The 1153433-nt window shown below is 41.3% G+C and overlaps 4 protein-coding genes and 4 long non-coding RNA genes across 11 annotated transcripts; 3 read left to right on the top strand and 5 right to left on the bottom strand.

The window, feature by feature from the left end:
- Window positions 1-88105: 88105 nt before the first annotated feature.
- Window positions 88106-103614, bottom strand: PTGER3 (prostaglandin E receptor 3). Its single transcript, XM_079982496.1, has 2 exons — window positions 102642-103614; window positions 88106-89872 (listed from the first exon to the last, which is right to left on the bottom strand). Exons 1-2 carry the CDS (start codon window positions 103527-103529, stop codon window positions 89588-89590), a joined length of 1173 nt encoding a protein of 390 aa, XP_079838622.1. The 5' UTR covers window positions 103530-103614; the 3' UTR covers window positions 88106-89587.
- Window positions 103615-109287: 5673 nt separating this feature from the next.
- ZRANB2 (zinc finger RANBP2-type containing 2) lies at window positions 109288-126743 on the bottom strand. Its single transcript, XM_079982499.1, has 10 exons — window positions 126457-126743; window positions 123612-123664; window positions 123413-123521; window positions 119930-120012; window positions 118227-118303; window positions 117618-117761; window positions 115191-115363; window positions 113492-113572; window positions 111909-112070; window positions 109288-111438 (listed from the first exon to the last, which is right to left on the bottom strand). The coding sequence occupies exons 1-10, from the start codon at window positions 126510-126512 to the stop codon at window positions 111375-111377; spliced, it is 1002 nt and encodes a 333-aa protein (XP_079838625.1). The 5' UTR covers window positions 126513-126743; the 3' UTR covers window positions 109288-111374.
- Window positions 126744-131833: 5090 nt separating this feature from the next.
- On the top strand, window positions 131834-150646 carry LOC307219365. Its single transcript, XR_013840384.1, has 3 exons — window positions 131834-131941; window positions 135257-135440; window positions 150157-150646. It is a non-coding gene; the product is annotated as an uncharacterized lncRNA (long non-coding RNA).
- A 10443-nt stretch (window positions 150647-161089) lies between these two features.
- LOC307219362 lies at window positions 161090-268649 on the top strand. Of its 3 annotated transcripts, XR_013840379.1 has the most exons (8): window positions 161090-162303; window positions 162721-162817; window positions 242500-242577; window positions 244842-244954; window positions 258660-258851; window positions 258996-259146; window positions 262722-262902; window positions 268098-268649. It is a non-coding gene; the product is annotated as an uncharacterized lncRNA (long non-coding RNA). The 3 variants fall into 3 exon arrangements; XR_013840380.1 differs by lacking the exons at window positions 262722-262902; window positions 268098-268649 and adding an exon at window positions 257849-257976 and having other exon boundaries at window positions 258641-258851; window positions 258996-260364; XR_013840381.1 differs by lacking the exons at window positions 262722-262902; window positions 268098-268649 and having other exon boundaries at window positions 161395-162303; window positions 258996-260364.
- On the bottom strand, window positions 228602-689091 carry NEGR1 (neuronal growth regulator 1). 2 transcript variants are annotated; one of them, XM_079982497.1, is made up of 8 exons: window positions 688615-689091; window positions 488389-488621; window positions 387911-388036; window positions 364186-364317; window positions 331743-331863; window positions 326560-326711; window positions 290869-290910; window positions 228602-232583 (listed from the first exon to the last, which is right to left on the bottom strand). In XM_079982497.1, exons 1-8 carry the CDS (start codon window positions 688788-688790, stop codon window positions 232459-232461), a joined length of 1107 nt encoding a protein of 368 aa, XP_079838623.1. In that variant the 5' UTR covers window positions 688791-689091; the 3' UTR covers window positions 228602-232458. The 2 variants fall into 2 exon arrangements, with proteins under 2 accessions (XP_079838623.1, XP_079838624.1); XM_079982498.1 differs by lacking the exon at window positions 290869-290910.
- Window positions 416641-444152, top strand: LOC307219179 (uncharacterized protein; the record flags this gene model as incomplete). The annotated part of the gene is made up of 3 exons (XM_079982184.1): window positions 416641-416677; window positions 419164-420250; window positions 444083-444152. 3 exons carry the CDS (start codon window positions 416641-416643, stop codon window positions 444150-444152), a joined length of 1194 nt encoding a protein of 397 aa, XP_079838310.1.
- A 67440-nt stretch (window positions 689092-756531) lies between the features above and the next one.
- On the bottom strand, window positions 756532-776185 carry LOC307219366. Its single transcript, XR_013840385.1, has 3 exons — window positions 776137-776185; window positions 757338-757412; window positions 756532-756612 (listed from the first exon to the last, which is right to left on the bottom strand). It is a non-coding gene; the product is annotated as an uncharacterized lncRNA (long non-coding RNA).
- Window positions 776186-923920: 147735 nt separating this feature from the next.
- LOC307218407 lies at window positions 923921-928935 on the bottom strand. The gene is made up of 3 exons (XR_013839960.1): window positions 928797-928935; window positions 924539-924704; window positions 923921-924172 (listed from the first exon to the last, which is right to left on the bottom strand). It is a non-coding gene; the product is annotated as an uncharacterized lncRNA (long non-coding RNA).
- Window positions 928936-1153433: the final 224498 nt, after the last annotated feature.

The raw sequence follows: 1153433 nt of genomic DNA on the forward strand, positions 1-1153433 counted from the left end.
TGTATAAGAGATTGTTTGGCTAACCTACTGTGAAATGTAAATTCTATGGATTATTTCTAAAGCTGCAAATATGCTTATAAATTAGCATGTGCAAATTTAGTCAATGGGCCAGGGCCTCTGAAATATTTAAGTACCTAGTCAGGACCCTGCTTATCATTACACATGTTGGTATATAACATCTAATTCAGACATGAGTCATGCTGGATTAACTACTGTTCCTTCAGCATAAAAGTGAGCTCTTAGAACCACAAAATCTCGATGCTGCTGAACAGCAAAAAAATTCTATTTTTGCAAAAAGAAGCAGAATAAATCTCTGGTTTAAGGTAGTGCCTCACAATATTAAGTTTCACAAAATGAAGCTGCCTAACTGCTCCTGCAGGTACTGCATGTAATAAAGCACTTACGGTACCTAACATTTATGCAAATATACAAAGCAATTGCTATTTGAAGGCGAATGCAAGAGTTACACATTAAGGACATCCCTCAAATAAAGCTCTTAAAATATAATATAATGTATTTTAATAAGCTTAAACCAATATAACCAAGCTGTATTCTGTTTTGCAAATTGGTGCAATACTGCCCTAAGGTTTGGTGGAAGCTCACAGAGGAATTCAGTATATGGCAGCACCATGACAGATATCTACATTTAGGAACCAGAGATTACCGTATCTTGCTCTTTCTCTTCTAATTATGCTTGCCATTTCAAACTTTCAGCTCATAGTTAGCATATAGTCAAGGCAGAGGAAGAAGACATCATTAAGATCTACTTTTTGCCTGTGCCAATGCTCTTTACTGGAAGACCTTTAGTTTAGCATTAAAATAGATTTCCTTTGATCTCATACAAGCTTCTCATGATGTACCTGAACACCTGGACTCCCTTCCCTCAGCCACCTGGATTTATTTACTTCCAGGTTCTCAGGGTTTGAGGATTAAACATTTCAGTTTAGAATGTTCTGGTTGAAGCTGAATGTCCGTTATGGAAGTATCTGGAAATTGTCTGTATGGCTGAAACGTCAGCAGAAGATGAAGAATCTAATCCACCTGGAATTCATGTGCTCACCAGTGCTGTCTGACCAAGTATCATATATCCTCTGGGTTTTAAGTCCTACTGATGTTTCAGATTGTGTTAAAATATTTTCATGCATTTGCATGATGACCAAAGCATGAACTACAGATGATTTCACGTTTTAATGCCAGCCAACAGTTTACAGTGGGCAAACAAGGCCTTTCTTTAAGGCAAAGACACAGCTGTTGCAATGGATCAGATATAACTATCAATAACCTTAAGAAACCAGTGGCTGATCAATTTAATCTCCCGAGTCAAATCATGTGGACCCAAGGATCATGAGAGAGTCAAACAGGAGTTCATACAGAAATCTGACCATGCAAAATTATGGTTTATCTCCGCATTTTAAGATACCATATAACTTTCAGTATACAGTACTATTACGCTTCCTTTAAGAAGGTTTTCTCTTGATCCACTTATTCAGGAGAAACTTTTTATTTAAAGTGGCATAGATCTATTATATACACAATTAATCCATTAATTAAATTTCTATTCCACATTCCTCCCAAGGATCCAGGTTTGCAAAAAAAGAAAGCAGCAAGAAAAATAAAAACAAAAACAACAATCAAATATGAAATATGTTGTTGTTTAGTCGTTTAGTCGTGTCCGACTCTTCGTGACCCCATGGACCAGAGAACGCCAGGTACTCCTGTCCTCCACTGCCCCCCGCAGCTTGGTCAGACTCATGCTGGTAACCTCGAAAACACTATCCAACCATCTCGTCCTCTGTCGCCCCCTTCTCCTTGTGCCCTCCATCTTTCCCAACATCAGGGTCTTCTCCAGGGAGTCTTCTCTTCTCATGAGGTGGCCAAAGTACTGGAGCCTCAGCTTCACAATCTGTCCTTCCAGTGAGCACTCAGGGCTGATTTCCTTCAGAATGGAGAGGTTTGATCTTCTTGCAGTCCATGGGACTCTCAAGAGTCTCCTCCAGCACCATAATTCAAAAGCATCAATTCTTCGGCGATCAGCCTTCTTTATGGTCCAGCTCTCACTTCCATACATCACTACTGGGAAAACCATAGCTTTAACTATACGGATCTTTGTTGGCAAGGTGATGTCTCTACTTCTCAAGATGCTGTCTAGGCCTGTCATTGCCCTTCTCCCAAGAAGCAGGCGTCTTTTAATTTCGTGGCTGCTGTCACCATCTGCAGTGATCATGGAGCCCAAGAAAGTAAAATCTCTCACTGCCTCCATTTCTTCCCCTTCTATTTGCCAGGAGGTGATGGGACCAGTAGCCATGATCTTCGCTTTTTTGATGTTGAGCTTCAGACCATATTTTGCACTCTCCTCTTTCACCCTCAATAAAAGGTTCTTTAATTCCTCCTCACTTTCTGCCATCAAGGTTGTGTCATCTGCATATCTGAGGTTGTTGATATTTCTTCCGGCAATCTTAATTCCGGCTAGGGATTCATCCAGCCCAGCCTTTCGCATGATGAATTCTGCATATAAGTTAAATAAGCAGGGAGAGAAAATGCAGCCTTGTCGTACTCCTTTCCCAATTTTGAACCAGTCAGTTGTTCCATGTCCAGTTCTAACTGTAGCTTCTTGTCCCACATAGAGATTTCTCAGGAGACAGATGAGGTGATCAGGCACTCCCATTTCTTTAAGAACTTGCCATAGTTTGCCATGGTCGACACAGTCAAAGGCTTTTGCATAGTCAATGAAGCAGAAGTAAATGTCTTTCTGGAACTTTCTAGCTTTCTCCATAATCCAGCGCATGTTTGCAATTTGGTCTCTGGTTCCTCTGCCTCTTCTAAATCCAGCTTGCACTTCTGGGAGTTCTCGGTCCACATACTGCTTGAGCCTTCCTTGTAGAATTTTAAGCATAACCTTGCTAGCGTGAGAAATTAGTGCAATTGTGCGATAGTTGGAGCATTCTTTGGCACTGCCCTTCTTTGGGATTGGGATGTAGACTGATCTTCTCCAATCTTCTGGCCACTGCTGAGTTTTCCAAACTTGCTGGCATATTGAGTGTAGCACCTTAACAGCATCATCTTTTAAAATTTTAAATAGTTCAGCTGGAATACCATCACTTCCACTGGCCTTGTTATTTGCAGTGCTTTCTAAGGCCCATTTGACTTCACTCTCCAGGATGTCTGGCTCAAGGTCAGCAACCACACTAGCTGGGGTATATGAGACATCCGTTTCTTTCTGGTATAATTCCTCTGTGTATTCTTGCCACCTCTTCTTGATGTCTTCTGCTTCTGTTAGGTCCTTTCCACTTTTGTCCTTTATTATGGAAATCTTTGTACGAAATGTTCCTTTCATATCTCCAATTTTCTTGAACAGATCTCTGGTTCTTCCCATTCTATTGCTTTCCTCTATTTCTTTGCATTGCTTGTTTAAGAAGGTCTTCTTGTCTCTCCTTGCTATTCTTTGGAAATCTGCATTCAATTTCCTGTATGTTTCACGATCTCCCTTGCATTTTGCTTGCCTTCTCTCCCCCGCTATTTGTAAGGCCTCATTGGACAGCCACTTTGCTTTCTTGCATTTCCTTTTCATTGGAATGGTTTTCGTTGCTGCCTCCTGTATAATGTTACGAGCCTCCATCCATAGTTCTTCAGGCACTCTGTCCACCAAATCTAAATCCTTAAACCTGTTCCTCACTTCCACTGTGTATTCATAAGGGATTTGACTTAGATTGTATCTTACCGGCCCAGTGGTTTTTCCTACTTTCTTCAGTTTAAGCTTGAATTTTGCTATAAGAAGCTGATGATCTGAGCCACAGTCAGCTCCAGGTCTTGTTTTTGCTGACTGTATAGAGCTTCTCCATCTTTGGCTGCAGAGAATATAATCAATCTGATTTCGATGCTGCCCATCTGGTGATGTCCATGTGTAGAGTCGTCTCTTGTGTTGTTGGAAAAGCGTGTTTGTGATGACCAGCTTGTTCTCTTGACAGAACTCTATTAGCCTTTGCCCTGCTTCGTTTTGATCTCCAAGGCCAAACTTGCCAGTTGTTCCTTTTATCTCTTGACTCCCTGCTTTAGCATTCCAATCCCCTATAATGAGAAGAACATCCTTCTTTGGTGTCATTTCTATAAGGTGTTGTAAGTCTTCATAGAATTGGTCAATTTCAGTTTCTTCAGCACCAGTAGTTGGTGCATAAACTTGGATTACTGTGATGTTAAAAGGTCTGCCTTGGATTCGTATCGAGATCATTCTATTATTTTTGAGATTGCATCCCAGTACAGCTTTTGCCACTCTTTTGTTGACTATGAGGGCCACTCCATTTCTTTTACGGGTTTCTTGCCCACAGTAGTAGATATGATGGTCATCCGAACTGAATTCACCCATTCCCGTCCATTTTAGTTCACTGATGCCCAGGATGTCAATATTTATTCTTGCCATCTCATTTTTGACCACCTCCAACTTACCCATGTTCATGGTTCTTACATTCCAGGTTCCTATGCAATATTTTTCTTTACAGCATTGGACTTTCCTTTCGCTTCCAGGCATATCCGCAACTGAGCGTCCTTTCGGCTTTGGCCCAGCCGCTTCATCAGCTCTGGATCTACTTGTACTTGCCCTCCGCTCTTCCCCAGTAGCATGTTGGACGCCTTCCGACCTGAGGGGCTCATCTTCCAGCGTCATAACTTTTATATGCCTGTTGTCTTTGTCCATGGAGTTTTCTCGGCAGGGATACTGGAGTGGCTTGCCGGTTCCTCCTCCAGGTGGATCACGTTTGGTCAAAACTCTCCACTATGACCTGTTCATCTTGGGTGCCCTGCTCGGCATAGTTCATAGCTTCTCTGAGTTCTTCAAGCCCCTTCGCCACGGCAAGGCAGTGATCCATGAAGGGGAATCAAATATACTCCCAGCTAAATAATTTCAAGGTCGCCATTCGCAATATATATTTCAGCCATCAAATACCTGGGTGAATAGATTTGTTTTAAAATTCTGCCGAAATGTTAATAAAATTTAACAACCTGAAGAGATGAAGAGCTTTGTAGCCTGTTAAATGAAGAAGATATGAAGAAGAAATGAATTGTTTTATAACCTTTTATGAGCCACTTCACACATGGGTGCTTATCACTGCAGTGTCAAGTGATGATTTGCATGTGTGAAATCTACCCACTGATCTTATAGTTGTTTTAAAAAATGTCTAAATAGTTCACATATTCAACTGGCAGTCTTTTATCAAGGATTAATATAACCCAGTCTCAAGTAGATATAAAATACACGTATGAAAAACAGGTCATGATGACCACAACAAACAATAAATTACTGAGATGCCTTCACCTATATGAGAGGAAGATTGTACTAGAGCTGAGCATAAATTTCAGAGAAGACCCTTTTTCTGACAAAATTTCTGAGCTGTTTCTTTCTTAACTTTCTCCATCAATTTTTCTCCAGCATTTCCTCTGTTCGCCCTGTGCCTCAGAATGATGCTAGGCCTGGGGCACTGTTGATGGTGCAAAATGGTGGACTGGCTGCCAACACATTTCCAGCAGCCCCAAAATAACTCTGCTATATTTTGTTCAACTGGAGAAGGTTGTCCTTAGTAGCATCCTGTAATGGAAGAAGAAGGTGGGAGGAGGTAGAAGACATCATTTGAGAGGTGTTTCCAGCTACCCCACCTGCTGCCTTTGGAAGCCTTGCAAGTCGCTGCAGGAGAGGGACTAGGAGGAATATAATGGGCAGGGGATGCATAGGACCAAGATGAAAGTGTCAAGCTCCTTTGTTGTTTTTGCTATTACCAGGAGGTGTAGTGTTGCTAATCTTGTTATGTTTATAGTACAGTGGTATTTCTGGTTACGTACTTAATTCGTTCCGGAGGTCCGTTTTTAACCTGAAACTGTTCTTAACCTGAAGCACCACTTTAGCTAATGGGGCCTCCTGCTGCCACTGCGCTACCGCTGCACAATTTCTGTTCTCAGCCTGAAGCAAAGTTCTTAACCCGAGGTACTATTTCTGGGTTAGCGGAGTCTGTAACCTGAAGTGTATGTAACCCAAGGTACCACTGTAGTGAATTGTTCTTCTTATGCTGCTACATTTGCTATTATGTTGTTGTGAAAGTGTGATTGTGATGGTTGATATTCTTTGTTGTACACTGCTTTGAGTATGATTCCTTTTGTGGGAAAAGTGATATACAAATGAAATTATGAATGAATGAAGAAGATGGGTAAGAATATGGTTGAGAATGTGACTGGAGGTTATCAGTAAAGCTTTCTTTGAGAATTATTATGAAGATGTAGATACAGAAGAAGTGGTGATAAGCTTTTTGAAAAACCCACAGCATACAAGCTCCCCCCCCCCACTTAGGACTACAGAAATAAACTGTGCTTCTACTGGTGCCCATGGTGATCACCAACACCATTTTTTAAAGAGAATTTCTCCTCACCCTAGACAGCATTCTGTGAAATTGTCCCTTGCCAGTTTCCCTGCCCACAAACAAACCTCTCCCTATACTTCATGCTATTGAATCCTAAGTATTTGAAGAGCAGCACTCTGAAACTGTCACTACCTTCCAGTGTATTTTTAAATTCAAGGTTTTAATAAATTTTCACCATCCCTTTGACACTCTTATTTGAATAAAGCAAACACGGTAATTTTCTTGTCTGGTTCTGTCATAGATCCTAGATCTATATGGGAGTTAGTTGGCATCCGTCTGTCTCGGGAGACTAGTGAAACAATACGATCACTCCCACTGATGATCTCTTGTACATACATAAATCAGGTTAAGCTTATAACTTGTAGCTGCTGCCTCTTGCATTGTTTTTTGCTGCATGAGCAGCACCAAAGTGACTTCTCCGGGGCACAAGCCAGGGCAGTGTGTATGGAGGTCCTGGGCTGCCCAGGTCCTGGGCTTGCCTTGCTGATGTGGTCCAAATGAAAGGAAAGCAATATTTGGCTGCAGGAATTGCTGGAAGGAGGCCTACAAGGCGCCATTCAATGCACCTACAAGGGTGAAGTCAAATTGTTGGAGAGTTACAGCGCCTGCTGTGGCTATAGAGACTGACACATGACAGACACGTTTCGCTGTAGCACCAGACAGGCCCAATTTGTCTGCAGGGAAAATTCTAAGATGTATTTATCAAGCCATACCAATTTATTCTAAGTACTGTCAGCCATTTATCTTTGAAGATATATTTGCACCCATTTTGTCAGATCTTTTAATGTTTGCTTTTTTAGGCTGGGTTTTCTTTCTTGAATTTTAATTTAAATCTCACGGAATGATAATACATTTTAGTAGCTGGAACAGGCCACCCATCTCTGTGAGGTGGTTAAGGCTGAGAGAAAATGACTGGTCCAAGGTCACCCAGTGAAATTTATCGCAGAGTGGAGATTTGAAGCTTCGTCTTCTAAGTTCTAGTCAGACACTCTAACCACTATACCCTGTGGGCTCTCTTCTCTTCAACAGCCACCTAATGTGTTTATATCTTGCCTTCTTCCAAGTTGAGCCACTCAAAGTGGCTCACAACATCTTAAAAATATCCTTATAAAATACAAAATAACAAAAACAATCTAGTTAAAAACAAAAGTTAAAATAAAAACAAAGCACATTTAAAACCAGCATTTAAATTACCATTGCCCTAATAGCATCCAAGTGGTCACATCCAGTCAGTCAAGTCTCTCCAAAGGGCCTTTGAATTCCTGTCTTGGGGTGGTGATGGACTGGCAGAGGGCATCTTTGTAGCAGCATCTACTGTGGAATTCTCTTCCTACAGAGATGAGTCTGGTAATTTCAGAATATACTTTTCAGTGAATGCTGAAGACCTCTTTATTCTTGACTTTTGACACCTGAGACGTATACTTTCAGGGCCTACCTTATTTTTTGTGATCGCATTTTTAAAATGTAAGTTTTAAAATGGTTATAGATGGTATTTTAAGTTGTTGTAACTCACCTTAGCACTTTGGCGGGGGTGTAATAAACTAAAATCTTCATCATTTTGTATATGTGGTGGTCATTTGTTAAACATTGTTCACCTGATATATGTAGAATTATAATTGTTTGTGATAAATAGGAATGCTAGAAGTTAATGAGATATAAAATGATGTTGACACATAATGACCCTCAAACAACAGATAAGGGCATAGGGCTGGTCCACCCACAGTTTAGTTGGTTATTACCATGATAAATCATTGTTGCGCAGGACAGTTTCAGTGTTTGAATATGTTTGAATGTTCAGTGCAGCTGTGGCAGCTGAACTCCAGCGGTGCTGCTTTTGAGACAACGCCATGGTTTTAGACAGGGAAATTTCTCACTGCAGAGCAAGCTGACAATATAACTGAACTGAAATAAAGCATGCTTCGGTATTGCAGTAAAACCAAGGAGAAAATTAGAGGAAACCCAAATTTAAGAAACATGTTCAATATGTGGATCAGAATTAAAAGATAACTAAGCCCCACCTTCGCAACCAACCATTACAATGAATGAACAGAAAACAAAAACATACTTGGCAATTTACATCTCTGTAAAATAATATGGATGAACTTAAATAACAAAACTGCTTGAAAACAACACTATTTTAATTGAAATTAAGAGGAAGAGATGACAATGAATTTAAAGAAGATTGGAAGGACTTTATTGCATATATACAGAAGCAATGTACACAGGTTAATACATTAGCAGGATTTTAAAAAGACTTGTAAAAACATGATGACTAGACAATAAGTAATTTTAATGGTTTTATAATTTAAAATGGACATGCGGTATGGTGATAAACAATGGAACCAGGGAAGGGAATAGGGGGTAGTCAACTCTACTTTTTTCTATGTTTTGAATATGTATTGTTGCTTTTATTTTTTGTTGTTTTTGGAAAATTAATAAAATATTTTTTAAAAAAAGGAAAGAAAACAACACTTTAAAGTTTAGCAATTAATGCAATGCAATTAATGTTTAATGAATAGACACAGTCAATTCCATGAAATCACAGAAGCTAAGCTCATACTTATTTTAAAAAATAAATAAAAATAATGAAGCCAAACGTATAAAATTAGATACAACAGCTGATAGTTACAGAAATATACTGTTTTGAAAACTAAAAAGCCAGAGCTCTAAAATACCTTGTCTTCTTTAGTATGTCAGCATAGCTAACAGTGAGCCTGGGTTTGGACATTAAGCTAAGCCAAACCACAACTTAGCTCCTGGTAATGCAGCAGCAGCATGAGAGACGGAGGAGCACAGTGGTTGCAATCTTCTCCTTGTGCATCGGGAAACTGCAGGTTCACCTTGAAATCGTAAGCTATGGTTTTAACCGTGGTTTAAAGTGGCGTGCAAACCAGGCTTATATTTTCTGGCACACTGTAAAAAATTATGGTTACTATCTCCTTGATGAAGCCAATATAAAGTTTAGCAAAAACAATCCTAAAAATGAATTAGGAAAAATATAAGGTCTTTCTCCTCCGAGTCTATCCCTTTGACAAATATTTTATTTTTCTCATTCACGTGTGTTTTTGACTTAATCACTTTCTTTCAAAAAATATGCCTTGGCCCAACTTTTAATTTATTTCACCTTTTATGACTTTGTCTGTGGCACTAAAAAATGTCCCACCTCAATTAATTAAGGCAATAAATATTGCTTTTATCAAACTTGTTTCGTTTACTTTTCTGAGCCCTTTTAAGGAACATTTTTGGCTATTTGCACTTCAAGGTCACAATATAACCTCAAATGAATACTAATACAAATGACTGCTTCAATAGTTGTCTCATTTTGTATTTTATAACCCACAATGTATTAAAAATTCAGATCCAAATTACAGCATTTCCTATTTAACATTCCACATGCAAAGTTGTTGCATAAAGGTCCATTCTTCTGGGCTCAGACCATGGTTGGTTTGGGTATTGCAATAAGTGGTTGGGGTGCTTGCCTGAACCACTGTGACTTGGCAATGCAACCCTCATTGCCCCTACTAGGTGTGTGCATCATTATCAAAGAACTCTGGGGGCAAGACAGTAATCAGAATAGCTCTTCAATTTAATGTGAATTGTAAACAATGTAGCTTGTCAATAAACAAACAGTAGTGTTAACACTATAGTGTTCTGTGTTGGATTTTGGGTAGGTCTGCAAAATGAGAAGTATGATGCACATTCCTAAAGATGAAGGAATTGCCTTTCATTCATTTTAAAACTGCATTCTAATCTTACTGTTTGTATCATGTGACACATGGCTGCTCACAAATTTTGCCTCTTCAGTGTCATTAGAATTTACCATTATACCTCCATCAGTCTTCCCTTTGTTAGTTACCCCTAGGCTTCTTTTAATTTTCAACTGAGGCCCCTGGGAAATTTACAAGTTGGGATTTACAACGTCCCTTTTGCACAAGCAACTTTCTGTCTCGTTATTCAACCTGCTCTGCTGTCACCCAGATCTCCCCTCCTCCCCAATAAAATAAAATTCAAAATGCTACCATAAATCTATGTAAATAAATTGATACGGTTTTGAAATGTCCCTGTAATTCTTAAGGGATGGTGATTCCTGGGCTTACAATGAAGCAATTTCCTTGAAGCTGGAGACTGCAATATATTTTCACATTAGTTGGAGACTGCAATATATTTTCACATTAGTGATCTTGTCCTAAAATCCAAGCATCTACATTCTTTCCATGACTTATCTTCAAGACTCTGCACTGATAACCAGTGATATCCTAGAGGTTAATAAAGGATGTTGAATAAGGCTCTGCTAGAAAATTATTTGACTGATAGAAATTGATGGAAAACTGGAAGGGCTTTGTCCTTGTGCAGATGATCCTAATTAGGCCTTTGTACCACTGAATAAAGGGGACGCAGGTGGCGCTGTGGGTTAAAGCCTCAGCGCCTAGGGCTTGCCGATCGAAAGGTTGGCGGTTCGAATCCCTGCGGCGGGGTGCGCTCCCGCTGCTCGGTCCCAGCGCCTGCCAACCTAGCAGTTCGAAAGCACCTCTGGGTGCAAGTAGATAAATAGGGACCGCTTACCAGCGGGAAGGTAAACGGCGTTTCCGTGTGCGGCTCTGGCTCTGGCCAGAGCAGCGATGTCACGCTGGCCACGTGACCCGGAAGTGTCTCCGGACAGCGCTGGCCCCTGGCCTCTTAAGTGAGATGGGCGCACAACCCCAGAGTCTGTCAAGACTGGCCCGTACGGGCAGGGGTACCTTTACCTTTACCTTTTACCACTGAATAATGAATGTCCTAACCTTACACATGGGACTTTGTTTGTAATGAAGATTTGTGTCCATCTTCACTATTTTCTACACATTTTTGGTTTTCTTTTTATGCCCTGTTTGACTAGACAGAGGATTATTGCCAAAAGCAGCCTTGTTATTTTCATTTAGTCTTCTCATTCTGCAGTGAAGGAGGAGGAGTAGGATTTACTTTGCTTTACTGTTTTCTCCTTGGGCTTTCTGCTTCTTTTGAAGCATTGTGTAAGACTGAAAAAACCTGCAGGGAAGGGGAAACATATTAGTTCTGCTGGGCTGTGGACTTCTGGATTCCTGCTGCTGCAGATGATTGCCTTGCCTGATGATGTGCTGCTGGAGTGAGACCATCCTGTCAACACAGCGTTCTCGTGGCCATATTTTATATCGCAATGATCGGAACTGCTCAGTTTGAACATTCTCTTTGCATACTCACAACTGCATGCAACCTACGAGCACAGGAATGGATGGGAACATGTGCAGCTGAAACAGCAATAGAGTTATAGGATCAAAAACACCAAGCCCCAGTCAGAGCTCTATCTGTTGCATTTTGCAAGCGCATTTCAAAGACCTACACTGAGTGCCTTACAGTAACCCAACTATGGCAAAGGTAAATGGTGTGTTTATGTGGTTGCCACCTGAGTGGTCAAAATACAAAAGCGTTACTTTAGAAATGTTGGAACTGAGCATACTCTGGGATTGTGCCTTTAGGAGTAGTTTCAAAGTAGGTGCTAGAGTTAGAACTGTATATAAAACCCCCCAGAAATAAAGCCACTTTTTCCTTTCATCTTACTAGTGTAGCCTGCACACCTTATAGTAAGCATGGCAAATTACTTAGGAACTGGCACAGCTGACACACCCATTTAAGCTGCTCAAAAGTTCTCTCGGCTGCAGCTGAAAATCTGGGGGCAAAACTGGGTCCAGGTGCACCCCAGAGCTACAAACCAGATTCTTCAAGAGGAATGCAATGCTCTCCAAAACAGGCAACATATGCCAATTCATGGGTCAGCAGTCCTACTGCTCCAAAGCACTTCCACCATGGATGGAATTGTAAAGGAGGAGGCTCACAGTTTTGAGGTACTCCTGGATCTCATTGAGCATTCCTTCTGATTTGATTCAAGGGCAAGTTACACAACAGTTATGCTCCATTCATCCTGATTTGCTTTTCACTTTTCTAACTGCAAAAAGTCTGCCCCCCCCCTCCTGCCACAAGTGGACTTGTTTTACAAGGGCAACGGATCTCTTTAATCCATGTTAACTGCAGACCTAAAGTTCCAGTACATGCTTGCATTTCCTTGGAAGCACCCTCAGGTAGGCTTGACGGCTTGCAGTGCCTTCTATCAGCTTCAGCTGTTTTACCAGTGGCGAGCCTATGTGAGCAGAGATGACCTTGCTACCGTTATTCACAGTGTGGTGTCCTAGCTGGATTCCTGCAATTGATCCCAAAACATGAATCCAGAGCCTCAGCTACATTAGTAAAAGAAGAAGTTAAAAATGCGTTATAACACTGTGACACCAGCTGGCGCTGTAGACCTGAAATCAGAACTCTATGAAATTTTCCATTGTGAGGTTTAAAACGTCTTTTTTTCCAAAGCATTTTTTTATAGCTGTGTAGATGCAGCCCAGGCTATAGCACCATCATCTGCTCTGACTTCCAATCAGTTTCTGGGCTCGATTCAAAGTGCCTAATGAAGTGAGGATCCTTTTGGCATTTATGCCCTCCCTAGAAAGGTTCATCCAGCCCCCAGGTTTATGATATTTTAGGTGCTGGACAAAGATTTTTTTTTCTTTCCCAGATGAGCATAGTCATATGATGTTCTTAGATGTTTTGCTCCCCACCTCCCTTTTAAATTTTGCTTAGCTCCTATGCCTGGGCTGTGTTTTAGTTTTTTCTTTTTTGCATTTTGTGTTGTTTATAATTGGTTTTACCATTTTTATTTGTTGCTTAAATGATGGATTGCTTCTGCACTTTTAATAGGTTGTACTGCCCAGAGACCTATGCTGTATGTATAGTAAACAAACAAACACTGTGCCTGGATATTTGTGCACCACATATTTTTAAACTATCATTGATGGTTTGAAGAACTAAAATATGCTTTTGAAATATTAAATCAAAAGAGATATTCACGACATTTTTCCACATGCAAAATGCTGGTTCATGTGCTGCATGATTTTTGTCCCATGACTATGCAACTTTCTAGACCTCTGCAGTTTGTTGAAGTGAGAGTTGCGTGTAAACTCTTAATTTCTTCCCCTGACTGCTAATATGAGAGAGAGAGAGAATTTAGATAAATTAAGATAAATAGTAGGCAGTTCTATTACAGGCGGTAAGTTCTACTGAGATTAATTTGTCAGGTATTTTGGAGTTGTAGTGGGAGAAGTCTGCAGCTGTGGCTGCTTTAATATCTCAGAGATAAGCTGTACTTTTGAGATTTGTAAGAGGTTAATAAATAAATAGCCCATCAAGGCTGATTTCTTACTTGGCTTGGAGCTTGTTCCAGACATGGTTGCGTTTCCTTATCTTCTTTTCAGACCAGTTCTTAAAAAAAAAAAAAAAAAAAAGATTTGTGTATTCTAAATTTGTGTATTCTAAAGATTTGTGTGTTCTAAACTCATATGTGCATTTGGGCTGTGATTAATTTCTGATGGTAGAAAATTCACTCTGGATATGCTCAGAATCAAGCCCTGGCACTGATTGTTTTTGGTTCTCAACTTGCAGGTCCTATGGGTGCACCTTGTTCAAATACACAGCTTCGCTGATCCATAGTTATTCCCACATTACCCAGTAGGTAATATGAGTTTTAATCCAACAAAACCTGTCAAATAATCTCTTGAGCTAATTTAAGGCAGCAGAAACTGGTGCAAGGAATGTGGCATTCTATCTCGTTTTTACAAGAGCCAGTGTGGTGTAGTGGTTAAGAGCGGTAGTCACATAATCTGGGGAACCGGGTTCGTGTCTCCGCTCCTCCACATGCAGCTGCTGGGTGACCTTGGGCTAGTCACACTTCTTTGAAGTCTCTCAGCCCCACTCACCTCACAGAGTGTTTGTTGTGGGGGAGGAAGGGAAAGGAGAATGTTAGCCGCTTTGAGACTCCTGAAGGGGAGTGAAAGGCGGGATATCAAATCCAAACTCTTCTTCTCTTCTTCTTCTTCTACAAACAACGATTAAAAATGGAAGAGATCTAAGATGATGGGGAGAGGAGCCCGCTGTATCAGGCAACTGGCCCATCAAACTAGAAATTGATATTGCAGTGTGGCAGCGCCTAAACTTTGGAACTCCCTGCATCTTGACATCAGGCTAGCACCTTCATGGTACTTTGTTTGGCGCCTGCTTAAAAAACAAGCCTATCCTGTCAATAGTTGACAAAGTGTTTTAATCTGTATGCAATTTATCACTGATCTTAATTTTTTAATTTAATAGTTGTTTTAAAAACATTTTGTTCTTTTTGTAAACCCTCTTGGAGGTATGTGTGTTTTTTTTAAACAAACAAGCAACGTATACATTTTATTAAATAAATAAAACAAAGGCCTGCAACCTGTACTCACAGCGGCCACACAGATACCTGTGGGAAACTGTGGAAGCAGGGCCCAAGCACAACAACACCCTCCCCTCCTGGTGTTTCCAAAAACTGGTGTTCAGAAGCATTACTGTCTCTGATCATTTTTTTTTCCTTTTAAAAAATATTTTATTAAGGGTTTTCTTGTTTTACAGTGTAAGTGTAATGCCTCGTATTTCCCCCCCCCCCCATGTAACATTTTTACAAATCCATTTCATTTGTTGACGCATTAGGGGGAGAAGAAAAAAGAAAAAAAAGAAAGAAAGGGGGTGGAGGGAGGGGAGATGGATGGGGGTGGGGTCGGGTAGCGGTGTTTCTATTATGTTTAATGTATGTAGTTTGGTGTCAGCGTGCTTGTGTTGTTCACTTGTGTTCCTTTGGTGGTGAGAGTATGGGAAACAGCCCTACTAGAAAAATTAACTAATAAACTGAAACTGACACGGGGACAAACAGAAGAAGACACCTTCACCCCGGTATGGCTCCCCTTTATCACATACACAGCCCAACAGGACAATGACAATAATCCACCAACAGCATACAAATCAATATGGCTAACCTGATCCAAAACACCCACCCACCTCACTCACACACGAAAACAAAGATCACCACAGCCAATCACTGTCTCTGATCATTGAGGCAGAACACAGCCATCATGGGTAGAAGCCATCGTTAGCCTTATCAGAGCTACTGGCCATTGATATTTGAATGGTTCCTTGCCTTCTTTATGCCCTGTGTTGCTTCCCTAGCTCTTGTACAGCTGCCATGCAGACATGCAGAATTTTTTATCGGGATGGTTGTCCTGAAATGGAAATAAAGTGATGGAACAAACTTGCTAAATTTCTGTGTAGCATAAGAACCCTGTGAGAAAAAAGTTTGGCGACAGGGTAGGTATTTCTCTCTCCCCCCACCCCTTTATACAGCATGTGTGCTTAATGGAACTTCTTTGGTTCCATTAGCTGGTGATAATGTGGTAATTATCTGATACAGTCCAGTGTAAAACATTGACTCAGTGTGTGGTTTGGTTGAGAAAGGCAAATGCCATGCGAAGGTTCATTAGGAAAGGGATTGAAAGTATCATAATGGCTTTTATAAATCTATGACGCAGTCGTGTTTGAGAAACGGTGTACACTCTCACCATCTTGAAAAGTAATACTGCAGAGATGAAAGCCTTGTAGAAAAGAGTGGCCAAAATTAGCAAGCCATTGGGAACACCTTTCTAAAGAATGAAGGCTGTCGCTGGAAGAGATTTAGGCTGCAATACTATATGCACTTAATGGGAGTAATTCCCACTGAATTCAATGGGGATTTCACTTTGTAACATGTACTTAAAGAGCTTTACTTTGGCTGAATTAAGCCACAGGCTGTATCCCTTTAACAGCATTTGGCGTGAAGGGTTATTGTTTCCACTATTCACATCTTACATCTATTCCCCTGTGTAAGTGATGGAGGATTTCAAACTCAGCAAGTTAATAAACAACACTGACTGGTATATATTTTGGAGTACTAATTTTGTCAGTGGCTTGTATGCCATTGGTATTTGAATCAAGCCATAAGTTACGAGTTTGTGTGAAGTGTCCGGAGTATAGCAGGTAAAGACTTACAAATTGCAGGGCAGTTGCTAAGACAATTGACTCTTGGTTCTGAAAAGGAGGAAGATAAATTATGTAAAATAAGTGATGTATATTTAACCCTCCTGCCATGCTATGAATAATCATGATTTCTCTGCCTTCAGAAAGGGCTTCTATGTTCAAGGCGCTTGTCCAGTGTGTCACTTAATAACAAAAGGTCCTCCAACAAATTGTGGGATTTATTATATCCCACAAAGCCAAACCAGATAAACTGTAGATGAAGCTTTTGAATTCAGAAAACGAATTAAACAACAATCATGTCAGCACTGACTTGCATGCTTACATAGCATAGAAACTATATCAAATGAAAAAGGAGAAAAGGGTCCTTCAGCACTTAATTGGAGCAAATGGCAATTTGGGTTTTCCCTTGATTGCCATTTGTTCCGATCTATCGCTAAAGATTGGAAAGGAGTGGGGCAAGGGGAAAACCACTTGGACTTGTGCCTAGATAGCGTGAGTCAAGTGGAAAACCACTTGGACCCATGCTTTCTAGAAATGCTGTTGCAGAAGTGCAGACGAGCCTTAAGTATGCTTATCAAGAGAGTAGGAAGGAAATAAATGGAAAATGGTCTGAGAGATGTCGTACCTTTAATATTACTATTTAAGCTCCATATTTTAAATTTTCTCTTTCTTTTCGCTCCTATCTGATCACCACCTCCCTGTCCCGCCACTCTGTGCAAAGAGAACATCCCTTGTGTGTACTTTTCTGGAGAGGTGACTATGGCAACAGTGAATGGGAGGGACAGTAATTGTGTGCTCTCTTGCTTAAGTGGTTGAGTAGAAGGCCACTTGAAAAGTCCTCACGTAAAAGTGCTCATAAATTCCACTGGCGATTGAGATGGCTTTGCAAGTTTACTTCTGGCCTTTGCTTTTGCCCCATCCCCCTAGAATGTAGGTGCAGGAGGAGGCGTCAAATGGTTCAGCTGTGGCTTAAGGACTCTTGAAACTCACTTTGAGTGGGCAGCCCCATGATGGCCACAAGCATCAGATCAGTCATTAACAGCCATTGTCTCTTGTCAATGTTTTCTAAAGAGACCCTTCAAGTATTGTAAGCCTCATGCCATTAAATGATGGTCATCAGGTCCCATGGGATAGATCTCACTTTCACGTGCCCCCTGGAGCCAGTCAGCTGTGTATGGTTTAGCCAGCCTTCCTTCACTACCAAGGTGTTCCTTGTTTGTTCTCTTGTGCCTGTTTATTTATTTGTTTGTTTAATAAATAAATATTCCCTGTTTAGGGAAGGTTTTAATGACTGATGTTTTAATGTGTTTTTAATCTCTTGTAGGGACGCAGGTGGCGCTGTGGGTTAAAGCCTCAGCGCCTAGGGCTTGCCGATCGAAAGGTCGGCGGTTCGAATCCCTGCGGCGGGGTGCGCTCCCGCTGCTCGGTCCCAGCGCCTGCCAACCTAGCAGTTCGAAAGCACCTCCGGGTGCAAGTAGATAAATAGGGACCGCTTACCAGCGGGAAGGTAAACGGCGTTTCCGTGTGCGGCTCTGGCTCGCCAGAGCAGCGATGTCACGCTGGCCACGTGACCCGGAAGTGTCTCCGGACAGCGCTGGCCCCTGGCCTCTTAAGTGAGATGGGCGCACAACCCCAGAGTCTGTCAAGACTGGCCCGTACGGGCAGGGGTACCTTTACCTTTACCTTTAGGAAGTGGCTGGGGAAACCCAGCCAGATGGGAGGGGTATAAGTAATAAATTGTTGTTGTTGTTGTTGTGGTTGTGGTTGTTGTTGTTATTCCTGCTCTTCAGCCAAAACCAGCTCCCAGTGCAGCTTAAAAATGTCAGTGGTAAGCCAGTCCTCACTTTTAGGCTAACAATCTATAAAGCATGTCACAAAAGGAAAAGGAATTGTGAAGAAGAGGGGGAAAGCAAACTCAAGTGCTGTTCGTCAAAGCAAGATTTATGAGGGAAAATATCATGTGGGGGGAGAGGGAAGGTGGAGAAAGGAAGGTGGCAAATGACTCTCCTTATACAGTAACATGATTGCAGGCCTGTTGTGAGTGCCTGCGGTGAGAGGAAACTGGCAGCCCTGCTGATGAAATTGTAACCTACTGACAATTAAGGGTGCCAATACCTGGAGGAACCACCTGACTAGCCAAAAAAGAAAGAAAGAACAGCTGGAAAAGTGTCCCTTTTCTTGTTTTCTTTGCCAATTTAGGATGTATTTCTTTGTTTTGCTACTTTGCTTTTAACTCCCCCCTCAAAGTCTCAAAGTGACTCACACAGTAAAGAAAAAGTCATACTACACAATTTGAATAAATATAACAATAATAACATTAATATGTAGCAAAAATACCCTTTTCCCTTTCATCCACAATTATAGATAGATGGAGCCATCAATTTCAGTCCTCTCAGTTTCCCAATTTTAATTCAGTTCTCCACACTTTGCAGCAATTTGTCATTAAAAACAACACAAAACAAAAAAAACCTCATGAATTTTTTTCAGCATTTAAGTATGGATTTCTTCTATCACATTTTTATATGCAGTTCTGAGTAATGTACACATTTTTGCAAGCGATTTTCCCTAACACAATTCATTTTTGTATGTTCTTTTCACTAACACGGGTGGTGCAAGTCTAGGCATAAATCTGATCAAACAGAGGTACAGTTACATAGCTGGTCCCACAATACAGCAGTGGTGGCGGCAAAGGGAGTATATTTCTTGGCCTCGATTGCATCCTCAGTGATTCACCCAGCAGAACTGTTTAGAGTGGTGAACTGGCTTGTCCAGACCAGTGTTGTATCATTGACAATGGGCCAGTCAATAGCCAGCTGTGAGAGATTTCCGAATCACTTTGAGGAGAAAATCTCTCGAACCTGTTCTCAACTTGATGCCACAAGTGGTTCAGGTTCATTCATCCTAAATTATGAGCTGGATCATTTTTTGACACCTGGTTCAGGATATACCTGGGTGCAGCGTGGTTCTACTTTCAGAATTATGGAGAACAGCTAATTTGGCACATAGATTGGTCCATACAGATTTGATCCATAGAACTTCCCATCCTCAGGATATCATGGGACATTTTACCTGTGAATACTGCCCATGTTGCTGATAGTTAAAGAAATTCATAAACCTTGCTGTTAACACTAAATATGCTTTGAGTTCATGTGCTAATTGTAATTCAGATCATGTAGCCTATACTGTATTGTCACGTGTGCATGTCCCAACTTGTATGTGAGACATATATATTTGAAACTCAGGATTATTGAACATAAAAATAACATTTGCATACAGATACTTGAAACTCCTGTTAGCATGCACTTCATACAACACTATCATGCCTTGGATGCTTTAAGAATTTTTTCACTGGAACATGTACAGTCAACTCTTTTGAAATGTGTATCTCTAACTGATTTATTGGTTTAGACTCAAGAGAGAAGTGTTTTGGATTCATAAATTAAAGTCTGTGTAACATTGGAATTTGAATGACAAATTAGATTTGTGTGTCTTTCTGTAAATCATCCCTGATATCGAGTCTCCCTCTTAGTCACTGGGCCTTTTCCCAGGAGGTTGTTTATCATATTGGATTCTTATTTGTACCAATTGCCTGTTATACTATTCTTTCTCTTTCAGCAGTAATAGCTGCTGACTTCGATTTTCTGTATACACACAGCTGTAGTCAGTGGCTTTTTATGAACTGCCTATGGTGACCTGCCTTTGAAATCTTAAAGGTAAAGGGACCCCTGACAGTTAAGTCCAGTCGCGGACGACTCTGGGGTTGCGGCGCTCATCTCGCTTTACGGGCCAAGGGAGCTGGCGTACAGCTTCTGGGTCATGTGGCCACCATGACTAAGCTGCTTCTGGCAAACCAGAAGCATGCACGGAAACACCATTTACCTTCCCGCAGGAGCGGTACCTATTTATCTACTTGCAATGTGTGCTTTTGAACTGCTAGGTTGGCAGGGACCGAGCAACGGGAGCTCACCCCGCTGCGGGGATTCCAACTGCCGACCTTCCAATCGGCAAGCCCCAGGCTCTGTGGTTTAACCCACAGCGCCACCCGTGTCCCTTGAAATCTTAGTGCCCCCCCTTTAGAGGCATCATCTCTTTTTGGTTGTTTCTACAGCAGTTTCTTTATTTTTCCATTACAGCAACATGACCTTTTCACTGTATAATTTCAGGGATAATTCTTCCCTTAGATAAAATTTTTTCTGACTTGAATTTTGGAGTGCTGCTGGTAAAATCAACAACACTGGTTATTTTTTTGGCTACAGCTTTCTACTTGTTTGTTAATCATTGGGGCTTTTTTGTATTGTAAACACAGTAACATCTTGGAGAGAGTCAAGCTTGGTTGCGGTCCAGTAAACTAATGTTTGAAGAAGTAAGGAAATGAAAATACATTCCAGTGTTTACACAATTCAACTGCTATATAGTCTACTATATAGTATTTGGACTGTGTGCTATTCAGTTGGTATATAGCATTTGGACCATTTATCACTTCATCTATCATTTCATTCAACTGATACACAGTATTTGGACTGTGTCTTACCTCTGTTTATATACAGGTTTTATATTGGTTGTTTATTCCACTGAGATATAGTTTGGTATCCTCTTACTGTACCTTATATATGATGTATGTATCTTATTACTAATTTATTATTCTTGCCATTCATTGGTCTGCGACTGGGTTATTTTGCTTGTCTATCACTTAATAGAACCACCCACCATTGCCTAGTTGACAGGTGCGCACAGAGGGATGGAATTCCTGCTGCCACCTATGAGAATACTGTGCTCTTTTGAAGCTAAATCTATGAGAAACTGTCAAATGAATAATCTTGCATTTAGGCTGGGGACTGGATTTAATATGCACCTTGCCATCTTCCTCTTGATGAGGATGATTTATTTAATTTCTATACTCAGGTGCTTTCTGTGGCATGTTATATGTAGGGCTAACTCGAAGACGGGGACGCAGGTGGTGCTGTGGTCTAAACTACTGAGCCTCTTGGGCTTGCTGATCAGAAGGTCGGCGGTTTGAATCCCTGCAACGGGCTAAGCTCCCGTTGCTCAGTCCCTGCTCCTGCCAACCTAGTAGTTCAAAAGCACACCAGTGCAAGTAGATAAATAGGTACTGCTCCTGGGGGAAGGTAAACAGTGTTTTCGTGCGCTGCTCTGGTTTTGGTGTTCCGTTGCGCCAGAAGCGGCTTAGTCATGCTGGCCACAGGACCTGGAACAACTGTCTGCAGACAAACGCCAGCTCCCTCGGCCTGTAAAGCGAGATGAGCACCGCAACCCCAGAGTTGTCTGCCACTGCACTTAACTGTCAGGGGTCCCTTTACCTTTTTAACTCGAAGACAGTTTGGAAACTTCAGTTGGTGCAGAATTTGGTGGCCAGGTTGCTCACTGGGACAAGATGGCTTGAGCATATTACACCGATCCTGGCCCAACTATATGGGCTACTAAAGTGCTGGTTTTGACCTATAAAGCTTAAACAGCTCAGAACCACAACACCTCAAGGATTGCCTCTCCTCACATGAACTGACCTGGACCCTACCATCATCATCCAAGGCCCTTCTTCATGTGCTTCCTCCACAAGAAGTCTGGAGGGTGGCAGTGCAAGAACAGGGCTTTTCTGTGATGGCTCCCCACTTATGGAATGCTTTCCCCAGGGTGGCTTGCCTGGTACCTTCATGACATATCTTTAGACATCAGGCTAAACTGTTTCTCTTCAACCAGGCTGATTAACATTCTATGGCTTTTTAAATGTGTTTGTTGGAGGGGGGTTATTAGTTTGCTTTTGTTTTATTATGTATTATGTATTACATATTTTTCTGTTGTGATCTTAGGATGAAGGGCAATGTGTAAATTTAATAAATAATAGTGATAATACTAATACTGCCTTTCATCCGAGGATTACAGGGTGCGTTTACAACATAAAAACACAAAAATACACACCACAGTTAAAAGCCCACAGATTGTTTAATTAGACAAAGGCCTAATGATTCTATGGGTGAGTCTATGCATGCTCCCCAGTATGGATAACATGAACTCACAATGTTATGACAAGGAACTGGACAAATGATTCAGAAAAGGCAGCAGGAACACAGCATGTTTTACAGTAGCCTGCAGTCTGCTAAATCTTTGAGATTATCCATTTGTCATACAGTGTAATTTTTATTCTTGAAAGAACAGTGTGAGAGAACCATTTCAACTCTAGGAGACTTGAAATTGATTTTCTTTTCCACTAAAGTAGGTGCTATACACACATTTCATTAGAATTGCTGGTGTGTCATTATTATAATCTTTTTGTGAATTATTTAAAATGTAATTGATTTCTCTTCTCGGTTCCTTTTCAGTTTTGATATAGCACCTAGCCTTGAATGAAAAGTGGACACACAAAGTGATGAGCACACAATTTTCTCTAAATATTTGCCCTGCACATGGCAAAATCATCCTATACTGGTGACACTAAATATTATATATGTATTGTTATAATCATTATAATCCAATCCCTCTGATGCCATTTCTCCCTCCCCATCTTCATTATCCAATCACACCTGGATTGTAAATTCCTATATTAAGAATGTATAAATTGCTTAATATAAATATCTAAGCCAAGAACAAGAATATATAAAAACATATAGGATTTTTTAAAAAAACAACAGCAACCTATAAAACAAAATTCTAAAATATACAAATCCTTCATCACAGATTGCAAACTAAAATTAACAATTCAGCTAGGAAATACTAGGAGTAAAAATAAATGGCTAGCTAGACCCATTGATGAACATGGCTAAGTTAGATCTATTAATTTCAGTGGGTCTACTCTGAGTAAAACTCAGTTGACTGCCACCCAATGAGCAGGATCCACCTAACAAATTCCAACAGTGAAAGTCCTGCACAAGGGCAATGTTTTTAGGCTGCTTTTCAGAGGAGGCAAATGCCCATTCAAATGGCCCACAATCAAAACCACAAAAAATAGAAGGAACAATACACACATTTTAAACTTTAAAAATCCCTACTACTAAATAACTTTCTACACACTTTATATTTTTTATTTTTCAAAAAAGCAGAGCTGGAATTAACTTGCTTCCATCAGATCATTACCCAGCTAATATATGTCTAACCTCAAAGGCCAATTGAAAACTAGAGCACTTCATTGTGGTCACTTTTTAAAGAGTGAAAAGTGGGGACTTTGGGGCACAGGTGAATACCACCAAAGTTCAGGGCATTTTATTATTCACACACAGAAAAACAAATAGCTGAACCATTTGGTTCAGCTCTACTCAGAAGTCAGTTCTGGACATACTATTGCACTATATTTGCAAAAGACAATGTTAAAAACTACACAAAGTATGCCCCTATTTTTATCTGTGAAATGTTGCAGGATATACTAGCCAATGTTTGTTCCTGCTGGTAACAGTCACCATTTGAGTTCTCAAAATGCTTTTAACATGGACATGTCAATGCAATGTCTCACATCCTACAATTGTTGGTCCTTGCCTGACTGCATGTACCAAACAGCCCTTTTAATTGGACTATTTTGCAGTGAGACGTGCTTTCTCCCCCTTGAGAAATTACAGATCATTTAGATCCCAGTATGGTGCCTGGGATAGTTTGAATTAATGTCCACTTTCCTTGCATCTGTTGACATGTGGATTTATTTGCTGTCGTACAGTTCAACTCCTCTTATAAATGTTTTCTGTGTGGGTCTACCAGGGCTCAATTTTGCTGTTTTAATACAGATCTTTAGTGCTTCCCATGCTGGAAAGAGAGATTAAAGAACAGTGGGTTTCTACTTTAGCAGTTGCAGCCTTATCGTTTTGAAACGGATAATGTGTGGCAAGCAGTAGCTTTTATCTGCAAGGAGGGGGATCACGAAGGAGAAGACTATCAATGGCTACTAGCCATGACAACTGTGCTTTGCCGCCACAGCTGGAGGCAGAAATGGTTCCAAGTACCAGTTGCTGGAGACTCCAGGAGGAGAGAGTGCTTTTGTGCTTGAATGCTGCTTGACAGTTTTTCCCACTGGCATCTGGTTGGCCACTGGGAGAAAAGGATGCTGGACTAGATGGGCCATTGACTGGATCTGACAGGCTCTTCTCATGCTCTTATGTATGGGATGATGAGAGAACAGGTACGTGCTGGTGGTTCTGCCCTCAACATCTAATAGCCCTGCCCCTTGACTAGGACAGTGGCATGTCCATCTCCCACGATAAAACCTACGCAGGAGAAGTTGGTTCCATGTGATTGGGACCCCTGGTCTTTTTCTGGACATGCCGTTGCTTCTCTTCCTCCTTCTCCTGGCAAGGAGATGACCAAACTCATCATATGTTCACATTATTGAATTTCGAACCAGAATGGGAAACACAGTTCATTTTCAATGCCATCCCTGTCACCCCAATTCCCTGCTCTATGAGTATGCACCAATCTGTAGACATGTAAAAGAAATAGTTGTGGGAATAGTGACCCTCAAGATCTGCTTATGTTTGGGTTTGTCTTCTTCTCAGGAAAGTATGCAAGTTGGATTTGCTTCCTAATCCTACGCATGTTGACTAAGTCATGCTGAGTTCCATGGAACGTACAATTGCAGCCATGCAGATACATGACTATCCAGAGTCACTAATAAATTCCACTAAATTCAATGTGACTTATTCCTGGCCAGGTTAGCACTGAGTATTGAGTAGCGGCTGCCTTGAGTAAGAAAATACTGTGGAATGAACCTTGCTGCACCTGTAGCAAGGTGTGGTCATTTTTTTCAAAGCATATCCTCACATTGCAAGCACTATTAGGCAAGGAAGATGTAGGATTAGACTGGGGATGTCCAGAACCAGTTCCTAAAGCACTTGTCTTGGACCTGGCATGCTTCCCAGAAATTGGTGTGTGCAAGCCTGCTGTTACTATTTGATATAAGCTTGCCAATTCCACACAGTATTGGGCTGTTCTGTCTTGGTTTTACTTTAGGCAGCGATTTGCTGGCAAGCTTTGAGATTATACTATCAATCTCAGTTTTCCAGCTGTAAAATGGGAGTAAAGGTTTATGAGAGTATGAACAGATTTAAAGCTCTAAAACACTGAACAGCTTGCAGCCTGATCCTCTGCAGCGTTGGGCATGGCTAAGTTCACATAAATTAGCAGGTTTCAGATCAGAATGTAGATGGCATCCTATTGTCATACATTTAGGCTGCAATCCTAAATACATTTTCTAGGGAGCAAGTCTCACTGAAGACTTACTTCTGAGTAAACATGAATAGGATTGTGTTGTTATTCCAGTTCCACATGCTTGAGAGCACCAATGTAAATTGAGCCAAGCATGCTTAACTAAGTGTAGGATTGCAACCTTAAAAGGCCTTTCCAGACAATTCACATTAGGAAATGGAATGCATAGTTGCACAGGATCAAGACAATGTTCTTAAATGTAGTTCTTGCATTGAAGGGGAATCCAAACACTTTTAACCAGGCTTTGGGCATTTGAATAAACACTGTCTTTTGAAAAGGCTCGTGATTGCTGTCCATTATATATTTATTTTTCTTACAGCTTGCAGAATTAATGTGCAAGTTACTTTTTCCTTCCTAGAGCTATTTATATTTATATTTTAAACAATCTGGCATTTTATTTTTTTCGGTATGAGTTATTAAGATTTTCATTTTCATCAGTTTGGTTGTTTATGAGACAGTGAAAGGTGTATCCCAGTATATAAAACTAGGGAAACACAGGACTTTGCTATTCTGTTGTTCTTTTAATCATCTTGATAGTAGTCAAGTTTGTTTAAAGTTGTGTGTATTACGGATGGGCAAATCTAGGGCTGCCATATCTCAAAAAGTGAAAATCTGGACACAAAAATTGTTGAACTTTTTTCGGCCAAAGTTGTTGAGCTTATGAGCTATTTTTTAAATGAAATTCACCAAAATCTATACTTCCAACATGGGCTGCAATACATCTGGATTTCCCCAGACATTTCAGTGATTTCCGCTCGGACGCTGTTTACCAGCTATGTCCGGGAAATTTCAGACATATGGCAACCTTGGCAAATCTGTCACCACCCCTAGGAAATCTGTCACTTTCAGTTTCTCACAGTTTCTCTTTTTCCCATTCTTCAGTTCAGGCACCCACATTTTGACATGTTTGCATTAAAAAAAAAAAAAAGTCCTCTTGAAAAATTCATCAGCATTTTGGTGCAAATTTCTCCTAATAGGCACATTTTTGCATCCAGTTTTGCCTAACAGACACATTTTCCCAAAGCAGTGTCTCCTAACAAAAATATTATTATATGTTTCACATTTATGAACATATGCATTTTATGCACACTTCAGCACATATGTATTTTTGCACACATTACTTGGCTAGAGAACTTCACTGCAAAATTGGAGACGTGAATTTCAAAATTTCAAAGGATAGTTGTGTTTTGGTTTTTGTATACTTTCAGAAAGTGCAGAGTAGGGGGATTTGTCTTTAAATGTGATCTGAATTTAATTTTCCCCACCTCCCTTTTGTGCATATGTATGTATGGGTAGATATACAGTCATACCTCATGTTACGTATGCTTCAGGTTACGTGTTTTCGGGTTACAGACAGTGGGAAACCCGTAAGTACCAGAACAGGTTACTTCCGGGTTTTGCCGCTCACGCATGTGCAGAAGTGCCGAATTGCGCTTTTTGCATGCACAGAATCACCGAATCCCGCCAACGCAGTGCTTCAGGATGTGAACGCTGTGGGTTGCGGACGTGCCTCTGTCACGGATTACGTCCACAACTCGAGGTTCCACTGTAGAGCATGTTGTGGCTAAGATGTACATTGAATATGTACTTTAATTTATTGAATCTGTGGCACCAAAAACAATATGTGCACTTTGCACTCCAAAAGAAAAACATTTCTTTCTTTTGTGTATTTGACCTGCCTTGATGAAATATCTCTTTAAATATCTTTTAAAAATTAGTATAAACCCAGGTGTTGTTGTTTTTTAAAAATAGGCAGTTGATAAATTTCCATTCATTAGCATAAATAGGCAGAATGTTCCTCCGGCAATACATCACAGAATCCAGGAACATAAGAAAACATTTTCCCCACCCCTCCTACTTTCTCCCCAAAGGGAGCAACAGGTCAGTCACATGGAGGGGAATTATGAGTGTCTGTCTGCATCAACTGAAGACTGCAGATCAAAGAATAAGTACTTCAGAATCTCAGAATCTGAAAGCTGGAAAGAACATAGAATAAAACATATTGGAGGGAACACAACAAGTTAACCTAGTTATCTGCCTTTGCTGGACGGCCAGAGAGCTGTCATTTCAAGCCTTACAGATCTTGTGAATGTGGAATTGGATTAATAAATATTTGATCCACTCATGGGATATATGCAAAGTGCCCTCTAATGCCTTAGAGCAGTAAGGAGCAGCTGAGAGGTGAAAGAGTTCAGGTTCTACATCTCAGTAGGCTTTTATGCCTTGTCGATATGCAAAAAGGAACCTATGCAATTGGAGACATGCAATTTTGTGGATGCGGTTCAGTTTTAAAGATTGAGGCGTTAAGCAGCTGCAAAAGGCAGGGGTTACAGCTCAACATACTTACTTGCATTCTTCTGCTGGTTGCCTTTTGCCCAGCCAGGGCAGATAAAGGGTGTTGGTCTTTTTGTCTTTTTGATTACAGATCTTGTAACTAAAAAGGCTGTGGAAAAAATGGAAAGTGAAACTAGGGTGGAGTTACAAAGAATTAAATATATGTCTCTCTTTCCATGGAGACAGCTTTGCATGTGAGTGTGTTTCTCTGTGCTAAGGGTGTGCTATTCTAACTTAGCCTGGCCCTGCCCACTACTGGAATCCCTTAGAAGATTGACACAACAATGCCTGAGCTATAATAGATGAAGAGAGTTTGCTACTGTTTGACAGCATTGTTTTTCTGTGCCAGTTTTCAGGGCACAACCTTCCCCAGGTGGCTTGCATGCATAACTAAAACATCTTATTCCAATAAAAACAAACCATTAAAACATCAGTTTAAAAACATTTCACAGCCCAACAGAACACTCAGATTAAAACAATTTAGACAATTTGGAAGAAGCAATTTAAAAAACAGCCACAGTGTAAACCATTAAATAATAATGAAGTCAGCCCAAGCTCTCAGCACAAAACAAATGGGGTTTCACAGCCTATTTAAAAAGCAAAATGAACATGTCCAGGTTTATATCCCCTTGGGAGGGGATGCCACAAATATTCCACTGAATATTTGGTTCAGCAGCTGAAGCTCTCTGTATGAGATCTTCTGTTTACCACCGATTAATAGTGCGGTGGACTCACCCCGCCAACTGCCCCCAAATTAATTATAGCACACACACACCTCACTGCAATCCAAATACACCAAGTTTCACAATTTACCATTTATCATGTGGGGGACTTGTGTGAGGGAAAACTTAAGAGTCTCTTAGGCAGAAAAATGATGAAACAAACAAGAAAAGTTTTATTGAAACAAAAAAAGTTTGTGAAACACACTGAGTCAGGAAATGTGTTCTTTCAGGTAGAAGTTAACTTGTTTACTTTAACCAACCATAAGATGTTTTTATTTTATCAAATAAAATATTATTTGCAAGTTAACTCTTGTATTTCATAGAAGCATCACTTTTTATTTCTTGTGTACCTATGTTCCCTTTCCTCTTGAATATCACTTGCGTAGTTGTGTAACTGAGCAGAGCAAGGCTTCAAGCTTCACAAAATATTTTTTAGTAACTGATTTGGATTACTCCTTAATACAGATGTGACTAAAGTAGATTTCATAGATGTAGAGAAGAGGGAACTGTGTGAGGAACATAGAGTGCCATCTGAATAATTTGATGATCCCTACTGATTATGAAAATCAAATTAGTAGTAATTGATGTGCATGGCACACCTTTCGCCAGAAGCTGCAGTGCTGCTTCAGCAGACAGAAATAATCATAATGTAAAGGAACAGTGCGCTCATAAGAAACAAAGGCAGAAACTAGGAAAGGTTTTGAGAGCAGGGTGGCGCTGAGATCGTAGAGAGCTGAATTTTTTTGGTGGGTGGGGGTGGCGGTTTTTGTGTAAATTATTCCAAATGGCTCTATCCCTTCCAAACCCCCCCTCCCCAAATTCAGATACTCTTAAACTCAAGAATTGGGAATGTAAAATGATTACCTCCATACCAGTAAGCCTCAAGACTGGTGATCCTGATCACAATTACTTAGGAGGAGTAATTGCTACTGATATCCATCCACTTAAATGAGGGCCAAATGAGACATGTTGCTGAGATGCATGAATGGTCTTTTCACATTTTTACAAATAGAAGCTGCACTCCTCACGCCCAATCTGAATTAAGACTGTGGTTGCAAGGTGATTAATGCATCTTATCTGTGCTGTTCTCCTGATGAAATAGCGCCCCATGCAAACTGCTATTTTTTCCCATCGGGTCTAGATTTAGGATCGAAGTGCCTCTCTGTACACTGATCTGCCCCATATCAAACTGAAAGTAGGACGACAACACTGTGAAGTATATGGGCTGGTTAGTTACTGCATGTCTGACACAGATATTTCTACTATCTTACTGTTTTGTGATATAAAGCTCAGAACAGTAAGGAGTACTTGAGTTGCACACTTTAAGTGTATTTACTCTCAGAAGCATGACCCACTCAATACGATGGGACTGAATCCCTAGTGAAATGGCCCTAGATTGCCACTGACAATGTCTTGCAATTCTTCTTTACCTGTGGTTTATATCTCTGAAAATAATTTGAACTGTGATAATCTTTTTGACTATTTCAACTTTAACAGCAAATGCTTTTTAAAAGTTTCTCAAAGATCAAAGGATGTAAGTGTGCCATTTTACTACTTTGCAGTTCAAAAGCATTGCTATAATTTTGATATACCTGTCTTATATATGTGTTGGTTTTTCAGAGGTTGGTTTTTCAGAGACTTGAATATTAATTCCCTCAGCTGTGGATTCAAGAGCTCTGGGTTTGAATTATAGCCATTGGGTCTGACCTGTAGTCTGTTAATGGTCCTTTTTATTTCTATGTTCAGCATCCTAGCCGCAGTACAGATGTCTTTCCCAGTAAAACTACAACTCTTGTTGCCATTTATATTCATTAAGGATCAGGCTGTTCCAAAGATTTATATTATAAACATTGCCGTAGTTCTCTAATTCAAAGTACTTTTATTATTAGGCATTTCCTAGTAGATGTTGACAGGCTTTTCACTATCTAACTTTGATCATCAAAACATATATCGTCATCTTCTACACCCTTCTTGCAAACCCCCAGAAAAGTACTGCTGTAATATGATTACCTCTCCCTTTTCTGAACATCTGATTACTTGTCCAATATGTTTGATGCTACCCAGCAAACCGAGAAACTACATATTGTAATGAACAAACAGAAAACGTTGTGTGTTTGATTCGTCTTGACAATATTTATACACTGCCTTTCAAAATTAGTTGTCAAGGATCATTATAATAGTCAATCAAGACTAAACCGCAAATCTAGCATTGGATTGCCAACTATTGAAGTTTTATTTTACTTGAGGTTTGGATTGAGGTGTCTGTATACTTGAGCAATGGGGCCCACACAAAATGCTCTGTTATGTGAGGCGTACAACTACTATATATACTTATGAGTCTCCTGCCACCAAGGAATACTGTGCAAACATAACACCAGGCCTCCATACTTTGCAACACAATAGAGATTACATTTGTACCATAATTAGGAAATAAGCTACCTGCACAACTGGTAGCTCCCCAAAATGAGCCAAGCCATAGACTACAGATCAGGTTCCACATATATTGTCTTTGGTCAAGAAATTAAGCATCTAGAAGAAATCGCTTTGGAAGGAGAACACTGAAGCTGAGGCTAGTCCCAAGAATGGTGGATCCATGACCATCGTTCAGCCCAGACACTGAGGTCCAGCGCTGAGGGCATTCTAAGCAGCTCCCTCACTGTGAGAAGTGAGGTTACAGGGAACCAGGCAGGGGGCCTTCTTGGTAGTGGCGCCTGCCCTGTGGAATGCCCTCCCATCAGATGTCAAGGAAATAAACAAGTATTTGACTTTTAGAAGACATCTGAAGGCAGCCCTGTTTAGGAAAGTTTTAAATGTCTGATGTTTTATTGTATGTATTCGTCTTTTAAAGCCATCTATTTGGTAACCATCAACAAAATGCATGCAGCCAAGGTGGTAAGGATGAGGAAGGGGGAAAGCCCTCTATTCTCAAGGAGGGAAGCAAAGAACTAAGCAGTTTCACTCACTGTCTTGTAGCACGCATGCATATAGGGAATGCTGTTCTTGACCCAGAGCTGACACAAGACATTGCATTTCCCAATTCACCCCTTGACCCTACTTACTTTTCTCTCCCGCCACCTCCCGCTCGTCCATTGCTTTGCTGCCACTAATGTGGCAGCAGTGCTTCACGTGTCTTGGCCTCCAGCTCCCCCTGTCTTCTGTCTCATTCTGAAGACCCTTCAGAACAAGGCATTTCACTCTGGGTGACCCAGAAGATTGCAGCCACAGCTATTAATTCTTTTTGAAAATAATTAAATTTAGCCACTCTGAATTAAATTTACAAGGATGTGCTGGCAGGTTGTGTTGGTACTAAAGGGTTAAGAGGTAACAAGTCGCTCTAATCACTGAGCAGCTGGAAGTCATTAAGCATCCAGGAATGTGAGTTGGTTTGTATAAATAGTCAGTTCACCCGTGTTTCTCTCCCCCCCCCTGACCTGACTCGCAGACTCAGTTTGTGGCCATGGGCGTGTTTGCTGATATGAGTTAAGTTTAGAGTAAAGTTTTCTTTATGCTGGAGATAAAAGCATGTGTGCTTTATCGCCAGGGTTTTTTTTTGCTTTTGTGAATAAAGTTTTTCCCTGAGTTCCAAAGTGCTTGCTCCAGGATTCTTCATTTATAAAAGGTACTGACTCTCCTGCCTCCTTCAGCCGCTGCACGAAATTCTCTGCTGAGATAAGACTTATGGCGTTGGAAGCGCACTGGACGTTTACTTAACATTAAACTAATCAAAGTTTAATGGACAGGTTGGGCCTTGCAGGTCAGGGGAATCACCCTGGTTGCACAAAGCCTCCTGGCTGCTTTGTTGTTTGCCTGATGAAGAGGAGTTCTTCCTCCTTTGCTTAGCTGGGCAGCTGCCCCCTGCCTGTCTAAGCTGATGCCTGGTTCCTTTTTGCTACTCATAAGTGTCAGCCAACAGTCAGTGAAGTGGCAGAGGAACCCCTCCTTGCTGCTGCTCTTTTGCCTCCTGCCACCTCTAGTAGTCTCTTTGGGTACAGCATGTATGTGCAACAACATTGAATATTTTAATGTATATTGCATACCCTCCAACATACCCCTCAGTGAAAAACCAGGACACAGTCTTCTGGGGCCTCACTGACCTGCACAAGATCATGGCCCTGAAAACAGCATTTTGGGGGGGGGGGTTGCGAGATTGCGGTGTAAAATTGCAGCACCCAAAATGGCCGCCATGCTCTCATGGGAGAAAACGTGATGTTCATTGAGGGGTATGATGCTGCTAATAAAAACATTGCAAATAAACACATTACTGGTGTGTGAGAGAGAAACAGTAATTGTGTGTGTGAGGGGGGAGAAGGCTCAGCTTTTTCCCTCTGCCTGGCAACTTACATCCTGAAAACGAAAAACAACAGCAGCTGGTTGTTCCCCGCTAGCTGCTTGGCAGCCCTACCTGTGCATGTCTCAGCCAGTTAGCAGTTTAGAGCTCTGCATGCACAAGGGCTTCTATGTTCTCTTCCATAACCTTGGCGTTGCACTGAGTACAATAGAAGCATACAGAGTTTTTCCCGAGGTTGAGGGCAAAGAAAAGGCTCCTGCATACACCAAACTCTATGAGCATACATATATTTGTGCTTTGTGGGAATGTACAGGGTGGCAGGAGAGGATATATTGTTTATTAATATCCTTTCTAACTTGCTCTAGCAAGTTCCTTTATTTAGCAGAATCTACATTCCCTTTCTCACACACAGCAGAAATCCGGTTGCAGGCTCGTTAGAATAATTCAGTCTCCCTCAGATTGAATTGTATGTTCCTGGTAAGATCCCTCCTAAAAGAATAAACACACCACAGTCTTATTCATAAGCAATAAAAAGAAAGTTTACTCATGATCAAGCAGAGCACAGTGTGATACCTGAAGGCAGGCTTTAAAGTTACAAACTTAGACTAACAGGTTTATCCCATAAGGGAGATGACCTGGGGGAATGCTTGGCTGGCAGCCAGCAGTTCATTCCAGGAAGTTCGCAGGACGAAAAGAAGATGGAAAAGAGAGAGTGTGGTAGCATGCCTTGGCCTTTTACCAGGTCTGGAAAGGTCACGCCCACCCACTAGTCAGAAGGAAGGATGCTCCAGGCCAGGAGGAACAGGAAGTTTCGACTGGCTGGACCAAACATGCCCTTGTATGTCCACTCTAGCAAAACAAGAAATGTTGTATTTGACTGCTCCCAGTGGATTACATCCCACAATATTGATGTTCTTGAGAAGTTTGGGCATGAACTATATGCATCTTCTGAAAAGTTGTACAATAGTTGTAAAATCTAATGTCCCAATAAATGGGTACAGTTCTGTTCCCAAACGTGTGCAGAAGCAGATATTAGAATTCTATATAGATGCTTCCAAAGCCATGTGCCAATACATTTTTGAGATGCTCATTTTTACTAGCCACTGGCTGCTCTATCATTTAAAGAGCACACTTTTTAGCGTGCTTTTGCAGTTTATTGCAACACATACTAGATACTGAGCTTCTGGGATAAAATAAAATCCCTGAATCATTTTACGTGCAGTAATGAAAACTGCACAGAATTAGCCAGGAGCTTTGCTTTGGATGGCATTATACATAATTACTTGGCACATTTGGTTTATGACGGCTTATCGGGTAATTGCTAGGTTATAAAGAGGCATGTCAGATGGCTTTGATTTGAATATGGTCTTCTAGCTCCACAGTCTCCTGTCTTCAACTGACGCCCCCCCCCCCAAAACCCCCCCACAGTAGGTGGTAATCAGTGAGTGATGAAGTATGTTAAAGGTAAAGGTAAAGGTACCCCTGCCCGTACGGGCCAGTCTTGACAGACTCTGGGGTTGTGCGCCCATCTCACTTAAGAGGCCAGGGGCCAGCGCTGTCCGGAGACACTTCCAGGTCACGTGGCCAGCGTGACATCGCTGCTCTGGCGAGCCAGAGCCGCACACGGAAACGCTGTTTACCTTCCCGCTGGTAAGCGGTGCCTATTTATCTACTTGCACCCGGAGGTGCTTTTGAACTGCTAGGTTGGCAGGCGCTGGGACCGAGCAGCGGGAGCGCACCCCGCCGCAGGGATTCGAACCGCCGACCTTTCGATCGGCAAGCCCTAGGCGCTGAGGCTTTAACCCACAGCGCCACCTGCGTCCCTCCGATGAAGTATGTTACTAACACCTTAATCTACAATGTTTTAATGAATGTACAGATTTTAATGTGGCCTATGTGTAGAACACTTGCAGTATTAGTGGGAGCCTGTCCTGGGGGGAGGGGAATGGCTGGCACCTTGAAAACTCCATGATTCATGGGGAAATATACTCAGCTGTAACCCCAATTGAAGAAAAAACAGGTAAGTGTGGCAACCCCAGCTTTACTGAGCTTTGGCTCTTGGTATAGGCAAGGTCCCCAGTCTCACACTCCCTTCCCATGGAGTGGTCCCATTCTGACCCTGGATGACCCAAGCTTGATCTGATCCAGATCTGGGGGCCCCTGTGATGTGATTTGGTGATGGTGGTGGAAGAAGGAGATACACATATATCCTGCCTGTGCATCCCTCTTCCCTTCCTCATTTCCAGGCGGTCCATCACTGACACCACCGATTGCCCTGAATGGACCCTATCCAACCTGGGGTCATTCAGGGCCGACACAACCTAATCTGGCTGAATCCTGGATCAACTTGAAATGGCCTGATTCGGTTCAGGATCCAGCCAGATCCACTGCACAACCCCGGTGGAAATTTCTGTTCTCTTCAGTGTTGTGTCAGATGAGGAAGAGGAAATATTTGACTTCAAGCTTTGTTGAGACTTGGACTCATAATACTAAACCATGCTTTAGTGCTCTGTCCAAATGCAGCCATTATTGTGAGGGTCTCAATGAGTTGCCAGCATCTTGCTAAGATATCGTCTGTCAATATTGCCTTAGAAATTGCTTGTCCTGAGAGCTGTGCTATGCATTAAGAGACTGAAATGTCATGCCTTTTAGTATTTGCTCATTTTGCATCACACAGTGCTAAGAGAGACTGCTTGGAGCAACATTTTCAGTTTTCTATTGATGCAAGCACATTAGTGGACTCAATAGCTGGAGTTAATGGAAATGCTTGCTGGCTGGTGGCCTTTTCTCATGATTTCTTCTAAAGGCTACATGTGAGCAATCCCATACTCACATAATTTGCCCTAATTTTTTGTAGCGGTAATATAAAAATGTAAAAAATATGACTTTCCGCTATAGAACAAAGGGTTTGATCCCCAGCAGATGTTGTCTTGCATCATATTAAACACTGGTTGACAAAAACATGGTTGATGTTGGTTGATGGCTCGCTTTTGTTTTTGTTTTAGTCCTCCACCAGTCATTTGATGGCACCAAGCAGGTTACAATTGCTTGTCATTTCAGTAAAGGTAAAGGTAAAGGTACCCCTGCCCGTATGGGCCAGTCTTGACAGACTCTGGGGTTGTGCGCCCATCTCACTCAAGAGGCCAGGGGCCAGCGCTGTCCGGAGACACTTCCGGGTCACGTGGCCAGCGTGACATCGCTGCTCTGGCCAGAGCCAGAGCCGCACACGGAAACGCCGTTTACCTTCCCGCTGGTAAGCGGTCCCTATTTATCTACTTGCACCCGGAGGTGCTTTCGAACTGCTAGGTTGGCAGGCGCTGGGACCGAGCAGCGGGAGCGCACCCCGCCGCAGGGATTCGAACCGCCGACCTTTCGATCAGCAAGCCCTAGGCGCTGAGACTTTAACCCACAGCGCCACCAGCGTCCCTTGTCATTTCAGTACTCCGACTAAATAAAATGTGAGATGATACCACTCTGAAAAGAGTAATTTTCATCAGCCAGAACATTATCACCGCTCATCAAAGTAGCAAACACAAACTCATCATAACAGCAAACCCAAAGAAAGAGATCAGCATGCTTGGTCCCTTTACTCACAAGAATCTCAGGTGGTGGTGGGTGGAAAATTCAAGGAAACTCAATTTGCTTGCAAAAATGGAAAGAAGCATATTATGTAGCCACCTTTCTTAATAATTCCTTGATGGTCTCAAACATCACACAGTTACACCTCTACTTCTCCTGGGGAACTCAACTATGATTTCAAATTGTGTAGATTTTGTGTGTGCCAAGCTTGAGCCAACATCCTTCTCCTCTGCCCTCTGCCCTACTCCAGAGCACTCTATACTGAACCACAGGAGTGGGAATCAGATGAAGGAGGACCAACAGGATTCATATGGGGACAAACACTTCGCATGTGGCCAGTATGTTTTCCCCAACCTATTTATGTCTGTGCCTTTTACGTAAGTGGAACGAGAGGAAAAAGAAGAAAAGGAGAACTTCTGTCACAACTATTGCTGCCGCCTTGTCATAATAACCTTTGATAAGGTTAAAATGTTCGGTCAGGACAATTAAAATAAAAATAAAAACCTCCCACAATGATCATTAGCCTATTTTGGCAATGTACTTTGTTCAATGCTTTGTGATTTCCAGAACAGCTATGTATAGATTTTTATGTGTTTTCCCATACATCAAAATTAACTTATTATGGGAATAGGAATGAAATAGTCATGCTATGTGAAGTCATGTTTCCCCATAAGTCTCCTAGAAGCTAAGCAGTCACAGTTGCCATATGTCCTCTTTTTCCAGGACAAGTCCTCTTTTTCATTATGAGAGTCACCGTAGAGATCCATAGTTAAAAGTTGAAGTAGGCAAATGTGTCCTCTTTTTTGCTCTTCAAAATATGGCAACCCTGGACTCTGGCATATCCCCTCCCTGCCTTGGTCAATGTATCAATGTGAAAGGGAACTTATTCCATGCCTGTAATTAAAATTTCATTTCTAAGAAAATGTAGCCAGAATTTTAAGATTATGAAGGAATAAGGCTATAAAATTTTTATTGTTAATGAAAAGACAATTAATTAGGTTCAGCTATGTAATGTTGGAGATATTTTTTAATATTGCCCAGTTCTGTATGAATGTTGGGGGCGGGGGGAAAGGAGAAAAAAGAAAGAGGCTCCCAGAAGGCTCATTCATTAAGAAAGGAGGACACAGAATAAATGAGAGAATGACAAGAAGAAAAAATCAGAGTAAGCCAGAAATAACAACAAGTGATTGAGTGGTACCTTGAAAGATGAAAATGAAGGATTTTTCTGAGTTTATGGTCCATTGGCTCTTCAGAGGGAGGATGGAATGTTTCAGGGCAATGAGTGACTTACTGTATGAGAGTTTGAAAGAATGGCAGGTTCCCCTTCCATTCCTGTTGATGTCCTCATAATTATGAGCCTTCTGAGATGATATCTGCATTTAAAAAAACCAAATCCAAATCTGCACATTAATTGAAAAAACTGCAAGCTAACTTGCCAAGAGCCAGTGTGGTGTAGTGGTTAGACTGTCGGTTTAGGAGCCAAGAGACCTGGGTTTAAATCCTCACTCAGCCTTGACACTCACTGGGTGACCTTGGGCCAGTCACAGCCTCTCAGCTTAACTTTCCTCACAGGTTGTAGTGGGGATTGAACAGGGAGGACCATGGGCACCACCTTCAGCTTCTAGGAGAAAAAGGTGGGATAGAAATGCAATAAATATTAGCTACCCGTTGGATGAGATTGTGTCCTATAGAAGTTACTGGAACAGAAGGATGCAGGTGACCTGGATAGATCAACCCTGCTGATATGACAGAATAACTCCAGTTAAAGCTGGCTCTGAAAGGAGTTGTAGTCCAGAACATCTGGAAATTACCAGGTTGGCAAAGGTTCCCTTCAAGACTCCAAGACGCTCTTTCATCCAAAGGAAACAAAACCCAGCAGAGCTGTCCCTGGAAATTCTCACTGCTCAAGGAAGCAGCAAACACCTAACAATATGTATTCCATCCACAAAGTCTGGCATGCTATTATTCCATAATGGGACTTGTGCATGTGTTAGAGATAATATAATAAAATCATCTTGTTTAAAGACGATTTGGACCCTTCCAGGCGATGGAGGCTTTGATGAATCTTTAATGTTTATGTCATGGCAGCTAATACTGGGAACTGTTAACTATATTCTGTTTGGATTACAACCAGCAACAGGCCACAATGAAACTGTGTGTATGAGTAACCCGGAGCCTATGAAATATTGAGAGCCTGCTCATTTCTATCCACTTGTGAAATATCCTGAGTAGCCTCTCTAAATTTATGGTGCTTACTTTGACTCATAGGAATAGCATTTTGTTCTGATTTATTAGATTCTCCTTTTTAAAAAAGCCTTCACACTTAGCATTTTGAAATAGGCTTCTGCATTCATGGTGTTTAATCTCAAATAAGCAAAATGTGTGAAAATGATAGCAGCACACATTATTTTGCTTTCGGACTGCTTTTTGGAAACAGAGGTAATGTTTCCTGGATGTGTGAACTGAGCCGATAACCAGGTAAAATTATTTTAGTAGAAGTTTTTCAATTCTTTTTTTTTTTAAAAAAGAGGTTTGTTTTATTATTGTTGTATAGAATGCTATTTTTCTAGAAAAAGAGGTGCCAGGACTCACCAAGAACACCTCCCTTGTGCTCTTATAATGTAATAGTCAGCGTAAATATGTAGCACACCTTACAAGATTTCCCAAACAAACAAGTTAGCTAACAGTGTATACCAGGATGACATATATAAGAAAAGAATGGTAAAAACATAATGACATTCTGTTCTTTTTGCCAGCTAAATTCACCAATAAGTAAACTAAAAAAGCCATTTAAGGTGAAAAATGGTAAATAAGGAAAGAAATGTTTGATAAAATCTACCCAACTTAAATTGCTCTTAGATAACATACAGGTGGACTGCATCTTGTACTTTATCTTTCCAATAATGAATAAATAAACCCCAACAACCATATTGTTATTCCCCTTTAATTTTTATGAAGTTAGTCCATTTGATATTGTAGGTCAGTTTCTAGAACCTTAAAACTAGTCCCCAGTAAAGGGCAGGTTAATCTTCTTCCATTTATAACTGATAAATATCTGGGCTGCGATCATTTCCCTGTGGTCAGGAAATAGCACTTAATAATAATAAATAATATAATAAACATTTATTGTCACTACACCACTTGTGTGCAGTGAAATTAAATGAGCCTCCCCCCCGCCATACACTCAGTCTTGTTCGCACTCTGTGTGCTTGTCAGAAGTCAATTATACCACTATTTTTTTTCCATTCAGCAGCCCAACAGCCCATGGATAAAAACTGTTCTTTAACCTGTCGGTGCAGCTGACTATACTTCTGTATCTCCTGCCCGAAGGTAGGAGATTAAAGAGGTGCTGGCCAGGGTGTGAGTCGTCCCTAAGAATTTTCCTCGCTCTCCTGAGGCAGCGGTCTCCTGTTATGTCATCTAGCGAACTCCGGGGACAGCGCATGATGTCATGTGCTGTATTCGCCACCCTCTGTAGGGACTTCCTGTCCGTGGCTGTTAAACCAGCATACCACACTGTAATACAGTATGAAAGGACACTTTCCATTGTGGCACTTCTTATACATAACCAAAAGAGAATTATTAAAGGGCCTACCAATAGCTCATAACCAGTTATTTTGATTTCATTTACTATGCTGAAACAGAAATCCTCAACTTTAGGGCATCTGCAGAATATATCAGACATGATGTCATTCCTCCAACATTTATCTGTTATGGCCATAAATATTTGTGGTGCTAGATACTATCTGAAAACCAGTTTTCTTTCTTTTCTTTTCTTTACGATACATACAAGCCATAAACTGTGGAGTGCTTCCACATTTACTTCCATATTATCTGTGAGATATTTATATGTAAGTCATTTCTCCATTCATTTTGGTAGGAGTGTGTAATGGTGGCTGTGGTGATTTTATAAAAGTCTATCAAGTTTCATTTAGCTGGCTGCTTAGTTAACATCATTTAAAAATGTTGATGGTCTCTAAGTGAAACATGCCATACAATACTAGAATTTACTATATGTTTAATTTGTAAATATTGGAATATTGGGATGCAAGAAGTACCTATCTTATTAATAATTATCTGTCTATCAAGCCATTATAATGCAGACTCCTGATCGGAATTAAATTATGATCTTCCCAGATATTTCCCAATAGCATTTATCTAGCAGATGTTTCTCATAATAAACTGCTTTGCAGGGTAGTATGCTGGGACTTAGCTTACTTGTATCCATATGGCAGATTTTAATAAATCATTAAGGCAAAGGTTGCATTGAAAAGGAGCAATGTCCTCGTTGGTCCAATATCAGAGAAAATATTTTAGATCAGCAGATAGCGTTATGTTCTTCTATTTTAAAGGCTTTATCTAGAGTAGACCATGAAGTAAGATGGTTCAATATAGCCATCTAGTTTTAGGAAGCTAAGAAAAGCTATACCCTGATTCCCAATTGGTTGAAATAAAGTTTTATCTTTAATTTTTGCTCCCCACCCCACCCCACATAAGAAGTTGTCTTGTTCTCACAAGGTTCTCAAGTTTTGTTCTTGTTCTCAAGTTTTGTTTTCTCTTTTCCTTGTTTGGGAATAAGTATAATTTTTGCCTTTTCTTATGTTTGGTGGAAATTACAGGTTTGCAGTACTTCAGTTAAAGTGTTTAATAAAGAGATAGTGCTGTGATTAGGATTAGTTTAAAGCAGCAGACATCTGAACGTTGACTCTTATTTCTGGCACGTTACGCAGAGCTGGTAAAAAAAACAAGTCCTACTCTGCCTTTCAAATAACCAAGTTTCATTTTCTCTGGCCTCTGTGGCTCGTACCCGTCTATGTGAGTAGGGTTAGGGAATGGTTGCTTAGTTCTCACAAATAGTAGATGAAGTGGAAAGCAAGTCTGACTCAGTATTTCTTCTGTATAAATAGATCCATGGCACACAGAAACCTAGCAGGTCAGCGAGAAGGGCTTTACACTTCTCACTATGTCTACCATGATTTTGTGCACATTTTTTCTGGACATTTGCATCAGCCATACATGAAATTGAAATTATTAGCATCTAACTGCTCTTCCACTAATCTATCTCTGCAGCAGTATTGTTAGTTTTCGAGTTGTTATTCATTGTTCTTATACCCCAGCCTGCAATATAATGATCCATTGGAAGGCCAGCTGGGACTGCCTCTTCCCTCTGCATCACATTAGGCATGTGGAGTGTTTAGGATGCGACATATTTGGAGACAGCAGTAAGCTGTAAATCTCTGGAAGCTGAGATATATGATGTGTATCTTGGCAGTCTCCTTATGAGAACATAACCTGGCTTGCTCCCAGTGTGAAGAAGAAGAAGAAGAAAACATTGCAAATGTTTCAACAACTCTGTGCTTTGCTGAGTTCTAGTACATGTTTTGTGCGCAATGCACCCAGACGAGTTATTTTGCTCCTGCAGTTTATTTTTAAAAGTCTCTTCTGTGTTTCAGCTTGCAGAAACTCTGCTTAATCATAGCTTGGGAAGTCTCTATTTTCAGTCCAGTTCTTTCCTCTTCTCTGTAAACCAAATAAACAGGTGGCCATTCTTTGAAGAAATCGTAGGTTCTCACACATAATGTCTTTGATTCCTAGGACACGAATGGGAAATCTCAAGTTGGGAATAAAAATGGCCTTCCAGGTATCTCTCTGTGGTCCTAGGGACATTTTCCAGGTCTTATTCCCTCTCCAGCTCTCCCTTTCCCCAGGCCACCCCCCTTACCAATTATGTTTTTCATTCTCCTTGAGTGTTTTTGAACTCTGGTCGTGTTTCTTGCTTGTCTGGACAGAAGACATATGCCTGCCCCAAAGGGAATATAGGCCTTGGATGAAAAAAAAATGTTCCCTGCCCCTGTTCTACAATGGCAAAGCTTGTGTCATGTCAACAGCAAAGAGACTCAGATTTACAAAACAGAAGTTTTATCACTTCTTCTTTTCTTAGCCCGTGCAAGCTGCCTCCAGCTTTGTGGGAGCCCTGGGGGCGGGGGGATGTGTTTTGTCAATAGCTCGGTCCCCCTTTGAAGATCTCATAATGCCCCTGAGCTGCACCAAATCAAGAACAATGCAGGGAATTAAATAGCTGGCTAGATTTAGCTGCTTGACTATGCCAGGCCTGCGGAAAGCAATTTAAGGGGGTGCAGGACAGGGATCATCAGGGGGCCCTGCCAGGATGTTGAGGCTTTGGCAGCTGCCCACAGATGTTAGGTGTTGATGCCAACCCTTTCCCATTACTCTCCTTGAGGTAGCAAGAGGGGACAGAAGGGATGTCACAATGGAAGGAACACGGAGTACTATGTTATACAAAATCAGACTATTTTGTTTGTCTACTATGATTGACAGCATCTTTACAAGGTCTCAGGCTGTCAAAGCTCTTCTCCATCACCTGTTCCTTGACACTTTTATTAGAGGATTGAACTTGGGACCTCCTCTACGCATCTGCTCTGCTAGTAAGTCATGGTTCTTTCCGTAAAGTGCTGGATGCAAAGGGATATGATTAACCTGATGCTTTCATAGTCACTCCATTGGGAAAGAGAGTTACTGACTGCCAACAGCTTTTTCTCTTTCATCATGTAAGTTCAGTATTCCTGTATCCTTCCGTAGAAAAAGTGCAGCCAGAGGTAGGATTAATATTTCTAGAATACATCACTGAGCTAATCTGGAAGTCCCTTCCAGTTCTCTAATTCTGTGTGTGGTGGTAGGGAAGCATCCCTATATAAAGCAAACACAAATGTTTCAGGAGCTGAGATTAATAAGGCCCTTTTACACTTTGTGAATCAGATATTATTCACTGAGCTTGGGAAATAAAATGGAGCACTTGTTTTGCTGTGGAGTTGAGCTGCCTGGTTTACAGTTCCATCATCCATAATGCACAATATCTTGCCCAACACATTTTTATGGTGCTGTTAAGAGAGCTTTTAAAAGTATTGTAGCAAAGCTGTCAGACAAAGTCTGAGCAGTGCACACTTTGGCAAAAGAGTACAAACAATAATTATTAATTTTAATTGCATTGTCCATCCTGAAATGTTTACTTTGTAGATCACTCCAGTGTCTTTGCAAGTCTCTGGAGGAAAGGATCCTATGGCAGTCTTTTTTATGATATGGATTGAACATTGATAATGATACTGGTAGTACTTTATTTTGCTTGTAATAGTTCACCCACTGCTTATCTGCCAGATCTCGGAATCTTTCCCATCTCTCTTCCCATGAACAACTATCTATTCTGTACTTAGTGTCCAAGATTTGACAATGAATATGGGAAACTTATACCAAAGGAGACGATGGAAACAGAAATATAATAATGCTACTAGAACTTTCAAAATCCATTCACATTTGTTTTCTTAAGGCTTCAAGCTTCCTATATGTATTTGGGAAACACGGTCCTTTTATTTGACTCTTGGGCCCACCTCAATTTTCTTAACAAAGCTCTTAAGATAAGCAACAGCTTTTGAGGTTTCCTGTATGGTTCTTATGACTCTGGCAAAATTGGCAAACATGATTACTATACAGTACATGATGAAATATTTCATAGAACAATTGGAAGCTACTTCTTTTTACTTTGCTTGAAAATCAATATAAAATTCAAATGGTACTACAAGCGCATCAGTTTGTGCAGGCGTAGGCTTTTTTTAAACTGTCAGACTCTTAAATAACATTAACCAATTAACGACCAAACATAAAAGTCTCATTAGCATTGGCAACATGACATCACTGCTCATCATTCTTTTGGTAGGCAATTCCTGGAATATGAAAGGGTTTTTTTCAGTTTTTTTTGTTTTTTGCCATGGCCCTACTTAGATTGATGGAACGATTTAATGCATCCCAGGAGCCATTTGACAACACAACATGTCCTTTTTAGATTTTACTTTGAGCTTGTTGGTCCAAATCGAAAAAGAACAAAAGGTGAGGACAAAACAAGGAAGTCGTGTTTTATTTTTTGTCCATGGAATAATAAGATGGACAGAGTTTCACTCCTCACTCCCCTTTAATGATGCTTGGTGTCTCCCTGCTCAACACTTAGTTATATATATGGGCTGTTAAGTGAAAAAGAAGTTGAGAAGAATTGCAATTCCTGTAGCTCTGATCTCCCTGTGGGCCAACAATAGTCAGGATGCTCAAATGACCCTGGTGGGTGGCAACTGATCTCTCTCCAGTCCTTTGACAGAGAAAGCAAGCTCTTCATTGCTCCGGGCTTTGTTGTTGCTCTCTGGAATGGCATGGGACATGAGAAAGAAGGGAAGGGAATATACAGGTCCAGATTAATGTCACTTTGCCATACTATATAACTGAAAAACTATGGCATAACTAAAAGCAAGGAGCTGCAGCAGACTCCCTGCAATCCACCCAAAGAATGATTCAGCAACTGCCAGAGGAAAACAGCTCCGAATGGCTGCATTTTGGAGATGAAACTCTGTTGTTAATGCTGTGTCACAGGACTACGCAAAAGCTTCACTTAATCATGATCTGCACATGCACAGTTCTGTGTGATGTGGGCCTCTTGGCAGGGCTGTTACCTCTAACATCTTGAGAATGTCTTTAAGCAGACACACGTTTATCTCTGTAAGCAGTGAGTCATCCTTGGGAGAAACAAGCTTTTCATTTTTTCTTTTTTTAAAAAAAGATTCATATAGCAGTCGCTTTCTGCAGGATGGTTTGAAATGGCATCTCTTTTTTTACATTTTAATTAATTAAGAGTGCTTCTGTGTTTGTACCCTTCAGTTCCATTTTCTGAGGGTTTGAACTTTCTCACAAACTGTTTGGCTTCTGATGGGTGTATGGGCTCTCTGAGGTGCCTGAGAGGAAAAGAACGTCAGCAATGTTCTTTCTCTCTGATAGAAAATGGGCACAGGGTAGATCTGGCCAAGTATGTGGTCCAACGTTCCCCTGAGTTGAAAAATGTATTTATTGTAAATATTTTTAAACCATCCTTCAGTCACATTCTCCACTGCATAGCAGGCCTTGCTTTGCCCATTTTGCATACCTCACCTGTATGGACAATGCTAGGTTGTTTTTTTACTAGTGCAGCCGCAATCCACAAGAAGTATAGACACTGAGCAGACAACTATAACATCCATTTTACTGAGCTTCCATTTCCCACCTCTCTCTGTCTTGGGGAGATTTGTCACTTTGATGTCAATGGCATTTATGACATGGCAGTGAAATGAAATCTGTAGTTATGTTTCAAAGCACCACACAACCTTCAGGAGATAAAACAGCAAAGAGCCCATCCTCTTTCGGCTTTTCCTTGCCTATTCCCCCTCCTGATTGCCAGACTTTACTATTACACAGTGAAACTCCAATGTAACTATATATTTTGAGTTAGATTAGATCCTTCAGAGCTTCTCAGTGAGAGTGGAAATGCAGACACATAATTTAGTGCAACTAGCCAGCTGGCCTTTGGGATTACACAGGTTACCTGAAGAAATCTCCCTTTCCACATGAGACTTATGGTTTTGCTATATTGTCTGTTGAAATGAATGTATATTAGGAGAATAAAATAATAAAGGCAAAAGGGAAAAAAAGGTTCCTCAGAGCCCCAGGTTGACTCTTAGCACCAGAGACTGCCTGGTGGGAACACTTACAACTTGGGCTTGGAACAAGATCCCTTTTCTATTTTTATTTCCTTAGTGTAGAGCTACTAGCCATGATGGGTATGTTCTACCGCCATAGTCAGAGGCAGTTTGCATCTGAATACCAGTTGTTTTTTAATCATAGGTAAGCAGAGTGCTCTGTGGGACGCAGGTGGCGCTGTGGGTTAAAGCCTCAGCGCCTAGGGCTTGCCGATCGAAAGGTCGGCGGTTCGAATCCCTGCGGCGGGGTGTGCTCCCGCTGCTCGGTCCCAGCGCCTGCCAACCTAGCAGTTCGAAAGCACCTCCGGGTGCAAGTAGATAAATAGGGACCGCTTACCAGCGGGAAGGTAAACGGCGTTTCCGTGTGCGGCTCTGGCTCTGGCTCTGGCTCTGGCCAGAGCAGCGATGTCACGCTGGCCACGTGACCTGGAAGTGTCTCCGGACAGCGCTGGCCCCTGGCCTCTTGAGTGAGATGGGTGCACAACCCCAGAGTCTGTCAAGACTGGCCCGTACGGGCAGGGGTACCTTTACCTTTACCTTTAAGCAGAGTGCTGCTGCTGCACTCAGGTCCTGCTTTTGGTCTTCCCATAGGTACCTGGTTGGCCACTGTGCCTATAGGATGCTGAACTGGACTGGCCTTCGGCCTGATCCAGCAGGCTCTTTTTATGTTCTTAAACCATACATGTGATTTCAAAATACTATTGGTTCTTTGATAACTGTCATCAATCATGTAACACAAGAAACTGCTCGCTTTCTGCACAGAATCCCCCATAAAAGCAAATGCATACAAAAGTTCTCAGCTTTGAAATGCTGACTTCATTATGCAGTGAGTTTGCTTCAGTGCAAGCATCAGTCTGAGTTCTCTTTGCTGTTACAGCAGAGACTATTGTAAAGTCCAAGAAATGATGCCTAAAGCATTACAAATGTTTCAGAAGGCAGGAAGTAATTCGCACATGGATTCATTTTGTTGCATTGCTGTACAGCTTGCTGTGCAATGTTATAGAAGACTGAGAGGGGTTTAGGTTTTTATGTCTTTTTACAGCTCTGACATTCTTTGGTTGTACCTATTTCTTGCATGCATTCGTAAGCTGGCAGGCTTCAGTAAGACGGCTGGGTTTGTATCATAAATGTTATAGTGTGGCAGGCTGTAAACCAAGGCTACAAGTTAAAATTGAAAGTTATTGTGTAAATTGTATGAATCCAGTCAGTGGAAGCCCAGGCAAGCACCTTGGAGCATACAGTGCATTTTAGTGCCTGTGAAATGCTTCCAGTAGGGCATGTCACATAGCTAAAAATGATTTATGTCCATGTTGGAAATGGAAAAGTGCTAAGAGGCAGAAGATGGTGGCAGAGAAAAAAAGGGATTAATTCCCCACAAAGACAGACCCTCCTCTACAACAGCAGGAGCTACTGACACAAGCAAAAAGAACTAAGAAGCAGGCCAGCTATGGATTCACCGTCAAACCATGCTGAAAAACACCATCATGGAGAACCACGCACCTACAGTTCATTCATTTGGCACTAAGCAAGAAGAGGAAGTTCCCTGTGGGAACTTACATTATGGAACAACCTCTCCTAGGAGGTTTTTGCCAGTAGTCAAAGTCATCCTTGTTTACCCTAACATTGCTGGACTCTTGAGCAACCGGCTCATTTTCTTATTTACTGTGTGATGGTTTACTGTATGACATATATATTTCTTGTGCAGTTTAATTGGTTGACATTGTTGTACACCACTTTGATACATTTTGTGAAAAGCAGTACTGTACATAAACCTTTAATAATAATAATAATAGTAATAATAAATAGTAAAATAAGTTTATTTCCGCTGGATTGATCAAGAGACAGGAAACTGGAAGCTGCTTTGTGCCAGATTAGGCTACTTGTCCATCTGTCCTAGTATTGTTTATTCTGACCAGTAATGGCTTTCTAGGGCATTTTTCACATCACCTGATCCTTTTAATGTTTCTTTATAAAGTGGCAATTCCAGCCTGGGCTCTATCCCTGACTTCTGGTCCCTCTCAAGTTGTAGGGATTTGTCTCATTGTATTTGCTCAAAAATTCTTACCACAGGGAAGTTAGATTGATAGACAGAGATTTGAATAAGGCTTCATAGCAGAGCAAAGCCATCTCAGCCCAAGCTCGTTATTCTGCCCACTAGACAAGGTTGGGACCAGTTTACTTGCAATATCTCCTTAAATCATAAAGGCAAAGTTGCTAAGACCTCCAGACACATAGGCAGACCAGATTTATAGATTTCCTATGGTGTACAGAGATCACGTGTCTTTTACAGTATGATTATTATCTAAAGCTGTAACCATTCGCAGTGGGTTTGCATGGTCTTTCTGGACCCATTATGAGATGCTGACATCTATTTTGGGTGTTGCCTGGAAGCACTAGAAAGTGCATAGATGGTTCATTCATATGCTATCCCAACTTCCAGGTAACAAGTACCAGTAAATGGTAAAACTACTCAACTCTGTAATGTGAAGACTGATAACATAGGCGAAGTAATGTCTAGGTACGTTTAGTGGTACTTAGCTCTTATGTAAGCCTCTTTGGGCATTGGAAGTGGCCTATAAATTCTTACAATAAGCAATTAAATAAATGAGCCATTCTGAGAAGTAAATAGAAGCTCTGAGTCACAAAATGGGTCCCTTATCAGAGACTTTCTTCGTTGTGAGTCCCAACAAGCTTCCAGTCCGTTGGCTTCAGAGGTGCCACAAAACTGATAGGAGCCCAGCAGATTTGCTACTTTTGGCTTTGGAAACCAGCTTGAATTATGAGGATTCTGTTTCATGTCATTTTCAGTGGTGTTAATGTCCCTGCTAATTAAATGTGCAATATGTTTCTGTGCTGCTTCAAGCTTACAATTAGTCCTAATGTAATTTCAGCTGAAGAAGACCAAAATGTACTTTTTATCTTACAGAAGACAAACTGTTCCAAATGAAACCAATGAAAGATTTTACACTGCCAACATGTTGTTTGCTCATTTATTTTGCTGCTTATTTTGTGAAGGTCATTGGTCCTATGTTCCACCACTGTGGCATCAAATGTGAAAGATGGCTGTTCTAATCCCTCTAAATTGTTAAGGATCTGATTTACCAAGCCTTCTCCAAATGCCCTATAAATATACTTTAGTTCCTTTCCCTTATAATTCCACTGCCACCATAAAAAATGCTAATTAAATTCTCCAACTTCTTGGGACAAGCCCATTCTTTATCTTCCCCTGTGGTCTTCTTTCTGGTTAGAAATTTAATAATTAGGATCCAGCCAAGAAGATGGCACACACTTGCCTCCTCTAAAGTCTTCCTGCTTCCTGAGGTCAATTGCTTACTGCTGTCAGTCTGCCAGAAGCTACGGTATATTGGAGAAGTCTGCTCACCCTTTCGGTAAAGCTATATAGGATTGCCTCCAGATTAAACCTAAACTTATATATAATTGGCATACAGAGAGCGAACAACTCAAGGATATAGCTTGCCCAAAATCTTAACGAAAGAAACCTTGTGATTTTTTAAATTGCCATATCTTTAAGTCTGAAAAAAATCGAATCTTAAATAAATATAAATACAAAACATAATCGCTTACAGCATATGAGGAAAAGCGGTGGACTCGTAATCTGGTGAACTGGGTTCGCATCTCCGCTCCTCCACATGCAGCTGCTGGGTGACCTTGGGCTAGTCACAATTCTCTGAAGTCTCTCAGCCTCACTCACCTCACAGAGTGTTTGTTGTGGGGGAGGAAGGGAAAGGAGATAGTTAGCTGCTTTGAGACTCCTTAGGGTAGTGATAAAGCAGGATATCAAATCCAAACTCTTCTTGAGTTGATTCCTTCTTTGTTGCCAATTCCTTGCCTCATGTGATATGATCTCATCACCCAGTGAATGCGAAAAAGTTTTTACTGTGTCATATAATCAAAATCCAGGGCTCCCTCCCCCCCCAGCTGGAACTCACCAGAACTCACATCTGGCATCTCTCAGGTGGGCACCATTGCCATTATAAGAGAACCAGGGAGGGTTCTTGGTGAGGTCCAGCACCTCTTGTCCTGGAAAAATAGCACTGTCAAAATCTATATGGATGTCTAAAGTTGGTTTCTTTCTGAAATGTCAAGTAGCTGTGAAGGTTGGCTGGAGGTTGAGGTAACTGTAAGGGCAGCCAGTTAGATTACTCTGGTAATGTACTTGATAAGAAAAGCTAAATAAATATTTGTACACAAGTACCTTGTTAAACACCTTTAGGTCAGAGATGGCTATAATACCATGCAAAAATCTGAAATAGCAATTCAATAACAACATTAATTTGAGAGAGACTTTTGTTGTCTTTTATCTTTATATGTACCTATGTGTGCCTACATTAGATTCTAATGAATGAGCAAAATGAAATGATCATCTATATATTTCACCTATAGTGAAACCCTACCTTGTGTTCAAGATAAACTGCAATCCCAACCTGTGCACACACCATACATTTAAAATACATTTAAAGAACATTTTCCCCTCCCAAGGATCCTGTGAACAATAGTTTACCCCTACAATTCCTACTTCCCTTACAAAACCCGCAAAACAATACCCCAAGCAGCCTCAGCTTTTGTAGCTGGAGTCAGTCAGGGCATGAAAATGAAGTCATGAATCATTCAGAATGTACTCTATTTATCTCAGAAAGGCAGAGATCTGCTGTTATGCTCACTGATAAGCCATACAACTGCTGCATCCATGCTGCAGGCACAGAATTAGAAAATATATTGTGCCTTATGGGTCAGTCACCAGATTCTGTTCTGGAAATGTTACAAAGAATTCAGGAAGGAGTCCTTTGAAAACTCTAGCCAAAAGAACATTGACTTCCTATTCCAAGAATCTAGAAAGTCAAACACTCCCCCTCCCCCACTCCCCCAGATTACAGTAACTTCCCGGCAACTTTTTAAATCCCAGAAAAGAAATATATATATATAAACTTGTGAGGAAAAATGTTTTTAATCACTGATCTTTTGAAGAATATTTTTCATATCCAACATCTGTGAGGTTTTTTCTCTTTCGAGAAGTCCTGTACTGGATCCATTCCACATACCATGGCACTCTGATTCCCGCAGCTGACAGCCAGATATGATGCAGAAGGGCCTTTTCTGTTTCCTGCATTTCACCTCCAAGGCAACTCTGCAAGAACAGCAGACATGTTAGCTGGGGACCATTCTGTAATGTGGACGGTGGTGAGAGTGATTCAAATATTCCATTAAGAAGCAAATAAATGTGTTGCCCTTTTCAACTGTATATTGAACATTCACCAGATGAAGGTGTTGTTTGAAGAAGCCAGTGGGGGAAAGTTGTTCCATTCTGTATTCCTCAGTAGCATCTTGCTACAGTTTCCTGTCTCGTCACATCTAGATTGACTACAGTGGTACCTCAGGTTACATACGCTTCAGGTTACATACGCTTCAGGTTACAGACTCCGCTAACCCAGAAATAGTACCTCGGGTTAAGAACTTTGCTTCAGGATGAGAACAGAAATCGCGTGGCGGCGGCGCAGAAGCAGCGGGAGACCCCATTAGCTAAAGTGGTGCTTCAGGTTAAGAATAGTTTCAGGTTAAGAACAGACCTCAGGAACGAATTAAGTACGTAACCAGAGGTACCACTGTATTGCATTGCTATCTTATTCTGGCTGCCCCAGAAGTCTCCAAAAGCTCCAGCTGATGCAAAAATCAATGGAGAGACTGCTGACAGGAGCTCTGGTCTTTGATCATATCAGCATATAATGAATGGGATTTTGGTGGTTAATGTGGCAGCCACATTTCTTCTCTATGAAATTCACTTTTATGCAGAAGGGAAATCAGCACCTAAAATATTGTGCTGTTCCCTTTATATATCAATATATTTACTTGTACTGTGGAGAAAACTAAAATATGTGGAGAATTAATGGGAGAACACAAATACTCTGTTGTAGACTGATGAAGGGTATTTTGGTATCAGTAGGCACTTATTTCTCCTTCAGAAGTGTTGTGAATAATTTGATTTCCTCCCATGGAAGTCCAATTCCCAGCATCTTTTGGGGAAGCCATGTGTTTGAAAATGTGCATTGAAAGTGATTTAAATGTATGGTGCAGATCTGCCCTTTGTTGAAGGGACCAGAAACAGATCACCAAGTGCACAATGGACCCAGTCTCCTTGGGTAGCTTTCTATGCAATAATAGTAATGGAGAAATTGAACCGGAGCTGTTTTTCAATCTGCTGTTGATTTAGCTGGGCTATAACACCCATATTCCCATTGACAGCAAGAGAAAACATATATTGGGAGACTGTATTGAAGGGGAGAATTAGATTCTGAGCAGGCAAACTCTATCTGGCATATAATTTGTTGTTCTTAAACATATTGACTGAGTGTAGGTATCATGAATTTCAATAAGCTTTGCCATCCTAGTAAATGCTTTTAAGATTTCAGCCTTAATTAAAATTCTGATTATGTTTCTATTCATATTTAGCCTCTGGTGCTGCTAAAAATTCAAGTCTTTTTTTTTTCTTAATAGGGAATACTAATATGAAGCCTTCTCAATCTGTCTTGTGCAGGTAAAAAATGTTTTTAACAGCATTACAGCACAGTTCAACAGGAAATGTGTTTTTCAGGATGGAGGGACATTAAACTGCGGGAAGCAGTGGAAGACAGGAGTGCCTGGTGTGCTCTGGTCCATGGGGTCACGAAGAGTTGGACACGACTAAACGACTAAACAACAACAACAAAGCCTTCAGGTGCTGCTGGACTACAACTCCCATCAGCTCTGACCACTCTGGCTGGGGCTGATGGGAGTTGGAGTCCAGCAACATGGAGGACCACAGGTTAGTCATCTCTGTGGTAATGGAAATCTTTATGTTCACTATCTGCCTGATAAAGGAGCAGGAGCCCATCAACCCTTTTGGAGATTCTGCATTGTCTTGGAGAGTGAAAGCTCCTCCAGTCCACAGCATTCTAGCCTAGTCAACAAGAACAAGAGGGAATCTTGAACTGTAGCCGCAACAAGGACAAGTGTTCCTTAATCTCTTTCTGCAGTATAATTACATTGGCAGCAGCCAGGTTGCCAGCTGTCATTTTAACAGAAGTTTGATCTGCCGCAATTAGCAGGTGATAAATGTTTGCCTCCATGGCCTGAAAAGATTTACCAGCTTATTTATGCATATCAAACCTGTTAAACAGACAGGCCAGGCCAGAGTAGGGTTGTTTTTTCCTTGGCAACTTAGCAGTTACTGAAACGTTCTCTCCCAAATCTCTTTGCTGTTGCTTGAAGCTCAACCATTCAGCCTTCCTTCCTCCTGTCCTTTCCTCTCCTAATGCACCATCAGGCAGTTTAGTTACGTGCCCTTTTGCTGATATGTCACATAGGACCTTCTGCCTAAATCTTGACAGTGCCAGGAAGGCACCATTTTGACTGGGTGAAAATGGAAACACTTGGGTCACTTGGTCACGAACCATTTAGTAAATTCATAAGCTCTCGTCAGCGGCAAAGACAAGGGACGTAGTTGAAACTGAACCTTCCCCAACAAATATTACATGCCGTCATGCTGGGATTGCCAAAATAGTTCCAGTGGGTGTGTATGCACCCACAGAGGCCTTTTCTGGAGCTTGCAGGGACCCCTTCCCACACTGAATTTAGGTTTGAAAGAAGCATTCTGTTGTAGGTGATAGGCTATTAATTCCTCTTGTTTGCAAATATGCCTTTGGAGCTTTGTGACTCCTTCCGCAGCTGTGCGTATGTTACTGCTTCAGCTGTGTTGGCTACTGCTGCTAGATAGAATCAAGGTGTTAATGGCTATGGCCTGGGTCATAGCCGCGAGTCATAATATACCCAAATTAATAATTAACAGTAATCAAGAAGAAAAATGGGAGGGAAAAGATGTTTGCTTTACAAACAAGGAACTACTGAACAGGGAATTATTTCTGGTTCTTGCATATTGCCAAGGTCACACACACACACACACACGCGCGCACACACACTCCACAGATCGGTTCTCTCCCTTCCTCCTCCAGTACTGCCACACTCCCGCAAGACCTTGTCGATAATTGTTTCCATATTTGCTTGTAAAACAGACAGCCTTGGTGTACATAGCACTTTGCACAATATGCGCAGGCCAGATGGAGCTAACATAGTAATTGTCCAAGTGGACAATCCGTCCCTTATGCTAGGATTCTCTGTACAGTGGTGTTTTGATGCGTGTGAGCAGATGCCTAAGCATCTGAAGTGAGCAGCAGCTAGACAGAGGGTCAAATGCCACTGGAGGCACAAATGAGTGCGTCAACATGTTGCTTTGTAGTTGGCGTGTAATGGTGGTGCTCATCTATTCATATCTAGCAGGAACAGAATCAGAAGAAGCCTTCATTGTAACTGAGAGGAAAGAGAAAAGCTACCTGCAAGCCAAACAAATTTCTTCTGTCATTTTGTTGCATTTCATAATTAGTTAATTAGTTAATTAATGTATGGATAAAGATACAAAGAGTTGCTCAGACAGAAACCTTTGCATACCCTCCAACATTTCTCCGATGAAAATAGGAATGTTCTATTCCGTAATGATGATGATGATTCTCTGGGTGGCTTCCGACACATATAAAAACATAATAAAACTATATAAGGCTGCCTTCAGGTGTCTTCTAAAGACTGTATAGTTACTTATCTCCTTGGCTCTGTGAGTCAAATAACCCCACACCCTTCAGCATTTCTCTGATGAAAATAGGGATGTCCTAAGGAAAAGTGGAACCTTCTGGGATCAAATCAAAAACTGGGACGGCTTCTGTAAATTTGGAATGTCCCTGGAAAATAGACCACACTTGGAGGGTCTGCCTTTGCAGAGAAGTTAATCCTGTTTCCATCTGGCTAACAGTCTTCTTTGGCGATCACTTGTAGCTGAGTAAGATTGTCTACCATAAACACGGTTTTAACAATGAGTCCGTAAGTGACTGTGGAGGCCAATTCTGGATCCATGTCCTTCCACAGTGGGGACATTGGTTCCCGGGCGGGAGTTGATCATGGTGTGGATTTGCCAAGTGTGGCTTCCCCTTAGCACGTTTCTCTCTTGTGTCCTGAGTTCAAGTGTCTTCAAAGTCCATGACACCTTTGGTAAAGGATGTTGTTGTTTACTAGATTCAGAGCAGATAAAATAAAGTACATCTTCATACAACACATAATTAACTTATAGAATTCATTGCTGTAAGAAGGTGATGAATTTTGTAAATTAAGGTAGTTCTAAAAGATTCAGATAGTTCTGGAAGAACATTAACTGAATTCTTGCTTATTAGAGATTTTTATTTTATGTGTAAGAGGGATCTTATTAGCTAAATGAAATGGTTGTTGCCTTTATACCATGCCTCTGGGAAACAAGACACTGGACTAGAAAGAATCTTGATTGGATTCAGCAGGGCTCTTTCCATGTTCATTCCTAGTGGACACTTTTTTCCATTTTAGGGATCATTACAAAAGGATCTGCACAAATCTATGGTGCAAGCACACTTGGAATACTGTACAGAACATCTGACTGCAGATGTTCCAAAAGGTTATTGTAGAGCTGGGTGTGTGCAAAAAAGGGCAAACAAAATGTTAAATGTGCTACACCAGCTTTTTTATTTTTAACCTGACAATGTATGAGTATATTGGAAAAAAGCAGGTGCTTGATCCAAGAGGTGTTCCATTGCGAACAAAGCTTGATTGTGCCAGAACCACCAAATTCCATGTATAAAAGAATTGGAAACAGAGCCCTCCTCCATCTCTAGTTGTACACACTCTTGTTTACTCTGCATTCAATACCCTCCCACTGCTGGTTTAGGAAATGGTGTACACACTACCTTAGCCACAATCTGTTATCTAGTCTGTATCTTTCCCGCTGTTTCTTTTGGGATATTGTGTTTTGGTGCATTTGCTCCCAAACCAGCTTCAGTCCAAATTGCTAAAAAGAAGGACTTGGTTGTGCTTCAACCCAGTAATGTGTATACACAGCCGTTGTATACACGTAAGAAGTTTCTTGGTGTACAAATGACTTTGAAAAGGGCCATTTTCCAAAGCACTAAAACTGTGGTAGCAGGCTTTTGGTCAGATTAGTAGAACTATTCGAGACAGACTTTTCGTATAAAGTAGAAGGGTTCTGAATAATTCAGAAATGATGACAAAATAAACAATTCTGGAAATGAAAACATTTCTGAGTAACTCTTGCCTGCAGAGGGCACTGGGACACTTCCTCTGTAATTCAAGGTCTAAGAGTCATCTTTTGACTGGCCATGTAATTATGATCTAATGACATATAAACATTATTGTGCTGTAACTATAAAACCAGTAGACTTTGGCCACAGGGTTTGCTCGTTTTCCATCCAGATGCAAATTACATTTCAGATAAATAAATCACATTGATAGATATGATTTCTCATCAAGTCAGTTGTTTTATGACTTTCTGATTTTGATGATTGGATGATAAATCAATCCTTTCTGTTTCTATGAATGAGGGAAGTGCTAATGTCCTTCTTCAAATGCCCCCCTGGCAATGATGAGGCTGCCTAGAGTCAGTTGGCATATTAAGATGTGGCCAGACAGATGTTATTAAATTATATTCAGCCTCTGATAAGTTAACTCCACTTTTGCACATGTACTGCTGTGCTTTGAAATGTTATAGAAACAGAGCTCCTTTGCACCATGCTGAGCCATTGGCGATCTCTTTTGCCAGTAACCTCCCTCAGATATTAGTCATGCTCAAAACAGTTCTCTCCATCTGCAGCCATTTACCAGTTGTGCTTGCCTTAAGCTAATGTGGTGTAGGGAACATAATGAAATGATAAATCATATTATGTTTAATTATATCACACCTTTTTCTCTGACGAGGTAGGAAGGTGGCTTACAGCTAAACAATAACGAAGCAATTGGGGAAGCAATAATGAAAAAAAAATTAAGCATGAATGCTATATCCTGTACTTTTCCATGTATAAGATGCCCCCATGTATAAGACATCCCCTAGTTTTGGGGATTCAAATTTAAGAAAATGGGGGGAGATGGCACAAAGTTGTTGAGTTTTTCTTGGGGGGGGGGGTTTGCCAAGGGTTTTTGAGCTTTTTTTAGGGGGGAATGCTGAAAATCACTCACCTGCACGCGCCACAAAATCCGCCTCTCATCTGTCCTCTCACCAGCAAAAGCTGAAAAATCACCCACCCAATTGCCACAGCGTTGGCACATCAACACCACCCATTTACCAAGCAACAAATAAAATACACAATAGCCGCTGACAGCCACGGCAGCAACCAATCAAACGTCCACCCTCTGCACTACCCATGTATAAGGTGACCACCACTTTTTAGCATGACTTTAAAGGGAAAAAACCTAATCTTATACATGGAAATGTATGATATATATATACACATTTATGTTATATATACATGGGTTTCAAGCCCCATGTTGGGCAAAAAGATTCCTGCATTTCAGGGGATTGGACTAGATGACGCTTGTGGTCCCTTCCAGTGCTATGATTCTGTGATTCTGTCTGTGATCTATTAAAACATACAGATCATTACAATAAGAACATCACAGCCCCAGCCCCAGTCAGTTTCCAAAAGTCTGTAGGAACAAGATAGTCTTCCCTTGCCTGTGGAAGGACAGCAAGGAGGGAGCCAGTCTAATTTCTCTAGGAAGGGAGTTCCAAAGTCTGAGAGCAGCTACCAAAAAGGCCCTTTCCCACATCCCTACAAAGCATATCTGTGATGGTGGAAGAGCCTTCCTCGAAGATCTCAGAGCCTGAGCAGTTTCTTAGAAGGGAACCTTTCTTTCAGAGAGCATGGACTTTCTAAGTCATAACCACTACTTTGAATTGTGCCCGGAAACTGACCAGTAGCCAGTGATGCTCTTGTAATAAACTCACTATAACCAGCCCCGTTCAACCATCTGGCTGCAGCTCTTTGAGCCACTTGAAGTATCTGAGCGCTTTTCAAAGGCAGCAGCATGTAGAATGTATACTACAGTAATCCAGACAGGATGTAACTGTGGCCAAATCAGACGTCTCAAGGAATGGGTGCAGCTGGCACATTGTGCACTCTGAGCCATCACAGAGACCTGGGCATCCCTGCTCAGGACTGGGTCCAGGAGCACACCGAAACTATGAACCTGTGTCTTCAGGGGGAGTGTTACCCCATCTATCACAGACCGAACCCCTATTCCCTGTTCTGCCTTCTGACTGACCAACAGCACCTCTGTGTTGTCTGGATTAAGCTTCACTTCGCTCATCCTCATCCAGTCCATTACTGATGACAGACACCAGGTTAGAACCAAGGCAGCTTTCTTGGATTTATGTGGACAGGAGATATGGAGTGTCATTGGCATATTGGTGACACCGAACCACAAAATGCTGGACAACCTCTCCCAGTGGTTTCACGTAAATGTAAAATAACATGGGGGGATGGAGCAGAACCCTGGGGTATTGCTCTGGAGCTTCTGACAGCTCAGTATTGTGTGGTTAGAATGTTGGACTAGGACCTGGGAGAACAGGGTTCAAATGCCCACTTGGCCCTGAAACTGGCTGAGTGTCCTTGGGCCAGTCACCGACTCTCAAGCTAACCTATCTCAAAAGGCTATTTTGAGGATAATATGGAGAAGGGGACAGCCGTGTATTCCACCTTGAGCTCCTTGGAAGAAAGGAGGGAGATATATGCAATAAATAAATAAAATCTTTCTGGCCAGGACCAGGCCTGCTATATTGCCAGGTGAGTTGACCTGTTTCAGGTGGTACCAAAAAGGAAATGAGGACGAATAAAAGGGGTTGTATAAGCTGTACTTTCATTATTATTTCTACATTATCACACAAATAAAATGTGTGCTTGTTACATTATGGTAATGATCTTATTGTGAGATAACAAATAATATGCTGCTGGAAATTGTTTTCTGAAAATCTCATTTCTACAGACATATGGCTGGCATCCTAAATGACAAATCTGTTCTCGGCATCAGTGTGATTATCATCCAGCCCAACACGTCAAACTTTGTGAATGATGGCTTTCTTCCGAGGAGTGACCCTAACCCTCAGGCTCTAAAAACCTTCTTTCTATTAGCTCCAGGGACTGGGTCTGTGCCAAAATACCTTTCTAGGATGAGTTATTATGAAATGAAATGTTGTTTATTTCTTCAACTTGTTTGTTCTTCATACTGTGACACCTGCAGCTGTGGGACTGAACATCTTTATGTTTCTGCTGGAACGCAAGGTAAATAAAAGCTTATCCAAAAATATCAGTCATAGCAATATTTTTTGGCCACTGTTCTTTGCATAATAGTGATTCTTACTCTAAAGCAAAGGTCGCCAATTTGTGTCCCTCCAGATTATAATTATTACACTTTATTAATGACTTTCTAAACCACAATTTCAAGGCAATTTACACACAAAATAGTTAACCAGTTAAAAACTCATCTATCTATCTATCATCTATCTGTCACAAGACTAGAACCTTAACAAATGGACTCTTGTGATGAAGGACTCATTTATGCAACTGGGAAAACTTGTTGGAACAAAAATGTCTTTAGTTATTTCCAGAAAGTGCAGTGCCTGTCATATATTGACAGGAATGCTATTCCAACAGAACAGGGGCAACCACACTAAAAGCCCTGCTCTGAGTTAACTGCAGAGCAAGCTTCTGAAATTTTGCAGGCCACAGTGAACTACTGTGTGTATCATGCAGTCTTTTAACTAATCTGGTCCCAAGCTATATAAGGACATACATTTTAGTACCAATGCCTTGAACTCGGCCTGGTAGCCAGCTGGCAGCCAGTGCACATCCCACAAACAATGTGTTATATGTTGGGTGTGCTCATACAAGCTGCAGCCTCCAGGTCAACTTCAAGGGGAGGCCCAGAAAGAGCACATTGCATAATCCAACTGTGAGGTTACTAATGCATGGACAACTGCGGTCAATCTACAACTCCATCAGCTCCCGTCAGCATTAACACTCTAGCATTGCTTAGTGCCAGCAGTGAAGCAATAAGCATGCAGCAGATTGGCAGGGGTGGGGCTGATGTGTGTCAGGAGCTCGTCCTACACTCGAGTAGGACCCTCGCAGAGACACATGCCCGACTGGCATGTTCTCTCCCTTCTGGTCGATCGTTCAGGAACTTCGTAAGCTTTCTTCAGCCCGAACATCACAGCGACCAATGCCAACAGACATCTGCACACTTAGGGATCTGCAGAGTCTTCGCAGCCTGTGTGACAGACCTCAGCAACTCAGGATTTTGGCTAATCTACTTTATTTACATATAAACACACACAGAGCACTGCAACATGGCTCCCTCTCTCTCTAGCATCAGACAGCAAAGAGAGAGAACAAAGGACAATAGTCCCACTTCACGGAACACAGTAACACAAACATCCTGTCTCCGTCACTTCCCACTCTGTGGAGTCAAAACATATACCGTCATGTGATAGACAAAAATCCCATGACTGCAATCATGGAGCAGGAATTCTAACAATGTGGTCATGGGAAATACCATTAGAATATTGTAAAGGAAGGGGCTGCCTAATGCTCCATTGCGTGAGGAAGTGATAAGCAGACAATGATGCCAGCAGACTGTAATAGGCGCTGTTACTGCAACCTTTCTTCTGTGGCTCCTGCCTGGACCGTTTCCAATGGCATCCGCCGTGAAGCATACAGCCCTCTTTTGGGCTGCTGCTTATCGCTGGTGGCTCAGCAATGCTGCCTGCCTCTGGCATGCACCACTGCTGCTAATATAAGGGAAAACCTCTCTAACAGCTTATCAGATCCCAGGGCTTACGCAGGTATTATATGGGGCGTGAAAACAGCAGTCATTTTCTCATGTGTAGAATGCTGTGGAAGTCAGGTGTCTTATCACTGCGGCCCTAAGGGAAATTCTGAGCATTTGACTCCATCTCTTCTTATATAAAAAAATCAGCCAGGCTCCCTACAGGTAGGGAGGTGTGTGCTTAGATAGCACAGGTGATTACAGCCTAACAACTTCAAGTCGGGGCAGTAAATCAATGTTGTATGCTGTAGGTTTTTACGTTGATGCAGTTATCACCTGCCTTACAGGACTGACAAATCAAAAGAGAAGCAGATCAATAACACATGTAACTTGCTATAAATGGGATGTGACTTCTCAAAAGCTCTGTTTCTTTGGCAAAGCTTTTTGCTGGGACTTCTGACCAGATTCGAAATCTGGGTGTACAACAATTTATGTGAAAAGTCTGGCCGGCTCACCAGAAATGGAAATGCTTTTATTGAATCCACTGTCCTCCTCATCCATAAGAGTCCATGCTTTCATTCTACAGTAATAGGACATTCTGTAGACACTGGTTTGTACACAGTGCAGTGCTAAGTAGCTATCACATCGTCACAAGGATTGAATCTTGCACAGTGGGGCTTTCTCGCTTCTCCCCAGTGTTTCGCAGGGGAGATTTGGGGAGAGAGTGGGGAGCACATGGCAGGAGGAGGTGGGGAAGTCCCATTGCACAAGCAGAAATCCTTCTTCTTTGCCAAACCTCTATTAGGCATTACAAATATAGGCTATCATAAAACATCCATATATGAAATTTTAAAACATATACAAATACTGTAAACAGCAATGTAAAAATATGTAATACCAAGGATTTTCATTGGAAATGAAATCCTTGCTTGATGGGATGATTACTTAGCGCTACATTCGATACAATCCAATATTTCATGCTAAACCGTTGCCTGTGCTCTCATTATATCCCATGCTGTAGTTTCAATCTATTACTGTTGTTGCACTCATGTATTTGCAAGTTGCAACTGCAACTCAGCAGGGAAAATATCCACCCTGCTGTGAATAGACACATCCCACAGGATGGGAAAGGAGTGATCCAGATGCTCAACAAATCATTATGTTATAATCTGTGGCATTTTATGTCGTCTGTTTTTTTTCTGATGTTGTCTTGATTGTTTCTAATTTAATGATTCATCGCAACTGTCATTTGCTGATAGTTTGTAGATGTTATCATATATTATATGTGAAATGGATTCTTGAATTTTGTTGATTATTTTTGTTATAATTTGAATTGTTGCAAAATGACAATGCGTGCGTACTTTATTTTTCTACGGGTTGAAAGCTGCATTGACTACAATGATGCAGAAAGGCAGTATACAAATTTTAAAAATACTACTCATTCATTTATTTCATAAGATTCACACAAGACTGGATTGTAGAAAACCTCAAAGCTGTTTACAAAAGATAAAGGAAAATCAAGAAAATTTCAAAATTCAAAAATTCAAAAATTAAAACCCTGTTTTAAAACATACAAAATTTAAAATACTAAAACAGATTAAAATTACCTCAACTTTCTAAGCCACTGGGTATGCTTATGTAAACAAGAATGTTTTTAACAGGCAGCTAAAATGGCACAGTGAAGGCACCTGCTGGATCTCAATAGGCAGGGATCTGCAAAGTGCAAGTGCTGCCACACTAAACGACTGAGGCACCTGTAGTAGCGCCAGTTCTGCTGATCAAAGCAGTCAAATGGGCACATGTGGGGTAAAGGTGATCTCATCGGTAAACTGGTCCCAAGTTCTGAGTGGTTTCCCAGAGCAAGAGGTAATGTGTGGACAGCACACACACATAGGTACGTATATCTTTAAAAACTCCTTATATGTGCCTGGGAAACATGGCAGGTCCATAAATTTGCTTTAGTGAAAGAGCAATTCAACTCATTAAACTAATAAATAAATAAACTTGAAATATCACCAGTTATCATCCCTAGAGTCAGTTCTATCTATATTTCAAACCTCCTGGCTTCAGACAGCATCACTTCCCGTACACTTAGCTGAAAGTCCTGTGGAGTGCACTTTGCAATATATGAAAGGGCTTCCCTTCCCTTTTTGTTTTATGGAGGTTGCCTTCTTTCTTTTGCTTACAGGCAGCAAATGCAAATGCTACTCCATGCTGCCAAGGAAATTCATCTATAGACTATTTTGTGCTGGAGCCAAATAGATGGAAGCCCAGGGATAGAGACTCAAAGCAACTTCAGAAGTTCTGGCTGGCAATAGCATTAGCTTCAGATTTTCTAAAAGTGAATCGGGATCAAGACACTTGGAAGAAAACACTGGAAAAATGAATACTCATATGCATCTGCTTTCTTCACTGCTAATTCATTCAAGCCTTCATTGGTTCAATTTAAGACCATTTTTTGCTGTCCATGTTGAATATCTATTTATTTATTTCATTAAATTTATTTTAAGCGCATGTCTCCATTGCCCTGCAAAATGTGCTTCTTTGGGAAATTATGCTATCTGGCAACCACATCTACTTTTCTTTCGTTTTATACCTATATCATCTTGGCTTCACAAATTCAGCCTTATCAAATTTTAGCTCTTTCTTTCTTCTTTCTTTCTTTTCTTTCTTTCTTTCTTTCTTTCTTTCTTTCTTTCTTTCTTTCGCACTGACTACTACATTTTGGATACAGCCATTGCAACAGGAAATTATAACAGAAAGAATTGAGAAATTATGGTAAATATGCTATATCCATACTCAAAAGGTGTCAAAATATAGCCTTTCACAGGGACCAACACTGGTGCCAGCAATAAGGTGGACTGATTTAGGATACATACCCAATGCCTGTACCAAATCCTATCTACATCTGTAATCTCACAGTTGTGAACATTTCGATCCCAAGCAGGTGCCATGTCTTTCTTATTGTCTTCACACTGTTAATTCCCCCACCCCATCCCTCCGTAATCACTGGCCCGCAGCGCTGTGGCCAGCGATGCACACTTCTGCCCAACTGGTAAATTTGTATTAGATCCTGAAATAGGATATAAAAATTATATTCTGGCTTCAGACTTCTCAAGTACAGTGTGCATTAAAGGTGCCCTGCCACATTTCATTTCGTTTTGCCAAAGAAATAAAAATTAATGATCTTTTCTCCTGCCTAGTTTTCTTCATCCTAAGTGAGAACAGTTTGATGTAAGCCAAAATTTAAAATGGTGCTCTGTGTTTGTTCATTTTTAAAGCCAGACTTTGAAAAGGGGGCCATTTGACCTGGAACACGGTGGAGAATCTTTTAAAGTATGATTTATTAGGTACATCATATGCAGATAATAAAGACTATTTTTTCTTCTTCAAAAAATACAGATGATCTTATTATCCCCAGCCTTGTTCTTTAGTGCAGTTGATTTGGGTCTTTTCTTTTGTCCAGCATTGTTACAGTCACTACAGCTAACTGCTGCCTTCACATGAACTTCTAGGTCGCTTTAAAAATAATAATTTAGAAATGAGTTTTTGAGCATTGGGATGATGATATCACCTCAACCAAGATTAGCTGAAATGGGATTTGTTATTCCGGTCTCAGGAACTGCATTAGGGGGGCATTTCAACCATTAAACTCTAACTGTTTTATGGATTCACATGTCTGTTGCTAATAGTTCCAGCTCTACTTTAGCCATGTTCTGGTTGCTGAAATACTGCAGTGATAAGCTAGACATTTGTAGCTCAAAATATATGTTTGCCTTTAATCAAGCTGTCAGAGCTGCCTCCAGGTCCCAGCTCACAGAGGACCAACGCTAGGCTGTAGTTATGTACAAAAGTCTTTATTGAGATTCAGTCTCCATTTTAAAGCCGCAGCGTGCAGCTCTACGTCTCGACCTTAGACCGGCGAAGTCCTGTCTGAGTCTCCTCCCCCTCCACACCAGTTTAAGACTCTCGCTTTGCTCCACCTCTTCCTAAATTCCTTTCTCCTCTGGGCCCTCCTGCCCGCTAGGGTCTCATCCTTCCTGGACTCCTCTGACGCTGACCCTGACGATTCTTGCCCCTCCTTCCGGCGGGCTTTAGGACCTGGTTCCCTATCCGGGCTACCTTCTGTGCCGCTCGCCTGTACCTTTGAACTTGGCTCGCGCGCCCAGCCTGCAACTTTCCTCTTAACCGTTAACTCGCTCTCCGATGGAGGCGTGGTCCACCCTGACTCATCTTCTCTCGCTGGTGGTGCATATGTGGGCTCTGACACCTGGGACTCCTCCCCCCCACTACGCTCTGGTGGGGAAGCTGGTCCTGATTTGCAACTGCTGCTCTGGGAGTCCCCGCTGGCCCCTTGCTTCTGGGGTGTCCCCCTTGGGTCGCCCCTTGCCCTGCCCATCGGCGCCCCCTTCTGTGAATCTTCCGATTCGCTGGAGAGGCTCATGGAATCTATCGGGCTGCTGTCATATTCTCCTACGCTGCCCTCGGATTGCTCCCCCTCGCTTTCCATCTCCTCTCCTCCCTGCGCTCCCGCTGAGTCCCTGACATCCATCCCCCCCTCGAAGCCCCCCCTTCCCCCCTCCCCCTCTTCTGGCGTGGGTTCCGGGTGCTCCAATGCTATGGGGGTGCCTGCCGGATACCGGTCTTCCCCCCTGGCATGCTGCCAGTCCGTGACGGGTACATCGACGTCGCTCTCCTCCGCTTCCATCTCGTTGCCGGCGTGCTCGAAACCAGGATCCTCCCCCAACCCGTCCATGCCCCCTTGTTCCCCCATTTCCTCTGGGTAGTCTGCGTGCCAGGGCCCTCTGAGCAGTCTCCTGCGCCACTCCTCCTCGGGTTGAGTGTCCCACCAATAAGAGCGCTCCGCACCCAAGTCTGAGACCGACCCCTCCGGCGAGGTAGTCTCTGGAACCGTCTCCTCAGCCGAGGAGAACCCCTGAAACGTACTGGCTGAGAGTGTGGGGGTGAAAAGATATTCATCAAAATAATCCTCCGGCATGGGCCTGTGTGGGAAGAGTGCGTGGAACTCGTCTTTGAGGTAGTGCTCCTCCACCGCATAGTACGGCACCCAGCTGTTGGCGCTGGCCGGGGCACCTTCCCTTGCGATGAGATATTCGACGCCCTCTTCCCCCCATCTCGAGTCCAAAATCTCCGTCACCTCGTTGAGTGGCCCCGCCCTCGGCGACCCCCCTGTCATGGGTGCATCTCTAAGCGGACTGGGAGCTGTTCCTGGCTCCTGAAACCTGTGAGGTGCCTTGTAGGGCGTTAGCACCGATCTATGAAAGACCGGGTGCATTCTGGAACCCTCCGGTAGTGTCAAACGGAAAGCCACTGGGTTGATCTGTGCCTCGACTAGGTAAGGGCCCAACTGCTTGTGTCCTAGCTTCTTCTTAGCTAAGGATCTGGCCGGCACTGCCTGGGCCGCTAACCAGACCCAGTCCCCTACCCGTATGTCCTCCCCCACTCTTCTGTGTTTGTCTGCTTGCATCTTGTATACGTGTTTTGCTAGGTCTAACTGTCTACGGAGCTGTTCATGGACCTCCTGTAACTCCTCTGCCAATGCCTCTGCTCCCTGTGGCTCCCCCTCCCCCTCTTTCTCTAAGCCCGGGAAGGTCCTGGGGTGTCGCCCGTGGTTGGCAAAAAACGGTGTCACCCCCGTGGACACGTGTTGTGTGTTGTTGTAGGCAAACTCGGCCAGGGGCAGATAGTCCACCCAGGTCGAGGGCTGCTGGTTGGCGTAACATCTCAGGTACTGCTGCATGACGGCGTTGACCCTCTCCGCTTGTCCGTTGGTCTGCGGGTGTCTTGCCGACGCTAGGTTGACCTTGACGTTCAGGATCCCCATCAGCTTCCGCCAGAAACTCGAGATGAACTGGCGCCCCCTGTCGGACAGGATAGACCGTGGCAGGCCGTGTACCTTGAACACGTGGTCTATGAACAGCTTGGCTGTCTGTTCCGCTGTGGCCACCTTCGCGCAAGGAATGAAGTGCGCCATCTTGGTGAACATGTCGACTACCACGAGTACTGCTGTTTTGCCCCTCGAGCTGGGCAGGTCAGTGACAAAGTCCAAGGCTACCCTCTCCCACGGTTCGGACGGGGTCTGTAGCGGTTCTAACAGTCCCGCCGGCGGTCTGTGTACTGGCTTGGCCCTTTGGCAGGTGTCGCACCTCGTGACGTATTCCGCGACTTCTCCCCGCATCTTGGGCCACCAAAAGTCTCTGGCTACTAATTCCACCGTCTTTTCCTTGCCGAAATGTCCGGCGCTGGGTGCGTCGTGTAGCTGTTGCAGTACTGTCGCGCGGAGTTCATCTCCCGGTACGTAGATGGCCCCCTTGCGGAGGAGCAGTCCGTCGCGTATCTGGAACTCGTCGTCCTTTGCCGTGCCGCTGCGCACCTCCTCCATCTTGGAGCGCGCGAAGGAATCTGTTCGCAGCTCGCGCCGTATCGCTTCCAGGTCTACTGTGGCAGAAGCGCATGCCCACGCCTTGGGTGCGAAAATGTGTTTGGCCGCTACCGGTGCTGCTTCCTCCAGATACTGCGGCTTCCTGGATAGCGCATCAGCCATGACGTTGTTGTCTCCGGGGATATATTCTATCCTGAAGTCGAAATCCGCAAAGAACTCCGCCCAGCGGATGTGTCTCTGGTTCAGGAACCGCGCCGTGCGCCAGTACTCCAGGTTCTTATGGTCCGTGCGAACTTGCACCGTGTGTTTGGCTCCGATGAGGAAGTGCCGCCACGCCTTGAATGCTGCATGAATGGCCAGCAACTCTCTGTCCCAGATGGTGTAGTTCTGCTCCGACTTGCTGAGCTTCCTGGAGTAGAAAGCACACGGCCTCCAATCCCCTTGCGGGTCTCGCTGCAACAGGACTGCCCCCACGGCTCTGTCGGAGGCATCCGTCTCCACCCTCATGGGCTTGCTGGGGTTCACATGCAGCAGTTGTTCCTCGGAAGCGAAAAGACGCTTGAGTTTCTGAAAGGACTGCTCCGCCTGCTCCGTCCAGATGAACTTCTTCTTCTTGGAGCTGAGGGTGTCCGTGATGGCCGCCGTCTGCATAGCGAAACCCTTGATGAACTTGCGATAAAAGTTAGCAAAGCCGACAAACCTCTGGACCTCCTTCCGATTGCGCGGGCTCTTCCAGTCCAGTACGGATCGTACCTTGGCACTGTCCATGGCGATTCCCTTGTCGGACAGCTTGTAGCCCAGGAAATCCACCTCCGTCATGTCGAACTGGCATTTCTCCAGCTTGGCGTAAAGCCTGTGCTCCCGTAGTCTTTGCAGGACTTCCTTGACATCTCCCTCGTGAGCCTCCTGCGATTCCGAGAAGATCAGAATGTCGTCCAGGAAGCAGACACACTTCTTGTAGAGGAGCCCCGCTAACACGTGATGCATGAATGCTTGGAAGCAGTGGGAGCCATTTTGTAAACCGAAGGGCATAACCCTATACTCATAGGTGCCCAAGGGTGTGAACATGGCCGTCTTCCACTCGTCGCCCTCCCGCATGCGTATAAGATTGTACGCCCCTCGTAGATCCAGCTTGGTGAAGATGCGTCCCTTCCTCACCGTCGCGAGCAAGTCGTCGATCTTGGGCATCGGGAAAGCCGTGGGCTTGGTTTTCGAATTTAAAATTCTGAAATCAACTACAAGCCTCTTCTGGGGCGTGTCCTTCTTCTTCACAAAGAACACAGGACTGCCCCCCACTGCTTTGGATTCTCGGATGAATCCCCGCTTCAAATTGTGATCTATGAACTCCCTGAGCTCTTGCAGTTCGTCTTCAGACATGGAGTACAGTTTTCCGGTCGGCAGCGTTGCCCCCGGCAGGAGGTCAATCTTGCAGTCGTAGGGTCTGTGGGGAGGCAGCTTGTCCGCTTCCTTCTCGCAGAAGACCTCCAAAAACGCCTTGTACTTGTCGGGTACAGCTTGCAGCATGCCCAGTTGTAGCTGTGGGTCATCCTCTTGCCCCTCGTCCTCCTGGTTAGTCATGATGCAATGTTCTGCGCAGTAGGAGGAGCAGAAGGTCAATTTACGCTGGTACCATGCCAATGCCGGGCTGTGCCTGTCCAACCAGCTCATGCCCAACACTATGGGCGTGTCTGACAGTTGGGTGACGTTGAAGCTGATGACTTCGCGGTGATTTCCAATGCGCATCACCATTGGCGGCGTTTGCTGTACCACCTGTCCCCCCAGCAATTCTCTTCCATCGACTGTCACTACTTTCAGGGGCATCGTGGCAGGCAGGAGCGCTATGCTATGTTGCTTGATGAAATCCACCCCCATAAAGTCTGCATTGCTACCAGAGTCAATGGTAATAGGCACTTCCATGGTGAGCCCATTGGGAAGCTGGAGTGTTGCGGTGAGCTGCACCACTGGTTTGGGCGGGAGGGGGTCTGTGGGCTGCAAGATTCCTGGGGACTGCTTTACTGATTCGTCTGGCTGGGCCCCAGCGGCTCTGCTTCCAGCCAGACTTCGTCGTTTCCCTGCTGCGGTTCCCTCTGCTGAGCTGCTTCTGTTACTTTTGCTGAGGCTGCATTGTGCTTGTGGAGCCTCTGGGGGCACTCTTTTGCCATATGCTGAGCACTTTCGCAGATGTAACACTTCCTGTTCCCTCTAGGAGGCTTCACCTTGGCTGCTCCTGGTGTGAGGGCTCTGGTCGCTGACTGAGCCTTGGCACCACCTATCTCCATCGGCTCCTCTCCCCCTCCCAGTGGAGGCGTGGATTGAGCGCGCGCTGAGTCTCTGGGAAAGAAAGGAGGTGCCCTTGCTGGTGTGCGTCCCCAACGCCCTTCATCTTTGCTCCAGGGACGTTCTTCCAGCCGCACCCCAATCGTCAGCGCCTTCTGGACCACTTCTTGAGTGCTCCGTGGCCTCTCCCCCCTTGCGATTTCGTCTTTCACAGCCCCGTTGAGCCCCTCCCAGAACAGGTCCCTGACGGATGCTGAGTCCTTTTCCCATCCCAGCGCGTTGACCAATGCAAAAAAGCGGGAATGATATTGCCTTACAGTGGCTCTGCCTTGTTTCAGACCGTGAATCTCTTTTCTAGCGAGATCCACATCTATCTCTGATAAAAAACAAGCGTCCATCGCCTTAATGAAGGCTTTTGCATTTTGGAGGGCTGGATCATTATCTCTCCACAGATTGCGCAACCACGCTTTAGCTTCTCCATGGAGATGCGTTAGTATGAAGCCTACTTTCTCCTGCTCATCTCTAAAGTCCTTCTCCAGCAACTTTAGCGCAAAAACTACGTCTGCTCTGAAGTTAGGATATTGCTGCAGACTCCCATCGAAATGCGACACCAGGCTCCCCCCTCTCTTCCCGAGCCCGATCCCTTCGGATTTGGCTGCCGGTGGCCCCTGTTTAGTCAACATTTCCAACCTGTTTTGCAGATCCTTGCAGACAGCATCTGATTCCTCTTCTCTCCTCCTTGCCGCTCGTATTTCTGCGTTAAGTTGTACCACTGCTTCTTGCAAAGCTGCCAGTCGTTCTTCTGTAGTCATCTTGTGCTGCTTTTGTGAGCTCGCGAAGCACCAATCTTCGCCCCTCGCTGCGTCCTCTCACGTTGCGAGGTTCTTTGAAATCTGAGACAGGACTTACTGTCAGAGCTGCCTCCAGGTCCCAGCTCACAGAGGACCAACGCTAGGCTGTAGTTATGTACAAAAGTCTTTATTGAGATTCAGTCTCCATTTTAAAGCCGCAGCGTGCAGCTCTACGTCTCGACCTTAGACCGGCGAAGTCCTGTCTGAGTCTCCTCCCCCTCCACACCAGTTTAAGACTCTCGCTTTGCTCCACCTCTTCCTAAATTCCTTTCTCCTCTGGGCCCTCCTGCCCGCTAGGGTCTCATCCTTCCTGGACTCCTCTGACGCTGACCCTGACGATTCTTGCCCCTCCTTCCGGCGGGCTTTAGGACCTGGTTCCCTATCCGGGCTACCTTCTGTGCCGCTCGCCTGTACCTTTGAACTTGGCTCGCGCGCCCAGCCTGCAACTTTCCTCTTAACCGTTAACTCGCTCTCCGATGGAGGCGTGGTCCACCCTGACTCATCTTCTCTCGCTGGTGGTGCATATGTGGGCTCTGACACCTGGGACTCCTCCCCCCCACTACGCTCTGGTGGGGAAGCTGGTCCTGATTTGCAACTGCTGCTCTGGGAGTCCCCGCTGGCCCCTTGCTTCTGGGGTGTCCCCCTTGGGTCGCCCCTTGCCCTGCCCATCGGCGCCCCCTTCTGTGAATCTTCCGATTCGCTGGAGAGGCTCATGGAATCTATCGGGCTGCTGTCATATTCTCCTACGCTGCCCTCGGATTGCTCCCCCTCGCTTTCCATCTCCTCTCCTCCCTGCGCTCCCGCTGAGTCCCTGACACAAGCGATGAAAGATGTTATACCTCTGAAAAATCAGTGTCTCAGAATGGCCTTGCAGCAGCCACATTATAGGGTATTTGTTGGCAAATTCATAGCTATTTAGTTCAGCAACATTTGTTGCGTAATGGATTTTCTTATGCTATCAGTTTCCCACCCACTCCTTTTTGAATGTAGACATTCCAGGGATGTTTCCAAAAGCTTAATATGCAGTATGACTATAAAGGCGTCACACAACCGAAACAAATCACTAATAAATATGAACTCGGCTGAAGAAATATCCTCATGTGAAATGCCATATTTAGGAATAAAATGTTGCTGCAACAACAACAACACCTTTGGCTCTCTGTTAGCTAAAGTTTCTCTGTTAGCTGAAACAAGAAACTTGTGTCTGGTAAAATTAGTATTAGACCAATCAGCTCCTGATCACATAAGGCAAATTAAACATAATTATCTGTCCCTTAAAGAGACCAGTTTTGGAGTCCTACTGCTAGGTTGGTGCTGCCTCCAAATCAAGTAATTAGTATTGATATCATTATGTGCACTGACTTGAAACTGAGAATTCTTGCCATGCTGGAAGACAGGTGGTAAAGCTCTGGCAGAATCTTTCAGTTATGATGCTTCTGTGATTTTAAGTTTATGTCAGGGGTGAGGAACCTGAGGGTGAGGCCCTCATATGTTCTAACGCCCATCAGACCTGGCCAGTGGTCATGAATTAGGAGAGTTGTACTCCAGCAACATCTGGAAGGCTACAGGGTCTGTCCATCCCCACCTCTGGTTTATGACACCAGGTAACACTTTCCTATAATAATGTTCTGATTTATTGCAATGCTGTGTTCAAAACATCTTTTTCAGTGTTTTCGTTTTACTCACTCAGATGGCATAATGCATCACACAGGCTAATGTGCTTAGTGATATGGGTGCCATTGTAAGTATTTATCTAAGACACTGGATTTAAAGCACTGGAGTAATTGAAATGTCATGCTGATATACAGGGCAAAGTGTGTCACTATTTGCATAAAGTATATTCTGCTGCCTCCGTCTAGACATTCCTTTTATGCCGTTTGATAATAGTTGGTGATACTGTAAAGAGAGAATGAGTTTGATTTCATTATAAGTGGAAAATATACCTGCTTTTAAGAAGTGTTTAGCTCTACATTTCCCCCATGTTATTTATTTTCAACATTAGGTGTAAAGCAAAATAAAGGTGGGCAGAGGAAGATTCAATCAAGCTATGAAAAGATATGCAAAGTAAAAGAAATATTGAATGGAAATAAAGGACTCATCTGCATGCAGTTTTTGTGTATTTCTTGTTTGGTGCTGCACTGCTTATTAAAAGAGAGTATAAGGCAGAGTGAGAGAATACCTTTCCATTAAACCATGCAAACTGTATAGAGAACTGGTCTTCATCTGATGGATTATGACATTTAAGTAATTTGTTAAGGAAGGTCTCACTAGTGACATCCCATTCTCTTTCTTTCATTCCTTCATTTTTAAGGAGAAAAGAAAGCTATGGAAAGTAGGAAAGGAGAAGAAACATAGGAGAGGAAACAAATGTTGTCCAGTATTTAAATCATGCAAAACGACAATCTCAATGAGCTGTGGTGCAGCATTTACATGAGATTCTCTACTAAATTGTACTTGCATATTCTAGAAATCAGGTAAAGGTAAAAAGGACCCCTGGACAGTAAAGTCCAGTCAAAGGCAACTATGGGGTTGCGGCGCTCATCTCGCTTTCAGGCCGAGGGAGCCAGCGTTCGTCCACAGACAGTTTTCTGGGTCATGTGGCCAGCATGACTAAACCACTTCTGGCAAAACGGGACACAGTGACGAGTGCCAAAGCGCACAGAAACGCCGTTGACCTTCCCGCCACAGCAGTACCTATTTATCTACTTGAACTGTATGCTTTCAAACTGCTAGGTTGGCAGAAGTTAGGACAGAGCAATGGGAATTCACCCTGTCACAAGGATTTGAACCACCGACCTCCTGATTGGCAAGCCCAAGAGGCTCAGTGGTTTAGACCACAGCACCACCCGCATCCCACTAGCCATCAAACCAAACCCAAAACATATGAATGGGAAGATCCTGTGCAGCCTCTTATTTTCTAGGATCACTCCCTTTTTTATTTTGCATTTTCTCAACTAGTATTGGCTGATGTAATTGACTTGTGGCTGAAAAAAACTAGGTTTTGATTCATCCAGAAATGGGATGAACACTGTTTAACATCTGGCTGGTGTTCAACTGCTTGGAAACACCTCTACATGAGTTCAATGAAAGACAGCATACATATGTTCTAAATGAATGAAGATAATAATAAATATATTAAAGATTTGTTAAGCAGACCTTCCTCCTTTTTGAAGCAGTCAGTGCAATGTTGATTTCGTGAACAACTGTATAAATACTATAGATATTCCACCCAGCAATGGAAATCCTAGCTGTGAGGCGGCAGAAGGGTTAGTATTGCTCAATAAAAGAAAATAGATTTCATATAAATGAAACTAACAAGTTTGTGCATCCTGAGAATGTTGTTGTAAAGTTTAAACAAATACAGTGGTACCTCGGGTTAAGAACTTAATTCGTTCCGGAGGTCTGTTCTTAACCTGAAAGTATTCTTAATCTGAAGACCACTTTAATTAATGGAGCCTCCCACTGCTGCCGCGCTACCGCAGCACGATTTCTGTTCTCATCCTGAAGCAAAGTTCTTAACCCAAGGTACTATTTCTGGATTAGCCGAGTCTGTAACCTGAAGCGTCTGTAACCTGAAGCGTCTGTAACCCGAGGTACTACTGTATAGGCTATTCTCTGTCACCACTCAGTCAAGCTGAAATGTTTGCAGGTATCAGTGAAAGAGCTGAAGCGCAAACTTCCCCACTTGGGAGACTTTCTCCCTTGCTGTACTTCTGCAGCAGCACAATATGAGTCTCAGTTTCTTGATTCCTGCTGAACTATTGGTCCCATGAGGACACTTCCCCAGATTGGCTTTGAAACAAGCTTTTAAGTAAGATCCTATGCGTAGGAGAGCTCTATTCTACATTCCTAATATAATGACACTTCTGCCCCAAGCTTATTTATTCTGCCAGGCTCTGCACCAATTTGATATGTGTTTCACTAATACAGGAAACTAATAAAATCAAATGGAGTGAAGCGGGAAGATCAAAGAGCATAGCCCCTTATCATAGGGGGCTTGTAAAAACTCAGCACGTCTTTTTCAAATGAAAATACAGGTCTGTAAATTGTTTTAACTTGTGCACTTTCTGCTGACTGTGTTCTCAAAGACGAGCCTTCATTGAAAGGGACAGGTTTTAGGATTTGTTTGTTTGTTTTTTCAATTCAGGCCAAAAATCAGTAACTTAACCCATTAGCACACACAACAATTAGGCTATTAGAATTTCTGGTTTCTAGTAATTATGGGTCAAACTATACATGACACTTAAGGCATGGTGTACAGCTATGACTTCTCCACCCCCTCCACTTGAGTTGATTTTGATTATTTAATTTCTATACTGCTTAATATATTATTGCATGGTACCCCAACCTCTGAACGGTGTGAGATTCCTGGGGTTCCAAGAGCCTACTCAGGCTTCATGTTTCCCTGTGGGAATGAGACAGTGGGGACTGTGGTGTCTTTATGATATATTGTATATTTACACACACACATACACACACACACACACACACACACACACACACACACACACATATACCACTTGAGCCCTATGATGGGTGTGTGTATCAGTACCCCAAAAGTGTCTTTGTTTCTCCCATAGCCACAGCCTTGGATTCAAGCAGAGATCTGGCATGGCTCTCTCTGTCTCTGTTTGCTGCTTTGCTTCTAGGCCACATCATTGTTCCCAACTCTCTAATCTCTGATGAGGGAGGGGCCGTCACCCATTTGCCGTCTTGCACCAAGCCCCTTAATTCTCCCTTAATGACTCATCACCCAGGTTTATCACCTCACTGGGAGCCAACCTATTCCAAGAATTAGAAGCCTTGATTAAATTCTAACACTTGCCTGATTCGGGGATTAGGGGGATCTGGCAGCCAGTTAAACACCCGAAACTCACAGCAATATTTAAAACACCTCTAAGCTGCGTACATGAAGCTGAAGCAAAAGCAGGCAACTTAAACAACATACTAAGAAATACACAGTTACCTATAAAAATGTTACATTGATAGAAAGTTACTAATATGTAAAAAAACCAACACAATATCAATTCATTTTCCTTCCGAGACACTTTACCTCTCAGCCTCTGGGTTCTCAACCAGGGTCCAAATAAACTTACAGCTCACCCACAAAAGTCTCAGGCTGACCACAACTGTCTCATTTAGCTGCAGTCATTTCCAGGTACAGCAGGTTTGTTGAGTTTCCCAGGGAGTTCAAAGGATGAGGAAAGGGCCCCCTCTCAACTCACACCTCTTTCTTCACCCTCTGTCATCACCTCCTTCAGCTGTTATTTACATGTTGTGGTGGAAGGCTGATTATCATTGGGACTGCAGTGCAATGTAGAGACAAGGTTGTTTTTTTTAATTTTCCTCCCCCTTCCCAATCCTAGTTTTTTTCTTTTCTTTTTTTTACTTATGCCCTGTTTCCACAATCAAAACACAGAGGAGAATGAGCACCCCTCACCCAATTTGCTGTATGGTTTGAGTGGCCCCAGGAAATAATTCACTGTTGTTTGTGTTTGTTGTTCAAGAGTGGCAAATCCACTTTATTGTGCAACCTGATTTTGCCAATATGTAACTGAATCCCACCTGCAAAATAGTACCGCAGAATTGAATTGTATCTGTGCATCAAAGCAATGTATGGCTCATGGCTGCAGTAGCTACATTCTGTACGTCCAGAAGGCTGCAACATAAATCTACATGGAAATCTGGAGCAGAGCATCTATATTTTTCATCTGGCATCTTCCAAAACTATTTCCTTTCATAGCTGTCAGCAGAAGAACAGTTTTTTTTAAAAGCACTCTCTCTATTAGAATAATCTACAGTCAGTATAATTTCCAGGAAGCTGTTCTCACATTTGATGTCTCCCTGCCCCCACTTTTCATTGTCTCCTATATTTCATCTAGGACATTACTTGCTCTGTACTTGTTCTGTAATGCCACAAGGGAATATATTTCCTGGAGCACTTATTTCTTGCACTTTATCTCTAGAATATAAAGCAGTGATACATCCACCTGCAGGCATTTAAGAAAATCACTTTGAAAGCTGGCTGTGGTTCATGACAATGGAAGTGGTGAACATCTCAGCCATGATCCAACAATGGAAAGACAAGGCGCTACCTTTTAGCTATAAGTTGCTGAGCAATGCTTTTAGGTGTTGTTGGTCACTGGCAATAACAGAAAGAATTTTAGTCTAGTTGATGGCACTTACAGCATATAAACTAGGGCTTGAGGGAAACTGAAGGCTTGCAGAAGTGCTAAGAAACATTAGGGGGGAAACAAACAAACAAACAAACAAACAAACAAACTACTAAGGGGTGGGGTAACCCTTGTGCCCTCAAAAACAGCCCAATGAAGACCAAGTATGGCCAGTGGGCACTGAATACTGACCGGTTGTCAAGGGCAGAGGAACCAGGAAGATGGAAAATGGGATGGTTTTTATTCAGAGAATTTGCCAAGAGCAGCTTTTTTGGATTGCCATTTTCAAAGATTATTTCACGCATACAATACATGGTGAGATCATTTCAGGATTCTGATATGTAATTGATGCTGAACAAATATGGGCAAAGCTCAGGAAAAGAAAAGAAAAGAAAAACAAATAAAACAGTCAATAGTTGTTTCAGAAACCCCAACTGGCTTCAGCTAGAAACTTGGGGATTTAGTGTCACTGGTCCACATTGCTATCTTTTAAGTGTCTCTTGAAGATTCTTTGTGCTGAAAGGCCTATTCAGTGGTTTTAATTTTCTTAAGATGAGCCAGTCATTTTAAACATTATTCTGTATATTTTTTCATGGTTCCTTTCTGTTTTATTGTATACATTGCTTCACACTAGCTTGGTATTTTATATAGATAGATAGCACATCCATATTTTTTAAATAAATAAATAGAACATAGCACCAGGTTACTCTCAAGTAACAAGTATATACATGAGTAAGTTGGGAAGCAGAAAGAAACAATTCAGTAACCTCTAATTTTATAATGTTTTTATAATGTTGCACTGTTTTAGTGTTGTTAGCAGCCCTGAGCCCGGCTTCGGCTGGAGAGGGCAGGATATAAATAAAATTTATTATTATTATTATGATACCATCAGGGTGGGGCTGGAATCAAGGCTGAGGTGAACTAGTTCTTCCAGAAAGACTCCTGTGCCTCAGAAGACGACTGCTGTCAACAGTTTCTGTTAAACTGCATGATGGCTTTTAATGCTACCTTAATGTGAATCCGATTTTGTTTTGGAATCATTTTCTGTAGGAAGAGGCAAGGAGGAGCAACCACAGTGATTGTGGTCCCTGTGGCCATATATAGCAATCAATTAATTCATGTCATGGGTTGTACATACAATATTTGCCCATTGCCTACTGTTCTTTCAGACCAGAGTGATTCAGTTCCAACCTGTGCAATGAGGTGTACCATTTTTTACAAGGCGACTTCCACAGTCACTTCAGTAGGAAAATGTGTCAGCATTATGAGCCCCGCACTTCCATTTCCATTATAATTAGATTAAATGCTTTAAGGAACTCAGTGCCTCATAAACCCATACATTTATTGAAGGATCAATATTTCCTTGGAGAAGACACTATATCCACCTTTTTGTGTCAGGTAATCCTGCTACCATTAACAACCACACCCAACCTTTGCTTTAAATTACTTGAGTATTTTAAATTCTATACTACTTAGCTAAGTATTAGCTTATTCATTTATTCACTCGTGTTATATCCTGTCCTTCTCCCAGAGGAGCCTAGGGTGGCAAATGTATCACGAATAAACAAATACAAACGCAAAACAAGTTAAAAACATTCTGTAAACAGATTTACAGGACATATCCCATGCTAGGAGCAGTACAAGAAGAAGATGAAGATTTGCATTTGAAGGAGCTGCATAGATATCCCCTTCAAGAATATCAGCTTGTTTTGAACCAAAAAGCATTTTCTTTCTGACAACATAAAAATACCTGTACATTTTAAGCACATCCAGTGCATATCTGAAGCATATGAAATCCCTCTGAAGAAACATGGGAACTGTAGTTTCTTACCAGAGCTACGGTAATTCACAGTACCCGTAACAAACTACAGCTCCCAGGATTCTTTGGGGGAAGTCATGTGCTTTAAATGTATAGTTTGAATCTGCCCTTTATCACACAGTATTTTTTCCATTGCATCCACAGATCATTTTCTGCTCATAGGAGAGAATGGAAAACAAAAACAAAACCATTGCACCCAAGGAGTTCCATGAGTGCTGCTGATGCTCAGCTGATATTCCTCTCCTGCTGTTATCTGCATTGTGGATCACAGTAGTGATGACACAGTAAGATGAAAATTTAAACTATAAGGGAAGTCCCACTTCCCCACTTCACATCAGAAGAGAATGGACACTATGTGCATGCACAGTTATCTCAATTATGCCAGTTATAGATCACAGTAACATTACAAATTAAAACTACTTGCTTTATGAGCGTATACACATGGGCCCCAGGGGCATGTCTACACCATAGAATCAGAGCACTTTAATTGCCATGGATTCCTTCCCTGGAGGCCCCAAGAGTTGTACTTAGCCTTTATAGTGTGTGGGTGGGAGCCAGGCATCTCTAAAAGGGAGAACGATTAGGTGCAGTACATTTCTTATGGTTCTCTTGGGTGGAAATCATTGCAGGTGAATTACCTTCTTAATTGAGGTCATTAAAGTTGTCCCACTCCAAACCACACAACTCAGGTTAAGATTGTGAATTTGAATACTCTTTGTATCTTCCCATCTCTCTGGTTTTCAGACCACAGTGTACTGGTAGACCCAAGGACTCAGTATTTAGGTTTTACACATCATGGGGTACATGTGCCCTAACCTAATAGGGCTGTCATACATTACTGAGATTTCAAATGGCATCCAAAATGTGGCGTTTTGTCCTGGATCTCAGGCAAGTCAATCAAAAAATTGTGGGGTTTTTTTTGTCTGTTTTCAACAACTTTAGGGTTTGTCTAAGAAAAGCTCAACAACTCTGGGGTTTTCCATAATAAACTGAATAATTTAGGGGGGTTCCTAAAAAAATGCTGAATAATTTTGGGGGGGTCTCCCTAAAAAACGTTTGGGGTGTCCTGGTTTTTACTTTTTGAAATTTGGCAACACTACATAGTATGTACACTGGAGAGATAAATTGTATGGCTGGGGCCTGCAAAGATCCTGTACCTGATTGTGGGTGGGTGCAGGGGCAGGTCTTAAACCTACACAATGGAGCCTTGCCTCTCATCTCAGTCATATTTCTGAGTTCCTAGGCATGCTTTCTGCTGCCTCTGTGACATGCGTTATAATGAAGACCTCTTCTGTTTCTCATTTATCTTCAGCTGAACAGCTTGAACCCTCAAAGTTATCATGATAAGTCATTATGAACTTGGGCAGTAAAATCGACGTACAATTTTCTGTGAAGTACGAGTGGGTGTAGCAATGTAGAATACAATTAAGGCTTAAACCTCAGTGTTTGTATTCTTTTGAAGAGAAGCTCTTCTCCCCGAGTGTGTTTTCAGTGCTATTATCTATTAAGAGGCCAGTAAAAGTATGTGTGTGTGTGTTTGATAGAAGAAAGTGATTGTGAGCACTCTTCTTTTTTATGAATGCTAATGTAGCAATTCGAAAACACGCCAAAGTGCAAGTAGATAAATAGGTACCACTCTGGTGGGAAGGTAAATGGCGTTTCCGTGCACTGCTCTGGTTCACCAGAAGCGGCTTAGTCATGCTGGGCACATGACCCGGAAGCTGTCTGCAGACAAATGCCGGCTCCCTCGGCTAGTAAAGCGAGATGAGCACCACAACCCCAGAGTCATCCGTGACTGGACTTAATGGTCAGGGGTCCCTTTACCTAATGTAGCAATAGACAGAGCAAGAGCAATTTGTTGCTCAACCTCTTACATGATGTGTGAATTAAGTAAATTAAGTTGCCAGAGGCTGTAGTCCTATTCCTACTTACTTAGCAGCAATCATAATTGAAAACAATGGGACTTAACTCCTGAGCAGACATGTATAGGACTATCCTGCAAAAATTGATACTGGAGTGGGGAGTGCGGCTCCCCTTATATTTTTAATTTTCTTACCTTAATGATCTTTCAAAACATCCATTTCATGCCTCTCTTTTATCTCCTGCTTGGGGACCTTTAGATGAACTGTACACAGTGCATTTGTCAATGCAAAGCATTTTAAAACGGAACAACTAATGAATGAACAAATTTCATTGGAATTCTCATTCATTTTTTTCATTCAAAAACAAGTGGCAGCTTATTTCTTCCTTTCCTTTCCAAAGCAAATTCAGACTTATATTTTGTTCAACTGGGAGGGGTAGATGCTCAGCAGGGGGGAAAAAACCTTGTTCTGTAGACTTGTACCACATTTCTTAAAGAAAAAAGAAATAAAAAAAATATATGTGGTGATGCAGTATAGTTCTGGTGTCAATTGACCCATACTTCATTTTTCTCAGGAAAAGGCATGAAGAGTAATGGTGGCTTGATTAGATGGCTTCCCTTTCCCCCCACTTACAAATGGCTTTTATGTGATATAGAAGGCAGGGAACGGAGGGACTGATATCTAATCACAGCAGTAACAATGGGTGGGGGGACCTCAGGCCAGACAACAACTCTTGAGATTTCTCCCTGAGATTCTTCTGTGATTATCCTGCCTTGTGCTTGACACAGGTAAGTCAAAGAACAATTTGTACAAAGCAGGCAAGATTGTGCTCCAGCATTCAACTGAAATTGTCCGGGGACCAAAAAGGGAGATGCTTCCCTTTCTTATTTGTCATGGGATCAAAAGAGCAGAGTGTAATTGTTCCTGCATCGGACCTTCTTATTAGCCTCTGCTCCATGCGAAACCTTTGCAAGGAACAATATGCTGGTCTGTGTGATTAAAAGTGGAATCCGCAACAAAACCTTGCAGTGTGCAGAGTTCCACTATAAGGTTCCAGCCACCTACCTACTCCTTCAAGAGTACTCCATTGCACCCCCATCCTGCACTCTTCCATTGCTTCCCCATAGCATTCAGTGGTCATGGTGCATGCTTAGTTCTCATTGGGGTGGGTAGCTTTCTTTCCTTCTTAATTTTTTTCTGCCCTAAAGTTCTTTGTTCCCCTATGCCAGGCACCCCCAGACTCAGCCCTCCAGATGTTTTGGGACTACAATTCCCATCATCCCTTACCACTGGTCCTATTAGCTAGGGATGATGGGAGTTGTAGTCCCAAAACAGCTGGAGGGCCAAGTTTGGGGATGCTTGTCCTATGCCTATTAATACTGCCCTCTTGTGCATGGGTGGTAACAAAAACGACGTTTGCTCTCCTCAGTTTAAGTTTCCATGTTCCAAGGAGAAGTGCTTGATCAGGGCGTAATGGTGTTGAGATATTCTAAGTCCTATATTTGTTTCATGACTTGCTGCCCTGCCCTGAGGAAGACCTCAGGGAGAAAGACATACAGCAAAATGGAAAAGTTGTGACCTTCAAAGTGTTCTCAGACTACAACTTACCCTTATGCTGCTCATTGGCCATGTTGGCTATGGATGACTGGAGTCCAGCACCATCTGGACAAGACCATATTGACTACCCTTGTCTTTTGATCTGGCTAGTGTGCCAGATAATTATCTCCCCCAACCTTTGTGGCCAAGTTCTGAAGTCTGGGTGGGTGGGATGCCAAGGACCATGTGAATTGCATATTGAACTGTAGATTGAACTGGAACATAACTAGTTCCGTTTTGGAGGAGGTGAACTGGAACTAATTCGTTTTAAAAATGAACTTTCCAAACACTGAGCAAAACCATTCATCATATTTGTTATGGTTTTCATCAAGTCAAATTAAATGGTTGGGATGTGGGTTTTACTTTGGAGAAAACAATATGAATGAAAGACACATTTAAATGGCAAACAGTGTTTGAAAAGATGTATTTGAGTTTGACTGTCCTTGTATGGCACTGGCAAAGAGCTTCAGCCCCAGGAATTGAATTAAATTATTAGGGGAATGACTATATATTTAAACTGAAAAATATATTTCACTGTGCAGTCCTGTAAGCCTGACTGAGTTCAATGAGGCTTACACCCAGGTAAATGAACATAGAATTGCAGGCTTATGCTTTTTTTTTTTAAGCAACAATACATAAATTCTTGGTAACATTTTAAAGAGAATAATGGAAAAAATGAGCAATTTTGCTTAGCATCTTATTCATCACAACTCAAAGAGCTTCTAGGCAATGAGTTAAAGCTATCATATGAATAACACCATTGTAGTGGTAGGACATTTACTTATTATATATCTCAATACCTGCTATCAGGCAGCAGTGAATATATTGTGTTCAGACAAAATATAGGGGCCATGGCATTTTTAAAAAGTTAGGCATATTTTGAAGTTTGATTAGTATAAATGCTATGAAAGCTTTATTTCTCCCTGCTAAATGGGTGGCTGTGGTTTGTTGGGTAGTCCCAAATAGGAATTCCGCTGGGTTTGGGATTCTGAACAGAATGGATATAAACTGCAGACCTCAGAACATTTTCTCTTGGGAAGGTGTGACAGCACAGGCTGCAACCTGCATCTTGAGAGACAAAGGAGGCAAGCAAACCACAAAGCCAGCCCCTCCCTCCTTCACCTGGCACTGCCCTAAGTAGAGATCTTTCTTCCTTGGTTGACTTCACTAAACAGACCCGTAACCTCTGGAAGATGTGTACTTGTCCAACCAACTCTCAGCTCCAGGTGGCGAATAATAATAATAATAATAATTTGTTATTTATGCTGCACCCATCTGGCTTCATTTCCCCAGCCACTCTGGGTGGCTCCCAACAGAATATTAAAAACACAATAAAACATCAAACATTAAAAGCTTCCCTAAACAGGGTGACCTTCAGATGTCTTCTAAAAGTAAGATAGTTGTTTATTGCCTTGACATCTGATGGGAGGGCATTCCACAGGGCAGGCACCACTACTGAGAAGGCCCTCTGCCTGGTTCCCTGTAGCATCACTTCTCACAGTGAGGGAGCTGCTAGAAGGCCCTCAGCGCTGGACCTCAGTGTCCAGGCTGAACGATGGTCATGGATCCACCGTTCTTGGGACTAGCCACAGCTTCATTGTTCTCCATCCAAAGCGATTTCTTCTAGATGCTTAGTTTCTTGACCAAAGGCAGTATATGTGGAACCTGACCTGTAGTCTTTGAATTGTGCTCAGAAATGTACTGGGAGCCAATGCAGATCTCTCAGGACCAGTGTTATATGGTCTCGGCGGCCACTCCCAGTCACCAGTCTAGCTGCCGCATTCTGAATTAATTGTAGTTTCTGGGTCACCTTCGAAGGTAGCCCCTTTATTAAGGCAATTAAGCAAACAAACATACCTCAATACGATTTCTAATCAATGTTTGGCCATCATTTGCAGTTCTACATTCCAAAACCCTAAGACCAGAAGAGGAGTTCTCCTGGATCAAGCCAAAGGCACAGTGTAATTAACCATCCTGTTCTCACAGTGGCTAGCCTATGGGAAGTCCCTAGCAGAACCTAAGTGCAGCAACTGATTCCTAGCAACTGATTTTCAGAGGCATACTGCCTCCTACACTCAAGGCAGAACTTCCCTTAAGACTATAGAAGAAATGAAACATCAGCCTCTGAAATGTAGTGATGGGAGAAGAATGTACGGTAAAATGTAAAGCAGGTGGGGGAAGTAATAAAGAATTATTAGCTAGGAGTGGAGAAACACAGAGTATTTAATTCATTTAACACATTTTTTTTCTTTTAATTTTCCAATCAAGGAAACCATGTTTTGGGTGGTCCCATTTCACTGTCAAACAAGCACAAGTTCACTATTACAGGGAATAATGAATTACCTTTTGATTGACAAATGCCGTCTTTCTTTCAATTTATTTCCTTTTCTTCAATTTATCTGGAGTATCTCCCACCACTATGTAATATTTTTAATGAAACTTGCTTCCACAATCTTATTTGCCCCTTTTTTTTTTTTAAGGAACAAGTTTTCTCTCTGAGGAAACATATGTCGGACTGGACTGTCTCAGCCCGCCTCGCATCCAGTGTTGGGAACAACAGCTGCATTCATTTTCAATATCACAAGGACAACAGTAAGGGAGAGAAATTTATATGATGGGTAGATAGTTAGACCCATTACACCTAGAAAGTACTAGCAAGTTGATAAAGCTTGGTGACCAAATGGTTAAGCCTTTATTACTTAAATAATGCAAAGCAACTGTTTATTCCTAGAGGTTGTAGCTAGCAGTAGATGATTTTGTACACCTCTTTCCCCCCTTTTAACAGCAGTTTTAGGGCATCATAAAAGGAGCACCTGCTCCTTAGTTCCCATAAATAAAAAGGGAAACATAATAATGCATGCCAAGGATACCAGGGAGGTCATGAAAATATATATATATTATGGCATGCTTATAATTTTTTTCTAGGCATAAGTGTGCAATGAGGGCTTTTGGACTATGTAAATATCATTAAAACTGTAGCTTGTTAAAATGTTAAGCAGCATTTTTTCCTACTTCATTCCAACAGGTCTGCTTTTAAGCTCTTGCATTCAGTTCAAGAAACCATGGGATTGGAAAATAATTTGATTTCATCAACTCCTTGGCTACCCAAATCTATGTGTGCAGTCCAGGCATAATGCAATAATTTATGCCATGAAGTTAACAAAGGCCACACTTTGACAGTGTGATCTGAGGATTTGTATACATGCAAGGGTTTAATGATGTCAATGCAACCAAAATAGCACAGCTTCCATTCATGTTGGAGTCCGATGTGCATAGGTATTAGGAACAATGGCATTTGAAATATTTTATCCAGAATAGGGCACAATGATGCAACTGCTGTGATAATTCAAAACCCAACTGTACAATTGCTTTAGTTATTGAGAAAGCCATTAAGCATCTATTATTACAGATCGACTTACACATAATGAGCAACCTGTGCCAGAAGTCAGCAGAATGTTGTTCTAATCAGACGAAGACATTTTCCCACTTCAAGTGGCTCATACCAAGGTCCAATAGTTGAGCCTTGTCTTCTTCAGCGGCAGCTAGACTGGTGACTGGGAGTGGCTGCCGAGACCATATAACACTGGTCTTGAAAGACCTACATTGGCTCCCAGTATGTTTCCAAGCACAATTCAAAGTGTTGGTGCTGACCTTTAAAGCCCTAAACGGCCTCCGCCCAGTATACCTGAAGGAGTGTCTCCTCCCCCATCGTTCAGCCCGGACACTGAGGTCCAGCTCCAAGAGCCTTCTGGCAGTTCCCTCACTGCAAGAAGTGAGGTTGCAGGGAACCAGTCAGAGGGCCTTCTCGGTAGTGGCACCTGCCCTGTGGAACGCCCTCCCACCAGATGTCAAGGAAATAAGCAACAGTTTAGAGAGAATAAAGAACTTCCTTCACCTGGAAAACTTGGTTTTGCTTCATGAAATTGTATTTACTTTGAACAGATTTATACAGCTTTTTAAAAAAAAATGTGCAGAGGTGAATCACAAGTTGATTCTGCTTTTCATTGTATTTTGGTGCATTGAGCTGAACCTTTGAAAGTGTCAGGAAAATGCTTGTTGTTGTAGTCCTGCCATTGCCAACCTGGTGCTCTCCATATGTTTTGAACTACAACTCCCATCAGTCCCGGCAACATTCTGGCCAGGACTGATGGGAGCTGAGGTCCAAAACATATGGAGAGCACCAGGTTGGCAAAGGTTGTTGAAGGCTGTGGCTTAAGTCAACATGCACATGCACTTCAATGAATGTTGTATTTAATGTCACAGTACCCTTTAATGAAGATGTACTTCATTGTGCCGAATTATAGTGCAGAAACTTTACTGATGTACCCACAAGACTGGTGTGCTATGCTAAAATACACACACAATAACATCTTGCTGACCAGATATTTGTGTGTAATCAGTATATAGACAGTGAGGTAGGGATTGCCTCTGGTTCTCATTCCCTGCACATATGGATACAAGCCTGTGCATGTTCTCCTTGAATGCACCTTGAACACACAAGGGCACTGTCCAGGGGTAGGAATAAACTGTGGATGTTGTGGGTACAGCCAATGGGTGCGATTCCACTTTCCTTCGTCCATATGTACACAGGGCTTAGGGCAATGTAGGATGGCTTTGATGTGGTTTATATTTTGACAGTGAGGCTTGAATTTTTTAAAAAGAGGATTTTGGCCATTCCACAGGCATTTTACATACAAAGAAAAAAAAGATTTTGCCCGTGCTTCTAGCTTGCCAGTGTTTCTTTCCCCCCAGTCAGAGCAGAATGTTTTATTACCAGAGCTGACCTTACAATAAAGTAACAGGGCACAATTCTGCCATTAGGCAAAACTAGGCTGTTGCCTTAGGTGGCTGATATTGCATATCATGGAAGTGCAGTATGAATGAATTCATTCATTCATTTTACTGTCAAGGAGTGGGTAAGTTGGGATGGGTCATGCAAGAGGTCCCTGCTTCGATCCTTGGGGTCTCCAGGTAGGGCTGCGAAGGATTTGTGCCTGATGCTCTGCAGGGTGGCTATTGGCAATCAATGTCAACAGCACTGAACAAGATGCATAAAGGATCTGACTTTGTCTGGGACAGCTTCCTATGCTCCACCTGTGGGGTTTTCTGTCCAAGGTACCAGGATAACTTGAGCAGCCTTAAGTTCTCTTCTCCTTGACTTCAGCAAGTATTTCATCTCAGGTAACAAAATGACATGAAGCTGTGCCTGCTATAATATATAGCATTCCATTTTGTGGTAGTCAGTTCTAGGGGTGAAGACATTTTCCTTCTTCCATTATTCATCTCTGCATGACCTTGAACAGAAGGAGCTTTACTCTATAGCAGGGGCGATTATCGTACCATGTTTAAGTTTCGTTCATCATGCAAAACTGCTAAGCTATTATTGTTCTAAGATTCCTTTATAATCCTTTCCCTCCCTTGTGTTTTTTTTACGGACTGAATGATGACAGTTCTCTATTGCCTCTGCAAACTAAACTCAGAAGCACGTCAGTCTGGAAGACAAGACTTGTTCAAAAAAGAAAGGGGGGGGGGGAAGCAGTTCACGAAACGTCAAAGTGCCTTTGGTGGTTATTTGCACTTTCACTTAAATTAACAATATGATTGCCAGAACAATGAGGTTACGTATTCACTGTAAAAGCTTTGATGGTTAAGTTTGCCGCTGACTTCATAACTATTGGGTTTTCTCCTTCCTCACTCACATAATGATGCTTAGGGACCTTAAAGCAGAACTCTATCCATGCTTATTTGTAATAAAGCTCCTCTGTGTTCAGTGGAACTTACCCAATACCCATCTCCTGTGTTTATTTTTGTGGTCTACCCAGCGCCAGGCTGCAAACATCATGCTCCTGTGACAACTATTAACACACACATATATATTAAATTCAGAATCAAGAAAGGGATATCAAACTTTCCTCTAGTTCAGCGGTTGTCAACCTGTGGGTCCCCAGATGTTGTTGGACTACAACTCCCATCATCCCCTTGCTAGCTAGGTTGAGAAAGGCTGCTCTAGCCCATAGGATAAAGAATGGGTAACCTGTTGCCATCCAGATATTACTGTAGTACAACTCCTATCATCTATGCCCATTGACCATGCTAGCTAGGGCTGTTGAGAAAAGAAGTCCAACATCTTCTGCAGGGCTACAGGTCCTCTCTACCTGCTTTAGGGATGCAGGCTCACTCAGCTGTACCTTTTTTATACTGAACTTCCTTTACCCCTGTCTAAGTGTTTTCTATAATGTAGCATCTATGTCAAAAAGCAAAAGAAAAGTCTTTCTTGGCTCAGATTCCAAATATTTACTCATAATGATTCATGAAGTAGATGCTGAATGACATCAGTATACCCAAATCTCATTTGAAAAGTATTTTTTTGTCTTTTCATGGTGCAGCTGCTTTTCAATTACTGTTAAAGGTTATGAGTAAGTAGAAAAAAACATACTATTTAAAAGCAATTTATTTTCAGGAAGACTATCTCCCCTCATGGTAGATGAAGCAGCTCAAACACATATAAAATGGGAGAGAACATTGCTAAAGCAATTTTAAAGATACATGCTAATGTGACTTTAAAATAATACCAAAAAATACCTGAATAAAATAAAACAAACTGCCCATGTTTGACATTCCCATGATACTTACTTCACACTGAGCAGATTATTTTCAACACAGTTAAACATGAGAGTGCAGAGAGCAGTTTCCACTCATTTCTCTCTTTTACAAGAAAAGTAGTTGAGAGAAGGACTAGCTAGATACAAGGCCTTTCATCAAAAGTCAGAAATGAAGCTAGAAATACACTGAACAGGACGCAGTTAGAGGTAGAAGCTGCAAGGAGGAATCTTCTAATTAAATTTGCAGGTGGTCTTTCCTGAACAGGTCATTTTTCTATTATGTTTACGCAGAAGTAAACCCTGGGCTCCTTTGGAGGAAGGTGTGAGGTATAAATCTAATACATCATCATAATCTTAACTATTACTTAAAAGAGGTATAACATAGAGTATTTATGATAATCTGAAAAGGTGGTAATTAACTGTATAATATAGAATTATATTAAGTGCCTTGTGGAACCGCTATTTTATTTCTGCTTCTAATAGATTGAAGAAAAGCACTGCCTTTCCAGGGCCAAGAATCCTAATATAGAAGCGACAATTTTTTTTCAGAGGCAAAATACTGTAGTTTGACTATTAGGACAATGTGCTTTCTCCAGAACATAAATTCTTCACTGAGAGTAGACACATGGATTCTCTGCAGCAGCAAATAACAAGGGCAACTTGCATAAACAAGTGAAAATATACAACAGGTAACAAACTATCATTTGAAAAAGACCTTTAGTGTTTATTGAAAACAAGTAATTAGTGTGGTGACTCCATGCATTTGACAGGCCTCTTGCTACTTTCCCAACTTTAAGGAAAGGACACAAGCCATGAACACCCACACCATAGCATTTTTGATTCCTCAACTCCCACCCAATCCCTCACTTCTGGAATCAGCATGAAAAAGGATCATCCTTCCTTTTCGGTTAAATCGGTAAGTCAAAAAGAAGAGCGGAAACAAAGGAAATTTCTGACAATAATTTTAGAGTCAAACAAATGTAGAGTCTTCAATAACTTAATTGCCACTGAATATACAGTCAAAGTTCCGATTTTTAAATGGCAGGTTCTTCTCCCATGCAGTAGGAAAAATCCCTGCGATGTCTTTGGACGTACACAAAAAGCTGCACTCTTAGCTATGGATTTCAAAAGACAGGCAGGTTTCTTAGTTATATCATTATAAGTTAACAATTTCTGGCAGACATTGAAAATACTAGTCCATGGAATATATTATGTCCTTGCAATTCAGTTACAGAGGGAAACGGACAGAACGTGGATGCCCATATTCACAGTAAGGTGGCGGTGCAAGGTAAGTTGTTGGCATGCAACCTGCTTCATGGTGTGCGCCTGATTTTGTCTGACAACATGATGTGCCGCCCTTTCCATCCCTCCTGGGAGTGGCAGGAGATGGCACTTGCCAACTGGCAAAACTTTCGCAGGAGGATCTTCCTAAGCAGCAGGTAAACCCAGGGGTCCAAGATCTGATTCAGTGAGGCCAAGCGGATAGCGGTCAAGAAGAAATTGCACTCTGTCTGCAGTTCTGTGCTTCGGGTGGAGTTGCAGGATTCTCTGCAATGATCCATAGAGGTGTGGTTGAACGTCACTTTCAGCATCATAATCTAAGGGAACAAGAGGTGCAGTAGAGACAGAGTCAATGATTTAAAGACATTCTTTGATGTGGAACAATAGTCCATATTAAGGCAACTTGACGGCATTCCCTGAAACCACTGCAGCCTATCAGATCAAAGACATTCATGAGACCGTAGCACTACCTGCTTCAATTAGTTCTTACATGCCAATCCTCATTCCAGAAGACTGCATTTATGGATGCCAAAATGTGACCTGCGCCATTTAATTTGATTTATGTCTCCCAAAGGAAGATAAGAGTTTGCCTCACAATTTCTAAGGCTTGAGGTAGACCATGTTTTTAAAGAGAGTTGAAGGAGCTGTGATAGAGGCATGCATGTCTTTTGTCCTATTGTCCTCTCAGTTGGACGCTCAGCTCTCTCTGTTTGAAGTTTTTGCAGGTTTTTTTCAGCACTGCAAAACTTGTAAATGTAAGGCAGCCATTTTGCATTTATAAGAATATTTGTATACCAGTATTCATTAAACAAAAAACAAAACAAAACAAAACAAAACAAAAAAAATCAAAGCAGTTTATAACAGTCATACACATATACAATAAAAAATGGGGAAATTAAAAATCTGGGATCATTCCCCCCCCCCCCGGTGAAATATGTATTCTTAATTGCCTGCATAAGCTTGAAAGTACAGAAATTTTTTCACAGGTCAAAACAGAAGGTGCCTACTGAGTCTCTATTAGAAAAGCATTCCATAGGACTGAGCTGATGACACCAAGTTCACATCACCAACTTGGGGGATGACCTGTAGATGGCAATGATTGAGCTGAGATATAAGGGTATAAGGTATGAAGAGTCATGGACTGAGTGTGCACGCCATTCCTCTATCACACTCTCTTCAACAAACACTCCAGCATGAATCAAAACAAGACTTCCTCGGGGTGGTGAGCTGGCAGTCCTACCCTTGAAGTCAAGCTCAATTAATGAGCAACAACTATGTTGTATATCTGGGATTGTATCCAATAAGTTTTACTCGGAGCAGAACCAGTGAAATTAATGGGCCCAAGGTTGCCCAGGCTCATCAGTTTCAATGGGTCTACTCTGAGTAGGACTAACCTTGGACACGACCCCTGGAATTTTCCATCACTTCCAAATTAATAAGGGACAGAAGGAGGAACGAAAGCACCATTCTGTGCTTATGTTGTAAGTCCATTTCCCTCATGTAATAACCATAAAATGTTATCAGCATTTACAACAACTCTGCAATCCAACTCTTATTTTATACAACACAGACAAACATGGGGTACCTTCTGATGAAAGGCAAAGAGGTATTTATTTTTCCATGGATTAGTTGGCATTCTTTCTTCTATTTTCCCTTCACTAAGCTCTGCCTATAAAAACACAGCTGCCATATATTTTAGTGCCTTTTAAAAGGTACTTGATCAGCTTCACCCATTTTAAGGCCCACCGGGTTCTCTGGCAAAATATTTCCCATACTTAAATAGTAAGAAATTAATCCAAAAGCCCATGTGGAGTATTCTAAAGTGCACCTGTGGTTCATTTATTATGCCCCAAACGCAGTATATTTTACAATGGCAATAATGAAAACCGAATTAGCATTTTAATGAACATAAAGGAAAATCAATTATATTGCCTGGGTTCACTAATTGGCTTGGCCATTCTGCAGAAAAGAAAGCATTTGGGCTGAATATTCTGAATGGTACTTTTATTAAAAGGGCTCTTTAGAGACTCGACTGATATCACCCACATTATTTGGCTGTTCTGCTGCACATTATTCACACCGCATGGAGGGGGAGAGCAGGGCTGTGCCCACCGCCATGACCCCACTTGCCCCCATCCCAGTGCAAACCCATCGGAGGAAGGTCTGAAGAGGGGGAGGATGCGCTATATGTGTTAAGTTGTGGGTGAACATATCAGACGACACAGCAATTCTTCAAACCGCTCCTGTTTATTCACAGGCCAGAACAGAACTGAAGGGTTCAGCCAGCCTGCTTATATAGAGCTCCACTACAACACAACAGTAACCACTTTCTGTAACTATCCAATCACTGAAGGTCACTTTCAATCCCTTATTTGCATATGTGGACCTGAGTGAAAACTATCTACAGTATCCCCCTACTGGCCCAGGGTGAGAACTTCAGTACATAACAATATGAATCATGATTAAGCAGAAGGCAAATTTCACAGCCAGCCCACAATGCTGGGTAGGCTGCACAACTTTTGTTATGAAAACAGAGGGTTGGATCCAGAGTTAACCACATGTAATGTAGCTAGCACAGCTACCATTTACCCTGGTAGTAGGCGAGGAAGCAGTACTGCCACACTGCCAGAATATCCTAAGAACATAAGAAGAGCCTGCTAGACCAAGCCAATGACTCCATCTAGTTCAGAATCCTGTTCTCACAGTGGCCAAACAGGAGGGTTGCCATAATTCCCGACACCCGCGAAGTTGCTGAGCTTAGAAACCCACCAAAATTGTTTAGCTTTTTTTTTTTTTGAGAACAAACCCAAATTGTTGAGCTTTGAGTGGGGGGTACCTCCCCCCCCCCCGTAGTGATTTTTAAGCTTTTGGAGTTGTTTCTCCAACTTTTTGGAGGGCCTTCTCGGTAGTGGCTCCCGCCCTGTGGAATGCCCTCCCATCAGATGTCAAAGGAATAAACAACTATCTGATGTTCAGAAGGCATCTGAAGGCAGCCCTGTTTAGGGAAGCTTTTGAATGACTGATGTTTTAATGTATTTTTAATCTGTTGGAAGCCACCCAGATGGGCAGGGTATAAGTAAATAATAATAATAATAATAATAATAATAATAATAATTTCTGCTGCTTTTCCCATTGCGTTGCCATGCATACTGGGTCGTCGTCCCCCCCCCCCGACACCATTTTTACACCCGAAAACCAGGACATGTCAGGAGCTTTCCTGACATATGGCAAGCCTACCAAACAGATGCCTGCGGGAAACCTGCAAGCAGGAGCTGTGTTCAAAAGCACTCTCTTCTCCTGTGGTTTCCATTGCTGCCTCCAAGCAGCGTTCGAAATTAGCAGGGCGCTAGGTGCATTTCACGACCAAGAAACCCCTGATTGTGAACGCTTCCAAAAGCACAGTACAGTGGTAACTCGGGTTAAGAACTTAATTCGTTCCGGAGGTCTCTTCTTAACCTGAAACTGTTCTTAACCTGAAGCAACACTTTAGCTAATGGGGCCTCCCGCTGCTGCCACGCGATTTCTTTTCTCATCCTGAAGCAAAGTTCTTAACCTAAGGTATTATTTCTGGGTTAGTGGACACTGTAACCTGAAGCGTCTGTAACCTGAAGCATCTGTAACCCGAGGTACCACTGTAGTGGTATTTGGCGCCTGGCTGAGACTCAAGATGAAATTTAAAAATGCTGCCGCTGGCCATTGCCTCTCTGCAGGCATCGCAACTTATATGGCTTTCTACTGCAAATGCATACAGCTTTTTCACTCTGCCCAATCTCTAATCTCTTGCTTATATAGAGAGGAGGCAATATTAATATTGTTCTGCCTAAATAAAACCACCAGAAAGCATGTTCTTTTTAATATGTGTGTGATGCATTTAATTAGAGCACACACACACACACCATTTCCTGCAACCCTTCTTAACAAAAATGCATCACCTCCATTCTGAAGAAGCTTCAATGATTGATCAGAATTCCTGTGTTCCATTTCCAAAAGGCAAGATGATTTATACATCTCAGGAATGTAAAAATTTGAACACTGTGTAGTATAAAAACTCAAAACCTTTAAAATCACTGTATGTTGCTTCTGAGTTTTGAGCAGACTAGTACTGCTTGTTTTATGTTCTGCATAACATAGTTAACATACAGTAGATTAGTCAGAGACAGACCATTTCTAAATGCGCCAACCATGTACATCTTAGATTAACAGAAAATGCAGCAAGGGGAAAGGGAAATAAACATAGCAAGAGTTAATGTTGATATTAGATGCACTTGGGAATACCAACAGACTTATTAATGTCTTATTATTTTTAGTAAATTGAGCTCAGGGCAAGAGGCAGGAAGAGAGACTGAGGTTGAGTAAATTTATTATAACTGGAGTGGCTTAATCAAATGAATCTTTTAGGTCCACACGCATGTTGGTATTCCTGAGCTGAATCCAGGAAAGGTACAAAGACTTTCTCCTCCCTTTATTGGAATTCTGTGACCAAGCAGTTCTCAGGTCAGGTGCATGAATTCAGTCGACTCTGAGAAAAGGAAAGCTTCTGCTCAATCACAGAGTACCTCCCCCTTTAAAATTTAAACAAGACAGGGTTTGTTTGTTTTTCACACATTATAAATCCGGTGCATGTAGTGCAAAAAATCTCAGGTTGAATCGGTGTCATTTGGAAAGGGGTGGGAAGATTAAGTGCAGGGAAATAACCAGAAGGACTGCATATGGATATGTCAAGGTGGCAGAAAGACAGCTATGGCAGCTTGCTCATCATGTGGATCATGCATTTCAAGCAGTCACTACCACAAGTGAAGCATGAGTATATGCCCGTTCCATTTTAAAGGAAGCTCTCTCTTTCCTATATTTAAAAAAGGTAAAGGGCCACCGTTAGGTCCAGTTGCAGACGACTCTGGGGTTGTGCACTCATCTCACTCTATAGGCCGAGGGAGCCGCCGTTTGTCCGCAGACAGCTTCCGGGTCATGTGGCCAGCATGACTAAGCCACTTCTGGCGAACCAGAGCAGCTCATGGAAACGCCGTTTACCTTCCCGCTGGAGTGGTACCTATTTATCTACTTGCACTTTGATGTGCTTTCAAACTGCTAGGTGGGCAGGAGCTGGGACTGAGCAACGGGAGCTCACCCTGTCACGGGGATTCGAACCGCCGACCTTCCAGTCGGCAAGTCCTAGGCTCTGTGGGTTATATAATAATAATAATAATAATAATAATAATAATAATAATAATATATTATTTATACCCCGCCCATCTGGGAGGCTCCCAATCAAGTGTTAAAAACAGTACAGCATTAAATATTAAAAATTTCCCTGAACAGGGCTGCCTTAAGATGTCTTCTAAATGTCAGGTAGTTGTTTATCTCTTTGACATCTGACGGGAGGGCGTTCCACAGGGCAGGCGCCACTACTGAGAAGGCCCTCTGTCTGGCCTGTAGCCTCATTTCTCGCAATGAGGGAACCGCCAGAAGGCCCTCGGCGCTGGATCTCAGTGTCTGGGCTGAACGATGGGGGTGGAGACGCTCCGTCAGGTATACAGGACCGAGGCCGTTTAGGGCTTTAAAGGTCAGCAGCAACACTTTGAATCGTGCTCAGAAACGTACTGGGAGCCAATGCAGATCTCTCAGAACTGGTGTTATGTGGTCCCGGCGGCCACACCCAGTCACCAGTCTAGCTGCTACATTCTGGATTAATTGCAGTTTCCGGGTCACCTTCAAAGGTAGCCCCACGTAGAGCGCATTGCAGTAGTCCAAGCGGGAGATAACCAGAGCATGCACCACTCTGGCAAGACAGTCCGCGGGCAGGTAGGGTCTTAGCCTGCATACCAGGTGGAGCTGGTAGACAGCTGCCCTGGACACAGAGTTAACCTGTGCCTCCATGGGCAGCTGTGAGTCCAAAATGACTCCCAGGCTGCGCACCTGGTCCTTCAGGGGCACAGTTACCCCATTCAGGACCAGGGAATCCCCCACACCCACCCGCTCCCTGTCCCCCCAAAACGGTACTTCTGTCTTGTCAGGATTCAACCTCAATCTGTTAGCTGCCATCCATCCTCCAACTGCCTCCAGGCACTCACACAGGACCTTCACCGCCTTCACTGGTTCTGATTTAAAGAAGAGGTAGAGCTTGGTGTCATCTGCATACTGATGAACACCCAGCCCAAACCCCCTGATGATCTCTCCCAACGGCTTCATATAGATATTAAAAAGCATGGGGGAGAGGATGGAACCCTGAGGCACCCCACAAGTGAGAGCCCAGGGGTCCGAACACTCATCGCCCAACACCACTTTCTGGACACGACCCAGGAGAAAAGAGCAGAACCACCGTATAACAGTGCTCCCAGCTCCTAGCCCCTCTAGACGGTCCAGAAGGATGTTATGGTCGATGGTGTCAAAGGCCACTGAGAGATCCAGACCACAGCGCCACCTGCATCCCTTCCTATATTTTAGCAGTGCTCAATGTAGAGGGGGCACTTTACCTTCTATGATGTCTTCCTTGGCTATTGCTTTCAGAAAATTATGGGTGACATAATTTGGCTAGGACGTGTAGCTAGGCAGCGGTGTAGCTAGCCGCTCAGATGCCCGGGGCGGTGCGCACGCCCTGCAGCCGAGGGCAGAATGAGCCAAGGCAGGGCGCGCTGTGTGAAGCTTCTCTGCAGCATCTTCCTCAGCTGTAGGGCGGCTGAGGCGGAGGGCAGACACAAGCCCCACGCTGCTTGAAGGAGGAGAGCTGTTAAAGGCTACTAGCCATAAAGGCTGTGCTCTGCCTGCAAAGTTGGAGGTAGCAAACTTCTGGTTTCTGGAAATCACTCAAGGGGAGAGTCCTTCTGCAGTAGCATAGGAAGGGGCATGCGGTGGGTACGGGAGTTATTTTTTCAAAAACACATATTTTTGCCATTTTGTCACCCCCCTCAGTGATGACACCCGGGGTTACCCACACCCACCACACACCCCTTCCTAAGACACAGGATTCAGGAATAGGAAATCTCCTTAAAATCTTCCTTAAGCGCAAGCCCCAACATGTTGCCTTTCTCAAGACTGTTGAATGGAACTGGAGTTACACAGCTGGGCCTCGTACGGATCTGAGAAGCAGCTATGCAAAAGGCACTAGAGAAACAGGCAGGAGTGTGTCATTTGCTACTGTGCTAAGTTCAAGTTATTATGTGAATTTCCACTCATGAGACACCTGGGTAGCTTTTGTCACACTATCAGAAAAAGAGCTTTCTCTCTCTCTCTCTTTTGTTGTCTTGTTGATATTCACCTTGAAGAGCTTTCATCCAGCTGTTGGCTGAGTGTGGTTGTGACAAGCACAGAAAGCAACTGTTAACACAAAGGCCCAGTGAACAGCAATTATGAGCAATGAACAAAGGGTAATTAAAAATGAGGGGGGTTATCCACATTGCATCTGTTTGCATAACTCCCTCAGAGCTGCGAATTCTTCGAAGTGTGTGTAAAGCAGGGGTCAGCAAACTTTTTCAGCAGGGGGCCAGTCCACTGTCCCTCAGACCTTGTGGGGGGCTGGGCTATATTCTGAAGGAAAAAAATGAAGAAATTCCTATGCCCCACAAATAACCCAGAGATGCATTTTAAATAAAAGCACACATTCTACTCATGTAAAAACACCGTCCAGGCCCCACAAATAATCCAGAGATGCATTTTAAATAAAAGCACACATTCTGGCCCCCATTCTGGCCCACGGACCATCCGTGGGCCAGATCTGGCCCCTGGCCCCTAGTTTGCCTACCCATGGTGTAAAGCAATTTCCAGAATGGAAGAAAATAGTCACAGCAAAATTAAAAGATCTAAAGCTGTGGGCCTAGAGCCCTGAACCTCATAGGAAACCCCCTGTTGCTAGCTAGGGACAGGCAAAATGACATTCCCCACACTTCAAAATGCCTTGCTGCATAGTTCAGACACCAGTTCCTACATTCCCTAATTATACCCCTTCTTCCCCTGGTTTTGGTCATTTCACCCTGCTTGCATGGCAGGGCCATGGCGAGATGTATCTGACACATTCTCACTAAAGTCCAAGGACTTCTGATGGCCTCTGCATGTTTGAAGTCATGAAATCCCTCCATTGCCCTGAAGAGCTTCAAGACTATGGTTTCCATTCTCTCACTCAAATGCTCATATTGACACAACCTCTCAAAAGCACAGAATTGTAGAGTTGGAAGGGAACTGACATAGCTCAGTAGTACAGCATCCACTTTGCATTCTGAAGGCCGCAAATTCAATCCCTGGCATCTCCACATAGTGCTAGGAGATTACCAATGAGAGCCCCCACTAATCAATGTAGAAAATTCTCAGCTAGGTGAACCGATGGTTTGACTCAGTATAAGCTTCCTATGGTTCCCAGAGCTTATGTTGAGAGAGAGAGAGATGCGTCTGTTCTGATGCTCTCTTGGTGCTAAATGATGTTGGAATTCTCACGTCCAGGAAAACAATAGTGGGGAATGATATTTTTTTTAATTATCCATTCCATTTGGCATTTTGTACACGACAGTTTATACAAAAAAATTCTATAGATGACAATCTATTCTCATCTACTATTGGAGTTGATTGTACAGAGTGGGCCATTGAGCTGATGGTACAAACTCATTTTTCTTACTCATATGTAGAGATTACTGTCTTTTCTTTTTGTTATTCCATAGAAGATAACCTTAGCAATTTGATTAAATCTCAGTTTCCTTTTCTTATAGACCACATAGAGGCCAAGATAAATCAATGTTTCCCAACCAAGCTGTGGACTTCAGACAGTTTTTAGACTAGATTTGTTCCAACCTTTTGCTGTATCTACTGTACAGGCAATATTGACAAAACAAAATAGACTGCATGCTTGGACATTTGCTAAACATTTGAAATAATATTTTGAAAATATTAATTAGTAACATGACATTTTGATCTATTATTATACGTAAGGGAGGTCAGATCTCTTTTAAATTAATTGTCATCATTCATCATGATTCACTAGTATTCATTTTCTGAAACTCATTTTTAATTTAAAATAAGCATGTTAATTATGTTAGAGCACCTTTTCATCCCCCCATACTGAAATTAAAGACGTGTTCTCTAAACAACTACCTCCTCCAAAAGATTAACAAACATCTACAATATTGCAATTTCTGGTCCTCCCTGTGAACGGTGAAGACATCGTTTTAACCAAGTAAAACTACAGCATCCGATTCTTAGAACTATAATTGAGTCAAGGACAGGTGAGCCAATACTTTAGCTATTTCTGCTTACCAGTCTATGAAGTTACACTTGATTCAGCAGATGGCAAACTGGGCCATCATATGATCATGTTAGCTGGAGGAGAAATACAGCACTGTGGCCTAGGGCTCACCAACATTTTAGGACCCAAGGACTGGAGAAACATTCACTCCATGTCCTGACTGAGAGGGAAATTCTGGTTGTTAAATGTCTTTTTATATCCATTTAAATGCATTTCACAATGTAATGATCTCATCCACATGGGGCTTCCTGGGTTATTTACTTACACATTCTTTGTGAATGGGTTACTGTTGACATTTATACCTTCTATACCTCGTTTGTATCTGACCTCACTTTACAAAGTACTCATTCACCCAGAAATCTCTGAAGGCCTCTAGATGGGAATTTAAATTATCACTCTCTCCATTTAACTTGCTCGAGGTTGCTTTTAAAACTATGCAAATAGAATCTGTTTGGTATGGGGGCAGGGGTGTGAATCTGAATGTGGGTGGAAAACTAAGCCCTCTCCTTATCTGCTGTGGTCTTGATGAAAATCTCTCCCTCTCAAGTTGGGAGTTTTTGCTTCTAATGCAAACAGCTTATTTTAGAAGAGGGGTTTTCCTTAGGACTGCAGTAGGGGAAGAAAGGGTTAAATCCTCCATCACACAATTACCAGCCCCTCTTTAGCTGATACTGTTTCCTGTTAAATGCACTGATGTATTTAACATGCTAGCCACAAGCTCTTGATTCATTCAGTCCCACTTCACAAGTGCCCAAAGGTACAATCTATTCTCCATCCTCAGCAAAATTCTAACCTTTTTGCAAGCTTCCCTCCCAATGCAGTAACCACAAGATCTTCCCTGCCCAGGAGAACCTTGGTAAATCCTGAGGAATACTTTATCTCCTCAGATGAGCAAATGGGCAAAGGCAAACTATCGCCACAATCAACTAGCGTCCTGGAAGCAGGCGCATATAAGAATAACTCTCAGTGCTGTGCATATGTAGCCTTGCTGGATATTCACAATTGGTCTGCTCAGGAAGGGAAACAAAGGGTCTGGATTTAGCCACTCCCTACCATTCTCTTCCTTGACAAACATCTGGTTGCTGCAAGGGCCGCTTGTCTGGGAGGCTTATGCAAGAGCAGTGTTTTGGGTAGCTCATCCCTGCTCTCAGTTACAGCCCAATGATGATATACTCACCATTGCTCTTAATTACAGCCAAAAATGCATGCCCAGCTCTCTCTATAAGCTTTTGTGCACAATGATAATTACTTATATCCCACCCATTTGACTGAGTTGCCCCAGCTACTCTAGGAAAGGGAACCAGTGTAATGTAGCATTGAGAAAACCAGACAGTCTTCAATAAGGCAAACATGGCCTCACCCAAGCAGTTCACTGGGTGACCTGGGCTCCAGCACTCTCTCTTAACCCAGGGATGGGGAACCTGCGGGCCTAAGCTCCCATCATCTCCATCCACTGACCATTCTGCCTGGGGGTTGAGGTCCAACAAGACCTGAGATGCCACAGGTTCCTGGTCTCCACCTAACCTCATTTATTTCTATTTACTTGTTTGTTTTCTTACATTGACATCCAACCTACTTTGCTACAGCAGCATTTTAAAGCTAAAAGGGAGAAAGAACCACGGCTCCATGTCAGAGACAAGGCAGGACAGAAACATAAGAAATGCATGAAACTAAATGCAACACGCACTACTAGTTGCAAGTGGCAAGGGAATCGCAAGAGGGACATTTCGTTCTCCCTGCTCATCTAAACATACCGCAACAGTTATTTTTCTTTTTCTCCTGTCATGGGTGGCAACAGCTTCTCTGGAGTTTCATAAGCAGAGGAAATTCAGTCCTCTCTTTGCGTTGGACTAGTGAAACTGGGGGGTGGAACATGTTTAGCTTAACAGTGATGAAGTTTGCCGAGCTGTATAAATAGGGCCTAGGGAAAGACTTCAAAGATCAATTATCCCTTTTGCTAGATCAGCCTGATATAGAACTACAGCACAGTCAAACTAAACACGATTATGACAGACCCACATGTCAGGAGCAGGAAGTTCGCTACTGACTTCTAAGAGAGAGCACAACTTAAAATGATGCATGAGCAAGATACCCGTTTGCCTCAGCTGTTTTTCTCCTGGTGAGGCTGAGAGAACCCAAAAATAACCCCTGCTGGGGACAGAATGAAGAGCAAGAGGATTAGGCAGCTTCTACTTGCTTATTATTTGTCATGTTTATAGCCTGCCTTTCCACCGAATGGTGCTCAACGTAGCTTAATGGCAAGAGGATGCAAAGTAAAAATGCAAGAGAGCAATCAGAACCGCGAAAACAAGAGTAGATAAAATGTACCCATAAACTCCAATAAAGCTGACAGTTGCAGCAATTTTTATGAAAGCCTATGATGTAGCAAGTCCAAAGACCAGTCTGAATTGAAGGTCTGTGGTGTCTTGGTGGGACATGGCGACAGGAGAAATGTTCAGTAAAAAAACCCCTCCCCCCCATGCTTGGAGCTTGGATCCGCCCATCTTACATAGGGAAATAGCTGCATTTTGGCACATAAAACATGCATTTTCTTTCTTTCACAGAAAAGCATGGCAACTGGTTTGTGTCACCAACTGGTCCCACACGCTTCCCCAAGTTATTCTCTAATTTATTTAAAAAGGTTACAAGTCAACCTGGTACTCAAATATCAATTGGAGCTCTCGTTTCTTATACTTGTGTGGCTTAAAATGTTGCAACCATTTCTAAAATAGCTAGAGTAAGTCCAGTAATTTTTATGCCTCGTCCTCTTTTTAAAGACTGTTAAGCAGGGGGGGAAAAGATGATCGCCGCTGTTTTTACAGAGTGCTGAAGGCAGTCCATAGCTCAGTGGCAGAACACATGTTCCGCATGCAGACGGCACAGAGTTCAATCCCTGGCATTTCCAGTTAAAAAGGCACAGGTAGCAACTTGATGGGAGAGATCTTGGAGATCTGCCCACCAATACTGAGCTAGATGAACAGCTGGTTTAAAGCAGCTTTGCTTCCTACTTTCCCATATGAGAGAAGAAGATGCTTCAGGTGTGTACATTCACCCTACTTTAACTTCTGGTGAAAAACCTCTTCACACTGCTTCAAATGTTTGCAAAACCTGTTGGGCTGGAAGCACCAGAGCGGCAAAAGAAATGAGCAGAGGGCAGGAAGGACATGGGAAGCAAGCTCTCTCAACCCTTTCATCTTTCCTTAAAACTATAGTTCAACTCTAGCCTGATGCAGCCAAGAGTGTGCACAACTCTTCAAAGAACATTTAAGACGTCTAAAGAAACTGGAAGGCAGGAAATAAGTTTTCCAAATAATATACCTGCACAAAGTGCTTAGCATAACATCCAATAATAGGCTCCCTTGCATCGCCAACTCCCTCTCTCCTGCTAAATCACTTTCTAGCATTATGATCTTAAGAAGCGTGCATGCACACAAAAGCTTATACCAAGAACAAACTTAGTCGGTCTCTAAGGTGCTACTGGACAATTTTTTATATATATTTTGACTGCGTCAGACCAACATGACTACCTACCTGTTTCTAGCATTATGGTAAAACTTGGGAAGTTTTGCAGAAGTTATTTGCTGTCCTCATCAGAGGGCTAAAAGCAGAAGCTATGCTTTTTAATTTTGCTCATGACTTCTTTTTTTGTGTGCTCAGGTATTCAAGCCCTCCAAATGGGCAATGCAAACTATAAAGTTTCATGTTTATTTACATTTGTCCAAAAAAGGAATGATTCACATATATTTTATTCTGAGCCCAGGTTTTCCCCCCTATTATTTTTTTCCAAGGGGGTGGCGGGTAGCCAGCTATTCTGCGGTGAAGTCCACACACACACAAACACAAGAGACAGGTTGTCCACCTACCAAGAGCGGCGACCAGCAGGCAAAGAGGACACACATGATCCCCAGCAGCTGGATCAAGGTTTCCATGGTGATTCTGCCCCACTGCCTCCTGGACTGAGACGCGGAGTTTTTGGAGCGGCAGCGGCACACCAGGGCGACGATGGTGGCCAAGTTGCAGGCCACGGTGACGGCGAGCGAGAAGAGGCCCAGGAAGGCGAAGGTGGAGGCGAAGATGACGTTGCCCACGTGGGGACCCTGATCCCCGGCGCTGATGAAGCACCACGTGCCGGGCCACTGGAGGGCGTAGCGCCCGACGCCCACCACGGGCAAGCAGGCGAAGGCCAGCACGGCCACCCAGATGCTGAGCAGGACGGCCTTGGTGACGCGCGTCTTCATGTGGGCCGAGTACCAGTGGGGCGCGCGGATGGCCAAGGTCCTCTCGACGGCCATGGCGCTGGCGATGAAGAGCGGGCACAGCCCGAAGACGGTCATGCTGAGGCCGAAGAAGGTGCACAGGCGCAGGGAAGGGTCCACCGCCCGCCAGTCGCGGCCGGCCCGGTAGACGGCGATGACGATGGGGCTGGTGAGGAGCTGCCCGGTCAGGTCGGTCAGGGCCAGGGAGCCGATGCAGAGCAGGAAGGACTTTTTGCGCGCGTTCTGCTTCTTGTGGTAGGCGCGGTACACCAGCAGCATCGCCAGCCCGTTGCCCACCAGGCCCGTGGTCATCATGGTCAGGGCGAAGACCACCGAGACCGAGCCGCACACCTCCGGGCTGGTGGCGTTGCCCTTCTCCCTGCCCGCCATGGGCGTGCAGTTGAAGCGCCCGTCGTAGGGCCCGTAGGAAGTCATGTTGCTGCTGGTCGGGAGGGCGGCGGCACCGGGACGGGGCGGGCAGCGGGGCAGGCCCATCCCATGGTGGGGCGCCCGCGAGAAGGCAGCTGGGTGCGCGCGCTAGACGGCCACAAGCCAGACGGGCTAAAGGAGCAGAGCGAGCCGCGGCTGCCTTTTAAAGGCAGGCGCGGGGGGCGGAGCCCCGACGGCGGAGCGGCTCCCTTGATCTGGGTCTGGCAGCGGGGCGGGGGCGGGGGCGGGCGGCCTTCCCGCGGCGCCAAAGAGGGACGACATCCGCTTTCTTGCACCTGCCCGGCGCGGAAAGGGGGTCTTCCGTCCGCCAGCGAAACCGTTCAGCAGACCTTGTTGTGAACTCGAGGATGGATGTCAGGGAAGCCGCCGTCGGAAGTCCCGTGGGTGATTCTCCCTCTGCCAGCGCCGGTGCCCATACCTGCCGCTTCGAGACTTACTAGGCTGCCAAGCGCGGGTGCTCCGTCGAGGATTTCTCGCCCTTAGAAACCGCTCGGGACCGCTTAAGCTTAAGTTGCACTTCCGCGGTTCCTTTACACACCTAGCCGCAGTTTTGCCTCCATCGGAGAGTGGTTGGTCGAATCGCTCATGAAGCGCGGTTCCTAACCGCAGCTACAAAACAGGAAAATGAACTTGACAGTCGCGGCGAATCCCAGGAAAAAAACCAAAAAATCATATAGAAGTATAGAGAGGCGCTGATGCCATCTAGCGGGAAGCAACTCCCGTCCATTTCCTAGTCACCCAAGATAGCGGCACGCGCGGATTTAGGGGTTTATTCCATGTAAATAGCGGATGGGCGCCCGGCTCCCAACGTGCTGAATTTTTATAGTTGCGAAAACGTCAGTGGCCCAAGGAAACGCAATATGCTGCAGACACCGCTATGTCACTTGAATGAACAGCGCGATCTGGGATTTCAGAGTTGTGTTCACTTACAAGACGTCTAGCGCTTTGCAGAGGACATATTTAAAGGCATACACATAATAAAAAGGGCCTATACCGCTTTCAGTTTTGGCAGCTAGAGAGACACAGCGTTTATTTCTCGTCAGTTACTATTTGACCCATATTCTCATGCTAAATTAACTTTATTGGTAACTCAAATGTGAAGATAGGCAGCCTTGTGTTTGTAGAACCAATGGGTTGAATGTGGGATATGTACATTAGATCACCTGATAAGCTCAAATGCAATGCTTTTGTAATTTCCTATTTTACAACCCGAAATCAGTTACTGGTGAGTGCCAAATGACAGTACTCTATCTTCAATCACATCACTTGTTGACATCCGTTTATGGACCATCTGCTTTGAGTCCTGCAGCAGCTTCCAGATCGTTGGAGGGTATTGGTGGATCCTTACAAAAAGCCAAACTCTTGTTTACAAATGCTTAATGTATCTATGTACAGTGAGGGGAAAAAGTATTTGATCCCCTGCTAAATTTGCCCGTTTGCCCTCTGATGAAGAAATGACCAGTCGACATACAGGAACTTAGGGAGGTGTGGAACAGGGGATTTGAATACAGCCTAAACAATGGGAGATTGCTTTAGAATATAAACAAGAGTGTTTATTTAGATTTGAAACCAAGTTCGATCCAGCAAAAAGACTATTTTTGGTATAGGAAGCCACAGGCCAATGCAGACAGATGTGGGAGGTGTAATGTTGAAAATGCCTCCTTGAAGCGTATTGTGTGGTCCAGTGATATTTACTTTTTGGTCTGAAGTTGTGTTGTGTGTATCAGTTCTGTGATGGTGAAATCTTTTATGTACTACAATTTTTCTTTTTGTAGTATGGGGATTAATGACAGGACAACAAAAGTGGATTTTGAGTCCTTATGGTTGCCAAGATGCTTTGAGACCTGATGGATAAATACCCACGCAATGGTCTGAAGACCTCACTGCTTTGGCTATATTTGAACATATTTCATATAGACATCAGTTTCTTGAGGATACATGGTTGAATATCTGGAAGGCTTATACAGGATGAGTCTTTTAAAAGAGGCCCCGTGGAACATGTGTACTCTTATCCACGGGGCCTCTTTTAAAGGACTCACCCTGTATTATATATTATATTATGCTTTTTAAAGATTTGTTTTATTCTTCTGAGCATTTGAGTATGTGTAATTGGAATGCTGTTGTTCTGGATCTACTATTTATGGTTTCTGCTTTTTACTTTTTATGTTTTATGTGAGCAGTTTTGTAAGCTTTACAACACCTGAGCCACACAGGATACGAATTGCAGGTAAAATAAAAAGCATTGCCCAAATGCTAACATTCTGCTTCTTATTGAAAAGAGCAAATGGTTTTGAGCAGGAATAAAAGAGCTACCTCAACCTTTTGCTGTTTTGCCTTTACTAACACCCTGATCTTTGTATTGGGGGAAAAAAATCATCCATTTTAATATATAAGGATTACACCATTGGCACAGAAGTATATGCTATCAGGAAAACAACTGCACCATCTAGTGATCTGTTGGATATGACTGTGGTTAATTACGGTAACTTTTTGAACCCACTTGACAGTTAGTAAACTCATACATGGGAAGCTGCATTATCTTGTTAAAACTGAAACAGTTTTAAGGAATTCAAATGCCAGGGTCCCAATACAGCTATCAAATTAAAATGAGCAAACAATACCGGTAATATTATTTTTAAAATATTTTATCTCAGCTTAACTTTACACGAGCTTCAGAGGTATATGTAAAATACTGCTCTCATGGCTTCACTGAATGATGCTTTAAATAGATCCTACCATTTCAAAGAAAAGGTTGGAAAAACTGTTAGCATCCACATCAATACAAGAGAAAATACAAACTGCTTCTCTCCAGTGAAAAAAACTGGAAATTTCTAAGGATTTTGCTTTCCAGAATAGGGTGGGGGCTATAAAACACAAATTTCAAGATTTAACTTAGGCTGCCTTGGCTAATCTTGTTGCAGCCAAACTTCAGGAACCATTTTCCTTTTCCATTCCCTGCCCGGTGACAAGAGTAGTGGGCTAAAACTACTTTTAAAGTGGCTCTGGACCTTACAAAAGAAGTTCCCACAAGCTGAAGTCATGAGTGACTGAATCTCTGGATACGGATACTTCTTTACAATGTCCAAAGCTGCTGTTATTACATACCGATACTATTGGTATGTAATAGTGATATATATCTGTGTAAGACTTAGCATCTGCCATGATTTTAAAAAACAAGATTTTTATAACTGTAAATGAGGAAAAGATAAAATTACAGCAGAAACCATCTATTACTTTAACATACACTATCCATAAAATCCAGTTGGAAGCTTAAATTTATAGAAGGGTTAAAAAGCTACCTAAGAGGAAACATCTATAACGATAAGCTGTAAAAACTGTCTGAGGAATCTTATTCCAGTAACACCAACGCTGCCCTAGAGGGCATCTGTCCCCGCAGGGAAATTAAGTGATACATTTCTATTGCTCAGCTGCTTTTCTGTTACTGGAAACATCCCATTTCATTTTATGATTGTGCTTTAAAAAGACCCAATAATTTATAATACTTATCAATGGTATCTACATACTTTCAACATTCTCTCCCAAATAGCAATAAAATAATTCTGAGTAGCAAGTCAATGCCAAAAGTCAGCACATAAACTTTATGCAAGCAGTACTGAACTAGGCATTTAAGAGACAAGTTACTCTAAAGTACAGTGGTGCCCCGCAAGACGAATGCCTTGCAAGACGAAAAACCCGCTAGACGAAAGGGATTTCCGTTTTTCGAGGCGCTTCGCAAGACCAATTTCCCTATGGGCTTGCTTTTCCCTCCCCCCCTTTTTCTAAGCCGCTAAGCCACTAATAGCTGCTTAGCCGCTAATTGGGATGCTTCGCAAGACGAAAAAACCGCTAGACGAAGAGACTCACGGAACGGATTATTTTCGTCTTGCGAGGCACCACTGTATAAATATAAATATGAATGCATATTCATAAAAACATTAAACCAAACAAGATTTAGCAAGCTTTTAAAACTCTCCCAACCTATTTGTCACCCTCTTCAGATTAAAAAACAAAACAAAACAACTTCAGCAGAATTTCATCTTTGTGAGCAGGAATAAAACAGCTACCTCACCTTTTGCTGTTTTGCCTTTACTAACGGAGGAGAGGGTAATAATTCCCACCTCAATTTCCCTAGCACAGATTGATGTTGGTGCCTCTTCCACCTTAATGAACCCTGTATGGGGAAAACACAGAGACCAGCAACAAACGTGGGTCTCCAGATGTTGTTGGATTATAATTCCCATCATCCCTAGCAAGTAGGACCAGTGGCCAAGGATGATGGGAACTGTAGTCCAAAAACGGCTGGAGACCCAAATTTGGGAAAACCTGTTCTAGGACTTCCAAAGTGTTGAAGCCTTTATATTTATGCAGTACTTGTGCCCTTTTTAGATTATACATCATGGGTTCTTTAGAACATCCCCCCGCGCCCGGGGAAATGTGAAAGCTGCTCTTATATACAAACACACACATCTAGCCACTCTCATACACACAGGTACACATCACACTATCTATTTACACACCTGCATCCACAACAGGTCTGGACATAAACTAGTCTCTAACCCACACGACAATAGACTATTAGATTTTCCCCCCTTGAAGTGTACAATTTCATAGAATGTTTATGTTATGAGGATGGGGTGTGAGAATGAATTGGCCTGATCAAGCTGGCTGCAGTCTAATAAGTATCTCAGCAATAGGGATAAAGCTTTAAGGGAATACATACTATGTTTCCCTTTGCTATGTGAAACATTTCCCCTTCCCCACTCCTCAGAAATCTCATCCCAATATCTAAGTAACAAAATGCATATACTGCTTATTCAAAGAAAATAGCTTTGAATAAAGCCTTCTGGTTTAGAGATGACAGCCCTTTTGTGCTATATAGCAAAACAAAGAAAAAAATTATGTGTGAGTGAGCAAGCAAGCACGTGTGTAGTTTTAATTTTCCCCTCCCTCTCCCCATAAACTCCAGATCACTTCTACAACACTCCTGATACAATGCAGATGCAGCTCTGAAAATGAATACCCATCAGAAATGTATTTTGGAAAACATTTTTACAGCCTTACAACCTGTACCTAGCAACAAACAGCTGCCCTTTGGGCCAGAAGGATCCCCAAATAAGAACAGTGAAGTTATGAAAGCTGGCTATTGATTTCAATGCCGCATTAATTTGTTCTAGATCAGATTTTTAAATACTAGGTTTACTTAATATTTAGTATGTATTTCTTGTATCTTATGTGGTGTTTAACTGCCATGGTCTCTGGCTAAGGTGACTTGTTCAATTGCTCATTAACTATTTTAGCACCCAAACCTTTCTACAATAGGATAGTTGTTTGTGTTCTTTTATTTTCAGTTCTATTAACCAACTGAACAGTAAGTGCTTGAGAAGAGCATGCTGTGAATTTTCTTATAGCACAGGGGGTAATTATAGTGATATTGCAGCATGTAATAAACTACACTTTCCAAAAACCACTAAGTAATTTTTTTTAAAGTCTTAACAATAGAAGGCAAGCATTTCTAAATGATAACACCATGCAGCATAGGTTAAGAACTCTGTTATTGCTGGTGGTTACTATGATGCAATCTCTTACAGACCTCTTTCAGTTTTGGAAGATGAGCTTTGCTGAAAGTTAGCTAGTTAATCCACTGTAGAGGCACAGGAGGCAAGCCAAGGAGTGTAAATAACACATCTCTCTGATCTTAACCAACTACCAAATACTCAGAATAGACCCACATGAATGCAAAATGGAACTAACTTGCAGAATATTCAATATTTTTGAAATTATTCAGACAGGTGCACACTTCATCTTTGATTGACATGCTTTATTTACATATGTCTACAGAATTATATCGTCATAGAACAAACCAGTACATTTTAATCCAAGCCAAATGAAACCCATAATTTTCCCAGTCATCTCTAACCTATAATTTGCTGAGTTTAAGAACTTGTTAGGTACAATACTTCAGAATACAAAGCACAAGAATAACTAAATTAACATGTAGCATCTAGCAAATCTGATTTTCACACTTTTAGACAGACTTTCAAGAAGTCAGAGGCACAGTTACAAAGACTATTTGTTCTTGTGCAACCTAAGCTATGCTTAGCAAAAAGGAAGAGAGAAAAGAAAAAGAAAAGATACCTAAGAGAAAGCAACACAGGATTACAGGGCATTTTTTTTCCTGCAAAATTTATCCAAAATATTTCTACAGCAAAACCATTTTACTTTGTCTTTGATCAGTCCAAAAAAATTAAGATGTTCATAAAATAAAAATAAAATAAAGACAAGTTCTGCTCCATTTGTTGTTGTGCAGTTTGCTTTAAAATGCAGATGATCCAATATACAAGTAAGATATACAGCTTCTTTCCTAGAACCACTAAGCTTCCTTAACATACTTACCTTGGGATCTCACCGAAGACACATTTCTCCCAAGCAAACGGAGCTTAAGAATGGTCAGTATTTAACAAATATTTGCTAGTAAAACAAATTTAATGAAGCATTTTAAGCCATAAATTTACAGTCATCCAAAAAGATATGCGATGATTTGTGATTTGTTTAAGTAAGCATTTATACTTTAGAAGAGTCACAGTGTTTTCTGGGAGAGTTATAAATATATAGTTTTCTAGTGTAAATTGAATTTTACTGACTTAGAAGAAACTGATTTTGTTATTACATTTCTACACATTTGGAAAACATTTCACAAAATCTGAGCGCTTTGGATCTTAGTACAGGGCACAACTGTTTTGCATGGGGACTGAGTTCCTGACCCCTGCTTGCATCAGCGGAGTGTGTGTAAGCCCGTTACGTCCCTGCCCCACACCCTTTCCTGGCCACTTCCTGGTTGCAGCACCTACACGTTTGTACTTTGTGCGCAAAAAGGCCATTGCCTGTACTTAATTGTATCTTAATATACACTAGCGGCCCAATTTCTAGCATGAACCAAAGATTCCATGCATGTGATGGAGGGTGGAGGGGGAGATGGCACACCAGCGTCCAGTTCTGGTACTAAAATTGAATGACTCAAGAGAGTACTTCAGGAACAGCTTTTTGGGGAAGGGACACAGAGAGAGATGCCTGAAAAGCTCCAGTAGGAAGGAAAATTACACATTCCTTTAGATGCTGTGCATATATTTTTTGTGCTGCAGCAAAAACAGAGCTATTGATTAGCCAGGATGTGGCTGCCAGAAACTTAGGAAGTTACATGCCACCAGAAAGTACTCACAGATGCAGCATCAGGGCAAAATTGTAACCAAGTTTTGTTTCTGGCTGCCTATCTAAGAAGCAACACAAGGTAGCTTACATGTCTACTTTGATCCTGTCTACTGAAAGAGTAATTGTTTTCTAGTTTGATTTATTTTCACTTAGAAAGCACAACACTTGCTTATGGAAGGCAGTTCTCTCTCTGAAGTATCTCTTGATTTGCATCTGAAGATCTACTACAGTTGCTTTTGTGATCCTTGCAGGAATAGCTGGTGGTGGGGAAGGAGAGGCCGGGACTAGTTTAGAAACCAGAGTGCATATCAACATCAAATGAACTGTCCCCTTGGTAGTTTTGTGACTAGCAAACGTGAAGGCTAAATGACAGATCAGAATGGCAGCATAACATAGAAAGTTCTTCAACAAAATTAGTCTTAGAACTGGGAAGCAACAAACCAGTCAAATCAAGAAGGGGCAGGCACTTAGAAAAAAAAAGTCATGCTACTCACCTTTCTGGAGGCAATTTATGGCTTAAAATATTTCATTACATTTTGTTTCATGAATTAAAATAGCTGCAGTTTTCCATTAAACATGCATCTCTACTAGCAGGATTTAGCACTTCTGACCAAGTAAGACACCAACTTCTTAAAAATGTCTCATGCAGTGGACTATTTTCGTGTGTGTTTGAGTTTTAATATATTATTTCTTTTTAGAACTTGTACGGGATCCAGAATGAGAAGATCCAGATGATGACCTTCGGTGTCTGCAAGATAAAAGATGGAAGAAAGCATGCAAACAAGTAAGTTTGAATTGCAGTGATTTTCATTGGGGAGGGGGAATTGGGAAGGAGAAAGAAAATGGGGAATATATGAACTGGGAACGCAATTATTTGGACTTCATCTCTGTATCATAACTGCATTCCACAGTTTGCATCAATATAGAACTTTTAGGTAATAATACCTTCATTTGTAATCTAGAAAAAAATCTAAGAGTGCTTCAGGACTTTAAAAACATTTTTCCCCCTAATTTATTGGTGAGAAGTAGATATATGAAAAAAAATAACTAAAAGGTTTGACCATCTTTTAAAAGAAATGGCATCAGCTGGGATAAATGGAATCTACAAAAATGAAAACAGCTATCTTCAAACACACAATACTTAAACATACTGTTCCTTTTCTAGCCCTTCCACAGTTAACATTTAAAGAACCATTCTTATTCTACAGAAACCCAAACCTTTCAGGTGACAGTGATTTCGTTCGCCTTTTTTTGCGATCACCAGATGAAGATCTAGATCGGCTTCTCTTTCTGCTTCTCTCAGGGGAAGATGATGAGCGAGAGCTTGAGTAAGATCTTTTTCTTGGGGTTGAAGAACCCCTGACGGATCTGGAGCTGGATCTTTATTAAGAAATAAATCAGACTTAATCCTAGCATAAATAACGAGGTTGCAACAATCTACTACATATATATCCAATCTAGAACACACGCTGCAAATGTAAAATGAAATTATATTAGGACATAAATACTTACTGCTGTGCCAATAAGAATTCTGCCTTAAGAGCTTCTCAATATGGGATTGTGGGCAAATTACTCACAGACTGACCAGAACTGATCATATAATGATCAAGACCAATGCAGAAGCAATTATTCAGCTTTATGCAATTGCTGCTTCTCAGCAACAGCAAACAATTTAAGTCTAAAGTGAGAGATGAACATTTTCACATTCCCTACATTAAGAAAAAGGCTGAGGCATTAGTTTAGACATTTTACATAACTGTATGCATTTCATAGACCTTTGAAAACAAGTATAGTCACTAGGAAGACTGTACGGCCACAATAATCTTATATACATACAGAAGTCGCATTGCATAGGCACATGCGACTGCACACTGCATTGGCTCTCACACATTGTATTTCATTTACTTTATAAAGCGTAGCTTCACAGAAAATATAACAAGGTAGTATACAACATAAAGCACAGTACTCAACAGTAAAACTATCAGTAAGAAAGGACTGGCAGAAGGCTGTTACAAGGGTCTGAAAGAAAGCAGGGATGACTCCTGATGTACTTTTATTTGGAGGGAACTCCACAGGATACACGGCCTATCACATTCAAGGTTCAGTTCCTGGTAAAGGTCAATTGAACCTCGGGGGCGTGGAGAACCACCAAAAGCGCCCCATCAGACTATTTCAGTGATCAAGGTGGAGCAGAAGGAATTCAAAGTATTTTGAACTCAAGTTGTGAATGAACACAAAAACCTTAAACCTGTCTGGTAGTAAATAGCCAACCGGTACAGCTCTCACAGTAAAAGACTAACATTTGCTCCTGTGAACAATTTGGCTGCTACATTCTGTATACCTTAAGCCAATGCTCTTCCTCTGTCATAGGGTACAACCCTTTATCTTTCCCTCTAGTGCATATTGACACACACAAAATATCAGGGCAGTCTGAGGGAGACTGGTGCACATATTCAATATTCCCAACTGGATTTCCCACTCTGCTTTGGGCAAGTTTTGTGAGGTCCATAACTACATAGACCCCTCTCCCTTTGTGCTGTCTATGAAAGAGAGAAATTGGGCTCTGTTGATTGAGATTTCTCAGAAAAGAGGACTGGTATGTTTTTAAAGCCTTTTACATCAGTGAAGTATATTTATGATACAACAATTTTTATAACAAGTTCATTACTATTATTATTGTTATTGCATTGAACAAAAATTATATGTCAGAACAAAATATTCAAAATAAAACAGTAATTTTTGGTGATCTTTTCGCCTCTCTCTCTCTCTCTGACAAGCAGAGAGGTTGCTACCTCATTCACCTTGATTTCGACCCACGAGATCTAGAACGTTCTCTGGAAGTGGAATGAGATCTTGACCTTGAGCTGGAAGAGCTTCTTGACCTGAAACAACATGAAGGATTTTAATTTTTTTGTGAATAAAAATATAAGAATCAAATGGAAATCTACTCTTCCATGTAATTTGTATTGGAAGTGAAAGTAATTTTTATTTCCTTCACAGCATTTAATAAGTGGTTGGTCAGGATCCAAAAAGCTGCTTTGAGCCAACAGAAGCAGAATGTGCTAAGCTGGTTGAACAGATTTTTGCTTTGAATACCTAACTTCCATACAATGTCATAAGCTGGTTTTTAAACATTTTACAGTTTTAAAAGCAGTTTGCCACTTAGTAAAAAGGGAGTGTCATTAAAGAAATACAAGCCTAAGGCCCTCATGGGCTTTCAGGGTTTTTTGGATCCTGATCAATAAAAGATAAAATATTAAGTTACCTTAAAATGTTAATAATATCATCTGTTATTAACCTCAGTTTATAAGCTGCATATACAAAAAATTCTAAAATTTTACTTTTAAACATTAAAAGTTAGTAAGAAATATTTGGCTCAAAATTGAAAACCAGATATTGTAAATAATGTAAAGAAGCCAACTTCCAATGTTATAATTGTGTCAAAAAATAAACGCTAGGATGCTCTGAAGGCAAGAGTTAAAGATTTGTTCTAATAGACCAGTGAACATTCTACAATTATTTTTCAAACAACTGTTTTCAGGAAGGGGCAGTTCAAGAAGCCTGGCATGTATCTATAAGCCAAACATGGAGGCACAGTAGATTCCACAATTCCCAAATTAAGAAGTGTTCCCGTAGCACTGTTCCATATTAATGAAGAAGTTTGTCTCAAAATTTTAATTCCACTTGGGAAACATTTTTTATTGCCTGCCAGGAGTTTATTCTCAAATAACATAACCACTAGGAAACACATTTGACATTAAAATTGCATTTGCGGCTTAACTAGCACCCAAAAGGCATATGAGTGTCAATAACTTCAAAATTTATGTACCAAACTACATTTCTCCAAAGTTTCAACCAGCAAACTGACAAATTAAATATTTTTATTTATTCGATGTTCTGCAATAATTATGTAGAATTATCTTCTCTCAATAGTATTATTCTATATACAGGACAGTGGCTACATAAGGTGATCTCCAACACAGAGAATACAGAATGCTGGGGGAAAATAACCATTGTTAACTGGATTATCCAGGCTGTAAGTCACCAAAGAATGGTTGTATTTGCCAGGGTTCATAGAGCATTTCCTGCAACTGATACACCATGGAAATGTAGCATATAAGAGTATTTCTGATGAAGCAAAAAACTGGTATCAAATATTTGGTGCCATCACAAACCTAACCAGCAAGAGTGACAGAGAAAGCCTGTTTGTTTAGAGATATAAAATTAAAATTATAAGCTACAGTTTACTTGGTCAGTAAGAAAATGTTCACTTACACTGTCTATTACACTAACACGTACCCTGACATTTATAGTATGCACCTGCAGTTTTCTCAGTTTAAGCACAGACTACCTGTGCAGGCTAGCTATGTAAGATTTATTAGCTTATCTCAAACCGTGAAAAATAAAAAGTAAAAAAAATCAATCACAAAAGAGATGTAAATAAAGAAAGTTAGATACTGACATTTTGTCTGGCGTTACCCTTGACCTGTACCCGTTTACCTGGACCTAGACCTTGAGCTTGAGTGGGAGGATGAGCGAGATGAAGATCGTGAACGAGAAGATCGAGACTTGGAACGGCTGCGCCTAGTTGTAGATTTCTTCTTGGTGGAATCTTCCTCCTCGCTAGCATCAAGATTATATTTTGAGAGATCTGCATCTTCTTCATCTTCATCCTGAAAAAAACCCCAACAAGTTATTTTTGTTAGAAACAAAGCATTCGGAAAACTATTTCATTTATACGGTATATGTATCTTTGTCCTGCCTCAAAACAATTTAACACGGTGCAGTTAAACAACTTGCAGCATACTTACCTTTATTTATAAAATAAAATAAACTTCAGCCTGAGTCCAGGGAAACCTGGATGGAATCCTTACTCGGCCATGAAACAGACCAGCTACGGCTGCCATATGTCCGGGAAAACCTTGACACATCCGGGAATCGGACTTGGAAAATGGCAACAATGTTTGGCGGTCAGGGTTGCGGCCACTTTTGGGTGACAAGCCGTGTGTGGAAAGAAACTGCAGCGGCAGTTTTGCCTGCTTCCCTGCCAGGCACACCTGAGGTGTCTCCTCCGGGCAATGAGAGCGACGGCAGCAGGGTGGCAGATCACACTGTACAGAAGTGCAAGTCGTAGTGCAGGATACCGAAGCAGTCGGGCCCTTCTACGCCCATTGTCCTGTACCCGGGAGACATCAAGACCACCCCTGTCAAGCCACCCCATGGAGGTAGCGACGGCCCCGCCCCGCTGCTGCCGCCCATCCCCACCAGCCTGGGCTTCAGTGACTTCACGGTCTACCCGTGGCGCTGGGGGGAGAGCGCACACAATGTCACTTTCAGCCTTCCACCTGCCACATGCAGCCACTCCACAACGGCAGCAGAAGAACAGGGGGCTGCAGTGGCATCTGAAGAGCCACAGGGCACTTGGGTAGAGAGGACGGCGATGTGTAAACAGATTCACGTATGCTAAAACAAAAAAAGGCTAAACAACTCTCATCTGGATTTTCACTTTTGGAAATATGGCAACTCGAAGACCATGTGGCCTCTGAAACCTAACTTAGGTCACAGAGGTGTGAAGATGAAGTGGAATAACTGAATGTGTATTGCTCCTAGTTCATTTGAGGATGAAAAATGTGGTTAAAAAATGGAAACATACAAATTTCTCTTGAGGGAAAAATTAATTTTCTAAGAACAAGCATTTCTCATATATTCATCTGTATTTGCCCGTTGTCAAAACTGGATATTTCAGCTGGCTACTGTGCATGCATGCACACACATTTGTGCATATGTGACACATGCATAACCCTAAGGAGCTGTCTTTACTAATTCAATACGAGGGGGTCACATCTGGCACTGCTTCCTTTTCCTGTAGCATACATTATCCTATGCCAATTTGGCATACAGGTTAGTACCTGGTTATGTGAAGAACTGCCGCCTCCTGTAGGAACCTGCTTCTAAATTATAGCCAACTTGCCTGAGATGTTGAGAAAGGCAGTCTAAGAACTGGTAGAGCTTGCCACTGCTCACACCAAGAGCAAGTGCAGGTATCATCTCAATGGTAGTCAGCCTTTCATGTAACCATTTTCTTTCATACTCCTGCAGTTGTGAAATGTGGCGGTTGCCATAGGGGACTTGAATAACATGTGTATGAGTGCAATCTATGTGTTATTGTTACAGCTAACTTACAACTAATGGTTATTGCTTTGCTGACTTCTGTAACCATTATGGTTGCATACATGTTAATGGCACAATATGTTGTTTTTTAATGTTTAAAAAACTGTAGGGTCAGGTAGACCCCATACACTGTTCTCATAGATTTACAGTCATACCTCGGGTTACGGACTGCTGAAACCCAAAAGTACCGGAACGGGTTACTTCCAGGTTTCGGCGGTCGCGCATGCACAGAAACGCTAAATTGCGTTTTGCGCATGCACAGAAGCGCCGAATTGCAACCCGCACGTGCGCAGATGCGCCGCTGCGGGTTGCGAACGTGCATCCCGCATGGATCACATTCGCAACCCGAGCGCCCACTGTATATACTTTACCTTGTGGGGTACTGTTGATCCCAATGAGTTCATTGCAACTATACAGAGAAGGAACCTTCTCGATAAAGGCAGTACTTTTAAAATTTGCACATGTTGTCATACTTAACACCTCCCCAATATATTTATTTTTATAGCTGTCTTGGAATATAGCCAACTCCAAAACTGGATTCAGTATTTTCTTCTTTTTTTATGGAGGGGCAAGGAAAACCGTGCCTTGTTTGTTGTTTGCCAGTGAACACAGGGAGAAGGCACCAAGAGAATGGATGAATTCCCAAATTGCTAGTTCACTCACATTAGCCATCTAAGAGTTCTGAACAGCAGTCAAATCAAGGTTTAGCTGTGTGAATTTTGCCAATAAGGCAACAAGACAGAAGAATGGTTTTACCTCATCCAACTTATACTTCGACAGATCTCCATCCTCATCCTCCTCTTCTTCTCCTTCTCCTTCAGATTCCTTATCTTCAACTTCCTTTAGGATAGATGCAGGACCAACAGGCTTCCCTCTGTATTTTTTCTTTTTGCGACCAAACTGCAAGAGGTCGCATTGTATTCATAAGAGAGTGTACTGTTGTTCAATGCATGCATGATCATACATAAGCACATTGCAGCAACCCAGAAGCAGCCAGAAAAGGAGGCGGAGCGGGCTTACACGCACCCCAAAAACACGCAGGTGCCAGGAACACAACCCCCAGGCAAATCAGGGGTTGCCTGTACAACCCACATCTACTTTTAAGTACTTGGACGAAGCTTACTGCTATATACATAACTTGTGCACATTTAAGTTGCACTCATTTGGCTTTATGCGCTTGGCAATTTTTAAGAGGAAAATTATAAAGGGGACAGGTGCCTGGGAAAAAAGGCTTTGGCAATCCCACCTGCCATTGAACCCATGTGTTTTGACTATGCACGGTTTTGGCTTTATGCACTCCTCGATCGGTTGCCTGTACTCAGTCTTGACAATTACATACACATTCACCAGGTACATACTGCCTACCTCATCATATTCCCCATCTGACTCTTCACGTTCTATGTATTCAACATTCTCTCTTTCATTAAAGCCCCCTCCATATCCTGCAAAAAGAAGTTTCAGAAATGTCAAAAAGCAAACATAAGGACACAGAAGAATATACATTGTTTCTTTCTACAACAGAGAGTAGAGAGGTCACTTAGTCTCAGTGCCAATTTTTCCAAGCTTGTCTAATACCACTCAGTGTTAAGTTGTGATCAGTGTAATTGCTGCTGCTGCCTCTACCAGTAAGTACATGTCACTTCTAGCCAAAGTCAACTGGATCAGAGAGTTGCATATGCACATGCTCTACTCAGTACATAGTGATGGTTGCTTCCCACATGCTGAGCACTCCCAAGAACTGAGAAATGCTTGAGCAAAACTGACTAGGTGGTGGAGAGAGGATTTTTCCATGAAGCACAGGACCATGAAGACAGCGTCTCCACCCCCATCGTTCTGCCCGGACACTGAGGTCCAGCGCTGAGGGCCTTCTGGCGGTTCCCTCATTGCGAGAAGCAAAGCTACAGGGAACCAGGCAGAGGGCCTTCTCGGTAGTGGCGCCTGCCCTGTAGAACGCCCTCCCATCAGATGTCAAAGCGATAAATATTACCTGACATTCAGAAGACATCTTAAGGCAGCCCTGTTCAGGGAAGTTTTTAATCTGTGATATTTTAGTGTATTTTTGGTTTTTATGGAAGCCGCCCAGAGTGGCTGGTGAAACCCAGCCAGATGGGCGGGGTACAAATAATAAATTAATTATTATTATTATTATTATTATTATTATTAATCTGCTTTCTTCCTGCACTTGGAATTTGGAGACCCCCTTCCACAGCTGCTTTGTCCATCTCTGTGGCAGTCATTTCAGACACCCATTTCCTTTGAAGTTAGGAAGAAGTTTCCTCCTCTCTCGCACCTCTCAATTTGAGGCAGTATTCAAAGCTCAAGCACTTACATTCTGCAGAGTGCTTGCACCTTCCTACTCCACATGGTCTGCAAGAGGCAAGGATACAAAGGTAGAGAGGAGCGGTAACTCTCATACTGAGCACTCCTTAGTGCTGAGAGGTGGCAGAGGAAGGGCATGTGCTAAGCATTGATGGAGCTGGGAAGAGGGGATTGACAAAACACGCAGATCAATGTAGCGGTGGTATTTGCTATGTATGGCAGAGGGAGAAAGGCCTTTTGTTGTGTGTGTGCACATTAAGGTAACTTGTTGACAAGCGTTATAATGTAGCATACAGAACCAAACCAGCTTAACACAAAGATCTCAAGGGTCTAGTTATTAGCAACACAAGGGGGCTGAGAACAAGGCCAAGTCTCTTCACCTATGTTCTCTCAACATGTGAAGTAAGATGTTTGGAAATCTCAGTAACTCTTGAAGAAGTTATGGGGTCTCTTATTTCACCATTATGGTCTACCATAATGGTTTTGGTGCCCTTTCAGCAGATTTTCATTTTCTTTCCAGGACACACCCAAATCTCTCAGAAACTTAACTTCAAATTGCCACAACCCCAGAGAAAATTGCTAAAGCAGAAGCAAAATTAAGCAATGTGTGGAATGCTTTTGGTTCCAAGCCAACAGTTCCCAAAGTTCAACATTGCTTTATCACAAAAGCTGCTCACAAAGGAGGAGGGAACATGGTTGCATGTGCCTTATCTCTAAAAACATTATTTTAGATAATTTGAAACAAATACCTGTCCTTTCCTCAAGTTTGGCATATTTTGGAGTGTTGCACATATTGCATTCTGATCTCCTGGCCCAGTTAACGTTGCCACATCTTTGGGAAGAAAAACATATGATTGACAGTTTAAATACCGGAACTACATTGGTTCAAAAATTAAGAAATTAAACTAGTCAATACCTCAAATTTTAAAACCCATTTTTGAGACCTACAGGAGTCATTTTATTACTTCCAAAATACTTTAAGGACCAAACGGGCTTTCTCCCAGGGAGACATATGTCAGACAACATGAGGAACATTATAGACATTTTGGAGTTGTTAGAAGTCGACATTAACAGGAAGGCTGTTCTGATTTTCGTGGATGCGGAGAAAGCCTTTGACAATATTTGTTGGAGTTTTATGAAGAAGAATCTCCAAGGGATGGGGGTAGGCCAAGGTTTTGAAAACGGTATAGGTGCAATATATTCGAAACAAAAAGCTAAGTTAATTGTAAACAATGTGGTAACGGAAGAAATATTCATAGAAAAAGGTACACGGCAGGGATGCCCAATATCCCCTTTGCTTTTTATATCAGTCCTGGAGGTTTTGTTAAACATGATTAGAAAGGACCAGTTGGTTAAAGGAATTCAGGTCGGAGTTAGACACTACAAACTAAGAGCATTTGCAGATGATCTAGTATTGACCCTGCAACAGCCAGACACTAGTACTAAAAGAGTATTAGAATTAATTGAAATATTTGGTCGAGTAGCAGGTTTTAAATTGAACAAACAAAAAACGAAAGTGTTGGAAAAAAATTTAACAATGGAGGAAAGAGAGAGATTTCAGAATGAAACAGGTTTGGAAATAATGAAAAAAGTGAAATACCTGGGGATAAACTTAACATCTAAGAATGTGAATTTATTTAAGGATAATTATGAAAAATGTTGGTTAGAAGTAAAGAAAGATCTAGAAATATGGTCAAGGTTGAAACTTTCCTTGTTAGGCCGAATTGCTACTATTAAGATGAATGTATTGCATAGAATGCTATTTTTATTTCAGACGTTGCAGATTTTGGACAAGATGGACTGTTTCAAGAAGTGGCAGAAAGACATATCAAAATTTGTCTGGCAGGGCAAAAAGCCCAGAATAAAATTTAAGATTTTAACTGATGCAAAAGACAGAGGGGGGTTTGCCCTGCCGGACTTAAGACTTTATTATGAATCGGCAGCTTTTTGCTGGTTGAAACACTGGCTACTTCTTGAGAACACAGACATTTTGGATCTGGAAGGTTATGATAATAGCTTTGGTTGGCATGCATACTTATGGTATGACAAGGCAAAGGTGTATAAAGGCTTCAAAAACCATATTGTAAGGAAAGCATTGTATAATGTTTGGATTCGATATAAAGATTTGTTGGAAAGTAAAACTCCCAGGTGGGTGTCACCAATGGAAGCTAAGGAAGTGAAAAAGCTTAATATGGACTCTAAATGGCCAAAATATTGTGAAATTTTAGAATATGATGGTGAAAGGGTTAAACTTCAGAGTTACGAGAAATTAAAGCCCAAAGTTCGAGATTGGTTGCACTATCATCAGATAAATGAGACATTTAAACAGGACAGGAAAATAGGATTTCAGAAAGAGAGGTCAAAACTAGAAACAGAATTGTTAGAACCCAATACTAAGAACTTATCAAGAATGTATAATTTGCTGTTGAAATGGAACACACAGGATGAGACGGTGAAATCAGCTATGATTAAATGGGCACAAGACATCGGTCATGATATTATGTTTGCTGACTGGGAACAGTTATGGACTACCGGTATTAAATTTACTGCATGTAATGCTTTAAAAGAAAACATAATGAAAATGATCTATCGGTGGTACATGACCCCAGTCAAGCTTGCAAAAATCTATCATTTGCCAAATAATAAATGTTGGAAATGTAATGAGACTGAAGGTACTTTTTATCACCTTTGGTGGACCTGCCCGAAGATTAAAGCTTTCTGGGAAATGATCTATAATGAAATTAAGAAAGTCCTTAAGTGGACTTTTCCTAAGAAACCAGAGGCTTTTCTCTTGGGCATGGTTGGCCAATTGGTGTTAAAGAAGGATAGGATTTTCTTTATGTATGCTACCACAGCAGCAAGAATTCTACTGGCGAAGTATTGGAAGATGCAAGAACTACCTACTCTAGAAGAATGGCAAACAAAGATGATAGACTTTATGGGACTGGCTGAGATGACGGGCAGAATCCGTGACCAGGGGAAGGAGACAGTGGAAGAGGACTGGAAGAAATTTAAAATATACCTTAAAAACTGTTGCAAAATTGAGGAATGCTAAGATGTCAAGGGGTAAGAAACAGAGAATTACAGCTGTAACCAAAAAACTAAAGGAAATTTAATGAAAGGGAATCAGGATAAATTGACCAAAGGGTTGCTAAAGAATCATAAAACAAGGATGCAGGGATGGGGAGGTATGGGGAAGTCGAAGGAAAGAAGGGTATGAAAATACAATTTTGAAGTTATATTTGTTTAAATGTGTTGTATGTTTTTGTTTTGTGTTTTGACTTTTTGTTTTGTGCTTTGCTTTTATTACGTGTTTGAAAAATGAATAAAAATTATTAAAAAAAAACCAAAAAACAAAATACTTTAAGTATACAATAGTGAATATCACTGATATTTAAACAACTTTTAATCAAAATACAGAACTGACAACAATTATCTCCTTTTATAGCAGATAGATTGGTGAAGACTTATTTTGTGTAGTGAAAACAGTTCCAACAACATACACAACAAACCTATTCTCCTACTTGGATGACATCTGAACAAAGTACAATTAAGAAAAAGAAAGCAAAGCCCTGTAATTCGAGTCAGCAGGCAACCAAACTGATTTTTTTTTTGCGGGTCAGCAAAATGAAGTTTGGGGAAATACTCTTCTACTACATACAAATTGTAGTGCAATTATGCAGTTCCCATATGATGTCAGTGAAATAAGGGAAAGGAGAAGAGAAACAGATGCCAATCAACTAATGCCACTTAATTCAGACTAAATTACTAATACAAATAAATGTTTATAAATTCAGAAAGTTGACTTTCAATAGGCATCACATGGCTGCACTTTTATCTCAGGCTATATGAAAACCTTTAGGTCAATTTTATTTTCCAATATGAATTGCAAAAAGAGTGCTTAAGAATGAAGAGGAAATTAAAATATTTAGTGCTGTCAACTAAAGGATTTATAATTGAATTTTTAATGTTTTAATATTTTTATAATGCATGTGGTTGTAAATAATATGGCAGTAGCACAAGCATAACACTGGAATCCTATGCGCACAGTGGGACTTACTTCTGAGTAAACATACATAGGATTGGTTTGCATAAAAAGTAGGAAATACATGCGGATAATAAAGAAAAGGAAGAAAAACAGACAGCTAAAAATAGACAATTAGATATTAAAAGAGAAAAAGCACACGTTTAATAGAAATTAGAAATGAACTAGAGCTTTAGGATAAACGTACGTTTTACACTGCCAATCATTAGCACTGAATAGACCACGGCTTTTTTCAGCAAGTGTCTTCCCTATCTCAGTTCCCCCAGCTTTCATCATCTTGGCCTCTGTGGTTTTTTCTGAAAGGTTAACAAGATTCAGACAATTTATTATAAATTGGAGTTTCTGCAATAAATTTCCCTCTCAAAAGAACCATAACTTATAATTACCTCGACCACATCTGTTGCAGCTGGTTCTTCTAGCAAAGTTAACGTTTCCACACCTTCAAAAAAAGGAAACATGACTGAAGAGCCATTTTTTCTAAACATGATATTAAACAATAACTTTAAAGTTCTACCGAGTTTAATGGGATTTTCCCCCAGTTAGTATGCTTAGGATTGCAGTCTACATTTTAAAACTAAATTTCTAAACACAAATATAGAGTCAGTCTTAAGATATTCATGTTGCTTGCACCTCATTAACTTTTTGAATATTCTTCTTCCATGCAAAAGGTATGCAACACAGTATGTTAATAACTCACTAGAAACATTACAACTGTGTGACTTTATACCTAAACATTTCAGTAGTAACACCGTTACTGAAACTGAGTTTGTACTACCTCTGGCAAGATAATGGTCATCTTCTAAATAAGGCACTTGGGCAACAAGGGCTTTCAGAAGCTTTGTATATATTAAAAATGCTTTATAGCTGGCATGTTTTAGATTAGTGATAAGAAACCTGTGATGCTCAGATGTTGCTGGACTCCAGCTGCAATCAGCATCAGCCTAAACTGCCAAAGTTAAAGGATTCTAAGAGTAGTCCAGTGATTCTCAAAACACTACACTGGTGTGGCAGGAAAAGATGGCAAGTGTGGTGGAAATACAGTGGTGCCTCGCAAGACGAAATTAATCCGTTCCGTGAGGCTCTTCTTATAGCGGTTTTTTCGTCTTGCGAAGCAAGCCCATTGACAGCTTAGCGGATTAGCGCGTTTAGCGGCTTTTAGCGGATCAGCTGATAAGCGGCTTAGGACTTAGGAAAAGGGGGGAAAAAGGAAAAAAACCCCACAGGAACTCGCAAGACATTTTCGTCTTGCGGAGCAAGCCCATAGGGAAATTCGTTTTGCGAAGCGCCTCCAAAACGGAAAACCCTTTCGTCTAGCGGGGCACCACTGTATTCAAGGACAACCAAAGAACTGATTTGTTGTTGGCTTATGGACCAGGGCTGTTTTAACAAATGCTAGGCATTATACCTGAACCCAGCAAAAGCAGCTGAAAGCAAGCAAAAAGAAAAAGGTGGAGCTTGTTTCCTCACTGGTGAGGTGATCTGTAGTTTGTTGAACAAGCCATGTTTAAAACAAAACATGGCTCAGCAATGCATAAACACAGCCAATGACTCAATTTTATATGTTTTATACCAGTATATGTTAAGTGTTTAGAATTCACTGGCTTTTTAAAATACTATCTGAAACACATACAATGAGTGATAAAAATGTGTAAACAGCTGAACAATATAGTTTCCCACCAATGCCTTTTCAAGTTCTTAGCTTGCTCACTACTACATGGTATTTTAGCTAGTTCCAGCATGAGATTCGAAAATGTAATAATTTGAACTTGTTCCAACAGAGATTGGCACATTTATCTTTCATTTCTGCAGACATTATGATTGTCGTTACCCCATAACTTTCTAGTGCTGTGGCAATTTAAGGCTGCCAGGTTTCCAAGAACAATTGTCAAAAAACATCCACAGAACATCCCATGCATCCCTCATAGCAAACATAGCTGCTTTGCTTCAAAAGGCAATGCAGCACATTTCGAACAGAAAAGCGTCCACTACGAGGCAGCAACCCCGCACATTGAGCCTAAACCCCACTGAACTCAGCTGAACTTGCTTTGCCAGAATGGCAGTGCAAAAGAAAAAAGAGATGAGTAAGAAAAGATGTACAGAATTACACATTGCGTGGAGAAAATTTCAGTCTATCTCCCTCTCACAGATCCTCCAAGTGTCCCTATTTTCCAGGGACAGTCCCGGATTTCTGACTTGATCCTGGAATGTTCCACTTTTCCATAGGACATCTATTTTCAGTGGAAAAAATGTTGGAGGGGATGTCTCTATTTTCACTGCAGACCCTCCAAGTGTCCCTATTTTCCAGGGACATCCCTGATTTAGAGAAGCTGTCCCAGTTTCTGATTTGATCCCAGAATGTCCTACATTTCCTTAGGGATGTCCTATTAGCATTGGAGAAATGTTGAAGAGCATGCAGTTTTCTGACTCCTGAGCTCCCTGAAGGCAATCCTGTATAGGGAAGTGTTCTTTTTTTAAAAAAAGGTTAATGTTTCATTATGTTTTTATATATGTTCAAAGCCGCCCAGAGTGGCTAGGGCAACCCAGTCAGATGTGCGGGGTATAAATATCAAAAATGATCATTATGGAATTGGGCTGTCCCTATTTTCATGGGATAAATGTTTTATCACTTTATTCTTATAATTATTCTTAATGTTCTGTTGGGAGCTGCCCAGAGTGACTGGGGAAACCCAGCCAGATGGGCGGGGTATTAATAATAATAATAATAATAATAATAATGTTGCAGCATGTGCTCTCACTCACTACAACCCTGGCCCTTGCAATGAGGCCGAACGTTAGAAGAAAGGTGGGATACAAACTCAATAAACAAACAAATGAACGGCCGGAAACTCCCCACTCCCGGGTTTTCACCCGCAGGCAGGAATATTCTGCAGGGGGGAACGAAGCAGCTCAGGAGGAGGACCGGCGGCAACGGCAACAACAACGGGCAAAGCGAAGACGCGCGTTTCTCCATCCATCCCTCTCCCCGCCTCGCCGCTGGACAAAAGGACCATTGAAGGCGCTGAGGGAAAGCGGGCCCAGCAGCAGCAGCAGCAGCAGCCTACCTCTCCGTTCCCCAGGAAAGCGGCGTGTGTCTGAGAGAGAAAAAAGCGCGCTCCCTCCGCCCGCCGCGACACCCCGGGGGCCGAGGCCTCACTGCTACCCGCGTCCCGCCCCAGGCCTCTCCCTCGCCCGCCCGGCCTTTCTTCCTTCGCTGCCTCCTCCTCCGCTCACTTTTTGTCCGGGCAGATCCAGTCGCCGTCGCTGACGCGGAAATTCTTGGTCGACATTTCGGAAGGCAGGCTCGGCCCGGTGTCTTGTCCCGCTCCTTCCCCTCAGCTCCCCGGAATGACACGAAGCGGAGGGGGGCTGCTGCGCCACTGCCAGCAAATGGGCCTCGGGTGAGGACCCCAGGAGGGGTCCTTGCGGGGTGATGGGGTTGCCTCTGGTGCTGCCTGCTCCGCCGGGCCCGCAACTCTCACACGCTCTGACCCCCGCGTCAAGCGCTCCCTGCTCTCGCGGCTTCTCGGAGCTGCGGGACTCGCGCGGCTCGCCGGCGCACACGTCACCACTTATTCAAATCAGGATCAGGCGTTGCGGGTAGACGGCTCTGCAACTCCCGCGGCGGGAAAGAGGAGAGGTTTGCGGAGAGCGGCACCTGGCGGGGGGAGGACCGTACAGCGCTGGGAGGGCGAGATACGGGGTCGTGCAAAAAAAGGGTTGATTTGATGGACGGTGGAGGAAGGAAGAACCTGTTTTTTGGGCGGGGAAAGAATTATGGTTTGCGGGAAATAAGTTTGCCACACGGAGTTGGAGGAAAGGAAGAGCTGGAATGACTGACGGATCCCCCTAAATAGATGGACAGCTGTGGAGAGGCTGCCACGTGAGCTTCGATCGCCTAGGTTTTGTTTTCGAAATGAGACTCAGGTCTCTTATCACTGATTCCCCGCTCAGGATTATCCACCTTTTCCCAATGTACATATACCTGCATTGGTTATTATGATGTCCTATATGCAGATGGGGGTATCTTGTTCCATAGATCGGATGGAATGAACCTCCTTTGCTTTTTTTTCTTGTTGGTAGGCAAGGGAGTGGCTGGGGGAGACACATAATCTCAAAGACTCTCCCCAACTCTCTGGCGTTTCTGTTGCTGTCCTTAGGAGCCTGTGACGAATCTAAGTGAAATAGCTCCCTTTCACGGCCAGAAGACATTTTAAGTTACACGGTGACTAATAGGACCTACAACAAAACGTTGCAGTGCAGAATACTCCTGTTCACTCTTACATCTGTGCCCTTCTACACGATGCTGCACTTCAGATGTTGGGATTTTGGTCTTCCAGATGCTAAATGACAACGGCCACCACCCCTGGCCATTAAGCCATGCATGCTGGAATTTATGCCATTCTGCAGCATCTGGAGGGCCAAAGTTCCCCACTGTGCTCCATTGCAACCCTTCTTCCAGCTTGGTTTTCTATTCTTTCCATTCCACAAGAGTCACTCTATGCTTGACAATAGCAATCCAAAATTTTATGTATTTCTTCAAAGCTTGGAGTTCCTTCAGGCTTCCTTACTATTGCATACTACTAGACTTAGTCTACCCACCAACTCTTATCATTGCGTCTTGAATCACATTGCTGTAGCAATAATTGAACAGCTTAGTGTGCACACATGTGAGGGCAGGTGCCTATCATGTATAAACAAGCATCTACATAGCACGAGACAACATTGCCTTACATTCAGTCATGTATCCTGAGAAATATCCTACTGTTTTTGGCACACTGACTTCCGCTTCCTGTTGGTATGTTGTCACCGTTGGTTCATTTATTTGCTTATAACATGTTTTCGGTGTGCCAAGAGATCATTGAGTTATAATTTGCCCTGCTAAAGTGGCAGATCTTTTCTGAAACTTGGTCCTGGAAGGAAGGTGCAAAATATCACTAGTGGCGAACCACCTTTAAATGAACTCTAGACAAGAACAATAACTTAGACTTAGACTGCTCCTGGAATAACTCAAAGTACAGTGGTACCTCGGGTTACATACACTTCAGGTTACATATGCTTCAGGTTACACACCCTGCTAACCCAGAAATAGTACCTTGGCTTAAGAACTTTGCTTCAGGATGAGAACAGAAATCGTGCTCCGGCGGCGTGACAGCAGCAGGAGGCCCCATTAGCTAAAGTGGTGCTTCAGGTTAAGAACAGTTTCAGGTTAAGAACAGACCTCCGGAACGAATTAAATACTTAACCAGAGGTACCACTGTATATTGCTGACACTGCCACAGAACAAACATTGGGGAGTGTGGTCTTTCTCCTTATAGGGCATTACAGATTCTTTACATCCACCCACCCATGTTCCCTTGGCATCCATGCCAAGGCAGTATGCCAGGACAGTCAGAGGCTTGCATGCCAGAAGGAAACAGCCTGTTAAGGGATGTTTTTTCCACCTTCTCTATCTGCACTCAGTCTTTTTGAGCTCTGGCGCTCGAATCTGAGGGGTTTGTTAGGGCAGGTGCATCCAGACCTTTTATTTTTCATAACAGTGCATAGGGTGCAGACGCACCATGACAGAAAGGAAAGGAACAGCACCACAGGGTTTGTTCCACATAAGCATACTGCTGTCCTGTGTGTGGTCTCCTGCCCCATGACAGGGATGGGGAACCTGGGGCCCTCCAGAGGCCGTTGAACTCCAGTTCCCATCATCCTCAGTCAGCATGGCCTATAGTTGGGGGTTGTAGGAGTTGTAGTCCAATAGCACCTGGAGGGCCACACCCCTACTGTATGTTTTCTTTTTTTAAGCAGACCATAGGCTTGCTTCAGAAACAGCTTTTCACAAATGCTAATTAATAAAGGACATGACTTAACATCCTCTACCCAGTTTCCTGAAAACCTAGCAAAAGTTACCCATAACAGGTCACAGAACTGGAGCTGTATTTCTCAGAAAAAGTAGTCAAAGGTAATACATCAAAGTTGTATTACCGGTGCTTTACTCCTGGTCCCACATCTATGAGGAATCAGTGCAATTAATACCTAGAATATTCAGTAACACTGTAATTATTTTAGAAGTGAGAAGAGTACTTAAAATAAGGCACAGAATGCATGCACAAATCTCAGAAAGGGTGCAATTCCTCCCAGAGCTTGACCCTGACCCTGCAGACTGTGCTGACAATCCCATAAGTCACATGATTGTTTTGTCGAGCCTATGGCTGGGAGACTTCTGGGAGCAAATTGCACAGTTCTTAATCCTACGCACAACTAATTGTGTGTGTTGGCTTCCAAAACTTATGAGCAAGACTCACATTATCATGCCGTGTATTGTTCCTGATGATACAGTAGGTGGCACTTTAGCAGCACACAATTTTAATACCCAGTGGCGACGGAATATTAACTTGGAGGGTTATCTTTTATTAAAGGTGTAAAAATAAATGTTTTAAAATATAATTGTCAGGTCTATCTGGCAAAATGTAAAATCCATTGTCTCTAGGCATGAGTCATGCTGGGGCTTGAAAGGCAAAATTAGCCATAATTATGGCATTTTAGAATGCAAGTGCGATAAAATGAATCGGAAGACTGTGCTGTCTCTCTGCGTACTTTCCTCTTGATAACATATACCATTGATTTGACTCCTGCAAAGCAAAGGCTTTAAAAGGTATCTTCAAAATAGAATGGTCAAAGGAATGAGAAATAACAAGTCCCCCAACAGAGTAATAATTACATTTATACTGTCAGTTCATATTTACTTTTCCAATAAGTAAAATATTTACTCTTCAGAATTGGACCAAAACGTATCACGTATTTCTAGCTCTGAAAAGACTTAAAGCAGCGTTCTATGTTTCCTACATAAGTGCAAATGTTTAAACATTTCTTACATGCTTTTTTTGTCAAGACTGAGGTGCAAAGGCACATACAGTGGTTCTTCGGGTTAAGTACTTAATTCATTCCGGAGGTCCGTTCTTAACCTGAAACTGTTCTTAACCTGAAGCACCACTTTAGCTAATGGGGCCTCCTGCTGCTTCCGCGCTGCCAGAGCCCGATTTCTGTTCTTATCCTGAAGCAAAGTTCTTAACCTGAAGCACTATTTCTGGGTTAGCGGAGTGTGTAACCTGAAGCATATGTAAGCTGAAGCGTATGTAACCCAAGGTACCACTGTACCAATGAGATGCGGAGTGTTTCCTCAGAATGACTTTGATTTCATGAAATCTCTTTCAGTGCCAAACACTGAACCCAATATCTGCACAGTCTTTATCTGTGCTTCCTTTCACGAAATGAGCTGTGTGATCCACACCCCAAAGGACTCTTCAATGTGATCGAGCATCCTAGAATAAGAACTCAATTAAAGGATGACTTGCATGTGTGAAACTGGCCTCATATGCAGAATCCATATGCAGCTGCTTCTGTTGCAGAATCATAGAATTGTAGAGTTGGATGGGACCACAAGTCTTATCTATTCCAACTCACTGCAATGCAGGAATCTCTTGCCCGACGTGGGGCTCGAACCCACAACCTTGAGATGAAGAATCTCATGCATGTTATATATCACTTAAACCAAAATCCACTTGAACAAATGATCACATGTTCAGTCAGAAGCAACTGAATTCTGTGTTATATTGAGTAATGTAGAGGCATGTATGAATCAGTCCTGTATTTATCCTTTGAGAGTCAAGTCCTCCTAACAAGATATAAAAATATTAATATCAAAAAAGTCCTCCTTACAAGATGAGAGGCTCCTGTTTCACCCTGGGATAAGTAACAGGGTAAGGCAGGGATGGGGAAACCTGTGGCCCTCAGATGTTGTTTGACTGTTTTGGTTGAGCAAATAACAGGGTAAACAACACCAGAAATGCTGTCTGGTGGATGCAATTTAGTATGCAGATACAGTATCCTACGGCTGAGCCAATTAAGTCAGTAAGGGAATGTGTTGTAAGACCCTGAAATTCCTGGTTTATTTATCTACTGGTTATTATTTTAGAATAATGACCACTCAATTTTAATTGTATAAGTAAGGCCTAACATCTTGTAACAAATGTGTTACTCAGATAGCACACTATGGGCAGCTGTTCAGATTGCTGGCTTCGCCGGAATGAGTAATGGTCCCGTCTGCAAGATTATTTATTTATCAATTTGCAGGATTTATAACAGGGTTCTTGGGACAACTTGCAACATTTTAAAATTCAAAAGAATACTGAAGCACAACAAGTCCCAGAGAATAAAAACAGCTTAAAGCTAAAATGTATTAAAAGGTCCTAGAAACAGAAAAGAGGTTTTCCCTGCTGCTAAAAAGACCGTAAGGTAAGTGCCAGGTGAGCTTCTCTGGGGAGAGAATTCCACTGCATGGATGCCACCATTGAAAAGGCCTCATTCATCCCTCTTATGAGGGTAAGTAGTCATAGACCGATGGCCCCGTTATCTAACTGTTGTCTCCTGACTAGTTAAACAATCGGTGCCGTCTTCTATAACTGTTGGTTTCTTTGAGGTAATGGGGTTTTCGGCTGTGGGGATCACTCTTCAGGGCTCTCTTGATCTCCTCAAGTGTTTGAGAACCAGCCACTCAGGGTTCAGGACACAGGGAGCAGACTGCAATGTCTGTGCATCCACATCTCCTTGGAGCTGCAGTTGCTGAAGGACTTGGCTTCTGAGGAAGTCTTGACCTGTGGCCACGACAAATGCTAAATGTGTGCCATGGTGGCGCTTTTGGAATTAGAGCTCAGCTCTGGCTTTGATGGTAAGGCTACCCAATCTTATTTCATAGATAATCCCCTCATCTCTTGAACTGTTCCTACAAACCATGCATTCAGTGAATTTGTGCGGGGAGTGAAGCGGGCTGTACCATGCACCTGATGCTGAGTCATCTGTTGGCCATGGCCCTTTGTAGTGTTTGTGAGAAGGGCCTTATAAGTGTACATGAAAAAGGAATCGTCTGCATGTACGGCATGCCCTGTATCCAGGGTTCCTGAAAGCATGGGAGACCTGGACACACAGCTGCCAACATTTCTCTGACGAAAATAGGCGTGTCCAATTCCATCGTCATTTTACTATTTATACTCCACCCATCTGACGCTTCCCCCAACCACATCGGGTGTCTTACAACATATATAATAAATAAAACATTAAACTTTTTTTTTTTTAAAGAAACCCTTCGCTATACAGGGCTGCCTTCAGATGACTCAGAGGTTGGATAATTCCACAGCCTGCAACATTTATCCGATGAAAATAGGGATATCCTAAGTAAAAGTGGGACATTCTGGGATCAAATCAGAAACTGAGACAGCTTTTGTAAATCCGGGACTGTGCCTGGAAAATAGGGGCACTTGGAGGGTCTGTGGACATAGGGCCCATACTGCCCCTTTCTCAGTAATACTAAGTGCATAGCCATCAGGGATATGGTCAACAAAATTATGTTTTTGAATGTGACCAGCATGCACAGCCCTCCCCCTGTTCATGTTGCACCTCACCTGCAGAAAGTTCAGCCTATGACTTCTGCCTATCCACTCCTGTTTTCTTGCCTGATGCGGTTAACTTGACTGCCCCCCCCTCGCCTCGTGGTTTTGGTTGATTTTACTTTATTAAACATTACCTTTTATCTGTTGTCTTTATTTTTGCACATGTCTAATCTGGAATAATTAAGGCATTCTCAGATCAGCTGCCAGGAGCCCTTCTATGAAATGCACATTTTAAAAAAAACAAAACTTTTTTTTAAAAAGCGATGGCTTTTGCTTTGTGCATATCTGATCACTCCTGGGAATAGCTCCTACTTGCCTATTTGTCCCAGAGGAAAACTTGTGTGAATACAGCCTCATTCAGTGCCATCTAAATCTTACTCTTTGGGAGGAAAGAAAACAAGGATCAACATTTTCTGAAATTAGTTAATGAGATAGCAGTGGCACGACCATGCAAACTATAATCCATAGTGTTTTGAAACAATAATGGTTTTGATGGTTTTTTAATGCAAATATGGGGAACTTGTGGCTTTCCAAAAGTTGTTGGACTTCAACTACTACCAGTCCTTCTAGGGAACATAATGGAACATTTGTATTTTGAAATAATTTTTACCACAAGCTTTTGTGTTCATGTCTTACAGTTGAGCTTTCCATAGGCATCTGGTTGGTCACTGTAAAGACAGAATGATGGGTTAGATGAGTCTTTGGTTTGATCCAGCAGGGCTTTTCTTAGGTTTGTGGGTGACTGCAGGATTTTTTCTGAAGTGGGGGAATTGATTAGAACAGGACAGAGCTGGTAGATCAGGTGACTAGGCACCTGATAACTGCTGAGGGCTAGACAAGGTAGGCTTACCCTCTGACAAACTTCCATGCTAGGTGTACAAATCCATTGCTTCTCAGTGGGTCTGCCTAGTATCCACTCACCAGTTGAAGTATGCAGTTCTTTTCTGGGGTCCTTTCAATTTCCTTTTTGAAATGAAGCCAATTGGATAACAATACTGAACTACATTGCAGGGCTGTCCTACACTCACTCATTATCTCCTGACACCACTGCCCAATCATAACTACACTAAAATCTGAATTATTTTCTCTTGGGGCTGCCACACGTCTGGGTTTCCCCAGGTATTACCAGGATTTCAAAGGCAGAAGTGATGTCTGGGAGGCGGAATTTCCATAAGGCTTGTCCTGGATCTTTGGCAAGTAAACAAAAAAATTCGTGTTTGGGGGTTTCCTAAAAAAAGCAACTATGGCAACCCTATTTCTACAGCAACCACTACTTGGGGGCGGGGGGACACAAAGAAACAAGGGACTCAGCTACATTCGTAAAGAAACAAAGAATTGAATGTGTTTTAAACAAGCAACACCAGATGGTGCCAGAGAGAGGAATTGTTTAAAATCACGTTTTCCATAGGAATTTCTTTGTTTGTTAAAATAATCTAATTTCTGACTTATTTATAGTGGGGTCCCGCCCCCATGTTTAGATCCACCCAATGATTAAAAATGAACAGGGAAGTTCTTCAAAAACATGAATGTGTCATTCTGCCTTTTTTGTTAATGGGCTAGCTCTGCTTCATTAAACGTGTATCATTCCTATGACCCTCATTCATTGGCTAAAAACACTGAAATGCAGGAGCAGACTAGTTTTGCATGAAACAAACAGTGTCTGCACATCTTGCCTCCTACAAGGACTGGAGTTTTCATAGGTTTTTTTTTTAAAACATATGGTGATGGTGGCTCATCTGGAAGAGGTAATAATGCTCTCTTTCATCCCCCTTGCATAAACACATGTAATATTATTGGAAAGTCACATTTCTTTGAAATGAGAGAGATCTTTCTACACGTTCCTGCTGAAAACAAGAAAATAAGGGAGCCCCAAAGCAATCCACCAATCTAGACAATGCTAATTTATTCCACTTCTGTTTTCACAGGAACACTACTTAGTGCTCTGTTCCCAAAGCATTTTGCAAATGTGTGAATTTTGTAAACCATCAAGCAATGTGCTATTGTTTATAATTTGCATATATATATATATATATATATATATATATATATGGGCTCTCTGTGATAGTAGTGGAAAACACACACCCCCCCTCCAAGCATCATAACATTTTAACTCTCTTGGTCTCCTACAACGTTTGTTCCAATTTTAAAGTGTGACAGACTTTCAGTAATAGAATTTCTGTAACAGATGCTTATAGAGGGGTGCTCACATGTCACTCAAGCTGACATCGCTTGGAAGATATTTTCTTCAACATGTAATTGTTGTAAAAGATAAAAGATTAGCGCTTGCATGTAAATCTCTCGTTACATTAAATGAAGAGTTCATACCTCCTGAGAATGTGCCAAAACAAAACCCAAAAGATAGCAGTAGCTCTAATAAAAATGCTAATACATTTTTTAGCAGCCATGCAGTATAATATCTGCACTCTTTTTTATTTATTTATTCCCACATGTCAGTTTTTCTTTTCCTTTGTCATCAATCTCGGTGCTCGGATTTTTATTTTATTTTGCTTCATTTATTATAAATGCAGGTTTGTTGGTTGGTTTATTGACAGCGATCTTTGTGATTCAGATTCATTGCAAAATTATCCCGTTGTCAGGTTTGCAGGCAGAGAGAATGCAATGCCGCAGAGAGCACATCCCTAGTCTGAGCTGTAGGCCCCATGGCATCTAGCCGTACAAGTTAGCAACAATACCTACAGATTTTCCCCAATCGACTCACTAGGGCGGAGTTGCTTCAACACAGTGGTCTTGGTTGCATCTGTCAGGAAAGCTCAAGAGAAGGTAGGAGAAGGGTTTCTCAGTTGGAGTGCCTGCCTCACGTGTCATTCTCCATGGTAAAACACTGTCCCAGTTTTGCCTTTTGTAGATATCTTTTAATATTGTTGCTCAGGGATCCCACATGCACCGATGTTATCTAGGTTTCATTCCTATTCCATGGTTCCTTCCACTTTTTAAACACTGGATGCTTTGCTAGATGCGGCATTAAAATTAAGGTTCTTCACAAGCGCTTCATATCGTGACATATTATCCAGCAGTGGCTTTTCCTACAGTCAAGATCAGAAATAGGCAAACTCGGTCCTCCAGATGTTTTGGGACTGCAGTTCCCATCATCCCTGACCACTGGTCCTGTTAGCTAGGGAAGATGGGAGTTGTAGTCCCAAAACATCTGGAGGGCCAAGTTTGCCTATGCCTGGTCAACATCTTTTTATAAGTTTACTTACAAATAAGTCTGTTTTAACTAAGGGACATGTACAATATTAATTAGTAGCTGCCTCTTTGGAGGTTCTGTCCTTTTAATTGGTTCCTGTTCAATGTGGTTATGGGATAAATGACGAGTGGTCCCTTTACCAGTGTCTTAGGCCATGTAAAAAAATGTACCTGGGTGTCATCATGATCCCAATTTCATGGTTTATATCTATTTTCCAAACCTACAGCTTCTTATTCTCTGGCTAACCTCTGTGGTGTTTTGATTGGTAACAACCTCTCACCCAATCAGCACAGATGATTTTCTTCTGCACATTGCACTTGTCAAACAGATATTTTCAATAGCAGGGCTCCTATTTGGAAATAAATAACTCACGGTGCACTTGAGCTTATCTCTCTTCCAGCAAAACCCAGGCCTTTATTTGCCAGCAATTTAGCTGACATTTACAATACAGATTTGGATTTTCTTTATAGCCACTGAAGGCCCAGCTTGGATTTCATAAAACACATATCATATAACGGGCAGAGAGATATGTGGGAAGCATCTATGGATCAAGCTGTCACATCCACCTACTTCAGATCAAGTTTTAATTTTAGGTCGCAGGACTTTTCATTTTGTGTCCAGATTCAGATATCCAATTACAAAATACACACACCTCTCCCCAAGTGTGAAGGGTGCGCATGTGCACAAATTGAGGCATGCAGTCTTTCAAAAAATGGCAAACAAGGCTAAATGTAGCCTTTTTAAAAAAAGGAACATGCACCAAATACTGATGACAGTTGCATGTATTTTGTGCTTAGACATCTGTACTTGGGTATAATTTATAAACTGAAAATCAGTTCCGAGAAAACATGGATCTAATATAAAATTAAAACATGCTCATGAAAGGCACATCTTGTGAATTCACAGCAGCAAACCATTTTTGTGATGGCACCCAAGAATTTTGCACTTAGCAATTTCTGTGGATAACCTTACAGATGTATAAATTATCATGCTTGTAAACTGTTGTGGACAATAATGTTACAGAAATGGGCCAAGCTTTTCTGCTGTAGACTTTGGAAAGCAGAGAATGATCAAGATGAATATATATTCACCTCCACCCCAAATGATTTATCTAGGTGAGACACAGCTCAGTAAATAATCAGACTAAAGCTGCAGATGGGGTCTTGATTCTAGGAAGCACAAAATAAATCCAAGCAATAACACAAACATGGATTTTTTTCAAGCCCCTTCACAACACACAGATCTTTTGGCATCCAAACCATCTCAGCCTCTGTGCCACGAGAAATATATTTATGTTCTAAGGCAAAGTAAGTATATAGCATTTCAAATTCCTGAAACACATTGCGCCAATGAGTGAAAAGGGTTTGAGAAATATTTTCAGATATTTCTTTTTGAAATAGCAAAGCAAATTGTCCTCTATCCAATATCCAGTGCCGTAGACTGCCTATGGGGTGCTGACCGAGTGACCGTGGGAGAGGGGGCAGGGGGTGGGTGGAACAATGGCTGGTAGATGGAATGGAACAGAGTTTCCTAAAAGAGAGCAGGGTTGACTGACTGGAACCCTGAGCGGGAGCTCTTCACGCTGCAACAATATGCTGCAGGTTCTGGAACAGAGGACTGGTTTGTACTGAGTCTGTTAGATAATCCATCTATGTCATGCACTTCTGTGGGTCAAATTAGGCCCACCAGGAGTCCTCATTTGGTCTGTGAGGCCGTCTTTTGCCAGTTATATGCCCACCTGCCCCACACCTGATGTTGTCAGATACCTTGAGAGGCACAAATACAAGATGGGTGACACCTGGCTTGAGAGCAGTACATGTGAAAAGGATCTAGGAGTCTTGGTTGACCACAAACTTGACATGAGCCAACAGTGTGACGCGGCAGCTAAAAAAGCCAATACAATTCTGGGCTGCATCAATAGGAGTATAGCATCTAGATCAAGGGAAGTAATAGTGCCACTGTATTCTGCTCTGGTCAGACCTCACCTGGAGTACTGTGTCCAGTTCTGGGCACCACAGTTCAAGAAGGACACGGACAAACTGGAACGTGTCCAGAGGAGGGCAACCAAAATGGTCAAAGGCCTGGAAACAATGCCTTATGAGGAACGGCTAAGGGAGCTGGGCATGTTTAGCCTGGAGAAGAGGAGGTTAAGGGGTGATATGATAGCCATGTTCAAATATATAAAAGGATGTCACATAGAGGAGGGAGAAAGGTTGCTTTCTGCTTCTCCAGAGAAGCGGACACGGAGCAATGGATCCAAACTACAAGAAAGAAGGTTCCACCTAAACTTTAGGAAGAACTTCCTGACAGTAAGAGCTGTTCGACAGTGGAATTTGCTGCCAAGGAGTGTGGTGGACTCTCCTTCTTTGGAGGTCTTTAAGCAGAGGCTTGACAACCATATGTCAGGAGTGCTCTGATGGTGTTTCCTGCTTGGCAGGGGGTTGGACTCGATGGCATGTTGTGGTCTCTTCCAACTCTATGATTCTATGATTCTACCAGGTACGAAGCACCTCCATGAAATCTTTAATAAAAACATTTCGAAAAACCCTCCACATCACTTTTATAGTAAGGCAAGAATTCCCTTAGGACAATCAGCTCTTAAGAGAGTTGAAGATGGCATGTTGGAGGTGCTATTGACATTCGTTTGTTTTGCTCCACCATCATCTGTAGTCCAGGCCACTACAAACACCTGTAGAACTGTTTGACCGGAAACAAGAATGGGATGGATGTGCACATCACAGGCAACGATGCCTCCATTACTCTGAAAAGACTATCATTTGTCTCCAGCCTTAGTCCACCCACTCCAGTTAGCTTCCTCCTACTATCCATGCCTTGCATTATGGCACTGTATGATTGATGCTCTCCAGAGCAACAAAGCTATGCTGATAGCTGTCTCCTGGCGAAAGCAGATACAGGCATGGTCCTTAATCAACCTATCATTATTGCTATTACATATTAGTAACAAGGAGAGCTCGACAGAGCTTCCCACTGGGCAAAAATCCTGTAATGCTATGTTTATAGCAGCCTTCCCTGCATTTCCCCAAAAGGCACAATATGTACAAACACATGTAACAAAAGCCAGGCCATATTTTGAACTGGAAAAGCGATTCTGTAGGGTAAGATTCGGAGCAGAGAGGTGACAGAGAAGGGAGAAGGTTGAGCCATTTCCCCTGCCTACTCTTTCTCCACCCTAAAGTAGATTTCCCACTCCCTCATACCATCTGGTGCAGCTTCAAGTTAGAATTTGCTCCTGATTGCATCATAGGAAAGGCTTTTCTGGTACCCAAATGGACCACTTCCAGGTAGTGGCAAAGTTGAGCATCTGATGGGAGCCTTAGGACCATCATTCTTCTCTTATAGCACTGACATTCTCTTTGTATGGGCTATCCCAAAAGAACAAAAAACGAATGTCAGAATGTGTCTTCCAGACTAAAGGGACCCATCTGAGTGAAACTTGCCCAAGAGCTGTTCTCCTCAGATCTTGGAGCCAGCATTGAACAGGCTACCTTTACCAGAGCACAGTATAAAGGTGCATAATACAGCCACTTTACTGAAACTCAGGAGGTCTCAGTCCGGCCAATACCTGAGTGGGAGACTTTGTGGAGTCACGTTATCTGGAGCGGGTGGGGGGAGATTATTAAATGTACTTTAATATAAAAGTCACATGTAACTCCATGTTAATTTATTCCAGCGCTTCACTCTTAAGTGCTGTTTGTGTTGTAGTCTGGTGGAGGAGGGTGTACTCCTTTTATGCTACTGCAAAATCAGCACTTTTAGTTAGTGTTTTTAAATCTTCTGATGTATTTTAATTTGCTATTGTGTGTGTGTTTTGGAAAAAAATGTAAGCTGCTTTGAGACTTTTTTTGTAGTAAGATAACAACAACAACAACAACAACAACAACACCAATAATAATAATAATAATAATAATACTGTAATAATGGTTCTGTTTGGCTTAAGAGGCAAAAGGAGCTACAGACACAGAAGCTATTGTTTTGTGTGGTATTGCAGAGAAATGGCTTGGACTGGGTGGTATTCAACTAAATTTTAGTAGACCAAAAGAGAAAAGAAATAAGATTGGCTTCTTGCAGTAGGGAACATGATGGCACTGGAAAGTATGGACACTTGTTTGATGTGGCCTCCCTGGAAACTAATCGGCATGGGTGCTCCATAAACAGCTGAAGTCATATATAACTTTCCTGCAAACATTGTGCAAAAACATTGAGGATGAATCCACAATAAATAGGTCCCCTGGTAGTAGAGATGAACAATAAATCTGTTTATTTAGTTTCTCATTTTCCAATCCTATTTTCAGTTCTCCACATTAGTTTGCTTTAAAAAAAAAAAGCACTCGTGAAAATTCAACAGCATTTTAGTACAAATTTCTACTAATTTACACAGGTGTGTATGCAGCTTCCCATAATATACATCCCCCCAAATGTAACACATGCTTGTATGTTATATTTATTAATATATATTACATAAATATATATTGTGTATGATTTTGTGCATATTACTTGCCTGGAGAACAGCATTGCAAAATTTGTAGAAGTGTGAATTTTGAAGGCTGGCTGTGTTTAGGTCCCTACCTGGAAGCTGCATGTCTCTCTTTATATGCATTCAGCAACATTCCTTCTCCTGAGACAAGGAGTAAAAACTGCTATTTCCAGAATGATTATAATACACCCCCGAGTGTCATTCCTCAATAGTTGTTCCCTCTTTCCCTGAGGCCCGTATCATACTCACAAAGTTCGTTGTCTCTTGCTATGTCCAGAGGGGCACAGGGAATCTGAATTTTGAGGCCTCTTACTGCTTTCCAGCTGAAGAAAAAAGTAGCTGAGGCTTTGTAATGGTGATTGACAATTTCATTTTAAGCTGTTTATCAGTTTACACTCTGCCCATCAGGTACCGAAAGAACATGACAACTCTTGTCAGTTAAACAAAAGATTTGGATGACAGCATTTCAGTAGAATGTATATTTTTTTCCACCTCATGCTCTCTGCATCAATACTGATAAAACAATTCCATTCATTATTCCAAAAATAAAATAATATAATAAAAATCTGGATGAGATCCTGACAGGTTAGATGAATATTGAAAAATAACAAAACAAACCTAAAACTGCACCTGATCCTAGTTCTTCAGCACTTTCCAAATAACCTGTCGGGGTTCATTAGAAATCCTTTTATTTGTTGAAGACAATAAACCAGACGCGGTCATTCTGTCAGTGGAAGTGAGTCACCCACTGCTGATCCTTCATAACAGGAATATTCTTTTTTTGGATTGTAAAGTTGAAGTAATATATATTCAAGAAGCAAGCGTTGGATTTTTTTATTTTAAAAATCTAACTTAATAATATTCTCTGCCATTGTTCTTCCATCTAGCACCTGCTTCAGGTGTCCCGTGAAAAGTACGGAACCTCCCCATATGATCTCTTAATTGTACACGCATGATGATTTATACTTATGAAACTATTGGGGGAAACTACGGTATGTTGCAGAATACATCCTCAATGAAACACAAATATGAAGGGGCCCATATCTTTCTTTGCCCAGGTTTTCCCTGACCCACTAGATTAGGGACTGTTATTTCTGAATTCCTGCTTTTCCCTGTGTGTGCTCTTCTCTCTTTTATAGATGTTTATGATAATGTTTTCTGCTGTTTTTGAATACCACTTTGAATTTCTAAAATATTAAGTGGTTTAGAAATGCTTTAAATTTAACAAAAAAATACATTGTAGGATCAGAAGGGACAAAGAAGGCCAGCAACTCGGCCTTCTATATAAGCCAAGCAGGGCTGGTCCAGACATATAGATTGTCTAGGCAGCTGCCTGGAGTAGCACAATGAGAAGCTGCCTGCTGTCCACATGAACTGAATGCACATCAACATCTTCTTCTTCTTCTTTTATTATTATTATTTTTATTTTTCACAATCAGACATTGTCTTCACATACCATAATAAACAAATACAATAAAAATAAAAATAGAAAATAAAATGTTTTCATACCATATTAAATTTATATTTTGGGATTCCTCCGATCCCTTTACTTCCCTCCATTCTCTCCCCCAGTTCTTTTATATTTTCTTATGTTGTACATGTCTACAGTGGTACCTTGGGTTACATACGCTTCAGGTTACAGACTCCACTAACCCAGAAATATTGCTTCAGGTTAAAAACTTTGCTTCAGGATAAGAACAGAAATCGTGCTCCAGCGGCGCAGCAGCAGCAGGAGGCCCCATTAGCTAAAGTGGTGCTTCAGGTTAAGAACAGTTTCAGGTTAAGTACGGACCTCCGGAACGAATTAAGTACTTAACCCAAGGTACCACTGTATAATTTTCTTATCTTTAAATATTTCCAATTTCAAACATCGTCCTTAATATTACAAGTGTTTTTTAAAACCCTGCTACTGTGTTAACTTCTATACAATGCATTTGTAAATATGCAATAAACATTTTCCATTCTTTTTTATATTTGTTGTCCTCTTGATTTCTTACATCTTCCAGTTAATTTAGCCATTTCAACATATTCCATTAGTTTACATTGCCAATCTTCTTTAACTGGGACTTGTTCTTCTTTCCAGAGTTGGGCTATCAATGTCCTTGCGGCTGTTGTTGCATACATAAATAAACTTTTATATTCTTTCGGTATATCTGTTCCAATTATACCTATTAAAAAAGCTTCCAGTTTTTTTAAACAAAGGTTATTTTTAACATTTTTTTCCAATTCGTTATAGATCATTTCCCAAAAACATTTTATAACCTTACATTGCCACCACATATGGTAAAATGTACCTTCTACCTCTTTACACTTCCAGCACTTATTATCTTTTGTTTTGTACATTTTTGATAGTTTAACCGGTGTTAAATACCATCTATACATCATTTTCATATAGTTCTCCTTAAGTGCTGTACATGCCATGAACTTTATATCATTTCTCCACAATCTGTCCCAGGCACATCAACATCTTCTGAAACTTTGCAGTTGGGGATACTGAGGCACACTCCGGTTTACATACCACTCTGAAATTCACAGATGTATATTGTCTTCAGACACACTTCTTTTGTAGTTCAAAGGGCTTTCCTCTTACTCACTTGACCTATTGCCTGACTCAGTTTCACTCCCTTAGAATTTCCCTTTCAATGGCTACAGTAACTCCCCTCTCCATGCCTCAATTTCCCTCCCAGGTACCACAGTGTGTTTTTTCTTCCTCAGCTCTTTGAACCCACAGTTGGGCCACCAAAAGGACAACATTTCTGCTTCTCTCTCCCAACCCACTTTCTCTTTCTTCCATGGTCAGCAATGCACCCCCCTCACATCTTTCTCTTCCCAAGGCAACCTATTCATGCTCTGAGGAAGATTTTCTTTAAAGTTTGTTTTTTGATTTTTCAGGTTTACAAACAACAAAGAAAACAATTAAGATACACTGGTACCTTAACTGATAGTGAACAATGTGGTGACGGAAGAGTTTAATATTGAAAAAGGAACACGACAAGGTTGTCCAATCTCCCCTTTGTTATTTATATCGGTCCTGGAAGTGCTCTTAAATATGATCAGAGGAGACCGGTTGGTGGAGGGTATTCAGGTCGGAGCGAAACAATATAAACTTAAAGCATTTGCAGATGACCTAGTATTGACTTTACAGGAGCCAGAGCCCAGCACCAAAAGGGTACTGCAATTGATTTATGAGTTTGGTCGGGTGGCGGGATTTAAACTTAACAAGCAAAAAACTAAGGTTTTGGAAAAAAATATGACCCCTTCAGAATCAGAAAGGTTTCAGAAAGAGACAGAATTAAATGTGGTTAAAAAAGTTAAATACCTAGGGGTAAGCATAACAGACAAAAACAGGAACTTATTCAAAGATAATTATGAAAAATGTTGGTCTGAAATTAAAAGGGATCTAGAAATCTGGTCAAGATTGAAACTTTCCTTGTCAGGACGTATTGCTACTATTAAGATGAATGTATTGCCAAGAATGTTGTTTTTGTTTCAAACTCCACAGATTGTGGACAAAATGGGGTGTTTTGAAAAGCCCAGAATTAAGTTTAAGATATTAACTGATGCTAAAGAAAGAGGGGGCTTTGCCCTGCCAGACTTAAGGTTGTACTATGAATCAGCAGCTTTCTGCTGGTTGAAGGACTGGCTACTTCTTGAAAACACGGATGTTTTAGATCTGGAAGGATTCAACAATGCTTTTGGATGGCATGCATATTTGTGGTATGACAAGGTTAAAATACATAAGGCTTTTAAGAACCATGTTGTCAGAAAAGCAGTATTCAATGTCTGGATAAAATATAAAGACTTACTGGAAAACAAAACCCCAAGGTGGCTATCACCAATGGAGGCTAAGGCCCCGAAAAGACTCAATATGGAGGCCAAATGGCCGAAATATTGGGAAATAATAGAAAAAGACGGAGATAATTGGAGGTTGCAGAGTATGGAGAAAATAAAAGATAAAGTGCGAGATTGGCTACATTATGCTCAGATTAAAGAAGTTTTTAAGTTGGATAAAAATATAGGATTCCAGGTGGAAAAATCAAAGTTAGAAACAGAACTGTTAGAACCCAGCTCTAAGATACTCTCAAGAATGTATAACTTGCTGTTAAAATGGAATACACAGGATGAAACGGTCAAATCAGCTATGATAAAATGGGCACAGGACATAGGGCACAACATTATGTTTGCTGACTGGGAAAAGTTATGGACTACAGGTCTGAGATTTACCGCATGTAACGCCTTGAAGGAAAATATTTTGAAAATGATATATAGGTACTACATGACCCCAGTCAAGCTTGCAAAGATATACCATTTGCCTGATAATAAATGTTGGAAGTGTAAAGAAGCTGAAGGAACATTCTTTCACCTCTGGTGGACTTGCCCCAGGGTTAAGGCCTTCTGGGAAATGATATATAATGAGCTGAAAAAGGTATTTAAGTATACCTTTCTTAAGAAACCAGAGGCCTTCCTTTTGGGCATTGTGGACCAGAGTGTGCAAAAGAAGGACCGAACCTTTTTTATGTATGCCACAACAGCAGCAAGGATACTCATCGCTAAAAGCTGGAAAACTCAAGATTTGCCCACATTGGAAGAATGGCAGATGCAACTGATGGACTATATGGAATTGGCAGAGATGACTGGCAGAATCCGAGACCAGGGAGAAGAATTGGTGGAGGAGGATTGGAAGAATTTTAAGGACTATCTACAAAAATATTGTAAACTGTATGAATGTTAAGAAAGATGTAAGATCCGCAATAAGATGGTTCCAACAAATTAGTTACAAAGAATATAAATTTAAATGTGATTGAAAGAAAAGATAAATTTTGGATGAACAATATGTTAGAACTAGAGTGTTTTAAACTATAAGATTTGAGATTTAATATTGGATAATTAAATGATATAAATTGAATTAAGTGAATAATTTGCTAGAAAAATCTATGTGTTTAGAAAGCAGGAACAAGAGATGTGAGGAAGTCCAAAGATGTGAATGAAACGTGGTTAATGAGAAAGATCTTGTTGTTATCTATGTGGATTTTTGTTTTATAAAATTAATAAATATTATTATAAAAAAATAAAAATAAAACCCAGGCAGAAGTCTTGGACTTGTGTTGGTCAACCTTGGGTCCACAGAAGTTGCTCAGTTTTACAACTCCCATCATGCCCAGCCAACTTAGACAATGGTCAGGCATGATGGGAGTTGTGATCCAGCACCTGGGAACTCAGGATTGAATAACACTGCCTTAGACTATAACCTGTCTGAGAATTCAAAAAAAAAAAAAAAAATAATAAAAAATACACTGGCACCTTGGGTTAAGTTCTTAATTCGTTCTGGAGGTCTGTTCTTAACCTGAAACTGTTCTTAACCTGAAGCACCACTTTAGCTAATGGGGCCTCCTGCTGCTGCCATGCCGCTGGAGCACGATTTCTGTTCTCATCCTGAAGCAAAGTTCTTAACCTGAGGTAATATTTCTAGATTAGCGGAGTCTGTAACCTGAAGCGTATGTAACCTGAAGCGTATGTAACCCGAGGTACCACTGTATAATCAATAAATCCCCATTTAATTCCCTCCTCCCCTTTTGTGGATCCTCATGCCAACATTTTCTCCTGCATCTCATCTGTCACTCCAATTTTATCAAATCTTTAACTAATCCGTAATTCAGCTTTTAGCTATAAGTGTCATATCAGTCCTACTAATGATTATACTTGCTTACAATATTTTTTTAAAAAAATACATTATATACTTTCTCCATTCCTTATTGAAATGTAAGTCTTCCTGATTCCTAATTCTTCCTGTCAGTTTTGCCATTTCAGCATAGTCCACCATTGTTATCTGCCATTCTTTCTTTGTAGGACCGTGTTTTCTTTCCATCTCTGAACTAACAAAGTCTGGGCAACTGTAGTCACATACTTGAATAATCTCTTCTGGTCACTTGGGACTTCGGCACCTAGAATTCCTAAAAGAAAAGCTTCTGGTTTCTTAGAAAAGGTTATTTTAAACTTTTTTTCAACTCATTGTATATCATCTCCCAGAATTCTTTTACTACTTTACATGTCCACCACATGTGATAGAAGGTGCTTTCATTCTCTTTACATTTCCAGCATACATTTGATCTTGATTTATACATTTTAGCTAATTTACTGGGGGTTAAATACCAACAGTATATTGTTTTCATATAATTTTCTTTCAGAGTATAGCATGTTGTGAACTTTAAATCCCAATTCCATAACCTCTCCCATGCTGCCAATTGTATGTTATAACCAAAATCTCTCACCCAATGTATCATCACTGATTTGACCTCTGAAGAAGATTCCTACAAGGGCTGGCTTCCGAGTCTCCGTTCCATCCATGCTTCTCTTGCACCTCGAAGTAGCTCAGACTAGGCCAGTGCGATCGCAGACTATTGTAGTACAAATATAGAGAAAAAGTTGACTCCTTGATATTGTGCAGCCTCTGTTATCTTGGTGCTGTAGCACAGCTGAGAAGGGATTTCTATTCTTAATGGGCAGGCTATAAATAAACAGCAAAGACAAACAGTCCTCTTGTTTCCATTCGAAATGCTGCAGCAAAGATTATTTCCTTGGCGCTTCTATCAGACCATGCCTCTCCTCTTTCACAGCCACTTCATTGTCTGTCTGTTAACTCTAGAATACTCAATAAGCTTATTGTCTTTACCTTTAAAGCCCTTGAGGGTCAGTCTCCTTCCTATCCCTCAACCCTGGTGTCCCGCTATGGACATAGTGGTTTTCTTTGTTCTTCTAATTCTGGACTTTATTGTTTTAGGGTTTTCTTGTTCTCTACTGCATCTTCATTCTTGCTGCTCCATATGCTTGGAATCATCTTCCATAACATTTGTGGGCTGCCCCCCCCCCCCACTCCATACGTTCAAATCTCTCTTAAAAACTTATCTTTATTTCTGAGGCCTTTGGGTCTGGTTAGATAGCTCAGTTATGCTCAGTATAATGGCTTGTGAACCAAGTATTTTAAGCTATTGATTTTTATTGTTTTGCTTATATTTGTTTTAGATTTTGCACCCTTTGGGGTAGAATTTCTTACTTTCATTCTGTACGGAGCCATGTACATTGATGGAGCTATATAAATAAATGCTATTGCTACTAATGTTTCCAACAAATAACATATTAAACAAAGTTTAGGCCATTTACTCAAGGAATAAAGTTGACAACTGTGTTTTCTCTTCTTCAGTTCCCAGGAACTGAATGAAGTAGCACACATCTTCAGTATACTGTGAGGCCTTCTATCAGCCACAACGGTGATTTTAATGCACTGCTGTCTTACTCCTTAACCCATACGATGCATGGCTTTCCAGCTAACATAGGAGCCAACTTGTAGGGGCTGAGGGGGTCTTCACCCCCCAAAAAAATATTTGAGGAGGCTAGCCCCCCTCCAGTTGATGGGCATTGCTATTCAGACGGTGTCCATGCACTGTGTCATGTGCTCAGTTATGCAGAGCAGGGCTTACTTGCCCCCCCTTTTTTATTAAAGCTGACACCCCTGCTAGCTGTTTATTATGTTAAATTAAAACCTGTGACCTTCCAGTTGCTGCTGCAGTATAGTTCCCTTGATCCCTGACCTTATGCCATGCTGATGAGAGCAGAAGTCCAACAATAGCTGGACAGCATCATATTGGCTGTTCCTGGTTTAGGTTTCAACAGTCAGTGCCCAACAGCATTTGAAAGATTTCAGTTTCCCCATTACTGGTTCAGATTGGGGGTAGCCAGCACGGTGCCCTCAAGATGTTGTTGGACCATAGTCCCTAACTGTGGGCCACGCTTACTGGGGGTGATGAAGATTTCAGGTGCAGAAAATGGGGGCGGGGAGCACAGAGAAACACACAGTCACTAAAAGTCCAAAACAGATCTAAACTTCAGTGGGTTTTCATGTTCACAATTTCAATTCCTGCTTTTTAATGTTTTATTATTTGTAAGCTGCTTAGAGAACGCTGTCAGTAAATAAATTTTCAAATGCAGTTAGTCAATCGCATTCCCCTGCTTATTTGACGTAACAATTATTTAGCTAGGTGACACTAGCCCTAAAATAAGCAAAGCCTTTTTGGCTTTCAGTGTAATGAAGACTGATCAACTGTGCCCAGTAGGTGTCATCATTGTCCTGCTACTAGCCAGAGAGAGACCTTCACATTTCATTCTGAATGAGCCATAAATATTCAGTATGAAATATACCGAGATGTAAAATAGCAGGTGCAGCAAATTTGTAGTGAGGATACAGTTAATGGGTGAAGGATTCAATATTCTATCTACTGAGCAAACAACTGTATATAAAAACTCCATCTGTAGCTTTTTATGTATGCAACCAGATATACTATATGATTTCCTTTTTTTAAAAAAAATACTGATATCTTTGTTTTCAAAGATGGTTTTATACAATTAAGTGGCAACATGTTTGAAAGACATTGCTAAAAATATAAACATTTCATTTCAGTAATTTTAGGTTCCATCTGCATATTTTGCAACAACAAAACTTCCCTACTAACATCCTCTCCTGCCAAAACTCCTAGGGATTTTCTATGTTGTGCCTCCTTGTTCTCTCATCTTTGACCCCCACTCTTTCTCTCCTCACCTTTTCTAGTCAAAACCTCTTTTTCAGTCTTTCATCAACATTGTCTTTACAGCATATACACTCCTTTTTTAAAAAAAGTCATTACAGTAGTCTAAAGTTCCTTGCATAACTTTGCTTGTGGTATCTGTTTTTTGGGTATAAAACTATTCAGACTATTGGGATGAAAATGTATGAGGTTGTTAATGCCTATGTTAGCATATACTTCAAAATCAAGCCCAAATATATATTAAGATAGGCATTAATAGCTTCATACCTTTTCATCCGAAGTCCCAGTACTTACAGCAACTCAAAATCTTTGTAGCGGAAGATTCCTACTATCATATTTGTCATTGCTGATTTCCGTGGGGGAGGACACTGTTTTATTAAATGCAGGGACGTGCGGCCTATATGCTACTTTCTAATATAATATTGAAAGGGACGCAGGTGGCGCTGTGGGTTAAAGCCTCAGCGCCTAGGACTTGCCGATCGAAAGGTCGGCAGTTCGAATCCCTGCGGCGGGGTGCGCTCCCGCTGCTCGGTCCAGCGCCTGCCAACCTAGCAGTTCGAAAGCACCTCCGGGTGCAAGTAGATAAATAGGGACCGCTTACCAGCGGGTAGGTAAACGGCGTTTCTGTGTGCGGCTCTGGCTCGCCAGAGCAGCGATGTCACGCTGGCCACGTGACCCGGAAGTGTCTCCGGACAGCGCTGGCCCCTGGCCTCTTAAGTGAGATGGGCGCACAACCCCAGAGTCTGTCAAGACTGGCCCGTACGGGCAGGGGTACCTTTACCTTTTAATATAATATTGAAGCTGAAACCAATTAACTGTTGGCTCAAATGCACAGCTAGCATAAGCAGACACAAGTCTGTTGAAATCCATGGCAAAGCTATGGCATGTATCTTAAATTAAAGATGATGGGATCTGTAATAAATTATACACATAACACATAAAGCTGTGTAGACAGGATGCCAGCAGAGAGCTGTCTCAACATAATGTCTGGCAAGTCCTTAGGACTTACGCATGTCTCAAGCAGTGAGTGTCTGCATTAGTCTATTCACCGGTGCTTCCGAGATCTGTAGCCAGCTCTTCTCTTCTCCATGTGACATCTACGGGAAATCAATTGGATAGTGCCTTATCTCGGCTGCGTGCCCGCCCACAGGTAACATGTAAATCCTAAATGTTATTCTAGTCTGCATTATACAGTGCAGTGTGTTTTTATTTTCAAAGGCAAGAACATCTGTCCTGCTGCCTAGAGCTGGTGTAAAGGTTATTTGCTGAGAAGGTCCGTGAGAACTGTACCTGGAACCGATGACCAGGCAAGTAGCAAACCTCATGGCAGAGCTGCATACTTCCTGTCTTTCACTGTCTCTCATGACCACCAGCACCATTATGATGACTGAGGTTGCATCTCCTACTCTTGTGCTATGATCTTCATAAGAAATGGTGCCCTCCCCCGTGCCTGTTATTTAAAAGTACACACAGTGGTTGCTATTAATTGTGTTATAAACATCACATCTCGTTAAGTTCTAGTCCCTCATTAATGGGGAAGGACTCCATGTTGAAAGCAAACACAGAAGGAAGTTTTAAGGAATCAAATGGGGATTAAAGAAACCATTATATGAGAAACTGTTTCAAACAATTTCATTGATTGCTATGTATGTGCAGGGCCAGATTTAGGTTTGCTGAGGCCCTAAGCTACTGAAGGTAAGGGGGCCCTTTATATGTCCAGCTGTCTTTTGTCAACAACAAATTGTCACTGTTTTTTGTGTTGAATATATGCTATATGGCAATTTATGGACCTAATAGGTATCTAAAGCCATTTGCACATGCAGAATATAGGCACCCTATACGTATATAGAAATGAGCAAACCAGTGATATTTTAGGGAGCAGGCTAGCAGGTGGGGCCCATTACTTACATCATAGGAGCCTACACAACACAAAACACTGTTGCTGTATGTAGGTTTTATTTGTATTTTATCTTAAATTTTGGAAATGTGCATCTAGTTTTTTCCCCCTTTTAATTTTTTTGGGGGGCCCCAAGAAAGTGGGGCCCTAAGTTATAGCTTGTTTAGCTTAAACGTAAATCCGGCACTGTGTATGTGTTAAAATTAATATAGCATAAATATTTTTAAAGTGTTTCACCTGTGCTTTTGTCTATGTGATGGCTCAGTTACTGTTCTGATACAAGGTGTAATGTTGTGTTAAGATGTGCTGTAGCTACAGCTGTAGCTGTGTGAAATGGAATTTAATATATTTTCCTCTGCAGGAAGAGGACTCAGCTTCTTTCCATCTTCTCCTGTTCCAGTAAAGAATTCAGAGAAAGGTTCTGTGTTGTATTGGTCAGCATACTTAATGCTGCTGGCCGAGATAACTGCAGTGGTGCATCCGTCAATTAATGTTTGTGATTCCGTTTTTTTAATCATCCACTGTCCCTAATGGGTTAGGGCAGTTTCCAAGTGCCAGCCACATTAAAATAGGAAGTATTTTAAATACCAGGAACAACAAAAAGTCCACCCACAATTTAAAAGCAACAGGAATTCAAAGTGACTAGGGAAAGAACAGCAACCCAGCCATATTTTTGCCAACAGTGACAGCTGGGTTGCCAGTGAATAAGCAAAGTGTATGCAAAAGGAAGGAAGGAAGGTGAGGGGGAGAGAGATGTTATAATAAGGAAGCATTGGGATGCCACTGCACTGTATGCAATGATGACCACACTGAAATGGGCTGTGGTTCAGAAAATGTGGAGGACATCTGTCAGGTTTTAAAGGTAGCTTGCAATAAGGCACAGGAAATCTGCTGTTAAGAAACTGAATGCAAAAGATCAAAAGCAGTCCATTAGATCACCATTATGGTCTCTGCCTAATTTAGCTCCTTGTAAACTCAAGGACGCAGGTGGCGCTGTGGGTTAAAGCCTCAGCGCCTAGGACTTGCCGATCGAAAGGTCGGCGGTTCGAATCCCTCGGCGGGGTGCGCTCCCACTGCTCGGTCCCAGCGCCTGCCAACCTAGCAGTTCGAAAGCACCTCCGGGTGCAAGTAGATAAATAGGGACCACTTACCAGCGGGAAGGTAAACGGCGTTTCCGTGTGCGGCTCTGGCTCGCCAGAGCAGCGATGTCACGCTGGCCACGTGACCCGGAAGTGTCTCCGGACAGCGCTGGCCCCTGGCCTCTTAAGTGAGATGGGCGCACAACCCCAGAGTCTGTCAAGACTGGCCCGTACGGGCAGGGGTACCTTTACCTTTACCTTTAAACTCAAGGAAATATTACCATTGACCTCAATGGACGAGGGATTGGAACCAGGGTTTCACCTCCCTTTTGCCAAGACTTGGGTGCAGTTAGGCTACTGTTAGGCTACAGCAGGATAAACAATGACTTGAGCAGCGCATTTTGGGCACAAAGAATGAAGCACGTTTGGGCATGAAGCAGAAGAAATCTTGAACTACCACAAAAATGCATAATTTTTCATAATGCATTGCACCAAGTACCGTATTTTTTGCTCTATAAGACTCACTTTTTCCCTCCTAAAAAGTAAGGGGAAATGTGTGTGTGTCTTATGGAGCGAATGCAGGCTGCGCAGCTATCCCAGAAGCCAGAACAGCAAGAGGGACTGCTGCTTTCACTGCGCAGCGATCCCTCTTGCTGTTCTGGCTTCTGAGATTCAGAATATTTTTTTTCTTGTTTTCCTCCTCCAAAAACTAGGTGCGTCTTGTGGTCTGGTGCGTCTTATAGGGCGAAAAATACAGTACTTATCATTAGTAGTCAACTGGGAGAATAAATGTATCCAGTGCTTTTTCCCCCTCTAAAAAAATGTTTAGGGGTGCTCTCATTTTCCTACTCATATTGAAATACTGCCCCTCAATGAGGCCAAACTTAGATTCACAAAATGTTTAGGGGTAGGCATACCCCTTCGTCCCCCCAGAAAAAAGCACTGAATGTAACCAAATATGTTCTTCCTTGGATGGATGGATGAGGTCAGGGGCATAAACAAATTCTAGGCCAGTTAATTTCCCGTTCATATGCTGAAATTCAATACAGGGAAAGGATAAACCTAAGCTAAAATATCACAAAAAGCTTCTTCATGGGAATTTATAGTGTGATGTATTTTAAAACAATTGATCTGATGGCCCTTCTAATGACATAGGGTGCTTCCATACTGCAAGCTTTTCGTGCTACCCACTGTTGCTCTTCCACTGTATGTTGCCTGCAGACTGGCAATCCCACCATAAATATAGATTGTGAGATCACCTCTGAGGTTCACAAAACTACGTGCTCCATTTCACATTAGGACCAAGCCCTTCTGTCAACTACAGGAAGCTCTTGAGGTGCTGTTTCTGAGGAGGCAAATGCAGCCCCACATGCCTCTCTGTCCAGATCTAGGGACTGTCCCCAGGCCATGGCCCCTCCCTACACCACATCCCTTCTCCTGAGGTCACAATCTCACCCACCCTGCTCTGCAACTTCCTTGAGTGCTTTTACTTGGCTCTAAGGTGTCCTTGAACTGCCATAATGTCTCTTGCTTACCTGAATGTAGAATGGAGTGCTGTGTGTGTGTGTGTGTGTGTGTGTGTGTGTGTGTGTAGAACTCTATTGTTTTCGTGTGGCTGAAATGTAGGCTATTGCACAGAGGTGAGAGTCACATTCCCAGCTCCACCTTCTTTCCCCTCTGGCCCCACCCATTGGAATGTGGCCCTTAGGCTGAAAGCATTAGAGGGATACATAGCATTCTTCAGGTGGGAAGGCTAGTGGCTGAAAGGAACTGTGTCAGGGGTCTGGACCACAACAAATGGCCAAAACACAGGAGGTTACTAGAAATGTATTTTTCATCATCATGGCTATGAAAGCTGTCCTGGGATCTAATATGACACATGGCCTCTGCTAGTATTTGAGCCCAAGGTCATCTTTAGACATGCATAGTCTGCTTGATTAAACTGCTTCCAAACAAATTTTACATTCTATGCTACTTAACATAGGGTTTTGGGTTGTTGTTTTTTGGTTTTCATTCAGCTTTATTCATCATTAAAATGAGAGTAATCTGCATACTTTTTAATCCAGGATTAGCCCTTTTTAGTTTATTTTCCCTGCAGACTGATTGTCAGTGCTTCAAAAGCATCAACTATTGATGGATTTCTATACAGCTGCCTGCACATCTGCGGCAATAAAATGTGAATCTGCTTTAACAATATCTGAAATCTTCTGTTTGGGGTTTTATGCAGCTTTTTCTTTCTGAAAGCACCTGCATATTCTTCAATGCTAGCTCGGAAATGCATATATAAAAAAGACTCATCACTGGAAGATGCTGTTTTGTTTTGTTTAGATATGTCTGCATTTAGATATAACAGTAGTAATGTTTCGGCTATAATGAAAACAAGAAATCTTTCTTATATCCTTTTCTAAAATAAAAGTTTATAACCCAATTCGGCAGCCATAAAATCCAAATATGCAGGCTGATCTTTTAGGCTGGTTAGTTCTGGACTTCCAATGCAGATACTATATGGAAAATTGAAGGAAGAAAGTATGCTGTTTGCCATTTAGATGTTACTGATGTAGCACAATAATAGCTCCTGTTCTGTTCTTCCTCATAGCTGCATTTAAACCTGATGAAGACACCAGTCAAGACCATGGCCATACAGAGGCATCTATTGTCCTCTGAATAAAGGTAAAGGTAAAGGTACCCCTGCCCGTACGGGCCAGTCTTGACAGACTCTGGGGTTGTGCGCCCATCTCACTTAAGAGGCCAGGGGCCAGCGCTGTCCGGAGACACTTCCGGGTCACGTGGCCAGCGTGACATCGCTGCTCTGGCCAGAGCCAGAGCCGCACACGGAAACGCCGTTTACCTTCCCGCTGGTAAGCGGTCCCTATTTATCTACTTGCACCCGGAGGTGCTTTCGAACTGCTAGGTTGGCAGGCGCTGGGACCGAGCAGCGGGAGCGCACCCCGCCGCAGGGATTCGAACCGCCGACCTTTCGATCAGCAAGCCCTAGGCGCTGAGGCTTTAACCCACAGCGCCACCTGCGTCCCTGTCCTCTGAATAGAAGACAATAAATAACAAGCCAGAAAAGAATAACAAGTGGGGCTCCAAAGGGATCAGTCAGTGCTGTGAGGTAACTTCAAAGAGATCCCAAGAAGGTCCAACTGGATGGAGTTGGCACTTTATTTATCATATTTGTGGATGATGCAAAACTGGAAGTCACTGCCAATGCAATCCAGAGTCGGGGGAGGGAATCTATTTTGGCCCAAGGGTAGCATTTCCTTCTAGGTAACTTTCCAAGGGTCAAATGCCAGTGATGGGCACAACTCGAGGCAAAGGTGGGTGGAGCAATTAAGGCAAAATTTACCTTTGTTCAGTTTCTAAACACTCATACACCCTGACTGTCTTCCATCCGGACAAGCAAGAGACTTGTGGAATTTCTTCTCTGGCTCAGATTAAAATATGATCTGAGGAACAACTTCTGGTTTACCTGGCTAAGAAGTGCACTGAACCTCCAGCAAAGAAAGCATTAGATTTTCGATCTTCAAGCGTATTAGTTTTCGTCTCTACCAGCGTATTAGTTTGTGACTTATCAGTGCATTGGAGTGATTACCCTGTCCATGGCACTGAGTATGGCTGGCATTAATATGTGCAGGGGGGGGGGGAAATCTAGAGAGGCAGAAAGACTATCCCCCTTCATGGGAGACCTGCAGAGACCTGACTTCCCCCAAAGCCTTACCTTCTGCCCTTGTGCCTCTTTATTCTGGCCAATACAATGTAATGGTGAGTTGTAATAAGGAATTACAACTGTCATCGTTGACAATCACCATTAGACAACTGTCCACAATCACTGACATATTTTCACCATAAATTTGGTCACTCATTAGGTATGTCAACATTCTCAGTGTCAACAGTCCTGGCATTTTGGACATTACCAGACCAATCCTACCTTACATTGGTTGTGGGATTAGGGGAGATATACAAATTTTGCTATGGGCAGGATGGGAAGGGGCAATTTTGTTTACTGCAATGGGAGGGAATTTTCCAGTTTCAGGATTACACCTGAGAAATGCAAGGGCTAAGATCTTTGCCCCACCCTTGGCACACACCCAGTGTCATGAACACATCTGCCCCAAGTAGAGAGGCACAGCATGAGTTAAGAAGCAGCCAGCAGCAGGAAAGCTCACATTTCTCTCAGGCACCTGGGAGCAGTCGGCTGTCTACTCCCCTGCCCCCTGACAATGAAAGGAATGCAGAGGGCAGGAGGAGAGAAGCCAACTTGCTCAAGAAGCACAGGCAGACTCAGAAAGCAGGAGGAGGAACATTTCCTCACCAGAAGAGGAGGCAATTAATCCAATGAGCCCAAGGAGTAGACATATGGGAAAGGTATTAGCCAGGAAACAAAACCAGAAAGGTAAGGGTCATAGGTTCAGGATATTCTGCAGAAGCAGGAAGAATTCCCCAGAAGGGTCAACTGATTCATAGGGTATGGAAGCTCCAACAGAGCGTCTGGGGCTGATTGTTTCTTTTGCAATAAATCTCGTAATCGCTAATTACGACTTGCGTGCTTTGTTATCAAGATGGCAGTCTGGGCTCCTGACACCCAGTATGCTCTGCATCTACCCTTGTGGTGGAACATCACCAGTGGAATAGCTATACCCATGGAACTTTCTGTAAGTGGTCCAGGGCATTTCTGTCCAAGCCAGCATTGTCCCACTGACATATCGCTGTCAGTGGAGTAGTACTCTGCTCTGCTTTTCGAGACCCTCAATTGGCTTTCCAGTGACGGTACTATATAAGTCTCTCTTATGCTGCACAAAGAAGAGCCCATTAATCACATTCTAGAATATTATCAGAGAAACAAGTAAGTAGGCACAGAGTTGACACCTGGTTGGTTGAAAATCACTTCCAGATTTATCCTTCAATTCATTTTAGAACACCATGACTGAGCAGCTGTTTTTAATAATGAAAGATATTTATAAATTGCCATAATAACATTGTTTACTGTTTGCATTGCCTCTCTCAGCCTGGTTCATTAGCTATCATTAAAAGCTTTTCACAACATGCTCTCTGCATATATAGAAATGTTGAGATGCCATCTTAATGGGAAATGTTCTATTTGCAACGCACAGCACAGTGAACAATATGAATGGAAGGCGGTTTGAAGGAGGAGTAATTTTTTTTTAGATCCCCAAAGATATCATAGTGACAGAGCTGAAAGATTTCCAGATACTGCACAAGGAAAAGACCTAGAGGTTTCAAGCTAAGTTGAGAAATATTCTGTAGAAACTGAAGAGTATGTGGCAGCTGCAACAGCAACTCTTCTTCATGCATTTGCAGATGGAATTGTCTATATGGTTTTCCATCTTTAAGGACATAAGAATTGCTTTGCTTTATCAGACTAAAAGTCCATCTGTTCCAGCAGAGTGAACAGCCATATGCCTCAGGAAGTATTTTTACACATATATGTGGGAAACTTCACTCCATGTAAGAACCCGGAAAAAAACATCGCTTGAGAGAGGAGAGATCTTTTGCATGGAGAAACAATCAAGTACTGTTGGGACGCAGGTGGCGCTGTGGGTTAAAGCCTCAGCGCCTAGGGCTTGCCGATCGAAAGGTCGGCGGTTCGAATCCCTGCGGCGAGGTGCGCTCCCGCTGCTTGGTCCCAGCGCCTGCCAACCTAGCAGTTCGAAAGCACCTCCGGGTGCAAGTAGATAAATAGGGACCGCTTACCAGCGGGAAGGTAAACGGCGTTTCCGTGTGCGGCTCTGGCTCTGGCTCTGGCTCTGGCCAGAGCAGCGATGTCACGTTGGCCACGTGACCCGGAAGTGTCTCCGGACAGCGCTGGCCCCTGGCCTCTTAAGTGAGATGGGCGCACAACCCCAGAGTCTGTCAAGACTGGCCCGTACGGGCAGGGGTACCTTTACCTTTACCTTTACTGTTCTAATGTATGCTTAAGCCATACTTATCCCCTAAATATGTAATGACAAGACTTATTTTTTATTACAAGAAAGAAAGCCTACATAAATTAATTTCATGGTAATGGATGTGGGCAAAATACGTTTACATATAAAAACCACAGGTACACTTAATTAATACATTCATACTCCTGAGCTGAAGGAATGATGACCTTATTCTGTAGTAAGTACAAAAGTAGGTGAGTTACTTATGGACTCGGAAGATCGGGAGAGAAGCAAAGTTACCATTTTGCAACTAGGGCAATCCAACAATAGAGAGAATGAAAGATGGTCAGAACCCAAAGCTGGAATGAATACCTCTGTGCTTGAGAGAATTAGGGTCTCTCTGATAAATAGTTAGGCAACAAAATCTTACCAGTTCCTTTTCTGATATCCAATGGAGCACTACAGTTGGTCCTTGAGAGCAGTGTACAGCATGTTGAGCATCATTGAAGTCATGCTATGCTGATTAGGCCACTCAGAATGGCAGCCTTAAATGAGATTTTGGATATCCTAGGTGTATATATAAAATGGGAGGCGGAGTGATGTCATAAGAGGAGGAAAATAGAAGTTTCTTGTGAAACAAAAGTTGGTAACTTTTCTCTCAAATGTGCTTAATGATTTTCATTTAGTTTACATGAGATGCCTTGCGTAAATTCCTGAATTCAGAGTAAACAAGCTTTCTCTTTCTAATTTTAAGATGTCATAAATTATGCCTGGGCTGACCCTAATGTATGTTTGGAGAAAATTTGGTTTTCGGAGAGGACTGGGAGAAGGAGATTGTATCCTATTTTGCCACCTGAGGTGAAACAAAAAGGTTCTGCCCCACCCCACTGCTGTCACCCTGCTGCCATGACCCCTTACCTGGCTTGTGTGATGGTGCCTGTGAAGCAGCAATGATGGAAGGTTCTGATGAGCTCTTGCGAACTCTCACAGTCTCTCACGAGATCTTGCTGGAAGCCACCACTGCTTCTCTGTTGGTGGGGGGGGGGCTGTGGGGGATGCTGCTTCTTGGTGTTTCAGTGCCCAAGGCAGTTGCCTCCCCCCGTCTCATGGGTGGGCTGGCCCTGACGGGGAGTTTTCCCCAATGTCATTGATGACTTATCAGCATTTGCCTCCTTACAGTCTCTGGAGTCAGGAAGTCTGGTCTTGTATTCTATGTCACAAAGAAGAGTGAGGGTTATGGAGGTCATGGATGCCACAATGCAATGCAAACCAGACGTATGCCCTGTTCCTTCAAAATAAACCAAAGAAAAGTCAGGTCAAGCACTCTCTCGTTACAGTGTACCAGCAGCACAAGCTGCTCTAGCCATTAATTGGATGGATGGATGGATGATTTTAACATATTTATACCCTGCTTCTCCTTCTCAAAGTTCAAGGTGGCTCAGAAAAGAATTACAAAATGCAATAAAATCAAAAGCTATACTAACCAAACAGCCAACAGCAGATAAAGAAATTCTAAAAGCTGTGCAATATCTGTTTGCCCCTAGAATCCTGAAACAAATTTAAACCTGGAGACTTGACATGGCTTTTCATTGCATTTCATGCCATCACCTTCCTTTACCTGGTAGGCTACACCCTCTTAATGAAAAAATGGCTGCAAATGGAACCACATTGACAACAATAACATCTTTATTATTGGTTGGATAAACAGTTTGTTAGGCACAAACTAACACATCATGATGTAGCGAATATGCTTCTCATTTCTCCTGCATTCCTCTTCTTGTTGGATGTTTAAAGGTCTGAAATGTGGGGGGATTTTTGGTGTGTGTGTGTGTGTGTGTGTGTGTGTGTGTGTGTGTGTGTGTGTAATAAATGCTAGGCATGATAGAAAAGCCCATTTTAATATCACACTCACTAGGCATTATACAGATTTAATTAGGACATGCTAGGTGCAAAAACAGTTTTCAGCTTGCACTTAGAATTGCTGGAAGAAAGATGTAGCGATGGCCACCAACATAGATGGCTTTGGGATGAGACACATTCATGGAGGATAATGCTATAAAAAGCTACTAGCTACAATGATAGCAGTGCTTTACCTCTACCCCAGAACGCCACTTGATGAAGATGACAGGAAGCAGAGTGCTATTGTGCTCGTGGCCTACTTGTCAGCTTCCAATCCAGTGGGCATCTGGTTGGCTACTGTGGGAAGAGAATGTGAGAATAGAGACTAGATAGGCCTTTGGTATGGGTCCAGCAGGACTCTTCTTGTGTTTTTAGATAACGTGACAACAGAATCCCAAAATTAGGTGCTGCACAGAATGTTACATAAAATTAGGAATGACAAACACTGCCCACAGACTTGTAATATATTTTATTTATTTATTTAACAGGTCTTTAAAAAAAACAACTTTGCTTTTCTTCAAAGCTGCAAACATAGCATGTATGGTAACAATGCAAAACATAGTTTAAAACTTTAAACAGTTGGTGAAGAAGAAGAAAGAAAAAGTCAACAAATGAAGAGTCAGAGACGGGCAACTCAACATTAGAAGAGGGATATGGGAAAATAGATAGGCACTAATCATGTAACAACAATTTTAAAACTTTTCACCTAGTTGTCCCCATTACATGGAGATCTGTTGTCTCAATCTGTGCAAAGAAAAAAGCATAACTACATTCCAGGAAATACTTGCGTCTGCATTTTAAAAAATGCAGACTTCTATTTCCCTGCTGGTCCTGCTCAGAAACTAGCTCCTTTCTGCTGTACTTCAAGAGCATTAAACATTCAGAGCCATATATATATCCTTCAAGGCTGTCACTGGTGCGGCTAGCAAGAACTTGATCTGGTGGTTTTTAAGGAAAGAACTTGAATGAAATATATATATATTTCAACTTGCTACTTCCCCTGCCTTACCTTTTTCTTATGCTGCTACAAGGAGCTGGTGGCCTATATTAAACACCTACAACTACATTTGTTGTCCTCAAGTAAAAATCACAGTTGAAGAATTTCTGTAAAAGACAATTTGTTCACAGCCAAGATGGGTGTTCAAAACGGAGGACATATATCATATAAATAATACCAATGTTGCGAGAGGCAAGGCAATGGCCTACTAAAAACAGACTGGATCAGGAGGTCAGCTTTTATTTTATATTAAAGGTAAAGGTACCCCTGACTGTCAAGTCCAGTCATGGATGACTGGGGTTGCGGTGCTCATCTTGCTTTACTGGCCGAAGGAGCTGGTGTACAGCTTCCAGGTCATGTGGCCAGCATGACTAAGCCGCTTCTGGCGAATCAGAGCAGCGCACGGAAATGCCATTTACCTTCCCACTGGAGAAGTACCTATTTATCTACTTGCACTTTGATGTGCTTTTGAACTGCTAGGTGGGCAGGAGCAGGGACCGAGCTGTTGTGGTTCTGGACATTTCGACACGAGCAACGGCAGTTCACCCCATTGCGGGGATTCGAACCACTGACCTTCCGAATGGCAAGCCCTAGGTTCAGTGGTTTAGACCACAGTGCCACCTGTGTCCCATTTATTATATATTAGCAAATAGCAGTGCATATTCAGAAGTTCAGAAAACAATCAGAGGTGCAGAAAAAAATAATAACCCAGTAGTCACTGCTATCCATGTCCTGATTTATTTACAGGTTCTTAGTCTGAAAGTGTCACTGCCATCACCAGAAGCACTTTTCCTGAGCAGGCATTCCTGAGATCTCAGTTGCTTTCCATCATTTGATGGCTCCACAGGTGCCTCTAGGCAACAACTCTGTTTTCCTCCATGTCTCTCCCTGCTTGGTAACCTTTCAGCACTGAGCACAGCAGAGCGCCTCAAGCAATGAGTCTCAAAATGATGTCACAGGGAACAAAAACAGCAACTTTTCACCAGCCACGTTACGTGTCATAAACAGCCTCCAAAGCCCTAGGTTCAATCTTCCTACTGCCACCCGCAATCACATTAATACAGTACATTCTCAGTGACAAAGAGGCTTCCTAGTTGCTTCTGTCCATCTCCTCTTCTTAGCCAATCATAAAAATCACTAGCAGCAGATCCCACCCTTGCCTCCAGGGAGGGAAAACACTTACAAAACAAAACAAATAAGCAACTATGTCATGTAGAAAAGGCTTGGGATAGTGTCTGTGTGTGTTTTCTTTGAATTTAATTTGGTACAATGATACTCCAGTCAAAATACAGATTTCATGTTTGCTAGCTGAACAAAGGGTTAAGAGACATAAGAGTTCCCTGCAAATTCCTAGAGGGCACTCTGTGAGGTCACGTCCTCTGTTTGCACAGGGCAGGAAGAGAACAATAGGGAAAAAACTTACTACAGTACTTCCTTCCTGTCCAGAGCTCATTCTCTTTTACATCTTGCAGCTGTGGAGAAAGGGTGTAGTCTGTGCTCTGTTGAGCACAGGCACCATATTCAAATGTGTGTTTTGTAATCTAGAAGTCTATTTTGCCTGACTTACTTGACTGCCATTTTCTGCTTGAATCAAGTCTGCAGTGTTATGTAAGTAAACAACATTTTTATGTTTACATTACAGACTGCTGTACTGTGATGTTATCATTTAAGTTTGGAGCTGCAGGTTTTAAAATGCTGTCTTTATGAATGATTTATTTTACTTTGCTCAACTGGGTTCTGCAAAAAACCCTCTTCCCCTTCAGCCAAACCCAAGAACTTACCCAGTGGCGGAGGCTACAGTGAGTATTTCCAGCATCCCAACAGAGTAACTTTTTTTTCTTCTGGCTGGAAACTGATGCTAGGCTCATCATTTTTGCCACAGATTCTGGAGCCAATTGCCCTAGGCCTCTGCAGGAAGAAACACTTAACAGGGAGCAATTCCCATGGACGTAAAATGGGGCTTACTTCTGAGTAATGTACAAGGTAATGCACCGCAATGTTTCATTGTCCACTGTTTCTTTGCAGAGGAGGAGGATAGAGAACCAGAACAGAAGAGGGTACCACACAACTTTTCTCCCAGTGAAGCAGCAACTGCGGCAGCTGAGACCCCTTCTGAATCAAGGTAAGAGGCTGTAGGCCCCAGGTACATCTCCACTGCTTAAGTGTTTGCTGTTCCTTTCTCAAGTGAAGAAGACGGGGACCTCCTAGACACTACCTAAGTGACCAAGGTGTCCCACCAGTTCAATTTTATTTTTATTATGGATTTATTTATTAAATGTTTATATTGTCCTTCATCCATAGATCTCAGGGCAGTTCTCAGGTCTAGGTTCCCGGTGGCGCCATTGATTGCAAAGGATTGTGTTTGCCCGAATGACCTATATGGGCTTTCAAATGGGTCAAATGTATAATCTTCCCAGAAAACATGTGAAGGGGTTGTATTTTTTCCCCTTTTTTCCTCCAACCTGCCTCTACTTTATCAAAGCAGAACCAATGACATTTATGTTTTGATGCTCAGACCTACAGAAACGCCCTATAGAAACTGCTGGCACAGTTGACATCATCACAGCCCCAATAATTCCTGACATATTACATGAGATACCTTTCAGTAAACTTGTGCTTGGCGGGGAATCCATAAATCCAAATTCAGTTAAGTCATTTTTATGCTGCACATATCCACCATACAGTACATATCCAGCTCTTTTATCTTGTGAAGGGGAAGGTAGAGGCAGGAGAGACAACAGAACCACAACACTTATAAAAACGACTTGCTTACAGTCGCTCAGTAATTATTATTCTAGCATTGCCCTAATACATTGTCTTACAAATGCCAAGGCAGGGAGATAAGCATTTGCCTGTTGAAGGTGAAGAGCTCTGTTCTGTCTTTAGATATTTGGAGCTAAATTGCTACTCTTAAATCACTTCTATTTTTTCCCAGTGTGCAGTGTGGGATTGTACTGAAGACACACTGTTGCTATGCCTTTCCCAGCCCCCACCTCACCTACTACATACAAGTCCTCTCTTTTTAAGGGCATTTCCCCATTATTTCAATCATTTATATCTTTGAATGCCTGACATTTTACAGTGCCCAAACCCCACGTTTCAGTGGGCATCAGTAAATCATCCCCCAACGCTGTGTCTTCCTTATACACTCTTCCATACATAACATCAATCATTTTACCATTTCATAGGAATAAAAAAAGAAAGAATGTTTTCTTAACTGTGTCTTGCTTTATTGGCCACATTACATAAACAGGATGATTTATGAAGCAGGAAAAGGAAAGAAGGTGGTGTTTGCTCTTATGCGTTCTTCTCCCATCTGTGATTTTTGTCGTGTCTTTAGGCTTCATGGAAGCATCCTTGCACTAAGTTAGTATAGGGGCATGTGCAAATGTCTATACCCCCCCCTTAAGCTTTCTGAATGTTTGTAAAATGACTGTGCCTGCTTTTTGCTATGTTACAGTGCAGATAACCTGACTGTTTGCTGCTTTAGGCCATTGATAAGAATGGGCATAGTATGGGTTTCCTATACAAGTTGTGTCTTTGTCATGGAAACCAAGTTAACAGACATTAAGCACACCCTTGGCTCTCCTCTCTACCCCACTCTCTCTTTCTCTCTCACACACACATTCACAGTTGCTATGGTGGCACAAGATGAATGATCTTCCCTGCAGTTTCATTGATGACATACAGCCCTGTAATGAACTGTCAGTTCTTTTGTAGGGTTGACTTTTGGGGATTCGTAGCTTCTACTGATCCAAGGCCGGCGAGTGTTTTCCACTTTTTTTTTAATGAACTGTGGCTTCTGAAAAAAACAACACACCAACCAGCATTTGTGGGCAGATAGAGAACCAAGCTAAAACACATTATTTTTAACTAAGCTAGAGACCTAGGTAGGCTAGACAGTGAAAACAAAGGTGGACAAGAGCAGAAATAAGTTGGGTAACAACTTATTTTAGTATTTTTATTTGGGTGCCTGATATCTGTGTTTGTTGTTCAGCATTTGGACAAACAAAGAAAAGAATGCTGCTTTCACACTGTCCCTTCCTTCCTGTCTCTTTACTGCAACTACTGTCCTCTAAACTAATTTCTTCTGCTGTGGTGTGCCTCTGCTTGCCATTGGCTTAAATTTGGTAGCTGGCCATTTTGGAACCTACTCTTTGCATGCACCGGACACAGTAGAATTCTCAAAATGGTGGCTGACAGGCACTAATGGTGCACAGCAGTAGAAAAAAAGATACAAGAAACAGCATGGCATTTTTGACCCGGGCAATTGTGAAATCATGGGTTGGAATCCACTACTACAGCAACAGCATGGGAAGCTTAAATCTGAAATTATGAAGCCTTCTGCATGAGGTTAAAGCTTCAAGGATAAGACTCTTGGAAGAATTCCATCTTGTTTATCCATGCGCTGTACAGTAGTAAAAACTAGCTATCATGAAGACACCCCCCCAAATAAAATCTGGGCTTTCTCTGCCTTGAAATCCTACATTCTTAGAGTAGAAAAGCAGGCAGGATATTAACACTTTCCTTGCTTATTTTGTGTATAATTAAATATTCAAAGTTATGGACAAGTAATCTTGCAGAATTAGACTTCCCTAGCTGCCTGTGGCCCCTGTAGGGCTGAGAGTATTTCATAATGAAGAGGCGTACTGGGGAGTAATGAATAGAGGTATTGTGGAGAATGGGGGGAACCTGGCAAACAACTGCATGCCTACGCTATAAGGTTACAAAGAGACAGTGGAGAATGGGACTTGGCTCACGCTCAGGTAGAGCTTTCCTTTTCCTTTTCATTAAAGTTCTTTGTTGATAACTTCTGCATTCACATGCATTTGAGAAAAGCGTCATATCAAGGACTCTGCATCTTTGCAAGGAAAACAATATACCAGGAAGCATTTCAAAACACAGGCAGCATCTTCTGCAGAAGCTTGTTTAGAAAATAGGTTTGGCTAAACAAAAGCCTTGGAAATAACATAATCAGCACTGCCTCTGTTTGGGCGCATGGGCCGAGGGAGGAACAATTTGTCAAAGATACACGCTTGTAATGTTCAAAGAAACAATTTTCTAGCGCAGTGTTATCTCTTGCAACTCCTCTTTTCTATCTATTGTTTGCTATACGTTTTTGTTCAAGAGAAAAATTAGGCACGCTCTGGAGTGTTTGCTTGGTCTGGAATTTCCCCCCTGTGCCAAGCTGTTTAATTTATGATGCCCTTCCATAAGAAAAAAGAATCTTGGAGACACTGTACACACTGTAGCAGAATATCTAATTTATTTATCCTCCAACCAAGGCCCTAGGTCAGCCTTCCCCAACCTGCTTCCGTCTGGATGTTGCTGAATTTCAGCCCCGCCCGCCGGTGCTAGCCATTAGGGATGATGATGATGATGATGATGTTGTTGTTGTTGTTGTTTTTAATCTCCTTCCACATATATGCCCAAGATGATTTACAAACATACCCTGAAAAAAAGATGAAATCATGTTTAGAACTGTATAAAAAACAATGGAATATGGGTTTAAAAACAACAGAAAACAAACACCTAAGGCAGAGAGACCTTTTCATCTAGCTGGAAAAGTTTGTCAAAACAAAAACGACTTTAATTGTTTCCAGAAACTACAGATTGTGAATAGACAGTACAGCAATGTCCAAAGGCAACCAGGATGGGGAAAGCTGTGCATGCATTATTTAATTGTTGCAGTCATTCGACTCGTTGATTAAGGTTGGATATGTGGATTCCTACACCAGTGTTAACTAGGGCTGTTACCTGTGAAATGGCTTTGGGCGCCGAGAGAAATGTTCTGAACATGTCTCTGGACGTTTCTTCATCCAGGCAGTGGCTGGGATACAAAGAGCTCCTTCAGGCATGTGCATGCCCAGTGGGATTTCCCCTTTGAATGGCAGTCTGCTGTGCCACATCACAAATGCTTTTTAAACTCCCTTCAGTTTTCCTCACGCAGCATGGAGGGCTAATGGTAAAAAAAAACCCCACTTTTTTTCTAAAAGGAAAAGGAAAGGTACAGTTGTATCAACCCACATGTACAACTTACAAAATAAAGCAGCTGACAAAACAAATAAAATAAAACATTGGGTTGTATCCAAGGTGCTTTTCGACCCATTGAAAAGCTGCTTTGGATTTAGTGGAGAAATCTAGGAAGTCCCTCTGTTTGTGCAAGCTCTTGTGTAAGACATTGCGCTTTTGAATGGGCAACCAGTATGAAAACGAGAAACACAAAGAAAAATCTTAGCTCTAGCCTCTTTTTCCCCATGCTGCGCATACATTTAAAATTTTATTTATTTTCATTTTTATACTTCCCTTCATCCTTCGAACTCAGGATGGTTCACATCATAAAAATACAATATAAAAACATAAAATACATAATAAAAATAAGAACCAAACCAATAATCCCCCCCTCCCACAACACACCTATCATGTCACTTCTTACTTGCCCCATATCTCCTTGCGATTCAGTGTACATGCAAAACTGACCGTCCCCAATATCTTATTACTCTCCTAAAATTGTAACTCACCACGCAGTCTTATTCATGTCTGCTCAGAGGTAAGTCCTATTAGTTAACATCTTACTTAGTTCTGTGTGGCTTACTTCCATATAAGTGGGTACAGGATTACAGTCTTTGTTTCCTAGCTGGAAGAAATTTGCCCTGATCTATATGTGGATGTCCAGATATTATGGAATAACAGAATCATAGAATTGTAGAGTTGGAAGGGACCCCCGAGGACCATCGAGTCCAACCACCTTTTAACCACAATGATGCTAATATTTTACAATCTGTTTTCAGTGATATTGGACAACAGCTGGCTTGCCTTTGCTGATTACAGTTACTGCCTGAGTCTTGAGATCATTGTATGGGAGAAATGCTTCATTTTTTGTCATATACAGTCTTCAAAGTTTTTGTTTTTGTTTTAGAATTTTTGCAGCATCATTGTAGAGTTGCATCCAAAGTTCCCATTCCTTCCACCAGAAAAAGGAAACCTATGGATGCACCCCATAGTGCTTCTAGCACAGGTGTTGCTTGAAATTTTTTAAAAATGTGGAGCTATTCTAGAAACCTGAACTTGTGATTACTTTGTTTCCTCACAACTTTCACTTCTCTTTGTTTTGCTGGTTTCTGTGTTCGGAATAGGTTTGTTTAGATGGTTTTGGTTGGATGTAGAAGCAGGCAATCCTTCAGGCGTTCTGAAACCAAGCCATATGCATGGTTTTTCAGGAGTAGCACTTTGAGTTGTACCAGGAAATGTATTGGAAGCCATGGAGGAGCGCCATATGTTTCCATTACACAGCCCCAGTTAGCAGTCTAGCTGCAATCTAACATACCATTCATTGCAATCATCTAACCTGGAGATGAAATAGTTCTGTAGAAACCAGGCCTTCCTTTGCAGTTGGTTGCCCAGCTATAATAGCATGCATTTAAGTCGTGGACTGGTGCTAATCCAAGTATTACAGCTCAAAGTTTCCACAGTAGGTCTGAGCAAGCTAGGAACACAATGACTTCCTGATCCACAGGGTACCCCCTTAGTGAGAAACAGTCGGCTAGAACAACATGATGTTGCCAATACTGTTTTCATCTAGAAAGGAAAATGTGGCTCTGTAGCTCAGCGGTAGATCACATGTTCTACATATAAAAAGTCCCAAGTTCAATCTTTGATTTCTCCAAGTGAGGCTGGGAAGACTCCTGTTTGAAACCATGGAGTGTGGTTGATAGACATTATAGGCAATACTGAATTAGATAAACCTATGGTTTAATTTGGTACAAGCTGTCTTCCTATGTTGTAGAATCACAATGACCGCTCCCCACTTAAAACGGGGGGCGCCTTTTGCGTGGACGCGTGCAGCCCTGGATCTGGAGTGGCCCCATCAGCATAGGCTTTGCCTTCCCTCAGGTGGGATACCTGGAGGTCCCCGCCTACCCCAGTGAGTTGTCCAGTCCCACCTGGGGGAAGCGTTGCCAGGGAAACCAGGCCAGGTAAGGGGAGGGATTACTTGCCCACACAATAGAGGGTGGATCTTACTTGTTAATCCTCACTTGGCTCCAGAGCTTCTCCTGGAAGGACGTTGCTGTACTTCCTTGCTCCAAAAGGTAAGCCTTTACAATGGGTGTAAAAAAGAGAAGTCAATAATTTACAGCTCTCCACAGGCATCTAATTGCTCTGGGGAAAAGGGAAGCACAAGACTACATTTTTTTTAGCTTCAGTACAGTGGACAATTCACTAAGTGATAAATTACAATGCTGGACAGTTTAATCTATGGAATACTGGTCATCTGTACATCTGCCCTCATGGTGGTGTGGAGAATCCTGTTATACCACTTAGAATTGACCAGAAATCGGGGGATGCCAGGAAATTCTAAGGTTTCCTTTACCATGTAGGCAGAAATTATAGGCGAGCATCTCATCATGTGGTTTTCGGGTAAATGGTTGTCTGTCAAATGGGAGAAAGGGTAGAGAACTACCTGAGTGCATGTAAAAGGAAAGACAAATGTGCACTTATTCATCTTTGAGTTGGTCGACATGCTCCAGAAAGTACCATTTTTCTATATGGCAAGTTTCACAACCTGCTTTAAGCATTTCTCAGCTTTTCTAGAAAGCATTTTGCAGTGTAGGATAGGTGCAGAAAGGAAGATTGACTTCAGGGGAAAAAGAAAACAAAAAAGTCCCATTGTGCACTTTTCCCTATGCCCCTCTCTGGATTGGAGCACAGTGATTTTGAAATAAACGCCAGTATTAGTCAGGGACTGTCTCCCCCTCCCATTTTTTAAAGAAAGTTCTTTATGTAATCTAGCCTTACTGATTGATTAATAGTGTTCCCTGGGGTGAAGTCTTCAATAGGCTCTGTTTGAAAAAGAATTGTTAAAAGCTGAAGAGCCACATTATATACTTTATAGGTCAAAAACAGCACCTCAAATTGTTCTTGAAAGACAATAGGAAAATAGTGCAGAAGCTTTTGTGGGTAACAAGCCTCCGGTAACCAGGCTCTGCTAGGAGGTAGACCACAGGATTCTGCCTCAATTGGCAATATTCATCTCTTATTGAGAGCAATCATGGAAGATGTGTGATGATCAATTTTACATGTACCATTTACAGTGCTTTCGAGCTTCACTCTCATGCTGCTGTGCAAGCTTAAATGTGCTTATACAGTGGTACCTCAGATTACGTACGCTTCAGGTTACATACGCTTCAGGTTACAGACTCCGCTAACCCAGAAATAGTGCTTCAGGCTAAGAACTTTGCTTCAGGATGAGTATAGAAATTGTGCTCTGGCAGTGCAGCAGCAGCAGGAGGCCCCATTAGCTAAAGTGGTGCTTCAGGTTAAGAACAGTTTCAGGTTAAGAATGGACCTCCAGAACGAATTAAGTACTTAACCCAAGGTAACACTGTATCAGCTTTCTAAAATTGTTGATGGTGATACAGAAAGGAATAATTAGAATGGTATTTTATTATTCCTGCGTGTTTTGGGTCACCTGTGAGCAAATGACATTACCTGAAGTGCATTTTTAGTCCACCATTTGTGTGACCCATTGGGAATGGCTTCTCTAGACATTTTACCTCTCATTTCTGGAGGAAAGTGGCTCATTGGTCACACTGACCTAGGCCCAGATTAACATTCCTTGAGTCATACCCATTTCGATGATGGACTCTTTGTCATAGCCATTTCCTGCACCTCCCTGCTCTCTGTTAAGAAAAAGGCAAGGTAAACATGAAATGCTTCCCTCTCCTTATTGACATCTGCTGGTGTGTGTGCGTGTGGGTGGGAGGGGAGAACTTATCAATTTTGCCAGCAGTGTGCTCTTTTCCTTTCCTTCAAAGCAGATATATATTTTTAATCAGTGCTGGTTCACATGAACCATGCCTTTTGAAACTGACATGGTTTTCTCTACCTTTAATTTCAACAGATGTTAGAAAGGGCCAGTGGTAGAATTGACAGTGTATCAGATTCACTGGAAACCAAGTGGTTAGATGTTGAAGGAAGTGGTGATGGGAGGGTGGGGAAGTCATGCAGAAGGAGGGGATAATACCTTGTCAGACTGTCACCAACCATGCCATGAAGGTAGTTGTGGGCCAGTATGGGTCTGCATTTGAGGCAGACAAGTGAGAAAGTAACAGGAACTGGCAAAGATTCCCAGGTGATCTTCAAACAAAATATCTTCAAGAAAAGGTGCCATAGTGATCTTGAGTATGCATTCTAAGAGACTGGATCAGCTTCTCAGATCAATTCACTGTTTATGCCAGCATTGTGAATGTTATATGTGGGAAGAAATAAGCAGCATACTAAATGCTCTTTATGTAAAGAATTATTATGAAGACATGAATTGCTACAGCTTTGACCTTTTCCTTTTTATATCATTATTTCCGCTTATTAGCCCTGTCTTGAACCACCATTGACCTTGACCTTGATGCCCCAAACAGCAATAATCTGTGCAATCCTATGTATATTTATCTATTTAGAAGTCCCACTGTGTTTGATGAGACTTGCTACCTAGTAAGTGTGAATACGATTGCAGTCCAAAATTATTTCAAGATGCAAGAACTACACTCTCTGTCAAACATGCCAGATGATAATGTCAGTTGAAATCATCCATTTCCAGATGGTGGTATTCTGAGATCTAAGAAATTCAATGAGCATATTAAGTTTTCCATTTAACTTATGAGGATTAATTCCAAATTAAAAATAAATATAAGCAAGCTGTGGGCCAGTCTCTTTGCATAAACATTTGAAATGACCACAGCAACCTCAGATGGCCCCAATATTTCCAGTCTGTAGGCACTGGTCAAGTTAAGCTTCTCTAAGATACTTTAAGAGGGACGCAGGTGGCGCTGTGGGTTAAAGCCTCAGCGCCTAGGGCTTGCCGATCGAAAGGTCGGCGGTTCGAATCCCTGCGGCGGGGTGCACTCCCGCTGCTCGGTCCAGCGCCTGCCAACCTAGCAGTTCGAAAGCACCTCCGGGTGCAAGTAGATAAATAGGGACCGCTTACCAGCGGGAAGGTAAACGGCGTTTCCGTGTGCGGCTCTGGCTCGCCAGAGCAGCGATGTCACGCTGGCCACGTGACCCGGAAGTGTCTCCCCTGGCCTCTTAAGTGAGATGGGCACACAACCCCAGAGTCTGTCAAGACTGGCCCGTACGGGCAGGGTCACCTTTACCTTTACCTTTAAGATACTTTAGCTGTTGCAAACAAATAAACAACAACAACAAAAAGGAAATAAATTGAAAATCTGCTCCAAAAGGAATGGTAAAGTAAGGCATCTGTTTAGACCTCTTTGAGACTCCCAGTCAATACCAGAGTCTTTTCCTATGAAAGTCTGAATTTGTTTGTATTTCATATAAATCAGTTGACCTGGTCTCAGCAGCACTGCCTTTCAAATTGTTATATTCATTTCATTCCGAGCTTATTTCTTCCACAATTGGTCTCTGAGGTTTTATTTGCTGGTTCATTTCTCTCAGCCTGCAGCAAGCTTTGCTCTCTTCACCCACCCTCTGCTTCACGCAGCTCTTCTGGGTCTTCTGGTCTACAAAAGGTCAGGTTGTAGTGGTTTGTTTTTAGATTTGGGCATTGGACTGTTTCCTACTCGTGCCATGCAAACCCAAGCCATTCATTTCAGGAAGAATGCAACACCCTGTAGAAAGGAAAACCTACACAGAAATTATTGGAATGCCTTGAACAACACTCTTTAATAGAACTGTCCTTGCCTCATATAATGTACCTGCTTCGCATTCAGAAATGTTCATTGGCAAATATAGCAATAATGGACATGACCAAACATTCCACAGCTTTTTCTTCCTCTCCAATGGCATATTAATCTTCTCCTTGTTTTCCAATATGATATGCATTCATTATACACCAGAGAAAATGAGTTCAATTTAGCTAAGGCTGCAAGGATTGCTCAACTATATCAATTAAATGGTGCAATTAACTGAATAATTTGTATATCAGACATTTGTTAAGTGCATTCAAAGTCTATTCCTGGGCTTGTAACAGCAATGTGCAGTTATTCACGGCATTCTTAAACAAAGGAATGTGTTGATTAGTTAGAGAAGATGCTCCTCTTTCAGTTGTTAATATTGGGCCTTATTTCAGTCACCAGCTCATACTCTGGAGAGTGCAACATAGTTCAACACTGCCGAAAGGTGGTGAGACCTCTTGGCTTCTCCTGCTCTATCTACTCCATCTCTTTCCTCAGCCTCTTCACATGCAAAACAAAAACCCTGATAAGATATGAGGAAAAGAGCTGAATAGGAGAAACTTGGATTGTTTTTGCACCTCTTAAAGGGTTAGTGTAGCAAATTTAGCCTTATTGCTTCTATAGGCGTGATTGCTCTGTGACCATTGCAAGCTGCATTGTACCCAAGATGCAGCGCAAAGCTCCCTGATGCAGCACCAGAATTCTGCCGAAATGTTGATGTTTTAACAGTTATATTCAAAGGATTATGCATAAAGGGGGCTTTTAGTCTCCCCGTTTTGGTGGCAGTCCCCACAAAGACACCTCTAAAGTTTAGAAGGCACATGCATAAAAATACATGTATTGGTGATAACAACATTGAAGACAGCATGATTATAGTAGGGGAAATTGCTTGCAGAAATGTGTATATGGGGCAATCCTATCCAAGAGTTTACGTCACCTCTCTGCACCAGAAGTGGGATAATAGTTAAATATTGGCTCCTGCCTTTATGTCCGCCCCCCACAATTGAATTTTGTCAGTGCGGGAGGTGTGCCAGGGAGGAGGGATTGAACCCACCTTCCCTCATGCAATTTGGTTGTGTATGACTCTGTTGCTGTGGGTCTCTATTGATCTTACATACAAAGCTCAAAGGCTGTGTCCCATTGAATCCCTTCACAAAGGGAATGAACATAAGAAACAGTATTGGTAAAACATAATGAAATGAAACTAGAAAGATAAAGCCAAATTCAGGTTCCAGACTCATGCTGTTTTCATCTTTGTAGGTCAACTGTGCTGCAAAAATCAAAATTTATACATAGTTGTGTAGGGCAAGGAGATACCGGGGGGGAAAAGCTTGGTGAATGAAGTTAAAGGAAAATGGATAGTAAATGGATCTATATTGTGAAACAAAAAGTACCACCTGGGTCAAGCTGTTGTTTCATCCACAGCAGCTTGACCCAAAAAACAGTTCTTACCCAGGTTCTGGGAAAGCTTGGATGTGTGAGTGTTTAATATGTGTATGAAAAATAATAATGAACAGAACATAAATGTTTGCAATACAGTTTGTTTGCCTTTAACACACACACACACACACACACACACACACACAGAGGGGGGGGGGGAGAATGCAGATGACATTTAGGGTGGTAGAAAAGACAAAAACAAAGCTTGAACAAACTGTCAGGCTCATTGACCTTATCTACCTTACAGTACTAAAAACCTAAATAAATACGCAGAGACCTGGGCAGGTCATGGCAAGAGAACTGACTTGCCTCGCTTGCCTTCGTCTGTTTGAAAACTGGCTCAGTGAATCTTCAGGAAACAAGGCAAAGCCTGCAAAGAGCGTTTCTTAAGCTGGGTTTGTAGACAGTGGTGAATTCTTAGCACTCATGAAACCACCAGAACACAAGAACTTTGATGTCCATTGGGGGGACATCAAAGGCGTTCTGAAGCAGATATTGACACTGGTAGCCATAGGAGCTAAGGCTGCAGCTAATAACGGCTTTTCAGATTTGCAATCCAAATATACTTGCATTATTGAATCAAAATGGACAACTCCGTAACTTTTGTTGTCAAAATTGGCTGGAACATTTATCTAGTTTTGCTCAGAGTCTGGCGGCCTCATAGCTCCCTTATGCCCAAGATACCTGGAGCCTGGATTTGTAAACAGGACTTGGGGACTGTGTAGCTCACTTGGCCTGATTCCTCTGGAATTGCAGTAGATTTTGTTGAGCACCTATGCAAATCCCACGGCATGTTCTGCATCTGCAGACAACCAAGCCCTACCACCAGATTTGGAAGGGCATTCAGTGTCATTTTGATTCAGCATGTGACTGGTCATGTGTTCCTCTTAGTTGCATGCATGGACTCACAAGCATTCTGATTCTTTTCGCTGCAATTCATGTACCGCATCCTCATCTTTGACTGTTCAAAGTGGCATCACACTTTCAGTTCTATACACACTTGCTTTAGAGTAAGCTCCATTGACTTCAGTGGGGTTTAGTTTTGAGTAATGAGCATAGCTTTGCTTTGCCCTACCTCCTGGAGCCTGAAATAGCCTTAAAGATTTCCCAGCTTCTTTGTTTTTCAAGCCCAGAGATGATCCGATTCATTAGAATCACCAGAGAAGAAGTTTTCAAGGAAGGAGAGAGGAAGCGAATTTTGAGGCAAAAATAACAAAATATCTCGAATTTTTACTGCTCTGCATTGAAATGATACATGAGAGAACATGCTGGTTAAAGCCTGAGCTTTATAGATAAAGGTCACATGTTGAATGTTTGCATAAATTTGCTGCACAGATTGCTTTGACATGTCACGTTCTGTAAGCGCAGGCTCTCCTGTGGTGCTTCAGAGCAGCAGATACACATGCTCAACCTGTACAGCCATGGAGCATCATTTGCCTCTTGTGAGATGGCTCACTTAAAAGCACAATGCATTTCCACTGAACTGAGAGCAGAGGATTTTTCTTCCTTTTACTTTTTGGCCTTTCTAAGGCAGAACTGCTTTACCTAGCCAAAGATACTATTTTCTTCATATGCAGTTCAAGGGTATGCACATGGGCTTTCAACAGTGTCAGACTCTAATGCCCTTGCTCTCCCTCTGCTTATTCAGCATCCATTTCCCTAACATTTTGAGAGCTTGTAGGAGATGATGTGAGTGAGATTACTTGGAACACACAAGATGCACCAACCAGACCAACCAAATATGGTATAGAAATTTGTTGTTTTATCCTTCTTTCATTCCAAGGAGCTGAAAGCATCATTTTAGCCATCACAGCCTTATGGCACATTTGGCCAAATACTGTGATTTGTTGAGAGCTTCCTCAGTGTGCATGAAGAACAACCACACGTCCCTTTTGCCCTGCTCTTTCCATTCACAGGTTTGCACTTCAAAGCTCTGTGTCTGAACCCCCACCCCCTTTCCCCTGCGAAAACTTGCTCTTTAAAGCAGAATTGGAGCAAATAGCTATTTGGGTTTTTAATGGATTACCAATTGGTCCAATTCAGCTTTAAAGAGTGGCGTATCATGGAGCAAAAAAGGGGGGGGGCTGAGATACAGAGCTTTAAAGTGTGGGTCATGCCTGGAAAGTACAGAGGAAAGGTGTGGCTAAGCCCTTAGTCCTGTGCATGTTGTCTCATAGAACTCAATAAGACATACTTCTGAGGTGATATGCACAGGACTGAGAAGTTATTCTCTTTATCTACACATGCACATAGAAAATACCCATTTTCTTTAGTAGCAAGGGTTGGGAGGGGATTAATGACAAGTGAATGGTGAAGAGCTGGATTCAACTATAGATTATCTTAAAGGCATCATTGCATCCAGTGGCTGTGGGTTCAGTTTTTTAAGCTAGTACAGTGGTACCTTGGGTTACAAACGCTTCAGGTTACATACGCTTCAGGTTACAGACCCGTGCTAACCCAGAAATAGTGTTTCAGGTTGAGAACTTTTCTTCAGGATGGGAACAGAAACCGTGCTCCAGCGGCAGCAGCAGGAGGAGGAGGCCCCATTAGCTAAAGTGGTGCTTCAGGTTAAGAACAGTTTCAGGTTAAGTACAAACCTCCGGAACGAGTTAAGTACTTAACCCGAGGTACCACTGTATTTGCATGGGGGGAGTTGGAATCCCCCACTGGTGCCAATGGGTAATTTCCTTCCAAATTAAGAAAAGCACCAGCTTCAGAAAATGAATTTTCCCTAGGACTGCAGTGGAGGAGAAAAAAGTTAACTGCTCCTCTCTGTATCTTTTATGATTCCATTAACTGACATTCACCCCTCAGCTGATGTGATTTGTATTTTTATAAAATAGAAAATCTGCACACTAGATGATGCAAAGGGACACTTAATATGTAGCTTGGTCCTCAGCTGCATAGTGTCTTCCGCCTCTAGTTAAGAATTGGCACCATAACCATATTTGTAGAGGAGTGTGTGTGTGTGTTTAAATTAATAAAATCATTTCTGGGTTAGGGATCAATTCCAGAGAAAGAAAGGTGTTTGTGGGAGATGGCAGTGTGAGAGCCTAATTGAACAAGACTGAAGTTCCAGGGATTTGTAAGTGGAACAGGTGAAAATGGCAGTGGCGATAATTTAATACTAATTACTTCCATCCTAGCAACTGTCTGCCAGGTGCTCTAAAGAACAAGAAAAGAGAGCTAGGCATGCACAGATCCCTTGCCCATCTTTTCCTGACAGGACAGCTGGGGGTAAAGGATTGCTTTAGCAAAACCTCGGTGCCTATATTGTGAGTTTTATTTTTGCTCACTTTGTCCATCATTTCATTTATTCATTTATTTGCTTCCTTAGTTACATTTATATCATGCCTTTCAGTCTAAGACCATTTGCTGTCATGTTTCATAAAGCAGATGAAAAGAAATTAAAATTACCTATGTGAAGCAACACCACAACTGGATCAACATACACTACACTGGGGGAGGGGGGAGATGAAATCACAGCGGGAGCATGAAATCAGAAATGGAGGCACAATAATAAATGAATGCTATGTTAGTTCATTAGTCCTATTCTATAAAAAAGGGGCCACCAAGCAGAGAAACGTCGGCCCTTGTAGTCCCTGTGATTACTTAAAACAAATGACAATTTTGGTTTGATTTCTGTCACTCTGTGACTTGTTTTCATGTTGCCTCAATGCAAAGCCTTAACACAAAACTCTTGTAGTAGAAGATCCTCAGGGCATAAGAGAGAGAAGAAAAGAAGCAATGTATCTTGTATGTAAAGAATGTACCCCGAAGGAAGTCTCTCATTAGAAGAGCATCCATGGAAACATGGCATTGAACAGGAAGTAAAACCCCAGCAGCCAAGTTGAAGAAACCCCTCTTACCTTTGCCACACATCTTAAGAGGCTTCAGTCAATAAGCATGGCTGCTTTCCACAAGCTTTGATTCCAGCAAGACGGAGTGCAGAGCAGATTGTAGCCATGTCTGCCAAGTAGGTGGCAGAATATTGCTATGGGGAAGGTGACTCATCCTTGCATAAGAGTCAGCCCATGTTCAGCATTCAGCAGCAGCGCAGTTGGGTGTCAGCTGATAAATACTGGGCACAAAGAAGTACGATACCACTGCTACAATGTTCTCTTTAAAGCCCAGCATAGCAGAGTGACTGGAGCTTTGGGCTTGGATGTGAGAACCCTCCATTCATTTTGCTGTTCAGCTGAAGCACACTGGGGCAGCCCTGGGCAAGCCATGGTTTCCTGCCCTACCCTGGTTGTGATAGCTAAAACGCTGTTTCAGTGCTAAGGAAGGAAGGAAGGAAAAAACAAACAAGTGTCTCTGATATATAATCCTCTATCCCTTCATCTCCTACAAGTTCTCCAAAAAATAAGCAGAGGAAGATTCTGTGGCATGTGGGGTTGGCGCTATTGGAAGCCCATGGATGAGCCCTGGGATGTCCTAGCTTTGCTGCTCCATCTCCCCTTTCTTGCTGTTGCCTGGTGAAGTGTTGTTGCTCAGGGATACAGCATCTGCTTTGCATGCAAAGGATCCCAGTTTCAGTCCCCAACGTTGCCAGAAAGTGCTGGGAGAGAACCCTGGAGAGCTGCTGTAGTCAGCACTTGAGTAATTTATAAGGTGGATTTCAGAATCCAGTAACAGAATTTTTAGATCAGAATTCAGAATTGATATACCTGTATTATTATTATTAATTTTAAAAAACCAAATCCTGGATACCAGGAATTCAACGTAGTGCTTCTGCGATCACTCCATCAGTACATCAGCTCTCCATGTGCTGTTTTGGGGGTTCGACTAACCCCTGCAACCTAATTGGGATGTGTGCAGGGGTTGTATGGGGCAAGGAGAGGGAAGGGGATAGCCCTATAGCACAAGTCTTTGCATGGGCCCCATTAGATGAATCCACCCCCATTTTGGTAGCATTTTGATGACAAAGCTTGGAGCAGCCTCACTGATTCTGTGCTGCCAAGGACAACGCAAGAGCTAAAGATTATAGCATGACAATTGGACCTTCTCAATCTATTTCCAGGCCCATGCAAAATAAATAACAAAAAACCAAATCCAATGGTGTGTCCAACTTCACATTTCAGATCATGTAAACAAAACTTTCATGGGTCTGCAATCCTTTCTATAATGCAAAACGCTCTGTGCCATACACACTGACAGGCCAGTGTTCTCCAGGGTTTGAGGCAAAAGTCTTTCCTAGCCCTAACTGGAGATATTGGGGTTGGGCCTAGGACCTTCCGCATTCAAAGCCGATGCTATGGCCCTTCTCCTAGTTCATAGATGCCCTACAAGGAATTGATTTGGCTCAACACAGTTCAGGTCATGTGATCTGTTCCAGGGATAATTGAACCCGTGTTGTTTACTATCTCATCACAATGGAAACCTGACAAATTGTGCTTTTGTTTATTTTCTCCATGCTCCCCAGGCGATGTGCAGGGCAGCCTTTCCAAACTTGGCACCCTCCAGATGTCTTAGACTACAGCTCCCATCATCCCTGACCATTGGTCTAGCTGGCTGGGACTGATGGGAGTTGGATGTCAACAAGATTTGGAGGGCACCAGATTTGGGAAGGCTGAGGTTGTATTATCCTATCACAGTTCTGGCATGGACTGAAATGTCCTAAGCGCTGAACTGTGAAAGGGAATAAAAACGGTTAGCCTCTAGGACAAAATGGCAATATTTAAATGCATCTCTGGTGCATTGCCTGTGAACAAACATGAAACCTTAAATAGCATACTTAAGAAAGGTTTCATCTTTGTTTTTCAAGAGAATGGCCCTAGGAGCTCCTGCTGCAATGATTCTATGAGCCAACTGGATCAGTTAAGCATGCTCCCCACCACCATCAATTCTGGTTTTGTCGCTTTGTAGGGATATAAAAGAGGAACAGAGAGCAAAAGTACCAGTTGTGCTTTTCCAAGCAGAGCCACGATGAAAGTGGTTTAACGGGGTTCAGGCGGAGAGGGTGTGGCAGCTTGCCAGTGTTTAAGCCAAAGCAAACTGCTGTCAACATGGAAATGGCTGAAGAGGCTGACCTCATGCCTCCCAGGATTAAGCTGAAATCTTGCTGGTGCCATGGTGGGAATATTGAAAGGAGCTGTAATCCTGCCAGTTTGATTGAGCCAAACTGGCAGGGCCCATGCGCACAATCAGCAGCTGAATGGGATCTCTCCCCCTGCTTGCCCCAATATTAACAAATGAGTAGAAGCTGCTTAGGGCTGTAAGAAAAAAAGATGCAGGCAGCCAGGGAAGCGGGGGGCGGGAGGGGGGGAGGCCAAATTGCCTGCTACCTGGAAGAGCGCAATTGTGTGAAGGCTGCTGTTATGAAATTGCTGCACCAGAATAATAGGCGAATTGTTCCAATGCCTTCCACTTCTCCTGTGGATTAACTGACTTTACATTATTTCCCAGTGATACACGCTGTATTATTTATTGCCATAATCAGTAAGATCCCAATGCCATAAATAACTCGGATCCGACGATGTGACTTTGCTTTATGGACCCACATTAATGGTTTAAATTAGATTTCATAGGAAGCAGCTATTGCTTTGTGTCTTCCACGAAGATGCTCAGATTTCCTTGCATCTCAACTCTGGCCCTCCGTCTGTGAAATGTTTTTTTTTTATAGAGAAAGGAGCAGAAATCCTAAAATATATTGACTTGTGTGAGTACAATCAACCAAGGGAAGTGTATTACAAGAGGGAGGATCACAGGCCATTTATGTTATGGGGAGCCACTTCCCTCCAAAGATACAAATGGGTGACCTTTACTTGCAGCGTTAAATGCCCAGGGGTCATTTGTGCAAGACACAGGGAGCTTTAACTGGAACAGGCCAATCTCATAATGGCTGTGTCAGCCGCAGCAGTGCTAGAACAGGCTTGTGCTGCAGCAGTTAAAATAGCATTTTATGTGATGTTAATGGTTCAGAGTCACACAGATATGTCCTGCTTGCCAAATACATCACCCCCCAAAGACATCTTGGCACCACATGTTTCTGGCACAAAGGGCTATAGCTAGGGATGGATGTGGGAGAGGGCTTCCTTCCCCAGGGAACCTCCAGACCCATTCCTTGAATTTTCAGCTCTCAGTGAACTGGGTCCTCTGAAGATCCATTTATTTGAGCAGACCTTTAGAGGATATCAATGGTTGACCTGGTTGTGGTATTGCTGTTATTGCTTCTGCTGGTTTCTTGTTGTTGTTCTGTTCTTCTGTTTTTGATTTGTGGCTGATATTGTCATTCCTGTTGTGTTTTATTATATCCTGCCCTGGGATCACTACTGCGATGGAGCGGGTGGGGAATAGCCATGTCTTTTCAATAAGCCGGTCAGTCGGTAATAGTGGGAAAGGAATTCTGAGGGTTCCAACAGTGCCTGAAAATGAAAGGCGCCGAGGCTCAGATTAAGTCAGCAGCCATGCTTTGCTGCTCTTCCCATCCCAGCCACTGTAGGCACTAAAGGGGGGGGGGATTGGGTCCTAGTGCTGGAATATTCCCTTGTATCATTCCTAGAAATTGTGCCAGTGCTACTACATGTTAGAGAAGAAAATCAGAGGCAGAGCTATACAGGCAATACCCAGCTTGGACCACCACATCATAATATAATTATGATGATGATGATGACGATAATAATAAATTATATGCAACCCATTGAACTGGGTTGCCCAAGTCACCCTGGGTGATTTCCAAAGATTAAAACACAGTAAGACATCAAACATTAAAAACTTCCCTATACAATGCTGCCTTCAGATATTTTCTAAAAGTCAGATGGTTGTTTATTTCCTTGACATCTGGTGGGAGGGATTTCTGCAGGGTGGGTGCGACTACCGAGAAGACCCTCTGCCTCACTTCTTGCAGTGAGAGAACCACCAGAAGGCCCTTAGCACTGGCCCTCAGTGTCTGGGCTGAATGATGGAGGTGGAGATGTTCCTTCAGGAATGCAGGGTTCAAAGCTGTTTAATTAATCATCCTGGACCAAGCAAAAAGACAAATCAGAAGGGGGCAGAAAGGTGCCTACCATTATATCCTAGGGGATAAAATTTTCCCTCATGATCTTGCATAAGTCTAGTTAAAATTTCAGAAGGCACCTGTCCTCCTCAACTTCATCTACGGTGTGAATGGAAGGCAATTTTGTATTCTTTTGTGAAGCTGTAAAGTATGTACACCTTCTGTTCTCTCACACTATGTGTCAGTCTCTGAAAATATATAAAGCAAAAATGAAAAAAGCAACATGCCTTGAAAAGGTGATGCAGGCATCATGAATGACTTCAGCCCTGCGGCATTTAAAAAGGTATAATGATCCGTAGATACTGCAAACTATCATTTTATGCCTATTGTGATGATAGTAGGGTTTCTAGTCTACACCAGTATTACAAAGAGCTTCTGCCATTACGCTGTCTCAGGAAACCCAGTTGTCTAATAAAGACAAAAAAAGCATATTTCTGTCTCTCTCTCTCCCCGCCTCTGTTCCACAAGTTCAGAAGGCAATGTCAGTAAAAGTTCTGGAACTACGGGGTGGGGGATTCTTGCTACCTGGGATTGGGAATGGAGGAGAAATTGGCTTGGTCTGGATTTCGATACAAACCAACTAAATTTTCCAGTCCCGGACATATTCTGTGGGTTGAATGCAGCTTTTTGATCGGATTGCACACTTCTCTGATTTTTGCAGTGCAGTTTTTGTTCGAAATGCAACCAAAAATGCTCACTTCATTGAAAATATGGATTCAAAATGCATAATTTAAGGGAAAATGCATTGAAAAGCACATAAAAACATGTACTTTGGGTAAACAATGGTTGTACTAAATGTATACAATTAAAGTGCAGTATTTTGAAAAATCCTCAAAGTCTGGAACATAACAGACTATGACTGAATGCACACAAAACTTAATGTGGAAAGGAATTAAGGTGATCCATCACTAAGTTAAGAATAGACAGTGAAAGCTTAAGATAACAATTTATAAGACTTTGGGGGAGAGAATCAGTGTATCGGTACTAACTGCTTGTTTGAAAATAACTTGAACATTTAAACTAGTAATGGACGAATCTGTAAACAGTGGTTTCTCTCTGTTTGTCTTTTTCCCAGTGTTGACTTCACCGTATTTCTGCATCAGTTTGTGATTTTGTTAAAAAAAAGTCCTCATGAAAATATATCAGTATTTTAGTGTGCATTTGTCCTAACAGAAGCATTTCTGCAAATACATTTTCATATGTCACTTTCACTACTATATGCAGTTTCATGCAAACATTCCCCATGTATATGCCTTTCTGTACACATTTTGGGTTGGAGAACTGCCTTACAAAATTCAGAGAAATGCGAATTTTGAAGGCTGTCATGCATTGTTTCAGAAAGTGTACATTAAAATACAAACTGAACCAAATTTCACCACCATCCCTACTCTAAACCTCCAAAATAAGGACTGCTGTGGGAAACTGATGGATTCACTAGAGTTGTGGCAATCTGGAATAAGGTCCATAATGTCCCTTGTGAGTCTGATATTCTGGAATAGAGGGCTAACCTTTAAAAAATAATGGATGCATTCTAAAGCAGCACTCCACAACCCTGTACTTATCTCAGATATTCAAGGAAGCCAAATGTGAAGTTGAGGAAATATGCCAGTTAACAAAACCTTCATTTGTTTTTAGATAAAGAAAATACCCACAACATGACCAAACAGGCAATGCATGCACCTTTATCAGATGAATATCACTGCTCATTAGCCATGAAGCTCTCTGGTATCATTTGAATGAGCATACCTTGAATTATATTTTTTGCCCCCACAAAATATTTGTTTTGTTTTTTTGTCTGATGTTTTGTTTTTTTGTCTGATGAGGTAGAAATTCTTCAAAACTCATTATCAGTTTGAGCATTTTTACATATATAAGGGCGCTGCCTGACCACAAAACTAGTAAGAACCAGTTTTGGAGGGGCCTAGCTGACTGCTAGAGTGAAAAACAGCTCCAGATAAGATGCAAGGAGGCCAGTGGATGAGTGTTTTCAAGGACTGTGGTTAGAGGAAGAGAAAGTGAGGTGTTGGGGTGACAAGTGGTGGCAGAAAGAAGTTGGCTAGAACAGGGATCAGCAACCTAAGGTCCATGGACCACAAGTGGCCCATGGGGGTCATTTAACTGGCCCATGGACCCCTGCTGCCTGCTCGGTTGGCTCCTGTGCGCTGCACTAAACTGGCACGGAGCAGAGCAGGGACCGCCTTCCGTGATGCTGGCTGGCTTCCCATTGGCTGCAGGAAGCTCCACGCTGGCAGGAGCCACAAAAACTTTGCCGACCCCTGGGCTAGAAAATATGTGATGCATTTTCTCCTCTATAGGGACTCTCTCGGTACCAGTATGGCTGGGAATGGCATTAGGCCTGTATCCAGAAACAGCTGTGCTACCTCTTAACAAATTGCAAACAGACAGCGACAGAGTACCTATGAACTGGGGAAACTGTCTGCATGGTAAAAAAGCACCTTGAAGCTGTAAGTTCTGATTCATAAACATAACTTTAATGCACTAATTTACATTTTTCTGGTGGCTACAAAGGAACCAAGGACTGCCAGTGATCAGAAGAGAAATGCTCTGATTTGTGCTCATCTTCTTGTTTTCTTACCACATTTGAAAGGATTCTGAAGCAGGTAAAGGTGAACATACCTGCAGGAAATATGAGAATAATTTGCAGATACAAAAGAATGAAAATTCAGTGGAGACCTCATCCAGTATTAGGCATGTGCTTAAATTTAGGTGTACATCCTGACGGAAGCCCCCATTGGTCAAAGTTAAGCGCCCTTAAAGCATATTGATTTCAGTGAGAGAGATGTAAGCTCATTTAACTGTTTTGTTGAAATCAACGGATGCTTAATATGGGCTCTTGTAAGAGGTTCCTTACAAAATAACTTGCCTGAAGATAAGGTAAAATTGCCCATAAGTAATTAACTTTAGCTGGATTGGGAAGTTAAAGTTATGGCTTACTTCCAGTGACTGCAACAGAACTTGTTGGTACAGACGAACGAGTTCCATTGGTTTCAATGGGACATGCAGGGCAATTGTAGCTAGAGTCAGTATTTACTCAGAAAACAACCTTTCTGTTGAGTTACCCATGTATATAAATGGATATAGGATTGCAGCTTTAATACAACTAACTTTAGCTCTCACATGGCATTTCTTCCCATTTTCCCCTGCTGATATTGCCTGTACCACTTAGCATGGAAGGGCATTTTGGGCTGACATGATGATTATGCTGGCTAGGACTGACTTCGACAGGTAGGGTGTCAAGGCCAGAAGCAAAGGCTCTGAGAACAGATTAAATCTAAAGTTGATGAAATGGTCCGAAGTCACTGCTTGGCCATTTCCCCAATATATAGAACATTTGAAACTAGCAGAGAAGCTTCTTTTGGACGTGCCACCCACATAAGTTTTCCTGGGAATTTACTTTCTGTCTGTCTCAATTCCCTCTGCAGTGTCAATTTATCAGCTCAGACTCATTAAGAATACATCTGCTCACAGTCTCCTGGGGACTGATATGTCTCAGCATGCAACCTCATTCCTAGGCCCCTACCATAAGCTCTTGCAAAAGCAGCATGCAATTATTAGGACTTTATTCATTTCATACTTCACACTGTTTTGCTTCAGAGTGGCTGTGAGCTGTTCAGTGGGATCTCATGAGTTGAAGTTCAGTGGGCAGGTGAAGTAATTCCTTTCAAGGTAAATGCAGTTAGGGTACCCCAGTATTCCAACATCATCCCTGCAAGTCATGATCCATTTTTAACACACCTATTATAGTTCACCTTCTAGAGGACTATCCAAAGCACAAGACTGTCATTCTTTATGGGAAGGATTTGGTTGATGCCTGCCTTCTTCTTGAAATTATATGGTTAGACAATTGCAATTTGTTATTTGTGAGGTTACCAGAGGGTAGACGTCTTCAGCTCAATTTCATTTAGAATACAGCTGTTTCTGATCTTATGGGGCTGACGCTTTCTCAGCAGGCTCCCCTTCATTTCCAAATCTCCCCACAGGCTCTTCAAACAGTTTTGATGTTATGGTTTTGTTAATAAACAAGCAACTTAGATTTAGTGCTTTTTGTTTCATGAACTTTTATTAACTTCCACTTGTTTCTCACTTTGCACTGGCTGTGGATAACAGCGATTATGTTCCCCTCAATCCCCAGTGGTGCTTTATAAAAAGCTATTCAGGTTTCATGAAACCAAAAACCAATTCAACTATAATGTGTGGGTGTTGTTGTTTTCCCCCCATGGGGGAATACATATGCCATAGAGTACAAAATTTACATGAATTTTTGGGCTGCATAAAATAGTCACCAGTTCCAATATTAAGAATTGCCATAGACAGTTTTGGCAAGGTGTAAATTTTATCTCAAAAAGATTTAATTGATGTCCTTTTAGTTCACCAGTTGTGCCCACAGATAAGAGTGGAGGTGAGTGGGGCGCAAGGAGCAACACAGTGTCCCAGACTCAACTAACCTGGTGCACGAGTGGAAGCCAGTTCCCACTAGCACAATAAGGCTTTCTCCCCTCTCCTTCCTCTGTGTGCCCCTGCAGTTCCTCCAAGTCCATTCTGGAGGGTCACAAGAATCCTCAGAACAGTATGCAGGGGAGGAGATGGGGATTGTTCTGTCTGACAAGAAAAAAAGCTTGTGCTGGTGGAAAAATCAAGAGAGCATGACATTGAGTTCCAGTATGCACTATGGCTGAATCCATGTCTTTCAAGAAAAGCTCCAACTATCCTTCTGAAATTTGGCAGGCATTATCCACTCAGAAGGGGTTCTGTGCCTGCAAATTTAACCAAATAATAACAGTGAACGAGGAGACATTAAACTTTCATTTTCCTGAAGTGAGGCCACTTTCTGAATGGCCAAATCAAGGTTTTTCCTGAATCTAGTGTTCAGTGCACATCCTTATTTGGGGCCATGACTTTGCAATCATTTGGTTTGGGGGGGGGGCTAGGGGAAGTACTATTCTGACAAAGATGCTGATAATGACAATACTCATATTAGTGGCTTATTGATAGCTGAATCTTATTTAGTCTTGTTTCAGAAATGCAAGAATTGGGAACAATACAGCCAAAATGTTTTATTTGGGCAATACAAATACAATCAAATCAAAAATATCACAGATTTTCATACATTAGTAAGAAGTTACTGTACACTTGAACAGTTGCCATTTTATACAGCGAACAAAGCTTTACCTTTAATAAAATGTATTTTCCTCTCACATAAAATATACACTTTTCACTGACGTATTTTACATCATACACCTCTCTGGGATAAGAAACATTTCACAAACAATGCACAACAGAGGCCATCTTCTCTAAACCCATACAAAATATTACATTGAAGCGAGAAACACTGTAATATCCTACTATAGGCTGCCGCCCTCAAAGTCATATTCTGTTGCTACTTAAAATACTACATGCATCATAAAATGCTGTACATTGATTGAAGATTGGACACATCAGATTTGCTCAGCACTCTGCATTGTACTTTAGAATGTCAAGCTTCTAGCTAGATCAGTGGCACACTTGCATCGTTCTTTGTGTCCAAATATGTGCAATTCAGATAATGGCCCACATGTTAAATACTGTGTTTCGGCAGCAGAACACCAAGAGTTGTTATTTGGTATCTTGGTGTGCCTTGAAGGCATGCAGTTCTGTAAAAATTGAAGGCTGATTTTTGTTTGCAGACATTAACCCCAATTCAGAGATTGCTCTATGTAGACATGTGAGGGGCCCTTGCGCATGGAAACACCTTTATGCACACCACAAACCCACAATGGAGCTCAGTGATGGAGGGCAGGAATGGCAGACATAAGAGACCTGCCCTCTGTACAGATAGTTCATTGCTGGATAGCATCACATTTGAGCAAAGGAAGCATCATCCAAGGATGGAGAAGCAGGTGCGCTAGGTCTTATGCACATGCTTAAGTGCATGTACACCCCAATACTCCTCACAATATTATGAGAACGCACCTTCTCATTTGTTTCTTGATGTGAATGAAAACACCTGTATCCAGGATCTGTAAAGCTACATGCAGATTTCCATACTTGGCGCGAGCCACATGCAAAGCCTAATTGCGCACAAGAATCTCTGGCTCAGGGCCACATGTACCCATTTTACTGAAAACTACCTTGTGGTAATAGAAAAGTTAGTTTTAATCTTAAAACGTGTCCTTTGCAAAATGTTTAAATCTGAACCAGGAGTCAATGGTTGCATGCTGCGGGAGGGAAAATACAGCCTTTATGTTGCCATGTTATAGATTCTGCAGTAGTCTCATGGTTTCCCTTCCTATCCATATAATAGAGAGGAGGGGTGGGGTGGGAAATGTTCTCCCAGAAAACATTCTAGCCATGCTGCAACCCAAAGAACAATAGTAGCAAGCCTCTCTATACTGCAAGGTTTCTTCTATGCTTTTGATAGGAAACTACCAACAGATTTGGGTTTTCCCCCCCATCAAGTGTCATCCTATTTAAAGAGCAGGTGACAAGAGAAAGTCCCTTGAATCCTGCATGGTGATGCTAGGATCTAGGCAAACCCCACGTTAAATTCAATGGGACTTGAATTCCAAGTAAGTGTTTATAAGAACGAAGCCTTAGATTCAGGATAATTTGTGATGGCAGTAGACTTGATTGTCTGTGAGTCTCCTCCAGCCATGCATAATGTGCATTGGGAGCAGATTTGAATAGCAAAAATAGTATGCAAGTGAAGAGAGCTAAGCCTCCCTCCTCCCATAGCTTACCTAGCCCCGATCTGTTGCCTGAATACTTTTTCCACGTTAGTCAGACTCTGATGCAGTGAGTGAGTCTAGCTGGGACAAAACACCTGGAGAGGTAATGAATAGTGGGGAGGTAAAATGCAAGAAGAGGAAGGTTCAGCTCTCTCCTTATGTGCTCTCTTCATTCTGGTTGGGCCCACAGTTCTCTGTAGGTTAGTTCCAGCATTAAACCAACAGACTTGCCAGCACGGTGGATACTTTGAATCTTAGAGACTCAATGAACCTCAGGTCAAACTGCATCAATAGAATCATCTCTCTCAGAGTTTATCCTCTTCAGTTAACCAGAATAATTCCCCCCCTGCTAAATATGAAAGGAGATTTTCGTCCTATGCATTGTATGATAGAGTAAGGAATGATACGTGGATATTAACCAAGAGTTTTGGAAATCTTTTGCAATTACACTAAGCACCTGTTTAGTTTTAGCGGATTAACCCCTCCCAATTGCACATATTAAGAAGTATCAATTTAAATGGACAGCTCAATATGCACAGTAGCTTTGTTTCCATAAGATGTTTTGCATTTTGCATTTCTCTTGTAAAGAACCAGCTTTCTAGAGACTTAAGTCTTTGACAACAATGATATAGCTCTGTTGATTTTTAAGTCCTTTGTGTTCAGTGAAAATGCAGCATTGAAATCACCATTTAGGAACATTTTTGTATTTCTACAGTTTCCCACAATACTGAACAGAAGATGAAGAACCACAGAACCTTCTAAACTTGGACTAATACCAGAGTAGTGAATATTTGCCTGTATATTTGCCAGAATATTTGTTAGATTGAGGTAACGGTTTCAGCAAGTGTTAACCTACGTTCAAATATCAAGACTCCTTTCTGACCTCAGTTTCTTATTTTGCAGAGTTTTTTTCTTATCTTGCTGTCAAACTGACTTCATATAGTAATATCCTAGGCATCCTAATCCCATTCCCAGGAAGAAATTCCCCTACTAAGATTTCTTCTTTTTTACCTGAAGTTACATTTGGAACCCCAGACCGTTGGCATTCAGAAAATCTTACTACATCTAAATAAGGCATCTATTTATATTTTCTTTACTATGCTCCAAATAAAAGGTTTCCATTACGTCAAGAGGATATATCAAGAGAAGTAAAAAGGAGAAATATGTATCTCTTGCTTAGAAGCTGGCTAGAATGAAGGTCAAAGAAAAAGGCAGTGCCTAATGGATTAGAACACTAAAGACTAATATGAACATTGCGCATCACTAAACAAAAGTGTCTGTTGTCTGATGGGAGCAGAAAGGCATGTATGAATAAGGAATGCCCCAACATAGAAGATACAAGATGCTTTTTTACCTCCTGATCTCCAGCATCAGCCATCAATGCCATGGGATTTCTTTTTAGAAAGAAACTGTTAACTTACTCTAGATTCAACATAGTGGCTTTGTTCAACTGTGAAGAATATAACTCATAAACAATGTGAGTAAATAAATGTAGTGTATGAAAGAGCACTGAGCCGGGTGGATTTTTTAATTTTTTTTGTGGGTGTCAGTGTTAATTTGAGTCCATCAAGTCAAATTTCAGAAGGATGTAGAGAACAGTCCTTCCATGTTGGCGATTGATATTTTAATTGTTATCTGATGCCATTGGGCCCATCCTTATCACATACATTTCCCCTGCCTGTGCTGCTTTCACCTGTCATGGTTGGGAAATGTCCTTCACATATCATTTGGCTGGTTCTTGACCAGAAGAAACCGTGTGCACACTTGTGTGTATTTACAATTATTTGTGTCTTTCAATCAATGTAGTTTAATTTTGCCAGATACATCATTTCTAGCCATCTACCCAGCACTTGTTATTTAGAAGAATATAACTAGCTGAAGACACATTGCTTTGAAAAAGTCCTTTTCTCCCCGCTACCACCACCGCATCGCAAAATATATTAGGTGCAATGCAGTACTTAGACTGCTCTTCCTTATTGTGAAAATGAATAAAGAAAGAGAATCAATGTTTGCCATGCACCATTGGGACACTGAAGTGAATGGAAACGGATCGATTCTCTTCTGATTCTTACCAAATCAGCCCCATGTGAGCCAAAAGATTAGAACAGAATGAGGTCCAGAGTACTAACCCAAAGTTAATATCACCTTCTGTGCACATAAGCCAGACTATGTGAGTATTCCTGACTCCCAGCCGAGTGTCAGGGATGCTCTGCCAATGAAATATTTGCTATGCAAATATGTACACTGTCTCTTGGATGGAAAGATGAAGACATGGCATTATATGACCAAGTCCATGCGAATAGAAAAATAACCGAACCTGCTTTTCCCACTGAAAGTGCAGCGTTCTATATACACTATATACAGATCTACAGAATACAACATTGGCCAGAGTGCCCAGCATGCCTCAGTTATATGTGCCATAATTTCATAAAGCAAAATTTCCATCAGTTTGCTCCTTCTATTGCCTCCTGTCTCCAGAGAAAGGATATTCAACTTTCATTACTCTGTTCTATTTTGTTTTGTGATTTGATGTAATAAAATGGAACCTTATTTCCATTATGGGTCATTATTTCTTCGCCAAGACACATCAGTTCTGACAAGTTTCAAAAAGAAATCTTTCTTGATATACCTAAGTGAAGAAAGCCAAGTTTCTGTGATTTTTTATTTTTTTAAATTGTTGGCTTTTTGCAAAGGCAAAGGGGAGAGAGATAAAGAGTGGTTGAGGCAAAGACTGGAAATTAATTTATTTAAAAAGGGAAAGGGAAAAACCTTGTAGGATAGCATTTTAAGCATGCTGTTTCTCGGCAGTGATTTCAGGCCAGGAGTTTTTGGCAGAGGTTCCGTACCCCACTGAGAATAATCATCAGGAGAGCCCTCTAAGGTGGCAGGGTTGGTTCCCCATATTTTGAAGTTTAAGTGAAGTGCACAGATTACCATCTGAAAGAGGGAGCCTCCATAAGACCGTTAAGTCCAGATGGTTGAATCCAGCTATGTCATCGCATGAATACAACAACGTCCTATTGTGCAGTGGAACATCTTCTCCCTCTCCTTCCCACATGTGCTCCCTGCCCGCTTCCAAATATGCTTCAGAGGGTTGGAGAGACCCAGAGCAGATTTGGTGCACATGTGGAAGTTGTTCTGCTCACACAACGACATCATTAGATACACTCCAGTGTTTAAAATTACGTAATTGCCCAAATGACAATTTCTTACATATTTTAAAAAATATGTAGATCTTTTAAATGCCAGTTCTTAAAATTGGGACCTTGTTGTACGAAGATAAGGAACTTTTTAATATGAAAAAGACTTTCTTTAAGTATGGCAGTGAGCACCACTAAGAAATCTATCCATCAGATGTGAGCTTTAGAAATGCTTCAAGGTTCGTTTACCCTGCATAAACTGTACATCTACTGAAGCAACGGAGAAGTGCTCAAGAGAATCGCTGATGGCATTACACCATCATTGGGTTCACCATTATATCTTTGCCCAAAGAGATTATCATATTGTACAACATAAATAATTGTCTATTCGGTGCAGAAAAGCAAACTATAATGCAAATGTTTGCTTTAAGTGTCAATTGTTGACATGGTTTTTTTATGCTTGAAAGTGAGGATGAAAAAATGTTAGTCTCCCTTCATTCTCCTTAATGCTTTTTGACCTTATTTTGCTCTTAAGTAGCTTTTGCCATCAAAAGCTATTTGTGCAGAATGATTTCCCAAATGCGAGAGAAGCCCTACTGTGTAATACTTGCCAAATCTCACAGTGTGCAACATTACATTACAGGCAGGTTTCACTACTCACTGATTCCATTTTGCAGTCCAGCTAAAACCATGCCATAATTAAATAGCAAAGCCTATGCAGTGTAAAGGGCAAATGCTTTAAACGTGTCAATAGAAATGCTCTATATGTTTATGACTCAACTTACTTTACAGCAAAGTCAGCATAAAAATCAAACACATCTGTTTTGTTAACAATGATGACTTGAGCTAATGATTTATAAGTTAAGCATTAAAATGCACTGAAGTGTGGAAATCACTGTACAAAGCTTGCAAGCACACAGAGCCATCACTGTAGACTGACATTTACATTAGCTTTACCATCAGGGCAAAGTTAACACTTTATGTTTTGCAGCCTAAGTCTAAAAACGTTTCTTTGGAAGTAAGTCCTATTGATTTCAATCAGGTTTATTTCCGGGTTAAGCAAGCTTAGAATTTCAGCAAAATGTGCCATCGATCTTCAGCATATGCTTCAAGATTACCTAAGGCGTAACCCGTTACACCTTTTAACCACCAGGATGTGCTTACTATCAGAGTGTTTAAAAAGAGTGGATTTCTTCCATGTCCTTCTGCATGCTTATGAATGAAGCAGGGCTTCTAGTTCAGTGACTGTGTAATTAGAGGATAACAATTATTCCAGGTTCTTTTCCGCTGAATGCATGGTTGTGGATATGCATATATAGTGCTTGTGCCTAGAATGCATTCTAGACATCAATAGCTATGAATTCTAAGACTCCAAGAAGAGTCTTGGACTGGAAAAAAACCTGGAGTTTCTTTTTATTAATGCACTCACAATTTATCAGACATACAATGTGTATCTAGGCTAAAATAAACCATGCTATTGCAGAATTTGGGCTTTTTCTGTACGTCAAGACTTCTACATAAGAAGCGACCTTATGCTGGTCAGTTAATTCTTCTTTTCTAGGTCAGTATTGCCTATTCCAAGGGACAGCAGTCAGGCCATTTCATGGCATCTGCCATTGCGGGCTGCCACCCACTGGCCACCCATTGTGACTGGTGGGATGGAAAGCAGAGAACTCAAAAGCAGGTCGAGCCAATGAGAGGCAGGCGACTTATGCTAGTTTAGCTCCCATCTCCTTCCTCCTTTCTGAGTTCTACAATGGCAGAAGGCAGGTTAGAGTTTGCATGCGCTGACTGAGGTTGTTGGGGCCCCTCCCCCTTTGCCCTAATGGACCACCCACTGCTGGTCTGCTACTGGATCCTTTTGACTGGTGATGCCAGGGATTGAACCTGAGACCTTCCACATACAAAGCACATGCTTACATTCTTGACCACTGAAATATGGTCCTCCCCCATTCCTAGAGAACCCAGTCACACAAGAATTTTTTAGTTGGGCTATTTCTCCTAGTAGTTGCTCAGTTGTCCTCATTACATATTGTAAAAAAACAAACTTGAAAGTCTTTTTTTCTGATTATGGGTTTGAAGGTTTTGGTGAGGCAACAAAGGCTACTCTGTCCGAAGGAGAAAACATCAATAACAGTACGTTTTATAAATTAATCCTAATAATAAAGTGCAGTTCACAATGAAAGCAAGCTATTATTTCCCCTCACACATAGTATATTACAGTGTAAGATCCAGAAATACCATGTTCTGCAGGGTAGATAATAAGCAGAGTCAACTGGGGAGCTATTGAGGTCCATTGGGTAGAGCAAGGGACCTGCATCAAGAGCAACTGGGCCTCAGCAGGAGTGGCTCAGGATGGAGCTGCAGTGTTAGTCTCCAGGCAGCAGCGTTGCTGTCACTCACCAGGAAGGGCCAGGTGGCCATGAGGTTGGGATTATGTGGATTTAGGCAAATCACAATGTTCTCTCGTTTAGTCATCCATCAGTTAAATAGCAATAATGATGACCATTCATGCAATGCATTTTGAAAATTAGATGTGCTAGAATAGCGGAAGTAATTTACCCAGGAAGGTAAAAACACGAATCCTCTTGTCTATCTAATGGGAGAAGGGTATCGTTTTCTAATCCTCAACTTGTTACTCTTTTAGACTACAAGAAGGATTGGGGTGAGTTTTTTAAAATGTATTTTATCAAATTTAGAACCAAAGAGATCCTCCACAGACATCATGGATGATATTGTAGAAGTGGTTTTACATGGAGAAGCTCCATCTTTAAATGTAGGGAAATTTGGGGTCCACCATTTTTTAATGGAATGCTGTTTCTCCCTCACTGGAAATGCTGGGTCTACTGTATGAGTGCTCTGCATTTCTTGCCCAAAATCTTTGCCCTACACAGCACTGTCACTTTTAGTATAGGTGTTACTGAAAGGAGGCCTGATCATCACAAGAATTAGAACTTAAGAGGATTGTTCATTTGGTACAGTTTCTTTTAAAAAGCGCCATTAACCAAAACAATGAAGGCAACATAGACTGGACAAAAGCAGCATGTGAAATATGAAGATATGTAAATCTTATAGCTGCTGGAATCAGAAAAGATAACTGGAAGTTATAGTTGATTGGTTTGCAGCAGTGGACTGATGTCCCCATTGACAATAAATGAAAGCCACATGAGAGCTAAGCTGTTCTCCCTGAAGTGATGAAGGTCATTGTGGCTAATGCCGATTTTATGTTGTCATCAATGTAAATGCTTTAGCATTATCTTAGTTTAACTCCTATAGTTGTAAAATTTACAAAACGGGAAGTCCAACCAAGGAACCCCCCCCCTTAAAAAAAAGAATATTGACAGGCAGAATGGTTTAGTAGATACTCTTTTAGATGTGGTCCTATGAATCTAAAGTTCAAAGCCCTGGACTTTGGACTTGGACTGACTGGCTGGACTATATTTCTTATGTCTCAGCCGTTTTGCACCATCTGTAAAACAAGATCATTTTCATTAGTGAGAAAGTTGTCTCTCAGTGAAACATACTACATCTCAGTGAGATATTCCTATCGTTGAGAAGGTTAAACTAAAATGTCCAAGTACAAGGAACTTTTTATGGGGGGGGGGAGAAATATAATCATGTGATTTATCCCATCTTTATTCTGGAGTGGTACTGTCCAGGAATCAATTTTACCATGTCTTGAGCTGATTGTCTATGTGTCTATTAGGTACTGAAGTTCTAGATTGACTTTAGGTTTATTAAGTAGAATTGCCACCATAAGATTGTGAGTGAGTGAGTGTTGTGTGTGTGTGTGTGTGTGTGTGTGTTCGTTCACTACTGACCATGTGGAAGGGTGCTCAGCATGCTCACCAAAGGGTATATAACGTAGACATGAGCTAGAACAGGAGAACTCCATTATAGTGCGCATGTGATTGTACTAGTCCATTGCAGTGCTGCGCTGGGGAAATCCAAGAGCATTTCAGCTGTTGAACTGAAGGAGTGAATGGGGGCAGCTGTAATCCAATACTACCACTTCTAGGCTGTCACAATTTTGCAGGAACGATTCAGTTGTATACCATCTAATTTAGGTTGCACAATTAAAGTAGATCTGTGCCCTTGTGCAACAAGTCCACTTCCAAAAAGAAAGAAAGGATATTTATTGAAGGCATGATACAGAAACCGAAGGGAGAATGCACTGGAAAGTGTGTGTTAATAGCAATGTCTGGGGAAGTTCCATGTAATCCAGTCAGAATGAATGCGCAATAAATAGTGACACAGGCCAACCAGTAACATGTCTAACCCCCCCCCCCCCCAGTTCTCAATGAACAGGTTCTTTAGAAGAGGCCCCAGGAAAATATTTAGTAGAAACCTCTTCCTTCACATCATCACAGTATCCTGTACAATTTGATATCTTTTTTCCCTTTGCCCACTCAGTGAAGAATTAATTTTTTTCTGTCAATTTCATCTACAATTGGTTCATTTTTACTGACAAAAGATATACCAGAACGACAAGTAATTAAGCTTGACGTACTCCAGAAGTAAAGCAAAAGTTCATAATTAAGGGTAAGCACCCTTGAAATAATCAGAAAGTGTCATTATTTGGACATTAGTCTCAAAATTAGTAATGTGAAACTTGCTATTCACAGAGAGGCATCAACACTGCATTATCACTGGCTAGTACATATCTTTCCTTTATGGAAGTTACTGAGCCAGATCATTAGAAGGTGTAAATTAGCTGGGCTCCATTGCCTTACATTAAGCCAGTGGAGTTACATTGTCTGAGGCTCAGAAGAGACATGGAATATGAAACTTCCTATGCTTTAATGATGCAGACAGGGACGCAATGTCCACTTCTCTTACAGGGTTGCAAAACAAAGATTCGTTGGAAATGAAGACCAGGGACTGTAGAAACACTGCAGAGGCAGGTTTGCCAATCGTTGACTCTGTGCACACCATACATTTAAAGCACGTGGACCCCTCCACAAAGAATCTTGGGAACTGTACTTTACCCCTAAAAAGCCATAATGCTAAGCACCCTGAACAAACTACAGTTCCCAAGAGTCTTTCAGGGAAGTCATGTGCTTGAAATGCATGGTATGTATACAGTCATTGTCTACTAAGATGATGCTGGACTTTATACTTCCAAATGGATGGCTGCCGCAGTGCAGCCAACTATATTAGTCAGGGGGTTATGGGATGTCCCATTTGTAGTTACAGAGTAGTACAGGCAACGCAAGGTGCCCTTTTAGCAGTCTTTGTTTGTTTATTTAGCACTGTTATTGTTGCACTTTTGAGGGGGTAGTGGGGCTTGAGCAACACATATGAGAATATTGCAAGTAGACTTAAAATTGATGCTCTTCTTAAAAGTAGTGTACATCCTCACAGGACTTCTGCAGTCAGTGCGTTTTAGAAGATGTCACTGTGCCTCAAATTTCCTCCACTATTAAGTTTTACCAGGAAAGATGAGAAGGGCACCCAGAGTTATTTTCTTGCATTGGCCCAGCCTAGGACAGCCTTTGTGATTGGTTACATTTGTTCTTTAAGCTAACTTGACACTGGAACATTAACAGTGTAGGTGAAACAGGAGTGATGAAACACTTATTTACGTACAGAAATGCTCTAGGGCTCAGAACATGCCACTCTTTTCCCATTCCATTTCAATATGCTGTTCAAATATGTGTCTTTTTCATCTTGTTTATGATTATAGACACAATCCTGAAGCTGTGAGTGCAAGGAGGACCATGGTATCTGTCACACCACTGTTTTTAACCTGAGTGAGAAACCTTATGTGGGTGTATTATGAGCCCAGTCAGGGAAGGAACTTGTGGGGATATTTATACTAAAAGCAATTAGGACTGTGGATGGAACTGTAATGAGGATCTTTGGAGTGGAGAACTGGCAAGAGGAGTTTTCAGGGCATAGCTTAGAGATGAGTGACAGGTGAGTCATAAGGCAAGAGGCAAGAGACTGGCAGCTATTTGGACAACAAACTCTAGGAAGTATGGATGTCTGAGTAGTGAACAGTAAACCCACAAGAAAACCAGAAAAATGGAAAATTCATAGGATCTGCTTCCTAAAATAGCCAGTCCTCCCTTATCTCCTCGAAGCTCAATTAAGTTGGAAAGAATTGCTTCATATTTTTCTCTAGTCTTCAGTTGGGGAAGCATTTGTGGTGCAGGCCAAGCAGGTTGGCAGAGAGTCATAGTGAAGAGGGAGGGTTTGTATTTGGTCTGCAGGAAGCCATCAGGTCCAGATACTTGTCTTCCCAAAAGCCCCCAAATGCCTCAAAGGTTGCAGAGAATCAGGGGGAGAAATAACAGAGATTTTTTTTGAACCCTCCAGAAACACAAAGCACATTCATTCCTCAAAAGTTCTAAATTCTGAAGCCTCATTTTAATCACAAGTTGATTTAAATGCCATGGCTGACCCAAAGTACTGTGGAAACTACAGTTTGGTTTGTGCAGGTGCTTAAAATTCTTTGTTTGAGAGTTCATGTCTCTTCAAAGAAGTGCTGCTACACTGAGAAGAAGTCAGCCTGATGGAAGCTGGTTCAAATTTGTCATATTGGTAGCCTTGAGATGACTCCATAACAGTGCAGAAGCCACAAAAGGTCGGCTTCCCATGCACACAATAACTTGCAGGATCAAGTTTTATATTCAGTACTTTGCTTTGGGTGAACGTTAGACAGATTTGCAATGCAAGAAGGTCAGAGGATCTGTATATGTGAACATGTGGCTCCTCCAGCATGCATGGTTACAGACAAAAATTTAGTACTGAGTATTACTACAGTGAGATAGAAATTACTATAGAGAGGCAGTTTTATCTGTTTCTGAGATTCATTGTTCATTACAAAGAGCCACAATAAAAACAGCTCCACCACAAGCACACAGCAGCATTGATTCACAGTTCCTGATAAATCATCTGAGAAGACCCCATCAATTACTTGTTCTGAAATGTCTTAATTTTTTTCCCTGAGCTATATTTAGCTCAGAAATATATTGTTATCAATCAGTTTGTGTTGTCACAATGGCCTTTTAATTCTAAGCTGCATCGTGCAGGAATTATTTATTGTTTTAATATGTCTCATCATACGATAATGCACTAAACCTTCTGTACAGGACCACTAATGAAAATATATCTATGAAATGAGGAACAGATGGCGCGTCACCAAAATGAGCCCCCCCCCAAGCAATGCTTTTTTTTTTTTTTTTTGGCTGCTCATCAAAATCCCAGAATATTAATGCAGTAATTAAAATATAAGCTTGAGGTATTAACACTAAGGGCATTTCATAAGCAATATTTCCTGCTTCTGTCTTAGTCTCCCTACATCTGCAGCAGACTTGGAAGAAGGGAAAACACAATATATCTTAAACACACATCATTTCTGGCAGCAACTACAATCAATTCAAAACACCAGCGCCTCTGCAATCCAGCTCAGTAACTGAGGGCTCAGTGCAATACAAAGCATATCCAGATTCCGGGCTGCAGCAGCCACTATGAAATCATTAGCAACAAAACCCTCACAAAGGATTTTGCAGGGTAAAAACCTAGGTAAGCTTCCCAGCGACTCGAAAGGAAAGGCTAAGTCCGAACTTGAACCGAAGGCAGCTGTATGAAGAAAGGCACATCCCCAGTTTGCTGTGTTAATACAGTTTAATTGAACATCCTGAATTTGTAATGAGAAGCAATCCATCTTATAACTGTTGATCTAACTGTGCTGTACAAACACGGAAAGTCAATCAGTCCACTGGGTGTGTAATATGAATGTCAATCCTAAGAAGCTCCATTCGTTTGGGTGCTTGGCAGGATGAGGGTGTGTGTGTGTGTGGAATTAACATAATCTGTACAGAGATTTTTCCTTGGTGAAACAATGAAGCTCAAATCCTGCCTGTGAGTTAGTAGAGCAGACATAGATGAGGGAAAGAGCTTTAATGTCTCTCTGTTGCAGGGAAGTGGGATGAGCCAACAGATGCCATGGGCTTTGTAAAAGATATTGCTGCTTTCAGCACCAGAAAATGCAGTGATCTCTACTGTATGTAACTTGATCCTAAGCTTATTTACTCAGACGTAAGTCCCACCAAGTTCAGTGGGACTTACTCTCAGGTAAGCGGGCACAGGATTGAAACCTGCAGGTTGCGGAAACTATGAGAGAAAAGATGTTCACGACAGAGGGTGGTGCACTACTTGTTACAGACTTCATTGAGAAACTCAAGGACTTTAAATCCTATCAACGGGGTAGTAACTTTCTAAGTGGATGATGACACTGGCTATCTAAAGAAGCCACAATAACAATGTGAGACTTTGAGTCCTTCCAAACATCTTTTTTATTCACATTCATGCTGATTTGTGCTGCAGAGCCTGTTAGGGCCGTCCTCCTCTCAATATTGTTTGTGCTTGATCACATTGCTTCATTCCCAGTCACTGCATATTCTGTAACTTCCTGCTGAAAGCTCATAACTTTTTAATACCATTCTTTTGGTCCCACTTTTGTTCTGCTGTAGCCCCTCCAGAGAGCATTAATGTGGTCACATTGGGGAAGCCTCGTAGAACAGACGGAAGCATAACAAATCTACCACTAATGCACTGTATTTGTGTCAAGAACATGTTGCAGACTGCACCCACAATACAACACCGGTCTGGAAGGAAGTTTTTGATTAGGAATGGGGAGCCTTTGGCCCTCCAGATGCTGTTGCAGTACAACTCCCATCATCCTTGACCACGGGCCATGCTGACTGGGGCTGATAAGACCTGGAATCCAACATCACCGGGAGGGCACTGCAGTTTCTCTGGCAGTAGAGCACTTGGAAAAATTAAGTGCAGATGCACACCTGTAGCCTGCGACCACTCATGCTGTCTTAGGAGCTGCAGGGAAACAATCAGCTTGGGGGGGGGGGGATAATTCTGCAGTAGCACAGTGTGCTAACACACAGCCTTGAAAATATTACCAGGCCATGCAGATCATGTTTGAAAGTTAATGATCCAGTATGTAGCAGTAGGAAAGACTTACAAAAAATGGTCAGTAGTTGTAAGAGCAAGAATTCTGCACCATGATTTCTGACCTGAAATTTCTAGAGGAAAACAACAGGCAATGCTTTGGCAATGGAACACCCATGGTTTATGTCCAGGTGTTCCTTCCTGGCCCTTGCGGCTCTGTATGACCGCCAGGTGCCAACTCAGGGCCAAGCTAGATGTGGCATTAAATGCATCAATGCATGAATGTTCAGGGCTCCCCAACCCAATGGAAATAGCACCAAGTAGGGGGAGGGTGCTGATAATTATTAGGATCATAGCAGATGTGGGGAGGGAATTTAACCTGCCCCTGTTGTGGTCCAGAGGAAAATCTTATCTGAAGCTGGTATTTAGTGTGTGTATGTGTGTGAAATCCCTCACTGTTGTCATTGCAACTACAATGGTACCTCTGGATGCGAATGGGATCCATTCTGGAGCCCCGTTCGCATCCTGAAGTGAACGCAACCCACGCCTGTGCATGCACAGGTCGTGATTCGCCGCTTCCGCGCATGCGTGATGTCATTTTGAGCATCTGCGCATGCGTTAGCAGCGAAACCCGGAAATAACGCGCTCTGTTACTTCTGGGTCGCCACAGAGCGCAACCCGAAAATGCTTAACCTGAAGCTACTTCAACCCGAGGTATGGCAAGGGAAGAAAGGGTTATGTTTCCCCTCCACAACTGTAGCGGTCCTGGTAAAGATCCCCCTCCCCATGCACCCTTTTAAAACCCTGCACAGTTAAATGTAAGGGCACATATAATGCCCCTTACTAGTCATCCAAGAGGAAGAAGAAAGGCTGACTGCTCTTCCACATCTAGAAAACATCAACAGTATTGGCTCATTCCGATTTGAATAGAGACACTATTTCTCAAGCTGATAAAAATCTGTTGCAAAACCAGGAGAAAATACTGTTAATTTCTCGTAGAAGCAGATTTCCACTCTTTTCCCATCTTTGTGGGGAGATAAAACACTTTATGCTAACAGTGAAAGAACATGCTTTTTAAATTAGCATTTGGTAAAAGACATTTGATAGTAGCCTGATCATCAGATACCGGCTATGGCTTTATCCATTAAAAAGCCATTCAACTAATGACAACAAAAGCACAAATGTTGCTTCTGTTACTGTACTAAGGAAATGATGTGGGTCCCCCCCCCCCGGCCTGCTATTGTTTAGGCTGCTGATTTTTTTTTGCTTTGCCGGTTATAAAACATATATGCTTTTGTCGGGTACAAAACATGCATGGTACTTCTACCACTCTTTTAAAGATGAACTTCATAATTGCTGACTGGGGCACATTAGCCCTGAGAAGATACATCCCTGCCAGAGTCAAAGTTCTTTGTTTGCTGCTCAGTTATACAGTACAGGGCAGCTCACCCAGGAAAAGTCTACCAGCCAGGCTATATATTATGGTTAGGGAACCTTTGGCCTGCCAGACATTGCTGAATATAGCCAATGGCCATGGATGATGGGAATTGTAGTTTGGCAACATCGGGAGGACCAGTTCCCCATGCCTATATCTTCTGATTGCCTGTAGCATCTGTCACTTTCTGCAGCTACTACAGGCAAGTGGAGAACTCCATGGCAGCTCTCTAAGCAGCAGTGCACTGCTTACCCACTTGCCCTCTTCTGCAGCAGAGAAGAGTAACAAGGAAATTCCAAGGAAACACCAGTTTCCTGGGCATTGCTGAGAAGGATTAATAGGCAAGTGGATGTGGTGGTGCTGCCAAACAGATACAGCGGCAGAACTCCAGCAGCCTGCATAAATGTTCTCTTGTGTGAACCAGTCCCCGGAGACTGGAAACCATTGCAGCCCACGTGTGATAGTACACTGGCAATTTTCTGCTGCAAGGCATTTCTGCCTCGCAGCACTTTCAGAACCACACAATGCCTACAGGTATCCTTATGGTATATATAATAGCAGGCTAATGAAGCCTGCTATATAAGCTAGATAGGGTTTTTGCACTTAGGAGCTATTCCTATGTCAATTATTCTAAAAAGGGGAAATGAATCAGTCATTGCAGCAATGCACGTTTTCTTGAACTTGCCCCATTATGCTAAAAAACGAAGCATGCAAAGTTTTCTTGATTTGACATTGTTGATCCTTCCTGGGTGTTAGGATCCTTGTTCCATTAATGACTACTGAACCTGCCTGATTAAGATTTGGGGATATGCCAGATAAGCATTTATCATTCCTCTCTAATCCTCTACAGTCACTCAGATGTTCACATGGAACTTCCATTCTGGTGATGTGCAGTGTTGCCTCGGACATGCCTATGACAGCACTCAACATGTGTAAGGAATCTGTGATCATTACATGTATTCCTTTTAAATTCCCATTTTTAAAATATTGACACACCTAATTTGCTCACTTAAATCAATTAAAAAATATCACTAAAATCTTGGAATAATAAGCATTTCCCCAAACTGCTCTGTATTGGTTCCACTACTATTACACAGCACGTTGTCTTGGAAAGGAGACTTTTGGTACTCAAGATGGCTTAGTCTCAGGTAAGTGTGAATAGCAGTGGTAGCCAACATAGTGTAGTTGTGGGCTACAACTCCCATAATGCTCAACCATTGGCCATGCTGGCTAGAGCTGATGGGAGATGTAGTCCAAAACAACTGGTGGGTATCCCTTGTGGCTTCTCCTGACATATCAGAAGGACATCCCTATATACTCTTACCTGGGAGGAAGCCCTGTTGAACTTAATGAACCTTACTTCTGAGTAGGCATGCAAAGGACTGCTGTGTTAGAAAAGCAAAGAAAGCATGTCGCAGGTAGCTCAAATTACAACTTCACCATTTCTAATCCATTTTTATAAACCTGAAAAAATGCAGAATTGCACAGTTATTTTTATGCTTTTGAATAATAGGGCATCTTTTTCATAAAATCTCTGGGTCTTAAACTTTCCTGTATATGATTGCATTCAGTATACTGTTCGCATCACTTATTTCACTACTTTTTATAAACCTGTTTTTAAAAAGTGCTCATAGAATGTGTTAACGTTTGACCAGAGTAATGTTTCTTAATTCCACATGTGTGCACTGACAGTGAAGCGTACATTATTCCTCCTACACAGCACTTACTCTTATTATAATCGCCTATACATATTAAGTTATTTTTGTTGACAATTATGAATGAACATGAGCATGGCAGGTCTGGGCAAAATAATGTTACAGTGCCAGCAGCCCAAATTTCTTTTTTTAAAAAAATGAAGAAAAATACAAGACATAAACAAATGGCTTGACTTGCCAACGATAGCATCTAAATAGTGACTCTGGCTTAGGAGAATTGCCAAGAGGATGTTGTGTTTTACACTTTTGTCATTTTTCTCCGCTTTAATTTCTGCTATCTGATTCCCTTCTTATGTAAATGATACACTCACAAGTCAAGAAGGGTACATAATCCTGCATGGTATTATAAATGTTTCTGTCAATCTCCCTTCCTTCCTTTTGAGCAATGGCAAGATGTACCCAGCGGGCTAGGGGACAGCGTAATTTTCTCTTACCACCCGTTCCATCAGTGAAATGATTTATTACTGTGTGTGCAGTTTGCAAACACCATGTTGCTATTACACTGCTACTTATGCCCTGAACGCTTTCCACCTTCAAAGCCGCAGACATGCAATCTATGCAGAAGTAAGTCCTAGTGAGTTCAATGGGACTTCCTCTTCAGTAATGCTGTATACGATTGCAGCCAAAGTGTAACGATTTACAGTGCAATCCTAAACATGTATTCGCAGAAGTAAGCCCTATTGAATTCAATGGGGCTTCCTCCCAGGTTGGTGTGGTTAGGATGGCATCCTTAGATATCAGCAACTATAGCAACTCTACAGCACAATATGTAGCGTTTATACAGATTTTCACAGTGTTGATAACTGTAGCATCTCTGCTACAGTAACTAAGTTTTCATACTATTGTTTAAACTGTTTTGCATTGTTCCATTGGCACTGCAGATATTGCAACTGTAATGCTCAATGTGTGGTAAAAAGAGACAGGTATCCATCATTGATTTCCTGCTCCGTTTATTCTATTGGAAGTCCATGGGGAACTCTTCTGTGTCTAGTTATCATTGAAACCTGAACTGAAGGTGTGCTTAGCATGGAGGGTAAATAGCAAGAAGAGCTATGTGGTTGTTTCCTAGGCTAGTTCTACTATTGCTGTAGTAGAGATTCTCCAACCTTGGTCTAGGACAGTTTTTTAAACAGCCTGATTAGTAGCATTAAACACCAAAGCATGATCTGGATGGCTGCTATGGCACTGGCAAAGCTTTAATGATAAGACCAGTCTTCTTAATGTAAATGGGACTCATAAGTTGACTTGCTACTTAGTCCAAAGCCACCTTTCCCAACCTGATGGCCTACAGCTGCTTTAGAGTGCAATTCACATCATTCGGGTACTGGCCATGCTAGCTGGGTGTTGATGAGTGTTGTCATACAAAACATATGGATGGTTGGCAAAGGTTGGTCCAATCAATGAATCTCACGTAACTGATGTGGCACTTTGTGCCTTCATGGGTCTAGGAGAAGTTGCATTCCAAAATGCCTTTCTGGATATGATGGCGTTGTTGTCAGATGCTGAGCAAATTGCATAGGCTGTGAGAGTTAGGCTAAGGACTCAAAGGCACATCTGCTCAGCTGCTACACTGAGAGCCAATGCAGCTTGAACTCTGAAGGCTTTACAGAGAAAGATTTCACTGCAGAGGGGCAGCTGTTAGAGATCTAAAGGTTGGTGGCTTTGCAGAAATATGGTTTCTGAGATTTCTGAGATTAAACATCATCCTTGTGGCATCTTGGATGAAAATTAAATTGGTTATGGTAATGTCCCCTCATCCTGAAGCAATGTGCTGAGAGACACCAGTTTCAGTTCCTTTTGCAATCAGTTTTAAACCGTCTGCAAATGGACCACAAAGTGTTGGCAGCCATGCCTTTAACTGCCTCACACCTGATGTCACAGGCGACATTAAGGAGTGTGTGGTTTGGGAGAAAATGGCCCCGTGGATCCTTGCAGGATCTAATTAGACTTCAAGGTCAAAGGTTCCCTATCCGTTTCCTAGTTCACCTGCTCTTGTTTGCAAATGAATCCTAACTCTCCTCTGTGTGCTGCACCAAGCATAAGGTTCAGTCCTTGGTTCCTAACGAAAGAGGGTTTGTCAGTTAATTTCTTTTACAAAGGAATAAAATTTAACATGGTTCAGGAGTGCTTGGCAAGGTACTTTGGGAAGCAGGGAAGTGATGGAGAAGGGTTGGTGCTGATGTTGCATCTTGCATGTTTTCTGAAGACATGACCCACAGCTCTTAATGGTTGTGTGGCCTTGAGCAAGACAGAAGCACTAACAAGATGATTGATCTCTATTTACTGTATATACTCGAGTATAAGCTGACCCGAATATAAGCCAAGGCACCTAATTTTACCACAAAAAACTGGGAAAACTTATTGACTCGAGTATAAGCTGGTTCATCACACCACAAACCTGGTGGTGGTGGCAGTGGTGGAGGAAGAACAAGCAGCCCAAAAGGGCTGCTTTCGGGCTGCTCAATCCTCCTCCACTGCCGCTGACAGCGGCAAAGGCGGAGGAGGAGGAAGGAGCAGCCTGAAAGGACCCTCACTCGAGTATAAGCCGAGGGGGGCTTTTTCAGCATAAAAAATGTGCTGAAAAAGTCAGCTTATACTCGAGTACATACAGTATGTCACAACAGTGGCAGGAGGGGATAGGGTTAGGCTTTCCTGACTGAAATGTAATAAGGAGGAAAGACAGTGATCTGTAATTGGCCATTCCCAAAGTTGGAATCTGACAAAAGAAACAGAACAACACACACACACACACACACACACACACACACAACATTCAGACTTCCCACCACCATCAAGATGAAAAAATGCCTGGGATCATATCATCTAATGAAATACAATTAAACTTTATAGGTCTAAAATTGTTTCAATAGGCTCATCAATTGCATCAGCTCAAACTAATAGCAAAATTTTACGAGTATACAACGGCTTGCCTTGTAATTATCACAAGGGAGCATTTTTCCTAAGCTCTAATTTGAATGGATATTGGTTTAATTCATCAGAATCCCCCATTATTGCATTGCAGGTAAAGCATTAAGTTATTACTCATGCACAATGCAGTGTCTGAAACAAAGCGAACAGAGAGAAACAAATTTATTCCAACTCTAATGAAAGCAACAGTGCCTCTCCCCCCCCCCCCCTTTTGCTGTTGCTACTCTAATGGCATCCTACGGGAAGCAGAAACCAATTTGCGCACCACAACTCCTGTTTATATGGTTAATCACACCAATGGATATACATTTATTAACTTGAATGCAGTAAAAACACTGACTGTATTTACTCAGTACATTTAATATGGTTAGTGCAGTGAAACATTTTAACATGCCACTGTTAAACAGTTATATATAGAATGGTATCCACACACACACACACACACACACACACACCTTAGACAGTGGTAAAATGAGGGAAAAGAGGAATGTGATGAATTTCATATATCAGGTATGTTTGACCACTTTACACTCTGTTCACTAATCCATCTCTGCTGGAGGAACTGCTTCCATTCCAGACCTCTGGGCAGCTTCAAAGAGCTGACATTTAAAAAGAAGCCCACTTTATGCTAAATCACCTTTCACATTTCTTAATGGCGCTTGTGAAGAAAGAAAGAAAATATATAGCTTCTCTCATATGAAAGCTGAAGAACTATCATGGAAACTATTGTGATTCTGTTGAGGGGGGGGTGTTCAAAGAATCTAAGCAAGTCTGCTTACTTGTAGATTAAATTTAGGTTCCAGCCGAGACATTCAGGCTTTGCTATGAGCACAAAAATCCCCCTGAAGTCCTGTGTTGGATATTTTATAAAATGAGACTGATGGATCTTGAGGGGGTGATGGCTGTTTATGCATCTTGGTACCTAGGTATACATAGAACCATAGAACTGTAGAGTTGGAAAGGGATCACAAGGGAATCTCAACTAAAGCATCCATGACAGGTGGCCATCTGACCCCTGCTTAAAAACCTCCAATGGAGGAGAGTCCACAGCCTCCCAAGGCAGTCCATTCTAGTGTCGAACAGTGGCAATAAGTATACAGCCACTTAGATGAATGGGATGATATAGTGAAGTCTGGCGACACTAGCAGGGCACATCTGTAACAACAGACTGGCATGACAGTCAGCCGAGAATCAAATTCATGCTGGTTTAAGTTTTGGGTAGTGCTCAAGGAATGTAGGGAGATGCTGCTCCCTATAACTCACTGTTCTCCCTTTGGGCTTAGTCTCCACTGCTACCCAGAGAAAAAGGGCAGAGCAGCACGCAAGAAGCTGCGGTTTCCTTCTGCTGTCTGCCCTTGTTTGCTGGTGCTCCCTTCTCCCTGGACCACATGGACAGAGTAGGTGAGCAAGTGGCAGTGGCAAGTAGGGATTTCTACTGCAGAATTACCGTGGAGAGTGGGAGAGCCAATCCACTCAACACGGCTACTTTGAATCGGACCACTGTTTTTATCCATTCATAGCATTAACCTTTTATTTTAGATTCTGCATATCGTAACTGGCAGTTTTCTCCAGGGAAAGTTGTGGGTATTAGAAGTATCAAATGGAGTAATAAAATAACTTGAAGCCCAAAGAGATTTAAAAAGCTTTTAAAACGTAAGCAGTTATGAAATCAGTATTAAGGGCTACAGACCCCATTTGATCCCTGCAGAAAATGCAAGAGTAAATAATGAGCTGAAGAAGGTATTTAAGTATACCTTTACTAAGAAACCAGAGGCCTTCCTTCTGGGTATTGTCGGCCAGAAGGTGTTAAAGAAGGACCGAACATTTTTATGTATGTAACAACGGCAGCAAGGATACTCATCGCTAAGAATTGGAAAACTCAAGATGTACCCACACTGGAAGAGTGGCAGATGCAGCTGATGGACTATATGCAACTGGCCGAGATGACTGGCAGAATCCGAGACCTGGGAGAAGAGAGGGTTGAGGAGGACTGGAGGAAATTCAAGAATTATTTACAAAAATATTGTAATTTGGCTGAATGTTAAGAAGGATGCTAGATCATAAATAACTGCCCACCACTGAATTAGATCTGATTTTGACGATAAGTGAGATTAAGGAAAATATAAATTTTTTGGAGAATTGCTAGATTTTATTTAAATGAGTGGAGATAAGATTGTAAACAAGTGGGTAATTTGCTGGGAAATTTTTTTTTTTTTGTAACAATGTAAGTGGGAGCGGGAGATGTGAGGGAGTCCAAAGAAGTGACGAAATTATGTTATGATATAAGTAATGTCGTTTATTATTTATGCATTTGTATTCAAAAAAAACTTTAATAAATATGTATTAAAAAAAGAAAAAAGAAAATGCAAGAGTAAATAGGCCTTAATGATATTGCTTCAGACTACATTAGCTAAAAAATATTATTCTGTGAAATACCTTGCAATAATACAGGCATATACACTTATTTATTGTAATTTGAATGTGAATAATCTTTTTTTTATTATTAAAATAAGCATTAGAGCTGATTGGGTCTCTTAAATAGCAGTTCTTTATTTGGTGAGCAAGGCCTGAGAGCCAGGGGTCCCCACTCGACTCTTGGCTGAGATGTTCATTATGACCTAGCGGTTCCCAAACTTCCCCCTCCATAGACCATTTGAAAATTGCTGAGGTCTTGGCAAATGACTGAGTGATTTGTTTTCCCGCCCGCTGTAGCTGCTGTGATACGCTGTAGTAGATGCTGCACAATATTTTTAATCGCTTGTTTATTGCTTCTTTTCATTGCAATTGTAATATTATAAAATACAAAATAGGAAATAAAATCCCCATATTTCATTTTATTATATTAAACTTTGAATTCTATGAAATTGAATTTTGTAATGCAAAAATAAGAAGTAAGAAGTAAAAGAAGCAATAAGAATAGAATTAAAAATCAATATGAATATTTAGTGCGGACATGCCTCAGACCACCTGAATGAAACTTATGGACAACCAGTGGTCCATGACTGGCCGTTCTGTTTGGGATGAATGTGCTAGCAACAGAATATTCAGAAACAGTACGGTTTCTTTGAGTGTGGAGTAAATCTCAGTTTGCGGAGAGAGGAAAAATTAATACAGTGCTCTGAGAAAGAAGGAGCTATTTGTTGGAAGGATGAATGTGAGCAGATAAGGGAGATTCTTTATGGTGGTGGTGGTCAAAGTGACCAAAACAGGGAAGGCAAAGAGTGGCGGCAGAATAATTTAGCATATTGATTTTATCAAGAGACATACTGGGCTGCAGGCCAACCAGTTAAGATTTGTTGTTATATAGGGACTTGGGGGAAGGGCTCCACAAATGAAGCTTAATTGACATGGGGCTGGGGGCACGTTTCTGGGAAATAAGATTCTGCTGTCTTTGAATCCTGTCTAAAACTTCCATCATTAATTTGACTTTTTAGCTTAAGGTGGCAGATAATGTTAATTTTTTTTTAATTTTTTTTTTTGGTGGCAGATAATGTTTAAAGGCGCATCCTGTATCATCTTCTTCAGTGGCTGCTGTTAGGCATGGGGGTGGGGGGAAACCTCTCACTCTGCAGGGTAGGAGAAACTTGAAAGAACAGAGTACAGTTTGGAGTGTGTGTGAATCTGCACAGCTCCATAGATGTCAGTGGAGGTGATGTCAATGAAACATAACATAAAAGCTGGACTAACATTAAAAGAAACAAGCCCTGGATTGCTAGAAGCTCATTTTGGGAAAGGGTTAGCTCTCAGGTTTTATTTTGATTGTGAGCATAAATACCAAATGCCCTGGAAGCAAAAATACAATGTATTGTCTATTTCACTGGGGCTGCATCTTATCTCAAACAATTTCCCAAGTGTGCCAAATGATCGCATTACAAAGCAGGAGCTCAGAGAAAGGAAGCCGGCAGCCGATACAGACTCGACACTAAGATGGGTGCACTCTTGCCACATACTTCAACAGAAAGCACTCAAAAGATTTGCTCAGAAATAAGAACAGAGATCTTGGCAGTGCAATTGCATTTGCTTCTCTAGGAAAATGCTGCCCAGATAACATTCCATACAACTCTGGAATGTGCTTATGTCTTTCTGATTGCACTGTAAATCTGACTCCGTCTTAAAGACTGGCTCTGTCCCCCCCCCCCCACCTTTCATTGTCCCCCACCAACAAAATGGTTTTATGTTGTCAAATCCCTCTTCCTTCCCCTCCCTGCCTCCTAGTCCCTCTCACCACTTTATGACTTTTTGCCAATGGTAAATGTTATTAACTCTCCCTGAATGCCGTTGGGTAAAGCTGTGAGAGCAACTCCAGCAAATTAACAAAGCCGGTCAAATTAGATTAGCCACCACTGAATGGGGCCTCCACAAAAGAGGAGACACTTCTTAGCTTCCAGCTTCATTACTGCTCGACCTGCCATGCTTCAAAACTTGGGTGTCATGTGCATGAAACCACCCGTGGCTTTTAAAGTAGGAATTGATCTTCAAGAAAGGGAAAAATGCTAGGACAGGAACAATGAGAGGGGCAATTATTTTGCTCTTCTTGAGCCTTGGATGTGAAAACAGACTGGGGAACAATAGAAACAATAGAGTTTATTGTTCTCTATTCATGAGCTGTCATGTGACTCCCAATGGGCCACAATAGGGCCCATTTCCTTTTGGAAATGACTTGAGATTCTCACACACTTTTAATGCGTTGTCATTTTGTGAAGGATGGCAATTGCACATTTATGGAGCTATTAACTGTGGGTTGATGAATTCTTTATTTTCTAATATATACTGCTGAGTTTTGCCATATGCACATAAAATGTTTATTTAGGATTATATAGGCTGAGCAGAGACAAGGGAGAAACATCTGGAATCAAATCTATGTGGCTGATTTAAAAGAATAGTCTCCCCCACCCCATCACCACCTCATCAAAATTCTATTCAGGGAAATCCTGTCTAAGCAAAGCAAGAACATCATGTTTTTCTTGCAATGAAGCTGCATCTGTCCTAAAAGGCACATATTCCCCTAGGACTCATTAGGTCCTCTTGTATATGATAAGAAATGGGGCACATTACAGTGGTAGATTCTGATCCTTTCAGCCGTCATCGTTTAAGACACTCAGCTAGAATTGGGGGATATGTAAAAAGCAGACAGATGACCGTGAAACTTGGTGTTGGGATCAAAAATGGAAGGTTCACAAGATCTGCTTGGAACTTACATAGTTTCTTATTTCTGAATATGAATATGGTGGACTAATATTCTGACTCCTTATAAGGTGGCTACAGGTGGTTCTTTTTGTTGATGTGTCTGTGTGCATTTTAAATGGACTCTAGGCTTGAGGGTGGATGAATTTGCAAGCAAATTATGATCCAGGGCACATTGTTTGGCAGAGTGAGGTGGCCATCTTAGGTGGCAGATGCTGGAGACGGAGAGTGGCAGTGAGGTGTTGAAGGATAGAACTGGGCCACATGGCCTGCTCTGGATCTTCTAAGCTAGCCTGCTACCCTCAGGTGCAGTGGAGAATATTGTCCTGTTAGCAGTAATAAAATAACATTCATGGATGAATGGATGAAAACATTTGTGTCTTTATTTGCCATTTCTTATTAAAAAACCCAAACCGAAAACACTCTTTTAGAAAACACAAGCATCTGATGACATCTCACCCCAAACCCCAAAGCTGCAACTGGGCTGTCTACCATTAAATTTAAACTTCAGATTCATTTTGAGAATTTCCTACAGCTCATTAAGAGCTACTTAAAATTTTAACTATTAAAAATTTAGGAACACTTTCTTTTTTTAATTCGGGTTGCCTGAAATTTTAATATCTGCTTAATTTTTAATCTGAGCCCTGACATGCATAAGGAAATGCAAAACCTGTTATCTTAACAAATATGCAAAGATGTAGATTTCATATACTGTAATGGAGTAGCTCATTCTGCCCTCCACCACATAATTATTAGCAGACACATTCCAGCTTTTGGTTTTCTTTCTACAGGTTTTTAAAAGGTGCAGGTTACATTGCAGTATTTTTAAGTAGCCCCATTCTGTCTGCTCTGTGATGTATTGAGGGTGTACTTACAGGAATACACCACTATTACATTACAAGGTATGTCAAATGATTTTCATTCTCTATTTTTTTTCCTTTGCCTAATTAACAAGGAACTGAATTTGATCTTCTTTCTGTTAAAAAAAAAAAAAATCTCCCAGCAAACGTAGTTTTAAAACTTCTGCATCTCTTTCTGTCACATTGTATCTGTATTGTGTTCTGTATTTTTTTTTTAAAAAAACCACACATCTACAGTGTGAAGTCTGACATTCTAGGAGAGGATGACGCCCCCTTGTCCCTAAGATTTACCCAGAATATAAAACACATAAAGTTAAAATAATGAATTAGAGAAAGAGTGGTGGATCTGTGGCTTTCCAGATGTTGTGGAAGTACAGCTCCCGTCATCCATGGCAGTTGTATGCTGGCTGTGTTTGATAAGAACTAGAATACAACAACACCTAGTAGGGGGGCACATGTTCCCTTGTTAGATGAAAGTTAAATTACCATGAATATAGGCAACCAAACCAAACTAAACCAAACCAAACCTAAAGACATCATTATTGTGCTTTTTGTCATCCTTCAGATGAGATGAGAAAGTTTCTTTCCATGAACGACCTTAAGTAAACTTATTTTAGGAGCTAAGATTGGTTTGTTATTGGTTTGTTTTGTTTTTGTTAGGGTTTTTTTTAATCTTGTATTTTGTGAACTGCCATGAGATCTATGGATGAAGGGCAGTATACAAATTCATAATGATGATGATGATGGTGATAATAATAAATTTAATTTTATTATGATGGGGGCATATTGCTGAAAACAGCACAAGGGGTTTGCCCCAGTGGTGCAATTCAAACTACAGTACTGTATTTCACAGTATGGGTTCAAAGCCCTATATTTTAGGAATTGGAATCCATTCACCTAGTCAAGGGCCACAGAAAACTACTTGACAGGTAGCATTCCATATGTGATCTGTTATCCCCTCATACACTCAGGTCCTTTTAACCTCTGACTGTGCTTTATATCTTCAGTGGTTTTAGATACATGACATTTCTCCCCCCTCCGCTCTCTTTTTCTACCTGATCACTTTTGTTTGTGTGATAATGAGTAGGTAATCATTGTAAAAAGCATGCGTAGCTAAATGAGTAATGCACTTTTTTGCTTTTTTTACAATTTTCTGCATTAGAGTGAAGCTGCTTTTTCGAGCACTTATTAAGAAATGCTCACAAAGGGTAAAGGCAAACTGGTAGTTAAATTGAGGTGGGGAACGAAGCTCACATTAAGGGCACCATTTGTATAAGATACCACATGTAAAAGCACATGTAAAAGGAAATAAAGGCATAATATAAATGGACCATATTTGTAGGTCCTGAGTGGGGAAAAAAATCAAGATAAAATAGTAAATGGAGAATAGCTTTTTAGCATTAGCAAAAAAGCAACGTGACACAAAGATTCTGCTATTGAACAACAACTTCTAATTTGTGCCCATTATCTTGCCACCACATGTGGCACAAATAAATTGTTCTCCTTCTAGAAATGGGCTATATACTCAGCTTCATGACCTCAATGCATCATGCAACCTAGATTTACACTGAGGGGGGTGGGAGACAACCAGACATGATTAGCAGACTCTAACACACGTCAGTAATATAAATGGATTCTCCATGTGGAAGCAGGCTGCTTTTTTATTTTTCTTAGGTATCTACAGAGTTTTCTCCCTCAGAGTTATATGTGCATAGATCAAAAACCAATGCTTGATTAAAAATACCTAGACAACTTTTTAAAAATACTCAGGGTGGCATTTTTTTAAGGGGGCATTTCCTTAACTGAAATGAATAACAAGTTCCTGGTTCAAGCAGTTACATGACAAGATTGCTGAGAAAGGTGAATCTGGGATTTAGTTTTATATCCATCCAGTCATGAGATGTTCAGTTTCTTTGTTTTGTTTTGCTCACCACAACCTCCCCTTCTGAGGAAAATTTAACCATAAGAAGAAGAAGAAGAAGAGTTTGGATTTGATATCCCGCCTTTCACTCCCTTTAAGGAGTCTCAAAGCGGCTAACATTCTCCTTTCCCTTCCTCCCCTACAACAAACACTCTGTGAGGTGAGTGGGGCTGAGAGACTTCAGAGAAGTGTGACTGGCCCAAGGTCACCCAGCAGCTGCATGTGGAGGAGCGGAGACGCGAACCCAGTTCCCCAGATTACGTGACTACCGCTCTTAACCACTACACCACACTGGCTCTTAAATGTTATTAATGCTGCCACTAGTGTAGATATTTGTCTCCTGTTCATTATATTATTCCAGCCATGTATCAAACACGTTTCCTTGTCTTCGATCAGAGTTTGCAGATTTTACTGCTCTGTATGAAGATCTCCTTGTTGAACAGATGAGGGTACAGCCAGTTTTAGCTGTGCTGTTCAGCTGCTGACTGCGCTAACCATTATTGTAGTAGGTGTGCCTAAAGCCTCACTCCAGTAAATTCGCCAGGGTTTTAGTAAACATTTTGTTTTCTGATGTAACATTTTTACAAGCAATTTTTCCATACTGGTATGATATTTTCACTAATATATGCATTTTTATGTATACTGTCCGCTAATATACACATTTTTGTACACAGCATTTGATTGGTAGAGATGCACCACTAAATTCAGAGAAGTCTGAATTTCAAAGGATAGTTGCGATTTAGTTCTTTCAGGAAGCAAATTAAATAGGTTTTCCTTAAAATGCAAAACTTTACCCCATTGTTTGTTGTTTTATAGACAACTTTCCACATACTTTTGACATTGCTAAAGAGTCAAATCAAGGAAAAGGACATGGGCCTGTAGAGATAACACTCTGAATCTTTCAAGGTGGACTGTTGTAATAAAATCTCTTAGCTAGGATCCAAACCAAAGCATCACCGTGTGCACAGAAGCAGTTCTGTGTACACACGAAGGTGCTTCAGGTATTCTGTTTTGTCAATTCCAGGGAATTCCCATTACTATTTATATGCTACCCATCTGACTGGGTTGCCCCAGCCACCCTGGGCAGCTTCCAACAAAATATTTAAACACAAAAACCTCAAATATTAAACACCTCCTTGTACAGGGCTGCCTTCAGATGTCTTCTAAAAGTCAGATAGATGTTTATTTCCTTTACATCTGATGGGAGGGCGTTCCATAGGGCGGGCGCAACTACCGAGAAATAACCTCTGCCTGGTTATGTGTCTTTGAGAAAGAAGACTTCATAAATTGAGTCGCACATGGAACAAGAAGTCCTTTACCAGCATTTCATTTCAACAAGGCACTGATAAACAATGTACTGTACCAGAACTTCTCTTGCACTCCTTTGATATGGGTGTGGATTTGCCTGAGAGCTGGCACCATCATCTGGCATCTGTAGGAAGCTACTAGGGCCTCAACACCCTGGCGAGGCCCACATAAAAATGTATTCTTTTATTAATTAATTAATTAAAATTATATCCCCTTCCTCCCAAATGAGCCAAGGGTGGAAAACACATAAGCGATTAAACAATTAGAACATCCGAATACATATTCAATAAAATTCCAACACAGATGCGAACTGGGAAAGACTTCTACTTAAAAGTCTTGCTGGCAGAGGAAGTTCTTCAGGAGGCACCAAAAAGGCAATGGTACCTACATAATATTGATGGGGGGGGGGATTCCAGAGGGCAGGTGCCATGACACTAAAGGTGTGATTCCTATGTTGCGTGGAAAGGGACTTCCTGATAATATGGTATCTGCTGCAGAAGGCAGCAGGATCTCCTGCAGGGGGCAACGATCAGTCGGATACATGATTGGGTGAGATTCTCTTTTCAGCCCTGAGCCAACTTTCCCCCCACCCTGGTCCTGTGCTTTAACAGCAGCTCCATCTAGTTGCCATTTTAATTTCCTACAATGCTTCCTGGCATCACAGGGACGTTGTGGGCAGTTTACATGGCAGATCCCAGCCAGTGCTCTTGCTTGGAGCAGTGCCAGAGGCCTGAAACATGGAGTTGCACAAACCAGGGTGCTCTGAGATTTGTATGCACGAGTACACAGAACAGTCACAAAGAGCAATGAGTCCTCCCCTTAATTTTTTTTTAAATCCTCCTTTTCTCCTTTTAAATACTCTGACTTTTTCCTTTCCATTTCATTTCTCACAGTTTGTCAGGGAGGTTATGACACTTCAGCAGGTATTCTGTGAGAAATGGTCTGGGCCATTTATACTTTTCACAGTGGCTCCTTCCCCATTCCTTAAGCTAGATAAGGAAACAAAAGAGCTTTTGTTGCTTCCAATCACAAGCCAATGGAGGGGGGGGGGGAACGACACATACAGGTTTATAGACATTTGTTTTCGTTTTTGAAAAAGAAAATCTCATATCCCCTGTATACTGCTGTTAGATTAAGAGGAAAGGTAACAGGAATAATGGAGAGAATGTTTGCAGAAAAAACGGCATTTTGCAGCACTCAGTGTTACAAACATTGGTGATTTTTAAGTTTAAGTTGCTATTTTTCAGATGCTAACTGAAATGGAGTCATCATGAAACTATCACCATTCATATACAATTAAAAAAATATTTGCCAGATGTCACTGCTGATTCAGTTAATACGGGTATGGATTTTAATGACTGTGTAGAATTTCATGTTTTCCTGGAAGCAACAGCATTTCTATGTGATGACGTTTCAATAAAAAGGAATTAATATCTTTTGGGGTCTTTTGGGGGATAAAAGGTGTCTTTTCAGAATGCATCATTTGTGCATACTGCCATTTGTGCATTATTTTCAGCATTTTACTCAGAGCTGCCTTTTGCTTTGTGCATCCTGCCCCTGCAAAGTACTTAATATCTTTGCCAATATAGCATCCAGGTTCTGCAACTTCTTGCCTAGGGAAGCCCACCTTGTCCCTTCACTGATGGCTTTTGGATGTAGTATGGGTCACAGCTAGGACCACAGCATGCAATGAAAGGAATTAGAGCTGTCTAATCGAGTTTGTGCAGCACATACGGAATGAAGGTATGGAAGAGAGCATTGGTACAGAAAGCCCAAAAGGAGCTCCCATGGTAGGTTCTCAGTTGTTCTCAGTTTTTCCTGGCAACAAAAGAGTTCACAGGCTGAGATGGTATGAATCATGTGTTCGTTGTTTTGTATTCCCAACAATACTAGTCCTTGATCAGATAGCGAGAAGTTGCCTCCTTATGCTCTGAGAAATAATAGCAGTTCAAGGACTAGGAGAAGGATTGGCTCATATTATCTGACAATCCTGCATGTGGCTACTTCGGTGAAAGAATTTATGGGTTTCAGGAACAAGGAAGGAAGGAAGGAAGGAAGGAAGGAAGGAAGGAAAAAGAAGCGGTTCCATGTTGTGGATTTTAGAATGAGCTTCCCTCCCACTAATACATGTAGTGATGTTTGAAATGAGTCATCAATTGCTGAATAGAAAACACATACACTTGGCTCATTGCAGGTCATATTGGGAAAATAATCTAAATGTGTACTGCTTGGGGCAACAGATGCACAAGAGGCAAAACTGCAAGATTGCAAAGAGCAGGTGGCACCCATTCACAGGCTCAGGGCCAAACTTGACTAGAAATCAATTGGTTAGGGTCCTTGCAGATGGATGATGATGATGATGATGATGATTACTATTAAGACAGTCACATTGCCAATTATGTGACTGGTAAATTAATCCTGTTGGATTAATAATCTGTATCTTGAAAAAAGAGTACTCTATCATGCTGGATTTTCTGACTGTAATAAACATCAGCATTTATTCCTCAACAGCTAATGTACAAAAAAGATGTATTTTGGAAACTGATAATAACCAGGTATATATTTTAACATACTTTCGTTGCATTGCCTCTGGGTAAAGTTCTGTTCACTGTTCCCATTAACCTTTCTAGAGTATTTAACTTGGTTTTCAGTTATAACATCAACACCCTTTGCTTAAATTGATTTCATGGCATAAGAAGCGTTATTTTGTTCACAAGAGAGTGCAGTACATTGAAAGCAGAAGTGTTCATCAGTGTTGCCCTCTTGACTGGTGTTACTCCAATTTCATTTTAAAAGGAACCTGTGCTGCCTGGGTTGATGTTAAACAGACATTTGCTAGAGTGTTGGGCCGCGGAAACTTGTGTCAAGTCTACAATGAAAATGATCATCTAGTGCTTACGGGCAATCTGTATCCTCCTATGTGTGGAGGTTTCTTTGGGAATCAGAGCTGCCATTAGGCTGTTGTTAGAATTTTGAGAATGCCCATTTTGTGCTCTTTTAAAGGACACTTGCTACTCTTCATTGTTGCAGGTGCAAATTTGAATTTTGTGGCAAATGGGCCAAATGATGAGATCCTCAAATAGTGGGGGTGCATATTCTAAAGTATCCAAGAGCTTGGGGCATTTGCATAATATGAATGCTTCCAGTTAACAACAAGCTTCAAGAATGTTTCCAAAAGGAAGCATTCTCAGCAGTGTGTTGATGTGTGGGACAATTGGTTAGTGGGAAAGCACACACAATGCATATGAGAGGTCCGTGGTTCAATCCCTATAGACAAGTGGTGGTGAACCTTTTAGAGATAGAGTGCCCAAACTGCAACCCAAAACCTACTTATTTCTCTCAAAGTGCCAACACAAAGTTGTTCAGCTTTTTTTTTTTTTTGGTGGGGAAGGGGGTTGCACACTGTTGTTGATCTTTCATTGAGGGGAATGCCGAGAGTTGTGGGGCTTTTTTTTGGGGGGGGGGTTGTTTGCCATGAGTTGGCTTTTTTTGGGGGGGGGGATGTCCAGGTTTGTTGAGCTTTTTTGGGGGGGGAATGCCGAGAGGCAGCCACCAAACTAACACAGAGGGAGCCAATCGACAACAGGCAATAATCTCCCGCCCAATCGCCACAGACAATCTCTGGCTCGCACAAGCAAAAAATAACCCGTTTCCGGCTCGCAGCGGCATGGGGGCCCGAGGAACTCTAGTGAGAATTTCCTGCCCACAGTGGCCTGGGGGGGGGGAAACGGCTACCCACTTCATCAACCCCCAGCAACGGCGCGGATTGACCAATGGTGCATGTGCCCACAGAGAGGGCTCTGAGTGCCCATTCTGGCACGTGTGCCATAGGTTCACCACCACTGCTATAGACTGTGTCCAAGAAGGGCAAATACTTCTGCCTGAAATCTTGGTGAGCCACAGTCAATCAGTGTAGTTAATCCTGGACAGGATGGAACCATGCCCTGAGTTCATATATAAAGCAACTTCCCATGATTCATACACAGGCATGAATTAATGCAGCTGCTTTCCTGGTTTACTTCTGTGCACACACACACACACACACACACACACACACTTCTGAACATCTGCAACAAGACCCTATTACCCCTTTCCCTAGCTAAGGTATGTTGGTTGGTTGCTTTCAAATAGATCTGAGATGAAGGTGGGGACTGGAGAAATGTCTGCTGATGTGACAAAGGCACTGATGCCACCCTAAAGATTAATATGTCTGAAGATGCAGTTGCATGTTAGACAAGGATCAAGGCACTGAAGTTTAAAACTCGGGAGTCAATTATTTACATATTTACCTGGAAGAGAGGTCCCACTGAATGTGGAATGGGGCTTACTTCCGAGTAGGGATGGGGAGAAATTCAATTCAGTTCACATATAACAGCAAATGTATCACATCCACACTTTTTGAAACAGTATGAGAACCAAAACACAGCCATCCTTTAAAATTCACACTTCTCCAAATTTTGTGACGTACCGGTAGTTCCCCAAACAATGTTTACAAAGAAAATATTAATGGAAATAACATACACAAGTGCACTGTTTTAAAATAATTGCTTGCAAAAGTGAGTTCATTAGTCAAAACTGTGTACATAAATGTGTTTATTCAGAGAAATTCAAAGCAAAATACTGATCAATTCTAATGAAAGCCCCCCACCTCAATTGTAAATTGCTGTAGAAATGCGAAGAATTGAATTTGGAGAAAAGAGAAATTGAGAGAGGAGAAACTGACAGATCTTTCCATTCCTACTTCTGAATGGGATTCATAGGGTTATTCAAGTTTCTTTTATCCAAAATGACCCAGGGGGTGACACTGTAACATGCAGTTATACATATGAATGCCATGATGGGACTTTACACCCACCAGCCCAGTTAATCAGGTAGGGAATATAAACACAGCAAACATAAAAGGATTTCTACTGTAAAAGGTATAAAAGCTCTAGGCCTGTCTCCCTGAAAAGCATGTAGCAGATCACCTCTAATAAAAGCAACTTTTCAAGCATATACCCTACATCCACGTAATATAAATATATACTCAGATAAAAGATAGTATTTTAGTGCCACAACTCTTCCTTGGAGCAAAGTCAATGTTCACACATTCAGCTTGAGGGGGACAGTTTTGTAGAGTCACAAACAACACAGGCCCTTCAAACTCTTCTGAGTGAAAATCAAATCTTATCATCCTTTTATTGAAGTGTCTGTTTGCTTTTTCCTTTCTTTTCTTGAAATGTGTGTCGTAGCAAAGGTAACTTGCAAAGGTAGCAAGATGAACATACACATGCTATTATAGTGCTTTAAACATCTAGCTGTTTTTTAAAAAGTTTCTTTTAAACTTAGGAGCAAAAAATAGTTGCAGGGATAGTAAGGAAATGCTGGCTGTGGCATGGGGGTGAATTGAAGCAACAATACTTCAATTTTCTGGCTTAAACTAAGAACGCAGTAAAGTGTGTGCTTAACTTCAAAGTTTGTTGCATTGAGATCAATGGTTTGTTTGAACAGTCTCCTAGTGATTGCTTTAAGGGGAAAAAAATAAGAATATGATGCTCCCAATTAAAAATGCCTACTCTTCAAATAATATATAAAAGCATGTAATCAATAGCACCAATAATTGTTTCCGGAGGAGAGATGAATTGTGGGGACGGAAATTACCCTTCCTACTCTGTGCTCCTAAAATAGATAGGGACCATGGTTGCCAATTGCCTAAACCGGGGCTACATGGACATGACCCAGGAACCACATGCACCAATGTAAGGCTGAGATGTGCTGCTGAGCTCATGTTCTGCTTAGGGCTTCCTATGGGCATCTGGTTGGTCATTGTGGGAACAGAATGCTGGACTAGACTGGCCTTGGCCTATTCCATCAGGGCTCTTATTAAATTAGGAGATCTTATACTATTCCGCATCCAGCTAAGGTTATACACATAGAAACCTGCATCCACATATATTTTCTCACTCACTGATAGATCATGCCTGCAGAATGTCTCAGGTTTGATCTTTTGTATCTCTAGGTAGGGTTCAAAAAGATTGCTTCTGGAAACTCTGGAGTGCTGCAGCTAGTGACTATAGACAAGTAATGAGTTAGAGGGACCAGTGAGCTTACTATTAAGGCATCTTCTCATGAGTATTCCTCTAGTGCAGTTAGGTTTGTTGGAAAAGCCCCACACCCCACTTTCCTGTGGTTCAGACATGTGTCTGCTTGATTAACTCTGTCAAAAGATGCTGCTTATGCAAATATCGCTGAAGAAATCTTCAGATGACTCTGTCAGCTATGTTTAGTGGTGGCGGTTTGCGTGTGCATGTGTGTGTGTTTAAATTCTAAACTCTACATGGTTGACTTGTGAGCTTATTTTCCAGATCACCGAGAGAAATGAGAGACTTTTTTTGACAGACACTGGCTAAAGCAGCTTAAAATCAGAGGCACTGGGTTTCTAAAGGAATATCTCTCCGAGAGCTATTGACCACATTTTCCGCAGGTCATTGCTCAAGTGGTTGTTAGGCAGTGCGTTGGGACACAAAGTGTGCATGATGCTGCTTGCATTTTTCTGTTGTGTATGCGGACCAGAAACGCCATTTTGGCACCCTTATGTAGTCATTTTGACAGACTACTTTATATTCTTCCAATTTAGCACATACCCCTACTATGCAACCTAAAATATTTGGGTGTTGCTGTTTTTTGCTTTAAAAAAGTCACAGGTGCAAATGCAGGCACATATCACAGGGAGCTTCTGATTGGCTATGGCTCTCTGCAGTATATGCCCATGGGGGCAAATGTAAGAAGGGAAGCAGCCTTAATACTGAGGAATCCATAGGGGGGTGCCTTACACCAGACCGCTCTTCATTTACCTAGCCCAGTAAGGTCTACTTTGACAGGCAACAGCTCCCCAGGGTTTCCAAGTGGAAAGCTTATACACCACCTTACACAATCATTAGACCTGGAGATGCCAGGGACTGAACCAGGTATCTTTGCTATGTGCATCATGTGATCTACCACTGAGGCATGGCCCTAACCATAATTCAGGTTTGAATAGGTTTTGTTGACATGTGCAGCATATCACACTGCACATCACATTTTAGATGTGGGAAAGTTTAAAGTACAATTTGTTTTTTAAGCAGTGTGCATGTTACAATTAAAATGTCTAATACAGTGGTACCTTGGGTTACGAACTTAATTCGTTCCGGAGGTCCGTTCTTAACCCGAAACCGTTCTTAACCTGAGGCACGCTTTCGCTAATGGGGCCTCCCTCTGCTGCCATGCCGCCGCCATGCAATTTCCTGGGGCAAAGTTCTCAACCTGAGGTAATACTTCCAGGTTAGCGGAGTTTGTAACCTGAAGTGTTTGTAACCTGAAGCATTTGTAACCTGAGGTACCACTGTATGTCCAGAAAAACCTTTCTGAATCATGGCCTATGTCTGCAGAATGTTGCACCACTTTGGCACAGACACAGTGGACTTCTGCTACTGTGATTATTTTAGCCTATGATCAGGAGTCACAAAAAATGAACCATACATAACATTAGCTACATCAATTTTTAATTCTAATTTGCTGTGAGGAAGCAAAGCTGTTATAGATTCCCCCTGCTCCTAAAGCTAACTCCTTTTTGTTGTTGTGAAAAAGTACATGTCAGAAGGTCAAAATTAACGAAGAATAATGCAAATTCGGAGTTCCACTGGAGGAACAACCCAATGCTTTTAGCAATTTCTGATGAAATTAGGAAGGGGAAAACACCCAGTCCTACTTACATTTTACAGCCTAATGAAGCATGTTACCTCCTGTAGTTCCTCCCAACTTGAAACTGGAACTGTCTCATTAGCATGAAGGGCAAGAAGAACAGGCCAGTCAGTGAAGTCAGCTTTTCATGGTGGATTCCTGAAATGTCTTCCCCTCACACCTTTGGTTTTAAGCAGATGATGGTTCACTACAGTAAGTAACATCTGAAGAAAGCGACAAATGTTAAGTACATCTAGAAGACTTGGAAATTCCAGGCTAAATTAAGCTTTGCTTAAAAACATAATTTTGTGTGTGTGTGTGTACATGCATGCAAAAATTGTCCAACTTTCCCCTCAAGATGGGAAACATAGAGGAAATCAAAGTCTGTGGTATTACAGATCCCTAGGGCTTCTTCTAAGGCTTTTTCAAAAGGTCAGTGGGAGCTCTGTTATAAATGCAGTAGCTTGGAGAGCGAAATACGTTATTATTGTGCATTGTTAGAATAAAGATAATTCTGGTTCTTGTTAAATATCTTTTGGCATGTATTATACAAAATCGTCCTCTTGCACAGTCAAAGTTAAGCCCTTTTAACAAGCCCATTGTTTTCAATAAGTGAGATTTAAGCGTGTGCTTAATTCTACCATTGAAACAAATGAACTTTTAAAAGTACTTAGCTTTTAGTGGAATTGTGCCTATAGTTATTATGGGAAGAAATTAGCGAACATTCATATACAGAGCCAGTTTCTAGCCTGTCAGACCCAGTACTACTTTCTGTGGTTGAAGGAAATGTAGAAGGATTTCCAAAGGTGTACCGTTTGTTGGTTGGGAAGAATCATTGCAAAACAGCAGACAAAGGGGGTATGATTGCAGCGTTGTACTGCTATTTCTGTTCATCAAATTAGTATATTGGCAGACAAGTAGAGTCTTCATCAGGTTGATCTTTTACTCTGATCTGCCACCTTGTGCTACGGTGAGGTGTGAAGCAGGAATAATAAGGCAGAGAAAGTCATCCCAAAAATCATAGGTTCAAAGAATGTAGCTTCCGATAATGCCCTTGCTACGGATAACAAATCTGACATTTGCAATGTATTTTAAAACCTCATTTATTGCAAGCTGTGTTCAATTGGCGTTATTCTCCAGCTTACAAAAGCCCAAGGGCTGATAGATATTTTCGCAGAGAGGAAGAAACTTGGCTGGATCTAGACACATCAAAGAAGCGTTTCAGTTTAAAGCGTTGTAAATTTAAACAGGGAAAACGGGTAGAAAAAAAACAGGACTCCACTTCGCCCTCTGGTGGCACAATGTTATATTGCATAAACAACACATATAAATCTGCTTTTTCCTTACCAGTCTAGCTGAGTCCCCAGATACAGTAGTTACAGGGGAAGTTAGAACAGAAGGGTTAGGGGAAAGGAAATGAAGTGATTCATGCTTAGTAATCAGTGCTTAGCACCAGAGAAATGAATGGCTGGAAGGAAAACCCCACACACCCAAACAGAAATTAGTTTTCAGAAGAACAGTTCTCGTTCAGAATCTCCTCAATATATTTTTTTTCCTGCTCTGCTTGTTAACATTGTCTCAACTGGACTATTTTTAGGTCTGTCCAGGAGGCAGCATAAATATCCCACTTTCCTTCAAATATTTAAGAGAGAAGGAAGAAAGGTATTAAATTGTCAACAGGAACAAACCCAGTTAAAGTGCACTTAATGCTTTTATTCATGTGTAATAATGAATAGACTTAAAAGCAATCAAACTGAAAATGAAGTATTTTCCCCTCAGTGTAAACAGTGTATATGGATAAGCACAGGAGAGGGCTGTAGCTCAGTGATAGATCTTGCCTTTTACATGCAGAACATTCCAGGTTCAATCCTTGGCATCTCCAGGTAGGGCTGGAAATAGCCTCTGCCTGAAATCTTGGAGAGATACTGCTGGTCAGTGAGGCAGGGAAGAAAGTAAAACAAAATCCAGGGTTGTTTGTTTTTTAATTGTATCATACCTCATGATCTCAATGAGGCATGCAAGGCAGTTCAAGTATTTATAGCTTTCCAAAATGTGCTGCTTTTCATACCCTTTACATCCAAAACTGGTATTTGTGCTGGCAAGGTGCAGTAATCAAAATATTAAATACGTGGCTATTGCGTTTTCTTAGCCTAACAGTTCTGGGAGGTCTTCCGTATAGCTGCAAGGCAGCACATCCTTGTATTCTCCCTTACTGCTCTGTCTGTTAACAGTTTCAGAATCCAAAGATAAACTAGACCATGGGCTTGTGCTCACCCTATAGGGAGTCCTTCTGGGGGGGGGGGGAATCTTTGAATGATCGATCCTAATGCTGTATCACAAATGGCTTCTCTAGTGCCTCCCTGTTTCAAAGTCTCTTGTCGTGCTTCATAAGGGAGAGCATTTCTTTGAGAAACACAAGTCCACATCACCCTTGAATGTATATCATGAGCAGAGCGGATTTTCTGATCCTGGCCAAAGTTGAAATAGCATCAAATGTCACTTACAGCACTTTGCCTTAACATAAAAAATGAGGGATTATGGAAGGGAAAGACCCTTCCTCGGAGGACTGACTTCCTGGGAGGTCTCCACAAAGACCTGAGTTAGGGTGACATTTAGTCAGTGGAAAGAGTGGCTTTCCTTAGGAGAGGAAAACAAGAAATAGAGAAGACTGAAATGTTTGCAGATGCAAACATTCTTCAGAAAACAAAATATCTTTCACAGAACTTGGAAGGAACTAGTTGGTTGACCTTAATGAGTGAAATGGAGTAGTTTTTATATTTTAGGCTGTAATCTTAACACATACTTACCTCGGAGTATGGATGGAGGAGGAATTAGATTCAATTCACGTTTAAATTTAGAATATTTGCGCTTTCCAAGAAGTATGAGAACCAAAACACAGGCAATCTTCAAAACTTGTTCTTTTCCAAGTTTTGGGATGCAGTTCTCCAAACAGAGTTTACGAAAAAACAACAACCCTGCATCCATTAGGAGGAAATGTGTATACAAAATAATACATTTCTGAAATTACATACAAAAATCTAATATATTGTGTTAAGATAGGTTGCTTGCAAAAATGTGTACATTAATCAAAACTGCAGACAAAAATGTGCTTATTGGGATAAATTTGCAGAAAAATGCTGAAAATTTTTCATGAGGATTTGAAAAAACAAACAAATTGCTGCAGAAATGTGGAGAACAGGATTTAAGATTGGAAAAGTGAGAATCTGAGAGAACTGAAATGGACGGACCCTTCCATTCCTACCTGGAAGTAAGTCCCATTGAACTCAACAGGGCTTCCTTCTGAGTAGACACAGATAGGTTTGTACTGTTAGTTACCTTAGTAACTTTCAGCTAGTGTATTCTGTGATTAGGCTACAGAATGCAAGTCAGCTAGCATGACAATGAATCTGTCACACTCCCAGTCAAGAGGTGTACTAAGCAGGCAAAACCTTGCATGTAAGATGCCTGAGATAAAATATATTTCCTGCTTTGCTTTTCTAAACCATCATAATGTTTCAGTAATATGGCATACACAATTTCACAAGCATGCTTCTGCCTTGAACAGCTATTACCCTTTACTACCTCCCTCAAACTTCCATTTCTTTGGCTAATCCTTTGACTGGCTCATTGATCCAGCTACAGTTTCCTCAGCCATATTGCAAAGAGGGACTCGTTTGCTTGGAAGCAGAGGCACTCTCCATTGGGCAGGCCAGAAGAAGACTGTGATCCTTGGAAAGGCTAGAAGGACCAAAGATGGAAATCTCGCTTAGGGAGGAAGAAGAGAGCAAACTGCATTTAAAATGTGCACAGAGTAAATCACCAATGAACTCTTTACAAATAAAACGGAAATAGGTTTTCATTAGTTCCATACTCACAGTACTTTAATTATAACTACAGGATATATGCCACTATGGCGTGCACCAACAAGCCAAACGCAGCCCATCATCACCTATGTATCATGGTCCACCAGGTATCCCCATTTCCATAGTTCTCAACAGGTAGACTTGTTGGAAGCTCCTGGTAAGCTGCCATACATGGTTGGTGGGCTACATTCATCTTGATGAGTCACATTTTGTGCAGGCCGGGTCTATACCATATGATTATCTACTAGCAAGAATCAACAGTGTGAAAGTTTCATTAGGGTTACCATAACCCCCAGGTACAATCCGTCACTGGTGGCAAAATGCCAACAGATTTAAAAGGATCTAGATTGCAACGTTAATAGTTTCCTTAGAAAATATTACTGTGCCCACCTACAATCTCTGGTTAGAGTTTCACCATGGCTTTGAATTTCTGACACAGTCTAATTGGTGAAAGTGTTGAATGACCTTTTTGGGATAAAATGACTTTTCAAAAACAAAACTCTTTCACGGCAAATTATGGAATATGGACTATTTTCCTCAGACTGGAAGAGGGTGATCCAGTCCCTAAAAGTAAGTGCATACTGAGGCGTTAAGGCATATTATTTATCCATTTAAATACATATTTTGGTATACACATTCTTAAGTGCACACAGTTGTGTGGGGTAGATGGGTATTTTGGTCAGCATAATGTTGAGCATTGATTCTGAAAATGTGCAAAATAATAATAATAATAAAAATCACCCCAGGTTTAGTTGTGGTTATTAACACTTCTGGATCTGAAACAGAATGTAATTTTAAACAAGAGTGAAGAACAGAAAATCCTATCTACTTCAACTGAATTTTGAATAGTTATCTTCCCAGCTAATCTCTTTTAAACCACCCATCAAATTATGTATATTGAGACAACCCTTACTTCAGTTAGCAGCACTACCTGCACCACAGTAATTGCACCTTATTTCACAATTATTTTGCACCTTATATATTAACCTGGCAACAGCACAATCGTGGTTAAGTGTCCTGATTTGCCAAACAGATTGTCACAATCATAACTATTCAACACTTCGGACAATTTATGCATAATAAGTCCTCATTTGTATCACTTGGAGCTAATCCATTTATTTTTCATATTTTTTCATGACTGGGAGAAATATAATTGTGGTTGATTAAAAATATGAACAGCGATGATATCAACTAGATGATCACAGATTATCATGTAAGAAATATAAGAAAGCAAACATACCCCACAGTTTAAGGACTAATAAACTCTGTAAAATGTTATTGTAATTTGCGACAATCAACACAATCCACATCAAGTCCCAATAAATCCCAAATTGTACAATGAACATATAGAAAAGATTTACCAAAGAAGTATGGAACTTTCATTAGGGAGTAATCCTATAAACACACAGGCACATGCTATTTTTTTTTTAAATATTATTGGGACTGTTCAGTGCAAAACTGTATGCATGTGTCTGTCTTGACAGAATTAGGCCCTTGGCTGACCATGGTTTCAAAAGGAGCCTCTGTGGGACTAATCTTGAAAGCACTTACTGAGCTGGTCCCAGTATCACAGTATGTACTTTGAGAGATTCAGCCCCTGATTTGTTCTTATGATCTCCTCCCTCCTGAAGAAGCAGGGAGAGATTTGCACAAAGTTTTCTTCTACAACTACGGTATTTTGCATTTATAAAGTAATCACACCCAGCAACTGCAAATGAAAATTCAGAGGCTGGTTTGAACACCGGGCTAATAATGCGTTCCAACTGCTCCCACACAAACAAAAAACATTACTAGTCCCTTTCATTAGGTATTATCATGTTCAACAATAAAAAATAAAATGTCACCCTGTTTTGCTGCAGGAATCATCAGACTCCATGTGCTGGGGGAGGATCGTGAAGGCAGTTAACTTGACTATAGAGTTTGGATGAGCAAATGATATTAAAACAGCTATTGTGCCTGTGAGAAACAATGCTGGATATGCTTGGTTTCTGACATTCCTTTGACTTGTTTCTTATTCCCCAAGAGAGCACTGGCAGAGATAATAGCTTCTGCCACCCTGCTCTTTCAACCTGTTGAATGGATTCTAGAACTTTAAAGCTGCAATACAAGAGGGAATACAGAGGGTGGCTTCAGTCAGTCCAACTTGGAGGAACAGGGTATGCACCCAACGCGCACTTCTTGTTCTCTGCATCTTTGTGGGACCCCACAGGAGACAGCTGAATAAGCTCTCATCGCCCGCCGCAAAGCCTCCGTTACAAAGATGCCAAAAAACAGCCCTTGCAAGTTACCAGTGCTTCCTGCCATCCTAACAAATTTGAATGTCTAGTCACCCCAAATGTCGGGATATTGCACCAGTCCAGTCAAATATTTCCATTAAAAAGTGCCATAGCGCAACACCACTACTGGTCCACAGCGCATGATATGAGACGAAAGTATTTTCTCCTTCAATACAAACTGCATGATACATTATGGTTCTGTCACCTAACACTCTTAATATAGGACTTTATTACTATTTCTAAAGAGCCGTACTATTTCTAATGTGTCAACATTTTATTCATGAAGAACAGGAGCTAATAAAGGAGCTAAATAAATTTATAATGTAGGTCTTAGAAGTGGTTTATGTGTAAAATAATTGTGTCGAATCTCCCGCTAGCAGCAAGAATGTCAGCAGAGCTTTGAGAACAGGCTTTGTTGAACGTTTTATGATGGCGATATTAAAAGCGAACTGTTACTATGTAGTCAATAACATTCTCCTTCCTCCATGTTTCATAGGGTTAGAATGGGTGATGTAATTATTTAATGTACCACGGTTCTTTATTCAACAGTCAGTTTACTTGACTGTGGTTAGCTGAGTCATCGCTAAATTCCCCTTTTAAGCTTTGATGCCTACACAAACTCATTCTGAGATACAACAGTTTATGTAACATCATCAGTTAGTTATTGCACTTTGTAGTACAGATCTTAGCAACTTCAATTAAAGAGGCAAACTGTTAACACACATCCTGAACTGATGAAAACAAATGAATCTTCTATTAAGTAGCAAAGAGCAATTTCTCACTATTTGTTCTTGTGAACAAATTCGAACGAAAGTCTTTGCACTTATTTTACACTGGAGCAAAATTTGTACAGATTCCCTGCTTTTTCAAGTGTCATTTTTTTAAAAATTGGAAGTGGGTATGCAGTGGATACAGAGTATCAGCTATCAGATTGCTTATTTTTCTTCTGTTTTCAAAGATGAACCTTTACTAACTATGTTTCTTTCACTAAAGTTCTATGTGGGGGTTATTTTCAATGTCAGCTTTCATGGAAGCAGGACTTATAGGAACCAGGGCATTAGAAGTCCTTTCAGAAGAGAAAAATGCAGTTGTTATTCTAACAGGAGAACGATGCTAATGACATTTTGGCAAATAAATATGTAATAGGCATCATTTGAGAATATATATATATATATTCATTCTGGTTTCTAATGTTGCATGTAAGATAAACTATGAATGAGGACAAAATAGGACATTTTAAAGGTTATATCCATATGCCTTTGCAGATTGTGCAGCATGAATGATGTTTAACATAACATTTACAACATGTAGAGATGTGCTGACATGTGGAATAGAGCCACAACAGGCATTTGGGGAAATTCTTGAACCAAATGTTTGTGAAGGGAGAAAGCACTGGTATATTTTTGCAAATCACTGGCTTTTTTGAAAAAATGGCACTGATATGTTATCATCTGTCTTATGTAGCATTCAAATTATTGTTGTTATTTGTGTGCATGAACATGTGTGTTTTAGAGCATGTGTGTATGATCAAAACTCTAATCCTTCTATAGATTTTCCAGACCTAAGCACTATGTTCTATAAACCAACCAACCAGATACTGTACAGTATAAATTCAATAGGAAGAACAATACTGATATGTAGAACTTATCACTAATTATAAAAATACAATAAAATAAAGGGATGGTCATTTTCTCTGCAGCCTTATAAAAATTCTGACTTTGAATGAACAAAGGAAATGTTACATTCACAAAGGAGTCTCTGAGAGATATCTTCTGCTTTGTACAGGTTTGGAATATGCTTTGAACTTGACAGACTGAAAAATGTACCAGCTATTACTTTTTCTGCTGTGCTCAATGTTTGGAGTAGTTCCTTTACCCCAATGGTGGTTCATTTTACAGCCAATAGCACCTTTTGTCCTTAAGAAAAGATTCGGTACCCTTGAGCTAAGCATCTACAAAAAATAAAATTGAAAAATTCCCCTCCCATTTGTTGGTGAGGAAGCGAAAAGCAGTATCTTATGAAGGCACACCCATGCTGAACTGACGAGAAAATCAAAATCAAAGCATAACTGCACAGTGCAGTCATATCACAAGGCTCATTCTTGAAATCTGAGTATCATGCTAGAAGAAAATCTAGGTATGTGATCTAATTTTGAAGAAATGAATCAAAGGCAATATTATTTAGCTTTTTTGTAAAAAAAAAAATTCTGTGTAAATGAAGATAGACTCTTATTTAAAGAGGGAAATGGATGTTTGTATTGCAGCCTTAAAGATCACATATTTTTTTAAACTGCAATATTTGGGTTCTTTTTATGTAAACTACAGTCTGCAAATCAGCAGACCATGACTGAATGTTTTTTTGAAAAGTTATAGATTACAAACATGAACTCACAATTAATATCCTCTAAAAGTAATTTCAGAGCTCTCACGTCTTTTTTTTTAAAAAAAAGAAGAAAAAGGACAATGTGTACTTCTTCACAAGGTAATGCAGCTAATAAAAAAGAGAGTAGAATTAAAGTATTTACATAATGAGCAATTCTACAGAAGGCGATCATCCCCACATAAGCACTGCTGATTATATCCCACGCCGCTTTTTAACAAACTCTACCAGATTGGATCCAGTCATCAGCACTTTCAAAGAATCCTTAAAAGCCATTCATGGTTCTTTACATTTATTGTAGAACGATGTTCTTCAGGTACATTAAGCTGGTGTAAGAGGACAGTGTCAACACAAGGAACCAGCAGGATAATAGAACTTCAGCACCCCCAGTGATCCCAAGCTGGGTTGTACTTGGAGCTGGAAAAGAAAGAAAGAAAAAAGAAAGAAAACAGATTATTTAGAATCTTTTTGAGCTTTCCTCACTTTTTCTTCTTACAATCAGCTATAAATTATTTTACCAATAGATTTCAAAATAGCAACTTTCAGCAAAGCATAGCTAAAAAGGAAATCACACCTTTACACCACTAAAATTCCTCTATAGCAAGCAGAATTTTATGATATAGATGAGGGCTGGTTCACACACTACATTTTTAAAAGAGGGAATGCATATGCTTTATTTCCCCACTTGTCTATTAAGGAATCCTGGAAAACAAAGCAGATTCCTTTGTCAATAGGCAGATAGGGCTATTTCATATTGTATAGAAGGTACAGGTTCAAGGATGGCTGTGAAACAGAGAATTTTAGAACTTCATTCTTTATTAGAGCAAAAATGGCTCTTGCTACAATTTCCCTTCTCTCTGCCACTTTCCCCACAGCCTGAGCAAGTATGTTCTTTCCTGGACCTAAAGTGTTGGTATATACTAATTCTTCCCCCATGTAGGACTTTCTTTTATACAAGAAACTGCTCTGTCTATCTGTCATCTATCCATCCATCCATCTTAGGCAAATAAAATCACAGGGCAAAATGAACTATGGTGATTATTGCAGAAGAGTGTTCTATCGTTAAGGTCAAAGGCCACTTCTAGGATTTAACCCAGTAGAAAGTAGCTTTTGCCACCAGCTCAGTCTACTGCATAAAACTTTCTTTCACTCAGCTCTCTATAATGTTGAAATATGCTTCTTGTGCAGGGCTCTCACTACCATTTGGCCGCCATAGTGGCTCTCTGCTGGAGGATAGACTTGTGTGTGCCCTCAGTTGCAGAGGACCATGTTGTCCCACTAGTATTGTTGAAGTAAGATCCAGTTGTCAGTTCAGTCGACTTCCGAACGTTGAATGGAGAGAGGGAGATGCCTTTTTGTTCTTTGCTTCAGGCAGCAAAGGGTCTTGGGGTGGTTCTGTTCTTTTGTATTTAGTTCCAGATGCATTCAGAAGCTGTGGTGGCTGCTCCTCAGTGCTTGGTGGCAGCACTGTCCTGCTGTTCATTGTTCTTTTGTTTATACTCAGACACATTGTGCTGCAAGTGAATGTGTGCCTGTGCATAGGGTTGCCATATTCCCAAAAGTGAAAATCTGGACAAAGTTGTTGACCTCCCCCACACCCACGCCCCAACATTTTGCTGATTCGGTAAAAATCCTCCCAGGTGCCATTTTGATGTGTCCAGGAAAACCCAGACATATGGCAGCTCTGGCTGTGCATAACCTCTGGATTGTGCACCACCAAACTTTAATGTACCTCTGCGGCATCTTGCATCTTGCCTCTGTAAGTGCCTCCACCTGGTATGATCATGGTTCTTGACATGTGGCTACTCAACATGGCTGGCAGCCAACCATGGCCCATTTCCATGTAAACAGCACTTCATGATGCTACAGGAGCTTAGAAGTGCAATCCCAGTAGTGCTTTTGTTGTTTCTCTAATTGCTTTAGGATGCCACGGGCTCGCTGTGGTATAGTACACTGTGTGAAGAAGGATAGCATCCTACCCTTCAGCAACTGTTCAGAAAAACAGTCCATGGCTCTCAGCAGTGTGTTCCAGTAAAACCAAGTTGTTTGATCACAGCTTGATACAGCTGTTTTGTGGAACATTGAGTTCATTGTCTGAATGCCTCTCTCAGCTGGTCCACTGAAACATAGGGGTCTCAAGATTGCAGTATATGTTATTCCCCACTGTATTGCTTCTATTCGTTCCTTGTCTGTAAGAGACATGGTCCCCTGTCAAATATTTGAGGAACACCAGGTTTTGCAAAGATGACTTTTTAATTTGGTTGCATCGAAGTCTGCTGAATTATCTCAGAGGGTATTTGGAGGAACAGTGAATTGGGAGTAGGTACAAATGTCTAAGAAATACCTGCAGTTATATTGAGCTGTGATAGTTTACAGATGTTACTGGGGCAAAGCACTTTACACCTTGTCTTGTCTGGAATGACTGCTTTGTCACCACTGCTTTGTGATGAGAGGATCTTTTGTCGCCCAGCATGGCTACAGTCCAGGATTCATTTGCTTTCTTTTGCTTGTCCAGCCTTTCTCTTTCAGCCTCTGTTCTGAACTCTGCATCAGAACTCTGTACTTTCATAATAAACTCCTCCTTCACAAACATCATCTGTGTCATTCTACAGATTCCTGCTAATGTTCTTGATAACAAGCATCTCTTTTTATAGCTTTGCAGTCATGTTGCAATAGGCAGAGAAGCATCTTGCAGATACTTTGCCAGACTTTGAAAATACAATACTTCCTAAGTAATGAACTTCTAGATGTGGGTTAAACAAGCTTCTAGTCCATATTCTGAGGCATAGGCTGGTTTTAGGGCTGAGCCACATCAGAGGTGGCCAACTCCTGAGAGACTGTGATCTATTTTCAGATTTAAGATTTTAAATCTGGCAATGATCTACGAGGTTTTCCAGGGAAAGCACTGGGACAAAAAAGAGAATTGCTCAGACAAGGACCTCAAAAGCCCAGACCTTTCCCTAGAAAACATGGAGCAAAAAATTACTGTACATTTTATACTAGATGTCTGACAGCTCTTGATGTATTTCAATTAGGATGGTCAAAGGGAAAAAGTCACTCACAATAATATTGCTTTGAATGAAAACGGCCACAGAGAGAAAGCTTCGCCTTCCCTTCCACTGATCAGACAACAATGGGGGGTAGGGCGCGGGGGCGGGGCAGGAGTCAGTTTCAACAACACTGAGGAAAGGGAGCCAGAGATTGACCTGCAATCTACCAAAACCTCATGGGGATCTACCAGTAGATCGTGATCGACTTATTGCACATCTCTGCTCTACATGAATCTGGCTCATCCTCAAAAGCCTTTGCAATGCATGAGGGAGATGGGGATGGATTGTGTCGACTTTGCTGTCATCAGGGTTGATTACATGTGATGAGAGGACATGTTCCATGCACTTTACTCCTTGGGCCAAGCACTGCTCTATCATGTTTCTCACATTTTTCAGTATCTTGTTATGTTTTGCATGTGTGGATGCTGTTACACTCATGTCATTTGCTATTATGTGCACTTCTATGGTATCTCCAAATGTGTCATAATTATTTTGTTGAAGCACTTCAATATTTGACTTAATTCCAAAAGGTAGACTAAGAAATTTGAATCTGCCCCATGATGTGTTGAAAATACATAGGTCAGCGGAATTCCCTATCCAGTCCATTTTGCCAAATGCCTATTTTGCATCCAGAATCATAAAGATGTTTATACCAGCGAAACGACACTGAACATCTGCTGCCATTGGAATGAAATAATGTTGTCCTCCATTCTGGGATCCAAGCAAATCTGCAGTTTGCTATTTTTCACTCTGTCAGTGATGCTCAAGCACTCAAGCTATTAACCCATGCGGTAGACAGAGTCATTCTGGCTATAAACCCTTCTTTCTCCAAAAGCTCAAGTGATTTATTTTTTTAAAGGCTGTTAAAATGATATCTGCATACCTCCAATTTGATGGATGGCTGTTCTGGATTTGTGGATCTATGATTTATCCCACAAATTTTGCCGGGTTCCTAAAAATTCCATTCATCTTTAGCTTGGGGCAGTTTGTGCCAATTCAAGCTGAGATGTGGTCAAGCATCCTGACCTAACAGTAGTGTGGTAGATGATGTGGTGATGAAAAAATTGAAGACTAGTTTTGAATCTTCCTATAGCTGCTATGTCTTGTCACAGAATGAACAGAGCCTGTGAGGTGGTGTTCTCCTTGTCCTCCTATGGCCTGGCTTTGATCCTGGTGCCTTGAGTGCTATGCTGTTTTAGGACTTGCAGACTTCCAGGAATTTGTCACTCTGTCACCCAGCCGTGAACTCAGTCTGTGTGTGTGCAACTTCAGAGGCTCTGCAGATGTGTTACTGCCTTTTATAAACTCAGATTCCCTTAGTAATGTCTCCTTTAGTTTCTTAATCTGTCACACTGCATACAGTTTTGACCCTGAGCATGTATGATCCTCAATGCCCCCAAGCGCACTGAACACATTTTGTTTCTTCCTGTTCTGAAAGATTTTAAATGTTAAAGTTTCTGTTTCTGTTAAATGAGAACGCAGCAGAACCAGTAAACCCCAAAAACAATGTTTTTATGATAATGTGATTTCTTAGGACTGTTTAATCACCATCCATTGTTGGCTCCTTTGTATCTGACTGCTGACCTAGGGAACCCTTCTTCAACCTGGTGGATTCTTAAATAAATAAATGTTGGAAATTGCTCCAGGGAAGAGAGACAGAGCAAAAGAGATTTCACGGTCCCTCATATTATGAGGTTAAATATACAAGAGCATTTTACTGACCATTTAAATGAAGCAATATCATCAAGCTTTTAGATCATTATCAGAAAAGTTATTAACTCTTTAGAAAAGAGATCCAGCAGGATCTCACTAGTCCCAGCTGAGGCCTTGCATACTAATGAGATCATTTAAAAATAATAATTAAATATACACTTAAAATGTATACTCTTAAAAGATCACATACAGATTGTTAAAATAAAAATTACAGTAACAGCCCTTTCATTAAAAGTAAGCAGTCCTAATAGAGAAGAAAGTTCCAAAGGGCTGATTACAGCAAGCTGCCGATTCTGTTCCCCTTATCTGTACTTAAAAGCAATCATAAAAACAGGAAGAATAAAATTACAATATGATAAAATAATAATCATAATAATCATCATAGAAAGCTTTAAAAGAATGAGTGGCATAAAATATATTCCATAGTGGAATACAAGGTTCATATTTCTACCAAACATATCAAATATTCATGAATGTTGCCAAATAATTCATTCCCACTATGTATGTTTGCTCATACATCTATATCACTAACAGCCTCCAAGCTGTTACAACGTGCTTCCAGAACTTGAGTACATAGTTACAACTCCACCACATATGCCAATATGTTCCTCATACATTATAACTTTGCCAGCATAAAGGGGAACCTGATCTCGCCATACAAGCTAGTCAGACCGGGGTTTAAAACGAGTAGTGGACCACCTTCAAAGAATTCTCCCTAATGTTAGTAGACATGGACTTAAAGGAACAAGTGGACCAGAACTTAGGCTATTGAGAATCTTTCTATGCCCTTCTAAAATGTGTCTGTGTGTGTGTGTGGGGGGGGGGAGTTATTGGGTTGCTGTTGTTTTTATTTTGCTTATGTACTTTGTGGTTTTATATTCTGATTTTATTCTGTGAACTGCCCTGAGACCTGCAGGTATAGGGTGGTATAATTATTCAATCAATCAATCAATCAATCAATCAATCATCATCATCATCATCATTCAGTTCACCTATAGGGTCCGGCTCCCACACTGATTTCAAAATAGTAAGTGGAGAGAACCGCAATTGTAGGGAATATATCAGAGGCCCTGCCTTTCTGGGCACTTGTTCATAGCTGTCAACGTTTCCCCTTTTTAAAGGGAAATTCCCTTATTCTGAATAGGATTCCTCGCAAGAAAAGGGAAAAGTTGACAGCTATGCACTTGCTACAGCTAGATGTTCATAAAGTTTCAGCGCACTAGTGGCTACACCATGCAATAACAATGCAATTTAAGTATGTTGATGCACCAGCCCTGGGCCTTTGAAGATGCAGCACATTACTATGCCCTCAGAAACAAGATGTCTGTCTTTTCTTTAGAGACGGTTTTCCCTAAAATCTCAATGTCTAGTTTATTCACACAGATTTTCCCCCTCTTAATTCCTGTGTTCTTGCTCCTTAATATTGACAAAAATATGCTAAAAATATGCACAATTCTCACACAGTATATGTAGGGGCTGGGACATAAGCAGGCACTCAGTGCAAGAGGTGGTCTCAAGCAGGTGGGAATTGCCAATTTCCAGTGTAATTCCATTTAAAGCTTATTCCTCCTCCATCCTCACTCCTCCTTCTGTTATGGGGCAATGAGCGAGCCTTTGTGATTACAGTCATACCTCATGTTATGTTTGCTTCATGTTACGTTCTTTCAGGCTACATCCCGCGGCGACCCGGAAGTACTAGAAAGGGCTACCTCCAGGTTTTGCCGCTTGCGCATGCGTAGAAGCGCTAAATCATGCTTCGCACATGCGCCCAAGCACCAAATCGCAACCTGCGCGTGCACAGACGTGCTGCGGCGGGTTGTGCTCTTTTCATGTTGCGAACGGGCCTCCGGAACGGATCCTGTTCACAACCAGAGGTACCACTGTACAGACATGGCTGCAGAGTTGTCTGTGTGTGCAGCTTGGCTCACACAAAAGCAGCTAGACTGGGGTCTATGTCTCTGAGCACTGGAAATTATTGTTCCCTCAAAAATATACCGACTGAATTCCAACGCAACTTAAAAAGCAAAAATGCCAATCTAAAAGCAAAACCCATTTCAACTTTTCTCTTATTCATGTGTTTAAGGAAATGGGGCATCTGCAGTTGTTATTGATTTATAACATTAAGATAAAGGTAAGCAAATGAGCCGTGTGACTCTCTAAGCTTTCATTTAAAGTTCTTTGGCAGTAGCAAAGGTATCTGTAAAGCAAGATGTTTTGGTAATCAACTTCCAAAATAGACAACAATGCATTTAATTCAAAGTACCCACAATTCACGTCAAGGGCTAAGTTGAGAGAAGTAGAAATGCAAATGAAGGTCTGACCTCAATTTTGCACAAAGGCTTGAATACAGAACACAGGCAGAGCAGGTGAAATAAATGGGGTTGAGGCTGATGAAGCAAATTAAATAAAGTCAAAGTTGTCAAAATGAATTAAACAATGTTGGAGTTGCTGAAGCAAATTATTCAAAGCCAAAGTTGTTTTTTTAAAAAATGGCCCATATCAATTCCATGTGTTCAGCTAATAAACTGAACCTTTAGATTTCATTTGTGAATCTGAAAAAGCTCTCTTTGTCCCAGCCATAATCAGTCACGGACCTTGCCGCAAGGAGCCTAATCCGCACTTCATTCTGACCTGTGCCTTTAAATGCCTTGTAAAAAGCCTTCAACTGGTTTTTTGAGCTAGTGCATATGTAAATAATAATAATAATAATAATAATAATAATAATAATAATAAAGCACTGCTCCAAACAGATATTTTGCATTGTTCAAGCTCTGTGCTGATAACTTTTGTAGACTACTAATTAAATACCTTCCCCTCTATCCAATCAAGGCCCTCTTTTGATGTGTGCCTGGCCACTCCAGGCTGAGGAAGCAGATGGAGCAGCTGTTGTCGCATGGCCCATCAGCCTGGCAACGGTGATGGAGTATTTCTCCCGATACTCTTCTCATCACTGTTATGACAATGTACGTTGGGAGGAAGTACTCCTCTATTTCTCTAACAATGTCAGATACTACGATAGCAGATTATACGAGCAAGACGGTGGACGGATTCCAGCCTGTTTCCAAGAAAAGTTCCACCACCCCTGCTTCTCTCACACCAAAGAGGAACAGAAGCAGGTAGTTCAGAATGACAACTGCCACTGATGCACATTTTGAGTAGCAAACAGTAATTGAATTTCTCACAGCTGAGGAGATCTTGCCAACTGAGATTCACCACTGCATGATGAATGTATACAGACCTCTACATGTTGTGAATGTTGGATACGCTCTTTGAAAATTGAGCTTAAAGCTAGACCTTATGGCAGCCAGCAGGAATAACTATTAACAAAGAGAATGCACAGATAGCAATTGAACTGGTTGGCAAAGACTGACACATCACATGGCACGAATTGAAAGGAAATCTCTGCATCATTTAGTGCACTACACTAGCCACGGAGGCCATTTGCACAGAATGCTGCGGGCCTACACAAAGGAGCATTGTTCTGCCTCAAATCACGATGGGTGTTAGGAGAAGGCTCTAGAAAGCATCTGTCCACGATCAAGGGACCTTGAAAAGGAGTAACATTTTTTAAAAAAAAAAAAAAATCAAAATGTAACAGTTTTCTGTCTGATACTACACTAGCCATTTTTTTGAGATCTTCAGGAAATAACTTTATGAAGTTTGAATGGATGAAGAAACTATGCACTGAAGCACTGAAAAATATGGCCAAATGGTATTATGGCAGAAATTCTTTGTATTAACGTGAATAGCAGATGTTATACGCCTCTTAATCTCTTATGTATGTATGGCACACTGTAAATTGGGCAGTTCGTGTTATTCTAGGGATGGGTTTGTTTGTGTGTTTTTGCCTTTACACTGGTTGGCTTATGGTGGTTTTCTACCTTATTAAGAGCTACTGATCATGATTGTTGTGTACAGTGGTACCTTGGGTTACATACGCTTCAGGTTACATATGCTTCAGGTTAAAGACTCCACTAACCCAGAAATATTACCTCGGGTTAAGAACTTTGCTTCAGGATGAGAACAGAAATCGTGCAGCGGTAGCACAGTAGCAGCGGGAGGCCCCATTAGCTAAAGTGGTGCTTCAGGTTAAGAAAAGTTTCAGGTTAAGAACAGACCTCCAGAACAAATTAAGTTCTTAACCCGAGGTACCACTGTATTGCCTTCAGTGTCAGAGGTATGTATCCCTGGGGAATCACAAGTGGGCTGTTGCATCCATGTACAGCTTCTGGCTTCCCACAGGCATCTGGTTGGCTATTGTGAGAGCAGGATACTGGACTAGGTGATAGTGGGGTGTAGAAGCTCTTGGTGGGTGTTGAATATTGAGATGAGGTGAAGTAATTTGGGGTGCTTCCTCCCCTCCCCGACTCAAAGGGTAACATTAATAAACCCAAGTCAAAAGTTTTGTGTTTCTTTATCTCCCTGTTGTTTCCATATTTTCTGCTCTTATTTCTCTGTGTTTTCCTAAATCTCTGTTGCTCTTCCTGTTGCGTTTCCTAAATCTCATTGTTGTGGTTATATTTATTTATATCCCACCTTTCTCCCTGATGGGACCCAAGGTGGCTTACAACTAAAATAGAAACAGCTAAAAAGAAAAGGCAACCATTGGAAAAAAGAAATAAACATGCACAGGGTTGCACTGTAAAACATTATCTTAGACATGGGAGGGAAAAGTAAATTTAAAAGAAACATATATACTCTCTACTTTACTTCCATGGGCTCTCTCTTTACTTCCATGGGCTCTCCGAGAAGCAAGGCTGTCCAAAATGTCTGCAAAGCTTTGAAGAACTCTGCGTTTATTTATTTTTGTTGTTAAAACACAGCAGTGGAAAATTTATTTAAAAGGCAAAAGTTTTTTAAACATTTTTTAAAAATCTACATTGCTATGCTTTAATAGCAGCAGCAGGAGCAGCAGCAACCCTAGAGCTGTTCAGAACTCTGCAGGCAGCTGGCTAGGTTCATGTTGCAATGGAAGACACAAACAAGCTCTGGAAAGGTCTGAAGCTGCAAAAATCCACACGCAAAGATACACACCACTCAGCGAACTTTTAATTATGTTTAGGTAAGAGGAAGAAGAGACAAGCCCCCACTCCCTCTCAAAAATGTGAATCTTACGAAGTTTTAGCAGGTGTGATATGGGCATTGTGCTAATATGGATTATGGAGGAACTTTCCCAAGAAAAAAAATCCTCTAGACTGCCTGCAGTTTAGCAGACATAATCCACTCTGGATAGGCTTCTATGCTTGTAAATTTCACCTACTTTGGCCAAAGGGGGGGATTTTTAGATTCCGCATTATAGTGAATGAGGAACAGAGAGATTCATTTTATACAGAGTGGCACAGAACCTGAATTACAGATTTAAGTGGAGAAAACACAGAGCAACTCAGAAAAAAATGAATTAAAAGAAACATATAGATACAAGGTAATATTGGGGCCACCACACATTTCTACTAAATATGCCTTTGGTCTAATCAAGCAAGATGCTTCTTATGTTCTATTCTTGGAACTAGATTGTTCCTGGTCCACCCACAGGATCTATGATCTTAATATTCATGCTCTCTAAATTTCAGGTGCCAGTATCAGATACAAATGCTCTCTCATCTTCCAGACAATCAAGGACTTTCATCTTTCAATAGCGACCTAAATAAGTAAGTTTGAAAAACTAATGCTTCTTTGGCAATACTTCTAATGCATTGTGTTACCCAGGTACTTCTGCAATATTGAAATTGGTGCTTTATAGTTCTGAGTTTGGTGAATTTGGTGGTCAGGCCCTAAATCCTGGCCCTATTACACTGGTTCCCAATTAATTTCCAGGTCCAGTTCAAAGTTCTGATTTCGACCTATAAAGCCCTAAAAATATTTTCCTATGAAAATATTGTGAGTGAGCATAGAGAGCTTCCTCTCCCAGGATTCTCTTTAAAGGTATCAGAGAAATAACAGGTAACCCAATAGAGCTTCATGTCAATTTGTAAGATTGCATTAATCATCATAACAAATAAATATTACCTGAATATTTGCTAATTAAAGGTCCTTTCTGAACTTAGCAGAGTATGAAACACAAGAGAGGCAATAAAATTAATGGAAGAAATACGCAAAAGTTCATCCCATTTTGTTTGCTTTGTGGTGCTGCAGTCCCCTGAGTTGGCAATTTAATTGTGTTTTGAATAGCAGACCTAAAAATCTCCCTCATTTCCTTGTAAGAGAAGTCAGAAGCACAGCTGTCATGCTCTTGACAATTTCCAATTTGTGTTGAGTTATTTGCTTCTTATTATGCACAGAGTATGACATGAACAAAACATCACTTTAACTCCTTCTTGGGAATCTTCACCTAATATAATAAATTTACAGAATATAAAATCAAGGCCCCAATTCGGGAACTTTCATTTGCATGAGCAATTCCCTCAGCTTTAAACACTTTGTAGGCCTCACTAATCACCTGAATTTTCAATGTTGCTGAAGCAAATGGAGTTCTCTTTTACACTTTCCTTCCTTTGATTACAAAGCAAAGTTAAATTAGAAATCAGTATGACAAACCAACCTTTCATTTAGATCAAAAATCAAGCTAGGAAGATCAAGCATACTGTAGGTGGTATTTCATCTTATCATATTAAAACAGTTTCCTCAATTTGCTACATAATCTGGACTGTTGTGACTTCTTAAGCAAGCAGAAAATTATGCTAATCTGCTTTCCTTCATATGAACTTCAAGCTTAATAAATCATATCCAGATTGTACAAATGCAAACACATCAGATCTACAATGCATCTGTTTTATTTTTATTTTTTAATGTAATATTAGAAAGGTAATTCAAAGTAAGTAAATGAAATATTCATATTTCTTCTGGTAGATTGGATTCAGCAGCTGGTAAAAGACAAACTTCAGTGCCCGACACCTACAACCTGTTGACACCAGACCTTTTATCTTCATAGAATCATAAAATCAGTGGGGCTTCTGGTATTGCCAAGCATTCACAAGACTGGCTTATTCCCAGAACTGAAGGATACAAATGTACAAAATAAAAACCCAGCAATGCTGTTTTAGCACTAATTGCACAGAGCTGTTGCTTAAAAATACATAAAATACATATTTTGAGAAGGATTTAAAAACAACAACAAAAAAGTGCAGATTTAAATGCTTATCCCAAAGTTTACCTGTTAATGCAGAAACAGGACAAAATGGACTTCAAGGTGCATAGATATGGATATGATTAAAAATAAACTGAACAGTCCACCCCTTTTAGTGAGTCTGCATGTGGATTTAATCTTAGAGCCACCAAACTTGTAAACCAGCTGAAGCACAAAGCCAACGTCTTTTTCACCAGTGTGATTGCTTACTGTTGCTGTTAATTATGTACCCTTCACCCTAAGGTGGGTTACAACATTAAAACACAATCTTAATAACAGTTTAAAACAACCTATAATCACAAAAATAAGTTGGATCCTGAAAAAATAAATAAATAAATAAAGAAAGAAAGAAAGAAAGAAAGAAAGATATAGTTATTAAATTTATATACCACTCTATACTCGCTCTATGCTCAGGGCGGTTTGCAAGATAAAATCAGAAAATAAAACCACAAAATAGATAATCAAAATCAAAACAAAAACATCCCAATAACTCCCCTCCCATCTGTCTGTCTATCTGTCTATCGCACCGAGCCAGCTTTTAGTTAGTGCAGTATCTGTATATTAAAGTATATATTCTTGGGAAGCTGTTAACCTGAATTATACTTCTAATAATGTTTTAAATTGCATATCAGTTGTATATTGATTTCAGTGTATGTAGTTTTAACTTTTGTTTTGCTTTGGGAGAAACCCAGTGAACTCCTGTTTTCGGAGGTGATAGGAACATAGTTAACAAATTCACCCCACTTACCCAGGAGTATGCTTCACTGACTTTAATAGGACTTGTTTCAGAGTAGACATGGTTGGAACTGCTGCCTAAGATAGCCACCAGACACAACAGAAGTGCTAGTTCCTGTTGCTGTGGGCCCGTGACCAGCTATTCTGTGTTGAACCAATTAAAACAAGTAAGCCTGGTTTCCTTTCATAGTATTCATGAGTCTCCTGTTCCACATATTATCCTTACAACACTGAGACATAGATTGACAGTGAATAGCCCAAGGACACCCAGGGAGTGGCGATTTTAACCCTGGCTTCCTACACTCTTGTCCATTTAATATCCTTCCACATTTTGGGAAGAGGCACAGAAATGAATAAGTTAGGGATAATCTTTTTTTGATAGGGCTGATAGTTTGGGGGAGAGCTGGATAACAGCTCTGTGTGTCACTTAAGACTAACCAATTCATTCTCCAGTAGTATTTGGGAGCCATTCCTATGGAATTTAATGGGGCTTACTTCTGAGTAACATATGCTTACTGTGATGCCAGGGACCCCTTCTAGAACAAGGCTAGACACTTTTCAGTTGAGTTATGCACTTAGTACTTTAGTATTCACACTTTTGCAAGGGAGGAGGAAGGGAAGAAAACCAGAACTTGGTCCCACCATGTGACTTCCTTGATCTGACTCATGTGGCCTTATTGGTCCGGCCTACATGACCTCCTTGGCCACAGGTGACCTACCAGTTCCACAGCTTACTAGCAGTCATCGTCTAAACATATTTTAGTTCTTGAATGTTCATTTTCTGCAGCATCTATATTTGTTAATTAGGCTGCTGGCAGCAAAGCACTACGCTGAGAGACATTTGGGTTAGATCTCTTCAATTTCAAAGAGCTGTGCTACTTCCCATCCCTTTATAATCATCCTCAAATTGGAAAACATGCGGATATGTTATTCTTAAGAACCCTAAAAGTATTCAAATTAGATGTGAAGGTCAAGTGACTGTTTGTCAAATAACTAGTAAATATAGCAGAAACCTAATTCTGCTTAGTTTAAAATGATGCCTGGAATGAGAATTTATTATGAGAACATCTTGGTGTCGGTTGTGGGATTGTGACTGCCTTGGGGCTAAATCAACCTTAAGGAAGTCTGGCTATTAGGAAAAGAAAGAGAAAGAAACCTAAGAGACCAGATGCTAGTTCATTTTGTAGCTTGCCAAACCTCTGAGGCATGGTGTGTGGTGAGTGATCTATTGGAATGTGCTGCCATCTGGGAAGTCCACTAGGCACAGACTCCTTGTCTTGACCTGTGTGACCTCTCCAGCTGTTCCTTGCTTTTCTCTATCTGTATACAGTATATAAATTAATACCCCTTTATCAAATCTCCCTGTCAAACAAGTGGCATCAACAGCAGTACTAAGAGACAAGACACTAGCCATGCTGTCTTTCTAAACTCCACATTAAATCATTTTAAAACTTTTGGAGATTCCCCTCCTCCCCCAGGCTTCCTACTGCAGCCTGAAGATGAATCCCCTGAAACATGTGAAAACATCAAACATTGTGTTTGATGTTAACTTATTCGTCCATTCTAATACAGGTACTGGAATGGGGAACCTTGGGCCTGGAGACCAAATGCCTCCCTCCATGACTCTCTGAGTCATCCTTGGAGCTCTCTTCAAACCACACACCCATCACCGACTAGGGCTGGGTGACAACTGGTTTTCAATATTGTGATATATCACCAGCTAAACATTGTGATATATTGATATATCACGATATCTGAAATAAAGGAGCTACACAACGGCGAACAGGACAATGTCTTGGCAACTGCTACTACTTAGGGGTCTAAAACTGATAAATGATATTATCTATCGCCTCATGGTCACTTTCAGCAGCAGGCAAGGAAAAATGCATCCAAATGAGACTTTTGGTTTGGGGCTTGTCTACCAAATGGTGGTATTCAGCACAATCCAAAGTATGGGGATGAGTCATAGTGAATACAAATAATCTGGGACTGCCAGACTTCCAGCAAGCCTACTAGGTAGCAGCAGCCTGGCGGCAGGGGCACAATAATCAGCAATCTGCGAAGCATCGCCACAGCAGTGGATGGCAGCGGCAGAAGCGTTGGCAGCCTGCGAGGCCTTGTCATGGCGGCGGCAGTAGTGGCGGCCTGCAAGGCCTTGCAGTGGCGGCAAGAGATAGTGGCAGAAACAGCTTGCCTGCTGATGAAGCTGACGGTGTGATGATTGATCATGTCATTTATTCAATTTAGACCCTTAAGTAGTAGAAGTTGCCAGGACATTGTCCTGTTCGCCTCTGTATAGTTCCATCCTTATTTCAGACACTGTGGTAGATTGCAATGTTTAGCTGGTGATATTGTGAGGTTTAGCTGCTGAAACCATTGCAATGTTTAGCTGGTGAGGTATCGCAGTGTTGAAAACCAGTTATCGCCTAGCCCTTACACACATTGTGATTCGTGATATATTGCCAGTTCTAAAACAGTGGTAGGGACGCGGGTGGCGCTGTGGGTAAAACCTCAGCGCCTAGGACTTGCTGATCGCATGGTCGGCGGTTCGGATCCCTGCGGCGGGGTGCGCTCCCGTCGTTTGGTCCCAGCGCCTGCCAACCTAGCAGTTCAAAAGCACCCCCGGGTGCAAGTAGTTAAATAGGGACCGCTTACCAGCGGGAAGGTAAACGGTGTTCCGTGTGCTGCGCTGGCTCGCCAGATGCAGCTTGTCACTCTGGCCACGTGACCCAGAAGTGTCTGCGGACAGCGCTGGCTCCCAGCCTATAGAGTGAGATGAGCGCACAACCCTAAAGTCTGTCAAGACTGGCCCATAGGGGCAGGGGTGCCTTTACCTTTAATACAGTGGTACCTTGGTTTGCATACGTCTTGGTTTGCATACATTTTGGATTACAAACACGTCAAACCCGGAAGTGCGTGTCCTGGTTTGCAACCTTTTTTTGGATTACAACCCTTTTTTTTGGATTACGAACAAATTTCTTTTGGAGGCCCCATTGGCAAAAGCGTGCCTTGGGTTACAACCTGTTTTCGTTTACAAACGGACCTCCAAGGTACCACTGTATTATGAAACAATTATCATGATGTGAACTTCAAACCAGTGTTGGACGATATACCGCTATATCGCCCAGCCCTATCACTGGCCTTACTTTGCACCCTTCTTGAGTGTTTTCGCCTGCTGGAATGCTCTAAGAGTGTCTCTTGCTTGTCTGTATATGGAGGATAGGAGTTTGCCTAGGAACTAGCCTACTGTACGGATCTATTAATCAACCTAAAATCCTAATTGTTGGCTTAAGAAAAAGAGGCACAATAAATATCTTGGCATTAAATAAAACTCTCCACCATGGATCACTTAACCATTCTTCCTGCAAAGGAATAGCTGCCTGCATTGCATCATAAGGCATATACAAACAATTATATATCTTTAGGGAAAAGGGCTTGCTGTTACAATATAGGCTTAGGCACAGTGGGACTCTACCCTAGTTGGTATTTTCCAGATGATAATGAAAGACAAATAATATATAATAAGCACTTATGCCTATTTTCCTGATAAAAGCACTACCTAATATTTGCTGGATAGACTATGCAGCTTTGGAATTGCAATTCAGTTGCAAGTGATAAAGTGTAGTCATTATGTGCTGTGTTCAACATTGCTACCTTACATTATTTAGCAGATATATGTAAAGATGAAGTAAAATTTAGCTTGGATGTAGGCTGCTGAGTCTGCTAATGACATCTTTGTTGCAATAGCTGAAAGAGAGAGGGAAATGTTGGTGTTAACGTGTGTTATATTAATATAGAAGGATCTTCCCCCCCACAAGATAAGCCTCAGGTTTGGAGAAGGTATAATTGCCATGTAGTGAAATAAGACCAATCCTTAAAATAAGTAATGAAGGAGAGAAGGATTTTGATAAAGTAGTATCTTGTTATCATTCAGAGTGCAAATTGTTTTACCTTCAATTAGTGAATTCTGCTATTGGTAAAGATAGATCACATATAGGCAAGCATGCCATTTTTAGTCCTTGGGGGAGAGTACCCTTGCTTTATTAAAGGAAGAAGCTAACAGTCTTAGTTTTCATAACTTCCTGGCCAGGAGGTTATTATTGTCTAGGGATCTAATTTCTTCTGAATGGTTCTGCCCAACCACTGTGGACTCACGGTGTTGCACATCACTTTTACAAGGAAATCAGCACATTTTGCCTGCCTGATTTCAGCACTCTGTTCCACGGATAGGAAATAATAGACAATATACTTTAAATGAAACGAGATACCATTCCTTGGAAAGAGTCAATATGAGCCTAATAATTTGACAGTCCTCTTGAAGAAACCTCAACCAGTTTGCTTGTGTTTGTTATTGTAAGAGTCATAGGTCCCCCAGGAAAGATTGATTTATCCACATTTAAATCTCATTCATGCTACAATCTCTCCTTTATGATTGACATCAAATTTGATGACAAAAGCAGCATGGTTAGAGCCAAGCCTTGAAAATGAAATGTTTTTCACAAAGTATATATGCATACTGTACTTGTCAAGTATCTATTCCTACTCCTACCTGTATAATCTTAAAATTTGTAAAGCTGCATTACATAAAAATATTTAAACTGAAAAGATAACTTTTAAACATCATTTTTGGTGATGAATAAAGGGGAACAAACTACTCTCTATTACTGTCTATTGAGAAAAAGAATTATAGCCCTAAATGGCACGGTATCTTGAGTACACTGAGAAGCACCTCCTTCTACATAGTTTTCCCCCCATATGCTCTGTTCAGCATGTGAGGTCTTGCTTCAGATTCCTTGCCTATCTGAGGTAGAATGGGTGCTGACAAAATGCAGGGCATTTTCTGAGGTGATGTTCACGCGGTGGAATCTCCTTTTTGTTGAGGATCTGCCTATCCTTGACACTATATGCTTTCAGGAGCTTGATCAAACCTGGTTATGTAAAAAGGCCTTTTCACTTTTATGGGCAATTGCTAATTGTGTCCCGCGGGGGGCCTCCCCACTATTTTGTCCATACATTATATTTTTTTAAAAAAATAATATTTATTAAAGTTTTAAAGGTTACAAAAAGAAAAAGAAAACACACCAAGTTAAACACAAACTTGTAAAAAACAGAAAAGTAGAAAAGTAGAAACAATTAAAAAAACAACAACAAAAAGACACAACAAACCTTCCCATAACTTATCTTTCATTTGCTTGTTTCCTTGACCACCTCACACCTCCCTTTTTTGTATTCTAGTTCGGTTAGCTATTTCAACAAATCCTTTCCATCCTTCCCAATTTTTATCCTATAATTTATCTTAATATAATGTAACTTTACCTTTCCTCCTTTCATTCATTAACAGTCTATTTTTACTTAGTCCTTTATATTTCTGCTAAAGCCCATACATTATATTTTGGCCTTGGGACTGGCTGATTTGCTGTTTGCAGGAATTTCTGGCTTCCTATGTATTATTGTATTATTATGAATGCTGTTTAATGTGGGTTTCTTTTTATGTTGCCTTACATTTTATTATTGCAAGAGACACAGGGTTCTTTTTAAAGGGTGGGCAGGATATGAACTTTTAAAATACATACATACATACATACATACATACATTGCAATTATTAATGCAAACCAATTACACAACGCATGACTTTTTCAAAGGTGTTTGTATAAACACAAAATAACCCACTTACCGGTAGTTTGATTATAAATCATGAATATTAAACGAACCACAGACTTCTGTATTTGGACTTAGTCAAGGGGTAAAACTTAACCATATGCAGGGACTGAAACAGACAGAGGATAGCTGACTGAAGGTCAGAACATATTTTTTCAAAGTAGAGACAGAGGACAACAAACTCTGCATGTCAAAAATGTTTCTTATGAGGAAAGATTGGATGATAATGGAGTTCTGAAGTCCCAATCGAGCCCTACAGATAAAATCTCTAAATATTATACTTTAGTTGAGGATTTATGACTTTTTAGAAGCTGGACAACCGTCTGTATAAAAGCACTGAATTAGAAAGTGTTGGCTCGAGATAGGAGACCTAATCTACTCAGAAAGTGTCACAACAGAATTACGAGTGTTTACACCAGATGAAAGTGTGTCAAAATGGAAAAACCCCACACACTATAATTTATAGTTTCAAGGCCAAAATATGATAATTGAAACAGTGACCTTGGGAGAAGATCAAAAGATGGAATGCACAAAAGACCCGAACTGAAGAAACCTAGAATTGATATTCTCATATAAGTTTCTATTCATTTATCATGACTCAAACCAACAACTTGATTGATCCAGTTCAAGTAAAGTAATTTAGAAAAGGAAGGTGTGTCAAGTCAACCACATAAGCAAGGAGAAGGGGGAAGAAAAGAAGGAAAGTGGGGGAAGAAATATCCCCCACACACAAATAAAGAAGTCCCCAGAACATTTTAACATTTAAAATTTAGTTTAAAATATGGGATGATGATGATGATGATGATGATGGTGATATATATATATATATATATATATGCAACCCAGAAACTCCCCCTAGATTTTTTTTTGTTTCAGCACTGTACACAAAAATAATGGTTTTCAGGGACTGGTTCAGAAATAGTTAAGGCATGAGTTCAAATGAAATATATCCTGTCTTTCTTCAAATTACATGTCTTGAATTGAGTCTTTGTAATGAGAAATGGAAGTATTTAGGTCCATGCACACCTGTACCAGTAAGAACGATGCTAATTTATTAGCCTAATCTACAGGCTATTTAAGCTAATGTAATTGAACTTCAGCCATCATACTCACCAAACTCAATGAGGGTAAACCACATTAAATCCAAATACTTCATATTAGGCTATGGATGAGATAAGGTACCCATGCTGAGCAGCTGAAGAAAAAGTCTAGATAATTTTCACTGAAAGTTTTGCATCTTCAAAAAAAATTTGGTTGGTTGGCATCTGTCTGTTTCGGGGACAATGGAAGAGTGCATCATTGTAGCTGAAGACAAACGGACTTCACACCTGAACCACCATTTTGTGATTGATGGGCCAAAGTAATATTTATTTTGGTCAAGCGGGCCCTGGGGGTACAGAGTCCAAGAACCTCTTATCTAATCAGATTTGACAGAGAACATAACTCAGACTATTACACATATAAATATTTGAAACACCAACCAGACTTTTCATATTGAGACTCTTGGGAACTCGATGCATAAACACTGATTCCTGCTGCTGTAAGAAGCTATTCGGTGCTTGAAACACAATTAACATCTAAAAACCTTATGATTCACTTCTACCCGTAACAAATTATTTACAAATCAGCCCATCTGAAAAAGTAATCCAAATAAATCACACTAATATGGCTACACTGAGGCATATCACACACTTTAAACATGTTGGATTAACAGTGACTTAATTTTTAAAAATTGTACTGTGTTATCAGGCACATACAGATACCCCAAAGGTCGTAATTTTGAACATTGGTATAATAATCTGATGCAGAATGAAAGAGTGAAATGTCAGGCTGGGGGTGGGTGGGATTGGTTTGAGTTGTTGTTGTTTTGCTTGGCTATGCTAGCTGAGCCAGTCTCCTAATGGCTGCTGAATATGCATTTGGGATGGAGGCATGCTGGAAGTATCCCCTCCAGTTAAGTCAAGTGGGAAGCTCTAAACTGGGATGTTCTAAGCAAGGAGCAGGGTTGAGCCAGCCTGGGACCTACTGGACCCTGAGCTAGTCTCACACTGGAGAGCCAGTGTGGTGTAGTGGTTAAGAGCGGTAGTCTTGTAATCCTGGGGAACCGGGTTCGCGTCTCCGCTCCTCCACATGCAGCTGCTGGGTGACCTTGGGCTAGTTACACTTCTCTGAAGTCTCTCAGCCTCACTCACCTCACAGAGTGTTTGTTGTGGGGGAGGAAGGGAAAGGAGAATGTTAGCCACTTTGAGACTCCTTCGGGTAGTGATCAAGCGGGATATCAAATCCAAATTCTTCTTCATCTTCTTCACAGCCACCAGAGGCCCAGCATAGAGATCAGAGAGCCCAATCATCCTTCCCCCCACCCCACTTTCTGCCATGGCTGCCGAGATTGGCAGGGCTGCAGATATGCTGGGGAGTGGCGTCACTCCGTCACTCCTCACAGACCTGCCAGAAGCACACATTTTGGACAGCAACCTTTCATCACTGAGTTGAACTAAAGATTTGTGAGATGGGAGAATATTACACCAACTGCCCCCCAAATTCATTCTGCTTGAGCACAGGCAACAGCCTTTCTTTCATCTTGATTAAGTGAAAGCACGTTAAGCTGACTGTATTTGAAATTATGAATTTTCTACTGTGTATATAAATATAGCACAGGTATAGTAACACTGGCCTGATCAATCGCTTTCAGAGCGATCTTGAGCCATAAGACAAATTCGGCTCTCAGATTTATGGCTACTTGCTTCTCTGTACATGGCATAAAAATGAAAACAATGAATAGTCAAATTCTATCATGGTATAATGAGAATGTATTATCCCATAAAGTTCTGCAGGTAAGGTACATACATCAAATCCTCATTTTAAATTTTCTACAGCTGCACTTTGTTCAGATTGTACAGACTACGCAGTAAATTTCACATGATAAGTGTTTTGTCAGATTTTATCTTTCCTTGCCCACAAAGCAATTTTTATTTACATTCAACATCCAAACTCACTATGGCCTAAAATTATTGTCCTAGAATGTCAGTAATAAAAAAAAAGTTCCTTCCAAGTTCACTTTTAAAATATGGAATGGAAGAAATAGGAAATGAATGTATGGATTCAGGGGAACTTGAAAAAGTTTAGGCAATCAAAAAAGGCATGGAATTTCAGTTTTTGTTTTATTTTATGCCCTTTAACCAGTATCCTTGAAGTAAATTTTCTGCCCTTGAAGAGAAGATGGGCTCTAAACATAACAATATTGTTGGAAAGTCACATATATTGGTAGCCTCTTGGGTAGGTCTTTTTCTGACACCTGGAGTTTGTGGAGTGAAAAAAGGTGAATATTTGTTACACTAGGTGCATGTTTGTGGACAGGTTTAATGCAGATTTTTAAAATATTAACAGTACTATTCACTTCTACCAGTAAAAATAAAACTGCACGAATAAGTACATACCTAGATAAAACAAAGCTAAACCTTAAATTGTGACAGTAGTACTTCCCCATCAATCCAACTTATCCAAACAATTTGTTGTGGCTCAGTTTGTATCAGTGCCACACAGCTGTAGATTTATGCAGTGGTTCTGTTTAGTCACAACTCAACACACGTATTGTAAATATATATTTAGGGAGGCATAGTACTTGTAATTTCTATAAACATTCACATTCATATATTCACCAGTTATTTTGAAAAGTAACTAAATATGGAATTCTTATCTATTAAATGCCGTACCAATTGTGTTTTAGGGTAGCTGATTGAGGCAAGAGCAGGTGGTATGCCTTGTCAGAAAAACTAATTTTTGTCTTAAAAAGGGTACATATGTCAAATTTCATCTGCTATAATTAGACAGAAGGCTTGGTTACTGCTGTATGTTTAGCTTTTGACAAGTTAAGAGCCTCCTGATTATTAAACTAAATTGACTTGGCTTGTCGACTGAAAGTTGAGATAACATACGCTGCATAGTAACAGAACTCTTCAGTGGGAAAAGTTGTTCTCTCAATAAAATTTTAGTGACACCATCATAAAAAATGTTGAATTGGATATCTGAAGTCAAACCAAAATGTAGCTTGAATTTTTCTCTCAAGGTATTATCCATTCAAGAAAACACAGTTGATTAAAATCATGATCACCTCAACAGCCTCTAATGATCTAGTGGCTGCATTTCATTCACAAAATAAAGGGATTCAAACTATGTTCCATGTCAGACAAAGTACATCAGAAAGGGATTGTAATTTACGGTTCACAGGCAATTATTATTATGTAAATAAAAAATCTCAATAAGCACTCTTCTCCTTTTGAACAATAAAAAGCTCCAGGGACAATGCTATAGGGCTTCACTTATTTTTGGATGAAAGGTCACTGGAAACATGGGGCGAGATCCAATGCAATGTTAGTGTAAGAAGTTGAAGAGTTGACATTGTTGCACATCTGGTAGAACGTGGTAACACAAGCTCCCCTGTCTCCAAGTATAACTGCAGTTGAACTACAGTGGTACCTCTGGTTACAGACGCTTCAGGTTACATACGCTTCAGGTTACAGACTCCGCTAACCCAGAAATAGTACCTCGGGTTAAGAACTTTGCTTCAGGATGAGAACAGAAATCACGCGGCGGCAGCAGGAGGCCCCATTAGCTAAAGTGGTGCTTCAGGTTAAGAACAGTTTCAGGTTAAGAACGGACCTCTGGAACGAATTAAGTTCTTAACCAGAAGTACCACTGTATAGTTAAAGATAAAGGACTCCTGGATGGTTAAGTACAAAGGAGACTATGGGGTGTGGCACTCATCTCGCTTTCAGACTGAGGGAGCCAGCGTTTGTCCCCAGACAGCTTTCCGGGTCATGTTGCCAAAATGACTAAACTGCTTCTGGCGCGACAGAACACCATGACAGAAGCCAGGGCGCACGGAAATGCCACAGTAGTACCTATTTATCTACTTGCACTGATGTGCTTTTGAACTACTAAGTTGGCAGGAGCTGGGACAGAGCAACAGGACCTCACCCCATCACATGGATGCACTATAATAGGGCAAACCAAAACCATGTCCTCCAGATGTATGGAACTGCAACTCCCATCAGCCCCAGCTAGCATGGCCAATTGCTGGGGGGATGGGAGTTGTAGTCCAAAACATCTGCAGGGCATGGGTTTGGCTAGCCCCACACCATGTATTTTTCAAGCGCAAGACACTCACAGGATTTGGCTGCTGCACAGTGCCAAGAATAGGGATCCTACTAGCAGAATGGCTGTTGTATAAACAGGCTGTCAAAACTGCAATGGTACCTCGGGTTAAGTACTTAATTCGTTCCGGAGGTCTGTTCTTAACCTGAAACTGTTCTTAACCTGAAGCACCACTTTAGCTAATGGGGCCTCCTGCTGCTGCCGCGCCGCCGGAGCCCGATTTCTGTTCTTATCCTGAAGCACTATTTCTGGGTTAGCAGAGTGCGTAACCTGAAGCGTATGTAACCCGAGGTACCACTGTATATACATAAGCACACGTGTCAGATAATGCTAGCATGTAAAACCAGTTTTCCCCAAAACAAACAGTATTCTCTTGGAGCCCCTTTTGGTTAACTGCAGTCATCTGCAAATCTCAGACCAGTTTCTTTCCGACTACAGTGGAACTAATTGCCCAGCATCAACCAGTCCATCAATCCATCAGTCAATTTCCTTACTTTCTTTACATACACAAACAAACCAGATTGCTGATCTCAGCTCCACACTGCCTGAATAGTGGCTAGGAAGACAGACCTGGAAACATTGTCCATATTTAAAGCTCCTCTGCTGCTATAATTTAGATTTTCTATATCGTACCTAACATATATATACTGTAAGGTAAAGGTAAAGGTACCCCTGCCCGTACGGGCCAGTCTTGCCAGACTCTAGGGTTGTGCGCTCATCTCACTCTATAGGCCGGGAGCCAGCGCTGTCCGCAGACACTTCCAGGTCACGTGGCCAGCGTGACAAGCTGCATCTGGCGAGCCAGCGCAGCACACGGAACGCCGTTTACCTTCCCACTGGTAAGCGGTCCCTATTTATCTACTTGCACCTGGGGGTGCTTTCGAACTGCTAGGTTGGCAGGCGCTGGGACCGAACAGCGGGAGCGCACCCTGCCGCGGGGATTCGAACCACCAACCATACGATCGGCAAGTCCTAGGCGCTGAGGTTTTACCCACAGCGCCACCCGCATCCCATATATACTGTACATTATGGTAATTCCACATTTTTTAAAAATAAAATGTATGAAATATATGAAAAAAGGTTATAAATGAATCATGTACCAAAGGGAAATACATTAATATATTTTAATTGTGCGGGCGTTTTATAAAATAACATTTTAAAATGCCATTTTCCTACCAGACACCACACAGTAACTTTTCATTTCAATATATGCACCATCATTTGTAGCCGATTGCCCTCACACTACTTTCAAACCCAAAGTACAGTGGTACCTTGGGTTACAGATGCTTCATTTACAGACTCCACTAACCAAGAAATAGTACTTCGGTTTAAGAACTTTGCTTCAGGATGAGAACAGAAATCGTGCAGCGGCGGCAGCGGGAGGCCCCATAAGCTAAAGTGGTACCTCAGGTTAAGAACAGTTTCAGGTTAAGAATGGACCTCCAGAAAGGACTTGCTGAAATAAAAATCTGAATTTGAATACAGAAAGGGGAGGTGTGGGGAGGTCAAGAAAATAAGTAAAAGGGAAGTTGTTATGCAAAGGATTTAAATTGTTTTTTTCTTTTTTCTTTTTTAATGATTGTATCTTTTCTTTGTATTTTTCTGTTTTGTGTTGTATTATGTATTTTTGTTTTGTTTTTTGTTTTCTCATGTTCTCTGTGTAATCTTTAAAAAACCTGAATAAATATTATTATATATATAAAAAAGAATGGACCTCCAGTAAGAATTAAGTTCTTAACCTGAGGTACCCTGTCAAAGCACATTTAACTGTAAATCCCTGTTATAAGATACTACTTTTTCTAGAACTACAAAAACAACAACCAGCAACTCTATCTACTTGAGCACAGTGGTTTCAACTTTAAATCAAGCCTTCAGCACTTGAAAACAACAATGGAAAAATAAATGAGATTTATCCAATTTATTGTGAGTGGTATATTGGTAAGAATGGGACTGCATAATGAGAGTCAAAGTCCAAGGATGAAGACCTAAAGGGAAAATGGGGTTGAAAAAACAGATCACTATATACTCCCACAGTAGACCTCCCGTGAGTTCTTGTATAGCATGATACATATTAAGTTGACAGCAAATTCTGCAGGTATATGATCCATGTTAGGAAAGGTAGCTCATGAGGGAGAAAGAAAGACAGGACAGAAATTCTGTTTTCCATTGTCTCTTGGCATGGCTTGTGTCATTGTCACATATTTTCCTTTGTATGTAAATATGGAATGCATTGACTTCTATTTTTTAGAGACCCTTTTTCAGAGACAGAAAAATCTGCAAGCTTGACTGCTTCAAGACAGTGTTGGCATTTTTAAAATTCTTGGAAGTATTTCAGAGGCGAATTGTTTAGAAGACTCAAATAAAAATTCCAGACAGGTAATTCTCAATACCGTTGCTCATTATAGCCTGTTTTTATCAAAATGTGGAGAGTTGACCATCGTTAATCTAACTAAATCTAAAACATGCAACACACATTTGAGGAAGACACTAGGTCAACATAAACATTTCCCTACTTCATACTACCTAAAGGAAAACAAGCAATTATTTTTACAGCCTTTGCTGTGCTTTAAATACTAATGATGATTTACAACCAAGGAGAAAAGAGGCTGATTTTCTTCAGTTTGCAAGATTAAAGATAGATAGATAATATTCTAGAATGAGATCAGAGAACCTACCCCTGAAAAAATATTATTTAGACTGTTATTTGTTGCTTAGTTGTCATATCCACACACCCAGAATGATATGTGACAACCATGGGGTTTGTCCTAGCTTTATTAACAACAGATCTGAAACAGGCAGAGAAACAGCAGCTTAGAAGTATGGATGGTATAAATCTAGCCAGCTAGCAGAAACTGTTAACTGGCTGAGAAAGGGCAGTATTTGCCCCACACTTAATCTTCATTCTGTAGGCATGTCGGAAGGGCAAATCTAGTCCCCGCTAAATGTGGCAGAATGGCATCTTTGTACTTGAAAGGTTAACCAGCCTTTTCCCCATTTTCTCCCCTGAATTGTTCCACTGAACCTGGAATGCTATGTGCAGGAGTTTTTGCTTTTTGGAGATGTGGGACATGGAAACGGAACTCTAGACACTCTGGGCATCAGCTTAAGAGAACCGAGTGCTGGAGAAAACTGACATTTTGCTTCACAAGATATAAATCTATTTGTGGATCCCAGAGTCACCATGCGTACATCCTATGTTCTGCTTCTAACATAGATGAGATGAGAACTATGTGCCTTCAAGGCAGACTGAGGTAAGATATTTAGAATTCAGGAATGCTTAATTAATACTTCTTATGATATAGTAATGGTATATAATTTATTGTGTGACTCATCCATCTCTCTCTCTCTCTCTCTCTCTCTCTCTCTCTCTCTCTCTCTCTCTCTCAAATGGGTAGATATCTGAATGCTCAGGGAAACCCTGAGGTTTGCAGAAGTACCAAAACACATAAAAGCCTTAAGGAGACACACAGACCCCCGAAAAGCTCAACAGTGGGGCTTGAACATGGACAGTGAACATCAGGAGCATGAAATGTTGGGTATCTGAAGGTGGGAGAGAGCAGGAGAAGATACACTGCAATGTTTTCTTGCAGGTGTTCATTGTATGTATTGTATACACACACTGACACCTCAATACAGTTTCTTTACTCTATTTTTCCACTAGCCCTGTGTCTCTGTGTGAAGTCCAGCCTGCAGTCCTGGGATGGTATCAGTCAGATGTTTGTTGTTTGTAGCCAATGGCCATTACAATGTAAACCAAACAAAGCAAGTAAACCAAAACTAAGTTAAATATATAGGGTTCCTTCTCAGAGTAGGCTTGAAATAAATGAACCTCAACCTGTCCTGTTTGTTAATTTCAGTGAGTCAACGCTTAGTAGGACTAGCATTGAATATCACCCACAGATTTTTGGACATGCAAGTTGTAAAAAAAAAAAAAAAGTTCCTCAAATCGTTGAAAATCGTTAAAAATCCCCTTGGCAGTCCCCATGGGTCAAAAAAGTGGCCGGTGATTTTCTCACTGCTCAGTGCATATTAAGCAAGCCTATAGGTAGAAAACTCATCTACATCATCCAGTAAACACCTAATTTTGAAGTAATCTGATTGGCCCTCTAGAAAATTCTGAAATAAATAAAGGAATCTATTTTTAGGTGAATTGTACAAAGGACAATACAGGATATGGTAAACAATGCCTGATTCACATATACAGGTCATTTATTGGCCTGTTTAAGAATTAATTAACTTAGATATTCTCTGGGCATCGTTTGAAACCTAATCTGAGTAAACACATGTCTAATAGGAAAGAAAGGTTAATTCCTGCAAATAAGCAGCCCTTTTATGGTTGGATTTAATTTTAATATACAAAAACGAGGGCTTAGAATTCTTCATATATTCAAACTTCATTTTGGCATCTTCAGCAAACCCCATATCGTTGATCTTATGGCCAAAATTGCCCCAAGATTATAGGGGAAATTGAATAACCAAGCCATTACAATGTTGTGCTCAGTCTTCTTTACTCTGCAGGTCTTAAAAACCTCCAGTTTGGGTAGCTGTTTTCTGACATTAGTGAAAGTCCCCCCCCCCCCCAGCCCCTGGCCAATATTTTAAAGGACATATTTGCTGTGTAAGAAACAGCAGCTAGTTTATTCAAGGAAGTAAGTGCCCTTTTTTCCATGGTCTATGAAATCAAAGGCAAATAAGACATTAACAAATGCAATATGATGTTGGGACATCTAACATATTTTTTGAATAAAACTAAACACTGATCAATTGTGCAGTGTACCTTGTCAAAGCTGGCCTGCCATGGGGAGAGGATTTGGTTCTCTTTGTCCCTTTGTTCTAACTTACCTAAATGATATAATATACCTATTTCTGAGGGTCCTTGGATGATAGGCCCTAGCTAGTGTTGGAACTTACTGGTAGAGGAGCAATTGGTCTTAAAGATGTTCCCACATGGTTTGGAATCCATGGTTTGGAGATGGAAGGGAATATTCAAATGGCCACCATATTGTGCAGAAAATCAGCACTACCTACTTTATTTATGACTGCATGGCAGGAATGGCCAATGTGGTGCCTGTCAGAGATTGTTGGACTGGAACTCCTATCCTGCATGGTCAATAATTAATGGAATTGGAGTCCAGAAGCATCTGGAGGGCAGCACACTTGCTAGTTCTGTTGTATGGGATTCAAATGAACTGTAATTTTATGCTTTATAACTTTGGTCTAGGTTTGGAATGATAGGAACAGTTGTTGAGATATGTGTGCCGGGGGGGGGGGGGGGGGATTGCTCCTTGACTGCAGCTTTGACGTTGGTGATTAACATTGCACTTCAAAATATTTTTCTCCTGTTGGTGGCTTGAGAATCAAATATTGCTGCATAAACCTTCCCACCAGAGCCCTTTATTTCACTATTTGTGATTTCATATCCATGGCAATGGGCACTTTTTGTATGTCAGATTTTGAGCTTCGGGCGAGTCTTTGCTAAGCTAGGGATGTATGACCATGCCTCATTCCATTCCAATATTCATTTGCATTTTCATTTGTTATTTTCCATTCAGCTGCAACTGGTCTATTTCACACAAGTTTGTGTTCTGTTTCATCGTATGCATGTGCAGATACAGTGGTACCTCGGGTTACATACGCTTCAGGTTACAGACTCCGCTAACCCAGAAATAGTGCTTCAGGTTAAGAACTTTGCTTCAGGATGAGAACAGAAATCGTGCTCTGGCGGCGCAGCGGCAGCAGCAGGAGGAGGCCCCATTAGCTAAAGTGCTGCTTCAGGTTAAGAACAATTTCAGGTTAAGAATGGACCTCTGGAACGAATTAAGTACTTAACCTGAGGTACCACTGTACATTTGTGGGTTGTGTGTGTGTGTTTTACATATTTTTTACTTAGCACACAATAGACATACATAGCTCAGCCATCAACAAATATTTACAAATTATTTACCTTCCCTGCAAGTCACTTTTCAAAGTTAATGAATTTCCAGAGTCCTGTTAGTCTTTTGCAGTAAAACCAACAGAGAGCCTTGCAATACCTCAAATACAAAGTTTATGGAATGGCTAATGGCCCATCAGAAAGCTATCTATTCAGAATTCCTATTGAATTCAATGGGGTTTGCTCCCAGGTAAGTATGGTTAATAATAATAATAATAATATTTTTTATTTATACCCCGCCCTCCCCAGCCAAGGCCGGGCTCAGAGCGGCTTACAAACAATAATAAAAACAAGAAGAATGATTACAACTTAAAAACAAAAATAAAATACAACATTAAAATAATGGAACATTAAAATATTAAAATGTAGCCTCATCGCAGGAGGAGAAGGAAAAGAAAGAAAAAGAGAGAGAGAGAGAGAGAGAGAGGGAATCAAATTGGCTCCAAGCCAAAGGCCAGGCGGAACAACTCTGTCTTACAGGCCCTGCGGAAAGAAATCAGATCCTGCAGGGCCCTGGTCTCATGAGGCAGAGCATTCCACCAGGCCGGAGCCAGAGTTGAAAAGGCCCTGGCTCTGGTTGAAGCCAATCTAACTTCCTTAGGGCCCGGGACCACTAAGGTGTTGCTATTTATGGACCTTGAGGCTCTCCGTGGGGCATACCGGGAGAGGCGGTCCCGTAGGTATGAGGGTCCTAGGCCGTGAAGGGCTTTAAAGGTCAAAAGCAGCACCTTAAATCTGACCCTGTACTCCACTGGGAGCCAGTGCAGCTTGAAAAGCACTGGGTGAATATGCTTCCATGGCAGAGACCCCGTGAGGAGCCTCGCTGCAGCATTCTGTACCCGCTGGAGTTTCTGGGACAGCTTCAAGGGCAGCCCCGCATAGAGCGAATTACAGTAGTCAAGCCTGGAGATGACCGTCGCATGGATCACTGTGGCCAAGTCGGGGCGGGAAAGGTAAGGGACCAACTGGTTAGGATTGCAGCCACTTTCACAACCTTGATTTCACAGTACAGCATAAAATTATCCCTCTCTAAAGCATCAAAAACAAGAAAAGCAAAGAGGCATTTGCATATAACACCGAATATGTAAATAATGCATATTGCAAAAGAGTTTGCATATCGGTGTATAATGTGTGCATGTGAAAAAGTAACATTTGTTGAAGAGAGCTAATGTCAAATATTTCATAGCAGGAGTCTGTGCAGCAATGGGGTTGAATGGGCAAACAGAAGGAAACTCACTTGATAGTCCGTTTTCAGTGGATTCATCTGGCATCCCTATGCTAAGCTTCCTTCCTAACATTTTATAAGCTTCTTCATCCTGGCTGTGAGGAAAATTGCTGGAGAGAGATACAAATAGATTTCCTCATGGATGGTAAGATGCCCGTTTCCCACCAACAGATTGTTGTACTGTCACATATCAAAAATACTGCAGTGTTCCCAACAGAAGATAAGCTGTTGAGAAAGGCATATGGCAGCTCAACCTCATGCTGCTTCCTATTAGTTAATGGTGTGAGAATTCTCCCATCAGAATGGATCAATTTCCATAATTCATCAACTATTTCCTCAAAGTAATCATAATAAACTTCCTGAATGGGTCCAAGTCTGAATATGAATGGTTAATTATATGACAAGGGAACCATAATGAAGGAACAAGTTCACAGTTTTGAAACCTTCAAACACTGCCAACTCTACAAGTAGCTTCACCTACACCAGAAAGTAGTTCCAATAATTGTTGGGTGGACAAAATATGATTTAAGTTCATTCTGTTGACTAACTTTGAACAATTTCTAGTTAATATTCACATTCATCCCCCCCCCCCACAAGAGGACTAGACCTTTAGCTTTTATTGTTAAAGTGAGTCACTAAGTCAATCGTACATTGATAAATAAAATTAGAAATCAAATTGTGGAGGCTTATTAGACAGATATGGAGGCACTGCTGTTCCTAAGGTGGCCTAGCCCCTTATTAACTGTTCTGAAGCAAGCAGAAGGAAGGAAAATGAGGAGTTTCTTGCATCTTCCCTGCTGAAGAGATTTTCTCCCTTCCAACAGGGACAGTTTGCATTGAAAACTAGAAGTACAAGAGTTTAGTGAATAATGCCTTGTACCTTTAACAGCAGTGTGGCTGGCACAAATTAAACAGGGTAAGCCTTTCCTAGCATGGAAATACAATTATGGGTAAAGCTTCACTTGTTGACATTCTGCCTGTCACAAATCTCATTACTTGTGTGTAAACCAACCAACCTTATCCTTACCACCCAAACTAAAGCAGAATGCAAACTGCTGGAAGCTTCCATTGACAATTGTATTTCATTTAAATATGTTTTTGCCTTGTGGCTCTTAATTTCAAAAATCTCTGCAAAAAGTTCAAAGCATACAATAAAAGATGCAGTTCTGAGTGGTCACCTGAAACGTTTTCTAAACTTTAAAGTGGTACACTTTTTTTAAAAAAACTAACTCCCCTTTGATTTAAGGAGGTAACTATTGCTCATCAACCTCCTGCTAACTCATTCATTCTAGGAAGCCACAATGTATTGATTTAAAACACTAAACAGTCCTGGACAAACTCCATCCTACACTTTTAGCATCCCAATCAAGACATACTGGAGAAGGAGAAAGAGAAAAATTGTCTGAGTATTCCAATGTATATCTATAGGAAGAACATGACTAAAAGTATGTATCTATAGGAAGTGTTTACCTACAAGAATAACAAGAGCCACTTTTGCTCAATTGAATACTGGCAAACTCAGGTTGCAGAATTAAAATATATTTGGCACTCCTACCCGCAAAGAAGATTGGAATTTTTGCAGTATGGAAATTGATGTAAAGTTTGGAATAGCTTCCCACAAACAAATCAGAATGAATGTTTAATAAACAGCAGGTACCAGCAAACTCACAGTCCTACCCACTACAGTGAGATGTATTGCATCCGTCTTTTAATTAAAGTGCTTACTTCTGTATTTATATGCTATAGATGTATATGCTTATGCACATTTTATCCTGTTGGTGATGCATTTCCTCTTTTTCAGCAGTGCGTAAGTGGCCACCCTATGAAGGGCAGGAAATATGATTGTTTATATGCTAGATGTCTTAAAATGTTTATGTGAACATGGGTTTACTTTGACAGCGACCACCTTGAAAATAAAACCAATGGCCTCATCTTATCCTACAACTCAATTCTTAGTCTTCATTTAGGCTGCTCCTGCTATGCCATTGTGCAGTGTTAATTCATCTCCATAGGGCTCCAGCAGAGTTGAATGGAAGCTGTACAGCCACTCCCAGTGATTTCAGCAGCCCAAAAGGGAGGGCAGAGGCATCCATGATCAATACTCAAGTCTCACACATTTTCATAAGCAGCAGAATAAATTTGAGCAACCTGCCTCAGTTATATTTTGATAAATATGCCTAGCACAAAAGTGTCAGGTTATAACAATAGCTACAAGGTGATAAATTAAAGCGGGGACAAACATATTTCAACTCTAATATGCACTGCACATACTATCAGATGTTTATGCATATACTTCTGGCACTCTGCTTCTTCAACAATAATACCTTCATTTGTTAATGTCGTGTTGGAGAAAAGTAAGAGCATTTTAATGTGCGAGGATATTTTAACCGGGATACTAATTACTCTAATTTGATAGAATTTTGTTGTATTTGCATCCCTGTCAGTTATTTATGACTTACTATAGGTAATTAGGGCTCAGGAGTTGCATTTAGAATATTGTAAATAGCTTTAAAGGCATTAGCCAAACTCCTAATTGTTAAGTAGTGTGTGTGAATTTATTAGTAGCTTGCATGCAAAATATTTGTGCATTTGACCTTTTGTAAAACATTTCTTTCCACGTTTCTAAAAGATTGGCTTCTGAAATAATTTTTCCTCAAAATAAAGTGTGACATTGTAAACAACCTCTTAAAATGAAACAGCTCGTGAAAAGCTATGCATTCAGTGGGAACTCTGGTTAGTTCTCCTCCTGTATCGAGATCATTTCAATGGTTTGCCACATTTGGGTATAGTCATCTTGCACTTTATAAATGATAGTAACTTACACTGAGCTTTGTATCTCTGGGTCTTTGCAACCATCACTCTTTTGAACTCTGCAGAGGATTTGAAGTTAAAATCTTCTTCTTATTATTATTATTTCTTAGGGTTGCTCTGTGTTAGAGATGGTCACACCTGTAAATTTCAGTTTCTCTCAGTTTCTAATTTTTCCACTCTTAAGTTCAAAAAAATGCTTTTAAATATTCCTTATGGGTTGGCTCCGCTTACAACCTAAATCCATACTCTCTGACCATCCCGAAAATCCCAGGAGTTACAGCAATTTGCTCACAATTCTGGCTACATTATTGCCCCACAGAAATCCTTTTTAAAAACAACACAACACACACACACATATTTCCCTGGTGGGGGCAGATACTAAAACTACCAGTGGGGTAGTAGGGAGCAGAGCTCTCATGCCAACCTATTTAACTTGGTAAAGGTAAAGGGACCCCTGACAGTTAAGTCCAGTCACGAATGACTCTGGGGTTGCGGTGCTCATCTCGCTTTACAGGCCGAGGGAGCTGGCGTTTGTCTGCTCTGCAGACGGTTTTTCCAGGTCATGTGGCCAGCATGACTAAGCTGCTTGGTGCAATGGAACACGGAAACCAGAGCAGCGCATGGAAATACCATTTACCTTCCCACCGGAGCGGTACCTATTAATCTACTCGCACTTTTTGGTGTGCTTTCAAACTGCTAGGTTGGCAGGAGCTGGGACCGAGCAATGGGAGCTCACCCCATTGTGGGGTTTCAAACCGCCGACCTCTTGATCGGCAAGCCCAAGGCTCAGTGGTTTAGACCACAGCGTCATCCATGTCCCTACATAACTTGGTGCTTAAAAGCAATAGAGGAAGAGGAAATGGCAGCTTACCCGGTCACAGGGTGGGTAGCTGTTGTGACCTGTCACGCCAGGCTCCTCTTCCTTGAGAGCAATGTTGGCTGGCTGTGGGGAATTCCCAGGCTGGCCACTGGAGATTGGTGGGCTTTTCCACAATCAGCTTATTCAAATCCTAGCCAATCTGGCACAGCCCGTTGGGTGGGGCTTGGGACGTAATGAAGTCCAGCTCTGGCCATCCCCGGGGGGGCCACTGTTGGCTGAAGGATGTGCTGCTTATATAGGTGTACAGAGGAAGCTTCAAACCCCATTTGCCCTCAATGCAGCCATCATGTGCTTTTTCTTGGCACAACCATGCCATCCAGCAACGTTGCTCTTGGGGTTCAGGCTCTTGGGAGCGGTATCTCCTTGTGGTGTGAACTGTAGGCTGTGTTCCTTGGGCAATCAGACTCCAGCTGACATAATCACAGGAGTGTAGCTATTTTCATCCAATAAAAATTAGAGGATATGGAACACTCTACTGAGGAACTGGTGAAGTTTATGATCTTAGAGCCCAGGGGTTGTGTGTTTTTTCAGCCAGAACTCACTGGAACTCAGTTCCAGCACCTCTCAGGTGGGCACCATTGCTATTATAAGAGAACAAGGGAGGCATTCATGGTGAGCTCCAGCACCTCTTTTTCTAGAAAACAGCACCGTTAGAGCCTATTTACACCACAGACTAATTTAATAGTAAAAACTTTACTTTTCTATGGAGTCTAAGGATCTATAACAAGGAAGCATCTGTTTCCAGCATTTGTGGGCAAAAGCCATGGCTCTGTCCGGACCACTTAACCATTCTGAGAATCTTGTTCCCATGACAAAGAAGCAAGCAAGTATATGCTTTCTACAGTGATGACAACTTAAAAAGAGATGTAAAGGCGGTACCACAGATGCCTGCATGGATAAAGGGTCAAATTTTGTGAACTTTCCTTCTTTTGATTTGGATGATTCGGGCTTCATCCATGTGGCAACACCTATGCCAAACATTATATTATGAGAGTGGTGGGGTATGATTCAAACACTCCCTTCTTTTGGTCCAACATACATTTCAAGTCAACTCAAAAAATGGTTCCATTGGTATAAAATTGATAATTCCTTAGAAAAATTGAATCATAACATTGAAAGAAGCCACCTCAACCAACTGCCTGCCCAAAGAGTCATTCATCAGCTCCACCAGACTCTGTAATCCAATCCAAAACATGCCTCAAGAAGACAGAAACCACTTCAAAAACCTATTTACAGGACAAATCAGCCCAAATGACTCGGGATCATTGTCAATATGACATGTTGGAGATTAAATATTTCTTTTGGTCTTAGAAATGGAAGTCATTGATACCTAAAATGTGAGCAAAACCCAACCCCCCAAGTAATCCCAAGGGAATTCCAATTGGGTGCATTTTCACATTTCACTTGCCAATGACTGGTGTTTAGTTGTTTCAAATCACTTTGCCCCAGCATATATGAGAGACTGTAGAGAATGTTCCCAGGTCTAGTGAGCCATTACTCTTTGTATCAAAGTAAAAACTACACAATAACCTTCAAACGTTTGTATAAATGTACTGTATGTTAAAATGTTCCCTCTGATAAAACAGGAAAATGTGTGCTTTCTTTACATCTCTGATATAGTAAAAGTGGGTCTTGTCTCTTCTCCATAGTTCACTATATTTGGTCTCCCCCAAACAAAGCAATGTCAATCCAAGTAGTGCAACAGATGGGCTGGATTGACATTGCTTCAAACCAAGGCTAAAGACATTCAAGAGAAGTTTAAAAGCCAATGCAGCAATACGATGACCAAGACAAATCACCTGCCTCTGACACACCAGGAAGAATCTTTACACGATTTTATAAAGTAGCTAACTTAAATGTTTCAACAACGTAAGGATTATTTCATATGAAAAGTGCAAAATCCTGTCAAATATCTCCAACACATATTGTGCTTAATTCTGAATATAAAAAGCGTACTGGCCTATTTTTCTTCTTGAGAGTATTTCTAGGGCACATTATGTTTAAACTTGCACATAACACTTCATGTATCATTGCACAACATAGTAACATTGAGAGTTGCCTTGTACAGAGTCAGGACATTGGTCTGTCTTGCTCAGTAATGTCTACCCTGACAGACAGGTAAAGATGTCAGGGCTTGAAAATGGCACTTTCTGCAAGCAAGGCATGTGTTCTTTCACTGGGCTGTGGCACTTCTCCCTAACACATAAAAAGAAGGAAGTGAAAAGCAAGATACAAAGCATTTAGGGAACTTTGCCCCCATTCCAAATGTGACCTAATAATGCAGTCCTAAATATAATTTACAGGTTAGATTGTAGGGATGTTTCCAAAGTGTCATTTTACTACAAGTTTTGAGAATCACACATTCAGAAGCCTCAGTGGAATGTGTGCCAGTAGTGTGCATATGAATGAGAGAAACTTCCACACATTATGTGCTTGATGGACTCAAGAATAAAGCATGCCAGCTGGACAATTTTGTATTCGCTATAATAGTTAGTAAAACCAATGGCCACCTTTATTCTTCAACAATAAAACTACCCAGCCTTTTCATGAAAGATGATTGCAATTTCCACTGACCTGTATATGCACTTAAAAAGCCTCCCTATAACTAATGAAATTTTGAAGTATTTGCTCTTAAGATACAAGAGTCTTTTTATTGAAGACTCTGTGACATTAAGTATTCATGAGACCTAGAGTGAGCTCAAATACCGCCCAAGTAAAAAGTATTACAATTTTTCAACTTGATTGAAATCTCTTTTTTCTGCAAGATGTGCACCATAGCCTGCTGAGAGGGGCTATTTTTTTTTTTTTTTTTTTTTTTAAGGCTGTAGAGATATGCAGAATACATCCAGGTACCTTAGCTGTTAGTGATCGATTTCCCTGAGCACCCTTGTCCCTCCTTTGAAATTGATTCATGATAACTGCCTCCATTTGGGTCAAACAGTATTTAACCGCTTGTAAATTTTAATTAAATGATTTGTCACTTTGAACATATAGTTTGTCATCTTGCAGCTAAGCAATATGTCTTTATCAGAAAATGACTCAAGGGAAAGACATTCATCTACTCTGTCATTTCAACACCCATTAAGATAATTTGGTTGTCGCAGAGACGCAAACTTGGGGATTTGTAAAATGGGCTATTCCACTGTATATGAGTTGTACCACTGTGTAAAGTTTAAGAGTATAATTTGTTCTTTAATTGCATCCTAATAATTAGTTTAGCTGGGTCATTTCTCATTAGTGGATGTTTTATTTCAGTGTAGAACAAAAATGTTCTCCAGCTTTCTTTCTTTCTTTCTTTCTTTCTTTCTTTCTTTCTTTCTTTCTGTCTTTCTGTCTTTCTGTCTTTCTGTCTTTCTTTCGCTCTGGTTCCCTGATTTGTTTCTTTAGGAGGGCAGTAATGTTTGCGTGCAAGCAGTGTTGCCTGAATATCAGAGGACTATATTTGCTTGACCGTTCGTTTTGATACAGATTTGATACAATTAAAAAGAAAAACTGCTGCTTTCAAGTTCAGCTACAGAAGAATGGTAATGAAAAACACTATTTGGAAACTAAACATTCGGATACCTGTGGTTCGCCATATGTTGCTGGATGCCACATCCTATGAGTTCTATCCAGTGTGGCCATTGTTCAGGGGTAATGAAGGGCAATAGACTCCCCTGTTCTTAAGGAAATCAGAGATCTAACACCATCCCAAGTAGCTTTTATATCATGAGTTTTTACAGCTAGGAACACACCCAACGATGTTTTTTCTTAGATTCTCAAAGGACACCGCATACATTGCCCAATATATTTTTGTATGTTGTTCAACAGGTCATAGACAGAAACTGAGATTCACTTGTAAAATTCAGCAGATGATAATCAAGCAAACAAAAGTACAAGAAAAACTAAAGAGAATATCAAAGCAGCTTTGACTTCCAACTAAACCAGGCTGTGTTGATCACAACAAAACCCTTTTATGAAAACATGGGTTTCAGATATACAAGGGTGGGCACCAGCCAGGAATTCCAACAGATCTGCAAGTAGGCTGCTTCTGAAGTCACTTGGTGTGATGCCTTGCTACTCTGTTATTTCTAGGTGTAAGATCCTGTCTTCATGTTATTGTTCACTTATATAGTCATTTGCTTAGTTACTGTATCAGCCACCTGAAGACAACCTATATATCTCCCAGACCTCAGATAGGACCACATTGCCAGTCTTTCACCTGCATTAATTTAATCACAAACTGAGCAGTTTTTAAAACAACATTATTACATATTGTTATACACCACCCCTATCTCCAAGCGTTGTGAGATTCCAGGGGTATCAGGTCATTTTAACCCAGGATTTGTTTTTCCTTTTGGACAATTAGGCACAGCAGAGACTACAGTGTCTTTGTGATATATGGTTTTATTTACACATATTTACAACTTGAAGCCTTCAACGGAGGTAGTTCAGTGCAAGAGGTTTCTGCCCTCTCTTAGGCACAGAATTATTTCCAAGAACAGATCTCAACAGGACATCACTCACCAACCCTTGCTGCTTAACTTCAAAGTGCCATGCTAAATCCTACCCTCACAAAACACTGGTGTTGTCTTTTAAACTAGCCTTCCAGTTGAGGGAGCAAGGAAACCCACACTCTTGCAAATAAGATTTGCCTTTTCTTCCCTTTTGTCATGCTCTGCCATTGAGCTGTGCGCATTCCTCAAAACCTAGATTACTTACAGCAATCTAATCTGAAGGTGACTAAAGCAGGTGTAACAATAGCCTTGATCTGCTTCACCCAGGATGGGGTTCATCTGACGCACCTTGGTATTTGTGACAAGCATTACATTGCACAGCTGAGCTGCTATGTTGTTGTTTTTCTGCAGCAAAACCACCTTTCCATTTAAGCTGAGGAATTTTCCCTTCCAAATAAATGGCAGTATGTTTCTTTAGGAAAGAAAGCCGAGATGTTATGATTTCCTTGATGAGTTTCTAGACGTATACACATCTCGGCCTCCCTTCCAACTTTTAAGAACAAACACTCCAAGAATGAGGCTTACTTTCTGTGACATGTTACTAATTGTCTCCCTGGTGGCACTTTGGGGTCGGCATGCATATTCCCCAGCCACTCCATGTGTAGCCAATGCATCTTGAGTTCTATTTTTGCCTCCAGCTGTGCTATATGGTTCGGCTTCCACCATGCAGCAACTTAATGCTGTCTCACCCAACTGTTCAGCAATGGCTGCTGATATTGATGGGAAACGGCACAAATACCTCCCGGCAGCTGAGAAGCTGTGGGTTGAACTTGATGAGCGGATGGATGAAAATGTGAGGTATGCTCTCATATCAGAGCGTTGAATCCTGGATTCCAGACAAACCTGTCAAAATGATATTTTATTTAATATCATTTTGACATTACCATGTTGACTTTTATTCTTTAACTATCTGCTTAGTTCTAAAACCATTTACCAGTCCTCAAGCGTTTGTTTTTTTATTTTACTTAGTAGCTTCTTCCATTTTTAGACTGCTTACCACCAGAAGATCTCTAAGCAGTTTACAGCAGTTGAAATGCAAATATAAAGTAAGTACAGTTTTAAAAACCCATGTCAAATGAAGTCAAGTTCTCAATTTTTTAAACGGTTTTACAAGCTTCCTTACAAATTGCTCTGCTGCATCGTTTTACATTTCAGTGGTATGTGAACAGTGTTGTAGAGCCAAATAAAATTTAGTTCCAACGAAACAAAAATTCCATTTTTTCCCCAAGCTTTTGACCAATGATCAGTTGGACTTGGGGTTTCAAATTCCCAGTGAACATTTTCTCTGTTTTTCAGCAAACAACTCAATGTGCAGCTGACACTGAAAAAGATAATTCTGCTTCCCTCCTTAGGACACCTCTTGACTACTTATGGTGATGCTTATTCCAAAAAGTGCTGATAGGGATAATGCTGGATTGTTGTTACTCCTTATGATTTCTGTTTGATGGTTGTGAATTTTGTGATACTTGGATTACCTGCCCAATTCCATGCATAAGTTAGTCCCACTATGTTCAGTAGAGCTTGATCCATATGAAGTGTGTTGATGAACTGCATCCAAAATTACTGTTTTGGTTTGTAAGCTGACTTTTGAATATTATGATAAAAAGCAGCCTATAGTATGTGTATATAGATAGATGGATGGATGATGATAGATTAGATAGATAGATAGATAGATAGTCAGTTTTGAGCAAACTCTTATCACTAAGCATCTCTAACCCTTGACAACAGGGTCTCTTTCTAATGCCAACTTTAGGTGAAAGTATATTGTTAATCATAGCAGAAGTAGTAATACTAAAGCTGGTACTACTACTGGAATTAATGAAGATGCAGATGCAGATAATGATGATTTCTTATTGGCCTTTCACTATCAGGTGTCAGAGTAGGTTACAACAATTTTAAAATGCAATATTAAGAATCTGTTAAATCAAATGGTGGAATTATATGCTGCTTTGCAAATGCAGGTTTCTTTAAAATGCAAACCGGGTCAGAAATTAATCCTTTCCTACCTTACAAGGCTACTGAAGAAAATCCCTCTTCTGATGGTAGCATTGGATTTCGGGTAGGGGATCCCCCATTGGCATAAAAAAAATACTACCTCCCAAAGAGATTTTCCTTAAGACCACAGCAATGGAGGAAATGTTTAAATTCCCTCTCTGTACTTACTGTATTTTTTGCTCTATAAGACTCACTTTTTCCCTCCTAAAAAATAAGGGGAAATATGTGTGTGTCTTATGGAGCGAATGCAGGCTGTGCAGCTATCCCAGAAGCCAGAACAGCAAGAGGGATTGCTGCTTTCACTGCGAACCGATCCCTCTTGCTGCTCTGGCTTCTGAGATTCAGAATATTTTTTCCCTTGTTTTCCTCCTCCAAAAACTAGGTGCGTCTTGTGGTCTGGTGCGTCTTATAGAGCGAAAAATACGGTACTCTGATCCTGTTAATTATCAACTCCCCTCGCCAGCTGATACAATTCGCATCTTTTTAAAGTGCACATTAGAAGCAGATACATTTTATTTCATATCTCGTTTTGGCCCCGCTTTAAACGAGGAGAAAGGCTCTTCATCCCAGCCGGAAGTGACATTTGACAACATACTTTCCTTTAAATTAACACCAGCCTCAGTGAAGGTGAATTATAGCTTCACTCTCTTTGGTGCCATGTTATATTTATGTGTTCCAGTCAGATAAACTTTTAAATCATTCATATTCCCTGGTTCTTGAAAAAACAGCAGACTTCAGCTTCAAGAGGATTTTCTCCGCCTGCCAATATGCAATTAGTTTTTGCCATTGATTTTGCCATCTCTTTGGCACTTGCATCATTTTCTCAGTGCCCTTGCCTATTCAGTACATTCCCTTTCATGTAGATGAAGAGTAATTGTCCTGCTGATACACATGCGGGTAGTGAGAAGGAATGTAAGTGCCTTCGAGTAATAGTTATGCATTTTGTACAATGTACATATTTTCCTTTCAGTCAGTCAAATGTCCTGAAGGAGGTACAATAGACAGTAATTCAAAACAAGCCAATGTAGGCAAAATGACACCTGCTCCTTCCAAACGACACGGCTCAGATTGTGTCTTATGGGCCATTCAATAAGTTACGACTTCCTGGATAGAGATTTGCTTCTGCAAGTATGAAGGGCACGGTGCTGTTTGAAGTAGTGGCTTTTAAATCAGCATTTTAAAGATGCAGTCCACATAGCACTTATTCTGGAGTAGAATAATTCAAAACAATGGAACCTCTGTAGAATAAGTGCTTTTTGTTTGGGATTTTAGAAACAAATATTAAACGAACCATTCCCCCTATAATGTAGTCCAATATCCCATCTCACTCTAGAGCAGTGTTTCCCAAACTTGGGTCTCCAGCTGTTTTTGGACTACAACTCCCATCATCCCTAGGTAGCAAGACTAGGTCAGGGATGATGGGACTTGTAGTCTGAAAACAGCTGGAGACTCAACATTGCTGTACAGTAGCCAAGAAACCAAACCCTTGACTACAGCAATTCATGCCTTGGTTGCATCTGGAGTGGACTACTGCCATGCATTCTATATGGGGCTACCATTGGGAAGTGTTCAGAACAGCTGTCTAATGTTGCCACTCCATTGTTGACTGGAGTGTCAGTCACACCAAGCATTTTATACCAATTTTACAACAGCTAATTAGCTTCCAGACCCAGTCCAAAGTTCTGTTACTGACCTTTAACAGAAGAGAGAGAACTATTCATTAGGTGGGTGGTTGTAAAATGAAACCATTCTCAAAGGTTGGGGGGAATTTTCAGGTGACAGTTCTCGCTTACCTTATCTAATCAGGTGACCCAGTGTGTATTTTTTTTGCGGGGCTTCCTCCCTTTCCCCCCTGCTTTTAATAATCAACTGCATGGAAAATTCTAAGCTGCATGTGTGAAGAATCTCCTTAAGATCTGCATCAATTTCTAAGAATACATGGAGGCAAATGCCTAAACAGGGCTTATGGTTCTCTTTGTTCAAGTCAAGCCCTGTTTTGAAAATAAAAAAAACCAATCACAATCCATGTTTACTGCGCTCCAAATGTTGTTGGACTAAAACACCCATCTGCCTTAGTCAGCATAGCCTGTGGCCAGGCATGATGGGAATTGTAGTCTGGACAGTATGGTGTGGTGGTGGTGCTCACCTGATCTTTCAACAGCTGAGTCACTGCTGCTTACTAGGAAGGCATGGTGGTGAGGCAACAAAGAGGTTGACACAAGGCAAACATATCAGCAGAGCCAATTTGGTGCTCCTGCCAGTGTGTTTGCACTGCCCCTCTCCTTCCTGGTAAGCAGCAATGGCTCCAGCTGTTTGGAGGTCAGGTGGTGCTCACCTGACCATGCACCACCACACTGGTCCAAACTCACTGACTATCCCTGGATTATGATCTTGCCTATGGAAGCAAATGTTGCAGTGAATTAAAGGACTGTGTAATACATTCATGGAGCTCTTTGCCCTAGCGCTGTGCTGAGCATGCTGTCCTTTCTACATGTCAATATGGTATATTCTAAAAACTAGTTATCAGATCATCAAAGGCCATTCAAACAATTTCCTCTTTTGATCTGTTCTTCTCCCTTACATTTGCCCAAATGGTTGTGACATTATCAAAATTTGCTGTTCTCAGAATAGCAGGTGCTGAACATTGTATGTGGCATAATAGTGTACAAAATAGAGGTAAATAATGGGGAACTAATGGAGACGTCTGGCAAGTGAATCATCATTTTTGACCTGAGGAGTTTCAAAGCTAGTTTTAACTAATATGTACAGTTGTGCAATACAATAGATGCATTACAGGAAAGAAATAAAAAAGGTGGTTGTAAATATATTGAATTAAAAGGGTCATGGCTTTATTAAAGGAAGAGGACACCAACTTTTAATGATTTTGTGGCCCAATCAGTCTGAGTGTGAAACATGGGTGATGAATTTGGGTAGGGACATTCCATTTATTTTTGTGACTGATGGGCCAAAGGGATTAAGAAAGAACAAGCTCATTCCAAGCTGATATAAGGCACTTCTTTCATCTCTAGTTTTTCTCCCATAGGGAGGTATCAGTGTAGCTTGCCAGTCATTCCATTAATTTCAAAATCTCAAGTTGTCTATTTCTTAAATAACTATTACACCCTTCCTCAGGAAATACTCTCCCCACTGAACATATGGTCTTTCAAAGCTATACCCAGATACTTAATTACTGGGTGCTCCACCTTACAAAAACCCAGCTCGTATTCCTAATTATATCCCTTTAATCTGGCAAGGTTCACACTTCTTTACAATGCCCTTTTCTACTCAAGCTATCCTAAACCTTCTAATCAACTAATTAAGGAGCCTAACTTTCCTCTAGACTTTTATCATCAATCCAAGGATGGCTACTTTGCAAAGATCATTCTCACTATCATGGCTTGTGAGTACCTGGAGAAATTACTTCTGCTTTGCCTTTTGGTGGAGCAGCACATTGTGAGCCAAAGTGACGGATACAATCCACTGAGTCCTTAGATCACCACTAATAGCTCATTTCCCTATACAATTTCTAGATTGTGGCCACAGATCCACATACTCAAAAGAAATATCTAAAAGAAAAGAATGGATAAAACATGTATTCTTCCTCTAAACCCAGCTGCAAGCAGACCAGTGTCTCTTTTCATGATACCATCCTTTATAGTTCCATAAGGCCACAAATATTCCTTATATACAGTAGATCTTCACTTGACTGTCCAGAAGTCCCTACAAAGGCATTTACTACCCTTATGTGGTGAACTGGACTGCATCCTGCCATGGCAGGCAAGGAACCAGATCACCACTCAGATAGTGGTACTGGGATGCTTCAGGCCTCCACCATCTCAGGGAGCCCAGCAGCACCCTTGGTTGGCTCTGGTGGGCAATGCCTGGCCACCAGCAAAGATGAAACCTATGCCTGGGCTATAAAAGGAAGTTAGACTGAGGTGGCTCCAGTGCTTCTGAACATCATGAACATCTGAACATTGCCACTGGTTGACAGAGCTAGGTAGGCATTTTACCAACAGTTCAATGTGGGGCCCTGCCTGTAGGGATTTTGCCTTTCAACAAGAGTATATTATTGGTATTTGTCATAACTTGGTGAGGGAAGGCTTTGGGAAGGATCCTTATCTGTAGAGCAAAAATGAATCTTCAGTGAAGCCTAGCTTGGGGTGCCAACACCACACAACCAAGTCGTGGTGGGAGACTCCATACCATGGTCTCATAGCAACTCTTTAGGTTGCCATGCAGGTGGGTTGGGTGAAAAATTGGACCAGCAGGTAGGCTACCTGGGAAGAATCAGAAGTACCAGCTTCTCGAGATGATCGTGCGCTCTAAATATGGAGGGGGCCAGCCCCCTAAAAAAATTAAATTAAATTAAATTAAAACTGCATCAGCCCTTAGGAGTTGGGGCCTATGGGGACAATGGATTGTTTTCCCATGCTATGATTTCACCCATACAGAGCCTCTTTCAGTTCTTTCTCCTGCCTGCCTGCCTGTCTCCCTCCCTGGCACACAAATGCTTATCTGTTACTGAAGTAATGCAGTGTTCTTAAAATAAATGGAAAGCCCAAGCTAGATAATTTGGAAGGTGATTTGTTTTTAAGAGACTGAAAACAACCAAACTACTGCATTTTTATCCAAAAACCGTATGCCCATCTGTAATTACAGAAATACCTGAGATTACTATAATTGAAAAAAATGATAACATTTGCCTATCTTCTCCCAGATTGCTTATTTACAGCATGTGACAACTGTTTCTGTTGAGCAATTTTCTCATTTCCTTTTCACATAGACTTATGAATATCAACAAGCATGCACATAGAAAAATACTGTTGGTTGGATTTATTTTTTAAAAGGTCTAAATTAAACAGGTTGATTATAGCCACTTCATGTAATGGTAATGAATAATGTGAAGTTGGAAGTGAGGAAAGCGGGAAAATTGCATATTCTTAGGCACATATTTTCAACAAAGTCTGTGAGATATGTAGGTTGAAGCATGAATCGTCAGCACCATCATGATTATGGCCAAAAGTAATTTTGCAAGGGCTGTGATGAATATTCTCCCATTTAAATTTCTGGATAGAAAATAACTCTTTGAATTGCCAAGAAGTCATTGAAAGAAAAAAGCACTATTCCTGAAGAAAAATGTTCTTAAAAACAATATCAGATTTCTTAAAAAGTTACTTGCATAATTTATTTCCAACACATTCAGCATAGATTTATGTTCCCAGGGAGACTTATCAGAGTAGTAAGAAGCAAAAAGAACAATTTAAAACAATAATAATATTTATAGCATACCAACCAGTACAGAAAATTTAAACAACAAACCAAACCAATAGTAACCAACAAACCAAACCAAACCAAGCCATGTCGGGGAATGGCAGCCCGCAAAGGCACCCCCCAGAGATGGTGAGTGGACTTATGGGTATAGAGGCTAAACCAATAAAAAATAAAAAGCATATATTTATTAATCACAACTTCAAAACTCTGTGGAGCCTTTTGTGTCCTAATAGAGACCAGAAGCATCTTTAGACAATTCAAAAGGAAAAACTGGGCAAAATTGATCAATCAAAATAATGCATAAGGTGCTTGAAATGGTTGGGTATTCTAATTTCTCTTTGAAACAGTGACTTTCATGTGTTGGACTATGCACAGCATAAGAGATGCATCAAAATAGCTTTCTGACTCACTGTGGCAAAGCTCATTAATATTATAATTGTTCACAATTTGATACACAGGTCTAGAAAATGTTAATCAATGAACTCCAGATGACCTGTTTCAGATCTTGTCCTTACTTGATAGAAAATGATCTGATTCTTTATTTATTCAGTGAGCAAGCGAATTATATTGTTATGATTCTCTGTAACCAAGCAGGTCTCCTGGAATAATCCAGTCTTTTTATGCATTATCCCATGAGTCAGCCAAACATTTAGCTCTTTAGTATAGAAACATTTACATTTATCACACAATCTTTTTTATTTTCGGTATTTCCCTGGATATTTTAGAACGTTCCTTTTTGAAACCTGCATTTGCCACTAACATTTCCATCTGTGTTGACTGAATAAATTGCTCCAGAGTCCCCACAGTACAACTGTTTTTGTCATTCTTCTAAAAGCTACTGTTCCATTATTTTTGAACACGACTCCTCAGTGCTTAAAACAGAAAGCGTTGTAAAGCAGAAAATAAATAACATTAACAATATATCATTGTTCTATGATTCACGCCATCTTGGATACTAATGGGCATATGATTCACGCCATCTTGCTGTTATGGCGTGAATCATATGCCCATTAGTATCCAACAACATAATTCCCTCTTTTCAAGTGCCCACAGACTTCACCTCAAACACTGAAATGAATCGGGGGGAGTTCCATGGGTAGGTTTGAGTTCTATGCAATTTGGCACTCAAGCCAATGAAACTGATTCAACTCAGTGAAGCACTGCAGTCTATAAATGTTGTACACCAAGCACATAAATCATTCCTAAGGGCTTTAAAACATAAGAATTGTATCTTCCCTGACCCCCCAATAAAAAAATCACTACAAATTTGACAGGTACAGAAACGCCTCCCTGAGCAGAATAATAAAATGAGTTGATACCGTACAAAATATTTTCTATGAAAGGAACTTGGTTGTTCACTTGGGAGATGTTGGATAATTTTATTTTTTTTTGGTCCAACCTCAGTTGATACAGCTGTTCTTGAGGCACATGACAACACAAAATCACTGCCACTTGATCATATGGGTGACAGTCCCTTATGAAACATGCATTCAGTATCTCTCTGGATTGTGATAATCTTTCCCCAGCAGAAGTGAGGGGTAATATATCTATGTGAAAGCTTTTGATCCCATGAGTCAGCCAAACAGAGAAACAACCTCTCCTAATCAATTTTAAGTTAGAAACACTTGAAAATTATGAATATTACTGCGAGGCCCAGGCAAGAGGTATGGGCTAAAAGTTATAACTTAAATCCTGACATTTGTTGTTCCATTTATTTCATTCAATGGGATTTCAGCTGCGTAAATTCTTGCTTTAAATCTGGGGTGGGGGAGATGACTAACAGGGAACTTAGATAATGGTTTGTTCAAGGTCTTTCATTACTGAGAAAATCAAATGCAAATCTTCCTCCATAACAGCAAATCCATGATTTATTAAACAGAATATTTCTGGCCACAATAAGACTGCACATTTCAAGGATACCAAGTCCAGAAAACAATTACTTAAGTCCAAATTGGCATTGAAAAGAGAAGTAAACATGTATCTTCTGTGTTAGTTCATTCTGAAAAATGTTATTTTAGTATCTTTTAATGTTTTAAAATATACTGAAGAAGTAAAATTGGTAGTAATTGGAATAAAAATAGTAAGAATCAATTTACTAAAATGCACACAGTGTACTTTTCATCTTAATAAGAGACACAAATGGAACATCTCTCATTGAATTAACTTATACCAAAAAAAAAAAAAAAACCACTTCATGAAATGAGCCAATTAGGAAAGGTCACTAATTATTTCCTACTAATACTGCTACTTGATTTTCTAGCGTTTTATTTCAACTCTTTTCCCTATTTCAGTACTTCACAGAGATACCTCCTCCTAATCAATTTCAAGTTAGAAACACTTGAAAATTATGAATATTACTGCCAGGCCAGTTTTCAAATCTATAGACCCATTTCATCATCTATAGAATCATTAAGGGTAACTAAATATTAACACAGATGTCTAGGGAATATGGTATAGAATACTGAATACAAATATAATGCTAAACTGTGGACTTACACTTCTCATTTCTACTGTTATTAACATGAAACTAAGCAACTAAGCTTCACAGCTTCTCTGACTCATTGTATGTGGCCTTAATTAGATGTAATTGAGTTTTTTGTTTCTCATATAACATGCTGGATTTAGTGGAAATACTTGCCACCTTTCAAGTTTCTTGTCTTCACGCTGTAGAAAATCCTTTTGTTCCTAAGTTAATGCAGGCTCTACTTTATTAACTGTTTTAATATGTTCATCTTCTTGCGGAATTAAAGTATAAAAAGAAAAGAAAGTCAGTTGCCTCAAATTAGCATCCATGTAGTATTTCCCCCCCCCTTTTTAACAAAGGAAATTGTCATTTGAAATCTCTTTGTTGTGGATAATAAATGTTCTCTCGCAGTAAGAAATGGAAAAGTAATTTCAACTTACAAAAATAAAAATTTACAAAGCACACCAACACAGTTCTTATAAAGGCTCTATGGGCAATTTTAGTAAAGCAAAGAACTCCCAACACAATGGTAAATACAGACAACAATGTACATAAAAAGAACCAGATTTAATCCACGTATTTATTATTGTATATTTAAAATTTTACATCCCACTTTCCCCGTGAAAGAAAGCGAAGGTGACTTTCACCAGTACCCTTGCTACATTGATTAGTTTCCCCAAAGTTAGTGTACAGTCAGCTGAGCTTGAACATTGGACAGGGTATAAAGAATCTTGGTCTGATTTGGTATGAGAGGTGTTTGTACTTTTTTCCCTCCTAAGTATCATAGTGGAAAAATGTGGATCTTACATGCTGAGTACAGCAGCTGCACCTGATCTTCTGCAAACAGCCCATGCCCCAAAACTTCTCAAGAAAACTTAAGAAATGCCTTTACCTGGCAGTATGCAACACAGAAACCCCTGACATAGAGAGACAGCCAGAGAAAAGTGGAATAGAGTAGTATATACCCATGTAGTATATACCCATGGTGACAGCAGTCACAAAATTAAAAGACGCCTGCTCCTTGGGAGAAAGGCGATGGCAAACCTAGACAGCATCTTAAAAAGCAGAGACATCACCTTACTGACAAAGGTCCTTATAGTTAAAGCTATGGTTTCCCAGTAGTGATGTATGGAAGTGAGAGCTGGACCATAAAGAAGGCTGATCGCCGAAGAATTGATGTTTTTGAATTATGGTGCTGGAGGAGACTCTTGAGAGTCCCATGGACTGCAAGAAGATCAAACGTATCCATTCTGAAGGAAATCAGCCCTGACTGCTCACTGGAAGGACAGATCGTGAAGCTGAGGCTCCAATACTTTGGCCACCTCATGAGAAGAGAAGACTCCCTGGAAAAGACCCTGATGTTGGGAAAGATGGAGGGCACAAGGAGAAGGGGACGACAGAGGGCGAGATGGTTGGACAGTGTTCTCGAAGCTACAAACATGAGTCTGACCAAACTGTGGGAGGCAGTGGAAGACAGGAGTGCCTGGCGTGCTCTGGTCCATGGGGTCACGAAGAGTCGGACACGACTAAACGACTAAACAATAACAAACAACAATACCCACGTAACACCTGCAGAATTGAAAAATGATCTAAGTAACATTAAAACAGCCACCTGTGCCATCAGACAGAGTCCATTCCAACAGTAAATACTTCACTGAGTTTACTGGATACCAACATACCTTAAACACATGGGCATTATACCCATGGGCAGCTTTTGGAAATGTAGTCAACCACAGGCAGACCCAACTGACCTACGGTATTCAAACCCTTCTGGAAGGAAATGCAAACTAGAGTCACTCTGGTCCTAAACAAATCTCTGTCAATAAACACTGCAATTGTAATAATTGACCACACATATTGTGGGAGGGCAGAAAAGGTGGTTCCACCAGGCCATGTTCATAGCTTCCAAGAGATCTATAACAATGTTTTGAAGCTTTTTGCAGAGTAATCTCCTGGACCAAAAGAAGTGAGTGGTTGATGAAGTGCTTCTGCTAGCACAAGGTTTTCTACCTGTGCAACTGAACTGCTCCCTCTCTTTCCCCTGTGTGCCCTTGCCTCCAAACTGTTCTAGAAAGTTGGGGCAACTCCCAGAACAGATTAAGGGGGCATATGGAGAGAGGAGGGGAGGGGTTCTGATGCACAGCCAAGTTGTTGCACTAGTAGAAGCACTAGTAGATACCACCCTGAGAGGCACAGCACAAGAACTAGAACTCAGCAGTTGCTTAGCTAGGCACTAGACACAGCCTTGATGGTCACCTATTTTTTTACTTGAGCATGTAAATTTGAACACTGCGTTGTTTTAAAGCAATTGCATGAGTCCTGGAATAGGAAAAATACAGGATATAAATATAATGGTGAAGCATGGGGCTGGATCTTTAGCTGAGCAGGTACTCCATTAAAGTGGCCCAAGAGGGATGACTCTGTCTGGGAGTCCACATAGGGGCCAACGAGCCAAAACACCTCTTCTGCTGGCAGCCTGTGTTGGGTTGTGGCACCCGGTCCACATTGGGGTTGACTCCCCAGCACGGCCGACCACACTAGGTTCCTATCAGCCGGCATGTGGGCTTTCTGATGCTGGATACATGCCCAATGCCTAAGCAAACCTACTGACATCTGTAATCAATAATGTTGTGGCCTAATTTCAACCCAATACCCATCTCCTATGTTCATTTCCTTGTTCCATGTCTGTGGACATCATGCCTGTGACAGCAATAGTCAGCAAAAATTAGTGGATTTATACCACTAGTAGATTTATGTCCACACACCAACCTGCTTTAATAATCGTTCTATGAGGCTGCCTCAAAGCTATAGCTCAACAATAGAATTCCCTCTCCCTCAGAATAGGTGTGATCTTTATGACTGCACAATAAAAAATATGTTTCAGAGTTAACTGAAATATTTCAGTGATTGATTATAATTGGTATGGGGGTATTATGGTATGGTATTGGGGAAAAGAGGGAATTATTTTGTCATTCATGTAATGAAGCCTGGCCAATGTTCTCCTTGTTTTCTTGATTTGCCAGTTCTATTCATAGCAGGCTGATAGTAGACATAGCTGTAAAAACCACAGATTGAATGCAAGGTGGTACACAATATATTTGTTAAATTCAGCTACTACTTAAATAATACATATATATGTCTTCTTTATATATTATTTAGAACTCTTTGTTTTTATTTCCTTTAATTCCTAGTGGCATCTCAATGTAATACACACACACACACACGACTGGCATTTTTGGGAGGTGGCTGTTTTCTTGCTTGCTTGCTTTTTATTTTTTATTTATTTAGAATCACAATTATAGTTTCAGTCAGGTGATGTTTACAAGCCTTAATTACAGCCTAGACTTGAGTCAAGAAACCCCTTGAGTGGATGATCCCATTATCAGAAGGTGGGGAGCCAATTTGCACTGATTTCCCCATCTTCCTGAGAATCTCTGTGTTCTCTGAAAAGCTGCTTTGAAGGGGTTGCGGGACCCTCCAGAAAAAAAGTGAGGGTGGCATGGGGTATTTGCTGGGAAAAGGGGTAATCAATTAAAGCCAACTCCCCTTTTTCCACCTGTCAAACCTCAACTGGGTGAAAAACCATTTGTGTAAGAGCAATTTAGTTATTTTTAACTGGAAGACACAGAATTGCTGTAAGTCAGTCAGTAAGTAAAGATTCAAGGAACTAATAGAACCTCTGAATCTAGCCTATGTCCATTTGGATCATAATGAGGCAAAGAAAGAAGGGCTACCCTTATGCTATTCATATAATCAGTTATCAGTAATCAATATATTCATATATGCTCACATATAATCAGGGTTTACAGTATTTTTATAATCCATTTTGAATCAAAGGAAAGCTTTTGCCTTAGCTAACTGCAAACTGCTTGGAACAGCAACTTAGAACCGATCTTTCCCCTAGAAAACATCCTTGTACCCTGAACAAAGGGGAAGACATGAATCGGAGACACTGGTACAAAATCTCCCTCAGATGCAGGCTAAAATAATCTACAAGAACAGGAAGGGCCAAACCACAAAAACTTCAAAACTCCCTGTTCTGTCAGAACTGGGGAAAAGGTCAGAGTGTGCATCATTGTGCAGACGATGGAAAGCAGAAGTTAGAAGTAGAACTCTGCGCTTGACCAGGAGCCGTGAGCATAGCATGAAGCACGCTAATTGGCTAATTTCGCTGGCGATTCGTGACTGCCTCATGATTGTCTCATGATCTATGATTTGCTGTGATTTGCTCAGGTATAAAGACCTCAGGATTTCTGTCTCTCGGGGTCCCAGTTCTTTGGAAGAGATTCCAACTGGGTCCTTATTGCTTGGCAATAAAACCTCACCTTCTTTTTCTCCAAAGCTGTGTCTGCCTGATCCTTATTCACTCTAAGTGGGTACCTTCTATACTTTCACGTGCTTCATTAAGGCTATCAATGGCTACTAGCCACGAAGTCTGTTTTCTGCCTCTAGTGACAGAGACAGTATGCATCTGAATAACAGTTGCTGAGAATCACAAATTGGGAGAGCACTGCTGCACCCAGGTCCTGCTTGTGGAATTTCCATATGAGACCCCAAATTCAGCCATATAAGTATGCAGACATTTGTAAGGTTTCTGTTCTATATAATGCCAAGTTTCCTTTTCTGCTTTCATGAAAAACATATGCCACTTTTATTGTTTTAAAACAATCAGTTAATTAGGGATTCTTTTTACAAAACAGGAATGCAAGCAACATTATTCTTAATATAGATCTACCTTCTGTTTTTTGTGTATCTACCTCAGCCTGTAAACTAGGAGAGAATGCTTGCCTTAAGCACTTTTAAAACTATATCTGAATGGCTGTCATGCTCTATGACTATAGTCTAACAATAGATTTCCAGTGGGTGCTACACAATCCTTATTTCCCCACAATAATTACGAACGGCACATAAAATATGGCTAGACGTAGGCAATAGTTTTTTGAAAATATAAGACGACAAAAGTGTTGTGCTACATCAGAGCAAAGACCCATCCAGTCCAAAATCCTGTTCGCACTGTGGCCGGCCAAATGGAAACGGAAAGCTTGCAAGCAGCACCTTAATTTGGCAGTCCTTTTGCTACTTGTGATTCACAGCAGCTGGTATTCAGAGACATACTGCCTCCAGCCCCTAGTGGCACAACACAGCCATCATGGTTAGTTGCCATGGATAGCCTTACTCTCCATGAATTTTTCTATTCCTCTCTCAAACCAGGCAAGCTGATGACCGTCACTACATCTCGTGAGAGGGAACTGCATGGTTCTAACTCGGGCATAGGCAAACTCCGGCCCTCCAGATGTTTGGGACTACAATTCCCATCACCCCTAGCTAACAGGACCAGTGGTCAGGGATGATGGGAATTGGTAGTCCCTAACATCTGGAGGGCCGGAGTTTGCCTATGCCTGTTCTAACTACATGGTCTTTGAAGAAGCACCTTTCTTTAGGCTGTCCTGCATCTTCCAACATGAAGCTTCATCAGTGGCTCCAGGTTCTACAACTATGAGAGTGGGAGAAAACCTTATCTCTATCCACTTTCTCCATTCCATGCATCATTCCATAGGCATCTCCCCCCCCCCTTAAAGCCCCAGTGTTTTAACCGTTTCTCACAGGGAAGTTGATCAAGCCCCTTGACCATCTTGCTTGCCCTTTTCTGAAACTTCTCCAGCTCTTTAGTATCCTTTTTGAGAATATTCACAGTGTTCCAAGTGTGGTCACACCATAGATTTGCGTAACAGCATTATGATAGCAGCAGTTTTATTTCCATGGAATTCACCCTTTTTTGAGGGGGGCGGGTTGCCACACACTGCACTGACATCTTCATTGAGCTAAGCACTGTGACTTCAAGTTCTGGTCCCTGATCATTCGCTACCAGTTCAGATCCTATTAGCATACATATGAAGTTTTGGAGGGTTCCGCCCACCCTTTCACAATAATATCTGATAAAATAGGTTAATAGATTTTTAAACCCGTATATCAATACATCACATGCATTCTGTATGCAAGGAAACAACATTATGAATATTTATTCAAGCTCGTCGTCCTTGCATTTGAGGCTCATCTGATCAAATCTCTTGATCACATGGTGTTTTTTCATTTCTTGAATATAGCTGGCATAGTGAACCTATGAGCATATTAAGCTGCTTTTATGTGGAGTGAGACCAACTGCCTGTTTCAACTGGCAAACAGTCCTCCAAGGTTATGCAAGTAGTCACAGCTCTGAAACTTGACATCCTGTTAATTGGAGATGCTAGGGATTGAACGTGAGATTTTGTGTATGCAAATCATGTACTCACCACTGAGCTGTGGCCCCTTGTTCAGTTCTCTAGTTCCTATTAATATTTTCCCCAATTATATAAATTCCTCTTGGCCAATCTACTATAAATCAATCTGCTTTCTGCAGTCCTTTGCTTGCAAATGTTCATCTTCTTCATTTTTAAGCTGTAAATTTCCACACTGCATCAACTTTCACCCAACACTATCTTCAGTGGAGATTATACATGTTTTGCAATGCTTTTCATTTAGTCATAGTTAATTTTGCCTGTCAGTCAATGATCTTCATGTAGAATTTCAAGCCAATTCTTGAAGTTCACTAGAAAATGTTCATTTGTTGTTGTCTCTCCCTTTCTCTCTCTTCATTGCTGCCAGCATTTCTGAATCATCATCAGTTGCAACAACATTGATCAGTACTGCCTGCCTCTCAAAATGTCAAACATTTATGTTTATGGTTTTTGTCCAGATGATATTTTCAGGGTTTGTGAAGGAAATCCCTCTCCAATTATTTTTGATGTTGACTGAAAGTGAACAATGGCTAATTAGCAGCTAGCATGACAAGAAGAAATGTTCATCATTGAGAGGTAGTTGGGTATGGTATGATGAACTAATGGGAAATGGAAGTTCTGCCAATGATGTCAGCAAAACAGAATCAAAACTGGGACCAAGATAGGCTCTTTAAACACATTATACTCATTTCTAAGGCTGTAATTTCCCCCTGTCATCACTGATTCCTTCTTTCTCATGAAAGCCTCCTAAAACAGTGTAACATAGGCCACCCATAAACATTTCTGTTTTCAAAAGTACTCCATAAATCTTCATTATTTTCACTCCAACTTCATTTGCTGACAAGGAATAAACAGCTATTAAAAACACACAGGCCTAGATTGCTACATTTTAGTTGTACATTCAAAGTGTTGAAAGAACTCGAACATTAAAGCTAAGCAATTTACATCGCCAGTGAGACAAAACAAAATGATACAATATCTATTTCGTTTAACGTTAAAATAAACTGGCCATGATCCAGCATGAAGTCAGACACACTAAAGCCCATTTGTATCTGTTATTAACTCCTTACTGGATTGTAGTAAGCGTTATTTTTTTTTGGGGGGGGGGTGATAAGGAAGCAAACAGATTACTATCACCATCACCATGAAATGTTTGAGGGCTGTTTTGTAGGTGTAATGACCCATCCAAAGCAGCTTAAAATAAGAAAACGCCACACAAAAAAGAAATCAAGGGTACAAAAATAACCAAACTCATTCAATCTCCTCAAAAACCAGGAAGCCAATAAAAGGACCTTCTGTGTTTTTTTTTCTGTTTCTACACTGTGCACTGCTTTGATGGCTTCATGCTGTGAAGCAGTCAATAAATCTATATAACAACAACAACAACAACAACAACAACAACAACAACAACAAAAGGTGGACAGATGAAGCCACAAAGACACCCACTGCCTGTGGAACACTTATAGAAGAAGTGAATGAAATAAATCAAAAGGGGACCATATTAAGAATCCATCATTTCTTCTTGTTCCATCGGTGGGCTTCTTCAAGCATTAAGCCATTCAATTACATTCATCTGGAGTGGGACCTGTCCTGCATCCACAAGTTGACTGAAGGTCTGAAGAAGGAAACTTCTTGTTTTGCCAACTGGCAGGGGTTCATTTTGGACATACAAATGGGATAAAGGGTAAATATTTTTCTTAAACAGCTAAAAGCAAGCTACAAAGCATTACAGCTATGCTTACGGTCCCTGTGGTTTCTGGCAACCCTATCAGCAATAGGGGGTTACGTTAGTAGCCTTGACAATATTTATGCATTCTCGCTACAGCGAAAGATCAATTAGTCATTGGGCGAGTAGCAGTAAGATGAATGGATACTCCCTACAGCAGGTATTGCCACTGGATCCTGCCTTTATCTAGAAGATAAATCTTCTAGATAAGGCTTACCTAGCAGATTGAAGTTCCCAAGGAATCTTAGCACATAACTAGCCATGGGAAAGCAAAGTATTATGGAATACTAATAAAGAGACAGTATTAAGAGTTTGAAGATCCCAGACCCACAGGATTTCTAGTCCTGAAAGGAGCATTGCTGCATGCCACCTAAATCTTCATGCAAGGTGATAGCAACCCTTGCTTCTTTGCATGTATGTCTATGTTTGCATTATGGCCCTATCCTTCTGGGGAAAGCTTCAGAATTCTCAATAACATCCGCTTGCATGTGCCTGTTTTTCACAAAGCAGACATAAATGTAGCCTTTCTGGGAAGAGAGGAGGGTAGCGTATGTGGCCATTGGCCACCAACTTGGAAAATCCTCTGCAGTGAACCACCAATACTTTACAGTGCTCATGAGGGAATAATCTATCTGATGGCTGTTCAGATTTGTTCAGATACTGTTCATACTGTTCAGATTTGTTATGATCTTTGGTTGAGCAACAAATCTACTGATTGACTGTAAGTTTTAGGCTCAGAAGTAGGTATGGGGAGGAATGTTAAAACTATAGAAAAAGTGAACCAGAACACAATGCTCCTCAGCCTGCAAAATGTTTCAATTGAGGATCACTTTCTAAAGAAAGAATGTGTTCAAACAAACAGCTAACAACTTGGGTATAAATGAACTTTAGGTTGAATTAAGTTTTATAGCATAGCTTTTTTTTTTATAACTCTGTGGTAAAATGAAAAGAAAAAGCAAATTCTAGTGAGCTATATTATCAGCTATGTGACAAGTGAGACTACCAGACAAACCCTAAGCACGACTTGTAAGTGTTTCTTTCAAGACACTGCTAGATTAGTTCATTGCACAGCTGTGTCAGACACTGCATGAATGACACAGAAAACACATGAGAATTTCTACAGAAGCAGTGGAACTCTCATTCTTTTTATAGTTCAAACTATACATCTTCAAAGCAGGGCAAATCTCCACACTAAAGACTACCATATTTCAAAAGTTTGCGAAGCTAGAATTTTGGTGTCAGCATCTGCCCTCAGCGTTGTGGCTACCAGGGGTAGGCCAAGTCTTTGCTGAAGATTTGTAGCATGCCTGTATCAAAACACTGCTATGGTTTTGTAGAAATATGCACTGGTTTGGCAACAGAAGCTGTTTCCACAGTTCTGATTTTTTTAGAGGATAGGTAAAGAAAGACATTCCCTAAGTACTATGAAAAAATATATATACAGCCATTCTACCCATCAGGGTTTTTGGTTGTTTTTTTTAGAGCTAAAGTAACTTCTGCAGGTGTTAGTCCAGTGAAATTATGGTAGGGAGTAAATAACAGAATAGCCCTCAAAGACCAAGGAATGATTCTGTCTTTTTTATTAATCGAGAGATGGAAAATCTGCATTTCTCTCTGAAGATCTCACCCTGTAAGTTAAAATTAATAAAATTCTTCATCTTGTGTTACTTCTGCTCATGAAGCTTTGCTATGTGAACAACCTTTACAGAAAAAGGTACCCCATCATTAGCACAGCCCTGCATTCAGTCATAGATGTTCCAACACAATATGCACAAAGGAAGAGCCAGGGGGGAAAGAAAACTCACACAAATGCCTTGCTTCCAGCAAAACAGCCAACAATCAATTTAGCACAGATAATACCACAAAGAGAATATAAAAAGCACAAGGCATTTCACCACTAAGCCAATGCTGTCTGCATCTGCTGTGTGATCTTTGGGACAGAGGGAAACAGAGAAGCGCTTTCATAAAAGAAATCTACCAAGGCAGAATAGCATTTGCCCAAAGAGCAGCACAAACGGTGAGTGCACAAAGACAGGAAAGAGACAATTCAGCAGTAATAGAAGTAATACTGCTCAACACCAACTGCGTGTCTACTGGCATGACAGCAACATATATGTTGTCATTCCTTGGAAAGACAGAGGGAGGGAGAGAGTACCCAAGCATACTTTCGGGGTGTATGTGGATACTGACCTGGGCTTGAGACAGGACTAGTAGTAGTAGGCTCAATAATTTCTACAAAAAGGGAAAAGGAAGAAAAAAAAGAACATTTGGATATTAATCACATATGGAAGACAAATACAAAATGAGACAGTCATCGGTCATGGTCATGCAACAGATAATGCTTATGAGGTTAACTTAGGAAACAAGGAAAACAAACAAAACCCACCAAGACTTTGGCGTTTTCTGTGAAAATCATGCAATAAGCAAAAACCGTGTTCATGGGTGACACACATCAGTTTCTTTATTCATGCATCACTAAGACACAGGAGTCAAAATAAAACACTCTGAGAGACAAACTACAGCCAAACTGCCTTTGCTGACCTACCCTTGAAGTTCTCTGATAAAGTTGTCTGGTAGGTGACTGAAATCAGCATACAAAATACACCTTAATATCCATCTTTTAATGTGAATACAGATGTAATTATCTGCTCACACAACGGATTTTTAAAATTTTATTGGGGTTTTTAAAAAATGAATATGTCCATACAAAGGTCCAAAATACCTTTCAGTGATTTCTTTTAATCAAGGATTTTTTTTTTAATGCATCAAATGGACAAAAATGGTGACATACATTTTGGTTTAGTAAATTTGAAAGGAAAGTTTAAAATAAGGTTCACAGCAGCTCAGTGAGTCATGAAACAAGGCATTAATTTAAGGTTTTCTCAATACAGGCCAACTTTAATTTCATTTAATTGGTGGCATTCAATAATGTCCACCCCCCTGTACAATGGAAATCTGCTTGCATAGCAGAATGTAAACTTTTCCCCTTCCCCCTTGCAGCCCCACAACAAATTCACTCCACAGGGTCCCCCAACCCTCTGGAGCAGATTTTGGGGCACATGGGTGGCAGTTTCAAGGGAGAAAAGAAAACAAAAGCCCTGTGTGTTCAACGGGACACTTCCGTGCACTACATTGGATTCCACCCATTGACTTTTATTAATGGCCAACAAACAAATCATATCAGATTTATAAATATAGAGAAGGTACAAACCAGTAGCAGTATTTCAAACCAGAAGCAATATTTTCACACCAAAGTCCAATTGTCCACAAACACTTTTCTTCAGAATCAAGTCACACTGATTTAGTGCAAGTTACTTTTAAGTAAGTATCCAATGGATTGTAACATACCATTTTTCACTTTTCATTTCCATCTATATTTTTGTCACTCTCTGCCTGACACAGCATACGCAAATCAAAACCAGGCTAATACACAACTCAAAGAATTAAATTCAAATGACCATTTCTTTAAAATGCTGCTGTATTTGAAATGAAAAACATGTCAAAATTGTGTATCATTATATTCTAAGCACTTTTTTTTTGTAAAATACATTCTTTCAGCTCTCAAAAAAGAAGAAGAAAAGCCACCATCAACTTCACCTATAAATTAGCACATTTTTTAAAATGGAAAACGATTTTGGATTGGCACTTCTCTGATAATTATGCTACTTGAAGACCTTGACCTGCTATGCAGTAACTTCACAATTCCTTTGAGAAGCTAAAATGCATGGCCTTTGAAAGGCTATTATTTCGTATCATATACTGTCAATCATATCCAAGGATTGAAGCCACAGTATTAATTCTCCCTCCCTTTTGCTCAGACAGCTCGTAGTTGCTCTTATGCTGACTTGAAACGCCATGGCATTACTTCAGATCAGAATTCAAGCATCACTCTATTATATGGTAAAAGAAGTAAGGAGCATTAAATTTTCACTCACACTTAGAACACATTAGCTTTCTTGGGGAGTTAACCTAACCCTTGGCACATATTGGAATTATGTATAAATACTGGTAGGGAGGAATTCTTCTACATCTCAGGAGAAGAAATATCCCTGCAAATCAAGACAAAAGTTACAAGTACCAGGAGTTTTATTTCTTCTCTGTGGCACACCAACAACATGCGTTCGCAGAAGTGATGATGGCTGCCAGAAGCTGAAATTGTACATCAAGTGTGGTAGTGAATGCAGCAGATCCAGCACACAGATTAGTATCCATTAGAGAAACGAAAGTACAGTAACTTGAAGGTGTTCATAATTGCCTGTTGCTGCAGCCCTATCACATTTACAGAGCAATCCAAACCTGGATCCACCATGCTTGATTAGGGGTTGGATGGGGGTGGAGGTAGAGCAGGAAGCCCTGCTAGAAATCAGTGCTCCAGTGCACCTTTCCAAACAGCAAGCAGCCAGCAGAAATCCCTAGAACATGACGAGGCACAAGAGGCAGAAATAGCACAGGGTCTGCTGGATAATTAACCAACCATACTGTTATCATGTGATGTTATTGAGACTGGCCTGGGTCTGGAAACGGGCACAGTGAAAGGACCCCTGCCGCGTTCCCCTCCTTCTGTCCTGTGGATGTGGCACTGGCTTAAAGCAACCTGGGACAAACCCCATGTGGAATGGGAGAGCAGGGTGAGTCAAGGAATGTTTGGTCTGGTTCAAATGTGCTCAAAAGCAACTCTCAGAGTATGGCTGCGGATTAAATAATCTGGCCTGGTGGTTGCAAAGAACACGGGGCAATGATTTATTAGGAGGGTGAAATATTTCAAGCAGTCAAGATGAAGCTTATTAGGAAAAACGTTTTACAAAAAATATTCCCTGTTAAAGCCAAAAAAGAGAGAGGTGAAATTAGCAGAGAAAGAAAAACAATTCAGTTGCCAGAAGGAATCCAGATAACCAGCATGGAGTAGAAAGGAACTTTGGCTGGGTTTGTTAAAAGTGCTGGGAATTGTAGCTCTTTGAGGAGCCTCCTAACAACTCTCAGCACACTTAAATGAACTACGGTTCCCAGGATTCATGGGGGTGGGGGGTGGGTACCAAGATTGCTAAAGTGGTATAAGAGTACTTTAAATGTATGGTACATGTGTGACTTTGATTTAGGGCTCAAAGAAATGTACACAACACTTTCCATACATCCATAGTTCCCAAGGAATTGTGGTTATCTTTATTTTAAAAAGCATTATTCAGTGGTGATGATGACATAAATTTTCTCTCTTGCTGTTCTGTGATAACATGCTATTCTGACACTGAAAAAGTTAATCTTCCTCCCCCTCCCGTTTGGTCACTTTATAGAAGCTATAGGGTCCATTTAATACAGCAAACATCATTCTTACAATATTTACGGAGGCAATTCTGCTTGCCATAATAATCTATATATATCTCAGAGTAAAATTTCCACAAAATCAGTTTCTAAAGGTTGTCCAGGAAAAGAAATTGCTTGCTTTTACCTGCAAATGGGATCGTTGAAAAGAGGCCTCTGTGCATTCACACCCATGTGACTAAGTTACAGCCTTTGAGGAATCATCAACATTGATGCAGAGTTTCCATTCTTGCCAACTCTTGATATAGAAATTCTAGCAGCTTTCCTGAAATTTGTCATGCTTTCTGCACATCAGTTTATGGGTGTTTTAACCTGTTCACAGCTAAACATCTGAAGTCTTGTGAACAGGACATACGTGCAATAGAACAATTAATACCACATAGCATGATGCGGTGCTGCAGCACGCGAAAGCTACATGCACAAAAGCATCCTGGGCTATTACATGAATCAAGGAGTTGATACTGAATGAATTGACATGCATGATGCAACTGAAGTCCAATGGATTCAGGGTGAGGGTTGCATTTTCTGCAGACATCTGCTCTTCAGGATCAAGAATTCCCTTCCTCACATTACATTTCCCTTCCTTCACATTATTAGTGAGTAGGCTGAATTCTCAGAGGCCTCTTTCAAATAATTTGTTCACAAATAGAAGACCTCAACTGCTGCATCAATCAAACATTACCAGTTTGAGGGTTCTGCCATACAGTTATCCCCACCATTTGCTCTCCTCACCTCTCAGATGATGGCAAAGAAGCCAAATCTTAATCTGGATAAAATGAAGGCACTGTGGGTGAGGAAACCAGCTTATCTAGATGGAGGTGTGTGATCAGTCCTGGATGGGATGACAGTCCCCCAAGTTAGCAGTTTTTTTGGGGGGGTCTTCCTGGATCTGGATCAACCTATGATAGTTGGCATCCATTTTCAGGAGTTCCTTTTATCAGATTCATTTGCCACCTGGGACCCTATGTTGCGAAAGCAGACCTGACCATGGTTATTCATGTGCTCTGGCTTCATACAGATTAAGCTACTGTAGCATGTTCCACATGAGGCTGCTGTTAAAGACAGTTTGGAAGTTCACATGAAGCTGCTGTGTTCTTTATGGGGCCAAGCAATCAGAGCACAGAATACATGGTGTTCCTTCCAGGAGAGATGCTTTCAGAGAAGGCTCTTTAAAATGGAAACCTTTCATTATTTCCTTAAAACCAGGCCTATAAACCACACCCTGATAAGATATATGAAGTTTCTGGCTTTTAAGCAAATGTTTCATAATGATCTGGGCTAAACAAACTTTTCAAACTGATTTCTTTTATGAACATAAGGATGTTGTTGGATATAGACATTCCCAATATAAATATCATTACTACACTCAGTAAATATTGTTGCTTTGTATAATTTGTGAGAGGAATAGACCTAAAATATTGTTATGAAACAGAATACAAAAGGAAGAAGAAGAGTTTGGATTTGATATCCTGCTTTATCACTACCTGAAGGAGTCTCACAGCGGCTAACATTCTCCTTTCCCTTCCTCCCCCACAACAAACACTCTGCGAGGTGAGTGGGGCTGAGAGACTTCAAAGAAGTGTGACTAGCCCAAGGTCACAAAGCAGCTGCATGTGGAGGAGCAGAGACACGAACCCAGTTCCCCAGTATATGAGTCTACCGCTCTTAACCACTACTGATAAATCAATAAAAGCAAGCTTTAGGAAACAGATTCCAAAGTTAATATAACGTGCCAAAAGGGCCACAGATAGACTGACTAGTCTTCAGAATCTGCAGAGATGTTTAGAATGAGTAAACACCTAGATACTGGATTCTGCTTCCTCACCAATTTCTCCATTGGGTGTTCCAGAAACAAATGTTTTTGAGTATGTCATCCATGGGAAATAGCTTCCACAAACCACAAACATACACAACATTCCCAGCTTTCTGAATTCATGCAACTGTAATAAGAAGCTCTTCAATTCAACATATTTCAAATAAAAGAATGATGCTCAGACAAAGAAATGGTGGTATTTTTATATCACTATTATGTGAACATAAGGCACTGCATTTTTCTCCTTCAGGAAAACCAGCAGTAGAACAAAAGGTTGTTCATAACAGTCATGATGTCTAATCTGTCATGTGTTAAGGCTTCTATCCGATTTTTAATGGGAAACATAATTAATTTTTAACTGGCCCATTACAGCCATCCATGCCTCCTTGTAATGATTTTCCCTCACACATGCCCTTAGGGTAGTATATGAAAAGACACTGTATGGGAGAAGCAGAAGTGGTAGACATCTTCAGAAATATTTCCTCGCTATTTATCCACTTATGATTTTGTAACATGATATATCCCAGTGAAAATCCAGAGCAGTAGCCATTCTGCTCTTTATTTTTTCCACAATACAGCAGTACTACAAGGCCATTGGCTGTTTTTAGCCAAATGAAATGAATAAATTAAAACAAGTTTTGCACATCATGGCAACTTTTACTATGCCAAAAATAATGGGAAACCCATTCCTCCTCCACCCCCCACCGCCAGGGATCCAGAGAAAGCAATGTGTATGTTGGAAAGCTTCAGCATAGAAACATAGGAAGCTCTCTTATACCAAGTCAGACGACTGCTCCAGTTAGCTCAGAGTTGTCAACATTGACAAGCAGTAGCTCTCCAGGCAGGAATCTTTCTTGCCCCACTTGGACACCAAGGATTGAAGCTGGGACCTTTTGCATGTAAAGCATGAGGCATCTACCCATGAGCTACATCCCTTCCCCCAAATCCTGTGGTCCTTCCCCCCAAATCATGCACATGGTTGATTATTTCTTCTGGTGGGAGTATCCCACTCTAGAAGCCCCCTATAATCAACAAGGAACAGAGGGGCTGCCATCAGACGGAGGGGTTTGAAATCCCCCATGCACAGATTATGTTTCACTTTGTTCATACCATTCTGCCATCCCTTATTACCTAACGAGACAGAGGACGATGATTTTGAAAGGAAATATTTTATATTCTCAAACCTGATTCTTAGATCCATATTCGGAATCTACTTTATTCCATTAAAACAGAGACTAAGCTTCTTTCAAAAGAAACAAGGTTGGCTGAGACTTATCATCATGCTTACAGTAGACCCACTGAAATCTATGGAATTTAAATTAGTCATGAGTACTCACTTAACTTAAAACCTATCATTTCAATGGGTTCAGTCTAAGCATGACGAAGTCTGGAGTCAAGCCAGGGAAAAAACCTCCTTCTTCAGATTTAAGCATTTTCAAAATTCTTGTACACCAACTCAGCTACTTATTTGAAATCGTCTTATCAATAAATGCACACTAATGACAGGATCAAAGAACCCCCAAACTCCTTCCACGAGCCCAAGAGGGTCTGATTTTCCTTTAACAGGAGCTACAAATCTCCCACCCTTTTAGGAAATGGATTTTTGCACTGAGGGAAATATTTAAAAGCACAGATATGGTGGGTTCTTAAAAACTGCAGCATACGCAAACAACTTCACCACTCCTTTCTCATGGATTGGCCTCTTCAGCAAAGTGAATGGGGCAGGTTGTGGGTACAAGTAGGTACAAGTTGGGGCAGGTTGTGGGTACAAGTAGCCTTGTTTTCTCTTTTCAAGTAATCTTTTTTAAAAAACCAACAACCCCCGCCCAAGGATTCTGCTTTTATCCATTTTGAGAAACATAGGTAATCATACAGCAGTCGTATCACAAATTTCCTATTCTTGAAAAAAAAAAGTTTTGTAGCACACACTGTGGGAAGGTTAAACTGCATCCCACTTAATAACATTTTCTCAGACCACTGAAGAAGATGGAAAATATGCAGCCAATTATCATATCCGGAGAGAAAAAGTCACATCATTTGAGTGAAGTAAAGAGAATACTGTTAACAGCTTTAACATTTTGCATCAACCATCAACTTTCACATAATAGCCTATCCAAGAACCTCAAGGGAACTGAGCAGCAGTGAGCTAGTATGGGCTCCAAAAACATGTCCTTTTGTCAGCATTGTGACCCAATACCCCTGCAGCAGAACCGAAAGAATTGGTAGCCCCAATATTTGTATTCCATTCTCCCAACTTTTCATTGTATACTCTTGATAACTTGCATCAGCGGCACTGTGGAACCTGGCCCAAAATGCAAAGGAAGACCGGAGTTGAAGTGCAACATTGCCTTACGATGCCATCCAAATTCTGAACTGCAAGTCCTGCGTTGGGTAGGGTGATGTCGGTCCTATATTGCAACAACATAATATATGACATATTTCCCTGCTTTTCTTTGTCACACAAAATGAAGCAAAAGGCAAAGCTATGACACCTCCTTAAGAATATGCCCAGGGGCATAGGAAGAGGTATGTGGCCCGCCCCGGGTGTCATTCCTGAGGGGGTGACAAAATGGCATACCGCGGGGCCTGGCCTGCAGTGTGCCTGAGCCACGCGTCTCTCTTGGGAGTGACACAGTGGCTCGGGGGCCTGCGCTGCCCGAAACGGCAGCGTGGGACTTGCGTCCACCAGGCGGACTCTGTGGGGGCTCGCCCTGTCCCCGCCACTTTGGGTGCTAGAGAAGCTAGCTTTGCCCCTGAATATACCACCTGAAGCAACTGCCTCATTTAACTCTATACGCAGGTCAGACCTGTGAGTCAATTACAGTGGTACCTTGGGCTAAGTACTTAATTCTTTCCGGAGGTCTGTTCTTAACCTGAAACTGTTCTTAACCTGAAGCACCACTTTAGCTAACGGGGACTCCTGCTGCTACCACGCCGCCGGAGCCCGATTTCTGTTCTTATCCTGAAGCAAAGTTCTTAACCTGAAGCACTATTTCTGGGTTAGCGGAGTGTGTAACCTGAAGCATATGTAACCCGAGGTACCACTGTATAGGATTTACTGTTGTAAAAGTTGGAAAGTATCAGAAAATTGCCCATCTCTGAAACTTCAACAATCTGTAGTTCCTTAAGTCAACGTTCTAAAGCTGTAGCAATTAGATCAATGCTAGCAGACAATGATACTGCCATGAGGTTTTTTGTTTTTTGGGGGGGCAGGCTGAATGCCTGCCTTCCTCCTAATTCTTGGAATAGCCAAGCTAGCTTCCTGGTGATCTGGTGATCCATTCAGAGGAACAAAAGAAGTGTCTCTGTGCAAGATGGTAAATCAGCGGGGAAGTCCTCTCTCTACCCACAGCTATTAGAAGGACAAAGGCAGAGTTGAGGCCAGAGTTTGGAGTGATGTGAGCATGAAGCAAAGAAGCAAGTTGGAAACCAAGACAGACAGACAGACAGACAGAGCCATGATTACAGTAATTTCTGTCTGAATCCACATCAGAAGCAAGGCCCTTTTGGCGTGTTAATGCTGTGAGTCCATAGGCTCAGGTTGTATATATTTGTAAATAAACCATATATCATAAAGATAGAACAGACTCCATTGTATTTCATTCCCAAATAAACACAAACCCTGGGTAAGCACCTGAAATTCCTGGAATCTTGCACCACTCAGAGACTGGGGTGGTGCGCAACAATATAGATGAACTGATCGTAGCTCGAGTAACTTGCACAGCTGTGTTACTATTTTTAAAGAAGGGCTTAATGAAAGGACAAACAGGAAAGATTATGGAATCGATAACAATTAAAAAATTAGTAAGCACATCATATCCAAGAAAGACTATCTCGTGCATGCTGGTAGGTCTGAGTGTTTTGATCATCTACTGCAGGATGCCGGAGGATTTGTTCAGTCTTTTTTTTTTTTATCTTCTGTGAATGTCTTAACTGGTTTATATTCATAGCAAGAGTTACATGCGTGGTGACAACATGCAGAATGGTCCTGTCATCACTCACCGCAGACAAAATGCTGCTTATAAGCAGAACTGTAGACATTTTTATGAAGATTGTTCCTCAGCCTGGCTACAGCTACTAACTGCTGTTGGCTGGACTGCGTGTGTATTTTTAGAAGTTCCCCCTGATGATTCTGCTAGAAAAACAACCCCTCAGGAGAAGACTATAGGAAAGACAAGGGCTAGATTAGAAAACGTTACAGCTTTGTTATTGGTTTTACAGTGGAAACAGGCAAGCACAGGACTAAAATTCAACTAATCTCAATTACATATCACAGCATGACCTGGTTTCTTCAGAGGCATCGTACTCACAGCCAATCTCTTCACAGAACTTAACTGGATTTTGCCATGTGACACCCTTTCTATCTTATCATCAGGGAAAATGAAGCATAAACTGCTTTAAAAGCCTATAACCTCCAAGCATTCCTCATCATGCGATTTCACAGTGTGAGCTCCACCCCACTGTTACATCACCACCACCAACATGCCGACAGCAGTCCCCACTGCAGAAGGTCAGTTCTCAATGTGCTTGATAAGTGCAGGGCAGGACTGAGATTGAGATCTTTCTGCAAAACTATGGTTTCCTCTTTTCAGTCTGAAATAAGTCTCCTACAAATAGCTCCTCCCTTAGTGCTGCAACAGATGTGGAGAAAGTATAGTAAAAAGCTCCATGAATTCATAACTGGCAGCTTATGGACACACAATTGTTTTCGTAGGACTGTCTGCAAACAAATTCAGGTAGTGGACTGGCAGCCAAAATTAGTTGGAAAAGAGCTGAAGAAGTAACACCCAAGTGAAAGAAAATGGTTATTTAGTGTGTATTATTAGTTAGCATAAAAGTTGGATTCCCTTGAAATACTATTACATTAATTTCAGCTGCCCATTTGTGTCACATTTTATGCTGCAGTTTACTCATCAATTACCGGGATAGCTTTTGCATCAGAATATACACATTATCTTTGAAATACAGACCATTCTAACTTGCAGGAGAAATCTGTCATTTGCAGAAAGCTGCAAGGGAGATCCTTTGAAGGATAATGCTTTTACAACATGCACACACAAATAAAAATGGGAGGAAATGACTTGTTTTATTTCATTGTAGAAGTAGAAAAATATTGTTTCTGTGCTACTAAATGCAGAGATGTCTTAATATTTTTTTAAATATTTAAAATGTTTTTTAAACGATGGACATGGTGAGCTGTACAACTAGCTCTAAATAACCAAAATCATTACAGGGAGTTTGTTGGCATTGTAGGGGGAACTGACAAACTGCTTCTAAACAACAGGAAATCCATGAAAATCACCCCCCCTTTTCTATTGGTGGAGAAGCCCACTTTATTGTAACCCTACCTGCAAACAAGGAGCCTTTCCACAAATGGAAGAGATGGTCTGGATCAAATGCAACGCACAGTCATCCTTACATACTGTCAGCTGAACAACAAAAATAGATCATGAACAATCCAAGTGAATAGTTCGTGCCTAGCAATATCATCCACCTCTTTTATCTGACCATGGCAATGAAGCTAAGAAATACAAACTCCTAAGATGCTTGTTTAAAGCCACAAAACACAAGAGGAACAGAAAACTGTGAGTAGATTCAAAATTTCTATGTGATACTTTCAATTATTACTTGGCTGTATGTATTGGTGAAAGAGTTCTCCTGTGTCATTCTTCTTATTCTCAATTGGCCTTACTAGGAAGTAAACAGATGTGATCCCAGAATGATTCAGGATGACCGATTCCATGAAAGCAGACGAGAGACAAGACTATGAACAATGAAAGTGAACAAAGAGAAAAGATAATCGCTTCGAAAACACTGTAATGCAGGGGTCCCTTTCAACTCAACAAGTCTATGATAAAATAGACTGACTGGAGTAGACTCTGGGAATCCTAGAGCAAGCATCTTATTTTTAAAACACGTTGCAAACTTTTTGATCCAGTTTACAAACTTCCTTGGGGTATCACGGTAGCCACTGTTAAAGTCCAGGTCTACATGTACCTTCGGTCAGACATAGGAAGGCAATTATTTTATTGTTATGTAAAGGTGAAGTCATGCTGTGATAATTCCTTGTAAAGAAAATGAATGTGCTGTTATATATATATTTAAGCATCTCGCTTAATCCAGAACTACAGCCTGTTGTCTCTACAGTACATTTCTATGTCAAATAGAGAAAAGTATACAATAAGCATTTAGGAAGCATGAATAGAATCTGTAGTGCTGCTATAAACACATTCATGTGTAAGATATGCCAAAGTACTTATTCCCAAGCGTAAGCAGTATGTGCATTAAAATCCTTATTTCTAATCTTAGAATAGTCAGAGGAAACAGCTGGCTTAGGTGTTATTTTTACAGCTGTTCAGCACAGAACAAAAAGAAAGTGACAAAGTACTCACTGCTCGTTAAAGCTTATTCTTTCATTAATATGTATAAATAGAAAGTCCATGAATAATGTAAGACATAGGAAAAATTGTTTGCGGTTTTGCTCTTAAAAATCCATCTGATTAGCACTACTCCAATAATTATACAGCCTTGTTCTCAGAGGTCATTTTCCAAATCTGCATAACTAGTTATGTAGGGGAATAACTCAAGTTTTTAGGAAGGCAAACATATAAATTAGAATTGCGACATATTCATTGCTTGCTACAGGGATGCCTTCTGCACAAAACCCCTTCATCTTGGAACACAAATTAATCAGCACTCCTTTCAAATTAGATGTTTTTTAGTTACATGTTTCTCAGTTACTGTAAAAACCAGGTTGCTGTCCACCCTTCTCTCCCCCATTATTTAAAAATGTACGTCTGAAGTGTTCAATAAATCAGCATAGTTTTGTCTTCTACTGATTTCTAGCTTGAAATGGTAACAGCGTAAGTTCTGCTGTTATGCTTGGTTTTTTTTAACAAAGACTCTCCTCCCTGGAAGAGAGGGGAGTGGTTGTGGGCGGGAGCCCGAGCTCCACCTCCTGGCCAGGGGCCGTGGCCCCCGCCCTTCCTCACCTGGCTGGTGCCCACGCCCACCGGAGGCAGCCAGCCAGGTGTCTCCGGGGGGCGTGTTTAGCAGCTTAATGCTGCGGGGCCAGCTCCGCCTCCTCCTCAGTCTTCGTCGTCCCGCAGTGAGTCACCCACCCTCCACTCCCATTTAGCTCAGGGTCTAGGTTTTTGGCCTTGCTATGGACCTTAGGTTGGTCGCCCCGGTTGCCCGGGGGGCCTGGTAGGAATTTTTCCATTTGGCATTAGGCTTTTTGGTTTTTTCGCCTACCTCGTACCAATCGTCACAACTTTTGTGGTATTGGTGGGTAGGTTAGGCATTGGATTCATGTGTGTCAAGGGCTAGGTGTAGCCATCGCCTATGCTATCTACCGTGGGTTATTCCGTTAAAGGAATCTGGCGGTCGTGTATTCCGTCCGATGCCTGCTTGGCGGGAGGCCATGGCACGACCCTCAGTGACATCAGGGGGTGAGCCTATAGTTGTATTAGCATCAACAGGCTCCACCTACTGTTGAATAAACCCACCTCCTATAGTCATCCAATGCCTAAGCCAATACCTTTTCACTGCTGTAATCAATAAAGTTGTGGCCTTTTCTTGCCCATTAACCTTATATCGCGTGTCCTTGTGTGTTTATTTCACATATCGGGGGTCGGGCCCTCGAACCACAATCATTTTTATTTATGAGAACTAGTCCTCCCTATCTGCAGAATGAGGTAGATGCTTCAGGTCACTAATCTGGTTGTCACGAAGTGGCAGCAAATGGCCTCAGATGCCAAAACAACTTGTACACCTTGAGTACTGTGCACTCCTCCACTCTGGGGCAACTCTTGACTTTGCCTTAGTCTAATATAGATTCAAAGGTGTATAATAAAGACATCACATATGAAAATATGGCTGATACTAGTTAAAATTATTAATATACATAAATTAACCCTTTACTATGAATTTCATACCAACTTTGTACATATACATACATATCAACACAATAAACAAATATGAACTCCATTAAATACCAATATGAATCTTGTACTTTCAAGCTACAATACGAACACTATTTCTGAGCAAAGCAGTCATCTTTCTGTTTCTCTTCTTTTACATTAACTATATTAGTCAATAGATGGAACTCCTATGAAGTATGCTTGTTTCACTCCTGCACCGTTTGTTGCTGGCTGTCAAAGACCCCTCTGTTCTGTCATGCTATTGTTTTTGTTTACAGCTGATGCTTTTATGCTTGGTTTTAATTGCTGCTTCTCTCTACTTGCTTGGGTCGCCAGCAGCTTTTGAACTACAGTTCCCATCATCCCTGACCAGTGGTCCTGGTAGCTAGGAATGATGGGAGTTGCAGTCCAAAAACAGCTGGAGACCCAAGTTTGAGAAACCCTGCTCTATATTATTTGTGTGTGTGTGTGTGTGTGTGTGTGTGTACAAATGCTGTAAGCTGTCCAACAATTGTAACCCTAACTCCCCCCTCCCAAAAGCAAACGCATAGCTGCACAATTTGAAAGCATCTGATGAGTCAGGGAAAATGACTCAGGAGCTTGACCACCAAGCACCTGTAAGGAAGATGGTGGATCAGAGAGAGGTATGATCCACAGCCCTCCAGACCCTACCCCTCTCCTCTGTGCACCATGTTTCCTATCTATGACCACCTGAATAGGAACACCACTGTTTTCTTCTTACCGAGGCATATATATCCTAATTGCATATAGACTGTTAAAAACTGTCTAGCCATTTGCTTCTGGAAATGGCTATGAAGATCACCAAACTGCTTTTGGTGAAAAAACCATTACTACTTTTCAGTCATTTGTCTTCTTTACTAATTGGATTGATTCTATTTATTTTGTTTCAACCATACTATCACATAATTAAGAAAATCTTAGCGTATTAATTGTACAGGCTTGACACAGAGCACCTAACTTTTTAATAGAAAAGATTTTAATAGATGAATTTTTAGCCAAGAGGTGTATAAATGGTAACACTTTTCAGATATTAGTAGGTTGACCAATAAATGCTGATTAATGGATATTGGGGATTTATCTCATTTATTTCTAATCTTAGGGAAGCCAGGGGAAACTGCTTGTACAGTGTCTCTATCATTGTATCTGTCTATTGTATTTACCATTGTATTTATCTATTGTATTCATAATTATATTTATTTATAAAGAAATGGTTGCCTGTTCTAATAACTAGTCATTTATGGTGATCTTGAATAACACAACATAGTCATGAAATGCACAGTATGTCATAGATACCCAGTGATAAAATGGTTGGCCTTGCCTCACCTCTCTTCAATCTCAGTTTAGCCATGGGTTAAAGGGCTGGTCTTCACCGAGTCACTTTCTTGAATAATTCCGTTCCTTGTTTTTCAAATAGGAATATGAGTCACTTCTGCTTCAGCTTTAAGAGCAAAATTTTGATCAGAACTACTGCATATATATTTTTTTAAAAAAAGTTATGTGGATGATAAAAAAAACCCCGTGTGTAGCCTATTTGATGCAAAGCTTTTAAAGCTTAATGGAATGGCCTTGGGGCAAACAGAAGTATCTAAATTTCCCTCACATTTCAATATATAGCACTTGGCCTTCCCCTTTACATTTGCAAAGGAATCTGGAATACATTTGCTGAAAAAGGTTTCTTTAGTTCACTGAACTAAACCATGGGAATTCAGTTTAGGATATGTAAGTGGGGCTGTTTTCTTTTTTCCTTTTAACCAAACAAACAGATCTAAAGGATTTCCTGACTGGACAGAATATTATGAGCTTATTCTTCTTTGAAGTGATTGCATATTCAATAGAAACCAAGGCCATTTGGTATTTATAAGTGAGCAAAGTCATGGGGGAGGGATTATAAAATTGCAGATGAGATATGTCAGATACACTTTCACTTTCCTTACAACCACAGGAAGTAACGTCCCAGGTCTGTGGTGCATCAGTGGGAACGCCCACTGCCATATCCAGGCCACATCAAGCACTTCCTGCTCTTCCTTCTTCCCAACACAAAACAACAACACCCTCCTCGTCTAGGGGAACTTATACACAGAGTGCATCTTACCAATGAGCAAATGGGACTTGACTACAAGTCCCAGGATCTCCCAGTAGGGAAGCCACTCATTGAATCATTTGTGGCTGAGCAGGAGGGCCCCCACATTGGCTGAATCTGATGCATAAGTGGAATACAGTGGTGCCCCACAAGACGAACGCCTCGCAAGACGGAAAACCCGCTAGACGAAAGGGTTTTCCGTTTTGGAGGCGCTTCGCAAAACGAATTTCCCTATGGGCTTGCTTCGCAAGACGAAAATGTCTTGCAAGTTCCTGCGGGGTTTTTCCCCCTTTCCCCCTCTTTTCCTAAGCCGCTTATCAGCTGATCCGCTAAAAGCCGCTAAACCGCTAATAGCGCTAATCCGCTAAGCTGTCAATGGGCTTGCTTCGCAAGACGAAAAAACCGCTATACGAAGAGCCTCACGGAACGGATTAATTTCGTCTTGCGAGGCACCACTGTATCTTTTACAAAAACAACTTTTCACACATTGATATGAGTGTCTGCCACCTCCTACCTCATCTTCCTTCATTCCTAAGGTATTTTGTCTTGAGGGAGGGAAGACTGGTAGGTAGGTTAGGGTTGCAAATTCAAGTTGGCACTCCTTATTACAGGCATTCTAGGTGCCAACCCAAGGTTCTTGTTTCCTTCGCAGTGAAGTACAATATCATTCACAGAACCCCATGCCACACATGGTAGTCAAACCACTGCTACCAGTCCCCATTTCATGGATACAACTTAGTATATGATATACAATTTTACAATGTATGTATCATTAGCTTTAAAAACTGATCTACTTCCCTAAATTTTGGAGTAGAATTAAATCCTGAGTTGGAGCTATGATTGGTACCATTTAAAACATGATCGAAAATAATTTCTTTCAGATAATATATTTTCCATGACAAATGTTCCTCCATTGTCTATGGATTATATCTGAAAATAAAAAGTCTTTTGTGAATGAGATGTTACACAAAAGTAATTTACCTTTCTCATGCTGTGCCTATGTTCCTGCCACTATGGCAATTTGCACATAAGTTCTTTGATAATTACTGTGTAATTACTGTGCTACTGATCCATGATGAATTGAAATCCACAGTCAATGTCCCTCAAATGAGTCGTTACAAATTTGTATAAATTGCATAGTGAAATGGGCTTCATGGTAAAATTCATAAACCAGATAAAATTCTGAGAAAAACAAATTCATTAAGATGGTATTATAGCTATAAAATTATATAAACAGTGAAAGGAAGAAAGAAAACATTTGTACCTTCTTGGATCCAAATTCCTGTAAAACATTTTGTTGTTGACTGAACTTAGCTTAAAAATGGAACAAGCAGGTTTTTTCTGTGTTCCAGTTTCATTCATTACTTATGTTGTTGTAAGCTGCCCCAGAACCTTAAGCATCATCATCATCAGTACCAATATTCAGGAAGAACAGACTTTTTGCTAATAAAATATAGGATCAAGTGCTTTCCAATGAAAAGTAAATGAAAACATATATGAACTCATTTGCAACAATTTTCCATTTGCTTCATTGCTGCCTTTCTGTTGTAAACAACGAAACAAAGTACTGGTGTTCCTTTTCTCATCTAATGCCAAACCAGTAACAAATTACATCTGACTTAAGCATATCCAGCTCTAAAGATTCCTTAATGCTGGGACAGGGAACCTGCACCCTCCAGAAGTTGCTGATGGACTATATCTGATGATCCCTGATCATAAGCCATAGTGGCAGGGGCTGTTGGGAAAGAGTCTAAAGGGCCACCCCTTTAAAGGTGTCCCACCTCTGCCTCAAAGAAATGTTGAGCTTTATTTTTTCTACTATTCATAGAACATCCTTGGGTGAAAATATCCAGGACAACTTCTGAAGTATAATGTAATGATCTCAGGCAAGCAAGCAAGCAAGCTCCGATAAGAATTAATGAGTCTCTGGCAGTTTTATGGTACATTTATTTACAATTACTATCCAGAGAGTGGCTCCGAGCCTGCTGCTCTTAGCTATGAGTTGGTCACTCTGAGTCTCTGCCCCTTTTGCAGCACAAAGGGCGCCAAAGTCCAGTCCTTCCTGTCTTGTACTTCCGTTGCATTTTAACCCTTTCAGCTCTTTTGGTTGGGGGAAAAGGTGGGTGGATTCCCCTCCCCCGCTCTCAAAAGAAGATATCTCTAAATGCTGCCTCCCTCCTGGTTGCATAGCAACCCCCTCAATGCCATCTATCTCCTCCACTCCCTCTGCCTGTGAGCTATCTGAGTCTGCTGTTCTGAGTCTGGGAACTCTTGATGAAGGTGGGTCGAACTAACCCACTCCTGCTCTGTCTGTGACTGATTTCCCTCATCTACAGACTTTGGCTCCCTCTGTGCTGGCATTCCTTCATCGCCAGAGTCTGACTCTTCCCAGGCGTTTGATTCAGCCACATCCCTGACACATAAAAGGAAGAGAGATTTGATAGAGAAGGTGCCATGTGGGCTCCCCTGGAAAATATATTGCACAAGCAGGGAGCCACCATTGAAAAGGCCCTCTACCCATTGCACAGTTCAGACAGCAGGAGCATCAGAAAATAACCTTGATTCATTATTGATTTGTTTATTTATTTATTATTATTTTATTTTATTTTATTATTTTATGTACCTCCCTTCATCTGAAGATCACAGGGCAGTTCACAACATAGCTATTAAAAAGTGAAGACAACTGTACCATGCTACCCAAACTGCAGTTGCCTTTCCAAAAGCAGCTCCCACATGGCTGTTGTAGTGCTCAAATGATGAGTAATCAACGTGGGCACAGTTTGATATATTGGAAAGGCTCCTTCCTATCTAGCTGTAGGTGAACTTACATAAAGTGAGAGGGAGGGCAGAAGGAGACAAGAAATTAACTTTTAAAACTACTGATTTTCTTAGGAAACATGAAACATTTATTAACAGTCTTTCTTGCATAACACATATCTAGTTGTATTGATAGTTACAATTCACACTATTTCGATGTGTGTCTTTCAAATAATGTAACGAAGAAGAAACAAACTTTGAGCACTCATTTCGTACCTAGAAAAGAGGATGATCAAAACAGAAACTATCAATGGACTTCATGGTAAGGGTTAATTTTATTTAGCATGTTGTTCTTTAAGATTCCCAAACCATCACAGTGTTTTTCTGAGTGCTTGTAAGCTGCCTGCTTTCATCGCTTACTCTTAATCAGAACACCTCAAATCGCCTGTTAGGCTTTCTGTTCATCAGAGGACCAAGCAAAAGAAGAAAACAGCACCACTGAGATGATGGGAAATCCTAATTGCTCCCAGTGAAAACAACAAAGGCGACTGAAATGCAGTTACATTCAAAGCAAAAAGAATAATCCCTTAGAATGAAATTTCATAGGTGAAATGAGGGTAGGCATTCCCTTCTCAAGAGGAGAAACATGCATGCAAGGCAACATCTCCATAGCATTCCCTTGACCAACTATGAATGACAAAATGGGGCCCACTGATACACTTAAAGGTAAAGGTAAAGGGACCCCTGACCATTAGGTCCAGTCGTGACCGACTCTGGGGTTGCGGCGCTCATCTCGTTTTACTGGCCAAGGGAGCCGGCGTACAACTTCCGGGTCATGTGGCCAGCATGACTAAGCTGCTTCTGGCGAACCGGAGCAGCGCACGGAAACGCCGTTTAGCTTCCCGCCGGAGCGGTATCTCTTTATCTACTTGCACTTTGACGTGCTTTTGAACTGCTAGGTTGGCAGGAGCTGGGACTGAGCAACGGGAGCTCACCCCGTCGCGGGGATTCGAACTGCCAACCTTCTGATCAGCAAGTCCTAGGCTCTGTGGTTTAACCCATAGCGCCACCCCACCCACATCCCTGTTCTCGGATTACACTTATCCAGTGCTAAAAACCCCTCATTGCTACTGGCATGAACATTGTCCTTTTAACTCTGTGCTTTTTGCAAGGTGCTTGCAGATAGCACGAGCTTCCACCAATAACCCTTTTTGGCCATGGATGCACAGATATAAATATGAAAAATGGCTTTGCCTATTATGAAGCACAAAACTGACCCCCGCTTTCTCTCTTTGCACTTGCAGTGTGCAGGGAAAAGGGAGAACTTGGACAGTTGTTTCCCTCTTGCCGTTCTTTTGTTGCACAGGGCTGAAATAAAGACATGGACTCATATTGCTGGGTTGAATAAGGGCCACTTGATTGAATGCTAAACCAAGTATGCAGAGGGAAACTATAGGTACAGGAACCAATTATAAATCAGAAAAGTCTGCAGCTAGAAAGTCAGCTAATCCCCTGCTAGGTCAAGCCACATCCTAAAAATGAGTATGAAGGCCTTCTTGCATCACCACCCCCTAGAGCCCAAAAACTCTAGGGGGATGTGGCAAGTTGGCCACAGAGGCAGTTCTTATCCTGCCCCCAGACCCTACGGCCTTGAGCTGCAGGCCTTTGAAGCCCCAAATTACCCCCAAAGGAGCATAAGCTGGAATCTAGTTTCCCTTCCTGCACCTTCTTCCTAAAGTGACCCTAAATTAACCTATTTTGAAAAACAGAATAATCACATGGCCAGATTAATCTATCAGCTAATCAAAACAATGAAGAGCCAGGACACCCAGAAGAGCCTAGTGAAAAGACACTGCACCTTATCACCTCCAATCCCAATTTGAAGGCTCCATTGCCCCAGCTGCTATCACGCTAATGGGTGCATGCACCCCAGGAGACAGAATGGCAACACTGGCTTCAGATCCAGGCTGCAAGCTCATTCTGCTGCCTGAAGCAAGCTTGGGCAGTGGAGCAGGAATCCTGTTTGGTCTGCCAAGGCCCTGTGGTTTTAACACAGTTGCTTCTGGACAATTCTAAATGCTGCATGTTTTTTCTTTACATATCTCTATAATAAACTGTGTATTAAAGTATAATAGACCCTAGTCTACTGCCCCTTTATTTTCTTTCCAATCTATGAAACCTATTATGTTGTAAAAAGGTAAAGGTAAAGGACCCCTGACAGTTAAGTCCAGTCACAGATGACTCTGGGGTTGCGGCGCTCATCTCGCTTTACTGGCCGAGGGAGCTGGCGTTTGTCTGCAGACAGTTTTTCCAGGTCATGTGGCCAGCATGACTGAGCCGCTTCTGGTGAAACCAGAGCAGTGCACGGAAATGCCATTTACCTTCCCGCCGGAGTGGTACCTGTTTATCTACTTGCATTTTTTTTTTGGCGTGCTTTCAAACTGCTAAGCTGGCAGGAGCTGGGCCCGAACAACGGGAGCTCACCCTGTCACGGGGATTTGAACCGCTGACCTTCTGATTGGCAAGCCCAAGAGGCTCAGTGGTTTAGACCACATTGCCACTCGCGTCCTGTTCAATTATGTTGTAGCATACTCCAGTTTCAGACTGAAGATCCAGACTCATGTCTTTTGTGTACCTGTGATTGGTATATACATGTGTATGCAAAGGAAACATGGTAGCAAAGCAATCTCATCCACAACCAGGTCATACCCTCCAACATTTTTGTCCCCAAAATCAGGACGTCAAGAGGGGCAGGATCTTCTGTTCTAGTGCTCTGGGGATCATCAGTAGGGTTGTCTCAGAGTCCTGGACTAGAAGGACTGGAAGGTGCTCTGGCGCTCATCAGCAGGGTCATGCCAGACAAAAAAACAGAATATTCCGGGATCCAAACAGAAGCTGGGGTTGTCTTATGTGATCCAGGATATCTCACTAAAAATGGGACACTTGTGCAACATGCCAGCTGCTGTTATTCCACCACTATCAACCAAGGATGCACATGGAAGCCTCACTTTCTCTCTTAATTCAACTCCACTTGCAAAGCTAGAAGCCTGTGCAGCCTCACTGTGCTCATGCCTGGGATTTCTTTTTATTTGAGAAGAAATGTACAACTTCACCACCGATTTATCAAATAGTGTGCATGGTATATATAGGATCTGGTGGGCAGGGCCAAGACTAGACCAAACGGTGCCTCGACTTTAGAATATTTTATTTATTTTATTTTGCATTTGCCATCCATTTCATGACTTGGACGTGCAATTTGCATGCATGATTTATCCCTGTCATATAAGACACTTAATGGGCAGGATTACTTATTATTATATTAAAAGAATAGAGAAGTATAGTAAGAAACCCCAAAGCAAACAGTGGAAGCAAATGCAGACCCTTTTGCTGTTGATCTTAATATTTTATTTCTGCTGTGCTGTGCACTCCTCGGTTGCTGTGGGGAATCCATCAAACGTATTCATTAGGTTTAGCTGAGTCATTGATATAATTCCTGTACTTTTCCTGTTTCAGAGTATTATAACTAAAGATAGAAAATGTAACTTAAATCATCGAGCTCTCAGCTTTGAGGTTGCTCACCGAGGAAAGTTCAGGATGTCAATATGCTATAAAGGATAGAATCCAGAGCAATACTCTTTGCATTTACAATTCTTTGCCATCATCCAAGTACAGTTCCCAGGATTCTTTGGGGGAAGCCATGTGCATTGGATATGCTTTAAATATATGTTGTGGACCTGCCCTTAGTTGCCAAAAGCATTCAATTTTCGTATGGATTTCATACTTGTTGGTTTAATTTCCTAAATATGACTAGACAAACATTTTCCCCATTCTTATTGAGTCTTTAAAATTTTGGATCTTACCCCAGTGCTGGAAAGAAGCACAAGCTTTTTCTTTTCATAATTGTTCTTTCTTCCTAGTAATATAAATGTCGCATGTTGTTGTTTAGTCATTTAGTCATATCCGACTCTTCGTGACCCCATGGACCAGAGCACGCCAGGCACTCCTGTTTTCCACTGCCTCCTGCAGTTTGGTCAAACTCACGCTAGTAGCTTCGAGAACACTGTCCAACCATCTCGTCCTCTGTCGTCCCCTTCTCCTTATGCCCTCCATCTTTCCCAACATCTTTTCCAGGGAGTCTTCTCTTCTCATGAGGTGGCCAAAGTATTGGAGCCTCAACTTCACAATCTGTTCTTCCATCCTTCCGCCCTTCCCTTCATGGATCACTGCATTGCCGTGGCGAAGGGGCTTGAATAACTCAGAGAAGCTATGAGCTATGCCGTGCATGGCCACCCAAGATGGACAGGTCATAGTGGAGAGTTTTGACCAAACGTGATGCACCTGGAGCAGGAACCAGCAAGCTACTCCAGTATCCCTGCCAAGAAAACTCCATGGACAATGACAACAGGCATATAAAAATGTCACATAGGCGCATCTAAATGTCTGAATGTCTGCTTTGGTGTGTGATTCTTTCCCTTCATTTTTTTTTGTCTTCCTTGAAAAAGCACTAGAAAAAGAGTGCAGTTTTCATGGGGGCAGAAAACATCCATGAAACGTACCTCTCCGACCATTTCAGTTCAGCCCTGATCACACAAAACAATGCTACTTATTGCTGTATCACTGACACTCTTGGCTAGTCAGAGACCAGAAAAGGAAAATGTTCTTTTCAGAAGGTGCCATCTTCTGAAGAGTACTGAGGGGGCCCGGCACGACATCACAACATTGTGCAAAGTCCTGACATAGGGCCAATGGGGCCAATGAGAATAGAACAGCAGAGACATTGAGTGTGGCCCCATTTCCACATCACATAGTTGTAATCACGAATGGGGAGAATCCCTGAAAAAGACATTAGGGCTCTGATGGAAAGAGCTGTATAAGTGGTGGTTGTTATTAGAATAATTCTATGGCCTGTGTTGCGTATATTCTATGAATTTTTTTAAAAAAAAGAAATAAGCAATGTTGTGTGAACTCTTAGGATTAAAATGCACTGTGGGTTAAACCACTGTGCCACTTGGACTTGCCGATCAGAAGGTCGGCGGTTCGAGGCCCCGCGACGGGGTGAGCTCCTGTTGTTTGGACCCAGCTCCTGCCAACCTAACAGTTTGAAAGCACACAGTCCAAGTAGATAAATAGGTACCGCTCCAGCCGGAAGATAAACAGCGTTTCTGTGCACTGCTCTGGTTTCGCCAGAAGCAGCTCAGTCATGCTGGCCACATGACGCAGAAAAACTGCGGAAGTGGACAAATGCTGGCTCCCTCGGCCTGTAAAGCGAGATGAGTGCCGCAACCCCTGAGTCATTCGCGACTGGACTTAATTGCCAGGGGTCCCTTTACATTTACCCTTTTAAGATAACAATGGCTATTTTTAAGGTTAAATGTAAACCTACCCCACTTTACAGTAGCCTGCAACTGTTTCCAAGTTTGGCTGAATTTATTAGAATTGCAACTTGAGTCACGGCTTCTCCTTGCAAAAATTGCAAGGAAAGTCCTCTGCAGCCCAAACCTGATGCTACATCAAATAGCAGCCAGATATCATTATGATTTGTTTTTAGGGTTAGTGTTTTGTGAACTGAGTAGAGCTAGCAGGGGGAAAAAAAAAGGCTTGGTGGGTTTCTTTTCCTTTTGTAGGTTATTGGCTGACACAGAAGCAAAAGCATGAACATAAACTAAATTTCCCTGGAGAGTAACTTTCTTTTGTAGAGATGACAAAATGGCTAGCTCAGTGGTGTTACTGAGCTAAAACCTAGCAAAATCTGCCACAAAACCAAACACATTAAATACAATATCTCAGCCAATAAAAGAAAGCACCTTTAAATTTAACGACAACGCAAGCCAATAAAATACTCACAATATTTTCATTCAGTCTGTGGAGCAAAGTAAACGAACATTTTAAACTAATTCTCCAGATCCCTGTAAAAACAGTCAACTTAAGGAATCTTCCTAGCAATGGCCCCCATTTTATTTTTAGTACAGGTAGCGAAATAAGAGCTGAAAGAACAATTCAATAGAGCAGGTGACACCATATGTAAAGGATATCAATAAAGTATTGAAGTGTCAAGTCATTATTTATTATCCAACGGGAGAGCCTGTAGATGCACACATTTGTAGCAGAGCACAACTTAATACTGCAACAACTATTATTATTTTCTATGTGCCTAAACCAATTTTTTCTCTATTCAGAATCTTTCCAGAGTTGTGGGTTCGAGCCCCATGTAGGGCATTGCAGGAGTTCGATTAGAAGACCCTCTGCAATTCTATGATTCCTCTGGGTATCAGCTCTCCAAACACACACACACTTCCTATCCTTCTGCGCAGGGCAATTATATTCATAGCTGAAGGCGTGGTGACAACAGCTTTCTGGTCCACACTAATGGTAGCATGGGAAGAGGAAGCATGTTCATATATTACAGGGTGGAAATAACCTGTTTCTGCCTCTGACAGGTGGGCTTGCACAGACTAGCATCTGTGTGTAGCTGAATAATGAACAAAGCTCTAAGTGTTCACAGTCTCTGTCTGTTTTTATGTAGTTAAAAAGAACAAAACCCCAAACCCAACCCATTCAAACCAAATAAATTGCTATCAGTCATGGTAGTGGTTTTCAAACTTTTTTCTCTGGGCCACCCTTTCAGAATAAAAATTTGCTACACAACACCAACTTTTTATTGATAAGAAATACATTAAAAACAAAAAGAATCAACCCCTGATTTATAGCAAAGAACACAACTACTCTATAATATGATCATGGGACATTCAGAAAGTAAAAAAAACTATGCAGCTACATAACAACATGAATCATTCCCCAAATATAATATTGATAGTCCTTGGATCTTCTCGCTACCAATGTGGCATTCTACACCCTTTGAGAATCACTGGTCTAAGGCCCAAGTCTGGTTTTCCAGAAATCATTGCATAGGCAAAATATACACAGGAGACATATCGAATGGGCTCAATGGGAATCAACACAAATGGCCACACAGATAAATTATACATACAGGCAAACTGCATTAAAAGTAAAATCCTATAGTTTCGGTGTTTCAGAGTTTGCATTCATAAATGTAGTAATGGGAGTTTAGACCAACAAGCACTAACACATACTCCTATGTATGCTTATTTTTAAAAAATAAAACATAAGCTATGGCAATGAATATTCTGTGGTTGGTTCAGCTCTATGTATAGTGCTGCTTAACTGAAGTTTTAATGGGCCTAATTTATTTTTAAGCCATTGACTAGCAGCTCGGGGGGCGGGGCAGCCCTTAATACAGTCACAAAAATGAACACAATGCTAATACTGTGTTTTTGAACACCATACGACACCCCTGCTCCTAGAATATGTACCACTGTGATGTGTTTCTATTCAATCACATGTTTGTTTACGGATAAAGCAAATGTCAAAGGCACACAAATCATATATAGGAAACACACATTATGTAGAATAGAACAATATTTATTCCATATGATGCTAAGTGCCCATTTGGCAATTTGAACCTCGCATTCAAATAGTATGTGTAATTACACACTACTAGATTCAGTGTTCTAATCACAGAGGCTTAATTAAGATGTTTATTTTAAGCAGCATTTTTTTTTTTTTACAATACAGCTTAAGAATTATTATTATTTTTAATCTGATGTGGGTTTTTTGTTTCACTATCAGCAGAATCAGTGTTCTCACTTCCTGCAAATTTTGCTTCAGGGCAGATGGGCTGTGGTGGGGCGTGACTGAGGATGACTCATCAACTCTAGGTGCTCCTGAGCCAGCTAGGTCTAGGTAAACAATGGGTCTCCAACTTTGGGGGCTTAAGAATGCATCTGGAAATCTAAGGGCACCCCCAATTTGTCAATATTCTGCAGGAGGGATTAAAACCGAAACTTGAGGTTTGTGTATTTTAAAGTGGATTAAAAACACTCTGTTGCCCTAATGACCGCTCCCCGCTTAAAATGGGGGGCGCCCTTTGCGTGGATGCGTGCAGCCCCTAGATCTGGAGCGGCTCCAACAGCATAGGCTTGGCTTTGCCTTCCCTCAGGTGGGATACCTGGAGGTCTCCGCCTACCTCAGTCAGTTGTCCAATCCCACCTGGGGGAAGCGCTGCCAAGGAGACCAGGCCAGGTAGGGGAGGGATTACTTGCCCACACAATAGAGGGAGGATCTTACCTGGGAATCCTCACTTGGTTCCAGAGCTTCTCCCACCCTACCCACCCTCAGTTAATGTCTTATTTTGCAGGTTAACTTTTCTTTACAGGTATGCGGGCGCTGCTACGTTAAGGTCGCCGTTAAAGGGCCGGAAAGGAATTTCCCTGCATTGGCAGGTTTCGCCTTTCCCGTAGCAAAATGTCACAACTTTGGCGGTATCAGGCCTTGGGCGGAATCCTTTAGTCTATCTTCCTCTTTGCGGCGGCGATACCAGGGTTCCCCGTTAAATGGGTTTCTGAAGGGAGGCTTTGACCGTATGCTGAAAGGTCGTCATTGCTCTCCCCTGCGGCGGCGGCGTAACGGGGGCAGCTATCTCTGCTTGAACATATGTTCTCCAGAGCCGGCCCACCCCCGCCACACACTGGATAACCCTGATGCTCCCTAGGTCCCCGGTTGGGGACTGGGGAGGGAGAACGCCCAATGCCTGAGCCAAGGTCTACCCACATTTGAAATTTAATAAAGTTGTGGCCAATTTAATCCCATAGCACGTTGTCTTGAGTCGTTATTCCACATGACGGGGGGGACCACTCAGGATCTGGGGACTCCGCCTGTCCACGCAATGAAACAAATTCACTTCAAACCAAATCAACAAACTTTTTGCAGTTTGAATGTGATGGGGAAACGCACCAAAAAGTGTGTAACAAACAAATTATGCCCCACGAACAAATCTGGAAATTGTCATATAACTGCTCTGTAAACAAATCAGAACAAATTCTCAGTAAAGACCAGATAAAGTCTAGCCACCATTTAGACTTCATTCAAGCAACTTGCTGGAAAAATAGGTTCTCCAGAGGAAACCTAAAAAAACTGTAGCAGGTATGACAAAATAGTCTTTTCACAGATGAAGGAATGGTCATGATGTGAACATGACTCTTCCTTGAAAAGCAGGAAATACCGACACTCATCCCAAAACAAAACACAGGCAAAACCAGCAGGAACTCCATCTCAAAGAATGTTCCCCTAGGCCAGAAAACATCAATTAGAAACTGGAAAGGGGTAAGGGATTTAAATGGATGAGAAGGTACACTGGTGCCCACAAAGCCTTTCCTACTCCCAGGAGACGATTCCTGCGTCATGCAGGGGGCGCTCCGGCCCTGCTTCAACTCCAGGGCTGGCGCCACGCCCCTCCCCAGTTGGGCACCCAATAGGGAAGCTCAGCAGGGGTGTGGCTTGCTGCTCAAACGCAGCTGCGCCAGCCATCTCCACCATTGCACACACATTTTCTTCGAGTCACCCACCCTCCACTCCCTTTAGATTAGCTGTTCCTGAGACTTTGCTATGGACCTCTGGTTGGTCGCCCTGTTTAACCAGGGGGCCTGGTAGGAGTTTTTTCCAATTGGCTAAATTGGCCCGGCCTCTTGGTTTTCTTCGCCTACCTCGTAGCAACCGTCACAACTTTCGTGGTATTTGGCGGTTAGGCATTGGAATGTGTTGTTGGTGTTTCGGGGGGCAAGGTGTGGCCATCGCCTTCCCCGACAATTTTGAGTATTCCGCTAAAGGAATCCGGAGGTTGTGGATCTTGTCCGATGCCCGTGTGGCGGGGGGCCATGGCACGACCCTCGGTGACATCAGGAAGAGAGCCTATAGTTGGATTAGCATCAACAGGCTTCCCCTACTGGTGGTTAACCCCTCCTCGGACTCACCCCTCTACGAGTGGGTGGAGTCTAATGTTCCGTGGTCCAATGCCTAAGCCAATACCTTCTCACATGCTGTAATCAATAAAGTTGTGGCCTTTTCCTTACCCATTAACCTTACATTCTGTGTCCACGTGTCTTTATTCCCCAAGCGGGGATGGGGTCCTCGAATCACAAGAACCATGTTGCGGACTCCTGATATAGACCAACACATAGCATGTGGTAGCAAACTAGAATGCACAATAGCAATCCAGATCTGTAGCACTTGGTCCACAAAACATGCCACACTCCATACATCACTTTGGTTACCCCCAAGGCCATCAAATGGAAACTTTACTATAAAACATTTGCAGTGAAGGATACAGATATTTAGCTAACATAGTTTGCCCCAGATGCATCTTTACCCAGCAAAGGATCATTTTTTAATGAGTGGACTTGAAGACTCCAGTTCCAGGTATTTTGCACTAGGCCCAGGTTCTTGTGCCTTTACCGCCTTCTAAAAAAGTTTTGTGCTTTTAAGTTTTGCTTATGATCTTGCATCTGTTCATATAAATTAGAATATGCAAATTTCATGCAACTTTATGCCATAAATTTTATAAAGGCCAAGTAATGCCTCAGCTCCTCCCCAAATATATATGTCTTGTCTCCATATATGGAATGCATACGTCTCCCTCCTTTTCTTTCCTACCGTCAGAAGGGCCAAAGCAACTTTCAAGTTCACTCTAAACTTCTGTTCAGCAAAAAAGTTCTGCTTTTATTACTGAATTAACATGACGTAAATATGCTGTTATCTATTTCCTTCTTCTGCCACTAAAGCAGATGTTCAAGACAACATGGTATTTACATTTCACCATCCTTATTACCATCTCTCAACATTTCTATGGCACCTTTCATCCCCAAAGAGCTGAAAACATATGATAGGTATACAAACAGATCACTTAATTCATCGCTAAGATGAATCTGTGACAGCTGCTTAACGACATTAAGCGATGATAGAAGCTTTTGTATATGCAGCTGAGTCCCCTTTAAAATATTATGATGCATAATTCTCTTTGCTTGACAGGAAGGCAGTAGTTCTCAATTTTATTTTATTCTTAAAGTGAAGGGCTAAAAAGCTATCATGCAGGGCACAGAATGGCTTCACCAATGCTTTCTTTTTAAAAAAAGATATAAAATAGCAAAATAATGATTTCAAAGCAAGTTTATAGTCTAAGTACCTATTTGCTGCAATCATGAACATTTGTATCTTTTTTTTCTTTGTTACAGTGCAATCAGAAGTGGGAACTGGAATGGAGGAGGGTTGGCACTCACTCAACCTTGTGCTGCCCATGTCACTCCTGCATACTGGGAGAGAGAAGGGAGGGGCAAGATGGCGAAAGGATTGGTAGATTGCGATTGCACTGGCAGGAGCTCCAGGAGCTTCTGTGAACTGCCCTGAGGCGGAATATAAATTCAATAACTAACTATAAATTTAATAACTAATAATAAAAAGATTGCCTAAGTCCAATAGAGTACAATCTGTTTTGTCTTCAATAATTGTGCATGGGACTAGCTGCGTTTTTTTCTTATTGAAATCAGCGGAACTCATGTCATGCAGTGACTAAATTGCCTCACTTATTTCAGAATGACCAATGTAACACCGGATCCAAGACTATAATCTTAAATCTAAACCATAAATGTTGAACAATTAAGAATAAGTAAAAAATTAAAGCTGTTGGTGATAAATGGTAGCAGTACTCAAACTATGATCAAACATCTTATGATTTCTTTCAATAAGACACAGATGGTGACCTTGAGTTCTAGCATGGTGGCTTAGAAGTAGCTTCTTAAAGCATTCACAGTGACACTTCCATAAATTCTGCAAAACCAGCCTGTTATTCCTAGTTGTTTTGAATTGATTACAACTTAGATGACTGTTGCTTGTAGGTAGAATCAAAGTGATTTTTGGAGTCCCAGTTCCTATTTTCTGGGGGCAGATTACTCAGCCATTACCTGCCCCTCCCTTCCACACAGCCTCCTGATAAGCTGCTCTGGAAGTAAGAGTGGATCACCTGGTGAGGTCGAGCCACAGCTATAGCCTCCAAGCAGCAGCAGCAGCAGCAGCAGCATTGCCATTTACCAGTAGGGGTGAGGCATGGCAGTGAGGTTGTGCTGCATGGGTACATCAGTGGAGTGGTTCCCTCTGACCTACTGGATGAGCCACCTGAATTTTGTTCAATGGGGAGTAGGCTGCAGGTAGAATCAATGGGATCTGGAGACACAGCTTTGAGTGAGCAGTAGTGCTTTGAGCTCACACTGAGGCCTCGTTGGACCCAAATCAAACCAGTGCATATTTACCTGTGATTAATTTCCATGAAGTGCAGATGAAATGTAAACAGAAATATTCAAATATATGGTCTGCATCGTAAGCCTACTTAGCACTTTTTTTCCTTGGGTACATGAGGTTTCTGAATACACACATTTTAATATATGTGGGTATTTCACTTGCTTTTTCCACACAGAATTTGCAGCTTTGTTTAGGAATATTTAGCAGCAATATTGCTCCCTTGCTTCTGTGGTTTGAAAATAAGTAAAAATTATGCAAGGCAGAGTTAGTCCCTGTTTTCTGGCAGTCTCCAGATTTGTTTTCAAGGAATAGGAATTTTGTTTGTTTGTTTCAACTCAACACTGTGCTAATTCAGAAGCAGGGTTTGCATATTTAAATACGCTTAACTCCTTTTTCATTGTTTCTGTGTCTTAGCTCCTCTGCAAATGGGCCCTTTCATCTCGGGTACATATGGTAAGACTGCTTGTTCCTTTGGGAAAATGGGTTTAATGAATCATAAAATGCATGCTTTTACTTATAGCAAAGACTTCATTTTTCCTCTTTCTAAGCAGAGGAAGCTCTGTGCAAAAACCTGCCAAGTAAATAATGCAAAATGCTTAAGGTGGGCCCCTAGATGGCAGGATGGGACTATACAGTATACACACCCACACAGTGACAGTGTTATCTCAGAAAGCTTCCAGTATGTATTGGAAGCAAATTATTAATAATATATACTTCAGAACTAATATTGTTGGAATAGACTAGAAGAAAGATTAATCACAAATAATTAAAATTCTGTGACTTGCTATATTATCCTTGATATCGGGAGATGCTTCATTTTTCATGTCTACTGATGATAGGTTGTTTATTCAGCCACAAGTTGTGCCCCAGTGCTCTTGGCAATGTGGTCACAAAATTCACAAGGCACTGATTAGCTGGAAAGGTTGAAGAAAGATTTCACAAAATCTATTCTGCCATCTAGATCCCCATCGCCTTAAAGAAATTCTCATTTGTGCTGGCTTCAGCAATTCCATTCGTAGTATTATTTGCATAGCATACATGTGGTGATCTCTCATTTAGGAAATAATCGGGGACACACCTGTTTAGCTTCAAACAATTACATTACTGAGTAGCTAGACTTGAGTTCCATCCACCCACCCCAGTGGCACTTCTACACCTCAGCACTATAACTTCTTTGAAACAATTATTGTTATGATCACCTCCCTCATTTATCAACTTCTTATACTACTGCTATACTGAAAATTGTCTCTCATTTTTTTTGTGAACCTTTCTCCAACAATGAATGAGAAAGGAAACTGAAATTATCAAAGGGGAAAGACAAGTTTGGTGAAATTCTTGTGGGTGAGATGCAGGGTTTGTTGTTGTTGTTGTTCCTGTGCTTACCTTATTTATGAGGTGGCTGAGGAATGTTTGTGGAATGTTCATTCTGCAGGTCATCTCACCAGTGGTCTGTAGTCTGCAGCCTTCCCAGGTGCTTTCACTTTACTTAAATCCCAGGGGAAGACATCATGAGATAACCCCTCCCACTGTGCTTTTTCATATCAGGAAGTGGAGGCAGCTAGAGAGCCTGCAGAATGCTAGAGTGTTTACTGTAAAGGAAAGCACACACAGCACCCTTGACCACCCTGCAATAATAATAAGGGATATCAAAGCCTGAGGGAGAAATGGGGAAGAAAAAGCCTCTTTTGCAGGGGAACAAAACCTTAAAAATATGCAGTAGTATTTCTTAACAAAGATCTGTGTGCTTTTATACACCCCTGATCCCAGGGTGATTATTACAAAACCAGGCAGGCTCATGTTAACTATTTAATAGGGATGGGTGAATCTGTCAATTTCAGTTTCTCTAATTTTCCAATCTTAAATTCAGTTCTCCACATTTACATATCTGTTTCTGATTTTATTTTATTTTAATAAAAAGTCCTCATTCACCAGTCCAATCCCTGAGGCTTTCAGGTGAGTCATGGTTTGTGGTTTCTTATGGCTCAGACAGACAACTCATATTCACAAGGAGCTGTGTGTTAAGAACTGTGGGCCTAATGTTATGGAATTCCCTTCTAGTTGACATCAAAAAGGCCCACTGTTGAATTTCTGCTGCTTACTGAATACTTTTTTTTATTTAAGCAGGCTTTTAAATTCCATTCTTATTTTATAGTTTTTACTCATTTTCAGAATTATTATATTGGGTGCCCTGTGCACCACTTGGAGATTTAATATAATGCACTTTTGAATGTTATTTTCACTAACAGGTGCATTTATACTTACACTTTGCCCTAGTATGTGTACACATTACCTGGCTGGAGACCTGCATTGCAAAATTCAGAGAAGTGTGAATTTTAAAGAGTAGTTTTATATCAGTTTGTGTATTGCTTCAGAAAGTGAAGACTAGGTAGGTTCACCTTTAAATGTGAGCACAATCAAATCCATCCATTCTCTACTATGTTTAGATACTCCTATAGGTAAGTATAGACTGGTTTTGTTTTAATATATTCACTTGGTTACTTATCCTGAACTAACCATACTTCAACTAAAACTCTTGAATCAGAAGTTGGTTAGCTAAACAAGGGCTCTTGATTCACCTTTCTCACATTTTTGTGTGTGGGTATATGAACAATAGCAAAGCTGTTGTCTTTTTCTCAGTTCCATAGAGAAACAAGTGTTCAACAAACAATTCAAGGTAAGTTGTAAAAGGGTTGTGTGACTGTCAGAGCTGCCTCTAGGTCCCAGCTCACAGAGGACCAACGCTAGGCTGTAGTAATGTACAAAAGTCTTTATTGAAGTTCAGTTTCCATTTCAAAGCCACAGCGTGCAGCCCTACGTCTTAAACCCTAGATCGGCGAAGTCCCGTCTGAGTCTCCTCCCCTATGACACCAGTTTAAGATCCTAGCCCTGCTCCACCTTTTACGCTGCTCTCTCCTCCTCTGGGTCCTCCTGCCCGCTGGGGCATTGCCCTTTCTGGACTCTTCCGATGCTGAGTCGCTTAGCTCCTCCCCCTGCCTCCGGCGGGCTTTAGGACCCGGTTCCCAATCCTCATTCTCTGCTGTCCTGCGCTCCTGTACATTTGAACTTGCCTCTCGCACCAACCCAGTGACCTTTCTCCTAACCGTTACACTACTTCGGTCACTGCTTCCCTCTTCCGGGACACTGGCCGGATCTGACCTCTCCTCCGTTGTCCGACTTTCTGATGGAGGCGTGGTCAGCCCTGCCTTATCTTCTCTCCCTGGTGGGGAATGCACTGGCCCCGATCCTTGGGACTCTTCCCCCCCACTCTGCTCTGGTGGGGAAGCTGGTCCTGATTTCCAGCTACTGCTCTGGGAGTCCCTGCTGCCCCCTTGCTCCTGGGGCGTTCCCCTTGGGAACCCCCTACCCCTGGCCCCTGGCGCCCCCTTCTGTGAATCTTCCGATTCACTGGAGAGGCTCATGGAATCCCTCGGTCCACTGTCCTCTTCTCCTACGCTCCCCTCGGATTCTTCCCCTTCGCTCTCCATCTCCTCTCTTCCCTGTGCCTCTGCTCCTGAGCCCCTGACAGTGACCAATAAGACAAAAGAGTGCATCATTACAGCAATAACACCAACTCTTGACTTCTAATTCATCATTATTCTTATCTGTGACAAATACTTAATGTTACAAGACTACACAATGTAAGCATAGCAGTCTGTAGTACTGTACATTGCTATTTAAGCAAACACAAGAATGAGTATTTCTCAGAAGTCTTTCTGAACATATTTCCAAAACAAATATGTTTCTTCATGAAGGGGCATTATGGTGCCCCTGAACAAACCAGTACTACAGTATAGATAAGGGGTCCCCAACATGGAATCTGTTAGTGGACATTTGCCCATAGAAGCTTTTCCTGGTGACCATAGTGCCTCCCAATGGTATGAGGCTTGAAAGAAGCATTCTGCTATAGCCAATAGAAAAGATTGTGGTGTGTGCTTAGTTACTTCTATGTGTGGTGACCATGACAGTTTCTCTGGTTTGCAGATGTCACCATGGGTCAAAATGGTTGGCAACTGAAGCACACTTTTCCTGTTACTCTGCCCACTCTAAGCAATGCACCCATGTTTCACTGCTATGAAATGAATTGTAAGTTCAAAGCAACTTGTATCTGAGCATGGGTGTAGCCAAGGGGGCGGGGGGCTGCAAACTAAATCAATAAAAGTACATAGGAAGCTGAGGTTCTGCCCCCCACCGCAACAAAAGGCCTGCCCCCTCCAACCAAAATCCTGGCCATGCTCCTTGCGTCCAAGTCTAAGTTTCAAGTCAAACATACAAACAAGTTGGCATTCCTAAACATACGGCTTGTAAATCAATCTTGCTCATTTACATTTTTCACCATGAAAGTGGTTAAACACTGCAAGCAGCCCTGGGATCACATTACCTCCACTACTTTAGCACCTAAAGTTGAAAAAAACTGCCATCACTAGAAGTCTTCCATACATATCCAAATCCTTTTCAAGGGACACAAATATAAAGTTAATTAGCAAGGATTCTGCAATAGTGGGAATTTTGCAAAAGCGGAGGTGTGTTGTCTTCTACATTTATAGAATCAGTTGCTCCAATGCTATAGTAAGGCTTTGTTACAGAACCATGATAAAATCGCTGTGTCTTCACACACCAATTGCAATCCTGCAGGGGAATGAAGATAGCTGGCCAACAGGGGCTCCATATCCTCAGTCAGTATTGGCAGCTTTTCTAATTACTCCATTCCAGACACTCAATTATTTCTTGTATCTTCCTAATGTATCACCAGCTCTTTATTTATTCATGAACATTTTAATTAAGAAATCAAAGTCTATTTTTTTAAAAAAAAATAGTGAGCAATATTTTTTGTCAGATTCTATTTATTGTAACACTCGATAAAATATGTCAGTGAATTGCTCATTGTCAGCTAATTGAATTCTAAAAGAATTATGCATGGCGTATGATATGGCAAACTTCTACAGCTCCCAGAACACACATACCCAAATAAATAGTTCATTCCTGTAGGCAAAACCTTGTGGCAATCTCATTAGTATATTGAACTTGCTTCTTAATTGTATATGTCACAATTGTTCACCTGAGCTCATGAGACGGCTGCAAACTATCATAGCCTATTTGCGTAGGAACCCCAGTAAGTTCATATTCAGCGTCCTACATTAGAGAATGATGTACAAGCCAGAAACTTCCTCTCATACCTTGGGATATATCCCATACATGCGACAGGTGTCAGAAACAGAACACACATGAAAGAACATTAGGACCTGCAAGTAACACACATCAAACAAATAGTCTTTCAGGAAATGAATTAATCTTAAGTAGGAACTGATGGCAGACACTGAGGCCTACTCAAAGTATTAAAACTTTCATTTGCTTTTTCATGTGCCCTGAACTTGTGCTTTGCAAAGCACTTCATGAAACTGGCCGACCTTTGCCTACAAAATTCACTACTGGTTGGCATGTATGGTGAACTCCAAAGTAAGACTTTTTCATGAAACATGGTGGCACTTGTCTTAACCATACTCAGCAAAAGCACAACTCACCTACCAGGCCTTGTATGATCCAGCCCTAAGACTGAGATTCCTCCTGCCCATGTCAGCCCAGGTACAATGTTCTTGTACTCTGCTTGAACCAAATGAAGCCAAACAATCACGAAACAGACTTGTTGTATCCTGGGTCACTTCAACCCAGATCTACCACCAAATGAAATGCATGTGAAATTGTTCAGAGAAAAATGTGGGAGTCAACAATACTTCTCAAGAGATCATGAAGCAGGTGGACCTCTTCAGGGCAGAGAGGGTAAAAGAAAAAGCCTAAGCAAGAATACTTTCCACCATCTTTTTTTGACTTACGGTTAAGAAGCAGGCTGGCATTGGTTGTGCCTAGTTTGTTGGCAGCGACACATGTGTAGTTTCCAAAATGATCCTCCGTCACATTGTTGAAATTTAAAAATGATCTTGAACTATAGCTTTTAATAGTAATCCCTTGTTGTCCATTGATCAGTCTAGAAGGGAGGAAAAGGGAAATATTAAATTAGAAGGCATAGGCAAATATATTTTGCATTTTTCTCTCATGTGGATGGAAAACAATAGTTTTTACCTGATTGGGATGGAGGAGTGAATGAGATAACATGGACAAGGAATGGCAGTGATGCCATATTGGGTATATGATGGTGTTTGCCACAGCAAAGGGCTTTCCATTTTTGCTCAAAAATAGATTAAAGGTACCTTTCCTTTCCCTACCAATTGACAGGGGGCAAGCCCAGTTGTGAGTAGTGAAGGTGGTATGGGGGAAACGCCATAGGTAAATAGTCTGGAAAGAGATGCTCAGTTCAGGGAGCATTTCATGGGCAATCAAGAGAAAAGCTGGCAAACGACTTAGGCCCAAGAGCTCTGAGTAAGGAAAGGCTCTTCTTGCTTTCCTTGGGCATTACAAAGGGAGTAAGGAATACTGGCACCAACAGGAGACAGGACAGGTCAAAGGGCTTCAGGTGAACTTGTATTCCAAAGCAAAGCAGGACTGATACCAATAGTCTTACGACTAAAAATTTGTTCCAGTTCATCAAGATGATGATTTAGAAATTAAGAACTCTCAGAAGCCCTTGTTGCAATGGATGTGTGTGTAAAGGAAGACTGGGATTGTATAGCTGCATTCAGCTAAATGCCTGCATACAGCCCACATGGACTCTTTGCATATGATCAGTAACCCTAAGAACCATTGTAAGAGCCATGCAAGTCTATGGCAGCTTTGGGAACTGAACCCGTATGTCCACTGAACATTTATTTGTTGATTCGCTTATGATGCTCTCAACACAAACCCCTGCACCATCAGGAAAGTCTCCTATTACCTGCTTGGTTTAGTTAAACTTTGTTCCGTTTTACACACATCAATAGCACTCGCCCGAGCCCAAATGCTACTTCTGCATATGCAAAATGTTGCTCTCCTCTCCAAAGAACAGCATGTTTGCATATTATTTTAGACTGCACTGATTCCAGACATTTGGCTTGACTCCCTACACCAGCACTATTGCCAGTATTGGTGCTAAGTTCTCTCTCCACCACTGCTCTTGTAAGCCCTTTCCTTTCCTCCCATTTCTTTTTATTCCTCCTACCAATAGCCATCTGAATCAATTGGTGTGCACCCATCAAATGATCTTGAAATACACATCTAATATAACACCATTACTTCTTAAAAACAGACCTGGTAAATGCAAATGATCCACCATCTTTTTTTGTCATCGACTACACATCATAATGGATTTTTGCACATCATAATGGCTTTTCCTTAGTCCTATGAATTGCTCACTTTTTCACACTAAATGAGCAGCTTATGAAAAGCAAAAGCCCATTTAAGAAGGTCAGGAAGCAGCCAGGTACATTTTAATCCCAGCAGAAGTATATTAATCCCTGCACAGCAGTATATGGTATGTACTGCGACTAGACCTCAGCCTTATGTGTGTTTATTTAAAGGTAAGTCTCACAGCATAGTTTTTTTTCATTCAAGCCAAGTGAATGTAGTATTGCATTCTAAAGAGATTGTACTCTCTCTTTTCATCAAGAGCACATATATTATCCATAGAAAGCTCACTCGCCCCTTTCTGTTTTACTATAGGGAAATTTTGCAGATTCACTTCTTTAAAACGATAAAGAATCAAAGTTGCTCCTTCCTATCACTTGCTACGCAAAAGGGAAGCAGTATTTTCTTTAATGTAACTTTCTGCTTTAGTGACTGTGCTTATTTCCCCTCTTCCCCCCCTTTCCTATCCTTGCAGAAGATTGCTTGTATCAGACTGGAAATACAAATAAGTTTAGCAGGCAAGTAGCTCTCTAGAAAGGTGCCCCCAGTGCTGCAGAAAATTTTGTGTACAGAAAGCTGTGGACCGGAACAGAGAGGCCAATCTTCCACTCAACAGATCAATGCATAGCACGAGTGTCCAAAGTTTGGGTCCGCATACTGAGGTGGAAGAGATTTCCAGCAAAGGAGAAAGCTTCATGTAACAGACATGCTGCTCCATCTTGGATTGATCGAGAAGATTTCCTTTACTCCTTTATTAGTTCCACCCTGGACTTATTAGAAGAAGGGTGAACTCTATCAACTCAGCGATCCCTATTTCTCAGAAAGAAAAAATATCTGAAGAGATTTTTTTTAATGAAAATTTTGTTTTTTAGACTTGAAAAGGACTGCCATTTTTCCAAAAAAAGGTCTGAATATTCTCTGCCAATTCTTCCCACAATGCCCTGAAATTACACTACATCCAATGCATTGTGGGAGATGCAAAATGGTGGTTGGATGGTCAATAGAAAAGTTCTGGTATGCTGCTTTCAGTGGCCACAAAATATTTGGATGGGGGAAGAAAGAAGCTATGCCACAGCTAATGAAACCACACCTGAGTCTTTTGGGCCCTCCTCCCAACAAGCTGTTGTGTCAATTTTGCCACTTGTTGAGCAGTGTGAAGAATTTTGGGTGGCCAATTTCGCTTAGCTCTTTTTAAAGCCAAATTTAGGAAGACTCCATCAGTCAGAAAAGTGACATTTAGAGTCTTCATATGACCAAAGGTTGAGACTTCTTGGCATAGGAATTTCCAGAAATAGATGAAGGAGCAATTGGTAAACACTGTGGATAATTTGAAAAATATTTTTCTCTTGGACTCATTTATTTTCAGGACATATGTAACCACATTCAGAAGTTGGATAGGCATAGTTAAATGTGAAAATACTTAGCTATGCTTGATTACTCGGGGAATTGCTTATATTTCATCCTGAAAGCAGAACTCTTGCCTATATCAACAAGTTACCATTTAATTTTGATATATTGAGGCAGCACATCATAAATCTGGGAGAGAGGTACAATTCCCTCCCCAGCATTCAGCCACAAAATGCATATCTATCATTATTAATAGTATAGCTGCATATTGATGATTTAATATTTTACATTACATTAATGCTCCTGTTTTTTATTTAATAAGTACACAGCCCTGCATATAAAATAGCATTTGGTTTAGTCATCTCAAAGCAGTAGACAACACACTAGTAGGAAACAAATAGTCCTTTTCAAAACCCTGAAGCATGAGTTATTGCTGCATTGAGCAAACATGAACATTTAGGAATTATAGGTTTGAATAATTATCTCTAGAAACCTCACCTTTGTTTAATCTACTTTTTTTCTAAGTGATTTACTTTGAGAATTCAACTTCACTTGCGTAATTTTCAAGTGTTTGAAGCTGTTTAATTCATTTTGACAAAAGGGATGGAAACTCTCAGTTTCTTTTCACTACTGTGGTACAGCAGCAAACCAAGAAAAAATAAATATATTAACAAGTATACCGAAGTCTAAAAGCAATTCATATTAAGATGATTCATTCACGAATGCTAAAGTGTAAATTAAGCATTCAGAAGTACTTAAGAGTAAGCAATGAGTAATGATGAGACAAACATAATTGTGAATATTGAATACTGATGCTACTTGATTAGGATCCTTTTTATTACTTTTTATTTCACAAAAGTTTTATATACTACTTATTCAAAAAATCTCTAAGCTGTTTACATAAAATAGTATAATATTAAAATAGCAATAAAAACAGCTTTTAAAACAGTAGAATTTATTATTATTATTATTATTATTATTATTATTATTATTACCTCTGCCCATCTGGCTGGGCTTCTCCAGCCACTGGGGGGGGGGGGGGAGCTCCAATACAAAAACATAATAAAATGTCAGACATTAAAAGCTTCCCGATACAAGGCTGCCTTGTTTGAAAATGCTACTGATTAAGGGCTATGGTAATTGCTTCTAAGGGCTAATTAACATAGAAGCACTAGAAATATCAAATATCATTGGAATTATCACAGGGAATTTAAGGCTGATTTACTCCATATCATAGAATTGATCTACACCGTATTGAGACTATGGTTTACTTAAGCTTTCTCCCTTACATGTTACTTTTTTTTTTTTAACGTTCAGTGAGCTTTCTAAAGACATGGAATTCAGATATGAACCTTCTTCAGCCAGCTGCAGTCTGGTGGTATAATCCAAATTTAAGTTTGCTGAGTCTGTTTTAATGCATACCTTTTGGTCACCTCAAGGTCACGATGTACTCACAGGGAATTTTGAAACCTGCCTTCTGCATCCCCACTGTACCCAGAGGAACATATCCCAATATAAAATTACCTAATTATACTTGATCAACCTCTAAGTTAAAAGTGTATGTTTTCTATATGGAACACATGAGGAAGAAAATGCACAGAAAGTCAAACTCCCCTTTCTAAAATGTCATCCTTTATTTTTGGAATTTCAGTTTATCTCCTCACCACCCCCATCCCCAGCACACACACGCACACACCAGCCACTTTGCAGAGAGGAAAAACATAAGCAGGCAGCATTTATGTTCTGTGCATGTGCGTGTGTTATTTACACAGAGGAATTACGGCACTACAAGATTTAACTCGTCCTTCAGAGACAATGGGAAAGACCAAGCTGGAGAACAGCACGAATCAGCTTCAGCCCTGAAAAATATCTATATTTAGGCTCATATTTGAATACATTAATGATATTATAATATATTAGACCATTATAACAGTTGTAGTCTTTATTAGGCTATTTGAAATGTACATTTTGCTTGTTTCATGGGTTTTAATGGAAATAATATTTTAGATTCAAGCTTTTTTGTTGTCTCGTTCATGATGCCTAATTTGCAAGAAGAATATAGTTGTGCTTAACCAGATGCTGTGCTGATCATAAATATTCTATTTATGTAGAATGTCCAAGTATGCAAGTTACTTTACAATCTTTCTCTTGCTAATCCTAACAGAGTCTAAGATAACCAACCTCTGTGGGTTCCTTTACCTGCATTACAGCAGCGCTCCACTGTATACCAGATACCTATGATATTTGTGGTGGCATAATTGGATGATATCAGCAATGCAGGCAAGTGACTGACTGCTTCCTGTGAGGAGCCAAATTCGGATTCATTGCCCACGTAATATACAGATCCTAGAGCACATGTAAGAATGAAAGCAGGTTTGGCACTCAAACTTACTTCCTTTCACCTCTGAACCATTCAAAAGCTGGGGAAGGAACACCCGCACTTTCGCATCTTATGAATCCACTCCCTCCAAGCGTCACTCCACTCGATTTTATTTCCTGAATTGTTGGGGCAACTACAAGGAAACATAAATATTTGTTATTGAAAGTTGCACTCGTCACAAAGCCATGTAAAACATGTTGATCCGTGTTACATTTCATTTCCTTGTTGCTCAAGTGGGCGGTATCATCCCAAAATAATTTAAATTGAAATAGTACTAAATAATCGAAAACACTTCACATAGTCATGTTCTATTCACTGCCACTTCACCCTTCCACCTCACCATCCCAGAATGATGTCAGGTGAACAGCGCAAGCCCACCCTGCTGTCAAAACGCTGCTTACGCTGCTTAGATAAAGCCATAGCATTGGTCAATCCAGCTCATCACAGTCTATTCTACCACTAAGCTATGATCCTTCCACATTCTTAAACAAATTGCCATATTTCTGTGTATCTAATGTGCCATCAAATCTAATGCACTCCTCAATTTTCAAAACCTTGAAACCAAAAAAGTATTTGGTGGCACTATCAAATCTAATGACGTAATTTGCCCCAAAAAGGTGCAGTTGAGTGAATACAGCAGTGATGGCCAAATTTGGCCCTCCAGCTGTTTTGGGACTACAATTCCCATCACCCCTAGCTAACAGGACCAGTGGTCAGGGATAATGGGAATTGTAGTCCCAAAACAGCTGGAGGGCCAAGCTTGGCCACCACTGGAATACAGTAAGCTCCACTATGTTCATTTACTTGCAACAGTTAGAAAAAATGTTCTAAGATTTTTAAAATCCATGTTTAGGGAAATACATTTCCCAATGAATACCAGGAAGCATAAGCAATGACCAGTCTCTCTCCCATAATTTATTTTATAATTTCTGTTTAAAATATAATGTATGTGTACTATCTAAGCAGGACTCAACTTATAAATGCAAATTCATTTTTCCAGGCTACATTCCCGTTGATATAATGTTATTGTAGATGTGTGAACTTATGACTCCTCATCATTCTCTTTCTTCCATAATCACACCCATCCTTCTGCTTGTCATGTAAAGAGGCTATAATCTTTTATGATACCAACTATTCCCAAAGAAGAAGAGCTGTATTAAAGAGGGGATTCATCAAGAAGCCTGGTCAGTGTCTCTATGGTTTTTATATGTCTAGTGGAACAACAGCAAGTAAATCATGTTCAGATTCTTTAAAGTATATAAGTAGGAGGATTTTTAATGTGCCCAAGCAATTCTTAGAAACATTGGAGGCTGGCATTAAGTGCTTTCCGCAATAGTCCAACATTACTACTGATTATCAGTGGAAAGATACAAGCTACTGTGCCCCATGATACAGTTTGAAGGCACATGAGAGCTCCGCCTTACTGAAGCTAAGCAGGTCTGGGTCTGGCCAGGGCTTGGATGAGTGACTGCCTGGAAAATACATGTACACCATCTTGGGTTCCATGGTGGAAGGCAGGCAAGATATAAATGGAATATTAAAAAACAAACAAACTGCTGAACATGACCAAGTATTGCAGTGTGCATGTAACCGATTGATATGCCGATAAGAGATATTTCCCTTTCAGGGAGACATGTAGAACAACTTTGTTTATTGAATAGCCTGGAGACAACCCAAAATACACTTTGATAACCCAAGTGCCGTGTGCACAATTCAAGACTGCAGGATCTAACTACTTCTCTTTTCCAAAGTATCTAGTGAGCAGGGGTGCCAAATTGAACAAAATATTGGGGGGGGGGGAGGCAGGTAAGCCCCGCCCCACATAATTGATCACATGATACGGCACACACACACCATTTGAATGGCAACATCCATCAACTTGGGGGGGGGGCGAAGGGACATTGGCCCCTAGGAGTTGGCTCCTATGTTAGTGAGTTTGAACAGCATAGACAGTGGGGTGTAGTGGTTAGAGTGCTGGATTAGGACGAGGGAGACCCAAGTTCCAATCCCTGCTCAGCCACAAAGTTCATTGGCTGACCTTGTGCCACTCATCATCCCTCAACCAAACCTACTTTATAGGGTTGCTGTGAGGATAAAATGGAAAAGAAGGCACCTATGTAAGCCAAGCTTCTCAGAGGAAAGGTAGGAGGATATCAGTGTAATAACTAGATAAAGAAAAAGGTTTCCAAGACGCATTGATGACACAGTATGAATAAACCATACACCCTAATGAAAGAATTTTAATTAGAAAGATATTGACAAATTTCATATAATGACTGATTCATATGTTTATTTTTGAGGTAGTAAAGGATAACTTTCTCCCCCACCTACCATTTTACCATAGGTTCCATTTCTATTAAAAACAACAGCTCACATATGAAAACTAACTGCATGATACATCTTCATATAACTACCATTTCTGCGTGCTTTCGAAGTTTTAGCTCCTAAAACAGTACTCTCCAAAAAGGAATCTGCTTGTCCTGAAATCATTCAAAAATCAATAAGCTGCTGCAGACGATTCAAAGCCTATTTTCCTCCATTATGCAGCCACACATCTCCATGTCCCCTTGAAATTATTTAATAAAGAAAACAACGCCTTTTCATTTCTCAGCCCACAGAATAGGGATGATGTTGATCAGTGCATTTATTTTAATATAAATTCAATAACACATTTTCCTCATTTGAATAAATATATAGCATTTATAGCATGCCTACTCCCCATTCACAGCACCTTAAATCCAAGGATATGTGTTTACCATTCTTACAAAAGTGAGCAATAATTAAGACTATGGCGATGATGGTGCAAAAGAGCACACAAGGGCTCTTATTTTTCTAATAATTGGAGGGTATATACTTATTTGTTTGCAGAAGTAAGTGGGCAGGCAGGTTCAGAAGATGTGCTGCAACTCACTGCAGTTTCCTGTTTAACATGACTTCTGAAAGTACAGGCACTCCTTTTCACCTCACCATCCTAAAATATCCAACATTATCTTGCAAAATAGTAGAATGCCCTTCCAGTAAAGCATGTAGAGCAGTGCTGGAGAAATGATGCTGGACCAGTGGACCATGGTTAAGTTTTTAGTGGCGCTACTTCATAGGCCAGTATTTTCTAGCTTTTTGTAGATCCCCCCCCCCCCCCAAAACACACACACACACATGTGAAGCCCAGTTTTGGAAGGGGAAAAATGTTTTCAGGCTTCCTGTAGCATTTTGAAGAGAAAAGTTCATGTGGTTCATAAATAGATCTATTTTCAAAATGTGGTTGAAATGACTAGAATTTTATGATGCAGAACTGTTTGCAGGCTTGCAGGAGCTAATATTGACTATTTACTTTAATGGAGAGTCATCAAAGACTCACATACCAGTGTATAAATGACTTTAGGAGTGTAGCTAAATTCCTGGCTAGATTATTGGTAATGTTACTAGGCTAGCAATCTGAAACCCCTGTTGCTTCCACTGATGTGTAAGACTTAGAATAATTCTGGAGGAAATTACACCTGAGAATATCTGCTGCTTTGTGGTTATTTTTTGTTTGTTGGTTTCATTAAGACCCTTAAAAAATAGTGCTAGAAAAGTTCCAGTTACAACACAACTCTCTCCTTACTTTAAGAAATAGTTATTTTGTATGTCTTGTATGAACCACAGATATACGCTACTCCCCTTCTTTTGCTGAAATTTGTATTGCCGAGCACCCCTTCATGAAACAGAGCTCCTGTTTCTCTGAAAAAAAGTACAAGAGAAGCAAAAATATCATGGATCTCCCACCACTGCTTTTGTATGCTGGAAAAAGCATCACTTCTGAGGCAGCTGCCAAAGACCAAACAGGTAGTGCCCCAGGTGCAGGCTGCTTAAATGGCCAGGGGCCTCCCCACTCCGTTGGTTCCATCCCCCAGCACAGGCCAAGTCCCAGCCTGCATCCCATTAGCCAAAACAGGATGTAGGCCAGAATCCGGCTCCTGATAGATGGCGGGGGCTTATGCACCCTGGTTCCCTTGTCAAGGCCCCAGTGGAGCCTCTGCCGTCCTGCAACACTGGCACACCAAAAGGGGTGAGTGGATTTGCTGGAAAACTGGGCAACCCATGCTGAAGCAATGAGTCATTCTGAGAGGGGGGTGGGGAACAAGAACATACAAATGATGTAGATTGACTAGGTAGTGGTTAGACCACTTCCAGTTGTTCTGTGTAAATCAGAAGAATAGAAAAATGAAGTTGGGTGCACTGTGCCCAAGACCTTCTGATGGCTGTTAACTAGCATTGTGGAAGAAATAGTGCCTTGTGGCACCTTGCAATGGGTGGTCCTTTGGGTCAACAATTTCAGCAGTGTCCTGTGTAATGCCAAAATTTGATGCCCCCTGCCTCTCATGTTCTAGTCTAAATAATAGGTGTGGCGTGCCAAAGGCTCTGCACCCAACATGACCAAACTGGTTGTGCTCTTCTAAATCTGCATCTGACCCAGCAGCTAACTTGCCAAGATGTAGGGACATAATTCCACAGTGCTGTTTTCTTAGACTGACCATGCAAGTAGAAGCAGAACCACCATAAAATATTGCCTCCAAGTCCCAACCCACAAAGAAAAGAGGATAACATGGTCAATGGTATCAAAAGCTGCAGGGAGATCCAAGAGCAGCAACAGGGTCACACTACCCTTGTCTTTCACATGAAGGAGGGCAACCAAGGGCTATTCTGTGCCTAAAGCAAGCCTGAATCAGACTGGAATAGTTCCAAGCAATCCATTTCCTCTTGATTCCTGAAGTGCCTGTGGATAAATTGCCACAACCCTCTCAAGCACCTTGCAACAAAAGTGGGCATTAGTGGCAGGGCAGTACAGACATACCTTGGAAGTTGAACGGAATCCGTTCCAGAAGTCCGTTCGCCTTCTGAAAAGTTCGGAAACCAAGGCGTGGCTTCCGATTGGTTCCCGATTGCGCAGGCAACAATAGCGGAAGCCGCACTGCACATTCGGCTTCCAAAAAAAGTTTGAAAACTGGAACACTCACTTCCAGTTTTCGATCATTTGGGAGCCGGAACATTCAACTCCCAAGGCGTTCGGGAGCTGAGGTACGACAGCAATTGCCAAGTACCTCAGGGTCTAGGGAGGGCTTTTTAAAATGGGAATGGGCTTTCCACCACCTCCTTCAAGGTGGTGGGGCCAACCCACTCACACAAATATGCATTAACTACCCTCTGAACCCACCTAGTGAGCTGCCCACCCAACTTGCACAAACAAGCCAGGATGTGCAAGGCTCAAGGAGGCAAAGAGAACCTCACCTCTCTACTCCCAATTGCTCCACATGAAGTGGCTTTTCCTCATTTAAATGGGCCACTGGGTTACCTCACCTTTTTATGCCCCACCCTTTTAACTTGGCTCGACTCAATTCAGGTTACGGATAAAAACCAGAAACACTAAAAACATAGAAAAACCAGTCATTAAAATGCAATTAAACACTGACAGACTTTAAACTACATACGTATATAAAATCTGTTTAAAACGTACAACTAATCACAATAAAAACAGCATGGCACCAGCCCTTTCATTAAAAGCAGTCAGTTCCCAAAAGCCTGTTGGAAAAAGAAAGTTTTCACTTGCTGGCAGAAGGACAGCAAGGAGGGAGCTGGTGTAGCTTCTCTGGGGAGGGAGTTCCAGACTCTGGGAGCAGCCACCAAGAAGTCCTTCTCCCGTCTCCCTACCCATCATGCCTGTGGGGGTGGCAGGGCTGTGAGAAAGGACTCCCCCAAAGATCTCAAAACCCAGGCAGGTTCATATGAGGGAATACAGTCTTTCTGATAGCTTGGACCTAAGTCATGTAGGGCTTTGCCAGCACTTTGAATTGTACACATTTATTTGCAACGTGTAGTTTAGACTTCAGAGCCACCGATAGCACACCTAGAAAACCTGTGGTTGGAGTGCTTGGATTCACTCCTAGACCAAAGCCATTATATTATTATTGTTAGAATATATCTGCACTAAGCCAGGAGGAACCAGACCTTTAAATATGCTGGCAAAAAATGATTTAAACTCTACTAAATCCAAGTAGCAATTATAATCCTTCTAATGTTCTTGGCAAATTTCCTGTGAGGCCATTAGAAATATTCTAATTGATATTAATATTCTTCTCTGGAAACAAATACAGTAAGTAATACTACATCATTCCAAATGATTTTTTTACCAGCCAATCAGACTTTGTTAAAGCTAGCTGTTTATTATTGTTAATTATTGAAACTGTAGCAGCACTCAATAACGTTTTATGTCAAATAAGATCTTTTTATTTGGATATTATTAATATAGCTTCAGTTCCACAAGAAGGCTATATTGCACTGTCATAATTTTCTTTTTGAAGATAAACAAATCATGATGAAATCAGTCATTAATCAAATATACATTTTAAAATTTGATGTCTTGGCAGTGCAGAAAACAATGACTACAAAGAGATTAAAAAAACCCAAGGAGTCAGGAAGATTTTTTAAAAATAGATGGCTTTAAAAGTTTGTTCTATACAATAGGAAAGGAGAAGGAAAATGTGGTAAACCAAAATATATACAGATAGAGGACTAGAGTTTTCCTTTATGATTCTGTTACCCTTCCCAGAAATATACAGGTATTGTACTTGGACTAAATGTAACAGGACACTGGAGTTGCTTGAACAAGATACTTGCAGGATTCCACCCCACTCCCCGCTCTTTCTAAACTGTCTGGTACAGGGCATGAAAATATGATCAGAGCAGGGCTTGGGAGAGATCAACCCATTTACCTTCACAGTTTTTCAGGTTGAAACCAGCCTATCTATCAAAGCTGCTGTTTGCCCAGTGTAGGGCAACATGCCATATGGTACCTGCATGTTTGCAGCTTTGGATGACATTTTAGTTGAGCAAATTGTGCAGGAGGAACAACTTTAAAACAGCCTTCCCTAGTCATAGAATCATAGAAGTTGGAAGGGACCCAAGGGTCATCTAGTCCAACCCCCTGCAGTGCAGGAATCTCAGCTAAAGGATCTAAAGCAGTGGTTCCAAATTAGTGGTCTGGGGAGCCCTGGGAGTCTGCAGAATGCACCCAGGGGGTCCCTTGCTTCCCACCCAACTATTTTTTTTTTCATTTTTGCATGGTAATATCACAAATTTTATGGTCTGTTTTAGCACTGTGCAATTTTTCAATATATTGGCCAAAATTGGATTTGAAATCACCCTGCAATAACAATTTTGACCTTGCAATATGCAGCAGTATATCGCTCCTGATCTGAGATGCCTTCCCTCACACTAAGGGAAACCAGGGCAGAATATCGCCCTCACTTCAAGGCACTGTGGCACTACCCTCCCCTGGCACTGAGGCAGAGCAACTTTCCTCAGTCAGCAGTAAAAGCAGCAGCAGCCACAGTGGACATGCATCTTCGCTGGCTGCCCCACTGATGGGGCTTGATGTGCCCCCCATCCCCATCCCCTCCCACTTAAAACATGCATTGGAGGTAACTCCACCTCCTCTCATCCCCCCTACCCATCTGATCTCTGCCACTGCTCCTTACCTCATCCGCATGCCTGATCTCCAATTTCAGACATTGTGATATATCGGAATATCATGATGTTTAGCTGCTGATTTATCACAATGTTGAAAGCCAGCCCTAGTTTTGCTTATTAGGGCTACCACACATTTTGTTTAAAAAATTGCTTTGCAGAGGTAACTATAATAGAGTTGTGTTCAAAAGTAGGGGGTCCATTGCTCAGCTTTTGAAAAACAGGGGGTCCTCAGTAATTAGCTAATTTGGAACCACTGATCTAAAGCATCCATTACAGATGGCCATCCAACCTCTGCTTAAAAACTCCAAGGAAGGAGAGTCCATCACCTCCCAAGGGAGACTGTTCCACTGTCAAACAGCTCTTACTGTCAGAAAGTTCTTCCGTATCTTTAGTCGGAATTTCCATTCTTGTAACTTGAAGTGCTGTGGTCTTTCCCCAATTCGCCACTCCCTTTCCACAGCTACAGGGATTCAATAATCAATCCTCAATATCATTTCTAGCGGCACCCTTAGTAGCAATGAGCCTGCAATCCCTTTTATACAATGGGATGCACATGAATATCCAAAAGGGACACACATATTCCCTTCCCTTCCATTTTTGCAGGTTGTTGCAAAGCCTGTTGCAGGTTGGCCTGAAGCCTATTTTTAAGTGTAGGAAGGGACTGAGGGGTTCCCAGGGGGTGGCACTAAAGAGGTTAGGTGCTGAGCAAATGCTAAGGAGTTTCTTCAGACTTCATTGTGGTCCTTTTCCATCAGTTCCCAATAGTGAGATACAATGAAAGTTACTGGGAGTGTTAGCAGCTTCTAGTTATACTTTACATATATTGTGGGAAGATTAGCCATGTGTAACCCAGGCTGTGATTATTGAAGTTCCAAGAGACATACAACAAATCATGTGCAGAACTGCTGGACACTTTCTTTTGTTCCTAGTTTTACATATGCTTATCTCAGCAGCTAATTGTTCCCCCTAACTGGGTCAGCTTAGGACATTATGCTGCCAGAGGCAAAGGACAAGATAGCATCCCTCCCAGAGTGGGTGCTAATGGCTCACTTTAATAAGCATTTTAGTTGCTCTTTTCCATACATTCTTTGGAGCCACAAACTGCTTTGCAAAATGGGGTACATAAAGTATTGCTTACATGGCCACATCATGCATGTATACAATGGCATTCTGAATCCATCACATTTAAGAACAGGAAAAGAGCCCTGCTGGATCAGACCAAATACCCATCTAATCCAGCAGCACCTTGCTCTCCAGTTGCCAATAAGATGCTTATATGAAGATGGCAAGCAGGACCTGAGTACAAGAACACTCTCCCCATGTGCATATTGTGTAGGACACGAGAGGCATTACGTAGTCATTATAGCTCGTGGCCACTGATGGCCTAATCTTCCATGAATTTGTCCAACTCCCTTTTAAAAACACCCAAATTGGTGGCAACCTCTTCATCCTAAGGTAGTGAATGCCATAGTTTAAGTATTTATTATGCCTTAGGGTCTGACCTAAATTTCAGAGTTTAGCCTTCTTCTAAGGCTCCTAGACAGCATCTTATAAAGCAGAGACATCACTTGACGACAAAGATCCATATAGTTAAAGCTATGGTTTTCCCAGTAGTGGTGTATGGAAATGAGAGCTGGACGATAAAGAAGGCTGATCGCTGAAGAATTGATGCTTTTGAATTATGGTGCTGGAAGAGACTCTTGAGATTCCCATGGACTGCAAGAAGATCAAACCTATTCATTCTTAAGTAAATCAGCCCTGAGTGCTCACTGGAAGGACAGATCCTGAAGCTGAGACTCCAATACTTTGGCCACCTCATGAGAAGAGAAGGCTCCCTGGAAAAGACCCTGATGCTGGGAAAGATTGAGGGCACAAGGAGAAGGGGACGACAGAAGATGAGATGGTTGGACAGTGTTCTCGAAGCTACGAACATGAGTTTGACCAAACTGCGGGAGGCAATGGAAGACAGGCATGCCTGGCGTGCTCTGGTCCATGGGGTCATAAAGAGTCGGACACGACTAAATAACTAAACAGCAACATCATCAAGGCTCCTACACCTAGACTTCACAAATCTCAGGATCCATGTGCTCAGGAGACCAGGAGACCTTGTTTATATTTCATCTTTTCTCCAAACAGCTCAGGGCACACGCCCAGACTGATCCCATTGTATCTTCCCAATTCCCCTCATATGTATGTTAAGCTGAGAAACGGCGAGTTGTCCATGAGAGATTAATAGCGGATAGCAAGTGTGGTGTAGTGGTTAAGAGCGGTAGACTCGTAATCTGGTGAACTGGGTTCGCTTCCCTGCTCCTCCACATGCAGCTGCTGGGTGACCTTGGGCTAGTCACAGCCTCACTCACCTCACAGAGTGTTTGTTGTGGGGGAGGAAGGGAAAGGAGAATGTTGGCCGCTTTGAGACTCCTTTGGGTAGTGATAAAGCGGGATATCAAATCCAAACTCTTCTCCTCCTCCTCTTCTTCTTCTTCTTCTTCTTCTTCTTCTTCTTCTTCTTCTATGCAGTCCAATTTCCCGTCGCTATGTTGCGATAGCCTTATACCTGGCAAATTTCTATATGCACAGCTCCATTATGCTTGCTGAGAACTCCAGGCATACACTGGAGCACTTGTGGATCTTTGCATCCGGGCCTGTAGCCAATGAGGAACACGGAAGTCTTGTTGCTTAATGAGCAGTCCATAAGAACGTCAATAGCATAAAGAGGGCCAACCCAGAAAACTTCACAAAGAAATGTGAAGATCCAAAAAAACAGTAACTTCTTTCTATTCTATAGCAAGTTTAATCTTTTATCATTTTAATGAGCTTTGAAACCTTTTTATGTTCATGCTTTTGAGGGTTTATTTAGTGGCACATTAGCACAACAAATGAGAGCATTTCTTTCAGCAAATATGTATAATTTCTTTGTCCAGGAATCTCTTTTGGCATCTACTTTGCATGGCCTTCTCTTCTTCCATTCTTCACAACTCACAGCTATGTTAAAAGGCTAAAGAGCCTCACTAGAAGTGAAACTGTCTCTCTCATTCCAACTGTATATTAGATAGAGTAGTGCTAAATTTTGTTCACATCCCAAATGTTTGAGTTCTGTTGTGTTTTAAATATGCAGATAATGAAAGTGTAGATAAAGCTGTGCAGGAGGTATATTGGCATTCAGATGGATGCAAAAAATATGCAAAAAATCCTTCTTCTATCTGCACCAGGTTTCATCTTTTAACATTTTAATGAGCTTTGGGACTTTTATGCATATTAGTTATGTTGCCCTAATTACTCATTATAATTCTAATGTGCATTTTTATATTTAATTACAATGCTTATAAAGATTTGATATGGACAGTAAATTATTATAACTAGCATGTGCATAATGATTATGAGCTGAATTTATTAACTTTTACGCTAGCATTCAACAGTGCTAACTTTCAATTTCACCTTTGTGATTAACCACATTGTCTGATTAAACAAACATTTTGTGGTATTAATTGTAAAGTCATAAAGCAGTACGGCTTTATTTAGCAAGATTTGGGCCCTGTTTTTTATTTGTGCTTTTCATTTTCATTTTGTTGAGGTTGTTCTTTTAGCAATTTGCTTGTCAATGTGCTGAAACAAAGATTATTTTCTTTTAAACGATCTTTCTAACAAATGGAGAAACAAGAATGGGTGAGATCCAATGTAGCATTAGAACAAGATGTTGGAGAGTTGGCATTGTTGAACAAACAGTAGCACACAAGCTAGATTGTAACCGCATATCATCATCATCATTGATGCCCAACATCCTCCACAAGTGTAAAATGCCCACTAGGTGTGATAGTTACATTCCCATTTATAGAATTCATGTTGTACAAGTGGACTGGCATGATTGGATATTGCCCAATGATTCTGGAATGCCTGGAACTTACTCTAGTTGAAAATTATTTGCCTCATTGCACATATATTATTTGTTTCTCTCTGTGTCTGTGTCTTTCTCATATCTGCTTTGTGTCCATTTGCCCATCACTTTGTCCCTCAGTGGCAGCTGGGAGTCTTGTGGAGGGTTTTCCTTGGATTGGTCATTTTCTTTCTTTCCTTCCTTCCTTCCTTCCGCTCTTATTGCACGGGATTTCAGCCACAGTGATAAGATCTTTGCTTTAGATATCTGTATAATTCGGGGAGAAATAGCTCTTTCAAGCAGCTCATACACATTTCCTCCAATTAGTCCTCATAATATGATGATGAAACAGAGGCACAATTATTCCTTCTAACAGATTATCAGTGTTTTTAATTATGCATAATTTAGATAATTTCAGATTCTTATAAAATATGAATTTCCCACAGGTACGCCTAATGGATTGTTATAACTGCTTATAAAAATTGCTTATAAAATCAGTGATACACATTAAGTGGCTCCCGGTTTCCAAATATGCCAGCAGCAGATGAGGATTATACTGAAACATGAAATTTATTAGGGCATGATCCATCCACCCATAATTAAATACTGCTGAGTCCCATTGATTCCTGTAGAAGAAACGAAGGCAAAAATTGCCCAATGGGGCACAAACGTTTTATTGTGTCATGATCTCAGTGTATTGTAATTGCAATATTGAAAATTTGGAACTCCTCCCCCAACCTGCCTAAAGCAAGTTAATGGAAAATAAGGTTCTTTTTAGTGGAAAGGAAGGATGCAAACATTAGGCCTGTTTATTTTATTAAATTTATTTTGAAGGGGATAAATAAAATGAAGACAAGGCTTTAAGATTTGTAGTTTCATCAAGATGCAACCCCAATCGTGTTATGTTATGCCATGTTATCAAATGCTGTAATTTGATATAGTGTCAAGTCATGGAAAGAAGAGTAATATGAGTTGTCAAAAATCATGCCTTAGTGTAGGGCTGATCATGGGCTATAGCAGTAATATTCAGACTTCTGGCTATAAAGAACCCTTGCTGCATGGTGTCCTCTGCTGAAAATCCTTCACATTTACCATGTCTATGGAGGAGGATTGCAGATAATGTGCTAGGGCACATATGCCACCCACGCTGGCTGAATCTCACTGCTGCTGTCCCGATTGAACTAAAATGGCAATCTAGAACATTCCCAACATCAAAGGGAAAGCTCATAACAGCTGTTTTTAGTTGTGTCCTTTCAGGAATTGAAGTCCTTCCATTTGTGGAAAAGTTTCTGATCCACCGGAGGCCCCTGCTAATGGAAGAAGAGGGGCGATATTCACCAGTCCTGCCCCTCCCTTGCAGTTCCCTGAACCCCTCTAATCTGTTCAAGAAGATCAGCCGGAGAAAACAATGAAAAGTGGAATCAAGCCTTCAGAAATAGTAAACAAAATATGCTTCCCCTCATCTAGTGTTAGCAGAGGCATTTGTTAGATCAGTGGTAGCCAATGGGCTCCAGATGTTGGACTATAGCTCTCACCAACCCCGACTGGAAGTTCTGGAAGGCACCATGTTAGTGTTTCCTGTATATTATTCTGTGAATGTAATGATTCTTTAAACTTATGGAAAAGCACCATTGTATACAACCTGGTATCTTGATATAATAGTTCGTTATATTTGTATACTGTTTAAGGACACAGGCAATGCTTGTTAAATGCTATGCTGCCATCCCAATGGTTAATTTCCCTGCCATCCGTTCCCCTACATGTTAATTGTGTGCCAGTGCAAGTTCTCTAATGGGTCTGTCTGGTATGGAAATCAAACACCAGACAGCCAATCATCCCTACCACCTGTACTTATTGTGCAGACTATCTGTCTTAAGAAGAAGCTGCATGTGTTCATTGATGGGAGACTATATAACAAGCCATTTTCTTTACAACATGCATTACAGAATGACCATATCCACTTTGCAAATTAACTGAACAAAGAACCCAATAAAGAGTTTGTTCTTAGTCCCATGCATTTAGAGATGAACTTCCACAGGCTTTTTAAAAAAAAAATACCGTAAATAAATGTAGAGAACAAACTTATATTAAGTATTAAATTATGATTGCAATAAAGAACACAAAAACGAGTTGTACTAATTATATTTGTTGTTTCAGGTCTCTGTACATATTTTGCAGGTATTTTCCTTGTCCATTTTTTATTTAAATGTGTTTGGTTAGTTTCACCATTTCTGCAAGTTCCCTTTTTTTCTTCAAAGAATAACAGAAGCAGGATTCTTGACAGTAATTTCCCAGCAATAATGTCACAACTCAGCAAAATGGGAGTGTTGCCAAAGTCTGAACTATAATTGATGAAAGTTGTGATGGCAAAAATGAAACTTTCTTCTTCAGGAACATTATGAGCTGTATTCAAGTATTCCGCAGTGCTAGTGGAAGTCAGCACAATGATTCCTGCTAGTACAGCAAGACCCGCCTCTCCTGCCCCCTCCCCAAATCTGGAGTGGAGAGAGGAGATCAGGCAAATAGGAATGCTTGTGCTGATGGAACATTGTCCTTATAACTACAATAAAAACAATCCCTATTTCTTCCTCATACCATTTGATGATTAATATTGTGTAGCCATGGGTCCACACAGAGGGCAGGACTCTATTCGAAGGACTGTCACAGGTCAGTCTTCTATTTGAAAGACTGATCAGTCCAAATCCATTGTGAAGATAAAGAATAATAAGATGGGAGAGCTGAGACCTTGATATTGCCAATCAACAATCTGCAGTTGGACAGCAGAAACAGCACAGAGGTCTGCACCTGTATCTGTATCTGTATCTGTATCTGTATCTGTATCTGTATCTGTATCTGTATCTGTTTCTGTTTCTGTATCTGTATCTGTATCTGTATCTCTGTATCCATTCTGACTGGATTTTGCTAACCAGATACCAAATAGTAACAAGTAGTGGGCAGGTAACTGAACACTAAATGGACTGTTGAGCTACCTGATTCAGCATGGTCATCATTCTGCTTTTAGACAGGGTTCCTCCATCAACTTATAACTATGTGGCTGAGAACAAAATGGACAGCGGGGGCTTTTCTTGGGATTGCAGCTGTCCTAAAAGAAAAGCTTATTTATTAAATATATTTTATAAAAAATACTTATACCCCACTTTTTTATTCCCAAGGTGAGGTTCCCAAGTCAGATAACAAACCATATATATATATATATATGCAACAAAATGAAACAAAACCAAAAACCCCTTGGGAAAGCCAGCACCAAAATAATAATAAACAACATCCTTTTGAAACAAAACAAACTTCAAAAGATGTTAAAATGTCAGTTGATAAGGCAACAAGCATACATTCCCAGATAGAGAGATCTACAGCGAAGGCACCACAGTTTAAGAAGGCCCCATCCTGTATATCTAAGAGTTGCACCTAATATGCCTTGAAATATATTGATCCCCAAACATTTAATGTTTTAAAGGAAAGGACCAACACTTCACAAAAGCTAAGCCTATAAATTCTCCCATTTTTGTATGGCTATCAAATTAGCCCTCTTTGCTTCAGAATCTGTAAGTACTTGAAAAACAGTGCTGAATCAGGCTAATATAAGTCAATTCAAGTGCAAATCCATGATGCTTATGTTAGCAAAGGATGCACCAATATTATGACAGATGGGTGGAAATGGCAAGTGCTCACTGCTTCTAGTGTTATGTGAATGTGGTTAGTGGTATCCAACTAAGTCATACTCAGAGTATACCCATTGAAATAAATGGATTTAAAGCCGCCGTCATTGAAGCCTGTTGACTGAAATGGGTATACTCTGAGTGTAATGTACTCAGATGTCACCCTATGTGTTCATTTTATCTATTACAGGTAAGTAAGTGAAGAACTGAAAGAGAAGTGAACATACATCAATCTATTTTTCAGGAAGGTTAGCATCCTAATTTCACACATCTGTAAAAACTAATGGTCACAGACTGCAACATCAAAACAACTAGTTTGCAGAAAGCACTGGCTTCCTATTTTAGAGGAACAAATACATAGCAGGAACTGCCAACCTTTGGGGGCCAATAGGCTCAATTGAAAGTTAGAGAAACTGTTATGGGTACCAAACACACACACACACACACACACACACACACACACACACACACTGCAATCAACAACTTATTATATACATTAGAATACCTATTTCAGTCCTGATTTTGGGTGCTGCCTTGGCAACCCTTGTCATAGAAAATTAAAAAGAGGGCAAAATGTTTTTTCCTTAGATATAAGAGAAATGTATGCTTTTCATCATAAGAAATGCTAAAGTTAGCTGAGTAAGCAAGATTCTTGTTACATCTTCCATTGGCACTGGATAAAACCATGAATGTAACAGCCAAATGTTCTGGAGATCCTCCAGACCAGACAACAGGAAATAGATTAACCAATGACTATCACATAGGAGCCTATTACTTCCTTTTTGAAATGGTCATTGCCTTGAATGGGGAGGAAATAATAACCATTCATTATGTTCCTTGTGTTCTTGTAAAACTTGCAACCTCACTAAGCCTTATTATTTCAGCTTTGAGTCTGAATCATATGAATGGGATCTGCCAGGAGAAACATACTGCACTTAATTAAAGAACCCAGGCACCATATGCAACAGAAATAGAAAGTTTAATTAAATTTGGAAGGGCTTCATGATGCTGTTTAGATGGGAGAAATTGAGCTTATCAAGTGGCTGCAAAGGCACGCGGGAAGAATGATTTCATAAAGCTTGGGGATCATAGAACTGGTGCAGAAAGATCCTGCCCAAATAATGTAGCTTAATAGGAGAATACATGACACCAGACCAGATGGCACACACTTGTGTTATAGCGTAGCTTTTTCACAGGAAGACAACTTTACTATAAGAATGGCAGCAACCATTAATCTCTACTTGGAATGTCAAGTTTTCTTAACACTACATCATGGGATTCTAATTCTGCCCTTCCTCCAAGCAGCTCAGGGCAGCATGCATAGTTCTTTCTCTTTTACCCTGTTTTATCACAACAACCCTGTGATGTAGGTTAGTTTGGGGGACAATGAGTAGTCCAGGCTCACCTTGTGATCTTTGTGATAGATTTCGGTTTTGAACCTGGACCTTCCAGATCCTAGTCTGGCGCTCTGACTCAGGGATGGACTTTGTTAACCTTTGGTAATCTGGTGCCCTGAATGAGGTCAAAATTTGCCCCCTCCCATGGATCTTCTCAACTATGGACCCTCTCAGTTTTGCACCCCTTTGACCTGAAGCCCTATGTGGGGCAACCGTCTGCACTGCCCTAAATCTTACAATGCTCTGTCTGCTCCGCCATGTTGTGTGTATTACTAAAGTATCTGAGATGTATTGCTAAAATGTTGACAATTTATAATAATATTTTAAATGTAAGCATGTTCCCTTACAAGTAGGTCTAGCTGTGCTCAGCTTGGCCTAATTGTAATTTGCAGCATGATTAGGACTGCAGACCAAGGCTTGCTGCAATTACTGGGAAGGAAAGTCCATTGAAAATAATGGGAATCGCTTCCAATCTAACGTGGCTAGGACAATGAATACTCTCAGATTACAGAGCAACGCACCCCAATTAGGAGGGTTTTTTCTTTTAAAAGAAAAAAAATCATTAGATTACTCCTTGGTTGCTATACCAACCATCAATTGCTTCATTTATTTCTAGATATCTGCAAGCCATGTCTTTCAACAGACAATAGAAGGCATTCACTAAAGGCAACTGCAGCCTTCTTCTGATATAATATAAAATCAGACGAAAATTACCTGGAATGTACTTCACAAAATGCATGCATGATATCTACAATCCACTGAGGCATGTACCTGTAAACCTCTGGGTACTATCATGACCCTGGCAACTCCTGTGAATACACAACAGGTCTCAGTGGCTACAGGTGTACAAACTGTGTGCACCCATCAGTATATAAAGCATAGTGGTCCTGGTACATGTACTTCTATCACTTCATGTGTCTCCTTAACGGCTGAGAGTCTTGCTTGCTTCCATGGAAAAATATTGTGTCTGAGATAATGTCAAGGGGGGTTGTATTGAGTGCTTCATCTGCAATGGCTTCTTCACACGTGCAAACCATTGCTTGATGTTGCAGTCTCTGATACTGAATGACAAAATCATCATAAGGAGTGAAAAATGAAGAAAATAACCTGGATCCTTTCAGTGGGGTTGAAAGATCATGAGCAATGATAACAATGGAAGTTAAAAACCATAAACGCAACCAACAAGAACTCAAAAAATTAAAGTTAAACCTACCCTAGTACATTAACAAATAAATCCGCTTTGTTCACTGGAGATTACTCTTGGGTAAGGTACATAAGATTGCAGACTAAAGTTCTGTGCTTTCTCCATAGCAATTAAACTGTTTGTGTTATGAGCAATTTCTGAATTGGGACAATTTATTTACCCTGATTCCCAAGTGACAGAATAAACAAACTGGTTTTGCAGAGAAGCAGCATCCTATTGCTGTCTTTTGCGTTTGTGGGGCATATATACATAATAAAGCAGACCAATACGTCCAGTCAAATGATATTGCTCAGGACATTGCTCATTATTACCACATAATGAATGGGAGGGTTAAGCCAGTGTTAGCATAGAACAGATTGTGGAGTTGTGAAGACAGCAGCTGCCACAGCATGACAGCTTTCTTGTTAGTGAATCAGCGTTACTGACAGGGTTTTCTTTCTTTTTTTATTAATTTTGAAAAGCCACTGTTCACTGACACTGCCTTGTACCTGATATACATGCACATTTCATGAAGTAACCATGAGAAGTGTAGGGCCTACCCCTCCACATTAAAAATAAACCAAGTTTACAAAATGCTCTTATGGAAAGCTACACAGACAGACAGAAACAAATCGAAGAATATTAGGCTGATGACTGGTAAACTCCTTTTAAAAAGGAAGGAAAAAGCCATTATCCCAGCACAAAAAAGATTTATTTTCCAAACAGATGCAACAACTACAGAAATAAGATTTTTTAACTAACTAGGCTCACTAACAGGAAGATATCATAGAAAAACATGGCCACAAGCAGGGAAAATTGGCAATGTTAAATAAATCTGCAGTTGTTCTCCTCCCCTGCCAAGGTTTAAGAATTTCCTGTTATTTCTATAAATCCTGTGGGACAGGAAAAGAGAAGACGACCAGCACAAACAGAGAGCAGGTATCAAGATGCCCGTTGCACAACTTCTCACTGTAGAAAAAGCACTCGGTCCAGGAATACAGAAATCAAGGGAAGTATAACCAGTGCTTTCTTTCTGGAGGGACACAGGGGTACGCATACCCCTAAACATTTTGTGAATCTTTGTACTTTTGTCCATTTACTGTATTAATTTTTCCCAATTTGAACTAAATGGTGATTTTCTTCAGTCAAAATGAGAGTACCCCTAAATATTGTTTTTAGAAAAAAAGCACTTTGAATACTCCGTCACATTAAATGAATTTGCTTACAATATCCTGAGAAATAAGTCTAGCCATCTCTTTTTGATGTTAGTTTTGTATGGTTTTGATTGTTGTTTTTAACATGGGGAAATTTTATTCATGTGATTCTTCTGCACCTATATCTTGAAGTGGTAACAGACCACGGAACACTATATGACAATCCTTTTCTGGATGTACAGATTGGCTTTGAATCAAAAACACAATAATCTTTTATTTTTAAAAATCATTTTCTTACATTTATATCCTGCTTTTTTCCTCATCCCAGAATCCAAAGTGGCATACATTTGGTTGCTAAGCACTGACCAGACTTGCTTAGCTTTAGTAACTGGAGATCTTGCATGCCTTTAAACATGCCCTGGAACGATGGACCTTCTGTGTATATTGAGAAATGATTCCCCCCCCCCCCTTCTTGAATTCAAATAGTGTTGGAGCGATTTGTGGTTACAGAGGCCCAATTTGTGGTGCTGCCTCAGCACCAACCATTGCACTAATCTGCCTTAAGAGCTCAGCTCCACATATAACTCCTAAAACAAAAGTGAGGGGGTAGAAAGGGAAAGATCCATTGCATGACTTTGCTTTCTGTTTGCACAATGTTTGATATGGCCAAAAAGAACCCAAGCCATTAACCCCAAATTTAGTGCAATCTTCTTGTGTGTGTTTTCATGATTGCTAGCAGTGTTGCTATTGAATATCAATTTAACCCTCAACAATTATATATTTGCTGATATCCAAATTAACAGCTCAGGGTGGAATCCACACACACATTAAAAACGCTGTGAAAATGCTTTTTTAAAAAACGTTTTGAAAAATACATAACTCACTGTCGCCATCTAGTTTCATATTTGTATATTGCACTTTACAACACATTTAAAATGTTTTATTTTCAGCTGTATAGCTGAGTACAAGGTGTCTGTTGGGGGAGAAACTGTGTGTGTGTGTGTGTGTGTGTGTGTGTGTGTGTACACCAGTGCTCTTGCTTGTCCCCCCTCCCTTTTAATAATAATTAATTGCTCTGGAAGGAAAACAAGTGACCACTGCCTAGATTTCTGAACATTTCAGATGTCTGGTACAAGCTAAAAACAAAGGATTGCCTGCCTGAGACACCACCTGCAATTCTTTGACAGATCATCGAGTAAAGAAAAAGAAACTCCACAGCAAGTCGTCAGAGTTAGCCATCAAAGAAATAACATAGAGCAGAAAAGCCTAGGGGTAATGATTACTCCAATCTGTATTTCACAACCATTGGGGAAGTATTCTTTTTATTGTACAGGTCAGAAATTCATTGATGTTTTCTGTTTGAAACGTAACAGTGGATGAAGGCAATTAAAATAATTCCTTTGAACATATTTTCAAATTCCCCATAATTATTCAGTGTGACTGCCTGGAACTCGTGCTGAAAAATGCATCTATTCTTATGCCTTAGAGCAGCAGAAACATGTGTTTGCTGGCATTCTGATTGACTTGTAAAGCTTGCCACTTGAATATATGTTCTATGTGACAACAGCAGTGTTATACCATCAGTATCTTCTTAGCTTCAAGCAGGAGCCAAGCCGTATCCCTTGTCCTACTCAGCTTATGCAACTGATCAGCTCAATATCTCCATGGAAGCAAAAGACAGCTCACCTTGACAGACTGCTGTCTTAAAATGACATGCTCTACATGATAACACAACATAGTCTGTGGACAGAAATGTGAATGGTGGAATGGTGAAGGCCTTTTAGATTTTTAGTGTGGCTTTTAACTTTCTTTCACACTACTCATGTGGAATATTGGACAGTTTCAGAAGATTCATTCTTCATTCTTTTTTTAAAAAATGGGGCTCTTGATTTACGCAGCTTACAAGCAGTGAAATATACAGGGCTGTGTGTGTTTTATGCAGCAACAGGACTTTTCTGCAAGCACAAAACGGAGGCTATGGTGCAAAATGTGGCAATTGAATAAACATTGTTTTTTAAAAATAACGTTTTTGTAATCCTTATAGCAATCTGGAAAGGTCTCAAAAATATGAAAAAATGACAAAAGCTGTCAGTCAGTGTAGACAACATTGAGCAATATAGCACAATGGTATCACTCCATATAAGGCAGCTTCCTATGTTCCTATGACAACAGACAGTGAAATAGTATAGCGTTTACCATGAACTATTATCTCTTTCCCCAGGCAACTGATTTTTTTACCCCACAATCCAACTAGTCAGTTATATCCACTCTTTCTTAAACTTCAATTCATTTCCAGTTGAGGGGGGAGTAGGGGAATGCCAAATTTCTGGAACGGCTTCAGATTAAAGATAATAAATCGTGCAAAACAATAAAAATGCATATCTTCCTGATGATTTGAATGACAATATTTATGCAATTTGCGTGAATTGCAGCATTTCATTATTGCAGGATTTTGTTTCAAATGCTGGGTTCAATGTGCATACAGTCCTTATCGTAAATTAATCAGGGCAATATTGTACACAGGGAGTCCAGCTGACAGTGGACATTACTGCATCAACAAAGCAGTACGTGGAATTGCTCCATAGAGTTACAGCTGCATTTTATTCCACAGTTTCACTAGGGAGGGTATCTTCCTAGCAGATGTTGTTTGCATCACTTCTAAATTGCTCAAGAAGGAAAATTGCATCAGCTCACCCATAACAGTGAATCAGGCTGCAATCCTATGCACATACATTTAAGAGTAAATTGCACTGAACAAACATGAATAGGATTGCATTGTTAGCTTGAAAGATTTGCATGTATAGTACAAGAACTGGTCAATTTCCATGCAGTGTATAGTCATTCATTCGGCCTTTATTGGCATAATGTGTAGAGTACATGAGTAGACTAGGAGAAGTGTGGGGAGAAAAGTATTATTTTGTCCCTTTGTGTATGTACTATTGCATGCATGGGGATTAGCAAGTCTAAACCACAGAGCCTAGGGCTTGCCGATCAGAAAGTTGGCGGTTCGGATCCCCACGACGGGGTGAGCTCCCATTGCTCGGTCCCAGCTCCTGCCAACCAGCAGTTTGAAAGTACGTCAGAGTGCAAGTAGAAATACAGGTACCGCTCCGGCAGGAAGGTAAACAACATTTCCGTGCACTGCTCTGGTTCACCAGAAGCAGCTTAGTCATGCTGGCCACATGACCCGGAAGCTGTCTGCAGACAAACGCCGGCTCCCTCGGCTTATAGAGCAAGATGAGTGCCGCAACCCCAGAGTCATTCGTGACTGGACCTAATGGTCAGGGGTACCTTTACCTAGTTCCCTAACACTGGGCAAGCTCCATTCAAGATATGTCCATGAACAGCTCAACTGAAATTCCAACACGATGCTGTGGCTGAGAACATAAAGGATATTTTCACACAACTGGTAGAGAATCAGACAGAAAAGGCAGATTATGTTCAGTAGGCAACTTGCAAGCATATAGTAGGATGATTAACAAGTGGCAGATTTCAATCTGCATACATTTCATATTAGGCTTTCATTAATGTTAAATAGTGTACAACAACTGCATAGTTCCAATAATTGTACCAAAATTGTTTGTGCTATTTGTTCATTAGATAATACTGTGAAAGGGAACTCAACATTTCTGGGGTGGGGGAAGGATTTCATTTGTTCACTGTTTTGGATCTTGTACTGCAATTTATTCCAGAAATCCAAGCTGGCTTCTTACCATTCTCTAATGTTTTTTTTTTAAAAAAACACACCCTCTTTCCAATGGAACATGCCTTCCAAAAGATTAAAGCAAGAATGATATGTCTCGACAGCAAAAGCCACAACACACACCACAGTCCCCTAATTTCTTCCACAGTAGGTTTAAGAGTACATATATAATTAAGTTCAAGCAACTGGTACAGTATGTCTGAATTCAAAGTGAAATGAGCATTATAGATAATATTATGCAAACTGCCATAGCAACAGCAACACAGACTTCTAAGAAATGCTAATATGTTAAGCTGCTTTGCAAAAAATAAAAAATCCTCCCCCCCAAAAAACAACCACCCAAAAGTATCCAAGAAAAATAAATAATTAAACCCAAACATTCTCTGTTGAAAGAATTCTGATTCTTGTCTGTGAAAATAAGGTTATAGTGAAGTCTGCACAAGGTGACTTTTATCCCTCATTTTCATGCGGCAAAGTTTTTATGCCCCCCCCCCAACTGCCTCCATGTGGTGATACTGAGATTTACCATGTCCTGTGAAGCTTAAACTAAAGTTCTGCTGGCATGAAGATCTCAGGTCTACAGGGCATATACAGGGAGCGGGATGTTACACCCACACAGAAACACAGATCCACAAACATGCAAGGGAGCTGCTGTGGATCCATTTTTATTCTTTACTCAAAATACTATACAGAAGAACTAGGAAAAAGTAACATTAGAGTAGTTTGGGTTGGGGTTTTTGCTGCTGCAGTTGCTTACATAGAGATTTTCTTAATTTTTATAGGGATGGAGGTTGCGGTGGATTTTGTCCATTTAATGGCAGTAGGTGTTATGGGGATACTTCATGTGCTGTATTTTACTGATGAGACAGTTGTGTTTTATAGGATAATAAAGATTTTCTCTTCTTGTTTTAAATAGCTAGGGATATTTCTTTTTAATTACTTTTCTCTGGCTATGAACATTTCTAAGGTGGGTTTTTTAAAAATATAATGTTTATTACTTTATTTTAGGAAACATACATTTTTTCTGAGTTTGTGGGGGAGAGGTAGGCTATATACCGAGTTCCTTCTAATTCCTGAAATAGCCTGGCTAGCTTCATGGTGAGGTAATGGGTTGTTAAGGTAAAAAAGGAAGCAGATCTGTGTCAGATGACAAATAGGTGGGCTCCACTCTCTCAACTCACTGGTAGTTGGAAAGACAAAGCCCAGTTGACTTGTGTGAGCTAAAAGGTAGAAGCTGGAAGGAAGACAGCAGGCTGGGAAGGCAGAGAGTCAGAGCCATGACTGATTTCTGCTGGAATCCAAGGTCCCCTTAGGCTGTTAATGCTGGGAACCCCTCCATCATAGGCTGAGGTTGTATACATGTGTGAATGGACCAGACATCATAAAGACACCACAATCTCCAATGCACCTCATTCCAAAAGAACTTGAAACCTGAGTAAGTGCCTGGAACCTCTGGGATCTCACCCTGCTTGGGCATTGGGGTGGTGCACAACAATATATACTGTATTTCTGAGTGAGGTTGCATGTCCAACTCAACTATAGGGCACAGAATTTAAAACACAATTGAATGTGAGAACACAGTTTTTCTGCAGAATTCCTATTGACTTAGATGATAACAAAACAAGATTCTGTGCTGTTACATAAGAGCATAAGAACAAGGCTACTGGATCAGGCCAAATTATCCATCTAGCCCAGCATCTTGTTCTCACAGTGGACAACAGATGCCACAAAATTATTCTACATTTGGTAACCAATTATTTTCAGCCACAGAAGCAAAACATTCCGCAGAGGTGGTACATCTCTAGGACATACATAAAGGTAAAGGTAAAGGTACCCCTGCCCGTACGGGCCAGTCTTGACAGACTCTGGAGTTGTGCGCCCATCTCACTTAAGAGGCCAGGGGCCAGCGCTGTCCGGAGACACTTCCGGGTCACGTGGCCAGCGTGACATCGCTGCTCTGGCGAGCCAGAGCCGCACACGGAAACGCCGTTTACCTTCCCGCTGGTAAGCGGTCCCTATTTATCTACTTGCACCCGGAGGTGCTTTCGAACTGCTAGGTTGGCAGGCGCTGGGACCGAGCAGCGGGAGCGCACCCCGCCGCAGGGATTCGAACCGCCGACCTTTCGATCGGCAAGTCCTAGGTGCTGAGGCTTTTACCCACAGCGCCACCTGCGTCCCATAGGACATACATAGTTTGGACAAAGTTGAAGGAAGAGCAAAGGCCTCAGGCAATCTCAAGGGTAGGATGACAGCAGCTTGTTTCAGTTTACTATGAAATGTAAAGTATAAGTTACAAAACGCACACACACACAAAATATCTTATTTATTTAAAAAAACGAAGCCAGAAAGACACCATCAAATATAACTGAACCTCATAAAAATACTTTCACAGTTGAGGTGACTGAGGCATGTTTTCCCCTTTTCACACTTTAAAAGAAGGTTCTCCATCCACTGTAGTATTGTTTTGACTTCCTTCCGGCCACATTTGCTGTTCCTGTGCCAGATCACCTAAGAAACAAAGCCTAGCTCATATTTCCATGGTGAACTGGCACAGAAGCAGCAAGCTGATAGGAAGCCTGAACTTTGCAGAGAGATTCTCCTCCCCCTCCCCACAGCCTTCTGACTTCTTTCCAGCCACATTGGTGCCTACACTTACCGTACTTACAATTTTCAGAATGATACTGCTGCTAGGAATAGGATAAATTAATCTTCTAATTTCACTATTTTAAAAAAGCCCTTTGTCTACAAGTCTGAACACCTAGCGAAACTGCTGTAGGTACAACCAACCAGCCAGTTTTCTGGTAAAATATTAAAATCTAGTTAATACATGACTCAACAGGGGTTAAGATTATCATCTACAAATCAGCATTTGCTTTATAAAATATAATAGAAAATGTCAGGTGCTGGTGTGGTTGCTTGAGAGCAAACAGGCAAGACTCCGACCTGTCTTTTCCAGCTTTATTATTAGTGCAAACTATTTACAGTGAAGAGCGTCGCAAGTTCATGTCTGGCTCAGTCGCTAGCAGAATCTGGGAGTGGGTGGTCCTTGTACCCCCCCCCCCAGCATAACAGTCGCGTGACCCCTAACCTTCTCCTCCCTCCCCTTCCCTGCACCTAAACCTACTGCGCAGAATGGGCACTGGAAAAGGGGTACTGCCCTCCTCTCCGGTTTGCTCAGGCTTGGTGTTGAGGCTCTGCCTAGCATCCCCTGGTCCCACCATCTCCTCTCCACTGGAGGTGGGGCTTCCCTCCTCGTCAGAGGAGGAACTGCTTTGCAAGATTTTTGGAGGCTCCCTGTAACACAACTGCCCTTCCACCTCTCGCCTCTGAACTGATGGCAGTTCCCTGATAGAAAATGATAAAAAACCACTGGGAAAATAAAACGGTATTAAGTCTTATCTGTCTTAACTCAGTTTGGAATAGTAGTCTCACATGAAGAAGCTCGCAACTTCACAATGCTTCTAAAACGTTCACTCGCTCTCTCTCTGAAACACCCCACACACTTACCATGTTTTCTAAGGTCACCATTAAAAGAGCATACGACACATTTATTTTTCGAGAAAACATAATTTATGCAATAAAAGTAGATGAAGGGAAGAATAATACTATTTATGCTACAAGAGCACTCACAGACCTTGTTTATGTCTCATTTAAAGCAATCCATCCACAAAACTTCAAATTTGAAAAGCAATTTAAAATGGATAATTTTTCTTGCATACATTTGGATGGCTAAGCAGCTGTTTACTACATGAAATGAATATTCAATATTTTAAAAAATATGCCTTGTGTTTCAGCAGTGTAGCTTCTCATGCATCTTAACAATATTGTACAGTACAGAGCAAAATCTTGAAATGATAGGAAATTATCAACTGCATCTTAGTCCGGACATCTTTCCCCCTTTTAAATTGGAAATAACAAAAAATCATGCATAAATGGTATGGCCTATAAGGTTTTACTTCCTCATCTCCTGTTTGTCTAATTTAGGCCTAAAAGGGCCACTCCTGCTATTTTCCTCCTGCTTTTCTCTCTGCATTTGCTGGTCCTGTAGTTCCTGCAACCTCTGAAATATTTTTACTGTTACCGTGCACACACGTGGTGGTGTAGGCATAGCAGCTCAGAATATGACCAGAAAGCCCTTGGTTAAGTCTTCGTCACTTACCTCAGCAACCTTACTTGTAATATGGATACAATAATACCAAGTTTCCTTACAAAGTGACTGTGTAGCTATGTTTGCACATAACCCTAATCCATTGTTAACATAAGCCAAGGTTTATAAACCAACAACAAATCATGACTCACGAGTGTTGGTTTGCTAGTATCACTAAACCATGGTTAAGACACTGGACCAGGTTTGGATAATCAAACTAACCTATGGTTTATTAAACCATTGCATCATGTTATATGCTAACCAAGCCAATGTGGAGTATAATAATTCCAGATTCAGCAAGATCTAAACTGCAAGTACAGTGGTACCTCGGGTTACAGACGCTTCAGGTTACAGACACCGCTAACCCAGAAATAGTACCTTGGGTTAAGAACTTTGCTTTAGGATGAGAAAAGAAATTGTACTGTGGCAGTGCAGCGGCAGCAGGAGGCCCCATTAGCTAAAGTGGTACCTCAGGTTAAGAACAGTTTCAGGTTAAGAACGGACCTCCAGAACAAATTAAATTCTTAACCCGAGGTCCCACTGTATTATCTGATGATTAGAAATCATTAATACTTATATGCAAAAACAGGCTTTAAGTTGCAAAAATGGCACCCCACTATACATTAATCCTCCTTTGGTTTCTGCAAATCTTCCCTCCTGTCTAATGGGTAATGTTGGCCCATGCTTATTCCTCCCTCTTTTTATAAACTGGGATCTGTATCCAATGAAGCCCTACTCAGAGTAGTCCTACTAAAATTAAACAGACCCAAGTTAGTAATGTTCATTAATTTCAATGAGTCTACTCCACATAGGATTAACACTAGATATACGCCATAGTGTCCCATGGTTGGACATAGTAGATGGTAAACCCTGGGAAGAAATAGGGTTGGAGGCAATTGCTGCTAATGGGAAGTCTCCCAAGGTATGTTTCAGAATACTTGACAAAGAGTTTCCCTTGAATAAAGCCCATCAGAAAAGTCACTTGGTGCCTGAAATGTCATTTGAAAGAAGAACTGAATAAAATTAGATATACTGGTAGTTTGCTAAAATGACAATAGCATTGTGGCAGGCATGCCCAAAATGGGCCCTCCAGCTGTTTTGGGACTACAATTCCTATTACCCCAGACCATTGGTCCTGATAGCTAGGGATGATGGGAGTTGTAGTCCCAAAACAGCTGGAGGGCCAAGTTTGGCCATGCCTGCATTATGCTGTCTGGCTTGACTATGAGGTTCAAGCAAGTCTATGAATGAACTGAAGAAGCAGGGAATCCAGAGGCAGGTGAAACAGAATAGTTCTTTTTCTTGTACTGTTAGTCTGTTCCTCCATGGCAGCCTCTCTTCCTGGAGCCCAGGAGAACCATATTGTGGGAGGGGTGCCAATATGCCCTCTCACACAACATGCTCCCTTCCACCCTTCACATTCTCCTTTGGAGAGCTAGCTTGAGCTGCTTTTCCTCTGCTACCCTGGGGCCAGTCAGCATCTTCACTATTTCCAGGTCTGCCTGCCACCTGACAGTCCCTTTGGGTACCATTCCAGAAGCACCATCTGGTGCAGCCAGGGATCTCATTGGCATAGAAACAAGAAGGCCAGCATCTCCCCATAACAAACGTTCAACAACTTACCTCCTAATGAAGACAACTCAAATGACAATTCATGTTCAATTCCATGAGTACAATAAAAAACAAGAATCAGTCTATCCCAACCACCACCAAATAAACTGAGTGTCAAAGGGCTAAGTATACAGGAATATACCCCACCACACAAGTTTTAGCAATATGACTTTCAGAATTAGACTCATCGAAAACAATGAAGTAGATTAGGGGTATTATAGGAATTTGTTTCCAAACATGAAAACAAACACATCCATTGAAAATGAACATGCAGACACACCCACAAATCATTTCTCCGACTCAGAGCTGCTTTTTTCTGCCTGCAGCTGTTCTGCTAAATGCACATCTGGTGGGTGTAATGGCTGCTCCACCCTAATGAGTTAACTCTCTTGCCAGGCATATGCTCATTTGCATGATACAGAGATCACAATGTCTCTCTTGCAGGAGTTGCTGCTGGTTGAAGCTTCATCAGTGAATCATGGCTTACACGTACACTCTCAACCATCCATCAATATTTACCGCTACTTTAATTACAATTGTAGAACCAAGGCCATTAGGACAAATTGGACTTTGCTATGCTGCCATAAATCTGGTGTAACTTCATTGATTTCTAGACAGTTACTCCAGATTTACAGCAGTGTAGATGAAATCAGAATCCTATTCAATGTGTCCAAAGGAAGCTGAGTGGCAAATGATACACAATTTCCACATCAAAGGACCAAGTGACTATGATCTTTCCCCCCAGTTGGACTCTCTCCCCTTGTTAATACAGCAGTTTACTCAAAGTCTTCTTTTCATCTAGCAGGCAAGGCAATAAAGTTTACTCTCCAGTGTCAGAGAACCAGAGGTATACAAGTAGCAATATACTGTGATTTAAGTGCAAGACCTGAACACACAATATGCTGTGCTGTTATGAGACTCTTCTGCCAAACTGTATGAGATTTTGTTTTCCAATATGAGGAAAAAAAGCAAAGAGAGAAAATGGATGGAAGACACTGGAATATATTTGATCAGCTTCTTAGAGACCAGGAGTTTTATATTTAGTGAGGAGAGGGGGAAGGGATACTCAAATACTTTTCATTAAGAAGCCCCACCTCTGCACCAACAAATAGCTGAACAGATCTGAGATTTTGGGTGGGATTGTGTGCATAAAAATACTGAGGAATTTATTTGTTACAATAGCAAGCATTCAAAAGAAAAAAATGAAATTGAATCAATAGAACTTCATGTTTTTAATGGAAGCTTAGACTGTTTCAAGAGGTTTGAGATCAATGTGTCTGCTATGAAGACTAAATATGCCAATATCCATCTTCTGAGAATTTAAGCAAGAATACTACAGCCCAGTACTGCACCCCCCAAAGTGGCCAGCAATGTCTCTTGGACGCTCACAAGTGAGAAATATTAATTATTATTTTTGTGATAATCAAAGGTAGTCAGCTTCTGAATACAGAGGAACCCTAAGCATGTTGGACGGCTAGCAAATTTGCACAGACTTCACAGAAGAGGAAGGAGGATATGAAAAATGGTCTGCATTAATACTGCTGTGGATTATTCAAACAGAAAATAAGGAGGCACTATACTGTACTAACCACTCGATTTATGCAGGCTGTGCATCCAACATAGAGTTGCATTACACAGAGGCAGCTCAAGGCAATCTAAGGAGGATTCCAGTGCTCCTATTCCAGCTTCAGGCAATAATCAAGAAACAAGTTTGACCAAAAAATCCTCAGAGATAGCCCATTGCTAATAGTATGATATGCTTGCCAGCAAAGCAGAGCATTCTGAGGTGTTTACAGACCACCAGCTATGCTTTAAAGCACAAAGCACAAGTCATCCCCTGCAGATCTTTTGAAAATTGCTAATGGCCTTGGTAATGATGACTCGATTATTTCCTGCATGCTGTAGCCATTGCAGTGTGCTGTGCTAGATGCTGTATGATTTTTATTGCATTTGTTATTGCTTCCTTTAATTCTTATATTGCATTTCATTGTATTGCAGTTTGCAGAATTCAAATTGCAATGCAGTAAAATACAATATAAGAAACATGGTTGGCATCTGTCTGTTTTGAGAGACAATGGAGTGCGTCTCCACTAACTGCTGAGTTAGCCAGACATGCCATGGACCACCTGTATGAAGCTCATGGACCACTGATGGTCCACAGACCACAGTTTGGTAACATCTATTTTAGAGAATCAGATCCAGTTCAGAGGTTCAACAATCACTTAACAATAGTAGGCAATTGCTCTCAAGAACATAATACATAGCAGCTGGATGCTCAGAATTTGTTACTTCACCATAGATCATACTATAGCAGGGTGGTCCAACTTGCAGCTTGAGTGGCTGCATATGGCGCTTGAGGCCTTTTTTCATGGTCCTCAGCAACATTTGACACTCACCCCCAGCCCTCGTGCTGCCTTCCCAAAGCTGGGCTTTGGGATGGAGCTGTGATGGCTGTGACAGAGTCCAAGAGTCCTTTCCCCCTGCTTCCCAAAGCCAAGTTAGCACTTTTGCAGCTTTAAACTTCTAGTTGTGCTTAATGTTACATTTAAAGTCCAATGAAAATCAGATACAACCAGTAGTTTTTATAGCTGTAGAGAGCATATGCTCTCCCAATACAAGTAAGCTTTAGCCTTAAATGCTGCTGAATGTTCTTCTTCTGCCTAGTCAGAATGAATCATTGCTTGTAGTAGGGAACAGATGTTGACAGTATTTCTGCATTTCACACGAAATGGCTAGGTGAGGAGCTGCTAGGTAGAGACAGACAACTGCCTCTTGAAAAAGCCTTCTAAGAATATCCTTCACTTCTTCAGCACATTTTTCTAATGCCAATGTCATCTTGGGATTGCTATTTATTGTTTTCCTTATTTAATAATAGTGTTGAAAGCATATTACACACAATACAGACCTTTGAATAGAAGCCCTGGAACTGAAACTAAGTTATAGCAACATGGGAGGTGACACTGTCTATGAAAGAAGGACAAGAAATAATACAGTGGTATTTGAGAGAAAGCCCCAAGCAACAGAAGTCTTGAAACCATGTGTCTGAGAAGTTAAAAAAAACAGACCTAGTTCCTGTTTCCAAAATAACTTTCCAGTGTCCACCTTGCAGAAAAACTAAAGTTGTATGTTATAAGGAACTGGAGAGCTCAGCAAGGAGAGAAACTTACTTAGGTACCCCTGATGTTTATAAGGACACAGATTTTTTTTTAAAAGCTGCCCGTCTGAGATGTGATCAAGGGTCCATTCAGCCTTCTACATCCTGGTATGGTATCTCTGAAAAACTCACAGGATGGGCATAATGTAAAAGCCCTACCTGGAATGCAGCAATCCGAGGCAGCACTAAGCACCCAAATGATGATTTTGTTAGTCTGAATGGAATTGCAAATCATATTCTGGAACATACGAATAATAAATTTAGTCTAGTGAAGTGCCCACTGTGACATGAATTGGAGTACCAGGAGAAGAGCCCATATGCTGCAGGGGCCTCCAGGTGGTGCAATGTGCATCTTTAACATAGCCCTACAGCTGTGAAGGGATCTGTCTTGAGCAGGCTTCCTCAACTTTGGCCCTCCAGATGTTTTTGGCCTACAACTCCCATGATCCCTTGCTAGCAGGTCCAGTGGCCAGGGATGATGGGAATTGTGGTCTCAAAACATCTGGAGGGCTGAAGTTGAGGAAGCCTGGTCTTGAGCTCAGTAGGGAAGGGGCAAAACCTTCCTGCTTACCTCACTGTCTTTGGAACCAGGGTGGGACCCAATAGGAACAAATAAAGCTTGTCATGTCAAAAACACAATGCACTAAAGTAGTGGACAATCTACTGACCATTTACAGAGTTTCCCAGGATTTGAGGAGTTGAGCCCAGGTCTGAGACTGAGACCTAGTCACGTAAGCTACCAGGGATTGTATGCTGCTCAGGTGTCAAACCCCCTTTTCAGTCACAGAAAGGAGCAGCAGCATGAAACATCAGTCCTTCTGATTGCCAGGAAAGAAAAAAGCTCTTGGTCTGATGAGAAAGGCTTCCACCTTGAGTATGGTTGCTTTTGCACAGAACCTGCTGCCATGGTGCTAATCTCTCGCAGCTAACATCACAGATAACCACTATTTGACAGCTACCTGAATGCATCTTCTACATCACGCTGTTTTTCACCAACCTCTTTCATTTCAAATATTTCCCCCCCCCCCTCCAAAACACATGCAACTTACAGTTTACTGTGACTTTTACTTTTTTCACATCTGGGACTGAGACGTCATTTTCAGCACTGCATTCATATTCCCCAGCTTGGTCTCTTGTAATTCCATAGATGTCCAAATACTGTCCACTTTCAAATGGTTTGGCTGAAATTAAAGGGGAGAAGGAGAGAGAGATTAAAAAGAGTGAACAGGAAATTTCATTGGAGCTGATTGAAGCTCCATTCAGGTAAAAACAACCAGCTTGTTGCAGGAAACTGCTGACAGAACTATTCCTGAAATCAAGGTGACAAACGATTACATCTTTCACCCCTTCTCCCATGTGATGAAAACAACTGCACATTGCACAGCCTCACATAAGGTAGCAATACTGTAACAATGACTACCACAAGAAGCGATATACACCGTCTCTTTATAATTGATTAGAGTTACCTAACCTTGGCATACATCAAATAAATCTATGCCCATTTTGCAATTGAGTTGAACAGCCCTCTAGCAGGATAGATGAAAATTCACCATTATGCTTCAGTTCATATTGACTTTTACAAAACATAAGGTTCCGCCTTGCCTAGAAAAAAAGCTGACACACGTTTCAAATATTTGCTGTGGAAAGGCATTTCATTTTGACTAAAGCTTCTGAATTGCAATGTTCTGTTAACAGCTCCGATATCCATTGTGTTCTAGTCCAGGGTTAAATGTGTATACAAGCCTGTACTGTACGTGCCTGCATTCAAAATCAAGGCACAGGCCAAGAGAATTCCTGCTCAGCTGCCGGACTCAAAGGGCTCTGGTGACAGCAGGCCTTTGCAACCATGCCAATATTTCCTGGTGTGGCTTCAGCCAATGTACACCACACTGATGCACAAGAGGTGGGGCTCAGCAGTGGTGTGTGGTGAAGTTTTTCATAGGGGAACAGTTAGGGCCAGAGGCACTGGCTTGCGAGGGCGAGGAGGGGCAGATGTTGTGTGTGTGACATTGTGCCTCAGGCTTAGGAAAGGTGGTGGAAGGGCTCTTGGACCCCGTCAGAGCATCTTGCCTCCCTCCCCAAGCCAGTCAGAAGCACAATCCCCTACCTCAGTAGGGATGAATCTGTCCATTTTGGTTCTCTCGCTTTCTTATTTTTGCATACTTACATTCACTTCCAAAGGAAAATCCTGCATGAAAATCCACCAGCATTCTAGAGTGAATTTCTTCCAAGAAGAATATTTCTGTAAGCAATTTTGACTAATGTGCACATTTTTTTGCAGGCGTGTTTGCCTAATATGCATTTTAATGTTATTTTCATTTTTATGCACACTTTCCCCTAATATATGCATTTTTGTAAACATTGTTCAGAAGACTGCATCAAAAAATTCAAGTAAGTGCAGCTTTCATGCAGTTTCGGAAGGTGTGAATTTGATAGATTTGGCTTTAAATGTTATTTGAATTTCTCCCCCATATCTACTCCCAGCACAGGACTGGGACCTTATTTCAAGTGTTTCAAAGCATAAATGGGAGCACCAATGCAAAAGAACACACCAAAATATGCCTGCCAAATCATAATTAAAAATGAGGAAAGGCAGAGGCAGGGAAATCAATTAATAGGATACAACAAAATACAGTGGAGTGATGCTGTTTCCTCCTTTTCTGTTTCACTTGGAAGGAATATATTATGAAAGGTAAGCTTCTGCTAAAGAGCCAGCTGTTCCTGTTTATGTGGTTGGCTGCTGTTACATTCTGCTAGGGCGAATGAATTTCTAGGAAAATATTATTTACTATCAATTTGAAATGAAGCATATGTTACCAGCCAGAATGGAATAAAAGCTACATTTTGCATTGCTTGAAAGTAGTGTGGCCTAGTAAAAAATGCTCTGTTTTCATATGCTGTTGCAGCAGTATTTGAATACACTTTGCTATGTTATACTGGAATCAGGTTCCTACTGAGAAGCCGCAAGTGAGTTTCGCAGCACTGCATTGCATTAAATTGCAGCAGATGGGTGTGTGTTTGTGTGTGGAAAAAGCAAAAAATACGCTTGGATCCAAAATTCCTCAGATGGTATTTTTCTGTGGGAGAAATGTGATATTTCTCTCTCTCTCTCTCTTTTTATATGATTTTTATTAATTTTCCAATAACGACAAATTTGTAACATCATTAAACATCAAAAACTCATCACATATCTTTTTTTCTTTTAGACTTCCATCAACATGTCTGATAATTTTCCGTAATTATCACAAATCTTCACATTTCTTAATTTATATTGCACTATATATATCTTTACTTACCATGTTGTTTAAACAATATTTCTACCAAATCTTCTTACAGAGCTTCTTGAAAACTTACAAACGTTATATCATTATCACAAATATTTTTAATATATTCTGTAAATTTACTCCAGTCCTCAGTGAATCTTTGGTCTCGTCGGTTGCGAATCCTCCCCGTCAATCTGTCCAGTTCCGCGTAATCCATTAATTTCGATCTCCATTTGTGATATTTTTCTCTTAATAGAACCCACCCACCCACGGCCCTAGAAAAAGAAGGCAACTTTAGGAAAAGGCCACGCTTCAGTGGCAGAGCATGAGCCGTGCATGTAGACCAGGGGTCAGCAAACTTTTTCAGCAGGGGGCCGGTCCACTGTCCCTCAGACCTTGTGGGGGGCCGGACTAAATTTTGAAAAAAAGAGAGAACGCATTCCTATGCCCCACAAATAACTCAGAGATGCATTTTAAATAAAAGCACACATTCTACTCATGTAAAAACACGCTGATTCCTGGACCATCCACGGGCTGGATTGAGAAAGCAATTGGGCCAGATCCGGCCCCTGGGCCTTAGTTTGCCTACCCATGTTGTAGACGGTCCTTGGTTCAATCCCTATTATTTCCAGGTAGGGCTGGGAGAGAACCCTGTCTGAAACCCGGAAAACCACTGCTAGCTAGTGCAGACAGTACTGAGATAGATGGGCCTATGGTCTGGAGGAGACTCTTGAGACTCCCATGGACTGCAAGAAGATCAAACCTATCCATTCTTAAGGAAATCAGCCCTGAGTGCTCACTGGAGGACAGATCCTGAAGCTGAGGCTCCAATACTTTGGCCACCTCATGAGAAGAGAAGACTCCCTGGAAAAGACCCTGATGTTGGGAAAGATTGAGGGCACAAGGAGAAGGGGACGACAGAGGACAAGATGGTTGGACAGTGTTCTTGAAGCTACGAACATGAGTTTGGCCAAACTGCAGGAGGCAGTGGAAGCCAGGAGTGCCTGGCGTGCTCTGGTCCATGGGGTCATGAAGAGTCGGACACGACTAAATGACTAAACAACAACAAATGGTCTGTCTCAGTATAAGGCAGCTACCTATGTTCCTATGCAGAATATTTTATGAATATTCCCCACTATATCCCCCTGACAATGCACTGGAATGGAAGCAGGTATGGGGAATTATGGAGGGTGTGAAATGTGTCCAAGCTGCCAACATGCAAGTTGTTGGTATTGCCAGTTTCAATGGCAGCAGCAACAACAACAACAAAAGACAGGAAAATATAAAAGGTGAATGTCTTCTGAATTAGCCCTTGCTCTGAGGAGCACAATGCTGATGGTAAGCCCAACACCTGAGGAACTGCTGGCTCTCCCAGTTTTTCTGTCTACAAATAGGATGGATTGCATGACACTGTTTGCAATGAAGCCTATGAAGTGGGTGTCATACCTCAGAATTCAAAGCATCTCTTAAAACTCTGAAGGTTGGTATGGGGGGTTTACAGAGCAATCCAAAGCCCTTTACACTGGGTGGGGGTTGTGGGAATAGGCAGAGACCTGCAGAGCTACAGTTTCCAAAGTGATGTAACAATCCCATAACCAGGGAATTATATCTCAGGGGTGGGTGGGTGTTTCCTAACAACTCTCGGCGCTGTTGACAAACAACAGCTCCCAGGATTCTTGGGGGGAAGCCTTGACTATTTTAAGTGGTATGATACTCCTGTGAATGTACAGTGCAGAATGGGGTCTTGGTGGCACATTTAATTCTGAACTTCATTGAATGAGGGAAGCAAATAATGAACATGGTGCAGTTCAACTCTGCACATTAGGGTTTTTCCCAGCCTTCAAATTTTCATCTGCCTCTAGGATTGTAATGCTGGTAGAATTTGCTTTGCAGCCTTGAGAGCAGCAACATTCGGCTCCAGCCAAGGTCAATACTGCTGCCACTCCAATATTGACAGAAGTGACAGGCTTCAGAGGCCAGCATAGCACTACCGCACAAGCAGCGTAACTTGCCAGCTTGAGGAAGCAGTCATCAGTCCAGTTGAAAAATATCATGAGAAACAATAACTGCAGGGAAAATGGGTGTACCTTGTACAAAAGACTGCTACTGTACTGCAAAGGGTGCCGATGGAGGAATAAGCGAGAGCGAGAGGATACTGAATAGCAAATACTTTCAGAAATGAAATGCAATGTAAAAAAAAAAAAAAAGTTGCCAAGAGTGCCTGCAACAGTTCTTATTAGAGCTGTTATTAGTGTCTGTCAGAGTTTCTTAGAACAAAAACGCACGTGGGTGTATGTTATTTGAAGATGCCATAGTAATCTATTAAAATTATGTGCTGCAAAGAACATCATATAGAAGAGTCACTATCATGCTCAGCAGATTTGTTTAGGCAGCACAAGGCATTTATAAAATTCTGAATTTGGGTGGCAGGAAAAATCAGTCGAGGCTAACTCTGGATGTGGGGAACTAGAATATTTGTCCCAAGTACAGGTCTGAAAAGAGATTATAAGTAACAAGTTGTTATGTGTGTCCCCCACCCCCGGCACAAACACGTCTTTCTTCACCCTTAAACTCTTGTATTTTATGATAGAGGAAGGAAGCCACATGTTCAGAAGTTAACTTTGCATAGGAACTACAATATTACTTCCCCATCCTTTGGAGGAAGCACAAGGCAGAGGGAGGGCTTCAGAGTGTACAGAAAAGAGAATAGCCAGGAAATGCTGAGTGTAAGAGAAAGATAAGCATTAGGAGGATGTTAATCTAAGTCCTTCTTTTACAGCACAATCTAATTCACCTTTAGTCTGAGTTCAGTGGGAAACCTCAGGTAAGTGGGCACAGGGCTACAGCTTTGCAGCTCAATCCAATGCACTGTAAGTTCCCTCTCCTCTGAATTTACTTCTTCTTGTGGGCATGGGTCTGCAAGCACTTTATGTCTCTCCTCACCCCAGTCTGCTATCTTACGCTGCGTTTTTAACATACATAAATGAACATACACCAAGTCCAAAGCAAAGAGGGAACTTTCCAGATGCCCCATTCACTCATGTTGCCAGTTCATTTGTCATCATAAATAAAAGTGCAATGTAATGTAAGAATGCCTGGACTCACAAGCAAGCAGTCTAGATCTTAAATAGACCTGGTTTTCCATCATGATAAATATATCTGCATCTTATACTATATAGTTGAAGTTGAACTTTACTGATATTTACAATACTGTGCATAAAACTGGACTAACAGTAACAGTAAAAGCAAATGCTCAGTAGCAGTTAATTAAATAAGAAATGTGGATTAATGATCATATTTGAGTGAGTCATGAAAAATCAATCTTGCTGAAGAAGAGGAGATCGTCTAATAAAGTCATTTAAAGCTCAATTATATGCATGGCTACTTGAAGGCAAGATCCACTGAGATCAATAGGGCTTACTCCCAGGTTAGTGTGTATAGGGTCCCAACCTCAAATTAGTTAAATGTCCTGCTTGAACCCCAGAATTCATAGGCTAAATGGACATGGTTTTCCATCACAATAATCATATTTATTTTATTGTTTATCGGTTCCCAGGATTCTTTGAGGGGAGCCATGACTATATAAAGTAGCAAGATTACTGCCCAGAGGCCTCGGAAACATGATGAAGGCATCGTTGGGTATTATCTGTGAATTTTCATACATTAACAAATGAATGAACATGAGAATGATCAAGTACAGATATAAAATAAAAACACATGCTTCTTGTGCATGAATGATTTCAGTATATAAGAATGTCTGCCTGCACAGGATTAACATCATGGGTAGGCAAACTAAGGCCCGGGGGCCGGATCTGGCCCAATTGCCTTCTAAATCCGGTCCGTGGATGGTCCAGGAATCAGTGCTTTTTTACATGAGTAGAATGTGGTTTTTTTTATTTAAAATGCATCTCTGGGTTATTTGTGGGGCATAGGAATTCATTTATCCCCCCCCCCCAAAAAAATAGTCCAGCCCCCTACAAGGTCTGAGGGACAGTGGAGTGGCCCCCTGCTGAAAAAGTTTGCCGACCCCTGGTTAATAGCCCAAAGAGATGTGTAATACCTGTGAATTTGGAATTATTGCCAGATGATGCAAACTGTGAAATTTGTTACTTAAAGATCTTTCATGGCTTTTGCATTTTTTAATTATCAGATTGCCTTTAAACATGCTTATTTTGAGCAAAGAAAACAGACAACTCCCTATTTATTTATTTTGCCCATGTCACGGGTTGTACTCTCTGCTCTGCAGTATGAGTCATTCCTATCTTGAATACTGATGATCTATAGCTCTGAAATGACATAACATGTATCTCTGTATCATGTATTATTGCTTTATTTGAATTTATATTACTTTTCTACCACTGTAGGGCATTGCAAACTTGGGCTCCATTGTAGAATTTAGTGCAATTTAATTTCCTCATATTTTCTAGCAAAGTTTATTGCAATCTGTTCCTGCTATCCATTTACTGTCCAGGACACCAACTCTGAACCACTTTAGGAACTGGAGGGTAAAGGTCCTTTGTTCAAATTAGGAATTTTAGCAGCACCCTGTGGGACCCCAAAGTCAGCACCCCTCCACCTTATGTGTAGGGACGCGGGTGGCACTGTGATCTAAACCACAGAGCCCAGGGCTTGCCAATCGGAAGGTCGGCAGTTTGAATCCACTGCCACAACGGGGTGAGCTCCCGTTGCTCAGTCCCAGCTCCTGCCAACCTAGCAGTTTGAAAGCACATCAAGTGCAAGTAGATAAATAGGTACCGCTCTGGTGGGAAGGTAAACAGAGTTTCTGTGCACTGCTGTGGTTTGCCAGAAGCGGATTAGTCATGCTGGCCACATGACTTAGAAGCTGTACACCGGTGCCCTCAGCCAGTAAAGCAAGATGAGCGCCGCAACCCCAGAGTCGTTAGCAACTGGACCTAATGGTCATGGGTCCCTTTACCACCTTGTGTGCTCCATTCTAAATCATAATCATGGCATCCCCAGTGGCACCTCTGAGGCGCCACACCCCATGTGACCGAACTGGTTGCACTCCCTTAAATCCTCCTCTGTGGGCAGAGGCTAGGAAAACAAATTTCCCTATAGCATTGCACCAGGTGGTAGCCACTGTGATAAAAGTTCGTGCAACAACAGTACTTGAGAGGGTTAACAGCTCAGGAGGGTCCACCTGCTTCCAGAGACAGCATGGAAGCAAGAATTTCCTGGCGTTTGTGTATTTTGGTAAGACGCTTGACTATTGTTGGAGGCTCGAAGCCTCCTCAGTTGTGCATTAAAATAAATGGTCACATCCTTTTAACTGAAAGCAGGGACTGTCTTTACAGTAACATATGATGAGCTTGCTGGATCAGGCCAGTGGTCCATCTAGTTCAGCATCTTGTTCTCACAGTGGCCAACCAGTTGCCTGTGGGGAAATTGTAAGCAGGACCTGACCGCAAGCAGTTTCCAGCAACTTGTATTCAGAAGGATACCAGCAGCAGTTCAGGGATTAGCAGTGTTCCTCTGAGGTGCTAAAGCAGGGGTCAGCAACCGTTTTTCAGCCATGGGCTGGTCCACCGTCCCTCAGACCATGTGGTGGGCCGGACTATATTTTGAAGATAAAAATGAACAAATTCCTATGCCCCACAAATAACCCAGAGATGCACTTTAAATAAAAGCACACATTCTACTCATGTAAAAACACCAGGCAGGCCCCACAAATAACCCAGAGATGCATTTTAAATAAAAGTACACATTCTACTCAGGTAAAAACTAGGGACGTGGGTGGCGCTGTGGGTTAAACCACAGAGCCCAGGACTTGCTGATCAGAAGGTTGGCGGTTCGAATCCCCGCGACGGGGTGAGCTCCCGTTCCTCAGTCCCTGCTCCTGCCAACCTAACAGTGCGAAAGCACGTCAAAGTGCTAGTAGACAAATAGGAACCGCTCTGGTGGGAAGGTAAACGGCATTTCCGTGCACTGCTCTGGTTCGCCAGAAGCGGCTTAGTCATGCTGGCCACATGACCTGGAAGCTGTCTGCGGACAAATGCCGGCTCCCTCAGCCCATAGAGCGAGATCAGTGCCGCAACCCCAGAGTTGGTCACGACTGGACCTAATGGTCAAGGGTCCCTTTACCTTTACTTTAAAAACACACTGATTTCCAGACTGTCCGAGGGCCGGATTGAGAAGGCGATTGGGCCTCATCTGGCCCACGGGCCTCAGGTTGCCTACCCCGAGCTAAAGCTTTGGCACCTGTCTGAGAGTACCAGCCCCTGAGGTCTTTCCTGGATGTGCCATGGATTCCATCTGATATACAAAGTACTTTATCCCTAAGCCATGGATAGTAGCCAATGAGGTGCATTCCAGATGTTTTGGACTTAAACTCCCATCAGCCCCAGCCAATACTGTCAATGGCCAGCTGTTGGTAGATGTAGTCCACAACACCAGGAGGCAACACATTGGCTATTCCTACCCTAAAAGCTGTGATATCTCCATAAACCCTAAAGAGCTAATGGCAACCCTTATATCTATAAAGATTGATAACAATTTTTTAAAAACAAAATTATCATCTCTGGGTGTCACTTTCTGCGCAGATTTTAAAATAAACCATGCAAATCCTCTAAGTGCTGATTCAGAAAAGTTTCATGAAATGATGGTCCATCATTACACAAATGCATCATTAGAGAAACAAATCTTTTAAGGCTATTAAATTGATGTATTACTGTCAATCATCAAAGTGGTGTTGCTACAATGCTGTGAGAATAGTAAGTAACAGTAATGCCAGCATAAAGCTGTCCATTTCCAGAGAACATTCTCTATCTTGTAATAAATCAAAAATTTTATAGTAAACTGCACTGCAGTTTCCCTTTAATACTAAGTGGCAATCCTCAAACAGCACTTTATTGAAAAAGTATATTTTTATGTTCTATTCAGAGATAAAATGACTCATAGGGACTATTTATATTTTTCCTAGAAGCACAGTGTCCAGTTCACTGCTGTTTCAAAATTGCTAGTTTTGAGGCTAGTGTACATATTGGTTTTAAAACTGAAAAAGCCAGGTTTAATTCCCTACCACCACTCTCAAAGTTATATTAACTTTTTATCATTGAGCCGAACTGCTGTCAGGCTAAATTATATATAACTGAGATCCATAAAGTCACCATACTCTGAAGTAACTTTGAATTTTCCTTTTACAGTCATTTTACCACAGCATCCTTACCCAGCTGTTGTGCTAGGATACATTAGGGTATTGATTTTGCTGCCTTAGAGGTAGAATCTTGATATAAAGGATGTCTATCTACATTTTAATGCTCTTGATGTAGATAAAAACAGCTGCTCTCGGTTGGAAATAGCATAAGACACTGAAACAAATAGACCAGATGGATATCTGTACACTATATGGATAGCAGCGTGGTCAGACGTCCTTCTGTTGTGTAAGAAAAGAAGAAGAAGAAGAAGAAGAAGAAGAAGAAGAAGAAGAAGAAGAAGAAGAAAAAGAAAAGTCAGGCTACCTACACTACAGGTGCAAAGGTTCAGTGTTCACCAGAGATCAACAAAACAGCCAGGGACAGAGTTAATTCTCTTCCATGTTTTTGTTCAGAATGTTCCCATGTCACAAGCATGGCCTAAGCAATATACTTCCCATCTTCACCTTCGTGACAAAATGTTTACTCTGATCCTGGGCATGTTGACTCTGAAATACATTCTCCTGGGTACAAATGGGAGTACTGAGAAGTAAGTATGCATAGGAGTGTGAGCTTAATTGCTGACTTCCTTTTCCTGCTAACAGCTGAAGATCGCAGCAACCGCGGATGAAGCATTTTCAATAAATATCCTCCTACAGCTTGTGGCCATGAAGCCAATAAGAAGCCTTCACAATTTGATGCCAGATAAAGCCTGGTAGACATATATAGCAGTCTACCAAGGGTTAAGACCCTTCTTTTCACTACTTGTCACCGGTGCAGTGTTCTTATTCTGCTTTAACACAGGCCTGGGTTAGCCTTGCAGCACACCTGGTTTAGTGCCACTGATCAAGGAAAGGTCTGTAGGTTGGTGGCAGAGCATCTCCTTTGCAATGCAGCAGGTCCCAGGTTCAATCCCCGGCATCTCCAGGTAGCGCTGTCTCCTGTCTGAAATTCTGGAGAGTTGCATACTGAATTTCCTATCTTCCTGGTATTTCCTCTACCCAGAAGCACACCTATTCCACATGTTGCAGTTCATCATACTAGCACAAGACTGAGCACCTGTGAGGCTGATTGCCATTATTCTTATTAATGACCTGCTTGCCCAAAGTTTGCATTCAGTCTGAGTTAAATATATACCGTACTCATCACATCTAGCTATTTCAGTGGTGGTCCCTCCATTTTTAACATGGCTCTTTTAAAGAATGGAGAATATTCTTAGGGCTTTGGAGAGCTAACAGATCTTGTGAAGCCTTATTACTTGGTCACAACAAATCTTAAGTCTCTGAACATTACAGATGCTGAAATAAATGTTACAATTATTTTGTCACTGAAGCCTAGTGGTTTTTTTTAATAGTTAAGAAAAGCCTTTCAAAAAAGGCCAAAGCGTTAGAATGGCAGCAGAATATATGCAGACCTAGAAGGAGCAACTCACCCTCAACAACAAGGAACAATAGAATAAAGGGTCAGTAATAATAATAAAAAATAATAATAAATTTTATTTATACCCCGCCCTTCCCAGCCAAGACCAGGCTCAGGGCGGCTAACACCAGGTATAAAAACAATTGATTAAAATACAACTTAAAAACAAGATTAAAATACAACATTAAAATGCAGCCTCATTTCAGTAGAAACTCAAATCAAAAACTTTTTGGAGGATGAAAACGTCAAAGTAGGTAGTGTGTCCAAAATGTCATCATACCTAACCAACATCTCTGCTGCAGAATTCTCATATCATGCTCCTATCCACTATTGCACATGATCCAGGTTGTAAGAATACCACAAGCAGTAAAAGCAGAACAGAAGAAAGTGACAGAGATGTCTAAAGACTTAGACTAGATAAGTCCCTGAGTCCCTGTCAGGGGGAAAAGGGTGCGGAATGAATGAATGATAGTCAAGCCACATGATGTTCCTATGGTCACATGCGATGTTGGCATTGGAAGGAAGGATAAACGTCCACATGGCAAATGTGTTATGGATATTGTGGCATAAAACAGCACAGAATGTGGAATGTCACCCTATCAGATGCCAAGGAAATAAACTACTATTTGACTTTTAGAAGACATCTCAAGGCAGTCCTGTACAGGGAAGTTTTTTTGTGTTTGATTTTTTGTTTTGTTTTTAGTATTTCGTTGGGAGTTGCCCAGAATTGATCTGGCCCCTACTACCATCAGAATCCTCCCTTTGAGTTTTACCCAGTTACAAATACTCAATCTAAGCTGTTGGGACAGGATGAAATAGTCCCTATCCAGTACTCTCATCTCCCCCTACTAAGACATGAAAGTAAATATGAAATACATGCCACAGACTGAGATTGAGATAAATAGCTTTCAGCAGGCCAGGGCAATTATTCATAATGGCCTAATGTCCAATTTTCTATTTTCCTACATGAAAAATGAGAGTCCTCTGAGCTTTTGGCTATTCCTGGCCAAGTCAGAGTTGATTCTTCCTGCCGTGGTTTGCCACTGAAGGATTTCTGGCTAATCTCCAGACCCATTCCAACTTAGCTGCAGGGAACAGATGTTTCACCTCATTCCTTCATCTCTCACCTGGAAGATAAGAGCAGTTCTGGTGCCCATAATCAAGCTGTTGCCTGCCAGCAGAATAATGATGGCATAAGGGAGGTATGTCAGTGCTCATCAAATAAAACCACTGAATTGTTTTACACTGTTTCCCCATAACACACACACACACGTATGAAAATGTCTGCAACGAATTCTTTCGGTCATCTAGAAAATTCAGCTATTTCACTACGATCTGTTATATCTCACCATTACAAAGAGAATATGAATCTGGAGCTGACCAATTTAAAAGAGAACAAACCCAGAGTTGTCCCAGTTTCCACATTGTTCCATTTGTTTCCTATAGCATGGGACAGTTGCATCCTTCCCTTGTCTTCAAGAAGGGAGCTATGATAATGTTTTCCTTCTAGCTTTCATAATTCCAGCTATTACAACATTATGGTGCCTTGGGCCACAGGATGCTTTAGCTGAGATTCCTGCATTGCAAGGGGTTGGACTAGATGACCCTTGGTTCCCTTTCAACTCTTCTATGATTCTATGCTAAACCAACTGGAAGTAGTGGGAAGAGAGAAGTTTTTCTGCAACAGGAACCTCTGAAATTCAGTGGTCAGTTTAAGGGTCACTGGACATATGATGAATAAAAAACATATACAAAGTGTGTGCTTTTCAACTCTAGGTCAGTCAATTTGTCCATCTAGCCCATTATTTTCACCTATGACTAGTCACCTATGACACCTCTGAGGGTCACAGGCATGCAGTGCTTCCTGACCATGTGTCAGGGACTGAATTTGGAACCACTTGGTCTACCACAGAGCTAAGGGCCATAACTCATTTTTTATTAGTCTAAATGCCATTAATCCACATGTTGTCGCAATATTTAATATACTTGTTTTTTATATTGCATTTCCTGCAAGGAGCTCCAACCCCCACATCCATTTTCTTATTGGAACAACCCTATGAATTAGCTTAGGCTGAAACGTAGCAGTGACCTATAGTCACACAGTGAGGTTTCGAACCTTATGTCTCCCTGATCCTGGTCTGATTCCCAGTATAGAAAGATCAGTCTGCATACATGGATGGAAGTTCTTCAAACATGGCATGTGCCCTCACAAGCAGACTTTATTTTGTGTACATTCTTTCTCTCTAACATGCAAAATGGGCATCAGTGTTCCAAGATACTGTTAAATAAAACCAGTATAATAACCACCTGAAGGATGGGTTTATAGCTGTGCTGCTGCTGAATTTCTTTGATACAATAGGGTTGAGTTCTGGTATGCCTATCCTTGATCTTGTCTTGCATATACCTATGATTATGCAGAGGGAATTAGCAGAGAAGTATGGCACACACAGTTACATGATCATAGCAATTTCCCAAAACCACATAGCAGTAGTTTTTGGAAACCATGATTGTAGGAATTAGTGCAACACAGCTCACCAGCGTACAATTGTGTTTCCTCCTTATGAATACAGGCGTGTGTGCTCAATATCATTGTGCAGAGTATGGCGGCAGCCTTCACACAATAGCAGCCTTCATAATGACATTTTTGCACTAATGCGCTCTAGCAAGGCTTCTACAGGAAGTATTCTCTCTCTTTCTCCATTCAGTTGACTAGCAATGCCTTTTGTCCAGTAATTGAATTGAATCAACTCCTAGACAGCCCCATCATTTGAGTGCTCTGAAGATGTATTACACTAATATATCGTCAGAATGACAGTGCTATGATGATACATTAGTGTAATACATCTTCAGAGCTTTAGTGCTGTCCAGAAATAATAGGGATTGTATTGGATAGAGTTCAGTTACAGCACGTGCACGTACACACGTACGTACACACACACACACACACACACACACAGAATCAGAACCGAAATTTGCTAATGGGGAGGGGATTCCTCCAGGATGAAAGAGCAACAAAGCTAATCCTGAAGCACAGGCTGGCGATATCACTGAACTGCAAATGTTGAGTGTTATTACGGGAATTTTATGCTGTGTTGCAATTATGCTCCCCAGCACACTGTTATTATTCTGTCCCTTGTTATTTTCAGCTGTAGCCCGTGTGTCCTCCACACCTCTGCGATTCAGATATGCTTGGTGTATTTTAATTTTAGCCATTTACAAAGAAATCATTGCCAGCTTTTTCCTTTTCCTTTACATGTGTTGCATTTGTTGTGTTACAGCACCTTGCTTTGTGACAGGAAAACAAAACAAAACCTTGAACCTCTTGGTAACATCATAAAGTTTTTACATGTTGTGAAATAGTTCCTGAAACTGCTTTTTCATACATTCACCTGTGGGTTTAGGGTCAAACATACTTGCCATTCAGCGCTTAGGAAGGCTATCCTTGCAGAAAAAGAAAGGCTTTTATTGGTGGCAGGCATTATTAGCACACTACACAGAGGACAGAGAGATTCAGGCAGGAAGAGGAAGTGAAATGCTGCAATCTCTTCTTATAGAGACACACAGGCACATCACAGAAACTGAAAGGCTGCTTTGCAGAAAGGGCTCCACCAGTGTTTCCCATCCCCCTTTAGGGGGTACTCAAGGGTATGCAAAACTGGCACCTCTCTTTTTTTGGTCAAGAAGTGTGTTCCAGCACCTATTTTTCGGGAGTGGGGAGCACTGGGTTCCACTACTGTATTTCTGACACACCAAGATCCTCAATCTCATGTTTCATGTTGAAGAAGCAGGATGTGGCATAGATTCCTTGCAGGGAGATCACAAAACTTCATACAAACTAATATACTTCAATTTCTTGGCCTGGCTTTATGGGAATGAGCAGTGTGACGGTACACGAAGCTAAAATCCCCGGGCAAATTGCTTCTCCTCTGTGCCTGCTGCCGCCACACAAACCTTGGCCTCCTCTTCTGATTTGTCTGGAGGAAAACAAACCATAAAACTGGGTTCATGTGATGTGGCAAGTGAGGCCACTGCCTGTCTCCTAGCAGAAGTAGAGTGATTTCAATACACTACACTCAGTTACATTGAGCTATAGTTCAACTATGGTTAATGTAACATGCAAACCACATCACTGTATCCGTGATGAAATAACAACATCTCCAACTGGAGAGGTACTTCAGGGCACAGAACCCTAGAATTTTGAGTCAAAATGATCTTACCACTTCTATAATTGGGCAGTAAGTAATTAGTTCTCAGTGTCTGATACAGACCCACTTCATAAAGGAGGTCATTCTACAGCTTAGGGGTATCCACAGAGAAGACCCGGTATTGTGCCTCCACTCCACAAACCACAGCTTGACAGAGCTGGCAACAAGGGCCTCGTCAGCTGATCTTAACTGCTTGTGGGTTTCCCACAAGCATCTGGTTGACCACTGTGAGAACAGGATGTTGGACTAGATGGGCCCTTGGGATGATCCAGCAGGTTTCTCTTCAGTTCTTATGTTGAGACCCAGGCAGTTTGATATGAATAATTTTAACATCCTCAGTGATACTTAAGAGCTAGAGCTATTGGAAATAATAGGACTCAGTAGGCTGAAAGAGTAACAACTATGTTGATTTCAGTGGGTCAACTCTCAATATGACTTAGTCTAACACGATTCTTGATAAATTCTGCACTTCTCCATTGTTTTCTATGGACAGCTTTCACTTCTGCTTTGGGTGAGACTAAAGGCATGGCAACCAAGTGAACCCAGGATTTAGGTGTGAACTACATATGCCTAATCACTCCTTCTTTTCTTCCCTTTCCTATACCTCTGTCTACTATTCTTAAATGCATGGTAAGGTTAGAAACCCTTGAGATCTGCAATGGGCATGAGTTAACATTTTCTGATTGTACCAGCAGTGATATACCTTTTACTCATTCTTGGAAAGAGGAGTCTTAATTTCTCTAATAGGCATTGATCTCCCCCTTGAACTTACTATCGAATTAACGATGAGCCTGATTTAGCATCAAATACAAATCTTGCAGTCTCCTTCACATGAATGGGGGCAAATGCTAAACACCTTTTTTGTGTATGTGAGTAGGAAATTTTGTGTTACAGTCACCTGAGTAAACTGCTTCTGAGAATATCATTTTCATTACAAACAGTGGTGATTACGCTGCACAATTTGGTTCCATATGAACCATGTCATATTACTGTGGATGCATTAACAGCATACATTTAAAGCACTTTAAACAGTCGTACATTTAAAGCACTTTAAACAGATCTACCAAAGAATTCTGAGAGCTGCAGTTTTTTAAGGGTGCTAAGAATTACAATTCTCAGACTTGGCTGGCAAGAGGGATTGGTTGTTAAACCCTCTGAGAATTGTAGCTCTGTGATGGGAATAGGGATCTCCTAACAATTCTGAGCACATTTAACAAATTACAGCTCCCAGAATTATTTGGGGGGAAGCCATGGCTGTTTAAAGCAGTATGGTGCCTGTGGCCTATGTTTGGATATCACCATCAACTCCTACGAAACACACACATGTCCATCACTTTAAAATTAATATTTTACAAGTGCTCAAACATTTTTTTTATTGGCTTGCAGGGCCACTTCTCTAGTCAAGCTATACACATCTGGTTTATTATTCCAATAATTTAACCTGCTCATCTTCTAGGCCATAGGTTCCCTCATCTGACAACAACACCCTTCAATTGTTTGCACAGACCACAAAGGACTGCCCCTAAGGACACCGAATGGACGCCGAAATCAGGTATTAAGAATTGAGTGGACAAACATTTCAAAAACCCCTAACACATCAGGGAACACTTGGTGAAAGATGCATTAGATGAATTACATTGCAGAGGAGGAATATTTGCTTTTCTCCTGTGCCATTTCTGATCTTACTGTCATTCATGCAGGATTAATATACATTACTGTACATTAATGTATTGTCTATTATTGCCCCTATCATGACCACATATTTGGTGTTAATAGGAAAAGGCTGTATGCCCACAGGATGTTTCCTCATAATCAGGGACACTGGTGGGTCATAGGGCTCCTTCTATCTTTAGCTGTATGCATATGGGGCTCTCGTTCTTTAATGCTTTACAGAAAAGGAGGCAAGTTTATATTCACTTAGGTACATTGGAAGTCCAACCAAATTGATAAGATGGGAATAAACGAAAGACAAGAGACATAAAAAGAACCCATCCAGAAAGCTAAAGCTGGAGTGTAATATGAGTGCAAAAGGTCTTAAGTATCGTTCTCCAGGCCCATTAACCCATTTCACAATTAAGGCCTTTTCCTGCTTTGTAAAGCAGGAAAAGGCCTTTAACTGGAGGATTAATTCGTATCCTTTAGCTTCCTTCCTTCCCTTTGTCTAAGTCAGTCTTCATGCACCGGTTAATTAGACTTATTGGTAATTAAGTTCTCATAGCATGATAAAGAGCCAGCCTTTAAGGTGCTACAAGATTCTGTGACTCTCCCCACACCCTACTCTGCCAGTCTGACCAAGGCATTCTGCTGAATTTTGTTTATTCGTTATATTAGTGGAGAGCGCTAGTGAGTTATAGGGAAAGCGCCATATCTGCAAGAATGGCTCAGCAACTGAGTGAGCTCTCCGGGGCTTTATTTACATTACCTTCATCACAGGGGGGAAACAACAACCCAGCAACTTGAAAGGATGCTGCATGCTGGAACACCATTCTTGCCACTCTGATGCATAAAAAACCCACTTAGATCTGATTGTTTGGAGCATCTTGATGCCAACACCATACAGTCCCAGAAGCAACTGGGGATTATGTGGAGATGGTACATAGGATCAGAAGGGCAAAACAGTGACCAACTCCACATGTTGCACTGAGATAGAGCTAAACCATCACACCTGGAGGCCATTTCAACATGGCTGCACAATAAAGGTAATGTGTGAGCCAGTTTGAAGAGAAATTGCAGTAGCTCATTCCTTGGAGGGCTTTGAGAAGGTTGGAGAGCAAGCGCTGCAATGCAGCTCCTCTGACTTAACATTTCTAGCTCTTGCTTTCAAAAAATGGAAAGTATAATAAGCATGCTGTGCATACAAGTGTTAGGAGGCAGAATTATGTCTCAGACAACCCCAAATTCTTTTAAGATTCCAGTTTCATTCTTCAGCTATTGATGTTGCACTTTGCTCTTAAATGTCAGAACAAAATAACTAATACCTGCAATTTATTCAGATGACATTTCAACAATATAAGATTTTCAGATTACAAGCTTCTGTTCCATGTTCCTTCTAGTGTTACACTAAATGTGTAGATTTGGCGGATTTACATAATAGCTTCAGATAATGAATATTTATAATAATGAATGAATTTACATAATGACTGCAAGTTAAACATGCCCCATTAAAACTCATGCTCTAATTTATGTACTAAGTTAAAATAACTTTACAGTTTATTTTCATTCATATTAGACTAACAGTTTTTCCTCAACAAAAAGCAATGTACCAACCTCTGCCAAGTGGAAACTATACAAAGTGGTTATTTTTCCTCTCTTCAAATTATACTGCATTTTATAGTTTGCACTGTGAAGTGCTGATTCCATGGCCGTATACACACTGTCATTTAATCTGGCTCCTGTGCACTCCCACCAGCGGTGTTTGAAGCCAAGTACACATGATTTCAACAGCAATCCATATCAATGTGCAGTCTCATGAATAGCGGGGCGGTTACATGCATGGGGAAACCAAACATGTAACGTGCATCAGATAATATGTAAACATGCCCATAGCCCTCTCTGCAATGTGAAATTGTAACTTGAAATGCAGCGAAGAGCAATAACCTTGCTGCATGCTATGATGCTAATATGAACATAAAGGTAAAGGTAAAGGTACCCCTGCCCGTACGGGCCAGTCTTGACAGACTCTGGGGTTGTGCGCCCATCTCACTCAAGCGGCCAGGGGCCAGCGCTGTCCGGAGACACTTCCGGGTCACGTGGCCAGCGTGACATCGCTGCTCTGGCGAGCCAGAGCCGCACACGGAAACGCCGTTTACCTTCCCGCTGGTAAGCGGTCCCTATTTATCTACTTGCACCCGGAGGTGCTTTCGAACTGCTAGGTTGGCAGGCGCTGGGACCGAGCAGCGGGAGCGCACCCCGCCGCAGGGATTCGAACCGCCGACCTTTCGATCGGCAAGTCCTAGGCGCTGAGGCTTTAACCCACAGCGCCACCTGCGTCCCTGCAATATGAACATAGTCTGTGTCTAATCTGCTCCCTTGTAGGGCATGCTTAACATTGTGGGACTTACTTCTGCATGAACATGGATAGGATTGTACTGAAGTGGTGTTATGAATGTGGAACACTACAAAAAGAGAGGCTGTATTGACTCTCATATTAGGGAGAAAAATGGCACTAATTCATACTGACTCAGGTCAATGGTACATTATCCCAGGTATGCCAACTTAACCTGACCATACCAGCTCTCCATATCTCCAGGCACAGGTATTTTGCCAGTCCTCTACCTTCAAGTTCTTCAAATGGACTTGTGGGACCTTATGAATGCAAGGCATGAACTCTATTTCAGAGCAACAGTCTTTGTAATTATATGGATGCTGCTGTGAATTACAGGTGAAAACTGAGGAGAAACATGAAGTGCCAATGAACCTTAGTTCATCAAGTGAACTAAAAGCAAAAGCAAAGCAAAAATCTAACGTGTGCCACATAACGAAAAACCCTGTGTTCTTTCCCCTATAAGCCCAGTTTCTTTTATTACCTCTCTGATAATTTAGTTAGACTAGAAGGTTCTATTCCCCCCATCCACACAGCTTCTGTGTGTGTTTTTCTAGACTCTATTTTAGGATGCCTACAAGCTGTCTCCTTATAAATTATTTTACCCTAGCATAATTTTCTCTGTGGTAGAGGGTGACCCAGGATTTCAGCCATATCAGATTGCCAAGCAGTCACCCAAAAAAACTCTCTAGTAACACTGATACAGTAATGTAGGTACTTAGAAGCCAGTGCCTCAAACAAGGCATGAAATATACTGCAGATGCATCTTTTCTTAAACAATAGTCTCCTTGCCATAGTCTCAGAGAATAGTTTACAGGTGTACTTCTTCCATTTATTTTGTCAAGCTTGAAATCATCCTCATGATCACACCTCGTTGACACAACAATGAGCATCTTATGCCTCTCTGGAGTAAGATCCACCAGCATTTCTGTGCTAGAATGTACATGGTTAAACGTAACTGGAGCATTCTCTGAGGCCTTATTTTAAATGAATGATTCTTGTTTCTAGTTAATACTTATGTCCAAATGGAATACTATTCAGTTAAGTGTAATCAATTCATTCATTTTGTTCATTCATTAAAATGTAATTCAAGTGTTCTATGGATCTGCATGGCTGCAGTTGTGCAAATGAAACTAAATATTATCTCTACCAAAGAACTGAGACACCATGACCCCTATATGAGTTACTTGTCTAGGGAAGACCATAGCAGAATCATAGAACTGTATAGAGTTGGAAGAGACCCAAATGCAGGAATCTCAACTAAAACATCCACGACAGAGGCAAGTGTGTTCTGGTTGGGTTGGTTTAGAGTGGATAGTGGGGAGAGAACATTCAGTCACTTCTCTACCCATCAGATTTCTTTTCCCTTCCAATTGTTCCTATTTCAATTTTTGCAGTAACAGAGTCTTGAATTTTTTTTCTTAGGAGACTGGGAAAACATCTCTATAATGCCTTAACGAATAGGTATCCTGCCCTAGGACAGGGACCAAACTCAGTAGCCTGCTGTGCCCTTTTTCTAGGCTTTAACTGTTTCCACAAGTTGTCATGGGATTATACTTATTCAGGCTGCAGATTGAGGGTAGCATATTGGAAAACTCACCCAAAACTTCCCTGTTATCCTAGCTCTCAACATGCAGGAGCATCTTTACTGAAAAGGATCCAGATATGCATTCTAAAGCTGTACATTCCAGGAACTCCTAAATATTTGAATCAGACTTTATTGGTTCAGCACCATCTGGCATTAACAAGTGTTTAACTTGCATTCATCTCCGCTTATTATTCCCAGTGGCTGATTACTAGAAAACATTTTTCTTCTTTAGAACATTCATGCATCAACCAATCATTCAGAATGCAAAAGGAGTGGCCACGACAGGGAAGGATCCAGAGTTCTTCCTTGTGGATCTTTTCTGACCAATGCTAATTGATTTTGTTATCCAAAGGTAATTTTTTTAGTTTCAATTTACCTAAGTAGTCCCAATTCTCATGCAATGTAGATAAACAGAAGTTTTTATGAAGACATCATTCATCAAAGGATGCTATCTCATGGGAGTAAGCTATTCATATCTAATCTCTTGATCCAATGAGTTGGCCACATTCATCAGCAGGATCACCTGTTTACTCAGAAGGAAGTCCCAGTGTATTAAATGGGGCTTACTTTTTAGTAAGTATGTTTAGGATTGAAGAAAAGACTTAAGTTACTGCCTTGATATATCTTCTGAAAGAGCAGTTTATAAATATTTCTATATATAAATAAATCCTGTGCTGATTTAATCAGAAATTCAGCTGTGGAGGGACATTCCAAATTTCTCTTTGCAGTGAAATTGCAAGGTGGCAGCAAGGTTCTGCTAATGTCATTTTCACAATGCAACTCAAGGCCCCGTGTCGCCTTTTAGGAGAGTTCACGTCCTAGGCTCCCACTTTGAAGACTCCCCAAGGTTCCCAACACAATTTTGTTTGACATTTAGTTAAAGACCACCTTTATGAAGTAACTGATTTTTCTACTCCCTTGGTGGTCACTTAAAAAGGTTTAATTGTTGCTCTTTTAAAGGTCACTATTAGTAATTCTTTCAAGCCCTCCACTATAAAGCAAAGTGCTGCTTAGCCTTTCTTTTAGGCATGCTAGGATGTGGCTACATCCATACAAGGTTGATTTACTATCTAAATATTGTCTAACTACCAGAATAAGCTCTTAAACCCAACATAAACTCTCCTCCTTGAAGTTGCAGTTGGTGGCCATTTTGTCAACGCTATTCATCTGACACAGAGATGGCCAATGTGATGCTCTCCAATGCCATTCATGGCTGATGGGAGTTGTAGTCCATCAGCACTGACTACCCCTGATCTAGCGTCACCAACATGCATGCCACTTTATACAGCAAGAACAAAAAGAGGAGAGGGGAAGGCAGGCCTAAGAAGTCACCACCCTGAGATGATTAGCTGTTAAGGGGGAGGAAGGGAAAAGAGGAAAACAGAGTAAAAGAATGTAGAGGAAAAAGGAATGTAGAAGAAAGGGAAGCAAAGGATGAAAATGAAACTGAACAGAACCTGTGGCTCTCTAGACTACAACTCCCATCAGCCCCAGCCAGCATCACCCAAAGACAGGGATATGAAAAGCTGTGGTCCATCAACATCTCCAATTTACTTCTCTAGTCCACTTTTCCTCCAAGAAGCTCAATAAAGCCCCTTTTTTAATTTGCCACAAACCTTCCCTGTGAGATAAGTTGGGTTGAAATAGAGAACAACTGGCCCAAGGTCACACAGTAGGTTTCAGGGCTGAGTAAAGCCTATAGCCCTCTCTCTGCCTGAGCCTATCCCCTGCCCAACTCCCACTGTGGGAATGGAGGAGAAACAATCACTACTCACCCACTCCCTTGGGGGCCCTTCTCCTTCTAGGGTCACCTAATTCCCATGGTGGGATGGCAAAGATAGCATTGTGATGAGCAGCCTCCACCTGCCCCTGCTCACTCTAGGCCTCTCTTTCTCTATTAGCCTTGGTGCTTTCTGCACTTATGTGCATCTCCAAGATCACATATCCATCCTATCCTCCTTGAATTCCATACAACATGCAAGTTTCATGGGAAAGGGTTGCAGCTCTGTGGTAGAGGATCTGGTTTCCATGCGGAAGATACAAGGCTTGATCTCTGGCATGGTTAGGTAGGGATGGGGAGCATCTTGCATGAAATTTTGGAGAGCTACTGCCAGACAGTGTAGACAGGAGTTTCCCAAACTTGGGTCTCCAACTGTTTTCAGACTACAGTCCCCATCATTCCTGACCACTGGTCCTGCTAGCTAGGATTGATGGATCTTCAGCTGTTTTTGGACTGCAACTCCCAAATTTGGGAAACCCTAGTGTAGACAATACTGAGCTAGATGGACCAGTGGTCTGAATTAGCATAGGGCAGCTTCCCATGTTCCTATGAGACAAGGGAGTATACCTCCATTGTTCTGGCAATGGAGCTGCAATTCCACACCATGCTGCTTCTGGCAGGAAGACAAAATTGTGTTTCCAGCATCTGAGCAGGAATCCCAACTTGCAGCTTCCCTGCCACCTCCTTTGAGGCTGTTAACCTAGCTGTCTGTATTGCACCACTTCCATTGCCTGGAATCTGCATTCTCCCTTGCACAGGAAAGCAAGAGAAGAAAACATCAGGGTGGAGTCTATTAAATAGTTAAATAGCCATGTGTGTTGGGTGCCTGTGTAGGGTGGAGCATGAACAGATAAAAGCTAGAAACTAACTTCAGATCTCTTGCCTGAGGCACTCAAACATGGGGAGAAAGCCTTGAAAATGTGCAGTTCCCCCCCTTTCTCATTAACCAGTTTCACCTTTTCCACAAGGTACTGATTTTGGCAGGAACTCAAAGCCAGAAACTGTCTGTTAACAATAAAACAAAACAAAACACACAGAAACACACATATATAACATTTTAAAGCTACTAGCTACTCTCTAACTGCTGCCATTTATATCATGGACTTTAGCCACCAGTATGATCCAATTAGTGATTTTAATCAAATTCTGTAACATATTTCAAATTTCCTAGCAAATTTCCAGGTTCCTGAACAACCTGGCACTTGGAATTCATATTAGACTTGTATGTAACTTAAAACAGCTGCAACAACCCAAACCGCACACAAACACACCAAAACCCCATGCACATTGTGACAGAGAATCAAATCGAGTGGATTTTGAGCATACCTGATGGAGAGATATGTCTCCAAGAAATGGAAGGGTCTGGTTTCCCTGTAGCCAAGCAGGCCAACGTGACGTTACTTCCTTCATTCACCACAATGTCATTTGAGATATGACTTATCTTTGGAGAAACTGAAACGACACAATAAAACCCAGTTAAAGATTTCCTTAATCTGGGAAACCACTAGAGATGTCATTAAAGATGCAATACTGATATCATTAGAATCCAGCTTCATCCCAGACAAGAGTCACCCTTGCTCCGCAATGCGCTATGCAAGGTTCAGTTTATATGCCCATTTTCTATAGGGAAATATCTCTACAAAGTAGCACCTCTGCATACACACACAGAAATACATTTCCTTGATAGTTATTAGCTGATACAACATTCAGGCTGCAATTCTAAACGCACTTACCTGGAAGTAAGTCCCACCAAACTTAACAAGGAATGCCTATGTACATGGCACTGAATTTTGGAACATCACTATGAAAAACCTAGTAGGTTAATATTCCATTTATATTTCATCTTTCTTCGCCCATTATATCATTGCAACAACCATGAGAGATAAGAACATATGAGAAAGGCTCGGCTCAGACCAATGGCCTATCTTGTCCAGCATTCTATTCTTACAGTAGCCAACCAGATTCCTGTAGGAAGCCAAGAAGCTGAACCTGTCTGCTATAGCACCCTCTGTTAAGTTTGACATTGACTAGTATTCAGTATTTCTCCTTACACTGAAGGTAATATATAGTCTTCATGACAAGAAGCCATTGGGTAGCTTAAGCCAGCACTGGATTTAGGGTAGTGCTGGTGGTTTCCCTGCAACAGGGCACAAAGCAGAGTGCAAAATGCAAAATGATGATGATGATGATGATGATGATGATATCTAAGAATTTATACATTCTTAATGGTGGTTATTTGGCTTGTTATACTATGTATCTTTTCACCATCAAACTCCAGAAGTAGGTTTACAATAGTAAAAACAGTAATAAAAACAAAAGTCCTAAATGTAATTCCAATTCATTTAAAATAAAACAATCCAACACAATAAATCACACCAAGAACAACATAGGCAACAGCATCATCCTCACAGACCTGCTAATCCAGGAAAGCTTTGGCTTGTTACAGGAAGACTGCAAGGGAGCTCATCCCTTTGATTTCTTGAGGATGAGCATGAGCACTTCATAAAGCAGGTGCCACTGTCAAGAAGGCCTTGTTCCTTGCAAATAAAAATTGTGGCAGTCATGTTCTTTGCAGATATTAAGCTGTTTCAAGTGATTTGTGGGCTGTGCTGTGCAGCTGTATTTATTTGCAATAATCCCTCCTTCACCAATTATTCTAGGTTTAGTGCACTGCTTGCGAAGAGATATTACTATGGGGACCAATTTATGAAACATTGTGTTTTTTGGGAACCCAAATGTCAGTTCCAGCTGATGAACCAGGACTGGAACTCCTGAATCTGAACAGCTTTGTCCTCTCTCTCCTGTCTTCAGCACTCTGCTTCTCTCAGCCTCTTGTTTAGTCTCTTTGGAGAACCCAGTTCTGCAGCAAAACCTTTCCTGAGCCACTTAGCCTCTCCTTAATTGCTCTTCTACTGCCGCCTGAGTTATTCCCACTGTACCTGCATTACTCACTTATTAATCCCTCATGAATATCCCCAGCCCTTTGGTTTTTGCATCAGATTGCAAACCCTCTAGATAGGAATGTATGTGTGATATCTTGCACAATGTTGGAGGGAATGATGAGAAACTCACTTGCCCCTCACAATTACACTCATGTCAGAATGACTCATAATATAAGTCAAGTGATTTTGTTGTTTTCCAGTAAGCAAAAACCTAAAACAAGAACTGGCAAAGTACCTGGAAATGATCATTATATGTCAGTAGCACCTGCTCCAGATACTACCTCTTGCTGCTTATGGATGACTCTTTCTTGCATGACTCAGAAATACTCTGGTTTGTATGGAAGCTAGGTATCACGAAACAGCCACATTGCGGTGACAGGTTTCTGTCCCTTATCAGGCAATTCAGTTTCAGGAAGGATTGTGTACCTCTTAAACCACATTCACACCATATATTTAAAGCACTATGGTGCTACTTTAAACAGTCATGGCTTCCCCCCAAACAACCACTTTGGGAGCAGAGCCGGGGCGGGAGAGTGCTAGAGCCCTGTCTGGTCGAGTTGCATGGAATCAATTTCAATCCGTTACCCCCCGAGGATGTGGACAGGCTGCTTGGCTAATAAAAGCAAGCCGGGAAGGGCTGGGCAATGGGCTCTGTGGGGTGGTGAATGCTTCCCTCTGTGAGGGAGCGTTCCCAGACCCGCTGAAAGAGGCGTCATTAAACCACTTCTTAAAAAACATATTTAGACCCGGCCACTATGGCCAACTATTGCCCAGTCTCAAATCTTCCATTCTTGGGCAAGATGATTGAGCGGGTGGTTGCTGAACAACCCCAGGCACGCCTGGAGGATGCAGACCATTTGGATCCCTTCCAGTCGGGATTCAGGCCTCATAATGGGACTGAAACTGCCTTGTTCGCACTGGTTGATGATCTCTGGCAGGCTAGGGACAAAGGTGAGAGCTGTTTCCTAGTTCTGCTGGATCTCTCAGCAGCTTTTGATACAATAGACCATAACATCCTTCTGGACAGTCTAGAGGAGCTGGGAGAACTATTATACAGTGGTTCCACTCCTTCCTCCTGGGCCGTGTCCAGAAAGTGGTGTTGGGGGATGAGTGTTCAGAGCCCTGGGCCCTCACTTGTGGGGTGCCTCAGGGTTCCGTCCTCTCCCCCATGCTTTTCATCTACATGAAGCTGCTGGGAGAGATCATCAGGGGGTTTGGACTGGGTGTCCATCAATATGCGGATGATACCCAGCTCTACCTCTCTTTTAAATCAGAACCAGTGAAGGCAGTGAAGGTCCTGGGTGAGTGCCTGGAGGTGGTTAGAGGATGGATGGCGGCTAATGGATTGAGGTTCAGTTCTGATAAGACAGAAGTACTGTTCGTGGGGGATGGGGGCGGGCTGATGTGGAGGAATCCCTGGTCCTGAAAGGGGTAACTGTACCCCTGAAGGACCAGGTGCACAGCCTGGGAGTCATTTTGGACTCACAGCTGTCCATGGAGGCGCAGGTCAATTCTGTATCCAGGGCAGCTGTCTACCAGCTCCACCTGGTATGCAGGCTGAGACCCTACCTGCCCGCGGACTGTCTCGCCAGAGTGGTGCATGCTCTAGTTATCTCTCGCTTGGACTACTGCAATGTGCTCTACGTGGGGCTACCTTTGAAGGTGACCCGGAAACTAAAACTAATCCAGAATGTGGCAGCTAGACTGGTGACTGGGGGCGACCGCCGAGACCATATAACACTTGTCCTGGAAGACGTACATTGGCTCCCAGTACGTTTCCGAGCACAATTCAAAGTGTTGGTGTTGACCTTTAAAGCCCTAAACGGCCTCGGCCCAGTATACCTGAAGGAGCGTCTCCACCCCCATCGTTCAGCCCAGACACTGAGACCCAGCACCGAGGGCCTTCTGGCAGTTCCCTCACTGTTAGAAGTAAAGCTACAGGGAACCTGGCAGAGGGCCTTCTCAGTAGTGGCGCCTGTCCTGTGGAATGCCTTTCCACCAGATGTCAAAGAGATAAACAACTACCTGACATTTAGAAGACATCTGAAGGCAGCCCTGTTTAGGGAAGTTTTTAATGTGTGACATTTTAATGTATTTTTAATCTTTGTTGGAAACCACCCAGAGTGGCTAGGGAAACCCAGTCAGATGGGCGGGGCATAAATAAATAAATAAATAAATAAATAAATAAATAAATAATATTAAATAAAATTCTGAAAGCTGCAGTTTGTTCCCTGTGAAGAGGGATTGATTGTTAAACCACTCTGGGAACTGTAGCTTGGGGAGCGGAATTGGGTTTCCCTGACAACTCTCTGCACCCTTAATGAATTACAGCTCCCATTATTCTTTGGGGAAAGACGTATCTGTTTAAAGTGGTATCATACTACTTTAAATTAATGGTGTGAATGTAGCCTCAGAGCGTTGCTTTGGGTTATAAGAGGTACTGAGAGAGAAAAATGGGGGGAAGCTGGATGAAAATATCTGCTTTGTTTTCATGTCTCTTTCTGGAGTACAATAATTACCTGTTTGAACATTAGAAATATTCCTTTCTTGTCTCTTGAACTATCAGTTTTATTATTTGCATACCCTCCAGCATTCCTCAGATGGAACATTTTCACTCCCCACCCCCAACTGACCCTCCTTGACGCCCCATTTTTGCCCGTCTTCTTCCACAGAGCATGTCCTTCAGAAGAAAGGCGAGGACCACCACACCAATAGGACACAGCACACATGCCCTCCACTGTCTGGAGGAAACCCCTTAATCCCAGTCTTATTTCATTATCTGGGACACACACACAGAGCAATAAATATATTTTAGAGAGGGGAAAGATTAGACACAGACACACAAAGCATTTTTTTTAAAAGATCAAGACTCCTTGTGCTCCACTTTGCTCCCCCTTTCTTCCTGCCCAGGGCAACTCTGCCCTCTGCCTGCCTTGGTGGATGAAGCTTCTTGTCCTCCTCACTGGCTCTCCAGCAGTCACTACAAGCTGCCCAAGGGAGGATTCTGGCAGCAGTGGCCCTGGAGAGGCCCTGGAATGCTCCCTTGCTTCTTCTTCTTCTGCTGCTGCTCAGAACAAGTGATGGCTCATCCTCTTCCCTGAGCTTGGCAGCAGTGGCGCAGGCATGAAAAATAAAAACATTCCAGGATCACATCAGAAGCCAAGATGGCTTTCATATTTCCAAGACTGTCCCTGGCAAACCAGGACACTAGGAGAGTATGTACTTACATGTCAGCATCACCTAAGCGATGAATTTCTACAAACAAGACACCTGACTACAGGATATGCTTGAGTCCCCACTCATGTAACTGCTATGAAACTTCAATAATATTTCCACTAGGTGTTCTTTGTGACATGTTAGCAAGCAATATTAGCTTACACAGATTCCTTTCCCTTATGTGCCTTAAAGACCTTTCTTTCCTATATTGGGGGATAGGAATGAAGCAGAGGTACTGTGTGTGGATGAACAACTGTCTTAACCATGTTGGAAGATACTGATTAAGCTAGGAGGTCACAGGTAAAAGGTACACATTGCACTGAGAGGATACAGCATAAATCAAAATGATTTCAGTTCATATTCTCATTTCCCCTCTTATTATTTCTACAAGATTGTAGGTAACAATCCAGTCTTGAGGCAAAGATATTGAGCAGACTGTTTAGGCAACAAAAACTTTCAAGGTTCATTTAAACTAAGTGAAACAAAGCATTAGGCACCAGAACAGAGACTTCTGGGATCACACTATCAACCAGACCTACATCTCCACCTTGTATATTTTAATCTGAGTCAGAAAATGATGTGGGGCCTTGTAATGCTTTGTTTATGATGATCAAAGAACACCAGAAGCTTTAGCAAGCCTCACTGGCATTTCTTCTTGGTGTTTAATCATAGCAGTTGTGGTTGGTATTTTAGCAATTGTAACAGGAGCCTCTAATCCTTATTATGTAACTCGCAGCTTTGAAGTTTAGCAGTCTGTCCTCACATCAATCAGGAACTGCCCGTTTGTCCTTTTTCACCTATCATTTATGAATTCCAGAGTTGGAAATGCCTCCCCCGAAATCTCAAGGGGATGACAAGATTAAAACTCAAATTGTTAGTAATCATGTTTTGGCGTGGTTCTGATGCTTTGCATGTACATTCAGGGGATAACAAAACAAAGCAAAAGCCCTGTAATGATATGTATCGGGTCGCACTGGTCAAACAGCTCTATAAAAATTACATAGTGGCAGAATCGATAAAAATAATTCTGACTAGCTCTCTTCACAAGAGCTGCTGCAAGACTGCACGGACGAAAACCAATCAATTCGAGGCAGACTTCCAGGATGGAGGGAGCGCATGGAATGTTTATTGAACCTGGCCTAGGGACATCACATGCCTACTATTGCATCCTTGAAAAGCAACTCTCCAGCATTTTCTTTTCTTTTTCTTTTCTAGGTATATAAAAAGCAACTCTGCTTCTCACTAGCTAGGAGGGGAGTCGCTCCAGATTGTTTCCAAGATATGGAAGGCAGTTTAAAAACAAAAAAAGAAAAAGAAACACTTCCTGTTTATTTCTACAATACAAATTATTTTCATGTGGGCACAATTTCAGCTATTGATTTTTCCCGAGGAGACTTAACATTTCCAGTGCAGCATAACAGCGGATGACACAGTAAACACTCAAGAGGAATCATGCTGTGGGCAACATCACTTTGGAGCCCCTAGCAGCCCAGAGTTTAGATGGTTTCCAGGTTCAGGCAGGCAATCAGTGCTTTCAGCATGCAGAAATGTGGGCTATGCCTTATTTTCTTTACTGCCCTTACTCTACACTTTCCACACAATGCAATATCTATGTTTCTTCTTCCTCTTTCTTCTTTTTAAAATTTGTAAACTGCCCTTCACCTGAAGATCGCAGGGCAGTTAACAACATAAAAATACAAAATGAGAACATAAAATACATAACAAAAACAAACCAATAACCACCCTCTCACAAATACATTCAAAAGGCCATAGAATGTTAAGCAGCCCAAGGCCTGGTTACAGAGAAGCGTTTTCACCTTGCACCAAAAGATACGTAATGAAGGTTACAGGTCAGCCTCCCTGGGGAGCGCATTCCACAAGCAGGGAGCTATCACAGCAAATACCCATTCTCGTGTTGCCACACTCTGGACCTCTCATGTTAGAGGCACATGACAGACCCTCCAAGTGTCCCTATTTTCCAGGGACAGTCCCAGTTTTACAAAAGCCATCACGGTTTCTGATTTGATCCCAGAATGTCCCACTTTCCCTTAGGTTGTCCCTATTTTCATCAAAGAAATGTTTGAAGGTATGGAGTTATCCAACCCCTCAGCCATCTGAAGGCAGCCCTTTATAGCAAAGTTTTCTTAATGTTTAATGTTTTATTATGTTTATATATATATATCTATATTGGCAGCCACCCAGAGCGGCTGGGACAACCTAGTCAGATGGATGGGGTATAAATAGTAAAATTATTATTATAGAATAGGACACCCCTATTTTCATTGGAGAAATGTTGGAGGGTATGACATGTGGTCGTAGGGTCCAGGCTAGTTCAGATTGGGAGAGGCAGTCCTTGAGGTATGGCGGTCCTGAGCCATTTCAGGCTTTATGGATCAAAACCAGCACTTTGAATTGGACCAAGAAACTAATTGGCAACCAGTGCAGTGTAATATGATCAAATCGTCTTGCCCCAGTGAGCAACCTAGCTGCCAAATTCTGCACCAGCTGAAGTTTCTGAACTGACTTCAGAGGCAGCCCCATATATAACATGCGGGGGGCAGGGATGGAACTGCAAAGGACCCCCAAGAAGCAGGCATTCCAAAGGCCATAAAAAGCAGGCGCAATTTTGGAAGCGCTGACTCCATCAGTATAAAGGATGCTCTGTGCTGTGGCTTTGATTGAGACACAATATCTGTTTATTGTACAGCTGTGATTCTAATCAAACAGTGTTGGCAGTGACTGCCTTGGAAGGCCACAGAGCAGCTCATCCACAAATGGGTGAAAAGCAAGCTGTATGCATTTGCAGACAGCCAGTGGATTCTGCTCCAGGCGATTGGGACAGTGTCTCTGTTTGGAGTGAGGGAAATTTTGAATTTATTTTACTTTTGAGTATGGTTTGTGACACACAGTTTGTGAGCAAGCATCAGCATGGATAGATTTAAAAAAAAAAAATAATAATTGGGTTTAGAGCACCAGAGGTTATACAACTGCACAGCAGATTGACAGCCAACAGGTACAGTGTTTGGACTGTGCACCTGTTGAATTTCTGTCTGTTAGGCAACGGCTATTTTATTTTATTTATTTTATAAGGCACAGGGAAGAAGAAAAAACAATTAAAAGGAAGTTGGCAATCCTGGTCAAATGAATCAACCTGGATCGTGTGATCATCATCTGAGGCCTTTTTTCATGTGCCTCCTCTGTCCAGAGGGTGATAACATGAGAGTGGACCTTTTCTATGGTGGCTCACCATCTGTGGAATGCTCACCCCAAGGAAGCTTGCCTGATACCTTCATTGCATATCTTTAGGCACCAGGCAAAAACTTTTTCTCCTCCTCCTAGGCCTTTGGCTAATTAAACAAACTATGGCCTATACCTCTAAGGGTCCATTTCCATATTAGCATTACAGCATGTTTTCCAGGGGAGGCAATGATAGTAGAAGAAGAAGCTAGAGCAAAGACTGGAACCCATGGTCCCCAAGATACCGTTGGATTACAACTCCTGTCAACCCTAGCCAGAATGGCAAGTGGGCAGCGAAGATGTGAGTTGCAGTCGCAGCATCTGGATGGCCACAGGTTCCCCATCCCTGAGCCAGGGTTTGTGCTTCACCCACATACTCCAGAACGTCTGACATTGCTTTTGCAGTGTGGGAAGGAACAGGTCTACAGAAGCTCCCAGACTGCTGAGGTCTGTAAACTCCTTGAGACAGAGAACTGCAAAGTGCTCTGCATACTCATGGCACTACAGTGGTACCTCAGGTTACAGACACGTCAGGTTACAGACTCTACTAACCCAGAAAGAGTACCTCGGGTTAAGAACTTTGCTTCAGGATGAGAACAGAAGTTGTGCTCCGGCAGCGCAGCAGCAGCAGCTGGAGGCCCCATTAGCTAAAGTAGTGCTTCAGGTTAAGAACAGCTTCAGGTTAAGAACGGACCTCCAGAACAAATTAAGTTCTTAACCTGAGGTACCACTGTATATAAATTATAGTAAAGAATGATAAAAGTTTCTTAGTCAAGCAGCTGGGTTTATAATGATAAGGAGATAGCAGTCCAGAGACTTGAGCTGCCTGAAGAATACAGAAATTGGCCATCCCTGGCAGAACTCCAGAAATGCAGACAGAGAAAATGAAAACATGCGTTTGGCATGTGAGTACGGGATGAAGCAGATGATGCGAGGCAAATGTTTTGTAAGCGATGCAAATCAAAACTGCTGAAAATATAATTGGAATATCATACAGACGGTACAGCCATATCCTTGGATTCTATGTTCACTTTATGGCTAGTCTTATTACTATTAGACATAACTTTATTAGTTCCCTGTCTCTGAACAAATACACAGTCGGATACAAACACAAACATTATTAAAAAGGTAATAGATACACACTCGTTGTAGGCCAACAAACACCTGCGACTGAAGTCAGGTGGACTGTACAAATCCCTGCATGAATTTTGCATGCCACTCAGACAGTGGGTTGTATCCAAGACTAGTTCTACTAAGGGGCTTATTTTACTTACTTTGCCTCTCTACTTTTCAGACACGGACTGAACTTTAAAGCTCTGGGTCCAAACACACCTTTTTTGTGTGTGCTCCAGAGGTTTCCCACAAAGAAAACCCATTATTTACCGCTGCAGCATAGCAAATGGCAATCTGCAGAAAACCTTAATGGACTTTTGTTGCAATTCTGCTTTAAAGAGTGGGTTTCCACAGGGAAAGCTTTGGGGAGAAAAAAGAGCAGTCAGACATGGAGCTCTAAAGTGCAGGCCTGTGGCTGGAAAGCACAAGGCCAAAGGTAAGTGCAGATAAGTCCTCTAATTTCCATTAAAGTGGGCATGACTAACTTAGATTCATTAGTTTGAATTGGTGTGCTCTGACTAGAATACAATCCAGAACTGGTAACAGAAACTTCTTTGTCTCTTTCTATTGCTAATGCAGTGTTTCCCAACCTTGGGTCCCCAACTGGTTTTGGACTACAACTCCCATCATCCCTAGCTAGCAATACCATTGGTCAGGGATGATGGGAATTGTAGTCCAAAAACAGCTGGGGACCCAAGGTTGGGAAACACTGTGCTAATGAACCCTCGTTGCCACTAACAATTTCCCATAGGAAGGGAAAGGTCCCATTACCTGCCAACGACATGCTCTAAACATAATCATTATTAGAGGTTAATGTATTATATTCTGTGAAGGAACCCAACCCTCCAGTTTACAGCAAGAGTTAAGATGCTTAAAATTTCACTCATGGACCAAAACCACATGGGTACAGATGGGGGATGCCAAAGCAACTGCCACCCCCATTTGTTAAAATGTACAAGCAGAGCAGAGAAAGCTTGAAAGCCTGACACAATTATGGTAGGGATTGATAGATGGATAAATGAGTCTGTTTCCAGTCTGTATCACATGCACCCAAAAGTCTGCTCCGTCCCATTTCCAAAGTAGTCTGTAAATAAACATTTGAATTTAAGTACATCTTTATACATGTCCTTTTACAGTGCAAAACTGTTATCCCTGTCTGCACAGAACTAACTCTTCTTGACGTCAGTGGATCTTATTCCTAGGTGTATAGGACTGATGACACGCACGCACCATTTTGAAAGTATTTTGATTCTATTGCTGTGAGCTTGTGACTGCAATTGAACATTCAGAAGCATGGAAGGCAGGGAACAACTAAGACCCAATCCACGTATTAGTTCAGGAACAAATGTGCTGATTTAATCTTGGTTTCTATCTGACATGCAATACATAATTTGCCTTAAGATTACTCTAATTTAAAAGGGCAAGTTTGAAAACTTGTAACGCTATGGATTTTCATTAAATAAATGAAAAAACCCCCTCCAACATCCATGAATTTTTAGCACACCCAAAACATGCAAAAGAGAAACTTGTCTTATGTTTTGGATGCTGGGGGTGGGGTGGGGAACAGTTGCAAGAAACTAATGTGATCCCCTGTAGTTGGAAGCTAAAGCAGCTGTAGTACATCTGCTTTTCAATGGACACTCTACCCCCCCCTCTAACCTCCAAGAATTGCCCAGATTATATCATTCACTACTCAGGGTCTCCATGCAAAATTCCATACTGATCATACAAAGAGTCTTGATTTTACAATGAACAGAATTTACAGGCTTTGTAGAATACAGTATTAGGAAAAAATGGAGCAATTGTGGTCACTTTACAGACTAAGAATTCTGGAGCTGGTTGCCTTTGTCCACACATTTACACATAATGTTCAGAATAAAATGCTGAGTCCATCATTCTTTCTTTCCCCATACTCCCAAGAACATTCCTGCTTACCTTTCCCCTTCCTACATTACAGCAACAAAATCCAATATATGTATAGCTTACTAAAACAGTAGAAGTAAGCACAAAGCCTTGTGTATGTGTAGGTAAAGGACCCCTGTACAGTTAAGTCTAGTCAAAGGCAACTATGGGGTACAGCGCCCATCTCACTTCAGGCCGAGGGAACCAGTGTTTGTCCACAGGCAGCTTTTTCAGGTCATGTGGACAGCATGAGTAAACCACTTCTGGCACAACGGGACACTGTGATGAGTGCCAGAGCACCCAGAAACACCGTTCACCTTCCTGCCACTGCGGTAACTATTTATCTACTTGCACTGGTGTGCTTTGCACTGCTGAGTTGGCAGAAACTGGGACAGAGCAACAGGAACTCACCCCGCTGACCTTCTGATCTGCAAGCCCAAGAGGCTCACTGGCTTAGACTACAGCGTTACCTGCTCCCTGATATATATGTACATGTGCATATGTATGTGCAAATTTAGATGGCTTTAAAAGGGATGGGAAGTGAATAGGTAGGTCTCCTAAAAAATCTCAGCACCATTAAGAAACTACATCTCCCAGAATTCTTTAGGGGAAGCCATGACTGTATAAAGTGGTATCGTGGTGCTTTAAATGTGTGGTGTGAATGGGGCCACAGTGTCATTCCATGGAGAAGTGCCAGGAGGAAAGGTATGGCTGCTTTTGTAACCATTCCAAGGGCTGTAAGAAGAGGTCACAAAAAGAGGAAAGATAGTCACTTTGTTAATAAAGTGATTCACCCCTGACCCACCGTTTCCAGGAGCAGAATTCACTTCCCTCTTCAAAGATCTTCACCCCATTCTGACCAAAAACCTATTCAAATACTGTGGGGAAAACAATACTCAGGCCTTGATTTGCTTCCTGCATCCATTTTTATTTTTTATTTTTAGGGGGGGAAATCACTTAAAAGTGAGGGTTATATTAGATTTGTGCCTAAGGATGATTAAGCCTCCCTCAATTCTCCCTTTTTCATTTTTAAATTAGCAGAAAGAACCTTTGTAAGTAGTTTGGGTGTCAGAAAGAAGCTGAAAGAAAAATATCCGGCTTTTCAATTTCCTAGAACAGCCAAGTATAATATTACTCTGCCTTGCAGTTTGAAATGAGTTTGTACATTTCCCCCCAAATAGAAACATATTTCAAAATATGTCACAATCTAACCCTCAAAGGCAATAATCCACTCTTAACACAGTTCATTTAATGACCTCATAGGGCTTGCATACGTTGCAAAGCATCCTCAAGATTAGAAACATCCAGAAGTATTATTTCCACATAAAAGGATAATTTATTAATCAGATTCCCCATGTAGATCCCTGAAATGAATCCATTACTCTAATTCACTCTGTTAAAATCTATTCTGTGGCAAAGAAAAAAAAAACACACTGAACAGCTGTGACCTATATAGCCCCAAATGAACCAAACTAAATCGATTTGACTTTTTTAAAAAAATTAAATAACCAAAACCACTCTCATCTTTCAATAAAAAAAACTTGTAAGTTAATAACAATTAAAACTGGAGAAACAAATAGTCAAAATGCAGATTTTTGAAGGACAGCTCTTTATCCTCAACAGTTGCTTCTTATTAAGTAATCCTTTAAGACCCCAAGACATGATACTGTATTATCTGCAATGAATTACTGATGAATGAGCTTTTCCCTACAAGCCCATGAATAAAATCAACTCCTATTCCTATCATACCGAATTGGCTTAGAGTTGGGGTTATTTAAAGCAGTATTTTATTTCCTAGGCTATTGAAGGAGTTCTGTTTTTGTAGGCATCACAAATGCCATTCCCCCTTCAAAATCTGCCTGGCAGAACTGTAGGTTGAAGCTAACAGCATCCTTCTCTATGCAGAGCAGCCTTTGATACAGTGGACCTCTCTGTGAAAGGAAGAATGAAGACCTAGAGGGGGAAGGGGGAATTTGAGGAAACAGTTCCCCCTTCTTTTCCATTAGTAGAGGCCTGGATAAAAGACTCTTCCAGGAACAGGACTCCTCTTTCAGTTCATGAAAGGGCACCAATGGATCCAGTCTCACACCTACAAAGCGTGTTCTCCTTCATGGAGAGCACATGTTGTGGTGGGGGCTAACAAGACACCCACTGTTGCTGGGCGGGAAAAGAGTTTGGCCACCATTATCATTGTTGCTGGGGAGATTTAAATGTTGCCATTCTGACAGCCATAGCCTTTAAATACCCTGTGTGCAGCGTTGAGCTTCCTCTTTTCACTGCGCTCATCGGATCACCCGCCCTCCCTCCCTATTTTCAGGTTGTTCGCTTGACCTTGCTATGCCTGTCATGGGGTCGTCTGCTTTTGGGGCAGGGACCCGGTAGGAATTTTGTCCATTTGGCTGATTGGCTGGTGCCATTTGGTTTTTGCCTACTGCGTAGCAAATCGTCACAACTTGTAAGGTTGCGGTTAGGCATTGGTTTAGGAATTGGTTGGTGGAGGGGTATGGATTGACTGTGCCTGCCCCTCCAAAATGCTGCTGCTGCAAGGGTTTTCCATTAAGGGAACCCAGGGGCTCGCCATGCTTTTGTCCGAACCCCTGTCAAGGGGCTAGGGACACGCAAGAGCCCCTGGGAGCATTTGGGGAGAGGTGAGGCATGGTACCCAGTCCCATCTCTCTCCCCAAAATGTTTTCCCTTTCTGACTTCGTGGGCGTGTGAATGTCAGTCTTTCCCTGTGCAGGGTCAGATAGTCGCAATCAATGTCTAAGCAACCACCCACATTGCTTGTAATTTTAATAAAGTTGTGGCCAAAATTATGCCAAAAACCTTAAACTAAAAGTCATGTGTCAATTGTATTTTATTGGGGGATGTCTTGGGGACCTCAACACGCAACTTTCCAAGAGGCAGGGGAACAAGTGAGGACAGTGGTTGCGTTGCAAGTGCAGATTGCAGATATACCGTAAGTGATGAAACAGGCAGAGTTGGCTTTCTTGATCCAGTATAAAAATCTTACAAATGGCTGCATGTCTTTTCATTTTCCTCATTGTTCACAGGTTCAGACAGCTAAGTTCATTCCAGCTAGCCAAGCATTTGGTGCACCATGTTTTGCCACCTTGAAGAATGAGACCAAAATGACCTCCACACTCAAAGTATAAAATGCATGTGCAAGGCTGAGAGCCAATGTGGTGTAGTGATTAGGTGGTTGGATTGGGACCTGAGAGACCAGGGTTCAATTCCCACTTAAGCCATGAAGCTCACTGACTGAACTTGGGCTAGTCACCATCTCGCAGCCAAACCTACCTCCCAGGGCTATAGTGAGGATAAAATGAGGAGGCAGAGAACCATGTATTTCATCTTGAGCTACTTGGAGGAGAGGTAGGATATAAATGTAATAATAAATAAAAAAATCGTTTTTACTTCCTTTAATGTAGGGTTTAATGAGAATAAATGAGATTAAAGGGTATTTAATCTTTGTGTGACACCATTTTATGAGAGAGAGAGAAAATGACTCACTCTTGTGTAACTGATCTTTCAGAAGCTTAATTCCTACAGTCTCCTGTTGTATGCCTGCTGAGTGCTTATAGGTCCTTCTCATTGTGATTAGCTACCTATCAATGAAGGCAAGAGCATGCCAAATGCAGAATTCAAAGCCTGACGGTCAGCTTGCCACAACGCTACTTAATTGTTGTGTTCAAATGTCAAAAATACTTGAAATCATTCAAGAGCAACAGTGGAGATGTCCTAAGGCAGCGTTGGGGTCTGTGTATGGGGGGCGGGTACGAAGTACACTAGATGAACAGCAAGCACAACGTCATGGGAATGGCATAGAGGGGGAAAGGTCAGGCTTTTGTAAGATTCAGATTTGGCTCTAACAAGCACAAAATGTGTGCGCTTCACAAAACACCAAACAAGCCTGGAAAGGGAACTCTCAGTAGCCTCGAGCAAGAGCATACTCCGAGCATCCTTTACTCTTCAGGAGCAGGAGTTCCTTTATATAGCTGGAACTGGAAACCAACTCTCTTTCTTTCTTTCCTACCCAAACAGGATAGCAAGGAAGGGAAGATCCGAGGTGTTTGTACAATGGGCCTAACCATTTCATGGTTTGTCTGAGAGCTGCACTCAATTCTGTAGAGAGCAGACCACTAACAGCACAGCTGTGATCTGCACAGCATGCTCATTATTCCCAATGCATAGCGTGGAAGTATTTTCCTGCGTCTTCATGCAATATTTACTCCTTGTTGTGCTACTTTCAAAAGGTCACATTGCCTTCTCTCAGACCCAGAAGCAAACAACTTGTTCGAATCCCCATGACACTCTTCCTTTTGCACTGGCCGGCATTTTGGCCTGGCCAGCTCAGGAAGACCCAGGTTAAAAGAAAAACCAGACAGAGTCCTAATATAGATAAGGGGATCCACAGGGCTCAAAACTGCTTTGCATCTATCTGCCATAGCCCTATGCAATAAGTGCAAATGGGCTCATCTTTCACTGGCACACTGTGATGCTTCATTTAAATAGCTCGTTTTTAGCTGCATGATGAAAATATAGACATTCTACCAAAGCAAGCCTACGATCAAAATTGAGTAATAACACAGCTCCCTTAATGAGCATCATCAGTGTGCTTGGGGTTATTCGGTGCAAGCAGGAGGACATGGATCTTTGCCAGAAAGGGTATGAAATCCAAATTTAAAAAAGAGCACAGAATGTTCAGATAGCTGAGGATGGAAAAGTCGGTATGGAAGATTTTGAGAAGATCCTCAGGGTAGGATATGGTTTAATTAAAAGGATTTGCAGAAAATCTATACTTCTAAATGGTTTGAATATAGTGGAAGGAAATAGTGGATAATATCATGAGAAAATTATCAAAGAGCCATTGGTGTGAACTGACTTTTAAACCACAATAAGAATTTGGAATTTAGTGTGAAAGGCAAGAAGATGTCACCCAAATGGAGCATGTTTCTGAATCACTAAGCAGTGTGCTTTCTACTAACTTGGCTACAAATTCTAGCTAAAATGGCACCTTCATCGATGACATATTTATATCATTACTTCATAGAAATATAGGGAAAATAAGGCAGTTATTTGCATTTTCTTATGAATCAACTTTCCAGATGTTTCCTCCCCCCGAACATAATAAAAAGATAGCATGCAAAATCAATAAAGGAATATGTAAAAAAAAACAGCAAGTCCTGGTAACTAGTCTACTGTGTTCAGGGATTTAATATATATCTATATACACACATTCATACATGGAAGAACATTCTACCACATGAACTTCCACCTGCAGTCTGAAATGGTACACTCCAGAAACAGGTTTACCACTTCATCTGCTATTTGTGAGAGGTAAAAAGGTAAAGGACCCCTGGACAGTTAAGTCTAGTCAAAGGCCAGCATTTGTCCACAGCTTTCTGGGTCATGTGGCCAGCATGATTAAACTGCTTCTGGCACAACGGAACACTGTGATGGAAACCAGAGGGCATGGAAGTGGTGTTTACCTTCCCACTGCAGCGGTACCTATTTATCTACTTGCACATTTTTGGGGTGATTTCAAACTGCTAGGTCGGCAGGAGCTGGAACAGAGCGACGAGAGCTCACTCTGTCGCGGGGATTCAAACCACCAATCTTCTGACCAGCAAGCCCAAGAGGCTCAGTGGTTTAGACCACAGTGCCACCCACGTCCCATAATTTGTGAGAACTACATAATAATGGAGGGGGGGGCATTCCTCACACACTCATCCAAATTTAAAGTGGTTACATGGTCTGAGCTTCTTAAAATACTTTTCTAATGTAAATACAAATACAACCTGTTAATTACAGCAGGATACATAGTTGCTGCTGTAATTGAAAACAGCAATCAGAGAATAAGCTAGTGCTGCAATTATTATGAAATAGCACGTTAGTGTCCTGGAAGAAGGCAGTGCTCAATGACATTCTTTCTCTCCCTTTTTGTTTTAATTACTTCTGGCAAGAATTTCTGTCTACTGACAGTAACTGTCATGTTCTAAATATCTGCAGGGAATCTAATTTGAATATGAATCACCCAAAAGGAGAAAAAAAATCTGGACATTTTTCAATGTTCATGGATTTGGAGCTATTCATCCAGTTATAGGATTGTTCTATCCAGATCACTAAATCTGTCAATTACAATTACTGTGCTGTATTCCTGGCTTCTGTTCTCAGGAGGTGCAAAGCAGAGAACATTGAACATATTAAACACTGAAGTCCTAGGTATACTTACTAGGGGATAAGCCCCACTGTGTGCAGTGGGTCACTTTTGAGTAAATACACAGAGGTTTTGCCTACTTTACACATAAAGGGTTGGGAGAATGTCCTACCAAAATCAGTAGCACTTCCTGCTGAATAAACATGAATAAGATCAGACCTTAAAAATCAATGTGCACTTAAGAGCTTAAGGCTGAAATTCTGGAAGTAGTCCTTATTGAACTCAATGGAATTATTGAGTAGGCATGTCATAGAATCATAGAATCATACAGAGGGTTGGGTTGCAAGTCCCACTGAGCAATTACTCTTGATTAGGTGTGTGTGTGTGTGTGTTGTGCCTATAAACTATTTGATTTATGAGTAAGTTGTGAATTTTTTTGCATGATGTACATGGTGCTAGAATAAACCTATTTTTTCCCTATTTTTGTAACTTTTATAGTAGTTTTGACAGAGATCCCCACATGCTGATCCTCCTGAGATCAGTCCTAGCACAGCAGCAATTAGAGGTGCTGCTAAAATTCAAAACAAGTCCTTCTTCCATCCAAGAAATTTCAATTTTGAATTGATTAAATTCAATATAAATTTCATGTCAGGTGTGTGTCTCATCTCATAAGTTATCTGGATGCAGACAGGGGCAGATCTACTTTGAAACTAATGAAGCTTCAGCTTCAGGGTCCCTAATCCCAGAGGGGCCCCAGAGGCAACTTTAGTGCACATTGCTTAAAAGTTGTGGGTCTAGTGGACCCCATTTGTGTCACACAGCTCAATTTGATTATTATTGTATATATTTTAACAATCCCAAAGTTTGGGAGTCAGCAACACAGATTTTGTAAAGGTGTGGTGATCCATCATGGAACAACTCAGTTGACAAAGATGACAGTGGCCCCCAATATGTAGGTCTGCCACTCAATGCATAACGACCTACATAAGTGAAAAGGTAACCAAAGGTAATGGGTTAGATTCAAATGGTTGGTTGAGGCCCATGAAACAAGTCAATCATGACTTAAGTCTGATTGATTCCAGTGAGACCTAAGTTCAGCCTAGATCATACCTGTTATAAGCCCAGTATCAAACTGGGGCTCAAAAAGTATTGATTTTGCAAAGTTTCTTCTCATGGAAAAAAACATATACACTACGAGGCACTATAGATTGCTTATCACTGATTCTCTGTACCACCATTGATTGGCGGAGGAAATGCAGACTGATACAGAGCTAGTCATAACTGCCAGGGGTAGTGCATCCCATTTTGCAGCTTGAGGCAAGTGCCACCCTGCCTTGCTGCCCACACCGCTGCCTCCAACACCAGCATCTCACATGTTCTGCAAGATCTCATGCAATTTCACCAAGATTTTTCAGGAAATTGGCGTGATCTTGTCCCAAATTGGTGCTGGCGAGCAGCAGCCTCACACTGCCTAATGGCTGCGCCAGCCCTGATAACTGCCATATTTCCTTAACTTGAGTGACTTTTCATTGATGGAACCTGCTGTGCTGCCTCTCTAAGCCAGAGTGGTGCACAATTTATAAAGTCAAATGAGGACTGAAGAGACCCAGTTCCAATTCCTGTTCAGCCATGGAGCTTTCTGGGTGACCTTGGATGGACCATTACTTCTTGGCCTAACCTACATCACAAGGTTGTTGTGAGGATAGAAGGGGGAAACTGTGTTTAGCTCCTTGGAGGAAAGACAGAATATAAATGTCACAATTCAATTAAATAAATGCTGGTCTGCTGCCTCCCTTCTCCCAGGTACTTGCCCAACCTTGAGCATACTATTTCAGTGCCCCTTTCTTGTAGTCAACTAGGCTGGCAGATGAAAAATGTATTACAAATTACAAGGAATTAATTCTTCACATTAATAGATAATTTCCCAACAGTTTGTGGGCTGCTTTGCTTTTTAAAGCAGAACCAAGGGCACGCTTGATGAAGAAAGTTCATCTTGCTTTCCTTTTTAGCTCATTTGCAGTTAGCACAGTTTTAATATTTGCCGGGGCTTGCAGGGGCTACAGAAATCATTAAATAAATTAATGCATTTTCTAGAGAGCTTCAAATCAATGTGCGGTGGCAAGGGGGACATTAAAATATTGTCATTTCTCCCCTAGGCTCTCCAGTAAGTGGGAGTGTAATTTCCCTTTGCTTCCAAAACTGATAAAGAATGATTCAATAATGAAGGCCTACGGAGTGCAAGCAAAACCCTGCCCTTTTGCAAATGATCTCAAATGTGAGCAGGAGCAATAGAAATAACAGCAGTAGCAACTTGATTTTGATCTCATACTTGGGCAACCAAGGATTTAGTGCTTGCAAGTCATTCTTCGGTCACAGCAGAGTTCATATAAAGAATAATAAAAGCTACAGATCATGGCTACCAATACAAACCAGAAGTGATTACTGTTTATTAACAACGACAATACCTGACACTTAACAGTATTTCATATATGTTATCGTAGTCATCCTTGCAATATCCCTGTAAGATAAACTCGGTATTATTATCTCTGCATTGCAGGTACAGTGGGCTAGAAAGCAAGGAGAAGTGGCTGAGTCTTGTCTAAGGTCCTGTGCAAATGTTCATTGGTGGATGGTCGAAAATGCAGAGGCAGGGTCAGAACTGCTCCTCCTGCCCCCCACCCATGATCTCCACACAGCTGAGATTCCATCTACACAGGGATATACAGTGGTACCTTGGTTCTCAATCGCCTCGCTACTCAAACATCTTGGAACCCAAACACTGCAAACCCGGAAGTAAGTGTTCCGGTTTGCAAATGTTTTTTGGAAACCGAACATACTCCGTTTTGAGTGCCACACTTCCATCTTGAGTGTCTGTCTGTTTTTGCTATTTATTTTGCATTTTTGTTTTGGGGCTCTTTTTGTTTTGTTTTTGTGACTGTGTGGAATCCAGTTCAGTTGATTCATTGTGTGACTGCAGTACATTATTTATTGTTTTCATTTTATGGATCAATGGTCTCGTTAGAAAGTAAAATTCATGTTCAATTGCTGTTTTAGGGGTTGTCTTTAAAAGTCTGGAATGGATTAATCCATTTTGTATTACTTTCTATGGGAAAACACGCCTTGGTTTTGGAACGCTTTGGTTTTGGAACGGACTTCCAGAACAGATTAAGTTTGAGAACCAAGGTACCACTGTATATCATAGAGGACAAATGCTCTGTAGGTATGAGCTGCACCTTTCATTTCTGCAGGCCTTCAGACCATAACTCGCAACTGTTCTGGAAAAACAGAGGCATCCTGTTTTCTCACATTTTTTTGCGGCATCCATTTTGAGTGCATTTTTCAGGGCTGAGTGTCCCAGATTGGGATCTGGATATGTTGGAGGGCATGTCACATATCACAGATTGTATGCAAGTAGGCTCCTGCGCAGATGTGGCTTCAGACATGTGGACTGTAGAAGTGGAGGTGCATATGCACTCCACACATTTTGAGCTCCTTTGAATACCAGACATATGGATGAGATGGCACAGGCAAAAATTACAGGTTTCCCAGTTTTCAGCCACGATACTACAGCAGGAATTTATATTTCCTGCAATAAGATACCAGGTCGCTATTTTCATATTAAGTGGTGTAACTGCACTCAGCCTATTTTTGTAGTAAAATTCTATTTCCAATAGTCATCTTCCATGCTGAAATTATTTCCATGCCCAATACCATAGGCACTAAATAAGCTCTTGCCTTGTGTCATTGCCCTGCCCTGAAGTTCATGCTGCAGTACGAATTGAGCCAACAATCTATTGCCACATTTCATGAGTGGGTGATTATTTATGGTTTACAAATCAGTTTATAAAGCACTTGGGGCCCCATTGTGATGAAAGATGCCAGCTAAATGCAATTTGTTATCATTAGAAGGCAGGAAATCGTGCCTTGCGAATTATATTAGCAGCTAAAGTCCAAGAACAATATTGAAGCCATGGCTTATATTTTCTATCTGTCTTATTTTATCCCTGCTACAACCCTGACTCTTAAAAATAAGTGCCCATCAGAACCCATTAATCACATAGGCAAGAGTGGGCAAAGCACAGTCCTCGTGCCATCTTTCCCTGTTAAGGAACTCACGGTAGAAGCTCAAGAATTACAGCTCTCCTCGGGAAAGTACATTTTTATTCCCTGTGATTATGGAATTTCAGGTTTGAAAATGTTTCAAAAACTGCAAAGTGAGCAGAGGCCTAAATTCCTTTGCTCTGATTTAGTGATTCCTTTTAGACATGGACCTCCATTGCACACATGTAGCTCCTCATTCATTTTAGTAGTGCAGTGATGTGTGTGCATTTCTTTGAGTACACAAGTTGGTACACAGTTTCATAATAATAAATAATAACAAAAATAATAGTCGTACCTTGGATCTTGAACGCCTTGGCTCCCGAACAAATAGGCTCCCAAATGATTGAACTCCGGAAGTGAGTGTTCCGGTTTTCAAACGATTTTCGGAAGCCAAACTTCTGGCAAAGCTTTGGGTCCAAACGTTTTGGAAGTCAAGTGGACTTCTGGAACAGATTCCGTTCGACTTCCAAGGTATGACTGTAATAGTTTATTTATATCTCACTCATCTGGCTGGGTTTCCCCAGCCACTCTGGGCGGCTTATAGGATATATAAAAATCTATTCAAAACTGTGCAGGCCATAATCTAGATTTTTTAAATGGCTCTTTATATTTCAGGGTAAGAAGGTTTAAGAGCTGAATATTTAGTTATGCTCTAATGATACGGAAATTATCCAATGTCTTGAAAATGTGTACAATTAAAACAGTTTAGCTTTGGCTCTTCCACTCATGGCACTTTGTTGATGCAGCCTCAATGCAAAACAATTTGAGATTGACACTAAAATATTTTTGTGTACTTGAGAAGTATCTGAATCATCTTGTCTGAGGACTCATTTTATCCTAAAGTTGAGATGTGTCAAAACTGTTCCTATAGATATAGATCTATTTCATAATCCATTGAGTGGGAGGGCTTATTCAAAAAAATGATTCAGGGGAGAAACAATGAAAATCCTTCCTAAAAGTTTTTGGAGGTTGCCGTTTACCTTACTTTGGCAGCCAAGGGTTTTCCATTTTTTCCTTTCTTTTAAATTTCCTTTCTTTTAAATTTGTTTTAAACGTCTCATGAGAATGTCAATAATATACTATGAAACTTACCGTGTGTGTGTGTGTGTGTTCTGATTTATTTCCAGTTTTATTGCACTTGACAATTAAATATTATATCACCATTACAGTCTATAAAATGTCGTTATGTTGCCCAAAAGTTAGTCCACTGCCGGCCAGACTGAAGGCTATCCATTGAAGACTCATAATAAAAAGCACAAAGACTTACAACCACCTTTTGTGTGTGTGTGTGTGTGTGTGTGTGAGAGAGAGAGAGAGAGAGAGAGAGAGAGAGAGAGAGAAAGAGAGAGGGGTGGGGGGGGTGGGGAAGGGAGAGACATTTGCAAAGTTTTAACCAGTGCAGAAGGTACTTATTAATGGACCCTTCACAACAGTTTATCCTGAAGATTCAGTTGTTTTGCAGAACCACAAAGCCACATGTGGTGTTTGCTACTAATTGAATTGCTCTTAGTAATCATTATCCTTATTGAGAATTCAAAGCACTCCACATGCAAGACCTTGTTGTAATGCTTAAACAACACTGTGAAGAAGATCCTCATTCTGCAGATGGATGCCAAGGCTAAATGGCTTGTCTACCATCACCTGTGAGTTTATGGCAGAGGTGAGATTTGATAATGGAACTTCCCCATTTGTTATTCAGTCTCTTATCCATTGTCACATACTAGCACATGTAATAAGTCACTCTGAGTTAACTCTGATTCCCTGGTATAGGGTTGCAGCCTTAGTCTCTATGGTGGTGCTCTATGGTGTGGGCATTGTGGCCCAGATCTTTAGGTGCAACCTTAATGTGTGTTGTGAACACAAGTGCTTATTTGTAATCATCCTTTCAGTTCAAAACAGGGATGGAAAGATTACAAAATAGGGATATGCCATCTACAATCAATGGCTTCACATTTTAAGTTGGCCTAGGACTATAGGAACCTCTCTTATACCGAATAAGACCACTGGTCCACTTGGCGTAGTATTTATCTGAACTAAGGATGGGGAACCTTTTCCAACCAGAGGGCCACATTCCCTCATGGGCAATATTTGGGGGGCTTGACAGTGTTGGATGGGACCAGTGGCCAAAAGTGGTGGACCAGAAGGAAGTGTGGGTGGAGCAGCAGATGGACAGCAGGGGCTCGCCCACACTTCTGCTGGTCCCATACCTAGAAAGCAAGGGTCCAGTTGGTTTTCCTCTTGCCCTGTTCCTTTCCTAGGAAAAACCCACTCTTTAGTACTAAATTGGATAAAACTCAAATTGCTGTTTGCTCTGATTGTGTGCTAAAGAGTAGTTTCCCACGGGGGTAAATATCAGGGCAAGAGGACGTGTAAACCCTAGGCTACATTCTAGCCACACCAAAGCCAACGGTTTAAATGCACACACACACCCTGACACCTTTATTCGCCATTCAGGCATGGAAGAAGCTGGATACAAACCAGCCAGGTAGAATAATAAGGCAAGTAGCCTGATAATGTCTACTTTATTCTCTAGTATATGAAGCTGCCAGTATTTTAGAGCATCTTCCACTCAAGACATGCTTCTTCTATAATGAATATAGTCTACCAGCACATTATTATATAGAAGTGTATAATTTTCCCCATCTAATGATAGATCATTTCTTTAAGCTTCTGAGAAGTATGTAATAATTTTTAATTATTAAAAATAGGGCTTTTTGGAAAGGTTTTTGTAATTATGCATTTAGATACACACAAATAATTTCACTGCTTTAGAAAAAAAAACATTATTTGCAGTGGGTTTTTTAAAAATTAAATCAACAAATGAAGGGTGCAAAGCCCTGAAAATAGTGTATTGTAATGTGCTTTATTTCAAGCCCAAAATGCCTGCTTTTCAAGAAAATTAATACCCTGACAAGGAATTGTGATTAGGACAGATATAGTCTGTGACTCAAGTAGGCCACTTAAATCATCTGGTGTCAAACAATGAAGAGGACTTCTTTGAAATTGTTTTATAATTTCCAACCCATTCAAAGACTGCAGTCCTGGGCAAAACAGTGTTATCCTTAAAACACAAAGTGGTTGATATGGGGGGGGGGGAATTGTTTGCCTACACAGCACTCTAAGGTATTCAATGCATGAGCCTCTCTAGCTCAAGAAGCCTTCAGTGATTAGTTGAACCACATTATATTAGACAGAAACACCAAAGGAGTGAGCACTAGCTACAGACAATTGATAGCACATGATCCTGTTCATCTAATCACTCCACTCTTCAGCTGAAGAGCACTAATTCCTTTGCAAGACCCACATGAAGCAACACCCCTTCAAAGCCTATTTCTATGAGATAATGCAGCACTGTATAATAGAACCTATTTCTTCCATCACTTTCAAAGGGCAGAGTAGTAGTTTGGGTTTGATATCCCGCTTTATCACTACCCTAAGGAGTCTCAAAGCGGCTAACATTCTCCTTTTCCTTCCTCCCCCACAACAAACACTCTGTGAGGTGAGTGGGGCTGAGAGACTTCAGAGAAGTGTGACTGGCCCAAGGTCACCCAGCAGCTGCATGTGGAGGAGCGGGGAATCGAACCCGGTTCACCAGATTACGAGTCCACCGCTCTGAACCACTACACCACACTGGCTCTATACATTCATAGACATTACACCAAAATCTGAAGATCCATGAAAATGGAACCATCTCTGAGTGATTGATTTATTCTCTGAGTAAGGGCAGATCTACACTCATGGTTTTTAACATTAAGGAAGGCTTAAATAATGATTTTGATAACGTCCTACGTTTTACGTTCATAATGCGTTATTACCTTGTCTTTTTTATCACTTTATTTTTAATCGTTTTATGCTGCTATATCGGTGAAACACTGCTCATATGTCCCTATGTAGCGTTTCACCTTTTTGTTTTTTACTTCCAATAGTATTTGAGGCACAGATAACAAAGGAGATGGAAGGAAGGAAGAATTAAAATGTGACACCTGGGGGTGGAGCAGAGCAACCAGCAACCAGGAAAGAAACAGCGTTTTGGAAAATGGTGTGGCTGGGTATTACTTACATTTGACAAAACAAACCAAGGTAAAACAATGTTTTAATTAACAAGTATGCCCTGTGACATTTTTGAATAACATATCTAATAACATTCTAATAGGAGGAAATAACATTAAACAAGTCAGTGTAGATCTAGCCTAATTTATCCAGGATACAGCTAGGGCTGTGGTAATGGGAAACGGGTGCTTTAATTCTTTACCCCATGCTGTTTTCCCACATGAAACTGCCCTTCAGATGAAAGCTTGCAGATGCTCATATGGCAACACGTTCTTTTCCTGTGGCTAATAGCAAATTGAGGTATGGTATTTGCAAATGCTCATATGCCAACATGTTCTTTTCCTGTGGCTAATAGCAAATTGAGGTATGGTTTAAATTTATTTACTAAAAATATTTGCATGCCACTCATTATCCAAGGTTTTGTGGGTGCCTTGCACTAAAATGCCCCCAAACCATAAAAAAGAGAAAGCCAGCATTTTTTTAAGACAGCAAAAAAATGAAAATCAACACAATAAGTCTCATAAGCAGATCTTAACACTCTCAACATACCAAAGCCTTCAAAATATTTAAAAAGCCACTAATCTCTAAAAGTCTGAGAGAATATTAAAGAATGTCTTTACCTAGGGTTGAAAAGAGTACAAAGGATATTTGGCAGGTGCTACCACCAAGGCCCCCTTCCAAGTAGCCACACACCACACCTTACTTGACAGAGGGACCTGGAGAAGGTTCTCAGAAGATGATCTCAAGTACTGGATATTCATTCATTCATTCAATTTATAAGTCACCTCTAAGTGTCAAAAAAACTAAGTGCATGTGATGAGCTGTCCATAAGTGAGTCAGACATTTCAAAGTTAAAACTAGCAGTTTGAGCTGGACCCAGAAATGGACTTGAAGTCCACCAGTGTAATATGATCAAAGCACAAAAATCTCAAAGTCAATAGGACCCATAAGCAAGACAGAGTGGATGTTATAAACAAAAATGAGGGTACAAAACATGGTCACAATACATAAAACATACGTAAAATGAATTAGAAGAATGGTACATATGAAGATGTGTAAGGAAGAAAACACGCATGAATGCAAGTTCGTATATTGATTGTGCCATTGCAATCTTCCCCAGTGAGTGCAGCCTGCTTACACCATACAAAGGATACCTATTGCTAATTTCTGATTACCTTGGGTGTCCTTTGTATTGTGATAAATGCTTGTATTGTGTGTACTTGCTCAGTGTGCGTGTGAAGCAATGCTGCCCAATGTGGATATGCTAGTTTGGCTATGTTCAGAGAGTAAAATTCTTCCTCATTTCCAGATGAATGGCTTCATTGGTTAGCCTGGGCTAGCCAGTAGCCCAAGCCAAATAATAAATCAAGTAAGAGCTACAGCATTTTAAACACAGAGCACACCCTATATCTACTTACTCATATTGGTACATGGAGGGAAGAGAAAGCATAATCTCCTGCATTTTTCCAGCTCCATTTCTTCCTTCCTTTTTTTGCCTGCACAAACCAGCCATTGACCAAATAAAGCTACAGTATACATTTTAGCCTTGCATTTAAATTATTAGATCTTTAGCAGAATTTTTTTACTGATAACCAGGGCTTGGAAAAGTTCTCACCTATCGCATCTTAAACACCATTTGCCTTATGTGCAAAGGTAGCTTCAGCCTTAGCCTAGGGCTGCCTGACAGAGTAAGCGATGGCTGTGCTGGAAAGAAAAATGGCTGTGTCTTGATTTATCATTTGCTTCCAATTTATTGCCGAGGCAAAAAATGAAGCCTCTTTGAGGTAGTAGTAGTAGTCTTGTTCCCAGCTTTTGATTAACCTGTATCATCAAACTTCCTCCTTGCCATAGGTATTATACAAAGTGTTTAGATAATGTAGTTTAACAAACCCGTGGATTTCAGCTAGAAATTTACTGTCATGTAAATGTTGTTATCTACTGCTGATGGATTCCTTGCAGACTGATTTCAACGTCAGCTTTATGGTGCGGGGGGGGGGGGAACGGGACAGATAGGGAACAACTACAGTGAAGTGAATAAAATTTGTATGTGCTGGCATATCAAAAGCAGTGTATAGAACTGTGCACTTGCTGAGGGTACCAGAATAATGCTAGGTCAGAACTGTAGTGCCACTTACCAGATGATGCCTCCACTAAGAGCCTTGACCTTTAACGGCCTATTAGCAATTAAAAGATTATTATAAAGTGCATCAAATAGAAAATACATTCTGAGTTAATTATGACAAGGTGGGCCTGCTTCTAGCTGTCACCATACACTTTTATCGCTTCAAAACAAAGATTAATCATTGTTAATTGCTGGCAGCAGCTTTCACATCCTAGTTAGTGCTAAACATGGGGCATAACTCATAATGGCCTATATATCTATCCAGAATAATTAGTTCAAACAGGTATTCAAAGGGGTTTGCTGTGCTTTCTCTCTCACACATTCGCTCCTGTCCCTCTGTCTGACTCAAATGCAACTTTGCATTACATCAGTGATGTTGACTCATGGACCTAGATTACTGCAGTGTGTAGACAGCTCGGAAACTTCAGCTACTGCAGAATTCAATGGCCAGGTTGCTCACCAGGGCAAGATGATTTGAACATATGAAGTACAAATCATGGCCTGGCTGCCAATTAGTTTTCAGGCACAATTAAAAGTGCTGGTTTTGACCTATAAAGCCTTAAATGGCTCAGGACCGCCATACCTCAAGGACCGCCTCTCTCCATATGAACCTATCTGGGCCCTGAGACCATCTTCTGAGGTCCTTTTTCATGTGCCTCCTCCTCGAGAGATCCAGAGGGTGGCAACATGAGAACAGGCCTTTTTCTGCAGTGGCTCCCTGCTTGTGGAATGCCTTCCCCAGGGAGGTTTGGCTGGTGCCTTCAATATACACCTTTAGGTGCCAGGCGAAGATGTTCCTTTTTAAGTAGGTCTTTGGCTGATTGGCATATTTAAATATATTTTGGAAGAGGGGATTATTGGTTTTTGTTCCTATTTTTATTATGTACTTTGTGGTTTTTATATTGTAATTATATGTCATGAACTGCCCTGAGATCTATGGATATATGGCAAGACAGAAATTTAATTAATAATAATAATAATACAGTGGTACCTCAGGTTACATATGCTTCAGGATACATATGCTTCAGGTTACAGACTCCGCTAACCCAGAAATAGTACCTTGGGTTAAGAACTTTGCTTCAGGATGAGAACAGAAATTGTGCTCTGGCAGCAGCAGGAGGCCCCATTAGCTAAAGTGGTGCTTCAGGTTAAGAATGGACCTCTGGAACGAATTAAGTACTTAACCTGAGGTACCACTGTAGTAGTGAACAGTATGAATTTCACCGAGGAGGGGCCAACATGGCGCCGAGGTAAGACGCGCTTACCGGTGCTCTTCGGACTTCTTTTAATCTTCTTTTAATCTTTTATATTTTATCTTAACTGACCCAGTCAGTTTTTGAAGTATTTTATAATTGCTGCAGCCGCATGCTATAGAAACTCTCTGAGAGACTTGGCCCTGCTCCAGACTGCTACAGGCTGCCCGTTGTTTCTCTCTTATCAGCAGGCCGGCCTCGGCTGCTAAAAGAGATGAGAACGCCATTATCTTAATTGTGTGTCAAGTGTTTGTTATTTTAAGAATCGTATAATCCCTGGCCTGAGGAAAGTATGGGTCAGAAAAAACGCTTGAGAGACTTTGACGAGCCCCTATCATCCCCCAAACCAAAACTATCAAGGTTGGTGCCACATCGGAATAGAGGAGGGAGTGACCATGCCGAGCATTGCCTTGCAGTGGAAACCCAAAATCGCTTCCTACCTCTAATTGATTTAGAAGCTACTCCAATTCTGATGACTCAAAATTTTTCAAAAGTAAAGCCTGTAAAGGAGAATACAAAAGAAAAACTCTCATCACAGGAAGATGGTTTAACATCTGATATGGGGGAGTTCCCCAGTTGTGAGCAGTTACACTTAGTAATTAAGACCCTTCACTGTATTTTTAAAAGGATGGATGAGGTATCTTCACAATTATCCAATATCTTGCTGAAAATCGAAAAACTTGAATCAACAACACAATCTTCAGTTTGTGAGGTCAAAAACTTATTGCCTCACCCCAATTCAGATAAAATAAAGGAGACCAAAATTAAACATATCTTAAATTCCCAATTGAATAATCAGACATTAACTCTGCAACCCAAGAAAAGCTGCCTGTCTGTCAGGTCAGAAATAGGAAGATGGTCAACGCTAGAAGGGGCTAAAGACTGTTTAAGCAAACTTTTAAAAATTAAGAAACATCAGATTGACCTATATGCTGTGATGCCCCTTCTCCGGCAGAACAACTTCTTGAAGGTGATACTTGCGTTCCACTCTGAAAAGATACCATCTATTATAGTTAGGAGGAAAACGCTTTTGTCCATGGCCGACATCGTAGCAACAAGGGTTTTTGCAGATAGCAAGATCAAACCCCTTCTAAATAGGTGCCCTGGCGGTGAGGACATTAGGACAAGAGACTCTGCCTTACCTCAAAATACTGTCAGGCCCCACTGCGATGACTCTGCAGCGTGCCATCCTCGACCAAACTCGATACCCTCTCAAACAGCCATATATGAGGACGAAAATCTGCAGACTGCCCTTGACGAAAGGGAACATATTGATTCATTCAGAGCCCTCCCTCCGAAAGAACAGTCGGTGATGATGCAAAGATTTGACACGCTTAAATCTCAGCTTTTGCAAGTCCAACATAGAGGGGCAGATACTAACGATGTCTCAAATAACTCCACTTGGGCTCACCGGACTGAAGTGGTTGACCTTCTTCAGCTAAGCCCCACTCTGAAAACAAAAACCATCCGGCAAGACTCAAACCTTCAAGTTGTTTCTGCCCCGTGCGCTATATCACGAGACGACCAGGCTCGGCCATCCTCACTGAACCTTCATCTACATTCATCGACCAACATACCTAAGGACGAAATTCTGATTTCCCTGCTTGACTCAAATCCCTCTTCAACTCACTCTTCTATGCCAGAGCTAGAATCTTCTCCAGTTTCAACCAGATATAGAAGTAGTCCACAAGTGATGCCCCTGAGAGAGCCTTCCGCAATTCCCGCCCCCGTGATGCCCCCTCAATTACCTTCTTCAAAGGAAAATGTGAATGTTACACCTCAGGACCCGCCATCGGAAACGATTGAAGACCCGATGGGACGCATCAATAAAATCATCCTAATGTCTGATGATAAATCTGCGAGAGGGTTTCCTCCGACGGACTTAACTTCTCCCTCCCTGGGTATTGCTCTGTCAAGTTGTACCAAGAATTTCGAAATGAAGAGACTTCCTGTTCAGGGATCTACTTTCAGTGGATCATCCACGGTGTGCCAACAGTCGAACCAAATTGTTAAAAATTTTAATTTGGAGGGCTCCTCACAGTTACCATCTTCCCAAAGTAAAATAACTGATTTTTTTGTTACATCTTCTGTCTTTAACAGAGAGTCTGCCCCCCCTCCGTTTTGACTGTTAAAAGAACAACACAGAAGTCCCCAGCTAGCAGTCCTAAGTTGGAACATTGCTGGCTGGAAAAGGAAAAGATTAGATCCCGAATTTCTGTCCTATATAAACTCTTTTCAGATAATCCTTTTGCAAGAAACTTGGGAAGAAGACAAAATAGATATAAATGGCTTTGAACTGATATCACTTCCAGCTAGCCCCTCCCAGAAAGGTGGCCGGTCCAGAGGTGGTCTTGCAATCGCCATATCGCTTAAAATGAGAGCTAAACTCTCGCTAGTTCAGACTTTTCCTCCTTTTGCTTTTACAGGTCTGATTTCAAGCGAAAAATTCTCACTATTAATCACCAATGTTTATCTTCCTCCAGGTGGTCTTATATCAGACCTCCATTATAGATGGGATTCTCTGGAAGATCATTTATTGGCATGCTATGTTATGTACCCTAATATTCCATCGATAATGGGTGGTGACTTTAATGCACGTACAGCCGCCAACTGGGATGGGATAATTAAGGCCAAGTGGTGGGTATCTCCCCCCTACCCAAAATCTGATTTAATCTCTTTTACATCAAGAAGATCTAAGGACAACAGAGTGAATGAGGCGGGAGTCCTTCTTTATCAATTGGCCATTCGTATGAATTTGAACATTTTAAATGGCAACTGCCCTCCGGACGTGCCAGGTGAATTCACTCATTTGGGCACATCATCAAATAGTGTCCTAGACTACCTTCTAGTTTCAGATGACCTAGTTTCAAACTTCTTTTATTTCAAAGTAGACAATGTACAATCCAGTGACCACCTACCTCTAGCGGCCAAGCTAACGCTTGACTGGCACCCGGTTAGCGGTACACACCCAATTCATGTAGGTTTAAATGCCACAGCTCAAGTAAGAGGCATTAAATGGTCTATGAAACAGGCCCAAAAATATGCAGAATTCTTCCAGAGGAATATCTCCGAATCCCTTATTGTTTCAATGGCGGAGTTGTCGGAACCAAATAGGATACTGGAGTGGTTCTCCCACTTCTCTGCAGATTTAACTAGCTTCTTTACGATGCCGGCTCACCTGGTTAACCGAGATCAACCCAGGTTCGGTGCACCTTGGTTTGATTCCAAATGTAAGCAAGCTAGACTCTCTCTCTGTTGTATCTACAACAGATACAAATCTTCTGGAGCTGAAACCCTTCCCCCAGAGTACTTGCAGGCCAAAATTGCTTACAAACAGGCACAGAAGTCAGCCAAGCATGAGTGGCAGCTAAGACGTTGGCAAGCGCTGATTGCTGCCTCTAAGCTTCGCAACTCTCGCGGTTTTTGGAATTTAATCAACAAAAGATCGAGGAAATACCCATTGACGGTTATCCCAGCCCCGACATGGGAACAGTTTCTAAGAAAATATTTCTCCCAGACAGATATCTCTAACATTCATTCTGATACTCTTTCAAGCCACTTGCCCATATGGCCAGATACTGACCCGGAGGAAATAGTAGATTTAATTGCTAAACTGAAAACTGATAAAGCCCCAGGGCCCGATCTGATCCCGGCTGAAGCTATTAAACAACACCCAGCATGGTGGGCCAAAATTCTTGCAAAAATCTTTGATGCAATCAATGCCACGGGCCAGATACCTAGATCATGGAAGGAGTCCATCATAATCCCTATATATAAAAAAGGACCACCAGAGGACCCAGGAAATTATCGTAACATCAGTTTATTATCAATCATCGGGAAAATCTATACTCGCTTCCTGCTAACCAGACTAACCCAATGGGCCGAAGATTCCAATCTGATAGGCCATGAACAGGTCGGGTTTAGACCAAATCGTGCTTCTATTGACCATGCAATAATTCTATATCACCTGGCGCGGAAGTATTCTTCCCCCACTCATGGTCTTCTATGTGCCGCTTTTATAGACCTGAAGGCGGCTTTTGACAGTATCTCTAGAGAGCTGTTATGGGAAAAACTGGCAAAGTGGGGCATAGATAAAAGGCTGTTGTGGCTTATGATTAAATTACATGAAGGGACGGCCGCTAGGGTGAGGTTAACACCTGAGGGTGACCTCACAAACTCGGTACCAATAAATAAGGGGGTACGACAAGGGTGCATCCTTGCCCCCTATCTTTTTAACCTCTATATTAGTGACATGAGAACCCCCCTAGCTGAGGCCCAAACTACCATTCATGCACCCAGGCTTGCAGACTATTGCTGCCCCTTATTATTGTACGCTGACGATGCGGTGATCCTCTCATATTCTCGAATCGGTTTGAGGAGGGCCCTTAAGATCTTTGCGTTATATTGCCAAACAAATTTACTTACTATTAACCATTCCAAATCTAAAGTCCTAATTTTTTCCAGGAGTCGTAAACTGTATAGATGGGAACTCGAGGGGAAGCCAATTGAACAAGTTTACAAATTTCAATATCTAGGAATTTACTTCCAGTATAATATGGGATGGAAAGCGCATATCACATATTTACAAAATAAGGTTAAAGCCCTTATCTACGCTCTATTACGCTTCTTCTTCACTGAGGGGGCTATGCATGTTCCATCCGCCTTAAAAGTTTACAGTGCAAAAGTGGTTGCAACTATGGCCTATGGGGTCCCTTTATGGGGCGCCTTTGTAAATCTCATGCCTCTGGTGACATTGCAAAATCTTTTTCTAAGACGCCTTTTGAAACTACCCTCCTGTGTAAGCAACTCTGCCATTCGCTTAGAACTTAAGACCCCCTCCTTAGAGATTCTGATGTGGAGACATGCCTTTAATTATTGGCTGTCCCTCTGGCATAAATTGCCAAATTACCATCTTATTCAGTGCCTTTGGAGAGACGAATTCACCAGCCCATGGGCAACAAAAATCCATTCCAAACTGTTGTCTTATGGAATCTCTCCTTCTGATATACTTAATTTAGATCTAATTACAGCTAAAAAGGTCATCAAACAAAGATTGGAGGAGGTTGATTTGCAACAAAATCTTACTACAGGCGGAGGTACATGTTCCCCAATAAATCAGGGCATTACATCTATGTCCCAGATACCTCGATATCTGTCTACCTTATCGGCTGCGTCGCATAGATTCGCACATTTGTTAGAGCCAGATTTAATGTGTTCCCCTCAAATGTGCTGAGCAATAGATTTTCTAACGGTAAAACCTCTGTTTTATGCGCATGTGACAACAAATCAATAGAATCCCTTTATCATATCTTGTTTAATTGCCCCATATACATTGTTCCCCGATCAAGGATTCTGAGTTCAATCATTCTGGAAATTGTTGCTAAACCACCTGAATTACATCTAGCTTATCTACTCCAGGACATTGACTCTTATAGAACATTACAGGTTGCCAGATTCCTGATTTCAGTTCTTTCATATAAAAGACTTCATGGAATGCTGCATGACTACTAAAAATCTAGTAAACTCTATGCACCATCTTTATCTTCAAGGCCATAATACGGTACATCTGAATAGTGTGATGGAGATTATGCGTTGAAATATTTTAGTTGATATTTTAGATTGTAAAATGCTATTTTTATCTATTGATTTGTTTTACCTTGTGGGCTTATAGCCGAATAAAGTATTATCTATCTATCTATCTATCTATCTATGAATTTCACCCAAAATGAAACTTATTACTGCCAAGAATAGGGCTGTCATATGTCTGGGGGGAATTTCTGGAAATTACTAAAATGTCCAAGAAAACCCAGATGTATGGCAACCCATGTTGGGAATAGATTTTTTGGACGAATTTCTTTTTTAAAAAGGTCAGAAACTTCAGAGTAGGCAAGGTCTTTGAAAAGGGTGTATGTCATATCTCTAATCTCAGACTAGAGGTGTATAGAAATCACCAGGCACATTTTGTCAACCATATTGAAATGCTGAATATGTGGATGGGCTATGCTGGTGTAGCTCCCACATCCAGGATCAGCCAGGCATCCCAGTTCTTTCAACCCAGCTCTGCTGGGGCTACAGTATGAAACAAACTCCTTCTCTTCAGTTACCCCATCTATAAAATGAAAATCATAACAGCATACCTTGTGACGTATGATGTTTAATGGGATAAACAACAACAACAACAACAACAACAACAACAAAACATTTCCCAGTAAGCGTAAGTGAGCAGAGCCATTTTCTCAACACAAAGATTGGGGTGTCATCTTTTATCAAAAATTTATTCAAAAGCCCTTCGTTGTGAATGGTTGAAAAGAAAATCTGGCATGCTGGACACATAATGGTTGTAGGAGAGCTGCGCACCTTCCAGGTAAAGGTAAAGGTAAAGGTACCCCTGCCCATACGGGCCAGTCTTGACAGACTCTGGGGTTGTGCGCCCATCACACTTAAGAGGCCAGGGGCCAGCGCTGTCCGGAGACACTTCCGGGTCACGTGGCCAGCGTGACATCACTGCTCTGGCGAGCCAGAGCCGCACACGGAAACGCCGTTTACCTTCCCGCTGGTAAGCGGTCCCTATTTATCTACTTGCACCCGGAGGTGCTTTCGAACTGCTAGGTTGGCAGGCGCTGGGACCGAGCAGCGGGAGCGCACCCCGCCGCAGGGATTCGAACCGCCGACCTTTCGATCGGCAAGTCCTAGGCGCTGAGGCTTTAACCCACAGCGCCACCTGCGTCCCGCACACCTTCCAGAGCCGTTCACAAAACCTGGTTTCGTGTAGATTTCCCTGCACGGGAGAGCTGACTCAAAGTTACCTTGTGTGAGAAAATGGCTGCATGAATTGCCATAAGGCTGTAATCTAGCAACCAACTATGCTATGATGTCGCTGACATCAGCGACACTTTCATGTTCATAATTGGATGCACACAGACATAAGGAGATACACATAAACAAACCACCGACAGCTGCTACAACTGAAGAATGGGAAGGCAAAACAAGCGCACGTAACATACAATGCTGGGATGTTGCTTAATATTGCATCCTTTCTCTCACACTGTCATGAACCGGCAGGATGATGGGGAGGAGGAAGAGGATGCCAGAAAAGGATGTAGCTGGGACTGGGACACACTGGGGACAGCAGGGGATGGAGAAAGAAGTACTCACAGGGTGCTGGAGGATGGGTGAGAGGATGCACAGGAACCAGGGCAGCAGAACCCAGAGCCAGAGGGACTCCTGTCTCTATGAACATGGCCAGCTCTGAGGCATATGGAGCAGTGGGAGGGGCTCTCTAGAAGGCTGGGGAGGCAAGGGCCCACAGCTGGCCAGGTGGGGCTCGCTAGCTCTGGGAGGAGTTGTGTGATTCCTCAGCCAGAGTAGGCTTGGAACAGGTGAGGGCCATATTCCTCATCAAGCCCAGATGCTGCAATCAGCATGCAAAAGTACAAAAGGGAAGTGAAGCTGCAGTGCTCAACTGCCCATGTTGGTGGATCTTGGCTTGGGGTTCAGGACACACAAACATGCACATATGAATATGCAACACAGTCCAAAATGTTCCAATTCACACAGACTAAATAGAATTAACTTCTGAGTTCATATACTAAGCATTCAAACCAGCAGATACAAAATGTATATGCTTGATTTGTTTTAAAACAATTACACTCCATGAATCCAAGATCTTTCCTGGGGAGGTAAAAGCCAGTTCAGACTCTATCAGAATATACGTGAAGTTAGATTTATATATAGATTTATAAAAAAAAACCTATTATTTTGCCTGATGGACATCACTTGGCATTTGCTTATACTGACTTTGCTTCTGCATGTTGATGCCCATTCAATTTGTTTGGTAATATTATTAGCATCTTTAAAATCATTTTGTCTTCCTGGTGGTACAGCCCATAGTTGCCTTTGTTTGGACTTAACCATCCAGGTTCCTTTACCTTTTACCTTTACAGCAATAAAACTGCTAGCAAATTTGCAAAGCTAAGCAGGTTCCTGTATGCTTTCAAATTGGATGGGGGACTATATTGCAGGCGCTTGGACTCGATGAAGTGCAGGGTCCTGTCCAACTCTACAACTCTATGATTCTACTGTATATAGAGGGTCAGTACACAAGTGGTAGTCAGCATGGGGAAAATATTGTTTAAGGAATATGGATTATTCATAAGCGAAGCTACTAATTATAGTCACTAAATGGAGTCTGATGTGTACATAGGAGCCAACTCCTAGGAGCTGAGGGGGCTTCAGCTTCCCCAATAAATTATTTGAGGGTGCTGCCCCCCCCCAAAGTTGGTAGGTATTGCCATTTGAATGGTGTGTGTGTACTGAATCATGTGATCCATTATGTGGTGTGGGGCTTATCTGCCCCCCCCCCCAATATTTTATTTAAGTTGGCATCCTTGGTTGTGTGGAAACATTTGTCATCTTCCAAGTGGGAGTCAGAAGGCATAGATCAGCCTTGAAGCTACAGCTGATGAACATTGTATCCATTCCTGTGCTACTGAAGTCAAACAATTCCACAAGATCAGGTTAAGTTATTAAGTGTATGTAGGCTTCTTAAATCCTCTTTGCTGAGTCTCAGGCTGTGGTATCAAGTCAGAAGAATGCTGTTGCTCCTAAATGTCTCTCCACAAACCTGGTGGTTTCTTGTGGCAGGTAATATACATAAGATTTAATGATGATATTCTCACAGGTAGTTTCTTGCATGACATGGTGAGGTTCTGTGAAAGATACCTTAGAAGCATTTTTGTGTGTCAGTAAATCAAAGGGTCTTCATTTCTTACCAAGAGTTATTTTGTCATGCAACAATTTTCCCGTCAATGAAGAAGGAGAAAGGCTCTCTGGAGATAATCATTCTTCAATTTTTGATGCCATAGATTTTCCCCATTTTCTGTGACTCATACCGTTCTCCTGGTGAATTCAGAGAGAGGGAGAAAGGGCCAGCACTTGTTCTTTCAGCAGACCTTTCATCACTCTCCAACATTTTTTCATTACTGTACCCAATTTATCACTCAGAAAACAGAGATGGGGAGGGGGGAGCTGTAGATACTGAGCCTTGGAGATATATTTGTTGCCTGTAGCTTGATGGTAGTAAAAAAAAGGAAGAAAGGGAGGAAAATAAGGCTGCCATTTCTGTTGATTTGTTTTCCAAAGACTGGATTCAGGGCTGGGTGAGGTAGGGAAAAGTGAAGTACAGTGGTACCTTGGGTTAAGAACTTATTTGTTCTGGAGGTCCGTTCTTAACCTGAAACTGTTCTTAACCTGAGGTACCACTTTAGCTAATGGGGCCTCCCACTGCTGCCACACAATTTCTGTTCTCATCCTGAAGCAAAGTTCTGAACCCAAGGTACTATTTCTGAGTCTGTAACCTGAAGCATCTGTAACCCAAGGTACCACTGTAAAAGGAGATAATCTATCAGTCAAACCTTTCCAGTTTCCTGACTCAATTAGAATGGCTAAAAGCCTTTTAACGTGATAGGAGCATAGGATTTGGCATATCTGATTAGATTAGTAGTCCATCAAGCCTAGCCTCTGCCAGAAAGGGATAGAAGAAAAATATACACCCACCTCAGCTCCCTGCGGTGGGTGTATATTTTTCTTCTATCCCTCCCACCTCAGCTCCCTGCGGGACGCAGGTGGCGCTGTGGGTTAAAGCCTCAGCGCCTAGGGCTTGCCGATCGAAAGGTCGGCGGTTCGAATCCCTGCGGCGGGGTGCGCTCCCGCTGCTCGGTCCCAGCGCCTGCCAACCTAGCAGTTCGAAAGCACCTCCGGGTGCAAGTAGATAAATAGGGACCGCTTACCAGCGGGAAGGTAAACGGCGTTTCCGTGTGCGGCTCTGGCTCGCCAGAGCAGTGATGTCACGCTGGCCACGTGACCCGGAAGTGTCTCCGGACAGCACTGGCCCCTGGCCTCTTAAGTGAGATGGGCGCACAACCCCAGAGTCTGTCAAGACTGGCCCGTACGGGCAGGGGTACCTTTACCTTTACCTTTACAGCTCCCTGCCTGTCATGGAACAAATGTGCAACTTTGTACACTTTTTGCCACCTACCCACCTCTTACAAAATCAGCTGCAAAGGCCAAGATAAGATCTCCACTGATTAATTAGAAATACTTTGAGTTTTATATTGTGAGCTTCTTTGTGCAGGATTTGTTTGCCTTGCACAGGCTCTACTGAAAAAATCATTACCTGTATTGTGACACAATAATGCCACTCAGACCATTTTCTAAAATAACCAAGCTGTTATTTAATTATATACTGACATGTTTGTGATCAATTTTTTTTAGTGATTAATAAAAGCATAATTCTTGGCAAACTGATTGTCTCTTGAGCATTCGGTAACTCTGCTCTACAGCTTATTCATTTTCTTTGAACTACAAAACCCCATTTAATCCATTCCGAAGCTGAGATCAAGACAGACCAAATGACAGTATTTTTTGGGGGGGGGGAGGTGCCCCCTCTCTTTTACATTGTACTAACATCCAGTATTACATTCTCCTAGTTTGCGAAGAAACTTTATGTGGAAATAACGGCAACACTGGGGTGCCTTCCAAAAGATGAGTGAGCCCCTTGGGTGCTCTAAACATGTAGCAAGCCTATTGGGGAGATTTCAGATGGGTTGTGGGATCAGTGCTCCTCATGCATGCAAGCTTTCCACATTAAGGATAGAATAAAACAAATGCCTTCTACTGAGTTTGGGTTCAATATATTGAGACAAGAGTTAACGTGGTGGTTTCATTAATTAGCAGCAGCAGCATCAACAACAACAACAACAAGCTTTCTGCTGGTGCTTTTTCAGCCAGTCAAGCTTCCCCCACCTCACAACTTTCTCCAGGGATCTCACAATGTTTCTGGTAAAGAAATGTTTCTAAATTACTATAATCTCTACATCTCCTTTTACCTAAACAAAAAGTAACAAGCACCAACAGCCAACTATTCTGGACAGGAGAGGCTACTTGTACATCACTCAAGAGTACATCTTACTACTTACTTCCCTGCTCCACACCAGGCTTCTCAGCATGGTTCTGTAAGTCTCTGTGGAACATTCACCTTCCTTCCTGACCACTGGGACATGTCACTTTCCTCTAGGCTGCCTTCTTTCATGTTGTCCTGGAGAGCAACTTGTTTTTCATCTTGATCTCGAAAATACGCAAAAGGTGTTGATGTACAACCTGCCCTGTTCCCATCTACTGGAATGAGTGGATCACTTTTTGGCAGTGATATACCTACAAATACTTTAGAAAGTCTCTCCTTGATCTTTCTGAACTAAATCATAGGTGCAATTAGCTGCTGGACTGTGCTGCTCTATTCCCAGATAGCGGAGCTGTAATTTTTCACGCACACTTTGTTACCTGGTTGCAGACCAGGGTGCTCCTTTGCTCTTTTGTAAAAAATGTGTTTTTGCTGTTTCTTCATAGCTTCTTATTTCATACATCAGGCGTAGGCAAACTCGGCCTTCCAGATGTTTTGGGACTACAACTCCCATGATCCCTAGCTATCAGGACCAGTGGTCAGGGATGATGGGAACTGTAGTCCCAAAACATCTGGAGGGCTGAGTTTGCCTATGCCTGTCATACATCGATGTGGCTATGCCCTGTAAGTAATTCTTCAGCTATGGATAGTATAAAGCTTATCCTTCGACCTATAAATAATTGTGCTGGGGACCAGTCATTGTTCAATGCTGTACTGCAGTAAGCCAATAATGCTTTATATATAAATCTCTAAGGTCAGTTGCTTTTTTCATTGGGTTTTAACTGTCTGGACAGACATTTCCATGGGGCCACTGGTTTGTGGGTAATGAGGACTAGATGTTCTTTGATTAGAGTGCCAGTCCTGCTTAAATTCAGAACTGGAAAACTGAGGCACATTGCCACTAAAAAGTTCAGATTCCATGCCTTGCAAACACGCCCTTCAGGCAGGCTGATGCACTGCTTATACCATTCAGATTGCAGATATCTGCATGTAGATAACAACAATAACTATCTCGTATGTCTGTGGATTCCAAGTAAGGAGCTTGGTACTTACCTTCTCATATGCTCTCTATCACACATGGTGTGGATATAAAGGCTACATGGCCCCTCAAGCCCTCTTCTTACATTTTGCAATTCCTAGATGACTTTCATGAACTTTTCTGAGCATTTCATGCCAGAGAGTCTTCAGAAACACTGCCTTGCTAATAGGATGGAGGGAGCTGTCAGTTTTGGTTCTCTTCGTTTCTCATTTTTACAATTTTAAATTCAGTTTGTGAACTTGTGGGTGTTTTTTTAAAAAAAATTCTCATGAAAATTTATTAGTGCACATTTATCCTGATAAACACATTTTAATCTGTAGTTTTGAGACTATATAATGCATTTCTGGGGGGAAAAAAACCAATTTCCCTAATATGATGCATTATTGTTTGTTATTTTCACCAATGCTGTCATGCATCTTTCCCCTAAAAGATGCATTTTTTTGAAATATTGTTTGGTTTGAGAACTGCACTACAAAGTTTGGAGAGCTGTGAATTTAGAAGAATAGCTGTGTTTCAGTTTGCTTATTGTTTCATAAAGTTCAAACTTGATAGCTTCATCTTTAAATGCACAGTAAATCGAATTTCTCCTACATTCCCACTTGCTGCCTTTGAAAATCAGCCCAGCTATTACTGAGAGGTCATGCCTGCAGTTCCAATAGTCCCAGAGGCTTGGATCACAGCCGCATCAGTCCTCTGGCCAACATTCATGTATAAGTTCTTTCAGGACTCCTGTGGCATCCTAGTTCTCTGTTCCTGTTTTGATTTGCTATAATTTTCTGTCGGCTATGGGAAGTAACTATACTATCAGATGCCTGCACTTCCACATCAGAATTATGCTCTGGGTACAATGAAGGTTGTGTGGCCCTGGAAAGTGCATCAGCTGTAAACATCAATTTAATAGGTGTGTAAGACACAGTGGAGCCACATTTTTTGTCTCAAAGTACAGTCATTTAACTGCTTCTCACACAACACTATCAGAGGTTTATTCGTTTCTACTTGCTCTTTCTGTCCTTAGGAAAACTGGTGAAATATCTGGCCAGCAAACTCAATAGTTCTTTTTCAATCTGTGCATATGTGGTTGCCAGTTACCACCATGGTTCTGCATAATCACTGCACTTAGCCCAGCTGCAAGATACCACAAGAAATCTTGAGTGGCTTACCGGGGTCACATAATTTTAATACGTACAGGGGTTTTGCTAAGTTCCATTTTAAACATGATCCATGTTTGTTCCTCTGGTGCACCCTGTATCATCTGTTTGTTTTCAAAGTGCCCAGAGTGGTGTTGCTTTAGATGACAATTTCAATATCAATTTCCAAGGGCAAACCTGCCCAGGAATCATTGTATAGCTTTCTCGGACTGGGTCTATGGCATCATTTCAATACCCCCAGCCTGTCAGGTTTTACCTTCCTCTTTACAGATCACACCTGTCAATAATGTCAGTTGTTGTTGTTGTTTATTAAATTTGTATATTGCCCTTCATCCACAGATCTCAGAGCAGTTCTCAACATAAAATTACAATATAAAAATTCAGTGATTCCAAATGCACTTTTTATTTAATTTCCGATTTGCTTCTCTTGTTGCACTTAGGACCTTCCAAAGCCTCAGATCATTTTCAGGTTTTGCAGAACCTCACACAATGATATAATCAACTGAAGAGTCCGCTCTATGTGCTAATATATCATGTGTATGATTCTATGGTACATTTCAGATGTTGAACTGACACCAAATGGGAGCTGCAGAATTTGATACCTCCCCAAGGGGATATTGAATGTGCAGCGTTTGGAGCTATCCTCTGTGAGTTTTGACTGTTAAAAGCCAGAGGAGGCATCAAGTTAGCTGAGGAAAAAGGCATTTGCAAATTGTGAAATGATTTCCTTTCTAGTGGGGAGTTTGAAATGCTTCCCTCTTGACAGGCTTGTTAAGTGCTTCTGGGATCAAGGCAAACTGGTAATTTACCATTAGGTTTCTCTACAATGACTAGAGAGCTCACCAGTTCTTTGGGTTCCTCAATCTTTCCTATGACTTGTAAAGCCTCCATCCTTGAAAGCTCCTCTCTGTCATCAAGTGAAAAGGCACTTTTCCGCATGGATGGATCAGTGGGGAAATTTATTTATTCATTTGGATGGTATGTTTGCCTGGTAAGCAGCCAAGTTCTTCAAATATATCTTGATAACTCAAAATCAATGCCTTATATTCCTGTTCCTCGCTGGTTTCATGGCCAGTACTCATTTAATAAGGTTAAACTTCTCACATGCTGCCAAACCTAAGATTGGAGTCACTTGTTTAAGAACTATAATAAATTCCAAGTTATACACAATGTCTTCATATCTGATCCTGGCAAATAGCATCTTCTTACTGGTACCTTTACTGCAGAATATTTGTTGGGTGTATTTTTGGCCTAACTTGAGTGTATTTCCTAGTCCTCTTTGAGTGACATGTTAACCCGAACACCCATGTCAACCTTAAAGGACACCTTTGCTACTTATACTTCCGTTGGCTGATACAGAAGATGCAGTTTTATGCGGGTGGAGTAGAATTATGCAGCGAGAAGGGAAGAAAGTACCATTGGTTCCTTCTCCCTTCCCTTCTCGCTGTGTAATTCTGCTCCACCTGCATAAAACTGCATCTTCTGTATCAGCTCAGCAACATGCACCTGAGGATTCAGCACTTGTGATCTACAATATTTTGCAAAGTGGCTGTGCTTGCCACAGTTACAACAGGCTTCACTAACTACAGCGCACTGTTTTTGACTATGCTGCATGTCGGTTTCTGTAAGATGGCTCAAGCCCCGTTTACTTTCCCAGAAGCTTTGTTAAGTACCTACTACACTCCCTTTTTAACTGCTGTTGTGCTTGTTGCTGCTTTTAGTGCATGGACAACCCCTTCAGCTAGCCTCAGTTCTCTTGCTTGGGCCCACACTACTGTTGCTGCTCTACATATCTTGAGAGTTTTTTCCTATCTCGAGATTCCCCCAAATGTCACAAATAAGTCTATTTCTGATGAGAGAGCCTGTTAGGGCCTCAAAGTCACAGGTCTTGCTAAGGATTTTTGTAGCATGGTGCTCTATATTTTAATCCGTTTTCTCCATTCATGTAAATAATCTATGGCTTTCAAATGTTTCTTTTTGGGTATATGGTATTCCTCAAATGCTTACATTACTGCAACCGTTTTGTCCTTCTGCAGACTGGAAATTATTGTAAATGCTTCCTCCCCCATCACATGCAAACAGTACTGATGATTATATTCTATCAGATTTTCCTTCAGCCCCTCTGGCTGTCTGATAAGAGTTCAAATCTTTGCTTGAACTTTCTTCAGTTTTCTATGACGTTTCTAGACATCTACAGGGGGTGGGGTGGGGGGGTTGTAAAAATTCCATAGAAGGCTGTCAGTTCTATTGCTGGATGGAAACCAGGCCACAGATTTTTGGGTGGGGTCTATCTTGCCCACAGTGCCTTGCAGTCCCAAGGCAGAAGAAAGCTACACACTCCTTCAGAAGCCTTGCGCTTCCGCTTCTGACACCATGTAATAAGGTTGGGTTCAATATATTGAGACAAGCATTAACATAGTGGTTTCATTAATTAGCAATTACAGCAGCTAGCTTTCTGCTGGGGCTTCTTCAGCCACTCAGGCTTTGCCCCCTCACAGTATTCTCCAGGAATCATCTCTAAACTCCCTCCCTGATGTTTCCAGTAACAAAATGTCTCTAAATTACTATAATCATCACATAACCACCCACAACTTGCAACCGCATTCTCACATAGCAAATTAGGGTGGCTGCTTTGGTGCTATTTTAGGGGTCACAATTCAACCACTGAACCCGTGAAACATTTTTTTAGAGACAGGAAGGGGTTATCATGATGCCTTCTTACTTTACCCCCCTTTCTTTCAAAACTACCCCCCTTTTTTCCTATAGCTTTGAAAATCCACCAATTCTGCCTCCCCTTCTAGACTGTCTCTAGGAAGGAAGCTAGGCTTGAAGAGAAAGAGTGGCAGGAGTGAGAAAGGATAAAGAGGACATTTCCCCCTATTCATCCCTCCAAGTCTATATAGTTGTGCTAATGTAATTTTGAGATGATCTAACTTTCTGGAATGCGGGTGGCGCTGTGGGTAAAACCTCAGCGCCTAGGACTTGCTGATCATCAGGTTGGCGGTTCGAATCCCCGCGGTGGGGTGCGCTCCCGTTGCTCGGTCCCAGCGCCTGCCAAACTAGCAGTTCGAAAGCACCTCCGGGTGCAAGTAGATAAATAGGGACCGCTTACTAGTGGGAAGTAAACGGCGTTTCCGTGTGCTGCGCTGGCTCGTCAGATGCAGCTTGTCACGCTGGCCACGTGACCCAGAAGTGTCTTTGGACAGCGCTGGCCCCTGGCCTCTTAAGCGAGATGGGCGTGCAACCCCAGAGTCGGACACGACTGGCCCGTAAGGGCAGGGGTACCTTTACCTTTAACTTTCTGGAAAGGTTTTGTGAAAGGGGCAGAAGAGCCCAGGATGGCAAAATGCTTTTAGGATGTACCCCGTTATTTCAACTGATTGTAAACTGTTCAAACAGATTTTAATATATTAATCTTTTTACACCCATATGTGTGAGTATGGAAATCACATTCATTTAAAAGGAGCATTCACTAATTACTCTATCCACAGATGTCATTTTTGTGCCTAAATAAGACCTTAAACCTTTTCATTCTCAACTAGGAATATTTACAGGCATTACAAGGGAAACTGTAGTTGTGAGTGCAAATATCCATTTGCACTTCGTTTTCAAGGATAATTTCCAAAGCCACACATTTTTAAGTAATTGGTCTGTTGTGAAATGGAGGTGCAAACTGTACTCTCACTCTACTTTCTGCATTTTCAATGAAACATTGCCACACTCTGGTACATGAAAGCCACAGAAGCCCCCCACCCAAATAATAATAATAATAATAATAATAATGAAATGCCACAATAGTTCAGACACCAGCACCTGAAGTATTTGTAGGGTGACCACATGCAAAAGAGGACAGGGCTTAATAGTTTGTATAGAAAAAGAAATGTTATTAGCTGTAGCTTGCCCAACTGTTGAAATTCCTTCTTCTACACAACAGTTGAAGGCTCAGGAGCCCTGTCCCCCTTTTTGCTTACCCTCAGATTAAGGCTGCGTATACACTATATACCTTTAGAGCAGATTTTCCACCTCAACGAATTCTGGGCATTGTAGTTTGTTAAATGATGCTGGAAATTGTAACTCTGTGAGGTGCAAATTACAGTGCCCAGAATTCTTTGTGGGGGAGTGTTTCAAATGTGCTTTAAGGTATAGTGCATACGTAGCCTAAGCTACACATTAATGTATTATCAAATTCCTGGCCCAATGTGAAGCTGTGGAGCTACATGTGCATTTTTTTACCTTAAGCACTTACAGGTATAGCATGGGGATGGTGCCGCTGCGTCCCCTACCTCTACTCTGAAGGATTCTAGCCATATTTAGCATATATGTATGGTTGGACCATAAAGAAGGCTGATCGCCGAAGAATTGATGCTTTTGAATTATGGTGCTGGAGGAGACTCTTGAGAGTCCCATGGACTGCAAGAAGATCAAACATATCCATTCTTAAGGAAACCAGCCCTGAGTGCTCACTGGAAGGACAGATCCTGAAGCTGAGACTCCAATACTTTGGCCACCTCATGAGAAGAGAAGACTCCCTGGAAAAGACCCTGATATTGGGAAAGATTGAGGGCACAAGGAGAAGGGGACGACAGAGGATGAGATGGTTGGACAGTGTTCTCGAAGCTACCAGCATGAGTTTGACTAAACTGCAGGAGGCAGTGGAAGACAGAAGTGCCTGGCGTGCTCTGGTCCATGGGGTCACGACGAGTCGGACATGACTAAACGACTAAACAACAACAAAATGGTTGTGTGAAGATGGGTAGGTTTCAGATCTGACCACAATGAAGCAGGAAGAGGTAAACTCCCTCTTCCATGTGCTGCATTCCCAGTAAAGATCCTCTTTCTCCACATGCACACTTGCAAGTAATTCAAGTATGCATTGGGCTTAACATGGAGTTTGGTCCTCAGTCCACCACATTCCTAGGAAGAACATAGGAAGCTGCCTTATACCAGACTACAATTCCCATCATCCCTGACCACTGGTCCTGCTAGCTAGGGATGATGAGAGTTGCAGTCCAAAAACAGCTGGAGACCCAAGTTTGGGAAACACTGATCTATCAGCATTGTATGCACTGACAAGCTGCAGTTCTCCAGTGCTCAAGAGACGGGTCTTTTCCACCTCTATCAAGAAATGCCAGGGATTGAAATTGGGATCTACCTAAAACATGCAGAGCATGTGCTTTTCCACTGAACTGTGGCTCTTCCACTTTCTGAGGCTTTGCTTCTATCTTGGGGAATATCTACTGTGGGAATTTGGGTACTTTCCTTTACAGATCTGTATAGTTATTTTGACATGGCCACTTAGAAGCAAAGCAGGCAGTTTAATAAGTTTCACTTTTCTTTCCAGTTTTTAGCAGTTCCCAGGGAGGAATCAAGAGAAACTCCATCTTGATTCTAATAACATTTTCAACTAACCCTTTATTGCTGTGAAATTATTACAGTTTGGTTACCATTGTTTGCTTTTCCATTAGCCTATGACTATATATTAAAAAGTACACAGCATGAAGGGAGTGTCTGAGACCATAATTGCACTACAGACAAAAAGAAGTTTAACTACCCAGGGTTATTCCCAATGAGCCACAGTTCTATCTGGAAAGCTAGGAATCGCTAATAGAAATTTCAAGGCACCCTCATAAAACTGCAATAAAACTACTGCACCTTTGGTTTGCTGCTATCTGTAATCTCTTTTTCTGAGAAACAGAAGGTACTTTGCAGTGATGCAACAAACAGTTTAAAAGTCTCAATAAATTTGGTTAAGCATTCTATTTGCCACCTGTAAGAATGACGCTTGCACCATATATTATGAAAATGTGTTAATCCATGCATCCCACAGTGGGGTGTTGAACTTCTTTGTTAAAGCCAGCTTTTGACAGGCTTCCATTCTTAATTTAAAGACTCTCAGCTCAGGAAGCCCCAAAAGCTTTATTGATAAAATCAGCACACTATTTCAGCATCAGCTAAAAGTTCTGTGGTTCATAAGCATAGTTCTAGGATACAAAGCTAGGCGTAAGTAAACTCAGTGTCCCAACACCTGACAAGCTGCTTCTGCTCCTCTTTTAAAGGGCAGATGGGACAAGTCAGTCAGGCAGCTGTCCCAAATGAGAAGACTGTGCTTGCAAGCAAGCACTCCTTGGGAGTAGGGCTGCTAGGTCTGTTTGTGCTGGCACAGATGACAGCTCATCCTTGGCAACAGGCTCCAAGTCCAGCCCTTTGACTCTCCCTCGACTTCCAATTCACCTGGCTTAGCCAATTGGACAGCTGCCGCTATGGTGATCCTGGTAATTTTGTTCTCATGAGACTGAGTAGGAATCAGCCCAGCTAACTCTCCTTCCCTTGCAACAGCAGCATGGGACCCCTTCTCCATCATTGCTTGAGCTTTCCCTACCCTCAACCTTTGAGTCTTTCTCCTCTGACAGCTCCTGCCATTCCCAACCCATCCTGGCTGGTGTCACAGGGCCCACAACAGCTTTTATGGTTTTTTTTTATAAATGGGTTTACTGCTCTCTCATAATCATATTTAGCATTTGTTGTCCTGGAACTAGGGAATGGAAGTAATGTACACTTTGTTCTGCCACTCACTGGTCAGGGCACCTAGGTCCACTGAGAGGCTGCATCCCTTGCCTCTCAGGGAGAACATAATGGCATGGTAAAACTAGCTTGTTCCCATCTATCAATCAGGGAAGGAGAAACTGTTGCAATGCTTACACTCAACTTTCTTTCTTCATTTCTCTTTGCCTTTACACTGTCTATGAAATTGTGAACCATTGGGTTGGGATTGTTTTATCTGTACAGCCCTTTGACATTTCAGTGCTTTATAAGTGTTAAAACAACCACCGTCATCCTTTCTACAGCACTCTGAAAGAACATGCGTTAACTTAGTAGTTCTTACAGCAATCCTTTAAGGGCAGGGCGGGATGACCCAAGGATTACCTGAGATCACCTAGCAGGTTTATTGAAGTGACACCTGAAACAGGAACATTTTGTCTGACAGCTCAGTCTAGCCTCTATGCTATAGGACACTATGCTATACACCAGTGGTCCATGAGCTTCATTCAGGCGGCATATCACAAGTCTGGTAAGAACATGTCACTGCTTGATTTCTGTGGCATTCATGTTGCAGTACAATAAAATGCAATAAAAAGAAACAGAAGAAGCCACAAAGATACAATTAAAAACCATGCAGCATCTACTGCAACACATTACAGCCACTACGAAAGGTAGATTTTTTTTTATATGGTCTGCCAAGTCTCTCAGCAATTTTCAAGTGGTCCATGGTGGAAGTTTGGGAACCATGGCTATACTATATTATGATCAGTATTTGGCTTAATTTGAATGTGATGCTCTCTGTTGACATTTCCACACTTTTAGTTCTACCCATAGAAGAATATCTGTCTTATTCTTTTTAAAGAAACAAACATGCAAGGTCCTCGCAATACTGCTTCAAGTGTTATCCCCTGGGTCACAGAATACTTGAGTTCAAACAAATATTTCCAAATCCTATATTAGATGATTCAATTTGATTAAGGGAGGAATCCCTGCCCAGTGGAGACAGATTTCAGCGCCAGCTTCCTCTGCATGTGGTAGTCTTCCCAGGGCTAAAACTGTAATAATATTGGATCTTCTATCTGGGCTGAGGGGAAAAAAAGAAACTAGATATTTCAATGAGGCATAAGCAGACATCAAAAATCAGACTTGCTGTGAAAGCAGTGAAGAGAGAAAAATTAAATCCCTCTTTCTGAACGCTTTTCATATGATCTGCTGGCCAGTATCTTCCAGAGAAGTTGCAATTGTGAAGGTTGGCTAGGCCTACATTCAAGCTGCCAACTGGAACAGGAGGAAAAGAAACATCCTAAATTAGGCAAGACTCAGTATTGCTGTTTGTTAATTTTTCTGCCAGAATGGAATTAATCTCCTTTCCCCTCACTTTAATGCTCTTAACGAGTCATGCACTTAAGAGCATATTTCCCTTTGTTGGAAGGGACACATTCGACACAAAGCTATTGCTCACAGAGGCCAAAGCAATGAAGCATTGGGGCAATAAATAGGGAACTAGAAAGAGCCAGATCCCACCCCCCAGAGCATTGCTATTCATAGAGTAGTAGAACTGTGGGAATAAAGTTAACCCAAAAGTAATATGGTCCAGTTCTCAGCATTCAAGCAAGATGTACCCGAGAGATCACCAGGAAATGAAATGAATGAAGCTTAAACAATTAAACCAAGTGACAGCTGAAAGTAGGGCACACTCATTTGGCAGCTTCAGATACTCATGGGGTTGAATCCAGACTTAGTCATACTCAGAGGAGGCCCATAGAAATGAGCAAGATTTAAGTTAGTCACGATTTATTTATCTGGATCCATCACTAACATTTAAAGGTGTTATAGTCTATGATTAGGAGCGTGCCTGGAAAAGTCAAGTTATTTTATTTAGCTCAGAGCCAAAAATAGCAGCCACGGGAGAGCCAGAGCAGGACTAAGACTATGCCCTGTGAGTATGATATTTAACTCTTTTCCCATCTGCCATTGGTATGAATATGAAATTTGAGGAAAAAGTAAGAAGTCACAAACAGGAAAGCACAGTAGGATGTAAGCAGAATGGAGACCAGAGTCTGCTTGAATTTGTTTATTATTACATTTATATCTCACCTCCAAAGAGCTCAAGGTGGCATTGTTCTTCCTTTTCCCATTTTATTCTCACAACAGCCTTGGTTGGCTCAAGATCACCCAGTCAACTTCATATCTGAGTGCAGATTTGAACAATGGTTTCCCAGGTCTTAGTCCAACACTTTGACCGCTATACAACACTGCCTGCAGTTCAGTTATCAGTTATCAAATGATGTGTTAATGGGGAGGCGCACTGCATTTCCCCTAATATAAAGCACTGTGGTTTCACATGCTGGGGACCAACAACAAGAAGCACCCCCTCAAGGAAAGATAGCTGATTGCTAGGCAATAAATGAGTAACAAATGCAAAGTACTGTGTAAATAAATGATCCTTCGGCAACTTAGAATGAACAGTAGCAGACAATAGACATTTCACCACGGGTGGTAAACAGAAGGATGCGGGGGGGGGGGGGGGAGAAGATGCCTCAGTTAAACAATGAAAGACAGGTTTTGGAACTGTGGGTACAATAGCATGAGCCCCACCTTTGTTTCATTTTAGTCTTTGGTTATTTGATTTCATAGTCTGCTTTATTTTATTTATGGGACAACTACCGCATTTCTTCTTATATTGATTGCTTTTAATCAAATTTTAGAAGAGCCAGGAGTCTGGAGCTGTTGTTATTGTCCCATAAATCCACAAGAATTCATTCACATTCTACGATGAAGCTCCATTAGAAGCTATATCTCCTTTACCAGCAAAACCGATCAGACAAGCCAGCACTAGATAGTTAACATTTTTTTTACTTTATTTGAATCAAGCATGGAGAGGGGGGCTGTCATCTTCCAGATAGTTGCAAATCAAGGTGAAGCTACCTCTTTAATCTTTCAAGGAACAGAAACATTGGCAGTAGAAAAGAACCTGGGGAAGAGCTGTTTAACCTTCCCCCCTCCTGCTGTTTGCCCAATAAAAGTTCCTCCTACCACTTGTCTGCTAGAAATCCCCCCAGGCTTCCATTTTTCCTGAGAGGTAAAGTCTTCCATATATGTTTTGGTAGACAAAGGGCAGGAGTCCTTTTCAGCTATTTTGGTTTTTTTGCTACTTATCATAGCTAGCAAAAGTGTGTGTGTGTGTGCCTAGTGTGTACACATGAGAGAGAGAGAGATACCACAAGAGAAAAGAGATTTGGAATTCACTTTGTTCCTTCCTGGTCTTTTTGGGCTCCCTCACCATGCTGAGCTAAACCAAGATTTGCCTTAGCATGACACCTGAACCCAAGATCTTGGTTAAGCTCTTGCCTATCCAACCATGAAGTAATAGCCAGTTTGTTCTTGGCTTTGCTCTGTGTGGCACAGAAGTAAGAAAGACTGGAGAGCCTCTCTAGGGGGTCACATATTTGTGGTAAGCCATAGTTTGGCGTACTGTGCTGTGCAAATCAGCCTACTATATCACATTCAGTTTGGACTAAGAGTTCTGTACTTAAGCTATATTACTTTCTATAATTGAAAAGACTCAAGAAATTAAGTAGAGGAGACAATGCATATTACCTTTAAATGTTAAGGTCAGTGCTGTTTTTCTAGAAGAAGAGGTGCCAGAACTCACCATGAACACCTCCCTCATTCTCTTATAATGGCAATGGCGCCCACCTGAGAGGCGCCGAAACTGAGTTCCGGTGAGTTCTGGCCAGTGCTTCTTTTCTTAAAAAACGTTTGGGGGTACTCTCATTTCCCTACTCATATTGAAATACTGCCCCTCAATGAGACCAAACTTAGATTCACAAAATGTTTAGGGGTATGCATATGTGTCCCCCCAGAAAAAAGCACTGGTTTTGGATGAAAAAAAGCCATGGTTAAGGTAACATATATGGTTAAATATGTAAAAAAAAATCTTTTGTGAAATCCAATAAAAAGTTAATTTGAGTTTAATTTTTTTAAAGAGTCTATTAAATAACTTCATAAAACACAGTGATTATTATTAAAGTCTTTGGTAATAAGGAATAAATCAAATCTGAAGTGCTCTGGTAAGGTATTACAAGGATTATAAGCATTCAAAGTAGCCAGCTTACTCCAATTAATATTGACTTCCAGCAATGAATATTCAAAATCCCTTCTAATTAGAATTTCAACAGCAAGCTAATGATTTTGCTCAGATATTGGAGCCGGGAGGAGTCATCCTTTTGGTTAAGAAGCAAAGAAACAGTCTCTTAGTTGCAGATAGTGGTTTGGCATTCCAGCAGATATATTCATCTTCCAGATGAAGATATATTTATAGATATAAGTTGTCCATATCTCAAAAGAGGTAATTCAGCATTCAGCATAATGTGACCAACAGTATATTGATTGCTGAAGAAAAGAAAGAAAAGCTACAATTTATAGCAATTAATTGCTCAAAATGCAAGTTCACAACCTATTTTTGGTTATTTATGATGCATACAACCATCAACCTATGAATACTTGCTGTCCTGCACCATGTAAATTCATGCAGAAATAATTTTTTAAAAAGAATGGCAATAATAGGTTTCTCCCCTAAGGTTGTACTTAAATTTTTGCAAATCATATCATGCATACATTCCGAGTCAGATATTAAGGATACTAAAATAAACTTCCCTTACCCAGCTATGAATGTTTAATAGATTCTTACTCTGTGTGTTGATTTAGTTAATGGTAATTTGCGATAGAATTAATAAATAATTCTGTATTTCTACAAAGAAAAAAAAATCTATCTAGATGTTACAATGCTAATAACTTAAATTTACACTAATATTGAAAGCAAACAGCTCAAAGGCCCAGGGACATGCTACATAAAGAAGAAGAAATTAAAATTAAAGATGGTTCCTTTTCCTTATATCATAACACATAAAACATTGATGCTACTAGGCAAGTATAACCATGTGATCACATCATGGAAACCTTCAATTCCCAGTCGGTAATAGTGCCATTTCCACATTCCATATTAATTTCTAAAGGGGCTTGTGGGTACAACACTAGCATTGATCTGCATGGATTAGCTTTTATTGACTCTCCACGCCCTCTGCAAGCTCTAGAGCACCCACAATTTATCTGTTTACAATGGTACAGATCTTTCAGCACAGAAAAATATTGACAGACCACCTGAAGTGTGTGTGTGTGTGTGTGTGTGTGAGAGAGAGAGAGAGAGAGAGAGAGAGAGAGGGAGAGAGGGAGAAAGAGAAAGAGAGAGAGAGGTGTCTCTCTGTCACTCACTCACTCACTCACTCACTCTCAATCTCTTAGCCTAATTTAAGTCACACTGTTATTGTGAGGATAAAGAGGACAATAGCCTTGCATGTTTTATGACAGAAAAGTAAGATCAGCGCCATCACCATTTATCAGACCAGATAAATCTGTATAATGCAGACTACAAACTACAAGCTGCTACTGGTTTACTGCAAAGAAGTAAACCATATAAGTTACTATGATCTGTTTTTTATAAAAAATTAGAAAACAGATCAAGACCTTTGGTCAAAAGGGAAAATGACAATTACTTTAGCTGGCCAAGGGTCTTGAACTATTTCCTTATTTTTCATAAATGCAGTAAATCATAAGCAGACAATGCAGAGCTTGTCCAAGGTCCAGGGTGGGAGTCTTATTAGAATAAAGTTATAAACTTAAACAAAACAGCAGCTGGTCCCTGGCCCCCCCTGTCCCCAACCAGCCAAGCCCACCAAGCCCTAGGGCAAGTGTACCCAACTGCCTGCCCCCTGCATGGGCCTGATAATAAATGCATATTATAAATGCTTACAAAGCTTGCTTTTTTACAGACTCAAGTCACAGAGATCTTGGTGCTGTGCCAGTTGAAGTGGTTAGAAATACAGTATACATTTGGAGAAGCAAAGGCCTTTGAATTGAGATCTTTTTCTTATATTGATAATAATATTCCCTGCCTAAATGTATGCATTCCAGTGTAATGCACGATTTGTATGCTTTACATTCATGTACATATATGGGACCCTGATCCACCTGATCCAAACATTTCTACACATTTGAACTATCTGCACAGGACTCTTGACAGAAAGAAATGAATCCAAATGTACAGATCTCTTGAGTCTTGACAGAAAAGAGAGGATGCCAGACACCAAATTAGATTTCATACAGTACTGGACACATGTGTAATATTATCCTGATTCTCTCTCCGACTCTCCAATTAAAAGCAGGTGCATGAGGCTGCCAGTTTGAACACAGGAATGGAAGGCTTGGTCTGCTCAGCCTTCCATCTGGGTATTCCTGCCCCCCGCCCCCTCAGATGTGTCCCACTTTAAGTTGTTTTTGCACCTACAGGGGAAAAAATTGAAAATATCTGTGGGGTGGTGATGGTAAGCAGAAACATGACAGGAGGGAAAGGGTTTACACAGCCCATCTGCTATCATTCTTCTGTTTGGACACTGAGCCTCCAGCACTGCTTTCCTGTTTCCTTTTAAATGGGAGACTGCTAGATCTGTCTGCTGCTGATTTGGAAAACTATGATTTCTCCAACCTAATATTATAATAGGATTTTATGAGATATTGGTGTGGAAAGAAACAGGGAACCAGTGGAGCTGCCAGAAGGGTAATCAGTCATTTAAAAGTGCTTGTATTAACTGAGATGAATCTTTTATGTATAAAACGGTGGTTTGTTTCCGGTGTTATGATATTTGTGACAATTCCAAAAGAGGAAGCCCTGTTAGTCTCTGGCAGCAAAAATAACAGAGTCTTGTGGGGTCTTAAAGACAAACACAACTGCTGTCTTCAACAGAATCATGAAGTGTCATCCTGTACTATAGGTCTATATTACCCATGGTTGGAAGGAGGTGTTGCATATAGTGGAGTCAGAAGGAAAATAAATGTAAAAAGGAGCAGACAATGATAATTACATAATAATAGTAATTCTCAATATATCATGGCAATGCATATATTCCACAGGCAATGCTGCCACACTTGTAAGAGAAACACGTGGCTAAAAACATTTAGTGAAATCATGTCACAAGTAGTTTGGGACAGTTATAGTTTCGGTGCGTGGCTTTACATACCTTTCCCCTTCACATCATCCATGTCTGCTGGAGTGAATTTGAATGAAAAAATGAAAAATGCCCTTTTCCGTGATATAGGACCTTGCACTAAGGCAAGGGTGGCTAAGCTGTGATTCTCTAGATGTTCCTGGGGTACACCACACATCAACTCTGACTGGTCATGCTGGCTGAAGCTGGCTGAAGCTGCAGTTCAACATCTGGAAAGCCACAGATTCTCATCCCTGCCCTATGGGGATCTATAATCTCTCCTGTGGCAGTGGTTCATCCTGAGAGAGCCTAGCTAAATGTTAAACTGGGGGAGGAAACACACAACGTTTTATTGCCACAAAAGAAAGACAGTTGAGTTTAAAAGTCTGCAAGCTGCTTGTTTACAAAGACAAATGGAGATTTCAGACAAAAGAATAGCTTTAGTACAGAACAATCTGTGTATCTGCTCTGTATAGATTTATGGGAGAAATAATTTTGTGTAGGTCAGTTGCCATGACTGGAAATGGATACTAAAAAAAAAGACTTTGGAAATTAAGCAATAAAACACAACAGGCAATGCACTTCCAAGAAGTTGCTGCAAGCACTTTGAAGCAGTGGTGAAGTGCCTTTGTATTTCAGACACCCACTTTCTAAAGTGTGTTTTTGCTCTTACAGCATGGAAATTATAAAAGAAACCCAGTGGGAGATACCAAGCAAGTGCATTTTAGAGAACTTAAAGAGATAACAGTGCACAATTCGTGAGAAACTCTACCTACGGCCAACATTTTAGAACTGAGAAGACTGTAAACACAACACATTTCAAAGCTGGGGGGAAATGGCTAGATTAAAAAAAGACAGATTGATGTTGCAACATATTCACCACTGAAGCTAAAAAAAGTTGCTTTTGGTAAATAAAAATTAAAGTGGCTGTGTTTTCACTGTCTGCAAAGCCTGTTTATAAAATAGTAACAATAAAAACATAATGCCTCCATCTGTCTTCTGAGAGAAGAAAGGTGTCAGTCAGATTTCCATGGTGTGTAATATTATTACTAGCACCACCCAAAAGGACAAATGCCAAATTCAAATTCCTGCTGTATATTTTCCAATGATCCTTTGTGTGCTTAAAAATTGAATGCCTATACAAACATTGCTGGCGTAACTAAGGATGCCTCCTGAACAATCATCCACAGCCCTGCATCATGGTGATTTAATTTCCTCTTCTTTTATTTGTTTTGAAATGAAATCCTTCTGTGAAGGGCTCTTTGATGCTATTGCTAGCTATCTTCTCATAGGCACCATCAGAAGAAGTTTGGGGAAACTGACTTGGGGGTATGGGGGGTGGCTGGCCAGCCAGCAGTGAAAGGGGTATACAAATGACCAGGGTCATAAAACAGGAAGGAAATGCAGGCAGAGGAAGAAGGAAGAAGAATAAGCTGAAATCTATAGGGGGCTGTACATGCCAAGAGAGAGTTCAGGGATCAGGATGGCTGCCAGCAAAAGTCATATCTAAATGGCCAAAGTTCTAGATGGGAGCACAAGGCTACCACATAATTTTGAAGAAATGGAAAGCACTTCAAACCACTGAGACCACTTGAGCCTCAAGTGACAGCAATGGATCCAGCATTACCCCCAAGCTGCGTACTTGTTCCTTCAGAGAGAGTGTAACCTCATCTAGAGCAGGCAACCTCCTATCCAACTGTTCTAGGGATCTACCCACTAACAGTGCCTCATGGATTGAGCCTCAGTTTGCTGGCTCTCATCCAGTCCACTACCAAGCCAGACAAGGGTCCAGCACACCCACTGCCTCACTTGCAGATGTAAAGGAAAAGTAGAGCTGTGTGGCATCAGCATATTGCCCAAGACATAGTAGGAAATGGTGCTCCCACCCAAGTCAACCTGCATACCCAAAGCTTGTCTAATAAGTTTTGTACCTAAGGTAAAAAGTCCAACAAGCACCAGCTGTGGAAACTATGGGGCCCCTCCAGACTGGTTTTTTATTGTGGGTGTATTCAGCAACATGGTCATGACACAATAATAGTGCATTAGCAGTGAATTTATCCTGCTTCATTAGTTGTTCTGTGATGCTGCCCTGGTGCTACCACATTATTGCTGTCTAGAGGGGCTACAGTGCAATGAAAACTGAACAAAAAATAAACCAGAACATTTGTGGAGTGAAAAGTTACGGGATTTCAGGAGAAAGTTAAGGAGACGAGCTGACTAAAGCTGAAGCAGTGTGAGCACCCCAAAACATTTGCAGGTGCAAACAGTATGCAAAGTGGAGTAATGTGTGACGGTCCCAATACCTTCATTAGAACAAATCATAATGAACACAAAATAAAAAGGATGCCAGGAGGGGAATAATAACTAAAAATCTGCAACCCTTTCATGGCACCTCTAATCAGAATAGTAAAGTCAGCAACTAAAACCAGTATTAAGCAGTCCTAAAACCCTACTGGAAAAGTACAGTTTTCAGTCAGTGGCAGAACACTGGCAGAGAGGGGTCTAAATTAATCTCCTTGCACAGGGTGTTCCACCACAGAAAAGGCTCTTTTGTGCATCCCAAGAGTAACTCAGAGACTGGCAGGCTGAAAAGAAGGACTTCACCAGATCTTAATGCTCAGTGTGCATAGCGCCACACGATAGATGGTGGCATCTGGAAGGGAACTGACAGTTGTCAAGAGGAGTTGCTGTCACCATAATCAGCAGCAAGTCCCACCCCAGGGATTTTCCTCCAATCCTCCCATTGGCAAAATGGCCTCCCAGTTTTACCACCTGAAAATGGGGTAGTAAATAGAGCAGGGGTCACTTCACAACTGGCCTAATTTGAGAATATGAGCCTAAATCATTAATTTTTGAAAACTGTGAATGTGAAACATTATAACCAAACATACTATTTAGACGTCACTTTGAAATCTTTAATAGTAGGCCCATTGCTACCAATTTTTCCTTCGGGCGCAATGGAAGCCAGTTCTGAACACCATGCATGGGCAAAATATTTGTAGGAATCTGAGGCAGATGATTCCTCAGATTCCTTTAAATATGATAGGTAAAATTTCTTGGCAGAGCGAAGTATTTATGTATTTCTAACTCTCCATGATTTCTCATGTGGAGAGACATTTGAGGCATATATGGAGAGTTTTGCTTGGGAGGAACAGCTGTCAGAAGTTCTCAGGGACCTTAAAAATATTTTGATAAAAGTTTTGGTATATGAACATTCTCAGGTATTATTTTTTTTTAAAAAAAAACTTTGTTGCTATACACTAGCCAGTTTCATTAGCCATTACATGATATCTGAAATTCCCCAAACATTTCCTTTCCTTTTTTATGTAGAGGCAATGAGTGTGATACTTCATACATATATCTGCTGGTAGCTGCAGGCGAATTAGGTCTCTTTAACAGCTTAAGCTGAATGCAGCTCCCATTAGTTCTACTGGAAGTTATGTCTCCATGCCGAAATACGACTATATCTTCCGTACGTTGGAAGCATAGCCTGCAGCAATTTTTTATGGACAAGCTGTAAAAGCTTAGAAATAGATACAATTGCAAGGCGTTAATGAGAAAGAGAGAGAAGTGGTTGTTGGTGTTGCTATACAGACGGCTGAAAGACGAGTGAGAAAAATATTGGGCAAGCAGGAATGAGAGGAAGTTCTCCTCTTCCCCTCCACTTCTGCTACCTAAAGTAGGTGTTATCTTATTGGAACATCCAGATTCTCACAGGGACCATCTTATCAGAATTCTGAAAGGCGGCAGAGAAGCCCTTCAGGGAAATGCAGTTAGAGTAATGTTATTTAATGTGATGATTAATTATTTACCAGATTACACTGACAGAAATGTAGAAGGCTCGCTATTTGCACATAATGTGTGATTTCTGAAAGTGAAGTTGTCGTTAAAGAAATGACATGGATGGGTGTGTGTGTGTGTGTGTGTGTGTGTGTTGGAAAGGGAGAGGAGTTCACCAAACAAGAGGTGAATAGATAGCCAATTAGTGTCTGGAAGGACCAGGATAAATGCAGAGAGAAATTGTTCTATAACAAAGAGGAGTGGCCCTAATGTGCCTACAGTAGATTGTCATGCATATGACAAGATAGTGTTTTTTTTAAGGTGACTATTGGTGGCTTTCTTCAAGGAGTTTGTCAGTAAATAATATGACAATGCTGTAATGCTCCGTTTTCAACCTTTCATGAACTCAGCTGTGCTAAAATGTTTTCAGGCCTTTCAAGGGCAAGTGTACACCACACCCCACAAAAAAAGATTTGCTATTTTAACACCATAATTATACTCTAGCTATTGATCGCTGACTGACCTATGAATCACATAACAAACCACAAAGCGGCAGAAAAGAATAGCTTGTAGTCAGCAAAGTTGGAAAGGAATAGGTTGCTGAATCTTCTTTAACACATTATAGCAAGAAGTGGCAACAATTAAGATGCAAGGTGCAGATTAAGACAATAACCTGAAATACAAAATGATGTTATTACTAATAGCCTGATTAAAATTTAGCTAGGGTGAAAAAACAGTCCTGCTCCTTAAAATATTGTTGCACGCCAAGACTGGTGAGATTCCAGGAGAGGGTCCATAACTTTAATCAGATTCTCAAAAGGATCTGCGATCCAAAATGAGTTAAGAACCAGTGGCCTAGATGTTGGTTGAAAAAGTACAGACCTATGAAGGGAGTGAATAAACTTACTCTTTATGGCTGCAATCCTATACACACTTTTCACTAGGAAATGACTTACTTATGAGCAAACATGTATAGGATTACTCCATTAAGTGCCTCTTCACTCAAGTTCAAGGTTACTTTTCTCACATAAAAAAATTGTTCATTCTCTACTCAGCACACTGACATGAAGAGGTACAATGCACCAGTCAAAGGAATATATTTCGAATGAACATCTCTCTCTAAATATGGCAAAAAACAAACAAACCCAGGAGCAAGGAACTGGGGTATTCAGTTCTCTGTGCTTATCAAGGTTTTTTATGTCTACCTGGAGATAAAAGATCTATGAGAAGTGTATATAATAAATATATATGTATTGGGTTTACATTAAAACACATTAACCTGTCATAGGATTATCTGAGGTTATAAGCATTTTATTTATTTTCAATATAGCTATCAAGATATCAAATCTTGGAAACCGTTATTTTGAGACATTGCACTGTAGAGAAAATGTGCTGATAATTCATCTTCACTTTATTTTCTCTTCCACCAAAATAATAAGTAAACCAATTCTTCTTTTTTTTTTAAAAAAAAGTATTTGATGCATACTGTCTATGACACATACAAAAAGGACTTGTTTTGTCATTTTAACTACCTGACATATTTTGCTAGCTATTCCTCAAATGAATGCTCAATCAATTTCCTGCTAGCCATTGGTATTTTTGAAGTAAAGAACAAACCTTTGATCATCTTTGTATGGGTTTCTTGAAGCACCATTGTTGTTGTTTTTTTAAAGTCATATGGAATTTCAGCTATGTCAAATAGTAGGGAAACCTACTACACCATTTTGTTGTTGTTGTTTAGTCGTTTAGTCGTGTCCGACTCTTCGTGACCCCATGGACCAGAGAACGCCAGGCAGTTCTGTCTTCCACTGCCTCCCGCAATTTGGTCAAACTCATGCTGGTAGCTTCGAGAACACCATCCAACCATCTCATCCTCTGTCGTCCCCTTCTCCTTGTGCCCTCCATCTTTCCCAACATCAGGGTCTTTTCCAGGGAGTCTTCTCTTCTCATCAGGTGACCAAAGTACTGGAGCCTCAGCTTCACGATCTGTCCTTCCAGTGAGCACTCAGGGCTGATTTCCTTCAGAATGGATAGGTTTGATCTTCTTGCAGTCCATGGGACTCTCAAGAGTCTCCTCCAGCACCAGAATTCAAAAGCATCAGTTCTTCGGCGATCAGCCTTCGTTATGGTCCAGCTTTCACTTCCATACATCACTACTGGGAAAACCATAGCTTTACACCATTACTTGTATATTTAAACCAATTACTAAAAATGAGCATTGAACACAGGGTCAAAGGCTGAATATGAGAATTGTCTGTTTCTGAGAAGCAGAGAAGGCCTTTCCTGCTAAGCCATGGTCTGGGCAAAATGGGTACATGTACTATTATCCCAGGAAAGCATGCTCATATTATAAGACCAGTTCATTTATCAATTCCCTAACATGACCACAAAGAAACATTCCTGTGAAAGAGACAGTAAGTATACATAGATAGCCAGCAGTCATTTCTGTGATCACAGTTGCAGTTCTTCAAACTGCTGTGATCATGGGAATTGGTGCAACTGTGTACATATTCAAACTCCCTGCTCCCACATTTTCACTGATCCGTTTACCCTCTATGAAAGAGGAAGGAAAAATTATTTGCATCTTAAAAAACAACAATCCCAGAATACCTCTAGGAATTATGCTACGGCATCACGTACTGCCATTTCCATAGATATGTTGACTCATGGAACCTCATCATTAGTGGAGAGCCATTAATATTGGCAGTGAATCCCAGAATACCTTCTCCCTGCCTTGCAGTCCTTTTCCAACTCGCCTGGTAGTGCAGAATTCTTTAGGAGTTTTGTTGCTGCTGTTATTGATATTATTTTTTGAGGTATCTTTGGTTTTGTTTTTAGATCTTATTATTTAATGTGGAAATTGTTCAGTTTGGTTGTATACTTTCTGATGTGTTTTATTTATTATTTATGACCATTTTTGTTATATTTATAATTATATAATTTTGTTATATTGTAAGCTGCCTTCATGGGATGCGGGTGGCGCTGTGGGTAAAACCTCAGTGCCTAGGACTTGCCGATCGTATGGTCGGCAGTTCGAATCCCCGCGGTGGGGTGAGCTCCCGTATTTCAGTCCCAGCTCCTGCCCACCTAGCAGTTCGAAAGCACCCTTAAGTGCAAGTAGATAAATAGGTACCGCTTTATAGCGGAAAGGTAAACGGCGTTTCCGTGTGCTGCGCTGGTGCTGGCTCGCCAGAGCAGCTTCGTCACGCTGGCCACGTGACCCGGAAGTGTCTCTGGACAGCGCTGGCCCCCGGCCTCTTAAGCGAGATGAGCATGCAACCCCAGAGTCGGACACGACTGGCCCGTACGGGCAGGGGTACCTTTACTTTAAGCTGCCTTCAGCATGGTTTTAACTATGGAAAAGCACCAGACAAATAAAACGATGTATGTTTGTATGTCTGGTGATGCTTTTGTCAGAGTATTAACAAAAACGATTAATAAGCCTTGGCTATTTTGTTCAATATAAGGTTACCCAATTCTCCCCCCTGCAAATTTCTGAGAAGTTCACCAGTCCTTCAGTCTTCAGGATATTTTCATTTCATCCCTGCTCCCTTCCACCACCCCAATGCAAAAAAAAAAAAAAAGTACAAAAAGGTTCAAACTATGAGTCCATGTGCATTTAAAAATACTATCTCATTTGTATTTCAGTCTCTGGCTGGGTCTCTGACAGCTCTTCATTCTCCTGTAGGCCTCCCTCTTCAGTTTCCATGTATGTCTCTTGTTTACTCCTTTTCAGTTTCTGATATCTAATTGTTGGCAGGGTCATCATTTCATTCTTCTGTTTTTGTCTTCAACAAGTCCACCAGTTCTTAGAACATTCCCAATTTACTACATATACTCAGTCACTGGGATTTTCAAGACAACCCTTAAAAGATGTTCCTAGTTTTATTACCGTAACTCTCCTTATGTATGGAAGGGCTTTCTTCTTCAGTGGATGTAAGAGAAGGTATTTCCCTTTTCTTCCCAGTTACTGAATGATTTCTTGAGACAATTCCCACCTCTAGTGGTTCACATGCTAGGTCACTTCTGCAGTGAACGTGTTACAGAATAGACTTTTTAATGCTTGAATCTCTACTGCAGCTTATCCAAAAGCAGACAATGCTTCATAAAATGGGGAGAGGTGGGTATTTTGCAGTATCTTTTCTGTCTACAGACAATGACAGGCCACAGTCTACTGCTATGGAACTGAACCTACAACCAGAAATGAAAACCACTTTGTAGAGCAAAAGGGTCACCGAGCTCCCATACTATCTTAAGCTTAGTGCTTGAAAGGCCTTTATGTGAACTTTCTAAACTAGTTTGAAAAACCTGCAGTGAAGTTTTATACACGGCGCTAGAATTAAATTAATCTGGCACATAGAGATCAGTAACAACCTCCACATTTAAAGCTTTATACAAAGCTCATTGACATCTGCAGGCTTGGGCTCTGACCCTTGTACAGGATCTTACTGGTTATAATGAATTGTGGGGACCTCAATAGCCGATAATCGTGATTTGAATCTAGAGCTAGCATTATTTCACCCGATTGTATCTCTGTTTGCTTTATCCTAAAGGATGGTGTTTCCCATTTAAATCCATGGCTCCCCCCACCTACCAACATAAGGACAGGAGCTGTGAAGGAGTTCAACGTCAATTTGCTTTAGAACTAACAAAAGTAACACCATAGAATATTGCAGCATAGTATTTTTCATTCATCTGCCCCACCTGTCTCTCTCTCCCGTATTGGCTTCTACAGCCACAGCTAGCACCGCAGCTCTCCAACAGTTTGACCTTAGCCCTGAAGGCACACTGTTTCATTGTCTCCCGAGACACATGGGTGTCAACAACGATTTTGCCTTAATAGATATTCTACCATTCATCTTCAGTATAACTATGCCTCAAAGGTCGCTGCGTATTCTTTCCTATATAGATATACGTGAATGTTTCAGAAACTAGAGGTATGAACTTTAAAAGCTATAGATGACAAACAAGTTGTTCAATGTCATATGAAGAGTAACAAATCCAAATAAGAAATCTCACATAACATAGACAATGGATTAGAATTTATAGGATCCTGTAATATTTGAACGTGTACCCATTTAGGATGTGTCATAATGCAAGATGGAAAACTATAGTATAAAAGGGTCTCTTTACCCCAGCCTTCACTGACCTTGTTCCATGCAGATGTCTTGGATAGGCTGGCTGGAAATGATGGGAGTTGTAGTCCAAAACATATAGAGGGCACCAGGTTAGTGAAGGCTGCCTTGCCTCTTTCTTTCAGATTTCACCTGTGGTTAGGGTTGGTCTGGGCCAATGGTGCTGAAATAGTTATTCATATGAGAGTCTACGCACACAAATACTCATGTGAGCATCCCATTTCTTTGTCGCTGGGCTAGGAGTTATATGAAGCAACTACTGCCCCACTCCAATGTTGTAGAACTGAACCTTATTGTAGAAACACCCAGGGGCAATTTTCCATAACTGTAGTCAAGAGTGCAAAGAAGAGATTTTTTTGAAGACCAAATTTAGAAACGCTAAACCTAAATTAAATATCAGTATGTTGGATTTCAAATGCCTGCAACAGAAATAACCAAGGCTTTGATTCTGGCAGTGGGCGATGTGCTTTCCCTAGACAGTTCAGGTTAGTTAAGCTCATTATTGACTGTCAGGAAATCTTTTGAAGATTATAAAGTTACTCTGTATCTAAAACCTTTAAATGTTTTCCTTATAAGGAAATATTTGAGAGGGATAACAATAATGATGATGATGATGATGATGATGATAGGGACTTATGTTTGGAAACAATGCAACTGAGACACAATTTTTAATGCTTCACCACAGTGGAAATTAAGATAATTGTGAATTGGATTGTATTAGGTAGGGAACCTTTTGAAACGGGGTACGGGTGACATTAGCATGGATGTGTACTTTGCATTGCATATACAGTATATGTTTGCATCACATTTGTCATAGCCTAACCTTTTTCTTGTGAGTAATAAAATCAAAGGGAAAAAATGATCCAAGTCTTGGTTTTCTGTTCCCTCACCAAGCAGGTAATATGTGAATCTTTCCCTTTTACTTAGTTTAGTTCTTCTACAATAAATTCTTATTCATTTCATCTTCTTTCTTTTTTAACCCTTTCTCATTTTATATGAGATTAAGATCTTGTATAGAAAAAACTAAATCCGCTTGATTTGAAAGAATCTTGTCTGAGAACAGGATTAGTTTTCAGGTATTTAATTTTATGAATTGAGAGGAAAAAGAATGACAAGCTATGTCACATCCATACATACTTCTCACACATGAGAAAGCCCCATTGAACTCAATAAGACATGTAGAGGACTGTGATTTAAGAGGCTGAGGTGTGGAAGACTCTGGTTTGAATCTCACTTCTATGATGAACTTGCTAGATGGCCTATGGGAAGCCACTGGTCCAGACTGGTCTGGTGCTTTAAAGCCCTTCATATTCATTATCTAGTTTGTAAAGCTTACAACAACCCTATAAGCTGAATCAATATTATTATCCCCCATGCTGTAGATCAGAGATTGAGGCTGAGAAACCAGTGGTACAAATATTAAGTCATGTTTGTCCAAGTGGTGGTTAAGAGTTAGGAACTGTACTACATGTGTTAATATTCTGTATTTTTTTACAGAGCTTCAATAACCAGACTTATTTGTCCTTGATTGCTTCCACCCCTGGAAGATCTTCCTGGTCATACATAAACAAACCCACACAACTAGATCTGTTGCAAAGTTTATATCCAAACAATAAAGATTTGAAAGCATATTTTACAGAATTGTTAAGGTATGCTGGTTTTCATTTTGTCCTAATGGTGTTTACATTTTTAACAATGAAAAATGTTCTCTTAGAAGACTTCCTTCTATTTTTGTGTTTCTTTTCCCCTTGATTATATGCAGGGCTTTTTGCAGCCTGAACTCACCTGAACTCAGTTTTGGCATCTCTCAGGTGGGCACCATTGCCATTCTAAGAGAACGAGGGTGGTGTTCATGGTGAATTCTGGCACCTTTTTTCTAGAAAAATAGCACTGATTATATGGAATCAAAATGTTTCTTTCTGGAAGCTGAAAGGCTATTTTTAGCTTGTCCCCATACATTGCTCAGAAAAAAAGTTAAATTATGCAAAACAAGAGCAACGCAGAGCAAGCCAGGTCAGGAAAAATGAATGCGTACTGTGGGTCCATTTCAATTCTACAATACCATGTGCAAGTACCTGAAATAGTTTCAGTGTTCATCAGTACATAGCTACTACCTATTAAAGGCTTAGATGCAGGAATTTTACATTAATAGTAGAAGTGTATTTTATTGACATCTAGCAAACCTATTTTCAGCCTTCTCTGTTATTACATAAATGGAAACACTTCATCAATTGCAGTTTAGTAGAGGCATTAGAGGTCTTTTTAGAGAGTTTTGCTACACTGGATGGCATGCAGCCAAAAATAAAAGAAGTTAATTAACCTAATAAACATTACATTTTCACTTTCCCATAAGTAATGAATAATCTCTGAATTCAATCGCTTCTTCTTATGGGGGTATTATTTCACAGAAAAATGTAGAAATAAAAGGCATGGAACTTTTCTTTGGAGGCTACATCTTGCAGAATTTTTGGCCATCTGCTGCAGCCTTCTTTTGTTATAAGGACAGAAGATGCTATTTCATGAGTAACGTTACAGGCCCAGTCTCTCTCCTTGCAGGAAGTTTCAGAATTTATAGGATCATTTTGGAGTAAACTGAGGGAGTGTTTCCTACACATTAGCATCTAAGGTTGACCATGTGTTCTACTTTACAAAGGAGAGACTTGTATTTGAAGAGCTGTTAGAGAGCTGTTGAAGCTGTCTTCTATTTGAAGGGCTTCCTGGTTCAAGCATCATAAGAAGGAAGAACGGGGACCTTGAAATTGCTCATCAACAGCTAACACCTGGAATATGAGCAGGCATGCAGGTCACTGGTCACAATCTTCCCCACTGTGGTGAAATGTATTTATTACTATTTAAATTGCAGCAATTCTTTCTAAATTTGCATAGCTACATGTGCAAATTTTATGCAAACCTGCCCTCTTCTGCCCTCTTTCTTGATGCACAAGTCACTCCCTGTCAACATGCCCATGCATTCATAAACTGAAGACATATAGTCATCTGACAATCCTATGTTTCATCACTCTTATGTAAGAGATGCCATTAAAGGGAGGAATGTTTTCTGCTGGTATGAAGGACCAGAACTTCCATTAGAAAAGCACCCCTTTGAAGGATAGATGAATAAAATATGTTCTGTGCATCTGGTTGTTCTGAAGAACATGGACTGGGACTGAGGAAGGCTGAAGGACCTGACTCATTCAGCCACAATGTGCGTTTCACAATTCAAATTAACAGCTATCAATGGTCAATCAAACCTAGCTACTCACAATGAATTTACTATGCCATGAGTCGGTGCAATCAGCTGTATTCCACTCTTACAGTGGTTGAAAGTATTGATCAAATCTGCACCTGCTTAGCATGAACAATGGTGCTGCATCAAGTGTTCCTGGACTATTCCTTATCTGTGTCATGATTGACATGTCACAGATACAGAAAAAAGCATTGTAAAATGGGGTGGGGACTGTTCTGGACTGCCATTGGGGCCTTCAAACCCCATGTACAACTGGTTTGGTGCAGATAGGCTTGGCTGTAGATCACTGCAAAACCACCTGCTAGCGTTTAGTCATGCACAAATGCCTTTGTACACTTCAAAATGATCCCATGGGAAATCATGCCTGGAGAAGAAACCAGTTCACCAAAAAAGGCACTCTATATGCTTCTGCCACTTTGTAATGCTGTATTCTTTTAAATGTTTACCTATTGCTAAATTTCAAAGGTACAGAATTCTGTTCCATCCAAGGGTTGTACTACCACAACACACAAAATGTTTCATCATCTACATCATTAAAAGGGTAGAGTTGGTCTTTTGTGCTTCAGAGATTGAATTTAAATGAAATGATTTACACATTTCCATGTTTCCAGTTAATTCAATCACCTGTGCAACTGCTGATAAATTTCGCTTTAGATCCATTTATGGTACATCAAATAACTTATAGTAAAATCCAAAAATAGCAGAATTGTTACCATCAGACTCCCTCTATGCATTCTGAATTTTTTATAACAGCTTAGGGGAATGCCTCATATCCTAAGGGGTTTCATTATTAATGGGAATTATCCATGTACATCAGGAGCAGAAAGACTTCCTCAATTAAAAGATCTTACGAGGAAGAATACAGTAAATGCATTTTTTTAAAATTTTTTTGGTCTAAGTAAAAGCAACTTCCCATAAGAATAATAAAAGATTCAAAATTTATTCTCTTGAAAATACAATGGATAAAAAGGACTCTTCTACTTAAATATTAAAGCCATACTAAGTTATTCAACTGAAAAACAGACATAATTTTTGGCTTTTTACATCAAAGAAAAATAGATTAAGTACTCTGAAGAGTAAGTACATAATTTACTGAACATTTACAGCAAGTCAATGCATGCTTTTCAGGATAACCCAGAGGAGACCTGGAAGTGGGTGGAACTGTCTTATCAGCTAAGTTTGTGTGATAAATCAATCTTTTGATAAGACCCCTAGGAAGGTCAGGAGGACTCACAGTGAATCCAAATCGAATAGTCTTTTTTAAAAATAGAATACTTTGGTTGTGTGTGCTACTTCCTGAATGTAATTAACAGTTATATTGTGCAAATGTAAAATTTGATCTCAAAGAGGATGCCTAATGAAAAGGCACAATGGAGGAGAGTGGCTGCTTGCCTGGTCAGTTCTATCCCACCACATTCCAGAGGTTCGGAATAACAACAAAAAAATTGGCCCAATACATACAAATAACATGTTGCGAGTGATCTTTAAGGCTGGGTGAAAGCATGCACATAACACATCTGGGCAAGATCAACTAAATCTGGGGTGAGCAGACTTCCAACTTGTGGGATATACTTTGTTCTTTTAACAGAACCCACATCATTCATCAACATGAGCAGGTGCAAAATAGTGACACTCTCTCTCTCTCTCTCTCTCTGTCTGTGTGTGTGTGTAGGGCAGAGACACCTAGATTTCATCACAACTGAATTCATGTTTCACATAAGAATTGTTTTCAGTGGCAGAATTGATCTCACAGTCCTTTCACACAAAAATCCACTCGTGGTTTTCTTCAATTCAGGTGCCATTTTGTTATTTTTAAAAAGGTGGGAGATGGAAATGCTTGTGAGTCTACTGCAAATCACCCTGAGATCAAAACATAGATTCAGATGTACATTATTTCCATCCCTATACTAAACAGAAGAAAATCTCTAAAATTCTACTTCTCAACCAGGTTGGCCAAATTAAGCAAACAACAGAATACTACAACACTTCCAGTAATTATTCAGGTATTGATGAAACTGCAAGGAAAAAGGGATGACCACACAAGAACTGTCAAACATTTCTCTTTGAACCCTTTCCATCTAATCTATTTCTGAATCTGACACAAATGTTAGGAGCTTTTTCGTGGAATGGAAGCATTGAGAAGACCTCCGCAGCCCAGGCTTTCAAGCAAAGTGATGGAGCTACTTAAGCTTATGGTCACCATGCTTTCATGACAACACTCCCCCATCCTTACTAGATTACACAGTCATAATTGCATCAGCAACATTGTTTCCATTAAGTTTTAATGTCCAACCTGCCAACATAGTCACTGAATAATCGCAGTAAAGGTAAGGTAATCACAGTAAATGGGAGGACACAGGGGAGACAAAAAGAAAAGAAGGGACTTCATATTTCTGCACAATTTCAGCCAGTGATTCATATACACAGTAAGCACAGCAGACAACAGAAGACCCTGCAAGAAAAGGTCACGAAGAGCAATCAATCCCTGAGAATCCCCTGTCACAAACGACTAGAATGACTTGAGGAAGATTGTTCAGATGGTCACTGCCTCTGACAATTGCAACAACTGCACCCGCAATTGATAACCAGGGGTGTCAAAGGCTACTGAAAGATTTAACATGATCAGTGGGCATTACCTACACTATGGATCACTGACTATGGCACAAGCACAGTCTCGGTGCTATGTCCACAATGAAAGAAGAGAGTCAAGGCTAACTTACAGAGAATGTGCAATGTAAAGGCCTGCCTGCCATATTGCAAAAAGGTATTGTATCACATCACATGAGTTGCAACTCTCACCAACTGAGCTGAATTTAATTGGTGACTCTTATAAGGGAAAACTGTAGCCGGAAAGAGTAGCATAAAGATACACTTGCAAAAGCAGGTTTTTGTTTTGTTTTTAACCTTAAACTACACTGCCATTTGCTGTGTATAAATTACTGGTTTATTTATTGCTGTGAGAAGCAGGTTTTGTGTGTGTTTTACAGTAGACCGAATCAAATACAATTCTGTTCAATCATGCAGAACTCCAGTTTAAGAAGCTCCCTAAATGATCTTACTTACACAGCAACATTTGCAAAATTTTCAAATCATTTTTAATTTCTAATCTAGGTACTTCCCCCCCTTTTGCTTACAATATGTAAAACTGGCCCATTACTCTCTCCCCAGCCCCTTGCATCACAAAAACAACAGATTAGCAACATAAGCACTTGTAAGAGGATTTGGATGAGTAAAAAACCCCATGAAGTTTGCTATTTTTTATTATTATTTCAGTCTCCAGTTTTACTGAGTGAAGTTGTTTCTAAATGATGCAGATTAATGAACCAACTACTGCATTCGTTTTAGCTGTAAGAGAAAGGAAAAAAAGAAACTTGGGAGAGTGGGGTGGGCGGGGTGGGAAGAGAGATCACTGTATGTACTGTCTATTCAGAACAGTCAATTATGGTGAAAATAATAAAGGGAAATATTTACTTGCATCTATTTGTTCCCCTTAAATTAAATAAAGGAAAGCTCTCTGCAAATTGTGCCAGTCCAGCAAGGGCAGTGTGTGTACACTGCTGAAATGTATGTGTAGCACCGTTATATATGATCATTCATACTATTAGTATCTGGGTCCCAACCGAACTTCACACTAGGTTATAGTTAAACTATGGAACTTGCTCCCAGAAGGCAGTGATGGTCACCAACTTAGATGGCTTTAAAAGAGGATAAGACAAAGTCATGGAGTATCAGTGGCTACTGGCGATGATGGCTATGCTCTGCCTCTATGGTCAGAGTATGCAGTGTGCTTCTGAATAGCATAGGCTCCAGTTGGTGGAACTTGAGATTCTAGGTAACAAAGAGAGAAGAAAATCTCACAAGGGTGGAGTCCACTTACTCCTTGTAAGTAGGCAACCATTTCCAGTCACACATGTAAAATGTAAAACTTCACACCCTGCTCTTTATTAAACATTATTCATGCCTTCCCAAACTTGAGATATAATTAGTGCTACCATAGAAGTTTAAAAGGTGAACCTGGTCGTGAATGACAGTCCTGCATTCTGGAATGGTGTGTAACAAGTGCACATAGCACTTGTTGTTCACCAGTATATATAGTAGCATCCATAAATCTTCCAGACAAAATTCAAGGTGTAGCTTTCAACCTCTGGTTGACATTGGTGACAGATTGCACTAAGCAATGTATGATCTAATGTGTTACATGTAAGAAGTTACCAAAAGGAAGTCATGGAGGCAGATATAATTTAGCGATATTTTATGGCTTTACAGACATTGCTGAAATTGTAAACAACAAGTGTAACCACATTCTGTAGTAAGATCTACCTGAATAGTGTATATTGGATCCCTAATCCCAAGACAGGTGTCTCTTTCTCCTTCACACACAAATGGCATGAAAACAGCAGGCATTGTAACCCTCCAGTGTCAAAAGCAACAGTTTCTTCATATAGGCAGTGGCAACAATTTTCTGAAGCAACTACTGACATGTTTCAGCAACACACAGTCATTTTCACAGGCTCCTGTGGTACAAAGCACAGGAAGGAGGGGTGGGGGAAAGAAATATTTTTAAAAGCGGCATGCTGTGATGAAGGATGACAACTGAAGGGAAATATTTTAACCTTTAAGAAACCAGCTGTGAGCACCCATCCTTAGAGCTCTTTAATGAGAGAGTGCAGCATAGTCAACCTGTTCTCAGTAGTACTAGGCTCCTTGTCCTTCCCCGAGATTGAGAAATGTGGCTTTGTTCAAACATTACGCTCTTTTGGCACCCTGGCCTTTAGGTTACATGAACCCATAGTAAATGTTAACTCTTTTTTTCCTTTTCATTATTTTCAAAAGGGTAGTTGGAGATTGGGGCGTCTCTGTTTGGGGGGACGCCAGCTCTGACACTCAGGTAGGAAAACTGCCCATTAGAAAATTCCAGGTCCCGACAAGATGGAATAATGGCCTTATTGGAATAACAAAGTTTGCCCCAAATCACACCCAAATAAAGATGGCATTGACTGTCATCTCAGCTTTTTTTACATCTCCATGTAAGCAAATTGTTTGGCCAAAGCCTGGGGTTCCTGAGCATTCAACTTGCTGCTGACAGCAGCAATGCTTGCAACATGTCCAGAGGCATGAAAAAAGCTTTTGGGCCTTGTCTGGTCATCACAGACCACAGAAAGAAGATGAGGTGATGGGCAGAATACTACCAAGAACTGTACTCATGGGAAAACATGGTCACTGACACAACAGTTATCAGCATCCAAACTCTGTCTTGGGAAAGCTGAATGTCCCTCCCTCCCTTGAAGAGCTGAAGAATACCATCAACTCCCAAGCAAGTGGGAAAGCCCCAGGACAGGATGGAATCCCAGCAGAATTGCTGGAGCTCACGTCTCCAAAAGGGTATGGGAGAATGTGATACTAATGACCAGTACCTAGATGAAGGTCTACTAGGCTTGAGTATTGAGCGCAATTTTTATGGTAGTGAGACATGGTCAACTTACATCCACTAGGAGCAATGCCTCAATGCCTTCCACATGTGCTGCGTCAGGAAGATTTTGGGCTCCCCCAAGCCTACACTGCCAGAATGTTCACATTCCTGTCTCAAGAAACATCTATGCTGGCTTGGTCATGTCCCCAGAATGGAAGATGGCAGGATCCCCAGTGATATGCTGCAGGAGGAGCTAACTTCAGGCACCAGGCCCATTGGCAGACCAACTCTGCATTACAAAGATGTCTGCAAATGTGACATGAAGGCTGGTGACATTAACCCTCATATGGGAATCCCTTGCAAATGATCACAGTGCCTGGACACAATAGGTCAGGTCATGTATCCACAGCAGTGACCCAAGGAGAAATAACCACTGGGAGGAGTGCAGAAAGAAGAAAACCATGGTTCACCTGCATCAACAAAACCAGACACCTTCATTTGCCCCAGCTGCAACAAAACATGTCTCTCCTGTATTGGTCTCTACAGCCACAGCAGCCACTGTAACTCTCCAAAGCTTAACTTCTCCCCCAAAGACAAACTCTTCCATCGTCTCCCGAAGTACAGATGCCAACCAGGGCATGTAAGCAAATAGCTTGGCCAATTCTAGAGTGGTGGGATTTGTAGTCCCTACATCACCTGGAGGGCCACAGAGTCCCAATTCCTGGTCTAGGTCTTGGATGCAAGACTGAGAACACTACATAGACACAGAATTAAGGGCTGATGTCATAGCCCATGCAGGGATAGCAGCCATGTTTTTCAGTTAACTTGTGCTTACTTTCTGCTGTGAATTCCACATACTGAGACACACATATACTGAAAGGTCCATGAGAATAAGTAACATGTACAATGTTGAATTTGTAAATCTGCCTTTAGGGAGAATTTGAAGTAGAAAAAGAGTATAGATTCTCCTTTAGATTGTAGCCCCTTGTGTGGGGGTAGTAGTACTAGTTGTGAAAAGTTGGACATCACAGACTGTGCATAATTCTGAAAGCAGAGCCAAGGAAAATGCTTAAGACAGACACACATAATCTCACACTAGATGAATCCTACCACCCAAATTAACAATGCTGCACTCCATTTAAAATGTTTGTGAGCAACACATAAGTAAGGGGTCCCTTAACAATCCCTGCAGGTTGTTGCCTATGCAGGTCATGACAGCTTCTGAGCATTTATGAGCAAAGTAGTAGCTATCTCTTCCCCAAATTGCTCTATTTAGCTGCTTAAGAATCACTAAGAGAAGCATCTTGGGATAATCATTTCTCCTTCTTTTTAGAAGATTAAAAGTGGAGCCTTTCATCTTCAGCCTCTCATCTGCAGTGATAAACCAGAAGCGGGGAGAGAAAAGCACTGAGGGAAGATACTACCAGGAAGTACAGGGAAATGTGCCACCATCTTGCTAGACTTGATAGTGTGCAATTTGGGTGAGCACTTGAGATTCCCAAAGGGTCAAATTCTTCTTTTTGCATGCTTGCCATTTGGACTACTCTTCACAAGAGACTGACACTTCTATTCATTTTTGGGAGGGGAAAACACTTATTATCATTATGAGATAAGGGTGGCAGAGGATTCTGGTTGCTTTAAGAAGAAGCATTAGTGTCACTTCAGATGTCTGTGGTGCTGCAGTCAGCAGCCCAGCAGCAAAACATTGTCTTCCCATTGAGTTTGGCTAGTGCTGTTTTGTTTTGTTTTTAATCTAAAGAACCCTTCTACAAATTTGGGAAATGATATTAGATGCAGCAGCACTGCCACTGAGGAAGGCTATTGGGTTAGAATGCATCTGATTATGGAAGAATAGCCATGTGAGATAATAGTCTAGTGCAAACTGGATGTGTCAATATACCTTAGGGAGTATGGACCATTGGTCTGAAAAAATTTAATAAGTTCTGTACATATGGTGTATAATACGTTGAAATGGTTTGTGTGATATTGAATGTAGACATTGGCCATTGTTGGACAATATTTTATGAAATGTGTTTTAAAGTTGCATGCTCAGGGAATGCAAATGATTTGTATTAAAAGTCTTGAACTGTTGCATGTATAGGCTTTTATTTTATTTTTTATTTTGGTCAGGAAATATACCTTCTTGGTTGTTGTTTTTTACCATCATACGCTGGGACACTGATGTGTGAAAAATATGTCTTCCCATGCTTGGGGGATTTTGCACCCCCCCCCCCCAGATAACACCTTTAGTTGGCTGCTCTTTTTTGTTCCATCCTCCCTGAAATCACTGAAATAGGCTGAATACATTAACCCAGAGCTAGTCAAGACCATCACAGTCCTAATGTAGCTTGCAGGCATCAGGCACATTGAATTGCTATGCCTGGCACATGGGAAAACAAGCCTGCAGTGTGGAAACAGCCTCAACCTCTTGAGACCTTCTTTAACCTCGTAGCTATAAATCCATTCTTCCACCTGATATCCCTTCTTTGTAAATAAATACTGTTTATAGCATTCCTGGACTGTTCCAATTATTTTTGCCGTTGTTTCAAAATGTAAATGCCCCAGAGCAAATTCATTTTGCTTCTCAAAATTATAATTTTCTTCTTAATTACATCCCCAGCATTTTAATTGCCTTTATTGATACATGTAATGTTCTGCATGTTTATAATTATGTTTGTTTAACTTGCAAGGTTGCAAACGGAAAGATGCAGGGATTTATGTAATTACCACCAAAAACGGATGTTTAACAAATAAGAGTAAATATATTGCTTGCATTTAAGGAATGAAGGATGGGGGCAGAATGTCAGCCTTAAGTAGACATATTTTATAACTCTTTGTCCAGTCTGGTTTAGCATTTAAAGGAGAAAACATTTTCCTTCCTTTCATTTTCTGAGTGACTGAGCCTTCACTATCAACTCATCAGTGAAGGGTAGGTGTTATCATTAAATAAAGACCAAGTGCATCCTATCTCTCCAACGTCCATAGGCCTTTTTCGTGTGGTGCTGCGTAATGGATCTGAGGCTGAAAATAGTCAGGAGATGTTCTCCCTCCTACCTGAAATCTGAAAACAATGGTGCCCCCCCCCCAATATTGGTGGGTTCCTAATTCTCACTTCAATACAATCTCTTGGTGTCTATATTGCTCACCTCAATACAAGGCAACTTCAGATATTCTTCTCCAGCTTAGCTGTTAAACTTAAATCATCCTTCTCAAACTCCCTATGCCTTCCTTCTTTCAAGCCTCTCCCTTGTCTTTGTAACTGCTTCAGCAACAGTGGAATAAGAAAGGGAGAGACAGAGGAGGCTTGAAGGCTCATGACACAAGGCTGCACTGGACCTAATGGTGCTCCCAAGAACAAAAGGAGGAATGTGACAAGTTCTTAGTTAGGTTTGGAGTAAACAAAACAAGTTTATATGCCCAATTCCGAAGCTACTTTTATGATATTGTCATATGCCACCCCAATCTCTGAGCAGGATGAGATTCCAGGGGTACCAGGTGCACTTACCCAGGGGCTGTGTTTTCTTTCAGACAATGAGGCATGGTGGGGACTGTGGTGTCTTCATGATGTATGGTTCATTGATGCACATATACAACCTGAGCCTGCTGAGAGGAGTTTCGCAGCACTGCACTCCAAAAGGGTCTCCTGCTTCTGCCATAGGTGAAGCAGCAGCTCTTCTGTTGCTCTCATGGCTGCCATGCTGGATCCCAAACTGCCAGCAGACATTCTGCTTTGCCTCCCCCTTTCCTGCTTGCAAAACAGCTTGCAAATCATAACTATTTTTTTATTCTGCCTACCTCATTTCCCACTGCAATTCTGCCCCTCCCTCCTGAAGCACTGGGCTTTTGTCTCTGCTAACTATCTCTCGGAGGGACATGGGTGGCGCTGTGGGTTAAACCACAGAGCCTAGGACTTGTCGATCTTAAGGTCAGCGGTTCGAATCCCCGCGACGGGGTGAACTCCCATTGCTCGGTCCCTGCTCCTGCCAATCTAGCAGTTCGAAAGCACATCAAAGTGCAAGTAGATAAATAGGTACTGCTCCGGCGGGAAGGTAAACGGCGTTTCCGTGTGCTGCTTTGGTTCGCCAGAAGTGGCTTAGTCATGCTGGCCACATGACCCGGAAGCTGTACGCCAGCTCCCTTGGCCAATAAAGTGAGTTGAGCGCTGCAACCCCAGAGTCGGCCACGACTGGACCTAATGGTCAGGGGTTCCTTTACCTTTTTAACTATCTCTCACCTCAGGGAGGGGCTTTTGCCATCTGATGTCCAGCCCAGAGAGCCTCTGTTAATGGGTCATTAAAGCTCAATGGGTCATTACCCACTTCTTTGTGCTCTTTTAATGCTCCATCTCTCCAGGCAGTTACTTCATTGGGAAGCCAACCTAGCTTATTTTTTAACATGCTGAATTCAATGTCTGGCACCCCGGAATTAGAAGGGTGTGTGTCCAGAGTTTAAAAGGGGAGTCTAGCCACCCCACAAATTTATAAATAAGGTAACAGGAATCTTATCAAAGACATTTAGAACACATATCGTTCCATTCAAGCAATTCCTGGTTCCTCAAGATCCCTCCAGGCTTTCCTTCTTTCCCTTGTTTTCCTGCAGCACAAGACAGCTTTCAAAAACACACATTTATCCCTTTGCTGTCATACACAGTTGTACACCCACCCACAAGGTTATCAGAACATTTCCTAAAATCATTAACCAGTTCCCACCACCAGAAACATGTCAACAAACAAAATCACAGATCAACAGCATTTGCTAAAACTTGCAGGAAGAATCCCTGCAGCAAAAGTAAACAGTCTCATAAAGCAGCTACAAACCTCAAAAACATTAAGCACAGTTTTCCAAAGCACAAGCGCCTGGCCCCCTGCATTCTCACTCCATGCAACTGCCCACATGGCCCCTTATCCTGGGGTTTTCAGGTCCAGAATTAGAAAGGGAGTCCAGGCACACCACAAACATATAACAATATCCTCATAATGAAATGGAACACTGGATAGTGCATAGTGGGTACTGAGCAAAGCATGAACATATTTTGGTACAAAATATGAGGTACAAAATCCACATAGTGCCACTCAGTTCAAACAAGCAAACAGCAATACAGTAATAATCCAAATAGCCAACATTTGCTGCTCTTCAGTGGTACCCCAAGATGTGCTACCTGAGGTGGGTTGCCTCTCTTGTTATAAGAATGGTGTGGAGAGTAGAGCATGCAGAGGGAAAGCTATTGTTAAACTGCTTGTCTATTTGAGGAGACAAATTAAACACATTGGCTTTCAAGAGTCTTGAACAGTTGTTATTTGCTCAGGCAGCTTCAGTGGATTTCTGTTTTCTTTTGTTTTTATTAAATGAGAAACTGTAATCATAGTAGTTTTTCTTCTGTATGCTAATCCACCATGTCTAGAGATGGTGTTTCCAGTTGCACTGATGGGATTTCCTTGACATGGAGGCCATGTCTCAACCTTGAGGGACCCAACCACCAGCTTCATGGCTATCGTCCTTGCATGGAAGACACATGTGGACCTTGGGTGGCTGCAACCATACTGCCCAGCAGTGCCCAAGGCAACCCACCTGTCTTTCCCACAATCTGGTTTAGGACAGATTCATTGGAGGGAGAAAACTTGGGTCACCACTTTTGGGCTTAACTAGGAAGGCCAATCAAATATTTTAGACCTCTGTAAAGCACACAATGCAATATGTAACAGGGTACGGTAAATGAATTTAAGTAAGTAAGTAAGAACCGTAAAAACCAAGATGGAATTAGATATATGATGATGATGATGATGATGATGATGATAGATGATAGATGATAGATGATAGATGATAGATAGATAGATAGATAGATGATAGATAGATGATAGATAGATATAGATAGATAGATGATAGATACTACATTACTTTTAGGAAGAGACACTTGCCAATCAAAATCCTTGTGTAAGAAGGTTTGAGGCACAAAACCATACTGAAAAAGCATACGCTGGAAGCGACAGAGTTTGGATTCTCTCAATAATCAATCCAATGTTAGGTCTGGACTTTTGAGTATGTACAAATGATTTCCTTTGGCATTCCTGCCTGCAAACCTCTTCTTCACCACTGTGGCTTGATACACTCAATTTCTCAGCAATCTTCACATCTTTTCGGTGAAACTATGGGATTTTATTTCCAGAGCCATTTCACCTTATACCACATTAACCAAAGTTGACAAAAGGTTTTGTCTGATGATAACATTTCAGTGCAGATACTTAATGTGTCAGACACTATTAACTTTACATCAAAGAGCAGAATCCTGACCTTTGCCTTCCAGCCAGAAAAACCTCACCAAAAGGCATACAGCTCACAAAATGATTTCTGCCATGTGACAAAGGTGACACACCCTTGGCACTGTTTTGAATCAGTTCAACATTGCCTGGATTAATGATGATGTCTGTGACACTGTCTGCATTTCTATTCATACCAGGCTTTCTTCTTTTCCAAAGTTTAATCTCAGTTTAATTAACTGACTTGTTTTCCCCATGATAGTTTCCAATTTAACTGGTTTTTTAGACCATCAGAAAACATGTGATGTACTACCGGCAAATAAATGATTGTCATTTTATAGTCATTTCATTTGGATGTTTTATTGGACATTTTGGTATTGTAACATCCTCGAGACTTGGTGGAGTGTGGAGAGTAAGTGAACAAGGAGTTCAAAAAATGTCTTCGTACAACTTACTAACACACTCTCAACAAAGAGCAAATTATTTTACCTTCTTTATTCAGGTATTTCAAAAATATTTTTAAATGGTTACCATTTCTACCAATCCATTCTCCAAAAACTAGAAGTTGTTGTTGTTTAAATCAACTTATTTCCCTTTTCTATATATTCTGTCTTCTAAACATAATTTAGTACCTACAGTCATGCATAAGAACTTCCTTCCTGATCTATATCACTGACCTAATAGGCCTCCCTCTCCCCAGCTTTAATTTTACATAATTATCACATTTGCTTTAGTGGAATCCTTGCTAAATTACACTGTTATAACCAATGGTGCCAGGTCCCACAGGAACTCATATGTTAGGAACACTGCAAAATTATGTATAGAAATTCTGAAAACCATGGCAAGAATTCCACTAATGTGAAAAAAAAATATCACTGAAAATAATGGGGGCAAGTGTGGTATGGTGAATAAAGTATTGGTCTGCCATTGGGCCCTATTCAGTCTCCGGATAATTCTGGAAATGCAAATGATCCCCAGAGAGAGATCACTTAGATAATATTACAATAAAGTGGTAGATAAATTGTCAAAAAAATAAATAAATCCATGGACACAGAAATGCTTCCATTTGTGACTGTACATAGGAATTAGCTTCTATGGTGACTTCATTTCCATCCCCACAAGGGGGTTTGTAGATCTCTGCATTTAGTCCAGAATTCACAAAGAACAGGTAGATGCTAGATTTCAGCTATTTCTACCCTCACCGCAAAAACAGCCTCTTGACTCTTTTGATATAGTGTAAATTGGATAGGTGGACATAGGCCCTGAGTCTCATTTTCTACTCCATGCCACCGTGGGCAGCCAAAAGCCTCTTTCAGTCAGTCTCATAGAACTAGCTTCTTTTATTCTTTTGGGTTTGGCTAGTTTTCCAGACAATAATAGATGCACAAAGATACTCATACATTTTTTGTAAGCTTAAGTGACATATGACTGTAAACCATTTTGTATCCAGGAAAGTACCAGAGAAATGAGTCACAGTCACAGTACTGCCAGCAATCATGTATCCATGAGATGCATCTTAAAAGAGGGTAAATATGTATTTTACAGAAGGATTGCCTTCCTATTGTTTTGTAAATCTTGCTGAGCTACTTTGGAATCCAGAACAAATTTGCTAAATCTTGCTCTTTTTGTTCTGAGAGAGAAGACAAGATGATAACAGTGGCTGGCACCAAGAAGTTAATTTTATAACAAACTGACATCTCAAGTAGCAGCAATTTAAAAGAGCAATGCTTTGTCAGTTTTAAGTGGGAAGTGGTTGCTGGTATGATTATAGATGTCTTCTGCATATTTATTTTGCCCCACTTTAAATAAATTTGTGTAAGATTTATCTTGTTAGTTCCAAATACAAGTCCCTCTTGGCTAGATTTAGGAAATAAATTAGTCTTCACAAACATTGAGGAGACTGAATCAATACATTAATATTTAGGAGGCATTAAGGAGGTTTATTAGTGGGAAAGGGCAGCACACGTTGCACTGGAAATATTGGACATATTTAATTCAAAAGCATCAATTGCAGTGACGCACTGAATCTATAAATTGTATTTACATATACAGATAAATGAATTTTGATGCAGGATATGGTAAAAGGGCTGAATGTTTGGACAAAATCAGAACACTGGCTAGGCACAGAGATGAAATGTGACCAGAAAAGCATGAACTATGATCTCTCCTTCTTCTGTGTAGATGTCCAATTCTCTTCCATTTCAGCTAGAGTGGGCAATGGGAATTCTCAATTATTTGTTTGCCATACTCACGAGATAAGATGAGGACTGCCATTTATTTAGAATTGGCTCTTATTCAGATACAGAGAGCAGATAGCATATTTAGCTTGATTTTGAAATCCATCCTCAAGGAGGACAGAAAGGGAGGATAGAAAGTTCACATAAATATGCTAAATATGTTTAAATGTGTTTAAATAATGCAAAGGAAAATCCAGTCTGAACGATCCTGATTTAAGTATCTGATATACATCTAGTTAAGATGCCAAAGTCAGCATCATTTTCTGCAGCAAAAATGATTAGAAGATAGTGATCTTAAAGAAGTATAACAAAATTGCTCCTCAAAATGCTCCTAGTCAGAAGAGGGGTAGTTTTTGTAAGGGGTATTCAGCTTGTTTAGTCTCTTAGATATTTGAAGTCAAAGTTATCCTAGGGCTTTAAACACTAGCATGTACATCTTGAACTGGGCCGGAAACAAACTAGCAGACAATGGCATAATCATACCAACACTGGTAACTATTGCCACAATATCCCTGGCAATTCTACTGCTACCCACCAGTCTGAATGGCACTTGTTGGCAATGTCTCCAAGTCATCAGTGATGATTGAAACACCAAGATGACATCTGAGAACCCAGACCACAACTCTCTACACACCATGGGCAGCCAAAGACAGCTTTACACATGTCCCTTCTCAGATCCTCTGCAATCCTATATGTAGGACTGAGAGGGAACAGTTTCATTGGGAGAATTGTTTTGAAACCTGCTGTAGTACCAAGGAGCCTACATTACACATTATTTCAAACTTCACACCTAAATCATTTGTATTTATGAATACGCAGGGATCACGTAAGAGACAAACATAAATGCACACTACAAGAGGAATGGCATGAAAGCCATATTGTGAACTGGTTGCTGGCTAAGTGGGAATAAACTATTTAACTTTTTAAAATATTTACAGGTTACTGTTCAAAGTCAAATGTTCTTAAGGATGTTTGCAAAGTCACAAAACTGTGATGGCAAAGTTGTTTGGAGACCTCTGTGCAACAAATGGCTAACAGGCCCACTTATTATTAATAACAGCAATAAATAATAACATTTAGGTTTGTCACAAAAAGGGGAAATGACCAACTGTAGGGACCACTTACCTTTGTATGATGGCGAGCAGCGATTATGGGCCAGCATGAGTGCGGTCTGAGCTTGGGGCAAATTTCCAGCCCCACATGACTATTGGGAGATGACGCTCCGTACCCCTCCAGTCATACAGGTTGCTGGGAGGCTTATATTGTAATGGGTTATCACAGGCAAACTACATTTGCTGGGATACTTGTATCTAAACAGACCTATCACAGACAAGATGCATTTGAATGGGCCTATCACAGGAAAACAGGGGATGGGTGGGGCTTCATAATGAACCTGAGTGACAACTTCAGCCCCTGATCTTCACTCAGGTCCACCCGCTGGGTAGATAGAGAGGCTTTGCCCAGACTCAACACCAAAGTTGAAGCAAGATTCCCCACCCTCCCACCCTATCTAGCCTGCTGACTTGCCAGAAGGTGAGCAGGCAGGTTCTGCATATGACCTTGCTATGGAAATACTTAGTTGCCATATTTTGACCAATGAGGAAATTGCCTACAGGCAAATTGGGCCTGTCTGGAGTTTTGTCTTCCTCACAGCAATTATTGCAACCTGATGGCGGATAAGGCACTAGACTAGTTCCTTAGTCAGGGGGAGTTGATAGGAGCCCACTGACATCCGTGCTTCAGGGAATTAGGAGTACCCTGTTAAAGGAGTCCAGGGGAGGTGCTTCTGTCTGCATGCCCAGTTGGGAGCTGATAGGCCGCAGCAAAATAGCGGTCCAGAAGGGATCAGTGTTATAAAATGTGGCCGGCTAATTGCTTTATGGCCCAATTAGCCCAGTTTATAGCGGTCCGGCACACTTCTTAGCCAAGCTGCGCCGACCTTCTTCTCTCCGGTTTCGCCTTGCAGAGTAAAAAAACACAGCGGGAAAAACTGTTGCAGCAGATCCAGACAAACACACCAAGCACTTGTGTGTCCAAATTATCAGTTCTTTATTGCAGCAAAATATTTACAGCTCAGCATTTCTCAGATTCTCCTGGACTGCTAGCATTCATGGCTGCCTCCTCTTTCAGAGACAAAGAGAGAACAGGAAGTAAAGCTCCTCCCTCCTTCCAAACGTCAGAATGTGAGGCATTACTCAGAACATCTTAACCCTGTACGTTCTGAATCCCAACACCCCCTCTTGCCTTGCATTCTGACGAGACCTGTGGATGTACCTTTGCAGACCTCTGTGAGATCAATCCCTTCCCCAATGCCTTGCGCCCTCTCCTGGCATTCCTGTCAGGCATCTGTGGAACATCCTCACAACTCTCAGATTCGCACTGTGCAAAACTTACCCATGCACCTGTGGCCTGATACCTCTCAGGTGGAATACCCTTCGTTGTGCGACTGGACCGCCTGGGCACAAACTCAGGCCCTTCCTCTGACTCACTGTGGTCAGCAGGTGTGTCCTCTGCATCCTGGGATTCCCCCTCTGACTTAAAGCGTCTTCGAATCCTTTGCATTACCCTCACAGGAGAACTAGGCTCACTCTTGGGCTCTCTTTTTACAACCTGTGGAGATGCCCCATCCTGCTCCTGACTTTGGTCAGTGAGCTGATCGTCATCAGCAGACTCAGCCCCTGGCTCTCCTTCTTCCTCATCAGAACCTTCCTGCTCTGAATCAGAAAGACATTCTGAAAGAACATCACGCCTGGCAGGAGTCTTTGACCTTTCATCCTGCTCATAGAACTCAGCGTGTTTACTGATCAGCAGCTTACTCTGATCACCTGACGGGTATGCAAACCTCCATGCACGAGCCACTGGCTCATACCCACAGAAGATCATTTTCTGGAACTTGGGTCCATCTGGCCCTTGCAAAGCCTTAGGCACCGGCACCGAGGCCATTGACCCAAACGCACGGAGGAAATGAACCTGAGGTTTCCTCCCGTGAAGCATGAAAAACGGGGTGTCTCCTACCACTGAATTGTAGGACCGATTCCAGGTGAAGCTCACATATTTAACTGATTCCATCCAAAACCTTGGAGATAACCCAGAATCTGACAGCATCACCTGTGCAGCCTTAACCAGAGCCTCACTTCTGAGCTCTGCCACCCCCCTCTGTTGAGGAGAAGTAACTGTGTGACTTATCCCTTTCTTGTGAAAGAACTTCTGCAAAGCAGACCCAGTAAACCGTGCACCTCTGCCACTAGCGACTGCTCGCACTCTGGTGGAGAACCTTAGTTCCACCTCCTCAATCCAACTTCTAATCAGCTGTGCTGCATCTTCCTTGGATTTGAGACCATGTGTCCAGGTGTTCTGCGAAAAATCATCCTGCAGCGTCAGCAGAAACCTGGCCCCTCCCAAACTTGGTTCCTTCATGGGACCCAACAGATCTATGTGAACAAGATCAAAAGGTTTTGTGGTTACCCTCTCCACCCTGGGGTAACTGCACCCTCTTACCTTTGCCTGTCTGCAAGCCTGACAATCTAGGACTCTTGCACATTCCTCAATTCTACAGCCTTTGCTAACCTCAGGTAGCACCTGTAGTTCTTCAAGAGAACAATGAGCTGTCTTCTTATGCCAAGCACAAGCACATGAAACATGAGTGGGAACTGTAGCACGCAGGGCTTGTGCTCTCTCAACCTTCCCCTCACCCACCAGAGACGTTTTAAGAATGAAGAGATCATTCTGTCCCTTTGCAACTCTAACCAGTTGCTTCCCTCCTTTGGAGATTGCACAAAAATCATGTTCAAAGCAAACCTTAAACCCCTTTTTCAACAAATAAGGCACAGATAAAATACAGTGTTGCATTCCTGGCACAATGCAAACTTCCATCTGCTCCTGCAAAACAGAAAAAAAGACATTTGCAACGTTAGTTACATTTTTCTTTTCTCCACTAGCAAACTGAACAGTTTTTCCAGCCGGAATTGCTGTGCAATTCCACGTCTCGCCTGCAGGGGTCTCTGGAATCAGGTTGCGGTTAGCTCCTGAGTCGATTACAAAGCATAAGTCATTGTCTCTCTCAGAGCTGTTCTCAAACATCGCCATAGCAATAAACGTCTCGCTGCCCCCTCTCTTTGGGCTTCTGCAGCTGTTCTCTCTGGTTGTCTCGGCAACCAACTCCCCCTTGCTCAGGACCTTGGCAGCTTCCGTAGAAGTAGCCTCCTCCGTTGCCTTGGAGACCGGACTGGCCTCTGCGTTCCCACGCAACTCTTTAGGCCTTATCTTCACTTTGTCCAGGTGGCCGACCTTGAAGCGTCTAGCTCTCCGCAGCTTTCCAGACTTTGGCTGGCGACGATCACCAGTGGAAAAACACTGCCCAGGGCTTCTTTCAGCTGGCCTGGCCCCCTTCTTCCGGAAGAGCACTCTGTGCCAGCCCTGCCCTCGCTGAAACTGCGTTTCACTTCAGCACTCACAGTGGAAAACTTTTGAAACTTGCCTTTGGAATTCTCAGCCCCCCCGACTTGCACCTCAGGGACTGGGACTACAGCCATTTCTAGGCTCTTCATGACTTCTCCAGGGCCCTGGCCTCCTGCTGAAGTTTCACACAAACTTCTCAGCACCTCCCAGGCAGCCCTTGCTGACTTTACGCCCTCCAAACTAGGCAAGAGCGATGCGTGTACGCATGCTTTCAGCATAGCAAGCTCTCTTTGCATTCTCTGCTGGCCATCTTCAAGCAACGCAGCCTCAAAGCCTGCAACGTCTGTCCCTTCCGCTCCTCGGCTGAGGGGTCGTGGCTCTTTCTGGCTTACATCCCAAAGCCCAGTAACCAGAAACCAACCCCTTACTCTTCTGGACCAGGTTGCCCAACTTTTTAAAGTGAGCTTTTCAAGCGGAACGTCCTCAAGGACCTGGCTGTCTGCCATTCTCTCCTCTTTCCCGGGGCCCCAGCTGCTACTCACGTAAAACCAGTCAGCTCTCCGGCACCCGATTTTTCAGCTGCTTTCCCAGCTCTCAGCTCTCAGCATCAGGCAAAACTCAGCGTCCCAGCCAGCCGCTTTGCCTCAGAACGCAGACCTCCGCTTTCGGTAGCGTCTTCCCAGCTGACCAAGCTGACTTCAAAGCATTCCGGCAGACTTTCAGCAACAGTTTTACAAGCGGTAATTAGTCCATAACCTGTTATAAAATGTGGCCGGCTAATTGCTTTATGGCCCAATTAGCCCAGTTTATAGCGGTCCGGCACACTTCTTAGCCAAGCTGCGCCGACCTTCTTCTCTCCGGTTTCGCCTTGCAGAGTAAAAAAACACAGCGGGAAAAACTGTTGCAGCAGATCCAGACAAACACACCAAGCACTTGTGTGTCCAAATTATCAGTTCTTTATTGCAGCAAAATATTTACAGCTCAGCATTTCTCAGATTCTCCTGGACTGCTAGCATTCATGGCTGCCTCCTCTTTCAGAGACAAAGAGAGAACAGGAAGTAAAGCTCCTCCCTCCTTCCAAACGTCAGAATGTGAGGCATTACTCAGAACATCTTAACCCTGTACGTTCTGAATCCCAACAATCAGCCCTATGTTTCCGAGCACAATTCAAAGTGTTGGTGCTGACCTTTAAAGCCCTAAACGGCCTCGGTCCAGTATACCTGAAGGAGCGTCTCCACCCCCATCATTCTGCCCGGATGCTGAGGTCCAGCGCCGAGGGCCTTCTGGCGGTTCCCTCATTGCGAGAAGCAAAGCTACAGGGAACCAGGCAGAGGGCCTTCTCGGTAGTGGCGCCCGCCCTGTGGAACGCCCTTCCAGCAGATGTCAAAGTGATAAACAACTACCTGACATTCAGAAGACATCTTAAGGCAGCCCTGTTCAGGGAAGTTTTTAACGTGTGATATTTTACTGTATTTTTGGTTTTTATGTAAGCCGCCCAGAGTGGCTGGGGAGGCCCAGCCAGATGGGCGGGGTATAAATAATAATAAATAATAATAATTATTATTATTATTATTATTATTATTAGAATTATGTCATAGGGGGTTCCTTAACCCAAGATTGACCCTGCAAAATAATCAACCAGCAATCAGGTTGGTTGATGGAGGAGACATGCCCAAACTGTCACCTATTTGAACCCAAGATGTTTGTATTGTGTGTTTACCGTATCTTCCCACTATATAGGTTCCCTGCTCCTGGGCCCACAAATCTTGGTGTTTCTTTGCTCTTTTTTGTACAATTCAGCAAAATAAAATGAAATTTCCTTCTATATAATCACAGCTTAGTATTCTGGAGTAGGAACAACAAACAGAGGCCACAATTTAACCTCTTCACTAATACTACAACCTACATGCTTAAAGTTTGTTTTAGCATGTATTTATATGTGATGTTTTAATGAGGTATTTTTATCTGCTCTTTCTTTGCTCAATTTTTTATGTTAGTTTTGTTGTGGCAAACCACTCTGGGATCAGCAACTACAGAGGGTAGAATATAAATGTCTCAAATAAAGAATGCAGTCCTAAAGATAAACTTTTTAGAGCCTGCCTGAAAAATACCAAGGATAGGAGCTGCAAATATATGTGCCAGTGAATGGTCATTGGCACATACAGCGTGTTTAATGTGTCCAGTGCTACAGGAATCCAAACAGCTGCTGAGATTCCTAGCATGCTGTTATGGCAGAACACCGATAATAAATGAAATGGGAGGGGGAGAGGTAATGATAGCACTGGAAAAAAGCTAAAAAGAAAATAGAAGCCACCATTTGAAAATATCACATAACGGAAGGGACTTCAGTCTAACTGATTTGACACTGATAATCTCTTGTTGCACTTGAGGCTCAATTTGATGAGAGAGGTAATATATTTTGGGACCTTTTCCATTCGGGAAGGGGGCATAACATTTCCCTCAGGTTATTCTATAGTAACATGTCCTTAAATAAACAGAGCTCCCATTGCAGGGCAGGATTAATTTAAAATGTTATACATGTAACAATCTATCCAGTTCTTTTATTACTATTTCATGTGCTGCCACAGCCCTCATCTAAATCACCCACACAATGCGAAATGAAATAGAATATGTGCATGCATTGGTTATTGCTCTGCCTCTCTACCTACTTTTCCCATTCTTGATTCCATTTTTGTTTCCTCCGGGAGTGCAACCCATGGCAAACATTTCAGACTAAAAGGCTTGAAAGACTCTCCTCCCTGAAAGAGAGGGGAGTGGTTGTGGGCGGGAGCCCGAGCACCGCCCAGCAGGGGGGCATTTGCCCCCTGCCTCCAGCTCACCTGGCTGGTGCTCACGCCCCCCTCCTGTGGCCATCCAACCAGGTGCCACGGAGGGGGCGTGTTCAGCAGCCTTTTGCTGCAGCACTAGCCTCTCCCTGGCCTCATTCCTCATCGTCGTCCCGTATCGCCTATGCCTTCAATGTTTAGGGGTATTCCGTTAAAGGAATCTGGCGGTCGTGTATTCTGTCCGATGCCTGCTTGGCGGGAGGCCATGGCACAACCCTCGGTGACAGCAGGAGGTGAGCCTATAGTTGGATCAGCATCAACAGGCTCCACCTACTGGCGAATAAACCCACTTGTTTCGATCCAATGCCTAAGCCAATACCTTTTCATTGCTGTAATCAATAAAGTTGTGGCCTTTTCTAGCCCATTAACCTTATATCACGTGTCCTTGTGTCTTCATTTCACTTCGCGGGGTCGGGTCCTCGAACCACAATGAACCATTCCAAAGGGAACTTCAAAATCTCCTTGCCTCAGTTTGCATTATACCCTCACTGGGAGCCAAAGTAGCTCAATAGTGGACATTTGTTAGAAACGATAACTTCTTGATGCCATAAAAGCCACAGTTATTTCTAGCTACTGTATCTTAAAGTAGTTTCTTAGAAATGTAAAACATTTCAAAACTTTCTGCTATCTTCTATGAAAGGAGATTGGAGTATTTTTTTAAATAATAAACATAACACAGCCTTAGAAACTCTTTACAAAGTTGTAAACATGAAGGTTTACAATCTGGCCTGAAGTTTTGAGAGGAAGTCAAGATATCTGAGGGGCAGAATAATTGTTGAAAGGACTTTTACTGCATTATTCATCAAGGGCTGCTTTTGGCCAACCTTCATATGTTTTGGTGGATAGTGCCAGTGATTAAATGCATGTGACTGAATCCTGGAGCCATGACTTCCAACCAAACAACTTGCCATGCTCTACAACAACAACAACAACAACAACAACAACAACAACAACAACTACTTATATGCTGCCCAACTGACTGGGCTGCCCTAGCCACTCTGGGCAGCTTCCAACAAATTAAAACACAGCAAGACGTCAACATTAAAAACTTCCCTATATAGGACTGCCTTCAGATGCCTTCTAAAAGTCAAATTATTTCCTCAGCATCTGATGTGAGGGCGTTCCACTGAAAAATATGGCAGGCTTCAGCTTCAATGAATCATTGTCCCTTTAGGGCATTTGGAATATGGGCCAGTACGAATCAAATGACAGAGATTTTCTTGAGCTCTACAATTTCAGGCTATAGATGAGATATGTTTATGTATTGCATTTTTAAGTATGATTTCAAATCCAATCTTTAAATAAATTAGTTTGGCAAAGACTAACTGAAGTACAAAATTAAATCAATTAAATGCTACAGCTGCAGTTCATTCAGAAAGTAAGGGGTTACAGCAATCAACATCGGAGCATGGGCAAAGAGGTTAAACGTTGGATGATTCATCATGCAACATGTATGTGGACTCAGAGAATGCAGAAATTAACCCACAATCTGTCTGAATAATGAAAATATTAAATTAAGGAAACATTGAAATTTGTCAGGTAAAAAACCACATTTATGAACCTAACAGATTTGACTATACAAACTGCCTAATATACAGTTTTGGTGGTGATACAAGTTCTGACCAAGTCTTGGTTTTTTTGTTTTTTGTTTTGTTTTTGCATAAGGTGTAGAACAGGGGTGGGTAACTCTTGTGGTCCAAGGAATACAATTACGGTTGACCAACCCGCTGAGGGCCACATACTAGTTCATGCACATGTCACTCACCACACATACATAAAACCGTGCACAAACACACACCAGGAGTGGCTGTTGATGATGAAGGAACTCCATTTCATTTATAAATATCAACTATTTATTAAAAATTCAGGGTACTTAATGCTGCATCCAGTAGCACACTCCTTCCAGTAACTTTTGATGCCTCCAGTAACTTGTGTTGCCTCTCTCACACTGGAGATGCTCACAAGTCTACCAAAAGGCATTGCAAGTAGAAACCATTATCTGCCACTTCCTTATTCACTGTATTTTCCTATCACAAAAGTCAACAAGAAATTTCTCCTCTCACGATAGCTCTCAATAACAGGTACAGTGGTACCTCAGGAACTTAATTTGTTCTGGAGGTCCGTTCTTAACCTGAAACTGTTCTTAACCTGAGGTACCACTTTAGCTAATGGGGCCTCCCGTTGCCACCACACCACCGCCATGCGATTTCTGTTCTCTTCCTGAAGCAAAGTTCTTAATCTGAGGTACTATTTCTGGGTTAGCGGAGTCTGTAACCTGAAGCGTCTGCAAACTGAGGTACCACTGTATTGTGTTTTGTGCTATTTCTGTAACTTTGGGCTTCATCCGTTCTCCACAACAGCCATGACAGATCATCTCTCTCTCTTTGGCATTGAGTGATGCTTAAGTGCTCTTAATTAGGAAGTGGCAAAGCTGTGTATGCTTGAGAAGATTTAAGGGGACTTCTTCCTTATTGGCCCTGACAAACTCCTAGGGTATTTTCCTTGGCCCCTACAAACTCCCAGAGAATCTCTGGAACATGCAGTGCACACATGCAACAGTGAACAGAGCAGTCAGAAATACACACAAACTTAGACTGCTGATGCCAACAAAATTTGGAATGCCTTCAAGGGGGCACAGAAAACCTTTGGGGGCAGAGTTGAAAAGGGCTATGAGTTAGCCACCACTCCTGCAGTTGCTACAAGTCAAGCATTCTTGCATATAAGTTTATTTCAGCAAAATAAGGCTTTGATCCTTTTTCTTTCAAAACTATGGGATCTACATCCTTGGTTCAGGGTGGCTCTTTAATCAATCTAGGATCATTCCGTTTAGCAGTTTTCACTGTGGTGTTATCAGAAACAATCCTCATCATTGTTCAGGATGCTTTATGAATGTATCCACAGCACACTACAGAACTCAGCAAACTCTGGGTGGGGTCTCACTTTGCACATAGGATTGGAACTTTTTGTCCATCCCAGTGACCCCACTAGGATTCCCATTCCTCATGGGCATAGGCTAAGGCCAATCATGCCTCAGCAGAGGGACACCTGTTGGTATCTAGTCCACTATTCTAGACTGCCCCTGCAGCATTTTGATAGCTGTGGGTAGCCATGGGTTTTTTAAACTATTTAAAAACAGATCAACACAAAACAGCAATTTGCTATTTTAAGCCACTAGAAACAAGAGTGAATTCTTCATATTTTGTGGGTTTGCTGCACATTCCACTTTCTCTTCATTTCAATTCAACATGGATAATACCTAAAGCAAATTCTGGCATTTACTACACCTGCAATTTGCAGCAGCTTTCAGATAATTTATGTTGCATTCCTCCTTGCCCTGGGCCTATACAGATTATCAATGTAAAGAAGCTCCTGTGAGCATTGATGGAGCAAAACCGAGGGATGGTGGTGGTGAACACTGATGTGATTATGTGAAGAATCGAAGCAAGATTCCATTTGTGTTTCATCAATGTGTGCAGGTCCTTGTGTGCACTGGTAATCTGGCCAGAAAAAAACAAAATGCCACTGAACAGAAGGTACTTGAAAGCAGCGGCAAACCGCTTACACCCAACAGTTGGGAAAAGTCTGGAATCCAAAAATAGAACAATAGCAGATTGCTAATGCATCAGTGACATGCCACAAACAGGATCAGCTAAGTCAGACAGAGAAAATGTCATAAGGATATCTAATTCTGAATGGCAGCTTTGGCTTCAGATTGTGAAGAACATTGATTAGCCAGATTTGGTGTGGACTGCTATGCAACACTAGTTGTCAATACAATGAATAAACCCAGATCTTCCCTTTTGTCAATCTTGTAAAATCAGTAGTCTCTGTCAAGCCTGGATTCAACTGTTTCTATGATGTGATGATACCAGAACGAAGTGTCCTCATCAAAATACATCCCATTAGACAAATGGACAAGTAAGGGCTAAATGTCACTTCTTATTCTGTTTCGTCTTTTCACCCTCCTATCCCCTTCCTACTTCAGTTTCCACTTCAGAAAATGGCCAGCTTGACTGCAGAATGGGTGTTTTACGGGCTTCTCATTGGCTAGTTTCGCAGTCATAAAACTGGTGCACATCTGATATCGTTTTGCCCTGTCTGTTTACACTGAAAGCCAGCACTTTAATGAGTGTTGCACCATAGTTTTATCAATTAGGAAGGAGGTGATGATTTTAGATTACAAAAAGGTGGGGGGGGGTTTGCACTGATCAGCCTAATCTGCTCTGCACAGTAAATGTAACTAGGACATCGTGATTATTTCTGTTCCTAAATAAAAGTTTTTTAAAAAAGAAAATAATCACAATCACTATAAGAATTCATTTGCATCAACAGAGGGAATGAACCACATGACATAATATTCGTTGTATGGGTCACTAAATGATTTAAGATGTTTCTGGACAAATAGCATGAAAGGTTTTCCCAACATAGCTGTAATTATGCTGTCATTACTTGAGATAAAGCTCAAGGCAATGCAACTGTAAGGAGAAAATATCTGCTGGTGATGATTTGTATCTGCTTGGAGTGCATTTGTTTAAAAGGGAAAAAATATCTGCAAATCTATTTTTTTTTCCTAATGAACAGAGTAACTGATCTGCATGTTAATGCAGGCAGAGCCGACAAGATGTTTTGAGGATCACATGATATGCCTTAACAAGATTTCTTTTCACCTGGGACGGCATAATTCTCCAAAGAAGAGAAGTTAAGAAATAAATAAATGCAGCAGAAAATACTATCAGCTGATAAAACTTCACTGTACATGGAGCTTAAAGAAAGTAGACTTAACTGTGCAATCTTATTCGTTCTGTCTACCCAGAAGTGCATCCCACTGAATCCAGTGGGCCTTACTTCATGGTGGGGATGGGAAAGAAATCAGTTGGCATTTAAAAGGTGATCTGAAACAAGATGCACAAGAAAGCACTTCTTTGATTTTTGCAATGCATCTCTCCCACCAAGTAATGTGTACAACCATGCATGTACCAGTAAAGTGTGCATAAAAATGCACATATCAGTGAAAACATACTAAAATTCATTAGGTTAGGGGAAATCGCTTTGCAAGAATGCATACGTTAGGCAAAATTGCCCACAAAAATTTGCATATTAGGAGACAGTCACACTAAAATGCTAGTGGATTTTCACCAGGACTTTTAAAATAAAAATTTGCAAGCTAATGTGGAAATGTGCAGAACTGAAATTAAGCCTGGAAAAATGAGAACAGATTTGGGCATCCCCACTTCCAAATAAATTGGTATAGGACTGCAGACTAAGATGACTGATGGACTGTTTTCTTCACATGCTGTGTTGCCAACCGATGGTATAACATGAGGATCCCCACCAAGCTCAGAAAGCCAAGGAAATGCCAAACATACACATGTATGAACACGGCCTGGGCCTAAGAAGTTAAAATATTATTACATATGTGCTGCCATATGAAGCAAGACCACTGGCCCACCTAGCCTATATGTAAGCATATTATCTGTGGCTTTCCAGAATTTCAGGCACAGTTTCCTCAAGCACTGCTACCAGAAATAAATGAAAATGGATATGTCAGCAAGTAAACCTGCAATTTTCTGCATGTATTGGGGAAGGGCTATAGGGCTCAGTGGTAGGACATCTACTTTGACTGCAGAAGGTCCAAGGTTCAGTGCCCAATATCTCCATGTAAGGCTGTTGAAACCATGAGAACATGAGCTACTCTCAGTCAGCTGAGACAATTCAGAGTGAGATAAATCAATGGTCTGACTTGGAATAAGGCAGCTTCCTATCTGTACTACAGACCACTGAAATATATACCTTCCTATAATAAAAATCCCCTTCCATACTTTTGTTCAAAAATAAGTTTCCTTCCAAAGTTTCAGTATGATCCTAACACAAAATATGATGGTCATAAATCTGATGCAATGCAATTAACCTGTCAAACATACCACTTTAGTTATGTATCTATATCTGTACATTACTAAAGATATTTCAGTTTGGTTCTTTGATATGATGGGCATTATTGCTCAGTAAAGTGCAACTGAAAGGTGCTAATGATAATTGCACCAAATACCAAGAATTTGGAGCCTTAGGTTGTACTTGGAATGTCAGAAGACATAAATACTATCACTTAATAATTACGCCTAATGATACATTTCTCCCCTATTTTTGAAGGCAAGGTTAATTATCCTCGAGCTTACATTTATGCTTTATACACACCTAGTTTGAAGACACTAAGTATTTTAATAAAGGAATTCTTATATTCTCAGGATAAAGCCCTGGTATCCCCAGGCAGAGCTGATAAGGAGAGTCCAAGGGAGTCACTGACAGTCAATGTAGACAGTACTGAGTAGGATGGACTAACAGTCTGACTTTGCAGTTTCCTATATGTCACAACTCTGGAGAACAATGGCAACCAGAAAAATGACTTGGAGGCTATAGTGTCACCAGCTATGGAGTCCAAGGGGGTTCCTGGCTTTTAGACTGATGCTGCTGATCAGGGGGTCATTGAACCTGGCAGACAGGATCTCCTTGAACCAGCTCCCACATCGGCATGGCCCATATAACTAGAGCCAGGACCTTCAAAGGCACCTTCTCCTGATCCTGAGGAACCAAGTACCTCCCACATTTCCTCACCTGTCCAACGGTGCAGGGAGTAGTGCAGTAGGTGGAAGGCATTGCTCTTTTAAGAGGCTCTAGTTCACCAAAGGGGGATGGAGCCTAGGAGAAGTGGGCCGGAAGCAGAGGCTTAAAAGATCTCTGTATACTTCCACCGCTTGTCAGAGCAGGCATCTAAGTAAAGGCTATCCGTGGTGCTGCAACAACTGACCTGCTTTACCCTATGCACTTCTTCAAAGGACCAGAAGAGGATGCGATGAAACTTTTCTCTATGAAGAAAGGGGCACTTCTGACCAATCCTAATCATAATGTTTTAAAAGGTATCGTTCTTAGGAAACAGTAAAATTGAAAGTAGAATTCTGTATATACTGTATAACTGTATAAAATTATCTGACTCTAAGCAGTTTCATATCAATCCTAACCCCCACCCTGTCAGTGGATCTGGCATTTAAAATTGCAGTGGATCCGGCATTAAAAATTGCATACATTAACCTAAATCCCACACAATATACTTTATTGAAATAATATGCGGGGAAGATGTTGCATGTGAAACAAAGCACATTAAATACACAGTATTTCTGTTTCCTTAAAAACTGGCCAAAATTATACTATTATGACTCCTATATTGATGATATAGATTATAACTAAAAGTAATTCAGATTCATCTAGCTCTTTTCTGGCATATTCAAGGTACATATATTATCCTAGTAACCTTACAGCTGCTCTATAAGATATGCCAGTTTAATTATCCTTGTAACGCAGATGCGGGCTAAAAGACTACGGCAGCGAGCTTATCAGAGAGCTAACATTTGAACCAGAGATTTTCAGATCATGGCACATACTCTAAAGTACCAAACTGCACCAGTCCCTTGGTATGCACCAGTCATTTGGTATGGACATTCTGTTGCCCTGTGGCATGGTGTAGAATGTGGTTATATTTGAAAGTGGAAGTCACGTGGGAGGGCCCGTAACCTGGTTTCTTCTCCTTGTAGCCTTTGTAACCATGTTGTTAGTCCCTTACAACTAACCTGCTCAGCTCCATACTGTTAAAGCAATGTGGAAAGCAACATATAATGCCTGGTATTCCTTTCTCCATTCTTGCACACACACACCCTGACCCAATGGGTTATATTCAATGTAGCACTAAAGTGAATGTTGTTTCAGCACAAAGATTTCTCACACAATGGAATGTAATCCCCATCTCCTTCCTCCACATGCTCACTAAATCTAATCTGAGGATTCCTTCAACCTCTGGAGCAGATTTGGGAATAGTGTGGAGAGCACACAGGGGGAGGAAGGAGTGGAAATCCTGTTGTGCTAGTGCAAAAATTTAATCGAATACAACCTAATGACTGCAAACCAGTACAGATGCATAGACCCACAAGCATAGCAATTTCAGCATGCTTAAAAGGTAAAGGGACCCCTGACCATTAGGTCCAGTCATGGCCGATTCTGGGGTTGTGGCACTCATCTCGCTTTATTGGCCGAGGGAGCCGGCGTACAGCTTCCGGGTCATGTGGCCAGCATGACTAAGCCACTTCTGGCGAACCAGAGCAGAGCATGGAAACACCGTTTACCTTCCCGCCGGAGCGGTACCTATTTATCTACTTGCACTTTGACGTGCTTTCAAACTGCTAGGTTGGCAGGAGCAGGGACCGAGCAACGGGAGCTCACCCCGTTGCGGGGATTTGAACCACCGACCTTCCGATCGGCAAGTCCTAGGCTCTGTGGTTTAACCCACAGCGCCACCTGCGTCCCGTTCAGCATGCTTAACCTACTCTTAACTCTTTGTTCAGTTGTGGCTAAGTGACATTCAAGGTTAAATGGCAGAGCACATCCTTCAGCAAGCCAGATTGTGCTGGTCCCGGGGGAAAGGTACCGTGATCGTAGTCAGAGTTCACGAGATGAGAGGCGAGGTCCGAAACAGGGAGCCGGGCGGGGAACAGGAACGCTGGGAGGTCAGAAGCAGAAGTTCCCTTCGCCTCTCTGCCCTAAGCCTCTGTAGTTCAGGAGAGGCCGAAGGGTTACTGGGCCCCTGAGGAGGCTCACCTGTAGCCACTGAGTCCTCAAGCACCTCTGGGGCCAGAAGGGTTTCACCTGGTGCCTGCTCTTGAGGATCTGACACAGGTGCAGGCTCCTCAGAATCTAGGCCTTGCCCCAGTTCAGCCGGCCCTGGAGGCGGGGACTCCTGTGCAGGCTGGGATTCCTCTGGTTCAGCCTCTGAATCGGAATCCCAGGCCATCACACAGAGGCCTAGGATTAATCCCTGCCATCTCCAGTACAAAATAGTTTCACGTTTAGCATAGAATATTCTCTGTATAAAAAGGCCCCGAATGAGGTCCTGCAGAGCCACACTCAGGTAGAATAGATCAGGTTTTCCCAACATTGTACTTTCCAGATGTTTTGGACTCTAGTTCTCATCAGCATGGCTAATGGTTAGGGACGATGAGTTGTAGCCCCAAACATCTGGAAGGAACCATACTGAGGAAGGGTGGAGCAGGCTGTACTGGACAAAGTGGTTCAGAGGTCTGATTTATGTTAAGGCAGCTTCATATGTAACTTACTGATATTCTGCACATCCAATAAGTGGAATGCCACAAAATGAGAAAGCAGCTTATCTATCTATATCTATCTATCTATCTATCTATCTATCTATCTATCTATCTATCTATCATCTATCTATCTATCATCTATCTATCTATCTATCTATCTATCTATCTATCATCTATCTATCTATCTATCTATCTATCTATCTATCTACCTTTTGTAAACAGACTATTTATACACCTAATGTATCATTTCTTATCCAGAGGCTCCTGCTAATCATGAGGTATTTTGTGGCGGGTTTTGGATTTTTGTTTTGTTGTGCTTGCTTGTGTTTTATTGGGACTTAACTACAGAGAGTGGGTTGACAGCATGAATAGGCATTTCATGAAAGCTATGGACAGCAATCAGATGGTCTCAGCTTCTTGTCACTGCCAAGCACGGCCGGATTTGTACTGCAGATTGGGAGATGAAAGGCTTCCCTCATCTCATTGCTAATTCCTAAACCACCTGTCCCTCAGAATAGTTAATGAGGGCACACAAGCATTGGGAAATGGATGATCATTGAGATGGTTATTAACACAGAGCTGCAGTCTCTTTTAAATAAAATGCATCACCATATCTGCATCAGTAGTGCTCAGTATGGAAATGATCCAGGACCTTCCAATAATTGATTTTCATTGTATCTACAAACCTATCATGCAAATCACAATCTTCAAATATGCATCTGAGCTTGCATTGACAAGACAAGGATGAAAGAGATTTTTCTGAAGAACAGTATGCTTGACAGCTTGTTTTTGCATAATGATGATAATCTCTCTGAAAAGAACATTGTTTTCAGTGACATTTACTCTCTTTTCAGTTTGACCCTGTTTGGTGGTAATGATATCTGTCCCACTTGCACTTTATTAATGTTTCCAAGTAATGGTTTAAATGCCAATCAGTTTCAAAAGGAATAATTACATTTACACATGGACATTAGAAGAACTAACTTAGTTCATCAAAAGAGGTACGATTTTCTGCTGCCTAGCCTAATCACTGTCACACTAGTGATTTGCCACTACTGTTGCAAGTTTGTCAGTAGTGAAAAAGAAGGGAGAGACACTGAGAGGGAAATGGTGGTTTTAAACAACAGAGCTTAGAGTAAAGCGGGGGTGGAGAGAAACTGGGAGGGGGAAAGTGGTCATTTCAAACAACAGCAGAGGATTAAGAGACACTGAGAGGGAAAAACCACGCTGATTTAAAACCATGACAGAGGTTTGAGTAGAGTGAGCGGGGTGACACTGAGGAAAGGGAAGTGGTAGTTTTTACTACAATTTGAATACAGCAAGTGGGGATTTGGGAAAGGTTCTATTTTGTTAGCTTTTCGTGTTAGCTTCTGTGTTGCACAACAATTAACTTGTTGAAACTTAAAAAAATAAACCCTTAGAGTGCTTCTACCTCTACTTTACTCAGACTACTGTTGTTGTTTAAAACCGCCACTTTCCTCTCATTTATCTTAAGTTTATATTCTGCCCTTCCTCCTAAAAGAGCCTCTTAGTTTTTTCAAGGTTGCCAGGAATAGCATATTTCAGCCAACACATGTCTGAGTAAACAGGGATTTTCAAATTTCCCCCATGAAATTTAATAATGAGAGAGACAGAACTAGGAAGGTCATTCCACAAATGGGGAACCATCACTTGTCCCAGATCTCTGAGAACTAGGCTGCTAACCATAAAGCTCAAAATGGTTGATAATGAGAGAGGTGCTCTTTTCAGAACTAGGACAACAAGCCATTTAGTGCTTTGTACACTCACAATATTAATTGAAAGACCATGTTTTCCCACATCATTCTTCCCTCTTGTGCAGATCTTTGATAGAGACATTATTTTGCATTCTTCCACAAGCAGAGGCATTATGGCCCATATAATTATAATAAGGGTTCTAAACTGTGTGAGGCATCTATGCACTGTCTCCCTACTTCAGGTCTTCAGTCCAAAAGCATGGACAACAATGACATTGGGAGCATGCCAGTGAAGGTGGCCCAGCAAACTGAACTCTGACCTCCCTGTCATGTGCTTCAGTGCCTGAATAGAGATTATGTTTACCACTTTTCCAGAACATGTCCTATTCTTACTGAGTAGCTTACAAATGCTTATGTCAGGATTCACAAGCCATTGCTTGCAAACCCAGACACATTTTATGATTGCCCCCAAGCTCGGTAGGACACTTATGTATGCTCTCCAGTTATCTAAATGTAATTTTCAGCATTCACTGAAGTGTGTCTGAGGAATTGGGTAGAATTGGGGAAGAGTTATCCGTTTCCCCAGTATTACTCTGGGGTTGCCAGCATTCGTATGGGATCATCTTTCAAAGAGAAGCCAATTATCACATTAATTGCATCAGAAAGACAGTCAATGAGTGAACTGAAGGGCACAAATAGACAAACAAGAGTAAATTAAACATTTTGACGTTGCAGCACATAAGAATGCCAAATAGATTTCCTTTTGAAAAGCAGATTGCTTATGATGTATATATCTATATAATGGGTGACTAATACCTTTTACTGTTAAGTACACCTGCATTGTCCTCGGCGTGTGTTGAGTCTGCACCGAACAAGTATAGGGACCATCATCTGAGACATCCACGTTCTGTATCTGGAGGCTGTACTCCTTTTTGTTTGCTGTTGCAATTGAAACTCGAGGATCTACTGACCACTTGTCTCCTCCTGCAAAAATAATACTTGATCGGTTCAGCCAGGCACCTTTCGAAGCTCCATCTTCCAAGTAACACCTGTAGGTTTCAAAGGAGAGAAGCAATTAACATTTTTGGCATATAATATACTTGTTTAATGTTTACATATTTTGAATTGGATGCATTCCGAACTACAACTTGTAATGGAAGAGTCTAATTTTTTACAAAAATGGCAAGCCAGTGCAAATGACACCTGATGATCTATTGCTGAGTAGCTTTCTATTTTCTGAATGCCACCCCCTCCGCCAAAGGGGGATAAGTTATTATTAGCGTTAGCGGTATCAGAATTACAGTTAAAGTCTCCAAAGGCAAAGATATACAGAAAAAATATACAGTGAAATGCAATAACTCAATCAGTGCACAGAAAACAATATAAGGCAAAACAACTATAACAAAGGAAACCCCATGACTGCATAATGCAGATGTTTGAAAAGTTGAATAGATAAATAGAACGATTCCTGCAAGTTAAGAAATCCATGTTGTGGATGCACCTTGTCTACATTTTCTACATTGTCTACAACGTTCAGAAACAAAGTACTGGGATAAATGGACCTAACAATGGACCCAGCAACACGCCATTCACATTAGATACATTTTTATAAACTAAACAAAATCTTCCTCCCTTAGACAATGAGCTAGAACTTTTGAACTATGGACATATTATAGAGAAAGAAAAATGTTCAGCAGTGAAACACTGTTGATGAGTTTAGCAGTATGTGTAGATCATGTATAGATCTTACAGGTTTATTAAAAAAAGAAAACAAATTGTGAAACCATAGGGTATTGCAACAAGAGAAGATGAAACTGGAGTTCTATTCATACTAATAGAGACCATTAAATGCTGGGAAGTAGCGATACTCAGGCCATTGTGACAGACTTCTGCCTCTCTAAACTTCATTTTGAAAATGTTCAGCTACAAATTGAAGAGTGGTTCTTTTAAATGAGCACAAAGTACAGCCACAGAATGAAATACACATCCACCAAAAAGGGTTTGACAGAATCTCTACACAATCCCTCAGGGGTTTGAACACCGTGCTGAAGATTGCTACAAAATCCCAAGCTGAATTCAACAGGGTAAGTTACTGCCAACAGTATGAAACTAATCAGTTGAAAAATAAGGAACATGGTATATTGTAGAATCTAATTTGCAGCCAGTTTCATCCTCCTGCCAAACCAATCCTGCCCCCCCCCCAGGAAAAACAGGAGGAGTCTTTAAAGGTTTGTATTAAGAGAAATACTTTCTTTCCATAAATATTTTTTCAAGTAGAGAAATATAGTTTTAAAAAAACACCTAAAATGTGACTATGATGTTAAGGTATGTGGTCAAACATTCAAAAATGGATATTCAACATGTCACTGTCTTCTGAGAAATCTATTCACGCTAATTGGGAATTAAAGATAATATTAATTAATGACAGAAAACTGAAAAGGATTTCTCAGGTTTTTGACAAATATGCAAAAAAGACTAATTGCATTTTTATTAAATAATTCAATCCATCACCTTTGATGGAATGATTGGAACATTCTCACTTAATGATGCATTTTAAGTGAAATGTGGATACAGTATTTGCAAAGTATCAACGGGGCAGAAGCTTCCCAAGAAAGAGAAAAAGCCATTAGGTTTTTTTTGTGCAGAACGATGGACTGAAAATGCAGCACACTGTCTATTGCCAAAGTCATGCTTAAATTCATATACTCCAAACAACAACAACAACAACAACAACAACAACAACAACAACAACAACAACATTTATACCCCACCCATCTGGCTGGATTTCCCCAGGCACTCTTCAGCATATACATACAAGAGAGCCATCATTTTTTCAAGAGCATCCTTTTTCTCTGAAAATACAACTTAAGGAATTGGATACGCAACACTCCATCAAACCTTTAAGCACATGTTGATATATCAAGTGATGAAACAGGCTGAGGCCCTTGAAAGACCACCATCAAATCCTGGGAGACAAGTCGAACCCCATATGGATAAGGAAGGTGTTATGGGGTAGAAGGCACTCATGCAGAAGAAGAATGGAGTGCTAAAGTGCTTTTAGCTCACCATCAGTTTATTATTTGTGCTCTGTACACAGTGTCCAACCCTTAGGGCATTGGTTCAGCCTTTGTGGTACGGAATGAGACATTTTTTAAAAATTGCACAATGAATTGGTAACATAATTACTTAAAATTGCATATTGAGAACAAATCCTTTTCTACTTACACCTTTGTCTGTTTCATGATCATTATGTGCCAATTGGCGCTGTTGAGTATTGTTGTTACAGGACAGTTTGAGCCAGCCTTGAACATCAAATCAATGCACGAGCATGCATAGGAAGTTTCCTAATACATCTGCATGGATCAAGAGGTCCTTAATGGAGGGTAACATATGGTACTTCTGACTAATTATGACTAATTTGCATTTGCTCATAAGCATCTTCTGCTCTGAGCTTGACCTCAATATTGGAACTGGCCTTCTAAAAACCATGGTTCATGGAAATGCATGAAGCATCATCCTAAGCATGCTCATCCAGTTGCTTGAAAATCAATGCCTTCTCAACCTGCTCAATAGGAATCAGGCAGGATATGCTCTTCAAGATGGAATTTGGGTTTTATAATGGAATCTGGAATATATGTACCTAATAGCTAACTTAATAAGCCCCTGACATAGGCCAACACAGGTAAGAAGAGCCAGTGTGGAATAAAAAGATAATATTAATTTTCAACAAGAGAGGACAAAAAAACTGAAAAGAAGTACAGAACAATGGGGAATGTTATCAAAACACTTGCAGATGACAAAGGCATTTTAGGAAAACAGAGAAAAGGCATGGCAAGAAAGAGGTGATAAATTGCCAGTGCAGTTTAGGGAAAGGGCATAAGTCAGTGGCAGAGCACATGATTCAATACTTAACATCTCCAAAGAGAAGATTCATGTCTGAAACAATAGGAAGCTGCTGTCATCTGTGTAAACTAAGGATGTGGCTGGACCAACTCCCATCATCCATTGATAGCATGCCCAATCTTTGGGTTTCAGACAGGAGCCATCCTTCCTTATTCATGGTGAGACAACAGTGAGCTAGATGGCCCAACCTTGTGATACAACATGAAGCATCTTCATATGTTCCTACTGTGAATGTATTTATAATCAGGAGCAATGCTATTTCTCTATAATATCTTATGCGTTCCCCCCCCCCCATGGGGCTCATATCAGGGGACCTGCCCAGGGGATTGGATTTTTGACGCAAGATGGAGGTCAGTAGAGCTGAGGTTCTGGAACTGATGGGCAGATAAGGTAAGATAAGGTTAGGACCTCAGACAATTAGCAAGGTGTTGGCCCTGGACCATAGTTTACCTGAAGGCAGAAAAAGCAAGTTCTTTCAGCAGAGTCTTGGAGAAATTGGCAGAGCTTTGTGATCTAGACAGGAGAGTGGAAATTAAAGGTCTGCTCCTGAGTGCTGCAGCTGGCCAGTTAAAGGGCCAATGCCTTCCTTTTTCTGTGGCCACTGGGCTTCTAGTCAGCAGAGTTTCAAGCTTCAGGGAACCTCAGGTTTCCCTGATCCTCCAAGGAGTCTGTGATGTCAGTGGCAGATCTATCTCATTAGGGTTTAGGGGGGGGTGAGGTGCAGGTTCCTGTGCCAGTGGATTCATGTGGAAAAGAACAGGATCCATCCTTATATATACTTCTGTAGGAAGAATCTGATACCAGAGGTTCCTGGCACATGGTCATGACCATGGGGAAACTGTGACCCTCCAGATGGTGACCTCAGTCTCAGCCAACATAGTCAATGGTTTGGGGCTATGAGTACAGTAGCCCAACTACATCAGGAGGACCACTGATTTCCTATCCTTCTGGTATCATCTTGGCATATTCATTTTTACGAATACTGGCAAATATAACCTAGACTTAAATGCACATGTTTCTAGAGTTATATCTTACATATATATTTAGAGCCAAAGAATATGGCATTTTCTTTTTCAATGAAGCATGTCATGTCAGCACTATAAAACAATTTCAACAATGCATTTCATTGCTTTTGAAGAAGCTTCCCCCCAAATAACTAAATTAATGAAGTCAGATCTCAATGCATGAGATGGGAATTAATTAAAGATTAAAGGCATTTCTCCCTTCATATTTAATCTTAACTCGTATGAAAACTATGTTCAAGCAGACAGGTTTAGCCAGGTACTTTCACAGCTGTCTCCTCAGCCAAACGGACAGTTCTGAAGCTTTGAGTGCAGAGTCTTCAAAAGACTATAAAGCAGCCAGATGCTGTGACATGTGTTTTGAAAGTTGCAGAGTTTCCTCTCTGCTCTTCATGAAATAAATAAATAAATAAAAATCAGCTCTTTGGACATCAAGGCTTTAATGCTGAAATGGATAAGATAAAACAGAGTTGGAAGGAGGAATCATCAGACTTGCAGTAGGCTGTTTTATTTGCTAGAGTTCCTATTCTCTCCTCTCTCCCAGCCTCTCTTGCCACCTATTAGAACAATTTGCAAAAGTCACGATAATACAGTATTGCTTACTTGGCCAATCTAAAATCAGTTTCTCCATGAATAAGGGCCCTTGTCCAAAAGGAGTTTACATATTAATAAAGCAAACCAATGATGGGAATATAGTTAATCAAAAGCCACCCATAAACTGATCTCTATAACCAGAACTTTAAATGTAGGGCATCAAACCTAATTCACAGAATAGATTTTGGGAGCCCATTCATCATTCATACTTGTTGTTATTTATGGCTGTTCAGATTGGAGTATCCCAAACTTTAGGAATATATGTAGTTGTTGCCATATAAATGTAGATTTTGCTTGAGTGTGTCTCATCATCATCATCATCATCAATGGAACATGTCATAACATGCAGCCTTCTTCTCTGACAGCTTGATAATTTCAGAATGTGGTCTTTGAATTTGGAATGGGATCTAGAAATGGGCATGATACTTACATATGTAATTTTATTTGTATACTGCCTTTCCATAGGTAAAACTATGTTCAAGGTGGCTGTAACATGTGTGTGTGTGTGTGGGGAGGATTACATAATTTGAAATGTAACAAAAGTAGTAATAAACAATAAATAAAACATCAAAAAAATTACAACCAAATTGGGCAATTTCCACATAAATCATACTAAAGATACTAAAGATACATCAAAAAACAAACAAAAACAGCAACAACCCCTGCCCCAAGCAATATCCCAGCCTAATAGTCTGTTCAGCAACCTTTTGTAGCTGGAGTCAGTCAGGGCTCTGCCCTCCCAGGCCAGTTGGAAAAAGGTCTGCAAGGCAAGGTCTCATAGCCAAGGTCCTAATAGCCGTAGTTCTAGTAGTCAAGGTAGTATGTATGTAATGACACATATACCACGTGGATGAGTAGACAAAGATTACCTACCACTGAAAGGGAATGTATCCTCCTCTCTAGAAATTATATGGCAATTCAAATGCTATGTCGCAATTAATTAAAAAGTGATCACTTGGTTTCCAGAAATATCTCCTAGTGCAATTGTTTTGTTATATTTAAGTACAAATTATACATTCATTTTCACTGAGCATTTACTATGGACTTCATCTTTCCTCCTTTCAGTTGTTTCAGCTTCTTGCTGGTCACCAGAAGATTATACTTAATGCAATTTATTAATAAAAAAATCTCTATGAAGCACCAATTATTCCTTATGAATAAAGAATGACTATACAGCAAAATTAATTAAACCCAGCACTACAGTCATTAGACAGAAGCGACATTAATCCTTATATTTCTCATGTCTCTTGAGAAACTTTTCTGTGAGCAGGAGTTCAGCTAAAGTTGATTTTCTATTTATGAAAAGATTACTGTGTGTGAACAGCAGAAAATCTAGTTTCTGGGTTTTTTTTTTTTTTTAAAAAAAAACCCTTCTGTTGTGATTATTTAAGCCATATGCTTCTAAAATACATTTACTGACATCAATTTTATCATATCTGATTGGAAAATTCTTTATTTCTTTTACCAGTGAGTTTATTCTCTTGGTTTCATCAAACATTTTAACCCTAATGTCAGGGAACTGCCATCGGAAGGACAGGTGGTGAGAAGGCTTCAGGAGAATAGGAGAGCCTCTTCTTCAGCAGAAGAGGGAACCAGTAGGGGGAGTGCGGGAGCTCCAAAGGAAAGGGAGTCGGAGGGGAGGCTCTGGGATACTTCCAGTGAGAACAGCGAGGAGGTATCAGAACAGCCTTTAAGGACCCCCACCCCTCGCCGGAAACTGTCACGCAGGGAATCCAGGAGGCGCATGTCTGTGAAACAGCTTTTATGTTGGAAACGTTTCCGCAAACGCCCACTGTCAGATTCTACCAGCGACTGACGGAGCCTTGCTGAAGGGCTCCGCTCAAGGCAGGGTTTCACTACACTGAGTGAGCTCTGAGGGATCCAGTTTCAACGCACAAGCAGCTCATTATCCCACCACAGCAATCTGACAGTCCCTGAAAGCAGCTTGTGCAAAGAGAGGCATCATGAGCAACCCAGCCGGAGCCGGAGATGGGGGAGCAGCTGCAGCCGGTCCTAGCCTGGAAGAAAGGTACAGGATGTTGGAGGTACAGTTAGCTCTGCAAACGGCGAGGCTGGAGGAGAGGAGGGCTCATGATGCAGAAAAGGGGAAAGCCGCCCAGCTCTCGAGGAAAGTGCCAGGACTGGTGCAGAAGTTTGGGGGTGATCCCAGGAATTATCAAGCCTTCAGGACAGAGATGCAATATGCCCTCAATCTGCAGTTTGATGATTTTCCTGATGAGGATTCGAGGGTTGCTTTTGTGATTGGGCATCTCGAAGGCGGGGCCAGAGATTGGGTGAGGCCACTAATGGCAGCCAATAATGAAGCCCTAAGGGACACAAGGAAGTTTTTTCGCGCCATGGATCTGATGTTTTCCAGCGAGATTGAGCAGGGAGTGGCGCGCAGGCAGTTAATGGCGTGTAAACAAGGGAACCGATCTGTCCGTGAGTACTGGACTGAGTTCACCATGTTGATCCATAAATTAGGATGGGATTTGTCAGCGGAACCGATACAAATGCTGTTCGAAGAAGGACTATCTTCGGCAGTGAAAGACGAACTTTCCCGGGGGCCCAGGGCGGAGTCTATGGACCATCTGACTAAATCAGCGCTGGCCATAGGGTCACGCCAGGAGGCCAGAGCCTTGGAGAAGCGGGAAGGGAAAGGGGAGCGTTGGAGGGATTTCCGCATTCCAGAGATGCCAGAGCAGCCCTCTCTGCCAGCAGAGCCGATGGAAATCGGAACAGCGCGCGCGCGCGCAATTTCAAACCCCAGTGAAGGGCGGAAGAAGGAGGGAAAAGGCGCCAAGAAATGTTTTCTCTGCCAACAGCCAGGTCATTTTGCCAGAGTTTGTCCGCAAAGAAAGGAATGGCAAGGAATGGCGGGGGCTGTTGGGGAGGAGGGGGAAGGAGCTAAGGAGCAAGTAAAAGCCAACGCCTGGCTGCCACCGACGGGGCACAGCAGCCAGGCCAAGGAACAGTAAATGTGCCCACGCCAGAACCCCCAAGACCAGCTCTTGTAATAGAGGTGTTGCTGGAGCTGGCAAACGGACACCCACTAAAAGTGAAGGCGCTATTAGACTCAGGCAGCTCCTGCAACTTTATGAGTAAGGAGTTTGCAGCCGCCCATCAGATACAAACCATTCCTTTAAAAAATCCCCTGCAGGTGACCACGATTGATGGGAGGGCGCTGTTGGGGGGAGAAGTAGACCAGCAGACTGTCCCCATGACAATGAGGGTGGCAAGACACACGGAACGGATAGCGTTTAATATAGCCACGTTGGGAGGAGCGCCCATCATTTTGGGGATGAGCTGGCTAGCGCTGCATGATCCGCTTGTGGGATGGCATCAGAGAGTGGTTTCCTTTGGGTCAGCACATTGTATGGGACACTGCACAGAAAAAGGGGGCCAAGTAGGCACTCAGGCCACGTTAGCAAAGATAGAAGCAATGGAACAAGGCAGGGTACCACGACAATATGCAGATTTTGCTGACGTCTTCAGCGAAAGGGAAGCAGATAAACTACCCCCGCACAGACCCTTTGACTGCCAAATCAACTTACTTCCAGGAGCGCAATTGCCAGTGGGCAAGGTGTATGCAATGTCTGACAGAGAGATGCAGGAGCTAAGGGAGTTTATTGACAAAAACCTCAAGCGTGGGTTCATCAGGGAGTCACGAGCGGTGGGGGGTAGCCCAGTGTTCTTTGTAGACAAAAAAAACTCGGACAAACCGAGATTAATTGTGGATTTCAGGGCCCTAAACGCAGTGTCCGAACCCGTGACCTTCCCTATGCCCAGAATCGATGATATTCTGACCCGGGTGAGAAAAGGGAAGATTTTTACCAAGCTGGACCTGAGGGGGGCGTATAACCTGATACGTATGAGAAAGGGAGATGAGTGGAAAACCACTATGTTCACTCCCTTGGGGGCATTTGAGTACTGCGTTATGCCTTTCGGCCTCCAGGCGGGTTCCGCAGTATTTCAATCATTCATGAATCACGTACTAGGACCATTGCTGTACAAGAACTGCGCTGCGTTCTTGGACGATGTGCTGGTGTACTCAGAGGATGAAGAGCAGCATGTGCGAGATGTAAGAGAAGTACTGAGCAAACTGCAAGAAAACCAGCTGTGGGTGAAACTGGAGAAGTGTCAGTTTCACACCAGGGAGGTGGAATTCCTTGGGTACCGGTTGTCGGACAAGGGGCTGGCCATGGATCCTAGCAAGGTGCAAGCAGTGCTGGAATGGAGGCCACCGAAAACTAAGAAAGATGTGCAGAGGTTTTTGGGGTTCGGAAACTTCTATCGGAAGTTCATCAAGAACTTCGCCCATTTAACAGCCCCCATCATGGATTGTCTCAGCAGCAAGAAGAAATTTGTCTGGACGGAAGAAGCGCAGCGAGCTTTCGAAAGTTTAAAGAGGGCGTTTGCTTCGGAAGAGTCAGAAAATGCATGGGTACCGGCAGAGGAAGTCAAAGACGAGATTTTAATAGAAACGTTTCATCGGCGTTTCCCAAGGAAACCACAACCAGTGGCAAGGTTTGGGAGGGAACACTTCGGGACCACAGATGAGGAAGGGGAATTTGAAGGGTTCCCAGAGTCGGAAGTGGAGGTGGAAACAGATTCCGACGAAGGAGAGGAAGAAGGGGAAAGAGGCGGAAGGCCGTGGTTAGAAGTGTTTGAGTCCTCGGAGGATGAGGGGAGTTCCTTCCAGGGATTTCCGTCCTCGCCGCCAGTAAGAGAGGAGGCGGGAGGGGGTGAAGGGGGCCCTGGGGGGGAGGTGGATGTCAGGGAACTGCCATCGGAAGGACAGGTGGTGAGAAGGCTTCAGGAGAATAGGAGAGCCTCTTCTTCAGCAGAAGAGGGAACCAGTAGGGGGAGTGCGGGAGCTCCAAAGGAAAGGGAGTCGGAGGGGAGGCTCTGGGATACTTCCAGTGAGAACAGCGAGGAGGTATCAGAACAGCCTTTAAGGACCCCCACCCCTCGCCGGAAACTGTCACGCAGGGAATCCAGGAGGCGCATGTCTGTGAAACAGCTTTTATGTTGGAAACGTTTCCGCAAACGCCCACTGTCAGATTCTACCAGCGACTGACGGAGCCTTGCTGAAGGGCTCCGCTCAAGGCAGGGTTTCACTACACTGAGTGAGCACTGAGGGATCCAGTTTCAACGCACAAGCAGCTCATTATCCCACCACACCTAATATGAGATTATTTTTTCATGTATACACTGATGGGTTCTGAACTGGTGGTGACCAATCAAAGGCGGCTTAGGAGGCATACTTGGGGCCCTTGTGCATAGCTCAATGAAAATGTTAACACAGAGTACAGCACCTGTACTGTTTTTTTTGTTTTTGTTTTTAAAAAAACCTCTTAAAATGTAATTGTGAGGGAGATTGACTCACTAGGGGAACCACTAACAACAAGGCTCTGCCATGGGTCCCCACCAACTGGGCAGTCCCCTGTGCCGGTACCATCAACAGGACTTCCCCTACTGATCATAGGGCCCAAGACTGTTGATACTGAGAAAGGTGCTCTGTTAGGCACCTGAATCCTGTTTTACGGTTTTGTATGCTATCACTAATACCTTGAATTTTGCCCAGCTGAGGACTGCACTGGCTGCTAGTGAACCAAGGTCTTACGGGGATACCCCACTTACCACTTGCACATGGTCTCATGGGACTATCCCACTTCCCAACCTAGTAGCTGTATTGTACACTACATGCAACTTCTGGACCATCTTCAAGGGCAGCCCCATGCAGAATACATTGCAGTAGTCCAGGGCTCAGCTTAATTGTTGCTGAAGCAGCATCAGAGCTCTGTGTTCTTTGCATCTAGCCCTGTGTTCCACAAGCTTATTGTTTTCTCCACTAGCAACAGTTTCACACATTTCTAAAATGGAATATTTTTTTTCCCTCTCTCTCCCTTTCTCTCTCACACAGTGGGCGGGGGAGAGAGTTATGATGATGGCGAGTCATATTTTATTATTTACACAGTCAAAATTAACAAAAAGCAAAACAAAACCCTGCCATTGTCTTCAATGGAAATGTGGGATAGCTCAGTTGATAAAGCATGAGACCCTCTATGTTTTAGTTCGAGACCGATGTTGGACAAAATATTCCTGCACTGCTGGGAGTTGGACTAGATGGTCCTCATGGCACTTTCCAACTCCAGAAAATTCTATAATTCTATGAGTCAGTGTTGAGCTAGTTGGGCAAGACTGAGCTAGATAGTCTGACATAATATAAGGCAGGATCATGTGACAGATCACGACGATTTGGGTAGCTTGCTCCTTTAGATATTATAGCTGCACTTGATTTTCACTCCTCACTTGATTTTCATCTCCACTCGGGGCTCATAGCAGGATCAGGCAGAAGCAGCAATGGCTGAACCTTAATATAGGATCTTTATAGGATTTCAAGATACACAATGCAAGTACTGTACTACAGACCCTCTTCTTCTGTTTTAGGCTAGGTGGTTTTAAATAGTAGTCCGAATGTACCAGAGTGGATATGCCTGAGATCTAAACTCAAATTTAGGATACAATTTTAAAAAAGGTAAAGGTAAAGGTACCCCTGCCCGTACGGGCCAGTCTTGACAGACTCTGGGGTTGTGCGCCCATCTCACTTAAGAGGCCAGGGGCCAGCGCTGTCCGGAGACACTTCCGGGTCACGTGGCCAGCGTGACATCGCTGCTCTGGCGAGCCAGAGCCGCACACGGAAACGCCGTTTACCTTCCCGCTGGTAAGCGGTCTCTATTTATCTACTTGCACCCGGAGGTGCTTTCGAACTGCTAGGTTGGCAGGCGCTGGGACCGAGCAGCGGGAGCGCACCCCGCCGCAGGGATTCGAACCGCCGACCTTTCGATCGGTAAGTCCTAGGCGCTGAGGCTTTAACCCACAGCGCCACCTGCGTCCCTCAAGGATACAATTTTAGTAGCATCCAAACGCAAAGTTTTAGCTACAAATAAATTATCCTCTACTTGGGAACTTTGGTGGGTATCCAATACAGTGTCTCATCTACAAAGGGCTCCTGCTTGTGCAATGGGACCTTCCCCCTCTCTTTTCTCCATGTGCCTCCATGCTTTTCCCCATCCTCACCCTGATGGGATGTTTACTTAGTATTGCATTTGATGCAATACTTTGTATGTAAATCTACATCTTTAGGGTGATTGTAATCATGAAATTAAAATGCATCATCTGCAGAAGTAATCCATCAAATTCTGTCTAAATAAGTCTAGGCTTAATTTTGGGTTTCACACCAACACACTAAGCAGACAATCTACAGAATTTATTGTGGAGCTGTATTAAGTTCAACTGCACTGTCTACCTGTTAAACATAATAACCCCAGTTCCCATAATATTCAGAAAGTTATTTATTTGTATTCAGTTGAAGCACTCCCTCTGTTAGCCTAATAGCTGTGGGTGGTACCCACGTCATCTGTACAGCAGTATTTACAGTGCATTAATCTCACTAATGCTACTTAGCATTCACAGCCTAAAATGTGAATTTTCTTCCATTTTTATATTGGGTTGGACTAGCACAGGTTTACTATCAGTGTGAGTCAGTAAAAGCGAAGTAGCCACCAGAGGGAGACTGAGCTGTTTTATTAAATAGGATAGGTCCCTTCACAACCAGTTTCCATCGAGTCAAATAAAACAGGAGCTTTTTAAATATGCAATCTATCTTTTTTTGGTATAGGTCCAAAATAATATTCAATGCTTTGTGCAATGAATCCATTTCTGGCAATTCCGTTTGGGTTTATAAAGACCATTTTGCCTGGCATCATTTTTTCTCTCCCTACACACACTGAGCACAGCCCAGACGGTGTGCTGGGATTAATGGATGCACCTGTAAGAGCAGCCCTGTTTTAATTTGTTCTGATTTGGGCTGTGCAGTGTGGGAGCAGTTCATTCTGGTTCCAAATGATTGGAACACACTCTGAACAGGTTGAAAGAGTGTAGCCTACTTTATCTTCCCTGGCACCTTCATCACAACATATGCTACACCCTGGAAACCTCATTTCAATTCAAGTTGATTTTGCAGTTCATTGCTGTGCATCAGAGTGACCTGTTGACTTCCTCAGAGCTGCTATTTTTACACTCGTTCCTGGGTATATATATATGAAAAACACAGTTTACACATATATTTGCTCCCTCTTTCTTTCCCTTTCCTAGAAATGCAGCCGTGCTCTTCCTGTATCACATACTTTCAGATGCTTGAAAACTGGTTATTAAAAGGAAACAACCACACTTTTCTTATTGGGTCTGATAGGGAAGCTACTGCCAAGGCTTGGGGAGCTGGCATCATTGCATAGCAACCTGCTACAATGCTCAGTGATGGACAATAACAGCTCACAGAGGCATGGGGACTTCCAACATTTATAGCATCATGTTGTGACAATATAAGCCCACTTCATGAGCGTCTAGCCTGTGTGTATAGCTGATGTCTGGAAAGGCAGTGGATCTATGACCTCTGTCCCCTGCAAAAACTGTTCCTTGAGTAGAACGTAAGAAAAGAGGGCTCATGTGAATATAGTTAGTTGTACACTTATCTCAGTAGGATCTCCAATTATGCAACCGATCGGTTTATTGCTGTCACAGACCAGGAACGTTTCTCCTGCTTTACACAGCCATGTGTGCACAAATCCCACCCCTCTTGCTGTTTTGCTCAATGCATGGCTTTTAGGACTGAGGTTGGTAAGATGTGGTTTTGGCTCCCTGCTCCCTGCTTTTACTATATACCCCATATACTATACGGGGCTCTTGTGAATACCCCTAGAGTAAACTTGATTTCATTGTGCATGATGCCTTTCTTTCAGTTGCTAAAATTTCAGCCCAAAATCATGATTTGGGTAAGTCTGATTCTATGAGCACAGCTACAACAAAACAGAGCATGTCTCCTCCTGCAGTTCCCCCTTTACTCTTAGACGACAATTGAATGCTGAAAATTTGCTATGTAAACTAAGACAATCACATCGCTTTTTTTGGAGTATTTAGACAAACTCATACAATTTAACTGTCTTCTCTTAAAAAACACCCACCACCCACCACGAACAAACCAAAACACCAGACCATAAAGCAATAATTGCACTCCTCTGTGAATGGACAGCTACAAATCAGAGAAGTGCAAATGTTTAAAGAGGAAGTAAGAGCTCTCCCCGGGGTACCTGCCGAATCATAGATTTTTCAGGAGACATAGCTTTTAGCATGTGCTTCTTAATTGGCAAACTGCTGGAAATAAATGGATCAAATGCTTACTTGCTACCTGAATTTTTATGTGTAATTAGCATAATTACCATTCATGAATTTTTCATAGGTCACCTCTAGTACTTTGGAGATTTTGTATATGGATTATTAAATGTAAGGGCTGTGCAAACCACATTATTATTATGCTTGATGGCAGGCTTGAGAAATTAGTCTGCCACCTACAAACCAGATGCTATTACAAAAGAAGGGAGGCAAGAGAAAGGTCAAGCACAGACGTTCCAGTGTATTTTTCAATCTTGCATTGCTCCTGATTGTGAGACTGGCCTAACCATTGGAGAAGGCAACCTGGCAAGATACACTACCTCTTCTAAGGCTGTGAATAGAAACTGACAAGTATCATGTTACTTTCACTCTGCTGTTGCAACAGATACAAGGGGTTTGTTATGCAGCAAATGTAGGGAGACAGCTTTGCAGCAGTCAAGTAGACTGGTAAAATTCCACAGCCAAGTATCTTCCTGCAAACTTAGAGTGGTCTCCAAAGACCATAGCAACTTCTGAGGGCAAGTGGCATTCAAAATCTACCATTTGCTCTCAGGAACCTAAGATGATGGCTAATGGAGGCTTTTCCCACCCCAGACTTCGACCTTTGCATATGAAGATGATGGGAAGAAGAGACAACTTGTAGCATCCTCTGCTCCATTTCTACCTTGGCAGAGCTCCCCCCCCCCCCAGGCATGCTTTCTATGTCCCAATACTTTAATATTTTAATGAATATTTTAATCAACTTGTATTGCAGCTTTACTGTTGTTTGGTTTTTATGTATAGTGCTGGCTTTCCCTGAATAGCAATGTGCATATGTGTGCAGACACAGCAGCCAGACGCGTGCGCGCGCGCACACAAAATGAAACATTGCAAAGTAGTATTGGAAAGCAGCCTAGAGAAAGATGGGGTGTTAAGAATCTCCCTCCCCCCCCTCTCTCTCTCGCTGTTCAACCACTCCTTGCTACTTGAAAAGCAAAAGTTTAACAGGAACTTTTAACGCATATGCATTCACCGCAAAGCACAACAGCTAGACTAAGGGTGGGGAGCTGTTGCAATAAACCATTTACCAAATTTCCACCAAGAGTTTTGTATCAATTATACACAGAAGCACTGACAATAAACATAGATCTGCTTCTTAACTACCACCACTTGTCTTAGAGTTAATGTTTCTTCTTGAATTTCAACCATAGACAACCAAAAATGGGTTTCAATTACAGAGCAACCCCAATCCCTGTGATCTGCTGCACTGGAGGGGTTGCAGAGAAGGAAGAGGTGTCACCCTGCCCAGCCCAACCCTCCTTTGGTAGGTTCTGCCAGCAAGAGACTGTGCATCCACAGAGCTCTCAACTGTACCTGTCCAAACTATGGGTGACTGGAACTTACTGCCAGCAGCATCTCTGCTGAAGTTGCTAGCATATACTCTCCAGACTGTGTTTCAGAATGGAGAGGAAGGATCTCTTGGCTCCTCACATCACCACACATCCAGCAGGACTCCATGTGTGTTGCTGGATCTGCTCTATTCAAGCCAACTGCTTTCTGGCAGGGGTTTGGATTTCACCTTTAACTGGTTTTCTTGGACTCTGATGAATCTGCTGTGATAAGCAGATGAGAATGAACGGGGAAAGCATAGAACATAATACTATTGCATAATGCTTAAATGTCCAATTTATTACTGCTATGGCTAGCATCAGCTGTGCATAGGAAACATTTCAGAACTTGTATTCCCTCTGCATGGAGTTTCATATTTATTTATAATATCAGGAAAAAAATAATACAGTTAACACCCAACTATTTATGCCACTTTTGAGAGCTACTACTAACATGTTTGTGATAACACAGAGGAAATGCATATTTGGATATCTATTTCAGAAAAGCTTCCTGCAAGATGGCAGTTTTGGAGAACCTGCACTATCCCTTACTCCATAAGAACACTTATGTAAAAGCTTGCTCCACTGTGATCAGTGAAATACTCCCAAAGGCCACAGGATTGTACCCTTACTATTTCATTTTTCATTTCCTACTACGATAAACAACCAGTTCTAAAATAGTCTAAAGTGTAAAAAATCAAGTGTGTGGCCTTAATTTTCAGCCTCAATATTATCCCTCAACAAAGAAAATAAGTACAATCACTTAAAGCTAAAAATGGAAACTTAAGTTGCTTGAGCTATTAAAACTTGCAGCTCTAAACACTTTAAAACATGTATTTATGGTGCAAACTGTGATACCACATATTTCTAGAAACTGAAAACCACTGTGACTAGGAAGCTCATGCATTTATCTGGGACTATGATATTTTGAATATTCACAAAACTCTGGAAGTATATTTGGGAGCAAAATGAAAAACGGAGGGTATATTTCTATATAGGAATTGTTTTGTTTTAATATGCCAAACTATATACTGCCTTCTTGTTTCAAAGCACATTGTTGTATCAGTTTCAAAGATTTCAGATCTAAAGCATTTAATATACTCATGGTCCCATTGTGAGAACAACAATCTCGATATTCGTAGTAGGAAGCCTTTTGCAATAAAAGTGACTGCCTTGCTTTTAAACCATGCACTGCAGGATCAATGGAAATGAAAAACTTGTGATAATCTCTACATTGTACAGAGTCAAACATTTTTGCTGGTGATCATAGCCAATCCAGATGGTACAATTTTTCCCTCCTGATTTCCTGCCATGTGACAATGAAACACAAAATTAAAGGAATAAAAAGCAACAGAAGCTTTGAGACCATCACAAAGCAGTAGATTATGCCTAGAGGATACAAAATAACAGGCTTTTGAAAATGTTGATTATATCCAAAATGTTCAATATCATGGGCTTTGGCTAAGGCTTTGTAGTCAATTTGCCCACCCCTTTTTTAAAAAAGGGGGAATACAACTCCAGAAGCAATCGGCTACACTACCGGTACAATTATATGCTCTCTACTCTAGTCTTTAAACATTCTCCGCACCCCAAATCTACAGTGAGGTTAAAAAAAGCAATACATACTGTCAAAAAGGGAAAACAACAAAACAGAGCTGGGAACAGAGGGTTATTACGCCTAAGATGCACCTATGGGTGGGGAAAAAAAGAATTATCATGCTTACAACATTCAAAGAAGTGTCTCAGTGCCATTACAATTGCCATTACAATTGGACTGGCAAACCCTATGCAGGGTTTCAATACCCACTGTCAACAAATAGAAGAAAAATGAGATCTCACTTATTTCAGACGTATCCCATAGATCAAGGACTGGCTTATAATATGGAGTTTAATTTCAAAAGAATCATATGGCTTTGCGATATTATCTTGGATCTCCTTGGGCAATCAAAAAGCCATGTTACAGAGTTTAATCTAAAAAAAAACCTAGGAAACCCAAAAGACTCTATATTCTATATGCATATGGGAGAGATTGAGTGGGCAGGAATACGAGGGCCTGGCTGAAGTTGCCTAAGGAAGTCCAGTGGGGGCCCAGCTTTCTTTCCCCCCTGGGTATAGCAATAAGGTCACAGCCTCTGATTTATTTATTTAAAAAATGCACATATTCATGTGTGATTTATAATGAATTCATGAATACCACAGTTCTGACCTAGAATCTATTATTTCAATAGTATGACTCACAGAGTCTTTGATCTTGTAAGAGACATTTCATGGCTATACTCTTCACTACTTTTTATGATTTATACATCGTGATAGTTTGTGTATGGAGCATGCTACAGCAAACACACACACACACACACGTATAACCCTAATTGCAAAGATCTTCTAATGTAAAATAAACAGGGAAAAGGAGAGGGGTGAATGTGGGCAAATGCAGCTACTGAATTAATGCTTGGTTACAGTTAGCAAGGAGGACTATGCAGTTAATCCAAAACCCACTCAGTAAAGGTTAATCCAGCCTTTGGATTAATTGTTCAGCCTTCATTTCCAGCTGGTTTTAAGGAGGGATTTTCAGAAAAGGAAAGAGGTGGCATCAAGTGCATGTTAAATGTGGGAGTTCCACAAATCGAAGGTTTGGCCACAGTAGTTCAAGCATGAGTCACTTCACAATTGGATTAGTGCAATGCACTCTCTAGGACTTCCTTTGCTCTCAGTCTGGAAGCTGCAATTAGTACAGAATGCTGCAGCATGGTTCCAGACAGAGGTGAGACTCTGTCAGCATATAACACCTCTGCTCAGATATCACTGAGCCCTTTCACACATTGTGATTCACAATATATTGCCAGCTCAGATATTATAAAACAATTATCACGATGTGAACTCCAAACCAGTTTTGGGTGATATATTGATATATCACCCAGCCCCAGGCCAGAGTCACCCCTCCTGAACCCCTCTAATGGGATCCACTAAAGTTGTGACAGTTATTATGAGGTAGGCAAAAAGCTGCTAGCCGGCCAATTTGCTTGCAAAAGTATCTTCTTCCCTGGCACAGAATACAGTGACTAGTCAACTATAGTAAGCTCCATACGTCAACTCACCCATTTTCCCACCGAATGGGCCCCTAACAGACTGGGTGGGTGGAAAATTCTGTGAAGATTAGCAAAGAAGGTGCATCTGGCCCTGCTCTTAAACATGGCAGGGGTGGACAGAGCCCAGCCTCCATGCCCCTGACCCAATTGGCCTTGCAGGTGAGGCCCGCCCAGAATGGAAGGTCTGGCACGCCTGGTGATGGGTGGCACCAGGTGACCATGCCCTCCCCCAGCCATGCAGGAAGATGCTGCCCCCCTCGGATCATCCATAGGCACACTATGCAGCAAACACCCCTCCCTCCACAGCCCCAGGTGAGCAGATATTCTGCTAGATGATGCTGTCCTTGGATTTTTACCAGAGCTTTCCAGACTCTCCCCTCTTGCAATCATGACAAGTTCAAGAAATCTGTTGCCAGTGTCACTGCTTCTTCTAACACACAGAAGATGAGGAAAACATCTTTCCCTCTTTCCTCTATCATCCTAAGTGTCACTGTATTACATGAAGGGTAGTTGTTTGAGGAGAACTTGAAGGGGAGCTTGCAACTGGGGTGGCGGAGATGTCTCAGATTAGCAGGAGACTGCCAGAGATAGAATGTGGAACTTCTTTTACGAGTGCTACGGGTGCTTCATTCGAGCAGGGAGGGGAAATTCTGGAACTGGGAGACTTGGATTTGAGGTTGAGTGCAACTGCAATGAGCGCAGTGGCTTTTATTTTTGGACAGTGTTAGAAAGAGAAAAGGGCACTATATATGACGATGTGACTGAATGGGACTGCTCTTCCCCTGTGTAGCAGTTCAGTCTCAGAGATCAATAGATAGTTTTCTCTTAATGCCATCATCCATGTGTCAAGGTGGTTTTGAGAAGTGTCCTCAAGGGCTGTCCCTGACCAGTTTAAGATGTCACTTTTCCTAGAAACACCTAATTTAATCAGACTCACAGGTTTGTTTGAAAAAAAGGGGGGCAAGTTCAAATACTTCCACATGGAAGATTGTCCACAACAGATGGCCTTCTCCTCTGCATGCCATTTGGTTGGCACACATCCATAGGTCCAGTTTCTGAGAGGGCTCCTGTACTTTGGAGAGTTGCAAAGAAACTAGAATCTCATCCAGTGTAGCTTTTCTGCACCAAAGAGCTGAAACTACAGGAGTGAACAACCTCAGGTCACCTTCCTATTACAGGCATAGGCAAACTCGGCTTTCCAGATGTTTTGGGATTACAACTCCCATCATCCCTGACCACTGGTCCTGTTAGCTAGGGATGATGGGAGTTATAGTCCCAAAGTTGTAGTCCCAAAACATCTGGAGGGCCAAGTTTGCCTATGCCTGTCCTATTCAGTGAGACTCTAAACAGTGCAGACGATCACACAGCCTGAAGCTGGAAACTACAACACACACAAACACAAACCCTGCTTTAAGTGAGGCTGCATTCACACAACCCTATATTTTATTTCTCCATTGTTTCCCTAACAGCTAATTTCCGCATTATGTTTGAGCTTTCCCACAATTGTAAAAGCTACTTCTGAAAAACTAGTGGATAATAATGCATGTTTAGTCCCCATTTCCATGTCATCTGATTCTAGAAAAAATCCATTTCAGCCACCTTAACCCAGAAGAACCACAGAAGTCAAGTAATGGAATTTAGCAGGTGGCGCTGTGGGTTAAAGCCTCAGTGCCTAGGACTTGCCGATCGAAAGGTCGGCGGTTCGAATCCCTGCGGCGGGGTGCGCTCCCGCTGCTCGGTCCCAGCGCCTGCCAACCTAGCAGTTCGAAAGCACCTCCAGGTGCAAGTAGATAAATAGGGACCGCTTACCAGCGGGAAGGTAAACGGCGTTTCCGTGTGCGGCTCTGGCTTGCCAGAGCAGCGATGTCACGCTGGCCACGTGACCCGGAAGTGTCTCTGGACAGCGCTGGCCCCTGGCCTCTTAAGTGAGATGGGCGCACAACCCCAGAGTCTGTCAAGACTGGCCCGTACGGGCAGGGGTACCTTTACCTTTTACCTTTACCTACATACAGTTCTTTCCTGTTGTTTTTGTGGGGGAATGGAAGCTCACATCTGTGGAATGGATGGTGGGGTGTTTATGTTGTCCAACAATGTTGTTTGTTGTGTCACACCACAACTACTGGTATGAATGAAATGTAACATGGCAGGCCAGTATATTGGTCAAAAAGTCACAGTTACCATAACACAACAGGTACTGCAGTGTAAAAGGATCATTAGGAAATGGAACAGAAATGCTAGCATTATAATCAGGAAAACTAATGCATGTCTCAGTGCACCACACCCTCCAGACACCACACCCTCCAGCCTTCTTCCTCTTCCTCAGTTTGGACACTCATGCCCATGTTCATCTTTCATCCCTTCACCCATGACCATGCAAGCCACCCCTTGGAAGATTTCATTTGTTGACAGTTATGCTATACAGCCAGGATGTGTAGACTTTCAGGGAATATCAACAGATAATAGGAACATTTCAGTGATTTCTAGTGTGGGGCGGGGGCGGGAAAAAATATATATTACTGAACAAAAAGCACATTTCTCATCTTCCGCAACAGCACAATCAGATAGCACTACCATAATACATAATGTCATGTCTCCCAACCCAGTCTGTTTCTAGCAGGGAGACAGGTACCGAAGCCACTTGAATTGAATTAAGCATGAAATTGAATCTTGAACTCAACAGAATACTTTGCATTAAGGACAGCAACCATTAAAGCCAAACATGCATGACAAATAAACTCAGAATCTAAGCTGAACTGTAGCTAGAACAATAGTGAATACCAATTATGGTAAACCCAGACAAAACTAATTTGTGGAAGCACCTGTCTTGCCCATCACTTCATCTAAATATTGATTGCATTAGCAAAGGCACACCCTTACACTGCCACATCGACAGCCTGATCCTTAATGTGTTTACTCAGAAGTAAGTCCCACTGGTGTCAATGAACAAGGCATCTTCCAAATCACTATTTTTCACCTTTTTGCTTTGTGGGCTTTTCCACGCAAAGAGACACAGCAACTGATCAGCCAGGATGGCAGTTTCTCAGATTTAGGAGTGACTGCAATTATCACAGGCAGAGAAAGACATCAGCAGCATGGTACTCAGATCTAAGTTTTTTGATAACATATTCACCTTCTCCTCGAAAGAAGATGGTGACAATATACCTGCTAAGTTTCAGACTTAGATTCACATGGCAGTTCATTCCATCTCCATGGCTTTTCCCTTAAAAGTTAAGTTTTGCTATATTTGGGCTTTCATGTGAAAAAAATGCCACTACTGCCACTAATAATATAGTGGAAGTTTACTGCTCGTTTCCATGTTATTTGATTCCAGGAAATATGTTTCCCAATAAAATGGAAATGAGTGCTAAACTTGTACTATACTTCACTACAGTTCCACTATAGTTCTGGAAGTGACTTTTATGTTGTGTGGAAGTTCAAATATAATGTGGAAAATAACAGGGAAATATTGTGAAGATTGAATAAACTGTCATGTGAATGCAGCAGCCCAGGTTGAAACTGTTTCATTTCAGGAGGTCTTTGCCCTATGCATACTATTCTAATGCTTATGGTTTTCATTGTTTTAATCTCTGTCCAGAGATTTTTTGTGTGACAAGTTTTGAGACATACAGTTTATATAGAGTGGGGTATCAATCCCATCAAACAAACAAACATCAATCCATGAAATAAACAGAGTGAAACTGCTGTTGTGACACTAAAATTCTATAGACTTGCAGCCTGCTAGATCTGCACCCTTAAGAAACTTTTTGTTGCTACTGTAAAAGTGTTCTGTGTATTCGTTATTTTCTGGGTCACTCTTGTGGTCAGAGGTAAACCAGAAGGAATAACAGATAGCTTCCATTTTCTCCAAAGCTCTGTTCCCTTTCTACATGACTTAGAAGCATAACAAACTTTACTTGCCTTCAGGGTATCATCCTCTTCAACAGGTAAATTATCTTGGTTAAATAAATAAAAGCAACCACCCTAATTTCAATCCTTTTCCTTTATCAACAGCCTGGCATGTAGAAATTTACCTTTTCCAATCACTTTATGCCAGGAAAGTTTCACCTGCTAAACTTCTATTATGACATGCTGCCTTCAGCAGTGCAGAAGCCCTGGCGAGAAAAAAAAATGAAGTTGGCAACCCTACACAGGGACTTAAACCTTGTTCAAAAGCAAGCCTGCCATTGGCACAGCAGGAGCTTTTTCATTCTGATGAAGAATTCAGGATCAGGCCTGTAATCTCCTTAGATGGAAAGATTCCTGCAGCGACAGGAAGGCTATTCTTCACAATAGAAATCTGGTTCACATTTACAGGGCTAATGTCATTATCTCAAGTACATGCACTGTAGCATGCGGATTAGGAATCTAGTTATTTTTCAAAAGAATCCTAAAGAGTGCTGTTTAATGTAATTACCTTTTATTTTCACTCTGCCTTGTATAATTTAACACCAAATGCCTGACTTAGGTCAAGAGGATTGGAATCATCCACTCATACTAACTGAGGCCCTTTTTTCTCCTTGTGCATCTCAGTTAACAATGCGTAACTGGAACAGACACTTGCATTTCACATCCAAGGAAGCCACAGAATGATGTGGGGCCACAGAGAGAAGACAAAGCATGCATACAGCAGAAACACTGGGGCAGCTGGGGCAGAACCCCATTCCTGAATCACATCAACTTCTTGATACTTATTTATCCAATACTGCCCATTAATGAACCTTCCTTAGATGGCACACTACAAAATATTAAGAAACAACACAGAATAAAAACTAAAAGCCAAATATATTAATTAATAGCCAAATTTTTCTTATGTAATCAATTTGTATTTTATTGACTTTATTGTATATGGTCAATATAGTTTTTTATTATGAGCTTGCAGTTAATAAATACTCTTATTTGTTTGTTTGTTTGTTTGTTTGTTTATTTTTAAAGAACACAGGTGGTAGAGGGACATCCTTGCATAGAGCAGTATAAAACAGTTCACAGTTCACATTTAAAATATCTATACCATCGGGTTCCAGTAACTAAAATTCATCCAACAAAACTAGACCTAACAGTGGTTTGGACAACTCCAGTTACTATGCCATGTTTGTTTCTTGTGAGTTTGTCACAGTGTGCTGCTGAGGGTTCTACCAAATGCCCCCTTAAGACAGACTTCAAAAAGTCCCTCGCAATTGAGAGAGCCTCACACTAAGTACTGAAAAACCAAGAGAGAATTGGTTTCCTTTTTCCTACTAAAAAGTGTGTAGTATCCTCTTCCATGATCTCACCTGCAATGGAATGGTAAGAAAACAAGAACACATTCAGAATGCATCCCTAAATAAATTAATAGAAATAAAAGCATTCACATTCTTCCTGTTAATCTGCGTTAAGCATCAAGTAAAGATGGAAGCCATTTGTTCATCTAAGATGTTTTTATGTTATCAGATAATTAGCTAGAAAATTGTATCACTGCATAGCTCTGATCTAATGTGACTGTGCAAGACCTTCAATCTAAGCTACCCAGCAGCTCAGGTTTCGCAAACTTGAAAATGAGTTAAATCTGAAAAGCTTGGAGATGCATGATAGACTTACAAATACTTTAATCAACCATTCATCTTGGGAACTTCCTTTCATTACCAAGCACCTTGTTTTTATGTAAAAATCAATTAAGGTGAATCTGAGAAACGCAGAGGAAAGTTGTGTGAACAGATATTTCTGTGTAGAAGAGATGTCATCTACTAAATTCACTGCCAATCATTTAAATGAATAAGCCCAACTAAGTTCTGTCAGTATCTGCATGTGTGTGAGAGAGATTTCTCTTTCGGTTCACCCTATGCACACCATTCTTCTGGAGACAAGTCCCCCTCCCAAATGCAAAGCCATCAACCATTTTATGGCAGGAAAATGGTCATATCCTTTTATCATTTTAGTAGTCCTGTTCTGCACTCACCATACTCTGAACACTGCAAGGAGGACAGAATAACCAGGGACATAAATACCCCCAATTCCCCTATAAAAGTGCTCTCAGATTATTGGAACATAGTAAGAACAGTGCATTGTTGCATTCTTTGCATAATAACTAACCCCACTCTAATCTGGTAAATAAACAAGTACTACACAAAAACCTTTAACTGGTTTTTGTGTTAAGCACAGAAGCTTTAAACAGAATGCAAATTTATAGGCACATGGCAAGCATAGGGATATTATAATTGATATATGGGTATACATAATAAAATGCCACATCCTGTCTTTTTATTCGATCAACAGTGACCCAAGTCTCTTACTTCAAAGAGGGACTAACCTTGTAACATAATTCTCTCCAGGATGGTTTTAGGAAAATAATAGAGTTAATGACAGAAGCAAAGCTACCCATAGAGGTATAATTCATCATGGAGTGTTGCATGCCATTATCTCAAAAACATACAGTGTAATAATCACTTGAAGTAGTGATAACACATAATTGTATGCTTCTCATAAATTATAGGTGAATGGCAGTTTCAGCTAATGAGTGCGAAATAGCAGCTCAAGAACTGCAGTGATTACAGAAGATGTGGTTATGAATGCATTTTATTATTGAGGCATTACAAAGCTTTTTATATTAGAGATGGCAGGCATATACATAAATAACCAACCTGCTGCAGTACCTGTAGATACAGCTTAGTAACAAAAATACTAATCAGACACATAACCTGCCTGTTACATAGCAACCCTCTTGAAGAATGGCTTTAGAATGGCTGCCTTAATGTGACTGCACATATGGGCTAGCTCAACATTCACAAACAGTTGATGCACGGAATGTTTATCTTTTATTTAATGTGCAGGTTGTGAATCAGCTGACACAGGAGCTGCCATCACATAAGGAGGCATTCAAAATTAGGAAGCTGCCCTCAGCTCAAACTGGTGCAATCTGCAACTGAAAAGGCACATAATAACATGAAACAATCTCACCTCCCCAGAGCTCCAAAAATCCTTTCTTTGTTAGGCCAATTTGTTCGGTTATATCTTATTAATTAATTAATAATGCCCTACATCCGAGTGTCACAGAACAAAGATATGTAACATGGTAACAAACCGTATATTGGGGAAATCTTGCCAGGGGTTGTTCTGAAGAGAACAGTAACTGGATGCAGAATACAATATAACCTGAGACAAGATTACAAAAAGAATTCCAATGATCTTAAAATATGGAATGACTTAGATAAGGCTAGGTGATGCACATCCAAAATGAGCAACAGTTAATACAAAATATGACTTTTAAAATGTTTGAAAGGTGTTTCATTGTTAATCTAAAACATTTGTTTATTTAACAAAACGTGTATGCTCCTTGATTGTAATAAAGTGTCTAAGTGGCCATTAAACAGTGTTTTGGTTGACATTTAGGATCAATCAAAGCAAATTCAAGGATCTATAAGGTAACTTTATTTTATCCATTAAGGTTACATTGCCCCACACCTGAAGAAGACTCGAGAGTCAGTTAATTGGTGAATTTACTGAAACTCAACATAAGAAGATATGCAAATCAAGAGCCAATTACTGTAATAAGTGAGAGGAGATGAGTTTATCTGGAGTGACCCTAAACTGGCCAGGTCCACCTCCCACACAATTGGTTACCTTGCTCCAAGTGACCTTCTTGCCTCCTTCCCTTAGAAAATTCCTATCAGATACTTCTTCAGGTAAGGGGAATGGAGCTACTTTGCTCATTCATTCAGAATTTCCCTTCCACTAACTATGTGACATTCTTTTTTTGGCATGATATTCTGAATTAATTGTGCACTAAGTTGTTCCTCTTCATATTTACCTGTTCCAGGCACATGGCTTATTTTGAACAGCATATGTTATTGTGGAATATAAATAGTGAACCGCTATCTATGCTTTGCCATGTTTTATAAAATTGTTACTGGGTGAGATTTGAATTAATCCAAAGTGGTATTTTGTGCTCAGCTGAGATGTTTACAATGTATTTAACTTCTAGGAGGAAATTTAAAACTGCTTAAATCCAGTCTTTCATTTAGTTCATAAAATATATACACCACTTGATTGTAAAACAAACCCTCAAATAAGTCTTGTGGTCCAGAAAAGACAAATGTTCCTTTCTCTCTAGATGATCAAGAGTCAATTTATCAGAGGATTTATACCCTACTCTTAAATATGACTCTTTCTTATTTTTACAAAGCTACCTCAATCCAACCTCAAGCTGAGCTGTATGTGGTCTTCTTAGGCCTCTTTCAGTTTGTAGTGTTACTTTTTTTCGATCTATGTAGCATCTCCACTTGTCCACTTGGATATTTTCTAATGGCTTCCTATACAGTGTATAAACAAATCAAATATTAATGATCCAATCACTAGATCTGAAGGACTTAATTCTATTCTGTTAGGGTTGAGAATAAATGTTAGAGAAATACAAAAGAAAGACCTTCACTGTCACAAGCAATATGCTGGAGACTGCAGGAGGAGAGGCTGAGGGGAGGCTCAAGTCCTCCTTCCAGGCTTCCCATAGGTATCTGGTTGGCCATTGTAAGAGCAGGATTATGGAGTGGATGGTATCGCTGGCTTGATTGAGAAGGGCTCTCCTTATGTTCTCATGTTAAGACCCCTCATTCATCCATTACAGTTTCGTTGCATCTCTGTCCGTGCTTCACTCCTCTTTTATAGCACTCCAGAGGAATTACTTGTGCTTTTGCTTATGCATTGCCTGTCTTCAAGCAATGGGTCAATAATTATCACACAAACCTTTGATAAAGAGGACGAGAGGACACTTTGCCCCACTTGGCATCAAGGCAGAAAAGGCCAGAGTGAAGCACTCTTAAGTCCTGTTGTTTTCAGGTGGAGTCAAGAATGTGCTTTAGTCCTCTGGTAAAACCAACCCAACTTAAACCTGAGAACTGGTTTAATATAGAAGTTAAAGAGTATGAGTTGCAGCTTGTGAGTTAGACAGGCACTTATAAAATTCTCAGCCAAGGGTTGACTAAGGAACAATAAGGGACTTTCAACCCAACAATATTCACTTATACACTGCAGTTATTTATTTTGTTACCGGTAATTGCCATTTATTTGTTACTACAGCACCACCTAACCACATGGCACTATACAACGAACAGGACTGGCAGGTTAAGTTTTATTCTCTTTCTCGTGTACACACTTACATATCCAGCCCCCTTCTGGCACACGGCATGGCTCAATGAAATGTCATCTAGTCATTTGATCTTTTCAAATCTTCTCAAAAATTATAGAGAACGAAACCTACAAGGTAAGGCTTTCTTCAAAACAATTATGACTGTGTAATTTGAATGTGGATTGTTACCCAGAAGCACATTATTTCATTGAAACACACATACACAGAATCTGTCTGTTAAAAGGGTCTTTTTGTTATTGTTTTGTAGTAGTGTGTATATTCACTTTCAAATTTTAGTGAAACAATGCCCACAAGACAAGGGACAAATATCTCATTGGTATGCATCTCAATTCAGCCACTCTGCTAGATTGCACTACAAAACATCTCTGCCTGGATCTTGGTATGTCTCAGTACATACACAAAATCTTTTCAGGTAAGCTCTGACAAAGCTTATTTTATTATGTTTTATGGCAGTTTTCTTATCCTACCTTTCCTCTCAGAGCAGGATATATATCCCCTTTATATTCTGACCAACAGGGCGGGTGCAGTGGTGTAGCGTGGGGGGTGCAGGGGGGCCCGGCCGCACCGGGCGCAACATCTGGGGGTTAGGGATAGGGTTAGGGGGTGCAAATCCAGGGTTAGGGGGCACAAATTACTTGCCTTGCCCCGGGTGCTGACAACCCACGCTACGCCACTGGGCAGGTGCTTCTGCCCCTACAATCCAATGCCCGCCACCCCACAGATTTGGCTCCTATCCTACTCCCTCCCTGTCCCTGCCATTGTGCCCATAATGCTGCCAGCCCTCTCACTGCAACTGTACACTCAACTGGAGCTGTGCCCGTCCTGCTGCCACCAGGCAGTGGTGAGGGCAACAGTGCTGTGTCAGTGCTGCATGAAGCCCCTGCAGGTCTAGCAGCAGCGTAACATTGGTGTGGGGTGGGTCTGATGCCTGAGACAAAATGGATTCGCTTTGCCTCATGCACAGGCCATCCCTGCTCACAACCATGCAAGATAGGTGAGGCTGAGAGAGAAATGTCAGTAGCCTTGTTGCTGCAGCTGGGTGGGAATTTTTCCACTTGGCGAATTGGCACCTGCCATTTGGTTTGCACCTACCTTGTTGCAATCGTCACAACTTTGTAAGGTTAGGCATTGGATAAGCCTTTGTTTAATGGAGGGGAGGTTGTAGCTTCCACCTGCCGCTCCTCGATAAGGGTATCCTGTTAAAGGGATCTGGGTGTGTGGTTCCTGTCTGAAGCCGGGGCGTGGGCTAGGGCAGTGTTTCCCAACCTTGGGTCTCCAGCTGCTGTTGGACTACAATTCCCATCATCCCTGACCATTGGTCTTGCTAGCAAGGGATGATGGGAGTTGTAGTCCAAAAACAGCTGGAGACCCAAGGTTGGGAAACACTGGGCTAGGGCATGCCACAACCCCAATGGGGTCCCCTATTTGATGTAAGTCATAGGGCTCCCCCTTCTGGTGGTTTACCCTTAGTTTGATTCCCTGCAGATGGGTGGGAGTCAAGAAATAGTCTGGTTGCCTAAGCCAAACCACTCACATCTGTAACCAATAAAGTTGTGGCCTGTTTTAGCCCATAATCCTAAATACCTGTGGCTGTGTGTCATTAATCAATGGAGAACTGTGGGACTTATGGCCTTGGCATGCAAAGGTGAGGCTCGTCCAGGTTCACCCAGCTTCCTGGCTGAGCAGGTTTTTGAACCCAGCTGTTCCTGGTCAAAAGTCAACACTCTACCCACTACACCAACTTCCAGGACTGCTAAGGGTTTAAATATAGCATGCAAAAGCTAGAATGGGGAGGACCAGCAGCTTCCCCAGATTAGGAAGTTTCTCGTAGCAATGTGGCTAGATTTCCATAAACAGAGATTTATGTACTTTGGAAGCATAAATGACGTCGAGAGCAAAAAATTATGCACAAGACACACTTCTCAGCTGGAGTTAGGCATTTGAGTGAAATGTTTAGTAGTTGTTTCCACTCATCTGGCTTTTGTAAAACAATATTTACTACAACTTTTAGCTGCTGCTGCAAAATATGCAGAAAAACTACCAGTTGCACTCAGGTTCTAAATTAGCATAGCCAGCACAGGAAGCCTCAAGCCACATGCAATTTTCTTAACTGTTATCATAATTCTAATAAAACAATAGGACCTATTATCCCCACCAGGCTTTGCAGGGAGTGGGGTAGGAGGCTTAAGATATAAATGGTGCATTATAAGCCAAAAGGTTGCATCAAAGGTTTTAATAACAGCTTCGCATGTTAGCAGCTAGCCTTATGATTTCCCGTCCCTGCACTGTTAATAGGATGAACATTATTTTTCCTGAGCACCTCAGGAGCCTATTCTCATTTTTCATGCTGTATTTCCATTTGATTCATTCATTGTAAAAAGAAATTTTACCAGAGGAATTTAGCTTTTTACAGAATCCAGTCAAGGAAGTAGATTACTTAGCAAAACCGTCATCTCCACTCAACTGGTGCTCTTTATCTTCTCTCAGCAGATACTCACTTGGTTGCCTCGGTAATCCAGTCTAAAGAACATGGCCCATGAACATTAAACATAGTTACTGCAGGATAATCACAGCTATTGATTCTGACATGCTGATTTTTCACAAGGAAAAAAAAAATCTCTCTACTATCTTCTATTACATTAAGGTGCTTTGGAATGCATCCCAAATGTGTATTTACCAATGTTGTTTGCCAGGTCTTAAAACTACAAATAAGGCTTCTTTTCACAATAGAAATGAAACAGTCTTTTCACTCTTCGGGGAGCTATTTTAGGAAAACAGACAAAAGGGAGCATATGGGAGATAGAAGAAAGCGTTAGAATTTGCAAATTAATCCTAAAAAAACCACATTTCTACTATAAATACCCAAAGGGGGGAAATGCCCTCTCATTTTTATGTAACCAAACACTAAAATAAAACAGTACACATATAGATATCTAAAAATAAGGTTATCCAGTGTGCAAATTTAAATATCTATTGGATTCTTAACTGACTGCAAACCAGGAAAGATAGGTAAAACAACCCTCATCAAAGCTGGCCACACCATCCTTGTAGTTCCCTGAAATAATGTCAGTGCCAGATGTGTTACAAAAGCATGAGATGTGGTGTGAGAGAGTATAGCTTAAGTGTCAGATCCATCCATAAAACTACTGTGAGAAAGATGAAAATTACAACAGTTGTCAAAAGAGGGGACTCGCCTACTGCTAGACACCTGCCCTATCAGACCCAATGGACACCAGTGACTTCTGCATTTTTGCAATTTCAAGTTTCATTGACTTGTGATTTTTTATTTTTAAAATCCATCATTTTAGTGTATATTTCTCCTGATGTGCACAGTTCTGTGAGCAGTTTTCCCTAATATGTACGTTTGTCCAAGCAGTTTTCCCCTAATATAATGCATTTTGGTATGTTATTGTCAGTAATAAGTGCAGTTCTGTACAAATTTCTTATTGGAGGACTGTATCACAAAATCCAGAGAAGCAAATCTCAAAGGACAGTTGCATTTCAGTATATGCATTGTTTCAGGGACTGTGAATTAGGTAGGTTCATGTTAAAATGGGGACCAAACCCAATTTTTGCCTTAAAATTTCAAATAGTCCAATTGCTACCTCCAAATCCTACTTCCAGTTTAGCAACATCTGCCCCTCTTTGTGCAGAAGGCAAGAACTACAGATTTCCAGTGGCCATTTAAGTTTGCTTTGCATCCCACCCCTTTTCATTCCAAGACACCAGCCAAAGAAGGCAGGAAGAATCTGGTAGCCTGACATAAAAGAACCCATACTACAGATATTCTTTTCCTTTGTTTGTACAGAAATAAATGTGCTTTGACTAAAGGCTGAAACCATAGTCTCTCAAGAGGAAGAGAACAAGAGCTGGAGACACACATCTGTATGATACCTTCTAAAAAAGAAAATAAGAGTGCAATACACATACTTGGGCTGAGACCATACAAATAAGGATTTCTGGTTGTTTGACTGGCAAGTGTACATTAACAACTGGAATAAATGATGCCAGAACTTCTGTTTTTGTATGAGGCAGAACATTTTTTTTAGAAGAACAGCACGAATGGTTAGGACTTTTATTTCAATTTGCTAAGAGAGACATTCAGCAAAAGTACCTAAGGCTTAGTTTTAAAACTTACACTTACACTTACACACATACACAACTGACCTCAGTTCTGTGTTGTGGTGACCCTTGTACCAAGAGCACTGACAGAAGCATCAATACATGATCCACCAGGAATATTTAAGCCTGGTAGTCCTTATTGTAAAACAAGAGGCTTATCATCATAAGTGGTTGCAGATCAGATCCCATACAAAAAAAAAAAAAAAAAAAGGATAAATACAATACTACAATCTATAGGCAGAACTCTGCCAAATAAACAGGCTTTCTGCTGGCTGCCAGTATGAAAACTCATAGCTGAAATGGTTCTCAAGGGATCTGGCTCTAATATGGCTTCAGAAATTATTTCAGTTATACTTGTAATTAAGCCAAACAACTTTATTATTTCAAATTATGCTTAGCCAAAGATACCACAGATCAAACTCGGATAGATCTAGCTGCTAGTTAAAACACCACAAAATGCAAAGAGAAATACAACATTGCTTAGGGTGGCCATTTATGCATTACCACACATGAAAAGAGAGAAAGAAGAAATACATCACCAAAAGAGAGGACGAAAGAGGACGCAGATTTGCATAACATTTGCATATGCCAATTTATATGTATAGATGCAATTTTGGAAATAATGACTGTAATTTATATAGACGTACAATCCATCTTGCCACTGCGGGGAAGAGTGTGACTAGGGGACCTCCTGTGTGTCTGTTCGGTCTGTTCCCCAGTGCTAATGGTGGATGGGAAACTTCAAGGCGCCCTGCTCTCCTTTCTTATGGTTTTCTTTCTCTCCCACCCTCTCCCTAAACTGGATTTGGACTGCGCAATCATGTAAATAGACAAACCTTTCAAAAAGAGGTTAAGTGAGCCAGAAAATCAGCCTGAAAAAACGGATACAGTACATATGCATTACACTTTTTAAAAATATTATTGGGATGGTCAGCTGGCAAGGCCAAATTGTCCTCATTCAGATCCATTTTGGAGTTTTTCTACAGCAACTTAGTTACAAACAAGTTTCTGCATTCATATATCCTGAAATGTGGAACCTCCTCCTTCCCTCAGAAAAAATCCCCATCTTTCTATTCATATTCAAGGTTTGCTGCATATTTGATTTATCATATCCTTGGATTGATAAAAACAATGGGTCTGAGCTCAGCCAGCTTTCATGTATTCAGTGCCACAAAAACCACAGACAGTATTTTATTCTTCTTTTTTCTTTTTTGCATTGATTATACACTGTTTCATCTATCTGAGAACAGGACCTTGGAATGTGCCACAAGCAACCCCTGAATGCAGTTTTAAGAGCTTTGCTGAGAACACTGTACCAACCCAAGGAAATATTATTTAAATTAATGGTGCAATGCAGCACTTATACATTATATACAAGAGAAAAGACTGGGAGGAACGGAGTAGCTCCTTTGACAATTCACTGAAAGTTTATAGTTGTATTATTTATGAGATTTACCGAGATTCTTTAGAATATTTTATTTACTATTGGATCTCCCTGGAAGGTCTAGCCTATTTGGGTGTGTGTGTGTGTGTGTGTGTGTGTGTGTTACACACACTCTCTTATACATTAGGATGGAGCTTCTTATACATTAGGATACACCCACCCGCACACCTGTACACACCTTTCTTTCCTGATTGGACCTCAAAACTTTTCTAGGTGTTCAGAACATACTGTAAAAAGGAAAGTCCATCTGTAAATCACTCTAAGAAAAATACTGTGATTTTTTGGGGGGCAGAGACATATACAGTGGTACCTCGGGTTACATATGCTTCAGGTTACAGACTCCACTAACCCAGAAATAGTACCTCGGGTTAAGAACTTTGCTTTAGGATGAGAACAGAATTCATGTTCCGACGGCACAACGGCAGCGGGAGGCCCCATTAGCTAAAGTGGTGCTTCAGATTAAGAATAGTTTCAGGTTAAGAATGGACCTCCAGAATGAATTAAGTACTTAACCCGAGGTACCACTGTATGAGAAAGTTGTTTGTCTGTTCTTTACACATTACAGTGGTGCCTCGCAAGACGAAATTAATCCGTTCCGCGAGTCTCTTCGTCTTGCGGTTTTTTCGTCTTGCGAAGCACGGCTATTAGCGGCTTAGCGGCTATTAGCGGCTTAGCGGCTATTAACGGCTTAGCGGCTATTAACGGCTTAGCGGCTTTAAGAAAAAGAAAACAAACTCGCAAGACGTTTCGTCTTGCGAAGCAAGCCCATAGGGAAATTCGTCTTGCGAAGCACCTCAAAAAACGGAAAACTCTTTCGTCTAGCGAGTATTTCGTCTTGTGGGGCATCACTGTAGTACACCTCTTAAATTATAACAACAACCAGATTTTACATGATGCTTTGTGAGATCAAGGAGCAGGTTTACGTCAGTTTTGATGCAGTTGGACACCATTTTGAATGAAGATGGCAGAATGAACCTTCCAAAACTGAACTGATTTTAACCCCTGCTTTCGAAACTGAAAACAGCACTAATTGTTGATGACTAAGAATTCCTGAACAACACTATATATGAAGCTACTAGGGTCTCTCTCTCTCTCTCTCTCTCTCTCTCTCTTTCACACACACCCACCCACACCCACACCCACTTCTAGGGGCACTCAAACAAATCTTACTGTGGGCTGTTATTAATATTTATTTGTTTGTATTGCATGATGCTTTATATGGTGCAAAAGAGGATTGGTCCGTGCACCAAGGAGCTTACTATATTAAATTTGACACACAGAAAGAATATTGAAATGGGGCATAAGTAAAAAAAGGGGTAAATACAATGTGTGGTAGCTGAGCATGCTTAAGCGTAGTTGCAGTCAGGACAAGAGAACTAGAAGCCTGAGGCAAAGTGAAGTTTGAGGTTTCAGTGAACGCTGAAGGTGCCTGCCTTGGGACCTCAGGGTGAAGAGTGATTTATTGTAATAATAGTACACATGCATATTATGTATTACATTTGCATAAATATTTTGCCTCTTATTCAGGAGGACCTGATCCAAAGCCCATGGAGACTCGTGGGCAAATCTCAGGCTGCAAACAACTTTGGCTGAGGACAATAAATCTTAATTAACAAATATTATTTTAACTCCCAACATGAATGATTTGAATGAGGAGAGAGCATTTTACTTAATAACCAAGTTTGTGGATGAAGGAGGAGGTGGCAAAGTATATTTCAAATTAATTTTCTATGGCCCTCCAGTGAGCTGTTGCACTTTAAAAATTTAATAGAGATATGAGTCACCCTTAACTCTGAAGGCAAAAGACTTGCATGAGCAACTCAGAGGTGAATGAAGCATCCAGCTATTTCCTTCACATTAAACAATCCACTGAAAAACCTGGGAGAGGCCTTCTGATGTTCAAGGATCCAATTTATATAGTCACCCAGGCAACTGCAGGATAGCAACAAAGTTAGTATGCTAAAACGCTTAACCTCTCAAAATACAAATGTGATACGATGCTTGGTTAAGGGTGGCGGCAAATCATTAGGCTGTAAATGCTTAAATTGTACATACTGAAATGTCATTTTCCTTGTTAGTCTATAATCTGGGCATAGCAAAACACTGATAAAACTGAACATAAAGGTAAAGGTAAAGTGACCCCTGACCATTAGGTCCAGTCGTGACTGACTCTGGGGTTGCGGTGTTCATCTCGCTTTACTGGCCGAGAGAGCCGGCATACAGCTTCTGGGTCATGTGGCCAGTATGACTAAGCCGCTTCTGGCGAACTAGAGCAGTGCACGGAAACACCGTTTACCTTCCCGCCGGAGCGGTACCTATTTATCTACTTGCACTTTGATGGGCTTTCGAACTGCTAGGTTGGCAGGAGCAGGGACCGAGCAATGGGAGCTCACTCCATCGCAGGGATTCAAACTGCCGACCTTCTGATCAGCAAGTCCTAAGCTCTGTGGTTTAACCCACAGTGCCACCCACATCCCCTAAGCATAATCTCCCCCAAATCTGATCTACCATCTAAACACACATGATTGTGTCATTCAATTAATTTCCCTATTGTCATTCTCCTAAAATTCCTAACATCCTACAGTTCCCATCCTGTTTTGCTCCTGGTCCAATTTTCTATTATTCCTTTATCTGAGATTGCCTGGGCAGACCCTTATCTAAAAACTGTTGTGATTTGAGGATCATAGAATGACTACTCAGAAGGTCGTCTCCCCCTGGTAACAACCCTGCTTTTATCATTTAGCCCCCATTGAAGATTTTATTGTTGTGTTGTGTACATATTTTTGCCTGCCACCCCAATCTGTGAGTGGTGTGAGATGGAGTTCCAGGCGCTTACCCAGGGTTTGTGTTTCCTTTTGTAAATGTTTCTCCCATAGCCACAGTCTTGTATTCAAGCATAGATCCAGCATGGCTCTCTCTAGCTTTCTCTCTGTTTGCTGCTATGCTTCTAGGTCCATACCACTGCAACTCAACTCTAAATTCAGGCTTTGTCCTTCTAACTATCTGCAAGCTGAGGGGAGCAGCCCTGCCCGTCATTTCATGCAGAGTCCCCTTACCTTTGTTCACCTCATCAGGAAGCTAGTCTGGTTTATCGTTTAACACTTGCTGGATCCAGGGGCTACAAGGATCTCAACCTTTCCCCACCCAAACTCATTACAATATGAAGTCAGGTGGACTTCAAAATACTCTGGCTCTAAGCCATGAAGAACTCTAAAGATCAAAACCAGTACTTTGAGTAGACATGGACATGTCCTGTAAGCCAGTACAATTGACACCATGCATGAGTAATATGATCATAATGCCCAGTCCCAGTTAGTAATCTAGCAGCCATACTAACTGTAGTTTCAGAACAGTCCTCAATGGTAGCCGCACAAATGGTGGATTGAAGTAGTCTACCCTGAGTAAATCAGAATGTGAAAAACTCAGGAAAGCATATATCAAACTGTTTTAAAATTTAAACTGTTGCACTGTTTATTACATCTGCAAACATCTGGGTGATGGGTGCATAGTATGACCACAATCGGTGGCAAAGCACAGACACAAAGTGACATTGTTGTGTAAGGAAGCCTTTGAGAATCATAAGCAAATGACTAAAACAATTCAATCTGAGGGAGACATTCTGATAATAGATTTAGAAGAAGGCTGTAACCAGATCTCCAGTTTAGTTGTGGAAGAAAATATGTTGCAGTACCCTGAGATATTTAAATATTTATATATGTTGATATCTCAATGCAAAAATCCCTCTGGAAGGAAAATTGATTATTCTCCAGATTTCACAATTTATGATGTAACAATACTGCCACAGTAGGATCAGCATTTGCATAATATCTTAATACAGTTAATGGTTCTGATGAGGAGGGCCTGAGGGGAAAACTATGAAAGGATTAATATAGATTTTCAACCGGATAGTCATTATCGCTAAATACCATACGGCAGCCTTGGCTAGTAGATAGGATAATGAATCAAAATCAAGGCAGGCTAGGACTTAGTCCATTGTTTATCTCATTATGAGACTTTGAGCAACTCAGGTAACCTCTCTGTATCTGATCAACCTACCTATGAAATGTGGGGAAGGTGATATGATATCACATCTGGAAAGCTTATTTAAATGATTAGTTTAATCACTTAAGGGGTAACAGATCTTTGGGCTCACTTCAAGCTTGAATGTGCTTATGTGATAAATAGATTGATCTATTACTATGAGAAAATTAAAAGAGCAAAAGCCCAGAATCCTAACTAGTTTCTGTGTCCCAGTGGATAGAACATTGCCCTTATTTGAATTTGTGTTGCTAAGGCCCACTATAATGAACAGCAAGTGCACCACTCAGAGGTGTGGCATTCCCTTTTATTCCTTCTGCAGTGAAATGCAAAGTACTGTAACCATCAGTCCATTCATTCTTTGTTTTTAAAAATCTATTTCTCGAGTATGTCCACAAACACAAAGTAAAACAAGAATTCCAGAAGCAAATGAAATGAGGAGCCATGGTATGTCACTGCCCAAAATAAAACATTTTCATTGTGAAGACTAAGGCCTCCATCTGCACTATACATTTAATGCAGTATTATACGACTTTAAACATTTCTGGGGGCTGCAGTTTGTTAAGGGAGCTGAGAGTTATTAGGAGACTGTACTCCTCACAGAGCTACCATTGTGGTTTAACAATCAATTAGTCAACCTTCCCAGGGAACATTGGAAATTCTAGCTCTGGAAGCATAACAGGAGTCTTCTAACAACTACTAGCACCGTTAACAAACTACAGTTCCCAGGATTTCTTTGGGGAAGCTGTGATTGTTCCGAGTGGTACAATGCTGCTTTAAATGTACAGTGTAGATGGGGCCTAAGTAATGGGGTGAATTGGTCAACTTGAATAATATGCTCCCCTTTTCCTCCTCCATTGACTGTATGAGTCATTTCTTCAAAACTTTGTAATGTTCATGTTTAAAACAAGGCATTACTACTGATAATTTCTAACCTTATTTATTTATTATGTTTTTAAAGTATTTTCACCCCACTTAGGGAAATATTTCTGCTCTCCAGTTGCATAACAGACCTTCATTTTGAGAACTAGCAGCTTGGGCTGCCTACTCTGCCCATTTTCCATGGTAACAATGAGCTACACTGTCCAGCGCTGAAGCAAAATGAGCCAGTTTTTATGATACTCTGAGTTTTATTGCTAGGGATTATATATGAAATGCAAATAATTTACCAAGGTATTGGATGACTGCAGAAGGATTGAAATGGATTTACTAAGCTATTTGTCTTGAAACCTAAATATTTCACAGGTGAAAGCAGGAAAAGAATTATACAATGGCATTTCCCCACAAACCCTTAAATTCATGTGGCGTTTGATGGACCACAGAGTTTTTGATGTCCTTGCCATCAATCACATGTGAAGAGATAAGGACAAGTGCATTATTACTTTGATCAAGGTTTCAGAAAGGCAGATGATGTCTTTTAAAGCAGATGGTTTAAAAGAGGGAGTATATGAAAATGATATGTTTCAAGGTATTGCTTTTACACTGACTGCAATGGGGTGGAAGAAGGGGGAATTTCCCAGAATGTTTATCAGGAGATCTCCAGAAAGAAGACCACTAATGGTTTCTCTCAATCACCAGCTTGCCTACCATACCAACTTTACCCAAAACATGCAAGTGCAATATGTAGGCCACAGCTCAGCATACTTTATGATCTCCTTTCAGTGCACACAAGGCATTGGCAGGAATTAACTAACCTAGCCAGATCATAGCTGTCAACTTTTCCCTTTTCTTGCGAGGAATCCTATTCGGAATAAGGGAATTTCCCTTTAAAAAAAGGAAAACGTTGACAGCTAAACAAGGCGATCTGTGGTCCTCCAGATGTTGTTGGACTCCAAGCCAGGGTCTCAAACTCAGTATGTCTAAGAAATAGCAGGGACATTCAATGGGATATCAGAAGCTGCTAAGTCAGAGCATCTAGCTCAATATTGTCTATATGGACTAGCAGTTGTTCAGGTTTCAGACAGGGGTCTTTCCCAGCTGCACTGGGGGATGTCAGGGATTGAATCTGGGACTGATGCATGCAAAACATTTGCTCTATTGCATCCTTTCTATTGCAGTGCTTTGGTCCTTCAGCATGTTAAGGAAGGATGATAGATTGGCCCAACTGCTGCTGGAATTGTACTTATGGGTTGACCCACAGTGGGGATAAACCCTGATAATACAGGATTCTAAATCTCATGAGGAGATTCCATGAATAGAGGAGGTTCCCTGCTTCAGACCCTCACCCCCAAAGTTGTGGTGGGCTCTTATGTGGATACAGATGATGCTCTTGAAAGGAGTGGGTATGGCAGCATGTCCCCATATCTCCTCACTAGTTTGCTTACATATGAGGGGACTGAATGACCAAATTGGGCTTTAGTTCTCATGGAAACACATCACCAGGCTATCACCAATATTTTGTCAAGTTCAGGTATTGCCTCAGAACAACCCAAGGACAGTCCTTTTCAGAAGACTCTGGTAGAAAGCCTTTAACAGTCTGTTTGTGGAAACTGAATATAATAACATGAAACAGGGTTGCATACTGCTTGATTGGAAAGGGCTTACTTGAGCTCCTGATTCCTATATAAATAATGTTTTTAAAAATATTTTAGCTGCACAGTAAACAGCATAAATCACAAATAAGTTATTAATCTTTGAAAGCCTTGCACAATTGAGATTAATTGGCTTGACACTCATAGACAATATTAACAGTTGCAGATTTTTTTAAAAAAATTACTAATTCATAAATAGTACACCTAGTACGCAGTCAGCCCCCCAGAGCTTGAAACAGGCAGAAGCTAAGATATAGATACTCCATTAGGACATCTTGGCAGATCAATAACTCAGGCTGATTTATAAGTCACAAGGGAAAAGTGGGGTTGAATTTTTAGGCCTATTAAGAAAGGATGCAGATATTTCTGAATTAGATTTTCTGAATTAAAGTTTTATCAGCTTTATCAATGTGAGAAGGAAAGTGCAATAAAGCAAAAGCTTTGGGGATTCTATTGGTAAGTTAGTAGGAGACAATTTTGAAATTTAATGGGTTTGCTGAGTGAAGGAAGATGTAGAAGTACAGGAAGGCTATGGGGAACAGTACACAAAAGCCATAGTTGCCTCAAGTTTGATACAAACACCACTGTTACTACCCCTGTGATACTACATTATCCATGTGAATTGTCCTGTGAGAGCAACTTCTTGGTAAATATAGATCTATGTGTAGCTCATAGCAGTCATAACTAAACTTTACTGAAAGTAATGAGAATAAACACTAATCCAGAATCCTGAAAAACATTACACAAATAGGGCTTGGGAGGGGGGGCGCTGGGAGAGTCTATCCCAAGCTAAATTCCAATGTATCTCATGTCCCCAAAACATTTGATGAAGGGAAGTATAAAAGCTGTATTAAAAAAATCTGTTTCAGTCACAGTGGGAAGTAAAAAGATAAGTCCACCCCCCCACCAGCGCATGCTTCATTTCCAGTTAGAATCCCACTGCCACCTGTAATTAAGTAAGAAAGAAACTAGATACTGCATGCTCTGTATCTAGCAAGAGTCTAGTTTTGGCTCTGCATAGGAAGATTTTCTGTACAGTTCTGCAAGCATTTGCTTGGAGAGAGGATCACCTGATTCTCCTGCTCTTTCACCAAGCACAGCATGAGAATACCCTGTCATCCAGAATACCCTGTTATCCAGAAAGGGAATCTAACACAAACCTGTAAGTCTGATGTGTGGGTCAGAACTTAGCTATCCATTGGAATTTGCTCTACTCTAAATACCACAAGAAAGTGCTTTGAAGTTTAAGTCAAAATGTACATGCACCTATTGAGATAAAGCATGCATGTGTGTTTTAAATTGCAGGTACAGAACTGAAAGGAATGAATTAAGAACAAGCTAAATGGCACAGACCAAAACTTAGAATCACAGAACTTATCCTTCTCTGCTCCCAGGCTATGCTTTGATGCAACTTGTAGCACATGGTGGCATAAAGAAGATGGAAAATCGCCTGATTTCCCCCCTTCAAACTATGATAGCCTTGCTGAAACACAAGAGGAAGGGATTATTCCTACCACAATAGCAAAATTCTTCTTTCTTCAAATCCCCTCCCAAACCCTGATGAGAGTCTATCTTCACACCCCACAGATGTTGCTTTTCACTCTAGTATATTGCTAAATGGAGCATAATCATTAGTTCTATTTTGCATTCAGTGGTTACCATGGTATAAACAAACTCTTCTGTTTTGATTGTGCTGCTGTTGATATTTTTTTTTAAATGAATGGCACAGTCATTTATGTAGCTTATTCAAGTAAAAAGAAAATCTATAAACTCTGTGATCATACATATTGCTTATTGTTACATCACACATCACTGTTTGTGGAAAGACCAGGTAACCTTTACCATTCCTGGGAACAAAGAGAGACAGAGAGAAAAGGATTAATCATTACCATTTAGTTTTAGAATACAAGCTAGGGAGGTGATGAATCTTACTTTTAAGTACAGAACACTGAACTTAGTCATTAATGCTCAAGGCATATATTGCATCCCTTAGGAGAGGTAAGCTAATCAGACTTAACACATTCAAATTGCTGCAAGGTCCCACACTTCCCCTACCGTGGCTTTGCTAAAAATAAAGTGGCACATACAGCTGAGACTGGTGAAATGGCCAGAACTTACAGCAATTTTTTGACATTTCAGAAGATGCATGGCTAGAATTAATTGAGCATATTTTATGTTTAAAAAGTGGAAGGAAACAGAGGCCACATGAGGGAAATAGCAGCATATTGAGCAGAGTAAATTGCCAAGATAATAAAGTTTCTGTGGAAAGTCTTCCATATCACCCTGGCTTTTCAAATAATGGGACTCCAACATAAATTGGGATAGACCTCTCCTGCTTCATTTTCATATAAACTGTTGCAAATGAGAGAAGAGACACCCATTCTTGAATATGAATTTCTGATAAAATTAAGAGAAGTGTGTGATGTCTCAGTTTAAGTGTTCCTTTGGCAGCTTCAAGCTGAAGCGATGCACACTCCTGTTACAAATCAGACAAAGTGAATTTGATCCGGACAGCGATGCAGAAAATTGTCACAGCCTTGCCCCCAGAGGACAGCTTCAGAGATGTGTCTTGCATTTAGAAATATTTTAGCCGTAATTCAGAATAAAAAAATATTAGAAAATTGTCAGGATTCACTCAATTTGCCTCCCTGCTTATGTGACATCAATATTAATATTTCTCACACAAACAACCCCCCCCCCCAAATATCACAAGGGGGAGATACAGTCCTAAAGTAGAATGGCCAGGTATCTGTCATTCCTTAGCCATTTTCTGCCTTTGAATGCAAGCCCACCTGAGACCACTTGACCTCTTTGGCTTCACTTCCCCAGAAACCCCTTTAAAAGGAAGAAACTAGCTACAGTTTTTTGTTTGCTTGATTCCACTTATGAATTTCTTCATGTGAAGCCTCTCAAAGCCATGTAGCAAAAAAGATATCAATAAGCAAAAAAAGTATATTAAACTATTTTGTATATGAAAACAATTCTAAAAATGTCAGATCTAATACAGGTTCCTTCCAGTAGCACCTTAGAGACCAACTAAGGTGCTACTGGAAGGATTTTGTTTGTTTGTTTCAACTATGGCAGACCATCACGGCTACCTACCTGTAACTAATACAGGTTGTGGTTGTTTAGTCGTTTAGTTGTGTCCGACTCTTCGTGACCCCATGGACCAGAGCATGCCAGGCACTCCTCTTTTCCACTGCCCCCCGCAGTTTGGCCAAACTCATGTTAGTAGCTTCGAGAACACTGTCCAACCATCTCGTCCTCTGTCGTCCCCTTCTCCTTGTGCCATCAATCTTTCCCAACATCAGGGTCTTTTCCAGGGAGTCTTCTCTTCTCATGAGGTACCCCCCCCCCACATTATTGAGGGGGTGGAGAAGGCTGAACCTCCAAGCTTAGTGTCTCACAGCATCAAAGGCAGACTCCTCCTGAGTGTGAGAGAAGAGGAGCTGTAGCCATTGAAGCTGCATGGCACTGGGCTACGCTTCCTCACAACCATGCCTCTTCTCCTGATGACATGTGTGCACCATGCATCACCTGTGTGATGTCACAGGCACACGCACACCACATGCCTCTGTCCCTCTAATCTTCAGCCCAAGGTGGCACCTCTGCTGGGCTTAAAAAAAACTCTACTTAAAAGGCTTGGCGAAAAAGGAAGGTCTTCATTCAGTGCCAAAAAGACAATAGAGGCGGTTCCTGCCCAATACAGAATGGGATGAAGTTCTAAAGAACAGATGCCACCACCATATGGCAGGGACCTCTACTCCTGATGAGAAGGTATATGCAGTATCTGTAGGTCCTCTCCTTCAGAATGTAGTGATCACTTGGGCATATATAATGGGTGAAATGATCTTTTAGGTATCCTGATCCCAAACTGTATAAACCTTTATATCCCAGTGCAGGACCTTCAGGCTAGGCCAGTAGCTTTTTCTGTCCAGTGGCTCTTATTTAGAGCTCCTTAGCAATGTCTCTACTTGAGCCTAGTGTGTCCTCTTTCTACTTCCTTCAAATTGCTCTGCCCTAATCCCCACATCCTACCTGGCTTGCCTGCATGCTACCCTGCTGGTTTACACTTGGTTCTCAAGATCCTGCTTGAAGTTACAGTGGTACCTTGGGTTAAGAACTTAATTCGTTCTGGAGGTCCATTCTTAACCTGAAACTGTTCTTAACCTGAAGCACCACTTTAGCTAATGGGGCCTCCTGCTGCCGCCGCACTGCTGCTGCACGATTTCTGTTCTCATCCTGAAGCAAAGTTCTTAACCCGAGGTACTATTTCTGGGTTAGCGGAGGCTGTAACCTGAAGCGGCTGTAACCTGAAGCGGCTGAAACCAGAGGTACCCCTGTACTTCTTCTGTCCTCTAATTCATCTCGGTTGCCTGGCTTAGCCCTTGATAGTGTCAATCATTCTGAAGCACAGCTCTTATTTTAAAAGACTACCTCTTTCTCTAACACATAGAGATAATAAATCACTCTATTTCTGGCAACAGCTCTTATTACTAGAAATGCTTACCTTTGGGCCTATCCCAAAACAACAAGGTATCAAGGTTTCCTAGCTGGAATTTGAAACAGTTACCCCACTTGGAAAACCATTAGTGCTGGGCTGCTATTATGTACTTGTAGCAAAATATAAACATAATATTGTTCTCCTCAACCCAAAGCACACACTTGCTCTTGCAAGTGTTAACTTGTAATGTAACACTATAAATTATATGGCCAATATTTTTCCATTGCTCAAACATAGTTGGATAAGCTAGCTGCAATGAACACAATGGCATGGTGGGTCTCAATCTTAGTCATTATTATGGTGCCTCAGTATATTATTATTATGATTATTAATCACTATTATACAACTTTCTAGATCACATCATAGCATAAAGCCGCTGAAGCAGTGTACAGGATAAAAACAGAATAAAACATGAAAACAAATAAGCTCTAAAAAGAATAAAATCAACTCCACACACTCTAAATGCAATAAAACCATTCCTACAATTTCCAAACACACACACCCACACCCACACCCACCCACACCCACACACCTTTTTCATATATAAAATTGATGTTTTATGCATGACTGGACCACACCTCAGGTAAAGCCTTCTTAAACAATAATGTCTTCAGTAGTTGCCTAAGTATTGTGACACAAGTCACCTATATGATTTCAGCTGGTTATTGATTCTGGACTGCAACACTAAAGACCCACTTTCTATAACAGTCTAAGCAGGCTTCCTTGGCCCTCCAGACGTTTTTGGCCTACAACTCCCATGATCCCTAGCTAGCAGGACCAGTGGTCAGGGATGATGGGAATTTTAGTCTTAAAACATCTGGAGGGCTGGGGTTGAGGAATCCTGGTCTAAGCACATATCTAGGGCCTACGGTACCCACAGCAGTGCCCTGTCAAGAACACAGCTGATGGATGGGGATATACTGGGTGAGATGGTCTCTTGGATATCTTATGCCTTAGATATTTGAATCAACATCTAAAATCCCCGCCTGCCCTTATAATCCCACGTGTATAGAACAGGCATGTGGCTTGGAATCCAAAGACCTACTTTATCAAAGAACCAATATATCCTTTGTGACTTGCCTTTAATTCACCCCCACGCCCACCCTTGAACAGCAGATCCACAAAACTTCCCCTCATTTCAAATGCGGTTTACTATGCGGCATTGGGGCTGCTGTCAGTGGAACACATATTCAAAGTCTCTTTCGATGCATGGGATTATCTCGATCCCAGCCGTCCTTTTCTAATGTAGGCTACCAGTGGTTTTTATATATGCCCACGGCTGAGCATGTTGAACTTTCTCTGCCTTGGTACATTTTCAAGAATAGGACAAAGTTTCTGCCTAAGTACTCTACTTGTTGCGCAAGGACAGGGAAAAAAAGGTTTGTCTAAGCAGGGAACAAACAGGGGCTCTATTGCAATGTTGAATGTAGTCAATAGCACAGAGGTGGCAGTCAGGCACCTATGGGAAAGAGGAAGAGCAAAATAATAAGCTGCCTGGACATAAACAATGTGGTTTTTTGTGTGTGTTTTTTTAAGTCAGGTTGGGTCTAAGTTCAAGGACCCAGTATGAAAGATATACTTTTCAGGTTACTGCCATCACAGCAGTGAACCATAGAAAAAACAAAGGAGATTTGTATTGAGTTGAAATAACAGATGTAAGTACCAGTAGGTTTTACAACCTGGGTGGGTGGGTGGTGAATCCCACAGCAGTCTCCCAAGAGGGTGAGAGGCCTCTTAAAGGGGTGGAACTGGTTAAGCCCGCTCCTCCTGCAGCCTGCTTGATCTGTTTAAACAGGCCTTCCTGCCAGGCCAGCATGGCTGGGGGGCGGGAGGCACCAAGCATCCCCCCACCCCACCCCCATGGCTGTGCAGGAAGAAGATGGTCCCTGGGACTGGGTTTCAGCAATGCAGCATGGTGGACACTGCTTCCTTGGAGCCCCAGGCTGTAGGGGTGATCGCTGGGTGCGGAGCACATTCCCCGCCCGCAGGCAGCCTCAGCTGCCTGCACATGTGACCTTGGGGTGCGGGGCACACTCCCCCTCACAGATAAAGCCACAGCTGTCTGAACCTCTCGCCCTCTGTCTAACCTTTTGCGATCTCAGTAGTCTGCAGTGTCCTGTCTGTGACCTTTGTCTCTGAGACCTTTGTCTCCTTTGTCATACACTGTGCAAGGGGAAAATGACGCGGCGGAAACAGGTGCCAAAATAGCTTTGTACGACCCCACGATCTCGGGACTGGAAGACGTGTAAAGGTCACAGCCCAAAATGTATCTGCCTGGGTTTGCATATTGTGTCAATAAAAGGAGCTTCCACAGAGCTGGCCGCCAGCTTGCTAGCAGTTCACCTGTGCGCAGCTCACCTGCATTATCAACTCCTGCCTCATGTCCTTCACTTCACCAGGCGAACAGGGATTACTGTGGTTTCCACTAAAACCCTGATGTTTTCAGTGTCAATGTTGCAAATTACACCTTAAACTTTAATCCACAGGCACTGATCATACAAAACCTGTAATTAAATAACCATGCTCTCTACTGAAACAGCTTCAAAACTACTCTCCAGCAAACAAAATAAAATATATTACAATAAAACTGGAGCTCCTCCAAAAGACAATGGGGGGTCACACTTTGATCAGTGAAGAGGGTACCTCTCCTTTTTGAAATTTGTTTGGGTGTGTAGTTGTGAAAAGTAACAAAAGTGTTGCAATCACTAGTGTCATTTCCCTATTCTAACAGCTTCATTCATTCTTGGTGATGTCAGCACTTAGCAAGATCCAACTGACTATGTAGTTATAACGTTATCACATTCACTGGTTAATGGTATCAAAATGGGAAGAAAAAAACATGCTACAACCAGGGCAATATTGGTGCCTAGGTGGAAGTATGTGGGTAGGGAGAAATGGGTGGGTGCATATTTAGTTGGGAAAATATTTTCTAGCCCTTTAATGTATTACTTTCACTTTGAATTTTGAAAATGGGTGAACATTTGGTGAAGCTGCAGAGAAGCAGTTAAATGCCAAGTGCATTTTAAAGTGTAGCTTATCAATGACTAAAACCAAGACACTATTAGCTTTCTATTGCTAATCAATTATTCCACATTGATTATCTAACTGCTGCGGGAAGAAACAATTTAGTAATTAGGAAAAGCATTTGATGCCTATTGGTAACTCTCTTATTATTGTGTCAGTTTTTCTATTTGCGATAGCTTTTAAGACAGCAAATAAAATCCATTTAGCCAGAACTTTTTCCCCCCCTCTGGAGTCATCAAGAGTTTGACTGCTATTAATTAGAGAACGGAAAACCCGACGTGTCTGCAGCTGTCAGGCTGCAGCTGCTTGACATGATGATTCTCCCAAAGTACACAACTTTATGTTTTCCCAAGTCTAATATTCAATATTTCCAGCAAAAATTAAACAAAATACAAAAAAAGTCAAGGAATTTTGTCAGAGTTAAACATCAGCCATGCAAGAGTTGCTGTGCTCTCATTTGGAAAAGCTAAACAGATTCTCTCCCCCGCCCTCAGACTTTTAGCACGTTGTCAGCAAAGCAGTATTTAGACTAGATTTATTTTAGAACACAAGTTCAGACTTAATATATATACAAGTTTAACTGAAAGGCTTTCTCTGTCCTTTTTCTAGAGCCTTTTCTCTAGCTTTAAGCCATAAGATTATTTTTCCTACACTGCTGCTCTTCCTAATGCAGTATTGATTTTTAAAATAATGATAATAATAAAATAAAATCCTGTATATTCTTGTAAATATCAATATCTTTGTACTTGGAGCAAATTGCAAGCTACTTCTTGCCTATCAACAAGCCTATCAAGTAATCAGATCCGGGGCAATCAGACCCGAGGCAAATGAGAAAGTAAGAACAATCATCATCATAGAGGTATGAAGAACTGGAGAACAGGAAAAGATCAAGCCCGATTTCTGAAAGATATGGGCTAAATGATTTAACCACACAATCCTATGCATGTTTACTGTAGGTGGGGGAGCTACAATATAGAAAAGAAAGTGAATACAATTCTAACTATATGAAGTTGTCCTGTATAATCCAGGAGGGAGGAAGAAAAAGCATTACCAAATTAAGAATGCTTTGTTATGTCTGTGAATCTTGAATAAGTTCTTTTGTAGGGATGTGGAACATGTTTCAGCCTGAGGACCACATTTTGGGGGGCCTCAAGTCAGCAGCAGATGGGGCCAAAGTGGTCAGGACAACAAATGTGAATTTTATCTTTGTACGCAAGGCTACTTTCTATATTCACACATCCCTCTCCATCCTCCATCTAGGCAAACATAAAGCATTCTGAGAGTTCAAGGACAACATTCCAGCCAAGCAAATGCTCTCAAGCCAGAGGGGAGGCTGCTCCAAAGCCCAACAGCTGCATCAGAGAGGCAATCTTAGTGGAGATTGCAGCTGCCTTTTCCAAATTCTCTCAGCTGCAATTTCCATGTAGATCACCCACCTTTGGCAATTAGGCCTAAAAAAAAGAAAGCTAGAATATCTTCTCAATCTCTTAATATTCTGTGCCATTGATTTATTAAGGAGGCTTGGTGGAGTGTTTCTTTAATTAGCATTCCCCTATGTATGTATTTGTGTTTGTGTGCACTTCAGGGTTAGAATGGTCTGCCAGATCTCTGTCATGCATGGGTGATGCTGTTTGGTCCACATAATCATAAGCATAGGAAGATTCAAACTGATATTAGTGTATAGATGTCTGTGTGTATGTGTTTAAAGAATTCTTTTTTGGAAGATTCTGCTTGGAGTAGGGGATCATATAAAGTACTTCCACCAAGCTAGCATGGCTGTTGTGAAAGCAACTGGTATTTGCACATTTCTGGTGCAGGACACAGATACATTTAAATATGCTTTGATAACTTTCTAGACCATACCAATTTTCTAGAGTTAGGTTTTGAGTTGGTAATTTGTCTTTTACAACGGGCCTAATTTATTTTAAGAAAACTCTGTTGTACAGGCTGTCTGTGTGCATGCCCCCCCACCCCCGCAACATGCATAGCTGAAATGGTAGGACTAAGGATAATGAAAAGCAATTAGCCCCTGGAAGCAATAGTGCTATGGCTGCAAAAAACTGTAATGCAGTGAAGTGTCTCTTCATGTTGCTCTTTTATGTGAGCTTTTACTTGGGCTTCCCATTAATGCTGCCTTAAACAAGCAATCCATAGTGCCAGAGTCAGACTGTCTTGAGTAAAGCATTTGCAAGGACCGGGGGGTTAAGAATAGAAAACTTCATCAGAATCCCAGCAGTCCCCCAAAGCATTTAGGTAGCTCAGAACAGTTCCACCTAGAGGAAATAAGAGTCCTTGGTAAACAACCAAAATGGGAGAGTCAATGCATGGAAAGGGGAAAAGGAAAGTGTCTATTGACCTCTTTTCTGCATCAATCTATTCAGATATACAAGGTCAGACTACTCCTTCAACTATCCCAGTATTGTCTATTCCAAGAGATGAGTGTAACATTCTCTTCCAAGCAACTTTCTGACGTCCACATGCCAGGGCAAAAGTGGGTACAGCAAAGAATGCAGATTGTACCTTTCTACTGTGGGCTAGTTTCTCCATGCCCTCAATCTATTCAGACAGGCAGAAGGTACTATTGGAGTTCAAGGACACATTCCAGATAGGCAAAAACCCAGGGGGCATAGAAGGCTTCATTCAGGCCCTGGGCCTAAATTTCCCAAGCCCTGGTCTATTCCAGCTGGCAGAATCTGTCCAGCATCCCAGGCAGAGGTCTTTCCCATCATTTGATACCTGATCCTTTTTAAGCGAGAGATCTCGGGGACTTGACTGGGGACTTCCTGTGATTAAAGCATGTGCTCTACCTCTAAGTTATAGCCCCTGCCCTTGCTCACAAACAATCTATGCACATTTCTGTTGAGAAGACCTGATCACCATGTATTAGATGGAGAAATGGGAGCGAGACTGCTTTCCCCCCTCCATCGTGACTATCCACAAATGTTGGTTGTCAGTACTATTGTAGCTCTTCAACAGGTATACATTTCTTCATGCTGTAGCTGCCAGATTTGTGGCCAGTTTTGGAGCACTTCCTCACATGCACCTGACTGAACAACATCTACTTTGTTGCTCAGCAGATCATGTTTGAGAAAGTTAAAAAGAAACAGATCTGCGGAAGGCACAAACCTTTCCCATCACCTCAATGGTAATAAAAAAATAAAAAAATATTTTACAAAATGTAAAACCAAAGGCTTTGTTTATGAATAATAACATTGATCAGGCTTTATGGATGTCACCAGTGCTTCCAGTGCTTATTTGCTACTGTAGGAGAATAAGCTATTTATGTGAGGATGGGTCTCCTCCCTATGTCTGACAATGCCGGATAACTATATTCATTATGGACCAAGGCGGGCTCAGAAGCTGCCGCTTCCATAAGCGACTTCCTTTTAGTTTAATTGTGTTAGGTTCTCAATAAATTGCAGGGGTTGGTAATACCCACACTCATTTATGATATTAACAAAGAAATAGTTCAAGAAAATTCATACACATTCTGCATTTTGACAGTAAGCAAACAGCAATTATCCAAAGTACATAATTGCACCATAATGCACTGAAGGAGAAAATAGCAAAAAATAAATCTGAAGAGTGTTGCAGAAATGAGGTTCTGACAACACCTAAAACATTGAAACAATTAATGCAGTGGATTAGCAGTCAATGTAAAGTTCAAGTTCATTCAACTTTAGCAAAGGAAAGGCTCCTTCATATGAGGAGTGTGAGGCGGGCTGGGAGACAGACAGAGCTCAGCCTGCAAGTCTGCATATTTGCCAATGGATAGATTATACTTAGAGATTAAACACTAACAGCAATGAACTGTTCTATATATAATGTCACTTTCTCCAACAGCAAACCTAGATCACATCCACACCACATGTTTATTTACAGCACTCTCATATGGGGTGTTAGGGGAGTGGTAGTACCTCTGATGGGGGGACACTGAAGAACCACTGAATTCAATGATATGCATTTCTAACAAGACAGCTATAGGATCAGATATGTGAACAGTACTTATCCCTCCATTCACTCCTATTTTCACTAAAACTTGTAATTCTACTGCCTAGGAACTGCACCTGACAAATGGAATAGCCTCATATTTCCTCCTCTGAAACTGTGCAAACTTGATTTTTCCAAAGAGTTGGAGAAGGAAACCAAAGTTGTCTGCTTTTATAAAGTCGAGTACTATTCAGACATCACCACCTGACACTCTTGATAATGATCTGTGACTTTGACCTGCATGCAGAAAGAAAGGAAATGTGAAGCTGCCTTAGGCCATATTAGATCATTGGTCAACACTGAGTGGCCTCAGCTTAGCAGGTCTTGGACAGGGGACAGTCCTAACCCTATCTAGAGATCCCTGGGATTGAATCTTGAACCTGGACATAAAAAGGAAATGATATACCACCAAGTCTCTGTGTAGGATATGGGGGGGGGGGGTTTGCAGGGGGAGCAAGAAGAGGAAAAGAAGAGGAAAGGAACAATGTTAGCTAGAAATACATAATGGAGAGACTGCTTTTGTGGGAGAAAGAACTTCAGATAAATGTTTGGGATAAGTGGGGAATGGGGGTTTGTGCATACCTCCTGGCCCAGCAGCATTTCCTGGAAGAGTTCCTAGGAACTGTGAAATGTTGCACCACCTACTTGGTATAATCTTGGCAAAATGCAAACATTTGTGGAAATGGTTTAAAATGCATTAAATATGGGGAAACTGCTTTGCAAAAGTTTTGCATAGCTGGCAAAATTGCATATAGTCACGTGTACATTAGGATAAATTGGCTGATGAACTTTCATGAGGGCTAAAAAATAAAATAGAAGTTGCAAACTGATGCAGAAATGTAGAGAACTTAATTCAAGACTGGGAAAATGAGAAAGAGAATCTAAAATTGACAGATGCTCCCATCCCTAATCATATGCAGGCCACACTTTTAAAATAATAATAATAATAATAATAATAATAATAATAATAATAATAATAATAATATATTTTGCCTCATTCTATGGGAGCCACTCATTTTTCAAAAAGAATACAAAGAGGTAAGTCCTTCCTTAAAGAAATTGCTGTGGCCAAATTTTCTGCTCTGATGTACCAGTTACAGCCAGGGTAGCTAAAACAGGTGTGTTTAGGACTATGCTTGAAATTCAAATAATCTGGGTTAAGACACCTGTAATTGCCCATTAGTTTACGGATCCTCCACTTAGGCCTATTTCACATCAGCACTCAGAAAAAGTACATTTGGATCAGAATATCTTGCTCATAGTAAAGCTACTGGGGTGTCCCAATCTGTACCACCACCACCACCACCACTCAATATAATGCCACAATCTTTTCCCACATACCAAGATCTCTTGCTAATGCTATTAAAATTTATTTATATTTTTCAGTGGTGCAGGAGGTAATGAATACAAACTCACAAAGTGCCACACTGCAAAAGGGGAGACGTTGGTGGCACTTAAAATGCAACACTTTATATTTACTAGCACAGTAGGGCGAAGAGGGATGCAGAGTTAACTTTGTGCAATTCTTTAAAAAGGTCACGTGCAAAAAGATAATCCTTCCTTGGTGGTTGGTTACATAATGCTAAGCTACTGAACTCTAGAGCACACAGTCTTTAGGCTCGAACCTCCTTCCCGTCATTCACATGCAGTCTATGCGGAAATCCATGGGATTTCGCTTTGACTCACCCAAGCCATAGCATGTTTTATAGCAGTGGGCTGCTGTGAAGGGTGCCTATTTGTATAGTTAGTACGGAAGCTGAAAACCAAGGTGAACAAGAAAAATACATGATATAAAGAGGCTGTATTTCCCTCCAGTAATTTTTATTATTATTTCATAAACTCCCCTCCAGGTGATCTTGGGCATCTCAGTGAATATCAATCTTTGCACAGCAGGTTCTGATGAATACTCCAGCTCATCACGGAAGGAAGGAGCACAAAATAATATAAGAGCTCAGGAAATATTAGTGGTCTCAGCATGTCTGAAATGTTTATTGCCAGTGAGCCATGAACAAGATGCAGAGGCTCTCTCTCTTTTCTCTCTCTCGTGAAAAATGCTGGACCAAAATCAGTAGGTGTACCAATAATCATTCAGGATGGGATGGCTGAAACTGCTAAGACTGCAACAACACATTTCACAAGGACAAAAACTTATATAAAAGAAATTGGCTGGGATTTGGGTGGGTGTTCTCACTATGTACTATTTCTGAGTTGTGGTGATTGGGAAGATCACATTTGTTCCATGTATGGAGCCTTATTTCAGATTTCTATAATTTTTTTTAGGAATAGTTTGTTAAACCTTTATGTATCGAAGAAAAACAAAGTAACAACAACAATGAAAACCTTCTGAGCATGCATACCTATACAAAGGGTTACAGAAAAACAAAGAGCAAAACAAGTAGACGACAGATCTCCCACAAATATGCAATTCAACACACACACACACAAACTAAGTGATTACATTATAAAAGTAACCAACCAGAGAAGCATGAAGAGAAAAAAAACAAAACTCTGTGAGTTTTCTTGTTTAGTGAGCAACAGCTTTGTATGCAGCGCATGTGTTTGTGTGCATATGTGTGGGTATTTGAAACAAAATAGCTGTGAGGGTGGTGTGGGGTTTCATCCTTTGCCCCATCACAGTCCCAATCCAGATCACCTGCCCCATACAGCTGCTGTTTGCCCCATGACAAAGCTTCCCCAAAGGTGCCAGTGGGAGCTTTCTGCCAGATATAAATAGCAGCCATGGGGTGGGGTGGGAGGCCACTGAATTAGGACCACAGTGCAAACAAAGGGTTAAGTCCCTCACTACTCCTCCACCGAAGTCCTGATCCAGATTCCCCACTCCACTCACAGTTGATATTTAGTAAGCAAAAAATAGTCATAGGAACATAGACTATTGGTCCATCTACTTCAGTACTGCACTGTTGACAAGGACTAGCAATGGCCAGTATCCTGGTGTGCAGGTCAGGGTCCATCCCAGCCATCTCTGGAGATGCTGGGGATTTAATGTGTTGCATTTTGCATGCTGAAAAATGTGCTCCACCAGTGAACTTGATCCTCTATGTAACTATGCAACTGCCAGTTGTTTAATGATTGTCATGTTTAGTTTGGCCCTCAGTGTCTGGAAAAGAACTACAACTTTAAAACTCTAAGCTAGGAAAGCTTGAGGAATTTGATTTCTGGGAATTCCAGTGTGGCTTGACCTGATCTGCCTTTCCAGGACTTAATTACACTTCAGAATCTCTGGATTTTGCAATACCACCACACCACCTTTTTCCCCTTCCAAAAATGTACCAAAACACACTAAAATTGAGTATTTTAGAATAAAATAAAATATTGTGTGTTTTAGAATACTGTAAAATACATTTTAAAGTGCATATATTAACATAAGATACATATTTAAATATTTTATTTTTGTGCAGAGCTTTTTTTAAAATATGCAGAAACAGGCAGGATGAAAGGGATTTATGAATGAACACATGTGAAAGTCGCTGAACTGGAAATAGACTGATCCATCCATTTCTAGCTAACATGTAAACTAACCCGAGAGTTCATAGTGATCTGGAATAATTGCCTTTGAACTAGAAAAAAAAAAAAATCAATCTGCCCGCCTCTAATCCAAACACTGTGCATTGCATTGTTTAAAATCCATGGTAAGCACAGCTACCTCCTAGATCTCAATGAACAGAAAATGATGGATTTGCAGGAAATGGTTCAATACAGCAAGTTTCCTTAATGCAACTTCAGAATTAACTCCCCCCCCCCTATTTTGCTCTGCACATAAAACAGAATTGCTGTTAGGGAGAAAAGAGAAGAAGGAACCATTTCACATCAACAAATGATCAGCCAGCCACACTTTATGAAGACTGAAAAATCCAGCATGTTTTTCTCAAGAAGAGAAGTGATTCGCTAGAACCAACTTAGTTGCCATAGCACCCAACATCTTCAACTCAGGTACAATCATAGTGTATGACAGCCTCATTATTTTCCTGCTAAGACAAGAAGCCTCCCTGATATATATATATATATATATATATATATATATATATATATATATATATATATACACAATAATTTCAGTAAATCAATTAGGTTTCAAGTGACTGGAAAAGATAATAAATGGAAGCTGTAGACATTTAGTTGATTAAAGGATTTCTAGACAGATTTCACCTTGTTTGCTCAACTGTAAGCATATATTTGCACATTTAACTGGGCATTCTACAGCTGGAAAGAGGATTTTCCACTAACCATTTGTATAAAATTATCCTCCTATTTTGAGGTAAGAACCATATACCTCTAGAAAAGTTGTGTATCCATCCATTTAAATACCATAAGGTCTATCATAATAAGTTTCTGTTGAATTGAGGGAATTATTAAATATATACATGGGTTTCTCCAAACTTCATTTAAATGTAATTAGACAATTGGATATATTGTTCTTTTATTTACTGTTGATTTTGATTGTTGCTTGCTATTGCATTTTCATATACGTATACCCAGTTTTCAAGAAAGGGTCTGGTTTCTCCTTTTTTATTATTACTGCAAAAGAACTTGTTAACTTTACTAATAAGTAACATATCAAGTGAGCCACCAGAAAAGCCTTCATTGTCTCCACTGTTTCGCATATATTACTATTGCAGCTGATACTTCTCTAAAATATATTTTGGGCTGAATCTAAAAATCACACTTCATAGAATCATAGAACTGTAGGGTTGCAAGGGATCACGGGGGTCATCTAGTCCAATCCCCTGCAATACAGGAATATTTTGCCCAGCATGGGGCTTGAACCTATTACTCTGAGATTAACAGTCTTGTGACTGTGCTAGCACAAATGGATCCAAAGTAACGCCTAATTATGAATAGCAGCCACTTCTACCTTTTGTTGATTCTCCCTCCCACCACAGAACTATGTGTCATTCCAGCAAGGGTACTGACCTTCAGGAGTACATTTTCCAAGGTACTGGGGGAAAGAGGGCTCTGTTGCATTAGCAAAGTTGCTCTTGTACTTCTCTCGACCTAAACAGTATTTGTCAACAAACATAAAACGAGTAACCCCCAAAATTGATTCATTCCATTCCCTCCCCTGCCACACAATATGTCTTTAATCACACGGCATGTCAGTCTGAGAACTGTCGTTGTGTTCTTTTCTATAGTGGAACATCAGAAAAGGATGTTTATTTCAGAAGAGAGACTTTTGCCATGTGTAACAATGCAAAGCGAAAACATTTCTGAGCCACTGTTCTGAAATGTGCATATTGTTATGATGACGTTGCCTTTACTCCCCACCCCACCGCAAGAGCTTAGCTACTTTTTACATTTCTTTAATGAAATTATGAATCTCTGATGAGCATCCCTGAAGTGAAGCAACACCATAACATTTTAATGGTTGGCAGAGCTACACAAAAATGAGTCACTGAATAGGCAGTTAAACAGTAGTATGTTCCGCTACATTCAGAAACGAAACAGAGATATTTGTTCCTCAGGGCGGAAAACACAGAGTGCAGTGAGGATAACGATTCATCTGGAGTCTGGTCACAATCCAGTGAACTGACTTTACAGAGATTTCTTTATTCCAGTTTAGAAGGTTATGGTGGCTGTCCTACAGAGCACATGCAGGATATTTTGGGGCTTAATTTCCAAAAGAAGAGGTGCTGGACTCGGGTTTAATTAATGTCATACTTCTTGCTATGGAAAACCTTTATAACAACATGAGGGCAGCACCCGAGTCCTGAAAAGAGGTCTAGACGCTAAACCCTAACACTCTTCAGATGTGCACTAATACCAGGCCTGGCCCTAGCATTAGGTTTAGTGAAGAAGCTGACTCAGGAAGCAGATGCTAGGGTGCAACAGAAAGTCCCCTGGCTGTTCGTCCTCAGTGTCTCCCTGCCCCAAACATTCACCCCTCTCAGAGGAAAGAGTATGTGCCACACCTCCTGCTCTGCTTCTTCTGTATGCTAGCTTGCAGCTGTCTGTTGCAGTGGAGGGTGCTGTCCAAATGCTAGTGCTGAAGTAAGACAGTCTATCCATGGAATCAGGGGCCCAGCTGGCCATTTACCTTAGGTAGCAAAATGTCTTGGGTGGACCCTGACTAATGTTCTCCTGTACTAGGAACTTAGGAAGCTCTCTTATACTGAATCAGACAAGTGGCCCATCTAGGTCAGTATTGTCTACACCAGGGGTTGTCAATCTGGTCCTTACCACCCAGTTGTGGGCATTTCAATATTCTAGGTGGGTGGTAGGAGGTTCTACGGCACAAGCTGAATCCTCCTTCCATTGAGCACTGCTGGGCGGTAAGGAAATTTTACCATCAAGAAAGATGCATTAGTGGGCGGTAGGTATAAAAAGGTTGACTACCTCTGGTCTACACTCACTGGCAACAGATCTCCAGGGTTTCAATCTGGGTTCTCTCTGAGCCGTACTTGGAGATACTAGAGGCTGAAGATTGGATCTTCAGCATGCAAGCAGATGCTATACCACTGGGCTATTTCCCTTCCCAATATCCTCTACTCGGAAGCTTTAGTATTTTATTCTTGGTTAAACCAATACTTGCTATAGGAAGGAAGTGATGCTGGGCAGGTTCTTTCCTGAGCAGCTAAGGACAGCTCTATACATCACAGAGTGGCCCTATAATTAAATACTCACAATCATTCCTCTCTATCCTCTAGCTAGCCTCTCAGATTTCATACATTATTTATGACCCGTTCCTAATTTACCATAAAGCAAAAGCCTTGCTCCATCTGTACATGGAATTACGGTACATCTACTCAATATTTTAAAATGAAATGTTCTTGAGTAAGAACCATTACATCATTTTTCCTAGTGCTACTTTATTATAAGGGGACAGTTATTTATTTTATTTAAAATATTCATATCCCACCTTCTATTCTCAATCTTCAAGGTGGCTTATCTGCAGTGACATCTGAAGTAACAGTGGACCCCAAAAATATGAAAAATAAACATACCTACAGTTTTTGTGCATTTAAACACCCTATTAAAAGCATACATTAAAATGCATGTATATAGACACACAAAAACACAGGAAGTATTAAAGCACTTAAATCATGTGTGCATTCTCACACAGCAAGAGAGATAAGGAATTTAAAACAATATTGTTTAAATGTATTGACTATTTTATATTGTGCTTTTATGTCCTATGGAAAGTAATGGTTCACCTGCAGTATTATCAGGGTGGCATGTAATATAAATTCAATTGAAATTCAGTTTTCTCCATTGGTTCTAGTCCTCCACAACAACAGCTAAAAAGCCTGCTATATACAAATAGTGCCCAACTTATTTCAATTTCTGCATGTGGTGCAGAGGGAAGTGAGGAGCAGATGGGGCTCATAAACTTGGGAAGGTAGCTCCTCTAGGAGAAGGGAAACTCTGCCTTGCAGGGTATCTTTGGAAGAAGAAAAGGCTAAGGAGTAAAGCCTATGGAAATCCAGAGTGGAGTCCCTAAGATGGTTGGAATAGCACCTTGCAACTCCTGCAAGTGGCAGTGCTATTTGAGGGGGAAACAAGTCTAAAGCTCCCTTGATGAGTACAGAACACATCTCACAGTTCTTGGAATCCTGGCCTATGCTTTTATACACTAATACAGCATCATTATTTCTATGGAAATTAGGGCCACACCTACTTTTGATCAAAAAAACATGTGGCGAAGGCAAAGGATAAGTTATGGAGGAGACTTTCATAATACCCTTTGCTCACACCTTTGTCACTTGATCTGTTGCTTTTCTGATCCATCACTCCCTCCAAAAAAGATCCACCACTCCCTCCAAAAAACTTAGGCTTCTCCCTGAGATAAACCTAGCCAATCAGGGATCATGTAAGTTACGTGATGATGACATGCTGCTACGTCAGCCAAATCAATCTGCCCTAACCTCACTCTGGCAAGATGGGATAATCAGGAAGCTTTTAAAATCAGATTCTGTCAATCACCCTTTCTTTTAATGGGTGTCCTAATGTCAAGAAAAGGCTGATGTGTCTAACAAGAGTGAGTTTCCACTTTAGAACAAATATCTCAGCATGAAGTCAAATGTTTAGTCAATTATTCTTCATTTATTTCTTATGATAACCAGGTGGCGCTGTGGGTTAAAGCCTCAGCGCCTAGGACTTGCCGATCGAAAGGTTGGCGGTTCGAATCCCTGCGGCGGGGTGCGCTCCCGCTGCTCGGTCCCAGCGCCTGCCAACCTAGCAGTTCGAAAGCACCTCCGGGTGCAAGTAGATAAATAGGGACCGCTTACCAGCGGGAAGGTAAACGGCGTTTCCGTGTGCGGCTCTGGCTCGCCAGAGCAGCGATGTCACGCTGGCCACGTGACCCGGAAGTGTCTCCGGACAGCGCTGGCCCCTGGCCTCTTAAGTGAGATGGGCGCACAACCCCAGAGTCTGTCAAGACTGGCCCGTACGGGCAGGGGTACCTTTATCTTTACCTTTACATGTTCTGTAAATGAGGCTGAGGCATGGATTTTCTTCTAGTGACTATTTCCCCACATGTGACAAAGTGATAGCACTATTAGTAAAAGCAAATAAAATAAGGTTTGTTTTTATCTACCAATCATAAAAAGAAAGGTACGCCTTTTTAATGTCTTTCTTTTAAATGCAGGATGTTAGATGGATAGCTTCCCAATTCCTTTAAAAACATAAATACATGTCCCAGCAAACTATTCCCCAAGTGAAAGAGATATTCTCAGTGGTATAAAGGAAAAGAAAATAATAATAGGCATAGTAAACAAGCCTGAAGCGACACAATGCAGACAGGACTAAGTGAGCTTTGCATAAATATGGGGAGAGGGAGAAAGGGCTCTTCCAGCATAAGTATTGCAATAAAACAGTTGTCCAAGCCAAATAAACCAAATAACCTGCAATAGGGAATATTTTTACTGTTATACTTAGATTGCATTTTGTAATTCATTTAATTGATTATGGAATACTGGAATTAAAAGAAGATGGCACAAACTATTTGTTGCATTTCCAAAAACAGCAACCTTTTGCCTTGTAGCAGTTATAACCTAGGTTATACAGTATCAAAGAATGGTTTCTGAGTAAACATGGCACTAGAAAGGCTCTATATAGAGAATCAGAAATGGTCCACTTCTACAGTTCTGGTGGGCCACTATCTTCTCCGGGTTCCAGCTTCCTAAGGAAATTGGCACCATATAGCAGTAGGGAGATCACAGTTATGGAACACATAGAATAATAGAATCATGGAATTGTAGAGCTGGACATGTGCTCAATCAGGCATAAATTTGCATAGGAGGAGGAGGTCAGTCAAGGTAAGACAGACTGTAAAACAATTTACACATTTAAAGTGCTATTTTAGAAAGAAAAAGAATGGCTATTATAAAGTATATGATCTACCAATGCTGGCCAACATAAACACATGCTTCATTTGAGAGTTTTTGCAGGACCAGGACATCTCGGAAGTACAAGGACGAAATGTTACTGCAGAAATATGGCAATATGTGTTATCATTATTTGTGATTATTGTCTCCCTTTCTTCCTGGATAAAGTTTCTAATTTTAATTTCCAGTTAGTACTGATCAAACTGATGCCAGCAATTGTATTATATCCTGCCCTTGGGCTTCTAGCACTTCAGTCCTTTCTATTTTGGTCTATTACACGACACAAACCAAAAACAACCACCCAGCACCATCAGAAAATAAAACAAGAGGGTTTTTTCCCCTTCAAAAAAGAGAGACATTGCATTTAAATGACTTTACATTAAGCTGCTATTTTACTGTAAAGGTTGTTTTTGTTTTTGTTGTTAAAAAATCAGAATGACACACATGCTTTTATGGTGGCTCTTTCTCTGGTTGTTCTACCACCGCCTCTTAAAACTGCAGAACAAACACAATATTTGGTCTGAGTTTTGTCTTTTACATAAAAAGAGGGGAGAATCTAAATTACATTTTTAACTATTCTACTATCATTGTTTCCCCTTTCTGGTGAACTCTCCTTCCTTAGAGGTTTTTAAGCAGAGGTTGGATGGCCAGCTGTCATGTATGTTCTAGTTGGGATTTATGCATTGCTTGGGGTTATACTAGAAGAGCCTTGGGGTCCCTTCCAGCTCTGCAGTTCTAAGATACTATGATTCTAATCCTGAAAATTCTTCCTTGATTAGTCATATGGGCAATTCTAACTAATCAGGGACCATGTAGTGAATGGGGTGATGTCACAATGCCACATGTGATGGCGGAAAACTAAATCCGATTGTCAGTGAGGGCAGTGCATGCTGAACAGACAAACATTTTCCACCTTTCAAAGCAATCACTGCAAAATTGCCAACTACATTCTGATGCTGCGGAAAATGTTCATGGAAAGCGTATCTGTCTATCTTTCTCTCTTTCTAGCCTAGTTTGTTCAGCTTGCAGGATAAGATTAATGGAGGGTATGCCGATCTAGGAAGCTGCTGAAATAGCATATGTGCAGGAAAAATATTTCTTTCCAGAATTATTCTAGAGTTGTCACCATCGGAATACTCATGGGTGTCAGGGTTGGTGGTCTTGAAGCTGACAGGCAATTCATCAGGGAGCCAAGCAAGGAAAGGCAGTCTATGAGCAACTCAACCTGCAGCTGAGTTGTTTAGCCCGAAGACTCAAGGAAGAGCTACCAGTTCTATGGGGCTACACTATTGGCTCCTTGCGATCTCTGATGCACCAGAATAATTAGCACTCTCATTATAGGTAACACCCCCACAGGACAGCCAGTCTCAGCCGGTAAATGATCGTCATTGTGGTGCTCCTCCCAACAGTAACCTTTGTCCCTACACCCTGAAGAAGACTGGAGAGCCAGCATATTGGTGGAATTGTTATATATACACATGGAAATATAACAAAATTAGATCTGCAAATCAAGAGCCAATTCATAAGTAAGGGCAGGTCAATTTATTTTCATCCCACTTATCATCTACCAGGCATGTCAGCCACAGCACTCAGTGGCTTCCTAGCCTAGGATTGGATGCCCTTGCTAAGTGGACCTTGGTGTATGAGGGCTGAGCATGTACACTATGACCCTGCAGCAACATGTTCACCCAAGTGTACCCACCCATTGCTGTGGACACACGTGAGCGCTCTCCCAACCTGCAACTATAGGTGCTGCCTCCTTGTGTGCTTACAAACCTATAATGCCTCAGACTGCCATCGTGACTCTCTTCCAACCAGTACCCTTGATCTCAATACCTGATTCTTTACAATGGACAAAATAATAACCTCTGGTCTTTGTTTCAGCAGGCATACAATGACAACTAGTTCCCATTGTTTCGCTTGTGAAGCAATACTTCTGCCATGAGTATTTGATGTTAGCATGTATGAGATGGCTTGGGGCTTGTCAAAGGCCTGTTTTATGTGCCTCATCTATGTTTGATGATCATTGCAGGAACTTTAGGGTCTTCTAAAGCTCAAGCATTCCTTTGAAACAGAATCACACATTTTGGATCACTTATAGCTATGACTGCAATCTAGAGAATGGTGTCTGCAGCTGTAGGCTCATGCGTGCAAGCTACTCCACAGGAAACCATGGAAAATCCCCAGCTATCCTTACTTGCTGGATTGTAGCCAGTCCATTTACAACATACAAACTTTTAATATATTTTCCACTTACTATTCATTCTTTTGTAAACATTCAAAGTTCTGGTTATGTGAAAATTCAGCTTAGCAAGGTTATTTGGGTGGCAGTTAACAGCGTTTACCATATGCTAAAATCTCATGTAGCTATAATTTGAATGGTAATTGTTTTAAACATTGGCAGTTTCCATTCCATGATACAATTGTTTTATAAAATACAGAATGCATTAATAATGATGGGTGATAAATCTAGGATGGACGCCAAATGCAGAATGCTTTGGAATTGATACAGTATCTCACCACTTAACAGAATGGTACATAGCCAAAATTCTAAAACTCCAGGGAATAAGAGACATTTAAAATAATCCATTGAATTCTTCCTCTTGGAAATAACAGTCTTCTCCTGTGGCACAACTCTGCATGGCTTTAAGCAATGGATTTCAGATGGTGGTATCAAGAACATTTACAGGGGTCAATGGCATTATCTTGTGAAGAAAGATACCTTTGTGGAGTTGATGAGGACTACAGCAGTGGTGGATTGTGATAAGGCAGTTAAAATGTTGAGATAAATAGAAAGGGGGTCATGGAGATTTTTTTTAAAAAAATAACCTTTCATTCTCTGTGGCGACTGTGGCTGTTATTCCAGGAAGACAAATTAGACTAACTTTTCCTTTGGTAACTGTACAAATCATAAAGTCAATAAATTACAAATGCTTTTTAAATGAATAAGTTAATGAATGTGGTATATGAAGTGAAATGTAATTAAAATTTTAAAATTATAAGTCTTTAAAGGATAAAGTGAATTAACTGCACAGGCTTCATAAATGAATTAATGAACACAATACATGAAGTGAAATTGAATTGCATTTTAGAAGTATTCTAGATTTTTTTCCCCATGCCCACAAAAAAAAAAAATAGCAATGTGTGCGATTGTAACTTTTAATTGGTTTTGATGAATGCAGAAAAGTTGTAAATCCTCTCTAAATATGCCATTTTGAATATTTGTTTAATTATTCATGCCTGAGTGTGTTATGCGTCCCATAACCACCTGGCAAATACAACTTCATTTCACTTTTGTCTCATGTTCATTTCCACAGTTTGTACCCTAGTCCAGTTCCATGACTTGACTCTTCATGAAAGTAACCTGACTGCTATTTAACATTTTATTGTACACCCCCACCCACCCCACATGTATGCACACATGCATTTCGAAGTTGTTGTTTTTTAATTGACTTAACAGGTGGTATTCAACTATGTTTTACCCAGAGTAGACTTGCTGAAATCAATGAACATGATATAGGCATTTTCATTAACTTCAGCAGGACTACTCTGAATAAAATTCAAATGAATACCACCAACATATTTTGATTTAACCTGCTCCTAATTTCTTTCACTTAGCCTTCCTCTAGCCCAGGGGACATCTAGACCTGTTGGCAGTTTGAACTTTGAGAGAGAGTTGGTGGTGGTAGTCACAAAAATTGGTTCTATGGGATGTGGCCTAGCACAAAATCAAAGAGATAGCTAAGTCCTGTTGGTCCTGATTGTGGGGAGCACACAATAATGATTTCACACAGACACTAACAGTAGCAAGGAACATTCCTCAGTATCAGAAAAATATATGAGGCCATACCACACTCTGATTTAACAGAAATTAGTAATTGATTAGAAATCTGTCTATTTCCTCTTAATAGTATTTTGATGGGTAGAAAGCTATTTTCCAGTGTAACGATGTAAGCTTGGATTTTAAGTTCCCATGGGATGCTCCTACTGAAAGAAGGGGTACAAAATGGTTTCACTTATTCCATCAGCTTTTAGCCACCTGTACCGCACAAAAACCTGCTCTGGGCAGCTAGGGGATGCTCTGCAAGGGTGGAAAATAGCACTGGAGGCTGCAGGAGGAAGGCAGAATTGGCAAAAATCACACCAATTGAAGCTTTTCCTGGATTGGAGTCTCTTCCATTTATGGAAGCGCAACTCAAACAGACTACAGATCTTCTTTGGTACATGAGTAGATTCTCATGACCTTTTTACTTTACATGAAAAAGAGTGCTCTATTTCTGTCTTGTAGAAGTTAATCCCTTACTGAGTAGGCAACACTAAGAGCTGAGCATATTTCTTGGCTATATTATCGCGCAACAGCTAACATCTGAAACTAGTGAGGGACCTTCTCCACTCAAATAAGTTTGAAACAGAACTAAACATTGGCATTTTTAAAACATTAAAATGGACAAACAACAACCTGATAGCCATCCCTCCTGTGTTGTATATGAAGATTACACATACAATATTGCTTAAGATAATCAGTTTACATGGAACACGGGGGAGATAATTTATTGGCAACCAATCAAGACATCGATGGCCCTCAAGAGGAGAAGGAAGAAAAGAGAGAGGAAGAACCAACCTTCATTACTGATGAACAGTAAACTAGGCCACCATGAGGGTGGAGGGAAGAACAGATATAATTCTCTTCTGTTGCCAAAGTGAATTGTTATCTGAGAGGATTGGTTTACCTGTGAAGTGGTGAGCAGAACCACATGGGAGCAAACTTATGGAAGGGAAGAAACTTTTGTTATTCAGGAAACTTATATATATATTGCTTAAGAGTTTAAATGTTTCAGTCTAAGAATACTATGTGGAGCCTACTTTCAAGCCATTTAGGAGTGGCCGGTGTGAGGCTGCACCACTGCTCTCCCAGTGGTGTCGTTGCTGCTACTTCCTGGACACTGTAGGGGGTCAAGGCAGCAGTGGGGTTTGAGCAGCATGGGCAAACTTCCAGGAGCCCTAGACTGGCTCCACTGGTTTGCCTACTCACCATCCTGATGAATGGGAACAATGCCACTGTTGGAAGGGCAGTGCTATGGCACCACCGCCAGACTCCTGAGGCTATCTTGTTGCCGTAGTCCTTATTCAAGCATTGCAGATCTTGGGAAGCATAAGTATGTGAGGAAAGCAGCGGGGATAAGTGTGCTAGCTTCTGGCCTCTGTCAGTCTAATGTGTTTTAGAATCTGACCAAGGCAGAGTTTGCCCATTTTTTGTGTAGTTGTATAATCTCCTCTAAATATTCTTTATATCTGAGGTTGCCATGATGGTACCTAGCAGATGTTGCTAGACTGCAACTCCCATTATCCCTTGCCATTGGACATGCTGGCTGGGACTCATGATCGAGATGGCACCACATTGGCTATCCCTATCCCTATTACAGCTTTCAAAAGCTGCCCCATAGTATTGTTAGCTGTCAAAAAAAAGGAAAAAGAAAGAAAAGAAAAAGACAGGGGACAAACTGAGACCAAAGGACAAAAATAAGGGTTTGAAGGGTGATGTTTATCCTGAAGGTGCTAATTTCACACCAGATGATTATGCTAAATTCAGCTGCGAAAATTAGGAACCTAATGTACCTGGATGAAAAAGTCAAAGACAGTTGAATATAGTGCTGCTGTCATCAATCCATAGAAACAGATGTGCTTTAACTCCACCATCTGGCAGAGCTTAGCATGGTCAATGTAAGCAACTTAACATTTCAAAAACAGAAATGAGTATGCTTCAAAAATTATCAAAACATAGGTATCCTTCTCTATATATCTGAGCATTAACAAGTATTTTGAAGGTAAAACCATGACGCAACCCCTGCACCTGATTGTTCGTGAACTTTTAAAACTTTGGATTTAAGCAGTGATTTGAAATAGAACTGAAAGATGGTTTCATTACTTTAGAATCTGGCAATGCTGGGCTTTTCAGCATCTACAAACATTTGGCAAATGACAAGGAAAGAAAGCTTGGTGAGCCATCTATCCTTCAAGGTGAACTTCTCAGCAACCAGTCATAGAGGGAGAAGACAATGGGGAAGGGAAAATGAAACAAAATAGCAACAAATTTAGGAAATGACATGCTTATTTGCTTTTTCCAAGGCAGTTCTTTTTTTAAAAAAAAAAAAAACAAAACCTTCTACCTGCATAGCAAAAAGAAAAGAAATGGGGAAAAAGTTTGCTACAGTTTCCTGGAGATTTCAAGAAAATGGGTGTCATCATATATAAAGAATAACACATGCCAAGCTATGGAATGAAAGGCAGAGGGGTGTGCACTTTAAAATGGCCCCCAATGTTGTCAAAGGGATGTAGGCTAAAATTTGTACAACCTAAACTGAAGAACTTTTCCATTCATAGAAGAAACCTATCCAAAGAATGCAAAAGGTCATCCAAGTCCATCTCAAGTGGATTCACAGAGTTATTTTCTATGACTTTGCAGCCTTGATCAGGAACTAGTTTTCTTTCATGGTTGTTCAAGAGAAGCAGTTCACCCACCCACCCAACTAAAGTGTCTGAGAGAGCCAATTCTATTGCCATAAACACCAGTCTATGAAGTCTACAGACCTGCCTTTGGATTGATAATTTGTGAAGCATCCCTAAGAGACACCAGCTTTCTTCAAGGACTTCAAGTGGCTGCTACTAGTCTACAAGATGGAACATGCTGCCATTCTCAAGTCAATGAATTAGGGCGAATTTACACAATCAATGTATATGGCTTAGCTTTGCATGACTCATCATGTATGTTCACCAGAAGTCCTCTGTTGTCTTCTAACTGTACTACCATGGATGGAAATTCATTGGTTAGTTGTCATTTTTCTGGTCAGTACACAGCTTTAACCATACAGACAAACAGAGAGAAACTTCAAGTCATGGGAGCTATAAATCAAGTCCTCACACTTAAAACAAAATAGGAAGGAATGGGGAGGCTAAGCAATGACTCCTTACAGAATGATACATGGCACAGCAGATTAAACCTTTCTAGTGCTATGGAGGCACACCAGTACAAACAGGCATCCACAAGAAGACAAAAAAGAGCAGTCATTTCAGAGAGCCAAGGGTAGGGGAATCCCCAAATTGTGCTGAGTAAGTTTATCCATGTGAATGTCTTTAAAGTCCCAAATAGGACTAAGGGAAGCAAGCCTAGTAGAATTTTGATCATGTAAATGCACTCTCAGATGAGTTAAGAGGTGGGGAAGCTACCCATTTATTGCAGGAGCATCATTATGTATGCAGTATGCATGCAAGCCAGTGAGACTGACTGCTATCAAATTAGCTGCTAGCATTTACTCCATACTTTAAAAAGGATACAACTTCGCTATTTTCAAGTTCAAAGTGATGAACAATTCAGCAATCCCATAATATAATTTCCAGCAACAACAAAACCACTATGCAAATCTTGGCCAGAATAAAAAACCAGGTTAGGCCTCACAAACAGATTTACCTTGGGAAGCCTGTTTCAAATACTGGGAATGTGAAAAGGGCATACCTTCCGCAAGGAAGGAGAGGTATGCAGTTTAAGGATGCTCTTGGTACCCAGGTGGCCTCCATGGCAAAGAGTGCCTACCACCAACTTTGGCTGGTGTGTCAGTCACTTCTTGGGCAACAATAGCTTGTCAACTGTGACTCATGTGCTGATGACCTCACATTTAGATGGTAGTGAGCATTTTCTTTGCTCTCCCAAGAAACTGGCTGTTCCTCATTGCAGGAAGACCAGTGAGCAAAAATGATGGATGGAGAGATGCTTCCAGGGTAGCAATTGAATTTTGAGCATGATAAAGAAGAAATTCACACCAGGTGGTAGTAGAGGAAGAAGAGGGGAAGGTATGTTCAGGGCAGGGGCAGAGGAAGGGGGGTGGTATGGGTGGTCCGCTTCAGTTGTCATCACTGAGGGGAGTGACATTCAGCGTGCCACCCATCCATGACTCCCAAGCCTACCGCGAGCCGTCGGGGGAAGGGGCGGAGCCACACTGCCTTGCCAGCTGCCTCTCCCCCTCCCCCCTTCATTTTGACAGCTCGGGGGAGGCTTGGGAGTCACGGGCAGGCGGCGTGCCATTGCCCCTCACTCCCAGGCTGCTTCCGGGGGGGGGGAGCCTCCCCTGAGCTGTCAAAAGGAACAGGGAAGGGAGGAAGGCTGCTGGCAAAGCGGCACGGCTCCCCCACCACCACCCAGGGAACAGTCCGCCATGGGCAGCTGGCTTCACACCCATGGGCAGCTCACCCCCGGAACGCTTGCTGAGGCACACCCCTTGGACGCTCGCCCTGCTCCCCTGGGATGCTTGCTTGGTCCCCATGGCCCCGCCCCTGAGTGCACAGCATGTGCGCTGCTCCAGGTGCCAGAGCAGCTAGTTCTGCCTCTGGTTCAGGGTTTTCCTGACTGGTTATTGACTCACTTGAGTACTTTACTTCAGGACACTGAACTCTCTTCTGCACTGGAGACACGGGCTAGCTGTGTATGTCATGTTTAAATACCCTTTTGGTCAATTCACTCCGCTTTGGTCAATTCACCACGCTTGGTGGTGTCTGCCTCTTGATTCTTTGTCCATGCAAACAATTTGTTTCCTGCATGTGAAGCGGGGGTTGTTAGCATTCACAACCACTTCCAAATTGGTTTCAAATCCAGTTATTCACAAAAAGATAGTTTTGTTTTGATGCTAAGTAGGGCAGACAACATGGCTAAGGTTTAGTAAACGAAATTTACAGGCTGTTCACTTTGTAGTGAATGGGTGCAATCCAGTGCTCTCTTTTATTTTTTTAAGTCAGTTATCATAGGCTTCAATAGGAAATAGTTTATACTCTGGGTTTCCTGCCAAAATCTACTCTACAAGTAAACTGAAACCAGGGAAATAAATTACTGTGCATTTTGCTTCTCACCCCAAAAAATAAACGTGAGGAATCAGAAAGACACCATCTGTTAAAATAATTTTGTATTATTCGCATTAACAACAATATACACAGGTCCCAGTTTCTGGGTTTGGCTTTGTTAATGCATGTTCTCCATTGCTGAATAATCTAGTCTTGTATATATGGCTTATCCTTGCTATTTTAAGCACCCCTATATATTTATTAAAGGGATTCATAATCATGTAACTAGCAATTGTTTGAAACATATGAAATCCACATTCCAGAGGCAGAATGAACACGGGATGAACAGAATGAACACGGGATGATCTGGCCGCTTGAACACAGAAGTGCTTCAGGGGACAAATAGTAACTGCTATGCCAGAACAATACAAAATTGCAGAGATGCTACAATGGAATGAAAGTTAGATATGAATGTCAGTTATCTAGAGCAAGAACTTAATTGAGGGTTGTGGGAAATGACATTTTATAAATGTTAGTGGTTAATATGATTAAAGTTTGAATATGGAAACTTGACCAGGTGTTTTGGTTTTTTGAATTTGCAAATAAAATTTATTATACCTTCATGAAGGTTTTGATAATAATTCCGGTTTTTGACTCCCACTATTTTTGAAATTCAATATACTATATGAAAAATGTGGCTGATTGAAATAGTTTTAATCCAATAATTCATCAACTGATTGACTTTGATTTAAAAATATTTCATTGTTTTAAGATAAGTAACTGGAACAGGGGTTATGTAGTCATGCGCCGTAGTATTATTTTGAATCAATAAATGTTTTAAACAAATAAAAAATGCTGAATAGGGTATATTCCAACTCATGACATGACTTTGGATATTATATAACTAATGTGCTACCAATTTTGAAAGAAAGAAAAAAGACCTGGGGGGGGGGGGAGTGAAGGAAAATGCAACCCTTAAGTAAAGTGATGGGAAGTGTTGTTAAAGCCAGAATGATAAAGCATGGAGAAGAACAAGACTTGCTGAAGAAGAATCAATATGGTTTCTGCAGCAGCAAGTCCTGCCTCATCAATTTTTGGGGGTGTTTTGATATTTTCAACCAACATTGGGTAAAAAGAAAATCTATTATTACATACACACTGGTGAGAACTGAATGCTTTTGAATTAAGGTGCTGGAGGAGACTCTTGAGAGTCCCATGGACTGCAAGAAGATCAAACCTATCCATTCTTAAGGAAATCAGCCCTGGGTGCTCACTGGAAGGACAGATCCTGAAGCTGAGGCTCCAGTACTTTGGCCACCTCATGAGAAGAGAAGACTCCCTGGAAAAGACCCTGATGCTGGGAAAGATTGAGGGCACAGGGAGAAGGGGATGACAGAGGACGAGATGGCTGGACAGTGTTCTCGAAGCTACTAACATGAGTTTGACCAAACTGTGGGAGGCAGTGGAAGACGTGCCTGGCGTGCTCTGGTCCATGGGGTCACGAAGAGTTGGACATGACTAAACAACAACAACAAAACACAAAAAGAAACTTTGGGTAGTCGATAGCTTAGTAATGTAGCAACATAAACGGGTAAATTCCAAACTAGGAATAGTTAGGAAAGGATCTGAAAATAAAATGGCCATGCCTTACACAAATCTATGTTGATGTGTATATGTGGCAATACATAATGTATGGGGCACACTGCCACTTGCTTAAAGCGGGGATTGGCCAAATAAATGGGACATAGGTGGATGAATAGAAAATAGCCAGGTTAGCTAAACAGAACCCCCATATTCTGAAATTATATGCCACTCAATGGCAGTTTTGGGGGAAGCAGGCAGAGTGTGTAAAGAGAGGGCTTCCTGGAGGTATCTGATTCTACACCGTAAAACCAGGATATTGAACCAGATAAACCTTTGGTCTGCTCCAGCAGAGCTCTTATCCTCTTCAGCTTCAGTTGTTAGCATTTCGTCTTTTAGTTTTATGAAAAATGAATCAATTTCAATGCTTCTCCACATTAGTGAGTTTGTTTTATTTCTGTATGCCAACTGCAAATGCTCAGTTTTTAATATATAGGATGAATGAGTGACATTGCCAATATACTGTTGTACATAATTGTATTTTGGGGTGTCCATTTTAAATCAGTCCATTAAAGTAACAGATTTTATACATTAGTTTAGCTTGAGCATGGGTTGCGATAGTACCCAAGGTAGGCAGCCGCTATCCATCATTGTCTTGGGTAAGTTCTGCAGCTGTTCAGTTTTCAGCCATATTCACTTAAGATTTTGCTAAAGGCACTATCTTTCTCTTTAACAAGCTTAGCTAAGCTGTTACAAGCACATGGAAATTTCTGCTTGTTTCATATAATCTGATGGGATGAAATTCTTTTTACCTGCACTAGAAAATAATTGCTTGCCTATCTTACACAATATTCTCATATCTTATCCCATGTGGTTCGAACTGGGAGGGATTTTTCCCTGGCTTGCCTGCCTGAGCTCTGCAGTGTCTGCAGCTCTCTTTCCATCCATTTCAGAAGCTGGGAATTTCATTCTGATATAACCACAATAGTATACATCACACACACACACACACACACACACACACACACACACACACACACCTACTACTACTAGATGTTAAAACTTTCTTAGATGCTTAGATTTCTTCATATTTTGCTATATTACAACAGAGAACTGTTTAGAACTGGCTAAATAAGCTACCAAGCTCCTAAAATATATGTGGAATGTATAGTTTCTGTTCATCCTGGAAGTGTACTAAAAAGGGACCCTAGCATTTGAATTTTGGGTAGAGGGTTCAAGATGCTGAGGGAAAAAAAAATCTTAAAATACATTACAAACTCATGCAAGTCTGAATCAGCCCTTGCAATTAGTCACAAAATGACACAATAACATTAGAAGAGCTTGCTGAATGGTATCTGAAGAAGTGTGCATCCACACGAAAGCTCATACCAAGAACTAACTTAGTTGGTCTTTAAGGTGCTACAGGAAGGAATTTTTTAATTTTGTTTTGCTGAATGAAGTCAATGACCCATCTAGCAGGACCGGAGTACAAGAGCACTCCTCCCTCCTGTGGTTTCAGGCAACAGGTTTTCAGAAGCATTACTGCCTCTGGCCATGGAGGCAAAGGATAGCCATCACAGCCAGTAACCATTGAGAGCCTTTTCCTCCATAAATATATCCCTGTTGTTCCATCCCCTTTCAATGCAAAGGGTAGAAAGCAGGGAAGGTAGAAAAGAGCATCTTATATTTGTGAGTGTGGGATAGATCCCATTTCACTACCAGGCAGGCAGGCTAACTTGCCTAGCCTACTCTAGAAATTGAAATAAAGCTACTTAGCAAACTTATAAGCACAATTTCCTGCCAGGAGCACAATAGGACCTGAAGTTTGAAAATACATATTGAAGTTCTGGAATCATCAGAGATGACTGTCCTGCCTCCCTCTCTGACTTATCCCTTCCACTGACAACAACTCTTCATGAATATATCATTTTTTATAGCAAAAGGCAAGGATCATCCTTCTTTGTTTGCAATCATTCCATATGATCATGACCTTGAGCACTGGTGCCAACTCTATAGGCTGAGGTGTCTTTGACCCCTCAGTATTTGTGGGGAGGGGGCTAGGCCCCCTCAATGTTGAGGTGGTGGAGGAGGCCAAGTGTAGAGCCAAGAGCTGTGTCGTTCAATGGCCGGCTCCTCCTGAGAATATGAGAGGAGGGGCCACCGGCCATTGAAGCCGTGCCACGTTGGACTCCACACTTGGCCTCCTCCCGATGTGGTGACATCAAACATGCATGATATCACATATACTCAATACACGCTGGGCCCACTCAATCTTGGGCACAAGTTGGTACCTCTGTCCTTGAGATCTTCTGAGGACTTGCAGCAAAAGATGACAAAACCCAGCTGTACAATAAATGTACAAGTAATTTTTTTTAGTTTTTTATATTTTTTTAAAAAATATTTTAAATAATTTTAAAAGATTGTACCCCTCCCTCCTTATACTGGTTTACGACTGTAATAAAGTGTTGTTGTTGTACAACAATGTCTGAGTTGCAATCTCTCAGGCTGACATACATATGGATTGTGTGATTAGCCTGGTAAGAACAATGGGAGAGACTCAATGGGAGAAAACACATTTAGAGAGACAAACAAGTATTTTTAGGATACCCAGAAATGCAGCACACATTCCTAAATGGGCTCTCTCTGCACTTAGTAGGACTGGTTCTATGCTGTTTGTGTCTACATCTACTGGAAATTCTCTTTGGTGTTATTATCACAGTATGAAAACAACCTCTTGGGCTATATACACTTTCACACAAGCACTATGAGCATTGTATTAAAGGCAAGAAGTCAAATAGCCTATGATGATTAAAGGAAACCCTTCATATTATATTTGACATATGTTTGAAGGATATAGTAATGAAAATTTAGCAACAAGCAGAACAGAATGGGCGTTAAATGGCATTATGGAGGAAAGGTGAGCCAGCTAGTATCCTAATTTGCTTTTAAGTGAGAAACTTTGCACTTTGCACCAAATCCTTGATGGTCGAAAGAAATGTGAAATATCTCTGGCCTTCAGGGCCAAGACCAGAAGTAGAACTTACTCTTCCCATTCTGCAATGTTTCTATAGCTAATGTTAGGATTCTTGCTCCGTGTTTGCAGTCATGGGATTGTTGTCTATCACATGACGGTGTATGTTTTCATTCCACAGTGTGGGAAGTGACAGAGACAGGATGTTTTGTACTACTGTGTTCCGGAATGTAGGCCTATTGTGCTTTGTTTCTTTCTCTTTGCTGTCTGACGTGAAAAAGGAAGGAGCTAAGTAAGAATGCTATGAGTGTATTATATGTAAATAAACGTAGATTAGCCAAATTGCTGAGCTATTGAGTCTTGTTACTTGAACCACCAATATTCTGAAGGAATAAGTATGCTAATGCCTTTTGGTATCAGTCACTGTGATATTCAGGCTGGAGAAAGCTTTTGAAGCTCCTGAATGACTGACCAGGAGGGAGAGAACATGCCAGTTGGGCATGTGTCTCTACCAGGGTCCTACACAGCTAATACATAACTTATTGGACGACTTTCATTGTTCCCATGGTACTGGATGATCCCAAAAGCATGGGCAGGAAGAAAGGCAAGAGTAGAACCTGTGGCATCATTCAGGCTCACAGCTGCTGAAAAAGCAGAGGGAGGAAGAGATATACTGTACTTTTTATTATCAGATGGAAACAGCCAGGAGCAACTCCAGACAGAGATAGTAGTAAGTGAAGAATCCTGAGAAGCTCTCCAGGGTCCAAGATCATTCTTTTTCATGGAAAGGAAGGAAGTACAACCTGCTTTCTTCATTCCAATACACTGCCTTGCAGTTTTTGCTCCCTTTTCTTTCCTCTGTTCCTTCTATTTTCATTTTCTCCCTCCTTCTCCCCAATTACCAGCGATCTTTAAAAAGAAAACTTCTGAAATGTAAACTGGAAAGGAACTGATAATATCCAGGAAAGGGAGTAAGAATGAAATGTTTTACCCTTTAACTGTTCTTGCTTTGGGGAACAAACTGTACTCTGCATAATATTGGCATAAATCCAGATTAACTTTATTGAGTTTAATGGAGTTACTTTTGTTTAAGTGTGATAAGCATCTGGCCTTCTGACAATTGCCTCCCATTTTAGACCTAAATTTATCAATTTTCTTTTGCAAACAAAGATGGTGTTATCCTAGTCTGCCAACTGCGAAGTCTATATTTTAAATATATAGATTGCAAATGCAGATAGGCGAAACCATGGTTACAGAAGATATTATCTATGCTAAGGAATGCAGCACTAAATAAGTGGCAGACTTCTGTTTTTATCAGGAACAGACAAAGCATGCAAGCAAGAAGTGATATGGGTTTGGGGTGCATGTGAAATGGCTCCAATGTAAAATATCCCCTCTCAGACATCACTACTTTGCACATGGCTTTTAAAATTGTGTCAAGTCTACAAAACAGTTTGTGTAGTGGGACATTCTGGCAAGGGAGGGGAATGTTTTAACATGCTGTTCTCTGAACTGTGGTCCAAAATAAGCACAGTTGACAAGTATGATAGTACCACAGATATACTGCACCACACCACAATGGGACACTGAAGAACCTCTACCGGTTGAGTTAAAACATCACTTCCCTCAATATTATTCTATTCATTTATTGCTTTTTCTCACACTTATATCTTGATTTTCTTACATCATGGATCCATGTGGCATACATGTGGTTCCCAGGTGGTCTCCAATCTAGGTACAGACCAGGGCTAGACTTTCTTAGGTTCAGCAAAGTGGTGGCTTCATGCGCCTTCAGACCATAACCTGGATAATCTAAAAGTAATCTTCTTGTTTGGCCTTCCTTGACCTGGAGCTGTTGATGGTTTGGACCAACTACCACACAGCATGGCTAATCGTCAGGAATTATGGGAATTGTACAAAAAATATCTGGAGGGTACCATATTGGAGAAGCCTGATCTAGAACACCCCTTGTTCCTTTTCAAAATGGAATTGATTGGACAGAATAAGTTAACTTCAAATATGATATGAAGGATTTTTTAAAAAAAGGATAAGTCATAAACCCTTGGGCAGGAACCCTTTTTGATATTCTAATAGTATCATTGCTGTACAGGGTATCTGTACAGTAGTATAAATAGTAGTATGGTCACTTATATGTCAGATCAAGCCTTTGCAGTAGACTATTTAAGACAGGCATGAATTGACCCAAATTCCAGATGTAGTTTCCTTCTGATATATTTTCATGCCGAGTTTCTCTGAGGGGTGATCTAGCGATGTTGATGTATTAATTTAACCTACTGACGTGTGCTTTATTTTATATTTCTTTTATGGATGAAATTATTTTGCTTTTATGCTATTAACCACCATGCTATTTTTCTTAACATTGACAGTACAAATAAATGCATAAAACTCTTTTCAAAACTCTGGAAACTCTGGCCTGTGGGTCAAATTTGACCCACCAAGAGGTCCCAGTTTGGCCTGTGAGGACATTCTCCCCAAACCATGCCCACCCACCCCACATGATGTCAGGTGGAAGGCAGGAACCAATGTGGCCACAAACAATTGAGAGTTTAAAGTGAGATCCTAATTGTTCATTTGCTGGCACAAAATGCACATCCACTAATCACCAGCAGAACTATTTTCCTCCATTTTAGCAGTGGTTTCAGTGCTATCTGCTTTGTGCTACTGAAGCAAGCTCTCACCCATCCATCAACCAAGCCTAAGAAAGGCACAAATTAAACCATTCATACTAAGCAATTGCACATGCCAAACAAGGGGAGTTCTTTTTTTTTTAAAAAAAAATTACAGCTAAAAACAAACATTTTTTTGCAATCTTGAATGTGCTCAACATTTGTTTAAGAGCCACCACTTTATTCATATTTCTTCTTTCCTTATGTAGGGGGGAAGCAGTGTAATTAAATGGATATCACTGACCTCACTTGTTTACCAAAGCATATTTTTTATTGATTACACAATTGGATTTAGTTCTTAGAAAATTATGCTAAAATTGAAACCATTATCTAAGTCAGAAAGACAGCCAAAATCATAACCATCTGGCTTTTTTTTTTTTAAAGGCAAATTTAAATATTTTGATATATATGGGCACATTAGAACTCCAAGTAAAATACTGTTCACTTAATTGCCACTTTCTATGGTATCAATTTATTAAGAACTGCTGCATTTCAAGCTGTTTAGGGTGCTCTGAATAAGTCAATGCAATCTATAAATTAGCAAAGAAGTGTCTCACTCATGGCATAGCAAAGATAAGGATGTATTTCAAATGAATGCTAAACACATCATAGGTTGATCTATTTTGATGATCATATTAAGGAACATTTAATTATGAATGCTATGTGAGAGTGCCTTTTAAAAACAACGGTTCAAAGTCAGCTCAGTGAAAGGCATGATTGGAATCTTCAGCCCACTAGAGACCAAACTGAAGAGTAGTGATGAGCAATACATATTTTATATTTCCAATCCACTGGAATATGGAGTATAAAAATCACCCTGACTTTGTTCACACAGTATTCCCGCGTCCCTCAAATGCATCAGTGGGAATCTTGGAAGACAGAAGTGACCTCCTTTAATCCATTTCTGTGCTGTATTATATATCGTGCTGGTACTTCCTTTAACCTTTAACCACAAGTAACACTTTAGAAAACTTGTGGTGCAAGGACTGCTTGCTTCAAGTCAAGGCTAGCAACATGTAGATGCTGGGTAGGTCTCAGTTTCACACATTATTATGTTTGAACAACCATATTACATAGCAATAAAAATGTTATGGACTGATAGACTATGGAACTTGTGCAGCAGCTGCTATAAATGGAGAGAAGAAGTGTTGGAGAAGGAAGGACGAGTAATCTACAGGCCTTATGAAGAAAGAGTCTGGGCCTGTCCTGATATAGCTCTCTGGTGAATACTGGAGAAGGCTGGTGCTCCAGATGCACCCATTTTGGCAGCACAGGCTTGATTAGGCAGCAAGAATAGACAGATAATTTTCAGGAGTATCCAACAGCCCTTGCACCAGCGTGTCACTGAGTTGGGATTTACATCAAAGGCTGTCAGATTGCCCTGTTGGTTACTGTGTAGCAGATAAGAACTACTGAGTCCTACAGAGAAACCACCACTGACACAAACTGTAAGCAAGGAGCAAAGCATGCTCTGTGTTCACTTGACTTTTATGTGTGTATGTGTGTGTGTGTGGAGTAGGTGGGTCTGACAGAAAATTTGCCTCTTCCACCTGCAACTTCCACAATAATAGTTACACTGTTTCCAAAAGAGATGGGGAACCTGTTGCCCTCCCATCACCCCCAATCATTGGCCATGCTGGATGGAATTCATAAGAGTTGGAATCCAAGAACATCTGGAAGGCCACATATTGCTCATCCCTGGTAAGACTTAGGGCCTAGTATTAAACCTTTTCTTAGATGTAGCACTTTAGACTACAGTTGGGAGGGGGGGACCCTCACACTTTCTTCCATACCAAAATATATCCACGCAAAAAACCTAACGTTAAGAAGGAAGGGGTTTTCCCTGATGTGTAGGCATCTTCCCCCATCACGGTCCAAGGGAGAGAATGAAATGAAGAAAAATAATCTCTCAGGGAAAGAAAAAGCAAGTCCCAGATCTCTGTCTGTTAAATATTTGGCTTTTTACTAAAATGAAATTCAAAGCAGCAACCTTGGCTTATTTCGCCAGATGTCTTCATATTGTTTAAAAAAATTAATAAAGATGGTTTGAAAACTTTTATTTTATATATTCACCCATGACTGAAGTTATTGCTTGAAGTAGATAACACTGCTTGTTTAATTAGATATTTATCTTCTTAACTAGCCATTCTAAGGGCATGAATTGGCTTTCCAGTGTTCACAAAAATTAAGATTTTTATAACAGATGAACCTTGGCTGAGCATATCGCCAAAGGGTACAAACTTATTACATTTTTGATGCAAAACAATTACCCTCTAAACCTTACCATGTCAATCTTTTCCCAGTAGTGCTCTGATCCTAAACACATTTGCTGGAAATCAGGTTCCACAGATTTCGAACAAACTTGGTTCTAGTCAAAGCATACAATTTGTAACCTAGCAAAAAATAGAAGAGGAGAAACATCCATGCATTTTACATCCAATTTTAACAATCTTTTGTATTCTTTTCTTCTTTAAAAGTGTTAACAATGATAAACTCTTGTTTTGTTGATGTCACTTTGAATGGTGAATGAATGCATTTCTTTCATTATTACAAAGTTATGCTCTAGGCATTGCATGAACAATAAATGAGGCAAAAATGAAAATAAATTACAAATCCATTCCCTACTCCCAAACAACCCCACATATTCAGCTATCTGTAAAGTGCATGAGAGAAATATTTCCACACTTCTGGTGCCCATCAGGTGTTTTTTCTTTGAGGCCACACCATAATGGCTTGCCCAGTACCATCTGCAAGTGCCTGACTGCAAAGCTCTTCAAAGCTGTAGGTCAGTCCTCCCCTACCTGTTGCCCTCCAGATGTTTTCGACTACAATTCCAATAATACACAGCTACTGGACATGCAAGCTGGGGCTAATGGGATTTGTAGTACAAAACATATAGAGGGCAACAGTTTGAGCAAGGCTGCCTTCAGTGGAAGCATGTCCCAACTTTCTGAACTGTTTTACAAGAAGATGCTAAGGTGTGAAATCTGGGAACTACTGCATGCAAAACATGTCCTCTACCACTGACCTAAATCTCAACAGGAAGTGATCTGGTCATGATAACAGAATCCTCCACTTTCAGACCACTTTCCTATCCAGTTGGGAGATCCAGAGATCCAATAACATGTTTGGACAGCCCCTTGATTGTCACAATGGCAATAGCCTAGTCCCAAGTCACCCTGGCATTGAAACCAAAGTTTCCTCAGACAATTATCATGAAAGTCCTGATCATATCTGAGACCACTTTCTTCACCTCATGGAAGCAGACTGGAGAGCAGCAGAATAAGCAGAATCTCCAATCTGCTCCAAGTATGAATAACGAGCATGTATAGACCAAGGCGACCCCCACCTCAGCCCAACACACAAGACTATTTTGGTATTGAACTTAGTTCTTAAATGGACACAATTGGAACAACTCCAGAAAGGCATGTGGATGGACATAAATTCAAAATATTCTACAATCTTGTCCAGTGCTTTAAGTCTAGGGGTACTCTCCTCCTACTCACTTTTCCTACTCACATTGAAATACTGCCTCTCAATGAGGTCAAAGTTAGATTCACAAAATGTTTAGGGGTATGTGTATCCCTGCGTCCCCCCAGAAAAAAGCACTGATCTTGTCCATATTTCTGCATAAAGCAAAATGTCTACCGAGTTCTACAGAAAAGAATATCTCCTCTTCTCAAATACACTCCCCTGGCAAAGCTTTACTAAAGACTCTCAAAAAGATACAAGAACAGAAGACCAATGGGGACTGAAAATCTGCCATAAACTACAACTGAAATAGTATTCTGTTGCACAGAAATCAATGTACACTTTGGGATATGGCCGTCAAATTGTTGGTTGGTATATATTTTGTAGTTCAAGTACATTTCCTGCTTTTAAAGTACCATTATTGTACCCAATTTTCAATAAATTGTAAGTTCTAATTTTTGTTTGATGTAGCATAATTTCATTTATTTATTTATTGGCAAAGGAGAAAAGAAATGAGCTAGCGTTGGCTTGTTAATGTAATTATAATAATTTCAGTATTTATCGGTCATGAACTGGGGATATTAGTTTCTCTTTCCATTTTTAGTGCTTTGTTTCTAAAGAGCAACTTACTGCTCCAGGAAGATGAAGCAAACTGACGTTTAAGGGGTTTTATTGGTAGGATCCAGAGGACATTCTGCTTGAGCAGATGGCAATGCAACTCATGCAAGAAGGTCTCTCATTTCCGTCAATTCCCCCTCTAGGAATAGCCCTTCATGACACACCCCATTCATTCCACATTGGCTTTGTGGAGATAGGAGGGGATTTCCAACGTAAAGGATGTGACAGAAACTTCCCTTGTGGAAACGTAACTCTCAGTATCCCTTTTACATATTTTTACTCAACAGAATAATAATACAGAAAAGAACTATATTATTCATTATTACACTCATTAAATGAAAGCTTATCTTAACTGTGACTGAGTGTAATAGCTTTCATGTGAGGACTTCAGAAATATGCCCTGCCTTATTTAAAGAATGACACCAGAAGTTTTGTCCAACCAACCAGAAGTTTTGTGCTTCACTACTATGTGCAGGACCACAGATCATATAGAACAGGTGTGGGGAACCTTTGAACATCCAGTTCTGAACAACAGCTCCCATTAGCCCGAGAAAGCATGGGAGTTTTAGTTCAGTGGGTCCCGTGGGTCCCAGGCTCAAGTCTTGGCATATCCATGTATTATCCATTTTTGACTGGCCCTTTCCAATCCCTAACTCCCAGTATTATACAGTAATGGTGTAACAGGGTGGCAACAAGAGAACGGGCCTTTTCTGTGGTGGCTCCCCAATTTTTGAATACTAATCTTCCAAAAGAGGCTCACCTGGTACCATCACTACATGTCTTTAGGTGCCAGGCAAAAACATTCCACTTTACCTAGGCCTATAGCTATTAATGACCTACGGTCAATGAATGTGTGGGAGAGTGGATTGTTATTATAACTATTTTATTATAAGGTTGTCTGTCATTATGTTTTATATTATGTTTTTATTTTGTGTTCATCACTGATGTTCTGTATTGTATTTTTAATATTTGTACACTGCCCTGGGATCTTCTGATAAAGGGTGGTATTATAATAATAATAATAAATAATAAATAATGATGATGATGATGATGATGATGATGCAAGGGTAGGCCTTTTGAATATTTCTGCAGTTGTACACTACTCTGAAAAATTAGAAAATACAGTAAGAATGGTAGGCTAATATACTCCAGCCACCACCTTGCAGGAGGGCTCCGTTGTGCAAATAGTACTCTGAGATACTGTCAGTACTCTGAAAAAGAGAACATTGCCAAGATTTTGGAAGGGAGCAAAACATACGTGAAGAACTGCAAATGTGTTGTAAATAGGAGTCAGACCAGAGCCATAAATTAGATAACCTGCTGTTTAGACATCTCTTCCTCGCCCCAGAAATATATTGCAATGCTTTCACATTGTTTAAGATGTCTAAAAGTTTGTGCTTGTTAAAATATATTGCTGTTTGTGGCTGTCAAATAATCCTTAACATGAACGTGTATCGTTAAAATACCTTAATGCTTTCCTACTGCTCCCTCCTTCTAACTTGTTAGAGCCATCTGGATTAGAGCCATCTGACGAATTAGTTGCCCTGCAGGCACTTGAGGCAGGGCAAGATGCTTGATTGTGGTTTGCATGTGGCCAATCTGCTAGGGATACTAAGGCTGCCATCCTATATGCCCTTCCTTGGAAGTAAGAACTGTTGATCTCAACTGGAGTTACTTTTGAGTAGACTTTCTAAGATTTTCTACATAATATCCCCATCTCTGTACAGGGAACTCCTTTCAAGTCCCTTATACCTAAAGGTGTAAAATAAACTCTCTTACTTTTAAAAGACATCTGAAGGCAGCCCTTTTTTATGGAAACCTTTAATGTTTAATGCTGTATTGTGTTTTTAATATTCAGCTGGGAGCCGCCCAGTCGGATGGGCGGGGCATAAATAATTTTATTATTATTATTATTGCTCAAACAGGACCAAATATTCTCCCAAGGTAATAATTGTGGCTTCAAGATTAATTAAAATAAAATAATTACAATTATGGATAAAATCAGCAATGATGCACTACCAAAACCACTCATCTTCGCTCTGATTGTTTAGAAATACACAATCGCTTTGAGGTCCTCTCCCCTAGCATGGAAGATGAAGAGCAGACTCCATTTGAGGATCTCTCCCTCATTACAGTCGATCAGGTATATGAAGACGAGCAGCAAAGTCAGTCCTCAAGGAATGTGCAGGCGACCTTGGAACGGACAGCTCACGGAAGAACCCCAACCAGACCTAAGAGGAGGCATGTAGTGGTGATAGGGGATTCCCTACTGAGGGGAACAGAAGCAGTGATCTGTGGGCCTGACAAGATGTCTCTGGAAGTGTGCTGTCTCCCCAGGGCTAAGATCCAAGATGTAACTGAACTACTGCAAGGAATCATAAAACCCACTGACAAATACCCCTTCCTCTTGGTTCATGTGGGAACCAATGACACTGCAAGCAATAGCCTCCAGAAGATCAAAAGAGACTACGAGGCTCTGGGCAGGAAATTGAAGCAATTAAATGCACAAATTGTCATCTCATCTGTCCTCCCAGTTGAACGACGTGGCCCAGGGAGAGAGGGAAAAATAGTGGAAGTGAACAGCTGGCTTCGCAAATGGTGTAAACAGGAACGGTTTGGATTCTTAGATCACGGACTGCAGTTTCTTGAAGATGGACTTCTGGCAAGCGATGGGCTGCACGTCACAATGGTTGGGAGGAATGTTTTTGCCAAAAATCTCAGCAACCTCATCAGGAGGGCTTTAAACTGACTAATGTGGGGGAGGGAGACAGTGCTCCTGAAGGTAGGAGTCTATCAATTGATGAAGATGATCATCCAAATGTCATAGACCAAATGGAGCAAACAGCACGCAGACCTAGTGGTGGGAGGAAAAAATCCTTAAATAAGAGACACGGGGGAATGATTAATGGACTTCAATGTCTGTACACTAATGCGCAAAGCATGGGAAATAAACAAGATGAGCTTGAGCTCTTGGTACAGCAAACTAAATATGACATAATAGGCATCACTGAAACCTGGTGGGATAAGTCCCACGATTGGAATGTAATAATGGAGGGATACAATCTATTTCAGAGAAACAGACCAGACAAGAAAGGAGGAGGAGTGGCGTTATATGTCAGGGATGTGTATACCTGTGAAGAGATCCAAGATTTAGAACCTCAAAGCCAAAGTGAGAGCATTTGGGTCAAAATTAAGGGAGAGAAGAATAACAGTGACCTCATTGTGGGAGTTTACTATAGATCCCCAAGCCAAACGGAGGACATAGATGATGCCTTCCTGGAATAGATGGCCAAGCATGCAAAAGGAAGGGAGATAGTAGTAATGGGGGACTTCAATTACCCGGATATTTGTTGGATGTCAAACTCAGCCAAGAGCATAAGGTCAAACAGATTCCTCACTGGCCTTGCAGACAACTTCATTGTCCAGAAAGTGGGAGAAGCAACAAGAGGAACAGCCATTTTAGATCTGGTCCTAACCAATGTTAATGACCTGGTTAGTGGGGTAGACGTGGAGGGATCATTAGGCGCGAGTGATCATGCTCTTCTGAAGTTTACTATACAGCGGAAAGGAGCAGCCAAGCATACTAGGACTCAATTTCTTGACTTTAAGAAAGCCGACTTCATGAAACTTAGGGAAGTGCTGGGTGAGATCCCATGGACAGTAATACTAAAAGGAAAGGGAGTTCATGATGGCTGAAAGTTTGTTAAGAGGGAGATAGTAAAAGCACAACTTCAGGCAATACCAATGAGACGGACACATGGAAGGTGTCTAAAGAAGCCAGGGTGGCTATCTAAAGAACTTTTAACTGAGTTAAGATAAAAAAAGTATGTGTACAAAAAATGGAAAAGGGGGGAAAGCACCAAAGAGGAATTCAAACAAATAGCCAGCACGTGTAGACACAAAGTCAGAAAAGCTAAAGCACAGATTGAACTCAGGCTTGCTAGAGAGGTTAAAAGCAACAAAAAAGGCTTTTATGGGTATGTTCGTAGCAAAAGGAAGAATAAAGAAACAGTGGGGTCACTCAGAGGAGAAGATGGTGAAATGCAAACAGGGGACACAGAAAGGGCTGAACTCCTCAATGCCTTCTTTGCCTCAGTCTTCTCCGATAAAGAAAACAATGCCCGACCTGAAGAATTTGGAGCAAATGATTCAGCAGAGGAAACACAGCCCAGAATAACTAAGGAGATAGTACAAGAATACTTGGCTAGTTTAGATGTATTCAAGTCTCCAGGGCCAGATGAACTGCATCCAAGAGTATTAAAAGAACTGGCAGATGTGATCTCAGAACCACTGGCAGTCATCTTTGAGAATTCCTGGAGAACAGGCGAAGTCCCGGCAGACTGGAAGAGGGCAAATGTTGTCCCTATTTTCAAAAAGGGGAAAAGAGAGGACCCAAATAATTACCGCCCAGTCAGTCTGACATCAATACCAGGGAAGATTCTGGAGCAGATCATTAAGCAAACAGTCTGTGAGCACCTAGAAAGGAATGCTGTGATCACCAATAGTCAGCATGGATTTCTGAAAAATAAGTCATGTCAGACTAACCTGATCTCATTTTTTGACAGAATTACAACCCTGGTAGATGAAGGGAATGCAGTGGATGTAGCCTACCTTGATTTCAGCAAGGCATTTGACAAGGTGACCCATGATATTCTTGTAAAGAAGCTGGTAAAATGCAGTCTTGACTATGCTACCACTCAGTGGATTTGTAACTGGCTGACTGACCGAACCCAAAGGGTGCTCATCAATGGTTCCTCTTCATCCTGGAGAAGAGTGACTGGTGGGGTGCCACAGGGTTCTGTCTTGGGCCCGGTCTTATTCAACATCTTTATCAATGACTTGGATGATGGACTCAAGGGCATCCTGATCAAATTTGCAGATGACACCAAACTGGGAGGGGTGGCTAACACCCCAGAGGACAGGATCACACTTCAAAATGACCTTGACAGATTAGAGAACTGGGCCAAAACAAACAAGATGAATTTTAACAGGGAGAAATGTAAAGTATTGCACTTGGGCAAAAAAAATGAGAGGCACAAATACAAGATGGGTGACACCTGGCTTGAGAGAAGTACATGTGAAAAGGATCTAGGAGTCTTGGTTGACCACAAACTTGACATGAGCCAACAATGTGACGCGGCAGCTAAAAAAGCCAATGCAATTCTGGGCTGCATCAATAGGAGTATAGCATCTAGATCAAGGGAAGTAATAGTGCCACTGTATTCTGCTCTGGTCAGACCTCACCTGGAGTACTGTGTCCAGTCCTGGGCACCACAGTTCAAGAAGGACACTGACAAACTGGAACGTGTCCAGAGGAGGGCAACCAAAATGGTCAAAGGCCTGGAAACGATGCCTTATGAGGAACGGCTAAGGGAGCTGGGCATGTTTAGCCTGGAGAAGAGGAGGTTAAGGGGTGATATGATAGCCATGTTCAAATATATAAAAGGATGCCACATAGAGGAGGGAGAAAGGTTGTTTTCTGCTGCTCCAGAGAAGCGGACACGGAGCAATGGATCCAAACTACAAGAAAGAAGATTTCACCTAAACATTAGGAAGAACTTCCTGACAGTAAGAGCTGTTCGACAGTGGAATTTGCTGCCAAGGAGTGTGGTGGAGTCTCCTTCTTTGGAGGTCTTTAAGCAGAGGCTTGACAACCATATGTCAGGAGTGCTCTGATGGTGTTTCCTGCTTGGAAGGGGGTTGGACTCAATGGCCCTTGTGGTCTCTTGCAACTCTATGATTCTATGATCTTTGTCTACATCTTCATTGAATGGTCAGCCTAATAATCAACATTAGTGAAAATAAATTTGCTATGAATCTAAGCCATTGAACCGGCTACATGAAGAAATTTGTCATTTATCAGGAGACCAAAAGATAAGCAAACAATTTCATCATGATGTCCAAATCCAAAGCTGCAACCAGTTTTTAATCTGGGTACCTCAGAAAGACTACAGAAAAACACCCCACTACCCACCACCAAGGAATGTGTTATTTGATTTGGATAAAGCCATACAATTGTAGCCGTTCATAGATTTTCAGCATAATATCACCATCTCTGTCATAGCTGTCAACTTTTCCCTTTTCTTGCGAGAAATCCTATTTGGAATAAGGGAATTTCCTTTAAAAAAAGGGAAACGTTGACAGCTATGATCTCCGTACAGGGAGCTCCTTTCAAGTCCCTTATACCTAAAGGGCTCAAGTGACTATGGAGAGCAGGAATCTCAGCTAAAGCATTCATGACAGATGGCCACACAACCTCTACTTAAAAACCTCCAGCGAAGGAGAGTCTACAACCCTCTGAGCAGAATGAAAGCTACCTAGGACATAAGAAGCTGCCTTGTACAGATTCTGACCATTTATCCATCTAGCTGTGTATTGTCTGAAAACTGACTGGCAGTGGCTTCTGGAAGTGGGTTTCTGTCCCAACCCACCTGGAGATGCTAGGGACTGAACCTTGAACCTTCTGCATGCAAAGCAGATGCTGTACTGCTAAGCTACTGACTGTTCCCCACCTGAACAAACTATGCCAGTGCAAATTCACCAACAGAATGTGCCACAGCAGAAGCACAAGGAGACACTCTAATGGATGAGCACACGCCAACAGTAAGGTAAAGGTAAAGGTACCCCTGCCCGTACGGGCCAGTCTTGACAGACTCTGGGGTTGTGCGCCCATCTCACTTAAGAGGCCAGGGGCCAGCGCTGTCCGGAGACACTTCCGGGTCACGTGGCCAGCGTGACATCGCTGCTCTGGCGAGCCAGAGCCGCACATGGAAATGCCGTTTACCTTCCCGCTGGTAAGCGGTCCCTATTTATCTACTTGCACCCGGAGGTGCTTTCGAACTGCTAGGTTGGCAGGCGCTGGGACCGAGCAGCGGGAGCACACCCCGCCGCAGGGATTCGAACCGCCGACCTTTCGATCGGCAAGCCCTAGGCACTGAGGCTTTAACCCACAGCGCCACCTGCGTCCCATGCCAACAGTAGCTCGTTACAATTAGGATTACAGGATCAGTCAGTGCTTCACATCAGATATGAACACATATATAATGGACTGTAGCACTTATTTTAGCATTTGACTTGTTGCTGCATTTGTTTCACTTGCTTGCATGCTTCTCATTGCTGAGTAAAATGACACTGACATTAAATAAAAAAAGAACTTACCCATATTCAACGTGTGCTTGCAAATTGCTCTGCCTTCTCTTTCCCTTTGCTGCATAAATGACATTACAGCCTAAGAATATATTGTTGTGTAAATACAGTGCTTTCCCCAGCCCACAAAACAAAGTTGTGGTTTTTCTTACAAATGCTATCTTGCAGAATCCCAGGCATCAAGATGTATAAATCAATATTAATTTAGGGAACTACAAGGGCATAATTTAAAACAAGGCCAAATGTTATTTTTTATAGAGAACCTTCCCCAATTACACATCATTTTAGACACATTGCTATTAGTCTTTCGTTAGCCTCTCAGAAATTCACTCATAAATACATTGCTCACTAATTAATCAGCTGCTTTGGTATTGTTCCTACATAGTAAGAACAGAAGTCATTTCTGATTATTAGAACTTTATTCCCTGAGTAAATATATATATAGTTATACAGCACCACATGCCAAGTCAGCTGAACAAATAATCAGTATTGGGCTTTCTTTCATGTCAGCAGTAATTTGCAACTTAGAGCACATTAATAATTTTGCAATTAAGTTTTGTACAACCAGCCCCATTACCCAACACTTGCACAATATTGCTGGCACTTCCAGCTGCTGCAGAATAGATTAAATGGTTTTGAGGCAACAACTGTGAGGGTAAACCTGAGCATGAAAACTAAGGATTAGAGGACCCTGTTAGCATAAAAACTGGTCTGATGCTCTTGACATCTTAGCTTCTAGTCAAGCACTGGCAGGATACATGACTGACAGAATGTGTTCTGAGTCTAGTGGGTTGTGCATGCCTGGCCTAGCCAAGCTCCCTACCCTCTCTCTTCAAGTGCTATTATTCTCAGCTGCTTACAAAAACCACCAGCCCAGTTAGGGGGGGGGGGGGTTCAGGGAGGAGGGGGAGATTTACAGGTGAGCATTAGTCACTCTTCTTACCCATTCCTATGCAACACCAGACTGTTGGGGGAGAGAATGACATTCTGGCTTGTGAACAAGTGGGCTGCTTTTTTATTTTACAGATCATTTATATCCCAACTATCCTCCAAGGAGTTAAAAATGGTGGAAATAGTTCTCCCTCTCTTCATTTTAGCCTGCCAACAATCCTGTGTGAGAGAGAGTGACTGACCCAAGGTCACCCAGTGACCTTAATGGCTGATTGGGGATTTAAACCCAACTCTGCCAGGTCCTTGTTCAACGCTAACCCCTGTACCACATTGACGCTCTTGGTTTGCCCACATTGATGGCAGCTGTGCTGATGGAAACTGCAAGGTGATAAGGCCAGGAAGTTCACATGCATGGCCTGCAGCCCTAGTCAGCCCCATACACCCAACTCCTTGACTCCCACAGAGCCTTGCCACTTTGCCCCAGTATGCCCTATGCTGACTCCAAGCTTCATGTTTATTCATGAGTAAACCCACCTGTGTCCAACCAGCTTTACTCTCTAGTAAATGTATAGGGTGGCAGCTTATTGGGATTTATTGGTAGCAGGAATGTCCTTTATTCCCCAAGTTGTAGTTACTTGAAAGTGTTTTAATATCCCCATGTCATGAAAAGTGGTATGTCTTACTATTGCAGGCGGCAGGGAGAGAATCCCACTCAGATAAAACATTTGGAAATTTGTCATTTTCTGTGATAAAATTGACAGACTATTTTCCATCTGAATGTATCCAAACATACCATAGTATAGAGCAAGTCATGGAAAGTGAGAGAGGCAATACATTCAAAATTACTAATTTTTAGCAGGCACATGTAGAACGACATCATCTTGTGTGAAGACTTTTCACTAGGCAATGCCATCTGCTCATCCTCCTTTAATATTGCTGCCATACTGATTTTTTAAAAAAGCAATAAAACATGATATATGACTGAAATTTATAAAGTGGTCTGTAGTTCCCTATTTACTTAAACAGACATCCCACTTTGTCCTAAAGGCTAAGGACAAAAAACAGAAACTAACAATCCATAAATACATAGATTGCACCTGAGTTGACATTTCATTAAGAGCAGAGCTGTGTACACAGAAACAGGTTATACACAGGCAGCCTCAAACTACCATATTGGAACAATTCAGATAATTTGGCACATGCTTATACTTCTGCTGGTACATATATTTTACATGTTACATTGATACAACTGGTGTTTCAGATCATGCTCCAGAATCTTTGGCTATGCAGCTAATGGATGATGTTAAACCTCTGGTTCATGATGTTCATAAGTATTTCACTTCTGAACAATAAAATTAAGAAAACCAAGCGAAAAGATGGGAGCTGAACTTCAGGAATACTGTGAAAATAATGAGGGTACAATTGCTTCATGTGGTATTGAATGGGAAGCATGAGGTAGGATGATAGCATATGCCTCCCAAGAGAAATGGTTTTTGAATGTGGCCTTTAACAGGAGGTGTAATGACAGTTGAGGGAACATGGAAAGCATTTAAACCAACATTTTAAACCAAAAAGGTTTTGAATTTTTACCCCTTTTTTTTGGAAATAGGATCTGGAACTATTGCAATAAACACCCCAAAGAGAAAAAATAAATAAATAAACTTTTAGTATGCATTATCCAACTTGGTAGTGCGAACAAGAAGAGACATTACATACAAGGTCAACATGTAATGACATGACTGGAAAATGCTAATTTGTTTCCCCACTTCCCTCCCTCAACTTTCCATGGTTTTCCCCGCTCTCTGATAACATTAAGGCAATCTTAACATTTAATAGATTCCTTTCATTTTACTCATGGACAAGTGTGGGAAATGCTCCATTTTTTACATTTACTAATGCTGTTTTGTGTGATAATGAGAAACGGTGCATCACATGGCAAAAAATTATGTTCCACAGAATTCTTTCCTCCCACGAACACGAAAGTGACACTTATGAGCAGTTTTTGTTATATTTTGCACTCAATATAGATTTTAAAAATACAGCTCTGCAGTTACCCTTGAAATGCCAAGCTATACTGATTGCTGTTCTTCCATGGAAGTAAGGGATCAAGTAATTTGGGTGCATTAATTAAACTGGTGTAGAGTATTCTGGAAGCTTCTAATAACTTTTTTGTCCCCCAAAAAGAGGAACTTAATGCCTTTTCCCCTAGGCCTTGGAAAACTGACCACCCCTCCCCACTTAATGGCTCTCTTTATCTCCATTTGCTTTCCCCAAGACACTCCTAGAAACCTCATTTGAGCTGTGAGATTGCCACACATCAAACAATGATGCCGAGAAAGAACAACAAAAATAAATGCAAGAACAGAGGGGTTTTTTTTGTTGTTGTTCATTTCTACAAAGTGCATGTTTGCTTATTTTAATTATTTATTAAATTTATATACTTGAAGATCATAGGGTGGTTTACAGTATAAAAACACAAAATACATAACGTAATGATAAAACAACAGCAAAACCCCCTCCAAAACCTGCCATATTTTAAAGGTGATAGATAGTTTAATCAGCCAAAGGCAGGGTTGAAGAGGAATGTTTTTGCCTGGTGCCTAAGGATACGTAATGAAGACACCGGGCGAGCCTCCAGGGGGAAAGCATTCCACAAATGGGGGCCCATGGTGGAAGAAAAATTATTGTTACAAATTCTGGTTTGATTCCTAAGAACTGTGAATGGATAAGATGCTTTCAGAAAAAGGCCCTCTTCCTTTCCTCCCCACCCCCTTTTAGCCCCCAAAGTTTCTCTAGAAGAAAAAGAGGACAATATTGAACCATGAGGCGTGAGCTGTGTGTGTCTGTGAGGTGTCTTTGCCCAATATTGATTGATTCCTCACCCCCAAAAACCCTGGTCGCTACATCCCATGCTGCTTAGGAGTGTCCACTGACTTTCTGGATAGGCCTTTCAGGGAGGAGAGGACGGGGGGGGGGGGGGCGGGAAACCTTCATGAATTTCCAGACCCAACTCTACATCCAAGCTGAAGTCATTATTAAAACTGCTTATATTTATAACATAGGGATTATCTATTGATCATTTGAAGTTGTGTACTTTGCTTTACTTGGGGTACATCAGTGCAAGTCCAAACACATCTAAAAGAACAGCATTAGATACATTTCAAACACTAATGCAAGATTCCAAAATCACTGCATATATAGAATGCTTGTTTGTAGACACTAGCAGAAATCCCAATGGAAGACTCTGGAAAAACATAATTTTGTAAAGTCATGAACACAGGATCAGTCACTGCTTGTCTTCATATCCCCTTCTTTGCACTCCTCAAATGCATTTTTTGAGCAAATTAACTTCTGCAGATTTTTTTTTCTTGTTAATACTGTTTCTAAACAATGCATGACCACGTGTAAACAAGTGAGATAGCAGGAAATCATTTTATATCATTTGGATATAAAGTTACTCTTGCAAAGCAACATTAAACAACTCCTCTGTTTAATAACATATTGGCATTTCAACAGCAAATTGATCTTTTTGTGATATCACAATGTAACGTTCAACATTCCTTATGTCTGACCCTCGGCTAGTTCAGTATATTAGCTTCCCATCCTTGAAGAATTTTGCTTTTTTCAATAACATAGTGCAACTGCTTTGATTTTCAGCATCCTGTTTTTGTTATAGCATATTCAGAAATTAATAATCTAGAGTGACTGTTAGTAACATTGACGTCACTGTGTTCAATGAATTAATACAGATTAGGCCTATGAGGTTCAAGAATAATCAATCAAACATTTTTCTTACCAGTAACTATTAAAGGTTTATTTTCTGTGTTCCTATATGGAACCAAGAATGACGGTTGCCAAAGATAATGTCTTGCCATCTTACCATAAAACCTTTCATGTAAAGAAACTCAGTCCATGTTTCTATAAAAGTGGGAATATAAAAGGTGGTGTGTTTTTAATAGACAAAATGTTTCTACTGAATATTGAAGACTAAATCATAAATAGATGTTTTCTAGACAGTCTTGATTTCAATTTGTGGAAATTCTTGTACATGGCCTATATACCACTGTCGCTTTAACTATGAAAAGGGATACTAACAAGATCACTGAGATGTAACAATTTGCTGCAGGAATAATGAGCAAATAAATGTTCCTGAAATGCAGAGAAGGAAGAAGAGACACAGACAACACAGCACCAGTCTGGAATTTTATCATGGAGCCAGACAAACAGAACTCCATAAAACGGCAAGATCTATTTTACACATGAGAGAAAGTGAATTGATTTGAAACTAAAGTGTGCTGTACAAATGATGTTTCCACATCTTCTTCCAACTGCCTGGTACAGTATCTACCCAAATATAAAATATTTATGTAATTAAAGATGCTGCATTTTTCAGCTAATACACAATTTTATATGAGCATGGTGCAACATCTGAAACCAACACTAGCAACTAGGGTGGAACATGGTGGGAGTATCCTATTTTGCTCATTTTGCTTACGAGAATGATAGTTCAGCACACTTAAACCTTTTTTTAAAACTCAAACAGAATAGTTTTGTGCACAGTGCTAAATGAGACTAGGCTTAAATAACAATACAAGCCGCACGGAAGGAGCATATTCTAAAAGGCCTTTTCAACTCCTACCTTTCAAATGCTTCTTATTCAGAGGATCATCAAGTCAAAAGATTTTGGGCTGCAGTCACAGGATTTTGGCAAAATGCTGCAAAATCTCTCACTCAAAATTTGCCATCCCATTCGTGGAAACTTTGGTTTATTTTTATTTTTTGCCAAAAATCTTTTGTGGGACCTCACTATTACAATGTCCTCATATCTCCATCCATCCCTGCTATTTTTTGCTGTTGCCACTAGATGTAGCAACATTACATGTCAGTGTGGTGGTCATTATTGCCCCCACTCCACAATGGGGCAAGGGTGGGGTTGGGACCTGGATCCAGGCAGCAGACCAGATTGTTATTTCCCTCATTTCCAGTAGGTCCAGTCTGACAGATGGGTGAGGCTGTCCACCTGTCAATCACCTGTGAAAATGAATTTACCCATCCTGCATCTGATGTCATATATATGTAAAACAGGTAGGCATGGCTTGGCCAAAAATTGGGAGACCTGCTGGGTCTAATTAGTCCCCAGGGGCAGAGATTCCACACTACTGGACTATGAGTGAAACAAAAGTGAGTCTGAGCTGTCAAAATAAAAGCTTTACAGTTTCCTCCACTGTGAAGACTGCAATAAAAAAGAAACAACAAAAGAGAGGTGGAGAAAAATGCTGTCAATGACACCCAATATGTAAGTTTCCAGGACTCACTCCATTCCTGTGACTGGCCAGAATTTCATCTGCCCCCTGCCAAAAAACCCCAATTCATTCTTTCCAAGCAGAAAACCCATATAATACTGCTGTCTGCAGTGGGTAGAATGCAGAGGAACGGTGGGAGGAACCAGCTGGGGAACTCCCAAGGGAAGAAGGCTCAGATCCTGGGGGTTGGTGGTGGGATGATGATAGTCAGAGGAAGAAGACTTGGAGGAACAGGTGTCAGAAGCAATAGAAAATTAGGTTTGGTGAGCAGGAAGAGTCTGTGGCAGAGAGAAGTCCAGAATCAGAAGCTGAAGCAGAAGCGTGGCATGAGGGAGGCAGAGATGCGTCAGGCTGGTGAAGAAGTCTGGTTGTCTCTTCCTCCTACTGTGCCAAGCTCACCTCCCCCCTAGTCTCCCAGAACCAGAAGAGGCATTAAGAGAGATGGGAAGAAATTAGTGTTATGTAGACACAGTCTCAGATTGCTTGGGAAAACTCCCATGGAGGGAGGGAAGGAGGTCCGAAGGTTCAAATGAACCTTGTCTTTGAATGTTTGAAAAGGTTATATTTTATATGTATAAAATTATTAAAAACCTAATAAAAGTTATTAAAAAGAAGAATTGTTGAGCTCATTAAGCCTGGCATTCCAGTGCAGATTCTCATTTTTCCCTTAAAAAGAGTTAACTTCACTTTGTGTGATTTACTGCTGGCTTGCTCATGACAACCACATATTTGGGGGCATTAGTGCCAGGTTAACAACTTACTAGTTAGATGCTTATTCCACCAGTGTGTTCAACAACCTTCAAATTCTCATTATGTGATGCTTTCCTATGTACAAATCAGAATTAACTCCCGCTGTGCTAAGTGGAAGTGACTCCCATGGAGCAATGGATGTATCTGTCAGTTTTGGTTTATCTCAGTTTCTCACTCTTCTAACCCAAGTCCAGTTATTCCCTGTTCTGCTTCAGTTTGTACTAAAGACGAAAAATCTGCACCAAGAATTGTATGAATTCTCATATACATTTCTGTTAATATATGCAGTTTTGCAGACATGTATAGAATTGTACTGAAGAGCATTCCTGAAACATACTATCCACCCCCCATTTGTTTTTACAATATTGTCACTCACCCAAGATTTTTAGGACAGGGAGCGTTAGAGCAGAGAACAATGCAAAAAAGAAAAGGGGGGGGGGAGCTGAATTTCTTCTGCTTGGATGCAATACTTCAATGCCACTCCATGCAGGTGCCACTCCATTTGTTATGTGCATCTGATGATCCAAGTAGCTCATATTCTTCCCTGGATATATAGATAAAGGGGGTTGTAACTATATTCAAGTGCTGCTGTATGCTCGCTTTCCTCTATTTTCACCACTCTCCATGGAATATCACATTCCACAGGAGAAGATGAGAAACACCTGATACCTTAAGGGTATGAGGATAACAGATTTCTGCTACATTATTTATATGCTTCAATTAAAAATATCCAAACCATCTGGTTTCACATATATAGCAAACTGGGGGGGAAAATCATAACAAGATGCATTCAACACAATGTATACTTTTTTTTCAGGCTAAAAGTCATAAAATGCAACAGTGAGGAACAGAAAGACAAAGGATTGTACTAAATGCTTTATCAGCCACCTGCTGTTTGCTGAATAGTATTTTGATATTGAATTCTTTTGAACATGGGCGGCGGGGGCGGGGGGAGACTTAAAAAAACCCCCCTACTGTCTGGCAAGACTGCCTCTGGCAGATGTAGCCATCTATTCATGTTGCAGGAAAAAAGTCTGATAACACCCTTAGTCTACAAAAGGTAAGTATCAAGTATAGGTGGATATTAATATTCTATTTTTAAGTAAATAGAATATTTACTTAGCTTACATAACTATTTTTACGTAAGGCCAAGTGACACAAATATTGTTACTTCCACTATCTCTGGCAATAACAATTGCTACCACGAGGCTGTGTTGTTACTGAAGACTTGTTGAAATTAATACGCAATGCTGTACATACACATTCAGATTGATTACTGTGATGTTACAAGGCAGCTCTTTGAAGGTAGTTAAGACATTTCATGTGGTGCACCTGCTGTCACTTACAGGGCAGGAGATATTATACCGATTCCATGCTTTCTACACTAGCTGCTGGTTCACTTATGGGATTCACTGAATGTGCTGATCGTTACTTATCAGCCCAGGGATGCTTTCCCCGTATGGTCCTATCAAATGGTTAGCATCTTCTAGGAAGGCTTTGCTTTAGGCCCTGTCTTCTCTGGAGATTAGATTGAGTTCAGAAAAGGGATATTTTAAAACAGCCTAGTTAGACACCCCAAACTGTATCTGAGCATTCAAGCCCTTGAGTGTAAGCTAGCAAATCATGTATTCTAAAGGAATTCGTGGGTATTGAATCCATTTTGGTGTTTTCCAAACTGTATCTATAAAATGTAACCTTCGTAAGTTAGAAAAAAATAAGTTGCCACAACAAACACTTGTCATAAAATTACTTGAGAATGATGAACCTAATGCTCTGCCATTTGTCAGGTATGTATTTAAAAACAGCGAGGGTAAAACAATATCCAGGTCTTTGCTGCTATGGGAAGAAGGAAAGGCAAGGCACAGTCAAACTCAATAGCATACGTGAAGAAAAAGTATATTGAATGTAGAAATAACAATTCCATAGCCAAACAAGCCTTTACTACAAATCTGGCATTCTTAAAGCTGCTTCATTTAAACTATCAGCAGAGATTGTGTGCACATTTTTAATACTACAACCATAGTAAAAAATTCTAGAGGTGAGAACCAAGTAGGAATGTGTGATTGCTCACCCACTACCCTAGAACTGGACAAGGCTTTTCAAGTGTTCCAAGTGAGCACTTGAAAAGCTTTTATTTCAAAAGGAAATTTAAAAAATATTTATGCACAGATTATTCAATGATTAGCTGTCAAGATATATTGACATCACTTCAAAATGAGTTATTAATATTTGATACATTTGGTAAAATATCAAGATGTAAAGTTTGAAGTGTTGAGGGGTAAATTGTACAGATCAGCCAAATGTTCCCTAACAATAGTTTTAAGTTTCGGGAGTCAGCTTATCTCTCACCGCCTCCTCCCCAGCCAACTGTCTGTCTTGTTTGTGTGGAAGAGTGGGCACAGTTGTCATTTGTATTGCTCAACTACTGTGTACATAGGCTACAAGTGCAGAAGCCAGTTATTTGTGGGGCACAGATTGCAATTTGTTGAATATATGTGGGAACACCTATAGTGTCCTTTCAATTGAGATTTGGGGCAATTCTCACCCCCCCCACCTCTATGATGGCTTTAAGAAAAAGCACTGCCACCACCGTTAGGAAGGTAGTCTTTTTGTTCCATCTTTGTTTTCATTCATCCATTTCACTCGGGTAGAGAAAATGGAGTGGGGGGCATTTCAGCTGAGCTTTAAGAATTGAAGGAAAGTTTAAATCAAGAGCCAAATTAGGAATTCAAAGGAGAAAAAGGGACCAGTTTAAGAAAATGCGTAGGCATATTTCTCCTGAATTATTAGGTATCAGGTAAATATGGTAATACAGAAATTGCAAAAGGTTACAAAAAATTATATGGGATAGCAATCCTGAAGTTGACCAATAGGAATGAAGGAGGGGCTTCCTGTCCAAAACATTGTTGTGTCCTACAAAACATAGACTTCTAGGTAGCAATAGGAGAGTTTCCAGTAAAATGAATACTTGGGATTAATAAAAGAATAGGAAGTGAGCTTTTGTAGAAATAATACCATTAAGATTTTGGAAAACACTGATAGCATGAAATATTATTTTGCTGTAGTAACTCTCCCTTAAAATGTATATCCTACAACAGCAAACAGACTTCCAATGAAACACTCCGAAGCTTTTATAAATGGATTCATTGCATTGTCATCACATTGATGTCTGATTATGTAAGTGTTTGATGTAGAGGGACAAATAAATAGCTGTCCATTAAAGCAAACTGGGGCATTGCTTTACAAAGTGAAAATAAAAAATATGTTTTTACAGCATTCCAAGCATCTCAAAGCCACACTCTTTTCTGCCCACTTCCCCACTGGTATCATTCCATCTGAACTAAGAAAGACTCCAGGATATATTTCTGTCAGTTACCAGTACCTCTCTGGACCACTCAGCCACTCCCAATCCAAATATATTGCTATAACCCAGATATTCATCTCATGTGTCTCCACGCAGAAAAAAACATGTGATAAATTCATATTTTACTAGAAATGAAGGTTCTTTAACCATAGTTTTGCAGGCCTCCCCTCCCTCCCATTGTCATGAAAGAAATCCAGCCATAGTAAAAAAACACTAGTAGGGGTGCTGCCATTGGAAACCCCATTAGTCTGGCAGACTGTTCAGAATCATGCATCTGCTTTAAGCATGCTCAGAGCTGTTTCCTTGAAGGTTTCAGCTGCATATAGCTCATAGCATATCTGTCATGGACTGGCAGGATGATGGGGAGTAGGATCCCAGCATAGCTGGGTCTGGGACACACTGAGGCAAGCAGGGGATAGGGAAAGAAATACTGACAGGTTGGTGGAGGATGGCAAAGGAATGGGGATCAATGCACAGGAACCAGAGCAGCAGGACCCATCACCAGAGCAGACCCTGTCTCCATGAACACAGCAGGCTCTGAGGTGTAGGAAGCAGCAGCAGAGACACTCTAGGAGCCTGAGGCAGGCAAGCGCCCACAGCACAGCTCCCTAGCTGGCAAGGTGGGGCTCACTAGCTCTAGGAGGAAGTGTGTGATTCCTCAGCTGGAGTAGACTTGGAATAGGTGAAGGTTGCATGCCTCATCCAGCCCAGATGCTGCAATCAACATGCAAAGTACAAAAGGGAAGCAGAGATGCAGTGATGTGCCTGCTCAACTACCCATGTTGCTGGACCTTGGCTTGGATGCTCCTCGACCTCGGTGGGACTGCAGGCCTTCATACCACACCCCAGGTTTCTCTTGAAAGCCCCCTTACCTGCAAGAGAGGCTTTTGGAACTGCAGAAGTACTCAGTGGGGAGAGGGTGAACAAGTCCTGTTCTGAGAACAGACTTGTACTTGCACAAATATGGCTACAATCCTATGTCTTCTTTATTCTTCTTAGAAGAATCTCTGCTTTTAAAATATCTTTATTTATGTAGAAGTAATTATAGCCAAAGCTGGTTATAAAAGTATTTGGCACTTTGAAATTAATTGGCAAAAGGAAGAAATAAGATCATTTCTCTTGTTTCATGCATATGTATTCTTTTTGGTTTAAAATCATTGAAGTTTCTTGTATAAACAACAAAGAAATTGCAAACCATGTGTGTGTTAAAGGCATTTTTACAAATTCATAGAAAACTAGCATTCTAGTATGCAATGGATGGTGTTGCATTTGGTCACTTGATTGAGTGTCCAAATTAATAAAAAAATATTAATAGTGTTGATCTACCTTTTTCTCTTTGTGTGCACCTTACAGTTGTGAATATCCCCATGAATTCAGTGTCATGAGGACTGGAGTGAACACACCAAAATTACATGGGGGGAAACAATAACTAAACAGCTTCCTAGAATAGCATATGAACATGGTGTTTATTCATTTTTCCAAGACCAATTGTTGTTGTTTTTTAATGTTAAACATTACAGATACAACTTGGCAAACATGAAAAATGGATTTGGCTCCTCTGAAGCCTTCAGAAAAAAATAACTTGTGCTCAACTATGCTTAAGCATGTTAGATTCACTCAAAATAGAACTAGTCTACTCTAGTGGCACCACATATGGAATTCTCTGACAAGGGGATTCATCTGGCAACATCTTTCTCAATCTTTCAATGCCAAGTAAACACATTTCTGTCTTGCCAGGCTTTCAGTTCTGCTGCCTAGCTATTAAACTGTTGTAGTTTCTCCTTTCTTTACTATAATATGGGGATTTAAATTTGCTTATAGTTTTTTCTTTATTTGATGAAGTGTTTTAAATGCTTTTGTATCAAGTGCTACTTTGAGCTCTGTAAAATAAGTTTATGGATTTTTCATTACCTACAAATAATGAAATATGTAAATATTATCAAAAGCTCATTCTCACACACCTCCTGATAATGTCATATATGTGTCAACCTGTCAGCAATTCATATTGTGGTGTACTTTGGACAAAGCAAACAGTGAATTCACTACATGAGAGATTGAACAAGCACAACAGGACATAAAAATAAGAACTGATAGAAATGCACCAGGGGAACATTTAACCTCTTTGGGCATTTCACCTCTATCCAAGACGACAACACATAAATGAAACCATTATAAAGAGTGAACGGTACATGAGCCTGTATAACTGAAATTACGCAACAAAGTATTTTGTGAGAATTGGGACAAGTTGGGGAAGTGTAAAAGAAACCATAGGCAAACGCGGCCCTCCAGATGTTTTGGGACTACAACTACCATCATCCCTAGCTAACAGGAACAGTGGTCAGGGATGATGGGAGTTGCAGTCCCAAAACATCTGGAGGGCCGAATTTGCCTATGCCTGCACTAGGTATTAGGTGTTGGATGGGAAGTTGGAGTGCATATGTAGCTAAGACACCAATTTCCATAATTGACCAAACCAACATGGTCAGCAGTCAAGGATGATGGGGAATTGCAATCCAGCAACATCTGGAGGGCCACAGGTTACCCATCCCTGATGTACATATTTCTGGGATGGCATACATAACTATATCTGGCATAGTCCTAAAACTAGGTACAAGGGCACAATCAAATAGCAAGCTGAAATGTTCACTAATTAGCAGCAATTAGCTCACAATGAGAGGAGTCTTATATTAGAAAGAGGCTAATGCATGTTGGACACTACTTCATTTTTTTCTCCTTCACAACAATCATTTTGGGAGCACTCAAGGACTCTTATGGAAACCCTACTTTGTAGAATCACTATTACCCTTCATCCCTCTGAAAGGGGGATTGAAGCACAGACACTTAAGCTGCACCAAACTAAACAACAAAACCGAATTCCCAGAAACAAAAGGTTTTTCTCAAATGGAACACCAATAATGGAAATGAGACTAAAAGACTGCACAGAGATCATTTATGCTGCTCTGTCAAAACAGAAGGAAAAGAGTTGTGTGGGTGGTTGTGTATTCCTACAAGTCAATATAAAATACAGTAAGAGGGAGGTGATGCATCTCAAGACATATAAATAAAGCTTAGAATCAAGCCTAGCAGAAAACACAAGGGGGGAAACTACAGCTTAACTTTTCTCTCCCTCCAACTTGTGTGGTTTGTTACACAGCATTTTGGCTGCTTCCTAGTTGTTTAATGTAATGCACGGCCTTTTTCTGTCCAGAAGTCTCCAGTTTGTTCACTCATGTCCTTCCCCCCCTTGATGCTCCCAATGCCTGAGGTTGCCCTTCAGAACAACTTTGTGACACCCCTGCCTCTACTTTCAAATCTATCCTTAAAACCCAAATCTTCATTGGATGCTGATTAATGTGGGTGTGGAAAAGAATTGTGGGTGGACACATTCAGAAGCTATATGGACTGGAAATTGACAAGTCCATCCCTAAGCAGCTTTATTGAACTGAACACACATTCTTGGTCTGTTTCCTGCCATCTTCAGGTTCCTATCGTCCCTCTGTTCCTCCCTTACAATAAAATTTTAGGTTGCATAGGATAAGGATCTGTTTCTTTATTGTTATAGCTCAATGCATATTATTATATACAGGGAATGTGAGGCTTTGGCAGTGAGAGAGGCTGCTTCTGCATTTTCATTGACAGATCCTACAAAAATTGATTGGTGGAGACATCCTCCAAGCCAACTATTAGATATCTGAGATTGAATGTGTGACCTTAACATAGCACAGTCAAGTTCCATAACTCTTTGAGAATACTGCCCCTTTCCCTTTCAAAAAGTGCTTATAATTTCTTTCCCTGTATTAACATGAACAAACATGACTATTTACAGATAGGTAGCCGTGTTGGTCTGCCATAGTCAAAACAAAATAAAAAAATTCCTTCCAGTAGCACCTTAAAGACCAACTAAGTTAGTTCTTGGTATGAGCTTTCGTGTGCATGCACACTTCTTCAGATACCTGAAGAAGTGTACCTGAAGAAGTGTGCATGCACACGAAAGCTCATACCAAGAACTAACTTAGTTGGTCTTTAAGGTGCTAAAGGAAGGATTTTTTTTTTATTTTGTTTAAACATGACTATGTTATATTAATCCTGGGAATCCTATCAGTGCTCATATTGAGAAATGATATTTCTGCCAGGCAATGATATCCTCTTTTCAATCCATTTGCTTTCTTTTACTGTGTTTATGGTTGTTCAAGTAGATTTCATATCAACTTGATTTTTTTGTAGATATTGGCGAGTGTATTCATGAAAGTTTTCCAAAAACAACAACAACAACAAAGCCCTTTCCCAGGACTTTCACTGTAACAATATGATTCTTTTTCATCAATACTGAGAAATATTTAAATTATTATTCTACATCCAATCATTTTTATTCTGTCTTCTACTCTATAGCAATCACTCTGCAGTACTACAGTTGCATTAGGTTTTAGTTATATAGAACAATGACTTCATTCTAAAAACAATTCCTGCTGTCACAGATTTGTTCATAAAGCAGAAAAAATAGGTAATTTTTTTTCTGAACAAAAAACGATTTTTCCCTAAGGAGAAACAAAGAAGATCTGGCACGCAATAGCAACTCTAGACACAAAATAGCAACTTTTCTTAATTTATTGGATGCATGCCATCAATAAAATAAATCAATAAGTTCAAAGTTGGTCTTCATAATAACAATAGAAAGCAAAGGGTGGAGGATGTAGGTTCTTCTCTAGGAATCAATAAGTCAATATTCAGTTGATCAGATGGCATTTTCAAGGTTATTGACTTGATAAGTCTCCCAGATTAACACGGATACAGAGGGTTTGCTGAACTCCTGTAACATGTTGTCTGTTGGTGATTCACATTAATTTCAGTAAAATGTCTGCATGAGTACCTGGGTACAAGACTGAAATCTCAGATCTAGTCTACACAGAACTACTCCTGGATGACTAGTTGCTGAGTATGTAAACTGACCCCATTTAAAAAGCATTGCTAAAAAGACACTAACTAAGGCAACTTGAAGAAAACAAAACAAAACTGTTAACCATAAACTAAACTTCAAACATAAAAACACAATATTTAAACACCCACCAAACCAGCTCAAAAAATTGACAGCGCATTAAAATCAACCTATCAGGCAAAGCATTCTGAAACGAAAGGTTAAACATGTTGCCTAAAATCAAAAGGTGTACACAGATCATTTATTAGAATAATTTTCAGAAGGATCAGGCCCAATTAAAACATGCCATATTTAAATATCTCATTAATCAGTTGATTGATTGATTGACTGATTGCTTGACTGATGTATCAGCTAAAGGACAGAAATTACTGATAACTTTTAGGACTGACAATTACCAGGTTCGATTAAAAAAGTCTTTTCAGTGGGGATCTCTCATTACTGATGCGTGTCTGGGGATGGAAGGGCTAGAATCTGCCCTCATTCTTAGAATGTTCCCCCACCCTACCCCATTGTTTAAAGCATATGTGTGTGTCAGAAACAGATTTAGGTGACAGATAGAAGTTTATATTGCCTCTCAGTCATGAAGCTCAGTGGGTGACCCTGAGCCACCTCTCAGGGCTAGCCTACTTCAAAGGATTGTTGTGAGATCAAAACAGGGAGAACGATGTACACTCCACTTATTTATTTATAGGAATAATAATAATAATAATAATAATAATAATAATAATAATAATAATTTACATGACTATCTATCATGCAATATGAGGTCTCAAGGCAGGGCCACTTTCTTTAGGAAATGATGTATGTAGAAGTAACTCTCAGACTTCTGTTGCAATGACCGCTCCCCGCTTAAAACGGGGGGCGCCCTTTGTGTGGACGCACATAGCCCTAGATCTGGAGCGGCCCCATCAGCATAGGCTTGGCTTTGCCTTCCCTCAGTCTGGAGGTCTCCGCCTACCTCAGTCAGTTGTCCAATCCCACCTGGGGGAAACGTTCCCAAGGAGACCAGGCCAGGTGGGGGAGGGATTACCTGGGAATCCTCACTTGGCTCCAGAGCTTCTCCAACCCTCAGTTAATGTCTTCTTTTGCAGGTTAACTTTTCTTCACAGGTATGCGGGTGCTGCTACGTTAAGGTCGCTGTTAAAGGGCCGGAAAGGAATTTCCCTGCATTGGCAGGTTTCGCCTTTCCCGTAGCAAAACGTCACAACTTTGGCGGTATCAGGCCTTGGGTGGAATCCTTTAGTCCATCTTCCTCTTTGCAGCGGCAATACCAGGGTTCCCCGTTAAAGGGGTTTCTGAAAGGAGGCTTTGACCGTACGCCGAAAGGTCGTCATTGCTCTCCCCTGCGGCGGCGGCGTAACGGGGGCGGCTATCTCTGCTTGAACATATGTTCTCCAGAGCCGGCCCACTCCCCCCACACTGGATAACCCTGAAGCTCCCTAGGTCCCCGGCTGGGGACTGGGGAGGGAGAACGCCCAATGCCTGAGCCAAGGTCTACCCACATTTGAAATTTAATAAAGTTGTGGCCAATTTAATCCCATAGCACGTTGTCTTGAGTCGTTATTCCACATGACGGGGGGGACCGCTCGGGATCTGGGGACTCTGCCTGTCCATGCAAACACACATTCCTAAAATTACACATGGGGAAAAGAGATGGGAGTGGAAGATAAATAGTTACAGGAAGAAAGCTGAACAGTGGAAGCCCTGATGCCTGCAAATTACCCACCCACTGCAACGCTGCACAGAAGTAGTGGTCAGGCACTGAGAGCAACATTTGCCTTCATAATGTGACATTCCAGCCTCAGTTGGATTTAAATTGATCGCCCAAATGAAAAAGAGTAAAAATTGGAAGATACATTATGTAACTCTAACTGTAGGCCCCTTGCAATATCTATCAAGAAATACACTTTCCCCCTACAGAGCTGCATTTCCTCAAAATATATCTATTGATTTGCCTTTTTACATGTAGATCTTTGAGATCTGTTCAGGCTTCCTAATGGTCTGTAATTTCTATTCTTTGGCTGTGGCATCACTATGATCAATTGATTAGTCAGTGCAAATTGGCAGGCTCTAAAAGCCACAAATCGCTCATGTGCAAGAGGTTGGAATAATAAAACTATCATTTTTGCTTTGGATGAGTTGAATTCCTTGCAGGTTTTGAAATTTAATTCAAATCCTGCTGGTTTCAAACACATTTTATCCTGTGGTGCATGGATCTCTCTCCATCTCCAGACACAGTACGACTGCATTGCTGGAAAGCTATCATCTCATTTTCAGTCCTGCAGAAGAATGTAAGCCAATTGTTGTTAAGGGGGTGCTGGATTGAAACCAGGAGAGACTTAAATTTCTAAACAAATGGCACTTGATCATAATAAAGTTTGGGACATTAATGCTTTCTATCTGTTAATAGGTAAACATGCATAATAACAACATATAGGGTGATAGAAGGGATCATGAGTGATTTAGAATAGGGGCTTCCAAACTGTGTTCTATGAACCACCAGTAGACCACAAGCTTCACTGAGCCATGGCTTCCCAGAAAATTCTCAGGGTGATGAGAGTTGTTAGGAAACCCTTATTCCCCTCATGGAGTGAAGTCTGAGAATTGTAGCTCTGTGAGAGGATTAGAGGTCTTCTAAGGTTGCTGGCAGTTCTTTAGAAACTACAGCCCCCAGAATTCTTTGGGGGAAACCATGACTATTTAAAATGACATCATAGCAGTTTAGATGTATGTTGTGAATGCTTCCTTAGAATAAATGATTGCTGAAGACTCCATGTCCATATTATTTTTATCAACTTGCAAAATAATCAGAATTGTTAAATTGCACTGGCAATTTAAAAAAATAATGTTTGAGGATAGACCTGGAAGCATGAAGGGGTGAGGAGAGAGTCAATACATAAATATGAGCACACAATCTAACAAGAAGCTTAAGGCAGTGAAATTTCAACACTATGGATCATATAATTGTAGAGCTGAAAATGATGTTGAAGGACATCTAGTCTACTCCTGCTTAGAGCAGGAATCTTGCAATGACAGCATCCCTGACAGATGGCTGATCAGCCTCAGATTCCATACCTCCAGCAAAGGAGAGCCCACCAGCTCCCAAAGTAGCCTGCCATCAAACAACTCTTCCCCTTAGAAAGCTTCTCCTAATGTTTAATACAATACAAATTTTATTATAGGGTCAAGGATCTGGTAACTAATGTTCAGCTGAAATGTGCCTCATTGCAATTTCGACCCATTAATCCTGCCCTCGGGAGCATCCTTGAAAAGAGGCTTTATATACATTCCAACATGGAAGACATTATCATTTCTATAGTGCTCTACAAAATGCTTTCATTTCATTTTTCATCACATTCTTGTTAATAATAGCATTCAATAAATTAACAGCAGCATGAAAAACGCAGTCAGGTAATAAACGCAATAGTGTGAGTGGGCTCAAGGAACATAGGAAGTGGCGTTATTCTGAGTCAAGTGATTCATCCATCTATCTCTGTATCATATACATTGAATGGCAGTGGCTCTCCAGTGGCTCTCCAGGATGAAAGACAGATGTCTCCCCCTGGAGATGCTGGAGGCTAAACCTGGGACCTTTTACATGCAAAGCAGATGCTCTACCACTGAGCTAATGGCCCTCTCCCCTTGGGCTTACTGTCACCTTCTGCCTGATGTACATAGTTGCAAATAAAGCTTGTTATGGTTTGGAAGCATCCCCAACAGATGAAGAATGGAGTTTAACAGACAGCAAATTAGCGGGCCTGATGTCAAACACACACACATATATCTACACACTCCAAACAACAGGAAAATATTCCTCAAAGTGAAGCCTTAAATGACCTTGGATGCAAACCAGCTTCTCAGATAAAATAAAGAAGCGGTATATCAATCATTTGCTAGCATGAACTGAAGTATGAAAGCTGTCTCGGCTAGACAAGACATGACTTCTGAGAATCACCGAGAGATAAAATACTATGACAATGGTCAAGAGGCTGCTATGAAATTGTTGTTGACAATCCTAGTGTCACATACCACCGCTATGGAGGATGAATCAAAACCTGACAATCCCAGCAAAACACGAATGACCTTGACATGGGCAGTCTCTTTGGTGGCTGCATTACAGTCACTGCAATTACAAATTCTGTCAATTCTCTCCTTGAAATGGGATGACACCAGTTTTACCCTCACCTCCAGCGCTCTAAATTGTTTCTTTTCTGCTGTCCCAAACCTACTCTCAGTGCCTTTCCTTCCTCCTCATTTTTAGCATAAATCTGAAAATGAAAATGTCACTAAAATAAATAAATAAATAAATAAATAAATAAATAAATAAATGGGTTTGATTCACAAACATCTACTGTCAATAACTTCCCTCCCTAACATGTTTCATGCCATTTAACCAACCAGTCCACAATATAAACGATTGATTAATGAAAAGAGTTTTGCAAGACTTCAGCAGCGCTTGCATAATTTCTTTCAAGTAGGTTTGTGAATGTGGGCAAGGTACAGAACAATGTATCCCAGGTACACTGGGGTGCATTAAGCATCAGCAAAAAGAGATAATACAATTCAGATTTGCATAAAATTTGCATGTGCTAATTTATATAATTATTATTTATAAGTTATAGACATAATTTAACTAGAATTATATCTCACCACAGTGGCCTAGACTGTGACCAGGTAACACACGTACAATTTCCCCCCATAAGACAACTCCCCTGGCAGTTGCTAATGCCACCAATGGTAAATTGGATTGCTGGGATGGGTGACCATGAGGAAATGCTTGGGCAGAATCAGGCCTGTAGACCACAGGCTGACACCCCTGCGCTACAAAACTAGCACTATTCGGAAACGTTTTGTTTGCTTTGCCAAGCCTCATAGCTTACCTCTTGCCATCTTGAGTGTGATGGGCAAGAGAATGAATAAACTGACCCTCCCCAGCACTATGGTCCCAAAAATTGCCACCCATGCCTGTAATTAAGGGAAAAAACGTGTTGTGTCATGCTGCGCATTCATCATAATGAGCAGTTTCCCCAAATAATCCAGAGGATTGTAGTTTTCCCTTCACAGAGCTATAATTCCCAGCTTCATTAACAAAATTGAGTCCCCAGAATCTTTTGGGTGGAGCCATGTGCTTTAAAATTATTTTACATGTGTGACCACTGTCTGACCTTGTCTCTCACAGGGCCCTTGGTCTTCATGGCCACTGGGGTGGGAAGAGCACATAAATTGTGTGTGTGTGTGTGTCTAAGTAACAGCTATTGATACAACCCAGAACCAAAGGTTGAGAAGCTATAGAGAACACAGAATTACAGCCTGCAGAATAATTTTCCAAGCTGAAACCAGCATGCTATGCAAATTGTGCTTGCAAAGCAAGGAGAAGGCAATCAAAATCAATTGTTCATAAAGGGATGTGTCAATTACTGAACAGCCAAGTGTCTAGTGGTGCTGTATGATGTGCAAGAACTCATACACAAAATTACAATGAAACCAATATGCTAGCTCTTAAGAATAGTATTTGTATACAGAAAATGTATTATTAAGAAAAGCAAGGAAAAGACAGCTTTTCACTTTTCAAGACTGTCTTAACACTTGTTCTTTCAGTAAAAGAGAAAGATTTATTCTGAAGGGTTCTAACGGCTTTTCAGAAAGAAAATCTAAGAATTAACATACCAGCCAGAAAAATGCACTAATTTGCATAACTCTTTCCATTTCTTGATGAAACAAGCATATACCAATGGGGAGTATCTAAAGATTGTGATCTGAAGGTTGTGTAAAGGCTGAAGATGTTTCTAGGTAAGTCCAGAGCTCATATACTTGACTTAAAATGCTTTGAATTGCTGGTTGAAACATGTCATACCAGTTTTAAGTGAAAAGCTTTCTCTCTCACACACATATTCAATATGACCATAACAGATTTGAGAGCTGGGCCAAAACTAACAAAATTAATTTAAATAGAGACAAAAGTAAGGTCCTTCACTTAGAAAGGAAAATCCAGCTACACAAACAGAAGTTTGGGGGACACTTGACTTACCAGTAGTACATGTGAAAAGGATCTAGGGGTCTTAGTAGACCCCAAGCTTAACATGAGTTACTACTGTGATGCAGCAACAGCAGCAGTAGGAGGAAAAAGAGAGCTAATGCAATTCTAACCTGCATCAACAGAAGTACTGTAAAGTGTTCAGATTAGGGGAAGTAATAAAAAGGTAAAGGAGCCCTGACAGTTAAGTCCAGTTGCGAATGACTCTGGGTTTGCGTTGCTCATCCCGCTTTACTGGCCAAGGGAGCCGATGTTTGTCTGCAGTTTTTTGGGTCATGTGGCCAGCATGACTAAGCTGCTTCTAGCGAAACCAGAGCAGTGCACAGAAATGCCATTTATCTTCCTGTTGGAGCAGTACCTATTTATCTTCTTGCACTTTTTTAGCGTGCTTTTGAACTGCTAGGTTGGCAGGAGCTGTGACTGTGCAATGGGAGCTCACCCCATCGTGGGGATTCGAACCGCCGACCTTCCAATCGGCAAGCCCTAGGCTTTGTGGTTTAGACCACAGCGCCACCTGTGTCCAGGGGAAGTAATAGTACCACTCTATTCTGCCTTGGTCAGACCACACCTGAAATACTGTGTTCAGTTCTGAGCACCACAAGGATATTGACAAGCTGTAACAAGCACCAACTTGGTTTGGCTCTGTGACTTTTCTTTAGGTTATTTTTACACAGACGTGTCTCTACCTCTTTATGGCACCTCACAGCAATCCCAAAAAAATCTTCCATCTTTTCTTTTTTGTGGAGATGGAGAGAACATGTTGGTTGCTTGAGTTTACTCACACAGGGTCAGGAGCAAGCAAAAAGGGTATGTTTCCTTGGAATGTCTATGCAACGTTTTTGGTAAACATTGAAAATGGCAACTTTCTAGAACTCTTCCATAGGACACCCTGTCCTTGATACCACTTTGTCTTTATATGTCTTTTAAAAATACCCAAATGCAAATCTCTAAACCACTTCTAATGAGTCAAGCCCAGAAAATGTCAGATAGAGGTCAGCACCAGCATTTCATTCCCAGTAAATTATAATTAAATAGATCGTGACTTTTGCTAATGATAGCCTATTTAAGGCATTTTAAGGACACATACCAAATGAAGCAGTGAGTTCAACTAGCAAAGGACCAGTTGTAAATCAATGCAAAGAAAACAAAAGGAATAGTGATTGGAAAGGCAATGAGGAATGAAAGTTGGTCAGGCACCAAAGGAAAGCCAATCTTTTTCATACTATACTAGGTTATCTCTGACCACTGGGGAGGAGAGAGAGGGGGGATGGAAAGTAAAGCATCTTTCTCTAGGAGAATTTTATAGCACACTTCCCCCCACTCTCTGTAAACACTGTTCCGTATCACAGTTAAAAGCAGAGATGTGCTCAAGCACTCAGATTCAATTTCAGCAGGCAGTGATCCAGACAACAAGAATGAGAAAATGTCACTGTCCACTTATCCAAAATCCTTTCTTTGCATGTATGGCTTCTTGCAATGAAGAGGAATCAAGAGATTTAGCTGGAATATATTGGCTTAATATGCTTGGACTCTTACATATTTCCTCTATGGGACAGCTATGAAATGAGGTAGACAGGGAAGGAGGAGGAGAACAACTGAAACCTGAATGTGACACTGGAGATGAAGGTCTGAAGATTATTTAAAAATCAGTATTTCATGATATTTCACAAGGATACTAAATATTACACGTATAACGTTTACCGCTGGAATAAGCTTGAACCTGCATTTGCCAAGGGATATATGAGGAAATAAAGTTTAGCATCTGCCTTAGACTGACATTTGTCCAGCATGCCTGGTGCTATCTCTTCTAACCAGCCACAATGTCTACATTCTGCCTCCACTGTTGAAAGCACCATGCCTCTGAATGCCAGTTGCTGGGAATTAGCAATGGGGCAGTGCATCAAGTTGGCCACTGTGACAGCAGGACGTTGGACTAGATGGGCCTTTGGCCTGATTCAGCAGGGCTTTTCCTTTGTTCTGTTATCAGTGGTGGCCACGTCAGTTCAGCTCAGCAAAGCACCCTCCACCATCATCCATCAGGCATCTCCTACCCCTGAACTGTGTCAGTTGGTTATTATAAGAACATCTATTTAAGAATTAGTATCCGAGTTTGATTCTCCCCCTCTTCCCTCCCTGTCCCCTTCCCTTTGTGTGTTGTGTTGTGTGTTTTTTAGACTGTAAGCCGGCAGGTAGGGACTCTCTAGTTTTTATTGTATGTAAGCTGCTCTGGGAACCATTTTGGCTGAAGAGCAGGGTACAAATACTTTAAGAAGTAATAATAATAATAATAATAATCCCCAATATCCCAGAAGTCATTTTCAAGAAATGCCTGGATGTAAATTCTTGCTGTAGCCAGGTTTCTGTAATATATACAAGAACCTGTAATATGCTTTAGTTTGTTATGCACTGTATTCCTTTTTGTGTAGTTGGTAGCTTTGTTGTTGGAAGTTGAGTCATTATGTTTGCCTTACCTTTTTCTTGATATGTTTGTCTTTTATGGTTCTGTTGCAGTTCTGATATCTCCACCAGGAGTGCCACAAGGTCTGAAACCTCTTGTAAGCTCCTGTATAATGTTGTGTCCTTCTGTTCCTACTTATGGCAACAGAGATACCTTCACTGCAGTGGCAGCATCCGGATGCCAAGGACCTTAGTCACTGTAGTTTTTCAGGAGTCCCAAGTTCTTAGTATGGATACCAGGGACTCTGGAAACTACATGCCCCAGGGTTCTTGAGCATGCTCAGCTGCTGCCAGAGAGGGAGTCACAGGCATTGTGATTTCTCTCCAAGATGAAGAATTTTGGGGCCAAAAGGCACTTAATTTATAATTTGGGTGAGAAGATAGGGTTGAGAATGTTGCATTATGACCTGTAGGGTCATGCTTTGATGTTGCTGTTGTTTTTTTTAAAAAAATATTTTATTAATTTTCAAAAAGGGTTCTACAAGATTCTGCAAAACACAATGTTACCAAACAGTATCTGGTGACATGTAGTTCATATCCAATTACAGTGGTACCTCGGGTTACAAACGCTTCAGGTTACAGACTCCGCTAATCCAGAAATAGTACCTTAGGTTAAGAACTTTGCTTCAGGGTGAGAACAGAAATTGTGTGGTGGCAGCGTAGCAGCAACAAGAGGCCCCATTAGCTAAAGTGGTACCTTAGGTTAAGAACAGTTTCAGGTTAAGAACGGGCCTCCAGAACGAATTAAGTTCTTAACCCGAGGTACCACTGTATAGATCACTGTCAAAGAACTACAGACAGAAAATAAAACACAAATAAATAAACCACAGGTATGTGACTGTGTGGAAGGTAGCAACTAGAACTATTCATAACATAGACATAATAGTTAAACAATACAAGGTTATAAGACATGAACCCTATTATACAGAGGAAAAGCAATTAAAGTATTCAAATGCCCTGAGTCACTATATCACTATCAATGGTGTAGGGCAGTTTCAAGTACTATTGGTAGAGCATGAGACTCTTAAGTTCAGGGTGGTGAGTGCGAGCCCCACATTGGGCAAAAGATTCCTGCGCTGCAGAAGGTTGGATTAGATGACCCCCATGGTCCCTTCCAACTCTACAATTTTATGATTCCATGAAACTGCACCTGAGCCTGATAGTCCTTCAAAATAAAGGTCTATTCAGATAGAGGACCAACATACAGGTATCACAGGCCTTACAACAGAGGACAGTCCTCTCTGCAAAGTAGGACACTCAAGATCCATTAAATTGGAAATTGCAAAATTAAACTCAGTTTCAACTCTACCACTGACCTTAGACCCTTCCCAATTTCAAATATTCTGCTTTAGGAAATGTGCATACAAAAATATGGACTACTTACACTCAGAACCGAAACAGATTGTGTGCCCTAGATTTAGGGGTAACACTAATGCAATCTGGTTGCAGAAAAAAGGTTCCACTGTGCAGTTCCTCCTCTTACTGGAGGATGGGGACCTGGTGAGTCTTCCAGACTCCAACAGTGCCAATCAGCTGTTAGTCAGGAAAGAGTGGTGAGAATGAGGAGGTAAAAACGTGACCCCTAGTTTATGCCATATTCAATTTCGAAAAGGACTAGAATTCCCTAGGAAAGTCAGGTAAGAGATATCTCAGTAACCCAGCACTGTATGAAAAAGATGGTAGGCACTGTAGGTAGAGTTGGGATTTCAAAAAGAAAGATGACAAGCCAGTTGGCAACAGCTGTGTTGAATGTGACACAGATAAGAGAATGGTATAGAAAAATGTCAGGGATGACATCTGCAAAAATATGAGCTTATGGCCAGTCAAGAAGGGGCAGTCAATCAGAGTGCCTCCCAGGAATAAATGATCTGATCTCACTTAAATCAACTCTGGCTAAATATCTTATTCTAACAGCCACTTAAGCCTGCATTCCTATAAACACTTTTGTGGCATTAAGTGCCATGAAACTCAGTAGGGACCACTTCATAGTACACCTTCACAGGATGGCACTGCGCAACTGAGTTCAATGGGACCAATTCCCAGGTAAGTAAGTTTGCGGCTGCCATGTAAGACACTCTTGTGCTATTGACTGCAAGAAAGTCATCATTTGGCTACACATACAGCTGCTCACATTCTTTAAGAAAAGGGTTTGTTTTTCCAGAAAAACAACAACACTAGTATTAGAAACCTCTGCCCCGGATATTTGACCTCCCTAATTCAGAACCAATATTTTAAAACTAAACAAAAGTTGGACTAGATGACCCTCAGGGTCCTTTCCAACTCTACAATTCTATGATTCTATAATCACACCATCTAGGCAGATCCCTGGCATGGCAGGACACTGGAGGGTCTCAAATAACAAGCTTATTTAAAAGCACTATAATATTAAATATTAAAACAATATAAATATTAAAACACAACTTTCTGGACATAAAGGGTACCAAAGTTGCAGTGCATTCTGTTATTTCACTCAGTTTTGTTTCAACATTCTGTAGCCAATTTGAAAATAATAAAATATTTGTTTGTTTATTCTTTTTACATATAGAAAAACAGTCTTAAAAGGAAAGATGTGGGCTGCTGCCAACAATGGGAAAGTACTGGTGAGACTGTGGCACTTTTAAGTCTTTGCTTTTTAATAGTGCATTATTGAGAGAAATTTGGCTTTAAAAATTTAATATCAGCAGCGGATGACCCATTAGAAAATTGGCGCCTCTATTGTATTTTCCACTCCTGTTGAAGACCTTCTTTATCAAAAAGCTTTTTAAGTGGAGATTTTCATCCCAGTTCTATCTGTATTGGATTTGGAATTGTTTTTATATATGAAATTGCTTTAATTGTTGATGTTCTTTATTGTGAAATTGCTTTTAGACGTTTCATAGGAAGCAATTCATAAATGAAATAAATAAATAAATAGGTTTTGCACTTCTTATGCTGAAAGAAAGAAAAACCAACAAGATAACAATAGAAACTTCCCTTATAAACTTCTGCCTTATTAGCTATATGATTACTCGCTGAACTGTAAAAGCACAGCTAAAGGTAAAGGTACCCCTGCCTGTACGGGCCAGTCGTGTCCGACTCTAGGGTGCTCATCTCGATCTAGAGGCCGTGAGCCGGCGTTGTCCGAAGACACTTCCGGGTCACGTGGCCAGCGTGACGAAGCTGCAGCTGGCGAGCCAGCACCAGCACAGCACATGGAAACACCGTTACCTTCCCGCTATAAAGCGGTACCTATTTATCTACTTGCACTTAAGAGTGCTTTCGAACTACTAGGTGGGCAGGAGATGGGACCAAACGACAGGAGCTCACCCTGCCGCGGGGATTCAAACTGCCGACCATACAATCGGCAAGTCCTAGGCACTGAGGTTTTACCCACAGCGCCACCCACGTCCCCAAAAGCACAGCTAAGAGGGCATAATTTCTAAATTCACTAAGTCCGTGGTTCTCAAAATCCCCCACTCCCATGGACAACTTAAAGGTTGCCGAGGGTCTTGGCCAAATACTTAATGATTTTTCTGCTTGTTGTTGCACTTGTAATACACCATGACAGGTTCTGTATGATTTTTAATTGTATCTTTATTGCTTCGTTCATTTCTTATATATTGTATTTTGTTGTATTGCAGTTTGAATTCCATAGAATTCAAAGAAAACTAAAAGAAGCAAAAATACAAAAAAAGCCAATATGAATATTTAATGCAATGTATGTGCCACCTCCTGCCCCGAACCACAAATCCACAGATGTGCCATGGACCACCTAAATTAAGTTTGCAGACCATTAGTGGCCCATGGACCACACTTTGGAATCCTTGTGCTAGAGCAACTTGTGTTGGCAGGGGCTGTTGGGAGTGGTAATCCAGAACATCTGGAGGGCACTAGGTTAGCAAAGGAAGAACTAGGAGTGCAAAGATTTCTCTGGCAGAGCAGACCATGATTCTTAGCCATGTGTTGTCAACACAAGCACTCATACTTTGTTCTTTTTTAATCTTCTAAGGGGAGAAAATTATACGTTTGGCATGTATACTTAATATATAGCTCCATTTAATAATTTAAGTACTGACATTTAGTGACATGTCCAGAAATCTAGGTGCCCCTGAGAAATAATAACATACATTTTGAAGCACAGGGAGGAAGGGGTACTCCCATACTCTGTGAAACTGGTATAGAAAGGAAAACGAACTGGGATGTTAAACAAACTAGATGCTGGATATGTAATCAGATTTGCATGTGCTTATAGTGGAACTGTAATCAGGTAGTGGTTTTCTTATTAAGGACATCTTTATCATTAAGGTCTATTGTAATTTTATTGGGTTATCTAAGGGGTATTGGGTTATCTAAAAGGTAATGGAAAAGACACAGGAATGTATTGACTGATGCTCTAATGTGATTGGAAATATATGAGAAATATAAACTATCACCATCAAAAGACTCATAGATTTTGGCAATTATGTTTATTAGCAAGTTGCCATATCTGAAACATCTTTGGGAAGAATCTAATTGTACAGAATATCCCCACCCTACCCCTGGAGAAAGGGGAAAAAATTTAGTCCAGCTTCACAAAATAGGAAACTGTTCTGTTGTGTATATTGTAAGCCTGATACAACAAAATCCTTCCAGTCTGACGAAAATTCCCACTCTTCATTTCAATTATGGAACATATTATCTATTCAGAAATTGATTTCTGTATTATAGTGGATAGTGTGAGAGGTTGATTAAAAAAGTTTCTCTTGCTTAATCCTCTATATTTAGCTTACAGCTCCAAGCCATCTATGTGCAATAAATCTATTGTTCAGAAAGCTATTAAAATGTCTATGCATATGCAGGAATTTATTAAAAGTAGTGAAGAGATGTGATGCAACTAATGTAACAGATGCCCAGCAATGGTGTTAAGCAAGTGGAAACAATATGCACGAGTGGCTTCCTCTTCTGGATCGGGAAATGTATGTACAGACAGGGTGCAGGTGCACATTTTGAGATTATTTATTTCTTGCATTTCTTCTCCACCTTTTTCTCCAAGGAGCTCAAGGTGTCATGCATGGTTCTCCTCATCCTCCTCATTTAATCCACACAACAACCCTGTGAGGTAGATTAGGCTGAGAGGCAGTGACTGGTCCTGTGAATATAATGAACTGAGTGGATATTTGAAAGCAGGTCTCCCAAGTCCTATGCCAACACTCTAACCACTACACCACACTAGCCATTGAGTCTGCGCGCAAATAAGCAGTAGATGAAAGCCATTTCCCGCTGCACTCAATGCTGATGGAATTATGCACCCCAATCACTTTGGAGTTACACATGCTTTACATCTGGAGCAAAACCAGACAACACAATGAGTAACTCCAAATATTTATTTTAGTTTTAAACTTTGTTACTTCACATCTAGTTTGCTTCTCATTCGGTGGTTTGTTAGTTGTGTGTAATACATTATCACTAAAGGAGTGCCACATGTTACATTGTACTGTCAATATGCATACAAGCAGGAGAGGGACTGTTCCAGCAAGCTCTTGTCTTTCTCTTCATGTGTTCAGTTAAGAAAGGGATTATGCAGGGATGGACTATATACATAAGGATCCTACCATGACTGGTAGCCCTGTGAAATGCACATAGTGTGTCTATGCCATAGGCTTTTGATGCTAATAGCACATGGAGGTGAGGAAGAGTTCGTGAGCACATTCCCACATGCAGGCATGCTGACTGTACACCAGTGTAAAGATGCACAGCCCTTAAATCAGACCAACTATCACCTGTCCAGTACCATCTACCCTCACTTTGAAGTTGCTAGCCTTCAAGTAGCTATCCTGGATTAGATGCCAGTGACTGAACCCATGGCATTGGGCATGCAGCACTGTTTCTACCACTTGCAACCTCTTTCTTTACAAAGAAACTGTGGTACGCATGAGTCATAAAAGCCAGGCACAGGACACAAAAAAGAACCATTCCCTTTCTTTCACCCTTCTGTGTCCAGCTCATCTTTTCATGCTGTTGACAATTCATCATTCTGTTCCCCTGTCATCTCTCTCTCTCTCTCTCTCTCTCTCTCTGTGTGTGTGTGTTTTGCACTGGAGTAGTAGCTAGCCAACTGAGCTGGTCTTCCCTTTTTGAAATGGAACATTAGCATCCAAAGAGCTTTAAGTCACATACTTGCTCTTAAATTAATTTGCTTTGCACACTGGAAGGAACATCTCACAGGTCAGTAGATATGCAGAAACAAACTTCTACAGAAGTTGCTGTGTGAGCAGCACTGGAAAATTTGTACAGATGATATAGATCAATCCCAAACATCCCACAGTGGCGGGGGGGGGGGGGGAGAACTGTCCTAAAGTTTTTCCTGAGCCACTGATCAAGTAGTCATATGTGCCAATAGTTGTAGAAAATCTTTGGAACAGATGTTAAGTTTATCTGAGGTCAAATTCTAAGGGAAAGAGAGAAATTAAATAAGCATACCATACTTTTAGGTTAAATTGTACTTTTCATTTACCACAGCAGCCACATAAATAATGATGGCATACTTCAAAATGCACTTCACTGCCATTAGTTGCTCTTATTGCTGAACAGCAGGAAATAGCTGGTGTGGACAATTAAACTACCATTGTAAAAGGAAGATGGTTTGTCTTAATAATGGACCAAAAATGCTTAGCTGTTTTGCTTTTTTCCCTTTCCTTTCCTTCCCTTGATTTCAGTAGAAGGTATGGATAAAGGTGTTCCCACCATTAATGGGGGCAAGTTTGCTCCAACACCCTTTTACCTGAAGGAGACTCCATGAAGAATGGCCTAAGCAGGAGGGGGCAAGGATGACCTACTTTCTGCTCTGCAGATAACAAAACTCTGCTCTGATTGCATAGGTTAGCAAACTTGCATCCAAACAATGAAATGCAAATGAAATTAAATGGATTCACTCAAATGTATAGCCTTCTCTTCTGAGCCTCTCTCATAAAATATGGACCATTTTTACATCTGTGTGATAGAATACAAAACTGTATCTGCTTCCATTGCTAAACATGATAAAATGAAATGCCAGGGATAAACCCAGAAAGAGATCGGTGCTGATCTGCAAACTACACAAGAGCCAGCAGAAGACTATGAACAGCATGGCCTTGGTGTAAGAATAAATCTTGAGACATTGTGCAATATTTTTTAATTTTTCTTATTTATTTGTACTCATACCTTTCTTTTGTCATCGAACCCAAGGTAGAATACATGTGCTTCGAAGGCACTCTCCCACCCAGGCACTAATCAAATATCTGTTCCATCTTTATCCATCTGTTCCATCTTTATCATTCTCTTGTGGATTGTATCCCCTAGTTGAAAGTCAACGCTGTAAAGGATATGAAGCTTTCCTTGTACCTCATAGGCTTCCGGCTAGCCTCTGAACTTAATTGACTATGCTTAGAGTTGATTCAGTAGACATTTTTACAAAGATTCGGAGAACTGGGGATGGCTGAGTCATTCATTGTTACCGCATAAGCCCTGAGCAACACCCCTCAACAGTTGCTTGGAAATAGGTGGAAGTGGAAGGATGGCAATGTTGGCGAGGTGGAACAGGTCTACATTAGTCATACAAAGAGTAAGCCCATTGAAATCAATGGACTAACTCAGGGTTTGACTTAGAGATCACCCAGTACCAATAACAACATCCCAGCAAAATCAGCTAATAGCATTTAGGCTGTTGGTTGTTCCACACAGAATTTTAGACATAAATAGAAAACCACTAGCTGGTTGTAACTATCCAGAAGCTGCTGCTCAATAATATACATATAATCATAAAATAGTATTACATGTGCCCAGGAGATTTTTAAAACAAGCTAGAACATAATAGTCCACAAATGCATACTGAATATGACCAGTTTTGTTCAGAATTTAGTCTGTATCAGGTGTGCCAACCAGACAGGTGTTGGAAGAACCACAGTGATAATTACAAGGACATTAAAATTAGGCAAACAGAATGTACTGTTTCCATGAAGAATAAGAAATTATCTGACATACAGTTTGTGGAATTATTCTAGCCTTGATTGCCACCAATTATCCTTTGATTATCTCAGTCTCCTGATTATTCCCAACTCATTGTACAATACTCGTCCACCTAGGACTTCTGCTCAGACTATTCTAACATTTTGGATTTCATCCAGATCCATGGTATCTGCAGTTTGCTGGCAAGCAAAGCATAATTGCAAAGAATTTTTTTCCCCCTGCCCTTTCAATTGCTTAGATCTTGCACATAATTTGAAATTATTAATTTGTTTAAACTGCAATACAAGTTTACGGACACAGTGTAATATTTGTCCAAAACAAGATATATTTTGCTTTTGCTTAGCTCCCTTTGGTTTTCATTCCTAATGCAATCTGCTTTATCACTCAGTTCAAATAGCTGTCACCATTTCAGTAAAGCTTGCAAATGAGAAATGAAATTTGTCTTCTTCACAGCCAGACATCTAGATTCCATTTAATATGAAAACAAAGCAATCAGTAATACAACCGATGAGAAATATCTAGGTCATTTACAGGCTTTAATAATATTTGCCATTGCATTTTATGCTCAATACATTTTTTCTAATCATCCATCAGTAAAACTTTAATAGAGCACTGTGCAGAATACGCATACGCAACAGCTCCAGAACTGATCTAAAGTAGCTCCTATGGTGAGCTATCACCATATCTTGACATTCCAAGAGCCATCTGATGGCCCCACCACAAAAAACCCAGATTTTTTTTTTGTCAAATAAGTCTCTGAATTATTATTTTTAAAATATTTTTATTGATTTAATCAAGAACATATACTTCAAGTCAGTATATATGCAACATATGCACAAGTCAAAAAGAAAACAACAACTAGACAATTGAATTAAAATTAAAATTAAATACGTACACAAATACAAATTTGAGTCTTATCATTTATGACCCGAAGACAGGAGTGCCTGGCGTACTCTGGTCCATGGGGTCATGAAGAGTTGGACACAACTAAACGACTAAACAACAAAAAAATTCATGATCCAAGGAAAGTTGTTGTTTTAAAATATTATTATTGAAGTTGGAGTATAGTAACAATTTTTTAAAAAATACTTATTTCATTTATAAATATATCTGGTGATTTTGTGAATATACACATGTATTATTTTTGTTGCTGTGGTGGTGGTGGTGGTCCAATTTGTATTGCTTCTTTCCTGCCAAAAAGGCTCAGGGTGGTGTTCATGTATTTTTCGAAAGCTTTATTACAAATTTTAATGTAATCAGTTATAACTATGAATTAGAAGTCCAAGTGAAATAAATCTGAGTTCTACATGACTTCCCAAGCTGTTTAAGATAACCTTAATTAAGAGAATAAGAAATTAAAGGAATTTCTTGGAAGATGAAATAATGGAACAACTTCATTTGGAAGAGGAAATGTGACATTTGAGGACAGAGGCACCCTGATAAGGCTGAGAAATGATGAACAGACATTCAATGCCATGCTAATCATGACTAAAAGTAATATCATTATTCAATGTATAAAAAAGGTAAAGGTATAAAAAAGGTAAAAGTAAAGGACCCCTGAAAGTTAAGTCCAGTCACGAATGACTCTGGGGTTGCGGCGCTCATCTTGCTTTCTGGCTGAAGGAGCCGGCGTTTGTTTGCAGACAGTTTTTCCAGGTCATGTGATCAGCATGACTAAGCCACTTCTGGTGCAATGGAACAATGAAACCAGAGCAGCACACAGAAACACTGTTTACTTTTCCGCCAGAGTGGTATCTATTTATCTACTTGCACTTTTTGGCGTACTTTCGAACTGCTAGGTTGGCAGGAGCTGGGACAGAGCAACAGGAGCTCACCCCGTCGCGGGGATTCAAAACGCCAAGCTTCTAATCGGCAAGCCCAAGAGGCTCAGTGGTTTAGACCACAGCATATGAGCATATAAAGCCCTAAATAGCTTGAGGCTAGTTTACGTGCAAAACCACGATAATCCATATATGCCCATTCAGCCACTTCAGTTTATGGAACTGAATTGGCACAGTTACAGGTGCTACATAATACTAATTCTGCATGAGGGAACCAAATCATTCAAAGTGTGGCAGCACCCATACTATGGAACTCCCTCCGTATTGACATCAGTCCGACCCCTTCACTGTACTCTTTTCAGCACTTGCTAAATACATTTCTGTTTAGGCAGGCCTATCTACACCTGTACAATGTTTATGTGTGTTTTAATCTGGTTTCTAACTTATCGTTGATTTAAACTTTTTTTAAAAATGTTCCAAATAGTTGCTTTTAATGATAATTTGATTGCTTTGTTCTTTTTTCTAAACTGCTTGGAGGTTTTATTACCATCAGGCAGTATATGAAACTTGTGTAATAAATTTAAAAAAATTAAAAGTAGGCACATGGACTTACAGCCTGTATACTATGAGTGTGTACACACAAACAAACAAACAAACAAACAAACATGCACACAGACTCCTCTATTCACATATCTGATTTACTGAATGCAAAATGGGAAACCCATACCAATCTTTTTTATAGATGTTCATACTGGGTACAGCAGCAGCATGTTGGCAGACTTTGCCCCTTCCCAATGCACAGTGGTTCTCTCCAGATATTTAAAACACATGAAAGTGTGAACCTTGCCTCCAAAGTGCCATTTTGACACATTTTCACTGTCTGCAACGGGTCTAACCTGGTCCTGGTAGGTTTGCATCAGGTGACACCGGAATTAGAACTTTCTCTGGAACTCCTCTGCTTCCTATGCTAATTTGAGGAGACAAGTTCCAACACATCAGGAACATGGAGTTTGAGAACTCAAGAGTCAAATTATGTCATTTAGAAATTTCAAGTCACCTCTAGAAACAAGAATGAGTAATCTTGGAGGTGCGTATGAAGTCACACGAGTGGTTTAATTCCTTTGCCCATACTGTACGTTGTTGTCAGAGCTGCCTCTAGGTCCCAGCTCACAGAGGACCAACGCTAGGCTGTAGTAATGTACAAAAGTCTTTATTGAAGTTCAGTTTCCATTTCAAAGCTACAGCGTGCAGCCCTACGTCTTAAACCCTAGATCGGCGAAGTCCCGTCTGAGTCTCCTCCCCTATGACACCAGTTTAAGATCCTAGCCCTGCTCCACCTTTTACGCTGCTCTCTCCTCCTCTGGGTCCTCCTGCCCGCTGGGGCATTGCCCTTTCTGGACTCTTCCGACGCTGAGTCGCTTAGCTCCTCCCCCTCCCTCCGGCGGGCTTTAGGACCCGGTTCCCAATCCTCATTCTCTGCTGTCCCGCGCTCGTGTACATTTGAACTTGCCTCTCACGCCAGCCCAGTGACCTTTCTCCTAACCGTTACACTACTTCGGTCACTGCTTCCCTCTTCCGGGACACTGGCCGGATCTGACCTCTCCTCCGTTGTCCAACTTTCTGATGGAGGCGTGGTCAGCCCTGCCTTATCTTCTCTCCCTGGTGGGGAATGCACTGGCCCCGATCCTTGGGACTCTTCCCCCCCACTCTGCTCTGGTGGGGAAGCTGGTCCTGATTTCCAGCTACTGCTCTGGGAGTCCCTGCTGCCCCCTTGCTCCTGGGGCGTTCCCCTTGGGAACCCCCTACCCCTGGCCACTGGCGCCCCCTTCTGTGAATCTTCCGATTCGCTGGAGAGGCTCATGGAATCCCTCGGTCCACTGTCCTCTTCTCCTACGCTCCCCTCGGATTCTTCCCCTTCGCTCTCCATCTCCTCTCTTCCCTGTGCCTCTGCTCCTGAGCCCCTGACAGTTGTCATTGTTTGTGCTTATTTCTGTTCTTTGAGAAATGGCATACAGCTGCATCTGCGACTTCTGGCATGCTAAAATGTTTACGTATGGAAACAACGGTGATAAATCTTGCACCAAAGCTTTTTTTAATAATGACAGGAAGCATGGAGAGGCCTCTCCCTTCTCCCTTTATTAAAACATGTTCACATTTAGCAAAGGACACTTCTGTCTACAGGTGGCATGCACATAGCACAAGACTGGTAGGTTTTTTAAAAAAACAACAACACATCAACAAACATTGAGGGTTCAGGTATTGTCTTTGGGAAATGAATATTTTTCACTTTGCTTATAGTGGATAATAGTTATCACTTTCAGAAGAAATTGTTTTGTACATGACATCAATGATGGGGCTGCAACCCCCTCTTAAGTATTTTTGACTGACCTCAGCATTCCATCATGGGGAACCAAAATTATAGTTTGCTTCCCACATATCACTTTTTACATATCATACCAACAGAACATTGGGTTGCGTTGTGTTGTGTTTTGCTGATGCTTCTTGAATTGCCACCTTTTTATTTTTAAGTGAATTACTTGTTCAGCAAATGGTGTCCTCATTAATGTGTCAGCTGTTCCTACAGTAACTTAACTGTGGCTTCATAAGGATGGAGGTATGCAAGCAGGCCTAGAAAAAACGCAGGCACTCGGTTGCTGGGGACCCTCAGGAACTGAAATATTTACTCAGTATGTAGGCCTACAGCCCAGCATTTTGAATTCTAGATTATTTAAAAATAGACTTTTGTTGTACTAAAGAAAGTGATGCCCCATGCTTTGAAACCCATCCACTCCCCACTTTTAAATACAGCAACCTCTTTAATTATCACAGAATACTAAATTGCCCAACCCCACAATACAGGTGTTGTTTTTTGTATTTCCTTAAAAACATTTTTATCACCTAATATTGTTCTGAAAACCTTGTATGTTTCATTACTTCAGTGTAAGTAAGGATTACAGTTTCTTTTGCTGCTTATCCCAAGGAAAAAGGATTAATATTTGTTTTTGCTCTTAGGTATAGTAATTACTGAGCATAATGAAGGCTGCTCTGCTTTGGGTTTGTTGTTGTTTTTAAAAACAACAACAACCCAAGTTGCCTTAATGTTATGCTGTGAGAAAATCATTATAAGAATCATGAAAATATTCATTTATGCAATACCCAACAGTCAGACACAAACAGAATGGGTAAGAATTGCAGTGTGTTTCCAAAAGAATTGCATTCTTCTGGTGTTGAATGTGTTTTTCAAAAAGTTATGATGGAAAGAAGAGAGAAGGATGGAAACATGCAAACAATTTATTTCTGAAAGTAGTATAGATAGGGAAATAACATAATAAACATGCCTTACACTGTGGCTCTCATTGGCACAAACCAGAAGCAGTAATGCAGGTTACCAAATGCTTCAAAAACCAATACAGTAATAAAAAGGCAGTATCAATTGTAGCCTCTACCTATGTTAATAACCACTGCCATGGTATATTTCACATCTTATCATGCATTACAGCTGAAGTTACCCTGGAGCAGGTGGATTGCTTCAGTTATGTCAGGGCCCTTTGATGAATGAAAAATGGATGACTTATAAAAGATTCATTAGGTGATGGGCAATGACTTGATCAAGTATGAAATCACTGGTAATAAAAATACGACACGGTCAGATCATTTTAAGAAGCCTACAAAACAAATGCGATGCTACCCGCTAAAAATTAGAGCGTTGCTAAATCAGATAGCAGAATCCGTACAAGGACACACAGTCACATAGGAATTGTCAAGCTGCAGAACTTGCCACTTTCTGCTCCAAAAACATAATGTTTAAAGTGGAGACTGGGGCTTCTTCTCGACTTGAGAATTTAGATGATATCAAGGGTAGCCAATGTGATCTTCTCTAGATGCTGTTGGACTGCAGCTCCCATCGGTCCTTGCCAACATGGCCACTCAAGAGAGTTGATGTGAGTTGTAGTCAAACAACTTTGGAGAGCATCATGTTGGTTAAAGATAAAATTAGTTGATTATTTTATAATAGGTTTCAGTAATCCAACAATATATTTTCAATGTGTTTCAGCCCCTATGGAAAAGTGCACGGTTGCAGAAAGGACAAAATAATATGAACTAGAAAAACATAGGCCAGTAAATTTTAGAAAAAGAGTGTTTTACAAAGCAGGTACCAATTCCAAATCAATAGTACACAGAGTGACAGAAGTCTTATTTTGGAGGTTAAGACATTAATCATATGAGTCCAGAGAGCAGGACCACACCCACTGACCCCAACCCTTTCCTAGTGTTGTCTAGGAATTTGGAAGCATGTCTGTAGTGTAGCAGCCTGAATGGACAGAGGCCACTCCTGCATGACTATCATCACAAGCTTTGAACACCTGGATGTAAGGCTGGAGCCAGCAAGTGAACAGCAGCAGCTGCCAGACTTGGACAGCAGCCCAGGGGACGAAGGGAGGTTTCTCATGGGAAGATCAAAGGAAAGGGCAGGGGGGAGTTCACAGCCCAGAGAAACACAGGACTTAGCAGACGATAGCTTGTCCGAACCAGTTTGCAAACCTCTCAACGTGCAAGAATGCAGAAGAGGAGGGGTACAAGAAAAGGGGAAATTGACATTACAGAAGCGACAGAAGAGATTCGTTTTCACACATTGTTTCCGGAGGAAGAGGAAGAGGAGGAAGAGGAACAACGCTGAGGATTTAGTTGAGTCATCATCAGGGTAGCCATAAGTCACGGGGGCAGAGAGCTCCAGACAAGTGGCATGATTTTTCTGGAATAAAACCAACTTTTAATTGATTGTACATGTATGCGCCTTGCTGCCGCTACACAGGATAAGGGCTAGAGAAGATGTGAGAGAATGGTACTCTTTAAAATGGATTTGAAGACCATTTTCAATGTCCTCTATCTCCAGATGGCATGAGAAAAAATACTTTTGGGGAAATGGTTGCAGATTTGAAAATAATGCTCTGACCTGGACAATCTATGTGCCAAATTAGAAATAAGGAGCTGTGCTACCAAACACGTTATAGATAACAGGTGAATTTCTGCAGAGCCTTGAACAAACACAAGGAAATGAAAATTGGGGCAGAGTGGAAACACCATGGTTTTAAACTACAATACTGTTTTAACTAAGAACATGGCTGCATAGTTTCATGGAGTGTTAGTTTGACACACAGCATCATTCAGATTTCAAAGGACACCAGTTCCTTAAACATATAGAATTTGACTTTGCTTATACCTGCAAACCCAAATGTAATGGTACTAAGTGCTGAATAAAGCATAGCTATAATCAGAGACCATACTCATTGTGTGTTTATTTACATACCACATTTTTAAAAGTTTAAGTACAATAACCAGATCACATAATAAAAATATTGTATCAGTATAACATAAGACTAACAATTAAAAAACTAACTCATCATTTAAAATATGGTGAGCATAACAGTTGACCAATAGGTTAGTTGATAAAATTCAACAGTATGAGATCCCAAAGTAGGCACAGGTCATCAAATTTGTGCCTAGGAACCCCGACTTTAACTTTAATACCTAGACCCTGAAGGTCACAAAGCCCTTTCTTCAGGCAGCAGCTCCCCATTAATGCTCCTAGGGCTGGAGGGTGGAACAAGACAGTCAAAACAGCCCTTCTCTGATGAAAAACAGAGTTTGAAAATTCTCTGTTACACTACATGGAAATTCTCTTCAAACCACAGCATTCATTTCTGAAAAGACCTTCACCTGCAATATACTTTTCTTCTCCTTCTTTCTTACAATTTCTTTCTTCCCAGCAACAATTAACAATTCCTTTCATTCAGAAGAATTGCACAATAAAGCTAACCATTCTAGGATTTGGGTACAAATTGATTCAAACATGTTTTCTTCATTTATTTCCAGACATTATGGCATGGTTCTGAGCAAGCTGTTCTCATTCATAATACAATACTCTTGCAGTGTTGCAAAATAAGAAGCCCCAGTGTGGGTAAATTAACAGAATGCTTCATCTGTTCTCAAAAATCCCTTAGGACACTATTCGGAAAGAAATAGCCTTTGCATAAGCATGCAAAAATGTACAGTTTGAACATTTGGCATAGGTGATTGTGGACTTTATTCCCACTTCTTGTAAACAACTTTGTGCTTGCTCAGAGAAAAGGCATCAATGTTTATTTGAGTTGATATGGATAAACTTTCCTTACCCAATTCCACGAAAGTTTTTCAAAATAACATTAGCAGAAAGACTACAGAGTATTAAAACAAAGACAAATCATTATCTACCAAAAGAATGAAGATGTTTTCACAGTAATCAAGATCACATTCTTTCCCCGGTTGCATATCCTCCAAGTGTCCCTAGTTTCCAGGAAAAGGCCTGGAATAACAAAAGCCCCCCTGGTTTCTGATTTGATTCCAGATTTGGTCCCTGTTTCCTCTGCCAGAGCCAGTACCAGCAAGCTCAGGGAGGAGGATGAGCTGGCACTTGTCCCAAGCAATGGCAGCAGTAGCAGTGGTGAATGCGAGGGAGCAACCCGTTGCCTCTCCATGGCCACTGCTGCTGGCCTCCTCCCTTGGGCAACATGTAGTGGCTGTTGGAGAAAGGTGAGGAGGAGGAGAGGCTGCCACAAAATATATGGATATATGTGCAGACTTTGTACAATTAAAAACAACAACACACCAACTGGTTGTTTTATTTATGTGTATACTAACACACAATTTACCTCCAACTTTAACTGTATGGGCTATGTTGTGAATCTAGGAATGTTCACATCTCTTTGGACGAAACTGCATCAGCTGTTTTAGCTTTTGTCTAGAAGGCCAGAAATATTTTTATATTTGCTGTTTTTTCTTCATATCATTGGCTTTCGAGCTCTAATATTGTGTCTGGGTTTTGGCCCATGAAAAGCAAGTGTTTGCATCGAAATCTTCCTGCTACATAGATGGCCACCAAGCTGCATAAATATTTTCCATTCAGTGCCTCACAGAAACTGTAAGAAATTTGCATCTGACCTTATTTCCAAAAATACAAATGCAGCAAATTATGCACAGCCAAAGACAAATGTCACTAGGAAGGGCAAGGCACCCTAGTAACAGGCTGATTTTGCCTCGGTTTCACAATCATATTTTCAACCTACCCTCAAAACAGCTCCTGGGGCTATGAAGTGGTAGCAAGCTATAGCTATGCTGGAGCAGGCATAATTCAGCAGAACACCAGTGTTGAATAACTGAGGCAAGCAGATTGCCCAGACTATCTTCTATGTAGTATCACAAAATATGTTAGCTGATACAAAAAAATTGCAGTGTGCTATTTATTACTGGGGTTCACTCCTGAAAAAAAATCAACTCTTGCTGCACACCAAGTCTTGGTTTTTCTCTTGCACACAAGCCACCCACTCCCATATTAGGGCTCTCTCTTCATTTCCTCAGTCACCATTCACCTTAAACTCTCTTGATTCCTCCCTCTATCCTCCATTGCTTCATTCTCCCCATTTCTCCACGTGCCCCAAATTGCCTCAGTGTACCATATTCTCACTCTCTTTTTTTCTCTTCATCCCCTTATCATCTCAGCCCCATAGTTTCTTGCTCCTTCTTTCTGTGGCCTCAGCTCCTGGCAAAATCATCTCAGCCCTATATTCTCCCCTCCTCCATTTCACCTAACTCCCCCAAATGGCAGGAGTTACCCAGCATTGTCTCCACCCCCATTCTCATCCCGCTTTTTTCTTACTTAACAGTCATTAATGCTTGCTCTGTCACTGATGCCCTCCTACTTGTCATCATGCTATAGTTTGCAGGGCTTATGCCATCTATTGGTGGCCAAGTGAACTACAGCATGAAAAAAACCTTATATATTTATGATATACAGGGATGGACACACACACAGTATTTTGAAGTTACTTCCACCACTAGAAGGGGAGGATAAACCCAATGAAAGCTCCAGCTGGTGTGGAGGTACAGAGCTGTGGAAAAGTAAGCAAATTGAGGAGTGAAAATGGAAAAGGGGGGATACATATATATTTTTTAAGACAAACCCCTCCCCCTGCATTTTGTGATGCAGTACCCAGACACTGAACATTACTACTTGGATGGGTCCTGTCACAAAGCACATTAATCTGGTAGTGGATGATAAAGACTTAACTTAGGCCAGCTGCCCCCCCCCCTTATCACAATGGATTACAAAGACATGTCTAATGCTTACCATTTGGAAAGCAGGAAGGTACTCCTTTACTCAGTCTGGGTGTTCCTTTCCCAACCATATTTCCAGTATTATCCCAAACAGATGCTTAAGTGTAAAGTGTACACGTTACTATATAACTAAAACATCAACTGCTAAATGGTTCTACCAACACACTTTATGTGACCCCAGTGCAACTAGTTAAACCTTCCTCCTTTCAAGAAAAAAAAAAATGTTAAATCCACACAGACACCTAATTCAAATTTCTCATCTGGAGTGAACACCAGGCAACAGCATTCTTCAGCAAGCCATTATATGCAGGTGGCAGCATAACCAGCATCAGAGACTGATTCCGAAAACCTATTTCATAACTATGTAGATTTTATGTATAACATGAAAAGCATGCATCCCTGCAGAACAAGCAATGTGAATAAACGCAAACCATTTTACAAAAGGCCTTAGCATATGATTCACTGTTTGCCTTATCTTTGAAAATTATTTGTCTTGACCTCAATATTATCTGGATTAGAATCTGAACTTCCTTTGATGTTCAAACTAACTTAGGAAGGCATGAAATATTTCTCATCCAACATAGGATATAGATACTTAAAAGCTCAAGTAAAGAAAAGAAGATAAGCGGCCACGATTACATAATATAATCACACTGGATCATGGTGATGCATTACATTAAAGGGTTTCCAGAAGATTTAAATTCTTCTGAAACTGAGACATTGTCAAAAAAACACGAAGAGGCAAAAAATAAAAAATAAATTATCTGGGGAAGAGTCGGACACTCCAAACTGAAAGTAGGCAAGTGCAGCAATAAATCATGAAGCCTACACAACTGACACAGTGACTTGAACAGGGAAAATGAATTGCTGTGTCCTGAGTGCAAAACATAATAAACTGAGATGCCAAGAAATAGTCATATCTGCCAGTAATAATTTGGAGCTGAAATATAATCAGAAGCAATGTACATCACCAATAACATGAAGCTAACCAAACAAATCATATAGATGAATAATACTGCTATTTGAAAGTAAAAAAAAAGTCTTGAGCTCCTGGCTTTAAGATGGGTTTGGACAACAACTGTAAATGTCATGCTCTTATAATTTGATGGCCAATGAGCTACACATTGTCAAATGTTTTCTTTCTCAGATATCAAACCCTCAGCTTCAGGGGGTTAAAAAGAAATGGTTTCATGAAATATAATTTCCAAAGTGCATATTGTGGACGCTCACAAGGCATCTAATTATGGCACAAAACAACAGACTTCAACTGATTTATTTAACAAAAATTATACCACATTTCGACAGAAATCCTTTAAGCAGCTTACCAGAAAACCCCCACAACAACTTAAAACATTCATTAAAAAACTGGAGCAAACATTAATGTCAGTTCTGCTGTAACGGTACCAGCACCATGGTAATAAAGTGCAGTGCATTATTTATTCATTCGGAAGAATTGTTTAAACTGCTTAATTTAAAAGAAAAATCCATGCAGCTTCCACAAAATAATTGTCAATAACACACACACACACACACACACACACACACACACACACACACAATGGGTATACATAACTGACTTATGTATCTGGACAGGGTTGCTGAAATAAGAGCAGTGTTTGTTTGTTTGTTTTAAAAAAGTGAGACAGAGCAATCCAAATCGCCATTACTGACGGTCTGGGTTGGATTAGGTGGAGGTGCCCCTCTGACCAGCTTGTCACCTCAGCTAGTCCTTTAAATAAACCAGTACAAAGCTACTGATGAAACCTTTAACTCTGCCGAGTACTGAATCAGCAGCCACTGCAGATCTCTGAGCACAGGTGTAATATGATGACTGGGTCACATTCCTGTCAGGAATTGCTCTGCAGCATTCTGCACAAACTGCAGTTTCCAGATCAACAGAAAGGCAAATGTGTTGTGGCAGTCTAATCTTACAAGTTACAAGTGGCTGGACTACTTGCCATCCAGGCCCAGAAATGGTCACAGATGCCATACTAGATGGAGCTGGTAAAAGGTATTCCTTGCTGCAAAGGTCTCCAGCCTTTGCTTTCATGGAGCTGTCCAGGGTACCAATGAAGTCTTGTAGCTGTAGGGCAGGGGTCAGCAACCTTTTTCAGCCATGGGCTGTTCCACCGTCCCTCAGAGCATGTGGTGGGTCGGACTATATTTTTTTGGGGGAGGGGGAATGAACAATTCCTATGCCCCATAAATGACCCAGAGATGCATTTTAAATAAAAGCACACATTCTAATAATGGAAAAACACGCTGATTCCCAGACCATCCACAGGCTGGATCGAGAAGGCGATTGGGCTGCATCTGGCCCACGGGCCTTAGGTTGCCTACCCCTGCTGTAGGCCATTGCTCAAAACAAAATACCTTCAAGCAAGTTCTGCATGCAAGTGCAGCTACGATTGAGATCTGTATTACACCACTACTTAGGGAAATGCCACTGATTTTGCTTGTGAAACATATGTGATTAAGTCTACTGAGGATACTACATAATAGGCAGGCAATGCACAATGGTGTTTGAATGTACTTGCAAAAACAGCACACTTCACTTTGTGGGCAAATGCTGCAAACAAGTGCTGTTGACATACAGCAAGGTGGAAACATCCATAGAAATAAGGGTTTCACACCCCCTAGTCTTGCACTCCGGTGGTTCTGCCATGCATAATAAATAGCATGGGGAAACTCAGCTAAATCCTCTGATTTTCCTCCAGGATTTTTCTACTCTTGTTTTTGAAATGGAATAGATATAGTATCCTATGTGTTTTGGGTTTAAAAAATAATAATAATTCCCAACTTTTCTAACAGTGCTGTGCATGACGTAATTCACTACAGCAGCTTCAGTTTCTCCTGTTCACTTATGTCTTCCCCTCCCCACTTTACTGATGTGTCCATACAAACAGGGTTGTATAATGATGCAGGTACACTTCAGTTGTTGTTGTTGTTTAGTCATTTAGTCATGTATGACTCTTTGTGACCCCATGGACCAGAGCATGCCAGGTACTCCTGTCTTCCATTGCCTCCCGCAGTTTGGTCATACTCATGTTAGTAGCACACTTCAGTAAAGGACCACAAAAAAGAGATATTGGGTTCCATCCAACATTCTGTCTGTTTGCATAATGAATCTTGCATTAGGAAATGTGTGGCTTTTAACGTTGTGCAACAAAGGAATTCCATGCAACAGCTGTGCTCCTAAAAATCTTGTGCAACAAAATTCCAAGCAATCTTCTTATGTGTTCTCTTACATAACAATGTTTCATTGTTGCAAAATATTTCACCAGTGGAACAAGCATATGGATAAGTTACTTTAACTTAGTGCTTGCACTGAATACATCCACTGATACAGTTATCATATCGCAAGTCTTCCTATTCCACATCTTGAGGCATCAAAGCTTTAAATTGGATCTCTGTAATACATGCCTCCAAATATGAAAATTCAATGGGGAAACTGGTAGACGATAGCCAAACTGGACCACAACAAGCCCATAAAAAATAACATCAACTTTTGGTAGTAGGTAACAGATTTAAATATTCATGTTTCAAGGGGCATGGTTATACCTAAGCTGAATCATCAGCATGCTACAAGAGAACCAGAGTGGCCTTGTTCCTAAGTGCCTCTGACATTTACTCTGTTTTCACTCCTATACTTGTAGGTCATTATGAAATTAAGTAGTTGTGGACTCACTTTCTTTGACAGGCAGATACACTTAGCAGGTTTGGGAGAAGGTTAACTCTGTACCATATTTACTGATGACATTTGGAAGAACAGCTGTTTTGTTTTGTTCTGGGCTTTGTTTTTCTAAGTATTACAGTAATAATGACACAGTACATCTAAAATTAGTGACCCTAGCCACAGGGCTTAAGCCAAATTACATATTATTTTTCCTCCAACACTGTAATTCCATTTCTAGCACTGTCAGTGAGAAATGAAGAATCATAAGCAAGGTTACTCTTTAAGTTCCCAGTTCTCTGGAGTTGCTATTAATATGATTAGCTTTAAACACAGGTCTCCTGCCAGCCAAACAGTAGGCAAGAAAAATACATCAATTGCTATGTGCTTGTTCAGGAAAAAAAATGTGCATGTTCCCACTTGCAAAATATCAAACCTCAAGCAATGCTATTAACTTTTTTGGATTCATTTAATTTGTTTGATAGATTAGGAATCCCCAAATAGAATTTCCTTTAAAAACATTTTGGATGAGGCAAAAATGAAGAAGTTGTTGCCCTGCATTCCAATTATTTGAAGAGGTCACTAAGAAGAGACACAGCGGGTGCCTTCTGTGCCAACTTTTAAATGACTGCTTTAAACTATTCTGTTCTTCCAGGCCATGCAGGCTATTAGGAATACCTGTGCATCCCTCACAATGGTTCATTGACATTTGTTTTAAAAGGCCTTTTTTGGCTTTTTACTTTTTATGATTTTGTTGTTTGGTTTTATTTTTTATTTTTATATTGTTGCAAACCACAGTGATATATCTTTATGATGCAGCAATATATAAATATTCTTATAAATAAATAAAAAAAAATATGGTAGCTGGTTCCAGTTTGGGGCAGCATACAACAGTATTTTAAAAAGCAGTCACTTAAGGAAGCAGCTCATTTGGCATAAAAACAAAGCCCTCTGTGTTCCGATACACTTGCGGCATTGCATCCATCTGTAATGATGCAAGGAATCCTTGGGTATATCCCTTGGATCAAATGGTACACTCTGAGCAAGAAATCAAAATGGCTTGGAGTGGTCCTGGGAAGACAATAATATATATTATTGTAGGAAGACAATAATATATATATATATTTAGCATTCCCCACTAAGGGGTTCCAATAGGGAAGCCCAATGGAAATTTCCTTGTGGCCGAAGGAAACATATGTGGCATTTTTATGTTGAGGATTGGCCAAATGGTGGAGAGCTGGGGCCTCCTTTTTCCCACCACCACCTCCTATCTCCTATCACAATGACATGCTATTAGCTAGTAAAGAAATATTATCCAGCCACAAAGGCCTTGGAAATATTTTCAGCTCCAAATATGCACAGCAATCAGGGAAAACAAAACAAAACGGCCATACAATAGAGATGAACAATGTAGGTCTACTGTAGTCATTTTAGACTTCCATAGGAAAACTAATGAGCAGCTGTTCCAGCCCAGAGACTTCAATCAAGACCCCAGAACGTTCCTGCCAAACATATTGAACTCCAAACTCTCAATGCTGATTGAAAACTGATTATTTAAATCAGTCAACAACAGATGTCAGAAGGGAGAAAGTGGTGGAAGTTATCTAAAGGCAGGGCTGGCCCGAGGAATTTTGCTACCTGAAGCAAAGGACAAGACTGCATCCTTCTCCAATTCTATGTAGAGAAACTAGTTGGATTAGCAGGTGAATCTAACTTCGACACTGCTGATGGGACAGCATCCTCCACCATAACAGAGGACAAAAAGATAGCATAAGGCATTCTATGAGTGACACAAACAGCTCTGCCTTCTAATACCTTACCACTGCTCCCCTGCCTAATATCTAAGGCAGTTGCCTCGCACTGTCTAAAGGTAAAGGTAAAGGTACCCCTGCCTGTACGGGCCAGTCTTGACAAACTCTAAGGTTGTGCGCTCATCTCACTCTAGAGGCCGGGAGCCAACACTGTCCACAGACACTTCCGGGTCACGTGGCCAGCGTGACGAAACTGCTCCAGCGAATCGGCACCAGAGCAGCACACGGAACGCCATTTACCTTCCCGCTAGAAAGCGGTACCTATTTATCTACTTGCACTTAATTGTGCTTTCGAACTGCTAGGTGGGCAGGAGCTGGGACCGAACGATGGGAACTCACCCCGCCGCGGGGATTCGAACCGCCCACCATGAGATCGGCAAGTCCTAGGCGCTGAGGTTTTACCCACAGCGCCACCCGCGTCCCTACACTGTCTAAAGGAGCAAGCAAAAAAGCAAAATTCCACCTGGTCTCAGGTGATATGATCTAGAAAAGGCTGCCATATTTTATCTATGCACATTTAATTCCACCATAAAAGACAGATTGAAAATTGCCAGTGCAGTGAAGGTGCCATCTGAAAAAAACTGAGTTTTCAAGAACCATCTCTTACATTAGTTATTTCTCTACTGTTGTTGTTGTTGTTTAGACGTTTAGTCGGTTCCGACTCTTCATGACCCCATGGACCAGAGCACGCCACACACTCCTGTCTTCCACTTCCTCCCACAGTTTGGTCAAACACATGCTGGTAGACGAGAACACTGTCCAACCACCTCGTGCTCTGTCGTCCCCTTCTCCTTGTGCCCTCAATCTTCCCAACATCAGGGTCTTTTCCAGGGAGTCTTCTCTTCTCATGAGGTGGCCAAAGTATTGGAGCCTCAGCTTCAGGATCTGTCCTTCCAGTGAGCACTCAGGGCTGATTTCCTTCAGAATGGATAGGTTTGATCTTCTTGCAGTCCATGGGACTCTCAAGAGTCTCTTCCAGCACCATAATTCAAAAGCATCAATTCTTCGGCGATCAGCCTTCTTTATAGTCCAGCTCTCACTTCCATACATCACTACTGGGAAAACCATAGCTTTAACTATAGGGACCTTTGTTGGCAAGGTGATGTCTCTGCTTTTAAAGATGCTGTCTAGGTTTGTCATTGCTTTTCTCCCAAGAAGCAGGCGTCTTTTAATTTCGTGACTGCTGTCACCATCTGCAGTGATCATGGAGCCCAAGAAAGTAAAATCTCTCACTGCCTCCATTTCTTCCCCTTCTCTTTGCCAGGAGGTGATAGGACCAGTGGCCATGATCTTAGTTTTTTTTGGTATTGAGCTTCAGACCATATTTTATGCTCTCCTCTTTCATCCTCATTAAAAGGTTCTTTAATTCCTCCTCACTTTCTGCCATCAAGGTTGTGTCATCTGCATATCTGAGGTTGTTGAGCATTCTTCCGGCAATCTTAATTTTGGCTTGGGATTCATCCAGCTCACTACTTCCACCTAAAAAAATGTCGTACTGGTGGAAGGCAATGTGTCCAAGCCATTCAGAAGAAATCAGCACTAGGCTTCCCAGGATTTGATCATCTCTAAGATAAAGAATGATGATTGCTCTGTTCCTAAACTGCAGAAGCTTTTCCATCCCATGTGTTGTATTACATGCAAATGTGAAGTCTGTTTTAAAAGTAAAAATGCATTAATTGTATCATACAGCAGCTTTGAGCTAGGAGAAATTGAGCATTTATCCCCAATGGCTTAAAGTTTTCCTAGTTCTTAAAATAGCCCTGTGAAGAATGATTTTAAAAGCAACTCAATTGAAGTGGCTGCGCTCCCCCCACCTCTTCACTGTGAAATCTTAGAAACCTAATGGCTAATGAAACATCCCTAAGAATGTAATGAATATCCATAGTTTTCACTTGAAGTAGTGAATTGCAGCTGTGAATAGCAAACATAGTGATAGGTTTTCCCAAAAGTTATTGTTCCTTTCTGGTGAGACAGGGTGGGAGAATGACTCCGGTTAGTTGTTCCACAATCAAGCTCAAGTGTTGCATTCAGCAACATGTATTCTGCTCAGCTTTATATACAATAGGAAGGGGGAAAGGGCTACAAAAGTGTGCCTGTGCAGGGCATTAGCCTGTAAAGTAGGCATAGCCAATATTGTGCCCTCCAGATGTTTTGGACTACAAATGTCATTGGCCTGAGCTAGCATGGCCCATGATGGAGGATAATGGGTGTTGTAGTCCAAAACATCAAGGCACTACATTGGCTACCCCCACTGCAAAATCAGGGCTAGCCTTGTAAAGTGTCTGCACCTATATAAAAGGTGGGAAACAATGATTCAAACTAACAGTTGAGTAAAGACATTGCAACTTCCTGCCCATGAAACAATGGTGGAATTGCTGTGTGGGTAAATGTAACAGACACAGAGTGGTAATTTTTGGGAAAGTGGAAATACAAATAAAAATAGTAAGGAAGGTTTTGCCCATGGCTGTGCATCACCACATGATGGATCAGAGGCAAAATATGAAGCTCTGAGTGGTTCAGTAACAGAAATGATTGGGGTGGGGGAGGAAAAACACCCCAATCTGAAATAATTGATAGATGTTGCTGAGATAGTGAGCAGAGGGAGAATGATTTTCTTTTTTTAAGCAGATGAGTAATTAAAATTTCCTCATGCTCAATCTCTAATCCTTCCTATCCTTCCTAGATGGTTCTCCCTTGTAACTTATAAATGGATCAGAATACAGCTCTGTTGCTTATGTGCTCTGTAAAGTGTTTCATTTTAATGGGGTCCCAAGTGACATATAACAGTAACAGTAACTTTAATTAGTCATCAAGTTGAATTATCATCAGAACCCATTTTTTTATATTTGAAACAATCATTTCTTCTTGTTCTAATGCAAATGTAAATTTAGAATCTATTCTCAGAATTCTACTTGTACCCTGAAGGTCAGCAACATACATATTTTGAAAGCATCCAGGCCAAGAATATTAGTAACACCACCCATTATTACGATACTAGAGCCCAGAGATAAGAGACCTTTATATTACTATACGCTTATTTATATTACATTTTATTATGCTTGGAGAATGATCTCTACTGCTTTGCACTATCCAGGGCAATAAATAGCTGCCAAGTTTGATTAATGAATGAAGCAAAGCTAAAGCACTTAATCAATCTCCAAGCTTTTTTTTTTTTTATTGCTACTCTTTTGCAGGAGAGATTATTCCTATTACTCAACAAACCAAAATGTTGCAAAAGAGAGCTGATAGGGAGCTACTGTTTTCTCACCATGGAGAGACTGAAAATTCTGCGTACCTAATTCTTTGTTAGCTTCCGGCTAACATTCCATCAGGGTATGGCGGGGATTTAAGGAAGAATCCAAAGTGAATGGCATGCATGTATAAAAAAGGATTTGCAGACATCTGAGGTCTGAGTCCTAGAATTATCCATGTAAAAAATGTGCATGTGATTTCAAACCACAAGATAATTACCTGATTTGCATGTATAATCAAAAGTTAGGCCCAGTTAGCATGGCTGTAAGCAGCTGATCTGGCAAGATGCTTAAAGCCCTTATCTTATATCAACAACAAGCTCTGCAGAAACAGAGATTGGGCTCATTCATCAGGATATATACTTTTCCTTTAAATGCAGTAATAAAATTTGCACACAAAATGGGATGCCCTTTAATCAATGTTAAGCTGGTTTGTCAATAAACGTATTCTCACCCTTAAACAATAGCAGCAGAGCACAGGTAATGAGAAAAGAGATAATAGAGCTCTGCAGGTTTTGGTTAATGAAAACTACTGCTTACATGATGAATAAGGTACTTAAGCATCCAACTCTAAAGAATCTTAAACAAACAACTTGTCTGCATCATCTGTCATGGGTGCATTGCCTGATTCCCCTGCACCCCCCCCCAAACCAACTGGACAGCATTTGCAACTTCTTTACCATGTGGCACATAACGTATTTTATTTAACAGCATTAAAGTACAATAAATCTGTATAAACAGGAGCCAGGAACTGACTGTAAAATGAAGAGTTGCTTTCCTCCCTTATATCATTAAAAGGAATAATTGAGAATTTATAGCAAAAGGATACTAAAAAGACTAGTAGCTCATAAAAGGGAAGAACTAACTTCAGGCAGACATTATAGGGACCATCTCCATAAATAAGTATGCACTATAGTCATTCTATTAGAAACCATCTGTGTATCAAAGAGTAAACAGACCTCTTAAGCTTATTGGAGGCAATGAAATGGAAGCCTGTCTTCTAGACATTGTGTCCCTAGGGAAACTGGGACCTTCCATAGCAACACTGACAGTAATGCTACGAGCACATCTGAAACACATCCATCATCTCTTGTTAAATGAGACCAGGACGGGATTGCGGGGGATAGTGGTGGGGTGAGAACATTCTCTCAAAGTAGATAGCATGAATGCCTGGGATGGGTTGGCCCAATTTGTTGGCTTTTATATTGTAAACCACTCTGTGATCCTCAGATGAAGGGTGGCTTAGAAAAATAATAAAGAATAAGAGTAAGAATAATGCTTACAAGTGAAAATGGTTTGGTCAGTGATAAAAGTAAATGGTCCTTCGGTTTCTCATCCCAGAATGAGCTCTGATAGTAAGGGATTTTTGCCTTGAAGAATACAACAGCACCACACAACTCAATGGGAACTGATTCATTGTACACTTCACTAGTTGACAACTTAATTGACCAATGGCTAACTTTACAGCACCCGGGATAAGTTCAATTTCTTCCTCTCTTCCTCTTCTTGAGGCTAGGACCCAAACCAATGGATTCAAGATACAGTCATACCTTGGTTTTTGAACAGAATGCATGCCAGAAGTCTGTTCGACTTCCAAAACGTTCAGAAACCAAGGCGCAGCTTCCGATTGGCTTCCAATTGCGCAGGCATGCCAGAAACAATAGTGGAAGCCACACTGGACATTCGGCTTCCAAGAAAACATTCAAAAATCGGAACACTTACTTCCAGGTTTCGATCATTCAAGAGCCGATACTTACGAGTATCAAGGCATTCAACAACCAAGGTACGACTGTACAAGAAAAGAGATTCTAGCTAAACATCAGGAAGAATTTTCTGACAGTAGGAGCTGTTTGACAGTGGAACAGACTACCATGAGAGATGGCAGATTCTTCTTCCTTGGAGGTTTTCGAGGAGAGGTTGGATGGTCATCTGTCATGTATGATATAGTTGTGATTCCTGCATTTTAAAAGGTTAGGTTAGATGATGCTCTGGGTGTCTTCCAAGTCTACCGTTCTATGATACTATAATCTCTTGCTGCTGTCAGCACACTCATAATTGGCCCCCAGGCTATAGTGCAGATCATTTTCTTTTTGAGGGGGGAGAAAATAACCTGCAATAAACGTTTGTGAAGCACAGTCTTGAATAGATTTTGCAATTTGATTGCCATGGGCTTTAAAGGTAACTTATTTCTTGTGGTATCTACAACAGTAACTTGCAACTGTAAGCACAACTAGGCTTCATTTTTTTTATAACCAAAAATCATTCACTGTGGCTGCTGGACCACTATACTTGAGGTAACCTCCCCCCCAAAAAAAAAAAAAAAAAAACTTGGGGTAACCTGCATTCTTTCAGAATTAATTTCTTTAGTTTGCACAAAATGTGGGTTTAAGTGATTATTGAGATCCTGCATTACCGGCATTCATTTAGCTCAGAACTTTATGCTATGAGGTTCTATGCAGTGATCTTGCTCCACACACTACCTATTTAGGAAAATCAGATTTAGGCTATGAACAGTTTTTGTCATTGTTGCCACTAGATTTGTTGTTGTTCTTGTTTTGATACATGTGTGTGTTTAGTTAACTACTATGTTTTTAAAATAGAGTGGTTGGTGGTTAATGTATACTATGTTATCATTCTGCAAGTTGTTGTTGGTTTTTTTGCATGAAGCATGGTGAACCTTTATGCTAAATATCCATACTATGTATATAATGTTTCCAGCATACCTGGCTTGTCATTAACAAGCTATTGCACTGCAGCAGTTGGAACTTTTTTTTTTACCATGCCAAGGAAATGCAAACAAAAGACCACATAGATATTTGCATTAATCATAATGAGTCAAAGACAAAAATCTGTGGGAAGCCCATCTAGATAAGAGAATGCTCCTCTATGAAGTGAATGATTTCATGGCCCATCATCACATAGTGAATTTACGTGCCACATATAAACAATAAGGAAATATCTGAAGCCTCAAGGGAACTCCCAAATTTGCAACCCTTCCCCACAAATGACCAAGGGAGAACAGAGAACATTCAGGGCCCACAGTATGACTTGTTGTTGGGGGATGTAGGGAAGAGGGCTAATGGAAAAGAGTTTCCCTAAAGAAGGCATGGATGCCAGGCTGGCACCCTGAACATCAGCATGCCACTCTGTAACATTTGTTAGTACACTTTGTTTTTGCTTCCCGTGTCTATAAATTCTCCTGGGTTAACTTTGCAGGAGGTACAAGTGTTCTCTTATTTGTTGGAAATACCATTATTACCCTCAGGGGGTTTTGTTGTTGATGATGCACAGGTTATCTAACATAAGAGCAATCCAGCTGAGGTGCACAGACTTTATTCATTACAGCAGCACTTGCACAGGTACTCTGCATGAGACTCCTTGAAATGAATGGCAGTTGCACACCAGCAGCGCTGGGTGAATTGCCCCTGTAAACACGTATTTAGAAATGCTGCTGCTTTAAAAATAAATAAATGCTGGTATTGACGACTGAAAGTAATAAACAAGTTCTACCCATGCACAATGTCCCCTTCATCACAAAAACAAACAAGCCAATAAACACACAGACATCTTCACTCAATTCCCTGGTGCTCTTCTTGTATGGAAGCTACTTATGTGTCCAGATGGTATCTAAAAGAGTTGGATCTGTATTCTGAGTGACTGTCAGCTGTATCTTGTTGTGCTTTCACATATCAGTGCTCTGAATCCTTCAATAATTTGCCTCGGAGCAATTCATATTTTATAAGCATTAGAGGTCCAAAGCCGAGTGTCTTAGGCCAAGGAGATTTTGCAGATTTCTCCTGCCATTCCTATATTGTCTTTTAATATTAATTTAAATCACTAGCAATCCTGACACCTGTCATGGAGAACAAGCCTCTCAACCTGGAAAGGTATCGTGAATTTGTAAATGACACATGCTGACTGGAGAAGAAATTGCAATTCATCTCTCCCTCTCTCTTTTAAATAAAATAAAATGTATAATACTAATAGTATGAGAAAAGAACTCTGAGCTTTGCCTCTATTATGAGTGTGAGGTTTAAGCATTTGCGACAGAATATCTTTGCACTAACTATAGTTAAAAATAGCTGCAGAGAAAGAGGATCGGATTAGAAGGGCAAAGTTTGCTGAGAACATACTGGAAGAAAATTCAAAGTCTCATTTGACTTGGATGCCTGATCACTGCAAAGTTTAAGGATTACTACTGGATTTCTAAGAAGGGGTCTGCGATATGGACCAGGGAGGGTCAAAGGGCACCAAATGGCTGCCTTTGAAGGTCCCTTAATAGTCAGTGTCCAAGCATGCCAGACAGAGCTACTGGGGTGTGTGTAGGACAACTTGTGGTACACTGCAAGCAAAATAAAAACCAAGAGTTATTATAATATTCTACTCAATATGAAAAAGTAATGGCACTAGGAGACAGGTTTTCATTTGTAAACCTAATGTCAGAAAGCACGCTAGAATGCTGCTAGTGGTATGTAATTTCAAATGCATATGCTGCTAACAGGGTGCTTCAGGAAACAGAACCATGTGCATGTAAGGTCACGACACTGCTAAGAACTGGAAGTTGGCATGAAGATAATGTTGCTGCTATTGTAGCCAGGCAGCATTTGAAAGTTATTCAAAGCAGTACAGTGGTACCTTGGTTTAAAAACAGCTTAGTTTAGGAACAACTTGGATTAAGAATGCTGCAAACCTGGAAGTAGGTGTTTTGGTTTATGAAATTTGCCTTGGAAGCAGAACATGTTCTGCTTCCTGTAGAGTGTGTTCCATTTGTAAATTGAGTCCCCTGCTGCTATGGGAAAGCACGCCTTGGTTTAAGAATGATTTGGTTTAAGAACGAACTTCCGGAACGGATTAAGTTCGTAAACCAAGGTACCACTGTACTTGTTTTTAGAGCACATCCAGTACTCTAGCTCTGAGCATTATTTATTTTGCAATCCTCAGTATATAGGAAATGATGGGGCTCGTCAACCTGGGAAGGTAGTCCAGCAATGAAAACTCTGATCCTAAACCTCTGCTGCCTTGTAGAGCATCTTTGGGAGAATAACTCTACACAAATCTGGAATCGAGTCCATAAAATGGTTGGGTGGCATCTTATGCTTCCAGCAGCTCCAGCAGCCAAGCTGGTGCCAAACATATTGCTCTGCTTTTCTTTGAACCACATAAGTGAGGCTAGGGTGGAGCTTGTCATCTGGGAAGCCCAGGACCTTCAAACATGCAGCTCAGGCTTGAGTCCTGGGGAGGTCACTTTGGTGCTGCTAACACAGCAGTTTAACATCACCCCCGAAGGTGCACTCTATTGTCTCTTGAGACAGATGGATGCCAACAATGTACTAGTATGTAAGTCAACTAATAAAGTCATTTAAAATGGTTAACTAATTAGAAAACATTTTGGGTTTTTTTTATTATTATTTTAAGGCATGCAATTAAGAATGCAGGAGTTTTCCTGCTCAACATGCTTTAAAGATATCTAGGATGGGAACACAGTTAACCCTACAGAAGGGAGAAAACCCCCACTGATCTGCAGCAGCACATGCACAAGTAGAGAATAGTATATTTATTTATATGCCGCTCATCTGACTGGGTTGCCCCAGCCACTCTGGGTGTCTCCCAACAAAATTTTACAAACATTTTTGCCTGTTTTACACTGGCTGGGATACTGCAGGAAGTGGTTGTAATTCTTTTATTCTTCCATAGCCTAATAAATATAGATCCACACCAATTTAAAGCACATCTAACACTCATTTAAAGAACACGATTTACCCAAATCCTGGAAACTTTTCCCCCTCACAGAGCTACAGTTCCATTAGCCTTAACAAATCACAGTTCCCAGGAGTCCTTAAGGGACAGTCATGTGTTTTAAATGTGTCTTGGAGGTGCTTTGAAAATATAGAGTGACCCACACACAAAATACTGTATATCCCAGGGTGGGGATGGGACATTGGGAACAATTGCCAGGATCTCTTACCAACTGTTTGTATCTCCCATTTTGCCTCAGAATTGTATCCAAAGAAATTTATGGGCAGATGTTTAAACTTAAACAGCACTTTTACTATTAAGTAAATAAAATAGATCACCTTGGTTCTTGAGCAGCAGGTGTTATACTTACAAACAATATCAGGGGAGGCTATAAATCTAGCCATCAAATTGCGGATACCTCCACTTCTTTTTCAAGTATTATATCATTGAATCCATTTTATTTAGATGAATTGATCACATAGCATTCCCCCAAAGTCTCTGCTTTAGTTTCCCAGCGAAAAACCAACATAGATGGACCCAGAGATCATTTGCTTAACAATGTTGTTCATGGTTTTATTTCCCATGGGCACTCTCCAGGTGAGTTTTAAATCTTTCTACTGTTTTGATCATTGGCCTTCCTGGATACTTTAAAAACTCATAGATGTCTTCCCCAGCTGTGACACATTTTATCAGTAAATAAGCTGAACAGGCTTTGAAAAGAAGAAGTGAAGGTAGGTTGAAATTGCAAAATAAAATATTCACTTCAAAGCCCCAAACCATTTTCTAACATGGCAAAGGTTTGGCCAGAAAAGATAAGCAATATTTCCATTCCATGAAACAATTGTTCCCTGGAATTGTTTTAAATCCATAGAGCTTTAGGGAAGGGGATAACAGGAATAGGGAAAAAGGTCTCTTCTCAGTTAATATTACTATTTATCTGTGTCTAAGAAACAGTCATAAAATGATTCCAGGTTCCATCAAAATAAATCATCACAGCTCTCAAAAGATGGCTGAAATCAAAAATTTGTATCTTGCTAACTGCATATAATGTAAATTGACAATGAAATAAAGTATGATGTGAATTCAATTTTATATATTCTGCATCCTGTTTAGAAACTATTCTTATTATGGAAAGCTTTGAGTCTTCATTCTTTAAGAAGTCTCCCATAGTACTCTGCAATCTAAACACACTGTGCTTGTATAAGAAACAGCCTTAGATGAAGCGGAAAAAAGACAACTGAAATCTTTTAGAAGGAAAAATGAAGTTAAAAACTGTTCAAAGTGGACTTTAATTTTTCTTTGATAGCAATAAAGAGAGCTTATGGGGTAAGATGCAAGGGCATAATGATTTTTGAACTGTACTGTTGTTCGGGGATTTGTGTGTATAATTCATTTTATGCAGGGATTAGCACTTACTACTACATGCTTTCTCATTGTACTCAATAGGCAATTCATATAGCTCCTGCAGGTCACCACTTTCCTAAACTATTTCATTGCAGCTGACAAAAAGCCAGACCCACCTACATCAGCAGAGATGGTTGTAGTTATTTTCAGTGGCCTGATTCACATTTAACACTATGGCAAATTATGGCTTAGCACAAGCAAGCTCCTCTCCTGTTCCTGCCACACTACTGGAAGCTACAAATGGCCAGATCCAACCATTTCTGTCCCATGCTGGTTTCATGTGTGTCATGTGTGTCCAAAACCAGCTCTGGGGTGTGCCATTCCTGGGGGAAACCCACCTTTATCTAAAAAGAAAAAGTACTTGTGAGGTAGTCCAGGGCTGCCTTTCTATTTCTTTACCATTTTCCAGCTGCTTATAGCAACTAATACCCCTTCTGTTTTGAAATGCTCTCAGAAAGCAACTGTGCACCACAATGTGTAGTCCTTTCCTGGGGGAATTATACAAAGAAAAAGATGGCTGCCCTGTGTACTTTTTAAATCAGTTTTTTATTTTATTTTATATTATTATTATTATTATTATTATTATTATTATTATTATTATTATTTTAAAAAACTACACCATGTTGTGGTACCTTTTAGATATATCTGCCTTCTTGTGTAATGTCATGCCATATCAGCAGCCATTTTTGAGACTGGCATCCATGGCACTTCCTCAAATGCACCCACTGGGACAAAAAAGCTGATAACTCCTGAAAATTAACTGAAATTCCAGAATGATATTTATATGAATTGTTCTGGCCCTTTGCTTGTTTCCAGTTGTGGCACCAGACTCAAATTAAGCATATGGTGCATGAAAAACACTACCCATTGTTAATTTCTGTCGTGTATCTGTGGTTCCTCTCATTAATAGCTGACAGAGAAATGTATTACCAGTATTTGCTGGGATAATAACAGATGATTGTGAAAGTATTTCATGTGCAGAACATTGAAAGCAATTGACATTTATTCTACAGATAATCAACATAGACCAAAGTTTAAATGATTGCATTTGTTGTGAAATAGTATTATATGGATAATTGTTCAGTCTGCCAGAATTGTTTCTTGCACTTTAAAATACTGATTGGCTTTGGCATACTAGGGCAAGCATTTATGAGCCCTGAACTGAATTGTTCATGCATTAGGAGTACAAATCTGTGGGCAGAAAACTGTAGAAAAGCTTCTCTGCTAGATTCCAATGTGGAAGTTGAATGCTGTCTATGTATACCTCTAAATGCTAGTTATTTGCAGAAGGTCTAGTGGCGATTGTGCACCGGTTTGCCAATAGGGACAACCCAGTGGTTTAGAGGTATGATGATAGTAAGTGACTAGGCTTGAGGACATGTGGAACCTTCCTGAGAAACATTGTTGGCTTAACTCAATATTCTTTGGATGTTTGGCTTGGCGAAGAGTCCTCTTTTTCTCTTTCAGATTCCATTCACTAGGAAATGAAACACCAAAAGGTATAATTAGAAGCACCTCTTCAAGCGGAAAGAACACATTTGTGGAATATGTTGCATAGAGTCTCACTTCTCAACCATAGCTTGTGGGAAGGGTACCCCAAGATCTATGTGAAACATAAGGATGAAGTTTCAGAGTGAATTAACAAGTAATAGGAGCTGAAAGATATTTCCCTAAACGCTCTTAAATAACTCATATGCAAATATTGCTAAACTTTTTAACTAAAATATTTGTCCTTACCAAAGAATTGAAGACTAGCTGCCACAACACCAATTTTGAAAAAGGGGATCCATGAAAGAACAGACCTACAAGCCTAATAAACCAAATAAATTGATAAGAGAGCATTATTAAAACTATATTTGTTCAACTCAGGGAATCACCAGCCTTGTTGTGATGAATCACAACTATTTATGCAAAGAGTGTTCTGTATCGCCAAATGGCTAAATTTCTTGGAGAGCATAACAAAATATGGAGGTAGGAACAATCCTGTAGTCATTATAAGATGGGCTTTGATCGCTTTTGCTGCTACTGACCTTGTAAAGTTTTTATTTCTTCCTTTTTGCTTGTATTGTGTATTGGAGATTTGATTTGATTCCACCATGCTCCAGTTGCAATGAAGGGCAGGTGGGGGGGTTAATTAATTAAATAATACACTTGGACTTCCAAAACCTTGACAAACTTCCTCACTAAACCGAGCAATCATAAGATGAGACAGCAGATTATCTTATGGCTCAGTAACTGGTTAAACAACCTTAAACAGAGAGTAGGAATAAATGGAAAGTTCCCATGACAGAGAGAAGTAAACAGTGGTATCCCCAAAGATCTGAAACGGAGATTGCTACTATTTAATTTGTTCATAAATGATCCTGAGTCATGGGTGAGCAATGAAGTGGCCTAACTTGAGGATTAAACCAAATGGTTCAGGATGATGACAGCCCAAGAGGACTGCAAAGAGCTCCAGAAGGAACTACCCAAACTGTATAAATAGCAAACAAAATTGCTAGTGAAAATCACATATAAGTGTTAAGTGATGTACGCTGTAGCCAAAAAGATATTGACTTATGGGTTCCATACTGGCAGTCATTATCCAGAAAAACATCTTAGTCTTGGTGAGCCAATGAACTTGGAGTGAATAAGGCAAACTTAATGCTGGGTATTAAAGAAATTTTAAAATAAATCTGCCACCTTTCTAAAAATCTGCGATGCAGCTACATTTAGAATACTATGTGCAGACAATTCTGGTTGCACCATCCCCAAAAAGGAATTGTAGCACTGTGAGTGTATATATGTATTTGTGGAATATACAGAGACAAGCAATCAAAATGACCAAGGAGTAGAACCCCCTTCCATACAAGTAGAAGCTAAGTATTTGGGTAATTTTAGTGAACAAATGATAAGAGGTGTATGAAAGTATTAATAGTATGGGAAGCCCAGTTTGGCATGCACAGAGTTATGCCCTTGTACATAGTGCCACACAATCACATGAAGGGGAAGAACTAAACTGAACTGAATGCAATAGCACAAGTGGTACCACATGAAACCACCGTCATTGCACCTGAAGAAATAGAAAGAACTCATGATGAGCCAACAACATGGTTAATTTGCTTGTTTTTATGTGTGTTCCAATGCTTTGAAACTGCTGCTGCTTTGTCATCTTTTATTGTTTGAAACTGGGCAGCTGTCTGCATTTGCTTCACCTTTCTATGGACTTACCAGACTACAAATTACTATACAGAGCCAGGATGGTGCAATAGAAATATGAACACCCTAGAAACCAAAATGTTTGACAGGACTTAGCAGTGGCTAACCAGAACATTGCTTTCTGCATAGCTAGGAATATCTATGAGGGCACAGCAAGGCAACTCCACCTTTACTTGCCAATTTAGAACATGGCAGGAATTACAGTGATGAAAGCCACTTCTTTAACCACAACAACAATAGTGGGCAGACAGGAAGTGGCTGTAGCTTTAGGCCAAGTGCTTGCCTGCAGTGGTCCTAATAATAATAATAATAATAATAATAATAATAATAATAATTTTTTATTTATACCCCGCCCTCCCCAGCCAAGGCCAGGCTCAGAGCGGCTTACAAGCAATAATAAAAACAAGATGAATGATTACAACTTAAAAACAAAAATAAAATACAACATTAAAATAATGGAACATTAAAATATTAAAATGTAGCCTCATCGCAGGAGGAGAAGGAAAAGAAAAGAAGAAAAAAAAAGAGAGAGGGAGGGAGGGAATCAAATTGGCTCCAAGCCAAAGGCCAGGCAGAACAACTCTGTCTTACAGGCCCTGCGGAAAGAAATCAGATCCTGCAGGAAATCAGATCCTGGTCTCATGAGGCAGAGCGTTCCACCAGGCCGGAGCCAGAGTTGAAAAGGCCCTGGCTCTGGTTGAAGCTAATCTAACTTCCTTAGGGCCAGAGACCACTAGGGTGTTGTTATTTATGGACCTTGAGGCTCTCTGTGGGGCATACCAGGAGAGGCGGTCCCGTAGGTACGAGGGTCCTAGGCTGTGAAGGGCTTTAAAGGTCAAAAGCAGCACCTTAAATCTGACCCTGTACTCCACCGGGAGCCAGTGCAGCTTGAAAAGCACTGGGTGAATATGCTCCCATGGCAGAGACCCCGTGAGGACTCTTTGGTGAGCACATACATACTGCCACTGGGATCACCCCCAGGCAATACTCGCACAAAGAGAAAGCCAGTATGTCTGCATGGGACCTGTGTGAGAGCCCATGTGGCATAGTGGTTATAGAGTTAGACAAGGACCTGGGAGGCCAGGGTACAAATCCACACTCAGTCATGAAGCTCATAGTCACTGAAGCTCAGCCAAACCTTCCTCACAGTATTGTGGTGGTAGTTGATTGAGGAGACAGAGAACCATGTATGCCACCTTCAGCTCCTTTGAGGGTTAAATAAAATAAATGTATACAATGGTACCTCGGGTTACATACGCTTCAGGTTACATACGCTTCAGGTTACAGACTCTACTAACCCAGAAATAATACCTCGGGTTAAGAACTTTGCTTCAGGATGAGAACAGAAATTGTGCTCTGGCAGCACGGCGGCAGTGGGAGGCCCCATTAGCTAAAGTGGTGTTTCAGGTTAAGAACAGTTTCAGGTTAAGAACGGACCTCCGGAACGAATTAAGTACTTAACCAGAGGTACCACTATATACCTGCTGTGTTTTGTGCCTTCATGTCAGAGACAAATTGCAGTGGCTGTATGCACATAGCACCCATACAGAAGGGGCCATTGCACACAACTGGTGCCTTGTGGGAGTGGAGCATTGCTGCATGACAAATGACTCCCACACACTGCCAAAACATGGAGAAATCCTGGCACGGGGCTGCTGCATAGATGAACCAAATCTGTAAGATCGGCCTGATCAACAGCAGCACGGCGTCTCAGTGGCGTAGCGTGGGTTGTCAGCACCCGGGGCAAGGCAAGTAATTTGCGCCCCCTAACCTGTGGATTTGCGCCCCTTAACCCTAACCCCCAGATGTTGCGGCCGGTGCGGCCGGCCCCCCTGCACCCCCCACGCTACGCCACTGCGGCGTCTGGCGCCTGCCACTTCCTTCCCCAGGTAGACCAGGTTACAGCAGCTGCTTGAACTGAATACACAATAGCAAAGGCAATGAGACTATCAAGGTTTCATTCCTTTTCCCCAACCCAAACAGCTGCTGCCATCAGTGATGAAGCAGGTGCTGGTGCATGAACACTATTATTGCTAAGAAGAACAGACTATTCAGTGATAACTTGCCTTGGTATAATATGATATCAAAGTAGTTTTAAATTCCCCAAAGTGTTCAGGTGAGAAAGGAGATTAAACTTTTTAAAGTGTTTCTAAAAAAAAAAAAAAGAGTAAGAAGAAATAGTACAGAAGGGTGTTTTTATTATTAGTATTCACCACAAATTGAACCTTTTTTAAAAAAAGAAGAAGTAAAGAAAAGAGCAGGATGATAATTGATTTGGGACACCCCAAACAATAAAAGACTTATGTATTTAATAAGGAGGCTGTGTAGCTACCGCATGGCGTTTTGCAGATCTGCTGGCTGGCAGCTTGCTCCCAACTCAGTGGACCACAAATGAAAGGAGCGGCAGCCTCCTAATGACAGCTTGAACCTTCCAAGCATCATTATGTGCAACATCTACCTGCCACGGCCCTCTTTGACTGCAACTCAACAACAGGCAGTAATGTCAATGACAGAGCTTAGGGATCTGTACCAGGCCTCTAGGGAGGTCTTTCTGGCAGTTTGTTATGGCTGCTGTTTGCAATAAGCCTCTGAGAGCTATCCTGTGTATTGTAAGCTGTGCCTAATGTACAAGGCATTTTAATCTTATCCCACCATTGTTTCGCACTAATGGAACGTTGTGGGAGTTAACCACTTTCATTTTGAAAGCCAAAAGGGGAACGAGTGTAAAAAGCTGAACATACTTCATTGTATATCTGTTTGATTTATTTAATAATAGAGCTGGGAGCAATTTTATAGACAAGGCAGGATAGGCCACTGACAATGAGTTGGGAAGGGAATAAATGAGTGGTGCTCAGCTGTGGAACCAAAGTAAGCATATGGAAATTTAAAAGTATGAAAAGGAATGCTGTGCAGACAGCTTCATAAGTAGCCCATTATGGACCTACTTATGGGACCCATAAAACGGGTTCATAAGTTCAAAGTCACATGATTCTGCCTTGAACTGAGTCAGACCACTGAACCATCTGGTCTGGTGCTGGTTATTCTGCTAGAGGTGGCATTCCAAGGTCTTTGCTAGGTTCAGCCCTTTGACCTATTGCTGGAGGTTGAACCTGAGCCCTCCTCCATACAAAGCATGTGTTCTACTGAAAAGCTATAGTGTCTGCATTCAGTACTATTGAATGCTATTCCTCCATCCCAATGCTGTCCATCTTCAGTGCCTCCAGTGATATTTTTGAACTTTTTTTTTGCAGTGGGCAGAGCAGCTGTGCATTGATCCTCACCATTCTCACTTGTGACAAAGCCACATAAATAAACACTGCCTCCCATATAGCTCTAATGAGATTGGCAGAGGACCAGTTCACACCCAGGGGTGTGTGAAAAATGCTGGATTCCCATATCTCGGCCCCACATTGCTCCATAAGGTGCCTCTTTGGTGCAAAACTAAGAGAAGAAATTAGGGCACGGAAATAGATACTATCTCCCACATAGCTTTAGCGAGCTTGGCAGAGAATCAGTTCACACCCAGTGGGGTGTGAAGAAAGGTGGATTTCCATAACTGGATCCCACATCACTCCATAATGTTTTGATGAATGTCCTCAGGTGGGTGGACCACATGAGAAGCAAGCACATTGGCACTGCTTGTCCCAAGGCTTGATATAAGGTATGTTGAAATGCATGGTTGCCTGAAGTGTGGTTGTGGTTGTATAAGAAGTATACACAGTATAGAGACCTACTGGTTAGTTGAATCTTCAGATGTTGTTTACAGCTATAGTTGTATCATACCTGGAGCTGAAACTCACTTCCACCTGCCTAGACATTCAGCAAGCTGAAGGGGGAATGGCCCATTCCAAATTTCATCCCATGATTTTATGAGTTAACAGGGTTGCAAACGGATTTTTTTTTCCTGGAAGCAATCAACATGGAAAGCAGTACTTAACTTCCACTAGATTCCACTAGAGTTCCAGAAGTAGTTTTTGAAATTGTGTGAAAGGTGATATAAAATGCAAAAATTATCAGGTAAAGAACCTCACGAAAAAGGAATAAAATGCTGTCTGGATGCAGCCTTTATTTCCCTCTCCTCTCCTCTGCTTTTGCATTTCCTCATTTATTCATTCATTTTAATTTTGCATGTGTTTACTGGAAAGCTGGAAGCATAACCTCTAAAGCATTTGTGAGTGCATGTTTAAAATTTCAAATGAGTTAGGGGAGATGAAGTGGTGGAAGAAAGACTTGGAGGAAGTAGATTCTTGGACAGAGTTCCTTAAAGTGGTGGCGTCCTCCACTTCTGGACCATGCCATCAGGCCACACTAGGGCATCAGATTTCAAGAACTGGCAATCCAAATTCAACAATTTTAGCTTCCAAAAGAAAAAAAAGTGAAAATTACCCCAGAAAACTCAAAATCAACCCTCCATCTTTAAACAACAGATAAAGCGGAGTGATTCTTTCCCTATATGGAGGCATGAGAAGCACTCAGTCTTCTCAGTTAAAAAGGCTCAAAAACAATCAATTGCTCAAAGGACACATTTTGTTGATGAACAGATTACTAACTGCCCTCTGACTGGTTTCATTGAAAAAGGATGGTTAGGTCAGTGTCACAATCAGATTAATACCACAATATCATTGGCATCATTAATTTTTATTGCAAAGCCAAATATCAACACACATTTCATTGTGTCTATGGTTTGAGAGAAGAGAAAGCAAAGCCATCATAGCCACTGAAAGTGCCTAACAACAGTTCTGCATAAGATTTCCAGTATAAAATAGGTAGACAACTCATTAGTTTCTTCTAGATCCTGGGTGGAATTAAGTGTTGTGCTATGGTTGACTATTTATACAAGCATTTCAGCTACCCAGATGGAACGAGTCCTTCCCCTCTTCCCCTACACGTTGTTCTGTGGGTTCTCCCAACCCCTGCCTAAAGCCAATTTGGGGGTGTATGGGAAGAGGAGAGAGCCATGAAAGCCCCATTATGCAAGTGGAAGTACTTGTGCAGGGCTTCTGCCGATGGGACTTGCTAGATGAACCCCACTGATATATTGACTGCAGTAACTAACATAACACAGGTATTAAAGTCTTAACACAAAAGCTGAGATACACATGCCATTGGTAGGTGTAACCAGAGGAAGCCATGGGAAGAGCGACAGATGTGGCCCTTACCTTTATGCAGTAGCCTATACTCTAGGCATGCATAAGTCTGACAGTCACACACATCTCTTCACCTCCCAGCCAGGCAAAAGTTCAATGACGCATTCCAGCCATGCAAAAGTACTCAAGGATGATGGAGCAGGACCTAATGAAGGATGTGGCCAGGGGAGAACACCAGGGGCTTCATGAGAACTAGGGAAGAATTCAAGCAGGGGTGCCCAAACTTTTTTCAAAGAGGGCCAGATTTCTTTTTTTTTAGGATTTAATCCCAAAGTTGTTCAGGTTTTTTTTTTCAATTTTTCTAGGATTGAAGTTGCTGAGCTTTGTAAAGGATTTTACCCCATGACATATGGGGCCAGATTAAATTGACTAGTGGGCTGAATTAGGCCCCCGAAATGGACTTTGGCCGTGCCTGAGTCTTCAAGGGTCCCACTGCCCCCATGGGCAACATATTGGTGACCCCTGTTGCAAAAAAAAAAAGAGAGAGAGAGAGAGAGAGATATGTGTACACAATTAGCAAAAAAGTTTTATAGCCAAGGAGAGGAGGAAATAAAAGTAAAAGAAGGTTGAGTTTTTGAAAAGAGAGGTGAAAGAAAATAGAGTGTTCTACCGGTAAGTGTTCTGATTCAACAGCCAGGCAAATGGCCTGAGCATGGTTTTAGATGTGCCTGAAGCTTGTGCATGGCTTGTGCATGTTCCCTTTGTACAGTGAAATGAAGCCCTGCCAGTGGGATGCCCATGTTTTCTCACATTGGGACACTGGGATGAGTTATGCATACAGAGGAGAGTGACAGTGACTCCACAAAGGGTATAGTGAGACATATGTCATAGACAGAGGAGGGGCTGGCACAGGCCAGAGCATTTGGTTTCCATTGATGAAAGAGAAAAAGGGCAAATGAGAGCAGAGAATAAAAGGCATGCTTGACATGACCAGGGTAGGACACAGAAGGGTTTATCCTAGCAACAGATCTGCTCAATGCCTTCCCTTGCACAAAATGCATCAACACCTTCTTGACTTCATTGTCCAGCACAAATCCAGGACTCTACCTCGCAGCAGGAGGCTTTATAGTCCACTCGCTCCCCCAAGCGAGTTTTCCCCCCTGCACTCAATATATCACACCACTTCTTTGTTTCTCCAAGTCTCTAATTAGCTCCTCTCTCTATGGTACCTTCTCACAGCAGTTCCCTTGTGTGCTCATTCTCTCACCCAATATTTCTTGGCAGCTCACAATGAACAGGCAGGCTATACCAGGACACGAGTAACTCAGCCTGTTAAGACTCCTCGCTGACTTTCCTCACTACGTTGCATCTAAAAACTGTTCTTTCAGCCTCATTCTCTCCCTTGTGACAGGAGGTTACCTTCCCCCATACTAAAACAGTTTCCATTTGTGTGATCTGCTGGCTGCGTTCTGCTTTCGAGCTGGCATTTTTCCTCGCCTTGTCTCTCAAAGTTTCCTGGTTGGCACCGTCTCTATCTACCCTCTCCATTATTTTATCAGCAGTATGCAATGTTACCCAGCCTGAAGCCTTTGGAAACTGGGTTAACAGGCTTGACGGGCTCTCGATGAGACACTCAAAGCAGGCAGAGGCTACTCCATAATCATCAGGCTGAGGCAGTATCTTCTGGGAAGATGCTACCTTTTCCAGCTGTGTGCTCACACGCACTCACGCACACAGTTTCATTGCAGAAGCCTCAACACAGCAATGGGAAAGTTTTTCTTGGCAGGCCTAGCACAAGTGGGAAGGGACTCCAGTAGAGCAGCCTGGTCTTTAAGAATTGACTGTTCACCACAGTATAAAATTCTTGATTGGAGACTGTTAAACTGACAGGCCTTGAGCACACTCTGAACCTGTTGGGAATGAAAAACTTTCAGTAGACTTCCCTATTTCAATTTGCTGTTATAGGGGAACTGCTAGTGGAAAGAAGTGTGTAAACCTGAGTGAACCTCCATCCATCCAACTGGGGTGATTCCTTCCCCTTCCTCTGCTGTCCCTTGCACCACTGATTGTTTAGTATGGTACATGACCTTCCTGGAGAGGGTTTTGTCTGGGACAGCAGGGTAGTCTGAATTTTCTTAAGTTACTTTATCTTAGGATCAAAGTCTTCTAATCATGTGATTCTAAACATGTTCTCTAGGAAGTAGACCCCGTGGAACACATGAGGGCTAACTCTGTTTAAACATTTGTTTGTTTGTTTACTATTTATTTATTATAATTTTTGTTACCCAGTATTCACCAAAAAAATGGGTATCTTATCTTATCATCTTATCTTATTTTGCCCTATACCCAGAGGTCTCAGGGTGGTTCATAGAAAAGATCAAAATATATAAAATCAAAATAAGAACAATAACCCAATAACACCGCCCCCCCCCCCCGAAAAGGGCCACATTTTAAAAGGATGTCAAAGGCCTGGTTAAAAAGGAACATTTTTGCCTGGTGCCTAAAGGTATATAATGAAGGTGCCAGGAGAACTTCCCTAGAGAGAGCATCCCATAGACGGTGAGCCACTGCAGAGAAGGCCCATTCTCATCTTACCATCCTCTGGACCTCTCGAGGAAGAGGCACATAAAGAAGGGCCTCAGAAGATGATCTCAGGGTCCAGGCAGGTTCATATGGGAAATGGTATCCTTGAAATATTGCAGTCCTGAGACATTTAAGGCTCTATAAGTCTAAACCGGGACTTTGAATGGGGCCCAGAAATTAATTGGTAGCCAGTGCAGTCGGACCAGGCTCGGTGTAATATGCTCAAACTGTCTTGCTCCAGTGGGCAACCTGGCCACAAAATTCTGCAGTAGTTGAAGTTTACGAACTATCTTCAAATGAAGCCCTACGTATAACACATTGCAGTAATCTAACCTTGAAGTTACCAGAGCATAGACAACACAATAAAAATGCAATCATATAGAAAACTCAAAAGCATAAATTACCTACTAATTCTAGGTAAAACAGTAGAGCATCAGATACTGAAATAAAAGCTAATATTCAGCCATCCTCTAAAGCCTGGGTGAAAAGGTGCACCAAGGCATGTCAATGAAAATGGACAAGGTAGGTGCCAGGTACACATCCGGGGGGAAGGAATTCTGGAACTTGGCAGCCACTACAAAAAAGGCGGTTTCACAAACCTCAAAGATGCATGGCTGGGAGATAATAATAGTAATTTATTATTTATACCCCACCCCTCTGGCTGGGTTTCCCCAGCCACTCTGGGCGGCTCCCAACTGAATATTAAAAACATAACACAGCATTAAACATTAAAAACTTCCCTAAACAGGGCTGCCTTCAGATGTCTTTTAAAAGAAAGATAGTTGCTTATTTCCTTGACATCTGATGGGAGAGCGGGTGCCTCTACTGAGAAGGCCCTCTGCCTGGTTCCCTGCAACCTCACTTCTCACAGTGAGGGAACCGCCAGAAAGCCCTCGGCGCTTGACCACTAATATGCAGGTGATTGCTCTGTCAGGTTTAATGATCCAAAAACAGACTAAGAATACAAATGCCAAAGGTGACTGGGTGTGACCCTTCTTATTTTAGGTATGTATATGAAGAAACTTTTGAATGATAGACCCCATGAGTAAAGTGTGGCGGGAGGTATTAACAGATTGAGGCATCTCATAATGCCAATTGGCCTACACAAGGGCCAATTGGTCCTTGTGATCTTGCCAACAGGCATAGCTGATGGTGCAATAGCCTTGAGAAAAAGCCTTCTGGGTGGCAGGATTCCGACTGTGGAATTTCCTCCTTTAAGAAGTGTGGTTATCACCCACATTGACAAGTGTCAGGGGTCAACTAAATTTTTTTTTTTTTTTTTTAGTTCACCTAGGCTTTCAGGACATGTTTTCTAGCCCTGGATCATAAGTTAACAAAGATATTATCAGGCTTATGTGTAGTGTGACTGTTTTAGTTGTGCTCTTCTTAATTTTTTTTGTCCCCCCCCCCCAAAGTTCACTCAAGAGGGGAGTGGAACATGAATAAGATGAAGAAGCAGAAAAAACCCCTCCTCACAAGCACTTAATCCATTAGACATCAATATTTAATTGTTTCCCCCCTCTTTTATGCAAAATTAAGCTAATGTCTCAAATACCTTTGGGCTTCTTTCAAAAAATGACCCTAATGAACAACTTATTCACTTATCACATTTATTAACTGATAATTGCAACTATCACTACACTATTTGATTTGCCACTTCATACATTAAAAAACCCCACACAGAACACTGTATGTACCAGAGATCAGAACACCAAATGTTTTTTGTTCTGCTATAATAATAAAATATTACCAAATAATAATTAATTTAGTGAAGCTATCCTCCTGACAATGGAGCCAAATCAGGGATGGGAAACCTTTGTATCCCCCCCCCCCCAATGTTGGAGTTCCAGTCCCCATAAGTTTCAGCCAGCATAGCCAATAGTCAGGGACAATGAGATTTGTAGTCCAGCAACATAGTCAGAAGTCCCCCATTCTTTATATAAGAAATGAGGAATGTGTGCTCCTCTAGAGTTTGTTAGACTCCAGCTTCCATCAGTCCCTGCAAGCATGACCAATGGTCAGAGGCGAAGGGAGTTACAGTCCACCAACATCTGGAGGACCACATGTTCCCCATACCTGCCTCATTTGGATGCTATCAACTATCCATTTTGTCGATCTAATTGAAAATGGGGATTGCTCAGGTTAAGAGCTGTTACTCAGCTTCAGAGGTGTTCACCTTACACATACCCAAGACATAAAGCACTTTTGTCAGGTCTCTCACGCTTTAACGAGACGGTACAACATATTACACCTAGAAAGGGGAAAATCCACTTTCTCCCCTGCTGATAACAGCTTCCATGTATCAACTGATTTTTCAAATACAGTCTTTGATAAGGTCTCCTTACAAAGACAACACCAGCAAACATTTCTGATGTGACAGAAGTGCTATAAAAAAACCCGGATCCCTGTGCTTATGAAAAAGCCACATATCTCTAAGCGCTCCTATGATTAAGGTCATTGGACTAAAAAAAAATAAAGAACTTTCTAACAAAGAGCTGAGAGAGGAAGAACACTGGAGAAAGCATCACTAAGTCTCTCTCTCTCTCTCTCTCTCTCTCTCTCTCTCTCTCTTTCTCACACACACACACACACACCCCAAACACACACAAAAGGAATTAAAAGACAAATTGTTTCCAGGATATTCTGAAGATGCCTGGCAGTTGATCAGGTTTGTTTTAATGACCACCACCAATCATTACTTTTAATAGAAGGTCAGCTACTTTATATGCCAAGTATATGAGCTCAGATCATTTTCAGTGTAAGCTGCAATAATCACATTTTCTGCTAATGATTCTGTAGGCACAGTCCTTGCCATTAGTCCTTAAACGGTAAAAGCTTTAGAAATAAATATTTGCTAGGTGTTGCAAACAAGCTTACAAGATTTACTGTGGTATGAACACTTGGCTTACAATTAGCAGCTTGCATACGGTGCTCACAATAACATGGAGCAGATATGTGAAAGTTAATACTGTACCTAAATTGCAGTGAGGGATAGAAGGCCACAACATACACTGGATGTATTTCTAACAGCCCACTCAGAAACATGTTGTCTCAGAAGCAAATCACCCATGTTATCCTGTAATATGGGTATCCATTTCTTAATCATCCAGGCCCATAATCTTTCTGAAGAATCGAAACAGTAGTTCTGGTCTGCTTAGTTTCCAATGAGTTAACTGTACATTTCCTGGCCTTTCACTGGAAATATCGTGACATGTAATAGATTTCTTGTTGTTGCTGCTGCTGTTGCTGCTGCTGCTGTTGTTTTATAACCACCTTTTCCCCTGACAGGGACTCAAGGCAGCTCACAATATTTATGTTTTTTTCATTAAACTAAAGATCTGTACACTATTATTTCTGCCAGAAGCAAGAGAGGAACATGAGAATGGCTTGTATTTACATAAAGCATCAAATGTATAAATATATGCTATGCTCCATTTTGTCCCCTGGGACACTGAATTTCAGCATCTGAAAAGTTCTGCCCTTTTAGAGGAAAGGAAAGAAGATGATCATGACTTCAGGTTCTCTTTTTGCCACTTAACGAAAAAGGAAATAAAAGGCATCTAGGGTGCAAACTAGAGCAAAAAAAAGAGAGTTCTTAGCACTGATTTGCTATAGTGTTTACATGGGTTACAAATGATTGTTGCTACCTTATGAATCACATTAGGAATTACTTTCTTCAGGGGAGTTCTTATATCTGAATTGACTTGGTAGAGGAAGCAACTAAAGGAAGAAGCTTTCAATAGTTGCCCTGCCATTCAGTGGTGAGGAATGCATGATTTTGTCATCTACGAAGCTGAAGTCATCAGCAATGTATGAAGCTGGCATCCATCATTTTTTGTGCCCAACACCATTTTGTCCGATGCCTGGCTTCATTTCTCCTAGTGCTGCTCCTTCTCAAAACAAGGATGAGCCACACTGGGTTGCATATTACATCAGTACACCAGTAATGTCTAATAACAGTTGGATGGTGTCCATGACTGTTCTGTGAAGTGCTGTAGATACGTAGATACTTTTTTTTTAAGTCCTGTACTTTCAATGCCACTGTAATTAGCAAACCACATAATATTCAACAGCTGTAGCAGATTTACTGCTATCTTAATCCTTACATGCACATTTTACTGCAAAGTCTGCAGGATATATCTATGAATTTGTGAAGATAAATAATGGCACTTTAAAAAAAATACAAGATTACCCTTGCATTTTCCATCAGTTGTCTAGCATTTCATTAGTAGCTCCCCTTCATCTTGCAACTTTAATTAGCAGTTCCAGCCTGGGATTTACCTGTGACTGTTATGGGTGGAAAGTGCTCGCTAATGAATTATTCCCATAAATTAAGAGACTGAGGGAGTTCTCTACCTGTCTAAGACTAATCCACACTTTTATTAGTGAATACGTTTACTTGTGATAACTATATAGCAGGCCACTGGACATGCTTAGCCAGAATACATTTCTCTTTGCATCTACATTCATGTCAAACTCTGAATTTTGCTTCTATGAGATGACATTAACATTGACAGGTTAGTAAATTAGGCCCTTAACAGTATAGGGCTATCTTTGTTAAACTGAGATAATTATGGCAATGGATTTCAGTTTATATTCCACCTAATATACAGAATGTGCCTGTCACTAACCCCACAAACCAATTACTAAACATTTTGTCCAAGGATGGAACTAAAGTTCAGGAAAGCACCAAGAATGGCAGCCCTGTGGTCTCACTGTCTAGTTATGCGGCAAGCTACAAGCTACTCATCAATCCCTTTCTCTCATGCAGGCCTTCCACATGCTCACCAGACAAGCAGTCTTTCCTTCAAAGATAAAGTGCAGCTCTTTTTTTAAAAAAAAAAACCAACAGTTCTGCATCTAGCTAGTGACAAAATAATTGGGCGGAGCATTGTGTTTGCTTTGTGCTCACAGCTAAACCTCTTATCCATGTTTGCTTATCCTTAATTGAACACACTAGGTTGGTGCTTTAAAATACATATTTCAAGAGACAGCCCTAAGCTTTGTACGGTCGCCATTAAGGAAGGAATTCTATGTAGAACTGTAGGGAACCCTTCTGCAGCATTATGAGCTCCCTGGGGCTAGAAAGACAAATTCTACCTAACCTAATGCCACTTGACTGCAGAACTGTCATCTTCTGCTACGTAATACACATAGTACCCCAAGAGTGTTTTCTAGTGATTTCCCTATAAATCTTAATAAGCCCAAGACCAATCTCTTATAAGAATGAATATTTTAAGGCATTTCCCCCCATTTGTTCAGCCAGGGGAAAGCTGTCATGTAAATCAGCAGAACGCTTAAACCGCAGGAGGGATATTTGGTGAAATGCATCTTGAGGGATCGCATCTAAACAGAAACACTTGCTCTTATTAGGAAAGCTTCTATTAATGAAAAGAGAAAGGGCCCTACTCCCTGGTTAGATGCACTAGCATGAGAATAAGTCAGCTTCATAGTAACTGTGACATCAACCAGCAAGTAAAGTTCATGCAAATACCACACATTTGCAGAAGGAGATTGTAAAAATGCACGAAGGCAGAATTTTGATTATAAGATGCAGAGCTTAGAATAAGTATGGGAGGTAAAGTATCATTTTGAAATGTGATGTGTTGCAGCTATGAATCAGAAGCATGAGTGGATAAAATTATCATCTCAAATCAGAGATATTTTAATCACCTTGCTTGCAATGTGACAGCTTGGTTAAGGTCTAGACTCCCAAAGGACAAGGAATGTCCTCTGAAGGATATTGATTTGCTCCACTGCACCTTCTTTGACTATTATTACCAATGCAGTTCTTCCAATTAATCAGCTCGACTTAACAGCAGCAGTACACTACAGCCTTTACATGCATTATGCAGATAAGTGACAAAGTCAAGGCTTCCTGCACAATTACTCTAATTATAAACCTTTCTTTGGTCAAGGATTGCAAACAAGCATGCAGTGAGTGCTTTATATATTTGCTGTGAACCATGTTGTTTGTGCTCTTGAAACAGATCCAAGAGCAGCATTTTCCTCTCTGTGAAAGAACTCAGGGGGCAAAATGCATCTCTATAAAATGGCTGTTAGCAGCAATGGCCACATTTTCTCACAGCATACATGAAGTAGCAGTGTGCCAGAAAATTCTCCCACATTTTTCCTCAACTCATTATCCATCAGTTAATGAGGAAAGGAATTGCATTCAAAAATCATCAAAGGGGGGGGGGAAATCAGCTAAATTCTCACGGGTGGTTTTTTTGGCCTGCTTACCTTGCTTTTGTTGCGGCCAAGGGATGTCTGCGAGTGCCCCTTCTTTCATTCTTCAAATCATCAGCAGCCTTCCCTGCTGCCACACTTCAATCAAAGCCCATCAGGAAGTAACTCCTCCCATGAGGCTTTCTCGGATCAGGAAGTTGAGGAAGCCAGGGAGGTTACAGGGGCTGGAGAAATGTTTAAAGGAATACCACCCTTTGACACCTTGCAACAATAAGGTAAGATCAAAAGCCTGTACCCACCAAAATGCCAAATAGAGAGAACAAAGCAGAAAAATGGAAACCTCTTTTGAAGAAGAAGAAGAAGAAGAAGAAGAAGAAGAAGAAGAAGAAGAAGAACATCTGAGAAACTGGAGGACAGTGATTGAGAAAGCATTGATATGAAGTTATTAAAACTCATCTGGGATTAGCCAGATTGCAAATATGGCCAGGACATATTATCATACCGAAATAATGAAGAATGGAAAAATATTTTTCTACTTCCACTATCAAATGGTAGAAGGAAAATAACAAAGAGAGCTAGAATCTGAAAGCCTAACATCATGGCAGACTTCCCATTCATTCCCCTGAAGGCACATCAAAACTGAATCTTAATTCTTGCAAAGCTGAACAATGAATGTGGCAGGTACAGATAAATACTCCAATCCAGCCACTGCTTCTCACATGCAGAAATGTGTTTCACATGTGTGTTGAGAAGGTGGCTCACTGGATGAGGGTGGCTTCCTGGCAAGTGTGCTGCTGCTGCTTACCAGGAGATTGAAGGGGAGAAGTGAGACAGCAGGAAGGTCAACGTGATGCAGGCAGTAGGAGCAGCATATTGGCTCTGCTGGTGTGCCCACACTGCAACAACCTTCCTGCCAACTTGTCCCTCCCATTCTATGTGATTATGAATGCATGGAGGATAATGTCCGAATTGGGTTGGAGTAACAAGGAAAATAAAGGGGTAAGAGCTTGCACATGCCTAACTTTATGTCAATTAATAATCCAATCCAGAATCAATATTTTACAGTCATTGCTACAAAGATGTTTTTGCTTGTGGAAGATTCAAGTGAAGAGACCTATAGTCCAACATCTTTTCAAGAAAAGTTAATTTTGTTACTATTATTTACAGTACACAACAATGGCGTTCTGAAATATTTTAGATACATTATTTTATATAAGCAAATACTATTTTATTTGTAATTTGATGCAAAAGTTGTTTAGAAAGGGAGGAACTGTGTTCACTCAGCATATTGCACCACTCAGGAAGTAGGGTTAGTGACCTCTGCATAAGAGAAAGCTGTCATGCTGTTCAAATACAGATGGGAGCTATATTCAGCTAAACATCTAACAATTGCTTTGTTCATTATTCTGCAAACACCCCATAAGCGTTTCTTACCAGGTAGATCAAAATGCTTACATTACTCACCCATCAAACTGAAGTGTTGTAACATTTTATGAGAATCAGCAGGATAGAAAATAGAGCAGGACCCCTTGAATAGTATAAGGAAGCTAAATATGGGAGCGTCAGGGTTGGCTTCCATTCACCAAATCAAACAGAGCTGGAGCTGTAAGACTTCACCACATATATCATAGCTAAAGATGGTTGGTGCAGTGGTTGGAATCTTGTAATTATGAGAATAATTTATATAATTGGATAAGAGAGAGCAAACATCCTTGGCAAATGGCCTTCTAGGATTCAATGCCTGCTAAATGAAAGTGACAGATCAGGCAATGTAGATCAGGAGTGGAGAACCACAGGCCCAGAAAGGGTTCCCCAACAAGCCTCTGTATATGGCCCCTAGGACTCTCCCCAGGCCATACCATGTCCCCTCACCAGCCCAAACCTACTGCCTCTCTTCCCTTGAGTGTTTCTGCCTTGCTGAGATCTGTCCTTGAACTATGATAATGTCCCTTATCATGTGTTTGCTAGTGTGTTTAAAACAAACAAACAAATCCTAACTTAGCCCACTGCTCCCACTGTTTCTAGTCAAGGATTTCCCAAACTTGGGCCTCCAGCTGTTTTTGGACTACAACTCTCCTCATCCCTAGTTAGCAGGACCAGTGGTCAGGGATGATGGGAACTGTAGTCCAAAAACAGCTGGAGATCCAAGTTTGGGAAACCCTGTTCCAAATCCACCAGGAGAGGCATCATTATCTACCACCAACTTAAGGATATTTCCCTCTCACAAAAGTTATGCAAGTAAGTTCAAAGATCCCCCTCCACTTCCCAGGGACCAAATCCCTCATGTGCTACAGCAATGATTAGATTTTATATCTAGTGCTTCAAAGACTTACCACTACATAATAACCTTAAACTGGGCTGTGTGGCGGGACCTATACAGCTATTGCTTCTGGCAGTAACTTACCATGAGACCAAAATGTAAAGAACACCAAATGTGTTACAAATTAAAGGATGCTTCCAACCTTGCCACGTAAGAGACTTATTTCAGCTAGTGCTCAAAGGGTCACCACAGCACCTCTCTGAATAAGGCTTGGATGGTCAACTGCCTGCCAGACCCAAAACCACCAAGTAGGAAGGGAAAAGAAAACTGGGGGAGAAAATTATTTGGGCTGCTTTTTACAATGGGCCAACTTGATCTGCCTTTCTCGAGCATGCTTGTGGACTAGAATGCAACTCAAAGTCAGATTTCAAGGCTCCCTGCATTTTGTGTGCACAATAAGTCCACACAAAAATGCATACTTTCCCCAAAGGTTGGGTACCAAATGCATATTTTACTAGTGAATGTATTGAAATGTTAAAAAAATGCATGATTTATTTAAAACTGCAGAAAAGTGCATATAAAATGCATATAATGGTGCATATAATGGAATGGAACAGGATGAAATGTCTTTAAACAGGACAAATGTCATGGAATAGACCTCTGACTGAGTGACAGTGATATGGAATTGACTGCATATCCCATCCCTAGCTGTGATTCAGTGGTGAACCACATGCTTTACAGAATGCTCCAGGATCCACCCTGTACAGGCTCAGATGGGAAAAGATTCCTGACAAATCCTAGAGAGCCACTATTGGTCATTATGTGGACAATACTGAGTTAGGCGGATCATTGGTATGACTCAGCAAAAGCAGTTTCCTATACTCTTAAGTTTCATCACTGGTAATTTTTGCTTTCATTGGCCAGCTATCAATGGATCATGTGGCATCTTTTGACAAGGAGCAGGACTCACTGTCAAACTGACCTCACTTACCAGTATATTTGAAGATATACAGTAAGGAGACCCTTTCACTTTCATTTACCATAGGTTGCCTATACTTAAGATTCAGGGCAAAGCTGGAAAGCCAACTTTTAGTTCTCAAGGAAGCATGATGATAGTGTGGAAATTGTTCTGTTTTTCACAAATTATAAACCAATGAGACTATTTTATTTATTTATCATGAGTCCATTATAGCCCCAAACATGTGAAAATTATTTTGTGAAGTATTCTTTTCCACAGAAAACAACTGGTACAAGTTATGGCACACTAGATTCCAACAGTAAATCATTTACACATCTTTAGTAAGATGAACTGGGAGAGTGACACACACAATTAGTGATAGTCATGCGTATTCAAATGCCTCTGTTAGATGGACAAAATCTGAATCATAATAATGCAGCAGGAAAGGAGAAAAAGAATATTTGAGCTGCAACGTGCATCAGCATAGGTGATAGGTAAATATCAAGTAATGTTAAATCTGACTTGATGGACTGATAAAATAAGCCAGCACTTTCAGTAAAGGGAACGTCATAATAATTACCCAAGCCTTCCCTTCTTTGTGACATTCAGCAGCACATGCTAACTTTCTTAAATATAAGGAAAATTATATTCAAATACCAATATTCCTTTATAATCACTGTAGAGGAGCACTCAAATTATAATAATGCCATCATGACGCATCTTAGAAGGGGGAAAACTGCTTCATAATGATAAATGGCATGACCTTCAGATCCTAGTTGCCGAGAAAGGGCCTGCATGCAGCCACTCATACATTTATTCAGTATCCCTAAATGATATTATCCAATTGATTAGGCCTTTCTGGATGCTGATCTCTGCCTTCCACTTATGCACAGCCATGAGAAATATTTACTGGCATATCCAAAGTATTTTCATGAACAATTGTGGATTTTTGTGTGTGTGTATGTCATGTCAATTTATGCCATTACCAGAATTCAGGAGCAGAAATTGCTTTTGCTTTTAAAAATGATTGTATTCTAAAGCAGGTTTAAAGCGAATTCCCATGAACCTTTTGATTTATTGTAGGTGCCCATGGTGAAGTAGACATGTTCCCACATATGACAAGCCATCTATTTGCATCAGTGAAACACTTCTAGAAGTATTGCTGAGGTTCTAATCTTCATATGCTCATCGTTGGACCCTCATTGCAGCACCACTGCAGCATCGCTACTACAGAAGAACTTACGTCTGAGTATATTCTAAGCCTAGGAATTTGTTTTCGGTGCCAAAACTGAACTGAGTTCACAGTCATTTCACACAGAAGGCTAGCTTTCTTCATTTCAACAGCCTAATTCAGGTGGTGGGGAGGGGAAGCTATGTTGTGGGAATCATTTAACAGCTGGAAGTCAGAAATCTTTAACGTTCTACCACAGCAGAGATAGCCTGGCCTCCATAATTCGTAGCACCTTGCACTTCTGCCTCTCCATCCCAGTATGCAGCAGTGACTTGGCCCGAGGGAGGTGAAGTAAGTGGCGCAGCCATGCCACCCCAACCGCTGCTGCAGTGAAGTGAGCTGAGCTCAGTTCCCTCCTAAACTGAGCATGTAAAAAAGCAGGAAACCTGAGAACAGATCCAATCAGCTGCCTTGCACCTTTTCTCAGTGTTTCAGGCAAGCTGTATGCACTTAGACAAAACAAAGTAAAATCCAGTGCTGTATATATACTTATTATTTATCCATGAATAAAAGACATGGACACAATTTTAAGAGAGTCAAAAAACCTGTTCCACATTGGGGGGGGGATGGTTCCATGATGTCACCAATCACACCCAAGCATAAGTGTGCACAGTTGCTTTATGCTGCAAACACTGAGAACCCAGAGACAGAGGTTGGTGCATTTGAACAGAGTGTGGTGAGTGTGCTTCTGTACTAGTTGTGCTACTCAAATTGTGTACACCCTCAGTCCAACAGAAACAGGAAACATATTTCCCATGATTGCAGTCCTCTGCACATTTTCCTGGGAGTAAGACACATTGAACTCAATATGACCTTCATTAGGGAAGATATGTGTAGCGTTGTGCTGCTGATTTGACAAAAAGTTCACTTGCAGAGGGTTGGGCTAAAATGCTAAATTCAGTGACATAAAAAAATTCTCCAATGCCAAAAGATTTATTTGGCATTCTTTTTCCCTTTGTGTAGTCCCCAACATTTTTCTTAATATTTAATCTATCTCACCAGTCTCCTTATTATCTTTTTACTTGTCTCTGCAGTCCTTGCACAAAATCTTAAGTATTATGTTTAACACTATCAAGCATTGTGGCCTAGTTTCATGTACTTGCACCAGGATTTTCAGATAAAACCATCTGCAGACCTCTCCCCCCCCCCCCTCAGTATTGCATAGTCGTTTAGAAATAGTTTGATATGTCAGTTTGCTTTCACCATTCAAATTTTTTTTCCCTTTGTTGCATTGGGCAACTGCAAAAGCCTTTCAGCAGCTCCATACAACTGAAAATATCCAGGAACAATTTTGAAAATAGGTGTCATATCCACACAGCCTACGAACCATTTTGAGAAAATGCCTAGCGCAAATCACAAAGCAAATTGGTTACAGTAATGGACAGAAACAAGGCAGTAGCAGAATGAAGGGAAAGTGGTGGATTTATTCATAAAAATATATAGATGTAGCAGCAACTTTTCACCATATGTGGTACACAGGTAAAACTGCACAGCATAAAAGCAAAACAATGGAAATGGAACAAGTCCACAGGACCTAGTGCTCAAGTGTATGTTGTTTAATTTTTTTAAAAAACTAAAATGGTCTGAAATTTTGTGATAAAACTAAATTTTAAATAGGATTAACTGATAGGATGAGTGTATAATGATAAAGTCACGTGTGCTCTATCTTATAGGCAGGCAGGTTCAAATTTGCTCTCTTCCCCACCTTTTCCCTTTTGGTATGTCCACACATTTTTTTATGCACCTAGCTAATGTTCAAAGCCACAAACAAAAAATATTTTCCTAAATAACAAAAGCACTTTCCTAGGCCTTGTTCACACATAACTATGTATTCATTAAACCATGGCTTATTGTTATGAATAGAACCAGCCCAACAGGTAAACTGATTTGTTTACTGTCAACATACCATGATCTGAAGCTGTGGTTTGTTGTTGGCGAATGAACCTTGGCTTGTTTCAACTCTGTTTGGCCAGTGGCGTAGCGTGGGGGGTGCAGGGGGGGCCGGCCGCACCGGGCGCAACATCTGGGGGTTAGGGTTAGGGGGCGCAAATCCACGAGTTAGGGGGCGCAAATTACTTGCCTTGCCCTGGGTGCTGACAACCCACGCTACGCCACTGTGTTTGGCCTTGCATGGGATCCTAGCACACTTCCTTAACCAGGATTTGTTTGACCACCCCACCCACTTACCAAACTCCTAAGATCAGCTGGAAACAAAGCAAACCTTAGAGAAACAAGTCACTGGTTTTTTGGTCATCTGTAGGGCAACTTGTGGGGAAATTGTGGTTTGTTAAGTAAACTGCGACTTAGAGTTTATGTGTGATCAGGCCTTGGTGCAGTGCAGTAAAGAGTGCTAGAGTTTGATTGTGGAGGCATCAAGCTCATTCATAATTGCTGGAGTATTGTGCCTTGGTTCACTGCAGTGAACTAAGAAAGGGAAGACACTCCATACCTTAGAAAGAGATTAAGCTAGTGCCCAAAAAGAAAGTGATTAACCTCATAATAACAAATCCCCACAGTATTCCTTTGCATGGATTTTGATTGTAGAAACTGTTTCAGCTGACAATAAACAAAATTTCTCCTAAAAATAACAAAGTGGTGGGTTTTTTGGGGGGTGGGGTGGGGAAACAGTGACTGGAATTTGAAGTCCAGCAGTTTGGAAAATCCCAAGCTGTTAAGAGTCATGTTCTACTCAGGATGACTTGGTGCCAGCTCTCTATCAGCCATTCCCACAGCTGGCTTTCCTCATTCCTTTCCTCCTGAAATTGCTAAAGCAAAAGGGGAATCAGTAGCCAAGAAGGCTTAAAGAAGAAGACCTGAGTGCCCATGATTCCTGTCTGTCATTAATGCTTCTGAGTATGGTTTAAGCATTTTACTGCTGAGTGAAACTTTTGTGAACAGGAAAATGGGAACTACAGTTTTGGGAATTCTTATAAGCACTGGACCTTCTAAGCATGCTCTGGAACCTTGAAGGCAGTAGGCGACCAAGGTTATGATGGATGGACTTTTGGATGGTTTCCCTTCTCCTTATTAATTTGTAATTTGGGAACATGTGGAAAAACATAGGGAAATGCGGACCAAACAAACAAAAAACCAATAGGGGAGGTCCCAACAGTTCGCTCTTTCTTAATTGCAGGAGGTTGGACTAGATGACCCTTGAGTACCTGTCAGCTCTACAATTCTATGATTCTATGATTCATTTTAGAAGCACTGTGTGAAAAAATCCTAATAAAATGTTTTCTCCAATAAACCTCAATTCAATTATGAAGCAAGGCGAAAGATTTCTATCACTGCATTTTACCTGTTGGTGGCCCAGCTATGCCCAGTCTAAAAATCTATGTGGAGCTCCAATCTGCACAGCAATTCTGAGCATCAGACTGACAGAATGTTTTCATATATTTAGTGTGCAAATTGTTCATTTGAAAGAATCAAACAGCCCACATTCTTTTAAATATTCAGCCACTGAAGCAAACTGATGCTGGTGGTGTTTACAAAAGCCATTACAGAGCAGTCTGATAATACATTTGCAAAGTACAGTATCTTGATGAATAATTCAAAGTAGTTCTATTTAATATACACTGATGAGAGAAGATGTCTTAAATTATTGTACCACTTCCTGTTATTGTGTGTAAGAGAGAGGACGAAGAGTCTAAACAACAACGAAGGTTGCAAAACATGGATTTATTATTTAACTAATATGGTCAATCCTGCTTGCGTACTCAAGTGCCGACCACTCCCCATCCCCACCCTAACTTTATTGGATAATAACCAGACAAAACAAAATACTTTGAGTCAAATAAGGCCACATCTTTATTGCTTACAGATGTAAGAAGTTTAGCATAGGCATCGGGTATAACCATTAACATCTAGCGTGCCTGGTGGAAGCATTTATTTTGGGGTCAACCCTGAAGTGAGGAGGTCCTATGACTTACACCAAATAGGACTGTCCCTGTGGGATTGCTGCCTTGAGGAGTAGTATGGCCCTAGCCCCAGCCTGGGCATCTGGACAGAAACAACTCCTCTGGGATCCCTTTAGCGGGATAACCCATATGTTTGGAAGGACAGGCAAAGGCTAAATAAAACCTCCCATCCAACCAAGACTAAGGCTTAAAGGTAAAGATAAGGTCCAGTCGTGACCGACTCTGGGGTTGCGGCGCTCATCTCGCTTTATTGGCCGAGGAAGCCGGTGTACAGCTTCTGGGTCATGTGGCCAGCATGACTAAGCTGCTTCTGGCGAACCAGAGCAGCGCACGGAAACGCCGTTTACTTTCCCGCCAGAGCGGTACCTATTTATCTACTTGCACTTTGATGTGCTTTCAAACTGCTAGGTTGGCAGGAGCAGGGACCGAGCAACGGGTGCTAACTCTGTCACAGGGATTCGAACCGCCGACCTTCTGATCGGCAAGTCCTAGGCTCTGTGGTTTAATCCACAGCGCCACCTGCATCCCTAGACTAAGACTTACCCAATGCCTAAAATGCCAGAAGTTGTGATGATTACTTTGAGGTAGCCAAAACCACCAGACATGGGATAGAAAAGTCCCAAATAAGGCAACTAACATTGTCCATAGCAAGGTCAAGCACAGTACACTGTTGACAAAAACATAGGGAGGGGTGGGCAAGAGATCCAACAAGGAACTGCATGTGGGGAATAGGCAGGTTGCTTTTTGTACCCAAGGAGTGGACTCAGGTGAAACCTGCTGGCTCGGTTGACCCACCCCCTGGGAACAGCCCACCCCTCAGACTGCTTGCCATTGCCTATTGTGCAGCCACTCTTGAATCTGAATTCCCAACTGGCATGGAGGATGATTTAACTCCATGCTGGCCAGGAAACCCCCACAAGCAGCTGTCTAATGTTGGATTGCACTGGGTGAACCAGTACTGGCCTGCAACTCTGCCACACCTTTAAGCATGATAAGTGGACATGTAGGAAATTTGAAGAAGCACAATTAAAGCAATATATTTCCAGTTTAAAAAAGAAAACTTTAATAAATAAATAAAAATAAGGGTTCTTCTTCAGGGAATTCTAACTGCTACCACAGAACATCACTCAGTGAACTCAACCATAATACCGAAACTCTATGCATCTAGAAGGGTAGGAAGAGGCAGTGCTGCACTCATGGGGGCAGGGATGGGCTGGGGGAGCTCCAAGGTGGAGGATTCACAAATGCACACATGCCTGGGAGACTGCTACTGCCAATCTGGAGGTCTCCCAACCTTACTGCTTCTGTCTCATCCTTTTCTTGTCCCAGTGAACACAGTGCCACCACTATCAGGAGCATCACTGTCTCTGTCCTTTCACAAGCTTTCACACACCTAAACATGCACCTAAGCAATCTGGAAAGTAAACAAAACATGTCTCTCCCATATTGGTGTTGCTGTGTAATGCCAGGTCAATGATGAATAAAACCACTGCCATCCACGACCTGATTGTGGATGGAGGATTTGACCTGGCATGTGTGACAGAGACCTGGTTGGAGGAAGCAGATGGGCCTGTCCTTGCCGCTGCTTGCCCACCAGGTTTCTCTTACGCACAGCAACCCAGGTCATGTGGGCGGGGAGGGGGGTTGCAGTGATTTTTAGGAAGTCACTAGCTTGCACCAGGCGTCCTACTGGGAAGATCCAGTTTTCTGAGTGCATGTTCTGGAAGTTGGGCAATAGGGGCATTACAGGATTCCTTTTGGTGTACCGACCTCCCCGCTGCACCAAGGATTCCCTGTCTGAGCTGCTTCAGGTCGTGGCGGATTTTCTCCTGGAGACACCTAGTTTGGTTGTCCTAGGAGATTTTAACATCCATGCCGACACGACCTTACAAGGGGCTGCTCGGGACTTCGTGGAAAGCATGGCCTCCATGGGGCTGTCCCTGAATAAGTTTGGCCCAACTCATAGTCATGGACATGCCTTAGACCTGGTGTTCACCTCTAGTGACGTGGGTGATCTGACACTAAGTAAAAGTGAAACAAAAGAAGTGCCATGGTCAGATCACTTCCTGGTGCAACTGGACTTCTCCGCGACCCTTCCCCTCTGCAGGGAGGTGGGACCAATTCGGATGGTCCGCCCCCGCCACTTAATGGATCCAAATGGTTTCCAGAGAGTGGTAGGGGATGCTTTATCCCATGTTGATGGCCTTTCAGCTGATTCCCTGGTGGCCCGCTGGAATGCGGAGTTAACCAGGGCTATTGACTGTCTGGCTCCGAAGCGCCCTCTCCGATTGCATGGAGCCCGGACAGCTCCGTGGTTTTCTTTGGAGCTGAGGGCGATGAAACAATCGCTGAGACGGCTAGAGCGTCGGTGGCAAAAAACTCACTCCGAATCTGACCGGACACAGGTTAGAGCTCAACGTCGAGCCTACCAAGTGGCGATAGCGACGGCGAAGAAGACTTTCTTCACCGCCTCTATTGCATCTGCAGAAAATAGTAGCAGGAGACTCTTTCAGGTGGTTCGTAATTTAACGGAACCACCTTTACCACCGGGGCCTTGTAAAGACCCCAAGATCTCCTGCAACGATTTTGCAAAGTTTTTTGCAGATAAAATCACTCATATTCGGAAGGAGCTAGACACCACCGTGGGAGCAGTGCCGGGGCGGGAGAGTGCTAGAGCTCTTTCTGGTCAAGTTGCATGGAATCAATTTCAATCCGTTACCCCCGAGGATGTGGACAGGCTGCTTGGACGCGTGAAACCAACCACCTGTCCCCTGGATCCTTGCCCATCCTGGCTAATAAAAGCAAGCCGGGAAGGGCTGGGCGATGGGCTCTGCGGGGTGGTGAATGCTTCCCTCTGTGAGGGAACATTCCCAGATCCGCTGAAAGAGGCGGTCATTAAACCGCTTCTTAAAAAAACATCTTTAGACCCGGCCAGTATGGCCAACTATCGCCCAGTCTCAAATCTTCCTTTCTTGGGCAAGGTGATTGAGCGCGTGGTTGCTGAACTACTCCAGGCACGCCTGGAGGATGCGGACCATTTGGATCCCTTCCAATCGGGATTCAGGCCTCATCATGGGACTGAAACTGCCTTGGTCGCGCTGGTTGATGATCTCCGGCGAGCTAGGGACAAAGGTGAGAGTTGTTTCCTAGTTCTGCTGGATCTCTCAGCGGCCTTTGATACAATCGACCATAACATCCTTCTGGACCGTCTAGAGGGGCTGGGAGCTGGGGGCACTGTTATACAGTGGTTTCGCTCCTTCCTCCTGGGCCGTGTTCAGAAAGTGGTGGTGGGGGATGAGTGTTCAGACCCCTGGGCCCTCACTTGTGGGGTGCCTCAGGGTTCCGTCCTCTCCCCCATGCTTTTTAACATCTATATGAAGCCGCTGGGAGAGATCATCAGGGGGTTTGGACTGGGTGTCCATCAATATGCAGATGATACCCAGCTCTACCTCTCTTTTAAATCAGAACCAGTGAAGGCGGTGAAGGTCCTGTGTGAGTGCCTGGAGGCGGTTGGAGGATGGATGGCGGCTAATGGATTGAGGTTGAATCCTGACAAGACAGAAGTACTGTTTTTGGGGGACAGGGGGCGGGCAGGTGTGGAGGACTCCCTGGTCCTGAATAGGGTAACTGTGCCCCTGAAGGACCAGGTGCGCAGCCTGGGAGTCATTTTGGACTCACAGCTGTCCATGGAGGCGCAGGTCAATTCTGTATCCACGGCAGCTGTCTACCAACTCCACCTGGTACGCAGGCTGAGACCCTACCTGCCTGCGGACTGTCTCGCCAGAGTGGTGCATGCTCTGGTTATCTCCCGCTTGGACTACTGCAATGCGCTCTACGTGGGGCTACCTTTGAAGGTGACTCGGAAACTACAACTAATCCAGAATGCGGCAGCTAGACTGGTGACTGGGGGCGGCCGCCGAGACCACATAACACCGGTCTTGAAAGACCTACATTGGCTCCCAGTACGTTTCCGAGCACAATTCAAAGTGCTGGTGTTGACCTTTAAAGCCCTAAACGGCCTCGGCCCAGTATACCTGAAGGAGCGTCTCCACCCCCATCGTTCTGCCCGGACGCTGAGGTCCAACGCCGAGGGCCTTCTGGCGGTTCCTTCATTGTGAGAAGCAAAGCTACAGGGAACCAGGCAGAGGGCCTTCTCGGTAGTGGCGCCCGCCCTGTGGAACGCCCTTCCAGCAGATGTCAAAGCAATAAATAACTACCTGACATTCAGAAGACATCTTAAGGCAGCCCTGTTCAGGGAAGTTTTTAATCTGTGATATTTTAGTGTATTTTTGGTTTTTATGGAAGCCGCCCAGAGTGGCTGGGGAGACCCAGCCAGATGGGCGGGGTACAAATAATAAATTATTATTATTATTATTATTATTATTATTATTATTATTATTGGTCTCTACAGCCACAGCAGGTGCTGTAACCTTCCAAAAACTGGACATAACAACAACAACATAATTTGTATACTTCCCTATACTCAGGGAGGATCACAGGATAAAATCACAAAATAAAAACACAGAATACATAATCGAAACAGAAACAAAAAACAACTCAAAGGCTTTATCTCCAAAGGTGCACTCCTACATTTCCTCCATATCAGTGATCTATAAAACTCACAAATTAATTTGCCCTGAAATCTGCCTGGTCGCGCTGGACAATGATCTCCAGTGGGCTAGGGACAAAGGTGAGAGCTGTTTCCTAGTTCTGCTGGATCTCTCTGCAGCTTTTGACAACATCAACCATAACATCCTTCTGGACCATCTAGAGGGGCTGGGAGCTGGGGGCACTATTATATAGTGGTTCCGCTCCTTTCTCCTGGGCCATGTCCAGAAAGTGGTGTTGGTCCCTCACTTGTGGGGTGCCTTAGGGTTCCGTCCTCTCCCCCAGGCTTTTTAACATCTACATGAAGCTGCTGGGAGAGATCATCAGGGGGTTTGGGCTGGATGTCCATCAATATGCAGATGATACCCAGCTCTACCTCTCTTTTAAATCAGAACCAGTGAGGACAGTGAAGGGCCTGGAGGCAGTTGAAGGATGGATGTTGGCTAACGGATTGAGGATGAATCTTGACAAGACAGAATTACTGTTCTTGGGGAACAGCGGGTGGGCTGGTGTGGAGGAAGGACTCCCTGGTCCTGAATGGGGTAACTGTGCCTTTGAAGGACCAGGTGTGCAGCCTGGGAGTCATTTTGGACTCACATATGTCCTTGGAGGCGCAGATTAATTCTGTGTCCATGGCAGCTGTCTGGTATGCAGGCTGAGACCCTACCTGCCCACATACTGTCTAGCCAGAGTGGTGCAGGCACTAGTTATCCTGCTTGGACTACTGCAATGCGCTCTACGTGGGGCTACAACTAATCGAGAATGCGGTAGCTGGACTGGTGACTGGGTGTGGCCACTGAGATCATAGAATACCGGTCCTGAGAAATCTGCATTCGTTCCCAATACATTTTTGAGCACAATTCAAAGTGTTGGTGCTGACCTTTAAAGCCCTAAATGGCCTTGGTTCTGTATACCTGAAGGAGCGTCTCCACCCCCATCGTTCAGCCTAGACACTGAGGTCCAGCGCCGAGGGCCTTCTGGCAGTTCCCTCACTGTAAGGTTACAGGGAACCAGGCAGAGAGCCTTCTCAGTAGTGGCATCCGCCCTGTGGAACGCCCTCCCATCAGATGTCAAGGAAATAAGCAACTATCTTTCTTTTAAAAGATATCTGAAGGCAGCCCTGCTTAGGGAGGTTTTTAATGTTTAATGCTGTATTGTGTTTTCAATATTCGGTTAGGAGCCACCCAGAGTGGCTGGGGAAACCCAGCCAGATGGGCGGGGTATAAATACAAAAATATTTTTATTATTATTACTAAAACACAGCACGGTCCATCCAAACAGGATTGCAATAAGCATAGAAAAGCTTTAGAAAATCTCAACCAACCCCGCCCCCCACTAACCCAAACAGAAGTAAACATTAGCATGCTCCTGAAAACACACGTAAGTCAATAATTCAGTTTTCCTTCTTTTTCCTTATTGCCCCTTTTACTCATTTTGTACTGTCTCTCTCAGCAAAGTCTTACCTATCAAACACAGTATACAGATTATAATATTAAAGAAAATGCAGAAAAAATACAAATAGGTTGAACACATCTATATACAATATCAAGCTTAAGAGTGAATATTCTGTATTCTTAGATGGCCAGTTATTTGGATATTGTGCATGTATGCAGCCCTCAGTTCTAATCATTGTTATACTATCCTCTGCCATCAATTCACTGTGTAATAGTCATTAACACAGGTTCCTTGTTTCAGCTGTACAAAGAACATATCCAGTGAAAATGCTTGTATGTATAGTTGATTAGGAGGTCTTGCACAGAAAACAAATTTCCCCTGAACGACTGGACTATTTGCTATAAGGAAAGAGACAGGGGAACATGTGGGATAATGCTTGCTGTGATACAGTATTAACCAACCTCCTTACAAACAAATCAGAATGAATGCTCATCAAATAGTCAACATGATCAAATTCTTCCTGCAAAGAAATAAAGATGAATGCTCAATAAACTGGTCCTCTGGAAGCATTCTATGTACTTTATTTACGGTCAGCTGGAAACTGAATGCCACTACTTTCTCTCCTAACAGTTGGCTGCATCCACAGGCAATGCTAAACCACACAGCTGGGAGGAGACCTTCTGCTGAGATAAATTTCACTTTCAAAGAATGCCAAGTAGTCTTTAAGATGTTTTAGTTAGAATCATAGAATCTTGGAGTTGGAAGGGACCCAAGGGTCATCTAGTCCAACCCCCTGCAATGTAGGAATCTCTGTTAAAGCAACCATGGCAGATGGCCATCCAGCTTCTGTTTAAAAACCTCCAAGGAAGGAGAGTCCAAAACCTCTCGTGGGAGTCTGTTCCAGTGCTGAACAGCTCTTATTGTCAGAAAGTTTCTCCAAATGTTTTTCTGGAATCTCCTTTTTGCAACTTGAAGCCATTGGTTCGAGTCCTACCATCCAGAGCAGGAGAAAACAAGCATGCTCCCTCCTCCATGTGACAACTCCTAAGATATTTGAAGATGGCTATCAAATCTCCTCTCAGTCTCCTCTCTTCCAAGCTAAACATACCCAGCTCCTTCAAGCGCTCCTCATAAAGCTTAGTTTCCAGACCCTTGCTCATCTTGGTTGCCCTCCTCTGCACGCATTCCAGCTTGTCAACATCCATCTTAAATTGTGCTGCCCAGAATTGGACACAGTATTCCAAGTGTGGTCTGACTAAGGCAGAATAGAGTGGTACTATTACTTCCCTTGATCTGGACACTATACTTCTGTTGATGCACCCTAGAATAGCATTAACGTTTTTTTGCTGCTGCATCACACTGTTGACTCGTGTTAAGCTTGTGGTCCACCAAGACCCTTAGATCCTTTTCACATGTACTGCTAGTAAGCCAGGTGTCCCCCATCCTATATTTGTGCATCTGGTTCTTCCTGCCTAAGTGCAGAACCTTATATTTGTCCCTATTGAAATTCATTTTGTTAGCTTGCGCCCAGTTTTCTAATCTGTTAATGTCATTTTGAATTCTGATTCTGTCTTCTGTGACATTAACTACCCCTCCCAGTTTGGTGTCGTCTGTAAATATGATGACCATCCCCTTAATTCCTTTATCCAAGTCATTTATAAAGGTGTTGAACAACAATGGGCCCAGGCCAGAACCCTGTGGTACCCCACTTGTCACTTCCCCCCCCAGGATGATGAGGAATCATTAATGAGTACTCTTTGGGTTCGGTCAGTCGACCAGCTACAAATCCACCTAACAGTTACCTTGTTCAGCCCATGTTTTACCAGCTTCCTCATGAGAATATCATGGGGGACTTAGTTAATGTTTTTCTTTGTTGTTTGTCATCCTGGACTCCTTTGGGAGGAAAGGCAGCATACACATTTAAACAACAACAACAATGATAGTGGTGGTGGTGGTGTATTAATCTGCTACATGCTGGGAATCATTGCAGTTATGAAAACACACTCTTCTGTGTTTCAAAACAAGGCAAGTACAAACCAAGAGTGATGGAGCTGACTTGTTTAACTAAGCCAGGATTCTCAGTTCCATATATATATATATATATATATATATATATATATATGCGGAATGAACTAATCTCCTCTTGCCCAAGCACAGCGATTGTTGCCATCCATTTTATCCAAAATAGAGTGGTATTAAGTAGCTCCATAACTGTTGCATGTATCTTATGTGTATACATTTGTTTTTATACCCCTTAGGTTGAGCAGACAAATTAAGGCAGTGTTATTCAAAACATTTCTAACTTCAGATAACTTTTTCCATACCAATTCATCTGCCAAAGGCACAATCACATGACAGAGGGCTCTGAGGTGCACTTGGTGTGTACAGAGCACAGGAACTCACTGTTGCCTTGAGTAAGGTGAGTACATCATCCCAAGCACACTCAGTGTTATCCTGCTATACATTTCAGGGAAAGATCTAGAGCATGGGCAAGCTATCATCCGGTGAAGCTTGTCTGCTATTACTGATCTTCTCACTGAGGAGTCTCTGATAAGTTTCCAAGAAATCCCAGGGTTCCTGAAACACAGTTTGAAAATCAGTGATCTAAGGTCACCCACTACCACCTCTGATACTTTCTGGATAAAATCCCCAGGAATATTTGGGATGTTACTTGCAAAACTGCAGTTGCTATTGATCTTGTTTGGAAGATAGGAATAAATTCACTCCATCTGAAAGCTGTAATGCTAATGACATATTAAATAACAGTCAAGAAATCTTATGATTAGATGTACACATGTAAGCTCTTTATATAATAACTGAACAAAGGTCCGTGCTAAACGCTGTGCAGATATCAGGTTTCTAATACCATCATTTGAATAAAACCCATAATAGATGGGTAATTTTCAGAATTATAAGTATGTTGTTTCCACAGCTTGGCAAATGTTTCCTCAAGCATTAATAGCTTGGCCATGGTAACAATTAACACTGAACTAAGATATGCAGAGAGATGAACTCTTGACCTACTGAGATAGTAGAACTAGAGGGTTATTTCAATTATCTACAATTTAAAATGTCATTTATCCAGTAATGTTAATTATTTACACTGTTCCTAAAATCTTATCAGTATGTGCCATGGATTTCTTGTTCCCTTGAAATATTTAAACACCCACTCCACTCAGCAAGATCCATTACGTGCTGTTTATCATGGAAATTGCTGTTTAAATATCCCCTAAAAAATACACACATACAAGATTAATTTTATATCTGTCATTCACTTTGAGAGGAAAAGGAGAAAGAGAAGAGAATCAAATTGTTTACAAAGAAATGATAGAATTTCAGTAAACTTCGGTGTTTTTTTTCTTCTTCAGAAAAATAAAAGCAGCATTTGGGGTTACAATGCTTTCCCCCCCCCCCCAGCAGGAGCTCAGCTCTGTCACCTCTCAGGTGGGTGCCATTGCTATCCTAAGAGAACAAGGGAGAAGTTCATGATAAGTTCCGGCACCTCTTTTTCCAGAAAAATAGCACTGTGGGATGTATGGGGTTTTTTTGCAGCGTAGGTTGGAGATTTCATCCATGCAGAGATCTAGGAACATCAAAGAACTTGAGTGCATTTCCACATAGATCACATTGCACAATAAAGGTCAAGAACCAAGGTTGGTATTCTCTCTCAAGCAAAGTTTTGAGAAAGGACTGCGGATTATATATTTTGTTTTAGAAGGCAGAAAGACTCAAAAGAAAATCAGTCACTAGCTTTTGCCTGCAAGACAAGTTCAAATGTTATAAGCCTATAAAATGATTCTGAATACACCAAAAATATGTATTAATATGCACACGTATACATACTAGGACCATTAGTATATCTATGTAAAATATAATGGTATCTATACATGGAGTGTCTGTAGGGCAGGATCCAGGACCTTCTTGGCTCCCACAAATGGAAGAAGTCCCCATTGCACTCACTGGAAATCTTCTCTACAGGCTTGGAATAACTTCATAAACAGCACAGTGCAAGGGTTTAGAGGCAAAATTAGCAAAAAAATTTGCTCCCTTCTGATCACTAATCTTATGCTGAATCACAGTCCTTTCCATAAACAAATGCACTCCATCTGTAAATGAAAGGTTTTGGTCAATCCATATCTACACTTTTACACTAAACTTATTTATTAACATATTCTGTGGGCAACTTACAGCTAACTTTACCACACCACATCATTAAAGTTCGCATGGTTTGAAATACATTCATTTTCATATAGTTCTAGTTTTGATGTTCCTAATGTTGTTTGTGAAAGACTGGATAATAACTGTGAATGTGCATTGCAACTTCATGGGTTGTTTTTTTTTTTTGGGGGGGGAGGCTGTTGGAGAGCCAGCTTGAAGCTGAGAATTGTGGAAGCATATTTTCTTCCATCACTTCTCAAATCTAAATTTCCATTCTCTTTTCATTTTATAGAATGGCAACTGACCTCAAGTACATGTTGTTAAGAATATTTAGTTCATCCCAAGCAGAACATGGCTGCAGCAGAACATGCAAGGTAGGAATAATGAAACTGACAAAAGACAACTTGGGAACTGTACTGACTGAAAGTCTGCCTACATCTCCTTTGTTTCTAAATCCATTTGAAACCCTTATTATACCTTTGCAGACTTTTTGCTATAAAAATATGTTGGTACTTTTAAATAGTTTTTTTAAAAAAACAAAACAGCAAGTGGTCGCAATTATTAGGAATGTACAGGACACTTCAATTTATTCATGTGGAGTTTCCTATTGTTCTACCCCTTGGACTTGAATTACCAAAGAAAGTCAACTGTCTTGTGCATTAGTGGAATTTCTTGCAGATCAACCCTAAATGCATATTAACTACTCCCCATGCAAAGGTTCCAAAGAGCAGCTGTGAAACTAGCACGCATCTGCAGTTTACTCAAGAAGTCCTGTCATTCTAAAGGTGAAGTTGATATGCAGCTGAAAGTGTACTCTTTGAAGCTTTTGGGGTAGAGGCAGCTCCACAGGACATGTATGTAGAAGCCTGACATGGCACCTTGGCAGCAGGATACAAAGCTAATAAGTTCAGCCTTCATCTTCCCAAGCTACATGGAATACCCTTATGCTAATAAGGATTAATTGTGAATGCTTTAAGTTCAAAGGCAGTAGGATGTAGCTATATAATTGATGCACAGTTGGAGACCTTCAACCTTCTAAGTCTTAATATTCTACCTGCAACTGCAAGCAGACTTTCCCCCAGTCTTTTTCCTGTATTCACAGTGAAGGTATTGCTGCCTTATTTTATTTTATTTTAAGAAATTATTTGTGGCAGGAAGTAACAGGTTTTACACATGTATACATATTAATAAACTAAAGGCTTAGGTGAGGCATTTAAATGCTGACACAATACAATATTTTGTTGTTTAGCAGATCTGACCATTTTACACTGGCTGAGGGAGAAAGTACAAGGATGAAAGGTGTTTTACTAAGCAATTATATTCAGCAGAAGATTGCAAAGGAAAATACTCTAAGCATTTTTGTCCTTCTAAATTGAGCATCAAGATGGCAATCATATCGGAATTATCAACACCCTTCTTCTTTTTCTCTTCTTCTTCTTCATTTAGAGAAATATATAACTTTGTTAGATCCCAAAGATACAGTAGCTGAAGGGATACATTTGTGGGGGACTTTGGCGGCCTTTCAATAACTCAGTCTCCAGTAGCTTGAAAGGCTGTTCTTGGCACTCAATGAAAGCATTCTTTCAGTAAGAGCAGGCTAGTTGTAGAATCTCAAGAAATTTTGGATGCACAGGAAACATGTTTATGGTGCAGGGCTTTGCTTTGTTTTTTAATTACCGAAGTTTTTTTACCTTTTTACCTTTTCCTTACTCTACCTCTATGTTGCCTGATTGTAACCTATCACAACACCAAATGAAACCCATCGGGTTTTTGTTTTGGTTTTTATCTATGTTTAACTGTCTTCAGAATTCCTCCCTGAATTTCCTTCAGATATGATGGAACATATTTTTTTAAAATATTACCGTAATCCCAGAGTCTGTATTTCAGGGTTTTCTTTTATTCAGTCAGTTTATCTGGCAACGGTTTTGTATGGCAGCATGAAAAGTCAAATAAGTTTTTATATTCAAGGTTGAGCATTTCCTATTAGTTCTACTAGAGATAAACAAATATGCAACTTAAGTACTAGTGTGCCTGCACATTTCAGAACACCTGATCATCAGTCCTTTTTTTACCTGCAGGATGGGGAGTACAATCTTGTCTGTTCAGAAGTAAGTCTCACTGATTTCAGTGGGAGTTTGAACCCCTATGGTAGGCATGTTTTGGATTGCAGCTTTAGATGGAATATTTTGGTTACATCCACATAGTGCTATTTTTCTAGAAAAATAGGTTCCAGAACTCACTATGGACACCTCCCTTGTTCTCTTAGAATGGCAGTGCTGCCTACCTGAGAGGTATCAGAATCGAGTTCTGGTGAGTTCCAGCTGAAATAAAAGCTCTGCATCCACACCACGCATTTAAAGTACATAGCTTCCCCTAAAGAACTCTGGGAAGTGTAGTTCCCTCTCACAGAGCTACAAGATTGTTAACAAAATACAGTTCTTAGGATTCTTTGGGGAAAGTTGTGTTATTTAAATGTGTGTTGAGTGTGCTTTAAATGTATGGTGTATATGTAATCTCAATGATATTTCTTACAACAACCTTTCTTACACATTTTTCATGAATGTTGATTCTGCTGCTAATTCATGCACTTGTGTTGCTCTTTGTCTTTTTGATTTCTGCTCTTTTGGGCCTTTAGTTAATTTGTGTTTTAATCCTTAAATTATTGCTTTGTTGCTCAGAGGAAGTGTGTGTGTGTGTGTGTCTAGAGTTACTGTAATCAAAGCAGGCATTGTGGTGACATTTGATACCTATATTATCAAATTTGATACCTATATTACTTTTACATCATTACTGAATTTACATGGCATTATTTTCATTTGTAATGCTAGAGTAGCAACATCTGCACAACACACTAAAATGTTTCCTATTTGTTAAGTGCTAATGCACAAAAACTATGCAGCTCTGTTGCACAACAACTTAACATTTATTTAAAAGGATTTGCATGACAAAACTATGGCTGGCTGTTACTGAAATTACAGAAAGAAGAGTTCCTTTGTATCATTTCCAGCTTACTGAGAGGCAGTGTAGGAACAACATCTCCCAAAGGGCCACTCCCTTTCCTTTTCAATGTGTTGTTCCAGAGTCATATCCAGAACTGTACTTAGGGATTGGCAAAACCACCCCTGCCGAGGGTGCAGGCCCAGAAGGGGCGAGTGTGGATGTAGAAAGGTCCCACTGTGTGAATAGGGCATTGGTCAAGTTTCTCTAGATCCAATCCTCTAAGGTCAACCCTCTGAAGCAGAGGTGTCTTTATGGGAAGTGAAAAAGCTATTGGAGAACTAAGTCTGGAAGGTGCTGGATCAGAATACAAAATGATGAAATTCATCAGTGACCCTTACCATAGACCACAAAAACAACAGGTGTTATTTTTATGTTAAATGTGTTTTCTGTCAAGCGGGTGATAGCTACACCATACTCAGAGTAGACTCAATGAAATCAATGGACTGATAAAGTCAATTTTATCTTTCTGGACCTAACTTGACATCTCTCAGTGTTAATAGAATCGATGTTGAGTTATAATTATTTGAAGGAAATGACTCAGAGCATCATTTAAGTATATACCTACATAGTTTCAACTTCTTTTAAAAGTAATTGCCATGGCATTTGCTTCACTTTTCAAATGGGAGCCCACTTTTCCTATAAAGGATTATGCCATAATTTGTTAATTAATAACTGCTAAGTGCTCTTCAAGTACCCATGGCACCATCTGAGAAATATATCACAAAGTGTTGACAAAGTATTGAAGCCAAATGCCTTCAATGAGCGTTTCTCCTAAATTAAAACCCAATGATACTGTGATGCAGAGTGGTAGAGGTAGTGCACAAATAATCCTTGTTCTGTGGTCAGCAAATCCATCAACATGGGCTTATATCAGTGGGCCAAATTCACACATACAATAAATGAAGTGGCAAAACTGTTCCTGGATTGGACCACTTCCAATTGTAGGTTCAATATCACCCTGGGGGAAAATTACAAAAATAGCATGAATCTCAACAACCTCTCTTCAGCTAAAATTTGAAAAATATTGACTTATATTATTATATTTTCATGTAGCCACACCAAGATTTTATATCTTATTTTGAAGGAATAAAATACAATGATAGACTAGAGTTGCTGTAAAGTGTTTGTAGCCTCTTTCACCAATATATGTCTGGCCCAGTACAATTTACACTTCAGAGGAAATGAATGAGCTCTTTCTCACCTGCTTCAAATTGTCAGAAATGATTCAAGGTCTACCCAAATAATCACTTAGAAGATAATCCAAGACTCGAAAAAGGTCCCCACATTTCCACCAAGAGAAGCATCTCTGTTGCTCTGTCTAAGGACTATTTTGAAGAACTGTGAGGAAAACTGCACATAGGAGCAAATGTCTATCTTGCATGGAAAACTCTGTTGCCTCAGAATTCTCATGATTGTGGGCTTCCACGCCAGTTTCCTGATGGACAGCTCCTCAAAGCAACTGCCTAGGCAAAACCATGGAGAAGCATATCCACTGCATTACATTGGGGTGGGGTGGTGTAGGTGTTTTCATGAACAGTACCTGAAGAAATCTTCAAAATCCTACCCCTCAAATGGAGATCTTTAAGACTGGAAACAACCAATCCATACAACTAGTACAACCACAGGGACAATGCTAATCCAGAGGAACCCCATGATTGGAACCTGCTCCTACAATGGGGGTGCAACCGCACCCAAAACCGGCCATCTATCCAGTTCCCAGACATGAGAATCACCAACCTGCAGAACCTCTGTCTTGTAGGGATCTAGTCTCAGTTTACTGAGCCCACTGCTGCCTCCAGAAACCAGTCACAGCCCCAAATGGTTCAGATATAATAGAGAAAAAGAGCTGAGTGTCATCAGCATATTGATTACAGTGTGCCTCAAATCTCTACCTTTCTAAGTTCTATATTTATGTTAGCATCTTATGTATAATTTCAATCAAACTTCCACAGGTGATAACAACCTTCATGTGCCATGCCTTAGTTCTACACAAAAGCTGCCTGTTTGAAAGCCAAAAATGTCCCAATGATTCCTTAATGCTGCCAGCCACAGAAAACGTATTCTAGAGCAATCCCATGATCTAGAGAAAACAGTATCGGCACTGCAGCCCAAGGCTTCAATCCTAAACATACCTGTCTCCTAGTAAATGTAACTTAAATTGGTGTGGCACACTTCTAACTTCACATCATGAGCATCTATCTGAAAGACTAGCAACAGACACCCTTAGCGTATTTTCATACTATTTTTCACTCATTACTTAAATTAAGAAATAAGGTTCAATCAACTGTTTAGATGAACGAGACTGTTCAACCCCAAAAGCAAATAGCTTACATTTCATTATTAGATTTTCATTCCCCTAACATAGTTTCATTCTTCATTATTCAAAGTAGTAAAATCATAATTACATATTAAACAGTAGGAAACCAAATATTGTGCAATGTTTAAGTAACTCAATCACTAGTGTTGGCAGAAACTGTAGAACAGCTCAATGTGTAGCTCAATTGATATTCCTTTAAGAGGTTAAATTCATTGTGGGTAAAGGACTTTCTTTCCCTGTAATTATTGCTATTGAGACTGCAAATATTGTATTAAAGCAATAATCCCCAACAGGGAGGGATTACCTTGTAAAATTAATGGCACAAGGAACCAAAAACCCTTAGTAGATCATTGACAGGAAGAAGAACGCCAGCACATCAAAAATTTAAGTATTAAAAATTAGATTGTTATGTATATCATTAGAGAGAGGACATCAGGAGTCGCCTACAGTATATGAATATGGAATATTCATTATCTTTACAGTGATGACTGGGATAGCTATTCCCAGTCTTAAAGCCTGCAGATTCAGGTTATCCTTTCATATGTTCCATCTTGTTGAATAGCACAGTTTCTCCAAAGATAAATGAAACAAAAGCTCACAGAAGCAAAGGCCATCTTTAATACTTACTTTTTCCTCAATGTGATGTGGAAACCTAGATTTTTGTGTATTCCCTATCACAGGAATACTGCCAGCACACAAAAAAAAGGCATAGAAATGAACAAATTCAATTTCCCGTTAGTTTTGGAGAAGACCCAGATTTAAAAGATGTATTGACATTGATTTCAAATGAACACTGTCCTCTTTGGGTTGCCTATGATTCTTATTGCTAGAAGGAACTGTAGTGGTTTCTCCCTGAAATGCAATATATCTACTAGCTTTGAATACCAAACTGGAGAAGAGCCACCTTTTACATGCCAAGTAAGATGACAAAAAGAGAGAGAGAATAAAGCTGGCATGTCTATGCAGCTTGTGTGCCTTTCAGTTTCTGCTCCTCCACTTAATTGGGACACACACATATTAAACTGCAATATAAAAGCTCTGGTTGATTGATCTACCAGTTCAACAGATTAAAGCTTGAAGTCCTAAATAACAAGACAGGCATACATAAATTAATGATAGCGTACAACCTACACTATCATATTCTCAAAGTTTATTGAAAGAAGTAAATGTATGTGTTTAGAGATCACTTTTCCAAAGCCAAAATCAGCTTACAATAGAGAAGTTCAAAATAACAAAAAACTACAAGAAAAGGGCTACCAGAAAAATAGACATCTCCAGCCAAATACAGATAATACACCTTCATTGGCTGCACTGATGTTATAAGGAATGGGTAGGAACGGGACACCCTCCAGATATTGTAGACTGCAACTCCCATCATCCTTGGCCATTGGTGACCCCAACTGAGCGTTGGAGTCCACGGTGTCTGGAGGGCATGGTTGCAATCTCTGGAGAAAATTACACACTTGGAAGAAAGATAGGGAAATGGGTTGGTTTGTTAGCAAGCTAGTTCTCCTAAAATTATTTGAAGGACCTATTGGCAGTTGCAGTCTTACAGCCAGGTTCAAAGCAGATATTGCTAAGCAGGCAGTGAACAGGTGAAGAACAATTCAGTTTCCAAACAGAAAAATCTTCTGTTTCTGCATACCACAAAATCTGGTCTGTTGTGGAGAAAAAAAGAGCTTATCAAAGTATGACTTAGCATGTTTTGGGGTCTGATAGGCCTACTGGGATGGTTTGCAGAGAAGGAAATGATCTTTTGAAGATTATACTGCTGGGAGAACATAGGTGAGCTTTTTTTTCTTTTTCCAACGATTATGCACTGCTAGAGAAATAGGGGAACCTGTGGGCTCCAGTTATAACTGCACATCATCCTGGACCATTATGCATTTTGGCTGGGGATGAGGGGACTTGCAGTCCAACAACAAATGGTAGGTCATGTAGGTTCCCTACTGCTAATATACTGTACAGTCAAAAAAGGTTGCGGCGCTCATCTCGCTTTCAGGCTGAGGGAGCTGGCATTTGTCCACAGACAGCTTTCTGGGTCATGTGGCCAGCATGACTAAACCGCTTCTGGTGCAATGGGACACCATGATGGAAACCAAAGTGCATGGAAATGCCGTTTACCTTCCCACCGCAGTGTTGCCTATTTATCTACTCGCACTGGTGTGCTTCGAACTGCTAGGTTGGCAGGAAATGGGACAGAGCAACGGGAGCTCACCCTGTCATGGGGATTCGAATTCCGATTGGCAAGCCTAAGAGGCTCAGTGGTTTAGACCACTGCGCCGCCCATGTCCCTAATATACAGTATTGCATCCCCGATGTATAGGGCTGTGGTCTTTCCACTTGTAATGCATGTCAGCTGGGCATTTATTTTATCTATTTATATTCCACCTTTTCTCCAAAAGGCTCAAGGTGGCACAAACACTTCCCCCCCCCCCCACACACTCAATCTTATTCTCACAGCAACCCTTTGAGGAAAGTTAGGCTGTAAGAAAGTGGCTGTAGGTTCGTGGCTGAGTAGGAGTTTGAACCCTGGTCTCTCAGGCCCTAGTGCAACACTCTAACCGCTATACCACATTGTGATGGTGGGAAAATGAAGTCCAACAACATCTGGAAGATGCCAGGTTCCCCTCCCCAATACTTGACTAGGGCCATAATGGCAAATCCGTGTCCCTTTTTAATCTAAGATTCCAGGAAGTTTCAGCAGCATCCTCTGCCAAGTATTTTATTTCACAGGTCAACAATTAAAAGTAACAAGCAAATAACTGGAACACCATTAATGAAATTCCATCTGTAAAATCTAATCAATGACTACATTGGAAGTTCTGCAAACCTGGGCTTTCATTAAGCTCACACAGCAAAGGAAGTGAACACAGGCTTGTGGCAACCAGCTAAACTATTCACTCAACAGCTTGTGCAATGGTTTTGGCAACAGCTGGTGTGGCTGCTGTGCTGTGGTAACAAATAAAAAAAGTATCTCCAGTTCTTGTTTACTGATGGGAAGTTGCTTTATTCTGTGTTCTGTTGCCAGGGTACACACATATATTTAGAACTTGGGGACTTGCTGTTACCAGAGAGAGAGAGAGTGAAAAAGACACAGTGCAGAGGTCCAGATGGCTAAACGGATTTGCTGGGATAACAGCTCATGCTGTATCATGCTCTGAAAAAAAGCCTACAATGTAAGGGAAGACTTCCACCAAAACAGAAGCAGAGCTTAATTCTAAGGCACACCCTCATTCAGAGATTTATTCATTATTACTCCATTTATCAGGACATGGGTTGTACACTGCAGACCAAGTCATTGCCATTTAAGGGCCAGGAATAAGCCCAGAGTTTCTCACAACTCAAATGAAAAAGGCAAATGACTCTCTCATTTCCTTCCTCTACCGTTTCCGTTAAATGGGACAGCAAGACCCCACCTCTGGAATCCTATGCTAAAAGTGATTGCTTAGCATTCCTTCATACATCCAGGGTAAAGAACCACAGGTCCAGGGTCTGAATGTGGCCCACCAAGTCCCTCAATCTTGCTGTCAGGACCATTCTTTGTTGATGGTGGTGGGAAATGGTATGTAGAAAGGAGAATTACTGGATGCCAAAAAATCCAAGTTTAAAGCAAGTAATCTTTCATGAGAGAAATTCAGAAGAGATTTAAAATCACAAAATATGCAACAAAGTAAAGCAAGGAACACAGCTCACAGGCCCTGTTTCACATTCCTCTTAAGTGTTTTTGGCTAGGTAGAAATGTGTCCCTAAACTCCGATAGTCCCATATCCAGGCAAAAATGAGGGATTGAGAGCATATGACAGTGTGTCTAGAAACCAAGCTACCAAAGGTAGCAGATGTCAAAGAAATAAACACTATCTGACTTTTAGAAGACATCTGAAGCCAGCCCTGTTTAGGGAAGCTTTTAAGATTTGATGAATTATTGTATTTTAATATTTTGCTGGAAGCCACCCAGAGTGGCTGGGGAAACCCAGCCAGATGGGTGGGGTATAAATAATAAATTGTTGTTGCTGTAAAAACTGCATGTATTGCTTTGTCCACTTTTGCCTCTGGCTCTGCCTACCTTTTGCACATGGTCCCTGGAAAATTACCCAAGAGGAAAGGTGGCTCTTAGCCTAAAAGAGCCCCCCCCCCCCACCTTGTGATATCTCTTGGCCTGTAGAGTAACTTGAAAACCAAAATATGTGCTTGGTGCAGCAAGTGCACATGCATTAAAATGCCAAAACCACATCTGTTTCAAAAAGCAGGTTTGATACAGAGTTTGATTATCTTATCCTTATGGGATTAAAACCAGTGTAATTCATTCTCTGTAGTCCTTGGGAATACTGCAGTTTAAGCATCTCAGCTGATCAGGCAGACTTAATCTGGAGGCTGAATCTTCTATTTTGCTAACATTTAGGACACTGACACTTAATGCCATTCAGTGAGAAGAAAGTAATTGAAAAAAATCTAAGGTAATCTTTTTGTCCCAACAGTACATCCTACACAGAAGCAACTTTCATTCCTTACAATATGTATATTTTCTAGTAGCTCTCGGGCACTCTACTATTTCATACCCTTCAACATTTCTCCGATGAAAATAGGGACATCTTGTTCAGCAACAACTACAACAATTTTATTATTTATACCCCACCCATCTGACTGGGTTGCCCAAGCCACATTGGGTGGCTTCCAACATACAGATGTACCTTGGAAGTCGAACGGAATCCGTTCTGGAAGTCTGTTCAACTTCCAAAACGTTCGGAAACCAAAGTGCGGCTTCTGATTAGCTGCAGTAAGAACCTGCAGCCAATTGGAAGCCGCAGAAGCCCCATCAGACGTTCAGCTTCCAAAAATTGTTTGCAAACCGGAACAGTCACTTCCGGGTTTGTGGTGTTTGGGAGCCAAAACATTTGAGAACTAAGCTGTTCGAAAACCAAGGTACAAAAGGATATAGAAACACAATATTAAAAAAACTTCTCTATACAAGGCTGGCTTCAGATGTCTTCTAAATGTGGACCTCCTTGGCTTGGGGGTCGTATAACTCCATGCACTCCAACATTTTTCCAGTGAAAATAGGGATGTCCTAAGGAAAAGTGGGACATTCCGGGATCAGATAAGAAACTGGGACAGCTTCTGTAAATCTGGAAAAGTGACACTTGGAGGGTCTGCTATTTGCTTATTGCAATACGAAATGTTATTTGTCAATGGATAATTCAATGGCTACTTGGTCTACCAAAATCACCCTGGCAGAGTATAGGACAAAATTACCTGGTAAAATACTATAGGAAGGCAAGAAAAGAACAGGTATGATCTAGCAGTTCAGGCGGCCAATTTTTTGTGTTTATTTTATAGGATTGTGTCTGTTGACAATCATAATTCCAGAAACTGCTAAAAGGTGTGGGTCAAAATTTAGGGAACACAATTATCAGAAAAGCCCCAAGCTTCCAATATGTCTTCAGTACGCATCCCACCACCAAGCCTCAAAGAAATTCTACTATTTCACTTGCTACTAAAGACTTTACACCTTGATCCTACCCCCTAAATAAATTGGACTCCCAGCTTATGTTAGACCCAGCGAGCATGCCCAAATGGTAAGAGAGGATGGTAGCAGTAATCCAAAAAACATGGAGGACATTAATTTAATGCTAGAATAGCTCTTTCATTTTTTTGTGATATAAGCAGCACTATAACTTTTCTTTCAATGAACAACTGGATTGTAAAAGTGGAATGGCAATGTTATGCAGATTAGAAGGTTATTGACTCATCTATTTAGGTCCTTATTCCAGATCAAATACCTAGAGAAGTGAAATTTCTGCTGTGTGCTGCAAGCAAAATCTTCCTATAACTATGCACATTTATTCAGCAGTCCATGAGGTTGCTTTAGTCTGATGCATGCTCTTATGCTCCTGGATATATTAGCTCCTCTACCTACATTTAATCTTGTCTTTTCCTCCATTGTAAATCCTTTCCTTATTAATGGCTTCAATTTCTTTCCTCTATTTTATACTTGTAGAATGATTTGCAAAGTGAGTATTCATGCGGATCTTTCTGAAATATTAATACATTTTTTTGCCACATGTAGGTGTCTAAAGTTAAGAAGCTGTTTATGGAAGATTTCTTCATTTCAAATCTATGCCAATTAACAGATAAACACCTGGCACTTGAGCCTGTGGTTAAATCGTCTCTAATATGCACTTCAATTTATTGAATTACAAAAAGGCAGGTTTTTTAATTTGACAGTAGGAAAGGTTTCTAAGCCATAAAAAAACACTTGAGTAATGGAACAAGTTGCTTAGGACTGATATAGAATTAAGTTTATTGAGGGTTTAATAAAAAGAAGCTGGAATAGTCTACAGCAGGTAGACTTGGTAAATGCTATCTCTGTGGGAAGGGCTGAAGAGTTCAGGCCCCAGGATCTCAATATAATAGCTGGAAAGATGTCTGTCTCAAACCCTGGAGACCAGTCTGCTGCCAATAATTCTACTATACTGAACTACCCGGACCAATAGTTCCCTATGAAGTTGACCCAAATGCTGATTTATGTTCATGCACAAATATATCCAGACATTTGGAAAGAGAAATCAGATCTATTTATACTGCCGTAAAAGGTAAAGGTTAAGGACCCCTGACAGTTAAGTCTAGTTGTGAACGACTCTGGGGTTGCGGTGCTCATCTCGCTTTACTGATTGAGAGAGCCAACATTTGTTCACAGACAGTTTTTCCGGGTCATGTGGCCAGCGAAACCAGAGCAGCGCACGGAAATGCCATTTACCTTCCCGCCGGAGCAATACTTATTTATCTACTTGCGCTTTGACGTGCTTTCGAACTGCTAGGTTGGCAGGAGCAGGGACCAAGCAACGGGAACTCACCCCGTCGCGGGGATTCGAACTGCCGACCTTCTGATCAGCAAGTCCTAGGCTCTGTGGTTTAACCCACAGCACCACCCACGTCCCACTTATACTGCTATAGAATCATTATAAACTACAAGTGAGATAACAGACCCCCAACAGCATCCAACATTACATACTGTGGGCAGTATATAAACAAAACACACACAACTTTACATCCATCTAAAATGTATCCTGGAGCCATCTGATGTCCTCATCTTTATTACTAAACCTTAATGCAGTTCTCTAACTGGTGTTAACAAAAATGCATATTGGGGAAAAGTGTGCATAAAAATGAATATATTAATGAAAATAGATGCAAAAATATCATAGATTTATCCAGTATCATAGAATTGTAGAGCTGGAAGGAACCCTGAGGATCATCTAGTCCAACCCCCTGCAATGCTGTCCCATACAGGGATTGAACCTGCAAACTTGGCATTATCAGCACCACGCTCTATCCAACTGTGCCATCCAGCATTACATTTGAAGAATGCCATCCAGCATTACATTTGAAGAAACTGCGTGCAAAATGTGTACATTAGTCAAAACTGCATACAGAAAATGTGGTTTTAGAAGAAATTCACATTAACATGCTGAAGAATTTTCATAAGAATTTTTTACTGATGAAACCCTGTGGCTGGGGAAACCCAGCCAGATGGGCGGGGTATAATCAATAAATCATTATCATCATCATTATCATTGAAAATCAATGAAGAAATGTGAAGAAGTGAATTTAAGATTGAAAGGGGGGAGTGTGAAACTGATAGAACTGAAATTGGTTAATTTTTCCATCCCTAGATGCCAAGAGGCATTTTCAGCGAAGATTCTCACCTGCCACCACAAATTATTATGGCCAACTCTGAAAAAATATTAGCATTTTCTTATATACCTTTAGGACACACTTCAGAAATGTTATTTTCCAGTGAATCTGCAGGGCTTGAACTTGCAGTTAAACATCTAAGTCCCATTTTAATGAGCCATAAACTCATCTTATTTTCTCTTAGATGTTCCCACAGATATAAGACTGCCTTCAGTAAATCAGTATGGCCCTGTTACTATACTTAGCATCCAACTTTCCATTTTTGTCCGAATTCACATTGCTCAACTTACAACCACGTGTCGATTCCAAAATCAAATCCACCAACACATTAGATGTGATTTAACGATAATCACACAGGGGCTTTCTTGTTTGCAATGCCTTGATTCTCAATTTTCTTATTCCTCTTGGCCTCAACATCACAGCCAAGGAGTTATCTTTGTGAAACTCAGTTCTCCATTTTCCAGCATGTGTGTCTTCCATATTCCAAGCGGATATGCATTTTGGTGCATTTGCTACTTTCTTCAAACCTTCATTTCAGTCCCACTTCAAAACCAGATTGTTAATTTTAATCTGCGCCTCAAGAATTCAGTCAAGCACATGTTTTGCATTTTGATGTTCCCATATTCAGTCCTTGGCATTTCCAGGTAAGACTGGGAAAGATTTCTGCCTGGAATCCCAGAATTTTGCTGATCATCAGTGTAGACAATAATAACTTAGATGGACGAATGGCTGGCTCAGTATAAGGCAGTTTACCATGTTCCACTATGTACACTGTGACACTGGGAAAGAATGAAGTTTATTGACTTACGATGTAGAAAATGAAAAAAATGCCAGTTGTAGCTCACCAAAAAGGAAGGGAGAAAGAATAACTTTTCCCATCATGGAACTCAAGTTGGAGTACATGGGATTTCCATTTGATCTCCCATCTAGGCACTGATCAGAGCATCATAGATTCAGGGAAATGACTGTATCATGTGTCCTCACACCTTGCCCCAAGGAAAGCCTAAGCACGTCTGTCCAATTTTTAAAATGGTACCTATAAACTTTGACTTGCTCATTGCTTAGCTATAACTACGTTCTTGCAGTACATCAGATCTGTTGAACTGAACAGACTAGCACAAACTGTATAAGTGCTTTAAGACATATATTAAGAAGTTGTGTCATTCTATTCAACTAATTCACTGTGTTTGCGTCTGTGGTTTTCATTTTTGTTGAAGTACGTCAACAAAGGCCATGCCCCGAATCACAACAGCGTCTATACCACAGAAGCAATTGGGCTGTTATCAGGTCTGGATGATATATTGTAGAAGCACAGAGATACATCCTAACATAAAACCAATATCCAGGATGCTTATTGCTAAGTCATGATTCATTTTAGTCAGTTCAGAATGACAGAGTACGGTAGTACAGTATTATATATGTCTATTCAGAAATAAGCCATAATAAGTTCAATGGGACATATGCCTGGGTGGGATTGCAAGTTTCTTTTTGCTTTTCTCCATGGGGTGGGTCATAGCCATTCATTTAAATGGGATAAAGTTAAAAATATTCAGGAACATTGCTGGTGTGGGAGCTAAATCCTTTTCTGTGATCGAGTTTTCTTGGAGGCAGCAATCTTCACCAGCCTTTCCCAAATTTTGTTCTCATTTTGCACCAGTCGGTAGATCTCAGGGTTGTAATAAAAATCAAAAGTTGATCATGCGAGCCTGTAGTCAGAATACCCTGTGCTGCACCATAGTTCTAGTTCGGCACTCTCATGTGAGTCCAGTCATATGTGCCTTGTGGGGTGGGGTAGGGGAGCAAGATTCTGCACATTGCTATCTTTCAGGGATGGTGGGGCCTGCAGGCCCAAGCCTCTGAATGGCACTTGGGTGGTTGGAAAAGGCTGCTACATAAAAATGGCTGGCTGGAACAGATCATGACTCCCAGTGATAATCTTCATCCAGCAAGGATGTATCAGAGGTGGAGATTTGTGGCTCACAGATACTGTTGGCCTACAATTTCAATAACCCCCAACCATTGTCCACACTAGCGACAGGTGATGGGAGCTAGTGTCCAACAACATCTGGAGGGCTGCAAGTTCTCCATCCCTTGTGTACATCACCAATAATATTAGTATTCCAACACTGGAAGTGTGATACCCAAATATGCAAAATGATAAAAGGTGCTGTAAAGCTGTGGTTTTATTTGGTAGACCTGGGATTTTATTTCAATCTGTGTAGCTATTATGTTTCAGCTTGCTGCCCAACCCTATAAAACAAGGCAAGTTGTTTAAAATATAGATTGCTGGCAGACATAAGATGTTTGAAGCTTGCACGTAGAAAGTATAATACTCAGATAATACTTACAATATATAGCACATCCCTCCTTTAAACCTTTTGTCAGTGAATTTCTAGACAGATGTGTACTCAGAAATATACCCCACCTTTGTTCAATGGTGATTACTCTCCAGTAACTGTGTATCAGATTGCAGCCCAAGCTTCTGGAAGAAAGCTATCCTTATTCCATCTCATTTTGCTCCACATGGGACACTACAAAGTCACATGGCAGTCTGGCACTGGACTCCACTAATGGTGATTACAAGAATTGCTTCCTAGAAAGAGTCTTGCTACCACTGACACAACTGCAGACATTACTAGCTTCACTTGGCTTGTGGATTTATCAGAGAAAGACTCCACCACCATACCACAGTTACATTCCTATAGCATCTCAGTTAAAATGCCTAACTGGTAACGTTTTTTCAACAGTTCAGCAGTCAGATAATTAAAACACCTGTATATCATCCTTATTAACATAATCGTCCTTTCATTAAACAACAAAACTGCTGACTCAAACACTGAAAGGATGACTCAGAGATCCCAACACTTGACCTTTAATATTAGCCACCAGCAGTTATACTGGATGATTTAAGTCTTCAAATTAGAAGTTTCTTGATTGCAATATTTTAAGCGTGTAGTTCCTTTGGGGACCCCTGGCCACACAAAATATTTCTTTTTAAACATGAAAATACAGTTTGACTCTGAGAATCAAAATATTTGCATGAACCTTATAAAACATAGTTGTTTGTATACAGAATCACAGTGTTAAAAATATGTGATACAGTATCACGTTATATTTATATACATTTCTTTATGCAGAGCAATATGCATTAATCCCAACCATCACACTCTAGTCTTGGGTAAGTGGAAGAAAATACACTAGCTACTACCTGTGAACCAATCAACAGAGCCATTAAAACAGCTGCAATATGTACTCTGCATTCCTTGTCTGTGTTTGCAGAAGGCTGCTTTCCGAATATGACACCTAAAAAGCATTTTCTTGTAGATTTTCATTAATTTAAGTGTTCTGGGTTTTATGCATTAAATAAAAGCTGTGCATAACCCGTAGGGACAAGATTCCAGAGAATGACTAGGAAGTCTGCATCAAATGGCTAAGTTGCTGCTCTGTTTCCTATCAACTTTCCTTGAAAATTGGGCTCCACTGAAGTAAACTTTGCTTGCACGACAGATACCAAGGGGAATGTATTTCATTCCACAAAATGTGGCGTTCCTTAAGAAACGTTCAAGGAATTTTAACAACATTAATATTGCCTTTGCTCTTCTGTGCCCAGTAGATCAGTAATGCATTTTGCTTTCTCGGGTAAAATAATGTATAGTGCATTCTATTCTCGGTGGAATTTTATTTTAAAAGCTGCTATTCATGCTCCCCCACTTACAAGACGGGAAGAATTGCTTTGCCATAAAAGTCCTATTGCATTTATGTAATGTATTCCGCGTCATAGCCAGGCCTTGGAGAAATACATATGTTACAGTGATAACATACACATTTAATTCTAGGTGTGAAAAGGCACCATCGGTTGCTTACTTCTGAATTCATTGGGTTTCTTTGAAAATATGTACGAAGGATTCACACTGCCCACTAGCACTGGTTTGCATCCTAGCATGAATGGGAAAACTCAGCTCATCAACTCTGATCCTTGGCTGTCTTTACATTGGAGGCAATGCAAATAAAGAAAGAGACTAGGGTTGCATTTACTTTCTGTCTGCAGCATGGGAAACCAACAAGAGTAAATTCCAATGTATTCTAAAACCATGGACTGTAACAACAGCATATTGCTACAGATGAAAAATATGTCAACCAGTGGTGCATAAACACTGAATGTGTTCTCAGCATCCACCACATGAGAACAGTCAGGGAAATAAATAGGGCTGGGCTGCCCCTGCCACAGTTTGAAACAATGAAAGAGTATCTTCTGCAATAAATATATGGCAAGAGCTTTGCAGTATAAGTGAAAACCAAGGATTCTGATGAAGTTAGTTTACGAATCTAATTCACTATCAGCAAGCAACACAATTTATAACCACGTCGTTCATGGTTAAAACTGCTGCAGAGACTAACCTATGAATATGTAAGAAACAAGAAGTAGGAATCTTTGTACTTATTCTAAGTAGTAAGAAAAACCATACAATCGCTCCCCTCCCTTCACACACACCCTAGAGAATTGTCCTGGTAATGTGCAAAATGCGACCACTAAAAATTAAGCTGGGGGCTGGGGAGGCACAAATTAAAACAGGTGACTAATTAAGCCAGTTTGGGGGGGGGGGGCGCTGGGAGGGATGCATAGACTATAGACTGCTACTGGTAAACAAATTCTCCACTAGCCAAGTGGGTTGTTATGAAATGGAAACGTTGTTAAAAAGGAAGGAATTGCAAAACTGCTGTAAACCGTGCAATCTTCTGGTGGCAGAAATATGTATATTTGAAAAAGTAATTAATACACATGGTTAACATCCTCCTATGAAAATCGCCATGAAAATGCCAAGAACCTGAAATGGAGTGTATTTGTATCTTCAGTGAACTGTTACTGCTGAGCAGTGCTATATAGCAGGCATAGGAGGAAGGTTGCACTGCAGATCCTGTTACAAACATCAAGCCCTATCCCAAAGAAATTAAGTGAGCATCAGTGATTCCCATTCCAACTTCTTTGAACAAACTTAGCGTTCCAAAGGCAAGTAAGGACCTTTTGTATTCATCTGCTGCTGAGGTGCAGAGTCCAACCCCCCCCCGCATCCCTTTGGATCTTTCCGTTAGCAAACTGTCTGCTTATTCTCTACAGTTTCACAACGTCAACTAATTGGGCACGGGGCTCCGCATTTACAAGACAAGTGGCAATGTGTGTTCTTAAATCATCTCCACACGCAAAGCTCTCTCTCTGTTTTGTTTTTTTTTAAAGGAAGAACAGGAGCTCCTTTATTTTGCAGCATAGATCAGGGCTTGGGGGAAATGGTCCAATTAAACATCAGAATACAGGCACCTCTCCCAGGCAAAAAAGGGGAAGAAGTGTGTGTGTGTGTTAGTTAATACACTGCGGTATGCATTGCTTGGTACTTGGTACAGATGGATCCCTGGATCAGATCTCTCGAGAAATCTACATATCCCATACCGTAGCAGTCAGATGCGTGGAACTGCACTGTCAGTGATAATGCAGCAAGCATCTGGACGGGAGTTTCAAGCGCCAGAGGGAGGGAGGCTCTGAAGAACGGGGGGGGGGGGGGTTGGCGTTTTAAGCATCACTCGGATCGCTCTGCTGGGCACCAACTTCCAACATTTCTGCTCAAAGGAGATATTTCGCACCGCGCACACACAAGGCTCAGTCTGCACTGCAGCCACTTCGCCTGCGAAGCTGGGGACGCGGCGGGGGGGGTGGGTTTCGCTGTTCTCTGATGAGCCATTACAGCTTTCAGAGGCTTAACAAGGAGCTGAGAGAAGAAGCACGCCTGAGGAAGAAACTGCGAAGTAATTCCGGGGAGAGAGCTAATTGCAAATCCACGAGAAAGGGAATAATAATAGTATAAATATAAAAAAAACACCACAGAGGGAGCAAGGGAGGAAGACTCACTCCAAAGAGCCCACCGAGTAACAAAAAGGCGATGCTAAAGTTCCGCTGAAAGTCCCACCAAGAGGGGCGTTTCGGTGGGGAGAGGAGGACGCCTTTCAACGCCACAAGTGCGAGGGGGGGGGGGGGGACATGGCTGAGGGTGGGGGAGAGAGAGAGGCAGGAGGGAACCAAACTCAGAGGGGCTCCATTAGTTTCCAAATGGGATGGAGCCTCCTCTCTCTTTCTCTCTTTGCCCAGCAACTCCTCCACGGCTCGGACCCATTTTGGGGGGTAGCCCCCGCGGAGCCAGCTGAGCATGAGGGGGTTGAGAAACACAACACAACAACACACACGCACACGACACACAGCCCCTCACATGTTATTTTCCCGCCCTCTGGCGCCCCCCCCCCCGCCCTGAGCCGGAGAGCAGCGGCAGCTGAGGCGAGCCCTACCTCAGCACCGCCGTCTCGCCTTTCCTGACCACCAGGTTGTCCACGGCCGTCCCAGGGAAGTCCACACTTTGCCCGGCGGGCAGGCAGGAGGGCAGCAGGCAGCAGAGGCTCAGCAGCAGCGCGGCCAGCCACTGGTTGGAGCAACAAGCGCCCTGGACCAGAGGCATCATGTCCATGCCTGCTTCGGAGGGAGAAGCTGCGCTGCGCTCCGGCTCGGCGTCGGGCTCTGGGCTCGTCTCCCCTCAGAAGGAAAAAGGGAGGAAAAAAAAAGGCGCGCGCGCGCGGGCGGGCGGGAAATCGTCGTCGCCTCCTCCGCCTCCTCTCCTTCTTCTTCTCCTCAGGTCCCGGGCGAGCGGCAGAGCGTCCCGGACTCGCTCGTCGCCTGTCGCCTCTTCTCGTCCGGCCGCCGCTGCTGCCTGTGCCGGCTTCGCCTTCGCCTTCTGCCGCCTCCCTCCGCTCCTCGCGCCGCCTCTCCTCCTCCTCTCGCTCCTCGCCGCTTCTCGCTGCCCGCGTCCGGAGCGTGTCTAGTCTCGGGTGTCTCGCACACCATCTAGCGAGGAGGGAAGCGCGCGGGAGAATGAGGCAGCCACACAAGCGGCGGCGGCGGCGGCGGCGGCAGAAGCAGCAGCGGCAGCAGCAGCAGCAGCAGCAGCAGCAGACGGACCCCAGGCTCTGAGCCGGTTGCCATGCAGCCGTTTCCGTAGCAACTTGTCCTGGTGGCTGGTGCTGGTGCTGCTGGAGCAGAGAGGGAAAGAGGGGAGGGGATGGTGGCGTTGGTGGGAAAATCACACACACACACACACACACCACACAAAATATATATGGCAGAGGGGAAAAGAAAACACACACGCACACGCAAGCAACAGAAGAGAGTGAAGGGGCACCGCGATGGCAAGAAAGCATCAATTAAAGGCATTGATTGCAGCCAGATAGCGAGCTCGCGTATGTGGAAGAGATACACACACATACACACACACACCAAAAAAAACAACAAAAAAACCACACAGATTTTCTTTTCAAGAGCTCCAGTTGCTTGTATCTCTTCCATCTCCTCCCCTTCCATCTCCTCCTTTCCATTCATTCAAGCTCAAAGCTTCCTTCTCTGAACATCCCCTCCCTTTAAAACTTAGCCCGCTCTGAATTTGGGGGACAGGGTGAGTGTGACCACTCTTGCCTTGCTCTGGTTTCACCAGATCGCCTTCACACAAGTGACATCTCTTTAAAAAAAGGGGGGGAGGTTGCTTGAATGTGGGGTCGCCCTTCTCCTTTGGCAGACCTCCACCCCTCAATTCCCTCATGCACACACCAGGAAAGGGAAGGACTACTCTGGCTGCAGAAGCAAGTTCAGAAGGCAGAAGGGAAACCCTTAAAGATGCGGGTTTTGAACCGCAGGGCCCTTTGATGTTGCTCAATTCAACAGGGGATCATTCACCCCAGCGGAACTGAAGGCCCCTGAAAAGTCAATGAGAGATCGTGGGGAGATCTTCCGGCAGAATCAAGATGTGCAGAACTGTTGCTGTCAGCTTCTAAAACTGACCACATCCCACCCTTGCTGATCTCTTACTTAATATTAACACACTCACGCTGCTTATTATCCCTTAGTACCACATCTCTAAGTGTCTCACTCTCATAAGTCACAAATAACGTCAGTGTGTCAAACTCTGGAAGTGGAGACAATTGAGCGTGTGCAAACCATCAATACAGTGGTACCTCGGGTTAAATACTTAATTCATTCCAGAGGTCTGTTCTTAACCTGAAACTGTTCTTAACCTGAAGCACCACTTTAGCTAATGGGGCCTCCTGCTGCCACTGTGCAGCCGGAGTACGATTTCTGTTCTCATCCTGAAGCAAAGTTCTTAACCTGAAGCACTATTTCTGGGTTAGCAGAGTCTGTAACCTGAAGCGTATGTAACCTGAAGTGTATGTAACCCGAGGTACCACTCTACTTGGGGACTCGATGAGTCAGGGAATACACTTAGTTTGTATTTTTCATTTGTATTTTTCAAGATTTCTATACTGCTCCCCCCCTTCCATTATGCATTACCAAAGTGGTTTACATCTAAAACCCAATGCAATACAATATAATCCTATAAAATCCAAAAACCCAAATCAAAACAGTAGGTGGGAGTCTATAGCAGAACAGGGGGCGAGGGCTGGGGGGGGGGGAGCCTGTTAAAATAGGGCATTTTTCACTTTCAGGGGAAGCCATCCAGCATCAGTGCCTGCATATTCTCTGCTGGAAAGTTGTTCCACAGGATAGGTGCTACTACCAGTTAGGCCCTGCTTTGCACTGTGACCAGATGAACAGCTGGGCAACAATTTGATCTGAAGTAACGGTATCTCCAGGCTACTGGTATTTTTCAGGAGGGTTTCAAGATCCTACCAAAACTTTAGGTTTGTACAATTAAAATAGATTTAATTCCAGGTCACCCTGCCACAACAAAGCCACAACAAATTTTATTTTTAACATAGTTAGGGCTATTTATTTAACAAAGACACTATTTTGACCACTTTAGTAGTACCCTTTTCTGGCAAAATCCCAGTGTACCGGGTTGGCAAGGATCCCAGTAACCCATTTAGCTTAACCGGATATTCAAGGACTCTGCAGCGACTGGCTAAGGACCTAGAGGTTGAAACAGGGTTAAAAGGGGTGGAAAAGAACATGAGGTATAGTGTGAAAATTTTCATTAGGAACTATGGACCTCAGAAATAAAGGGCATGGGCACGTACAGAGTGTACCTTCCTTGGGAATTTAATATTTGTTTTTTTCATTTTATGATTCCTAGTGACAGTGATGGGTGATTAATAAACTTTGGTAATATATTTATATTTCTTGACTTTGTTTCATTTATATTCCTAGGAATTTGGGCTGGGGTTGATGACAACTTTGTAAGCTCACCAAGAACTCTGAAGCTTGGGAAACCATGGTCAGTGTTTGGAAAACCATGGTCAATATTTGGGAAATCATGCTCAGTATTTTGTCCCATCCATCTTCTCTTCTGACGCTTCAACCACATACTAGATTTCTGTCTGTTTCCTCCATAGAAGTTTCATTTAAACCCATAGCAGCCTGGAGCAGGCTTTATCTAAACAGGAAAAGACTGTGCTCTGTTCCTTCCGACAGTTGTTTCCATCTCAGAATTACCTTTCTCTCTAGCTGCTTTTTCACCTATAGCAAGAAAGATCCAGGGAAGATATGGATAAGCCTTATGTTCTCTCCCCAATGGAATTAGCTAATACAAGAGTGATTTTAACAGGAAAAGGATCAAAAGAGAAAGGATTATTAAGCAGCCGCTTTCCATATGTCCTTTGCTCATTCACAACTGCTTCAATAGCTTTGTTTTTTGTTTAAACAACAACAACAACAACAGAAGAAGAAGAGGAAGAAGAAGAAGAAGAAGAAATAAAAAAGAAGCAGCTGCAGAGTAACATATATCTTGCACAAGGTTGAGGAATCTGGTTGGTATCTCCCTTATCCCACACAGGCTAACTTTGACAAGTGAGTCAAAATGACTACCTGCCAATCACCTGTCATCATAATGACACCAGGTGATTGACACCTGCCAAAGTCCAAAGGAGGCTGCTGTAAGCACGGAACAGCTGATTGGTGGTTACAACAAGCTCCTTTGGCAATGAAAGAGTATCTTCGGTCAGCTGGTTGACACTAGGAACACACTTCAAAGAAACTCCCCGGAACCACCTTTGAAGTTTTTGCAAAGGGGAAAATGCTCCCCAAAACAGAGCACTTTCCCCTTTCCAGAGGAAGCAGTTTGTATTCAAAATCCTGGAGGAAGTACACAGTGATATTGTTGGAACTAACTGTCCCATTCCTGATGATGTCACATGTACAGCAGTACCTGCTTGATGAAATGGGGAAACCCAGTGAGCCCAATTAGATTCATAGGCCAGAGTTTCCCCATTCCTGTTCTTGAGCCTCAGGAGTCCTTCCTGCTTGCCCAGGTCCTGCTAGTGGGCTTCCCATAGACACTGGGCTTACCACTGTGAGAGAGAGGATGCTAGATTAGAGCCAGTGTGGTGTAGTGGTTAAGAGCGGTAGTCTCGTAATCTGGGGAACCGGGTTCGCGTCTCCGCTCCTCCACATGCAGCTGCTGGGTGACCTTGGGCCAGTCACACTTCTTTGAAGTCTCTCAGCCCCACTCACCTCACAGAGTGTTTGTTGTGGGGGAGGAAGGGAAAGGAGAATGTTAGCCGCTTTGAGACTCCTTAAAAAGGGAGTGAAAGGCGGGATATCAAAACCAACTCTTCTAGATGGACATTCAGTCTGATCCCTCCCTCAGGGATTATGCTCCATCTTCTATGGAGGCCTACTAAGACACCTGGAGAGCTTATGGGGTAAGCAAAGCTGGGACTTAGATGATGCAAAAGCAGCAGTTGTACATGTTTATGTTGATTCCCAGTTCCTAGTAAAAATTCTAAGGCCTGTGGTATAAAGATGCAAGCTGACTATATATTAATACAGGCATTTGTCAATAGATCACAGACAACTACAAGAAATAATTGTCTGCCTCTTTCCACTCCCCGCCTCCCAGGGGCTCATTGATAAACTTGTTAAAGAGAAATGAAATATTTTGCATGCTTTTCCTGCAGGTACATGTTGGTGTGATTAAATGGAGGATGGCTGGGGAACAGATGGGAATCAAGCATTTTAATCTTAACATCTCAGGAAGTTGTATAAGGCAAGAGAAGGCTTAAATGCTTTGAATCCTTAAGTATAAAACAATTAACATTAGGAACTTCAGATATCATGAAATGGGTATGCCAAGAGAACAACAACAACAACAACAACAATTTATTTTTTATACCACACCCATCTGGCTGGGTTTCCCCAGGAACTCTGACAGCAGAATCTAACTGCAGTATAGGTTATTATGTGTACAATTACATTTCCCTGTATTCCTGTATTATTTTTACAGTGTTTTCAGGAATTAAACAGAATCATTTTTCACTTTTCAGGTTTTCACTTTTCAGTATGAAAACCTTTTTCAAGGAAGCTGAATTTTCCACGGAATAGTCACTTTCCCTCCTTCTGAGGAAGATTGCTCTTGGTCTAAATGATTGCCAATTGTGTTTTCCTTCATTATTATTTTTTTGTGCTAGTTTCTCCTAACCATTTCTCTCTCGTAATGCTGGAACTCATTGACATCCAGGGAAGCTAAATGTTGGATGATTCAGCACAGATAAAAGAAAGCCCTTCTCTAAACGGCACATAATTAAGCTATGGAACTCCCTGTCACAGGAGGCAGTGATAGTCACCAACTCAAGATGGTTTTAAAAGGTTATAAGACAAGTTCATGGAGGATAAGGTTCTCAATGGCTATGCTCTGTCTCCGTACTCAGGCAGCATCCTTCTGAATGGCAGTTGCTGGGAACCACAGGAGGGGAGAGTGACCCTGTGTTCAGTCCTGCTTGAGTGCTTCCCATAGGCATGTGGTTAGCCACTCAGAGAATAAAATGTGGGACTAGATGAGCCATTGGCCTGATCCAACAGGCTTTTCTGCTGCATCATTACAAATTCAAACAAACAGACTAAAATAATTATTGGCCTTTCTTTTGTATGTGTGGGAAGTGGAGTAGATGTGATAGTAATTTATAAACAGTAAACAAAAGGAAGCATGGCATTTTTCACTTTCAGAGAAAACAAACAGGGAAATGAATGAGTAGCTTCACCCCAGCCTCCATTTCCCTTTCATTGAGGCTGCAATTCTATGCCCACACAACTGGCTCATTGAGCATCATGGAACTTAGCTGTCAGGAAATATGCATACGATTGCCCCAGGTAAGAATATCTATCTATCTATCTATCTATCTATCTATCTATCTATCTATCTATCTATCTTGCTATTTCCCACGATAATACATGTTCGATTCCCCAAGAGTTATTTGGACACTTGATCAACAATAACAATAAGAGGAAGAGGAAATGTTTTATTTCATTCATTTTTAAGATTCATATCCGCCTGCCATCAGGGGCCATTTTCAGATCAATGAAAAGTGCAGGTCAAGAGTCAATAGCAGTTATGCCGATCAATAGTGTTCTAGAGAAGGAGGTCTTTTATCCAGATCTGTTTTCTAGGAGTCTGAAGGCAATGAAGAAGTTTGCTTTACATGCCTGAATACATACACAGGGAAGAAGAGAAACCTCACAAAGCAGCTGTTTCACTTCTCCTCCCCCCTTTCCTTCCTCCCTACTTGGCATTAAACAAGTTGGCATCTCAAGAATCCTTCAAAAATAATTACTGCAGAGATCAATAAGAGGCTTCTTCTCACAAACTGGGTAAGTTACTAACTAGAAGGAAGCAAGACATTTGATTGGGGAGGGGGCTGAAGCTAAAATTATCCCCTTTGATGAAAGGGAGATTTGTGTGTAATCAGACCATTCGACATTTGTTTGTACTGGTTTGTACTGGTAACTGTTTCCTATAGCAGTCATTTTTCCAGGCTTCCCATTCTTAGAGGAGAGCATTGGACCACCAAATGTGTAAAAATGCCATAAATTCATTTGTATAGCAAACAGCTATAGCTGCTCCTTAGTTGCAGGAAGATATGTTACAGCTCAGATACATAGCTCAGTATTGTATCAAACCCTTCAAGTGTCCCTATTTCCCAGGGATGTCACTGATTTTGAGAAGCCGTCCCAGTTTCTGATTTGATCCCATAATGTCCCGCTTTCCCTACAGGCATGGCCAAACTTGGCCCTCCAGCTGTTTTGGGACTACAACTCCCATCATCCCTAGCTAACAGGACCAGTGGTCAGGGATGATGGGAATTGTAGTCCCAAAACAGCTGGAGGGCCAGGCTTAGGATGTCCCTATTTTCATTGGAGAAGTGGTGGAAGCAGTGATAGGAACTGAGATATGAAAGATAGGAGCTAAATGACGCCTTAACCCTAGGTTATGGGCGCAACAATGGAATGTCTAGGAGTGATTTTTTTATAACAAGAATACAAAGCTGAAAAGGAATGAACTGCAGCTAAAATATTATGTTCATTTTTTACATGGTCTAGTACTTCCTCTGCCCACCCCCCTAATATTCTTAAGAGGGTCTCTTCTCCAGTCTTCACAGAGTAGCTGGAAGTGAGGAGGCAGAAAAAGGACCTCATTTCCTTCCACTCTGCAGTTTTAATCTGAAATCTTAGGCGCAGTACTACGCCAAGAGCTCCGAAACTGCTTACACTAATGAAATTCCCTGTTGCTAAATGCACCTAGAACAATGGGAGTTTCGAACGCTGGTTCAAGGGTATGTTAGAATTTCCCTATTTTCATCTGAGAAATGTTGCAGGATTTTGAGTTATCTGACCCCCCAAGCCGTCTGAAGGCAATGTTGTACTGTATAGAGAAGCCCTTTTTATGTTTAACATCTTCTTATGTTTTTATATATGTTGGAAGCCTCCCAGAGTGGCTGGGGCAACCCAGTAAGATGTGTGGGGTATAAATAGTAATATTATCATTATGGAATGGGATGTCCCTATTTTCACTGGATAAATGCTGGAGGGTATGTTGTATTATATAGTTTGAAACTGATTGGGCCACCTGTATTTGGTCTGGGTCTTCTGCATTTATTTTCCTGCCTTTGGCTCCTACCTACTTCACTGCAATATTTGTGGTGGCTGTGGAGCTGCCCTAAGGCCTCTAATATGAAGATAAATCAAACCACTGACTGCTTGCCATTCCAGTCTCTGGGCAAGGGTGGACCTTGGTAATATGGTGCCCTGTGCAAGGCCAAAATTTGATGTCCCCACAGCCCATACCTTCTCAAAGCAGGGTAAGCAAGGTGCTGGGCTTTAGGAAGGAGGCTTTGGGAAGGTGGAGAGAGGACTCTAGAACCCTCTCAGTACCCTCACACCTCCTTCCTGAAGCAAGTGATTACTAGGCTTTGGAAAGGAGGCAGGAAGGCACCCTCTCAACTCTCCCCCATGTGTGGGGAACCAGTTATGCAGCCCCAAATCTGCCTCTGCTCTAGGTATATGTGAAGAAGCTTCAGATGACCTAGGAATGCTCCATGGCAACTTAATTCTGACCTTGAAAGCTCCAAAACCCAGAAAGAGGTCAATAACATACCAAGCGCAATATATTTGCCCTTGAGATATCAGACTGCTGACTTTCATATTGAACACTATTTTTGGAATTGATTTGGAGTATGGTTGGGCCTGGGACCTTCTCAAGCATCTTACCAACCCAATCAGCACTCAGAGGATGGGGACAGAAACCACTTCTGTGGACCAGTACTTTACTCCATAATTTCCAAGCACCATTAAGAAAACCATCCACTGCATTGTTGTTTAGTTGCTAGCTTGCACAACGAGGGAGCCAGATGAATGCAAACATGTCTACAAAAATTACAGACTAATGATGAGAGACTTTCAGATTTATTACCTATAATGTTATATTAAAAACCCAACAACATTAAGGAAGCAATACTATAGCCAGTTACCTCTGAGCAGACATGCATAGGATTGCACTGTAAAAGATGATGAGATGCTGAAATAGCAGAGGCTGGAGTCTAGGAACTCTGCCAACAGAGCACGCCTGTCCAGCTGTCTTTGCAGACACATCTCTTGAGTCAGGAGGAAGTGGGAAACCAGGAGCTCCATAAAGTTTGAAACAGGCATTTGGTACTTGCTAGTATTTGGGAGTTTGGGGAGCGCTGGGCTCCTGACTTCCACAAACTGTGGTGGGATGGCAAACACAGCATGTATCTTTCAAGAAAATGTTCATCATGTGTGGGTGAATGAAAACATTTTCTTTACCATATGGTTTGCTAAGGGAAATAATTGTCAAATGACAGAAGTGTACTAATACCGATGCCAAATACGTCAATAATACTGTCAACTTGTTAACAGCCTACATCTTCCTATTTTTATGAGACACAAATGAAGAGAGTTTGGAAACATCCAGAATCAGCTCAGTTGTGCTGTAGCAGAAGAATAAATATTCAGAGTAGACATATAATATACTATGCCCCCCAAATGGACAAGGGTTACAATAAAAACACACAGAGGACTAAGAACATAAATTTGCTAGTGAATAAATCTCCACTCCTCCTCTTAAGTAGGAGATGGTGATAATGCTGGAGGACTTTACACTTCCTTTGATAGTTATTTCCTAGACAATTGACAGTGTCCAAGAGTGCGCGCACACCATTTAAAGCACCCTTCCACCCAAAAAAGAATCCTGAGAACTTCTAAATTTCTCAGCACCCTTAGCAAACTTCAGTTGCTGGGATTCTTGCGGGGTGGGGAGGGAAATGTGCTTTAAACCTATGATGCATACAAAGCCTAAGGCATAAATGGTTTATTTTGCCTGTGTAGCAAGATACTAAAAAGCACAGAATGGGGCTCAAGTACCTTGAAGAGCTAAGTGTACGCGAGAGAATTTCATCAGGCATAGCCTGCATGACTAGCTATGCCTGCTGGATTTCCCCCTTCCACTTAACTATTAAAGCTGCAGGAGCTCCACCCTCTTCTCTATCTGGCCACCCAAGTGGTGCAGCAATTTTTTATTTCCGCTATGATACTTCAGGCTTGATGCCTAAAAGCAAAACTATTACTCTTAATAGTAATAAAATGTATTCAAAGGCCCTGCTGCTGTTCTGATTGTAAGTGTATGTGTCTCCATACTTTTATGTGCTTGAGGAATGAAGCTGTAAATCAATTTATCTCGACAAAGCTAGCTAAAGTTTTTTTTTTTTTTAAAAAAAGAAGAAGCTCAAAATGATTATGGTGTTTTAGCATCCCATTAACCAGGTTATTTTACACTTACAGCTTTGAGAAGCAGAGGAATGTAAGCATGTACTTTACAGTAGCTCCCATTTGTCACCTGATAGCAAGTGAACACTCTGTTGCTGAAGAGATCAGACTTTGAACTACTTATTTCATGATCAATACATAGCATCCATTTATACTCAGCCTCATAAACATTTCCTGATTATTTTTCACACAAGGGTCTGGAAACCAAGCTTAGGAACAGTTGAAGGAGTTGGGTATGTTTAGCACAGATAATAGGAGACTGAGAGGAGATATGATAGCCATCTTCAAATATCTCAAGGGCTGTCACATGGAAGAGGGAGCGAGCTTTTTTTCTCCTGCTCCAGAGGGTAGGACATAAACCAATGGATTCAAGTTACAAGAAAGGAGATTCCAGCTAAGCATCAGGAAGAATTTTCCAACGGCAAGAGCTTTTCAACAGTGGACTCGACTCCCTTGGAAGGTTTTAAAGCAAAGACTGGATGGCTATTTGTTATGAATGCTTTAGTTGAGATTATTGCATTGAAGAGGGTTGGACTAGATGACCCTCAGGGTCCCTTCCAACTCTACAATTCTATGATTCTATGAACTTGCAGACAAGACAGTAGGTGCTAGAGATGTGGAGTGGGGGGATCTGTTGCCTTTATGACCTGCTTCACACAGATCTCCAGGAACATAGCAAGCTGCCTTATACTGGCCTGGTTCATCCATACCTAAGTAACAGTTAACATTAACTATAGTTAATAAATCATAGTTAAACCCTGGCTTTCTACATCCCAGAGTCTTGAAAGCCATTTGAGCATTTTGCTGTTCTTAAACTGGAGCTATGTAGCTGCTGGTAACGGCTCCTTTTAAGGAGAAGGTGTGGGTTCAGGGTCACACATTTCACTAAACATTTGTTAATGTTAACTAGGGCTGAACCATAGTTAAGAACCAAAGTAAGACTGGCTTCACAAATAGCACAAAGGCATGGTATAATAAACCACAGTTTAATAAACCATGGTTTAGTGTTATGTGCAAACCAGGAAGCCAAGTCAAATTATTGGTCCATCTAGTTCAATACTGTCTGCTTTGATTGGCAGTGGCTCTCCAGGGTTTCAGACAGGAGATCTTTCCAGTCCTACCTAGAGACACCAGGGATCTCTGATTGACCAAGTTAGAAACAGAAGGCTGGATCAACCTGGCATTTCTTTTGGTACCACCTTTTTAGGAGTTGATACAGATGGTCAGACGAGCCATAGATTAGCAGCAGGGATTTTAACCATTTTGTATATTACATATATTTATGTAAGGCAAGTAAAATGATAGGTAAAGCCAATGTAAAAGATTTCTCATGTCTACATATTCTTTTTAAAAAGGGCCTGCCAGTTCAGGACTGGAAACGAAACTAATGGAGTCTATGGGACGTTTTCAAGTTGGAGTAATCATTGTGACACCACAGAATATATTTCCAAAGAAGTGTCAGAACTTCACAAAAAACAAAGCCGTTTTAGCAAAAAGATTCATGCATATATGGACAACATTTTCATGTAAATTGAAAACTTTTGTGTCTCTTTCTCTTTTCTAGTTGCACATCTCTCTCTATATATATCTCTCTATATATTTATAGATATATATCCCACAGAAATACATTAAAAACCCCTGATGCTGTTAAACCTTCTCTTTGCAGTTAAATATACTGGAAATGCAGAAAACTGAGTTGCTGGATGAAAAACTGAGATATATGTAGTAAAAGCATTTGTGGGTGGAGTAAGATTAGGTTGAAACCTAGATTAAGTTGCTGTCAGATTACTATATTCTGAAAGAACAGAAATCTAGAAAAAAAAAGTCTGAATACAGGTCTATATGGATTCAAACAAACCATACGGTAACAAAATATTTTTGATGGATGAAAGCATTTAAACATTTTCTCATGTTCCAGAAAAGAATATCCCTTTTGAACATGGAGGAAGTAGAATTTATGAAAGGTCAGACTTAATCCATGATGTCTGACCATGCATTTGCTATTGACATTGATGGAAACCCTTTACATAAATGATGGCAAAAATCAATCAACTTTTTGATTGGAGACCCAAGCCATAAAAACTCAAAAATTAAAAAGTTAGGTGAAGAAACAGGATTCTTTAATGCATTTTAAGGGAATTCACTGATTACAATATTTGACAATATCCTGATTTCTTAATCATTATTATCATAGGAAAAGACTGTCAATTACATTTTCTATAAGAAGTGCTATAATCGTATTGAACAGGGTAAGCATGGTCAAAGCTGATTGTTAAACTGAACAAAAGTGTTACAGAAAATTCAGTTGCTGGGCATGTAAACAAAAGATCTGGAAAACATGTTTTTATGGAAATGAGATTTTGCTTGGGCTCAGTATAAATGCATGTATTATGAACTGTCAGGGACCTACAGAAATAAGACACCATGGAATGCCCATTATTTTGTATCTGCAAATAGAAAACAATTCCACTGTCACATTTTATGGTTCAAAAGTGTACCTTTTAGTAAAGGCATTCAGAATTTCCATGAAAAAGTGCCTGCATATATACCGAAAAAGAGAACTGGAAACATAAATATGTCAGGAACAGAAGATTCGGCTCGGAGAACTGAGTCTACTAAATCTCATGCTTCCTAAATCTGTGCTGCCAAATAGCTGCCTGGGAAAGAACAAGGGATGGGCAGATATCATAGAATCAAAGAATTGTAGAGTTGTAAGGAGACCCGAGGATCATCTAGTCCAATCTCCTGCAATACAGGAATCTCAGCTAAAGCACCCATGACAGATGGCCATCCAACCTCTGCTTAAAAACCTCCAAGGAAGGAGAGTCCACAACCTGCCAAGGGAGTCCTTTGTTTTGGTAGCTGTGACCATTGGTCAGAATTCTTACTGACCTTAGAATTTCCTGGTACCCTCACAGCATAAGCTGTGATTCAAAGAACTGATTCAAAGAACTGACAGGAAACTGGGACAACAATCACTTTGTTTGTTGAATTATTAAAGATATTTGTACATTATTATATGTGTGTGTGTGCATGCTAACCCTTCTCGCTCTGCCCACAAGCCCTGCCTACCTGACAGTCCCTTTGCCTTCCCCCTGCCTGATAATTCCCCTTCCTCTACCCCTCACCCGCTCTCTCACCTATCCTTTCACAGCTTGCCCCACCCCTTCCTGCACAGCTTGGCCCTAGCTTCTCCTCCTCCTCTCACAGTTCACCCCAAGCCCCACCCACTATTAAAGGAGAGGGAGGAGCTTCACAGTACAGCTTGCTAAACCACTGTGTGAAGGATCTTTCCCATCCATTAAACTTTGTTGCAGCTTGCTAAATCTATATATGAAGTGCCCCCCCTTCATTAAATGTCACTAGAGCACTTCACGGAGTGGCTTGATAAACCTGGGCCACCTCTCACCAGGGCTGCTTGCTTGGCTGCCTGCCCTTTATCACACAGGAGTTGGCATGACTGCCAACCACAGAGTGACAACAGCCTTACATTTATATTTGTATAGGAGAGATAGACATAGAGATCATTAACAATTAAAGCACTAAGGGTTTTTCAACAGCAGCTTACTGTGTGTTTGCAGCTTCTTTCATTCCCATTTAATATACCTAGTTGACATGATATTACCCTCAAGCAACACCAGTCACGAGGCTTTTCCCCTGTAAGTTTGGGTTTTCCCAAAATGGGAATAGTCTGATAAGTTGGGGAGAATCAGGCTCCAAACTACTTCCCTTGCGGTCATATATAAACACTTTTGGTGTTTTTGGATGGCTGGGTCAATTGTCATTTTCTGTTACTCCCTTTACCATGCCCACTACTTCCTCTATGCTTTCATTCCTTTTCCAGCTGTGCTCATAACTATTTTTTGGTGAGCTTCTGAACAGAAGAATGCCTGCCCATCCCTCAGATTTGCACCAAATCAGAAAACTGCACAAGCAAATCATTAAAAAAATTCTACACCAGATATATTGAGCAGCAATCTGAAAAGTGTGTGCTGGGAATGTACAATTCAGTTCAGAACTCACTCTCCCTGGAACCTCTCTGTGATTCATGGGGAAATGGCCAGCTAATATGTCAACAGTTTTATACTCTGTTTTCTCATGTGTTAACATAGTAAAGTATTTGTGCCAGACCTGAAACTGAAGTGGGCTCCATCTGTTTTATGTGTTCCTTTCAAAACCTAACTCAGTAGAAGAAATGATATCTAGTAAATCTCTCAAAACATGTGAACTGCCTGCTCTTCATCCTGCATCAAATAACCTCGCAAAGTCACCGTTTGTCAAGACTATCTACGACCCAATTGTCACATGTTCTTTGGAACTGACCCAATTATAACCAAAACAGCTCATATTTTAAATATTCATAAACTGCATGCAGTTTAATTTTTCATACAAGATGCTAAATTTGTCAAATATATTTGAATAACTAATACACTGGAGAAAAATGCAATCTGCTTCTGTTTATTAGTCAAGCTAAATTAGTCAAATAAATTATTTATTGGCAAGTCATTCACCTCTGATTTTCATTAGATGAATTTAATATCTAAATTAGTAACAGGTTCAAAAATGTACCCAGTGAAAGCAATTCTGTTTGAATACAAGGGAAAGACAACCTCCATTGTTTGCAATGGAGCAGAACTCCATTAATGTTTCTCAACTGTTGGCAGAGGGAAAACGTAACCATATTCAAGGAAGGATAAACAACAGAAGCAGAACTATTCAGATCACCATCAGGAAAGCCAGTGATTATCTTTCAATAGAGGTTTCTAGCAAACACAACATTTGTTAGCTTCATATATAATGGATGATGGGTTGTGGGGTGAAGGACAGGATTCCAAGGCAAAATGCAATCAAACATAAACTATTAAAATAATAAAAGCATTGCCAGTTAATTCTGTGGCTTATGGCACGTCTACATATGGAACTCCACCACCCAGCCACCTGTGCCTGGTTCAGATACATTGATTCTCTCACCAATTGCCTAGCACCACAGAAACATTGAACATGCATTGTTCCCCCAAAGAGGATTAGGAGTTCATTAAAGTCTGGTTCACAAGCGGAGCCTATTTGGATCGGCTTGTGGGAGGCACCAGCTGAGGAACCCCAAGGGAAGAAGGCTTGGAGCCCAGGGATTGCTGGTGGGATGACAACGGTTGTCAGAGTGAGTGGTTCAGGGGAACTAGTGCTGGCCTAGAGTTCTCTTGGGCCACATCTTAGCTTCTGGGATGGGCAGTGTTTGGTTTGGCACTAAAGCAAAGTCAGGATCTGGAAAGGTTATCATGCATACCATAAGTCCAATTTTGTATTCCTATGCAGGCTGCAGAGCAGAAGCAGTGAAGAGAAGCAGGGCTATTCCATTGCCTCTGCTGAGAGACCAGCTGCTTTTGACACTCTCCCTCGGTTGTCACCTAGCAGCTGCCATTCCATCAGAGTCTTGCAAAGAAGATAACATTTTGTTTCTGGTTTAAACCCATTTTTAATGTTGCCAAAATCTAGAAAAGACAACACTGGAACTGTCAAAAATCTTGTCTTCAAAATAATATGAAGCAACTGCCTTAGAAGCTACAAACTTATTCCACTTTTTCATAGTAATAACACATAAGGATTTGAGGCAAACCAAATAATGTTACCTTGATTCCAGAAGTAAGGGAATTAAATAGTACATGGAAAAATGATGATGCAAAAAGGAAACTATTGTTATACTCTAAAGTGCAACACATATTGGGGGCATAGGAGCCAACTCCTGGGGCAGAGGTCCATTTGCTCCCCTCCAATAAAATATTTGAGAGGGCTGCCCCCAAAAGGTGATGGGGATTGCCATTCAAATGATGTGCATGCACTGTGTCATACGATTAATTATCTGAGGCGGGGCTTACCTGGGCCCCCAATATTTTATTCAAGTTGGCACCCCTGATTGTGGGTGTGTATTGACTCTATGGAAGGGATGAAATAACAAGGCAAATTGGGGTGATTTGGGGAACTTTGACTCCCTCCTAGGTCAAAGTGCAATGGCAATACCCCCCAAATTGGATCAAAGCACTTACAAAACTACGTTCAACTCTATTTTGTCTGTGCCTCATAGTTCTATGTTTTCCAGTATATATCTCCATGTTTCTCTAGGTCCATGGGCTTGGCAAAAGTGAAGCAGTCAAAAATGTTACCTGTAGAATAGTGAAGAGCTCTGGATTTTTAGTTCTTGTTATTAAAGCACAACATCAAACCATTTATTTAAAAAGTAAAAATAAAAAGACTGCATCAAAAATATGAAATTAAAATGGATTATTAAGGAAAGCGAATGTTTTTCACTTTTCCCAAGAAACCCCCAGACCTATTTGTCTGTGGTTTTTCATGCCTAAGAAACTGTAGAGGGAATCCTGTGCCTGCAAATTCTATCCATTTTGGCCCAAAGGGAAGGAGTTATATCAATTTTAAGATTTATCATTATTGTGAATGGAGCTTTGTTTTATACCCAGAGCTTTGTTTTATACAGAGCAGCTTGGAACCCAAAACACAGATCAAAGTGAACTGAGCACAGAAGCAGAATAGAATTTTTAAAAATGCACAAGGTGAATGTTGATGCCTGTATATATTTATTTTTAATGACTATATATCCCACCTTTTTCTCTGAGGAGCTCAGGGTGGTATTCATGATTCTGCCTCTCCTTGTTTAATCCCTACAGCAACTCTTATATTTGTAAACCACCCTGTGATCTTCAGCTGAAGGGTGGAATATAAATAATCACCACTATCACCCCCCCATAAGATAGGTTAGGCTGAAACGCAGTGACTGACCCAAGGACACCCAGTGAGCTTCATGGCTGAGTGAGGATTTGAACCCTGATCTCCCAAGTCCTACTAACCACTGCATAACTCTCTAACCACTCTATGGCTCTCATTCATAGTATATAGGATATGGCTACTATAGGTACAGGGGTAAGAAAAAAAGCTAGATGCGTGAAATGCTACTTTGCCTATGGCAAGATTTGGGGGAAACTTGCTCATCACATCATTTTCCTTACAGCAGATAGAAACAACAATTCTGCACCAAAAGCAATATTGTGCTTAGTTCATGCACAGATATAACATATACTCCCTATAGCAACTGGGCTCTTAAATAAGGCAGTTCTGTGGCTCATATCATATTGCATAATGCAGTCAGGTAGAAGTTCTAGTATCATCAAGAGATCTCCAAGCAAAGGGATTAAATTAAGTGAAAAACCGCTAGAATTACTTTAAATTGAAGAGGATAATCGTGTCAGTTTCTTAGAAAATTGTGGTCATTTTTTTCGTATCAAGAGATAGTTTTGATCAGGGTTTGTAGCAAAATTTCTGTATTCTAAGATTGTAGGGGTGGTAGGGATCTGCAGGGGACAGCGTCTCAAACTGGCACTACAAATCTTACTGCTCTCTCTCTCTCTCTCTCTCTCTCTCTCTCTCTCTCTCTGCAATTCAGAGAAAGCTAAGCACTGTCGTTGAACTAAAACCATCTAGCCACATTTCCTTTGTGTGATTCTGCTGTTCATGAAGCCTGGCTCTAGAGTAGATTTTGAGCAATAAACTGAGACCTTGGCATGTGGAGTAGGATGCTCAAGTGTGTATTATATCTTAAGTCCATTGTAACCAACAGTTTCAACATGGATTGAAAATAAGCCCAAAAGGAGACCTGAAATTGGTCCTAGCTTAGGGAGTTAATCCTCTTTCATGGGTCAAGTAATAAAAGGAAGTTTAACCCCCCACAGGGATCCTTCAGATGGTCTGAAGAAGCAACAACAAGAGACGTGGGAATGGCTCAGTGACCCAGGAAGGGCCACACTTCGTATGTAGACAGTCCTGGGTTCATTCCCCAACTTCCCCTGGTATGGCTGTGAAAGAATCGTGTCTGAAACCTGGGACAGCTGAGGCCAGTCTGTATCAACAGTAGTGAGCTAGGTGGCCAATAGATCTGACTTGGTCAAAGGCACTTTATTGTGTTCTTATGTTCCTGCTCCTCTACTTCTAAGTCACATCTGAAGATGGGAGCTGTATATAGTGGCATATTGTCCCATTGTTCTATAGTATGATGACCACTGGGATCTCTTCCAGCTCTACAATTCATCGATACTATGATTCTATGATCTAGGAACATGGGAGTCACACTTCCTGCCTTGCTGCTTCTGGAGGAGATTGTATTCACCCTTAACGGCACAATGCCCAACATGTTGCCACAGCTCTTACTTGGTCTCTGTCTCAAAGACATGACAGTGATAACTGGTGACCATTGCGACTCATAAGGTAGAAGGCAGGAAAACCAACAGTAGTTGGAGCCAGAGCCAATGACAGGTAGAACCTGGTTTTAAACAGGGGAGCAGGTGGGGTCTGCCTGAGGGCAGGCAGAGGGTGGTGTTGCAGTGTCCCATTTGTCCTAAGGGTCAGCCTCCAAAACCCTGATTCGTTTAGGGAAGCCACAACAATTGAGAACAAAACAAACAAAGCAAAACATGATACTGGGGGTTCAAATAATTCCTATTCACAGTTCATCTCTTGGAATGATGGACCTATATAAATGGCCCTTTGGGAACCTATATAAATGGCCCTTCCAACTCTACAATTCTGTGATTCTATTATTCTAAGTCATGCCCATTAATTTCAATGTGTCTACTCTGAGTAGGACCAGCATTGAATACTACCATGGAATTCATTCAAAGGAATTAGTAAGCCAAGGCTAAAAGGCAGGTTAAATTTATCTTATTGATTTTCTTGTCCTTCTCTCCAGAGAGCAGTAAACTCTCAGCACCAGTGTCCTTGTCTCCACAATCCCAAGTTTCCAGACCTTTCTTGGTGCATCGAAATAGCCACACAAACATATATATTCACCCACTTTTGAATCTGACAAGAGATAAGGTCCTAAATTTAGTTTTCTGGGTGGAACAGAAGCTAATTTCCAGGCATCGTTTCAATTAGCACAAATCATTGTACTCAGCCAATGCAGAAACAAAATTTCAAACACAATGGTCAATTTCTAGTTTACAGCTCAAAACAAGCAATTTACTATCCTTCCTGCTCCAGCTTGTTACAGGAACAATGTGGCGTACATAAGCAACAGTAGTTAATTTTTTGTTAGAATAGGTCCAAGATTTAGAACTGATGTACACAGCGCTGTTGCCAAATGAAGGCTGCTTTCAACTGGGGAAGGGCACTAGCTCAGTGGTAGAACATAGGCTTTGCATACAAAAGGTCCCAGGTTCAGTTCCTGGCATCTCCTACCTCAGATCATGGAGAATCACTGCTAGCCATTGTCAGCAATGGTCTGACTTAGTATAAAAGCCTCTTCCTCTGCTCCTGTGTCCATTCAGACATGAGAGTTATTGTGTTCACTTCCCTAGCACTTCTGTTCTGGTTTCTAACATTCTTTTTCCAGTGCACTACCTGTTGCATTATGGAACTGTGGCTTCTTGATCAATATACTGTCATGGCATGGCAGATTTCATTCACACCAGTGGCTGTGGTGTGACACGGCAGTGGATGTCGTCAGATGTGTTGCAACCCTTTATGTGCAAGCATACTTCTGTTCCCCCATAAAGACGGTGGGAAAGAAATCTATGCTGGATTTTCATCATGCGAGTGGCTGTGGTGGGATCTATTAAAACTGCAGAGAAACTACAGTGCAAAATACTCCTGATTTTCTGGGTTAACAGGGTTGCAAATGGATTTCATTCCTGGAAGCAAGTACCATGGAAATGAGCATTAAACTTCTACTTGTTTGCCAGAAATGGTTTTCCCACCATTCAAAAGATCACATGAAACATGTCAATTATCAAGTAAGGGAACATTTGGAATAAAGTGCTTTCTAAATGCAACCTAACTATCTCCATGGTTTATTGGGAGAAGCCAATGCATTCTTTATTTTTATTTTGGCCAGTCTCTTGATTTGTCTTGCGGGTGGGATGCTGCAGCACACGACTGGCTTGCCATATGGAGAAAAATAACTTGAAGCAAATACAGCAGCCTCCATGCGCCAGCTATTTTGTCTGCACCTCCCTAAGCCTTATCAGACTGCTCAGTGAGACAGCAAATCTTATCACCCACCACTGCAAGGAGCAGTAAGATTTCGGAGAAGGACAACGTCTTCTTAGCAGCTGAATCAGACAGGAAGGAGGCTAGGGTAACTATGAAGTTTACAAATGTGTATTTCAGCAGATTATTTCACGTTTGGATAGCAAGGTTTGTGTGAGGAAGCTTGCTGAGAAGGTGAGTGCTTTGCCATGAAGAATTCTAGGTCCATGAAAGTGCAGGATTTTAAGGTAAAATCGCTACTGCTTACTGGGAGGGAAAGGAGCAAAGTGGCAGGAAGTTTGGCTCAGTGCAGGTGCACTAACAATAGCACTGAATTGGTTCCTGCAGTGCATGTGTGCTGCACTGACCTCCCTGCCACCTCACACCTCTCCCTCCTCTAAGCAGCAGTGACATACATGGGAAGCTAGTCTTGTGGCTCTGCCCCACCTAGTAAGCCACTTCTGGAAGAGAGGATACTTCCCTCCCTCCAGTGGTGTAGCTAGCCATTTGGGCGCATGTGCCCTGCAACCGGGAGCGGAGTGAGCCGTCCATGGGGGCGGGGTGAGCCAAGGCAGGGCGCACTGCATGGAGTCTTTCCACAACCTCCCCCTCAGATGTAGGGCGGCTGAGGCAGTGGGCAGACGCAAGCCCCACGCTGCTCAAAAAAGCAGTGCAGAGCTTGCAGGCAGTCAGCCCACCACCCCCCCCTCAGGAGAGATGCGTGGCTCAGGCACACTGCAGGCCCTGCAGTGTGACTCCCAGTGCTCCCTGCCTCACCTAGCTACGCCTCTAGATTATGCAGATTCATGGAGGAAAGGGCTGTCCAGGGCTGTCGAGGGCTACTAGCCATAAAGGTTGTGCTCTGCCTACAAAGTTGGGAGGCAGCAATGCTTCTGGTTTCTGGAAATCACTCAAGGGGAGTCTTCCTGCAGTGGCGTAGGAAGGGGCATGCAGTGGGTGCAGGAGTTATTTGTTCAAAAACACATATTGTTGCCATTTTGTCACCCCCCTCAGTGATGACATCCGGGATGGCCCGCACCCACCACACCGGCCTTCCTACGCCACTGCCTCCCTCTGCCTATCCCTTTCCCCTCCTTTTCTCTCACTGAGATGGCAAGCAGGAGACCCCAGAAGTCCTACCTGTACCTGATGCCTCCAGTGACATCCTGATTGACTCAAGCAAGTCACTTGACCACAGCTGCAGCTGTTCCTTATGTCCAAGCAGGACAAGAGCAAGAGAGTCTGAATTGACTTGTGGCCAGTGGGATGATTCGCTGGAAAGTTCTTGTGAAGGCATGGAGGCTACGGACATCCCCAAACACATACACTGCAGGGCATAACAACAGAATGATCAACATCTCTGCTCTACAAATAAAAATCCTCAAACAATATGACAGTGAGTTTGCATGAAAATGTGCAGCCCCCTTTGTGGCATTTCTACTTTGCATTTAGTCCAGAATTCAGTTTGGGAATCCTGATACATCCTATAATAGGAAAAAGACGCTGCATTATTTGGTAATGTGTGGTAGCTGAAGGCAATGTGACAAAAACCAGACCCACTGGGGTAGTTTCTGAACAAGAGGAAATGACTGGAAAGGCCCCAAATAACAGAATATGTTGTATTTTATGGCACTTTGTGTTAGCTATTTGATATTGCTACATTAAAATAACAAAAAAGTACATGCTTTAATATGTGAGAGGAGTCAGCTTTCTTTAAGATGCAGAATATTCCATACAATTAGTTCTTCAGTACAATATCAAGATTTTAATAAATTGTTCTCTCTCCTATCTATGAAAATGAATAAGCGCTTTCTATTTCAGGCTCTTTCTTGTCTTGTACCTCTCTGTTTTCTTCTTCCTTCTTGCTGAGCTGTTGCATGAATAATAATAGAAAATGTGTTTACTGAAATTCACAGTTTGTTGATATTTTGAATGCCTTAAAGTCATCCTGCTATCAGTGTTTCTTTTTTGGGGGGAGGATGAGATAGTGATAAAGTTAAAAGATGAACACAATTTAAGAATCCAATTTTTGTTCCGGTGCAATTGTTTTGACTAGAGCAGCTGCTTGCAAACAACTTAAAATTCAAGCAGTTAGTATAGTTAATAATTTTTATTAAAAAATTTTTGCTTAGACAGACAGGTAGCCTTCCCTGTTTAAAGTGTTGTTAAAATTCATTTCCTTAACTGTTTTCCCACATTATGCAGAAACTCCCCAAACAAACATAAAAATGTGTAAGCTGATAAAAATCATACATGGTGCATTCTGTCCTTTGAGACTATGTATAGAGAAGACAATATAAAAATAGTACCAACGAATAGTACTTTAGTATTCAAAGGAAACTTGGAGGTCATCTAATCTGAACCTTTACTCCGGGAAGGAATCTACAGAATTGCTGGCAGTTAGCCATTCAGCCTCTGTTTAAATATCTCCAGGAAAAGAAAACTTCTCTACCTCCCAATACAGTTGGTTACCATTAAGAAGTTTCTCCTATCCAGCAAGGGCTTAGGGCCAACCTACATATGATATTCTTTATTTAAAAGCTACCGTGTTGGAGGATGGGCGAGCAGGATTTGGATTTGGGGACAGAGGGCAGGGCTTGTTTGATTTTAATGGATCAAGACATACCCTCAAGCTACTCACCTGCTTTTTTAAAGAGGGCAGTGTAACCCCATCTAGGACAGGACACATTTTATCAATTTGGTTGAGGGATCCACCGACTAACCGTTTATTGGATTTCATTCAGTCTATTATGCAGCTCTAAACCTCCCCAGGGAGAGAGTTCCACATACAGAGGTGCCACCACAGAGAAGGCTCTGCTTTATATCACTGCCCCATCTCTACTGATAGGCCCACAAGCAGGACCTCTATGTTAGAACATATCTGGAAAACCTTTGTGGTTTTAAAGCACAGGCTGACAAATACAGGAAGATGTGATCTTTTATCCAAGCCGTTTAGGGCTTTGTATATCCATGTCATTACAGGCTGACAAATACAGGAAGATGTGATCTTTTATCCAAGCCGTTTAGGGCTTTGTATATCCATGTCATTACCTTGAATTGGTCTCAGTAGCATACAGACAGGCATTGTAGCTCTTTGAGGACCAGTGTTATATGATCACACCTCACAGTCCCAGGCAGCAGCAACCTGGCTGTGGCATTCTGAATTAGATACAACTTCCACACCATATTCCAGGGTTGCCTTAATTAACTGCATGGCTGGCACCAGTGCTGGATTTATGTATAGGCTAAGTAGGCTGAAGCCTAGGGCCTCTAAATCTAGAGGGCCTTGCCAGCCTGCCCGCTCCCCAGCAGGCAGTCTCCTCTCTCTCCAAATTGCAAACCCAAGACTTCATGTGAGGGCAGGACAACTTGGGCCTCTAAATCTAGGGGGCCTCGTCAGCCCGCTCCCAAAATTGTAAACCCAAGACTTCATGCAAGGGCAGGGCAAGTCAGAGACTCAGGGCTAGCCAGTGGTGCCCAATTTGAAGCAGTGGGGCTCAACTTGATTTTTTTTTTGTAGGGCCCCAGTTGACAGCCAAAGTCTGCAAATTCTTATAGATATAAATAAAATCCATCTACATTTCCCTGGTGTGTGTGGGCCCCTTAGGAGCAGCACGCGGGGCCCAATTTGGCCAAATTGCTCCAATTGCCTTAAGGTCAGCCCTGATGAGTCTGTGCAGGGGTTGGACTGACAAGCCCTGCACCTTCCAGTTCCCTGGTGTCATTTTCAGACAGTGGCGTAGCGTGGGTTGTCAGCACCCAGGGCAAGGCAAGTAATTTGTGAAATAGCGTAGCTTTTGGAATGGAGCCTGGCACACTTTCTCTGTGCCGCTCAGCTCTCTGTCCTCCGTCAGCTACTTGTAGCAGAGTTTACGCAGCGTAGAAACTGTCGCTGTGCGTGTGTGTGCCAAAACAAACACACTCAGGCATTCGTGCGTATTTCTTTCAGTCTTTAATCGTGTAGAAAAACAACGCATATATCACCCGGCGAGAGAGCGCTCATCTTGCTGTCTCACCGTGAGAAGCACGGAAGAACAACAGAACACACAGAGAAAAACACTCCCCTCTGTGAAACCTTAGCCACGCCTCAGGAATGTGAGACGTCACTCAGAACTTCTTAACCCTGTTCTGAATCTATTCACAATTTGCGCCCCCTAACTCGTGGATTTTAGCAGGGGGCAGAGAGCTGTGAGTGTGAGCGCGCGCCCCCCCAGATGTTGCACCCGGTGCGGCCGGCCCCCCCTGCACCCCCACGCTATACCACTGTTTTCAGAGTACATACTCAAGGACTGGTTATGGAAATAAAGGTGGGGCACTTATTGGAAGTCAGTTTTGTCCCCTCCCCTCCCACCCCCCCCCCCCGAGACAATGAGCCCAGCCATCTTTTATTCACAGTCAGGTGAGGGTCAGATGCCAGAGGCTCAGAATCCCAGCAGGTATATAAGAGGGAGACTGCCCTGGCCAGGCCTTCGCCCGCAGTTTTTTAAAGATTAACATTACAACTGAATTTTCGTAAAAAAATTATACTTATTCCACAAAAGGTTTACAAAGTTCAGTTATTGCAAAAGTTTTTCAGTGTTAATTTTATGCATTTTTTAAAATCACCATGCTATTTAACAATAATATCTTATGTCCTTTAGAGGAGAAATTATGAATTGCATAATTTTAAATACCCATCATCATCCTTGGCTTCACTCCATTTTATTTATAACACTCTTCCATTTTCTTCTTGTTGTGAGGGTGGGGGGTGGGGAGGGGCCTCACAAGTGGAGTAGCCTAGGGCCTCTCTTCATCTAAATCTGGCCCTGGCTGGTACCCACTAATGTGGGATCTGCTGTTTGCCCTGACGGGCGTGCTGGAAATCCTAACCAGACAGTGTTTTGAACACCTCATTAAGACTTGCCATAAGAATATATGACACTTCCATGAATCATGTTGAGAAGGAGGGGGAAGGGAAGCACATTCTACTTTTCATTTTCTCCATCATGATCTGACAGATGGTATAGGGTAAATTCTGAAGGTGCCACCTTGCTAAAGGTATATTGAGCTGGAGCTGATCAGTGACTGAATGGGAAACCCAGGGTGGACCTTGGTAATATGCCACCCTGTGCAAGGCCATTTGACGCAGCTGGCTTTGGGAAGGAGGCGTGATGCTCTGGTAGGATCCTAGAGCCCTCCTACCTTCTTCCAGAAGCCCAGTAAGCACTTGCCTGGCTTTGGAAAGGACCCTGTCAGAGCCCTCATGTCTCCTTCCCATACCGGGCTTTGAAAAGGCTCCCTCCTTGTCTGTCCTTCTGGTGAGACTATACCACTCGCACTGTCCTAAATCCGACTCTGGGAGACCTCCAGGGAACCACAGTCCGATTCAGTTCAGGATCCAATATTTAGCCAGAGTTGGTGCACAGTGATGGAAATGACAATGATGGCAAAAGGGATCTCATAAAACATGAGAAAAATGGAAAATAAATGGAAAAGCCCCCTGTGAAATTCCACACCCACTTGCAGATCTTCAATACAGTTGAAGAGATTTCCCTAAAATTATTTGCATAAACACACCACAGCACTAATCATGTAATCCTACATGTGTCTACTCAGAACTATTGAGTTCAATGGACCTTGCTCCCAGGTACACGGGTCTAGAAATTCAGCCACAAATGTAAATTCTGAGTCATCGCTGTAGAAACTTCACAGTTGCCCCGCTGCAAGCTATGGGAGTAAGCACACATTCCAGCCCAGCCTTTTACTTTTATATTGTCCTTTTTTGTGGAATTGGGTAAATACTAATAAGAAAAATGGTTCTAGTGTTCATTCTCACCATAAATAGCCATATCAATCATATATAATTACGCTGTCAGTTTCTCATTTGGGAAGAATGGTTGCAACCATGTATAAAAGCAAATATACATATCAGAATAATGTGACTTGCTGAAGACAAAAGTATATTTATGGTCCATTTAGTGGGTCACAGAAAACTGCAGCCTATTATCTTTATTCCTTAAGCCAGATAGAAAGAAGCTTTAAAAGGCTTGTTTCTCCATTTCCCAGCTAGTGGAAATTTAATTGCTTAACAGTTTAAGTAATCGCAGGCAAATCTGATAGCGGATATTTAAACCTATCTGTGAAATTATTCTAATTACTCTTCCCCCAGTAAACATAAGGCCCTATGCAAGTGGTCATTAGGACAGTTCAATCTGTGCCTTAGGTATTCTTGTCAATGCATACGGCTTTGTTTACAAGCAGAAAGTAAAGAAACAGAACTAGGCTATTTTAGTACTTGGAAAATATAGTTGTTGCTAAGTTTTCAAGGGGGAAGATCTAGTTTTTTTTAAAATAATGAAAAAAGCGTTTCCTTTCATATTTTTCAAGGAAAACACTGCCATGTCAAGTTGCTCAGTGTTTGCTTCTTTTGGTCAACAATTTTTTTTCTGAGCATGACAGCAGTGTAGATTGCGATTGCCGATCTGTTAAGGTTAGTCATTGGCTGCTGGTCCCCTCAGTGTCGCTGATGACAAGCTGCGAATACCCCCTCCAGTTTTTATCATCCTTCCCCTTAAAATGAAATTAAAATATAAGATGTGCTCTGTGCTGCATTGCTTCAGATCTCCACAGGGTAACAGAGATAAAGCCACAAGATTATTTCTCACTAACAGTCATTGATGACAGCGAGTGAAATTCATGGTTGAGCTCAGGAGTCTATGGCCTCCATATGTTCATAAAATTATAGAGTTGTAGAGTTGAAAGGGAATTGTAGAGTTGGAAGGGACCTTGAGGATCACCTAGTCCAACCCCCTGCAGTGCAGGAATATGCAGTTGTCCCATATGGGGATCAAACCTGCAACCTTGGCATTATCAGCACCATGCTCTAACCAACTGAGCTATCTATTCCTTTGAGCCCCAGTTGGCATGGCAAATAGTGAGGGATGCTGGGAGTTCTGGCAATGTCTGGAAAGCCACTAGTTAGCCACCCCTGGTTGAATCAGGATGATTCAGGGTACTCTGGTAACATAAAACAAACCAGCAAATAAGTACGCAGGAACAGCTGGATCTGGAACCTTGCTCCTAGTCCCAAATGTTACAAATCCAAATCCAAATTTAAATTATGGATATTTTATATGAATTAAAAAATCTTTACGAAACGTTGAACTTCTCTGCCACTGTTGGGCAGAAAAATTGAATCCAAATCTTTATGTAAGTCTTATAATGGGGTTCAGATCATGCATTTCAGAAGAGACAAATCTACAAGTTCTAATGTAGTTGCTCCATCTGCTTTCTAAATCTTCCATTTTTTTATACACTTTACAAACAAGGATTTCACTGTCCAATAAACCTGTTTTAACACCTCTTGAATAGTCTCCCTTGTACCTGTCTAAACAGACTAAGCATGTGTAAATGGTAATTATCCGCCATAGTAATTATCCACCCATTCCCATTAATTGTGGATTGCTGCTGGGAAAACTGTTTATAATGCCACAATGAGCAACATGTGCTTATGGATAATGATTGTTCAATATGATGGTTCTCTTAGGAGTCCTTTGCCAATTGCTTTAAAGGTGTGCTCAATGTGCCTAAAATTATAGTGGCCACAATGTTCTCCAAGGGAATTCAACACCTGCCATTCATTTTGGCGGGGCACTTTCACACCTATCATGTGCAATGTTACTTGTAACCTTTTGTAACTATCACCTGTAACCTTAACTCACTTCCAAGTTCTCCCATGCAATTTTTCTTGTGTTTCCATCTTCTAAAGCATTGAGTTATTTATTTAATAATTAATAATTAAATACCTGCCCCCAAGCATTATCTATTGAGAAATCACCAAGATAATCAACTATGGTAATTCCAGGCCCAGCTAAAACTTGTCATTTATATACTAATATTTGGCAAAGCTTTGTCCTCCTCCTATAAATTCCTTGCTTGCTTCTGTTATTAATTATCTTAATACAATTAGTAGCATTTTACTTGCAGATGTTCCACAGGTGGAACTTGGTGTGACAGAAGAATGTGTTTCGGCAGCATCTTCAGCAACGAACTTGTGATGAATGATATGTTGAATGCTTTTACATGGAGTAAGAACAGTGAAAACAATCAATAAGATATTAGCATTTCTTAAAGGTCCCATTTTTCAGAAGGACCGGGATAGGCATTTTGTGGTAGAAAAGAGCTGCAGATTGACAGGAGGAAGAGCAGCAAGAAGCAGCGAATAGGAGGGGGCATTTAATCATTCCTTTTCATGTTGCTTCTGTTCTGTGACCCACCCATCCCTTCATTCTAACAGCTTTTGTTCTACTCGGGTCCTAGATGTCTATGTTTATCGTGTGTGTTTGTGTGTGTGTAAAAGCTGTGGAAGGAGGTGACCAGGGCAAAACAGTAACTTGTCTGCCACTTCCCTGCTGCAGTGCTGAACATCAGCCCCATACCTGCAACTTTGGCAAACTGGAATCCTAGATCCAGTTGCTTTCACAAAGCTTACAGGGACATTAGGCCATGTCCAATCATTAGCACTGACCACACATTCTGATTTGCTCACATAAAGCTTATGCAGAGGTTAGGTGATATCCCGTCTTGACTGAGGACTTGTTGCAACAATTGGATTACAATGGACATTTATCTTGATTTGTTTGCCTAGTGATTATACATCTTCCCACTGATCCACCATTCATTCCACACTTTTTAGAGCATTTTCTAAATAGGTCACTATGAAACGTATGTTTCTTAAAAAGTGGATTTGTTGCAGCAGAGTGTTTTGTTGCAATAATAATAATAATAATAATAATAAAAATAATAATAATAATAAAAATAAAAATTATATACTTCTTATATGCCAAATAGTGCAAACTTAATTTCCAATATATGACTGAATCTCTCCAGCAAAATCCTGACATTCTGGAGGTGACCCAGGGCTGTCCAATTTGGCCTTTAAATAGGAATGCTTGAGAAATCGAGTCTTTACAAATTCTATTTATTTATTTGGAATTTACTTATTCACCCAGAGGATGTTAACATAACAAATGTGAAGAGCTGGTCGATTAGGTTTGGGGGATGTAGCAGCAATGAAAAATATAGCAAGCTATATAACATAAATGCTGCTAGCATTGCCATTTTCCAAAATGAATAGTGTTTATTTCTTGTTATTGTTGAAAAAAAATATAAATAAATAAATAATACAGATAGGTATGTCTGATTTGTTTGGGTTTATTGATATGCCTCCATTCTACAGTGAGCCATGTCCAAAGAAGCTTACAACAAACATTTGCTTATCAAAGTACAAAGCACTAGGTTGGGGAAGAGAAGTCAGTTTACAAAACATATCAATACATTCAAATAGGGAAAAAACCAGCAACTTAGAAAACATGGGGGGAGAGGAATCAGTACCGTATTACAAAATGAACAATCTAGACTTAAACACATATGTATAGAGTGAAATTAGAATTAACAAACCATAAAGCCAAAACCGCTAGTGCAGGTCTAATTGCAATCCTAGGAGCCTCAGCAATTTGCAATCCTAGGAGCCTCAGCAATTTGCCCTTCCTTTGCTCTCATTGTCAGTCTTTCTGTTCTGCAGTAATATAAACTGTTTTTTTTTTTAATTATTATAATAATAAATTTCCCCCCTTATTCTGGTATTCCTATCTCTTCTTCCTTGATCTTCTACTTCCTCCTGCTTTGATTCCTCATATTAAAAAAACAACAACACTTCATCCTATTGCTGATCCTTGTGTACGCTATAGTCCCCTGCATTAGGCTACATAAAACCTAGTGGGATAAACTGGTAGGAATGTACATCAAAAGAGATACAATAGCAAATCTATTGAAGTCGTGCAATTTCTTCTCTTCGCTCTGAAGTCATTAAGAGGGAAAATTTTCTTTCAGTGACTAACGTGGATTTACAGGCAGCCCAACTGAGACACATAAAGATTGGCATATATCAATAAAAAGTCAGGAAGTTAGGAGGTTTGGGGACAATCCGCCCTGTGTCTGCGCTGATGGATGATACATTTGATTAATATAGAAGTCTTCAGTAGGTTAAATAGATTTCACCTCTTTATTACTTTTAAAGCTTACAAAAAAGAAAGAAAAGAAAAAAGACAGGAGAAAGAAAACAAAAAAGAGAAAAAACAATAAGTACAATATATAAACAATACAAAACACAACCTTAACACATTAAACTAAACACAATAAACAAAACAAAACAAAACAAAAACAATTTAAAAGCATACATCATACCTTTTCCATACTCTATCTTTCATTCCCTTGTTTCACCGACCTCCTCTCACTTCCCTTTTTGTATTCCACTTCTATTAATTGTTTCAGCAATTCCTTTCCATCTTTCTCTATTTTCTGTCATATAAATGTCTTAACATATTTTTAATCTTATTTCCATTAAAACTAATATACATATTTAAGCTTAACTCCTTATAACATTTCTACTAAGGCCATAAAATTTCATTCCAACATTTTTCTATCTCTCATTAATTAATTTTTCTATCTCTCAGTATTTCTATTTTTTTAAATGATATTTTATTAAGTTTTACAAAAGAGAAACATTACACACAAGAAACTAAACTTCAAAACACAAAAATACAAACAATCAACATACAATGAAAAAAAATATCAAAAAGTTTACAAACGAAAAGGAAAAAAAGACCCTCTTTCAAATTATTAACATTCATGAACTTATTTTCCTGACTTCCTCACACCTCCCTTTCTTGTATTCCAATTTAAAATTGGTTAGCAAATTCATTCTTATTAGTTTCATCCTTGTAAAATTCAAGGATCAAGGAATTTTACAGTATTTCTATATACAGACTTTAAATTTTCCAATTCCACCATCTCCTCTCCCTGGTCTCGGACTCTGCCAGACACTTCCGTCAACTTCATACAGTCCATCAACCTGGAGATCTTATGTCTGAGGCTCTTAACTCTTTTCCAAGTCCCTTCTGCAGGTCTTCTTCATATTCTTTGATGCTATAGAGCAGATCTCAGGAAAACTCCGACCCAACAATATTTTTATTCCTCCTCGACAGGTCAGCCAGATTTCCATAGTTAAAGCTAAGATCCATAAAGTATTTCAGGACATGTTTCAAGATTCCTCCAAATCCAAAGGCCCCCAGAACTCCAGTCTCCTCCTGACCCAAGTCCATGTCCCAAAATTCAGTTAATCCCTGCATGGAGGGATCTTTCCAGCTTTCCTTCTCCAGTCCAGGCCGGGCTCCGATCCTCAAAATCTGACTTTTTCTAGAATCAGTCATAAAAAGCCTCAGCTTATAGTCCTCAATTTGCTTCTGTAAGGCTGAGGCTCCCACTTGTATTACTTTAGGTTTGACAACAACAACTATCTCCTTCTCCTTCTCCACAATTTGTTCTGCTGAAATAGATTCCTGTACCAAATCCTGAATAATTTCTGTATTGGTGCTCACTTTTTGTCCCAAATTAATCACTTTTTGTCCCAAGTTATCAATTTTAGTAGTCATAACATCGGTCTTCTTGTGAAGCTGTTCCAACAAATAGCTTATCTTACATAATGCAGTCACTAAGGCTTCTCCTGTCGACATTCTTAAATGGTCCAAGGTCAATCCCTGATTCTCACAGTTCTTATCCTGCAACTGGAGATTCCCCAGCTCCACTCTTGTAACAGTTTCCAAAGCTCCCTCTAGAGGGAAACAGTCTCCACTTGTATCAATCCTTTCAAGCACAGTTCAAAAAGTAAAGTTAGTTTCAATTTTCAGTTATTTTTCCTCCTTTTTAAACGCAGAAGAGGACAATGGAAACAATATATTTCTCTTATTTAACTAACTGTCAACATGTTTTATTCACAGTCAATGAACTCTCCCAAAACGTCAATCTACTGGCAGACCGTTTCCAGGTTCAGAGCAGTGGTAATTTAATTTTTATCACTCTCTCCTGCAGGCTTAACCCGATCTAAAACTCCCCCTTCTTCTCCTGCTTCCAAGGGGGGGATTTTAATCGATGGAAATTTAATCCTTTACATAAGGCTTTCCAAGACTTTAGCTTGCAGCTTCTTTGCTTCAATCTATTTACAAAAGGGGAAGGTGGACTTCCTGTTTGAAACCTTCCTGTTTCGGTACCAAATTAAGACTTTTGTAAATCCAATTTTCCATTCTACTCACGGGTAGTTGTTTAAAGTCAAATTGTCCACAGGAAAAAGTCACCGCTCTCCAGCAACAGCAATGTGGCTTCACTCCGTGAAAAAAGCAGTCAATTCGAAGCACCGCGCCACTCACCCCACGTCGCTCCGGATCCCCGAAACCGGGTCTCCCCGCGAGTAGGGGAGGTGCAAAAGGTGCCAGCCAAATCCCACATTCACAGGGTTCTCCTGCCTGTGATTTTAGTGGGTCTCCGCCTTCACCGTGGCGGTCAGACCCTGATTTCCACGGAATTCCTCCCGATCAGAGGAACTCCGCCATTGCCGGAGGCGCCAACCCGGAAGTCTAAATATATTTCACCTCACACAGAGGTGAATTTTTTCAGAGACGTTGTTGATCTTTGCTTGTGAAAAAACGTTTGGCAGGGATGATGAAGATCCAGTATAACTTGATTGAATCCCCCTCCCCACCTAAAAAGGATTTTGCATTTGTTTTCTTTAACTATTATAGTAACTGTGCATTATTACAAGAGCACCCGTGTCCTCAGGAAAAGAGACATACTTGTAGTCTCTTATCCTTATCAGGTGTTCTTAAGGATCAAGATGAACCTTAACATTCAGCGTTAAGTTGTAGAAGGTAAAATTGCTTCAAGACAACAAAGACAATCAGAGGCATGGTTCCTCAGCCCAGAACTAGCTATTGTGGACACAACTGGTCCTTCTCAGTCAGCTTCTAGGCTATCTGCAAGGCTTTGGTCCTTCATCTATGACCCAGTGTTTCCTGAAGTGCAAGATTCCTTCCAGGGTCTCTATTCCCCCCTTGCTTTCTTCAAACCACACTCTGGTTGTTCCAGTGTCTCCAGCAGTTGCCCTCGCAAAAATCTATTTACACTGAACAATGGCAAGGCCCTGGTCCAGGCTACAGATAGCTCCACCATCTTCATTTCTCCAGAGTGTCTGAGGACCTTGCTCCCAGTCACCTGAAGAAGAATAAGGGATATTGTGAATGGGGACTAGCACCAGCCCCTGTATGCCCACGCTAGGTGACAGCCCTGTGCCTATTTCTTGCTGTTATGGTGGTCTCCATAATTTGTTGTTGTCTCTGGGGGTAGAAGATAGGCTTTGTGGACATGGATTAATGCTCTGAAGTCTGGCTGCACTAGTGTCCTTGGTTCCAAGTCCCAGGACAATCTGCTGCTGTGCTCTGGACCTCAACCCCACACCTCCTCTTGAAGGTCCCAGTGCTCAGCCCATAAGTGGGAACACAGGCTTCCTTACATTTCTCACAGAGATGGGACGAGCAAGCACAACTCTCAGGAAGAAGAAACCATGATTCTCTTGGACTACATTCCCTTCTGCTTCTCAAGCATATGCGGAGGAAGAGCATACAGAAAAAAGTGTCTATGCACACAAAAGCGCATCTCCATATTTTGCACCATAGGCCACTCCTGTTTTTCTCTCGCCATTTCAACAGTTTACAAAACAGCCCCCAGAAGGAACTAGCACATTTCCACAGACATATGAAGAAAGATCAATATTTTACCAGCTTCAGCTATTGTCAGTTTATTTTCCCATGGAAGGTGTGTGCCAGTGATATCTTTCAATATACGGATTAATTTGAAATTGATTGAACATGTTTCCACTTTCCTACTTTATGCTTCTTATATATTGTAGCAAAGATTCATGAGTCTGTCATCCCAATGAGTATAACTGCTATCTTCTTTGACTGCCAGACGTAAAATTTCAAGGAAGACCTTCTGCAAGATGTCTTTGTTGTTGTTCACTCATACAAAACGTATTAATAAGCTTATACATTTTGTCAATAAGATAAACAATATTATCTCTCACAAGCTGAGTTCATTACTAGCTTTCACGGTGTCAGCATTTAACCAAGCTCTAACAGATGAAGTAGGCAGAGCATTAAAGAAACAGATTGCCTGTGCATAAGGTGGCAATGAGGGCAAAAGTGATGTGGCCTTTACATTTGCCAAAAATAAGAATAATTAAAGATGCCCTCAAAGTCCACCCATCCTAAAACTGAAGCCAAGCCAGTGGGGGGAAAAACTAGGGGAAAAGTGGATCCAGAGCAATATTGAACAGCTCAATCTTAGGTGCTATATCTCTGCTCAGCATTTTAATACATATTTATTAAAGTGAATTGGCACATAAAGCATTTTTCATTTGCATTAATGGTGCTGAATTGCTGACACTGCCAACAGTGACCCCGTTTTTCACCATAACCATGTCAGAGAGTCTGGACAGTGTACATAGGGATCTTCTTGTCTTGGTGTGTGCAGGGATCTTCTTCATTTCTATGGAAATCCCAGTACTCATTCATCCCATTTTTATTCTATTATTTTTCTGCTACTTCCATCACATATAGAACTTCTCTAGAATTTACGTTGCAATGTCATATTAACTTCATTTTAATTGGAATCAAGTACCAATGTCATGCAACTTTTGTAATGGACTCTGGATAATATTTTCATTGAATATTGTATCGAAATGTTTTTCTCATTTTTTTAAAAAAAGTTTATAAACAGCCCCGTTTCCTTCTCCCACATTGTTCTGTAAGAATTGGTCTCATCAATATATTTATTAATAATACTTACGCTTGTGACAATACCTCTTTAACTGTTCATCACATTTACTATTGCAGTTCTGAATCTTCTGCTAAATGCATTTGTAATTTGTTTTGATATAGTCAAATTAGTCACAATATGTCACTTGAATAGCTTTATTATAGATTTTATATATATGTGGATTTTTGCACTGTTATAAAGAAAAGAAGAAACACAGCTATCAGAACCTCAAGTGTTCAGGAAGCAGATACATCTTCATAATCGAAACCTGGCAAGGTGTCCACACACATTTGTTGTTCATGAATTGATATGGAACGTTCCGCTGTTGCCTTCTTCAAAGAAAGAGAAGCTTACAAAGGTAGGCCGATTTTCATAAGTATTGAATATTCTATCAGAATCCCCCTGCGGGTTGAAAAAGAATGGATAAACATATTCCAGAAAGATGACGGGTGAAAGAGGAATATTAGAGTGGCAAAACTGGTGAGAGATAAAAGGAATGATGAAAGGAAGATGTGGGAGAGATGTCAGTGACATCAGATCAAAACACTTTGACCAATGTTTCATTTTGCATTAAATAGTGCAAAAAAGCCCCCCAAAATCTGAATAGCAGTTGATAGATGGTATATTCTTAAATTGCTCTGATGACTTCATTAGCAACAGTCTAGATTAGAAGAATGGTCCTGTGCATTACATGCAGAGAATTCTCATTTCTCTGAAGGATTTGGAAGACTTAAGTCACTCTCTCCAATTACTTAAGAAAGAATATGGGGAAAGTTTGAGAGCAGTGCCGGATTTACGTATAAGCTAAACAAGCTAGAGCTTAGGGCCACACTATCTTGGCGGCCCTCCAAAAATTTAAAGGAAACTGGATGTACATTTCCAAAATATAAGATTAAAAAAAATTACCTTGATAAAATACATATTTTGTTATGTGCAAATGGCTCTAGATATCTATTAGGTTCATAAATTACCATACAGCATATATTCAACACAAAAAACAGCTGGACATACAAAGGGCTCCATTACCTTTAGTAGCTTAGGGCCCCATTACCTTTAGTTCTTTAAGCAGAGGCTGGACAACCATATGTCAGGAGTGCTCTGATGGTGTTTCCTGCTTGGCAGGGGGTTGGACTCGATGGCCCTTGTGGTCTCTTCCAACTCTATGATTCTATGATTCTATGATTCTAGTAGCTTAGGGCCCCATCAAACCTAAATCTGGCCCTGTTTGAGAGGCATTCAGATCAATGGAGTTTTGCTAAGTGAAGTGTGTATACATATAAGTGCCCTGTTACTGGGTTATTTTCTTTTTTATTTCACCAACAGTTCTGCCAAAACATTTTTTTAAGAAAACATGTAATGAATTTTATGTTTAAATGCAGTTTGGGTGGTCAGTGGAGACAGCTGCAGTGATTTCCACACTTATAAGTGCATGTACGCATATAATAAATTACCACATTTGAAGTGGCTATATGTGTCAGTATCAACATGCATGTAGTATTGGACATGACCCTGCCTACAGCCACTTTATAGGGGATGAATACTGCTTGGGGGAGTGAGAATTTGGAGTGAACAAATGTCAGGAGGAGGGATGCTTAAGCTCCCTCACACCTGCTATCTCTCCACTCAAAATAATTTCCCCAAGTGTCTTTTCCCCCATGAGAATGTGGTGTAGATTTGGGGAAATCCTCTGCATACTAGGCTATGCAAATGATTCAGTTTTTCAAATGCCAACACAAATTATCAAGAAGTGGCAGCATGCCAACAGCTGAATCCTGTGCATGGTGGCAGAAGCACAAAATGGCTTGCCATGGGCTGGAAGCTAGCATGGGCAAGCTTTCCAAGCACTGTCCCTGTGGTTATACTATGCCCAGTGGTCATATGAATAGGTCCTAAGATAATTATGTTGTTAGCAGCCACAGCGACTATATGCGAGGAACAAAACATTACAGGTAATTTTGACGACGTAGGTACAATCTAACGGGATGCTTGTACGTAAGTGACAGGCACTTCTTTTTCAAATCCTTCGCCAGGACTGTGCTATGAATACTTTATTAGTTGTAGACAGATTGGCTTGTAGACATGTTCTTATGTTCTCTGTTTAAAACATTATGTAACCCACAAATATATCTCCTAGCTGGAGGCAATTTGACATGTGCCGATCTCATGCTGCCTGCAGTAATAAGAAAGACCAAATATAGACAGCTTTAAGAAGTGACATCTTTTAGGAATAGGAAGTAATAAAGTATTCTCCACTCTCAACTCCAAGATTTGTACCTCCCCTACATTCCGCTAATAAATCATGCCCGGAGCAAGCTTGATGATCTTGTTCAAATTGCCAAAATATAGTGGTGTACAATATATTTGTTTGGATCAGGATTGACAGGGCAAATAATGTTGGGAATTAATTTGTACAACACCATGTCAAATTGTGACAGCACATTTGTCCAATGAGCTAGTTTGATCATTTTTAAACCTAACCATTCCAATATTTTTGTGTCATCTAACTTTTCCTTCCACATTTCAGTTTCTAATAGTTCTTGATCTAAACTAGATATTGTTACATACACGCACACAAAACACCCACTCTCAGAACTAATCTAAGTTTCCTTCCTGTCAAAAAAGGAAGTCACAAACTTTGACCCACTACTCCATGCCTGGAATATGCATGGTCTAGACATCTATATCAGAACATCACTATTCCCAGGTTGATGCCAACACTATTCTGAGCTGACATGGAAAGGAGAATGTTCATATGTTAATAAACCATATAGGAGTAGAAAATATAGCTAGAAAAACTGGCTCCTTTTTTTCTTGCTTCTTCAAGAAACAAACACTTGCTGACTTTGCTTTAGTTCAGGGTAGATGGTGGAAGTTGAATTAAGTTAAGGCTATGTATGATATAGTAGAGATCAATATCAAAATTAGGGCATCAGCTGGTATTAATTTATATGGAATTCTGTTATGTCAAACAAAGGTGCCTCTCCATCATCCCAAGACAAAGGTCTGCTAGCTATATTTATTTGATTGCAGAACATAAAAATCCAAGCATACTATGGAGCTGAAGGTGCAGAATGCTTTTGTGACATGTCTAAAAAAGGGCCTTTGAACATGATTCATTATCATGCCCTGATTCTTGTCTCTAAATTTAGGATTTGAATCCATTTTTGAGCATCACTGTGGTTGAAATAGGGGACACTTTGGAGATATGCACAGAAAGCCCATCTGATGAAGGGCTTAGAGCAGGCATCCCCAACCTTCGACCCTCCAGATGTTTTGGACTACAGTTCCCATCAACCCTGACCACTGGTCCTGTTAGCTAGGGATCATGGGAGTTGTAGGCCAAAACATCTGGAGGGCCGCAGGTTGGGGATGCCTGGCTTAGAGGGTCTGACTAGGACCTTGGATACCAGAGTTCAAATCCTCACTTAGCCAGGAATCTCACTGTGTGACCTTGGACCAGTTACAGTCGTTCCTCGGGTTAAAGACACTTTTTCAGGTTGCATCCTGCGGTGACCTGGAAGTAACGGAACGGGTTACTTCCGGGTTTCGCCACTTGTGCATGCGCAGACGCTCAGAATGATGTCACGCACATGCACAGACACGGCAAATCGTGACCCACGCATGTGCAGATGCACAAACGTGGGTTACGTTCTGTTCGTGATGTGAATGGGGCTCCGGAAGAGATCCTGTTCGTATCCAGAGGTACCACTGTACTGTCTCTCAGCCTAACCTGCCTCACAGGGTTGCTGTGGGGATTAAATGGGGAGGGGAAAAGCCACACACACTACCTTGAGCTTCATTGAGATGGGGATGTAAATGCAATAAGTAAATAAATGTGATAAGAGCATAGAGCCATAGGCGCACTAAGAAAAGGGATTAACAGACTTCTAAATCACAGCAATTGCTCAAGGATGGTGTTTGGAATTGTGTGGTGAACTGGGCAACATTAATTGGCAGTGTAGCCGGAACACTAGATCCTAAATCAAAGTAGAATGCCATTGCTGGAAGTTGCTCCCTCATTCTTTCATTCGTTCTTTTTTATTTTTGCAATTTACAGGTGTACAACAGTAGTGCTTTGACAAATGTATTAGGTGGGATTGTACCCACTGGTGACTTCCCATTGCGACTGGTAGGGCAGAAAGCAGGGAGCCCTAGCTGTCTGTAGAAGTAGAGCCAATGACAGGCAGAGTCAACTAATTCTAGGTTTGTCCCTGTCCTCCTCCTTGTTGATTTTTACTAGGGCAACACTAAGGAGCAAAAAGCTGACTGACAGTACCACCCCCTGGACTGGTTTTAAAACAAAAAGGTATATGGGTGGTGGCTTAGGGCAGACTGAGTTTGGTGGGGCAGTGCCCTATTTGCCCTAACAAACAAGGCTCCAGTGATTGTAGCTGAGACATTGTGTGCATGATTGACATGCAAAGGCTGCCCCACATCACTGGCTAAATGAATTTCAGTCAGGGATGAGAGCGAGTCTTCCTAATACCCACTCAGCGTGAGCAACGGCAGTGGGCTAGAAAGGCTAATGGTCTGGTTAAGTTGATGGGCTCGTAGGTCTTTCCTCCAGTCCAATACACAATAGATTTATTTTGTAGATTTCCATTCCCTCCCCACGTCAAAATAGTTTAGATAAGATATGCACAAGTGCAGAGAAATGCTAATGTTTCCCCACCTCACCCCCCAACTAAATATATGCAAAGTATAGTGGAAAATTACAGCTGAATTAGACCTAGTGCAGGCAAGCTAAGATTCAGCTACTTGATTTGGGAATTATTTGGATAAAATGTGAATATTTTAGGTGCTAATATCAATCCAGACAATATAAAAATGCTGAAAGGCTATTGTGTGAATACTGGAGTAATGTATTTGACTAAGAATATATATTCAAGCAAAATTTAACTGAGGTGCTGGGGTAGTGGTGGTCATAATTCTGGGGTTTCAAACCGCACAGAGCTTAGGTCAGCTGCTCTCTGCATCCTTCAAGAAAATAGTATGCACTCCATCTCCCCATTAGACCAGAGATGCCCTGATCAGCGCAGTTAGTTGAGCATGAAAGTCTTTGTTTCAGGGTCATGGGTTCAAGCCCCATGTTGGGCAAAAGGTTTTCTGCATTGCCGGAGATTGGACTAGACAATCCTCATGGTTCCTTCCAACTCTATGATTCTATGATCATAGGGAGTAGGTAGATAAACCAGACTGTCTCTCCACCCTAGCTCTTTGTCCTGCCTCAGTAGGCAGCCTCTGCCTTCTTCAGGCTTCCATTACCCTTTCTGTTGCTGCATGCATGCCATACAGTTAAAGCACCCCCTAATAATAATAATAATAATAATAATAATAATAATAATGAAATTTGTAGTTTGTTAAGGGTGCTGGGAATTATAGCTTGTTGAGGTGTAAATAGAAAATAACACAAGACTCAACCACATTAATATGTTATCATATGTGTGACTTCTCAAATGTAAGTAAATTCTGATTTCCCCCCCTCTCATTCGCTGCTACCCCCTACTTCCATTCAGTGATAAGGCACTGACATCTCTTTAGTTTCCCAAGGCTCTCCACTATTGTAGTAGAGATTCAGATGTGATCTTTGGTTTCCATGATGTCATGCTCATTCAAAGCACTTCCCCTCCCTCAAAGAATTCTGGGCATCAGACTTTCTTAAGGGTGCTGGAAATGGCCGCTTACCATCTTGCCGGTGAGCAGCTGTTGAGGCTCAACGTGGTGCCTCCTCTCCCTCACGAATGCGTAGCACCATTTTAGGTTGGCGTCCCCTCCAGCCACCATGGAGGCTCATGGGTTCCCACCTAAACCCATCCTTCAAATGAGCCAATCCATGAGCCTCCTGGGGAGGGGTCTGACCATCTACCTAGCCTGACTGACCACTCAGCGCAGCATCCCATTGGCTGGGAGCATCACCCATCCTTCCCCTCCCTTCATTAATAGTTGTTTACTGTTCTAAACGTTTCTTTTCAGCTAGCCGGGCTTTGCTGTGGTCACAACTTTGGTGGTTTAGGTCATGGGTGGAATCCTATAGTCTTTTATCCAATTGGGGTGTGGTGAAGTGGTGACTCACCCACCCCATTCCCTGCCTGCAGCAGCATTAACAGGGCACCACGTTAGAGCAGTCTGGAGGGATGTCTCTATCCAAAGAGCCAAGTGTGTAAGGCTAGTGGGCCATAGAGCTTCCCTCAGCATTTGGGGGCCATCTGCGTAAACCTGTGTTTTGTGATGGTTCCACCCCCAAATAGACCCTGTCATTCCTCAGTTCCTCAGCAGGGGGTGGGGCTGAGAGAGATACACACCCAATGCCTATGGCAAAACTTCCTACATCTGAAATCAATAAAGTCATGGCCATTTAAATCCCAGACAGATGTTGTGTCCACTCAGCATTTAGGTGCGTCAGGAGGGGGGACTCTGCGGCTGGGCACACAATTGAAACTCTGTGCAGGGTAGACATGCACAGAATGGCATTGTGACACTGCTCATTTTACAGAAGGGAGAGACACACAACTGACAGCCAGATAACTGCAGCCTGCCATCTTCGCAGGAACAACAGCAATGTGCCTGGGTGGCAGAATGGGCCCCTCTTCCAAATATTAACTTTCACAACAGCTGTGTTTGCATCTGCTTTACTAGACCTTCCGGTGCTCCGTGTTTCTAAGCTTTCCCACCTGATAGAGCACAACTTTGCCCCGTAGCCCATGATGACCATGTGAGGAATATATCATCAATGCTTCTCCTTTTCAGAGCAACTGGTTTGCAACAGGAAGTTTAACCGCCTAGCAGGTCTGAACTGAAAGGTGACAAAGCTCACGTCATCTTTCAAATCACATCCAAGATTCCTTACCCAGAAGCTTTCCTTCCAATGAAGATTGTGTGTCTGTGTGTCCATTCAGTAAGAAAGAAAAGGCACTTTACATATGTGCAGAGGAACTGAAATTATTACTTCCCAATGTCCGATGCTGAAACAACAACGTGGACAGGAAGCTTTTAATCTAAGTGCATGCTCCATTTTTGCCATGAGAGCAAAATCAAAGGAAAACAAGAAGGGCCAGTGTGATATTTATTTCCAATTGGTTACATGTGCCGAAACTGACTTAAACAGTACTGGCAGATGAGTAAGTACAGGATTGCTGCATTTTGAAAGAAACACAGCCATTGTGAGCCAGTGTGGTGTAGTGGTTAGAGTGTCAGGCTTGGACACGGGGGTTCAAATCCCCACCCGGCCATGAAGCTCACTAGGTGACCTTGGGCCAGTCACTATCTCTCACCCTAACCTATTTCACAGGTGTGGGGATGAGAACTATGTATGCTACCTTGAGCATCTTACGGAAACAGGTGGGTAGAAATGCAAATAAATAAATAAATAAATAAATAAATAAATACAATTTCTTATAATGCGTAAGATAATGTTTGCAAAGGTAAACACCTGTAAAAACATATAAACAAAATCTAAGGCAAATGCTTCCCACTTCCAAGGCTAAATGATGTATCCAGAAAGCCACTACATGTTTGATCCATCTGGGAACCGGCCCAAATTCAGCTTTGTACTTGGTCAATTCTGAGCCATTTGGAGGTACCTTAAGGCGCTTAAAGGAAAAATCTAGCAATGACAGTTAAGGGAGATAAAATGTGTAAATGTATTTTTTTTATTAAAAAAAACCAACTTATGTTTTAAACATGCAAAAGGCCTCCAGCTCTTCCACGAAAACAGTCCCCTCTGTGATATAGTCAACGATAACAAGACAGTATGGAATAGATATATTAAATGACAAGTTACAAACTCTGTTAGGGAAAACACAGCAGTGAAGTCATGGCTTAAGCGATGTGTGCTCAGCCACTTGGCATGTGGCAAGTATAACAGCCACTGGTAGAAAGCTCATTAAAATTCAGAAGTTTATTCCAACTATGCATGATATCATAGATGGAAACAATATGTGATAATCCAAATGAGCCAGCTAATGTGATGCTGCAAAGACCCACTTAGGAGAAGTGCTTTAATTAAATGACATTTAATTATTATAATTAGATACTAAACAGTCTCGTTGGAAGGAAATTGCTTTAGAATTGTGTTATTTTTGGTCAATGTCTTTGGAATGATGTGCTATAGGGTTACATGTGAACAAGGTAAGCATACGATTGCTAATGGGCTCATTCTGTGACCACTTCTAGTCCTTGGCATTCTGAAATCTCTTTCAGCTTCTTTGGCTTACAGGACTTTAATTTAAACTGGCATAAGCATTTCAATAAACACATATATACATATGTAAAAATCAGGGAACAGAAGCGGTTTGGGAGGGGGCAATGATGTTTTATCGGACAAGGAACCTCAGGAGTCCAGCTATATAGATTCGGAGAACCACCACCCCTCCCCTGGTACCTGCTTAGCAAGATAATCAGGGAACACATTTTATTTTATTTTTTATAATTTTTTAAATTAATTTTCACAAAATTATAAACAAAGCAAACAAATAAACTAACATCAACATTAACAAATATTAACGTTCTTAAGTGACTTCCTCGCTTCCCCTTGGTTGAATTTCCATGCACTTCCTTTTAGCGGTTTTTCAAATCAAAGTTCTTATGAAATTTAACATTAACATCCTTATATCCTTTAATTTTAAAATTAAACATATTGATTCATCACTTAACTTATATGAAATCCTAAGCCAATTAAATATCTGCAAGCTATTTCCAATTAATTTAATTTTACACATTTAACTAAATAATCATTAAATTTTATCCATTCTTCCTGATACTCCTCCTCCTTCTGGTCGCGGACTCTTCCAGTTAGGTCGGCTAGCTCCGGAAACTCCATCATGTTCATTTGCCATTCTTCCACCGTAGGTAATTCTTGCGTTTTCCACTTTTTCGCTAATAAAATTTGAGCAGCAGTTGTGGCATACAAAAATAATTTAACATCTTTTTTGGGCAACCCAAACCTGTTATTCCAAGAAGAAAGGCCTCTGGTTTCTTTATAAATGTATATTTCAACATTTTTTTCAATTCATTATAAATCTTTTCCCAGAAGTCTTTCACCTTGGGGCCTTTACCTTGTCATACCATAAATATGCATGCCAACCAAACACATTGTCAAACCCCTCCAAATCTAGTACGTCTGTATCTTCCAATAGCATCCACTCTTTAATCCAGTAGAGTGCTGCTGCTTCCAAATAATTTTTTTAATCTGGCAGGGAGAATCCGCCTTTTTCTTTAGTATCTGTAAGCAGTTTGTATTTAATTCTGGGGTTTTTTCCCTGCCAGATAAATCTAGATAGAGCTTTCTGCCAATCTTTCAAACATTTTGCATTATCTATGATTGGGAGGGCTTGGAATAAAAAAAGCATCTTCGGCAGCACATTCACCTTAACCACTGAAATCCGGCCTATTAATGACAATTTTAAACTTGACCATATCTCCAAATCTCTCTTAATTTCATTCCATAGTTTCTCATAATTATCTTTATACATGTTCAAATTTTTCCCAGACAGTTTCACCCCCCAATATTTAACTTTTTTCACAAAATCTAGGCCAGTCTTTTTTTGTAATAATTTTCTTTCATTATTTTTCAGATTTTTCTCTAATACTTTGGTTTTGCTCTTATTCAGTCTAAATCCTGCTACCTGTCCAAACTCTTGTATCAGCTCCAGTGCTTTAACTGCACTGGAGTCTGAATCTTGTAGTGTCAATACTAAAGCGTCCACAAAGGCTTTTAATTTATATTGTTTGGATCCTACTGCAATACCTTTAACTTGTTCATCCTTTCTAATCATACTTAGCAAGACCTCTAAGACTGAAATAAACAGCAGAGGGGAAAGTGGGCTCCCTTGCCTGGTTCCCTTCTCAATTCTAATTTCCTCCGAAACCACATTGTTTACAATAATTTTAGCTTTTTGTTCCTGATAGATCACTTTAAAACCATTTAGAAAATCTTGGCCAACCCCCATACTCTTGAAATTATGTAACATAAAACTCCAAGATACATTGTCAAATGCCTTCTCCACATCAATAAACATTAACATAGCCTTACAACTCTTTCTTGCTTCCAACTTTTCCAAGATTTCCACTATATTTCTAATATTATTTTTCATATGTCTTCCAGGCAGAAATCCTGCCTAGTCCTTGTGGATATACTCAGATAAAAACTTCTTTAGCCTGTTAGCCAATATACTTGCAAAATTTTTGTAATCCACATTGAGTAAGGAAATTGGTCTGTAATTTTTAACATTAGATCTATCTTGGCCCTGTTTGGGAATCAGAGTAATATAAGCTTCGTTCCAGGTTTCAGGTGCTTTGCCCCCTCGCAGAATCATATTAGATACTTCTACCAGAGGTTGAATAAGCCAATCTTTCAGAGTCTTATAATATTTCGCTGATAGACCATCAGGTCCTGGTGCCTTGCCAAGTTGCATTGAATTTATTACCTGTTCCACTTCCTGTCTTGTTATTAAATCTTTTAGTAGGATATTTTTATCTTCCGGAATCTACTGCAAACCATTAACCTTGATAAATTGCTCAGTTTTTACCAAATCCTCTTTATCCCTTTTTATACAGTTGTTTATAATACTTGTAAAAACATTTTCTTATGTCTGCAGGGTTCTCTACAGATTTTCCTTCAGTTACAATGTTTGTGATAGTACTTTGCTTTTGTCTCTTCTTTAGTTTCCAGGCCAGGGAACACATTTTAAATGGGGACTACAGTATTTACTCAAATTTAATGCTCACCTTTTTTGGCCAAATTATGTTGCAAAAATTAAGGTGTGCATTAGATTCAATTACACATTTACATTTGCCAACAAATGCTTTTTTTTGGTTTCAAGGTTCTGAAAACTGAGGTGCGCATTAGATTCGATGGCACATTAGACTCGAGTAAATATGGAATGTTGGCCTATTCACACCTACTGGGAATTCTCATCCTGGTAGCAGTACACATTTTGGCGGAATTATTCTGCAACTCTAGGGTGTGCTTTTGGTCTGACAACCAGGCAGGGCTGAGGGTTCTGGCAAAGCGGTCTTCCTGGACGAACTGGGTTCTCCACTTGTCATGGGCATATGTGCTCCACTGCTTGCTGGCTCGACAACAACATAGTGGATGCTCTGTATCAATTTCAGGAGGATCATTTTCAAGCTCATTTGCCTGGGGCTCAGCCAGAGCTAAACCTCTTTCCCAAGGAAATGTGGGCACTTGGAGTTAGTGTTGTGCATCACAGGGTGTACTGTAACCTTGGTGAATCCTGCCATAATAATCAACCAGCAGGTGGGCTGGTTGATTCAAGATACACACCTAATGCCTGTGCCAAACCCTGTTGATATCTGTAATCAATAAAACTGTGGCCTGTTAAAATCACATATGGCACACTGTGCAACTGTCCTGTTTTAAGCAAGACACCCCAGAATTACAGAAGCTGCCATGGCTTCTGACCTCAATCCCGAATGTCCCATTTTGGCTCCTGCATGGAGAGCATAGAACCAAAAGACAGAACCAAAAGACACACCAGCTTAGTTTGTTCCTGTGTATTGCCTACTCTTCTTCCTCCTTCTGCTGTCACGTTCCAGCTGATGTACTTCCGGAAGCCAGCAGCACATTTCCGGAAGCTTCTGGAAGTGCAGTGGTGGCTGTAGCAGTGGCAGTGGACACATCGGTGGTGGAGACTGCGGGCGAATGTGCGAGGAAGGGAGGGAACCAAGAGACAGGATGGGGCATGAATGAGAGAGGGTACAGCATCATCAAGGATGTGTCCTGATTTGCCTCACTCTGGTGTTGGATAGTATGATGTGGTTGTCCTGTGTTTATTCCAATTTCACTATGCTTAGGTCCTGCCACCCCCAGCTTCAACACACTTGGGCCCTGCAAGAGAGAGAGTTTGTGCTACAAAGGATATCTGGGCTTGAGGCCTCTCCACAGTGAGCCCCAGTTGTGCCTCTTGTGCTGTAAGGGTGGAATTGGGCTGGGTCCCGGCTGGGTGGGTTTCCCTGCTGCAGCTCCAATAGGAGAGTTTCCGCTTGCTCCTGGTGCGTGTAGCCATGGGCACAGCTCAGGCAGAAGCTTACATTCAGGAGCAAGCAGCATTTGCTTTTCAAAGAAACAACCATCTCATATGAGTAAAATAGAAAATGAAAAGGAAGAGGAAGAGAATGGAAACAATTCCTCCGTGAATCAGGCATGTTCTGCATTTAAAACTCAGTCAGGAACATATAGGAATGGATTCAGCCAAATAATTCAAAAATATGCACTCTATATGCAGATACCATTTTAGATTTCAGTGACAGGAGACAAAAGCCCTCTTCAAGCATTACTAAATAGCAAGCAGGATGAGCGCAGCTGCTCCGCCTCCTCTATCACCTCTGCTTCTCAGAAGGCAGGAGCCAGGACTCTTCACAGTCTGGGAAGGCTCTCCATTCATTTTAGCACCCTGCATAAAATACAGATGGGTTTAGTTTGCATATTTGGTTGTGAATTAAGGCTCATTCGTTTAAGTTATGCGTATGTTGCTCTTTGGAATTTTGGATTCAGAGTGTGTTCAAAAAGGTGAATCAGGACTTTCATTAGGGGGCAAAAGTGTTGCACATGCATAAAATCAAGAATCAATTATAAGAAAGTGATATAATATTTTAAGAGCATTTGCTATGGTTCTTTACTTCATAATAACGATAATTTCATAAGCACGTGGCCATAACTTCAAAAACCCCATGAAACCCCAAAGGGATTTGTGTCATAGGAATGCAGATGTTGTATGTAGGCCTCGTATTATTATCAGCGTCATTATTATTATTATTAAACTCAGGCTAAAATTAGATGTTGCTAGAGTTACAGAACTGTTGCTGAACATATCAGCTTTGCATCTCATGCTGTGTCCTTTCCCTAGAGGTCCAGTGATCCGAAACTCATGATGATGATAATACCCCACCCATGTGGCTGGGTTTCCCCAGCCTGTCTGGGTGGCTGGAGAAACCCACCAAGTTATTATGCTCTGGGTTTCTCCACCTCCAATGAGCAGGAACGAAGAACAAGGAGGGTTGCATATAGCACCTGCAAAATTTTATTTTAAGTCAAGTATGGAAAAACAGTGACTTGGACAGAGATTTAAGTGTTTCCAATGAATATGTGGTCTGATGCATGGCAGGCTTTGTACCCCACCCAATGTAAAGGACACTTCTGATTCTATATACTCCGTCTTATAGCTAGAAATGAAAGTTATAACTACCATACACTCTCCCCTGCCCCAGATACAGGTATATATGCTAAACAGTCTTCCACCCCCTTTTTTTTTAAATTTGATGCATTAAAAATATTTAAGGGACCATCCACCTTCAACCGAAGCTAGTAGCGAAACTCATTTCTTTTACTAGAAAAGGAATGTACTGTATAAAGGCAAATTGCAGACATTTAATGCAGTTCAAAGAGCTAATAATGGTGATATTTCTGGGCGAAAAGAATAATCCACATCTTTCCAGAACCAAAACCAGTTCTGAAGCAGAGAGGCACATAAATCCCGGGCAGCATGTAACAAAATAGGCCAGTTACTACTCCAGAGCCCTATTACAAATATTACAAAAGGAATATAATATGCAATCAGGGAAGAGCTGCAAAATCCTGATGGCATCGTAAAATGGAAACCTGAATCTTGTTTCATTTACAAGTATTGACAGGAAGAAATGCCAGTAAATGACCATCATTACAGATAAGGCAGATGCACTAAATGGGTAATTATTTTGGGAAGGAGTTTAATGGGTTGCTTCCCTTCTTTTATTTAATGAACAACACCACTATTAAGTTAAACAATGCAGCAGAGAGTGCAGGTTTAAAATAAAGTTTAAAATAAAGAAGCCTATTTCCACACTGGGTTAAAAAAAATGTTGAAACCAAAATACAGGGAAATAAATAAACAAATAAGTGTTTCCTTTTCTGCTCCTGTGTTGTTCCTGACCATAATTTTACACTTGGTGGTGCACCTATGAATTTCAGCTTACAAAGCCAGACCTTGACTGATGTAATTCCAGCTAGGTTTTCTTTTCTTTCAAAATAATTTTTATTTTTATTTTACAAGTGTAGAGTTATAACAATGCAAAGTACATATCCATATTTAGAGATTTCTCTGAATCTCTAGAGACTTCCCACCTTCCCTTCCATGGGTCCTATTGTAATAAACCTTTTCAACTGCGTATTATTTCATCATCCAAAATTTATGTCTCTCCATTTTATCCAGAGTATCGTCTACGTTACAAGTGCTACTGCAATCCTGCTAATGTTTTCATCTGGTTACAGTGGTCTCTCATGTAAATTATAATTTTCGCCCATTCTTTATTGGAGTTTGCTCTTCTTGGTTTCTGAGCTTTCCGGTCAGTTTTGCCATTTCTGCATAATCCAACAGCTTAGTTTGCCATTCTTCTCTGGTACAGTGGCAGAGCAAGCCGATCAGGCACCTGGGGTGGCGTGCATGCCCTGTGCCCAGGGGTGGGGTCAGCTGCCTGTGGGGCGAGTTAGGGCCTCTGAGGAGTCTGCCTGCCTCCTCCCACTTAGCTGCCCTACGGCTGAGGGGGGAGGCAATGGGGTGACTGTTCGGGGGCGGCGCGGAGTCTGCGGGCGCCCAAGCCACCGTGTCATTCCCAGGAGAGATGCATGGCTCAGGTGTGCTGCAGGCCCCACGGTGAGTGCCGCCCTGCATTTTGTCACCCCCTTAGTGGTGACACCCGGGGAGACCCGCACCCATCGCACCCCTCTTCCTCTGCCCCTGCTTTGGTAGAGACTTTGTCTTCTTTCCATCTCTGGGCTAGTAACATCCGTGCGGCTGTCTTTGTATACATAAAAAGTTTTTTCTGCTCTTTTGTAATTCCAGCTAGGTTTTCAATCCCCAATGACATAAGATGAACAGGATGCTGAATCAGGCCAATGGCCCATCTAGGCCAGCATCCTGCTCTCACAGTGGCCAACCATTTGACCATGAGAAGCCCCCAAGAGGGATCTGAGTGCCCTGGCTCTCTCTCCCCACTTGTGACTCCCAGAAACTGGTATTCAGGGTCATCCTGCCTCCAACAGTGGAGGTGGAACATAGCCTTAACCTCCACAAGTCAATAACTCATGCATATAACTACTTAGCTTATGTGTATTTATTTATTTGAAATGCTTTTATCCCACCTAATCCAGTGCTTTAAGCGACTTATACAACTGTGGTCAAAATAATAATATCCTTTATTAATTAAAAAAAACCATGCATGAATAAACACATTTTTTAAAAAAAATGGCAGCAAAGTAAACATCCGGCCCGTCCAAGTTTTATTTAGTTATTTGAAAAGCATCAGGAATATGCTTTAGCAGACCCACAGTCTCCAAACACTTTGTAAAAGAACCGTTCCTAAGGGCGCTAACCATTCCCAGATATTGTGGGCAGTTTTTAATTTTGATGTTTTATCATGTTTTTAATATTCTGCTAGGAGCCGCCTAGAGTGGCTGGAGAAACCCAGGCAGATGGGTGGGGTATTATTATTATTATTATTATTATTATTATTATTATTATTATTATTATTAATATCTTTGCAATAGAACTCTCCTGTTAGTAACACTTTCAGGCTCATGTAGACTGGAAGAACATCCCTTCTGCTCCTGCCTCCCTTTCCTCACATCACACCATATATTTAAAGCATTTGAATGCCAACTGAAATAGTCATGGCTTTTCCCCAATAATCCTGGGAGCTATAGTTTATTAAGAGTGCTGAGAGATTTAAGGAGACCCCTGCTTTCTTCACAGAGCTATAACTCTCAGAGTTCTCTACGAAGAATGCTTGACTGTTCAGCCTCTCTGGAAACTGTAGCTCTAGAAGGGGAATCGGGGTCTCCCAACAGCACCCTTAAACTACAGCTCCCAGAATCGTTTGGAGGAAGCCACAATGGTTTAGAGTGGTATGGTGTGAAAATGACAAATTGCTGCTAATGGTTAGAAAATGGGAAGGAGTGGGGAATCTTCATATTTTCCTGAATTTACTTATGAGCCTAACAAGAATTCTGTGAGAGTTAGGGTCCTCTGCCAACTAGAATTGAAACTGGACTTGCAAGTTCTCATTATAGTAAATACCCAGCACTTTCTGCTTTCTGTGAGGTCTGGTGGGCTGATGGGGTGGGCTTAATGCAACCTGGGATATTCAGTGATCAGCACATGTATGAGAACAGCACTGCTTTTGACTGCACAAAATCTTTCTTCTTCTTATAAAATGAAACCGGGAAGCAGCTTTAATAAGATATTCTCCACAGTCCTTTTGACAGTATCCCTCATCCTTGAATCCATTCACTAAGCCCACGGCATCATCAGAAAAAATCAGGAAGGGTTTTATTGCAATGGCTTCATTCCTGTTAAGTATTATAAGTGATTAGCTGTATTCATGAATCTATAATTGCACCTGCATACGACAAAGAAATCTATAGAAATAGGAAGTATCTTCAAAAACATGAATATTTATGTGGCATGCGATGCCAAAAATATCATAATGAAGATTATATGAAAGTCTTCAGGACCTAGCAATGCTGTATTTTATTCTCCAGATGTCAAACTTAGCCAGTTTCCTAAAGGCTAGCCACCACATACTGGAAGTTTAATGTAGAGAGAGATAAAAGGATTTTTTAAAAAAAACCACCTTCTTTCATAGAACCATTTGTGTTCAATAAAATAAAGTTACTTACCTTTTACTACTTTCCAAAATAGCCCAATTCAAGAGAGGATCCAAAAGTCTGATCTATTCTTTTAAAGAAAGGAAGATTGGATTGAAAATGCAGGCTTTAGCTTTTCATATCAGTTTGCAGTAAAAAAGAAACTTGCACTCGTTACTTATATCTTATTAAAAGGAAGCAAACAACATAGGTCCTTTAATTTGCTGCGGAAATACCTGCATAACTGTCTCCTCTCTCCCTCTCTTTTTCAAAACAACTTCAGGGACAAGATAAGGACTAAGTAAATATAAACACATCACTTTTCATCCAATCATCACCTACCCTAAGCCAATCAGAATCATGAATTCTACTTCAGGTGTTCATATGTGAATCAGAACCACACATTCTTCCTGCACGTGTTTGAATTTAGAGTCTGCAGAATGAAATTTGTAGAAAGAGAAAGCTGTCCAGTAGGAACATTTCAAACTTTATTTTTAACTTAATTTTGTTTCCAGTTTAAAGTGCAACATATTTGTATGGGTATGGGGGGGGGCAAGATGAGCAGAGCAGAACAGAATGCATATTTGCCTTTGTTTGCTTGTTAGAATCCTTAATCTCTCTCTTCCCTCTTAAACATGCTCAGGCCCTATCCTTTCTTTGGATCCTTCCTCTGAACAGTGTCTTCACTGCCTCCATCTTACTCAAAAATAATAGTTAAAGCTATTTCCATGTTGTCCCCTGTGCATGTGTACTAAATCCGTCTGACTATTGTTTCGTTTTGCTTTGGGAGAAACCCAGGGAATTCCTGTTTGGGCAGGTGATATACATGCAGTTAATAAATTAACCCCACTTACTCAGGAGTAAGCTCCATTGAATTCAACAGGACTTATTTCAGAGTACACATGGTTAGAATTGCAGCACAAGGTAGCTACCAGACCCATTATAACCGGTTTGTTCATGTTGTTATCTTCCCATGACCAGCTACTCTGTGTTGAACCAATTAATAAATGTGAATCTGGTTTCCTTTCATCACATTCATGCTTCTCCTCTCCACATTTTATCCTCACAGATCTGAGACATAAGCTAACAGTGAACAGCCCAAGGAGCTGCACAGATGAGTGTAGATTTTAACCCTTGTCTCCTACGCATCCTGAGGAGAAGACACAGAAGTGAATAAGGGGCTGAAAGATCAGCAGGTGGGGCTTATTAAAAGTTCTGTGTGGCACCTCTAAGACTAACCAGTTCAGGCTCCATTTCTTTGTGGGAACCATCCCATGTAATTTTATGGGGTTACTTCTGAGTAATGTGTGGTTATTGCAACTATTTTCCATCCATTCTAAAACAAGGTTGGACACTTTTCTGTTTAGTTAGGTAGAAATTAAGTAATTAAACAAATGCAATACTTTTATGTTCACATCTTTGTAAGGAAAGAGGATGAGAAGAGAAGCAGAGCATCTTGGCCCTTCTCATGTGGCTTTATTGCCTTTCCTAAATTACCTCCTTGGCCACAAGACACCCCGCCAGGTCCAGGGATCACCAGCCACCACTGTCTGAGATACGTGCTTTTAGTTTTTGCAGTTTTAAGTACTGTTGCAAGCTATAGTTATCCTTCACACCAGATCTCTGAACTACGATGGCTTCTCTGAGTTCTGTCGAGGTCAATGGTTCTGTACACATATGCAGATGGCATTTTCTGAGAACGGCTTTAAAAATAGCTCACTTGTACTCAAGAGGGGGTTTGTATTGTTGCTGTGAGAAACAATGAATGCTACAAAACTTTGTCTAACATCTAAACTTTGTCTAAACTTTGTCTAACTAAACATATTAAATTATTTAGTTAAGGATATGTGGTGTATGCACTAATTTGCCTCATATTGTCATAGAAATTGACTGGGGAAACTATGTATCAGTGAGCTATAGTTTACCTAGCACTGGGTGGAGAACCTCCAACCCACAGGCTAAATGTGGCCCTCCAAGCCTTTTCATCTGGCCTTTGGGACACTCTCCAAGCTATATCTCTTACTGGGTCTGTGTTATATTCTCCCCTAGTACTTTTGCCTGGCTAGAATGTGTTCTTGAATTGTGATACCAAGTCTTGCTTACCTGGTTGGAAGTTGCACAGGTGTGTCTGCTTCCTAACCATGCCGGTGCTGGTCTGTCTGTTTATGTATCTGATGTACCAATTTGAGAAAGAGAGGGAAACCACGGGAGGCAATTTGGTGACCAAGACTCTTGACCACATAGCAGTGCTTCAGTTAATTTCCTTAAAGAAAAATCAGAAGTGTACATAAAATATTCATTGCTTATAGATGGGCTGTTCCTTGCTGCATTTGTAATGAAAAAGTCTGGAGGTTCCATTTTTCATTTTCATTGTTGCACGTGAGCTTTGGCATAAAGACGTTGGACTCTGGCCAAGGAGGCCTGACTCACAGTTTGAGAGATGCTGCTTGGCCATGTTTGAGATGGAGACGCAAGATGGTATCAAGCAGATGGTACAAGAAATAGCATTCCAGAACTCCTGCTCACCTGGTCACGGCAGTTGGATTAGTTCCAAGATGTGTGTGTGCCAACACAATCAGCATCCCCCATTCAAAAACCAAAATATGGACACTAATGAATGCAGTCTTGCTGATGATCTCCTAGCACATTAATCAAGCTGATGGGTTCAGAAATCATTGTTGTTGTTGTTTAAAAGAAGCTTTAAGATACTATGTTTCTTCTATAGCAGAGCATCTTATGGTGTTCTGGTGAAGTCATCCATATATTTGGTCTTCCAATTAGAGTGTAATATCCTGAAATTTTGACGGTAAGAATCAAAGAGGAGAAACTGGAAGCGGCTGTTCATTTTCTCTAGGTCTATTTCTTTCTACATGGTCACCACCCCAGGAATCTATATGGTGTCAAGTGCATTTTATCAACCTGTGGCGATACATTTTATGACATCGTTAATAAAAGCCAGACAAAAAGGTGCATTGAACTGCAGAGGACAAACTGGTTCAGGGATTCTTACATGCTTTTCCTAATATATTTGGAAACGTAGCAGCAGAGGCAATGAAGAGCGGTTTGCACTTGTCAGTGATTGATTTTGCTAACCCTTGTCCAATTGATTGCCATGAGCAAAGACATGGACGGCACAGAAAATAAATATGAGGTCCTAAGTAAAAATATTCCGTGTCGCTTGATGTGAAATGGCCCATCACACACATTTGGGTATATTAGGTCTATGCTTCCTCTTCCAATTCATAGGGCATGTAAGTAGCATGTCCTACGTTTGCCTACTAGACACAATCCAACTCGTTGCTTCTTTTAAAAAATGGTCAGATGGCTCAAGCCAGCAACAAGTGGCTCCTCAATATTTCCTGTAGAACTTGCATCCAGGATAAATTCCCATTCATCCTGGGAAATGACCAGTTCATCATGATCACATCCAATATATATGAACTTACCAAGCAGTCAGATATGTATGTAATTGTAGGAGTGCTGGGCATATTTTCCCATTTAAGTCAGTCAAAAGAATGTTTAGAAAAGATTTAATCTGTATCCAGTTATTTGTTCAGACTCAACTAACTGCTTGTTCAGAAGATGGGAATTAGTGCAGTAGTTAAATTAGGCGGTTAAATAAATGACATCCAGCCTAAATATATGATTTACGGTATTTTTCTGTGTATAAGACGCCCCAATGTATAAGATGCCCCCTATTTTGGAGGGCTCCAAATTAAGAAAACACCCCTCAGCACTACCTGTGTATAAGATGAGCTCCAATTTTAAACCTATTTTTTGTTTAAAAACAAAACCTAGTCTTATGCATGGAAAAATACAGTAATTCTTTTTTTAACAAAATAAAAAGCAAAGCAAAACAACTGGATTAAAGTCAATGTAGCAATGCCAGCTACATCCATTGATTAGAGACAGTATCCTTTCACTTTCTTCACCTTAAAACCATGCTAGCTGCTAGCCTGGAAATCTTTCGAACCCAGAGAGTGCTTTTGAAGTGTTTGATCCTGCCACCTCCTCTCTCCTTTTCTTTCTTTCTTTAGGTCTTTCTCCCTGTAGTAGAGGCTTCCCAGGGGCACTTCATGAACATTATTTACAGCCCACACATGGAGGAAGCTGAAAAATGAAAAATGTCTTCATATGTCAGGCTTAATGCAGATGGAACAACTTTTGGTTTCTTCTTACGGTGTGAATTTGCACAAAACATCCAACCACCTGTCTCCTTGATCCTTGCTCATCCTGGCTAATAAAAACGAGCCGGGAAGGGCTGGGTGATGGGCTATGTGGGGTGGTGAATGCTTCCCTCCGTGAGGGAGCCTTCCCAGACCTGCTGAAAGAGGCAGTTATCAAACCGCTTCTTAAAAAAACATCCTTAGACCTGGCCAATATGGTCAACGATCGCCCAGTCTCAAATCTTCCATCCTTGGGCAAAGTGACTGAGTGGGTGGTTGCTGAACAACTCCAAGCACACCTGGAGGATATGGACCATTTGTATCCCTTCCAATGGTGATTCAGGCCTCATCATGGGACTGAAACTGCCTTGGTCACACTGGTCAATGATCTCCAGCTGGCTAGGGACAAAGGTGAATGTTGTTTCCTAGTTCGACTTTGATACCATCGACCATGACATCCTTCTGGACTGTCTAGAGGAGCTGGGAGCTGGGGGCACTGTTATACAGTGGTTCCGCTCCTTCCTCCTGGGCCGTGTCCAGAAAGTGGTGTTGGGGGATGAGTGTTCAGACCCCTGGACTCTCGCTTATGGGGTGCATCAGGGTTCCATCCTCTTCCCCATGCTTTTTAACATCTACATAAAACCGTTGGGAGAGATCATCAGGGGTTTGGACTGGGTGTTCATTAATATGCAGATGATACTCAGCTCTACCTCGCTTTCAAATCAGAACCAGTGAAGGTGGTGAATGTACTGTGTGAGCATCTGGAGGCGGTTGATGGATGGATGGCGGCTAACAGATTGGGGTTGAATCCTGACAAGATGGAAGTACTGTTTTGGGGGGACAGGAGGCAGGCAGGTGTGGAGGACCTCCTGGTCCTGAATGGGGTAACTGTGCCCCTGAAGGACCAGGGGCACAGCCTGGGAGTCATTTTGGAGGTGTGGGTCAATTCTGTGTCAAGGGCAGCTGTTTACCAGCTCGATCTGGTATGCAGGCTGAGACCCTACCTGCCTGCGGACTGTCTCAAAAGGGTGGTGCATTGCTCTGGTTATTTCCTGCTTGAACTACTGCAATGTGCTCTATGTGGGGCTACCTTTGAAGGTGACCTGGAAACTACAACTAATCCAGAATGCGGCAGCTAGACTGATGACTGGGAGTGGCTGCCAAGACTACATATCACCAGTTTTGAAAGACCTACATTGGCTCCCAGTACATTTCCGAGTGTGATGGCCTGGGATTCCGATTCAGAGGCTGAACCAGAGGAATCCCAGCCTGCACAGGAGTCCCCGCCTCCAGGGCCGGCTGAACTGGGGGAGGGCCTTGATTCTGAAACGCCTGCACCTGTGCCGGATCCTCAGGAGCAGGCACCAGGTGATTCCACTCTGGCTCCAGAGGTGGTTGAGGACTCAGTGCCTGCAGGTGAGTCTCCCCCTGGGCCCAGTAACCCTTCAGCCTCTCCTGAACTGCAGAGGCTCAGGGCAGAGAGGCGAAGGGAACTGGTTTCTCCCAGGAGGAGTGCTCGCCTTAAGGCAAGGAGAGGCGGGTCTCCTGGGGGCCGGGACTGCCCCTGGCCTCAGAGAAGATAAAGGCCAGTCAGCCCGGTCCCAGGTTGCAGGAGCAATGTCGATGAAGAGCTGTTTCGGCCAGCATCCAGTCCTGTTCCTCCAGTGTTCCTGTCCCCGCCCGGCTTCCTGCTTCGGACCTCGCCCCGCTCCTTCAGAACTGTTTCCAGGCTATTGACCCAGGACCGGACTTTGACTACGCCAATGGTAACCTTCCCCCCGGGACCAGCACACCCAGCCAGATGGCTGGGTATACATAAATAGTTATAGTAGTCATAGTCATAGTCATAATGATGATGATGATGATGATGATAATAATAATTCCCCAACCTGGTGCTTTCCTGATGTTTTGTACTACAACCCTAATTGTTACTAACCATTGGCAATGCTGTCTAGGGCTGAAAGGCAAACACACACAGCATCAATAGCAGAGGGAGTAATATCAGAAGCAGGACTAGTTGATGTGCCCTTGGCCCCTCCCCACATGGGTACATCCAACAAGTGCAGGTAACATTTGAACAGGGCTGCAATTGCTCCATAATGTTTCGAATAGCTTAAAGGGAAGAGCAAGACCTTGATTTGACTTCCCAGGTTCACATTGTAGTACATTTGCTTGCATGTCACAAACAGGATTTATTTAAGTAAGGTCGCTGAAAGGTCCTTTTTGTTCCTTTTGCTTGTTTCCCAGAATGCCCACTGTGAAAAGCACACAGATTGATGTGGGAGAATTTAGAATTATTATGCAATCATAAAAATAAAAAGGTTTCTGGTCTTCTTCTTTTTATTACAGCCCTTGATTAAAGTATTCTTTTTCTTACCATAATCACGAAAGAGCAAATGCAGCTGATAAATCTTTTCCAAATGCCAAAGATTTTGACTCAATTGACAAAATGCTGCAGACCTAATATTAAAAACAAAAAAATTGTGATGTAAATCCTATGAAGACCTGTAATGTGCAGTTGAATCTGTATCTGATTTCACATTTCAGCTGCCACAGCCAAATTAGGACTTAATGCTGTTAAAATTTAGGAATGTGCAACCCCTCTCCCATCCTGCAACTCCCAGGTTTTTCCAATGAATTCTTAGTTGTAGCAGGTTTTTCATCAGTTAAATAGCTATATTTTAAACACACACAGACACAAAATCACCTCTACCCCTCATATAGTGGAAGCTTCTGTTGGATCTCCATGAACAGAATATCAGAACTCTGCTAGGTCAGGTAAAAGACTCATCTAGCTGTTCCTACATTGACCAACCGGATACATGTGTGGCCAATAGAAGACTGGTGGGGGTTTTTTGCAGAAGGGAAGCCTGATCCAACTCAGTGAAGTGGAAATAATGCACTGGAATCCCCACTGGTGGTTGTTTATATATATATAAAGGTAAAGGTAAATGTACCCCTGCCCGTACGGGCCAGTCGTGACCGACTCTGGGGTTGCGTGCTCATCTCGCTTAAGAGGCCGGGAGCCAGCGCTGTCTGAAGACACTTCTGGCTCACGTGGCCACTGTGACGAAGCTGCTCTGGTGAGCCAGCACCAGCGCAGGGCACGGAAACACCGTTTACCTTCCCGCTATAAAGCGGTACCTATTTATCTACTTGCACTTAGGGGTCCTTTTGAACTGCTAGGTGGGCAGGAGCTGGGACCGAACGGCGGGAGCTCACCCCGTCACGGGGATTCGAACTGCCAACCATACGAGCAGCAAGTCCTAGGCACTGAGGTTTTACCCACAGTGCCACCCGCGTCCCTACTATATACATATATATATGTGTATACATATATGTATATGTATATGCATATGTATATGTATATATACACATACACAAACACACATACACAAAACACTGTGTATGCACAGAGCTTTGAACATGTCTGTTCACTTATGTACCACCTCCCTCTCTATTAGCACATTGATAAAATATTGCCCCTCCCTTTTCTGTGGTGTTTTACCACTATGCACAAGCTCTTGTTTGTATTGCGGAATACCCTTGTGCATTGCCACGACACTGAAATACCTGCAAATAGCAGCCCCAACTAATGAAAACTGTTACTTATTTTGGCCCATTTCATATTCAAGTCAAATTCTTTGGTTCACTTGCATATTTTGTAGGGTCTTCAGAAGCTGTGCATATATTTGAAAGCTCAAGGATCTTGGCATCAGACTTCATTAGATTTGTGTCTGGGAAACACTTAAAACTGTAGAAGAATCCACATGTTGTTAGCTACTGTAAAGCAAATTCTGTATTTTCAATATATTGTGGTTCAGTTTCAATGGAATTTACGAACCTGCTATAATTGCAGATCAACAAAGAATGTCCAATGGGAGAATGTGCAGTGAATTCAAGGTGTATTCAAGGAGTATAAAAGGAATGGTGGCCAGCTCTAAATTACTGGATAATGTATATTGACATGGTTGGCCTTTAGTAATTTTTCACAGATTGTGCTATACAAAAGATGTTAGTAACATTTGTTCAGCATCCTTTGCTACACACTACCCAAATTATGTTAGGCAGATGGATACACACACACACACACACACACACACTTACTTTCAGTTTGCTAAATGTGGAGTGTGCTCACAAATATGACTATGTGATTATCAATTAGGCACATTACAAAATAAATGAATACATCTCCAGTTGATGTGACTTCATGGAGCAATTGTAATTTACCCTCTGCAAATGGCAAACTTTTCAATGTTTGATGATACTGCGCAGCAGGCATATTATTTTAAATTCAAAATTAGCTATGTCACTTGCAGCCTCAACACCGCCCCTCCACTGGCATTGTTGTAGGGCAAGAGTGAGGATCCTTCATCACTCTGAATGTTGATGAATGCCAGCTTGCATTGGCCCAAGTCTACATGGTCAATGATTGGGGTTGATGAGTTTTGTAGTCCAACCATGTCTAAAGGGTTACAGGCCTCCATCCCTATGGTAGGGATTCAACAATATTGGTTAAGCACTTTAGATGTGCTAAACAAAGGATAAATGGCTGCTAGATGCTTTGCAGTTAAGAGATTTGGAGTTGAATCCAACCAAATTACTGAGCGAGTGGAACAGTTTCTCCAAGCCCAATGAAACTTCTCCTGCCTCCAACCCCATGTGTCGTCCCCCAGATTTACTCTGGACTGCTGGGAAATCCCCCCGAAGCAAATTTGGTGCACAGAGCTCAGGCAGGGGTGGGGAGAGAAGAGGAAGGGACATACTATTTGTGCAGTGGCTTTGTTGGATACAACACTATGTGTTTCAAAATCCAGCCATCTGCAAAGTGTCATAACAGTGAAATGTACCATCAGAAGTGTGTGTGCTTTGCTTAATGCATAACATTGCTTAATGTATAACATGCTTCCTTTCCTTACTTGGACAGCTGTCTTCACAGCCACTTACTCAGAGCTCATCCAGTGTACGCTAATGGAACTGATTTGGCGCAAGTATTGAAGTTTCAAAATGGAGGCTTTCAAATTCAATTTGCCTCTGTTATAGTCTGAGACCAACATAGCATCAAACGCCATTGTAAAAATCCTGACAGATCTGCTAGGGAATGAAAATGACTAATTATTATGACAGCATTCATACAATAATACTTTGAAATATAGCGTTAAACTGTGAAATATGTCTTTCACTCCTGATTAAGCAATGCGCCCTCGTAGTGTGTTGTTTTCCCTTGGTGAGAAACCAAGTGATGTCAACAGAAATGTTTAAAAGTACATGTTAATCAATATTATTTCCTCCTTGCGAGTACTGTGTATTTTGTGTTGCAAGGCTAACATGAAACAGGGGTGGGGGAACCTTCAGTTTTATTACTTTATTGACTTTAATATAATGGGAGAAGAGAAAGCTATAGATTAATGCACTATAATATCTGCCCCAAAGCAGACAAGTTCAAAACAAAACAAAAAGCTTCTCCAGTATAAAATATAACAGATTGCATTCAGATTCTCTAATCCAGCTAGGGGCTATAAATATAAAATAGCGCGTTTCTGGATATGTATCCTAAACTGGATGGGGAAACCACATGTATAACTGGGAGTTGTGCTTATACTTTCTCAGCCTCATCTAAAAGTAAGGGGCATGAGGAGTGGGGTTGTTTCCCCACCCTACCAGCACTTCATCAAATTGCATTTGCTCATTGGTGAAATTGCAGCTATTTTTCGTGGCCAATGCATGCATAGCTGTGGTACATGCATATAAATGAATTGGGGTCTGTCTATGTAAAAGCAGCTCAGCCAACAACTCATCAACTCTTTGGCATGATGAGAAATGGTTATTCTTGTGCACAGTACCTAAGGAACAAATACTGGTGGGGTGTTTTTTTAAGGCACAAAGCTCAAACAAGATCAAAGAAAATGTTTGAGAACATTGAGAAGGACTAAATATACATAACCTTGTGTAAGGCCATTTGAACAAATCCAAAACTAACATTGCTAAATTGAAGATCATAGTGCTTTCTTGGCAAAGATTAAGTCAATGATTATGAATGTTTCTGCATGATCCTTACTCGTTAGTACGCACCACTGTAGTTAACTGGACTTACTCGCAGGTAAGCATGCAAAGATACAGCCTTTGTATAATGCCAGCAGGTGCATGAAATAAGCATGCATGAATTGTATAATAAATGTAGGGCCTCTGTTCATTAAGAATGTTCTAGAACAAATACATATATACCAAGTGCTTCTGGGTTACTTGATAAGATTGTACAATAGAGTAGCATCAGAAAATAGATCTCCAGCAAGAAGACATTCAAAACGCTGTGCAATTTTAGTTCAATACTAGGTTTAAAGTCCAATCTGCTATTGAACTTGCAGTCATATTTAAAAGGTCAGGTTTATTCTGCACAAAACCTGCAAATGCCTCTCTCTCTCTCTCTCTCTACTTCTGTAACTATAGTGAGTTTTTCTCATACCTTTAGCAATTTTACAACCATTGTAATATTAATGGCCCCAAGTCAGAGATATATCTGATCTGGGGCTGCATTGCTGCTTCTGTTGCTGCATTGGAAAATAATAATAATAATAATAATAATAATAATAATAATAGTACCCCACCCATCTGGCTGGGTTTCCCCAGCCACTCTGGGTGGCTCCCAACAGAATATTAAAAGTATAATAAAACATCAAACATTAAAAACAGGGCTGCCTTCAGATGTCTTCTAAAAGTCAGATAGTTGTTTATTTCCTTGGCATCTGATGGGAGGGCGCTCCACAGGGTGGGCACCACAAGAAGTCCCTCTGCCTGGTTCCCTGTAACCTCACTTTTCACAGGGAGGGAACTGCCAGAAGGCCCTTGGAGCTGGACCTCAGTGTCCAGGCTGAATGATGGGGGTGGAGGCGCTCCTTTTCAGCAAACAGATAGATGGGTTTTTCAGCTGTAGCAATGCTGTCTTGTTGGGATGGAATTCCCTTTGCTTTTCCAACAATGAATCAGGACTATTAGAACTGACAGTGCCGGTAAAATTTATTTGTTAACATGGCACAAAAACTCAGCATCATGAAACAGAAGAGCCATCCAAGCTGAACATCTGACTTTTATTATACCATTCCCCACCTCTTGTTTACATGTTTGGGATGATCCATGAACAGGACTTTGCTTCTTTACATAAAGTGCATTTTGCTGTCTTGGGTCTCTAGTGAAAAATAAAGTATTTACCCTTTGGACAAGTCTATATGTTACGTGACACAGGGATATCACCACTAATGGATGCCTCATCATTTCTTCTATAGTCCTCTCCAGCCTTTACAGCCATGAAGGGGCAACACAAGTAGGAAAAGGCTGAAGAACCACATGTTTAGCTCCACCCAATTGTTGTGCACCACACACTGGCTTCTCTGTGTTCTGCAGTAGATATACTTCATAGAGTATTCATAGAAGCTTCCAACGCCACTAGGAACCCTGGAAGACCAGATTTCTTAATTACACACAGAGCCTTTGCAGTTAGAAGAGACTGCAGAAGTTACTCTAGAGCAGTGTTTTCCAAACTTGGGTCTCCTGCAGTTTTTGGACTACAACTCCCATCATCCCTAGCTAGCAAGACCAGTGGTCAGGGGTGATGGGAACTGTGGTCCAAATAACCACCAGAGACCCAAGTTTCTAAAACTCTGCCAGGAACGAACTATGTAGCATTTGGGCATGAGGTTAAAGGCTTAGCCAAATTACTCTTTTCTACTTGTGTTACCTCTTCACTCCTGCAGCACCTGAAGTTTATAGCATGCATTGATTGACTGACTGTATTTCTATGCCATTTTCAATTCAAAGGAATCCCAAAGCAGCTGCAAACAATAAATAACAATAACAGAATAGAACAAGTACAGCATAAATCATATAATATACAGTAATGTAGCATGAAATGAAACTTACCTTTCTGACTTCATCATGCTCTTTCCACTCTACTACACACCGTTGGTGGGCATGAGGAAATACAAAGGACAATATCAGGGCAAAGGTAAGTTGTCCTTCTTGTTATGGATAGGATGACTTCATCCTAGGGGTGCCATTTGCAGCAGAAGCCTCATGTTTATCATAACGCCTAGTCATACTCTTTAGATTAAGAGTAGATGACTCCCATTTGATTGATGCATTTTATGCAGGGTTGCCTTTGAAGATTGATGCCTATGCAGACCCAATCTACTGTCAGTAGCACTGGCTGTCACTGGCTTCCTATAGGGTCCCAAATGTAATTCAAGGTGCTGATTCCCTAAGCAGAGTCCCCAAGCATTTGAGCTCCACCATGTGACCACATTCTTTTCTGTGTAAACCATGGATTCTATGCCTATTTGATGGGGGATGGTGGGGGAACTTTGTGCCCAACAGCCAAGATCACCTAAGACCCAGAGCATGAATTCAAGAGTTGCAACAATAAACATAAAGAAATATTTAAAAGGTATAGAGGAAAGTCCGAAAAGATGCACACTAAAAAGCATGGGCTTTATTTATCCTGTTCCCAGTTTAATACTGTGAAGCTTGTTAAGTGTATAATGGAAAGGAGACAGTTTCACCTCTGCCATAAGAGATGCTTGAAATGGGAAAGGAAGCAGAAGGAAAACACACACATTTTTGGATCCCATATCTCTTAAAATGTTTTTACAGTTGTAGTTGATTTAATATGGAATGAATTAGTCTTCAGAGACACATTTCTGCCTGTGTGCTCATATAAATAGGAGAGCCTCAAACAGCTGTATGTGCCTAATTGCTTTGCATTTTAAAAGTGTGGGCTATAGCTGTTAATGTTTGTGAATAGCTCTCAGAGGAGCCAACTGGTGCAGACAGCAACAGATCTGTTTGTTTTAGGACCAAATGAGGCCCGATTCCACAGAGTGCTGTGCCACTTGGATCCTTCTTGTGGGTTTCCCACCTGCATCTGCTTGGCCACTGTGAGAAGGGGGTGCAGCCCTAGACTGGGTCTTTGACCTGATCCAGCAGGGCCTTTCTTAAATGTTACATTGACTGAGTTGCCTGACTTTTAAAAAGTAGCTGCAGGGGCAGGGAGTATCCGTTGGCTGCAACACACTCACAGAGTGCTAAGAGGTTGATTGAGCCCTAAACGGCCTTGGCCCAGTATACCTGAAGGAGCGTCTCCACCCCCATCGTTCTGCCCGGACACTGAGGTCCAGCGCCGAGGGCCTTCTGGCGGTTCCCTCATTGCAAGAAGCAAAGCTACAGGGAACCAGGCAGAGGGCCTTCTCGGTAGTGGCGCCTGCCCTGTGGAACGCCCTCCCATCAGATGTCAAAGCGATAAATAACTACCTGACATTCAGAAGACATCTTAAGGCAGCCCTGTTCAGGGAAGTTTTTAATCTGTGATATTTTAGTGTATTTTTGGTTTTTATGGAAGCCGCCCAGAGTGGCTGGGGAAACCCAGCCAGATGGGCGGGGTACAAAAAATAAATTATTATTATTATTGAGAGGGCACACTACAAAATAAATATAGTCAAGCCTGTCAGCTTTGGGTTCTCTCGGTTTCTCATTTATTCCAGTCTTAAGCTCAACTTTCCACATTTCCACATCAGTTTGTGAATTCAGCTTTTAATGTGAACTGAATCAGATTTGTCCCCATGCCTAGCAGCCACCAGATCACAGTATCCTGGGGTGGGTCGGTGGGTCGATTACACACATACGTATAAAATCAAAAGCATATAATTCAGTAACGTGTATGAAATAAAGGAACAGTTTTGAAGTCCGTGTATTTTTAAAAAAACTGAAGGTGATGACTGAAGCCTTTAAGGAGCATCACCCAAGAAACACTCAAGATTGAAGGCATGGCTTTCAACCTACTTCTTGACAACTTGGAGACAGGGGTGGGGAAAGAGAGCTGGAATATGATGGGGCCAGTTTTAGGTCCTGTCCCAGTCCCCGTTGGGCTTGAGATCAGGAATAACTGAATGTTTATGGCGGCAGATGCAGCAAAGTGCTAAACTGGAGTCAGTGGGAATTATCTAAGCTGTCAAATGGCTCGCGCAGGCTCCTGAATTCGTGTACAGGTTTTTGACGGAAAGTTAAGCCTGTCATCTGTGAATGTGCTAGACAAAGATAGCAGTAGCGAGCACACAAACCCCTTTCTATGCCAACAGGATCAGGTAGCCTCTTTGTGTTGCTGCAATGTTGTAGCCATAAAACATGAATAATAATTTAAAAGTAGGCATATGAAAAAGCTTGAGGTCTGTAATCGACATACGTAGCTATCACAGTGCATGGAGAGGCAAGCAGGTGGCATGCACCAACCATGCAACACATATTGACATGACCGGACCCTGCTACAAATTTAATGACTAATCCTATGGCTGTAGAATGAAGGGTCAAATGCAGGATCAAATGCCAGGTCATCACAGACAATACATTTACCTGGCAACTACCTGGATTACAAAATATTCTGTGTATCTTTTGCTAGTGCTGTAGTCATCTGCATGTGTTCATTGTGGCTGGGACCCTGAAACTAGTCTTATGATATGCCAGACTCATAAAATGCAAGTATAAATCCTTAGGTTAGAGAGAGAAGGCTGCAGTTTTAACCATCCTGGCTGCTCCTGCTTGATGGCCTAATAAAGCAAAGTTATGAATGGAAGCATGCTGTCTCTGATTCTGGAGGTAGTATACTGCCATAATGACTAGGAGCCATTAGTAGCTTTATCCTCCTAGTATTTGTCTAAATCCATTTTAAAATCATCCAGATTGGTGCCTGTCACGACACATTTCAAATTTCAGCTTTATTGGACGATGCTGGGTTCTAGTATTTTAAAAGAGGGAGGAACACTTTCTTTGCATCATGCATAATTTTATACATTTCTGTCCTGCCCTCCTTAACTTGCCCTTTCATTTCAACTAGAAGGCCCAAAATGTTGGAATCTTTCTTCATAGGGATATTGCTTCAGCTTCTTAATTGTTTGGGTTGCCTTTTTCTGAACCTTTTCCAGCTTTACAGGATCCTTTTGAAGTGTAGTAACAGTATTCCAGTATTCCAGGGTTAGGTAAAGGATGCAGGTGGCACTGTAGTCTAAACACTGAGCCTCTTGGGCTTGCTAATCGGAAGGTCGGTGGTTTAAATCCACGTGAGGGGATGAGCTCCCGTTGCTCTGGCCCAGCTTCTGCCAACCTAGCAGTTTGAAAGCATACCAGTGCAAGTAGATAAATTGGTACTGCTGCAGTGTGAAGGTAAACAAAGTTTCTGTGCATTCTGGCATTCGTCACAGTCCTCCGTGCACCAGTAATGGTTTAGTCATGCTGGCCACATGACCCACAAAGCTGTCTGTGGACAAACGCTGACTCTTTCGGCCTGAAAAGTGAGATGAGTGCCACACCCCATAGTCACCTTTGATTGGACTTAACTGTCCAAGAGTCCTTTACTTTACATTACCTTACCTTTATTGTATTCCAGGGTTGCACCATATGTTCTTATAACAGGGTTATGATAATGGCAGTTTTCATTTCAATCCCTTCCCTAAAGATCCCTAATATGGAATTTGCTTTTTTTTTTTTTACAGCTGCCCCACACAAGCTATCCACCATGACTCATGGATCTCTTTCCTGGTCAGTCGCTACCAGCTCAATTGGCATGAGTGGAAAGGATGTGTTTAAATATGAAGGGGTTCAGCAGACTAGAAATGACCTGAAACTTTTGCTTGACAGTGTGCCTGACCTAGTCAAAAGTTATAGAATAAGATGGTTGACGAGTGTCAGTTTTGTAGGATGAGATGGGTTTAGTCATATTTTCTGCTGCCATATAGCAGCATTGAATAGATTCTTGCACATAAAGGCCTAACCTATTTAGATCAGGATAGTTGAAGAACCATCTCTCCCCATATGAATCTGCCAACCATCCCACTGGGAATTCAGCATCTGAGGCCCTGCTCGGTATCTTTGACACATTCAGAGAGGCAGTTGGTAGAAACACACAGCAATGGGTCCCTTTCGATGCAGAATGGCCTTCCTAAAGAAGCTGAGATGGCCTCCTCCTCACTGTTTTTTAAAATGTAATATTGAAATACTTATGTTTTTCTGAACCCTCCACCAACACCACTACCTAGTATTTGTTGGCGGGGCTAATGTGTATTTAAAATATTTCTACTCTATGCTCTCAGATTCTAATGTATTAGATTTTATTAGGGCCAAAGTGAAGGGTATAAAATGATTCTGTCAATAAATCTAAATAAATGCAGAACATTTGGTTTACTAAAGTGCTGCACAATCAGAACACAGTTTTGACGGCATGGTTAAGAAATTCGCAAGGCGTGAAATCAACCTTGGTTCAAGTACTGTGTGGAAGTGTGTATGTACCTTTTTAAAGAACATTACACTAGTTTAACTTTATGTTATCCCTCCTCCCGGGTGAATTTAACCTATCTCACTTTAATTATTGTAATTGATATGCACTGCAAAAGTAGTCATGGCGGCCTGAGGCATATGTTGGAAACTCACTCTTACATTAGTTAACCTTTCCACTGACATTATTTACCTTTACACATGGTGTCTGTTTACATTTTGATCTAGCTGCTGCTTCACATTTGCAGATGCCCTTGGCTTCTTGTTTAAAGAGAAACTTTAATTCACTTTCAGGAATTGCAGTCTCGCACAGCAGATCTAAAGCCTGCTTTCTCTTTTTCTCTCCTTCTCTCCTTTGCATGTTTTTTTTCTTCTTCTAACACCATTTCTTTTCCTTCTGCCACCTGACACAGAGGGGAAAAGCCATACATTTGAAAACAATGGATGAGGCAGGACACTGCAGAACTTTATTTCATGTTGAGAGATTGTCCCTATTGCTTGGGTTCAACCATTTCAAGGAAACTGCACGGAAGGACATTTGTAAGTACATATTGTAGCCCCTCCATTTGCATGAAAAGTCTCTCCTCTGGACATCAGTACCTCCCAAAGTAGAAGGCAACTGCTCCACACTTCATCATTAGTGCCTCTGAAACTACAGCAGGGCACAGGCATTGCTTCACTAAAGCAGTTGACCCAAGACACAGAACTCCTCTAACAAACACACATATTATTCCTCAGGGTCACATACTCTCCACTTACCTGGCTAGGAAGCAACACACTCAAGTGAAAATATGACTCTCAATGTCAACATATGCTGCTCCTGTACCCTTTCCAAATCTATTTCTGCTTCAGTTGTGTTTATGTGTGGATGTTCCCCCCACTCAGACCCCAGTAATCACTTTTAGAGTTACGGGGAACCAGTGCAAAACAAATGTTGGCATTTGGAGGACTATGTTGGCCTCCTGTGAAGGTCAGGCTACTGCATTTATTTTATCTGGATTGGAAGAACCTCTGTCTGCTTGCAACTTTATGTTGGAAACACAGTAGAGTTCTAAAGGAGCAAAGTATGCTTTTCAGTAAGAGGCACAGAGCTCCTTGATGGAGATTTTTCATCTCTTTTTATACCTACCATCAATCAGTGTCATAGAATCGTAGAAACATCAAATTGTTGGAAGGGAACCCGAGAGTCATCTAGTCCAACTCCCTGAAATTCAGGAATTGCAATTAAATCATATATGACAGGTGGCCATCGAACCTCTGTTTAAAAATCTCCAATGAAGGACAATCCACCACTTCTCATGCAAGTCCGTTGTCACTTGTCAACAACCCTCTGGCTAGGGCCAAATAAAACTATGTTTACATCTCATATTGATTAATGACTAGGCTTGTTTTGGGAATGCATGAAAACTGGTCTGACTTATCTGTTGGCTGCACTGAGACTCCTGCTTCAGATGGCAGATCACCCCAAGCCTGGCTTCCCACTTGCCACCATTTAGTCCTTGACCGAGGCTGCTTTGCCACATCACCAGTGTGGTCTGCAGCACTCCTACAGGGCTTGCTGAAGGCCCAGAGTCATTTATACCTTTCTCTGAGAAAGGGTCCTTCTTTAGAGTGACGCATTTCGAACAAAGTGACCCTGGAGATTTTACCACAGCTGCTTTACCATTGCAAACATTGTTTTAAATTTAACACTAGGAGACTGTTGATTTTAAAGTCTGACTATTCCCAAGGGAGAAACTTTAGGTAGTATTTGCTGCTCCTGCAGCAAGGCAAGAGCGGGGCAGGCAATTTACCAGGCCACCTTGCCCACTAAATGACCTTAGGGTCCTTCATAAGAGTGAGGCACTGTTGAGCAGGAGGCCCTGAGGAACCTTAGCACTCCCTGTTATGGTGGCAAAACACAAATGGAGAGTGTCAGCAGGGAATGGCAGCAGCTCTGTCTCAGGTGGCAGAATGTCTCGCAGCAGCCCATATCTGATGACTGCAGCCTCAGGCTATCATTTGACTGAGTGAATGGGCCATCACAGATATGGCAGCACAGAAGGAACATTCAGAAATCAAGAGATGTGTACATATGTTAGCAACCTTTTAAGTTCTGATCAGGCATTAGGCCAGAATTGGGAATGGCAATGCATACAAGGGGTAGGGAGGCTGTGCCCAATGTCTCTGTACCAGCCCATTCCATGCCTGCCCTCAATGAATGGGAATGTCTGAGGTGTGTCCAAAGCATGTTCAGCTGAAAGTGCTTAGAAGCTGCCCATGATCAGGAACCCTGCGTCACCAGGGTTCCTGATCACAAATAAATTTATGTGTTCAAGAAAATATGTCTAGATGTTCCCTTCAGACCTTCGTGCTTAGTGTAGAAAGGTGGGGTTGGAGCAGGCAGGTCCAGAGCACATGGAGGTATTGTGGCACAGCTGTTGCATGTGTTCCATACTCATGGTGGCATTCACTGCTCAGGCATAATACCTGAAGAGCGTCTAATAACCAACAATAATCAGGAATTTTCAACACTACCACTAGGATCATTTACTAAGCAGAGTGACACATGCAGCTGAGCTTTTCAAGATTCCTTTGGTTTCCAACGGTGATTGTGAGCTTGACCCAAAGAATGTGGGTCACTTGGCAAATGTGATATCAGCTGGATGTAAATAACATCTGGTGCCCATTTCACTGAAACTGAAATAACAGCTGGATGTGCCAATGAAAGCTTAAGGAGCTGTTGACACACAGCATTTGATGGCACTTGGATAGTCCCAGGCTGATGACTTCTATGCATTTTTTAATGTTGATGGCTACTAATGTATTATCTATAAGAGGAGCAGAACATGGCTATAACCATAGCAATGTGATGATAATAAAGAGAGTAGTAAAAGATTAAGGTTTATTAGCCACAGTAGTATATTTAGTGCTAGCCTATAAATCTTTGTAACAAATCAGTGTTTTATTTAGTATTTAATAGCAGCTTTACTGATTGTAATAATATTTCAGGGCCAAGGTTTTAGAGCTGTGCTTAGAGAAATAGGTATCTGTGTACTCCTCCTTGTTCACATATTTCATTCATAGCATAAGGACTGAAGTTAGTTCAAATGTTTGTACTCATGGATACAAGGCTGCATCAGAATTCTGCAGTGTTAGTTTTTTGTGTGTGTTTTTGTTTGTAAAAGCTGGCCTTTTGAAAGTTTAGAACTGTATCTGCATTGTGTTTGTGCACGGGTCTGTATAATGATGTTCACTTTGCAGAGGCCCATAAGCATTAAAGCTGGCTTGAGCAACTTCTGAGTCCCAGGTCCCAGTACGGCCCTTGAATCATCCAAGGAAGACACCTCCACATTGGGACTGTTGAAATGACCCTGCCACCTGTGCATTCTGCCTTGTTGAGGAGCAATACTCATCTTGCCTTCTGTTAAGTTATGGGCCTATCCACTTCAATGTGGAACAGATCAGCTCCCCGCCCCCCAAGAAAACAACACTAGAACTAGTGAAGTGGTTTCTTGCATAATTTCAACTCCTTGGTTTCCAAGCAACCTCTCACAACTCTTAAGAGATGCGTCCCTGAATACTTACAGAAGGGAAATAGAAGATATGGGGTCCATATCATAGGATGTGGCCAGATTTGAGCTCAGTATCGCCTGCTGTGAGTGGCAGCATCTCCCAAGGGCCTCAGGCAGGTCACTTGCTTAACTGGGTCATTTTAACCAGAGATGTTAGGAATTGAAGCTCAGCCCTCTTGCATCATTTGAAGCATGTCTTCTACCACTAATATATGGAAACTCGCCATATCTCAGAGAAGACACCCTGACCTGGCCAACACGATCCACAGACACCCAAGACTCCCATTTCCCAACTAATGGGTATCTTAGTCAGAGCTTCATGAGCACTGGCAAGGAACAGTGACATCTCATAGACTACTGTTGCTTTAGAAAGGAGGGGCGGGCTTGAGGGCAGGTGTCCTCATTGGTAAGATACTGGATGCAAGAAAAACCACCCCTCTTCCTTTGAACATTTGCCTTCACAGCTACATCCAAGGGAACATGCATATCTCACCCATCTGGCTCCATGTGTGCTTTTGGGGACATTAGCCCAAACACGAGGAAGATCTGGAAAAGGCTTCTTTTATATTGCCCTTTGTATGTAAGCCCCATCCTACTGATGTGAAAGGCTTTTCCATTTACCATTCAAACTACTATTTAAATTAATGCTGGTGGGTATAATAGGAGCTGAATGGGAAACAATGAATATGAAATAACTCACACACCAAGTTAAACTTTTATATACATTTCACACAGGTTATCATCAATCTTCCCAGTGGAATTGCCCCATACTGAAATCAGCCTGTCAGACCCACCATATTAACATGAAGCTATTGAACAAAAAAATATTTTTCTGGTCTTTGATGTTTTATTTTCTGTTTATCCAAAGCATGTCAGCAACTCCAACATGTGGTCCATGTCAGAAATCTGGGACAATACTTTATACAAACACACAATGTGTCAAATTTCTACCTTTTCGCCCTGCTGTTAATGACAAGAAACGACTGTTTTCTCCAGCATTTAATCCTCTTTGGAGGATAGCACTTTCTATTCTTCTTTTCGCAGCATGCACAGAAGTTGTAATGCATGGCAGAGTTCATTATACATCTTGCTACCTCACTTCTGAATTTTGCATAAGATACGCCAAGGTTTTTTTTTATAAGAAGAACTTTTAGTTGAGGTAAATGGAGAGAACAGAAACACTTTAAAATTTCTTTATGCCTGTGTATAAGTTTTACACACAATAGTCAAGTGCTCTCTGTTGAAGTAATTTAAAATGATATATCAGATGGCTGCAATATGAATAAGTTCCTCACTTGGCCGTTGTAATCACACATAGTCTTTGTATCCCCTTCCGCTCTATTCCTGTCTACCTAAAGATGAACAAAATATAAAATGGAGGATAATTTCAACATACACATTAGCAAGGGAACAAAGGGAAACTGTTTTGAAAGGCTTTTCCATTTGGCACTCCCAACTACTGTTTAGATTAATGCTAGTAGGTATAATAGGAGCTGCTGGTTTTTTCCCCCTAGGCCAGGGTATAATGGTGTTTGGTCCTTTTCTACACAAAGGGATCCATCCACCTACAGACAAAGCCGTCTGTCTGTTACCACGGCCCTGAATGAAGTGACTGATGAGAATGTGAGTCAGATTCAGGTAGCAAGAAGGAAGCACTTATATTCCAGTTAACTACACTGTCCTGTCTTGATACAAATTATACAAGCTGAGATAATCAATAACTTATCAGCCTGCTGAGAACCTATTAGCATGTGGTTAACATGCTAGTGTTCAAAGTAGCGTTCTGCTGCACGGAATGTGGCCTTTGGTATAGCACACTTCAGCGGTTTAAGTTCAATAATAATAACTCTTGTTTAACAAGATATGAGATTGACTCTTATAAATTAGAAGATTGTTTTCATGATCTGTCTAATCTACTCGATTAATAAAAAAAATAGACCAAAGCCTTTTGGCACAATTCATTTCTTACTTCCCCTTTCAAGTGGGCTCAAAATATGGGAAATCCAGCCTGCCCAATTAATCAGGCTGAACATCTTGAATACCTGCAGAGAATGCAGAGCCACTGCGATCAGAAAGTTGAAATTAAACACTTGAGCCTAAATTAAGGACCATTTAAAAGACAGCACCCATTGTCCAAGCTGAGCTCGAAAACTAATCACTTTTGCTCATTTCCCTTTAATAGACAATTTCAAGGAAAAATAATAATTTGCAAGTTCATTTAGGTCCTCGGATGTCTGCCTAATGTAGTTCATATTGAGCAAGAAAATAGGAAAGGGCAGAAGAGTTCAACAGTAAATATTTCAGTCCCCAAACCATTTTATTTTTAATTTGCACTCTTGCCTTGCTAATCAGTTAACTGGATTTCCTTGCTGTCTAGTCTTTAAAGAAACAAAACAAAACAAAACCCCAAACCATCCTTAAACAGTAACAGATGACTGCAACATATCATTTATGCTCTACACTTTGGGATTGTCATACTGCATCTGTGGGATTAAGCATTTTAAAGACTTGTCAGTTTTAATTGGAGGCTCAGCACAGTTCTCGTTTGCCAGATACATCACACCATCAAAATGGATTTTTCCCTCTCTTTTATCGTTTTATGAGAATTTGTAGACCTAGATAAAAACCATCTGTGAACAAAGCATGTAGACTTAAGTAAATAGCTCTCAGAAATTGACTGGAGCCTAATTTGTCCATTTCGCAACGATCTGCTGTATGCTTGATTGCTTTTGGAGCGGAGTGTGTGTGTCTATATATATACATACACATTGTTGTGGGGGGCAACTCAAGTGGTTCTGAAACAAGAAAATCTCCAGAGTTAAGGATTTTGTTCATAATCGGTTTATACTCTCACACATTTGTTTTCCATTTGTAGCACATACTCCTTGTAGCTTCTATTAAGGCTGAGGCCCAAACTAGTTGGCAGTCTTACAGAGCCAACACTTTGACCCATTTCAATTTGGCCTCAAGCCTGGTTTGGTCACTCTGGTTGATGACCTATATCTGGAGAAAGATTTCTGGCCACCATTCTGCATCTTCCACGATGACCCTTAATTAGTGTGTGGGTGTGTAGTTGTGGGTGGTTGTGGCACCTGTCACAAAAACATTGGGAAATATTGAAGGATTTTTTATTTATTTATTTTTTTTGCAAAGTGGCCTTTTTCTCAGGGTCTGAAAAAAGAAAATTCTCATAACATTTCATCAGCAAAATGTTTCCCTAAAAGACTCCACTCAGCTTTAAACAATGCTGACCCACATTATTATCGTTAAGTGTATTTAGATGCCTTTTTTCTAAATAATGCTAAAGTGGCTCAGAAGAACAATAAATAAATCATTATATAGGTACAACAAAGCATAATAATATTGATCACATTTCACATATATAGTGTTATATACCTACATGAGCAAGCTAACAAAAACATTCACATTGACATCTCCCTAAACAGAAGAAATACATTCTAGGCACTGTCAGCAACAGGAACAGACTTTGTCGTTGGAGTCGTGCCCTCCCAGGCGGGATGGAAGTGGCTAGACAGAGCGCAGGGGACTGGTTTTGCTGGACTCAAGAACTAGATTGTCTCTGGCGCCTGCAACTGCAGCAGCCACCTCTGTAGCTGAAATCACTCAAGGTCCTGCCTTCCTAGGTCAGATGGAAATGAGCTGTGCCAACACGACACTCCAAATTTCCTCTTCTCTATCTCACATCATTGGCTGCCACTGGAAAGTGAGGGGAAGCAGGTAATGTGGGAAATCTTGACAAGAGGTAAGTACTACCAGAGGTTTTGGAAAAAGAAGCTCAATGTGTGAGTGTGATTTCTGTGGTGGGTGCAAATTTAGTGTTGTCACAACTAGTAGGGTTCCAAGATTCTGTTGCAATAATACTCCTGTCAGATGTCAGAATCACACTATTTTACATTTAGGAAATTTGGTGCATCCTCTAGATTAGTGGTGGGGAGCCTGTGATTCTCCAGATGCATCTGGACTCCAAACATCCCCCCCCCCAGCACCAGTCCTCATGAGCAAGGGACTTGGGGCTTAAAGCCCAGCAACATTTGGAGGGTAACAGATTCCTCATCACTCCTCTAAATAGTGCAGCTGTTGTTATCCTGATTGTTGTTTGATTCGATTAACATATACCTGCACCGTTTTTCTTTAATTCTATTTTCATTCTCTAGATGCTATGGTATTTTCCTGTTGTAGGATAAAGAGCAGCAGGGAGTTTTAAAACAACTCTCCCTCTCACACTTTTCTGCTCTCTCACCTTTGAAGTTAGAAATGTTTCAACTGGAGTTTCTGTTGCTTTTGGGGGGTGTATACTTTCCTCATCACAGTAATATACATCTTTCTAACCAAAGAACCAAACACCTCTGCCACCATACGGTCTTTTTTTTTTTACTTCATAAACTTATGCTGATTCATTCTGGAATTATCCTTATAAATTTCATGGATACTACTTTTTACTAATTCAGTTTGTCATCTTGGAGATTATAGATCTTACTAATCTCAAAACTTTGCCAATGTCTTCCATCTGTTTTATGGGTGGAAATATTGCAGTGTAGGTATGGGAGGAATGGAATAGCTTATCCAAAATCAGGAGTTAGAATGGTAGTAAAGGTAAAGGTAAAGGACTCCTGACAGTTAAGTCCAGTCACGAACGACTCTGGGGTTGTGGCGCTCATCTCTCTTTACTGGCCAAGGGAGCTGACATTTGTCCACAAACAGTTTTTCCGGGTCATGTGGCCAGCATGACTAAGCGACTTTTTGCAAAACCAGAGCAGTGCACAGAAACGCCGTTTACCTTCCCGCCAGAGTGGTACCTATTTATCTACTTGCACTTTGATGTGCTTTTGAACTGCTAGGTGGGCAGGAGTTGGGACCAAACAGTGGGAGCTCACCCTGTTGCCGGGATTTGAACTGCCAACCTTGCTTGATTGGCAAGTCCTAGGCTCAGTGGTTTACACTACAGCACCACCTGTGTCCCTGGAATGGTAGTACCATATGCTATAAAGCATGGACAGGGTGTAGGGGTGGGCAGGGTTATAATTTGTTTTGTTTTTTTAAAAGAAGGTAGGAGTGAGAAAATAATGATGAATGCTACAGTGCTTGAAAACATATTTATTTAACTAAAATAATCAGATTGCAATGATACAATGAAAACAGCAGTCTAAAAACACCCTGCAACCCATCACAGGAAATCAGAGAAAACAACTACCATCAAAGCAGGAACCATTTACAAAATACCCAGCACAGCATCTTAGCTAAGGGCAGATAAAAGCAGAAAGGTTTTCAACGTCTGTTTGAAAGTGAATAAAAATGGAGCCAGGTGTATATCTTTTCAGAGGGAGTTCCACAAACATGGGGCCACCAACAAAAAAAGGGACATTCCTCTAGTGCCTGCCAATCTATTTGTCCTTTATGATGGCCCTAAAGAAGTCCCTGTAGCAGAATTGGCAAATTCAATGCAATCTGAGAAGAATCGTGATTCAAGAATGATTAGATGGAAGGTTCTTTGGCTCAGCCTTCTGTGATGAGGCAGACTCCTAGGACTCTTATACCCAACATTCTTATAATATGTTAACCGACATCAAGCACAGTGTGGTCAATTGGAGGTGGTGTGAAGGGTGGAAGGAGGAGTGGATTTTAGTGACAACTCACAAGCCAAGTACCTCTTGACTTCCATGGCTGGCTTGACAGGCCACACAAGTGTCAGTTCGTCTCTGATATTGATAGTGATTTGTGGCCATCTTAACAAGGCAGTGCTAGTATAATCTATCAAGCAGCAATCTTTTGAATTGGCTGTGGTCTTTAAAAACAAAACAACCACCCCGTTATGTCTGTGGCAGTGTCAGCCCCTCTTCAGAATTATGTTCTGTGTAAATTTAGTGCACATAATAGCTAATAGGCAATAGATGACAAGAGACACCTTGAACTAAAACCAATGCACATAAATCTTTACTAATCAAAGTCTACTGGCTGGTTGAACTTCTGCAATTTCCCTGAACAGAAAGACCCTGGAAAAAAGCTCTCTGATAATAAGTTCTGAACGGGTGGGAAAGTTCATATGAATGTCACTGCCCCAAATGTCTACTGGGTTTTGTCAGCAATTCAAACTATAGATCTTACTATCATCAAATTCTTGTCTTGGTCCTTAACTGGTTCCCTAAAGGAAATATTGTAAGGTCTGTTCTGGAAAGACGCTTTATATGTGTTAAACAGACCACACTACTAAAAAGCTTAATTCTCTAGCCTGTCTTCCTCTGGTTTCTAGGCAAATTATCAGAGAAAGGAGAAATGGTATTTGTTCAGATGCATATTCACCAAAAAACCCCATACAAACCTTGCAGCTATTCCTACAATAGGCAAGGCAAGTAAGGAGAAGAAATGGTTTGGGGTTGGCCAGGGACACTTTAAATAGAAGACTACAATAAATCATAGTCCACATATATATATATTCTTTGATGGATCCAGAGAAGATCAAGAGGAAAACTGCTCATACAGTGGGGCTTTCTGAGCTTCTCCCCTACACCCCACTATGTCTCCCAGCGGCTGACCCCACCCAGCCACTCTTGAGAACTGATCTGTAATGTTGAGAGATGAGACTTCAGGAGCTCTAGAACTGAAGACTTGATTTGCTGGGCTTGCAGTGCTATCAAGTCCAGCATTGTCTCCAACAATGGCTGAGCAGGGAAAGTCTCACAAGCAGTCATTGAAGAGGATGGGATTTATCTGTTATTTCTTCTGGCTTCTAGTGTTTGGAGGCTTACTGCTTCTGTTCATGGAAGTCCTCTTATTATCATTGCTAATAGCTGGTTGTCCAAGATAAGCCTATCAACTTCAGCCATGGTTTTGCTTCAGTACAGCCCACTGCAGTTGCCTCCTCCATGGTGGATCCTGCATTTAGCAGGGGGTCAGACTAGATGACTTCCAAGATCCCACCTGTCTCTACATTTCTCACAATAGTTGCTTACTCTGTGCCATTTTCAGCACACAGTTTCACTTAAGACCGCCACCAGCAATTCCTTTATACATGCAACTTAAATAGCATTTGGATCAGATCCTAATCGCATGGACCCAAAATGTGGTCACCCCTCCAGTTTCCTTCTGATCTCAGTCTATCCTGAAGCTTTAAAATGAGCATTTGCCTCATGGTTGGTCAGAAGATGTTTCATCTTGAGCCTTGTGTCCTCGTGTTTAATGCTGCCTCTGTTTGTTTTCCCTCTGGCGTTTACTTAATACCTGCAGCTTGTAAACTAATATTTAAGTGCATGTTGAGATTGCCGAGTTAGAGATAGAGTCATAAAAGCCTTTTGCCACCACTCACTGTGTATGTAGGCAGCTTATCGTAGAGCTCACTTGGGAAACACACATTTTCCAAGTTGCATTAAGCCAGCACTTTCCTGATATATTAACACTTCTTTTTCCTTGAGCACAACAAGTATGTTCTCCTCCCCCCACCCCACCCCCATGCATCTTCCTCTGATTCAAGCAGTAAAAAAAACCAACCCTCCAGAGATCCTCAGGGGAAAAGGATCTTGTGAAATTTCTGTCTTCTGATTTAAATAAAAATACAAAAGACTCCCACCCCAGAAAGGACTTTGTGGCGGACGGAACAGAGTGAAGGCTATTAAGCTTTTTTATTCCAGAGTGCCCATTTATGCTTATTCCTTCCCCTGCTTTCAACAATCAGACCACTTTAAAATTCACTCACTTGCTGGTGAGTATGTAAATGTAAATAGATGGATTACACTTGCTGAACTGTTGAGTGGGGAAATGGTCACATTGTAAACAACGGAGCTGTTCACTGGGGGAAAAGACTGCAAACTGTCACTGTACCTGTTGCCAGTAGTTCCTGTTTCAGATTCAAAGATATTCTGTGAAAGTGGAGAAGAAGACTTGTCTGACATTTAGAGGATTGTCTGATGCAAGTCCTGCAACATAACATAGTGGGAGTCCATGAAACTCTGAGATGTCGGAGCAGAATCAGACCATTGCCAGTGTCAGAAGGTTGTAAGAAGGCACTGAGACAAATTTCTGCTAACCCGGCTTGAGCTATACGCCTCTCTCTCTCCCACACACATTATTACTACATGTCTCATTCATAACTTAAATGACTGAAATGCAATGATAAAATTTGCACTGAACTCAAAATTACCTGAAAATAGGTTGAGGTGAAAAATTCAGGGAATGAGACAGCCAGACTGTTGAGTGGGAGCCATAGCGGTCAACATTTCCCTTTTCAAAAGGGAAACTCCCTTATTCTGAATAGGATTCCTTGCAAGAAATAGGGAAAGTTGACAGCTATGCTGGGAGCGGCTGCCGAGACCATATAACACCAGTCTTAAAAGGCCTACATTGGCTCCCAGTATGTTTCCGAGCACAATTCAAAGTGTTCGTGCTGACCTTTAATGCCCTAAATGGCCTCCATCCAGTATACCTGAAGGAGCATCTCCATGCCATCGTTCTGCCCTGACACTGAGATCCAATGCCGAGGGCCTTCTGGTGGTTCCCTCACTGTGAGAAGTGAGATTACAGGGAACCAGGCAGAGGGCCTTCTCAGTAGTGGCACCCGCTCTCCCATCAGATGTCAAGGAAATAAACAACTATCTGATGTTTAGAAGACATCTGACGGCAACCCTGTTTAGGGATGTTTTTAATGACTGATGTTTTAATGTATTTTAAATCTTTTGTTGGAAGCCAGCCAGATGGGTGAGGTACAAATAATAAATTATTATTATGCTTCTCTGGTGGAGATGGGAGGCTGACATTATTCATCAGTTTCAGAGATGGGGGCTTCTAGAGCAATCAAAACACCTTTGTGCTAGACTAGGATGTTTATGGATTGGGCTGAGGTGTCCACCCACTAGCTCTGCTGACCTCTTATCACCTGCAGAGTAACACCAGCACAGAGCTTTTCCTGCTGAATGTGAACGTGGTGGGGAGGGGGAATGCCACCAGTGAGGTCCCTGCTAGCAGCAGCCAGCAGCAAATTCCAAAATGGAGCTTTCTGGAAATGGAGCCATGTAGGCAATGCGACACTTTTTAGGCCCTCCAAAAAAGGTGGTATTGAGCCACCAAATTTGAAATACTTTTATAATGCATTCTAGTTAAAACATGTGAGTTATTAAGGGATCCAAGAAAATAAATTAGGTTCTTTTGGAGTTGCCACCTTTCTTGCACCTATCCTGTGCGGCACTCTGCAAGATGCCCAACCCCTTCATGTATACCATGGAGATACATGAATATATCTGTACCACAGCAGTTGTTTACAGTCAATGCACAAATTGCAACAAGGCGCACCTCCTGGGAGGAGATGCAGTGTAGTGAGATAAAGATGACAATGTGAGCAATTCATCTGCTTGAAATTAGGACCACCTATGTGCCTAAGATGCTACAACAGGCTTGGAGCTGACATCCAGTGGAGTTGGACAGGTCCATTTCTCTCTTCACTCTCACTTGTTGCTACATCAGTGCATGCTACTCAGTATACTCTCTTAACTTGTACACATCTTTAGTATCTTGGCAGGAAAAAACCAAACAAATTAAGGAAGCATTTTGGAAAACATTACTTGATTCCCATCATCTGCAATTTAAGAGTGCACAGAGAAAAGAGCACATTGGGACTATCATATTCACATCTGTGCATGGATCTGTGAACATTAGAAGAAAAAAACATTTTACAAATACAATCTGCTGACTTGCTTGGGTTGTTGTGGCAGAGAATACCTGTGCTTCAACGGATGGCAGCTTTCCAAGTTAAGAATATTTATTTGTTCCACCACATGTGGTGCTTGTGTAGCATAATTAAAAATTATTGGGAAATGATCTATAATGAACTTTTAAAAATGCTTTAAAAATCCTTTTCTAAAAACCCAGAAGCATTGCTGTTGGTGTTAATAACAGCAGAAGTCACCCAAAAAGAGAGAATTTTTTTCCTATATGAGACAACAGCCGCACGTGTGTTACTAGTGCAAAAATGGAAAATAGATAAGGTACCAGCAAAAGAAGAATGGCATATCAAACTGTTAGTATATGTGGAGCTAGCAGGGATGACCACTAGAATGCGAAACCAAACTGCTGAAGGATATAAAGAGGACTGGATATATTTTACTGAATATATGGAAAAGTATTATAAACAGACAATCAACCTAGCTGGATGGTAAGATTTTCAGCAGTGTAAGAAATAACTAAAGTTTATATAAGGGGTTGCGGTAGACGGGATGAACCAAGAAAATGTGAGAAAATCAGGAGAAAAAAGGAAGCATGGAAAGAGAGGATGGGAAGTCAATTAAGGACCCCCCCCCCCCATTTTTTATTTCAGAGATTCTTCTCTTTTTGTAATACTTTTGTTCCACCACCCTCTAGGAAGTATTCAAATGGTCATAAATGTATACATGTTCTACATCTACAGGATACATAGTTTTTTTTGTAACCAAAGAGCTCAAAAGCTCTACTCAATATTCCTTTTTAGATTCTAATTGCACGATTTTCTAAAATGGTATTCTATGTTTCTTTTTTTTTTATAAGACAAATTGTGTTCATGAAAGTGATAGAAAGAAGAAAGCCATGGCCAGAAGAGAACAGAAGGTAATAAGGAGAATTTGTGCTGTGGGTGGTGAAAGGAGCAGGCTTAAAAACTTACAGAAGTTAAAATGGTTCAAAGCTAATTAGGGGCATAGAACGCTGTAGCAACTTGGAAAAAAGTTTGCCACATGCCAAGTCAAGACAAAAAAGACAGAAGGCTATTGATTGTAATGTTCTATGAGCAAAAGTAATTAAAAACAAAAAAAAGAAAGTTTAGATCTGGAATTTGGTGATAGCTGCAATAGAAATAAGTGAGAAGTATTTGGGGGGAACTGACCAATTCCGCAATGACAATTTCATGTCTTGAAAATTATAGCCTTTCAGACTGATCATATTGATTGGAAGTCTCACTGAATTCACCAGGACATCCTCTAGCAGAAGTACACTGGATTAGAGCCCTACAGGTATCGAATCAATGAAATTATGTTCTCTATCCAAATAACCAGTCATGTGGACCTGTTGTGTTATTCCAAGTTTTAGAATATAAACAACATGTGTCCATTCTAGGCTTCAGATTGGTCTTTTTGGCAGAGAGAAGACTGCTGTGACTACTGATTAATACATCTCTTGACATATATAAATGGCTTTGCTGGTTCTTAATTCAGAGTATTGAAAGTATGAGGAGAACAGAAGAGTATGCATTAATTGCATCACTGGGTAGCCTGAGAACAGTAAGTGAGACTCATTTGCAAGGCAATTTGGAATCCCTTAATAATTGTTATAGTCTTTGATCTCCGTATCTGATATATATATATATATATATAGAGAGAGAGAGAGAGAGAGAGAGACAGAACTACATGAATGAGTCTATTCAGAACTGTTGTTTTGAAAAGATGGATTTCAAAAGACTTAAAAAGATCTCACTTCACACCCACAGATGAGAAGTGGTCAGTGTGGAACTTTGATCTAGATATTCCATCTGTCACATTTTTGTCATTGATGGTCCTTCAGTTTGGCCTTTAGCTGGGAGGGGAGTATTTCATCTTATATTCATAAGAACACTGCTTTCTTTTTTGCCTGTTTCTCTTTTTTAAATCTCGCTTTTTTTTCATCATGTCAATGGAATGTAGCTATGGTTTTCTTTCTGGAGATACTCATTCAGTGATTTCTGGGCTGGTGCAGATATTTATGTTAAAAGTAACCACGAGCAGGCATTTTGTGACTTATAAATCCACTTTCAAAAATATTCTGGTGAATCCAGTGCTGAACACAGTGTGAAAGGAAAACCACACAAAGGTACAGTTCATAGAAATCTCCCACTTTTTGCAGAGCAGCAGAATTTGTGGGAACCAAAATTCCGCAAAACTTGGGTGAATGTATGGATTCACATGTGAACACAATAATACAGCAGAGAGGACAAGTTTGTGTTCTTTGTCTAGCACACTGTTTCAGCGCTGTTCACAACATCCATACTAGCTTCAGTGTATTCATGGCTTCCTATTCATTTTAACCAAGAAAGCCAATCTGTACGAGCAAAGTAATGTTTATGCAAAGTAGTTATCATAGTTAAGATGAATGAGGATATTGTTCCAGGAAGGGGAGCATGAATGTCCCAGCTAGGGAAGACCACAACAGATTGTCTGATTGTATTTATCTAAATTCAGACAGAAAAGAAATCTACTGTATTAAAGCTATTTCAGAACATCAAATCTGGCAAGGCAGACGCATTTAGTTTTCAGAGCTGTTGTTGCTGTATGATGGGATGTTCAAATTCCCAAGGCTTTCTTTTCACTCAAGCTAGTTGCTGGAAACAAAATTGCTTTCTTCATTAAACTCAAACTTTAATTTTCAATATATTAAATTTATGAGTTGTTTGAAGCAATAAAATGTTCTTTTTATTGATTTTGTTCCTCCAATTATTAAACTAAGATTGTCATTTGGAGGTAATCTCTGTCATGATTTCTTTTCTATATAATCTGACTTTGATATTTATGAGATGAACAAGGTAAATTAAATGTGATTGTTTTAAAGGAAGAAAAATAAAATTCAAATTAGTTCACTTGTAGACATACTATTCTCATTATATTGTTGTACTATAAATACGGGCTAAATTGCATTGCTGTATAGAACCAAAATTTGACTTATATGATATCCAAATGGATAGGTTCAATCCTTTATATCTACTCAAATGTACGGTAGGTCCTATTGAACTTAATGGGACTTACAGATAACTGGCTATAGGATTGCAGGCTGATTTGTAGTTACAAGGAGTGTAAGAGTTAGACAGTCTTTACTGATGATGATGATGAAGAATTATTCAGCTTCTTATCTGCCTTCATCATAAGGACAGGTCACATCAATTTAAGAATGCAAGATTAAAAACGGTTTAAAACAAATGATAGTCACAAGTATAGGATGAGTCCTAAAATAACTATATCTCAGGTGAAATAAATCAAAAAATTAAAAAATTGTCCAGTAGCACCTTAGAGACCAACTAAGTTTGTTCTCGGTATAAGCTTTTCACGCGCATGCACACTTCTTCAGATACAGTGGTACCTCGGGTTACATACGCTTCAGGTTACAGACACCGCTAACCCAGAAATAGTACCTTGGGTTAAGAACTTTGCTTCAGGATGAGAACAGAAATCGTGCTCCAGCGGCGCAGCGGCAGCGGGAGGCCCCATTAACTAAAGTGGTGCTTCAGGTTAAGAACAGTTTCAGGTTAAGAACTGACCTCCAGAATGAATTAAGTTCTTAACCACTGTACACTGAAACACAAGTCACCAGACCCTTATATATAGTGGGAGGGTGGGGGGGGGGTTTGTCTCAGAAGGGTAGTAGGAGATGGGTGATTGACTCATGGGTATGGTAAACCTGTTGATGACTGTTAATGACCGAATCTACCTACCTGAATCTATATCTCAGGTGTCAAAGATGAGGAAAAAGGGGTGCAAATATTATTAATAGTAATAATTTTTATTCTACCCTTCTTCCTAAAAAAAAAAGTCTAGATTAGTTCTTCACTTCAATTACTAGCAAGTCAGTTCCTGTGTAATCTCTCTGCTTATGGGCCAACCACAGTTAAGGACTTCAGATCCCACTGATTTCAGTGGGAGAGATTTTGAGCACATACTTAATTCTTTCATTGAAATTAATCAGTGGGACTTTGTATTTAACTTTGCCTGGATTCCTGCTCATATAACAACTATATTTCACCTCTTGTAAGAACTGTAATGTGACATTTCAGTGAATGAGACTCAAACACTTCTCATCTAAAGATGTAAAATAATCATAATTGTGCTCTTTGTATGTTTGGTACAAGTCTAAATGTTTTTTTACTCTGAACAGGTTTCCAGCGGTCCAGAAATATGGCTTCTCACATTGTAGAATGAGCCCTGTAACAACACAAGCAAAGATAAAATCCTGGAACTCTTCAGTTTTTTCCAGAAGTGCTCCCTATTTTCTGTGTTGTGTGCAGTTTCAGATCAAGAAATGCCCCATTCTTAATAGGATAATGGAGCACCTCTTTTTAACATTAAAGTACATTGCTGTACACCCTATGATATTGCTCTACATGAGGACTGCAGTGGCACATGAGGGGCAGAGCAGCAGTGGGTCCTTTCACTAGCAGCAGTAGTGCTTGTTGTCAGGATGGGATGAGACCCATGGCAGTGGCAAGGTCAGGGGAACTCCACATTCACAGTGGGGGCTGCAGTGATAGCAACTGTGGGACTGCTGCCGTCAAGGAGGACCACTTCTCCCCTGATGAACTGAACCCTGCACTCATCATCTGAAGCCCTTCTTCATGTGTGTCTTCTGTGAGAGTGGGCTTTTCCTGCCGCGGTTCTTCATTTGTGGAATGCTCTCCTCAAAGAGGCTCACCTAGTGCCTTTGTTACATATCTTTAGGTGCCAGTCGAAAACATTCCTCTTCTCCCCAGATTAATTAAACAATCTATGGCCTTTTAAACTGGAGGGGGGTATTGTTTTTGTTTATTATGGTGTGTATTTTTGTGTCTTTACATTGTAAACTTCCCTATGATCTTTAGATGAAGGGGCATTATAGAAATTTAAATAACAACAACAGCAACAATATCCTACTGTTACCCTAACATCACCCCCACCTTTCCCCATCCTCATTTTCTTTACCAATTTGAGCAGTAATTTTGTACAAGTTTTCCTGTGGCTGCATTCTTCATTTGTCTCTCTTCTGCACCCCATTTCCCCCTCTTCCTTCTATAGAGCTCTTTCTCTTATATTGGGGGTTAAAGGGACAAGAAAAGAATTGAAAGCACTTAAAGTGGATTATATCACACCACTGTGATGTGTCTCTTTTACCACTACTGAAATAAGAAATCTTACAGAAAATGCTAAAATTAGGGAATGTTCTTGTTACTAACAAAACAGAAAAAGAACAGAATGTCCCAGTAGGTCAGTGCATTATATTAATTTGTTCAACCCTTCCATCATTAAAAAAGGATCTGGTACTGTAGGTCACTCAAAATTAAGCTTTTGAAAGGCAGCACAATTGAAAGGCAGCCCCTGAGATTTTGGCTTCTGAACTACATAGATATTTTTCAGTGCATGAATAATATTAGCACTTTTCAACACCTTTGACAAATCCTCTCCTCAATTAAATGTATCTCAGTTGTTTTGATTTGGTACTTGACACTGACACTTGATGCTGACTGGCAGGCCACGGCCATCTGGTGAGCTTCAGGGCTGAGGGGGGATTTGAACCCTGCTCTCCCAGGTCTTAGTTTGATACGTTAACCGCTGCCCCACACTGGCTGTCCTTGCGACAATCACTGTTTATTGGCTGAGGATGAGCAAGTGATCAAACAGTGACAGAAGTGAGGAGGCCCCAGGGATTGGCAGTGGGGGCTTCTGCTCAGCTGTGGGCCTCATCACACGCCCAATGCAGCCAAACTGTGATGCCAGCACTGCTGTCAGCTTATCATAGGACTTCCTTATCAGAAATGTGTTTAGATAAATTTGCCTGCCATGGGCAGAGTAAACCACTGCTTAAAAATGGCTAGACCAGGTCACAGGTCAAGGGAGTGTGAGCTGGTTTAGTCTCAGGCAGACACATGACTGAACACCTCTGAGATTCTTAGAGTTATTTGGTTATACTGATAGACAAGTATTGGTCTATTCGAGGGGTTGCCACTTTTCTTAGACAATATCCACAACGATTTCTTTGGATTCAAATGTCCTATATTGTGGGTTTCATTCAATACTGGGCCTATTCAGAGTAGACCCACTGAAATTACTAGATATGCATAACTTGGTTTCAATTAATTTCAGTAGGTTTACTCTGATTAGGACTTAGTTGGATACAGTCCTAAGGAATTTGCCACCTATAGGCACAACATGCAGCACACACAGAGATTCATAGATTTTACAGTGGGTTCAATCCAAGGTGGCAAGATTAGCACCCCCAGGAACTTTGTTAGAGCTGAAGTTTTCCTCCCCACTGACCACATTCTGTTACTGAAAAAGCAATATAACAGTTTAATATCGCCCAATATGACTTGGCACACAGTTGTGTTCAACATGTTTTTAGAACTCCAAGGGCAGAACAGAAATTTCCTGGTCATAATGAGCAGATTTGTTCTTCAGGATCACTAAACTTTTTTTATAGATATATGAAAGACACACATCACAATATAAAAAGGTGAATGGTTCCAACTACCAGACCTGAACCAGAAGCAGATAAGATGTTTGGTGTGGCCTGATCAGAGAAAGGTTTATATGAGCCCAAACTTGTAAAGGCCAGATTACAAATCCTTTTTGTGAAATTATCTGACAAGATATACATCAAAGTATAAATGCTGACACTGTGAATACATACCGTTGAAGGGAAACAGGATCACTGGAAAGTCATCGGACAAATTAATCCAGGGAAAGGGCCTAGGAAAAGGAGAGAAGAAATGAAACAAGGTTCCGGAAGTACATGTGTGGCAAAGCTGCTAGGCTACCTTCCTGCAAGGAGGGTTGCTATTGCAGTGAGGAGGTTGGTACAGGGCAAACACACCAGCTGACCCAATCTGGTCTCCTGCTGCTGTGTTTGCACCATGCTGCTCTCCCTGTCACCTCGCCCCGTTCCTTACCAGTAAGCAACAACAACCCACCTCCTAGGAACCTCCATAGCTCAGTGAGAGAGCATCTGCTTTGGATGCGGAATGTCATATGTTTAATGCAGGTGGGGCCGGGAGAGACTCCCACCTGAAACCCTGGAGAAGTCACTGCCAATCAATATAAAAACTGAGTTAGATGGACCAATGGTCTGACTTGGTATAAGGCAGCTTCCTATGTCCCTACGAAGCGAATGTAGTGGTTCCTCTTCATCTGGCAAGCAGCTCCTGGTATGGGGCATGGGGAGAGCAGGAGGCCCATGTTTATGAGAGGAAGACTAGCCTGGAGTCTGAGAAGAGAAGGGAAATGGGAGCATTGAATGGCAGGAGAAGAGAGTTTTATGCATCAGGAAGTAAGAGGAGCAGAAGTGAGAAATTGCACCTTTCTTTTCAAATAGCCTGCAAAAGCTTTGGCTGGAGGCCTGTAGTCTAAATGTTGTCAGAGACTCGGTTTAAGACTGACCTGAGAGATCTCATCGTTTGTTATTTCATGCTAGATTAAATTCCAAGTGTCTGGAGAAGGCAAGGGCAGCAATAATATATGCAGGTTTTTATATTGTTACATTCTTGACTGGGAGGACAATATATCACTCAAAAGAGAAGGGCCAAGAGCTAGAATTTCTCATTAGCTGATTCTCGATTAGAGGACAGAACGGCATTCATTGCTGACACTTTTGCTGAGGCAAAAAACAGTTTAAGGTTTTAAATAGAAAAACACCATCATTAAGTCAAGCCCTTTCTTGGCCAAATTAGAATAAACAGCTTGGAATAAACCTCTAACTAGAATTTCAAGAGTTTTAAAATGGAATGAACTCACTGTTTCATCTTTTAGGATAATGTTCCAATATTTTCCTTCACAAATAATAAAATAGCTGATAACTTAATATGGAAAATACTGATGTTATTGGATAAAGTTCTGAGCCTAATTAACACAAGTCTCCTTACTGACTTACTTTGCCCTGTAGGTTCATAATGATATAAACCTAATATATAATATGAATAGAAACTGAGAATGATGTCTAAGGGTGCAGTCATAAATAACTTAGTGTGCAAGCACAGGCTGGCCTGTGCCCAGACCACTGGGGTTTTATGGAATGGCAAAGCTACTATCACTTGCCAGGATTGAATATGTGTGCGGAGGGAGATGGGGTGGGGGTGGGCCAGGCCAGCCTGAGGTTCTTGCAGTGTTCAGAATGGGCCTGATACTATCATGCAAAGGCAGCAGGGCTTAGAGAGCACTTGATTGGATCATGGCAAGTGGTCCAATCTGAGCTTCTTTGCAACATTAGTCTGCGAGCTCGAGCAGCAAAGAGGCATGTTTAACTGTCACCGCTCTATTTTCTACCCTGGACAGGACAAGTGACAGAGCTATGGATATGGTGGTGGTGGTCATGCCACTCCATCAAGCCCTGTAGTTGACAGCCAGAGGGGTGCATGATGCTCTGAAGACTGTAGCTATTTTGTAACCTGCCCTGAGTGGTCCATATAAGTACAAGACAAATCCAAAAAATAGATGCATTTGGGTTAAAAATGTTGTGCATTTAATTTCAAACCATATATATATATATATATATATATATATATATATATATATGATGGCTTTGGCATTAACAGAATTTAGTTTCTTATACTCATTACACTCTGTGAATGAATTTGTATGCTACATGCTTTTTGGGATACAATATGTTTCTAATTTGTATGAGCAAATTTATCCACATAACTGAATTTATGATTGCATGGAATGACCACACTAATTTTGATTTAGCTGTTCATCCTACCACGCTTGCATGAACGCTTGGCTTTATTATAAGAAAGAGTTCAGCTACATTCAATACAATTTTCTCACAGTTGTAGAAATGCAAGTATTTGCAGAATCACATGCTAACTCCCTTCATTTTGTGGATGTATGATTTTGGTTTAGGCATATTTAGATTAATCTCCAACCGTAAATTGTTGGGTTTCATTAATAACAACCTTTTGCATGTTTCCCCACCCCACCCCACAACTGTAAGATGTAGTTTTAAATACCTTTTCCCCCCAACGACTCTAAAGGTTGTGCTGCAAGAATTAATCTTTATACAACATTAAAAGGCTAATATTAATGCTATTTTTAAAATATGTGAGTAAAAATGGTGAAACCTAAGCACAAATGCTGTAATGAGAGACCACCCTTTGGAAATCGCTATTGGTTTATCTTAGTGCTTTTAGCTGGAGAAAGCAGACTTGTCTCACCAGAGAGTTTACAATTGTAACACTGAATAATTAGATCTGAACTGGAACAACAACAACAACAACAAAGTGGCAGTGCTGTTAGCATTGAATGGCTTGGCCTAGCCACCTTTTGAATTTCCCACAATGCCCTAGAGTGATGCTTGGCTGGAATCACTATGAGAAATGTAAGAGAGTACAGTCAAACCTCGGCTCCCAAATGCCTCTTTTTCGGAACATTTTGGTTCTCAGACACTGAAAACCAGGAAGTAAATGCTCCGGTTTTCTAATGTTTTTCGGAAGCTAAACGGGCTTCCAGAACGGATTGCCCTTGACAACCAAGGTTTGACTGTAGCTAGATCCAGCTGTCTGGCAGTGATTCGAGTGCCAGGGCAGATTTTAATTTTTTTAATGGAGGTTAAGGGCAGGGGTGGATCTACGCTCATGGTTTTTAACGCTAAAAAAGAGTTAAGGAATGATTCTGATAGCCATATGGCCATGTGGTGTTCTTTTTTAGCATTCATAATGCATTATTAAAATGTGAGACCAGAAGGTGCTGCAGAGCAACCAGCTACAAGAAACCAATGGAGTGGAAATAAAGCAAAAGCGAAACCAAAGAGGACTTTTCCTGTCTCGACGCTTTAGAATAATATTTCTAATACCATTCTAATAATGTTCAAAAGGCGAGTGGAGATCCAGCCTACGTGCGAGCAGTGAGCCTTGCAGATATATAGGTGTTCCCAGCAGCTGCCTATGGATACCAGGTGCTGTCACCAGCCCTGGACGGGTACTAAAGCTGGACTAGAGCTGAAGCAGCCTAAGACTTTTTTGTTCTCAATTTGTTCCTGGTAAGGACCACAAGACAATAAAACCAAAAACCTGGAAATAATGTCTGAACAAAGCAAATGATAATGTAGTTATGGAGACCACTAGTTATTGTTGCTAACATTTACTGTATTGGCCTGAATATAAGTCTCACTTTCCCCCCATATTCTGACTGTGAAAAGTTTAAGTGCGGCTTATATTTGTGACCTTACAGTGTGCAGCTAGGAGTGCAGGGCAAACAGTGCCAGGAGCAGAGCAAAGCGGTGCCTGCCCTGTGCATATTCTCCCGTCCTCTCCCCCAAGGCCGGTAAAGGAGAGAGGGAAGGGAAAGGAGAGAGGGAAAGGAAGGGGAAAAGCCTCCAGCAATGCAGCGTGGCTCCCCACCACCCCCAATATGCAGCCAGGAGCAGCGAGTAATGGAGGAACTTATATTCAGGTCCCCCCCCCCCATCAATTTTAAAGGTGCAGCTTATATTCAGTTGCAGATTATGTTTGGGCCAATACAGTGGCACCTCGGGTTTTACATATGCTTCAGGTTACATACGCTTCAGGTTACAGACTCCGCTAACCCAGAAATACTACCTCGGGTTAAGAATTTGCTTCAGGATGAGAACAGAAATTGCGTGGTGGCGGCAAGAGACCCCATTAGCTAAAGTGGTGCTTCAGGCTAAGAACAGTTTCAGGTTAAGAACGGACCTCCAGAATGAATTAAGTACTTAACCCAAGGTACCACTGTATAGTGGCAAAATGTATGCTGGAGGCTGTACAAAATAAAGTCACTGGAAAGTAGCCTGAAGATTGAGAGGCAAACTGTAAACAAATGTGTGCCTCAAAGCAGAGAGATGTGGCAGTAACTGGAAAAAACTGCACCTGCTGAATTTCTGCCTAGCAGATAGCTTGCAGATTTTCTTTTCCCTCTTGGAATAAGAGGAGCAAATGAAGTTGGTGTCATAGTAAATTTGCCACTGAATGGGTCTCAATGGAGGCTACAGAATGCAGCCGCTCACCAAGGAGTGCAACAAATTAGAACCCCTTTTTCGCTGCAGAATGGCGCTCTCTCCTGCGCCTGCACACCTTGCATTCCTGACCACATTCATCTGTAACAATCTCTCATTAGTTGATAAAGTGCAGTTGTTAGAGACACTTTCTGCACCTTTAGCTCCTTTGTCTTCAATCACCACCATCTGTGGCATTTCAAAAAGTCAAGTGGGGAGGATTAGACTCAGCTGGAGAAGAAAAATATCTCGGTAAAGATAACAAACACCAATCAGAATGGGAAGCACATTTACAAAGGCAAAAGTCAACACCCCCCCACACACACCTTTGAGTTTTAGCAGCAAGAAAGGAAAGAGGCTCTGCCAAGTGAGCAAGCTACTGCTTTAGAGGTTCTTTTAATGATAGAACAGAAAGACCCTCATACGAAGCAAATTCCTGTTTCCATTCTCCCTACATTGTTACCTCTACGCACAATTGGGAAACCCAGGGTGAAAGACCAGGAGGATGTGGAGCAGAGGGCGACAGGCATCACCCTACATCTGCAATAATGGTCACTCTCTCCAGACCTTTAGCCAAATCATGAAAGAGCCAGAGTTGAGCAGGGAGCCAGATACTCACTTGACAGCCCTGCACCAAGTCACCCCTGTGCAAATGCCTGAAGAGCACCTTGTCCCAAATCTTGTTTATCCTGCCTCCACCTCCAAATCCATCCATTTCAGTGATTTCAATAAATTCCCAAGGCTCACAACATTTCCCTCCTAACAAATTCCCAAGGCTGCTTAATAAGAACCAATGCAGCAATAAAACAGCATAAAATGCAAACTAAATTTAAACGATAAAGCACACAGTTTAGATGACTGGCATATATGCAAAGTTAAAGAAGAAGAATAGCAGGCTGTGTTAGCCCTTGGAAAAATTACATTCCCTAGTTAAAGAGAAGAGCCTTCTTTCTTCATGCTTGCCAGCACAAACAGAGCACCAGCCATGTAAATGCATGGGAAAGAAGCCCATTGCCCTGATACAGGGTATGACTTTATTAGAATCCATTTGGATTGGTTCAGATTAGCCAAGCAACTTTCAGAACCCAGGAAGTTGTCTTCTACTGAGTCAGACCATTGGGACATCTTGCTTGAGACTGTTTAGGCTGACTGCCAGCAGATCTCTGGCATCTCTCCCAGCCCTTCCTGGAGCAGTGACCGACGCTGGGCGCTCAAATTTCAGCTGCGCCCTGTGTGACGCTAACATACAGTGCCCCCTACCTCTCATGCTCCATTCTACAGGAATGTTTTGCCGTCCCCTTCATCACAGCAGCCAGTGAGGCCATACCAGTCATGCCACCCTAAAACCATCTACCTGGAGAGGCCAAGGATCAATCTGCCCCTGAGTCAAAATCCTTTGATTAGCTAATTTCCTTATTAGCAAAGCCAATACGAGTCTGGGAAGGTTAGCCTAGCACTGCTCTATTATTACATTTACTCTTCAAGTACCTTCAGCATGAGCCAATGTGGTGCTCTCTGGAGGTTGTTGGCCTAACTACAACTCCTATAAGCCAGCATGGCCCAGGGGTCAAAGAACAACTGGAGGGTACTATGTGGGCTATTCCCACAGGACATGGGGTAAAGTGCTTGCCTCAGGTGGCAGAAGTGGAAGAGGTCCACCCCGCTCCACTGCTTCCACCACCAAGAGAGAGGGATTCTGGTGCACAGCCTTGTCACATATTTGCCCCACTCCTGTGTGGAGAAGCTGTTTGACTGGCAACACTTTGAGGAGCACCCTGGCACCTGCCATGCTCAGCAAGAGCCAGGGCTTTCCTGTGTGCCATGTAGCCTCTCTGGGCTCCCTCTCTGGGATGGGCAGGGTTGGCTGACTGGCAACCTGAACAGGAACACTCCCACTAGAAGGTAAGGACCAGGGGCACACTGGGGCCCCCACATTAAGGGTGCCCAGTGTCACGTGATGCATCCCATCCCTGGCTGCACGCAAGCATGTGCCCAGTGGCAGGGGATGGCGGCCCCCTCAATATTGGGGGGGGGGCTCAGCCTCCTGCCCACAAATATTGAGGGGGCCAAAGCCTACTGCCCCCTATAGTTAGTGCCCCTGGTGAGTGCAGCTTTTTGTTTCAGATCCCACTTGTCCAGGTCTAGTGTTGTGTCCAAGATTCCTTCCAAACTGAGAACATGCTTTTACCAGAGGAATGTGAGACCCTTCCCACCCCCCACAGTCTCTATAAAATCCAACACATCAGCCTGGCTATTTCAGTAATGAAAAGAGTTCTTCCCATCATTTTCCAGAGCTCCTTGCAGTATCAGAGTCCCTTATGTCATATATGCTGGCTTATATATTAGTTTTATCTGTGTCTTAGTTTCGACTATCGAATTCGTAGCGTTTTGCTGAATCAGCTTCTTTGCCACGCTAATAGAGCCAAGTGTCAATTTCCCTCCATCACATATATATATGTGCCAGTCATTAAATTGTAAAAAATCATAAATGTTCCCCAGCAAGAATATTTTCTTCTCAACCTCCCTTTCCCTCTCCCCTGAATGAAGAAGGCTCCCTGAATGGGACACTTTTATATATTGAAATCATTTGTGCTTTCTAGAAAAAGTCAGCTGTTTCAGCTGGGTATTCAAATGGAGTAGCCACCATTAGTGGTTCCTTAGCAACAGCGCAGGCACACCTGGGCTACCACTGACCTGCTGCTGCTGCTGCTGTACATTATTTAGAGAGAAACCTGTGTTAATTATAAAGTGTAAAGGAAATGCATCACCACAGTTCTGGTAAATGCTTCTCCCCTTAAATATTTTAAAAGGCACCTGAATTTTATAAATTTAATTTAGGTGTCAAACTCTCTTGTTTTTAATGAAAGCCAACAGCGGATAGAAATTCAAGTGGCATTTAATTATTGTCCTAACTTTGAAATTAAACAAAACAGGATTTCTGTGGAGACCAAAATGAAAAATAATAATCAACTGTTATTTCTTGTTTCAATTTCATAACTAGTACATTATTTTATGGTGTGATTCAGTGGTCAGAGTATTTCAGCCATGTTATTTTGCTAAGTCCTTATGACCACTGCCCTATAAGGTAAATCAGTCACCAGGGTCATCCCCTTGATGTAGGCAGAGGCGAGTGTGTTGAGGCTGAGACAATAATGATTGCTGAAGATAGCTAGTGGGTTCATGGCAGAGAAGGCATTCAACCTTTTATCCACTGTGGTACACCAGCTCTCCAATGGCCCTCAGCAGTGGTGAAGTGAGAAGTTCTGAAGTAACAGAGGTCATCATGATAGTCATGTCCCCAAGAGAGCCCAAAATTGCTGAAATTCAACCTTATTCTGGAAGTGAGCTCAGAGATGTTTTCTTCTGCCTTCATAGGTTCAACTTGTAAAGCACACTGAGGGTTAACAAAATACCTTCAGCCAGATGAAATGTACCACATCGGAAAAAGGAAAGAAATATTTGTCACAAAAACTTTGAGAGCTTGATTATCACCTCACTCACTTGCCAGAGCAAGGAGAGTCTTTCAATTACCACAGTGCTCCAACCTTGGCTCTGGAGAAAGTCCTGGAGCTGTGCATTCCCTTCCCACTCAAAGCTCTGGACCTCAGTTTCTGAAGAAAATTATAGGGAAGGGTTGGAGGAGGGCCTATCTGGGTAGTAGGACATCTGCTTAGAAAGCAGAAGGTCTCAGGTTCAATCACGAGCATCAAACAGATGGGAATTGTCTTCCATCTGAAAAATGGAGAGCCACTGTCAGTCAGTGTAGAAAATACTGAGTTAGATGGACCAATTGCATAACTGAGTGAAGGGCACCTTCCTATATTCCTATGATATGATTATGACATGAAGAATGTGTTCCACAAGCTTACAGTATGGACTTATCTATGTACCACAGACTCTGTAGTAGTCAACATCAAATGGTTGGTAGCTTCTCCAACTTTGTGCTCTCCTTCAGACTTGAGAATATACCCCTCTTAGCATGAGCAACAAAAATGAAATAAAATCCGAAGATGGATTTTTCATCTGTAGATAGGTCATTCCAGCGTGTGCACGAAGAGCAGTGCCTTCCTTGGTTTAAAATACAGCCTCTGTTATGACGAGGTGGGAAACTGAGGTCGTAGTTTTCAATCACACACCCCAGCGCATGTTCCATTAGCATGAATTTCCTGAAGTGATTTGCTGTAAATTTCTATTATTATTTCAGCCTCAGCCTATTGTAGGAGACAGCAAGTAGATCGGCTTCCAAAGAGGTAATCATAATTCAATTCAGAGGACATTTTCCATGCACGCGCTCACAAGACGTGCTAACAAACATTAATGGCGAGGCTTTAACACATGCTATGTAATTCACTTAAATAAGCACAGTCTAGCAGAACTATTTCACCACTGCCACCACCTTGTTCTTTCCGCCTGTTATGGTTTCTTAAGGTGTTAACATATTCTCAGGTGAGTCATCTTATTCCCTGCTTTGACCATGGCAGGCTTCTCATTTCTTCTTGCCAGTGGTTTCTCTCTTATCACAAGGCTAGGAAAGAGAAATCTAGAGCCCTGGAGAGTTATACTTGTCTTCCCAGGGTTAGGTTACCTATTGTACCAAGGGAATTAAAGGCGGGGGCATGTAGTCCCCTTTACAGCAATGGTTCCTGCTGGCCAAGGCAACCAAGTTGATTAAGGGTTTTATGTTCTTAGTGGCCTGTCTGTGAACATTTGAGAAGAGCAGCCCTCCCGACATCAGCATCACTGCTGCCCAAGTGGTCACTGGCAAGAATGCCAGATTGGCAAGGACAATCTCCACGGTGCTGTTGGGTGACCTTGCCACTGCCCCTCCACACCCCATCTAGGAATGGACAAGAAATCCAATTCAGTTCACTTTTACCCAGTTTCCAAAACAATATGTGAACCAAAGCACAGCCTCCTTTTCCCTCAGAGCACCACACTTTCCAGTGTGGTTTAAAAATCAATCTCTCTTCCCAGGGAACTCTGGGGATTGTAGCTCTGCAAGAGTCTCCTAACAATTCTCAGCATTGTAAGGAACTTCATTTCCCTTTGGGAGAAGCTATAGAAGCCCCCTCTTCTGCAGCCAGCATTAGAAATGCTAGCCCAACAGCAGACAACCACCATTTTTTGAAGGCTAGTAATTTTTGTGGACTTGCAGCTGTCTTGCAGTGCAGTCCTATAGATGTATACTCAAAAGTGAATCCCATTTTGTTCAATGGGATACTCCCAATAAATGGGTTTAGCCTTACACTCTGCCTCTTGCTCCCTGGGACTTCTCTTCTATCCTCTTTTCTTAGAATCACAGAATTGGAGAGTTGGAAGGGACCATGAGGGTCATCTAGTCCAACCCCTGCAATGCATGAATATTTCACCCAATGTGGGACTCAAACCCATGACCCCAAGATTAACAGTCTCATTCTTTAGCAACTACTCTTACCCGCCTCTTTTCTCAGTTTGATTCCCATGCCTACCTTCATTGAAATCACTTACTGATATGCTAACTCCAAGAGCAGCTATGATTGTCATTTGGGACATTTTATTTTATTTTAGATGAGCATCAAGGTTTTAAAAAAGTTGACAATAAGTATATAAAATACAATGTTAGAGAAAGCACCCTCTGCCAGATATAACCCCCCCCCTGAGGAGATTTCACCCCTTCCATATCCAAGAATCTCCTGACGAGTCTGCTGATTCTCCAGAGAGGAGGAGCAGTGTTTTGCTTTCTACTTATTCAGCTCCAGCACCAAGTCAGTCAGTCAGTCAGTCAGTCAGCCAGTCAGTCAGTGTGTCGGAGAGAGAGAGACTGAGTGTTAGAGATCGTGTGTAGAGATAAGGTTGCTGCTAAGAGCAGCTGCAGACACTCAGTGTAGCATTCATTTATGCTTAGACCTATTTAGCTCTGTATATAGTTTTGTATTATAGTTATAGTTATAGAATAAAAGAAGATATTCTACAGAGCTGCTCTCCGAGTCGTGTATACACTGCCAGACTTTGCTATACTCTGCTGTGCGACAACTGTATTGTGGAAGTGAATCCGGTGCTCACAACTCTAAGCTGTGAGTCCACAGCACTTTGACCTGGTGGTCTCTGGAAGTGCTACCCAGCTCACCTAGCCCAGTCGGAGTTGAAGTGCATGAGTCCAGTTGGTGACACTGGCTCAAGGGCGATGCTGACACCCCCATGCTTTGAGTTTGGTTACTGATTTTTTTTTTTTGTTCCCTGCCTCTACAGAGGAGGGTGATATTTTCCAGTGAGAGAGCCACATGTCAGTGATGATGGGAGCAATGATTGTAATTTTTATCTTTTCTACACATACTCCTTCACCCCTCTCTATTTTCCATCCAAGCAAGCGAAAAACAAGCATGGACACATTCCAGCCAAGCAAAAACACTCAAGGCGAGGGCAAAGCAAGGCTAATGAGGGCCACTGGTGGAGGAACAGGAGTGCGGGGGGAGTGGACTGCCCCTGGCACCACTATTCCAGTAGGGTGCCATCACGGCGGCCCCCTCAGACATGCACCGTGCATCCCCCCTGCATGCAGGGCACCACACCCCTGCAGGCAGCGTGCCATGCACTCACGGATGGTGTACCACGCCCCCGGGATGTGTGCCATGCCCCCGTCTGCTCTCTGCCCCCAGTAGTGCAGCATGCAGCTTTGTCACTGATGAGGGGAATGAACTCAAGAGAGGGTGTGTGTCTGGAAAGGGAGTGTAGTATAGGGAGAGTTCTAAGGGCCAGAGAGAAAGGTCTTGGGGGCCATATCTGGGTTCCAGGCTAAGGAACCCCAGCCATGATCTATTAGTAAGCTTGTAGTCTGTAGCTTGCAGTCAATGAAAAATGAATTTTGTTTATTTATAGCCTTCAGCCATTGGAAGAGGCTTGGGGTTGCAATGCACAAGCTCCAAATATGTGCTCATTTTAAGCATACATTTGTACTTATTATTTTCATTAGTGTGTTCCATCTTGTCTATCTGTTTTTGTTTTTATTTTACTGGTTTTATGTTTTATTTTAAAAAAAATCTTGTGCTGGACATAAGTTAGGCTTTTTCCTAAATAAAAATTTAAAAGAGCTATTAAGCAACTCACACACCTATTTATGGCCATCTATTTTCTACTGACCACATCTTTCCTTTCTTCCCACATTTGGAATGATGAGTTTCCACCTTTCACTAGGAAAAAGAGAGAAAAGAGCAGTCGCTCACCATGCGCTGTTAATTCATAATACATGAAACCTTTAAACGAGAATGAATAACCATTAAACCACAAAAGCAGACTGGTGAGTTCAGCTTAAAACTTACCAGATGGCATTCAAAGTGACATATTGCCATATCAGACATCACAAGTAAGTCCCAAAAGGTGACAATTTCACATTGTCTCTCTGGCCCCTGGGGATTTTCCTGTTTAGGGCATAATATGCCTATAATAGAAAATGATAGACTTCTTGGCCATGAAACAGATTCTTTAGCCCATGGAGAGTGAGAGAAAAGCAGCCATTCATGTGAGTCCAGCAAGTGAATCATTACAGTTGAATGAAAATGAACTTCGTTGAACCCCGGACACTGTATTTTTCACAGTTAAAATTCAATCCAGCCTATTGCAACTGATCAGACACATGCTTACTATATTTCCACCAGCCTTTATCTTTATTTATCCATTTCCTTGTGGTAATTGTAGTACTTCTTTTATTCAAGGTAACTTTCCCTTCTCACCTACTTCCAAGCAAAATGAGTCCAGATTATTTGTAGATTACTTTGCAGGTAATGCACACTATTCTTACAGAGTATCAGAAAACGCATCAGTAAACAATTAAGGCTGAAATCCTATGCCTTGAGTCCCATTGAACTATAATGGGATTTACTTCTGAGTCAGTATGCCTAGGATTGTAATGAAAGATGTGGGAGGGAAATCAAAAGGCTCTTGAATCACAGAAGGTGTTATGTAACACTTGGTAACATCAAGTGTTGTTCGACTCTTTCTTGGAATGCTGAAAACCACCGGCCAATGTTTTCTGTTTCTCAGGGGACTTGTTCCGTCCTTTTGAGGCTTCAAATAGGCCCAGCTAAACAGTTATGCCCTTTCATTCTGGACACTACTATGGGTGAATGCCAATGACAGCTGTTGCAACTCTGACAGAGTTGCCAACTTTTGATTGGCAAAAGTTTAAAAATGCTAGCCTTCTAGAATAGGCTAGCAGCCTAAGTGGAGTTGTGTCAGAGGGAGAAGTTGGTGATAGAACAAATGGGATCAGTCTGAGGTGGGATTACAATGGCAAATATCTTTTGTCAGCCTTCCTCTGGTGTTTACTGTCTTTTTGGACCATCATGTAAACCAGGGTCAGGAAAATGCAGTAGCTGTATTTGGATATAACAATAAACTCTGGTTTATCATTATGGAATGAGTCCAGGTAAGTTTTTGGCTCACAAACTTGTCCCTCACTTCCTCTGTGCCAGAACTAGGAATATTAGACACTTTCACTGCAATTGTTGACCATTGTTTAGTGTTATATCCAAACTGAGACCAACTGTGGTTAATCTTAACCATGTTTTACTGAGATTTCAAACCATGATTTATGAAGTGGGCTTGTATCAATAAGCCACAGTTCAGATTAAGCAAAGCTGCAGTTAGGTAGAAATGAAAGCAAAGGTTTCCAGTTGCCTTCTCACAGTCATGCCAGAGGCAAGAGGACGTGATTATGTATGAGGCAGAGGCTCACCTAGGCTAATTCCTGTCATGATCTTTTTTTCTGAAAACAGCCACAATGCAATGTCACAATACAAGGTAAGTAGGAATAATGTGACCTAAGGATGTTGTTTTCAGAGGCATACCTAGGGTTCCTTGTGCCCTTGGCAAGGAGCTGCATTGATGCTCCCCCCCGGGGGAAAAAATCTGAGAAGTAGAGGAGGTTGCCTGGACAGGAAGAACATGCCTCCTTGAGGCTGGATGGGGTGCACATGCTGCTCTCTGCCCGGAAGCTGCTCTAAAGACCCCTTTCTATCCCCTCCTGCATCATCACCAGCTTTTCCTGCTGGAGATCCCAGTGGATTCCTTCTTCAGGGAAAGCGGGTGCTGGAGTGCTGAGCCCAGAGGTAGGGGTTGCATTCCAGCTGCCACAGGAGGACTACAAACACCTACTAGGTGCTTTTTATGGCCTTCAGAGCCCAAGTGCTAGGTATGACTCTGGTTGTTTTACTAGTATAACATATAGTTCAGCTCTGTAACAGAGCAGAAAGCTGAAAACATTCCTCTAGAACAGTGTTTCCCAACCTTGGGCCTCCAGCTGTTTTTGAACTACAATTCCCATCATCCCTGACCACTGCTCTTGCTAGCTAGGGATGATGGGAGTTGTAGGCCAAAAACGTCTGGAGGCCCAAGGTTGGGAAACACTGCTCCAGAATACTGTTATTGTTGTTTTGCTTACCCTTTGGAGCAGTACATATCTACCAGATTATCTCAGTGCTGTTCCTCCTTCTTCCAACACTGATGTTCAAAAACGAGAGAAAAGATTCCAGCATTGTACTAATAGGGAAGGAAAGGTAGGAGGGTTGGCATTCTGCCTCCTGGCCCAATCAAAACACACAATGGGAGGTAGGGTGTCAATTGGCTTCCTATATTGCATTGTTTGGGAACTGTTGGCTTTCTGACCATGTGCCCAATTAAGGCTTACTCTCCAGACCTATAAGGCCAAGGAAGCAATGTATTGTGTTTATACCATTCTTCAGGCTTGCTCTTGTGGTGAAAGGGAAGAGCATGGAAATCAAAGAGCAGATTTTAGCCGTGTTGTCGAGGTAGTAGGAGCAGGAACTGGTGAGCAGACAACGAGCAAGAGCAGAGAAATATAAGGCTGAGAAATTGTGCCTTGGTAGCGTTCTGTGAATATTCTCTGCATTGAAAGCATTTACATTGACTGTGAACACCTTTCTTTTTAAATCAACTCCCACAGCCTTTCCAAACAAATTTATTTTGGGTCTGGCCTGTTTAGGAGAAACATAAAATGTATTTTACAAGGGGAGCCCTTTAAGACATGGGATCGGTGGACTTTGGAGAGCGTGGCCTTGTAATTTGCAATTGACGGGTTTCGTACCTTTAGAGCTTCCCTGCCAAATCAAGAGATTGTTCTCCAAAGACAGTCAGCTGGGTAAATGTCAGGAGCTCAAAAAGTAAATTATAGTGCAAACAGCTTTGATATTTCTATGAAATGAAAGTAAAGCACATTTATTTCTAAAATACAGAATTTTATTTAAAACAAGTGAAGGAAAAAAAAACCCCTCTTGTGACCTTTATGAGATTCCAAACAGTGACGAATTTGGTCATTACAAATAACCTTTTCCGAGCAAGTGCTTTACCAAGTGGGACCTTCCTTAGAGTAATATGTGGATTAATTTCCTTTCAGCAAAACAGCTCCAAAAATATAGGACCCTTATAAGTTATTTAATCTTCAGGAGAGTTTTAACAAGAACAAAAATAAAACAAAAGGAGTATCTACTAAGAGCTTCCTCCTTTTAACATAGCTTTTAGAAAGAAACATTTCATGCCTCACCTGTGAATATCACAGGCATGTGGTAGCAATTCTGCTCCACTGAGACAGTTGTAGTTATATTTTTGAGCAACAGTGACAGCATCTCTGTTTCTCAATTCCATGTGTTTATTTATAGGCTACCCTTGTGGGCGCAGCCCACTCAAGGCGGCTTACACAGCATAAACACGCACACAATGCAAGAGAAGCTTATGATAGCAGCAGCACCATAAATCACTTAAAACAGACCACTGGAAAAAATAAAAATAAAACAGCACTATAATATTCCCATAGCAATCCATCGTAAAATAGCTCTCTAACAGTGAAACATTTATTTAGGTAAAAATGCACTTAGGAGTTTGTAGTGTGGGGCCAAACATACCTCTGAAGGTGTGTGTTCAGTAATCCAAGGGCCACCTTTCACACACAACGTGAGAGATCATGGCATGTACACCCCCTCCAAATAAACACAGTGGAACCCCATCCTCTTCCACGCAACTACTTAAACAGGTTGGGCCCCTTTAAGAGTAGCGGTTCCACTCATCAGAGGAAGATTAGCTGCTTAAAGAAAGCTGCTGCTCAGAGAAACTTCAATCCTAGTTAATGCTCAGTCTGGGTTTGGCGGTTATTAGAGCAACATTCAAGCCTTTCTTGTCTGACTCCCAGTCTAGGCTCTACTTGGAGCTATCCATGGTGCTGCCCATCCATCTTGTTTGCCTTTTACACCTTGTTCTCTGTTTGCTTGGTCTTGTTTAATGGGATCTCCCCGCTGCTTTGTCTGACTTTGCCTTGCCGGCATATAACCCCACTTGGGCTAAAACCCTCTGACATGGGCAGCCACTTGGAATGAGCACTACGTCTCCTTGGACCCCTGGCTCTATCCTGCCTGTCTCCCCTGCTTGAACCCAGAGTGCAGCTTGAATCGTTTACCCTGTTCAGCACAGAGATGACCAGTGTATTTAGTTTAAACTTTGGATTTGCACAGCCTGATCCCATACATATTTACTGAGAAATAAGTTCACTGGGGGATGTTCCTATTCCTAGTAAGTGTGCATAAGATTGCAGCCTCACTTTCAGAGCTCGCATGCATTTGAACTCTCCTTATCTTTCCTTCTGGGGATGCGGGTGCTGCTGTGGTCTAAACCAGAGAATCTAGGGCTTGCTGATCAGAAGGTTGGCGGTTTGAATCCCTGCGATGGGGTGAGCTCCTGTTGTTCGGTCCCAGCTCCTGCCCACCTAGCAGTTCGAAAGCATGCCAAGTGCAAGTAGATAAATAGGTCCCGCTCCGGCGGGAAGGTAATCGGCGTTTCCATGCGCTGCTCTGATTTCACCAGAAGCGGCTTAGTCATGCTGGCCACATGACCCAGAAGCTGTCTGTGGACAACTGCCTGCTCCCTCAGCCTATAGAGCGAGATGAGTGCCACAACCCCAGAGTCATCCGCGACTGGACCTAATGGTCAGGGGTACCTTTACTTTACCTTTACTATCTTTCCTTCTGCTTCTTGTTCCATTGCATTCTGAATGGTTTTTCCTCTTTTAACTCTTATCTTCTTAAGTCTTGGAATCCTATCCAAATATCAACCATATTCATCTCCCCCATTTCTGAAATACATTTTTCCTGTAAATATTGGCACACATCCTTGTTCTCCTACAATAATTAGTGTGTTCTTAAGCACTCCTTATGTGTTCAAAGCTTTTCACACGCAGGAACTTATTGATCCCCACAGGAGTCTGGTAGGTACATAGCAACAAAGGAAGCTGCCTTATTATTTTTATTTTTATATATATAATGAGGCAGAGCATTGGCCCATCAAGCACAGTCTTCTCTACACCAAGTGGCAGCAGCTCTCCAGTATTTCAGGTAGAGGTCTCTTCCAGCCCTACCTGCAGATGTTGGGGATTGAACCTGAGAACCTTCTGCATGCACAGTGGCTGCTCTATCACTGATCAGCATGTTCCAGCTCCATCCTTGCCATTCCTTTGCTAGCTAAATAGCTGGTGAATTGTCCAGGAGGGTCAGTGGAAGTCTCATTCATGGAAATGAATTATCAAATGAATGGTGGTTTGGTGTGCTTCAGTAGTAGGGAGGTAACCTGACCACACTCCCCTGTAGTGTGATGCCACATCCAAGAAGAGAGGGAGAGCAGAAAGAACAGCACGTGGCAAATAATTTGTGGAAGGGGAGAGAAAGAATTGTCTAAAGGCATACCTTTGGGTTCAGGATCTATCTCTCTGGAATGTGATGTATAGTATTGGTCAGCTGTCTTGCAGAAGTGTATTTTCCTTTCCACTTACATTCTACTTGCATATTACAAACAAATATGCAAATATTGGGGCTTCCATTTGTTTGGCAGCAAATTAAAAATCAAAGCAAATTGAATCTACCCACCCTGGAAGATTGGCAGATGAAAGTAATGGACTATATGGAATTGGCGGAAATGACTGGCAGAATCCGAGACCAGGGAGAAGAGTCAGTAGAAGAGGATTGGAAGAAATTTAAAGATTATTTACAGAAACATTGTAAAATTATTGAATGTTAAAATGATGTTGGAACGAAACGAAGTGGTCTTAGTAATAAGGTTAAAAGGAATATGTAAAAAGGGATTGATATTAGATGAAAATTCGAAATTACAATATGTGATGATAAAGAATTAAGAGAAAAAAAGAGGGTATGGATTTGCTGAATTAAATATTTGAATTGGAATACAAAAAAGGGAGGTGTGAGGAAGTCATGAAAATAAGTAAATGAACTGTAAGATATAGAAAGAGGGATTTGTTTTTAATTGTTTTTTTAATGTTTGTATTTTTTGTGTTTTCTTTTTACCATTTTTGTAACTTTTTTCTTGTGGAAATTTTAATAAATATTGGGAAGAACCATTCCTTCATTTTTCATTCATTGCAAAGAATATCTTATCATTAGGAAATGGGTGTGAATAGGTTTTGTTTCATTAGCTCATCTGTAACCACTCAACACTCATTCAGGATCAGTTTAGGGTGGGGCTTACTCCATTCGTAGCAGTGGTGGCCCTCTTGGTGGATACAGTTTTAATTTCCCATGTTATTATTGAATAATTTGTGGTGGGAAACTGCTGCCACCACAAAAAAATTGGCAGCCAGCGGAAAGGGCTGCGATATGCCCAGAACTTGCCCCAGAAAGTCATAACATCTAACACATTGGGAGAATAAAATGTTAGCTATGTGGGGAGCAAAAAAACTACACCAGTTAAAAGAATTTTAAGGGTGGGGGAACTAGACACGAAACAGAATGCAGGTAATAAAATGACAAATGACTTGAACAAATTCATAATCAAACAAATGTGGCTTTAATGGATGAGTAACAAAACAAATAAATAATAATAATAATAATTTTATTATTTGTACCCTGCCCTTCTGAATGGGTTGTCCCAGCCACCCTGGGCAGCTTCCAGCATATATAAAAACATAATAAAACATTAAAAACCTCCCTATACAGGGCTGCCTACAGATTGTATAGTTACTATTATTAGGTCTTTATTGGTAAAAATGAATGTAGCTACAAAATGGGGGGGGGGGGGGGTTTGCATACCTCTAACACATATTGCAAAGAAGCCATAACACATAAATCCACCCAGTGCAGCCCCTGCCCCTGCCCTTCCTCACCCTTTGGGGAAGTGAAAAATGTGTCATTGGGGGAGAGAAGCGATGAGATGGCAGAATTGCATAAAGCCATCTTGCAAACCGATCTGAGGTGAAATATGAACTTAAACAATGCCAGCTGGTAGTTTACACTTCTAAACAACACCAGCTCTACTCCATCCTTTCTCTAAGGAAGGATACAATAGTAATTTAAACATGGGATAAATAAACATTGCCAGGAAGTAGACTGCTAGTAAATGACCCTGCAACAAAAACATCAAAGCTGAATACGCATTTTTGGGAATCAAAATTCCTTCTTAAACATTTGCCTGAACACATGAGAGTTTAAAACATAGGTGAGCCAAGGATGCACATTTAAGTCCTACTGATCTCCCCTTTGTACAATGAATGTAGAGTTCTGAAGCAGTCTGAACCATGGTAGGACAGGGTTGTTGATCCCAGGATGGTTTCTAAGTACATTGAGCAGAACAGGTTTATAAACCCTCTCCAGACTTTTGCACAAAACACATAAAAGTCTCAACAGGAGTCTGTCTTCTTGGAGATGTTTTAAACCTTTGTGTGTTCAGGCGAATGCTAGAATAGGGCTATAATCTTTGTAATCTGACACACCCTTCTTGGGAGTGACGCCCATTGACCTTGAGGAGACTTAGACTGCAGTCTTATACCCACTTGAACTGGGACTAAGCCCCATTGCACTCAGCAGGACTTACTCCTGAGTAGGCATGTATAGGGTTCTACTGTTACTTCTGGACAACTGTGTGTAGAATCATCCTGCTAAAATTATTCAACAGCAAAAAGACAGATATACAGACAGGTCACATCTATGGCATACATTTAAAGCACTATTATACAACATTTAACTGTCACAGATTGCCCCCAAGAATACTGAGAACTGTAGTTTGTTAAGGGAACTGTAGCTCTCAACACCTTTAATAAATTTCAGTTTTCAGGATACTTTGGAGGAAGCCATGCTTGTCAAAGTGTGGATGTGACCAGAGAATACAAATAGCAGGATCCTGACCCAGCAGTGGTACGGGGTGGGGTGAGCAATGCATATGGGGTATGCTCCTTTTTAATTTATCCAGAGGCAGCTGAAAAATTCCCTGTATTTTATGTATGAAATCTATCAACATGGGTTGCAATGGGAAGCTGCTGTACATTTGGAATCTGCATTTGGAGTTCCACCTCCAGGAATACCCACATAAACAGCCTGCTACCCATCTAGTTGGCAGTTGGGGGTTGGAGAGAAAGGATCTCTTGAGACTGCTAAAATGTCACTTCAGCCATACCTTTCCTATTCTAGTTAGTATTGCCTAGCTAAATCCAAAAGCTGGCTTGGGAAATTTTCAAGCTGAATGGAGAAAATTAGCTTGTTTGAGCTGACAAAAATGGTTACTGGCATAGCCCAAGTTTTTTGTCTGAAATGCATTATGGGAAACCAGGCTTCTAGAAAACAACCCCTAGTGGTCGCCTCTCAGGCCTTTGACAGGAGAGTCAATCAATTTATTGTATCTTATAAATCTAAGTTATTTTAAATTTAAAAAGGGTAGCTGTACTTAATAGACTTGCCTTTTTTCAGTGTTGAAATGTCACCTTTTCATGCTACAGTAATCAAAAAAATCTCTCCCCCCTCTCTTTTCTCCTGGTGTCAAATACATGCAAACTAAAATCCATCACTTTCACCCATTGTTAGTTGTCAGGTACAATTTCAGTTTTAATCGCTACATTCAAAATCACTATGCACTTCACACCGTCATTTTAATTTAAATGTCATTTATCCGCTAAAGTAGAAAAAAAGAATAAATAGGAAATAAGTGAATTCATTCTTGGGTGTAAACCTTTTCCCCTTAATGTGCCACTGTTAGAGCTTTTAAACAATCTGGCAATCAGACTGATTTTATGTTGCATTAACTTGCAATTATTAATAATCCATGGGTGGTTCCTCATGGCAGAATACACATCATCTCTGATGTACTGCTGCAGGGTTGGGCTAGCAAATCCTCATCTTCATAATAACTTGGCACTCTTACAACTCAAAGCAACACTCCCTTTTGTGCTATGGCAAAACGAGTGATTCACCTGAGCAGCGTAGATATTCACAACCTTGATGGCACCTCTCGATCTTATCCTGTGTGGGACTTTACCTGTGCAGGTTGCAAGCATATGCTAGCTACGTGAAGCAATTGGAGTAAAGACTGCCTCGTTCACCTCACTTGATATCTAAATTCCCTTCAACCAATGGTGTCTTCTGGTCCATTAGAGTGAATGCCCCACAAACCTCAGCCTGCCCTCAGCCAGGCCTCACCTGCCCGCCTTCTTACTTACAACCAGGCAAGGGATATGGCTGCTTGTCACTGGATCAATCTCGACCTGTGTCTTCTGCCTTTCAGCCCAAATGGACACCAATGACTACTACTTTCAACACTCCGTATACAGTTTCCTGGACAGGTTAATCCTAGGAGGCAGGACTCCTGCTATTTAGGGTGTTACATTATGATCACCAGATGGCTTGACCTCTTCTCCAATGTTTCAGTGTAATATTGGGATTTCACCTTAGCACCAGCAATGGTTGCTGCTAAGACAACTGCCATTTGGCCAGTCCCAGAGGGCCATATGCCCCCTGCTGCTGCCACTGGGCATCTCTGGGACGCTTGCGGTCAATTCCCCACTCTTTTCCCCACTGCACAACACAGTTAGTACACATTAAGTTTCTGTCTTTCTATTAATTCTCTTCGTCCTCACCATTTAAAAGAGCTGCAGGTATCACAGCTTTGTTTCAATTAACTATTGGTTTTCTACAAATCACCCCCATGTTTCCTACATGCTGATGCTGTTCTTAATTTAGTAGTTTTGTTTGTTCGTGTTTCATTGGTTTAACTCTCACTGGAAACATCACTTATTTTAATTGCCTTCTAAGCAGAGAATTCCGTGGCATGAAATTGGAATCTCCAAGGTGTGATTCTCATGCTAGTGGGGAGTGCATGTGCCCAGTGACATGGGTGGGCTGATTGGCTAGCAGGGTGGGTGCCATTTGGGTGGAAAGGGCCGGTGCCATCCCTACCATGAGACTGCATTATGCACATGCTTTTCCCCATGGGATGGAACTAGATGATGGAGACAAAACTTCTAACGTGTGCATATGTGAAGGGTGTTATATAGACTCCGTTTAAAGCAGTATCATGTCACTTTAAACAGTCGTGGATTTCTTCACAGAATCCTGGGAACTGTGGTTTGTTGGGAGAGTTGCTAGGAGACTCCTATTTCCCCACACAGAACTTAAATTCCCACAGTGGCTTCACAACCCATCTGTCTTCCCAGGGAACTCTGGGAATTGTAGCTCCGTGAGGGGAATAAGGCTCACCTAACAACCCTCAGCACCCTTCACAAACTACAATTACCAGTACTCTTGGGGGAAAGCTGTTATTGTTTAACTTGGTATAATACTGCTTTAAACATATAGTGCAGATGGGTCATAGTGTTACCTTGATAAGATTTTCTAAGGATATTATAGCAAGGAAGCAAGTTTCTTCAGGCACTTAAAATCATTTCTTCCCTCCTCCCCCCCTTTACTTTTTGATAGGCATCTCATAGAATATGCATGTCTTTTATGATTCAGTAATAACTGTAAACTTGCATAGCAGTGCATCTTCTTCTTCCTTTTGGTCATTATCCTACCTATATCGTCCAGAGGAATATTTGCAGCAATTGATCTGAGCACTGCTTGTTATATAACCAGAAGGGGCTGACACACTTTCATATAGATTAGAGTCCCTGTGCTTGTCCATCTGGGTTGCAGAAGTGGCTTTTAAGTTTCCCACACTAATCTTTAAAAACCCAGAAGATAACTTTTGATAGTGATATCTTTCAGTTCTAAGTCAGGCTGCTATGCCCATTTATTATTATTATTATTATTATTATTATTATTATTATTATTATTAATCATTATTATTATTATTTTAGAAAAAGGGGATCATCCGGGGAGGTGAAAGGCTTCAAAGAGAATCAAGAAAAAGTTGGGTGAAATTACCTTTCTGCTATTGGACCTACCTTGACTCTCCATTCTGAAGGTAGTGAAGATGGTGGGTAGCAAGTTTATTTCAAAAAGCCAGGCTTTGTACCTCCTAGATCATACTTCCCAATTTATGTGCTAAACTGATATTGATTGTAACTTTGTTTTCAAAGGTGAGGACCATTATTTATATATTATTGATTTGTTTGTACTTCTAGAGCTCTTCTTTCCCATCTCCTGCCAAATATTCAGAGCAGGTAGCTTTCCACCCCCCCCTTGGATAGCGAACAGGTTTACAACCATAAGTCTGTGGCTGAGAAGAGATTTGAATTTCTATCAGTCAGATCCTTGGTCTATCACTGTTCAACAGTGCCATTTAAGCAAAGAGGGGATTATTCCTCCCTCTGGTGTTTCAGTCCATATGTAATTATTTTCAAGAGCACCCAGTATAAAAAATAACCACATCAGATGCTCTCACTATACTTCCTATTTCTTTCTTTCTTTCTTTCTTTCTTTCTTTCTTTCTTTCTTTCTTTCTTCCTTTCTTTCCTTTCTTTCTTTCTTTCTTTCTTTCTTTCTTTCTTTCTCTTTCTTTCTTTCGTTCTTTCGTTCTTTCGTTCTTTCGTTCTCTCTCTCTCTCTCTCTCTCTCTCTCTCTTTCTTTCTTTCTTTCTTTCTTATTTTTTAGTGAAATCTATGTAAGTCTACTGAGAGGGGCTTACAGCCGGGCAGTAGTTGCACCCATGGTACAAAACCACTGATGGAGCCAATCCAGTGCTCCTGATGGTATGTTGAGTCCCCTGCAAAGAAGGTGGCACTTTCTGGCCCAACGCACAGGCAGGAGAAGAAGATCCGTGAGTGGCCCAAGCAGACGCCCAGGAAGCAACCGCGGGGGAAACACAGCCAGGCGGAGACGTGCTTTGAGCACCTAGTGGAGCAATACAAATGCAAGATCCTGGGCGGCAGCAACTGCAAGGCTGCGGCGTCAGCCAGGAGGAGCAAATGGTTTGAGGGCTGAGGGAGGCCCTGGGGGAGACTGGGGGTGGAGGGATGGCTGGCTGGGGCTGAGCCCAAGAAAGGGCAGCGTCCACCCTCCCTACCCCTTGTCTTGGACTTCTGGACTGTACAAGGAAGCAGTAAAAAGCCTCCTGAGTTCTCTTGTATGGGTGCGGGGTCTGGTCCCCAAGGTGCCCCCCTCTGCTCCCCCAAGCTAGTCGGCAGAGGTTTTGGGAAACGCCTGCAGGACCCAGGATTGGGGAGAGACACACACACCAGCGGGACAGGAAACAGGATGGCATTGCGGGTGACAATTCGCCCCATATATTTTGCAATCTCTGACCAAGAGAGGCCTTTGTTGTTATTGCAAACCTTTTTTTAAATAAAAGGGTTTTATTAAGAGAGAGAGAGAGCGCGCGAGAGAGAGAGACTGCATTGACCTCATCAGCTTACCTCTCCTTCTCCCGTCCCAATAAGCAGGAGCTGTGTGGGTGATGGGAGGTCAGGTGAGCACCACCAATTGCTACTGCTCCCAGGCAAGTGAGTCCTATACTCACTTAACTAGTGGTAAGCCCCACTGAACTTTATGAGATTTACTTCCGATTAACTATTTAATAGGCTAAGTAGATATTTAATATTTTCAAGAGCAGGTCTCTGAACCTTGCTGCGTATCTTTCTTCCTCTACCCCCAGATATTTCTCTACTCCTTCAACCATGGTCTAGAGCACTGGTTCTTTTATGGGCTTCCTGGAAGTATCTTGTTGGTCATTGTAGGAAGCAGTATAGATCCAGGAGAACCTTTCTTGTGCTCTTGTGAGTAATCCCTCTTCTACAAAGTCACATACCAGGTGCCAGCCACACAGTTCTAAATAGTATGGGACTGTGCCAGTGAAATTCTACATCCACAACAGAACTTCAATTTCTTTTCTGCCCCTCACCCCACCAATCTGCTTCAGAGCATTTCCTGACCCTTTAGAGCTGATTCTGAAGGCATGTGGGAGGCTGGAAGGGACAGGAGAAGAATAAGAAGATCAACGGCACACATGGAAATTTGTTGCACTAATGTAGCTTAGAGCATTGTATGCAGCGGAGATAGCCCACACACATGTGTGCGCGCACACACACACACTTAAGATGATGATGATGATAATCCATCATCATTACCTGCCTGATTAATTGGGGACTCCTTTTAATTGACCAAAAGATTTGCAATTTATTTATCAATTAAACTTTAAATCCTCAATTGCTACTTTAGGAGTTTGCCACTGTATAGTGGGATTAAGATGCAAGACCAATCCAAAAGTGGATTCAGGGATGGGCCACACCATCTTACATGTCCTACTGCAGCACCCTTAATTGTTTAACTACCAGCTTTCCTCTAGCTCATTGGAAGTGTGTTCACTACCCATGGTGCTGGCTAGCACGATCTCCTGCAACTCCTCTTGTTAGAGCAAGTCTACCCTGTAACATGGCCATCTCTTTACCTCTGTTAATACTGCCCTATTTATATGGCTAATATTTGGAGCCACCTTGATGAAATTCATAAACCCCACTGATAAAACAATGTAGAGTAGGCAAAAGAATACCTTCCCTCGGGATGGGCAGGAAGGAGAGACCTACTTGGTCACAACAAGCAGACAGCTAATATTGCACTATTTTTAAATTTTATTTTTAGGTCTCCAAAAGTTGGTCTCCAAAAGGAGGGTGCAGCCGCCTTTAATGTCTATGACCTCACTGCCTTGTGGTTGGCTGGGCTGCATGAGGCCTAACTAGCTACTCAGATCCAACGTGCCTTGCAGTTGAATCAACCCCGCCCTCAGCTAGTTGGGGAACCATATTGTATTAGTCTAGCTTTACTTTACTCATTTTTGGTATCTGGATATAGGGAAGGTCTTAAATGTAATATTCTAAACAGTACTAGAATAAAAAATACAACTTAGGTTAAACATAAAGACAATGTTTTTGTTTGTCTTATATAAGTTTTTCATTCGTAGATCATAAGTTAAGATTTCAGCATAGATGCTACTCATAACAGTAACAACTACTGTGTAATTGAAGAATAATGTCTTTCGATAAATTAAATTGAGAAAGTTAATCATTTTTCATCAACCTGCATTTTTTTGGATTTGATGCTTGCGTATTCATTCAACAAGATGGTAGGCCATGAATGACATTAAATTTAAAATTGGGTTTCCAGGTCTTTGCAAAATTCTGCAAGCCTTCCTCAGACTTCCCTTCTTTATTGCAAAAAAAAGGGAGGGGGAGCATTGAAATATTGGGAAAGATTAAGAAATGGGCCTTCTTTGTTTATCAACGTAAGCTGAAGTAAGCCTAGAAATATGTGTGAGGATTTCTTATGGTGGCATCTTGTGGAATTATTCCCCAAATGAGATCTGTCACAACCACTGAATGTCCCTCTCCTTACCTTAGTATTTCAGGGTATTAAATGGGTGTCTAGTTTGCCCTTTAATCTTGTGAGTAAGTCCACCTTGCAGTAGGGCCTTTCTACCAACAACAACTGAGATAACAGAACAGAAAAAGGAGGAGGGAGGAGAGAACTCACAAGGGTTCTGAGTCAGGTCAGCTCCTCTTTCAGTACCCAATCAATCCACTAGAAGTTTAGCCTACACTTCTTAACAATACCATGGCTAAGAAAACCAAGGCAATAATGTAGCATGAGATGCAATGGTTCAGAATCTGCCCAGATCAGACCAGCTTACTTGAAAAAGAGAAAGAAATTAAGGCATAGGTTTATTAATCAGAACACAAAAATGATGCTGTCAGATAATCAAATAAAATGTTTGTTTTAACTCCTAAATTTGCCCTAGATTGTAAAACAGGAAGGCAATTCATTGCTTATACAAATGCATCTCTACCTTCCCAGGAAAGTGTACTAGGACACATGGACTATGACAGTTGTAGTTCTTTCAAAGGCTCCTGGAATTGCAACGCCTCTTGAAAAAAACCACAACCACCATTGCACTCTTCACCTGAATGAGTGCAATCATAGGAGAGAAGTTGCAAGTGGAGAGAAAAAACTGTCTCCTTTTGGGAAGGGCCATAGTTGAGTGGTAGAGCAACTGCTTTGAATGGTTCAATCCCCAACATCTTGAGAAAGGACTGGAAAAGTCATCCTTGCCGAAACCCTGGGCAGTCTTGCCTGTCAGTGTAGACAATCCCAAGTTAGGTGGACCAATGGGGTTAGGGCGCACACTAACTAATCAAGCAGAGAATCCGCCTTCCACTCTATTTTGTTGTAGCACCTGCTTTTTTGCCTCCATTTGAACATTGTCGTCCAAATATTTCTGCCAATCAATAGAGCTTTTCCTGTATTAGCAATTATCAAAACAGTTAGTCGGAACTGGCCCAATATGAAAATATAACATCTTGTCCATTTAGAAAGCTCTTCCCTTTTCCCATAATGGAATTTGGGTTTGTTTAAAAAATGCAAACAAAATATTGGGTAAGCTCAGTCAGTAGTTACTCCCTATGCATATGGCATCATGTCTTCTACTGCCCGATACAGTGAATGAACATTTGGCAAATAGCTTGATGTTTCATTTTTTTCCATACCACTGCCCAGCTGTCCTGGGTATAGATGAAGCTGCTCCTGTAGCAGATGGAAATCTATGAACAAGTGGGGTGTTTTCCTCAAGTTTTGTTGATAATATGAGAGCCCAGTGGCCACATATGGAGATATGATACTGGATAACCACCACAGATGAAATAAACAAGTCCTAAATTCTAACAAATCTTTTGCCAATGAAAGGCCCTTTCAACCTCCAGAATAATGAAGATATCTTGACTCTGATAAAAATGATGATGATGTTAACAAACACACTTTTTGTGGGATTCCCGTTGTAGGGTAGACATATGGATGCCTTGGATGGCTTTAAAAGAGAGTTAGATAATGAAGCAAGAAACTAACAATGGCTACTGACCAATATAATAATAATAATAATAATAATAATAATAATAATAATAATAATAATAATTGTATTATTTATACCCCACCCATCTGACTAGGTTTCCCCAGCCACTTTGGGTGGCTTCCAATAAAATATTGAAAATACAATAAAACATCAAACATTAAAAACTTCCCTAAACAGAGCTGCCTACAGGTGTCTTCTAAAAGTCAGATAGTTGTTTATTTCCTTGACATCTGATGGGAGGGTATTCTACAGGGCGGGTGCCACTACTGAGAAGTCCCTCTGCCTGGTTCCCTGTAACTTCGCTTCTTGCAGTGAGGGAACCGCCAGAAGGCCCTCAGAGGAGGACCTCAGTGTCCAGGCTGAACGATGGGGGTGGATATGCTCCTTCAGGTATACTGGGCCTAGCCGTGGCTATGTTCTGCCTCCATGGTTGCAGGCAGCAATTCTTCTGAATATCAGTTGCTGGAAACCATAGTGCTCTTGTGCTCAGATCCTGATGAGCGTTTCCCACAGAAATCTAGGAGGCCACTGTGAGAGCAGCATGCTGGACAAGGTGGGCCATTGGCCTGATCCAGCAGGTTCTCAATATGTTCTTAATATCACACTTGCCTTCAAAGAGGCACACAGGCTTTGCATGCAAGAGATTCCAGTTTCAACTCATTGTACCTCCAGTCAGGGTTGGGACAGAAGTCACCAGCCTGAGGCCCTGGAGAACCATTGCTAATCAGTCACTTCCTGTACCAGTATTTGAACTGAAGTGTAGCCATTTTCAAAATTTGCATTCCTGTGAATTTTATGCTGCAGAAATGCAACAACAGCAACAAAAAGCATTGTATTAGGAGAAAGGGTGCATAACAACGCACACATTTGTGAAAACAATGTACAAAATGCATTTTAATAGGGAATGTTGCCCACAAAAAAAATGTATACGTATGTACGGTGGTACATCAGGTTAAGTACTCAATTTGTTCCGGAGGTCTGTACTTAACCTGAAACTGTTATTAACCTGAAGCACCACTTTAGCTAACGGGGCCTCCTGCTGCTGCTGCGTCGCCAGAACACAATTTCTGTTTTCATCCTGAAGCAAAGTTCTTAACCTGAAGCACTATTTCTGGGTTAGCGGAGTCTGTAACCTGAAGCATATGTAACCTGAAGCGTATGTAACCCAAGGTACCACTGTATATTAGAAGATATGCCTACAAAAATGGATACCAATTTTAATTTAAAATTTAATTTTTGTTTAAATTGGCAAACTGTTGTGCCCATGAACTGTCTGGGTAAGTAAGAAATGAAGAGAAAATAAATCACAGGTTTGTCCAACCCTAGTTGCAGAAAATGCTGAGTAAAATGGACCAATGATCTGTTTCAGTATGAGACAGCTTCCTAGACAAATAAGTAACATTTGCCTTGGTACTAAATAGCTGTGCGGTGACTGAGGAAAAACTCTGGGCTGTTCTAAAATGTTGATGACAACACCTTAATGTTAAGTACAGAGCGTTTTACAATTTGCACTGTGTACAGCTCCGTCAAGAGACCTCAAAGATAAAATATACTGTTCTAGTAAGAGGAAGTAAAGTAAGGCACAAACAATGCATAAATCTCTTCACTCTGAGACATTATAGAATATTTATTAAATAGTAATACAATTTCCTGACTACAGCTGACGCATATTCTACAAAAGAAATAACCGAGATTAACATTTCAGCAACATCTGCAAAAGCAGTGTGATCACCATCAATCTGTATTTCAGAAGAATAAGCAAAGCTCCTACAGCCAGGTGCTGCACTTAATAAGAATCCCCTTCCACAAGGCGTTCTGTTAAAAATAAAATGTTGGGACATTTTATGTTCAAACTTCTGTCAGGCTGGATAAGCAGAAAAAAGAGTGAGAGCCGGGCAGAGCTGTGTATTATCAGCAAAGCGATGAAAATTGAGCCCGGACTGTCAGAAAACTGAAGCCATTGGGGTCATATAAATAGTAAAGCACTGAGCTAAGAACAAAGCTCTGGGGAACTACATTAACTTGAGCTGAATACTTCAATGCATAAGATACAAATTGAGACCGTTAAGTAAATAAGACGAAAACTAGGTAAACACCGAACTAGGCATGTTTCAATTGATCTGGAAGGACCTCATGATCTGTCGTATTAAGCACAGCTGACAAGGCAGAGAGCTTGATTCTCATCTCAGATATGCAGGCACACATTGCTACACAAAGATGCATTCGGATTTGTGAAGATATTAAGTTTGTCAAAATGGGAAAAAATTGGTTCCTATTTTACAGGGGCTATCTTATTTCAGTGACCCTACTTAACCTGAGCCTCACAACTGTTTCCTGCCGTGGTAATTACTCTTTACTGATGTTTTAACTTTGCTCTTAAATTCATATCATAGGTGTCAGGGACGCAAGAGCGGGAGCACAGGGAAGGGAGGAGATGGAGAACGAGGGGGAGCAATCCGAGGGCAGCGTAGGAGAAGATGACAGTAGCCCGAGAGATTCCATGAGCCTCTCCAGCGAATCAGAAGATTCCCAGAGGGAGGCGCCGATGGCCAGGGCAAGGGGGGTCCCAGGGGGGACGCGCCAGAAGCAAGGGGCCAGCGGGGACTCCCAGAGCAGCGGCTGGAGATCAGGACCAGCTTCCCCACCAGAGCGCAGTGGGGGGGAAGAATCCCAGGTATCAGGGACAGCGTCTCCTCCAGGAGGGAGAGAAGATGAGTTAGGGTTGACCACGCCTCCATCGGAGAGCGAGGGAACGGTCAAGAGGAAGGTTGCCGGCTGGGCGCGCGCGCCAAGTTCAAATGTACAGGCGAGCGGCACAGCAGGTAGCCCGGATAGGGAACCAGGTCCTAAAGCCCGCCGGAGGGAGGGGCAAGAATCAGGGGAGTCAGCGTCAGAAGAGTCCAGAAAAGGTGAAACCCCAGCGGGCAGGAGGGCCCAGAGGAGGAAGGAGCTAAGGAAGAGGTGGAGCACGGCTAGAGTCTTAAACTGGTGTGGAAGGGGAGGAGACTCAGACAGAGCTTCGCCGGTCTAGGGTTTAAGACGTAGAGCTACGCGCTGCGGCTTTGAAATGGAAACTGAACTTCAATAAAGTCTTTTGTACATAACGACAGCCTGGCGTTGGTCCTCTGTGAGCTGGGACCTAGGGGCAGCTCTGACAATAGGGCTAGGACTGGTCCTTATCCTAAAGCAGCAGCCTATGGTTTCTGATTGCTTACAGAAAGGATGGTGCACCAACTTGGACCATTCCTGGACACAGATTGCCTAACCGCAGCGACTCATTTGCTGGTAAGCTCAAGGCTGGCTTACTGTAGTGTGCTATATAGGTGCCACACTTAAAGATGGTCCAGAATCTAAAACTGGTGCAGAAAGCTGCAACTAGGTTGCTAAGTAGAACTAGAATTTCACAAGCATATTATGCTACTTCTAAAAAAAACCTACACTGCCAATTTGCTACCAGCTCAGGTGTACATTTTTACTGATGACTTATAAATCCCGCAAGAGCTTGGGACTGGGCTGTCTGAAGGAATGACTTTTCCTGCATAGAGCTGTTCAATCACTAGGGCTTGCAGATGAAGCCCAGTGGCGTAGGAAGGCGGGTATGGTGGGTGAGGCCTGTCCCAGGTGTCATCACTGAGGGGGGTGCCAAAATGGCAAAAATATGTGTTTTTAAAATAAATAAATAAATAATGGGCTCATGACACTTTTTAAATTGAAAAATAACTCCCGCACCCACCGCACCCCCATTCCTATGCTACTGGTAGCTAGGTGAGCTGGGGGGCACTGGGCGCCACACCATGGGGTCTGCAGCGTGCCCGAGCCATACGTCTCTCCTGAGGAGAAGGTGGTGGGTGAACTGCCTTGGCTTTTTCGAGCAGTGTGGGGCTTACGTCTGCCCACCGCCTCAGCTGCCCTACAGCTGAGGGGGAGGCTGCAGAGAGGCTCCATGCAGTGCGCCCTGTCTTGGCTTGCCCCACCCCCATGGGCAGCTTACCCTGCCCCCAGCTGCTGGACACACGCTCCGCGCTGGGCACCCGAGTGGCTACCTACAGTGCTGGTGATACCCTCCTAGTGATATGACAGTCTTCTGCAGCCTATCTTGTGGTAACTAGTGGGGAGGCACTCAGTTGAGACACCCACCCTACAGAACCAGCTCCCCTTTGAAATAAGAGAAGCTCCAATGATAGCACACTGTTGGTGCTTGTTGAAAACCCACCTGCTCTTTTGAGCATCTTTAGTATTTAAGGCTTTTGAGCATCTTTAGTATTAGCCTGCATTATTTTGGTTTGGTTCTTTAGATGCTGCTGTATTTTTGTTTTGTTTTGTTTTGTTTTGTTTTGTTTTGTTTTGTTTTGTTTTGTTTTGTTTTGTTTTGTTTTGTTTTAATGCACTGATTTTAATTAATTGGCACTTTATGTTGTGAAACGTCCAGTGCTTTTTTTCTAGGGGGACGCTGGGGCACACATACCCCTAAACATTTTGTGAATCTTTGTACTTTTGTCCATTTACTGTATTTAATTTTCCTGATTTGAACTATAAAATGGTGATTTTCTTGAGTCAAAATGGGAACACCCCATAATATTTTTTTTAATAGAAAAAAGCACTGGAAACGCCTTCTAAGTTTTTGAATGGAAGGTGGCTGTAATGGTTCTAGGGGTTGCTCGTGCGTAAGCCGGTGCAAACACCTGGCTGGGTTGCCTGAGTGAACCTTTTCTGTCCGGACAGCCACTCACCGTGGCTGTCTCAATCGCTGGCAGAATCCGTCAGTGGGCGTTTCTTAAACTTCTTCCAGCAAAGAAGCTCTTTGATGCCTAGTCTCCTCCTACTCTCTCTGCGCGAAAGCCTTCTGCGCAAGGAGGGCGTGGGCAGCGGAGGACCCCTACTCTCCCCGCTGGTCCCTGGCAAGGAGTCATGGGACCGCCTCGCCGCTTCCCCCATCTGCCCCCCCTTCTCCACTGGTGCTATGCTGATTCTCTTCCCCAGAAGATGGGCTGCCTCTCCCAATCCCGGGACGCTCTCTGGAATCCCTCTGGATTTTGCTCTCTCCCTCCGGCACTGATGGCAGTTCCCTGACAGTGGCATAGCAACATTTTAAATAAATATCTAATTTAGCATATATATATATATATATATATATATATATATATATATATAACACAACAACAGCAGAATTTAAACACACACACAAGCACACACACTGGAGTAAATGGTATCAGAGAAAACTTGTAATCAGATAATTGTCACGAAAGCGAAAAATATATATTTCCTCTCTTTCCTGTGATATCCCTTGTGACTCACAGCACAATAATCTCACTGCTGCACATGGTTCTATGCTCCCATTGCACAGCAGTGCTCATAATAACTTAAGCAGAGATGGAAAACAGGAAGGGCCAAAACAGACAATTTGTAGAACCTAATGTAAGGTAAAGTTGGTATTTTGGAAAGTGACTGCCATTCATGTCTTTCAGCCAGCAGAATTCCTATGAAGATGGCAATCCTTTCAACCAAGCAGTTCCTTCATTCACATATTTCTGGATCACTGTAATTGCACCACAGGGAAGCAGCTCCATGCTCTTCCCCTCCTCTCTGTGTTTGTATGGTGATGAAGCTTGCATTTCATTTTATTTAACAGGCAAACCAAGCAATGGAGTGGGGAGGCTCTGATTTGGTTGTTTCTTTATTTAATTTCTACACCACTTTATATACTACTAAGCAGTGTACAGAAAACTGAAGCAACAACAGACAACTTAAAATATTACAAAAATACACTTCTATATAAAAATACTACATTAGCACAGTTACTAATATATATAAATCAATATCAGTTCATTTCCCTTCTGACACACCTTCCCTCTCAGCCTCTGGGTTCTCACCCAGAATCCAAACAACTCTCACAATGAGAAGAGTTCCTGGAAAGAGCAGACATAACCCTAGTCTCTCACTCTAGGTTTGCTTTTTAATGAGCAGGCCCAAGGTAGCTGCTTTCTCAGGCTGCCCACAACTAATAAATTATAAATAATAATTTGTTGTTGTTGTTGTTGTTGTTATTCAGCTGCACTTTCCACATGCAGTTCCAGGTACAGCAAGTCTGCTGAGTTTCAAAGGCGGTCCAAAGGATGGCACCCTCCACTCACAGCTCTTTCTTCACCCTCTGTCCTCTTCTCTTCCTCCAGCTGCTCAAGGGAGTTTGGGTAGGAAGCATAGCAGATGGTTCTAGCAGAAAATCAGGCCCTGTTTTCACCAGGGGATAATATTTTCTGGACACTGGAGTGGTAATTTTGGCCAAGCCTTAAACTGTTCTAAGGATCTTCAAGAGAATGAAGGTGCTGCTTAGCTTCTAAAATAAGTGGTCCATGAGGAGCATACTGTGCAGAAGTGGCTGTGCAAAAGTGTCCAAATTCTTCAGTTCTGTGCATTGAAGTCAGACTTGGCTTTATTCTTCTGTAGCCCCATATTAATTGTATATTCACATTCTAGTTGGGTGGCCTGGTGCAGAAGTGGGACTGGACTCCTGCACTTTTAACAGTTTATTTGTTTAGGAAATGTATATACCATGCATCATCAAAAGGCTGCAGGGTTGCTTACAGCACAGTAACAACCCTCCCCCTCCCAATTTTAATGTACATACATAATGAATCAACTAAAAATAAAACAGTTATACAATTTGTAAGTGATACATAATAGCACGTAATACACAATACGCAATGCATATTAAGCAGCGGTGTCAAATTATTCAGTGTCAACCCAGCAATAAACTCCCCTATTCAACTGCTGCAAAATACAATAACCTAATAACATAAGTTGTGATCTGTGCACCTCAGGTGCAACTGCAAAATGTAATATATATAGTTAACAATAGCAGCAGTACGAAAAATAAGGGAGGGAATCAGCAGTGGTGTACTGATGCAGAAACAGGGTATTAAGTACATATATTTCTCCCTGTGTAAAAGTAGCTCTTACTACCCTTGCTGCAGAGAAAACGACAAACCCTTCCAACTTTTACCTGGGAGTTTTCTGGTCCTGTCTGTCTCTCACCCAGGGAGATCTCCAATTTCCTGTCTGTAACTTACGACTCTTCCACTATCTACCTACTGCTCTTAGGGGATGCCACCCATGGTTCCTAATGCCCTCCAGGGTAGACCAAAAAGGGAAGGTCCTCTTTGGAGTTTCCCTTGAGTCTTTCCCACTGGGGTGTTCCACCGCCTGCAGCCTGCCTGTCTTTATCTCTCCTTGTCCCAAAACACACCCTCTGAGCAGGTGAAGCCCAGCCGGCCAGCCTTTAAGCAGTGGTGGCTAATTAACAGTGTCCTGTGCACCAGATTGCTGATAACAGCCTTGGAGAGTAGCTACAGTTGTTAAAGCTAGCAAGATAGATGCTTCAAGTTCAGCTCCCTTTATTTGATAACCTGGCTGTCAGCAGTGGCAATGCCACTGCCCAAATGCTTCTTCTTCCTTTCCTGCAATCTTACACAGGAGAGGGAATTTCAGGAGGTGTAACTTGCACCTAAGGGGATTATTCACAGACTACATTAAAATGGGGTGGGGTGGGGTTGTATTTTAAAAAAAGTTCACATAAATTAGATGCAATTTTTACCCCGCCTAGAATGCACATTTGGTTTCCAAAGCAGTCTTTTTTCATACAGTGGACACTCGGGTTGTAAACATGATCCATGCGGGATGCACGTTCACAACTGACGGCGGTGTGTCTGTGCACGCATGGGTTGTGATTCAGCGCTTCTGCGCATGCACAAAGTGCAATTTAGCACTTCTGCACATGAGCGGCTGCCAAAACCTGGAAGTAACCCGTTCTGGTACTTCCAGGTTTCGGCAGTCCGTAACCCGAAAAACCCGAGGTATGACTGTTTGTTTTGATGTGTTTAATTCTATGTATTTTAATTTATAATGCATTGTTTAAGAACCTACTTAAAACTGGGGCTACCTTTGAAGGTGACTTGGAAACTACAACTAATCCAGAATGCGGCAGACTGATGACTGGGAGTGGCCACTGGGACCATATAACACCGGTCCTAAAGGATCTTCACTGGCTTCCAGTACGTTTCCGAGCACTGAACTCAAAATTACCTGAAAATAGGTCAAGGCGAAAAATTCAGGGGATGTGGCAGCCAGACTGGTGACTGCGAGCGTCCACTGAGACCACATAACACTGTGGTCTTGAAAGACCTACATTGACTCCCAGTACATTTCCGAGCACAATTCAAAGTGTTGGTGCTGACCTTTAAAGCCCTAAACAGCCTTGGTCCAGTATATCTGAAGAAGCGTCTACACCCCCATCATTCAGCCCAGACAATGAGGTCCTCCTCTGAGGGTCATCTGCTGGTTCCCTCACTGCAAGAAGTGAATCAAACCTGCTAGTAGACACCCTCCCTTCAGATGTCAAGAAGATAAAGCATTACACAACTTTTAGAAGACATCTGAAGGCAGCCCTGTATCGGGAGGTTTTTAATGCTTGATGTTTTTATTATGTTTTTAAGATATATTGTAAGCCACCCAGAGTGGCTGGGGAAACCCAGTCAGATGGGTGGGGTATAAAATTATTATTATTATTATTATTATTATTATTAAATTAATAATTTGTTTATTACATGTGTCAATGGGCAAAGACAGCAGCTTCCTATTCCTATGTCCCTAAAATCTCATACCGACACTTCTATTTTATAGCATTAGCAATGAAACATTTGCAGAAACGGAATTACATGTGACAATAAGAAGTTAAACTCAGGCCTGTAAAATCATGAAATATGGAACAGATACAATCTAAAAGGCAAAATAGGAAGCTAAGCTTGTCTCCCCCACATGAGTTACAACTGTACTAAATTCTGCGGGTGGCAAAATCCCTTTGGGAATATAAAAATCTTCTACAAAGAAATTAATTATATATTGTTAACACAGATACCAAGGAAGCGAGAGACAGAAAGAAAGAAAGAGAGAAGGTAACAGTTTAGAACTTGGCAATGGTGAGCATTAAAATGTGTTTTAGTAGCAAAGAACTGTTATCCAGAAATGTTCAGCTAATGGTTCAATGTAAGTATAGTGGTACCTCAGATTAAGTACTTAATTCGTTCCGGAGGTCCGTTCTTAACCTGAAACTGTTCTTAACCTGAAGCACCACTTTAGCTAATGGGGCCTCCTGCTGCTGCTGCACCGCCGGAGTATGATTTCTGTTCTCATCCTGAAGCAAAGTTCTTAACCTGAGGTAATATTTCTGGGTTAGCGGAGTCTGTAACCTGAAGCATATGTAACCCAAAGCGTATGTAACCCGAGATACCATTGTACGTCATCATATCAATAGATTCAGAAAACATACTTGGCAATAATTGTATCCCTCTGTTTATCCGAGGCCTCCTCAGGAACCATGCCAGGTTCCAACTTTTAAAAATAATTTGCTTCAGATAAATATTTAGGAAGTGCTAACACAAAAAAGTAAAAATGATACTTGAAATGCAGTCTGTATACTAAGGCAATACCTCCCCAAATGGCACAACTAAGCTCTTCAGTTGCTCATAACACCCATATTAATTAAACTTACTGGCAAGTAAACTGAAAGAGATTTATTTATTTATGAAACATTTCCATGCTGTGCTTTGGCTTCCAAACAAGACCCCAAGGCGATGACATCAGTGCAAAGTATGTGATGTTCACCTTTGGTCTTTCCTGTGTTTGCAACTCCTTTTGGAAACCAGGAACAAAGCTTTGCATGCATGGTAGGGGTTGGGCACTGGCTGAGGACCCAGGCACTCAGAAGAGCCTACCAGGTTTATCCAACCCAGTCTTGGCAGCCAGGGTATTGTACGTTGAGTTACTTATGCAGAGCATGAGAGCGGATTTGCTCCTTTTCAAAAGCACCGGACCTTCCCAAAGCACCCTTCTTCTGAGCAAGCAGGTCTTGTGTGTCCGGCTGCAGCAAATCAAAGGGGGCAAATGTCACAGGCATGAAAACTAGAGACCACCACCACCAGCAGCAGTGAGATAGTTCAGTTGGTGGTGCTGATAATGCCACAATTGCAGGTTTGATCACTGTATGGGGGAGCTGAGTATTTCAGGGGGTTGAACTAGCAGCAGTTCTTAACTTGTGGGTTCCCAGATGTTGTTGGACTACAACTCCCATCATCCCTGAGCTCTGGCCTTGCTAGCTAGGGGTGATGGGAGTTGTAGTTCAACAACATCTGGGGACCCACGGGTTGAGAAAGGCTGAATGGTCTTCAGGGTCCCTTCCAACTCTACAGTTTTCATGATGTGATTTTGTGATGTGGGTGGACCAGAGTCACTCCTGCAAAGCAGAGCAGAGCAATTTTATCTTATTTTAAACAGGCACCCTTTCTGATGCTACTGCATTGTCTTGCTATTTGTTTAGGAATAAAGGTTGAACTTGGGGGGGGGTGAACAGCTTGGAAACAGAGACAAAAAGCATGTGAGAGAGAAGAGTACAAGAGGGGAGAGAGTGAGAAAGAAGAAACAGATGGGAAAAGAAAAATTGCTAGTGGTTTCTGCTGCTTAGGTTATTTACTGCCCTTTTCGGGGACATTTTTAGAAATTATCTTAGCAAAGCTGAATGAAACTTGTATCATTTACTGATGTTATTCTTTTGTATGGGAGTTTGCGCCATCCCAACTGAGAGAAAAGGATTTCCACAACAAATTGCCCCAAGCTTTGCACAACAGAGAAGCTGCATGACCTAATGATCTGGCTTCAAAGAAAACACTCCCCAAATAAAGACAGCAAATGTGAGTATTGATTTCTAAGTTAATAATATGCATTTGACAATCTCCCACCCCCACTGAGGATAGATGAAAGAGATTATATTAAAATATAATTCTCCACAAGGTCACCCTTTATGATTCTCCCCCCTCCCTCAGTCTAACCGCTTAGTGAAGTTACTTCCTCCATTGTTTAATAATTACCTTCTGCATTAACTTTGCCAGTGTCAAGAAAACAATTTCTCAATAGAGACTTAAAAAAGTTGAAGTTGTGTTTGGATTCTGGTAGCGTTCAGATTCTGGCTGTCCTGGTGAGCAGCTGATATATTACAGGTTTTAATATGAAATTTTAACCTAGAAATGATTAAAATATTTGCACCTTATTCTTTGTTTTAAGAATGTTGTGGTGTTCCTTCTTCTGGAAAAATCAATCTTCAGACTCAAGAGCATGCTTTTCATTTTCTGATAAAAGATGCCTCTTAACAAGTCACGGGTGCATCATTTCACTGGCTCTCTCAATGTGGTTTTGTGGACATAAATAACTGCAGATTACAAGTGACTTGCGTGGCTGAGTCAGGCATTTGAGATGAATGTCCTTTAAAATATATATGGTTTGACTCCTGAGAGAATTTGTGGGGTGTAGGTACTAATCACTTTGCTCACATGAGATTGAAACACAAGGAAATGAAATGTTTGATCCACAAACCAGTTAAACTTCCCTGCTGGGATTTTAGCCTATGACAGTGAAGGGTTAAAGTGCCTAGCCCAGAATAATCCCATGGAATGTAAAAGATACTGCTCTATTTGAAACTTCCTGACTTCCAATAGTGCAACAATAAGATAAACAAAATGCCTCTCACTCCAGTCCAAAATTATACTGCTGAAATGAAGAGACCCTTGGCATTTTTGTGTGCAGAAAGACTATGAACCACTATGACTCAGTACCAGAACCACAGGCATGACCGGTATGGAATGGTTGGGTAATAACCCACTGGGTGCTTTTCCAGAGCAGATTCCTCCCCTGAAACATCTCTTTTGGCCAGTTCTCATGTTTCACAGGACCTTGACATGGCCTGAATCAGCTTGCTGGGACCATCCCTGGGGGCATCAGCTACCCTGGGTAGCTCCTACTCCTCATCCTGATCTGACCAGCCCCACCAAGATGTCTCTTTGGGGCTCACGACATCAACAGGAAAATCACCAGGCTGCTGAACAACCACCAAGAAGATGAGCGCTGGTTGAAGGCAGCTGAGGAAGGGCAAGCCAGGTGAGCATGAGCCAATTACATCACTGGCCCCAACTTGAGAGCTGCAGGCAATTCACAAACAGCAGAGTCAGCAAACGAGTGTCTGCTGATAAGGATGCTTATGTGAATATAGAACAGTATTTCCTGATACCTGAAATAAAGTGTAAAAGTCCCAGCTTCTCAGAAAAAACAACAACAGAGGCACACACTCCTAATTGCCTTGAGGATTTAACGACACAGCACTAATAACCATTGTATGGTGGCGGCCCGGTCCATCTCTGTGTGACATCTCTTAATAGCTAAAAGTCTTTCAAATAGTTTTGGCTGGAAGATAACTGGAGTGCTATGGAGAAATGCACTTCTTTCCCAAGTTTTTCTCTTACTTTTCTTCCCTCACTTCTCATCCCCTGTTTCAATACTGAGTTCAAGAGTACAAAAAATATATATTATACTATTACAGGTGCTGGAGGAGACTCTTGAGAGTCCCACGGACTGCAAAAGATCAAACCTATACATTCTGAAGGAAATCAGCTTTGAGTGCTCAATGGAAGGACAGATCGTGAAACTGAGGCTCCAATACTTTGGCCACCTCATGAGAAGAGAAGACTCCCTGGAAAAGACCCTGATGTTGGGAAAGATGGAGGGCACAAGGAGAAGGGGACGATAGAGGACGATAGAGGATGGTTGGATAGTGTTCTCGAAGCTACCAGCATGAGTTTGACTAAACTGTGGGAGGCAGTGGAAGACAGAAGTGCCTGGCGTGCTCTGGTCCGTGGGGTCATAAAGAGTCGGACACGACTAAACGACTAAACAACAACATTACAGACCCAGTAAATTATAGCCCAAGAGCAGGGTGGTGGTGGTGGTGCCTGTTTTCCCAAACTCGTCACCCATTCCCCCCGCCAAGCAAACATGGTCTCCCTGTCCTGAACTAAGGAATGTTTCTTCACCATGGGCAACATTTGTGCAGGGGCTAAAGCAACTCAGTGCCCCAGGCGATTTTCATGTATGAAGTAAAAAAACAAACTAGGCAGCATTATAAGTATGTCCTAGATTGCAAACGCAATCTTTTCTTGACTTTCCTCAGGATTGTCTCGAAGGACGAGTATGGAAGCAGACTCAAAGGCAATTAAACTAAATAAACAATTTATAGTATCCATCAATATAGCAGTTTAATCGAGGGCCTGGTGTAGGAGTACACAATGGGAATAGCACAATGAAAATAACTCAGTATTATTAAAATTTTCCAGAAGTCTCAATACTCAGTTACCACGACTCCTTTCAATATCAGCAGCAAGGTGCATTTGCTACAGCTACAGTCCAGATGAACTCTCCATCCATATATTGTCCAGTGAAGCTCTAGGAACACAGTTCTATCCCCTATCCTCAAAGAACTGGTGTCATCAGAACAACACCTTGGGGAAGAGGACCTGGGTCCCACTCAGATTGCATAAGAGGACCCCCAATTGCAGCAGCAGGATGGGTGCACCAGGTTTTAAAGTACACAAAATAATTTATACATATTACAATCTGAAGAGACCCCGTCATAAGATTATTAACATCTAAAATCACCTAACTAAACCAGTAGTTGCACAAAGAGAAGTACATGGAAAAGAAATGATAAAGGAAAATCCCTAAAATATATATTATTATTTTTTACAAACCCACACAAGCACTTGACAGAATGTGTCGACTTAACAAACCCACCATGGCCCCCATAATTAGGAAAGTTTCGTTTACTCAAGCCAAACAATTCAGGGTTTAAGAGTAAAATCTTCCCAGCAGGACCTGATCTCCACAGCAACCACTCTGTGAAGACATTCAGAAGCAGAAAACAGAACTGAGTGTGTGGAACTCAGAGTGCTGTTGCCATACCCCCGGGTTTCACAGTGAACTTGATGGAAAACAACTGAGCTTCTGCCTGCATAATTCTGCCTTGTGCTTTACTTCTTGGTCCTGCTAGAATTTGATCTTAAGGTTAAGAGAGTAGGGCAGAATGATTATTTATTTGCTCATTTTTGAATCCTCCCCTTTTCAACAAGGGAACAATAAAAAGTTCAGCAAAGCATTAAAAATATAGAAGGATTCCACTGAAAAGTACCACTAAAGTACAGCAGAAAGAAACACAGCTCCACTGACCTTCATCACCTCAATCTGTTCCAAAGGCCTGAGTCAATGAGTTTTCAAACACCACCAATAGCGCAATACTGAGGATGACACGTTCATCTCCCAGTGGAGGGAATTTTACAGGGTGCCAGTACTGACAAGGCCCTATTAAGGATCATGGCATAGCAAGCTACATGTGCACTGGTGGGACCACCAACAGGGATGGCAAATATCAGGAGATACGCTCCTTCAAGTATTTTAGTTCCAACATTGTGAAATTTCTCATATGTATGTGTGTGTGTGTGTCTGTGTGTGTGTGCGTGCGTGCATAGAAACTGTTGTACAAAGACAACATCTTTAATAGGCTAAAATGTTTGTTCTAGCTAAAAAAAATACCACTGTAAGCATCAGATAAAAGTTTAAAACACAATTGCTCTTAACCATTTATTCAGGAAATTTTAAAATAAATAGATTAATATTTTTCTTTCTTTTTCCTTTTTAATATTTCTTTGACAAATAGTGAGATCAGAACCACATTTCTTTGTTGATAAATCTTTCTGATTTGCATTCTAAATTCTTAGGCATTTTATATCAATTTGGTTTTCTAGCCGTGTTATCGTTAAATCAAAGTATTACCCAATCACACATTGTATTAACCTTGCTGATAGAAGTGCACAGCACAATTATATCCCCTGTCAGCCTCCCTTTTTTTGCTAGATTAAAACACAGAGCACCTCATTCAATCTTATTTAAGGCGACTGTGCTGTAATTTTCCAGCATTTTTGCATCAAGAACTACATGAGCTAGCCTCATGATGTTCCCCCAACACATGAAAAGCTTCTGTGTGTGTGTGTGTATGTGTGGACTTATGGAGAAGATCCCTGTAGGCTCCTAATGAGACGTTTACCTACTGTGGCATAATGCACTGCACCCAAGTCATTTCACTGTCTCATTGATGCTGTATCCTGTGGGTTTGGAAAAAATATTGGCTAGTATGTGACATACAGCAAGGTCTTAGCACAACACACCCAGCTGAGGACCATTGAGGAAGAAGAAGAGGAAGCATCAGAAAGCCAAAAGGGTATCATCTGAACTAGGGATGTCTGTGAAAGTCAATATTTGCAAATTTCAGTACAAACTGACCTGACCTGACCTTCACTACCCAGAAGACTAATGTGATGTTCAGAACCTAGTTATATACCAATTCTCACATTTCCCAAATGTTCTTAGGCAGTTCTCGACTCAAAACGGGCTTCAAAACATTTTTGAAATGCATAGTGGAACTGAGGTAAACACATACAAAAGGGGATTGATTGAACCATCTTTATTCTGAACTCACAAAGCCAGTTGTGAGCAGGCAGGAGACAGGTCATGCCACACTCTTTATTATAATATTGGTATATACAAGTTGGAAATATTCACTAAGCTTTGGATAGTCTGCAAGCCAGATTTTTAGCTGCCATAAATAGGTAAAGTATGTTTGAAGTTAGAAGAAGAAGTACACACATAACAGCACCTTCATCTTCCAAGGGACTCCATTCTACTGTTGAACAGCTCTTACCGTCAATAAGTTCTTCTACATGTTTAGTCAGAATCTCCTTTATTGTCATCTGAATCCATTGGTTCAGGTCCTACCCTCTGGAGCAGGAGAAAATGAGCTTGCTCCAACACTTCCATGTTATAACAGCCCTTTAGATATTTGATGATATTAGATATGGTCTGGGATAACACCACTAAGGTGACAGCCATCTGCACCCCTGGTATTTTGGCAGGGGGATGAGTATGTGGTTCAGCCACATGGTTCAGCCACATAGTTCCTGTCTTTACAAGTAACTAGAGCAGCGGTTCTCAACCTGTGGGTCCCCAAATGTTGTTGGATTACAACTCCCATCATCCCTGAGCTCTGGCCTTGCTAGCTAGGGGTGATGGGAGTTGTCGTTCAACAACATCTGGGGACCCACAGGTTGAGAAAGGCTGAACTAGAGCAATACGACCCCATACCATGGAAAAGTGGCTCCCATGTAGTTCTGGCAGTGACATAGATTGGGCCTCTTGCATATTTGTGATGACCATGCTTAAAGACCCCCTTGACTGTTCCACTGTCACTAACTACTGGACAGTGTCTCTCGCTCCTGCTGCGAACCAGTTTAAACCAGATAGTTTACTGTCCAAAGTCCCTCACCAAAGTAAGCCAAATGTATATCCTTGATTTTAAGCTGATTTTAGGATGTGTACACACTCCCATTTACTGTGTATCCAGTGCACTCCCACTGCTGGTTCGGGAAGCTGTGTACACACAGTGTTAGCCACAGTCTACGTCTATCCTGCATATAATATCCTGGTGTTCCTTAGGAAATGCTGCATTTTGATCCATCTGTTCCCAAACAAGGCTGGAATCTACACACATATTTAAAAAGTTGTGAAAATGCTTTAAAAAACCCGTTTTGAAAAATATATTGATTTTGCCATAGCTCACCATCGCCATCTAGTGTCACATTTGTATAATGCACTTTACAACACTCTTCAAATGTTTTATTTGCAGCTGTATAGCTGAGTCGCAGCTTCAATCTGAATTGAGAAAAAGAATGATCCAGTTGCATTTTAAGTCAGTAAAGTGTACATAGCTTTCGTTTCACGGACAGATATTTGTGATTGTGAATCCGATAGTAGTTGGCACTTCAGCGGTAATGCTACATTATGTTTTACACGTGGTATTAAAAAAAAAGAAGCTGAACACCCTAAGAGTAAATGGCTTACAAAACATCATTTAAGCATGGTTTGAGAGATATGTGATGGCTGAACATACAGTGTCTTTGATAATTGGATCACATCCTAATCACTCCCATGAGCTTGGATGCTGAATACATAAACATACGCGTTGGCGCGGTTGGAAATAAATGGGACTCCAATTCAAGTAAAAAGCAATCTTCCCCAACAACAGACCCACATCTCAGAAACTGGCTCTTGGCAGCCGTTTGCACCAAATATGTACCTCACAGGAATTTGAGAGCGCATATGGCAGAGCGTGCGATAAATGTAAATAAGCAGACTCCTCCAACAGGAGCCCCCTAATTAGCACACTTTCGTGGGGCCCCCAGCCAAGATGGTCTCGTTGCACCCTTAAAGGAAATCCTGGTTGCATACCAGAGCCAAGAAAGCCTTGGTGCAGATCTACAGATGCCCAGAGGATTTTGTATTTTTCATCGGAATAAAGAAGTGGAAATAACGCAGGGTACTTGACACTGCACCTGCAATTTTACATCTGAGTGATTTTAATACTTTGAATAACAGATATCTAGCATCATCATTCAATTTTAAGAAAAGAACGGCTTGTAGTGCTGCGATTTTTGTCTGCAATTTAGATTCATGAACAAGCAATTTATCCTTTGCAATGGTTGGAATCCAGGCGAGCTGTTGTCTGAATATTTGAATGTTCAGCCTAGCTTTCAAGATGACAAGAGTGTAAACAGTTCTCCTGGCTCCGACCAGTGGTCCAACTTTGCCAGTTTCCTTCCATCAGCAGTAGCCATACCTAGATTCTTGAGAAAGTTTATATGGTGCAAAGTGTCATGTCATTCTTATTTTAGCTCTCATAATTAAAAGGTTTTGGGGGGTTATTATAAAAAACACCCTAGAAATAACTATGCATTTCCTATCAAATGTTGATATTTCTGTTTTGTATCTAATGATTGGAAGCTGTGATAATTAGGTGTCTCAGCAGATGAGGATATAAACCTATAAAATAATTGCAAATTATGCTGAATTTGAGTGAGACTCTTTGCCTATGTCTCATTTGAATGGTGAAACTCAATAATCAACTGTCACATAGGAGTTTTTTTTTAAAGGGGTGTATTCAATAAAATAATTGCACAAGTGGAACAACTTCCTCTTGCACAATGTAACTTATCCTTGTTCTCCTCTCCCTGAGTTTCCCCCAACTCTCTGGAGAAGTTTAGGGGATGGCACAGCAGGAGCAGAAGTCCCTTCACACAGGCAGAGGTTGTTCCACCCAAGCAATGAGTTTGTTGTGTTTTTGCAAGTTTGTATAAAGATATAAAGTCTCTTACTCTTCTTGGGCAAGGTGTTCATGTAACTGGTTGCCTCTCAACTCCATGCTCTTCTGGATGATATGGAGCATTGAGAGCTATTTCAGGAATGGTTTTTGGCTGGGGACAGCTTGAGTCACTTTGTTTGATGACCTACACTGGGAACCGGGTAACGCAAATGTGTGCCTGCACACACACAAGTCTGATGGACTTATTGGGGGCTTTTAGTATCATTGACCATTGTATACTTCTGGACTGCCTGTCTGGATGTCAGGCATGGAGAGTCCTCTCCTCCTCCAGTAACTTCATAGACAAGAATCACAAACATCTTTGTATTTTATAGTCCCTTTTATTCAGTCATCTGGTTGCAAAGCAAGAATCCATATCTCTCTACAAAGAGAGTTGTTGGCTACTCTGAGCCCTTCCCTTCTATACCCAGCAACATCCTGAGTGCCAACGGGACGTTCCACCCCTCTGCAGCCTCTGTTCTCTAATATAGAGAGACCTATGAGCCCGAGGAGAGAGGGGGAGTCACCCAGGCTCTCCAGGGAGGTCTCTGCTGGCTGTTCCCTCCCTTCCCCCTCTTCTTCCACTATCTCGTAGCTAGGTAACTCCTGCGGAGCATTCTCCTCTCTCTCCCCTACTGAAATGGCTGGGAAGAAGTGGGGTGACTCTTTCCCCTCCTCATCTTTGGAGAGAAGCTGATCTGCCTGAGGATACACTTCTCAGTCCTCCTGTTCAGACCATTCCCTGATACTGGATCAGGTATCTGTCTGGTGCATGAGTAGCTGCATGCAATGACTGCTTTTTCGGGGTAAGAATGTAGGGTCAGTTGCCCTGAGGGAAAACTTTTATGGACATATGACACATGTGTTCTGTCCAGCAAAAACTGAACTCACTATCTGAAATATAGGCCAGTGCATCTGTTTCTTGGGATGGTTTTGGAAATAGGATGTAGCTTAGCAAATTTAGCTCTACTCTTACTGGAAACAAAGAGTAATTTTGCTAACAACGCTCTATTCAGTTCCTTGGCCAGCAAACCAAAAAAACCACAGAAACAAAAAGCTCAGTTCTGTCATATTTTCGAGGCACTCTGAGAAATGTCATCAATATCTTTTCACATGTTTTCACACTTGTCTGTCCCCCCCCCCCATTGGCTGGGTAAGTGGGAAAAGATGCACAATATTTAAAGTGCTCTATAATTCTCAAGAGCACTCTATTATTCTTGATGGTGTGACAGAATATTGGTCCCTACAATGCTACCTTCTGGTTGTAAACAAGACAATAGTTAATAGATCTGGAGCTGATCCATAACAGTTTGATGCAAAAAAGTATCAAGCTTGCTGTGAATGACCATGAAGTCACCATCGTGTTCTTTATCATTCCTTCACAAAATCAGAGCTGGCTCTGCCATTAGACAGAGTGAAGCAGCTGCCTCAGGCAGCTATTTATGAGTGCCAGGAAAGGGTAACATACAGATATTTGCATGGGCCAGGTGCCCCACCCCTTCCTTTGTGCCTGACTCCCAGATAAAAGACAGGACAACATTGCTTTTGGTCAAGTTAGGCCACAACTTTATTGATTACAGATATAGAGGTTTAGCATAGGCATTGGGTATATCCATTGAACCTCCAGTCTACCTGTTGAGGTATACCTAATTGGTATCAACCTGAGGTGAGGAGGTCCTATGGCACACACTACGGAGATGCCGCCTTGAGGTGTGCTATGGCCCTAGCCCCTGCCTGGGCTTCTGGACAGAAGTAACTCCTTTTCCTTTAATGGGATATCCACAGAGACTGGAGGGAAAGGCAGAGGCTACAACCTCCCTTCCACTATAGAGTAAGGCTTACCCAATGCCTAAACTGTCAAAGTTGTGATAATTGCTATGAGGAAGAGATAACCAAAGGACAGAGCCAATTAGCTGGATGGACAAATTCCTGCCCGGCCCCAAATACAACAACCATCCAATAGTCCATAATGTTCAAGCATAAATTAGGGAGGGTGGGAGGAAGATCCGATGAGCAAGCTGTGCAAGGCGGTGGAGACTGGCTGCAGTTTTTACCCTCAAAGGCAGACTGGGTGAAGCCCACCAGCTTGGTCCAGCCTGCCTCCCGGGAAGAACCAGCCCTGTAACCTGACCATGACTGGCAATTTGTAGGTAGACTACAATCCACTTTTCCAGCCAGCAGGAGGAACATTTTGGGGTCACAGTGGCTGGGAGACTGCAAGACATTGCACCTTGCTGGATCCTGGCAGGGGAGAAGTGCTGTCCTGCAATGCTACCTGACCAGTGAGGATAAGTGGACTTCCTGTTTGCCTGCTTGCGGTTCACAGATTCAAATATCCTCTGCTTGCAGTATAATGAGGTTCCATGTTTCTGGGTCAAACCGCATGGCTGAAGATCCACATTCACTGCTGGCCAACCCTCTTGAATACATCATGGGTCAACACACAAGGGGACACACACACACACACACACACACACACACACACACACACACAGCAACACCCCTCTTCTGCTAAGCCATGCATATCAGCTAAAGAGAAGATTACATTCTGACTCTTGGCAATGCCGCTCCTTCAGCTCTGTGTCCCCTTACATTTTGCCCCTGGTACCAAAATCCTCATAGGTGGGCAAGAAATTTACTTGCAGTGGGTGCCCAAACTGGGAGTTAACTATCCCTGTAACACATTGCGCTTCCCACTTGAAACTCGATTTCCCCTTATTTCTGTGATTGTCAGCCATAAGGACATAAGAAAAGTTCTTCTGGTCCAGGCCAATGACCCATCTAGTTTAGCATCCTGTTCTCGCAACCAGAGGCTTGTGGGGGAAGCCCAGAGCTGGACATGAGGACAACTATACTATGCATAATTTTGAAAGCTGTCTCCAATTGTCTTGGTGAAGGTGGGGGCATGAAATCTTATTTGGCAATGGCCTTAGAAGCATCATTTTCCCCCTGCTGTTCACACTTGTCCACAGCTTCTCCTTTCCCCTCTGCTCCAGGGTCAGTGTCATTTCTCCTTTGGCTTTTTTCCTCCCCGAGTGATCCCAGCCAATCACAGTTCTTGCAGGGAACGCAATCCTGGTGTCACACAAACAAGCAGATCTGGCTATGCAGTGATAATGTCGCTGAGGGCGAACAAAGCCTTGGCATCTGTTTAAATTGATGTAAGAGGAGAAGGAATATCCCTGTTGCTGAAACATCCTGCGGTTTACTGCCAAGATTGAGAGCATCAGTCTGGTTGCATCAGCAATGTCCTCTGAATAGTTTTTCCTCCCCTGAAATAAAAGACGACCCAAATAGTGAAAATATTTGATGTGTCATAAAGATATTGGTAAAAATGGGCAACCCATTCACCTCTCTTTGGCTTCAGCTTTGATAATTCCATTCTAACTGTAGAAGAAGTCATGGGATGTGCAACCCAGTCTTGAAACAAAACAAAACAACACAGAAAACAGAAAAACACAAAACACCCACCCGCCATGCCAGTGCACTGGAATAACATAGTCTCAATTTGACATTCAACTAGGGATGATGCTACAATAGAGAGATGAAGGAATGGGGCATGGCTGTCCTCTCCACAGCAACACCTGCCTGCACAGAGGCCTGGATTTACACAATCTTCTCTTACATTTTATTGGCTGTCAGTCATGGCCTAGTCTGCTGCAGGTTCTCTGAGACACTATCATAACAGTGCTTTCAATTGGATTATAAGCTGGTGGGCACGGGGTGGGGAAAGGCCACCCAAACTTCTCCACTCTATTTTCGAGCAGCAAAATGGGAGGTATTATATTGCCAAATAATCTTGAGGTGGGGGCATTAGTCAACAGTCTGTTGGGGTGGAGCTGCCTATGAACAGTACAGTGGTATCTCGGGTTAAGAACTTGATTCATTCTGGGGGTCCGTTCTTAACCTGAAACTGTTCTTAACCCGAGGTAGTATTTCTGGGTTAGCAGAGTCTGTAACCTGAAGCATCTGTAACCTGAAGTGTCTGTAACCCAAGGTACCACTGTAGTCTGGATTCTGGGTTGTATCCAACTCTGCAGGGGGTGTGTTCACTCACAAGGACATTTCCTTCCTTCCTTCCTTCCTTCCTTCCTTCCTTCCTTCCTTCCTTCCTTCCTTTCAACTGATTAGTCTGAAAAACCACAATTGTTAGCCTCATCCCAGGTCCATTTAAAAATACCAGTTGCAATTATAATTTTTATTATGTTCTATTCCTCTGTGCACAGAAAACAACAACTTTTTCAGTGTGCAGAGTACTGGCGTGCAAGTACTGGCATAGGCTCATCATTTTATTTCAGTTCTTGGCTATAGGCTAATTACATAGGCCAGAAGGTTTTGGTGTAAGTAATATACTCCAGGCAGACTTAGAAATGAGCTCTGGAAGGACAACAGGGTGAATAATGGTCCGTATGAAACGGCGAACAATTAGAACGTCTCAGAAAAGCTGGAGGAAACATCCGACATTACAAATTTTAACTGGACTCTAGTGTAGAATAAATATACCGCACAGAAAAATGAGTGCAGAGGCATTTATTTTCTAGGTACATTTACAATAAATCAATAGGTAAAAAATAAAGTTGTCTTTAAGAAGCCAATATCCTCAACATTCAGGTTATGAGGCTATAACATTGTCAAAGAGACACTTATCTATGAAAGTACCATAATGTATTATTAAAGAGCATCATAATTTGTATGAAGCAGAACAAAGCATTAGTTGCAACTCTGTCTCAAAGGATGAGCGTGCATACGTTTTACAAGCAGCTGGGGAGTCATAAAGAATCCAAGAAGAAAGTCTAATTTACAGATGTGAATAACCACAAAATGGAGGGCAGGTTTCTGTAAAGAAAATGATGCTATGGGCTGAGGGCCATGGTTCTCTCTATATAAAGAACATTGTTCATCTGATTGTCATTTGAGCCTCACTCATTTTGTTTATGTTGTCTTTCTTTGTTTCTAATAATTTGCATTTAGAAATAAGGGGATTTAAAAGGCCCAACTATGTCATTAACAAAAGACAAAATTGATATGATGTTTGAACTAGATAAAATTGTGCATTGACTTCCAGCTCCCTATATAATGAATTAACTGAATCCTATATTTTGTCCACCAGTTTCTGCATCAACTGGTAATAGGCAAATTCATACTAGACCCACCTGAGAAGTCCTAATATTATTTATAGAATTTCTTTCCTTTGTGACTTAATATGGGTCATATTCCAATTAAGTCCTTGCCGAGTGACGTCTACTCATTCCATGACACTTCCTCTTTCTGTTTTGCAGCCCCCTCATTGCCCACCCACCCCCAGTTTTGGTATGGAGAGTTGTGCAGAAATGTCCGGAACATATCTGGGAGGTTCCTGGGGAAAGAAAAAGGAGGGGAAATTTTGGTTGAGTGAATGGATGTTGTCCTGCTTGCTCAGTGACTCAGTTCACTACAACGCGATGTGGTCCTGCCACTGCCACTGCTGGCAGGACCTAAGATGTGCAGTGAACACACAGGGATGCTAAGGACCTAGGGTAGTCTGGATGGCCAGGGCTAAATCAGTGAGTCCCTTACTCAGAAGCAAACAAAGAAATTCTACCAGTCTTTGCAGTGGGCCAGAAGTGATCAGAGATCTTTGTGTCTTCTGCGTGCCTGCTCTTCAGTCCAAAAGGATACCCCATAACCAGCTTGAGGATTCATTTTGTCATACGTGTGGAGGAAAACCTTAAAACATGTAGCAGAGTTCCCCAAAATAGACCAGAGGCAAAAGTACAGTGGTACCTCGGTTTAAGAACAGTCCTGTTTATGAACGATTCGGTTTATGAACTCCGCGAAACCAGAAGTAGTGTCCCAGTTTGCAAACTTTACCTCGGTCTAAGAACAGAATCCAAACAGTGGAAGGGCACCAGCAGTGGGAGGCCTCATTAGGGAAAGTGTGCCTCAGTTTAAGAACAGTTTTGGTTTAAGAACGGGCTTTCAGAATTAAGTTCTTAAACCGAGGTACTACTGTACTTCATCCAGCAGAGCTTTACTTGTGCTGAAGGCAAATGAGTGTAACGGTCACAAATCCAAATACATTCAGGATTGGCACAGTCCATAAAAATCCAGTTGCGGCAATTACCGAAACTTAGAAATTTATAACAATACTAAACCTTAACACTAAGGATACTATGTACAGAACACCACACCAGAAGGAAGAGAGATAAAAAGAGAAAGTAAAACCCTGGCTCCTTCTGGCCTATATTTATAGTCAGCATGACCTTAATTGGAAGAGAGAAGAGAACTAGTTCAAACCAGCTTCCCAGAAGGTATAACCCAAACAATCATGACCCTTCTGCCTGCTTCTCTCACACAGAGAAGCTTCTAGTAGCTTCTAGAATCCTCTTGTATTAATCAGAATAGGAAAGATCTTCACACATGTCTGCACTAAGAAATGCAAACTGACACATAGTACTAAAGGAGCCACTGCTGCAGACCAAAGATTAGGGGAAAGAACAAAGAAAAATCCATATTAGTTTCATGCTGTTGTGGGGGGGTGGACAGCAGGATTTGACGTTTGCTCTTTCTTACTAAAATAATGAAGATGTGGCCAATTGGTATGTATTATTGCTTGTACTTTCCTTGGAATGTATTAGAAGCTTCATGCCAGCCAGCTTAGCTTTGTTACATTTATTTGCATTGGGAGACTCCATCCTTCAATTGGAATAATTACACAGTGAGCATATCCCTGAACACTGCCTGCAGAGCATTGAAGATCTCTGAAGGTTCCTATCCCCACCCCACCTGCTGAAGCAGAGCAGCAGATGATTGTTTTTTTACAAACTTAAATGAAGCTTTTAACTTAAAAAAAAAAATCCTTCAACAACAGTAACAAAAAAAAAAACTACCCAGAGCTCTTAGTGCCCCAAGAGGCAGCATTATAGACAGGCTTGCTTCTTGCAAAGCCCATGGACATAGGGTAGAGAGGCATAGAAACTTAGAAAGATATTGTAGACAGAAGAGTAGAGGCTACAGAAAAAAAGCAGAGCTTCACAAGGCTTTGTGGGGACCCTGACATGACTTGGGATGCTTTACTGACATCTCTGTTCAACTTGGGGATGGGTAAAATGACCCCAGTTCATCACATTATTTGTGCCCAGCAAGGGGCAGCTACACGCCCCTATTGCATATACAATAGGTTGAGCAGGGAGAAATCTAGGGTTAACCTAAAATAATTCACTGGTGCCACCTGAATGTCCTCTGTAGAATATCATTTGGGAAGCTTCTTCAAGACTGATTCCGGATACAGAAGCGATAAGGTGACAGCTTGTGAAGGATAATTAGTAGAGTTGCATGAGGCTGGGGGGAAATGGTTAATCTCTCTGTTTCAGAGGGGAAAGACTTCACTTTCTTTCAAGAGTCATAAACAGTTCCTGATGCAAGTCGCTAAGGAACTCATATCTGCTTTTCACCAGGGTCATGGGTTGGGCTCACACATGGTGGTTTGGATTTCCATTAGCACTTCAAACACTTCCTGCTGAATTAATGGGGCTCATTTTCCCTATTTTATTTTTTAAGAGATGCTCACCACTGAAATAGCAAGGTTGTTTCAAATTAACTCTGAGGTATGTTGGCAGAGGTATGGGCAGGGGGCAAAGTTCGCACGGTTCCTGGCAAATCCATCCCTAGCATTAGCCAATACTTCCATTGTCTCTTTTCACAGTTCTTGAAACCCCTGTCAATTCAAACCAAATTGAAAAATAAAAGGCCACAGCTCTTGCAGCTCCTGACTGTATAATTAGCCTTTCTGAAGGCTAGGCATATTCCTTAATACCAGCGACACGTCTGCAAAAACATGTATTCAGTTAAAAAATCCATCCACCTACCCATTCTAGCAGTTGTAAAAAAAAGAAAAAGAAAGAAGAAGGCTTTATGGCTTGCATTATTCAAGCATTCCCCTTCTGGGGCTGGGGGCTGGGGGTGGATGGGAAATGCAATCAAAACTTAGGCCATGTGGAACAATTGCACGGCTTGGTTCTGGTCTTCAAGCTGCAGTACCTCCCCAACCGTAGCCTGAAGGTGTGGCTCTTGGTGCAGATTTTCTTTTCTTTTGTACTTTTCCACCTCCATCCTTGCTCCTCTGCTTGGCATGGGGGTGGGGAAAGCTTCCTCATTTCATAACCGTTTCTCCTCCTTTGTGTAATGACTTATTAGGCACACTGGAAACTCTCGGATTGACACAGTGAAAATATTTACGGGGAAATCGAATCATCAGTTGTTGTCACTGTCTTTTGTGTATAGTTGGAAAATAATTGCTACAGTGTCTCCTGCAATGATTTAACTATATAACAAACAGGGAGCCTCAGGCAGACGTCAGATGACAGGGTACTATACATATTCATATTTAATATGTATGTATTAAATGGCAAAACATTTTCTTCTCTACTATTTATTCCACTTTACTTCTTTCTAGTTGCTGGAGAGGTAGACATATTAAAATATTAATTTTCCGCTTTACTGGAATGAGTTCAGAGTCAAGTGCCATTAAAATTCTGAATGTAAATATGAGAAAGGAAGATATGACTTGCACTAATACTCCTCATTGAGTTTTCTTCTTTAAAAAGAAAAACCTATTTATTTACACAGGATTTTTTTTAAAAGGAATAAACTACCCACATTGCTATTCTAGTTTTCAAAAAACCTGCATCCATTTTTCTCAGGGCATTGCAGTTCCATAAAGTGTCCCCCCTCCATCTTTCTGACTATAGTAGAAGAAAGACATTTTGGGTTCAAGAGGGAGAGAGAGGGGGTTTTTTTGTTTTGTTTTTTTGCTGTTGCTTAGAAATGGCAAGTTCATTAATGTAGTCTAGATACATATTTTATGACAATATCTTATAACCATGTAGGCTAGGTAAGATTTTGTGGCTTTGTTGTCCTCCGGGATTTGTAGTGTTAGAGTTTTAATGTAAGAAAAGAAAGCAAGCTGTGCATGTGTAATTGCTCAAAATAAAATAAATATGGATAAAGTTAAATGTTCCATAGTCATTGACTATAAAAGCTGAACTTTCAGTTACAGGTGTATTGGGAATTAAGATTGTTCATCTCTGCAAAATGTGAAACATTTAATACCAATCTGTACCAAACTTTCCACCATTTATCCTTGGCTGTTTTGAGATACTTTTTTTTGTTTGGATGCAATAACACTTTGCCCCCACCTTGACCATCTTCTTGTTTGCTGAAAATCAAAATAAAATGACCATCCAACTAAGCATAGTATTATAGAGGGTTGTTGTTGCTGCTGTTGTTCTTTTTTACTATGAAGAAGTAAAAGTGCATTCCTATAACATTTCTACAATGAAGTTAAATGGTGTATGGCAGAACTGGTTTTAATCATATGCATGACACGTTTAACTCACTGAGACTAATTTCCACATAGATATAGGCAAAGCTGGGTGGAATTTACACACATGTAAAAACCGGGAAGTTTTTAATGTTTTTAAATAATAATACACTTTGGAAGGGGGGTGCGGTCCGCCCCAGGTGTCATGCCAGGGTGTGTGACAAAATCCCCCCAGGTGGATCAGCGTGGCAGCATTCGCACCCCTGGTGGGTGGATTTTCACGATTGGCACAATCACTGTCGTGAAAATGTGGCCGCCGATTGTGCAAATACACCATGTTCACACCCCTGGCGGGTGGCGCTCGCATCCCCGGTGAGGATCGGGCGCTACCAATGGCACCTCTGGGAGGATTGACCCCGCCCCCCGGGTGCCCGTCATGTTTGCCCCTCTGGGTGTGCAAGCGGCTTCCTCCACCACTGTAACTAGCTAGTGTTATTTTTTCTTCCTAATGCATGACTCTAGTCCTGAAGCTGCCTTGAAACCATAGGTATACTAAACCTTGGGGCAGGCATTCAACAATTCAAGTACAATACTTCAAAGACCTAGGTTAGAGAACAAAAGATAAATTAATGTTAATGTGTTCTCAGGAATACAAATCATGGGGCTGTATGGAATATCTCTGGTTATAATTAACTTTTTAATTGTTTTGGGTATGTTGGCATCACTGATGTTTCCTATTCTCCTTGCTTGCTTGTTTTCCTAGCAAATGATTAAGAACAGACAATACTAATATAACATTTACAAATTTAAGAGTTGCCATTTGCCTACATATTTATTGCACTGTATGAGAGCATTAAATCCTTTGAAATACAAGGAACATCAAGTTTCACAAATGATGGTGGATGCATCTTGTAAGTCAAGATGGATTTTAAACAGAATCAAAATTGAAAGGAGTGTGTGACCTTCGATCAATGCAGTGAATACTTTATTAATATTTGTAATGACTTCATTGGTTTGGTACAATGTACAATTGACAGTTCAAATTGGTTTTGGAATTGCAAGAGATATCTTGGGATTTCCAAAAAGATAGTGCCGGGAGGGGGGGTACTGTGTTGAATGAATTGTGAAGAGCATAAAGAACTATATAGTGTAAATCACATTTTCTGTTAGGAAAGAATATTAATATTTGCACAATAAATTTAAAATGCTGACAAAAGTCTTCCTTATTCCTAGAAGAAAAAATCTCTGTGGCACTGCAAGAGAAGAACTCTGTTTGGCATAAAACTTTACACACAATCCAGCTGTTCCTATTATCGTCTTCATTACTCTCTCCACCCTAACACATTTTGGGTGTTTTGTTAACATGTATAATACAAATTGCTAGAGTATCTTTTGGGTTCAGCTACTTCCGCCAGGATCTCTAGAAGTTAAATATTGAGGGCAGGGTACCTGAGGCCCATGGGCCAAATGCAGTCCATCAGGTCTCTCTGTCTGGCCCCTGAGACTCTCCTGGCAACACTCCTTCCCCAGCCACAACATCCTTGAGTGTTTTTATGTAGCTGGAAACTGTCCTTGAACTTTGATAATGCCTCTTGACTTGATGAAGGATAGAGGGGGAGAGTTTGAAAGTGTGTAGAAACTAGCTTACCATAAAAAAGAGTAACAATTGGATTAATTGCTCCACCTACTATTGACTCAGGCCCCATGAACCATTCGCATGTGGCCCCCAGAAGGGAAAGTGAAAATGCTTCCCCGCCACTGTGATCAATCACTCTTTGTGATATGGGCATTAAGGCTCCTTAGAATGCAAGCTCTGCATTATTATACATCACTGTTGCTGATAGTCTGCTGTGAGGTGTCTCTATTTTTCTAGTATACACAGTTCTGACTTTTAGCATTGTTGGAAATGCAGAATAAATTATAAAGTAAATGAATACTCTGGGTATAAAGCAAGGGTAAATAACCTTTTTAGTGCAAAGATATGCCATACAGCCAAATTTGACAAGTGAGTGGGGACACCTACCTGTCAATGACCTGATGTCACCCAAAAATATCAGAAGATTTTGTCCTTTGACTTCCCAAAGTAGAAGGTTATGCTACCCTGATGAGGAGAAACCTCTGGACATTATAGACACCATAGCTAAGCATATGACATTCTTTCACACAACGCAATGCCACATACTGGTCCTCCTCCAAGGAGTCCATAAATTTATCTTGAGAGACTTTCAGATAGTTTCCCAATGCTTTCTTAGCTACTGCCCCCAACCTGCTTTGTCAACAAGCACATCACTGTTCCAAGTATTTGTTTCTTTCATCTCTGTCTGGTTAGATCAGGTTTCTTCAGCCTCGACCCTCCATATGTTTTGAGACTACAATTCCCATCATCCCTGACCAGTGGTCCTGCTAGCTTGGGATCATGGGAGTTGTAGGCAAAAAACATCTGGAGGGCTGAGGTTGAGGAAGCCTGGATTAGATTTTAGACTCACATGCAGGGGAGCAGCAGAGGGAGGGAGCTACTTCCCTAAATCAATGCAAATCTGAAGTTCTGCACCCCCTAACAAAAGCCTGACCCCCTAACAAAAATCCTAGCTATGCCCATGACAGGGAGACCCATGGGATAAGCTTATAGAAGACATACAGTACAGGTATTATTAGTGTGTTATCAGAAGCTGGGAACAAAGTTTTCTGGTTGTCACAAACCACTTTCCTTTCCTATAGGCTCAGTAATCGAATGGTTATTAGATCTTGAACTTATGTTAGATTGCTCACTTTTCACATCTCTTGAGCATTTCCCAGCTAATATATAGTCTTTTTTCTTATCAAATATAGAGAAGATAAAATGGAAAACAGCAGCCAGAGAGTGGAAGAATATACAAATTGTAATATTTCTTGAAAACCACTTAGATTTTTTAGTTCAATCAAGCAGTATGTAAATTCTGTTAAATAAATATCAGTCATGAAACCATCATAATAAATAACTAATCAATCACTGAAATCACCACTGTATTGGCTTTCTGAAGGGCGGATTCCTTGTGTTCACTCTCCTTTTCGTTCTTTTCCAAATGTTCAATGAACCTTGCCAGAGTTCTCTCTTACAACCCATCTGTTGAGCTAAAAGCTTTCCTTATACTTTGTAGGAGAGCGAAGGAGAAGCTTTCCATTAAGACATGTGAAACGGAAAGCAATTTGCTATTGAAATGGAGAGAGAACAGTGGCAATGACTACAGTGCCATGAGAACAGAAGAATGGAAGAGCCAAGATATCTGAAAGCAGACACAGAAGGTGAAGAAATAGAGAAAGGAAGAGGCTAGGAATGAGATAATTCACTGGTGCGAAGTTCAGGCAATGCAAAAGAGGAAGAAAGCTTTGGAAGCTGCTGAATGTCAGGGGCAAGCCAGGTGATATAACAGGTTAAGGATGAGAAAATAAAGGATAGACAAATAAGAAACAGGTAACCAGACCAGGTGGGATGCAGATAAGGGATGGGAACTGAACTTGAAAAGAAAGAACACAAGACAAAGATCATGGAAATGAATTGTTGACCAGTCTGTGAGCCATCTCTTCCAGTGTCCTTTGTTAGAGTATGAAACAGGGAAACTCAACTGGCCTCAGGTGTGGAGCAGTTTCTGACAGTGAGATCAAATAGAGTAATGATGTCAGATTGGTGAATGGCTGGGGCCGCAAGGAAAGAGGCAGAAATCATATATTTAGTCTCTGTATGATCCTTGGAGTGATTGACACACTATGGGAAGCGGTGGTGTCAGATGAGTGAAAGGCTGGGGCAGCAAGGAGACAGGCAGAAAAATTTCATTTAGCCCACCTATGATCACTAAAGTAATGGATACTTAATGTAATCAGCATATATTATTGGCTCAAATATTTTGGGAAATTAAGCTGAAAGAAGTGTGGATTTCAAACAGAGTTGTCTCACGCTCTACTGGAGTTTCCTGAGTGTTACATGGAAAATTAAAATGGCAGCACTCATCTCCTGCTCTTGTCCAACATCATTGTCACTTATTTATCACACAAGAAATTTGCTAGCTTGGGGGCATCAGACATGGTCTGGCCTCATTACCTTCTGAAGCTAGATTTTGGGCCCTTGGATGCATGTTAGAAAGCCAGCACTTATCACTAGGCTACTGACACACACACAAAGTTATCTTTCTTAAACTTAGCAGTTTTGTTTTGCATTTCCTTTTCATGCCCAAACAAAATTAATCATAAAGGGTATGTGCTCTGGCTTCTGCAAGATTAGATGAATCAATACAAAAGAGACTATTGCTTTTTTATATCTGATTGTTGGAGTTTTCTATAACTGATCAAAGAAAAAAAGGTCATCATGACTTCATTTCCTTATTTCTACTATGAACAAAGAGTTTTTGTGGTTTTGCTTTTGCATGTGGAAAATCTTCCCCCACCCCCCATTTTGGAATGAATAGCAAACTGTTCACTGGCTTGAGACCAGTTGCAGTTTAGTGTCAAACATGTAGCAGGATAAAGAAGAAACAAAGTGACTCTAAATGCTTTGGGCCTTCAATATACAGTGGTGCCCCTCAAGACGAATGCCTCGCAAGACGAAAAACCCGCTAGACGGAAGGGTTTTCCGTTTTGGAGGCGCTTCGCAAAACAAATTTCCCTATGGGCTTGCTTCGCAAGACGAAATGTCTTGCAAGTTTTTCCGACTTTTTCCCCCTCCCCCCTTTTTCTAAGCTGATAAGCCACTAAAAGCCGCTAAAAGCCGCTAAACCGCTAATAGCGCTAATCCGCTAAGCCGTCAATGGGCTTGCTTCGCAAGACGAAAAAACCGCTAGACGAAGAGAATCACGGAACGGATTCTTTTCGTCTTGCGAGGCACCACTGTATTTGTGCCTAGGTGTACAAGCACTGTTAGACTTTTCTGTTCCATGATATTGTATAATACCAGATAAGAGTCAGGTTGAAATAGAGCAGTACAGTTTGGGTTTCAAAGCACACTTCTGAATATTGAATGTTTGGAGGTAAAGGTAAAGGTAAAGGGACCCCTGACCATCAGGTCCAGTCGTGGCCGACTCTGGGGTTGCGGTGCTCATCTTGCTTTACTGGCTGAGGGAGCCGGCATACAGCTTCTGGGTCATGTGGCCAGCATGACTTCTGGCAAACCAGAGCAGTGCACGGAAACGCTGTTTACCTTCCTGCCAGAGCGGTACCTATTTATCTACTTGCACTTTGACGTGCTTTCAAACTGCTAGGTTGGCAGGAGGAGAGACTGAAGAATGAGAGCTCACCCCGTCACGGGGATTCGAACTGCTGACCTTCTGATCGGCAAGTCCTAGGCTCTGTGGTTTAACCCACAGTGCCACCCGCATCCCAGTACATGGGTAGACAAGTCTAAAAAGCCTGGGATACAATTTTTCATTGCCCTCTAGTGGCCATGATGGCTCATTTACCAGAAGTAATGTATTTAGTGTTAACCCTAGAAATGTATACTTGATTCGACCAAACAATGCCTCCTGGAGATTAGTGCACGGGGGAAGTGTTTTTTCAGGGGAAAATCATGATGAAAAATCACACAAGATGACAGGACCCAAAATGGCTGCTGTCCTCTCATGAGAAAAAATGGGAAGATGGCATCCTGGTTGGTGGCATTCCGATTTTTGCCTTCAATATAAAGGCACTTGCTAAGCTAAGGCAACAATGACTAAGCTATGCCCTTAGTTTGATTTATGTAGGACCTCACTTCTAAAACTGCACAAAAAAGATTAGCTCTGGGATTATTAGTATTTGATTCATTTTCCAACACTATCATTATTTCATGATAGGCATCCATCATAAAATTTCCCCCTCTGGTACACAAACTACAAACCTGAAGGCAGTGTGTTAAATCTTTAATTTGCTCCATATCGCTAGCACATAATATCATTTTTAAATGACTGTTTTGGTATCTGCCTTCCAATATTTTTGAATGCATAGACTGGAAATGTATTTATAAGAGGAAAGAGAGCTAACAGTGCAATCCAGTGTATTTCTACTCAAAAGGAAGCAGTATTAGTTTAATGTAACTTGATTTAGATAAGGCTCTGTACATACCATGCATATAAAGCACATTTCCTGTCAAAAAGTCCTGGGAACTGTAGTTTGTTAAGGATGCTGCGAACTATCTCTGTCAGGGGTAAATTATATTTTTCAGCTTTCTTGGAGTGTGAGTGTGTACTTTAAATGTGCATGCAGCCAGAGACAAAGGCTGATAAGTCTGGTAGACACTTCAAAAACATGGCAAGTTTTAAAAGGTGTATATCATGTGGCTCAGCTTTTAACCTCAACCACAATAAGAACAAGGAAACAGAGTTTGTGCTTAAGGCGGGAGAACATGAGAAGCCAGTGTAGGAGTTTGAGGAGAGCATCTGATCACATGGTGTAAATAGGAAAAGTGGTGAATGACTTTGGTTGTATACAAAGGTGAGAAAATTGCACTGAAAACTTGAGGGGCAGGGAGAAAAATGTTGCAGTAATAAAAGGAGGACACAACCAAAACACGAACCAAAGTGTTAGCAAAGGGAATAGAAAGGAAGGGGCAGGTTTTTGAAATATTGCATTAGGAGCAACAATGTGAATCAGTGACAAATTGAATGTGAGGTGTGAAGGAAAGGAGGGGGAACCAAAGATAAAGCTAAGGTTTTGTGCTTGGTTGATAGGATGGATGGTGCAGGAGAGCAAAAGCAGGAGATTATTAATGATATTTTCTAACTTTAATAAGGGAGAAGTGTTGAGTCTCTGTACCTTTTTATAAGCAAAGTGCTATTATGAGTTCAAGCAGCCACCATGTTTAATTTGTCCGTTTCTGCTACGGAAAGCTAAAAGCATATTAAAAACCAAATACTGGGAGTTCATGCACTTGGATGTTGTAGAATTATCCTCCCCAGTAAAACACATGTGACAGTATTTTTCTAGAAACACCCACATTGTTTTCTGAAGATATATTTTAGCAATAAAAATCCAGATTTTAGTATATTTTAGTACCCACAAAGTCTCAGGGTGAGTAACAACTGTACAACATACAGCTATAAAAACAAACAGTTATTATTATTATTTAAAAAAAAACTCCAAGTAAATTAATAAAAAAATCCAAACAAATATAGAATAATGTAGATTCAAAAAGAAGAAGAAACAGGGCCACACAAAGCAAAATATTTTAACTGTCAGAGACCAGGGTAAGAGGTGCAGCTTCAGCACACGATGGAAGCTGTACAGTGAAGATGCTTAGATACATCTCTGTGGAGAAGGAGTTCCACGATTTAAGGGCTCCCAGCAGCAGTAGATAGCAGGGTGGAATGGTGGTGCTCAGTTGAACAGCCAGCAGTGGAGTCACTGCTGCTTACCCAGAGGGAGAGGGAGAGACAAGGTGGCAGGGAGGTCAGTGTGGTTCAAATGCACCAGCAGGAGCACCATATTGGCCCAGCTGGTGTGTTTGCAGAGCACTGACCTTCCCGCTGCCTTGCCTGTGCCACTCTGTCCCAGTAAGCAACAGAGACTCTTCTGCCAGGAGGTCAGTGGAGTGCCTCTGCCCCACTCCACTGTCCATTACAAGCTGCTATGGAGAAAGCCCTTCTAATCTTTTATTTTAAAACTTAAAATATTCATTCCTCCTCAATCAAATTCCATCTAATATTCAGCTACAGCTGATTACTTTGCTGCTATGCATGCCCCTTCTGCTAGCACACACATATATAGTAAAATATTTGTGGTTTTGTTTGTTTATGCTCTTGGCCCCTAACATCCTAACAGCGGAGTGGATTAGCATCGGAATGTAGTACAGTTTTAACAAACTATAGCAGCATCATGAATCAGATGGTTGGCTTCAAGGTACACCTATTTTCCAGTGAACTCTCAGCATTAAATTTACACACATAGTTCAGAAAATCCAAATACACAAATACACACACACAAAAAAAGAAACCCCAAAAACCCAGGCATAAATGACAAGGAAGTTGCATTGCTGAGAAGGATCTGGGGATTATGGCGAAGAAGATTCAGAGCACAATAACATAGATGATAAAGGGTTTAGCAAGGGTTTACAATACAAGGCATATAAGAGGGACTGAAGGAAGTGGGCATGTCTGGCTCAGAGAAAAGAAGATTAAGAACACAATCCACCAAGTCCCGCTCCTGTACAAGCCCTATTGAAATGAACTGTGCTTTGGAGATTGAACTGGGAGGGAGAAACTTGATAACAGTTTTTGAGATGGTAGGAAGGTTGCTGAAGGCAGATCATCTTGGAGGGCCAGAGACAGTGCTGTCAAACAGCACCATAAAAACACTTGGATATATTTTTTTTAAAGAATCAATGAATTCTCTAATTAAAAAAAAAAGCCCCCGACCCCACCCCATAAGGCATCTTGCAAACTGGAGCTTTTCAAATTAGTGTTCTGTCTGTGAAAAGCTGTCCTTTGAAAGTTATCTTTAAAAAAGTATCCCATGAAGCGAGAACTACAAAAGAGCACGCTTATTTTTCAGGTGGTTTTTTTTAAAAAAAAGGCTCAGAAAACAAGCGTTTTCTGAAGCAAAGGTAGATGCAGGAAATGAATTTAGTTTCTTCATAATTTATCTGCTGTCTATTAGTGCTCCTATGTTCCTTAAATGGCCTCTCTCTGATTGGCTTCCTGTCTTTTGATTCAATTTAAAGAAATATGTATTAATTCATTTCTAGGAAAATGATGCATTAACTCATTTTTAAATTGTTAGCAATTCCATTGCTCTTCAGTTTCCTTCGACCTTATTAGATATCTGCAGAGTCTGTGCTCCTGTCTGTTTGCTTTATACGACCAAATGTTCAAAGGAAGTCATTTCTTCTGACCTCCTGAACTGTGTTAAGCCTGCTAGCATCGTTTTGATCATAGCTGATCACACAGTCTGTCACGAACTTTTTATGGTCACATTTTTGGCTACATACATGCTTGCTTTAAAATAATACCTTTCAAACACATTTCAACCATGGCTGCCCTGGCCATGATATAAGCAAGCAGCCATTTCAACCACAGCAGATGAAGTGGTGGAGTGGCTGGGTGAAATTGACTTCCCAACAGCTGAGCCACTACTCCGGGGAGGTGGTGGTGGAATGTAGGTCAGAATGGTGCAAACACACCATCAGGAACACCATATCAGCTTTATCAGTGCATTTGCACCATGCTGACCTCTCCACCATCTCACTTCTCAGCAGGGGACTCAGTTATCAGAAGGTAAGAGGAGTACCATTATGTCACCTTAACCATCCACCACTGCATTTCAAGTGGCAGATTTGGGTGTGTTAGTGGCTAGGTCACTGCCAGTCTAGTAGCAGATCTAAAACAGCTAGCTTGGAACTGGCAGTGGCTGCCAACACCTGTCAGGCTACTCTACAATAGTTGATATATAAGCCATAATAGGAAAATATAGGGGAAGGGCTGTCTGGATGCAGCACGAGGTAAGATTATCCATCTAGCCTACGATGGTCTATTCCAGGTGGCAGGGGCTCTCCTGGGTCTCATCCAGACCCAGATAGTACTTAATTCTTCTTCTATTTTAGCAGGAGATAACAGAAAATTAGGTCCCACTGAGCGAGGAAGAAAGAAGGGAAGGAAATAAAGTGGAAGAACGGCAAAGCTGGCCAAAGAATAGAATATTGTAGCAGGCAGCATGGTGCAACAGAGGCAAATGTTACCTGATTTCCCAACGGGCAAGTCACTGCTGATTGCCAGGATTGGGGGTGAGGTGGTGAAAAATGCAGCAACCCGCCCCCCCCCCCCGAACACCAGATTTGCTTTGCCATTGAGTTTTCACTACACCAATATCACTGCCATTCCGTCCTTCCCGATTAGCAGCAGTAACTCACCTGCTGGGAGGTTAGGTAACAGCCTCTGCCCCACTCCACTCCACGCTACTAATTTAATGGTTTCCATGCAATATTATGCAATACCTGAAAAAAATGATAGATAGTATTCAATGGCCATCTCTCCCATCCCACTGTCTGCTACAGATTTAAAGGTTCCCATGCAGTATTATGTAACACCGTAAACATTTGATAGATTGCATTCAACAGCATTTAATATTTGACAATTTGTGAAATCTCATTTTGAACCCTGCTGAAAAGTCTATATATAAACACATTTGAATTTGGAAAAATGTGGATGTGAGAATTTTCAATTTAGAAAACGATGCAAAATGGGAGTGACAAAATAAAAATGGTTTTTTTTTTCCTTGAAGAGAAGCAATTATTCCATGCAGCTTTAGAAAGCTGCTACAGTGATTCAACTGACTGGCACTCTATTTTTTTTTATAAGATATTTATTAAGGTTTTCAAAGATAATACATTGTAAAACAAAAAGAAAAGAAAAACAAAAATACAAAAGTACAAAAATACGAAAAATAAAAACAATTTAAAAACACATATAGTTTCCATTTACTTATTTTCATTTAACTTATTTTCCAGACCTCCTCATACCTCCCTTTCTTATATTCTAATTCAATTTGTTTGTTTAGCAAATCCTCACCACTGATTCTTTTAATTATTTCAAAACCTTATTTTCCATCTCTTTTATACATTACAGCTGAAAACCGCTTAATTTCTATCCAATATCATTCTAACATTCCTTCAACTGACTGGCACTCTAAATCCTATCAGGGAATGTGATCAGACACTGCTGTTTATGTTTACTCAGAAGTCCAGCTTAGTTCAAAGTAAGTGTGCATGGGATTGTTGCCTTTCAGTGCAGCTGTATACAATATGTCTCACAATGTTCAGTGCTGCTCTCTCAGTAGTAAACATGTTTAGGATTGGTGCTTAAAGCTGCAGTCCTATATCCACTTGCTTGGGAGTAAGTCCTATAGAATTTACTGAGATTTTTCTTCTGAATAGACATGCACATGCACACTGTGAATCTGCTTGGCTGCTAACCCAAGAAATAGGTAAGGAGTTTATGACCAGATTATGTGAAGGACAGAGTACACCTGTATGGTCTTGCCAATGTGTTAAGATTAGTAAATTAAGCTTGACTCAGTGACCACTCACAAGAGTGGCTGGGGCAACCCACTCAGATGGGCGGGGCACATATAATAAAATCATTATTATAAGAGCTGGTTTCAGGAACAGGTCCATTTCAGTAGTGACTCCATCACTGCTGGTTTTAAAACCCTGAAGATGTCTTTATCCCGTTCTGCAATTCAGAGATATTGTGCTGTGCTTGAAGAATTTTTACTGCTGGTGTTTTTCAATTAATGTGTTGATTTATTGGGGGAAAAATGCTGGTTCTATTCATTCATTCATTCATTCATTGCATTTATATCCTACCATGTTCTCCAAGTTGCTCAGGGGGCTGTATGTTATCCTCCCCTCCTCAGTTATTTCCCCAGAACAAACCTGTGAGGTAGTTTAGGCCAAGAGGCAGTGATTGGCCCAAGGTCACCCTGTAAGCCTCATGGCCTAGTGGGGAATCTGTTGCTGGAGGTGGGGAGGCGGGGTTGTGTGTTTTAAAAGCACTTTGCAAGGGCAGCATGCCTTGATAAGAAAGAATTTATACATCTCTGCATGAATTTTAAAAAATGAACTTTGCATTGCTGGAGTGGGAAAAGCTTGAGGAAGGGGAACTGAGAAGCATTCTAACTGGGGCATCTTAACATGTCATTTCAGGCCCAGAATGAATTGGCTGGAATCTGTGGTCAAATGCTGAGAAAATTATATTGTGGAAGCAGCAAATGCATCAGTAGGATTTTCAATTTTAGCTGATGAGACTGCATATTGTCGGGAGAGAACAAATGTCGCTGGGAGTGAAGTTTGGTGAACTGAAGCATGGAAGCGTCTGAATTTACGAGGAGTTTTTGGGTTGTGTCCCAGTATTCTCACTGAGTGCAGGAGCCATAGCCAATAAAATATTCCTGAACATAGCCTTGGCCTCCAAAATTAGTCAGCCAGGGAGTATGCTGGTTTCTGTGATGCAGGAGGTTTTATAATGTAGGTGTCAAGAATGACTTCTGCTTTAGCTTAAACTTCATTGTTAATGAATTGAACTGTCTAGGGGAAATCAGTAATACAAGTGGAACTGTTGAGTTCTTATTTTAAAAGGGTGCTCATAGATTTGTTTCCTTCCAGTGTAGCAGTTGAGCCTAAGGTCACATACCCAGCCATGAATAGAAAAGGTATCTATATTGGCTTGTGATTAGGGCACTGAAACCTCTGATGCTGATTGGGTGAGGTGATGGGACACCTCAGAATGTTCAGTTGCTCAGAGGGAAAAAGCAGTTTGTAGTCCAGCTTGTGTGAGGGAAAAGAATGTTGCTACTTTGGCTGGGATAAAGGCCTCTCAAGTAAGGTTAGGTGTGCAGAACCTCAGCCTAGCAGCGGATTCTGTCAACTGTTGGCTTCTGCGGTCGTTGCTGCTTTGAACCAACCATTCCTCTTTGGCTACAGATTTCTCGTTGTTTATGTATTTTGGAACATTTTGTAGAGAAAGCAATTAACACTGGAAGCCAGCAGCCAAATAATTGGCTGATTAGTTCAAATAAATATGTAACATTTAGCCCCACTCACCCACTGCTTCTTGGCCCTGTTTGCCCCCTGTGGGTTGCCAGGCGACAATTTTGCAGTAACAGTAGAAGCCACAGTTAGTAAAAATTTCAAAAATCCCCTATGCTCCTTAGTTGCCTTCCTCCACTTCCCACATGCAAGTGGTACATGCAAGCTATTTCTCTTTCTAGACCACATGTATAGCTTTGTTCCAGCCCTACTTTCTTTTCCTCCCCTTCCTTCCATAATTCTCCCATATGCCTGTGCCAGTAACTGTCACTTTAGGATTCAGCAACAAAGGACCTTGGATTTTATTGGTTCAAGAGATAGAGTGAAAGGGTCTTGGAGGCCGTGGGGAACCCCGAGTTGTCTTCATTGTAAACAAACAAACAAACCCTGGAAATATATTAGGAACATAGCTGCCTTATACTGAGTCAGACCTTTGGCCCATCTAGGTCTGCCCTGACTGGCAGTGACTCTCCAGGGTTCTCTTCTAGGCCTACCTGGAGATGCCAGAGATTGAACCCATTTAAATCAGATGCCCCACAGCTGAGCTGTTGCCTTTCTCCTGAAAAAAGATAGTTAGCTTCATGCCAATTGCTGGAGGTGAACATCCTAATCCAGACATAGGCAAAATCAGCCCTCCAGATGTTTTGGGACTACAACTTCCATCATCCCTGGCTGACAGGACCAGTGGTCAGGGATGGTGGGAGTTGTAGTCCCAAAACATCTGGAGGGCCAGGTTTGCCTATGCCTGTCCTAATCCTAAAATTAAAATGACAACTGCAACAAGTTATCCCCATATACAGAAGACCATGGCAGAGTGATACTAATTCCCTCAGAACAGTCTCCCTTCTTTCTAGCTTATTTTTTGACATGAAAATCTGCTCCTCAAGCTTTTAACCATGGGATTGGTTTATTTTCCTAACGAAAACTAAGCAAAGGTCTTTGGAGTGCTGTCATATTCTAACTGCATAAAGTTCGTTAAAAAAAGACTATAGAAATATTGGCACGATTTTTACACTTGAAATGGGTCTTTTGCACCAGTTCCAAATGAAAGGTTCGTGCTTCTGTTTACAGAATACAAGAAGCTTAGTTATCAGGCAACCATCAACAACCCCATACCTTCCTAGTGTTATCCTGCTATGCACACAGGTTATCACAAAATCTCTCTATTTTAGAATGCGTTTAACAATGTGTTTTACATATATAAGAAATGATTTGTGCATATGCAAATAAATAGTCCCAGGACACTGTAGAAATTCTATGACTCCCTTGGAAAGACACTTTTTGTGAAACTGTAACTTCATGATAAACACATTTATCTGCAAACAGAAACACAAAAAAACACTGATAAAATAGATCTAATTGTCTTGTTTTTCATAGGAGTTTGACTGATGTAAAACTATTTGAGTGGTTCCCCCCCACCCAAGGAATCTCTGATCAAGCATATGATTGATCTTTAACTTGGGGTTTCAAAAAGTTGTTTTACTGTGTCACCATGGAAGAACAAAGCTCAGTAAAATGTCTGAAAATATATTTGATTTTGACATGGTATGCACTTCTCCATATCTCACCCCACCCAACCATTCTATTTTCTTCCTTTTTCTCATTCTGTGCTATCTATTATTATGAAGTTTGCAATGTGTGCCTGGCTAATGAGAGTGCTCATCTCTTTCCTTAGCATCTAGATCAGCTTTCCTCAACCTAGGTAAAGGTAAAGGGACCCCTGACCATTAGGTCCAGTCGTGGCTGACTCTGGGGTTGTGGCACTCATCTCGCTTTATTGGCCGAGGGAGCCGGCGTGCAGCTTCCAGGTCATGTGGCCAGCATAACTAAGCCACTTCTGGCGAACCAGAGCAGCGCATGGAAACCCCGTTTACCTTCCTGTTGGAGTGGTACCTATTTATCTACTTGCACTTTGACGTGCTTTTGAACCACCTTCTAAATATCTTGAGCTACAACTACTCTCATCATTTAACCATTGGCCATGCTCACTGGGGCTGATGTGAGTGCAAAATTATCAGTGGCTGACTTGAAAGTTTGTACTGTTCCTGAATGCAAATTGGGGCAGGTATCTTTTTGTCTTGCTTTGGGATTTCAGCCAAATTTGAGGGAGTGGAGGGGCACATTAGCAAAAGCCCTGAAACAAAAAAACATGAAGAATGGAGTGATATCTTTATCCCTGAAACAGAACCCCCAAATTGCCATCTACAAATAGGATGGTGAACTGGGGACAGCATTTTCAGCCCACTCTTAAACTGAATATGCCCATGGCCACATGTTTCCATTGTATATGTGTAACCAAAGGTTGGGCATATCCATCATTCCTTGCTCCAATTTCTCCTGTTCCTCCATCTTATTACTTCTTGAATTACTCACAAATCTCAAAGCGACAAATTCAAGTGATGTAGCCATGTTAAAAAGTAAAGGTAAAGGTACCCCTGCCCATACGGGCCAGTCTTGACAGACTCTGGGGTTGTGCGCCCATCTCACTTAAGAGGCCAGGGGCCAGCGCTGTCCAGAGACACTTCCGGGTCACGTGGCCAGCGTGACATCGCTGCTCTGGCGAGCCAGAGCCGCACACGGAAACGCCGTTTACCTTCCCGCTGGTAAGCGGTCCCTATTTATCTACTTGCACCCGGAGGTGCTTTCGAACTGCTAGGTTGGCAGGCGCTGGGACCGAGCAGCGGGAGCGCACCCCGCCGCAGGGATTCGAACCGCCGACCTTTCGATCGGCAAGTCCTAGGCGCTGAGGCTTTAACCCACAGCGCCACCTGCGTCCATGTTAGTCTGTTGCAAATAAAAACAAAGATAATCACACTATAACAGACTCTTTGTTATTCATCTCCAGCTATAATGTGCCCCCTGAATTTAGAATTCAGAAAATAAGTTGCTTTAGTAACGGATAGTTTTCATCCTTTTCAAGCACTGCACTTGCATCATGAGCTAGTCTGCAAAGTTAAGATGAGGCTGGGGTTGACATCAGTGGGTAATGAGCAATTGCATGAGATGCATTTGACAAGTACCTCTTATGAGAATACCAAGCCAAAAGGACACATTCACAGTGAAACTACTGAACCACTGCAGACTCCATACAAAGTGACATCATCTCCTCTGTAAGAAATCAGCTTCAACATAAGTTAACAACTGTGCTACAGTTTCATACGTCATTAGGCTAATGTTCTGTTTAACTACAGCTATCAATCATTTTGTGGTTAAACCATTTTGTGCCTTGCAGCAAATATGAGAATCTAAATCCTTACAACTGCATTCTAGGAGGATGCATAGATCTTGCCTGCAGATGAATTTTAGTTTATTTTTAATTTGTGTGTGTGTGTGCACACGCAAAAATCTGACTGTGTGAGTTACTTACCAAATGACTTGGAAATGTTTTTTCATTTTGAGGGATTGTTGTGTACATGAAAATCTGGAAATGGATACAGCAAAGAAATTCATGCCATAAGTATGTGCTTCAGTTGTTAGGTTAGAAGTCTAATGAAGTTCAGCATTCAGTAGTGCAGGAAAAGTACCAAAGCACACCATTCATTTTTGATCCGGTAAAGTCAACTGCTTGGGAAATCTTCAAAGGACTTCCCTAGGTATTTGGCTTTAATTCACAAAAAGCATAATACCAGACGTTCTTGCCTGCTACGCTCTCTCCTTTTCCTTAGAAAGGTGGGAATAGGTAGCAGGTAGATGAAGGAAATGCCCCTCACTTCCAGCAGAAAGACAAGTGACTCCCCCCACCAGAGATTATTGTGTTGGCATTGGGTTCAGAGAGGAATGGGTCAGTCTAAGTCTGCTCTATATCAGTTTTGCATGTGCTCAGTTGCAAATCCTTTCCATCCTGCTGTGTGTCTGTGTGTTCACTCTGCAGATTTTAAAAAATGTGCAAAAGTATTGCATTTAAATTATACACATTTTATATGCAATTTTTACAATGTGATATGCATCTTTGTTTGCTTTTCAATGCACTTCTTCTTAAAACACACATTTTTGCATGCATTTCATCCTATAAAATACATGTTTTGTTCACACACACACCAAACTGCATTGCAAAATTGTGTCATCCACTTGCTGAATTCCAATCTGCATATACGTAGTCTGAGACAGGAGAATTTGTCCAGTTTGCTTTAAAATGTGGACTGAACTAGTTCTGCCCCCTTCCTAGTAGAGCTTCTATGTAGGTCTCACCTTCCCTAATAGCATCATTTCTAGCCAATGTGACATCTAGCAGGGCTCTCCTATAGGAACTAGAGAATCCTTCCTCTTGACACTCACTGCTGCCTTCCCAATGCAAGGCTTTGTTTCCTTGTGGGAGGGAGAAGGGGTAGAACACAGCACAGTGGGTGTGAGTGGAAACAAAGTGGGGGCTGCTTAAGGTGATATGTGCTGGTTTTGATCCTGTTTGGTGTAATTTGAGTAGATGAACTCACATTGTTTCAAAGGCTCACCCTCAAGCCTATAGTGAAACCATGCGACTATGCAACTTCATGAAAACGAAGACATTAATGAAATTAACATACAAAAATTACTTAGGTTAGGGGAATTTGCTTGAAAAAATGTGTACATTAGTCAAAACAGCATTTAAAAGTGTTTTTATTAGGAGAAATTGGCACTAAAATATAAATTCCCATCACGATGATTAAAAAATTGAAAATCACTGCAAAGTGTGAAGAATTGAATTGAATCTTGGAAAAATGAGAAACTGGGACAATTGAAACTGACAGATCCTTCTATCCTTACCACAGAGAAATACTCAGAATGATGCACAAACACTGAAATATCTGCCTATATATACAGAGAGGAACTCCTAGGTGAAATTCCCCCCCGCCTTGTCTGCCGCCACTCCAATAGTTTCTAGTTAGCCTGCTCAGTCTGGCTGTAGCCTTGAGATGGGGAAGATGCTAACACCCGAGGAGAGCTCATCAACCAATCAGATATGAGCTGCATTGTCAACACTTCCTATTCTTTTCAGAAGCCCTGCTTGACAACCTTGCAGTACCAGTCAGTAAAGTACTTCCTAGGTTTTAAAAAACAGTGCACACACACACACACACACACACACACACACACACACGCATGTGTGTGCGCACACACACACACACACACACACACTGCATACCATGGGGACTTTAAAGTGAAACCTTCTCACCTTGCAAACACACAATGGATTTTTCGGCAAACCATCAAAAGTGAGAGCCTTACGATATCCTTGAAATGTTGACATAATCTAAATTGGCAAAGGGAGAAAGTGAAGGCATGTTTCAAGTGAGCAGAAACACATTCAGAAATAAAGAAAATTTGCTCTTCTTTAAACTGCTGATAGTCATTCTTAACATATTTTTCTTCAGTTCAGTGAGACTGTGCCCCTTACGTGGTAGATTCATCATGCCAAATTTCAAATTGATGGTACGATATTTTTTATATTTTTGACACACACACACACACACACACACACAGAGAGAGAGAGAGAGAGAGAGAGAGAGAGAGAGAGAGAGTTCTACAGTATAACAGTAGAATGGAAAAATCCATGAATCTTTGCTATACATCTGCTTTTATGGGTGTATAATCAATTATATCCAAAGTTTCACTTGCTACAAACTGCAAATATTGTTAAATGCCTCAGTTTTATTTTCTAATAGAAAATATTTATGACTTATTTATTAACAGCACTGAATATATGACACCCAAATAAGTGTACTCTGGACAGCTTAGAAACAAATAAAACTTTAAAATACACTAATAATTACAAAAGAAAAATAGTAAACAAATTCCAACATAAGCATTCAGCATAAGCATTTCAGCAGCAGAAAGCAAAACAGCATAGAAAAACAAAGAGGGGCATTTTAAACTATACACATAATCCAGAATTCAGTGAATTAAAAAATTCACTACTTGAAAGTTTTAGAAAATAAAAAAGAGGTCTTCACCTATCACTGACAAGACTGCAATGAAACATCCAGTTTGTATTTTACATTCCCATTATAAAATTAAAATTAAAAATAACACCCCCACTCTCTACTATTGCAACTCATTTTTCTTTCAGTTTGTGGATGAAACTTCTGTTAATTTTAACGCCAATACTTCTCTTTGTGGTGAATATTAAATGCATTTGTAAGTGCTTTTCATGATTAAGCACCCATGCCATTGTTAAAAATGATCATAGTTTGAGTGCTTGCATAAGAAATACACGCAGAATTAAGATCTTGCTTTGCAACATTCTAGCCACTGTTTCACTTCTCCTGTGTCCTCAATACCATCAGAGCAGTCTGCTGGATCACACTAATGGCTCATCTAGCCCAGCATTTTGTTCCCACAGTCAGTTGTCTATGGGAAGTCTGAAAGCAAGACACCATATAGGTCTTACCCTCTTCTGCTGCAGTCCTACCCTGGGAGTGAGCCCCACTGAATTCATTATCAATCAATAGATTTTTATTGTTTAAAGCCAATGGCCATCACAATACAATAAAAGCACAAATCACATAAAAAGATATTACATGTTCCAGACAAAGACAGATGTCCAGATTTTTTAAAAAAACAAACAAACAAAAACAAAAACATTTATTCTGGTCAGCACTGAATTCAAGAAGACTTTGATTAAATCTGTTGATATCACTGTAATAATGCTCCTGGAGTATAAAGCAATCCATTAGTACTAGTCATAATGGATATGCTACCTATAGTTTCAGTTGATGTTGGCCTCAGAATGTCATTTACTGAGAACCACACATGGGAGGATGTGTGCTTGTGGAAGAATTGTACTTATGTGGGTTTCCACAGCTGCCTGGTTGGCCATTATGAAACTGCTGGACAGACTAGGCCTTTGGCCTGATCCAAACCAACAACTTCTTCTTCTTCTTCTTCTTATTCTTCTTCTTCTTCTTCTTCTTCTTCTTCTTGTCTTACAATCATTCCCACCAGCAGCTAGGAGAAGGTAATTTGGAACCTCCAAATCTGGGCTGAACTTTGAAGAGGGGGAATTTTGGAAGCATCCCTAGTTATATAACATTGGATGTTGTTGGCTAATTCCATTTTTCATCCACTGACAAACTATTTTCAAGCACTTGCTCTTAAAAGTGAAGCCTCAAACGCAGTATGTACAGCTGCATCCACCCTCACAAGAGATAAGCTGGCAGAACATTACAGATTAACTATGGTGGATCACAACTGCTGTTTGAAAAGAATCCCATCTGGGTATAAAATTGGATGTTTCCTTATTCAATGTATCTGGATAAAAATATAAACAGGAACAGGAAATTTAAGCTGCATTCTGAACAGCACCAATTCATCAATTATCTACAACTGTTTGGGGGCATTTAATTAGGGCTGAACAAAAAAAAAGGCATATTTTTATCCTGAACATTTCTGACGTTATCAAAAAGCACTATGCTTTGATAATTTGACTGCAAAGTGCTCAATGCAGCAGAAGATTCAGTGAGACCAAGTTAGGACAACAGCAATGTTTTCCTTTATTTACTCAGTGGTTCAGCACATAACCAAATTTAATCATCTGTAATATATTATCATGATGTCAGCCCATTCGCTGTGTGACCTCCCTCCACTGGCTGCAGTCACGATTTTGACAGATTGCCATCGTTTTCAATTGGTTCTGTTTGTTCTCTGTGTGGTTATCCTGTAGCCAGCTCACATTAAACCATGACATCATTGACCATGTGACTGAAGCAGAATGAAGAGACTTTATTTTAAAAATAAAAATGGTGTAGCAGCAGAGATGAATAACAATTTCAGTGATTATCTATTTTAGTCCGAGGGTGTTTAAAAGAAGAAATCTAGATGAGAGCCAGCACATTATGATTGGCATATAGTATTATAGGTTGCCTCTTGGGTAAGAATCGCCCTCTATATATAATCACCTGCATTACCTTAATAGCTATAAATAGCTAGTATATACATGTTTTCGCCCCATCAGAGTATACATTCTTTAGTTATGTGCTGCCTAAGCAATCATTCCATAAGCCTTCTGTCCAGTAAAGTTGAATTGAAATATCTTTGATCATCCTCTCCTTTATATATGTAAGCATTCCTATGAAGTCTTACTTTCAAGTCAGAGACCCAATTCATTAGTAACCAGTGTTGCATGCCTATTGCTATAAAGCCAACTCTGTATGGTCGGAGGTTAACACTGCAGAAATAATGTACACACACCCCAGTTCCATGGGGTGCCCAGACCATGCCAGAACTACACAGCTATGACAGTGACCAGATCTGCTTCATCCAGGAAGGGGAATATTTGGCACACTAGTTGAAGCTGTTAAAAATCATTCCCAACTACTGCCACCATCTGAGAACCCAGGAATAAGTCTACATCCAGAAATGTACCCAAGCTGCAGACTTGGGGTGAAATTCAACACCACACTATTGCAACCCTATCCACTTGCAGATGCAATTACTCCCTCTTCTTCCTCAAAGTGCTATCCTGGGGGTTGCCCCAACACCATTCACAGCCAATTTGGTGTGTGTGTGTCCAGGGGGCACACAGGTGAGGAGGGGGGAAGCCATATTGTACAAGCAACACACACACACACACACACACACACACTTTCAAATTTCAATAATGTGCCATAAAGTACTATATATTCTATCAAGGATGAAGCAGGTGTAAGGCAAAGCTCATGTTGCCCCTAAGGTACTTTCTGGGAGGAGAGGCAGAAGTGGCAAGGACACCTGTCTGCCCCACACCCCATTCTGCTTTATAGACCCTTTGCACCCCTTGCACCTATCATTGTCCAGGTAGGATCACAGTTGGTGAAACAGCCTTGGTATTGAAAAGCACTTTGTGCTCTGGTGAGAATGCCTGATCTATACACTTCTTGAAATTCTACATATGATCCTTAAGCAGGAGTCCAGTTCCATTTTAAACAAGAAGATTAACATCACTGTCTGGTCAGGTGAATCACTCGCCACCACTTCCTTCTTATGAGGATTGATTTTGAGAGTTGATCTTCAAGTGCTCCAGTGTAGTGTAGTGTAGTACAGTGTACCTCGAGTTACATATGCTTCAGGTTACAGACTCCGCTAACCCAGAAATAGTACCTGGGGTTAAGAACTTTGCTTCAGGATGAGAACAGAAATCATGCGACTGTAGCGTGGTGGCAGCAGGAAGCCCCATTAGCTAAAGTGGTGCTTCAGGTTAAGAACAGTTTCAAGTTAAGAACGGACCTCCGGAATGAATTAAGTACTTAACCCTAGGTAACATGAAAAATCCTGGTCACAGTTATTTCACAAGTTCCTTTGAACTTGGCACCCTAAACCTAAATGTTCACTTCAGGATCTCTGCACATGACATTAACCTAATATCCCTATAAGGTAATATCCCCGGTTTCTGAAGTGTTTTGGCAGTAGCCCAGTTGCTTAATCTAAAGCAATTATTTTCTGTGCAACAAGTCTTTAGAGAAGACCCTCTGAGATCCTTCAGCACGTACACACAAATGCACACTCAAGCACACACATTTTATTCATTTTTTAAAAAAAGGGATACATTATGTGTCTTTGTTTCCAAAGAACAACCTCAAATTAGTTGCTTCATTTGAAAACTGTTCTGTCGTCATGGCAACTAAAGCCCTAACTAGGAATGCCCTGTAAACAGCTGTATTGAATTGTTATGTTAATAGAATTTTAGAAGTAATTAGCTCACAAAGATGTTTTGTTTTGTCTAGTTTGGAGCTCTGTGAAACTCCACTAAACAAATTATTGTGAAAAGAATAACTTGTTTATTTTAATAAGATATTGTCATACGAATCTTTTATCAGCTGTCTTACAATGTTCAATCATGTACACATGGCAGAACTGAATAATATGGCATTGTATAACTTGAGTCTTATCACAACATGGTTGTTCAGTTTTTGTCATGGTTAAAAACAGACTAAAATTTCAGGTTCGGGGTGGCCTCATAGGCTTTAAAAATGTGTTTGTTCCTAAGTCTTCCCGTCTTTCTTTCTTTTTTTAAAAAAGGAAGATTTTATTAAAGCTTTTTCATAATACAATAAGATAAAAGAAACTAATCTAAATAAAAACAAAAAGAGAAAAGAGAAAGAAAGGGGGGGAACCAAACAGGGGGAAAAGAAGAGAAAAGAAAAGAATAAAGAAGAGAGGAAAAATAAAAAGGACTTCCTACTTTCCATCTGTCTGTTACATACAATAAATGAATTGAATTTTCACTCTAGAATGACATCCAAGTGATCTACTTTCTGTTAGGCAATATTTTCCCAATCCTCCAACCCTATCAACATATCAGCTTTGTCTCCAAAAACTTCAACAACCATTCTGCCTTTCCTCCTTCAGCACTGATGTGCAATTTAAAAAATAAAAAATCCATGTGAAAAAATGCATTTATATATGTAATTTTTTTTAAAAGTATCTTATTTCAACTTATGAATTCCTAAAAGTATTTTATCCTAAAGTCCAGCTTTTTCTGAATTTGTGGACCATATTGGGAAATTTGGAGAAGAGTGAAATCCAAAATATAATCACATTCTGAATCATTAGTTAGACTGGGAATGTTCATTAGTTAAGTTCAGTTAAAAATGCAGACCAAATGGAATTTTTCTCTATCCTTGACTAGAAGTCATTATAGATTATAAATCTTGATCTCAAAAAATTCCCCTGGAATCAGCTGCAATATGTTCGAGTTTGGAAAAAACACACACAATCCTGTACTTGCTAACCTTGTTTCTCTGTTGTATCCCAATTGGCTCTGTTTTGCTGATGTCTACATGTTGGGGCTGACAGTCTGAAGCAGAAAGCCTGCTCTTACAACCAAAGGTTCCTCAAGTGATTTAGAACCATGAACATAAAGGAGCATGCAGATATAGAGCAGATTCCTTCCTTCAGACTTACCTCTCCAATGCACGGGTGGCGGTGGGCCCAAGCTGATCAGATAATATGAGTGTAATCATGTCATGGGGTTGACTGCTTTTACAGAGGTATTAAGAACCAGAGGAAGTCCTACTGAGGAAAAAAAAGTTAGTCCTGACTAATTTATCCCATCAATTTCAATGGGACTAAGGCATGGCTAACTGGATTCAGAAGAATATATATTTCTTTCATATCCGAGGGAGTATTTCTATGAAGTTTTTCTTTTTTCTTTTTGTATTTGTGTAGAATTCATGTGTGTATAAAGCTCCTTTCTGTGTCTGAGAAAGGGGGTGAATCCACAAATCCTAGTACTAATCCTGACACTCCTGTCGTCCCAAAGATTTGTGTTTCTACAGAGATATTTACTCTGGTGGTTTGCAAACAAGGTTGTTCTTTTTCTCTTTCTCAGGTGACAAGTGCTAAGTTCTAAGTCAGAGGTCTTTTCTGTGGCAAAGGATTTTTGAGTAACTTAGCCTAAGAATCAGATATACTTTGTCCAAAACTTCAAAATTATTCTCAAAAGTCACCCTAATTGGATCTTACTTCTAGTACAGCTTCACAAGAAAGTTATTTGTTTCTTTTTTCATTTTTTTTTAAAAGGAATTTTATTTTGGCATAAAGTTAAAAATAACAAAAAAGTACAAACACACACAAAAAATACAACACTTATGAGGTAAAACAGAACTGTCACTGATTATGGTACTTTGTTTATCATGGGTACGTTTGTGAGACAATTAGAGTAAATCATTCTAAGGAGAAGCTCATTAGGTATTGAAAGAGTTTAAATGTGTAAGTCATAGTTACTTTTTGCAGTTTTCAGAAAAGTTAGTCCTGGTTCATAACCCTGTTGTCTACTCAGTTAATCATAGTAACTGTTGAGATGCTCTTACAAAAAGCATAAATAAAAAGAGCAAGTTAAATCAGCAGAGCAGCTCTGTGAAGAAATGATTACACCATGAAGGGAAATTTAAATGTAACAACCCTGTTTTGTTAAAAGCAACATTCGTTTGGTAAAGAGTTAACTGTATGAAGAGATAAGCTGGCAGAATGCTTCTGACTGAAGCCAAAAATATACCATGGATGGTGTGTGTGTTAAGTTGGCATTCTGACAAGAAACAGCTAGGCTCTTACAGTTTCAAAAGAGGTGTTTACATACTTGTAAGGTTTTCTATAATGGCAGTTATAGCAGAATCTGTCTTTTATATGGGACAGGAGAATGGAAAAGGGTCAAACTGGGACAATTCCTTCAGTGAATATTCTGTTCAAATTCATTGGTCCTTTTTTATAGGCCAAAGAGGGTTTGGAATCCCTGATGATGGATCAGAAGTGTGTGTGTGTGTGTGTGTGTGTGAGAGAGAGAGAGAGAGAGAGAGAGAGAGAGAGAGAGATTCAGTCAGTCGGTTGTTTAGATGGTGGAAACAGAGGGCCTAGGACTATGGAAAAGGTAAGCTGAGAAACATAGAAGGCAGAAGTAGAGGAAAGCCAACCAGGAGAGGGAGACTCCAGGATGCCTTTCAGCTAGTCTGGCAACAGCTGATAGTTCAGCTAAGGAACCAGCAAGACTCTAGAGGAGGAAACTGTGACATCTTAAATGTTGAGTCCTGGTTTTCAAATACCTGACAAGAACGAAGGCTTAAGTTGAAGAAAACCTGATAGAAGGTCACCAGCATCATAAGGCAGAGTCACGTGGGAGTGATAACTCTGAGTAACTCTGCTACTTGCAAGCAGCTAGCTTTCCAGCAAGTATGCTGCTTCTACTGGGAAGGAGAAGGGAAATGGCAAATCTGCAGGGAGGTTGGCACAGTGGGGGGGGGGTGTATGTTCTTTCAGATAAGGTGTGTGTATGTTCTTTCTTATAAGAACGTGATTACATAGGAAGCTTCCTTATAATAAGGGGGGTTCATCTAGTTTGGTTCAGTTGACATTAACTGGCAGTAAATCTCCAGGATTTCAAACAGGTTTCTCTTTTGCTCCTACCTAGAGATCCTGCATGCAGAAATTCTACAATGAGCTATGACCCATGGGTCTTCAGATCAGGGAGCACAGACAGCCTATGAGATTGCAGAGCTATGGAGAAATGTTTGGTGGAAGGGAAAATATGCGCACCACTTACGATTACCGATCCCATGTGCACTAAAAATATACAGATAAAAGCACCCTAAGAATGAGGCCAAACATGAAAACCTATTTCATAGGGGAAGAAAACTTGCAAGGAAATTGGAGGGCAACTTTCAGCACAGCCCTAGTTCCTTCCTGTTCTATTCTAGCATTTCAATATGTGTATTTGGCTGGTCATATAGTTCAAAGGCTTTTAAAGCTTTCTTTGTAATAAGATTAGATGTTAATAAATGAATCAATAGCAAGCTGCCTCTTTAACACAATAATTAATGATGTGCTTTGTTTTATTTATTTATTTTAGGTATGCAATTGGCTCATAAGCTTTTGAAAAGGCCATGTGCCCACTAGCAACCAAGAGAGCATTTCAGCAGAATTGGACAATTCCAGGAGAGGCTGAAATTGCACAGGGTTTCATAATGTTTCACTCCTCAGAGTCCATTCATCTCTTGCTTCATGGAGAATTTATGCTGTTAACTCCTATTACTGCTAACGGGAGTTACGAGTGTAAATGTGACACATCACTGGGCGAATGGACTGCCTGTGCAAATGAAGCTAATTGTTCGGAGCGTTTGGAGCTCGAGATAATAGTAATGTCACATTTTACATTCCAGTCACTGGGCCAGTTTCTTAGAGATGATGAGCACCTGCAACTCCCTCCCTTTTTTAGCAGGTAGAAACAGAGGTGCTTAGCGTAGCTCAGGATTAAGTCAATTGTCTTTTGCAGGACTCCCAATCAAATCTCAGTTCAGAGATGTCTGGTTAAGAGAAGGGAAGATGCATCCACACAGGGCAGAAGTTTTGTCCTCTACAAAGTCATGTGTGTAAAGAGTTTTCCCATCTACACCTGACTGTAGACCTTTCTTCAATCAACAACCTTTAAATGCTGGGAACTCTTTTTTTCTTTTCTTTTTCACTTCAAATAAATATGTTTGAAATATACGTGGCATATGATGAGACTGGTGGGAGGCAAATGGAAGACATGGGAAAAATCACAAATACAAGTTCCAAGTAAAGAACATACATACATAGAAAGCTATCTTATAGTGTGTCAGGCCGCTGGTACATTTAGCTTGATATTGTCTGTACTGGTGTAGTGAACCTTTGACTCCCCAGATAATGGAGTTATAGTTTCACTCCCATGATCTCATGGGCATTGTAGTTCAACAACATGTGGACCACACAAAGTTTCACCCCACTTGGTCTATGTGTAATTTCTTTTGCTTTCCCCCCCTTTTCATGAAAGCTAAGGTAGAATTTGGGTGACACATTTTAAATGCAAGGTACTCTTTCCTTTCTCTCTCTCACGCACATGGCCAGGAGCTTTGCACTGGCCAGAGTAATTTAACACGCTCATGGGTCTTGTACTTCAGAAGGAAACCATTTTCTGTAACTTCTCTTCTTAAAAGGAGCCTACAGACAACAGCTTTCTTGTATAGTTTAGGAGCCACATGCTTTTAAGCATAGTGCCAAGTTGTCTGCATCAGCCTGGATTAATTTATTTTTACATTCATTCGTACTAATCTGCCCATTAGTATCCATAATGTTTCAAAAGCAACATCAATTCAATATTGTGAAATAATCCTTCAGTAAGAACTGTTGATATTTATCACAGATTTATTAGTATTTCTTTTTTTTTAAAAAAAAGGTCACCATAAATCAACTGATGTCATTTGCTCAAAATGTTTTCAACAGCCACAGAACCTATTAGAACTTGTATAAGAGAAGTTGCTCATTTCCCCCTTTTGCAAACAATAATCAAATAGTTGACCTCATTGTTGACGTATCCGTAGTTGTGTCTAGTTCATGGTGAAACTATCATGCAGCATTCAGAAGAAAAGGGAAGGCATCTGTTAGTCTTGCCAAATGTTTGGCATTTCCTGGACATGTCCAGATTTCAATGGTGAAATCAATGTCCAGGGTGAATTTTGAAAAATCGGCAAAATGTCAGGTTTTTTTTGCCAACAGAACAAGGAATATGTGTTTGAGTATCACTCTTTGCCTTTTGTGGGGGCCAATTTCCCCCAAAAAGCTCACCAAATATGGCAACCCTAATATTCATGCCCTATTTTGTTTTTGTTCATATGTGATTTTCCTTCAAGAGAATCTATATCTTTGATCAACTTACTGGACTCTACTTACCAAATGATAGTTCAAGACAACTGGACATGGCTTCACAAATAGCTATGCATTACTAAGGCATAATTTATTTATTTTTGCTACAAAAGGGGGACTGACTGTGGCTTATTGTTATCACTAAAGACTATAATTAAGAATATTGTTTTGTTTTTATTAAAAATAATAAATGTTCTTAAGAAATAGGCTGAATCTGAGAACAACCAATTGAACATGGATGTGAATCTTGTAATTTTGTGATCTCCCTGCCCACCTGGAAACTCTCCCAGTCCTCCTAAATATAATGGGAACAGAAGTGGAGCCTTGGCTTCATTCTAGTATCATTTTTTTGTTTCATTTTTTCCCCCCATATTGTTTGGTAAAACTCCCATGAGAACTGAGTATTTTCAAAGTCTATAAAAAGGAGAATAAGTCTCCCATGGAGGATAAGGCTATCAGTGGCTACTAGTCATGAAGGGTATATTACCTCCAAGTAGCAGAGACAGTGTGCCTCCAAAGAACCAACTGCTGGATATCATGAGCGGAAGAGTACTGCTGTGCTCATGCCCAAGCTCATGGGCTTCTCATGGGCATCTGGTGAGAACAGGATGCTGGACTAGACAGGGTTCTTTTGTTCTTAGATAATATTCCACCTCAGATTTGGCCTAACCAAATCAGTTACATTTCCTCTCTGAATTTTGTTGTTGAAATCTAGTGTATCTGCGGTCTCTGTGATGGCAATTGAGAGGTGTGAACGACTCGATGCAAGGATACAGCACACCTGAGTATACAGGTGCCAATTCCTTTGCAGCTGCCCTTGCTCCAACTTTCAGCTGCCTCTGCCTTTCTGTACACAGGAATTAATCACAGGCACAAGGAAAAGGTCTGTTTACCCCTGTTTCCTCAGACGGACATGAATTCTCAGCAGAGCCTCTGATGTTTTATAGGCACAGTGACACAGGGTCAATTTAATAAAACAACAGCAGCCAATTTAGGGGCAATTTTGGAAGTTGTCCCCACACATAGTAAATATTCAGCTTAACTTTATTAGTCATCCAAGATTTATGGAGAGACCTAGCAACCATTAGTATCCATAATGTTCTGAGAGCACCATCAATCCATTATTCTGAAAGTATTCTTCACCATGAAATGTTGATTGCTATCACACGGTTAATATTCATCTGAACGTATCACCGTATTTTCAAAAGAGCAGTTGTCTTCCCTTCATAAAAAGGTTAGTTTCTCCCCTCCTTGTGGCAGGTTTTTAACTTATTGCTACCTGTGTGTTGAGCGCCTCCTAATTATAGGAAGCTCCATCAATTATCTTCCTCCCAACCCCACCCACTAGGGTTACCAAGATATAAATGCTTCTGTGATGAAGTGCACAGGATGGTGAATTAACAAGCAGAGGGCCAGCTTGTTCCTCGTACATCTCAGGGACCACTCTCTTATTTTTGGCATGGTGCTTTGCTTCTGACTTCCAGCCAAGGTAATTAATAGCAGGCTTTCCGAACTTGGCACAGGGTGAAAAATACGGAAAGTCAGTCCACTGAGAAGTTGTACTTGCAAGTGGAAGAGGAGGAGAAAGCAACAGGGATGGATGTAGAATGACCTTGAACCTCTAGTCAAAACACACTGTTGGATCAATGGGCAGTGCATGCTGTTTTGTGATTTACCCAAAGCTACAATATCATCACAAACTGTCATGTGAAGTGCAATAACAATACCAGTGCAAAGGGAGAACTTTAGAGAGATCAAGATAAAGGGGTTAGAGAGGCAAGGGAAGAAGAGGGCAGGAATAAAGCCAAGTTATTGCTTTCCCTAGAGATTGGCTCCCTGGAGAAGAAATGCAAAGGCTTTACAAATAGTGACACAGCTGGAATCTGCATTAAAGCCCTCTCAAAACACTGAACTGCCAAGCCTCATTAGATGAGGTTATCAGCAAAGGTAACACTACATTTTTGTTTGATTCATTAGTTTCGAAAAGTGTGATGTTCACAATGCCTTGGGGAGTTGGTTTTTTAAAAATTTTTTAATTTTATTTTTTTTGCAAAGCCATCTAGAAAAGCATTTGAATCCTTCAGGAAGCCTTGAGTCAGATGATCAATATTCCAAGCTGCAAGACAGGAAGGAAAGCTAAGCAGAACGGAATCAAATGCACTGCTTTCTCCAACAGCAGCAGGTGTGAGGGATAAATCAAGAGTCTGATGCTTTTGCACTTTGAGGAAAGTAATCACCTTTTGGGAACATGTTAGTATTAATTGAAGCTCTTATTTGCCACAAGAATCAAGAAATTGCTGCATCCTAAATGACAAGATCCATCCTTCATGTCATTTTCATTTGGTTATAGGTGTGTGGTTTTTTTTTTTTTTAAAAAAAACAGTTTTCTATATTGGCTGCCTTATCAGTAGCAAGATTGCTGCAGCTTAAAAGATTTGCCAACACAGCCATCTGTAAACACCCATGACTGTGGCTACATGAATTAGCAATGGTGTACAGGCTAGGTTCTGTGAAGTGAAAATATGCCCCCAGTGACACACACATACACAAATGGCACAAGCTGTGCAAGCTGGGAAGGAGGTTATGGGGCTTTACAGTCATTGCCTTTTAAGCATGCTCACTACGTTGCAAGTGGCACATCATAAATGAACATCTTCATTACAATGGTGATAAACTCCACTTCATCACTGTTCCATGCTCTGCCCCATGATCCACAATACCTGCCTTCTGCTATAACTTGAAGAATTTCTAATAGTAATTTTGGAGGCACTACACATGCAGTTTGTCACAATTCACAAGTATTTTCTTCTCTTATAGGTTACCCAAAGGGCAAGTGCAGAAATGAACATTGGTTGAATCACAGTATAAATAAAGCATGCAGTCATGTAACCAAATATTTTGTTGTGCCTATGTGTTCATGCCAATTTGGTACCCAGGAAGAAGAGGGAGGGGAGGGGGAGGGGAGGGGAGAGAGGGAGAGAGAGAGATGGATGAACTGAAACCTGCAGGATTGTACATAGTCAAAGATCTGCACAAAGTCTGGAAATCAAAAACAGACGAATGGTGAACTGTAAATGCATTTGTGATGCTACTCTGGAAGCAAGATTTGATAATGCATGAATATGCAATCCAGTACATGCCTACTCAGAAGTAACTCCTGCTGAGTTCAGTGGGCTTTATTCCCAGGGCGAAAGGGGGTATAGGATTACAGCTTTTAAAAATTACATTTGCACATTTTTAAGGTGCCACAAAACTGCCTGTTGTTTTTGTTACAAAAGAACAACATGATAAGTCTTCTGGAATTTATCACTGGTGAACTGCTTTGATTAATATTCATTAATTTTAGTGTATTTGTTGAACTGTGAAATTTATCAGTACAAATAATAAATGTCAGACAGAAACCCTGCAGCGACAGTTCATCAAATGCAGAGGGGGAAATCTGGTGTTGATTTTCAGGAACAGTATTAGCAACTCAACATTATTTTAACCAATTCATTCTACTCCATACAGGTTAATGTTTCAGACTGTACTTCTTATGAAGAAAGGTGAAAACTGAGGAGTCCGTGTACATTAATCCTATGCAAAAACTATTCTTTGTTGTTTAAAGAACCCCCTTTTATGCAGTCAAATGAAGATCTGAAGTAGAAGGTTAATGACCCCAGTTCAGTTAAAGTAAGTTGTATTATCAGCCTCACACTCGTGAATAAGTAGATCAAGCTGTTTCTGTACCACTTCAGGTGGAGACTAGTCATATGTTTGAATCCATAGGCATGGAATCCCTTCAACAGAAAAACAGCATGTCATGGAGAACAATCCTGGTCTAGCTAGTTTTCTGCAGGCTGTTATTTTCATTATAATTTTGGGTATGGTGAAACACTGAGTTATGTAAACCTAATCCAGCGGCCTGGAGTGCCATACTCCAGAGACAAAAGTTAGCCTTCTTATCTGATGTTTATGATAAGTAGTTCCATTCAAAATGATGGAATCTGAGAGTTACAACTATGCTGCTTCATTAATCTCAATGGAATTTGCAGCACAGTCATACTTGAAGCACAATCCTATCTCTAGTATTCAATAGGACATAGTCGAAGCTGAGTATGCATAAGACTGCAAGGATAGTTGCAACTAGCTTTAGTGCTGTTGAAGCCATTAAATACTGAAATGGCATTGTCTGGTTTTTGTTTTGTTTTGTAGAAAAAAAATTCATGCATGTGAACATACATGATGGTAAATTGTGGTAGACAATCAATATTTTTATGTTGATGTTCTTCTAAACCTCCTTGGGAGTGGGGCTAGATAAGCTAAAAGGTGGCTTTAAAATCTATTAAATAAGATTTATTAAATTAAATAAGAAAATAGTATCAAGTGGTATCTGTCATTCTGATCCTTGTGGCAGATAGGCAAAGAGGATTGTATAGCATAAAGCAAGACATATATGAGCTTCATATACAATGAATGCAACAGAGCAAAACGAATGTTCAAATGCTGTGGTTTCAATCTACAAAAAGGTGAAAGCTATTATACCTTAGATTGACGCTGATGGCTCTTCCAGAGACACATTTTTTACATGGGAGATAATGTATCACAATGCACAATGATTATGTTCAGTAATAGAATGAAAATGGATTACCCTCTGCTGCTATCTATTTGCAAGGGGAGAAGGAAGAGAGCTAATAATAAAAATGATCAATGTATAGTTTGAAAAGTCACAATTATTTATAGAGTAGATATTATTCAAATGTCTTCTGCCTTTGAATTTCTTTGGCTGTCAGTACCCCAACTAACAAAGAAAGTCATGCAAAAAGAATTGTACCATTTAATTTCATCCATATTTTAAGTTCCCATTACCACCAGCATAGAGAGCAGTGAAATTGCTGTTTTTCCAGTTCTAGTTACAGGTAGGTAGCCGTGTTGGTCTGCTGTAGTCAAAACAAAATAAATCAAAAAAACAAAAAATTCCTTCCAGTAGCACCTTAGAGACCAACTAAGTTTGTTATTGGTATGAGCTTTCGTGTGCATGCACACTTCTTCAGATACACTGAAACAGAAGTCACCAGATCCTTATATATAGTGAGAGGGTGGGGAGGGGTATTACTAAGAAGGGTGGTTGGGAATGAGTGATTGGCTGATTGGTGTGGTAAACGACTGTTGACGACTGTTAATGACTGCAGTTTTTCCAGTGTGTTTCACATCACTTTCTTCCCAGTTGTTCACATCGACACAGCTTAATTAATGTCAGACTCCTTTGTTTCTGTACACACCAGGGGCCACTGATGGGGTGGGGATGTTTTTACCCCATACTCAGCTGTTCAAACCTTGGCTGGAGATGAATTAGCAAAGGATTTAGGACTCCAATTGATGTGAAGCTAGTTTGAGAAACAATGCACCAAATGGTATAACAAAGTACAGGATACATATGCATTGTGAATAACATAGTGAGCGCATTATTATTATCATTATTATTATTATTATTATTATTATTATTATTATTATTTTATTTCTACCCCGCCCATCTGGCTAGGTTTCCCCAGCCACTTTGGGCGGCTTTCAACAGAACATTAAAAACAGAATATAACTTCAAACATTAAAAACTTCCCTAAACAGGGCTGCCTTCAGATGTCTTCTAAAAGTCAGATAGTTGTTTATTTCCTTGACATCTGATGGGAGGGTGTTCCACAGGGCGGGCGCCACTACCGAGAAGGCTTTCTGCCTGGTTCCCTGTAACTTCACTTCTCACAGTGAGGGAACCGCCAGAAGGCCCTCGGTGGTGGACCTCAGAGTCTAGGCTGAACGATGGGGGTGGAGACCATGGTAAGTGTGAATACAGCCTAGTATTAATTATCACTGCAGGGCTGAATGTCTTTCAGCAAACACACTTTTTTCACGACTAGCCAAATACTTGCCCCCCTTTTATACCAGTTGGTTATTGTTCACCGTCTTGATTTACTATTGCTTTCTTTTTAAAAACAAACGAACAAAAACAGTTCTTTCTTCTCAGTAACTTTGTCCTCACCATCCAGCCAGTCACTGTGAAATGTCTCTAAGAGCAAATGAAGCTAATTCAGGGTGAGGGGTTTGCTGTCACTTAAAACTAGCTTTGTTTGCATTCTGTGACTCATCAGGCACAGAGGAAAAGAGGAATTGAGAAAGACTCATGTTGATGTGCTGTTGCTGCCTGAATATGAGGTATGGAAGGATGTAGGCAATCTGAATAGATGCTGGGTACACACCTTCTCTAAGTGATGCCCCATCCAAACATAGCTGAAAAAGGAGATGCACTTCATGGGGAAGGAAAACTTTATAAGAAGACCCCCCCCCCATTTAACCTCAGCTCTATTAGTAACCTATTTAATATAGTAATATCCAGAAACATTTACTGTTAAAAAAGTTTCATAATCTTCTCCAACTCTAATTGTAGGGTTCATGCCTACAGTAGGCTGGGAGTAGTATTAGACTGTGAGGTTACTACACTAATTATTCTTGTTCTTAAATAGTAGGATAATTACTGGAGCAATATTCTATTCAAAGTGAAAATTAGATACCACCCCCTGGCAGACTTAAATTAGGAACCTTTCTCTCTCTCTCATTTTTTTTTTTTTTTGGCATCGTTCTACTTTTCTTCTCTTCAGATATGCAATTTAGAATTTGAAAGGGGTTGGATTTTAGAGCTTTCTAGTTAATATGATATCTTGCTCGTGTGAAAAACTAGTCGTTTTCCTTCCAGGAGACAAAGGATCCTTCCCAGTGTTTTGAAAATTAGTGCAAAGATATATAGGGAAATATATATATTGAAAAATCATTCTTCTACCTTGAGGATAATGCTCCTAAAAGGGGCAAGATTGACAGTGCAAAAGACTGAGCTCTTTTGCTATTGGGAAAGGTTATACTTAAGAAGAAAAATGATACCCATCTGATCACTTGCAGTAAGGACGGATCGCAAACCTCTGCCTCTGAACCACTGCATTGTCTGGATATGGGTAAATGATAATGTAGACATTGAATCTGTTTGAATATGGATTACATTAGTCATTTTATGGGAGAATATGTCAATGCACTATCCTAAATGTACATGCTGCAATCCTTTCACATCAATCTGAGGAATAGGCAGAGAGAAGAAGAAGAAGAAGAAGAAGAAGAAGAAGAAGAAGAAGAAGAAGAAGAAGAAGAAGAGAGAGAGAGAGAGAGAGAGAGAGAGAGAGAGAAATTAAAAGGAAGTTGTGGATACATTGTTAGAACAGCTACACGAACCCTTTACATAGTGTAGTTACTACAACTATTTGACAGAGAAGAGCATTCCTTTCGAAAAGGTAAATGTTTGACACTGAGCTGTGTTTAATTAACCTCATCATTAGCATTCATAAACGTTTAAAAGGGGATATATGTTTAACAGAATAATAGCCAGGCAAGAATACACTTTGCCCTGAACCAAGAAAGATGACAAGACCCAGGGCATGGGATTTCTAAGGCCACATTATAATGCAAACCTGAAGAATCTGAATGTGATTTCCCCAGAGTGGCTAACTAGCCTCTCCCTGGAAGAGGAAGGAGTCAGTCTTCTGAACTTTCTCATTGGCCCTTCCCTCCTGGCTACAAAAGCAGGCTAACCACCCAGGCCTAGTGGTCCTGTCAAGGACAAAGAGGTGACCCGCATCCCTGTCAAGCAGTTTTAGGGCAGGAAGATTACCCAGACCCAGTGGAGTACTTGAGCAAACCTGCAAACGACACTCACCCCTTTCAAGTGCTGCCTCTCAAGCCTGGTTCTCACTTGAAGGGACTCACATGACTAAATGTTCATTAATAATAAAAAATAGTGAGATTGGTCTTATAACATTGCTAGATATATTTCTCTTGGCTCTACCTCAGACTTGACATGCTTCCATATAAGAAATCTGTCCTTCCCTTTGCCACCCTGTCCCCATGCATGGTTACCTACAGGCTACGATAGCTGCCTTATTTGCTGTTAGTGGCTCTGTTCTTTGAAACCTTGCATGGCAGACTGAAATTTCACAAAGGTGGCTTACAAGAAGAAAGCTGAGCCTCTTGGATTTCTCCTTCACATGCAGTTTCTTATTTGAGACTCTCTCTCTCTCTCTCTCTCTCTCTCTCTGTTTGTGTGTGTGTGTATGAGAGAGAGAGAGATCAGTGATTTCTGTTCATTCAAATGCAGTTAAGCCAGTTGACAATTAGTTTTGACTGCTGTGGTTTCTCCTAGAGCACCCTTTCCCAACCTTTTGCCCTCCAGATGTTCAGGATGAAAACTCCCATGATCCTCAGTCAGCATGGTAGTCAGGTGATAAAAAGGTGAAGGTAAAGGACCCCTGACAGTTAAGTCCAGTTGCAAACGACTCTCATCTCGCTTTACTGGCCGAGGGAGCTGACGTTTGTCCACAGTTTTTCTGGGTCATGTGGCCAGCATGACTAAGCTCCTTCTGGCGAAACCAGAGCAGCGCACGGAAAAGCTGTTTACCTTTCTGCAGGAGTGGTACCTATTTATCTACTTGCACTTTGATGTGCTTTCGAACTGCTAGGTGGGCAGGAGCTGAGACTGAGCAACGGGAGCTCACCCCATCGAGGGGATTTGAACCGCCAACCTTCTGATCGGCAAGCCCTAGGGTCAGTGATTTAGACCACAGCGCCACCCACGTCCCGCTAGTCAGGTGATCCAGTACCCTAAAACTTCAGGAGAGAGCACGAGGAGGAGGAATGCTGGCCTAGGGTCAAGTTAAGTAATTGTAGTTTGGGGAATGGGCTGAGAATGCTTTCATATTTTAGAGCCTCACAATCCCTTTATAAAACTTGAAGCATTACAGTTTAAAACAAGTTTTGAAATGCTTTTAGTTAGTTAGTTAGTTAATAGTAACAACAGCAACAACAGCAACAATAATAATCCTGCACGCACACAAAAAGCTAGCATTTTGTGGAGAAGACTAGGTTAGAATCTTACCCTCAGACATCTAATTTTATTGAGAAGAGAAATTTTAAGCATGGATAGATATGGATCATCATTCAGTGCTTCGAAACCATACCTGTAGTCTTGACACGATGCAGCTTGGATGTAGCTTTACTATTTTTTATTTTTTTTTGAGAACTAGGTTTCAGTTACCTCACCACCTCACCCCAGCTCCATCCCAAGCTGTGACATCCTGCTCCTCAATTCAGTTCACTACAGTCCTTCTCCTTCCACTATGGTACCTAACAACCTTCTGGGCATTTGCCTATGGTCAATATTAAATAGGTAGTGGTAATGTGTTATTAGCATGGTGGTGATGGGTTGCCAGCCTAATGCATGGGTAAGGACAACGCCTCCTCACTGGCCACAATAACCCTATGTGACTTACAGGATGGGGTTGTTCTGCATATGGGCACTGTCTCATTAACCAATGTTGATAGGCAAAGCCCCCTCCATGACCAGTCAGCATGGGACTGGGCAACAATCTCTGTTCATTCAAATGCATATTGATGAGGTTTAGTTCTCAGTGAAATAATAATAATAATAATAATAATAATAATAATAATAATACACCGCCCATCTGACTGGGTTTAAGGTTTCTCAGAACATGTATGGTATTTTCCTCCAGAACATCTGTTCTTAATGCTCAGTATGTGTTGCACCCACACATGGCCTATGATCATAAGCTTAATGGTTTTAATTAAAGATGTTAGTGAAATCCAATCCATTCTTTAGAGGGGCTTCAGAATGGCGAATCCCTGTGGAGTATGAATAGGGAATTAGACCTCTTTCTGAGCTTTTCATGGTCACACAAAGCAGCCTGGAAGAGGAGCTGCAACCTGTGGTGTGCAGAAACAAACAGATGTAAACAATACCAAAAACAGATACATACATTACAGACTTTCTTCATTTCATGGTCAGTCCTCCATGTATGAAGCTACTTTGTGTGAGTAGGCTTCCTGTTGGGAAAGTGTTAACCATGCCAATAAAACCCAGGTATAGTATGTTCAAATCCTTGCAATGGGGTGAGCTCCCGTTGCTCGGTCCCTGCTCCTGCCAACCTAGCAGTTCGAAAGCATGTCAAAGTGCAAGTAGATAAATTAGTACCGCTCCAGCAGGAAGGTAAACGGCGTTTCTGTGTGCTGCTCTAGTTCACCAGAAGTGGCTTTGTCATGCTGGCCACATGACCCAGAAGCTATCTGTGGACAAACGCTGGCTCCTTGGCCTATAGAGCGAGATGAGCACCGCAACCCCGCAACTGGACCTAACTGTCAGGGGTACCTTTACCTTTACCTATAGTATGTTTTGGTACAGCTTCATCACTGTTAGCTTTTTATGCAAACAGTGAATTCCATTATTCAAGCACTCACCCTTATGCATCCAAAATAGTGTCACATATGCCTGAGAGGAAAGGTAGCAGCAGGACTGGAAAAATCCCAACATTTGCAGAAGTACAAAACCATGGGGAGGGGAGACAGAGTGAATTATCCTGAAAGAGATCAGAGTGTCTGGATTGGCTGGGACTCTTGGCTGGGACTCCTCTTGAAGAGGAAAACTTCACACTGCAATATTTTATTTATTTATTTAGAAATACTTATGAGCCCCATAATCATAAAACTCTGACCTAAGTAAATTATTTACAGTTAAAAATCCACAAAACTGGAAAAAACACACCGAGTGTGCATAAAAAAATAATAAAACAGAAAATAAATTATCAGAACTTTTAAAACAACATATGGGTAATAATTTTGTTATCTATGCATTGCTTTAAAAGTTTTGTTGATTTCACCCGAATAGGCTTGCTGAATCTTTTCAGTAGGTATTTAAAACAATGCAGGAAGGTCTCCTGCCAAATGTTAATAGGCAAGAAGTTCCAAAGCAAAGGCATGTTTTGTTACATGTCCCACTTGTATCAAGCAAGCGGGCCATGCCTTTTATTTTCCTGTAAAAGAGAAGCCGATAAAACCCACATAAATCTGGGTTTGGAGTTGTAGGTTAACAGCACTATCCCAACCCAAGATCCTCTGGGCTAAAATAGCTTGGAATCAGTGGATCTGAGGGCTTTATCCTGTACTTGGAACTGCTCTGTGAGTATTATTACAATTTCCCATTTGAATATACTGATACCTTTAGATGAGTTAGAGATAGGAATCTACTTTTCCCACCCTCCAATAAAACAAAGTCTGTTCAGGAAGCACCTACTGTAATTGTGCTGTTGTGGTGTGTGTGTGTGTGTGTGTGTGCAGGGGGGAAGCTTTACCACAAAAAAATATTTTTCTACTTGTAATGTTACTACAGCACAGAATAAATAAAGCTTGCACAAACTGTATCACATGTAGTCAGAAGGAGTGCAATGTAGAAAGAGATTGAATATGTTTGCGGACAAAATCTATTCCACCACATCAGGGCCAAGCTTCCTGGAGCTTGAAAAAGGGCTGTGCTTTAAATATTTTGCTACTGAATGCATAACATTCCTTTTCCCCAACCCATACCTGAGCCACTTAAAACAAATTGTTGGATTTCAAAGCCTTGGCTGCCTAGCAAAGCTACTCTGTGTAATGAACCTCTCTGAAAGGTGGCCCCCAATGGTGTCTTTAAGAAACATTTTTAGTGAAGTTAAAAACAAATACTCTTTAAAAATAATTGCTCAGCTGTGCTTTTCAGCAAACCCAGAGCCCAGCAGTTTAAACACTACTTTGTCTTAACTCTCCGGGCTTCTAAATTACTCACAGCACTCGCTCAGAAGTTTTTCTTTGTGGTATTCTTAACAATGCTGGTTTTTGGTCAACTGTATACCCCTAGCACAGAGTATATATCCCTCGCAGATGCTTCTTTCATGTGTTATTTGTTGGCGTTACATCAAAAATGATAACTCATGTATGCCGAGGACAGAAGTAGAGAATACAGGGTTTCCCAGAGAGGATGATTCTCTGCTGTTGCTTAGCTCTGGGCTCCTCTTAAACATACATGCATGTCAATGGATTCTTCATCACTTGATCCTGTAGCCAAGTGTATAGTTCTGCTTTCCTTTTGTTCACATCAGTGAGACCAAGAGGGCGGTCTTGTCATCTGGGCAGCCCAGCGGCGTAGCGTGGGTTGTCAGCACCCGGGGCAAGGCAAGTAATTTGCGCCCCCTAACCCGGGGCAAGGCAAGTAATTTGCGCCCCCTAACCCCTAACCTGCCGCCGCTGCCAGCTTCTTCTTGCTGCTGCCTGGGCTGGGGTATTTATGGTAAGGTAGCCACAGCGGCGGCGGCGGGTCTGTGTCAGGTGATCTGAGGTGAGTTGCCGCTGGCGCTGCCGCCCAAACGACACCGCTTGCCCGGAGGAGGAGGAGGGCAGAGAGGCGAGGAAAATGCAACATGGCGCAGCAGCTGCAGCAGCAGCGGCGGTGGCGGGGCTGTGAGGAGGGGCTGCCTGGTGCACCCTCCGCGGCCCTGACGCGCGGGGACCGTGGCGAGCGTTGAGAGCCGCTGCCTTCCGGACGCCTTCAGCCCGGACACACGCACAGCTCATTGGTTCCGCGAGACATGGGGCTCTGCTACAGCCTGCGCCCGAGGCTCTTCGGCGACTCTGGAGGCGGCGAGCGCGCCCCCCAGATGTTGCGCCCGGTGCGGCCGGCCCCCCCTGCATCCCCCACGCTACGCCACTGGGGCAGCCCAGGACCTCCATATACAAATCCCAGGGAGGTCACTGCTAACACAGTGGTTTGACTTCACCCCTGGAGGTGCACTCCATTGTCTCTCGAGACAGAGGGATGCCACCAACAAAATTAATCTAAATATGTCCTTGGCATCTGCAAACTGGCTCTTTTGAAAATTATGGCATTTGACATGACATTGGGTGACGTGAAAACTTCATGGGTGGAGTTAGATCTGGTTGGCTGGAACACAGTGAAGAAAAAAGAAAGCTGGAGAACAGTGCATATATAGCAGCCTCTCTGGACTGCAAACACACAGGGGGAAAAGTGTGACAGGTTTTTTCAAGACACCTTCCACACTCTTTGAAAGGTCACTTTTCACCTTGGAAATCTTTCAGGGTGAAAATGTGTCAGTCTTGCTTATTCTCACAAAGAAGGGAAGAAGTGTTCTCTAACAGATCTTTGAGCTAAGTGAACCAAGTTAGTTCACAGGATTTTCTTTCGGATGTGAAAACAAGCTGTTTTTGAGTGAGTCTCATTGCTGAGTTCTTCAAATATTGACAGCGAAAGTAAAGATCATGATCTAGACCACAAACCTTAAACCTCAATCCCCTGGGATTTGGAAGGAATGTGTCCGTAAACTCTCCCCACCCAGCCAGGGGCAGAGAAAGGGGGTGTCAGGATTCACAGAATGCTGTGTGAGATAGTAAGTCTGCAGGCTTGAGTTTGCTAGCTGATGCAACTGGCTGCCGCAATCAGCCTGCAATACTTTCTCTGGAAGTGCTGGGTCAGAATGACTCAGCAGTAATGTGCTAACAGTTGATTGGCTGTCATCTGTTTAAAAGGGAAACCTGTCCAGCAGTAAGAGTGGTGGTGTAGAAGAGTGTGGTCAGAGAGATAGTCTTCCTATTTACCTTAAGGTGCAGCCAGGTAACTCTGAGCATTTCTGCTAAAGCGCCGTGAAGAATTCATGACAGGGGGTCCGGTAGGGGCGGTTCACCCCGGGTGTCACCACTGAGGGGGGAGAAAAAATGCCGGGCGGCACTCACCGTGGGCCCTGCAGCGCGCCCAAGCCATGCATCTCTCCTGGGAGAGACGCAGTGGCTTGGGTGTTCGCAGGCTCCGCACTGCTTCACACAGTCTGCTTGCCACCTCCCCCTCAGCTGTAGGGCAGCTGAGTGGGAGGAGGCAGACAGACTCTGGAGGCCCCGGGAAAGCATCCTGCCCCAGCTGGCCCTGTCCCAGGGTGGCTGGCCCTGCCCCCATGGGTGGCTCCATACACGCTGCCCCAGGCACCCAATCGGCTTGCTCCTCCACTGCACCTAGCAAAAGAATGCAAGCAGGTAAATGATTGCTTCCTTCTTTCATTCATATGTGCATAAAGGAGAAGGTCAGGAGTATGGATATAATTTTCTGAAAATCTCAATGTCAAGCTTACCTCCATGGTTTTTTTTTTTTTTTTTTTTTTTTTACATTCCCATCTTGCTCTGTAACCTGGTTGTCATTACCTGGGGCCCAGGTGAATGTCACGGCCTGAGACCCACTGTGATCATCACAGCAGGCAGGCATTTCTGAGCATATGTTACTCTTTCACAGCACTAATATTTCTGCTTTGAGTCAGTTTCTACTGAACAATCCACTGAACAGTCCACTGTTAGCAGGACACCAAGGAGAGGGCTTCACATACCAGAAAGGCAAGGTGGCCTTGAAGAGACTAGAAGCTCCAAACTGACCTCTTCATGTAACTATCAAAAGTGCAACATTTTGCAGGATACAGGAAAATGGACGGATTTATAACTTTGTTTTAAAACTATGTGTTGCTATGGTATTGTGTAGTACATAGGAGCATGTTTTGAGCATGCTAGCCAGTTAGGATGGTTTAAGCTTCTGTAGTAATTGCATTCTTTTCTGTAATATTATAAAAGCTTTGTGTGCCCTTTGTTCGGGGGGTCACAGCTTCTCGGAGATATCCACTGGGGTCTCTAGATTTATGCTGCAGCAATAAATATGAACGCTTTCCACGCGCTGAGTTTGTCTTCTTTTGGCTGAAAGGTCAAGCGTTTTTATTCCACCACCACCACCCCTTTGCAGGGTAACAGCTCCTTAATCTCTGTAAGAAACAAAGTTCTCTCCCCCATGGTTCCACTAAAAATACAGACAATTACCACATACTATATGCATTATGGTATGGTATGGTATGGTATAGTATAGTATAGTATAGTATAGTATAGTATAGTATAGTATAGTATAGTAAGGGATGCGGGTGGCGCTGTGGGTTAAACCAGAGAGCCTAGGACTTGCCGATCAGAAGGTCGGTGGTTCGAATCTCCGCGATGGGGTGAGCTCCCATTGCTCAGTCCCGCTCCTGCCAACCTAGCATTTCAAAAGCACGTCAAAGTGCAAGAGGATAAATAGGTACCGCTCCAGTGGGAAGGTAAATGGCGTTTCCATGCGCCGCTCTGGTCTGCCAGAAGCAGCTTAGTTATGCTAGCCACATGACCCGGAAGCTGTACGCCGGCTCCCTTGGCCAATAAAGCGAGATGAGTGCTGCAAACCCAGAGTCGGTCACAACTGGACCCAATGGTCAGGGGTCCCTTTACCTTTTGTTTATATGCATTATTGTACGTATTATTGTTCACATAATATTATAGACATAGTATAAGCATGCACACTTCAGGCATTGTCTTAGAATTACTTATGAACATAATAAGAGACTTGATGTATCAGACCAAGGGCTCACCTAGTCCAGCCTTCTGCTCTCACAATGTCCCACTTGAGTACAACAGCACAACCACCCACAGAAGGTTCTCAGAAGCAATTAGCTGTTTTTATGTTCTGCTTGATGAGTTCTATGCACCTCAAAAGCTTGCAAGCTTTTTTTTTTTTTGCCAACAGACTCAGTGACAATAAAAAAGAACTGCCTCATCTGTTTTATAACTCTCCAAGAGAAAATGCCTTTTATTGCAAGCATGAATACGCTCTGTCCGTGCATTGAGATTGTATATTGCTGGCACCCAAAAACAAAGATGCCATGCTACTTTAATTGAAGCGAAGCACATATACTTGTCATGCAAAGCCCAGCGCTCTCTAGTTCATCTCTTTTTACAAGATATACTTAACTAACTCATAAGTTCCACTCAGCGCTGACACAAGGCAGATACCCTGTGTGCCACTGCCCCTTGTTTAATCAATCACTTTAATCTTTCAGCGGTGACTCAAAAATGAAGAGAGACTGAATAATTTAGAAGAGACCAATTCTTAGCAGCCAGATTTATTAAGACAAGGAATTACACTGTTTAAACAAAATAATCTCTAGAGATAGGGAAATAACTCAATTGGTGTTTAAGCTAAGGATGCCATTTTGAAACAACTCACTTTAGCCATTCTGTTTAAACCAAATATGAGCCACTGTATATTCTGTTTTCTGGAGACCGAGTTCCCCAATATTTGACTTTCATAATTAAAAGATGGGAAGCTTGGGCTGTCTTCATTTGATAAGCAAAAAAGGAGAGGGGGGGGAGCTACATGGTGGGGCATTTTATACTGAGGAAATAAAGCCATATTCTCCCATGACTTGCTGTGTTATTAATAGTCCTGCCAAACTCATTATAATCTAATTTAAAGACACATCTAGCAGAGGCAGATGAAGGATGATTCGAGTTCAGGGCCTACAGCAAATTGCTTGAATCTTGATCTAATTACCCCTGAACGTTCAGCTTTACAAGCTTTTCACATTTGGCAGCAACCCCTTGAAAGGGAACTTCTGTGGTGGAACAACATTTTGAGCACAGAAGGGAGCAGTGTGTAGGTGTTTGCCGCCAATTCTGGCCCATCTCTCATTTTTCACTGGTGCATTAACTGATCAGTCATCCAGCAGATCAGTTTTCATCCCAAGAAGCAAACTGAGTGAGAGTTGTGTAGTGGTTACAGTGTTAATCTAGGACCAGGGAGACCTTACCTCAGCACTACCCTCAGCCTCTCAGGTGAACCTACCCTGCAAAGCCATTGTACTGTAAAACAGGTTTTGGGAACTTACATATATCATCCTGAGCTCCTTGAAGGAAGAAAGAATTTTACTAGGCCTCTTGTATCTTTCCAGGTTTACTTCCTTCTTACTAGGTGGGCAAACCAGACCAATATGCAAGTGACAGGTCTTCAGAAAGCTACTCTAAAGACATGCACAGTGGGATTTTTGATACACACCTCAGTTTTTAACCACAGCCCAGAGTTCCATATTGCAAAGTACATTCCAAGTGCCTCAGTTTCAATTCCCTGTGCTGTGCTGTGGTGTGGGGCTATGGTTTGAACAACACAAATGCAAAAAAAAACTTTTCTTGGGCGATTTGTATGAAGGTCTCTGATAAGGAGCTCCATGTGGAGACAGGCAGTTCTTATGAAACTACTGACTTTGAGGTCCATACATACCCTGCAACATTTTCTCTGATGGAAATAGGGACATCCTATTCAACAAGAAGAACAACAATTTACTATTTGTGCCCCACCCATCTGACGTGGTTGCCCCAGCAACTCTGGGCAGCTTCCAACATATACAAAAACATAATGAAACACTAAACTTTTAAAAACATTACTATATAATGCTGCCTTCAAATGGCTTGGGGCTTGGATAACTCCCTGTTGGGTACTCCAACATTTCTCTGATGAAAAGAGGGACATTCTAAGGAAAGGTGGGACATTCTGGGATTACATCAGAAACCTGGATGGCTTCTGGAACTCTGGGACTGTCCTTGGAAAATAGAGACAGTTGGAGGTTCTGGAGGTATGATCTCTCTTCATGAAAGGGATCTCCATAGGACCGATGGGTCTCTCCTCTCACCATGTGAAATCCAGAACATGTGGAAACCTTTGTGTATACAACTGCCTGCTGACATTTGCACTGTGTGTACAGATGCCAGGGGAAGAGGCTGGTCAGTATATGTTGCCAGGGGTGGGGCTAATTAGCATGACCCCACTGCCACCTCATGCATTGACAGAATATGTGAGTCAATTATTTGCGCTGGGCTTGCATCTCCATCTCCGGGGTTCCAAAGCATTCCTGTATCCTTCAGTGACTCCCTAGTGTTGTCACTAGTTAGTAGAGATGTGACTGTAGAGTTGAAGGTGGGCCAAGACATACTCTTTGGCTGCTTGTCATTTTGTAGAACAACGGGAGGTGGGAAAGTTTCTTCAAATACCACAGCCTTTCAAATCACGACAAGGAGCAACATTGCAAGTGACACAGCTATGCACCGAATTGCATCACCATACAAGAGCTTTTTATCCCTATGTTGGTAGGAAGTAATTAGACTCCGTGTGTGTGTAGCGGGGGTGGTGAATTTGAAAATTGGTTAGCTGAAGAGCGGATCAATGATTGTTCATGCCTAAAGTTCAAGCATGCTTTAAAGCTGCAATTGAACTTTTTAACCTCTACCAAATGCTTTGCCTGCCTGCAAGCCATGCCAGAAGATAAATTCACACATTTTAGTAGGCATTTGAGTAATAATCATCCTAGGAGCCAATATGTACTACAATATTGCTCTTAATTAATGAGACGATTAGGCTTTGATTATGACACTGCAGCACCATTATCATTTTTTACCACTCATGACCCCCTCTGACAAATCTTGCGCCTTTCCCTGTAAGTGGCTACATTTCTCAAAGGGCTAATATATGGGGAAATATCATTTCTAAAATGGCTTGCGCTAGAGGAGCAAATCCCATTGTGTGTATTTTATTGTATTCTGGACTCAAATAATGTAAGCCCTGAAATAGTCTAGAGATCTGGGAGAAGAGACAATGGAAGAGGACTGGAAGAAATTTAAGGACTATTTACAAAAACATTATAAGTTGTATGAATGTTAAGAATCTGCATGACTTGGAAATTTTAGCTCCTGCAATTAGATTAGGAAAATAGAAAGTTAAGTTATAAGTAAGAAAAAGTTGAAATTTAAAGTTATTTTATGTATTATCTTAAGGTATAAATATTTGACAAAAGGTACTTTAAATTTAGAAGTAAAACACTCTGAAAGATATAAATAAGATACGAAACAAGGTAATAATTTGCTGATATGTTTATTGTAAAGAACGCAGGGTGAGGGAGATGTGGGGAAGTCCAGTTAGTAACCTAAAAATGTATTTTGAAAGTTGGATTGTTTTTCTTTCTTTCTTTTTTCTGGTTTGTCCTTCTTTTTCTTTTCTGTAAACTGAAAATGTAATAAAAATTTTAATAATAATAAAAAAATGAAATAGTCTAGAATGGAATTCAGGCTTTAGCAATCGCAAGGGGCACCACTCAGTAAGGATGGACTGAGCAGCTATTTCATCCTGTTTCTACCTTCCTGGCAATCAGTTATAGATCTGATCTGTCCTGATTTGTATAGATTTTTTTTTTTTAAAGGTGCAGGTCCACAATTAAACTACACCCACTGTGTACACTCTTTTAATGAGAAATGTGCACCATTCAGATGTAAAATGCAGAATTTTTTCATTGCTTTTCAATACATCCATCCACAACATACATATTTTGTACACATCTTTTACACAAACTACACAATTGGGTTTGTACTTTTAGTATAATGTATAAGCTGAATATGAATGGCCACAAAGCTTTATATAGGTGTGTTCCACAGATCCGCAGCTTTCAGCTGTTTTGCAACAGTATTTCTGAGCTGTCAAATTTTAGTTTTGAGACAAATCAAACCTGAGGAAGGCATGGTTTGTCTTCAGACTTTTCATTATTTCACAAAGCTATTATTATAAATACAAAAAGAAAAAAAAAAGACCTATACAGAAAAAAGTCCTTCCAAGCACCATTTGCCCTAAAGTCTTCCAGCAGAGACAGCTTTATGAAATATGCTCAGTATTAAGAAAAATGTATGTGCCACATTGTTGATTGACAGCTGTCTCTTTCCTCAGCTCTCCAAGACCTGATGCTGGAAGTAAAATTGCATTTATTTAGCATGTTACTGCATTTTAGCTGAACATACATACACAACCAGGAAATAAAATGTCAATTATGAAAACGGGCCCAAGAAATGTGAATCTTAACAGTGCTAAGGAGGGAAGGCAACCCAGTTACTAGCTACTTTAGCTTTTCGTCTCTTACCACTGAAGTATGAAACCTAAATCAAGTTGCCAATAGCAATTAGTTGTGTTGTATATGCAGCGTAATTCCCATTTAGCTAAGTTTATTTATTTATTTTAAAAATATGTGTAAGCTCCCCACCCTTCATCCATATAAATACTGGGGTGATGGATGAGGACAGTGCAACAAGTATAATGTAAAGGTAAAGGTAAAGGTACCCCTGCCCGTATGGGCCAGTCTTGACAGACTCTGGGGTTGTGCGCCCATCTCACTTAAGAGGCCAGGGGCCAGCGCTGTCCGGAGACACTTCCGGGTCACATGGCCAGTGTGACATCGCTGCTCTGGCGAGCCAGAGCCGCACATGGAAACGCCGTTTACCTTCCCGCTGGTAAGCGGTCCCTATTTATCTACTTGCACCCGGAGGTGCTTTCGAACTGCTAGGTTGGCAGGCGCTGGGACCGAACAGCGGGAGCGCACCCCGCCGCAGGGATTCGAACCGCCGACCTTTCGATCAGCAAGCCCTAGGCGCTGAGGCTTTAACCCACAGCGCCACCTGCGTCCCTAACAAGTATAATGAGAATATAGCAAAGATAACATAATAACAAATCAAGGCAGTTTAAAAAAATCCAAAATGTGGTTGATAAACAAATATGGCAACTACATTGTCACCAGTCACCCCACTAAGAGGACAGTGTTCCAACCTGGTTTAAAATCAGTGTGGTGTAATTTACTTTGGTGGAACCAGTTAAAATTAAGGCAGCCATATTCTGTTGGAATGAAGCTTCTGAGGCAACAGCAGGATGAGTTCCATGCGCAAAGCACTGAAAAAATCAAATAAGGAGATCACCAGAGCAAAGATGGCTGCAGCTAGACTATCCTTGACCAGAAACAGCTTTAAAATAAAAGATTTTTTTGAGAAAACATTTCGTCCTGATGTGGACTAACAGCTCACCCTTTAGTGTGTGAGAATTGCCATTCCTCTAGTGAACCCTGAATAGAGAAATATCCATGTATTTTTATTCATTAAAATATCTCAGTTTTAGCCCCCCCCCTCCTTTACAATAATGCATCTGATTAGAGCTGGGCAGTCCCTTTGTCATTGGAGCATTGAGGTGCGAACAGGAAATGATCAGGCACCCTAGAGTTTTTTTCAGGAGTTTCAGCCTGACTGGTGGCCTCCTATGGAGGTTCTTTCTTAGGGAATCCTTGCAGAAGTGGATGCTATAAGTGTGTGTGTGTGGGGGGGGGGTGCTTTCTAGTCACAGAAGGCAGTTGGCCTTTAGAGGGTAGATTTTATGGTTTGCCTGCCCCCAGTTAAATGTGATCCTCTTTTTTTAAAAAAATATATACTGGCCTTGATTGTGTTTCATTACTATTTTACTGCTGCTGTTTTACGTGGTTTTACTGCTGTCTTATTTAATTGCCGTCTGTTGTTTTTATTATCATTGTAATCCACCTTGGACTCCATAGAAAATAAAATGGATCAATAATCATTTTAAATAGTGGCTTCACAGCTGGCTGCTGCTGCCATTTGATAAACTTGAGCCCCTGAAAGAGAGTAGTTGGGAGGTGCCGGAATAGGACTGGAAAAGATGTGGGGGGTGATAGGGGTTCCTTAATTAAATCCACAACCCCTCCTGAATTATTCTCATTTAAAACAATATCCCCTTCTAAAACTAATCTAATGAACGACAATGAAGGTTTAGGGCAGGGGTCAGCAAACCTTTTCAGCAGGGGGCTAGTCCACTGTCCCTCAAACCTTGGGGCGCAGACTATTTTTTTATTTTAAAAAATGAACAAATTTCTATGCCCCACCAGGCAGGCCCCACAAATAACCCAGAGGTGCATTTTAAATAAAAGGACACATTCTACTCATATAAAAACACCCTGATTCCGGGACCGTACAGGGACCAGATTTAGAAGGTGATTGGGCCAGATCCGGCCCCTGGGCTTTAGTTTGCCTATCCATGGTTTAGGGGGCATGGCCCTTTCTGGTCCCCTTGCCATCAGGTCCAGTAGATACTATTCAGTGAATTATGATTTAGAAAGCTTGGATATTTGCATTTTTAGATTACATGTCAATATGGATCCCTGGCAAAGTTATGTATTCTGAGCAAAATGGCTATGTCAACCTCTCCAGTGCTATCCTAGACATGTCTACTCAGAAGTAAGCCCCATGGATGGAGCATTGTGTTTTAGGGTTGCAGTCCCTTACAGTACTGAATAAAAACCTGCCAAGCTTCTGAGGGTAAATACAAAATATGTGATGTTTGCCAGAGAGATGTGTCTGTCTACAATGGAGCAATAAATGTTTCATAAAACTAGCACCATGATGTTGATGGCAGAAGTCTTTACAGTCTACTGTCAGATTGTGGCCACTTGAAATTCTGAAAAGCAGTTTGTTTGGAAACCGAGTAGGTGCTTTTTATAACGCCACAGACTGTGCTATTAATCAATCCATTATATAAACCTTTTACCAACATAACATCTAAAATTCTTTTCCTCTCAGAGACATTTGCCCTCAGCCCATCTCAGTAATAATTTCTCACGCTTGAGGTGGGGTGGGGATGTCTTGAAGATATGATCATATTCTGAGTGAAAACAGAGATGAGGGAGTGGGAGCCACACACTAGTTGTTTAAAAGCTTATTTACCACAGAGCAGCTACCTGAAAACCCTATAGGGAAACAATTGTTCACAGTTTCCAGCAGGGGTTACAAAGGGCTTAGTGTGTCAATGGAAGCTGCAGTTTAATGTCATGCCAACAGTTTCCAGATAATTGTTTCTGCTTTCTTTAACATTCCCTCTCTTCTCAACCAGGGTTAGCCAATATGGTATCCTCCAGGTGTTTGGACTCCAATTCCCATCAGTCCCATCCATCATGGTCTCATCCATCTTCGCTACTCCTGCTCTGAACTGACATAGGCCCATCATATTTTTTTCATGCCACCAGCTTTTGCCAACTTAATGGACACTTAGTGATTGGTTCCATTGGTTCCATGCATAAGTTTCCCATTTCCCTCCAACCAGTCCACATATTTTCACTCACCAATAGTTTGAACCAATATATGAAACCAGATTGTCTTTGGATTCTGGCTCTGGGGTAGATCAGACATTTGCATTCTTCTGTAAGGAGGATTCTAACCACACATCAGATACTTATATATGGTAAAATGGGGCTTACATGAAAATAGCATCCTCATATCCTCCATACTATTTGTATGGGAGGAAAAACTGGGACTGAGGCATTTTGCCAGGTTTCATTGGGGTAGGTGAACTCATCCAACAGTTTTCTTAGGGAAATCTTTTCTGATGAATTTAGCCTCACTTAATGCGGGTGGGACGCAGGTGGCGCTGTGGGTTAAAGCCTCAGCGCCTAGGACTTGCCGATCGAAAGGTCGGCGGTTCGAATCCCTGCGGCGGGGTGCGCTCCCGCTGCTCGGTCCCAGCGCCTGCCAACCTAGCAGTTCGAAAGCACCTCCGGGTGCAAGTAGATAAATAGGGACCGCTTACCAGCGGGAAGGTAAACGGCGTTTCCATGTGCGGCTCTGGCTCGCCAGAGCAGCGATGTCACGCTGGCCACGTCACCCGGAAGTGTCTCCGGACAGCGCTGGCCCCTGGCCTCTTAAGTGAGATGGGCGCACAACCCCAGAGTCTGTCAAGACTGGCCCGTACGGGCAGGGTACCTTTACCTTTACCTTTAATGCGGGTGGCATTTGGGACGCAGGTGGCGCTGTGGGTTAAACCACTGAGCCTAGGGCTTGCCGATCAGAAGGTCAGCGGTTCGAATCCCCGCGACGGGGTGAGTTCCCATTGCTTGGTCCCTGCTCCTGCCAGTAGATAAATAGGTACCACTCCGGGGGGGAAGGTAAACAGTGTTTCCGTGCGCTGCTCTGGTTCACCAGAAGCGGCTTGGTCATGCTGGCCACATGACCCGGAAGCTGCATGCTGGCTCCCTCGGCCAATAAAGCAAGATGAGCACAGCAACCCCAGAATCGGTCATGACTGGACCTAATGGTCAGGGGTCCCTTTACCTTTAATGCGGGTGGCACTGTGGCTTAAACCACAGAGCCTAGGACTTGCTGATCAGAAGGTCAGAGGTTCAAATCCCCATGACAGGGTGAGCTCCCATCCCTGCTCCTGCCAACCTAGCAGTTCGAAAGCACATCAAAGTGCAAGTAGATAAATAGGTACCGCTCCGGCAGGAAGGCAAACAGCGTTTCCGTGCACTGCTCTGGTTTGAGATGAACGCCGCAACCCCAGAATCAACCACGACTGGACCTAATGGTCAGGGGTCCCTTTACCTTTAATGCTGAATGAAGCTCTAGTGCATATCAGTAGATGAAAAAAGCAATTAGTTATGTAAGAAGGACTAGAAGGAGTAGCAGAACCAGAGCCCATTGTATCTACAATATTAAAATACTATTTAAAATAGCCCACTTCATGCATTGCTAATGAATGTTGCTGCTACACAGGAGAGACAGTGTGGGCAAGTGTGCTATTTCAGCTCCTTGGCCCTATCTGCACCTTATGTTAAAAGCACTACCATATCACTTTCAACAGCCATGACCTCTCCAAAATAATTCCGGGAATTGTGGTTTGTCAAGGTTGAGAGTTGTTAGCAGATTCCCCATTTCCCTCACAGAACTACGATTTTTCAAAGTGATTTAACAACCCATGTGTCTTGACAGGGAACTCTGAGAAGCAGGGGAGCTGTCCAGCAATCGCAGAACCCAGAGCTTCTACTGCTGAGGAGATAGGAGCTGTCCAGCTTATTCTAGCTAAAGGTCTATTTGACAGTGTTGAATCTAGAAATGTCCGAACAGCAGTTTATTGTTTTCCCCAATAGGTGCCCTTTAAATGTTTCGGAATGCAACTTCCCCAGCCAATGTGACCAATGTTCAGGGATGATAGAAGCTGTAGTGGTGGTAGTAGTAGTAGTAGTAGTAGTAGTAATAATAATAATAATAATAATAATAATAATAATAATTTGAAGGGTATCAGAAAGTATGCAGTCTGACTGCATCTTCCACCTTGGTGTACTGGGAGGGCTCTGATGCTGACTAAATGATAGGTGGATGTGTCTGTTCCCACTATGGAACACTTTTGCAGCATTTTTTTCACAATTCCATTCTGTTTCCGTATAATCTCAAATCACCTCAAAATTTTACAAAATTCAATATTGAAATGTGTCTTGTCCTTCAAAATAAATACTTGTGTATTTTCTCGCAAAATATAGTTCATCAACAAAGAACTGTGTTGCAACAATAGTAGAAGTGCAAAATCCAATTGATAGCTAAATTATGATCCTCACACAAAATGCAGATCACGTCATTTTGTAGAGGAGTGAGTTCCTCAAACATACTCATCTTGCTTAGGACCATGGTTCTTCTTCCAAGAAGGGCATTTGATGCCTCTGCTGACAAGTTGGTACCATGTTTAGATTTTCTGCCTCTGGGGTGATTAGTAGAATCCAGAATTGGGGGTCCCAGGGAACCTGCAGATTCAACGGGTGCAATAGGGGAAAATTAGGTCCCCTAGCTCTACAATTCCCCTGGATGAGGATAACTGCGGTTCTGGAGAATGGTCTCAGATATTCCCTTTGGGTACACTGTTTCTACCTGGTTCTGGTTCAGGTTGGCCCTGAACTGTGCATAGTTGTCTCCAGCTCCAGGAGTGGGTGAGTCCTAACACCACTGGCCATGTAAAGTACTATAAATCTTAAACTAGTGCCAACACACCTTCCTCCCTGTACCATGACAGCAGATTGCAAGTGAAGGGAATTGCTGGCCTAATCTCTGCTCTGCTGAAGCACCACTGTGTACTGACATGAACCTCGATCTGCTCTTTGCTCCTGGCTCCTCAACCCAATCAACTTGCTGCTCAGGTTCAAGCTGAGCTGCTCAGAGTCTGCCAAGCCATCAGCGCTGCCAGGCTTCTTAAAGCAGCCTCCACGTGTATTTAGGACAACTTTTAAAATATATATAAACCTATGTAGGTAATTTTATTTGTGTGTGTGTACCTAAAGAACTGGGACGCAGGTGGCGCTGTGGGTTAAAGCCTCAGCGCCTAGGACTTGCCGATCGAAAGGTCGGCGGTTCGAATCCCTGTGGTGGGGTGCGCTCCCGCTGCTTGGTCCCAGCGCCTGCCAACCTAGCAGCTCGAAAGCACCTCCGGGTGCAAGTAGATAAATAGGGACCGCTTACCAGCGGGAAGGTAAACGGCGTTTCCGTGTGCGGCTCTGGCTCGCCAGAGCAGCGATGTCACGCTGGCCACGTGACCCGGAAGTGTCTCTGGACAGCGCTGGCTTCTGGCCTCTTAAGTGAGATGGGCGCACAACCCCAGAGTCTGTCAAGACTGGCCCGTACGGGCAGGGGTACCTTTACCTTTACCTTTACCTAAAGAACTATTTCTAGTAGTTCCTTGTTCTTTCATAACATCTATTTCCAATGAAAAACAGGGTTAGACTTGAAGGAGTGGGTGCCACTGAGAGTTAGACTTACACCATTTGAACTAAATTGTAAGAAGCACTGCTCCAAAATCCACTGAGTAGCTGGCTCAATGAATAAATCACACACCTACTAATCTTGAAAAGAGGAGATTGGTGTCCATCTGTCCCAATGTGGTTTGTAATGTGAAGATGAGACAATGATTGCCTCTCTTTCTTTTTCTTTTTCAGCAAAGCAGGGACTCATCTTTGCATACGACTCATACCCCTACAATAAGCAGTGCCTATAATCAAATAATCCATTTTGCTGTTTCACCTCTCTCTCCATATAGACGTCCTCCTTTTGCTTCTTACTCAGAAGCAGCCAAATATATGTAAATGTATTCAAACTATCAATTGCTGGTGACCTTGCAATTGTGAGATGCCATGCTATTTTTCATTTGTCAGGCTTTTCAGCTGCACTAACTGCTGTATGGTGAGATACAGCTGAAATCTCTGCTTAAAGTTCCCCAATTATAGTCCATATGTCCAAGCGTTTGCAATGGAAATGGAAGTTTAATTTCATCCCTCATAACACGAGCATCTTTCTTTCCTTTGCATTCTGCTTTTGTAGATGCTTCATTCTGAATTTCAGCAAGTGCTCTGGTGTCATGTAAAGATTAGGAAACACTTCAGAGCAGTCGTGTGAGCAGCAGAGATTGGAAAAGTCACGTCTCTCATTGACTCCAATGGGAAAAAATATGGCTTTTATAAAAACAAACAAACAAAAAGGGAGATCGGGTTACAGCTGCACTATGCTGTTGCAACAACCATGGTATTCTTGTGGTGAAGCTGGTAAAATGTGGGCTAGACAATGTTATTGCTGGGTGGATTTGTAGCTGGTTCACTGACTGAAACCAAAGAGTGCTCACCAATGGTTCCTCACCTCCTTGAAAAAAGTGATAAATTGAGTTCTGTAGGTTTATGTCCTAGGCTCAGAGTTGTTCAACATCTCAATGAACAACTTGAATGAAGGAATAGAGAGGACACTCATCAAATTTGCAGGAGACACCAAACTGGGAGGGTCAGCTAATACCTCAGAAGATAGAACTGGGATTCAATGTGACATAAGAGATTTGAGAACTAGGCCAAAACTGAGAAAATGACTTTCTTAGTAAGGCTCTACATGAATAATCAGATCCACAAATATAGCATGAGGGACATTTGGTTTGACAGCAGTATATGTGAAAAGGTTCTGGGGTCATAGTGGCCCACAAGCTTAACATGAGGTAACAGTGTGATGCAGCATGCAGCAGCAGGAAAACACACACACGAAACTAACACACTTCTAGGCTACATCAGCAGAAATATTGTTTCCAAGTCAAGGAAAGTAATAGCACATGGTTGTTATTCAGACCATACCTGGAGTGCTGTGTCCAGTTCTGGGCCCCACAATTTAAGGATATTGACAATCTGAAATGTGTGCAAAAGAAGGTTACCAGGATGATCAAGGGTCTGCAATTCAAGCCTTATAGCAGGCTTCCTCAAATTCAGCCCGCCAGATGTTTTTGGCCTACAACTCCCATGATCCCTAGCTAGCAGACCACTGGTCAGGGTTGATGGGAATTGTAGTTTCAAAACATCTGGAGGGCCGAGTTTGAGGAAGCCTGCCTTATAGGAATAGCTGGTGGAGCTGGGTGTGTTTAGCCTGAAGAAGAGAAGACTGAGAGCTGATATGAAGGGCTGCCACAGGGAAGACCGAGCTGCTCCAGTGGGTAGGACCTGAACAAATGGATTCAAATTATTATTAATCATTTTATTATTTATAGGCTACCCATGTGACTGGGCTGCCCCAACCACTCTGTGTGGTTCCCAACAAAACATTTAAAACACAACAAAACCTCAAACATTAAAGAATTACAAGAAATAAGAGTTTGACTTAACATTAGGAAGGACTTTCTGATAGTAAGAGCTGTTCAACAGCGGAACAGATTCACGTGGAAAGTGGTGGACTCTCCTTCACAGGAGGTTTTTAAACAGAGATTTGATGGTCATCTGTCAGTGATTCTTTAGTTGTAATTTCTGCATTGTAGGGACTTGGATTAGATGACCCCCAGGGTACCTTCCAACTCTACTGTTCTATTATTGGTCACAAACATCAGGGTCTCTTTTGAATTTCTGTTCCTTAGCAATGAAGGTTCAATTTTCTAAAGAGTATACTGATACTAACCTCAACTGCATAATAGGAATTGGAAATTTAACTGCTAATGTGCCATGTAATAATGTTACAGCCACAATGTTTGAGCTGGCTTATTATTTCACTGAAACTATTTTCATAGTCCTGTCTCCTGCCCTATTTTTGCAGAATCTCATATAATTTTATTCCAAAGCCCAAGCCTTTAAGAGCAAAGATTGTAAATTTGAGAAATGTTAAGCTGCACTGAAAACAATTGGGATTTTGTCATTTTAACTCTTAAGAGAATTGTGTAATTTCCATTGCATATCTATGGAAGGATGATGGTGAGTTAACACTGATTTACTGTTTGAGGAGATTAATGCTATAGTCCTAATATATGCTTACCTGGGAGTAGTCCCATTGAATTCAATAGGCCTTGCTTCTGAGTTTAAGTGCATAGAACTGTATAGTAATGCAACTATTTCAAACTTACCAGTTGATAGATCTTGTGTTTAATGCCATAATTATTTCACTGGTATACCATGAAAGAAGACTATGGATATTTTATATTCAATGCATTAGTAATTGATTTTTTGAATTGTCCACAAATCCAAATAGTATAGTCTTGAGTGCTTTGAAAAATTAATCAATTAGGCTCTACTCCTGTATCTATTTCCAAGGAAGAAACCCTCATTGGACTCAATTGGACTTACATCTCAGTAGACATGTATAGGACAGAGCTCTTAATGTACTACTTTAATATCCAGTGCTGTTCTATGTGAGACTAAGCAAATACTGAATAGTATTTGACCTTCATTGTCTCAGATATGTGTTGAGCCCAAGGAACCCAGGAAAATGTAACATGTGAACTAGGCAAGTATGTATTATAGGAAATGACAGCTTCTATTTTTGAAATAGGAATGTCTTCCACTTTGATCAAACTCTTGACTATATTTTTTTTGCATGGCCTCCTAGCTGTGTAATAAGGTTCTTTGGGATTAATTTTTCAAGTGGGGAATGTCTTCATAACTAGAAGGGGAAATGTCTTGATGAGATGGTAATAAAAAAAACTCCCTACAGACCAACAACATGGTGCATTTTACCTGTTAAGTATAGTTATTACAGATTGGATTTACATAGCTCTCCACCTTTACAAGTATCCTTTTGAATTTCACCCTGCTTATTCAGGAGATACCTTACTGTGCAAAATTACCCCTTCCTGAGCAGGTAGAGGAAGGGAGATGAGAGAGAAACAGGTGAGGAAGGAAATGGAAAAGTGATGGATGGTGAAATATGACTAAACTATTGTTTCATTGACAGATTACTCTGACAGCTGTGTAACATGTACTGAATGTATAATATATAGCACTTGTTTGACATGAGTTGGCGAAAAGCTTCCTCAGAAGTTCCATTTTAATGGCTTGTGTGTCTACACAGTTGCTGCAATATGGCTATTTCATCATTCTCTCTAATAGCTGTGTCAGAGGGTGAGTGCCAAAACAGGACCAGTGAGGAACAAGAGGGAGTTATAAGCATTAATAATAATACTAAAAGCCTCGCAAAACACTCTAATGAAGACCAAGTGTATGCAGTAATAATAATAATAATAATAATAATAATAATAATAATAATAAATTTTATTTATATCCCGCCCTCCCCAGCCGAAGCCGGGCTCAGTGCGGCTAACAGCAGTAAAACGATAAAACATTCTAAAATCATTTCATTATAAAATTAATTCCAATCAAATTAATGGCAACCATTGGGCTAGAAGTTCTGTGAGGATTGCCAAAGGAGGGAGTCAGGCTGTGCCTTGGCCAAAGGCCTGGTGGAACAGCTCTGTCTTGCAGGCCCTGCGGAAAGATGTCAAGTCCTGCAGGGCCCTAGTCTCTTGTGACAGAGCATTCCACCAGATTGGAGCCGCAGCCGAGAAGGCCCTGGCTCTGGTTGAGGCCAGCCTAACCTCTCTGTGGCCTGGGACCTTCAAGATGTTTTTGTCTGAAGACCGTAAGTTCCTCTGTGGGACATACCGGGAGAGGCGGTCCCGTAGGTATGAGGGTCCTAGGCCGTATAGGGCTCTGAAGGTTAAAACCAGCACCTTAAATCTGATCCTATACTCCACCGGGAGCCAGTGCAGCTGGTATAGCACCGGGTGAATGTGATCTCGCAGCGAAGACCCTGTAAGGAGTCTTGCCACGGCATTCTGCACCCACTGGAGTAGCCATGGAATGTTGAATATCATTTGGAAAAAGGAAAGCAGAAAAGGGGAGTCATTGAATGGAATGTCCTAGAACAGGGCATGACTGAACAGAAGAGTTGCTGCTAGTATGTGAAAAGAATACACTACATTTTTTTTTTGCAGCTCCTACCTTATGCCTATTTATCTAGAAGTGTACTAATGATGCTTCTTCCTCATCTTTGGAAGGTGGATGCTGAATATACTGGGGAAGGACAAGTAGAACGGCAGATTATTATCACAGCAAAAAAGCCATGAGAGTATCTTCCCATCTAAAAACACACACCACACATATGTGTTGCCAATAATTAAAGAGTGGTGCACCTTTTTAAGACAGGCGAGAGACGTGTTATTATCCAACAGCTGGCAAAAAATAAGCACAGGTCTCATTACTGCACCAGTAGGCATTATTCTGGAGCTTATCCATGACAGGACTCAGGTCCACTAATATTATGGCTTGCCCCAAGAGCATCTATACTTCAGGAAATGATAAATGCTTTGGTGCATTTTCATCAGCTCTTCATTATTCTCTGAAAGATGCAATTTTTTATTTTTATTTTTGTACCTGAGCACTGTGAAGAAAGAGTAGAAGTCTCCTTAATATATTTCATGAAGATGAGCAGTTAGTACCTGGTAATAGAATTTTCCATTCATAAGAAGCTATAAGAAGATGAGAAGAGGATGCTGGATCAGGGACAATGTCCCATCCAGTCCAAAATCTTGTTCTCACAGTGGCCAAACAGATACCTGCGGGGATTTAGGGCAGCTGTGTTGAACCAAAGGTGAACTATTCTGGAAGCTTCAGTAGCACCATTTTGGTAGGCAAGATGACCCCATGATTAATTGGTAGTTGTTGAAGCAGTGAGCTTATATATTTCTATATTCACTTGTTTCAATATAAGCTAGTTGGCTTGATTTGGTGTTATCCGCCTACTTGGGGTGCTGGGTTCTGAGCCCAGAAAGGGGAGCTATCTGTAAGGTTTGTCTTTTCCATCTATGCCCTCATCTAGGCAGATGAAGTGACGAAAAGTGCTAGGCATTGTGACGTATGCTGCTTTGGGTATAAACAATGTGTGCACATTTCCTTGGGTGTAGACAAGCCATCTCCTTGCTGTAGTCCGCCACATGGCTGCTGAGCAGAAGGGCTAAACCTGACAGGTTGATTTGCCGTAAGTCCTTACCTTTCTTAACAAAGCATTATAATTGGCCATTCTGATGTCTTTGGCATCCTTCTTTGGCATACCTGCACTCAACCAACCCCACGAGCCCACCGTTGGGTCTACAGTACAGAACAGCAGTGCGATCGGTTCCCCCACACAGGACGCTTCCCACCTTCTTCCCAAAGCCTACAGTATAGTATAGTTAATGCTTCAGCTTTGGGAAGGAATTGGGAGGGCTCTAGGACCCTGCCAGAGCCCTGACACCTCCTTCCTAAAGACACTTACCTGGCTTTGGGAAAGCAGCTGGGGGTGGGTGGCATCAAATTTTGGCCTTCCACAGCCCCCCCCCCCATATTACCAAAGTCTGCCCCTGCTATGGGAAGCCCACAAGCTGGACCTGAGCACAACAGCTCTCTTCCCACCTGCAGTTTCCAGCAACTGGGATCCAAATGCATAATGATTATGAAGGTAGAACATAACCATCATGGCTAATACCCATTGATTATAATCATTTATTTATTTATTTATTTATTTATTTGATATACCACCTCATGCTTAGAGGTCTCAGGGCAGTTCACAGAAAAGATCAAAATAAAAACCACAATATATATAATCAAAATAAAAACAACCCAATAACATCCTGATAGCCTCATAAAAGCTACATATTTTGTCAACAAGAAATGCATGGGCCAGTCACTGGGATATTGGATTTTCAGATCCCAGGCTGTTCAAATCCTTGAGCAACTAAAGATACGGGGTAGATTTGGTCAAGTCATGGCATCTCTTAACCTCAGTTTCCCATCTTTGAAGTACGACTAATAGTGGTGAGTACCAAAACACTGTTGTGGGGCAAATAAGCTAACAGCTGTAAGCACTCAGCTAGATATATCTAAAAAACTAATTACTGCTATTGGATGCAATTCACATTTAAATCAACAGGAAATATGACAATTAACAAAAAAATAAATGCCATAATGACAGATAAAGGAATATAGTCATTTTACCTAGCACCATAAAGATGCAGATTACATAATACAAGACTGTAAAGATACATAAAATCAATCTTCTTTCATGCAGATCCCTAATGTAGCTGGGGGGGGGGGAGGCAGAGCATTTTATTTCTAAACTTCCTATCACAACCACTATTCCAAAACACAGTTCAATCAATAATCAGATTGATTATGCAATACAAAATTACATATAGTTACATGCAGACATTTGCTTCTCCATTCCGTTTGGCAGAGGTACATAGTTTTGCACTGCATCAGAGTTGACTCTATTGCATGACCTATCAAGTGTGACATTACATTATTATATATTGACAGAAAACGTCAATATGGTTGATGTTAGACAGTGTAAAGAGAGGGTTTCAGTGTGCTACCTTTGTAGTTTATAATAACACCATTGATTTATAGTTCAGTGACACAGTTTTCAAAAGTTCACAGCTAATTTGCACAGATCTGCATTGGGCCATGGAGCCCAGTGGAAAAGAAATGCAGCCATGGCTCTGCAACATTTGATCAGTTGCTGAAGAGTTACAACTGAGTCTTGATTCATTATATTAACTGCAGACCCACTTTCAGATTTGACTATGGAATATTTGTCATTCATTTGCAATTGTTGTGCTCTTAGTAGCTACCATTTTTCACAGCCAGTTTTTCCTTTGCAGTCCATCTTTGTCAAGAGCTTTCAAGCAGGTTCTTTCTCAAGCAGATGATACTCAGCTCTACCTCTCCTTCAAATCAGAACCAGTGAGGGCAGTAAAGGTCCTGTGTGGGTGTCTGGAGGTGGTTGGCGGATGGATGGTGACTAACAGACCGAGGTTAAATCCTGACAAGACAGAAGTACTGTTCTTAGGTGGTGGTGGGTGTGGGGGACTCCCTTGTCCTGAATGGGATAATCATGTCCCTGAAAGACCAGGTGCGCAGCTTGGGAGTCATTTTGGACTCATAGCTGTCCATGGAGGCACAGGTCAATTCTGTGTCCAGGGCAGCTGTTTACGAGCTCCATCTGGTATGCAGACTGAGACCCCAGCTGCCCGCAGACTGTCTTGCCAGAGTGATGCTTGCTCTGGTTATCTCCTGTTTGGACTACTGCAATGGGCTCTACGTGAGGCTACCTTTGATGTTGACTACAACTAATCCAGAATGCGGCAGCTAGACTGGTAACTGGGAGTGGCCACTGAGACCATATAACACCAGTCCTAAAGGATCTTCACTGGCTCCCAGTATGTTTCTGAGCACAATTCAAAGTGTTGGTCTGACTGTTAAAGCCATAAATGGCCTTGGCCCAGTATTCCTGAAGGTGTGTCTCCACCCCTATCGCTCAGCCTGGACACTGAGGTCCTCCTCCGAGGGTCTTCTGCTGGTTCCTGCACTGTGGGAAGTGACGTTACAGGGAACCAGGCAGAGGGTCTTCTTGGTAGTGGAGCCCTCCCTGTAGAATGCCCTCCCTTCAGATGTCAAGGAAATAAACAACTATCTGATTTTAGAAGACATCTGAAGGAAGCCTTCTTTAGGGAAGTTTTTAAGGGTTGATGTTTTTATTATGTTTTTAGATATGTTGTAAGCTGCCCAGAGTGGCTGGGGAAACCCAGCCAGATGGACGGGGTGTAAATTATTATTATTATTATTATTATTATTATTATTATCAGTAGTAATAGTTGTAGGAGTGGTAGTAAGTGAACTTAACTGAAAAAAGTGCTGAATTGTCAAAATTATGTGAGGAGCGCAGATGAACGGAATTAAAACCTACTGCAAATTCTGCATGCAGAAGACACGATTTAAAAATAATGTTGTTGTTTTTAAAAATGGTGGGTTGTTAAAGCATCTTTTCTACTGTGGGAATATCACTTGGTCATCCAGGGAGACATCAGTATAGGCAGAACCTCAGACATATCCCTGTTTCTGTATGAAGCTATTCTGTGGTTTTCCTCGACCAGCTTCTCCATCTGTGGGTGGGGTCATGAACCACATGTCCATTAGTAAGACTGAAGCCAAAATATATTACAGACCTCAAAAACTGTCCCAAGTGTACTGTGAAAAGAACATAGTTGGAAAACCGTGATAGAGACTTGCTTGTACAATGGATAAATAGTCCCCTGTGTGACAGAATAAACCCAGAATACCTGGCAGGTATATGCTATCATGATTTATGCTTGCACTTCATAGCTAAGATTGTTGTCTGAGAGACTTGGAAACACTTCCCTAAGTGAAAATCAAAGTACCCCTCTTGGCCCCCAGGCAAAAGTAATAGTTGCTATTTTTTTCTCCTTTAACTTTTCCTTTACTGCAAAAGAGTAATTTAGTTTTTTGTTATATTATAATGTCTTCAGTCTTTTCTGCCGAACAGTAGAAAGCTTTGGATTTCCAAATCACCAAAACACACAGAAATTACTGGAGCTACTGAACAATAGAATGCTAAAATGAAATCACAAAAAGTTCAGTGTGAAGATCCAATGTAGTAGATTTTAAGAGACAAAGGTCACAAATACAAGTCCATGCTGTATTCGCATTTCTACGAATCCTGGAACTACACAAAACTTATTTCAGGGCTCAACCAAATCTAGCATCTTGATGAAAAGTGTTTCATTGCAGTATTGATTCAAAATGAGGAGTCCCAAATTCCACTGATTGAACTCAAGCAGCACTGTTTGGGTGCAATACATAATGACACACTCTATATTGGCTAGGATCCTAAACCATGAACTCATGCAAGGCGAAACTGAGACTGCTGTTTGCATATGTCTGCCTCAGGAGAAAATGGAAGACTGCACCTTCAGGGATGAGTAGCAGCAGGGCACACCTTCTCTGCATGAGTAGCAGGAGCAAAATCGGTTCATCCTCAACAGCTTGGTGGCTGATCCCTCCTTTCTCCACCTTCTAGCTATGTCACATGGTATTGTGAACAGTGCTGAAAACACCTTCTGCCCATTCTTTGAATTTATGGGGAAAGATCAAAAGGCTTTAATGAGTTATTGTGAATGTGCCCTGCTTCTCTGAAGCAGCTTTATTCCCATGAAACGGGTCATCTTGTAGTGTCCGGCAAATTGTCAGGTAGCCCTATGTAATTTGCAGAAATTGAATTATTAATTCATAATTCTCAGAAAGCTTACCTTCCTGCACCTTTAGCCTTTTCTACAGCTTGACTTGGCTTTCTTCCTCACACTCTTTTCTTCCTTTTCAGTTTAAATAATAAATGGCCACTCTTAGTCCCTTCATTTTTAAATTGTCAAGCAAGGAGAGACTACGACCTTCTAACATGCACTTCTCCAGTAGCAAACCTGTTGCTGTTGCTATGGTAAAAGGTGGTCCCCAAATGCTGAACCTTGGAACTGCTTACAGTGAAGAAATGATTTCCCATAAAGAGAAGCTCTGTAAATCATCAGACAAAGAGCTCACAAATAATTACAAATTAATCGGCTCATCTGAAATAGGGCTGGTCATGGATTTACGGTGCAAGGGCAAGTAGGCCGCATTGTGTCACATACATAGGGAGAACATAATAAATGCATGGCCATGGCAGGTCACAGATCGTAAGAAATAAATATGCACCAGACTATTTTCTAATGAAAATCTTTTTTAAATGACTTGTTGACATAACAGGCATTAGGAGATGGGAGCTTTCAATAGAAGGGACTGGAACAATTTTGTTTCTATGCTTGAATTGAGTTCTGTGGTCTTCTGAAATGCTTAGAGTGCTAGAACGACATATTAATGCTCTGCTTTGGAAAATCTGGAATATGCTTCAGCAAGTTTTGCATCCAGAGAAGAAGCATTGTGGCAGGAGCATTACATACTAAGAATTTTCATCCGGGTTGACATAATGTCCTAAGATCTGCCCAGCCTATGATGGTGCAGGCTCTTTCTTAAGAATGTGGAAGAAATCTTTATTGAGGGAGAAAATAAATTCAAGCTCAGCAACACATAATGAGTCCCAGAAGCTGCTGTGGTCAGGCTAGATGACAAGAAAAGGGGTGCCAGCACTGAGGAGCAGTGGTCTACATTTAAGGAGTCCAAGGTCAGGGCAAGGAGTTTAAAACTGCAGGAAAATTTCTGTGTTTTCCCAGTGGGTTGGCTCACACGCTCTGCCATGCTTTTAAAGATGGGGGAAAGTGAAACTACTACTACTACTATTAAAATTGTTAGTCATTTTATCTTGCCCAAGGCAACCCAAAGAGTCTTACAACCAACCAACCAAGCAGACAAAAAATATCCCACCCATTTCTAAATGGCCATAGATAGTTAAAAGCCAAATGCTTGGTTGCAGAGGAAAGTTTTTGCCTGGCACCAAAACCTATATAATGATGGCACCTGACAAGCCTCCCTGGGGAGAGCATTCCACAAACAGGGAGCCATTGCAGAAAAAGCTAGTTCTCATGTTGCCATCCACTCTCTTGGAGGGGGCACATGACGAAAGGCCTCAGACACAGACGGTCACAGGGTCTGTGTCAGTTCATATGGGGAGAGCAGGTCCTTGCAGTATTGTGGTCCTAAGCCATTTAAGGCTTTCTAGGTCAAAACCAGCACATTGAATTGGGAAACTAACTGGCAGCCAGTGTAGTTAGACCAGGATTGGTATAGTATGCTCAAACTACCTTGCTTCAGTGAACAACCTGTTTTCCGAATTCTGCACCAGCAGAAGTTTCTGAACCGTCTTCAGAGATAGCCTTTCTTATAATGCATTGCAGTAATCTAGCTCCAGGAGTCAATATCACTGGTGTACTGTATATAGCATTGTTTACTAGACTTTAAAACAGAATGCAGTATCCGACAAAGTCACACTCAGTAGAATCACATGTAGGAAGGGTGCTGCTCTGGTCCATTCCTCCTTACAGGCTTCCCATAGGCATCTGGCTGGCTACTCGGAGACCAGGATGCTAAAACTGATGGGCCCTGGGCTTGATCTAGCAAGGCTCTTATTAGGTTCAGTGAAGACTTGATGAAAGTTTTAAACAGGGGGGCGGAAAGCAACACTGCTTGAATTAGCACACAAAATAGCTTTAAAGGCTCTTCAATTAAGCATATAACTTAGGCATGGTGGAGTTTTACCTTTAGGTGCAATGCTGTGCAAGAAAAAAAAAATCATTCAAGCGTCTCAGCGGAGAATGAGAAATCATGAAGTATGAAATCGGACCAAAGTTTCATTCTTCTCTTCTTCTTCTTCACGGGATGCAATTGTTTAACAAATGACATTTGGTAATATATGTAATTGCCGAGTTTACTGCTCATTACTTCTTTTTAAAAAACAAGAAAAATAGTAAGAGGTCTTTGATTTCCTTAAATAAGAAAATAATTTTCATTATAAAGGTTAAAACAAAATAAGTGATCTTTCTTTCTAAATTTAATGGTTTAGTTCCTGCTTCTGTGTGATATTTAAATTTTGTGGATTAGCATTTCAATTACATCTGGGCAGACTTTTCAAAAGCTGACTTGAAAGGTGAACTGTTAATTTTACTCTGTAAAATGATTTCCAACCCCTCCCCCTCCCCACACATAATGTTTTGTTGAAATCTCTTGGAATCTCCTGAGATGAATGGTGTCAGATGTAACTTAGCACAGCAATTTGGTTTCTATTTGTGCACCATTTTTTGTCATGTACTACAGTTCAACCTTTCAGTCCAAATGGTCTATGGAGACATCCAAGGCAGGTGAATGACAAGACCTGTGCTTCATTCTCTTGTGGAGCTGTCTGAGAAGACTGACAGGAAACTTAAGATAGTGCAAAATCTAGTGGCTCTGCTCCTGCTGGGGGTGGGGATGGTCACCAGTTTGCAATGCTCCACTGTTGGAACTAGATTAGACACAGGTTCTAGCTTTAACCCACATTATCTTGAATTAGATTTGATTCATACCCAATTTTGGCACTCTGAAAAACAGACCTATTTGGCTTAGACTAACTTAGAGATTGCCCAGTTCAGCCCAGGTGGTCTGTGCTGGTTTATTTACTCCACCCATGTTGAAAACTGGGGGAAATGGCTATAACACCCCACTTTTGACAGAAATGGATAAAATTTGCAGGTGTAGTAGTTTCTGCAGAGACAATAAAGTCTGCTAAACTACAAGGGGAAAGGTTCAGTGGTTTTTGTGTTGAACACTTCTAAAATGTGATTTTCCTCACAAAAGTATTTCTTTAAAAAATTAGCCAGAATAGGATGAAAATTGCAGGCAAAATTGATATTTCTGAAGGCATGCATCTAATCAAATTCCAGAAGGCTGGGTGCAGTGGTTTTCTTGCAAGGACAGATGTTACAATTTAAGGGTGGATGAAAAAGAAAATGTAATTTACTTGTTTTGTGGGCAATTAGTATGAAAATTGTAGATGTGAGAGGCATGTTCCTGAGCAATAAACCTGCAAAATTTCAGACAAATGGATGAGCCCAAAGTTACTAACAAATTTAATAAATAATAATAAACAAACAGTAATGAATGAGGTAAAGGTAAAGGACCCCTGGACAGTTAAGTCCAGTCAAAGGCGACTGTGGGGTGCAGTGCTCATCTCACTTTTCAGGATGAGGGAGCCAGCGTTTGTCCACAGACAACTTTCCGGGTCATGTGGCTATCATGACTAAACCACTACTGGTGCACAGAGGACTGTGACGGAAACCAGAGCACATGAAAATGCCATTTACCTTCCCGCTGCAGCAGTACCTATTTATCTACTTGCACGTGTGCTTTTAACTGTTAGGTTAGCAGATGCTGGGACAGAGCAACGGAAGGTCACCCCATCACGCAGATTTGAACCGCTGACCTTCCAACTGGCAAGCCCAAGAGGCTCAGTGGTTTAGACCACAGCACCACCTGCTCCCTTACAACATAAGGAATAAACAGTGACACAACATAACTTATTTGGAAGTCCTACTGAATTCAATAGACTGAGTGCAGAGTAGATACGGATAGGTTAGGTTTGCATTATCAGTCCCCCTACCTATGTTCAAGACTGTTTTTGTTCTTGTGTTCCTGTACAAATTGTTAAATTGAGAGTAACTTCCTCATTGTTTAATCCATGACACATGTTTGAATATTCACTCCTGAACTATAGAACCCTCTTTCCTTGGATAATTCCTTAATATGTGGGGATTTTTTTTTATGAAATCAAAATTTTATTTTTACAGAAACATTAATGTTGAGTACTGGTTTTAGTTTTAGTTACAAACTGCTATGATTTTCCTCTTTCTTATTATATGTTGGTTTCATTCTGATCGCAAATTGCCCAGAAAACTTCAATTAAAGGGTGGCATGGCATGTGAATCTGACAGGTGAACATGAAAATAAAATATATTGTTGTACGACTGGTTCAGTTATATTTGCAGTGGAGAGGTTAGTTGAACATTCACAGTTGTGATGTGGTTTAATTCTAGGCCATGAATGATTAAAAAATGCCACAGGACTGTACATATTTTCACCTAATAAAGGGCAAGCAAGGTACAAACATATGTTTAATTAAAGAAAGTCTTTAATCTTTCCCATCTAAATATGAACTTGATACTAAGGGAATAATGGAAAAGCTCAGGGTGCTTGCGAGAAAGAGGAAATGCTACCTCTGGAGATCTCATAGCAGCTGATGCCATTCTTATTTTCTATTCTCTTCACAATTACCCTTTTGACAACTCTGGAGACAAGATATTTTATCTTCCCCTCATTCCATAACTCTAAGGGAATCCAGGAGCAAATAAGCCCATTTTGTTTCTAAGGGAATGAACACTCTCAATGGTCTGTTAAAAGTCAGCCACTTCCCAGGGTAACAAAATTACATAGAGTTCTGATGAAACTAATCTCACATGGTCTTAAAGCAGGAACACATGAAGCTGGTTTTTTAAAAGGAAGAATGTGTACAATGAGTGGGGGGGGGGGTGGAACCCCAGCATGATGAGAATGATATGAGTTTGCTCCTTAAAATGGATGGAAAACTCATGTACCTTGATACTAGCAATACTTCTCCTTTCTTCCAGGTTGTTTTCTTATGTGTTACAAAATATGTCATTCTGTACTTAGGTGAGATCCTGTTAGCAGCGCTGCCAATGAGTGGGCTGGCAGCACACAGGAAGGCCTTCTCAGTGGTGGCTTCCAGGCTGTGGAATACCACTGTGATATCTCTTCCAATCATTGTATAACGTTCAGAGATTAGTAAAGGCACATGTCTTGGCTCAGGCTTTTGGGAAGAGATGTCGGAAGACATTTCTTCCCCTGCTGTTCTGTGGTTGCAATTTGATTACTGTTTTCATTTGTTATTGATAACTGTTGTATGCGAGGTTTGTATATTGGTTGCATATATGCACTTAAGGGGAAGGTGGGTTGGAAATGTATGCAATAACAAATAAATGAAATGAATTTGGCTCTGCAACTTTGTGACATGCCAAGTGTGATGGTGCAAGTTTAGAAAATTGGTGCAAGTTTTGATGTTTGTGTATTATTTTAACTTTTCAAAAGGCTTAAATTGTTTTTTTTAAAAAAAATCTTATTGATAAATTGATACATTTATTATTTACAATAAGAAACCGAGGGGTTGTTCTGCAATCAAGCAGTGCATAAATTTTATGAAAGAAGTGTGGGTTGAACAATGTTATTACTTATGATGTCTGATCAAGGGCAGATTAACTATATGGGGTGTGATCCTAAAGCTAGCCAAAGACTGGCTTGGAGAAGATATTGTTGATGGTTCAGTGGGAGAACAGCATTTACTCTGCCAGATGCTCCTCAGGACATTTTACATATCACTTGGGAAGGCAGGCGAACTAATGCCAGTGTACTGGAAGAAGCAAAGATCACCAGTGTCGAAGCAATCATTCTTCAGCATCAACTTTGCTGGACTGGTCATGTTGTTTGGGTGCCTGATTATCATATTCCAAAGCAACTACTCTATTCCCAACTTAAGAATGGAAAGCGTAATGCCAGTGGACAACAAAAGAGGTTTAAAGACACTCTCAGGGCAAATCTTAAAAATAAAATAAAATAGTGTAAACACCAACAACTGGGAAACACTGGCCAATGAGCACTCCAATTGGAGAATAGCCTCTACCAAAGACATCATGGACTTTGCAGAAGCATGAACTCATGACAAAAGGGAGAAACAAGATAAGAAGGAGGCACTGGCCTGGTGGAAGACTGACCATATAGCATGATATGAGTTAGGAATGATTGGGAGAAAAGAGATACAAAGGTGAGGAGCGTGTGTGTTTTTTGGCAACGCAGCACAGACATCTCAATATCAAGAGATACTTCTACACCTATTAGAAAGAAGTACACCTGCAGAAATCTCCATCAGCAGCAAGGTAGTTGTAAAATCCCTGGGGCATATGAGGGGCAGCTGAGGAACTGCTGGATGCTAAGTCTCGTCCTTCACCTGAAGCAGTAAGTGGTGGTAGCTCTGCCATGCAATCTCTCCTGTCAACACAGGGTTCTAAGTGGACCCTTTTTCTACAATCCTCAGTATACCAACTACAAAGGGAGAGGGAGGAGGGAATGCCTACTGATTCCAAATTTGGTAACACACCCCACCATAGCTCTGATGCGTAAATCTATAAATCTATTTACGTATAATGTATGCATTTTAATGAACAGTTTCATTGTATAGAATTAAGGTGAAAAGAGATTAATAATAATAATAATAATAATAATAATTAATACCCCACCCATCTGGCTGGGTTTCCCCAGCCACTTTGGGTGGCTTCTAACAAAAGATTAAAAATACATTAAGAAAAATACATTATAGTCCGAGCCCATGCCATGATGGTCACTGAACAGAAGGAAATCCACTTGATAGTCCCTAGTAGCTTCCTTCAACACTTTAGTAGGCAGTGAAAGTTAAAAACAGATCAGTGGTAGATTGCTTCTGCATAGGAGTATCAAGATCCAGTAATTTGAAAGTCCAAGATCTGAGTGTTGGTTGGGAAAGAATTGTATTACCATTCCTACCCATTACCATTTCTGTCTTTGTGAGTTTTATGGATTTTTAAAAAATAAATCAGCTCTTGGAATGACATTTGAGGTCAATAAAAATGTATTAAAGTTATCTATGAATGAAGTCAGATCTAAATGCCCTTTAAGAAATGTCCTTTAAGAAAAATAAATGCTTTGGCCTGAGTTGTAAATATGAAAAACAACAACAACCATCTATTCATGATAATGTGACCTGGAACAGCAAGCCAGCCATGGAAATTCAGCTTCAGCTTTTATAGCTCCACCCACCTCTGATACCATTTGTATAGCTTTTTTTTGGTCTGTACATATTTCACTTCATGACTGTAAAATCATGTGTGAATAAGCAATCACAGCTCAAACACCCAAGACAGAGCTTGAAGGCAATGCTTCTTTTTTTCAGGGGTTAATCAAGGGTATGCAGTACAGGCACCTCTTTTGTTGTTGTTAGAAAAGTGTGGCACTTACTTCATGGTGAGTACCAGCACCTCTCTTTTTTAGTTAAAAACTGTGACACTTACTGTAACAACTTCATGGTGAGTACTGGCACCTACTTTTCTAGAAAAAAAGCACTGTTTGCAGGACACCTAGTAACCTCAAGCACTGTTTGTGTGAACTGAATCCTGATTTTTGAGAGTCTGTGTGGAAACTACATCCAAACATCAACACAAGAAATCCAAAGATTAAGTATTCATTTTAACAGGCTGTGAACTGGAGTCTAGAAGCTTGACCAACCAAGCCACCAAAGACAACTCCAGATGCCCATATTTTCCACTTTTCTCTCTGCTGAATTTTGAAAAGATCCTATTCCAAACTCAATGTACCACTTCTTCATATTTTACACATGCCTATACACTATTCAACCAACCCTACACTTGGGGATGAATTCTTAACATTCCAAAGAGCCATGATTTATAGGCTTGCCATATGGTGTCAATAAATAAACTTCAGTGGGTATCTTGTATTCCCTGAAACATACATCAACACATATAATTAAACACCAATTAAGCTACTGTTAAAAGCGGGCATACAAGAAGTGGGTTTTCCCTCTAGTCAGCTGGAATTGGCTGGCTCTGCTTTCAGCATTTGACTGATTGGTGGCCATTTAAAGTATACGCAACAAGGAAAGCAGAGATACTGTAGTTAGCCAAAATAATAATAAAAAACCCACACAGCACACATTAGCGATATAACTTCCATAGTAGAACAATGAGACACTCTGCTAAAGTCTGGGATGCGTTTTTAGTGCACTGCTAATTATCTGTGGTTATCAGAAAATGAAACGACATAACTCATTTTCAGAAGTACAGAAATCCATCGTGGTTCATAAAAACTTATTTCTGGCTCTGATGTGTAAACAGAAAAGAGAGAGAAGAGCTTTAGCAGAGCATCAAAGAATAATACTTGCCACCACTGGAGATGGTTCTGTTAGGGCAAATGGGGCACTGCTTACCAACCTCAGTCTTCTCACAGCTTCTTCATACCTATCTCCCTTCCTACCAGGGCTGGCCCAATGCATTTTAGCACCTCTAGTGAACCACAAAATGGTGCCTCGCTCCCTGCTATGGGTGAGTGAAGATCTACATCAGGAAAACGGAAGGAATAAAGATTTACATTGGGACCTGCTGCTCTTTGGATCCTGCTGCCTGAGGCGGCTGCCTCATATTGCCTCATGGGTGGGCCAGGCCTGCTTCTTACTTACTGCCCAAGGCAGTGTCAATTTACAGTCTCAGAGTTGTCCTTGTAGAACGAGGTTGCCAGATTTCAAAAAGGAAGACCCCAAAATTGTTAAACTTTTTTTTTACACCCCCTCCCCCCCATGATTTTTTGGTTTACTTGCCGAAGATCCAGGACAAACTGCTGCCTTCCAGAAATTTCCCCAGGACGTTTACTTCCCCATTTGAAATGACGTTAATGTCTGGGAAATCCCAGACGTATGGCAGTCCTATGTAGAACTCAACTGGCAGGAGGATGGGGACAAAACTGCAATAAGTTGGCTCTGCCTATCATTGGCTGTGGCTCCACCTACTCTAGCAATCCCAGCCTCTCCTGCTCACCCCCCCCCCCAAAGCACCAAGTTATATGCTAGTTACAGCATTTGGGAAGACCTTAAATAGCCTGCTTATCACCACCCATTCACCATATTGGCCCCCTGTTGAGTACAATCTAACATCTTGAAAGTACTCCCTGGTGAGGTGACACATGGCACATTTTAAACTGTACTGATTCCCCCACCACACTTGCCTCCTGTTTGTTTATTCAGTGCAATTTTGATGCTAAGCAACAGGCAATTTCAAATTTGCTTTTGCTTATATAGAATGCCCTAAGCAAATGAACAGCGACCCGTACACTCCCAATTCCTCTCCCGTACTCTCTCAGATCACGGGTAACCCAAACTGCATATGGTTGAATTTCTAACATATGAAATTATCTGTTATCAAGATAGTGTAGGCAAAAGAAAAAGAAAAGAGAGTGCTTCTCCTTAGATCAAAATGTTGGAATATAATAAATTTCACTGCAGCTTGATAGTGATATGTCAGTACTGTGATGGTGTGCATTTATTTCAGTTCATAGCCTGGTTTATACCAAGGATTGAGGGAAAGTGAGAGCAATTGTACATGATACAAGCAGCCTGTAACCTTTTCTCTTTTTTACTGCATTTATTTCACCAAAATGTATGCAAGTTGCTTTGTGTAGCCATTTTAATTTCATGTTGTTGAAAACTATGGTTGCACAATAAAATTCTACATTTACTTCTACAGCTGCTGCTGATACTACTCCTGCATTTGGATTTATTGATATATGTATTTATGCATTATAAAGCACGTACATCTTCAAGGAAGGGCCACAGGTCAGTGAAAGAGCATCTGTTTTGCCTTTGGAAGTTCTCAGCTTCAACCCCTGACGTCTCCAAGTAGGGCTAAGAGAGACCCTTTTCTGAAATCCCAGAAAGCTGCTGTCCATGTAGACAATACTGAGATAGATGGACCAATGGTCTGATTCACTGTAAAGCAGATTCTTCCTAAGTTCTCCAATGGCTAGTCTTCCTCCCTCTAAGGAGCTCAGCTCACTGAACAGTACTTTTTTGTTCCTTCATTCTTGTAGCCTAGCTGTGTTGAAGGTTAGGCTGAGAAACTGACCCAAAGTCATTCAATGGTCTTCATGGCTGAATAAAGATTTAAACTTAGGTCATTAGTCACCCAGCCCAACACAATCCACTATCAACTTAGTATTGTCTTATCTACTACAAATTACCTCTGGATGAAAGGCAAATGTAGGAGTTAGTCCCTTAAGCTGAAGCAACTGATGTTAATTGCTCTATCATTTCCCCCCGGTTCTTCCTTATATAAGTTCATGTCTTTCATAAACTTCAGCAGTAAAACTAACTATGCTACAGAATAGAAGATGTCAATGAAATTTCCTTACAAATTATTTTTCTTTCCCTTCTTTCATTTTATTTTGAAAATGATTAATATTATCTGCAACAGTCTGCAGGATTTCTTGGGCACTGAAAAGATATTCAAACAACATGAAAATGCTTAGCTGTCTATATATTCTGTGACCAATCAGAGGGAGTAGTGTGGTGCCCTTTAAGGGTATGTTGCCTCAGGAATGGCCACTTCAGGCCAATACAACAGCCCACCAACCCAAATTTAGTCAACCTTCCTCACAATGCTTTTGGGGCGAAGAAGTCTGAATGCTAGCCAGTGGGAGCCTGTCTCAACTCACATTATATTCTTCAACCTTGGATCTTCAGATGTTGGAATCCAGCTCTCATAATCCCCAGCAATCTTAGTGAACAATCAAAGGTGATGGGAGTCTCTGCCCAACAATCTCTGGGAGCCTGAGGTCGAATAACACTTTTTGTCATTGTTGCTGTTTAGTCGTTTAGTCGTGTCCGACTCTTCGTGACCCCATGGACCAGAGCACCAGAGCACGCCAGGCACTCCTGTCTTCCACTGCCTCCTGCAGTGGAATTGATGGCAGAAAGTGAGGAGGAATTAAAGAACCTTTTAATGAGGGTGAAAGAGGAGAGTGCAAAATATGGTCTGAAAAACGAAAAACGAAAAAACCGAAGATCATGGCCACTGGGCCCATCACCTCCTGGGGAAGGTGAAGGGGAAGAAATGGAGGCAGTGAGAGATTTTACTTTCTTGGGCTCCATGATCACTGCAGATGGTGACAGCAGCCATGAAATTAAAAGATGCCTGCTTCTTGGGAGAAAAGCAATGACAAACCTAGACAGCATCTTAAAAAGCTGAGACATCACCTTGCCAACAAAGGTCCCTACAGTTAAAGCTATGGTTTTCCCAGTAGTGATGTATGGAAGTGAGAGCATAAAGAAGGCTGATCACCAAAGAATTGATGCTTTTGAATTATGGTGCTGGAGGAGACTCTTGAGAGTCCCATGGACTGCAAGAAGATCAAACCTATCCATTCTTAAGGAAATCAGCCCTGCTCACTGGAAGGACAGATCCTGAAGCTGAGACTCCAATACTTTGGCCACCTCATGAGAAGAGAAGAGAAGACTCCCTGGAAAAGACCCTGATGTTGGGAAAGATGGAGGGCACAAGGAGAAGGGAATGACAGAGGAAGAGATGGTTGGATAGTGTTTTGGTCGTTAGTTGGTGATAAAATGCTCAAATCAGTCAACAATGGGTGCTCAGCTTTCAGCCAGGGTGGTTTCATCCACTGGAGGAGATAGATGGAAATTTCCAGCTTCCTTCTCATGATATATATGCCATTCATGCTAAGGAGTTGCCTTTATATGGCTGCAGATCATTTAAGAAGTCAGATTTTTATGAGTCAGTTCTAAGTATTAGCTTCCCACTGACATTTCAAACAAGAATAAGAAACTTCTGCTATGAAATAGGTTTTGTCATTGAAAGCTTTGAGTGCACACCAGTCAGGAAGTTGGACAACAACTTTACTGTTACTTTCAAACAAGAACAATATAGCAACCAGAAACTCCTGATTTCACAACTAAATCCAGGCCACCTATTAACATGACACTATCCACACATTTCAAATGTGTGGCGGAATGGTACAAGTGAAACCAATTAGAAGCCAGTTTGACAGTAAATATGGGATTTGACTTTTACAAGTACGGTCATCTTTCTTTCTTGGAATAAATGGATATCACAGAAGAGATCAAAGTGTCCAGAAGTCCTGCTCACAATCATCCACTGTTATGTGCTGGTCAATAGCAAAGTGTCTAACAAATGACCGTTTTCTTTTAGTCTTTGTTATTTATTAATGGGGAGGAACAGACACACTAATTACAAAGTTAGTGAGATTTCATGAAGAGGCTGGTAGGTGTTGCCTCCTAAGATACCTGCTTCAAAAACATTTCCAATCAGAATGGAATCTGGTCTCAACAGCTGGTTATTCAAACAGTTACAAACAGATTTTTTTTTTTAAAAAAAAACACACAACAGAAAAGTCAAAGGACAAATGGGAGCTTCAAAGAGGCAAAAAATGTTTCTCTTCCAGAGTCACAGGCATGCGACAGATCCTCTTTCACATCTGCTGCTTTGAGTTTCAAAAGCATTTTTCTTCTTGCAAGAGCCCCCAAGCCACCCAAGCTTAAGCACTTGTATAATATTTTACTCTCTTCTGTTATAGACATAACTATCAGCTAAACCATTTTAGTGCACATGAAAGGGGGGAGGAACACTATAAATTTATATCTGCTTTTGATAGTTGGTGAGTATTATTTATTTGCAGCCGTCTGGGGGTTAAGAACATGATAAAAGCAGCACTGTATCTGAGCAAAGATCCATTTAGTCCACTATCCTGTTTCTATCTGTGACCACCTATGTACAGTCTGGCTATGTAGAAGGCAGCCTTCTCTGTTTGCCTTCTATCACCTGTACTCAGAGGAGCACTGCCTTTCCCTCAGAGAATCTGAATAGCTGTTGAATAGATCTGTGTTCCATGAAACTGCCACAAGCTTCAATTCTTTAGGAAGACAGCATACTCATAATTGGCATTGCTTTAGAGATGTTGTTGATTACCCAGCTTGACATGGACCATCTGAGCAAGGGGGAAAATGTATTCCACTTACTAACGATTTAAGAACATAAAAGGAGCCCTGCTGGATCAGACCAAAGGCCAATCTAGCTTAGCACCTTGTTATCACAGTGGCCAACCAGATGTCGGTGGGACGCCTGTAAGCAGGACCTGAGCACAACAGCACTCTGCCTGATAGAGTTCAACTGCAAAATAGCTCAGTTTTGCTGGGGGACTCCATTACACCCCCACCACACACACACACACACAACGTCCTGGAACAATGCTAGTCTGGCATTGAAGAGGATACAAAATGGTTATCAAGAGAGTTGTTGCTGTCAGTTACAGGCTAGCACACAGTGCATATTGGGGAGGGGGGAGTGAATGAGTAATAAACTGTACTACCACCAGTGCCAATGGTGAACCCCAACTCCAAGAAACTGTGAGAAAATTTCTCCTCCCTCTGAAGGAATTTTGTGAAATCCCTCCATTCCTATTTCTCTGCTTTCAAATAGGGTGGCGAATTCCGAGAGGCCATTAATTTGCCACCCTAATTTCTAATGACCGGGTGATGATGATTATTATTTTGCCAGTTGTGTGTAGTTGAGTAAACTGGAACATGGAGGGTCCTGTCCCAGAAATCCTAATACAGGAGACACTTGCTGCTTCACTTCCAGCAAACAGGAAATTCAGGCAGATAGCTTCAAAAGCATGAGTTACCTTCTGTTTGTGTGTGTTTGAGTGTGTGTGTGTGTGTGTGTGTTACTTGCACTTGCATGGATTCAGTCCCTTAATTCCCTACAGATGATCAGCATTTTCAGAGATGATAGTGCCCCATTTGTTTGTTCAGTACCAAATACAGAAGGCTTTCCCATGCAGAGGAACGCTTTTTTTGTGCCAGATGCCAAAATTTTACAGCCTTACATCCTGTTAGATAACTCTTCCTATCATTAGGCTGATCTGATAGGTGGTTCAATTATGAGGAAAAGAAATCCAAGCAGTTTCTGTGAAAATCTCTATAACTATCTCTTAAACCAATACAGTCATATTCTATAACAGCTAAGTACAATGTCAGTAAACATAAAATATTGAATCTGAATATAATAGCCGAAAACCAGAGCCCTATCTCCAGCGTCCTTTTAAATTATTAGCTTACTATGGAGTATAGCTAATGATCGAATCAAGGGAGCGTGCAGGATACATTGTTCATATTTCTGGTATTTGTTTATGTCTGGCCTGATTTCCAGGCTTGTAGGAAGAGAGAACTTTTGTTATTACTGAAGCTAAGGGTGCAATCCTAAACACACTTGTTTGGCTCTAAATCTCACATCATCACCACCACCACCATGTTTTAAATTTTTTAGTTTATACCCCGCTCATCTGGCTGGGTTTCTCTGTGCAACTCACCTCTGAATAAAACTGCTTAGGATTGCTCTGTATGCCTATTACCAGTTTTTTTAAAAAAATACTTCTAAATATTAAGACTAGAATTTCCTTTGTACTTAGCCATGTGCATTATAAACAAGAAAAAAATGTGTAAATGGATGAGCCAAAATGAGCATTTTATCCTGGAAATGCTTCATAGAAATGTCTCCACCTATCTTCTCTATAATATTAGGAATTAGCCCAAGGCAAGGCTTTCTGATACCTAGTTTTGCTGGAGGTGAAAGAGTTTTTGCACTTTTGAAATAATGGTTTAAGATTTCACAAAGTTCTTTTTTCTGTAGTATACATACTATTAATTTTGTAGTAATATAACATTGATCAATTCCGACAAAAACTGTAGAGTGTTCCATCAGTCACATATAAGAAGGGAAATAGAACAGGAACTCTGTCAAATATATGAATCATTGAATGCATTGCCAAGCCTTCAATTGTCCATCACATAGCCTCTCCATACGTAAGGATGAGTGGCTCAAAGTCTAACATTAACAACACTTCTATTTACATAGCTGGGGGACCATACCTTCTCAAAATGATTGTGTTTAGTTTAAACTCTAAAAACTATTTTGTGTTGTGTTATATTCTAGGAAAGATGCTTGGCCAAACTCATTCCACTTACAACTTGGCCAAACCACAGCCCAGGCAAGCTGTGGAGGAACAGGATGGGTTTCTTTGCAGGACAGCTCTGCAACAACCATCCTGTTCTGCTGCTGCTTCCTTTCTCCTAGGCTTCTGCTGCTGCTGAGGTCAAAACAGCATTGTCAATGTGAGGTACACAGCAGCAGCAGAACAGGATTGTTGCTGGGGAGCTACCCTAACATGCCCTGTCCTGACTGCTCCTCTGTGGTTCACCTAGGCCACCTGCCACATGTACTGCTCACCTGAGCTGCTCCCACACTGCCAGTCAAGGCCCCCTACTTGCTGCTCTGTCACGTCACAGCTCACAAACTGCAATTCGCTAACATCCATGCAATGTTATTATATAGCAAGCCAGATTTTTTAGATTAATTGAAAACAACCTTAAAATTCACTGTCAACAAAATCTGCTCGCCAGTGGTCTTAATAATAAAAGAGGCTTTAGCTGCAGTGTGGACAACCATTTTCTTTTGGCCCTTTCATAATAGAAGGAGAGATGTTCTCCTTTTGAGTATTATGGAGTTCACCAGTCACTAACTTCTGAAATTTCCAAAATAGGCTGCATCTGTTCTAAACTCTCATGCACACTGCTACTACTATTCAACCGAATTTGTGTCATCGGTAAATTGTATGTTAGAATAAAGCTGGCATTGCACATCTTTCTTTCTTTGCATCTTCCTCCCAGTGCATTATGTAAGTCTAGTCCAGCATTTTCAGTCAAGGATTTCTGCAATTTCCATTTCCAGTCAATTTCCATTTCCTGCAATTTACAGAGAAGAAGACTCCTGTAAGACATGGAAGGAAGGCTTGGATGGAGAAGCTCATCTTCAGTGTGCCTCCCTTCTCCTGCTCTCCCCTGAAGATGACAGCTGCCTTGCTACCCTATGAAGCTCTGAAGCACATCCAAAACTTTGCGATGAGCCCACTTTGCTTTAGACTGTTTTGGAGAAGACACACTTCACTTCAGACAAGGCCCAAAACATATCTATAGAAGTCTGCTTCAGTTCAATAATCGGAGAGCACACCCCTAGAACATATATAAGCATTTTAGCTAAATAAACTTATTATTTAAAAATAATTTCAAAAAAAAATAAATGTGTGATAGCCAGGCTGGCTGCACTATCTGAAAATAGCTGGTAGGAAAGCTAGAGAATTGCACTCAGCAATGACTCTTTGAATGATACATAGACAGAGATATATTAACAAAAATACAGAATTGATAAATTGGGATCTGAGATCATTTGTACACATATCAAAATTATGGAAAATAAAGCCTAGTAAAGGAAGTGAAGAAAATCATGCAGTAGAACCAGCTTTTAGATTTCCTGCATTAAGCAGGTGGTTGGACTGTGCTTCAAAGGATTGGGGGACACTCTGAGACAGCTTTTGGGTTAGGGTGCATTACAAGGTGCCACAGAGGAGAAGGAGGATTGCTGAAAATTGCCTCCCTCCCTGTTCCACTACCATCAGCACACAGTTATGATGGGGTGCCACTCATTCCCTATAAGGGCTATGACTGTATAGAATCGAGTTCCCCTAGTGAAAGCTGGGTATTCGGAATCTGTTTTCAGCAAAGCACTTGATGTTCTTGTCTACATGTTTCTCTCTCTGTGTGTGTTTGCATTTGCATGTGTGAAATATTGATTATATTAAGGAAACTTGTCATCAACCTGCCAGTCACACAGCCAATTCATTGTTGCATTACCTGAGTATAATCCCTTGGGTTGAGTCAGAAGCTTGAGATGAGGTAGATGAATGCTTTTTTTGGAACTGAATAATGAAAAGAGAGTGTTGAGGTCTACTAAATCTTAATAACGCAGCAGCTAGGCATTGTGTCAGGCATCTAAGATATTCTTGTTTCCTGGCATCTGCCCAAAGCGATAAATTAAAAGGTGGTATTTGGCACAAATGAGGATTCAATTTGCAGATGAAAGAGCAAGCACCATGGATTTCTACATCCAACCAACCAACAGCTTTTCACAATGGCAAGGCATGGTTGTTCCAGATTATATGTTATGCTTGGAACAAACAATACATATTTATCGCTTTGACCAGTCCTGCACTTTTTATCTCATTTTTATTTATAGTTTTTTAAATACCTGCTGTCTAAGATTATCAGGATGGCTTGCACAACTGAATATCAACAATAAAGACTATCTAATATGAAAGTAGCATATACAGATCAGACAGGTACAGCAGGGAGAGGAGCTTCTAGCCTGATCAAGTAAAACTATCTTCACAGCAGACCAAAAATCAAGTGAGGATGGGTCCAGATAGGCCTGCCCCTGGAACCTACCATCACACATGGTGGAAGAAAATGGACGCAGCATCAGTGTCACTGATATGGAAACAGTTCTTTTGACCAAGTGCTAGACAAGGTGTGAAAACTCAGAAATGGGGTCCAAATGTGGCCATCTAAGCCTTTTCATACAGCCCTCAGGATATTCTGGAGGCCACACACCCTTCCCTGTCATGTCATTCAAATGCTTTTTGCTTGTCAGGATGGATGATAAAGATGGGTTTATGAGGGCATATATAAACAGCACAGAGGTATAATTTGTATTCATTGCTCCACCCACTTATACTTCTGACTGTGCCCATCAGTGGCCTTTATAGGTTGCCCAGAGGGGAATGTGGCCCTTAGGCCTAAAATTGTTTTCCATTCCTGTGCTAGATAATGCATGCCCCCTGTTTTTGAATCCTGGGTACAGAGCTGAAACAGAAAGTTGGTAAGAACCATGATTCAGTGTGCAACATCTGATTCTGCTTCAATCCCTGGCATCTGAAATTAAAAAGGATCAGGGAGCAGGTGTTGAGAATGAGCTCTTCCTGCTGCCAGTCAGAGAAGATAGAATGGGGTTAGATGGGCAAATAGTTTGATGAGGTATAAGACCTCCAACATATTTCTGAAGTCCTGGTGATATCTGGTTTGGTGGGTTACACATTTTACAGATTTAAACCATCATAAGCACAAATTTTATATAATACTTCAGATATCATCAGTAAAATGCAAATATTAAATAGACTAAGGACTTATGTAGTATGGAAATAGGTGCCAAAACCCAAACCCCTACCCCCCCCCAAAAAAAACCCCATGAAAGGCTTTAATGTCAATTATAATATCCAACCTATGAGCTAGGATAGTAGTAAGCAAGCACCCATAACCAATTAATATTATTTTTAAAATCCCACAATCACATAAAGTTGTGGTCCTGACCATTTTAGCCCTTTAGGGCCTTCTGGGTAGTGACGCCCACCCTGTGGAACGCCCTCCCATTAGATATCAAAGAGATAAACAACTACCTGACATTTAGAAGACATCTGAAGGCAGCCCTGTTTAGGGAAATTTTAATGTGTGACATTTAAATGTATTTTTAATCTTTGTTGGAAGCTGCCCAGAGTGGCTGGGGAAACCCAGCCAGATGGGTGGGGTACAAATAATATATTATTATTATTATTATTATTATTATTATTATTATTATTATTGAGGTAAATGGGTGAAAGCCTTCTAAGCTGGCCATGCTCAGAGCAGACCTGCAGTAATTAACAAACTTAAGTAAATTGTCCACTGATACCAATGGGTCTTTTCCAAGGGTGGCTTAGCTCATTATCACCCAATATTATTTCCTCTTAAAGCCATTTTTAAAAAAAGTTAGTGTCATTAATGCTCCAATTAGTTCTATTGATGCTTCCAGTGAAGCTTCTTTTGCAAAGCGTAGTCTTTGAAAAGTCTTTGTATGAGTTAAATCATGCAGTTTTAAAACCAATGGAGCTCAAAGCAGTGTGCATGAAGCTCTTGAGGAGCCCAAATGTGTCTTCAGAATGCACATTGACTATTACGTTCTCACTTTTGCATAACAAAGAAGCTTAATTTTACATTGCAAACATGCATTTGTTCACTGCACTATGGACAGCAGCACTTACTCTGCTCGTTTGGTTGTTGTTGTTTATTTTTTCTGCTACAGTGCAAAAACTATTACAGTGGTACCTGAAATTCCTATTACAAAGGAATTTCAGAAATAGACTGGAAAGAGAAGCTGCTGAATTGCAACTTATTACCAAACTTACAACCATGGAGAGACCTGGTCTGAACAAAGACATTGGATTCTTATCTCATTATACATGACAAGACCTATTGCAGTCGTTAAGAGTCGTCAACAGGCTCATCACAGCTATCTGCCAATCACCCAATCCCACCACCCTTCTGAGTAATACCCCTCCCCACCTTCTCACTATATAGAAGGGTCTGGTGACTTCTGTTTCAGTGTATCTGAAGAAGTGTGCATGCACACGAAAGCTCATACCAAGAACTAACTTAGTTGGTCTTTAAGGTGCTACTGGAAGGAATTTTTTTATTTTGTTTTGACTAGTGGTACCTCAGGTTACATACTCTCAGGTTACATACTCTTCAGGTTACAGACTCCGCTAACCCAGAAATAGTACCTCGGGTTAAGAACTTTGCTTCAGGGTGAGAACAGAAATCATGCTCCAGCGGTGCAGCAGCAACAGGAGGCCCCATTAGCTAAAGTGGTGCTTCAGGTTAAGAACAGTTTCAGGTTAAGCACAGACCTCCGGAACGAATTAAGTACTTAACCTGAGGTACCACTGTACAGCATTGCTGGTGCAAAGCTGGTGGTAAGGTTTGAACTTTCCTGACCATTGCTTAAAATTCCAGCTCACCTAGAACCCACTGGCTGATCCTAATCAAATTAGTATCTTTAAACTGCAAGTCCCCATTTGAAAAGTGGAATCATAATCTCATATGTTGCGAGGATATCCAAAAGAATTACTGCAAAGCACTAAGAGCTCAAAAGGGCCATAAAAGTGATTAATAACTGTTTGTTTTAGAACGTGGCAGTCTGTGTTCTTCATAAGAGACTGTACTGTTCTCTGCCATCTATCACATTTTAAATAAACACTGAATATCTAAGAAGCAGCCTCTGCTTGAAAGATGATCCAAACAGGACAGCAGGGATCTTATAGCTGCCTATTTACAAGAAGTCTCGGTACCCACTTCAGCAGATCCAGCAATTTCCTGAAGTTGGATTCAAAATTCTACAGACACTAAAGAATTGTCCCTGTGGAAAATACCCAGTCATACCAAGTCTGCCAGACTTTCAGTAGAGAGATGGAACGTATTTTTAATGAGCTGCCAAGAATCCCAGGAGAATCTAGAAATGCAGTCACCTATTGCCAGTGGTGGCTGATTCCCACTGAAGCTGGTGGAGTGGAAAGCAAGGAGGCCAATAGCCAATAACAGGCAGAGATACCACTTGACTGATGGATAAATTTGTGGGACTGGCTGAAGACAGATTGAGATTGGTGGGGCAATGCTCCTTTGGCGTAGTACACCAGCCTCCATTGCCTGTCACTTAAAAAATATAAGCCCTTTTCAGGTGGAGTGTCATCAAGAGATGACTTTTCTAAAGGAAACTAGCTCCACTTCACCTCTGATGCCTTAGCTACTTTCCAACTTGTGAAAGCTGTCTGTCTGAAGCAAGTAACCTTTTGTACCTATGAAAGTGCCCCATGTTGTTTGGACCCCGGAAAACCAGGCTACGCTTATTCAGTTCCATCAACCTTTTCTCACAGGGCGTGTTTTCCACATGGCTGACCATCTTCATTGACCTTGTATATATCCTTCTTAAACTTCAGCAACCAGAACTAGCCACAGTACTCCAAATAAGGTCTCCAAATGTGGTGAATGAGTACAATGGCCAGTTATTACACACATTAACCACTCAACATCCATCAACCTTGACCACATACACCTCTCAGAAAAAAAGCATGAACAGGGCTTTTTTTTTCAGCTGGAACTCAGTTTCAGCACCTCTCAGGTTTGGCTCTATTGCCATTATAATAGAACAAGGGAGGTGTTCATGGTGAGTTCCAGCACCTCTTTTTCTACAAAAATAGCCCTGGGCAGGGAATATGAGAATCTTCTCAGAATCAACACTGAAAAATGGATATTCATTTGTGCTATTATGAATTTTTCAAGCTTGATTAATCAATAACACTTATGGAGTTTATAAATATACAAACTGTCCATTTGAATATAAAGATAAACTATGGGCTTTTAAAACAGACTATTACCAATGCCATTGAGAAATAATTAATCATATTTGGACATTTATTTGTTACACTTTAATCTCACCTTTCCTCCAAGGAACTTGGATGGTTTGCTTGTTTGTGTGTAAAACTTTCATGTATTTCCTTTAATAGGGCAATGGTATCATACAATATATCTGGCATAACAAGTTTACAAAGCAAGTCAATGAGAGGTTCTCAAGTGATGTTCCAAATACTCATCAGGCCCAGACCTGCTTAGCTCCAGATGTTGAAGACCATGACAATATTTTCTAAGTCTGTACTGTCATGGATGGCTTAGAGTACACACAAGTGAAGAAGCTAGACAATAACTTTCACTCTCTCTCTCTCAACCAAGAACAGACCAGCCACACAAAGTCCAGTAACATCTAGTGACTAAATTTCATAGTGATACTCAAACATATCTAACCAAAAGAACAGAAAATTTGACTTCACTGAGGTCAAAGATGACAAGTCTTCTATTTTTGTTTGTTCACACACATCTATTTATCTACATCTCGCTTCCTTCTTCCAAAGAGGACAGATTATTTTCTGTGTTCATCCTCATGATAACTTGCCCAGATTGAAGACAGTAATTGTTCCAGGCCACCCAGTGAATTTATTAATGGACTAGGATACAATGAATTAGGTCAGACATAGGCAAACTCGGTCCTCCAGATGTTTTGGAACTACAACTCCCATGATCCTTAGCTAACAGGACCAGTGATTAGGGATGATGGGAGTTGTAAGTCCCAAAACATGTGGAGGGCCAAGTTTGCCTATGTCTGAATTAGGTGAAGTGGATTCTTGGTCACAAAAGCATTTGGCACAATAGTCTTTCAGATACAATAATTTTCTTGGATAGGTTTGTTTTGTGTGATTTCTGACAAGTCACAGCAGCCAGTGTGCACAGTGAAGGAGGATATCATGTCCTCCCTTGGCCATGCCTGAGCTGGGAGGCCGTCTCAATTCACCATAGCCATGCTGGACAGTTACCTTCATTCCCCCTCAAGGATGGCAGTAAGCAGTCATTATCAGGACAGATAAAAGAAAATACTTTTAACGCAGAAACTCACTCCCACGGGGAGAAGTTATGGCCACCAACCTATATGCCTTTAAAAGAGGATTAGACAAATTCATGCAGGACAGGGCTTTCGGTGGCTACTGGCCATGATTGCTGAGCTCTACATCCAGAGTTGGAGGCAGCAATGCTTCTTGATACCAGTTACTGGAAACCATAGGAGGAGAGAGTTCTCTTGCGCTAGAGTCCTGCTTGTGGTTTCCCAGGCAAATCTAGTACATGTGGTGTCTTTGCCCTTTAATAGCAACAAGAGTCTCACGGAAATATGGCTAACATTTCCTTATCAAGTCAATAGGCTAAATTAAGGTAATTATTATAAATGGCCTTTCATCATTCTTTAAACATAAAATAGCCCAGTTAGAGCTATAAAATAGGCCACTCATTTGCACTCCCCACCCCAAAGCGATGCAATTAAATGGCAAAAATTATAATTATTTCAAGACTAGGTTGGCTATGTTTATCTCTCTGAAGGTCAGTCAGTCAGTCTTTGGGTGTCTTTTTTTAAGGGGGGAAATGTCTTTAGTGGCATGCTATGCACTACATTTTACAAAGAGCTTTAGAGATAATAAATCTGTACTGGACTGAAGTGTATGCATGCCAGATTTTATTGGTGTGATATGTCTGCAGGGATTCTTAATCATTACTACATGCCTTATCAATACTGAACAAACAAGCATGCTGCTTCCAAAACACTTTCACACATCTCCAAATAAATGAGAAAGTAGTACTACAGCAGGTGGCAGTGAAGCTAATCTCCTTATGGAAACCCAGTGGGGTCAAATATTTGATCCTGGAAATCTAAACCTAAAGCTAAATTGATTATTTAAAAAAAATCACCATAATAAGGAGGATAAAAACCTGCATAAAAAGCTATGAGGAGATGAAGATGAGACATAGTTCCACTACACATCCATCCATTCAAGGACCCCATAAAATTCAGACACAGGAAATGTATGTGTTTGAATGGATAGCTGATGAGCTATTTTCTCTTTTGCTTTGATGTGCATCAGCCACTGGATTTCAAGCAGAAGGCAAAGTGAATACTGCTACCTGGCCAGATACATGATGACCACTAGTGTCAGGCAAAGGCAACCAGTAGCTGGAGCACCTAACTGGGATATTGTCACCCACCAAGAAGGTTGGGTCACAATGAGAAAGACCTCATGAGATGTTGCTGAGTCCTGTGAGACTTTGGACAGTTTCTCGCTAATGCTGGCTCCACTGAGTGAGGAGCAGCTTTCTGGGGCTGATGGCAATCAAAGTTCAACTGGAGAGTCAAAGATTCTCCACTGCTGACTCAATGAGTTCACAGCAAAGGTGAGGTTCAAAATTCCTTATTGGAAGCCCAGTCATTATCCCATGCCAACTCAGAATTAATCAATCACCTGATAGTCACCAAACCAACTAATCAATATAACTGAGATTAAGAAAATTTGGATGTTGAAGGAAGACAAATGTGCTAGTTTTGTGGAAGGAGATTTAGTGTTGTTTTGTCAAGGTTTGTTTATTTATAACATTTATAAAAATAGCTTACATAAAGATCAGAACATACATAAAACACAATGAAATTGTTAAAAAAAAATCTAAAATAATTTTCATACATTAAAACGGAAAGCACAGTAAACCAATTCAGTATTTAAACACTGGCTTGAAGATAGAAGAGAGATTTCTAGTCAAATGTCTTGTTGATGAGAGTTTCCCAGATTTGGGGCCATCTTTCATCCCAGCCAATTGTGCTTCTGGAAGTGGTGAGACACATAGCAAAACCTCCGAGGTTAGTTCAGCAGGTGGAGAGGATCATATGGGAAGAGGAGGAACATCAAATAGCTTGGTCTCAAACTATTTATGTAATTTCATTATTCAAACATATATCTCCGTTTCCAGTTGGAAGTTTATGTACTGGCACAAAAAGACAGGACTTCTAAACATACATTTACAATGTCTCTACAGTATCCCTTTTCCTATATCTAAAGTCTAAAATAACATTGAAACTAAGGTTTGAGGTCTCACTGTACTTCCATTCTGGCTTTTGTTTGCAAAAACCCAATAAGCTATGATATTATCTGAGCAGGTTTTGTGACAGTGCCATCATTTGTGATATATGATCCAAAACAAATCAAATGCACAATAGCAAATGGTGTTGGGGCACTGACTTGATTTGGCAACAGTTCCCAAATTGTTCATGGAAAGTGCTCATTTGTTCAGCCATTTCCTGTCTACTCATTCCCCCTCTCAATTTGAAACACTGTAATCCTTTCTACATGCTTCCTTCACTGTGTTACTAACATTATTGTTACAGATCAAAAGAGAGCTTCCTCCTTAAAAGTTTCATTTCCCATCTGTGGAAAGTGTGAGGCAAATCCTTTCACGCAGTCTGATGATATGTGCATCCTGACAGTTTTCACTGTTGCTGGGGCTTTGAAACCCATAGTCCGTTGCCTTCGTACATTGAAAGGAGCCAGGTTTGTCAGTTATAAAGGTACTTTTTGCAGCCTTTGAAGTGGACAACATATTGCTCAAACTCCCAGAATTGTTTTCAAAGGCTGCAAGAAAAAGCGGTAAAACTGACAAGCTTCCACAGAAATATGGATGTATCCCCTTCACTGCAGAGATGTAAGTGACAAGATCATCAACAGTTTCACTGATTAGATCACAGGTGTTCTAAATATAACTAAGTTTATCTCTCTGAATTTCTCTACTTGTAAGATTGGTGCATACTTGTTCTTCACGTTCTCTGTTTGTGACAAAATACATGCATTCACACACACACACACCCCGCCTTCCATTCTGCTTCACTACAGAGTAAATTTTAAGGGCTTTTAGTTGGACATAACTAATCCTGTCTCAGTGCAAGGGGCTGAACTAGGTGACCTTACAATAGCTTTTCATATATTAATTTCTGGTATCTTCTCTCACACCCATGCACATAAGTGTAATTCTTCCAAAGGAGGTGATCTAGCATCTCTTTTTCTAATTATGCAGTTCCAGAGATTTGACGACTCATTAGGGACTCCACTGGAGAATGCATGTGCCACCACTTGACACGTATTAACTTTCTTTTGCCTAGAGCTATTAGACTCTGACCTACAAAATCTATACTGGGCTGAAAATTCTAGCACTTGCCAGGCTACACGTATTTGCCCAATGTAAGAATGTTGCACTGCATTAATTTACTTCTAATTTTACACAGATTCAAGGAAATCTGACTGGAAATATGCCTCAAAATGTGCAAGTATCCAAGCTATTGTATCTTGAAGTACTTTAAAGACCACAAGGCATATCAAGAAGGTCATGATACCATTATTTTTACATCTTCTAAGAAACTGTCGATTTTCATAGCTGGTCTGTTGCCATAGTATCTGAGTCACCATGACCCATTTGCAGAATTTCAAGTGTCTGGAAAAAAACCCCAAAAGTTTCTTACTAAATAACTTTATCTATATCTTAATGAAAAATGAATTTATTTAAAGAAATCAAGATTGTAATCAGTGTGGATAAGAATGAAAAACAAAACCACAACCATTGAATAAGAAATATTATATTTTTATATTTTGTTTTATTTTATTTGCATTTCATTGTTGGATACCCTTTGCTTAAATGCTGTACACCCTTTGCTAATTATTATTATTTTCTTCTAGGGCTTTCAAATCCTCTTCTTGTTGGTTACATTTCCATTTCTTACTGAACTGATCACAGATTGTTGTTGCTGTTGTTATCACTCTTGACCAATTTTTAAAAATGGAATTAGGTACTTGCTCAAAAATGACTTAGATTCAGAAACGTAAGTGAGAGGCCCTTGTCTTGCATCCAAACAATTATGCATCCCAACCAATTGTATCCCAACCAAACTGAACCCTGGGTGCCTTTGAGTGTAGCAAGATGACTGATGAACTTACTATGTTGCTGAACAGGGATGGGAAAACTTTTTCAGTCCAAGGGCCTCATCCCCTTGTGGGCCACCTTCTGAGAGCCACATGCCAGCAGTTGGTGGAGCAAAGTGGGTGGAGCAACAGATATGGCTGCTTCTTTTGTACAGTTGGCTGCATTCCAGCCACCCAAAAGTAAGAGCTTTCTACACTCATGCATCTTCTTCTTTCCCTCCCTCTCTTACACATCTCTCCAGCTTCCATTCAGGCAACCAAAGGCATCATCACAGTTCTGTTAAGTATAATTGTTAAATGTCCATTGAAATGGGAAATAATTATACAATGTATCTGTATCATATACTGTGAGGCATGACTGGAAATCTCCATGAAGCTGAAGAAGAGTATAGCAAGTTATTCATTAACAGCACTATATCATGGGACTGTATCTCTGCTGGCTCAGCCACAAGGTGCATAATGTCACATGAAAGAGATAGTATTGCAGGTCTATGCATATGCTAATTTGGTAGACATCCATGTTTGGGTGTGAGCTCTTTGTTCCAAGCTGCTAAAGAGAATGGCCATGTTAATCTCTTCCTCCAGTAAACAACCAGAAGCTAATAGAATATGCAATGGAGGAGTGATGGAGCTTTGATTTTATCTCAGGATAAAATGTTTGTAATCTTAGTTATCTTGCCTTATGCTAGCACCAGTATAAGAAATTATGCAACTAAGTGAATGTATTTTTTAAAAAAGTTGTTTGATGTTAAGTTTTGTAAGTAAAGCCTTTGAACCATATTCTTGGACTGGATTTTTTTTTATTTCTGTACTACTGTCAGTTTTTATTCATCCAATGGCTTCCATATGCATAATACTGATAATGATAATGATAATCATCATCATCTCAGAAAGTTCAAGGATATTTCAGCCAGGCAAAAGCAATAAGGGTGCAGAACATGACTGGTGAAAGGTATAGCTTGGGGAGAAGGGTGTGATCTGGAGGATATAATGGTCTCTATCCCTGTTGTAGAGTGATGGATACAAATCTCTCTCTCTCTCTCTCTCTTCTCCCTTCTGCCTTCTATTCAATGAAATAAATGGATTTTTGTATGAAAATAGCCATGCCTGTTTATTGACTTGGAAAATTAATTATTTTAAATTAATGTGCTCCTGCACCAAACTCGTCATTCAGTGTGTTAATTCTGCCAAACACATGTTTGAGATTTATAGAGAACCTTTTAAAACTACTTTTGGCTCACTCTAATAGCACACGTTCTGCAGATCTGTTCTAAGCAGAAGGAAGGAAAAGGCCACAAGGCAAACTGGGACCACCTGGCCGCCACTTCTATACATTCAGCACCACTGGCCAAATGTCTACTGAAAAGCTGCTATCCAGGCCCCAAACAGCAGCTAATTGATTTTGAATGTTTCCATTGTAATCACTTTAACCTGAAGAATACCCTTCCTGCCATGAAATTTCTTAGGAACACTTGTTGCTTCAGACTGCAATTCAGAAAGATTTTATTTGGTGTCATTGTTCTTTCTATTACCATGTAAAAACACACCAGGGATTTGGAAACCAGCTACACAAGAAAGCCAAGACAGAGTGTGTGAATGTTATTTGTGAAAAGGGGAAAACATTTTCCAGTGTTTTACATCTGAGTCTTATCTGAATGCCAAAAAGAGGAAAAATCTTAGAATGCCTTGAAGTTATACTATGTCATGACATTATCTCATTCAGGGGTCTTTGGGGGCAGATCTGTCACTTTCAGTTTCTTTCTCTTGCTCATTTCTCTAATTCAGAATTCCAATTTATTTTTCCAATTCACAAACAAAGCAGTTTGTATTTTTTAAAAAAATAAAAGAGTCATAAAAATTCATTAGCATTTTAGTGAGAATTTCAATTTTGCTTAATACACAGAATATTTGCTAAGCTATTTTCCCTAATATAATACTCCCTGTAATAGCCAGGCACAAACCCTTTGGTCTCTAATGCCATGTAGTACATCAGGAAAAGTCCATGAGTAAGCATGAGTAGAATTTTGTGGATTTGGCCAAGTATCTACCTACTCCAGCATTCAGTTTCTAACAGTGGTCAGTCAGTTGGAGCAGTCTAAATTTGTGCAGAATCCTCATACCAGCAGCAAAATTTCCTGGTGGCCACTAGCACAGAAGCTCTTCTAATCAGCTTGATCCATATTATAAGCAACATTCAAACATTATAGCGCCTTGATGGAGCACTGCAAGATAGTAGCATTGATTTTTAGCCAGATAATTGGCCAAGAGAGTTGTACTGTATATAGGACAATGCCAGGGATGGATGTAATGGAGCCACTTACCAATAGATTTCTGATCATCATAAGTTCTAAAAGCAACCAAACCAAGGTATTTGGATAATACGGATGTATATGGCAAATAGTAATCTCTTATATAGTGGAATGGTAGCTGGCTTTTTCCCCTAGCCTCTATGAAGGAAAACAAAAAGCATCAAGGATGAACAAACATGAAACTATCATAAATCTAGCCTGTCCCAGTCCACAAAAGTCCATTTCTGTGCAAATTCCACTCTTTGTATTTACTTCTCCCTTTATTTATACATCAGTGGAACATAATGATCACTTAGCAAAGTTCTGTTCTCTCTCCTCTTTCTCTAACAAAAAGGCACCCATGATGAGAAGCATCTTTTCTTGGCATCTGACTAGCATTTCTGTAAAAAGAAAGAGAGAGAAAAGTTTACAGTATTGAATGGAGGAAACTGATCCTTTTCAGTGTCATTAGTCATGGCTCCTTGGGGACAGTCATGCTGGCTCGTCGCTCTAGTACAACATCAAGAGAGGAAGTGCCTTTGGTTTTTTTGTTGCCGACTCGCCGAAGGTACAGAAATTGCTTTTGCTATATCTCTCCCACCCTCCCTTCTCTCTCCTCTCTCCATCCCTTTGTCTCTGGCTGAATAATGAAGCAACGGTTTCAGTTTTAGTGCTCTGGTGCTTTATCTTGTCAAAATAATGTTGCCATTGGTGCTGGTGTAAGCTGCTTTCCTATCCTCTTTGGCCAACCCCCACCCCCCGCTTGTTCTGAGGGCTCTATTCGGGTGTGTAGTCTGGTGTTTTCCACTTATGAGTGATATTAAATTGCAGCTACTGTGGCACACAGCCCAGTGGCAGCTCATCTACCAGGGGCTTCTGGGCAGGGTGGCTGGCAGCCCCAGAAGGCTTAGTTCTGTTTGGATAAACTCCACCATCTTTTTGATGTTTGATCTCTCTTGCTTAGATTTGAAAACACAGGCTAGTTATCGAGAGAGAGAGAGAGAGAGAGAGAGAGAGAGAGAGAGAGAGAGAGCGAAGGAAACAAAAGACCTTCTCAAGGAGATTATGGCACTTATGGCTGCAGAGGAAGCAGTACAACAAATATTACTGCATGTAATATTTCAAGGGCTTCTTTTTCTAACTATGATTAGAAAGAGGATATCAGGAATTATTCCAAAGAATGTGGCATGAAGTTGACAGCCAGAGATTTAGAATAAACACTTCTTTCCTTAAAGAGCATGCAGACTTAGGGTGCATTCAGATGCGGGGAATTTTTGCCTTGGTTTTCCTGATTATAATGCTAGCTCTTCTTGTCTCATTTTCTAATGTTCTAATGTTCCTGTAGCAGTGCAGTACCTGTTGCAGAACTGTGCCTTTTTGACCAATAGCACGCCACATTAAATATCACTCACACCAGTGGGGTTGCACAACACCAAGCGTCCATGTCGCTATTCCCCCAACCTTTTCACACATGTGTGCTTCTGTTCCCCATGGAAATTGGCAGGAAAGAACTGTATGCTGGTAGACCATCCCAAATTTTATCATTTTGCTCCCAAGATTTCCTGGGTTTATGGGGTTGCAAATGGATTGTTTCTGGAACAAATTAACACAGAAATTAGAACTGAACTTCCACTAGATTCCCCTGTATTTCCAGAAGTGGCTTTTACGCCATTTGAAAGCTCAAATGTAATACTGAAATGGACAATGAAATGTTGGGGGGATGGAATAAACTACCATCCAAATGCACCCTTGATAAGGGATACATAGAGAGAAGCATAGAAAATGCTAATAAAGAGAAATATACAAGCCAGAAGAATAGCACTTGTATTTTTTCTCATCGGGAAAAGAGACAAAGCACAACTAAGAAAGAGGTTCCTCTATTTTCCATTGAAGCCAATGACAACATAATTTGAATGATTCTAGCTACTACCCTAAGACTGAAATACCAAATATACTTACTAGAGAGTAAGTGCCATTGAAAACAGTGAGACCTACTTCTGAGATGAAGTATGCCTAGACTTGCACTACACAGTCTCCTGTCTTGAAAACTGCAGGTGCAAACTACAGAATTGCTTCCATCAGCATGGTTAAACTGCGCTAAAACCTTGGATTGTTTGAAGAAGTTCTATATAGAGTATAAACAGATATTTACATGCATATCTATGGAGAATCAGATTAGAGAAAAAAGTAAGAGTTCAAGAAAAACAGCTGAGGATCACTCCATAGCCTGAAGAAGTCCCAATTAAGTAGAATTACTGTTGCAATTAAGCAGAATCCTTGCCATTAATCACTGAACTCAAATACTCCCTTTGGGTAACAGTCTTATTAAAGTTTCTTCATAGCTTATTTTCTTATCTGTCTAGAAACCACACGGATCCCTCCCCCCAAAAGTAAGTTTCCGATATTGTCATGCGTGCATATGCATCTAACTTTGAGCTAAGAGTGCTTCCAATGGAGTCAAGTGCATACTTAAATTTTTGGAGTATCAGGTGCTAAATGAATAAGTAATTCTTCTTACCAGAAGTGTGATAAATTAAATGGAATGTTTTATTGCTGTGTGCTGGATCACGAGCTGGAGTCAAGCGCCAACTTTCCCACAGAAAAATGAAAGGAAGTTTAACATTGTGTTCAGCTCATGCTTGATTTTAATAGCAGACCTTAATGTCTATGTCAGAAGCAAATGCAGAATTCAGGCTGGATAGATCTGGAGATTCACCAACTACAGCCAGATGCAAAATGGTGGTACAAGCAGACAGCAAAGCCTCACCACCATTACACCAAGAGCTGGGTCAGATTATTTTTTAATAGAAGGGTAAAACAAACAAGAAGTAACTCTGAAGGTAGTTCACTGCCAAAAGCTGTCAATGTGTTTTGCTTGAGGTAGTCTACTCCAACCATCTCAAACCTGGTACTCTCTAGAAATATGATTTGGACTACAACTTCCATGAGCCCCAGCCAGCAAGGCTGTGTTAGCTGGGACTGTTGGGAGTTGTAGTCCAAAACATCTAGAGGGCACTAGATTGAGGAAGGCACCAACAAACAAAATCTTCATAGTAGAGTTGCATTACTAAAATCAATGTAATTGTCACTAACCTGCTTGTTCACATTATAATGAGTCCCATTCTTTTTAAAAATCCAGCATGTGGATATAAGTTGGATATTAATAATATATAGCTCATATGCAATGAAGCACATAGACATATGTTCAGCTTGGGGCAATAGGAATCTGTAACAGTCTCCTCCACTGGTAGTATAATGGGAGTATGTATAACATTAAGAAATGTCAGGCCCAGAACTGCGATCATCTAGATCTGGATGCAGCTATCCTGTGTGGCAAGACACCAGGTTGACAGGCTGAATGGTTTCCTTTCAACTTCTCCTTTGTATCACTTTCTTAACAGTCCTTCAATATATCCTCTGTATGTAAAAGATCAGTAGCAAGAGCAATGCAAATGAGGGCATCATGGATGTTGCCACAACACAACACAACACGTCTGTCAAGAATTCTCTTCCAGAACAGGAGTTGAATGAGCACTGTTTCAACAGATGTAGTATCTAGATAATTGCTGTCAAAATTCCTTGGGACCAATATGATTAATCTTGTAAGTTTTCAAGACAAACCTCCCATGCTTTGCTACTTTCAGTAGAGTGTCTTATGATAAACAAAATCTTATATCTGCAATGACTATATTTGGATCCAGTATAGATGCTATGAAGGAAATGTTATGTGTGCTCTTCTTAGTTCATGCAATGTTGGAAATGTACTTGGTCTTTTATTTCTTGTGAGGGCTCGAATATTGAGTAATATTCAGCCATCTTGGATTCATGCATGGCAAGCAGACATCCTACTTGCAAGAGGGGCAACATGACTTTTCTGACACAGATAGGTCACTTCTATCCAAAATAGACTTTTGCTGTTTACATCAATGCGATGCCTATGATGTCTACAAAATCTATATAGCGTATTGGTCAGGGTATAACATGTTACTACACATACCTGATAGAGGATCAAGAAATACAGTCATGGTTCGCAGAGTGATACCTCAGACCAGAGGTCACCAATGTGCACAAATGTCCACAGATGTCTTCTATAGTGCTCACGGTTTCCTCTTCTTCCCCTGTACCCTCTACACTGAAGGGCTTGAAGGAAGCACTCTTCTATGGCCAATGGAATAAACTGTGATGTGTTCTTGGTTGGGAGGTATGTGTGGTGCCCAGAAGAGATTCTTTGGTTTGCAAATGTGCTCCCAGCCCCAAAAGGTTGGCAACTCCTGCTTTAGCCATCAGCTTCCAATAAACTAACATTTTTCATTTGGCCTGCCTGTATTTCAGTTTATCTTCCCTAACAGTTCATTTGACAATAAGTAATATGATTATTAATCTTTCCTGTGTTTTTATAACTGTAGCTTTATGATATGCCAAGTGTTTAAAGTTCACATGACAGGTATAATGAAAGGTTTGGGAAGAAAACACATCATACAGTGGCGAGTTCAACATAATTAGTAGGTGGCAGCTCCTAAAGCTCACTTGGCAGAAATAAATGAGAGCCTATATTGAGGTGATGAAAGAAAGAAAGAAAGAAAGAAAGAAAGAAAGAAAGAAAGAAAGAAGAGCCTATATTGAGGTGAAGAAAGGAAGGAGGGAGGGAAAGGGAAAGGGAAAGGGAAAGAGAAAGGGAAAGGGAGATTTCTGTGCAGATTTTCTTTCTTGTGTGTATCAGGTTCATTAGTTACTTCAGAACAACAACAAAAATACTAGTTACAGTACATTGGTGACCTTTTTGGTTTCATGAACCACCTCCTTTCTCCTTAGTGTGGTCAGCACTGACCCAAGCTATCAGTTGACTGGTGACAGTAAGCATTGACCAAAGGGCACTCTGGGAGTCTGTGGCCTGACCTGTACGTAAGTTCACTTAGGCTACCAAAGTGACCCAAAGGGACAAGTTCTAAATGTTTTAGACTGCAACTTCCATAATCCCTGACCATTGGTCATGTGGGTATTCAGTCTATAGGTTCTCCATTTCTTGGGATAAGGAAAGAGAGAGAATGTATCATATACAGCAAGTTAATGAGAGGGAAGAGTTTGGCTGCATAAAGAGCTGGGAGACAGAAGGAGCTTAGAAAGAAAGCAGAGCAGCTTGTAATGTGTGGGTTATGGAAAAAGCATAGGAGCTAAGCAGACAGAGGGAGTAACAGAGAAGTAAGCAAACAACAAACATAGGTTGTATATGCATCCAGGAATAGTTAGATTTAAGAATCTGGACCCAGTGAGTGCAGCTTCCAAAAGGGACTGTTTGATTATGAACATGTCTACAGTTGGGGAGCGTCTTTTCAACACAGCTACCTCAGGATACACGTGAAGGAAAACTTGAAGAAACATCACTCCATGCCAATATCTGCTGAGAGATATTTGGGGATGGAAGAAACTTTTGTACCTCATGTATTTTATGTCAAGAGAGGAGCTCTCCCTTAATTAACAACCATATTATATGTATCATTTGGTGAGAGAACCTTTCTGCTAGTGCACAGAACAAAGAGGAGTAAATCATTACTTACTTATTTATTTACTGGTAAAAAACAACAACCAAGAATTGTGTGCAACACAATAGTTTGAGGCACACAAATGGATGGGGTGGAATTTGATGCGCCTCCCAGAATCCATGTCATAATACAAAACTTTTTTTTTTTAAAGATAGAGAAATAAAAAAAAAAAATACTAATGCCCATCACCAGCATCTCAAGAGGACACCTTGAGGGATGCTTTGATGAAAGGGATTTTGAGGATGGGGGCAAATAGTCTCAAAATGAGGTGTCCGGCCATGTGCTGAGCTAGCTAGCATTCATTTTATTCACTTCAGTGGATCATTTGTGGAGTTCTTATGTGGGTTCCATCAGAAATGATGGAAGCTAAAGGCAACTGCAGTGTTTTCTAGACTGTATCCTTTACCGCAAATATATTCAGTGCAAATCCAACAACCACTACAAAACAAGTGTCTTGCATTTTGTCAGCTTTCTCAAAACCATTTTTAACAGAACAAATCCCAGTGGTATCAAGAAAATTCTGCTAAATATCAGAATTACGCACAAATAATGTGATGTGCAAACAATCGGAGCCAGGGAAATTGCCCTTAAACTGGCTAAGCCCCATTGACTTCAGTGGGACTGAACACAGAATCACTGACTCATAGAATTGCACAGTTGAAGGGACCCTGCATTACCTGCTAGTGGAAATGGTTCATGGCTTGAAGGCTGCAGCTGCAATCTATAAGCAAGTCACTTCAGAAGAATGGTAGAGCAGTTTCTCAGAGGTCAATGGAACATCATTGGGATTATTTCCATCAACGTGGTCTGTGGATTTGCAGTCTGAGCACCCAACAGAGTAGAAAATTTAAAAGGTCATGCAGTATTTAAAAGGGCCTCTAGTAGCTCTTCTGTATCTCGAACCTTTAAGGGTAACAACTGTGCCTTATTTCAAAGCTAGAAAAAATAATATTTCCAGTAGACTAAACATGCAGCTTCTATTCTTGTGGATGTATGAGATTTCAAGCATCCCATGGTGACTATTTAATGTCAAGAACAGATTTATTATGGAATGTATAGAATGGTAGGGGGATGGAAAAGAGACTGGCAGAGTTAAAAGAGATCAAAATGCAATCGAAGTGGCATTCACACAGCAGTTTATTCCATATCCCCAAAGTTTCTCTAATTGTTAATTTCCACATTGTAAGTGGGAAATGGAATAAACAGCTGTGTGGATGCAGAGCTAGTCAAACCTCACCATTCTATGGAGGAACTTTAGCCCTATTCAATCCATAGAGAAGGATGTATAGGTACATACCTTAGAGGACAGAATGAGCTCCTGTAAAAAGTTCTCTGACTTTCTTATACCTAATAAAGATGGGTTCATGTTTGGGCACAGAACCTGTACTTTTAGGCCAGCTGGGATTGATATGTTTTATGGCTATTTCACAGACTGATTGCCAAGTCACATAACCTTGACACAATAAACTCTCTCTCTCTCTCTCTCTCTCTCTTTGTGTGTGTGTGTGTGTGTGTGTGTGTGTGTATAGAGAGAGATATATGTAATTTCATTTTGAGACAGCTCTATCTAGGCATATTGGCACCAATTTTAATTGATTACACCACCATTTTCCTCAGCTTTCCTAACAGACATGATACAGTGCTCTACCTCAATCACTTTAAGAGCAACCTTCTTCAAAAAGCTTATCATTTCAATTTTTCACACATTCTGTTTGTGGGTGTGGGTGTTCAGTATTTCACTCTTATCTCATCTCACAGCCCACTGCGGTAAGCCGGTATTCCTTAACAATAGCCCTTTTCAATCTCAGACCTAATAAAAAGGGAAAAATGTGTATCACAAGAAGAGAAAGTTGCCTATTTCTTTTTATTATTAAACTCTCCCATTGTTTTACTGATAAAGAAGACTGCCACTTGAAAGGAAGGCTGCCTTTGTATTAGCTGCAATCATTCTGACACTAATGAGAATTTCCCACCATCTCGGTATATACAAGACCCAACTACAAAACATGTACATGGATGATGAATTCAGGTCTTCCACCCCTACTATTCTTACAGAAATCAAGACAGAATTTATTCACAACTCCACTTTTTATTGTAATGCCTTCCCTCCACTTCTTTGCCTTGCAAAGAATTTTGGCCATTGCTATGATTATGCAAATTCTGTGGATCACACCTTAGAATTTCATGCAAACCATATTCTTAAGCAAGAAGTGAGACATGGGGCATATGTTTTTATGTTTCTGCATTAGTTCTGGTCAAAGATATTATTTACATCTCATATGTTAACAACCTTATCAGAATGAATCAGAATGGAACATTGCTGAATACCTCTTTCAATACGTCGCTTTCATCTGGCCCATGAACGTGTAGCCACATCATGCTGCCTCTGATGTCACTGGGAGCATGGCGATGCCTGGAGTCCTCCCATCACAGAACCTTCACAGCTACCGCCGCTGCTTCCCACCTTCTCTTCCCCAAAGCAATCTGTTGGCAGAAGTTCAAAATAGGCCCTCCATTAGGCTGTAAATAAGGCTCCTGTAATAAAAGAACTGCATGCCCATTGCCTCTGGGGAAAAAATAATACTAGAAATGTGCATTCTCAGATCAATCATACAATCTGAAAAGCTGGCCCAAGTTGGAAAATTTCTTAGTGATGCAAAGATGTAGTCAAGTCTGATTCGCTAGTATATAGCATTGAGACATCTTGTTACTTAGCATGTGGCCCTAAATTGCCTAGGATTTACCCATATGTCTGGTCCAGGAAACATTACCCTCTTGCTCAGTTGTCCTTGCTCATCCTCTATGATATCAGTATGTGGCCAAATACTGAAAATATCCATCTTAACATTTCAAAATATAAGAACATATTAGGGCCATTTATAGCCAAAATAGCAAGTATAGCTATAGTGATCAAAGCACATGCATCAAGCCAGGTTAACTGAACGATGGGAATGAATGCCAAGCCAAACATTCTAAAAAGTTTCCTACCTGATTTCGGTACAGAGACTTTTCTGGTGTGCAGCAGTGGTTAGAGGTTTGGATCCAGGCTAGGGAATCCTGCATTCAAAATCCCATTCAGTTAGGTAAGCTCACTGGGTAAGCTTAAACCACTCACTTTATCTGAGCTTAAGCTACCTCACTAGGTTATGGGGGAGAGATAAAAGGGGATGGAGAGGCATCCTGTAAAGATGGGTGGGATCAAAATGAAGTAAAAAAGGGGAGCACATTTGAGTAGGAGACTGGGAAGCCAATGTGATATCTGCACAACTGTGTGTGGAATCAGATGAAGTCTGAGGTCTAATGTGCTGTCCTCACTGAAGTCAAGGTCACCTTCTACTGTGCAGGTTGCAGTTGTCCTCCAGAATCAGTGTCCCATGTAAGATGAATTGGGCCTGTCCAATTTCATTTTATCCCTAATAAGGTTATATATCACAACAGCTGGATGAGGTTGAGGAGTATTTCTTATGGCTAAGAGTGGAAATGCATTCAGTCAGAGTAGGCAGTGGTGGGCTAGATGGACAGACAGTGTATATGACCTGGTGTATAAGGTGGCTTCCAATTCTGTGCCATGCAAATATGCAGGCTCCAAAACCACACTCAGAAAGGGAAAGAAAGGAATGGAAACATCATTGTGTGTGAAATGGCACAGGGTGATCAAAATGTGAAATTGTTGTGCTCTCTCTGTGTGTGTGTGTGTGTGTGTGTAAGAGAGAGAGAGAGAGAGAGACATTGTATGATAGCTATTGCACTTCGCTCCGCAATACAGTGGTACCTTGGGTTAAGAACTTAATTCATCCATTCTAAACCTGAAACTGTTCTTAACCTGAGGTACCACTTTAGCTAATGGGGCCTCCCACTGCCACTGCACCGCCATCACACGATTTCTGTTCTCACTCTGAAGCAAAGTTCTTAACCCAAGGTACTATTTCTGGGTTAGCAGAGTCTGTAACCTGAAGTGTCTGTAACCCGATGTACCACTGTACTGGTATTGTGATGCTCAGATCCTCCATAAACCTTTGTGCCTTGTCCTGCTACTGCTGCCCTTTCCTTTGCTCCCTCATTACTTGGTCTTGCAGCAACTAGCAACCCTGGCTAACCTACTTTCCATAGGGTGCCTTAGGATAGACAATAGGCAGCAGGTGATCTACATATTCCAGAGCTCTTTGTAGTCTGCAAGGTAATAACATGTTCCAGGGATGCTGCAGGGAATCTGGAGGTGGGGGAACCTTCAGGGTGAAAGGAGAGTGAAACTGTTGAGGTTCCTTTAATTGATGTTCGGGGGGAAAAAATTGGTGACCTGCAGGTCTTGTGGTCAGTGTTTGAAGGCCAAGAATGTCACTCTTACCTGGCAACCAGCCAAAAATGAGGTCATCCTTGTGAGAATTAAGAGGGTTGGTACATTGCCTTTCTTGCTTCGCTGCCTGCTAAAGGTAAAGGTAAAGGTACCCCTGCCCGTACGGGCCAGTCTTGACAGACTCTGGGGTTGTGCGCCCATCTCACTTAAGAGGCCAGGGGCCAGCGCTGTCCGGAGACACTTCCGGGTCACGTGGCCAGCGTGACATCGCTGCTCTGGCGAGCCAGAGCCGCACACGGAAACGCCGTTTACCTTCCCGCTGGTAAGCGGTCCCTATTTATCTACTTGCACCCGGAGGTGCTTTCGAACTGCTAGGTTGGCAGGCGCTGGGACCGAGCAGCGGGAGCGCACCCCGCCGCAGGGATTCGAACTGCCGACCTTTCGATCGGCAAGTCCTAGGCGCTGAGGCTTTAACCCACAGCGCCACCTGCATCCTTCGCTGCCTGCTAACTCTGCCCAATTGGCATTGAACTCTGTGCTGTATGTATGCTGTGAGTTGTTGTGCTTGCTTTGCATTTGAAGCTTGCACCTTCTACTAGAGATCTAGTGCAACTCTTCACTTGTGTATGTACATAGTGAAACTGCCTTAATGTTCTGGACCTTCCAGTAAAGGATTGAATTGACTGAAAATCTGAAGTCTGACTACGTTTCTTTAGCACAAAGTACACTGTCACGAACCTATATGCTTGGAGAGACTGCACACATTTGGCATATCCCCTCCTCCAACAGAAACTGCCTGACCCCTTTCTCATCTTCAGGAGGTGGAAGTTTTCTGGGGGTGGCAGACACTACTCCCTATTTTTCAAAATCCATTGTAACATGACTTAGGTCACATCTGCACTACACATTTAAAACAGCATCATACCACTTTAAACAGTCATGACTTCTTCCAAAGAATCTGTTCACCTGTGGTTTCCTGAAATATCAGTTTCTAGACTAGGCAGTGTGATGTTGCACTCAGGTCCTGCTTGCAGCCATCCATCAGGCATCTGGTCAGTCTCTGTCTAGCATAAGATGCTTCTTGGACTTTTAAGAATAGGAACTGTAGTTTTTTATGGGTGCTGAGAGTTGTTCAGAGAGCTCTATTCCCCACACAGAGCTGTGATTTTCAGAGTGGTTTCCTCTTCCCAGGAAACTCTGGAAATTGTAGTTTTGTGAGGGGACTAGAGGTGTCCTATTGACTATTGGATGTCCATGGCCCTTGGCTCCTGGATCACTTCAGACTGGTGTTCACAGCCTAACCCTGACAGTCTGAAACATGCAATATTCTGGTTGCCTGTTGTCCACACTTGGGTGCGCTGCAAAAAAATTACACCTCCCAGGTTCCCTTGTGCCTCTCCTGCCATCGCAACTACTTTAGATGATCATCCAAGCTGGAGATGAACCTTTGGGGAGAATTACAGTCATTTTGACATATTGCTAAGCATTACAAGCTAGGCAAATTTGTTTTCTGAACCACATGATGACATTCTTTCAGTCAACATTGCCAATTTCGAAGGCCACATGGACACCTGCATATTGAATTTAGCAGTTGGACAAAAGCATCACAGCCGGTTCTCCTTCAGCCGCTTGCACTGTGATGGGAGGGTAAATGGAATACTGTATATTGCATAGTCACAAAACATCTTTTTAAAAGCCTCTTTTATCTCCACTCCTTCTCAAGTTTCTGTCTAACTTGCTTTGGAATTGCCAAAGACGGATGATAAATAGCAATATCAAAGTCCCTTTCCCAGGTAGTTTCATCAGCTGTTGAATATCCTATCTGCATTTCTCAGATACCATATGGATCCAATTACCCCCATGCTCCTACATACTTTGGGTACTGCTGCAACATTAAGGCATATTCTACATGAATTTGAGTTTTTTTCTTCAGTGGCTTTTGCCTGGTGACATTAGGATTCCTTGTCAATCAAAAGACAGAAAAAATTGTCTCTTGCTGTGCCACTGAGACCAAACTGTCACAGAGAAAAATATCACACAGCACAAAAGATGTACCTTTTTGATACAACATGATTATCGTGATCTCATATTTTGTTGTGGTTTCTATTGATTATTCCCTTTCTGATTTTTTTTCTTGCAGAACAGAGTTCGTACTTTGATGCTTTTCTTTGATAAAGTTATAAAGCTGCCTTGAAGATTTCATATCTGTCATGGGACTGCTCCCTTCACAAAGAGTGTGTTGCAAATGATGTCCCCCATTCTTCAGAAAACAGGCTGTTCGCCTCTCAATCAGCCAATATTATCCTACCATGTAGGAAGTCTGTCTTTCTCATCTCTGTTTTTCATTCTGTTCTACTGAAATATTAACTGGGCAATATAATACTGCTGACATGCTGTTTGCTCTATACATCTCCAATGCAATTTATTGCACGAAGACTCCTATGGAATGCAAATCAGTTCTCTAGTCATCTCTTCCTTTTGAATGCTAGTTGGCAACTAATTTTTAACAGAAGCCATATTTTGAACTGATTAAGGGTTGAAGGGCAAGCAACGCTGGCTCTGCCACCTTGATTCACTCTACAGATGGCATCAACGTTTGAGAATATCTGGCTCAAAATACAATTTATCCAGCTTGCAATATGTGTCTGTATTTCATGGTGGGATCTTTTGCCCCTGAAAATGGTCTTCTGCAATGTAAATTAAGAATATTATGAGCTTATTTTGTCCCTTCATGGCGTGAATTCCTCAGACTAGGTGTTCAAAAAAGGCAATAGCTGTGTTGACAGTTAGTTGGCACAAGTTCTTTCACTGCTGAAATTAACTTTATCTCATAATGGGTACATAATGTACAGATCAATACCATGGTTTTTCACGTACATGCCATAGGCATTTACATTCATCATATTAATGTGACTCAAGAAGCAAGGAAATCAACACACACACACACACACACACACACACACACACACAACTGTATATGGCAACCCTAATATATGGCTGAGGGCTCTTGTGAACAGAAAACTAAACAACCAACCAGTTTTGAAAATTGCCATCACCACTAATTCAATTACCAACAATGTATGCAAAATTACAGCATATAGTGGGACAGTGAGTGTGACTTGGGGGAATGGTGTCATGGACCAGATTGGGGCCCCCATATGGTCTAATTAAGTCTGTGAGTCAGAGGTATCACCACCCCAGTAGAATGACTCAAACTTCAATAACCTCTGAGTTCCTTTCCAATTATTCCATTGCTCTGTAAGATGGAACGTCAATTCTCTACAGGAACATAACTAGTGTAACTTCAAAGGAAAGAGTGCTTGGTTGTGGAGTCATGTTGACATGTATCACAAACATTAGCCCCACTACTAATAATGGCCATATAAATATGACAACTTGTTGGAGGGACCAGAAGCTGAGTGGCTATGCTTTGCATGCAAGAGCCTCAAGTTGGAACCTTGTCATCGCCATGGGGTTTGTTTGTTTTTTAAATCAAGTAGGAGGTGGTTTGACCTTCCCTCTGTCTATGACCCTGGGCAGCCACTGCTAGCCAGAGTAGACGATATAGGGCTAGATAGACCTGACATAAGGCAGTTTCCTGTGTTAGGACTGCTGGTGGTACTCATGGCAGCTCAGGGTAGATTTCCAGAACTGTTGCAGCTACTACAAACATATGATTGTAAAGCAGTATCACACTGTAGAAGATTGTGTACATTTTATTGCTAGCCTTGACCCTAGTACTGAACGAGAGAGACATATGAGAGAACTCCTGGGAAACACTTGGAAGTCCAGTGCTGCAGCTTCCAGGTGGAATTAAGTTCCAGCCCTTCTCATAAGAGAAATCAATCAGTGCTCACAGAAGGAACTTTATGTTAATTTTAAAATGAATGATTTGAAACAAAATTCTGCATTTTTAATGTCCCCCAGCTACCTGTAGCTTCATTCCCTTACAATTCAGGGAAGGGGAGCCAATTCAGGGAAGGGGAGAGGGGGAAAAAAACCCACATTCATTACCACAAACATGTCAGCTTTGCACTGCACTGACAGCCTGCAAAAAAAGGAAAAGGAAAAAAACCCTCTTCTGAAATGCTTGACTTGTGTGTCACAGTTCTATTATTTGGAGCTGGTTGTGCCCTGACACAAGGCTGTATGATGCTTTGCCCGTCATCAGGACAGTGTGACCGGAATAATTCTGGTGAGGCTTTAAAATATGCATTCAGCCGTGTAAGAAAAATCGCCAGCTGCATTTCAGCCTGCTGCCCACGTCCTGAGATAATTCTAAAAATGCCCACTCCTTGAAAATATTAAGTGCTTGACCACTTGAAAGAGAACATGCTGCATTGCTACTTAACTGTTACATTGCATTCATTGAACGATCTTATAGATAAGGAGGGACAAACCTGTCTGTCTGGGGTTCTCTTGTTTTCTCATTCCCCCCACCCCAACCTTACTTGCTGTTCACCACATTTCTGCATCTCTGAGCTTCCTTTTTAAAAAGTCCTCGCAGAAATTTGTCAGCACTTTATACCACATTTTATAGCACATCAATGGCTGCTGGCCATGAAAGTCATGCTCTTCCTTCAGGGCTAGAAACAGTAATGATTCTGAATGCCAGTTGATGGATGCTGCAGGATGGGCGAGTGCTGGGGACTTGCTTGCGGGTTTTACCACAGACATCTAGTTGGCCACTGTGAGAACAGGATACTAGACCAGACGGGCTAGCCTGGTCCAACAGGCTGTTCTTAAGTTCATTTATCCTAAAATACACATTTTTAATGTAATTTTCCATCATGCACATTTTTGGCAAGCATTTCTCCTTAATAAAATGCTTTGTTATGTGTTGTTTTCACCAATGTATCCACTTTTAGACACACACACCCCAATATATATACTTTCCTGCGCATTCTTTGGTTGTACAACTGTCAAATTATGAATGGTAGCTGCATTTTGGTTCACTCTTTGTGAAAATTAGCTAGGGTTGCCTTAAAAGTAAATTAAACTTCTGCCCCATCCCTAGATACTGCATTTATTGGATAATCTTTCTGCAAAATATTTTAATGTTGAAAGGCATTTTAGCCCCACACCCACCATTTTGCCGCTTTTGTAATAAATTGTGAACATCGGCAGTTCATAGCTGAAGACTACATTTATCCTCCTCAGCCCAAACACTATTAAAATGCAAGACTTTTCAAGATGTCTCTCTCATCTGTCACACTCAAGATTCACAGAGTGTAGTCAGCACGCTATGACATGATTTGCATTCACAGCATAACCTGTACAGTTAAACCTTCACATTTTAGTGTCAAGCCATAAAAAAACCCCGTACTGTACTGACCAAATGTATTTCCTAGAATATTAAATCTCTCATGAACTTCACTACTTTCAAACAGATGTTATTACATATTGTGAATACCAAGCGATTTCTGTTTATGCTCATTTTCTGTTGGGATTTATGCCCTATAAATCTGCTCTGATCAATTTCAAATGCCTCAAGAGTTCCCAATTCTACAGTCATAAAGCAATCCAAATCTAAACCTGCTTCTTTTACTGCAAGAACCCCTGCCGCATAGGTTATCTGACTAGCAATATTTTCTCCCTCTCTCTTCAGGAACTTGGGCATAAGATACAGCTTTTGGAGATGAAAATACATAGTGGTTAGAGAAGAACACTCCCACTTTGTTTACATCTGGATCAGTAGGTGGCAGTGGTGGTCAGAAGGGCTTTTTCTTCAACGTAGGCTGGTGTGCTAGCTGCACATGCTCCTCCTGAGAAAGTCAGACCAGACTGTGGTATCAGGGGCGGAGCAAGCCAGGGCAGGACGTTCCATGGAGCCTCCGAGGAGTCTGCCTGCCTCCTCCCACTGAGTCGTCCTACAGCTGGGGGGGGGGAGGCAGCGGGCAGACTGTTTGGGGCAGCATGGAGCCTGCGGGCACCCAAGTCACCATGTCACTCCCAGGAGAGACACACGGCTTGGGCGTGCAGCAGGCCCCACGGTGAGTGCTGCCCGGCATTTTGTCACCCCCCTCAGTGGTGACACCCGGGGCGACCCGCCCCACCACACCCCCTTCCTCCGCCCCGGTATGGTATCACATACCTTAGTCACATCAAGATTGGATTACTGAAGTGCTCTCTATATATATCGGGTTAGCTTTGAAGAGCCTTGTTTGTAGTTGATGTTCCAAACCAGGCACCATCTCCTTCTCAAAGGCAGTGTGGGAAAAGAGAAAGACCATTAGCCACCCATGGTTTTCAGGGGGTGGGAACTATTTTTAACTAACCATATCAGGTTTCTAATTAACATCTTTTTTGTCAATCTGATTCCTGATTAAGTGGGGTATCTTTTCAATGCATTAACTGTTTTTATGGATTAATGTTGTGATTTGGCATCAGGTTCATAGGAGGACTTGTGCTCTCAGTACAGCCTAGCCTCTGGCTCTCTGGGCCCTCTCTTATAGACTAGGAGAAAGCCAACCGCAGTCCTGCCTTAAGAGCCCTGATGGGCAGTTGTATAGAACCTTATTCACAATGCTTTTGGGGAAGTGATTCTGAACCCCTAAGAAAGGTCCTAGGATGAGGGGAATCTGATGCTCTTCCAGCAGAAAGGAAGGCCTGCAGACATGACTAAACGTGCATCACATAGCACACAGATGCCTCAACTAAAATCAAAGAGGGGAATGTTTTCCCCCTTAATAATGTTGGATGAACAACTGATTCAACTTCATATGCCTATTAAATTAACTTTCCTTCAACTGGTTGATATATTCCCAGCCCCTCCAAGTGCCCCTATTTTCCAGGGACAGTCCTGGATTTACAGAAGCTGTTCTGGTTTCTGATGTGATCCTGGAATGTGTCGCTTTTCCTTAGGACATCCCTATTTTCATCAGCTAAATGTTGGAGGGTATGGAGTTATGTGACTCTCAAACCAAGGACATAAGTAACTATACAACCTTTAGAAGACACCTGAAAGCAGTTTTTCAAAAAAGTTTAATGCTTTATTATGTTTTTATATATGTTGGAAGCTGCCCAGAATGATTAATAATCTTAAATTATGATTATGATGATCGAATTAGAATGTCCCTATTTTTGTTGGAGAAATGTTGGAGGGTATGCATTTCCAACTGGGGATCACATCTCTGGAACAAAGAACAAAGGCTTGCCACTGGAAATAATGAAGAAGGAAAAAAGCACTAAACAGAAGAAAACCAGTGCACTTACTGTGTCTATATGGATTAACAAAGGAGCAAGACGAAAATCTACATTTTTAAAAATTATGCCACCCTCCTTTCTCTTCCATCTCCCTATAAAATAATTCTAAAGTGCCTTTTTGTTGCTGTAGTGAAACTCTTTTTCAGGGCTATTTTCTAATAACTCCTAGAAAAGAATCTTCACTTGCTCTTCAGTGATTCTCTTCGTCAACCCGCTGCTTTGGCATATTTCTCAGTTCCTAAGAACAGTAGGCCTTAGGCATTGGGGGGGGGAGAAGCAGTATAAGTGCATGCACACACACACACACACACAAATTTGGATAGCATGTGGCTCACAAAACCCATTGCACCTTCCCAGCACATATTTGCTAGTGATCATGAGAATGAAACTAGCTGCTGGAAAACAATGATGGGCTGTGGGCAAATGCATTGCTTTTACTGTCATTAAAAAGAAATCTGGTGTCATTTTCAGTATTGCTAGAATGGGCAGGAAATAACAAGGGAAATGAAGAGGCCTTGCTTGCAGCATTGATGAGTCAGGCCCTGGGAATTTACCTATTAGTTTAGCAGCACCCTCGCTCTCAACACAGCTGAGTCCTAACCGTTAGCCTTCTGGAGCTGCCAGCCTTTTCTGTCATTAGCATCTGATGACAAATTCCAGACTCTCCAAACATTTCTCCAGTTACAAGATCCACAGGGTCCTGCTTAATAATATGTTCACTGGTTAAAGGTCTGAGAGCATTTGTCTTAACACAGAAATAGACTTGAAGGGCTTTAAAATAGCCATTATCATTTGTCTTCCCCACAAAAAGCAAATATAAAAGGAGGCACTTCAGCAACATTTTGCCTCTCTCTCTCTCTCTCTCTCTCTCTCTCTCTCTCTCTCTCTCTCTCTCTCTCTCTGTGTGTGTTTCTCTGTGTCTGCATCTACCTATCCATTCCTTTTTCTGACTTGATCTAGTAAAAATGCATCCCATATTTTTAAAGGCACTTGACCTTTGTTGTGGTCTTATGCCCTTTACAATTGCTTATCTTTATGAAAAAGTAGCATCTCCTACTGTCTCTCAGAGGTTTGTTTTCCTTTTGATATAAATGCTACACTCCATCCAGTTTATATTCTGGCTCCTGCTACCCTTCCACTTTATTTCAGATATTTTTGGATATCAGCTTATTTGTTTAACCTGCCCTTTGGTTCTCAAATGCCATGTACATTTTATACAACATGCTGAAGAAGAAAAATAGGGGGTCATTTTAACCTAGAATAAACTTAGTCCATATTGACCACGTGTCAGGGAACTGCCATCGGAGCTCCAAGTGGTGGAGGGGCTCCAGGATGCTAGGAGACCCTCGGATGCTGAGGAGGGAACCAGCAGGGGGAGAGGGAGAGTTTCAGCGGAAACAGAGTCGGAGGAACGGCTCCGAGACGCTTCCAGTGAGAACAGCGGGGAGAGCTCAGGACCTCCCCTTGGGACGCCCACTTTGCGCAGGAAGCTGTCACGTAGAGAATCAAGGCGTAGAGTTTCTGTCAAAGAACTCTTATGTTGGAAGAAATTCCGGAAACGCCCACTGACGGATTCTGCCAGCGATTAAGGCAGCCATGCACCGATGGCTGCGCGGAGAGGGACAGTTTTGAAACTGATTACAAAACTCTGAGAGTGCAAGCGCTTACACACAAGTAGCCCCATATTTCATCACACCATGATATTATTATTATTATTATTATTATTATTAAAAACACAATGTACCATAAAACTGAAAACAATAGATTAGGAGAAATACATATCATTCCAATCCAGTGCAAACATCCATTTCTCAACAAATATAATGAATAACAGTAAATAAATAAATAATACATTTGTTGTCTAAATCATTAAAACCCCCACTATTAACACTTCCAAGCAATTGTCCAATTTTTCTCTGAACAATTTGAGTTAAGGGTTTTGCAATATGAGGCAGTACAATCATGAAGGGGTTTTCCAAAGAGAGGCAGCATGACCTCTCTTTGGAAAACCACGTTGCAGTATTCACTTACAATATCAAGTTTTTTTGGAATGAGGCTAAAAAGGGAAGAACTCAAGAGCGGGGAAAATGGAATTGAGGTGGTTACATTACTGACATATTAAAACCTGTCCTCTATTTTTGGTTTAAGGTTTCACTAACCTCAATATCTATTTTCAATGCCTCCCGGGAACTAGAAAAATCACAGCACAGATTTGGAAGCAAGAAGCCAAACTGGTGGCCAAGTTTTATGAACGTTTCGTGCACTTGAAAAAGAATGATAGAAATTGCTCTAGCTGATGCTTTAAAAGCATATAAATGTTCTAAAGAGATACAGAGACACACTCAGGTGTTTGTGCATATCAGCACACAACCACAAAGCCATTTCAGAACAGGCATGCACCTGCACAGGGTCATAAAAAGAAACTTTAATTTGCATTAGTGGACTATGATACTTTCATTTCTGCAACTATTTTTCAGCCATATCAGCGCTTAACAACATTTATTTAAAATATTTGTTTTAGCATCCTCATTAGGTCACAAAACTGGGGTGCAGGGGGTGAAAGAATGCAGACATAGTCCTTTTAAACAACAACACTATCAATGTCAGTTTTTTTGTAGAGTTTGGAGTGTTAGGCTACAACCTGGGAGAGCAGATTCTTGTTCCCCTCATCCATGAAGATCACTGGCTGACCTTGGGCTGGTCACTTTCTCTCAGCCTAACCTACCTCACAGGATAAAGGTAGGGAGATGGAGGACCATGTATGCCGCCGTGAGTTCCTTTGAGGCAAGGTAGGATAGAAATGCAATAAATAGTAATCATTAGATTGGGAATAGAGCCCTGATAAACTATGGTTTATCCTGTAGTTTAGCCTAGCCTCCCTGGGCTCACATGATTCCTGATCTCCTTCATTACTTCATCTCAGTCACAAGAAAGAGTCCATTTTTATTATTATTAACAACAGCTTTCATATTATTCCAACCCGACAAGCTGTGGCTAATCTTAACCATGAGATGTTTGAAACAAGCCAGCTTCAAATCCCAGTTTATGTAGCTGACTTGTTTCAACTAACCATAGTTGAGATTGGCTGAAGTTGGGGGTTCAGAAATAGCTGAACATGCAATTGATCCCAAATAGCAGCAAAATCTCCTAAACTCCTCCTCATAGTCTAGGCCCGTAGGCATGGCCAAACTTGGCCCTCCAGCTGTTTTGGGACTACAATTCCCATCATCCCTGACCACTGGTCCTGTTAGCTAGGGATGATGGGAGTTGTAGTCCCCAAACAGCTGGAGGGCCAAGTTTGGCCATGCCTGGAAGGGCAAGAGGAGTCGGAAGGAGGCTAGGTTTGTTCCCATCAGGATAAACCATGGTTGATCAAGATGTCTCATTTTAACACTGACTTAAGGTATAGTGGCAACAGTTAATGCTGAAACTTATTTCACACTTTTTAGAGAATTTCATGAAGCTGTCCCTCTTTCACCATTTAGAGATCCCCACAAATGGTGTGTGAGAAATAATGGCACCATATTAGACTTCAGCAGCACAATCTGTGCTGCAAGCATCTCTTTTAACATTCTGCTCTCCCTAAATCTTCCAAATCCAGGATCTGTCTAAGAAACAAGAAAATGAATATTACAGTGCTGCCAAAACTAGGTGACTCTATAATTATCAGGCTTTTAAACTTGCCCATAATTTCCCCGTTTTCTGACAATGGGTTTAAACGTATTATAATCATGTCTCACTCAAATGCATTATGGCTCTTCCACCCCCCCCACCCCCCCACCTTTACTAAGCTTTTAAAAATAGGCTTTTTGTTAAGCTTCAACTGCAAAATAATTTGTGTGTGTGTGGTTTTTTTTGAAAAAATATCTCTTAACTTATCAGTTTTCAGAATCTGTACTGTGAAGTATATTGACAAAAAAAGAGAGCAAGAGACCACAATACATTTGCAGCCAATCTTATCTGAAGTTATAATTGCTACCAGACTCAGATAGAGCACAATGGATCTCCCACTTAAGTGAGCAAATAATAAGGTGACAATAATTGCACTATGCCATATGTTTTCTATTCAGATATTGATAAGAATGTTATCAAACGGATTTGCTGTGTTGCAGGTGAAATATTGGGGGCGGGGGGGGGATCTTGATAGAAGCTGGTAATATGAATTCACTCCATGCCACGTGTAGAAAAGGAATTTAAACGAATCAGGAACTAATCACATTTCATTTTCTATTTTTTCCCCCTCTCTCTCCTGGTCAACATACTAGTACAGCTGAGGTGTGTGATAATCAAAGTCTTCTTCATGGTTGAATAAATTTAATACCCTTGCTTCATCAATGCAGCACATTAAAAAGTCCCTTGACATATTTAGCTTGATTGTCTAAGGCATTACACTAGAGCCATGATATTAGAGATTTCACATACAATACAGGGGGGTCTTTGCTTTCATTTATCTGTAACATGACATACAAAATTGGATCGAAATAGCTTTCTCTATTAAAAAAGACCAATTGATAAAGTCGTAATGCAGTCTAGGCTGTACAAGTGGAGAAATAAATGAACATTAATTTGGTATTTGTAGAAGCAGGTTGGACCGCATAATTCAGGTATCTGGAAGTGTAGAAAATAATAATAATAATTCAGCGATGCAATGTAATATGAAACAGAGATTTGTTTTTAAAGCAAACTAGTTAAAAACAGTTCCAGCATGTTTCAAATGCTAAGTTGTTCTGGATTTTTCCCTCGTGGAATAGTTTAATATGTATATTAGGAAAGCATTCTCTGCTCCAATAGTCATATCCATTTTAATCATGCTTTTCTCTCCCCCCCCCCCACCTTTCTGCATTAATTTATAACAACTAACATTATGTTTGCTTGGCTCAAGAGACTCAGAAAATGCAAGGTGACTGGCAACTTCTCTTTCCCCAGGATTTCATAATGGGTTTTTTCAAGTTACATAATTCAGCCTCCATGGGGGAAAGGGTTCTTTTTGCTGCAGAATCTCCCAGGAGATTCAGTTCTGTCAGATTAACAGAAAATATTCACAAAAGGCCAGCACTGAGCATGTTTGCACTGTCTTGTGGTCAGAGCTGAACATCTGGCAATGGCAACAGATGGAGGAAATGTGAAATGGGTGGGAATGATGGGTCCTACATTGTCAATTCAGAATGCAGAAACAGATGGAAACCCAACAGGGCATTCTACATTCACAGAAGCATATCCTGAGGTCCTTCCTGTCTTGTCTAACTCGTGAAAATGAGAATCTGTACCTGAACCATTGTTGGGAAACATCAATGCTCTGGCAAAGTAACAGTGGTCAGGTGGGAATTATGGGTTTGAAAGGGCTTATGGACAGATTGGCTAGTTTAGCACTTGATTCAGAATGTGAAATGATGTCTTATTTATCATTCATTTCTGATGACTGGTAAACCAACAATTTCCCAAAGGTTCCAATGTCCCACAGAACACCCAAAATGTCAAAAACTTGACAGCCTTGTTGGTGGTGGTGGTGATTTTTGTTTTAATTGTGTCACAAATTCCAAAGGTTTACCCCATACATTGGGAGGTATCTAACTGTCCTTCCATCCATTCTCTTTGATCTATTAGGGGCTTGCTTCAGCAGGAAGTTGGTGGAGTCACTCTTCAAACTTTCTTCTTTTCTTCTGCAGAGGATCCCCAAATCATTTGGATCAGGTTTCGGGGCCAATGCAGGAGGGAAGAGTGAATTAGCAAAAATCACATCCCACCTTTCATTCCCTGAAACTTCTGCTGCATCAAAGATTCTCCTGTGACTGGAAGCACACAGTGGAATACAAGCCTTTGGTCTGAGTTTTTGTTTTTTAATGAACTCTAAATTTGGAAATGGTTGAGAGCAACCCTCATTCCAGCACCAACTAAGCTTAATGCTGTAAGGTCAACTTACTCAAGTCATACTTTACAAATGATGCACAAAGTAAAACACAGCCATCCTTTAAAATCTGCACTTCTCTGAATTTTGCAATACAGATCTTTGGCCAAGTAATGTGTATTATTATTAGTGTATAAATAAAATAAATATATAATTGTATCGTGGACACACCAGAACATAGGAAGCTGCCTTATACGGAGTCAAAGCATTGCTACCTCAGTACTGTCTATTCTAACTGGGAGGAGCTCTCCAAGGCTTAAGACAGAGTTCCATCCCAGTTCTACCTGTAGATGCCAGGGACTGAACCTGGAACCCTCTGTCTACAAAGCAGATGCTCTACTATTGAGCTAGAGACCTTCGCTTATAATCTTGTGGGGGGGCCTCTTCATCGTGATGATGCATGAGGATGACTTTAAATATTTATTTTAATATTCTTTGTTTCTGTTGACTAATTGCCTAGTTATAAGCAGCCTTGAGCATTTCTAAATGGAAAGGCGGGGTATAAAAGTTGTCAACTGGTTGAATCAATAATCATATCCTGGCTTCCCTGGTGCACACTCATGTAAAACATAGTAATATGTAATTTTGGGCAATAATAGGCATGGCCTACAACCAATTCCATTAATATTTTTCCAGCTTGCGTGATGATGGACCTAACTAGTGCCTGCATCAGGCCACATATTACATTTCCCCCCATATGTTTTGCAGAGGAATGGGGTCTGCTTACATAGTCAAGAAACTTTCCTCTCCTTCAGACTATAATTGAATCATACCAAAGTAGGATTTAAGGATGCACGTGTTGCTGCAAGACAAGCATATTGAGGGAAATCAGGAAAGCTAAGGCAGCAAAATGAATTGTAACAAGTACAAGAAGTGGAAGTGAGGATTTTAGGCACTTAGGCACTTTGAAACTCTTTGGGCTTTATAGGCTTCTGTCAATCCGTGGGCTCTGACAACTGCATAGAACATTGTTGGAATAAAACAGGAATGGAAATTTACTGTTCTTTAACGTAAATACAAAAATGAAGGGACCTGAAACCACTTGTGTCTGCTGCCTAGAAATATCAGGTCCATTACACAGTGCAAATAAATACATGATGCCCAGATACTTTTTGAAACAATTATCTCTCATTCCAGCAGGAATTCTCCTTAAAAATCAGCATCAGATCCTGTGTGCAGCAGAATCTGATTTTTTAAGGCTAGCATTTTGAAAGGAGCTGTTCTTCCCATAGGGTCTCGTCAGAAGAAGCCAGAGTTGCTCTGGGGAAAATATCACTTAAGTACATTTCTCTCTAATTTCATTTCATCTACAACAAGATTCAAATGGAGCAGCCAAATTTCAAAAACTAAGACATATCCTAAACATTGCAAAAATGGAAGTAAGCCTCCGGAAGGAAAGCTATCAGGTTCAAAAAACACACACACCAGGGTAGTTTCAGGTGCTTGAATTGAAGGTGTTCCTTCAATACTGAAGGAAGACCAAGTTCAATTGCATGAACACAACCACATGATCATGCACTATTTTCCAGTGCTAATCCACACAAGCACAATGAATTGCATATTTATTAGCTCTAGGCTAATATCTGTGGCTGCATTCACAGAAATGGTCCAATGGACTGTTTTAGAGCATCTGAAACAGGCATTTTTCATTGCTGTGCATAGATTTGAACTACTAATACTTCATCCCACCACTGCCTGTGAAGCAGTCATCACTGCCCTCCCACACATAACACCCCACCCCTTTATCTTGAAAAACATCACACATTTTGAGCGCTCACTTTAGTGCTGCGTTAAAGGTAACATTTGGTGAAATGATTTGGTTAAGAATCATTTCAATAGTTTTGAACAACATCTCTGTGAGCAGCCTAGAAGACTATCTGGATTTGTTGTAAATTAAAAGGAAACTTCTCAGTTATAAGAAGTAGATTGCCTTTATGGGAAATTCAATTAAAAACAACAATATTCATTTTCCTGGATTCTACAATAGAGTGGATAGTAATGACCCTTTCTCAATAACTTGAAACTCTCTTTGGGACACACTTCAGGGAACAAATTTTCTCATCATTAATAAAGCATTTCATATTTTAGTGATCAACCACAATTGGTTCAATATAGCTGTGCTGGACGACAGAAAGCTAAAGACAGAACTGCTTTTTTTGTTTTGTTACTTTTATAAAGGACTCAACATCCCCTTCTCTTGACATTCTGCTTCTTTGTTTGGTTTCTGCAAAGTCTGCTAACTGAATTTTATTTTCAGCTCCTATTTCTGACCCAGTGCAGCAGATTATCACATAAACACAAATCCATCTGAATTTTTGAATTTCATTTGTGCTGCCATTACTTCAGTACTGCCAGTTACTCAAATCAGTTAAAGGCCCAAATTCTCCTTCTCCTTTTACACTGCATCATGGGTTCTGTACTCTTTAGGGCACTTAAACTGGTAGTCTTTCTTGCATGAATGCATTGTGCTTGCAAGAATGAAGATGGGTTACTAGGAGGGGCTTAAAATATCACAAAAATAAATATTGTTATTTGCAAGGTTATAAAGCAGGCTGCCTCAACCTCGGCCCTCCAGATGTTTTGAGATTACAATTCCCATCATCCTTGACCACTGGTCCTGCTATTTAGGGATCATGGGAGTTGTAGGCCAAAAACATCTGGCGGGCCGAGGTTGAGGAAGCCTGGTCTAAAGGGACACCAATAGTATGGGCTACATTTGTCAAGTGTTCTCATTGGCCAAAGCGAGTCATATGTGATAGCAGTTTTGGTTGCAATGAATATTACAGGTATAGATTTTAATCCTTTATTTCTGATAGAAATAGAGCCTACATACAGTATACTCTATAAGTTGCATTTATCTTAAGTTTTACTTAGAGTAGACTCAATGAAATGAAGCCGTATATTTGTTGTGTATGTTGATTTCAATAGGTCTATTTTGAATAGGGCTTACACTCAGGCAATAGTGCCCACCTGAGAGGTGTTGGAACTGAGTTCCGGTGAGTTCCAGCTGAAAAAAGCCCTGCTTACACTGAATACAATCCTATTTCATTAAATGTTATGCATGTTTTCTTTCTGTATGTATGCCACTCATTTATCTGAAGGAGCTACTTAAGTAGCTCACCACCTAGAACTGATAATATGTTATCATATAAAAGTCATATTGAATGTAAAAGCGAACTTTTCTATGTCTGACTGACAAGCAATATGATTTTGTGCAAGTACCATTTATTTTAATTGAGCTGGCCTAAGCTTTATGTTGCATGGCCTATGGAATATTTTAATTATATTAAATAAAATGCATAAATCCACTTAGAAACGCATGTACAAATAAACATGCTGTGTTGTTTACAATAAGATGTAATCTGCTCTTAGCTTTTGGGACAGTTTAGATTCTATTGTCCTGATTCTGCTAAGGCAGGCATAGGCAAACTCATCCCTCCAGATATTTTGGGACTACAACTCCCATCATTCCTAGTTAACAGGACCAGTGGTCAGGGATGATGGGAGTTGTAGTCCCAAAACATCTGGAGGACCGAGATAGCCTGTGCTAGGGGCTATAAAACATATATGGAGGGAAGTGGGAAATACAATACCTCAATAGGAAAACACTTATGTAAATAAGTTCTGTACACACAGTTCCTCTATCTGATTTGGTACCCAGGGGGATGCTCTCACAGTCCACTGAACAAAGATGGAATCCCACTAATCACCTCTTTGGGCAGGGAGGTTTGGAACACTAAATTCTGCCAGAACTGTGTGTGTGTGTGTGTGTGTGTGAGAGAGAGAGAGAGAGAGAGAGAGATTCCTCTTTAGCCTAACAGTGGGATCACAAATGTATGCTTTGAACATATAAATATAGGGTAGAATTCAACACACACTTTCAATAACTCCTTCTGTACATGCATTTCAGCTTGCTAGACAGAATTAACTCCCTTCTCCTCCTCCGCACATTATTCAGGGGTGGAAAACCCCATTGTGCAAGCAGAAGTCCTTGCACAGGACTGCTACCAGCAAGTCTCTTTAGGTGAATCTTGCCCACAACATTCCTTCCTTCAGAAGTTTATTTTTCCATATCAATACATTATTTCTCTAATGCTAATACATTTATACTTGGGACCGTCATAACAAGTTTGTGTAAAAAAACAACCAATGACTGAGGAAGATAATTTAGTAATAATTTTCAAAGTGTTTGCACTTAGTATGGTATTTAACTATTTTGAACTGCTATGTTTTACTCATGGTGGACTCGCTGAAATTAATAGACCAAACTTAGTTGTGTTCCTTCATTTTAATGGGTATGCACTGAGGAAAAACATCACTGAGTACCACCTTTTACTTCAAATCTTCCAAGTCATAGAAAATTTAGTCGTGGCATCACATAAGAGATATTAAAGAGAAACAGCTGCTTTGTTTCCTTTCAAAGCAAAGTGGACCAGTCAAAAAAGATAAAGAGAAAATATTGCATGTTTATTGGGCATGCTGATTAACAACATGTTCACAGGTCAGGCAACTTTGCAAGCCCACTATTCTTGAGAGAGGTCAACCAGGGCTCCATATGGCAGGAATCAACTCACACTATGTTTTATAGCACCTGTAAGGCAATTGAAAGTGTATTAGGGAATGTTTATAACAGCCGGGTGATGTCGTGGAACATATCATCCCAATAACTCTTAGAGAGATGGCTCAGAGCAATCTGTTATGCAACACCTTTCCTTTTACTTATATATTTGCCTGTATCCCAGGATAATGCTTTGACATAGGACTGCAATTCTGTAACTGAAGGACAAATTCAGCCCATGTCTAAAATTTTCTAATTAGTGACTTGTATCCAACCGAGTTCTACTCAGAGCAGACTCACGGAAATTAATTGCCCTACATTTGTCATGCCCATTACTTTCAGTGGGCTTACTCTAAGTGTGATTAGAGAACTTCAATAAAGTTGAGGAGATGCCGTAATCAGGTTGCAAAAAGGGATGCTAACTAGAGCCTAAAGTCTCCCTTGCAAACCGACTTCTTTTTAGAGCAGGAGTAGGGAACCTTGGCCCCTCCAGTCCTTCTATCCAATCCATAGGACTTTCTTCAGACCACACACCTCACTGGCCTCACAGACCCTGATCCTTCTCCTTTGAATCCTCCTTAAGTGTTTTTGCCTGGTTGGAATGTGTCATGGAGCTGTGATAACGCCTCTTGCTTGTCTGAATTGAGAGATAAGTTTGTTGTTGGAGCAGAAGCCTCTGACTTTTGTGTAACTGGAAGGCAAGACTCACATCCATTGCTCTTTTGCCTCTGACCATGCCTGCCACTGCCCTGGAGGCTGAAGAATTTCTCCTTGACTGCAATAGGTTTCCCACCCCTACATCAGATTCTTATCTGGACTCCTAGCAATTTAGATGGTGTTCCAGCCCGGCTTCACAAAGAACAAAGGATAATGGCTGCAAGCACATGTGTAATTTAGCCCATACTTTCAGTCTGCTATCCCAGTTGACACTGATGACTCCCCTTCCAACTCCTTTTCTAAATCTTTCTACACCAAGGGAAAATATTATTGGAGAGGTTCTGGTCATAAAAAAAGAAATCTATTGTTCTTGGAGATTGATATGAATCTAGTTAGGTAGATGGACTGGAGGACAAAGTAGCTTGAACATATATAGTAAGTATAATGATCTCAAGAGGTCAAGTCTCCAAGCCTTGCACTAATCCATTCGAACAATTGTTGATAAAAAGAGGGCATGGGCACGAAGTCTTTCAATGCTGAGTCAACAGCCAACTACTATTTTTTCACTCCCATAACACCAAATTGCCTTTGACTTGAGCCAAATGCCAAGGCAATTTTGTAGGAAATACCTTTTCCCCTCCGAAATCTCTAGTTTTGTTCCAACATCTACCTAAAGTAAAAAGCAAAAAAAAAAAAAAAAATCTATCAGAGGTGAAAGCAATTTGTTTTTTCTTCTTATTCTATTGAAGTTCCCTCAAAGTTCTTTTTAGGCTTTTTTGTTTTTATTCTGTATCTTCATCCTTTGATGAAGTTTCTCACATTCAGTCTTTTGGTATTAATTAGCATGTCCACATTTACAATATTCAATTATTTTCTACCTCCAATCTGGCCTCAAATTCTTGTGATAAACTTTCATCTTGTCGTCTTCCCATTTCATCATGGCTGTCTGCTCACTTTTTGAAGCTAAATCTTTCAAAGAGAATTTCCCACCACATTTCCCCCCTGGATCCTCCACTTCCTGTTCCTTCTGTTTCTTTACTTATGTCTTGTGTTATCATTTTGCCTTTGCTTCTTTAGTTTTGTATTCTTTTGCTTTTTTCTTTCTCTTTTCAGATTCTATCATTAGCTAAGTTTTTATTTCCAGTGTCAAATACTGCTAAAATTGTGATGGTATGAAACTCTTCAAGCCATTTTCTGTTCTTAGTTGTTAAAAATTGCCTTTTGTTTTGGGGTTGTTCTGACCAGAAGAACCAAATGTTCGTAGGAGGGTCAAAAGTTTAGTGCAGAAAATTGAACTAGAGTGGGGAAAGAGAAACCTAAAGAGCACTCTGTGATCCATTTAATAGGTCAAAATGTTGGCATGAGGAGTAAAAATAATAGAAGCCTGGCAAATAGGCTTGAGTACACACTAACCCATTTGTAGCACATAGAACTCAGCAACACTTCCTTATAAGTCTTGCCCCTATGGGGCAATAGCCAGGACTGAAAGTCCTTGCCTTCCACCCTTTCTAAGGTTCCTCCTCTCCCAGATGTTTCCCAGGCAGTCTCAAACTGTGTCTGTGCACCTCAGGCCTCTGTTCAGTTCTCCTCATTATTCTGCATGTTCTTGAAGACTAAGAGGTGATTTTCTGCGGTTAAAAATATGCAGTAAATCTAAATTGAGTGTGGACTACATAGGATAAACAAGTGCTCTGGGAAGAATTCAACATCATGCTAAAAGGATATCTCCATCAGGGCAAGAATTTCAGCTTGGCAGATGGAATTATCCCTTGCTCCTCCCTGTGTACTGTTTCAGGGTTTCCCTGAACCAGCTTTGAGGTTGTTAGAGGAGAAGAGTTGAAGAAAACTGCATTGTGCAAGCAAAATTCTTTACACTGAACCCATTAGTTGAACTCTCCATTCTTCTGACTAAATTATGATGGGGACTCAGAGGCACCAGCTTCTCTGGACGATTGAGGGGCCCCAACACAATGTCCTGATGTTGCAAGCACAATCAATTGGGCAAATGTTTCCTGCACTGCAGGAGGTTGGACTAGATGACTCTCGTGGGTGCTTCCAACTCATCATAGAACTCTACAATTCTATGATTATATGATGTTGTGTGATGTCCTGATGTTGGGGGGGGGCCTCTCTGAATATGGAGGGGTGGGGGCATAGGAACCCTTGTGAGAACTTTAGTAATTTTATTTATTTACCTGGAAAATTATACCCATGGCTACACGCCACTCAGGGTTAATTACAACATTTAAAAACTATAGCTGCACTCCTATATACGCCAATGTCAGAGAAAGTGTGATTGAGCTCTGTGGGGCCGTCCTTTGAGTAGTGATGTATAAGACCGTAATGTAACATTTCATAAACTGACAATATAACAAAACAAAGGCAAGATCAGCAGATTGAAAAATATCAGATATTCAATAAAGCTATATGCTGTCAGATTATTAATTTCAACCACACAGAAAAGCACAGCAAAAGATGGGGTCAATCAAGCTTTTGAGACAAAGAATTCTATATGTGTTTGACCACTGATAAACTCCTTCTTCATAATCAGTCACACTTTGACCATAGTCAGGACACAGAGAAGAGCTGGCTATGAATACATGCACCAAACTATGGTGTTCCATCTAGCACAGCTATTTAGGTAACATCAAACCATCTGCTATGCTCTTATAATGGAGAAAACTTCATTTGTATCATGTGCCATTAGACTGAGGCATAATGCTATGTGCATGTTATTAACAAAATAAAAATGAGCCATGGAAACAGTGCATTAAAAGGCTCTCCACTCCTCTTCAAGGGGAAGCCAAGAGTGCTTCAGCCAAGGACGACACAAACCTCTGTCTTCCCGCTGGGAAACCTGGTAACTGAAATGCGATCTCAAAGCTTTTAAAAAGATATTTATTGTTACTATGAAGTCTATTAGAGGGCCATTAGTAATAACAACACTCAGATAATGAATTGTGCAACTTGGCGAAGAGCTTTGAGATATACTACTATTGTCTCTAAAGATATACATATATTTTGAAAGGCCACATATCAGGCAATTAGTATCCTTGCTTCTACCTACCAAAAGGTTTAGCCCAGTCTCAATTACTGTAAAGCAAAACTTATTACTGGGAATAAAACTTAATTCTAGGAGCAGTTCTGTAATCAGTGCCTCATATTTCAACAGCCTGGAAAGAGGAATGCTAGAGGTCTATTGGGAGCAGGAATGAGTTTCTATCTTCTGAATTAGGGAACAAAATAAAGGAGGAATACTGTTTTTGTTTTAGTTCTCTGCTTCTGAGGCACTGGACATGGCAAAACCTGAAAACGGCCTCAAATAAGGTGATCCAGAATAAATATAAATTTCATGTACATTGCTATAAGCTGCATACAGCCATTGCAGGCACCCATTTTGGAAAATTACTCATCCAGACTCTAGGACTCAAAAATACGTTGAGGCAATAGAAAATTGCACCCTTGTGGTGCAGTCTTCTTAGTGTACCTCTTGTGGTTATAGCAAGACAGATTGCGTTCCCACCACACTGCTTGAGGAAGACCATTGTGGCAGGTTGCATTGAAAGTGACTATGAGACACAAGGTAAACTAACTGCTATGTTTGGGATGCTGTATCCAAGTCAAACTGACTACTATTTTAGCCGGGTTGTCATAACTGACAGCGACCTTCTCCAGCCTAGTGAATTCCATGTGCTTTGCTAGCTGTGACTAATGGAAGTTGCAGGTGCAGGCCGGTGCAACCTTCCACTAGTCCGCGGCCTCCGCACAGTGTCTCCCAATGCTCCTCCAAGGTGGCCCTGCCAGACCTTAAACTTTACTATGAATCAGCTGCTTTTTGCTGGCTGAAAGAATGGCTGCTTCTTGAAAACACTGATGTGTTGGATTTAGAAGGTTTTAACAATGTATTTGGTTGGCATGCATACTTGTGGTATGATAAGGTAAAAGCACATAAAGCATTCAAAAACCATATTGTTAGGTTAGGAAAGCATTGTTTAATGTTTCGATAAGATATAAGGACTTGTTAGAAAATAAAACCCCAAGATGGTTGTCACCAATGGAAGTGAAGGCACAGAAAAAACTCAATATGGAGGCCAAATGGCCGAAATATTGGGAAATTTTGGAACAAGATGGAGACAGAATAAAATTGCAGAGTTTTGAAAAATTAAAAAATAGAGTGCGAGATTGGCTCCATTATTACCAAATAATGGAGGTATATAATACAGATAAAAAACTGGGCTTCCAGGTGGAAAAATCAAAATTGGAAACAGAATTGTTAGATCCCAAAATTAAGAATTTGTCAAGAATGTATAATTTGCTGTTGAAATGGAACACTCAGGATGAAACGGTGAAATCTGCTATATTAAATGGGCACAAGATGTTGGACATAACATAATGATGGTGTCAGGGAACTGCCATCGGAAAGACAGGAGGTGAAGGGGCTCTCAGAAGTCAGGAGAGACTCAGCAGTGGCAGAAGGCAGCAGCAGGGGGAGAGTGGGAAATCAGGGAGAGAGAGAGACGAAGGAATGGCTCAGGGAGTCTTCCAGCGGTAACAGCGGAGAAGTCTCAGGTCCTCCCATAGGTACACCCACTCCTCGCCGGAAACTGTCGCGCCGAGAATCTAGACGACGCGTTTCCGTCAAGGAGCTTTTATGCTGGAGTAGATTCCGTAAACACCCACTGTCGGATTCTGCCAGTGACTGAGGTAGCCATGCTTAAGGGCTCCGCTAAAAAACAGAGCCTTGCTAAGTTGAGCAAACTCTGAGGGACTAAGCTTTATGCACAAGCAGCTCATCATCCCATCACAGCAATCCGACAGTCTCTGAAAGCCGCTTGTGCAAAAGAGGCATCATGTGCAACCCAACCGGAGCAGGAGACGCAGGAGGAGCTGGAGCGGGTCCAAGCCTGGAAGAAAGGTACAGGATGTTAGAGGTCCAGCTAGCGCTGCAAACGGCTAGGCTCGAGGAGAGGAGGGCTCAGGATACAGAAAAGGGGAAAGCCACCCCACTCACGAGGAAGGTGCCAGGATTGGTGCAGAAGTTTGGGGGGGATCCCAGGAACTATCAAGCCTTTAGAACAGAGATGCAATATGCCCTCAATCTGCAGTTTGATGACTTTCCCGATGAGGAATCGAGGGTAGCGTTTGTGATTGGCCATCTCGAAGGAGGGGCGAAGAACTGGGTGAGACCCCTGATGGCAGCTAATAATGACGCCCTAAAGGACTCGAGGAAGTTTTTTCGCGCCATGGACCTGATGTTTTCCAGCGAGATTGAGCAGGGAGTGGTGCGCAGACAGTTAATGGGGTGTAAACAGGGGAGCCGATCTGTCCGTGAGTACTGGACTGAGTTCACCATGTTGATCCATAAATTGGGATGGGACCTGTCGGCGGAAACCATACAAATGCTCTTTGAAGAAGGGCTATCTTCGGCGGTGAAGGACGAACTTTCCCGGGCGCCCAGGGCGGAGTCTATGGACCAGCTGACTAAATCAGCGCTGGCCATAGGAGCACGCCAGGAGGCGAGAGCTTTGGAGAAGCGGGAAGGGAAGGGGGAACGTTGGAGGGATTTCCGCATTCCAGAGATTCCCGAGCAGCATTCCCCGCCAGTAGAGCCGATGGAAATTGGAACAGCGCGCGCGCGGGCAGTTTCAAACCCCAGTGAAGGGCGGAAGAAGGAGGGAAAGGGCGCCAAGAAATGTTTTCTCTGCCAACAGCCAGGTCACTTTGCCAGAGTCTGCCCACAAAGAAAGGAATGGCAAGGGATGGCGGGAGCTGTTGGGGGGGAGGAGGAGGGAGTTAAGGAGCAAGTAAAAGCCAACGCCTGGCTGCCACCATCGGGGCACAGCAGCCAGGCCAAAGAGCAGTGAATGTGCCCACGCCGGAACCACCAAGACCAGCGCTTGTAATAGAGGTGTCGCTAGAGCTGCCAAACGGACACCCACTAAAGATAAAGGCGCTATTGGACTCAGGCAGCTCCTGTAATTTTATGAGTAAGGAGTTTGCAGCCGAACACCAGATACAAACTATCCCTCTAAGTAACCCTTTGCAGGTGACCACGATTGATGGGAGGGCGCTGTTGGGAGGAGAAGTTAACCAGCAGACTGTCCCAATGATAATGAGGGTGGCAAGACACACGGAACTGATAGCGTTTAATGTGGCCACCTTGGGAGGAGCGCCCATTATTTTGGGAATGAGCTGGCTAGCGCTGCATGATCCGCTAGTGGGATGGCACCAGAGAGTAGTCTCATTTAGGTCAGCACACTGCCTGGCACACTGCAAGGAAGGGGAAGCCCAGGTGGGAGCCAAGGCCACCCTAGCAGGGATGGAAGTAGCTGATAAAGGGAAGGTACCACGACAATACGCCGACCTGGTTAACGTCTTCAGCGAAAGAGAAGCAGATAAACTGCCCCCGCACAGACCCTTTGACTGTCAAATTAACTTACTCCCAGGAGCACAACTGCCAGTGGGCAAGCTGTATGCAATGTCAGACAGTGAGATGCAGGAGTTAAGGGAGTTCATTGATAAGAATCTCAAGCGAGGTTTCATCAGAGAGTCACGAGCAGTGGGGGGCAGCCCAGTGTTCTTTGTGGACAAAAAAAATACTAATAAACCCAGATTGGTCGTGGACTTCCGGGCCCTAAATGCAGTGTCAGAACCAGTGACTTTCCCCATGCCCAGAATCGATGACATTTTGACCCAGGTGAGGAAAGGGAAAAATTTTACCAAGCTGGACCTAAGGGGGGCATATAATCTGATACGTATGAGAAAGGGAGATGAGTGGAAAACCACTATGTTCACCCCCTTGGGGGCCTTTGAGTACCTCGTTATGCCCTTCAGTCTACAGGCAGGCTCGGCCTGTTTTCAATCGTTCATGAATCACGTCGTGGGACCATTGCTTTACAAGAACTGTGTAGCGTTCTTAGATGACGTCCTGGTGTACTCAGAGAATGAGGAGCAGCATGTGCAAGATGTAAGAGAGGTACTGAGCAGACTGCAAGAAAACCAGCTGTGGGTGAAACTGGAGAAGTGTCAGTTTCATACCAGAGAGGTGGAATTCCTGGGGTACCGGTTGTCAGACAAGGGATTGGCCATGGATCCCAGCAAGGTTCAAGCGGTACTGGAATGGAAGACACCGAAAACTAAGAAAGACGTGCAAAGATTCCTGGGCTTTGGAAACTTCTATTGGAAGTTCATCAAGAACTTTGCCCACTTAACAGCGCCCATCACTGATTGTCTTAGCAGCAAGAAGAAATTTGTCTGGACGGAAGAGGCGCAGCGAGCGTTCGAAAGATTAAAGAAGGCGTTTGCGTCGGAAGAACAACTTTTGCACGTGGATCTACAGCAACCAATGACAGTGGAGACTGACGCCTCAGACCGAGCGGTGGGGGCTGTGCTTCTACAGCCGGGAAAAGATACGTCGGAATGGAGACCGTGTGCCTTCTTCTCGTGGAAGTTGAACAAATCCGAGAGGAACTACACCGTATACGACCAAGAATTGCTCGCCATTCATGAAGCGTTCCGGAGATGGCGACACTTGTTGATTGGGGCGCAGCACAAGGTCCAAGTGCGGACCGACCACAAAAATCTGGAGTACTGGAGAACTGCCTGAGTACTGAACCAGAGACAAGTGGGATGGGCCCAGGAGTTCTCCAAATTCTATTTTGAAATTCGTTACGTACCAGGACCAGAGAACGTAAGGGCGGACGCTCTCTCTCGAAAACCGGAGTATTTAGAGGGGGAGGGAGCGCCTGAGGAAAGGCATATCATCCCTGAGGACCACTGGGTGTGTGGGGCGGCATTGGTGGGGCAAAGAGAACTGGTAGAGGGCACCGAGAACGATGAATACGCCCAAGAGAAACTCAGAGAACTCAGGGGGACAGGGGAGAACACGGGGGGGGGGGTTGAGGAAAAGAACGGGGCATTGTATTACAAAGGGGCACTGTACATACCCGATGGGGAGCTGAGGGGCAGAGTGCTCAAGCAGTTACACGACAGCCCCACAGCGGGGCACTTCGGGCAGCACAAAACCATGTGGTTGGTTACCAGGGAGTTTTGGTGGCCCAAGGTGAGGGAAGACGTACGGGAATATGTTAGGGGGTGCGACCGGTGCCAGCGAGCAAAAGGGGAGAGGCTGGCACCAGCGGGGCTATTGGAACCCTTACCCACACCAGAAAGGTCATGGGAGGCAGTATCCATAGATTTTATGACGGACCTGCCAAAATCCAAAGGGAAGACAGCTGTCATGGTGGTGGTAGACCTATTAACTAAGATGTGCCATTTTATAGCCTGTTCACACGCGGTCACAGCGGAAGAAACCGCCAAGTTGTTTGTAGAGCATATTTTCAGGTTGCATGGCGCCCACTTGAGGGTGGTCAGCGACAGAGGGAAACAATTTACTTCCAGGTTCTGGAGGAAGCTCATGAGCTTACTGCACGTGGAAGTCAATTTTTCCACTGCCCGGCACCCAGAAACAAATGGGCAGGCGGAAAGGGCAAATGGGATTTTACAACAATACCTGAGGTGTTATGTAAATGACAGAGAAAATGATTGGGTAGATAAGTTGGCCCTGGCAGAATTTGCCTACAACAACGCGGTGAATGTGTCCACAGGGATAAGTCCCTTCCTGGCTAATTATGGGTGTCATCCCAGGGCATTTCCAGGAGAAGGAGGGGAGAGATGGAGTGTCCCGGCTAGGGAACACTTTGTTGAAGAGATGGAAGCAATCCACCGGCAACTCCAACTTAACTTAGAGAGGGCCAAGGAAGAATACAAAAAGCAAGCAGACAGAAGCAGAAGGGAAGGTGAAACCATAAGGGTGGGGGACAGGGTGTGGCTATCCACCCAAGGACTGCCGTTCAAGGGAGGGTGTAAGAAATTAAGACCCAAACGGCTGGGACCCTTTGAGGTCATACAACAGGTCAACCCGGTGGCATTCAAACTCAGATTACCCAACCACATGAAACTGCACCCAGTATTTCACAGGTCCCTACTGTCGCCATACCGAGAGGGGCGAGAGTGGGGGGAACGTGAGAGGGAGGTTACTCAAACACCAGTCATAGAAGAAAGGGAACGCAACATGCATGTGGCAGAAATCATTGATTCCAGGTGGAAAGGGAATCAGGTAGAGTATTTAGTAGAATGGGAAGGGGAAGCAGAGTCAGAAAACACATGGGTACCGGCAGAGGACGTCAATGATGAGGTTTTAATAGAAACGTTTCATCAACGGTTTCCAAGGAAACCTCAGCCCGTGGGACGGTTCAGGAGGGAACACTTCGGCACCACCGATGAGGAAGAGGAGTTTGAAGGGTTCCCAGAATCAGGGCTGGAAGAGGGAATAGACTCAGACGGGGAAGAGGACACAGGGAGAAGAGACGGGAGGCAGTGGAGAGAAGTGTTTGAATCCTCTGATGATGAGGAGTGTTCTTTCCGGGGTTTTCCATCCTCACCGCCAGCAGGGGAGGGGGTGGGAGGGGGTGAAGGGGGCTCTGGAGGGGAGGTGGATGTCAGGGAACTGCCATCGGAAAGACAGGAGGTGGAGGGGCTCTCAGAAGTCAGGAGAGACTCAGCAGCGGCGGAAGGCAGCAGCAGGGGGAGAGTGGGAAATCAGGGAGAGAGAGAGACAAAGGAATGGCTCAGGGAGTCTTCCAGCGATAACAGCGGAGAAGTCTCAGGTCCTCCCATAGGTACACCCACTCCTCGCCGGAAACTGTCGCGCCGAGAATCTAGACGACGCGTTTCCGTCAAGGAGCTTTTATGCTGGAGTAGATTCCGTAAACGCCCACTGTCGGATTCTGCCAGCGACTGAGGGAGCCATGCTTAAGGGCTCCGCTAAAAAAACAGAGCCTTGCTAAGTTGAGCAAACTCTGAGGGACTAAGCTTTACGCACAAGCAGCTCATCATCCCATCACAGATGGCTGACTGGGAACAGTTATGGACCACAGGTATGAAATTTACGGCATGTAATGCCCTAAGAGAGAATTTAATGAGAATGATTTACAGGTGGTACATGACACCAGTCAAGCTTGCAAAAATTTACCACTTGCCCGAAAATAAATGTTGGAAATGTAATGAGACTGAAGGTACATTCTTTCACCTTTGGTGGACATGCCCAAGGATTAAGACATTCTGGGAAGATGATTTATAATGAAATGAAAAAGGTATTTAAATATACCTTTCTGAAGAAACCAGAGGCCTTTCTCCTGGGCATGGTCAGCCAATTGGTGCCAAAGAAGGACAGAACTTTCTTTATGTATGCAACAACAGCAGCAAGAATACTCATCGCAAAGTATTGGAAGACACAAGATTTACCCACCCGGGAAGAATGGCAGATGAAGTTGATGGACTATATAGAATTGGCGGAAATGACTGGCAGAATCCAAGACCAGGGAGAAGAGTCGGTGGAAGAAGATTGGGAAAAAATTAAAGATTATTTACAGAAATATTGTAAAATTAATGAGCTTTAGAAAAATGGTGGAATGAAGTTATAAGGCTTTGGCAGAAATGTTATAAGGAACTAGGTACAGATAGATTGTTAGTGTATTAAAGGGAAAAAACAAGGTTAGAATATGTTAAGACTAATTACAGGACAGAAAACAGAGGAAGATGGAAAGGAATTGCTGAAACAGTTAATTGAAGTGGAATACAAAAAGGGAGGCATGAGGAAGTCATTGAAACAAGTGAATGAAAGATAAGCTTGAAAATATTGGAAGTGTTTTTAATTGTTCTTGTTTTGTTTTGTTAATTCAATGTTTTATGTAGTGTTTTTGTTTCTGTTTCTGTTTTTGTATTGTATTATATTGATTTGTTTAATTCTTTTTCTTTCTTTTTGTAATCTTTAAACTCTTAATAAATATTATTTTTTAAAAAAACAAAAAACCAATGCTCCTCCAAGGTGGAGGAGGAAGAGGAGGACAGCAGACAAAGGGTGGGGCAAGTGAGCAGGCAGGCAAGGAAGGGGTAGGTGGCAGCAAGCAAGGGAGCAATGAGGTCAGTGGGGTGGTGAGGGGGGTGCCCCAAATTGTCCTCGCAAAATGTTGGGGGGGGTATGTCATGGGTAATTGGGTCAATGTCCCAAGCCATTTTGATGTTCCAGGAACCAGGTAGAAGAGGTCTGCTTTAAATACAATCTCTTTCCTATCCTATGATTCTCAAGGAAATCACCCTAGAGTCCTGTTCGTTGACTCAAGTGACAAAAGGACAGTATCCCAATTCCAGCTTGAGAGAAGAGAATTGTTGTTGTTTAGTCATTTAGTCATGTCCAACTCTTTGTGACCCCATGGACCAGAGCACTGCCTCTCGCAGCTTGGTCAAACTCAAGCTTCGAGAACACTGTCCAACCATCTCGTCCTCTGTCGTCCCCTTCTCCTTGTGCCCTCCATCTTTCCCAACATCAGGGTCTTCTCCAGGGAGTCTTCTCTTCTCATGAGGTGGCCAAAGTATTGGAGCCTCAGCTTCAGGATCTGTCCTTCCAGTGAGCACTCAGGGCTAATTTCTTTAAGAATGGATAGGTTTGATCTTCTTGCAGTCCATGGGACTCTCAAGAGTCTCCTCCAGCACCATAATTCAAAAGCATCAATTCTTCGGCGATCAGCTTTCTTTATGGTCCAGCTCTCACTTCCATACATCACTACTGGGAAAACCATAGCTTTAACTATATGGATCTTTGTTGGCAAGGTGATGTCTCTGCTTTTTAAGATGCTGTCTAGGTTTGTCATTGCTTTTCTCCCAAGAAGCAGGTGTCTTTTAATTTTGTGACTGCTGCCACCATCTGCAGTGATCATGGAGCCCAAGAAAGTAAAATCTTTTACTGCCTCCATTTCTTCCCCTTCTATTTGCCAGGAGGTGATGGGCCCAGTGGCCATGATCTTAGTTATTTTGATGTTGAGCTTCAGACCATATTATGTGTTCTCCTCTTTCACCCTCATTAAAAGGTTCTTTAATTCCTCCTTACTTTCTGCCATCAAGGTTCTGTTATCTGCATATCTGAGGTTGTTGGTATTTCTTCCAGCAATCTTAACAAAATGACTATCACAACTAACCTCCATCTTGTACCTTCACAGTTAACGGAAGTGCTACCACACATTCTAGTTGGTGCAAAAGAATAGGCTCTGAGCAGATTATTTAACCTTCTCTGTCTCCTTGAGCAGAGGGAGGGAAAGGTCTGTTTTCCAGCCAAAAAAGTCAGCTTGCAAGGATGACTCAGAAGACTTTCCTTTTAGGAATAGCAACCAACCTTATCCTTGAATTTGGCTTCAGTGGCTGAACTTCATTTGTCTCTTCATATCTAGACACTTCACAGCAATTGCTCTGCTCCCAGGGGCGCTTTTCTCAGTGGAGACACACTTTGCCTCTTTCTCCCTAACTTTCAGTTTCCAAGCAATGATTGTGGTCTCATTTCCAACTGTGTATCTCTGGCAGCTGAAATTAATTCTCAGAAGACTCCTCTTTGGATAGAAACAGATGGTAAACATACATGTGTTTTATTTTGGATTGTATCAGTTCTGAATAATTTAAAGTTCCAAAGATCTTCAAAACTACTCTATTCCCATTTCCCAATACAATTCTTCCCTTCCTTTAGAAGTCCCACCCTCCCCCATCTTCTCCTTTTTTGACATTTGGCTACACCACACACACACACACACACACACACACACACACACCATTTTATGCTCTGGCTTTATTGCCACATGCCTGCTGCTGTTCTTTGTTTCAGTTTTAGATAAGTGTGGCTTTAGAAAACTAAGATGCTTTAAGGAACTGTTCTGCCAATGATTTCACTCCCACCATTTGCAAAGCATTTTTTTTAAAAAAATAATTGTATACATAAATAGCACTCTAGCTAGCCAATGTCGTTATCACATTTTCCATTGGTCTGCACTTGGCACTATGCTATAGAATTACCCAAAGAGAGGATTTCTTTCCTTAAAAAAAAAGTAGCTATAGAAGGTACTTGATTGTATATGAACCAAGCTGTATTTTCTGCCAGTTTGTTTAACAATCAGTCCAAATTTGGGGTTTTAACTGCCATTCATTTTTACTTAGGATTTCAATGACAGTGTTCATGCAAATGATGGTACAGGATATTGCCCTCTATTAAGAGAGATTGTGAGCTGTAATTGCCCGGGATAAAACATAAGAAGGAAAGCTTAACACGATATCCAAGAAATGTTGGATCTGTCACTGCCTGACAGTACAATTTCATTAGGTTGTAACCGAACAACAGCCATGAGGAGAACCTCCTTTAATTCATTTAGAGAGATGTGACTTTCCTTTGAGGGTATAATGGAAGTGTGCTTTTAATATTGAATTGGTTTTGACAAGGGCATCAATCCCTCTGTTCCAGTTGGGAGGAATCTTTGCTTTCACATATAATATGTTTTGTGCAAGTCCGGTTTTAAAAATTCACAAGAACACCCATAATCTCAGGAGGGCCATAACATCTCCTGGGGATTCATGTTACTGTTCATGTCAGGACAATGTAGTGTTAGTAATTTACCCAATTCTTCTGGCTGTCACCTAACCCACCAGGATAAATTAGATAATAGGCATACATATATTCAAATGAACATCATGGGAAGTGTCCAACTAATATGCCCTGTCAGTGTAAGGAGTTATACTAGTGGAATGGAACGACACCTCTTTCCCCGAAATGTCTTACCCAAATATGCTCTTAAGAGTTGGATTTAAGGGTGGAGAAGGAGGGAATGTTGTTGTACAAGCATAAACCTTCATGCTGTTAGGACACATTAGTTGGATGCCACCCCATATCTCCACTTCAGGCCTATACCACTAAAATTGTAATGTTTTCACAGAGAATCTTTGAAATTGTAGTTTGGGGAAATGCTGAAAATGTAGGCTAGTTGTCACTTCCCTCCCCCAAACATATTATCTACACTTCCCAGAGCTGGCACCAAAGAACTTTTGGCTCTCCATGTGTTGCTGGACTACAACTCCCATCATCCCGGACCATTGGCTGAGGCTGATGGAAGTTGGAGTCCAACAACATCTGGGGGAGGGCACAGGTTCCTCACCCCTGCTCTAGAGTTTCTTGGAAAATGACTATTAAGCCAGTTTGTGAATATATGTTTTTAATGGGAGCCAGTGTGGTGTAGTGGTTAAGAGCGGTAGACTCGTAATCTGGTGAACTGGGTTCGCTTCCCCGCTCCTCCACATGCAGTTGCTGGGTGACCTTGGGCTAGTCACACTTCTCTGAAGTCTCTCAGCCTCACTCACCTCACAGAGTGTTTGTTGTGGGGGAGGAAGGGAAAGGAGAATGTTAGCTGCTTTGAGACTCCTTCGGGTAGTGATAAAGTGGGATATCAAATCCAAATTCTTATTCTTCTTCTTCTTAATTAATAATAATAATAATGATAATAATATCTCTATACTACCCTTTATCCAAGGATCAGTGTGGTTCCCCATATAAAAACACAAAAAGATATAACATAGGAACATACTGAAACAATACCCCAGCCCCAGTTTAAAAGCTCTTAGTTGTTTAATAAGCCAAAGGCCTGGGAGAAGGGGAGTGTTTTTGCCTTGTGCCTTGTATGTAACAAAGGCGCCAAGCGAGCCTCCCTGGGGAGAGCATTCCATACTTATCCCTGTCTTCCATCTGAAAATAAAATAAAATAAAATAAATGGCAAATGGCAAATGGCACCATAACACTTGTTATGAAGTGAAGGAAGCTTTGCGCTTGTTTCTCAAGCCAAGTTGTAAATCATAATTTGACTTTTTGAAATTACATTAAAAACTGCAGTGACTCAAAGAGCTGAGAAACTTTTCATTGGGAAGAAAATCAGTGTACGTTGACATTTACAATGTTTCACTTCCTCTGGGTAGGAGTGTTGCTTTATGTTCCATGGAGTCCACATGCCAAAAGAGATAAGAGATAGCCCCCCCCCCCCTGTTTCCAAACCTGGTTATGTCAGAAGTGGAATGCAGTCAGGATACAAGTGGGAATCTAAAGCATGCTTTGCGCAGAAGGAAGTGGTCTGCAAGATGAATGTGAGAAGCCTCAGTATTGACAGCTGGTATGCTCAGAGAATTACCTGCATTGTACTACTCTGCCTGGATGAACATTTGAAAAGTTAATTTTAATTGCATGCACATCTTGAGGGCAACAACTGCTTTCGTACTTTATCCTGGCAAGATGCCAACTAGAATGTTCCATCCAGTTCGGTCCCAAAATTGCAAAGTGTGGATTTAGAGCCTTCTGTGTTTCCTGTGATTGTTTCATTCACATAGCTCAGGTACATCATGCCAAGACCTGGAAATGCATCCAGATCACTTGCTGAATTTTACAGCCAAATATATGGACACTTCATTGACATGTACTTCCCCTCATAAAGGGCACAGCTTGATATATTGAGAGAGAGAGAGAGAGAGAGAGAGAGAGAGAGAGAGAGAGAGAGAGTCTGTTTTGTGGGTGGGTGGGAATACTCATGGAGCAGCATAGGGTCAACTTTTCTAAGATTAAATTCCAGCTTTGATATGACAGCCTTAAGACATTAGCATGCATTGATTCATTCTGCAACATCCCCCAGTCCTTTCCTGGAAATGGATTTGTGTTGTGACATTTTCTCTTCTTGCTACAATCTTTGTCACCAAAATGAGGTACCCAGAATCGCATTGTCTCATTTCCACATTGCTGTGCTTGTACTTTGTTGACCTTTTCAATATTCAGTATTTTGAATAGCTGACCATTCCACTCCTCCTCTTTGCATTGGGGGAGGGGGCAAGCGGAAAAGGTAACCTGTTGCAAAGCCTTGGAGTGACCAGCTAGTTGAAATGAAGTGTTTTGAAAAGGTCAAAGTTGTGCAGCTGCAGATCATATTTCCACAAAATTTATTAGACATTAAAATGTGGGTGCCTCCTTTTTGTGACAATAGCTGGATGTGCAGCAAAGTTTTAAATGGTCTAAGTATCAGGGCAATGGCCTGGAGATTGCTGTGCTAGAATGTGGGCTTCACTGGGAATATTAGGCTTTTAAAACTTATGCTTTTCACTCAGTGATGTGTTCTAAGAACAAATATTGATTTTAATTTGATTAAAAGGCACAGGTAGGAGTCATTATACAGATTTCTTATGTGCTTCTAAAATATCTGTGGCTGTGTACTATTGTAGTAAAATGATTTTTTTTTAAAAAGAAAAAAGAAGTCTTATGCATAAAAGATATTAGATTTTGTCCCTGCTTCTTCAGCAACCCCGGAAACACTTTCACAGTGTAATCTTGATGAAAGTGTCAGTACAGCATTATCAATGGACATCTGGCATTCATTGCTATAAGCAGCAAGTTTAAAGTCTAGTGTTTAGCATATTGAGAGCATCAGATGGGCTGGGCTGGAGGGCAAACATAAATGGGAGAAATATCATGCTCAGTTTGAATCAAAAACTGAACTGAAACCTGGGTGCAACTTTAAGGTAGAAGAAACATGTTCATGGGCTTTTTTTGTACTTGGAAACTGTTCGTGGGGATGGGCTCTGTTTTCTGAAAGTTCTTTACCATCTCATAAGTTCTTTACTTGTTCATATATGAACCACTGGTACCATACACATGTGCATTGTTGTATTGTTGTATATGCAGTTTGATTTCACTAGTCTTGCACTTACCCATCTCTCAGACCACCTGTGGAGGATGGAGAATGACTTGGAAATTCAATTGTCACCATCTTTAAACAAACAAAGCAAAACAAACAAGGCATATGAGATATTAAGAGCTTAAAAAATATCAAAATAGAATTGGTCCCCAAAAGATATTAAAATAAAACACACCTTTAGTCAGATGTTCTGATCATGTGTTCATGAGCTATCAAACTCTGGCAATGCAATTGCATCCCACTTACAGTCCATAACTAAAGAAATAGGTATTTGTGTATAGCTTCCACTAGGTGGCTCCCTCTGTAAATATTGTAGCCCTGGCAAAATTTTCATTTCAGAAACTGATCTGTGTATGCACTACCTTATTATGCCAGGAGTTGCCACAATAGACTTTAATGAGGTAGGAAAACTCTTAATAACTTTTGTACCACTGCTCGGAACTTTACCCATCCAATGAAGTGGCAAGGCTGAATAAAGAACATCACTAAAGCTTCACTGAAATTGGAAATAAATATATGCAAGTAGCCTGAGCGTGTTAAATGTTGAGAAAGGGAGGGGCTGCTGGGATGCTGCAAGGTTCTAAACTCCTCCTGATATTTCATAATCCTCCAAGTGACTCACAGAAGTAAGAGAAGAAGAGAAGACAATAGTTGCCCCTTGATGGAAGAGTAGGCAGGCAGAAAAAGGAACCCTGCAGCTGGAGGATGTAAGAAGGTATTATTTCCAATTCCACTCTGTATTCATTGCATTTGGCACTGTTTCCATTCCTCTACAGTATGTCTTTCACCAAACAACTATGGCCCAAGGCAAGCTATAGACCTTTATATGCCCAGGGAGCAGACTGAGCCCGCCCTCTGGGAGTGGCTCACCTTCTCGCCTGCTCACAATTGGCCAATGGAGCAAGCAGGAAGGATCAATTTCTAGGGCAGCAAGTTTAACCCAAAGACCTCCTTTGCTTCCCAGGAAGTGGACTGAGGTACCTCCCTCGTCAGATCACAAAGGGCAGAGGGTATACCTGTCTGCAACAAGGAAGGGTGAGCGGACTTCCACCAAAAACTGCATTGTTTGTCTCTCCACCCACTGTGGTGAAATTATGTAATTTACCAAATTATTCATGTAAATTACATAAGTTATGTTGTCATTATATTATTCTACCTCATTCATTTCAGTGCAAAGAAAGCACAGCGCAGATGGGAGAGGAGAATGTAAACAGTTACATTCTTGGTTGTTACATCTTTCGATTGAAAGCAACAACATCAAAGACCAATTGTATTCGCTGGATTGGCTTTCATTCTGGGCATAGGACAAATAAGCAAACATCAGCAATTTCTGCTCCCCGCCCTGATAAACCCAAACAATAAGATAGCATAACCGCCTGTCAACAGTCTCCTTAGGAATCAAGAGCTGTAGTTGAAACCCCTGAAAATACAACACAAGGTTTTTCACTTTTGCTTAGCCCACAACTGTTCTGCAGTCCACCAGTATATGACATTTATGTGTAATTAGTACTTCCTAAAAGCCAAGGAGGGGTGATGGGTGATACATTTTATCTTTCATTTTCTCTAGCACAGCTAAATTCCTTAATAGGTTGTAAGCTGAAGTCCCAATAACAGATAAAATGGGCTGACTCTGCCTGCTCCCTTCTTCAAAACCATTTCCAATTATATTTTAAAATCTTCTTTGGATTCATTATATATTGTAATCCTGCCAATTTGCATCATTTACCGTTTCTGCTTCCCTCCACCTTTTGCAAGAAACAATCCCTTCGTATTGCACTACCCCCACCTTTGGTAGAATTTCAAGTTGGAAATACCTTGCGGCCATTAGCATGCCCTGATAATCCTCCTGGAAACTTATTTCCTGGATGTATTTGTAGCCAATTTTGGGGCTATGTTACAATGACAGAAGTCAGGAATTATAGTCAATAAAATGGTGTACAATGAAGGGATCGCAAAAAAGACCTCATTACTTAGCTTGTCGGCTTGCGCTGTAAACATTGTACACCTTGCTCTATCAGGAAATTACTTCCCTTTTGATGTAAGGGCTTCAGTAACTCAAGTGCAGCCACCCAAAGTTGTGGAAATAAAGTCTTGTGACTTCTATAGCATTGGCCAGTTGATGAAGATATATACAATCTAATTGTATGTAGAAGGGTTGGGAGGAGAAGGTTGTTCAGTTTCCATACTAACCTACCAAATTTGCCCTCCCCAAAGCAATGCATGCACTGAAACAAAGTTCTCATTCAAAATTCACATTTTGCAAATTTTTGCAGTGCAATTTGCCAACCAAATGATATGCACAAAAACACATGTATAAGTGAAATGTACACACAGACACACACACGTCCATGCATGCATGAATGCATGCATGTAGTAAGGCAAATAATGTACAAAGATACAGTCTGTTGCAGGGAAGGTACTTGCAAAAAGGCACATACTAGGCAAAATTGCACGCAAAGGTTCAATTATTAAGTGAATTTTCATGCAAACTTAATAATTGAAAAAAACTGCAAACATATGCAGAACTGAACTGAAGATTGGGAAAATGAGAAATTGAGAAAAACTGAAATTGACAGATTTATCCATATAGCTACTTTGTTCAGGCATAGCCAGAAGGCAGATCAGGATCTACTAGATAATTTATGGCCAATCAGCAAGAGTGTCTGACTCATCACTGCTAATAACAGCAGCAAGACAAGACTCCCTTCCTATCCTAAATTAGCCTCCTAAAATGAAAGAAACCAGGACCAGATTTTTGTGTGAAAGAACAGTGAACTCAGTCTTGGTAGTGAAAACAATAAGACACCCTGTTCTAAGTATATGATCTCCCTCTCTACTGTGTTGCACTTGACTCTGGCTAATGTATCTTGGAGTTCAACTGTAGCCTTATTGGAGTTCACTGATTGGGTCTGCGTTGCTCCGGGACAGGAGGAAGGAAGTCAAATGACACCGGGATGGATTCAAAGAAAGAGTTTATTCTGCTCTCCGGATAGCAGAAGGCACTTGTGTGATCAAGTCCACAACAAGTCCGAAAAAAATGAGAAGTTTCATGCAGTATTTATATCCTCCAGACACTCTCTCCCCCTTCCCCAGCCACGTCAGCTTATATACGTAGGTTGACATCACATATGTTCCTGCTCTGGTATTCTCAACCATAAAAGGATCTTCCTTCCTGTACTTCTGACCATAAAAGGATCTTCCTTCCTACTCTTATCTGGGAGGAAAGAGCTCATCATCTCCGGGAACACGCTTCTGGCATTTTTCCCGGACATTGGTCTGCGCGTATTTTGTGGTCAGCACACAAGATAAGGTACTGACGTGTTTTCTCTGTTCCCCTAGAGAGCCAGGGTCATCCCTTGTCATGACTGATAAAGGAGAGAGCTTGTTTATGCATCTGTGTCCTTGTTATGCTTTTTGCTCAACAGCTCAAGTTTTAAGCATTTTAGAGTGCTCTCTTTTGAAAGAACAAAAGGGGGGGTTGAGTCAGTTTTAAACTTACTGCACAGAAACCCATTCCTTCACAACTAAAACAACAAAGATAATTCTACAAACTTGAATTCTGCCTATTCCACCTTAGGTAATCATTTGCTACAGATCTGCTGCTCCAGAAACAGCATATGCTATAATCATCAGGGCTTTTATTCAGCTGGAACTCCATTTTGGCACCTTTTAGGTGGGTGCCATTGTCATTCTAAGAGAATGATGGTGTTCATGGTGAGTTCCAGCATCTCTTTTTCTAGAAAACAATAGCATGGATCATCATCAACAAAACTTTTATTTATCTTCATTGAAGCTCTGTGTGATCTCAGCTATGTCAATTAATGGCTTGCAAAGTGGCACTTAACTTTGTGCTAATAGTTACCATCAACCCTACAGCATTCAAACTAAAAAGTAAATTAGTATCATAATAGATTATATTGAAAAAATATAAATCCTGTTAGTATTAGCAGCAATTTTTAAATTAAAAAAAGTCATATCCAAATTATGAACATTTCTTTATGTGTTCATTTATTGTTAAGGTTTAAAATAAATTAACCATACATTAGCAGGTACTCTGTCAAAGTGTTGTTTAGTTCTTCTGGCTCAGTTCTTAAAGGATGCTTAAAATTTTCATTGAAAGGAAACACACAATACAGTGGTACCTCGGCTTAAGTACTTAATTCATTCCGGACGTCCGTTCTTAACCTGAAATTGTTCTTAACCTGAAGCACCACTTTAGCTAATGGGGCCTCCAGCTGCTGCTGCGCCGCCAGAGCACAATTTCTGTTCTCATCCTGAAGCAAAGTTCTTAACTCGAGGTACTATTTCTGGGTTAGCAGAGTCTGTAACCTGAAGCGTCTGTAACCTGAGGTACCACTGTATTCTATTTTAGAAAGGATGCAGGATGAAAGGAACTCTGCACACTGGAGGGAGTCAATTCAGTAAAATATTCTATTCAACTCAAAGGACTTCCTTTATTATCTCTTCTTATAAAGTCTATTCTAGTTTGTCTACATCTCCTTAAAATTTAGTGCCCAGAAATTGACACAGTATTCAAGTTGAAATTCGAGTAGTGCAGGGTAAAGTGAAACTATTATTTGTCATGGCATACGTTGCAGTGTTGCCACTGAGGGAGTTGAGTGGAAAAGACTGAGGCAAGCCAAGAGTTCAGAGGGAATCTATGCACCTTTAAACTTTTGTGTATGTGTAAGATGCAGCTGATCTGATAGGCTGCTGTTAGGACAAGAGTTTGTTAAAAATTGTATCCCAAAACTACTTATCCTGGATTAAAGAAAGCAGCTTGAGCATGGAAAAACCAGTGGAGTATGACCACTACATCTTTCTGAATCAGCTTTTAGTCTATAACCAAATATCACCAGGTGGCTAGTCCATAATTTTTTGTAGATTGAGGGCCATGGACAACCTTTCAGGGGATGCACATCAAAGTGGATGTGGCCAAGGATAAAAACAGTTGTGGCCCAATGACAATGTGGTAGTAATGGCCAACTTTATGTAAAGCAAATTTGAGGAACTGGGGTTGGGGGTACTTACAAAAATACCTTCAAGGCATCACAGAATCACAGCATGGTACTTGTGAGAGTGGTTAATAATAATAATAATTACAACAACAGCAGGTTATAGGTACATGGGGGAATCTCTTTTTTTTAATCACAGTACCACAGTGATTTTTTTGGCAAGATGTACTGGAAGAACACACAAAAAACTTTAAAGAATTACAGTATCACTGAACTCTGTACTTCTCTGTTCAAAGCAAATTTGGCTTCCAGTGTCTTCCTTCACTGAACTTGTAGAGTGTAGTTCTATAGCGTTAACATATAGGCAGGGCAATAAATACCCAGTAAATTGGTCTATTTTTTAAAGGAGGAGGAAGAAGAGGAAGAAGATCAGAAAGGCTTTGTACTAGATGACATCTATAAATGTAGACAGGAATTTTTCTGCGTGCATTTTAGCAGTGTTTTCAGCCTGCCATGCAGTTATTACACTTAAAAGGCAAATAACCTGAAATAACTCATCTACTTCAAATACAAAAACCGCATTTAGAAAGGTTAAAAACAATTGGCTCCAATCTCAGACGGAGGCGTAAATTTAGTATGTGCCCAAGGAATCAGTGCTGCTCTGTAGAAATAAATAAGTCCCTCAAGTCAAATACATGTTTTGATTTGCAGTGGAGATTTACAGCTACCCAAGCAGGGCAGTGAAAATGCTTGCCACAAGCTGCATCAATGCATTTTTGCATAGTGCTCTCATCCAGTACTTACAGCAAGGCTAAAAGAGAAAAAAACAAAACAAAACAAGAACCCTGATGCAGTTCCTAATTTCTCGGAATGCATCTGAACAATGACAATGTTCATTTCTTTCTCTTAAAAACACACACACCAGCCCTCTTTTCCCAGCTGCTTTCTCTCTCCAAAGAGAGAAAGCAATCTTGACATGTTTAAAATAATAATACGAAATAAAAGCCAGAATGATTGCTTTTGTTACAGAGCCTTTTATGTTCCACGTTGGGAAGAGTATCACATAATGACACTACTTAGGGAGCTCTGCTAGAGCACATTCAGTCTAAAGTGGCATACAAAATATTAGCCAATTAATCAAATATATTTCAATTTTCATTTCCCTAACCTTAAGAATGCTATTAATGGAACAGAGCTGAGATGGTCACTTCAGTGGCAAATACTGAAATAAACAATTTTGCCAGATTGGAATTTTGGGTGCCAAACAGATTCTTCTAAATGGCTTCCCAAGTGTATTTCTCTATATAACACACACAATATGGTGGGTTTACTTCAGGGGTAGGAAACCCCAGACATGGGGCTGTCTTTCTGGCCCTCATGACTCTTCTCAACCCACAGTTCCACCCTAGTTAATAGTTACTACCCCTTTGTGGCTCTGCTCCACACCCTCCTTGAGTACGCTTACCTGGTCAGAGTGTGTCTTTCAACTGTGATAAGGCCTCTTTTTTGCCTGGATTAAGGTGTGTGTGTCCTTATGACCACATAGGAAGATAAAAAGGCAAGACAGACACCAAACTTTGGGTGAACTGGGTCACATTTATTTATTTAAACCCCAAACAGATCTACATGGGGGAAACAAGGTGTGGAATTTAACGAATAACCAAAGTGTGGACAAGTCAACCATGCCATGGGTCAAGAGGAGCCCTTCTTATGGCCCTTCCCTTAAGTCCTACCCATTCAGGTGAGCAGGGAGGTTCACCTGATCCAACCACTCCAGGAGCCACACACCTGGCAAGGTGATACATCTTGGTCCCAAAGGTGCTTGCTTGCCAGTGAGCCCCACAGTCCTGAAAGCAGTTCTCAGGTCTATATCCTTCCCTTTTAAAGGTACCTAGGGGTGCTCACCAGAGTTTAAGTAGCTCATAATGTATTGCACCTGCCTACTAATATGGCCGGTTAGTGGGGGGGCGGGGTTCTTATTTTTTGCCTTATTTATTGGGGGGGGGGATTATATCCTAACCTTAATTATTTGCATACATTTTTACTGACTTTAAAAGTTTTGGATTTAAGTTTGTTTGTTTGGGTTTACTAAGATTGTGTTCTTTGTATGTTGTCTTGAAAACCTTCAAAAACAGACTGTGTTTTCTAGCATTTCAACTCTGGCCTCATCCCAACAGTCTAACTCTCAGCCTGTTCCATCATACTAGCTGTCATGCTCAGCTGCTGGGGCTCTGTCTGCTCAAAGAGATGCAATGTTTCCATGTCATCAAATTGGCATGAATTATATTAACACAAGGCACTCGAGGTTAATGCCATGGCATGGAAAAATGATTTGATATTGGAGAAAATCAGCAGGGCAAAGAAAGTGTGGTTATGTTTGCACCTGAATTTTGTTAAGCCAAGGTAGTTAGCTACCCACCATTTGCTCAGGGCCAGCCCTACCATTAGACAGAATGAGGATGTTGTGGATGAGGATGTCCATACTCTGTGTTGAAGGAAGATCCAACTGCTACTCTGGTTGGCCTCTGTATGTTGAATTGGGGGTGGGGAGGGTGCCATCTTATTATTTTCAGATATATATATATATATATATATATATATATATATATATTGGACTGGCACTGCCCCTGCCATAGTCTTCTCTTCCAAATGGCATGCTCTACATATGAGTGTCTCCTACCAATAGCAATTCCCTTCCGCAGCCATCAGCCATTCTGCATGCAGAACACTGTACTTGTATTAGGGCTATGAAGAAAACACTAAAGAACCTTAGATCATCAGATCCTCATGGACAGGATCTCACTTCTTTTAAGATATTCATCGTTCCCTCCTGTATATTAGACTGAGAGACTGTAATTGGCCAAGGGCATTGAGTGGGGTTTGAATCAGTTCTCCCTTGTGCTCATCCAACACTTTAACCCAGACTTCCCCAATGGTGTCTTCTGTTTGTTTTGGACTACAGCTCTCATCGTCCCTGACCATTGGTCATGCTCGCTGAGCCTGATGGGAACTGTAGTCCAAAACATCTAAATAATATCATGTAGACTACCTCAGCTCTAACTGCTATGTTATGTACACTAGCTCTTTGTATTTCTCTATATTTACTGCATAAATAACGAAACAATGAAATTAGTGAATAGCAAAACAATTACCACTGTCATCTTTTGTGCATGCATGAATAAAAACGAGTATACAATTTGAAGTACCTTGTGGAGTCCCTTCTAACTGTAAAGAACATGAGTCCTCTGTTTCCTTCACAGTCATCTTGTATTTAATTAATTGTCATTCTAGCTTAGCAGAAAGCTTTTGTTTTCAATAAGGGTGCCCCACCCGCTTTGTGCTTCTCCATCTTTCCTTTCAGTGTGTTACTGGAAGTTCAGATAATTATAGGGAAAGGTTTTCAAACATACACATTTTCTAGCTGACACATACTCAGCTCTTGATGTGGTCTATGCTTGTTCTCATTAAATTTTATACACAGCAAACCTGAACAAAAAGCTTGTGCAGTGTTAGGGAACAATGATTCCCGTTTGCTGGTAAAAAGGAGATTTATAGAGAAAATCACTTGAACCTGACAGTCACTGACATAATTTTTTAGTATATGAAAAGTGAGTGGGACCTGATGAACCCCCCTCCTTTCATTTGGAAAGCTACTATTTTTCTTGTCTCAGAGTGGCAAGTGTGTAATGATGATTGTGATAATTAAAACAATCCTATCTTTCACTTCATATAGTTCACATTTCTAAAATGATTTCTCTCTCTCTCTCTTTTTAAAAGTATTATAATTAAACCTCTGGAAAACCAGATTTAGGAAACTGTGGAGATGTAATGATGCTCAAAGGGTAAAAGACCTGATAGATGCAGAAATTTTCAGATGTCTCTCCTCTTTTTCCCCCTCCCCTTGCTATGTGCACCTAAGTGAAACAAATGTTTGTCTACATTCATCACATTTCAAATTCAAAAGAAGATTTTGTATGACATTTTTAAAAGTCTGATATTCAAAGTGTAGATTTCAGAAATTCAAATCTGTGACAAAAGGTAAATAGAATGTCACTATAATCAGGTTTGTTGTGGACAATGCTGAGGTGGGTGGATGGACCACTGGTCTGAGTATACAGTGGCTTCTTATATGTTCCCAATATGACTAGTTTCTTGATTACAGATTTTTTGCTCTTCTTGCAGCAAACATGTGGTACCTCACATTTTTCACCTGGGATGTTATGCTTTCTTTGCTTTTAACTGTTTGGTGTTGTGGCAGACATGTTTCATATTATGCTTGGAGTATATTTTACTTCTAGTTTATTGACTTTGAGGGAAATTGTAGCAGCTTTATATTGTTTTTATGCTGTTGCTATCCTAACGGTGTTATATAAGCCGCCTTAAAAGTATTGCCTTCAGAAAGGTTGCATAAAACTCTTTTAAAATAAATGAACAAACAAACAAACAAACAGAATGGTCTATTTGTCCTGAACAAAAGATAGATATTCCAGTGGCAACAACATGCTCCCAGATCCTGATTCAGAATACAGATTATTTTGGACTCAGTGCGTGCTTCGTGAGCATTTACCTCAGAGGTCTGAAACAGATATGTGCAATCCTTCCTTGTACTATGCAATTACAGTTCTATACAATCAATCTGATTGTTCTGAGCATCGTTTTTTGTTCAACTATGTTTGTTTTATGAAGTTTTGGGAATGTCACCAGGGAAATCTTTTGACTTTTCTTTTTTTCTCCCCCCCTTCTTTTAAAAAATGATATCTTACTAGTTAAAAATTGAAGCCTATCAAGAGTATCATTTTGGGCTCAGATCCATTGCTTTGATTGGCAGGCCTCTCATTGCTTTAGGCCAGTTGGCCTCAAACAGTCAGTGATGTGCCACAAGGGAAAAATATGGAAATGTGAATAATATCTGACAATATTCTCTCTATTCGTGCACATTTCTTTAAATTTTGTATCTCAAGGTGGTCTGCTTCCCAAAAGTACCTTCATTTAAAATAAAATATTTGTTATACTATAATTAATGTAAGGTTATTCAAATGTCTTATTTTAAAAACAGAATTTGTCTTTTCAACTTCAGTTTTTCTCAAGTTCTTAACAAATTACCCACTTTGTTGCATAATATGTAAACTGCCTCTCATTGCATTTCTTAAAAAAATAAATAAAAGCAATTTTCTTCCTTTAAAAAAGGGACGTGCTGTTTATTTGCCTGAAATACTTTTTCCTCATCATGTTTATATATTGTAGTCTTTGATAGACATTAAATTCTGTGACTCTGTTGTAACAGTTACTTGCCTTAGCTACTTAATAAACTATGGCATCACATTTTTCATAAATGTATGGTGAATTTGCATTTCCTTTGGTTGATGATCTCACAATGATATTTATTTAAAAAAAGAAAGAAAGAAAATTAACCAAAGCATTTTGTTAACTTGATAGGATTAGTAGTTATTATTAGCTTACCAAAGCAATATAAATGTAAAGGCAATATTTAACGTTAAGTGCCTCTTTTCTTTGAGATTAACAAATTTAATTTCAAATTCTCTCTTCACAAGCAGCACACAGGCTGAAGGCAAGCTGTAGAACCAACGACAAAGGTTATTACATTTTTGAAATTATATTTTAAGGATGTTTAATAACTGTGAAGAAAATACTTTTATGACCATGGAAACTGGAAGAGATTAAAGAATGAGAGACAAGTTATATTAAAAAACACACAGTGAAAGCTACTTTTCTTATCATCTCTTCTAGGTCCAGCATGGAATAAAATTCTGCAAAGTTGATTGAAGACAAACAGTTCCAAAAACTGTGAGGCAAATCTTCTCTAAGGAACTGATGTCTGTTGCTAGTGGAGGCATGATGCCCTTCTCAATGTCCCCCTTCCATATTGCATACCCTTCAACTGTTCCGGGAAAACCAGGGCATCCCATTTGTGTGTGAGAGAGAGCATGGCAGCCATTTTGAGTACCTTCTAATTCTTGCACCCAGCAAGGGTTAAAAACTAATGGAAGATCAGTTGCTGGAATAGCCAGGTAGTGGCCTAAGCATGGGTCATTAAGGTAACAAAGGAAATGGCTCTGCACCAGAAGACAAATGGGTGGGCCTCCTCTCCCTCAACTGACCAGTAGTTAGAAAGGCAAAGTACGTGAAGTATGTGAGTTAGAAGATAGAAGCAGGCTGGGCAGCTGGGAGACAGAGCCATGCCTGATTTCTGCTGGGATCCAAGGCCATGGCTATGGGAGAAACAAGACCTTCTTGGGGTGTAGAGGCTGTGAAGCTCTCCATCGTAGGCTCTGTTTGTATATATATACGTAACCATATATCATAAAGACACCACAGTCCCTCATTCCAAGGAAAGTGAACCCTGAGTAAGTGCAAGGAGCCCCTGGAATCTTGCACAGCTTGGAGATTGGGGTGGCATGCAACAATAAGAATTGCTGATAAATTCATCCTATCCCATTTCCACATGGATTTTTGTTAAGGGAAATCCTTAAAAAATGGAGGTGGTCTGAGGGCTGACTTTTTCTTTTTCCTTTCCTTTCCTTTTTCTTTTATACAGATATTACCTGCCTGGAATGGCTAGTGTGTCGGGCTCCTGGAACTCAGCTTGAAAATGTGGCTGGCTTCTTTCCTGGGAGCAATGCGCCATAATATTCAGGGATGGTAAATAGAGAGTGGGGCATTCATATTCCCCCGCTGCCCTTGAGAGCTTACCAGGACATTGCGTGTGAAGCTGGGGCGTTGCCCTGGTGGGTCTATGCTTTCATCCACTTTCGCAATTCATAGTACCACTATAGCAGAAGTGTGTATCACTTAAGGATAGATAGATAGATGATAGATGATAGATGATAGATGATAGATGATAGATGATAGATGATAGATGATAGATGATAGACAGATGATAGATGATAGATAGATAGAGATAAAAATAATTGTTCAGTAGCACCTTGTTGTTGTTGTTTAGTCGTTTAGTCGCGTCCGACTCTTCATGAACCCATGGACCAGAGCACGCCAGGCACTTCTGTCTTCCACTGCCTCCCGCAGTTTAGTCAAACTCATGCTGGTAGCTTCGAGAACACTATCCAACCATCTTGTCCTCTGTCGTCCCCTTCTCCTTGTGCCCTCCATCTTTCCCAAGATCAGGATCTTTTCCAGGGAGTCTTCTCTTCTCATGAGGTGGCCAAAGTATTGGAGTCTCAGCTTCAGGATCTGTCCTTCCAGTGAGCACTCAGGGCTGATTTCCTTAAGAATGGAGAGGTTTGATAGTAGCACCTTAGAGACCTACTAAGTTTGTTCTTAGCTTTCGTGTGCATGCACACTTCTTCAGATACACTGAAACAGAAGTCACCAGACCCTTATATATAGTGGGAGGGTGGGGTAGGGTTTTTTCCAGGAGGACAGTAGGAGATGGGTGATTGACTCATCGTCTGGACAATTTTACTATTATTTTTATATATATATATATATATATATATATATATATATATATATATATTGACTGTGTCAGATCAACATGGCTACCTACCTGAATTAAGAATAGGAGACGGGGCTGCTGGATCTGACCAACAGCCCATCCAGCCCAGAAACTTATTCCCACAGCAGCCAACAAGGTGCCTATGGGAACACCACAAACAGGATCAGAACACAAGAGAATTCTTCCTACCTGAAATTCCAAGCAAGTGGCATTCAGAAACATACTGCCCCCAACTGGGAGAACATAGCCATAGCCTTATCCCCTATGGATTTGTCTAATCCTCTTTTAAAGCCATCACTACATCTTGTCAGAATAAATTTCATCCTTTAAGCTATGCACTGCATTTGTGAAGTCCGGCCTTACCACAACACAGCTGTGTAGCTGACTGAAAGCATCATAATGACACAAAAGTTTGGAACTTGAGGCTTTATTGAGGCCACCCCATAAATAAAATCTTACTCAAAGCTTTGATCACAACACATCTGTACAAGAACAGAATCAGTGCCCACCTAGGATTAGGCTTGTGTAAAACCAACAGTGGCACAGTTTGAGAGTGTTCAAATTGTGTTTGTACATGATTTCCTTTACCTTTCAAAGAAGATGAATAAGCATAAAGGTATATTTACATTGCTGACTGGCATTGCTATTTGCTGCCTAAAACTGGGGAGAATTTCTCTATGCATACATGCATTGGTTAGCCCCAGTGTCATGTTGACCAGCTAGTGAATGATGAAAGGGCCAGAATCACCCATAGGTGTCTTAAAGATGGAATAATAATAATAATAAAAATACTCTGCTGATGTTCCAAATAGTTTTTGCTCGATCGCTTATATCCTGTAGTTTGTGGTAACGAAGGCAAGGAGTCGCTGAATGAGGAGATGGCATCAGCTCTGTAGCAGCTGGAACTGGGATAACCCAAGAGGATAATTCATGTGCTGAAACAAGAGCAGATGTCAATAAAGACAGCTTGTCTGGTTGTTCAGTAGCATGTGTCAATGGGACAGGCTTGTCAGACAGCCTGTGTTGTGAAGTCCTGTTATCTGTCTTAATCATTTGTATGGGGGAGGTGACACTTTGCTGCAGGCAATGAGAAAAATGGGAATGCGGAGTAAGGACTGCTCAGAACAAAGCAATTTGTCATATTTCACTCTTTCAATACTCTCGCAGGGCCAGTACGAGCTTCTGGCTGACCCAAACTCATTTCTGCGTATAGCCCGGTGATTATTAACAGGACTGTATAGCCTGCAGGGGTAATCAAAAAATCTTAATGACATTCAGGACTCTCACTTTTGGGGAGGGGGGTTAGGATTTTATGTAGCCCCTTCTACCCTCTTGCAATGGCTTCTTGCAGCCAAAGGATCAGAGCTCTTATATACTGATCACCTTGCCCTGAGGATAAAATCCCAGATTTGTCCTCTGAGTCCTTAAAATGTAGCACAGCACAAAGAGAAATCAAACGGGGGGGGGGGGGGGGCAATAAACAACACAAATGATAGTACTTTTCCTACAGTGAGAAAATGAGTCTGTGCAATGCTCTGCTGGAAGGGGGGAGGGGAAACCTGATGGGGAGTCTCCAAAGGGCTGAGGGGTGTCACATAGCTTCTCCCCACGTTGCCCATTTATTCTCACAAAAATAGATGGAGTAGGTTAGCCTCAGAGACAAACATTAGGCCAACGTCATCCAGAAAGTTTTAGAGCTAAGGTATCTATCTACTATGAGCAATCTGTCTACAATGCTACACTGGATCTCAGCAAAGATGACTGCCCTGCGGACTGCTACTAAGGCCTCCACCTCCACCTCACTGTCAGCACTTTCTTCTCTCCAGCATCTAGAATGCTGCAAAACCATTGTCATGGCAGCCCTGGAGAACTAAGTTGCCTAAGCACCCTGTGCTTGGCATACTGTTGTTGCAGCTTTCTAGCTACCAGAGAAAGGACCAGGAGGATAAAAATAAAAGTGACACAAATATTCCAAGGAGATGGGGAAAAGAAAGAGTTCTTAGTCTTGCCCCATGTCACTGTTAAGTAAGTTTGGGGGAAGAAAATGGTACTGTACTAGCTTCATGTTCCCCACTAAGGACAAACTACATGTTACACTATGAAACCATCTCTCTGCCTGTGAAGCGTCATACTTGTTTCTCCTAGGACACTCTCCCATAAGTTAAAATGGCTGAAGGAAAACTTTTGAAGAAAACACAATAATGTAACCTTCAAGGAGAGATGAAGCATGAAAAAATGCATCCCAAAGAAGGCATGTTTTAAAATGTTAAGAGTGTGTGAAAACAAGTTTTCTGATAACAGAAGTGGCTGCAGACTTCTATAATTATTTATGCTTTGTGCCCTGATAGCTGCGAGCTGTCCCAAATCTGCTTTTTCCTTCCTCAGGAAGGACCTTTTGCTACATTTAGGAAACCTCTAGAGCTTCTCCCTTCAGGGCTTAGCATATAGAGCAGTGATTTACAATCCCAGTGTTACAACATGGCTTGTAACCTGAGCACTTGTTGGCATTACATTAGCAACTTGGGTTAGACCAAGTCATTTCCAGCACGCCTTCCCTGTCCACAGTCCCTAGATGATAGTTGTTACTTGCTTCTTGCAAGTGACCTGTGTTTGAAACCATCCAAGTGCCAATGATGCATATTCCTTTGGTGGAAAGTGTTATCGTACGCTACAGGCAACTTCTGCTTTGCAGATGGTCCAAACTAGAAAATGTGCATCCTGATTTTCAATGCAATTCTATACACATATAGATAGAGCTATAAAAGCAGAGAGAGATAGTTAGGGTGGGCAAGGCCATGGAGAGTTTTGAAGCCTGCTCAAGATTCAAAGGTGAACAGGAAACCAGTGTTGGTATTTAAGGAAGGGGTGTCACATGGTCAAAGCAACAAAAGAGGTGAATACTTGGAGCTGCAGAGTGCTTAGATGGACAGTGGTGGAGGGAAGATTGCAATGGTCAAGGAAATGGCTGAGGTTTTTTATGTGGGGACTTTGGAGGTGTCACTTATCATAAAAGCCAGAATGGTAACATTCTGCTCCAGGTTAAAGATTAAATAAATATACATATCGTCAAGAGTAAGGATGGTAGAATTTGTCAATTTTAGTTCTCTGTTTCTTATTTTTTCAGTTGTAAAGTCGGTTTTCAATATATCTACAGGAATTTTAGATTATTATTATTATTATTATTATTATTATTACTACTACTACTACTACTACTATTATTTTAAATCCTCATGAAAATCTACCAGCAGTTGAGTGTGAATTTCTCCTAACTGGCACATTTTTGTATGTGGTTTTGACTAATGTACATCTTTTTGCAAGCAATCTTCCTTAGTATGATGTATCTATAATATTTTCACCAATATATTCATTTTTAGGCACTCTTCCCCTAATTCATTTTTGTAAACATTGGCTTGTTGGAGAAATACACTGAAAAATTTGGGTGTGGTTTTTGAAGGATAGCTGTAATTCCTAAGACTGTGATCTAAATCTATTTAAACATTGTGCTCCTGGTCTCATTGGCCTAAGCACAATATTCTCTCTCTTGCAAGCACACAAGATAACGAGAATAAAAGCTGTTTCCACATTTGTTTCTATTTGGCACTGGTTTTCTTGCATTCCAAGAACAAAGTATGGAATAGATATCTTAGATGAACCCCTAATGCAATATTTCATCCTACTGAGAATAATTCATCCTTTAGGGAATAATCAACACTTGTGTCAATGGTATTTGGATATGTAGTGCGCAAGTGTAACAAAGAAAGTAAAGGAAATAATTATTTATGCTGGATTCATAATTTTCCCCTAGGGAGTGACTTTGTTTTCAGATGTGATTTCAGCAAAGGCAAAAAAAATAAGTTCTCCGAAGCTTATGGAGACTCAAGAACTCATACCAGATGGCAACAAAGATAGGGAAAGCTGTGGCACCCACTGTTTTCATATAAGGTGAAGGGACAAACAGAAGGTGGGCATCCTGAGCATAAAGTTTCTTGCAGAATTTCTAGGGAGATAATAAATTAGAGAGACAAGCTGGATCAAGGCCATCAAAGAGAATTTGAAAGCAGGCATGTGATATTTACTGTGGATCACAGAGTCTATGTCCTTGGCCAATTTAGGTGTGCTGTTGTGACTTTTTAATTAGGTAGGCACATAGTCTTTAAACATGTTGGATTAGCAGCTGGTGTAATACTGGTTGATTTATTTCGCTGACTGGTTATTATGAAATGTTAATGGTTATTTCAGTGCTTTAATTACTTATTGTTCTGAAGTGTTTTATACTTTACAAATACATAAAAATCGAAAAGGGGGCTATATAAACAGTGAACAATGTTGTGGAATAAAATGCCAAGGACTGGCAGGATAAAATGAATTTGGAACGAAAGTAAACTTTATTAAGAATGCCTGTAATGATTATTATTTCTAGACAGCATTATCCTTGAGTAGAGGGCTCTGCATTTTCTCCTTGCTTATTCTCAAAATAAACCTATAAAGCAAATTAATTTCAGAGCTAATGTGTTGTTATATGAGGTCCAGCCCCACCATTAGGCAGAGTGAAGTGATTTTGGATGTCATGAAAAGGCAGCAAAACATTATTGTATTTTTACTCCCAGGAAGAAATGCTTGTAGGATTTCATGCCTCTCCTGCCAAAATAAGTACCCCAACTTTCAATACCATGCACCTTGACCAGGTGGAGGGGAAAGTGTCTCTTCAGGGGGCAGAATTGGGGCAGCTTTGAGCGAGAAATCATATGAACCAGCTGCTAGACATAGTATCTGCTAACTTTTGAGAATCTAAAAGCAAATAAGCTCCCTTTTCAGACAGACAGTCACAGCATTCTGCTGCCCAGCTTTGCTGGTGATCTCCCCTGCTCTTAGGGGTGGAGGGACAAAGCTCTGTGGAATGGCTTGAGGGGAAGCCCTTGCAGAGCCTCACAGCCTCCAGCCATCACGGCAGCAACAGTGAAGCATTTTATCTCAGGTGCCGAAACATATCAAGCAAACCCTGGCTGCTCACCTACCCATGTTTAAGCTAACAGACCTTGGTGCCTAGTATTTGGCCCCTATGTCTACTATGGAGTCACAGCATGGCCACAGCAGCAATACCACCGTGTGTGTGTGTGTGTGTGTAGGTATGTATATGTATATGTATATTTATATGTATATGTATATGATAGCTTCCTAAATGCATGTTTGGATTGAAAACGGGTAACAGATTTGAAAAAGATTAACCCTTTTAGCAACACTCATAGATGGTAATCTGTTCACCCCCCCACACCACCCCAATATTATGAAACTTTATGAAATATATCACAGAAAACTTTTACTTCTTTTCAGCTTTCCCTTTGTGTTTGGTATGATTTGAGATGGGAGATTCTGTTTTTGCAGCAAGCAGCGAGTGCGATAATGGCTTTTGAAAGTTTTGCGCCTTTCCTCTTGCTGCTGCTTATGTTGGAGAATGTGCATTATGAATCGCTTCCACTTAGGTTTCAGCATTCCCATACGGTTGCCACTTTTTCAATTACCATTGATAAGTGCTTGAATCAACTTTATACTGCCCTCAGGTCCTGAATGCAAGAAGGAAATTGCATTCATGTGGGTAGGTTATTATCTTAGGCACTAAATATAAAATGCCATGTGGTTCCAGAGAGGAAAGACCGGCAGCTTGTGGACTACAGCAGGAGAACCAGGCTGAAGTATAAGGCATTAGAACATGTGAGGCAACTTCCTATTTTGCAGACCTTGCATGTCTTAGAGAAGATCTTGATGGCTCTGTTCCCAGCACTGCACCACCACCATTCCATTTATTCTTAGGCCACATCAGCACCATATATATAAAGCACCATGATGCCACTTTAAATAGCCATTGCTTCCCCCAAGGAATTCTGGGAGCTGTTGTTTGTTAAGGGTGCTGAGGTCTGCTGGCAGACTCATACCCCACACACAGTGCTGCAAGTTCTCTGGAAAGAGGGAATGGGCTGTTTAACCACTCTGGAAATTGTAGCTCTAGGATGGACATAGAGGTTTCCTAAGAACTTTCAGGACCCTTAATAAACTACAGCTGCCAGAATTCTTTTTGACTATTTAGAGTGTTATCATAGTCCTTTAAAATGCACGGCATGGACACTTTGATCTTGAGTCAAAACTTCCCCACAACTATGACTCTTTCTGGGAGAAAATACTTTGGCAGCGACCCCTTAATATTAGGCCTCTATTTCTATCTTGCTCCAGTGAGAGACTGTGGGGGAGGTGAGGTGCTGAGTTGTGAGAGAAACCTTTTGGTAGGTGACTGACCCATAACACGATGAGACTTCCTTTTCATTTTAATATGTGCATTGCTAAATTAAGATTAAGTGATTTTTTTAGACCCCCCGCCATTAAAAAAAAAGCACACACACACACACACATACAAATTAAGAGATTTCCAGACAGTGTGTTCTATGGACTATGATTCTTCCAGCTTGTGTTCACATTCTCCTCAGGTACTCTTGGCTTTCTATACTTTTTTACTACATTAACTACATTAGTGTTTGACCTTATGTGATTCCAGTTTTAGAAAGGGTATTTCATTGGGCAGGTTCTGGGTTATTGCTTCCTTATTGACATTCCTTTCCTGTTGTAGAGTACTCATAAAGGTTCAGATATTATTTCATAGGAATTCATTGGGTAGCAGAGCTCCGAATGAATTCTGGAGATAAATATGCATATTTGACTTTCACTGCAAGTTTCAAAAACATGCAAGTTCTTATATATACTGTTCCCCCTGCCCTCTTACTTTTATTGTATTTCATTTCCACTTTCTGCTTGAATTATTTCTGCAGTCTGAGACATGATTTACTGTTAGTGCGACTCAATATCAGTACAATGACTATTACGTTATTCTGGCTAATATTCTCTTACATAGACCTAATGCACCTAAGGGGATCGCGTAACTTTACATTCCAGTGATCTAATATGATTGAGGAATTCATGTTGTTATATTTACACAAGCCTCTGACAGGAATTAGTTATGACTAAAAAAGCATGTCAGTGTTATTGCAAGCAGAACATGATCCTAATGACCACATTATGATAATGAACATTGTAGCTAGAGTTGAGAGGACACATTTTAAAGCAAAGCAGTTCCCACTTTTGTTTTCTGGCAGTCCTTTTGTAGCAGATAAGCATACATTTAATATAAGGGAATACTTTTCTGAACTTTAAATGCCATGTCAAGTTAAATAATGGCTTGGTAAAACAGCCTTTCCCAAACTTGTACCTTTCAGAAGTTGTTGCACTCCAACTATCATCTTCCTCAACCATTGGCCATGCTGACAGGGGGTGATGGGAGTTGTCATCCAAATTTTTTGAAGAGCACCAGGTGAGAGGAAGTCTACATTAAAAGAAATTCTATCTGAAAAATCTGAAAAGCAAATAGAGGTAAGTGTGGGAGAGAAATGTGTTATGTCACCGAATTTCACAAAGAATTTCAAGACAGTGAGAAGGAATGTCAGAGAAAAATGATTAGAGACCACACACACACACACACACACTAATATAATGACATTATATGTAAGATAATCAACCTGAGGTTAGAACATTCCTTTCCACAGTAAATCTCTTATGAGAGAAATGGTTAACTTGAAGAATCCCCTAAAAACTGTCAACCATCCATTTCATGAAGACCAGGGTTTCCTTCTCTCTTGTTATGTTCCTAGAGGCTCAGCACCACACAAACTACATGTACCCTTCACAAAGGTTGATGAAAAAGCCCACTCTTTCCCTTATCTACAGACTATAAATGAGTTTTGGGCTATTGTGAAACTATACAACTACAACTATCCTTTGTCTTCCGTTATGAAAACCTTTGTTATTAGATCTTGAGGTCACTGGTTCAATTCCAGCTTTGCTGCTAGGGTGACATTTCTACTTGAAATCATTCTGTCTCCTTTCCTTTATAATATTCACTCTGCACTGTCCGGTAATCTACATTTAGTGCACTGTATTGCAGTACCTACATTTATACAACTGGGCTTGATTTCCTGTGGACTTTACTACCACAATTTCCATCCTGAGGGTGATATTGGCATACAGAGAAGCAGATTTCTGAGCACTCTGTGTGGGAAGTGATGTATAGTTGTACAGCTTTCCTCCTTCCTAAAGTTGCCTTATTCATTGTCTGCTGCAGGCTGCCTCTCCACAGCACTCTCACCACTTTCTTGTTGTGAGTTGCTGTGTCCGGCTGATATGAAGTTAACTTACAGCAGGAGTGGGGAAGCTCAGGCTCTGGGGCTGAATGCAGCCAGAGGCGGAGCTAGCCACATGGCCTGTGCGCACGGGGGCGGGGCTAGCCACACAGAGGCGGGGTGAGTGTCCCAGGGGAGCACCACCTGCGGTAAGTGGTGAGCGACCCAGGGGGGCGCCGCCCACAGCGAGCGGGCCGGGGGGCACTAAAGCAATGTCACACACCCCTTAGGGTTGACACCCAGGGCAGACCGCACCCACTGCTCAGGCTCTGGAGCCGAATGCAGTGCTCTAGGGTTTTTGGGTTTTTCAGTTTGGGGAAAAAGCATCTCACACTCACACATTCTGCCCAGCAGGAAAATAGTCAACTCTACGACAATTTGTATGATACATTATGCAGTCCCCTATGCAGCTGCTGGCTTTCTAGATTCATAATTGTTTTTGCATTTATGTTTTACAATAAAATCCTGTGCTATGTGATTAGGTGAGATTTATTTTTATCAGGGCAATGTTTGTGTGTGCGAGAGTGTCTTTATCTCCCTAGCTTCATCACCGTGTTGCTGGGTTGCAGAGATGTTTTCCCTTGATATTTTGTTGTGGGGCTGTGACATTTCATGTTTGCAGAGCCATTTCAATTTAAAAGATCAAAATGCACTGATCAAGTAATATTTAGCAGCGACGGCAATACACTGGGTACATAAAGAACAACTGGCTCACCTTAGGTGTGTTGAAGGCATGAAACAATTTCCACCTACAGCCCATGAAACAACTTACTATGTTGGGCCAGCTGAACACCTCACCTTCCCTAATGGTCAATTTCTCTCTAATGAGGCTTCCAAAGGGGCTTAATGGGATTATTTAAAGAACTCACCTAGGCAAAAAACAAGGTGCTGAAAGAAATAAAAGCTAATCTTCAGGGCTGAAACTAGAAATGGGAAATCAATTAATTTCCTTGAGATGAGTCAATGGAACATATTACAGGATTTATGTCTACCAAAGTAAAGAGTTTACACTTCCTTACCCCAAATTAGTTTTTCTCGCGTTATACATGTGAGTGCAAGTATCCCTGTTTATTGTTTGGATATGAGGCCAAATCTTTTTCACTCTTCAGATGTCATTGTAGATCCATGTGTCTGCAGCCATTTTTAAGCTTCTTATGTAGACATCTGAGCGTGCCTTATACAGAGTCAGAACAGTGGTCCATCTTGCTCTTTATCATCTGCTTTGATTGGCAACATCTCTTTTGGGCAGGGGGAACCAACAGGATACCATCCAGATGTTGCTGAACAGCAGCTCTAATCATCCTTGACTTACAGCTATGTTGACTGAGGCTAATGGGAGTTGCAGTCAAACAACATCTGAAGGACACCACTTTGTCAACCTTCACTCTTGAGACTCTGGCAGTTTCCCTCCTTCCCCCAGATCTACCAGGAGGTGCCAAGATACAAGCATTGCCATATTGAAAATATATATCGTACACACAGAGATGCACCAATTAGCTCTCTATACATGAGATGCATTATAATTGTTAACAGTTCTTTGGCCTTTCTGAAGTCATTTCTGGGCTTGAAGAGACAGTTTAATAATGTGGTTTCATGAGATAAGTAGCTGTGCAAGTACAAATGATTTAAAAATCTTCTTATCCAACGATTTTCAATGACAAAAAAGCAAAGCAATGGTGTGTGTGTGTTCATTTTACAAATGCCAGATGTCTATGTGACTATGAAGTAACTCTAAAGAGTATTCACAAGGTATCTCAATTCAACTATACAAAATAGTCCTCCTAACCCATCAAGTATCTGGTAACAGAGAAGTAGAGGGGATTTTTACCAATTTTCCCATTGCCCCCACACCTTGCATCACTTCACTGAGTATTTGTTATGGAGCACTGGAGGACCCTCCAGAATAGATTTTCAGAGAGCTAGGTGAGCTTCAGGGAGAAGGGGGAATCAGCAAAAATGGGCCCCTTTTCTTTGTTTTTGCACACATCCTGTTGAATTAAACATTCTTGCACAATGGCACCAACTGATACAACCCAATGGTGACTATAGACTACAGAACAAAAATATCAAGGCCCAAGATCATGACTAAATGTGAGAGAATATCCTCAAACTCAAATAGAAAGTTTGGGAAGAACATCAACCTTCTTGTCATGTTTCAGATACAAAAGAGAAATTAAACAAGCTAACTTAGAATGAAATCCTACCATCTTATGTGAGTTTTAGTTCACATTCCAAAGCATGGTTGAAATCTCTATACAAGTCAGTTACTGTGGAAGCATTCAGATATTGTTTTCATATTTATTTTAAATTTATTTACTTGTTTCTGTCCTATCCCAACCTTCTAGGATCTATGTACTACTCAGGCTTGCTTATAACACTTTCAAATCACAGTATTATCTAAAATAAAAATAAAATAAAAAAAACCAACCACCCCCAACTTTGACTTACTAAAAAAAGCTCCACAACTTTGGCTTCCTAAAAAAAAGCTCCACAACTTTGGGTAGATCACTGCCAGTTTTTCTATACTGTGAGTAGATCACAGTCTATTGGGAGTGGGATGTCCCTGATCTAAAACAATTCCTTCAGTAAATAATACAACAGATGTGAAAGCCATCCATTCTCCTGAGCAATGTAGATGTGAGTTGGAAATGTTTAAGTACTGGAGATAATGGAATTTTTACTTCATTGATGTTGCAGTTCAAACAATGCAATAGAATGCAGTACATCTGAACTGGCCTTGGGGAAACTCAAAGTATTGTCTCCTGATTAATGTACAAGTATAACATAGGGTGTTATTGCTAACTGCCCAGGGTACTCTCAGGGAAGAAGAGTGGGGAATGGATTTAATGAGCAAGCAAATAATGTTTCCATGGTAGAAATCAAAGGTTTATCATAGACTTCCTAAATCCCATTGTAGGCATATAACTGGAACACATGTTGGTAAACAGATGGAGGTTTTGTGTCCTCAAATTGGAGAAAAGGAGCACTCAGCACGAGGGCTAAGATAATCAGGCCTCCTTGGAAAAAAAACAAGTCCTCAGAAAATCCAAGTGAATTAATTTTACCTGCTAATTCTAGAATAGGGACGCAGGTGGTGCTGTGGGTTAAAGCCTCAGCGCCTAGGGCTTGCCGATCGAAAGGTCGGCGGTTCGAATCCCTGCGGCGGGGTGCGCTCCCGCTGCTCGGTCCCAGCGCCTGCCAACCTAGCAGTTCGAAAGCACCTCCGGGTGCAAGTAGATAAATAGGGACCGCTTACCAGCGGGAAGGTAAACGGCGTTTCCGTGTGCAGCTCTGGCTCTGGCTCTGGCCAGAGCAGCGATGTCACGCTGGCCACGTGACCCGGAAGTGTCTCCGGACAGCGCTGGCCCCTGGCCTCTTAAGTGAGATGGGCGCACAACCCCAGAGTCTGTCAAGACTGGCCCGTACGGGCAGGGGTACCTTTACCTTTACCTAATTCTAGAATAGATTGCTACATTATAGGGACTGAAGGAGAACAGATGGAATTTTGGGTATAAGATTATGTCATTAATTTACCCTTGCTAAACATAACTGAGACAAAGTTTGTATGCCCATGCAGCCTTTGAGGGAACTGGACCATCAGTAGTCTAGGGGGTGGGATCGTCCAGGATATTCTCAGTCTCATGAAGTGCCACCATCAGAAATTATGGGTAAATGGTGTACAGAGAAGGCATTGTGTCTCAACTGATTGCCTGGTCCAAGCCTAAAGTCTATTCATCCACCCTTCCTCTTGAGTGTAAAGGCAATCAGTTTTAATTTGCTAGTGTCTGGTCCAGCTTTTCAGATTGGCCTACCTCCCTGAAAGCCTATCCCAGTTTTCTGGGACCTTCTTGCAGACGCTGCTCCTATTCCCTTCTGCTAAAAAGCGAGCACTGAATCTAGAAGCATTCCAACTACTACATACAAGTAGCACAGATACAAGTTCTACCTTAAGTACACAATTTTGTATTACCAGATCTGTGGCAGTGCAGTCTTGCACCTTTCCAAATGTAGGGAGGAATCCAGGTATGAGTAGGTAAAACTATGAAGCCAACTTAATTTCCATGGGTGTCTTGGCAAGATGCACGCAAGATAGAATATTCACAGATGATAGATGATAGATAGATAGATAGATAGATATAGATAGATAGATAGATAGAGATAGATAGATAGATAGATAGATAGATAGATATAGATAGATAGATAGACACACACACATCGGAGATAAGATCGCAAACAAGTTGGTAATTTGCTTGGAAAATTTTTTCGTAACAATGTAAGTGGGAGCGGGAGATGTGAGGGAGTCCAAAGAAATGTTGAAATTATATTATGATATAAGTAATGTCGTTTATTTATGCATTTGTATTCAAAAAAATTTAATAAATATGTATAAAAAAAAAAAGATACACACACACACATATCTATCACTGGTAATCCATCACAGAACAATCCTGAAGTATTAGAGAAGAAAGACAAATTTGGGAAATAATGAAGAGGATGAGTGAGCTAATCACAGAGGAACCCAAACTTATTGCCATACTCTGGAAATGTGTTTGTTTGTTTGCCAGGTATTGAGGTCAAGTTTAAAGATGACCTTTTGCATCTTTGTACTCCAGATTGAGGTGAATGTTCTCTGATAGATACTTGAAACAATTACAGTGAGTTTGGGGAATTTTTGCAAAGCACTGGGAAAAGCAGTCCATGCCTTTAGGGCCTCATCTCCAATAGAGATAGGAAGGAGAAATAAACTTGAACATATGGAATAGATAAAGGAAAAGAATAGAGAATAAAAGCAATTGTATCAGCAAGTGTCTTGCTTTTTGTTGTGCTCGTTTTAGCCTTTTGTCCAAACCAAAGTTACTGTTAATTTCCATATTTGCTACTTGTATGAACTAAGAAAAGCTACATTTAACTTAGATCCATGTAACAGAGACAGCAGATGTAACTATTGCACAGAGTGTTTAAGGCTGTAGAGCTCTTCTCATACTTTGGGGGCCTTGGAACACAGGGATTGTGGTGCTGACTAGGTACACTTGCTTTTCCATTAGCTTTCTGATGCCTCTTATAAAAGAGGGACAATTCCAAAAAATTCTCCATCAATTTCCCCCCTTGGAATTCCAAATTACCTAAGCAAATACCTTCATGTATTTTTCATGGGGGAATGGGCACATATGTGCCAGTGGCATTCCCAAAATTGTCTGCATGCTCAGCCAGTGGCAGAGCAAGCTGATTGGGTGCCTGGGGTGGTGCGTGTGACCTATGCCCAGGGGCAAGGCCAGCCGTCAGCAGGGTGGGGCGGGGCAAGCCGGGGCAGGACACTCTGCGGGGCCTCCAAGGAGTCTACCTGCCTCCTCCCACTCAGCCACCCTACAGCTGAGGGGAAAGTGGTGGGCAGACCATTTGGGGCAGCACAGAGCCTGCGGGTGGCTGCCCAAGCCACCACTTCACTCCCAGCAGAGACGCGTGGCTCGAGTGCGCTGCAGGCCCCGTGGTGAGTGCTGCCTGGCATTCTGTCACACCCCCCCTCGGGGGTGACGCCCGGGGTGGCCCACCCCCACCACACCCCCTTCTTCTGCCCCTGTGATCAGCTTGCCTCCAGGGTCCTGCACTGAGCAGCAGCTTCTGAGGAGTGATGGTTGTAACTGCCATTGGGTTCTTTGTGAACAGGAGCCCTGATAAGTCAAAAGTGCTTGATAGCGGGGAGGCTTCCAAGTGTGCTTTGGTGTTCCTTTCAGACCTTCATGCTCACCATGGAAGGCTTGGTAGGGTTGTGCAGTGATGGGCACATTGGAAGTGAGTGTGGCATGCATACACTCACCACCCCCTTCATAATCTATGCCCACAGGTGCCGAAAGTCTGCTTTGAGGAATAAACTTAGAGTATGTAGTAGTGCAAAAGTAAGATCTGATTACAAAACCATCCATTTCTACTCATCATGGTTATAAAGAATACAGTGTAAGTATGAAAGACATCTCTCCTAAATGACCACTATTTTTTAGAATCATCTTGCCTGAACATTACATTCTAAAAGGTCCCCAAGAGCTTCTTCACTATGTTGAAACAATTGAGTTGGTGAATAGGTTCCATTATACAGTGGTACCTCGGGTTAAGAACTTAATTCGTTCTGGAGGTCCGTTCTTAACCTGAAACTGTTCTTAACCTGAGGTACCACTTTAGCTAATGGGGCCTCCTGCTGCTGCCGCGCCGCTGGAGCACAATTTCTGTTCTCATCCTGAAGCAAAGTTCTTAACCCAAGGTACTATTTCTGGGCTAGCAGAGTCTGTAACCTGAAGTGTCTGTAACCTGAAGCGTCTGTAACTCAAGGTACCACTGTATACCATAAGACTGAAACTTTGCAAAGAACATGAACAGGCAGTGTACTATTTAATTCTCTGGCACATTTTCTTGTGGATCCTCCTGCAGGTGCCTTAGAAATCTAGAGTCTGGGTCATGATAACAGAAACAAACACTTGCTGGTAGCTGTTGGAGAATTAGAGGTGGCAAACTCTTCGAGAAAGCAAAGGTCAAAGTGGTATCAGGAAGGAAGAGGGAAAGGAACAGAACTATAAATTAGAGCAAAAGTCAGGAAGCAAAATAAAAGAGAATATTGAAGTAACAAAGGTAGCAATTCCAGGTTGGTAGGAGACATGGAATGGTATTAAAACAGGATACATTTTAAAAGGAAAATGTGTAAGGCAGAGAGAGAAAATCAATATGGCCAGATACAGCCCCTCTTGTCAGTCAGAGACAGGAAGTATGGTTCCCTCCCCCCCCCAAAAAAAGCCAATTTGGACAGCAGAAAGAGATAGGGGAGCTCAATGTATCTGACCAAAGATAAGGAAACTTGAAGAACTGAAAATTTTAAAAAAGCCACAAGAAGAGGAATGAGGAAGACTGGTTTCAAATGTTTTTGTTTTTTTTTAAACTAGCTTTGTCATCACCAAATCTCCTAGTCTGCATGCTAATAACTGGGGATTATAGTAGATTATGGCTTCAATCCTCAAGCCTATGATGGTAGCAACATACTCCTCAAGGGGTATATGAAGTGTTAGGGGAGGGGTATTACCTCTGGTGGTGGACACATTGTGCTCCTTCTGTGGTAGTTTGTCCAACTTTGGTCCTCACCCTTCACTTGGTGTGGAAATGTGGGAAACTGAAGTTAGGACTGGAAAAATGAGAACCTGAGAGGAATAAAGATTTACACATTCAGTCACCCCTCTCTCCAACTCCCACCAGCCCCAACCATCATGGCTAATGGTCAGGAATGATGGGAGTCATGGGACAACTATGAAAGAGAGCCTGGAGAGCCACAGGTTCCCCATTCCTGTCTCGGAGTTGACTCCTTTACTCTAATGCAAGATCTAAATGGAACCTTTCATGCCAAGGAATATTATGATCACAGAACCTGTTGTTTTCACATTGTATGCTACTAATCCAGCCCTGACATTGTATCTACTCCTTTTAGCCCATTAACACTCTCTGTGTTAGTGCTGTGTTCCAATTAAATGGAACTTTTGAAGGAAACCGAATCGCCGTTTTAAGCCAATCCCCAAAATCATAAGTTTTCATGCATATCCATGGATGCAACAGAATCTTTCATAGATGCTATTTGTCAAGTATTTTAATTGTCATTCCAGGAGAGACTGCTGCAAGCCAGTGCACCAAGGGTGCAGGATTAACCCGCAGCAGTTGTATCATTAATGTGTCAGCCTCATAATAGGGGACAAGAGGCAACCTTTCTCTTTCTAACTGGGAAAGAAAACCTCATTATTTCTTTCTCGGTGTTACCCACTTATTTCAGCGTTTTTGTTTGAAGCCATGCTCCCACAGTTCATGCAGCCATAATTGTTGCAGAAGAAGATCATCATTTTCAGACAACTGGATTCATTAGAAGGCAGCATGCCATCATTTCATCTTTAGATTGACAAGTGGGAAGAGCCTTTTTGGAATGTAGGGTAGAACATTATTCTTTCATTCAATGAAAGTGGGAGGAAAGATTGTGCCCTGGCAAAGCTATAGTGAAGCAGTCATGTGATATGGCTCCGAGTGCTGTAAATTGCTGTTGTACATTGGGTATGTGGGCACTGCCCTGACTCAGTGCCTGAACTGTTATACCTAAAATGCAATTAATATTTTATTGAGACAACACAAGCCATATACCAGGGTTTGGACAAAACCTAAGTCAAACCATGGTTTAGCTCACAGCAGCACAGCAGCAACATGAGCAGAGCAGGAACAAAATGTTCACAAGCTTCTCTCCATGAGTTGCCCCTTTGGCCCAAAGCATGGTTTAGCATTATGTGTGAACCGGGCCAATGTATCTTTTCATGTAAGCAAAATATGAATATTGACTATACTGATGACAGTGATGCAATTTGGAACACTCTTTTATGTTGCGCAGAGGAAGCATCATTAGCAGACTTACTGATAGTTATCATTTAATGGGGATGGGCAAGTGAACACAATTCATGGTATAACTGATCAATTAAAAAATAATAGATTTAAAACACTATCTGAACGTCAACAAAATAAGCAGTCGTGATGCCCTTATGACACTTTATCAAGAGGTCACTGTTTCGTTCCACTCTAAGGAGCTCCAAGCCTTCTCTGAGAGATGTGGCTATCTATGATTCATTTAGAGATAAGACACTACCAGAAGATAGCTGTAGAGATGCCCATCATATAATATGGAAGGCATATGACAAATACTCATAAAAAACCATTTTGCCTTAGATAAATATGGCCAGAAAACAAAGTGCACAGGCGTCTCTTAGAAAAAGCTAGCAAGTCCTTTAAACCTAGAACAAGGCTATCACAGGTATTACTCGTGTTCATGATCCTTTCAACTGTACATCCAATTAACCTTTATTTACTGAGGGAATGATGACATTCTGATTTGATTGGCAGCGCAGGCATTGGCGCCAGTGAGTGGAGTTCAGAAAACTCTGCTGGAAAATCATGGTTTATTAATACATCATTAAGTACTTTAAATGGATTCCAATGGTGTATGTCTAAGGAAGGAGATAATTCAGCATTTGTTAGTTACTGACAGACTTACAGGATTGAAAGTTATATCACAAGGCTTAATATGTTAAAGTTCCTAATGTGCCAGCAATTGAATTACAGTATCATTTAGTAGTCTGTATGTCATCTGCCTCTTTACCAGTAAGAACGATAAATGTTAATGATGCCACTGTTTTATACAGCCCTGAGAACACTGCAGTACAGTAATACAATCTAGACACATTTCAACATGGATAAAATGGGAATTCAATTTATTTGTGATGTGTTTATGATGAGCACTGAGTCCATTAAACCTCCTTTAGTGGAATGACATCATTTAGGGAAGAGCATAATTTCCATTACTATATACTCCTAAGAAGTATATAGTAATCTCAAATCTTGGTATGATATCTATACATCTGTTCAGGCTTTTTTCCAGGTGTACAACTATACCTGCACTCCACCCGGCATAAAAGATGCTGAAGGTTGAGCTCAAGCTTGAAAAATGCAGCCAGCCTTTCTGACCAGAGTTATGGTATTAAGAGCAAAAACTTTCTTTCTTTTTGTCGGGGGAAAACCGCAACCATTCATTCACCAAATTCGCTTTTCCGTTTAGCCTCTGGATTTCTGCCCAAGGTTTACTTAGTCTAAAATGTATGTAGCCTTGCCCATCTGTTTTGAAGAATGGCCATTATACATTAATAGCAGCAGCTAAAGAGTTCACTTCAGAACTCCAGTCTCTCATGTAACTAACGCAAGGTGCTGAACGTGCTCCACTGTTATGACATTGCTTATTGCAGCTTATCCTTTGAATCAGGGATTCCAAATGATAGCAGTTCCCCAAACTTTTTGTAGTTGGTTTGGAATTCATCTCACATTGCACAGATGATCTGAATCTCTCCATTCAGTTTTGTGTGATGACAAAGGTACTGGAAATCTCCTAGCCATTGGCAGTACTTCTGTTGTTGCTGTCATTTACCACACTTGTCCTTCAAGGAACACAAGGCAGCATACAAAGTTCCCAACCCTGTTTTATCATGACAACAAAGTCATGAAGTAGGTTAGCTGAGAGATAATGACTGGCCCAAGGTCACCAACTAAACTTCATGACGGAGTAGTGATTTGAACCTGGGTCTCCCCTCAGGCCTTTCTACAATAGGCTCCACCTCTCCATCCAAATAAGCAAGATGAATTATTACAGCCCAGGGACACATTGACCTCCATACTCAAAAGAAAACTCATGAGATAGAACTGGAATGAATGCTATGTTTATTAAAATGCAGCAGGTTGGCAAAAGGCAAATAGGAAGAAGCACGGGGAGGAGCAGCTTTCTATAACCATCTCTCTTCTTCTCTATTAGCTGTCAGGCCATCACATGTCCTTCCCCCACATCCACTCCCTTCAGGGAGGATGGACGAGGGCAAACATGCCCTGGTTTTATTTTGCAGGAATTACTTTCAGCCCAGGTCAAAGCATTTGAAAAGGTCACAGAGCAAGGTCAGCAAGGGGCATAACCTGGACAGAGTGGTATGGCCAGAGAAGGGGTCATGGCTTAAGGGGCCAGATAGAGAGGCATGGAGAGCAGCAGCGGAGCAAGCCTGGGGTGATGCACGTGCCCTGCACCCACGGGGCCTCTGAGGAGTCTGCCTTCCTCCTCCCACTCAGCCGCCCTACAGCTGAGGGTGAGGCAGCGGGCAGACTGTTTGGGGCAGCGCAGAGCCCGGAGCTGCCCAAGCCACTGTGTCACTCCTAGGAGAGATACATGGCTCGGGTGTGCTGCAGGCCCCGCGGTGAGTGCCACCTAACATTTTGTCACCCTCCTCAGTGGGGATACCAGGGGCGGACCACCCCCACTGCACCCCCCTTCCTCTGCCCCTGATGGAGAGCAGTCTTTGACCCCTTGGCCTGAGGGCCCTTACCCATGAACTTGATGGTAAACATGTCTCTTTGGCTCCAGAAATGCAAAAAACACAGTGGTCAAATGATGCTTGAACAGGAAGCAAATTCTAGAGCATGCCTTACGTTTGCTGGGGTTTGGTTAATGATAATCATATTACTTCTAGGATGAGGTACTTTCCCATCTCTTTTGATTCTCTGATCATGTTTTTCAGAGTATCTCGTGTTTTCAGGCACTTTTTCCGCAGAAAAAGTCGCCACCTATTTAAAAGGCAGCTGTTAGCACTTTCTAAAAAATCAGTCCCTTTTAACAGTTCTCGCACCCAGCACTCAATATCCAATCCAAAAGCCAGTCACTTTTGAAAAATCCTTGCTTTTGCGGCTGACCTAAATACAACTCTTATCTGGATAATGCATAAAAGACATATGTTCGAACTGGAGAAAGTGCACTGAATTGCTTTTCAAGGGCATGCTGCGGTTTACAATTAGCAGCGAAGTACATCTGTCTGTATGAAGTGATTTATTTTTCAATTTTTATATGCTGCAATAAGTCTACACAGCACGCTAACTATCCACTTTGCCATTACTGTCTACCACCCTTTTAAAGGGAATGCATGGGAATTGCATTCTGGGATATGTTTCATTTAGTGCTGCTGGTATGAGCAGCAAAAGCAAAACTTTAGGTGATTTGTAATATATCAAGACAATCTGATATTTTTAATGTTGCATTTCTTTAGCATAATTCTGTTTCCACCTGCAAGAACAGATGGGCAATAGAAAAAAATAAAATAAAAACAAATAGTTGTTCTGAATGCTGAATCAGGGAGGGTGACAGAAGTCTGGTCATCAGCTAGATATTCCCAAGGGGGGTGAACTAGATTGCTTCTGGGGTGTCTCCCAGCCCTATAATTCCATTTCCTGAATGCTGCTTTCAGTCATTCTTCCTCTACCATCATGTGTTTCAATGGGACAGAAATGTGTGATTTTAAGGATTGGCACATTCTTAAAGGTATCTCCATTTTCTTTCACCACAACCTTGTGGTTTAATATTTCATGTTACCGCATTAATGACACCAATTTTATTATAGAGTAAGAATTGTGTTCTTACAGTGGCTCCATCCTCTTGGAAGCAGTGAAGACCAAATTGTGGAGAATATTGTTCATCTCTAAGTCTAAATTCTAAATTTCTAAATTCCACATTACTTCACCTATAACATTACGAAGCCAGGGCTCTGCATTTTTCCAATACTAGTACCAATCATGTTCAAGCAACATATCTCTGAATTTAAAAACTCCATTGTTCAAATGCTACTAGGAACTTCCACCACATTCCTGTATGTATATGAATATGTTAAACCTATTTCAAGGGTATGAGTGAAGCTATATGTAAAAGCAGTGGGATGGGGGGTTGGTGAGTTTCTGATTATCTGACAAAATCAGATTAATCTTACAGCGTCTTGCAATTAGTCAGAGACTATGGGAAACTTTGCCTTGACCATTCTACCAAACTGTTGCTTTCAAAGAGGAAAGACCCAGTTGTGCTATGCTCCTGAGCCTTTTTTCATGGATTCCAAGGGAAATAGTAAACTCCCCTTGGATCTCCCAGCAGTAATTTACATCAGCTTTCTGTGTTTGCATTGATAATTCTAAGCTTTTGTATAGCTTGTATGGTTCATTTGGACCCCAAAGTTTTCAGCCAACATAAACATAAAAGAGAGGGCAGCCCAAGCCACTGAGGGCTTTGCAGGTCACTCCAAACCAGCTCTTCAAATAATTCTTGGAAAGACAACACTGTGCTAGAGCGCAGGGTATTCTGCACCAGCAGCAGTTTTCAAACCACCCTCAGAACCAGACAGAATGCAATGCAGTGACCCAGCCTGAAGGTTACGAAAGCTTTAATGATGGCACTGGATCTGAATCATGGCAATGGTGTTCCCTGCCTTGCTGAAAATATAAGCTCATGAAGGATCCAATACTTATCAGCTACAAGCACTTCTTTCTCAAAAACAAACTGAGGAGTGAATTTGAAAAAGAAGAAGACTGCAGAGCAGTAACCCTGGCAAAAGAAAAAGAAAAGAAAAAAAGATACAGCTTTTAAGCTGCATTAGACTCTGGAGTCAGTGAATCGTTTGACAAGGAATGATATACATTGGCAAAGGGAGCGGAATGGAAACTACAGTATCACAGAGTGCAGGCATAGATCAGCAAGAACACTGCAGGCTATGTCATCTCTCTCATAGTTCTATTGCACCTCTCTTCCTTCTCTGCAGTGCCAAAGTCTACAGATAAAATGTCTTTTATGGAGTGGGATATGCATAAATTCACAGGCAGGAGAAAGTCTCTCCTGAAGCTGCACAAGCAAGCCGAGTGACACCTGCAATGACAAGGCTACTGCTGTAGACTAACAGACCCAAAACACACATTTGATCACATATAATTGGATGGATGGGTGGATGGATGCAAGAAGCAGCCGGAAAGCAGGAAGACTTGTCGGATCAGAAAAGGGCCAGGTGTGTGCTACTACTTGATGCACCTGTTCCATCCCAAATAGGGAATGTAATGAGTGATGGTAATTTGGGGTTTTGGTTATTGGTCACAGCAGTATCGGCTGTTTAGAAGCGGTAGCAAATAAAAACATGTCAGTAGGATGCTCCTCTGATCTTATGCTCAGATGTATCAGCAAGAGACAGCTTCATAAGAACTGGGTGTAAATAGTAATCTGTAGCACATGAATACTTTTCCATGTTGGGAGTTAAGCAACAATGCTTGTAGTCAGTTACTTGAACCAGTGGAGGCTGATAGACAGAAATGCAACATTCCCTCGCTGATTCCTTCTTGGGTAACTAACTTCTTGTCTTGCATACTGTGTTTCCTCAGGCTTTCATTCCTTCTTCCTTCTTCCTTTAGTGTTTGCATTGAACCTTCCTTTGTTTGATTCTGTGATGGCACATGTAAGCTTGCACTCAGAATGGCTTTGTTTTCCAGGAGTAATAACCCTTAATGTTCTTTATTATGTCAACCAGCAGTCTATTACCAGACTATTTATTTCTGTTGTGGTTCGAGGACCCGACCCCCACAATGTGGAAAGAATACACACGGACACGTGATATAAGGTTAATGGGCAAGGAAAGGCCACAACTTTATTGATTACAGCAGTGAAAAGGTATTGGCTTAGGCATTGGATTTGAACAAGTGGGTTTATTCACCAGTAGGTGGAGCCAGTTGATGCCGATCCAACTATAGGCTCACCCCTAATGTCACCGAGGGTCGTGCCATGGCCTCCCGCCAAGCAGGCATCGGACAGAATACACGACCGCCAGATTCCTTTAACGGAATACCCCTAAACATTGAAGGCATAGGCGATGGCCACACCTAGCTCTTCGACACAGCACTACACATTATTCCAATGCCTAACCTACCCACCAATACCACAAAAAGTTGTGACAATTGCTACGAGGTAGGCGAAAAAACCAAAAAGGCCTAATGCCAAATGGAAAAAACTCCTACCAGGCCCCCTAGTCAACCAGGGCGACCAACCTAAGGTCCATAGCAAGGCCAGTGACCTAAGCCCTAACTAAAAGGGAGTGGAGGGTGGGTGACTCGTGGTGAGAGGACGAAGAATGAGGCCGGGCGAAGGCTGCCGCCGCAGCAAAAGGCTGCTGAACACGCCCCCCTCAGGCACCTGGTTGGATGCCCGCTGAGGGGCGTGGGCGCCAGCCAGGTGAGGTGATGGCAGGGGGCTAATGCCCCCTGCTAGGGGCGGAGCTCGGGCTCCCGCCCACAACCACTCCCCTCTCTTGCAGGGAGGAGAGTCTTTGTCTAACTGTCTGTCTACACTGAACTACAACACTCCTCCACTGGTAAAAATCAGTTGGGTATGTTCAACCTGGAGAAAAGATGGAGAGCAGGTGTAATAGTGATCTTCAGATACGTGAAGGGACGTCATACTTAAGTAGCAGTAAGCATATCCTCCTGCTGCTCCAAAGGGCAAGACTAGAACCAATGGGTGGAAATTACAGGAAAGCAGCAGTTAAACATTAGTAGAAAATTTCTCTCAATAAGAACTGCTTGACAGGGGTACAGACTGCCTTGGGAAGTGGTAGAGTATTTCATTTCAGGTATTTAAGCAGAGGCAGATATTGAAGATATTTGAGATCTTGTGTTGAGCGCAGGGTTTAATGAGATGACCAAGGTATATTTTCTATCTGGATAATTCTACCATTCTTTGGTTACAGTTGCAAATTTTCTGCATACTAAACATAATTACATTGTTCCTACAGGAATGTGGTCTGGTGATTCTTGGAAGGATTCCTATTCCACTGGCTGATATATTTCCATACATAAATAAAAGAAGGGAAGTATGAAACTGGTCTACTTTGCAAAAGTAAACTTCGCATTCGGTGTTCTGCCTGCATTTGCTTCTGACCCTATCTACAACTGGCATATGACTCCTTGAAGGTTGCCCCAAAGCAATAATGGTCCCTCAGGCTGAAAAGGGTCCCTCATCCCTGAACACTATGGAGTTTTTACCACAGGATGTGATGATGACCACCAACTTAGATGGCCTTATAAGGGAATAAGACAAATTGTGGACAACCAGCCCATCAATGAGTAGGAGTCAATTCTTCCAGGCCCTAGTCTGACCCCCATGCCAGCACACCACACTAACTGCCTTTCCTCTCTTGCAGGACATGCACAATTCATGTGTGCATTAAAAGCTACAAATTCTTATTACAATGTGCCATTATTATTTTTAAAAAATTTGGTGCTGGCAGTTCTGTCTTTGCCAGGTAATGAATTTGTGAATACAATTTGGCTCTTCAGCTCCAAAGAACAGCCAATGTACTTCACATCATCTTCCTCTTTCCTTCTTGATCTTTTAAAAAGACTTAACTCACATTAGGCACATTTCCTGCTGTAACACAGCTTTCCCAAATGCACTGATTTGCTCTTTGTCTTTTCGTTTTTATGTCATTCATTAGTGGTATGTCGAGATTTGTCTTTTGACTCTTGCATTCTTCATATTTAATGAGGCGCAAGGAATTTTGCAATAAAGACTCATCAAAGCTGTCATTTATCGATGTTACTTTGTTCGACGTTAGTAATAAATGCTCAAATTATTTCTGTATCATCTAGTGATATCCCTCCTTGTTACTTAGGATCCTTTTCTTCTGCTACCCCATCTCGCATGTTTTCCTTTCTTCTTTTGCCAGATTATGATCTTTCCAAGTCAATTTGGTTAAAGTTTACAAGGGGAAGAAAGAATACTGGCAAACATTTTCCAAGGACATCAATATATGCAAATGAAAAGCTAGTGTAATGATGGGTGCTAGTCTGGACTCTTCACATGGTTTGTTTCTATGGACTATGGAACAGCTGGTATGCAATTAATATAAAATATACCTCTTGTGAACTATCCGTGACCCTGGTACAAGCTCCTGTCTTACAGCTGATCTGTAAATAAGAGCTAACCTCCAGACCTTAATAGTTGCGGAAAAGATCAGAGCACTGGACTAGTGTTTGCCTAGAAGACCTGATTACTGTTTATCAGCCTCCTGTAAGCAGGAACCAGACTCCAAACAGACAATGGAATCGCCTTTAAGGTAAATTTATAGTTCAGAGATAAATATGTGGGCTTCCCTAAATTAGGGCTGTGGCAGAAATCCTGATTGACATGTGTTCCAATTCAGCAGTAAACACTGGGACAAAATAAAAACCTCTCCCGACCTATCAGAAACCTAGAAATTGCAAGACAAACGGAAGTGTGGATGACCCCTAAAATAGCATGCATATACTCTTATCTCTTTCATTTCCATGTAATAAACCAATCTTCTACTTCTTCCTAGGTTCAGATGTGTGGGTTCGGATGTCATAAGACTGGTTTCTTGAATGCTACTCTTAATACAAAAGTATTGTGTCAGTATAGCCTAATTAGTAGAAAGAGGCTAGCAATGTAATTCAATACATGTCTACTCAAAAGTAAGCCTCACTGGGAGTTACAGCTTAAGCATGACTTGTCAACTGTAAATTCCATGTAATTCCATGGAGCTTACTCCCAGGTAAGTGGGGCTGGGATTGCAGTCTCAATCTCATAGGACATTTTTTTTTTTTAACAATCAGCTTGGTGAATTGGCTTCATTAAAGTTAGTCTCAACTAACTTTAGTTGGATAGAGGCCCGTGTGTGTGTGTTTGTGGCTATTATTTAATTCTTCTTTAACTTACAGCATTGGGTTACTCCTAATTTACATATTGGTTAATTAGAAGAGATAGGGAATTATATCCATTGAGGATGGTATGTGTGAGAGCAGAACAGAGTACATCTTCTTATCACAAACTTGGGTCTTGAGTTAATTTCCCACTTCCCAAAGTTCTCACTGCTTTTCCTGCATTAATTATAATTATGTCAATTTGTTATATGTACTCTATAATTAAAATAACTGCTTGCCTTTTATTTTTAGAACAGCTAAATGAGGAACTAAGGAGCTTTTGCACAAGTATTCAAATTATAAGTGCACTATTGATGTCTTAAAAAACGGAAAAGCTAAAACTAAATCAAGATGATTTGATATTGGAAAAAGACTTTTGGTGGATGTTAACATTGATTCTAGTATTATGGTTGATACTAGCATTATAGCTATGCTGTACATTTATGATATGAACTTAGCATAAGCAAGTTTCATTCAGGTAATATCTACTAAAATGTCACAAATGGCTGGCAAACTTTGGACTTCACAGAAGTTTTCATCAGGCTAGTTTTCAAACGAAATATATGAAGGGGAGAGAAATGTCTAGGTAGATGTTGAAGCCACATTATGGTGCAATCCTAAGCATTTCTATTACTCAGAAGCAAGTCTTCTTGAATTCAGGGGGACTTACTCCTGAATAGGGACAGGATTGTGGTCTAAATTATCAGAGTCTTAAAATGGCATGTGGACTTAAAATTGGATTAGGTTAGTTATATCCTGGGTTTCTAAAACAAATAATGTCTGAGCCCGGGGGGGGGGGGCTTTGCACTTTCAACCCTACATGAAATGCTCCCTCCCTACAAGTGTTCACACAGTACATCAGGATGTCAGGGGAGAAACACACAACACTGGGGGCTTGGGGAAGGGCTGGCGTCACTTCCACACTTCCACATTCACTTCCTTGCTCCATCTTGTTGAAACATGTATGGGCAGAGACTCTGGGACATCTGCCGAGGCTTATTCAACACTCAACTTCCACCCACACTCAGTCTGTGTATTTGTAAACAAACACAGGTCTATTAAAAGTATGGCGGAGAAAGCTGCAATTGTTACCAGTCATTATAGCTATATTCTGTCTAGTGTCAGAAGCTGCATTCTTCTGAATACCAGTTGCTGGGGAACACAAGCAGGGTAGCGTTGTTGCATTCAGGTCTTCTCGTGCACTCCTCATAGTTAACCACTGTGAGGACAGAATGGTGGACTGGATGATCATAGAATCATAGAATCATAGAGCTGGAAGAGACCACAAGGGCCATCGAGTCCAACCCCCTGCCAAGCAGGAAACACCATCAGAGCACTCCTGACATATGGTTGTCAAGCCTCTGCTTAAAGACTTCCAAAGAAGGAGACTCCACCACACTCCTTGGCAGCAAATTCCACTGTCGAACAGCTCTTACTGTCAGGAAGGTCTTCCTAATGTTTAGGTGGAATCTTTTTTCTTGTAGTTTGGAAACATTGCTCCGTGTCCGCTTCTCTGGAGCAGCAGAAAACAACCTTTCTCCCTCCTCTATGTGACATCCTTTTATATATTTGAACATGGCTATCATATCACCCCTTAATCTCCTCTTCTTCCAGGCTAAACATGCCCAGCTCACTTAGCCGTTCCTCATAAGGCATCGTTTCCAGGCCTTTGACCATTTTGGTTGCCCTCCTCTGGACACGTTCCAGTTTGTCAGTGTCCTTCTTGAACTGTGGTGCCCAGAACTGGACACAGTACTCCAGGTGAGGTCCGACCAGAGCAGAATACAGTGGCACTATTACTTCCCTTGATCTAGATGCAATACTCCTATTGATGCAGCCCAGATGCTTTGGTCCAATCCACTAAGGCTCTTCTTACGTTTGGAAGCCTTGGAACCTCTCACTGCTTGAAGAATTGGGGGCTGGGGATATAATGCAGCATTATACATAAAGATTCCATGTTCCCTGAACTCTAGATTACTTTTCAAGTAATCTAGTATTCTGACTATTCAAAGTCAGAATAAATGGATACAGCAAACAAATGACCATTTGCCTACATATTCACACATCTTTGCTATCTTCTCCTTTATTGACCATTTCTGTTTTGGACTCAAAGGTCTTTTGGACAGGGATGTATTTATTAAAGTATTCTAGTGAAATGCCCGGTACAAATGTAGGAGAAGTTATATATATATATATATATATCTATATCTATCTATCTATCTGATGGCCAGGATCCAAAGACCTGCTTTGACATATAGAAGGGACATGCCTTTGACTCTCTTTCAATCCATCAAATTTACTTGCTTTGACCAAATGTCATAGCATAATGGAAGTCTGTTAAGCTGGTTAGATGTCTCCTTGGATGTGAATAGAAAAGTACACCTTCACTTGAGAACACCAGTTCTTGCATATGACTATCTGCCCATAGATACAGCTTGATCAACGCCACCATCTGGTTTAACAATTTCTGCATTTCTAGAGTAACATTCAAGAGAATGGAAGACTAGGTCACCATTATCCCCCCTACTCCTTCCCCACTTGTTTACTTTCTTTTGCAAGTGAGCATTTCTCCTCAAACGTTTCCATAACATGCTCCAAGAGAGCTGTGGTATGGAGTTATCTCCACAGGGAAATAAAGGTGAAGATCAAGGCAGTGTAAGTGAATAGTGACTTTTCTGAGAACACACATACATACACAAACCTTCACATAGTTTTCTCTCTTGTTTTTACTTTAAACATGCATATTTTTTCTCTACACTGCTCTGCCTGTGTCTTGCAGTTCCTCCAGCCTAATTTAGCATGAGCTAATTTAACATTTAGCATGAGCTAAATTTGAAACTGAAATACTCTTGCAATAAATAAATAAATAAGAAGCCACTTTGATTTTTAATCACCTTTACGAGAAAAAGAGCAAATGTTTTAAGTTTTGGCAACTGCACTTTTGATTACACAGCCAAGATCAGTTCTGTGTTGAGTTGGGCTTGGACCAATTTTGTGTCAGTTTCATAAGATATACACAAATGAGACGAGGTGCTAGGTGTTGAGTGGAGCATTGCTTTAGCTTATTATGGAGCAAGCTGCATTAATATCCTCACTCACAGCATCTGATTTTCATTTTGATGCAGAAAAAGAAGAGAACAGCCTCAGGCTGGTTGAAGAAATGTTGAGAATCCCTACAGCATTCCATTGCTAGTGACCCACAGGCATGTTTATACGCCTACATTATTACTGACCTCCATGATGAGGCTCCCTATAAAACACTGAATGCCGCTTGCTAAGGGTTGCTTTTATTTTTCTATTAATTGATTCCTACTGTATGTTTTATTGTTGAATTTTAATGTTTTATTGTTAAATGTTAATGTTTACAGTTGTAAGCCACCCAATTAATTGGTGGCATACTGAGAGTTCTATCCAACAAGGTAACTACCCTGGTAAAATGACTTCTGCCTGCACAACATAATTTCCACTCCCTCTTTTCATCCCATGTGCCCCTACATCATCTCCCCAAACTGATCTGGGGTTTTCTCCAATTTCCCCAGACCAGATTTGCAGGTGGAGAGAGAAGAGAGATTCCATTGCACAAGCAGAAGTCATTCTGTGAGCAAAGTTACAACCAAAATACTGTAAATAAGAAAGTAAGATGCTCAACTTGCAAAATGGACCATATTGGTAGAATTTAATGTGTTGGATTCCAGTAGACTCCAGGAATAGCACTCTATTGCTAACCAAGTTGACCTTACTACATAGATGAGGGGAAATTATCAATCTTCCGTGTCTGGGACATTGTACCAAAGTAATTGTTGTTATTATATTTATATACCACTTATTTACCAAAATGACCTCTAAGCAGTTTGCATCTATAAATCAATTTAAAAAGATATGCATAATTAAAATACACAGTGTCAATGCCATCAGAGCATTAAAACACCCTTAATTAAAACAAGTCAATTAAAAGGCAATAAAAGTAGTTTAAAAGAACAGTTTAAACAATGAGACCAGAAGCTCAAGTTCCACAAAATGCTTGCTTATATATGCATTGTTTTTGTGCTGCATGGGGGTTTACCACTTTAGTAGCACAGTTAGTATCTGTGATGTAAGCACCTGATGTTAGAACATTGCTGAAGTTAAACTGGCATAAAATTAAGTTTCCATAAACCTGAAGGAGAGTTTACTGCAAGCCCCATGTAAGAACAGAATACAGATACATACAATTTGGAATGGGAGGATCTAATGGTTCTGTTTTATCTCAGTTTTTCATTTTCCCAATCAGTTCAGCCTGAAAAGAACTTTCTGTCCACCCTGTTCCCATCCTGGTATTTTCCTTACATGGCAAATGTTCAACATCCAGATCTTTGAAGTAGCCCAGATTGTTTCAGAGGTCTCTTATTCAGTTTGGAGAGATACTGCTTCAGATTCAACAAGCCCTGAATCTCTCCGAAGTGGCCCGTTTGGTTCAAGATTCATCTGAATTGCATGCAGAAGTGCTAAAAAGCTGGGGCTTGAGTTGGTTGACAACTCCAGTGATCCATTGCTTTATAGAAAGGTTTCTGTAGAAGTAAAAAAAACAAGTATTATTTTCCCTTTCCTGTCTTGCAAAATGTCCTCATTTAATGCAAGGATGGGAGTTTGACCTCATGGCACTTATCCTTGATCATAATCCCCACTTCCTCCAAAATATTTGCTATGAGCTATCAGGGATTTGGGAAGACCAATTCCGCTTCGTACCCCTTCCATTTCCTTCCCCCCACTTCTCCATTCAGTGACATATTCTGCATTCTGTGGCTCAGATGCCAGTTATAGAAGCTCACAGGAGTTTGTCAGGTGATTTTGGGTTTAAAATATATATATTTAAATATGAAAATTGATATAATTCCTTGTAGTTGTGCCAGTAAAACCACTACATTGTTTTTGAGCAGCATCAACCATCCAAGTTCAGTGTTAGAGGGAATTATAATTCTTTTTATTTTAAACCTATACACTTTTAACAATAAATGTGATGTTACTTCAGCTGGTTAATTTTAATAGAAATAAGTGCTGTCAGAAAGAGAACTTTCTAGAAGAAACTGATGCAGCTTTTACATAGTATAAAACTATGAAACAATTGTAGTGAGATCAGAGTTTTCATAAAAAACATAGTTACTGATTTATTTATATACAGTTAAAAATAAGATGGTTTGCTACTTCACTGATACAAAGACTTTCCAGGAAATGTTGCAGGCAACATTTTAAGATTGTGTGGATTGGTATAGGAATTCCTGCATGATATGTAATCTCAGCTAATGAGTGAAAGATAGAAAAGCACAAGTTTTGTCATCCAAGTTAACCAACAAATACTCATGTTTGTAATGGCAGTCCTTCTACGTTGCATGTGTGGGTGGTGAAACTGGAATTTCAGAATGATGAAGAATGAAGAAAGGTATGTACCAAACATATTAGACCTGTAAAGGCATTCTTAGTGTGTGGCACAAGGGCCTGTAAGATTTCCTGGTCTTGGCATTACTTGATAAGTTAGCCATCTTGTTTTTAACTGTTTTTGTATATGGAGCCCTCATTCTGTATCTTTGCATCAGCAGAACAGAAGCTAACAATAGCTAAGATCCACTTTATCTCTGATTAATGAACTCTTTGCTAGCTCTTCAAGTCTACTCCAAAAAGCAATATTATCACAGAAAATTAAAACAGGAAGAAATTATTACGAGACCTGCTAAAATGTGGACTGGACGAGGTAACCATTAGGTGGATTTGGAGCTGGTTGACTCAGTAACAATTCCTCATCCTGCTGAAAAGTGACAAGTGGGGGGCTGCAGGTTTCTGTCCTGGGCCCATTGTTGTTCACAGGCAATAAGAACCAGCTGCACAAATATAAGATGGGGAACAGGTGGCTTGCCAGTAGTGCATGTGAAAAGGATCCAGGGCTTTTAGCAGCTTAACGTGAGTCAACATCATTAAGCAGAAGCAAAAAAACTAATGCTAGTCTAGGCTGCATCAACAGCAGAGCACCCACAAGAGGTGGTGAACTTTCCTTTCTTGGAGATTTTTAAGCAGAGGTTGGATGGCTGTTGTCATATTTAGTTGAAATTCCTGTACTGCAGGGGGTTGGACTAGATGATCCTCAAGGTCCATTACAATTCTACAGTTCTCAGCTTCTATGATTCTAAGTGGGCTTGTTGTTTATGAAGACATAACGCTGTACCTGAACATTGAAAAACTCCAAGTTCATTGGCAGCCTTAGAAAAGTTTGCCCCAAACTCACTACAGTAACAAAACTGCATTATCTGTCAGGAACATAAACACAGCAACTAATAAGCTGATTGCAACCCACTTTAGCATAACATTTTTAATTATTACAATAATTAATGTGATTAAATTCAAAACAAAACCTCTGCAAAGTCAACCCAAACTGTCCTTGAAATTTTAATTTGTTTCAGTTGAGTACATTTTTACCTGTTACAATGTTCATTAACAAAATTAATATTTTTTGGAATTTCTTAGCCCTTTCTTGAGATTTGTTTTAAAAATCACCAATATCCTGATATTATTGCTCATGACTTATTCCCCATTTCTATAGTTATACTGAAGATGCTTCTACACAAAAACTAGTTCAATAACTTCTTTCCTTTATTAGACTTTATGTAAAATGTGATCTATCTCAATTCCCCATTCATCACAAAATATTCTGATTTCTGTATTCATCTCAAAATATTATGATTTCTGTATTCTAGACATCTTTATATTAGAGATTTCTTACTCAACTTTTCAGTTTTTTAAAGGCATAAAAAACTAAGTCTTACTGACTGAGGTTGCAATACTACACTCATTTTCCTGGAAGTTAGTCCCATTGAATTCCATGGAGCTTGGTTCTGAGTAGACACATATAGCATTGCATTGTGGACATGGAAAATATATTTGGCATTAGAGCAAGAAGTGACAGCAATGAAATGTCACACTGCCAATGGACTGCTCTGGAAGCAGTTATATTATGTATATCTTTGCTATTTTAATTACCGTATTCTGGGTTGCATCAAAGTGAGATACACTGAAGTTGATTGTTTCAATGACTAACTGAAGTGCATTGATTTCAGTGGATCTGCTCTGGATACAGTCCTATATTTAGAACATAAGGAAAGTCCTGCTACATCAAACCAGTGACCTATAGTTCAACATTCTTTTCTCACAGTAGCCAATCAGATGACTGTGGCGATCTCACAGCAGAACCAAACTCTCTCCAGTTCATGTTCCTCAGCAATGCTGACTTCTCATTCTGGAGACAGTATACAGCCATTGTGAGTAGCAACCATTAGATAGTCTTATCACCCATGAATTCATTTAATCCCCTTTTAAAGCCACAGAAATTGGCACCATCACTACATTTTCTGGAAATCCCTTCATTTATATGGAAATCCCATTGTTTAACTATATACTGTGTGAAGAAAAGCATCCTTTTGTCTGTCCTGAATCTCCAGCCATGCAGGTTCATTGGATAACCCTGGCCTCTGTTGTTATGAGAGAAGGGGAAAGCTGTCTCTCTCTATCCATTTTCTCCACACCACACATAGTCTTATATGCCTGTATCTTGTCCCACCCTTATTTACCTTTCTTTCTAATCTGAAAAGCCCCAAACACAGTAAACTCTCCTCAAAGTCGAGTTAACCTAGCCCCTTTATCATTATGGTTACCCTCTTCTGCATCTTTCCCAGTTTGACAGTATCATTTTTGAGGGACAGTGACTAGAACAGCACAAAGTATTTGAAGTGTGGTTGCACTATAGATTTGTAGAAACACATTAGGATATTAGCAGCTTTATCTTGGATTCTTTTCCTAATTATCCCCAACACTGTCTATTATTTCATATCACATTTATTATATTTCCATTAGTGTCTTCAGAACATAATTGTACAGAAAGTGTAAGATATAAATGTTTCAAATAAATAAGTGAATGCAATTCAAAAGAAAGCAAAAATAAAATTGCACCTCTTCTGATCACCCCATCTGTTGATACCAAAATGATAGGGCCATTTTGGTCAATTTGGAGGAGAGAGGAACGAAAAGGGAGATGAGTAAAATTGGGCACCTGGGAGGAACTATTGTAGGAGGCATTGAGTTACACAAAATGTCAGTGCTCAAATCCACTACTGAAATTTTCCAGGAGGGTTTCCCTGCCACCAATTGACCTGAAAGGTATCTGAAAGTTTTCAGTTCAGCAACAATTCTAAGGGAAGATTATTATTCTAAACAGAGACAAGTGGGGTTCAGAAGTGTCCCCAATGGCAGAGCCATGCCAACTAACCCTGCCCCTTCTGCAGTCCACACATACAATGCAAAGGTCTGCAGGGAAGGAGCTTGATACAAAGGTTTATATGCAATCTCAAGGATCCGTCATGCATTGCATTTTCTGTGAAGTGGCTAACACATTGTGTTTATTCATTGCTGATTGGTATTAGCTATATCCACATGTGGTCTATGCTTTGGCTTTGTTAGAGCTCAACTGCACAATGCATTATTCATGATTTGTTTGTAAAAGCACACCTCAACCAGCCACCTTTATTTCAAAAATAAAGTAGCAGTGACACTGTGATCCACAACATGCTTACAATCCTGAATTGTAAGCCCATATCAGTTTCCTGCTGTCCATTACTCCCCCCCCCACTGCTATTTGTTCCCAAGCGCGCTGTTTATTGCAAAATAGCATCCGTAAAGGGAGTGGTTTTCAGCAGAAAATTGGTGAGTGGGCCCAATCTCGACAGAAGGCACATTTGAGATCAGGATGTTGCTGCTACTTTGTTCTCAAAATAAAAGTGACCAGTGTAACTATGCTTTCTTAACTTGTATCCTGAGGCTGCTTTTTCTTCAAAATAGATGTAGCCAGTTTAAGTTTGCTTTTTACATAATGTGCAATTTTGCTCTTAACTCCAGCTTCCAAAGAACCTGTATAAATAATCTTTTGGCAATCCAAGAGAGAAGGTCTTATTTCCTATATTAAAAGTAGCCAGTCACCCATCCTTCCCTCCTCTCTGCAATAGCAAGAGTAAATATATATTGGATCGTCATTCGTGTGTGCAAAGTTCAAATTATCAGACACCTTGTGTGCAAGAAAGATCAGATGATCCTAAGAAACCCAGCTCATCTTTCTCAATGCCTAAAGGAATGCTGAATCCAATTGGCTCTGCTTGAAGGACACGTGGTTCACATAGTGACTAGTACATAGTTCAACCAAAGAAGTGTAGACCAGTAGTACTGAATGTGTTGGGGCAGAATAGTGGAGCATACCGACATGGGAACTAGGAGATTGTGGTGGTGAGGTTGGAACCAAATGAGTGTACCAGTGGTACTGCCAAATTGTCTCCCTTGTCCACCTTGCTGGTCCCTTGCCCAACCCCATCGAGGAAAACAGCAAGGCCACTGTCAGGAGGAAATACTTCATAACACACATTGCTACTGGGGTAGACCCCACGTAACACCACGGCGTAGATAATCTCCACATGGTTGAACCATCCAGAAACCATTTTCTCAAGCATTATAGCTAACACATGCTGCATCCCCATTCAAGGACTATTTTCACGAGCTTTGATGTACACAGCACAGCATTGGAAGTCCCTTTTAGACATACAAAAAAATCTGCTTACTTCTCTTTTTTATGTTTTTGGCACTGCTTTCCATGACAGACCATGATAAGCTTGTCCATTCTTTAATCATCGCTACCCTAGATTACGGCAATGTTTGCAGCTTTGCTGAGCAGGCTGATAAGCAAGCCTCTACTTGTTCAAAAGCTCTGCTATGAAGATAGGATCATTCTACTGTGTACAATACACTATCTCACCAGGTCTGGTGTCCTGTCTTTGTCAAACTGTGTTAAAAAATAAATAAAAGAGGGGAGAAAAGATGAATTTCCCATGTATTTTGTTAACCTGAAAGTTATTAATGAAATCTTAACTGACTAGGATTTTCAGAATACAGAGGGTTAAGCAGGATTACTGGTAATTTTATAGTTCTTTCCTCTTTGGATTCAAAGCTCACATGTTTTGAGACCCCCATTTTTAGGAAGATCTACTCCCGTTTTACAGATGGGTACAAAGCTTGAATCAAATAGGTGGTTTGCAAGTGAGCATGTGCTGAAGAGTGGAGTTGCCTTGCAGTCTCTTAGCTCTGCATCTTGGATCTTCCCATGCAGTTAGAGGAATCATCTGCATTCTGGGTTCACAAAGTGGATTTTATTTCACTTATCCAACATTTTAGATTTGAAGGAAGGCTATGGTTCAGTGGTGGACCCCATACTTTGCATGCAGAAGATCCCACATCTACTTGGCGTCTCCTGTCTGAAACTGTGAAGAGCTGCTACAAGTCAGTGTGTAGTCAATACTAGATGGAACAATGGTGTGCTTCAGTATAATGCATCCTCCCAGGTTCCCATGAGCTGAGTGTCTGTAGGTGAAAAAAACACACGAGTTACTGTCACTTTTACCACAGTATGGTATTCAAACTCATTAACTTCACCCCTGATTTCCAAAGATATGGCTTAGGACTGTCACCTTTCTGCCCAAAACTTGAACATATTTCTGCAGGAGAATGTCCCACTTATTCCTGCATCTCTTCTTTTTGGGTAAGCAGCTTATTTAGGATGACAGCTTTAATTAGGTTATGAATATTTGTACACACACACTAGCAATGTTCTCTCCTTCTTATACTTTGTTCCTTCGCCTAGGTGTGTGGGTGGTTAATCAGTGTATTATAAGTACACATTGCATGTGAACTTTCTTGAGTGAAGTTGATGGCAGGTCTGCTTTAATTTAAAGTGATGTGTAGCTCTCATCATTTCAATTAGCTGTGTGATCAAAGGCAGGAGCCAGGTTTTTGCAGGTTTAGCTAGAAAAACAAATACCGGTACGTATAGAAGTTTCTTCATTAAAAAGGGCTGCACTTTTGAAAACTCCTTTTATGAAAATTCTCTTCATTTCTGTTTAAATGCAACCTTTATATTAAATCCTGAGATAATTTAGCACAAATATTGGAGCTAATTTATGTCCTTTTAATTCAGGGAAAGGAAATTAGAGTGATAAAAATTTGTAAATAACAATAAGGGAAAGATGGATAATTGTCTTCTGTTGCACGTGCTATAAATCATGCATGCTGACACACTTAATTGTCGCACTCCCATAAACAATTTCTTCCTGTTAGTTGCCTTATCTGGAGCAGAGCTGAAACTACTAGGTGATAAATGTAGCTTTTGCAAGTGAATGAGTTCAAAAGCAACCTGGCTTATAATAATGTGGACAAATTTCATTGTCTCAGCTCCCACATTTGCCATTGAAACCTTCTCATTCATAACATTAAAGATATTTCCCTGGCAAATAGTTGTATGCAACACCTTTAAGCAAGGCATCTGAGATTGTATCTTCTGAGCAACTTGGTAAACATGGGTCTATACATTTTATGCTGATTTGCATTTGCTTGATACTTCTCTTTTATTGAGGAGGAAATACTTATCTGCACAGGTTGAGAGATTTCCCACCTGCTTCTACAGTTCACTCCCAGATATAATGACCCACATCTATCTCCAGTGCTACTTTGTTTCCTGCAGCTAGTAGTTCCTTATATATTTCTGCATTCTCATCCAATCACATGCATCCATTAGAGTCCATGGGGATCAGGTGAGCATTGTAATGCACATCTTTCCTTGGTGTCTCAGGTAAATAGTTTCTGCAGTTTAAATAAACATGACTGTCATTCTAAAAGTCATTTTGAATGCCCATCTATTGGTCCTTCCCCCCACCTTTTCTCACTACACTGAGTAACTCCTTAGCTCTGGCTATTTTTCTCCAAATGCACTCCAATCATCCTCTCTTCTTTTAAGTAACATAAAATAGACTGAGCTGCTTACATCTCTTGTGGCATGGCACAAGGCCGTTGCTTATCTCTACACCCTTTTCCATTTCTTACCATCATCCTAAAAGTATAGACACATGACCAGATACTTTAGCTCTTTCATTGACTATGAAATATTTTGCTTAGAGACATGGTATTGATTTATAATACAATTACTCTGGACACAATGTAACTTGATATTGTGATAATTCACAATTCATAACATGATGTCTCATTGTTTATAACATGAGGGTGATTGATGGAAATAGTGGAAAGTAAAATGTTACTAATTAAATTTGACTCAATAAAACTGACATCTAGGAGTGGACAAAGCAGAGATTTGGATATAATGGGAGATCTCTGGGTGATTTGCAGGAGATTGGCATAGATTTCTGTCACAATAGCAGAAACAAAATGACTTCCTGCCTTGGTGCTAAAATATATTTTATGTAAGTATATATGGGGATTCTAGTATAAAATAAAGTTGATACCACAAGTCTCATGTCTGTTCTCCCTTGTCTTATGACACAAATGACTGAAATACTCAAAACTGCTTACTTTTTTCTGGTGGTGTTACTGGGGCAGTCATCAGACAATAAACTGACACCACAAATGATATCCCCATACTGACTTTCCTATACTGAAAGCACATAACATAGCATCAAGGTGGAGAAGTCAACACAGGGATACTGCTTTCAGAAGTAGCTTCAGTCTTTTGTAATGTGAGCCGAATTGTCTTGGAAACAGGAAAATGTAAGTTAAATGGTCAATAATGAGCATCACAGTTGAATTCTACCCTGAAAGGAACCCGTTGTCCAAACCAGATCTGCTTTTCTTCTTCAGCCTTTGCTGCCTAGGCATTTAATTCAATATGAAAAGGAGGATGGTGTATTTCCTAGTCTTATACCCAGTATTAAGTTCTCCATAATTGTACCATACAGTACCTAGTTTAGGAATTCTTCCACAGACACTATACCATTCCAATGGCAGCATGACCAGGGTTTCATTTAAACACACATGCATACAAAGACACCACTATTGCAAATACTAGGGGTGTGCACTGTCCAAAATATCTGACTTCTATCTGTAGTTTTGGGGAGCAGTCTGATCTATTTTGGAACTGTTCTATTTCTTTCCATTTCAACTTGTTATTGAGGACTGAATTATACCTGTTAAAAATAAAGCTCTGTTTCTTCTTCATTCAAATCTAAAAAATGTCTGTAACTCCCCTGTAATGATGAAATTTGCAGGCACCACAGCCCTTCTGGGGTGCATTAAACCTGCAAAACTGTAGGTACACGTGCAGGTTTTTTTTTACCTGGGGCACCTTCAAAAATTATTTTTTAAGGGAAGATCTAGATTTTTTCATTGTCTGTCAGAGTTATTGTTGTTGTTGTCATACTTCTTTGCCACTTACTACAATATTTTGTCTCAAAGTGACTTGCAATTTAAGTTGGATGCAATTTGCAGGCATGGGCACCCATCTGTGGGCGTGAACCTGCCAAATTTCTGGATAATACCTGAAGTGATTCACTCACAAGGGCAGACTTTACTGTTTTGGCAAGGGTATAATAGGAATCATATGGGAGATGGAAAAAAGAGCATGGTCTCTAGAAGAGATTGGTGTGGGGGTGGGGAATTGGCATTCCTCAGCTATGGCCTTGTTACCCCAAGCATCAGTGGTGGAGTGTGGACTTCTGCCTTCTACTTTTAATTTTGGGGGCTACAACCTGCTGTCTAAAGATTATTAGTAGGGGCAGGTTTCTGATCTCCACAAAGGATCTTGGGGGATACAATGCATTCATCTTGCATATATCCTGGAAGGCATATATCCACATGAAAAACAAGTAGTTTTCATTGTACCCCCTTAACACTGTGATTGGGATACCCTGGGAAAGTAATTCACTGTTATTAACAGCTAGACATGTCTATCACAATGAAATGCCCCTACATATCTCTATACACCTCACCTCTACAAACTCTCAAAAACTTATGATGTCTTGGTGCCTATGGGATAGCTCAGTTGGTAAAACATGAGCTTTACCCCACATTGGGGGGAAAGATTCCTGCATTGCAAGGAGTGGGACGATATGACCTTCATGGTCCCTTTTCAACTCTTCAATTCTAGGATTCTTTGATCTTCCTTGAGATCCTCTTTAATGGTGCAATCTAACCTGGAAATGTGAGATCCTTCCCTTCATCACAAACCAATGCACATGTCTAGTAAACAGATCCTTAGAAGACATGTTTGTACCTCTTCTTCCTCCTGCTGTGGAATTCTGAATCATGGACACATATCACCATACAGCAGCTGATGAAAATCTTCTATATAGATCCTTTCTGTTTTCAGAAAGACAGGTTTTAAGTTGGGAAGGGGCTTTGGCTCTAAAAGGTAAAATCCCTGCTTGTTTTATGTTTCTCCATTTTAATATATCTGCACAATAACATGCTTCCCATAACAGCAATTGCACAAATCAGTAACCATTCTCTATTCTTAACCATTCACTTTCAATCATCTACAGCTTATGGTCAACTAAAGCATACAAGTCCACCATCTTAGTTAATATCCATTGTAATTCCTACCAGTGGCTTTAATTAATATTCAGTTTTAGCCAGTATTCATGACCTTTTAATTTCTTTCTTGCGGGCATTTTTGATAATAAAATCCCATTGCTCTAGCATTTGTAGAGAGCAATTCAAAATAGGGTGAGAACATGCTTTAGGAATCTTCATTAAAGATTCAAATGGCTGCTGGAAGAAGTTTTATGTGCAATATTGGACAAACCCTGGCAAGGATTAGCCAGTCATTAAAAATGTGCTCCATTGCTAATGCACTTGCTGCCTCAACGTCTGGCTCATATAGCTCTCTCTCCTTCTTCTTGGCATATATCTGGTAGAACCACGTGCTTCATTTTATAAAGCTCCGTAATGTAGGGTTATAAATTCAAGGCAGACTGTTCTAGGACTTTCTGTTGATATTGATTTCCCCTCCTATACATTGAAATATTTTGCATACATAAAAACCAGTGTTTACTAGAACCTGGAGTAATCAGGTTTTCACCCAGAAATAATGTGTGAAGTGTCATAAGAAGACAGTGAGGGGAGAAGGAAAATGGCAAATCAGTTTAGAACAACAGATGAGTAGACCAGATAACCGTACCTTCTTAAAAGCAATCTTTCAGCTGCATTCTGAATTGGTTTCTTCATCTGGATTTTGTCTTCAAAGACATTTCTCAGATAGGCATTCCTTCTATATGTCCAGCCTTAACCCCCCCCAATATAAAAACAAGCCTTTATTTATGAAATTGTGTGTGTTCAACAGATTTTGAATACTGTTACAACCTGAAGTCCTTATCCTAATATTGACTCATTTTATCTTCCTGCTCAGGTACATACGCAGGATAAGGCCGGGTGTGTGTAAAGCAGAGTGAATAACAAAGGAAACTCTTTAAGCTGATAGCACATAATAGCTTCTGAATTCAAAGTGTTAATAATTTCTTCCTTCTCTTTGAACTACAAATTGCCCCATGATTCAGGCATTCCTGGAACAAATCTTCATTTTACTTGATGAAGCATTCACATAGAATGATGCATAAGCAGAATTTCCACAAAGCTCAACGCTGCCCATATGTTCTCTCTGCTGTACCCATAGCCAGTAATGTACTGTAGTAATAATAAAGCAATAGATCCGGCACATGTAAGCTGGTTTTTAAAAACATTGATAGTTTAGTTTTAATCAGAATGTAGAATCTGCTCCACAAGCAATCACTGAGGAATCTGACAACAACAAAACAAAATTCAAGGGAGCTTTTGTTAGGGGGGGAAAGGGCAAGGGAGAAAGAATAATCTATATAGACTTGTTCAGGAAACCTATGCATTTTGACTGAATGTCTGTGAGGAGTGAGAGAGACCTAGGATTGTGCCCACTAGGATCAGATATTCATCCTAAATTCGGAACGGCACTTGAGCGCCTACACATTGTACTTTTGCAGGGGATCTGGATACAATATCTAAGTAGTGCTGTTACGATGAATGCAGGGGTGGAATCAATGGGAATTATCCTGACACACACAAACACTCCTTCCCAGAGGCATAGCATGGTTTGCCAGTGCTGGGGCAGGCACATGTGCTGGGGGGCAGGGCACAGAGGGTGAACAGCCCTCCGTGCCAACCCAGCCCTCACCGCTAACACCAGGAGCAATACCAGCCCCAAGCTGCTTTGCACTGCTGGGATTATCCGAGCCTTGGAAAGCAGCTCAGGGCTGGAAGGGAGGCGTGAGAAGGATGCAACAGCCATATGCCCTTTGACTACTATGGGGATTATTTTAAAGTTTTTATTTATTTATTTTTGTAAACTGATGAGGGGATTGGTGTGTGTGTGTGTGTGTGTGTTACAATGAAGTCATATGTAAGTTTGGTTAAATATAATAATAAATGAATGAATGATTGTGGGGGAGGAAATGCACTTATTCAGATTCATTTCTGATGACAGAGCCATTCAACATCCCCACACCTTCCCACACTAGGCTGGGAGGGGAAAGGGTTGGATTAGGTGGAACAGACCCTCCATCTTGCTCTCTCAGCTCAGTCTGCCCACTCGCCATGGAAAATGCAGGTGGGCAGACTGCTGATGGTGGGAGCCAGCAGAGAGCCTCAAAATGGAGTGTTTCATGTATGTGGAGGGGCTGGAGCTGAGACAGTCTGTGATCTGTTTGTTTGTGATTTAAAAAACCACCACAGTTAGTTCTGTACTATATAGACATAGCCTTCTATGTCACAACATTTAATTTTTCTTTTTTTAAAAAAACCAAAACAAAACACCATTGCCTTTAGTGGAAGTAGTTAGTCCTACGGTGCTGTAATTAATCATTTCCAAAACAAAATCAAGAACGTACTCAAGTTCTTTCTTAGGGAGAGGTTTTGAATGTTGCCCTCTGAGAGATCTCAGCTGGCCTATTCCATTTGTGTATTGTATATGTCTGTCTACCCAGGAAATGTCTAATATTATGCCACTGGTATTAATACAAATGAAGTCTTTAAAATTTGAATAGCTTTAGTGAAAAAAGGATATTAAACACCGTTAGTCTGTATCAAACAGGACTCATTTCCCTCCCGCCCGGAATGAATAATTCTTTTTGATGGCAGATTGGCGGAAGGAATTAAAGGTGTTCTTTGGTTAAACTTTGCCTTTCCAGATATGGAAACTCAAGATGTCCATTTCCTGGGATCAAACCATAGGATGCTTGGTTTTTCCTCGTTTTAAAGAGTAGACACTGGCCTGGGATAGGGCTAAAATGACCGAAACCATTCTCTTGAAGGGAAGGAACATCTGTTGGACCGTCAAGCAGTTCATTTATTTTTAAAAGAGCCTTTCCAGGCTCTAAAGTCATTTGTGAAGAGAAGCACAGTCTGCCAGGCTCAAACAGAGAAGGGAAGCAAATGAAGAGATACTTTAATGTGCAACAAGAACCCAATGAACAGAGGAGCAGGAGGATCCTTCCTGACAAGAGGGTGAGAGATGAACAATTCAGGGTCTGCTCCTAATTGTTTCAAGGGACCAACATTCTCACTTCAAATGTTAGCAATATTTAAATGCAGGAGTCATAGGAAAATAGCACAAATGTGTGTTTGCAACTCTGTAGTATATCCCCTCTCCGTTGCTATAATCAGGAGCCCTTCTGCCCTTTCACACAACTCCAGAGTTCTGCTTTGGTTGGGGTGCTGCATTTGCAGTCTTCGACATTTACAATCCTGTTGCATTTGTCTCTCAGACAACAAGGGGGGTGGGGGGAAATATCACTTCGTTTTGCAAATTTGACATGAAATTGATTCAGCAGAGTAAGTAACATGGTGCGTTAGGATATTAGAAATATAGTTGAAAGAAAATTTAAAGCATTACAGGATTAGGACTTATCTCCTTGACTTCGTTTGCTATAATTCAATTAAAATTAACAGTTTCACACTGATTAGCGATAGTGCCTTTTTCATGCTATTGTTTTCCTGTGTGGAATAGTGTTGATTCGGTAATGAGGTTCGTCTTTTCCTATGAATATTGACAAAGATGACATTTTGGTGTGCGTGAACAGCAGCTGCTGTTTAAAATTGCACATCTGAACCCTTTCTTAATACAAAAAGTCCCTCAGACCTTAATGGCAATGTGATTAAGCTTTATTACATTCCCTGTCGCATTTTAACAAAGGATTCCTTCCAATAATAATTTATCTGAGTGGACTGGTAATGGACACGAAATGCTATTAGTATTCACACTCATCATTTCTCTCTCTCTCTGCACATGAGCATTGCCCAGGCCCATCTTACCCATTGAGGATAGTGGCTCAGGGTGCGGGGCGCCAAGTTCTGGAGGGCACCAGGCGAGAGTCTGGGGAACACTGAATGAGCACACTGAGTGAGTGAGGGTGCGTGCACCGCTCCCGCTGAGCATTGGCTTGTTTTTTTCCCTTCTAGCCTGCAGGTGCTGAATTCTGTGGGGTGCCAGAAGGCTAAAAGGGAAAAAACCAAGCCGACGCTTGGCAGGAACGGCGCAAGTGCCGTCGCTCGCTTGGTGCGGGCCCGCTCGCTCGCTTGGTGTGCTGTCTGCCATGGCCACCATGGTACAAAGCTGCCAGATGAGCCAGGAAGTGCTGCGTCCAGCCTCCGCCTCTTCCCTGCCGGAAGAGCCGCCCTCCAGCCATTGCCCGCCTCCTCCAGCCCTAAAAAAAGTCAACTCTGGGGAAAGGGGGGGGGGCGCTGGAGGGATCTTTGCACCACAGTGCCAAATATGCTTAAGACGGCCCTGGCATTGCCTGAAGGGCAACAAGCACTGAATGGGTATGTGTCATAGGTGCCAACTCCCTGGGGCCATGGGTGCCCAAACACCCACAAAATTCCCCATGAAGGGACCGGGCACCCACAAATTTTGGTGCCATGGCCATGCATGCTGCATGGCACTTATGGCCCTGGGCACCCATGGTCATGGGGCCAAGTTGGCACGCCTGGTATGTGGAGAAATGTTTCTGGCTCCACCCTCAACATCCACACATTGAGCATGGATGTCAGTAAGGAATAGCCTGCACATGCAGACATCTGCACATGCAGGCTTTCCCTGCATTCCCAACCCAATTGTTAAGGGTACATTTTCTGTAAATTTGCATGTGATCTGACCTTATGTATGCTTCCCAGACTAATGTTCATATTTAAATGTAATTATCCTTCAGTTTTTGCATTTCTCCACATTTTGGCAAGTAGTTCTCAGCACACGCACACTAGTAATAATAATAATAATAATAATAATAATAATAATAATAATTCTATTATTTCTATCCCACCCATTTGACTGGGTTGCCCCAGCAACTCTGGATGGCTTCCAATAAAGTAGCAAAATGCATTTTTTTGAAACATATATTTTAGGATAAACTGTTCTTAGGAATGTATCCATCAAGATACAAATACATATTTAAATGGGTATTTGGTTATAAAACATGGAATTGAATATCTATAAATACATTTCTAAGTGCTAATTTCTGTACAGAATTTTAAAATTGCAGATAATGCATAAAGGAATGGAAAAAATTCATGAATGAACACATGGACAATTTGCAACTGACAAGGTGAAACCTTTTCCAAAGCCAAAAGTCCACTAAACAAAGGCTTAAGGTTTGTACCTTACACATAGCTGTCAACTTACAGATTTGAAAATAAGGGACCAGCAGCCTTGAAAATAAGGGATCAGCAGCCAAAATAAGGGACCTGCAGCCTCACCTGTTCCAGGCACTCCAGTCTTCCTGTCCTCCTGCAGTCTGGTCAAACTCATGCTGGTAGCTTCGAGAACACTGTCCAACCAACTTTGTAACCAGAGGTTCAATTGAATAGAATCTGAATCACATGCACCACAAGGCCTATGCAGCCTCAACTTAAGATGGCTCCCCGGCCTGGCTTTGCACTGTAAAGTTTGCAGCAGTACGTGCAACAAAATGGCGTCCAGCATTCAAAAACTCCCTCAGCTTGCATTAACTAGCCACATATAAGGCATGCAAGCTCCACCCCCCAGTCATTGTTAGACTTCTTATTGGGTGAACAACACAGCCAAGCAACACAGTTGGAGCCTCCCTCCTCCCTGGCCAGCAGGGAGAGGAGCTGCTTCCTTTGAAATTTAAGGGACATCATTTAAGGGACATTTAAGGGACATCCATCAATAAGGGACAGCAGCGGGACATGGCGCTGGAATAAGGGACTGTCCCTTCAAATAAGGGACACTTGACAGCTATGACCTAACATTAGACTAGGTTAAATAAATCTGAGCATTTTGGGAAGGGAAATTATTTGCAGGAAGTGGGGAGAATAAAGGAGTAAATACAGTGTTTAAGATTAATGTGAGGTAGGGAGTAGGATTAATTCAATTCCTTTTGTTCCTGATTATGGGTTGGTAATGTGTGTGTGTTTTTTTATTGCCTTCTTTTTTGTGAGTTTGTCAGAAAATTTCTAAAATGAAAAGTTTTGTATCTAAGCCTCTGGATATTATGTCTCCCAATCTCAGGCACAACGGAGGCTGATTATGATTACTCACCAGTGTGATACACTCTGCACATGGGCAGAGATTATTGTTTCACATTTTCAAGACTGAGCCTGATATGTTCTGTGGCTCTACCAAATGAAAATGTTTCCTGCTTCCACAGTGTTTGTGTTATCATCCACGCTGCCTCTGAATGGTCACCAGCAGGCCTTAGCATCACTTTCACTGTGCGTACACCCTGCATTTCATTTTCGTCTAACCATTCTGCTTCCATTTCCCCTCATCCCCGAAAGCCATATGTATGTGTATCTGTAACATACGGTAGCACTTGATGCATCTGACTGAGAGGTTTCTAGCCCATGAAAGCTTGTGTCATAATAAAAAATGTCATTTTTTTAAGGTTCCACAATGCAACAAGTGGGTGTCAGAAAGGGCGACTAGGAAGTCTGAAAACCACTGCTCCAGAATCTAGCCCACCAGTGCTTCTGGTGTTTTCCTTAGTAAGAAACAGTCTGTCCCATAAAATATACAAAAATAAAATAATCTATGCTGAGATAGCTTTGTGTTTTGACAGTTCAATGATTTTAAGAAGGAGAGAGAGAGTGTGTGTCTTTTGTTCTTCTGTCCTGCAAGCTGGTAAATCAAAAAGCAGTTGTCTTAGAAACATGTTGCTCTAGCTATTACCCAGCAGCATACATTAATGTACCACTGGGAATTGATAGGAAAAATAGATTTAATAAGCATTCAGGGGCATCCAAGTTGGTTGCTACCTGAATAAGCATACATTAGAAACAGAGGTTTTAGCTTCTTTTTTTTTGCCCTGTTGATACAATATGGTATATAAAGAGAGATCTATTATTTCAGACATCCCTGGAGTTATTCAGAGCTATATTTCTGGATACATACAAGATATAGGTAGGGGCTAATTAGCAAACATCACACTGGAACATGACAAGCAAGCCACAATTGTGAGAGGCACATAATTTGCTATGTGCACTCGTAGTGTATGCATGTGTCATGCTTCGCACACCTGTTGGCAAACACATTTTATAAGCTGCAACTGGCACAAGGATTTAACAAGCCCCAACACTGCACCAAGTTGACTGTCACTGGGGCTGACAAATACATGCATATCCCAGGGTGCTTGAGAATGATGTCTCTTAGCAGTGCCCTCAATGGAACATCAGAAATACTGAGCACCTGTTGAGATGGAAGTGCCTTGTGTCTGCCAAAGTTTTGTGGCATGGAGGATAAAGGGCAAGGGAGCCAGCAGTGAAGGGAGGGGGGAGAGACCTTGAGAAGAGCAGAGATAAAACAGTAAAGCCTGGCTATTCAGTAATACACACTACACGTTGATAGGGCTCATCAGTTCTGCTGTCCTGAGCTGAGGAATCCCATGCACAGGAAGTATCTTAGATGCTTAAAGGAAGTGTGCCTGGATTGTGTATACTGATTTCAATGGATGAGAGTCAGAATTAAGTGTGTTCAGGGCAGGAGCAACTTATTGTTACCTAACATGATGTAGGTATTGCTTGAAGATTATAACGAAGTGCCATGATGTTCTTATTATAATGGTTCGTATGGTTTGAATAGATTATAGTTTTAATTCTATCCATATTTAAAAAATATTAATGATTGGTTTTTCTATGTTTTATGTATTTTTTACTTTAAAAAATGGCAGGTTAATGTAGAAACTAGACAGAACGGACTTATGAATGAACATACTTGAAAATGTTGTAGACAAAAAATAAACTGATCCACCCATAACTGATAGAATATTGAATGACATTGTTTGACTGATGGAACTGGATTTGTTGTAAAACTAACTTTAAAGAAACTTTAATACAAAAGCTATTTACACCTTGAATAACCTCCTCCTTCACTTCTTTTTTCTTTGCACAAATATCTGATCTCAGTATTTTAATTTCCTCTGGGCTGACTTTGAGGAAGAAATTTAGCTGAAACAGATGGTTGTCAGCAAACCAATGCCTGCAAAACACAATTGAGAATTAGCGTATGAAAACTAAAACTTGGCACCATCTAGTTTCTCTTGATATAATTGTCAAAAGAAATCTGGACTGGATTATTTTTTTTGGATATAGTCTTTTCAATATTTAAATAATTAACACTTTAAATATACAAAACAAAATTTGTTCATGGTGTGTGGGAAACCTTGTACACATCACAGAAAGACTGCTATTTAGATTGGGCAGATGTGATCTTCCAAAAATGTCAGCTCTCAGATTACTCTCTAGTACAGGCTACAGCCGTCAGTTGCCTATATGAAAGCTTTCTCATCCAATATGGATTAACTAAATAACAAAATTTCATGTAGGAAGTTGTTTCTAAATTGTCTGCTCACTTAGCGTGCTCCCCATTTCTTTGAAGCATCAGATAGTGATACCAGCAAATTAAGGTGTCCTGTTATAACCTGGGCATAATAAATTAATTCACAGAACAGTTTTTATTATAACCATCCATAAGTGCATGCCCACAAAAGAGCCCTCCCTAAATAGGGGGAGATTGGGTTGCAGCGGCTCTCAACCTGTGGGTCCCCAGATGTTGTTGGACTACAACTCCCGTCATCCCTGAGCTCTGGCCTTGCTAGCTAGGGGTGATGGGAGTTGTAGTTCAACAACATCTGGGGACCCACAGGTTGAGAAAGGCTGGTAGAGAAAGCATGACACAGAACCTTCCTCCTCTGATGTGCAACCAAACTGCAATGTTTGCTTTGAAGAATAAGTTGGTGGTGTAACCTAGCCCTCTTGAAACAGTCAGCAGAGGGTTTTGTGCCAGGCCAAGGGTAAGCAAGTTCCATACTTCTCCTTAGGTAGCAACATTCCCTGTCTTATGCACTTAGGATTATTGCTGATATGTTCCACTGCCAGGGATCCCTTGTGGTGACATAGTTTTGGAGCCTTTGGAGCTGGTGGAGAAGTTCTGAATATTCACACTCTCTGTGAAGATAGAGGATCTCCACCAACCTTGCCAGACCACCAGTGCCCTATTTTGCACCTTCAAGTCTGGAACACAGGAAGCTGCCTTATACTGATTGGGACCTTTGGTCCAGGTAGTCTGGCAGCAGTAGCTATCCAGCATTTCAGGCAGAGGTCTCTCCCAAGCCTACGCTGCCCAGAGATTCCAGGGATTGAACATATAAACATAAAATACGGTACTGGATACATTAGCACTGAGTGTCCCTTCCATGTCTGGCATCAAGGTACTCATTTTTTATTATTATGGCATCCTGCCCAGCAGGACATTTCTTCCCTATAACTGGGCATCATGGAGATCTGTAAACAGTTCTCTTCTTGGATACAGCAGGAGGCTGATCCATGAATTTTTGTTCTTCAGTTCTGCTCTCCCCCATGGATGCCAATGGAAAAAGACTTATCCCTTTTCATTGCCACCCTCCCTGTTTCCCTGTCTGTCAACCATCTTTGCTATTTTATTTTGGATTAGTCAGGGTTCTTGCAAGGAACACAAGCTGGAGAAGCTTCATCTGTTTCTGGAAAAACTTTGGAGTAGTGATTGGAGTTCGTTCCTTGCAAATACAGTGAAGTTCATTGTACCAGCACTTTCTCTTTTGTCTTTCTTCTCCTCGTCTCCATCTTTTATGTTTCTAAAATCTCACTACTTTTCATCCCTCTCACTATCCAATGCCAGTCATTCATATTCAGACGTTTCTCCTGGTGCAGCCCTCCAGGTTCTCCAGCATCCGCACTGCCTCCTATATGGCAAACTCTCCAGGCTCCATCAGTTCCTGTCATCATTACAGAAACAGCTTGAACTATTGTTCTAGGCAATATAGGTTTGGATAGCCTGTTAATTAACTAGTAACCATCTGACTATTTTGTAACCATTTTACTCACTGCCTGCCATTTCGTACAATTAAATATTTTTTTCTGTGCTGATCTTGACATTGATTGACTTTTGTTAATCGCTCCAGAATGGATTGGCGGGGGGAATTGGCAGTTACGTAGTGCAGTAACCCATACAGTGTGTAATTATTTCCAGATTAAAGATTCCCCCAAAATTGTGAATTTTTTTTTCACATGTACATGTCAACAGAAACATGAGCAACCATTTTAATCTTAGCCAGTAAAAGGATGGAAGCTTCAGTGTTCAGTGTTATAATGGGGCAGGGAAGGAGTGTGACAGTGTGGAAGATAGGTCCAGTTGTGGCTGACTCTGAGGTTGCGGCACTCATTTCGCTTTATTGGCCAAGGGAGCTGGCATACAGCTTCTGGGTCATGTGGCCAGCATGACTAAGCTTCTTCTGGTGAACCAGAGCAGCGCATGGAAACACCATTTACCTTCCCGCCAGAGCGGTACCTATTTATCTACTTGCCCTTTGACGTGCTTTCGAACTGCTAGGTGGACAGGAGCAGGGACTGAGCAACAGGAGCTCACCCCGTCATGGGGATTCGAACTGCCGACCTTCTGATCAGCAAGTCCTAGGCTCTGTGGTTTAACCCACAGCGCCACCTGCGTAAAAAAAAAAAGTTAAATGAAGCACCATGCACAGAGGCAGTCGCACTTCTACTGTGGGCAATGCAACTCGTCTTTTTTCGTTCATTCAAAAGCCTATTATTAGCCACTCAAAATGTAAAGCTCTTGCCACAAGTCTTCTTGGGACAGCTAGCTAGCTAGCTGTTTGAAACAAGATGGATATTATTATATACCAAAGGGGATCATGTGAGGACAAAATGGAAAGCAAGCTGTTCTATGATAACACACTTCAGGTTAATTAAGTTTTGGATTACCCCAAATTGCAATGATAGGGAAGGGTGTTGTGGTTTAGTTTTGTTTGAAGAATCAAGACTTTCAACAGAAAATGGCACACATCCACCCCCAAATCCTGCTTTATTCTTCATGTTTTCTTCTTTAACTGACACTTTGTCCTTACAGACTACAGAAACAGAATGTGTGAAGGTGGTGTGTTTTAGTTGCTGTCCCCTTTTGGGTGAATCAAGTGTGTGTGTGTGTGTGTTGGTGGGGAAAACAAACTCTTTTACATGTCTCCCTGCCAATATGAAGCTTCTGTAGCATGAATAAGGTAATCCCCACTCATTTCTGATGCACCACTTCATGTCTGTCATCATCTCAGAAGAATTGGATCTGCTCACCAGATGTGACATTCTGTATAAATAAAATTTGCCCTTTCCATTACAGAAACCTGCATCCTGGCTCTTGCCTTGCCTTTCAGCGACTAAAGGCATATTTGACATATATCTCTGCATTTCATTTAACATGATGGGTTGTCTATTGGTTGATGCAGGTGAGGAAGAGAAACTCTCTGTAAAAAAACCTCTCTGACCCTTTCAGAGATACACAGACCACTTATTTGATGCCTACATTAACTTTATTGTGAAGTAAATAAGTAGAAATGCAACCCTTAATTGTTAGCAATGTCAGTCTCCCAGACAGCTTTCATAATTGGATACTCATGAGGAAACTAAAATCTGACATTTCCCCCTTTGCTTGATTTCTAGACAAAAAGCCATTCATCATCTTTTGACTAGTGGTATATGATGGGTTGGAGGTAATCCATCAAAATCCTTACTCTTCAGTACTTTGCCTATACTTGACACTCTGCATTCTTTAGCAAGATGATAAAAGTTGCCAAGGCATTTGAGTGGTTCTAATGTACATTGTGTCTAGATATGTTAGGTTCTCAGGAATAGTAATTGATTTTTTGTGTTTGGTGACATTAAATAAAATAAAAAACTTAGATTTATAATGATATCCTGGACATGGGTCGTTGCTGTTCTCCCTCTCCCTCTCTCTCATTCTTTCTGTCACCAGTGCTATAATATTCAAGATCATCAGGGCATTTCCCCCCCTAATATCTTTTAGTACATTTCAATGTCAGCAGGTGCCTCACAGTGACTGACTAGACCTGCCTTGCAAAATCTTAGCAAGACAGGCCAACTAGTCTCTGTGGAGTTCAGAGCCCTGTGATATCTTTTACCTGTCACCATCTGCCCGTAATTCAGATTTCTCAAGCTACAGTGTGTGGATACTGCTTACTTATATTTTAGGTTTATCTTCTTACTCTTTGAAAGAATGAGCTTGGCTTCAGGACACATCAATCAAATTGTGTTATGTAACCATTTTCTGTCACATTTCAGAAAGTGACACCATGCTATTCAGGGTGAGGGATTTCTTTTAATTGTCATATTAAAAAAACACACAGAGAAAGGGGAACTTACTGTGCTAAGACAAGTACATACAACTCATGATCCACCAAGCTCTGTGAAGCCCACTAGTCACATTATTTGATCAACAGATGTGGACAAACTCCCCTCATCTATATGGGGAATTGGCTTAGCATTACTGATCGTCTCTCTTGGATATCTATTTGTGTAGGGGGTGGACTTGCATTTTCCGAGAGCTCTTTTGTGGCTCCTAATATGGGTGTACATTTATAGCATGTAAACCCTGCCCTTTGTGGTCAAGTGATCCCACCAGAGGTCACAAAAAGGAATAAGTACAGTGGTACCTCGGGTTAAGTACTTAATTTGTACCGGAGGTCCGTTCTTAACATGAAACTGTTCTTAACCTGAAGCACTACTTTAGCTAATGGGGCCTCCTGCTGCTGCCGTGCTGCCAGAGCACGATTTCTGTTCTCATCCTGAAGCAAAGTTCTTAACCTGAAGCACTATTTCTGGGTTAGCGGAGTCTGTAACCTGAAGCGTATGTAACCTGAGGTACCACTGTAAATCATATTATAAAAACAACCTGAAAACAACATAACAGACCGTGATGCATTAAATAAATAATATAATCCCACCCACGTTCACTCTCTGCAGTCATTTGGACCAGTGCTATTTTTTTCTAGAAAAAGAGGAGCTGGAGCTCACCATGAACTTCTCCCTTGTTCTCTGAGAATGCCAATGGTATCCACCTGAGAGATGCTGGAGCTGAGCTCCACTGAGCTCCAGTTGGGAAAAAAAAGGCCTGCAGCCAGCAAAATGCAGCTGAAAGAATGGCTGCTTCTTGAAAACACTGATGTGCTGGATCTGGAAGGTTTTAACAATGTATTTGGTTGGCATGCATATTTGTGGTACGATAAGGTTAAAGCACACAAAGCGTTTAAAAACCATATTGTTAGAAAAGCACTGTTTAATGTTTGGATGAGATACAAGGATCTGTTAGAAAATAAAACCCCAAGATGGTTGTCACCAATGGAAGCGAAGGCTCAGAAAAAACTCAATATGGAGGCCAAATGGCCAAAATATTGGGAAATTTTGGAACAAGATAATGGAGGTATATAACACAGATAAAAAACTGGGCTTCCAGGTGGAAAAATCAAAATTGGAAACAGAATTGTTAGATCCCAAAACTAAGAACTTGTCAAGACTATATAACTTGCTGTTGAAATGGAACACTCAGGATGAAATGGTGAAATCTGCTATGATTAAATGGGCACAAGATGTTGGACATAACATTATGATGGCTGACTGGGAACAGTTATGGACCACAGGTATGAAATTTACGGCATGTAATGCCCTAAGAGAGAATTTAATGAAAATGATTTACAGGTGGTACATGACACCAGTCAAGCTTGCAAAAATTTATCATTTGCCCGAAAACAATTGTTGGAAATGTAATGAGACTGAAGGTACATTCTTTCGCCTTTGGTGGACGTGCCCAAGGATTAAGACATTCTGGGAGATGATTTATAATGAAATGAAAAAGGTATTCAAATATACCTTCCTGAAGAAACCAGAGGCCTTTCTCTTGGGCATGGTCGGCCAATTGGTGCCAAAGAAGGATAGAACATTTTTTAGGTATGCAACAACAGCAGCAAGAATACTCATCGCAAAGTATTGGAAGACTCAAGATTTACCCACCCGGGAAGAGTGGCAGTTGAAGTTGATGGACTACATGGAATTGGCGGAAATGACTGGCAGAATCCGAGACCAGGGAGAAGAGTCGGTGGAAGAAGATTGGAAGAAATTTAAAGATTATTTACAGAAATATTGTAAAATTAAGGAATGTTAGAAAGATGTTGGAATGAAGTTACATGGCTTTAGCAGAAATGCTATAAAGAATTAAGTACAATAGATTGTAAATGGATTAAAGGAAAAAATAATGTTAGAATTTGTTAAGTTAAATTATAGGACAGAAAATTGAGGAAGATGGAAAGGATTTGCTGAGACAATTAATCGAAGTGGAATACCAAAAAAGGGAGGTGTGAGGAGGTCGTTGAAACAAGTAAATGAAAGTTAATAACATTGAAAGTATTGGATGTGGTTTTTTTTCTTTTTCTTTTAATTTTTTTTTTTGTTATGTATATGTAGTATTTTTGTCTTTGTATTGTATTGTATGGTTTTGTTCTGTTTAATTCTTTTTCTTTTCTTTCTGTAACTTTTAAAACTTTAATAAATATTATTTAAAAAAGAAAAAGAAAAAAAAAGGCCTGATTTGAACTATGGGGGGTAACCCATAGTTCAAGGCCATGACCTTTTCAAGAAGGTCCTATCCTGAGCTCCGGAACCTAGGGTTCCACTAGATGATAGTTTCATAAGAGTCTGTGCTCATATGGCCTATTTTTTATTGTTTAAAAATCCATAAAACCTCCAGCAATTAATAATAATATAATAATAATAATAATAATTTATTATTTATATCCCGCCCATCTGGCTGGGCCTTCCCAGCCACTCTGGGCGGCTTCCATAAAAACCAAAAATACAGTAAAATCACACGTTAAAAACTTCCCTGAACAGGGCTGCCTTAAGATGTCTTCTGAATGTCAGGTAGTTGTTTATCGCTTTGACATCTGCTGGAAGGGCATTCCACAGGGTGGGCGCCACTACCGAGAAGGCCCTCTGCCTGGTTCCCTGTAGCTTTGCTTCTCGCAATGAGGGAACCGCCAGAAGGCCCTCGGCGCTGGACCTCAGCGTCCGGGCAGAATGATGGGGTGGAGACGCTCCTTCAGGTATACTGGACCGAGGCCGTTTAGGGCTTTAAAGGTCAGCACCAACACTTTGAATTGTGCTCGGAAACATACTGGGAGCCAATGTAGGTCTTTCAAGACCGGTGTTATATGGTCTCGGCGGCCGCTCCCAGTCACCAGTCTAGCTGCCGCATTCTGGATTAGTTGTAGTTTCCGAGTCACCTTCAAAGGTAGCCCCACGTAGAGTGCATTGCAGTAGTCCAAGTGGGAGATAACCAGAGCATGCACCACTCTGGCGAGACAGTCCGCAGGCAGATAGGGTCTCAGCCTACGTACCAGATGGAGCTGGTAAACAGCTGCCCTGGACACAGATTTGACCTGTGCCTCCATGGACAGCTGTGAGTCCAAAATGACTCCCAGGCTGCGCACCTGGTCCTTCAGGGGCACAGTTACCCCATTCAGGACCAGGGAATCCTCCACACCTGCCCGCCTCCTGTCCCCCAGAAACAGTACTTCTGTCTTGTCAGGATTCAACCTCAATCTGTTAGCCGCCATCCATCCTCCAACCGCCTCCAGACACTCACACAGGACCTTCACTGCCCTCACTGGTTCTGATTTAAAAGAGAGGTAGAGCTGGGTATCATCTGCATACTGATGAACACCTAGCCCAAACCTCCTGATGATCTCTCCCAGCGGCTGCATGTAGATGTTGAAAAGCATGGGGGAGAGGACAGAACCCTGAGGCACCCCACAAATGAGAGCCCAGGGGTCTGAACACTCATCCCCCACCACCACTTTCTGAACACGGCCCAGGAGGAAGGAGCGGAACCACTGTATAACAGTGCCCCCAGCTCCCAGCCCCTCAAGACGGTCCAGAAGGATGTTATGGTCGATGGTATCAAACGCCGCTGAGAGATCCAGCAGAACTAGGAAACAGCTCTCACCTTTGTCCCTAGCCCGCCGGAGATCATCAACCAGTGCGACCAAGGCAGTTTCAGTCCCATGATGAGGCCTGAATCCCGACTGGAAGGGATCCAAATGGTCCGCTTCTTCCAGGCGTGCCTGGAGTTGTTCGGCAACCGCTCGCTCTATCACCTTTCCCAAGAATGGAAGATTTGAGACTGGGCGATAGTTGGCCATTGTGGCCGCATCTAAAGATGGTTTTTTAAGAAGCGGTTTAATAACTGCCTCTTTCAGCGGGTCTGGGAAGGCTCCCTCACGGAGGGAAGCATTCACCACCCCACGAAGCCCATCGCCCAGTCCTTCCCGGCTAGCTTTTATAAGCCCGGATGGGCAAGGATCCAGGAGACAGGTGGTTGGAACTTAATATTGCCACAAACTAGCCAGAAATTGGAGAATTCTACCAATGAGGCTTCTACCTCATGAGGTTACAGGTGCATTCTCTCAAGAGTTACTGGGCTTCTCCTTAGTCTCTTTTAGTCTGTCCCACAAGCTTTACTATCATATATTATGGTCCTTTTTGCTGTATCCCTGACTCTCAGGCTCTCTTCTCCATGACGAAGGGCACTTTAGACCATGAATAGGTGATTTTAATTATTATTAATAATAATATAATTATTAATAATATTATTTGTATACTGCTTTTCATTTCAAAGAAGTGCCAAGACACTTTACAGCACAATAAAACAACAACAGAAGCCAGTTACAATAATCAGAGATGTCTGGAGCCACTATTAACAACCAGGAAAAACTTGCGTCAAGAGGTATGTTTTTAGTTGCCTGTGGAAGCACCGAACACTTGGTTGCTCTCCAGATCTCCAGGAGGAGATCATTCCGAAAGTTATAGGTGCTGCCACTGTTATTCTAAAGCAGCAATGCTGCAGCAAGCAAAGGCTCCAGCAGCTCAGTCAGCTGCTTGTGGCTGCAAAGCCAGACAGGATGTATGTGACTGTTGCCATGGAAACAAAGGGGCAGTCCATTCTGTACTGAGCACCGGATGTTAGCTCAGTGTGTGTGTCATATGACCTGTACAGGATGTACATGGGTGGAGTTTTTGGGTTTTCTCTCTGTTTGTTGAAGAGAGCGGACATCTTTCACTGTATGACTGCTAAAGACAGGAATAAAAGCATGTAAGATACATTTCTGTCTGAGTCTGATTCCCCTCCCTGGGGATATGCAGGGAACAGGGAGGAGGAGAAGCAGTTGGTGTGTTTTTCTCACAGCCTGAGGAAAATCGCCGGAACGGACCTCGTGTGTTTTTCCTGCCAGGAGTCGCCGGAGGGAGGTCAAAAGAATTCAGCCGGTGCCTGGAGAGATAGGCATATACCTCTGACCGAGCCTGAATTCTAACAGTGGTAGCAGAGCTGCTGGTTTCTACGATCCATGGAAGTCTGCAGAAATAGGAGCAGAGCTGCTATTTTCATCCCTCTCCATGGAAGCCTGAGATGGAGGCTGATTCTCTGCAGCTAGAAGCTCACCAGAAGAAGCTGAAAGCCAAGCTACGGAGCCCAGGTATGAGATTTTCGGGCTTAAGAGTGTGAATGCAGATGGATTAATTCTCTGCTTCATGGGAGCAACGTTTGGGAAAAACAGCTCCGAGAGAGAAGAGTCTGCATTCCAAACATTCCTGTGGTTTTTCCTGTCCAAGGAAAGGAATGTGGTTGCTTAGCAACGCAGGCCAGTTTCAAGATAAGGGCTGGAAGTCAGGCTGTGCCCAGAGAGGCTAAAACAGCTCGTGTTTAGACTAGGCCCTTACAAAGGAACTGTTGAAAGGGGACTTTCCAAGCGGCCAGTGTTAGAGCTGCCAGGTGCACAGAGTGTAAACAAGCCAGCTATTGGATTTTAGAGGCTTGTGTTTGAGAGTCAATGCAAGGACTCAAAATGGATGCCAAGAAAGGGGGAGGCCTGCCTTCTCCACCCCTCTTGACCAGTGACAATTATGCATCTTGGTCTATTAAGATGAAGGCCTTGCTGCAGAATCAGAGACTGTTTGGGGTGATTGAGAACCCCATTCCTGCAGCACCAACGCGTGCTTGGGAGTCACAGGATGTGAAGGCCAGAACCGCTATAATTCTGTGCGTGTCAGACTCTCAGCTTATTCATATACAAGATTTACAGCACGCGAAAGATGTTTGGGACACGCTGAGAAGGACACATCAGAGAGATGCAGGTTCCTCAGCGTTGCTGTATTTTGAAAAGCTGACTAACCTGAGGCTAACCTGATGGAGATGTTCAAGCGCACCTGACGGAAATGAAATTTCTGCGTCAGCAGATGGTGGAACGCAATTTCCGTCTGGATGAGGAAGTGTTTTGCTTCATGGTGATCAACAGCCTGAATCGGACTTACAAAACGGTTGCCAGTCAGCTGGGGTCTCTCCCAGCAGCTGATCTAACGTCGGACAGGGTCTTTGCCGTGGTTCTGAACGAACATGACAGACTTGCCGCCCTGGAAGTCAAGGACAAGGGGAGTCAAGAACGGAGTTCTAACACCCCCACTGCTGTAGCTACTGGAGAAGACGCCGTAGCTTTGAACGTTGTCCGATGCCACAATTGTGGACAGACTGGGCATCTTCAGCGGAACTGCAGGAAGCCACGTCAGAACAAAGGAGCCAAGGGAAGCTCCACGAAGTCTGAGGCGTCAGGCAGAAGTCATGCCAAGTCACAGGCGAAGCCTGCAAAGGCTTTGATGTCCCTAAAAGCCACACCACAAGTGGGGAATTCTTTCATTTTAGACACGGGAGCGACGGTTCACATGACCCATCGCAGGGATTTGTTTTCGTCGTTTAAGAAGCAAAGCTTCGTTGTACAACAAGCCAACGGTCGAGAGCTGGAAGCCACCGGAACTGGGACTGTGTATCTTAAAAGTCTGAACTTGACTATAAACGATGTTTATTTGGTTCCAGAGTTGAAGTACAATCTGCTCAGCGTTTCGCAGATTGCCAAGAAGGGACTAAAACTGTCCTATGATGATCAACACTGCGAGATCTACAAAGATGGAAAGTTGTATCTTTCTGCCAAAGAGAAAGATGGACTGTATTTGTTGACTTTTGATCAAAGTGATTACATGGAATGTAATTCTTGTGATTCTAACATGATTTCTTTTGCAGGTGTAGCCAAGAAGAACGCCAAGCAGGTCACCTCAAGGGTCGACAGGGCATTTCAGCGGGTGTATGCTGATGTGATTGGTCCTTTAGCACCATCTAGAGGCAATGCAAAGTATTACCTAATATGTGTTGATTCTTTTACAGGTTTTGTCTGGATTTATCTTTTGGAGAGACCGAAAGAAGCCTTAGAAAGGTTTAAAGAGTTTTGTGACAAGGTTAAAAATATGCATGATGCTGACATAGATTGTCTTTGCACAGATGAGAAGCCAATTTTTCTTTTACAGGTTTTCCAGAGGTTCCTGAAGAAGAAAGGGATAAGACACAAAATTGCAGCTTCCGAAGAAGCTTGGAACAGATGTGTCTGTGTCAGGGTGAACAAAGAATTGCAAAAGGGAATGGAAGCGCAATTGCTTAGTTCACATCTGCCACATGAGTACTGGGCTGAGTCGCTTATGTCATTTTGTTACACGTGGTTGAGAAAGGTTTCAAAAGACTTGGGATGTTCTCCTTTTGAGAAACTGTTCCACAGAAAACCTTCTGTTGCCCATTTCAAGGTTTTTGGGTCTCATGTGAGGACAGAAGCTCCGGGTGGAGTAAAGAATGCCAAAGGCATTTTTGTGGGTTATGAAAAGGGTCTCTACAGAGTAATTTTGTCTGAATCTGGTAAGGTGATTCTCACAAAATTTCTAGAGAGTGCTCCTGAACAGGAGCGAGTGATTGTTCACACATTTCCCACAGGTGATGATGATGATTCTGATGATGATGATGATGAGTTTGATCTTATTGAGTTCAGTAGTACTGATGATGACAGCGATAGCTCAGACAGCTCAGTTGTCACAGTCATTGAGAGGAAATCTCACATAATGACTAGACCCTCAGAAGAGGAGGATGAACCACTGATTAAGCTTAGTACTGGTTCTTCAGAGAGTTCAGAGGCTGAACCAGAAAGCAAGGGAGAGCAGCACCTCTTACGTAGGTCTGAGAGAGCAACGAAGGGTGTACCACCCAAGAGGTATTCAAAGGAGTTTGCCAACCAAGCTATTGCATGTGTTGCTGTTGTAAACGACCAAGGTCAAATTGAAGCTGTGTCTGAGTCAGAGACAAAGGCACAACAGAGAGTTGCTAACCAAGGTAATGCAGAAGCACTCATTCCTTGGAAGTCACACAACCAGAGAGGTACATTGGTAAAACCAGTGGCGTGTAGTTCCAAGGGTGGAACTGAAACAACAGGGGAGTGTTATAAGTATAACAACTGTTTGTTTTCTTCTCTGGATGACGCTTTGCTCGCAGCACGCATTGATACTTTAGGGGGAGTATGTTATTCTAAAGCAGCAATGCTGCAGCAAGCAAAGGCTCCAGCAGCTCAGTCAGCTGCTTGTGGCTGCAAAGCCAGACAGGATGTATGTGACTGTTGCCATGGAAACAAAGGGGCAGTCCATTCTGTACTGAGCACCGGATGTTAGCTCAGTGTGTGTGTCATATGACCTGTACAGGATGTACATGGGTGGAGTTTTTGGGTTTTCTCTCTGTTTGTTGAAGAGAGCGGACATCTTTCACTGTATGACTGCTAAAGACAGGAATAAAAGCATGTAAGATACATTTCTGTCTGAGTCTGATTCCCCTCCCTGGGGATATGCAGGGAACAGGGAGGAGGAGAAGCAGTTGGTGTGTTTTTCTCACAGCCTGAGGAAAATCGCCGGAACGGACCTCGTGTGTTTTTCCTGCCGGGAGTCGCCGGAGGGAGGTCAAAAGAATTCAGCCGGTGCCTGGAGAGATAGGCACATACCTCTGACCGAGCCTGAATTCTAACAGCCACCACATGGAAAATCCCTCTCTTCACTACTGTGAGGTGGACCATTTATTTTTTTTTTACAGTAAACAGGGTCTCTTCCACCTACTTATATCCAGGGAGATGGCTGTGCTGTTGTATTCATATCCCCATTATGCAGGACTAGAAAGTTCATTGGCCTAATGCAGCAGCACTCTTCTCAGGTTCTTATGAATGTGTGGACAGGAGTAATGGTATCATGCCTGCTATTTCCCACCAGCAGCATCTCTCTCACACAATTTGATCTGAAGGAGAAAAGCAAGCCATCAGACCAGATCGTGTTCTCTTACTCCACATATTCACATCTCTGGACATGTCAACCGGGCTTTTGTTAGCTGAGAATTAAAAGGAGCATGTAATATTCAGAGAATTAGTGCTCTATTAGGCTTATGCAAGATTAGACCGCTAGAATCTCCCAGTGGCTCTTAAGCCTGAAGATATCATCTTAGTATTTCTAAGCAAATTACATGGGGCTCTTGATATAGTTTTAGATCATGTCAACTTTCTAAGGCCTGATCACAGAGGATAAATAAGGCCCATTTCTCACCCTCAGATCCCAAATGTTCAGTGCTACAAAGGAGAAGGCAGGAGAGGTGGTGAAGTAGAAAGCTATAACAGCTTCCCCTGTGGGAATTGTCTTATTAAGGAACAATTTGCAAATGCTTGGTTCAGCTCTGCAGATGCTTGATAACTGCATGTGGGTGTTAAGAAACAAATACCGTATACAATAAAGGGGGTGGGTGGGAGAGAAAAGTGTCCTCTGATAAATCACTAGAGACCCTAACAAATACTTTTAGAAAAGGAGTCGTCCCAAATGTGCAAGATCTATTTGTTCCGTCTAAGAAATGGAGTTAAGCTTGACCTTTATTGAACAAATTATCACACACGTTTTTCAACCTTAACATTCAAGGCGATCGCATATCTGTTGAAAGGGCATGATGGACTCCTACAAAGCAGACTGATCCAGCAGGAATAGTGACATAGCAGGAGTGTGGACCATTTCTCTGTCTTTATCCTTGAGACAGAGGCTGAATCTTGCTGAATTAAAAACAGCTTTCAAAAGTCACACACACTGCACTTTTCTCTCATGCTGAGAAGGCAAAAATAAATGGTTCCTCTTAAAAAAAAAAAAACCACCAAAAAAACACGCCACTGCCAGCTAGGGAAGGTAGAGGTAAGGAATCTTCACATCCTTGACCGCTTTTAGTTCTGTGAGTCTTACAGCTTTGGCAAGGAGGGAAGCTTTACAATTTCTTTGAACCGTTGCTGCAGAATCTTTCCTAGAAAACATTAAGGAAGATCATCAGTCAGTGACACCAAGGAAGGGAATAAAAAAGCAACAGGTAGAAATGTAGCTGAGGATATGAAAGTATCAGAAAGAGGCAAGCACCAAGTGCAGGTGGGGTTAACATGAGACTACTTACCTCACGAGGGCTGCCCCACAACGAATGATTAATCCATCAATTAATGATCAGGCTTGAACCAAGCAATCAAGCTTTAAGGAAGGGAAGTTTTATTCTGCTTCCGAAAGTCCTAATTTTAGGTCTTCGTTTGTCTCTGTGGATGAGTTCAAAAATTTTGTGTCCTTTCTCTGCATTTGCGCATGTGAGAAAGCAGGTGATCTCCCTTTAAAGTGTGGCTTGGGAACCTCAGGCAATACACAAATTCTTCAGAGGGGTGCAGTACTGACCCTTGAGGGGTACAGTTTTATACAGATGAGTTTTGTTATATCTTATAAATTTCTGATCATATTTCACTTTTTATTTTATACTTTGAAGGGTTGTTTCATTTTTTAAGTCATTCATACATTAGAATGGGTTTTTTTTATGTAAACAGGTAGTCCCACCCCACCCCCCATTTACGTGGGGGTGATGTTCTGAGGCACTGCACACTCAGTGAAATCGCATATAATTGAAACCCATTGAGAAAGCCTACAGACACCCCTTTCCGCCCCTGCCCCACCCCCATTCCATCACCCAACCCTGTTCCATCCTTTTAGTGATGTTTCAGTGATGCCTTTATGATGCTTCTGGGTCACTTCCCATGGTCATGTATGTATTGAACATGCGTGAACAGGGGGTTGCCTGTATATGAAACAGATAGGTCCCAGTTGATTGGAGGCTATGTTATACATATACACACACAAGTGAGAATGTGCTTAATTTTAAATCTTACAGAAACATCTTAATCTTTGTTTAGAAATCGTATTCATTTTTCTAGTGAGCTATGGTTGATTAAAAGATTACCATCTGCAACTCAGAAGTGCAAACGTAAGGCAGAAAAAGCTAAGCAGCAAGCAAAGCAAGAGAGGTCCCCCCCCCAATATCTTTGTACACAGAAATCAAATGAAGAACAAGAATATGACTAGGCTCTTCTTGAAACTAGCACTGAGGGACCGGAATGTGGTGCTCCTCCTACAAATGTTATAAACTCCAAGCAGAAGATTCAACACGTTGTAGATAGTTCTGGGAAACACACAGAGGAACCAAAATAAAATATAATGAAATTGCTAACTTCACTTTTCAAAAACAGATGCCATGTAGTAAAATCACAATACTCGAAACTACTAAATTTATTTTAAATTGCAAGAGGAAGTAATGCAACAAATCTTTGATTATCTTTCTCAAAAGAGAAAGAAAATGTTTTAGCACAAAAATCATTTAGAATAATCTCATGAATTACGGTGTTAAAATTTAAGTCTCGTAAAAGTTGCAATTTCAAGCACATCAAAATTTCGCTTTGTGTGTCTTTTCCTTTGCAGATTGTGTCACCAGTTCCTTCAGCAAAATGCTGATGCTTGGGCGTGTTCAGTTGATATAGTTGCCAGGCCAACTAGTCTCTTTTTCAACATAGTTGAGCAAATGTATGTTGTTGTTTTTTATAAATTTGAGCCAGAGAAACTGTGTTCATCACTTGCCACTTAAACTGGAATAATAATAATAATAATAATAATAATAATAATAATTGTATGTCGCCCATCTGACTGGGTTTCCCCAGCCACCACTCTGGGGGGCTCCTAACATAATTTTAAAAAACACGATAAAACATCAAACATTACAAACATTACAGGGCTGCCTTCAGGTGTCATCTAAAAGTCTGATAGTTGTTTATTTCCTTGACATCGGATGGGAGAGCATTCCACAGGGTGGGTGTGACTACCGAAAAGGCCCTCTACCTGGTTCCCTGTAATCTCACTTCTCACAGTGAGGGGACAGCCAGAAGGCCCTTGGAGCTGGACCTCAGTGTCTGAGCAGTGTCACAGTGGAAGCGTGAGAAAGATCCTTAGAACAACAGAAACATCATCAGATTTCCGGTCGGCGCCAGCCCTGAATGGTGGCTCTCTCCCCGATCTCCGGAGAGAGGGCTGCTTCACGAGTTCGGGTCTGACCGCTACGGCGAAGCGGAGACCCCTAAAATCACAGGCGCGGAAGCCTGTGAACAAGGAGACTCGGTGGGCACCTTTTGCGCCCCCCTTTACTGCAAAAGAGCCTTTTTAAAGGCTCCGGAGGAGCATTGGGGGATCGTGCGGTGCTGAGAGTCGCTACCCAGCCTGTGAAGTGAAGCCGCGTCGCCATAAGCGGAGAGCGCCGATTTCTTCCTGAAATTTGGACTGAAATTGAAATACCCGTAAGTAGGATTGGGAAACCTACTGGGATTACAAAAAAACGTTTGAAATTTGGCTGAAAACGGGGTTGGTAAATAAAGGAAGTCTGCTTCCCCCGGTTTGCATGGCTTTTAAAGCAATGGAACTGGAGAGCTGCAATTGAAGGAAAAGTAACTTTGAACTTTTGAATCACCTAACTTTGGCATTGAACTTTAACTACCCCTCCAGCAAGCAGGAGCAGGGGGGGAAGAAAAGGAAATTTGGCTTAACCTGCGAGAGAGGAAATTTAAGTGATTAATTTCTGCTGTCTCTGACTCTGGGAACGGACTGCCTGGGTGAAGCGCTTTGACAGGAACTGTCTGATAGAACCTGCTGCAAAGCGGAGAACTTAAATAGATACAATTTTTGGGACTTTACAGATACAATTTTTGGGACTTTACAGAAATAAATACTGTTGCAATTAGAAGATTGAAAGCCCTTTTTCCAAGAGGGCTTTTGGTTTCTTTGTTTCTTCTGCTTATTGGATATAATGTATTGCTCCCTCTAGAGGGTTGAAAGGCTACAACTTGTAACATAGACTGTCAAATAAAAACAAGTCACTGGATTTTTCCATTTAAGAGCTGTTCCTGTGGGAACGACCTTGGGACATGAGTGGTTCCGCAGAAGACATAACAACTAGATCTAAGGCTAAAGCTGCACAAAAGAAAAGAGGCTCAATATCAGGCTTAGCTGGACAGGAGAAAGGAACAAACGCATTCATGGAATCAGTGACTCAAGCATTACTCAAAATAAATGAATCTTTAGAAAACCTGACCAAGCAGAGCACGGAGAATACCAAACAACTGACAGAACTTACAACAAAATTGGACTTGAATACGAAAAGTATTACATCTAACACAGAAACCATAAATAAATTGGTTCAAGAAAACGCTACAATTCGAAAAATTGCAGAAGAGGCTAAAGCTACTGCTGAAAATACACAGGAAAGTTTAATACCAGTCTGCAAGAAGTTGGACCAACATGAGGTGGCCCTGTCTTTGTGGGAGATGCAGAGGAAAGAGAGGAATTTGAGATTTAGGCTGGTCCCTGAAAGTGAAGGGGACAACCTAGTGGACTTTCTCACAAAAGAGTTATCAGAATTTTGGCAGGTAAATCCAGAGGGAGATGACTTTAAGATAACAACTGCCTTCAGATTGGGCAGAAGGGAAGGCAGGAAGATTCCAAGGGACTGTCTGATAACTCTGAGATCCAAAGAGGAAAGAGATAAAATTTTAAATTTACATTACCAGAGAACCCTTCAGATTGGAAATGCTTCTGTTCAAATTTACAAGGACATCCCAAAATACATTCTGGAGGTAAGAACTTATTTTAAGAATCTGGTTGACCTGCTGAAGAAGAACAACATACCTATCAGGTGGGAATTTCCACAAGGCTTGTCCTTTAATTTCAAAGCAAAAAAAAAGTCAAAATAAGAACAGTGCAAGATAAAGAACGATTCCTAGACAGAAACGAGGAGGACCTTGTGAAAGGAGCTCTTGACTCGACCTCTGATGCAGACCTTGGAAACTTGACATTTGGACTGAAATCACCTTTGGAAGAAGAACAGCTGCAGGGAGCAGCTGGAGGCAACTAACTAATAATGTCTCTGCAATTTTTAACCTGGAATTGTAATGGGCTCAACCTTCCCAGAAAAAGGCGTGAGGTTTTTCATATTTTGAAAAGAGAACAATTGGATTTGATATGTATACAAGAAACTCACATAACAAGGGCACATAGAAGATTACTTATAAATAAAAGATTAGGACAGGAATTTATCTCATCAGATAAAGTCAAGAAAAGAGGAGTGGTGATCTATGCAAAGGAAAAATTGGACCCAAAATTGATCTTTAAAGATGAACATGGAAGAATTTTGGCAATTGAGATACAAATCCAAGGAGAAAAAATCCTGATAGTTGGCATCTATGCACCTAATGAAGGGAAGGCAGAATTTTACAAGAAATTGCATGAGACATTAACGGATTATTTGGATCATAAGGTGATTTTACTAGGAGATATGAATGGCGTGGTCTCTACAAACATGGATAAAGCACAAAGACAGGTGGTCTCTAAGGACGGGAGACTACCTAAGACCTTCTTTGAAATGACTGAAAATATAGATTTGATTGACATCTGGAGAACAAGAAACCCTCTTGAGAGAGAGGGAACATTCTTTTCAGAGGCACAAATGACTTGGACAAGAATAGATCAAATATGGATTACTAGTGGAATGGCTCCAAGGATAAAAAAGGTGGAAATCTGCCCAAAGACATGCTCCGACCATAACGCAGTGAAGATGGAAATGAAACTAACAACAGCTGGATCTTTCAGATGGAGAATGAATGACACCCTATTCAGAGAGGTGGAGATTTACAAAAAGGCCCAAAAAACTTTGAAGGACTACTTTGAGATAAATCTGAGGACAGAAGTCGAGAAAAGAGTGATTTGGGACGCAAGTAAGGCCGTGATGTGAGGTTTTCTGATACAACAGAACTCTTTAAAGAGAAAGAAACAAAATGAAAGGAAGGATAAGATTCTGGAAAAAATAAAAGAAGGAGAAAAGAAACTGAGGTCTAAACCAAAGTCTCATGAAATCCTGAGAGAAATTAAGTTCTATCAAATGCAATACATGGAATTGATGAACCAGGAGATAGAATGGAAAATTAAGCAAATGAGACAGAGGACATTTGAATCAGTGGCTAAATGTGGGAAACTTCTAGCATGGCAATTGAAGAAGAGACAGAAATTAAATACAGTCACAAGTTTGGAGGCGAATGGAAAGAATATTTTTAAACCAAATGAGTTTAGTAATTGTTTTCAGAGTTATTTCAGGAGACTATATTCACAAGGGCCGGAAAATGAAGGAGACATGGAAGATTTTCTTAAGAAATACGGATTACAAAAAATTTCGCAACAAAGTATGTTGATTTTAAATGAGAAAATAACAGACCAAGAAGTGGAGGGTGCCATTCAAAACATGCAACTAGGGAAATCTCCAGGACCAGATGGACTAACCTCCAGATATTATAAAGCATTGAAAGAATGGTTAGTACAGCCGCTTAAGGAGGTTTGTAATGAAATATTAGAGGGGCAAAAGGCACCTGAATCGTGGAAAGAAGCTTTCATCACACTTATACCAAAGACCGAAACTGAAAAAAACCAGATTAAGAACTACCGCCCTATATCACTACTTAATGTGGATTATAAAATATTTGCTGACATTTTAGCAAAAAGACTGAAGAGGGTGTTAATGGAGGAGATTCATAAGGACCAGTCTGGCTTTCTCCCAAGAAGACACTTATCAGATAATGTAAGGAACATAATTGATATTATGGAACTGCTAAGTGTAAATATTAATACGAAGGCAGTCCTGATTTTTGTGGACGCGGAGAAAGCCTTTGACAATATCTCTTGGAAGTTCATGAAGAAGAATCTCCATGGGATGGGGGTAGGCCAAAGGTTTGAAAATGGTATAAGTGCAATATATTCTGAACAAAAGGCTAAGTTAATTGTAAATAATGTGGTTACTGATGAACTATCCATAGAAAAAGGGACACGGCAGGGGTGCCCGATATCCCCATTACTTTTTATATCAGTCCTGGAGGTTTTGTTGAACATGATCGGGGGGACCAGCTGGTAAAAGGAGTTCAGGTCGGAGCAAAACATTATAAATTGAAGGCATTTGCAGATGACCTAGTATTGACGTTACAAGAGCCAGACACTAGTACAAAAAGAGTTTTAGAGTTAATTCAATTCTTTGGCTAGGTGGCAGGATTCAAGTTGAACAAACAAAAAACTAAAGTTCTGGAAAAAAACTTAACAAATGTTGAAAGAGAGAGATTCCAAAATGAAACTGGGTTAATGGTGGCAAAGAAAGTAAAATATTTGGGGATTAACATGACATCTAAAAATGTGGACTTATTTAAAGACAATTATGACAAATGTTGGACAGAGGTAAAGAAAGATCTAGAAATATGGTCGAATTTGAAGCTTTCCTTGTTAGGCCGAATTGCAGTGATTAAAATGAATGTATTGCCTAGAATGTTATTTTTGTTTCAGACATTACAAATTGTGGATAAACCAGATTGTTTCAAGAAGTGGCAGAAAGATATATCTAAATTTATCTGGCAGGGCAAAAAGCCCAGAATAAAATTTAAGATACTTACTGATGTAAAAGAAAGAGGGGGGTTTGCCCTGCCGGATTTGAGACTGTACTATGAATCGGCAGCTTTCTGCTGGTTGAAAGATTGGCTACTTCTTGAGAATGCAGATATTCTGGATTTGGAAGGATTTGATAATAGGTTTGGTTGGCATGCATATTTATGGTACGACAAGGTTAAAGTTCATAAGGGTTTTAAAAACCATATTGTTAGGAAAGCATTATATAATGTTTGGATTCGGTACAAGGATTTGTTGGAAAATAAAACTCCTAGGTGGTTATCACCTATGGAGGCTAAGGAGGTGAAGAAACTTAATATGGAATCCAAATGGCCAAAATACTCTGAAATTTTAGAACAAGAAAGTGGTGAATTTAAACTACAGAGTTTTGAGAAATTAAAGCCCAAGGTGCGAGATTGGCTTCATTATTACCAAATAATGGAAACTTTTAAACAAGACAGGAAAATTGGCTTCCAGGTGGAGAAATCGAAATTGGAAACAGAATTGCTAGAACCCAATACTAAGAATGTATCAAGAATGTACAATTTGTTGCTGAAGTGGAATACAATAGATGAGACAGTTAAATCAGCCATGATTAAATGGGCACAGGACGTTGGACATGACATTATGTTTGCTGACTGGGAACAGTTATGGACCACCGGTATTAAATTCATGGCATGTAATGCCCTAAGAGAAAATATTATGAAAATGATTTACAGGTGGTACATGACCCCAGTTAAGCTTGCGAAGATTTATCATCTGCCTAATAATAAATGTTGGAAATGTAATGAGACTGAAGGTACCTTCTTTCACCTTTGGTGGACCTGCCCAAAGATTAAAGCCTTTTGGGAAATGATTTATAATGAAATTAAGAAGGTACTTAAATGTACTTTTCACAAGAAACCAGAGGCATTCCTCTTGGGCATGGTCGGCCAATTGGTGTTAAGGAAGGATAGGACTTTTTTTATGTACGCCACTACAGCAGCAAGGATCCTTCTAGCAAAGTATTGAAAGACACAAGAACTCCCCACACTGGAAGAATGGCAGACGAAAGTGATTGACTTTATGGGATTGGCAGAAATGACTGGCAGAATCCGTGACCAAGAGAAGGAGACAGTGGAGGAAGACTGGAAGAAGTTCAAAGCTTATCTTAAGAACTGTCACAATATTGATGAGTGCTAAAATGTCAAGGGGAAGGAAGATGCAGAATTGCAGCTGAAAATGTTTGAGGATTTAAGGTGAAATTGAGAAAGATAACAAACTTAAATTTAATTGGCTAAAAGGGTTGCTGAAAAACTGTAAAATAAGGATGCAAAAAGGGTGAGGTATGGGGAAGTCCGAGAAAGGAGGCTTATGAAAATGACGTTAAGAATTTATATTTGTGTGTTTGTTTGTATTGGTTGATGTTTTTATGTTGTTGTTGTTGTTTTGTTTTAAAATTGGAAAACTAATAAAAATTATTATAAAAAAAAAGAACAACAGAAACATCAGACACATTAACCAGGACAGCTGCACATGCAAATTGTTTCCCAATGTGCTTTGAGAGCACTTTGATAAGATGGAAGAGAAGTCATATCAAGGTGTTTTTTTCAGGAAGCATTGGAGAAAATATCCCCTGATAAAGAGAATATCTTTAAATGCACTGGGAACCAATTAATGAGCATCTGTCTTTCCCTTTTTTATCCAAGCCAGGCTTGCCCTGGCTTAAGGCAAGGGCGACTGAGAGTTTGCTTCTGCATTATTACAGCTTCCCCCCCCAGTCACAGTAACCATTGTAGATCTCCTTTTTGTTTAATGCTAAGGATAAAGCCCTAAACAACTCAACAAGTGCCTAGTCTTTCTATTCCAGGTACAAACATTATAATGCATGTGTTGCTGGTTTCCTTCTTTAGAAATTTATAGCCTGCTTTCCCAGGCAGAAGGCCTCCACAAAAGTGCCTTACAATCCAATCCAATTAGTATAAAAACCACTTAACTTTTTAGGGAAGCAGCAGATGCAGGAGCCTGTCAGCCTTGGGGCCAGTCCGCTCTATTTTTAGCCTCAGCCAGCCCAAGGGGGACAAAAGGATAGCCCATCAAAATCTTAAATCCAAACTGGCCAATCATGGCCTTTGGAGGAGGGGCATTCAGCTGCTGACCAGGTGAACGCAGTCTTCACTCCAGTCCGCCACTGCCGCATTTAAGCTGGCTTTGCTTTGAGCCAAGGTGCACTTGGCAACTGATCTTTCCTCCCTCCCTCCCTGTACGTTTGGCTCTATTTGTGTACAGTGGTACCTCAGGTTAAGTACTTAATTCGTTCCGGAGGTCCGTACTTAGCCTGAAACTGTTCTTAACCTGAAGCACCACTTTAGCTAATAGGGCCTCCTGCTGCTGCTGCCGCCCGATTTCTGTTCTCATCCTGAAGCATAGTGCTTAACCTGAAGCACTATTTCTGGATTAGCAGAGTCTGTAACCTGAAGCGTATGTAACCTGAGGTACCACTGTATGTCCTTTCTGTGGAGTTCAATCAGTCGCTGTATCTGGGGCCAGGGAGAAATTTGCCTGCAGACAAATTGGGCCCATTTGGGAGTTTTGCTTTCCACATAGCAATTGTCACAATTTTGGTGGAAAAATGGCCTTGGTCAACCCGAGGAGTGAGAGGGAGCCTCACCTCTTATACAGGTCAAAATCCCAGGGTGTCCCAATAAAAGGCTTCTATCTGAAGGTCCAGATGGTGGCTGGCAGGTCATAGGACTTCTATTTGGTGGTCTGCGGGGGGAGGGGGTTTACCTTAGTTGACCTGCATCTTGGGAGGATCCTTAACCCAGGACAGACCCATGTGAATAGTCATCCAACAGTCAGGCTGGATGATGCAGGATACATACCCAGTTGAGTATGCCAAAGCCTACTGTCATCTGTAATCAATGAAGTTGTGGCCAATTTAATTCCAAGATCTTGTCATGTCGTTTTATTGCTCCTAAGTTACTACCTCTTCCTGGCTCTTGGGGCAGACTGTGCAAATATAATTTAAGACATGCCAGCATGATAAAGGCAGTTTAAAATGCAAGCATGTATGATCTGCATTTAACTAAGACAGAAGCATAAAAGCATCCCAATCTAGATCAGCAGAAATTAAACAGAGCAATAAGAATTTTAAAACTCCAAACCAACACCAGCAATTAAAAGCAGAATAAAATGAAAAGGTCCTTAAGGCCCATTTAAAAACAACAAGTAGAGAGCAATGTCTATCCTGTGGGAGGGAGTTCCACAGTCGGCATTTTCATCTCACCAGGACAGTGTTTCTTCCAGGGTAATGCTACTTAACAAGCTACAGAGTAATGTGCCAAATTTTATTTTGTACTTGAGCACAAATTTATAAACTAAGCTAGATTTTATCAAGATGCCATTTTTATATATAGACCTGATAACTAGCTTTGTGCAAAACCCATCTGGAAAAAATGTCCTTGTACTGATCAGTTTTTGCTTTGAGACTTCCAAGTGAGTCAATTTAGTATTTCTAAACAAAACATAGGGAATACAAATTATTTTACTCCTGAGAAGGAAAGGCGATGGATTTTATATATTCCCCTCTTACGGCTTTTATGCTGTGTAAAAATATCAGCCATGGATTGGCACTGATGTCTTTCCCTCCTTGTGTTAAATGACATCAGGTTGTTGGGTGTTTTTTTAACCCTCTTTTAAGAAGGAAATGATTATGTACTAGCAGAAATGCACCAGATGTGCACAGTAGTTTATATACATGGTGATATGTCGTTTTTCCTATTCCAGGTAGTATCCACTCACCTGATTCAAAATATTAGTCTAGTTTTTTTAAAAAAACAAAAACAAAACCTGAGTCCTCACTCCTGTGCAGGATAATAGATGATGATCAATAGTGGATAATCTTGTCAAGATTAAGGAATGAGATGGGTGTAAGAAAAACTTTGTGTTGACATGCAGGTATTCAGAAAATTCCATCCCTATCCCTAGCCCAGTTATCCTTGCTGAATGCGAGGGTCCTGGGGGTGGAACCAGGCAAGACATGCGGTATCCAGTCAGTGTGAAGCCAGAAATAACACCCAGATGCCCCTTTCAACATCTGGAGCACCTTCAAGTGCATGTGTGAAAGGGATTAAAAAACCACTGGAGAAATTCATGGAGAAGTGGAACCTCAATATAGGAGAAGTTTACTTCTGGCTAATACCAGATAGGCTTGTTGGTACGTTACACGGAATGCAGGTACAAGCTGTCTCTACACATGCATAAGTGTGCTTGAGAGAGAATTTACACATATACTCAACTGTATATGTCACTATAAAGTTTTCAGCAAATGCTGAAGACACACCTCTTTACCCTGACCTTTGCCACCTGAGATGTGTGTTTTGAGGAATCACCCTATTTTTGTGACTCCAATTTGTTTTAACCATTGTTAATTCTAAATTTTAAGTTGTTGTATCCCACCCTAGGACCTGCTGGTGAAGTGGAATAATAATAATAATAATAATAATAATAATAATAATAATAATAATAATAATAATAATTCACAGGTACACAGACTGTATACTCATTGAAGTTTAAGTGTTCATAATTAGGATTGTACACCTCAACTATTTATATACACAGGTATTTAGATTGTGCACTCACTGAATGTGAACACTGCTAAAGTTATTTAGATTGATATGGAGTGCTGGTTTTGGTGCAAGGGGGGAACTGATTTATTGTGCTAACAGTAGGAAGTATAATCTGTATTACATGCAACAAATCACATAAGAAATAATAGGATACAATGAAATGGAGCCTAATATTGGAATCCTATTTTTTTTAGAGCAACAGCTTTTGAGATGATTGCTGTTTGAGGTGATTGCATGTCTTACCTTAGACATGCACAGATGCTTTGCCATCTTCATTTTGTTTTTTAAAGTGCCATCCACAAGGATGGTGCTGTATAGTAAAAAGTTATAATAATTGTATTATCTACCCTGTGCACTGAAGCCGTGGTTAATGAAAAAGGCACCTGAAGTGGTTTTAATTGGGAGGTTCTTGATTAACCCTGCAGTGGTAATGAATGCAAATTCCAGTGGTGTCTAAAAATTATGCCCTTCCTTTGTAGGTCTGCATCCTATAATCAACAGCTCATGAAGTGCTGATTTATGAAAAGTTAGAATAATTTAATTGGCAATTCAATCCAACCTCAATCTATTCCTTTCCAAAAGTTCATTTGGGGTTAAAAATGTGTATCACATACAAGATACTTGCCTAGTTCTCAAAAGGCAATTTCTGCAACACTGACAATTGCATATCAACAATAGAACATTTAACTGCTGCACAGAGAAGAAAGAAAGCAAGAATAAATTTTAAAATCAGTTCCTGACTCCTTAATCTCAAATTGCATTGATTTGAATCAATTGAAACTAAAATTTCTCATTAACCTTTTCTTTACCATTCCTTGTGGTCTCACCAAATGATCCACCATACGTTTGAAAATATGGCTAAACCTGGTTGGTATGGTTGTGTAATACATTGAAAATACACTGGAGTACCCAAATTATACATCACAGTCCTGCCACCTCAACCAAGCTGAGGACATGATAAGAGAGGAAGCAGTTATCTGTGTGTTCCTACTTGACTGGCCAAGGAACCCTGCAGCCAGACGGATGTTGCATGCGTCTGATTCCCACCTCTTATTTACTTGCTGTGGCTGTGTATGCAGTAGCCTTTTAGTATATCAGTGATGCCTGTCAGTCAGTTATCCAAGAGGCAGAGCAGGGTGGTGATGGTGAACAGGCAATGGTCACACAAGTTTTTTTTCTTCAAACAGAGCAATTACTTTATTGCTGTCACATAAGAAAAATGAGAGGAAGGGCTGAAATGGATGTGACATCAACTGCATGAATACAATGTACATAACATATTTTTTTACATTTTTTTTTAAAAAAAACTGTACATATCAGCTCCTGGGGACTGGTTTTCATCAGTAAGATGGGGCAGGCAGGTTCAACTCTTCATCCCTATCTGCTGCAGTTCTATGCTGCTAGAACATGTGCAGAGGAGGGCAACCAAGATGATCAAGGATCTGGAAACCAAGCCTTATTGGGAATGGTTGAGGGAGTTGGGTATGCTTAGCCTGGAGAAGAAAAGACTGAGGGCTTGTAGTCATCCTCAAATATCTAAAGGGCTGTCACATGGAAAATGGAGCAAGCTTCTCCAGAGAGCAGGACCCAAACCAGTGGATTCAAATTACAAGAAAGGCAAGTCCGACTAAACATTAGGAAGAGCTTTCTGGTGGTATGAGCTGTTTAACAGTGGGATGGACTCAGCTGTGGAGCATATGCCTGCGCTGCCCAGGGCGGGCGTGCTCCCAAGGGGGGCCTGGCACAGAGGGTACCCTCCCGGGTGCAGGATAGCCACTCTGGTGCCCAGAGAGGCATGTGCGCCCTGCAGGCGGGGGGTGGAGAAAGCCGCCCATGGGAGTAGAGAAAGCCGTCCATGGCAGACATTCGGCGTGCCGCCCACCTGCAACTCCCAAGCCTCCCCCAAGCTGTGAAAATGAAGAGTTAAGGGGTGAATGCCGCAGCTCCCCCCTTACCCCAACGGCTCAGGGTAGGCTTGGGAGTAGCGGGTGGGCGGTGCGCCAAATGTCATCCCCCCTGTGAGGGCACCCAGAGCAGTCCACCCCCACCGCCCCCCTTCCTACACCCCTGGATGGACTACTTCAGAAGGTGGTGGACTCTCCTTCCTTGGAGGTTTTTAAACAGAAGTTGGATGGGAATCTGCCAGGGATTCTTTAACTGTGATACCTACACTGCAGGAGATTGGACCAGATTAACCTTTGGGTTCCTTTGAACTCTATAATTCTATGATTCTATTCAATTTTTAGAGGGACGTGGGTGGCGCTGTGGGTAAAACCTCAGCACCTAGGACTTGCCGATTGCATGGTCGGCGGTTCGAATCCCCGCGGCGGGGTGCGCTCCCGTCGTTCGGTCCCAGCGCCTGCCAACCTAGCAGTTCGAAAGCACCTCCGGGTGCAAGTAGATAAATAGGGACCACTTACCAGCGGGAAGGTAAACGGCGTTTCCGTGTGCTGCGCTGGCTCGCCATATGCAGCTTGTCACGCTGGCCACGTGACCCGGAAGTGTCTGCGGACAGTGCTGGCTCCCGGCCTCTAGAGTGAGATGAGTGCACAACCCTAGAGTCGGACACGACTGGCCCGTACGGGCAGGGGTACCTTACCTTTATTCAATTTTTATTTTAAACAAATGCACATTGATTGCTGAAATGTTTTAATAGCTGCTTTTATTCTTTGTTGTTGTTCTGCTGTTTTCATTTTTTCTTCTGTCAAATTATAATGGTTAACTCCTCAAGTTCCATTGAGGAAAGGCAGGATATATACATATTTTTCAAATAAATAAATGTTCTCTGCACTCTCCAGACCTGGTAGGATCAACACCAACTTGTGGCAGTAGACAGGTCTAGAGTGGGCAAGAGCGATCTCTCTGTAGGCAACCTGAGCCATAGAAATCTCAGCTGTGCTATGCCAGCTTTTCAAAGAGAACTTGGAACAATTGTGTGTGTGTGGAAGTTCTGAAACATTTACAACATAGCAACCTCCTTGTGCAAATAAAGGCAAGCTGTAGTTCTCCTGATCTGACCTTTAAACATTAATGTTTCCATAATGGTTATAATGGGGAAAGTTAAGCTGGCCTACCAGGCAAATAAAGGAAACTGTCAGACTCGGCGGGGTTTGTGCCTGAGTTTGCCAGAAGGCAGACAACGATGCAAAAATCTCAGTACTGAGACTCATTTATATACAACACAGAGCCCATCTCTTTAAGTGTAAGTCTGACCTGGAGTTTCAGAGCTTTGCATTCAAATGCTGTGTTGTCAGGACTTTGCAAAACCTTCCTGCTGCAGGGAGTGTGTGAGGATAATTCACCATGCAGGGAGTTCTTTGATATGCTTGTGCGGATCCCAGTTGAAAGAGCTTTTTTTTCTCCTCTGGTTTTCAGGCTTCCATTTAGCCTGAGTGCACCACTTTTCAGCCCTCAGAATCAACTTCCTGCCTCTGCTGTGTTTAAACCAAAGATGCAAGGGATTAGTTAAATAATGAATAAGTCAAACTCAGGCAGCAAGATTCCTAAAATAATAAATAAATTAAATACAAGACTTTGAGGCTGCCAACTGTCTATCAGATAAGGAAATATCCAAACATCACTGGGGGAAAAGCATCCAGGCATCTGAACATTATATTCCTTTGAGACCTGACACTAGAAGCTGGTTATTTATTTATTTTATTTCTTAGATTTATATCCTGCCCATCATTTTCTTGATCCCAGAACAAATAACTGTTGAAAAAGCATGATAAAATTAAAACAATTTACATGACCTGAAACCGCACCTACCAACAATAATCAATAATTATCAATGCAGCAACAGTTTTGGCTTGTGTTCTCACAGGTTTCAATTATATATTTTTTTTTACATTAAGGTATCACTATTCACTATTTCACTGGTCCTACTATGAGGCACTGTGATTTTTCAAGTTCAAATTACATGAAGAATTCTAATGAAGAATTCTGTTCAATTTGGGGTGATGGTTTGGGGAGATGCGGGTCTTCAAAAAGGGAAAAAGAAGATGATTCAGATAACCACTGACTGGTGAGCTTGTACATCCTTATCAGGAAAGGTCAAATAAAAAATAAGTAAACAGTCTGTGAGCACTTGGGAAAGGATGCTGGAATAACTAAGACCCAGCATGGGTTTGTCAAAAACAAATCATGCCAGATGAATCTCATTTGGGTTTTTTGATAGCTTGGTGGATCAGGGGAATTTTGTGGACGTAGTATATCTTAATTTCAGGAAGTCTTTTGAAAAATTCCCACATGATATTCTTGTGAAGAAGCTGGTAAATGTGGGCTGGAAGAAGTAACCCTTAGGTGGATTTGTAGTTGGTTGACTGACTGAACCCAAAGGGTGTTCACTAATGGGATTCAATACGCATCAACAGAAGTATAGTGTATAGATCAGGGGTCAGCAACCTTTTTCAGCTGTGGACTAGTCCACCGTCCCTCAGACCATGTGGTGGGCTGGACTATATTTGGGGAGGGGGGGAATGAATGAATTCCTATACCCTACAAATAACCCAGAGATGCATTTTAAATAAAAGGACACATTCTACTCATGTAAAAACACGCTGATTCCCGGACCGTCAGCAGGCCGGATTGAGAAGGCAATTGGGCCGCATCCGGCCCACAGGCCTTAGGTTGCCTACCCCTGGTATAGATCAAGGGAAGTAATAGTACTGTTTTGTTCTGTCTTGGTCAGACCACACCTGGAATATTGTGCCCATTTCTGGGTGCCACAATTTAAGAAGGATATTGATAAGCTGGAACATGTTCAGAGGAGGGCAACCAAGATGATCAAGAGTCAGGAAATCAAGCCTTATGACGAATGATTGAGAGAGTTGGGTATGTTTAGCCTGCAAAAGAGGAGACCGAAAGGAGATATGATAGCCATCTTCAAATTTCTGAAAGGCTGTCACATGGAAGATGGAACGAGCTTCTTTTCCTCCTGCTCTGAAGGGTAGGTCTCAAGCCAATGGATTCAAGTTACAAGAAAGTAGATTCTGACTAAACATAAGGAAGAACTTCCTGGCAGTGGAACGGACTCCCTCAAGAGGTTGTGGATTCTCCTTCATTGGAGGTTTTTTAAGCAGAGGATGAATGGCCATCTGTCATGGATGTTTTGGTTTAGATTCCTGCATTACAGTGGATTGGACTAGATTACCCTTCTGACTCTACAATTCTGTGATTCTATGATGTGGGGTTTTCATGCTTCCCTCCTTCCTCTGCAATCCCCTGCCCCTCATGTCCCCAAAATCTGCCCATGGGAGTTGCGGATGAAAAGGGAATTGGTAGGAATCATGTCCTCACCTGCACCTTACCTGAACAGAGAAACAACTTAGGATAAAATCCTACACGTCTTTCCCCATTTCAAAAGCTAAATGTGAACACACTACAAACTGAAAGTGTGTGGAAAGGTTATAAACATTAACTGTAGAGTTAGAGATATTTTTCACTGTCACACTGTAAACCTGCCCACAGAGGTGATGGCAACTGAAAAAGTGACAAGTTGTATTGATGTCATTAAAAAGAGATATCTCCATTGATGTTTGTCTAAGTAAGATGCATTCACAAAACTTAAAAGTAGAGACATTATTTATTTAGTTATTTATTGCTTTCATATTAAAAGAAGAAGCAGGTCATGGCTTGATGAAAATAAAGAGTTCTCAAAGTTATTTTAACTATACCCAAAGGGGGGAGGGCTCTGCTCACCAGACTTCCCTCCACCTGCAATGCTACTGCATACTGAGTTAGACAGAGGGAGGGGTGAGTTGCTGGTGAGGTCAATGCAGTGCAAATGCTATTGGACACACCAAATGGATAACATCAAATTTAATCATTTCCCCCCCTCCCTTCAGTGACATGGTGTGTGTGTATGGAAAACTATTGTACAATTGAGGAGTGTTATTCTGCTCTAGTTGAAGTGCTACATATTTCCTCCCCAATTGCCACAGAGATATTTCTCAGGCTATTATGTCAGCTTTAACGTTTGCCCTTTTTACATACTCCATATTGAAATAGCACTTGGCAGCACAAAGCACATTGTGAAATGAAAAAGGAGCCTTCAACTTTCTCTTGATCAATACCTAATACTGGAATAAATAAAAAAAAAATCTTTAAAGCATGCAATCAATTTAAAGAGTTAAATTCAGTCTCCTTTAATTTGATGGGAGAGACAAATTCTTTTCCTGCATTGCAAGTATTCATTCTCTCAGTTCCAATAAAAATAAATCAATCCCCGAGTTCCACTAACAACATATATGCTTTCCTTTTGAAACAAGAATACATTCAACATTTGAGTCTTGCTCTTTAGAAAGCTTTGGTGTGGGTGTGCGGTGTGCTTTAATCCAAACTTTTGAGAGTGGGATATTAAGAGTCTTCAATTTGAATTCTTTAATATGGTGGGGGGGGGGTAAATTTAATGAGGACAGCATCATATAACTGCTTGGTTATCAGAAAAATGCTAGGAAATTTAAAGCTTAAAACCTAGGTAATGGAAATCCCCCATCCTGCATGATTTATTTATGAATCAACATAAACATCTTAGGGATTTTATAGGCTTCATCAATTATTTGTACCTCATGATAGATACACAAGAGTATTTATTAAAGATTTGCAATGAAACACATGGGGGGAAATCTTGACTTCCGCCCAATACACTTGGGGCCCAATCCAGCTGCCCTTCTGCCTCACTGTCACTTTCCTATCTATCAAAATAGCAACAGCTCCATTGAAGTGATAAATGATATACAAATTAGAAAGCACTCAGCACCTTAATAGCAAGTCAGAGTTTTGATCCATTTAGCTCAGCATTGGTTACAGTGACGGGCAGGAGTGCTCCAGAGTTTTCAGCCCTACCTGGAGATTCCATAGATTGTTTATCATGGACTGGTTAAATGGAATTGTGCATTGTATTCACATAGGGAAAGTTGTTATGGGGTCTGTATGAGTGTGTTTAGGGAAGTGTGCATAGGTATCCACAGGACATTTCATTAGGATGTGTATCCAATGATTGTTTGTTTCAACAAAGGAAGGATGGGAATAACAAGACAAACAGTTAAAAATGAGGTATAGAGGTATAGAGGCAAAAACGTAACAAAGCAACCACAATGATTGTGGTTCAGAAACCAAAACAGGAGATTTTTCATGCATAGAAAAAGACCCATACCATGCTGACCAGAAACAGGGCTGATCTGGAAGGCTGAGGGTGGGATGGTTCCTCCTCCCACAGACCACAAAAGGTGACAAGCGAATCTCAGGCAGAAAGCGAGCCATGAGACAGAAACAGATGCAGGCAGAAGAAAAAGGCTGAAATGGATCTGCAGCTTCTACCTGCCCCTTTCCTTACTGCCACAGCCTGGAGCCAATCACCCACTTCTTGATTCTGCCTGAATCTCTATGTCTGCTTCCTTCAATCCCTGTTCTTCAAGGAAAAAAAAAGAGTATGCCTGGGCACACACACACACCCCAACACCTATGGTTGTGTATGTGTGAAAGGGAGATTTAACTCTGTGTAATGCACTGCTCTGGTTTCGCTGGCCACATGACCCGGGAAAACTGTCTGCTGACAAACGTCAGATCCCTCAGCCAGTGAAGCGAGATGAGCACCACAACCCCAGAGTTGTTCGTGACTGGACTTAACTGTCGGGGTCCTTTACCTTTTTTAAATACTGCAATCAATGGGTGATATCCAACAACTGCCTCCTGCTAGATCAACAATTTCCATTTGTGCAATGAGACTCTCCCCACTCATCCCCTCATGCACGCCACATGCTCCAGAGGATTAGGGGAACCCCTAGGATGGATCTAGGAGGTGCATGGGAGATGGAGGACATTGGAGGACATTGGAGATGGAGGCCATTCAATAAGAAAGACTTGCAAGGAGGGACCAATCATGTAGCACTATCTGGGGTACAAGCCAATATGTACCAACTTCTGCCTTGTAGTGCGGTTTTGGGCAACCTACTTGCGTCCAGCTGGTTGATGATGGCTCTGCTGAATTACTGCTGTCAAATTCCTAGCTCTAAGGTTTTTGGATATTCTGTGTCAGCTTCCAAATGTCACTAATGGCAATTCCAAGCACCAAACGTGTACACAAACACACAAAGGAAATGCACAGGTGTTTTTGGAGCTCTGCCCTCTATGAATCACAAGGTGTGCTTCAGTGGTGGTGATATGTTATGCATATGAATTATAATAAGTCCCGGAAGAATTTATTGGTCTTCCTCACCAAGTGAACATTTCTGGATACATGCCCCTTGGTGCCTCACAAAAATCCCCTTTTTTGTACCCTTGTGCCATCTAAAGCTCAGAAATAAATGCACAAGTACAGGTAGATTACAGACCCCACGATAGAACTAAAGAGCCCCGTGTGACATCCCTATTAAAAGACACATGAAGAATTGCCTGCATCCAAGCCACTTCTCCTTATGTGAATTTGAGTCTTCTCATTACTTCAGCCTGTTTGTGTCCTATACGGAGTGATAAAACAGATTACCTCAGTAAGAATTCTTGCCAAGAAAAGGAAGTGAAAAAGCACTTTGGCTCCTGGCCTCTGGCAGCTGTTCTGGTTTCTTTTGCATGCACAGCTGGGGGATCCAGCTGTACCTGTTGAGCTTAATAAAAGAGCCCCAGGACACAATGGAACACATGCAGCTGTGAGAATGAAAGATCAGAATACAGCTAAATGTGTCAAAACAAGGAATTCTCCGGGAGATATGAACGGGGTCGTATCAACCAACATGGATAAGTCACAAAGTCAAAATGTTACAAAAGATGGCAGACTACCAAAGACCTTTTTTGAAATGACAGACAATATGGACTTGATTGATATCTGGAGGATAAAGAACCCCTTGGGAAGAGAGGGAACATTCTTCTCTGAAGCCCAACTGACTTGGACAAGAATCGACCAAATATGGATATCTAGAGGTCTGGCACCCAAGGTTAGAAAGGTGGAAATCTGCGCAAAGACCTGCTCCGACCATAATGCAGTAAAAATGGACATGACACTAATACCAACCGGCTCCTTTAGATGGAAGATGAATGACAATATGTTTAGAGATCAGGAGATTGTTGAGAAGGCCCAAAAAGCCTTGAAGGACTATTTTGAGATAAACATGAACACTACGGTGGAAAAAAGAACTATCTGGGACGCAAGTAAGGCTGTAATGAGGGGGTTCTTGATACAACAGAATGCTGTAAAGAAAAGGAGACAAAATGAGAGGAAAGATAAGATATTGGAGAAAATTAAAGAATTGGAGAAGAAGTTAAGATCGAATCCGAAGTCACAGCCGATCATGAGAGAAATCAAACTTCACCAAGCACAATATTCTAAATTGATAAACCAGGAAATAGAGTGGAAGATTAAATTAATGAAACAAAAAACTTTTGAATCAGCAAATGAATGTGGGAAACTGCTAGCTTGGCAGTTGAAGAGGAGACAAAAATTAAATACAGTTACAAATTTAGAAATTGAAGGAAGAAACATTCAGAACCCTGTGGAGATTAGAAAGTGCTTCCAGAGATATTTCAAAAGATGGTATACTCAAGGGCCGCAAGATGAGGTTGAGATTAAACAATTTTTGGGAAAAAATGGACTAAAAAGATTGTCACAAGAAAATAGATCAATCCTGAATTGCAAAATAACAAGACAAGAGATTGAACAAGCCATTCAAAACATGCAATTGGGCAAATCCCCAGGGCCAGATGGGCTGACCTCCAAGTACTACAAGATATTAAAAGATTATCTGATACAACCACTGATGGAGGTCAGCATTGAAATTATGGAGGGGAAGAAGGCGCCGGAATCGTGGAAAGAAGCTTTTATCACATTGATACCAAAATCGGAAGCTGAAAAGACACAACTCAAGAACTATCGTCCCATCTCCCTTTTAAATGTGGATTACAAAATATTTGCAGACGTTTTGGCAAGTAGACTCAAAAAAGTATTAAATGAAGTAATTCATAAAGACCAGGCAGGCTTTCTCCCAGGTAGACACTTGTTTGCTAACACAAGGAATATTATTGACATTTTGGAACTTTTGCAAATAGACATAAATACAAAAGCAGTGTTAATTTTTATAGATGCGGAGAAGGCCTTTGACAATATCTCTTGGAAATTTATGAAGGGAAATTTAAAAGAAATGGGAGTGGGACGGGGTTTTGAGAATGGGATTGATGCAATATATTCAGAACAAAAAGCCAAATTGATAGTTAACAATGTGGTTACAGAAGAGTTCAAAATTGAAAAAGGAACACGACAAGGCTGCCCTATTTCCCCTTTGCTATTTATCTCGGTTCTGGAGGTGCTCCTGAACATGATCAGAGGGGACCGGTTGGTGGAAGGAATCCAGGTCGGAGTGAAACAATACAAACTTAAAGCTTTTGCAGATGACCTAGTTTTGACTTTGCAGGAGCCAGAATCTAGTACGAAAAGAGTGTTACAATTGATTCAAGACTTTGGTCGGGTGGCGGGATTTAAATTAAACAAACAGAAAACTAAGGTGTTGGGGAAAAAATTGACAGATACAGAGTCGGAATGGTTTGAGAGAGAGACAGAACTAACTGTGGTTAAAAAAGTAAAGTACCTAGGGGTAAATATAACAGCAAAAAATCTGAGTCTTTTTAAGGATAATTATGAAAAATGTTGGTCTGAAATTAAAAGAGACCTAGACAGTTGGACAAAATTGAAACTTTCCTTGTTAGGCCGAATTGCCGCTATTAAGATGAATGTATTGCCAAAAATGTTGTTTTTGTTTCAAACGCTACAGATTATGGACAAGACGGAGTGCTTCCAGAAGTGGCAGAGAGATATCTCTAAGTTTGTCTGGCAGGGCAAAAAGCCCAGAATTAAGTTTAAGATATTAACTGACGCGAAAGAAAGAGGGGGCTTTGCCCTGCCGGACTTAAAGTTGTACTATGAGGCCGCAGCTTTCTGCTGGCTAAAAGACTGGCTACTTCTCGAGGACACTGACGTTTTGGATTTGGAAGGTTTTAACAATGCTTTTGGATGGCATGCATACTTATGGTATGACAAGGTTAAGATCAATAAGGCCTTTAAGAATCATATTGTCAGAAAAGCAGTGTTTAATGTCTGGACAAAATATAAAGACTTATTGGAAAATAAAATTCCAAGGTGGCTCTCACCGCTGGAAGCTAAGGCCCGAAAAAACCCCAATATGGAGGTCAAATGGCCAAAATATTGGGAAATACTAGAAAAAGATGGAGACAATTGGAAATTGCAGAGTTTGGAGAAAATGAAGGACAAAGTGCGAGACTGGTTACATTACGCTCAGATTAATGAAGTTTTTAAAAATGACAAAAAGTTAGGGTTCCAGGTGGAGAAATCGAAATTGGAAACAGAACTATTAGAACCTAAGACTAAGGTACTTTCAAGAATGTATAACTTGCTGTTAAAATGGAACACACAAGATGAAATGGTTAAATCGGCTATGATAAAGTGGGCACAGGATATTGGGTACAACATTATGTTTGAGGACTGGGAAAGGTTGTGGACCACTGGGTTGAACTTCACTGCATGTAATGCTTTGAAGGAAAATGTAATGAAAATGATATATAGATGGTACATGACCCCAGTCAAGCTTGCAAAGATATACCATGTGTCTGATAATAAATGTTGGAAGTGTAAAGAAGCTGAAGGAACATTCTTTCACCTCTGGTGGACTTGCCCTAGAGTGAAGGTTTTCTGGGAAATGATTTATAATGAACTGAAAAAAGTATTTAAGTATACTTTCCCTAAGAAACCAGAGGCCTTCCTCCTGGGTATTGTCGGCCAGAGGGTGATAAAGAAGGACAGGACTTTTTTCATGTATGCAACAACGGCAGCAAGGATACTCATCGCTAAGCACTGGAAAACCCAAGATCTACCCACACTGGAAGAATGGCAGATGCAACTGATAGACTATATGGAATTGGCTGAAATGACCGGCAGAATCCGAGACCTGGGAGAAGAGAGGGTTGAAGAAGACTGGAAGAAATTTAGGGGTTATTTACAAAAACACTGTGATTTAATTGGATGTTAAGAAGGATGCCAGATCATAAACAATTGAGCACCACTAAATTAGACGTAATCTGGATGATAAATGAGATTGAGGAAAATATAAATTTTTTGGAGAATTATTAGACTAAATTAAATGAATGAGACTTAAGAATGTAAACAAGTTGATAAATTGCTGGAAAAAGTTTTACAATGATGCAAGTGGGAGCGGGGGACGTGAGGGAGTCCAAAGAAGCTTTGAAAATATGTTATGACACATGTTTTATTGTTTATTATTTTTGCATTTTTGTATTTAAAAAATCTCAATAAATATTTTATAAAAACAAAACAAAACAAGGAATTCTCCAAGCTGATGTCGACACTCATTTACATGCTTTCTCCTGACTCAATATTTGCATATGGGTTTTTGCTCAAAAAAATAATTATTATTATAAAGTGATAGGCAAACTCTTCTCAGCACAATTTGGAATTGAGCTCAGCAAGTGAAGCTCTCCTCCCACCAGATTAGAAAAAAATACATTGCATCTGCAAGTTCAGCTCTTCATTTTGCTTCCACCACACTCCTTGTGATGTCATCAGGAGCAGAATGAGGGCAAAACATCTCTCAAACAAAAGAGGAGATATTTGAACTAAAGAACTTTCAATGAACACACACATATAAGAACTGGTGTGGAAAATGGGGGGAAACTGGACTATTTTAAAGCAACAAACATTCAAAAATTATTCAAACCATAAATACAAGCCCAGCTTATTTATTATTTTATTATTTTAGAATCAGTGCACAAATATATTTCTAAACATCTTACTGGCATACATATATAACAACAATAATAAAGCCATCATTATGCCTTAGAACCTTAAAATGAAATGCTAAGATTTCAATATACCAATCTGAGAGTGAATATTTTATGAGGTGTTTTGTTGGCATACATACATAACACTCATAAAAGGAGCCAATGCAGTGCTCTAAGATATTGAATTGAGATATAGAGATGCTGAATTACGTCACCCTTTTGAGTCTAAGTCACAGAAGAAGACTTTTGTGGTCAGAAGGCATCTGGAAACTTGATGGTCTTCAACTAAGTTTTACTCCAGGTAGACCCACCAAGATTAATAAAATTAGTAAATTATGCCCATTAATTTCAATAGATCTACTCTGAGTAAAACTTAGTTGAAAATGACTTCTAGTTTGCAATTTCAGTATTCAATACAATTGCAACAGAGAGGCCTAAGATACATTGGGCACTGATACTTCTTTTAAAGTAATTATAATTATTTGTTGAATTATTTGTTGTATGCTTTTAGCATTAAATTCATTTTCAACAATTTCAACCATTTATTTCCTCTCCTTTTTTCACTGATTGTTGCTTAGGTAAAATATGGTGTGGCATTTGCCCTCCTAGGTGTGTGACATGATACTGGGTTCATAAGGAAAGGGTTAACCAATTGTAAAATGACTAACCAATGCAAACCCAAGGGGAGGAAAACAAAATAAAAAAATTCCTTCCAGTAGCACCTTAAAGACCAACTAAGTTAGTTCTTGGTATGAGCTTTCGTGTGCATGCACACTTCTTCAGATACACACTTCTTGCATACACACTTCTTCAGATACACACTTCTTGCATGCACATGAAAGCTCATACCAAGAACTAACTTAGTTGGTCTTTAAGGTGCTACTGGAAGGAATTTTTTAATTTTGTTTTTACTATGGCAGACCAACACGGCTACCTATCTGTAACTGGACCAAGGGGAGGAGTTAGAGTTAGAGTGGTTGAGAAGATAGTCTGGTTTTAGAAGAGACAGAGAGGATAAGTCTGTGGGTTGGGCTAGTCTGATGTGAGAGAGTGAGAGAATTTGTTAAGAGTAGGTCAAACAGTTGAGATAATCAGTCAGAAGGTATTAGGAAGGTATAGGCCGGTAAAGAAACTAAAGATACTGACAGGAATATTATCTGAGAAACCATAAACTTGTTAATGCTTATAAAATAAACTTGTTTATTTGGTTCACTTTTAACAACTGTCTGGACTCAGTGTTGGTGGCAGCGGGAAAGCGAGCACAGTGGTGGCACAGGGATCAATAGACCATTAAATGTCCGGGGACCCTGTGTGATCGCCACAGATGGGGCCTCCAGAATGCCTCTGGGAATAAAGTTATATGGTGATGTACCATCATTCCCAGAAGTCAACTGTACTGCTGCAAACAGCTGAACTACTATGTGAAGTTACAGCAAGGCCATGGAAGGAAGAGCTCGCAAAAGGATGGTGAATAAAATGCTGGGTGGATTTAGAGCCAAGTAGACTGTGTCTTTTGATAACAGATAGAGTATGGGGTGTGCTGAGAGGGAAATGACATGAGGGAGATATAAAGTTTGGCCCTCTTACTGCTGCCTTTGTGTTAGTAAATTTTCTATGTTACAAGTCTGGCTTGCCTCCAGTTCCTGGTGTGGATTGTCATGGTGGAAAAAGGGAGTCAGGAGGAGGAGACTAGGCAGCCAGAGACAAGGGGAAAGGATGCAGGGGAAGAGCTGTGGGAGGTTACAAAGTCTGGAGAACCTGCAATGCTGTCAGAGTCAGTATCTTTGGATTCCCCTGGGTCCCCCCCCCCCTTCATCCTCTCTGCACTTAAGGAGGGACTTGAAGTGACAGAACAGTTAGAACTGCCACTGAGAAGTCATCTGGTGTTTGAACGCACCACATCAGACAAGGGGGTTTACAGGGCTACACTGTTGCTCCAGCTTTCTGAGATGGGGTAAAGCTCTGCAGTCATAGTTTCCTAGCCAGCAAGTTAGCAGGAAGTGTTGTTGTATATCACTTGCACTGGTGCTGAACCTGATCCCAAGCAAAAACTGCCATGGTTGATAAATGTTCCTGTCCTCATGTACATACATAGAAATAGCTCACTTCAGGCTGACAGCAATCACAGGTGAGCTGGGGGTGCATGTGTTCAGTATACATAGATACTGAATGCCTGGATTGAGCTTTGAAGTTCTAGACATCTGGCATGCCTAGTGTGGACTTGGCCACTAGGGAGAACTATATTTCCAAGGCTGCCTGGAAGACTCAAATTACAGAAGCATCAAGCAAAGAGAAAGAACCACTGTGGTGCCTTTGAGGGCACTAACAGATGAAATGAAACAGGATGGCTGACACATCTAATGCAATAGACAGTTCTATGTTTTCGATATAGTATCTTCGGCATCTAGGATGCTGCCTATTTTAAGATCACATTCCACTGTTCAGCATGAGCAGCAAACGGTCTCCCCAAACACACACAAAAGTGATGTTACAGAGGAGGTCAAGCCTCACTAACAAGCTAATACTTATGATGTTGTCTAGCTTAGCGCGGGAAAGGAGTCTCTGTCAGGCACACAACTTTCCATGACCAAAAGCAAGACAATTCCATCAGGGCAAGAGGTCAAGATAAAAGATGTTCCAGATTGGATTCTGCAGCACACTTATGATGTCTCTTGCTTGGAATGCTTGGGTGTAAAGTGTAATTGCAATAGTGGTGATACGTTCTCCCTGTGTCCTACTCTTGGTTAGGTTTTGGAGTGACATTTTAAACTTGAGAAACCTTATTGAGCCTTAAACTTATCATTACTATATAGATAGATGACAGACAGATAGATAGATAGATAGATAGATAGATGATAGATAGATAGATAGATAGATAGATAGATAGATAGATAGATAGATGATAGATAGCTATAGATATGTATTAGGAGCTCATTTAAGAAGAGATAACATCTCAGTGATTTAATTGCAAAATAATTGACTGAGACATTCACATATTGTCTGCCCCTTATGTCCTTCAGTTTCCACTTCAAAGAAGGAAAGACAGCATTCATGCTACTTATCTGAGGGAAAACAGGTTCAAGAGGTATTAGAGTCAGATAAGAGCAACATAATAATATTTTGAGTGTGTGCGCATGTCCTTGACCAGAGACCCATGCACTCACGCCTCTTTTGCCTGTTCAAGGGATTCCCATTCATAGGGCCAATCCATGCATGTAAATAAATGTGCATGCCAGGGAGCTTGAACTGTTCCAAAATCTTTCCCTACCAATCCTACACAAGTTGTTACCCACCAGACAGAGCGCCTGTCACTTACTGCCTGTTTTTACTGCCTGTCTGAAACCATAAAAAAACAAAGATGTTGTTAAGTACTCAAGCTACGTTCAAGTTGGTGGGTGGCAAGTTCTACAGGCCTGCCCTATACCCAGGATCTGATGGGAGCCCAATTATGAACCAGAAAAATACATCACATACTCAATAGACTCTCCGTTTGTAGCACATCACACATGCAAGTGACTGGTGGTAATGCAAGTTACGAACAGGTCACACAGCATTTGTTTGTGGCCAGTGAGCCAATGGCATGATTTGATAGGTTTCCTGCTGAGCTAAATTCCACAGCTATCAGTTTGAAAAGTTCAGATTGTCAATTAAGGTGTATATAGGTGGTGTATGAGTAATGAACCACCTGCTGGGGCCAGATTAGTTGTGCAGACATGGCTGAGTTGTGCATAAATATGTAAGTGGTTTCTCAGAGCAGATAAGACATTTTTGGAGGTGAAAGACAACCTGAGGTAGTTCGGCACTATGCTGTGGCTTGACAACTCTCCTGCAGAAACAGACCCATGAAAAACAGTAATTAAATGGACAGGAACTGGCAAAAGGGAATGTGTAAATAGTAGAAACCAGCAACACTGACAGAAATTTTAAACTGTAAGAGGAAAAATTAATTCATCCTTGTAAACTATTTATCTACAAAGTCCTTACAATTTTCCTTCTATTCTCATGATAGCCCAAGCCGCTATTATTCCCATTTCACAGGTACATTCTTAAGACAGATATATTGTGTCTAAGGCTGTACAGTAACATTATTTCTGGCAGTGTGAACACCATCAATGAATATTTTTTGGTTACTGGTATTGGTTGTGCATAGCCATCATGACTTTATGTCCTCAGAAATGATGGCAAGCTTTTTTGAAGGCAAACTTTCAAAGTAAATTTGACATTTCCTGCTGAAGCCAAACATCTGGGAAATTTTAAAGGAAGCAAAAAGAATATGTGTAAGACTAGTGAAGATAATAACCACTCCTAGGTAATTTTCTACATTTCTCTCTCCACCCTGCCCAATATACTAGTCATTAGAAAGCTATATCATTACATTTTTAATGTCTGCGTTTCATAGAAGTTAACTCTTCTCAGAAGTGAAACCCGAAAAGTATATGTAGATAATCTGCTACGTCTGGAAAAGCATCACATTCCCTATATATCGCATATACATAGCTGAATGATCTGAATGGAGAGAACTTTGTGTTGTTTTGACAGAAGGATTTCTCAAACAGCTGTAACACCAAAAAGCCAGATGCACATTTTTTTTCCATGTAGCAATCTAAATTTCTGTTATGTTACAGTAAAATGGCCTTGGGTACCATCTAATTTAGTTGCAATCTATTTCACATGCTTTCAGAGTAATAAGTGGCTCACAGCAAGCCGTCCCTTTTTATTGGATACGTCTGGCATGGTCAAGGACCTGCTGTAACATTCCTGGAATTCTTCCCTTTTATAATGCACACATTAACAATCACTTACGTGGAGCTTTTTCATTCATTCAGGCAACCAGGTGGTTGGAGAGAGAGATGCTTAATATGCAATCAGCAAAATCAAAAGCAATAATGAAAGCTAAGATTTTGTATTACATTGCCTGATGTTTGGGGAAAAGGCACCAAAAAAGGCCTCTTTGGTGGTTAAATATCCAACATTCCAGAAAGCTGAATGACTTTGCTGATTCTGCATCTTCTTTCTTTCTTTCTTTCTTTCTTTCTTTCTCTTTCTTTCTTTCTTTCTTTCTTTCTTTCTTTCTTTCTTTCTCTTTCTTTCTTTCTTTCTTTCTTTCTTTCTTTCTTTCTTTCTTCATTTGCCTTAGAGATTCTGTTTCTTGGCCCTCTCTACAGGAAACAGAGAGAGAGGGAGAGATCTGTTTGGGCCATGGGTAGGCAAACTAAGGCCTGGGGGCCAGATTTGGCCAAATTGCCTTCTAAATCCGGCCCAAGGACGGTCCGGGAATCAGCATGTTTTTACATGAATAGAATGTGTCCTTTTATTTAAAATGCATCTCTGGGTTATTTGCGGGGCATAGGAATTCATTCATTCCCCCCCCCCAAATATAGTCTGGCCCGCTACAAGGTCTGAGGGACAGTGGACTGGCCCCCTGCTGAAAAAGTTTGCTAACCTCTGTCTTGGGTAACAGTTGGTAGGGACAGATATTGTGGCAATATATATTCAGAAACTGTGTAGCTATTTGGTTACAATAAGCAGCAAAAGTGGGCAACATAAAAATCTTCAGTGTCCCCTGTCTATCAGAACCAGCTCACTGGATAGGGTAGAGCTATTATAGTATCTTTCTTGGCCACCGTTGCTTACCAGGAGAAAGAGAGGCTAGCCAGCAGGGAAGTTGGTGTACTGCAACTATATAACTTTGAAAATTTGTGCCTGCATTTGTTTGTTTGTTCCTTCCCTCCCCGTTCTTCTTCCTCTAGTGTTGTACAGTGGCACCTTGGGTTACAGACGCTTCAGGTTACAGACGCTTCAGGTTACAGACTCCACTAACCCAGAAATAGTACCTCGGGTTAAGAACTTTGCTTCAGGATGAGAACAGAAATCGCATGGCGGCGGTGCAATTTAATAGATACAGTGGTACCTCAGGTTAAGAACAGTTTCAGGTTAAGAATGGACTTCCAGAACAAATTAAGTTCTTAACCAGAGGTACCACTGTATCTATTAAATTGCAAGCCTGTCAGGGATTGTATTTTTTATTATTATACAGTGCTTTAGAATATTTTAGCTGCATTATAAATGAATATTAGCAATAATAATGATCATTCAATTTCTGCTCCTGGGGGCATTCACTGCAGTGAAATATAATCAGGATGGCAAATGCTTTGGAACAACAGTTACATTTGGTCACCTTGGAATTCTTTGTGCTGGAGATCAGCCCACATGCTGGTGGGAAGCCCTGACAATTAAAAAAAAAAAAATCACAACATTTATAAGACATGTTTCAGAAGCATCATAAGATCTTTTTTATATATCTAAATGTCACCTCTATGTTTCCAAAAATGTCAGAAGTGTTTGTCTTATATGTGAGATTACAATGCACACTTTGTTTTCCATTGCTAATAGGTGTATTTAACTATAATATGAATTTCCAGCTATGAAATGTGGGCCTTCTCAGTGGCCATTATTTTCTTTTCTTTTAATGCTAGGAATTTGAATTGACACAAAATTATTATAGATCCAGAGGTTGTGCTTTTTTTAAAAAAAAGGATTTGAAGATTTACTGGTAAATAAAAGCAGTGTTTTATTGTTCTATTCTCTGCAGCTATTGAGCAGCTGTGGTCTGAAAAAGAAAAAGGAGGTTAACCTAATCTGGAGGTTCCAGATTTAGTTTAGGTTTCACCCAGCCACTGTGATTTATGCCCATCCGGCACAATATGAAATCAAATAACAAAGCTGCCTCTTGGCCATGCCATAAAAAGAGTGGGAATTCTTGTTTCCCTGGGTCTTACAGCCCTCGCAAAGGGCAGCTCTTCTGTCATGCTAGTCACAGCTATGCTCCACAAACATGCATTGGCTTGGGAAGGTATAGTAAAAAATGAATAGGATAGATATCCTGGAGGAAGGAAAACATACCTAAGAAACATGTCTGGGGAAACTTTTTCAGCCTAAGGGCCACACTGCCTTCTGGACAACCCTTTGGGGGCCACATACCATTAAACTGCTTGTGGAATGGATTCCTCAACCACCCCCTCTGGAGCCCTCCATACACCCCTCAGATCTGCTGCAGAAGCTTAGAGGATCTTTGGAGCAAATTGGAGGGAAGACTACATGTGCGTGATGACTTCAGAGGAGAGGAAGTCTACTCATAGAATCACAGAGTTGGAAGGTACCACGAGGGTCATCTAGTCCAACCCCCTGCAATGCAAGAATCTTTCACCCAGCATGGGACTCGAACCCATGACCCTGCGAATGAGGTGCCCCATTTTTATCCCATTCCAGAGCACAACCATTAAATGAGATTTATGAAATCTCAGAATAATAATAATAATAATAATAATAATAATAATAATAATAATAATACATTTTATTTATATCCCGCCCTCCCCGGCCGAAGCTGGGCTCAGGGTGGCTAACAACACTAAAACAGCGTAACATTAATAAAAATTAATGAATCAATAATTTCATTATAAATAATAATAGTAATAATAATAGTAATAATAGTAATAATAATAAATTAAATTTGTTTACCGCCCTTCATCCATAGAGCTCAGGGTGGTTCACAACATAAAATTACAGTATAATTGAAAAATATGGGAATTATTAATCCCTTGAAGATGATACAGCTTGTGCTTCCTGAAAATGTAGGTACAAGTAAACCACTCAAAAGTACAGGGTACCTGGTATTGAAAAGAGAAGGATGTCAGGGCTTAAAATGTAGGACTGCTGACCTCAAAATTCTTCCCTCAATCATCAGTAGTAAGCATTAGTACAATTGCTAGCAGCAACATTGTCCACAGCTAACAAGGTAATCATGCTCTGGTAATCCATTCATATAATAAATTTGTGAATTAATTCTTTCATCTTTCCCTCAATTTAGCACTGTTAATGTCAGTGTTCTGATCTCTAGTAAATGAGCTAGACCAAAGAATATGTAAGAAACTCAATTCAGTTTATTGGGGGGGGGGGGAGAGAACCTGCCTAGACATATTATGCTGACATAAAAAAAATAATCAAAGATGACTCAATCTAAGTAAATATTTCATGCTGGGTATTTAAAGAGATTTTAGTACTAGACATTTAATATGAGAAGTGTAATTTTGAAATAAAGTTTGCAGCAAAATAATGTTTCGATGAAAACAATGGCATGGAAACAATTTTATGTCAGATTTTTTAAAGATATAAAATAATTCCCCCTGGGCAATACTGTCCCACTGCAGTTAAGAACAAATATCAGGGGGGGGGGGGCGACCCAAAATGATTGGGCTGTTGGCCTTCTTCAGTAAGGCAGAAAAGCCAGGAAGGGAAATGGGGAAAAGAAAAACATGAGTCATTGAATTGGTTGGGGGAAGACTGCCTCGGGCTTCTTTTGGTGTGTGCGTCTGTGTGTGAGAGAGAATGCAAGGCTTATATGAAGGGTACAAAGGGTACTATTAGTGCAATAATAGGTCCTAATATGTTGGTGGAGGTGTGAGCGTGTGATTTGGTTGGTAGGGAATGTGAGCAGAAAAGGTAGGGGGGGGTCTCTCTGTGTGTGGGTTTGTTTGTGTGTGTGTGTGTGTGTGTGTGTGAGAGAGAGAGAGAGAGAGAGAGAGAGAGAGAGAGAGATCAATATATACCATTATCCACACACACATACACACCATGATAGATAGATAGAAATATGATAGATGATAGATAGATAATGATGATGATAGGTGATAGATTGATAGATAGATGATAGATAGATATAGATAGATAGATAGATGATAGATAGATAGATGATAGATAGATAGATAGATAGATAGATGATAGATAGATAGATAGATAGATAGATAGATAGATAGATAGATGATAGATAGATAGATAGATATAGATAGATGATAGATAGATAGATAGATAGATAGATATAGATAGATAGATAGATAGATAGATAGATAGATGATGATAGATGATAGATAGATAGATAGATAGATAGATAGATAGATAGACAGAGACACATACACACGTAGACACATACCACCTACATGCACACACACTAGGGACTGCTGCCCCTGCTCACTCTGCCACCCCTGCTACCCTACCAACTCATTTGTCAACCTCCCTTCCTCCACACCTAGCCAACCTTCCTCCCTTTACACCTGTCCATACTCCCCTCTGTTTGCACCTCAGTTTCTCCCCTCCTAGCTCACCCCACCCCACTCCTTTCCCACTTCCCACCTTCCTGTCTAATCACAGCTCACCCCAAGCCTCTCACCTTCACAGACCATTGGTCCCTGTAGCTCAGGGGCAGCCCATGTGGGGGCCCTCGCTATTGCAGGAATCCGTTCCCATCAACCCCAGCCAGCATAACCAAAGGACAGGGGTGATGAACGCAGCAGTCCAACAACTCCGACCAACATTTTAGCTATCCCTGCGCTACTTCAGTATTAACTGCACTGATGAGCAGCTGCTCTCCTTGGTTTTAGACAGGAATTTTTCCCTTTCTACCTACAGATGTCATTGATTTAACCTGGGACCTTTTTGTATGTGACACGTTTGCTCTATCGCTGAACTCCGGCCTTTCTCTAAGAAAAAGCCATTTATACCATCACAGAACGTTAAATTCTCGATTTTTGAGAAACAAGCAAAGGTTTATTGACAAAATAATTAGAGCTAAAAGAAGGCTTTATCTTTTGGCATGTCACAAAAAAGGACCCTGCACTGTGCTGTTAACTTGGTGCAGGGGACTAGGGGAAGAGTCATACTCCTTTCAACTAAAAAAATAATTCACACAAATGCCACCAATCAAAAGAAAATATTGATAGAGCAACAAGAATGCATAATTTAGTCTGATGCCTTCCACTCTGAATTCCTGGAGAGAGAAAAAACCCTTGTTGAATATAATCTGCCCAACCATCCCTTTCAGAAAAGAACACCTCCAAGATAGTGGGTGTCAACTGGTAGGGATCATTGTATAAATTCTTAAGCATGCACACACACACATATACACACACACACACCCTGCAGCAAAGAAAAATATATCTGACCAACACAATCTCTAACCCACAGCTCATAAATTCTTAACTGCAGCAGACAGAGGAAAGTGTTCAGAGGCCTTGCCTATAATGACTGTTGCCTGAAAGAACAAAAGAAAGCAAAAGAGAATGGCTGTCATCACTCTCTTAGAAAGAAATGTCAGAAAGTTTCCTTTGTATTTTCACAGAGAAGAGAATTGTGTTTGAACAACAGCATTCAGAGCTCTGTTTAGGCTTTTTTGGTTTAATACCTCACAAAAATAAGTTGGGAGGACAAGTACATCAAGAAATTCCACAGCAGTCCCATCTGAATACAGATCCACACTTGGCCGGTGCCGAGACTCCATTAGGACACAGTGTGGCTTGAGATAAAATGAGGTCTAGTAGTCATGATGCCATTTCAGAATCCATTATTTCCCTTCAGAACATTGTACTCATTGTCCTTGCTAATAGCCACTAAGGCTTGAACACAAACATGTAGAAACTGGGTTAAGTGTCTCTACTATTTAAAACCTTCATTAGTAAACAGAAAATGTCTGAAAGGACATACTAGTTTCAGAGTATTGAGTGACACCCTTGCATATACACTCATTCACACAAGTTGAGGTGTTGACATAAAGAAAGACACATTTTCATCACATACTGTATCTTCCTACATTTCATTATACAAAGAGGTATTGCTAATCTTCTTGTCCAATACATCCACCCCAGTGAAGCATTTTGGAGAGCTCAGAATCTTGCACTCATTTGTGTGACATTATGGTTGGTTGGTCCTAGTAAAGGTTTCCCCCAACTGTTGAGCTTTTCTTATAGACCAAAGCAGATTATTTTGCTTTCTTCTTTATCCTCTTGTAAGCTTCAGACATTTGGCTATTTTAGAGAGCAATGTGGAATTTCTAAGAGGTCAAAAACACACATTTTTGGAACAAAACTAATCACAATCTCTGTAGGTTCATATATGAGCTTATTACATAGCATATGTGAACCCCTTCCACACAAATCATGTTTGACTATTAACTATTTGACTATTAACTATTAACTTCCTATGTACATGATCAGAAAAAAAGGCAGAGCAGGCTTCACCATGAGCCCACCTAAGACAGGGCACTTCAGCAGGAGGTGGCAGATCTGTGTCCTAGCGCTTACCTTCTTCCTCTCATCCTGACTGATGTACAAGGCACACAATGTCAGGCAGAGCCTGGAAAGAACAACACATGAGGAAAGGGAAGTAGTGGAAGGGAGAGGTTAGAGGGGGCACCCTGTTAAACCGAGAAGAGCATTACTAAGTAGCATTGGGGGGGGGGGGAATCTTACAGGAAAACTGAGAAGAGGTAAAGGTAAAGAGGAACACATAAAGGAGCAATATAGTTTTAAACAATGAGTAGAAAATATGAAATGGGCAGTAGCATTTAAGACAATATGGAGAGGCTCAAGAGAAGATGCCAGATAAGGGTGGAGTGGCACCATGACTGTCACATGTGAACTGACCCTGTACATATGACTAAGAAGGTCTACTGAATCACAGGAAAATGTTAATCTGTTTAGACAAGGTTTAGTAGAGCATTGACCAGAGAAAACAGAATGTAAAAATCAGAGGGAACCCTGTTCCTGCATCACTTCAGCAGTGTGGGACCTGTTGTATGAACAAAGCACTTATGAAAATAATTATATTCAGTGCTTTTTCTTCTAGGAAAAAAGGTGCTGGTACTGCATATCCTTCTGTATCCCCAGAAAAAGCACTGATTATATTTCCAGTCATCTTCAGCCAGACAGGTATGGCTATGGTGGTCATGAACACTGGATTTCTTTCTAAAGATGCACATCAGAGCTCTCAAAAATATATGAGCTCTCTTCACATGCTGTTTTTAAATCCAGGGTTTAGTTATAGCTATTCAGGAAGCCCAAATGTCTATTGGTCATGCTGGTGATGGTTTGATCACCCCTGACACTCCTTAAGGAAGAAATAAAGTCCAAACACTTGGGGAACTATTATTGATTGAATAAATGCCAATCTATCTTATTTTGTATTTTTCATTCTGTGTCACCAAAATGATAGCAATCTCTGTCAAACTTTGTAGAAAAGTGCTTCTCTTATTTTGTTAGCAACTGATGTACACTCATCATGGAAAGCAATAGTATTCAATCACATCTCCCAAAGAGTGATATGACTGTGACACACAATGTTTTGGCTATCAACTCACATTTTACTAATTTTAGTGTGATATATAGTTTCAAGGAAGGGGTTATGAGATCACACTGTGTTGTGTAACAGGGGCAACATCATTCAGATCATGTCAGTTTTCCTTGATGCAATTGATGCTTTGGTACAAGGAACTACTTTAGTGGAAACACTAGAAAAGAGCAACAACATTGTCATACATATGAGGAAGTGAAATTAAAAACAGCAGAGAAACAAGCAGAATTATTGGAGGTATCCATATCAAAGGATCTTGCTAACCTCAAAAGAATTCCTGTTCACACTTCAGCCAATTGTTCTCATAATAATTTTCCACAAGAGGGAAGGAGGTTCATGAACAAATTTGTTAGAAATCCAGCATCTATGGGACTTCCGGGTTGGCGCCATCGCCGAATGGCGGACTCCCTCCGAGCTTCGGAGGGAGCCTGCTCGGCAGGGGCTGGGTTCTACCGCGCCGGCGACGCGGGGACCCTCAAAAACCATGGGCGCTGAAACCCATGGGCATGGTGACTCGGCGGGCACCGTTTGTGCCCCCCGACCCGCGAAGGAGCCTTTTTAAAGGCTGCGGAGCGGGTGACGGGGTGGTGGTGGTGCTGTGAGTCCTCCGCTTCCCCTGCCGAGCGAAGCCGCATGCCATTCGACGGAGAGCGCTGACTTCTTCCATTGAAAATTTGGTCTTTAAAAGAATAACCCATGAGTAATTGGAACTTGGATTAAAAAAGGGGGAAAATTCTATTTAAATTCGGAGCGAGCGGGGGAGGTGCAAAAAGGAAGTCAGCCTCCCCCCTGTTGTAGAGGAGCTAAAGCAAAGGATTTGACAACTAAGATCGAGTGCAACCTTTTTTTGATAAAGTTATTAACTTCGCGATGGAAAATTATAAGACTGGGCTGGAGGAGAAAAGTGGAATGTGAATTAAAATGCAACCCCTGCCCCCCCGGAAACCCCGGGAGCGATCTGTAAGAGCGCCGGGAGAGGAGAAATAGAGGTTTTGACAGCTGTCAAAGGAGCTGTCAAATCGGAAGAACAAAAAGAGAACTTTGTTACGAGGACTTTGCTGGTCACATTTGTTACAAATTGGATATAAATTGTTTAAAACAAGGAATAATAAGTTACTTTGACTGTTGGGTGTGATCGGGAAGGAAACTGAGTTACTATAATCCCTCTAGAGGAGCTGTGGGACACTACAAGTATTGCTGGCATCGAATTTGAATAGGACTTTTTATCGCCTGGGAAACTGCAGAAATGGAACACTATTTTGTCTATAGAGGTCTACACACTAAAGGAGACAATAGATTTATCTATTGAAGAATGGAAGGGACTTGACGTAATGTTTTGTTCCTGAATAACAAAGCCTCTGCAGAGGAATTAGAAGCTTTTTGGAATTAGAACATTTGTGCAGGAGAGCAGGGGGAAAAAAAAAGAGGAGGAGAGAGAACAACAAGAACAATAAGAATAACAAGAACTGGACAAAGTTGGAAGATAGACTCCTTCCAAGATTGGACATGTGAAACCAAAGATGACCAAAAGATGGCAAAGACTAATAAAAAGACGGCAAAGCGGACTGGTGAAGGACTGTGGTTTAGATGTGGGAGCTCCAGGATGACAGTAGACATTGATGGGCATTGGGAACGCAACCGGGAAAGGGGGGAGGGAAATTTGGAATCCAAAGGGTGTTAAATTACATTTTATTCTTTTTTTTTATCTTTCTGTTTATCTTAATCTGTATTGCATATTAAAGAGGGGAACTCGTGGAAGGGAACAGGTCGATTTTAGGGGATGGGAAAATATTTTTTTTAAATTGGGCCAATGATAATAATTTTAAAATTTGGGGTAAGAATTTGTTGAATCTATTTGAAAGAATTGGAATACAAGAGGGGGAGGGGAGGGGAAGTCCTGGAAAAATGCCAATAAAAATAAGGTTTTAAATTTGGATGTTTTTCTTTTTCTGTTATATTTGAAAATCTTTAATAAATATTATTTTTAAAAAAAGAAAAAAGAAATGCAGCATCTCTGCTTCAAAGTTCAATGTGTGCTCTGATTTGCTTGCGTAACTTCCATAGAAGCAGGCTTTGTCATTGATTTTGATGTCAGAAATAGTTCTGCTATACAATAGGAAGGGATGTGGGTGGCGCTGTAAAGCACTGAACCTCTTGGGCTTGCCCATCACAAGGTCGGTGGTTCGAATTCCCACGACGGAGTGAGCTCCCGTCACTCAGTCCCAGCTCCTGCCAACCTAGCAGTTCGAAAGCATGCAAGAAAGTGAAAGTAGATAAATAGGTACCCCTCCGGTGGGAAGGTAAATGGTGTTTCCGCGTGCTGCTCTGGTTTTGGTGTTCCATTGCGCCAGAAGCAGCTTAGTCATGCTGGCCACATCACCCGGAAAAAGTATCTGTGAACAAACGCCCACTCCCTCAGCCTATAGAGCGAGATGAGTGCCTCAACCCCAGAGTCGTTCGCAACTGGAGTTAATTGCCAGGGGTCCTTTACCTTTACCTTTTTAATACAATAGGAAAGTGTGCCTAGAGGCTGCACTTGAACACAGTTAGTGCAGGATTCCAGCATGCAAAGAATTGTCACATTTGCATCAGAGGTCCCCTGAATTCGTCAGGTGTTACTCTTCTGAAATGGCCAACACAAAGATACTAAGGGATCAGGGTCATACTCCTGGTCCAATCATGTCTGGCACACTGACTGCCCTTGCCTTGAGACACTCACCTGTTAGCACTGACTGCAAAGAAAAAGACTGCATACAAAAATCAGGGCATCCGATCTGGCTGGTGTCCTAGTCACATACTGCAGAAGCCTATTCTGCTACTCACAGCGATGTTTTTCTTTGCAGATGATCATGCTAATATGCAGACATCTAGAAACAGGGCCCGGCAGCCTTCCCAACATGGGTAGGAGTGGCCCCTTCACACGATTAATGTGTGGAGAGGGCTTTAGAGTCTCTGGACTAGACTACAAACAACAGTCCAATTTCTTTGATGTTGGTTCTTCAAATCCATCTGAGAAGAATGGAATGTAGGTGGGAGCAATGTCTGGTATACTTCATCCACTGGCCATAGTTCAGTAGGTAGTTGTACCTTGATTTCAATCATCCATAGACCACCTCAGTGTGTTTTGGATTGGGGCCACAAGGTGCAATTGCTTTGGTCTTGGCATGCATAAGAGATATGAGATGTCTTGGCATGTCTGAGAAATATAAAGGCAAAATACAGAAGCACTTTGTTACAAATGTTTCCCAAGAACTACTTTTTCACCATACATACTTTCTAAATATGCTTCAGTTCTTTCGAGGTTTTGATGGATCTCTTTCAGGATGAGTCTATCAGACCCTAGATATTCTACTCCACCAGGAGAAAATGCAATGCTTTCCTCAGTATTTCAAATTCCCTGGCCTTACACTCTTTCCCCATTTGTTTCCAAACTTGTCACCCTCTCTCTCTGGGAGGACATCATCACTATCACAGCATTTCTCTTCTCTTTTCTCATTTCTAAGTCCTGCGTTAAGGATGATTTGCTGTTTCTGTTAAGTCACCTAAACAATATGGTATGTATTATTCCTGAGGTAGATCATTCATTTCATCGGGCTGTGTGATTTAGTGTCTGCAGTCAAATAACTTTGCCATTATACCTTCGCAATCCTTTTTTTTTTTTTTTAAGCAATTGGACTGCAGCTCCTTCTCTTGAAACATTGCAATGTTATTTTGGACTGTAATGATGAGCTCGTTTTTCTCTCCAAATGACAATATTTATTCTATCTATCAATGCCTTCCCTCCTCTGTTTTGCCATTCCCTACCAAAAGGGAATAATTTATCATTCAAAGGTCTCCTGGGTTCCTCTCAACCTGGTGCTCCATCCCCTCCTGTACATTCGACAAACTTATGCCTGCTGTAAATGCAGTCAATATTTACAGTTCTGAAGACAAAAAATATGAACTTTTGCTGCAATTACAGTGGTTCAAAAGGGCTGTGTGTGTGTGTGTGTTGTTATATGTAGATATTTCTAACCACTATTAGCTAATGGTTAATTCATTTTTTTGCAGGTTTGTTTCTCCTTTAAATGCCATGATGTCATTCCTGTGCTTGAATACTGATGTCCACAACCTCTAAAGGAGAATAGAAAGTATGTTGTAGGGCCAGTACTGGGAGCCTTGCTCCTCACTCTAATATGTCTTTTTATAATACACATATCTAAAATTAGGATACATGCGCCCAAAATGGATATAATTTATGGGAGAGGGCACAAATATAGAATAAACATTTAAGCCAACAATGACTGTGCACCTGCAAACTGCAATGGCAGTGATGGAGAAAAATAAAAAGGGGAAAATGTGCTGATCATCAATTCTGGTAGCTTTACATTTAAATTTAAAATGAAACTGACAACATAGTTGTGTAGGGCAGCATTCCTATACATAGAGCTCATTGGTTTGCCTTGCTATTTTGCACTTATTTGTTTATAAATTCCTTATGCTTTATTATAAATGCATATCAGGAGGAAATGCCCTGTTCAACTGTTTATATATGTGAATGCAGTCCTGCACATGTGTATAGGAAAGAAAGCCTCACTGTGTTTAATAAGGCTTACTCCTAGCAAAGTGTGCAAGGGATTGCAGCCTCAGAGCACAAACAACAAGAGATTTCTGAGCAGACTTCATTGATTTCATCATCTGGAAGCATCATAAGAAGGCCCTCCTCTTGAGACAGACTTTGGGCAGTCAGGAATGAGTGGGTATGATTCGGTGATATTAGGATTAACATGATATTTCTACAAATTGATGATGATGCGTAACATCTCTTGGCACTAAAAATAAATATTATTATTTTTATTTATAAAATCTGTATAGTAGTCTTCATCCCAAGATCTCAGGGCTATTCACAGCATAAAAATAAAAAACAAAAAATACATAACAAAAACAAAAACAAAACTGACCCATAGCACATACATACACATTTAGAAGTACATAGAATGCCAATTAGCTAAAGGCCTGGTTGAAAAGAAACTTTTCGGCCAGGCACGTAAGATGTATAATGAAGGTGCCAGGAGAGCCTCCCTAGGGACAATATTTACAAAGGAGAAGCCACTGCAGAAAAGGCCTATTCTCGTGTTGCCACCCTCTAGACTTCTCCCCATTCATTTAATTGCAAAGGAAACACAACACAAATGGGGAGAAAATGTAACCAATTACGTGTCATTTGCAGACTGAAAGCAACAGCACCATCAAACACTGATCATATTCGCTGGATTGATTTCCATTCCAGACATTGGATGAATAAATAGACACCTGCCATTTAAACTCCCATTTCTGTTTTCGTTAGAATTGCATGACATTTCTACCTGTGACAAACTGCTGGTCCTTCCCCTCACTGACCGCACAAATGGGGGTGGAGGGCTTGAAGCAGAGAGCATGCTCTACAGTTAAAGGCTGCCCATGCAATTTAATGAAGAGCAACTGACTATGACTTACCACAGGGTTGTTCTTCTTATTGGACTCCCATCATCCCAAGCCATTGGCCATGTGGCTGGATCAACGATGGGAGTTGGAGTGCAATGAAAACTGGAAGGACACAGGTTATACATCCCTAGCTTGTAAGAAACTGAAAACAAGAAGAAAGTGGAAACCAGTGAAGAGAACAGTACAAGGGGGGGGGGGGAATATGACACGGACAATGAGCAGAAATATCAAATGATTGTCAATATTTAAGACAAGATGAGCAGGCTTTAGAAGCATCCATTTGCATTGTTTATATTAATGTATACCATGAACTAGCAATAATAATACAGTTTGCTTGGAAATCTTATTGCCTGTTCTGAGCCATTAGATCACTAGATAGAATAAACAAAAAGAGAACGAGGCAAACAACTACCGCCCTGGGTTATTTTTTTCTTGCAATGCAAATTTTATTCCCAAATCATATCTGTACTACACGCTTTCCCACTCTGTGCTGAGCAGATTTTTTTCTTTCCCAGTCGCTTCTTCGTATTTGGATAATTCAATCAGAGCTCCAAAATTTTGCCAGTTCAGTGCAACATTTATTACTTTGCTGTGTTATGAGCAGTGCATTAAACATCACACCGAAACACGGTTTGCAAGTAGGGCAAGCCTAACGCATACTCATCACCAATTTTCACAGATGTGTCCCGACAGCATTCAGGCAGAATCCCATGATTAAATGTGCATTGATAGAAAACAGGTTGCCTTCATTTAAATTCTTAATAGCTAATCAGCTGGTCCAAAATGCAGTTTTGCTTTAAATGGTTCGAGCAATTGGAAAATCCTGAATTAGTAGCAAGATCCTCCTATTTCATAGAATTAGAGTTGGAAGGGATCCTGAGGGTCATCTAGTCCAACTCCCTGCAATGCAGGAATTTCCTCCTCTCGGTTCCAGAATTTGCTGGACTCTCGTTAGTTCTTTTATTATGTTTATAATTTATATTCAATTCTTTATTTGGGCAGCTGTCAGGTGTCCTCCAACCTGACACTTATCAAGCCCTGAAATGCTTAATGTTTTAGCAATGCCTTCAGAAACAGTCTTACAAGCCAGCATACTTTTCTCATAAATGAGGATGACATTTAGGGGCAAGTAGTGAAGTCACCACCACATCTGCAGTCTAGTTACTCACAAATGCTTCAGAGAAAAGGGGGTGGCAACAGCTTTATGTTGGCACAATGATCTGGTCCAGACTGAGCTTCACCAGACTATGACTGCCTTATATCCAATTGATATAAACAAGCCGAAATCACTAACTTATTCTGGAACGAGTTCCCATCAGTAATAAATCATATTCAAGAAGTGAGCTGATTGAAAAGGTGGTGGAGAGTTATATTTTGGGGAGGTGATATTTAACGGAAACGAACCAAGAATATATCTTACTATCCCACATCACAACTTTTTGGGAAGGTGTCCAATACATCATCTCAATACTCTAAAAGCCGGTCTATAATTTAGTATCAATAATTCATTTAATTCAGTATCATTATCTCCATATTACAGGTGCAGGCAAACATAAAGATGTAGGCCTTCTATCCACTTACATGGTAAACATGCCTGAACATCAACATCAGAATGCAATAGAGTCTCACATATCAGTGGTGCGCCTCTATGCACGTCTATGCACAAGATTCCTTCCACAGATATAATGTTCCACAGAAACTATATATTAGGAACAAAACTTCTAGCTGAGCCCTTAGCCCTGGCTAGGGTAGCCATGTGTCTTACTTTGCAGAGGACAACAAAGGACACCATCTTCCTCCCTATAGTGAGATGTATTGTATTTAAATTATAGCAATTATTTCTCTCTATAAACAGCATGTGCAAATTTTATGGAAATCTGTGCCCTCCTTGTATCTCCCCCTTTTTGTTTCCTGTGTGTAGGAAACTGTCTGATAGGTGCATTCCATGAAATAAGTCAATGCTTGCAGTGTTGCAACTGAAATGCAGGTTTAACAGCTTGGTGAGAACTAAGCCAGAGTCACCTAATTAGTTCATGGCTGAGCCACTGTTTCAATAAGCAGCTGTCCAGCTCATAGCTAACCCTTTTATGTATTTCTCTGCACCAGATTCTAAGGTAACAAGGAGGCAATTAAAGGTGCTACTAACAGAACCTGCATCCCTTGCTTGTCACACAGCCTAATTCCTGGACAGTTCTTCCCTTTTTTACATCTCCCTTTTTTACATCTCTTGCTTCTGTGTTATACAATCCTTGCTAATGTTTATTCAGCAATGTTGCTCTCACCAACATATACAGAAGAATGTGTTAGCCTTACATACCTGATCCGAATTAAGCTGTGAGCTCTGCTGGGATTTCCTGGAAAGAAAATTGGCAAAACATGCAACGTGTCTTCCTATTTAATTAGGGTGGTTTTGCTTAAACGTGGCACAGTAAATGCCACTGAAAGATACACAAACATATATAAATGGCTGGGTTTCCATTTAGATATTTAGTCCTATCCAATGGCCATGTTTACAGAAGATAAACGAGCTCATCTATGCTCACATCTTCAAATTAAAATTAGCTTTGTTATTTTACTGGTGATACCCAATTGCTCTGCTATTAAAACTAAGGGCTAGACAGCATTTCCATTTACCATCCCTGTTTTTAGGGTTTATTATCTTTTCGGTTCTGAATTTCATTAGGCTGCAAATTAGCTGTCAGCATGAATATGAATTATGACCCAAATTGCTATTTTCTGTGGAGAAAAACAGTAAAAAATATATATATTAAAAACCTGCAAGAAGCAGCACTTGGGTACAGGAGCCCTTTCCTTAATTATTTTCTTTTGCCCTGAATTCTTCAATGGGTGGCAAAATTTGCCTTCCTTCGGGAAAAATAAATGGCCTGATCTCAAAAGCTAAGAGATTCTTAAATAATTGCCGAAGGGACATGATATTTCAGCCTTGTGCAAGAGGAAAAAACCTTCACTACCAGGAAAAGAATGGGGGTACCAGAGAATGGAAGGCTGTAGAAGAAATGCAATGGGCTGCTTGTCCAGCAGCAAAGGATGTTCTGTATGTTTCCCGACACTTGGGCTTGGGCTGCCATTGCAGTGCTTCTCACTCCTTCCAAAAGACGTACAGAGTGTCATTTCCTGCTGGAGAACCTAGTCCCAAAAATGTGTGGCAGGAAAAAGTCATCCTGGTGGACAGCCTACCTGTCCAGCATTCCTGTCCTCAATGGAGCTCTCCATCTGTTAGCCCTCACCATTCTCATAGATGAGACCTTCTTAGGAGATGGGGAAGGAGGTAGCAGAGGGTGAGGGCCCAATCTGTGAGGGCTTCCTTGAAATAGCTGCAACCCCTTCCTGAGGGGGCGGTGTTTCAGGCAGGCCACATGCTCTCCCCGTGTACAGCGGGGGGGGGCGTGGCAGTGCCACCCACATCACAGGGAGTCCCAGCTGTGTCACACCCCATGGCCGACCAATCCGGTCAGCCGGGGGGGGGCATGACTTGCGCTACTCAAGCAGCCGTGCGGCCAGAGGGTCCTCCCTTCTCACCTTCGTCTTCATCAGATCTCCTGCCCTCCCGTCCTGTTTTCATGCATTCACCATTTTGGTTTTGCTATGGACAACAGTTGGTTGCCTGTTGAGGGGCCAGGTAGGAATTTTCCCACTTGGCAAATTGGCACCAGCCATGTGGTTTTCACCTGCCTCGTAGCAATCGTCAGATTTGGCGGTTAGGCATTGGTAAAACCTGGTTTATGGGAGGGGAGGTTGTAGCCTTCACCTGCCCCTCCTCTTTAAGGGTATTCCGTTAAAGGGGGGCCGGTGGATCTCGTCAGGGACGCTGGGGGAGCTCTCACTTGATGTACATCAACAGGGCTCCCCCTACTGGTGGTTGACCCTTATGGGACTACCTGCATGGCGGGCAGGAGTCAGATACAGTGGTGCCCCGTAAGACGAATGCCTCACAAGACGAAAAACTCGCTAGACGAAAGAGTTTTCCGTTTTTCGAGGTGCTTCGCAAGACGAATTTCCCTATGGGCTTGCTTCGCAAGACGAAACATCTTGCGAGTTCTTGCGAGTTTGTTTCCTTTTTCTTAAAGCCGCTAAGCCGTTAATAGCCGCTAAGCCGCTAATAGCCGTGCTTCGCAAGACGAAAAAACCGCAAGACGAAGAGACTCGCGGAACGGATTAATTTCGTCTTGTGAGGCACCACTGTATAGTCAGTTCAAATCCAGTGCCTAAGCCAATACCACTCACATTCTGTAACCAAAAAAGTTGTGGCCTTAATTAGCCCATTAACCCAAAATACTGGTGTCTGTGTGTTCTATTATTCAACAAATAGGGCAGGGGGCTCAGGGCCTTGACATGCAAAGGACTTCCTTGATCACTAATGCTTGGTAAAGGGCACTCACATAGTTAAGTACCCACTTCCAATTCTAATTCCATGCTTAATCCCAAAACACTGGAAAAGCAAGCTTTCCAGGAGTGTGCTTTTTTCAATAGTGGCATTCCTATCTCAGATTTTTTTTGTGCTTGACTCCAGACCAGTTAGAGAACCAGCATTCTTCAGTGACTCAAGCTCTTCCTGTGCCCAGCTGCCTTGGTCTTTTTCTTTTTTTGACCTTGGCTGCTAGTAGGGTTGCCAGTAGGGTTTGCAGTAGGAGCTACTGGTGACGGAGACATCACTGAAGTGTGTGCGAGGGAGGGAGATTTCCCACCCTCTCCTAGTTAAGAAAGAAATGAGCAAAGAGAAAGGAGGAAGTGGGGAAATTGGCTAGAGAGAAGGCACAGCACATTTCTTAAATGCATAAGCCACAAGCTTAGCTTTCTTGAAAATAAAGTCCGTATTGGGCATGCCGAAATGCTTACAGAGGCATTAGCATAATCGGTCTCCTGCTTGCATTACTTTATCTCCTTAGCATGGCCACCCTCTTTTCAGCATTACATTGATTCAATAATGCAGCTGCTTCCATAATAATCACACAATGCAGGACCCATATCTATATAGGCAGTGACAGTGTCAGGCTTGAGAAGTTTGCGATTTTGGTAGGTGACACAGGAGCAGGGCATTTCTCCTCCAGCTGCAAATGTGCAATTGCACTGGAATTGAAGGTGCAAGTGTCTGGAGAGCAGCACTTTATATTAAGGCAGCACAAAGCAAGGAGGATTATTTAAATATATGTATATATCAGGTGTCTCAGCTTCCCCCACCCCTTCGTTTCTTAGCACAGCATGCAGATTAGCAGTATATAACAAACATCTGAAGTCTATCTCTCTCTCACACACACATACACACACATGGGTGGCCCTCGAATGGCACACAGTGAAGCACCATCCACTCTCCTCCTGCACTGCACATGCCCTTTGCTCATTGCCTTCTCCCTGCACTTTGCTCAGGGGAGAGAGATGGCTGATGGCTCAAACCCCTCAGCTGCCCACCACTGCACACCTGCTGCCCTGTCACTTTGCCTTGTATGTAAAAAGGTAAAGGTAAAGGACCCCTGACACTTAAGCCCAGTCGCGAACAACTCAGGGGTTGCGGTGCTCATCTTGCTTTACTGGCTGAGGGAACTGACGTTTGTCTGCAGACAGTTTTTCTGGGTCATGTGGCCAGCACGACTGAGCCGCTTCTGGCGAAACCAGAGCTGTGCACGGAAATGCTGTTTACCTTCCCGCCAGAGTGGTACCTATTTATCTACTTGCACTTTGACATGCTGTCGAACTGCTAGGTTGGCAGGAGCAGGGACGGAACAACGGGAGCTCACCCCGTCACGGGGATTCGAACCACCAACCTTCCAACTGGCAAGCCCTAGGCTCAGTGGTTTGCCCCAAAGTGCCACCCGCGCCCCTGCCTTGTATGTACAGCAGCCCAAAAAGCAGCAAAGGAGTGGCATTGTAAATGAACAAGCCGTCCACGCTTGTGGGTGTTGGGACGAGCTTAGGAATATCCTCTTCTTTTTTCCCTTTTTCCTCCTCCCCACGCCTCAGAGAAAACTAAAAATGGTGGAGACATCATAGCCCCCTGTTGTTGTTGTTTGGAAACAGGGCTAGACTAGCCTGGTATTTAAGGCTGCTGCCCTCCTCTCCCTCTGTTTTCCTTTTGCAGTGCCCTGTCTTCTCTATAGTACAGTGGTAACTCTGGTTAAGAACTTAATTCGTTCCGGAGGTTCGTTCTTAACCTGAAACTGTTCTTAACCTGAGGTACCACTTTAGCTAATGGGGCCTTCTACTGCCGCCGCACCACTGGCACATGATTTCTGTTCTCATCCTGAAGCAAAGTTCTTAACATGAGGTACTACTTCCAGGTTAGCAGAGTCTGTAACCTGAAGCGGTTGTAACCCGAAGCATTTGTAACCCAAGGTACCACTGTATTATCTTCTGCTTGCTGCCTTTTATAGGGTTGAATAGGGATTTGCAGTGAGCCCCTGATTGGCACTTGAGGGACTCTGTTTTTACCTACTTCACACTGTAGAGCATCTCATGTTGATTTTGCATCACACTGAGTTGTTGCAAATCTTCTTTCTGGGTGTGGGGGCAAACACATGGTGCAAGTAAAGTCTTCATAACCTGATCTGAGATCAGAATTATGCATTTTCATAAAAAAAAACAAGAAAAGCAATCTACATACACATCAAATACAAACTTCACATTTAATCATTTAAAATCTTATTTGTTCTTATTTCTTGGGCTTGTACAGAAAAATTCTCCAGCGTTGACAAAGAAAGAATTATTTGTCAACATCCATATTGTTTTCCCTCTCATCATCTGGATGTCAAAGTTGTTCCCCAAGGATTTAACCATTTTCCTATTATATTAGTGCGCCAAAGAAAGGGCATAGGCATAAATAAGGGTCAAGGTCTTGTACAATTTTTCATATTTCTGCCTAATAAGATGTATGTTGCCAATCCAGTTTTATCAGACTACATCCTAATCATTCAAAAGCACAATTTGCAACAGAGAAATACTTGTGCTGCATGAGAATCAGGAGCATTGATGTGAACTCTTTTGGTTGTGGCAACGCCAATGTTGTAATGTTGGAAATGGAAAACAGGATGTACTAAGAAAGAGTAGTTGTTACAGTTTGGGATACCATCAAAACAGACAAAAATATCTGCATGGAAGAATTTATTTAATGATAAATGGCACTTTGTAGGGTTAGACGGGAGAGATGGAATGTAGAATAGGAGGGAGGCATGTGAGTCACAAAATGCAAACACACAAGAATCATTCAAGGATGCATTTTATCCAAACGTTGAATGCAAATAATATTGAAACATTATCAAAATCAAAAATATACACCTGGGGTATCTGATTTTTACATCACAATGTAAGCTACTTTGAGAATAATTTGATTGAAAGTGATCTACACAATGTATGGGACAATGTCAGGGCCAGAACAGAGCTCTGGGCAATTTTATTGGGTTCTTGACTATTGATATGTAGGTCAAAGTCAGAAGGTGGAACTGAAACTGTAGAATGGTAGCAGGATGACACACTTCTCTGTTCACCAGGCAAGCAAAATAAACTAGGATCATAGTATACTCAGCCTGGCTGATCCAGGTATTCACTCACAATTTTTCCTTCTGAAGCCAGAGCCTGGAGACCCTGTTTTATGTGGCTCACAGACTAGATTCCTAGTTCATTCTGTGGAATTCCAGACCCACAATACTTTCAATCTTTGCAGCTAGTCTTTCCACATAGGACACAAAAACTGGGAGGAGACCTACTTCTTCTATATAAACATGTCCTGTGAAAATTCCACCACATTGATTTATTACCTGATGAGCAGATCTTTGCAGACCAGTTCCATAATGAAACATTAAAGGTCCAAATGGAAACAAAACAATCCTATCCATAATGTTCCAAAAGGGGGGGGAGGGGGAGGGGGAGAGGAAAAATCAATTTCCTTACTTAAATCTCAAATCTAGGGGATACTTGGACATCCATCTTTCACAACAGAGCACCCACATTTCACCCTTTTTATAACTAAAGATTGCAGTCTGATCCATATCTTGAAAGATTAGTGATCTTTGGCAAAAAATGGTGAGAGTTTTTCCATAAGAGGATGAGTTTAGGGATGGCAGCCTCGAATTCCATTGATTTTCTGGTCTTAAATCATCCTCTTTACATTATTTTAATATACTTTAGAATTTAATTATCTAAAAGTAGAACCACATATTCTCATTCCAGGAGCTCTTTACTATAAATATTCATATAAGTACTGTATGTTTTCAAATTAGACTACTCTCCGCTAATCATGTTTTCATAATGAAATTTATTTAAGTCTAATATAGACGTAATGTAGAGTAATGTATCTTCTGCACCTCAAAATGAATGTTAAAGAGTGTAAATTCATTATATTTTAGCAGCAGATCTCCTTTTAATCTCTGCTCTATAGACATTAGAGTAATTTTTTCCTCAACATAGTGATGAGGAATCAAAACTAATTTTCAGGTGTTTTTTTTTTTTTAAGAGCAGTCTTTATGAGTATATTCATCCTATTCTGTTATGCCTTTAAGGTCTTCCAGTGCTCTTTATTTTAAACCCAGCATTAATACATAGGTAGAATATTATGGTCCTCCCTTATTAGTGATGCAAGTTATTTCAGTGATGCAGTAAATAGAGTTTCTACTCTTATGTCAACAGAGAAGCAAATCTCATTGACTTCAGTGAGGATTTATGTAAGATAAGTAGCTGGGGAATGCACTTTTAGGCATGAGCCTGAACCAACAGCATTGCACAATCTATTTTCATGAATTGGGGGGTGGCAATCTGGATGATACTCTGTGCCCTTTCCAAACTTGTGGTCCTGTGTGTGTTTTGGGGTGTGTGTGTTAAAATGTAGAAGAACAAGCTTTCTCAAACCAGTTTCTTTTCTATGTAATGGCCTAGGCTGACTAGTTAAGCACCACGATTAGCATAACCAAAGGAGCTGCTCTGTGCCAAATCTAGCTGCTAGGTAGGAGAACCAAAAATAGTGTTGTGTTGGAGACAGCTGTAACAAAACCAGTTTGGAGATAGGGAGATTTTTATTTTTGTTACAGCTCTGTGCTGTCTTTGCTGAAATTTGGGACTTCCCCTGGCAACCATGGGGAAGCGAGCTCTACTGTGAGCCCCTCCATCCTATGGTCAGGTTGTAGGTATGTGTAAATAAAACCACAGTCTCTGCTGACTTTCTTTCTAAGGAAACCAAACCCCAGAAGAATGCTTGGGACCCCTGAAGTTCAGGGATTCAGAGATTAGGGTGGCATGTAACACTATATTAGAATGCTCTATAAAGTCAATAGGATTCTTGGATTAATTATTTTCCTTTATATGATTAGGCAAATGCTTAAAATGATGTTCAAAAGTAGTGTGAGCGACAGGGAAATCCTTCTCTAGGCTGCTACCCCCAACTTCAAGCAATGTTCCTGTTTATACTTGACATTTTCTCACCTTAGAAATAGAGTTTCTGGAATTAGAGAGGGTTTCAAATTGATTAAGAACCATAGGCGATGGTATCCAAAGGGTATGATCACGTCTAGCTCTGAAAACTATGGAATTTGAGAGGTTTTAATCACTGCACAGTTTCTTTCCTATATTTTTTTAAAGTGAGAATTTTTGGCATTGCAAATTCTGCATCTACTGTACGATGCATACAAATGGTGTCACATCACCTCATTCCAGTTTGCTTGTACTTGCTAGACCTGAAATACAATAAAGTGGTGATGTAAGGTAAAACAGAAGACCAAGTGTGAATGGAATCTTTGAGTGATTGTTTTTTCCCCCCTCAGCAGTTTTGAAATAAACGGGAAATGCCAAAATTTTAAAACGTTGATAATAATATTATGATTAATAATAATAATAATAATTTCTAAATCACTAGATCTCATGGTCCATGGCTCAGACCTCCCCGTAACAGGGTTATGTTTAATGCTACAGGGGATGAAAAATATTGAGAAACCCACCTGAGAAAAAGCTTCTGAATCAGACACCGCATCAAAAGTTGACACTGAAGGGACATCCTAGATGCAAGCTATACCTCTCAATTCTGTTCTGCCCCTCCTCTATCTTAAAAGGACTAAGCCCCTAGAACCACTGATAGCTCTGGAGGGTATCATCTACAGTCACACATGTCCAGGGACATCAGGAGGGTTTCTAGCCTGACCAGAGCACAGCAGAACAATACCCTTAAGATCAAAGGTCCCCCCCCCCTTTGGAATGTTTGACACTCCATATGGTTGCAGTTGGCTGCAGACTATTACTAGAGCAAAAATCCATGGACTGTATCTGTAGCCTTGGGTTACATCCAGCTTGACAGTGTAAACCAGTTGCCACAGGACACTGTCCATGGTTCTGACCTGTGGATGCCTGGCAACATAAGAAATGGGAGGTCTTTGAATGCCTCTCATATTCCCATCCAGCAAAGGCACAACTAACTTTGACAAGTACATATAGCATTCCAATATGGGTAACATATTGGGCTGATGTCTGCATAGATGTGGGAAGAAGGAATCGGAGTCTTAATGAATAGTATGAGAATCTTTCATGTGCAGGTTCTTTGCCTGAAATATACATGGAACGTTCTCTAAGCACCCAAATGGAGTAACCCAAATGTGCTAAATGCTGTATTTTACATCAGCAAAGCTATGGATATGCCCCATTGGCAGGGTCCTCAACATCCTCAGAAAAGCTGGGTTTGAAAGGCTCAGCAGATTTCATAGTGACTCATATTCATGAACTATTGAAGACCAATTTAACACTGTTTAAAAGGAATCTTCCTAATTTTCTGATAGTTGGTTTTATGGAGAAAATTCTACTGCAGTTGTGAAATGGATCAATATCATTGTATTCTTCTCTTTGTATTTCTAGCACAACCTTTTTCTTTTATATTGCTCTGTTGACAAATAAAAACCCCCACTGAAGTCAAATACACTAGAAGTTTTAGAAGCTATTATCATAAGATTGATTAACTTATGCTATTTTCTTTTAACAATAGCCTTTGGTGATAAGGAAAAAATGCATTTTCTCACCCCCAATCCATGAAACAGTTATTAGACACATATTACATTGTCTGTATGGTATAATCAATGCAAGTTTCTCTTAGATGTGTTCAGTTTATGTATGACTTTCAGGAAGTCAAATTCAGTCTGAAGATACTTAACAGAGTGTGTTTTTATCAAATCTAATAAAATGTGTATACTATACAATTTCTTAGAGGTATATTTAACTTTCTGCAAAGTTATTCCCAGTGAATATTATCAGAAACCAAGTCCTGGTCTCAATAACTTTTGTATTAGAGAGGGGATATGAAAGTATCACTCACATAATGATGAAGTTAATTCAACTGCAGCTGGAAGTGGAAGGCAGTTAACTAGGCACCTAATTTTAGATCCCTATCATTATTAATACAGGGACTCTCTTATTATGTACTCTTGCTGTCCTAGTATTTATTTCCCTTGTGGGATTCTATATAATGTCAACTATACAACTATGTTGTGTTATATATATATATATATAAGCATCAGTAATAAAATGCACTATGCTGGCAATTAGGATTGTAGCCTCAGGTAGAATTGTAGCCACCAGACCCAATAGAATTTGCTTGTTCATGTTGTTGCCTTCCCATTACCAGCTATTGTGTGTTGAACCAATGAAAACAAGTGGGTGTGGTTTCATTTCATGGCATTCATGATTCTTCTCATCCACATTTTCTCCTCACAACCCTAAGACATAGGCTGACAGTGAAAAGTTCAAGGTCACCCTGGGAGCTTCGTAAATGAGTAGCGATTTTCACCCTGGTCTCCTACACCCGAGGCCACATTCTGGAAAGAAGGCATGAAAGTGAATAAGTTGAGGTATGGGGATAATTTTTTTCAATAGGGCTGAAAGTTTTTTGGGGGGCATTGTTAAATGTGGGGTACATTCAAGCCTCCAATTTATGTTCCAGTCCTATCTGGGATTCTTCCCAATGGAATTTAGTGAGGCCTGCTTCTGAGTAGTGTATGCTTATTATGGCATTAACCCACACTAGAAATCATGAGAGTAGGAGCCCCTTATAAACCAAGGCTAGAGATGATTCGGTTTCGTTAGGCACTAACTACAGTGCTTTAGTGTCCACAACTTTGCAAAGGAAGAGAATGGGAAGAAAACAATAACAATCTGGCACCACCACTGAGTGCTTATGCAGGCAGGGTTCACAATTAACTTCAATGGGAAAAAGCAGAAGTATCACGTATTAAATGAACAAGGACACCTTTCCAAGTTGGAAGTTGCCTGTGCAACTTTCATATCCATTCATAAAATTGGTTGCTTCCTGGGGTTTCATCTGAGGTTTCCAAAATTTTGCTTTACCAATGCTCTACTTGTGTAACTGCTGGCTGACCATCACTTTGGAATATTTTGCAGTCCATAAATCACCACTGCAGATGAGCCAGTGCTGATTCACTATATTTAGGAAACACAGCTCAGTTGTTGTTTTAGTTGTCAAAATTTGCATACCGCCATTCATCCAAAAGTTACAAGGTAGTTTGCCACATAACAATACAAAATGAACACACAAAATACATAATAAAATAAAAAGAAAGATAAACCAGTAACTCCACCCCCAGCACATATAAGAGGTCATAGAATGGTTAATCCGTCCAAGGCCTGCTTATAGAGAAATGTTTTCACCTGGAACCTAACTATATGTAATAAAAGTGCCAGGTGAGACTCGCTGAGGAGAGCATCCCAGAAACAGGAAGCCACCATAGAAAAGGCCCACACCTCATGTTGCCACCTCTGGACCTCACGTGGAGGGTGCACACAAAAAAGGGCTTCAGATGATAATCACAGGGTCTGGGACAGTTCATACAGGAAGAGGTTGTCCTTGAGGTATTGCAGTCCCAAGCCATTTAAGGCATATAGGTCAAAATAGGGACGCAGGTGGCGCTGTGGGTTAAAGCCTCAGCGCCTAGGACTTGCCGATCGAAAGGTCGGCGGTTCGAATCCCTGCGGCGGGGTGCGCTCCCGCTGCTCGGTCCCAGCGCCTGCCAACCTAGCAGTTCGAAAGCACCTCCGGGTGCAAGTAGATAAATAGGGACCGCTTACCAGCGGGAAGGTAAATGGCGTTTCCGTGTGCGGCTCTGGCTCGCCAGAGCAGCGATGTCACGCTGGCCACGTGACCCGGAAGTGTCTCCGGACAGCGCTGGCCCCTGGCCTCTTAAGTGAGATGGGCGCACAACCCCAGAGTCTGTCAAGACTGGCCCGTACGGGCAGGGGTACCTTTACCTTTACCTTTACCTTATAGGTCAAAATCAGCACTTTTGGTCCCAGGAACTAATTGGTAGCCAGTACAGTTGGGCCAAGGGACGTGGGTGGTGCTGTGGGTTAAACACCAGAGCCTAGGACTTCCCGATTAGAAGGTCGGCGGTTCAAATCCCCGCAACGGGGTGAGCTCCCATTGCTTGGTCCCTGCTCCTGCCAACCTAGCAGTTCGAAAGCACGTCAAAGTGCAAGTAGATAAATAGGTACCGCTCCAGCAGGAAGGTAAACAGCATTTCCGTGCACTGCTCTGGTTCGCCAGAAGTGGCGTAGTCATGCTGGCCACATGACCCGGAAGCTGTACGCCGGCTCCCCCGGCTATTAAAGCGAGATGAGCACCGCAACCCCAGAGTCGGTCACAAATGGACCTAATGGTAAGGGGTCCCTTACCTTTACCTTTACAGTTGGGCCAGGATCAGTGTAATATGCTCAAAGCATCTTGCCCCAGTGAACAACTTGGCTACCAGATTCTGTGGAGCCAGCTGAAGTTTCTAAACCATCTTCAGAGGCAGGCCAATGTATAGTAAGACAAACGCTCACCATGCAGAATATCCCAGGTTTAATCCCAAGGACTTCCAGCTAAAATGAGTCATTGGTCATACGCCCTCCCTTTGCTTGAGACCAAAGGAGGCTATGCTGGGCATTGTGGAAAGTAGCCTCTGCTGGTATGAGGCAGCTTCTCCCCCTCCCCCCAGTAATGAAGCAAAATGTCTGATGTAAACATGCCCATTCACCGCCTTTGAGAAGTGAGAGTTGGGGGGGGGGCATGGATAAACCCTAGTACTTTTGGAGGGGATCATTTCATTCCAAAAGGCACACACATGCAACCACTCATTTAAAAATATTCTTACGTTCTCCCCTCCCCCTTGTGCTCTGAATTTGCAGCAGAACTCTTACCAACACATAAATAAAGAAGCTACCGAATCTTCATATTTAATTCTAAAAACCTTTGCCTCTTATTAAGTCACCAGAGATAGCTCCCACATTGTTTCTAACAGAAGGTAATTTAGGCTTTCTCTGCCCCCTCCCCTGCTACCCCACACACTTTTTTATGTTTTGAAAATGTTACCCACCATGCTGGGTAGAAGAGCATTGTTAATTGCTTTGTTAAGGGGGGGGGATCAAAACCCCAACAAATTTATGTCTGTTTTAATGGGTTCAATTTCCTTTTAAGATTTCCTTATAAAAATGTTGCAGCGCTCCAAAATCAAATAAATTAGCCAAAGAGCAGCAGTAAAAGAAAAAAAAAGGGGGGGGGAGCTAAATCCCTCCAGACTTTGCCTCGGCAAGATGAAGTGTATAGAAAATATGTGTACATAAGAGAGAGTGTGAGGTGGCATTTAAATAAAAAGAAAAGAAGGAAAGGCATTATTACCTGTACTCTCAAAGCCATCCTCCTCCAACCGTCTCGTCTGATTCTACAGGTTTAGAATATCAAAGTACTGAAATTTTAAATCGGGAGAATAAAGCTTGAAACATTGGTAAAGACAGCTGAGATTATGCTGTAATCGCCTTCTGCTTTCTATCACTATCTTTAAAGGACCCATAATATTAGGTATGGGATTTGAATGTTTTAAAAACACATAAAGTCTTTCAGAAGCCTACAGTAATGGCTCTTTCTTCTCATTTTCTTTCGTTACCATGAAGCAGGGTACGGCAATTATTAAAAATATTGGCAGCTCCTAGCTGCAAAAAGCAGATAATAAGTATGGTATTCCCGACACAAAGGTACACACAGAAATATTGCTAAAATACAGTTATAGAAGCATGAAGTTAGAACAATATGCTTTCTCTCAGGCATAAAATTCTGCTTCCGAGTGCCTTCCTCCTTGCAGACGAAAGTGAAGGTGTTGGGGTTTTTTTTAGTAACGATGAAGCCACGAGCCAAATGGTCTGTGGATCTGAGCATGCACACACTGTCCAGCTCCGTAGTAGGAAAAAGGGAAGGCACACATTGAAAAGCTCTTAAATATAATGAAATGTCCCTTCTCTTAGAAGCCGCCCTTCTGTCAACAACTCTGGACCAAAGCCGTAATGTTGCTTTCCTTCAGATTTTTATCATTTCACATTCTTTGTGAAAGATACCGATAATCCAGAAAGCTTGAGAAAAGGAAGCAACTCTTCACATGTTATGTTGAACACATGTAGAGGGAAAAGTGGAACCATGTTCTAGTCCTAGACTTTCTTGTGTTTGGCATAACCTGAGAAAGCACCACAGTGTCTACAATTGTGCACATAACAAGGGACTATGCTTATTCAAGGGTCCACGGTGCTTGTAGGTCCTTTCAGAAGTTATGCAAAATGCAAATTTGGGATCAGAAGGCCCTGCCCAATTCTCTTTAGTACATATAAGTGGTCTCAAAATGTGAAGTGAAATGGCCTGGCTTGGGCAGACGAATCGTCACTAGGCAAATATGTTAAACAAGGGGACATAACCATGTTTTAAAATTTTATTTGGAAGCATTTCTAGACCCCTTAGTATTTAAAAATATCTAAGTGGTAGACAAAGATGGCAAATAATAATAATAAACAGCATCATAAGCACTGTAAAATAGCATTATACAAATAGGAAAAGATAAGAATTTCTGAAAGAACAGGATCCAATCTTATGGCTCAAAGAAAGGCTGGGCAAAAAGATATGTCTACAGAAGTTATCTGAAGCAACTAATAGATGGTATTTTTTTTATATGGCAGAGTGAAGGACATTCCACAGTTCATGAGCAATGGCAGAAAATGGTCATTTTTCAGGTCACTATCTTGTGATATTCTGCAGAGTGCAGTGCTATATGGGGGGGGGGGGAGTCCCCAGATGATCTAAGTGGTCTGTAGAGGGACAGAAGGTCTTTCAGGTAACCTGAGTTAAAGTCGTCCAAGGTTTTATCTATTAGTAAGTAACAAGACCTTGAACATGGCCTGGAATGAGACAATGGTTTCCCACAGATCAAGAGACTCATTATATTGGGCAAAACAGACAAGGATCCTGAATAACCTCCTTATAACATTCCGGGAAATGCATCCTTCTGCCTCCCTGCCTGGAGGTGTGGCATAAGTGACTGGTACAAACAGTAAGTGTTTCATCTGCTAACAGGACAGACACAATGCAATGAATCTGTGTTACTATTCCTCCTCCAATGAAGTAGAAATATCAATTGTCAGCCCAGATAAAGGGAAACAAGCTGACTTCTGGCATGGAGGCATCAATCTGTCTCTTCCCAACATACCAATATTGTGACCAATGAAATTTGTTGTTGTTCCCAATAACATGCAACCTCTGTAAGATGACATTTCTCAGAACACTGTTGGCAGTGACAGCTAATTAGTGTTTTACGATTCAGCGACAATGTCATTTCTGAATGTATTGCTGTCCAAATTAATGAGTTAACATAGCGGCTCCTAGAGGAGGAATCTAAGCAATGACAGTTAGGTAGCCAAACAAGTATCAGATTGATGACACGCTTGTTGACATTGTATTTCGAAATACCTAGCATTTCTTATCAGCCCAGCTCATTCTTGGCACACCAAATAAACAAGGTTTCAAAAGCTCTGAAATTTGTCTGCCATGGTCATTGTAGGTATCGCACTAAGATCTGTCCCAGAGTAGTATCTGGGGGAGTAGGAGAAATGACCAGGTTTAAAAAAGTTTCTTATATATATTGAAATTATTATAATTAGGAATTTAACAGAGGCTAAGCTGATTGCCCTGTTAGTGCAAGCATTTCTGATGCACATCTTCCAACATTTCTGCAATGAAAATAGGGATGTCCCATTCCATAATGATAATTTTACTATTTAGACACTCCCACCTTGCTGGGTTGCCCCAGCCACTCTGGACAGCTTCCAACATATAAAAGAACATAATAAAACATTAAACATTTTTAAAACCTTCCCTATACAGGATTGCCTTCAGACGGCTCAGGGTTGGATAACTCCATACCCTCCAGTATTTCTCCAATGAATATAGGGACATCCTAAGGAAAAGTAGGACATTCTGGGGTGGCTTCTCTAAATCAGGAACATCCTTGGAAAATAGGGACATGGAGGATCTGCTGATGGAACCATCAGCCTTCTCACCTCCCTTGTGCTGCTCTGGGGTTTCTCCTGACATGCACCCCCAGAACCAATTTGAGGTGTGTGGGGATAAGGGAAAGCCCCACCATAATTATTATTATTATTATGCTAGCAGCAATCCTTGCATGGGATTCTGCTGTCAGGGTCCATTTCTTGAATCCCACCTATTATTATGATTATTACTGCTACTGTTTAAATGATTATACACCGTAATTATTATTTTATTTTTATTTATGCACCACCTTTCACATGTGATTTACAATTAACCATTTAGAAAGAGGACCTCATAATTAGTATACTGCTCACTGTTCTAGATCATCATTATACAAAGACATGCTTTGAGGGATTCTACTCTTGATGAAACTCCTTTTCATCACTGTCATTGAACCAGAATACCTTACCAAGCAGATATTTGTTTGGTAAGTTCCTCCTTTCTTTAGTTCAATCAATTCTCTTGACGGTTTCTTGCAAATATTTTACATAGTTTTTTTATCCCCCATCCTGGTCTTTTTGTAAAAGTGTGCATGTGTTCCCAGTGTTTCTGTTTGAATGGATAGCTGAATTTCCGAATTGATCTTTATAACGGTTGGTACTGTGGGGAGAATGAAATGGAAGTGAAATCAAAATACAATTCTCAGGGGGTTGGCAGTGTAGTAATCTGGATAAATATTGTAACATTAGCTCCAACATTATGAACTGGGATACAATTCTATTTAAAAAACAGAGCAGCATTCTTCAAATGCTCTACCAAGAAAGCTTACAAGGACCAAGCTGGTTCTAAAACAAACCCATCATCAGTGGTTCTGTTCCCCACCCCCACAATTTCTCAAAATAATTTTTCAGTTAAAAGTGTCTGCTTTAATTTATAAAGCTTTACATGGTTTGGGACCCTATTATCTTAGACAACACTTCCTCCCATAAAAGCCTATCTGGAACCTAGGATCATCTTCAATGGCTCTCCTCCAAGTACCACTTGCAACAGAAGCTCAGAGGATGATGAGAAGAAAGAATGGTGACCTCCCTTGCATTGTAGGACGCTCTCCCCAAAGACATACTCCTGGTGTCCACACTAACATATTTTTAGTTCCAGGGGAAAACAATTCCCCAGGCTGTTAACATCCTATTGCCTTTCCTGGGAATTATTTTTTAGCTAATGCATTCCAATATGATTCCTGCTTATGTAGTAGGGGGAGGCGAAGGCATGGGATTCTTGATTACTTTATTGACTCATTATATCATCACTTGCAATGTTTTAGAAGTTCATTGTGTTTTAATTTTACACAGACACACACACACACATATAGTATGGGCATTGTATCTCACTTTTTTTTTGTAAGTTGCCCTGTGGCTTTTTGTACACGGCACTGAACAAATAAAATAAAATAAAATAAAATAAATAAAATAAATATATTGATCACAATGAATGCTTACTATGAACTTGCATTTTGCATCTCCTATATTGCATTAGTTTTCCGGCATTAAGGTTCTAATACTGTTTTTTCTATCTAGTGATATTTGCTAATGCTTTAAAATGGAGAGCTTGCTCTTTCTTTCCATTTTTTTTTAAATAAAAAATCTTGTTACCATCTCAGTTAGCATCCATCCTGGTTAAAATTGCATAACTGTAGCAGCAGAGAAAATGTTTGTTGCACCTAGTTGGTACATCTAATACACCTTGTTTACACCTCATTAACAAGGTGTAACAAAGGTAAATTGATCAGGATTAGAATACCCTAAGCTGCTGAGTTCACACTTCAACTGAAGCTGAGTTTAGTGAACAATTCTTTAGAATATGTCTGTGCCTTCCCTTCTAATGCTACAAGTACTTATAGAGAATTCACAGCATAACATTTTTAACAGGGAAATGTGACTGTAAGGTGAAAAGCTGCAGTAATTTCATAATTTCTCATTGCTTCCACATTATGTTTCTGTCAAAACTTCCAGTTGCCTAAGGTAGTGGTTCTTTGGATTTCTGATGGACAATGAAGACCATCAAAGTTGCTCTTTAACAGGCTGTATTTACAGGATGAGGAAAATAAAGAACAAAGCAAAGGGAAACTGGCAACATCTTAAGGCCCCATCTGCTACCAAAGAATCCCTGGTAACACATTGAATGCCTCACAGGCAATGGGTGTAGCACCAGTATAGACAGCAATTTCTGCTCTGAGATTCCCACTGGCTCTTAAGCTTTATATACTGTATGGGAGTGCTGATGACATTTGTTCAGCTTCCCATGACCTTGCCTAGGTTCATGTCTGGCAAGGTCAGGGGAGTAGTTCTAACAAACGACAAGCTACAAAGGCCCACGCTACTCTACTCAACACTTAAAGTGCTGAGGCAGTGTCTTATGAGTCACACTGGGATCCAAATGGCCCTATCTCTAAGTGACACATGGCTCTACCTCTTCCACTCCTTCAGTGAGGTGCCCTTTTATGTGGAAAGGGAAAAGGCCTACCTAAATAGTAGTTGTAACTTCCTGGGAGAAACCCAAGCCCTCTTTCCTACCTGACCCCTTCGCCTGCAGCATCACTGCATCTGCTCAGTAGCTATGGGATTTGGAGGCAGCTTTACATGCAGAAGGCAGATTAGAACCAATCTAGCTTCTCACATTTATGAATTGGGCAGAGAAAAGTGACCTTGGGCCCCCACAGCTTTGTTAACTGCCAGTACTGCCACAGAGTACTTTAAGGGTAAAGGCAAATTGTGTTGCTGAGTCAATCCTCGGAGCTAGCTTCAGGACACTTCTACAATGTGGATAACAATCTAGCTATCTGCTGAGTAGCATGTACAGTGGTATCTCGGGTTGCATATGCTTCAGATTACATACGCTTCAGGTTACAGACTCCACTAACCCAGAAATAGTACCTCGGGTTAAGAACTTTGGTTCAAGATGAGAACAGAATTCATGCTCCAGTGGCACGGCAGCAGCAGGAAGCCCCATTAGCTAAAGTGGTGCTTCAGGTTAAGAACAGTTTCAGGTTAAGCACGGACCTCCGGAACGAATTAAGTACTTAACCCGAGGTACCGCTATATGCTCCCAAAGCTCTAAGGGCTTACATTGCAAAAGACACTAGCTTAAGACAATAGCTGAGAGCCAGTCAACAAAGGCTTGAACCCCCATTAAACCCATTTCTTGTGCCTCACATCTTTATTCTGAGGTTTGGAGAGCAAAGGGGCTTCCTGACTCTCATCTGTGCCACCATTGGGTCGATTTGTTTTATAAGACAGCATGTACCTACAAACTTGCAATTGATATTCCACTGCTGGGAGTATTCTAGACATGGGTTCCAGATGCTGGGAGTACATGAATGACATCTGGGCAGCAGTGTGGCCCTATTCTGAAAACAGTTTTAATGCTAAGTCACACTCATATTCCTGGTTATTCATCTTTGAGAAAATGTGGACATGCATTCTCATTTTTCATGCTATGCATTAATGTAGTAATAGCAGCAGGGCTATGAGCCAGCCTGAGCTTTGGGGACCCTCGTGGTGCTCACAAGTTTTACTCATTGCTAAATTATGCATTGCTAGGATTTATTATCTTTGCAGCAATGGAAGCAAGCAGTACGCCTCTGAATGCCAGTTGCAGGAATCACAAATGTGGGGAGTCCTGGTGTATTCAGGGCCTGCTAGCAAGCTTCCTTGGGCATCTGCTTGAGCACTGCAAGGAGTGGATGCTGGTCTAGATGGGACTTTGCCCTGATCCACCAAACCTCTTCTTCTGTTCTTATCGATCTCAAATGAATCACACTACACTACCTGTAAGTGAGTAAAACATTATCTTTTTCTTTTTTTTAATTTGAAAATTTTGATTGCTCCCACCAATCAATTATTTGTCATTGTGGAGGGAAAGAAAAGAAAAAGAACACGGCAAAACCATTATGTCAATCAATAGACTCTTCTTTCACTGACAGGTGTGCTGCACATTGCAGTGATGTCTCCTTTGAAAGCAATGCTAAATCCTTGTCAGAAGATGTGGAATTTATTCATCTCTTCCTTTGTGGACCAATAACTTTTTTTGTTGATTTGAAACATGTGCAGTTTCCACTTCTTCCTCAGTTTTTGAAATAAGTCGTGCCTAACCCAAGAGTCTGTGTTGCTTCATTTTTTCCTGATTTTTTATTTTATTTTTGCCCTCATCCTCCTACTTTCAAGATTTCAATTCTTCTGGCTCTGGCAAAGAAATCATTGCAGAAAAAAGTTCTTTCTTGAACTGATGACAGAAGCAAATTCTTATTCCTTTGTAGAAAACAGGAACATTTTGAAGACAGACTTCTTTGTTCTTTGTTGAAGGAAGTTGGAATTCTCTACTTCTTAAACCATTAATCCACCCCCATTTTTACCTCTCTGAAGATGACTATTTCAGATAATGAGGCAGTGTACTTTGAAATTCTTTTAAACAATACCTTTTTCTCTGGCACTACATCCTAGTCATGTGATCATTTGCAGGATAGCTTGGCAATTTGTGGGTTTTTCTTTGTGACTATTTAGTCTCAAGAAAAAAAATCAATATAAATAAACCTCATAAATCTTGTCATAAACCCATTCCCCCCCCCCAGTGTGTACAGATACTCTACATACATATATGCACAATGTGCCATTCATTTTTATTTGTACAGACACATATCACTATAAAGAAGGAAGATAGCTTGGCCTCCTCCTGTGCCATTAACATCCTCTTGGTTTGTAGAAATCAGCAGGTCCTGACCTGCACAGAACAGTGGATCAAGCTGCTCCTCAAGGCAATTTTAAACTGCAGATTTACTAGGCAGTATTTGGCTAAGGAGACCCAAATGCAGAAACCTATGAAAGGACTTCCATGAGAGCAATGGGGTTTCCCCCCACTCTCCACCCCCCGAACACCTCCCCAAACTGGGGTCTTGGGACTGGAAGAACCCCTGGAACAGCACATGGCACCATCAGGCAAGCAGACATTGTTTTTTTAAGAGATCTGTAAAGCACTACAGTACAATGAATTCCTTGGTGGGGAGCATTATTTAGATGGTAACATATACTTCATTTACTATGAAATGTGACAAGCCAACCTCTGTTGCGTTTGGAGGCCTTGCTGTTCATTTTCCTGAGAGATCCCAACTGTCTGCCCCAAAGTCTTGCACTGTTGCACCACTGTCTAAAGGCACATGAGTAGAAGGCCCTAATCACAACCCTACAGAATTTCTTAAAGGCGTTTCAGAAGTTGCAGTCCCGGTTGCAGGGCCCACCACAGAAACACAACGTAGCTTAATTCAGATCTTGTGTAAACTAGTGGGCATGGGGGCAAAAATGAAATACCTTAAAGGCTGTGATTTTACACCCATGGACATGGCCCTACTAAACTGAATGGGGTGGTTGCTGGGTATGAGAGGTCTGGGGAGAGAGTTAGTATAACATGGCAGAGGTGTATAAATTATGACTGGTGGGAAGGAAGGCTGTACTAGGAGCTGGGGGTGTTCAATTAAGATGAATGTTCAGAACAGACAAAAGTCCCTCAAAGAGTACATATTTATGTAATTCACTGCCACACGATGTAGTGATGGCTCCCACTTTGGATGGCTTTATAGCGGGATTAGGCAAATCCATGGGGGATAACGGAATAGCCATGAAAACTGTGTTCATCCAGCATTGGAGGCAGAATGCTTCTGATTGTCAAGTTGTTGGGAAAGATGGGTGGAAACATGGTGTGTGCTTGGGTCCTGTTGTGTGTGTGGGGCATGCTATAGGCATTGGTGGGTGTGTAAGTCGCTTTGGGTCACTCTGTGAGTAGAGCAGCTAACAAATATAAATCATCATCAGTATCACCATAATCTGGTTGACCACAACTAAAACAGAATGCTAGACTAGATTATCCTTTGATTTGATCCAGTGGAGCTCTTATGCTCTTACACAATTTTCATCATTAGTAGCTCTGCATCATGATGAATTTTAACAAATCAAAGTTCTGTAATATAAGCCCGAAGGCATTATGCAGACTTCCAGAGAGGGCAACAGAGGTTCCTTCCATGTACTTTAAGACAATGCACATACACTAAGTGCTTCAGGGTAAATCACATTCCCATAAAATAGACATTTGCTACACTATATTGATTACTAGAATTCCATTCAAATGAAATCTATTGAAATTTTATCTGGTAATCAGTCCACACAATCTACTTTGTACAAAAAAATATTTTTGTTCCAGTTCAGACAGATTACTAAATCTATGCTTGACTGGATTTTTTGTTCCCTTTCAGCAGACACCAGAGACAGATGAAAACTGAAAACCTACATCAGTGTAAGCAATTCCACACAGAAAGGCAATGGCGTTTATAGCAGTTATAAGGAAAGGTTGTCGGCTAATTACAAATAATAATAATCCAGCAAAGCTTGTAGACACTTTTGCTTTCCATACTGCTTTGCTTATAATTAATGTGGATATAATAAAACAGCAAAGTCCACTTTAAAATAATCACAACTTTTCCTGCCCAAGCCTATATGTTTCACATTATTGCCCAAAGAACATTAACAGTCACCAGACTTTGACACATGAGGAAGTGTGAACTTGCAGACCATTCCAGACTGTGAATTTCCCCACTTTATCGGCTACAGAAATATCTCTATTTACTGTGTGCTGTGAAAATCCAGCGCTCAATAATCTTGCAGTTTCCTAGCTTTTAAATGGTGTGGCATGGTCTCAACAATGATTGCTCTCTGCTGCCAGAAGCATGCAGGTTCAGCGTATCACAAGGATGTCAAGTAAGAGCAAGAGGCAGGATGAAATTTGGGACCGTGGATGAAGTTATGCCACAACATCTGTTTTCAATGCCTAGGTTCAGTCCTATGACAAAAGAAGAGGCGAAAGTCTTCCTGAGCAGATGCGGAGTGCATTTCCCTATAGAGGCCGAGACCTCCCATATGTGATGTCAGAAATAAAGCATCCACCGTATGACTTCCAGGCTCTAGTCTATTTAGCATGATAGACATGCATTTCTGGATCAGTTTGAAGCCCTAGACATTTGACTGCCTGAAGCAAAGGTCAAAAGGTACAAAAGGCAAGAGGCACATCTATTGATCTGCTCACTTCAGCCATCACTGATATGTGCCCCCCATCCCATAAAGTTTCCCAGCATGCAGCATGGTAAACAAAAAAAGGTTCCTGACACTCCTGCACTAGAAGAGAGTGCAATGATTTTACTCTTTTGACAAATTGTTTGTATTGAAACAAGTTAGTTAAGAATGCCAAGGTATAACCTTATTCTGTTGACTAAGGTAACCACTGTATACTGTTGACAACCAGAGCTATTATCAGAAGAATTAAAAATGTTTGTGGGTCACATAGCTAAAATGAGTTTCTACTTCTTTATCTCTTCAGCTGCTACAATAGATTTCAGAAGATCATATCACATCTGCGCCAGCTGAGATTATGTACGTCTGTATGTATATGGATGTTTGCAAGCATTTTTTTATTTCAGAAAAGCACATTTGGGCATCTGTATTTATGCAGTCATTTCATCTTGGAGAAAGCTTGAATGTCTGTCAATCTGCATTTGCAAGTGTAATCTCTGGGCTGGATCAGTGCTATAACAGCGGGTGATCCAACTGTTTTTAAGTTGAATTTACATTTCTGGGACCATCTGATGGTGCAGACCAAGACGGTTTCCAATTACTTTTAAAACAGAAGCAGAAAAACAAGGTCCCAATATCCAGTTTATGGATTGTAAGTTTTTTAAAAATGAAGTCTGGAGCCTTCTGGAGAGTGTCAGCCATACTGCTATGTTCATAAACAAAGATGCCTTGCTTGCTTTTTAAAAAAATCACACATTTCTTGACTCATGGTAAAGACAGAACAGCAGAGAAGTCCACAGAAAGGCGAGCAACCACTGGTTGAGATAGCCTGAGATGATAATTTTAGAATAGCAGATGTCAGTCTAGCTGCAACATTCTGAGAGCTTCTGATATATACTTATCTGCTTTAAAAGGCCTATGGTTCTAAACCCTTGGAAGTTCTCCTCACAGCTCATACAAACAAGTTGGGACTAATTTCTGTCCCAAGTAGGTAAGAAACAGCTCTTCCGGTCTTCAACCCACCAACCAATGAGCATGCTGTGAAACCCAAAAGTGGATTTTTACAACATGGGCATATTATTAGCTGTAGCAATATTAGGATCGCTTGCCTGGATAAAAGCTTGATACAAAAGCACCTGTCAATCTGGCCACAAGTCAATCAATTTCCTATTGAGGAAGTTTGTTGCTGGACTCCACACAGAGGCGCCATCTTCCAAAGAACATTGAGGGAGCCCAACGTGACTTCCTGATGTCACATGCGTGATGTCATGTGGTGTCCTGACTTCGTTCCATGTCCAGCTCTGCATTTAGCATCAACAATTGGGGACCTCAAAAAAGGAAGAAGATTGTGGGGCCCCAAAGAGCCTTGACCCCCTGGAGACAGCACTTATGGTTCCACAGGTCCATCACAGGTGAGTCACAGGGTAGTGGTTTTTATACATTTATACTTTACAGCCCACATTTTCAGGCATGAATATGGAATCAACTCAAGCATCCTCCTCCCTGACATTGTTTGCTTTATTCACTGCCTCTCAGCAAGAACCCTTTGGTGACATTAAGAAGGGACAAAGACAAAAGCCATCAATTTATCCACACCCAAACTCAAATAGCATACACTATCTCCATTACTAAAAAGATGCAGTGCCACATTATTCATCCACTTAATTACGGGAAATAGTTGTACCCCTAGTGGACAGCAAGATGTATTTTCCCACACTTGGTTCCAGCAGTCGGCTCTCTTATGCCTTCAAGATCAGCTTGATGTGCAGAAGTCAGCCGATGAATCTTCTCAGAGCAAAGAGCTAAACATTATTGCCTGTTAGTGTCTGTGCTAAGCTGCTCTTAAAGGCACAGCAGCAGTGGCAACCTGAAAGCACGGCAAACCTGGACAAATAAAGGGTCCACATCTTGCCTTATTCTATTGATATCTTCAAAATAGTGCAAGGCTTGTCAGTCCATAAAGAAATACAGAACTGTACATTCTCATTTCAACTCTTATCATCCCTGACTGTAGGCCAGGCTGGTTGGGACTGATAGGAGCTGTAGTCAAATGACACAGGTTTCCCACTCCCTGCTCTAAGGGATAATGCTGAAGTGAAATTATGAAAAAGGCAGTTCACAAGTTTCATTAGCCTCGTTCCTCCCCCTTCAGAGAAAAACCCTCCTGTTCACATGCATTTATTATTTACAAACTAATATAGTCAGAATTCTCTGCAAAGCTGGTGTTTTTGAGCTGCTTGCTTGAATCATTTGGAGCTGTTTCCTGTACTGGCATCTTTTTGCAGACCATCTGCTCTCAGACGGCGGCACTCTGCAATCTGAGCCATGTGGACTGATCTATGAAGTACTACAGAGTCAATGAGGGAATGGCTAGGCTAGGCAGCTTTTTGACTCCTTCTACCACCACAACAGCAGAGTATAGTGGCTAAAGCTCCGTGCAGACAATCGTTCTGGGGATATCAATACCTGAACTGAGAGTGAGATCTTGCCTGCCGATTCCCTTCCTCAGCTTCTGTGTACTTTAGTGGGATCCTCTGCACAGAACCAGCACACCTACACGTTGTATGTGTGTGTCTTTATCTCTGTGCCATCTGCATCCTGCATTTTTTGGGAAGGTTCAGATGGCACTGGCAGATTCCCTCCATGCATACAGTCTGTACACATGCAGGCTCTTTGCAGAAAAGCTCACTCACACAGGGATGTCATCTAGCATCCAGCAGAGTCAGAAGACATGTTTTCACAGTGATAAATGTCACACGGAAGAGACTCCAACACTGGGTTTTGAACCCAGTCTCCTGGGTTTTTTCTTTTTCTTGATTGATTTGTACATGCTATTGGCTTTTTACAGTTGTGTTCTCAAAAATCAACAAAGGTGGCAGCTCTTGGCAGAGTACAGACATCCCCCACTTATACACGATCGACTTGCACGCGACCACATATACGTGCAATGCCAGGAAGTAATTAAACAACCCAGTTCAAACCTGGCAATGCAGGAGAAAGCTAAAGAGTCCTTGTGGCTGATGAGGAGACCCTCGAGTCCAAAGAGGCCATCAGTGAGGGTGGAGGAAGCCCAGAAGAGAGTGAAGGCACAGCCACCATACTGCAGCCTCAGCTCACAGTCACTTAGTTGCACACCAATTGTGGAACGGACAATGATGTTGTAAAAGATAATAGCAATAATAATTGACAAGACCCAAAGTGGTCAAGAGGGCATCTGTTTGTGCTGTGAAAACGTTTTCAGGGGGTGCAGATTGTTAGAGTTGTTCAGTGGAATCCCTGATCTGTACCTTTGGTAGAAATAAATTCTCTCCACCACAGGAACGTGCTTCAAAGCTATGCTGCAGAACAGTCTTAAATACTAGTTACAATAAGAGAAGCATTGCAAAATAGTGAAGTAACTCATTGCAAACAGTCAATGAGGTCCAGTCCCTTATGCAGTTCGGTAAACTGTCCTCTCTCTGTGGTCCCACATGCAGATCCCAAGCTTGTTCATCATTGCAGAACTTCTCTGCAACCAGTGCTGCTGCTGCTAGCCATCTCCAACAAGTGCACACACAGGCTTCTCAAGCTGGCAGTGAGAACTCTGTAGCTTGTGCTTCTAGAGGTAGCTTATCTCACTCTAATGGAAAAATACCAGCCTTTGCCAGAGTGGAACCTTTTTGCCTAAGGTAAACTTCCCATTACAGCATTTTAAGTGCAATGGAGGAACATTGTCATGTAACTCCAGCCTTGTCCGAAGTACTATAGCTCAGACACTGGTTTGCCACCTTGGTGAAAACTGGGCTATAACGGGGCCTATACCTGGCCTCATGAGTGTAATCCTCTGTACAGGCTACATTGGCAGCAATGACAAACAAAGAGTCAAGTATGCATAGGGTGCCAGTGAATGGATACATAATTTTTACTTAACCGACTCATAAAAAGTTAAAGCAATCTAATGCATGGTTGCGGCAGCTTTCCTCACAGAACAGCCCGTGGATCACCTTTTACTCCTTCTGACATTTGAGAAGGAGCAAGCTAAAACACTGCTTTCTGGATCATTTATTATTTACTACTGAACAAAGCTAGAAGCTAAATTATGTAGAAGTATTTTTAACGCAAACTTTAGGTATTATATTTTTAGCATCTTCTGTTCTTCAAAAAGAGGACTTGATGCAATCAAGTGCACTTCTCTTGGAAGGACCGCTAAGACAGGTTGGGTCGCATGCAGACAGGATGTGTGCAGTTGCATCGATTGTGAGACTGTTTCAGCACTGTCTGAGTCTGTTGAAAGCTAAGGATCACCTAGCAATTCCATTAAAAAATGCAGCGTATTTAAAGTGAGAACTAGGCATTATAATTTGCCTGGGCGCAGCATGGCGAACCAAAATTGATTTTATCATCTCATCAATTTGGATATAAGATATTTGTCTGCTAATGTGACATCTGTGCAAAGTATTGTTATTAAGCAGGGTGGAAGGTGGAACAACTCCTAAACCAACCAGGTGTTTTATTCAGAGTGTTGACACAATATACCAAGCTGAACTCCAGAAACTAGGAAAGTGTGCAGTGCCAAATGAAATTGCATGTCACTCAATAGAAAGAGGAAAGTGCTGCTCATATTATATCTATAAAACAGGTGCTGCACCATGACTGAAGTAGTACTGACAGCTGGAAGAATTTCTGTAAATAACATTTTAAAAAAATGAATATTGAGGACAGCAGATTTTCAGACATGGAGTTACTAATTACTATATTTTTTATTTCCAGAGTTTGCCTAAGTCTGCATTTAAACTGACAATATGGAATGTCAGTATTGAAATGAATTCATTCAGAGAGCTGAGGAAATGTGGCACATATTTACGGCAAGAACAATGAGATACTTCAACATTTCTGCTATGGCAATGTGGCCTTTTCAGATATTGGATATGCATGATGCCAACCTATATGAAAATATCTTCCAGGAAATAGTTTGCAAAAGTTTTAAAAACCATTACTGACAAGTGTAGGGTACGGGTATAAGGAAATGAGACTCTTAATGTCAGGGTTGTGGGTTCGAGTTCCATGCCAGACAAAAAAAAAATCCCTGCATTGGAGGTTGGACCAGATGTTCCTCATGGTTCCTTCCCACTCTACAGTTTATAACATTAGCTTGCCACTTATTAATGCCTTTCCCATTTTGGCAAAGTTATTGAGAAAACCTATGTTAACTCCTTTGGAAAGTTAGGTGCTTAGACCCTGCAAGCTGATACAATTTTTCTTGCAACCCCAGTTAGATCTCTGAACTGAAACAACCACCCCGCTAAATACACTCAAGAGCCTTCTGCTTTCAAATCTAGTAGATGATGGCAGCCACAAATGTTTTATTTATATATTCTTCAAGAGGACATTCAGCCCCCGTAAAACTGGGAGCAACTAATCACCATCTAATCTAATTCACCAAGCAATTCCTCCTGAGGTTCAGGGTAAGGAAAGTATTCTCCAAAAGGACCCAAGAGCATACTGTAACTGTGTATTTTATCCTGGGATGACCACAGAGGTATTGCCTGCACTGTCAGTTCAGCAGTGCCAGTTAGCCATTTTGAGCCTAATGTTTTCAATCCACAACGTTATTTGCCTACAATGGGAAATGACAAGTCAATAAATAAAACCTTGTCGCTGGCAGAACATAAACATATTCAAATGAGCAAAGGAAATGTTGAGAGCTACTTGTCGACACAAGTGTCACAGCTCACAGGACAGCCTTCCAAAAAGCAATTGCCTCAGATACTGGCAGTGGTTTTCCAGATCAAACTGTACTTTGCCACTCTTGGCATCCACAAATGTTGAAGAGCGGCCAGCATGCTATCAAAGCTACAAACAAACCAAATCAATATGTCCCTTTCCCTTGCCCCACCTTCCTGAATTTATGTTATTACCAACAATAGGCCATACTTGTAAGACTACTGCCAATTCACGCATGTTACATAGACTGGTTTGAGCATTCAGCAGCATGAGCTTTCCTCCTCCAAAGGGGAATGGTAGAGCTAAAAGGCTTCCTGGCAGGGTCTTGTGGAATCTGCATACATTTCATTTACTCAGTAATTCAAATCTTTAGAAACTGTGGGATGAAATTCAGCAAATCCCAGCCAAAATTACAATAAGAATGGTCAGCGTGATTTTTCTTCCCCAAAGGCCAAGCAGGAGAAGCCTGCAATGAATACAGAGCATGCCTAAATGGAGGATAGGGCCCTGTGGCTACTGCTAGAGATCTATTGTAATATATCTTTGGAACATGCCATTCTCACTTATGACTCAGAATCCATTTATGCCTTGATTGATTTAGAGTTATTCTGCATTATCCCAGCTGGTGGAGGTGGCCAAGAAAAATTGTGACGTTAAGTAGTAACCTCAGGCAGGGTTCAGATGTTTACCAAAGCTTAAGCTTCTATTTGCATAGTGGAAGAGTGAATGTAAACAACCAGCTTCCCCAAACCCATCACATGGCATGCGGCATGAATACTCCAGATGCTCATTTGCACAACGGCCTTGACACTATGGTTCTTCCACCACAAAAAACCTGCAATATGTCTTCTGGCTTTTTTTAGATGCTCATATTTAACATCTATATCATGGGAGCGAGTTTAAAGTGTCCATTCCTCTACCATCAAGACAGAATTTTTGACCCTACGAAGCATCTGAATTAGACCCATTAGACTATTTTCCTAGAAAAAGACGTGCCAGAATTCACCATGAATGCCTCCCTTGTTTTCTCATCATGGCAATGGTGCCTACCTGGAAGGTGCTGGAACCGAGTTCTGGTGAGTTCTGGCTGGGGGCGGGGGAGCCCAGATTAGACCACAGTTATCTAAATTAGTCGAGAATCTGAGAAGGGCATCAGAAGTACAAGGTACTTTATTGTGGGTCCTTCCTGAACATATCCTAGTCCTCTTTGGTGACTATGGAATGACTACTATGGGTTGTGATTTTGTGTCAGTGGAAACAGAGCATGCAATTTTGCCCACCTCTAAAACCTACTATAGGGATGCAGGTGGCGCTGTGGGTTAAAGCCTCAGCGCCTAGGGCTTGCCGATCAAAAGGTCGGCGGTTCGAATCCCTGCGGCGGGGTGCGCTCCCGCTGCTCGGTCCCAGCGCCTGCCAACCTAGCAGTTCGAAAGCACCTCCGGGTGCAAGTAGATAAATAGGGACCGCTTACCAGCGGGAAGGTAAACGGCGTTTCCGTGTGCGGCTCTGGCTCGCCAGAGCAGCGATGTCATGCTGGCCACGTGACCCGGAAGTGTCTCCGGACAGCGCTGGCCCCTGGCCTCTTAAGTGAGATGGGCGCACAACCCCGGAGTCTGTCAAGACTGGCCCGTACGGGCAGGGGTACCTTTACCTTTACTTTAAAACCTACTACGTCCCCAATGGCTGCTGCTGTGACATTGGGGACCCCCTGTAACACTATGTGGCATGATATGGAGGGATTCAATAGCTAAGGAAATCAACCAAAATTGAGTGCAATGCCATGTACTACCAGATACATTCTCCAATTCTGCAAAGCCACCATTGGATGCAACTCTATAAAAATATGGACAAATGCTGATAACTAAACCTACAAGGTAGAGGAAGGAAACCGTGGCCTTCCAAACGTTGCTGAAGATTATTCCAATAGACCATAACACCCTTTTACAACCTGGAGCTTTCTAGGGGTTGCTGTTGTCCAAAATATTTGAAGGACACCAGGTTGAGGAAATCTGTTTTATACAGTAGGTTTAGCAGCAACACAATTAACCATTAGAGGTAGTAATGACTACGTGACTAAAAGTGTATAATGCTAAACATTCTATAATCCATCACAGATTGTCTCCAAATGGTATAGGAAGAAAGTAATATATGCTTTTGATGGCATGACAGCACAATCCAACTGGCTGAATCAGGCAGTGATATTTTTTCTATAAATCTACTGCCATGGATGAGAAAATAGATTTGAACATGTAAATCTTTCTATGGGTTTTCTCAGTGCTACATGGACTCATTGTGGATAGATGCAGTAGAAGCAGGTCACTTGGAAGAGCAGCTAAATAATTGCTCTGAGTACCAGAGATAAATATTAAAAGGATCCCAAAGAAAGCAAGAGATTTAGTTGCGGATGCTTTTACTTTATAGTAAGCAGTACACCGTAGGGTATCTGATGTGGAAAAAATACATTTATAGATGGAAAGTCTTCAGTGGCCATGTTATATTTTTCTAAACTGACATCAAGCTGCTTTAAAAGATTTTTTCCCCCAGTGAATAGCAATGCAAAATGTATGTGTTGCAAACCTTTGAAAGGTTTTGTCAGGTCTAATCATTTGTCTGCTGAAGACAATCTCATGCAAGGGAGGAGCCTTGTAATTAAGCAGGGATAAATAAGCAGCAGTCTGGGAAGCAGGGAATCATCATGGAGCAACACTGCCTGCCGTAATAATTGGAATACTCTGCTAATTGGAAAAGTCTGCTATTTATCTCCAACAGTAATAAAGTGTGTCCTCATGGCCCCAGTGCCATCTGGAAAGGCGCACTGCAGATCAGCAAACAGAGCATCTGCAGGTTAATGGGGGAAGTGTTGATTGTGCCATGACACGATCAACAGATGTCAATCCAGGGTTGTTAAGACTAGGGCTTCCTACTGTTTCCTTTACTCTTATATACCCTGTTGGAAACAAAATTAAGTAAATGAAAGCTCTCTTTCTGGCTGTGGACTTTTGGCTTGCTCCCCCTTCTCTTTCTTTTGTGGCTATTCCTCTATGATCTTGCTTAGCTACACACCACTCCCAGACACCACTGAAACTGAATGTGTTATCACCTTTCTCTCAGTTCCCATGATCTTACCTGGAAATCAGTGATAGAGATATGGACTTTGAAACCCTGAAGGGCTGTTGATTTATGTGGATTGGCAATAAAGCAAAAGAGCCACAACTAAAAGGGAGCCAGACAACCCTGCCTGATAAATCTGATAGGCAAATTGCATATGTGCCATCTTGCCTGCACACTGAGATCTTGGCCAGAAGCCCATTTGGTGTGTTGGGCTTCTAGGTCTGTGAGGTGGACCATCACAAGAGAGAGGGCCTTTTATGTGGTGGCGCCACACCTTTAGAACTGTTTCCCTGTAGAGCTACATTGGGGAACTACACGTTACAGAAGGACTTAGGACTCATCTACACAGCTGCACATAAAACGCTTCAAATGTGTTGTTAAGTGCAATATACAAATGTGACACTAGATAGCAACAGTGAGCTATTCAAAATTCAATGTATTCTTCAAAACTTTTTAAAAGCATTTTCACAGCGTTTTTTATATGTCTGCAGATTCCACTTTAGAGACTCATTTGATTTGACTATCCTGCCATTTTGTACCACTCACTGGATGAAGACTGGAATAGTATGATGTTATTGGAGGTCTGAGTCTGGCGAGTTTTGGGAAGAAGATTCTATTTTATTCTTGGCTTAGTCTTGTTTTTCATCTCTCTCTCTCTCTCTCTCTCTCTCTCACACACACACACACACACACACACGTTTACACTTTTTGTTGTAAGCCACTTTGGACAGCTTTGCACGCCCAAAAAATTGGCCTATACATATTTTAAAATTAAAATAAATACCCTTCTACTTTAGGTTGGAATCTTACACTTGAGATCTGCTGGTTCAGGAGCCATGGGATTAAAAAGATGTCCTGCTACAGTGGCAAAATAAAAAATATAGTGGCTCCATGTTATGGTTTGAAGGCAGACATGGCTGCCAACTTCTTGAAGCTAAACAGGATTGGGTCTGGTCAGTGTCTAGAAGGGAAACTACCTAGGAACCATATGTATACCACCTTGGTTTAAATGACAGAAGAATGGGTGGAATAAAGTGTAAGAAAATAGATGACAACTAATATTGACTCAAAGCACCCTGTTCTGTGAGAAGCTATATCTTGCTTAGAGACTGCAGCAATGGTACATTCTGAGGGTCTGATGTGGGATTATATGAAAGAGTCAAACATGCTTTTTAACTGTCCACATTGTGTTAATATACTATGATATGTATGTGTATGCACATACTCATATTACCTCAGAGGCCATCAATACTGTGCCTTTGGTCAGCCTGCCTTTTCTAATCAGAATGGCTGATATAGTTTAAGCCCTTTGCTTGGCTCCACTCTGCTTAATCTCCTCTCAGTGTCTGTCCTATCTATAAATCCTCTCTCTTGACTGGAACACTTCTCCACAGGCCTCCTGTGTGTAATACATATTCTGGCTTGGATGCACTCGGTCTGTGCCACTCACCAACTCTCTTGGAACAAAGGCCTGCTCTGCATAACTGGCTTAATGAAATTGCCATCCTCGCTTACAGGTCTCTGTGCCAAACCATGTGCATGATCCCATTTGAAACAGCAGCCCTTATCTACTTGCATGCCATCATTTAGGCATTTACTTGACATTTACTGGGATGCTTGTAAGTCTGCCTTTTCACTGGACTGGCACCTTCCTCTGATTCCCCCACAAGGCAGCCTGTATGTACTCCGCAAAAGTTAAAGCAATGTTACTCACCTTTCATCAGGTACCTACTTACTCTAATTACAAAGAAAACAAACTAGCTATCTGGCCATCAACTGAGAGTCCTTGGAACAGTCTGTTTTCCAGTGTTCAAGAGCAAAAGAAGAGAAGCCAAGGACTGCAGATCCTCCAGCAGTTCACAAACAGGACACAGTTGCATATTTTAAACGTGTATTTCTATACTAAAGGCTACTACCAGATCTCCTTTCTCCATCACAGATTGCTGAAGACCCTTTCACTCCCTGCAGGATGTGCACTGTATTACTTTATTGTGGGGTAGCCAACCATGTGCCAGCTTAAAAAAAAGAGTTGTTAGAATCATAGGCTACATTTGCACTATATATTTAAAGCACTAGCGTACCATTTTTAATAGCCATGGCTTCCCCAAATAATCCTGTGAGGTGTAGTTTGTTAAGGGACCTAAGAGTTGCTAGGAGACCCCTATTCCTTTTACTGAATTGCATTACCCAGAGTTCCACAGGAAAAGGGATTTGTTGTAAAACCATTTGGCATGAATCAGAATTTTAAGGAGTTTGCACGCACCATTTGTTACTGGTAGTGTTTTACAGGGGCCTATGGCTTGCCAGAGCAGCGATGTCACGCTGGCCACGTGACCCGGAAGTGTCTCCGGACAGCGCTGGCCCCTGGCCTCTTAAGTGAGATGGGCGCACAACCCCAGAGTCTGTCAAGACTGGCCCGTGCGGGCAGGGGTACCTTTACCTTTACCTTTATACCAGAAAACAAAATGAGTGTTGGAAATGTGGGATTTTGCCCATTCCATTGATGAAGCAACCCTTGTACCCCTGCCAGGCCTTCTTTTATCCTTGAAGCCTCATCCCCTTTGGTTCCCATGAAAACTGCCTGGAGAACAGAGAGAGGAAATTTCTTCACTGCCCACATCAGTTGTATGAATACACAGTTGCCCAGTCCCTTAAAAATCAAAGAGAATCAAAGAGATTTGGTGGATGAGGCCTTCAGGGGAATGATAGCAACATTGTCCCTTTGAAGAAATCAGTTCTTTTGGTGGCACCATGGGTACTCTTCTGCAGTGCATTTTTTCTAGAAAAAGGGTGCCAGTACTCACTGGAGGCTCCTGTGCCCACCCTGCCCATTGTGAGTGCTGCTAGTGAGGCGACCAGTGCACATGAGGAGAAATACATTACAAGCCACACTGCTCACTCTTGCTCCTCAAATATTTTATTGGGTGGAGCCAAAGGGACCTTGGTCCCTAGGAGTTGGCTCCTGTGCAGGCAGCCATCAACCTAGATGCTTGCCGCTTCTCATCAGCCTACCCATCAGCAAGCAGCCAAATTAGCATCTTCACAGTCACATACTTCACAGTCACATTTTAAAGGCATGCTTTTAAAGTTTGTGCATGCAATGCATGCATCAACTAACAGAAGTGACTCCATACAATTACATTAATGTGTACCTCTTCTAGTATTTTAGCATCCGTCTTACCCCCATCAGATGCTTATTTTCACTAATTATGTACTTGATCTGTTTTCATCTTATTTGTTTATTTACTTGTTACAGGTGTATGTTCACCTGTTCTTCAAACTATCCTTCAGCAGAAGTAGAATTCCACATTTCATTCCCCACATTATAATCAAGGAGGATTTCAAATTTTGTTCAGCCTTCTTCTGCAAATCTGTCAAAACATTGTTAGAAAGTGTACTTAAATTCTTTGAACTAACCATTTGATTCCCCCCCCCCTCCTTGCTCATTTGTGCATTAATATTCTTTTGAGGCATCCCTACTCCTTCATTCCAAAAATTCATTTCATATTAGAGGGGCTGAAAACGCCCCATAATTTGTTATGAGGTAAAAAAAACAGCTCTTTCACTCAAAACAGAACACCCATATACTTGGGGCAGTTGCACTGTGTGTCAAATGCCACACAGTTCATGTGCTACTCATCCTATGGCCTACTCTTTCCTCCTTGAAGCCATACCCAACTCCAAGTGTACCAAGAGCAACAAGAGTACACATGGCATACACCAATTTGTCTGAAATGAGTGTATGTTTCTGCTTCACCACTTGTACATTCATCAGGGTGTGATGGCCACTTACAGTTCACCAAAACAGACACAGGTAGCTACTTCAAATACAGCGGTGTATAACACATGCATTTATAATTCACGTATCCATTTTCCCCAACCAACAAAGAACATCCACAACAAAAGCAGTTGATGTGGGTGGAAAACCTGATGCTCCTATGGTCCTATTGGTCTTGATCAATGATTGAGCCAGTACCAGACAATGTAGTGGATCAGAGGTATTTACCTCATCTCCCACCAGGTGAGCTGCTGCACCAATACCTTGATTCATCTTTGGCCAGGCTTTGTAGAAAAGAGAGGGGATGGTGGTGTGGTACAAATGCACCAGCAAAGTCAATCTGGCATTCCTGCTGGTGCAATTGTACCATGCTGCTCTTCCCATTGCCATGTCCCTCCTTGTCTCCCTTCTGGTTGTTATAAAAGCTTAATTGGTTTACGACCCCAATTAGCTGTTTACAGCGGTCCGGCACACTTCTTAGCCAAGCTGCGCCGGTCTTCTCCTCTCCGGTTTCGCCTTGCAGAGTAAAAACACAGCGGAAAAAACTGTTGCATCAGATCCAAACACACCAAGCTCTTGTGTGTCCAAATTTATCAGTTCTTTATTGCAGCAAAATATTTACAGCTCAGCATTTCTCAGATTCTCCTGGACTGCTAGCATTCATGGCTGCCTCTGCGTCCGTCTCTCTCAGGCAGCAGACACACAACAGTGAGGAACGACTCCTCCCTCTTTCTGAATCACGCGACAGGAATTGAGGGACATCACACAGAACTCTTTAACCCTATGAGTTCTGAAAACACTAACACCCCCTCTTCCCTCCATTCCTGAGGTGATTTGTGGATGTACCTTTGCAGACCTCTGTGAGATCAATCCCTTCCCCAATGCCTTGCGCCCTCTCCTGGCGTTCCTGTCAGGCATCTGTGGAACATCCTCACAACTCTCAGATTCGCACTGTGCGAAACTTACCCACGCACCTGTGGCCTGATACCTCTCAGGTGGAATACCCTTCGTTGTGCGACTGGACCGCCTGGGCAGAAACTCAGGCACTTCCTCTGACTCACTGTGGTCAGCAGGTGTGTCCTCTGCATCCCGGGATTCCCCCTCTGACTTAAAGCGTCTTCGAATCCTTTGCATTACACTCACAGGAGAACTAGGCTCACTCTTGGGCTCTCTTTTAACAACCTGTGGAAATGCCCCATCCTGCTCCTGACTTTGGTCAGTGATTGTCATCAACAGACTCAGCCTCTCCTTCCTCCTCATCAGAACCTTCCTGCTGTGAATCAGAAAGACATTCTGAAAGAACATCACGTCTGGCAGGAGTCTTTGACCTTTCATCCTGCTCATAGAACTCAGCGTGTTTACTGATCAGCAGCTTACTCTGATCACCTGACGGGTACGCAAACCTCCATGCACGAGCCGCTGGCTCATACCCACAGAAGATCATTTTCTGGAACTTGGATCCATCTGGCCCTTGCAAAGCTTTAGGCACTGGCACCGAGGCCATTGATCCAAACGCACGGAGGAAATGAACCTGAGGTTTCCTCCCATGAAGCATGAAAAACGGGGTGTCTCCTACCACTGAATTGTAGGACCGATTCCAGGTGAAGCTCACATATTTAACTGACTCCATCCAAAACCTTGGAGATAACCCAGAATCTGACAGCATCACCTGTGCAGCTTTAACCAAAGCCTCACTTCTGGGCTCTGCCACCCCCCTCTGTTGAGGAGAAGTAACTGTGTGACTTATCCCTTTCTTGTGAAAGAACTTCTGCAAAGCAGACCCAGTAAACCGTGTACCTCTGTCACTAGCAACTGCTCGCACTCTCGTGGAGAACCTTAGTTCCACCTCCTCAATCCAACTTCTAATCAGCTGTGCTGCATCTTCCTTGGATTTGAGACCATGTGTCCAGGTGTTCTGCGAAAAATCATCCTGCAGCGTCAGCAGAAACCTGGCCCCTCCCAGACTTGGTTCCTTCATGGGACCCAACAGATCTATGTGCACAAGATCAAAAGGTTTTGTGGTTACCCTCTCCACCCTGGGGTAACTGCACCCTTTTACCTTCGCCTGTCTGCAAGCCTGGCAATCTAGGACTCTTGCACATTCCTTAATTCTACAGCCTTTTCTAACCTCAGGTAGCACCTGTAGTTCTTCAAGAGAACAATGAGCTGTCTTCTTATGCCAAGCACAAGCACATGAAACATGAGTGGGACCTGTAGCACGCAGGGCTTGTGCTTTCTCAACCTTCCCCTCACCCACCAGAGACGTTTTAAGAATGAAGAGATCATTCTGCCCCTTTGCAACTCTAACCAGTTGCTTCCCTCCTTTGGAGATTGTACAAAAATCGTGTTCAAAGCAAACCTTAAACCCCTTTTTCAACAAATAAGGCACAGATAAAATACAGTGTTGCATTCCTGGCACAATGCAAACTTCCATCTGCTCCTGCAAAACAGAAAGAAAGACATTTGCAACGTTAGTTACATTTTTCTTTTCTCCACTAGCAAACTGAACAGTTTTTCCAGCCGGAATTGCTGTGCAATTCCACGTCTCGACTGCAGGGGTCTCTGGAATCAGATTGCGGTTAGCTCCTGAGTCGATGACAAAGCGTAAGTCATTGTCTCTCTCAGAGCTGTTCTCAAACATCGCCATAGCAACAAACGTCTCGCTGCCCCCTCTCTTTGGGCTTCTGCAGCTGTTCTCTCTGGTTGTCTCGGCAACCAACTCCCCCTTGCTCAGGACCTTGGCAGCTTCCGTAGAAGTAGCCTCCTCCGTTGCCTTGGAGACCGGACTGGCCTCTGCGTTCCCACGCAACTCTTTAGGCCTTATCTTCACTTTGTCCAGGTGGCCGGCCTTGAAGCGTCTAGCTCTCCGCAGCTTTCCAGACTTTGGCTGACGACGATCACCAGTGGAAAAACACTGCCCAGGGCTCCTTTCAGCTGGCCTGGCCCCCCTTCTTCCGGAAGAGCACTCTGTGCCAGCCCTGCCCTCACTGAAACTACGTTTCACTTCAGCACTCACAGTGGAAAACTTTTGAAACTTGCCTTTGGAATTCTCAGCCCCCCCGACTTGCACTTCAGGGACTGGGGCTTCAGCCATCTCCAGGCTCTTCATGACTTCTCCAGGGCCCTGGCCTCCTGCTGAAGTTTCACACAAACTTCTCAGCACCTCCCAGGCAGCCCTTGCTGACTTTACGCCTTCCAAACTAGGCAAGAGCGATGCGTGTACGCATGCTTTCAGCATAGCAAGCTCTCTTTGCATTCTCTGCTGGCCATCTTCAGGCAACGCAGCCTCAAAGCCTGCAACGTCTGTCCCTTCAGGACCTGGATTTAGGGGTAGTGGCTCCTTCTGGCTTACATTCCAAAGCCCAGTAACCAGAAACCAACCCCTCACTCTTTTGGACCAGGTTGCCCAACTTCTTAAAGTGAGCTTTTCAAGCAGAACGTCCTCAAGGACCTGGCTGTCTGCCATTCTCTCCTCTTCCCCAGGGCCCCAGCTGCTACTCACGTAAAACCAGTCAGCTCTCCGGCACCCGATTTTTCAGCTGCTTTCCCAGCTCTCTGCTCTCAGCATCAGGCAAAAAACAGCGTCCCAGCCAGCTGCTTTGCCCCAGAACGCAGACCTCCGCTTCGGTAGCGTCTTCCCAGCTGACCAAGCTGACTTCAAAGCATTCCGGCAGACTTTCAGCAACAGTTTTACAAGTGGTAATTAGTCCATAACCTGTTATAAAAGCTTAATTGGTTTACGACCCCAATTAGCTGTTTACAGCGGTCCGGCACACTTCTTAGCCAAGCTGCGCCGGTCTTCTCCTCTCCGGTTTCGCCTTGCAGAGTAAAAACACAGCGGAAAAAACTGTTGCATCAGATCCAAACACACCAAGCTCTTGTGTGTCCAAATTTATCAGTTCTTTATTGCAGCAAAATATTTACAGCTCAGCATTTCTCAGATTCTCCTGGACTGCTAGCATTCATGGCTGCCTCTGCGTCCGTCTCTCTCAGGCAGCAGACACACAACAGTGAGGAACGACTCCTCCCTCTTTCTGAATCACGCGACAGGAATTGAGGGACATCACACAGAACTCTTTAACCCTATGAGTTCTGAAAACACTAACACTGGTAAGCAGCAGCAAACAGCTAACAGTAAGACAGGTGAGCACCTCTGCCCCCACCACACCACCATCCCCTTTCTTTTGCACTGGGTTGCACTGCTGATGTAATGCATATATTCTCATTCAGCTCATCACATGCTTCAAAGCCTGACCAGAGATGAATCAAGGTATTGGTGTATATTTTAAGTCCACAGAATGTTTACCTTTTTTGGCAGGCAGTACACATTTACAGAGGGTAATGTGTAGGTTCCTATTTGATATGCACAAGTACCATTTAGTCCTCATTTGAAAGGAAGGAAAGGTTTTGGAAGAGAGAGGTAGTTCAGAGTTAGGGTCTGCTTTGTGCAGATTGTTGCTGCTAGCAAGATGACAGTTTGCTGGTGTGTTTATTCATTGCACTAGGGTTATACTGTCCTAAGTACCTGTGTGCCACTGAATCAAGCCTTAATATTATGATTCGGTGGCAGAAGAGAGTTACCATGGGAATGATTAGCTTTTACTATATACGTTACTGAATGATAATAGGTTTCAGAAAAGAATGAGTGGTTTGTATCCTTGTGGCCCAAAAGTATAAGAAACAGAAGAAAGTACACAGCAGGTTTAGACAGTTATACTTTTAAAAGGGTGGCATTTGATGTTATGAGTACTAATTTGATGCAGAACTGACACAGGAACAGAACAGCAGCAGCAGCAACAGGTAAAAATTACTTGTGTTTACTTTTGTAAACACAAAGTAAAAACGGCCTCAGTCCTGTATACCTGAAGGAGCGTCTCCACCCCCATTGTTCAGCCCGGACACTGAGATCCAGCGCCGAGGGCCTTCTGGTGGTTCCCTCATTGCGAGAAGTGAGGTTACAGGGAACCAGACAGAGGGCCTTCTCGGTAGTGGTGCCCACCCTGTGGAACACCCTCCCTTCAGATGTGAAGGAAATAAGCAGTTATCCTATCTTTAAAAGACATCTGAAGGCAGCCGTGTTCAGGGAAGTTTTTAATATTTAACGCTGTACTGTTTTTAACACTTGATTGGGAGCTGCCCAGAGTGGCTTGGGAAACTCAGCCAGATGGGCGGGGTATAAATAATAAATTATTATTATTAGTAGTAGTAGTAGAAGTAGTAGTAGTATAAAATCTAAATTCCCCCTCACATATACAGATGTTGCTGATGTTAGACTAAGATTTCATTTTGACCCACTGTTAAGGGACAAATATTTCTCGATTAATGTCTTATTACTGTATATAAATGCCTGCTTAGTCTCCTCACCTTGCATATCTGATTTGCCCAGATCTAAATTTCAGAGATTTTTTTTAAAAAAAGAAGTATTCCACAATGTGCAAAGAACTGTGACATTACTGAGTGCAAAATATGGTATTGGGCACAAATTTTAGGATTCTCGCAATTTCTGCTTTCATTTTCTTTTTGCTGTTGCCAAAGTCTAGCAGCATCCTGTCGCCGTTAAATAGATGCTACATTTAGTAGTTAAGAGAAGATTTCAATCCCAAATTACCATCTGTATGAACTTGCCACAGTTATGGACCTGCCTCACAGTTCATCCAAAGCTCTTCTTTGCGTTTCCTTAACTTCCAAGTACAGCAATCAATTGCAGAGAGAGGGCCTTTTCTTTGATTGTGTCTTGAGTAGGGCTTTAAGTATTTCATTTGTAGTATTATTGCCTTGGGAAGGTGGTGACTGTCTACACCAGGGGGCAGCAAACTTTTTCAGCAGGGGGCCGGTCCATCGTCCCTCAGATCATGTGGAGGGCTGGACTATATTTTTTTGGGGGGGTGAACGAATTCCTATGCCCCACAAATAACCCAGAGATGCATTTTAAATAAAAGCACACACTCTACTCATGTAAAAACACCAGGCAGGCCCCACAAATAACCCAGAGATGCATTTGAAATAGAAGGACACATTCTACTCCAATAAAAAGACACTGATTCCAGGCCCATCCACGGGCCGGATTTAGAAGGCGATTGGGCTGGATCTGGCCCCTGGGCCTTAGCTGCCCCATTTTAACCAGGACATCCTGGAATCACAGAAACCAATACAACACACACACATGGATATGGGTTGACTATAAATTGTCAATGGGAAAAAAAATCAGTAATTGACCCTTGGCCTGTGGTATAAATCTTTATGGAACATTGCTGTCCTGGAGAAAACAACTCATCAATTAAAGCCGATGTAAGGACAACAAACTCCAGACTCGTTTTATATGGTTTGGTGTTTATTAGTCAAACATCTATAGCAAACTTTAAAAGGCACCCATCTGTGTGTTACCAACAAATCTGGGAGAACATTTGATTTGCCTAATTGCGTATCTTGTTTATGGCATCTGTCTTTATCCTCCTAATTTATGTTTTGATGTATGAATTGTAATTCCCTGGATAGGTAGACAGAGACTTTCTTTGGAACTTAAAAAGGAGAATATGGAAATCTTTGTTATAGCAGATTCCTCAGATATATGTTCAGTTTCAACTAGTTTTATTCCCAGGCATATTATTGCTATTGATCTGGAGTTCCAATATGTATGCCAGTTTGTCTAAGAACTCTGCATTCATTCCCAGTTTCTGCCATCTTTTCAGTGCCACCCTCACATACATCAACACTGCATGCAAAGAGATTTCCCCCTTTGTGCATTGATTGAAGTGAATGGGATAATCCTTGATCACAAAGAGCCTTGTTTCACAGCCTTTGAGGCTGGAGACAGGTGATAGTTTGAGTTGAATCATGCCATGATGGCAGCATCATTGCCCAAGATGTGAACTCTAATTTCACTATTACCTCAGGGTTTGAAGGATTGTCCAGTGCTTTGAAAACTTGTTACAAATTTGTTTTGCTTTGGTTTCTTTGCAGAGGCAGGCAGACAAAAGCATTGAGTGTTCACACCACATCACACAGTAGGTCTGATTTATACCTTCTTGAAAAATAAAATCCATCTCCAGCCTGTAGGAATATGTGAAAATTGTTGGGTAAGGACACACATAGAACCAGGGGTGGCATCAGCATCCTCAGGTGGCTTCCAAGGCTCTTCCACCCTTGTGTGGTCTCCACGGACCAGCCCTGGGTCTTCCATGTGAAGTGGCAGTCTCTGTGAACTGCCTGCCATTTTACTTTCCTGCAGGGTCCATGATGTAGCAACACCCTTGGTGGGAAATTAAAATGGCGGTCTGTTCATTGCCACCAATCACAGATTAGATTTGGCTCTACCTTGTAGGATGAAGAATGACCCTGTGCTGTGAAGAGATGAAGCTGTATGTGGGGATGATGCCAACCACATTTCTGACATGCACATCAAGAGGAACATAAACACAAAACTTTAAATGTGATATACTCTCAAAGTTAACATCTCACATTCAAACAGCATTAGGAATTATTAGCTGTTTTGGGGTGAATAAATCCAGTGTTTTCCAAAACGAATAAAAGGAAACATTGTGGTGCATATACATATTGTATGACGTCTTTAGTATTCCAGAGTGAGTTAGCAACAAACATCTAGTATGCCATATGCCCTTTAAATCTGAAAGGCCACCTGCCAACTCATTCCCACTTTCCCCTCTTTGGGTTATCAGATGCATATAAATTAGTGTATTCCTGGGATAAGCCAGAAATAGGCATGCTATCTGCAGTGAAAAAATATACTTCTATTGTGAGGAGTCTCAGTGCAACTCCTGTATTTTGATATTGTTATTCAAATCTGAAAGGTCAGTCCTCACAACTGCAATGTTATATAGACAGAAGTGAGAGAGAGAGAGAGAGAGAGAGAGTGTACACACACACACACACAAATGGAAACTTGTTCGTGGTTGAGCATATATTTTTAGATGGCACGTAAATATATGTTTGACCATCTATTGATTTGATCAAGAGCTAATTGCTGAGCTTAGTTCTAGCGACCTGCAAAAAAAGGTAGTAGTGAGAGCAAATTAATCAATGGTATGTCTACCTATCACATTTTAGCAAAGAGTAACTGAAAGCTACCTCTAATGTAACTAAGACTGTGTTGTACATGTGTACAGGGTTGACACACATGTTGATTGCTTTCATATAGCCAGAAAAGCTATCTAACTGTATAGTAGATGGATGGAGAAAGGGAGAGTTTATGGTTTATGTATCCCGCACCCACAGGTGGTTACGCCTTGGACCTATTAATATAAATGAAATAATCCTGTTTGGTCCATTGAAATTGTATTGGGGGGAAGGATGGGGTATTTATTGTTTCAGCACTTTAATAGCAAGTGCATAGGGTACACTTGGAGTTATCCCATATACAATGGACTATTTAATTCCTTATTCTAACACTTCAGGTGATGTTTAATTGCATTGCATTTCCTGATCATTTACTTACGATCTTTCACCCCCCCCCCCTTTTTTTTTGTTCGGAGAATTGAACAATGTTTTCCATTCCTGTGCCAAATACTAAGCATAACATATTCAATTTGCAGTTTTATTAAGAGTCTGTTCCTTTGTGTTTGCATCAGCTTTCTTCTTGAGCACTGGGTTTCACAAAGGTAAATACGTTGAGCTGAGTTATATAAGGGTCTATTCTTGACCAAAGTTCAACATCTGATATATGCCTCACCATGAATTCAGTTCGTCCAGTTTTAACTAGCTGCTCTAGCAGCAGCACATTCTTAGGCTAAACAATAATCCATTCTTACTGGTCCTTATGCCTGGAACCATCTCAAAGAACACTGGATTCCTCTTATTTAGGATCCTGGAGAATGATGTTTTGTTGACATTTTTCAGTGAATCAAACTGATTCACCCTTACCAAACTAACAGATAGATGAGAAGGCACTTACCCTTTGGGTTGTGCTCTTCTTTGATTCCCCCCCCCCCCCAACAGTACAGTTCATGGCTCAAAAAATGCTTGGCTATCTGCTTAAATCAGTGTAACGGAAAAATCCTAAATGTGCTTAATGTGACAGGAGAGTCCACCTTTACATTTTCTTAATCTTTTCAAAGGTTGCTTTGTCAACAGTAACATATAGAAGCATAGTTCTATGAATTTAGTGGTGCTGTCCTACTTGTCTTTCATTGATATATCATAAAGTTCCCTGTAATTCCGCAGTCATTTCATCCAGTATTTTAGACTGTTTGACAAACATTAATAAATCAATAACAAAGTTCAGTCTCTCCTCAAAGATAGCAATTATCTCTGTAGTCCACAAACCAGTTGAACTTCAGTGCTTTGATTCTGAATGTCTAAAGCCCATTAATTAAGCCTACTTCAAGCCTACTACTTAACTGGTTTGTGGCTGGCACAGAAATCTTTTAAGACTTCATTTTATACGAGTTCTTAAATTGGTTGCAGAAGTGGAGGAGCAATCTCACAATGCAGCTGCATAGGCAACTTTCCAGTCAAAGTGTTATAGGCATGTTCCATATCAAAACCTTTGTTTTCATTTGTGCTACAGCTATGATAATCAAAGAAAAACATACTGGAAAATGGCACCAACCACAAAACATTTGATGGATAATAAAACCTCTTTGATCCTAGGGAGGTACTCATTCACACAATTCAAATTTAGGACCTCTTTATGTTAGCATTTTTATGATTCGGTACTAATATGGGGTCAGATATGTGCATTGCATAATGTATAGCCTTCCACAGTAATACATACCAATTTGTGCATTTTCCTTTCTTCTCAAGTGTATGTCAAATGTCTGTCATATTTACAATGGTCATGCAATCTCTGGAATCCATACTAGGAAAGTGTTCTAACTGAACACCTGGCAGACTGACAACACAGCAGTTTGAACCAGCATCTATAATAATAGCTTCACAATTATTCATCCAAATGATCGCTTGTAACATTTTCATAACCGCATGGCTGTTTCACATATTTCTTGGAGCAAGCATTGAGCAGCATCACATAATTCACTGAACTCTCAGGCCACCTAGTGTGAAACAATAAAGTGATGGCAACTGGTAAACGCCTTCTTAAATATAATTCATCACCATGTAATAAGAAAAGTGCAACTGACTAGCAGAGATGTTCTGAAATGTACTAAAATAACTCTTGCATGCCAAAGCTCTGAATTGTTAGATTTCTAAAATGTCATGGCTCATGACCAACCTTTGTATTCAGAAAAGGCCACTGATGCCGCAGTGCTGTGGACACTTACCTGAGATAAACCTCATTGGCCTCAGTGGGATTCATTTCTGAGCAGACATTTGCAGGATTGTGCAACGAGCTAGTCTTAGCAATGAAAGTGAAAAGCCAGTGATTTGAGCACTGGCTTTTGAAAGGGGAAACCAAGGTTCAAATCTCTGCTCAGGGATCCTCTGTCTTATCCACACTGTTGTGAAGATTAATGTGAGGAACACTGTGTGGGAGGGAGCTAACACATAAAGGACACACACCCTGCAGCTCAAAGCAGATCAGCTGAGGTTATTGCTCCTTCTCATTCATCAAGTGATTGAGCTGATAATAAAGGAGGGGTAGTTTGCAACCTCACCCAACCACTAAACTTCTCTGACACTCTCCACCAATGTAGGCTCTGTCTATTTCAATTGTTTCCTTTCTGCTGCCATCTTGGGATGGCCAGACACTGGGGGCAAGCATCCCTGATTAGGGATGGGGTAGAAAATTGATTCAGTTCATGTTTAAAGCCAAATCTACCTACCGTAATTCTCGCTTTCTGAAACAATACAGGAGCTGAAACACAGCCATCCTTTGAAATTCACACTTTTCTGAATGTTGTGATGCAGTTATATTGGTGAAACTGCTTGCACAAATATGTACATTAGTCAAAACTGCATACAACAAAAGCGTTTATTAGGAGAAATTCACACTAAAATGCTTATGCATTTTAATGAAGATTAAAATGACAACAACAATTTGCTGCAGAAATGTGAAGAACTGAATTTAAGACTGGAAAAGTTAGGAATTGAGAGAACCAAATTTGAGGGTTCTCAACCCTTGACGTCCACTAATGCCTTGAGCTCCCTGGAGGAAGGATGAAGTTTATCGCTATATTTGGAGCTCTTCAAATATAACAATATCCTTACCCTACAATGATCAGTATCACGGTACTTTCAGATCGAAAAAGTCATAGTTTTTCTCTCCTATGAGTTTAAAACACACACAAATGCTTAGAACCCATAAATTGCTCAAACATCTTCTTTTTCTTCTTGGAAAAAAAATCAGAAGGCAATAGGAGCAATCTGGATATTTTGGAAAACCTAATCCATTGGAGATGGTTGTAATTGCTACAAAATTGCATCTGAAACTAATTCGTACATGCTCAGATAAATGAAAGAGAATTACATTTCCCATTTCTCTTTTGTACAAAGGAGAGAGATGACATCCGCCTCCTTTAAATATTTGGTTTTTTTCCTTAGGTTTTGATCCTCCTTTGAAATTTGCTAATCAAGGGCCTTGTTAAAAGTAGCAGACTTCATGCTTGAAATCCTATGGAGCTTTAGTCAAGACATTAATTTTAAACAGACCCTCAGAGTACTCCTACTTTGCTTCGCCTGTTACAATATTGTCTGTAGAGAGGACCAGCAATCACACCTAAACTCTTTTTTGGAAAAATAAAAATGTGCAGCAGGTAAGCTCCTAGAGCTGGTTAAAAGTACCATCCTTCTTTCACTCATGCAGGCAACACAGGTCACTGGCTTGGAACAATTAGCTATTAAAACAATTGAATGAACCATACCTGATCAGCCTCTTGTCAACGAAGAGTGTTGACACATGCTGTGCTCTAAGAATAACCAAAGGCTTTGTTCATCCTATTAGTTCCCACTCTGACTTTGGTGTGCTGATGCATTCATACTCAGCCATAGATTCTTAAAACTGTTTACCTCTACCGACTCAAGAGAGTCCTTCAAAATATCAATGGAAGAAAGGATTATTAGCTTTCTGTTCCTCTGTTATATTTTATTGCTTGCATAGCTTTGGAGTCTTGTGGGGATGGGGAAAGGGAAGAGACTAACAGAAGATTCATCTAATACACTTCTGCTTACTACAGTAGAGGTGGAGGAGACCTCTAGCAATTTCTTTTTGAAGTCATGTTGGCAAATATTCTTACATTGTTATGTAGTGACTATATAGCACCTTCATTCTTGCTGCGTTGCATTCCATTTTTATGCTAACTACACATGGACAAGCTCATTTATGTCATGCAGCACAAGTAGACCTTGCAGTCTATTGCAAATAACATCACATTTTCCTAGTATAAACAACTGTCTGCAGTACAAGTGTGCAGACATTGTACTGATTAATGTTCTGCCTTTTAATAGAGATGGAGCTATGGAGCAGGAGTCTTTGTTTGTGAACTCTTCCGCATACTAAGGGTCATGGCCCCTTTGATCCACTATCCACCTGCATTCATGATGTTCAACATTTATGGGTCTATGGTGGCAGCAATCTGTGACTGATGTTGCCCTCCTTCTACATATGAAGAAGAGGCCTTCCTTGGACAGCAGAAAAGAATCTTTATGTCTAAAAAATATGCCGGAATACACAAACACCCAAGGAGTGTTTTCCCAGTATAAACAACTGTCTGCTGTAAGGCCCCCAAATGGGACACCAAATCCAAAACTGCACTGTTTCCTAGTGAGATGGCCACAAACCTGAGAAATGGAGCAGCAAGAAAGAACTAACTGGCTCCTCCATTTTTCTACCTGAGCCATCAGAAGCTGACAGGGCTAAGATGCAATGCAGAATTCACCAGTCCACTTTCTGTCCCAGTTAGGATTGCTCTTCCGTTCGTGAAAGTTGATAGGCAGGCATTATTGTTGAGTTTGCAGAAGTAACATTTCTTCAGTGTGCTATGGGATTCTAACAGGTAGGGTTAATATTTTTTGCCATTATTAACACCATAGCTCATGTCATTCTCATCGTTTTGCTGCTCTTGGCAGCTTTTGCAAGATTGATCAACAATGAGAAGGAGTTGTAGGCAGTGATTCACGATATTTAATTGTGTCACTCTTTCTTTCCACGCTAGGGGAAGCCCTTAATAATGAATGCATTTTCAAGGCCTTGTGGCCTACTTTTCTTTGTTCTAGTGTCAGTTGAGACATGCTTATCGTCAATGTATTGCTGATATGGCATGATGAAATCTTCAAAGCTCCCAAATAATCACTTAATTGTACTAGCTTTAATAACAAGAGATAACCTTATTTCTCCTATATTGATGCTGTTTTCGTAGACTTCATTGAGATTACGAATACCACATTAATCTGCCAGGTGAGATTTCCAATCTGGATATTATAGACAATCATCCTGAATCTTGCTCATGAACAATTCTATCTGATTTACTTTTCATCAGGAAAAACATAATCAGCATCTGGATGAACAAACTCTTGGAAAAGCTAGGTAAGTGGAAGAGAAAAAACAGAGATTCACAGTGCATAGGCATTCACATGTGATTGTGGATTGTGGATTAAAATCAATAGGATAGATGCACATTATTCTTCAGAAGCAGCAAAACCCGTGTTTTTTTCAGTTGGATCTTGCCAGAACTCAGTTCTGGCACCTCTCAGGCGGGTGCCATTGCCATTATAAGAGAACAAGGGAGGCATTCATGGTCAGTTCCAGCACCTATTTTTCTAGAAAAATAGCACTGAGCATAACTAACCATGCATAACTATGTGCAAACTGGATGAGAGAAAACGTGGAACATAAGTAAGCAAAGCAACTATTGGTTGTGTTGGGGTAACAGGCAAGGAAATATAAAAAAGAAAGAAAAATCTTTAAAGAAATTCTTGATATATGTCCTGGTTTCCCCAGACATTCCAGCAATTTCTGAGGGCCGAATCCCAGCTATGTACAGGAAATTACGTACTCTTCTTTCTTTTGACTTCCCCATACCTCCCCATCCCTGCATCCTTGTTTAATGATTCTTTAGCAATCCTTAAGTCCATTGTCTTAATTCCCTTTCATAAAGTTTCCTTTAGTTTTTTAGTTACTGCTGCAATTCTTTATCTCTTACCCCCTGACATCTTAACATTCCTCAATTTTACAATTGTTTTTAAGATATATTTTAAATTTCTTCCAGTCCTCTTCCACTGTCTCTTTCCCCTGGTCACGGATTCTGCCCGTCATCTCGGCCAGTCCCATAAAGTCCATCACCTTTATTTGCCATTCTTCCAGAGTAGGTAGTTCTTGCATCTTCCAATACTTTGCCAGTAGAATTCTTGCTGCTGTAGTGGCATACATAAAGAAAATCCTATCCTTCTTTAACACCAATTGGCCAACCATGCCCAAGAGAAAAGCCTCTGGTTTCTTAGGAAAAGTCCACCTAAGGACCTTCTTAATTTCATTATAGATCATTTCCCAGAAAGCTTTAACCTTTGGGCAGGTCCACCAAAGGTGGTAGAAGGTGCCTTCAGTCTCATTACATTTCCAACACTTATTATTAGGCAAGTGGTAAATTTTTGCAAGCTTGACTGGGGTCATGTACCACCGATAGATCATTTTCATAATGTTTTCTTTTAAAGCATTACATGCAGTAAATTTAATACCGGTGGTCCATAACTGTTCCCAGTCAGCAAACATAATATCATGACCAATATCTTGTGCCCATTTAATCATTGCTGATTTCACCGTTTCATCCTGTGTATTCCATTTCAACAGCAAGTTATACATTTTTGATAAGTTCTTAGTATTGGGTTCCAACAATTCTGTTTCTAGTTTTGACCTCTCTTTCTGAAATCCTATTTTCCTGTCCTGTTTAAATGTCTCATTTATCTGATGATAGTGCAACCAATCTCGAACCTTGGGCTTTAGTTTCTCATAACTCTGAAGTTTCACCCTTTCACCATCATATTCTAAAATTTCATAATATTTTGGCCATTTAGAGTCCATATTAAGCTTTTTTACTTCTCTAGCTTCCATTGGTGACACCCACCTAGGGGTTTTACTTTCCAACAAATCTTTGTATCTAATCCAAACATTATACAATGCTTTCCTTACAATATGGTTTTTAAAGCTTTTATACACCTTTGCCTTGTCGTACCATAAATATGCATGCCAACCAAAGCTATTGTCATACCCTTCCAGATCCAAAATGTCTGTGTTCTCAAGAAGTAGCCAGTGTTTCAACCAGCAAAAGGCTGCCGATTCATAATAGAGTCTTAAGTCCGGCAGGGCAAACCCCCCTCTATCCTTTGCATCAGTTAAAATCTTAAATTTAATTCTGGGCTTTTTGCCCTGCCAGACAAATTTTGATATATCTTTCTGCCACTTCTTGAAACAGTCCATCTTGTCCAAAATCTGCAACGTCTGAAATAAAAACAGCATTCTAGGCAATACATTCATCTTAATAGTAGCAATTCGGCCTAACAAGGAAAGTTTCAACCTTGACCATATTTCCAGATCCTTCTTTACTTCTGACCAACTTTTTTCATAATTATCCTTAAATAAGTTCACATTCTTGGACGTTAAATTTATTCCCAGGTATTTTACCCTTTTTGTTATTTCCAAGCCTGTTTCATTCTGAAAACTCTCTCTTTCTTCCATTGTTAAATTTTTCTCCAACACTTTCGTTTTTTGTTTGTTCAATTTAAAACCTGCTACTCGACCAAATATTTCAATTAATTCTAATACTCTTTTAGTGCTAGTGTCTGGCTGTTGCAAGGTCAATACTAGGTCATCTGCAAATGCTCTTAGTTTGTAGTGTCTAACTCCGACCTGAACTCCTTTAACCAACTGGTCCTTTCTAATCATATTTAACAAAACCTCCAGGACTGATATAAAGAGCAGAGGGGATATTGGGCATCCCTGCCGTGTACCTTTTTCTATGGATATTTCTTCTGTTACCACATTGTTTACAATTAACTTAGCTTTTTGTTTGGAATATATTGCACCTATACCGTTTTCAAAACCTTGGCCTACCCCCATCCCTTGGAGATTCTTTTTCATAAAAGTCCAACAGATATTGTCAAAGGCTTTCTCCGCGTCCACAAAGATCAGAACTGCCTTCCTGTTAATGTCAACGTCTAACAACTCCAAAATGTCTATAATGTTCCTCACATTGTCTGACATATGTCTCCCTGGGAGAAAGCCTGTTTGGACCTTATGAATCTCCTCTATCAACACTCTTTTCAATCTTTTTGCCAAAATGTCTCCAAAAATTTTGTAATCCACATTAAGTAAAGATATAGGGCGGTAGTTTCTGACCTGGTTCTTCTCAGTCTCTGTTTTCGGTATAAGTGAGATGAAAGTCTCTTTCCACGATTCAGGTGCCTTTTTCCCCATCAGAATTTCATTGCAAACTTCCTTCAGTGGTTGTATCAACCATTCTTTCAGCATTTTATAATATTTAGCCGTCAGGCCATCTGGTCCTGGTGATTTTCCCAGTTTCATATTTTGAATGGCACCCTCTATTTCTTGTTCTGTTATTTCCTCATTTAAGATCCTTTTACTTTGTTCTGGAATTTTTGGTAAACCGTATTTTCTGATGAATTCTTCTATTTCTTGTTCGTTAATTGGCCCTTGTGCATACAATTTCTTGAAAAAACTTTGAAAACAATTATTTATCTCATTAGGTTTGTGGATAATTTTTCCATCCATTTCTAGACTTGTCACGGTGTTCATTTTCTGCCTTTTTTTCAATTGCCATGACAGAAGTTTCCCACATTTATCCGCTGATTCAAAAGTTCTTTGTCTCATTTGCTTTATCTTCCATTCTATCTGTTGGTTCATGAGCTCCATGTATTGCATCTGATAAAACTTTATTTCTCTCAAAATCTCATGGGACTTTGGTTTGGACCTCAATTTCTTCTCTCCTTCTTTTATTTTTTCTAAGATTTTTTCTTTCCTCTCATTTTGTTTCTTCCTCTTTATAGAATTCTGTTGAATTAGGAAACCTCGCATCACGGCTTTGCTTGCGTCCCAAATTATTCTTTTCTCCACTTCTGTTTTCCTATTTATCTCAAAATAATCTTTTAATGTTTTAAGGGCCTTCTTATAAATCTCTTCATCTCTAAGTAGGGTGTCATTCATTCTCCATCTAAAGGATCCAGTTGTTGTTAGTTTCATCTCCATCTTCACAGCATTATGGTCGGAGCAAGTTTTTGGGCAGATTTCTACTTTTTTTGTTCTTGACGCCAGACTACTAGAAATCCAAATTTGGTCTATTCTTGTCCATGTCATTTTTGCCTCAGAGAAGAAAGTTCCCTCTCTCTCTAGAGGATTCCTTGTTCTCCAGATGTCAATCAAGTCCATAGTTTCAGTCATATGTACAGGAAATTACGGACATATGGAAGCCCTAGCAAGGATCAAGCAGGCAGTTAAAACACAACAGTCCTTTATTGCTACAAATCTGGCTGAACTCCACTACAACCCACTGCAGCAAACAGCTACAGGAATTTGACCAAAGTCCCCAAAGTACTAACAATGAACCACAGCACCTCCTGGCATTTCCAGAATGTGCTCTTGTGCTTTCAGATTGTTCTTCTTGCCTCCTCAAACTGTGCATAAGATAATGGATCCAAATAAGACAGCAAAATAGAATGAAAATTGTGTAACAGCCAACAACATTGTGCAGGCCTTTGTACACCTGAAAGGTTGCTAAGCTTGTGCAGCCTGCCACTAGAATGTGACCAGTTCCACAACTACCTTTTATTTTTGGTGGTGGTTGAAAATTATTATTATTTATTAAATTTGTATACTGCCCTTCATCTGAAGATCACAGCGAGGTTCACAAAATAAAAAATATGAAAATAGAAATTACATAAGAAAAACAGGAAGGAAAACAAAAACAAATATATAACTCCCCACATAACAAGAATGGATTGAAGGGTTTGTTTTATTTTTTTTCTTGAAAAGTAAAGATATCCTGAAATATTCAGACTTCCTATCATTATCTGGAATAATGGACAAATTTAGACGTCTCTTGACACTGTAACTTAAATGCAGGAATGCATGGTAAATTTTTCTTTTGAAAGGTTGACAATAGAAAGCTACCATAAAATCATGATCCATTCAGCCCAATTGATGGTTGCTATGTTTAAGCCATCGATGGTGGATATCTAAGTTGGGGGTTCATTTTGTCCAGCAACATTTGAAGATGAAGATCCATCTTCCAGGTACCTAATCCTTAACAAGTCAGTCAGCAGGCCAGATAGTTCAAATTCTAGTCTACCCCTTCCTATTAGCAGATGCAAATACAAGTACATTGCTGAACTGCTGAGGAAGGACCACAGCTCAGTGATAGCCATACCTTTTCATGCAAATGAGCCCAGATTCAATCCAAGGCATCCCTAAGAGTTCTGGAGAAGACCTTTGTCTACTAAAATAGGTGGGGCAATAGTCTGATTCCCTATAAGGGAATTCCTATTTTCCTTTAATTTCTAGAATGGACTTCAGTTTATTTCCATAGCAGCAAACATCTCTCTCTTACAGAAGATTGTTACCGGTAGATCTCTTGGTCTTCATTGTTCCCTTTCTTCCCAATTTTTGGGGATTTTTCTATCACATATAAAGACAGGATGTGTATTATGAGGAACAGAGAGAGAAAGCGAGCGAACAGTTTTTTGTGTAAAGCATGTTGGATCTTGAATAACATTCCCCACCCTTACCCCAGAAATTTCAGAAACAATAGATGTAGCAAAATGGGAGAGAGAGAAATACATCTTTTCTCTAGCATAAACTGCATAGTTGTTTAATTATATTTACCAATGTAAAAAAAGAAAGAAAAAAGACATGTAATGAAAAGACAGAGAGGGTTCCAATGCACATATTTAATAGATCTCTTCAGAAAAACAAGGTATAGTCTTGTATCCATGACAACCAAGTTCCTAAGAGCCATGAGTAAGTGAGGAAGTACTATTTAAAACTGGCATGGAGTTGTAAGTGAAAAATTTATGAATGTATAAGTATCTTTTGTATTACTTCTACAATTGTTGCATTGGGCTTAAGTCCAACACTCATTGGGCTAATGTATTCTTCACTCTGTGTTGGATTGTTACCTAATTAAATACTAGTCATTTAGATACAACATGTCTCAGATCTGCTAACAGTCAATCCATTTTTTTATTTTATTTATTTGCATTCCAAACATCACCTGACACTATCATATGTGCATAGAGTGATTTCTTAAGCATCAGACTGGGAGGGTCCAGCAGTCATCTTGCTCAGCCAATTGTATAACTGCAGGACAAGTCATATGTTCCAGTAACTGATGATCATAGAGTTGAAACCTGTAGTCTGTGGACATTGACAGGCCATAACTCTGAGGGGAAAACACATGTTTTGCATGCATAACATCCCATTCAGTCTCTGGAATACACAGCTGAAGTGTGTTACCAAATGAGTTTTATGTCATAATCTTGGGGGAGGGGGAGAAAGAGAAATAAATAAATAGATGTTTAAATCGGAAAACTAAGTGACACAGCAATATGCATAAAATAAAAAGGGCAGCTCAAACGCATTTCAAAACTGAGCATTTTTACTCTGGCCAAAGTAGCAGCTCAGTTCAAACATTTGGGTTTGAAGAAGGATCTTGTCTGTCAAGTGTCAGATCAGAGGGAGCTTTTATGGAAGAACTAATGTAATTATGTAATGCTGAAAAAATAGTTTGTAATGGAATTGCTGGCACAACCTTAACTGTAAGGGTGTGAACAAGAAGCTCTTATGTATTTCTTGAAATGAATGAAAGAATGCAAGATCCTTTTTAATACTTCAGGCTGTCAGACCCACTCAAGATTAGGACGGTTAATACCAGCGATCCATCAAAGCCATAGATAGCTCTGCTGGGTGTTCTTATCACTCTAGCAGCCTCGGAGCTCATAGGTAGTTTAAAAGAGACTGCTATGTGCATTGTGTCATCAATAAGGGATGCTAAACCTAGTGGTCCCTTTCTCAGAGGTGGAATATGATGCCGACTGAAATTCGTCCTCATCTTACTAGGTGCTGGCAGAAATTAAGGGAATTTCACTTGGTGCTTTTCCTTCAGCAAAGGAGGTCAGCATTTGAAAGGAAACACGGTTTTCTTACACAAAGCCTTTGTCTGGCTTTCACTGTTCTCGGTTTCTGCATCTCTCTTTAAAGGCTGTTACTTCCTCAAGCCTATAAGCAACTCTAAACAATACCTTCCATCACCACCCCATCCTTTTTATTCATGATTTTTGTTTCTCTCTCTCTCTCTCCCGCCTAAATAGTGTTTTCTTCAGTAGTGATGTCTGCATTTTTAAGAAGCACTATTTCTTCACATTCTGATTTGTAAGCCATGCCACATGCAAATCTTTCTACAGCACACTAGGAAAGAGGAAATGTGCCCATTTCATGTCTTCATCAAGACATGTCCCATCCAACTATGACTGTTGGACGTAACATTGACAACAATGTTGTCCTATTGACAACAATGGCACATGGAAGGTGACATTGTGAAGCACAACAAATAGCTACTTTGGTGTGATTTTAGAGGGCTAGACTAGGGATAGGAGTCCTGGGTCACTGCCAGGTACAGATGGGTAAATCTGTCAACTTTATTTCCTCTCAGTTTCTCATTTTTCCAGTCTGAAGTTTGCAGTCTCAATTTTTCCATTAAAACATATTTTTCAAAGTGATTTTGGGTCCTTGCCAAAACACATTCTTAGAAATCCTCACTCCAATAAGCATCCTGCAGAGGGCAGCTCCAGGGATTAAATGGGGTAACTCTCATGTGTGCTACCCCTTATTGAAGAAGTAACATATTTGGGCAAAAAAAATGGAACGTCTAATGATAAATATACTTTTCCTGGTTGATTTCTGGAGCACTCTTAAGTGGGACAAAGTAGCATTGAGCCGAGATAACACTGGAAGCTTCTGTGAATACATAATTGTTTAAAAACTTGCACTTCTCTTCTCCCAATATAAGGCCCAAAGCTTGAGAAAGATATAGATATTGCAACCTTCCACTATTGGATATGTATGGGTCCTTTTAGAAGCTTTTGCCTAAAACTGGATGAAAAATCTCTTGGGGGGGGGGGGGAACCCTTTTGGTTGAAAACTGATTCCGGAATATAAATGCTGTAGGAAATGACTGTGCATTCTTGTCAATAGGAAGTATTGACTTCAGTGAGTCTCCTTTCATTGAAGTGATCCGTACAATAAGAAATGGATGGCCTGGCTCTTATCCAACGATACCACATAGATGAGATTACCGACAGATTCTTAGCCACTGACATTCAAAATAATTTACAGTTGCAACAACCTGAAAATCTATCTATCATGATGCTTCAGACTCAGACTCATCTGCTTCTCTGCTGTTTCCGAAACCATCAATATTCTAGTCTTTAAAACCTATCTCAGGTGCAAGGAGTAAGGTAAATCAACTGGTTCATGGGTTGCTTCACTGCTGGGTCTAATGCTCCCTTTTGTTTTGTATCAAGCGAAGCTGAAAATTTGCAGAGGGGCATAAATTAATTTGATATGTAGCCTGCAGTAGCAAAGTGCATTATGGAGATGATTATACAATTCGCACTTCCTGAACTAAAGCGTATGCACCTTAATAAAAACCAAGCCAAACGGCATAAGGGGGGGGGGGGAGAGAACATTGCAGATTTATCTACTTTCCCCCCATGTTCTTCTAGAGCTCTGCCTACCTTTTGTTCCCTTTCTCTACCCTTTTTTTGCTTTTATGTTTGGAAATGATAAATTTTCTCATGTTTTACATTTTATATTTAGTTTATCTCTTTATTTTGTATTCATTTCCCACTGAAAATGGAATGAGTCTTTAGAATAATACAGTAGATACTGAGTTTTTAAATTGCTATTGGGTATATACTGCATAAGAAGGTTATCTGATCTCTAACTTAATCATGTGAAAATATTGCTACAGGAAAGCAGGCTTGGTAACAATGAGACACCTTTGCTTTCATAAAATTTATTTAACTATACACCCATTATGAAGCATTAATACAGAATTCCCCCCACTTTCTGTCACATTTAGGAGAGATTTATTGTACACAGCAATTGAATTCATAGGCAACCCCCATATGTAAATACAAAAGGCTTTATACTGGGTGCTATTTAAGCTTATCAAGAAATATCACTGAATTAAGCATTTCCGAGATGTTGAAACAGATGAAATGAGCCAAGTTTGTGTTTACAGTTGAAAAGTTAGAAGGAAGAGGAAAATAATGGTTATCTAAAAACGTTTTAAACCACAGTCAATTTCTACCTTAAAACATTACTATTGGAAAAGACTGCAGAATTTAAAATGGTGGCAATCATATCTTTCCAATGTCTGCCTGACCTGCAAAAACAGATACTTTTTTTTTTTCATGATAACTAGATATTGGCAGCGGGACGCAGGTGGCGCTGTGGGTTAAAGCCTCAGCGCCTAGGGCTTGCCGATCGAAAGGTCAGCGGTTTGAATCCCTGCGGCGGGGTGCACTCCCGCTGCTCGGTCCCAGCACCTGCCAACCTAGCAGTTCGAAAGCACCTCCGGGTGCAAGTAGATAAATAGGGACCGCTTACCAGCGGGAAGGTAAATGGCGTTTCCGTGTGCGGCTCTGGCTCGCCAGAGCAGCGATGTCATGCTGGCCACGTGACCCGGAAGTGTCTCCGGACAGCGCTGGCCCCTGGCTTCCTAAGTGAGATGGGCGCACAACCCCAGAGTCTGTCAAGACTGGCCCGTACGGGCAGGGGTACCTTTACCTTTAGATATTGGCAGCACACAATTTGTATTGCCTTGTATAAATATTTGTCTGAAGTTGCTCAATGGAATCACCATAATGTAATGCTGGCTTAATATAGTGTTTTGCACTCTTGCTGCTGCTACTTCGGGACGCGGGTGGCGCTGTGGGTAAAACCTCAGCGCCTAGGACTTGCCGATCGCATGGTCGGCGGTTCAAATCCCCGCGGCGGGGTGCGCTCCCATCGTTCGGTCCCAGCGCCTGCCAACCTAGCAGTTCGAAAGCACCTCTGGGTACAAGTAGATAAATAGGGACCGCTTACCAGCGGGAAGGTAAACGGCGTTCCGTGTGCTGCGCTGGCTTGCCAGTTGCAGCTCCGTCACGCTGGCAACGTGACCCAGAAGTGTCTTCAGACGGCGCCGGCTCCTGGCCTATAGAGTGAGATGAGTGCACAACCCTAGAGTCTGGCAAGACTGACCCGTACGGGCAGGGGTACCTTTACCTTTACCTTTACCTGCTGCTACTTAGCTAAACAAGAGGCAATACTGCTGATGAAAGTCCTCAGTTTAGTAACAGTCTGCGTAGCAAAGTTGTCCCTCAGGAACAGCAGAAAAAGGTAAACTCACCCCTCAGCAAATTCCCATCTCCTAGCGACCTTCATTCTCACTACTCTTTACCCAACTATTCTAACTGCTGAATTAATAGTGTAATCCTATACATGTCTTCTCAGGAATAATTGAGTTTGATAGGACTAACTTTCAGGTGAGTTGCAGTATACAGTGGTACCTCAGGTTATATACGCTTCAGGTTACATACGCTTCAGGTTACAGACTCCGCTAACCCAGAAATAGTGCTTCAGGTTAAGAACTTTGCTTCAGGATGAGAACAGAAATCGTGCTCCGGCGGTGCGGCAGCAGCAGGAGGCCCCATTAGCTAAAGTGGTGCTTCAGGTTAAGAACAGTTTCAGGTTAAGTACGGACCTCTATAACGAAGTACTTAACCCGAGGTACCACTGTAAAGTCTTTAATGGCAGACACTGTTTATCCATGCAGATTATGGGGATCTGAAATTATTTTCAGATTCATACTTAGGAAGTGAAAGTGAAAGATACTCAAACTATAAATGCTTAACCATCAAGCATCACAACTTCAGAGAAGTATCATTTGATCCTTATCCATTATTTTATAGTGTTCCAGTACTTTGGGATTCATGAACGTTTAATTCTAACACATTCTATATCTTTGGATACACCATTTCTATACACATTTTGAGATACATATGCACTGTCAGGGACTGGCAAGCTGCCGATGAGTATGTGCCAGGGGCAGGGGGAAGGGAGAGGGGAGCAAAGATTTGTGGGGATGTATACGAGCCAGGAGGCAAGAATCAAGAGGCAAGGAGAGCTTCAGAGCTGGAGGGTGGAGCACAGTATGGGCCAATATGGATCAGTGAAATGGGGGGGAACAAGTTTCAAATATTTATGAATATTCGTTTCAGTTCTATTGGTGATTAATGTAGATTCTATGGCTTCAACAACATTAAAGCATTTGTCTTAAGAAAGAAAGCCCTTTCTTAATATGAGGACTTCAAGGAATGGAGATTGTTCCACATTCCCAAGGATGTTCCAGTGGTTAAGTTTCTACATTGTAAAGGAGAAAGGCATTATTTTAGTAATAGTTGTGTTAAAATGATTTACCTTTACAGAAAAGCTAGCCCATTTTTCAACCTTGAAAAGTCTTCAGGCAAGCTCCTCTGTGAGTACAAATTGAAATCAATGGAGCTGCACCTTTGAGACTTTTTGAAAATCTGACCCTTGAGGTGATAAGGTCTCCGTTTATAGCTCATAACGAAGGCCAGTATCTCTCCAATTCTTTAGAGAGCAACCACAGCATAGCAGCAAAGGGAATGCAATGAGTATCAGGATGTTCCCATTTCAAATGTTGCCTCTGATCAACACACAAGATTCCCACATGCAAGGCACAGTCTCTCAGACTCAGTTCACCCCACCACCTTTGTAATAAGATTGTGAGGCGTGGTCAAGATTACAGCAAATGTATGTACATTGAACATTCTACATCATGGTACCCAATGTGGCGCTTTCCAGATGCTGGACCCAAATTCCTATCATCCCTGTCTATAGTCTAAGCTGGCTGGGGTTGATGGGAGTTGTAGTAATGCTATCACATTGAGTGAAACTGCCATCAGAAAGATTCTGGTACCAGCTTGTCCACTCTCATTTGTCATAGTAGGCGACTTCAAAATTTGTGAAATGCTGAGTATGGGGCCATGCATTTTTCTTCTTCTGACAACTCCCTCAGTCCATCATTGATCCTGTAGAGCAAAGCTAGACCATGAAAGACATGGTGGGATGGCAAGAGAGGAATTGTTTCTAGAAAAGGTGTGCTTGTAATGTGACCTGCTTTGCTGTTAACTCAGTATCCAGGGTGTGGCTTCTGAGCATTCCTCAATCCTCCTCACACTTTTGTTGAATGCCTGGCAGGTCCATATGACTAGTTCTCAGTATGGATATCCATGTACAAAAGTAAAACAGAGGATTCTAGCACATATTCTCCATTCACAAATGGAACAGGTTTCTCCTGACACAGCAGGGCTTCACTGTCCTTTCCTTCCTGCCTGCAGACCTCTGTGTGCCCTCAAAATCTGCTCCAGAGCATCAGAAGATCCTCTGGAATAGGAGGTGCACTGCAGGACAGTTGGATTGAATGAGATTGGATGGGCTTCCGGAGGCGGTGCGAACGGCAATGGCGGTCCTCTTCATTCGGTGAAGGGGAAGCTCCGTGGGAAACGGGTCGTCCGCTACGGCGAAGCGGAGACCCACTTCGGAAACCCACAGGCAGTAAAAGCCTGTGGTCTCGGGACCCGGCGGGCACTGGAAGCAACCCCTGAAACGTTGAAGGAACCCCGTAAGGGGCTCCGGAACGGGGAGGGGGTAGCGGCACTGTGGGTCGTTCCGCAAGCTACGGAGTGAAGCTGCGCTGCTGCTGCCGGTGAGCGCTGACCTTTTTTCCTGAAACTTTCTGATGTGGAAAAGCAACAACCCGTGAGTAAAGAAGGACTTTATTAAATTGGAGACTAAAATCTATTGAATTTGGCTGAAAGCGGAGCGACGAAAAACAGGAAGTCCGTCTTCCGCTGTCATTGAACTTCAAAGCAAAGAACTGGAGGAGTGGAGGTAAAGAAAGAACTTTTAACCTAATTGATCTGAGCAACCACTGAACCTTTTCTGTAAGCGAATAAGGATTCTAAGCATTTGATCTTATGTTCTATACTTGCATCGTGATACCTTTCTTCTATTTGGAAATATAATTTGAGTAAGAAACCCAGGTGCTGGAGCTGCCTGAGCAACTGAGCTGTCAGTTTGCAGATTTGGTTACTTTGAATCAAAAATTGCAACAATCTGAGGGAGTTTGGACTTGCTACTTTGAAGCATCATCTGAAATACCAGTATGCTCTGTTTGAAACAATGTGGTGCTAATACTAACTCTGCTTAAAACCTGTTATTGAAGGTTCCTGGACTTAAAACTTGATTTTAACAATTTTACTGGAATTGATCTCTTCCCTAAAGACATTTTAAGCTCCCCCTAGAGGATTTTGGATTTACAGCAGTGACATTATTTTACTTTCCTTTTCCCGGCCTCCTGCTTGACTGTTACCATCTGGGCTGTTGTTTTCTCATGGGAACAACTCAGCTTGACCTTGACTCTTAGATAACTCTGGAATGAGTGGCGCTAGAAAAAAGGGACCAAAAACCAGACAAACAACTTTAACAACTTTAACCGCAGCTTCCCAGGCACGTAGATCATCTGTACCTACTTTGCCTTCAGAGGAAAAAGTTGCTTCTCTGCCAAAAGCAGGGGAGGAAGAAATTGAGCAATTACAATTGGAAGATATGGCCTCAGGAGCAACTGCTTCTATTTTAGAGAAAATTTATGAAAAATTAGAATCTCTGGATAAGAGAGTGGAATCTTTGGATAAGAAAGCTGATGAGCAAACAGCTAAAATTGATCAAAACACAGAATGTTTAAATAGACTAACTGGACAAGTATCACAGAATGCATAAGCAATTGGAGAATTGACGGGGGCCATAGCAGAAAATTGGAAATTGGCTGAAGATACTAGTCAAAGACTTGGAATTTTGGAACAAGAGGTAAGACCACTCCGTAAACAAGTAGATGAACATCAGACTTATCTTTCTATGACAGAACTGCGGAATCGGGAGAGTAACTTAAGGATAAGGTCGATACCAGAAGTGGAAGAAGGCAACTTAGCTGAGTTTTTGACTAAAGAACTTTCCAAGTTTTGGAACTTAGAGGAAAAGGACTTTAAAATCGTATCAGCTTTTAGGCTTGGAAGACTTATAAAGAAAGAGAAACCCAGAGACTGTTTGATAATATTGAGATCAAAGGAGGAAAGGGATAAGATTTTGGGCCTACACTACGGAAAGTCACTGGACATTTCGGACAAAAGAATTGAAATTTACAAGGATATTCCTAAACAACTGCTAGACCTTAGATCTGGCTACCTCGAATTGGTTAGATTGTTGAGGAGCAATTCAATTATCTTCAGGTGGGAGTTCCCCCAAGGATTATCTTTCACTTTTAGAGGGAAGAAGGTCAAAATCAGAACATTGGAAGATAGAGATAAATTTTTGACTGCATACGGAGAGGACCTTCAAAAAGGAATTGAATCACCCTCTGGGCCTGGAGCACCAGCGGTACCTGCACCCTTGGAACTGGAAGATCCAGCGAATAAGACACCACCCCCAGGAAAATAACCAGATTTATTCAGGATGTCTCTGCAACTTTTGAGTTGGAATATAAATGGCTGTAATATTCCGGAAAAAAGGAGGAAAATTTTCCACATACTAAAAAAGGAACAATTGGATATTATTTGCCTACAAGAAACTCACGTGATTAGGCTCCACAGAAAAGTGTTAATAAATAAAAGACTTGGCCAGGAATTTATATCTTCGGACAGAGTAAAGAAGAGAGGGGTGGTGATATATGCAAAAGAGAGCCTGTCACCTAAACTTTTATTTAAAGATGAATATGGAAGAATTTTAGCAATTGAGATACAACATCAAGGAGAGAAGATCTTGATATTAGGAATTTATGCACCAAACGAGGGGAAATCGGAATTTTACAAGAAGCTGCATGAGACTATGCTGGATTATCTGGACTATGATAACATCATTATGATGGGAGATATGAATGGGGTCGTATCAACTAACATGGATAAGTCACAAAGCCAAAATGTTACAAAAGATGGCAGACTACCTAAGACTTTTTTTGAAATGACCGACAATATGGACTTGATTGACATTTGGAGAATGAAGAACCCCTTGGGAAGAGAGGGAACATTCTTCTCTGAAGCCCAGCTGACTTGGACAAGAATCGACCAAATATGGATATCTAGAGGTCTGGCACCTAAGGTTAGAAAGGTGGAAATCTGCCCAAAGACCTGCTCCGACCATAATGCACTAAAGATGGACATGACACTACTACCAACCAGCTCCTTTAGATGGAAGATGAATGACAATTTGTTTAGAGATCAGGAGATTATTAAGAAGGCCCAAAAAGTTTTGAAAGATTATTTTCAGATAAATTTGAACACTACGGTGGAAAAAAGAATCATCTGGGATGCAAGTAAGGCTGTGATGAGGGGGTTCCTGATTCAACAGAATGCTGTAAAGAAAAGGATACAAAATGAGAGGAAAGACAAAATCTTGGAGAAAATTAAAGAATTAGAGAAGAAGTTAAGATCAAATCCGAAGTCACAGCCGACTCTGAAAGAAATTAAACTTCATCAAGCCCAATATTCTAAATTGATAAATCAGGAAATAGAGTGGAAGATTAAATTAATGAAACAAAAAACTTTTGAATCGGCGAATAAATGTGAAAAACTGCTAGCTTGGCAGTTTAAGAGGAGACAAAAACTAAATACAGTTACAAATTTAGAGATTGAAGGAAGAAATATTCAGAACCCTGTGGACATTAGAAAGTGCTTCCAGAGATACTTCAAAAAATTATACACTCAAGGGCCACAAGATGAGGTCGAGATTAAACAATTTCTGGAAAAAAATGGGCTACCAAAATTGTCACAAGAAAATAGATCAATCCTGAACTGCAAAATAACACGACAAGAGATTGAACAAGCCATTCAGAATATGCAAATGGGCAAATCTCCAGGGCCAGATGGGCTGACCTCCAAGTATTATAAGACATTAAAAGACTATTTGATACAACCACTGATGGAGGTTAGCAATGAAATTATGGAGGGGAAGAGGGCGCCGGAATCGTGGAAGGAAGCCTTTATCACATTGATACCAAAATCGGAAGCTGAAAAGACACAACTTAAGAACAATCGTCCCATCTCTCTTTTAAATGTGGATTACAAAATATTTGCAGACATTTTGGCAAGTAGACTTAAAAAAGTTTTAAATGAAGTAATTCACAAGGACCAGGCAGGCTTTCTCCCAGGTAGACACTTGTTTGCTAATACAAGGAACATTATTGACATCTTGGAACTTTTGCAAACAGATATAAATACAAAAGCAGTGTTAATTTTTATAGATGCGGAGAAGGCCTTTGACAATATTTCCTGGAAATTTATGAAGGGAAATTTAAAAGAAATGGGAGTGGGACGGGGTTTTGAGAATGGGATTGATGCAATATATTCAGAGCAAAAGGCTAAATTGATAGTCAACAATGTGGTTACAGAAGAGTTTAAAATCGAAAAAGGAACACGACAAGGCTGCCCTATTTCCCCTTTGCTATTTATTTCGGTTCTGGAGGTGCTCTTGAATATGTTTAGAGGGGACCGGTTGGTGGAAGGAATTCAGGTCGGAGAGAAACAATATAAACTTAAAGCTTTCGCAGATGACCTAGTTTTGACCCTGCAGGAGCCAGAATCTAGTACGAAAAGAGTATTACAATTGATTCAAGATTTTGGTCGGGTGGCGGGATTTAAATTAAACAAACAGAAAACTAAGGTATTGGGAAAAAACTGGACAGATACAGAGTCAGAACGGTTTCAGAAAGAGACAGAACTAAATGTGGTTAAAAAAGTAAAGTACCTAGGGGTAAACATAACAGCAAAAAATCTTTTTAAGGATAATTATGAAAAATGTTGGTCAGAAATTAAGAGAGACTTAGATAGTTGGACAAAATTGAAACTTTCTTTGCTAGGCCGAATTGCTGCTATCAAGATGAATGTATTGCCAAAAATGTTGTTTTTGTTCCAAACATTACAGATTGTGGACAAGACGGAGTGCTTCCGGAAGTGGCAGAGAGATATTTCTAAGTTTGTCTGGCAGGGCAAAAAGCCCAGAATTAAGTTTAAGATATTAACTGATGCGAAAGAAAGAGGGGGCTTTGCCCTGCCAGACCTAAAGTTGTACTATGAGGCCGCAGCTTTCTGCTGACTAAAAGATTGGCTACTTCTCGAAGACACTGATGTATTGGATCTGGAAGGTTTTAACAATGCTTTTGGTTGGCATGCATATTTATGGTATGACAAGGTTAAGATCAATAAGGCCTTTAAGAACCATATTGTCAGAAAAGCAGTGTTTAATGTCTGGACAAAATATAAAGACTTATTGGAAAATAAAACTCCAAGGTGGCTTTCACCGCTGGAAGCTAAGGCCCGAAAAAGACCCAATATGGAGGCCAAATGGCCAAAATATTGGGAAATATTAGAAAAAGATGGAGACAATTGGAAATTGCAGAGTTTGGAGAAAATTAAGGACAAAGTGCGAGACTGGTTACATTACGCTCAGATTAATGAAGTTTTTAAAAATGACAAAAAGTTAGGGTTCCAGGTGGAGAAATCGAAATTGGAAACAGAACTGTTAGAACCTAAGACTAAGATACTTTCAAGAATGTACAACTTGCTGTTAAAATGGAATACACAAGATGAAATGGTTAAATCGGCCATGATAAAGTGGGCACAGGATATAGGGCATGATATCATGTTTGAGGACTGGGAAAGGTTGTGGACCAACGGGCTGAACTTCACTGCATGTAATGCTTTGAAGGAAAATGTAATGAAAATGATATATAGATGGTACATGACCCCAGTTAAACTTGCCAAAATATACCATTTGTCTGACAACAAATGTTGGAAATGTAAAGAAAATGATGGAACATTCTTTCACCTCTGGTGGACCTGCCCGAGAGTGAAGGCCTTTTGGGAAATGATATATAATGAGTTGAAAAAGGTATTTAAGTATACCTTTACCAAGAAACCAGAGGCCTTCCTTTTGGGTATTGTCGACCAGAAGGTGTTAAAGAAGGACCGAACATTTTTTATGTATGCAACAACGGCAGCAAGGATACTCATCGCTAAGCACTGGAAAACTCAAGATCTACCCACACTGGAAGAGTGGCAGATGCAACTGATAGACTATATGGAACTAGCCGAGATGACCGGCAGAATCCGAGACCTGGGAGAAGAGAAGGTTGAAGAAGATTGGAAGAAATTTAAGATTTACTTTAAAAAGCATTGTAATTTGGTTGAATGTTAAGATGGAGGCTAGATCATAAATAATTGACCACCACTAATTTAGATGCAATTAGGATGATAAGTGAGATTGAGGGAAAACCTTAAATCTTTGGGAGAACTATTAGATTATATTCTAAATGAATGGGACATAAGAATGTAAACAAGATGATAAATTGCGGGCAAGAATTGACAAAGATGCAAGTGGGAGCGGAAGACGTGAAGGAGTCCAAAGAAGTTAAGAAATTATGTTATGATATATGTTACATTGTTTATTATATTTGCATTTATGTTTAAAAATCTTAATAAAAATTGATTTAAAAAAAAATGAATGAGATTGGATGACTGAGATTGGATGATTGATTGGATGATGATGGCCTTCTCAATGGCTGCTGCAAGACTTTGGAACTCCCTCTCTAGAGAGGCTAGACCGACTTCATCCTTGTTGCTTTTCTGCCAGCAGGTGAATACTTTCTTCTTCCAAAAAGCTTTAGGGTACAGACTGTTTTTATGAAAGGGCTTGTACCTTGCTTTTTTATTGTAATTATTTGTATGGATATAATAGATTTTATATATGTGTGTAAATTTTAATTTTATCAGTATTTAGTCATAGAATCATAGAATTGGAAGGGACCCTGAGGATCATCTAGTCCAAGCCTCTGCAATGCAGGAATACGCAGATGTCCCATACAGGGATCGAACCTGCAACCTTGGCATTATCAGCACCACACTCTAACCAACTGAGCCATTGTCTTTAATGATTTTTTAAGCAGTTCTTATCTTTATTTGTAAGCCACTTTGAGTCCCGTCAGGCAAAAGGGAGGGGTATTATTATTACTTATTAAATTTGTATGTCACCCTTCACCCAAAGGTCACAGGACAGTTTACAGCATAAAAATACAACAACAACAACAGGTTGAGAAGTCCTGTCACCTGAGTAGAAGTTCATTCAGATAGTGCTGGGGTTTGCCTGTAGTATTTAGCACTGCTAGACATATCGAAGACTGTTTATGCACAATGCCACAGTGCTTAGAAAATTCAAGAAGGGTTATCCTGGGTTTGTTGTATTATATGGAGACTATAAATACATTTTTAAAAGAAATTGTAGAGAGAGCCACAGAGTTAATATATGAAGTGTTCATCACTGTCTGTGTGCTGAAATGGTCAGTTTCAATCATAATTATCAGTCATTTCTAACCTGTAAAATAGTTTCCCTCATGATATCTTGTTGATTAGCTGATTCTCTTGCTCCAGGCTTTGGGATGTCAGTGTGTTATCTATTATTACATGTCTGAGACAAATGATAATACAATTCCTTTTACGACTTCTCTTCCATCTGTGTTTTAGTTTCAGGAAGAAATTTGCATATGGCCTTACTTGCTGTAGGAAAGAGCAAGAGAAAGAAAGAAAGAAAACCAGACACCCTAAGTATGAACTCCAGAATCATAATGACTTTCAAAACTCTATCTTTAAAAGTGAAGCAGGTATGCAGGTTAATATAGGAGCCTAGCATTAAAGTACAAATGAGAACACAAAATACATAATAAGAACAAGAACAAAAGCAAACCAATAACCACGCTTCCAAAAACACAGTTAAAATGACATAGTATGTCAAAGAGAAATGGTTTTTCCTGGCTCCTAAAAATTAAGGCACCAGGGACTCAGTTAGATTGGTAAAGAAAAAGTGTTTTATATGTGTTGTATATGCAACATAACACTATGACACCAGGTGGCACTGTGGAGTCCTGTCTTTTCCTACTGGATTTCGCGGAATGCGTTTACAATGCGTTTAACTGAGTCGCTTCTTTGCCTTGCCTAGATCCAGCCCAGGTGAGCCTCCCTGGGAAAAGCATTCCAGAAATGGGGAGTCACCGTGGAAAAGGCCCGTTCTTGTGTTTCCACCTTCCAGACCTCTCATGGAGGAGACATACAAAGAAGGGCCTCAAATGTTGATTGCAGGGTCCAGGTTGGTTCATATAGAGATACGCAGTGCTTGAGCCATTTTGGTTCTGAGCTGTTTAAGGCTTTATAGGTCAAATCCAGTTCTGAGCCACCCCAGAGCCAGTTGCCTAAGTATGGGTGTTAGTCCCCCAAAATCAGCCATCTGGGAATCTTCAGCACTGCTTCTGAGATCAACTCTGTCAGTGCAGACAGGGAGACAGA

This window comes from Podarcis cretensis, assembly GCF_951804945.1.
Source record: "Podarcis cretensis genome assembly, chromosome: 6".
NCBI lineage: Eukaryota > Metazoa > Chordata > Lepidosauria > Squamata > Lacertidae > Podarcis > Podarcis cretensis.

Bases quoted from the DNA above. Each gene is read 5' to 3' on its own strand.
- PTGER3 (XM_079982496.1), bottom strand. From the start codon at position 103,529: ATGGGCCTGCCCCGCTGCCCGCCCCGTCCCGGTGCCGCCGCCCTCCCG. The intron at 89,873-102,641 runs GTAGGTGGACAA...TTGTTCCCTTAG, and splicing joins CCTGCTGGTCGCCGCTCTTG to ATTATGATGCTGAAAGTGAC.
- ZRANB2 (XM_079982499.1), bottom strand. From the start codon at position 126,512: ATGTCGACCAAGAATTTCCGCGTCAGCGACGGCGACTGGATCTGCCCG. The intron at 123,665-126,456 runs GTGAGCGGAGGA...CTTTTTTTGAAG, and splicing joins TGGATCTGCCCGGACAAAAA to GTGTGGAAACGTTAACTTTG. The intron at 120,013-123,412 runs GTACGTTTATCC...TTCTTCCCAAAG, and splicing joins AATGATTGGCAGTGTAAAAC to ATGTGGCAACGTTAACTGGG.
- NEGR1 (XM_079982497.1), bottom strand. From the start codon at position 688,790: ATGGACATGATGCCTCTGGTCCAGGGCGCTTGTTGCTCCAACCAGTGG. The intron at 388,037-488,388 runs GTATTAGTCACC...GTGTCGTTTCAG, and splicing joins GGTGTACTTAACAGTAAAAG to TTTCTCCAAAGATAAGTCAT. The intron at 364,318-387,910 runs GTATGCTCAAAA...CTTTAATTTCAG, and splicing joins GAGACATATCTCTCCATCAG to CCAAACCATTTGAAAGTGGA.